This window comes from Mastigoproctus giganteus, chromosome 12 (assembly GCF_048544385.1).
Source record: "Mastigoproctus giganteus isolate SK-2022 chromosome 12, ASM4854438v1, whole genome shotgun sequence".
Classification (NCBI taxonomy): Eukaryota; Metazoa; Arthropoda; class Arachnida; order Uropygi; family Thelyphonidae; genus Mastigoproctus; species Mastigoproctus giganteus.
Window position 1 is genome coordinate 80,408,705 of NC_143586.1, and position 1,153,433 is coordinate 81,562,137.

At 37.3% G+C, this 1,153,433-nt stretch overlaps 2 protein-coding genes across 3 annotated transcripts; one reads left to right on the top strand and one right to left on the bottom strand.

The window, feature by feature from the left end:
- Positions 1-6,806: 6,806 nt before the first annotated feature.
- Positions 6,807-971,813, top strand: Vps13B (vacuolar protein sorting 13B). Of its 2 annotated transcripts, none has more exons than XM_090386413.1 (50): positions 6,807-6,932; positions 33,231-33,785; positions 69,385-69,691; positions 71,365-71,552; positions 83,363-83,575; positions 114,358-114,589; positions 140,565-140,747; positions 168,079-168,263; positions 191,421-191,621; positions 216,861-217,155; positions 233,292-233,408; positions 252,987-253,154; positions 258,829-259,002; positions 275,391-275,566; positions 297,540-297,780; positions 306,631-306,869; positions 320,851-321,196; positions 336,151-336,265; positions 349,507-350,351; positions 366,913-367,151; positions 391,222-392,014; positions 439,117-439,257; positions 446,095-446,481; positions 469,467-469,726; positions 476,827-476,965; positions 488,938-489,119; positions 497,051-497,229; positions 532,363-532,523; positions 570,749-570,876; positions 591,839-591,952; positions 592,155-592,256; positions 603,342-603,446; positions 628,704-628,781; positions 643,800-643,952; positions 671,356-671,616; positions 694,077-694,160; positions 701,933-702,116; positions 735,244-735,400; positions 745,331-745,439; positions 772,670-772,831; positions 802,960-803,133; positions 814,564-814,701; positions 820,447-820,882; positions 856,423-857,751; positions 884,041-884,217; positions 899,736-899,906; positions 918,963-919,145; positions 939,268-939,479; positions 958,143-958,283; positions 971,518-971,813. In XM_090386413.1, exons 1-50 carry the CDS (start codon positions 6,846-6,848, stop codon positions 971,734-971,736), a joined length of 12,165 nt encoding a protein of 4,054 aa, XP_090242539.1. In that variant the 5' UTR covers positions 6,807-6,845; the 3' UTR covers positions 971,737-971,813. The 2 variants fall into 2 exon arrangements, with proteins under 2 accessions (XP_090242539.1, XP_090242540.1); XM_090386414.1 differs by having other exon boundaries at positions 532,366-532,523.
- Positions 971,814-1,026,165: 54,352 nt separating this feature from the next.
- On the bottom strand, positions 1,026,166-1,125,234 carry LOC150077227 (uncharacterized). Its single transcript, XM_090385821.1, has 6 exons — positions 1,125,205-1,125,234; positions 1,111,609-1,111,722; positions 1,099,442-1,100,622; positions 1,067,621-1,067,746; positions 1,061,707-1,061,867; positions 1,026,166-1,030,151 (listed from the first exon to the last, which is right to left on the bottom strand). The coding sequence occupies exons 1-6, from the start codon at positions 1,125,232-1,125,234 to the stop codon at positions 1,026,166-1,026,168; spliced, it is 5,598 nt and encodes a 1,865-aa protein (XP_090241947.1).
- Positions 1,125,235-1,153,433: the final 28,199 nt, after the last annotated feature.

A 1,153,433-nucleotide genomic window follows, 5' to 3' on the forward strand; every position in this document is an offset into this window, starting at 1 on the left:
ACCCCTCTGTTCGTTCAAAATACCTGTCCAGCTGAGCCTTAAACTTATTTAGGCTATCAACCTCCACCACAAGGGATGGCAGTCTGTTCCACCAACCAACCACCCTCTGGCTAAAGGCAAATTTCCGCACGTCTATCCTACATCTTGGGTTGTTAATGACAGTAATGGCAGTCTGCTACTGCAAGAGAATCAAGAAAATTTTGTAGATAAACTGAGAAGTGGCAACTGTAGTGGCAATTAACATTAATAAATGCAAAGTACTTCATATGGGTAGATGTAACCACCAGAGGAATGTACCAACTCTGTGGTACTTCACTTATGGTGGTTAAGAAAATGAAAAATACTTGGGAGTCAGATATGAAGTTTTCTGATAAATGCAGACAATCTGCCAGAGCAGGTCATGGGTTATTGTCAATGATATACAGGAATTTTGCTAGCTGGTAGAAAAGGAGGTAATTATCCGTTTGTATAAGGCAATGGTCAGGTCACACCTTGAGTTCTGCATACAGGTTACAGGTTATTTTGAGTACTGCATACAAGTGTGGAAGCTCCATTTTCAGAAGGATGTAGATTTGTTTGAGCGTGTACAAAGAAGGGTAACAAGATTGGTGAGGGGAATGAAGGAATTCTCTTACCAAGAGAGGCTTAAGTTCTGCAAATTGCAGTGGCTGGAGACTAGGCTCCTGCGAAGTGATCTGGTTGAGTTGTACAAGGCCTTGAATCCCATCAGAATTCAGTGTGCTGAATTCTGATGGGATTCTTTCGCTTGTTCAGATTACAAACCTGAGGCGGCAAAAATTCAAATTGAGGAAAGACAATTGTAGAACAGATGTGCGGAAATTTCCTCTAGCCATCGGGTAGTTGATTTCTTGAACAAAGTTCCACCTGTAGTTGTGGAAGTTGATAGCTTAAATAAATTCACGGAGGAACTGGACAACCTTTTATAGGAAATGGATGCGAGAAATTGTATTATTATTATTATTTTTTGGCTGATGCTACATAAGCTCATACTCTTGCTTTCTTGCATCGCTTGCTTCTATTACTACTACTACTGCCACTACCATCCAAATGTGATTTTTAAAACCATAGATTGCTGATCTACTCCTAACGACTGAAACCAATCAGGTTGCACACGCTGTACAGATATAGATATGACAAATCATAATTATTTCTAATAGTGACATACCACGGACTTTAATCTTAAAATCTTAGATCTTAATATCTGTATCTTAATCTTATTCTCGGCGAACCGGGTATTAATTCGTTATTATTACAAATTTGGACATTCGAGATTTCTTTCCTTTTCTTTCTCGCCACTTGGCAGTGTTCAGAGGGAAACAAATCTGGTAGCGATTGCCTGTGTTGGGTTATTTCAGCAGGTGGCTGTTTATATTGACAATACTACATGCTCTGTAGCTGTGGTACAGGTGTGAAATGTAGTGTTCAAGGTTGATGTGAAGTTATCAGTAAACAAGTTAAAATGATATTTTCTGATGAGACGTATTAATTTTAGCATTACGTTTAGGGTAATGTTTTCTTCAGTGTTTTACGATACATGTTTATGGAACTTAAGAATATTTGCATGAAAGTAAGTAGGTATATCCCCCATAAATAAATAAATGTAAGTTATTATTATTATTAGCTTATGGTGCAAGGAAGCCTGAGGCTTATTCTGCACCAGGCAAAAAGAAAAATTCTGAATTACCCTGTGAGAGAGAGAGAGAGAGAGAGATGTAGAAGGGAATCACTAAGAAAGAGAAGAATGATGATATCCAGCTCAAGACCCTGGGTGTACCAAGCCTACTCGCCTGATGTAAGCCCAGGTTAAATTTTGCATGGAAATATTCAAGCAAAACTTGTATAAGCTTGCATTCCTTCAATTGCCACCAACAATACTAACACATACTAAATCTAAAGTAATACCTAACATAACTCACCTTTAGACTACTTATACCATGTACTGATTATCATAGAAACAAGATCAGTGGTGTATCAACCAATGGTGCAGCAGCACCAGTATATTGAGCTCAATGAAGGGCATGTAGCCATAAGGTATAGTGCTATAGTCAGGGGCGTTCCTAGGGTATGTGGCATCGGGTGCAGTTGAAATTTGGTGTCCCCTTTAAAATTTTTTCATATGTGTATGTAAGTTTCAGGTTTTCAGGTGCCCCCTGAAGCCTTGAGGCTTTTGCTGCACTGGTTGCGGTGCACCCCTTTCACCCTCGGGACGGCCTGCCCCAGGCTATAGTATAATATGAAAAATATATTCAAAGTACAGTACACATCGTTGTATACTCCTATTCTGATGGCTTTTCTATGTAACATGATAAGTTCACTTCTCTAAATTTTTTCCATCTGTTTCTTTATTCATTCCCAACCTTCGAAAGGGCTGTTGTTGTTTTGGATCTGATTGTCTGTTTATCAACAATAATCAGTATATACTGTACCAAAATAGGCGCCTCTGTAGCCAGGTGGGAAGGAGCAGCAGTGTGTAGCACATGCTTCTTGATTAGACCAGGGTTCGAGCCCGTCACCACCAAATACAGAGGATGCAGAAAGTCAGGGAATGACCACCGCATATTCCCGGAGCAATATGGCCTTAGTTGCTAATGCTCCTAAAAACAAAAATAATAACAACCAAAATGTAAGATGTAATTCAAAATTAATTTACCCATTTAACTTCATTACCATATCTAAAGTAATACCTAACATAACTCATCTTTAGACCACTTATACTGTGTACTGATTATCATAGAAACAGGATCAGTGGTGTATCATCCAATGTGCAGCAGCACTGGTATATTGAGCTCAGTGAGGGCCAAAAAAGGGAAGGAATAAAAATGTCCTTGAGGACCAGTAAAGAAATGTTGCACCAGGTATGAGGCTTGTGCTGTTGTGACATAGGACCCAAGTATTGGTGTTTGATGCTTTAAAAAGCTATTACGATTACAGATGTGCAACAATGTATATCTTATATATAGTTTTTTTTAAGTTATTTAGACATGTATTCCAATTAATGTTTATTTCTTCCAAGTATTTTTACCTTTTACTTATTTTCAAAAAAATATTACTGTGTATTCCAAAGTGCCATTATAGCATAGTGCAATTATATGAATTTTATATATCTCTACACCTGATTTTCTTTGTACCTCATTTCAGTCTTCATATATTATTATTTTATTATAATTAGCTATAGGGTGCAAGGAAGCCTTGAGGCTTTTGCCGCATCAGCCAAAAAAAAAAATTCTGAGTTATCCTGTGTGAGAGAGAGAGCAAGAGTGCAAGTGTCAGAAGTAGAAGGGAATCACCAAGAAAGAGAAAAATAATGATATCCAGCTAAGGACCCTGGGCGTGCCAAGTCCATACTCACCAGATGTGAGCCCCTGCAAGAGTAATTGTACAGTCCAGCAAAGTGCTCTGACCACTGCAGAAAGGCAGCTAGGACAGCTTATGGGATTCTCTCTCTCTCTCTCTCTCTCAGTGATATATATATATATATATTGGTTGATTAATTCAATTAAGTGGCGGTATTTTTATACGTGCATAATTTAGACATTATAGGTATTAGTGTATATACGGATCAGTTAATCAAGTTAGCATATATAGGCTATCTTAATTCTGGTTGGCCTATAAACGTTATGTTAATGTAAACGTATTAATTACTATGAAGCAAAATATGAAAATATCAATACTAATTGAAAATGAAAATATCATAACTAAATGATAATGAAAAAATATCAATACTAAATGATAAAGGATGATGCAATTTTTGAAAATTATTCCCTCACATGGCCATCTATCCACTACTTCATTGGGGGCTTTGAGCAGATCAATAGCCAATCTAAAGGAATGTCTCATACCTACCTATATATATATATATATATATATATATACACACACACACACTGTGCTGCCACTTTATTGCTGCCACTGTGCTGCCACTAGTAGCGTGTCGAGCCTCCTTTAGCCTTCAAAACAGCCTGAATTCGTCTAGGCTTCGATTGAACAAGATGCTGAAAACATTGTGCAGGAATGGAGTACCATGCAGACATCAGTGTGTCACGCAGTTCCTTGAGATTTCGACAGAGGTGTAGGCCTGCAGCGAACAGCCCTTTCCAGCTCATCCCAAAGATGTTCAATACAATTGAGATCCATAGACTGAGCGGGCCACTGCAGCAAAGAAAAATCATTGTCATGTTCCTGGAACCATTCCATAGTGATTCGGGCTTTGTGCACTGGCGCATTATCCTGCTGGAAGTAACCATCTGACTGAGGATAAACTGTCAACATGAACGGATGCATTTGGTCAGCAACGATGTGGCATTCAGACGTGAATCTATGGGTATCAGTGGACCCAACGTGTGCCAAGAAAACATTCCCCACACCATAACACCGCCCCACCACCTTTCACAGTAGTTGTCAGACATGACGGGTCCATGGATTCATGTTGTTTTCGCCAAATTCTGAGCCTTCCATCAACATGATGAACCAGGAACTTCGACTCGTCAGACCAAGCAACTGTTTTTCAGTCCTCGACAGTCCAGTACTGGTGTTGCTGTGCCCACAGGAGGCATGCTCTCTTGTTCTTCATTGACAACAAAGGTACGCTATGTGGCCGTTGGCTGTTGTAGCCCATTCGCGACAAAGTTTGGCTAGTGGTATTTTGTTCTGCACACCAAGTTGTATTCTGACGTAATGTGCGACATTGTGGCCTGTCTGTTTGCTTGCACAATTCTAGCCATCCTCCTCTGACCTCTCTCATCAACAAGTGATTTTCTTCCACAGGAGTGCAGTTGAGAGGATGTTTTCTGTTTGTTGCACCATTCTCGATACACCCTTGAAACTGTGGTGCGTGAAAAGTTCAGGAGAACTGCCGTTTCAAAGATGATTTTTTCAGTATGTCTTGCACCTACTACCATGCCACGAAAACATCCTCGCGAAAAAAGTCTGTGAGATCACTCCTTTTCCCCATTCTTGCTACGGTTTGTATGCTTAACTGATACTAGAAAGGTTGTTTTGTTGGATTTATATCCACAACTGTGGTCATGTGACTTGCAACATTCTGGACAAACCATTTATGTGCACAGCAGGGGTGTACCTAATAAAGTGGCAGCACATTGTATATGTATATTTATATATAGGAATATGGCCAGTAGGGGCAAAGAGCTAATTATTTCTTATATCCTTTATGACAATAGTTAGGCTCCATCTTGAGCACTGCATACATATGTCTGGAAGCCTTATTTTAGGAAGGATGTGGATCTGTTGCAAGAGATGTAGAAGAGGGCAACAAGATTAGTTTGGGACACAAAAGGATACTTATTCTTACCAAGAAAGACTTTAGTTCTGCAAATTGCAGTATTGAAACACTATCCCCCTGGAAAATGACCTGATTGAAGTGTCTTTAAATGGATTGAGTAAACTAAATACTGATGGGATCATTACACTTTCTTGGACAATGCATAATGGGACATAAATTTAAATTACAATTACAATGGATTTAATTTAAATTACAATTACAATGGATTTAATTTAAATTACAATTACAATGGATTTAATTTAAATTACAATTACAATGGATGATTACAGGATAGATGTATGAAAATTTGCTTTCCTGGCGAATAATTGATTGTTGGAAGAAACTTCGACCTGTGTGTACAAGTGAGTAGTTTGAATAAATTTAAGAAAGGATTAGACAGATTGTTGGAATGATCATTTACTGCTACTAATATGTATTAATAGTGATATATTAGTGTATATTAAAGAAGAAATGAAAATTAGAGGATGGAATATATAGAAAAAGGACATATAATTATACCTATAAGTGCAAAGCAGCTTTTGAAGAGGAGTAACAAATAATTATAACAAAAGAACTGCAAGAGGGTGGTATGAAGGTGTACATAAATTGCCAGCTTTTAGGGAAAGAAGTGTAAGGGAAGAAAGTATAGAGAAAATTAAAAAGAACTATATAAACACATGTTAAAATGAAAAATAGACAAATATTAAGTAGTAAAAGATAACAGAAAAATTATATGATTACAAGTTTTGGCAGTATTGCAAGGAAAAGGTTAAAAATTTTGTTTCTGAATATAACCAAAAATCAGATAAGTCAGTTTGTCTCAACTTCAGATGGCCAGAGTTATGATGGCTTATTTGTGAGATAACATTTCATTGCTCTATAAAAATTCTGTTACATATTTCATTGATTTGTTCTTGTTTTTACTGCTTTTTTTTTTTTTTTTTTGCTTTCTTTATAGTAATGAAGTTGTAAACTCTTCTGGAAACTGTATTTTTGCAACTGATATATATCAGTGTAAAAATACACTGATATATCAACCAAAGGGCGGCGGGTAATGTTGATAATTAGCATGTTCTTGCAGGTTTGCTTTCTTTTTACCTGTAAAAACAGTTTTCTTGTGCTGCAAAGGCTTTATCTGTTCATGCTGTTGTTATCTCTCAAGCAATATGCAGGCTGGATCCATGCTTTGCAACAGTTAACAATGTGCAATGCATTGTTTGTAGCAGCATGAAGGCTTATTCTCACAATATGCATGGCCATGTATATTATTACTCTAGGATCATATGAAAACTTTTCTAGTTTTTGAATATATCTTGAAACTTAATAGTAAAATTTTCAAATGCTATTGTTTTATAATAAAATGTTAAAAATATATATTAATTGAAAGTGTTTCCATTAATCTGAATTCAGTAATTTGTAATTATTGGTAAAATGTGTAATTTTTCTTATATGTTACTTATAATGACTTTATTTAGGTGCTACTGGTGAAGAAAGGTATCTGATATATAGATTATGAATAATTCAACCTTTTAAGAAGGCATTAGTCATGTTCAAATTAGAGTCCTATGTGACACCCCTGATTTTGAGCTATGTTGATAAATACATAAAAAACATCAAGCCGGAAGATTCTCAGGTAAATAAAAAGATATTTATTTTTCATGCCATAATAATTTTTCCTTGTTATTTTTTTTTTTTTTCAAGCTATTTTTTTTCAAGCTAAATATTTTTAACATTTTATTAAGTATGTAGTTGTCTCATTCTCTATTACAGGAATTCATTTAATTAAACTAAGAAAAGAAAAGTGGGGGGGGGGGGGAAGGAATACAAGTGCATTAATAGATCCAAATGTATAGATTATAGAATTCTTGGCATTCTTCTTCTTCTTCTTCTGCAGGGTTTTTTTATTAGATTGCAATTTATATATTGTTTTGTGGTTTATTTAATTGATTCATCAATATATTTAATCCATAAACTCTATTCTTGGTAACAAGCTTTTTCATCTGTTTGTTATTTGTATTCTTTGCTTCATTTTTTTCTTGTCAAAAGAATTAAAAATATGGAAAACAAAAATCACTGAACTCCTTGCCTTGGGGTTGAATATGATTACATATACCAAAAAATGCGAAACTCATTTAGCTACCATACCGCACTAAAATGTTTGCTGTTAAATCTAACGTTCTTGAATATATATTTGTGCACAATCTCGCCCTCAAGTTTTGCATTTATGAAGACAAATCATATCATTCAAAAGCTCTTGACATGAATCGAGGTCAGTAGCCAGAATTAAATAAATTTTTAGTTATGAAATTATGTAGTTGAATAATTTCGTTTTTTTTTTTGCTAGTTGTGCAACTTCCTGCACACTATTTTTTTTTTTTTTTTTTTTATGAGAACCCCAAACCCGAAAGGTATCAAAACCTATGGTACTTAGTACCGTGCATGGGTTGAAGGAGAAGTATGGGGAGAGGGGAATGCTGGAAACTTTGCTCTAGAGACTAAACATCGGTTTCACCACTTCAAGCCTCCAATAAGCAAAGTGGTGGCATTTCACTATTGTGGCACGGCAGTAGATTCCGGTTTAGAATATCATAAAGTTTAACAAGACAGTATAAGTATTCTATGGTGGGTTCATACAATGCAGTATTTTTTGTTATATATGTGATAGTTGTATATACTGCTGAGTTTTTAATATTCTTATCCTAGTTTTTTGATACTTTTGACACCAGTAACTTACCAAGTGATGCATTCCTGATTTGGGCCTCAGAGCAGAATAACCAAGTGCAAACTCCTCTGATTCAGAAGGACTTAGTTCTATTAGGACACTCCATTGTCAGGGAAATGGGAAATATTTTTTGTAATAAGGATAGGTAGACTAGAACCAGGGTATGTCTGTAGGGAGCAACAATTAATGATGTTCCCAACAGATTGTCAGAATTTAGGGGGGGCGGTAAAGAGAATATCATTATTCATGTGGGGACTAATGATATTAAGCACACACACACACACACACACACACACACACACACACACACACACACACACACACACACACACACACACACACACACAAACGGATGATTTGTTAGGCAAATATAGGAAGAAGGTTAAAGACGGCACCTCCGTAGCCAGGTGGGCAGGAGCAGCAGTGCATAGCACACGCGTCTTGATTAGACCGGGGTTCGAGCCCGTGACCACTAAATACAGAGGATGCGGAAAGGTCAGGGAATGACCGCCACATATCCCCGGAGCAATATGGCCTTAGTTGCTAATGCTCCTAAAAACCGAATAACAAACAAACAGGTTGAAGAAATGTTGCGAGTTAGGTCAGAATGTCTATTTGTTTGCAATTTTGCCCAGGCACAATAGGAGGGAGGGAGGGATTAAATCACTCACTGTCTGCAATAGTGGCCCAACTCAAAATTCTTAATTTTTCAGTTAATACAACTGATGAGGTTGGGACAGTGGACTCTACATTTATGCAATAACAGTACAGTGTGAGATCAATATTATCTTGCTAGGTGACACAAGTGTCATTATGGCATCTGAGTTTTTATTGCATCGAGAAGCTTCAGCAGTGGCACTTCTTCAGTGTGCCCCAACCTTGGGACTGAATGGAGTGCGGTCTGTGTGCAATAGTGATTCATTTTGAGTTGTGCCAGTATTGAAGTGTAATGCAATGCAAATTTCTTGTTGTAGGTCATATGCAAAATGAGGATGACTGTGCAACTCATTATTATAGAAAAATATTAAAAGATCGCTAAAGTCTGGTCCTGTATTCATCCCATCACAATGTTATATTAGCTAGAACTTCCAGAAAGACAGGAAACCCTTTCAAGGTGACAGAGATGAGTCATTGCAAATTTTACAACCTGAAAGATTTTGCCCAATGCACTTCCATGAAATTTAATGAAAAAATACGATGAAGTGCTAGCTTTAAAGCAGAAAACAGCATTTGGACTCTTTTTATTTTATAAAACATCATACAAAGATGATGATTATAAATCAGTTAATGTTAAAGCTAGTAAAAGAAGAAACCTTTGGAGACATTTGTAGATTTCGAATTGAAAAAAGACTACAAGAGTTCCATTCTGATTTCGAAAAAGAAGCATGGTGAGCTCCACTGTTTGTTGAGCATTAAAACAATTCCCAAATGTCATGCAGGCTTTTATAAAAGTCTAAAAGTTAATTTATGGAAGGAATAAATTTTTCTAAGAATTACTTAAATTCTTCCATTTTGCTTGTTTGTACACCAATATTTACGTACTGACTTCTTGTTCTTATTTATGCTTTACCACAATTATGTTCTCAAAGATTAAAATATAGTTCATACATGTTACTGAGTTTATGAATATAAATAAAGCTCTTGTTTAATTTAATTTTTTTCTTTTTTTGTTCTTCATCCTAATTGCCTTCCATCTTTAGAAGACTCAAGTCACAAATTTTGAGTGTTTGTTGGTGCAATAGTGGCACAACTCAAAAGGGCGGTTACATTTTTGAGTATTCTCGTTATCCATAAGGGAATGTTAATCAAACCAGCCTAATTTTGACTACTACTGGATATGATGAGATGAATCACAATATATTTCAATGATTACATAATTTATTCAGTTGTAAACAAACTAATTTTAAAAGCCAAATTTTCCTCATCAGTTATCTCAGAATTACGATTTTTGAGTTATGTCACTATTGCAGCCAGTATATACTGTGAAAGCCTTGTGGATTAGCTTAAAATTTGAAGGACTATGCAAGGCTTTTGGGGGGGAAATTTTTATCAGCTTGTACTCGTAGGTAGAAGGAATCTGTAGATACAGGTACATTTAAACAAAGGTGATGCAAGGGTTTTTCCAGTATTATTGAGGATATCTTAAAGGTTCAGGGGAAACTGCTAGTTTGGAGGGACAAGGGTAATATAAATACATGTTTATCTGATAATGTTGGTCAAAGTAATGCTTGTACATACCTTAAGAGTTCTTGTTTGTTAATGCAACAGATCATATTAGCAAGATGTTCTGAGGGCAGAACGGGTTGGCAGATCAACCGTACCGTATTTAGCAGTCAGGGGCTTGAACCCCGGTCTACTCAAAGAGCGTGTGCTACTGCACTGCTGCGCATGACCACTCAGCTACGAAATTAACTATACAAGAACACTAAAGTCTTAATTGTTTATACGGTAATGTCAGAAGTGTCATTAATAAAATGAGTGAATATGAACTGCTGGTTAGGACAAGTAACGCTAACATAATAGGGCTTACAGAAACATGGTGCCACCTGGAAATAGGGGATGATGAGTTTCAGTAGAGTATGTACAATGTATTTATGAAGGATAGGGCAGATAGAAGGGGTGGTGGAGTCATGCTTCTTATCAAAAGCAGCCTGAGCGCGATGAAAACTTTCCCAGATTCAGATGTTTTACATGCTAGTATAGAATCTGTATGGTGTTAGATAGTTGGAAGCAAAGGTATAATAAGAGTGGGAGTAACCTACAGGCCAGGTGATTGTGAAGATTGATTAGAGCCTCTACGTGCAAATGGAATGGGCAAGTAAGCACCAATGTCTTATTATGGGTGATTTTAATTTGCCTTTAATTGATTGTAGTAAATGGGAAGGAAACTTAACATGTGGGACAAAATTTTTAAATAAGCTAGTTGATTGTTATTTGTATCAACCTGTCAGGGGAAAGTACTAGAGAAAAGAATATTCCAGACCTAATCATTACCCATGAACCAGATGACATAATAAGGCTGACAGTACAGGAACCAGTAGCAGGAATTGATCACAGAGTTCTATGGTAGACAATGAAGAGAGAGAGAGAGGTAGCAGTAGTTAAAGGCAAAGCGAATGGGTTATAATTTCAAGAAAGGAAATTATGATGGTTTAAGGTGCTATATGGCTCCTGTTAATTGGATAGATATCTCACAGAGAGCAAATACAATTGAATTATGGTATATCTTTAAAACATTAATCACAGAAGCCTTGATTAAATATATATATTTAATCATTAAATATATATCATTGAATATAATCATTAATTTTAATTATTAATCATCATTTTTAATTTTTAATCATCATTAAAAATTTAATCATTAAATATATATACCATACTTGGTTGTTTGTTTGTTATTTGGTTTTTAGGAGCATTAGCAACTAAGGCCATATTGCTCCGGGGATATGCGGTGGTCATTCCCTGACCTTTCTGCATCCTCCGTATTTTGTGGTCACGGGCTCAAACCCCGGTCTAATCAAGAAGCGTGTGCTACGCACTGCTGCTCCTGCCCACCTGGTTACGGAGGTGCCACCATATTTGGTATATATATATATACTTGATATATACCATTAAAAAAATACTCCATGAGGAGGATTCTAAGCTGAATGAATGATGAAGCTGCTAGATTACTTTAGCAGAAAAAGACAGCAAGGAAAAGTTACAGAGCAATAAAAAGTACTGAAGAGTATAACAGCTACAAAAAATTGATCTGTAATAATGCCACAGAAAAGGTTAGGCTGGCAAAGGCAGTTTATGAGAAATTGCTGGCAAAGAGAGTGAACAGTAGGGATAAGGAATTCTTCACATATATCTTTCTCTTCTTTGCAAAGAAGAGAAAGACAAACCAGATCAGACCCTTATGTAATGGATGTGGGATAGTATTATCCCACAGCGGATGTTGCAGATGAACTCTTTGCAACGATATTTACAGAAGAAAAACCACTATGTTAATAAGAAATTATGAGAGTGAAGTTGAAAAATATGTAATTAATGATATTGAAATTTCACATGATTATTTAATGAAAAAACTTTCAAGCATGCAGGCGAGTAAGGCTCCTGGGGTTGATGACATATACCCCATAATTTTAAGGGAGGTGGCAAGTGATTGCATTTCATTGAGGCTAATTATGAGAGCATCACTGTACTCAGGAGAGATTCCATTGGATTGGAAAAGTGCCACTGTATCTCCAATAGATAAGGGCCTTTTTAAGAGTGTAGTGGGAAATTAGCGATTGGTCATCTAACTTCAGTAGTAGGGAAAATCATGGAGGCAATGATCAAGGGTGGAATTCATGATCATTTCAATAGAAATGGAATTCTGAAGGATACGTAGCATGGTTCTGTAAAGGGAAAATTATGTTTAACAAATCTGGTTAGCTATTTTGACAGGATCACTCATGAGTTAGATTTAGGGAATAATTTCAACATTATTTAGATTTCAGCAAAGCATTTGACTCAGACCCACATGAGTGGGTCTGAGTCAAATTTATATGCTGGAACAGGTTGGAATCACAGAGAAAGTCATTAATGGATAGCAGGTGGCTTTAGGGCAGGATGCAAAGGGTTGTGATAAATGGTTATTCCTCAGATTGGGTTAATGTAAGAAATGTGATTTCCCAAGGATCAGTATTGGGACCACTGCTGTTTTTGATATTCTTAAATGACATCGATGAAGGGATAGAGGGCTTGATGTCTAAATTTGCATATGACATAAAGATTGGTAGATTAATTAATGATCGCCACCAAGCAGAGCTTTTTCAGAGTGACCTAGACAGGCTTTAGAAGTGGGATTTCCCAAAGATCATTATTGGGACCACTGTTGTTTTTTATTTTCTTAAATGACATCAATGAAGGGATAGAGGGCTTGATGTGTAAATTTGCAGATGACATAAAGGTTGGTAGAGTAGTTAATGATCGCCACCAAGAAGAGCTTCTTCAGAGTGACCTAGATAGACTTTAGGGGTGGTCAGAAAAGTGGCAGATAGTTTAATCCAGCAAAGTCCAAAGTCTTACACCTGTGTAAGAGTAACACCAAAATAACTTATACATTTGGTGGAGTTGAACTAAAGTCAGTAGTGGAAGAGTTATGATACGTTCAGACATGAAGTACTCTGAGCATTGTAGACAGGTCGCAAGTAAGGCCCATGTTGTCATATCGAGGATTTATCAAACATGAACATTTACTAGTAGAGATAAGGCTGTCATAATCCCATTATATAAGGCTATTGTTAGACCACACTTGGAATGACTGTGTTCAAGTATGGAGACTGCACCTAAAAAAAGACATCGAGCTTTTGAAAGGGTCCAGAGATGGGTAACTCACTTGTTGAGATTAGCAAAAGGACGTCCCTATGAGCAAAGACTTCAAAAATGTGGTTTGCACAGCTTGAAAACTTGATTGAGATGTTTAAGGCTCTGAGAGGCAATAGTAAAAATGAATGAGGAGAATGAAAGTTTCACAGTTATAAATGATTCTAGAACTAGGGCCATAAATTCAAGTTACTGGGAGCGATGTTTAGACTAGGTTGCAGGAAGTTTTATTTTAGCCAGTGATTATAAATTACTGGAATAAGTTACCTATATAGGTGGCAGAGGCTGACAGTTTGGGAAAATTCAAAGGTCAGATGGATAATTACCTCCAGGAGGAGGGAAATGCATTGGTTGTCTATTCCCTTTTCTCTTATGATTATTATTCATTAATTATTTATTTAATTTAATTTTATTATTATTTATTTATTTATTTTTTTGGCTGGTGCAGAATGTGCCTTAGGCTTCCTTGCACCATATGGCCATTCATCATCAGCCATTTTCAATCCACTGCAAGATGAAGGCCTCTCCAGCAACTTTCCAGTTCCTTCTGTTTTGTGCAATGGCCATCCATTTACTACCCATGAACTCATGAATTTCATCCATCCATCTCCATCATTGATTTATAGGTTTTCTACGTGCTCCAATTGGGTACCGAATACGTGATGACAGATGGACATTCTTAGTCCATCTATCATCATGTATTTGAGCTATGTGTCCTGTCCAAGACCAGTTTTAGTTCTTTAGTTTTGATAAGAATGTCCTTTACTTGAGTTTGCTGTCTAATCCATGTGTTTCTCTTATCTTACAGTCTGATTCCTAATATAATTCGTTCCATTCTTTGGAACGAATTGTATTATAGTATACATTAGTTCATTATTTTACGTTTCAGACAAATTGGGATATTGCTCCTTGATATATGACTATATTTCCTGAATGCTATCCATCTAAAATTTATTCTTCTCTTGACTTCCAGCCATTTATCATTATTATAGCTAACAACTTGTCCCAGATAAGTATATCAATCCCTTTTCAATTACTTCTCCTTCAATGATTATATCCCTTTCTGTGGCATACTTGTTCATCTTAGCTTTTATTTTAGCCATATTTATTTTTAGTCCGAAATCCTTACTAACTTTGCTAACTGATTAAGATTTTCCTCTAATTCTTCGGGATCATGGCTTATGATCACAATGTCATTTGCAAATCATAAATGGTTTAGGTACTCTCAGTTCACATTGACTCCTTTCTGTGACCAGTGTAATCTTCTGAAAGCTTCCTGAAGGGCAGCAGTAAACAACTTCGGAGATATTGTGTCTCATTGTCGAACTCCTTTCTCAATTTAAATTTGCTACTGTCTTTGTCTAGTCTAATAAAGGAGGTAGCGTTCTCATATATTTTCTTCAAAATCATAATACATGGGGTATCTATGCTTTGTCTTTCCAGTGCCCGAAACATTGCCTTATGCTGTACGGAGTCAAATGCCTTTTCATAATCCGCAAGCAAATGAATATAAAACACCATAATGGTGTTTTATATTCATTTGCTTTCTCCATTAGCTGGGATATTACATGAAGATGACCCATAGTTGAGAATCCTGTCCTAAAGCCAGTTTGCTGTTTTGGTTGATTCTCATCAAGTATTATTTCTAATCTGTTAGTAATAACCCTTGTGAACAACTTGTAGATGTGGGATAACAAGCTAATTGGTCTATAATTTCCAATTTCTGATTTATCTCCTTTCTTATGCAACAAAACTATGATTGCATTATTCCACTCCTTAGGCATCACGCCTTTTCTAATGCATTTTGTGTCTTGGCAGTTCTTGTGTCATGTCTCTTCTTCCCAATTTTAACAACTCTGCAGTAACTTCATCTTCCTCCGGGGCTTTCTGATTCTTCATTTTCTTCAATGCATGTTTTACCTCATCAGGAAGGATGTCGGGTATGTGTTACTAATTTGTGATCCATCTTTCCCACTGCTGGCATCATTTCCTCGCTCCCTGTATAATTCTCTATAGTAGTCTTCTGCTATTTGAATTATGCCTTCTCTGCTATTTATAAGTACACCATCTCAATTCTTCAGTGTCAGTATCATTTGTCGTTATATATTACTGCTCGTGGCTGCTGATTAAGTCCTTTGTTTTCCCTTAATGCTTGTTTTACTTTTCTTGTGTTAAATCTTCGTATGTCTTCTCTGAGTCACTTTCTAATGGCTTTGCATAACTCGGTATACTCAATTTTGTCTTTGTCAGTGTTTATCTTGCTCTTCATTTGTCATCTTCGTGACAAGTGTTTCTTGAATAATATTTTCTTCTTTGGATTTCTTTTTACCTATAGGTTTCTTGGGCTTTATCACTTTCAGAAAGTTGTAGTATTTCTCATCGATATCTTGGTCCTGAGCCGTCTGCAGAAGCTCAAAAAAAAAAATAATAAAATAAAATAAAATAATAAAAGTAAAATAATATAAAATAATAATAAAAAATATATATATATAATAATTAAAAAAAAAATTAGGGAATGTTGCTCCCTATTGAGTAGCTCCACCAGCCAAAGGAGTAGAATTATTTGTAGTCGTATAACTAATTCTTCTTCTTGTGAAAACATCAGATGCAAACTGCTGAAGAGCAACATAAGAATTCTTGTCTTCCACCAGCAAAGTTTCATGTCCATGAGAGAGTGTAGAAACTGACAAACGAAGAACATCTCTAAAGTCATTATGTAGCGGACATTCAAATAAAATGTGGCTCCAATTTTCATTTTCCCCACATTGACAAGCTTCCATCCTAGAAAGACCAAAATGACATAGTTTTTCGTTAAGAGATCCATGTCCCGTTAAGAAGAAGGATGTATATAAGTCTAAAGAGAACCAAACAGGTTTCTGCTTTCCACAAAAGGTCACCTCAGGGGAAAAAAGTCACAGTAACAGATCCAACAGATGAAGTATCCCAGCGGATCTGCCACAGATTTATCATTTCATTCCATAAACGATTACTTTCTTGCTTAATATCTGAATGAATATTCAGAACCAAACCCATAAATTCAGTTGATAGTTGGTTTTTTAACCTATAACAGAGACCTCTGTAAGCTACATGAAGGTCCAATGGCAATACACCTGCAAGAACCTGTTTGTTTGTTTGTTGTTATTTGGTTTTTTAGGAGCATCAGCAACTAAGGCCATATTGCTCCGGGGATATGCAGTGGTCATTCCCTGACTTTTCCGCATCCTCCGTATTTGGTGGTCACGGGCTCGAACCCCGGTCTAATCAAGAAGCGTGTGCTATGCACTGCTGCTCCTGCCCACCTGGCTATGGAGGCACCTCATGAACTTGTAGTGCAGAAGTTGAAACAGTATGACAAGCTCTTAACATACATAATAATATTTTACATTGCATAATAGCCAACTTCAATCGAAATTTAACAGTTCTAACCCTGTGAAACCATACACCTGTAGTGTAAGTAGCCATAGGAAGGAATGTGGCATTATAATAGATTCTCATGGTACGTCTAGAAAGTCCCCAGTCTGTACAAGAAATTTTTGCAATAGCACCAGTGAATCTTCTGATCTTTGTTGTTACATTATTTAAATGAGAGACATAATTAAGCTTTGAGTCGATTGTAATCCCAAGTAATTTAGTTTCAGAGACAAGTGGAATCCTGTTATTATTAATCTTCACTAAAGGGGGGTCATTGAGGGTTTAGATGTGATCCAAAGATCATCATTTTAGTCTTAGACGAACTTAATGTCAATCGATTATCCACTGTCCATTGAAATAAATTTTGTAAGACATCATTGGCATTACTTTCAATAGCAGATCTAGATGAACCATGAATTTAGATAGTAAGATCGGCGGTATAAGCGATGATTTTAGTACTACTGAAACAACAGGAAACCCAATCCTGTAATACCATATTCCATATAAGAGGCCCCAAGATAGACCCCTGGGAACACCCCTCGTGAAACTTCTCTAGACACATCCTGAAATTTAGATTTCACTAAAATGTGATGATTACTGAAATAGCTTGTGAACAGGTGGTATAGTTGCTGAGAGCATCCAGCTGATCATAACCGTTCGAGAGCACTCTGCCACCATAGAGAGTCAAAAGCGCCCTCGAAATCCAAATGCTACTTAGTGAAGTAGCATTTGGAATTAGCATTTGTTTCTTTAGAGGAACTAGAGGAAGCTTGGGAAGGAATCATTTGAGAACGTCCACCGCCAGAACATCCTTCATATGAAAAATGTAAGAAGAGCTTATAAAATATTTCGAAACAAATTGGATTGGACCCACTGCCCACTTTCCACCATCATTGTAGAATCACCATGCTAATTTTGGTCCTTGGACAATAAATCATGTGGAAGGATGGCATTATGCCTTAAATAAATCTGTGGGGTACCATCATGTTAATATATGGAAGATGATTACCCATTAAAAAAAACATGCTAACTTTAAGAGAATACTAGGATTTGTAAATGTTTGAAATCTTCCACCTCGTAAAAACCTTAAATACAAGGGCATTAATAAGAAATTAATGAAATTAATGGCAGATAGACAAAATAGGGATACGATTTACACACTTTTGCACAAGCAGTTGGTTACTTTCTTCCACTAAATGATTACTATAATTTAAACTTTAATTATTTGTATTTTAAACCTGTGTTTATTTCTTTATTTGATATCAAGACATTTGTATTTGTATTTTAAACATAATTTATATTTGTATAAAGAAAATAAATTGATTATTATTTTGATGTTATATTTGTTTATTTTTTTCATTATGTTTTTGAAGTCCATCTTTATTTATTTATATACACGTTTCTCACACACAGGGCACACAAACCCTAAATAAAGGTGAAAACGCTAGGAATTACGTAAAATACAAAACAGTAATAATCAGTATAGAACTAGAATTAAAATATATACAAAATATAGAACTAGAATTAAAATATATACAAAATATAGAACTAGAATTAAAATATATACAAAATTTACATTAAGAAAAGAGAGTAAGGAGCAAATTCTTATAGATAGATGGATTAAGAGTAAAATCAATATTGTACTTATTCATTACCTGAAGAAAACGAAACAGAGGACTACCAAGTAAGTGATGAGTACGAGGAACAGGCAGTGAGAAATTAATTTTATAACAAGAATTAAACGGGGTATAGTGAAAGGTACTTGTGCAAGAAGAGATGGAGAATCGATAATAGTTTATGATATTGTAAACAAAAAGAGACCCATGGAGTTGTCGTCTAGAGTGAAGAGGAATGATTCTGAAGCGACCACAAAGAGCTCCATAATTTCGACAGTGAAAGGCAATTATATTTTTATTGTTCTGAAAAAATAGGATACGGTTATATACACACAATAGAAATGTGATTAGGGCAAGTGGGACATAAACCATATACTTTTAGGGCAAGTAGGACATAAAGCATATACTTTTAGGGCAAGTGGGACATAGGGCATATATTTTTAGGGCAAGTGGGAATAGGGCATGTGGGAAATAGGGCTTAAGCAATTAAGGCAAGTGGGGTAACACCCACTGGAATTGACTTCTGCATTTAAAGTATGAAAGTAAAAAGATTTGCAGATACAGGCATAGTTGTTGTAGGTTTGTCAACAGGAGTGATGATAAAATGTCCATGGAGTTCTGATAATTGCTGTTTAATTTTGGAGAAGTTGCAGTTAATAGTAGTTGAAGGATGTGAACCAAATGATATTAAAGTCTTATAGTTGTTGAATATTTTTGTAGACACCATATTTATCTATATTTTTGGAGGCTTCAATGGGAATGTTATATTTGTAGGCTAACACGAAGCAGAAGCTAAGTAGGTCCTGATATAGTTGCTTTTTGACATTTGCATGGCTAATTTTAATGTATAGTCAGAATTTGAAGCTATGTGACAAGGTACTTCTAAGCTTCTGGTAGAGTATAATGTCTAGATTGCCAGTGATAATGTGCCCAAAGTGGGCATTAACATAAGGCTGTAAGTTAGCCTGGTGGCACATGCATCTTTTGGTGTCTGGTACAAATTTATTCATGTTAGTGACTAAGGATTTATAATTACAAGTTATGAGGCCAAAAGGTTTAGAATATCTAAATCTGGCTTTGATTTGCATATTTTGGCAGCTAGTAGGAAGGAGATCAGATGTGTGTTAATGCAATGGTTGATATTAAAGCTGTCCATGTTAGCATTATACTTCAGTATGATGGTAGATTGTTCTATGTTTTTATTATTATTGAGGGGTCACAGTGACGTACCATAAATACTCCAAGCAGCCTTCAGTTCCTTTACTATGTTCCTGAGCAGCACAATGTATTGTTCCCCTCAGCCCACATACCATTCCTGTTTGGTACTTCAGAAAGTCATTTTTTCATCTTCTCTTTTTATTTCATTTTCTTTGTCTTTTCTTTCTTTTCTTTGCTAGTTCCTCTTCTCTACCTCTGTTGGGTCAGCCATGAAATATACGTCAGCATCCAGTCTACCTACCTACCACTATTTTGACCTTTCTTCTTAAATCACATAATTCAATTTCAACATGGTTTTATTGTTTTAAACACATGCTATGTATATTTTATGTCAGAAACAGAGGCCTTACTTCTTACTGTATTTCCTTTGGTTTTGGCAGTTGACCCTTGATGAAGACATTGAAATCATCGGATCTACAGCATTAAGTACTTCTATTAATGTATTATTTTTATTTTTCAGATACCCTCGGATTTTTCCGTGGTTTCAATTGCTGGTTTTGTTAGTTTGTTACCTCTCTCTTCATCACTTTATACTTACCTATGTATACACTGATGAGCTAAAACAATATGACCAGCGAGTTGTTATGCAAATCGAAGCAACTGCAGGTGAACTACGGCGCATGCGCAGGTCGGGACACGGTGTAAAAAGCACCTGATAATGAGCTCCATTAATCAGTGTTACTCTTGTTCTTCAGATGGGAAAGGCAGCGGACTTAATTGAGTTTGACAAAGGCCAAATTGTAATGGCCATACAACTGGGTCAGAGCATATCCGAAACGGCATGGCTGGTGGGGTGCTCATGGTCAGCCGTGGTTAGTGAAAGTGGTCCGAGGAGGGGGAACCCACAAACCGCCGGTGAGGTGTTGGACGACCACAGCTCATCGATGCTCAAGGTGAATGAAGGCTCTCCTGGATGGTACGTGGCAGCAGAAGGGTGGCTGTGGCGCAACTCGCCAGTAATTGAAATGCTGGTGAATGGAGTAATGTGTCACAACACACAGTACATTGAACCCTGCTGAAAATGGGGCTGCATAGCTGCAGGCTGCTCCTCATGTCCATGCTAACCACGGTTCATCAGCGATAGCACCTACAATGGGCACACGAGCATCAAAACTGGACCTTGAGTGATTGGAAGAAGGTCATCTGGTCCAATGAATCACGTTTCCTGTTGTACCATTGGACGGCTGGGTACATGTGCGTCGCTTAACTGGGGAAGTGATGGCGCCTGGATGCACTGTGGGATGAAAACAAGCCAGTGGCGGCGATGCCATGCTTTGGACGATGTTCTGCTGCAGGATAATGCGCTGGGTCCAGTCATCCATGTGCCGTTCGCTCTGACATATACCACCTACCTAAACATCATTGCTGACCAGGTAGACCCTTTCATGGCAACGGTCTTTTTTCCCTCTGGCAGTGCCATCTTTCAGCAGGATAATGCGCCATGCCACACCGCCTGGATTGTTCGAGACTGGTTTGCAGACCACGAGGAAGACTACCAGGTATTGCCCTGGCCTGCAAATTCCCCAGACATCAATCCCATTGAGCATCTCTGGTTTGTGTTGGAACAGCAACTCCGAGCTGTCGCGTCTCAACCACGGACATTACAGGAGTTAAAGGATCTGTCGGTTCCGTGTTAGTATCGTGTTAGAAATCTTGTAGCATCCATGCCTCGCCGGGTACGAGCTGTTTTGGCTGCACGTGGAGGATCAACATCATATTAGACATGTGGTCATAATGTTTTGGCTCATCGGTGTGTGTATATATATATGCACACATATACATATGTACTGCATTTTTATAATGTCTATTGTATATAGTACTGTACAAGTGTATCCTACATTGAAAGAAAGTTACTGCACAGTATATGGAACAAGTTAGTTAAGGCGGAAACACACTGTTATCACGTCACGGGACTCTCGTCATGTTCCTGTTTAGTGTAAACTGCAAAGTCGGTCGGAGAAGAAGCGTCACTGTAACGTAGGGTGGCCAGATTAAAAATTTGATCTCGAGGTACTCATGCTTTTGTTTGGGGTATTCGTTCCTCGTTTAGGGGTACTTGCATTATATCTTAAAGAAAACCGAACAATTTTAATAACAATCAATTTTATTTCTATATTTTGTTGATATTTACAAGTTCGTGGAATGCAAAATTAGTCAAATTTTAATAAAATTAACCGAATTATAGCCCGTGCTTTAATTCGTTTAATTCGAAAAATTTTATTGCGAGAGTTATAAACACTAAAGCAAACTTTTTATAAATATTAACATCAAATGTTTTACATAATTGTTTACAATACACATTCAATAAACCTGATTTATTTTATCAAAAAGAAAATATTTACCTAGCAATACTTTTGAGCGAATTTTCTTTAACAGTTTTTCATTTTTAGTAAATATGCATAAAATTCTTTGCATGATATATTGTGATTGGTTTTCAGCAACAGTTCTCTTTCAACATTCTGTAGATCTAATTTATTTCTATCCTTTTTCCATGCGTTAAATGTTAAGCTAAATACTCGCTCACTCATTTCATTTGAGTGAGGCAAAGCAAAAACAAAATTAATATTTTTTTCTGTATTATGTACTTCGCATGCATTTAAAATTTTTATCCAAACATCTGTGGTATTTTTAAGGTCTTTTGTCTCAATATTTCTGTGGAATGATTTCAACAGAACATATTCTTCATACAGCAAATCGATATTGTTATTGGGAATTTTAAATAAAAAAAAGTTTGTTGCCTGAGCCTTAAACCATTACAATGAAATAAAAAAGAAGTCAAGTAGAATGTAAAAGGTTACAAAGTAAGCATAATATAAATATTCTATAACCCTCTTTGTAAATAGGATAGAATGTCGTTTTTGAGTCGTTAATTAAGTTAATTAATTTCAACAACAACTTTATCGTCAGTTAATTCTTTCTTCCTAAATAATCATCTCAACAGGTGTTTTATGATTTCTGCTTTTTTCAAATTCCCCATTTCAAATGTTAAAAAAGGGGTACAGTCAGTCCTCATATAGCACGATAGTTGTGTTCCTAGAAACTCTCGTGCAATGCAAAATTGTGCAATATAAACAACAGGCCCTATGGGAAAAATAGGGTTAGGTGCCGACCACCCAAGATTGAACACACATTTTTAACCAAAACATTACCAAGCACAATAAATAATCGTAATAAAATACGCAAGTATTTTATTACGACTATTACGTAATAAAATATTGCTAATGCTTTTGCTTCTATCGTAAGCAAACTTGTCTTTTGTTTGATTTTCTATCCAAACAGATGACAGCTGTTCCATCTCTTCAGATTCTTTGTGTCATCTTAATCTAATGGATTTTAATTACACTTTGAGTTGTTCCTGCTATGAAAGTAGTTTTTATTTTCTCTGCATTCTTTGTAATTCTCGGCGTTGCCTCATTTAGGTCTGTAGCACGTGCAATATCACATGGTCTTTTATTTCGCTCAAAGCGTTTCACAGTTTCATATTTTTTCTCTATCGACAGAGGCGGACTGGCCATAAGCCTTAACGGGGAAACCCCGGAGGCCGGTGTGAATTTGGCCTCATACACTACACATTCGTGTAGTGTATGAGGCCACTATAAATTCTCCCAGGTAAGAATTTTTGACCCAGTCCGCCTCTGTTTATCGATATTGCTTTTCCTTTTCTCTCCGAATCTGCAGTGTCTTCACCAGGATGCTACCTTTTCACACCTTTTAAGTATTTTACTCATTTTTAGGGAATAAAGCACAATTACAAAACGAGGAGGCACGCTTGATACACATAAACAAAGCTGTGCGCGTGTAGCAACTGAATAAACAACCCCGTAAAGGCAGAGATACACTATTAATACATCACATTTTACAAAAGCACACAACTACCATAAAACAATAAAAACAATTTCCAGTTGCATTTCTGCTAGTGGAATCTGTTATAAACTGGTAGTAAACTCAATCTAATTGTATTGTGTTGGTTTTTACGTTATTATTGTGAAATGTGTTTCCCCTTCACTGATATAAAAAACATAAATACATTTTCAGAATCTTCTCTTCATTCCTATCGTGTTGCGTTCATTTTGGGTAATTCTGCGTTTGACTGCCATTTCTTGTAAACACAAAGGCGAATCGTGCATAAGCGAATTCGGTTCATGTTATATAAGATATCATTCCCCTATTTATAAATCGTGTATGATCGAATTCGTGTAGTGTAAACACATGTTATACGAGGACTGACTGTATTTTGGAAATTTTATTATAATTCCAAAAGGGGTATGTCTGGCAACCTGTAACGTTGTATATGTGTCATTCTTTTTGGAGAAAGCTAAAGCCAAATGAATTGCCACAGTTCATCCTTCTCTTCAGATTTTGAAGAAGATTTAGAAAATGCATGCGCTTCTCTTATAGCCGAGAAAACAAAAGAGAGTACGCAATGGATACACGACATCAACTGGCAGAGAACAGAAAAAGGCAAATTCCATCATTTACTGCAGGACTTAGAAGAAGATGAAAATTGTTTCAAGATGTACTTATGGATGAATAAAGAATAATTTAATTTCCTATATAATCTAATTAAGGATGACATTCGAGGGCAAAATACGCAATTTCGAAATTCAGTCAGCGCTAAGGAAAAATTAGTTATACGTTTAAGGAAAGTTAAAATACCGCAAGTTTAATTTTGAATAAGGACTTATTCTGTCAAAATACAAAACAAAAATTTTTAATGAAACTTAATTACAACGAAAAACTACTTCTCAACCCTAAAAATTGAACTTGTAAGAAATTGTTATGAGTTGTGCAAATTGAAATGATCGACTTGTTCGTCCTCTCAATTTGTTAATTGTAATTCTGCTGGTCTATTTTCCTCCTTTGGCCATTTTTGAGCGTCCCTGTGACTGGACATTTGCCGTGAGTATGCCGAGTAGCTGGCTGAAGTGGAGGGTGCTTTGGAATAGGCACAGGAGCAACGTCCTTGATGTTGTTGTTATTTGTTTTCGGATATTCTTACTTGTGCACTCAAAACAGATTATTTACTTCTAATTTAATTTTCTGTTAGCATTTCCTCCATTTTCCTCTTGTCACGCGGTCACACCTAACAAAATTTCTGTTTGAACAGAAAAATCTGAGCTTCTGACAATGTCATTCGGCCTTGAAGCCCGACGTGTTATCTTGTGAATACAGCCAATGACAACACTGCATCTCTGAGCAATAAACTAATTGGTAAGTATAGCTCCCCCACATTTGATGTTAGACATGTATACAAGTGAATTCTCGTGAAGTGATAGTAGTGTGTTTCTGCCCTTACTGTACATAGAGTGCTACATTTCAGGGTGCTACAAGTTTATTTCTTAAACCGATTGGATTTTTTTTTCTGTGCTTAATAAATGCGAAAAATAAATAACTTTTTTTTTTTTTCTTTTTTTTTATGAAAACCCCAAACACAAAAGGTATCAAAACCTATAGTACTTAGTACCGTGCATGGGTTGAAGGAGAAGTATGGGGGGAGGGGGATGCTGGAAACTTTGCTCTAGAGACTAAACATGGGTTTCACCACTTCAAACCTCCAATAAGCAAAATGGTGGTATTTCACCGGTTGATGAAAGTCATCTACCACCTACAATGGGGAAACCCCTGGTGCCATTCGACCCTAAACAGACTTTACACTTTACTTGCTCGATCTGGACGCCTTCGAGATGGATGGTGGCTTGCGACCCATCTGTTGTCAGGGCCTTTGTCTTATCAGCATTGATCTTCAACCCGTATGGCCGGGCAATGCGGGCAATGTCATAGAGGATGTCCGTGGCTTCAGCGTCGTTTCCGGTAAAGATAGCACTATCATCGGCAAACATCAAGTCAGTCACATAGTGATCCTTGCCATATTGTATGCCCCGTCTGTTGTTAAATGCTTGCCTCATAATGGCGTCGACCACGATGTTGAAAAGAAATGGGGAGGCCACGTCCCCTTGGCGGACTCCAGTTTGGATGGTAAATTCCTGAGATAAATGGTTCTGGATGCGCACCTGGCTGGTTAAAACTTTGTATGCAGTTTGGAGGAGTGTGATGACTTTTCGAGGTACATGTTCGACCTGTAGCAATTTCCATAAGGTGGGCCGGTGGACACAGTCGAAAGCACACTTAAAGTCAATAAAAACAATGACGGTTCGCTGTCCACACTGGATCCTCTCCTCCATCAGCTGATAGATGGCGAAGATTTGATCACAGCATCCTCGCCCGGGTCTAAATCCCGCCTGTTCTTCTCGACTGGTTTGCTTGCGATGTTTTTGCAGCCTTGACTGAATGATCTTTATAAGGAGACTGATGCCACGGTAGTTCTTGCAATCCCGGTTATCATCTTTCTTGTGGATTGGCACGATAATGGCTCTCTTCCATGTTAGCGGAATTTGTTCAGTGCACCAGATGGTTTTGAGGAGTGAGTGTACAATAAATTCCTCAATGAATCCAGAGCGCGTAGGCCTGTTTCGTTATGGAGTGAGTGTAGTCGGCGAAACAGTACATCTCCCCCAGCTTTGATCGCTTCTGTGGTGACTTGGTCCACTCCTGATGCCCTGCCATTCTTTAGGGATTGTATGGCTGCTTTCACTTCTACTTTAGGCTCGACATCGACCATGGAGACCTCAGGGGGATCGATTGGTGGTGTGGCTGCTGGTGGTCCCTGAGGTGGTCGTGATTATACAATGCTTTAAAGAATTCACTCCACTGTTGCAGGCGTTCGGACGGTGATCGCACGAAGGTCCCACAGCGTTCTTGATGTTGTCACTAGTCAATTTGGTCTTTCCACTCAGACATCTGAGGGTGCAGTACTCGTGCTTGGATGCCGCCTCTTCAAGATCATCTACCACTTGGTTCCAGCATGCTTCTCTCTCCACTTTCATCCTCTGTCGGACTTCTTGGTTTAACTGCCGGTACTGTTCGAAGTCGACCAATTTTTCTGTTTCCGTTTGTCCACGAGGTCGAGGCACTCATCTGATATCCATCGGGCAGGTGGGCATAGGGGCTTGGCACATTCCAGGATGGCATCAGAGATCTGCTTTTCTTCTTCATTTATATCCTCGGATGCGGCCAGTGTCTCAAAGCAGTTGGATAGGGCAATCTGATATGCCTGTTTGTTGGCAGCATTCATTAGCTGCCTCCAGTCCAGCTTGGCTGACCGAGATTACCTTTTTGCACGTTGTAGTTTGAGCTGCACCTTAGCCCGCAATCAGATCCGCAATCAGGTCCCCTCATGGCACAGACGTCCATGAGTGATGAGCGAAATCGCGCGTTGATCAAAATGTAGTCCAGGATTGCTTGAGTCCTTGCCAGATGGATTTCGCCATGTAAGTTGATGTTTTTGAGGGTGCTGGAAATGGCTGTTTCCGATGATCAGGTTGTTAGATGTGGCAAAGGACAACAGACATAGTCCGTTGTCGTTGATCGTCCCATGACCAAACTTGCCCATTGTTGTTTCCCAACCAGATCAGTCCACACCAATGTGGGCGTTAAAGTCACCTGTGAGGATGATCACTTCTGTCTGTGGAATTGAATCCAGCATACGTTGGAGCTGGTTGTAAAAATCATTCTTGGTCGGGTCCAGGCTAGTCTCAGTTGGTGCATAGGCGGAGATGATATGGGTCTTGATGGTGCCCTTGACAGTAAGGACTGCCAAGCGGTCCGATATTAGTTGGAAAGCGACCACGCTACTGGTTGCCCGAACATCGACCATAAAGCCATTCCTGCTTCTCGTTTCTCACCATCAGAGTAGAATAGCGTAACCGCTTCGTTAGGTGCTGGTGGTTGGATGATCATCGTTCCAGACCCGGTGAGCCTTAGTTCGGATAATGCTGCAATTGATATCTTGCACCTAAGTAGTCTTGGGCGATGATTTCCTTTTGTCCAACGTGGTGCCCCGTTCGAACATTCCATTCGCCAATGTTAATTGCCCTTTTCGGCGTATTAAGCTTACTGCTGTGGCCAGTGGTTCACTTCACACCGGCACCCTGGGTCCCCAGTGCTGGCGCATCGGCTACCCCGGATGCAGTAACATTGTTGAAAGAGCTTGTTCCAAATTTCATGCGGTTTCTTGCCTAGTTTCCCTGGTTTCCCGGTTCTGGTCATTTCGGCAGGATGACCACCCTCCTCCTTTCGCAGCCGGGCTTGGGACCGTCCATGGCGGAGTTACTGTCTTGTTACCAATTAATTGCTAGTTGATTAACTAATAATATATAAAACTAAGTGTTTTACTTCAGAACACATATGTCATAATATTCATTCTATATTCTATAATACTTTTAATCAACAGCATGTGACATGCAACACATTTATCAGGCTGTGTGATTTAATAAATTAAACATAGGTTACTGTAAAAGCTTTTGTAATGCAGTTTGCTTATTGCTTCCGTGATTTTAATAAACAGTTTGCATTACCATTAGTAGAGGCATTTGATGCAAGAAAGCAAGCTTATGCAGCATCAGCCAAAAAAAAAAAACAAAAAAACCCACTTTCACCTTACCCCTCTGTTCGTTCGAAATACCTGTCCAGCTGAGCCTTAAACTTATTTAGGCTATCAACTTCCACGACAAGGGATGGAAGTCTGTTCCACCAACCAACCACCTGCTGGCTAAAGGCAAATTTCCGCACGTCTATCCTACATCTGTCTATCCTCAATTTGAATTTATGCCCTCTCAGGTGATTATTCTGAGCAAGAGGCAGAATCCCATCAGCATTGAGCATGATCAAACCATTCAAGGCTTTATACACCTCTATCAGATCACCTCACTGGTGCCTAGTCTCCAGACACTGTAATTTGCAAAACTTAAGCCTTTCTTCGTAAGAGCACCCCTTTGTTCCATTCACTAATCTTGTTGAAATATAACACTTATTTAATGTTTCTGCTGTGATTAATATAATAAGCAAATAGTAATAATTCATGAGTTATGCATTTAGTAAACTGATAACAAAACATGAGCAGGCAGGGAACATATTATGAACTGAGGAATTAATACTTATTTAATATATAAAAGTGTGATTTCTGCTGTATTTTACATAAATATCAGCTTTAAAATCAATAATAAATAAAGGTTTTTCTTATAATACCACAAACTAATAGAGTAAGCTTATCTGCGAAAAGATCTAAACCTCCCAAACACTTCCTAGTTCGTTTCACAAATATATGTTGTCTCAATTCTAATCTCAACAATGTCATTTCCACTTGGAGTCTGCCAAACCCCATGTACTTTTTCTGAGAGAATCTCAGTTATTGGTTGATTCAACTACTGCTCATCTCAGTTGTCCGAATTATTCACTGTATGATTCCTTTCGCCTCAAAGGTGGTACTTGTGCATATGTCAATTCCGATATTCCCTGTCAGAGAATTGGTAATTTGGAATCTCCTCTTCTCCTCGATCTTCTCTGGCTTAAAATCTCTCTACCTCATTGTGTCAAATTCATCTGTTGTCTCTACAATTCTCCCAACTCCACTAATCACTTGGAGCTCTTTGACTTCCTCTCTTTGCAACTTGACTTTCTCCAGTCCAACTTTCCTAACAGTGAGGTAATTTTCCTTGGTGATTTTAATGTTCACAACTCCAGCTGGCTTCCGTTTTCTAGTCACACCGATCCAGCTGGTCGAGATGCTGAGGCTTTTGCAATTACTAATGCACAGATTGTTCAGACCTTGCACAGATTGTTCATTTACCTACAAGAATACCGGATAGTCCTAACCATGCAGCCAACACGCTTGATCTTTTTATCACAAACAACCCTTCTAAGTACACGGTCTAAGTGAATGGTTCTTTAGGCACCTCAGATCACAACTTGGTGATTGTCTCTTCTCCAATGGAGCCTTTATCTCATGGCTATTCCCAACCTGGTATTGTTTGGCATTACAAGAATGCAAAATGGGATGACCTGTGAGATTTGTTTACTTCTTTTCCTTGGTCGGATTACTGTTTCAAAACTTCGGATGTCAACGTTTGCTCAGATCGTGTTAGTGAAATTATTCTGGTAGGAATGGAATCCTTTATTCCACACTCCACTTTAAAATCCCGTCCTTTATCTAAACCTTGGTTTTCCAATAAATGTGCTAAGGCTGTTCAAGGAAGAATGTTGCATATCGTAATTGGCTTGTTTCCAAATCTTCAGATTCATTTTCTGCCTAAACCAATGCTCGCAACAATTCTAAAGCAGTTATTAATCAGTCCAAACTAGATTTTGAACAGGCTAAGAGTAGAAAACTTGCTTCTTGCCCTAATGATAGCCGAGCATTCTGGTCTCTTGTTAAAGCTATTGACCGCAACTTTTGCCCTTCTCTGCTCCCACCTCTGTCAAATCCAGATGGTTCTGTTGTCACTTCAGCCAAGGATAAAGCTGACCTGCTAGCCTCCCATTTTTCTTCCAACTCCTGTATCAACGATCTTGGTAAAACATCTCCCACCATTCCCAACATGCTCCATTCAATGCCTCCTGTGGTCTTCTATCAAAAGGATGTCAGAAGGATTTTGACAAATTTTGATGCTAAGAAAGCTCCAGGTCCTGATGGTATTTCTCCACTTGTTCTCAAAACCAAACCTGTGCTCCTTAACTTACTCCTGTTCTTTGCCTCCTTTTTTCACTTTCTTATTCCAAAGGTGTTTTTCCTTCTGTTTGGAAATTTGCTCATATCCAGCCAGTTCCTAAAAAGGGTGACAAATCCCTCCCATCAAATTATTGTCCCATTGCAATTACTTCTACTCTTTCCGAAGTAATGGAGAAATCAATTAACCGCCAACTCTTAAACTACCTAGAAACCTTCTGTCTGATCAATGATCGCCAGTATGGATTCTGTCAGTGTCTATCCACTGGTGATATTCTGGCCTATGTTACCCATTTATGGACAAATTTAATGGAAAATTTTGGGGAAACACAAGCAGTTGCTCTTGACATCTCAAAGGCTTTCAATCGTTTTTGGCATAAATGTCTCCTAAACAAGCTTCCATCTTATGGTTTTCCAACTGTTTTTTGCAATTGGTTATCCAGTTTTTCTCTCTGAGGGTGATCGCTCACTGAGGGTGATGGTAGATGACTCTTTGTCTTCAACTTTTCCACTAATGCTGGTGTCCCCCAAGGTTCCGTTCTGTCCCCCGCTCTTTTCCTCTTGTATATTAATGACCTTCTTCCATTGACTGGAAATACTATCATAGTTTTGACGATGAAAGCACATTGCATTCCAATTTCCATTTTGAGAAACCTTGCCCTGCTCAATCAACTTCAACTTCTTGAATATCTGCTACCAGTTCCTTAAATGCCGATCGCCAGGTAATTCTCCAGTGGGGCAAAGACAGCTTAGTTGATTTCAATCCTTCTAAAACTCAGTCTTGTCTTATATCTCACAAAAAGGATTCTTCTGCTCCTATGCTTATCTTTGGTGACACTCCAATTTCTAGGCAAAATGATATATCTCTTTTAGGGATTACCCTGACTTCTAATCTCTCTTGGCACAAGCACATTACAAATATTGCTTCCTCTGCATTTAAAAAACTTGGTTTTCTCTTTCACTCTTGACGTTACTTTTCTTCCAAACAGCTGTTCACTCTATGCAAATCGCAAATCCGCCCTACCATGGAATATTGGTTCCACATTTGGGGTGGTGCCCCCAAAACCTTTCAGGCTTCTAGATTCCATTCAGAAGAAGGCAGTAACAGAGTCTCTCCACTCGCTGTCTCATAGACGTGCTGTTTCTGCTGTGTGCCTTTTCTACAGATACTTCCACGGGCACTGTTCTTCTGAATTGGCTTCTATAATTCCTGCTCTCTCTCTTTCAAAAGAGTCCGAACACGTGCCGCCACCAGCCAACATCCATTTACTATCCAACTTCAAACTCACAGAATCAACTTTTCATCTTCCTCGTTTATTCATTCAACTGCTGTTTTCTGGAACAACCTTTCTTCGTACGTATTTCCTGAAAATTACAGTCTACAGAAGTTCAAGTCTAATGTCAACAAATATCTTTCGTCTTCTCAACCTCCAACCCCAAGCACCGTACTAAGTACTATAGGTTCTAATACCTGTCGTGTTTGCGGTTTTCATAAAAAAATAAAAAATAAAATACAGTAGATTCAAGTTATTTGTTACTTTTCATTTCTTGTAGACAAGCTAATAAATCAATTTTGTTTTTAATGTTTAACTTATTTAAACCTGCACTAATGCAAAATTCAACTTTAGTGTAATTGCAGACATTCATTCAGAAAAATGGAAAACAGTAAAGGATGTGATAATGAATTCTTTTGCCTCATCTTTTAAAATTTTTTTACTGAATGCTTCCATAGTCATATGGAAACATTCACTAACAAAAAAAAAAAAAAAAAACAGTAAAGGATGTGATTATGAATTCTTTTGCCTCATCTTTTATAACTTTGTTAGTGAATGCTTCCATAGTTGTATTTATGTTATGGGCTACACAGTGTCATTCATAATTTTCCAATAAAGTTTTTCTTTCATTATAAATCAGCTACATTTTAAGCATTGGCAGGCTTTTAAATAATTCATTGTACTGAATTTTTCATCAAAACAAGATTAATGGTTTAAGTCATGTTTCATTGAAACAAGACTTAAACCATTAATAATAAGGGAAAATGGCTGGGATCTAGAAATATTTTTGTTATAGTGAAATTTTCATTAAAATGGAAATTAAAATTACTTGTAATGGGATTTCTCTATATTAGTTGTACTTGGTGCTCATCATTGTTTATTAAAGCTGTATGATTTAGTTAGACAATTCACAATCTGTAAAGTCAGAAAATTCTACAGTTGTCTTACAACTGTGAATTTTCTGACTTTAAGGATAAAGTCAGTTGTCTGACTTTATCCTTAAAGTCTCTGTAATTCTCAAGAAAAGTGACTTTTTTTGCTTTCTTCAGTATCATGAATCTGGGTTAGATATTCACAAATCTGTATGTTAGTCTTATATATAGCAGCACAAACATATAACTCAAAACTACAATGTGATAAAATATTTTCATTTTTGAAATCAAGATATTAATATTAGGTAAAATAACTTGTGCTTTCTTCCTAGCTGAAATTTTTTTATAATTTGTTGCCTAGTATTATCAAAGTAAACTCCTACCTTACATGGCACAAATTTATTTACAAAATATACATATAAATTGGGAAAATTATAATTTTGAATTACCTATTTTTGCTTGCTTATTTTTAGAGGCGCCTCCGTAGCCAGGTGGGAAGGAGCAGCAGTGCGTAGCACACGCTTCTTGATTAGACCGGGGTTCGAGCCCGTCACCACCAAATACGGAGGATGCGGAAAGGTCAGGGAATGACCACCGCATATTCTCGGAGCAATATGGCCTTAGTTGCTAATGCTCCTAAAAACCAAAACAACAACAACAACAACAAGCTTATTTTTAGGATGGATAAACATTTTTCAACTGTTATCATGCATTATGATATTAATAATATATAATTTGCAAAATTGAATTTGTTTTATGTCTAAATTACATTTGAAGAAATTGAAATTTAATGAATGTGTGGCCAGATAAATATACAAATTTATTATATATTGAAATTTTTTGTTATAAAGTGTTTTTTATAAATTAAAGTTTTTTTGTTTTTTTTTTTTGTTTATATATTTTAGCTTTCTCTGTGGGGTGGAGATGCTGTGTTTAGCAACTTAGACCTGAAACTAGATGTTCTAGAACAGGAGCTGCAGTTACCATTTACGTTTGTGAATGGCCATATTCATGAACTTCGTATTCATGTTCCTTGGACAAAACTAGTCTCAGAACCTATTGTGATCACTATTAATACAATTGAATGTATTCTTAAATTGCAAGATGAAAATGATTCTTGTATCGATGTTGCCAGTAGTACAAAATCTGGAAGCAGTAATTATAAGTCTCAAAGTGCACTAACAGTTAAGAAAAGATCTCGTAGACATGAAACAATGGAAGCACCACCAAGTTATGTACAAAGTCTTATTAATCGTGTTATAAATAACATATCTATTGTTTGCAACAATCTTATATTGAAATATGTAGAAGATGACATTGTGTTCTCCTTGAATATTAAATCTGCTGAATTATATTGTGTAAATGATAAGTGGGAAAGAGCTTTTATTGATATTCATCCTCATGATCCTGTTCTTCGGAAAATTATTAGTATGCAAGATTTAACTGTATGCTTAGATAAAGTGAGTACAGAATATATATACTTTACACTCTGGAAAATTTTTAAACTGAGAAGTATTTAATATAATTTAATGTGTATAATAACTCCAGATCAGCAATGTTGTAAAAATTCCAATGAACAAATGATGGAGTTGTGGCAGGAGAGAGACAGTTAATTAGAATTTTATATATACATATGCAGACCTGCTACTAATACAAATTTCTGTGCAAAATTTATGAAAAATGTTATGAATTTTAGTGAGGTTTGTGGTAGTATTTCAAGTACACATATCTGTTTGTTTTTTCAAATTATGTATTTGAAGTGAAGATGCATACTACCAGGTGATTTTTTTTATTCATCATACTATTTTATTTATCAGACCATCATAAAATATTGTTAAAAACAGAAATTAATGCTTGAACTATATATTTAGCAGTGTTTGGAAATTTGCCACAATACATTCATTGTGACCACATTTATCAGTAATATGCTGCAGTTGGAGTGTGAAGTTGTGAAGAACATGCTCCAGCATTTCCTCTGATACAGAAAAAATTTCATCTTCCATTCTTTTCTTCAGCATAGGAATGGTTTATGAATTCTTCAGAAACATGCCTTCTTTGAGATAACCCCAGAGATAAAACTCGCTCGGGTATAAATCAGATGACATTGGAGGCCATGTCATACACCTCAGGGCAGTAACTGGAAACCACCCTGTTGTCAAAAATTTCATCCAGGAGCTCCAGGACAACTATGCAGAATATTCAGTGTTGCCAGCCAAATCTACAAACCTTTCGCCACAAAGTAATGATGTCGATAAGAAAAATTTGAAGCTTGTAAAAATACAAAGAAACAAAATAGTATGATGAATAAAAAATCACCATGTATATGTTGTATGGCAGGTAGCCTTACCATATTCATATATAACACTATCTTCGAACATATATTGAGACACTAAAAATAAAAAATAAAAAATAAAAAATATTTGGGGCTGAAATGACCTCAACCTATTCTCAAACTTTAAACGGGTCTGGCTTACTTTACTTGAAGCCTGGACGAAAGGATGTGAGTACCCAGTGGGCCACTTTTGGTAAGCAGAACTGGCACTGTGGGATGAACCAAAAGCCAGGTTACGGTTCCTGATGCAAGATGCTAGAAAAGAAAAGAAAAGAAATATTTTGAGTGTGACCCCAATAGGCTTTAATGACATCAGTTAAAGCTCTCTGAGGTGTTGGGGGGGAGATGTCCAGTAAAGTGGTTGGAATCTTGTTTTGCTCCTCCTCCTGCCATAAAGATGCATTTGGTTTCTGCTTGATATAAGACATCAGTTCTGGTTTTCAGTTTTGTTGTTCTAAAGCATCCTAAAGGTGTTCAGTTGGATCCAGATGAGCTCTCTACTGGATGGAAGGTTTTCCCCATTATTCTCATCAATCCATTGTGGTATCACAACGTGTTTGAGGAGACTATATCGTGCAGAGCAGGGTTGCACCAATAAGAAAATTACCCGATTACCAGTTAATAAGCTTCTGTTAATTGGCTGATTACTGATTAATTGGTCGATTAGTCATTGCAATGCTTTCCCCCCTTAATAGTCAGCAGCCCACTGAAAAAGTCACCTATTCCTTAATTACAGTACAGTATATACAGTCAAATATCAATTAAATAATACTAATATAAGGAATATTACAATGATTCATATCTAGGAGTGTTCATTACAGAATTAGTTACATATCTGTAACTAGTTCTTTTAGACCACCTTTCGGCAAGCATTTTTTTGCATCCCAGCAACACAGATACATCATTTGCATCTCAGAAGCACATCCCTGGGCCAAGTCAGTTAAACATCAGTCACGTGACTCCTACTTCGATAGTCAGCCCATATCACTTGAACCCATTAAGAAGAATTGCAACTCATGTAGAAAAAATTTTTTTTCCTACTTAAGTCTTTCTACATTGTCGCGCTATGGGATAGACTTTTGGCAGCGCTGGGGACTTCGACACCAATGAGTTCAATGGGTTTTATAGGTAAATTAAAGTGATATTTTGTTATTAGCAGTATTAATAATGGTGTTAGAATACATATTGATGGTTATTTTTGTCAAACTTGGGACCTGAAAAAGTCATTTATAAGCGGAGGATGCTTGGAAATTTGGAACAAAAGCCAACAAGAGAACCATGGAAAATTCTGGGAAACTTACCCGACAAAATGTTTTGCCACTACTACAGTTTCTCGCTGCATTTTCGGTAAACAGACGATGCATGTTATCGGTTAGTTTCATGTGGTTCTTGGTTCTCGTGTCAGTTTTCTTTACCTTTGTCCCATGTATTCAATTTGTTTGTACACCTTATTAATCCATAATGTGTTTCTAATCTTCCTAATATTTTTTTCAGATTAAATTTTATTAAGATTTAAGCAATACTGTAGTCGTAAAATTAGCAGAAGGTATACTCTATGAATATCTTAAGATATAAAAAAAAACATTTTAGAATTCAAAAGTACATCACCAAGTGTGTCAAGACTCAGGATTTCTAAGAAGTATAAGCTAAAAGTTATAATGATTTATGCACCAACATCAAGCCATGATGATGAAGAGGTTGAAGAAATGTACACAGAAATTGAGTCTTCTAGACAATCAGAAAACCCACTACACTATCATTATGGGGGACTTCAATGTTAAGGTTGGAAAGTGACAAAACAATTATAAGTCTCAAAGTGCAGAAAGGAACTATAGGAAATTTTGGAATTGGTGAAAGACTTGTGGAATTTGCAGAATCTCGAGGATTGTCAATAATGAACACTTTTTTCAAGAAAAGGGTGAACAGAAAGTGGACATGGAAGAGCCCAAATGGATTCACAACTAATGAAATTGACTTCATCCTCACTAACAGAAGATATATCGTGAATGATGTTACCGTCCTGAACAAGGTAAATGTTGGAATTGATCACAGAATGGTAAGATGCACACTTGATATAGATGTAAGAAAAGAAAGGAAAAAACTGACTCGAGTAAATAATACGAAGGTCTCTGAGATAACAGAAGAAGAGAAAAAGCAGTATGTACTGGAACTTAAGAACAAGTTTGAGCTTCTGCAGGCGGCTCAGGAATAGCATTAGCATTAGTAGAGGCATTTGATGCAAGAAAGCAAACTTATGCAGCATCAGCCAAAAAAAAAAAAATAAAATAAATAAAAAAAAAATAAAGTAAAATAAATAAATAAAAAATACCACTTCCACTTCACCCCTCTGTTCGTTCGAATTACCTGTCCAGCTGAGCCTTAAACTTATTTAGGCTATCAACTTCCATGACAAGGGATGGAAGTCTGTTCCACCTACCAACCACCCGCTGGCTAAAGGCAAATTTCCGCACATCTATCCTACATCTGTCTTTCCTCAATTTGAATTTATGCCCTCTCAGGTGATTATTCTGAGCTAGAGGAAGAATCCCACCAGCATTGAGCATGCTCAAACCATTCAAGGCTTTATACACCTCTATCAGATCACCTCGCTGGTGCCTAGTCTCCAGACACTGTAATTCGCAAAACTTAAGCCTTTCTTCGTAAGAGCACCCCTTTGTTCCATTCACTAATCTTGTTGCCCTTCTCTGTACTCATTCCAGCAGCTCTACATCCTTCTTGAAATGAGGCCTCCAGACCTGTATACAGTACTCTAGGTGTGGCCTGACCATTGCCTTATACAAGGGAATAATCACCTCCTTAACCCTGCTAGAAAAATTCCTATATATCATTGACAATACACCATGAGCTACTCTTGCAGCCCGTCTGCACTGCTCAGAGAACTTCATATCTGCCTGCACAACCCCCCAGGTCCCTTTCATTCTCTACCACTGTCAGTGTAGTACCACAGAGTTGATACGTTGCTCTGAGGTTGCTGTTTCCCATATGTAGTACTTTACATTTGTTAATGTTAAACTTCATTTGCCACCTCCCAGCCCATCTGCTCAACCTTTCCAGATCCTGTTGCAGCAGCATAGTGTCAGTAGTGTCCTTGACAACCCTGCCAACCTTCGTATCGTCTGCAAACTTGGACATTAAGCTTGATATACCATCATCAGTATCATTTATAAATACAGAAAACAATAAAGGACCCAATACTTAACCCTGAGGGACTCCACTAATAATATTAGTCCATGATGAGCAGTGTCCATTGATTACCACTCTCTGTCTTCTCCCCCTCAACCACCCCTTTATCCATAGCAGCAATTTGCCTCCAGTGCCACACTGCTCCAATTTGTGCAGCAGTCTTCCATGTGCAACAGTATCAAAAGCCTTTCTAAGATCCAAGTATATAATATCAAAGTTATTCCCTGCATCCAGTTCTTTTGTGACTGCATCATAGTATCCAATCAAATTGGTCAGGCAAGACTTCCCCTTAACAAAACCATGCTGTGTCCGAGCTATAACTGAAGTCTTGTCTAGATGATCCTGCAGTGCTTCTTTAACCAGTGCCTCCATTAATTTTCCGGGAACAGAAGTTAAACTCACAGGTCTATAATTACTTGTGTCAGCCTTTGATCCTCCCTTGTGAATTGGGGTCACATTTGCGCATCTCCAGTCCATGGGTACCTCCCCTGAGTCCAAGGAAGCTCTCATAATTATGGCTAAGGGTTTGCTTACTTCCTTTGCTGCCTCCTTTAATATAACTGGATAGATCCCATCCACCCCAGGTGCCTTTCTTGTGTTTATCTTCAACAATTTCTCCTCCTCTTTACTCTCAGTTATTACAAGATTCTCTAGCTTACTGCTTGAGTTGAATACACCTCTGGCATTCCCCTCGTTGAATAACTCCTCATGTGTGAATGTCGATGCAAAATATTCATTTAGTTTGTTAGCTACCTGAGCAGGGTCATCAACAGTTGACCCATCGATATCAAGTGGACCAATCTGATTCATCCCCTTCCTTCTAGAGTTTACATAAGTAAAGAACTCTTTGCTGTTTTTCTTTGCATCCCTTGCCAAAGATTTTTCGTAATCTGCCTTTGCCTGCCTAACCTCCTTTGTAACTTGGTTACAGATCAACTTGTATCTATCATAGGCTTCTGTGTCATGTGTTAATTTGTATGTATCCCATGCATGTTTCTTCTCTGCCATATGCCTCATTAGTTCATCTGACATCCATTTAGGCCTAAACCTTGAACAATATTTCTTAGTTGGTATGTAAAGCCTAGCAGCTTCCAAGATAAGTTCTTTGAATGCTTCCCATTTTGAATTTGTTGTTGGTAACATCATCAGTTGATCCCACTGTATAGAATTTAAATACTGTCTCAGTCCATCGTAGTCGCCTTTACGAAAGCAATACCCCTTCCCTTTACCCCTAACGGTAGTTACCTCTTTGAGTAACTCCCACTTCAGAACACTGTGATCACTGCCACCTAGTGGTTCATTTATCTGTAGATTCTTAATGCATGAAGAATCACTACTGATAATCAAATCAAGAGTATTACTCCCTCTAGTTGCCTCCCGAACATGCTGATGTAGAAAACAATCATCCAATAAATCCACAAAAGCCTTGCTAGTGTGTGAGTGACCAGCCCCCAAATTCCAGTCAATATCTGGGAAATTAAAATCCCCCATTATAAGACTCTGATTTACTGGCCCACTCTATTTCTCTGTACAGTTTCTTATTATACTCGTAAGAGTCATTAGGCCTATAGCACACTCCTACTCTCAATTTTGATCTCCCAATGCTTATGTCACACCAAACTGACTCGACACTGCACTGTCCAGCTATGTCGACTGGCTTCACTTCCTTGGATTTTATGTGTTTTTTAACTAATAGCATAACCCCTCCTCCCTTCCTATCCTGTCTATCCTTTCTGTAGACATTGTACTCCCCAAATTCCAGTTCTGCATTCCTTATATCTGTGTGACACCACGTCTCTGAAATCCCAACAATATCTGCCTTTGATGTTTTAAGCAATACCTCAAATTCATCAAATTTATTTACTAAACTCCTAGCATTGGTGTACACGCAAGTATACATGCACCTGCTCTTCCTCTTAGCCACCCTAACACAACCCATGTGTTCACTTGTACCCTCATGATTCCCAGCAGTCTCTGAAATATCCTGCATCTTATTTTCCAGGCTGCTGCTCATTCCAATAGAAGCAGTGCAAGAATCACTTTCTCCTCTGCCAGTGGCTACTGTTAATCTATTAGTCCTTGTATCCCCACAATCTAGCAGTTTTCCGACCCACCTAACACTGCCTCGATAGCATCAGCAAACATTCTTGCACCCTTTCTATTTAGGTGTATCCCATCCCTGTAGAAGCAGTCTCTCCTGTTAACAAGTACAGACCAGGCTGAAAAAATTCTACCCCTTGAGCCCTGCACAATCTTTCCAGGGCCGAATTGATCGACAGGGCTCTCATCATATACTCCCTCCTATCGTGTCTGGGCAGAATTGCAGACACTTTCAAATTCAACCCTAATTCACTGCTTTTTTTCATCAGTGACCTGTACTTGTTAAGTAATTCTGCCGGTCTCCTACTCTTAATATCATTATTGCCAACGTGTACAACTATATCACCTTTTGTGCCCTTAAAAGATGATATCCGCTCTACAACGTCATCAACCTTTGCCCCTGGCAGACATACCCTGGTCCTGTTCCACCTATCAATAAGATATCGATGAGGAATATTACAACTTTCTAAAAGTGATAAAGCCCAAGAAACCTATAGGTAAAAAGAAATCCAAAGAAGGAAAAATTAGTCAATAAACACTTGTCATGATGAACCAAAGATGACAAATGAAGAGCAAGAAAAACACTGACAAGGAGAAAATTGAGTATACCGAGTTATGCAAAGCCATTAGACAGAGACTCAGAGAGGACATAAGAAAATTTAACACAAGAAAAGTAGAACGAGCATTAAGGGAAAACAAAGGATCTAAATCAGCAGCCATGAGCAGTAATACAGAAAGACAAATGATACTGAAACTGAAGAACAGCAATGATGTGCTTATAAATAGCAAAGAAGGCATAATTCAAATAGCAGAAGACTACTATAGAGAATTATACAAGGAGCGAGGAAATGATGCCAGCAGTGGGAAAGATGGATCACAAATTAGTAACACATACCCGATATCCTTCCTGATGAGGTAAAACATGCATTGAAGAAAATGAAGAATCAGAAATCCCTGGGGGGAAGATGAAGTTACTGTAGAGTTGTTAAAATTGGGAGGAAGAGACATGACCCAAAAACTGGCAGAACTCTTCACAAAATGCATTAGAAAAGGTGTGACGCCTAAGGAGTGGAATAATGCAATCATAGTTTTGTTGCATAAGAAAGGAGATAAATCAGAAATTGGAAATTATAGACCAATTAGCTTGTTATCCCACATCTACAAGTTGTTCACAAGGGTTATTACTAACAGATTAGAAAGAATACTTGATGAGAATCAACCAAAAGAGCAAGCTGGCTTTAGGACAGCATTCTCAACTATGGATCACCTTCACGTAATGTCACAGCTAATGGAGAAAGCAAATGAATATAAAACACCATTATGGTGTTTTATATTCATTTGATTGTGGATTATGAAAAGCCATTTGACTCCATACAGCATAAGGCAATGTTTCGGGCAATGGAAAGACAAGGCATAGATAACCCATATATTATTATTTTGAAAAAAATATATGAGAATGCTACCTCCTTTATTAGCCTAGACAAAGACAGTAGTAAATTTAAAATTGAGAAAGGAGTTCGACAAGGAGACACAATAACTCCGAAGTAGTTTACTGCTGCCCTTGAGGAAGCTTTCAGAAGATTAGACTGGTTGCAGAAAGGAGTCAATGTGAATGGAGAGTACCTAAACCATTTACGATTTGCAGATGACATTGTGGTCATAAGCCACGATCCCAAAGAATCAGAGGAAATTCTTAATCAGTTATGCAGAGTTAGTAAGGATTTTGGACTAAAGATGAATATGGCTAAAACAAAAGTAATGATGAACAAGTATGCCACAGAAAGGGATATAATGATTGAAGGAGCAGTAATTGAAAAGGTGGAGTCATATACTTATCTGGGACAAGTTGTTAGCTATAATAATGATAAATGGCTTGAAGTCAAGAGAAGAATAAATTTTGGATGGATAGCATTCAGAAAATATAGTTACATACTGAGGAGCAATATCCCAATTTGTCTGAAACTTAAAATAATGAACCAATATATACAGGACTATACATTGGTATACAATGGAAGTCCGCCCTAAGTCATGGTGGACTTCCATAAGTCCACCATGACTTATGGAAGTGAAACTTGGGCACTCACCAAAAGAATGGAAGAGAAGCTGAGAACTACACTGCGAAGAATGGAACGAATTATACTGGGAATCAGACTGTTAGATTAGAAGAGAAACACACGGATTAGGCAGCAAACTCAAGTAAAGGACATTCTTATCAAAACTAAAGAACAAAAATGGTCTTGGGCATAGCTCGAAGACATGATGACAGATGGACTAAGAAAATAACAGAATGGTGCCCAAGAGGAGCTAGGAGAAAACCTGGAAGACAACAACCGAGATGGACAGATGAAATTCATGAGTTTGTGGGTAGTAAATGGTTGCACAAAACAGAAGGAACTGGAAAGTTGCTGGAGAGGCCTTCATCCTGCAGTGGATTGAAAATGGCTGATGATGATACTCTATGCATGTTACGAAAAGCAGAGATATCAGGCATATTAATCGAATGTGCATATCAGGCATATTAATCAAGTTCGCTTTGGCCACATAGAAGTCGCATAAAACTATAAGTATTGCCTAAGACTCAAATTCTAATAAATTTATTTTTTAATTTTCAGTAAATATTTTAATAATATTTGTGATTTTCAATCTTTCAAAAATCAGAAGGTATAAGCTATTCACCTACAAAAATTCAAAGGGTATATGGCATATACCCTCCACTACAGCCTTGGATTTAAGTAATTGTCAAGGTAACCATTATGGCACCAAGTACTGCATGGAAGCATTTTACGATAAATCCAAAGGACAAAACTGTTTGCATATGAAATTTATGTGATACCACCATATCAAGGGGTGGTAAAACAGCCAAAACGTTGACAACTACAAATATGATGAATCATCTCAAAATATTCTATCCAGAAGTCAAAAGAAACAGAAGCATCAGGTAAGTTGAAAAGGACATATGCTGATTTTCAGGAAGTAGCAGCACCATTGAACCTACTGGTAAATTGCAAACTACAATAGAAGCAGTATTAACAGAGAAGAAGCAGTATTAGTAAAGAACTAGTATTAATAAAGAAGTAGTAGTATTAACAAAGAAGAAGCTTAGGGATATTAATGACCACAGGGCCAAAGAGATACATTATTTAATTGGAGAAATGATAGTTGTTGACCTTCAACTATATGACATTTGATTCCAAAGGCTATTAAAAAAATTTGCCAAAATCACAATATTTCAAGTAGAAAATATTTCACTGATAAAATCATTCCAGATATATTTCAGAAGGTAAAAACAAAACTTCAAACATCCCTTGTTAAATCACCAACATTTCTTTAACCACTGATATTTGGACAGCTACTACAAATAATTTTCCATTTCTGAGTATTACAGGCCACTGGCTTTCAAATGAGTTTGAACAACACAGGCTGTCTAAGAATTCTTCCTTTTTCAGGCTCTTATACAGGGATATGGATCGGTGAAGAGTTGAGCAATGTGCTAGAAGAATATAAGATCTCAAAAAGCAAAGTCTTCCTCATACTTCAAGATTCTGGAGCAAATATGGTAACTGGTGTCACTGGTAGTGATTTATAGTCACAATCATATTTCATATACACATTGCAATTTTCAATAAATGACTCCATGTTTACCTAGCAGGCTGTAAGGACTGTTCTTAATATTAATAGGAATATTGTAAAATACTTCAGTCATTCTGCTTCAGCAGCTAAGAAATTAATGGAAATACAGGAGCAGCCAAATTTAAAGAAGCATAAATTAATTCAAGATGTATCCACTCACTGGAATTCAATGTATTACACTGGAAGAAACATAGAACAGCGAAAAGTTCTTGCAACATATGCTGTGGATAACAGTATTCCAACATTAAGTTTATACCAGTGGGGGTCTTGTAGAAAACATTGTCCAGTGTCTAGATCCATTTGAAGAAATCACTAATGAAGCTAGTAAAAGAGAATCTACCATTTCAGTGATAATCCCTACAATTTTGACTCTTAATTTATTTTTGTCCAAAGCTGTCCAAAATGATAATTTCAGTGGAATCCTTACCACAATTGAGGAGCTTAAATCATCAATTGTGAAAAGATTTTCTGCTTACATGAAAAATAAATCTTTTGTGTTTATCTACTTTTATAGATCCTAGATTTAAGATGAAATTTCAAAGAAGTGATATGAAAAACAAAATAAAGGAATGGGTTTTAGAAGCTCTGGAGCAAGATCAAATGGAGGTAAGAGGGGATTCTCTTGATATTTCAAGAGGATATGCTTCAACCAGTTCTACTGAAGATCAAGATGCCCCAGACTTTACTATGATTTGTCTGATGAATTAGCTTCTGTTAAGACAGATAGTGTTCAAAACGAAGGAACGGAAGAAATCTTACCCAGAGTAAGCTCAAGAGAAGCAATCCTCAAAAAAAAAATAAATAATAAATAAATAAATAATCATTATTCAGTGTTGCACTCAAGAATTGAATAAGTATTTAAATTTGCCATTACTGCCTAGAAATAATAGCCCATTTCTGTGGTGGAAAAACATGCAAGACAAACTACCGTATTTCCCCATGTATAAGACGCTCCCATGTATAAGATGCACCTTAATTTTGGGGCCCGAAATTTGAAAAAAAATGTATTACATAAAGTTATTGAACTCAAGTTTTATTCATCATAAAATTCATCCAACTCATCACTGTCAAAACTCCCATCCATTAACTTGTCCTCATCTGTGCCTGATGATGAATCACTGTCTTCATATATTGCCTCGTCCTCAGTTCCATCTATGGCATTTGAAATGCCACACTTCTTAAATGACTTGACAACGATCTCAGTCTTGATATTATCCCAGGATCTTTTCACCCAGGTACAAACTTCTATAGTTGGTTTCTTCACTCTTCCTGCTGGTGTCAAATTGTCCCCAGAAGACTTCATCCATTGGTTCCATTCGTCTCTCATGGCAGCTTTGAAGGGTTTGTTAATGCTGACATCAAGTGGTTGGAGCTGGGATGTCAAGCCTCCAGGTATGACAGCAAGTTTTGTATTTTGCTCTGCAGCAATCTTCTTTGTGTTTTTTGTTATGTATGCCCTGAACTGATCAAGCACCAATAGGGCAGGTTTGCGTAAGAGCCCATCTGGTCTCCTGCTCCAAACTTTCTCAAACCAGATCTTCATCCCATCCTGATCCATCCAACCCTTGTCATGGACGTGGACAATCACTCCTCGAGGAATGTCTTCTTTTGGCATTGTTTTGTGTTTGAAAATCGGTGTTTGAATTATACAGTTGTTCTAGCTTGTTGCTAGAACAACTAGCTAGAACAACTGTATAATGGCTCTTTTCATGATCCACTTGTCTTCACAGTTACAGTTTTCACCCCCTTCTTATCAACAGTTACTTGGGACATCAAATTGAAGGGGGACTTCTTCCATATTTGCAATCTGTCCCAACTCAAACTGATGTGTCTTCCGACATTGAATGACAAAACAATGAAATTCAAGGACCTTCTGCTCATAGCTTCTGCTCATAGGCATCTTTTGGGCAAGTCTGGTGCATGTACGCATGCTTAGTCCATTCCATTTCATGAACCTGAAGCACCAATTGTGTCCTTTGAAATCAGTAACTTCTTTTTCATCAGCAATTCTTCTTGCCTCATGCTTGAACCATCTTTGTGGACACAGGAATTCCAATTGCCCTTTGCTCCTCGATCCATATCTTCAATTCCCTCTCTAAATCAGACCATTTTGCTGACTTGCCTCTCATGGCCTTCTTCTGCCATGGCATTTTCAGTAGGGTTTCTTCTTCCTGTAGCCAGTCTCGGATTGTTTTCTCAGTTGGAGGAGGACCAAACTTATGTTCAGCAGCACGATTTCCATTCACTTTTGCAAACTGGATCACTTTTAACTTGAATTCAGCACTGTACGAAAATCTTTTCTGAGCCATTTCTGGGTAGAACGTGGCAAAACGTAACCTAATATACCGGTAACAAGTGCGAAATAATGAGCGCAAAGACAACAAGTGCGAAAAAGCGGAAATGCAAGTAAAAAAAAAATCTACAACCACTGTATAAGATGCACCCAGCTTTTAGACCCCAAATTTTTCGAAAAAAGGTGTGTCTTATACATGGGGAAATATGGTACCTCATCTGAGTAAATTAGCTTTGAAATATTTAAGTGCACCAATTTCATCAGTTGAAAGTGAAAGAATATTTAGTACTGGTGGTAATTTGTATGAACCTGCAAGAAATAGGCTATGTCCTTAAAATGGAGAAACTCTGATGTTTTTGCATTACAATTTAAGAGTATTCAGTTTTGATTACTCTACTGTGTAAAACTACTTTTAATTTGTTTTTTCCTTTATACGGTGTTAAAAAAGGTGATAAATTTGATTAAAATAGCTGTTAAGTTGTATTTTTTTTTATTGTATTCTTTCTATTAATAAAAATAAATTGGCTATAACAGCAGCCAAACTAACGAAATGTTTACTTAATTCATTTCAGTTTATCAAAGCTATCTGATGAATCTCTTGGTAGTGATTAACTGGCTTAAATTTAGCAGGAAATGGCTGATTAATAAAACTGATTAATGATTAATCGGCCAAGGAGCCGATTACTGATTAATTGGTGCATCCTTAATGCAGAGTATGACAGAATTGTTCAGAATGCTGCTGCTGCAACAGCTATGCTCATTATTTCATCAGTAGCAATCTGTGGACCTAAACTTTTCTTTGGACATATACTATGCCAGTGGTGTGCAAACTGTGGGGCACGACCCCTAGAGGGGTCGTGGAAATTTTAAAATAAATTTTTTTTTTGTGCATATAGAAGCTATTGTTGTTACTAAACCTGTTGTTAAAATTACTTTTTCAATACTGTACGTGTAGAAATCTTACTACTGGAACTAAGTCTGAGATACGAATGAACCCTACTGCTTCTGCAATTCGCCTTAATTTTTTCACTGACCATGGACACAAAAAGCGGCTGACTGATGCAGCTTCTCAGTATATATTAATACTTCTCAGTACAACTCAGCAACGAGTAGTACCGAGAAGTACTATTCAATTAATCCCTTTAGCTCTTAATTCGTGCTTGCTATGCTACAGCACAAATTCTCAAATTGCCTAAAGGCCAGAGGTGCGAATATGCGGTAGCAGTGTGTATGTATAGCAAGTGTGTTGCGTGCGCTTTATTCTGCTTCGTAATTCGGTGCTTTCATACAACTTGGATGTGTTTTTCATTCTTCTGCTACTTTTTCTATTACACGTTTCATTATTATTATCGCTGTTTTTAAGAAGAAAAAAATACACATTTTACCATGGACAACTGGGTAATCAGAACAAACAGGCCGAGGAGTGACGACAGTAATATTGCTACAGGTACTTCAGAAGCTAATAAGGTAAGAAATATTATTTCATGTGAAAATTTGGACACTAACGTTATTTAAAGTGAAGTGCAACTACCAATTTCTGGTAGAGAGCCATCATATTCCAAATCAAAAGGAACAAAAAAGAATAGAAAATATCAAAAGGAATTTATGAAGTACAGCTTCACCTACAGTGTTGTTGATGATGGGCAATGTTCTTTGTGCGTAATATGCTACGAAAAACTGGCTAACGAAAGCATGAAACCTGTTAAATTAAAAAGACACTTGCATACAAAATATCCAGAGCTAATAAAAAAACTGAATCCTTTTTCAAAAGCCATGCCAACACCATGCAAGGTCAGAAATCTTTCATGAAGAAACATACGGCAGTTCCTTGTAAAGCTTTAAGAGCATCGTTAGAAGTTTCGTATTTAATAGGAAAAAATTTGAAATCACATACTATTGCTGAATCCTTTGTTCTCCCTGCTGCAATAAAAATGATTTCAATTATGCGTGGAGAAAAGTACATCAATGATTTAAAAACCGTTCCTCTGTCCAGAGAGGCGCCTCCGTAGCCAGGTGGGCAGAAGCAGCAGCGCGTGCACACGCTTCTTGATTAGACCGGGGTTCGAGCCCGTAACCACGAAATACGGAGGATGCGGAAAGGTCAGGGAATGACCACCGTATATTCCCGGAGCAATATGGCCTTAGTTGCTAATGCTCCTAAAAACCAAATAACAAACAAACAATCTGTCCAGAGACACAGTCTCGCGCCTATTGCAGTTATCACGGACAACATAAAATTCAATTTATTAAATCGATTGAGAGAAAGTCCAATTTTTGCAATGCAGTTAAATGAATCCACAGATATTTCAAACCTTGCTCAACTAATTGTATACGTCAGATACTGCTACGAGGGAGATATTTTGGAGGATTTTCTATTTTGCAAAGCTTTTGAAGGAAGAACGACGGGCGAGAATATTTTTGATGTTATAAATATTTTCTTTCAAACAAATAATCTGACGTGGAAGAACTGTGTTGCGATTTGTACTGATGGTACGGCTGCATTAGCAGGAGAAAATAAAGGTTTAAAGGGCTAAGTAAAGGAAGTTGCTCCAACAGTTTTTAATCATTGCATTATACATAGGGAAACAATAGTAGCGAAGGAAATGCAAATTGATTTGTACGAAGTTTTGAAAGATGCAGTAAATGTGATCAACTTTATTAAAAGTAGAAGCTTAAATAGCAGACATTTCACTATACTTTGTAATGAAATGGGATCCGCTTATGAAACGCTTCTTTTATATATGAAAGTGAGGTGGTTGTCCAGTGGTAAAGTGTTGCGACGTCTTTACCTTGTTGATATATTTGAAAAACTTAATGATTTAAATTTAAGTCTTCAAGGACAGGGAACAAATATATTAATACTCAGTGATAAAATAGAAGTTTTCAAAAAGAAGCTTAATCTTTGGAAAACTGAATTTGAGCATAATAATATTGAAATGTTCCCGCGTTTTTCTGATTTTGTTAATAGCAGTAATATTGACATTTTGGTGCCTCCGTAGCCAGGTGGGCAGGAGCAGCAGTGCGTAGCACACGCTTCCTGATTAGACCGGGGTTCGAGCCCGTGACCACCAAATACGGAGGATGCGGAAAGGTCAGGGAATGACCACCGCATATCCCCAGCCTGGATAAAGGGTAAGGGTTGACGTCAGGAAGGGAATCCAGCCGTAAAAAGATTTCATGCCAAAACAGTAAAAACGCTGACCTCATATATAATGGTAAAAAGGCGAGGACAAAAAAAAAAAAAAAAAAAATTGACATTTTACAATTTAGAGATATTGCCACCCACCTGACAATGCTAATTAAGAATTTTTCCAAATGATTTCATGTTTCTCCAGAAAAAAAGTTGTATTGGATTCGTGATCCTTTGCTTTTGATATTTCTTCATGCCCCGAAATTACCATTGTGCAAAAGGAAGATCTTATTGACATGTGACGAATCATTACTTGCTCGTTTCAACATTACAACTTGTGAAAAATTTTGGCTTTCTCTTTGAGACGAGTATCCAGAATTATCAAAAATGGCAATAAAAACATTGCTACCTTTCGGGTCTACATATTTATGTGAGGTTGGTTTCTCAAAATTAACAGCTATAAAAACAAAACTGCGTTCCAGACTTGATCCAGAAGACACAAGATTAGCAATTTCAAATATTGAGCCAAATATGGACCAAATATTATCGGTTATTCAGGCTCATCGTTCTCATTAAATTTTTTTGTTTTGTTACTGTTAATTTTTTATTGTTTTGCTATTATTCATTTTTTTTATTGTTTTGTTTTGTAATCGTTAATTTTTTATTGGTTTGTAATTTTAGTTGAAGAATAAGAATTTGATTTGTTGTTTTTACTGTATTCAATTAAACAATTATTTTAATGTGTAAATTAAAAAGAAAGAAATGTTTTATTCCTTTCTCGGTACTCAAATAAAATCGTTTACTCTATAATTTATAAAATGCTATTTTTTTTCTCTAAAAATCTGGTTATCCCACCTCTGTATTTACATGGGGGTCACATCAATTGGGGTTGCGAGTGAAATAAGTTTGCATGCCACTGTACTATGCCCATCATCAGGTACTCCATCTGATGTCTGGGCTATGTAGCATGATTGACTACTCCACATCATGTTTTTTCACTGCTATCTGATATTGCTGTTCTCTGCACCAGAATAGGAAGTGGCATGCACTGTTGGAAGAGAGCTTATGAATAGCTACACAACTACAATCAGAGCGTGTTTCTGATTATTGGTCCTGTACTTTTCCCGATTCTGTCAACTATCTCTTGAGTTCAGTTCATTAAGGGTACTGTTGCAATTTCCTTTCACCATCTGTTTCAACTGTTGATATACTCTGGGATCATTATTGGCAATGTATTCTGGTGTGGGACAAATGGTTAAGTTACTTCTCTCTTCCATTTGCACACACAATGTTTACAGTAGCTAATTTTCAGTATTCCACTCTGCAACCTGTCCAGTGAACATGTCTGTTATATATGACTGTCTACAACTACACCATCTTGGTAAAGGGATCTAGATCCTTTTCTTGTCTCATTCTGTACCATCTGTCTGTGTGCTCACTTTTATATTCTACTTTTAACTGGTACTGCAAGTGTAGAATTATTATCAGTCTGTATGTATAATAACACTTCAGTGCATTGCTTGAGAAAGATTTGGTATCTTTTTTTTTTTGTTGTTGTCAGCTTCTGTGGCCATAATGCACCTCCCAAGGTTTTTGCATTTTACTCTGATCCAAGCCTGAGGCGGGATTCGAACCTGCGACCTTTGGGTTGCCAGGCAGGCACTTTACCCACCTGGCTAGCCCGGTCGGCGATTTGGTATCAGTTCATTGTCTGTGTCCAGTTGCAGTACACATAGAATTGAAGGAAAAAATGCTACACGCCCATGGTGAAGGGAGCTAGGTCCTTTTCTTGTTCTATTCTGTTCCATCTACCTCTTATTTGATGTGCTCACTTTTATGTTCTACTCATAATTGGTATCTTCTCTACCTGTCAAGTGACTTCTGATAACAATTACTTCCCAGGAATGAGGTGTCACAACACTTGAAGGGTGGTGGATACATCATTAGCATAATTATGTTTAGGAATAATACACAGTGAAAGAAAATAAATCCACAGGTTGGCTTCAAATATTAAGAACACAAAATGTTTTCAATAAACATTTCATTTTTGACATTTCAACATTTAACATTTCAAAATATTTCATTTTTTCATTTCATTAAATGACTGTTTTCAGTATCTTGAAAACAGTAATATGAAATGCTGGTTAAATATAATCTACTGGAACAAGCCAAAATTAAAACAAACTAAACCAAACAAATTATTGAATTTATTTTCAGATATAAATTAAAATTTGTTATTAATGGAGATTACTGCATGTTTCAATTCACCTTGTGAAACTTCATCAGTGGATTTTACATAGGGTTTGTTTAATAAATTTAAACAACTTAACATTGGCATCTTAAGATTGCAGAATACAAAAAAATTATTTCCATGGTAAATTAAAATAAAGTCAGTGTAAATAAAGTCATGTAAATAAAGTCAGTTTTAAGTTAATCCCCTTGTAAAATCCACTCAACAAGACCCATAAGGAGGGGTTAAAATATGTTTTAACCTCATTAAAAATTAAAGCTAATTTATATTTAAAAACTAGCTCATTCTGAGTAACAAGTGTAGTTTTCTTGTACAGATTGAAAATAACCTGTATTTAAGAGTGTCTTACTTAGAGTATACTAGTTAAATGCAGATTTGAATGAGTGACATTTCATATGTGATAATGTCATGCAATGATATATGGTGTATGAAACATAATAATAATGAAATGTAATTTTTTCCTTGCCCTGTATGATACATGAATATAATAATTGTCATTACTAAATTGTAAGAAATGTTCCAGAATGGTGTTCTGACATTCTCTGAATTTTTAATGCAGTACTAAGAAAGGTGGATCTGTATTGAATTACAGTTTATAAAATTGACAGGTGTGTAAGATAGTAAACAGGGTCAGCAATGGGTTTGTAAGTACTATTTGTAAGTGGCTGTTAACAGAAGTCTGCAAATTGATACTTGTAGAATGGTGTTTATATTCTAATATGTTGCTTTCCTGTGCTAATTTTTTTTTTTTTTTTATTATATATGGATTTTTTTTTTTTTTTCAATTGCAATACCAGTTTATATTTTTGTGTTCCTTGGTTTCAGAGTACCTTATGTCATATTCTGTATATACAGTTATCTCCTGCTTTAGTTAGCTTCACTGAGCACTTTTTTGCTATAGCACACTGTATATTTTGATACCATCCCCCAGAGTTACAAATTGAAGAAAATAAAAATATGCCTTCACCCCTGTGGAATAGACACCAGCTGTACATCAGCATAATTATCTGTACCTTTCTCAGGGGTCAAAATATACCATTCCATCTCATAACATACAACAGCTACATGCTAATCACACTTCAGAACACACTAGGAAATTCATAATCTGTATGGATGGGTCTAAGCCCATCGTAGATAGGCTTAGACGCATCCATATAGATTACGAATTTCAATTCCAAGCTGAATTGAAAACACCTTTGGAATAAGAAAGTGAAAAAAAGCCACACAGAATAGGAGTAACGTTTTAAGAACAAATGGAGAAATACCACCAGGACCTGGAGCTTTCTTAGCACCAGGATTGTTTAAAATCCTTTTGATAGAAGACCACGGTGGACATTGAATGGAGTGTTCTAGGAATGGGGCAGGTGGATTATCAATATGTGAGTTAGAAGAAAAATAGGATGCTAGCAGGTCAGATTTATCTTTGGCTGAAGTGGCAATAGAAGAACCATCTGGTTTTGATAAAGGTGGGAACAGAGATGGGCAAAAGTTATGCCCAATAGCTTTGGCAAGAGACCAGAATGCTCGACTATCATTTGGACAAGAAGCAAGTTTTTTTACTCATAATTTTCGAAATCTAGTTTGGACTGATTAATAACTGCTTTACAATTATTGGGAGCTTTGGTATAGGCAGAAAATGAACCTGGAGATTTGGATACAAGCCAATTATGATATACAACATTCTTCTCTTGAACAGCCTCAGCACAATTATTAGAAAACCAAGATTTAGATAAAGGATGAGATTTTAAGATGGAGTATGGAATAAAGGATTTCATACCTACAAGAATAATTTCACTGACACGATCTGAGCAAACATTGACTGAAGAAGATTTGAAACGGTAATCTGACCAAGGAAAAGATGAAAAGAAATCTTGCAGATCATCTCATTTTGCATTTTTCTACTATCAGCATGATATTGAGAATGGCCATGAGAGAAAAGCTCCATGGGAGAAGAGACCATCACCAAGTTGTGACTGAAGTTCCTAGAAGACCACTCACCTTGACCATGTACTTAGAAGGGTTGTTTATGAGAAAAAGATCAAGCATGTTGGCTGCTTGGTTAAGATATCTGGTATTCTGGTAGGTAAGTGAACAGTCTATGCAAGGTCATTAGTAATTGCAAAAGCATCAGCTTCTTGACCAGCTGATTCCATCTGACTAGAAAAGAGAAACCAGTTGGAGTTGTGAACGTTAAATTTGCAAAAAAAAAATTACCTCACTGTTAGGAAAGTTGGACTGGAGAAAGTCAAGTTTCAAAGAGAGGAAGTCAAGGAGTTCAAGTGATTAGTGAAGTTGGAGAACATTCAAGAGGCAACAGATGAATTTGACAGAATGTGGTAGAGAGATTTTAAGCCAAAGAAGATCGAAAAAGAGAAGATTCCAAATTACTAAGTCTCTGCCAGGAAATATCAGACCAGACATATGCACAAGTACCACCTTTGAAGCGAAAGGAATCATACAGCAAATAATTCAGACACCTGAGATGAGCAGTGGTTGAATAAACTGATAACTGGGATTCCGTCAAGAAAATTACATGTGGTTTGGCAGTCTAAATGGAAATGAACGTCATTGAGATTAGAACTGAGACCACGTATATTTGTGAAATGTACAAGTGTTTGGGAGGTTTTGATCTTTTCGCAGATAAGTTTGTTCTATTATTTTTATAATTCATGGTGTTTTCAGAAGAAAGAAAAGGTGGCGAGGACATGCTGTATGAAGTAATGAAATTTTTGGGTATTGCTTACACATGGTAAGATTATACTCAGCTCCTTGACATAATGTGGCCTCAACGATGCACCCACATACACACTAATCAGACCCTTTCCAGTCACTATCTGGCAGAGTACAGGGAGCAAGATTATGCACTAGCTGATTTGGAAGCCTCCTAGAGAGTTACCAATAGGTTCGGTCTGATGGACTATCTAGTGGCCAGCTGCAAACACCATTTTAGATCTGTTCACTCGAAATGTAAGGAAGATTGGATCTTGGATCTTGTGATGATGCCCATCATAACCTCAAAAGACATCAATCATATTGCATGATGGAAGAGATGGGGAGGTTGCTGGATATTTGCTCTGGAGACTGAACATGGGTTCCACCACTTCAAGCCTCCAGTAAGCAGAGTGGTGGTATTGCACCGGTTGATGAGAGTCATCTATCACCTAGTATTGCCTGGTAACACAGAGGGGCAGCATTCCTCTCTGTGTTGTGTCTGGCACACCTCAATCCCTGCTTATGTCGTTTTGCACCTGGGTGGTCACCTCCAGTATGCTAGGTGTCGTATTTCAGGACTTGCACATGGAGGTTATACCCAGGGTTGCTAACAGCCTCACTACCGTGAAGGTGTAAGCAGAGGATTTGACTGTCACAGATCAACCATACTTTGCCGAAATTAGGTCCATTTGACTTGAGTGTCACTTGAGTGTCATCAGCGTTTTATACTCCCAGGTAGCAAGCACAGCTTGGCATACTTGAGAGAATGTCTGTGACAGCCTCAAGGACCAAGGTCATATTAAGAATTAGCAATTATAATATAGATATTATAATTTATAATATTATATACAATTATATACAATTTATAATATAGATATTATAATCATAATAATTATAATATCTATCTATCTATACATTAAAAAGGTTTTTCTTCTAGTGATATTTATTCAAGCCAATGGGAGAGGAGGGCAAGACAGTTACGTCACTACAAATGCACAGGTAAATAATTACATTGTTGTCTTCCATTGAAAGACAACTGCCTCCATAAGATTCACCAACCTCGTGCACATGCTTCACTGTCTAATACATGACCATGCCCGGCATCATTTGATGTTCCATTGTAATGTCAGCTGATGAAGTGACTTGATATAGTTTGTATATTTGTAAATAGTTTAAAATATTTAAATATTTTAAATATTTGTATCATTTGTAAATATTGTAGTCCTGCTCTTTCGGATGCAACAATATTCCTCGTGCATTATGGAACCTGAAGCGAAAGGCCTTTTCCTAAGTGACCATTGTAAATGCAAGTAAATAATTACATAGTGATATTTATTCCACCTTGAGAATGCTGTGTGATGGGGTAGCCAATGGGAGAAGAGGGTGTGGGTCATGTGGTACAACTGGGTGGGCCAATGACATCAGTACAAATGCATAGGTAAATAATTACATAGGTCATTTCCTGATTAGATATCAATCAGTGCATTTCAACAGGTGTGTCTTTTATGTAGAAAAGATTTGACTTACTCCGTCATACCTCTACATTTTACGTAGAAAAGGGTACGCGAGGGTTGGCAAGCAAAGCGAGCAGGGGTGGAGTCCCCTAGAGAGTATTATAATCATAATTATTATATGATACAACACTTTTCCATGTCTTTTTAACCATTAAGGGTGAAATTAAAAGTTTTATTAGAGACTACTTTGGAAAAATTATCTAATATTTTGTAAATGTTCACTGTGTATGCTCATAAACAGATTTTTAGTCAGACTGAATGTTTATTGTAATGAGATGCATTGTATAACTGCATCTCAATACTGTGTGCATGAAAAGAATACATGCACACTGATTTAAGTGCTTCCTAAGAAGAGTAGCTTTCTGATGAAGCATTGAGCGCAAGCCTTTAGGAGGCATTTTTGAACATTCAGGATACAGATGTTGCAATTAGTCTTTTCTTTGTACTTTGTAAGTAGTTTATCTTTGATCTGATTTTTGTAAATTCCAACTGTAATTTGGAAGTATTGAAGTTTCATCATGTTGAAAGTTTTAAAATCTCTTGGTTAATAAATCCAGCCTTCTTAATGAAATCCACATGATGACTACTCATTATGAATAGTCATCATGTGGATTCCATTAAGGCTGGATTTTGAACTGATTGATATTGGAATAATGGGATTTTGAACTGATTCCTGTTGGAATATTGGGATTTTGAACTGATATTGAAAAAATAGTATTTTATTATAGTGCTAATAATAAGTGCAAAGCTAATAAACTAGGTACAGTAGACTTTCAGAATAACTGCACCTTCGGGGATTCAAGGTATGGTTATTTCGATTTTTGCTGTTATCTAGAAAGTTTTATTTTTAATATATTTAATGCAGAAATAGTGAGGCTATTTCTGCATTAAATATATTAAAAATAAAACTTTCTAGATAACAGCAAAAATCGAAATAGAGAGAAATAATAAATGAGGATCCAATGTTATATTCTGCCAACAATACACTCTTTACTCCTGTTCTATTTTCTTTATTACATCAAGTTTAATCTGTGCAGATAGCACAGTGATATTGTCACCGTCCTCCCCCCACACTGGGTAGAAAAGGCTTGGGTTCAAATCCCGTCAAATCACGAGGAACTTCTATGGGCTTTTTTCATTATTTTGCTTTTTTAGCTTTTTCACTTTTTTGAGTTAGTCGGTCTGTGGCGTAGATAGCAAGGTTTTTTTCCCCATAAACTGGGGTTTTTCGTTCAACAAAACAGGCAAATTGACCAGAGAACATGTGCAATTTACAGACACAATATACATGGGTATATGAATTTACTTTCCAGGTGACACTAATGTAATAGTTTAGATTATATCAAATTTGTCATTAAGCTTTAATGTTATTCTTCTTTTCTTCTCTGTATGAGGTTTATTAACTTTAAGAGATATATATATAGCGAGGAGGTTTTTAATTTAAAATAAATGTAAAACTGGTAATTCATAATATCAGTACAGAATTCACTTTCAAAATGGCAAATGTAAACAAAAACAGTAATCACGTGGCTTGCCGTTTTCTTTTTTGGGCACTGCAAGACATCTGAGCTGTATGTAAACATCCAATCTCAATGTGCCATTAGCTCAAATGTTCTGTTATTTGGGGAATAACAGAAATAATTACATTATTTCAACAGTCTACTCTAGTGTTTATATGTTTTTGTAGAAAAAAATGGATACTTGCAATTAAAATAGATATAATTTCTTCCAGGTTGCTTTGAACAATTTAATTGTAATTAATAACTTGTGTAATATAAGTGATCTGAAGTTAATTGCATTAGTACAGACATATGAAATTTTGTCTTTAACAGTTTTTAGGTAATTTGCATATGTGTGAAGCACCTTTTGTCTTCACCACATCTGTCTATTTGCCCATCCACACATAAACAACTCAACTTCCAATGGAGGATTTTCATGAAGTTTTATATTTGCTCTTTTAGAAATATTTAGCATTAGCATTAGTAGAGGCATATGATACATGAAAGAAAACTTATATAGTATCAGCCAAAAAAAAAAAAAATAAATAAATAAACTTCCCATTTCACCCATCCATTAACTCCGAATGTTAGCATTAGTAGAGGCATACGATGCAAGAAAGCAAGCTTATGCAGCATCAGCCTCAATAATCCAGAGAAAATGCAAATGCATGTACCAGTGGCAATTATCATGGAAAAATCAATATAGCAATAAACTTTGGAGTATCAAGCCAAAACCTGTGATGACTTTGAAGCTTCAACTCAATTCGACAAGAGGAGGTGGTAATATTAGCACGTCTACTAGTAGGTCACAGAAATATCACTCATAGTTATCTATTAAGAGGGGGAGATTCCCCCCCACCCCTGAGTGTCATCACTGCAATGCAATGCTTTCATTAAACCATATCCTTGTTGAATGTCTAAAATATACAATAGAACGCCAGAATCTTTTCACTCCAGCCACAGCAGAAGACCTTCCTACATTATTTCACTTTTAGACTATAAAGCAAATCTCTCAAGCATTTTTACCTTTCTAAAAATGATTAATGTATACCAACTATTTTAACTAGTTAAAAAAAACTTTTTTTGCTGGTACTATTTTTTGCAGTTATCTCTATCTGACAGGAAATAAAATTAATACTTACCATATGTATGGCGCACAATGGCCATACTTTCCGATGCACCTAATAAATCCCTAAACCAACAACAACAGCAGCATCAGCTAAAAAAAAAAAAAAAAAAACTTTCCATTTCACCCCTCCATTCATTCCAGATGCCTCTCCAGCTCAGCCTTAAATTTATTTAGGCTAGCAACTTCCACAACAAAAAATGGAAGTCTATTCCACCAATCAACTACCCGCTGGCTAAAGACAAATTTCTACACATCTATTCTACAACTGTCTTTCCTCAGTTTGATTCTGTGCCCCGTCAGGTTCTTAATCTGAGCAAGAGGAAGAATCCCATCAGCATTCAGCTTGCTCAAGCCATTCAAGGCCTTATACACCTCAGTCAGATCACCTCGCAGGAGCCTACTCTCCAGGCGCTGCAATTTGCAGAACTTAAGCCTTTCTAGGTAAGAGCACACCTTTGTTCCCCTCACCAATCTCGTTGCCCTTCTTTGTATTCGTTCTAGCAACTCTACATCCTTCCTAAAATGAGGCCTCCTGACCTGTACACAGTACTCTAGGTGTAGCCTGACCATTGCCTTGTATAATGGGTAATTACCTCCCTGTCCCTGCTAGCAAAATTCCTATATATAATTGACAAGACTCCATGACCTGCCCTGGCAGCCCATCTACACTGATCAGCAGTGAACTTCATATTTGACTGCATAATTACCCCCAGGTCTTTTCCACTTCCCAGAGTGTAGTACAACACAGTATGTTTCTCTTTGGTTATTGCTACCCGTATGCAGTACTTTGCATTTGTCAATGTTAAACTTCAGTTGCCACTTCTCAGCCCATTTGGCCAACTTATCTAGATCCAGTTGGTTTGTTTGTTATTTGGTTTTTAGGAGCATTAGCAACTGAGGCTATATTGCTCCGGGGATATGCGGTGGTCATTCCCTGACCTTTCTGCATCCTCCGTATTTGGTGGTCACGGACTCAAACCCTGGTCTAATCAAGAAGCGTGTGCTATGCGCTGCTGCTCCTGTCCTCCTGCCTATGGAGATGATATCCAGTTGGAGTAGCATACTATCTTTACTGTCGTTAACAACCCTGCCGACCTTTGTATCGTCTGCGCACTTGGACATTAAACCTGATAGACCTTCGTCAATATCATTGATAAATATACAAAATAACAATGGGCCGAACACCGAACCCTGGGGAACTCCACTAATAACATTTGTCCATGAAGAGCAGTGTCAATTGATTACCACTCTCTGTCGTCTCTCACTCAACCATGATCCATTGTAGCAACTTACCTTTAATGATATAACTCTCCAATTTGTACAGCAGTCTTCCATGTGCAACCGTATCTAAAGCTTTCCTGAAATCCAAGTATATGATATCAAAATTATTTTTGGCATTCAGTTCCTTTGTGACCACATCATAGTATCCAATCAAATTGGTCAGACAAGACCTCCCTTTAACAAACCCATGCTGTGTCTTAACTATTACTGCAGTCTTGTCTAGATGATCCTGCAATGCTCCTTTAAGCAGTGATTCCATTATTTTTCCCTGGAACATAAGTTAAACTAGCAGGTCTATAGTTACTTGTGTCACCTTTTGAACCCCTTTTGTGAATTGGTGACACATTTGCACACCTCCAGTCCATGGGGACCTCTGCTGAGTCCAAGGAAGCTTTCATAATTATGGCTAAGGGTTTGCTGCCTCCTTTAATATAACTGGGCAGATCCCATCTACATCAGGTGCCTTTTTTATGTTTAACTTCAACAATTTCTCCTCCACTTTGCTCTCAGTTATTACAAAATCATTTAGCTCCCTGTTAGAGTTTGATAAACTTCTGGCACTCCCCTCATTGAATAACTTCTCATGTGTGAATGTAAATGCAAAATACTCATTCAGTTTATCAGCTACCTAAGCTTGATCATCAATAGTCAATCCATCTATGTTAAGTGGTCCAATCTGATTTATCCCTTTCCTTCTAGAATTTACATAAGTAAAGAACTGTTTGATGTTTTTCTTTGCATCCTTTGCCAAGGATTTTTCGTAATCTGCCTTTGCCTGCCTAACCTCCTTTGTGACTTGATTACAGAGTAGTTTATATCTGCCATAGGCTTCTGTGTCACCTGATACTTTATATGCATCCCATACGTTTTTGTTCTCTGCCACAAGCCTCATTAGATCATCTGACATCCATTTAGGCCTAAACCTTGAACAGCATTTCTTGGTTGGAATGAAAAGCCTAGTAGCCTCCAAAATTAAGTCCCTGAAGGCTTCCCATTTTGAATTCAATGTTGGTAATGTCATCAGTTGATCCCACTGTACAGAATTTAAAAACTGTCTGAGACCCTTGTAGTCACCTTTACAAAAGCAAAAGCCCTTCCCTTTAGCCTTGATGGTAATTAGATCTTTAAGTAATTCCCACATCAGTTCATTGTGATCACTGTCACCCAGTGATTCCTTTACCTGCAAATTCTTAATGTATTAATAATCACTGCTGATAATCAGATCAAGAGTACTCCCTCTGGTTGCCTCTCAAACATGTTGCTGTAGAAAACAATCATCCAATAAATCAACAAAAGTTGTAGTGTACAAGTGACCAATCCACAAGTTCCAGTCAATATCTGGAAAGTTAAAATCCCCCATTATAAGACATTCTGATTTACTGTCCCACTATATTTCTCTGCACAATTGCTCATTATACTCATCAGATTCATTAGGCCTATAAAACACATCTACTCTCATTTTTCCTTTCCCAGTGCTTATGTCACACCAAACAGACTCAACATTTCATTGTCCACCAACATCAATTGGATGCACTTCCTTAGATGTTATGTGTTTCTTAACTAACAGCATAACCCCTCCTCCCTTCCTGTCCTGGCTATCCTTTATGTACACATTGTACTCCCCAAATTCCAATACTGCACTGCTTATGTCTGTGTGACACCACATCTCTGATGTCCCAACAATATCTGCCTTTGATGTCTTGACTAGCACTTCAAGCTCATAAAATTTATCAACTATACTCCTAGCATTGGTGTACATGCAAGTATACATACATGCACCTGTTTTTACTCTTAGTTACCCTAGCACAGCCCATGTATTTTATTTGTTCCACTGTGACTTACGGCAATACTGGAAATCTCCATTGCCTTGCTTTCCAAACTGCTGCTCATTTTAATAGAAGCAGTGCAAGAATCACTTTTGACTCTGCCTTCGGCCACTGTTAACCTTTCAGTCTGTGTATCCCCCCCATGCTAGCAGTTTTCCTCCCACCTAACACTGCCTTGATAGCATCAACAAATATTCTTTCACCCTTTCTATTTAAGTGTACCCCATCCCTATAGAAGCAGTCTCTCCTGTCAACAAGCACAGACCAGGCCGAAAAAAAATTCTACCCCTTGAGCCTTGCACAATCTCTCCAGGGCCAAATTGATCGACAAGGCTCTCATCATATATTCTCTCCTATTGTATGTGTGTGTGGGCAGAATTGCAGACACTTTCACATTCAACCCTAACTCGCAAATTTTTTTTCAACATTGACCTGTACTTGTTGAGTAAATCTGCAAATCTCTTACTCTTAATGTCATTAGTTCCAACGTATACAACAATATCACCTTTTCTGCTCTTAAAAGATGATATCTGCTTTACTTCATCAACTTTTGCCCCTGGCAGACATACCCTGGTCCTGTTCCACTTATCCTTCTTGCATAGTATATTTCCTGTCTTCCTGACAATAGAGTCACCAACAATAACTAGTTACTTTGGGTCCAGCTCATTCTGCCTTGGAGATTGCCTCTGTGTTGCCTGATGCACAGGAGTGAACTCTGCCATTGAGCTGGGCAGCTGAGATCTTGATGAACCCCTCATATTAATTTCTTTGATGTTTGTCTAGTTCTGCCTTGAATTTATTTAAGCTGTCAACTTTTACAATTTGTTAGTTCATCCCGAAGTTTGTTAAAATTGGACAAATAGAAATCTAGCAATTACTATTTATTTTTTTACATTTGTATCACTTTATATGCATACTTTATTGCTGAACCACTGGAAAGTGCTTATTGGAGAAATTAATGGGCAGTATGGCAGATTACCCCAGGGGCTCATATCTGGTGAGATGGGCTTGGCATACCCAGCGTCCTGAGCTGGATATCATCATTCTTCCCTTTCTTGGTGATTCTCTTCTCCTTTTGACTCTCTCTCTCTCTCTCTCAAGGTAACATGGGATTTTTTTTTTTTTTTTTTTTTTTTTTTGTTTGGTGCAGCGTAAGCCTCAGGCTTCCTTGCACCATATTATAATAATAATAATAATAAAAGGGCACAATGGCCCAGTGGTTAAGACACGACTACCAGCCTGATGGACCTGGGTTCGAATCCCACCCTAGTGGAAGCAAATGTGGCTCTATTACACTGGGAGACCGATATAATAATAATATTAAATGGTGAAAAAAAAAAAAAAAAAAACATTGCATAAGTTACCCCATTGGACTTACCTTCCTCAAGGCTGAAGTGACGGCTGAGACAGATTGTGGCGCCATCTGGTGTCACTCATGAGAATAAAAAATAAATAAATAAACCACTGGACATAAGCCGAAGCCAAACAAGTCCACCTCCATTGATGGATGATGTCGCACAGAAATATTATTCATACTGCATCATCGTCACACTCATAGCTCCTACCATCTTGGAAAGAATCAAGCAGGATGTCAGCAGTCAACTACAAAGCACAAAGAATATGGTCAATATGGAACCAGAGGAAGAACATCATACCATGGAACAAGAGGAGGAACAGCAAGAAGAAATATAACCCAGCGTAGCTGAAGTGGAAAGAGACAAAGCCATGATTATCTAGAATAGAAGACAAGTGGAAGAAGACCCTAACAGAATTCGAAGGAATGGACCCCACAAGAACCTATGTGATACCTGAGCAGAGGCCAAATAAAATCCTGTGGAGAGTAACAGACCACCTCAATCAGCAAATAATGTCACATTACCTTGACAGCAATGGTGCAACGCTGGAGGCTATCCACACAGCCATATACTGTGCTGCCATAGCAGCTACTAGGATTAATGGAAAAGAAACGAGAGACCAGCAGCAGAAGAACCGAAAACAGAAGGAACCGCCAGCTTGGGAAAGAAGATTCCAGCAGAAGATAGAAGAATTAAGAGTCAAGATAATAAGTCAGTTGACCCAGTACCAACAGGGTAATAGAAGTAAGAAATTGATTGGAAAGGTGACGAGCATCCTCAAGAGAGACAGCGTCCACAGCAAACATGAGGCCAGAAATCAGAGAATAGGAGAATGCTTGGACACACTGAAGCAGGACTTCCTCGCACTCAGCAAGAGACAACACAGATACAAAGAGAGAGCTCCCAGAGGAAAATAAACAACTGAATATTTGATGAGGACCAAAGAGCCTTCTACAGGAAACTGGGTGAAGATGAGAAAGCAGGAAACGGACCACCCGAGAAGAAGATGATCGAGGGGTTCTGGGGAAATATCTGAAGCAGTGAAGTAAGACATAATGGCAGAGCACACTGGATAGAAGTAGAATGGAAGAAAATCAAGGACATACAAGAGATAAGAGAGTGGGAGATTCGAGAAGAAGAAGAAAAACAGTCAATCAGGAACACCCACAACTGGCGAACCTCAGGAATTAATAACATCCACAACTACTGGTACAAGAAGCTCACCTGCACACACAAGCACCTAGCAGAGCAGTTCACTTGAATGATAAGGCGCCCGGAGACAATCTCGAAGTTTCTCACTGAAGGAGTCACATATCTGAAGCCTAAAGACGAAGATACAAGAAACCCGGCAAAATAGAGGCCAATCACCTGCCTCCCAACAATGTACAAGATCCTGACCAGCTGCATAACCAAGAAGATATCAGACCACTTAGAGAGTCAGAACATAATGGCCGAAGAGCAGAAAGGATGCAAGTGGAGGAGCAAAGGATGCAAGGAGCAACTAACCATAGATGCTGCAGTTATGGAGCAAGCCTACAAGAAGCACTATACATGGCCTACATCAATTACTGCAAAGCCTTCGACTCCATACCTCATAGCTAGCTAATAGAGATCCTGAAGATCTATAAGGTCAATCCGATTGTGACAAACTTCATAGGAGCAACAATGGCAAAATGGAGTACCACCATTAAGATTGAAAACATCACAACTAGGACAATCGCAATTAGAAAAGGAATCTTTCAGGGAGATACTCTGAGCCCACTGTGGTTCTATCTAGCATTCAACCCACTATCCACCATGCTTAATGGCAGCAAATATGGATATAAGCTCAAAGAAGGAAGAAAGAACCTGTACACCCTCACCCACCTGATGTACATGGATGACATCAAGCTCTATGTGGCAACCGAGAAGCAATTCCAGCAACATTCAGCAATTCCTTGCTGAATTCTCTGGATCACCGAAAAATTCAGCAAGGACATCAGGATGGAATTTTGTCTAGACAAATGGAAGACCCACACACTGCACCAGGGAAAATTAGTTGGCCAAAACTACCAGCTGCTGACTGGTAAAGAGATCGAAGCTATGACAGAAGGAAGACCTACAAATACCTAGGGATGATGCAGGCTCAGCAGTTAGAGCACAAGGAAATCAAGAAGTGCCTGACCGAAAAATATCATCAGAGACTCAGAAGCCTGCTGAAAGCAAAATTAAACGGAGGGAACACAGTTAAAGCCATAAGCACCTATGCAGCTCCAGTACTAACATACACCTTCGGGGTCATAGATTGGACTAACACCGAGCCAGAAGATATCATGCGAAAGACAAAGACAATGATGACCAAGAGCTGCCAACACCACCCGAAATCAGCAGTGGAGAGACTAACAATAGCTCGGAAAGAGGGAGGAAGGGGCCTGATAGACCTGATAAAGCAACAGAAAACAGCGATAGTTAACCTGAAGGATTACTTCGAGAACAACACAGCACCACTCCACCAGGCCATAAGGAAGATAGATAAGTGGTATACCCCACTCAACCTAAGTGAGGAACCCCACCCACCCAGACGGCACAAGAAACAAAGTTAGAAAGATGTATATCGAAAACACTCCATGGCAGACACTGCAATGACCTCCATCAAGATCATATCGATAACATTGCTTCCAATGCATGGCTCTCAAGTGGGATGCACTTCCCCGACACTAAACGATTCATGCTGGCCATCCAAGACCAGTAATCACCACCAGAAACTATAGAAAATACATTGCAAAGGAGCCCGGAATGTCAGATGACACATGTCGACGATGTCACCTGGCCTCAGAAACAATCCAACACATCACTGCGGGTTGTAAGGTGATCACCCAGGCTGAGTACACTCATAGACACGACCAGGTAGCCAGGATAATACATCAGAAGCTAGCGAGGAAATACCAGTTGACCAAAGAAAGTGTACCATACTACAAGTACGAACCCCAGGCAGTACTAGAGACCTGAACCCACAAGCTGTACTGGGACTGCGCCCTAATAACGGATAAGACCATCCTGCACAACAGACCGGACATAACCCTTGTGGACGATGGAAAAGGCTACCTACCTGATTGACATAGCGGTGCCCAACACTAGCAATGTCCAGAAAACCCACGAGGAAAAAATTATGAAGTACACAAACCTGAGACATGAAGTCAAGGAGATGTGGCATATGCAAGAAGTATCGACCATCCCGATCATCGTGTCAACCACTGGTATGGTGCCAAACTCTACCTAGCAGCCTAGCAGCAATAGGTCTCCCAAAGAACACTTACAAGGAACTCCAGAAAGTCGCAATCCTGAACACCTGTAGATAGTCAGAGATTTCCTCGATCAACAGTAACACCAGACATTACAACCACCCCGTGTACTTGGTAGCAGTACCCGTCATGGAGTGGAATCCCCCAATCAGGGAGAAATAATATAAGAGCAACAACAATAATAATAATAATAATATGTAGAAAGGAGGCATTCTCAGTTTAATTGATTTTTAAAGAGCTTAGCTTTTTATTATCAGTTTATTAAATATATAAAAAAATTAATTCAATTCAATGAGAAAATAAAGTATTATAAAAAGATGCATGACTTGTTGAGGTATAAACAGTGAAATGAAAAGAATTACTTTTATATGTTGTTGACTAATTTTGGTAATATTTCTGTATTTTTATTAATTGGTAACAAGTAATAATTTTACTTCTGTTAATCACAAAAAATGAAAATTCGGTTAAGTTAAGAAAAAAAAAATTTAACGTTAGCGAAATGTAATACGCTTTATACATTACCTAACTTATTTTTTACTGTGCTCACATAGTGACCTAAATTTAATGGCTGCAAAAATCGCATTTGTATTTTCAAACCAAATACATCTTATGGGTCACGGGTTGTGCTTATCTGATGCAGTTAGTATTTCAGTAGTTCTCAAACTATTGGGGGGGAGAAGGTGGATTGCAAGCTCTTTCTTGGGTGGATTGTGGTCATTGTGTAACAACAAAATTAGCTAGAAATTAAGTTTGTTGGTTGCAGGAGGAAGGGTTTAGGCAATCACAAGAGCACAGGATCCTGAGAGAGACACAGGATGAAAAAAGTTTGAGAACTCCTGACTATTTGTGTATTATTCAATAGCATATTCTTGACTATGTATAAATATAGTGCAAATGCATCAGGAATACATAGCTATATCTGAATAAATCAGATTATTAATAAAACGGCATCGTTTTAAGTTATATCTCATATTGTGAATACCTTCACAACGAGTTGCCATGATATTGCACTACTTCGAATAAGTAACGCTTCACCTAAGGAGAAGACTAATGTTACTTATTCTCAGATGGATACCACCACCCAGACGGCACCGTTTCAGGGCTATTTGGCCCTTCTTCGGTGGGTGGGTAGGTACCCGAGTGATGCAATGATGGCAAAACAGTTATGAAGTATAACTCCACAATATGAGAGATGCCTGATGGTGTATCATGTATTTAGACTCAAGCGTTTAGGGCATAAGCCTCAAGCTATGAAGGAGTCTAGACTATGTATAAATATAGTGCAAATGCATCAGGAATACATAGCTATATCTGAATAAATCAGATTATTAATAAAACGGCATCGTTTTAAGTTATATCTCATATTGTGAATACCTTCACAACGAGTTGCCATGATATTGCACTACTTCGAAGAAGGGCCAAATAGCCCTGAAACGGTGCCGTCTGGGTGGTGGTATCCATCTGAGAATAAGTAACATTAGTCTTCTCCTTAGGTGAAGCGTTACTTATTCAAAGTAGTGCAATATCATGGCAACTCGTTGTGAAGGTATTCACAATATGAGATATAACTTAAAACGATGCCGTTTTATTAATAATCTGATTTATTCAGATATAGCTATGTATTCCTGATGCATTTGCACTATATTTATACATAGTCTAGACTCCTTCATAGCTTGAGGCTTATGCCCTAAACGCTTGAGTCTAAATACATGATACACCATCAGGCATCTCTCATATTGTGGAGTTATACTTCATAACTGTTTTGCCATCATTGCATGACTCGGGTACCTACCCACCCACCGAAGAAAGGCCAAATAGCCCTGAAACGGTGCCGTCTGGGTGGTGGTATCCATCTGAGAATAAGTAACATTAGTCTTCTCCTTAGGTGAAGCGTTACTTATTCGAAGTAGTGCAATATCATGGCAACTCGTTGTGAAGGTATTCACAATATGAGATATAACTTAAAACGATGCCGTTTTATTAATAATCTGATTTATTCAGATATAGCTATGTATTCCTGATGCATTTGCACTATATTTATACATAGTCTAGACTCCTTCATAGCTTGAGGCTTATGCCCTAAACGCTTGAGTAGCATATTCTTTTAAATAGAAAGATTTAGCATTCTATTTAAATAGATAATTGATTGCGAGACCATTGACTTAAGACTATAATAATACATAATATAGTCAAGAAGCTCCTGGACTGGCAATATAACACTTCAGGTACTGGAAAATGATTTGCTGTTGTCATTGCAACTTTCAACTTGCATTTGTATATATGCAGATGTTTGTTAGTCATTCAGGGTAGATTTTGTTTTCTGTCTGTGTGCGTTTGAATTGTATTTATTTTGTCATGATTTTTGAACACAAAATCATCAAATAGAGAACATGACACATTTTATCAATGCTTAGGGAAATTTGCTTTTGAATCATTGGAAACGATGCATCAGACGACTCCTCCGCCCCCATCCATACTACTCTGTTTGAGTGCCATTTTAGATTCAAAGAGGGAAGAGAAAGTTTTTTTTTTTGAAAATGACCACACTTTTAGACCTAACAAGCTAACTTCTTGTATGCCCAGAAAATTGAACCAGCCAAACAACTTGTGCATCACAACCACTGTATGAAGGTAATAAATTTGCATAAGCTTTCAACATTTCACATGGAAGCTGTTATGGAATTTTAAATGATGATTTGAATGAGTGTTGGGTTGCTCGACACGTGGTGCCTTGAATGCTTACTGCTTATCAGTGTTGAGTAGATGACAAGTAAGTGCTAGTCTTATAACAATCTATTGCTCCTAGAGTTCCTAGAGAGGATATGGTGTTTTCTTTATGACCAAACAAATGTGAATTATGGACTTCAAAATTACCTTATTGACCACGATCAAAAAAAAAAGTTTCGATAATAGAGGTCTAAAGGGGAAGTAATATTAGAAGGGGATTTTTTTGACCATTCTGGTATTGTGTACTACAGATTATTTCCTTAAGATGCCACCACAAATAAAAAAAGATATGTACAGGTGTTATTCTAGCTGAAAGAGGCAATTTGGCAAAAAAGCACCTAGAACAGTGGACAGAAAATGGTTATAAGTTGTTGCATAATAAATGTACCTGTACATTACTCATTTCTTGTACAACAATAAATTACTAATCACAGTGCTGTTGTCTTACCATATCTCTCTTACTTACGTGACCTCTCATCATGCATTTTTTTTTCTCCTCTAAATGAAACATTTACAAGGCCATTGCTTCTACAGGGAATAAGAGGTCACTAATGCAACTTGAGATGCTTTCTGTACTATGCAGCCAGAACAATTCCAGAACTGATATCAGCAGTTGCACCAATGATGGCAGAGTGCTGCATTACAAAGTACTCAAGAAGAGTGCTTTGAGAGTGTTTAAGTTTAGTAACATATAATATTCTGCTCTGAGAACTTTTTGACTGTTACCATGTATATTTTTTGTCATATTGATGTGAGTATGAACAGATTTCTAATTTTTATTTTTACTATTTCTAGAGAGATGGTAGTGGAAAGATTGAGACTTATCAAGATCCATTATTGTATCGTTGTTCAACAGTGTGGCGTCTCTACACAGCTTATGATACTCCTCATTCAAAATTTGCATCTGTAAGTAGGGTCCATGTGTTTTGCGACCGTCTGGACTTTTCCATTACAGATCAACAACTACCTATGTTTGTACGGCTGCTGCAGCTATGTTTGGCTTTATACTGTGGAGAAATTGGCAATTACAAGAAATTTAAAGAGGTTTCAGTAGAAGAAGATGGTCGACAGTCACCTGGAGTAACTGACCAGACAGTTTCAGGTATACCATGATTAATGTACATATGTTCATTTACATATGTATATGTATTTATTAATATGATACATATGTTACATATACATAGGTTGCCAAACCTAGAAGGTGCTAGAAAAGTAAGAAGGATCAAAATAAGAAAATTCTAGAATATATAATTCTATAATTTATAGAATTATATATTCTATAATTAGTATAGAATATATAATTATTTATATATTCTATACTAAGAATAAGAAAATTATTTCTAATTTCAAAGGTAATTAGAAGTTATAATTAAATTGCCTAAATCAAATATAAATTAATCGTTGGATATATATTAATATACAGGGAGGGCTATGATTTAAGTAGGAAGGGCAAAAAATAATATCCATTAGCATTTACATAGTGTTGGAGCTACCCTCCTTATCTATGCTGATGATTTACTAAATTCTTTTACTAGCTATTATTTATTAATCAACTTTAGAACTTTTATTGTCTACACCTGTATGGAGGTTTGAAACACTGTGTCCCAGATAGATTGATTGTTTAGTGCCTTGAAGATGTTGGCCATAATAGTCTATCTTTTAAATATTGAACACAAATTAATACATCCCCATATTCATTTCATTCATTTTTTTTTTTTAATTAATGAAATGAAATACTTAAATCATAACTTTCCTTGTAGATTAACACTTTTACTGCCATTGTGTGTATAATGGCAGTAAAGTGGCACTAGGAGTGATGTGGTGCAATGCATATCTATGTTCAAAATGCACTGAAGCTGTCATAAAATGTCAATAGTCAACTTTATATTATCATATTAACACCTATATTTATAACTACTTTTAACTGCCTTAAGACCACCTTGGCAGAGTCTGGCACCTTGAACACTTTCTTGGAGAAACCACTGTGCAAAAGCCACACGTGCAGGATGATCTTGGGGGAGCAGTAACTGAACCCTTTGGAGATGAAAGGGGTGTAAGGAATCGTCGTGCCAGACACGCTGTACACTGCAACGAGACACTCCTAAGGCAGAGGCAATGGCACGTGTGCTGGTAGTAGGATTATTCTGGACGACATTCAACACACTTTCTTCCATGGTGGGAGTTCGTGTCGAACGTGGTCTGCCCACGCTACTCCTGTTACCTCTAAATGACCAAATTTTGATGCGCACGTGCAAACAAACGGTGGTCCGGTACATTTCTGTCTGGGAAGCGTTCTCCATAAATTCATTGAGCGGCTCGTCCATTGCCCTCTGCTAATCCATACACCAGGTGCATGTCTGCCGGCTTATAGTTCATATATCGATGCATGCTCTTCGTGCGGCGACTACTGCTTGAATGAGTAAACCAGAAATTTTTTTCTCTCGCGAACTGGTGAACAGCGTCATCTACCGATTTACGGTGACGTTTCCGGTTATGGGTTCCTATGCGATTCACATTCCTTTAGATGTTACCTACCTCTACCCTAAACGTTTGTACCAATATTTTTGAGACACCTTGTATACAGTGGAGCTTTGATAATTCAAATTTGCTTAATTCTAAATATTATTTATTTTGGATTATTTTTTTAATTTCCCCATTCTATATAGTACAAAAATATCTTTAATTTGATCAACTGTGATCAACTGATTTTTGATCTTTTTATTTTCAAAATATTTATATTTATTTATATATATATATATCATTTCTTTGTTATAGTTGAAAAAAATCAAAATGAAGATATTGTTGGATGGGGTTCTTGGGCATGGTCTTTTGTACCCCAGATTCTTCCTGTTTGGGAAGAAGGTGACAGAATAGAAGATATGGAGAGAGAAAAACACCAGCATCACTTAAATGAAATATTTCAATTTGGAATCTTTGTAGAGAGAGCAACCTGTGTGTTTAAGGTATGTATATCCATTTGTTGTATATATATTTTAGACAGTTCATAAAGATAGCATGACTGTTAATACTGGGATGTTGTGTGCACGGATTTAACCAGAAGCTACATGCGTATGCACATAACAGATGCAATCATTTGAATGTAGGATATGTCCTGCTGGCTCCAATTTAAGTTGGACAAACCCAAGCAGTTTTGTTATTACTAACGATGTTACACAACTTCATTTATCTACTAAAATACCAGACACTAGTAGTAGTAGTAGTAGTAGTAGTAGTGGCATGTGATGCAAGAAAGCAAGTGTATGAGCTTATGCAGCATCAGCCAAAAAAAAAAAAAAAAAAATCACACCATTCCCTCCAAATGCCTGTCCAGTTCCTCCTTAAATTTATTCAACCTATCAACTTCCACAACGACAGATGGAAGTTTGTTCTAGCAATTAACCACCCGCTGGCTAAAGGCAAATTTCCGCACATCTATTCTACATCTGTCCTATCTTAATTTGAATTTATGCCCCCTCATCCGTGAACAAAACATAGGCTGGAAAATTCAAGTCTTGAACACTTTCTTGGAGAAACCACTGTGCAAAAGCCACAAGTGCAGGATGATCTTGGGGGAGCAGTAACTGAACCCTTATGAAGGAAGGTTGTTCCAGAAAATGGCAGTTGAATGAATAAATGAGGAAGATGAAAAGTTGGTTCTGTGGGTTTGAAGTTGGACAGTAAATGGATGTTGGCTGGTGGCGGCATGTGTTCGGACTGTTTTGAAAGAGAGAGCAGAAATTATAGAAGCCAATTCAGAAGAACAGTGCCCATGGAAGTATCTATAGAAGAGGCATGCAGCAGAAACAGTACGTCTATGAGAAAGCGAGTGGAGAGACTCTGTTAGAGATGAATCATTAATTAACCTAACTGCCCTCTTCTGAATGGAATCAAGAAGCCTGAGAGAGGTTTTGGGGGCACCACCCCAGATGTGGGAACAATATTCCATGGCAGGGCAGATTTGCGATTTATACAGAGTAAGCAGCTGTTTGGAAGAAAAGTAACGCCGAGAGCGAAAGAGAAAAACCAAGTTTTTTAGATGCAGAGGAAGCAATATTTGTAATGTGCTTGTGCCAAGAGAGATTAGAAGTCAGGGTAATCCCCAAAAGAGATATATTATTTTGCCTAGAAATCGGAGTGTCACTAAAGATAAGCATAGGAGCAGAAGAACCCTTTTTGCGAGATATAAGACAAGACTGAGTTTTAAAAGGGTTGAAATCAACTAAGTTGTCTTTGCCCCACTGGAGAATTACCTGAAGATCGGCATTTAAGGAATTGGTAGCAGATTTTCAAGAAGTTGAAGCTGATTGAGCAGGACAAGGTTTCTCAAAATGGAAAGTGGAATGCAATATGCTATCATCAGCAAAATTATCGATAGGATTTCCAGTCAATGGAAGAAGGTCATTAATATACAAGAGTAAAAGAGTGGGGGAAAGAACTGAACCTTGGGGGATACCAGCATTAGTGGAGAAGTTAGAAGACAGAGAGCCATCTACCATCACCCTCAGTGGGCGATCAGAGAGAAAACTGGATAACCAGTTACTAAAAACAGTTGGCAAACCATAAGATGGAAGCTTGTTTAGGAGACATTTATGCCAAACACGATTGAAAGCTTTTGAGATGTCAAGAGCAACTGCTTGTGTTTCCCCGAAATTTTCCATTAAATTTGTCCATAAATGGGTAACATAGGCCAGAATATCACAAGTGGATCGACACTGACAGAATCCATACTGGCGATCATTGATCAGACAGAAGGTTTCTAGGTAGTTTAAGAGTTGGCGGTTAATTGATTTCTCCATTACTTCGGAAAGAGTAGAAGTAATTGCAATGGGACAATAATTTGATGGGAGGGATTTGTCACCCTTTTTAGGAACTGGCTGGATATGAGCAAATTTTCAAACAGAAGGAAAAACACCTTTGGAATAAGAAAGTGAAAAAAGGCAGCAAAGAAAAGGAGTAAGTTCAGGAGCACAGGTTTTGAGAACAAGTGGAGAAATACCATCAGGACCTGGAGCTTTCTTAGCATCAAGATTCATCAAAATCCTTCTGATATCCTTTTGACGGAAGACTACAGGAGGCATTGAATGGAACGTGTTGGGAATGGTGGGAGGTGTTTTACCAAGATCATTAATACATGAGCTGGAAGAAAAATGGGATGCTAGCAGGTCAGCTTTATCCTTGGCTGAAGTGACAACAGAACCATCTGGTTTGGACAGAGGTGGGAGCAGAGATTGGCAAAAGTTGCGGCCAATAGCTTTGGCAAGAGACCAGAATGCTCGGTTACCATTAGGGCAAGAAGCAAGTTTTCTACTCTTAGCCTGTTCAAACTCTAGTTTGGACTGATTAATAACTGCTTTACAATTATTGCGAACTTTGGTGTAGGCAGAAAATGAAACTGAAGAATTAGAAACAAGCCAATTACGATATGCAACATTCTTCTCTTGAACAGCCTTAGCACATTTATTGGAAAACCAAGGTTTAGATAAAGGACGAGATTTTAAAGTGGAGTGTGTTATAAAGGATTCCATTCCTGCAAGAATAATTTCACTGACACGATCTGAGCAAATGTTGACATCAGAAGTTTTGAAACAGTAATCCGAACATGGAAAAGAAGTAAAGAAGTCTCGCAGGTCATCACATTTTGCATTCTTGTAATGCCAAACAACACGAGGTTGGGAATAGCCATGAGATAAAGGTTCCATTGGAGAAGAGACAATCACCAAGTTGTAATCTGAAGTGCCTAAAGGACCTCTCACTTCGACCGTGTACTTAGAAGGGTTGTTTGTGAGAAAAAGATCAAGCGTATTGGCTGTATGATTAGGATTGTCCAGTATTCTTGTAGGTAAATGAACAATCTGTGCTAGGTCATTAGTAATTGCAAAAGCCTGAGCATCTCGATCTGCTGGGTCGGTGTGACTAGAAAACGGAAGCCAGCTGGAGTTGTGAACATTAAAATCACCAAGGAAAATTACCTCACTGTTAGGAAAGTTGGACTGGAGAAAGTCAAGTTGCAAAGAGAGGAAGTCAAAGAGCTCCAAGTGATTAGTGGAGTTGGGAGAACGGTAGAGACAACAGATGAATTTGACACAATGAGGTAGAGAGATTTTAAGCCAGAGAAGATCAAAGAGAGGAGATTCCAAATTGCCAAGTCTCTGACAGGGAATATCAGAACGGACATATGCACAAGTGCCGCCTTTGAAGCGAAAGGAATCGTACAGCGAATAATTTGGGCATCTCAGATGAGCAGTAGTTGAATCAACCGATAACTGAGATTCTGTCAGAAAAAGTACATGGGTTTTGGCAGACTGCAAGTGGAAATGGACATCGTTGAGATTAGAATTGAGACCACGTATATTTGTGAAATGAATTAGGAAGTGCTTGGGAGGTTTAGATCTTTTCACAGATAAGCTTGCTCTATTAGTTTGACAATTCATGGTGTATTCAATAGTAGGAAAAAGTGGGTGGGACATGCTGTATGAAGTAATGAAATTTTTGGATATGGCATACACCTGGTAAGAATATACTCAGATCCTTGACATAACGTGGCCTCGACAATGCTCCCCGCATACACACTACTCGGACTCCCTCCAGTCACTATCTGGCAGAGTAGGGGTAGCAAGATTATACACTAGCTGATCCGGAAGCCTCCTAGAGAGTTACCAATAGGGTCGGTCCGGTGTACTAACTAGCGGCCGGCCTGTGAACACCGTTTTAGAGCTGTACCCACGAAATGTAAGGAATATTGGATCTCACCACGACGTTCATCATAACCTCAAAAGTCATCAATCATACTGCATGATGGAAGAGATAGGGAAGGGTTGACCGGAACTTAGCTCTAGAGACTAAACATGGGTTCCACCACTTCAAGCCTCCAATAAGCAAAGTGGCGGTATTTCACCGGTTGATGAGAGTCATCTACCACCTAGTACTGCCTGGCAACATAGAGGGGCGGCGTTCCTCCATGTGGTGTGGGCGCCACACCTCAACCCCTGCTTACGATGGTTCGCACCTGGGTGGTCACCCACCATGTTCTTGTGCATGGAGGTTATACCCAGGATTACTAATAGTTCCACCATCATGAAGGTGCAAGCAGAGGATTTGGCTGTCATAGACCGTCAAGACTTCGCCGAAATTGGGTCCACTTGACTTGAATGTCACCCGAATTATCAGTTCCATCAGCATTTTAGACTCCCAGGTAGCAAGTACACTTGTCTGGCATATGTGAGAGAATGTCTGTGACAACCTCAAGGCCCAATCAGAGTCCTATCAGAATCCTGTCATTCAAAATCACAATATCACAGTTTCCAACAACATGCATATCACAGTTTCCTCACTGTTTCCAACAACACACACATATCACAGTTTCCTCACTGTTTCCAACAACACACACACACATATCACAGTTTCCTAGTTGTAAACCAGTTATTAATAAATTCAAACTCGATTTCAGAGAAATCCAAGATTAGGAACCTTGCCTCTTGTTACTTGCCAAAGCCATTAGTTAACAACTTCTGTTCATGTGTACAGGCAGTTCTCGCTTTACGAGTTTCTGGGTTTATGAGTTCTTTTTTTTCAAGTATCAACAAAATCAGAAATATGAACATTAATTGCAATAAATAAATGCTAAACATTCATAAATATGGGATTTCAAACCACGTGTTTAGCTATACAATACAGTACTACTGTGCGTCTGTTTGTTTGTTCAGGTAAACGAGAGCATCTCACTGACTCACATAACATAGAGCAGTTACCGTGCTGATGTTACAAAGAGTCGTTGCGTTACTCTTAATTTTTGCTGTATTGTCTTATTTCAAATTTATCCCCCTTATTAATACTGTGCGATATACCAAAACAAAGTACAGAAATACCTCGCATAGCACGGTTAATTAGTGCCTAAAATATACCGTATTATGCGAAACCACACTGATCGAGGTATTATTAGTATGTATTTTAATGTAATGCATTCCAACAATTTATTATATTGGTCGAATTGCAAAAAAATATATAGGTGTTTGTTTACTATAAATTGATGCACACGAAGTTCTTACAAAAAAAAAAAAAAAAAAAACTAAAATGATTAAAATGAAAAATACTAGTAAGTACAGTACAAATGATTTTTATTGCAGTATGTACATACTAAAAGAAGTGAAGTATGTACTGTATTTTTATTTTTAAAAATAACCTATCAGCTTAGTTTGCACAGTGTTTTCTTTCTTTTTATCTGCATACATCTCTTTATAACATCGAATGTCATTTTGCTTTGCCTGCCTTACTTTCATACCTCGTTCGATGTTTGGATCTAGAAGAACACTTGGCACCATTACATTTTTTCTTTCCACTCATATTTGCATATAAAGGTGTAACGTTTTAAAAAATAATTTTTAATAAAATTACACAGCGAAAAATATTTGTACAGCTTAAGCACAGTCAACGACCTCACCGCTCGGAATCTAGAGCGTTTACTAATGTATGAATGCTAGCAGAGTGACAACAGTTAGCGTGGTCTTGAATCCATAACGCATTGGCCTATGTGCTGGCATTATAATACATACGTATATATCAAATGTATTGGTGCGTACGCAGTTAATTTTTTTTCAATTTGTAACCTGCGCTATAGCGAAACCTGCACTGTTCGAAACCGCGCTGTGTGAGGTATTCCTGTAATACTATGGAGAGTGATGTTAATAAAAGGAAACAACAAAGAGGAATAACTTTGAAAACAAAATATGAGATCATAAGCAAACATGCAGCTGGAATGACTGTTAAAAATCTTTGTGTGAAATATTACCTAAGCACTTCAACTGTGTGTACAATTTTAATGGATAAGGAAAAATATTTGAAGGAAGTTAAAAATGTGCAATCCATGCAGTCTACATGTTTACGTACTAAAGAAGTTGACAGCATTATTCCTCAAATGGAGAAACTTTTATGCTTTATCCATTTTTGAGATGTTTAAAGACAAAAAAGGGGGGCAACTTGTGAAGAAACTTTCTCTGCAAGTAGTGGATGGTTTGATCATTATTAAAAAAGAGCTAGTTGGTATAACATTAAAGTGTAAGGAGAATCTGCAAGTGCTGATACTAAAGCAGCAAAATTATTTCCTAAAAATTAGAAGAATTTATAGAAGAGGATTACATGCCATCACAAATTTTTAATGTAGATGAAACTGGGGTCTTTTGGAAGCACATGCCATCCAGAAATTACGTTGCAAAAGAATTGTCAGTGCCTCATTTTAAAGTTTCAAAAGATCACTTAATATTATTGCTTAGTGGGGATGCTGCTGGCGACTGCAAATTAAAACCCCTTATTGATGATTTCGATATCAAAATCATCAATAAGGGGTTTTAATTTGCAGCCTGAAGTAAAATCAAATTTGTGCCTGAAGTAAAACAATATTGTGAAGATTAAAATATTCCTTTTTGGGTGATTCTGATTTTAGATAATGCGACTGGCCACCCACCATTTCCGCAACGCCACCACCCACCATTTCTGCAATATCACCACCCTAAAGTTAAAATAATTTATTTGCCACCAAATATGATATCACTTTTGCAGCCAATGGACCAGGGTGTTATTTCAACATTTAAAGCATATTATCTTTGAGGGACATTTAATGTGCTAATTAATGCAACAGATTAGGAAGGCGGTCCAACTAAAAGAATTTTGGAAAGAATTCCTTATTTTAGATGGAATCAAAATAATAAAATGAGTCTGGGACAAAATTACACAGAAGAACATGAAAGGTGTTTGGAATAAACTCTGTCCTCAGTTTATTGATAATTTTGAAGAATTTCAAGAACTGACAGAGGTCATACAAAATGAAACAGAAGCGGTTGTTAATATTGCTAACCAATTGCAGCTTGAAGTTTTTACAACGGATGTAACTGATCTGGTTCAAACACACAATGGAGAGCTCACAAATGAAGACCACCTCGAAATGAAGAAGCTGAGGAAGATGTAACAGCTCTAACTCCAGTTCATTCCTTTACTCTCAAGGAGCTTGATGAAGCTTTTCAACATGGTTCTTCTCTGGGATAACTCGACATTCACGGGCAGGGAAGGCTGGTACTTTGTTGGTCCAGGGGTTTGGGAAATTTCTTCTACAGGTTGTACTTTGTGTTTCTATTTGTATGTGGTATATGTGCTTATCGTGTATTTTCATAAGAGAACTAAAGTCTGCATGATTGAGGATGTTCTTGAGTATTTATTTCAAAGGTTGGACTTCTCTGCATAAGCTGTTGATTTTGTTCCTATTGTACTTGGTAGTTGCCTTCAGAAGTTTTGTTGATGCTAAGTGAGTGATCCTGTGAAAGTTCAGTGCTGCATAGGGTCCTTAAGTTTGATTCCTTTTGGTATTAGTTGTTGGTTTCTGCACATTATCAGGAAAGCTAGTTGTTTCTTTGTCTTGGCCAGTAAAAGAATCTAACCTGTCTAACCTTTATCATGCCACTAAAAGAATATTTGTGATGGTAAGTCTCCTTTCAAACATAATTTATCCTAAATAAATTAAATTAATATTCTTTTAGTGGCATGAACTAGAAGAGAATATTTAGAAGAGAAAAACTCCAGAGAACCAGTGAGATTTACTGGACTAAAGCTCCCACTGAAGTGAATTTTGAAAAGAAATGACCAATGGAAATGGGGTTGTGCAACATATTCAGGGAAAATGACAAAGTATATCTTAGAAACTTAGAAAATGTAGAAGAAAATTTGGCTGCTGACACCTCATCTCTTGAGGGAAAGCAGCAAGGTGCTCCAGCAGGCAAAGGAAGAATGTAGTGTTTCAATAATCCCTCAATCTAGTTGCTACTGCAGACACTCAGTATATGAGTTAAGTGGCTATTGCCCCTACACTACAACAACCAGTGAGTAAACATCTTCCTAACTAGCAAAGCTGTGAAAATGAACTAAAATGCCCAAATATGGATATAAATACCCATAGACAATGCCTCTGGCTAGAATAGAGTTATCTAATAATTTTATTTTAAACCTCAAATATAAGTAAAAGATTGCCCAACTAAGATATAAATTAACTGAAACAGGATTATAATTTTGAAAGAAGGAACAAGCAGTGAGAATTCTGAATAGAGGTCTGGAGGCCTCCTTTTAAGAAAGATGTAGAGCTGCTGGAACGAGTACAGAGAAGGGCAACGAGATTGGTGAATGGAACAAAGGGCGGCTGTTACCAAAAAAGTCGTAAGTTCTGCAAATTGCAAAACATAAGGTGATCTAATTGAGGTGTATAAGGCCTTGAATGGTTTGAGAAAGCTCAGTGCTGATGGGATTCTTCCTCTTGCTCAGATTACTCACCTGAGGGAACATAAATTCAAATTGAGGAAAGACAATTGTAGAATAGATGTGCAGAAGTTTGCTTTTAGCCAGCAGGTGGTTGATAGTTGGAATAAACTTACATCTGTCATAGTGGAGGTCGACAACTTAAATAAGTTCAAGGCAGAACTAGACAAGCATTTGGAGTGAATGGATGGATGAAATGGGATTTTTTTTTTTGTTTTGTTTTTATTGTTTTGTTATTTGGCTGATGCTGTATAAGCTTCATATGCCTCTAGTAATGCCAACACAGAAAAAGCAGTTGAGATTTTTGAGTCACAAGATTCAAATTTCAAGCACTACAAAAGTTGCTACAGATTTAAAAAAATTCTTATGCATGTTATTGTGAAATTTATGAAGAAAAGAGAAGACTGTCATGGAAAAAAAATGACTCTTGAAGCATTTTTAAAGAAGACAACTCCTTATGCTTCCAACAAACCAAGTGCCAGGCCAGCAAGGTGTGTTGAACCAACAATGAGTGATGAACCATCAACAAGTGTGCATTTAGTCAGTGGTGATGAAGAATAAACATTCTTTAACATTTGTATGACATAAATAATTTTATTATTATAATTTTCTTGATTTTAAAGGCTATGTTTTCATTTCTTTGGATAAATAAATCATTGTTTAAGCATAAACTATTGTTTTGTTAACCTTTATTTAACATTAATATGGTCAAATTTTATTGTTGAGATTGTAACTCCTGTTTTTAACATTACATCTGTGCGAAATAAATTCCTGCTTTACAAGTTTTTGCTTTAAGAGCATGCACTAGGAACGAATTAACTCGTGAAGTTGGGAACTACCTGTATTCCATCACTCTTACATCCTAATGGCTCTATTGGATCTTCATTAAAATATAAATCTTAGTTATCATCATCTTACTTTTTCATCTAATTCCTGTATTTTAGAGGATGAAGTTCCTCCAATTTCATCTAATTTCTGTTATTGAATCTCCTTCTATACTGAGTACATTTCATTTAATGTCTCCCAACAAGCTGACCGGGCTAGCCGGTTGGGTAAAGTGCCAGCCTGGCAACCCAAAGGTCGCAGGTTCGAATCCCACCTCGGGCTTGGATCAAAGTACTGCAAAAACCTTGGGAGGTGCATTATGGCCACAGAAGCCGATGTGCCAACAACTACAAAAAAAAAAAAAAAAAAAGTCTCCCAACAGACGTTAGAAGAATCCTGAACAGTTATATTATTAAGAAGTCTTGAGATCTTGATGGAATTTCTTTTTATTCTCTCTCTCTCTTTCTCTCTCTCTCTCTCTCTCTCTCTCTCTCTCTCTCTCTCTCTCTCTCTCTCTCTCTGTTGCCTGGCTGTATAACTAGTGGCACAGAGTTTACTAGGGTTTAGTTTTTTCCTATTCTTTTCCCTCTTCCAGTACATATACTGTCCAGTCAAAATGTTATGACCCGCCTATGTTTTAGCAATTGGCTGTTCCTCCTCGCTTAGTGTTATACATGTTACAGTGAGAATCAGTAAATGTGATACTGCATGTTTGTGGTATGTGATCTATATGAAGTACTTGACCAACACGGGCAAAAAACATGATCTGATGGATTTCAAAAAAGGGATGATGCTGGCAGTATTATGGAAACTGTGATCATATGAGCTTTTCACAGAGTGCTGTTGTTTAGGTATTCCAAGAGTGAATGGATAGTAGACAGGGTAGCAATCACTACCTACTATCCATTCCAGTGGCAGGGAGCCCATGCTTCATCGATAGTTGTGGTGAACATAGGCTGTGCGAGTCAGTAGATGGAAAATGGTGGAATGGCTGACCATGGACTTTAACACGTTCACTGCTGTTTATGTTTTTGAGGGTCTTTTATTTGTAGCTTGGGATGCTTCTGTGGAGCACTTCTCGTGGGCAAGGGTTGTTCTTACAAAGAAAGGCTTAAGTTCTGAAAATTGCAGTATCTGGCGATTAGGCACCTGCAAGGTGATCTGATTGAGTGTATAAGGCTTTGAATGGCTTGAGCAAGCTCAATGCTGATGGGATTCTTCCTCTTTCTCAGATTACTCACCTGAGGGGACATAAATTCAAATTATGGAAAGAGAGTTGTAGAATTGATGTGCAGAAATTTGCCTTTAGCCAGCGATTGGTTGATTGTTGGAACAAACTTCCAACTGTCATAGTGGAGGTCGACAACTTAAATAAGTTCAAAGCAGAACTAAACAAGCATTTGGAGTGAATGGGTGGGTGAAATGGGAAGGGTTTTTTTTTTTTTTTTTTTTTTTTGGCTATATTAACTTGCTTTCTTGCACCACATGCCTCTGCTAATGTTGATCCATTACAACAACCCTTTATGGTAAAATTTTATAAGAAAACACTTTTTACACAATATTTTATTATTAGATACACACTAAGGATAATGTTTTTCATAAAATTAGAATTAAAAGCAAGCATAATCTTCAAAAAAATTTTACTTTTCACCTTGTGGAAGATACTAAACTAGTATTGGACCCTTTTCATGATCATGAAGCAAAAGTTAAAAAAAAAAAAAAAAAAAACGGAACAACTCTGGATTCATTCTTTATTTGTAACACTGAAAAATAGTATAACTTCAGTAAACTTTACTTAACGTTACATTGTTAAACATATTATAATAAAAAATTTTAAAAATGTCTAATAAAATAATTGTCCCATTTTTCAGTTCCTTCAATCCATTTTTTACTATGTAAAAGTACATAATACACATTATGAAAATTTGGTCCCTGTTTTAAGTGGAATTTTCTGGAACCAATTATCCATGCATAACAAGACCCATTGTAAATAAAAATTGATATTTAAAAATAAAGCAAGGTATATTCTTATAAAGCAGTAAACAGTCTAATCACTTTTTAATATAATATTGTGTATCATATTTTATGAGTATATTTTGTATGTTAATTTTATATTAAACTAGTATCCAGTAGTAAATAAACTGCACTACAAATACACACAGAATGCATGAATATTTTAGTAAAACTTGCATGTACTTTGCAAGTGTACTTTGGCGTTTTTGGTAAAAATGTTAAATGCTTCATAGTGTAATGGTTCTATAGCAACTTGCAGGACAGCATAATTTTTTTTATTTGTGTGATCATTTATGATCACTGCATTAAGAGGAAGAAAAAGATGTGTCATATACATTTTCCAATTTGCTTACTGGCAAAGCTAAGGCTATGAAATTGTGCAGACATGGCCAAAACCTGTTGCAGATTTTGATAACATACCTAACATTTTGATTATGAAAAATTATAGCATTTCTTAAAAAAGTAGTTTTGGAGATATCATTTCAAACTGCTCAAGCTCTTCTATAATTACTGTACATATAGACTTGCGTATGAACTTGGGTTATTAATTACAATTAATTTATCCTTTTTTTTGATAGTGTTTGTTGTATTCATTTATTAAAAAAAATGATTGTATTTATTAAAAAAAATGATTATCTTACAGTTAACAGAGAATGTCCAAGATAGTTCATGCTTTATCCCTTCAAAAGTGTCATTTTCTCCTCTTGCAGTCCTACACAAATTTGGCTCATTTATTGAAATTACTTTGAAAGGAAAGGATTATGTCAATGTTCAAATAGGGGTTACAGGAGCAGCAATTACAGGGCTAGGAGAATGCATGTGTGGCTTTACAGACTTTCCCACCACTCCTAACATGGTGAGGTTTTAAATATTTGCAAAATTCAGTTAAAGCATAAGACTTCTCTGTTTTGATGGGATTTAAGAAAAAACAAATAGTTTTTTAAGTTTTCTTTGAATTGTTTCTTTTTTTGTTTCTGATGTGAGCAACAACTTAAATAAAACAACTATATGTCACATTTGAATGCATTTACTATTTAAAAAGTCCTACTGGTGTTGAATTTTTTAAACAGTGTGTGAATGGTGTTATAATTTACATGAAATTTTATTTAGTTATCAGGAGTTCTTTTACCAAAAATTTATAAATTTGAATATTAGTTGATGAAGTCAATATTCATTAAAAGCCCATTTATCTTCCATTCAAACTAAGAATTTCAGCCTTACAAATATATATTTAAATAATAGTAAACTAGTAAAGGAAAATTGTGTGGGTGTGCGCTTATGTTTATTTATTTATACAGGAAAATAAAATATAGTATTAGTAAAGGCCAAAAGATGCAAGGAAGGCAAGATTTTGCTGCATCAACCAAAAAAAATCCTTATACAGCCTTCCTCTTATCATACTTTTCCTACTGCCAGAAGGTGCCGAACAAGTTTCTCCTTTAACCTCACCAGGTTGTCAACCTTAAGGAAGTTTATTCCAGTGGTTGACAATACACCGACAAAATATAAACTTTCTGAGGTTTAGTCTATTGGTTTTTCCCAATAGTTTATATTTATGTATTGTTGTTTTGTGTTCCACACACATTGTAAAAATTGCACTATTATTCACTTTGCTCTTCCTCACAATGCTTTATATACTTCAGTCATATCCCCCCACCCTGCATAATGCCTTGTTTGTAATTTCTCATACTGATGCTCTTTTCTGTTCTCATCAGATGAGTAGGCACCTCTGTAGCCAGGCGGGCAAGAGCAGCAGTGCGTAGCACATGCTTCTTGATTAGACTGGGTTCGAGCCCGTGACCACCAAATACGGAGGATGCGGAGAGGTCAGGGAATGATCATTGTATATCCCTGGAGCAATATGGCCTTAGTTGCTAATGCTCCTACAAAAAAAAACAAAAAACAAATAACAATAACAAATAAATAACATCAGATGAGTCGTCCATCTTTGGACACTTTCAAGAAGTTTAATGTCTATTCTTAAAATGTGGTCTCCATCTGAATGCAACATTGCATGTGCAGTCTAATTATTGATAAAGCAGTACAAAATCAAAACAGAGAATGGGATTTTTAAAATAAATTATTAGAAAACAAAGGTGATTTCTGTACAAAGCAATTAGACAGCATATAATCCTTCAGATAGCAGTATGTTTTGTACAAGAGAGTAAAGTAGTAGTAGTAGTAGTGGCATGTGATGCAAGAAAGCAAATGTATGAGCTTATGCAGCATCAGCCAAAAAAAAAAAAAAATCACACCATTCCCTCCAAATGCCTGTCCAGTTCCTCCTTAAATTTATTCAACCTATCAACTTCCACAACGACAGATGGAAGTTTGTTCCAGCAATTAACCACCCGCTGGCTAAAGGCAAATTTCCGCACATCTATTCTACATCTCTCTTTTCTTAATTTGAATTTATGCCCCCTTAGGTTCGTAATCTGAACAAGTTGAAGGATCCCATCAGAATTCAGCGTGCTCAACCCATTCAAGGCCTTATATACTTCAATCAGATCACCGCGCAGGTGCCTAGTCTCCAGCCACTGCAATTTGCAGAACTTAAGCCTCTCTTGGTAAGAGTATCCCTTTATTCCCCTCACCAATCTTGTTGCCCTTCTCTGTACATGCTCAAGTAAATCTACATCCTTCCTAAAATGAGGCCTCCAGACCTGTACGTAGTACTCAAGGCGTGGCCTGACCATTGCCTTATACAGAGGGATAATCATCTCCTTTTCCCTGCTAGCAAAATTCCTATATATCATTGACAAAACCCCATGACCTGCCCTGGCAGCCTGTCAGCATTGCTCAGAAAACTTCATATCTGCCTGCACAATTACTCCCAGGTCTTTTTCATTTTCTACCACCTTAAGTGTAGTACCACACAGTTGGTACGTTTCTCTGGGGTTACTGCTACCCATATGTAGTACTTTGCATTTGTCAAGGTTAAACTTTGACACTTTTGTTGCCACTTCTTAGCCCATATGCCCAAATTATCTAGATCCTGTTGCAGTAGCACACTGCCATTACTGTCGTTAACAACCCTGCCAACCTTTTTATCATCTGCAAACTTCGACATTAAGCCTGATATACCTTCATCAATATCATTGATAAATATACAAAACAACAGTGGACCTAACACCGAACCCTGTGGGACTCTGCTAATAACATTAGTCCAAGAAGAGCAGCATCCATTGATTACCACCCTCTGTCTTCTAGCACTTAACCATCCTTTTATCCATTGTAGCAACTTACCCTTAATACCATTCTGCTCCAATTTGTACAATAGTCTTCCATGCGCAACAGTGTCAAAAGCTTTCCTGAAATCCAAATATATGATATCAAAATTATTTTTCGCATCCAGTTCCATTAGGGCAAACAACTTTAGTAAAGAAACTTCAACAACAAGTTACAACAGTCAACAATGGGAAAACTAGGCCAAACAAATAATATTATTCATGGAATTTGGAAGGGAAATATATGCAGGTTTTACTATAGAAATCTGACTTTGAATTTGAGGAGAGAAGATATAGTTTCAATGTGTGCATATCATGTCTCTGGTAAGATTGGAAAAAGAAAAAGAATAGTAATGTTTAGTATTTAGCATAATGTTTAATAGTAAGTAGTAACTTTAACATTGAATCAGTGGTGAGAAAGATAAAAAATGAAGCTACTGAGAAGAATGACGAAAAGAAGAGATAGAAAGATGCAGTCAATAGATGGAATCATAATGTCATTCCGTAGGCTGATTGTGGCCTTGTCACTTAGTAGTGGACCAGGGCATAAGTAAAAATTGCTTGGCTGGAGCTCAGGTGTCTTGGCTCTGTATAGCTGGAAGGATTGGAGCTTGAAAACTGAAAACTTTAAGATTATAGTCTGTGTAAAGAACAAAGTATTCTTATGCCACAACAGTCTGGTTGCTGGGAAGTAGGCCACATGATAGCCATTGACCTACAGAACAGCCACGGTAATCTCAACTATACTGTACTGTTGAGTGAATCACTTGTTCCCACAATTAGACTAATGTCTAGAGAATGGAGACAGCAAAGCAAGAAAGAAATCACAGTGAGATCCACAGATTGGCTGATGAAGAGAAGCCATACTAAATTAAATCTTATATTAACTAACATGTAAGAAATAAAACTTCATTAAGATGTACTGAAAATTAAAGTAGTGTAACAAAAAATTTTATAGAATAAAAGCTAACTTATGGATAGAAATATAAGTGATAAGAATATACAGATAAATAATAAAATACTAAAAGCAATAAATGCACCAAAAGTGATAAAAACAGATTGTACACATAAAGTAGCTTTCAGAGTGATGTGCTCCTTTATCAACCTTAAAGAAAAGTATTATGGCATACCATCATTATATCAAGACCAGAAAACATGACATATACTAATGCAGATTGTGAACAGTGACTTCCAGAAAATTTGGTATGTATGAGATGTTCACTGTTATAATCAGGTATATTTTTAAGAAAAAAAAGCAATCATCCATTGGGCCAAAATATGTGAAAGACTAGTTTGAGAAACACAAGGAAGGCATCAAGCAGTTGTTATGGCTAGCCCACTCCTTGGATCTCAGCCCCATTGAGCATCTATGTATGAATTGGAAAGGTGTATTCAACAACACAGTCCTCTGTACTCCTTACTTCAGGAATTGAGGACAGATTTACTATGTGAATGGTTTAGTATTCCTCATGCCACTTTTTAACACCTTCACCCTATTCCATTTCTTGTTGGAGTAGAGATTTTCACCAGTGGCATCCAGCATTCTATTATCTCATGGTCCTGATGAAGTGGCTTAGCATTGTATTTCGTAAGACTCATTTTAAATGAAATAAGTTTTATGAAAAATTAAGATGAACAAATTATTTTAAAAATCCACCAATGCCCAAAATTTTCATTTGCAAAGAAAGAAAAATTGTATGTGAAAATCATGATACATTACCACAGACTGAATAAACATTAGTTTGATTTAAAGTCATGTCTGAAACTCATTGTCTACACACTATGGTCCCCGCAACAGTGTAGTGGGCTCACCATTATTCTGTAAAATTCTGTTGGAGAATGAAGAATTTCTTAAAAACCTCTTTCATTAAGGCTGTAATTAACCAATATTGGGAAGGATTAGGACTTTCAACAATGAGTTATTCAAGGTTATTCAGCTCATACAAACTTGCAGACCTTCCCATGAACTCTCCACTTGTACAGATATAATACACATAGTAAAGACCATAGCAACTGGCATATCATGTGAACTAGTACATTATGACCAGATTAAGCAGTGTGTTGAAAACTTCCAAACCATCAATCACAGTAGGTCAAGATGGATAATGAAGAAATAAAGAAATATAGTTAGCTTTTGTGCAAATAAAATTCAGAAGTCCTAAAAGCTGTTGATTCTGTAACTGTAACATATTCTCTATATCAGGGATCAGCAGTCTTTCAGAAATAGGGGGGGGGGCAGACTCATTTTGTTAGGGTTTGGGTGCTTTGTTCATGCTAGTGTTGGGTTTCTAGTATTAGTGATGAATTTCTGAAATCATAGAGTTTATATGTAAAAAGTCAGTTTATTTTGCAAAAATGGATGTACACAGGGTTAGTTCAGTTCTTGAAATGCATTTATGCATTGCTCTGAAATTAATTGGAAAAGAAATGTGTTATTCTGTCTTTGTGGTGACTTTTGTGCCAGTGTCTTGCTTCGATAATTGAATGAATAGCCTTGTGTGGTGCAAGTTGCTGATTTCTGCTCTACATTATCCATATTCCTAAAGGATAATATTTAAATTAAAGAAGAAAATAAGAAAAATATAATAAATGCTAAATTGGAAATGAACAAAATGAAACTTTTTGCACACATAATTTTTGGTAAATTAATTTTGGTTTGTTGGAATTTACAAGTGTAGTTATATCACATATGCACTGTACCAAATCTAGATCAGTAGATCTATTTTCAGTTAGTCTGTTTTGAAACTTTTTTTGTTTCATTTTCAAGACAACACATGTAATTCTTGGTGCACTTGCAAGTTTTAATAAGTTTTAAAACACTTGCAAGTTTTAATAAGTTAAAATTAATTTATCAAAAATTATGTTTGTAAAAAAGTTTTATTTCATTAAAATCGGTATTAGTACTTAGTATTAGTATTATTAGCCATATGGTACAAAGAAACCCAAGGCTTTTGCTGCATCAGCCAAAAAAGAAAATACTAAATATATAAAAATAATAATAAATAAATAATAAAACAAAATAAAGTAAATTTCCTGTTTAACTCCTCATATAGGTGTCTATCCAGCTGACCTTTGAATTTCCCCAAGCTGCCAGTCTTAAAAGAAAAGTTCTTGCAATCCAGTCTAAACATCTTCCCTCATAATTAGAATTTATGGCTGTTAATTCTGGAATCATGTGTAACAGTGCAAATTCCACCCTCATTCAATTTACTTTGCCTCTCAGAGTCTTCTCACCTCAATCAAGTCTCCTCTAAGGTGGCTAATTTGCAAGCTCTGTAGCCACATCTTTGCAGTCTTTCCTCATATGACCATCCTTTTGCCAATCTCACCAAGTACATGGCCCATCATTGTAGCCTTCCAAGAAATGCAGTCTTTTATTTTTTAGGTATAGTCTCCATATGTGAACACAGTATTCCAAGTGTGGTCTTACAATTGGCTTATACAATGGGATTATGACCAACCTATCTCTCCAAGCAAAGCTATGATAAATCATTGACAAGACACCATGGGCCTTCCTTGCCAACTTCATATCCAGCCATATCATAATTCCTAAATTCCTTTCTTTCTCTGCTGTTTCTAGTTCAACCCCACCAACTGTTTAAGTTATTTTGGGTTGCTGTTCTCCAGGTGTAAGACTTTGCATTTTGCTGCATTAAAACATTGCTGCCATTTTTCTGACTCATCCTTGGAAGTCTTTCTGAGTCATCTTGAAGAGACTCTGCTTGACAATGAGTGTTAATTACTCTACCAATCTTGACATCATCTGCAAATTTTGACATGATTCCCTATATCCCTTTGTCACTGTTATTTAGGAAAATCAAAAACAGCAGTGGTCCTAGTACTGATCCTTGTGGTACTTCACTTCTTACATTAGACCAAACTGAAGAATAAGCGTTACTCACAACCGTCTGCCTCGTGCCCTGCAGCCATCCTGTGATTTACTTAAGGATTTTCCCTCCAATTCCAACATTTTACAGTTTGCAGTAGCCTCTCATGCAGCACTGAATTCAATGATTTGGTAAAATCCATGTAAACAATGTTGGTATTTCTTGCATCAAGCTCATGAGTGACTTTGTCAAACTAGATAACCAGGTTAGTTAAATACGATTTCCTCTTTACTAGACCATGCTGTGTTTCATTTAGAATTTCATTTCTATCTAAACAATCTTGTTTTGTACTCTTGATTATTACCTCCATGATTTTTCCTACTTCACTGTACTGGCAGTACATTGACACTTCTCCAATCCAAGGGAATCTCTCCAGAGATTCCCTTGGATTGGAGAAGATGATGACAAGAAAGTCATCATCTTCTCCAATCTTTCTTGCATCATGAGAACATGATGCAAGAAAGCAAGCTTATATAGCATCAGTCAAAAAAAACCAACCCCACCTTATTTCACCCATCCCCTCGTTCCAGATGTTTGTCAAGTTCTGCCTTGAATCTATTTAAGCTATCAACTTCTACAACGACAGATGGAAGTTTGTTCCAGCAATCGACCACCCGCTGGCTAAAAGCAAACTTCTGAACATCTGTCCTACAATCGTCTTTCCGCAATTTGAATTTATGCCCTCTCAGGCTATTATTCTGAGCAAGAGGTAGAATCCCATCAGCACTGAACATGCTCAAACCATTCAAAGCTTTATACATCTCAATCAGATCACCTCGCAGGTGCTTAGTCTCTAGACACTGTAATTTGCAAAACTTAAGTCTTTCTTTGTTCTGTTCACTAATCTTGTTGCCCAGCTCTGTACTCATTCCAACAGCTCAACATCCTTCTTAAAATGAGGCCTCCAGACCTGTATACAGTACTAAAGATGAGGCCTGACCATTGCCTTATACAAGGGATAATCACCTCCTTATCCCTGCTAGAAAAATTCCTGTATATCATTGACAAGACACCATGAGCTACTCTTGCAGACTATCTGCACTGCTCAGAAAACTTCATATCTGCCTGCACAATTACCCCCAGGTCCTTTTCATTCTCTACCACTGTTAGTGTGGTACCACAGAGTTGATACTTTACTCTGGGATTACTGCTTCCCATATGTAGTACTTTACATTTGTCAACGTTAAACTTCATTTGCCACCTCTCATCCCATCTGCTCAACTTTTCTAGATTCTGTTGCAGCAGTGTACTGTCATTAGTGTCATTAACTACCCTGCCAAGCTTTGCATCGTCTGCAAACTTGGACATTAAGCCTGATATACCATCATCAATATCATTTAAAAATACAGAAAACAACAATGGACCCAACACTGAACCCTGAGGGACTTCACTAATAACATTAGTCCATGAAGAGTAGTGTCCGTTGATTACCACTCTCTCTCTTCTCCCACTCAACCATCCCTTTATCCATAGCAGCAATTTGCCTCCAATGCCACACTGCTCCAATTTGTGCAGCAGTCTTCCATGTGCAACAGTATCGAAGGCCTTTCTAAGATCCAAATATATGATATCAAAGTTATTTTTTGCATCCAGTTCCTTTGTGACTACATCATAGTATCCAATCAAATTTGTCAGACAAGACTTCCCCTTAGCAAACCCATGCTGTGTCCGAGCTATAACTGAAGTCTTGTCTAGATGATCCTGAAATGCTTCTTTAAGCAGTGCCTCCATTAATTTCCCCGGAACAGAAGTTAAACTAACAGGTCTGTAATTAATTGTGTTGCACTTTGATCCTTCTTTGTGGATTGGGGTCACATTTGCACATCTCCAGTCCATGGGTACCTCACGTGAGTCCAGGGAAGCTCTCATAGTTATGGCTAAGGGTTTGCTTACTTCCTTTGCCACCTCCTTTAATATAACTGGATAGATTCCATCCACCCCAGGTGCCTTTCTTATGTTTATCTTCAACAATTTCTGCTCCACTTTACTCTCAGTTATTACAAGATTATCTAGTTTACTGCCAGAGTTGAATACACTTCTGGCATTCCTCTCCCTGAATAACTCCTCATGTGTGAATGTAGATGTAAAATGTTCATTTAGTTTGTTAGCTACCTGAGCAGGATCATCAACAGTTGAACCATCGATATCAAGTGGACCAATCTGATTTATCCCCTTCCTTCTAGAGTTTACATAAGTAAAGAACTCTTTGCTGTTTTCTTTGCATCCTTTGACAAAGATTTCTCGTAATTTGCCTTCGCCTGCCTGACCTCCTTTCTAACTTGGTTACAGACCTATCTACCGTAGGCTTCTGTGTCACATGTTCATTTATATGTATCCCATGCATTTTTCTTCTGTGTCACATGTTCATTTATATGTATCCCATGCATTTTTCTTCTCTGTCACATGTGATTAGTTCATCTGACATCTATTTAGGCCTAAATCTTGAACAATATTTCTTTGTTGCTATGAAAAGCCTAGTAGCTTCCAAGATTAATTCTTTGAATGCTTCCCATTTTGAATTTGCTGTTGGTAACATCATCAGTTGGACCCACCGTATAGAATTTAAATACTGTCTCAGACCACCGTAGTCACCTTTACGAATGCAAAAGCCCTTCCCTTTACCCTTAATGGTAGTTACCTCTTTGAGTAAATCCCTCTTCAGCACACTGTGATCACTGCCACCTAGTAGTTACTTTACTGCAGATTCTTGATGCATGAAGAATCACTACTGATAATCAGATCAAGAGTATTACTCTCTCTAGTTGCCTCCCAAACATGCTGCTATAGAAAACAATCATCCAATAAATCCACAAAAGCCTTGCTAGTGTGTGAGTTACCAACCCACAAATTCCATTCAATCTCTGGGAAATTAAAATCCCCCATTATAAGACACTCTGATTTACTGGCCCACTCTTATTTCTCTGCACAATTGCTCATTATATTCATCAGATTCATTTGTCCTATAACACACCTACTCTCATTTTTCCTTTCCCAGTGCTTATGTCACACCAAGCAGACTCAACGTTGCATTGTCCACCAACATCAATTGGATGTACTTCCCTAGATTTTATGTGTTTCTTAACTAACAGCATAACCCCTCCTCCCTTTCTGTCCTGTTCATCCTTTCTGTATGCATTGTACTCCCCAAATTCCAGTTTTGCACTGCTTATGTCTGTGTGACACCATATCTTAGATATCCCAACAATATCTGCCTTTGATGTCTTGACTAGCACTTCATGCTCATTGAATTTATTAACTATACTCCTAACATTGGTGTACATGCAAGTATACTTGCACCTGTTTCTACTCTGAGTTACCCTAACACAGCCCATGTATTTACTTGTTCCACTATGACTCCCAGCAGTCCTGGAAATCCCCATTGCCTTGCTTTCCAGGCTGCTGCTCAATTGAATTTCAATAGATGTAGTGCAAGGATCACTTTTACCTCTGCCAGCGGCTAATGTTAATCTATTAGTCCGTGTATCTCCCCAAGCTAGCAGTTTTCCGACCCACCTAACTCTGCCTCCATAGCATCAACAAATATTCTTGCACCCTTTCTATTTAAGTGTATCCCATCTCTGTAGATGCAGTCTCTCCTGTTAACAAGCACTGACCAAGCATAGAAAAAATTCTACCCCTTGAGCCTTGCACAATTTCTCCAGGGCCGAATTGATCGACAAGGCTCTCATCATATACTCCCTTCTATTGTGTCTGGGCAGAATTGCAGACACTTTCAAATTCAACCCTAACTCACGGCTTTTTTTTCAGCATTGACTTGTACTTGTTAATTAATTCCACCGGTCTCCTACTCTTAATATCATTAGTACCAACGTGTACAACAATATCACCCTTTGTGCCCTTAAAAAGATGATATCTGCTCTACAAAGTCATCAACCTTTGTCCCTGGCAGACATTCCCTTGTCCTGTTCCATCTATCCTTTTTGCACTATATGTTGCCGTTTCCCTGACAATAGAGTCACCTACAACAACTAGTTCCTTTGGGACCAGCGCATTCTGTCTTGGAGTTTTCCGCTGTGTTGCTTGATATTCAAGTGCAAGCTCTGGCATTGATGTGGGTAGCTGAGAGCTTGATGGGCCCCTCAATTTAAATCCTTCGAAGGGCATCCACCCTGTCCTTCAAGCTCTCATATAAGCCCATAACAATGCTGAGTTTAAGTCAGATTCATTCCTCACAGTCCTTACATCGTGTACACACAAAGACATTCCCCTTGGCAATACCATGTCCCGTTCCTGATTGCTCCACAAACATCAAACAAGCAGTGCATTTCAATAGACTGTGATTCAGAGGACAACTGCCCCTGAGCCACAGCACTTCCATTAGTTTGAGCCTTTTTCTTTGCTGCTCTGGTCTGAGTCATGATTTCTGTTCAAGTTCAATAAAATTCCAATACAAAATGTAACCCTAAACTTATATCCCAATGCAGTTATAACACTATATATATATGTATTTTGGTATTGAATGTTATCTCCGAGTTACGTTATATGACTTTCTTATCCCCTGTCAACTTATATGTATTAATTTATGATGTTACGTTTGTAAAAACTAGGTCGCTATATTTATTTAGTTAAAGTACAATTCAATTGACAATGAAATTTAATAAGATTAATCAATTTTACTGATTAATTGATACTACTATACTCGCTATCTAGTTTTCCATTAAACCTTACGCTATCTAATTTTCCCTTAGACCTTACGCTGTCTAGTTCTGTGCACACGTTGTATCGTATAACAATGTCGGCAAGTTATGAACGGTTAATCTATGGACATGAGGTATTATTTTCTTTCCTAATCGTGCTATCTAAATTCAAAATAAACCACGGAACTTGACTAGTTGGTCTATAAGCTACTTATGGAAAATAATTTAATCTAACAATTAAGTCAATAAAGTGGCTAAGTATAATTAAAAACTTTGCATTCTCGGGAGCTGCAAAACCTGTTCAACACGTGGATTTGATACCCTTACTGATACTAAGTAATAACCTACAAAATCTCTATCTAAATTCAAATTAAACTAAAGTATTGTTACTAGGAATATAAAGCAACTCTAAAAAATAAATTAATATGCCAATTTAAGTCAATAAAAAAGAAAAACTTCTCTGTTTGCTGGAGCCCGTAAAAACTTTGCCTGTTCACGTGTACTCTCGCACCCATGCCAAGTTTGTTGATAACCCCACAATTAACCTTAATGGTTCAATGCACTCAACTCCTTGGGCTGAAAACTTTTTCTAATGAATAATCTTTTGAAATTTCATTGTCATGAATTTCAGTATCAGCTAATTTCATGCTTTCCAGCTTCAGTCATCCAGTTTCTCCACATTATTAAGGGTCTTTCTTCCATAAATATCAATGCAAAGTACCTGTTCATTTCTTCTGTAACAGCAGCTGGGTTATCTAAAACTTTCTCCCACCCATTACACAAGGTTCTGATCTTATTTGTGTTCTTCTTTGTATTCACATCAGGTAAGCATCAACAGTGAACGTGAGTGAGCTGTTGTGATAAGGTTGTCTTTTTATGGATTCGAGCTACTTGCTCAGTTGTTAAATGTCTTAATTAGTAACATATCATTTCGTTTTTTGTGCAGTCTAAATATAAAATGACTTATTTAATTTTATATTTAGACTGCACATTAACATTAAATTATATGTTTGTAATATGTCGTCAGAAGAGGGCAGTTGATATTCATGCATAATTAATATTGAACATTAAGAAGCATGATATATACAAGGCAGGAGAAATAAGCTGCTATCCCTAATTTTTGTCAGGGGGTCTACAAGGTGCTGATAGCTTATTGTAGTTAGCATTTAAATAATGAACACATTCAAAGCAGTGTATCAAAAGTTGATGACAAGTGAAATGCAATACAGGCTTAATATTGTGAACTTTGTTGTTGGAAAAGTTTTGATTATAATCCTAGCACTACAAGTGCGATTGAGTTAACCAAAATATAAATTAAAAAGGTACTGCTGACGAGATGTTATCCAAGTATGTAATATGTAAGGCAGTTATTAGACATTGATAAAAAGGAAGGGATGATATGAAGGGTTTATAGAATGCTGAGTAGTAAAGATCAGGTGAAGGCAGACTAAAGAGAAGAATAGTTGGAATGACATCCTCACTCTGAAATTACTCCAGTAGTTTAGAAGGCTGAAAGAGCAAGTAATAGCGAGCCCAGTACATTTAAAGGAAGAAAATAAGTGCTTATTACTTAGACAAGAGGGAGTGTGGCAGCCTGTCTTCACTTTAGTTACCATGTCCCAATAATAATAATGCCTGTGGAAAAGTATTTAATTTTTATTTATTTTTAATGTAAGAAATAAAACTTCATTAAGATGTACTGAAAATTAAAAGTGTAACAAAAAATTTATAGAATAAAAGCTAACTTATGGATAGAAATATAAGTGATAAGAATATACAGATAAATAATAAAATACTGAAAGCAATAAATGCACCAAAAGTGATAAAAACAGATTATACACATAAAGTAGCTTTCAGAGTGATGTGCTCCTTTATCAACTTTAAAAATACAAATACGAAAGGTATTAGAACCTGAAGTACTTAGTGCTATTCAGACTTGAATTTCTGTAGAATTAGACTTGAATATTAAAATCAGACTTGAATTTCTGTAGATTTTAATATTCAGGAAATACATTTGAACGAAGGCTGTTTCATAAAGCTGAAGTTAAAGTGATAAGTGAGGAAGAAGAAAAGTTGATTATGCGAGTTTGAAGTTTGACAGTAAATGGATGTGACTGGTTGCAGCAATGTTCAGAGTGGTTTGGAAGAGAGAGGAGGAATTGCAGAATTTAATTCAGAAGAGCAGTGCCTGTGGAAGTATTTATAGAAAAGGAATGTAGAAGAAACAGAATGTGTATGAGACAGTAGAGAGGATTTTGGGGGAACTATCCCAGATATGGGAACAGTATTCCTTGGTAGTGCAGATTTGAGATTTGTACAGAGTGAGTAGTTGTTTATAAGAAAAATAACTTAAAAGGAAAACCAGTTATGTATGTAGGGAAAGAGAAAAACAGTTATTTAGAGGAAGCAATATTTGTGATGTGCTTATGCAAGAGAGATTAGAAGTCAGGGTAGTCCCCAATAGAGATATGTCATCTTTTTTAGAAATGTGAATGACGTCAAAGATAAGAATAGGAACAGTAGACTCCCTTTTGCAAGATATAAGACAGGACTGAGTTTAGAAGGATTGAAATTAACAAAGTTATCTTTGTCCCATTAGACAATTACCTGAGATCAGCTTTTAAGAATTGATGATGGATATTCAGGAAATTCAAGCTGCAGGCAGGGCAAGCTTTCTCAAACTGGAAGATGGAATGCAGTGTGCCGTTATCAGCAAAATTTTGGAAAGGATTTCTAGGCAGTAGAAGGTCATTAATATACTAGAGGTAAGGAGTGGGAGAAAGAAGTGAGTCTTGGGAACACTAGCATTAATGGAGAAGTTAGACGACAGAGAACCATATACCATCACCTGAAGGGAGCTGTCAGAGAGAAAACTCTAACATCCAATATCTATAATATGGACTTGTTTAGAAGACCTTTATGCCAAACATGATCAAAAGCTTTAGGTATGTCAGAGCAACTGCTTGTGTTTCGCCAGACTTTACTATAGATGGTAATGCAAGTCAGTATATTTCCAGTGGATTGACACTGATGAAATCCATATTGATGATCGTCAATCAGATGGAAGGTTTTGAGATAGTTTAGCAGTTGGTGGTTAATGAATTTTTTCATTACTGTGGAAAGAGTACAGGTAAGTGCAATGGGATGATAATTAGATGGGAGGGATTTGTCACTCTTTTTAGGAACTGGCTGGGTATGAGCAAATTTTCAAGCAGAAGGAAAATATTAGTTCAGTAAGAATGGTAAAAAGGTGACACAGAACAGGAGTAAGCTCAGAATAAATACTATCAGAACATGGAAGTATGCCATAGGACTTGGTATCAACATTGTAAAAATTCTTCTGAGATCCTTTTGATGGAAGACCACAGGAAGCATTGAGTGGAGTGTACCGGGAATGGTAGAAGGTGGTTTACCAAGATCATCAATACAAGAGTTAGAAGAAAAGTAGGATGGTAGTAAGTTGGTTTTATCTTTAACTGAGGAGGCAATAGAATTATCAGACTATGTAAATGAAATTATTCTTGTAAGGATGAAATCCTTACATGAATAATTTTATTTGCACACACTAAGCAGATGTTGACATCACAAGATTTAAAACAGTAATCCAACTAAGGGAAAGAAGAATAGAAATTTTGATCATCCCATTTCACAAATTGTAATGCCAAACAACACAACACTGAGAATGGCTGCAATAGAAAGGCTCGTTTGGAGAAGAGACCATCACCAAGTTACAATCTGAGGTTCCTAGAGGATCACTTATCTCATTCATGTACTTTGATGGATTGTTTGTGAAAAAAAGATCGAGATTGTTTAGTGTGTGATTAGGATTGTCTGGTATTTAGGTAGGTAAGTGAATCAGTGTGAGATCATTAGTAATTGCAAAAGTCTCGGCATCTCGACTGGCTGGGTCCACATGACTGGAAAACAGAAGTTAACTGAAGTTGTGAATGTTAAAATCTCCAAGGTAAATTATCTCACTGTTTGGAAAGTTGAACTGGAGAAAGTTAAATTTCAGAGAAAGGGAGTCAAAGCAATAGATGGAAATGGACATCATTAAGATTGGAACTGAGACTATGTATATTTGTGAAATGAATGATGAAATGTCTTGGAGGCCTAGATATTTTTGCAAATAAGTTTGTTCTCTCAGTTTGACTATTCATGATGTATTCAGTAGTAAAGTAAAAGTAGAAGGGTGGGAACATGTATAAAGTAGTGAATTTTTTGGATATGGTGTATATACACAGAAAGAATATTCCCAGCTGCTTGACATAACGTGTTCTCATCAATGTCCTCCACATACATACTACTCATACTCCCTCCAATCACTATTTGGCAAAATAGAGGCACTGAGATTATAAACTTGCTGATTTGGATGCTTTCTAGAGAGTTACCAATAGGTTTGGTCCAGCCTGTGAATACCATTTTAAAGCTTTATTCTTGAAATGTAAGAAAGATTGGATCTTGCTATGATGCCCATTATAATCTCAAAGAGATTACAGATTATGTGAATGAAAATGCAAGTACAGTAGAACTTCAATTATCCGAACTGCCGCTACCTCAAAAAAAAAAAATAATAATAGCGCACTCGTTGTTATGCTGAAATGTTACTCCAGCAACTTAATGCATTAATTTCTGATTATTTATTCAAAGATATATGCAGTATAGCATAGAAATAGTCTTAATTTGTCATTACAGGAGTTAAAAATCAAATGTTGGCTTTAGTTACTGTGTGGGCTCAGGACAGTCTCCCCATGACCTTAACACGTAATTGTCTGTTGTATTGTTGTCCGTTGTGAGCGCGGGAGTATGGTGTCTGGGGGGATTAGCTTTCACTCAGTCTGCTACGAGCCACTGTAGTATGAGGGTATTTCAGGCATTTTGTTTCTAATCGCTCAATGTTCGAGTTTTTGTTTGCGGCTATTTCAAGTGAAATACTGTGTTATTTTGCTTTTTAATTAGAATACTGCTGCCCTTTTGTGGCAAAAGAAACCGCAATGTGTTGTCAATAGAAGACAAGATAACAATTATTAATAGACTAAAAAAGGGCAAAACCGTCATATCTCTTGCTAAGATTTTTAATGTTAGTAAAGCAACCATATCCAATGTAAAGATTGTTTGTTTGTTATTTGGTTTTTAGAAGCATTAGCAACTAAGGCCATATATTGCTCCGGGGATATGCGGTGGTCATTCCCTGACCTTTCCGCATCCTCCGTATTTGGTGGTCACGGGCTCGAACCCCGGTCTAATCAAGAAGTGTGTGCTACGTACTGCTGCTCCTGTCCACCTGGCTACGGAGGTGCCGCCAACGTAAAGAGCAGAAAAAACAAAATTTTGAAGTTGGTTTCAAAGTTAGGCAATGAAGATGGCTCTGAAAAAAGGAAAACTATGAAACAAGCTACTGATGAGAAATTAGAAGACTTTATTTTGGTTTTTACAAAAGAGAAGTCAAGACAAACCTATTTCTGGACCTCTGTTATGTAAAAAAGCATTACAATTGAATCAAAAGTTTAAAAACTCATCTGAATTTAAAGTCAGTACAGGATGGCTCAAAAATTTCAAATCTCACCACAGTATAAGAGAGCTTGAAATTCAAGAAGCTTTATCAATTGATGTCCAAGGAGCAGAATCTTTTAAAGAGTCTTTTCTGAAATTAGCGGAGGAAAAGGTTTTTCTAAGGATGACGTTAACAATGCTGATGAAACTGATTTTGATTATAAAAATGGCTGCTCCTGGTTTCAAAGCTAACAAACAGTGTGTTACAGTTATGGTGTGTGCAAATGCAAGTAGATAGCATGTTTACCATTGTTGGTGATTGGGAAATCCAAGATACTTTAAAGGTGTAATGTGCCTACCAGTATGATATAAAACACAGAAAAATGCTTGGGTGAATTCCAACATTTTTTTGGATTGGTTAGCCAAGATTTTATTCTAAGTGTGAAGAGGCATTGAGAAAATGAGGGTAAAGTTTTGCTTATTATGTACCATCCCACCCTCCTCTTGAAAAACTGAATTCAGTTGATGAGAATTTCATTGTCAGATTTTTACCACCAAATGTTACAACCCTGCTATAGCCAATGAATCAATGTGCTATAGAAAAACTAAAAAAAAGATGTACAAAAAGCATGGTTGAGTTTTCAAAGAAGCTCACCATTAAGGATTGTTGCTGTACGTTAGCAGATGCCTGGAACATGTTTTTGGAAGGAAATCTGAAAAAGGCATGACATAAACTTTGGGGTGCTGATGAAGAGACGGTCATACATGTACAAGATTTGAATAAAGACGTAGCTGAGATTGAAACTTTATTTCAAGGGATTCCCAGGTTTTCCGAGTGTGGGTAAGGTGATGCAGAAGCATGGTTAAACAATGATGCTGATGATCCTGGTTATCATATTTTAAATGAAGAAGAAATTGTTGCATTAGTCCAGGATGAAGAACATGCTGGCTTTAACCAAGGTAATTCTGATGATGAAGTGGGGAACAGATACACTCGTGTGGAGGCCCTTACTGTGCTAGAAACTGCAATGGCACGGTGTGAGCAATAGTCTGAATGGAGTTCTAATGTTTCATAAACATTACTGCTATGAAAGAGGATGAGAGACCTCGCTGCAAAAAAAAAAATCTGATGGTTCAAAGAAAAATTCAAGATATTTACAAAATAAACCATCCCAATATTCATTATAACTTTTATTTGTATGCAGTTACTTGTGTTTGTTATTTCTGTTTATGTAAAAAAAGTGTGATTTATAGTTGAAATTAGGTAAGTTCAAAATAAATATAATGTACATTGTGTCTTCAAAATGATTTGGTTATTATTTACAAGCCATTTCCTAAATCAGTTATTTTTGATGTGAAAACATCTTTGGCAGGACCTATTACATTTTCGAACTGAAGCAAAACCAATTGGTAACGAAATTTTCTTATGGAAATGATGACTTCGCTTCCTAAATCACCCTAACGATGCTAACTCAGTCATTTACATTGATTCAGTAGAGTAAGTAGCAGGTGTGAGAATAAAACATTACATTGTTCATACTAAAAGACGGAAATGATGCCACTTCCTAAATGATGCCAAAGCTAACTCAGTCACTAATGTTAATTTGGTAGAGTAAGCAGTGGGTAGTAATATGCAAGAATAAAAGCTTCAAAATCACTGAAGAAGCCTCTCATGTTGACAAAAGAAAGAGTTCAAAAACACAGAGAACAAAAAAAAAAAACAAAACAAATGCAGAGTTTAATAAAATCTGCTTCTCAAGGTTTTGATCAAATTAATCTTCTAAGTAGTGTAAGTAATGGACATGAGTATAAACATACCTAGTTAATAACTTTGGTTCTAGCTGTTAGATTTAAAGTTCAATTAAACCATTTAAAAATTTAAACAGCTTTGATTTAAGAATGCAACAATAAAACAATCACTTCTTGCAGTAGTGTTTGGTTATGACATCATACTATTCTGCATGGATTTCATTAACTATTGAATTATAAAAATACCAAATCTAATTTCAGTTAACCTATAAGAGTATTTCAAAGATGGCTAAAATTCCAGCTGAGCGAATTTGAGAGAAGTATGTAAGAATAAAAGCTTCAAAGCCACCAAAGAAACTTTCCATGTCAACAAAAGAATGGGTTTAAAAGCATAGAGAACGAAAAAAATGCAGAATTTAATAAAATCTGCCTCTTAAGATTTTGATCAATATCAGCCGTCTCATCAAGAAGCTGGACCTTCAACATCACAAAATTATATGAAGTACTTCCTGAAAATTTTGATGCAGAAAATTTGAGTTGAAATGTATTTTTTTTTTTTTTATGAAAACCCCAAACATGAGAAGTATTAGAACCTACAGTACTTAGTACCGTGCTTGGGTCAGGGGTTGAGAAGACGAAAGAAGATATTTGTTGACATTAGACTTCAACTTTTGTAGACTGTAATTTTCAGGAAATACATATGAAGGAAGGTTGGTCCAGAAAACGGCAGTTGGATAAATAAACGAGGAAGATGAAAAGTTGGTTCTGTGAGTTAGAAGTTGGACAGTAAATGGATGTTGGCTGGTGGCGCCACATGTTTGGATTGTTTTTAAAGAGCGAGTGGAGCTTATAGAAGCCAATTCAGAAGAACAGTGCCCATGGAAGTATCTGTAGAAAAGGCATGCAGCAGAAACAGTATGTCTGTGAGACAGCGAGTGAAGAGACTTTTAGAAATGAGTCATTAATTAACTTTACTGCCCCCTTCTGAATGGAATATAGAAGTTTGAGAGAGGTTTGGGGAGCATTGCCCCAGATGTGGGACCAATATTCCATGGTAGGGGGGATTTACGATTTGTACAGAGTGAACAGCAGTTTAGAAGAAAAGTAACACCGAGAGCGAAAGAGAAAACCAAGTTTTTTAGATGCAGAGGAAGCAATATTTGTAATGTGCTTGTGCCAAGAGAGATTAGAAGTCAGGGTAATCCCCAAAAGAGATATATCAACTTGCCTAGAAATCGGAGTGTCGCCAAAGATAAGCATAGGAGCAGAAGAATCCTTTTTGCAAGATATAAGACAAGGTTGAGTTTTAGAAGGATGGAAATCAACTAAGCTGTCTTTTCCCCACTGGAGAATTACCTGGAGATCGGCATTTAAGGAATTGGTAGCAGATATTTGAGAAGTTGAAGCTGATTGAGCAGGGTAAGGTTTCTCAAACTGGAAAGTGGAATGCAATGTGCGATCATCAGCAAAACTATGGATAGGATTTCTGGTCAATGGTAGAAGTTCATTAATATACAAGAGGAAAAGAGTGGGGGAAAGAACTGAACCTTGGGGGACACCGGCATTAGTGGAGAAGTTAGAAGACAGAGAGCCATCTACCATCACCCTCAGTGAGCGATCAGAGAGAAAACTGGATAACAAATTACAAAAAACAGTTGGCAAACCATAAGATGGAAGCTTGTTTAGAAGACATTTATGCCAAGCATGATTGAAAGCCTTTGAGATGTCAACGGCAACTGCTTGTGTTTCACCAAACTTTTCCATTGAATTTGTCCATAAATGGGTAACATCAGCCAGAATATCATAGGGATCGACACTGACGGAATCTATTCTGGCGATCATTGCTCAGACAGAAGGTTTCTAAGTAGTTTAAGAATTGGCAGTTAATTGATTTCTCTATTACTTTAAAAAGAGTAGAAGTAATTGCAATGGGACGGGAGGGATTTGTCACCTTTTTTAGGAACTGGCTGGATATGAACAAATTTCCAAAAAGTGAAAAAAGGCTGTAAAGAACAGGAGTAAGTTCAAGAGCACAGATTTTGAGAACAAGTGGAGAAATACCATCAGGACCTGGAGCTTTCTTGGTACCACGATTCGTCAAAATCCTTCTGACATCCTTTTGATGGAAGACCACAGGCGGCATTGAATGGAGTGTGTTGGAAATGGTGAGAGGTGTTTTACCAAGATAATTAATACATGAGTTGGAAGAAAAATGGGATGCTAGCAGGTCAGCTTTATCCATGGCTGAAGTGGTAACAGAACAATCTGGTTTTGACAGAGGTGGGAGCAGAGATGGACAAAAGTTGCGGTCAATAGCTTTGGCAAGAGACCAGAATGCTCTGCTACCGTTAAGGCAAGAAGCAAGTTTTCTACTCTTAGCCTGTTCAAAATCTAGTTTGGACTGATTCATAACTGCTTTACATTTGTTGCGAGCTTTGGTGTAAGCAGAAAATTAAACTGAAGAATTGGAAACAAGCCAATTACAATATGGAGCATTCTTCTCATGAATAGCCTTAGCACATTTATTGGAAAAACCAAGGTTTAGATAAAGGACGAGATTTTAAAGTCGAGTGTTGGATAAAGGATTCCATTCCTACAAGAATAATTGAATCCTACAAGAATGATCTGAGCAAACATTGACATCAGAAGTTTTGAAAGAATAATCTGACCAAAGAAAAGAAGAAAAGAAATCTCGCAGGTCATTGCATTTTGCATTCTTGTAATGCCAAATAACACGAGGTTGGGAATAGCCATGAGATAAAGTCTCCACGGAGAAGAGACAATCACCAAGTTGTGATCTGAGATGCCTAAATGACAACTCACTTCAAACGTGTACTTAGAAGGGTTGTTTGTGAGAAAAAGATCAAGCGTGTTGGCTGTATGGTTAGGATTGTCTGGTATTCTTGTAGGTAAATTAATAATCTGTGCAAGGTCATTAGTAATTGCAAAAGCCTCAGCATCACGACCAGCTGGGTCAGTGTGACTAGAAAACGGAAGCTAGCTGTAGTTGTGAACATTAAAATCACCAAGGAAAATTACCTCACTGTTAGGAAAGTTGGATTGGAGAAAGTCAAGTTGCAAAGAGAGAAAGTCAAAGAGCTCCAAGTGATTAGTGGAGTTGGGAGAACAGTAGAGACAACAGATGAATTTGATAGAATGAGGTAGAGAGATTTTAAGCCACAGAAGATCAAAGAGAGGGGATTTCAAATTATCAAGTCTCTGACAGGGAATATCGGAGTGGACATATGCACAAGTACCACCTTTGAGGTGAAAGGAATCATACAGCGAATAATTTGGGCAACTGAGATGAGCAGTAGTTAAATCAACCAATAACTGATATTCTGTCAGAAAAAGTACATGGGGTTTGGCAGACTGCAAGTGGAAATGGATATCATTGAGATTAGAATTGAGACCACGTATATTTGTGAAATGAACTAGGAAGTGTTTGGGAGGTTTAGATCTTTTCGCAGATAAGTTTACTCTGTTAGTTTGACAATTCGTGGTGTATTCAATAGGAAGAAAAAGGATATTCCTGTGGATATTCAACAACCAGCTTCGATTGCGTCATCCAAATCATATTTCAGCTCAGTTGCCTATTGTAGACCTTCCAGGTTTCAACAGTAGTCGAGCACTAAATCATTTACATGAACATCGAACATGACCGTAACTCCTATAAAGAATTTGAATGAGAATTTCTGAAAAATACATTTGGAGCTGTTTGTGATATCCATGATCGACATGGTACGAAAATGATGTAAATCTGTGCACTCCAGAAAGTTATCCATTACTTCTCTTAGAATTTCCAACTGCAGATACTCTGCAGTTGGACGTTGGAAGTTCGACTACAAAGGCTTGTTATACTTGTTGAGCATATCTCAAAATGATTCCATTTCAACATTTTTTAAGAGCAATGGTTTTGTTTATCCTGCTATTCCACCTCAGCCTCGATTGGATTTATGACCGAGCAGCTCATTTTTCTTCATATACCATTCATGCAAATTAGAAGACTAAGACATGGTTTTACCCAATACAGAATTTTGGGCCAAATTATAAATGTTCCCGTAAAGGTTAATTCTATGGTCAGTCTTTGCCGTGGAGTGTAAACGACCTTTATTGTGTTAACATTCAAATGTAAGAAAATTGTATCAAATGTAAGAAAATTCGCAAATCGAGTTATTTAATGGGCTTGGTTCGTAAGTGAGATGTAAGGGTTTGGTTAAAGTATCTACTTACAACTCCTTTGTATCGTCTGTATGATATCAAGATTGTCAAAGCATTCTTCAATGAAGACATGGAAAACGATGATGCTTCTGCCCATGATGAAATGAGCGAAGCTATACCTATTGAAGAAAGTTTAGTTGCTCAACAACAAACTCTTTTATGGAGTGATGACAAATATTTACAAATAGCTCCTGGTGAACAAAATGTTCCACAAAGTTTACCTTTTGACAACGTGCCAAAGAATTAACCTTTCCTAGCATTTACCTTGGTCAGTACCGAGAGTTTGCAGTTAATTTAAAAGTTATACCGTTTATGATGGCATCGAGTGAACTTCGTCGTTCAGATCAGTGTGAAGTGACGCCTTATCATCTTTATATGGCCACGAAAATAATGAGACTAAGAACTCGAGATTCATTAACAGTTGCTTTTAAATACTTTTAAATACAAAGAACAAATCCAGTCTCGAGAATACGTCAATAACTGCATTGAAAACAATTTAGCATTTTTAATTCAACTTATTACTGGACACAGCATTAGCATTAGTAGAGGCATTTGATGCAAGAAAGGAAGCTTATGCAGCATCAGGCAAAAAAAAAAAAAAAATTAAAAAAAAATAATAAAAAAAAAAATAATAAATAAATAAATAAAAAATAACCACTTCCACTTCACCCCTCTGTTCGTTTGAAATACCTGTCCAGCTGAGCCTTAAACTTATTTAGGCTATCAACTTCCACGACAAGGGATGGAAGTCTATTCCACCAACCAACCACCCGCTGGCTAAAGGCAAATTTCCTCACGTCTATCCTACATCTGTCTTTTCTCAATTTGAATTTATGCCCTCTCAGGTGATTATTCTGAGCAAGAGGAAGAATCCCACCTCGCTGGTGCCTAGTCCCCAGACACTGTAATTTGCAAAACTTAAGCCTTTCTTCGTAAGAGCACCCCTTTGTTCCATTCACTAATCTTGTTGCCCTTCTCTGTACTCGTTCCGCGCCTCCGTAGCCAGGTGGGAAGGAGCAGCAGTGCGTAGCACACGCTTCTTGATTAGACCGAGGTTCGAGCCCGTCACCACCAAATATGGAGGATGCGGAAAGGTCAGGGAATGACCACCGCATATTCCCGGAGCAATATGGCCTTAGTTGCTAATGCTCCTAAAAAAAAAAAACCAAATCTGTACTCGTTCCAGCATCTCTACATCCTTCTTGAAATGAGGCCTCCAGATCTGTATACAGTACTCTAGGTGTGGCCTGAACATTGCCTTATACAAGGGAATAATCACCTCCTTATCCCTGCTAGAAACATTCCTATATATCATCGATAATACACCATGAGCTACTCTTGCAGCCCATCTGCACTGCTCAGAAAACTTCATATCTGCCTGCACAACCACCCCCCAGGTCCCTTTCATTCTCTACCACTGTCAGTGTAGTACCACAGAGTTGATACGTTGCTCTGAGGTTGCTGTTTCCCATATGCAGTACTTTACATTTGTCAATGTTAAACTTCATTTGTCACCTCTCAGCCCATCTGCTCAACCTTTCCAGAGCCTGTTGCGGTAGCATAGTGTCAGTAGTGTCCTTGACAACCCTGCCAACCTTCATATTGTCTGCAAACTTGGACATTAAGCTTGATATACCATCATCAATATCATTTATAAATACAGAAAAAAAAATAATGGACCCAATACTGAACCCTGAGGGACTCCACTAATAACATTAGTCCACGATGAGCAGTGTCCATTGATTACCACTCTCTGTCTTCTCCCCCTCAACCACCCCTTTATCCATAGCAGCAATTTGCTTCCAATGCCACACTGCTCCAATTTGTGCAGCAGTCTTCCATGTGCAACAGTATCAAAAGCCTTTCTAAGATCCAAGTATATAATATCAAAGTTATTCCCTGCATCCAGTTCTTTTGTGACTGCATCATAGTATCCAATCAAATTGGTCAGGCAAGACCTTCCCTTAACAAAATCATGCTGTGTCTGAGCAATAACTGAAGTCTTGTCAAGATGATCCTGCAGTGCTTCTTTAACCAGTGCCTCCATTAATTTTCCAGGAACAGAAGTTAAACTAACAGGTCTGTAATTAATTGTGTTGCCCTTTGATCCTTCTTTGTGGATTGGGGTCACATTTGCACATCTACAGTCCATGGGTACCTCACGTGAGTCCAGGGAAGCTCTCATAATTATGGCTAAGGGATTGCTTGCTTCCTTTGCTGCCTCCTTTAATATAACTGGATAGATCCCATCCACCCCAGGTGCCTTTCTTGTATTTATCTTGAACAATTTCTCCTCCACTTTACTCTCAGTTATTACAAGATTCTCTAGCTTACTGCCAGAGTTGAATACACCTCTGGCATTCCCCTCGCTAAATAACTCCTCATGTGTGAATGTCGATGCAAAATATTCATTCAGTTTGTTAGCTACCTGAGCAGGATCATCAACAGTTGACCCATCGATATCAAGTGGACCAATCTGATTCATCCCCCTTCCTTCTAGAGTTTACATAAGTAAAGAACTCTTTGCTGTTTTTCTTTGCATCCCTTGCCAAAGATTTCTGGTAATCTGCCTTCGCCTGCCTAACCTTCTTTGTAACTTGGTTACAGATCAACTTGTATCTATCATAGGCTTCTGTGTCATGTGTTAATTTGTATGTATCCCATGCATTTTTCTTCTCTGCCATATATCTCATTAGTTCATCTGACATCCACTTAGGCCTAAACCTTGAACAATATTTTGGTATGGTATATACTTGAACAATACTTTACAATTGGTATGTAAAGCCTAGTAGCTTTCAAGATAAGTTCTTTGAATTCTTCCCATTTTGAATTTGCTGTTGGTAACATCATCAGTTGGTCCCACTGTATAGAATTTAAATACTGTCTCATTCCATCGTAGTCGCCTTTACGAAAGCAATAACCCTTCCCTTTACCACCAATTTTAAACACACACACCAACCGTTTATGACTGATTGAATAATGAAATAAAATAAAATAAAATGATAGAAAAGACTGTAAAATAATATTTACAAAAAACTTTTAATTATTTACAAAAAACTAAACTATAACAAAAGTAAAATAAGTTAAAATGCATTAAAATATAAATATAAAATCGGTAAAAAGACGATAAAAAACACTATTAGAGCTTTCGGAGGTGTCTGCCTCCTTCTTCAGTAACAGTGAGACTTAAACGGCACATCCTTAAATACCAGGTTCACGGCACACGTGGATGACCAGGCGCATACTCAGCATTCCTTTCACTTGTACCAGAACCGGAAGTGGTCTGGACACGTGGAAAATTAAAACGTTTATCTCTTGTCAAAACCACCGCCTCAAAAAGGGGGTGAAGCCTGACTCCCCTGTCTCTGTTTATACTATTGTTACCAGAGGATCCAATCCACAGACTTTCCAGCCACTTGCGGTCCCAGAATCTATGCGCCCTTCCCTTTACCCCTAATGGTGGCGCCTCCGTAGCCAGGTGGGAAGGAGCAGCAGTGCGTAGCACACGCTTCTTGATTAGACCAGGGTTCGAGCCCATCACCACCAAATACGGAGGATGCGGAAAGGTCAGGGAGTGACCACCGCATATCCCGGAGCAATATGGCCTTAGTTGCTAATGCTCCTAAAAAAAAACCAAACCCCTAATGGTAGTTACCTCTTTGAGTAAATCCCACTTCAGCACACTGTGAACACTGCCACCTAGTGGTTCATTTACCCGCGGATTCTTAATGCATGAAGAATCACTACTGATAATCAAATCAAGAGTATTACTCCCTCTAGTTCCCTCCCGAACATGCTGATGTAGAAAACAATCATCCAATAAATCCACAAAAGCCTTGCTAGTGTGTGAATGACCAGCCCCCAAATTCCAGTCAATATCTGGGAAATTAAAATCCCTCATTATAAAACTCACTGATTTACTGGCCCACTTTATTTCTCCGTACAGTTTCTTATTATACTCATCAGAGTCATTAGGCCTATAGCACACTCCTACTCTCAATTTTGATCTCCCAATGCTTATGTCACACCAAACTGACTCGACACTGCATTGTCCAGCAATGTCGACTGGCTTCACTTCCTTGGATTTTATGTATTTCTTAACTAATAGCATAACCCCTCCTCCCTTCCTATCCTGTCTATCCTTTCTGTAGACATTGTACTCCCCAAATTCCAGTTCTGCATTCCTTATATCTGTGTGACACCACATCTCTGAAATCCCAACAGTATCTACCTTTGATGTTTTGAGCAGTACCTCAAATTCATCAAATTTATTTACTAAACTCCTAGCTTTGGTGTACACACAAGTATGCATGCACCTGTTCTATTTCTTAAATACTCTAACACAACATATATGTTTATTTGTACCCCAATGATTCCCAGCAGTCTCTGAAATATCCTGCATCTTATTTTCCAGGCTGCGGCTCATTCCAATAGAAGCAGTGCAAGAATCACTTTCACCTCTGCCAGTGGCTACTGTTAATCTATTAGTCCTTGTATCCCCCCAATCGAGCAGTTTTCTGACCCACCTAACACTGCCTCGATAGCATCAGCAAACATTCTTGCACCCTTTCTATTTAAGTGTATCCCATCCCTGTAGAAGCAGTCTCTCCTGTTAACAAGTACAGACCAGGTTGAAAAAATTCTACCCCTTGAGCCTTGCACAATCTTTCCAGGGCCGAATTGATTGACAGGGCTCTCATCATATACTCCCTCATATCGTGTCTGGGCAGAATTGCAGACACTTTCAAATTCAACCCTAATACATGGCTTTTTTTCAATAGTGACCTGTACTTGTTAAGTAATTCCGCCGGTCTCTTACTCTTAATATCATTAGTGCCAACGTGTACAACTATATCACCTTTTGTGCCCTTAAAAGATGATATCCGCTCTACGTCATCAACCTTTGCCCCTGACAAACATACCCTGGTCCTGTTCCACCTATCCTTTTTACAAAGCAAGTTTTCCGTTTCCCTGACAATAGAGTCACCAACAACTACTAGTTCCTTTGGGACTAGCGCATTCTGCCTTGGGGGCTGCCGCTGTGTTGCGTGATGACCAAGTGCAAGCTCTGACATTGGTGTGGGCAGCTGAGAGCTTGATGGGCCCTCACTTTTAATCCTTCGAGGGCATCCACCCTGTCCTTCAAGCTCTCATATAGGTCCATAACAGTCCTGAGTTTTCGCCTGATTTCCTTACACTCCTTGTATCGTGCACACACAAAGACATCCCCCATGGCAGTGTCATGTCTCGTACCTGACTGCTCCACAAACATCAAGCAAGTAGTGCATTTTAATAGGCTGTGATTCAGAGGGCAACTTCCCCCCCTCAGTTCTCCGCTGAGCCACAGCACTCCCATTAGCTTGAGTCTTTTGCTTTGCTGCTCTGGTCAGAGTCATGATTTCGATTTAATTTCGACATAAAAGAGATCTGTTTGTGATGATCAGACAATTGGGTAAACCTACGTTCTTCTTAACATTTAAAGCAAAGAAATCGGTTGGCCTAAATTGCTAAAAAATTTATACAAATTAAAACACGATGGTTTGGATATCCCTGACGATAGCAGAAGCGCTTCATTTTATTGAAAAGATGACGTTAGTTAATGAAGATGCCATAATGTGTGCGATTCATTTTAATAAACTTGTAGATTGTATTTTAACTTTACTTCAGTGTAAGTGTTTCAGTACATTTTGATTGAATTTCAATATTGTGGCAGTCCACATGCTCACATTCTTTTGTGGCTTAATAAAAAACGTATGGGAAACGGTATGAATGCAATGATAGCTATGATAAATCAGCTCATGTCCTTTTCTACTGCAAAAGCCTCTGGTAATATCAAGCTCCAAAATCATAAGCATACTTTTACTTGTTACAAAAGGATCCTAGCTACCGAAAACAGGTTTGTCATTTTGAAGCTCCATTTATGCCATCACAGTCTACAATGATTTTAATTCACATGCCAAAAGCAGACACTTGATGAGTCAAATATAGTGCTGAATATAAGAAATTGTGGAAGAATCTAGAGGAAAACGAATATACTAGCATCGATCACTTCTTTAAAGAAAATCGCATTCATTCGGAATCATATTATATCGATCGATTTACTTTGAGCTGGTATTACTTGGACACAAGTCTTTCTGAAACGAAAACCTCATCAAATATGGCATAACCCCTTCAATCCTTTTGTGTTTAGTATTTTAAAGTCTAACATGGACATTCAATTCATCACGGAAGAATATTCTTCTGTTGCTTATATTGTCGAATATGTGAACAAGACCATCGAGGGATTAGCAATTTACAATGTAAAATTATTGAAATTATGAACGAGTATCCTGGGTTTGACATCGTTGAAATTATAAGAAAATTAAGTATTGATATGCTCAACTCTGTCAAAATTACTAGTCAAGAGGCTTGTTGGTATTTGCTTCATCAACTGATGTCCGAGAGTTCAGTTGTTGTAACTTATATACCTGCCATGTGGCCTATTGAGTTACATCGTAATAGAAAATCGAACAAAGAAATGGAACAAGAAAAGCCAGGTGATGATTCTACTGACATTTAGAAAGAGAATTGGTTTGATAAGTACGAGAAAAGACCTCCATAACTAGAAAATGTTACTTTAGCTGACTTCGTTGCCAATTATACTTGCACCTTGGAACGTCAATATCAACTTCGTCAATATCCAAGAATACTTCTATATAGAAATTATGATATGGCCAACAACTTGAATATAAATAAGAGATGATTACTCTTTATTTACCTTTTCAAAGCGAAGAAGAGGAAATACTTTTTGAAATGTAATTCCTTGCTTTGTATGACGAACAAGTTATTTTAGAACATCCTAAAAATTATGAATCTGATTTAGATATTCATAAAACTATGGAGATCCGTCACGAAATATGCCATACTTAAATAGAAGCTGATTCTATTCAAACGAGTAAGATCAACAAGACAGCCGTTTATCATAAGAGAGAAAATCATACTTGTGTTGTTACTTCTAATATAGAAGTGATTTATCGACAAACTGTTGGACTTAGTACATCATGGCCTTAGTTGCCCTTGCGCCATAAAAACCAAAATCAAATCAAAATCTACAAACTGTTGGGAAATCAGTGAGTGTTTGACCTGTTTGAGACATTTGTGCGGCTGAATGCCTTCTTCCTGATGGTCAAACAATATTGTCGATAGTCATTTATATTTCACCTAACCAAAAGATTGATCACATCAATGAATTCATCCATTTCGTTTTACTCCCTTACAAAATTGAAGGAGCTGCACTGCTACAACAATTTTCTCACAAAAAATGCGACCGAATACCAATGATATTTAGTGGAGATTTAAATGTTAATTTTGCAGATACTCAATCCAAACCTTTGACTGATTTCTTAGAAAATAAATTTGGACTAATGTTAAATACTTCTAGATCTGTATTGACTACTAATCATGGAACTGTAATTGATGCTTTGTTTCAAAGACACACTGTTTACAATCTCAAGTGTATGTATCATATTTTAACTATTACAAACCCATTATAAGTAAATTACCTATTGAAAATGTATTGCAACCTCAAATTGATGAAACTATCGAAAAAAAATAAAGGCTTTAAAATGACACAATATAATAGCGTCGCTTAATTTAATTTATTATATATTAATAATGCTTTAAAATGTTAAATGTGTTCAGATTCTTTTTATTCCTAAAACCCTTTAACCTTGTCCAAGCCAAGGGTTCTTTCACATAAAATAAAATATCCTGTACACATGAAAGATGTACAAGGTTATTACTACTGTATTGGAATACAGTAGTAATAACCTTGTATACAATAATTTAATTGTAGGCCTAATTACACTTTGTTTCGTATAAACCAGGTATTCTCATGTATGTGTGATTATCCAAACTATTTGATTAACTGAACAAACCTTGGTCCCAGTTAATTCAGATAATCAACATTCTAGTGTAGTTTATTTCATAATTAACTATATTTCTTAATTATAATTTAACTATTAATAAGATTATTAACAGTTTACTTTGCCACTGGGTTGAAAACTTAAACCTATCTATAGGTAGATTCCAAGTATGAATTTATGCTGAAATAATAGTTCAAGAACAGTTGAGGTCCCTGTTTCATCATGTGCCTTTTGTTATTGCTGTGTCATTCAGATGGCAAAAACAATCATTTCATGATGATCCCACATTCAGATTATGATTGGAAATAGGCTAATCATTTTAGGATAATCATGTAGATTTAAATATTATGAATACTAACAAGGAGAATGAGGTTTCCAGAGGAAAAGAGCATCCTCCCCTCCCAACTTAATGAGGAACAGTTTTCTAACATTTCATAAATATTTAGCATTTTGAGTTTTAAATGTAATTAAATATATTATCCCACTTTTTTTTTAATAGGAGAAATGTTTTTTCAAAATTGGAGTGTCGCCATCCAGTGGCCATGCATACAGTTATCTAACATCTTCGTTATTTGATCCACTTGCTCCCGAAAACTGTAATAAGCGTAGAGAGTATAATTTTGACAGGGAGCATCATCTAGCTTATCTCACTGAAACTGTAATGGTTGAAAGATACCCAGCATTAGCAGTTGATTACCTGTATGAATTGGACATACCCGAAGAATGGACAGGTATAAGCATAAAATTTTTATATTTAATTATATTACCTTTTGGTGATTTATTCTTAAGAAATTATTAAATTAGCAAACTGTAGAATGTTGTAATATAGTTGAACCTCCCAAATCTGGCAACCTCAGGACTTAATCCTTGCCAGATCCAGAAGTTTTCTGGATTTTGATTAATCTTTTTTTTTATCATAAAAAAAAAAAAAAGATGCAACAGATTTTGTATGCTGCAGCTTATTGTGCATATGATTGTGCAGTTGTAGTTTTACCTTCAAGAGAAAGGTGATTACTTACAGTACATTGAAAAGTATATTAAATTTACATTTAATAGTAGTTATATAGCAAACAATATTACATTACATTTACCTCTAGTAGTTGTACAGCAAACAGTGATACTCACCACAATTTAGAGGGTTGGAATTTGACAGAGGAATTAATAATAAAATAAATATATTAGTAATATACAATAAGAAAATTTTCATGTGAGAACTTTAACTCCGCCAGATTCTAGACATTGCATAACAGGCAATATTAAAAGTGTTGAATTTTACAAAAAGTTATACTAAGTTGTTACAACACCATATAATAGTTAAACACATTTGTGCTTATATTTTGCTTACAAAAAAAATCACAGGTCCACAGATATATTGTCCAAGTCCAGTATCTAGACAGGCAAGACCTGCTGGAGAACCTTGCACTTATACCCTGGTAAGAACCTGTCTGGCAGATGCAGTTGTAGATTTGAATAGAATTCGTGTGATAACCTTAATGATAACCACTGGCACATACTTGGAAATTTAGTGCAGAGATTAATAAAGAGAGAGTTTGATGGTGATGGTAATCGGGCATCTAGTGTCAATTAGAATTGAGGAATTGGTAGTACTTGAAGCAGCTGGGCCACATCAGTGATTTACACTATGACCCATATCTCTCTCGTCCCTGCTGCAAATCACTGATTTACAGCAGGGACGAGAGATATGGGTCATAGAAGGAGTGATCGTAACCATGTGCTAACCAAGAAGCATATATGATGTTGTGGTACAGATTTGTCAGCAAAACAACCCAATATAGTCCATATGGATGGGGTGGTCATAATAATTATGGATGGGGTGGTCATAATTCAGTGGTCACTCAGTGTATATTAACCCCAAACAAAAATAAAACTCAATATCTTTGTTTACTAGCAAAAATACTAAGAAATAAAGGAGTAATTATATTGAAAACAAAGGTGAGATGGTATTTTTAGCTCACTCTTTTGAAGAGCCAAAACTCAGCTGCATAAAGTCTGTTAACTGTGACGGGTGCTGCATTTGTCCAAATCTCAGCAGCATAGAGTATATAATAATTGCGATGTATTTTTTGTCTACTGAGCAGAAAGAAGATGCTACTTTGCCAATCAGCAACCATTCAATATAATAATTAAATCGTGGTTTGGAATCAAAAGTGAGTCCACAATCTGTTATTATTAACTACAGGATTGGGCCCACAGAATATAGGTTGAATTTGGTCATGTGTTGGTCTGATGAAAAACATCATGGCAAACTAGGAGGTGACAGTCCAAATTGATGATATATAGCTGTCCAACAAAACGAATTTCTTGCTAATTTAGTTTTCTATGGGTTCAGAGTTGTCTGTTGGAATGGTCCAGGTTCAGAATTTTCAGATTGTTGGCATAAATTATGTCTATTCTTAGTGTTAGTCATAATGATGGCAGTGAGAGGTGGCCAGAGAGGACAGTTGCCCTACTTCCCTTGTGGTACTCCTGCACAGATGTGACATGTACACATGTTTCTGTCTACACCAGATTGCATGATCGTGTTAGAATGCAGTGATATGAGGAATTTCAGATTCCTCATATCACTGCAATATGAATTGAAAGGGAATCTATTGGAAAATCATTTTTGGGAAGTGTTGGTTCCCTTCCCTTCTTCCAAATTGGTGAAAAAACCTGGAAATTAACATTGATATGCCCTGCTGTAATTGTGAATGGACCACCCTTTTCTAATAAAGTTCAAGCCTTTGTGACTTTGATATTGTAGAAACATTCAGATAGCATGATGAGGGTTGTAGCACTAATGCTCTCAAAGGCTGTATCCAAGTCAGCATTAATGACTGCTATTTTTGTTTTGACATTAAAAGCTGTCAGAATGGAATTAGTAAAATAGTTAAATTTTTAGTTTACACTCTGGGACGACCACATGTTCAGAAAGGTTCACAAAAGAGAATAACAAGAAACAGCATATTTAGCAGTCACAAAAGCTCAAACTCAGGTCACTAAAAGCATGTGTATTTATTCACCCTCATGCCTGACTAGTTTTGTAAATGCTGAATGGTTTATGAGTGAATAATGTGTTTGTGTAGGTTGTATTGGAGAAGTTGTCTTGTCAGAATTGGTCATATTACCCTTTCTACTTGGGCTGAGCAGAGTAGAAGCAGTAGAAGTTGGTTTGAAATGATTAAGTAGTTTTGGTTTCTGGATTTTTTGTAGCAGTTGCATGGAATACCTACTTTCACAATTTCACAAAAATTGTGAAAGTAGGTATTATATAAATTGGCTGAGGCACTTAAGATACATCCTTTGATGGAGAATCTATTGGAAAATCATTTTTAGGAAGTGTTGGTTCCCTTCCCTTCTTCCAAATTGGTGACAAAACCTGGAAATGAACATCGATGTGCCCTACTGTAATTCTGGAATGGACCACCCTTTTCTAATAAATATTTGAATGGATCTCATTTAGATTAATAAGAAGTGACTTTCACTTGTTGAATATTGCACAAGTTCTAGCATATACTAGTTGTGGTGCACCTTAGCCTTAATCGCTTTTGTGCCAATAAAATCGAAATACAACTAACCAATCTAGAATATACTACAGTGAAACTTCTCTTAACGGACACCTCTCTTTAATGGACATCTCTCTCTACAACGGACATTTTCAAATTCCCCAACTCTCCTCTATTGGTTTTAATGTGTTTTCAGCTTCTGTCTAGTGGACATTCTCTCTAATGGACGTGGACAGGCAATCTGCACTGTTTCGTTTAGATTAGCACTTAATTTGATCTCCCCATAATGGACAGCGGGTGAGCTCACGGCCCTTTTTCTAGGAACGTTTCTTCCACGTATTGCCTCAATTGTGTGTTTATTTTCTATTTCCGATTCTCTGAATTTTATCAAGGTTTATGTCGCGGTTCTAAACCCTTTTTCAAGAATTTTAAGGCACATGTAAAACTTCTGATGAATTCGGTGTGTGCAGGGGGGGGGGGGGGGGATTTTGGCAGCCTTTCGTCTTTTGAGTTCAGGTTTTCAGTTTTGTTCAGTGTCATGTGAAGTGCACAATGTCTTCTCGTAAACATTTAACTTTAAAAGATAAAGTTGAACTCATTAATGCGTATGATTGGCAAAAAAATAGTGTTCGCAATCTCGCTGCAAAATTCAAAATCGGGAAGACGCAGGTAAGCGACATTCTAAAGAAAAAAAATAAACTGCTCAAACAATTTTGGCAACACGTAAATGATCAGGTTCAAAAATCGTTCCCGAAAACTGTTGGACTTCAAATTGACAATGTTACGTATGAGTGGTTTTGTCGTGCACGTGCTAAAAAAAATTCCCATTAATGGGCCTATTATTAGGGAAAAAGCTTTGGAGGTTGCAAAATCTATGGGAGTAAATGAGTTCAAAGCTTCTTTATGATGGCTAGACAAGTTCAAAACTCGGCATAAAATTTCTTGGAAAACCATAAGTGGTGAAGGTGGAAGAAGGAAGATGTTGATACTGGGGTTGTAACAGAGTGGACTGTCAAATTGGAAGATTTATGTCGTGATTTTGAAGCTAAGGATATTTACAACTGTGACGAAACAGAGTTGTTTTTTAAAGCTCTTCCTGAAAAAACAGTGAGTCTAAAAAACGAAAAGTGCCAGGGCGGAAAAATTTCTAAGGAACGCTTGACTGTACTATTGTGTACAAATATGCTGGGAGACTTTGAACAACCTCTTGTTATAGGCAAACCACAAAATCCTCATTGTTTCAAGGGCATAAAGTTGAATCTTTTGAATGTTGACTGGAAGTCTAATAAAAAAGCGTGGATGACACGAGATATCATGAGCGAATGGATGTCACTTTAACCAAAACATGATTTGTCAAAACAGAAAAATTATTCTTTTCATGGATAATGTTGCATCTCACCCGCACATTGAATTGTATCATTCAAATCGTTTTTCTGCCACCAAACACATCTGCAGTGTTGTCAGCCCTTGGATCAAGGGATAATAAAAAATTTTAAACTTCACTACAGAAAACGTGTTTTAAGACATCTCATTGCAAACATGAACGATGTAACGTGCGAGTGACCTTGCAAAGAAACTCAGCATCCTAGATGCGATTCAATGGATTTCCTCTTCAGTAAATGCAATTAGAAAACAAACTATCGTGAACTGTCTTGTAAAGTCTGGCTTCTCAAACGCAAAAATTGAAGTTGTGAACAGCAATGTGGAGCACCAAGAAGAACAAGAACTTCAACATCTATTGATAATTTACGATACTTCTGCTACAAGCCCTGGCTACAAAGATATAGACTCGAACCTCACTGCAGAAGATGGTGCTCTAGATATCAACGACATTATCATCGATATTTTTCAAGAAGTTCCTCACGAGGATGAAGAAATGGAAGGAGGTCATTCTGTCGAAGAACATATTAACGGCGAACCACCGATGAAAATAGAAGAAGCGCTCATACAAATCAATCGTTTAAAAATGTTTTTTGCCGCTGAAGAAGATACTGAAGGACTTTCGATGGTTTCTTCACTCCACACAAAAATGTTGAAAACAAAATTATCAGCCGGAAGAAGGTGCAGAAGAAAATAAGTGATTACTGTATGTATTTTTCTTAAGATAAAGTCATAATATGCATAGCACAATTGTATGTACTGTATATTATTTACAAAAATATTGTTCAAAATCTGTATATAATTTAATTTAATTTTACATTAAACGTTTAACGATTTTTCTTTCTTTCTTTTTTTTTTCTCCCTCAGACTTCTTGTTAGCGGACACTTCTCTCTAATGGACACATTCTCGTTCCCCATAGCTGTTCGTTAAAGGGAAGTTTCACTGTATTTGGTTTTAAATTAATCCAGATTGTGTGCATTGTTTCTATAGATCTTCCTTAACCTGGAAACTTCCGTTCGGTGCTGGAATCCATGAAATTCTTGAATTAGAGGTGATTGTAACTTTTTTTTTTAAAAAATGGCATGCTCCATAATTGGGCTCAGCCATCAAAAATAGTTGGCTACCTCCACATGACACTTCTCCAACATTGTTTAGGGGGTGCTTGAGGCAGTTTCAGTGCATTTGTTGATGTCATTGCTTCAATACCTTAGTTAGTTACAGATTTGAGATTCTGAAATCTGTGGTAAGCTGGGATGCTGAAATCTGATGTGGGGTTGGGTTGCTGAAATTGGAATGATTAAAATTGGCTCATCGTCTGAGTATCAGGTAGTCTCAAGAAGAGCTGTCAATTATATGTGCCAGTGAGAAAAGAAGGAGGTCATTTGTGATATGTGCCAGTGAGGTCATTTGTTTTCACCTTGAGTTGGACTCTCATAAGCAAAACTTCTAGAGGGGCAAGATTCTTATGTAAAGCTGACATGACATGTGTGATGTATGAGATTGGTAAACTGAGGAGGAAAGTGAAATCTAGCTCCTAGATGTACAGGATATATATATATATATAATTAATTAATGTGTGGTTTGTATAATAAATAAGGTGTCTGTGGAAATGAAAAATACACAAGGTGCCAGAACTAAGAGAAGTTTAAGGGATAGTAGAAAGTGGAAGTGAAGTAATGGTTAAACAGGCAAAAGAATTAGAAAAACTTAGTGCAAAAATGAACTGGGACTGAGAGGGAAAAAAAATAAATAAATAACACTATATTCAGATATGGGATGGCAATTTTAGTGAGCTATCGAATCAGGGGAAGGCAAATTTGCATAATCTGAATATAGTAGATGAAAAAATTATACATAGCCAAGAAATTCATCAGGGGACTACTCCTGACCATGTATCAAGCACTGCATTTCCAAACTTGTCTGTAGTATTAGAAAAAAGGGTAAAAATGCAACCTTTTATCGTAATCCTAGTAGACAAGGTAGTCCCTACGCAGTGTGAAAAATGTAAATTAAAATAAATAAAAATATATACAAATTTACAAAAGTGTAATGTAAAAAAAAAAAAAAATGTGTGTGACGTGTATAAAAAGTATAGACAAGCTAATGGTATAGGGAATGGTAAATTCTATTTGGTAAATAGAATAGGGAATGGTAAATTCTATTTGGTAAATAGAATAGGGAATGGTAAATTATAAATTCAATGGTAATGTTATATATTACTACTGTGTGTGTGTGTGTGTGTGTGTGTGTGTGTGTGTGTGTGTGTGTGTGTGTGTGTGTGTGTGTGTGTATATATACAGATAACCATCATATAACACGGTAGTTAGGTGCCTATAAAATCTCATGTAGTCGAAACCATGTTATATGGGGCTAAGAACCAGTACAAAAAGGGGGGGGGTTATGTTCCAAAAGCTAACAAAAATACGCCATTTTTTTTATAACTATCTGAAACTTAATTTTTTATTAAAAATAGTAATTACTGAACAAACTGCGATACATATTTGCAGGGCTTTAGTGGAGGGTATATACTGCTTATTTTTTTCGGTGGACAGAGTATACTTTCTGGATTTATATATATATATATGGGTATATACCGTATACCCTCTGGAATTCAATTAATAAGCACAGTATATTCTCTGCATACGTAACATTCGCAGAGTATACCTTCTGCTAATTTTATGACTACAGCACTGCACATACGTCAGATAATGTACATTCATTTAATTTTCTTCCTCTTCATCGCTGCTAAGCATAATCAAACAAGAATTTCACCTTCTGAACTTTCTTCTGCAGCATCTATATTTCATGTATCTTCTGCTCTCTTTAAAAAAAATCAGTAATCTGGGTTTGTTTGATTTGGTATGGAGCTAAACACATTTGAAGCTCCCTCTTGAACTTTGTGCTCCTTTCAGTCGAAGGATCGGCATTTAAAAAATAAGATTCTAAGTGCTAGGCTAAGTTTATGCCTTCCCGTCTGCTTTTTAGTGTAAAATTTGGAATTTCATAATTTTCATCTGCGCTGTCATCCTCTGAATTGATTTGGTTTACCTCCAATGCCACTTCCACCTAAACCACTTCACCAGCCTCTTTTTCTACCAGTAATTCTTGAATGTCTTCAGTAATTGAATGTCAAGGACCAATTGAAGACATTCAATTGGTCCTTGAGGTTGTCACAGACATTCTCTCAGATATGCCAGACAAGCTGCACTTGCTACCTGGGAGTCTAAAACGCTGATGGAACTGATATTCGGGTGACACTCAAGTCAAGTGGACCCAATTTTGGCGAAGTCCGGACGGTCTGTGACAGCCAAATCCTCTGCTTGCACCTTCATGATGGTGGAACTGTTAGTAATCCTGGGTATAACTCCATGCACAAGTACATGGTGGGTGACCACCCAGGTGTGAACCAACGTAAGCAGGGGTCAAGGTGTGTTGCCCACACCACGTGGAGGAATGCCGCCCCTCTATGTTACCAGGCAGTACTAGGTGGTAGATGACTCTTGTCAACCGGTGCAATACCACCACTTTGCTTATTGGAAGCTTGAAGTGGTGGAACCCATGTTTAGTCTCTAGAGCTAAGTTCTGGTCAACCCTTCCTTATCTCTTCCATCATGCAACATGATTGATGACTTTTGAGGTTATAATGAACATCGTGGCGAGATCCAATATTCCTTACATTTCGAGGGTACAGCTCTAAAACGGTGTTCGCAGGCCGGCCGCTAGTTAGTACAGCGGACCGAACCTATTGGTAACTCTCTAGGAGGCTTCCGGATCAGCTAGTGTATAATCTTGCTACCTCTACTCTGCCAGATAGTGACTGGAGGGAGTCTGAGTAGTGTGTATGCGGGGAGCATTGTCGAGGCCACGTTATGTCAAGGATCTAGGTATATTCTTACCATGTGTACGCCATATCCAAAAATTTCATTACTTCATACAGCATGTCCCACGCACTTTTCTTACTATTGAATACACCATGAATTGTCAAACTAATAGAGCAAGCTTATCTGCGAAAAGATCTAAATCTCCCAAGCACTTCTTAATTCATTTCCCAAATATAAGTGGTCTCAATTCTAATCTTAACGATGTCCATTTCCACTTGCAGTCTGCCAAACCCCATGTACGTTTTCTGACAGAATCTCAGTTATCGGTTGATTCAACTACTTCTCATCTCAGATGCCCAAATTATTCGCTGTATGATTCCTTTCACCTCAAAGGTAGTGCTTGTGCATATGTGCCTTAAAGGTAGGGGTAGTACTTGTGCATATGTCCGTTCTGATATTCCCTGTCAGAGACTTGGCAATTTGGAAATTGTGTAAAATTCATCTGTTGTCTCTACCGTTCTCTCAACTCCACTAATCACTTGGAGTTTTTTGACTTCCTCTCTTTGCAACTTGACTTTCTCCAGTCCAACTTTCCTAACAGTGAGGTAATTTTCCTTGGTGATTTTAATGTTCACAACTCCAGCTGGCTTCCGTTTTCCAATCACACCGACCCAGATGGTCGAGATGCTGAGGCTTTTGCAATTACTAATGACCTTGAACAGATTGTTTACCTACAAGAATACCAGACAATCCCAATCATACGGCCAACACGCTTGATCTTTTTCTCACAAACAACCCTTCTACGTACACGGTCGAAGTGAGAGTTCCTTTAGGCACTTCAGATCACAACTTGGTGACTGTCTCTTCTCCAATGGAGCCTTTATCTCTTGGTTATTCCCAACCTCGTGTTGTTTGGCATTACAAGAATGCAAAATGGGATGACCTACGAGATTTCTTTTCTTCTTTTCCTTTGTCGGATTACTGTTTCAAAACTTCTGATGTCAACGTTTGCTCAGATCATATCATTGAAATTATTCTTGCAGGAATGGAATCCTTTATCCCACACTCCACTTTAAAATCTCGTCCTTTATCTAAACCTTGGTTTTCCAATAAATGTGCTAAGGCTGTTCAAGAGAAGAATGTTGCATATCGTAATTGGCTTGTTTCTGATTCTTCAGTTTCATTTTCTGCCTACACCAAAGCTCGCAACAATTGTAAAGCAGTTATTAATCAGTCCAAACTAGGGTTTGAACAGGCTAAGAGTAGAAAACTTTCTTCTTGCCCTAATGGTAGCCGAGCATTCTGGTCCCTTGCCAAAGCTATTGGCCGCAACTTTTGCCCATCTCTGCTCTGTCCAAACCAGATGGTTCTGTTGTCACTTCAGCCAAGGATAAAGCTGACCTGCTAGCTTCCCATTTTTCTTCCAACTCATATATTAATGATCTTGGTAAAACACCTCCCACCATTCCCAACATGCTCCATTCAATGCCTCCTGTAGTCTTCTGTCAAAAGGATGTCAGAAGGATTTTGACGAATCTTGATGCTAAGAAAGCTCCAGGTCCCGATGGTATTTCTCCACTTGTTTTCAAAACCTGTGCTCCTGAACTTACTCCTATTCTTTGCCGCCTTTTTTCACACTCTTATTCCAAAGGTGTTTTTCTCTTCTGCTTGGAAATTTGCCCATATCCAGCCAGTTCCTAAAAAGGGTGACAAATCCCTCCCATCCAATTATCGTCCCATTGCAATTACTTCTACTCTTTCTAAAGTAATGGAGAAATCAATTAATCTATTGCTATTGAACTGAGGTAATCCTTCTGTTACATCAGTTCAGTAGCATGCACCGGTTACAGTACTGCCTTCCAGTATCTGGAGTTGTGTACATCCATCCAAGATAACGCCTCCCCAGATGGGAACACCTCGACCGCCATATCAATCCCTTTCAGTGATGTTTGTTGAGTGATACCATGTGCCAATCTCTCACCAAATTAGCTGACGTCCAGAATCACTGCTGAGACTGAATCTACTCTCATCAGTAAAGAGTACCTTACCCCATTGCGCTGCTGTCCAGTTTTTGTGTTCGATGCACCACTGTAATCAGTGTCTCCGATGGGCAGGTGTTAAAGGGACACAACGAACTGGCCATCAGGCAAACAGTCCACCTTTGTGGAGTCGCCTGGCCACAGTAAACCGTGATATCCTGTGCTCATGTGCAGCTGGTTTGCAATGGCTCCCGCTCTCTGGTGTCGGTACCGCTTAGCATGTAGAAGTATATAGCGGTAATCATCGGGCATTGTTTTTTGTGGACGACCACCAATGGGCCTTCAAACAGCTGTACCTGTCATTCTGAAGACCACACACGCGAGATGATGCTGTGGGCGATACCGAACTCTGCAACTACACTTTTTGCACTTCGTCCGTCCTCGAGCTTCCCAATTATTCGATCACGGGTAAAGTCATCCAGATGTTGTCTACTGGCTATTTCATTGGCTGTAGCAACGTATGAAACCAATCGAACATCTGTAACAATTGTGCTCACTCACCATTCGGTAATTTGCACATAACTGCTGAACTGCTGCTTTTATCTGTTTATGTGAGCCCTCAAATCACGATCAAATTTTTGCATGCTCACCAGCTTTCTACTTAATGGCCACAGTTATGCAAATCGCCACAGACTGTTTCGTTTGATTTTGTGGTTGTAACCTTTAGAAATAGTGTTGGTCCTTAAGTTTTGTATGCCAGTGTACAAAAATTTGATTGATATTGGGAAATAAGCTGCTTTGGGAATTATGGCCAAGTTCTTATGATCATATATAACTTAATTTACAACAGTTGAAGTAAAAAAACTCAAAAGGTTTTTTTTTTTCTGAAAAATTTCAAAAAAGTTCTTGAAGTTTTACTGTACCAAAATTTATCATACTGCAGCTATGATGCTGTTAATTTTTAAATTTCATTAGCTAAGAAACTATTTATTGTACAAAAATTGTTGCCCAATGGATCTGTAACTTACAACTGACATTTTTTTCTTATATCTCTCCTAAATTTGAAAATGTACAAATTTTATTACAGCACCAATTTTGCATTATAGGAAAGCAAACCATTAGCTTGATTATATAGGATGATTCACAACCCAAATATTAGTAATTAAAATTTATTCCTTGCTATCAAATTGTAATAATAAATAATTATAACAAATTGTAATAAATGTTTAAAATTTTCACTTTCTTCTTCTTGACTACTCTGAGAGATTCTTTTTGCCATATTCCGTAACACCTTTTGTAATGTTTGAATTTCTATGTTTGTAATGTTTGAATTTCTATATTTGTAATGTTTGAATTTCTATGTTTGTAATGTCATTTTACATATTGGCTGTCAATTAGTATTAGCATTAGTAAGGCATATGATGTAAGAAAGCAAGTTTATACAGCATCAGCCAAAAAAAAAAAAAAAAACCCTTCCCATTTCGCCTATCCATTTGCTCCAAAAGTGCATCCAGTTCTTCCTTCAATTTATTTAAGCTATCACTTTCCACAACAACAGATGAAAGTTTGTTCCAGCAATCAACCACCTGCTGGATAAAGGCAAATTTTCACACATCTATTCTGTAACTGTCTTTCCTTAATTTGAATTTATGTTATTTATAGTCTTCCATGTGCAACAGTATCAAAAGCTTTCCGTGTGCAACAATATCAAAAGCTTTCTTGAAATCCAACTTTATGATATCAAAATTATTTTTTTGCATCCAGTTCCTTAGTGATTACATTGTAGTATCCAATCAAATTGGCCAGTCAAGATTTCCAACTAACAAACCCATGCTCTGTTTGAACCATGGCTGTAATTTTGTCTAGATGAACCTGATGCTTCTTTAATCAGTGATTCCATTATTTTCCCCCAGAACAGAAGTTAAAGTAACAGGTCTGTAATTACTTGTGTCACCCTTTGTGAATTGGGGAAACATTTGCACATCTCCAGTTTGTGGGTACCTCCCCTGAATCCAAGGCTTCTCTCGTAATTATGGCTAAGAGTTTGCTTACTTCCTTCGCTGTGCCCTCTACTATAACTAGTTAGATCCCATCCACCCAAGGTGCCTTTCTTATGTTTAAATTCAACAATTTCTCCTTCACTTTGCTCTCAGTTATTACAAAATCATTTAGCTCCCTCCCAGTTAGAATTTGATAAACTTGTTGCCTCCACTTTCCTATGGAATTCCTTATGTGTGAAGTAGATACAAAATATTCATTCAGTTTGTCAGCTACCTGAGCAGGATCATTAACAGATGAAACATTAATATCAAGTGGACCAATCTAATTCATCTCCTTCCTTCTAGACTTGAGATAAGTAAAGAAGTCTGCTGTTTTCTACTATTTCTTGTAATCTGCCTTCACTTGCCTAACCTCCTATGTGACTTGATTATAGACTAGCTTATATCTGCCATAGGCTTCTGTGTCACCTGATAATTTATATGCATCCCATGCATTTTTCTTCTCTGCTACGAGTCTCATTAGTTCATCTGACATCCACTTAAGCCTAAAATTTGAACAGTATTTGTTAGTCATTATGAAAAGCCTAGTAGCTTCCATAATTAATTCCTTGAATGCTTCCCATTTAGTATTTGCTGTTGGTAACATCATCAGTTGGTCCCACTGTATAGAATTTAAAAATTGTCTGAGATCACTGTAGTTACCTTTACGAAAGCAAAACCCTTCCCTTTACCCCCAATGGTAGTTACATCTTTAAGTAAATTCCACATCAGTACACTGTCATCACTGGCACCTAGTGGTTCCTTTATTTACCGATTCTTAATGTGCAAATAATCACTGCTGATAATCAGATCAAGAATATTATACCCTCTGGTTGCCTGTTGAATATGCTACTGTAGAAAACAAGCATCCAGTAAACCCACAGAAGACTTGCTAGTGTGTGTGTGTGATCAACCCACAAGTTCTAGTCAGTATCTGGGAAGTTTAAATATTCTATTATATGACATTCTGATTTACTGGCCCACTCTGTTTTTCTGTACAGTTGTTCGTTGTACTCATGAGAGTCATTAGGCCTATAACACACTCCCCATTTTTGCTTTCCAGTGCTTTTGCACCAAACTGACTCAACATTGCACTGTCCACCCACGTCAGCTGGAAGCACTGTTTAGAATTTGTGTTTCTTTACTAACAGCATAAACCCTCCTCTGTTCCTATTCTGTCTAACCTTTCTGTACACATTGTACTCTCCAAATTCAAATTCTGCATTCTTTATATTTGTGTGACACCACGTCTACTTCACGTTGGGGATTATTATTATACACTTTTAGACATACCTGTTTTTTGGAAACAGCAATAAATGTTGATTAACATTTATTGCTCTCTCCAAAAATCATCTTCTACTTTATCTTTTCTTAGCAATGAAGAGCATCAAGTTCTTTTTTTGCCATGAAAACTGCATATTTTGCAAAAACAGATTACTAACAATGAAATTGTAGACTTATTTGTTTCTGAAGAATTGGACTATTTTTCTCCAAATTTGGCTTTTGATAAAATATTTTTTGATTATACACAAACACACATTCACAGAGGGAATATGCCGTGATAGCTTCATCATGGACAAACTGGTGTGCATGAGTGTTTGTAAGTGGAATCTTACAACCACTGTTCTTTTCATGCAGAAATATATAGTGTTGCCACCAATGATTTATAACGATTGCATATAGTATAAGTAGGCGCCTCCGTAGCCAGGTGGGAAGGAGCAGCAGTGCATAGCACACGCTTCTTGATTAGACCGGGGTTCGAGCCCGTCACCACCAAATACGGAGAATGCGGAAAGGTCAGGGAATGACCACCGCATATCCCGGAGCAATATGGCCTTAGTTGCTAATGCTCCTAAAAACCAAATAACAAACAAACAATAGTATAAGTAGTAGTGGCAAGCAATGTAAGAAAGCAAGCTTATGCATCATAAACCAAAGAAACCACTTTCCATCACCTGACTATCCCCTCTAGTAGGTTGTCTAGTTCTTCCTTGAATTTATTCAAACTACCCACTTCTACAACACCAGAAGGAGTTTTGTTCTAACAGTCAATTACCCCATTGACTGAAAGCAAACTTCCACACATCTATCCTATAACCATCCTTCCTCAATTTGAATTTATGCCTCCTCAGCTTATAGTATGAGCAAGAGGAAGAATTCAATCAGCATTGAGCTTACTCAATCCATTCAAAGCCTTAAATATTCCAATCAGATCTTCCTGCAGGTGCATAGTCTCCACATGCTACAATTTGCAGAACTGAAGCCTTTCCTTGTAATAGCATTCTTTTGTTCTTCTCACTAATCCCATTGTCTGTGCCCCTATTTCAACAAATCCACATCCTTCCTAAAATTAGGCTTCTAGACCTGTATGCAGTAATGAAGATGTGGCCTAACCATTGCCTTATACAATGAAATAATCACCTTCTTATCCCTGCTGGCAAATCCCACGAACTTTCCTGCCAGCCTGTTTGCATTATTCAGAGAAGAACCTCCTATCTAACTGCACCCTCAGGCCTTTCTCATATTCCACTACCCTGAGTGTAGTATCACACAGTTGGTATTTTAATCTGGGATTACTGCTACCCATGTGCAGTACCTCACATTTGTCTATATTAAACAGTTGCCGTTTCTCATCCAATCTGCTTAATTTTTTTTAGATCTTTTTGCAGTAGCTTACCCTGATTACTGTCATTAACCACCCTGCCAGCAAACTTAGACATTAAGACTGATGTGCCTTCATCAGTATCATTAATGAATATAGAAAACAACAATGTATCTACTAGTGAACCCTGCGGGAATTCACTAATAATGTTAGTGGAGTTCCCCAGTCCTCATGTCTGGCGCCTCTGTAGCCAGGTGGGAAGGGGCAGCAGTGCGTAGCACACGCTTCTTGATTAGACCGGGGTTCGAGCCCGTGACCACCAAATACGGAGGATGCGGAAAGGTCAGGGAATGACCACCGCATATTCCCGGAGCAATATGGCCTTAGTTGCTAATGCTCCTAAATAACAACAACAATCCTCATGTCTTCTCCCACTTAACCATCCCTTTACCAGAGCAGTAACGTACCCTTAATACCACACAGCTCCAATTTGTAGAGCAGTCTTTTATGTGAAACAGTATCAAAAGCTTTCCTGAAATCTAAGTATATGATATCAGGATTATTTTTTGCATCTAGTTCTTTGGTTAGTTTCATAATGTCCAATCAGATTTGTCAGACAAGATCACCCTCCCTCTTTACAAATCCATCTTGTGACTGCTCTATAACTGCATTCCTGTCTAGATAGTCCTGCATTACTTCTTTAACTGGCAACTGTCACCGAACAACTAGATGACAGAGATCACAGTGTACTGATCTGGGATTTATTTAAAGATGTAACTACCATCAACGGTAAAGGGAAGGGTTTTTGTTTTCATAAAGGTGACTACAGTGGTCTCAGACAGGTTTTAAATTATATACACTGGGATCAACTGATGTTACCAACGTGAATTCTAAATGGGAAGCCTTCAGGGACTTAATCTTGGAGGCTACTAGATTTTTCATACCAACCAAGAAATACTTTTCAAGGTTCAGGCCTAAATGGATAATGGATGTCAGATGAATTAATGGGTCTCATGGCAGAGAAGCAAAATGCATGGGATTCATATAAATTATCAAGCAACACAGAAGCCTACCGCAGATATAAGCTTGTCTGTAATCAAGTCACAAAGGAGGTTAGTCAGGCAAAGGCAGATTACGAGAAATCCTTGGCAAATGATGCAAAGAAGACCATAAAAGAGTTTTTTACTTATGTAAACTCTAGAAGGAAGGGGATGAATCAGATTGGTCCACTTAACATAGATGGTTCAACTGTTAATGATCCTGCTCAAGTAGCTGATAAACTGAATAAGTATTTTGCATCTATGTTCACACATGAGGAGTTATTCAAGAAGGAGAATGCCAGAAGTTTATCAAACTCTAACAGGGAGCTAAGTGATTTTGTAATAACTGAGTGCAAAGTGGAGGAGAAATTGTTGAAGTTAAATATAAAAAAAAGCACCTGGGGCAGATGGAATCTATCCAGTTATAATGAAGGAGGCAGCAAGGGAAGTAATCAAACCCTTAGCCATAATTATGGGAGCATCCTTAGAGTCAGGGGAGGTCCCCATGTACTGGAGATCCTATATATCATTGACAAAACTCCATGGCCTGCCAGAGCAGGCCATGGAGTTTTGTCAATGATATATAGGAATTTTTTTTGCAGAGACAAGGAGGTGATTATCCGGTTGTATATGGCAATGGTCAGTCCACACTTTGAGTACTGCACACAGGTCTGGAGGCCTCATTTTAGGAAGGATGTACAGTTGCTAGAATGAGTACAGAGAAGGGCAACAAGATTGGTGAGAGGAACAAAGGAGTGTGCTTACGAAGAAAGGCCTAAGTTTTGCAAGGTGCAGTATCTGGAGACTAGGCACCTGCGAGGTTATCTGATTGAGGTGCATAAGGCTTTGAATGGTTTGAGCAGGCTGAATGCTGATGGGATACTTCCGCTTGCTCAGATTAAGAACCTGAGGGGCATAGATTCAAATTGAGGAAAGTCGGTCGTAGAATAGATGTGCGAAAGTTTGCCTTTAACCAACGGGTAGTTGACAGCTGGAACAGACTTCCATCTGTTGTAAATATCATAAATCATCGCGAAATATTATATTCCAATAATATATAATCAGAATACCTGTAATTGTCCTTAAAAATGTTTGCTACTAAGGGATTTTCTCTTGTATTTCTGCTTACTCTTCTATCACAAGAAACCAGCAGTAATCCCCCATCATTACAGGATCCCAGCGACCTTGATACCGCTTTTCCATCGTGGAAATATCTTGATGAAACTGCTCCCCTTGTTCATCACTCATATCTCCCAAATTTTTGGGGAAAAATTTGAGATGGGAATGAAGAAAATGAATTTTCAATGACATTCGACATCCAGTGGTGAGCTATGGTGGGCTCGCAAGAGCCCATTGTTGAGACGATCATTTAGCATTAGTAGAGGCATATGATGCAAGAAAGCAAGCTTATGCAGCATCAGCCAAAAAAAAAAAAAAAAAACTTCCACTTCATCCCTTCATTCGCTCGAAATACCTGTCCAGCTGAGCCTTAAATTTATTTAGGCTATCAACCTCCACAACAAGGGATAGAAGTCTGTTCCACCAACCAACTACCTGCTGGCTAAAGGCAAATTTCTGCACATCTATCCTACATCTGTCTTTCCTCAATTTGAATTTATGCCCTCTCAGGTGATTATTCTGAGCAAGAGCATTGAGCATGCTCAATCCATTCAAGGCTTTATACACCTCTATCAGATCACCTCACTGGTGCCTAGTCTCCAGACACTGTAATTTGCAAAACTTAAGCCTTTCTTTGTAAGAGCAACCCTTTGTTCCATTCACTAATCTTGTTGCCCTTCTCTGTACTCGTTCCAGCAGCTCTACATCCTTCTTGAAATGAGGCCTCCAGACCTGTATACAGTACTCAAGGTGTGGCCTGACCATTGCCTTATACAAGGGAATAATCACCTCCTTATCCCTGCTAGAAAAATTCTTGTATATCATTGACAAGACACCATGAGCTACTGTTGCAGCCCGTCTGCACTGCTCAGAGAACTTCATATCTGCCTGCACAATTACCCCCAGGTCCTTTTCATTCTCTACCAATGTCAGTGTAGTACCACAGAGTTGATACGTTGCTCTCGGCCGACCGGGCTAGCCAGGTAGGTAAAGTGCCTGCCAGGCAACCCAAAGATCGCAGGTTCAATTCCCGCCTCGGGCTTGGATCATAGTAAAATGCAAAAACTTTGGGAGGTGCAATATGGCCATAGAAGCTGATGTGCCAACAACTAACACAAAAAAAAACAAAAAAAAAAACGTTGCTTTGGGGTTGCTGTTTCCCATATGTAGTACTTTACATTTGTCAATGTCAAACTTCATTTGCCACCTCTCAGCCCATCTGCTCAACCTTTCCAGATCCTGTTGCAGCAGCATAGCATCAGTAGTGTCCTTAACAACCCTGCCAACCTTTGTATCGTCTGCAAACTTGGACATTAAGCTTGATATACCATCATCAATATTATTTATAAATACAGATTATTGAGTATAATGGACCCAACACTGAACCCTGAGGGACTCCACTAATAACATTAGTTCACGATGAGCAGTGTCCATTGATTACCACTCTCTCTCTTCTCCCCGTCAACCACCCCTTTATCCATAGCACCAATTTGCCTCCAATGCCTCCAATTTATTTTACAAATGAAATCCTGAATGCAATTATTGAGTATCCAGAGCCGAAACTACGGTTGGGCAAGCGGGGTCCCCATTCTAAGTATTTTAATGGCACAATCGATTGGTTAGGTATTTTAAAATTGCTTCATTTTTGATTTAATTACAGTCGTACTTCTGTTTAACAAATTTCTTTATAGCGAATTTTTTTGGTTCCCCTTGGTAATTACATTTAAAATAGTTTCCGTTGAAAGAAGAAAATTTCCGTATAATGAACGGATGTTGTTATTTGGTTTTTAGGAGTATTAGCAACTGAGGCCATATTGCTCCGGGCATATGTGGTGGTCATTCCCTGACCTTTCTGCATCCTCCGTATTTGGTAGTCACAGGCTCGAACCCCAGTCTAATCAAGAAGCGTATGCTACGCACTGCTGCTCCTGCCCACCTGGCTATGGAGGCGTCAAATGGATTAGGAGAGACGACTTTGTTTGCATTGTTCTCACCTCTGGCCTTTAGGCAATTTAGTTAATTAGAAAGCAGGAATTAACACATAAATTTCACAATGTTAGTGGTGTCCATAAAACCTGGGCAGTCACATACCGAGAAGTTGCACTCATCAATCTGCTTTCCATAGACAGTCAGAGGATAAGAAGATTCCCGACACTGATAATAGCCTCTGGTCAACCTGTGTTGTGGTTCCCCTTTGCTCCTATAAGAAGTCATGTTTTTTGGAGAAGTGAGTGATCCATGCCTTCCAGTAAATTTCTCCCATCTATGTTTACTTGGTCACAGTAGCTGAGTATCTGTGTGATTCCAACATTTTGCACTGTATTCAAAGAACTAGTGAGAGTAGCAACATAGTGGGGGGGGGTTGAGGCAACTAAGACATTATATAAATTTTACGAAGATGAAATGTTGCCAGATTTTGAAAATTTGTTGAGCCTTTCACTGTGTAGAAAATGTTCTAAAATATAATGGCATACAGGCAATAATTTAAAAAAAAAAAAAAAAAACTGTATTACCAATCTCCAAAAAACTAGCACGAATTAAGGATGATTGCTAAAGAACTTGATGTGGAAACTATAAAGATCGGTCGTGTGTTCGGGCCACAATGGGCAGGTTGTAGCTTGTGGACAGCAATTGCGGGTTGGAGGAATTGTCCCGCTTTGTGCAAACATTTTGAATTAGAAGTTAAATATTCAGGATTATTAAATCGACTTTTAAATTTGGAATTTCTTAACCATTTAGCATTAATGATCGACATCCTGCAGTAGCTCTCTTACCTTTCAGAAGCTTTACAGAATCACAATGGTAAAAGCATATAAATTAATAATTTGAACTATCAATGCTATTGCTAATTTGAAAAATTCTGAAGGAAATTATGAAGCTAAAATTGATAGCATGTTGAAGTGGAAAGAAATTTGAAGGAATCAAATTCGAAATAAGAACAAATTTAAAAAATTACCTCGTGACAAGTTATTAAATGCATTGTTTTATCCTTAAAGGTTAAGTTATTGATGCAACAGAGTGATTTTAAATTAAATAAAGAAAATAATGATACCATTGAAAGAAATTTTAAACATATGCTACCGGAAATCATGGAATATGAAAAAAGAACTTTCGTCTCAGTGGCAAGACGGTGAAAAACGAATAAGAAATTTGTTTTCCGATAAAATATGAAATAAAAATTAATGATTTCAGAGATTTTGTCAAAGACAGTTTATCTTTAAAATCAAGTGAAATTCCATTTTCAATTAAGAAAGCCAGAAATATCTTTGAAACCATTGCGATTAGCAGTGCTGAAGCTGAGCAAGCTTTCATTATGATGACCATACATCTAAATGAAAAAATTTTGCTTCAATTTGATCCGGATCGTTATGTCAAATCATTCCTTTGTAATCATCGCTCAGCTATTGAGCAAAGCAGAAGATCAACAACAAATATTAATAAAAAAGCAAATTGCATATGGCAGTTTGTAGAATAAATTTTTCTTGAATATTTGGAAAATAATTTTTTTTCATGTAATCTGTGATTGTTTTGTTACTTTTTCTAGAAAGTTTGTTTTTTATGTAATACAGTCGATTCCGGTTATTTGGGACACATCGGGACTAGTGCATTTTGGCCCGATTAAGCGGCTGCCCCAGTTATGCGGAGTAAGTGCTAGTTGTGATCATGTTTGTGAATTGAAGTTTAATTCTATTAAACAGCAATTCTAATTAGCAAAAATAGGAGGAATATTATCCACAGGCTATAAAAGTATACTGTATTAAGTACAATTTTACACCTTATTACGTTACCAATTAAAAAATTAAATGATACGTGAAAATAGGAAGAATATTTTCCACAGGTTAGCAAAATAAAAATAAATTTACGCTTACGTGCATAGCTTAATTAATACGTACTGTAATATGTACATACTAACTAGTTGACATTTCTTTTCACTAACATTTGTGGGTGTGGGTTAAAATTTAAAACAGTAAAAGAGATGAGCAATCAATAACAAAGAACCCGGCACACATAAATTGCAAGTAGCACGATACGGCCAAGTGAGAACGGAGTAACAAATTGCAAAGCTTAAAAAATAGGAACGAAGAGCAGATTCTGAAAATAAATTTTTTATGTGATGAAGCACTGACAGAAAAGCCCAATAAACAGGGGACTGCTAATTGTTTTTATTGTTTTATGGTTGTGACCTCCAGAAATCCGACCGAACCACATGGTATGGTCGGAGACAATCGTAGGGTAATCTTGAGTGCCACGGTCTCCTGCTCCGATTAAACAGCATGTTGTTCCAATTAAGCGAAGTAAACCCTAGCTATTTTCTCGATTGGATTCTGTTCTTTAAGATTTGTCCCAAATAAACGGCTGCCCCGTTTAATTGGGACAAATACACGGGGAATGTTTTGTGGAATGTTTTGTGATAGTTTTTATGTTATTTGTGATATGGGAAATATTTCGTGTTATTTTTTATTCGCAATATTAAAATTTTATCATTAAAAAAATGTATCCATTATATTTCCCTAGTTGTTAAAAAAAAGACAAATAAAAAAGTTGTGCGTGTGTCAAGCACGCGTTGTAGATGGTTTATGCGAAACAACCTTCACAATTCTTTTAGGTATTTGATTTTTATGTATCAATTACGAAATAAAAGAGCTTTTTTATTGTAAATATTTTATTGATCATTCACACATTTTCATAATTTCTGGAAGACAAGATACAATGGATTTATGATAACTAAAGTAAGAGATGTATACTTGCGAGTGCAACGTATCTAAATATCTCTGTAAACTAGAGAAGAGATGTACATCTCTGTAAAGAGATGTACACTTGCGAGTGCAACGTATCTAAATATCTCTGTAAACTAGCACCGACTGATGTACCGATATTGTAGCTGAAGCGACATACGCAGCTGTTAGGGGCACCTAACAATGTAATGTAACGAAAATAGAAATTGTTGACAAATATTTGTATTGTTGCAGTCATACTTACTGCAGTAGTAACTTCAGGAAGCATAATTGTGACATCATACTATTCAAAAATCCTAAAAGGTTAGAACTCCAGCCACTGTCATCGAGTTATCATCCAGTTATCATCGTAAGGCGAGGCATGACAACCAGGTTTTTGTGTTTTTTTTTTTTTTTCTAGGTAGACCTAGGAACGTTTTACACATTCACTTATACGCATGGTTAAGGTGATAATAAGCTGCATCTGTCTACCCCCTAAATCCACCCCTGACTCGAGATATCATACTGGTCACAAAAAATGCATCACATGCTCTAATCAAGCTACTAGTACTGTGAGCGTGGGAAGCACCTCTGGTGGAAGCTACGGATGATGTCACTTCCGTGACCGATCAAATTTACTCTGTAGAAAGTTGGAAAAACTGCGAGTCCATTGTTAAAATATTCACAGCTCACCACTGTCGACATCCTATGCTTTTGTAGCACTCAAGTAAATTAGACACCAACATTTCACAGTTTTCTTCTTTCCTATTACCCAAAAAACCATGTACTACTGAATTGAAGGATCCAAGCTGCCAATTCAATCTCTTTTAACTGGGTTTCAAACACATCATCTGTCATGGGTTTCCTAATTTGGGGTCCTACGAAAATTCCTTTCTTAAGTTTGGCATATGTTAAATTAGGAAACACTTCTCAATATACAAATCTATTACCTTCTCTATCTAGTCCCTTCACAAAATTTTTCATTAATCCAAGTTTTATGTGCAGGGGTGGGTGGAAGAAGAACCTTGTTTGATTACACTAAAGGAATATATTTTACATACATTGTCCTGGTATGAACTCTTCCTGCTTGTCCCATCGTTGCACAACATAATGTTCTTCTGTTGCACGGCTGTCCCACGAACACAAAAAACAATATTTTGTGAAACCCACCTGCAAATCAATAACCTTAAGATCACTGCTTATGTTCCAACCATAATCCTGGTATTTTATAGCATTTAGAACCTTAGACATGCTTTCATGACTTTCTTTAAGTCCAACTGAATGAAACACAGGAAATGATGGAAATTCATTGCCAAAATTAAGTTTAAAAGCAAAGCTGCTTTTAAACTAAATTTTGAGGCATCTATGAATAAACGCCATTCATCTGACTTATACACGCCACCTAGTTCTTTCAGAAGTCCAATAATGTCTTTGCAAAATCACATACAGTCAGTTCTCGTATAGCACGATAGTTGCGTTCCTAGAAACCCTCGTGCAATGCAAAATCGTTCAATATAAACAACAGGCCCTATGGGAAAAATGGGGTTAGGTGCCGACCACCCAAGATTGAACACACATTTGTAACCAAAACATTACCAAACACAATAAATAATCGTAATAAAATACTTACGCATTTTATTACTATTACGTAATAAAATATTGCTAATGCTTTTACTTCTATCGTACGCAAACTTGTTTTTTGTTTGATTTTCTATCCAAACAGATGACAGGCGTTCCATCTCTTCCAATTCTTTGTGTCTTAATCTAATGGATTTTAATTACACTTTGAGTTATTCCTGCTATGAAAGTTGTTTTTATTTTCTCTGCATTCTTTCTAATTCTCGGCGTTGCCTCATTTAGGTCTGTAGCATGTGCAATATCACACGGTCTTTCATTTCGCTCAAAGCGTTTCACAATTTCATATTTTTTCTCTATCGACAGAGGCGGACTGGCCATAAGCCTTACCGGGGAAACCCCGGTGGGCCGGAGGCCGGTGTGATTTTGGCCATAAACCATAGTATGAGGCCACTATAAATTTTCCCGGGTAAGAATTTTTGATCCAGTCCGCCTCTGTTTATCGATATTGCTTTTCTTTTTCTCTCTGAATCTGCAGTATCTTCACCAGGACGCTTCCTTTTCACACCTTTTAAGTATTTTACTCATTTTTAGGGAACAAAGCACAATTACAAAACGAGGAGGCACGCTTGATACACATAAACAAAGCTGCGCATGTGTAGCAACTGAATAAACAACACCGTAAAGGCAGAGATTAACACCTCACATTTTAATAAAGCACATTTCTAGGGGTTACTACCATAAAACAATAAAAACAATTTCCAGTTGCGTTTCTGCTAGTGGAATCTGTTATAAACTGGTAGTAAACTCGATCTAATTGCATTTGCGATTATACCGATAGCTGGAATTGTGTTGGTTTTTACATTATTATGGTGAAATGTGTTTCCCCCTTCACTGATATAAAAAACATAAATACATTTTCAGAATCTTCTCTTCATTCCTATCGTGTTGCGTTCGACTGCCATTTCTTGTAAACACAAAGGCGAATCATGCATAAGCGAATTTGGTTTGTGTTATATACGATATCATTCCCCTATTTATAAATCGTGTATGATCGAATTCGTGTAGTGTAAACACTTGTTATACGAGGACTGACTGTACTGTCATCCATTGCAAAATATTTCGAAAACCTTTCATGTCTTTTTCGAAACACTGAAATCTTTGTTCCTGCTGCGAGTATATTCCACTGCTGTAACCTAGAACCTAACAGTTCAGCTTGTTCTTTGGGCAAATTTAAGTCTCGAACCAAATCATTCAACTCATCTTCATTGATTAAATGTACCTCACTACCTGAACTTACAGGCTGATAGTCAACATCTTGTGAAGTGGAGGCTTCTGGGGAATCTTCAACTTGAATTTGATCACTATTATCTTTCCCACTACTGTTATAAAGTTTTGGGAGGGGAGACACGGGTATTGGCAAATCATCACTGTGTGGAATGGGCCGAATTGCAGAAGGTATATATGGATATATTATAGCGTGTTTACTTTTTTTAACCATACCAGATATATTTGTCATACAGAAATTGCAATCATTAATGTGATAGATGGTTCTTACCAAACCATAGGGACTACAAAAGGTAATGCTTTGAGTTTGCCGTTTAACCGCTTCCTAAGGTTTGTTGTACAGGTGTGCGGTGCCCAAGGTTTGTCTTGATCACCAATTTTATATCCAAAATAAAAAGAATACGAAAGTTTTGTAATGTCATAGATATTTTTCATTTGGGTCTTTGGGGTAAACCATCCACAAACATAACAAAAATTGTCTGGATGATTGATACACTTCCTATGTGTCTGCTTATTCATTGTAGCACTAAATGAATTTCTGAAAACATAAATTCAGTTTTGAACACTACGATATAAAAACAACATAAATTCAATTTTTATCTCTACACAGTACACAAATGTGGCCTTACTAATTCTACTTGTGTGAAAACACTAAAAGAAAAAAATATTTGTGAATTGGCAGGTAGAGCTGGAAATTATTTTACTGCTACTACAAGGGTTGCGGGCTGCACCCTCTACTCTTGAGGAGTTGGTTATGTTTGGAGGATAGATTTTACAACCCTGAGAACATGTCACAATCAGTTAATACTTGGAAAACCTAGGCTGTGCCAAGGTTTTCCAAGTATTAACTGATTGTGACATGCTCAAATTGTAAATTGTTGCATTGGAATTTGAACCTAACAATCATAGGAAAACAGAGGCCAGAATCAATTGCTCAAATTAAAAGAATTAGCTTATATCTCTTAAAATAAATCAGTATGTCATGCATTACTGACTAGATTATGCGAAATTGGCATATTTTGGTAAAACGTAACTTCCTCTATATTTAATAACTGTGACATGTGAAACTAAACATGGTGATTTTCAAAATCTAGTTATGAAAATTGGTTAAAAACAGCATTTAAGTTCTTGGAGATAAAAATCATGTTGGCTAGTGTAATTACTCATGTCACTCTTTGATCTCTCCCCTTTGAATTGGGGATACATTTTCATATCTTTGGTCTTTAGGGACTTCTCCTAAGTTGAGGTATCCTCTCATAACTATGGCTAATGGTTTGCTTACTCCTATTGCTGCCTTCCCTTAATGTAATTGAATAAATCCCATCCATCCTAGCTGCCTTTTTTTATATTTGGCTTTGACAATTTCTCTTCCACATTCTTCTCGCTTTTCACAAAATCATTTAGCTCATATTGTCAACAAAATGAGAGAAATTAGCTTTTTTGTTGGGTTGCAAAAATTTGGAACTACCTATTATTACTTCAACTACTATCACCTCAATGATCACTGTTTAAGAGATAATATAGAATATAAATATTTAAATGACCACTCTGTATATTTTATTGTGATTTTGCATGTTTTTTGATTTTAGTTCATTTATCTCTCAATGTTTTAAATGTTTGTAATAAATCTGTTTCATTTCAGATAAAGTATCAGAATTAACTTCTTCATTCCTGGAATCTAGCAACTGGGAAGAGAGAGCCCTGTGTAGAATTGTGTTAGGTCCTGCATGTCTAGATATAACCAGTAGTATGGTACATCGTTTACAAAAGTTTCTTTACTGTGCATCATATCACGATTATCCTCCATATTCTGTTGATCATCTAAGTAAGTTGATGTGCTTAGAGATTACTGAAGTAATTGATATTTTAATATTGCATTTACTACTTCATTTGTGAAAGGAATTTTTGAGTACCCCAATGAACAGCTACTTTTTTCTTGCTAAAACTGCCTTGTTTTGTCTGCCACATGCATTTATAGAGTGGAAAATTTTGAAAAATAAACTCCCCAAATCAGAAACTAATTATGAGCCAAACAAATTTCCCAAGTAATTATAAAAACTGAATTTCATCTACTGGGACCACATCTCATCAGGTACTACAAGATTTCAGTGAGTGAAGGGAAGAGCATAGCATTTCAAGGCCCCGGGTACCAAGCGAATTCGAGGTCAAGCATTTATAGTGTGAATTAAATAGCAAGATTCTCAGAGATAAAAGTTCTATTTAAGTTATATTGTTTTCTATCAGCAGTTCATTTATAAATCAGTTCTCCACTTGGAAAGTCTCAAGTAAGAACAGAGAGAGAAAACTCACCTTTCTTTTTTGTTATACTGTATATATATATTACATTCTTTACTAACAACTAACCCTTCTAACCGCTTGGCCTCCTTGCGGCACTGCTCCTGCCTCCCCGTGGCAGGGCCGGAAACCTGGGAGGGAAAGTTAACCCCCAGGACAAAAAGTAGCTAACAATGGATTATGATGACTACCCTGCTCTTGAGCAGTCTAGGTGCTATCTAGTACTGTCAACGATGCTGACCGTGAAATTGCATATGATGGAACAAAGACAAAAAGATTGTGGAAGGACACAGATCAACAGGAATGCCCCTCATTCCTTATTTTGCATTCTCTTTCAGACAAATCTATTAGCACTCTATCACCATTTCTTATACAGAAATGTCTAGAAAATGTGGTGGGCTCACCCAGAATGGTGAGAAGACTCAGATCCGGTGACCTTTTTTTTTTTTTTTTTGATTTGGTAGTTGTTGGCGCATCGGCTTCTGTGGCCATATTGCACCTCCCAAGGTTTTTGCAGTACTTTGATCCAAGCCCGAGGCGGGAATCGAACCCGCGACCTTTGGGTTGCCGGGCAGGTACTTTACCCACTCGGCTAGCCGGTCGGCTCCGGTGACCTATTGGTGGAAACCGCAACTTGTGCACATTCTGAGACTTTGCTGAAATTAACAACATTTAGAGGACTACCCATACAGGTCGCCCCACATGCAATCTTAAATACCTCCAAGGGAGTAATTGCAGAGTGGGAACTGATGAACATAACAGAAGCTGAACTGGTCCAGGAACTTAAACATCAAAAAGTTATACAAGCCAAATGCATCACAATCAGGAGAGATGGAGATCTAATTCCCACCCGCAACATCATTCTAACATTCAGAACACCAATATTACCATCTAGTGTCAAAGCTGGGTATCTCAATTGTCAAGTATGGCCTTTCATTCCGAATCCTATAAGGTTCTACAAGTACCAAAAATTTGGCCACTCACAAATGGCTTGTAGAGGAGATCCAGTCTGTACAAATTGTGGTTCCAAAGAACACTCACAGACAGACTCTGATGCTAAGACCTCACACTGTCTTAATTTCAAAGGCGCACCCAGCCTATTCAAAATCATGTGATCTCTGGAAAACAGGGAAGTAAATTCAAAAGTATAGGGTAGAACGAAAAGTTACGTATCAAGAGGCAAGAAACAAATTATGCTCAATGCACCCAAGAACACATATGCAACAGCAATGAAAAAAATATCAATCTACGGCAACACACAAACCAAAGTTTCTGTTCCCCCAACCATATCTATTGTAGATTGGGCCCAATCTATGCTGTCATTGTCAATGAAACAATCTCCTAAGGAGCAAAAGGTAGCAGACAGAGCCAATAACACTCCAATCACAGTTCCGCTAACTGAACCACATAGATCATCAGATACTACAAAACTGAAAACCGATTCAGCTCCCACTAAGAAGCAGTAAATATGGATACCTATAATTAGTGCTTTTTTTGTAAAAAAAAATAGGTGCCAGTACTGATTCTTTGCTATCAGGAAAAATTGAAAATTAAAAGGATATGAAAAGTACTCTAATTTTTTTTTTCCCTGATACTGTTACTTTAGTAGTAATGTTTTTAGAATAAGAACAATGAATTAAGTATATGAACACAGTTTATTAAGCATAAATTTCTTATTCAAGTATATAAAAAAATAAGTAAAATGTGAGTAAAATAAGTAAAAAATAATAACATAAGTAAAAATAATTTCATAATAAAGTTTTTTTAGAATATTCCAAATGAAAATTTGGAATATTCTAAAAATATTCTAAGTTCTCATCGGACACCCTATGCCGACTTCTTTTCTTCCTCTTTGTGTGTTGTCAGTTGCTGAATGACGTTTCCGAAGCAGCCATGAATTGACATATTTTTCTGGATCGAAGTGGGTTAGCGATGGGCCTATAGTTTTAAGAAACAGTAGTGAAGAAACTGTTTTTGTCATCAACAAAGTGCTGGTTGGGCTGGCGATCAGATTCATTTGTGAAAGTCCTCGTTCACATTCACTCAGTGAAATTGGTATCGTACTCAGAGCGTTCATCAAATGCTTCAAGTCTTCCGAAACCTTCTTATCAATTAAGTATCCCCAAAATCCTCGAATTGCATTTAACTGTAACTTAATTGACAATTTTCTAACATAATTTTCACCAATGCTAACAATTGATGTTTAGAAGAATTGATACCTTCGTTGTCCTCGTTTTACTTCTCTCATCATCGGTATTGTCACTAGTTCTTAAATTTGAATTTTTTTCTTTTCTTTTTTTTTTGAAATTATCCAAAATATTGGTGTCATTCAGATATTCAGGTGCTGTGACCATGTAAACAGAGATAGGGAAAATTTTCAGAAAAATGTGGATAACGGCACTTCCACAAAATAACAGATGATTATTTGTCGGGGTAAAAGAAAATCGTTTTTCTAATTCTCGGTGGGAGGCACTTACAGTTGATTCCTAGCGGTGTCCAACCTACGGCCCGCAAGGAAAGCGAACTAAAACAGCATTTTAAACTTTGTTCATTATCAAAAACATTTTATAATGAAATGTTTTGTCCAGTAAATGTAATTGTGTATTGTACTTAATAAAAGTTTCGAATATTTTAAATTTTACTTTTACATGCTTTTACATGCGTTGAAAAAATGTAACACACTGAAGAATCAGTGTGTTACATTTTCCATATCTTGTTGCATGTATGTGGAAGGTTGGACACCACTACAGTAGAAGGTGGGCCAGAGCCCATTGGGAATACACCTTGATCTGCTCACTCTTGACCAGCATGACTTCATATGTGCGACAGGTGGTCGGATAGGTTTTACCAATTACCACTAAGTTGTAGAATGGTAATCCCTTTAGTTCTCTTAATTCGCGCAGCAGCCCTAATCTCCTAAATTGCCTGAAGGCCAGAAATGTGAACAGTGCGTACCGAGTTAATTCTCTCCTAATCCGTTCGCTATATGAAAATTTTCTACGCTCAGTGGAAACTATTTTAAATGTAACTTCCAAGGGGAATTCAAAATAATTCGCTATAAAAGGACTTCGTTAAACAGAGGTCTGATTGAGTAACTTTGAATTATAAAAATGGTTATACAGTTTTATATAGTAAATATCTTAACAGTAGACAGTAGAAAATGAAAATTTAGTTAAATAATTTTAAGCTTATTTGAATAGTAGGTTTTTTTTTTTTTTTGTCCTCGCCTTTTCCCAATATATATATATATGGGGTCAGTGTTTTTATTGTTTTGGCATGAAATTTTTACGGCCGGATGCCCTTCCTGATGCCAACCCTCACCCTTTATCCGGGCTGGGGATATGCGGTGGTCATTCCCTGACCTTCCGCATCCTCTGTATTTGGTGGTCATGGGCTTGAACCCTGGTCTAATCAAGAAGCGTGTGCTATGCACTACTGCTCCTGCCCACCTGGCTATGGAAGCGCCCTTATTTGAATAGTAGGTAGACATGTGAAAAAAATTAACGGAATATTACAAATTTCGAAGTGCACTGCATCCAAATGTCACAAGTCACTGTTAATAAAGGTGTTGGTACGCCGTACCGTTGCGTGCCGTCCCAAAAAAAGCACTGCCTATAATAATGGCGACCAGGAAGGACCTGTCCTAGACCTTCACGCAAAGGATGACATGGACACTGGACACCAAACCTTTCCAAGAAGAGAGAAAGTAAAGCTTGATTCTTTCTTATTTATTGATTTGAAATTATTGTTTTTCTAAAACTTTTGATTTAGAAGAGACAAATTTAACATCACAAGTGTCTCTCTCAATTAGAAATTATAACCTTTTTAGGAAAGACAGCTGGTACAAATAATTCTCATGGAGGGGTAGCCATACACAAACAGACTGGGAATAAAAAAGAATCAGAATCACCTTCATGTAACAAAACCAAATAATGCATCATATCATACAATGGAACTGTTGTTGTTGTTGTTATTTGGTTTTTAGGAGCATTAGCAACCAAGGCCATATTGCTCCGAGAATATATGCGGTGGTCATTCCCTGACCTTTCCACATCCTCCGTATTTGGTGAGTACGGGCTTGAACCCCAGTCTAATCAAGAATGGAACTGTAGAGGACTTCACAGTAACATTGATGATATCCATGAGCTAATAGGTCGTTATCATCCTGTAGGCATCTGCTTAGAAGAGACAAATTTAACATCACAAGTGTCTCTCTCAATTAGAAATTATAACCTTTTTAGGAAAGACAGCTGGTACAAATAATTCTCATGGAGGGGTAGCCATACTCCTAGATTCACGAGTACCTTACAGACACATTCTGTTACAAACCTCCATAGAAGGTGTTGTAACACGTATAGTGATTGGTATTAATTTGACACTTGTCTCTATCTATCTATCACCAAATCATCCCTATACTATTCATGAACTCGAAGATCTTATTCTGCAGTTACCAACCCATATCTGTTTATTGGGGGTAATTTGTTCACAATGTACTATAGAAATAAACCCAGAGCAGTTCAGCCTACTGCTCTCAGATTTCAGGCATTATTACAAACTTGGAATATGGATTTTGACAAAGTTCTTCAAGATCCAAACAGTCCGGATCCACCATGGTATTATATTAAACCATCCTGTGACAGCTATTTCCTAAACCGGGGAAAACACTCTCTTGCAAATGTCAACATACAACAACTCCACATTTCCCACACACAAAATCATCTGCATTTTACAAAAATATATACCAATGGGTCAAAATCTGAGAGTAGAGTTGGTGCCGCAGCTGTCTTCCCTCATAAAACCTTCTCTGTATTGCTTCCCAATGAATGCAGCAGCTATACATCTGAATTATACGCCATCAAACTTGCAATAGAAAATATCCTCCATCTGTCCATCCATAAAAGCATGATATATACGGACTCCCAGAGTGTGATTATAGCTTTACAGAACATTTCTTCTCAAACACATCCTTTAATAAAATTCATAAAATCCAAACTGATGCATATCCAAGAACTCCAGTGAGTTGCCATTTTCTGCTGGATCCCAGGCCATGCTGGGATACCAGGAAATGAATGTGCAGACTATGCCACTAAGTATCCATCCAACAGAGAATCATCACAATATTATGTTATCTTGACTACAAAAGTAATATATGAAAAATATGTAGAGAACAATGGACAATTCAATGGCAAGCCCAAACGCATAATAAACTCCTCCAAATAAAACCTGAACCACAGCTATGGTCCTCCAGCTTCCGTGTAAACAGAAGGGAGGAAGTAATCTTAACCAGAGCGCAAATTGGCCACAGTCATCTTACCCACCTTTATCTCCTCAAAGGTAATGATCCTCCTCAATGCACACAGTGCAACTCTCCTTTTACAATGAAACATATTCTTGTTGAGTGTACTTTATACACCACTGCCCGCCAAGTCTCATTTATCTTTCTTCCAAATCTTAAAGAACCCCTGACACTCTACCACATCATAGGCAACAATGCTAATCTGCTGGAATTTTTCCACTTTATTAACAAAAAACCTTATCAACATCACTTTATTATCCACTTTATTAACGAACAACCCTTCTAAGTAGTCTTGGGAGTCTGCCAACGAGGCTAGTGGGAGCCAGATGTGTTCAAAGCCGCTAAGTGGATTTTCTTATTTATTGATTTGAAATTATTGTTTTTCTAAAACTTTTGATTTAAATTTAGTAGTATAGCATTATTTTACGATTTTTCTGATTAATCTGGTGTATTTATTCTTTACTCGGCCTTGTAATTGCATAAAAGTATCGGTAAGGGTATCATATCCACGTGTTACAAGTTGCAGCTCTGCTGAACGAGAAGTTTTTTAGCCATATTTAGCCGCTTTATTGACCAATTAATACATCAAATTATTTTCTATAAGTAGCTTATAGACCTAGTCAAGATCATTAGTTTATTCTGAATTGAGACAGCGAGATTTGGAAGTTAATTAATACTTAAGTGTCCGTAGATTTACCGTTCGTAACTTGCGCCATTGTTATATGATACAACGTTCTATCCCGAACTAGATAGCATTAGTATAGTATAGTATAGTATATAATATTGTCAATTAATCAGCAAAATCTATTAATTTTGTTAAACTTCATTGTCAATTAAATTTTAACTTTTAACTAAATACATATAACGACTTAGATTACAAATGAAACATAATTAATTAATACATAACTTGATATGGAAGTTATATAAACAGAACTCGTAGATAATATTTGATACTGAAAAATATATATAGCGTTATAACTCTGTTGGGATACAAGTTTAGGGTTATAATTTTGTACTGAAATTGAAATTTTATTGAAATTAAATCTAAATCATGACTCAGACCAGAGCAGCAAAGCAAAAGGCTCAAGCTAATGGGAGTGCTGTGGCTCAGAGGAGAACTGAGGGGGGCAGTTGCCCTCTGAATCACAGCCTTTTAAAATGTACTGCTTGCATGATGTTTGTGGACAATTGGGTATGGGACATGATATTGCCATGGGGGATGTGTGTGTGTGTGCGTGTGCGTGCGTGCGTGCGCGATGCAAGGAGTATAACGAAATCAGGCGACCATTGTTATGGGCCTATATGAGAGCTTGAAGGACAGGGTGGATGCCCTCTAAGGATCTAAAGTGAGGGGGCCCATCAAGTTCTCAGCTGTCCACATCAACACCAGAGCTTGCACTTGGTCATCATGCAACACAGCGGCAACCCCCAAGGCAGAATGCACTGGTCCCACAGGAACTAGTAGTTGTTGGTGACTCTATTGTCAGGGAAACGGGTAACATGCTTTGTAAAAAAGATAGGCGGAACAGGACCAGGGTATGTCTGCCAAGGGCAAAGGTTGATAACGTTGTAGAGCGGATATCATCTTTTAAGGGCACAAAAGATGATATAGTTGTACACGTTGGCACTAATGATATTAAGAGTAGGAGACCGGCTGAATTACTTAACAAGTACAGGTCACTGTTAAAAAAAGCCGTGAATTAGGGTTGAATTTGAAAGTATCTGCAATTCTGCCCGGACACGATAGGAGGGAGTATATGATGAGAGCCTTGTCGATCAATTCGGCCCTGGAAAGATTGTGCAGTGCTCAAGGGGTAGAATTTTTTTTCAGCCTGGTCTGTACTTTTTAACAGAAGGGACTGCTTCTGCAGGGATGGCATACACTTAAATAGAAAGGGTGCAAGAATATTTGCTGATGCTATCGAGGCAGTGTTAGGTGGGTCGGAAAACTGCTAGCTTGGGGGGGGGGATACAAGGACTAATAGATTAACAGTAGCCACTGGCAGAGGTGAAATTGATTCTTGCACTGCTTCTATTGGAACGAGCAGACACCTGGAAAACAAGATGCAGGATATTTCAGAGAGTGCTGGGAGACATTGCGGTACATGTAAACACACATGGGTTGTGTTAGGGTAGCTAAGAAAAGGAACAGGTGCATGTATACTTGCGTGTACACCAATGCTGGAGTTTGGTAAATAAATTTGATGAATTTGATGTATTGCTCAAAGCATCAAAGGCAGATATTGTTGGGATATCAGAGACTTGGTATCACACTGATATATAAGGAATACAGAACTGGAATTTGGGGAGTACAATGTCTACAGAAAGGATAGACAGGATAGGAAGGGAGGAGGGGTTATGCTTTTAGTTAAGAAACACATAAAAACCAAGGAAGTGAAGCCAGTCGACAGTGCAGTGTCGAGTCAGTTTGGTGTGACATAAGCATTGGGAGATCGAAATTGAGAGTAGGAGTGTGCTATAGGCCTAATGACTCTGATGAGTATAATCAGAAACTGTACAGGAAAATAGAGTGGGCCAGTAAATCAGAGAGTCTTATAATGGGGGATTTTAATTTCTCAGATATTGACTGGAATTTGTGGGTTGGTCGCTCACACACTAGCAAGGCTTTTGTGGATTTATTGGATGATTGTTTTCTAAATCAGCATGTTTGGGAGGCAACAAGAGGGAGCAATACTCTTGATTTGATTATCAGTAGTGATTCTTCGTGCATTAAGAATCTGCAGATACAGGAACCACTAGGTGGCAGTGATCACGGTGTGCTGAAGTGGAATTTACTCAAGGAGGTAACTACCATCAGGGGTAAAGGGAAGGGTTATTGCTTTCATAAAGGTGACTACGATGGTTTGAGACAGTATTTAAATTCTATACAGTGAGACCAACTGATGATGTTACCAACAGCAAACTCAAAATGGGAAGCATTCAAAGAACTTATCTTGGAAGCTACTAGGCTTTACATACCAACTAAGAAATATTGTTCAAGGTTCAGGCCTAAATGGATGTCAGATGAACTAATGAGACATATGGCAGAGAAGAAAAATGCATGGGATACATATAAATTAACATGTGACACAGAAGCCTATGATAGATATAACTTGATCTGTAACCAAGTTACAAAGGAGGTTAGGCAGGCGAAAGCAGATTACGAGAAATCTTTGGCAAGGGATGCAAAGAAAAACAGCAAGGAGTTCTTTACTTATGTAAACTCTAGAAGGAAGGGGATGAATCAGATTGGTCTACTTGATATCGATGGTTCAACTGTTGATGATCCTGCTCAGGTAGCTAACAAACTAAATGAATATTTTGCATCTACATTCACACATGAGGAGTTATTCAGGAAGGGGAATGCCATAGCAGAAGTAAACACTGGCAGTGAGCTAAATGATCTTGTAATAATTGAGAGTAAAGTGGAGGAGAAATTGTTGAAGATAAATACAAGAAAGGTACCTGGGGTGGATGGAATCTATCCAGTTATATTAAAGGAGGCAGTAAAGGAAGTAAGCAATCCGTTAGCCATAATTATGAGAGCTTCCTTGGACTCAGGGGAGGTACCCACAGACTGGAGATGTGCAAATGTAACCCCAATTCACAAAGGAGGATCAAAGGTTGACACAAGTAATTATAGACCTGTGAGTTTAACTTCTGTTCCAGGAAAATTAATGAAACACTTGTTAAAGAAGCACTGCAGGATCATCTTGACAAGAAATCAGATATAGCTCAGACACATCATGGTTTTGTTAAGGGAACGTCTTGCCTGACCAATTAGATTGGATACTATGATGTAGTCACAAAAGAATTGGATGCAGGGAATAACTTTGATATTATATATTTGGATCTTAGAAAGGCTTTTGATACTGTTGCACATGGAAGACTGCTGCACAAATTGGACCAGTGTGGCATTGGTGCCAAATTGTTGCTATGGATAAAGGGATGGTTGAGTGGCAGAAGACAGAGAGTGGTAATCAATGGACACTGCTCATCGTGGACTAATGTTATTAGTGGAGTCCCTCAGGGTTTAGTGTTGGATCCATTATTGTTTTCTGTATTTATAAATGATATTGATGATGGTATATCAAGCTTAATGTCCAAGTTTGCAGACGATACAAAGGTTGACAGGGTTGTTAAGGACGCTATGCTGCTGCAACAGGATCTGGAAAGGTTGAGCAGATGGGCTGAGAGGTGACAAATGAAGTTTAACATTGACAAATGTAAAGTACTACCTATGGGAAACAGCAGCCCCCAGAGCAACTTATCAACTCTGTGGTACTACACTGACAGTGGTAGAGAATGAAAAGGACCTGGGGGTAATTGTGCAGGCAGATATGAAGTTCTCTGAGCAGTGGAGACGGGCTCCAAGAGTAGCTCATGGTATCTTATCAATGATATACAGGAATATTTCTAGCAGGGATATGGAGGTGATTAGTCCCTTGTATAAGGCAATGGTCAGGCCGCACCTTGAGTACTGTATACAGGTCTGGAGGCCTCATTTCAAGAAGGATGTAGAGCTGCTGGAACGAGTACAGAGAAGGGCAACAAGGTTAGTGAACGGAACGAAGGGTTGCTCTTACGAAGAAAGGCTTAAGTTTTGCAAATTACAGTGTCTGGAGACTAGGCACCGTCAAGGTGATCTGATTGAGGTGTACAAAGCCTTGAATGGTTTGAGCATGCCCAATGCTGATGGGATACTGCCTCTTGCTTAGAATAATCACCTGAGAGGGCATAAATTCAAATTGAGGAAAGACAGATGTAGGATAGATGTGCAGAAATTTGCCTTTAGCCAGCGGGTAGTTGGTTGGTGGAACAGACTTCCATCCCTTGTTGTGGAAGTTGATAGCCTAAATAAATTATGGCTCAGCTGGACTGGACAGGTATTTCGAACGAACGGAGGGGTGAAGTGGAAGGGTTTTTTTTTTTTTTTTTGGCTGATGCTGCATAAGCTTGCTTTCTTGCATCATATGCCTCTACTAATACTAATAATGTGAATCTTTAGCCTAAACATGGCTTCCCCAAAGATGCACCATTTGTAAGGATGACGGCATTTTTGCAAAAATACTTAAATCTGCATATTTGATTTTTGCAAATATCCGCATTTTTGATTTTGAGACTCTGTTGTATCTTCTGTCTTTTCAACCTATACATGCTACTAGAATACTATAATTTCTAATACCTTTTGTGTCTTTGGTTGAGGTTGCCATAAAATCAATAATAATCTGGCAATCACAGGACTGCAGAAGTGCTTGAAGATCAGTCCAGATTTCTGGATATTTATTTAAAATACTTATGAAGTCTTCATGTAATCCAAAATTTTTGCTTTGTGCTTTTTGTAGCTATTTATTTTATATGTCACCTAGTTATGCAATAAAAATAAATAAAACTACAAGGCACAGAGTCCAAATTAACTGAAGAGGAAGAAACTATACAAACTACTTTTTAAAAATCAGTTTTAAAAACAGTTCTTAAAAATCATAGTTCTTAAACTTATGGTGTAAATATTAACTTATCCATTACCCTATCACTTATCCATTGAGGTTCACAAGCAGTAAAGATGTTCAGGAAAGCATTCTGAGTATACAGCTGTATTGTTTCTGAAGCTTTGTTGCCTCTGAAGGATAACTGCTTTTCTCAGCAAATTGATTAAACTTATTGATGTGCTCAGCAGCTTCACACTAAGTGATTTTAACTCTTTATTCTTCAATATCATCTTATCCTTCTTCAGTTTCTTTAACTTTTAGAGGATAAACTACACTTTCTAGATTAGCAGCATCAACATGAATTTCAGCCACCCGAGGAGCTTTATGCCCATTCTTCTATCTATGTTTCAGTTATTGTGGAGTGGATTATTAGTTGAAGCATTTTTGATTACATAAGACAGATGAGACTTTTAGCACTGCAGCCTTCAACCTTCTCTTCAATGGATGAATGATTGCCTGAAATGATACCAGATTAGAGTTTTCTCCAAGGTCTTTTGAAAGTCTCAATACAATAAATACACACATATTACATAAATACACACATATTATGTAATATGTTTGTATTTCTTATTTATGTATTTCTTATGTGGTTATTTCTTATGTCTGAATGGATGTAGATATAAATATGTGTTGTAAACCCCTGGCATCACCAGGAGTTATGTCAAGGATCTGGGTATATTCTTACCATGTGTATGCCATATCCAAAAATTTCATTACTTTATACACCACTTTTTCTTATTATTGAATACACAATGAATTGTCAAACTAATAGAGTAAGCTTATCTGCGAAAAGATCTAAACCTCCCAAACACTTTCTAGTTCATTTCACAAATATATGTGGTCTCAGTTCTAATCTCAACCATGTCCATTTCCACTTGCAGTCTGCCAAACCCCATGTACTTTTTCTGGGAGAATCTCAATTATTGGTTGATTCAAATACTGCCCATCTCAGTTGCCCAAATTATTCATTGTATGATTCTTTTCGCCTCAAAGGTGGTACTTGTGCATATGCCCGTTCCGATATTCGCTCAGAGACTTGATAATTTGAAATCTCCTCTTTTCGATCTTCTCTGGCTTAAAATCTCTCTACCTCATTCTGTCAAATTCATCTGTTGTCTCTACCGTTCTCCCAACTCCACTAATCACTTGGAGCTCTTTGACTTCCTCTCTTTGCAACTTGACTTTATCTAGTCCAGCGTTCCTAAGCGTGAGGTAATTTTGCTTGGTGATTTATGTTCACAACTCCAGCTGGCTTCCGTTTTCTAGTCACACCAACCCAGCTGATCGAGATGCTATGACTTTTGCAATTACTAATCACCTTGCACAGATTGTTCATTTACATAGCAGAATACCAGACAATCCATACAGCCAACACGCTTGATCTTTTTCTCGCAAACAATCCTTCTAAGTACACATCCTTAGGCTCCCTAAGATCATAACCTGGTGATTGTCTCTTCTCCAAAGGAGCCTTTATCTCATGGCTATTCCCAACCTCGTGTTGTTTGGCATTACAAGAATGCAAAATGGGATGACCTACGAGACTTCTTTTCTTCTTTTCCTTGGTTGGATTACTCTTTCAAAACTTCTGATGTCAATGTTTGCTCAGATCGTGTCAGTGAAATTATTCTTGTAGGAATTGAATCCTTTATTCTACACTCCACTCTAAAATCTTGTCCTTTATCTAAACCTTCGTTTTCCAATAAATGTGCTAAGACTGTTCAAGAGAAGAATGTTGCATATCGTAATTGGCTTTTTTCCAATTCTTCAGTTTCTGTTTCTTCCTACACCAAAGCTCGCAACAATTGTAAAGCAGTTATTAATCAGTCCAAACTAGATTTTGAACAAGCTAATAAACTTACTTCTTGCCCTAATGGTAGCCAAGCATTCTGGTCTCTTGCCAAAGGTATTGGCCACAACTTTTACCCATCTCTACTCCCACCTCTGTCAGAACCATCTGGTTTTGCTAGCATCCCATTTTTCTTCCAGCTCATGTATTAATGATCTTTGTATATCACCTCCCACCATTCCCAACATGCTCCATTCAATGCCTCCTGAAGTCTTCTGTCAAAAGGATGTCAGAAGGATTTTGACGAAACTTTATGCTCAGAAAGCTCTAGGTCCCGATGGTATTTCTCCACTTGTTCTCAAAATCTGTGCTCCTGAACTTACTCCTGTTCTTTGCCGCCTTTTTTCACTTACTTATTCCAAAGGTGTTTTTCCTTCTGCTTGGAAATTTGCTCATATCCAGCCAGTTTCTAATAAGGGTGACAAATCCCTCCCATCCAATTATCGTCCCATTGCAATTACTTCTACTCTTTTTAAAGTAATGGAGAAATCAATTAACCGCAACTCTTAAACTACCTAGAAACTTTGTCTGACCAATGATCGCCAGTATGAATTCCGTCAGTATCGATCCACTGGTGATATTCTTGCTTATGTTACCCATTTATGGACAAATCAAATTCAATGGAAAAGTTCCGTGAAACACAAGCAGTTTCTCTTGACATACCAAATTCTTTCGATTGTGTTTAGCATAAAGGGCTTCTAAACAAGTTTCCATCTTATGGTTTGCCAACTGTTTTTAGTAATTGGTTATCCAGTTTCTCTCTGATCACTCATTGAGTGTGATGGTAGATGGCTCTCTGTCTTCTAACTTCTCTACTAATGCCGGTGTCCCCCAAGGTTCAGTTCTTTCCTCCACTCTATTCCTCTTGTATATTAATGACCTTCTTACATTGACTGGAAATCCTATCCATTTTTACCAATGATAGCACATTGCATTCCACTTTGCATTTTGAGAAACCTTGCCCTGCTCAATCAGCTTCAACTTCTCGAATATCCGCTACCAGTTCCTGAAATGCCGATCTCCAGGTAATTCTCCTGTGGGGCAAAGACAACTTAGTTGATTTCCATCCTGCTAAAACTCAGTCCTGTCTTATATCTCGCAAAAAGGATTCTTTTGTTCCTATACTTATCTTTGATGACGCTCCAATTTTTAGGCAAGATGATATATCTCTTTTGGGGATCACCCTGTGTTCTAATCTCTCTCTCTTGGCACAAGCACATTTCAAATATTGCTTCCTCTGTATCTAAAAAACTTGGTTTTCTCTTTCGCTCTCGGCATTACTTTTCTTCCAAACAGCAGTTCACTCTGTACAAATCGCAAATCTGCCCTACCATGGAATATTGTTCTCACATCTGGGGCGGTGCCCTCAAAACCTCTCTCAGGCTTCTAGATTTCATACAGAAGAGGGCAGTTAGGTTAATTAATGATTCATCTCTAACAGAGTCTCTCCACTCGCTGTCTCATAGACGTACTGTTTCTGCTGCATGCCTTTTCTACAGATACTTCCATGGGCATTGTTCTTCTAAATTGGCTTCTATAATTCCCGCTCTCTCTTTCAAAACAGTCCGAACCCGTGTCGCCACCAGCCAACAACCATTGACTGTCCAACTTCAAACTCACAGAACCAAATTTTCCTCTTCCTCGTTTATTCATTCAACTGCTGTTTTCTGGAATAATCTTCCTTCATATGTATATCCTGAAAATTACAGTCTATAGAAGTTCAAGTCTAATGTCAACAAATATCTTCTTTCATCTTCTCAACCTCCAACCCAAGCACGGTACTGAGTACTATAGGTTCTAATACCTCTCGTGTTTGGGGTTTTCATTAAAAAAACAAAAAAGTTACAATGTAATGCCATGACACAAGCGTTAATTGTATGTAGCTCATGTTGCAATAATTAAAGATTGTGTGCTATTCTGTTCTGTTTTCTTCATGGGTGATATCTCTCAATAAATGAACTATCTTTATATACTGATATATATATTTTAATAAATAAGCATCCTATTACACACCTCATTCCAGGTTTTTTTCATATTCATCTCATATAAGGTGCATTTGAACACCATTACTTTATCATGGTATATAAATTTATATACCATGACAAGTGCACAAGGAACATGCACCTTTATATACTATGGTAACCTCTTATTTGACAGTATATAGCAGAGCTATGGTGCTCAATATGTTCTATGTTGATATCAATATTAGTAGAAGAATATGAGGAATTTACCTCAATATGATACATAGAATACTTCTGTATGATATTCTCCAGAAATTAAAATGAATAAAAGAATAACGCAAAATGATTACAGTAAAAAATCAATTGAAAAGAATTCTGCAAAAGTATACCTCTTATGCACCTCATGTGAGATGCATATGAAAGACAACATGGTATAGGTGTATAATGCGACACTCATTTATTAAAATATTTATCATGATATATAAAGCATTGGAATAATTAATTTCTCTGCAGACTACTGGTAAACAATCGTATGGTTGTATTTTAATAAAAAATGCATACATTGTCAGTGAAATTTAATTTCTTGCCCAAAGCCTGGATTTTAAAATATCTGCTTTCCTCCTCCTCCTTATAGTTATCTGATCTTCAGTTTTTTGAAAATCAGAAGTTGACAGGTATGCTATTTGTACCAGCAAGTTAATGTGAGAAAATTTTACGTTGTTTATACGTCAATGATTCCATTGTCTTTTTGAATTGTAAGTGTTATTTATCACTTGAACATTATATATGCAATATATTTATCACTTGAACATTATATATGCCATGTATTTATCACTTGAACATTATATATGCCATGTAATGTCATGTAATGTGCTAAATATGAATTATTCATGATTTATTTATAATATTTGTAAAAGAATAAGAGAAGTTTACCTCAATATGATACGTAGAACACTTCCGTATGATACACTCCAGAAATTAAAAAGAAAACAATTTTTTAAAAAATCGGAAATTTTTTTTTTCTGATTTAAAATTAAAAATCAATTTAACAATAATTAAAAATCAATTTAACAATAATTAAAAATCAAATGAACACAATTAAAAATCAATTTAACACAATTAAAAATTAAGTAAAAAATTAATTTAACGAAAAAAATGCAAAACTATTTTCCTTCCTGAAGCTGACAATGCTTTTCGACCATATGTTGTGATCACAGGAATGAAAATTACCGAACAGAAATAATTATCATTAATTATTTCATACTGTAATGTAAGATTTTCGATTTTTTTTTAAAATTGTTTTTGTTTTAATTTCTGGAGAGTATCATATGGAAGTGTTCTACGTATCATATTGAGGTAAACTTCTCTTATTCTTTTACAAATATTGATATCAACGTAGAACGTATTGAGCATTATAGCTCTGGTTCATACTATCAGAATGATTTATTTATACGTGGTTGTGAAAAAGTGAGTTTGGGATACTGTTGAATTACTTCAAATGCAATCAATGGTTACCAGGTGGCAAAAAAAAAAAGTATTATTTTCATAATGGAGCAGAATAGAATTTAGATTAAAAAAAAATCTGTTTATACTCTTGCTTGACCACTAGGTCACAGGAATTTACATTTAATCATTTCAACTATAAATACAGTAAGACACCTATATCCACAGGGGATGTTCCAAGACTTACCGTGGATGGCTGAAACCACGGATATAAGTGAACACCTGCTGACCCTATATATAACATGATTTTCTTGTACATACATACATATAATAAAGTTTAATTGATAAATTAAACACACAGTAAGACATTACCAACATTAAATACGGTAATAATAAAGTACAGCAGACTCTTGGTTTATCGGGATTGGATTAATCGGAACACTTCAAGACACCAAAAAATAAAAATAAAAAAATAATAATAAAAAAATCAACCAGAAATCATAAAATTCAAATAATAACTAGAATAGGTATAAACAGACATGTTTCAGGTCGTAAATAAGCAACAAGAACCGGCAGATTGGGAGATTAGTGTACCTATTATCTTGCAACCCCCACTGGCTCAAAACAAAAGAAAAAAAAAAAAGAGACCAAATGTTTAGTTTGATTTAGTGTGTTGCGTCGATTGTTGTGTTCCGTCGCACTGCAAAAGGACAAATTTTGTTTCATTATTTATGTCAGGAACGTCGGAATTTTTTTTTATAGTAACTATTTTTTAAATTTTTTTATTATTATTTTTTTCTTGTTTAGAAATCACGAAAATGATGGGCAAATGCAAGAGTTGTGCTTTCAAATTAAACAAAAACTTGAAATTATTCAAAAGTTTGAAAACGGTGCATCCGTTAAATCTCTAATGAACCATTATAATGTTGGTGACCAAACCATACGCGACATTGTAAAAAAATAAAGGGAAGCTATTCGATTTAAAATTGACATAGTAAAAAATAAAGGGAACCATTCTATTGGACACGAGAGTAGTACGTGTTAAGTTTTTTCATTTTTTTTTTTTTTCGTGGTTAACCGCAGGTAACTGAATCAGCAGATACCGAATCAGTGGATGCGGGGGCACAACTGTATAATCATTAATACAGTAAATACACAGGCTTGAACAACAGTCCACTTAAATGTTTGTACTCTTGTGCTTGACCAGTTGGCTATGTCAGAGCTTCCATATGATATTTAAAACATTACAGCTTATTCCATTTCTGAAATGCAAAAAATTGAGTCTTTGTTGTGAACTGACTTTTTGTGTAGATTCCTGATAAAGGTATGATACACTTTGACCTTGGCCGAAAGGCAAAGAAAACAAGTTCTATTTATAGTGTTCCACACTATGACAGTAAGTGAAGAAACAACTTGTATTTTGTTGGTTTCTATAGGTTTAGCCATTTTTATGTTGGATTTCTTTTAATAAAAATTAGCATTAGCAGATGCATGTGATGCAAGAAAGCAAGCTTTACAGCATTAGCCAAAAAAAAAAAAAAAAAACTCATTTCACACATCTATTTGCTCTAAAAGTTTGTCCAGTTTTGCCTTGAATTTATTTAGGCTATCAACTTTCATAACAGTTCGAAATTTGTTCCAGCAATCAACTACCCACTGGCTAAAGGCAAATTTCTGCACATCTATTGTACAACTGTCTTTCCTCAATTTGAATTTATGCCCCCTAAGGTTTGTAATCTGAGCAAGAGGAAGAATCCCATCAGCATTGAGCCTGCTCAAAAGATTCAAGCCTTATACACCTCAATCAGATCACCTTGCAGGTGCCTAGTCTCCAGTTTATCTTTTAATAACTTTTAATTTTAAATGTGCTTTTGTAAATAACATTAAACAGTTATTTTGGCCTTTTTACACACTGTATATTTATAGCTTTATTTTATATATTTATTTTTAATTCAAGAAAATTTTTTTCTTTCCCTAGATCCCATAAATATTTTAAATAGCCAATGGTTACAATTGAGAACCAAAATGGGGGGGGAGGGAGTGATGGATAATAAAATAAATTACTTTTAGAACATATACACAAAGAAAACAAGTTGAAAATACATTCGAAGCTCTTTATAGCGATCCTTTTTGCAATGTCTTACACGTTATAACGTCTTATGTGGTTGGTCCCGGCCAATTTCTCATTAACTTAATGAAATTTATGAGAGCATCTTTGGACTCAGGGGAGGTGCCCATGGACTGGAGATGTGCAAATGTATCCCCAATTTAAAAAAGGGGGATCAAAGGGTGACTTGATTAATTACAGAACTGTTAGCTTAACTTCTGTTCCTGGACAAATAATGGAGTCACTGGTTAAAGAAGCATTGCAGGATCATCTAGACAAGACTCCAGTAATAGTTCAGAATAGTTCATGCAACCCATGGCAGCATGGGTTTGATAGAGGGAAGTCTTGTCTGACCAATTTGATTGGATATTATGATACAAAGGAACTGGTGCAAAAAAAAATAATGTTGATATCATATACTTGGATTTCAGGAAAGCTTTTGATACTGTTGCACATGGAAGGCTACTGTACAAATTGGAGCAGTATGGCATTAACGGCAAATTGCAACAATGGATAAAAGGGTGGTTGAGTGGAAGAAAACAGAGTGGTAATCAATCGACACTGGTCTTCATGGACTAATGTTATTAGTGGTGTCCCCCAGGGTTCAGTGTTGGGCCCATTCTTGTTTTGTATGTTTATCAGGCTTAATGTCCAAGTTTGCAGACGATACAAAGGTTGGCAGGTTTGTTAATGACAGTGTGCTATTGCAACAGGATTTAGAAAAGTTAGGCAGATGGTCTGAGAAATGGCAACTGAAGTTTACTGCATATGGGTTGCAGTAACCCCAGAGTAACATACCAACTGTATTGTAAGTACTACACTCAGGGTAGTGGAGAATGAAAAAGGGCTGACGGTAATTGTGCAGTCAGATATGAATTTCTCTGAGCAGTGCAGACAGGTTGCCAGAGTTGCAACCTGTCTGCACTGCTCAGAGAAATTCTTCATGGGTCTTGTCAATGATATACAGAAATTTTGCTAATAAGGAAAAGGAGGTGATTATCCCTTTGTATAAGACAGTGATCAGGTCGTGCCTTGAGTACTGTGTACAGGTCTGGAGGCATTAGCATTAGTAGAGGCATACGATGCAAGAAAGCAAGCTTATGTAGCATCAGCAAAAAAAAAAAAAAAAAACTCCCTCCCATTTCACTCCTCCATTTGTTCCAAATGCCTGTCCTGCTAAGCCTTAAATTTATTTAGGCTATCAACTTCCACAACAAAAGATGGAAGCCTGTTCCACCAATCAACTACCCGCTGGCGAAAGGCAAATTTTTGCACATCTATTCTACAACTGTCTTTCCTTAATTTGAATCTGTGCCCCCTTCAAGAGGAAGAATCCCATCAACATTCAGCTTGCTCAAGCCATTCAAGGCCTTATACACCTTGCAGGTGCCTACTCTCCAGGCTCTGCAATTTGCAGAACTTAAGCCTTTCTTGGTATGAGCACCCCTTAGTTCCCCTCACCAATCTTGTTGCCCTTCTTTGTACTCATTCTAGCAACTCTACATTCTTCCTAAAATGAGGCCTCCAGACCTTTACACAGTACTCTAGGTATGGCCTGACCATTGCCTCGTATAATGGGATAATCACCTCCCTGTCCCTGCTAGCACAATTCCTATTTATCATTGATAAGACTCCATGACCTGCCCTGGCAGTCGTCTGCACAATTACCCCCAAGTCTTTTTCACTTTCCACTTCCCTGAGTGTAGTACCACACAGTTGGTATGCTTCTCTTCAGTTATTGCTACCCATATGCAGTACTTTGCATTTGTCAATGTTAAACTTCAGTTACCACTTCTCAGGCCATTTGCCCAACTTACCAAGATCCAGTTGGAGTAGCATACTGTCTTTACTGTCATTAACAACCCTACCAACCTTTGTATCATACGAAAACTTGGACAATAGACCTGATATACCTTCATCAATATCATTGATAAATATACAAAACAACAATGGGCCCAACACCGAACCCTGGGGGAACTTCACTAATAACATTTGTCCACGAAGAGCAGTGTCCATTGATTACCACTCTTGGTTGTCTCCCACTCAACCATCCCTTTATCCATTGGATCAACTTATCCTTAATGCCATATCTCTCCAATTTGTACAGCAGTCTTCCATGTGCAACAGTATCAAAAGCTTTCCTGAAATCTAAGTATATGATAATAAAATTATTTTTGGCATTCAGTTACTTTGTGACCACATCATAGTATCCAATCAAATTAGTCAGACAAGACCTCCCTATGACAAACCCATGCTGTGTCTTAACTATTACGCAGACTTGTCTAGATGATCTTGCAATGCTTCTTTAACCAGTGATTCCATTATTTTCCCCTGAACACAAGTCAAACTAACAGGTCTATAGTTACTTCTGTCCCCTTTTGAACTCCCTTTGTGAATTGGTGATACATTTGCATGCCTCCAGTCCATTGGAACTCCCCCCCCCCCCCCCGAGTGCAAGGAAGCTCTCATAATTATGACTAAGGGTTTGCTTACTTCCTTTGCTGCCTCCTTTAATATAACTGGATAGATCCCATCCACTCCAGGTACCTTTTTTATGTTTAACTTCAACAATTTCTCCTCCACTTTGCTCTCAGTTATTACAAAATCACTTAGCTCCCTGTTAGAGTTTGATAAACTTCTGGCACTCCCCTCATTGAATAACTCTTCATGTGTGAATGTAGATGCAAAATACTCATTCAGTTTATCAGCTACCTGAGCATGATCATCGGTAGTCAACCCATCTATGTTAAGTGGTCCAATCTGATTCATCCCTTTCCTTCTAGAGTTTACATAAGTAAAGAACTCTTTGCTGTTTTTCTTTGCATCCTTTGCCAAGGATTTCTTGTAATCTGCCTTCGCCTGCCTAACTTCCTTTGTGACTTGATTACAGACTAGTTTATATCTGCCATAGGCTTCTGTGTCACTTGATACTTTATATGCATCCCATACATTTTTCTTCTCTGCCACGAGCCTCATTGCCTCCGTGGCCAGGTGGGAAGGAGCAGCAGCAGCAGTGCGTATCACACGCTTCTTGATTAGACTGGGGTTCGAGCCCATCACCACCAAATATGGAGGATGCGGAAAGGTCAGGGAATGACCACCGCATATCCCGGAGCAATATGGCCTTAGTTGCTAATGCTCCAAATAACAAACAAACAAAAAAAAACAAACAAAAACGAGCCTCATTAGTTCATCTGACATCCGTTTAGGCCTAAACCTTGAACAATATTTCTTAGTTGGATCCTACTGTACAGAATTTAAAAACTGTCTGAGATCCCTGTAGTCACCTTTATGAAAGCAATAGCCCTTCTCTTTAGCCTTGATGGTAGTTACATCTTTAAGTAATTCCCACATCAATACATTGTGATCACTGTCACCCAGTGGTTATGTTATCTGCAAATTCTTAATTCTTGTATTAATCACCCAGGCCTCATTTTAGGAAAGATGTAGAGTTGCTAGAATGAGTACAGAGAATGGCAACAAGATTGGTGAGGGGAACGAAGGGGTTCTCTTATGAAAAAAGGCTTAAGTTCTGCCAATTGCAATGTCTGGAGACTAGGCACCTGTGAGATGATCTGATTGAGGTGTATAAGGCCTTGAATGGTTTGAGTAGGCTTAGTGCTGATGGGATTCTTCCTCTCTCTCTCTCTCTCTCTCTCTCTCTCTCTCTCTCTCTCTCTCTCTCAGATTATGAACCTGAGGAGGAATGAATTCATGTTGAGGAAAGACATTTGTAGAATAGATGTGCGGAAATTTGCCTTTAGCCGGTGAGTAGTTGATTGCTGGAACAAACTTCCATCTGTAGTTGTTGAAGTTGATAGCTTAAATAAATTCAAGGAAGAACTGGACAAGCTTTTAGACCGAATGAATGTGTGAAATGGGATTTTTTTTTTTTTTTTTTTTTTTTTTTTTTGGCTGACGCTGTTTAAGCTTGCTTTCTTGTATCATATGTCTCTGCTAATGCCATTTTATGAGCAATGAATATAACACCCGTCTGATATAACAACTGTTTTCTCATTTTCCTGAGGGTTCATTATATAGAGCTTTGACTGTACAATTTATTATGTTTCATATTGATGTGCACAGTTTTCCCATTGCATTGTACAATATAAATTAATTACTTATTATTATTGCTAATTTGGAAAAAAAAAAACCATTTCAGATTCTGTTTCAGCTTGAAAACCGTTATCTGTTAAAAATTTTGTATATTCTATTTTCTAAAAGTTTGTAGGTAGGGTCATGTGTATTAATTAAAAAAAAACAAAACTAGTTGCTAACTAGATATGCAATGGGTCCTTGAGGTTGTCACAGACATTCTCTCAGATATGCCAGACAAGCTGTTCTTGCTACCTGGGAGTCTAAAATGCTGATGGAACTTATATTCGGGTGACACTTAAGTCAAGTGGACCCAATTTTGGCGAAGTCCGGACGGTCTATGACAGCCAAATCCTCTGCTTGCACCTTCACGATGGTGGGACTGTTAGTAATCTTGGGTATAACCTCCATGCACAAGTACATGGTGGGTGACCACCCAGGTGTGAACCAACGTAAGCAGGGGTCGAGGTGTAGCGCCCACACCACATGGAGGAACGCCGCCCCTCTATGTTACCAGGCAGTACTAGGTGGTAGATGACTCTCATCAACCGGTGAAATACCACCACTTTGCTTATTGGAGGCTTGAAATTGTGGAACCCATGTTTAGTCTCTAGAGCTAAGTTCCGGCCAACCCTTCCCTATCTCTTCCATCATGCAGTATGATTGATGATTTTTGAGGTTATGATGAATGTCGTGGCGAGATCCAATATTCCTTACATTTCGAGGGTACAGCTCTAAAACGGTGTTCGCAGGCCAGCCGCTAGATAGTACACCGGACCAAACCTATTGGTAACTCTCTAGGAGGCTTCCGGATCAGCTAGTGTATAATCTTGCTACCTCTACTCTGCCAGATAGTGACTGGAGGGAGTCCGAGTAGTGTGTATGCGGGGAGCATTGTCGAGGCCACGTTATGTCAAGGATCTGGGTATATTCTTACCACATGTACGCCACATCCAAAAATTTCATTACTTCATACAGCATGTCCCACCCACTTTTTCTTACTATTGAATACACCATGAATTGTCAAAATAATAGAGCAAGCTTATCTGCGAAAAGATCTAAACCTCCCAAGTACTTCCTAATTCATTTCACAAATATATGTGGTCTTAATTCCAATCTCAACGATGTCCATTTCCACTTGCAGTCTTCCAAACCCCATGTACTTTTTCTGACTGAATCTCAGTTATCAGTTGATTCAACTACTTCTCATCTCAGATGTCCAAATTATTTGCTGTATGATTCCTTTCGCCTCAAAGGTGGTACTTGTGTATATGTCCGTTCTGATATTCCCTGTCAGAGACTTGACAATTTGGAATCTCCTCTCTTTGATCTTCTCTGGCTTAAAATCTCTCTACCTCATTGTGTCAAATTCATCTGTTGTCTCTACCGTTCTCCCAACTCCACTAATCACTTGGAGCTCTTTGACTTCCTCTCTTTGCAACTTGACTTTCTCCAGTCTAAGTTTCCTAACAGTGAGGTAATTTTCCTTGGTGATTTTAACGTTCACAACTCCAGCTGGCTTCCATTTTCTAGTCACACCAACCCAGCAGGTCGAGATGCTGAGGCTTTTGCAATTACTAATGACCTAGCACAGATTGTTCATTTACCTACAAGAATACCGGACAATCCTAATCATACAGCCAATACACTTGATCTTTTTCTTACAAACAACCCTTCTAAGTACAAGGTCGAAGTGAGAGGTCCTTTAGGCACTTCAGATCACAACTTGGTGATTGTCTCTTCTGCGATGGAACCTTTATCTCATGGCTATTCCCAACCTTATTGTTTGGCATTACAAGAATGCAAAATGGGATGACCTGCGAGACTTCTTTTCTTCTTTTCCTTGGTCTGATTACTGTTTCAAAAGTTCTGATGTCAACGTTTGCTCAGATCGTGTCAGTGAAATTATTCTTGCAGGAATGGAATCTTTTATCCCACACTCCACTTTAAAATCTCGTCCTTTATCTAAACCTTGGTTTTCCAATAAATGTGCTAAGGCTGTTCAAGAGAAGAATGTTGCATATCGTAAATGGCTTGTTTCTAATTCTTCAGTTTCATTTTCTGCCTACACCAAAGCTCGCAACAATTGTAAAGCAGTTATTAATCAGTCCAAACTAGAGTTTGAACAGGCTAAGAGTAGAAAACTTGCTTCTTGCCCTAATGGTAGCCGAGCATTCTGGTCTCTTGCCAAAGCTATTGGCCGCAACTTTTGCCCATCTCTGCTCCCACCTCTGTCCAAACCAGATGGTTCTGTTGTCACTTCAGCCAAGGATAAAGCTGACCTGCTAGCATCCCATTTTTCTTCCAGCTCATGTATTAATGATCTTGGTAAAACACCTCTCACCATTCCTAACATGCTCCATTCAATGCCTCCTGTGGTCTTCCGTCAAAAGGATATCAGAAGGATTTTGATGAATCTTGATGCTAAGAAAGCTCCAGGTCCTGATGGTATTTCTCCACATGTTCTCAAAACTTGTGCTCCTGAATTTACTCCTATTCTTTGCCGCCTTTTTTCACTTTATTATTCCAAAGGTGTTTTTCCTTCTGCTTGGAAATTTGCTCATATCCAGCCAGTTCCTAAAAAGGGTGACAAATCCCTCCCATCCAATTATCGTCCCATTGCAATTACTTCTACTCTTTCTAAAGTAATGGAGAAATCAATTAACCGCCAACTCTTAAACTACCTAGAAACCTTCCGTCTGATCAACGATCGCCAGTATGGATTCCGTCAGTGTCGATCCACTGGTGATATTTTGGCTTATGTTACCCATTTATGGACTAATTCAATGGAAAGGTTTGGTGAAACACAAGTAGTTGCTCTTGACATCTCAAAGGCTTTTGATCGTGTTTGGCATAAAGGTCTTCTAAACAAGCTTCCGTCTTATGGTTTGCCAACTGTTTTTAGTAATTGGTTATCCAGTTTTCTCTCTGATCGCTCACTGAGAGTGATGGTAGATGGCTCTCTGTCTTCTAACTTCTCCACTAATGCCGGTGTCCCCCAAGGTTCAGTTCTTTCCCCCACTCTTTTCCTCTTGTATATCAATGACCTTCTTCCATTGACTGGAAATCCTATCCATAGTTTTGCCGATGATAGCACATTGCATTCAACTTTCCATTTTGAGAAACCTTGTTCTGCTCAATCAGCTTCAAGTTCTCGAAAATCTGCTGCCAATTCCTTAAATGCCGATCTTCAGGTAATTCTCCAGTGGGGCAAAGACAACTTAGTTGATTTCAACCCTTCTAAAACTCAGTCTTGTCTTATATCTCGCAAAAAGGATTCTTCTGCTCCTATGCTTATCTTTAGTGACACTCCGATTTCTAGGCAAAATGATATATCTCTTTTGGGGATTACCCTGACTTCTAATCTCTCTTGGCACAAGCACATTACAAATATTGCTTCCTCTGCATCTAAAAAACTTGGTTTTCTCTTTCGCTCTCGGCGTTACTTTTTTTCCAAACAGCTGCTCACTCTGTATAAATCGCAAATCCGCCCTGCCATGGAATATTGTTCCCACATCTGGGGTGGTGCCCCCAAAACCTCTCTCAGGCTTCTTGACTCCATTCAGAAGAGGGCAGTTAGGTTAATTAATGATTCATCTCTAACAGAGTCTCTCCACTCGCTTTCTCATAGACGTACTGTTTCTGCTACATGCCTCTTCTATAGATACTTCCATGGACACTGTTCTTCTGAATTGGCTTCTATAATTCCTGCTCTCTCTTTCAAAACAGTCCGAACACGTGCCGCCACCAGCCAACATCCATTTACTGTCCAACTTCAAACCCACAGAACCAATTTTTCATCTTCCTCATTTATTCATTCAACTGCCGTTTTCTGGAACAACCTTCCTTCATACGTATTTCCTGAAAATTACAGTCTACAGAAGTTCAAGTCTAATGTCAACAAATATCTTCTTTCGTCTTCTCAACCTCCAACCCAAGCACGGTACTAAGTACTATAGGTTCTAATACCTCTCGTGTTTGGGGTTCTCATAAAAAAAAAAAAAAAAAAAAAAAAAAAACAATTTTTTTATAGCCTATGAAACCAATGGAATTGGAAAGCTTATTTAAATTTTAAAATGAGTTGGAGAGATATCTGGATGAAATAAGTGAAAACAGTAAAGGGATTGCTTGTGTTATGGGCTCATGCCACATAAGGCAAACTTGTATGTTGTTTACAAGATAGTAGTATAGGCTAAAATTATTGCTGGATTTGACTAGGAGTCACTGCACATCATTCATTAAAACTGATGCTCAAGTGTTAAATGAGGTTTCTTTGTGCAAGTTTCTTCTGTCTGAGAGCAAGTAACTCAGCACTACATTCCAAAATGCTATGAAAGAGACATCCTACAAGAAATTTCTTCATTCATTGACATAAGTACAGACTTTAGTCCTTCTCTTTGAAATGGCTTTGCACAGGGGCCTCTCAGATTAGTAATTTAAAATATAATGTTGGGGACTATTGTTCTCTCTCACTGTAACCATGGTCAGTGCTGGCTACAAATTCTTAGTAAATTTTTTTCTAAATAATAATTCTTTATTTGCATTTTAACATTCATTCTACATTTTTAACATTAAATTATTTTCAGTACATGGTTATTTGTTAATGAAAATTATTGTATTTCAGAATTTTCTGTGGAGGTCAATCTTCAGCCTACTGAAATGGAAATAGAAGCTTTACAAACATTTGTTCCACTGCGGCTTTACCATATAACATTATTGAATCCAGTTTTACACATTTGCATGGCTGACCATCCTTATTTTGATATTTCCACAAGTAAAGTATCAGTAGGAAAGAAGAAATCAAAAAAGGTTAGTTTTTGTTTTGTTCTCGTTGGAAAAAAGACATTTGGCTTGATTGAGGTTTCAAATGTAATTTTTCTAATATGAATATTGGAATATTCATATTGGAATCAAAATATTCTGTAATATTTTAATCTGTGTACTTTTACTGTTAGCTAATTGCAATTAGCATTACACAGTTCTTTCATGCTGATTGTAGTTATTATGTTGCCATTCTGAGGGCTACAGTACAAAAAAAAAAAAGGTGAAATAAGCACAGCACCAGTTTTATCCTCTCTTTGTTTTTTTTTTAATTGGTGACACTAAACATGAAATGTATTATGTTTAGTGTCACCAATTATGTAAACCTAGAGTTTACATAATTGGTGACAATTATGACACGTAAAAACACGATACTTGCTGACACTGTACTTGAATTTCAGTATATTGTAATTTTCAAGAAATGCATAAGCAGGAAGGTTATTCCCAAAGAACAGAAGTAAAAAGGATAAATGAAGAAGTGGAAAGTTAGCGCACTGACTGTGGTGTTGAACTGTGAATTGTGGATGTTGACTATTTGATGCATGTATTTAAATTGGTCTATTATTATTATTATACCAAATGCGGAAAGGTCAGGGAATGACCACCGCATATCCCCGGAGCAATATGGCCTTAGTTGCTAGCGCTCCTAAAAAAAAAAAAAAAAACCAACATATTATTATTATATTATTATCATCATGTATACAGTGGCACCCAGACTTCTGAATTTACGCAGAACTTCTGCAATACGGCCATGTATAGAAGAGGCCTCTGTGCCCACCTGGGAGCAGCTGTTACCCAGACATTCCCCTCCGATGGCCGTCCCTAGGCACACAGAACTGTGTCCCACCCCCAGGCTGCCCAAACTCCAGGAGCCAGCAAAAAAAAAAAAAAAAAATATATATATATATATAAAAATATATAAAATAAAAATAAAATAATGAAAATAATAATAATAATAAAAAATTAAATGTGTAAAAAAAATATGGACGGGGGGGGACAATCCAACAACCCCATGTCCTACAAACACAAAAAAAATAAATAAATAAAAAAATAATATTAAATTAAAGATTAAAAAAAAAATATTCGGACACTGGGAGAACTATCCAACAACCCCTTGTCCAAACAAACAAACAAAAAAAAAAAAAAAAAATACAACACAACAAATTGGTCTAGAAGAAAGGCAAACTTATAGTTGCTAATTCATAAGATCAGGGTGCATGGAAATATCTGTAGAAAAGGCATGTAGCAGAAACTGGCCATCTGTATAATATGGAGTGGAATGAGTTTATTTGAAGGATCAAGGATCATTGATTAACCTGATTAATTTATTTTGGTTAGATTTTAATCAAAAAAGAGTGGTCAAGTTAGATAAGATGGATGCTTACTTAGAAGTTCTTTATTCCAAACAATGATCAGAGACCATTGAAAGGTTAAGTTAAACTGCTTGAGTCTTCTTTAAGCTTATCTCCATGGAATTTATCCAAAGATGAGCAAACTAAACAAAGGTATCACCACTGGATTAACACCAGATTTATATTGTAAATTGTTAATCAGTTGGAAAGTTTCAAGATGGTTTAAGAATTGACGGTTGATAGGTTTCTCCATTACTTTGGAAAGAGATGAGTACAATAGCATGTGCTGTACTGATTTCAAAATTGACATTCATTTTTTTTCGTTTTGTATCATTTAAGGAGTTTCTATAAAATAGGAAAAAGAAAATATTTTATTTTGTAAATTTTATTCTTTTAAGAATATACAAAGGAATTTACTTCTATTCTGTCTCATAGGAATTCTCTTATCCAAAAATATAATAATGAGTGAATTAACGAATGATAATTTAAAACTCAAAATGTGTTCCTCACCTCAGCCCATGAATGATTCAATTCCCCAGGATTGTAGCCAAAGGCCCCAGCCCAACCCCAGAAATACCAAACCCCATGCAACTTCTAGTAATGGAAGCCATTATGTCAGAAAAACTGCAGCATTAAAAATATACATTGAAAATACGATAAAATTTCGATAATAAAATTATAATCCACTAAATTTCCTTCCTGAAGTGGACCAAAACTTTTGGACGTTTGTTGTGCTCACAGGTTGGAATAAAACTGACGAATGACGAATGTTATTCCAACCTGTGAGCATGACAAACGCTGAAAAGTTTTGGTCCACTTCAGGGAGGAAATTTAGTGGATTATAATTTTATTATCAAAATTTTATCATATTTTAACGTATATTTCTAAAGTATATTTTTATGCTGCAGTTTTTCTGACGTAATGGCTTCCATCACTAGAAGTTTTTTTTTTTTTTTTTTTATGTAAACCCCAAACACGAGAGGTATTAGAACCTATAGTACTTAGTACCATGCTTGGATTGGAGGTTGAGAAGACGAAAGAAGATATTTGTTGACATTGGACTTGAACTTCTGTAGACTGTAATTTTCAGGAAATACGTATGAAGGAAGGTTGTTCCAGAAAACGGCAGTTGAATGAATAAATGAGGAAGATGAAAAGTTTGTTCTGTGAGTTTGGAGTTGGACAGTGAATGGATGTTGGCTGTTGGCGTCACGTGTTCGGACTGTTTTGAAAGAGAGAGAGCGGGAATTATAGAAGCCAATTCAGAAGAACAGTGCCCATGGAAGTATCTGTAGAAGAGACATGCAGCAGAAACAGTACGTCTATGAGACAGCGGGTGGAGAGACTCTGTTAGAGATGAATCATTAATTAACCTAACTGCTCTCTTCTGAATGGAATCAAGCAGCCTGAGAGAGGTTTTGGAGGCATCACTCCAGATGTGGGAACAATATTTCATGGCAGGGTGGATTTGCACTTTATACAGAGTGAGCAGCTGTTTGGAAGAAAAGTAATGGCAAGAGCGAAACAGAAAACCAAGTTTTTTAGATGCAGAGGAAGCAATATTTGTAATGTGCTTGTGCCAAGAGAGATTAGAAGTCAGGCTAATTCCCAAAAGAGATATACCATTTTGCCTAGAAATCGAAGTGTTACTAAAGATAAGCATAGGAGCAGAAGAATCCTTTTTGCGAGATATAAGACAAGACTGAGTTTTAGCAGGATGGAAATCAACTAAGTTGTCTTTGCCTCACTGGAAAATTACCTGAAGATCAGCATTTAAGGAATTGGTAGCAGATTTTCGAGAAGTTGAAGCTGATTGAGCAGAACAAGGTTTCTCAAAATGCAAAGTGGAATGCAATGTGCTATCATCGGCAAAACTATGGATAGGATTTCCAGTCAATGGAAGCAGGTCATTAATATACAAGAGGAATAGAGTGGAGGAAAGAACTGAACCTTGGGGGACACCGGCATTAGTGGAGAAGTTAGAAGACAGAGAGCCATCTACCATCACCCTCAGTGAGCGATCAGAGAGAAAACTGGATAACCAATTACTAAAAACGGTTGGCAAACCATAAGATGGAAGCTTGTTTAGAAGACCTTTATGCCAAACACGATCGAAAGCCTTTGGGATGTCAAGAGAAACTGCTTGTGTTTCACGGAACTTTTCCATTGAATTTGATTTGTCCATAAATGAGTAACATAAGCCAGAATATCACCAGTGGATCGATACTGACGGAATCCGTACTGGCGATCGTTGATCAGATGGAAGGTTTCTAGGTAGTTTAAGAGTTGGCGGTTAATTGATTTCTCCATTACTTTAGAAAGAGTAGAAGTAATTGCAATGGGACGATAATTGGATGGGAGAGATTTGTCACCCTTTTTAGGAACTGGCTGGATATGAGCAAATTTCCAAGCAGAAGGAAAAACACCTTTGGAATAAGAAAGTGAAAAAAGGCAGCAAAGAATAGGAGTAAGTTCAGGAGCACAGGTTTTGAGAACAAGTGGAGAAATACCATCGGGACCTAGAGCTTTCTTATCATCAAGTTTCGTCAAAATCCTTCTGACATCTTTTTGACGGAAGACCACAGGAGACATTGAATGGAGCGTTTTGGGAAAGGGGGGAAGGTGTTTTACCAAGATCATTAATACATGAGTTGGAAGAAAAATGGGATGCTAGCAGGTGAGCTTTATCCTTGGATGAAGTGACAACAGAACCATCTGGTTTGGACAGAGGTGGGAGCAGAGATGGGCAAAAGTTGCGGCCAATAGCTTTGGCAAGAGACCAGAATGCTCGGTTACCATTAGGGAAAGAAGCAAGTTTCTACTCTTAGCTTGTTCAAACTCTAGTTTGGACTAATTAATAACTGCTTTACAATTGTTGCGAGCTTTAGTGTAGGCAGAAAATGAAACTTAAGAATTAGAAACAAGCCAATTACGATATGTAACATTCTTCTCTTGAACAGCCTTAGCACATTTATTGGAAAACCAAGGTTTAGATAAAGGACGAGATTTTAAATTGGAGTGTGGGATAAAGGAAGGATTCCATTCCTGCAAGAATAATTTCACTGACACGATCTGAGTAATCGTTGACATCAGAAGTTTTGAAACAGTAAAGAAGAAAAGAAGTCTCGCAGGTCATCCCATTTTGCATTCTTCTAATGCCAAACAACACGAGGTTGGGAATAGCCATGAGATAAAGGTTCCATTGGAGAAGAGACAATCACCAAGTTGTGATCTGAAGTTCCTAAAGGACCTCTCACTTTGACCGTGTACTTAGACCGTGTACTTAGAAGGGTTGTTTGTGAGAAAAAGATCAAGTGTATTTGCTGTATGATTAGGATTGTGTGATATTCTTGTAGGTAAATGAACAATCTGTGCAAGGTCATTAGTAATTGCAAAAGCCTCAGCATCTCGACCAGCTGGGTCGGTGTGACTAGAAAACGGAAGCCAGCTCGAGTTGTGAACATTAAAATCACCAAGGAAAATTACCTCACTGTTAGGAAAGTTGGACTGGGGAAAGTCAAATTGCAAAGAGAGGAAGTCAAAGAGCTCCAAGTGATTAGTGGAGTTGGGAGAACGGTAGAGAGATTTTTAGCCAGAGAAGATCAAAGAGAGGAGATTCCAAATTGCCAAGTCTCTGACAGGGAATATCAGAATGGACATATGCACAAGTACCACCTTTGTGGCGAAAGGAATCATACAGCGAATAATTTGTGCATCTGAGATGAGTAGTAGTTGAATCAACTGATAACTGAGATTCTGTCAGAAAAAGTTCATGGGGTTTGGCAGACTGCAGGTGGAAATGGACATCGTTGAGATTAGAATCGAGACCACGTATATTTGGGAAATGAATTAGGAAGTGCTTGTGAGATTTAGATCTTTTTGCAGATAAGCTTGCTCTATTAGTTTGACAATTCATGGTGTATTCAATAGTAAGAAAAAGTGGGTGGGACGTGCTGTATGAAGTAATGAAATTTTTTGATATGGCATACACATGGTAAGAATATACCCATATCCTTGACATAACGTGGCCTCGACAATGCTCCCCGCATACACATTACTCGGACTCCCTCCAGTCACTATCTGGCAGAGTAGAGGTAGCGAGATTATACACTAGCTGATCTGGAAGCCTCCTAGAGAGTTACCAATAGGGTCGGTCCTGTGTACTAACTAGCGGCCGGCCTGTGAACACCGTTTTAGAGCTGTACCCACGAAATGTAAGGAATATTGGATCTCACCATGACGTTCATCATAACCTCAAAAGTCATCAATCATACTGCATGATGGAAGAGATAGGGAAGGGTTGACCGGAACTTAGCTCTAGAGACTAAACATGGGTTCCACCACTTCAAGCCTCCAATAAGTAAAGTGGTGGTATTTCAACGGTTGATGAGAGTCATCTACCATCTAGTACTGCCTGGTAACATAGAGGACCGGCATTCCTCCATGTGGTGTGGGCACCACATCTCGACTCCTGATTACGTTGGTTCACACCTGGGTGGTCATCCACCATTTACTTGTGCATGGAGGTTATACCCAGGATTACTAACAGTGCCACCATCGTGAAGGTGCAAGCAGAGGATTTGGCTGTCACAGACCGTCCGGACTTCGCCGAAATTGGGTCCACTTGACTTGAGTGTCACCTGAATATCAGTTCCATCAGTGTTTTAGACTCCCAGGTAGCAAGTACAGCTTGTCTGGCATATCTGTGAGAATGTCTGTCACAACGTCAAGGACTTACTGTCTGTATGGACTGGAAGACGTTTTCAATGGTGACTGAAGGAGAGCTAAGTGTTCACATGCGGTGTGTGTATACAGTAAAACCCCGCTATTCACGGGGGTTATGTTCCTGAGAAAATCCGCAAATACTGAGTTATGGCTCCCATAATAATAAAGGGTTCCGTTCCAAAGTATGAAATATATAAGAAAAACTAGTCTAAAATTTTGTCTATGTATGTATTATATGTACCTTCATAACATGACTATAGTGAAATGCAAGCATATGGCATCGAAATGAAAAGAAGAAACAATTTAATATTAAATGTAATATTTATTAGAAATTTCAAGCTAGCGCCTTTGCTAGCTAAAAAACTTATCACACCAGTGCTATCACCAGTTTTGCTAAAGTGTTGATAAAGGAGTTTTGCCTTTTCACGAATGATGAGAGAATTTAACAGAATTTTATTTTGAATTTGGTCTTCTATCCACAGATTTAAAGCCTTTTCCATTTTTTCTAATTTAACATCACGAGTTACAGAGCAAATTTTTGAAGCAATAATTGCTTTTTCACGGACACTACGGCTAATTTTTTCTTCCGATTTCTTGATTGATCATACCGTTGACTCACTGATTTTATAATGTTTTGCCACTGAGGAGACACTTTCACCACTAGAACTTTTATCTAATAACTCAATTTTATTCACTAATGTCATCACCTTCTTTGATCTTTTCACATTTCCCTTGTTATTCGTAGCCATATTTTTGTAAGGGTTAGAAAGAACTTGTCCACAATAAAGTCACTTTCTTCCATTAACACACTCGAAAAAGTCTGTTTTAAACTGCAAAATGGTAGATTTATCACTTTTGTAAGCATATCAATTTATAAATTGATAAATTTATAAGCATATAAATTAAAAGCAAATGACGAAACCTTCCATGACCAGCAGATAACATACTGAACAAGGATTAGTGAGAAAAGTCCACGCTTGCAATTTTGTCACTTCTCTCCCCCCACCCACTGAGCGCTGTTTTGACCGGGAAAGATAATTTTAGCCATGCCCATGTTTGTTTATGGCGGAAAATGTTCACGGCGCTTTTAAATTCACATTTTTTTAGGTTTCATTTTATATTAAATCAGCGACCACGAATACAGATACCGCGAATAGCAGAGGTTTACTGTATATATATATATATATATATGTGTATATGTCAGATTACAATTTTGTCCCCCCTCCATGTATGGGGGTGTAAAATCGTAATCCGGCACTGTACCCGTGTGGCGGGGAAGTGAGCAATTAAACAGATGTGGCAAAAAGCCAGCAGAGGGGAAACAAAAACTGCTAAAGTAGTGTGGAAAAGACACTAAACTTTGTAATAGAAGAAACAAGTAACGATAGTAGAGAAATAGCATCTCTATATTGCTTTCGGCCAGCCTGTTTGATAAGACTTTGTAATTTTATTGCATCTTTATACATACACACATATATATAATTTTACAAGAAAAGCTAAATACAAATTCAAGACAAAATTACAAAAATACAATTAGCGGGGCCTCGACTTACGATGACATCAACATCCGATATACCTTCCATATGATATTTTGCATGGGGTTTGGTATTTCTGGGGTTGGATTGGGGTCTTCGGTTGTGATCTTGGGGTATTGAATCATTCATGAGCTGAAAGTGAGGAACACATTTTGAGTTTTAAATTATCATTCATTAATCATCGGTATTATAGGAGAGTAGGATAAGAAGAATTCCTATGACACAGAATAAAGGTAAATTCCTTTGTATATTCTCAAATGTTAATATAATAGGATATATTGAGCCTTTGGAAGCTCTTACTTACATAGTAAATTTTATTCATACTAATGCTAAACATAATATATAGTGTTTTTAGTAACATTAAATTTTATTGAATTTTTCAAATATCAGTTTTGGCTACATTTCTATAATAAAACTTACAAAACACAAAGTGAAGAAAATATAAAAATATTAATACAAAAGTGAATATTTATGCAGATTTCTTAGAATAAATTTTAGGTATTTTGATTTGAATTGAAAGAAAGTTTTGGGGGGTTATGAATTTATTGTGCTCATATGTGTCATAACTTTCTTCAAATTGCTGTCTGAAATTAACTTTGTTAATTGACATCAAACAAAATTCTTTCTTTCAGTCACAGATAAATTCGGAAATTGATTTCAGACATTTAAAGCAATTACCATTCTTCTTTCATGCCTTTACAAATTGCATCACAACCCTAGTTTGATATGAAGTTGTGGTGATAGGGAAACTGAACATCTAAGGTTTTTATTGTCAGACATTCATTTTCAATACTTTTTGAACACATTATAAGACATTATACTTTATATTAAATTCCAAAAGCACACACAAGGAAAAGCCAGTCCTCCAACTTCATATATCATTAGATGAAACCTCCTGCTTTAATGTTGTTTACATGCACAGCAGTATACTTGAAAAGCTATAAAAATTGTTCAGGAACATGTAACAGCAGCCAAATGCTAAAAACTAGGGGAGTGAAATAATAATTTGAAAGACAATAAGGCAATTAACAGTGACTCAGTAATCTTCAGTCATCTTGTATAGCAAGAAAATCTTTCAGCTTAGCAAATTTTTACCAGGCCAAACTGTTCCTTATAATCATTCCTTATTATTTAAAGTTTTTAAATTCTATACAGTTTAAATTCTATCTGATGATGTTACCAACAGCAAAATCTAAATGGGAAGCATTCAAGGAATTAATCTTGGAAGCTACTAGGCTTTTCATACCAACTAAGAATACTGGTCACAGAGGAGATTAGGCAAGTGAAGGCAGATTACGAGAAATCCTTGGCAAAGGAGTGCAAAGAAAAACGGCAAAGACTTCTTTGCTTATATAACCTCTAGACGGAAGGTGATGAATCAGGTTGGTCCACTTGATATCGATGGTTTGACTGTTGAAGATCCTGCTCAGATAGCTGAAAAACTGAACAAGTATTTTGCATCTACATTCACACATGAGGAATTCTGTACAGAAGTGGAGGACAGAAGCTTATTAAACTATAACAGGGAGCTAAATGATTTTGTAATAAATGAGAGTAAATTGGAGGAGAAATTGTTGAATTTAAACATAAGAAACATAAGAAAGGCACCTGAGGTCGATGGGATATATATCCAGTTATATTAAAGGAGGTAGTAAAGGAAGGAAGCAAACCCTTAGCCATAATTATGACAGCTTCCTTGGACTCAGGGGAGGTACCCATGGATTGGAAATGTGCAAATGTGACCCCAATCCACAAAGGAGGATCAAAGGGAGACACAGGTAATTATAGACCTGTTAGTTTAACTTCTGTTCCAGGGAAATTAATGGAGACACTGGTTAAAGAAGCATTGCAAATCATCTAGACAAGACCAGTAATACAGACACAACATTGGTTTGTTAAGGGAAGTCTTGTCTGACCAATTTGATTGGATAGTATGATGTACAATGGAACTGGGTGCAAAAAATAATTTTGATATCATATAGTTGGATTTCAGGAAAGCTTTTGATACTGTTGCACATGGAAGACTACTGTACAAATTGGAGCAGTATGGCATTTAGGGCAAGTTGCTACAATGGATAAAAGGATGGTTGAGTGGGAGAAGGCAGAGAGTGTAATCAATGGACACTGCTCTTTGTGGACTAAAGTTATTAGTGGAGACCCTCAAGGTTTGGTGTTGGGCCCATTGTCGTTTTTGTATATTGATGAAGGTATATCAGACTTAATGTACAAATTTGCAGATGTAGGTTGGCAAGGTTGTTAATGGTAGTAATGACAGTATGCTACTGCAACAGGATCTAGAAATGTTTGGCAGATGGGGCTGAGAAGTGGCAACTGAAGTTTAACATTGACAAATGCAAAGTACTGCATATGGGTAGCAGTAATCCCAGAGAAACATACCAACTGTGTGGTACTGCACCAAGGGTGGTAGAGAATGGAACAGATCTGGTGGTAATTGTGTAGTCAGATATGAAGTTTTCTGAGCAGTCCAGACAAGCTGTTAGACAGATCATGGGGTCATGTCAGTGATATATAGGAATTTTGCTAGTTGAGAAAAGGAGGTGATTATCCCTCTCTATAAGGCAATGGTCAAGCCATACCTTGAGTACTGCATTCAGGTCTGGAGGATTCATTTTAGGAATGATGTAGAGTTGCTAGAAAGAGTACAGAGAAGGACAAGATTGGTCAGAACAATGAAGGAATCCTCTTACCAAGAAAAGCTTAAGTTCTGCTGATTGCAGCATCTGGAGACTAGCCACCTGCAAGGTGATCTGATTGAGGTGTATAAGGCTTTGAATGGTTTGAGCAGGTTCAATGCTGATGGGATTCTTCCTCTTGCTCAGATTACAAATCTGAGGGGGCATAAATTCAAATTGGGGAAAAGCAGTTGAATAGATGTCTGGAAATTTGCTCTTAGCCAGCGGGTAGTTGATTGCTGGAACAAACTTCTATCTGTCATTGTGGAAGTTGTTAGTTTAAATAAATTCAAGGAAGAACTAGATGCTGTATAAGCTTGCTTTCTTGCATCATATGCCTCTGCTAATGCCAATTTCAGTTTATTTATTTATTTTTTTTTTTATTTGAATGATGTATTATTTTTTTCTCTTTTTGATATGATCATTAATGTTATTTATATGTTAAATAGTTTTTTGTTTGTAAGGTTAGGTAAGGCTCAGCTACATCTGATTACATTACTTCATATGGGAAATTTGCTTTCAGTTAAGGCTTGTATCCAAGTGATTAATGTCGGAATGTAGTATCACACTTGTTTGTGTTCCCTGTGGTTCTGGAGCACTATGGCCATAGACATCGATGCTCCTAAAAAATTCCCAAACAAACAAATAATCACTGTGGTTTGAGTCTCATGTGACTGATAAATACAAGGTGTGGCTATTAAATAATGAGAATGTTACAAATAAATAAATATAATGAAATATTTTGTACCTTACAAGTTATATCCCCTTAAAAATAATTGCCTGAGCCTTGCACAACACTGTTTTAAATTTCATCCAAGCACAGAAACATTTCTGGAAGTCATCTTCTGTAGCCTTTTTAAACACTTTCGTCCTTTTTTTTCTGGACTTTCAGTGGACTGAAAATAGATTTCCTTTAGTACACTTTTTGTGTTAGGGAAGAAAAAAAAGTCATAAGGAGCTAGGTCTGGCAAGTAGGGTGCAGTTCACAAACAGGAATTTATTTTTTGCCCAGAAACTGGCAAACAGAAAGCACATGTGAGCATTGTATTGATGGAACATCCAACTATCCTCCCAAAATTCAGATATCCTCCTTTAAATATTTTCATGCAGCCTTGTCAGAACTTCAATGTAGTATATTTGATTAACAGTCTGATTTGGTGGGACATATTCAGCCATAATAATTCCTTTAATATCAAAAAAAAATAAGCAGCATGGTTTTGATTTGTGATTTTGACATTTTTGCTTTTTTTGGTCTGCAGGATTTTTTTTTGTCTTGCATTGACTGTCTTTTATTTTTTTGGTTGTTCTGTAACAGCAAACTTTCATTGCAAGTAATTACAGTACTCAGAAAGTCTGGATCTGCTTCAGTTTTTTCCAAAACATCCTCACAAACTTGGAGTCTTCTCATTCGTTGATCTTCATTCAGAATTTTTGGCTGATTCTTTATCTATATTAAGTTCTGATGCAACTATTCTAATGCTCAGGTGACGATCATTTCTAATCAATACCCTTACCTGGTCTACATTTTCATAAATTTTTACTCGATACTGGATGGCCTGGTCCGTCTTTTATACTAGTATCTTCCCTATAAGCTTGATGTAACACCTCATAACTTTCAGTTGGTGTTTTCTATAGTTTTGTTAAAAAGGTTGATTCATTGTTTGATTCTTTTGTCTGTCATTTTTCCAGCAAACTGCAAAAACACAAGGTAATGAAAACCTGTCGCACTGCAAAGTGAATCAGTGTGTTGGAACATGGGAAAGCTAGGGAAAGGTTCAAGGTCAACTGCTGTGCCGTTATTTCATAGGTAGCCTTCAGTGTTGTATTGGCTATGCATGCAGTCTTGTTATTTAATAGCCACCTCTTGTATGCCAATAATGATTGTATTCATTGTCAAAATAATTAGTTTTAAACTCTCCTGACTTTATAGTTACCAATATATAAACGGATATTTTTTTAAGAATGACTTTTCAAGAACTGTGGGAAATAAATATTCATATAATACACAGTTTTAAGGAAAGAAAATTATATAGCATATGATAATTTTATGGCAAGAAAACTAGAGAGTATAGTAACAGACATGATCGAAATGAAAATTAATCAAATATCACATCTATCCAGAATATATATATATATATATATATATATATATATATATTTAATTTAAGCTAGAAGGCAAGATTGAACTAGTTTAGCTCACAGCTGAATGGTTATGCCTGTGTACCTTGAGCCCAGATAAAGTGCAAATGTCCTAGAGGAAAAAATTATTAAAATTTATATATACAAATATAAATAAAATATACTTTCAGTTAGAGAGTATAGTAACAGACATGATCGAAATGAAAATTAATCAAATATCACATCTATCCAGAATATATATATATATATATATATATATATTTAATTTAAGCTAGAAGGCAAGATTGAACTAGTTTAGCTCACAGCTGAATGGTTATGCCTGTGTACCTTGAGCCCAGATAAAGTGCAAATGTCCTAGAGGAAAAAAATATTAAAATTTATATATACAAATATAAATAAAATATACTTTCAGTTATTAATAGCATACATGGCATGTTGTTGGGGTCTTGCACCATCCAGTATATCCTAAACTAGGGTCCCCAAATTAGAGCCTTCAGGCTGTAATTTGGGGAATTTTATCCAGCCTGCGGATATATCAATTAGATCATAAAAATTAATGTTCATATTAGATCACAATAAAATTTATGAAAAACACATTTTACAGATTAATTTAACATTTGTGGGTTGATTAAGTGTTGACGCCTCTGTGTTGCCAGCTTAGTCTTGTTAGATATTAATTCTGTTATTTCCACTCAAAGCTTGAGTGGAAATAACAGAATGGATTAATGGATTATTTTAACATTGTTAAAATAATCCATTAATCTTGACCCTGTCATTAGTTAGCAATAGGTGTTAGAGACAGTAATTAGGGATTTCCTAATCCCTTTCCAGCCTGCACACCAACCCTGATGGCAGAGTATGGGAGCAAAGGTCACCCTAGGCTTCCACTACATAAGGATCCAGGATAAAACCTGGCACCAGCAGCATGGTCTAATGATTGGTATTGGTAAGATCTTGAATCAGCTTGCACATGAACCCTGATGTCCAGAGTATGGGAGCAATGGTCACCCCTAACTTCGACTATACAAGAACCCCCAGATCCAGGATAAAAACATGACACTATACTATTGGTTAATGCAGTTAACAGGTGCCTCCGTAGCCAGGTGGGAAGGAGCATCTGTGAATAGCACACGCTTCTTGATTAGACCGGGGTTCGAGCCCGTCACCACCAAATACGGAGGATGTGGAAAGGTCAGGGAATGACCACCGCATATCGCGGAGCAATATGGCCTTAGTTGCTAATGCTCCTAAAAACCAAATAACAAACAAACAACAATGCAGTTAACCCCTCTGCTATAAATTAAAGGCTGGCAGCCAGTATGCACATAAAGTTTCTGGTAACATCAGTAAGAGGAGGCTGTTTGCCGCTATGAATTTAATCTCTTTGTATTATCTTAGTTTCCTGTTTTCTATTGTAACAGGAAAAAATGGTGCCAGGATAAAACCTGGCACCAGCAGCATGGTCTAATGATTGGTATTGGTAAGATCTTGAATCAGCTTGCACATGAACCCTGATGTCCAGAGTATGGGAGCAATGGTCACCCCTAACTTCGACTATACAAGAACCCCCAGATCCAGGATAAAAACATGACACTATACTATTTGTTAATGCAGTTAACAGGTGCCTCCGTAGCCAGGTGGGAAGGAGCATCAGTGCATAGCACACGCTTCTTGATTAGACCGGGGTTCGAGTCCGTCACCACCAAATACGGAGGATGTGGAAAGGTCAGGGAATGACCACCGCATATCGCGGAGCAATATGGCCTTAGTTGCTAATGCTCCTAAAAACCAAATAACAAACAAACAACAATGCAGTTAACCCCTCTGCTATAAATTAAAGGCTGGCAGCCAGTATGCACATAAAGTTTCTGGTAACATCGGTAAGAGGAGGCTGTTTGCCACTATGAATTTATTCTCTTTGTATTATCTTAGTTTCCTGTTTTCTATTGTAACAGCAGTTCAAAACCATACTTTAGAATCGTAATTTGCAAATTGTAATGGTAATTGCAATTTTGTATTATTTTTTAATTGTAACTGTAATATCCTAAAATATTCAAATTTGTAGCCCTTTCTGTTCTCCCCACAGCATGGTCTGATGATGGGTATCAGTAAGATACCTGAAACACTACCTTATTAAATTATATTATGATTAATAATATAGTTTTATATTATAATAGTGTAGTTTATTAGGCAAACAGCCTAATAAACTATATTATCAATTTCATGTGATATATATAATAACCTTTATGATAAAATATTTCATAAAATTTTAAGACACGTCAGTGCTTACTTATTTCAATATTTACGGGTATTTTTTATTATTTTTTTTATTTTAATGACCCCATAAAAGTCATGTTGAAGTTGATGTCAAAAAAAAAGAAAAGTTGATGCTGAGTGTCATGTTTTTAATGAGCGGTGGCAAAGTAATTATATTTTTGCACTGCTCAATGATACTCAATGATCTGCAGTTAGAGGTAGTTTTTAAGCCTACTAAATCATTGCCGAAGAAGGATGGGCTTTTATGGATGGAAAATTTGTAAAATGAATTTGTTTGGCAATTGCAGAAGTATGTCCTGAGAAAGTAAAGAATTTTGCATCTGTAAGTTTATCTTCATCAACTGTAATGAGAAGAATTGAAGATTTAGCAGTCAATGTTCAAAATCAACTCGTAGAAAAAGTTTGTGAATTCACACATTTTTGAGATGTGTGAATGATTGATGAGAGTGAAGATACAAGCCATACAGTTCAATTATTAATTTATATCTGATAATGTAAATCAAAATTTTGCAGTAGCTGAAGAGCTAGTTGCATTAAAAAGCTTGAAAGATACAACAAGTGAAAATATATTTTTGAGTGTGCCAGAAACAATTGACGGCCTCAAATTGAATTGGGATTTGCTATCAACAGTTATGACGGATGGCACTGAAAATATGGTCGGTACTAAAATTGGGTTCATAGATCAGCTTCATAAATATCTTGAGAGTAAAAATATTAAAAAACCAATGCAATTTCATTCTATAATTCATGAGCAGTCTTTGTGCGGAAAATGCTTGGGCGTAGATTCAGTCATGTCAACTGTAATATCAACAGTAGATTTTATTCACAAGACTGGTCTGAATCCTCGGCAATTCAAAAATTTTCTTGTAACTATTGAGGCTGAATATGGTGATTTGTTGTACCACACTGAAGTACGATGGTTGAGTTGTGGTAAAGTGTTGAAGTGATTTTTTGAACTTGGGATCAAATTAGATCTATTTATGAACGAAAATTTAACCTGTTCCGCAACTGTCAGATCTCAAATGGTTGTGGAACCTTACCTTTTATGTTAAAAAGGCACCTAAACCATATGTGAACACCTGAAATTTCTTTAATATGAAGTTACAAGGACGAGACAAACTTGTCAATGAATTGTATTATAATGTCAAAGCATTTGAAACAAAACTGAAGTTATTTAAAAGTCAACTACTTCGGAATAATTTTTCACATTTTCCATGTTGCAATAATTTATCCAAAAATATGCCTAGTTGTAATTTTTCCACTAAAAATTTTGTTCAAAATGTTAGTTTATTGTAGGAAAATTTTGTGGATAGATTTTCGGATTTTAAAAATACTTCAAAGGTGTTTGAACTTTTTCAAAATCCATTTGATGTACCCATCAACGATGTTGATGGGAATTCACAATTAGAGTTGCTAGACCTTCAATCTAATGATGTACTGAAGACAATATTTAAAAATGAAAGTCTAATTCAATTTTATTCAACATTATCTGAGTCAGATTATCCAAAAATTAAAAATTTTGCAAGAAAGGTTACATTAATTTTCGGAAGTACATGGTGATATGTGAGCAGACCTTTTCAAAAATGAAATTTGTAAAATCAAAAATATGATCACATCTAACTGACCTGCATTTACATGACTTTTTAAGAATTGGAACTAGTACTTTAAAACCCAATATTACAAAACTTAGCCGCACTCTACAATTCACATTCCACACTCTGCAATTTACTCCACATTCATCGCATTAATTGTAATTTTGTTGTATTACTAACTGTAGTTTTGTGATTAGTACAATAAATAAGTAATAATTAAAATATGGTATAAACAAACTGGTATATTTTATATTACATATCCATCAATTTATTTTTGAATCTGTAGATATAGGTAAGTATAAAATTTCTCTGCTTAACATTAAAGTTATACAGAGAATATAGTTTTAAGTAATTAGGAATTTTCTCCGGCCCGCCAATTATTCCAAAAATTCATATGTGGCCCGCTTCTCTAAAAGTTTGGGGACCCCTGTCCTAAATCATAATTAGCAAAGCTGTCCATTTCAAATTGTGTTTTTCCAGGTAGTTAGTCCAAGAAATTTGCTACTTTGCTAGCCATAGATAATTTTTTTACTATATAATTTAACAGCGTACAGGTAAAAAAAAGCTATCCCAGTAGGATATCTAGCAAATTAAATTCAGATATGTGCAATTTATAACAGCACATTTAATCTAAACATATTTGGACTAAACAAAACTAGAATTTAAGTGGGAGACGGCACATGTTAAATAAGACAAATGACCGTGCTTTTTTCCCAGGGTGTTCTAATAGACAAGACATAAAATAAGGATCAGACAATCAAAAGCAAGTTAAAGAAATAATAATAATAATAATTATACTCAGGCCCATCAGAAATCTTTAACTGCTGAACCTATAAGATGTGGTTTTGGTATTTATACTTAGCAGGCATATACAGAGTAAAGCTAGCTGAATATATATCAAGTATGTATTCAGTAATCTTAATCAAATAGTCTACTGTAATACAACCAAATATAAATATTATGAGAACAAAGCAGAATTACACAGCCTACTCTATATGAACCATTCATAATCCAAATTCCAATTTATAAAAATCCAAGAAATCTACTGATAATTTATGAGATCTAAATGTGAAATCATGAGTTCTATGATTGTTTGTAGAGTGTAATAATATAAAATGTTTTATGATTGGGGGAATTTCTAAAGTCCTCTTCAATTGAGGCTGTAGTGAGGCTTTCTGCGTGGTAGATGACTCTCATCAACTGGCGCAATATCACCACTTTGCTTATTGGAGGCTTGAAGTGGTGGAACCCATGTTTAGTCTCGAGAGGTAAGTTCCGGTCAACCCTTCCCCATCTCTTCCATCATGCAGTATGACTGATGACTTTTGAGGTTATGATGGGAATCATGGCAAGATCCAATCTTCCTAACATTTCAAGGGTACAGCTCTAAAACAGTGTTTTCAGGCCAGCCGCTAGTTAGTACACTGGACCGAACCTATTGGTAACTCTCTAGGAGGCTTCTGGATCAGCTAATGTATAATCTTGACATAACACATGTTATGTCAAGGATCTGGGTATATTCTTACCATGTGTATGCCATATCCAAAAATTTCATTACTTCATACAGCATGTCCCCCCACTTTTTCTTACTATTGAATACACCATGAATTGTCAAACTAATAGAGTAAGCCTATCTGCAAAAAGATCTAAACCTCCCAAATGATGTACTGATGTACTAGTTCATTTCACAAATATATGAATGTTTGGGGTTTTCATAAAAAAAAAAAAAAGTTGGCTGATCTCAGGCAGAGTGGTTAGTCCCCATGAGTTTTTCTAGCCTGCACAATTTGCAAATCAGTGTGTGAAAACATTGTATATATTTGATTTAATTTGTAAGCCATCTACTATGCTAGTTGTTTTTTTACCTGTAAGCTATTAAATTATATAGTGAAAATTTAATCTTATAGTCAGTTTTTTTGCCTTGCCATTCTTGGTAAAATGCACTTAACAAGTATTTAATGTATGTGCATTACATTTCAGGTGCATTAGCAAATAGTAATAATTCATGATTTATAACAAAATAAGTTAACCCTGTGTTGACATGACAATTTGTTACAAAGATTTCTAAAATATTCTAAGCATTGAAATTTTGAAATGGATCAGAGCCTCTGTTCCAATTTTATAGTAATATTTCTGTAGGGGTGGAAACTCGGAAGAGAATGCTCTGAAATTAGAATTAAACTTGGAATCATCCCAAAGGCCAACAGAATGTATGCTGAAAATTTGGTAATAATTTGCATTTTCTTTGTTGATTAATGTGAAGACACATTTATTCATGCTGGTTTTTGTATGGGAGGTGGGCTGGAATGAGAGCTGTGAAGTGAAATTGTAAAACTGGACTTGAAATTTTTCCACAGACTAACAAATGTAGGTTGGAAATTTGGCCTCGATCTGACTTTTCTTTCTGGAGTAATATGTGAAACATTGATAATGTTAATTTCAAAGTGGCCAGGAAGAAGAATCAGTGTAACATTAGATGGAATAAGATTGGAACAGGTGGACAGATATAGATACTTGTGAAGCATAATGACAGAAAATGAGAAAAGCCTGGAGGAAATAAAAACAAGAATTGAAATGGGCAAAGAAGCATTTAATAATAGAAAAGAACTATTGAGAAGAAATTTCAAGAAGGAATTAAGAAAGCAAATGGTGAAAACATTAATATGGACTGTTGTACTATATAGCTCAGAGACGGACACTGGGAAGAGAGGAGATCAGACGGCTAGAAGCTTTCGAGATATGGGTGTGGAGGAGAATGGAAAGGGTGAAATGGGTGGACAGAGTGAGTAATGAGGAAAGTAGGAGAAGAGAGAATGTTAGTAAAAGAACTAAGAAGAAGACAAAAGAACTTTATAGGACATGTATTGTGAAGAGAAAGCTGTTTGTTATTTGTTATTTGGATTTTTTAGGAGCATTAGCAACTAAGGCCATATTGCTCCAGGATATGCGGTGGTCATTCCCTGACCTTTCCGCATCCTCCGTATTTGGTGGTGACTGGCTCGAACCCCGGTCTAATCAAGAAGCGTGTGTTACGCACTGCTGCTGCTCCTTCCCACCTGGCTACGGAGGCACCTAGAAGAGAAAGCATGTTGAGGAAAGTGATTGAAGGGAAGATGTGTGGGAAGAGAGCTGTAAGAGCTGTATGTAGGAATTAAAAGGAGAGCTTTCCTGTTAATTCCTACATAATTTCCTACATAATAACAAGATAGAGAAGCATGGTGTCGGTGGTGCCCTGAACTTGCCCGAAGCCAGAGAACTTGAAGAAGAAGACGTGAAATATACTTTCATTTATATGAATAAATTTCTGTGATCAGTTGTGGAGGGGGGGGGCTATTACTGATCTTAAAAGCTTTCCAGAGACCACAGAACCCATGCTAAAAATGTGATATTGATTGAAAATTTTCTTAAATAATGTCTAAAGATCCAGTAACATACTTCCATTACAAGTTAGAATGTATGTAATGTAGTGCATTAACTGAGGTAAAAATAAATATAGTTATCTTCTTATCAGTTAATTACTAAGATCATAATTTTATAGAATCCTTAATAAAACTCTAGTTTTACATTCTCTAAACTTAGTTGGTCAGTTTAATTACAACTATATAATATAATATTTATTACTCTTCTCCAATATTCTTTTTTTAAGTCTCTTCTCACTTTTTGTATACAGTATATACACTGAGTGATCACTGAATTATGACCATCTACCTAATACTTCGTAGGTCCTCCTTTTGCCCTCAGTACAGCAGCTATCCGATGTGGCATTGATTGAACAAGATGCCGGAAGCGTTTGAGGGGTATTGCCAACCAAGCTGTGTGTAATGCGGCTAGCAATGTAGGTATGGAGGCAATTGCTGTATCAGGGCACCTGATATGCTTTTCCATAGTGTCCTACAAGTGCTCTATGGGATTGATATCGGGGGAGTTCGGAGGCCAGTTAATATACTGGAAGTCAGAACTGTGTTCCTCAAACCATTCCTGCACATCAAGTGTCCAATGTCTCGGCACATTGTCATCTTGGAAGACAATATCGCCATTCAAGAAAAAGTGAAACATAGTAGGGTGTACACAGTCGGCAAGCAGTTGACGATAGCTGAGACCATTGATATGTTGTTCCACATGCACCAGGAGTCTAAGTTCCTGCCAGTGAAACATGCCCCACACCATACAACCACCTCTACCGGCCTGCACTTTTGATACCATGCATGATGGATGAAAAGCCTCATGTTGTTGACGCCAAATCCATTCACGACCATCCACGGTGTGGAATAAATAACATGACTTATCCGACCAGCACACCTTTTTCCAGCCTTCTAATGTCCAACTTGCATGTGGTTTGCACCAGGCGAGTCTTTTATGCCTATGAACCTTGGTTAGGAGAGGATGCTGTAAGGGTCGTCTACTGGTATAGCCCATATGTGCAAGCGTGCGATGCATTGTCATGCTAGATATTGTTCTGGGTTAGCCCATGTTGTATTGGGTAGTCAACTCTTCAACAGTGCTGCACCTGTTTGCCTGTACGAATCGTTGGACATGGCACTCACCTTATCATCAACCTTTTGCTGACCTTTGCAGTTTTGCCGTCGGATCATTGTTTGACCATTTTGACACTAGTCCTGGTACACTTTAACAACGGTGGCTCTTGAACGCCCCACCACTTCAGCTGTTTGGGAAATCGAGGCACCAGCTCGTCAAGCTCCCACAATCTGTCCTTTATCAAAGTCCGACAAATCCTTCCTTTTACTCATCACGCTCGGAATTTTACTACCTACTGAACCACTGACACCTTATCTATGCTACATAGTCCGACTAACTGCGCACTCTCATACATCACGTGGTCAACGGGTTGCATTCAGTTTTCATAGGGGTGGTCATAATTCAGTGTTCACTCAGTGTATATTTCTTTACAAACTACACCAAATTCACAAGTTGTATATAACAGTACACAGACTTCCAAAAGCTAACAGTAGTGCATTAAAACTGCATTTAATCTGTGAATTTCTTTTTTCCATAACAAAATTATATAAAAAAGAAATAATAGTTGCTGGATTCCTATTTGTCTGATTTTAATGAAATTTAGAATGACTTTACAAATATTCTGAATATAAAATTTCATGAAAATATGCCCCACTGCGAATTGAGCTGTTACATGTGAATGAATGGACAGACATGGTGAAGATAATAGGGATTTAGGCATCTATTTTGACGTGCCTAAGAATGGATAACTTTGCTAATTATGGTTTCACCATATTGAGTGGTGCTAACTTCTGACAACGTGTCATTCAATATAGGCAGTATTTTTTCCTCTAGGGCATTTGTGTTTTATTTGGACACACACACACACACACACACAGAGAGAGAGAGAGAGAGAGAGAGAGAGAGAGAGAGAGAGAGAGAGAGAGAGAGAGAGAGAGAGAGAGAGAGATCCCTCTATAATGAACTACTCTATAACAAATTGTCTTGGAATTTGAAAAATAAGTTACATGTAATTTTATCTCTGTATGATGAAATGCTAACATATCTATAACAAATTTTTTTTTTTTTTTTTTACTGGACCTTTGTGTAATGTTTTTCTGATTATTGTAGCAGTATGATAAGTACACTCAAAAGAAGGTGACAGTGATCCATTGTTCCTTAAAACTGGAGATACATCATTATTTCAAAGAATGCTTGGGGCACCCTTATGTATCATAGTTTAAAATTTTAACATTGTGGCATCATCAGTTTTAATGAGGTGGTTTTTAATTTTTCCAATATCCCTGAAAGAAGCCTGTGGAAAAACAATGCTGCTCCTCTCTCTCTCTGTCTCTCTCTCTCTCTCTCTCTCTCTCTCTCTCTCTCTCTCTCTCTCTCTCTCTCTCTCTCTCTCTCTCTCTCTCTCTCTCTCTCTTCCCCCACCTTTCTTTATTTTTTCTTATTCTTTCTTTTTCCTTTTCTCTTATTTTTTATTTTTTTTTTTTACGTCTTCTCTGCCTTCCCTCATTTTCTTCTATGTTGTACACCATCCACACCGGTTGTGCTAATTACATGCCACCAGTTGTGTTCATTTCATATCACATAATTGCATTCGTTGTTTATTTAATTTGCTATTTAGATTCAAGTTGATAGAAGAATATTGCTTCCACTTGTGTATTGCTTCGAAAACTCCTTGTTTTTAGCACTTTCATTTACTTTACAATTTTTGTTTAGTTTATATCCTCTTTCACATATTTTATTTGCATTCATATATTAAAGTTTTATTCATCCACTTGTTAGTGGTCTCAAAATTTTATTCTGAGTAAAAGTAAAGTAAAGTGCAGCCATTATCAACCCACTGCAGGATGGAAGCCTCCTCAACAATTCATGCTTATTCTGAGTAGGTATATGCTATGTTGATGAAATGCTTTGCAGAATACCAAATTTTGCGGCAATATCTTAAATGCTTTTTTAACTTCATCTAATACTCTTAATTTTGTCTTGATATTTAAGCATTTCCATTTCAGTGAGGAATGAGAAGCACTCCCCACTGAAATAAAAGCATAAACATTGCATTTATCAGTTTTATTGTTGTGCAGATGTGTCCATAGAATATGTAAGTGTTTGATATAAACTGTCATTATTACTTTCTAGTTAATTTTCTGATGCTGTTCGGATTATTACATGGTAAATTAATTAACTTACAACATATTTTAAATTATTATTAATTGATGATCATGAAATATTGAATTACAGTGGCGTAATTAGATTCATTTATGTAAATTATATAATATACTTGCTATTCTGCTTTACTATTATTCATTTTCACATTATATATCTTTTCCATTTTTTTTTTTTTTTTTTTTTTTTTCTGAAGGGAAACACATTTAAACAGCAGGTGGAAATGCATTCTAATAAATCCCCACAGTTTTTGCCAGTTGTTGAAGTCTGTGCTGACTGTATAGATTTTCAATACACCAAGCCAATGTATCCACATAGAGTATCCAGGATTGCAAGTTCTCTTGCAGTACCTTCTGAAAATCTTCTTTATAATTGTCATGCACATACTTCCCTCAAGGTAACTGCTCTGTTATCATTGGAACCATTATAATTCAGATATTGATTCACTACTTTATATGCTAATTTTTTATAGTGCGATAGCATGATTAATGTTATTTATTTTTATAGCTCTTTATAAATTGAAAAAATTTATTTTAAAAACTTCTCTTCCCCTCCTTATCTTAAGAATAATTCATTTTTATTAAAGTAATGTATTTATAATTTTAACATTATATATTTTATATAATCTATCTCATGACGATAGTAGAAACCATTCATGTTACTCTGAGATCCGGCGCCTCCGTAGCCAGGTGGGAAGGAGCAGAAGTGCGTAGCACACGCTTCTTGATTAAAACCGGGGTTCGAGCCCGTCACCACCAAATACGGAGGAAGCGGAAAGGTCAGGGAATGACCACCGCATGACCCGGAGCAATATGGCCTTAGTTGCTAATGCTCCTTAAAAAAAAAAAACCAAACCAAACAAACAAACTCTGAGATCCAACTGAATATAGTGTATAGAAGTGTCCCCCAGATATATGAACATCATGAATTTCTGAAAAGTAGTTTAAATGAAAATTCATAAATGTAGTCAAAAATGTACAGGGCAAAAGTCATATAACCCAAACTAAACATATTTTATTAAGCTATTTCAGTATAAAAAACATGCCAGTATAATATCATTGCAAAATTCATGCCACCATTACCAGCATTAGATAATGTTCTTAATAGCATATACCATGTTACAATCAGAAAAGATGCTCAAAAGGGCTACAAACCTGTTAATAACACAAATTTGTATGTTTCACCCTGTTTGCCAAAGCATGACAGTTGTAGGTGTTATATTGGAGATGCATTTTTAACCCATGAGTGGGAGAACCCTTGTATAAAGTATACCATAGCCCTTTAAATTTAATATATATATATATATATATCTGTTAGAGTGATGTCTGTGTAACATGGAAAGTTTCCTGTAACAACCAACACAATAGAATCAAAATAAACTTTAATATTTAGTTACATAAACAAAATATAAAATAAAGTGGAATAAATGTTTACATATGGCTGTTACAAGAAACTTTATATTATGCACCCTGATACTGAAGGCCTGTTTTCTAATTTCAGTGTTAACTTTATTATTCTTCTGTTGTTGTGTTCCTTTGAATCTGCATAATAGTTGAAATAGAAATAGTTTGACTATTAAAAAAAAAAATAATAGGCATAATTTAATATTTTGGCAAAAGAAAGTGCTCCATTTGCATAACACTGATTTTTCTCATAAATAACTTGTGAATAGTAATTTTCAGAATTAGTAGAGCAAATTATTTGTTTGTTTGTTTGTATGCTGCTTATTTTTTTTGAAATGAAATGGAATAATTGTATTAAAAAAAGAAAAAAAAAATCTATAAGGATTATGCGTGAGATTTTGCTTGTTCAAAGTGAATACCATTAGTCCTGTTACATGAGCAGGGGGGATGCCTGTGTATAAAGTATGCCAGTTGGTGTTTACATTTAAAAAAATTATTTTAGAGTATGTGTGTTTTTGTTATAAACATGTTACTCATATCTGTGTACATTATAGTGTTAAAATAAAGGATGGCATTTAGGTTATAAAATGGCATAATTTATACAAGGGCACACTTGCTTGCAGGCATGAAATTGGCATGCCTGGGTTAATATTCCATTACAGTTCTTCTAATTTGGGGTTGTTTTTACTGGTCCTATCTCAAAGAGCCCCATAGAAAGAAAATGTGGATTGAGATGCCCACAAATATATTGAAATTATCTGATCAACAGTGAATTCGTGTGACATTGGCAGCACAACAGCCCATACTGCATTAGCAGTATGGGCTATTATGCTGGCTTATCAGAAAATTAGTTTTGGTTAGTGTCTTAAAGCAGTGAAATAAACTGTATGATGAATTTTTGGTAAATGCAATGCAGATGTAGTTTCCTTAAAGGAAGAGGGCCACTGCTTTGTCTATGGGGAAAGAGCACCCCATACTAATTTGGCAGAATGAGTCTCTCATATAAAAATCTGGGTCTTCATTGCTCAAATATCTACTGTATTGGAGCAATGAAAGTTCCATATAACTACTCGATGGGAGGAGGTCATTAATAATTTGGGAGGAAATAGATGGATGGAGGAAACAGCGTTGAGTAACTCAAATTAGTTCAGTCGGCTAGAAAACAGAACTGTCTACCATCACACCCAAGTGTAATGAATGATTAGAGAGGAAGCTGTTAAAATCAGGAGGCAGACTGCAAGGTGGAAATTTGTTTAGAAGGCCTTTATACATTTTTATTATTATATTATTATTATTATTATTATTAGCCATATGGTGCAAGGAAGCCTGAGGCTTATGCTGCACCAGCCAAAAAAAAAAAAAAAAAAATTTTCTGAATTACCCTGAGAGAGAGAGAGAGAATCAGTCAGAAGTAGAAGGGAAGGGAATCGCCAAGAAAGAGAAGAATGATGATATCCAGCTCAGGACTCACTAGATGTGAGCCCCTGGGGTTATTGTTAAACAGTCTTTTTTATTGCTCTAAATAGACTGCTAAATAACAAATAAAATGACAACTGAAGATTTAAAGATATACAGATTAAAAATATAAAATAAAATACAAATGCTCTTTTCAGCTTGTATGTACTGCATTATTTAACAGTATACTGTTTACTGTGCATTCATGCTAGTAGCATGAATGCACAGTAAACAGGCGCCTCCGTAGCCAGGTGGGAAGGAGCAGCAGTGCGTAGCACACGCTTCTTGATTAGACCGGGGTTCGAGCCCGTCACCACCAAATATGGAGAATGCGGAAAGGTCATGGAATGACCACCGTATATCCCGGAGCAATATGGCCTTAGTTGCTAATGCTCCTAAAAACCAAACAACAACAACAACAGCACAGTAAACATGCTTACAGATCAGTCTTAATCAGGTTAATCATTAAGATCAACCTTAATCAGGATAACTAGGATAATCATGCTTACAGATGGTTAACCCCCAGGGCCCAAGCACATGTAATGAAAGTGCAAATTACCAACAGTATCTCCTGTTGTATGAAATTTTTTATGTTTAGAATAGTTTAATTAATTTATTGTCCAGGGGGAAACTGTTTGTTGTTTTGTCCAAAGTTATTTCATGTTTCAGGCGCCTCCGTAGCCAGGTGGGAAGGAGCAGCAGTGCGTAGCACACGCTTCTTGATTAGACCGGGGTTCAAGCCCGTCACCACCAAATACGGAGGATGCGGAAAGGTCAGGGAATGACCACCGCATATCCCGGAGCAATATGGCCTTAGTTGCTAATGCTCCTAAAAACCAAACAACAACAACAACAACAACATTTCATGTTTCCAATAGCAAATAAACAGCTTTTGATAATTTTGTTCCAGCTGTATAAAGTGCAAAGAATTCCAAACTGCAATTTGACTTATTTCTTTGGCCCTGGGGGTTAACCATCTGTAAGCATGAGTTTGAAAAGTTTTACTTCTGCAATTATTTCTATTTAAATTATACAGTAAAAGCCATTCTCTGTACACAGTTCCAAAGCTGTGACTAAACTGTGCTATAGAAATTTTTTGAAGCAATAACTTCTCATATAACATCCACCTCTGCTGTATATTGCAATACGATTATTATTATTAAAAAAAGTTTTAAATTTTGTTGTTAGGATATATATCTTACATAAATCTTAAGATTATCCCGGTTATTGTGCATTTTTAGGAGTGACCAGTTTATTTTCTGGAACACATCCTTTGTTAAATACATTGGGAAAACTGCTCCTGACATACAAACTTTTATTTTACAAACTATTCTTCCAGGAAAGCATGGTGGCCATAAATTAACACCTGTTAAGGAAATAATCTGTTGATCTGTTAAGGAATGGAGAAAAACAAAAATAAAGTGGTTTTCTTTTGAAAATCTCTTTTTCCTTTAGGCAACTTATTAGTGAGAGTTGTTTCTAAAGTCTCTTTATTCTGATAAATGTTATTCTGTAGAAAGATCACTATACATGATCTGCTTAAAAAAATATTCAGATTGCTATGATATAGCAACAGTAAGCTCCATATGAGGTGTGACAACAAAGTTTCAAGAATAATTTTGTTTCCGTCAAAGTGGCCACACCGTAAACCGTTACGTCCTCCCACTGTGTAGCCTGAAACCCCCTCTACCTGCATGCAAAGGGTAAACGTCGTCAGTCATTTCAGTCATTGTACGAGTTGGTTCGTGTAAAGACATGTTTTAGAGCCGACCGGGCTAGCCGAGTGGGTAAAGTACCTGCCCGGCAACCCAAAGGTCGCGGGTTCGATTCCCGCCTCGGGCTTGGATCAAAGTACTGCAAAAACCTTGGGAGGTGCAATATGGCCACAGAAGCCGATGCGCCAACAACTACCAAATCAAAAAAAAAAAAAAAAAAAAAAAACATGTTTTAGTTCTGCGTTATGTGAAAAATGGAACGCAATTTAGAGCAAAGAGGTGTGATAAAATTTTTGGTGAAAATAACATGCCAAGGTCATAATACCATGCAATTTCAGATGAAATTCTCCTCTTGTGAAGTAGCATGCTATCAATAAAATTTGGAAGTAGTAGCACTGTAAGTGAACACTTGCTGTTATATGTAGCTGAAGATAATTGCTCTCACATAATCCTTGATCCTTCCACTGTTTTCATGATGTGATCAGCTGGGCTGATATACCCTTACTCTCCTGAAAACATAGTTATTTTAATCCTACATTTGAGTTGGATCAAAAGGTTTTTTTAATTGCTTATTTAATGTTTCTGTATTTTTGTGTTTATCTAATTAAATTTTTTTTTAACTTCAGTGAAAATGATTTGCTCATTTGGAAAGTTTGTGTTCTGCTCTCTTTTTTATTTGTTTGCTCTTTAGTTACGTGTTCTCAGTGTGTGGCTATATGATTCTGCCTGCAGCCAAATAGATCAGTGGAATCTTAGATTTATTTATCTTATAAATGGCCATCATGTAAAACTGTAAATCAAAGGTGGATATTCAGTTATATGTGATGAAAATCTTGAAAGCCGATGAAATTTCTATTGAAATAAATACAATTTTCAACTTTTATGTTCCACTGTGATAGGTGAGTAATTGAGTATAAGCTCTCATATTCTTAGAGGATAAATGCAAAATGCCTGCCTTATCAATGAATGCTGCCGAGTGGTCTCAGTGTCTTGCTTCTCTAGTCAGTCTACCCGGGCACCATAGTTTATAGGTTGTATCTTTTCTTTTATGAAAAAAACTTTTTTACTTTTAAGGGTTAGATATTAAAAACCATCTCAATATGAGTGTAGTAATTCATCTTGGAGAATTCTAGTCATTCAAAGAGTGCTCTATGAAAAATCAAAGTGAAAGATAGTGTATGGCTAAGAAGAAGTGAAATCATGGTGAACAGTATGCAATTGTAAAAACAAAGGTTGTGAAAGCAAGAGAGGTAGGGACTCCTTGTCAGTGTAGTTGCCTTGATAAAGTGTGCAGAGATAAAAGGGATGAGATATTTTTTGAGATTACAGTGGGATTTTGACCTCTTATCCCTACAGGATATTGTTTAGTAAATCGCCAATAGTATACCATAGGCTTTCCTGGCCACTTGTTTACACTGCTCAGAAAATTTCGTATCTGCCCATATTGTAACTCCCAGATCCCTTTCTTATTCTACTGTTTTTAATTCAACTGCACCAGGTGTATAAGTTATTTTGGGGTTGTTATTTCCCAAATGCATTTTGCTGCATTAAAACATTGCTGCTACTTTCCTGACCATTCTTGAAGCTTGTTCAAGTAATCCTGAAGGAGTGCTGCTTGGCAATGAACATTAACAACTTTCCTAATCTTTACATCATCTGCAAATTTTGACATCACTCTATTTATCCCTTTATCAATGTTGTTAATGAAAATCAGAAACAACAGTGGTCCAAGAACTGATCCTTGGAGGACCCCACCCTTGATGTTTCACCAATCTGAAGAATATCCATTAATTGCAACCTTCTGCCCTGCAGCCACCCAGCAATCCATCTTAGAATCTTACCAGTAATCCCAACCTGTTCAAGCCTTTACAGTAACCTCTCACGAGGGACCGAGTCAAATGCCTTTCAAAAATCCAAATAAACCATGTCAAAATTGCTTCCTAAATCCATCTCATAAGTAATTGTGTTGAAATAGCCTACTAAGTTAGTTAAGCATGATTTCCCCTTAACAAAGCCATGTTGTGTGCGTCCTTCAGAATGCCATTTATATCTAAATTCCCTGGATATTGCACTCTTAATCATTGTCTCTAAGATTTTCCCTACCACTGAAGTTAGACTAACTGGTCTGTAGTTACTGACTTTACTATTAGAACCATCTTTATGTAGTAGTAATATGTTGGCACTTCTTTAATCCAAAGGAATCTCTCCCAACCCTAGAGATGCTCTTATAATTAACCTCAATGGTTCAATATGCTTTCTGGCTGCCTCCTTCAAAACCAACTCCAGGAGCCTTACTTGTCCGTAAAGATCAATGCAAAGTACCTATTCATTTTATTGGCAACATCAGCTGAGTTATCTAATACTTTCCCATACCCAGTGCACAAGTGTCCAGTTCGATATGTTTTCTTCTGCTTTGTGTTCACATGCATGAAAAACTCCTTGTCCCTTTTCTTTGCTCTCTTAGCCAATGCTTTGTCATACTCAGGCTTGGCCTGCCTAACCTTATCTGTGTAGGTTAACTTGTAGCTGTTGTAGGCTTCAATGCCCTTCATCGCTCTGTAAATTTCCCATGGTGTCTTTATCTGCTCTATTAGCCTAGCCAGCCAATGTCACCTTAAGAATAAAGTCTGATTACTGCGTCATCGGTGGGCTAATCTGTTGTGCTAAGTGGGCCGAGGGGTAAAGGCCAAGTCTCCTTTCGTTGCCTTTGTTCATTAGTAGTTTTACTTTTCTTTGTGTTATTAGTGCTGTTGAGTTTGTACGTGCCTTGTGCTATTTCATCTCATAATAAAAGTGCTTTGAAATTTTTAATAATGCCTGGAAAATGTTGTGTTCCTGGATGCCGTGGATATTATAAAGGTGGTCCAAAAGTTCACTTCTTTTCCTTTGAAGGATACTGTTTTAACTAATAAATGGTTGAAAGCTATTCCAAGGGAAGACTTTTTGCCAGCTAAACCTTCAAAGGTAAGTTTGCTAAAATAAGTTTGTGGTACGTTAATAACAGTTACCATAAATAGTGGTATTTTAACAGTAATGAAATGATAGCATAGTACATTTATCTAATCATACAATTAGCTGTCATAAGGAAATGTAACAGATATATTCCTGTAAGAATATAGAAGTAAATTTTGTCAGAATTTCAGATTTTGTAGTTTCATTTATATATAAAATATTCATTTTGTGTATTGGTTACACTGAAGAAAATTGCATGCTTGTTTAAAAAAATCTCAATATTTGTACAATACGCAGTGTTAATTTTATTTATTGTAACTTTTAGTGTAGATAAATACAATAAGTGTAATTATATGCAACCTTTGATAAACTATAGGCCAATGTATGTGGAATTAGGTATCCTTAGTTGTAAAAGATAATAACAATTGTCTATGAGATGCAAGCAAAGTGAAATTCGAAAGAGAGCATAACATTTTATTTATACATTTCATATTGTTACAGGTATGTGAGATTCATTTTGAGCCATCCCAGATAGCTAGACGTACATCTAAATTTGATGGGAAAACAAGAGAATCACTGTATATCTCAAGCATCCAAAATTAATTCACGAAGCTGTTCCATCACAATTTTTGTCATCATTGGCATTTACAAGAGACAGTCTCGAAAAGAAGAAGCGAAGATCAAAAGGAAAAAACTTTGAAAAGGCCCTGGAAAATAGTATTAAAAGTAAATATGATTATGAAAAAGCTCGAGAATTTCATGCTTTCACACAACTAGCAGAGTGCCTGAACAGACATAGAATACCTGAATGCTGGCAAGTTATTTCAGAAAATAACTGTATTGTGTGTTTAAATTTAAATTTCAGCCAGCACCTACCATTGCCTATTCAGTTGTGATTAGTAAAGATTTGATGTCATCGGTATTTGTACAGAGTGCTGAAATTAATAATGTAGGCAAGTCAAAGTCACTGGAACTTTCTATGAAGGTGAATGGTAATTGCCAACAGCAGTGATGTTAATAATATTTCTTTTGTTTTAAATGCTGCTTGTAGTTTACTGAATTCAATTGTGGGAGACATTAATAGAGAGAGAGAGAGAGAGAGAGAGAGAGAGAGAGAGAGAGAGAGAGAGAGAGAGAGAGAGAGAGAGAGAGAGAGAGAGAGAGAGAGAGAGAGAGAGAGAGAGAGAGAATGTGTTTAAATTCATATGGGAACAATTGCATTTGTTGGAATGTGAAAAAATGCATACAGTTATTCCACCAAAGTATTAATATCATCATCTTTGGTGTTTGCGATATCTCCACATGCCTACAAATTTCTATGGCATTCTGCATTTCTACTTCTTCCTCATCCAAGTACTATTCGTACTCTTCTCTAAATGCAAAAATTCCAGGATGACCAGCAAGCGAATCATTTTCTGATGTATGCTAAACAGAAATTGGCCATTTTAAATTCTTCAGAATGCAAAAATAGTTTAATGATCGATGAAATTCATCTAAAACCTTATATTGATTACAAAGGTGGAAGTGTACTGGGAAATCTTTTGATAGTACAGAAGCAACTACTAGTGCTTATGTATTTATGATTCAAAGCATATTGTCAAATTACAAAGATGTCATTTATATTTTATCCGTGAAAAAAATTACTGCAGAAAAATTACATTCAGTTTTGAAAAAAATTGTGGGCTTGAAGAAAATTGGCTATAATATTTAAATTAACAGAAAAAGTATTTCAGAGAAATAATTTTAAATTTGCTAATTAATACCATTATCAATATTTTGCTCAACAATTATTGTAAAAAGCAAAATTACATTTATGTGTTGAAAGCAACACATAAATGTAAACTTCGACCATCGAAAATGAGATAAATTTAAAAGTAAAATAATTTTTGTTCAATTATAGTAATCAGATTATTAGATTTAATGAATATATATATATATACAGGGTGTCTCAAAAAATTGGTACAAACGTTTAGGGGAGGTAGGTAACATCTAAAGGAATGTGAATCGCATAGGAACCCATAACCGGAAACGTCACAGTAAGTCGGTAGATGGCGTGGTAGTCGCTGCACGGAGAGCATGCATCGATATACGAACTGTGAGCTGGCAGACATGCACCTAGTATATGGATTAGCAGAGGGCAATGGATGAGCTGCTCAACGAATTTATGGAGAACGCTTCCCAGACAGACATGTACCGGACCACCATTTGTTTGTGTGCATCAAAATTTGTGCGATTATGGGTCATTTAGAGGTAACAGGAGTAGTGCGGGCAGACCACGTTTAACGCGAACTCCCGCCATGGAAGAAAGTGTATTGAATACCATCCAGAATAATCCTACTACAAAAGGGTTCTCCAAAGGGTTCAGTTACTTCTCCCCCAAGATCATCCTGCTGATTGAATAAGCCTTCCATCGGGAAGGCTTATTCAATCAGCACAATGCTCATGTGTGGGCTCGTGACAACCCACATGGTGTGCGCCCCTATGCGGCACAACATTGTTTCGCAATAAATGTGTGTGCAGGTATGGTCGGTGACTGCTTAGTCAGCCCATACCTCTTACCATCCCGCATGAACTCCACTAAATATTGGATCTTTCTTGAACGAGTTCTACCCCGGTTACTTGATGATGTTCCAGCAAATGTGAGACGCAACATTTGGTTTCAACATGACGGGGCGCCTGCCCATTATGGAAGGTGTGTTCGTGACTATTTGAACAGGCGTTTTGGGCGTCCATGGATTGGCCGTGGTGGACCCGTTGCCTGGCCCCACGCTCACCTGATTTATCGAGCCTTGATTTCTTTCTGTGGGGGACCCTCAAATCTATCGTGTATGAATCGCCTGTGGAGACTCGTCTGCACTGCTGCTACTGTCAAAGAAACTCCAGGTGTGTTCGACCGTGTCTGCCAATCCATGCTGCGTCGGTGTCACGCATGTATCGCGTCTCATGGTGGAACCTTCGAGCATCTGTTGTAACATCATGAAATGCATCCATCTTGTACTCCATTGTTAATATTATGTCAAATAAATGTTTGCCACTAATTACTGTCTTGTGTCATTTCTGCTTTTTGTGCCTCTGCTACTACTTTCCTCGTGACGTTTCTGGTTATGGGTTCCTATGCGATTCACATTCCTTTAGATGTTACCTACCTCCCCTAAACGTTTGTACCAATATTTTTGAGACACCCTGTATATATTAGTTGGATTACAAATTGCATGTAAAACATTCAAAATGTAATAAAATAGTTAACTATAAAATGTGTTGTCTTAATTTTTTCAGAATGTTATGATTAACAAAAATGATCACACTTAAGTAACAAAACTGAAATTTTTTATTTATTTATTATTATTTTTTTCATATTGTCTCTTGCAACATACATTATCTTTCCATTATGCACAAAAAATAAAGTAGATTTATATTCAACTCTTACTTTCGCTTTTCTCAATTCTGCACAGTAATGTAACTTTGTGTACTTCTTATGGCCCACACGATGACTTCAAACACGCAGTGATCAGGCATTATTCTTATGGTGATGTGGGGCCAGCTCCACATTCATCCATCCCTGCATCCTTTTCATGTTATATTTTTGTAATGGTATGCTAAGGGTCTTTGCCCCTGCTTGCTGCACTCACTTCTTTTGATAAAGTAAAATAAAATACAGAAGCTTTCGACACTGTGTGTCTCTTCCTCTGCCATGAATACATAAATACGTTACATATGGAAACCAAGCATGTTACTGCATGGTCATGTTAGATAAACATAGCACGTGATGATGCTTAAACAGAAGCTTGTTTTACCACAGTAAAACAAGTTTCTGTTACATATTTTAATATTTGTTATGTATTACGACGTAACCCGCATCTCTCTTCTCCCATTGGCTGAATAAATATCATTAGGAGGAAAATTATTTTAATGTATAGAAAGATATGCCTTTATGGCCTCTGTGATTATTGCTTAGAATGTATTCCACAATTCTAATGTATTTGCTGTCCCTCTGCAATCCACCCAATTAATGGATGCCACGTAGCACCTTAAACTGCCATAGTCCTCGTTTTTGAAATTAAAACCTATGCCTTTACCTTTAACTACTGCAACATCTTTTCTTCATCTTCCAACTAACAACTGCGTAATTACTACCTGCGAATGGTTTCTGTATTTAAGCCCTGTGATGTCATCTGATTTGGGAGTAACGGTGAGGTCAAGAATATTCTCTTAATCCTAGTATTTTTCTGACATGCTAGTACAAATAATAATCATCCAGTTTAGTTAAAAATTCTGCTCCCCACGGTGAGTTCCCCCCCCACTTATTCCAATCAGTTAGGGGCAAATTGAAGTCACCCATAAAAACACATTCACATTTGCTTGCCTATTTCATTTTCACGTAGAAGCTCTTGTCATACCCTTCACAACCTTCTGGTCTGTAGATTACTCCCACTGTAGTTATACTTTTGTTTCCAGTTAACTCACACCACACAGATCCTATTCTGGCAGATGTTACTTATGACTCATCTAAATCTCTTTTCATGCTCAGACTACTTTTGATAAGAAGCAGGATCTAATCACCCCTTCTATCATCCCTAAATACATTATACATACAAATACTGTTGAGTCAGCATGGTGTGGCATAAGCACTGGGAAAGGGAAAATGAGAGTAATTGTATGTTATAGACCTCATGAATCTGATGAGTATAATGAGCAGATGTGCACAGAAATAGAGTGGATCAGTAAATCAGAAGTCTTATAATGGGGGATTTTAACTTTCCAGATATTGACTGGAACTTGTGGGTTAGTCACTATTGGATGATTGTTTTCTACAGCAACTGTTTTCTTCAGCAGTGTTTCTTCATGCGTTAAGAATCTGCAGATAAAGGAACCACTAGGTGGCAGATCACAGTGTACTGATTTCGGATTTACTTAAAGAAATAACTACCGTCAGGGGCAAGGGAAAGGGCTTTTGCTTTCGTGAAGGTGACTCTACTGGTCTCAGAGAGTTTAAATTCTATACAGTGGGATCAACTGATGATGTTACCAACCATGAATTATAAATGAATTCATGGTTGGTAACATCAACAGTTGTCTTCAGGGACTTAATCTTGGAGGGTACTAGGCTTTTCAAACCAACTAAGAAATACTGCTCAACGTGTAGGCCTAAATGGATATCAGATGAATTAATGCAGCTCGTGGCAGAGAAGAAAAATGCATGGGATGCATATAAATTATCAGGCGACACAGAAACCTATGGCAGATATAAGCTAGTCTGTAATCAAGTCACAAAGGAAGGTAGGTGGCAAGGCAGATAACGAGAAATCTTTGGAAAAGGATGCAAAGAAGAATAGCAAAGAGTTGTTTACTTTTCAGTCAGATTGGTCCACTTAACATAGATGGGCTGACTACTGATGATCATGCTCAGGTAGATGATAAACTGCATGAGAATTTTGCATCTACATTCACACATGAGGAGTTATTCAAGGAGAGGAATACCAGACGTTTATCAAACTCTAACAGGGAGCTAATTGATTTTGTAATAACTGAGAGCAAAGTGGAGGAGAAATTGTTGAAGTTAAACATAAGGAAAGCACCTGGGGTGGATGGGATATATCCAGTTATATTACAGGAGGTAGTGGCCCCTCCATGGGCAGGAGCAGCAGTGCGTAGCACACTCTTCTTGATTAGACCGGGGTTTGAGCCCGTGACCACCAAATACGGAGGATACGGAAAGGTCAGGGAATGACCACCCCATATCCCCAGAGCAATTAGTTGCTAATGCTCCTAAAAACCAAATAACAACAAGTGGAGGCAGCAAAGGAAGTAAGCAGACCCTTAGCCATAATTATAGGAGGTCCCCATGGACTGGAGATGTGCAAATGTGACCTCAAATCACAAAGGAGATCAAAGAGTGACACAGGTAATTACAGACCTGTTAGTCTAGCTTCTGTCCCAGGGAAAATAATGGAGTCACTTTTGCTTCTGTTAAGGAAGCAATACAGGATCGTCTAGACAAGCCTGCAGTTATAGTTCAGACACAGCACGTGTTTTTTAAGGGGAAGTCTTGTCTGACAAATTTGATTGGATACTATGATGTGGTCACAAAAGAATTGGATGCAAAGAATAATTTTGATATCATATACTTGGATTTTAAGAAAGCTTTTGATACTGTGGCACATGGAAGACTACTGTACAAATTGGAGCAGTATAGCATTTAGGGCAAGTTGCTACAATGGATAAAAGGATGGTTGAGTGGGATAAGACAGAGAGTGTTTATTCGTGGACACTGCTCTTCATATACTAATGTTATTAGTGGAGTCCCCCAGAGTTCGGTGTTAGGCCCATTGTTGTTTTCAGTATTTATCAATGATGTTGATGAAGGCATATAAGGGTTAATGTCTAAGTTTACAGACAATGCGAAGGTTAGCACGGTTGTTAATGACAATAATGATAGTACGCTACTGCAATGATATCTGGAAAAGTTGAACAGATGGGCCGAGAGATGGCAACTGAAGTTTAACATTGACAAATGTAAAGTAATGTATATGGGTAGCAGTAACCCCAGACTAACGTATCATTCTCCATTCAGTATAGTGGAGAATGATAAGGACTTGGGGTAATTGTGCAGTCAGATATGAAGTTTTCTGAGCAGTGAAAAAAGGCTGCAAGATAGCTCATGTTGTCTTGTCAGTGATATATAGGATTTTGTTAGCAGGGATAAGGAGGTAATTGTCCCCTTGTATAAAGCAATGATCAGGCCACACCTTGAACACTGTATACAGTCAGTCCTCATATAGCACGATAGTTGTGTTCCTAGAAACCCTCATGAAATGCAAAATCATGCAATATAAACAACAGGCCCTATGGGAAAAATAGGGTTAGGTGCCGACCACCCAAGATTGAACACACATTTGTAACCAAAACATTACCAAACACAATAAATAATCGTAATAAAATACTTACATATTTTATTATGACTATTACGTAATAAAATATTGCTAATGCTTTTGCTTCTGTCATAAGCAAACTTGTTTTTTGTTTGATTTTCTATCCAAACAGATAGCTGTTAGATCTCTTCCAATTCTTTGTGTCTTAATCTAATGGATTTTAATTACACTTTGAGTTGTTCCTGCTATGAAAGTTGTTTTTATTTTCTCTGCATTCTTTCTAATTCTCGGCGTTGCCTCATTTAGGTCTGTAGCACGTGCAATATCACACGGTCTTTCATTTCGCTCAAAGCGTTTCACAATTTCATATTTTTTCTCTATCGACAGAGGCGGACTGGCCATAAGCCTTACCGGGGAAACCCCGGTGGGCCGGAGGCCGGTGTGATTTTGGCCATAAACCATAGTATGAGGCCACTATAAATTTTCCCGTGTAAGAATTTTTGATCCAGTCCGCCTCTGTTTATCGATATTGCTTTTCTTTTTCTCTCTGAATCTGCAGTATCTTCACCAGGATGCTTCCTTTTCACACCTTTTAAGTATTTTACTCATTTTTAGGGAACAAAGCACAATTACGAAACGAGGAGGCACGCTTGATACACATAAACAAAGCTGCGCATGTGTAGCAACTGAATAAACAACACTGTAAAGGCAGAGATTAACACCTCACATTTTAATAAAGCACATTTCTAGGGGTTACTACCATAAAACAATAAAAACAATTTCCAGTTGCGTTTCTGCTAGTGGAATCTGTTATAAACTGGTAGTAAACTCGATCTAATTGCATTTGCGATTATACCGATAGCTGGAATTTTGTTGGTTTTTACGTTATTATGGTGAAATGTGTTTCCCCTTCATTGACATAAAAAACATAAATACATTTTCAGAATCTTCTCTTCATTCCTATCGTGTTGCGTTCGGTTGGGGTGATTCCGCGTTCGACTGCCATTTCTTGTAAACACAAATGTGAATCGTGCATAAGCGAATCCGGTTCGTGTTATATAAGATATCGTTCCCCTATTTATAAATCGTGTATGATCAAATTCGTGTAGTGTAAACACGTATTATATACGAGGACTGACTGTACAAGTCTGGAGGCCTCAATTTAGGAAAGATGTAGAGCTGCTTGAACAAGTACAGGGAAGTGTGAGATTGGTGAGTGGAACAAAGGGTTGGTGTTACCAAGAAAGGTTAAGGTCTGCAAATTGCATCATCTGGTGACTAGGCACCTGCAAAGTTGTTTGTTTGTTATTTGGTTTTTAGGAGCATTAGCAACTAAGGCCATATTGCTCCGGGATATGCGGTGGTCATTCCCTGACCTTTCCGCATCCTCCATATTTGGAGGTGATGGGCTCGAACCCCGGTCTAATCAAGAAGCGTGTGCCATGCACTGCTGCTCCTTCCCACCAGGCTACGGAGGCACAATAAGGTGATTTGTTTGATGTGGAAAAGGCCTTGAATAGATTGAGCAAGCTCAATGCTAATGGGATTCTTCCTCTTGCTCAGATTACTCACCTGAGGGGGCATAAATTCAAATTGAGGAAAGGTGATTGTAGAATATATATGTGCGGAAATTCGCCTTCAGCCAGTGGGTGGATGATAGTTGGAACAAACTTCCATCTGTTGTAGTGGAGGTCAACAACTTAAATAAGTTCAAGGCAGAACTAGACAAACATTTGGAGTGAATGGATGGGTGAAATGGGAAGGGTGTTTTTTTTTTTTTTTTTTGGCCGATGCATCATATGCCTTACTGATGCTAATGGAACTTGTCATCTCCAATTTCTGGGTGGCACCACATTTCTGTTAGCCCTGTTATGTTTTTTTGAATGGTGCAGCAAAAGCCTCAGGTTTTCTTACACCATATGGCTAATAAAAATAATAATAATTTCAGAATTAGTTGTCCTAACCAGGATATTGAATTCTCTCCTGACATTACTGTTGACATAGTTAAAACTGAAGTACCCTTCTGTAATTTACCACCCTGATGCACTCCTTGAAATTTAGACTTGTTTCCCTTGTTTTATCTTCCCACTTATTTGAAATGTTGCCACCCTCAGAAAATCTTGCCAACATTGGCTGTTGCAGAAACAAACAAAAGTAGGTAGTTCACCGTATTAATTAAAAAAAAAATTTTTTTTTTTATGTATACCGCAAACACGAGAGGTATTAGAACTTAGTATAGTACTTAGTACCGTGCTTGGGTTGGAGGTTGAGAAAATGAAAGAAGATATTTGTTGATATTGGACTTGAACTTCTGTAGACTGTAATTTTCAGAAAATACGTATGAAGGAAGGTTGTTCCAGAAAACAGCAATTGAATGAATAAACGAGGAAGATGAAAAGTTGGTTCTGTGAGTTTGAAGTTGGACAGTAAATGGATGTTGGCTGGTGGCTGCACGTGTTCGGATTGTTTGAAAGAGAGAGTGGGAATTATAGAAGCCAATTCAGAAGAACAGTGCTCATGGAAATATCTGTAGAAGAGGCATGCAGCAGAAACAGTATGTCTATGAGACAGCGAATAGAGAGACTCTGTTAGAGATGAATAATTAATTAACCTAACTGCCCTCTTCTGAATGGAATCAAGAAGCCTGAGAGAGGTTTTGGGGGGTACCACCCCAGATGTGGGAACAATATTCCATGGTAGGGCGGATTTGCGATTTATACAGGGTAAGCAGCTGTTTCGAAAAAAAGTAATGCCGAGAGCGAAAGAGAAAACCTCATGTGCTTGTGCCAAGAGAGATTAGAAGTCAGGGTAATCCCCCAAAAGAGATGTATCATTTTGCCTAGAAATTGGAGTGTCACCAAAGATAAGATAGGAGCAGAAGAATCCTTTTTGGAAGATATAAGACAAGACTGAGTTTTAGAAGGATTGAAATCAACTAAGTTGTCTCTGCCCCACTGGAGAATTACGTGAAGGAATTGGTACCTTCTGACATCCTTTTGATGGAAGACCACATTTAAGGAATTGGTAGCAGACTTTCAAGAAGTTGAAGCTGATTGAGCAGGGCAAGGTTTCTTAAAATGGAAAGTGGAATGCAATGTGCTATCATTGGCAAAACTATGGATAGGGTTTCCAGTCAATGGATGAAGGTCATTAATATACAAGAGGAAAATAGTGGGGGAAAGAACTGAACCTTGGGGGACACCGGCATTAGTGGAGAAGTTAGAAGACAGAGAGCCATCTACTATCACCCTCAGTGAGCGATCAGAGAGAAAAGTAGATAACCAATTACAAAAAACAGATGGCAAACCATAAGATGAAAGTTTGTTTAGAAGACCGTTATGCCAAACACGATCAAAAGCCTTTGAGATATCAAGAGCAACTACTTGTGTTTCACTGAACCTTTCCATTGAATTAGTCCATTGAAATAAATGGGTAACATAAGCCAGAATATCACCAGTGGATCGAAACTGACGGAATCCATACTGGCGATCGTTGATCAGACGGATGTTTTCTAGGTAGTTTAAGAGTTGGCAGTTAATGGATTTCTCCTTTACTTTCGAAAGAGTAGAAGTAATTGCAATTGGATGATAATTGGATGGGAGAGATTTGTCACCCTTTTTAGGAACTGGCTGGATATGAGCAAATTTCCAAGCAGAAGGACAAACACCTTTGGAATAAGAAAGCGAAAAAAGGCGGCAAAGAATAGGAGTAAGTTCAGCAGCACAGATTTTGAGAACAAGTGGAGAAATACCATTGGGACCTGGAGCTTTCTTAGCATCAACATTTGTCAAACTCCTTCTGACATCCCTTTGATGGAAGACCACAGGAAACATTGAATGGAGCGTGTTGGGAATGGAGGGAGGTGTTTTACCAAGATCATTAATACATGAGTTGGAAGAAAAATGGGATGCTAGCAGGTCAGCTTAATCCTTGGCAGAAGTGACAACAGAACCATCTGGTTTGGACAGAGGTGGGAGCAGATATGGGCAAAAGTTGCGGCCAATAGCTTTGGCAAGAGACCAGAATGATCGGCTACCATTAGGGCAAGAAGCAAGTTTTCTACTCTTAGCCTGTTCAAACTCTAATTTGGACTGATTAATAACGGCTTTACAATTGTTGCGAGCTTTGGTGTAGGCAGAAAATGAAGCTGAAGAATTAGAAACAAGCCAATTATGATATGCAACATTCTTCTCTTGAACAGCCTTAGCACATTTATTGGAAAACAAAGGTTTAGATAAAGGAAAGATTTTAGAGTGGAGTGTGGAATAAAGGATTCAATTGCTACAAGAATAATTTCACTCACACAATCTGAGCAAACGTTGACATCAGAAGTTTTGAAACAGTAATCCGACCAAGGAAAAGAAATTTCGCAGGTCATCCCATTTTGCATTCTTGTAACACCAACTGGGTCGGTGTGACTAGAAAATGGAAGCCAGCTGGAGTTGTGAACATTAAAATCACCAAGGAAAATTACCTCACTGTTAGGAAAGTTGGAGTGGAAAAAGTCATGTTGCAAAGAGAGGAAGTCAAAGAGCTCCAAGTGATTAGTGGAGTTGGGAGAACGGTAGAGACAACAGATGAATCTGACACAATGAGGTAGAGAGATTTTAAGCCAGAGAAGATCGAAGAGAGGTGATTCCAAATTACCAAGTCTCTGACAGGGATTATCAGAATGGACATATGCAAAAGTACCACCTTTGAGGTGAAAGGAATCATACAGCGAATAATTTGTGCCTATGAGATGAGCAGTAGTTGAATCAACCGATAACTGAGATTCTGTGAGAAAAAGTACATGGGGTTTGGCATACTGCAAGTGGAAATGGACATTGTTGAGATTAGAATTGAGACCACGTATATTTGTGAAATGAATTAGGAAGTGCTTGGGAGGTTTAGATCCTTTCGCAGATACGCTTGCTCTATTAGTTTGACAATTCATGGTGTATTCAATAGTAAGAAAAAGTGGGTGAGACGTGCTGTACGAAGTAATGAAATTTTTGGATATGACATACAGATGGTTCGAATATACCCAGATCCTTGACATAACATGGCCTCGACAATGCTCCCCCGCACGCACACACGCACACACACACACACATACACACACACACACACACACACACACACACTAGTCGGGCTCCTTCCAATCACTATCTAGCAGAGTAGAGGTAGCAAGATTATATACTAGCTGATCCGGAAGCCTCCTAAAGAGTTACTAATCGGTTCGGTCGGGTGTACTAACTAGCAGCAGGCCTGCGAACACCGTTTTAGAACTGTACCCTCGAAATCCAAGGAATAATGGATCTCGCCACGATGTTCATCATAACCTCAAAAGTCATCAATCATATTGCATGATGGAAGAGATGTGGAAGGGTTGGCCGGAACTTAGCTCTAGAGACTAAACATGGGTTCCAACACTTCAAGCCTCTAATAAGCAAAGTGGTGGTATTGCACCGGTTGATTAGGGTCATCTACCACCTAATACTGCCTAGTAACATTGAGGGGTGGGATTCCTCCATGTGGTGTGGTGTGGGCGTCACACCTCGACCCCTGCTTACGTTGGTTCACACCTGGGTGGTCACCCATAGTGTGCTTGTGCATGGAAGTTATACCTAGGATTACTAACAGTCCCAGCATCGTGAAGGTGCATGCAAAAGATTTGGCTGTTCCGAACATTGCCGAAATTGGGTCCACTTGACTGAAGTGTCACCCGAATATCAGTTCCATCAGCGTTTTAGACTCCCAGCTAGCAAGTACAGCTTGTCTGGCATATTTGAGAGAATGTCTGTGACAACCTCAAGGACCAATTCTTAGTACTTAGTACATGACCAAGCTAAGAATTAGTTAATACGCTAATTAGCATTAGCATTAGCATTAGTAGAGGCATTTGATGCAAGAAAGCAAGCTTATGCAGCATCAGCCAAAAAAAAAAAAAAAAAAAAAAAGTAACATAAATAAATAAAAATAACCACTTCCACTTCACCCCTCTGTTCGTTCGAAATACCTGTCCAGCTGAGCCTTAAACTTATTTAGACTATCAACTTCCACGACAAGGGATGGAAGTCTGTTCCACCCACCAACCACCCGCTGGCTAAAGGCAAATTTCCGCACATCTATCCTACATCTGTCTTTCCTCAATTTGAATTTATGCCCTCTCAGGTGATTTTTCTGAGCTAGAGGAAGAATCCCATCAGCATTGAGCATGCTCAAACCATTCAAGGCTTTGTACACCTCTATCAGATCACCCCGCTGGTGCCTAGTTTCCAGACACTGTAATTTGCAAAACTTAAGCCTTTCTTCGTAAGAGAACCCCTTTGTCCCATTCACCAATCTAGTTGCCCTTCTCTGTACTCGTTCCAGCAGCTCTACATCCTTCCTGAAATGAGGCCTCCAGGCCTGTATACAGTACTCTAGGTGTGGCCTGACCATTGCCTTATACAAGGGAATAATCACCTCCTTATCCCTGCTAGAAAAATTCCTATATATCATTGACAATACACCATGAGCTACTCTTGCAGCTCGTCTGCACTGCTCAGAGAACTTCATATCTGCCTGCACCACCACCCCCAGGTCCCTTTCATTCTCTACCACTGTCAGTGTAGTACCACAGAGTTGATACGTTGCTCTGGGGTTGCTGTTTCCCATATGTAATACTTTACATTTGTCAATGTTAAACTTCATTTGCCACCTCGAAGCCCATCTGCTCAACCTTTCCAAATCCTTTTGCAGCAGCATAGTGTCAGTAGTGTCCTTGACAACCCTGCCAACCTTCGTATCGTCTGCAAACTTGGACATTAAGCCTGATATACCATCATCAATATCATTTATAAATACAGAAAACAATAAAGGCCCCAATACTGAACCCTGAGGGACTCCACTAATAACATTAGTCCACGATGAGCAGTGTCCATTGATTACCACTCTCTGTCTTCTCCCCCTCAACCACCCCTTTATCCATAGCAGCAACTTGCCTCCAATGCCACACTGCTCCAATTTGTGCAGCAGTCTTCCATGTGCAACAGTATCAAAAGCCTTTCTAAGATCCAAGTATATAATATCAAAGTTATTCCCTGCATCCAGTTCTTTTGTGACTGCATCATAGTATCCAATCAAATTGGTCAGGCAAGACTTCCCCTTAACAAAACCATGCTGTGTCCTAGCTATAACTGAAGTCTTGTCTAGATGATCCTGCAGTGCTTCTTTCACCAGTGCCTCCATTAATTTTCCGGGAACAGAAGTTAAACTCACAGGTCTATAATTACTTGTGTCAGCCTTTGATCCCCCTTTGTGAATTGGGGTCACATTTGCACATCTCCAGTCAATGGGTACCTCCCCTGAGTCAATTCTTAGCTTGGTCATGTAGTGACCAATGGACTAAGAGTTAAGTGTATTTTTATTGTTGTGGAACCTGAGTAATGGTATATTTGTAGTTTATCTTGTGGAGTGTGATTTGTGATAATATATCTTGTGGTGTCTGATTATTCGTAATGTATTAATAGTTTATCTTGTGGCATGTGTCATAAAGAGAGCATAGAATAGTCTTTCTGACCCAGACTCCATGGGCATAGTAGAAAATGACCATCCCACTCCACTGCAAAAAAGGCAAAGACTGACACAAACCTACTATACAAGGTGCTACCCAGAAGTTCCTGAAATGTATTTATAAAATAAATTAGACTCACCCTGGGTCTTATTCGCCACTGTCACCTTCGAAGTAGTCCCCTTGAGAGTGTAAATACCGATCCCAGCACTTCTCCCATGATTTGAATGCATCCTGAATGTCATTCTTCAATGTTCAGCACTGCCTGCAATTTGGATATCTTCTGCACTATCAAATCTTCAACCCTTCAGCTTGATTTTCATTCTTGAGAAGAGGAAGAAGTTGCAGGGCGGCTAAGTCTTGTGAATAGGGGGGGGGGAAGAACGATTGTCATGTTATTGGATGCCAAAAACTGCACCACAGTGAGAGGTGTGCGGGCCGGCACATTGTCATGACGAAGGACCCAGTTCTTTGTGTGCCACTTCTTTGGACGTTTTCTCCTGACAGCTTCCCTTAACTACCTCAGGACATCGCAGTAGAACTTTACGTTGATGGTCTGGAGGGATGAATTCCTTATGGATAATCCTGTCAATATCCAAAAATCAGATCGGCATGGACTTCACATTGCTCCTCACTTGTTAGTTAGTTAGTTATTTGGTTTTTAGGAGCATTAGCAACTAAGGCCATATTGCTCTGGGATATGCGGTGGTCATTCCCTGACCTTTCCACATCCTCCGTATTTGGTGGTGACGGGCTCGAACCCCAGTCTAATCAAGAAGCGTGTGCTACGCACTGCTGCTCCTTCCCACCTGGCTATGGAGGTGCCTCTCCTCACTTGTCAGGCTTTTTTCGGCCGGTGCCTCCGTGGCCAGGAGCAGCAGTGCGTAGCACACGCTTCTTGATTAGACTGGGGTTCGAGCCCGTTGCCACCAAATACGGAGGATGCGGAAAGGTCAGGGAATGACCACTGCATATCCCCGGAGCAATAGGGCCTTAATTGCTAATACAGTAAACCCCTGCTATTCGCGATCGCTGATTTAATATAAAATGAAACCTAAAAAAATGTGAATTTTAAAGCGCCGTGAATATTATCCGCCATAAAAAAACATGGGCGTGGCTAAAATTATCTTTCCCTGTCAAAACAGCGCTCAGTGGGTGGGGGGAGAGGGGTTACAAAATCGCGAGCGTGGATGTTTCTCGCTAATCCTCGTTCAGTATGTGTTATGCGCTTGTCATGGAAGTTTTCGTCGTTTGCTTTTAATTTATATGCTTATAAATTTATCAATTTATAAATTGATATGCTTACAAAAGTGATAAATCTACCGTTTTGCAGTGTAAAACAGACTTTTTCGAGTGTGTTAACGGACGAAAGTGACTTTACTGTGGACAAGTTCTTTCTAACCCGTACAAAAATATGGCTAGAATAACAAGGGAAATGTGAAAATATCAAAGAAGGTGATGACATTAGCGAATAAAATTGAGTTATTAGACAAAATTTCTAATGGTGAAAGTGTCTCCTCAGTGGCAAAACATTATAAAATCAATGAGTCAACGGTACGATCAATCAAAAAATCGGAAGAAAAAATCCGCCGTAGTGCCCGTGAAAACACGCTAATTGCTTCAAAAATTTGCTCTGTAACTCGTGATGTTAAATTAGAAAATGGAAAACGCTTTAAATCTGTGGATAGAAGACCGAACTCAAAATAAAATTCAGTTAAGTTCACTCATCATTCGTGAAAAGGCAAAACTCCTTTATCAACACTTTAGTGAAACTGGTGATAGCACTGGCGGGATAAGTTTTTTAGCTAGCAAAGGTGCTGGTTTGAAAGATTTGTTTGAAATTTCTAATAAATACTACATTCAATATTAAATTGTTTCTTATTTTCATTTCGATGCCATATGCTTGCATTTCACTATGTACTGTCTATGTACATAGTCATATTATGAAGGTACGTATAATACATACATAGACAAAATTTTAGACTAGTTTTTTTTATATATTTCATACTTTGGAACGGAACCACTTTATTACTACGGGAGCCATAACTCAGTATTCGCGTTTTCGGTATTCGTGACATTTCTCAGGAACGTAACCCCCGCGAATAGCGGGGGTTTACTGTACTCCTAAAAACCAAATAACAACAACAACATTTCTTCGGCTGGGGTAAGATAGGCTGATTGTTTCTTGGTTTCTGGGTCATACCCATATACGCAACTCTCGCCACCAATGACGATTGTAGAAAGGAAGTTTTGATTACTCCTGGCCCGTTCTTGAAGATCTCTGCTAACTTCCATGTGATGCTGCTTTTGGTTTTCACTCAGTAATCATGGTATGAACTTGGCCACAATCCTTCTCATGTACTTGCCTTACAATAGTTCTACAATGCCACAAATGTCGTGGATGGTCCACCTGCAGTCTTCACTGATCACTGCCCGAACTTTTGTGACATTTTCCGGGGTAGTGTTCGATGATGGACGCCCAGGGTGATCATCATCATCATCAACTAACATTCGACTGTTTTTAAAACAGTTAAACCAGTAGTAGGTCTGTGTCTGGCCTAAAGCATTGTCACAAAAAGCGTGTTTCAACTTCTTATGGGTTTCTGCTGCTGTATCGTTAAGAAGAAAATAAAACTTGATGCAAGCATGTTGCTCTCTCACATCAGCCATTGCAACAATCAGAAACTACTCGAAACACACCACCAAAGAACTGTGCATAAATATTCAATGACTCTATCCAGCCCGATGCCACTTGGCACACTGATTCACAAAGGTTATCTATGCAGTGTTACCCAGCATTACAAGTCCATACTAGACGTAGTTCCCATGCAGCATTTAAATTTTGGGAACATTTAGGTAGCGCCTCGTATATTCCCACCTTCTTTAGTATTCATTCTCTAATGAATCTGCCAATCAGAAAATTCTTGCCCTTTGTATACAAAGGTGCCCATAGACTGCAGGATATAAGTGTGGGTATTTGCTTTCATCCAGAGAATAATTGATTGTTGGAAATAACTTAAACTATTGTGAAAGTGGGTGGTTTGAATAAATTTAAGAAAGAATTAGACAAATTTTTATAGGGGATGGAGTGATGTGGGAAGTGTTGTTTTTTTTTTTTTTGCTGGTGCTGTACATCATTTGCTTCTACGAATACTGTAGCAAAGGAACTCTTAAAATGGTTTGCCTTTTAAAAGTCAGTAGACCTGCTGGTAGAAATTTCTTATTACAGATAAGAAATGCTGTTACTAAATGCCACAGTGTTCAGTGGAATCACAATCTAATTTGCTCTACATGGACCATCTTCCATGAATGTGTAGTAATTTCTCCACTTGTCACTCATTTGGAGAGTTCTGAGTTTGAATCCCTTGAAGACTGTAGGAATTTTAAGAGCTTCTCTAATTTTGGCTTTAGTTAGCCAATCTTGGGTGGAAGGAGTAGGGTTCCTCCTGTGATTGTTCTGAGTTTTTCAACCTGCACACAATGTATTTTGTGCTGTGTGTATAGATGTAATTCATGCAGTAATATGCCTTAGATGAATATAAATAACAATACCACTCTATATGCACTAAATCAATGCAATTGTGGATCATTATTGTAAATTTTTTCCCTGTGTGTTTAATAGTTTTATATTCCTGCTGTTAGTTATTTTCAGTTCTGTAAATCATTATCAGTATTGTGGTTTCTGATATTCTGTTTTAATTTTAGGTGTATGGTTTTGAAACATCAATGCTGACAACTGAGAAGCTCTGTCAGCCTAGAATTTCCTTAATTCCCCAGTGTAGCACTGCATTTTGCAGAAAATCTCTTATCATGCCATCTTACTGGAAAACTCATTCTTGCCAACCTGTTGTTGAGGATTGGGCAGAAGCAAGTACAATTATTGCACAAGTTACAATGCCACAGTTAGTTGCACTGATGTGTATTTATCAGTCTTGGACTCAGCGAAGTGCTTTTACTCCTGTGGCATCCTCACCACTGTCATCTGATATTTTAGATACAGGTAAAAATATTTAAAAGATGAAATATTTAGTGATTTAATAATTTTTGTAATTTTATTACAGTTATCTTTAATCTTTCAACAGTGATGCTGCCCCAGATTGTGATAAGGACATTGGTTCCTGATCTGTTAGACCCCAATCTCCTTTTTTATTTCTGAAAAAAAGTTTTTTTTGAATTCTGTTTATTTTGTGGTTGAAATTAATTCCAATACTTAAATGTAATATTTTTTTTAACAAAAAATTTAAATAAAAAAAAATGTTTTTTTAAGCTTGTTGTTTCCAGAGAAACAAAAAAACTTTTAATTCTGCTGAAAATAAAATACTATAACATAAAATAATAAAATAAAACAAACATAAAACATAAAATATGTATGCAAAATTATGCATACATACATGCATATATGTTTTGTCAAATAAAAATAAATATAATAATAACTAAGACAAGAAACTATTTTATGTAATAATTCAGTCTTAAAACAATTGATAAGTAATCTAACTTACTTACTAATCATAGTGTGTACAATGGCAGCTATCTGATAAACACTGCAATTGTGCACTGTTTACAAAAAGTGGAAGAGGAAACAAGTAATAAAAATTATGGTGCCTCATCTGTTAACATATTTTATCTAATTATTCTTCATAAACAACTTGTGACTTCTAGAACTACTTAAATAAGACTGTAGGAAAGTAGAGAGAGAGAGTAAGTGCCACTAATTCCGCACTGACAATCAATGCACAATATTGTGAATTTAGTAAAATATCAATAATTTCACTGAATAAAAGAGTATTAAAAGAGGAGTAGAATACTTGGTGGTAATAGGTTGCCCTTGCTATCTTATTAATTTGTGTGCCCAAAAAGGACCTACATGCTTTCGTGTGAAAGTGGGTGAATATTTGGTGAACATTTACTACTATCTAGAAAGAAGTACTAAAAGGAAAGCTAGATTTGAACCATTTCGGTTAATACATGCCACTGAAATTGAAAAAAGATTTCGAAGCACGTGCTGCACTTGCTGTCTTTGGATAAATATTTAAGTCGACTAGTAAAATACTGGTAGCTTCTGACAAATATGTTTAAAAAAGAGGTTAGAAGTAGTGAGAAAAGTCATGTGAGCAATTTTTAATTAGTGAATGCTGCTAACTTGTTTTCAAATCTAGTTTATGATCCAAAAGTTTTTGAGAGACACGTTAAGGAAAGAACTATTGAATTGCATTTGTCCAGTGAAAGCAATTGTAAAGAGGCCAGGCAAGCTAATAATACTAGGCATGTTATCCTCAACTTGTGTGGAAAGTGAGTTTATGTTCCTCTCCCCTGTCTTGGATAAAATAATTTGCTGATTTCTTGTAAATATTATATCAGTGTTTGAAAATCCAAACATAGCTCTTCAATCTAATGTACCTCATAGCCGCACACTACCCATACATACCTGTGTTTAGTTTCCAGAGCAATGCTCTGGTAAACCCTCCCCCATTTCTTCCATCACACAGTATTGAGGTTATGATGGACACCATGGCAAGATCCAATCTTCCTTACATTTTGAGGGTACAGCTCTAACATGTCGTTTGCAAGCTGGCCGCTAGATAGTCCACCAGACCGAATCTGTTGGTAACTCTCTAGGAGGCTTCCGTATCACCTAATGTATAATCTTGCTACTACCTCCACTCTGCCAGATAGTGACTGGAGGAAGTCCGAGTAGTGTATATGTGGCTGGCATTGTTGAGGTCATGTTATATCGAGTAGCTGGGTATATTCTTACCATGTGTATGCCATATCCAAAAATTTCATTACTTCATACAGCATGCCCTCCCCCTCCACCTTTTTTTACTATTAAATACACAATGAATTGTCGAACCAATAGTAAATAACTTATCTGCAAAAAGATCTAAACCTCCCAAACACTTCCTCGTTCATCACTGTCACTCTTTGACTTCCTCAATGAAATCTGACTTTCTCCAGTCCATCTTTCCTAACAGTGAGGCAATTTTCCCTGGGTGATTTTAATGTTCACATCTCCAGCTGGCTTCCGTTTTCTAGTCACACAGGCCCAGCTGGTTGAGATGCTGATGCTTTTTGCAATTACTAATGACCTTGCACAGATTTCTCATTTACCTACCAGAATGCCAGACAATCCTAAGATTGGCGCCTCCGTAGCCAGGTGGGAAGGAGCAGCAGTGCATAGCACATGCTTCTTGATTAGACCGGGGTTCGAGCCCGTCACCACCAAATATGGAGGATGCGGAAAGGTCAGGGAATGACCACCGCATATCCCGGAGCAATATGGCCTTAGTTGCTAATGCTCCTAAAAACCAAATAACATAACAAACAATCCTAAGCATGCAGCCAACCGCTTGATATTTTTCTCACAAACAACCCTTCTGAGTAAATGGTCAAGGTGAGTGGTCCTCTAGGAGCCTCAGATCACAACTTGGTAATGGTCACTTCTCCCATGGAGCCTTTGTTTCATGGCCACTCTCAACCTCGTGTTGTTTGGCATTACAAGAATGCAAAATGCGATGATCTGCGAGATTTATTTTCCTTGGTCGGATTATTGTTTCAACTTTTCTGATGGTAGCATTTGCTCAGATTGTGTGAGTGAAATATATTCTGCTAGGGATGGAATCCTTTATTCCACACTGCACCTTAAAATCTCATCCTCTATCTAAACCTTGGTTTTCCAATAAATGTGGTAAGGCTGTTCAATAGTTGCATATTGTAATTGGCTTGTATCCAAATCTCCAGGTTCATTTTCTGCTTACATCAAAGCTTGCAACAATTGTAAATCAGTTATTAATCAGTCCAAACTGTCCAAACTAGATTTCAAACAGACTAAGAGTAGAAAGCTTGCTTCTTGTTGAAATGGTAGCTGAACATTCTGGTCTCTTGCCAAAGCTATTGGCTGCCACTTTTGCCCATCTCCGTTCGCACCTCTGTCAAAACCAGATGGTTCTATTGCCGCTTCAACCAAAGATAAAGCTGACCTGCTAGCATCCTATTTTTCTTCTAACTCGTGTATTGATGATCTTGGTAAACCACTTCTCACCATTCCCAGTACACTCCATTCAATGCCTCCTGTGATCTTCTATTAAAAGGAGGCGCCTCCGTAGCCAGGTGGGAAAAAGCAGCGGTGCGTAGCACACGCTTCTTGATTAGACCGGGGTTCGAGCCCGTCACCACCAAATACGGAAGATGCGGAAAGGTCAGGAAATGACCACCGCATCTCCCGGAGCAATATGGCCTTAGTTGCTAATGCTCCTAAAAACCAAATAACAAACAAACAAACAATCTATTAAAAGGATGTCAGAAGGATTTTGATCAGTCTTCAAGCTAAGAAACTTATAGGCCCGGATGGTATTTCTCTACTTATTCTCAAAACCTGTGCTCCTGAACTTACTCCTGTTCTGTGTCACCTTTTTTCACTTTCTTATTCTAAAGTGTTTTTCCTTCTGCTTGGAAATTTGCTTATATTCAGCCAGTTCCTAAAAAGGATGACAAATCCCTACCATTGAATTATTGTCCCATTGCACTTATTTCTACTCTTTCTAAAGTAATGGAGAAATCAATTAACCACTAGCCCTTAAACTATCTCGAATCCTTCCATCTGATCAATGATCGCCAACATGGATTCTGCCAGTGTCGATCCACTGGTGATATTCTGGCTTATGTTACCCATCTGTATTGGTCATTGTCGGTCAAAGTAATGCTTGCACATACCTCAAGACTTCTTGTTTGTTACTACAACAGAACATATTACAATATGTTCTGAGGGCAGAAACGTTTCAAGTGAGCAGGTGCCAGGGAAGAGAGCTTCAATAACTTTAAGGGATGTGTCAAGGTAGCTAACTATACAAGAACACTAAATCTTAATTGTTTATATAGCATTGTCAGAGGTGGCATCAATTAAATTAATGAATTCAAACTGCTGGTTAGAACAAGTAAAGCTGACATAATAGGGCTTACTCCAGGTGCCACCTGGAGATAGAGGATGATGAGTTTCAGTACAATATGTGTAATGTAAGAGCAAGATAGAAGCAGTGGTGGGGAGGGGTCATGCTTATTATTAAAAGCAGCCTGAGCACGATGAAAGCTTTCCCAGATTCAGACGTTTTGCATGCTAGTATAGAATCTGTATGGTGTGAGATAGTTGGAAGCAAAGGTATAATGAGAGTGGGAGGCCAGCATGTTTGTGAAGATTACGAGCAGAGCCCCTGCATACAAATGGAATGGGCAAGTGAGCATCATTGTCTTATTAAGGGTGATTTTAATTTGCCTCTAATTGATTGGAGCAAATGGGAAAGAAACTCCACATGCGGTACAAAATTTTTATATAAACTATATGATTGTTATTTGTATCAACATGCCAGGGAAAGCACTAGGGAAAAGAATGTTCTAGACCTCATCACCACCCATGAACCAGATGATATAATAGGGCTGACAGTAGAGTAACCAGTATCATTAATTTTGGGAAAGGCAGTTACGACGACTTAAGATGCTACATGGCCTCTATTAACTGGGTAGATATCTCATAGAGATCAAATACAATTGAATTATGGTATACCTTTAAAACATTAATCACAGAAGCTTTGAATGCTTAGATACCATTAAAAAAAATACTCGACGAGGAACATTCCAAGTTGGATGAATAAAGAAGTTGTCAGATTACTTCAGCAGAAAAAGACAGCATGGAAAAGTTACAGAGCAATAAAAAGTACTGAAGCCTATAACAGCTACAAATTGATCTGTAATAGTGCCACAGAAAAGGTTAGATTGGCAAAGGCAGATTATGAGAAATCGCTGGCAAAGAGAGCAAAGAATGGGGATAAGGAATTCTTCCCATATATAAATGTGAAGAAGAGAAGGACAAACAAGATCAGACCCTTATGTAACGGACGTGGGTTAGTATTAGATACCCCAGCTGAAGTCGCAGATGAACTAAAGAGTTACTTTGCATTGATACTTACAGAAGAAAAACCCTTTGTGTCAATGAGAAATTATGGTAGTGAAGTTGAAAAAAATGTAATTAATGATGTTGAAATTTCACATGTTTATTTAAGGAAAAAAACTTACAGAACTTACGAACCTACAGGCCAGTAAGGCTCTTGGGGTTGATGGCATTTACCCTATAATCTTAAGGGAGGTGACAAGTGAGTGCATTGAACTATTAAGGCTAATTATGAGCGCATCACTGTACTCTGGAGTGATTCCGTTGGATTGGAAAAGTGCCACTGTGTCTCCAATACATACAGGTCTATAACAGGCAATTATAGACCTGTAACTAACAGGCCTATAATTGCCTGTGTCTCCCTTTGATATTTTGACACTGAGAAGAAAACAGTTGTTAGACAAATTTTAAAGTTATAAATCGTACAATCAAAACAGCAATATTTAGTCCAGTTTAAGATCAAATTCAAAAATGTTTTTTTTTTTAGTACAAATATTGCACCAGAAGTCTAGTGGAAAATCTTCTAAACCTAAAATAATAAGCGAAGTGACTTGGTTAATTGCAGAGCCTTGTATATTTTCTATAGTGAAATGAAATACCAAAATCAAAACCGGGAACTCCTTTGTGGATTTGGATCACATTTGCACATTTCCAGTCCATGGGTACCTCCCCCGGGTCCAAGGAAGCTGTCATAATTATGGCTAAGGGTTTGCTTACTTCTTTTGCTGCCTCCTTTAATATAACTGGATAGATTCCATCCATCCCAGTTGCCTTTCTTATGTTTATCTTCAACAATTTCTCCTCCACTTTACTCTCAGTTATTATAAGATTATCTAGCTTACTGCCCGAGTTTAATACACTGCTGGCATTTCCCTCCCTGAATAACTCCTCATGTAGTTGTGAATGTAGATGCAAAATATTCATTTAGTTTGTTAGCTACCTGAGCTGAGCAGGATCATCAACAGTTGAACCATCGATATCAAGTGGCCCAATCTGATTCATCCCCTTCCTTCTAGAGTTTACATAAATAAAGAACTCTTTGCTGTTTTTCTTTGTGTCCTTTGCCAAAGATTTCTCGTAATCTGCCTTTGCCTGCCTAACCTCTGTTGTGACTTTGTTACAGACCAACTTATAGCTATCATAGGCTTCTGTGTCACCTGTTAATTTATACGTATATGCATTTTTCTTCTCTGCCACACGTCTCATTAGTTCATCTGACATCCATTTAGGCCTAAATCTTGAACAATATTTCTTAGTTGGTATGTAAAGCCTAGTAGCTTCCAAGATAAGTTCTTTGAATGCTTCCCATTTTGAATTTGCTGTTGGTAAGATCATCAGTTGGTCCCATTGTATAGAATTTAAATACTGTCTCAGACCACCGTAGTCACCTTTATGGAAGCAAAAACCCTTCCCGTTACCCCTGATGGTAGTTACCTTTTTTTGAGTAAATCCCACTTCAGCACGCTGTGATCACTGCCACCTAGTGGTTCCTTTATCTGCAGATTCTTAATGCGATTCAGATTCTTACTGATAATCAGATCAAGAGTATTACTCCCTCTAGTTGCCTCCCAAACATGCTGCTGTAGAAAACAATTATCCAATAAATACACAAAAGCCTTGCTAGTGTGTGTGAGTGACCAACCCACAAAATTCCAGTCAATCTCTGGGAAATTAAAATCCCCCATTATAAGACAATCTGATTTACTGACGAACTCTATTTCACTTATCATATATCTCTATTAGGGATTACTCTGACTGCTAATCTCTCTTGGCATAAGCACATTACAAATATTGCTTCCTCGGCATCTAAAAAAAACTGTTTACTCTTTTGCTCTTGTCATTACTTTTTTTTCAAACAACTGCTCACTCTGTACAAATCACAAATCTACCCTACCATGGAATATTGTTCCCTCAAAACCTCTCTCTCAGACTTCTAGATTCAATTCAAAAGAGGGCAGTTAGGTTAATAAATGACTCATCTCTAACAGAGTCTCTCCACTCTCAGTCTCATAGGCATTCTGTTTCTTCTGCGTACCTTTTCTATAAATACTTTCATGGGCACTGTTCTTCTGAATTGGCTTCTATAATTCCTACACACTCTCTCTCTCTCTCTCTCTCTCTCTCTCTCTCTCTCTCTCTCTCTCTCTCTCTCTCTCTCTCTCTCTCTCTTCCAGTGCTTTTCTTCTTCCTCATTTATTAATTGATCTTCCGTTTTCTGGAACAACCTTCCTTCATACCTATTTCCTGACAATTACAATCCACAGAAATTCAGGTATAATGTCAACAAATATCTTCTTTCATCTGCTTAACCTGCAACCCATGTACAGTACTAAGTACTATAGGTTCTCACACCTTTTGCGCTTGAGGTTTTCATTAAAAAAAAAAAAAAAAAACCCAAGATCATTATTCTTTGATATGTTAAATCTGTGGCTTCTGCTACGATATTAATCTCTGTCCTCCCCTTTCCACCAAAATAGCAGTTTTCTGACCTACCAAACACTGCCTTGATAAGCATCAGTAAATATTCTGGAACCCCCCCTTCTATTTAAGTGTATCCCATTCTTGTAAAAACAGTCTCTAAACAATTACAGTACAGACCATGCCGAGAGAGATTTTCTACCTGAGTCTTACACATTCTTTCCAGGGCCAAATTGGTCTGGAAAAAATTCCAGGCACTTTCAAATTTAATCCTAACTTATGACGTTTTCTCAGGATTGGCTTATTCCTGTTAAATAAATCCTCAGCTTGCATACTATTAATATATCACTAGTGCCCAGTTATCACAATATCACCTTTTGTGGCCTTAAAAGATAATTGTACCACATCATTTGGCAAATATACCTGCCACTATTGGTATAAGTGAAATCTATGCATAGCACTGAGAAAATTAAGTTTTCTATGCATTGATCTCATATTATGGAGGTCCTTCCCCAGCTGCCTCAGTATTACACTGTTCACTCTGATTAAAAAACTGCTTCTGTGAAGAAGTATATTACTATTTATTCAAAATTGCAATAAATAAATAAAATGCATACATTTTAAATAAATAGCAATATACTTCTCTATAAGAGCGGCACTTTTATTTAAAGTGCATAGGGAGGTGGTAGTAGTAGTAGTACTAGTAATCAAGGCATGTGATGCAAGAAAGCAATCTTATGTAGCGTCAGCCAAAAAAAAAAAAAAAAAAACATTTCACACATCCATTCCCTCTAAATGTTTGTCCAGTTCCTCCTCCTTGAATTTATTTAAGCTATTAACTTCCACAACAACAGATGGAAGTTTCTTCCAGAAATCAACTACCTGCTGGCTAAAGGCAAATTTCCACACATCTATTCTATAACTGTCTTTCCTCAATTTGAATTTATACCTCTTCAGGTTCGTAATCTGAGCAAGAGAAAGAATTCCATCAGAATTGAGCCTTCTCAATTTTGCAGAACTTAAGCCTTTCTTCGTAAGACCACCCTTTCGTTCCCCTCACCAATCTTGTTGCCCTTCTCTGTACTCGCTCAAGCAACTCTGCATCCTTCCTAAAATGAAGCCTCCAGACCTGTATGCAGTACTCAAGGCGTGGCCTGACCATTGCCTTATACAAAGGGATAATCATCTCCTTTTCCCCCACTAGCAGAATTCCTGTATATCATTGACAATACCCCATGATCTGCTCTGGCAGCCTGTCTGCACTGCTTAGAAAATTTCATATCTGACTGCACAATTACTCCAAGGTCTTTTTCATTTTCTACCACCATAAGTGTAGTACCACACAGTTGGTACGTTTCTCTAGGGTTACTATTACCTATATGCAGTAATTTGCATTTGTCAATGATAAACTTCAGTTGCCACTTTTCAGCCCACTGCCCAAATTTTCTAGATCCTGTTGCAATAGTGCACTGCAACCCTGCCAACCTTTGTATCATCTGCAGACTTCAACATTAAGGCCTTAGTTGCTAATGCCCTTCAACAATATGGCCTTAGTTGCTAATGCTCCTAAAAACCAAATAACAAATAACTTTGTCCTTATATGCACCCACGGCATATTAATGACAATACTTCTAAACCCATCTTTTGCAAAAATAGCAATATCATTTACTTTATGACCTGCCGTACCTGTAACATGAAATATGTGTGGACAAACACCAAGACCAAATTGTATTTAAGACAATCTCCACAGATCTGATATCAATAATTGTAATAGCGACAAAAACTGAAAAAATCACGAACAAGAAATAGAATATAAACATTTCCAGGTTCATTGCTTCACAAATATTTCCATCACAATTTTAGCACATATAGCTGACTCCAACCTAAGAACTAGTCAGGAAAAATTATCCATGTTAAAATTTAAGACACTCTACCTATATATGGCCTTAACAATAAATTTAACCACAAAAGAATCACCAACAGTATAGAAGATGTGTGCATTTATGATAAATTCCAAATAGTCAGAGGTATTAGCACAACCAAATCCAGTAAAATAGATCAACGAAAAAACAAAGCCTATAAACACAAATTAGGCAACTTTGCCCATAGAATAGCAGAATGGGACAACAACAACACAAATGTACAGTATATACACGACCTGCTGTTCAGTACTAAATATAATGTACTAAAAGCCCTATGTAAATTCATCTATAAATTTGAATTCAAATCAAAACACTTGTTCCACCTTATAAATGATATCTGTAAGTTTAAACTAAAATCTTTGAACCAAAATATACATAGGGAACAATCTACTGTTGTACTGAAATTCCATAATGTTACTATGGACCACATTAAGTTAAACCAATGCATCAACTCATATAATGATCTCCTCCTGACCAGCAGCCAAAATATACATATTAAACCAGGTATATGTAAATTCCTTCAGACTCATAGCCTGCAACTACAAATCTGTAGCCACCAACATGGACAAATATGACCCAGATACGAACAGTTGTATATGCTACCAGGCAAATTTACAGCCCTATGTCAATGCCGATTGTGGACACATAATTGCTGGAAACTTAGATGTAATATGCTACACAGCTCAGAAACATTCTTTCATATAGATATAAATTCAGATTATGCACAAAAGTCAATCTTACTACAGTCAAAAAACAACTCTATCAGGACCTTAATTACGGCTTTATTCTGGCATGCAAATGCAACACATCAATGGAAGCATACCAAGTTTGCAGATTTAATTAATAAATATAAGGCCTTAAATTGATATGGATCATCACCCACAACTTCACCAAGATTAAACAATTATCAAAACTGCAAAACCAGTTTATAATAACACTAGTTGACAAAGCATCTAACAATTATGTTTTCATATGCAAATCCTTATACTTCTATACCTTAAAAACAGAGCTTAATTCCTGTTAAACATACAGGCCTATAACCAATAACAGCAATACAGAAATTGATAGTCTTCAACAAAAAGTTTAAACTTAATATAAATAATTATAAATTCCCTTACATATATTTTATACCTAAATATCATAAAAATCCTATTGCTTTAGATTTATTACTTCTTGCAAAAACAGCTATGCACATAAACCTGGAAAAGCACTGGAACAATTACTCAAACCTATAATAAATTCTACCTGACAGTAGGATAATTTCTAACAATTTACCTGTCATAGATGCCTTAAACAAAGGCAATATCTCCCGTATACAAACATTTGACTTCCACAGTCTGTTCGCTAGTATCAGTCAGACTAATTTGAAATTCTGTCCTAAATAAAATGTACAATAAATATAAACATACAATAAATTCTAATCCAGGATATTGGAATAATTTGATTTACCTTTGTATTTCTAACAACTTTATTTTTGTTGGTGATACTGTCTACCAACAAACCATAGGAACTTCTATCAGCATCCTGCCAGTTGTGTTATTGCCAACCTCTACCTATACTGGTCTGAACCCTCACAACCACCAGAACTTTGTATTCTGAGATACAAAGATGATTTATTTATAGGGGATTGTCCCAATTTTCTACAGATTTTGCATATATCCTCCTGAACTCACCCTGGAAAAAACTAACAGCAATAACTAAACGGCTAATTACTTAGATTTGGATATTGATATTAAGAACTCACAAACTACCATCAGTATATATAATAAATGTGATGCTTTCAACTTTAATGTAATCAGTTTCATCCACTGGCATTCCAAGATCTCAAAAAGGGTCACTCCAATATCATCCTATCACAAAGTATCAGGATAGTCACTATCTGTAACAGCAATGATTTAATAATTCATAATATCACAAATTTCTATCACAAACTATTGGACAATCAGTTTCCTTCTGCTTATCTTAAAATATGTGAAAATACCTGGTAAAGCTCTGCCAATTTTTGACAATACATCAGATCATCCAAATGTAGATGAATTGCAAAGTAAAGATGGTTACATTGTTACAATGTTTCTTCTTCCTAACTGCACATCCCTAATGCAGCTAATGAACCAAAATGTGATTCAGGAAATTTAATCATGATTTGGATACAGTAGAAGTCGGTTATCCGGAATAATTTGAAGGGCTGATATTTCTTCTTCTTGTTTTTTATTAATGGTAGTATTGAAACAAATATTTACTACCATTAATAATATGATACCAGAGTATTTCTGTCTGTTTTTTTACATCGTATATCTAGTGAAATGTTGGATTAGGACTAATGGGTTTTCTCGGAAACCAAGAGTGATAGAATTTAGTAATTCACTTCCATGAACCCAATTTTCCATGATATATTTTGTTCTCTTCATTTCATATTATGTTTAGTTTAGCTCCAGATTCGCTAAGAATAATATCAGTCCGAAACTATGTGATTTATTATTTTTTTTCAGTTTTTTTTACAGTAAAATGTCAATGAAAAGAAACAGTGCTGAAATGGGCAGAAAACCAGGAAGAATGCGATATAATCAAATTGATGTTATTAAGGAACTTGAGAGATTTCACAGCAAAAAAAAAAAAAAAAAAGTTACAACAAACAAAACAAAAAATTATCAGCATTATTTTAAAAAATTAAAATTTTTTTCCACCTAAAATTGCAGTAAAATACCTATTCAAATATACATATGTAAATGTGTGAATTTTTATGTATAAGCTATTAGTATTATTTAATAATTAAATAAATTTGTTTTTTTCATGCTATTTAAAGTCTCTTTCTTTTATCTTAATACATTATAACAGAATTTATTTAATGTTACCTTACACTTGATTATCCCAAGCATTTTGCTCTCTAGAAGGGGTCTGACATCAATTATTCTGGAAAACTAACTCTCAACTGTATTTTTAAAGCTTATAAACTCCTCTGGTCACATTTGGGGTTGTATTGGAATTTAAAAAGATTTTTTTTTTTAGTGGCGTAGACTGAATAACTTTGAAAGATATGGTGATATTTTCTCTTACTGACACCAAGATTTGGCTGTTATTTTGTCCATGACACTTCATGGTAAAATCATGTCCAAAGTTGGATGATTTTCTAAAAGATTTAGAAACTGAGGAGAATGAAATTGAGGAGAGAATGAAAAAACTGTTTATAAGTGTACAGAAAGGATAGATAATGTGTACAGAAAGGATAGACAGGATAGGAAGGGAGGAGGGGTTATGCTATTAGTTAAGAAACCCATAAAATCCAAGGAAGTGAAGCCAGTCGACATCACTGGACAGTGCAGTGTCAAGTCAGTTTGGTGTGACATAAGCATTGGGAGATCAAAATTGAGAGTAAGAGTGTGCTATAGGCCAAATGACTCTTATGAGTATAATAAGAAACTGTACAGGAAAATAGAGTGGGCCAATAAATCAGAGAGTCTTATAATGGGGGATTTTAATTTCCCAGATATTGACTGGAATTTGTGGGTTGGTCACTCACACACTAGCAAGGCTTTTGTGGATTTATTGGACAATTGTTTTCTACATCAGAATGTTCGGGAGGCAACTAGAGGGAGTAATACTCTTGATCTGATTATCAGTAGTGATTCTTCATGCATTAAGAATCTGCAGATAAAGGAACCACTAGGTGGCAGTGATCACAGCGTGCTGAAGTGGGATTTACTCAAAGAGGTAACTACCATCAGGGGTAAAAGGAAGGGTTTTTGCTTTCGTAAAGGCGACTACGATGGTCTGAGACAGTATTTAAATTCTATACAGTGGGACCAACTGATGATGTTACCAACAACAAATTCAAAATGGGAAGCATTCAAACAAAGAACTTATCGTGGAAGCTACTAGGCTTTACATACCAACTAAGAAATATTATTCAAGGTTTAGGCCTAAATGGATGTCAGATGAACTAATGAGACATATGGCAGAGAAGAAAAATTCATGGGATATATATAAATTAATGGGTGACATGGAAACCTATGATAGATATAAGCTGGTCTGTAACCAAGTCACAAAAGGAAATTAGGCAGGCAAAGGCAGATTATGAGAAATCCTTGGCAAAGGATGTAAAGAAAAACAGAAAAGAGTTCTTTACCTATGTAAACTCTAGAAGGAAAGCGATGAATCAGATTGGCCCACTGGATATTGGTGGTTCAACAGCTGAGGATCTTGCTCAGGTGGCTAACAAACTAAACGAGTATTTTGCATCTACATTCACACATGAGGAGTTATTCAGGAAGGGGAATGTCAGAGGTGAAGTAAACTCTGGCAGTGAGCTAGATGATTTTGTAATAACTGAGAGTAAAGTGGAGGAGAAATTGTTGAGGATAAACATAAAAAAGGCATCTAGGGTGGATGGGATCTATTTAGTTATATTAAAGGAGGCAGCAAAGGAAGTAAGCAAACCCTTAGCCATAATTATGAGAGCTTCTTTGGACTCAGGGGAGGTACCCATAGACTGGAGATGTGCAAATGAGACCCCAATTCACAAAGGAGGATCAGGCACCTCCGTAGCCAGGTGGGAAGGAGCAACAGTGCATAGCACACACTTCTTGATTAGACCGGTGTTCGAGCCCGTCACCACGAAATACAGAGGATGCGGAAAGGTCAGGGAATGACCACCGCATATCCCCGGAGCAATATGGCCTTAGTTGCTAATGCTCCTAAAAACTAAATAACAACAACAGCAACAACAAAGGAGGATCAAAGGCTGACACAAGTAATTATAGACCTGTGAGTTTAACTTCTGTTCCAGGAAAATTAATGGAGGCACTGGTTAAAGAAGCACTGCAGGATCATCTAGACAAGACTTCAGTTATAGCTCGGACATAGCATGGTTTTGTTAAGGGAAAGTCTTGCCTGACCAATTTGATTGGATACTATGATGCAGTCACAAAAGAACTGGATGCAGGGAATAACTTTGATATCATATATTTGGATCTTAGAAAGGCTTTTGATACTGTTGCACATGGAAGACTGCTGCACAAATTGGAACAGTGTGGCATTGGAGGCAAATTGCTGCTATGGATAAAGGGATGGTTGAGGGGGAGAAGACAGAGAGTGGTAATCAATGGACACTGCTTATCGTGGAAAAATGTTATTAGTGGAGTCCCTCAGGGTTAAGTGTTGGGTCCATTATTGTTTTCTGTATTTATAATGATATTGATGATGGTATATCAAGCTTAATGTCCAAGTTTGCAGATGATACAAAGGTTGGCAGGGTTGTTAAGGACACTACTGATGCTATGCTGCTTCTGCAACAGGATCTGGAAAAGTTGAGCAGATGGGCTGAGATGTGGTAAATGAAGTTTAACATTGACAAGTGTAAAGTACTACATATGGAAAACAGCAACCCCAATATATCAACTCTGTGGTACTACACTGACAGTAGTAGAGAATGAAAAGGACCTGGGGGATAATTGTGCAGGCAGATATGAAGTTCTCTGAGCAGTGCAGACGGGCTGCAAGAGTAGCTCATGGTGTCTTGTCAATGATATACAGGAATTTTTCTTGCAGGGATAAGGAGGTGATTATTCCCTTGTATAAGTCAATGGTCAGGCCACACCTTGAGTACTGTATACAGGTCTGGAGGTCTCATTTCAAGAAGGATGTACAGCTGCTGGAACGAGTACAGAGAAGGGCAACAAGATTAGTGAATGGAACAAAGGGGTGCTCTTACGAAGAAAGGCTTAAGTTTTGCAAATTACAGTGCCTGGAGACTAGGCACTGGCGAGGTGATCTGATAGAGGTGTATAAAGTCTTGAATGGTTTGAGCATGCTCAATGCCGATGGGATTTTTCCTCTTGCTCAGAATAATCACCTGAGACGGCATAAATTCAGATTGAGGAAAGACAGATGTAGGATAGCTGTGTAGAAATTTGCCTTTAGCCAGCAGGTTGGGTGGAACAGACTTCCATCCCCTGTTGTGGAAGTTGATAGCCTAAACAAATTTAAGGCTCAGCTGGACAGGTATTTCGAACAAACGGAGGGGTGAAATGGAAGTGGTTTTTTTTTGGCTGATGGTGCATAAGCTTGCTTTCTTGCATCATATGCCTCTACTAATGCTAACTTGGTGAAACATGAAGATTTTGTTTTATGTTTTAACATATGTATCGAATGGGCTTTTTATGTGAACTTTGTAAATGTGCTTTAGAGAAGAGACTAAACACACTAACAGACAGAAATCAGTGATTTCTTTATTAAAAAGTGAATATTATATTGTGCAAATAAATTTGTTTTAGTAGCATAAACTAAATAACTTTTAAGGATGTGATATTTTCTCATGCTGACACATGGGATTTAATTGTGATTTTTTCCTTGAGACTTCATGATAAAATCGTACCCAAAGTTGGATGATTTTCTAATATATTTAGAAAAAGTAAACTACAGAATGATCACATAGTGTAAATAGGAAAACACTACACTACACTACATTACATTCAATAACAAGGAATTGAAAAATAATCTTGTTTAATGTAAATTTTTAATTTATATGCATAAAAGTCTTCATGATATCATCACACTAACCTAAGCATTTCAGTGATTAATCTCCCCCCTCCCACACACTTTACATTCGTTAGTTTTGGTTACTATGATTGCTATATTTCCAATCTGTATTTTTTGTTTCTTTATTTGTTTGATCTGTTTTATAACCGTAGTATTTTTCCTAGATATTAATTAGTTAGCCTGATAAACTTTTACTCTTTCCTTTTCTGAAATTTAAATCAGTTGCTCAATAATTAAACTGATTTTTAACTTTATTTGCATAACAAAAAAAAAATCCACTACAAATTTTTCATAGAAATATAATTTTATCTTTTTTTGGTACAGAGAAATCTCATTTGAAGTTAAAGATCAAAACTATACATTGGTTAAGTGTACAGACAACCTCACTCTTGGCTTGTGAAGCAGCTGTTGATCTTATAGAATTAACATTGTTTAACAGTGGTAAGTTTTGTAAAGAAATAATTTGGGAACCAAAAGCTTTATGAAAATATTATTTATGTTGAACAGTTTTATTTATCTGCCATTTCCTTGATTTCTGTAGTGCACTATTTAAAGAGCAATCTCATGTACAGGAGTAAACTCCATAATGATTATGTAGTAAATAGGAAAACACGGCATTACATTCAGTAAAAACAATGAATTGGAAAATTATAGCCATTTTATAATCATAGTATTTTTCCTAGATAATAATTAGTTAGCCTGATAAACTTTTACTCTTTCTTTTTTCTGAAATTTAAATCAGTTGCTTAATAATTAAACTGATTTTTAACTTTATTTGCATTATAAAAAAAAAAAAAAAAAAAAAAACACTACAATTTTTCAAGAGAAATCATTAGGACCATTAAAAAAAGTACAATGGGAAACAGTTAACATAAATGGAGGACAGCATGAGTGTTTTGTATTAAGCAAAATTTACATTAAAAGTTTTCTTACTAAAATTTTTATTTTTAAATTTTGGAAGTATACAGTATATGTAACCACATAACTTTTATAATGTTTATAGATAAACTCAGTAAATAAAATTAAAGTAAATTAAATGACTTATTAATTAAATAAGTTATCTGCTCATATCTTTTATAAAGGATATATTATTATTAACACTTTCTTCTCCTTAATCTCTCCTCCTTTCTTCTCCTCTCTTCAACTATTATTGGTTGAAGAACTTTGACTATTCTATAGGTGTAGAGGATTGTGGCTTTATGGAGTTCCATCTAAGTGTTTTTTTGGGAGGCCCGTTGCTGCTAGGTTCTTATGGAGCCTATTTGGCATCATAAGAATTGATCAGGATAGTTATTACTTGTTCCTTATGTCATTTCTTTGACTTCCTGTCTTAGGTTTGTGTACTTCCTGATATTTGTCTCATAGGTTTTCTGGAGTTGCTGGTGTTGGGCACCGCTATGTTAATAAGTAGATAGATTTCTTCATGTGACTGATATGTCTGGTCTGTTGTATGGTATTGTCTTGACCATTATTATGGTGCAGTCCCAGTATAGTTTGTAAGTAGGGGTCTCTAGTATGGCTTGGGGGTCACACTTGTAATATGGTACACTTTCTTTGATCACTTGGTGTTTTGTATTAGCTTCTGATGTATTATGCTGATGACTTTGTTGTGTCTGTGAGTGTACTCCATCTGAATGATCACCCTGCATCCTTCAGTGATGTGCTGGATTGTTTCTGGGGCCAGGTTGCATCCTCGGCGTGTCATCTGTCGCTCTAGACTCCTTGGCGATGTATTTCCTGTAGTGCCTGGAGCTGATTACCTGGTATTATTATTATTATTAGCCATATGGTGCAAGGAGCAAGGAAGCCTGAGGCCTATGCTGCACCCGAAAAAAGAAATTTCTGAGTTACCCTGAGAGAGAGAGAGAGAGAGAGAGAGAGAGAGAGAGAGAGAGAGAGAGAGAGAGTGTCAGAAGTAGAAGGGAATCATCAAGAAAGATGATATCCAGCTGAGGACTCTGGGTGTGCCGAGCCCATACTCACGGCAAGCATGAATCCTTCAGTCTCGGTCAAGCACCTCACTCATGAGAATTATTATTTTATTTGTTTTTTTGATGGTGTAGGTCAGATATGCAGTTAGAAAGAAAATTGCTCTTATGTAATTTTAAGATCTTAAGGAATTTTCCTTTGAAGAAAACTTAATGTCATGAAAGTGACATTAAGTCATTAATTTAATTTAATTTAATGTGAACAAAAACCAGATAAAACATTACTATGTTAACTTCTGGTAGAAGAAACTGGAAATTAAAGTCACCACTCATGTTCTAAGAAAATACAATTGCCTGCTGAGATGGTTTTGCTTTGCTTTCCTGATCCAAAAATAAATAATTCCTTGAATTACGTGAAGATGTGTGCATTTTAATTTTTTTTTTTTCAACTTTTATTTGATCTGTCTTGTATGGAAAATGAAGTTGGTTGCTTTTTCCTTCCAATAGAAGGAAAATGTGACTAACTTTTTCCTTTCTGTATATGCATTGGTCACCATGCATTGTTACCAGGTTACAATAAAAACAAACAACAAAAATCCTTTTTTTAATTTATTGATTTTGATAGAACATCTTCCCACAACTGCAGAAGATTATGCTAGGCCCATAATTTGTAAAATGTTTCCAAAATAGTCAGTAACAAAGTGACATAGTTTTAGAATGAAGAAAGCTGTTATGTTATTTTTAATAATTGCATGTGATATTTTAATAATAGCATGTGATACATCTGTTGGAATTGTAGTGTTTGAAAGGTGCTTCATTTTTCAAACATGGCTGCAATTGTCGTTGTTTGTAAAGTTGAAGCATGTTCTACTTCAACTTATTGAAGATAGATCTGAAGATCTATTCTGTTGTTAAAAAATTTTATTAGTGCATATTTCAAACATGACTGGAATTATCAGTGTTTGTAAAGTGAAGCATCTTTTATTTCAGCTTACTGAAGATAGATTTGAAGATCTATTCTGTTGTCATAAAATTTTATTAGTATTAAAGGCAATTTGAAGCATGAAAGTCAGGTTTTTTTTTTTTTTTTTGCTTCAACCATTAAAAAAGTCCCCTATTTGTTCTGGTAATAGATGACTCTTTGACTAGAAAGAGAATTTTCTTATATACATTTTGCAACTGTTGATACCTGTGAAAAAAAGAGAGATCCTCATTTTTTAATTTACCAAAGCATTTTCAAATGATTAAATACCTAATATTTATTGTTTCTGGAGTGGGGATTTCAAACCTGCATGCAGAACTCAAAGTATAGCCTAACCAGCATTTATATAATGAAGTAATCACCCTTTTTTTTCCTTTCCAATTAGTGAAATTCTTGTATATCTGTCCACATTTTTCTTGGCAGTCTGTCCATTCTGTTTGGTTTGTACAATTACTCTTAAGTCTTTTATGTATTTCAACTACCTTAAATTTTTTGCTTCAAAAATAATAAGATGATCTTTTATTGCTATTATTCAAATGTGGAATCTATATTTCCCAATGTTAAGCTTTAACTGCCATTTTTTCAGATCCACTAAATATTTTATATAGGTCTTGTCAAAACAGCATATTTTGGTTACTCACATTTGCCACCTTCACCAACAATATCAATATCAGTTGCAAATGTTGTTAATTGAATCCAATTCTTAATCCCTATAGGATCCCACTTGATATTATGCTCCAGTCAGAGATGGCCATTTATAACCATCTTTTATCTCTTATTATTTAAGTAATGTTTTATCCATCCTAGTACCCTCCCACCAGTGGCACTTTGTTCAAATTTATATGTGTCCACGTAGGATGATATCAAAAGCATTCTGAAGTCTAAATATACTAGGTTGAAATTATATTTTGCATTTAGTTCTTTTGTAGAATTCTCATAACTTATCAGCTTAGTTAGACATGATTTCCCTTTAATAAATCCATGTTGTTTCTAGTATACTTCCATTTCTCTCTATTTGCTCCTGCATCCTTAATCATAGATTTCATAATTTTCTTTGACACAGAAGTAAACACAGGTCTGTAATTAGCCATTTCACCCTTGGAGTCGCCTTTGTAAATTGGAGAGGCATCTATAGTCTGCTGGGTTTTCATCTGAGTCCAGAGATGCACCCTAATGCCTAAAGATTTGACATTCTGTATTGTTGCTTCCCATATATCAGGGGTGGCCAACGAGTTGATCGCGGATTTAATTTCAGTCAATCACGACGAATTTTAAATATACAGTCATCCCTCGATTTGTGCGCCTTATGCAATGAAATTTTTGAAATGGTAGATCACGGTGCATTTTGAAGGAAAAAAGTAGATCGCATCACATATTAAGTTGGCCACTCCTACCATATGTCATTGGTTAAATTCTATTAGACATCCTTATGCATTTTTTACATTCAAGCATGACAGTTTTTCTTCTAGTCCATTTTCAGAGATCAGAATTTTAAATTATTTTAATTTCTTTATTTTTTAATCAACTTTGGTGAAACCAACATTTGATGATTCACTGTTCCCTGTGGGGTATGATGTGGTATCACATCATCTACAGTTGTTGGACTTTTTATTCTGCATGCAAGACAATGAATGCCAAAAGGTTTAGAAAATGAATGCTAGTTTCTTTTACAGATGAATCATGCCTCCAGTTTTGAATTGTATAAGACAAGACCAAAATTGCAGCCTGCTGCAAGCTTTGAGGATCTGTTATAAGATTTCAAAGGTGATGGAGGGCTGAACATGGAATCTATGCAACTGGACACAAAAACAAAAAATTGCCATCAGAGGTTAATGACAATAGGCTGTGTCACCAATAGAAAGATAACAGGAAGGCCATCAACCTCACAGACTACTTTGCAACAATGACTGGTGTTCTCTAGGAGCCACTTTTACAAGTTCTGAAGGAACTTGTAAAAGTGGACTCTCCTATGATGCAGTTTTGACCATCTTCGGGAAAGAACTATCTTTCAAACCATGAAAGCCATATTATATTCAGCAGTTGTTTCCTGATGACTATGACAGAATGATGGAATTTGCAGAAATTATGTTGGGGTGGAATGAAGAGTGGCCAGAGCTGTTTGATAATATTGTTTGGAGTGATGAGGCTGTGTTTCATGTTGGGGATTTTGTTAATTGGCACACTGCCATTATTGGACAATAGAAAATCCAGATATATGTTGAAAAGGCTCGGGGTAATCCAGAGGTAACAGTCTGGTGTGGTATCACATCATCCACAGTTGTTGGACCTTTTATTCTGAGGCGCCTCCGTAGCCAGGTGGGAAGGAGCAGCAGCAGTGCGTAGCACACTACTTGATTAGACCGGGGTTCGAGCCCGGTGATGAATATTTATTTTTGAAATTTTTTTATAAATTGAAAGTTTAAATTGTCAAACAAAATTTATCGGCATCGTACTGTGCTATGTATTATGCACTGTTCATGTGATCTGTACACTTGAACAAGAACAATTTGAGCCAATCACAGATAATACATCAGTTTTGCAACCGATGGATCAGGGGGTAATAGCTACCTTTAAAGCTTATTACCTATGGCAAACATTTACAGAAATGGTAAAAGCTTTAGCGAGTCCAATATTACCATCAGAGAATATTGACGATTATTTAATGTCTTGACATTCTGTCAACAACCTTTTTCCAATCACTCAAGGTCCAGTTTCGATGCTCGCATGGCCATTGTAGGTGCTGTCGCCAGTGAACCGTAGTTAGCATGGGCTCTCAGAGTGACCTGCAGCTACGCAGCGCCATTTTCAGCAGGGTTTGATGTACTGTGTTGTGACACATTACTCCCATCACCAGCATTCCAATTACTGGCTAGTTGCACCACAGTCGCCCTACTGTTGCCACGTACTCACCTCAAGCATCGATGAGCCGTGTTCGTCCAACACCTCGCTGGCGGTTCGTGGGTTCTCCCTCCTTGGACCACTTTCGGTAGGTACTAACCACGGCTGACCGTGAGCATCCCACCAGCCGTGCCATTTTGGATATGCTCTGACCCAATCGTCTGGCCATTACAATTTGGCCTTTGTCAAACTCGCCTAAGTCCGCTGCCTTTTTTAAGAACAAGAGTAACACTGATTAATGGAGCTCAGTATCAGGTGTTTTTTATACTGTGTCCCGACCTGCGCACATGCCATAGTTCACCTGCAGTTGCTTCGATTTGCATAAAAACTCGCTGGTCGTAATGTTTTGGCTCATCAGTTTATATAGGTTAAAAATAAAACACTCTTTTTAATTAAAAAAGTCTATTTCCTAACTTTAAATACTTCAGTATTGAAAAGGATAGGTAAAATGTTTGGTGCCTGGAACCTAACCCTGTGATTTCCCATTAACTTCATTATATAAATGATTCCATTTGCACCGATTCCGTTTGTGCCTGTCCCCCCCCCATGAACCTAACCTCAGCGTAAATCAAGGGCTACCTGTATAGCTATTTAACTGCTGTCAGTTATTTTGAAAGGTTTGGATTTGAATGGTTTTAGGAGGAGCTGGAAGGATCTTAAAAGTTGCTTCATTGAGGGCTGCAGTTAGCTGAGTTAGCTGTAGGGGAGGGATATGGTTTTCCTCATGACTTATTTGAGGTTTTCATCTTGCACATCTAAGTCAGCTTGCAAATGCATACTTTTACAGACATCATGACCTAAGATGGCAACACACCATAAAACCAACAAAATTCTTCTATATGGTATTTTCAAGCCGAAAAGAATATTTAAATGGGAACATTGATGGTCAATATGATTTAGTCCCTTCCTTTGAGTGTTTGCATACATGGAAGGTCCTTTATTATTACACTTCACTCTTTTCTTTATCAGAGTTTTTTTTAAATGGCAATCCCATGTGGCTGACTCCAGACAACATTGCAACATGTTGTCTGGAGCCAGCTACATGGAAGACTTAAATTTCTAAAAATTAATTTTCAAGATGTACATAACAGTGTTGTTCTAAACACCAGAGATAGAATGGATAAATGAGGAGTCAGAAAAGTTTGTTTGGTGAGTTGATCATGCATTTGGGATAGTTTGGAAGATACAGGTGAAATTACATATGCTAATTCAGAATAGTACCTGTAGAAAAGGTGTGCATTAGAAACTGAATATCTGTGTGGTAGAGATTGGAAGGAGTTTACAAAAGACTGATTATATTTTAACTTTTTTGATTTTAATAATTTTTTTAATTTGGCTTGGATAGTGGAGTGAATTTATAGCAGAGGGATAATTTTTAAATTTTACAGGGACTAACAATCATTATCTGATTTGCTTGAATAGTAATTCATCATTGATGGCTTGGAATGAAATTTCCACCCACTCCTCCAAAAATAATTTATATAAAACAAAAAATCTTTGACTCTGCTGTTGTTATTCTTCTGCCATTCAAAGAAATTGAAATTGATGGTCAGGGGCAGTAAACTCCATTTGAGTTCAGAAAGGTGACAGAACTGTGAATGTGAGGTGGGAGGATTTCCACTTCAAATCACACTTATATAATTTTTTGTTGCTATAAAATATCAGTGTAAATACACCATAGTATTAGTATTAGCAACATGTTGCAAGGAAGCCTAACTTATGCTGCACAAGCCAGAAAAAAAAGATTAAAAAATAAGAAGAAAATTAAAAAAAATAAAAAATAAAAAATAAAATAATTAATAAGAGAAAAGAAAATAGACAATCTATGTGTTTCCCTCCTCCTGTAGGTGGCCAGCTGACCTTTGAATTTCCCCAAACTGTCAGCCTCTACCACCCATGTAGGTAACTTATTCTAGTAATTTATAATTCTCTAGTAAAAATAAAACTTCCTGCAATCCAGTCTAAACATCTCCCCCCGTAACTTGAAATTATGGCCCCTAGTTCTAGAATCATTTATAAACTTGAAAATTTTGTCATCATTCGTTTTGCTTATGCATCTCAGAGCCTTAAACACCTCAATCAAGTCTCCTCTAAGGTGCCTAGTTTCCAAGAACCCACATATTTGAAGTCTTTCCTCCTATGGACACCCTTTTGCTAATCTCACCAGGCAAGTTACTCGACTTTGGACCCTTTCAAAGTCTTTCTTTAGGTTCGGTCTCCATACTTGAACACAGTATTCCAAGTGTGGCCTAACAATAGCCTTATATAATGGGATTATGACATCCCTTATCTCTACAAACAATTGTTCAATAAATCATTGACAGGACACCCTGGGCCTTCCTTGAAACCTGACTATAATGCTCGGAGAACTTCATGTCTGACAGTATCGTAACACCCAAGTACCTTTCCTCCACTATCAGCTTTAGTTCAACTCCGCCAAGTGTAAGTTATTTTGGGGTTACTGTTTCCCAGGTGTAATACCTTATGCTTTGCTGGATTAAAGCATAGTTGCCATTTTTCTGACCATCCCTGAAGTCTGTTTGGTCACTCCGAAGAAGCTCTGCTTGGCGGTAATCATTAACTACTCTACCAATCTGTACATCATCTGCAAATTTACACATCATGCCCTCTTTCCCTTCATCAATGTCACTTATGAAAATCAAAAACAATAGTGGTCCTAATTCTGATCCTTGAGGAACCTGATTCCTTACCATAATTTATCATAAACCTCTGCCTCCTGCCCTGAAACCATCCAGTTAAGGATTTTGCCTATGATTCCAACCTGTTCTAGCTTATAAAGTGACCGCTCATGTGGGACTGTCAAATGCTTTGCTGAAATCCAAATAAATTATGTCGAAATTATTCCCTAAGTCCAGCTCATTAGTGACCCTCTCAAAATAGCTAACAAGATTAGTTAAACATGATTTTCCATTTTTAAAACCATGCTGAGTATCTTTCAGAATTCCATTTCTATCTAAATGATCCTGAATTCCACCCTTGATCATTGTCTTTAGACTTACCGGCTGGTAATTTCCCACTTCACTCTTAAACACCGCCCTTATATTGGAGATACATTGGCACTTTTCCGACCCAATGGAATTACTCCTGAGTCCAGTGATGCTCTCATAATTAGCCGCAGTGGTTCAATGCACTCACATGCCTCCTCCCTTAAGATTATAGGGTATGTACCATCAACCCCAGGAGCCTTACTGGCCTGCAGACCTGAAAGTTTTTTTTCATTAAATAAACATGTGAGATTTCAGTGTCATTGATTACATTTTTTCCAACTTCACTCCCATAATTTCTCATTGATACAAAGGGTTTTTCTTCTGTAAATATCAATGCAAAGTAACTGTTGAGTTCATCTGCAACTTCAGCTGGGGTATCTAATACTATCCCATGTACGTTACTTAAGGGTCTGATCTCGTTTGTCCTTCTCTTTAAATTTATATATGGGAAGAATTCCTTATCCACATTTTTTGCTCTCTTTGCCAGCGATTTCTCATAATCTGCCTTTGCCAGTCTAACCTTTTCTGTGGCACTATTACAGGTCAATTTGTAGCTGTTATAGGCTTCAGTACTTTTTATTGCTCTGTAACTTTTCCATGCCATCTTTTTCTGCTGAAGTAATCTGACAACTTCCTTATTCATCCAACTTGGAATCTTCCATGTGGAGTATTTTTTTAATAGTATATTAGCATTCAGGGCTTCTCTGATTAATGTTTTAAAGGTAATTCAATTGTATTTGATCTCCATAAGATATCTACCCAGTTAATATAGTGAACTTTATTTATATTAAGTTCACTATATTAACTTTCATTATATAGTGAACTCATAATAAAAAACTACATCAGTAGTGTAAAGGCACCGATTTGATTGTATCTCATATTGTGACTACCTTCACAACGAGTTACCATGTATTGCAGTACCCCAAATAAGTATTGTTACTTATTCTCAGTGGGCACCAGCACCCTTTCAAGGCTTGTTGGCCTATCGTCGGTGGGTTGGCAGGTACCCTGGTGTTGTAGTCATGCCAAGCCAGTTGTGAAGTTATTTCCACAATATGAGAGATGCCAAAAGATGTGCAAGATAATACTTAAATAAAATATAAATGCTCAGGGCATAATATATTATGAGTTTAATATACACTATAAAATATTGGTGTAAATATGCCATAGTGAACTCATGATGAAAAACTATATCAGTAACGTAAAGGCATCGATTTGATTGTATCTCATATTGTGACTACCTTCACGATGAATTACCATGTATTGCACTACCTCAAATAAGTAATGCTTCACTAATAGAATATGGCTAATAATAGTAATGAGGAAGAGCAAGAAGAAATACAACCCACAGCAGCTGAAATGGAAAGAGACGAGGTCATGATGTCTAGAATAGAGGACAAGTGGAAGAAGGCCCTAACAGAATTTGAAGGAATGGACTTCACAAAGACTCACACAATACCAAAGCAGAGCCCAGTAGCCCAGTAGAACCTTGTGGAGAGTCACAAACCACCTCAATCAGCAAATAATACCACATTACCTCGACAACAATGGTGCAACACTGGAGGCTATCCACACAGCCGTGTATTGTGCTGCCACAGCTGCCACTAGGGTTAATGGAAGAGAAACAAGAGACCAGCAACAGCAGAAGAACTGAAAACAGAAAGAACTGCTAGCTTGGGAAAGAAGACTTCAGCAGAAGATAGAAGAATTAAGAGTCAAGATAGGCCAATTGACCCAGTACCAATGGGGTAATAGGAGTAAGAAATTGATTGCAAAAGTGAAGAGCATCCTCAAGAGAGACAGCGTGCACAGCAAACATGAGACAAAAAATCAGAGAATAGGAGTGACTTGGACACACTGAAGCAGAACCTCCTCTCACTCAGCAAGAGACTATGCCGATACAAAGAGAGCTCCCAGAGAAAAATAAACAACCCAATCTTCGATGAGGACCAAAGAGCCTTCTACAGGAGTCTCAGAGAAGATGGGAAAGAAGGGAATAGACCACACGAGCAGAAGACGATTAAGGAGTTCTAGGGCAACTTATGGAGCAGGGAAATAAGACATAACAGCTGAGTCCACTCCCCCCCCCCGGATAAACCAAGAACGTACAAGAGATGAGAGAGTGGGAGATAAGGGAAGAAGAAGTAAAACAGATGACCAAGAACTCTCACAACTGGCAAACTCCAGGAATAGATAATGCTAGCAGAGCAGTTCACCTAAATGATAAGGCACCCAGAGACAATCCCGATGTTTCTCACTCAAAGAATTACATATCTGAAGCCTAAGGACAAAGATACAAGAAACCTGGCGAAATACAGGTTCCAACAATGTAGAAGATTCTGACCAGCTGCATAACCAAGAAGATATCAGACCACTTGGAGAGCCAGAACATAATGGCCGAACGGCAGAAAGGATGCAAGTGACTGAGCAAAGGATGCAAGGAGCAATTAACCATAAATGCCATGGTTATAGAGCAAGCCTTCAAGAAGCACCCCAACATATACACAGCCTACATTGATTACCACAAGGCCTTCGACTCCGTGCCTCATAGCTAGCTAATAGAGGCACTGAACATCTACAAAGTCAATCCAATAGTGACAAACGTCCTAGGAGAAACGATGGTGAAATGGAGTACCACCATTAAGGTTGAGAACATCACAACCAGGCCAATCCCCATCAGGAGGTGGGGAAATTTGCCTTTAGCCAGCGGGTGGTTGGTTGGGGGAACAGACTGCCATCCCTTGTGGTGGAGGTTGATAGCCTAAATAAGTTTAAGGCTCAGCTGGACAGGTATTTTGAACGAACAGAGGGGTGAAGTGGAAGTGGGTTTTTTTTTTTTTTTTTTTTTTTTTTTGGCTGATGCTGCATAAGCTTGCTTTCTTGCATCAAATGCCTCTACTAATGCTAATGCTAAGGAGAGGAATCTTTCAGGGAGATGCCCTTAGCCCACTGTGGTTCTGTCTAGCACTTAACCTGCTATCCACCATGCTCAACAGCAGCGAGTATGGATATAACCTCAAAGAAGGAAGGAAGAACCTGTGCACCCTCACCCACCTGATGTACATAGATGACATCAAGCTCTATGTGGCAACTGAGAAGAAACTCCAGCAACTACTCCGGATCACCGAAGGATTCAGCAATGATATTAGGATAGAATTTGGTCTGGACAAATGCAAGACCCATGGACTACACCAGGGAAAATAAGTCAACTGAAACTGCCAGCTGCAGACTGGTAAAGAGATCGAAGCCATGGCAGAGGGAGAGGCCTACAAATATTTGGGGATGATGCAGGCTCAGCAGTTACAGCGCAAGGAAATTAAGGCCTGCCTGACCGAAAAATAACATCAGAGACCCAGAAGCCTGTGAAAGCAAAGCTGAATGGAGGGAACACATAAACACATATTAAAGCCATAAACACCCATGCAGTCCCAGTGTTAACATACTCCTTCAGGGGTCATAGATTGGACTAACACTGACCTGGAGGATATCATGAGAAGGACAAGGACAATGATGACCAAGAGCCGTCAATACCCGAGGCCAGCTGTGGAGAGACTGACAATTGCTCGGAAAGGAGGAGGAAGGGGCCTGATAGACTTCATCGAGCAACAGAAAACAGCGATTGCTAACCTGAAGAATTACTTCCAGAAACACACAGCAGCACTCCACTGGGCCACAAAATAGACAAGTGGTATACCCCACTCATCCTAAGCGAGGTGTCTGCTCCCAATCAGGAGGCACAAACGAAGCTAGTAAGATGGGCAGAGAAGACACTCCATGGCAGACACTACAGTGATCTCCATCATAGATAAAATTTCTTCCAATTCATGGCTCACGAGTGGGGTGCTCCCCAAAACTGGATTCATGCTCACCATCCAAGCCAAGATAATCAACACCAGAAACTATAGAAAATACATCGCCAAGGAGCCTGGAGTGTCTGATGACACATGTTGACAATGCCACCTTGCCTTAGAAACAATCCAGCACATCACTGCAGAATGCAAGGCGATCACTCAGACCGAGTACACTCATAGACATGACAGGTAGCCAGGATAATACATCAGTAGCTAGCAAGGAAATACCTGTTGATCAAAGAAAGTGTACAGTACTACACGTATGAACCCCAGGCAGTACTAGAGATGTTGTCAGTGAAATTTAATTTCAAGCTCAGTTTGGATTTTAAAAATGCACTTTGCTCTCCTTCTTTTTCTGAGGAATCTCATGCTTATTATTACTAAATCTCCAGCTTTTTGTGATGGAGGTGATCTTTTCTTCTTTCAATAAAAATTTATGTTTTAATTTTTATTGCAGTGGTTTTCAACCGGAGTGCCACAACACCATTCCAGGGGTGCCATGTAATTTGGGTTTAAGTTACTTGAACTTATTATTTTTTTAAAATTTATATACAGTATTTATTTCATTATAAAGAGGTGTACGGTACCTTTTTAATTTTGTGGTGATCTATAATTGATGTTTATTTAGTACCTCTATATAAAGAAAAAAATTATTATATATATATATATATATATATGTATATATATATAGTTATTTCTTTTTGTATTATCATTCTATTGTGGTTTATTCCGTCTTTGTTCATTTTCTTAATTACAGGTATTTTCTACACATAGGTATTATAGTTAATACATTACAGGTCTTTAAGCTAGCCTAATCTCGGTTATCTTAATTTCCCATGGCCTATACATTCAGGATTTTTCAACTTGTTACGCATTGCTAAAAATTATATCAATTATTGATGAAAAACTGTAGCAATACTATTTTAAAACAATATTATATAATATTAAACATATTTATACATTTTTGTATTACATCACATGGACGTCAATCCCCTACTTCATCGGGGGCTTTGAGCGGATAGACGGTCCATTCGATGTAATGCATTTCTTACTTACCCGTTTCTGTTTGCATCTATCACAGCTTTGCTATTTTTTCAAATTACTAAATTCTAAGTTTCTATTTAAAATTTTTTGGTCCCAGGTTTATCTTAATTGTTATTAGTTAAATCAGTACTATTTATTATAAATATATTATGAACCAAATTAATTCCCCATAATTTCTACAGCAACTGTGATAGAATACACAAAGCCCTACGGGTAAGTTTATTTAATATATTGCAATAACATTACTTACTTGATGTGTTTCAATGTAGGTCGTAGAGTCGAAAAAGGGAAGTTTCCCGCCCTTAACTTGTTTTAAAGATGGCTATTTTTATTGCGCAGTCGCGTTGATGTTTCAATGTGTTACTTCCATTAGGTTTCACGTTTCACTTCCAATAGGTTGTGTGCCGATGGTGTATTGGCCGAAGTCCCCGATCTTCAGGCCAATGTCTTTTATGGTGGTTTTGTAGTTGGATTTCGATGAATTTACTTAGCTGTGTATTTACATAATTTTTACATTTATTTTATTTTATGCCTTACCTCGGACAGTGCCGGTATCGCTTTTCCAAGGCGTAACAGCACTTAATTGTCCGGGGGCAAAGCTATATACATATTTACAGCCTGTGTATATATATATATATATATATACACACAGGGTGTCTCAAAAATACATGGCATAACTTCAGGAATGAGTTCCTCATATGTAGACAATAAAAATATTTTATATCAACGTAGTTCCGGAAATGCTTGGTTTCCGAGTTTTGAAGATCTGTCTATGACACTTAACTGTTCACATCACCTTATAGTAATTGTTCAAAATGTCCACCTTCTGCCTGAATACAGGCCCCATATCGACGTCTCATGGACTCGCGAAGAAGATGCCAAATTCCTGGCATGTTTCGTATTGTCTCACAACCTGACACAATTTGATTGCGGAGAGTTTCCACATCAGCTACCGGAGTCCAATACATCAATGACTTTAAATGGCCCCATAAGAAGAAATCTAGTGGGTTTAAATCAGCTGAGCGTGGAGGCCAGGAAGTTGGTCCACCTCTACCTATCAACCGACCTGGAAACGTTTAATTCAGATAATTGCAGGCTAGGTGGCTGAAATGTGTGGGAGTGCCATTGAGCATGAAATGTGCTTGTTGATGAATGATCAGTGGCGTGTCGTCCAAGAAATCAGGCATGTTGTTTTCCAGAAAGTTTCGGTACGCCTGCCCTGTGAGTTTGTTTGGAAGTACATGGGGCCCAAATAACTTATCATCAAAAACACCCGCCCAGATGTTGAGGCTGAACCTTGTGATAAAGGAAATCACCTGCGGGAGATAAGACATTCCGGTTAATAATTCGGGAACCAAGCATTTCTGGAACTATGTTGATATAAAATATTTTTATTGTCTACATATGAGGAACTCATTTCTGAAGTTATGCCGTGTATTTTTGAGACACCCTGTATATATATAATTTGTATTATGAATAGTAATTTTGTTTATAGTTATTATTGTAATAACTATCATTTATCATATAATTTTTAATATTACACACACACACACACACACACACACACACACACACACACACACACACACACACACACACACACACACACACACAGTGTATTTAAATTGGTGTCAGATATTCTAGGGACGTATTGCCATCGACCAAACATTAATAAAAGTTCATATAAACATGGGTCTAGAAATGTTTAGTTTTTTCCCTGCATACCTCGATACCTCTATCAAGTCATGTAAACATGATACTAGTAGAGACCTCACTGCTCAGCAGAAAAGATATTTGCAACAGGTAGTAGTGTTTTGTTTTCCTGATTGGCTTTTGCTTTGTTGTTTACAAGCATTAGTTGGTTGTGGAAGATACTACAGATTACTGTGGATTAAAGAAATCATAAAGAAAATGTACTCGGTGAGTGAAATGGCAGAGATGCACTACATTTATGGTCTTACAGATGGAAATACATTAAGAACACATGAACTTTATTCAGAAAGGTACCCCAATAGGTGTTTACCTTGTCCAAGAACATTCACACGAATCCATCAATGTTTGCAAGACATGGGCTCATTTGAGAGATCTTTTGACACTGGAAGACCAAGAGAGGTATGAAATGCTGACCTTGAGGAACAAGTTCTTCATAATGTGGGCGAAAATCCATCAGATAGTACAAGAAGAATTGCACTAAGGGAAGGAGTTAGTCATACGACTATCTGAAATATTCTCCATGAAAGCCTTCTGTACCCCTATCACCTTCAACGGGTGCAAGGACTTACTGAGGCAAACTTTCTGCCACGAAGAACATTGTGCCAACGCATTCAACAAAAGTGTGTTTGGTCCTGAATTTCTTGGCATTTATCTTGTTCACTGATGAGGCTGGTTTTACACGTAATGGGGGTCTTAAACTACCATAACAACCACATCTGGAGCGATGACAAACCTCATGCAGCACAACAGGACAAACATCAACATAAGTTCATTCTAAACATTTGGGCTGGAATCGTGCATGATCATTTGATAGGCCCCTATTTTTTACCTCCACATCTGACAGGAGACATTTATCTGCAGTTTCTTGAAAATGAATTGCACCATTTAATGGACGATGTTACCTCTGGAAGTTGTCTGACAAATGTGGTTCATGCACGATGGCACCTGGGCTCACTTTAGTCGAAGAGTTCGTCAGCATTTGGATGGCCATTTTCCTCAAAGATGGATTGGTAGCTGGAGATCCATTGAATGGCCTGCTCGATCACCAGATTTGAACCTAATGGATTTTTATCTCTGGGGACATTTAAAGTCCATTGTTTACACAATGGATTTTAAATGTGCCTGATGTTGATGTTTTGAAGAGCGTATCATAAATGGATGTGAGCAAATATGTAACACTCCAGGTGTATTCAACAGAGTACGGCAAAACATGGAACACAGACTCAGAGGATGCATTGAAGGAGACCATTTTGAACAATTTTTGTAACAAAATGTTCTGTCTTGTGTTTACTTTGTTTTTGTTTGTTTCTGTTAAACTTTGTCTTGTTTAATTGCATTAATTGTTCTGTTGGATTTCTTATTAATTGGTTGATATTGTTAAGCAAAAATTCCTCCTACCTCAGAAACTGAGTGTTTCTAGACCCATGTTTATATGAACTATTTTTAATGTTTGGTTGATGAGAATACGCCCCTAGAATATTTGACACCGATTTAAACACACACACACACACAGAATCGGATCTAACAGGGAGAAAATTGAGTAGGGATTCCACAAAATAAAATAAATTACTTAGGGGTGCCGTTATTAAAAAATGGTTGAAAAACCACTGTTTTATAGTTTTGGTCTTTTTACAAGCTTTATATATATATATATATTCACATTTTTTTATGAAAAAAGGTAAAAGGTTCTGGATTGCAAATTTTCAATGTCTGTTAATTGAACAAAGGGAGTGGGGGGGTTAAAGTTCTTTTAAAAACAAAGCAAATAACATATAAATAGAGAAAATAACTAAAATACCATTCATTTATTGCATTTAATAATGATGCATTTTTACTGATTATTCATTTGGAAGAAATATGTTGGACAATTTTTCTGGATCCTAATACAATAATTAGTAAGTATGTTTCTGTTATTACTATATTATTGTGTAATTTAGTGTTGATTCTACATTTCCTTCTTGAGTAATGTCAGAACATGCGTAATTTTAAAAAGATGGATCTTTTTTGAAATAGCAAAATAGAAAGCTCCATTTTTTGACAATCCTTCCTTAGAAATTGAGTTGTTACACATGGTTAAAAATTGACTACTCAAAACATCCTGCAACTAATGAGCACTTTACACATTTCCAAACATGCCTTATAAAGTATATTCAGATCAATGATTTGAAAATAGTATATTTGATAATATACTATTTTAATATACTAGCCCCTCTTGCTAGTGGACGAATCCACCACTAGGTATATAGGTACACTGCATCACTGCATTCATGTAGACAGTAATTTGATGTCAGTATGGATAAACGTTGTGAGTTAACCGACTTTGAAAGAGGAATGATAGTGGATGCCTGACGCATGGGTCACTCTATCTCGGAGGTGGTACAGAAATTGCACTATCCCTGTTCAACAGTATCAAGAGTGTATCCGGAATATGCCATTTCCGGAATAACATCTCACTGTGGACAGCATTGTGGGCTGAGAAAGGTGGGGGATGAATGTGGCTGTTGATGTTTGCCTCACATTATTCCAGCCACCTGGAGAGTGACAGTGGCACAAATCACCACCAACTTCAATGAGGGCGGTGCCAGATACGTCTCCACCAAGACCATCAGGTGATCATTAGTTGCAATAGGTTATGAGAGCCGCCGACCCACCAGAGAACCATTACTAACACCACGACACAGGACTCTACACCTCGACTGGGCAAAAGAACATTGGCACTGAACCTTAGATGATTGTAGACAGATCTCCTGGTCCAGTAAGTCCCGTTTTCAGTTATTTTGTGCAGACGGGAGGGTGTGTATATGGCAGAAACTGCAAGAAGCTATGCACTTGTCATATGTCAGTAAGGAACTGTTTAGGCTGGTGGACTGTCAGTAATGGGCTGGTGCATGTTCAACTGGCACACGTTGGAACCTCTGGTATGTTTAGATGCATCTCTGAACGATTCAGGTTACGTGTCCACCCTCACATTGTTTCAGCCACCTGGAGAGTGACAGTGGCACAAATCACCACCAACTTCAATGAGGGTGGTGCCAGATACGTCTCCACCAAGATCATCAGGTGATCATTAGTTGCAATAGGTTGGAACCTTGTTGGAACCACATTGGAACCTCTGGTATGTCTAGATGCATCTCTGAACGATTCAGGTTACGTGTCCACCCTTGCAGACCATCTGCATCCCTTCATGGTATCGTGCACCCACAGGGCAATGGACTCTTCCAGCAGGACAATGCACCACCCTACAGAGTCGTTGTCACTAGAACATGGTTCAAAGAGCACTCTGCAGATTTTACCACCATGGAATGGCTTCCCCATTCACCAGACATGAACCCTGTAGAGCATCTTTGGGATGCTGTGGAACGGTCCATTCAAGCTTTGGATCCTACACCCAGGAATGCGATGGAATATGGACAGCGGTTCAACAAGCATGGAGGGAAATACCTGTGGAATGCTTTCATGAACTAGTTGACTCAATGCCTTGCTGTGTTACTGCCATTATTTGGGCGAAAAGTGGGCCTACCCGTTACTATATCATGTGATACCTATCCGTTAGGTAGATATCCCATGATTTCTGTCCACTCAGTGTACAATAGATTCCACGTTTAGAAATCTATGGATTTTTTTATATTACTAAGAAGATGCATAGTGAGAGTTAAGCTTTTTTTAATGAATACCATATATATAGAGTTATTAATTCATATAGAGCTTTCTTTTTAGAAAATACAGTAATGGAAAGATTTTACACTTTGTATTTCTTTCTATACATTAAAATAATTTTCCTCCTAATGATATTTATTCAGCCAATGAGAGAAGAGAGATTACCACATAACCTGCATCTAGGTTATGTGGTAATATGTAACAAATACAAAAATATGTAACAGAAGCTTTTTTTTTTGGTAAAACAAGCTTCTGTTTAAGCGTGGTCATGCACTATGTTTATCTAACACTACCACGTGGTACCATTCTTGATTATCATACGTAACGTATTTATTTAAATAAACTAAATGCAACGAGGCATAATATTTTAAGAGGTTAAGATTCTATATCTATATAAAATCGGTGTAGATACACCATAGACAACTCTTAAAGGAAAACTACAATTGTAGTGTGAAAGGCACCCACCAATAAAAAGCCAACAAGCTTTGAAACAGTGCTGTCTGGGTGGTAGTGCCCACTGAGAATAAATGACAGTAGTCTTCCCTATTAGTGAAGCGTTACTTATTTGAAGTAGTGCAATACACAGGAAACTCGTGAAGAATGAGCACGATATAAGATACAGATGAAATGATTCCTTTCACACTACGATCGTAGTTTTTAAGAGTGTCTATGGTGTATCTACACCGATATTATGTAGATATAGTAATGTATTTATGTATTCATAGCTGAGGAAGAGACACACAGTCGAAAGCTTCTGTAAGTATTTCATTTTATTTTATCAAAAGCAGGGGGCGAAGCCCTCTAGTATAATATTAAAATAATATTTACACTTATGAAAATGTAAAGAAAAAGATATAAAGAAATGTAAAAAGTAAGATTTTCTTTTGATATTTTCTTTCTACATTAAAATTCTGTATATATTTTATTTTTTTTCACAGAACACACATCTGCTTTGCTTCATAGTCCTGAGTGTACAGATCCTGCCAGCAAAATTTCATATTTTCAGGATATTCTGTCTAGTAATACTGAAGCTTCAAGTGACATGAAGATGTCAAAGTGCTTTATTTTGAAAGCTCAGTTACCACAAAGTGAGGCAGAATGTTTTGGTATGTTGGCTGTTCTAATAATTTTATTATCGTGTAATTTTAATTTAACCACATTGATTTCAATATTAAATTCCATTTTATTGGTACAGTTATGACATGGAATCCTTAGTGGATTGTGATTTTATTGACCATTCTCACTTCTTTGCAGTAGTGTGTGTGTGTGTGTGTGTGTGTGTGTGTGTGTGTGTGTGTGGCATTCGAGCATCATGATTTTATCATTTAAAATGGATCAATATCAATAAGTATGTGTACACACTAGCCCAGAAGTCCTTTTACCTAGTAACCCTTTCTGAAACAGGAAGTGTTAAATGACTATTATGAACATTTAAGTTGCCATAGAAAGCAGTCTAAGGGATAGAGAAACTGTAACGTACAAAGGGAAAAGACTTTATAGATGGTTGCAGTAAAATTCAAAAAGTGGAAGATACTGTGGGAATCCACAAAAATATTTGACTGTAACTTTGTTGGTAGATCTTTAATGAGTTCCATAGGTTGGTAAACAGAAAATGATAGTAATTTTCCTTTATGTCATTTATTGCACAATTGGCTGAAATGCCAAATTCTTTGCGATGTTTATTTGCTACTTGGTAGCACAGGTGGCACTGATGATCACTGTTCCATGAAGCTGAGCATTTCTCAGCTTCTGGAAAGATTGTAGAGGTGGTTTTGGTTTGTTTTAGCATGTTTTTTTGGTATTGATCTCTTTCTCACTCTCATTTTCTAAAGTCATCACTGTGAATTGCCTTAATCCTACAGTACAAATAGCCAGCCCGTTCCTTTCCTTTTAAAAAGGAAAGTATAATTCTGCATATTTCAGCATTCAGTCTCCCTTTCATTATCACTGGTCTGGTGAGTTTTATTGCCACTTTGTTACCAGATGCTGTTCTGATGCATTACACGGCAGGCATCTTTCTAATAAATACAGATAAGTTGTTATAATAAATACAGATAAGTTGTTATAATTCCCTTTTAGGGAAGTGTAGCTTATTTGTAATGTAGTATTGGGGAAACTCATAGCAGCAGCTTCACAGCAACTCATAGCAGCAGCTTCTATTTATGAGAGAATTAATTCTGTTGAAAGACTTTTCCATTCTTTCACATTTATCTGCTGTATAAAAAAAAAATACTTAAAAATAAGTCTTGTGTAGAATAGTTGCTTTAAATATTTGGAAAAGTATTCTAATTTATTTCAGTTTTTCATTTCATGTTGATTTTTGAACTTTTGAATAATGAAATTAGTTGCTGTTTACTTCAAATATAAACAATAATGCTGAGTAACTAGAGCAGAAGTATTATTTTCAAGTTTCAGGATACACATACACTGGTATTGTTGATTTTTATTTTAAAGTTAGAAAAAGTAAGCAGGCTTGCATTTTCTAATTTGTATCAATGCCACAAGTTTCTTCAGTCAAGCTCTATAAGCTCAAAAAAAAAAAAAAAAATGCACTTGATCACAGATAGAATTATACTCAATTAAATCAATGAGGAAAAAATATTTCTGCACCTCTCTGCAAACCAAGAACATCAAATTATTCTTTTTTTCTGATGAGAACACCTTGTGATTTAGCAGTATTTCAACACCAAAAATGGTAGAATGCTGCTATCCAAATCTCAGAGCTATAGCTTTATCTCTCAAAAGTCAACTCAGAAAGCAAAATGACTTTAGATCTTCTATCAAGGCTCATTGCCAGCCCGCCTCCATAGCCAGGTGGGCGGGAGCAGCAGTGCGTAGCACACGCTTCTTGATTAGACCGGGGTTCGAGCCCACGACCACCAAATATGGAAGATGTGGAAATGGTCAGGGAATGACCACCACATATCCCCAGAGCAATATGGCAGTTGCTAATGCACCTAAAAAAAAAACAAAATAACAAAATAAATAATCATTGCTAGCCTGGTTGAAAGCCCTCTTTAAGTAGTGATGTTGTGAAAGTTTGTTAGCTTTTCTTAGCTTTTAGCTTTTACCCCGATTACCCTGACTTCTAAACTCTCTTGGCACAAGCACATTACAAATATTGCTTCCTCTGCATCTAAAAAACTTGGTTTTCTCTTTCGCTCTCGGCGTTACTTTTCTTCCAAACAGCTGCTCACTCTGTATAAATCGCAAATCCGCCCTGCCATGGAATATTGTTCCCACATCTGGGGTGGTGCCCCCAAAACCTCTCTCAGGCTTCTTGATTCCATTCAGAAGAGGGCAGTTAGGTTAATTAATGATTCATCTCTAACAGAGTCTCTCCACTCGCTTTCTCATAGACGTACTGTTTCTGCTGCATGCCTCTTCTACAGATACTTCCATGGGCACTGTTCTTCTGAATTGGCTTCTATAATTCCCGCTCTCTCTTTCAAAACAGTCCGAACACGTGCCGCCACCAGCCAACATCCATTTACTGTCCAACTTCAAACCCACAGAACCAACTTTTCATCTTCCTCATTTATTCATTCAACTGCCGTTTTCTGGAACAACCTTCCTTCATACGTATTTCCTGAAAATTACAATCTACAGAAGTTCAAGTCCAATGTCAACAAATATCTTCTTTCGTCTTCTCAACCTCCAACCCAAGCACGGTACTAAGTACTGTAGGTTCTAATACCTCTCGTGTTTGGGGTTCTCATAAAAAAAAAAAAAAAAAAAAAAGCTTTCATCAGCACTGAAATATTTTATATTAACCTTATATGTCTCTGTATTAACCATACCAAATCCATTCAACCTCTCTGTGTGAAGGGGCATAGGAAACTAAAACTCATTCTGCCCCTCACAGAAATTTGAAAGATTTAATCAAATTCCTGTGAGGAATTTGATTAAATCACAATCAAAATTCACAGTCACCTGGAAAGTTTGAAGTAACCAAAACAAAAACAGTTATATTGAATTTTGATTGTTATTTATGTTTCTGATAGGGCGCCTCCATAGCCAGGTGGGCAGGAGCGGCAGTGCGTAGCACACGCTTCTTGATTAAACCGGGGTCCGAGCCCGTGACCACCAAATATGGAGGATGTGGAAAAGTCAGGGAATGACCACTGCATATCCCCAGAGCAATATGGCCTTAGTTGCTAATGCTCCTAAATAACAACATAACAATAACAATAACAACAATGTTTTTGATACATTATTAAAGATTTGTGCAAAGTTTCATTTTTAATCGTTGCTGACTTATGATTAAAATTTTGCATCTGGAGCAGAGTCGCTGTCTTTACTCTATGAATGTAGGGAATCAGAACAGTTTTTTAATGTAGTTGGGGGCACAGGTCATACTCTTTTGAGGATAGCTTGTGTAACCTTGCCATGTGTACAGCATATTTAAAATTTCATTTCTATGGGGATTCTGCAAATATGCACATCACAAGATTCAGCTGTATGCTTCCACAGAAAATGCACAGCCCATTGCTAACAGCAGCACTAATATATTGGCTGCCAAAAATAGTTAAAATGAAAATATAAACTCCTCTAGTCACCCTGGTTCTGTATAGGAGCTTAAAAAGAAATATTTCACCTCAGTTACCTTTGAACTATGAATAGCAGACTAATGGAACAAGACAGTATGCAAAAGGACCAAATTTCTTCAAACTTGCTAATTTACTTCATATGTGCACAGTCTCAATCCTGATCTCAGTGAAGTCTGTTTCCATCCTCAATGGAAATAAATAAAATTCACATACTTTTCCTAATTGCTTCTCAACTGTTGGTCTCCTCTACTACCACTCATTTTAATTGTCCCGATTACTCATTGTATGATTCATTTCATTTTAAAATGTAGTACTTGTGTACATGTCCACTTCCACTCTGATATTCCTTATCAGCAATCCTTTCTGTTAAATTCATTTGCTGTCTACCACTCTTCCAACATTACAGATCACTCCTAATTTGTTGATTTTCTCTCTTTGAAACTCATTTCTCTAGTCTAATTTTCCTAACAGTGAAACCAATTTTACCTTACTTTAATCATTTTCCTGACTTGCCTGTAAAGGGCAGATGCTCCAATAAAAAATTGGTTTGTCTATGTGTTGTCTGTGCACTGCATAGTTTGATATCTCAGTTTTGTTTTGAATGCAGATATTATCTAAACTATCATAGCATTATGTTACTTGTTCATAAAAAGATGTTATTTTTCTATAAGCAGTTTTTCTCACAAGGTGGCCCTACTTTCATCAGTTCAGTAATATCAACAGATGCATTACGTTTTTGCTTGAATGCATAGGTAAAGGTTTCTTTGACTAGCATTGTGATGTTTGCTTTTGTTATTTTATTATTGCCAATATAACAAAAAAAAAAAAAAAAAGTTTTCTTCTGAGAGTAGGAATTGTAATTACTTTTATATTTACATTGATTTTCATAATGAAAACTGGCAAATAAAAGTGATTCAAAAATCATACATGTTCAGTTTCTGTTTGAATATCTTTTCTAGAGATATTTCTATGGGTGCCATTCTTCCAAATTGGCATCTGTAATTCTACCTCCTCCTTCTTCTTTGGCGCCTCCGTAGCCAGGTGGGCAGGAGCAGCAGTGCGTAGCACACGCTTCTTGATTAGACCGGGGTTCAAGCCCGTGCCCACCAAATACGGAGGATGTGGAAAGGTCAGGGAAACCACCGCATATCCCCAGAGCAATATGGCCTTAGTTGCTAATGCTCCTAAAAAACAAATAACAACCTCCTTCTTCCAAACCAATCTAAACAGGTTCATCAACTAGCCAGTATCTATTTATGGTTCATCACCATGTTTACTAAACTACCCAAGGAAGGTTGTTCTTTGAAACAATCTTCCTCTGGTAGTTCTTGAAAATTTTGACATTCAGAAACTCAAATCCACTGGAAACAAATTTCTTTGTCCTCTCAATCCACACTAGAATATTATAGTTTCCAGTAACCATTTCTGTTTGGGGGTGCCTATAAAAAAATAATTAAATAGAACAATCCATTTCTGAAACAGCTAATCCAGTTTTCACTGTATTTACCCTAGTTAAACGTGTCCATGGAGCAGAAAAGTTATTAGCCATCAATAATAGCACCTCTTTCCTCATAATCACTTGTGTTTCAGAAGAATATATCGCATAGGTCTGTAGTTTACTTTTTTCACTCTAGTATTTGAGAAATACAGACCAAACAGTATTACAGATTTACACATCAGCTACCAAGTAACATCCTTGTTTTCCTTAATTTCTCCTTAATGCTGATGATATCACAGTTCTTTCTTAGACACCACACATAAAGGGAACAATACACACAATCTAAATTTTTTGGACAACACACACACACACACAGTTTAAGTTTATATAAACTTAAATAGAAAAAGGATAGCTACAGGCTAGATGTGCAAAAATTTGATTTCAGCCAGGGCGTTATTGATTGCCGACAAATTTCCATCTGGCGTTGGGGAAGTGGATACTCTGATTAAATTAAGATGCATCATTTGCCACTACTAATGATAATAGTAAAAGTAGATAATTTTATTGCCATGAATTGCTTTGAACCATGAATTTGCAAATATTTATGCAAATATTTGATTTGCACAAAGATGCTTTTTATTGTATTCAGTTTTAAAAACATTTCCAATAGTCAGGAATAATCTGACTATTGGAAATGTTTTAAAAAAAATCTATTAGCAACTGTTGTCTAATATAATGTGTCAAACAAAAATTAGTTTTTATGACTTAATGATTTTATTTTTATGCTTGCAGAACCAGCTTTCATTGTAGTTGATGTATCTGGTGTAGCTCTGAGTCTGGATCCTGCTCTTTTAGAATGGTTATCTTATGATGTTTGTGTTCCTCTTGAGGTACTTGTTCCACTCTATGTACCAAAAAAGCAGACTCCTGCTACTAGTGAAAGTCAAGATGATAAAACTGGCATAGGTACTATTTTTTTTTTTTTTTTGGCATAATAGTTAACATATTTTACAAATAGCTAAAAAATGCAAAGAACTCCACTCTCACCTTGATTTATGAAGGTAGACTGAAAATAATGCCCTGTAGTTTGTAATCTCAGTACTATGAGCACAACAAGTAGGTTCTTTATTTTGCTAATAGTTTCTAGTAACGACCAGCATGGCAGCGTTTTTGTACGGTTGTTTTCATTTACGTTACATTGTTTTAATGGAGGTATTATTGAACACTTGGTTCAAACAACTTGCATTTATTGAATTATTGACTGCTGAAAATGTTAGAATCATTATGACTGGGGATGAATTCCGGTTTCACTGCTTTGATCTGGAAAATAAGACACAATCCAAGGAATTTTTCAATAAAACATCCCCATGCTCAAAAAGAATTCAAAGTCCAAGCATCAGCCAGTAAAATGACATTGTTTTGAGGTTGTTATCTGTTTTTAACGCTCAACATCACTTTATAACACTCAACACTCAATATCACTTTTTCCAAATTTGTGGAAAAAGGGACCACCATTAATTCAGTTTGATGCATGGAGACATTAGACAAGCTTACAAAGAATCAAATGAGTAAGGCCTTTCAATACAGGAATGTTTCTTCAATGTGACAGCATGGAATCTTATTGCAGTTATACAACATTGACTAAAATTTCATAACTGGAATATGAAGTTATTCCACTTCCTCCTTATAATTCAGACACCATAGGTTTGTTAAGGAGGAAATCTTGTTTGACCAATTTGGTTGGATACTATGATGTTGTCACAAAGGAACTGGATACAAAAAATAATTTTGATATCATATACTTGGATTTCAGGAAATCTTTTGATGGTGTTGCACATAAAAAGACTGCTGTACAAATTGGAGCAGTGTGGCATTACATGCAAGCTGCTACTATGGATAAAGGGATGGTGGTTATCATTGGACATTGCTCTTTGTGGACTAATGTTATTAGTGGAGCCCTCCCAGGATATGGTGTTGGGCCCCATTGTTGTTTTCTATATTTATCAATGATATTGATGAAGGCATATCAGGATTAATGTCCAAGTTTGTAGATGATACAAATGTTGACAGGGTGGTTAATGACAGTATGCTACTGCAACAGGATCTAGAAAAGTTAGGCAAATGGGCTGAGAAATAGCAATTGAAGTTTAATGTTTACAAATGTAAATTGCTGCATATAGGCATCAGTAGCCCCAGAGTAACATATCAACTGTGTGGTGCTACACCCAGGTAAGTGGGAAATGAAAATGATCTGTGATAATTGTACAGTCAGATATGAAGTTCTCTGAGCAATGCAGACAGGCTGCCAGGACTGCTCATAGACTTTTGTCAATTATATACAGGAATTTTTCCAGCAGAGATAAGGAGGTGATTATCCCATTGTGTAAGGCAATGCTCAGGCCACAACTTGAGTAAACAACTTGAGTACTGCATACAAATCAAGAGGCCTCATTTTAGGATGTGGAGCTGCTGAAAAGAGTACAGAGAAGGACAGCGAGATGGGTGAGGGGAACAAAGGGGTGCACTTACCAATAAAGGCTTCAGTTCTGCAAATTGCAGCATCTATAGTCTAGGCACCTGCAATGTGATATGATTGCAGTGTTTAAGGCTTTGCTTGGATTGAGCAAGCTCAGTGCTGATGAGATTCTTCCTCTTTCTCAGTCCACACATGAGGGGACACAAATTCAAATTGAGGAAGGATGGTTGCATAATAGATGTACAGAAGTTTGCCTTTAGCCAGCAGGTGGTTGATTGATGGAACAAACACCACTGCTAATCCGGACATTTAAGTTTTTTTTCAATGCTTATAAAACATATGCAAAGATATGATGCCAGTGAAGAAGTTAAGAGGAGATATGAAAGAGAGTTGTCCTCTCAGCTGAAAGAACTTGAGCTTCATACAAAAAATTGTTATGCAAACACTGGACAAAATGTATTGAGTTAGGTGGATGTATGTAGAAAAATGATACATGAAATTAAACATAGCTTTTTTTTATCGACAATTATGTTTTTCTTTCTGAATTGTCTTTATTCCTTCAAAGTTATGTGATGAGGGCATTACTTTTCAGCCCCTCCTTTTTAGTTGGAAAAAAAAAATTATTGAAGCTGATTTCATTGTAACACTCGAAGACTTCCCCTTAACAAAACCATGCTATGTCCGGACTATAACTGAAGTCTTGTCTAGATGATCCTGCAATGCTTCTTTAACCAGCACCTCTATTAATTTCCCTGGAACAGAAGTTAAACTAACAGGTCTATAATTACTTGTGTCACTCTTTGATCCTCCTTTGTGAATTGGGGTCACATTTGCACATCTCCAGTCCATGGGTACCTCCCCTGAGTCCAAGGAAGCTCTCATAATTATGGCTAAGGGTTTGCTTACTTCCTTTGCTGCCTCCTTTAATATTAGATGTATTAATAGATGCATGCATTTATTAATAAACAACAAATGAGTGCATGCTTAATCTATTTAGCATGCAGATTTCTGCATGCTAAAGAGATTAAGCATGAAACTTAGTTGAATGGGAATGAACCTGAATTTTATGATAGAGGTACAAATGTCCTTGTGACAGTGCCTGGATGTGATGAGTGACTGTAGCAAAGTACAGAATAAGGGTCTTGCCTGACCAATTTGATTGGATACTATGATGTAGTCACAAAAGAACTGGATGCAGGGAATAACTTTGATATTATATATTTGGATCTTAGAAAGGCTTTTGATACTGTTGCACATGGAAGACTGCTGCACAAATTGGAGCAGTGTGGCATTGGAGGCAAATTGCTGCTATGGATAAGGGGATGGTTGAGTGGCAGAAGACAGAGAGTGGTAATCAATGGACACTGCTCAACGTGGACTAATGTTATTAGTGGAGTTCCTCAGGGTTCAGTGTTGGGTCCGTTGTTGTTTTCGGTGTTTATGAATGATATTGATGATGGGATATCAAGTTTAATGTCCAAGTTTGCAGATGATACAAAGGTTGGCAGGGTTGTTAAGGACACTACTGACGCTATGCTGCTGCAACAGGATCTGGAAAGGTTGAAAAGATGGGCTGAGAGGTGGCAAATGAAGTTTAACATTGACAAATGTAAAGTACTACATATGGGAAACAGTAACCCCAGAGCAACGTATCAACTCTGCGGTACTACACTGACAGTGGTGGAGAATGAAAAGGACCTGGGGGATAATTGTGCAGGCAGATATGAAGTTCTCTGAGCAGTGCAGACGAGCTGCAAGAGTAGCTCATGGTGTCTTGTCAATGATATACAGGAATTTTTCTAGCAGGGATAAGGAGGTGATTATTCCCTTGTATAAGGCAATGGTTAGGCCACATCTTGAGTACTGTATACAGGTCTGGAGGCCTCATTTCAAGAAGGATGTAGAGCTCCTGGAACGAGTACAGAGAAGGGCAACAAGATTAGTGAATGGAACAAAGGGTTGCTCTTACGAAGAAAGGCTTAAGTTTTGCAAATTACAGAGTCTGGAGACTAGGCAACGGCGAGGTGATCTGATAGAGGTGTATAAGGCTTTGAATGGTTTGAGCATGCTCAATGCCAATGGGATTCTTCATCTTGCTCAGAATAATCACCTGAGAGGGCATAAATTCAAATTGAGGAAGGACGGATGTTGGATAGATGTGCGGAAATTTGCCTTTGGCCAGCGGGTGGTTGGTTGGTGGAACCGACTTCCATCACTTGTTGAAGTTGATAGCCTAAACAAATTTAAAGCTCAACTGGACAGGTATTTCGAACGAACGGAGGGGTGAAATGGGAGTGGTGTGTGTTTTTTTTTTTTTTGGCTGATGCTGAATAAGCTTGCTTTCTTGCATCATATGCCTCTACTAATGCTAATGCTAATATGCCTACATTTATGGGTTATTTTATTGTTCTGTGATTAAATATCTTTTTTAGAAAAAACATCTCTACTACCTGACTTTTCAATGTTTAATCAATATAAGAAAAGCTATAAAAATAGTTTTCCTTATTTTGAAATTTTAAATGTTCTGCTCTTTTCTGCTGTGTAAATAAAATCAGTAAGAATAACCTAGTTTATAAAGGACATTTTCGATAAGACAGATCAGTAACCAGGGTGAAGAGAGATACTTCATAGTATTCTACTATGCTTTGTAATTTGGAACATTTACATTTGTTCCCAACCAATGCACAACTGCAGTACAAAAGTATTTTTAACATCTACAGAAATAGCTTCATGTGTTAAAAGAGAGTGCAATTATCATCTGTGCTAAAAAAAAAAAAAAGTTTGGAAGCATCAAAACCCATAAAGAGTGCCTCCCATTTCTACAGTACGTAGAATTCATAGAGACCTAATAGACAAATTCCTGAATACTTCCTTGCCAGGCCAATTTCCACATACAGCTTCTGCTTTTAAAAGAAGGGACTAATTGCAGGAACCTGGCTCTGCCCACTTTTTTGCAAAGTCCACATGGCTGACTTTGAAGCAAAAGCTCCTTCCAGCCAGACCCCACGTGCCAAGTGATTAAGTGATCTGCAAGTATGTAATGCAATTTAAAAGATATAAATTATTTTGGTTTGTTATTCAGTTCTCTCCTGTTTTGTTATAATAAATAGCTTTTAGTCCTACATGCTGTATACTTGAGTTCAAAAAGGAAACTCACTTTTTTGTTGTTCTCTTTTTTTTAAATAACAGTACTTATTTAACTATCCTTTACCATTTGCTTGGTCACTCGTGGCATTCTTCTTTCCTTTATGTAGTAGGAATAGAAGCATGGGATGCAAATTCAACTACCTTGGACTGAATGGAGAAAATATGAACCACAAGTTTCTTTTGATTGAGCCTACAAGCTCATCAACCTTAGCAAATCCTTCTAGCCCAAAAAAAAAAAAAAAAGGGGGAAAAGATATGTATTGTACAGAATTTACACTGCCCCTGATAGTGCACTCTTTATCAAGTTAATCAGGGTGTAAATTTTCTCCATTTCTAATAAAAAAATGCCTTGAAAATGCTGCAGATTCTCTAAAAATGGTGAAAAGACTCCCATCTGTAGATTTGCTTGTATCAACTACCAACTAAATACACTCAGACTCACTACTTAAACTGACATTCTTTGAAGGGAGGGGGGACAAAATACTTATGAAAATTATCCTATTCCCACAACTCAGTGCTCAGCATTAGGAATTCTTTTGTGATAGGTAGCACCTTTCATTACCAAGAATCCTGCTATTTAGAGGTTTCTCAGGAATATTTTGATATCACTGCTCCTTCCTGCCTTCATAGCAGGAGCAGTGCTACTTAATGGTGGGTCAGGAACTTGGGAGAAAAAAATCCACTCTCCTGGGACTAAAAGAAGCATCAGTGGACTCCACTACATATCATATGGAGTTTTTGATCCCTGAAAGACAGACAACAGGAAGATCTTAATCCTTACAATGCCAAATGATAAATGATGGCTGCAAGTGCATGGCCGGTCCTCCTAATATAGTACGTGGAGTAAGGCTGATGTATTGGCTGAAACGGTAGAACATCAACATGCTGAAAAAACCATGACAATACCTTTGGAGAAATCACAACACGTGCAACTCTACATGTCTTCTTAAACACATGTGAAGGGAAAATTGTAGAATAGGAGTTCATGATTGTTTTAGAAGAAGAACCCACTCAAAACTTCAGTGGTCAAAATGTCACTTGTGCAAAAGAAAATAGTGATTAAAAAAGATGAGATAATTGCAATTACCTACACCACTATTCTCACCTTCAAAACCTACTTTCAACAGTTAAGGCTAGTTTTTGAATTGTCGTGTTTTACTGTACATTCCTAATTAAAAGATGTAGGCAGTTGTAGATGGTCTTCAAAGGATATAAGGTTGCATTCTGTGGTTCTAAAGAACATACACAGATTGCTCTGCACAAAATAGAAATGTCAGGTTAAGTCATTCCACCTTTTCCAAAGAATGTAGACAATGGAAAAGAGAGAAAGAAATCTAGAAGTACAAAGTCCAGTATGAAACATTGTTCCAAGAAGCTAAAAGAAACAATTTCCCATATCTAAAATAGAATGTCTGTATATATGCCTCAGAAATAAGCTTGCCTTCTTGAATCATGTGCCTCAACTAATGCTAATGCTAAATCCAGTGGCAGTGTACCACAGATGATGTTACTGTTTTACCCAAGTATATCTTGGGTGAAACAGTAACATCATCTGTGGTACACTGCCAAATATATGATATCAAATGTGGAAATTGATAACAGAGAAGATTATGATGAAAGCCAACCAGTCTTGAAATACGTGCATGCAGAGATGATATTGAAATCGGAAGATAATTTTTCCAAAAAAAGAAAATAAATAATCACAAATAAACTGAGACTTCTCTAAAAGAAGACAACAGAGACACCAGGTAAATGGAGATAGTGTACATTCTAAATCAGTGGGATTGTTGTGGTCTCTGGTTATGTAGATGATGTTTGTGAATTTTTGGAACAGTGTATTCCTGAAAGTTTGTGTTTACAAGGAACTTATCTTAACCTCAAATTTCTGCTGTAATAAAACATAATATATATAGGAACGATAGAAATTCCTCCATTTCTGCACATGGATTGATGACAATAGCATTAAGCACAGTGGATGTGCATATCAGTTTTCCATCCTGATTACTACCTCTGCGAACATTCTCAGAAGTAGCAGATTGGTTCAGCTTTACAGCAACAGTAATGGTTGTTTCATTATATTTCTCACCAAATGAAATATATGCCTTTTCAGAGCTTGAGAATTTAGATAATTAGTTGCCTCCCTAATTTGTCCTCTGTGACTTTAATGGATGCTGGATTCTTTATATTTAGTCAGGGGAGATCAATTACTTGAAAAACTGCTTGACAAGCAAATTTAACACTTCTCAACAGTGTTGCTCATACCTTTGTATATCTTCCTGCCAGATCCAGTTGACTTAACCATAGTTCCCCAGTCCTATCACTGCTTATCAATTTGACAGTTTTTGACATATCTCGAAATAGCAGTCATTTTTGAGTAATTTTTAAATTGTCAATCAACCCCTCTCACTAATTAAATAAGAATGATTTGGAAATTTAACAAAGCTAATTGAACAAAATATAATTAACTAGCTCATTTAGATGAAAGAAATATTCAAATAGTTTCAGTTGATTCTGCAGTTGACTCTGATGCATCAGATAATAACAGCTACTGAATTTGTTATACCAAAATTTTCCACTTATGGCCAAGCCAGTGTGAACACAGTTGAGGTACCATACCTTGGAAATTTCTAACAGGAAGTTATGATAATGGCATATTCTTATGGCCAAAGAAATCTTTGGAATTATATATAATTTTAAAGATTTCTTTGACCATAAGAATATTCCATTATAATAACTTACCCCCCACACCTTAGTCCTGTAGTGGATTGACAGTGGCTGTGCAGATTTATTTATTTATATGCAATATCATAAGTGAACTACATCCCATGCTGTAGCAGATAGTACTCTGAAGAGATTTAATTTCCTAAAGAAATTAAATCTCTTCAGAGTACTATCTCTTATTAAATCTCTTTAGGAAATTAAATCTCTTCAGAGTACTTCAGAGAAAGCAGAACAGATGTATTTAACATGTGCTACAAAGTTTAACTTCTTTTCAAGTAAGAGACCTAGAAATTTGATGCTGTGATTGAAGGGAATATAATGAATATAATGATGCACTGATTCTTTCTGACAGAAATGGTCTGCAGCTGTTTTTTTTTTTTTTTTTAACTTTGTTTGTACAGTTGTTAGCCATTGTTTTTGGTCCAATTTTCCCAACTTATTTATGTTACTGTGCAGCTGTCTTTCTGTTAGATGCATATTTTGAGATTAGCATAAGATAGTATGTTTCAACTGTGTTAGGAATGTATTGTGACAAAATTAATTCTTATTGCAAAGGGTGTGACACTAAGACCAGATTCCTGAGGGAATCCTTCCTGTATATAGTTAAGGAGCTGTATTACAAAAACAAACTTAAAATAATCTGTTATTTAAAGGAGTTCTGAATGAATTTTGGAAGTTGATTTTGTATGAAAGATCTTGAAAGATCCCGTGTGACTGTTGTATCACATTTTTCCATTTTAAAGGAAAATTATAACTGATGATTCTGATAATTCTGATGACTGATGATTTCAATAAAAAGTAGCTTTTTTGAATGCTTGTTTTTACTTTGACCATGAGATTGAGCATTGACCTATGCTTTTTGTGCTTTGGGAAACCATAGTGGTTTCTGTTCAATAAATAATGTGCTTCAGCTAAACATTATTTTTTATAGAGTTTCCTAATAACTAGTAAGTGCAGTAGGATGGTAATTTGTAGGATTAGTATGATCCATTCTTGGTTTTAAAAAAGCCAAAACACCATGCTAGTGTTTTGGCTTTTCTAAAACTCTGATTTTAACACCCACTCTGGTTTAAGATAGTTTTCTTTGAAAAGTGTGTTACATAACTTTTAACACAGCAGTGGAGTAATAGATTCCATCAGAGGCTGCAGTAATATTTCTTGACTAAAACTGATGTTTGGATAAGGTTATGGTTGGCTGACTATATGGAAGTTTGTGGGCAGAATTGAAATTTAGTTTGTATTTCATTGTTCCAGAGTAGTACTGGGGTCATGATAATAGAATATTGTGTTCCCTATCTAATAAGATAGGAAAACCCACATCTGGGGATCTATTAATGGTTGTGATGTATGCAGCACTCTTTTACTTTGGCCATGAGATTGAGCATTGACCTATACTTTGTGTGCTTTGGTAAACCATAGTGGTTTCTGTTCAGCTGAACATTATTTTTTATAGAGTTTCCTAATAACTAGTAAGTGCAGTAGGATGGTAGTTTGTAGGATTAGTATGATTTCATTAGCAGTGGAGTAATAGATTCCATCAGAGGCTGCAGTAATATTTCTTGAACAAAACTTGTTTGGATAAGGTTATGGTTAAAAGGCTGACTATATGGAACTTTGTGGGCAGAATTGAAATTTAGTTGGTATTTCATTGTTCCAGAGTAGTACTAGGGGTCATGATAATAGAATATTGTGTTCCCTATCTAATAAGATAGGAAAACCCACATCTAGGAATCTATTAATGGTTGCGATACATTCAGCACAGGCCTCTTTTTTAGTTTTATATTTTGAATAATATTGTAAATAAAAGGTTGGTTGGATGTTAACCATTCCACATGTAGGGCACATTGCTGTAATAGTATACAGTGGATGTGCATATTGGAACTTCATTAGCAGGCTAGTTTTTGGAATTATTTTGAGTTTTTTTTTTTAAATTTAATATATTAAACTGTAGTTAACGTATAGTTTGAATCTATATAGTCATGTAGGTTCATTTATTTTGTATTTAATTAAGTATTTATAAAGCTACTGTTTAATATTCAGAAGCCTTTGTTATTGATATTTTGGTGAGAACTTTGTAACTTCCAGTCGGTAGCTTAAATATAACTTCACTATTGGTTAAAGTTTTTTTAATAGTTTAATTTCTGTAATAGTTTGTTGATTTAAATCCTGTAATATATTGCAAATTTAAATTTTCTAAAGTATTTAAATAGCTGCAGCTTAATATTCATATAGCCCTTGTTATCGATATTTTGATGAGAACTTTGTAACTTTTATTCAGTAGCTTAAATTTAACTTCTCTAGTGGTTAAAGTTTTGTCAACAGTTTCATTTCTATAATATTTTGGTAATTTAAATTCTGTAATATTTTGGTAATTTAATTCTGTAATATATTGTAAGTTTTAAATTTTGTAATCTTTCTAAAGTTCAGATTTTACCAGTAATAATGGTTTCTACAAGGTCCACTTACAATACAAACTCCAAGGATATCATAACCCAGACAGAAATGCCTGCTGGCATTTTCAGTGTGAGTCATGAATTTGTCATTTCAATAACCTGTGGCATGTATTCTAATTAGCATTAGCAGAAGCATATGATGCAAGAAAGCAAGCTTATACAGCATCAACTTCCACAACGACAGATGAAAGTTTGTTCCAGCAATCAACTACCTGCTGACTAAAGGCAAATTTCCATACATCTGTTCTACAATTATCTTTCTCAATTTGAATTTATGCCCCCTTAGGTTTGTAATCTGAGCAAGAGGAAGAATCTCATCAGCATTGAGCCTGCTCATGCCATTCAAGTCTTTATTAGCATTAGCAGAGGCATATGATGCAAGAAAGCAAGCTTATGCAGCATCAGCCAAAAAAAAAAAACCCTCGCATTTCACCCCTTCATTCGTTCCAAATGCCTATCCAGCTCAATCTTAAATTTATTTCGGCTATCAACTTCCACAACAAAAGATGGAAGTCTGTTCTACCAATCAACTACCCGCTGGCTAAAGGCAAATTTCTGCACATCTATTCTACAACTGTCCTTCCTCAATTTGAATCTATGCCCCCTCAGGTTCTTAATCTGAGCAAGAGGAAGAATCCCATCAGCGTTCAGCTTGCTCAACCCAAGGCTTTATACACCTCAATCAGATCGCCTCGTGGGTGCCTACTCTCCAGGACCTGAAATTTGCAGAACTTAAGCCTTTCTTGGTAACAGAAACCCTTTGTTCCACTCACCAATCTCATTGCTGTTTCTCTGTACTCATTCCAGCAGCTCTACATCCTTCCTAAAATTAGGGCCCCAGACCTGTACACAGTACTCTAGGTGTGGCCTGGGATAATCACCTATCTGTCCCTGCTAGCAAAATTCCTATATATCATGGACACGACTCCATGATCTGCCCTGGCAGCCCATCTGAACTGGTCAGCAAACTTCATATTCGACTGCACAGTTACCCCCAGTTCTTTTTCACTTTCCACTTCCCTGAGTGTAGTACCATACAGTTGAACATTTCTCTTGGGTTATTGCTACCTATATGTAGTACTTTTCATTTGTCAATGTTCAACTTTAGTTGCCACTTCTCAGCCCATTTTCCCAAATTATCTAGATCAAGTTCGAGTAGCATACTGTCTTGAACGTTGTTAACAACCCTGCCAACCTTTGTATCGTCTGCAAACTTGGACATTAAACTTGATATATCTTCATTAATATCATTGATAAATATACAAAACAACAATGGGCCCAACACTAAATCCTGGGGAACTTCACTAATAACATTTGTCCACGAAGAGCAGTGTACATTGCTCTTCGTGGACAATTATACACCTCACTCAGATCACCTTGCAGGTATCTAGTCTCCAGATGCTGCAATTAGCAGAACTTAAGCTTTTCTTGTAAGTGGACACCCTCGTTGCCCTGACCAATCTTGTTGCTCTTCTCTGTAATCGTTATAGCAACTCTACATCCTTTCTAAAATGAGGCCTCCAGATCTGTATGCACTACTCAAGGTGTGGCCTCCAGATCTGTATGCACTACTCAAGGTGTGGCCTGACCATTGCATTATACAAGGCGATAATCACCTCTATATCTCTGCTAGCAAAATTCCTGTATATCATTGACAAGACCCCATGACCTGTTCTGGCAGCCTGTCTGCACTGCTCAGAAAACATACCTGAGTTCACAGTTACTCCGGTCTTTTTCATTCTTCACTACTCTGAGTGTAGTACCAAACAGTTGATATGTTACGCTGGAGTTACTGCTACCCATATGCTGTACTTTGCATTTGTCAATGTTAAACTTCAGTTGTCACTTCTCAGCCCATGTGCCCAACTTTTCTAGATCCTGTTGCAGTAGCATACCTGTCATTACTAACCATTAACAACCTTGCCAACCTTTGTATCTATCATCTGCAAACTTCAACATTAAGCCTGATATAAAATCATCAATATCATTGATAAATATACAAACAACAGTAGACCCAACACTGAACCCTGGGGGACTCCACTAATAACATTAGTCCAAATAGTCTATTGATTATCACTCTCTGTCTTTTCCCACTCATCCATCCTTTTATCCATTGTAGTAACTTGCCCTTAATGCCATACTGCTCCAATTTGTACAGTAGTCTTCCATGTGCCGCAGTATCAAAAGCTTTCCTGAAATCCAACTATATGCTATCAAAAATTATTTTTTGCATCCAGTTTCTTTGTGACCACATCATAGTATCCAATCAAATTTGTCAGACAAGGTTTCCCCTTAACAAATCCATGCTGTCTGAATTATTACTGCAGTCTTGTCTAGATGATCCTGCAATGCTTCTTTTACCAGTGACCCCATTATTTTCCCTGGAACAGAAGTTTAAATAACAAGTCTGTAATTATTAGTGTCAATCTTTGATCCCCTTTGTGAATTGGAGATACATTTGCACAGCTATAATCTGTGGGGGACCTCCCCTGAGTCCAAGGAAAATTTCATAATTATGGCTAAAAGTTTGCTTACTTCCTTTGCTGCCTCTTTTAATATAACTGGATAGATCCCATCTGCCCCAGGTGCCTTTCTTATGTTTGATTTCAACAATTTCTCCTTCACTCTCAATTATTACAAAATCATTAAGCACCCTGTTACAGTTTGATAAACTTCTGGAATTTTCCTCCCTTAATAACTCCACATATGTGAATGTAGACAAAAATACTCATTCAGATTATCAGCTATCTAAGCAGGATCATCAACAATTGAACCATTGATATGAAGTGGACCAACCTTATTCATTCTCTTCCTTCTAGAGTTTATACAAATAAAGAAGTCTTTGCTGTTTTTCTTTGCATTCTTTTCCAAAGATTTATTGTAATCTGCCTTTGCTTGCCTAAATGCCTTTGTGACTTGATTACAGACTAGCTTATATCTACCTTAACAACCTAGCTCATCTGACGATTCTTTTCTTTGCTCCCAATGTAAGGAGTATACCGATTTCAAATTAGAGCTTGGTACATTAACGAGAAAATTTTGAGTCACTTAAGAAACGAGTGCTTGTCTTAGAAACAGAAGTAACTGGGAGCTCTTCAGGGACTTAAGTATCTCGTGAGCTGTCAATTGATGTCCTCCTCCAATTTGCATCCCAGATAAGAATAGTCAAGTGCATACCACTTTAGTTGAATGTGATCTAGTTTTGGATCTAGTGATTGGGAGACTCTATTGTCAGAGAAATGTGTAATAATTTTTGTAATGAAGAGACGTGGACTTGAACCAGGGTGTGTTTGCTGGGATCAAAATTTGATGATGTTACCAAGAGATTGTCAGATTTTAAGGAGGAAAAAGAGAACATTATTATTCATGTGGCAACTAATGATATTAAACGAACACGGCTTGACCATGTTTGTTTAATGAGAATGGGAGTAATTTACAGACCAGAAGGTTGTAAAGAATATGACCAGAGTCTCTATGTGCAAATGAAATGGGTGAGCAGATGTGAATATCTTATTATGGATAATTTCAATTTGTCCCTGACTGGAATAAGTGGAAGAGAAACTCCTTATGGGGAAAAAAAGTTTTAAACAAACTAGATGATTATTATTTGTTGTTATTTGGTTTTTAGGAGCATTAGCAACTAAGGCCACATTGCTCCGGGGATATGTGGTGGTCATTCCCTGACCTTTCCACATCCTCCGTATTTGGTGGTCACAGGCTCGAACCCCGATCTGATCAAGAAGCGTGTGCTATGCACTGCTGCTTCTGCCCACCTGGCTACGGAGGCGCCCTTATTATTTGTACCAGCATGTTAGAGATAATACTAGGGATGAAAATATTCTTGACCACCTCATTGCTCACAAATTAGATGACATCACAGAGCTGAAAATACAAGAACCACTGGTAGGTAGTGATCACATATTCATCAGTTGGAAGATAAAGAAAGTTGTTGCAGTAGTTAAAGGTAAAGGAACTGGTTTAATTTCAAAAGAGGGGACTTTGACAGTTTAAGGCATTATATGGCATCTACTAATTGGGTGGATTGAAGAGTGAAGGTGAATACACTTGAACGGACTACGCTTGAATTGTGGAATATCTTTAAAGCAAAAATCACAGAAGCATTACCATTAAGAAAAGTCTGCAGGATGAGGATGCCAAAATGGTTAAAACTGAAATAGAGCAGAAGGGATAGTTACAGAGCAATGAAAAGTACTGAAGCCTATAACAGTTACAAGTTGATTTGTAATAGTACCACAGATAAGGTTAAAGAGGCCAAAGCTGTGTATGAGAAAGCAATGGCTAAGAGAGGAAAGAATGGGTTCAAGGAAGAATTTTTCGTGTAATACAAGGAAGAAAAAAGAAATCAGACCCATGTGTACTGGGTGTGGGAAAGTCTTAGACAAACCAGCTGATGTTGCAAATGAATTGAACAGATACTTTGCATCTGTTTTTACTGAAGAAAGACCCTTCATGCTCAGAAAAGGCTGTGTGCATGACACTGAGTCAGACCTACGAAGTATTAGGTAGGTGGTCATAATTCAGTGATCGCTCAGTGTATTTTCCAGTTCTTTACAGTATAAAGAACTGGAAGGAGAAAAATTAAATAAAGTCAACTGTATTTTATATGCACATGATAATCTGCAAGTTAGAATATATTCAGACCAGTTAGTCTGACTTCAGTGGTAGGGAAAATCTTAGAATCAGTGATTAAAAGTGTAATCCACGGTCATTTAGATAGATATGGCATTATGCCTAGTATAACACACATGATTTTGTTAAGGGAAAATCATGTTTAAATAACTTAGTAAGCTACTTTTGCACAGTTCTTCATGAGCTGGAAATATAAAGCATAACAATATATACTGAGTGATCTCTGAATTATTGACCACCTTTATGAAAAGTGAATGCGACCCATTGACCACGTGAGGTACAAGAATGCACAGTTAGTCGACCTATGTAGCATAGATAACGTGTAAATGGTTCAGTAGGTAGTAAAATTCCCAGCGTTGATGGGTAAAAGGAAGGATTTTTTGGATTTTGATAGAGGACAGATTGTGGGAGCTCGATGAGCTGGTGCCTCGATTTCCCAAACAGCTGAACTGGTAGGGTGTTCGACAGCCACCGTAGTTAAAGTGTACCAGGACTGGCGTCAAAATGGTCAAACAGCGACACAACAGCAAAACTGCAAAGGTCAGCGAAAGGTTGAAGCTAGAGGTGAGTGCCGCCAGGTACAATGACTTGTACAGGCGAACAGGCACAGCACTGTTGAAGAGTTGATTACCCAATAACATGGGCCAACCCGGAACAATATCTGGCATGACCATGTGTCATGTATGGGCTATACCAGCAGACGACCCCCTACAGCATCCTCTCCTAACCAAGGTTCATCAGCGTAAAAGACTCGCCTGCTGCAAAGAGCATGCAAGTTGGACGTTAGAAGACTGGAAGAAGGTGTACTAATTAGATGAGTCACGTTATTTACTCCACATCTTGGATGGGTGTGTATGGATTTGGCATCAATAAAATGAGGCTCTTCATGCATGGTATCAAAAGTGCAGGCCGGCGGAGGTGGCTGTATGGTGTGGGGCATGTTTCACCTGCAGGAACTTGGACCCCTGGTGCATGTGGAACAACGTATCAGTGGTCTCTGCTATCGTCAACTGCTTGCTGACTGTGTACATCCCGCTGTGCTACACTTTTTCCTGAATGGTGATGGTGTTGTCCCAGATAACAATGTGCCGAGCCATCGGGCACTTGTTGTGCAGGAATGGTTTGAGGAACACAGTTCTGACTTCCAGCATATCGATTGACCTCCGAACTTCCCCAATATTAATTCCATAGAGCACTTGTGGGACACTATGGAAAGGCATATCAGGCATCTGGATACACCAGTCACCTCCATATCTGCATTACTGGCCGCATTACACACAGCTTAGTGGGCCATACCTCCCAAACCTTTCCGACATCTTGTTGAATCAATGTCACGTCGGATAACTGCTATATTGAGGGCAAAAGGACCTACGAAGTATTAGGTAGGTGGTCATAATTCAGTGATCGCTCAGTGTATTTTCCAGTTCTTTACAGTATAAAGAACTGGAAGGAGAAAAATTAAATAAAGTCAACTGTATTTTATATGCACAGGATAATCTGCAAGTTAGAATATATTCATAGAATACTTCAAATAGTTTGTTGTCTAAGGTTAGTGCCATTCAGTATAAATAAACCATAATTAAGCTGTTTGTTTCTGTCTGTGTTATTATCAGTTATAGCTAGGTCTGGAGATTGGCCACATTGCCAGCCATATATGTAATGTGTGGTAATCCAGCACATGTTATTGAGGAGTGTGTGTAAAATGAGTTTATTAACTTAAAACATTTATGCTTACATTATAGGTGAATGTATTGTTCGGTCAAATTATGATATCATATTTTTTGTATAGTACTTTATTAAAAGTATAGTATAAATAGTAAAACTTATAGTCTGTATTAAAAAAAAAATTTACTTTCCCTAAATTTTCTTCTGTATTTTAATATGGCATATATATGTATACTTTATAGGAAGCTCTACCTGCAGCAGTCATACCACAGTTCCTTCTGGCAGTCAGACTCTTAGTAAATCCCACTGTATATCTTACACTACCACAGGCAAAAAAATTGAAGACAGTTTGAAAGTTGAGCATATAGAACAATCACTGGTGTCTTGGTATGACACACTGAAATATATACTGATTCAGGTAATTCCATACAAATGTATTGTTTATCAATAAAGCACATTTTTGTTTCTCTCATAAATTTTAACTCATATCTGATAATTGCTGCATTTTGACCAAATCTGGTGAGATTTGGATTAGTCCATTCCAGAAAATGAAACATATTCAGAGCAGGGCACAATACTGTACATGTTCTGTATTAATGGCCATATGTTTTTCTGTTTCTCTGATGTGAGAATTATTTTTTAATTAAATATTGGTGGTTTCACTCTGTCTTTAAAATTTGTGAAAAGGTTTATCATTTTTACTGTTCTGAACAAGTAGAGGTTTACAACAGAAGCACTCTTAGCTGACCTCTGCTCAACCTACTTGCTGGATTAACTTCCCCTTCCCTCTTTAAAACATACTGTCTGATGTGATGCCCAATGCTGTGTGCCAAGGTGTTGATCTAGTATGCTTGCAGCTAGTATAGTACAACACACCTGCCTGTTTGGTTATATGTTTCCACAGAGGTCAGTTGTGTGTTTGTCCCAAACAGGGCTTGCCTAAAACACACAACTGTCCCATAAAATTATTTGTTATTATCATTACAATACATAATTAAATGTTATGTAAATTAATGAAATATGACTGAAAAAAGAAACACTTGTTTCTTTGGAAACTAAATTGGAAAGACTTTATAAAGCTGAGTCTCTAAAAAAATACTGTTCAGTTAGGTGTGAAGAAGACAACTGTAAAAGATTGGAAAAATAAATCATGAAAATCTAGAAGGATTTTGCTACTCAGTTCATTTCACAATTTCTCTCCACTTTAAAGAAACCAAAACTGAGCTAGTAGACAATGCAGTTATTAACATTAGCATAAGTAGAGGCATACAATGCAAGAAACAAGGCTTATGCAGCATCAGCCAAAAAAAAAAAACCCAATTTCACCCCTCCATTCATTCCAAATGCCTGTCCAGCTCAGTCTTAAATTTATTTAGGCTATTAGCTTCCACAACAAAAGATGGAAGCCTGTTCCACCAATCAACTACCCGCTGGCTAAAGGAAAATTTCCGCACATCTATTCTACAACTATCTTTCTTCAATTGAAACTGTGCCACCTCATGTTCTTAGTCTGAGCAAGAGGAAGAATCCTATCAGCATTCAGCTTGCTCAACACATTCAAGGCCTTATATGCCTCAATCAGATCATATCGCAGGTGCCTACTCTCCAGGCACTGTAATTTGCAGAACTTCTTACCTTTCTTGGTAAGAACACCCCTTTGTTCCCCCTCCTTGGCTAGATCATGTCCTGTTTTAGAAAGGTTGGCAAACATTTCGCACATTTTTTGAGACTGTGATGCATTGGATAATCACCCCCTTCTTTCCTCCCCCGAGTCACAGCACTCTTGCTAGTCTGTGATCTTTGCTTCGCAGCTCTAGTCTGGGTCATGATTTCCGTTTAATTACAATTTAATAAACAATGAATTTTAATAAGATTAATATTATTTTTGATTAATTGATAATACTATAATAAGCTAACAGATTCCTAATACAGTGCTTCCTATTACGCTATCAGTTCGAGATATATACAGGGTGATTTACTACCAGTGTGACAAACTTGCAGGAGGTGTAGGGGGCACAAAGGCGAATCGGAATCACATAGCATTGCAGGGTTCGAAATGCCTTCGTCATGCGGTAGAGGACGTTGAACTGGAGGTCACGTGAACAGCAATCCCGCTGGAAGTCAGCATTTGCGAACCGGTTCCCGAGACAGTAGGATGGACGAGTATTCAAACGTTGAACTGGCCGACATGCACCTCGCGTATGGAGCTGCGGACTGTAACGGGCGCGCCACTCTGAGCTTGTACCAGGAACGTTTCCCGCACAGGCATGCTCCTCATCATACGATTTTCGCACGTGTGCACAGAAGGTTACGTGAGACTGGTTGTTTCACGAGAGGTACCATGAATCGAGAGCAAACGACGAGGACGCCAGACAATGAGGAGAATGTCCTATGTCTTGCAGAAGGCAATCCGAGTACGAGTACTCGAGCAATAGGCCAACAATTGGGTATTTCCCAATCCACTGTATGGAGGATACTGTCAACAAACCAAATGATTTCATACCATCTGCAATGCGTCCAGTCATTGGAGCCTGTGGATTATCCACTCCGGAGGACTTTTGCTACTTGGTTTCTTCAACAGAAACGGTTCGCAAATGCTGAATGAAAATGCTGACGGTTCGCGTGAACAGCAGGATCCTGCTGTTCACGCGACCTCCCGTTCAACATCCTCTACCGCGTGACGAAGGCATTTCGGACCCTGCAATGCTATGTGATTCAGATTCGTCTTTGTGCTCCCTACACCTCCTGCAAGTTTGTTGCACTGGTAGTGAATCACCCTGTGTATATGCGTTAAGCTATTTCTTATCGACTACAATATGGCGGCTAGTTCAACAATATTGGCGCCAACACCAGGAGTTGTAACTTCCAAAAATTTCTGGTTAAATTCAAAAGAAGAAGCTAACAAACACTACTAAACCTGTTTAATATCTCTATAAAACACAATGTACTATGTTAATTAACAAAGAATATGGTAAAAATTACAGCATTAAAAATTATCTTTACAGCAGCCAAATATCCACTGACTGTTCCCTTCCGCAACCCGAGCATACTCCAATGGTTGTGGTTTATGCAAGAAAGACAGCATGGCATTCCAATCAGCGGAAAACTCATAAAAATAGCATCAAAGGAAAAGCTTTGTCCTGCCATACAGAGATTATCTGCTGATCTGCTTGCTGCTCAACAATTTACAGATTTAAGGTATTAGTAGTAGTGGCATGTGCTGCAAGAAAGCAAGCTTATGTAGCATCAGCCAAAAAATACAAAAAAAAAAAAAAAAAAAAACCCATTTCACAAATCCATTCTCTCTAAAAGTTTATCCAGTTCCTCCTTGAATTTATTTAAGCTATCGACTTCAACAATAACAGGTGGAAGTTTGTTCCAGCAATCAAATACCCCCTGGCTAAAGGCAAATTTCCGCACATCTATTCTACAACTGCCTTTCCTCAATTTGAATTTATGCCCCCTCGGGTTTGTAATCTGAGCAAGAGGAACAATCCCATTAATGGGTTGAGCCTGCTCAACCCATTCAAGTCCTTATATACCTCAATCAGATCATCTCGCAGGTGCCTAGTCTCCAGATGCCACAAGGATGTAGAGTTGTTTGACATGTACAGAGAAGGGCAACAAGATAGGTGAGGGTAACAAAGGGGGTCCTCTTACAAAGAAAGCAACTCTACATCCTTCCTAAAATGAGGCCTCCAGGCCTGAATGCAGTACTCAAGGTGTGGCCTGACCATTGCCTTATACAAAGTGATAATCACTTCCTTTTACCTATATAGCAAAATTCCTGTGTATCATTGACATCCCATGACCTGCTCTGGCAGCCTACCTGCATTGCCCAGAAAACTTCAAATCTGACTGCAAAATTACTCTCAGGTCTTTTTCATTTTCTAACACCTAAGTGTAATACCACACAGTTGGTACATTTCTGTGGGGTTACTTCTACTCATATGCAGTACATTGCATTTGTCATGTTAAACTTCAGTAGCCACTTCTCAGCCTATCTGCCCAATTTTTTTAGATCCTGTTGCAGTAGCACACTCATTAATAACCTTGCCAACCTTTATGTCGTCTGGATACTTGAACATTAAGCCTGATATACCTTTGTGAATATCATTGATAAATATACAAAACAACAGCAGGTCCAACACCGAACCATGGGGGACCTCTCTAATGACATTAGTTCGCGAAGAGCAGCATCCATTGATTACCACCCTCTGTTGTCTCTCACTCAACCACCCTTTTATCCATTGTAGCAACTTGCCCTTAATACCATACTGCTCCAAATTGTACAGTAGTCTTCCATGTGCAACAGTATCAAAAGCTTTCTTGAAATCCAAATACAGTGGATTCCTGTTATTTGGGTCACCGGTTAATCGGGGCAGCCATTTATTTGGGGAAAATCTTAAAAAACAAAAACCAGTCGAGAAAATAGCCAGGGTTTACTTTGCTTAATTGGGAAAAAATCCCTTTTAATCGGGGCAGGAGACCTCAGCACTGGAGATTACCCTACAATTGTCTCCGACCGAACTACGTGGTATGGTAGGATTTCTGGAGGTCACAACCATCAAACAATAAAAACAATTAGCAGTCACCTGTTTATTGGGCTTTTCTGTTAGTGCAATCTATCATAAACGGACAGTAAACTCGATCTTATTGAATTTGCGGTAATACCGACAGCTGGAATTCTATGGGTTATTATGGTAAAATGTGTTTGCACTTCCATGGAATCTTCAATCATATAAAAAAAATAATTTTCAGAATCTTCTCTTCATTCATATTTTTAAAGCTTCGTAATTTGTTACTCCGTTCTCACTTGCGCGTGTTGTGTTACTTGCAATTTGTGTGTGCCGTGTTCTTTGTTATTGATTGCTTATCTTTTTACTGTTTTAAATTTTAACCCCCACCCACAAATGTCAGTGAACAGAAATGTCAACTAGTTAGTATGTACATATTACAGTACGTATTAATTATTCTGATTATCACGTATATTCTTCCGATTTTCACGTATCATTTAATTTTTTAATTGGTAAGGTAATAAAGAGTAAATTTGTGCTTAATATATCTTTACTTTTATAGTGTGGATAATATTCCTCCTATTTTTGCTAATTAGAATCGCTGTTTAATAGAATTAAAATTCAATTCCCAAACGTAATCACAATGACCGGCGCTCACTACACATCGTATAGTGAACGGTACTTTACTGTGGTGAGTTCGTCGTAACGTGATTTGATTGTACAGTGAACTAATTGTAAAGGGGGGGAGTAAATTGTATTTTTAATTATTTACGTGAAACTTCGGATAATTGGGGCAGCCGCTTAATCGGGCCAAAATGCACTAGTCCCGATGTGTCCCAAATGACCAGAATCGACTGTATATGATATCAAAATTATTTTTTGCATCCAATTTCTTTGTAACCACATCTTAGTATCCAATCAAATTTGTCAGACAAGACTTGCCCTTAAAAAACCCATGCTTTGTCAGAATTATTACTGCAGCCTTGTCTAGATGATCCTGCAATGCTTCTTTAATCAGTGACTCCATTATTTTCTCCAGAACAGAAGTTAAACTAACAGGTCTGTAATTACTCATGTGACCTTTTGATCCCCCATTGTGAATTGGGGATACATTTGCACATCTCAGTCTCTTGAGTCTAAGGATGCTCTCATAATTATGGCTAAGGATTTGCTTACTTCCTTTACAACCCACTTTATCAGTCAGTTTGCTGACTGATCCCATTCCATCCCTGTACCTTTCCTCTTGTTATTTTCAGAAATTTCTCCTCCACTTTTCTCTCAGTTATTACAAAATCATTAAGCTCCCTGTTAGAGTTTAATAAACTTCTGTCCTTCACTTCACTAAAGAATTCCTCATGTGTGAATGTAGAATCAATCAGAATACTCATTCAGTTTGTCAGCTATGTGAGCAAGATCACCAACAGTCAAACCATCGATATCAAGTGGATCAACTGATTCATCCTCTTCCTTCCTTTCAGAATTTATATAAATAAAGAAGCCCTTGCTGTTTTTCTTCGCATCCTTCGCCAAAGATTTCTCGTAATCTGTCTTCACTTGCTTAATCTCCTTTGTGACTTGATTACAGACTAGCTTATATCTGCCATAGGCTTCTGTGTAGCCTGATAATTTATATGCATCCCATGCATTTTCCTTCTCTGCCACGAGTCTCATTACTTCCTGTGACATCTGTTTAGGCCTAAACCTTGAACAGTATTTCTTAATCTATATGAAAAGCCTAGTAGATTCCATGAATAATTCCTTGAATGTTTCCCATTTGGAATTTGCTGTTGGTAACATCATCAGTTGGTCCCACTGTAAAGAATTTAAAAACTCTGAGACCACTGTAGTCAGTTGCTGTAGCTGTTCATATCACTGGTACTTGTAATCCAATAAAAAAGTGTAATGGCTATTGGAAGAAGGGTTGAGAAAGAGAACGCTAGTATGATTTCCAGCATTAAAACCAAAATACATGTGCTTATGTTGTGAGAGTAGATGGTGTTTTCAGAACTGTATAAAGCAGCATGAACAAATGCAACAAATTAATTTTTTATGCACATTTTCCATTTTGTATTATTTCATTAATATATTTTATGGTTCTTGATTAGTGTGTTTTATTTCTGGAATCAGTATTCAGTTTGTTGACTGACTTATAACTCTTTCCATTCTTACAGCATTCACTGATTAAAGAACAAGTCCATAATTAAGGCAGTGCTTCACACTTGCAACAGTTAGTTGAGATGTCATATAAGATGGTTTATTGTCTTGATTATTATTTATTTTTGTTTGTTTTTTGACAAAACGTTAATATATATGCTTGCATAATTCCTCTTTCCACATTTGTGGTGTTAATGCAGTTATAGAGTAAAATATCCACGGAAAACAGTGATTACCAAACAGTATTTTTTTTTTTTTAGCAGCAGATTTTGAATTACAAGCCATTTAGTCTTTGTTACCAGGGTAGTATCATTGTACGGAAAACTGCATATTGTTTGTATTATGTATCTGCCCTTAAAAATGTCAATAAGAGAAAATTAAGTGCTGGGGATATTTCTAGTCTAAGAATTTAGCATTAGCATTGCATTAACATTCGAGTGTTGGCATTCGAGGTGAGTGGATGCGCTTCGTCAGGGCTCCTCAGTTAAGTGGATTGGATTACTGTTGATTAGTGCTTTTAAATATTTGATTTATTTAGATTTTGTTGGATTATTTTGTTATAGGTTTTCCTGTAACAGTTTGATTTTTATAATATTATAGATATAATTTTTTAAAGTTAATTTTCATTGATATTTAGCTAATTTTATAATGGTAGTTACGAGATCTGCCTTAAACATGTCACAGGCTATCGTGACTCCCAAGGAAATAGCCAATGGTGATTTACAGGTGAGTCATGATTTAATCCTCTGTGGAACCTGTGGAATGTTTTCCAAGGTCGTCCTGGTGACTAATCATAGCTCACCTGGGGATTCTCTTCTTTGTGATCGATGTAAGGAGTGTTTAAGGAGATCGATGTAAGCACTGATCTTAAATTACAATTTGGTGCACTGATGGAACAATTTGAGTCACTGAAAAAAACGAGTGCTTGTCCTCGAGAATAATGCATCTGGGAGCTTGTCAGGGACTCAAGACTCCAGCAATCTACCAAGTGATGCACACCCGATTCGGGCCTCAAAACAGAAAAACCAAGTGCAAACCACTCTGGTTAAAAAGGACATTGTTTTATTAGGAGACTCCATTGTCAGGGAAACAGAGAATATTTTTTGTAATAAGGATAGGTGGAGTAGAACCAGGGTATGTCTGCAGGGAGCAACTAATGATGTCACCAACAGATTGTCAGATTTTAAGGGGGGTAAAGAGAATATTATTATTCATGTGGGGACTAATGATATTAAATGTACACGATCTGACGTGTTGGAAAAATACAGGACCATGCTGAGGAAATGCCGGGAAGAGAGCCTAAAAAACTTCAAGAGTTGTGTTAGGGTAGTTAAATATACAAGAACAGTAAGTCTTAATTGTTTATATAGTAACGTTAGAAGTGTCGTCAATAAAATGAGCGAATTCGAACTGCTGGTTAAAACAAGTAATGCGAACATAATAGGGGTTACGGAGATGTGGTGCCACCCGGAAATTGGGGATGATGAGTTTCAGTACGGCTTGTATAATATATTTAGGAAGGATATGGTAGATAGAAGGGGTGGTGGGGGGTAATGCTTCTTATCAGAAGCAGCCTGAGCGCGACGATAGCTTTCCCGGATTCAGACATTTCACATGCTAGTATAGAATCTGTATGGTGTGAGATAGTTGGAAACAAAGGTATAATGCGAGTAGAAGTAATCTACAGACCAGATGATTGTGAAGATTATGATGAAAGCCTCTACATGCAAATGGAATGGGCAAGTAAGCATCAATGTCTTATTATGGGTGATTTCAATTTGCCTCTAATTGATTGGAGTAAATGGGAAGGAAACTCGACATGGGGAACAAAATTTTTAAATCAACTAGATGACTGTTATTTGTATCAACATGTCAGGGAAAGTACTAGAGAAAAGAATATCCTAGACCTCATCATCACCCATGAATCAGATGACATAACAGGGCTGACAGTAGAGGAACCAATAGCAGAAAGTGATCATGGAGTTCTACGGTGGATGATGATGAGAGAGGTAGGTAGTAAAAGGCAAAGGAATGGGTTTTAATTTCAGAAAAGGAAATTACGATGCCTTAAGGCAGTGGTCTCAAACTCAAATTGCATGCTGGCCGAATGCACGATCTGAAAGCAGCTGATGGGCCGGAATTTTTTTTTAACAAAATGAAAGTGAATATAAGCACCATATTTACAACAAATACATAATTGAAATGTATTTGCGGGCCGTGTAAAATTGCTTTGGGGGCCGGATGCGGCCTGCGGGCTGCCAGTTTGAGACCACTGCCTTAAGGTACTACATGGCCTCTATTAACTGGGTAGATATCGCACAGAGAATGAATACAATTGAACTGTGGTATGCTTTTAAAACATTAATCACAGATGCCTTGAATGTGTATTTACCATTAAAAAAATACTCCACGAGGAGGGTTCCACGTTGGATGAATAGTGAAGTTGCCACATTACTTGAGCAGAAAAAGGTGGCATGGAAAGGTTACAGAGCAATAAAAAGTACTGAAGCCTATAACAGCTACAAGATTATCTGTAATAGAGCCACAGAAAAGGTTCGACAGGCAAAGGCAGTTTATGAGAAATCACTAGCAAACAGAGCAAAGAGGGAGGATAAGGAATTCTTCACATACGTAAATGCCAAGAAGAGCAGGACAAACCAGATCGGACCTTTATGTAAGGGAAAGGGGATAGTATTAAATACACCAGCTGCTGTAGCAGGTGAACTCAACAGTTATTTTGCATCGATATTTACAAATGAAAAACCTTTTGTGGCAATGGGAAATTGTGGGAGCGAAGTTGAAAAATATGTAATTAATGATATTGAAATTTCGCAAGATTATTTAATGAAAAAACCTTCGAGCCTACAGGCCAGTAAGGCTCCTGGAGTTGATGGAATATACCCTATAATCTTAAGGGAGGCAGCAAGTGAGTGGATTGAATCATTGGGGCTAATTATGCGAGCATCACTAGACTCTGGGGAGATTCCGCTGGATTGGAAAAGTGCCAATGTATCTCCCATACATAAGGGTGGCTCTAAGAGTGAAGTGGGAAATTATCGACCTGTCAGTCTGAGTTCAGTGGTAGGGAAAGTCATGGAGGCAATGATCAAGGGTGGAATTCAGGATCATTTGGATAGAATTGAAATTCTCAAGGATACTCAGCATGGTAAAGGGAAAATCATGTTTAACAAATCTGGTTCGCTAATTTGAAAGGGTCACTCATGAGCTGGATTTAGGGAATAATTTTGACACTGTTTATTTAGATTTTAGCAAAGCTTTTGACTCAGTCCCACATGAGTGGTTGCTTTATAAGCTGGAACAGGTTGGAATCACTGGGAAAATCCTTAGATGGATAGCAGGATGGCTTCAGGGCAGGAGACAGAGGGTTGTGATAAATGGCTGTTCCTCAGATTGGGTTGATGTAAGAAGTGGGGTTCCCCAAGGATCAGTATTAGGACCACTGTTGTTTTTAATTTTCATAAACGACATTGATGAAGGGATAGAGGGCGTGATGTCTAAATTTGCAGATGATGTTAAAATTGGTAGAGTAGTTAATGATCACTGTCAAGCTGAGCTTCTTTAGAGAGACCTAGATAGACTTCAGGAATGGTCAGAAAAATGGCAGCTATGCTTTAATCCAACAAAGTAAGGTATTACACCTGGGAAACAGTAATCCTAAAATAACTTATTCATTCACTTGGTGGAGTTCAACTAAACCCAGTACTGGAGGAAAGGGACTTGGGTGTTACGATATGGTCAGACATGAAATTCTCTGAGCATTGTAAACAGGTTGCATGGAAGGCCCATGGTGTCCTATCGATGATCTATCAAACTTTTGCAAGTAGAGATAGGGATGTGATAATTCCATTATATAAGGCTTTTGTTAGACCACACTTGGAATACTGTGTTCAAGTATGGAGACCGCTCCTAAAGAAAGACATCGAGCTTCTTGAAAGGGTGCAAAGACGGGTAACTCGCCTGGTGAGATCGGTAAAAGGGTGCCCTTATGAATAAAGACTTCGAATATGTGGGTTGCAGAGTTTGGAAACTAGACACCTTAGAGGAGATTTGATTGAGGTGTTTAAGGCTCTGAGAGGCATCAGTAAAATGAATGAGGAAGAAATTTTCAAGATTATAAATGATGCTAGAACTAGGGGACATAAATTCAAGTTACAGGGGGAAATGTTTATATTGGACTGCAGGAAGTTTTATTTTAGCCAGCTAGTTATAAATTACTGGAATAAGTTGCCTACATGGGTGGTAGAGGCTGACAGTTTGGGGAAATTCAAAAGTCATCTGGATAGTACCTTCGGGTGAGGGAAGCGCATAGGATGATAGATTTAATTTCCTTTTCTTTTATTAATTATTATTATTTATTTTTATTTTTTATCATTGTTTTATTCGGGGTTTTTTTTTTTTTTTTTTTTTTGGCTGGTGCAGCATAAGCCATAGGCTTTCTTGCACCATGTGGCCATTACTAACACTAATATTAACATAGGCATTTGATGCAAGAAAACAAGCTTATACAAAATTGGCATTATACAGCATCAGCCAAAAAAAAAACCCATTTCTCATTTAATCCATCCACTCCAAATGTTTGTCTAGTTCTGCCTAGAATCTATTTAAGCTATCAACATTCCACAATGACAGATGAAAGTTTGTTCCAGCAATCAACCACCCACTGGCTAAAGGCAAACTTCCACATATCTATCCTACAACTGTCATTCCTCAATTTGAATTTATGCCCTCTCAGGCAATTATTCTGAGCAAGAGGAAGAATCCCATCAGCATTGAGCATACTCAAACCATTCAAGGGCTGATACACCTCAATCAAATCACCTCGCAGCTGCCTAGTCTCCAGACACTAATTTGCAAAACTTAAGCCTTTCTTCATAGGAGAAACACTTTGTTCTGTTCACTAATCTTGTTGCCCTTCTCTGTACTCGTTCCAGCAGCTCTACATCCTTCTTAAAATGAGGCCTCCAGACCTGTATAGAGTACTCAGGTGTGGTCTGGCCATTGCCTTATACAAGGGGCTAATCACCTCCATATCCGTGCTAGAAACATTCCTGTATATCATTGACAAGACACCATGAGCAACTCTTGCAGACCGTCTGCACTGCCCAGAAAACTTCATATCTGACTGCACAATTACCCCCAGGTCCTTTTTGTTCTCTACCACCGTCAGTGTAGTACCACACAGTTGATACATTACTCTGGGGTTACTGCTTCCTATATGCAGTACTTTACATTTGTCAATGTTAAACTTCAGTTGCCACCTCTCAGCCCATCTGCTCAACTTTTCTAGATCCTGTTGCAGTAGCGTACTGTTATTAGTGTCATTAACAACCCTGCCAACCTTAGTATCGTCTGCAAACTTAGACATTAAGCCTGATATACCATCATCAATATCAATAATAAATACAGAAAACAACAATGGACCAAACACTGAACCCTGGGTGGGGGACTCCACTAATAACATTGGTCCATGAAGAGCAGTATCCATTGATTACCACACTCTTCTTCTCTAATTCAACCATCCCTTTATCCATAGCAGCAATTTGTCTCCAATGCTACACTGCTTCAATTTGTGCAGCAGTCTTCCATATGCAACAGTATCAAAAGCGTTTCTAAGATCCAAATATAGGATATCAAAATTATTCTTTGCATCCAGTTCCTTTGTTACTACATCATAGTATCCAATCCAATTGGTCAGACAAGACTTCCCCTTAATAAACCCATGCTGTGTCCGAGCTATAACTGAAGTCTTGTCTAGATGATCCTGCAGTGCTTCTTTAACCAGTGCCTCCATTAATTTTCCCAGAACAGTAGTTAAACTACTGTAATTACTTGTGTCGCACTTTCTTTGATCCTCCTTCATGAATTGGGGTTACCTTCTAAAGAAGATGCCCAAAATGCACTGAATATATTAGAGAACAATGCCTACAGTAATATCAATAATACTGGCCAACAAAAATAATTTTTCTCATACCTCCAGTGCAAAACCTGGAGATTCCAAAGAAAATTGCTCCAACAATTCCAAAATACTTAAATTATATTTCAATCACAGATTCATTGAAAGATAAATTGAAGTTTCAGTTAATTAATAAATGATCAATTTAAATATCATACAATAATATTACATAATTTGTTTAGGGCAATAGCTTCAGGTTACGAAGAAGTTAACTAACGTATAGGTTTGTGCTATAGCATCATGTTTATACTTGGTCAGCTACTAAGTAGTTACAAAATTGGCATCATTTAAGTATATCTCATATTGTGAATGTCTTCACTACAGGTTGCCATGTTGCACTACCTTGAATAAGTATGCTTCTTAAACATCTCATTATATGAGGTGTTTAAGAAGTATTACTTATTCAAGCCTGAAACCAAATGTAAGCCTTAAACACCTCAATCAGATCACCTCACAGATGCCTAGGCTCCAAACACTGGCAATTTACAGAATTGAAGCCTTTCTTGGTAAGAGCACCCATTTGTTCCCCTCATCAATTCTCATTGCCCTTCTCTGTATCCAATCCAGCAGCATCTTCCTAAAATAAGCCTCCAGACAATGCAGTAATCAATATGTGGCCTGACCATTGCTTTATACAATCACCTCCTTATCCCTGCTAGAAAAATTCTGTATATCATTGACAAAACGCCATAAGCTGTCCTGGCAGCCTATCTGCACTGCACAGAGAACTTCATACCTGAAACCACAATTGTCCCCAGTTCTTTTTCATTTTCCACTATCCTGAGTGTAGTACCACACAGCTGGTACATTACCCAGGGATTGCAGCTACCCATATATATTCATTACATTGCATTTGTCAACGTTAAACTTCAATTGCCATTTCTCAGCTCATCTACATAACTTTTCTAGATCTTGTTGCAATAACATACCGTCATTACTATTATTAACCACCCACTCTTTGTATCATCTGCAAACTTAGACATTAATATCATTAACAATGAGCCCAGCACCAAACCCTGAGGGACTTCACTAATAACATTAGTCCATGAAGAGCATTGTCCATTGATAGCCACTCTGTCTTCTCCAACTTAACCATCCCTTTATCCATAGTTAATGTCAAACTGCTCCAATTTGTACAGCAGTCTTTTATGTGCAACAGCGTCAAAACCTTTCCTGAAGTCCAAGTATATGATATCAAAATTATTTTTTTCATTCAGTTCTTTTGTGACTGCATCATATAGTATCCAATTAAACTGGTCAGACAGGATTTCTCCATAACAAACCCATCCTGTGACTGAAGTATAATTGCACTCCTGGCTAGATAGTCCTACATTACTTCTTTAACCAGTAACTCCATTATTTTCCCTGGAAGAGAAGTTAAGCTTACAAGTGTGTAATTACTCCTACATATCTCTTGGTCACCCCTTGTTCTCTCTTTGTGAATTAGCGATATATTTGCACATCCCTAGTTCAAGGGGACTTCCGTGAATCCGAGGATGCTCTCATAATTATGGTAAAGGGATTGCTTGCCTCCTTTGCTGCCTCCCTTAAAATAACTGGATAGCTTCCTTCCAACCCAGGCACCTTTTTTTTTTTCTGTTTGGCTTCAACAATTTCTCTTCCACTTTCATTTTAGTTATCCCAAAGTCATTTAGATCCCCATTATAGTTTGATAAACTTCTGGCATCCCCTCTCCTAAAGAATTCCTATATTTACACATGGAATTCCTAAAGAATTCCATGTGTAAATGATGCAAAATACTGATTCAGTTTATTAGCAACTTTTTTTTTTTTTTTTTTTTTTTATGTGAACCCCAAACACGAGAGGTATTAGAACCTATAGTACTTAGTACCGTGCTTGGGTTGGAGGTTGAGAAGATGAAAGAAGATATTTGTTGATATTGGACTTGAACTTCTGTAGACTGTAATTTTCAGGAAATACATATGAAGGAAGGTTGTTCCAGAAAACGGCAGTTGAATGAATAAACGAGGAAGATAAAAAGTTGGTTCTGTGAGTTTGGAGTTGGACAGCAAATGGATGTTGGCTGGTGGTGGCACATGTTTAGACTGTTTTGAAAGAGAGAGCGGGAATTATAGAAGCCAATTCAGAAGAACATTGCCCATGGAAGTATCTGTAGAAGAGGCGAGCAGCAGAAACAATGTCTATGAGACAGCGAGTGGAGAGACTCTGTTAGAGATGAATCATTAATTAACCTAACTGCCCTCTTCTGAATGGAATCAAGAAGCCTGAGAGAGGTTTTGGGGGCACCACCCCAGATGTGGGAACAATATTCCATGGTTCGGTGGATTTGCGATTTATACAGAGTGAGCAGCTGTTTGGAAGAAAAGTAACGCTGAGAGCGAAAGAGAAAACCAAGTTTTTTAGATGCAGAGGAAGCAATATTTGTAATGTGCTTGTGCCAAGAGAGATTAGAAGTCAGGGTAATCCCCAAAAGAGATATATCATTTTGCCTGGAAATCAGAGTGTCACTAAAGATAAGTATAGGTGCAGAAGAATCCTTTTTGTGAGATATAAGACAAGACTGAGTTTTAGAAGGGTTGAAATCAACTAAGTTGTCTTTGCCCCACTGGAGAATTACCTGAAGATTGGCATTTAAGGAATTGGTAGCAGATTTTCGAGAAGTTGAAGCTGATTGAGCAGGACAAGGTTTCGCAAAATGGAAAGTGGAATGCAATGTGCTATCATCGGCAAAACTATGGATAGGATTTCCAGTCAATGGAAGAAGGTCATTAATATACAAGAGGAAAAGAGTGGGGGAAAGAACTGAACCTTGGGGGGACACCGACATTATTTAAGAAGTTAGAAGACAGAGAGCCATCTACCATCACCCTCAGTGAGCGATCAGAGAGAAAACTGGATAACCAATTACTAAAAACAGTTGGCAAACCATAAGATGGAAGCTTGTTTAGAAGACCTTTATGCCAAACACGATCGAAAGCCTTTGAGATGTCAAGAGCAACTACTTGTGTTTCACTGAACCTTTCCATTGAATTAGTCCATAAATGGGTAACATAAGCCAGAATATCACCAGTGGATCTACACTGACGGAATCCATACTGGCGATCATTGGGTTCAGATGGAAGGTTTCTAGGTAGTTTAAGAGTTGTCGGTTAATTGATTTCTCCATTACTTTAGAAAGAGTAGAAGTAATTGAAATGGGACGATAATTGGATGGGAGGGATTTGTCACCCTTTTTAGGAACTGGCTGGATATGAGAAAATTTTCCAAGCAGAAGGAATATACCTCATATACCTCTGGAATAAGAAAGTGAAAAAAGGTGGCAAAGAATAGGAGTAAGTTCAGGAGCTCGGGTTTTGAGAACAAGTGGAGAAATACCATTGGGACCTGGAGCTTTCTTAGCATCAAGATTCGTCAAAATCCTTTTGACATCCTTTTGATGGAAGACCACAGGGGGGGATTGAATGGAGCCTGTTGGGAATGGTGGGAGGTGTTTTACTAAGATCATTAATACATGAGTTGGAAGAAAAATGGGATGCTAGCAGGTCAGCTTTATCCTTGGCTGAAGTGACAACAGAATCATCTGGTTTGGACAGAGGTGGGAGCAGAGATGGGCAAAAGTTGCGGCCAGTAGCTTTGGCAAGAGAGTTTTCATCTCGGCTACCATTAGGGCAAGAAGCAAGTTTTTATTCTTAGCCTGTTCACACTCTAGTTTGGACTGATTAATAACTGCTTTACAGTTGTTGCGAGCTTTGGTGTACGCAGAAAATGAAACTGAAGAATTAGAAACAAGCCAATTACGATATGCAACATTCTTCTCTTGAACAGCCTTAGCACATTTATTGGAAAACCAAGGTTTAGATAAAGGACGAGATTTTAAGGTGGAGTGTGGGATAAAGGATTCCATTGCTTCAAGAATAACACAATCTGAGCAAACGTTGACATCAGAAGTTTTGAAACAGTAATCCGACCAAGCAAAAGAAGAAAAGAAGTAGTAGTAGTAGTAGTAGCAGTGGCATGTGAAGCAAGAAAGCAAGTGTATGAGCTTATGCAGCATCAGCCAAAAAAAAAAAATCTCTCCATTCCCTCCAAATGCCTGTCCAGTTCCTCCTTAAATTTATTCAACCTATCAACTTCCACAACGACAGATGGAAGTTTGTTCCAGCAATTAACCACCCGCTGGCTAAAGGCAAATTTCCGCACATCTATTCTACATCTGTCTTTTCTTAATTTGAATTTATGCCCCCTTAAGTTCGTAATCTGAACAAGTGGAAGGATCCCATCAGAATTCAGTGTGCTCAACCCATTCAAGGCCTTATATACCTCAATCAGACCACCGTGCAGGTGCCTAGTCTCCAGCCACTGCAATTTGCAGAACTTAAGCCTCTCTTGGTAAGAGGATCCCTTCATTCCCCTCACCAATCTTGTTGCCCTTCTCTGTACATGCTCAAGTAAATCTACAACCTTCCTAAAATGAGGCCTCCAGACCTGTATGCAGTACTGAAGGCGTGGCCTGACCATTGCCTTATACAGAGGGATAATCACCTCCTTTTCCCTGCTAGCAAAATTCCTATATATCATTGACAATACCCCATGACCTGCCCTGGCAGCCTGTCTGCATTGCTCAGAAAACTTCATATCTGACTGCACAATTACTCCCAGGTCTTTTTCATTTTCTACCACCTTAAGTGTAGTACCACACAGTTGGTACGTTTCTCTGGGGTTACTTCTACCCATATGCAGTACTTTGCATTTGTCAAGGTTAAACTTCAGTTGCCACTTCTTAGCCCATCTGCCCAAATTATCTATATCCTGTTGCAGTAGCACACTGCCATTACTGTCATTAACAACCCTGCCAACCTTTGTATCATTTGCAAACTTCGACATTAAGCCTGATATACCTTCATCAGTATCATTGATAAATATACAAAACAACAGTGGACCTAACACCGAATGCTGTGGGACTCCACTAATAACATTAGTCCAAGAAGAGCAGCACCCATTGATTACCACCCTCTGTCTTCTCCCACTTAACCTTTTATCCATTGTAGCAACTTACCCTTAATACCATTCTGCTCCAATTTGTACAATAGTCTTCCTTGCGCAACAGTGTCAAAAGCTTTCCTGAAATCCAAATATATGATTTCAAAATTATTTTTTGCATCCAGCTCCTTTGTAACCACATCATAATATCCTATCAAATTTGTCAGACAAGACTTTCCCTTAACAAACCCATGCTGTGTCTGAATTATTGCTGCAGTCTTGTCTAGATGATCCTGCAATGCATCTTTAACCAGTGACTCCATTATTTTACGCGGAACAGAAGTTAAACTAACTGGTCTGTAATTACTCGTGTCACCCTTCGATCCCCCTTTGTGAATTGGGGATACATTTGCACATCTCCAGTCCGTGGGAACCTCCCCTGAGTCCAAGGACGCTCTCATAATTATGGCTAAGGGTTTGCTTAGTTGCTTTGCTGCCTCCTTTTATATAACTGGATAGATCCCATCCACCCCAGGTGCTTTTCTTATTTTTAACTTCAACAATTTCTCCTCCACTTTGCTTTCAGTTATTCCAAAATCATTAAGTATCCTGCTACAATTTGATAACCTTCTGCCATTTTCAAACCTTAATAATTCCTCATGTGTGAATGTAGATGCAAAATACTCATTCAGTTTGTTTGCTATCTGAGCAGGATCATCAACAGTCGAACCATCGATGTCAAGTGGACCAATCAGATTCATCCCCTTCCTTTTAGAGTTTATATAAGTAAAGCAGGTCTCGCAGGTCATCCCATTTTGCCTTCTTGTAATGCCAAAACAACACGAGGTTGGGAATAGCCATGAGTTAAAGGCTCCATTGGAGAAGAGATAATCACCAAGTTGTTATCTGAAGTGCCTAAAGGACCCCTCACTTCGACCGTGTACTTAGAAGGGTTGTTTGTGAGAAAAAGATTAAGCTTGTTGGCTGTATGATTAGGATTGTCCGGTATTCCTGTAGGTAAATGAACAATGTGTGCAAGGTCATTAGTAATTGCAAAAGCCTCAGCATCTCGACCAGCTGGGTCAGTGTGACTAGAAAACGGAAGCCAGCTGGAGTTGTGAACATTAAAATCACCAAGGAAAATTACCTCACTGTTAGGAAAGTTGGACTGGAGAAAGTCAAGTTGCAAAGAGAGGAAGTCAAAGAGCTTATATAAGGCTTATGTTAGACCACACTTGGAATACTGTGTTCAAGTATGGAGACCGCACCTAAAGAAAGACATCGAGCTTCTTGAAAGGATGCAAAGAAGTGTAACTCACCTGGTGAGATTGGTAAAAGGGCGTTCTTATGAAGAAAGACTTTGAATATGTGGGTTGCAGAGTTTGGAAACTAGACAACTTAGAGGAGATTTGATTGAGGTGTTTAAGGCTCTGAGAGGCATCAGTAAAATGAATGAGGACGAAATTTTCAAGATTATAAATGATGCTAGAACTAGGGGACATAAATTCAAGTTACAGGGGGAAATGTTTAGATTGGACTGCAGGAAGTTTTATTTTAGCCAGCAAGTTATAAATTACTGGAATAAGTTGCCTTCATGGGTGGTAGAGGCCGACAGTTTGGGGAAATTCAAAGGTTATCTGGATAGTACTTTCGGGTAAGGGAAGCGCATAGGATGATAGGTTTAATTTCCTTTTTATTTATTTTATTTTTTTTATTTATTAATTATTATTATTTAGTTATTTATTTTATTTATTTATTTATCTTTTGTTTTTATCATTGTTTTGTTCGGATTTTTTTTTTTTTTTTTTTTTTTGGCTGGTGCAGCATAAGCCATAGGCTTTCTTGCACCATGCGGCTGTTACTAATACTAATACTAGCTCCAAGTGATTAGTGTAGTTGGGAGAACGGTAGAGACAACAGATGAATTTGGCACAATGAGTTACGAGATTTTAAGCTAGAGAGGTTCAAAGAGAGGAGATTCCAAATTGCCAAGTCTCTGACAGGGAATATCAGAACGGACATATGCACAAGTACCACCTTTGAGGCGAAAGGAATCATACAGCGAATAATTTGGGCATCTGAGATTAGCAGTATTTGAATCAACCGATAACTGAGATTCTGTCAGAAAAAGTACATGGGGTTTGGCAGACTGCTAGTGGAAATGGACATCGTTGAGATTAGAATCGAGACCATGTATATTTGTGAAATGAATTAGGAAGTGCTTGGGATGTTTAGATCTTTTCGCAGATAAGCTTGCTCTATTAGTTTGACAATTCATGGTGTATTCAGTAGTAAGAAAAAGTGGGTGGGACATGCTGTATGAATTAATGAAATTTTGGGATATGGCGTACACATGTTAAGAATATACCCATATCCTTGACATAACGTGGCCTCGACAATGCTCCCCCGCATACACATTACTCAGACTCCCTCCAGTCACTGTCTGGCAGAGTAGAGGTAGCAAGATTATACACTAGCTGATCCGGAAGCCGTCTAGAGAATTACCAATAGGTTTGGTCCGATGTACTAACTAGCGGCCAGCCTGCGAACAGCATTTTAGAGCTGTACCCTTGAAATGAAAGGAATATTGGATCTCGCCATGATGTTCATCATAACCTCAAAAGTCATCAATCATACTGCATGATGGAAGAGATAGGGAAGGGTTGACCGGAACTTAGCTCTAGAGACTAAACATTTGCAATTCAAGCCTCCAATAAGCAAAGTGGTGGTATTTCACCGGTTGATGAGAGTCATCTACCATCTAGTACTGCCTAGTAACATAGAGGGGCGGCGTTCCTCCATGTGGTGTGGGTGCCACACCTCGACCCCTGCTTACGTTGGTTCACACCTGGGTGGTCACCCACCATGTACTTGTGCATGGAGGTTATACCCAGGATTACTAATAGTTCCACCATCGTGAAGGTGCAAGCAGAGGATTTGGCTGTCACAGACTGTCCGGACTTCGCCGAAATTGGGTCCACTTGACTTGAGTGTCGCCCAAGTATCAGTTCCATCAGCGTTTTAGACTCCCAGGTAGCAAGTACAGCTTGTCTAGCATATCTGAGAGAATGTCTGTGACAACCTCAAGGACCTCAACAACCTCAAGAACTTGAGCAGTACCATCAACAGTTGAACTAACAATATCAAGTGGACCAATGAGATTTTCTCCCTCTTTTCCCACCACTGCACAATATGTTTTCCTGTTGAAAAACTTGTTAGTTTTGCAACAGGAAAATATATTGAACCACATATTGCAACAGGAAAACATACTGAAAGATATTAAACCAACAGTGCAGCCTGGAACCACATCTGTCCCACAAACATAGAAAAGAACAGTATTTTGCAAAAACTTCTTGATAGACCAGTGAGTAATCCAGTTATGTCTATATAGCCAAGAAGTCTGGCATGAGGGTTTATAAGTGTGCAGGCTTCAAGTCACAGTGGTGTCGAGTCCACAAGACCACTAAATATTGTGCTGTTTCTTGCATTTTCTCTGTCTTGTTGTCGCCTCTGATCATGTGATCATTCCAGAGTATAAACAGGAAATTTATTTTATTTATTTACCTTAAGATCACCATAGACATTCCACTCAAAATCATGGCACTTTATTGTACTCAGGACCTTGTTCACACTTTCATGTTTCTTTCAAGCCAACATGCAAAATCATTTGTCATTTATGTGAGCTTGAATTACTGACAGATTCTCATCTCTTTATAAAACACATTTAATTGGTTATTAAAATGAAAAAGTAAACAGAGACCTCAGATTTCAATCAAATAACAAACAAAACAAACAAAGTGATAAACTAAATATAGAACTAAATATAAACTAAATGTAGAACCATAACAACAAATACAAAGATTGGCATAATCATGAAAGACAAGATAAGGATTATGTTCATAAGGCCTTGCTTCAGGGCAAGTAACATTGATAACCAAGCAATGAGTGGGTGTGCTGATGTAAAATTTCTTGCCATTTGATTTCAGGATCAAACTCAACGTGCTTAGTTTTTGTTTATTGGCCCTACAAACACCAGTGACGTCAACAGTTACAGCAGCTGACATATGCAAGTGTCATCCTTCTTCATTTTCTATAATACTATAAAACACTGCTTTTTTAATCATACAGTGCCATGTATGGCATATTTGATTTGGATTCAGGATCAAACACCACATACCCTTGAGTTTAGTAATAATTCAAGAAAAGGCCAGGAATCTTTATGAACATTGTAAACAAGGACAAGGGGAGAGTTTGAATACTATAATTACTTTATTTGTACCGTAATTTTTTTTGACTTTCTACTTTTTGATAATGTTTTCCAAGTTATTATTGCATCCCCATTAGAATTAAGTGAATTCTAATAGGGATGCAGTGCACATCCCTATTAGAATTCATTTGACAAATGTCATTTTATAAAAATAAATTATCTGGCTCTTTGGGTGGAAATATAACCATATTTTTAACATTGCTCTTATGGGAAAATGTGCTTTGACTTACAATGCAATTTTCAAGAACCAGTTATGTCATAAGTGTGAAGACTGCTTGTATTTTATTTTATTATTATTCAGTTAATTTTAAAATTTTGTTACCTTTCATAATGCAAAAATTTCCTGCTGATCCGGAGTCTCCCAGTTGAAACCATTTTATCAACTTTGGATTATTGAAGATAATTGTAATTTATTTATTTTTTCTTAATTGTTTTATTTAATTTTAGAATTTTTAAAAATTATTCACTGATTTCATAAAAATTTTCTTTTTCAAAACTTTGTTTTATATTTATATAGATTGATATCCACAGCATCTGTATCTTTCTGCCATCTGAACCGTGGTCTACTCCTGTTCCCAGTGAATCTTGTTCAGTAATTCCTTTATGGAAGAAAGCATACTCTTGTGGTAAAATGCCTTCAACTTGTGTTATGTTCTTACCACAACTCATAATACATAGTAATGGTGGAGGATTTAAGCAAAATCCTGCTCTTTTGCAAGCAAAAATTCCTGTGATATCTTTTGAAGGATGGAATCCATGTAAGTTGAAATAAAGTTTAATTTGTTGGGTGCTTAAACTGATTTTGGCTTGTTTAGTTAAGTTTTGAGCAAGGCCACAAAGCATTGAATGTTTGTTAGTGCATACATGAGCTGACAAACATCCACTGAAATTTGAAAAGCTTTGTATCTCTTTAAAATATTACACCAATATAGTGTTTTATATAATAATATTGTATTTCGCACTGCTTCTGCTAAGTGATTTTGATATATTTTTTTAGTCTAACATTTTTACAATCTGGTGAAGGACGTTTCCACTTAAATGAGACAAATATTAGTCAAATATGGGAAGAAACAACAAGTAACTCTATGTTTTGTTAGAGAGTTATTACCCTGCCTGCTTGCTTGGTCTTACATCCTGTTGATCTTTGTTTTCTTTTATTCTTTAATAAAAACTATATAAATTATCTTATGATAAAGAAAAATTGTTATAAAAATGACAAGGTTACTTTAATTTTTAATGGATCAAGTACTGAATGAGTAAAATTAAACCAAGTTTTGATGATGATAAAGAAACACAGCATTGCATACAGAAAAAGATGAAATGAATCTAATATAACTTTAGATGCTCACATAATTGATGGTTTGTTCTAGCCCAGGCCTGGGCAAACTACGGGCAATGTGCAGCCTGCCTTGTGCCGTCATTTCACTAGTAACTTTATCAAGATAATGAATACTATCTTGAATACATATATCATATAATACTATCATACTATAATAAAAACAATGGAATCAGCAGTGATAGTCGGATACTATCAACAGTGATAGATTATCAACAATGCTAGGATGGAACTTCCGAGAAATACTGTTTTGACAAAATTACTGAATAATCATGTGCATGTGGAACGATAGGGATGTGAATCCATACTGTCTACCTCCAGATTGAGTCAGATATTCATGTAGTATGGAGCTCTTTGCTCACACTCTTGTGTATGGATTTACAAAGTTTATATAAAAAATCTGTATGGTGAAGTTGACAGTGATTAGGTGATTGGATTATCACAGTCAGATTAGTCAGCGATTGCTTAACACATGCATTGTTTTTTGGGTTGAATTGATGTTTTTAGTTATTTTGTGATTTTTTGATTTGGATTTATCTTTTGAACTTGATAAGCTTATCGTATTAGCTTATAATTTGAGCGTACTTTGTGACTTTTTGTTTTAATTTTGTTATCCCTGTATATTTCATAAAATGAATAAAACAAGAAAAATCTAGGACGAGTGTCATTCATTTAACGAAGAATGGAAAAACTAAATATTTTTTCACAAGCATTAAAAATAGAGATGTGTGTCTCATTTGCAATGAAAGTGTTTCTGTTTATAAAGAATATAACATTAAGAGACACTACATGACTAAATGTCCTATGCATGGAGAAAACTTAACTGATGATACAAGAAAAGCAATGTGTGATCAACTCATTAGGAAATTATCTCTACAACAGTGTTTTTATTCAACAAAATGATGAACAAGAAGCTGCAACAAAAGTAAGTTATATCATTGCCGGCAAAATCGCAAAAGCATGTAAACCATTTTCAGATGGAGAGTTCATTAAGGAATGCATATTAGAAGCTAGTACAATGTGATGTCCAACTATGAAGTCTAAATTCCAAAACATAAGTTTGTCTCGGCATACTATAGCTCGACGTGTCGAAAATATCGCTGATAACTTGGTAGAGCAACTATTAGCAGAACTGAAATCCATGGAGTGGTATTCCTTGGCTCTCGATGAAAGTACTGACATAAAAGGCGCTGCACAATTGCTAATTTTCATTCACCCTTGTAACGGCAATTTTGGAATTGTCAAGGAGTTGTTATCCTTGGAATCAATGCAAGACTGCATAACTGGATCAGATAATTTTGAAAAAGTAGGAAATTGTCTAAAGAGGTTTAGTTTACCCTGGAATAAAATTATTAGTGTAACAACTGTATTTTTATATTGATATTAAAATCAATTTCAATAATCCATTCAAAAATGGATTATTGAAATTGATTCAAGACAAAATTAATGAGACTGATCCAAAACACAAAATAATACCAATTCATTGTATTATTCATCAGCAAGTTTTATGTAAAACTGTACTCAATGTGGAGCCTATAACCACACCTATTATAAAGATTGTAAATTTCATTCAATTCAAGGGATTAAATCACCAACAGTTCATAAGTTTTCTAGAAGACCTTCAGTGTGAGTATACCGACGTACCTTATCATAGGAGCTGAAAGATGAAATTATATTATTTTTAGAAATGTAAAATAATTGAAATTTCACTGAGCTTAAAGATGAAGGTTTTTTCTGTGATTTTGCTTTCAGTGTGGATATTGTTATAAAACTCAGTGTATTGAACAAAGAGCTACAAGGGGAAAATAAATTTGCACACGATATAATAATCAGTTTGAATTCTTTCCTTCTTAAACTGTGCTTATTTTCTCACCAACTGAGTTCTAAAAATCTGGTCCTTTTTCCTACAATGGCATCTCTAAGAAATATTTTATAGATAAAATTTATTGGTTAAATAATCAATAAAAAACTTAATTGAAGAATTCGAGACCAGATTCCTCGACTTACAAAAAATTGAATCATATTTATTGATTGTGCAGGATCCATTCTCTTCAAGCATTGATAATGCAACAGCTGAAGTTCAGCTTGAGCTCATTTATTTAAAATGTGACTCCAGCATATGGGAACTTCATAAACAGAATGATATTAGAGAATTTTATAACATTCTTGACCAAAAAAAAGTTTTGTAACCTGAAAAATCTGGCCAGAAAAATGTCAGTTTTCAGTTCCACCTATAAGTGTGAACAAAAGTTCTCTGTAATGAACATTAATTAAAAACAAACACCAAGCATCCCTGATGAATACCAATCTTCATTGTGTTCTGAGAGTTGCTACTTCAAAATTAATACCTGACTGGAATAAGTTGATTAATGATTGTAAATAGCTACGTAAATCCCATTAAAATAAAATTGTTAATTTATTTATGTTTCTTGTATTTATTGATTGTATTGATTTATTGTATCGCTTATAAAAATCTTGATAAATTTTGTTGAGGCCAACTACAAGGTGACTTACTCATCACTGTCAGATAGATCCTACATCCACAATAACTGCGGCCTGCAAGCACTCCCAAATGTCTCGATGCAGCCCACTTAAAAAAAAAAAATTGCCCAGGTCTGCTCTAGCCCTTTAGAACTTCTTCAGAATTGTGTGCTAACTTGCACATATTATCAGCAGCTAACATAACGCAATTCACAAAAATGATCCTTCGATGTGAGCACCTCTGTGTAGTGAGAGGACCTCCCATTGATGCTTCTGGGCTTTCAGATTAGGCTCATTGGAATCCAATACCCACAGCCTAGGTTCCATGCTAACATCATAGGAATCTGGCATGTTTGCTCTGCACTACAGCCCGTGGAAACTTGAAAAGGGGAATCCTGGTGGTTGAAGGGTCCAGCTTCAACACACCACTTTGGCCCCTGCTTCAACAAGGTTGGAGGACCTGGATAGCTCATTCAGGATCAATTGGCCAGTGGGTTTTCCTGCAAGGGTCAACCGGGACAATGCCACGTCTGTACTCTACCCTGTCTCATGTCCAAGGGACAGGATTCAGGCCGGTGGCGTGCAGGCATAGTGTCTGAGTAGTCCTGGCATCCTACTCCTGAGTGCATTTATTGCTTGCCAGGTAGTGGGCATTCCCCTTGGGCTCTGTACTGGGTGAGGATTCTGGGCATTGAACAAAAAAATAAAAATACTATGAATCCTGGTAAAGTTATTTCTTCTGGAGCTCCAACACGATCCTTATCTGAAAAGATCGGAAACTAACCCTGCTAATGTCACTTCAGCAAAAAAGGCAGAAAACAGAAGTTATATCAGGTCCAGCATTCCATTATCTGACAATACACTCTACAAGTGAGAAAGCCATAGGAAAAATGTTGCTCTTCTTTATCCAGAAGGATTTTGAAGGGTTGGCAGGCTCTCCTAAATCAATGAAATGGCTTCAGTCATGTGACATCCTTGTAGAGATCAGAAGTGACAAATATTGAGGATAGATCCTCTGAGCTACATGTATGGAGGAATGGTAATCATGGTTACCTCCCCCCCACAAGACACTGAACTCATCCCATGGTGTCATTGCAGAACAGATCTTCTTGACGTGTCTGAAGAGGAAATCTGTTCTGAATTAAAACTCTAAGGAGTGACAGCTGTGAAACGAATATTTATGCATAGAGATGGGAAACTTGTTCCCACTAGAAACATCATCCTGACGTTGAATTCACCAACATCTCTTAATGAGATTAAAGCTGACTATATTAATTTTCCAGTGTATCCATATGTCCCAAATCCTTTAAGGTGCTTTAAATGCCAGAAATCGGACACTTGCGAATAGTCTGTTATGGTGCCTTTGCATGCACTCAATGTGCTGCAAAGGACCACGAAACTACATCATGTTCAGCTACAAAACTCACCTGAATTAACTGCCAAGTAGAGCACCCTGCTTACTCACAAGCATACCAGAAGTGAAAAGAAGAAAAAGAAATTTAAAGACTGTTGGAGCTGAACATATCGTATCATGAAGTTGGATAGGCATTTCTGACTATCTCACCTCCTGATATATATTTTGGAACCCAAACAGAAATGACTATTCCACCAAAAGAGTCATTCACTCCCATTGCATGCCGCTACCTGTTAAGCTCTCAAAACTTTGCACAGAAGGATCAGTCAGCTACCACTATCGTATTGGTACCTCCCAATGCTCCACCAATAACAAAGGAAATTCCTAGAGAAAAGAATAAAAACCTGAAGCATTTTCTGGTTCTCAAAAAAAAAAAAAAAAAAAAATTCAAGGTGAAGCAGGTGCCACATGACAATTCAGTCTTGGAACTCTTAATGAGGAGGAAATGGACACAAGACAGCATCCTTACTTCCTCAAAAGAGATAAATCGAAGACTAAGAATTCCTAATGATGGAAGGGAACATGGATGATGACCCATGCTGGGGAAGACCTGCAACTTCCATCACTCCGGAAGTTGTTGACAGCTTGCATGGTATAGTGATGAGTGATAGACTAGAGACAGTTTGGTACATTTTGAGTGTCTAATGTGAACATGTGTACCACATAATAATGGAGGTTCTTGCTATGAAAATGGTATCAGCATGATGGGTCCCAAAATTGTTGACAGCAAATCAAAAATGCAGAGTTGTCAAGTAAACATTTGCATCATTTTCAAGCAGATCCAGCAGATTTCCTTGCAAGATTTTTGACTATGGATAACATGTGAGTCCATCACTTTCATCCAGGGACAAAGGAGCAGAACAAACAGTGAAAAACAGCTCTTTTTCTCACCTGAGAAGAAAGCCAATTTGATTCCTTCTGGCAAGATGATGGCATCATTTTTTAGGATGTTGGTGAATTGTTGCTAGTGGATTGCCTTCAGAAAGGCCAGACAGTCATAGGGGCATATTACACAGACCATATGAGGTATTTGAGTGAAAACATCTCATGCACTATGGCCATAGTGCGATGCACCTAATAAATCCCTAAACAAACAAACAAACAAACAGTGAAAACAGCAAAGACAAATGCTGAGGAAAACTCAGCAAAGGAATCTTGTTCTACCAGGACAATATGCCTGCTCATAAGTCTGTCATATGCCATGGCTGAACTGATGAGTGTGGCCTTGAAATATTGGACCATTCCCCCACATTCATCAGACCTAGCTTCATCGGACTTTCACCTATTGCCAAATTTGAAAATATATCTGGCTGGCATTCTGCCAGATATATGCGAAGAAAGTTTACTCTTGACCCTGCAGGAACGCAGTGAATGCATTCCTGCAGGCTCAACAGTAAACTTCTTTGCAGCTGGTGGCAAAAATGTATTGACTACAAAAGAGACTGTTAAAAAGTAACATGGTACCAGACTCCTCAAATAAACCCTTCATATTCAGCATGAACTTTTCTAATGCCCCTTACCAACTATTTAAACAAGACTTTTAAAAAACAGTTAATACCAGACTGTTTTGATTCCTGGAAGCCAATAATCTTCTGAGTCAAAATCAGTATGGTTTGTGAAATTCAAGTCCTCACTAAACTTAATTGGTAAAATCTGAAACAAATGTCCTTAATGCCTTCCTCAGAAACAAGCACTTAGTTTTGATATTCCTTGACATAGAGGAAGCATTTGATAGAACCTTGAGACATAGCATGCTCTATGATCTGCATGAATTTGGGTTGAAAGCCATCTACCAAAATTTATGCAAAATTTCTTGACAATAGAATCTCTTTCAAGTTTGCATGCATCCATAATACCTTTTCCCCAAACATTTTTGAAAGAAGAAGGCATTCCTCAAAGGAATTCCTTGATCAAATCCGTCATATTGACATAAGAATTTCATAAGAACTTATCGTACCTGAACCATACATATCTTTTATACAGAAGCCTTTGAACCTCCACTTTCTCTTTGCCAAGAAATTCTCCTATCAAACTGTGCTACAAAGATAAGAAACCTCGTGAATCATTCAACATGAGAATACCTGTATAAAGTGAAATGGAAAAACATTCACCAAAATGGGCCACAAGGACATAAATAAACAGACTTGTTGGTATTCAGCTATAAGGGTTATCCACTTAGTGGAACCTAAACTTAGTATACTTTCAAGAATTTTCTCTGCAAATCCAACGTGGAAAACATTTATTATAGATACAGATGAATACTTTGAAAAATTTGGAAAGAATGCCCTCCTAAGTGAGAGCTTGGGAGAGCATTCTGCATTACTTGAGTATAATAAGAGAACTGAGCTCAGTGAGCTACATGTAACCATAGTGTTCTCAAACACACTGAAGTAGGTAGCCCTCCCTGGCTCCAGATTTTTGCAACTGCATTCCACTGGAATACAGTGTATTCACTGTAGAGTATACTATTCTCTTAGCTTTGGAAAATAACAAGCCTTCACTATTCCTGTGAAGCTTAATATGTACTGGTTCTCTAAGTGCAATACATACACTTCAGTGTCAAATTCTGGCTCATCCACTCTTAAAAAACATCCTAAGTTTAGCACAACTCAAGGGGAAACAGTAGATAGTCAGATTTTGCTGGATTCTAGGATACTCTGGAATTATAGGAAATGAACATGTGGATTCTGCAGCCAAAAATGCAGTGATCTTCAGTTTGCCCCCTTAAATACCATATGCAGATTATAAACATTTCATTAAATAAAGAAATAGACAGCAATGACAGAAAATCTGGCAAGAACAAGTAAATAATAAATTATTCTAAATAAAACCTGTTCGTACATCTTGACTATGCACAAACAGAAAGGAAGCAGTTGTTCTTTCCCATGTACATATTTATTACAGTCACTTACCTCATCTATATCTGTTTATCAGGGATGAGCTTCCACTAGCACTAGTTGCCAGTGTCATCTTGCAGTACACCACTTAATCGTAGACTGTCCAGTGTACTCTAAAGAATGAAAAACAAATCTCACATTGAAGAAATTGGTGAAGATTTCTTCAAAACACTGAAGAAATCTTTGCCATCCTTAAATTAATACATAAATATATGATTAAATTTAGGACTACAAGGGTCTAAAAATAAAACATGTTTTTTTTTTTGCATGATTTTAATAGATGCAATGTGACCTTAGTAGCTTTTGCACCACTAACTCAGCAAGGACAACAACAGGGGAACAGTTGAAGAAGTTGTAGGTAGACTGCCTCTATATGACTGCAAATAATTTTGAGGCTTGGAGCAGCTTAAGTACTAGTTTTCCTTACACAATTCTGTTTCCTTTAACACTCTCCAAAAGAGAAGATAGTGTTTCTTTGAAGAGCCATCTCTTCTCTTGGTTTGGTAGCATTAAAGGATGTAGAGTTATGAGAGGAGGATCTGTTGTGTAGGATTTTTGTACTCCCACTTCTGTATCCTCCTCCTCCTTTGCATAACTCCATTCCCACATCCTCACCTAGTGACATTGTTGATGTTGCTAGGGGAGGACAGGTAAGGTAAAAATTTCTGTACTCTTTATTTTTAGTGTAAAATATTTCTTTTAAACAATGCAAAAAAATTTCACTTAAAACATCATTGCCATCATCCTCATAACAACTGCCATAAAAAAAAAAAAAAGTAAACTGCAACCATTATTATGAACCCACTGCAGGATGGAAGCCTCCTCAACAATTCATGTTGAGGGAAAAGGACCATAATCTGCCACATTGGTCCAGTGCGGATTGACAGATCAACCATATTTAGCAGTCAGGGGCTTGAACCCCGGTCTACTCAAGGAGCGTGTGCTACTACACTCCCGCTCCTGACCGCTCGGCTATAGAGGCAACTGCCATAATCATGCGAGAAACTACAAAAATTCTTTAGTTACTTTACTAAATATCTTTATTTTAGTTTATAAGGAAAAATATAGCAGTGTAGGCAAATAAATGACATAAAAATTATATTTTTCAGTCTGCACAGTCAGAGTCCACCTTTTCTAATTATCACTTGTGAGAAAAATTGCTTCACATTACATTACATTTTTACAGGACACATTAACAAGGTAAACTGGGGAATGATTGCATAAACCATCTTGTTTGTATTGTACTCATATATGTAGTTTAATTTATAGTTTAACCTTTATTCCAATAAATTAATATTCAACTAGTAATGTTTCATATTTTTACTAATGTTATTTTCAGATACATAATGTAATGTACTTCCATATGAGATTATTAAATAGGTTACTTTATAATTTTGCATATAATATTTTTCATATTGAAAAAGATTAATATGAAAACAAGCAGTAAGTGATATTCATCTCTGATATCTTTTTTCTCAAGCTGTAGAGAAATTTCCATGGACTATAGAGGCACAATCTTTTAGTTTTTATACCATTACAGAGCAACAGGAGGATCAGAAAAGTTCAGTACTTCATTATATTATTCAACCCACTGCAGCATCCATGACAGTGGCTCTAACAAATAAATTTCACCTCCCACCTTCTTCTAGATTATCCCAACTAGGACTCTGTATTCACGTGGACACCGAGCCCTTGTATTTAAATTTTTCTTGTAATCAGGTAATAAATATATACTGCATTAGCATTTATCCATGCTTTTATATATATATATATATAAAATTACAACAGTATGTAAGATAAGGGTAAGAGTGTATAAAGTACAAAACTGTACAATAAAAGCATTCCTAGAGGGCCCTAAGGCCAAAAGAATTGAATAAGAGTGTATAAAGCATAATAAAAGCATTCAAAGTTAGCCTTTAGGCCAATAAAGAAGATGTAAGATAAGAATTTAGCATAAGGATTTAGAATAAAGGTATTCAGAATAAAAGTATTCCCAGTGAGCCATCAGGCCAAAAGAATTAATAAAGGCTAAGATAGCCTGAGTTGGTTTAATGCATTATACCCTATAAATAAACAAATAATTAATAATAAAATATAAGTAAAGATAAAATAAAATAATGATGATGAAGCAAATTACTTATAATAGGATACATTGAATGGTAACAGTGATGAGGGCTAGCACCATTCAATACATCCAATCAATAATTAGCAAAGGCATGATTATAAGAAATTTAGGAGAATCTATAATTATTCTGAATAACACACTTATCTTAGACTGTTTAAACGATAACACCAAAGTTGTAGATCACATAAGCACATTTGTTTCTATTTGTTATCTGCTAGTTTAGCTACATCCAAATGACCAAAAATTATATTTAGCAGCAAATTGTATTCAAATATAGTAGCAAATTGGCAGAATAACAGCTAGCCCGACAGATAGCAGTGAAACAAATAATGCAGAAAGTGAGAGCCAACTGCAAATTACATGTGGTGTTAGAAGGGAAAAAAAGTTTTTTATACTATTTATCAGTGAAAAAGAAAATAATTTATGTTATTTACCAGTGAAAGAGAAAATAATTTCAGCTATTTACCAGTGAAAAATAATTAAATTATTAAATAGTGAAAAGGAAAAGGCTTATGTTGAATTAAGGTGAAAAGGAGGTAAGAATAAGGATAGTAATAGCACCTCAATTTCCCTTGAATTACTCTAATAGATTTTGAGGTATAAAATTTAAATTTAGCAAGTAGAAATCAAAAAACAAAGAAAAATAGCTTATAATAAAGGTACATCAGATATATATACCAGGAGTGTAATTGCCCATTCCTTTAATAGGATTCCTGGTATTTCAGTAGGTAGTTAAGATGTGAATAAAAGTCCTGATATGGTCAAAAGTTGTCTAGATTTTGAATGTAGGAAAATTAAATTAAGGGGTAAAAAATACGAAGTTGGAATAAAATAAAGAAATAGTCTTTAATTTCTTTAAAGGCTTAATTATGCCAGACAAGCTGTATTTGCTACCTGGGAGTCTAAAACGCTGATGGAACTGATATTTGGGTGAAACTCAAGTCAAGTGGACCCAATTTTGGCGAAGTCCGGATGGTCTGTGACAGCCAAATCCTCTGCTTGCATCTTCACGATGGTGGGACTGTTAGTAATCCTGGGTATAACCTCCATGCACAAGTACATGGTGGGTGACCACCCGGTGTGAACCAATGTAGGCAGGGGTTGAGGTGTGGCACCCACACCACATGGAGGAACGCTGCCCCTCTATGTTACTAGGCAGTACTAGATGGTAGATGACTCTCATCAACCGGTGAAATACCACCACTTTGCTTATTGGAGGCTTAAATTGCAAATGTTTAATCTCTAGAGCTAAGTTCCGGTCAACCCTTCCCTATCTCTTCCATCATGCAGTATGATTGATGACTTTTGAGGTTATGATCAACGTCATGGCAAGGTCCAATATTCCTTATATTTCAAGGGTACAGCTCTAAAACGGTGTTCGCAGGCCGGCCGCTAGTTAGTACACCGGACACCGAACCTATTGGTAACTCTCTAGGAGGCTTCTGGATCACCTAGTGTATAATCTTGCTACCTCTAATCTGCCAGATAGTGACTGGAGGGAGTCCAAGTAGTGTGTATGCGGGGAGCATTGTCGAGGCCACGTTATGTCAAGGATCTGCCTATATTCTTACCACGTGTACGCCATATCCAGAAATTTCATTACTTCATACAGCATGTAGCACCCACTTTTTCTTACTATTGAATACACTGAATTGTCAAACTAACAGAGCAGGTTTTGGGACCGTAAGTGGCTCGAGAGTTTGCGGATCAGTTCTACAACTAACATTAATAGGGATAGGGGTGTACGGATTCACCCCCTTTTAGAGACTATTATCCTAAAAAAGGATGAACGGTTCCGTACGACTTCCGTTCGAGCCACTTCCGGTTCCACAATGCAAGAGAGCGGAACACGTGAGAATGAAAACATGTGATGTCTACCATTACCCTGCTGATATTTAAAGGTGTACTGAATAATAGAGAATACTGCTGAAGAAGAAGGCTGGAGCCTTTGAAAGCTACGGAATTTTATCGCTTTTAACTTAGTATATTTTAATGCATTTTAATTTTGTGTTTTAATACTTTTAATGTTGTAATACGTATATATTAATTTTGTAAATACAGGTTATTGTAAATATAGTTATCGGGAATTTGTTGTGTTTTATTTTATTTTATTTTATTTTATTTCATGAAAGGTTGGTGAAAAAACGCTAAGAACGTGTAATATAACAGAGCAAGCTTATCTGCGAAAAGATCTAAACCTCCCAAGCACTTCTTAATTCATTTCACAAATATAAGTGGTCTCAATTCTAATCTCAATGATGTCCATTTCCACTTGCAGTCTGCCAAACCCCATGCACTTTTTCTGACAGAATCTCAGTTCTCGGTTGATTCAACTACTGCTCATCTCAGATGCCCAAATTATTCGCTGTATGATTCCTTTCGCCTCAAAGGTGGTACTTGTGCATATGTCTGTTCTGATATTCCCTGTCAGAGACTTGGCAATTTGGAATCTCCTCTCTTTGATCTTCTCTGGCTTAAAATCTCTCTACCTCATTGTGTCAAATTCATCTGTTGTCTCTACCGTTCTCCCAACTCCACTAACCACTTGGAGCTCTTTGACTTCCTCTCTTTGCAACTTGACTTTCTTCAGTCCAACTTTCCTAACAGTGAGGTAATTTTCCTTGGTGATTTTAATGTTCACAACTCCAGCTGGCTCCCGTTTTCTAGTCACACCAATTGTTATTTGGTTTTTAGGAGCATTAGCAACTAAGGCCATATTGCTCTGGGAATATGCGGTGGTCATTCCCTGACCTTTCCGCATCCTCCGTATTTGGTGGTGACAGGCTCGAACCCCGGTCTAATCAAGAAGCGTGTGCTATGCACTGCTGCTCCTTCCCACCTGGCTATGGAGGTGCCTAGTCACACCGACCCAGCAGGTCGAGATGCTGAGGCTTTTGCAATTACTAATGATCTAGCACAGATTGTTCATTTACCTACAAGAATACCAGACAATCCTAATCATACAGCCAATACGCTTGATCTTTTTTTCTAAGTAAACGGTCGAAGTGAGAGAGACATCCTTTAGGCACTTCAGATCACAACTTGGTGATTGTCTCTTCTCCTTTATCTCATGGCTATTCCCAACCTCGTGTTGTTTGGCATTAGAAGAATGCAAAATGGAATGACCTGCGAGACTTCTTTTCTTCTTTTCCTTTGTTGGATTACTGTTTCAAAACTTCTGATGTCAACGTTTCCTCAGATCGTGTCAGTGAAATTATTCTTGCAGGAATGGAATCCTTTATCCCACACTCCAGTTTAAAATCTTGTCCTTTTTCTAAACCTTGGTTTTCCAATAAATGTGCTAAGGCTGTTCAAGAGAAGAATGTTGCATATCTTAATTGGCTTGTTTCTAATTCTTCAGTTTCATTTTCTGCCTACACCAAAGCTCACAACAATTGTAAAGCAGTTATTAATCAGTCCAAACTAGAGTGTGAACAGGCTAAGAGTAGAAAACTTGCTTCTTGCCCTAATGGTAGCTGAGCATTCTGGTCTCCTGCCAAAACTATTGGCCGCAACTTTTGCCCATCTCTGCTCCCACCTCTGTCCAAACCACATGGTTCTGTTATCACTTCAGCCAAGGATAAAGCTGACCTGCTAGCATCCCATTTTTCTTCCAGCTCATGTATTAATGATCTTGGTAAAACACCTCCCACCATTCCCAACACGCTCCATTCAGTGCCTCCTGTGGTCTCCCGTCAAAAGGATGTCAGAAGGATTTTGACAAATCTTGATGCTAAGAAAGCTCTAGGTCCCGATGGTATTTCTCCACTTGTTCTCAAAACCTGTGCTCCTGAACTTACTCCTATTCTTTACCACCTTTTTTCACTTTCTTATTCCGAAGGTGTTTATCCTTCTGCTTGGAAATTTTCTCATATCCAGCCAGTTCCTAAAAAGGGTGACAAATCCCTCCCATCCAATTATCGTCCTATTGCAATTAGTTCTACTCTTTCTAAAGTAATGGAGAAATAAATTAACTGCCAACTCTTAAACTACCTAGAAACCTTCCGTCTGATCAATGATCGCCAGTATGGATTCCGTCAGTGTCGAACCACTGGTGATATTCTGGCTTATGTTACCCCATTTATAGGCTAATTCAATGGAAAGGTTCGGTGAAACACAAGTAGTTGCTCTTGACATCTCAAAGGCTTTCGATCGTGTTTGGCATAAAGATCTTCTAAACAAGCTTCCATCTTATGGTTTTCCAACTGTTTTTAGTAATTGGTTATCCAGTTTTCTCTCTGATCGCTCACTGTGGGTGATGGTAGATGGCTCTCTGTCTTCTAACTTCTCCACTAATGCCGGTGTCCCCCAAGGTTCAATTCTTTCCCCCACTCTTTTTCTCTTGTATATTAATGACCTTTCATTGACTGGAAATCCTATCCATAGTTTTTCTGATGAAAGCACATTGCATTCCACTTTCCATTTTGAGAAACCATGTTCTACTCAATCAGCTTCAACTTCTCGAAAATCTGCTACCAATTCCTGAAATGTCGATCTTCAGATAATTCTTCAGTGGGGCAAAGACAACTCAGTTGATTTCAACCCTTCTAAAATTCAGTCTTGTCTTATATCTCGCAAAAAGGATTCTTCTGCTCCTATGCTTATCTTTAGTGACACTCCGATTTGTAGGCAAAATGATATATCTCTTTTGGGGATTACCCTGACTTCTAATCTCTCTCTTGGAACAAGCACATTACGAATATTGCTTCCTCTGCATCTAAAAAAACTTGGTTTTCTCTTTCGCTCTCGGCGTTACTTTTCTTCCAAACAGCTGCTCACTCTGTATAAATCGCAAATCCACCCTGCCATGGAATATTGTTCCCACATCTGGGGGTGGTGCCCCTAAAACCTCTGTTAGGCTTCTTGATTCCATTCAGAAGAGGGCAGTTAGGTTAATTAATGATTCATCTCTAACGGAGTCTCTCCACTCGCTTTCTCATAGACGTACTGTTTCTGCTGCATGCCTCTTCTACAGATACTTCCATGGCACTGTTCTTCTGAATTGGCTTCTATAATTCCCGCACTCTCTCTCTTTCAAAGCAGTCTGAACACGTGCAGCCACCAGCCAACATCCATTTACTGTCCAACTTCAAACTCACAGAACCAACTTTTCATCTTCCTCATTTATTCATTCAACTGCCGTTTTCTGGAACAACCTTCCTTCATACGTATTTCCTGAAAATTACAATCTACAGAAGTTCAAGTCCAATGTCAATAAATATCTTCTTTCGTCTTCTCAACCTCCAACCCAAGCATGGTACTAAGTACTATAGGTTCTAATACCTCTCGTGTTTGGGGTTCACATAAAAAAAAATAATAATAAAATAATAAATAATATAATAAAGAAATATAAAAAAAGAAATAGTAAAGGAAGAAAGAAAATTAATACTGGTGATTTAAGAATTGTTCTTCACTTTGAATTAAACAATTTGTTGTCGTATGGATTTAAATCGAGGCTTTGTAAAAAACATACTTAAATCTAGTTAAAAACAAATATGCATTGCCTTAATACAATTTTGTTTAAATCTAGCCTACAAAAATATAATACCATTAGAAGCTTTCCAAATTTGGACTACACTTATGAAGCAATAGTAAAACGGAGATAATATTTGATACCGAAATACATATATATAGTGTTATAACTGCATTGGTATATAGGTTTAGGGTTATATTTTGTGTTGGAATTTTATTGAACTTGAATAGAAATCATGACTCAGACCAGAGCAGCAAAACCGCCCTCTGAATCACAGTCTATTGAAATGCACTGCTTATTTGTTGTTTGAGGAGCAATCATGAACGGGACATGATATTGCCAAGGGGAATGTATTTTGTGTGTGTGCACGATGTAAGGAGTGCGAGGAAATCAGTCTCCAACTCGGCATTGTTATGGGCTTATATGAGAGCTTCAAGGACAGGGTGGATGCCCTCGAAGGATTTAAATTGAGGGCCCATCAAGCTCTCAGCTGCCCACATCAATGCCAGAGCTTTCACTTGAACATCATGCAACACAGTGGTAACCCCCAAGGCAGAATGCACTAGTCCCAAAGGAACTAGTTGTTGTAGGTGACTTGTCAGGGAAACGGGGAACATATTGTGCAAAAAGGATAGATGGAACAGGATCAGGGTATGTCTGTGGGGGCAAAGGTTGATGACGTTATAGGTCAGATATCCTTTAAGGATGCAAAGGTTGATATTGTTGTACACTTTGGCACTAATGATATTAAGAGTAGGAGACCTAAATGGATGTCAGATGAACTAATCAGACATGTGACAGAGAAGAAAAATGGATGGGATACATATAAATTAACATGTGACACAGAAGCCTATGATAGATATAAGCTGGTCTGTATCCAAGTTACAAAGGAGGTTATTCAGGTGAAGACAGAAAGAAGAATGAGAAATCTTTGGCAAAAGATGCAAAGAAAAACAGCAAAGAGTTGTTTACTTATGTTATGTATACTCTAGAAGAAAGGGGATGAATCAGATTGGTCCACTTGATATCGATGGTTCAACTGTTGATGACTAAATGAATATTTTGCATCGACATTCACACATGAGGAGTTATTCAGGGAGGGGAATGCCAGAGGTTTATTCAACTCTGGCAGTAAGCTAGATAATCTTGTAATAACTGAGAGTAAAGTGGAGGAGAAATTGTTGAAGATAAACACAAGAAAGGCACCTGCGGTGGATGGAATCTATCCAGTTATATTAAAGGAGGTGGCAAAGGAAGTAAGGAAACCCTTAGCCATAATTATGAGAGCTTCCCTGGACTCAGTGGAGGTACCCATGGACTGGAGATGTGCAAATGTGATCCCAATCGACAAGGGAGGATCAAAGGTAGACACAGGTAATTACAGACCTGTTAGATTAACTTCTGTTCCAGGGAATTTAATGGAGGCACTGGTTAAAGAAGCATTGCAGGATCAGCTAGACAAGACTTCAGTTATAGTTCGGACACAGCATGGGTTTGTTAAAGGTAAGTATTGTCTGACTAATTTGATTGGATACTATGATGTAGTCATAAAGGAACTGGATGCAAAGGATAACTTTGATATCATATATTTGGATCTTAGAAAAGCCTTTGATACCCTTGCACATGGAAGACTGCTGCACAAATTGGAGCAGTGTGGCATTGGAGGCAAATTGCTGCTATGGATAAAGGGATGGTTGAGTGGGAGAAGACCAGAGAGTGGTAATCAATGGACACTGCTCTTCGTGGACTAATGTTATTAGTGGAGTCCCTCAGGGTTCAGTGTTGGGTCCATTGTTGTTTTCTTTATGTATATCAGGCTTAATGTCCAAGATTGCAGATGATATGAAGGTTGGCTGGGTTGTTAATGACACTAATGCCAGTACACTGCTGCAATAGGATCTAGAAAAGTTGAGCAGATGGGCTGAGAGGTGGCACGTGAAGTTTAACATTGACAAATGTAAAGTACTACATATGGGAAGCAGTAATCCCAGAGTAACGTATCAACTCTGTGGTACCACACTGACAGCGGTAGAGAATGAAAAGGACCTGGGGGTAATTGTGCAAGCAGATATGAAGTTTTCTGAGCAGAGCAGAGCAGACGGTCTGCAAGAGTAGCTCATGGTGTCTTGTCAATGATATACAGGAATTTTTCTAGCAGGGATAAGAAGGTGATTATCCCCTTGTATAAGGCAATGGTCAGGCCAAACCTTGAGTACAGGTCTGGATGCCTCATTTTAAGAAGGATGTTGAGTTGTTGGAATGAGTACAGAGAAGGGCAACAAGATTAGTGAATGAACAAAGGGTTACTCTTAAGAAGAAAGGCTTTAGTTTTGCAAATTACAGTTTCTGGAGATTAGGCACCTGTGGGGTGATCTGATTGAGGTATATAAAGCCTTGAGTGGTTTGAGTATGCTCAATGAGGATGGGATTCTTCCTCTTGTTTGTCTTTAGCCAGCGGGTGGTTGATTGGTGGAAGAAACTTCCATCTGTTGTAGAAGTTGATAGCTTAAATAGATTCAAGGCAGAACTTGACAAACATTTGAAGCGAGTGGATGGGTGAAATAAGGATTTTTTTGTTTTTTTTTTTTGTTTTTTTTTTTTGGCTGATGCTATATAAGCTTGCTTTCTTGCATCATGTGCCTTTGCTAATGCTAATATCAAACACCCAACCAATTGGTCACCTTTTGCTGGATACCTGGGAATGTCGGCATCCCGTGTAATGAAAGTGCAGATCGTGCTTCTAAACATCCTAACAGTGGATCATTCTACCATCTGAAAGTCCCATACACTGATTATAAATCCACTGTTAAAACAGCATGTAGGCTTCAGTGGATTGATCTGTGGCAAACACAAGCGAATAATAAATTATTTCAGCTTAAAAAAAGAACCTCAGTTGTGGACTTCTAGTTTTGGAAAAAGCAGACGAGAAGAAGTAATTTTGGCAAGACTCTGTATTGGTCACTCTTATACAACTCATCTGTTCTTGTTTATGGGAGAAAACCCACTTCATTGTCCCTTTTGTCAGACTCAGCTAACAATCAAACATTCTAATAGAATGCCCTAAATACTCAAGTAACAAGAAATTCAGTTTTTATTCACTATCCAATCTGCATGAACCTTTAATTTTACTACACGTACTTGGCAGTAATGCAAATTTTAAAGCACTGTTTAAATACTTGAAAAGCCTATATATAATCGCCTCTGATAACCATTATATTAAAGACTCAGTCATAATTTAATAATGAAAAGGCACAATATGGCCCAGGAGGCCTTTGTGCCAAAAAACCCACAACAACAACAACAGCATAAACAGCAGTGAACCTACATTGCTCATAGGTTAAGAAATGTGTTCCATTGCACACAAACTGAAATGACTGTACTTTTTGCAGAGTTATTCACTCCCCTTTGTGCACTACTTATTGAGTTCTTAGATGTCAGTACAAAAAACTCAGTTATCTGTTACTCCAACTTCAGTATCCCTTGCTGCTTTGTCTCTACCAAAAAAAAGCAGTAAAGAAAAGGTCATCAGACCCACCCTACACCACCACCTGTAAATATAGAACATAAGGCAACTGAGGAATCATTCCACCAAAAAAAAAGCAACTGAGGAATCAATCCTGGAAATTATTATGGGAATATTTGGATACAAGCCATTGCTCATACTTCACCAAAACAGAGAAAACTAAAGTATATTCACCTTGAAAGTCAAATGGCAGACCTATCAAATTTTAATAATGGAAAAATTTATTCATTGGACTTGCTATGGGCTTTGATAGTGTCAGATTGGAAAAAGTTGGTAGTAGTTATAGTAGTGGCATGTGATGCAAGAAAGCAAGTGTATGAGCTTATGCAGCATCAGCCAAAAAAAAAAAAAAAAAAATCACACCATTCCCTCCAAATGCCTGTCCAGTTCCTCCTTAAATTTATTCAACCTATCAACTTCCACAATGACAGATGGAAGTTTGTTCCAGCAATTAACCACCCGCTGGCTAAAGGCAAATTTCCGCACATCTATTCTACATCTGTCTTTTCTTAATTTGAATTTATGACCCCTTAGGTTCATAATCTGAACAAGTGGAAGGATCCCATCAGAATTCAGCGTGCTCAACCCATTCAAGGCCTTATACACCTCAATCAGATCACCGCACAGGTGCCTAGTCTCCAGCCACTGCAATTTGCAGAACTTAAGCCTCTCTTGGTAAGAGGATCCCTTCATTCCCCTCACCAATCTTGTTGCCCTTCTCTGTACACGCTCAAGCAAATCGACATCCTTCCTAAAACGAGGCCTCCAGACCTGTACGCAGTACTCAAGGCATGGTCTGACCATCTGCCCAAATTATCTAGATCCTGTTGCAGTAGCACACTGCCATTACTGTCATTAACAACCCTGCCAACCTTTGTATCATCTGCAAACTTCGACACTATGCCTGATATACCTTCATCAATATCATTGATAAATATACAAAACAACAGTGGACCCAACACCGAACCCTGTGAGACTCCACTAATAACATTAGTTCACAAAGAGCAGCACCCATTGATTACCACCCTCTGTCTTCTCCCACTTAACCATCCTTTTATCCATTGTAGCAACTTACCCTTAACCATTCTGCTCCAATTTGTATAATAGTTTTCCATGCGCAACAGTGTCAAAAGCTTTCCTGAAATCCAAATATATGATATCAAAATTATTTTTTGCATCCAGTTCCTTTGTAACCACATCATAATAACCAATCAAATTTGTTAGACAAGACTTTTCCTTAACAAACCCATGCTGTGTCTGAATTATTGCTGCAGTCTTGTCTAGATGATCCTGCAATGCATCTTTAATCAGTGACTCCATTATTTTACCCGGAACAGAAGTTAAACTAACTGGTCTGTAATTACTCGTGTCACCCTTCGATCCCCCTTTGTGAATTGGGGATACATTTGCACATCTCCATTCCGTGGGAACCTCCCCTGTGTCCAAGTATCTCTCATAATTATGGCTAAGGGTTTGCTTAGTTGCTTTGCTGCCTCCTTTAATATAACTGGATAGATCCCATCCACCCCAGGTGCTTTTCTTATGTTTAACTTCAACAATTTCTCCTCCACTTTGCTCTCAGTTATTACAAAATCATTAAGTACCCTGCTACAATTTGACAACCTTCTGCCATTTTCAAACCTTAATAATTCCTCATGTGTGAATGTAGATGCAAAATAATCATTCAGTTTGTTTGCTATCTGAGCAGGATCATCAACAGTCGAACCATCGATGTCAAGTGGACCAATCAGATTCATCCCCTTCCTTTTAGAGTTTATATAAGTAAAGAAATCCTTGCTGTTTTTCTTAGCATCTTTGCCAAAGATTTCTCATAATCTGCCTTCGCCTGCCTAACTTCCTTTGTGACCTGATTACAGACTAACTTATATCTGCCATAGGCTTCTGAGTCACTTGATAATTTATATGCATCCCATTCATTTTTCTTCTCTCTTTATGGTTGCAGGATACATGTGCAAAAATTTTCTTTCATCCAGAGAGTAATTGATTGTTAGAATAAACTTCCACCTAATGTTTTGAAAGTGAGTATTTTGAATAAGGGGGGGGCAAATTATTAGAAGGGATGGGTAATTTTATTTTTTAGCTGATGTTGTATAAGATTGCGTTCTTGCTTCATTTTACCAATACTAATGCTAAGGCTGTCTTGTTTAAGATGTGGTGCCTTTGAGATGTTCTTTGGTGCTGCCTTTGGAATCCATGCCTTAGGCTGCCAACTATATCCTGATCTAGAATATAAAGATCATTTCTGTTCTTTTGTCATCTGCAAAAAAAAGTCTTTATAACATTTGGAAAAGTACTTTGATTATTCTTCTCATTTATGTGTTTTTGCAGCCAGCATATTTTAAATGGTGGTGAATATTACAGTAGAGCAAATTCCTATACCATGAGTAGCCTAGTTATTGCACACTGTTTACAAATGGAATCACCAAAAGGCTAATCTGCTATTTATTTAAAAGAGTGAGTGAGATGACCACCATGGCCGAGTGGTCAAGTGAAGGGTGCCTTGAGTGACCGTGGTTGAAGCACGTGACTGTTTGGTCGTCCTGGAGTATAAACAAAAAATTTATTTTAATTTAAATTTATTTATGACAGGCCTCTGAAACAATATAGTGGTGTTGACCCCTTGTCACTTATTTGGAGAGGTCTGGGTTCAAGTCTTGTCATAGACTGGAAGGATTGCTAAAGGTATCTTCAGCTGTTGTAGTTAACTGGTTTAAACTAGAGGGTGTGATGTTTCCATCAGTTATTCCAGATATCACAGCCAATGATATGAATGGCTCATAGCAGTTATGTCTGTATGAACCAAGACAGCTAAATAATAATTAGTTTTAGCTAATTAAAAACTATAATGTCAAAGATAACCAAAGGTCTGTCTACCTTTTACTGCATATTTTGTTGAAAACATGGATAGAGTCCAAGAATCTTTGTAGCATGATTGTCAAGTAACAGTTTGAATGCTAACAGATGAGATGAACATAAAAGGTTCAAGAATCTTTGTAGCGTGATTGTCAAGCAACAGTTTGAATGCCAACAGATGAGCTGAACATAAATGGTATGCCCATTTTTATTTAATGCCATGCCACTCAAACAATAAAAAAGCTTGTTCTCCATCACAGATGTAACACCAGACTAATTCTGACTAAAACAGGTCAATGTGAGGACATTAGTATTAGCATTGGCATTCAATGCAAGAAAGCAAGCTTATGCAGCATCAACCAAAAAAAAAAAAAAAAAAATCCTCCCATTTCACCTCTCCATTTGTTCCAAATACCTATCTAGCTCAGATTTAAATTTATTTAGGCTATCAACTTCCACAACAAAAGATGGAAGTCTGTTCCACCAATCAACTACCTGCTGGCTAAAGGCAAATTTCTGCACATCTATTCTACAACTGTCTTTCCTCAATTTGAATCTGTGCCCACTCAGGTTCTTAATCTAGCAAGAAGAAGAATTCCATCAGCATTCAGTTTGTTCAACCCATTCAAATCATTAACAGAGAAGCATTCTGTACATGCTTTAAGAAAAAAAAAAAAAAAAAAAAAAATGCAAGAATTTGTGTGGGGATGTCGGTAGCAGTAATCCCAGAATAACATACCATTTGGGCAGCACCAAACTAGTAGATAAGGAAGAAGACTAAAGGTTAATTATACATTATGACATGAAATTCTTGAGCAGTGCAAACAGAAAAGAGTGATTGCTAGAACAGCCCAATGGGTTCTGTCAATAATATACAGGAATTTTGCTAGCAGGAACAAAGAGGTGATTAACTCATTGTATGAGTTACTGGTTATGCCACATCTGGAATACTACATACAGGTTTGTAAACCTCATTTTAGGAAGGACATAGATTTATTGGAAAGGGTACAGAGAAGAGCAACAAGATTAATTAGGGGCACAAAAGGATATTTTTACCAAGAAAGAATGGGTTTCTGTAAATTGCAGTCTCTGAAAACTGGGCAACTGCATGATTATTTAATTGAAGTTCAAGAGGCTTTGACATGTTAAGTAAATTAAATACTGATGGTATCTTAACTCTTTGTCAGATGATACCCACAAAGTGACAAATTTAAATGGAAAAAGGATGACTGCAGAATAGATGTAATTTGCATTCAGGTCACAGCCAAAAAGCATAATTGATTGTTTGAATTAACTTCCACTGGTGTTGTGGAGGTAGGTAGTTTGTATAAAGTTCAAGAATATTTTGATAAATTATTGGTAGGAATGGGCAAATGAAGTGGATGACTCCCCCTCGTCTGTAAGCTTTCCTTCCTTACATCATATTGCCAATACTAATAAATAATATGATAAAATTTATGTATATCATTGTTATGTTTTCTTATGACTATTTTACCTATTTTATTTAGTTTTAAACTAAGGCTTCAATACATTTTATAAAAGTTATTTTTCTTTTAATCATTCCATCCATCAGCTTGAATAGAGCTGATGGATGAGTGGATTAAAAGGGATTAATTACTTAATTTTATGTAACATACTGAAAGATTTATTATTGTGTATGCATGTTTTACTTATGTTTTTTTTTTTGTTTATTCATTGTTTTTAGGTACAATTAATTGTGAATTCCATAGGTTGTGTCATTGAATGTTTTACACTGGTAAAGAGTGCTTGCAACTTTGTAAAAAAAATGGAAAATGATTTTTTCCCAACTTCCCCATTGGATCACACCTCAAGTGTTCATCATCAAACAAGTGTTACAACTTCCAGTCCAGCAGAAGGCGTGCTTGATGTTTCTCTTGGAGAAAGGGAGGCTACCTCTGATGTAATATCCACAAGAACTACAGATAGCGGAACAGAAGAGAACATTAAAATTACATTATGGCTGCAGTGGACCCTACCAAAATTTGGCATAAATCTTTATGGAACTTTAAATATAGATCAGTATATTAGAGGTAAGTTATGATTGAATAACTAATTAAAACATGTATTTACATGTTTTTTGATTCTGTTTTTGAAAGAAAACAGACAATTTTCATGAAAAATTGTCTCTGTTTAAGAAGCCTTTTTAAATGAGGTTCATTTATGGCTATTTTAATCATCATGCATATAACTTGAATGTTACTAGCAACACTGCATATTTTGTTAATTTGGTCAGTTTTTTAGACAAACTTGAAAATGTTGAAAATTTAAATGTTACTTTGATCATTGAAGACATAGCATGAAAAAAATCTGTCAACAGTGCTTTGCTTTAATTGTACTATCAAAGATGTTGAATGAAATTATATTGATTGTGTAAAATAATAGTTAAGTTTTGCTATAAATAGAATGGGAAGTTGGAGCTTTTGATTTTCAATATGCAAAAAGTCAGATCTGCTGCTAAACTCATGTAACTGTGGATTGCTGATCATGGAAAAGAATTTATTGTGGATGGCAGTACTGTCTTTTGTGTTGTTTTTGAAAAGAATGTTTAGTGCAGGAAAAAATTCCAGCTCAGCCAGTATGTAAAAAGAACATCACACACTACGACTAGAAAAAGAAAATGTTAGGAAAAATTTCCAGATCAGTTGATTTTAACCAAGCCATGTACCTCAAGTGAAGAGAAAAGTGACTACGTCTCATCTGTGTTGAGACATAGTTACGTTTCAATTATCGCTTGTAATAAGTCAAGCAATCCAGTTTTCAAATGATATTTGAAAAAAAAATTGTATAAATTAAAACAGTCCAGATAAATCTACCGTAAGAAAGTATTATTTCATTGCTATTTAGGATAATATTATTTGTATAATTCATCAAGATATTGGAAAGAAGAGCAATTGTATATCTGAAATTTGTATAACATCAAGATATTGGAAAGAAGAGAAATTGTATGTAATGTTTGTTCCCATTGTATTGCACATTTGGTATGTTTTTTTTTTTTTTTTATGAAAACCCCTAACACGAAAGGTATCAGAACCTATAGTACTTAGTACCGTGCATGGGTTGAAGGAGAAGTATGGGGAGGAGGGGGATGCCGGAAACTTTGCTCTAGAGACTAAACATGGGTTTCACCACTTCAAGCCTCCAATAAGCAAAGTGGTGGTATTTCACCGGTTGATGAAAGTCATCTTCCACCTCCTAAATGTGGGAAATTATTATTCTTGTAAAACCTTTTTCTCCTTTATGGGATTTTTTAATCCATGACAGGTACTCGTACCAAGTGCATGGGATAGGTGGTTGTGTCCGGTTACCATTATTATTGTTATTACTGTTGTTTGAGGAACTTTCTTCCAGGTGTTCAGGATTTCAGCTTTCTGGAGTGTTCTCTAGGAGGCCTGTTGCTGCTAGGTTCTTATGGAAGCTCTTTGGCACCATGATGGTGGTTGGTGATTGGGAAGGTCATTAATTGTTCCATATGCCACACTTCCTGTCTTTAGTCTGTGTACCTCCTTATCTGTTTCTCATAGATTTTCTTAAAGTTGCTGGTGTTGGGCACTGCTATGTCAATCAGGTAGGTAGCCCTTTTCTTCTTGTTGATGAGGTTTGTATCTGGTCTGTTGTTCAGGATCATCTTGTCCATTATTATGGTGTGGTCCCAGTATAGTTTGTGAGTAGGAGTCTCTAGTACAGCCTGAGGTTTGTATTTGTAATACAGTACACTTTCTTAGAGCAACTGGTATTTTTGCACTAACTTGTGATGTATCATGTTGGCAACCTGGTTGTGTCTGTGAGTATACTCCATCTGAATGATCAACCTTCATCCTTCAGTGATGTGTTGGATTGTTTCTGGGGCCAGGTGGCTTTGTTGACATGTGTTATCTGTCGCTCCAGGGTCCTTGGCGATGTATTTCCTGTAGTTCCTGATGTTGATTACCTCATCTTTTATGGCAAACATGAATCCTTCGGTCTCAGTGAAGAGCTTCCTATTTGTGAGCCATGTTTCGGAAGCGATCTTATCTATATTGTCTTCATGGTCATTGTAGTGTCTGCCATGGAGTGTCTTCTTCACCCATCTCTCTCTCTATGTGTGACTGGGGGTCTCCTATTAAGGTTGAGTGTTGTGTGCTGTTTGTCTATCTTTCTTATGGCTTGTAAGGTTGGTGCTGTATTTTCCTGGAAGTAATCCTGCAGGTTCTTAATCGTCACCTTCTCTTTTTCATTGAGGTCAATCACTCCCCTTCCTCCTTTCCAGATTGGTGCATTATAGCCTAGGTTGCTGTTACGCCGGTAAAACCCAAATAAAATCAAAATCAAATCCTCCTTTCCAGATTATGGTTAGTCTCCCGATGGCAGACTTCAGGTGATGTTGGTGGCATTGCTCTTCGTTATTATCCTGGTTGATCTCATAATCTCCTTCATTGCAGTGTTCGTCCAGTCTATGATCCTGAAGGAGTACATTAGTACTGGGACTATGTAAGTGTTTATGGCTCTGATCATGTTCCTGCAATTCATCCTGGATTTTAGCAGGCTTCTCAGTACCTGATGGTATTTCTCAGTCAGGTGGGCCTCGATCTCCTTGTGTACTAACTGGTGAGCCTGCACCATCCCCAGATATTTGTAGGTCTCTGCCATGGCCTCAATCTCTTCACTGGTCATTAGCTCATAGTTTCGTCCAACTAGATGTCCTTAATGCAATTCATGGGTCTTGCGTTTATCTAGGCCAAATTGCATCCCGATGTCAGTGCTGAACTCTTCAGTGATTCAGAATAGCTGTTAGAGTTAACTCTCAGTTGCCACACAGAATTTGATGTCTTCCAAGTACGTCAGAGAGAGAGAGAGAGAGAGGGAGTGTACAGGTTCTTCCTCCCTTCTTTTAGAGTATATCCGTACCTTCTGTTATTGGGCATGGTGGGCAGTGAGTTGAGTGCTAGACAGAACTATAGTAGGCTCAGTGCATCTCCCTGGAAGATTCTTCTCCTTCTGATGTGGATCGATCTGGTTGTGATGTTCTTGGCCTTAATGGTGGTCCTCTATTTCACCATGGTTGCTTCTGGGAAATGTGTTAGTGTTGGATTGACTTTGATCTCTGGTGTCTCTATCAGCCAACTATGGGGCATAGAGTCAAAGGCCTTGTGGTAGTCAATGAAGGCCATGTACAGGTTGTGATGCTTTTTATAGGCTTGCTCCATAAATAACTGCAGCATCGATGGTCAATTGTTCCTCACATCCTTTGCTTATCTGCTTGCATCTGTTTTGCTGCTTGGCCATGGTGTTCTGGCTCTCCAAGTGGTCTTGATATATTTTTAATTACTTCTGCCACAACAAGACTCTCCTTGAACAGCAAATATTTTGTTTGGCAGCAAACTATAAAATAAACCTATCTTGTCAAGATTACAAGGATCCATTGCCTCACTTTTTAAGAATGGACTCTACAGAACACAACTAGTGTGTAGCCTTTTCTTTGTTAACTAATCCAGACTTGCCGCAAACATGGGGTAGAATTATGCAGCTGGTCAGAATCTTGCACATTGTTGGAAGACAGGTGATCAGTCTGTACTTCGACAAAGTATAGACTGATCACCTGTCTCCCAACAATGTCCATGATTGAGTTGATCTCTTGAGTCAGAGACTTTGGGATTGTGTCAGGGTGCCTTATTATCTGGGTGAACTGCTCCGCTATATGCCGTGTGTGCAGCTGAACTTGTTGTACCATTAGTTGTCGATTTTATCTATTCCTGTAGTTTGCTAGTTGTGGGACTTTCCAGTGGAAGTCCTTGTATTTCTTCCACCTTGGTGATGATTTTGAAATCTATGTCATGCTCTGGCACTTCATCTCTGGGTTGTACTGAAACACCCAACACTCATCTCCAGTGACAATACTGTCGAGGAAATTAGGATTGCCTTGACAAGTCTGGATGAAGTCGTCACATGATAACACTCTTCGTTGCTTCTGCTCATTCATGGTGCTGTGCAGCACCAATTTTTAACAGACCTTCTTTCCACCTAAATCTTCATGTAGAATTTGAAGAATCATCTCCTTAGTCATATCCAACTCATCAGCCATCATTCTGAGGGTCAAATGATAATCTCTTGCCACAATTTCCCAAACATTTACAACTCTGTTATTTCAAGAGTTTGAAGGATGCCCACTTCTTGGGTCATTACAAACATGAACCACTTATACCATTGAAACATACTGGCACGACTTAATGTTTCACCACTATAAAGAGTTTTTAACATTGCATATGTTTCTGTTGCAGATTTTCCTGGTTTTAAGCAAAATTTGATATATATTCATTGCTCCACTGCAAAATTGTGACACTGAACATTAACACTACTAACAAAACTAGTTGTTCTTTGCAAGCTGCCAGCCTACTGGACAATCTCTGTATCAATATCTGTTAGAGGAAGTTTGAACTACAATATACAACTTCTGTTTATTTTCAAACTTATCGAACATGACAGCAACAGCGCCAGTCTGGGAAATTTATTGCCACACTTCATATATTTCTGTTAATTTTTGAATTTATATAATCTTGTTAATACAAAGTTCAAGGGACCTAAATTTTCATGTTTTGTAATAATGAGATCCCCCAAAAGTGTCAAAATTTTACTGTTTTTTTTTATTTTTTTATTTAGTATATACGATATATCTAATAATAATAATATCAAAAATAAATTAATTTAAATTAATAAAATAAAATAATTAAAATAAAAAATAATAAAAACCAATAATAAGAACCAGTGTTGCAGATCAAAAAATTTGCCTAACAGTACAGTAATAGAAATAACACATTTTTTAAAAATTTTATTTTATTTCTAAGATAAACTAAGAAAAAACCAATTAATGGAAACAAAAATATTGTACAGTATATATATGTTTTGATATATACAATATTTTAGTATAACATTAACAAGAATTGCAATCTTAATATAAAAGGAGATATAAGAACCCGAGGGGGCTCAAATCTGGCATTGAATGGAGCATGTTGGGAATGATGGGAGGTGTTTTACCAAGATCATTAATACATGAATTGGAAGAAAAATGGGATGCTAGCAAGTCAGCTTTATGCTTGGCTGAAGTGACAACAGAATCATCTGGTTTTGACAGAGATGGGTAAAAGTTGCGGACAATAGCTTTGGCAAGAGACCAGAATGCTCAGCTACCATTAGGGCAAGAAGCAAGTTTTCTACTCTTAGCCTGTTCAAAATCTGGTATGGACTGATTAATAACTGCTTTACAATTGTTGCGAGCTTTGGTGTAGACAGAAAATAAAACTGAAGAATTCGAAACAAGCCAATTACGATATGCAACGTTCTTCTCTTGGACAGCCTTAGCACATTGGAAAACCAAGGTTTAGATAAAGGATGAGATTTTAAAGTGGAGTGTGGAATAAAGGATTCCATTCCTAGACGAATAATTTCACAGACATGATCTGAGCAAACGTTGACATCAGAAGTTTTGAAACAGTAGTTCGGCCAAGGAAAAGAAGAAAAGAAATCTTCGCAGATCATCCCATTTTGCATTCTTCTAATGCCAAACAACATGAGGTTGGGAATAGCCATCAGATAAAGGCTCCATTGGAGAAGAGACAATCACCAAGTTGTGATCTGAGGTACCTAAAAGACCACTCACTTCGACCGTGTACTTTAGCATTAGCATTAGCAGAGGCATTTGATGCAAGAAAGCAAGCTTATGCAGCATCAGCCAAAAAAAAAAAAAAAAAAAAAACCCACTTCCACTTCACCCCTCTGTTCGTTCAAAATACCTGTCCAGCTGAGCCTTAAACTTATTTAGGCTATCAACCTCCACTACAAGGGATGGAAGTCTGTTCCACCAACCAACCAACCACCCGCTGGCTAATGGCAAATTTCCGCACGTCTATCCTACATCTGTCTTTCCTCAATTTGAATTTATGCCCTCTCAAGTGATTATTCTGAGCTAGAGGAAGAATCCCATCAGCATTGAGCATGCTCAAACCATTCAAGGCTTTATACACCTCTATCAGATCACCTCGCTGGTGCCTAGTCTCCAGACACTGTAATTTGCAAAACTTAAGCCTTTCTTCGTAAGAGCACCCCTTTGTTCCATTCACTAATCTTGTTGCCCTTCTCTGTACTCGTTCCAGCAGCTCTACATCCTTCTTGAAATGAGGCCTCCAGACCTGTATACAGTACTCTAGGTGTGGCCTGACCATTGCCTTATACAAGGGAATAATCACCTCCTTATCCCTGCTGGAAAAATTCCTGTATATCATTGACAATACTCCATGAGCTACTCTTGCAGCCCGTCTGCACTACTCAGAGAACTTCATATCTGCCTGCACAACCACCCCCAAGTCCCTTTCATTCTCTACCACTGTCAGTGTAGTACCACAGAGTTGATATGTTGCTCTGGGGTTGCTGTTTCCCATGTGTAGTACTTCACATTTGTCAATGTTAAACTTCATTTGCCACCTCTCAGCCCATCTGCTCAACCTTTCCAGATCCTGTTGCAGCAGCATAGTGTCAGTAGTGTCCTTGACAACCCTGCCAACCTTTGTATTGTCTGCAAACTTGGACATTAAGCTTGATATACCATCATCAATATCATTTATAAATACAGAAAACAATAATGGGCCCAACACTGAGCCCTGAGGGACTCCACTAATAACATTAGTCCACAATGAGCAGTGTCCATTGATTACCACTCTCTGTCTTCTCCCCCTCAACCACCCCTTTATCCATAGCAGCAATTTGCCTCCAATGTCACACTGCTCCAATTTGTGTAGCAGTCTTCCATGTGCAACAGTATCAAAAGCCTTTCTAAGATCCAAGTATATAATATCAAAGCTATTCCCTGCATCCAGTTCTTTTGTGACTGCATCATAATATCCAAGCAAATTGGTCAGGCAAGACTTCCTCTTAACAAAACCATGCTGTGTCCGAGCTATAACTGAAGTCTTGTCTAAATGATCCTGCAGTGCTTCTTTAACCAGTGCCTCCATTAATTTTCCTGGAACAGAAGTTAAGCTCACAGGTCTATAATTACTTGTGTCAGCCTTTGATCCTCCTTTGTGAATTGGGGTCACATTTGCACATTTCCAGTCTATGGGTACCTCCCCTGAGTCCAAGGAAGCTCTCATAATTATGGCTAAGGGTTTGCTTACTTCCTTTGCTGCCTCCTTTAATATAACTGGATAGATCCCATCCACCCCGGGTGCCTTTCTTGTGTTTATCTTCAACAGTTTCTCCTCCACTTTACTCCCAGTTATTTCAAGATTCTGTAGCTTACTGCTAGATTTGAATACACCTCTGGCATTCCCCTCGCTGAATAATTCCTCATGTGTGAATGTCGATGCAAAATATTCATTTAGTTTGTTAGCTACCTGAGCAGGATCATCAACAGTTGACCCATCGATATCAAGTGGACCAATCTGATTCATCCCCTTCCTTCTAGAGTTACATAAGTAAAGAACTCTTTGCTGTTTTTCTTTGCATCCCTTGCCAAGGATTTCTCGTAATCTGCCTTCGCCTGCCTAACCTCCTTTGTAACTTGGTTGCATATCAACTTGTATCTATCATAGGCTTCTGTGTCATGTGTTAATTTGTAAGTATCCCATGCATTTTTCTTCTCTGCCATATGCCTCATTAGTTCATCTGACATCCATTTTGGCCTAAACCTTGAACAATATTTCTTAGTTGGTATGTAAAGCCTAGTAGCTTCCAAGATAAGTTCTTTGAATGCTTCCCATTTTGAATTTGCTGTTGGTAACATCATCAGTTGGTCCCACTGTATAGAATATAAATACTGTCTCAGTCCATCGTAGTCGCCTTTACGGAAGTAATAACCCTTCCCTTTACCCCTAATGGTAGTTACCTCTTTGATTAAATCCCACTTCAGCACACTGTGATCACTGCCACCTAGTGGTTCATTTATCTGCAGATTCTTAATGCATGAAGAATCACTGCTGATAATCAAATCAAGAGTATTACTCCCTCTAGTTGCCTCCCGATCATGCTGATGTAGAAAACAATCATCCAATAAATCCACAAAAGCCCTGCTAGTGTGTGAGTGACCAGCCCCCAAATTCCAGTCAATATCTGGGAAATTAAAATCTTCCATTATAAGACTCTCTGATTTACTGGCCCACTCTATTTCCCTGTACAGTTTCTTATTATACTCATCAGAGTCATTAGGCCTATAGCACACTCCTACTCTCAATTTTGATCTCCCAATGCTTATGTCACACCAAACTGACTCAACACTGCACTGTCCAGCGATGTCGACTGGCTTCACTTCCTTGGTTTTTATGTGTTTCTTAACTAATAGCATAACCTCTCCCCCCTTCCTATCCTGTCTATCCTTTCTGTAGATGTTGTACTCCCCAAATTCCAGTTCTGCATCCCTTATATCTGTGTGACACCACGTCTCTGATATCCCAACAATATCTGCCTTTGATGTTTTGAGCAATACCTCAAATTCATCAAATTTATTTACTAAACTCCTAGCATTGGTGTACACGCAAGTATACCTGCACCTGTTTCTATTCTTAGCTACCCTAACACAACCCATGTGTTTACTTATACCGCAATGGCTCCCAGCAGTCTCTGAAATATCATGCATCTTGTTTTTCAGGCTTCTGCTCATTCTAATAGCAGCAGTGCAAGAATCTCTTTTACCTCTGCCAGTGGCTACTGTCAATCTATTGGTCTTTGTCTCCCCCCAAGCTAGCAGTTTTTCGACCCACCTAACACTGCCTCGATAGCATCAGCAAATATTCTTGCACCCTTTCTATTTAAGTGTATCCCATCCCTGTAGAAGCAATCTCTCCTGTTAACAAGTACAGTCCAGTCTGAAAAAAATTCTACCCCTTGAGCCTTGCACAATCTTTCCATGGCCGAATTGATTGACAGGGCTCTCATCATATACTCCCTCCTATCGTGTCTGGGCAGAATTGCAGACACTTTCAAATTCAACCTTAATTCTCGGCTTTTGTTCAACAGTGACCTGTACTTGTTAAATAATTCTGCCGGTCTCCTACTCTTAATATCATTAGTGCCAACATGTACAACTATATCACCTTTTGTGCCCTTAAAAGATGATATTCGCTCTACAACGTCATCAACCTTTGCCCCTGGCAGACATACCCTGGTCCTGTTCCACCTATCCTTTTTACAAAGCATGTTCCCCGTTTTCCTGACAATAGAGTCACCAACAACTACTAGTTCCTTCGGGAACAGAGCATTCTGCCTTGGGGGTTGCCTCTGTGTCACGTGATGCCCAAGTGCAAGCTCTGGCGTTGATGTGGGCAGCTGAGAGCTTGATGGGCCCCTCAATTTACTTAGAAGGGTTGTTTGTGAGATAAAGATCAAGCATGTTGGCTGTATGATTAGGATTGTCCGGTATTCTTGTAGGTAAATTAACAATCTGTGCAAGGTCATTAGTAATTGCGAAAGCCTCAGCATCTCGACCAGCTGGGTTGGTGTAACTAGAAAACGGAAGCCAGCAGGAGTTGTGAACATTAAAATCACCAAGGAAAATTACCTCACTATTAGGAAAGTTGGACTGGAGAAAGTCAAGTTGCAAAGAGAGAAGTCAAAGGGCTCCAAGTGATTAGTGGAGTTGGGAGAATGGTAGAGGCAACATATGAATTTGACACAACGAGGTAGAGAGATTTTAAGCCAGAGGAGATCGAAGAGAGGAGATTCCAAATTACCAATTCTCTGGCAGGGAATATCGGAATGGACATATGCACAAGTACCACCTTTGTAGCGAAAGGAATCATACAGTGAATAATTTGGACAACTGAGATGAGCAGTAGTTAAATTAACCAATATCTGAGATTCTGTCAGAAAGAATACATGGGGTTTGGCAGACTGCAAGTGGAAATGGACATCGTTGAGAGTAGAATTGAGACCACTTATATTTGTGAAATGAATTAAGAAGTGCTTGGGAGGTTTGTATCTTTTCGCAGATAAGCTTGCTCTATTAGTTTGACAATTCATGGTGTATGCAATAGTAAGAAAAAGTGCGTGTGACATTCTGTATGAAGTAATGAAATTTTTGGATATGGCGTACACATGGTAAGAATATACCTAGATCCTTGACATAATGTGGCCTCGACAATGCTCCCCCAATACACACTACTCAGACTCTCTCCCGTCATTATCTGGCAGAGTAGAGTTGGCGAGATTATACACTAGCTGATCCGGAAGCCTCCTAAAGAGTTACCAATAGGTTCGGTCCGGTCCGGTGTACTAACTAGTGGCTGGCCTGTGGACACTGTTTTAGAGCGCTACCCTCGAAATGCAAGGAAGATTGGATCTCATCATGATGTTCATCATAACTTCAAAAGTCATCAGTCATACTGCATTATGGAAGAAATGGGAAGCGTTGACTGGAACTTAGCTCTGGAGACTAAACATGGGTTCTACCACTTCAAGCCTCCAATAAGCAAAGTAGTGGTATTGCACCGGTTGATGAGAGTAATCTACCAACTAGTATTGCCTGGTAACACAGAGGGGCGGCATTCCTCCATGTGGTGTGGGTGCCACACCTTGAACCCTGCTTACGTTGGTTCATACCTGAGTGGTCACCCACAGTGTGCTTGTGCATGAAGGTTATACCCAGGATTACTAACAGTCCCACCATCGTGAAGGTGCAAGCAGAGGATTTGGCTGTCACAGACCGTCCGGACTTCACCGAAATTGGGTCTGCTTGACTTGGATGTCACCCGAATATCAGTTCAATCAGCGTTTTAGACTCCCAGGTAGCCAGTACAGCTTGTCTGGCATGTCTGAGAGAATGTCTTTGATATCCTCTAGGACATAATACATCATAACAGAAACAGAGACCCTGATTAATATGGTGGCTCCTATCGTTTTGGCTGATGAAGTAGTTCAAGTCCTAGTACCCACTGCATTAGGTACCATTTTTGTTATCATTATTATTTTTATGCTTATCTTAATTTCATTTAATTTCAGGTAATCTGCTTTTACCTTTGCTGGCATTCTCAATTTTTTTCATTGTAATTAAACTTGACTGTTCAGCACCCCTGCCTAATACACTGATTAAATACATTTGTCAATATGTATGTATGTATATATATATATAGCCAAGAACTTAATCCTTCCTTAATAATTTTTAACCTTGACTTTCACAGATTTGCAGTTTGCAGACAACTTTGGGAATATTGGTAGGTGGAACAGGACCCAGGGTATGTCTGCCAGGGGCAAAAGTTGATGACGTTGTAGACCAGATATCATCTTTTAAGGGTACAAAAGGTGATATTGTTGTACAGTTGGAACTAATGACATTAAGAGTAAGAGATCTGCAGATTTACTCAACAAGTACAGGGCAATGTTGAAAAAAAGTCCCGAATTATGGTTGAATGTGGAAGTGTTTGCAATTCTGCTCAGACACAATAGGAGGGAGTATATGATGAGAGCCTTGTCAATCAATGAGGCCCTGGAGAGATTGTGCAAGGCTCAAGGGGTAGAATTTTTTTTAACCTGGTCTGTGCTTGTTGACAGCAGAGACTGCTTCTACAAGGATGGGAAACACTTAACTATTGAGGCAGTGTTAGGTGGGTTGGAAAACTGCTAGTGTGGAGGGATACACAGACTAAAAGGTTAACAGTGGCCGCAGGCAGACGCAAAAGTGATTCTTGCACTGCTTCTATTAGAATGAGCAGCAACCTGAAAAGTAAGGCAATAGAGATATCCAGGATGCTGGGAGTCATAGTGGAACAAATAAATACATGGGCTGTGTTAGGGTAACTAAGAGTAGAAACAGGTGCGTGTACACCAGTGCTAGGAGTATAGTTAATAAATTTGATGAGCTTGAAGTGCTAGTCAAGATATCAAAGGCAGATATTGTTGGGATATCAGAGATGTGGTATCACACAGACATAAGCAGTGCAGAATTGGAATTTGGGGAGTGTACAGAATGGATAGACAGGACAGGAAGGGAGGAGGGGTTATGCTTTTAGTTAAGAAATACATAAAATCTAAGGAAGTGCATCCAATTTTAAGGTGGTAGATGACTCTCATCAACCGGTGCAATACCATCACTTTGCTTATTGGAGGCTTGAAGTGGTGAAACCCATGTTTAGTCTCTAGAGCCAAGTTTCCGGCATCCCTCCCCCCCCATTCTTTCTCCTTTAACCCATGCACGGTACTAAGTACTATAGATTTTGATACCTTTTGTGCTTGGAGTTTTCATAAAAAAAAAAAATTGATATTGGTGGACAATGCAATGTTGAGTCTGGTTGGTGTGACATAAGAACTGGGAAAGGAAAAATGAGAGTAGGTGTGTGTTTTAGGCCTACTGAATCTGAAGAGTATAATGAGCAATTGTGCAGAGAAATAGAGTGCGCCAGTAAATCAGAATGTCTTATAATGGGGGATTTTAACTTTCCAAATATTTACTGGAAATTGTGGTTGGTCACTCACACACTAGCAAGGCTTTTGTGAATTTATTGAATGACTATTTTCTACAGCAGCATGTTCAAAAGGCAATCAGAGGGAGGAATACTCTTGATCATTAAGAATACTCTTCATGCATCACAATATGATGCATGAAGAGTACCCCACATTAGTACATTGTGACAGTGATCACAATGTACTAATGTGGGAATTACTTAAAGATGTAACTACCATCGAGGCTAAAGGGAAGGGCTATTGCTTTCGTAAAGATGACTACAGGGGTCCCAGACAGTTTTTAAATTCTGTATGGTGGGATCAACTGATGATGTTACCAATGTTGAATTCTAAATGGGAAGCCTTCGGGGACTTAATTTTGGAGGCTACTAGGCTTTTCATTCCAACTAATAAATACTCTTCAAGGTTTAGGCCTAAAAGGATGTCAGATGAACTAATGATGCTCATGGCAGAGAAGAGAAATGTATGGGATGCAAATAAAGTATCAGGTGACACAGAAGCCTATGGCAGATATAAAGTAGTCTATAATCAAGTCACAAAGGAGGTTAGGCAGGCAAAGGCAGATTGAGAAATCCCTGGCAAAGGATGCAAAGAAAAACAGCAAAGAGTTCTTTACTTATGTGTAAACCCTAGAAGGAAAGGGATGAATCAGATTGGACCACTTAATATAGATGGGTTGACTGCTGATGATCATGCCCATGTAGCTGATAAACTGAATGAGTATTTTGCATCTGCATTCACACATGAAGAGTTATTCAGTGAGTGGAGTGCTAGAACTTTATCAAACTTCAACAGGGAGCTAAGTGATTTTGTAATAACTTAGAGCAAAGTGGAGGAGAAATAGTTGAAGTTAAACAAAAAAAAAGGCAACTGGGGTGGATGGGATCTATCCAGTTATATTAAAGGAGGCAGCAAAGGAAGTAAGCAAACCCTTAGCCATAATTATGATAGCCTCCTTGGACTCAGGGAAGCTATCATAATTATCATAGTCCATGGACTGGAGGTGTGCAAATGTATCAACAATTCACGAAGTGGGTTCAAAAGGTAACACAAGTTACTATAGACCTATTAGTTTAGCTTGTGTTCTGGAGAAAATAATGGAATCACTGGTTAAAGAAGCATTGCAGGATCATCTAGACAAGACTGCAGTAATAGTTAAGACACAGCATGGGTTTGTTAAAGGTAGGTCTTGTCTGACCAATTTGATTGGATACTATGATATGGTCACAAAGGAACTGAATGCCACAAATAATTTTGATATCTACTTGGATTTCAGGAAAGCTTTTGATACTGTTGCACATGGAAGACTGCTGAACAAATTGGAGCAGTGTGGCATTGGAGGCAAATTGCTAAGGATAAAGGTTGAGTGGGAGACAACAGAGAATGGTAATCAATGGACACTGCTCTTCATGGACAAATGTTATTAGTGGAGTTCCTCAGGGTTCGGTGTTGGGCCCATTGTTGTTTTGTATATTTATCAGTGATATTGATGAAGGTATATCAAGTTTAATGTCCAAGTTTGCAGATGATACAAGGGTTGGCAGCGTTGTTAACAACAGTAAAGACAGTATGCTACTCCAACTGGATCTAGATAAGTTGCCAAATGGGTTGAGAAGTGGCAACTGAAGTTTAACATTGACAAATTCAGTGCTGCATATGAGTTGCAATAACTGAAGAGAAACATACCAACTGTGTGGTACTACATTCAGGGAAGTGGAAAGTGAAAAAGACCTTGGGGTAATTGTGCAGTCAAATATGAAGTTCGATGAACAGTGCAGACGAGCTGCCAGGGCAGGTCATTGAGTCTTGTCAATTATATATAGGAATTTTGTTAGCTGACAGTGATGTGATTAACCCTTTATACAAGGCAATGGTCAGGCCATACCTAGAGTACTGTGTACAGGTCTGGAGGTCTCATTTTAGGAAGGATGTAGAGTTGTTAGAACAAGTAGAATAGATGTGCGGAGATTTGCCTTTAGCCAGCGGATAGTTGATTGGTGGAACAGACTTCCATCTTTTGTTGTGGAAGTTGATAGCCTAAATAAACTTAAGGCTGAGCTGGGCAAGCATTTGGAACAAATGGAGGGGTGTTTTTTTTTTTTTTTTTGGCTGATGTTGGATAAGCTTGCTTTCTTGCTTCGTATGCCTCTGCTAATGCTAATATAACTCTCAAGAATGGCAAGGTTATACTGTGCAATGTTGTAAATGTTATAAATAATTATAACGCTTAAAATGATAAAATGCTATTTTAAATAGTAATTTACATTTGTCACTAAACTATAACATGTGAATATTTAATGGCAGCCTGTTATTTGTTTTTATTTTTTTTGTTTTGTGATTAAGTATATTAAGGTTAGATTGCCATTTAAGATCATAATTATTTTGTCTTTTGCCCAATTTATAATTTTAAAGTTTGCCCTTACCATGATTCATATGAAATGATTTGCTAGACCAACTGCTGATTTAAAACAGACACTTTAATACTCACCAAGGTATTTCAAGTGTGAGAGAATCTTTTCTAAAAAATACAGTAGTTGATGTTCATAACAGTTTCATTTATTTTTAGATTCACATTTACAGCTGGAAATGGAAGAAGTGATAGCCTCTTTGGATATTCAGGATGTCTATACAAAAATGAAGCTCAAAATTTCACTTTTAAACATAAACAGTTTTCAAAAGAGGTATTGTATATATTTCATTTATTTTGAAAGTGTCTGTTAATGTATAAATTTAATGTTATATGTATACAGGGTGATTCACTACCAGTGCGACAAACTTGCAGGAGGTGTAGGGGGCACAAAGACAAATCAGAATCACATAGCATTGCAGGGTCCGAAATGCCTTCGTCATGCGGTAGAGGACGTTGAACGGGAGGTCGCGTGAACAGCGATCCCGCTGGAAGTCAGCATTTGCGAACCGGTTCCCGAGGCAGTAGGATGGACGAGTATTCAAACGTTGAACTGGCCGACATGCACCTCGCGTATGGAGCTGTGGACTGTAACGGGCGTGCCGCTCTGCGCTTGTACCAGGAATGTTTCCCGTACAGGCGTGCTCCTCATCATACGATTTTCGCACATGTGCACAGAAGGTTACGTGAGACTGGTTGTTTCACGAAAGGTACCATGAATCGAGAGCGACCGATGAGGATGCCAGACAATGAGGAGAATGTCCTGCGTCTTGCAGAAGGCAGTACGAGTACTTGAGCGATAGGCCAACGATTGGGTATTTCCCAATCTACTGTATGGAGGATACTGTCAACAAACCAAATGAGTTCATACCATCTGCAATGCATCCAATCATTGGAGCCTGCGGATTATCCACTTCGGAGGACTTTTGCTACTTGGTTTCTTCAACAGAAACGGTTCGCAAATGCTGACTTCCAGCGGGATCGCTGTTCACGCGACCTCCCATTCAACGTCCTCTGCCACATGACGAAGGCATTTCGGACCCTGCAATGCTATGTGATTCCGATTCGTCTTTGTGCCCCCTACACCTCCTGCAAGTTTGTCACACTGGTAGTGAATCACCCTGTATAGTAGGAGGGAATGCAAAAGCAGAAATTTTCAAATGTGGTTACAATAATATGGTTGCCATTATACAGTGCAATTGTAAAACACTTGGATATTCAGGCGATCTATACAAAGATGACACAGAAAATTACACTTTTAAGCATAAACAGTTTTAAAAGAGGTATTGTGTATATTTTATTTTGAAGACAACATAGCAAGGGAGACTGAAGTAGAAATTTACAAATATCATTCCAGTAATGGAAATTGGAATCATTGAAATTATATCAGAATCATATTTTAAAATTATACTGGAATCATATTTGAAATTATACTGGAATCATATTGGAATGGGAATTTAAATACTAAGAGAGAATGCAGAAGTAGAACTTTTCAAATATGATTCTAATAATGTGGTTAATATTCTGCAGTACAACTGTTAAACATTAAATTTAATGTAAAGAACAAAATTTCACCGTATTCTGATATGTACAGATATATTTCCTAGTGCTTCTTTCCTGTATCCCTTCCTTTTGTATTGCTTTGGTTTTGTTCTCTTAGACTTGTTTTGTGTTTTAATTCTGGTTTCTTCTTTGTTGCACTTCTTTTTCTGTGCCTTCTATTTTTCATATCATTTCTATTTTTAATTTGCCTTCATTTTTTTCCTTTTACTTCTGAAGACATGAAGAAAACTGACAAAAATTTTTTTGTCAAGTTGTGCATTTTCCTTTTTCTTTTTGCCACTTACATTTTTTTTTTTTTTTTTATGTGAACCCCAAACACGAGAGGTATTAGAACCTAGTACAGTGCTTGGGTTTGAGGTTAAGAAGATGAAAGAAGATATTTGTTGACATTGGACTTGAACTTCTGTAGATTGTAATTTTCAGGAAATACGTATGAAGGAAGGTTGTTCCAGAAAACGGCAGTTGAATGAATAAATGAGGAAGATCAAAAGTTAGTCCTGTGGGTTTGAAGTTGGACAGTAAATGGATGTTGGCTAGTGACGGCACGTGTTCGGACTGTTTTGAAAGAGAGAGCAGGAATTATAGAAGCCAATTAGGAGATTCCAAATTGCCAAGCCTCTGACAGGGAATATCAGAATGGACATATGCACAAGTACCACCTTGAGGCGAAAGGAATCATACAGCGAATAATTTGGGCATCTGAGATCAGCAGTAGATGAATCAACCGATAACTGAGATTCTGTCAGAAAAAGTACATGGGGTTTGGCAGACTGCAAGTGGAAATGGACATCGTTGAGATTAGAATTGAGACCACGTATATTTGTGAAATGAATTAGGAAGTCCTTGGGAGGTTTAGATCTTTTCGCAGATAAGCTTGCTCTATTAGTTTGACAATTCATGGTGTATTCAATAGTAAGAAAAAGTAGGTGGGACATGCTGTATGAAGTAATGAAATTTTTGGATATGGCGTACATGTGGTAAGAATATACCCAGATCCTTGACATAACGTGGCCTCGACAATGCTCCCTGCATACACACTACTCGGACTCCCTCCAGTCACTATCTGGCAGAGTAGAGGTAGCAAGATTATACACTAGCTGATCCAGAAGCTTCCTAGAGAGTTACCAATAGGTTCAGTCCGGTGTACTAACTAGCGGCCGGCCTGCGAACACCGTTTGTAAGGAATATTGTAAGGAATATGTAATGAATATTGGATCTCGCCACGACGTTCATCATAACCTCAAAAGTCATCAATCATACTGCATGATGGAAGAGATAAGGAAGGGATGACCGGAACTTAGCTCTAGAGACTAAACATGGGTTCCACCACTTCAAGCCTCCAATAAGCAAATTTTGGCACCTGATTGAAATATTTTCACGTTTTAAATTTTATACATAAATGCGGTGAAAGATAAATTACTCCTTAACTCTAATATACACTGTTTAGGCCACATCTAAGCATGTGCTTTTATTGTCTTACTCTTCAGACTATTGGTTATACATGGGTAGGCACATTGATAGCTTAAGATTGTTTGCTGCCACAACAAAAATACATTGCCACATTGTTATCTGGGGTAGTGATATATCATCTGCAATGAAATATTTGCAGTGAATGTGTAAACTTTTGTCGTTGTTTCTGCATTTGTTTATAACAAAAGAGAAGCCTCAAAGAAAAAAAAAAAGTAATATTAAAACATCAACACAAATATCAAGAGTTAGGACCATTCAGTACATCAAAGTTATAGAGTGGGCCAGTAAATCAAAATGTCTTATAATGGGGGATTTTAACTTCCCAGATATTGATTGTAACTTTTGCATTGGTCACTAGCAAGACTTTTGTGGATTTAGTGGATGTTTGTTTTCTACAGCAGCAGCATGTTTGAGAGGCAACCACAGGAAGTAATACTCTTGATCCGATTATCAACAGTGATTATTCATGCATTAAGAATTTGCAGATAAAGGAACCACCCACTAGGTTGCAGTCATAATAGTGTACTGATGTGGGATTTACTTAAAGATGTAACTACCATCGGGTAAAGAAAAGGGTTTTTGCTTTCTTAAAGGTAATTAAGTGGTCTCAGACAGTTTTTAAATTCTGTACTGTGGAACCATCTGATAATGTTACCAAGGTAACATTATCAGGTTACTTGTTACTCATAACAACTAAGAAATACTGTTCAAGGCCTAAACTGATGTCAAATGAATTAATGGGACTTGTGGCAGAGAAGAAAAATGAATGGGATTCATACAAATTATCAGCCGATACAGAAGCCTATCATAGATATAATGTATGTAATAAAGTCACAAAGCAGGTTATTCAAGCGAAGACAGATTTTACGAAAAACCTCTGGCAAAGGATTCAAAGAAAAACAGCAAAGCCTTCATTACTTATGTAAACTCTAGAAGGAAGAAGATGAATCAGATTGATCCCCTTTATATCAGTGGTTTGACTTGTTGATCCTGATCAGGTAGCTGACAAAGTGAATAAATATTTTGAATCTATTTTCACACAAGAGGAATTCTGCAGGAAAGTACAGGCCAGAAGTTTATCAAACTGTGATATAGAGCTAAAAAATTTTGTAATAACTGAGAGTAAGTAAAGTGGAGGAGAAATTGTTGAAGTTAAACATAAGTAAGACACCTGGAGTGGATGGGATCTATTCAGTTATATTAAGGAGGCAGCAAAAGAAGTAAGCAAACCCTTAGCCATAATTTTGAGAATTTCCTTGGACTCAGGGGAGGTCCCCATGGACCGGATGTGTGAAATGTATCAACAATTCACAAAGTGGGTTCAAAAGTTGACACAAGTAATTATAGACTTGTTAGTTTAACTTGTGTTCTGGGGAAAATAATGGAATCACTGGTTAAAGAAGCATTGCAGGATCATCTAGACAAGACTGTAGTTGTAGTTTAGACAGAGACACAGCATGGGTTTGTTAAGAGGATCTTTTCTGACTAATTTGATTGGATGCTATGATGTGGTCACAAAGGAACTGGATGGAAAAAATGATTTTGATATCATATACTTGGATTTCAGAAAAGCTTTTAATACTGTTGCACATTGAAGTTAAAAAGTTAAGTTAACTGCAGCCATTATAAACCCACTGCAGGATGAAAGCCTCCTCAACAATTCATGCCGAGGGAAATGGACCATAATCTGCCATGCTGGTCCAGTGCGGGTTGGCAGATCGACCGTATTTAGCAGTCAGGGGGCTTGAACCCCGGTCTACTCAAAGAACGTGTGCTACTGCACTCCTGCTCCTGACCACTCGGCATAGCCGAGTGGTCAGGAGCAGGAGTGCAGTAGCACACTGAATCCTGGGGGACTCCACTAATAACATTAATCTACAAAGAGCAGTGTCCATTGATTACCACTCTCTGTCTTCTCCACTCAACCAGACTCTTATCCATTGTAGCAACTTGCCCTTAATACCATACGGCTCCAATTTGTACAGTAGACTTTTGTGGATTTAGTGGATGTTTGTTTTCTACAGCAGCATGTTTGAGAGGCAACCACAGGAAGTAATACTCTTGATCTGTTTATCAACAGTGATTATTCATGCATTAAGAATTTACAGATAAAGGAACCACCCACTAGGTGGCAGTCATAACAGTGTACTGAAGTGGAATTTACTTAAAGATGTAACTACCATCGGGTAAAGAAAAGGGTTTTTGCTTTCATAAATCCATTGGAATGAGTTCCTCATATGTAGACAATAAAAATATTTTATATCAACATAGTTCCGGAAATGCTTGGTTCCCGAGTTTTGAAGGTCTATCTATGACACTTAACTGTTCACATCACCTTATAGTAATTGTTCAAAATGTCAACCTTCTGCCTGAATACAGGCCTCACATCGACATCTCATGGACTTGCAAAGATGATGCCAAATTCCTGGCATGTTTCGTATTGTCTCACAACCTGCCACAATTCGATTGCGGAGAGTTTCCACATCAGCTACCGGAGTCGAATACACCAATGACTTTAAATGGCCCCACAAGAAGAAATCTAGTGGGTTTAAATCAGCTGAGCGTGGAGGCCAGGCAGTTGGTCCACCCCTCTACTTCAGGAGTCATAGATCTTGGTCATCCTCTGTCGGCAGCATGAAGTATAAAGGTCCCATGTTCACAAAGGCAGCAATGGATACTTTCAAACCTTTTCCTGTCTGGACATCTTCGTTCTGAGAACCTTTCATGGTACAAATGACGAGCCTCCAGAGCATTGCCGTCTGCCAAACCGTACATAAATTGCATATCTGCTTGCTCCTGATTTGAGTACCTGGTCGGAATGGAAAACCACCAGATTCTGTCAGTACCTTGTGATGAAGGAAATCACCTGCGGGAGATAAGACATTCCGGTTAATAACTCGGGAACCAAGCATTTCCAGTACTATGTTGATATCAAATATTTTTATTGTCTACATATGAGGAACTCATTCCTGAAGTTATGCTGGGTATTTTTGAGATACCCTCTATAGTAGTAATATATAACAGTTAAGAAGCAAAATAAGCAGAAGAAGGAAAAAGGAAAATAAAAAAGTTATAGTATGTCTAATGCTCCAAAACGAACAGTGCAGCAGTAGAGGAAGCAAAAGGATATAAATAATGTGTGGTTTGTAGAATAAAGTGTCTGTGAAAATGGAAATGAAAAGTACACAAGGTGCCAGAACTAAGAGAAGTTTAAGGGATAGTAGAAAGTGGAAGTGAAGTAGTGGTTGAACAGGTGAAAGAATTTGAAAAACCTAGTGCAAAATGAACTGGGACTGAGAAAAAAAAAAAAAAGGAATATACAAATAAATAAATAAATGAATAACACTATATTCAGATATGGGAGGGCAATTTTAGCAAGAGGTCGAATCAGGGGATGGTAAATATGCAGAATCTGAACATAGTAGATGGAAATTCATCAGGGGACTACTCCTGACCATGTATCAGGCACTGCGTTTCCAAAGTAGTATTAGAAAAAGGGGGCAAATATGCGGCCTTTTATTGTAATACTAATAGACAAGGTAGTCCCTATGCAGTGTAAAAAATGTAAATTAAAATAAATACAAATATATACAAATTTACAAAAGTGTAATGTGGAATATAATACAAATGTATGGGAAGTGCATGAAAAAGTCATCATCAGCCATTTTCAATCCACTGCAGGATGAAGGCCTCTCCAGCAAGTTTCCAGTTCCTTCTGTTTTGTGCAATGGCCATCCATTTACTATCCACAAACTCATGAATTTCATCTATCCATCTCCGCCGTTATCTTCTAGGTTTTCTTTTAGCTCCTCTTGGGCACCATTCTGTTATTTTCTTAGTCCATCTCTCATGATATCTTCGAACTGTATCCTGCTCAAGACCATTTTAGTTCTTTAGTTTTGATAAGAATGTCCTTTACTTGAGTTTGCTGCCTAATCCATGTGTTTCTCTTCTTATCAAACAGTCTGATTCGGAATATAATTTGTTCCATTCTTCACTGTGCAGTTCTCAGCTTCTTTTCCATTCTTTTGGCGAGTGCCCAAGTTTCACTTCCATAAGTCATGGTGGGGAGTATACATTGGTTCATTATTTTATGGTTCAGACAAACTGGGATATTGCTCTTCAGTATGTGACTATATTTCCTGAATGCTATCCATCCAAAATTTATTCTTCTCTTGACTTCCAGCCATTTATCATTATTACAGCTAATACCTTGTCCCAGATAAGTATATGACTCCACCTTTTCAATTACTGCTCCTTCAATTTTGTAGGTGGTAGATGACTTTCATCAACCGGTGAAATACCACCACTTTGCTTATTGGAGGCTCGAAGTGGTGAAACCCGTATTTAGTCTCTAGAGCAAAGTTTCCGGCACCCCCCTCCCCCCCAAATTTCTCCTTCAACCCATGCACGGTACTAAGTACTATAGGTTTTTATACCTTTCGTGTTTGGGGTTTTCATAAAAAAAAAAAAAAAACCATTATATCCCTTTTTGTGGCATACTTGTTCATCATTACTTTTGTTTTAGCCATATTCATCCTTAGTCCAAAATCCTTACTAATTGTGCATAACTGATTAAGATTTTCCTCTAATTCTTTGGGATTGTGGCTTATGACCACAATGTCATCTGCAAATTGTAAATGGTTTAGGTACTCTCCATTCACATTGACTCCTTTCTGCGACCAGTCTAATCTTCTGAAAGCTTCCTCAAGGGCAGCAGTAAACAGCTTTGTTTGTAGATATTGTCTTCTTGTCAAACTTCTTTCTCGATTTTAAATTTCCTACTGTCTTTGTCTAGTCTAATAAATTAGGTAGCCTTCTCATATTTTCTTCAAAATCATAATATATGGGGTATCTATGTGTTTTCTATTCATTTGCTTTCTCCATTAGCTGTGATATTAGGTGAAGGTGATCCATAGTTGAGAATCCTGTCCTAAAGCCCACTTGCTCTTTCGGTTGATTCTCATCAAGTATTCTTTCTAATCTGTTATTATAATGACCCTTGTGAACAACTTGTAGATGTGGGATAACAAGCTAATTGGTCTATAATTTCCAATTTCTGATTTATCTGCTTTCTTATGCAGCAAAACTATGATTGCATTTTTCCACTGCTTAGCCGTCACACCTTTTCTAATGCATTTTGTGAAGAGCCTTGCCAGTTTTTGTGTTATGTCTCTTCCTCCCAATTTTAACAACTCTACAGTAACTTCATCTTCCCTGGGGCTTTCTGATTCTTCATTTTCTTCAACATGTTCTACCTCATCAGGAAGAATATGGGGTATGTTGTATGTGTTACTAATTTGCGATCCATCTTCCCCACTGCTGGCATCATTCCCTTACTCCTTGTATAATTCTCTATAGTAGTCTTCTGCTATTCGAATTATGCCTTCTCTGCTATTTATAAGTGCACCATCGCTATTCTTCAGTTTCAGTATCATTAATGCTTGTTCTACTTTTCTTGTATTAAATCTTCTTATATCCTCTCTGAGCTTCTTTCTAATGGCTTTGCATAACTCAGTATACTCAATTTTCGTCTTGTCAGTGTTTATCTTGCTCTTCATTTGTTGCCTTCGGTTCATCATAACAAGTGTATCTTGACTAATTTTTTCTTCTTTGGATTTCTTTTTCCCTATAGGTTTCTTGGGTTTTATCACTTTCAGAAAGTTATAATATTCCTCATCGATATCCTGAGCAGTCTGCAGAAGCTCAAACTTGTTCTTAAGTTCCAGTACATACTGCTCTTTCTCCTCTTCTGTTATCTCAAAGGCCTTCATGTTATTTACTCGAGTGAGTTTTTTTCCTTTCCTTTCCTACATCTATATCAAGTGTGCATCTTACCATTCTGTGATCACTTCCAACATTTACCTTATTCAGGATGGTAACATCATTCACGATATATCTTCTGTTAGTGAGGATGAAGTTGATTTCATTAGTTTTTAATCCATTTGAACTCTTCCATGTCCACTTTCTGTTCACCCTTTTTTTGAAAAAAGTGTTCATTACTGACAATCCTTGAGATTCTGCAAATTCCACAAGTCTTTCATTTCTTTCACCAATTCCAAAATTTCCTATTGTTCCACTTTCTACGCTGTTTTGTCTTTTTCCAACCTTAGCATTGAAGTCCCCCATAATAATAGTGTAGAGGGTTTTCTGCTCATCTAGAAGGCTCTCAATTTTGGTGTACATTTTTTCAACCTCTTCATCATTGTGGCTTGATGTTGGTGCACAAATCATTATAACCTTTAGCTTGTACCTCTTAGAAATCTTGAGTATCTTGAGTATTAGTCTTGACATGAAAAAGTTTAGACAAGCAAATGGTATAGGGAATGGTAAATTCTAGGGGAATGGAAGGGGAGAAAAAATGTTCAAAAGAAGGCAAAAATGGCAATAGGATTTAGAATAGATGGAGCATTCGTATCACCCTCGTATTGCACTAATAGTTTTACGAATGGGGAAAAAATAGAAAAAGACGGTATAAGGAAAAAAGTGTAGAAAAAGTTATTAAAAATACTGAACTTACTGGGTGTGTAAGGCCCAACCTCAAAGAAAGGTACAGATTGTAAATAGAAGGATTACTATATTGCTACTGTCAAATTCCTCCTCTGTAAGGCTTCGGCTGTTTTGGAGTAATAAAAAAAAAAGAAAAAAAAAAAGGGTTCTGGTATAAGCAAGCATTAGTAAAAACCCAATTTTACTAACTTGTAGAGGAGAAGAAGGGAAATCGAAACCAAAACTAAAATTTACCTGGAGTCATTAAGTAGAGCAGAGGAGCGATGTACACAGCCAAGATGTAAAAGGGAGAAACAATGAGAAATCACCGAGTTTTTATAGATTTAGAGAAACAAATAGGGATGACCTCTATCGTAGAAAAAAATTTTGGGAAAGATGGCTTAAAAATGTGAAACGTCACACAGAAGGCCGCGGACTTACCAAAATGTGAAGGAACACGCAAAACAGAAAATAGAACAAGAATAATTCCGACTACAGCAGATAAAAATCCGGTAAAATTTAGATGATCAGATAACAGGGTATATAGATTACGGCTCCAAACTTCCAAGATGACAAACCGTGGTAGAAAGAGAAAAGCACAGTTAGGCACATCTGCGGTTGATTGGAGGTTTAGTGAATCTGTTGAAGAGCATGACAAAAAATCAGCAGGCGAAAAACTTTTGATGGAAACAGAATTAAAAACCTTGAAGAAGAAGAATTTTCATATCCAAACTTGGATATGAAAATTCATTGATGAAGGTATATTAGAGTTAACGTCTAGGTTTGCAGATAATATGAAGGTTGGCAGGTTGTTAATGACAGTAATGATAGTTCGCTGCTGTAACAAGATCTGGAAAAGTTGAGCAGATGGGCTGAGAGGTGGCAACTGAAGTTAAACATTGACAAATGTAAAGTACTGCATATGAGTAGCAGTAACCCCAGAGTAACATATCAACTGGGTGGTACTACATTTGGGGTATTGGAGAATGAAAAGCACCTGGGGGTAATTATGCTGTCAGATGTGAATTTTTCTGAGCAGTGCCGACTGGCTGCAAGAATAGCTCATAGTGTCTTGTCAATGATATACAGGAAGTTTGCTAGCAGGGATAAGGAGGTAATTGTCCCCTTGTATAAAGCAGTGATCAGGCCACACCTTGAACACTGTATACAAGTCTGGAGGCCTCAATTTAGGAAAGATGTAGAGCTGCTGGAACAAGTACTATGAAGGGCAATGAGATTGGTGAGTGGAACAAAGGGTTGCTATTGCCAAGAAAGGCTTAATTCTGCAAATTTCACCTTAGGAGACTAGGTACCTGCGAGGTGATCTATTTGAGATGTGTAAGGCCCTGAATGGTTTGAGCAAGCCCAATGCTGATGGGATTCTTCCTCTCGCTCAGATTACCCACCTGAGAGGACATAGATTCAAATTGAGGAAAGACAATTATAGAATAAATGTGTGGAAATTGTTTTTAGCCAGCAGGTGGTTAATAGTTGGAACAAACTACCATCTGTTGTAGTTGGAGGTCAACAACTTAAATAAGTTCAAGGCAGAACTAGACAAACATTTGGAGTGAATGGATGAGCAAAATGGAAAGGTGTTTTTTTTTTCCCCCTTGGCTGATGTTATATAAGCCTGCTTTTTTGCATCATATGCCTCTACTAATGCTAATTAAAGTACAAATGTGTATTAAGATTTTCAGAGAGTTAAACTCTAAACTTGTGTAATAGAGAAGTGGGAAATCCAAAATTCAGTTAAAGATTAAAACACACTATAACCAATCTACACTGTCATTCCATTATAAATGGTAAAATTTTATAAATTTTACTATTTATTAGCATTAGCATTAGCATTAGTAGAGGCATTTGATGCAAGAAAGCAAGCTTATGCAGCATCAGCCAAAAAAAAAAAATAAATAAATAAAAAAAATAAAAATAAAACCACTTCCACTTCACCCCTCTGTTCGTTCAAAATACCTGTCCAGCTGAGCCTTAAACTTATTTAGGCTATCAACTTCCATGACAAGGGATGGAAGTCTGTTCCACCAACCAACCACTCGCTGGCTAAAGGCAAATTTCCGCACGTCTATCCTACATCTGTCTTTCCTCAATTTGAATTTATGCCCTCTCAGGTGATTATTCTGAGCGAGAGGAAGAATCCCATCAGCATTGAGCATACTCAAACCATTCAATGCTTTATACACCTCTATCAGATCACCTCACTGGTGCCTAGTCTCCAGACACTGTAATTTGCAAAACTTAAGCCTTTCTTCGTAAGAGCACCCCTTTGTTCCATTCACTAATCTTGTTGCCCTTCTCTGTACTCGTTCCAGCAGCTCTACATCCTTCTTGAAATGAGGCCTCCAGACCTGTATACAGTACTCTAGGTGTGGCCTGACCATTGCCTTATACAAGGGAATAATCACCTCCTTATCCCTGCTAGAAAAATTCCTATATATCATTGACAATACACCATGAGCTACTCTTGCCACCCGTCTGCACTGCTCAGAGAACTTCATATCTGCCTGCACAACCACCCCCAGGTCCCTTTCATTCTCTACCACTGTCAGTGTAGTACCACAGAGTTGATACGTTGCTCTGGGGTTGCTGTTTCCCATGTGTAGTACTTTACATTTGTCAATGTTAAACTTCATTTGCCACCTATCAGCCCATCTGCTCAACCTTTCCAGATCCTGTTGCAGCAGCATAGTGTCAGTGTCCTTGACAACCCTGCCTACCTTTGTATCGTCTGCAAACTTCGACATTAAGCTTGATATACCATCATCAATATCATTTATGAATACAGAAAACAATAATGGACCTAACACTGAGCCCTGAGGGACTCCACTAATAACATTAGTCCACGACGAGCAGTGTCCATTGATTACCACTCTCTGTCTTCTCCCCCTCAGCCACCCCTCTATCCACAGCAGCAATTTGCCTCCAATGTCACACTGCTCCAATTTGTGCAGCAGTCTTCCATGTGCAACAGTATCAAAAGCCTTTCTAAGATCCAAATATATAATATCAAAGTTATTCCCTGCATCCAGTTCCTTTGTGACTGCATCATAGTATCCAATCAAATTGGTCAGGCAAGACTTCCCCTTAACAAAACCATGCTGTGTCCGAGCTATAACTGAAGTCTTGTCTAAATGATCCTGCAGTGCTTCTTTAACTAGTGCCTCCATTAATTTTCCTGGAACAGAAGTTAAACTCACAGGTCTATAATTGCTTGTGTCAGCCTTTGATCCTCCTTTGTGAATTGGGGTCACATTTGCACATCTCCAGTCTGCGGGTACCTCCCCTGAGTCCAAGGAAGCTCTCATAATTATGGCTAAGGGTTTGCTTACTTCCTCTGCTGCCTCCTTTAATATAACTGGATAGATCCCATCCACCCCGGGTGCCTTTCTTATGTTTATCTTCAACAGTTTCTCCTCCACTTTACTCTCAGTTATTACAAGATTCTCTAGCTTACTGCTAGAGTTGAATACACCTCTGGCTTTCCCCTCGCTAAATAACTCCTCGTGTGTGAATGTCGATGCAAAATATTCATTTAGTTTGTTAGCTACCTGAGCAGGATCATCAACAGTTGACCCATCGATATCAAGTGGACCAATCTGATTCATCCCCTTCCTTCTAGAGTTTACATAAGTAAAGAACTCTTTGCTGTTTTTCTTTGCATCCCTTGCCAAAGATTTCTCGTACTCTGCCTTCGTCTGCCTAACCTCCTTTGTAACTTGGTTACAGATCAACTTGTATCTATCATAGGCTTCTGTGTCATGTGTTAATTTGTATGTATCCCATGCATGTTTCTTCACATGATAATGAAAAGAACAATTGTACAAACATTTTCAAAAATGTATTACATACAGAAATGTCTCTATTGTAGCTTTTTATGTTTAATTATCATTCTTTGCATTTATATACTTTTATAAATTTGACTTACTAGATCATTAATTTACTGTCTCACTCTGTATGTATTGTTTTTTGAAATAGTGGTGAAGATAACCAGTGGAAGCAAGGACCATTTGAAGGCATTATATTATGTTCTTCAGATAAACTTACTTATAATGTTCAGGTGCCAAACACCTCAGTATCTGGCCACAGTACATCTCCATTCTTTTGTGGATCTCATCGGAAACATGATTCACAATCTCATTCTTTCATAGCATTTACATATACACGGGCCCTTTGCAGTAGTGTGAAGCAGAAATATTCACATATCGTCAAAGATCCACCTTCTCGTGAAGATGATAATAAACAAGGACTATCTGTAAAGCAGCATAATGGTTCTAATACTAAGGATCCCCATTATATTAGTGAAATAGATCTAAAATTACACCCATTTGATCTGATACTGTGGTGCCCATATTTTAGCATTATAACTGAAATAGCCCTTCCTTTAACTTCCTTTTGTGAGATTTTGTGTGCCACATCACATTCTTATTATTCAAAATATAAAAATGAGTTACCTTTCGGAATATCTTTTAATAATGCTAATCTTCCTTTGGTGTATTTGACTGCTAATAGTATACGGATCTTCATGCCAAAAGATGCATTAGATAGTGAATTACAAATTACAAAACTCGACAGTAGTTTCTCAAAGGATGATATACATCATCAAGAAATCCTCTGTTCAGGTAAACATTTGTCAGATGTTTGCTTAGTTCAGATAAATTCTGTGATTTTGACTCCTCAGGCAGATAATCCTTTATCTCGAGTTGTTCTACGGAAAGATATTTATTTGGCTGCTCAGCATTCAAGGACTCTTGGCATTCCAGGATCTGAAATTGAAGATAGGCAATACCAACTGGATGTTAATGGATTAAGCATTAGTACTTGTAAGTTGAATTTGGATTCGTGGTTATTTAAACAGCATAAAAATATCCAAATCTAAATCTGAAGTTCTGTTTGCTTTTGGTTTCCTTGATTTAATTAATAATATTTATATAACAAATTGATGATAGGAATTTTGTATTGCAGTAATCTCTTCTGTGTATATCATATGTATGTTAATTGTTTAAATAGCTATCCCAGTGATTGAGCTAAATTATATAAGCTTATCATTAAAATGTATGCCCATATCTGAATATAGTGTTCCAAAATCAGTCTATATTTGTTATGAAATTCTGATTATTAGATAATTTAATTTACCTAGTGATATACTTAAATTCCTGAATTCATAGTCTATCACATCATTTGAAAACTGCTAAAAAGGATTTCTGTATTTATTTTAATGTTCATTTTGCTTAGCTGAGAAATAAAATGGCTGCTGCCAACTGGAAGGATTATCACATATCTGATCATGACATAGTTTTGAAGCAACTTGAAAAGCGTTTCACAGCTGTTGCTAGTAAAAGAACACAAGAGAAATGCTTGGGTAGAAAAATTTAAGAAGGAACAGAGGGTTCCTTAGGTGAGAAAGGAATTGAAGCTTATTGGAAATTAAGTTGAAGCCTAAAGTTTGTTTGTAGTCATGAATAACATTAGAAAGTGTTTCTAAATCAGAAAAACTTGGCTTAAGTTTTTTTTTTTTTTTTTTTTTTTTTTTTTACAGAGTCACGAAGTTTCCACTGGATTTAGCTGGTTATTTCTGAGAGAAATTTATATGTTAAATGACGTTAAGTCAGACAGTGATATGACCACAAAGATCGTGCCAGTCATAGTTTAAAAAAAGGGAAACCGATTTAATAAACAAAAGTATCTCACCATTACGTTGTAGAGAAATTCTACTTGAATTACAAAGTTGAATAAGGTTCACACATCTTTTTCATGGTTAAAAGGTAACCACCCAATATGAAAAATTACACAAATTACACAAAAATCACATTGCATTCCACTTTCCAGTTTGAGAAACCTCACCCTACTCAATCAGCTTCAACTTATTCCTTAAATAATCTGTATTTACAATGCCCCAGTGCAGCAAAGAAAACTTAGTTGATTTCAATCCTTTTAAAACTCAGTCCTATCTTATATCTCACAAAAAGGATTCTTCTGCTTCTATGCTTATCTTGGATGACACTCTGATTTCTAGGCAAGATGATATATCTCTTTTGGGGATTACCCTGACTTCTAATCTCTCTTGGCACAGGCACATTACAAATATTGTTTCCTTCCTCTGCATCTAAAAAACTTGGTTTTCTCTTTCGCTGTCACCTTATTTTTCTTCCAAACAGCTCTGTACAAATCGCAAATCTGCCCTACCATGGAATATTGTTCCCACATCTGGGGCGGTGCCCCCAAAACCTCTCTCAGGCTTCTAGATTCCATTCAGAAGAGGGCAGTTAGGTTAATTAATGACTCATCTCTAACAGTCTCTCCACTATCTGTCTCATAGATGTACTGTTTCTGCTGCATGCCTTTTCTACAGATACTTCCATGGGCACTATTTTTCTGAATTGGCTTCTATAATTCCCGCTCTCTCTTTCAAAACAGTCCGAACACAGGCTGCCACCAGCCAACTTCCATTTTCTGTTTAACTTCAAACTCACAGAACTAACTTTTCATCTTCCTCGTTTATTCATTCAACTGCCGTTTTCTGGAACAACCTTCCTTCATACGTGCTTCCTGAAAATTACAATCTACATAAGTTCAAGTGTAATGTCAACAAATATCTTCTTTTGTCTTCTCAACCTCCAACCCAAGCACGGTACTAAGTACTATAGGTTCTAATACCTCTCGTGTTTGGGATTTTCATAAAAAAAAAATAATAAAAAAAATTATCCCCCCACCTCTCCTGTCCTAGGGTAGACCCTTGCTGTATACATTGTAGTCCCCATAATCAAATTCAGCATCACTTATGTGTGAGTTACACCATGTTTCAACTATTCCTACAATGTTTGCATTTGATGACTTAACTAGTACTTAAAGTTCATCAAATTTATTTATGATCCTCAGCATTAGTGTGCATGCAAGTATACATGTACAGTGAAACTTCCCTTTAACGGACAGCCATGGGGAACGAAAATGTGTCTGTTAGAGAGAAGTGTCCGCTAACAAGAAGTCTGAGGGAGAAAAAAAAAAAGAAAGAAAAATCGTTAAACGTTTAATGTAAAATTAAATTAAAATATATACAGATTTTGAACAATATTTTTGTAAATAATATACAATTACATACACAAGAGATAAAGAAAAATCATTAAACATTTGATGTAAAATTAAATTAAATTATATACAGATTTTGCACAATATTTTTGTAAATAATATACATACAATTGTGCTATGCATATTATGACTTTATCTTATGAAAAATACATACAGTAATCACTTATTTTCTTCTGCACCTTCTTCCGGCTGATAATGTTGTTTTCAACATTTGTTTGGAGTGAAGAAACCATCGAAAGTCCTTCAGTAAGATACTTCAGTGGCGAAAAACATTTTTAAATGATTGATTTGTATGAGCGCTTCTTCTATTTTCATCAGTGGTTTGTCGTTAATATGTTCTTCAACATAATGACCTCCTTCCATTTCTTCATCCTCATGAGGAACTTCTTGAAAAATATAGATGATAATGTCGTTGATATCTATAGCACCATCTTCTGTAGTGAGGTTCGAGTCTATATCTTTGTAGCCAGGGTCACTTGTAGCTGAAGTATCGTACATTATCAATAGATGAAGTTCTTGTTCTTCTTGGTGCTACACATTGCTGTTCACAACTTCAATTTTTGCGTTTGAGAAGCCAGACTTTACAAAACAGTTCACGACAGTTTGTTTTCTAATTGCGTTTACTGAAGAGGAAATCCATTGAATCGCATCTAGGATACTGATTTTCTTTGCAAGGTCACTCGCACATGTTACATCGTTCATGTTTGCAATGAGATGTCTTAAAACACGTTTTCTGTAGTGAAGTTTAAAATTTTTTATTATCCCTTGATCCAAGGGCTGACGCTCTGCAGATGTGTTTGGTGGCAGAAAAACGATTTGAATGTTGGACAATTCAATGTGCGGGTGAGATGCAGCATTATCCATGAAAAGAATAATTTTTCTGTTTTGACGAATCATGTTTTGGTTAAAGTGACTTATCCATTTGCTCATAATATCTCGTGTCATCCACGCTTTTTTATTAGACTTCCAATCAACATTCAAGATTCAACTTTATGCCCTTGAAGCAATGAGGATTTTGTGGTTTTCCTATAACAAGAGGTTGTTCAAAGTCTCCCAGCATATTTGTACACGATAGTACAGTCAAGCGTTCCTTAGAAATTTTTCCGCCCTGGCACTTTTTGTTTTTTAGACTCATTGTTTTTTCAGGAAGAACTTTAAAAAACAACCTTCTTTCGTCACAGTTGTAAATACCCGTAGCTTCAAAATCACGACATAAATCTTCCAATTTGACGGTCCACTCTGTTACAACCCCAGTATCAACAGATCCACCTTCACCACTTACGGTTTTCCAAGAAATTTTATGCCGAGTTTTGAACTTGTCTAGCCATCATACAGAAGCTTTGAACTCATTTACTCCCATAGATTTCGCAACCTCCAAAGCCTTTTCCCTAATAATAGGCCCATTAATGGGAATTTTTTTAGCACGTTCGCGACAAAACCACTCATACGTAACATTGTCAATTTGAAGTCCAACAGTTTTTGGGAATGATTTTTGAACCTGATCATTTACGTGTTGCCAAAATTGTTTGAGCAGTTCATTTTTTTCTTTAGGATGTCGCTTACCTGCGTCTTCCCGATTTTGAATTTTGCAGCGAGAGTGCGAACACTATTTTTTTGCCGATCATACGCATTAATGAGTCCGACTTTATCTTTTAAAGTTAAATGTTTACGAGAAGACATTGTGCACTTCACACGACAATGAACAAAACTGAAAACTGAAACTGAAAAGACGAAAGGCCGACCATATTCCCCCTCCTCCCGCACACACCGAATTCATCAGAAGTTTTACACATGCCTTAAAATTCTTGAAAAAAGGTTTAGAACCGCGACGTAAACCTTGATAAAATTCAGAGAATCGGAAATAGAAAATAAACACATGATTGAGGTAATACGTGGAAGAAAAGTTCCTAGAAAAAGGGCCGTAAGCTCACCCGCTGTCCGTTATGGGGAGATCAAATTAAGTGCTAATCTAAACGAAACAGTGCAGATTGCCTGTCCGCGTCCGTTACAGAGAATGTCCGCTAGACAGAAGCTGCAAACACGTTAAAACCAATAGAGGTGAGTTGGGAAATTTGAAAATGTCCGTTAACGAGAGGTGTCCGTTAGGAGAAGTTTCACTGTACATGGTCTTACTCTTAGTTATCCTGACACATCCCATGTATTTATTTGTTCCATGATGAACCACCTCAGGGCCCGAAGTCCCAGACACATTGGTTTCCAGGCTGCTAAATGTACCAATAGTAGCAGTGCAAGAATCACTTTCACCTCTGCCTGCAGCTTTTGTTAAGCTATTAGACTGTCTGTCTCCCATTCACATAAGGCAACACATATGTCTGAGTGGACACTATGTTTCCACTATTCTTACAATGTCTGTATTTGATGACTTAATCAGTACTTCAAATTCATTCAAGTTATTTTCAATGCTCCTAGCATTAATATTTCATGTAAGCATATATACGTGTTACTCTGTGCGTGGGTCTGAAGGATGTGCAAAATATTGAGATGTATTTAAGTCCAAAATAAGGGGGAAAAAATCATATAAAATGCACCTGAAAATTTTGTATTTTGGAGTAATTACATTAATTTTTCAAAGAGGTACAGACACAGCAACCTTTAATTTATAACGAATGTACTGGTTTTACATTAATTATTTGAAGTGACTTGAACACAGATCTTGGCATGTAAAAATAGTCTCTCATACAAGACGAGATGTTCCTGCAGTGGTTCAGATTGTTTCACAGTCACATTCTGTTTATCGCTATAGATCTGTGATAAGAACTTTCATTTCATGTTCTAGGCACTTAAAATGACTCCAGGAGGTAGGCATAGGGTTTGCCATTGGTTGACTGCTGTCCAAGCAACAGGGTCTCCTTGGCCTATTCATATGAGTGGATAGGTGGGAGGCATAAAGGTGACTCTCACTCTAGCTTAAATGGACTGTAGTGTGGGAGATGGGACATGTGGTTCATGCTATCTTGCATGAATCACACATCCCATCTTTTCAGGTGGCAATCATCTTGAAGCAGTCATAGCAAAATATCTTCCAGAAAGTGTCAGTAAAATTGGCTAATTACAAATCATTTAACTGATCATCAACAATACTGCACCAGATGTTATAACTACTCTCATTTCTTCCAATTGTGCAGATTGTGTTGATGCTTCCATCCCATGCAAAGCTTTCTTCCTCATTAAACAGTATCTGGTTTGCCAAAACAGTATTTTAAGTATGATGGCAGAGAAACCATTGACAGAACCTGTCATCAAGATTATTCTTTTGGAGTCAGTGTACTCTATATATACACTGACTGGAGAAAGGGCTACATTTTCTCTCACAGAGAATGTTACAAATATACATGCAAAATCTGTACGTCACCAGTTTGTGGGATACTTTTCCTCGATCTTTTTGTAACAAAACAAGGATTTCTCTATAGTGTCTTAGTGGTATGTTTGTGGTTACCTTGGCAGCCTTTTGGTGCATCCAAATGTACCACTTTCCCTCAAACATCTATCAGTAGCCATAAACATTTGACAGTTTTGCAGTCTTCTGTTAGAAAAGTGTTTCCCTAATAGAAAGTGAATATCTTAGAAAATGAAGTCATTGTTGTCATGATGCTAAGCAATACTGTCACGGAGTGAACCCTAGTGAATGATTAATATTAATCACGGAGGAGATGTAGCATAGAGAAAAGGGAAGGGAAATGAAGGAAAAAAGCTTCCCTCCTTCATTTTGAGATGTTATTTCGGAAAAAAACGACAAGATCAGTGTTCTTCTTACTACTGTTTTGATCTGTTTGCTTCCATTCTTTTCATCCCAGGCTAAGGACACAACTTCTGATAATTTGTTAATAAATAAATTAGTAATTATATACCTGGGATTAATCTGATGTTCTACTCTTCCATATTGAAGGTGGTAGATGACTTTCATCAATCGGTGAAATACCACCACTTTGCTTATTGGAGGCTTGAAGTGGTGAAACCCATGTTTAGTCTCTAGAGCAAAGTTTCTGGCACCCCCCCCTCCCCTCCCCCCATACTTCTCCTTCAACCCATGCACGGTACTAAGTACTATAGGTTTTGATACTTTTCGTGTTTGGGGTTTTCATAAAAAAAAAAAAAAAAAAAATGAACAATACTTTTAACTTTTATATTATACTAAAAAATGCTACATGAAGACTTCGAAGCATATGAACCATTAATTTCAATTAGCATTACCCAAGCCAAAGTTATCATCTAGATCAGCGTTACACAACCGGGGGCACTGTTTCACAGTGCCCTTTGTGTCCCAGCCGGTGTGTACCACAAGATGACAGGTGTGCTGCAAACTTTGCTGAAGCTGTATACCAATAAAAAATACTATCTGTATTATGATTGAAATTGACAACTGAGAAATTTTACCTATTGTAAGAAATGAACTGTACATTATTTACTCCCAATTGTAGTTTTTATATATGTTTGTAATGCTACTCATTGTTATATGTCACAATAAGCCAATTTTTAATGAAACACAATGTTGTATGTGTGGGACAGTAAATTATTTTTTTGCCTGAGTATCCAAAACTTGCTTTCTAAAGAAAGCAAGGGTTTCCGAAGAAAGCAGGTTAATGAGCTGAACCGAAAAATGCAAGGCAAGAACAAAAATCTTTTTTACTAGTGTGGATAAGATTCAAGGCTTTCAGAATAAGCTGGATTTGTGGATACAGTGCATTGCAGATGGCGCCTTCATAGCCAGGTGGGCAGGAGCAGCAGTGCGCAGCACACACTTCTTGATTAGACCGGGGTTCGAGCCCGTGCCCACCGAATATGGAGGATGTGGAAAGGTCAGGGAATGACCACCGCATATCCCCGAAGCAATATGGCCTTAGTTGCTAATGCTCCTAAAAACCAAATAATAAAAATAACAAGTATTGCAGATGGGTCATTTGAGACGTTCCCAACAGTATCCCTGCTTGTTGTTGACAACAAAATGGTGATGGACTTCAATAAAGAACATTTAGATAATTTGCAGCAGAAGTTCAAGGATTATTTTGGAGAGAGCGTTGAAGACTTCGACTGGGTTCATGATCAATTTGTTGCGAATGCAAAATCTCTTCCAATGAACGTACAAGAGGAACTAACAGATGTGAAGGCGGACAGAACATTTGTGACTAAAACATCTTGAAGCGCAATTGGACACATTTTGGTTGTCAATAAGGAAAGAACACCTGGCTAGCTCCGAGATGGCAATTAATGTGTTATTACCATTTTCAACTACGTATTTGTGTGAATTGACCTTGACTGAAATAAAAACATCAAAGAGGGAGAGACTCCGATTCATTGATGGAGAAGTGAGACTTGCATTGTCAACGATTCTGGCACACATCAGCCGTCTGTGTTTGACATAGCAGGCACAAATATCACATTGAAGGTAGTTATTTGGTTTAATACTAATAGATTTTTTTTTGGCTTTGCTTTTATACAGTGATTTAGGGTTCATAAAATGTTAATATATGCATGAGCCAATTTCTTTTGGATTGTTGGAACAATACATAATAATTGATTCTATTGTGACTTATAGCATATTTATATTAATATTGCCGTAAACTATGTTTTTTTTGGAGGATTAAAGAAAAAGAAAAAGAGAAAAGGGTTGTGGAACACTGATCTAGATGAGTATCATCTAGGTCAGAGGTTCCCAAACTTTCTTGGTTCACAGTGCCTTTTGTGTCCCAGTAATTTTTTTACGGCACCCCTGGACCAAAAGAAATACCTAACACACTAGTTTTCGACCTTTTAGTAATCTGATTCTCTATCTCTCTCTCTCTCTCTCTATATATATATAATATTTACAAAAAATATATGTTATATGATAGTTATTATAATAATTAGCATTAGCAAGGGCACATGATGTAAGAAAGTAAGTTTATATAGCATCAGCCAAAAAAAAAACAAAAAAAACCTCTGATTTCACCCAACCCCTCACTCCAAATTTTTGAGAAGTTCTACCTTGAATCTATTTAAACTATCAACTTCTACAACAACAGATGGAAGTTTGTTCCAGCAATCAACCACCCACTGGCCAAAGGCAAACTTCTGCACATCTATCCTACAACCGCCTTTCCTCAATTTGAATTTATGCCCTCTCAGGCGATTATTCTGACCAAGAGGTAGAATCCCATCAGCATTGAGCATGCTCAAACCATTCAAGGCTTTATACACCTCAATCAGATCACCTCACAGGTACCTAGTCTCCACACACTGTAATTTTCAAAACTTAAGCCTTTCTTCATAAGAGCAACACTTTGTTCTGTTCACTAATCTTGTTGCCCTTCTCTGTACTCGTTCCAGCATCTCTACATCCTTCTTAAAATGAGGCCGTCACACCTGTATACAGTATTCAAGGTGTGGCCTGACCATTGCCTTATACAAGGGAATAATCACCTCCTTATCCCTGCTAGAAAAATTCCTTTATATCATGGACAAAACACCATGAGCTACTCTTGCAGACTGTCTGCACTGCTCAGAAAACTTCATATCTTCCTGCACAATTACCCCCAGATCCTTTTCATTCTCTACCACTGTCAGTGTGGTACCACAGTTGATACGTTACTCTGGGATTATGTCCCATATGTAGTACTTTACATTTGTCAATGTAAAACTTCATTTGCCACCTCTCAGCCCATCTGCTCAACTTTTCTAGATCATGTTGCAGCAGCAGCAGCATAGCGTCAGTAGCATCCTTAACAACCCTGCCAACCTTTGTATCGTCTGGAAACTGGGACATTAAGCTTGATATACCATCATCAATATTATTTATAAATTCAGAAAACAACAATGGACCCAACACTGAACCCTGAGGGACTCCACTAATAACATTAGTCTAGTCTAAAATGAGCAGTGTCCATTAATTACCACTCTCTGTCTTCTGCCACTCAACCATCCCTTTATCCATAGCAACAATTTGCCACCAATGCCACACTGCTCCAATTTGTGCAGCAGTTTTCCATGTGCAACAGTATCAAAAGCCTTTCTAAGATCCAAATATATAATATCAAAGTTATTCCCTGCATCCAATTCTTTTGTGACTACATCATAGTATCCAATCAAATTGGTCAGGCAAGACCTTACCTTAATAAAACCATGCTGTGTCTGAGCTATAACTGAATTCTTGTCAAGATGATCCTGCAGTGCTTCTTTAACCAATGCTTCCATTAATTTTCCTGGAACAGAAGTTAAACTCACATGTCTTGAATTACTTGTGTCAGCCTTTGATCCTCCTTTGTGAATTGGGGTTACATTTGCACATCTCCAGTCTGTGGGTACCTCCCCTGAGTCCAAGGAAGCTCTCATAATTATGGCTAATGGATTGCTTACTTCCTTTGCTGCCTCCTTTAATATAACTGCATAGATCCCATCTACCCCAGGTGCCTTTCTTGTATATATCTTCAACAATTTCTCCTCCACTTTACTCTCAATTACTACAAGATCATCTAGCTCACTGCCAGTGTTTACTTCATCTATGGCATTCCCCTTCCTGAATAACTCCTCATGTGTGAATGTAGATGCAAAATATTGATTTAGTTTGTTAGCTACCTGAGCAGGATCATGAACAGTTGAACCATCGATATCAAGTAGACCAATCCGATTCATCCCCTTCCTTCTAGAGTTTACATAAGTAAAGAACTCCTTGCTGTTTTTCTTTGCATCCCTTGCCAAGGATTTCTCGTAATCTGCCTTCGACTGCCTAACCTCCTTTGTAACTTGGTTACAGATCAACTTAAATCTATCATAGGCTTCTGTGTCACATTTTAATTTATATGTATCCCATGCATTTTTCTTCTCTGCCATATGTCTCATTAGTTCATCTGACATCCATTTAGGCCTGAACCTTGAACAATATTTCTTAGTTGGTATGTAAAGCCTAGTAGCTTCCAAGATAAGTTCTTTGAATGCTTCCCATTTTGAATTTGCTGTTGGTAACATCATCAGTTGGTCCCACTGTATAGAATTTAAATACTGTCTCAGGCCATCGTAGTCACCTTTACGAAAGCAATAACCCTTCCCTTTACCCCTGATGGTAGTTACCTCCTTGAGTAAATCCCACTTCAGCACACTGTGATCACTGCCACCTAGTGGTTCATTTACCCGCTGATTCTTAATGCAGGAAGAATCACTACTGATAATCAAATCAGGAGTATTGCTCTCTCTAGTTGCCTCCCGAACATGCTGATTTAGAAAACAATCATCCAATAAATCCACAAAAGCCTTGCTAGTGCGTTAGTGACCAACCCACAAATTCCAGTCAGTATCTGGGAAATTAAAATCCCCCATTATAAGACTCTCTGATTTACTGGCCCACTCTATTTCCCTGTACTGTTTCTTATTATACTCATCAGAGTCATTAGGCCTATAGCACACTCCTACTCTCAATTTCGATCTCCCAATGCTTATGTCACACCAAACTGACTCGACACTGCACTGTCCGGCGATGTCGACTGGCTTTACTTCCTTGGATTTTATGTGTTTCTTAAATAATATCATAACCCCTCCTTCCTTCCTATCCTGTCTATCCTTTCTGTAGACGTTTGTACTCCCCAAATTCCAGTTCTGCGTTACTTATATCTGTGCGACACCACATCTCTGATATCCCAACAATATCCACCTTTGATGCTTTGAGCAATACCTCAAATTCATCAAATTTATTTACCAAACTCTTAGTATTGGTGTACACGCAAGTATACATGCACCTGTTCTTTTTCTTAGCTACCTTAAACACAACCCATGTGTTTACTTGTACCCCAATGACTCCCAGCAGTCTCTGAAATATCCTACATCTTATTTTCCAAGCTGCTGCTCATTCCAGTAGAAGCAGTGCAAGAATCACTTTCACCTCTGCCAGTGGCTACTGTTAATCTATTAGTCCTTGTATCCCCCCAATCTAACAGTTTTCCGACCCACCTAACACTGCCTCGATAGCATCAGCAAACATTCTTGCACCCTTTCTATTTAAGTGTATCCCATCCCTGTAGAAGCAGTCTCTCCTGTTAACAAGTACAGACCAGGCTGAAAAAATTCTACCCCTTGAACCTTGCACAATCTTTCCATGGCCGAATTGATTGACAGGGCTCTCATCATATACTCCCTCCTATCGTGTCTGGGCAGAATTGCAGACACTTTCAAATTCAACCCTAATTCACAGCTTTTTTTCAACAGTGACCTGTACTTGTTAAGTAATTCCGCCGGTCTCCTACTCTTAATATCATTAGTGCCAACGTGTACAACTATATCACCTTTTGTGCCCTTAAAAGATGATATCTGCTCTACAACGTCATCAACCTTTGCCCCTGGCAGACATACCCTGGTCCTGTTCCACCTATCCTTTTTACAAAGCATGTTTCCCGTTTCCCTGACAATAGAGTCACCAACAACTACTAGTTCTTTTGGGACCAGCGCATTCTGCTTTATGGGGTTGCCGCTGTGTTGTGTGATGCCCAAGTAGAAGCTCTGGCGTTGGTATGGGCAGCTGAGAGCTTGATGGGCCCCTCACTTTTAATCCTTCGAGAGCATCCACCCTGTTCTGCAAGCTCTCATATAGGCCCATAACAACGCTGAGTTGTCACCTGATTTCCTTACACTCCTTGCATCGTGCACATACAAAGACATCCCCCATGGCAGTATCATGTCCCGTACCTGACTGCTCCACAAACATCAAGCAAATAGTGCATTTTAAAAGGCTGTGATTCAGAGGGCAACTGCCCCCCTCAGTTCTCCCCTGAGCCACAGCACTCCCATTAGCTTGAGCCTTTTGCTTTGCTGCTCTGGTCTGAGTCATGATTTCGATTTAATTTCAATAAGATTTCAATTTCAGTACAAAATTAAAACCCTAATTTCAGTACAAAATTAAAACCCTAAAAATAAAACCCTTGTATCCCAACACAGTTATAACGCTATATTTATGTTTCAATATCGAGTGTTATCTACGAAATCCCTCTATATAACTTCCGTATCAAGTTAAGTATTAATTATTTATTTTTGCTAATTATTTATGTTACGTAATCTAAGTCGTTATATGTATATAGTTAAAAGTACAATTTAATTGACAATGAAGTTCGGCGCCTCCGTAGCCAGGTGGGAAGGAGCAGCAGTGCGTAGCACACGCTTCTTGATTAGACCGGGGTTCGAGCCCGTCACCACCAAATACGGAGGACGCGGAAAGGTCAGGGAATGACCACCGCATATTCCCGGAGCAATATGGCCTTAGTTGCTAATGCTTCCAAATAACAACATCATAATCATCAGACAATGAAGTTCAACAAGATTAATAGATTTACTGATTAATTGACAATATTATATTATGTACTATACTATACTAAGCTTATGCTATCTAGTTCGAGATATTTTGTATCGCGTAACAATGGCGGCAAATTACGAACAGTAAATCTACAGACACTTAAGTATTGATTAACTTCCAAATCTCGCTGTCTCAATTCAGAATAAACTAAGGATCCTGACTAGCTACTTACAGAAAATAATTTGATATAACATTTGGTTAATAAATCGGCTAAATATGGTTAAAAAAAAAGACCTCTCATTCAACAGAGCTGCAACTTGTAAAACGTGGATTTGATACCCTTACCGATACTAAGTAATACCTACAAAGTCTCTATCTAAGTTAAACTTTAAACTAAGTATCGTAACTAGGAATATAAAGCTACTCTAGAAAATAAGTTAATATACCAATTTAAGCTAATAAACAGAAAATAAATCAGAAAAAACTTCTCTGTACGGGAGCAGCAATAAGCTATGTCCGCACATGCTACCCTCGTTCTCCAATATATAAATCATGTATGATCGAATTTGTGTAGTGTAAACACGTGTTATACGAGGACTGACTGTATACTTAATGCTTGCTTATTTAGTATCAGTATTAGTAGTGGCAAATAATATAAGAATCAAGCTTATAGAGCATCAGTAAAAAAAAAAAAAAAAAAACTTGCCTACATACTTTGCCTCATCCATCAATCCTCTCCATGAATTTGCCTAGTTCTTCCTTGAATTTATTCAAACTGCCCACTTCCACAACAACATCAGGGGCTCGCATCTGGTGAGTATGGGCTTGGCACACCCACGGTCCTGAGCTGGATATCATCATTCTTCTCTTTCTTGGTGAATCTCTTTTACTTCTGACTTGTGTTTTCTTTCTCTCTCTCTCTTGTTCAGGGTAACTCATCCACTGCCTAAAGGCAAACGTCCATGCATCTATCCTGCAACCATCCTTCTTCAATTTGAAATTATGCCCCTCGTGAGTAGTCTCAGCAAGAGAAAGAATGCCATCAACATTCTGGATATCCGTGATATTTTTGGTGCTTAAATTACAGTTGTCGATGTGGTTGTGTTGTTCTCACTATACCATAGGTACAGCAAAAGGCATACTTTTAAAAATTAATATTCTCAGTTAGCCATAACCTGATATTTGTGATGCAAGTACAAGTCTATATATAGGTCTGGCCTCCAGACCTGTGCACAGTTTGATAGACATACTTTTATATATTTCAAGGCATGGTCTGACCATTGTCTTATACAAAGTTATAATCACCTTTTCCCTCTTTGCAAAATTCTTGTATATCATTGACAATTCCCCTTGACCTGCTCTGGAAGCCTGTCTACACTGCTCAGAACACTTCATATCTGACTGCACAATTACCTCTAGGTCTTTTTCATTCTCCACTACCCTGAGGTAGTACCACACAGTTGGTAAATTTCTCTGGTGTTACTGCTACCCATATGCAGTACTTTGCATTTGTCAATGTTTAACTTCAGTTGCCACTTCTCATCCCATCTGTCCAACCTTTATGTGCCTTCATCAATATCATTAATAAATATACAAAATAAAATAATAATGGGCCCAACTCCAAACCCTGGTGGATGCCACTAATAATATTAGTCCATTATCCATTGATTACCACTTTGTCTTCACCCACTCACCCATCCCTTTATGCATCATGGCAACTTGCCCTTAGTGCTACACCACTCCAGTTTGTATAGAAGTAAAGTTTATTCTGAGCTTTGTGTTTTTTGATAAACATGGCAAGAAATAAGGAACTGAGTGTTGAGAAAAAAGTGCTATTATAACTCTGTATAAAAAAAGCTATTCCATGATAAGTATTTGCAAAAAACTAGGTGTTTTATTTAAAGGAATGTAAAATACCATTCAACTATTCAAAGAGGGTAGTTTAAAAGGTAAATCATGATCAGGAAGACTGCAACTAACAATGGAAGCACAAGATAACACCATAACTGATATCTAAAAACAACTGATGACTTACTGTACCTGATATCCCAGCTGAGTTCAGTGGAAACAGAGAAACTCCCATGTCTAGGTTCACTGTAAAACTTTGTTTTAATCAAGCAGAACGTTGTGATTGTGTAGTAGTCTAAAAACCCTTATTAAAACCAGAAAATCGAAAGAAATGGCTGGCTTGAGCTAAGAGCTATCAACATTGGACAATCGAAGAGTGAGAAATGCATTGTGGACAGATGAATCCAATTTTGAAATTTTAAATCCAAGCATAGAGTTTATACAAGACAATCCACTGAAGTAAAAATAGTGCTACATTGTTTCATGCCTACATGTACAGTGGTGGTTCCATTTTTCTTTGGGGTGGTTTCTGTTTTTTTGGATTGAGTGACATCGTCAAAACTGAAAGCATTACAAGAAAAGAAGGCCATTAAAGCATTCTTGAACATAATGCAATATCCTCTGGACTTCAATTTTGTGGAAGAAATTTTATGCCACAAGATAATAACCTGAAGCACAGCTCTAACCTGTGCAGGGACTTTCTAGCTACTAAACAATTGGACGAGGTATCGCAAATTATGGTGTGGCTACCCTAATTGGTTGCATGACTTAAACACAGTAGAGTTTTTATGGGATTGTCTAGGACATCAAATCCATGAAGTCTGCCCATCTTCAGAAAATTTATGGGAACCTTGAAATAATAATCACTGAAATAATGTTAGTCAAGACACTATTAAAAAATTAATCGCCAGAATTCCATGTCTATGTAAGGCAGTGATAAAATCTCATGGAGGATATTTTGATGAAATCAGTATAGCTGTTAATATTAGAATCATTTCAATATTTTTTTGCTGTTAATTTTTCAGCGTTTAACATAAAATGTTAAAATATTTTGTTGTGTGCTGATAAACCATACATTGTCATAGCTAATTTAAAAAAAAAAAAAATTTATGAAAACTGTTGTTGTATGCTGTGATTTCAAACTTTTAGGTGTGGAGCCAAAGTTTTGTCCTGATCACCAATCTTGCAACCAAAGTACATATTCTTATATGCATGTTTAGTAATACTGTAGACATTCTTCCTCTGAGGTTTTATTGTAAACTCTCCACACATATAGCAGAAATTGTGAAGGTGGTTCAGACATTTCCATTGCTTATTCCTAAACATTTTAACAATACATTGTTAAGAAAAACACAGAAGGAACATACAATATGAAATAGATAAGTAGATAAACTATGCATGTATTCACAGTACAATTGTTTTTCTGTTACTGAAAAGATAGGCATACAGAAAAGTTGAGCATCTTAACCTTCCCCTTCACCTGCAAATGTTATTAATTGCTGGTAATACAACTGATTGATGTTATATCTACTTCCCTAACTTGTAGTAAGATATGTATTATGGGTAAATACAAAAATCCTGTATTTGTAGAAATTGAGATGTGATGTAAAATTAAGAATTATTTTTGAAATCTATGGAAAAAAAATTGACCATAAAAAGCTGATATATTAGTCGAGGTATAAATCGTGTTGGCCAAGTCAGTGTGCATTATGATACTTCACTTGATTGAATATATATACATGTAACTTAATATTGGGCCCAATAATTAATTCTTTTCTAATTAATTAGTTTATTTATTATTCTGTTTAGTGGTAATGCTGTTGCAGTTAGTTATCAGTATGCATTGGGATATATTATTTAGTTTTGATTTAGTTTTGGTGCTTTAAAGGAAGATTTGAATAATTCTAAATTTAAGTGGTTGTTAACTGTCTTGTGATTTTTTTTTCATATTGGCACTTTAGTATGTTTAAAATATTTTTCTAAATTATTTAGAAGTAGTTTCCTTCTGCACCACGTTTACTCTTTATTTAGTTCATACTCCCCATTCTGTTTGTTCTATGCATTTGTATTACATTAACAGTTTGTATAACACAAATACAAAACAAAGTTTAATTAAAAAAAAGAAAGTATATATATATGCACGTGTGTATGTGTATTTTTATGTATTTATTTTTTTTATATAGTACTTTGGAGTGAAATTGTGAAGCACAGCAATGTTCATCCTCAAAATACTAGTTATCATTCTTCCACAATGGGAGAAAATCCTGCACTTGAATGGAATAATAGAAGCACAGTTGAGATTCAAGAATGCGATGAAGATGACACAGTGATGTTAGTACCTGTAGTCTCCCAAATAGATTTGAGAATTACTGTTGCACCAGCAGTTGTGTGGAAAGCACAACAAGATAAAGAACGTAAAGAGGTACATTATAACATATATCATGTTTAATTAATGAATTGTTTTTTAAAAATATTTAGTCCTTTTAATGTGTTTAATGTTTTTTTAATTATCTTATATATCACAATGGAATATATGTTAAAAAGAAATTTGTTATATATTTGGGTATTATGATGTACAAATTCAGCTCATTTATTATAGAGCAGTCACACAATTCAATTAACAGCAGTTAAATCAAATCGCCATAGTGCAAAAGCATTTTATATTCCACGTGTTTCATAACATGTGGAGCTCATATGTTTAGGGAAGGATGTTATGTGATTTCTATCCATTTAAATTATAATGTATCTAAATTACCACTCTTATGCTGCGTGGAGTTTTAATATATATATATATATATATTTATTTTATTTAGGTGTTACCTAAACTAATATACATTGAGTAACGTTTCAAGAATCTTGCCGATACCCATCATCAGATCTTGCTGTTGGGAGACAAAAATAACTAATATTTTACTTTGAGCAGATCTAAATAACAATCAACTAAGATGATTTACATGTAAATCAATTTCATCTATTTTCTGTAAATCAATTCTAATTTACAGAAAATAGATGAAAAGTTCTAGGTTATAATAACAAATTAGCAATTAGCATATCTAAGTTATGATTACGATCTGTGGGATAACCTTTGTTCTCTTGCTCTGGTTCCGGGTTGCAGTGTAGAGGACACCTCAGTTGATCTTTGCTCATCAGGTGTGTAGGCTGTTTCTGGGGTCTGGAAGAGGGTGTATGCTGTCTGCTCCTCTGGTTGATTCCTTTCTTTTTCTTTCCTGGAACCTTATTTCTTCACTTATTTTTTCTTTAAAGAGATGAATATACTGTGGGTTGAAATCAACCCCCTGTTTTCTATTGATTGCTGAGGATCCAAATAATTTGATAAGAAAGGCTTCTTTAAATTTTCTTTTGTTATGCTGTCTATCTGTGGACAGGATGCTTATGTTATGGAAATTCCAGATGTCACCACATTGGAAGGCGTGGAGAGCAATATCAGATTGATGAATTCTGCCATATTCTACATCTTTTTTGTGCTCTTTTATTCTGTGCTATACTCATTAGCATTATTAGAGGCATATGATGCAAGAAAGCAAGCTTATGCAGCATCAGCCAAAAAAAACAAAACAAAACCCACTTTCATTTCACCCCTCCGTTCGTTCGAAATACCTGTCCAGCTGAGCCTTAAATTTATTTAGGCTATCAACTTCCACAACAAGGGATGGAAGTCTGTTCCACCAACCAACTACCCGCTGGCTAAAGGCAAATTTCCGCACATTTATCCTACATCTGTCTTTCCTCAATTTGAATTTATGCCCTCTCAGGTGATTATTCTGAGCAAGAGGAAGAATCCCATCGGCATCGAGCATGCTCAAACCATTCAAGGCTTTATACACCTCTATCAAATCCCTCGCCGGTGCCTAGTCTCCAGACACTGTAATTTGCAGAACTTAAGCCTTTCTTCGTAAGAGCAACCTTTTGTTCCATTCACCAATCTTGTTGCCCTTCTCTGTACTCGTTCCAGCAGCTCTAAATCCTTCTTGAAATGAAGCCTGTGAATGTGGCCTGACCATTGCCTTATACAAGGGAATAATCACCTCCTTATGCCTGCTAGAAAAACTCCTGTATATCATTGACAAGACACCATAAGCTACTCTTGCAGCCCATCTGCACTACTCAGAGAACTTCATATCTGCCTGCACAATTAACCCCAGGTCCTTTTCATTCTCTACCACTGTCAGTGTAGTACCACAGAGTTGATACGTTGCTCTGGGGTTGCTGTTTCCCATATGTAGTACTTTACATTTGTCAATGTTAAACTTCATTTGCCACCTCTTAGCCCATCTGCTCAACCTTTTCAGATCCTGTTGCAGCAGCATAGCATCAGTAGTGTCCTTAACAACCCTGCCAACCTTTGTATCATCTGCAAACTTGGACATTAAATTTGATATACCATCATCAATATCATTTATAAATACAGAAAACAATAATGGACCCAAAAATGAACCCTGAGGGACTCCACTAATAACATTAGTCCACGATGAGCAGTGTCCATTAATTACCACTCTCTGTCTTCTCCCCCTCAACCACCACTTTATCCATAGCAGCAATTTGCCTCCAATGCCACACTGCTCCAATTTGTGCAGCAGTCTTCCATGTGCAACAGTATCAAAAGCCTTTCTAAGATCCAAATATATAATATCAAAGTTATTCCCTGCATCCAGTTCTTTTGTGACTGCATCATAGTATCCAATCAAATCGGTCAGGCAAGACTTTCTCTTAACAAAACCCTGCTGTGTCCGGCTATAACTGAAGTCTTGTCTAGATGATCCTGCAGTGCTTCTTTAACCAGTGCCTCCATTAATTTTCCTGAAACAGAAGTCTGTATGATTTCCCTATATAATTACTAACACATCCACACTCTTATCTTATATATAGAACCTCTAGGATTAGCTAGGCAGTTGAACTGTAGCTTTATGATGTGTTTGATGGAGGCTGAACTTTTGTAAAAGGTGAAGATCCCAAATTTCTTCACATGATTGAAGGTATGTACAGTATACATACGGAGGTGCTTCTTCTGTCTATGCTAGGTTGTGGTTGCGTATTGCACTTGGAGGTGTCTATGATGGTTTTATTGATGATGTGAATCGGATATCCATTCTTTAAGGCAACCCTGGTTATTGCATTTTGTTCCAGTTGTCATTGCAAATGCTGTATCTTCATTGCAAATGCTGTAGGCTCTCTGGATGAAAGACTTTAGAACACCTATTTTTGTATGTAGAGAAAGGATGGCAGGATTTATAGTTTAGTATGATGGCAGTATCTGTGGGTTTTCTGAAAAATTACATATGTAGTTTTTTGGCCTTTCTTGAAAAAAGGATGTCCAGGAATGGAATTTGGCCATTGCTCTTGATTTCCATTTTGAAGTTGATTTTTTGGTGGTGACTGTTGAGAGCTTCAAGGAATTTTTGTAAATTATCTGTGCCATGATTCCAGATGGCTATGATGTCATCCACATACCTGTGTCAGAATTTTGGTTTTATCTGTTGGTTTTCCAAGAAATCTTCAAATATGGTCATAAAAATTTCTGCCAGGAGAGGAGATAGGGCATTTCCCATGCCAAGATCAGATATCTGCATGTAGCATTTCCCATTGAAGGTGAAGTAAGGTTTACCTATGGAGAGAACTATGAGATTCATTATTTCTGTGGCTGAACACGGTCTTGAGTATCCCATTGTGATATGGCTGTCTATAGTTTGGAGGAGACACGTTTTTGCTTCTTCTAAGGGGATGGTAGTGAACATTGAGTCCACATCAAATGATACTAGAATATCTTCTTTGTTGATTTCGACATCCTTGAGTTTGGTTATTAAATTCTGGATATTTTTTAATGATCTTTGGTTCTTCGGAACTATCTGGGAGAGGAGTTGTGTCAGCCATTTTGATATCTTCTGTCCTGGGTGATGTCTATTGGTAATAATGGGTCTGACAGGGAATCCTGGTTTGTCGCTTTAATGTTGGCAAACATGTATGGTGTTTCTGAATTGTTAGGGTGTAACTTTTTGTGTAGGTCTTCATTAATAAATTTTTTGTCCCGTAAGGCTTGTAGTTTTCTTTTTACTTTTTTTCTCGAGGTTGGTGGTAGGATCTGTTTTTAATGTTTTGTAGGTGGTGTATTTTAGAAGCTCCTTTACTTTCTCGATGTAGTTTACCTTGTCAATAATGACTGTTGTGTTCCCTTTGTCTGCTTTAGGTATATGTATAATTCCGTCTGAATACCTGAAACGTTACTCAATGTATATTAGTTTAGGTAACACCTAAATAAAAAAAATATATATATATATTAAAACTCCATGCGGTGTAATAGTGATAATTTAGATATATTATAATTTAAATGGATATAAACCACGTAACGCCCTTCCCTAAACATATTAGAACTAGGTACGGACCAACCACTGTCTGTCTTATCCGCAAATTAGAAAATATTAGCGTAAAGATCACAAAACTTAAATGTAGGCATAAATTTCTTGTAAAATGTAGAAACGAAAAAATCACTTCTGCCAGTCTAAAAATAAAAGACCCCATTAAAAACAACTTTTCGGGTGGAATTATTAAGATCACACAGTTAAAACTATTGTGGAGCACAATTAGGCAATTAGATTAGACATATTGAAAACAACAGACAGTTAAAATTAAAACCTTGAGGGATTAAAGAATAAATTAAATAAAAATTATTTCTAAAACATAGTGCATCTAATAACCATTCGTTCCACAAAAAACACGTAGATCTACCCAAACATCTTGAAGAAAAAGTCTTTACACTTAATCAAAATTTGCCACTGAACCCTAAAATAAGGCGGGATGCGGTGATCAACCGAATAATACATCTAAAAATAAACTGGTAAGCGAAGTAAATCAACCTGATAATAATACCGCCAAAATTCCCAACCATATCATCACCTTAGCTCAAAAATTCTCACCAATGCAGAAATTCAGTTACTTAGCAAAAGCCTTAATTTTAAACTGACACCAAAACTTATCCTCACATTACATTTCCTAGTCCACATCCACAATAGTCTAAAGTATGTTCAGGATAATCTTCCAAAGATACGATCAATATCCCAGTCATGCAGTTAATATACAGCTCAAACTACAACAAGAAAATCTACAATAAGAACAACCTATCCACTGAGAAATAGAAAGCATTGAAAAAGTGGTTTATATCCATTTAAATTATAATATATCTAAATTATCGCTCTTATACCATATGGAGTTTTAATATATATATATATATACATACAGTGGATTCCGGTTATTTGGGCCACCGGTTAATCGGGGCAGCCATTTATTTGGGGTAAATCTTAAAAAAACAGAACCCAATCGAGAAAATAGCCAGGGTTTACTTCACTTAATTGGGACAACATGCTGTTTAACCGGGCAAGAGACCACAGCACTGGAGATTACCCTATGATTGTCTCCGACTGTACCACATGGTTCGGTCGGATTTCTGGAGGTCACAACCATAAAACAATAAAAACAATTAGCAGTCACCTGTTTATCGGGTAATTTCTGGTAGTGCAATCTATCATAAATGAATAGTAAACGTCTTATTGAATTTCCAATAATACTGACAGCTGGAATTCTGTGGGTTATTATGGTGAAGTGTGTTTACACTTCCATGAAATCTTCAATCATATAAAAAAATTAATTTTCAGAATCTTCTCTTCATTCCTATTTTTAAAGCTTTGTAACATGTTACTCTGTTCTCACTTGCGCGTATCGTGTTACTTGCAATTTGTGTGCTGTACATATTACAGTTACTATTAATTATTCCAATTATCACGTATAATCTTCCGATTTTCACATATCATTTAATTTTTTAATTGGTAAGATAATATAGGGTAAATTTGTGCTTAATATATCTTTACTTTTATAGCCTGTGGATAATATTCCTCTATTTTTGCTAATTAGAATTGCTGTTTAAGAAAATTAAAATTCAATTCACAAACATGATCACAATGACCGGCGCTTACTACACATTGGTCCGTTCATTGTGTAGTGAACAGTACTTTACTTTGGTGAGTCCATCATAACGTGATTTGATTGTACAGTGAACCAATTGTAAAGTGGGGGTCCATTGTATTTTTAACTATTTACTTGAAACTTCGGATAATTGGGGCAGCCGCTTAATCGGGCCAAAATGCACTAGTCTCGATGTGTCCCAAATAACCAGAATCAACTGTATATATATATATATATATATATATTTTTTTTTATTTAGGTGTTACCTAAACTAATATACATTGAGTAACATTTCAGGTATTCAGACGGAAATATACATATACCTAAAGCAGACAAAGGGAACACAACAGTCATTATTTACAAGGTAAACTACATCGAGAAAGTAAAAGAGCTTCTAAAATACACCAGCACCTACAAAATGTTAAAAACAGATCCCACCAGCAACCTCGAGAAAAAAGTAAAAAGAAAACTACAAGCCTTACTGGACAAAAAATTTATTGACGAAGACTTACACAAAAAGTTAAACACTAACAATTCAGAAACACCGTACATGTTTGCCAACATTAAAGCGCACAAACCAGGATTCCCTGCCAGAACCATTATTAGCAGTAGACATCACCCAGGACAGAAGATATCAAAATGGCTGACACAACCCTCTCCCAGATAGTTCCGAAGAACCAAAGATCATTAAAAAATACCCAGCATTTAATAACCAGACTCAAGGATGTCGAAATCAACAAAGAAGATATTCTAGTATCATTTGATGTGGACTCAATATTCACTACCATCCCCTTAGAAGAAGCAAAAACATGTCTCCTCCAAAACTATAGACAGCCATATCACAATGGAATACCCAAGACCACGTCTAGCCACAGAAATAATGAATCCCATAGGTAAACCTTACTTCACCTTCTATGGGAAATGCTACACGCAGATATCTGGTCTCAGCATGGGAAATGCCCTATCTCCTCTCCTCACAAAAATTTTTATGACTAAATTATGAAGATTTTTTGATAAACCAACAGATAAAACCAAAATTCTGGAGCAGGTATGTGGATGACATCATAGCTGTCTGGAATCATGGCACAGATAATTTACAAAAATTCTTTGAAACTCTCAGCAGTCACCACCAAAAAATCAACTTCAAAATGAAAATCAAGAGCAATGGCCAAATTCCATTCCTGGACATCCTTTTTTCAAGAAAGGCCAAAAAACTACATATGTAATTTTTCAGAAAACCCACAGATACTGCCATCATACTAAACTATAAATCTTGCCATTCTTCCTTTACAAAAATAGGCATTCTAAAATCTTCCAGAGAGCCTACAGTATTTGCAATGAAGATAATATACAACTGGAAATAAATGCAATAACCAGGGTTCCCTTAAAGAACGGATATCCGATTCACGTCATCATTAAAGCCATCACAGACACCTCCAAGTCCATTACACAACCACAACCTAGCATCGACAGAAGCACCACCACCACCACCACCATCATATGTATACCGTACATACCTTCAATCAGCTCTAAAATAGCTAAAGAAGCCAAGAAATTTGGGATCTTCACCTTTTATAAAAGTTCAGCCTCCATCAAAGAGATAATAAAGCTACAGTTCAACTACCCAGATAATCCTAGAGGTCCTGTATATAAGATAAGAGTGTGGATGTGGTGGTAATTATATAGGGCAATCATACAGATACCTACAGCGTAGAATAAAAGAGCACAAAAAAGATGTAGAATATGGCAGAATTCAACAATCTGATATGGCTTTCCATGCCTTCCAATGTTGTGACACCTGAAATTTCTGTAACACAAACACATCCTATCCACAGATAGACAGTATAACAGAAGAAAATTTAAAGAAGTCTTTCTTATCAAATTATTTGGATCCTCAGCAGTCACTAGAAAACGGGGTTGACTTTAACCTACAGTATATTCATCTCTTTAAAGAAAAAAATAAGTGAAGAAATAAGGTTCCAGGAAAAAAAAAGAAATGAATCAACCAGAGGAGAAGACAGCATACACTCTTCCAGACCCCAGAAACAGCCTACACACCTGATGAGCAAAGGTCAACTTAGGTATCCTCTACACCACAACACAGAACCAGAGCAAAACAAAGGTCATCGCACAAGCACCCTGGATTCAGGATAGGCAACCGGCACTATTCTTATTGGCTAACTATATGAATACCTTACCTATAGATGTATTGCTGACTGAGTTCCTTGGCCATTTAGGTCTGAGCATCCAGCAGGAGGATTTGGTTAGCAGGTAAGAAGTTTATTTATTTAATTAAAAATAGGTTTACTGTAATGCAACTGATAACAGTTCATTGTAACATAGAATTGTTCCTTTAGATCGTAATCATAACTTAGATATGCTAATTGGTAATTTGTTATTATAATCTAGAACTTTTCATCTATTTTCTGTAAATTAGAATTGATCATATATAAATATTACAGAATCAATTCAAAACCTGAAAAAACTTTATATAAATGTATCTAATTCTGAATGGTTATGTAGTTATGAATTTTGAAAGATGGCTATGGAGTGTTCAATTATAAAAATATAATAATAAAAAATAAGAATAAGCAGACAGATCCCTAGTAAAATGTGTATTCATACCAAGTACATGTTTGTTTATTCTTAATTATATTTTATTCGTTTCTTTTTTTGTGATTTTTAACTATTCAAACTTACCATGTTTTAAAATCCCCAGTTCCATAACCATTCAGAATTGGGATTATGTGAATTTTTTCATTGTTTTGAGATCCAGAATCAATCCTGATAGTGTGATATAGGAATTGCAGGGTTATTTCAACAGCACATTAATTGAAATACCCTTGCAATTCCTATAGTATTGTACTGCTTAGGGCAAGCACAGCCCAATTCTAGAGGGTGAAGGTAAATATAACATAACAATTATGGTTTGTTATATTTACCTTTACATTGGTAACGGGAATGGTTTTTGCTTTCGTGAAAGTAACCACAGTGGTCTCAGAAGTTTTTAAATTCTATACAGTGGGACTAACTGGTGATGTTACCGACAGCAAATTCTAAATGGGATGCATTCAAGAAAATAATCTTGGAGACTACTAGGTTTTTTTGTCCCAACTAAGAAATACTGTTTGAGGTTTAGACCTAAATGGGTGTTAGATGAACTAATGAGACTCGTAGCAGAGAAGAAAAATGCATGGGATACGTATAATTTTTCAGGTGACACAAAAGACTATGGAAGATGTAAGCTAGTCCAGGGGTCCCCAAACCTTTTGGAGTTGCGACTCCTTAATGAAATCCTTTATACTGTATTGACCAACAACCATTTAATAAAAAAAATAATAATAATAACATGCCAACATTTTAAGAACTGTTTCTGAGTTTAATCGCAGTGAAGATGATGTTTCTTAATTTATATCAAAAAATGTGAGAAACATTTAATGAAGCTCTAAATGGGGTCTGATTTGATGTATATAACATATAAAATTAAAATATTTCAAATATTTTTTGCTTATTTTAATTTTAAAATTTACTTTTGAAGTCCATTTTTTTTTCTCTGTAAAAATAAAACATTAAAAATAAATTAACATATTCTTTATTGAATTTTATATATCATATTAAATATATTTATTGAACATCATTAATGCAAAGGATGTGGTTGATGGGTTTTAATAAGCTATTTAATATTGGGTTTGAGGTTTGTGAATTTTAAACTTAACTCACCGCGCTCTTCCAAGTTTAGTCGGTTTCTCTCTTTTGGTAAAGTGCCATTTATGTGACTTCAGCTTCAACCATGTAAGTGCTCGGAAACACAAGAAAAATGGCTCAATGGCTGCAGAAAGTTAGTATTAGTATTAGCAATAGCCACATGATGCAAGAAAGCCTATGGCTTATTCTGCACCAGCCAAAAAAAAATAAATAAAATAACAATAATACAATAATAATAAGAAGAAAATAAAATAACAAAAAATAAAATAAAATAATAATATTAAAAATAAAATAATAATTAATAAAAGAAAAGGAAATAGACAACCTATGCATTTCTCTCCTCCCGTAGTAATTATCCGGCTGACCTTTGGAATTTCCCAAAACTGTCAGCCTCTACCACCCGTATAGGTAACTTATTCCAGCAATTTATAACTCGCTGGCTAAAACAAAACTTCATGCAATCCAATCTAAACATCTCCCCTTCGTAACTTGAAATTATGGCCCCTTGTTCTAGAATCATTTATAACCACGAAAATTTTTTCTCATTCATTTTACTTATGCCTCTCAGAGCCTTAAACACCTCAATCAAGTCTCCTCTAACGCACCTAGTCAATATCATTGACAAAACCCCATGAGCTGTCCTGGCAGCCTATTTGCACTATTCAAAGAATTTCATATCTCACTACACAATTAACAACAGGTCTTTTATTATTTTTCACTACTCTAAGTGTAATACCACACAGTTGGTATGTTAACCTGGATTACTACTGCCCTTGTACAGTACCTTGAATTTGTCAGTGTTAAACTTTAATTGTCATTTCTCAGCCCATCTGCCTAGTTGATCTATACCTTGTAGCAGTAGCATATCTCGATTACTGTCATTAATAACCCTGTCTCTGTATCATCTGCAAACTTACACATTAAGCTTGATATACCCTCATCAATCTTATCAATAAATATATAAAATAACAATGCACCACATTGTTATTTTATTAGAGGGGTGCCCTGGGGCCCCCCTCTAATAATATTAGTCCACGAACAGTGTTCACTGACAACACTGTTTTCTCCCACTCAAATATCCCTATATTACACCCACTAAGTAAATCACCCTTAATGACAAACTCCTCCAATTTGTACAGCAGTCTTTTATGTGCAACAGTATCAAAAGCTTTCCTGAAATCCAAGTGTACGATATCAAAATTATTTTTTGTATCTAGTTCCTTTGCATCCTCTTCTCTAAACAATCCTTTGTATCAAAAGCTTTCCTGAAATCCAAGTGTACGATATCAAAATTATTTTTTGTATCTAGTTCCTTTGCATCCTCTTCTCTAAACAATCCTTTGTATGCAAATTTAGATGCAAAATAACTATTCAGTTTGTAAGGCACCTTGTTTAAGTCAAATGACTGGAATAAGGTGCCTTACAAATGACTAATGACTTTTGAGGTTATGATGAACATCATGGCGAGATCCAATCTTCCTTACATTTAAAGGGTGTGGGAGTCCGCGTAGTGTGTATGCGGGGGGGGGGGATATCGAGGCCATGTTATCTCAAGGATCTGGGTATATTCTTACCATGCGTAAGCCACATCCAAAAATTTCATTACTTCATACAGCATGTCGCCCCACTTTTTCTTACTATTGAATACAACATGAATTGTCAAACTAATAGACTAAGCTTATCTATGAAAAGATCTAAACCTCCCAAACACTTCCTAGTTCATTTCACAAATATAGATGGTCTCGATTCTAATCTCAACGATATCCATTTCTACTTGCAGTCTGCCAAACCCCACTGTACTTTTTCTGACAAAATCTCAGTTATTGGTTGATTCAACTACTGCTCATCTCAGTTGCCCAAATTATTCGCTGTATGATAGCTTTTGCCTCAAAGGTGGTACTTGTGCATATGTCCATTCCGATATTCCCTATCAGAGACTTGGTAATTTGGAATCTCCTCTTTTCAATCTTCTCTGGCTTAAAACCTCTCTAACTCATTGTGTCGTTGTTGTTGTTTTTGTTTTGGTTTTTAGGAGCATTAGCAACTAAGGCCATATTGCTCCGAACTCATTGTGTCAAATTCATCTGTTGTCTCTGCTGTTCTTCCAAATTCAATAATCACTTGGAGCACTTTGACTTCCTCTCTTTCCAACTGGACTATCTCCGGTCCAACTTTCCTAACAGTGAGGTAATTTTCCTTGGTGATTTTAATGTTCTCAACTCCAGCTAGCTTCCGTTTTCTAGTCACACCGAACCCAACTGGTAGAGATGCTCAGGCTTTTGCAATTACTAATGACCTTGCACAAATTGTTCATTTAACTACAAGAATACCAGACAATCCTAACCATACAGCCAACACGCTTGATCTTTTTCTCACAAACAACCCTTCTAAGTACACTGTTGAAGTGAGTAGTCCTTTATGCACCTCAGATCACAACTTGGTGATTGTCTTTTCTCAAATGGAGCCTTTATCTCATGGCTATTCTCAACCTCGTATTGTTTGGCATTACAACAATGCAAAATGAGATGACCTGCAAGATTTCTTTTATTCTTTTCCTTTGTCGGATTACTGTTTCAAAACTTCTTATGTCAATGTTTGCTCAGATTGTGTCAGTGAAATTATTCTTGCAGGAATGGAATCCTTTATTTCACACTCCACTTTAAAATCTCGTCCTTAATCTAAACCTTGGTTTTCAAATAAATATGCTAAGGCTGTTCGAAAGAAAAATGATGAATATCGTAATTGGCTTGTTTCCAATTCTTCAGTTTCATTTTCTGCCTACTAAAGCTTGGAACAATTGTAAAGCAGTTATTAATCAGTCCAAACTAGATTTTGAACAGGCTAAGAGAAGAAAACTTGCTTCTTGTCCTAATCGTAGCCGAGCATTCTGGTCTCTTGCCAAAGCTATGGGCCGCAACTTTTGCCCATCTCTGCTTCCACCTCTGTCCAAACCAGATGGTTCTGTTGTCACTACAGCCAAGGATAAAGCTGACCTGCTAGCATCCCATTTTTCTTCCAACTCATGTATTAATTATCTTGGTAAAACACCTCCGACCATTCCCAACACGCTCCATTCAATGCCTCCTGTGGTATTCCGTCAAAAGGATGTCAGAAGGATTTTGACGAATCTTGATGCTAAGAAAGCTCCAGGTCCCGATGGTATTTCTCTACTTGTTCTTAAAACCTGTGCTCCTGAACTTACTCCTATTCTTTGCCGCCTTTTTTCACTTTCTTATTCCAAAGGTGTTTTTCCTTCTGCTTGGAAATTTGCTCATATCCAGCCAGTTCCTAAAAAGGGTGACAAATCCCTCCCATCCAATTATCGTCCCATTTCAATTACTTCTACTCTTTCTAAAGTAATGGAGAAATCAATTAACTGCCAACTCTTAAACTACCTAGAAACCTTTCGTCTGATCAACAATCGCAAGTATGGATTCCGTCAGTGTCAATCCACTGGTGTTATTCTGGCTTATGTTACCCATTTATGGACTAATTCAATGGAAAGGTTCGGTGAAACACAAGGCAGTTGCTCCTCTTGACATCGATCGTGTTTGGCTTAAAGGTCTTCCAAACAAGCTTCCATCTTGTGGTTTGTCAACTGTTTTTAGTAATTGGTTATCCAGTTTTCTCTCTGACCGATCACTAAGGGTGATGGTAGATGGCTCTCTGTCTTCTAACTTCTCCACTAATGCCGGTGTCCTGCAAGATTCAGTTCTTTCCTCCTTGTATATTAATGACCTTCTTCCATTGACTGGAAATCCTATCCATAGTCTTGCTGATGGTAGCACATCGCAGGAAACTTTCCATTTTGAGAAACCTTGCCCTGCTCAACCAGCTTCAACTTCTCGAATATCCGCTACCAGTTCCTTAAATGCTGATCTTCAGGTAATTCTCCAGTGGGGCGAAGACAACTTAGTTGATTTCAATCCTTCTAAAACTCAGTCTTGTCTTATATCTCGCAAAAAGGATTCTTCTGCTCCAATGTTTATCTTTGGTGACACTGTGATTTTTAGGCAAAATGATATATCTCTTTTGGGAATTAACCTGACTTCTAATCTTTCTTGGCACAAGCACATTACAAATATTACTTCCTCTGCATCTAAAAACCTTGGTTTTCTCTTTCGATCTTGGCGTTACTTTTCTTTGAAACAGCTGTTCACTCAGTACAAATTGCAAATACATCCTACAATCGAATACTGTTCCCACATCTGGAGTGGTGCTCCCGAAACCTCTCTCAGGCTTCTAGATTCAATTCAGAAGAGGACAGTTAGGTTAATTAATGACTCCTCTCTAACAGAGTCTCTGCACTCACCTCATAGACATACTGTTTCTGCTGCATGCCTTTTCTACAGATACTTCCATGGGCACTTCAGAAGAATTGGCTTCTGAATTGGCTTCTATAATTCCCACTCTCTCTCTCTCTCTTTTGAAACAATCCGAGCACGTGCCACCAACACCCATTTACTGTCCAACTTCAAACTCACAGAACCAACTTTTCATCTTCCTTGTTTATTCATTCAACTGCCGTTTTCTGGAACAACCTTCCTTCATATGTATTTCCTGAAAATTACAGTCTACAGAAGTTCAAGTCTAATGTCAACAAATATCTTCTTAGTATTAGTAATGGCCGCATGGTGCAAGAAAGCCTATGGCTTAAGCTGCACCATCCAAAAAAAAAAAAAAAAAGAACCCAAACCCGAATAAAATAATGATATATAAAAAAAAAAATAATAATAATAATAATAATTAATAAAAGAAAAAGAAATTAAACCTATCATCCTATGCACTTCTCTCACCCGAAGGTACTATCCAGATGACCTTTGAATTTTCCCAAACTGTCAGCCTCTACCACCCATGTAGGCAACTTATTCCAGTAATTTATAACTGGCTGGCTAAAATAAAATTGGCTAAAATAAAGTTTGAGATATTTTGTTGTAATGTTTATATTCTTTCAATATCGCCGATACTTTTATTATTAAATAAAGATTTTGCTTCTGTGTCAACATACATATCAATGAATTCATCGTTTAAGTAACCTGGTTCAACTCCATTTTCAATATTTATATTATTATTATTATTATTATTATTAATATCCATATGATGCAAGGAAGCCTGAGGCTTATGCTGCACCAGGAAAAAAAAAAAAAAAAAAAAGTTCCCGAGTAACCCTGAGAGAGAGGGGGAGAGAGAGAGAGAGAGAGAGAGAGAGAGAGAGAGAGAGAGAGAGAGAGAGAGAGAGAGAGAGAGAGAGAGAGAGTGTGTCAAAAGTAGAAGGGAATCACCAAGAAAGAGAAGAATGATGATATCCAGCTCAGGACCCTGGGTGTGCCAAGCCCATACTCACCAGATGTGAGCCCCCGGGTATTAGATGGCATAATGATACAATCAGGTACATTAATTTCCTCCATGTCCTTGAAACATATTTTAAAGTCTTCCCTTAATTTTTCAAGATGCTCTATGTATATCTCCAAATGATCATCTGAAAATTTTTTAGTTTTTTACCTCCTCCTTCCAATTTGTTTTAAGTTTGAGAAATACCAAAGAGCTATATAGGCCTGTTTTGACATGGAACTGTTATAGAATTGTGCGGGCTTGAATGATGGTAACATCCTTACCTCAGAGTTGGTTCTGTACTTCATTAAATTTTGAATACAGGTCTGCCCAATAGAACAGATGATTCTTACACTTTTTCAACTCGTCACATAGTGATGGATCAGTACTCGGAAGAAGCTCCACAGTTGAGTCATACAAATTGAGATGTCTTTTCAGACTGTCACCTCTTGACAGCCACCTTACTTCGGTATGCAAAAGTACACTGAAAGGACAGAATTCATGGGATATGTGGTTCCTGGGCAATGTGATGCTGTCTCCTCTCTTTCTAGCAGACGAACCCACTTCTTGGCAGGTGACTCAGGACTCTCCCAGTCCGATGAGTCCCATTTCCAGTTATTTCGAACAGATGGGAGGGTGCATATATGGTGGAAACCACACAAAGCTATGCACTCATCATTTCAACAAGGAACTGTTCAGGCAGGTAATGGTCTGGGGCATGTTCAACTGGCATACGTTGGGACCTCTGGTACATCTAGATGTATCTCTGAATGATCCAGGTTACGTGTCCATCCTTGCAGACCATCTGCATCCTTTCATAGTCATCATGCACGTACAGGGCAATGGACTTTTCCAGCAAATGCATCTCCTGACAGAGCCGTGGTGACTACATCATGGTTTGAAGAGCATTCCGCAGATTTTACCACCATGGAATGGGCTCCTTGTTCACTGGATATGAACCCTGTGGAGCATCTTTGGGGTACTGTGGAAAGGTCCATTCGAGCTTTGGATCCTCCACCCAGGAATGCAACAGAATTATGGACAGTGGTGCAGTAAGCATGTGGAACGTTTTCGTGAACTAGTGGACTCAATACCTCACCATGTTACTGCCCTTATTCAGACGAAAGGTGGGCCTATTTGTTACTAGGTAGGTATCCCATGATTTCTGTCTACTCAGGGTAACTGGTTAAACGTTTCATCATTTTCTCACATTACATGGCAAACAAACATGAATTAAGTGTATGCACTTTGATTTTATTAATTGATCTGATACACACTTTTAGAGCATCACGCAGCTTACCACTGAGTTTCTTTACTACAAGACGGTGTCTGTGTAACACACAATGAACAGTGCATTCTTCCAGAACCTGTTCTTTGAGAAGGCGGCAAATCCTCTGTGCCAACCATTGCTGGTGCACTGTTGGTAGCCAATGCAATTATATTGTTGAGGAAAACATTGTTTTTCTTAAAGCACTCTTCCAAACATTGTAAAATTGTCTCACGTTTTCCAGCTTTCATATACCTGGCAAATAAAAACTAGTCAACAATACATTTTTGACTTCGGCTATAATACCTTACAACGGCATCTCCGTAGCCAGGTGGGAAGGAGCAGCAGTGCGTAGCACATGCTTCTTGATTAGACCGGGGTTCGAGCCCATCACCACCAAATATGGAGGATGCGGAAAGGTCAGAGAATGACCACCGCACATCCCGGAGCAATATAGTCTTAGTTGCTAATGCTCCTAAAAAAAAAAAAAAAAAAAAAAAAAAACCAAATAACCAAACCAAATAATACCTTACATAGGCCGTTAGAATATTTGAACTGCCAAAAGTTAGAGGGAGAATTTGCAGTTCTGAAGCTCAGACACCAGGTTTTCTCCACATCAGCCATTTCAAAATATCAATGCATCGTTGCACTGTATTCACACTTAATGCCAGGCTTTTTAAAGCAGGATAAGAATCCTTCATAATCGTATCAATCATTCTGTAGGGCAGTGGAAACCAGAAGCTTCAAATGGTATTATAATTTCACTAATGGTATAAGCTTTTCCTTTCTTTGCTATAATAAGAGAGATATTGAATGATGCCTTCAGTCCTCTTTCATGTATTTAAATTATTTTTCCAATTTCTGAATTTTTCCTTCAGTGCCTTAAAAAATTTAAGATATTCATTTTTCTTATCAGGATGAATCCATTCAATGTGCTCTTTCATCTTGAAAGGTTTCATGGCATCATTACTAAAAGTCTTTTCACATAAGAGACACATAGGCATTATTTCATTGTTAATCGAGAGCACAAATCGAAATTTAAAATACTCTTATGAATATTGTCGACATTTTTACTTTGATACAATGGCAGCCATTGTATTTATTGGGGTTGTAGCTCAATTTATATTTTAGAGTAAGTGCAGGTTTGAAACATCCTGAAAGAAAGTAACTGGGTTCGATCAAGATTATCTCTTATTTTAGTATTCATAGTATAACAGTATAATAGAAAAGAAGGTAATGGTAAAGTTCTGGGGGAACTATATTAGATCAGTAAATAAATTTTAAAAAATTATTAAAATATTTAAAAAATAATGATTTTGGGTCGTTCAAAATGACTAAATTTTCTCAACATAAGCGATAGATATTTTATTTCTGGAATTGGCCTGAAATTCATGAATATGAGTAAAAACCTTTAATCAACCTCTTGAAGTTTATCAACCCCATATATTTTATTATTGACCTACTTTAGGGTCCCCTGAGCTAGTTGTAATCAAGTCACAAAGGAGGTTAGGCAAATGAAGCAGATTATGAGAAATCTTTGGCAAAGGATGCTAAGATGAACAGCAAAGACTTCTTTACTTATATAAATTTTAGGAGAAAGAGGATGAATCAGATTGGTCCACTTGATATCGATGGTTTATGATCCTGCCGAGGTAGCTGACAAACTGAATGAGTAGTTGCAGTACATTCACACATGAGGAATTCTGTAGGGAATTGGAGACCAGAAGCTTAAAACTCTAGCAGGGACCTAAATGATTTTGTAATAATTGAGAGCAAAATAGAGGAGAAATAGTTGAAGTTGAATATAACAAAGGCACCTGAGGTGGATGGATTAATCCAGTTATATTAAAGGAAGTAACCAAACCCTTAGCCATAATTATGAAAGCCTCCTTGGACTCAGAGGAGGTCCTCATGGGCTGGAAATGTGCAAATGTGTCCCCCATTCGCAAAGGACTTCAAAGGGTGACACAAGTACTTATAGACCTGTTAGGAACTGTAATTACTCGCACTCTATGATCACCTAGACAAGACTGCAGTTATAGTTCAGACACAGCATGGGTTTGTTAAGGGGAAGTCTTGTCTGATCAATTTGATTGGATACTATAATGTGGTAACAAAGGAACTGGATGCAAAAAATAATTTTGATATCATATACATTAAAGGGATTTTAGGAAAACTTTTGATACTGTTGAACATAGAAGATTACTGTTCAAATTGGAACAGTATGGCATTAAGGGCAAGTTGCTGCTATGTATAAAAGGATGTTTGAGTGGGGGAAGACAAAGCATGGTAAGCAATGGACACTGCTGTTCATGGACTAATGTTTTTAGTGGAGTCCCCTAGGGTTCAGTGTTGGGTCCATTGTTGTTTTCTGTATTTATAAATAATATTGATGATGGTATATCAAGCTTAATGTTCAAGTTTCCAGATGATACAAAGGTTGGCAGGGTTGTTAAGGACGCTACTGACCATTAGGGCTACTGACGCTACTGACCATTAGACCATTAAATCTAGAAGCCTGAGAGAGCAGTGCCCCACATCTGGGGGCACCGCTCCAGATGTGGGAACAATATTCCCTGGTAGGGCAGATTTGCAATTTGTACAGCTGTTTGGAAGAAAAGTAACACTGAGAGTGAAAAACTGAGGGGCCTGCTGTATGAAGTAATGAAATTTTTGGATATGGCATACACATGGTAAGAATATACCCAGATCCTTGACATAACGTGGCCTCAACATTGCTCTCCTGCATACACAATACTCGGACTCCCTCTAGTCACTATCTGGCAGAGTAGAGGTAGCAAGATTATATACTAGCTGATCCAAAAGCCTCCTAAAGAGTTACCAATAGGTTCGGTCCGGTGTACTAACTAGTGGCCGGCCTGCGAACACCGTTTTAGAGTGTTTATACAATTTTTACTAGTATGTTTATACAGTGTTTATACCGTTTTTACTAGTATGTTTATACAGTTTTTACTAGTATGTTTATGCAGTGTTTGTACAGTTTTTACTAGTATGTTTATGCAGTGTTTGTACAGTTTTTACTAGTATGCTCTACCTACAGATTTTATTGTGTGGAGTTGGTATGACAGTTATGTAAACTTAACTTAGATTGCCATGTACTTATCTACTTCAATGTAGACTTAGATTGTCAGGATTGAAGTAAATTTGAAGTACTAATCTACTTTAGCCCCTGTTATAGATTTTCTTTTGACATTTCTGGTGCCATGTTCTTTTTGAATTCTTGATACAGAAGGCTGTTCTTTTGGCCATTATTTTATTATTATTATTATTTTTTTTTTGATGTTTTGTTTTTTTAATATATCAAAACCAATAATTGCACTTTTCTTCCTTAGAGTTAATGGCTTGTATATCATACCACTTATGAATACAAACCGACAGCATTTGTTAATAAGTGGGTGCTATTTGCTAATGATACATCTGTTATAGTCTGCAAATGAGATGCATTCAACATTATGCAACAGCATAATGTTGTTAGCATTGTTAGCATAAGAACAAGAGCATGTTCTTATTACTATGTAATAAGAACATGCTGTTGATTTTATGCTAACAATGCTAACAAAATTTAAAGAAAATGGTAACAGCAGAATAACTTCACAAGTACAGGTCAATATTGAAAAAAAGCTGTGAGTTAGGGTTGAATTTGAAATTGTCTGCAATTCTGCCTAGACACGATAGGAGGGAGTATATGATGAGAGCCTTGTTGATCAATTCAGCCCTGGAGAGATTGTGCAAGGCTCAAGGGGTAGAATTTTTCTCAGCCTGGTCTGTGCTTGTTGACAGGAGAGACTGCTTCTACAGGGATGGGATACACTTAAATAGAAAGGGTGCAAGAATATTTGCTGATGCTATCGAGGCAGTATTAGATGGATCGGAAAAATGCTAGCTTGGGGGGATACATGAATTAATAGATTAACAGTATCTGCTGGCATAGGTGAAAGTGATTCTTGCACTGCTTCTATTAGAATGAGAAGCAGCCTGGAAAACAAGGTGCATGGAATTTCAGGGACTGCTGGGAATCATTGGGGTACAAGTAAATACATGGGCTGTGTTCGGGTAGCTAAGAATAGAACAGGTGCATGTATACTTGCATGTACACCAATGCCTAGGAGCTTGGTAAATAAATTTGATGAATTTGCAGTGTTTGTCAAAACATCAAAGGCAGATATTGTTGGAATATCAGAGATGTATTGTCACACAGATATCAGAAATGCAGAAGTGGAATTTGGAGAGTACAATGTGTACAGGAAGAATAGACAGGATAGGAAGGGAGGAGGGGTTATGCTATTAGTTAAGAAACACATAACATCCAAGGAAGTACAGAGCAGTGTCGAGTCAGTTTGGTGTGACATAAGCAGTGAGAAAGTAAAATTGAGCGTAGGAGTGTGTTATAGGCCTAGTGACTCTGATGAGTGTAATAATCTACTCTACAGAGAAATAGAGTGGGCCAGTAAATCAAAGTGTCTTATAATGGGGGATTTTAATTTCCCAGATATTGACTGAAATTTGTGGGTTGGTTACTCGCACACTAGCAAGGCTTTTGTAGATTTATTGGATGATTGTTTTCTACAGCAACATGTTGGGGGGGGGGGGCAACTAGAGGGAGTAATACTCTTGATCTGATTATCAGTATGGATTCTTCATACATTAAGAATCTGCAACTAAAAGAACCACTAGGTGGCAGTGATCACAGTGTGCTGAAGTGGAATTTATTCAAAGAGGTAATTACCATTAGGGGTAAAGAGAAGTTTTTTGCTTTCGTAAAGGTGAATACGGAAGTCTGAGACAGTATTTAAATTATATACGGTGGGACCAACTGATGATGTTACCAACAGCAAATTCAAAATGGGAAGCATTCAAAGAAATAATCTTGGAAGCTACTAGTCTTTTCATACCAACTAAGAAATATTGTCCAAGGTTTAGGCCACTTGATATCAATGGTTCTACTTTTGGTGATCCTGCTCAGGTAGCTAACAAACTATATGAGTATTTTGCATCTACATTCACACATGAGGAGTTATTCAAGGAGGAAAATGCCAGAGGTGAATTAAACTCTGGCAGTGAGCTAGGTAATTTTTCTAATAACTCAGAGCAAACTGGAGGGCAAATTGCTGAAGATAAACATAAGACAGGCACCTGGGATGGATGGGATCTATTCAGTTATATTAAAGGAGGCAGCAAAGGAAGTAAGCAAACCCTTAGCCATAATTATGAGAGCTTCCGTAGACTGGAGATGTGCAAATGTGATCCCAATTCACAAAGGAGAATCAAAGAGCGACATAAGTAATTATAGACCTGTTAGTTTAACTACTGTTCCAGGAAAATTAATGGAGGCACTGGTTAAAGAAGCATTGCAGGATCATCTAGACAAGCCTTCAGTTATAGCTTAGATACAGCATGGGTTTGTTAAGGGGAAGTCTTGTCTGACCAATTTGATTGGATACTATGATGTGGTCACAAAGGAACTGGATGCAAAGAATAATTTTGATATCGTATATTTGTATCTTAGAATGGCTTTTGATACTGTTGCACATGGAAGACTGCTGCACAAATTGGAGCAGTGTGGCATTGGAGACAAATTGCTGCTATGGATAAAGGGATGGTTAAGTGGGAGAAGACAGAGAGTGTGGCATTGGAGACAAATTGCTGCTATGGATAAAGCAATGATTAAGTGGGAGAAGACAGAGAGTAGTAATCAATGGACACTGCTCTTCGTGGACTAATGTTATTAGTGTAGTGACCCCCCAGGGTACAGTGTTGGGTCCATTGTCGTTCTTTGTATTTATTAATGATATTGATGATGGTATATTAGGCTTAATGTCTAAGTTTGCAGACAATGCGAATGTTGGCAGGATTGTTAATGACACTAATAACAGTATGCTGCTGCAACAGGATCTAGAGAAGTTGAGCAGATGGTTTTCATGGCAATCATATGTACGCTAAATACAGTTATGTATTTTGATATAGCTTGTTCATTGCATTGAATTAATTATTAATCTGTATTGAATTAAAAAAATCATTTTCAAAAATGTTCCAAAAGAGGAAAATCGATTGGAGTGTCATGTTTTTTATCCAAGGTGGACTGAAGACTATTTCTTCATTGATTACCACGAAAGAGCAGTGTGTTTAGTGTGTCAGGAGACTGTGTGAGTTTTTAAAGAATATAATTGAAAATGACACTGATTCCAATCATAAATCTTATGATCAACATAAAGGAGTGCTGCGAAAAGAAAAGTGTTCAAAGTTACAAAACGAATTAAGAAAAAAACAACATAACATACTGAAAACGTATCACTCAAGAAATTTATCTGCTGTGCGTGCCACTTATCAAGTTGCACATTTTATCGCTTTTGAAGGTAAACCATTCAATGACGGTGAATTTGTTAAGCATTGTTTGTTAAAAGTTGTGGAAGAAATTTGTCCGGAGAAACGAACAATGATACAAGACATTAGTTTGTCTCTACAAACAATTATGCGAAGAGTAGAAGATATTGGAAAGAATTTGTTCGAACAACTTTTGAAAAACATAAAACACTGATGTAAATGACACAGCCCAACTCCTCATCTTCATACATGGAATTAATGATAATTTTGTACCAGTTGAAGATTTAGCTGATCTACAGAGTATGCGCGGAACAACTACAGGTGAAAACCTTTTTTGAAAATTTTTGCCAATCTATTGAAAAGGTAGGATTAAATATTAAAAACCTGGTAGGAGTCACTCGTGGTGCAAAAATTATGATTGGTAAATACATTGGGCTTATGGGTAGAATAACCAAGAAAATGATAGATATCGGAGTGAAACTTCGATTAGAATTCATTGCATTGTGCATCAAGAAGCTCTTTATGGGAAAGTATTGGATCTCCAACACTTTATGAAGTGGTTATTTCAATTGTAAATTTTACAAGATCACATAGCCTTAATGTGGCTGTTGAAACATCACCCAATGTTTCAACACAGAATAAGGGAAACCAATAAAACAACAATCAAATTTGGAGTGGCTGTTTGATCTTGCAATTCATACATACATTTCTAGCCATTTAAATGCTCTTAATTTAAAACTACAAGGGAAAGGAAAATTGGTCTGATTTGTTTGGTGACATCAAATCATTTCAGAATAAGTTGTTGTTATTTAAATCCCAGTTGAGCAAGACAATTTAGTTCAACAATTTGAATGTTGTACTGAGCTAAAGGAGAAGCACATTTCCAAAGAATTGTTGCCTTTCGCTATTACAATTACTTTTTGACAAGTTTGTAAGTCGATTTTCTGATTTAAAATCCCATGAAAAAACATAAGCTTTTGTTTGAGAGCCCATTTACTTCTATGGCTGAAAACTACAATCCCAGATTGCAACTTGAAATTATTGATCTTCAAGCCAAAATATGATTCAAAAATAAGTATATAGACTGCAAAAATAAACTATTTGAATTCTACAAGGCTTTCCCATCTGAAGATTTTCCGCTAATAAAAGAAAATGCCACGAAAATGGTTACTTTATTCGGATCAACGTATGTTTTTGCAAGCAGATTTTTTTTTTTCACTCGTAAAATCAAATAAATATTTAAAAAGAAACAGAATAACAGATGAGCATTTTTTTTTTATGAAAACCCCAAACATGAGAGGTATTAGAACCTATAATATTGTGCATGGGTTGGAGGTTGAGAAGAGGAAAGATGATATTTGTTGACATTAGACTTTAACTTTTGTACACTGTAATTTTCAGGAAATAATTATGAAGGAAGGTTGTTCCAGAAAACGGCAGTTGAATGAATAAACGAGGAAGATGAAAATTTGGTTCTGTGAGTTTGAAGTTGGACAGTAAATGGATGTTGGTTTGTGGCGGCACATGTTCGGACTGTTTCGAAAGAGAGAGCAGGAATTATAGAAGAAAATTCAGAAGAACAGTGCCTATGGAAGTATCTGTAGAAACGCAGCAGAAACAGTATGTCTATGAGACAGCAAGTGGAGAGACTGTTAGAGAGGAGTCATTAATTAACTCCTCTCTAACAGAAATGATATATATGATGCCTTTTTGTGAACAAATCAGGTTTTTTTTCCTATAAACACACACATAAATTATGAATTATGCTTTTGCACTATTTGCATGCTAGTTATGTAATTTCATGGCTTAAATTTTATACTTTTTTTTAGCATATATTAACTGGCTCTATTAAAACCTAAAATATTTTTTCTTTCAGAATATTGTTTGTGGTCACTCACTTGAGGTTAATGGCACCAGTGATATTTTCTTGTATCTAAGCATACAGCAGATGTCCCTCTTACATGAAATTATAACTAATAATTTAATGTCCCTTTACATGTCAGAACAGCACCCTAACTTCACACCAGATATAAGCTTTAGATATATTAGAAGGACTGATTTATTGAGAGATAGTGGCATTGATAGTGAAGCATCTGCATTTCATCTTAATTGTCCAACTATGATACCATCAACTACTATGAAAACATTTTCAACATTGAGTGTAGTATCAGAATTAAATCAAAACTTTTCTTTACACCAGTCTCACAGTTTTGTACCTTTTGAATTGCTGTTGACAGCTGGATCTATATCAGCACTGTTGTTTGCACACGAAGCTGACATTTTGGCAGATAAACTAAAAAAGTCAAGAATTGGTGCTAAAAAAAAATTTAGAAAGAGAATAAGATATCACCAAGAACATATGTATAATGAGAAGGTGTTTGAATCTAGTGATACTGAAACTATAGTTAAAACATGTGAAAATTCAATGTTTCAAGAAAAGAATTCACCACTTTATGAACAGGAAGAGGCTGGTTATGAAGGTTCAGAGGATTCCAGTGGAAGTGATACTGAAGAAAAAAATGAAAAGAAATTGTACAAAATTTATCCATTTCTTTATCTCTCATTATCACAACCTCATGCATTTATTACATGTCATCCTGAGAAGCAAAAGATGGAAATATCTTGTTTTGATCTCCAAGTAAGAGGTACTTACACTGGACATTTGGAAGGTAGGTTCAATTGTTTACATTCTTTATATTAAAAGTATTGAGTCTAATAAATCTTAAGAAAACCATTATAATATGGATAAAATAAAAAATAACAATAAAGTTATAAAAATGTTAAATTTCTACTCTAATCATTTACAACTTTTTTGCCTTTTTATATTTTCATCCGCCAGATGAAATTGAAATTATGAAAAGAATGAAAACTTATTTTTCACAGATAAGTATCATATTTTTCCCCATATGGATAGTTTTTTATATGTTATTATAAAAAAAACAAACAAAACAGGATCTAGAATTTGCATATGAAAAAAGTACCTACCCATGATAATTTATTGTGGTAACAGCTGTCTCTTTTATATTGATGTTTATTTAAATTGTATATCATTTCCTAGAATATCTGGATTTGGCCCTCATTGTTGCCCCATTTCAGGGGAAGTAGGCACTGTAAATGAATGTCCTGATGACAAATAATCCACAATATGCGAGTGAGATGATTGATGATGTAAAAGTTGTAAAAACACAACAAATTCAGGGCAAAGGCTTAATGATAAGTTCTCCTAAACCTTATCCCATCTACTTCAGGTCAGCTTTGAGTAGTAGTAGTGGCAAATGCCTTAAACACCTCAATCAGATGATCCCACAGGTGCCTAGTCTCCAGAAGCTGCAATTTACAGAACTGAAGCCTTTTTAGGTAAAAGCACCCTGTCAACCTTTTTGGGTCCTATCTCTCCACCTGTTTCTGCCTTGGGCCAAATCCTTATCCACTGCTTTCTTTCTTATCTTTCCTCACTGTCTCCCACCAAGTTTTCTTTGTTCTTCCTCATTTTTATAGTACTCCCCTTTCCACTATCATCTCTGTTATCTTATTAGTAGTAGTAGTAGTGGCATGTGATGCAAGAAAGCAAGTGTATGAGCTTATGCAGCATCAGCCAAAAAAAAAAAAAATCACACCATTCCCTCCAAAGGCCTGTTCAGTTCCTCCTTAAATTTATTTAACCTATCAACTTCCACAACGACAGATGAAGTTTGTTCCAGCAAGTAACCACCCGCTGGCTAAAGGCAAATTTCTGCACATCTATTCTACATATGTCTTTTCTTAATTTGAATTTATGCCCCCTTAGGTTCGTAATCTGAACAAGTGGAAGGATCCCATCAGAATTCAGCGTGCTCAACCCATTCAAGGCCTTATACACCTAAATCAGATCACCGCGCAGGTGCCTAGTCTCCAGCCACTGCAATTTGCAGAACTTAAGCCTCTCTTGGTAAAAGGATCCCTTCATTCCCCTCACCAATCTTGTTGCCCTTCTCTGTACACGCTCAAGCAAATCAACATCCTTCCTAAAATGAGGCCTCCAGACCTGTATGCAGTACTCAAGGCATGGCCTGACCATTGCCTTATACAGAGGGACAATCACCTCCGTTTCCCTGATAGCAAAATTCCTATATATCATTGACAAAACCCCATAACTTGCCCTGGCAGCCTGTCTGCATTGCTCAGAAAACTTCATATCTGACTGCACAATTAGTCCCAGGTCTTTTTCATTTTCTCCCACCTTAAGTGTAGTTTCACACAGTTGGTACTTTTCTCTCGGGTTACTTCTACCCATATGCAGTACTTTGCATTTGTCAGGGTTAAACTTCAGTTGCCACTTCTTAGCCCATCTGCCCAAATTATCTAGATCCTGTTGCAGTAGCACACTGCCATTACTGTCATTAACAACCCTGCCAACCTTTGTATCGTCTGCAAACTTCGACACTAAGCCTGATATACCTTCATCAATATCATTGATAAATATACAAAACAACAGTGGACCCAACACCGAACCCTGTGGGACTCCACTATTAGTCCACGAAGAGCAGCACCCATTGATTACCACCCTCTGTCTTCTCTCACTTAACCATCCTTTTATCCATTGTAGCAACTTACCCTTAATACCATTCTGCTCCAATTTGTACAGTAGTCTTTCATGGGCAACAGTGTCAAAAGCTTTCCTGAAATCCAAATATATGATATCAAAATTATTTTTTGCATCCAGTTCCTTTGTAACCACATCATAATAACCAATCAAATTTGTCAGACAAGACTTTCCCTTAACAAACCCATGCTGTGTCTGAATTATTGCTGCAGTCTTGTCTAGATGATCCTGCAATGCATCTTTAACCAGTGACTCCATTATTTTACCCAGAACAGAAGTTAAACTAACTGGTCTGTAATTACTCGTGTCACCCTTCGATCCCCCTTTGTGAATTGTGGATACATTTGCACATCTCCATTCCGTGGGAACCTCCCCTAAGTCCAAGGATGCTCTCATAATTATGGCTAAGGGTTTGCATAGTTGCTTTGCCGCCTCCTTTAATATAACTGGATAGATCCCATCCACCCATGACAGTAATGGCAGTGTGCTACTGCAACAGGATCTAGATAATTTAGGCAGATGGGCTAAGAAGTGGCAACTGAAGTTTAACCTTGACAAATGCAAAGTACTGCATATGGGTAGAAGTAACCTTAGAGAAACGTACCAACTGTGTGGTACTACACTTAAGGTGGAAGAAAATGAAAAAGACCTGGGAGTAATTGTGCAGTCAGATATGAAGGTTTCTGAGCAATGCAGACAGGCTGCCAGGGCAGGTCATGGGGTTTTGTCAATGATATATAGGAATTTTGCTAGTAGGGAAAAGGAGGTGATTATCCCTCTGTATAAGGCAATGGTCAGGCCACGCCTTGAGTACTGCGTACAGGTCTGGAGGCCTCATTTTAGGAAGAATGTATATTTACTTGAACATGTACAGAGAAGGGCAACAATATTGGTGAGGGGAATGAAGGGATCCTCTTACCAAGAGAAGCTTAAGTTCTGCAAATTGCAGTGGCTGGAGACTAGGAACCTGTGCAGTGATCTGATTGAGGTGTATAAGGCCTTGAATGGGTTGATCCTTCCACTTGTTCAGATTACGAACCTAAGGGGGCATAAATTCAAATTAAGAAAAGACAGATGGTAGAATAGATGTGCGGAAATTTGCCTTTAGCCAGAGGGTGGTTAATTGCTGGAACAAACTTCCATCTTTCGTTGTGGAAGTTGATAGGTTGAATAAATTTAAGGAGGAACTGGACAGGCATTTGGAGGGAATGGTGTGATTTTTTTTTTTTTTTTTTTTTTTGGCTGATGCTGCATAAGCTCATACACATGCTTTCTCGCATCACATGCCGCTACTACTACTACCCCGGGTGCTTTTCTTATGTTTAACTTGAACAATTTCTCCTCCACTTTGCTCTCAGTTATTACAAAATCATTAAGTACCCTGCTACAATTTGATAACCTTCTGCCATTTCCACACATTAATAACTCCTCGTGTGTGTGTGTGTGTGTGTGTATGTAGATGCAAAATACTCATTCAGTTTGTTTGCTATCTGGGCAGGATCATCAACAGTCGATCCATCGATATCAACTGGACCAATCAGATTCATCCTCTTCCTTTTAGAGTTTATATAAGAAATCCTTGTTTATATAAGAAATTTTATAAAGAAATCCTTGCTGTTTTTCTTAGCATCTTTTGCCAAGGATTTCTCGTAATCTGCCTTTGCCTGCCTAACCTCCTTTGTGATCTGATTACAGACTAGCTTTTATCTGCCATAGGCTTCTGAGTTGCTTGATAATTTATATGCATCCCATGCATTTTTCTTCTGTGTTACGAGTCTCATTAGTTCATTTGATAACCATTTAGGCCTAAACCTTGAACAATATATCTTAATAGGTATGAAACTTTTAGTAGCATCCATGATTAATTCCTTGAATGCTTATTCATAAGGGCTGTCTGTGTTATCACTTTATAGCCAGATTATCTCGCTCTACTTTTCTGCATTTTTTCTTTCAGTTGACCTTGCTTCTAGATTCCCTCTGATAAATGTTTTCCTCACTTTGCCCTTCCTTTAATGCCACATCCACCTTAGTATTCTCATTTCTTCTACATGTGATTCTGTTGTCTCTTGACTGGCTAACACTCCTCCATACATTACTGCTGGTCTCACCACTGCTCTTTAAAATCTTCCTTTAAGCCTTACTGGTGCTTGCTAATTGCACAGCATCCCACTTGCCTGCCACTTGATCCACCCTCCTCCTTTTCTATTCATAAATCTCTCCACTCCACTCTGCTACTACATACTGAAAACACAAATTTATTCTTCTGGGTAACAGGCTACTTCTCTGTTCTCTCATCTATACTTCTATTTCTGCCAGATTTTCAGGTTTGGGAACATTATTTGATATCACAAACCAGATAACTGTTCTAGATGCACTTCATATGACAATGAGTGCCTGGAATGAAGTTTCCAAAACCTGCATTAGCAACTATTTCAAAGAAATGTGGATTAATTATTCATGATGGTCAACTAAGTCATGATACTGATCATGTTGAAAAGCCTGAAGACATGGGTGAACAGAAGTTTAATGATCCCATCCACCCATGACAGTAACAGATGAACAAATTGCCCAGTCTGTTACTGATAATTTCGCAAAGCAGAAGGAAAATGAAGATGACATCGAACAAATTCCAGTTATAAAACGACAAACTCGTGAAGCTATACCTCAGGAGAGCGTTGGAAGCAACTGGTGCAAGTGTTTGCAATCATCATCATCATCAGCCATTTTCAATCCACTGCAGGATGAAGGCCTCTCCAGCAACTTTCCAGTTCCTTCTGTTTTGAGCACTGGCCATCCATTTACTACCCAAAAACTCATGAATTTCATCTATCCATCTCCGACTTTGTCTTCCAGGTTTTCTTCTAGCTCCTCTTGGATACCATTCTGTTATTTTTTTAGTCCATCTGTCATCATGTCTTCGAGCTATGTGTCCTGCCCAAGACCATTTTAGTTCTTTAGTTTTGATAAGAATGTCCTTTACTTGAGTTTGCTGCCTAATCCATGTGTTTCTCTTCTTATCTAACAGTCTGATTCCCAATATAATTCGTTCCATTCTTGGCTGTGTAGTTCTCAGCTTCTCTTCCATTCTTTTGGTGAGTGCCCAAGTTTCACTTCCATAAGTCATGGTGGGGAGTATACATTGATTCATTATTTTACGTTTCAGACAAACTGGGATATTGCTCTTCAGTATGTGACTATATTTCCTGAATGCTATCCATCCAAAATTTATTCTTCTCTTGACTTCCAGCCATTTATCATTATTACAGCTAATAACTTGTCCCAGATAAGTATATGACTCCACCTTTTCAATTACTGCTCCTTCAATCATTATTTCCCTTTTCGTGGCATACTTGTTCATCATTACTTTTGTTTTAGCCATATTCATCTTTAGTCCAAAATCCTTACTAACTGTGCATAACTGATTAAGATTTTCCTCTAATTCTTTGGGATCGTGGCTTATAACCACAATGTCATCTGCAAATCGTAAATGGTTTAGGTACTCTCCGTTCAAATTGACTCCTTTCTGCGACCAGTCTAATCTTCTGAAAGCTTCCTCAAGGGCAGCAGTAAACAGCTTCGGAGATATTGTGTCTCCTTGTCGAACTCCTTTCTCAATTTTAAATTTGCTACTGTCTTTGTCTAGTCTAATAAAGGAGGTAGCACTCTCATATATTTTCTTCAAAATCATAATATATGGGGTATCTATGCCTTGTCTTTCCAGTGCCCGAAACATTGCTGTATGGAGTCAAATGCCTTTTCATAATCCACAAATGCCAGGCATAATAGTGTTTTATATTCATTTGCTTTCTCCATTAGCTGTGATATTACATGAAGGTGATCCATAGTTGAGAATCCTGTCCTAAAGCCAGCTTGCTCTTTCGGTTGATTCTCATCAAGTATTCTTTCTAATCTGTTAGTAATGACTCTTGTGAACAACTTGTAGATGTGGGATAACAAGCTAATTGGTCTATAATTTCCAATTTCTGATTTATCTCCTTTCTTATGCAGCAAAACTATGATTGCATTATTCCACTGTTTAGGCGTCACACCTTTTCTAATGCACTTTGTGAAGAGCCTTGCCAGTTTTTGTGTTATGTCTCTTCCTCCCAATTTTAACAACTCTACAGTAACTTCATCTTCCCCCGGGGCTTTCCGGTTCTTCATTTTCTTCAATGCATGTTCTACCTCATCAGGAAGAATATCGGGTATGTCGTATGTGTTGCTACTTTGCAATCCATCTTCCCCACTGCTGGTATCATTCCCTCGCTCCTTGTATAATTCTCTATAGTAGTCTTCTGCTATTTGAATTATGCTCTCTCTGCTGTTTATAAGTACACCATCGCTATTCTTCAGTTTCAGTATCATTTGTCTTTCTGTATTACTGCTCATGGCTGCTGATTTAAATCCTTTGTTTTCCCTTAATGCTTGTTCTACTTTTCTTGTGTTAAATCTTCTTATGTCCTCTCTGAGTCTCTTTCTAATGGCTTTGCATAACTCAGTATACTCAATTTTCTCCCTGTCAGTGTTTTTCTTGCTCTTCATTTGTCGTCTTCGGTTCATCATGACAAGTGTTTCTTGACTAATTTTTTCTTCTTTGGATTTCTGTTTCCCTATAGGTTTCTTGGGCTTTATCACTTTCAGAAAGTTGTAATATTCCTCGTCGATATCTTGGTCCTGAGCAGTCTGCAAAAGCTCAAACTTGTTCTTAAGTTACAGTACATACTGCTTTTTCTCCTCCTCTGTTATCTCAAAGACCTTTGTATTATTTACTCGAGTCAGTTTTTTGCTTTCCTTTCATACATCTATATCAAGTGTACATCTTACCATTCTGTGATCACTTCCACCATTTACCTTATTCAGGACGGTAACATCATTCACAATATATCTTCTGTTAGTGAGGATGAAGTCGATTTCGTTAGTTGTTAATCCATTTGGACTCTTCCATGTCCACTTTCTGTTCACCCTTTTCTTGAAAAGTGTTCATTACTGACAGTCCTTGAGATTCTGCAAATTCCACAAGTCTTTCACCTCTTTTATTTCTTTCACCAATTCCAAAATTTCCTATAGTTCCTCTTTCTGCGCTGTTTTGCCTTTTTCCAACCTTAGCATTGAAGTCCCCCATAATAATAGTGTAGTGGGTTTTCTGCTCATCTAGAAGACTCTCAATTTCGGTGTACATTTCTTCAACCTCTTCATCATCATGGCTCGATGTTGGTGCATAAATCATTATAATCTTTAGCTTGTACCTCTTAGAAATCTTGAGTATTAGCCTTGACACCCTTGGTGATGTACTTTTGAATTCCAAAATGTTGTTTTTAAAATCTTTATGGACCAGAAACCCAACTCCACCTTCACTCCTTTCACTGTTTCCATTGGTGTACAGCAGATTTCCACTTGATAAACTTATAGGTGATTCATTTCTTCTTCTTGTTTCAGCCAAACCGATGATATTCCAATTCACATTTTCTAATTCCTTTTCCAGCTCTAATATGCTGTCTTCACCGATGAGTGATCGTACGTTATAACAGGCCAAGTTCAGTTTCCGTGCATGGCAGCCTGGTCGTACCCAGAGATTCTTAGCACCCTCTGCTTCCACTCTGATCCTCTCGCTGCCGTAAGAGGGAGAATGAAAGCTGCTGGGGACTGAGGGCCATTTGTATTGTTGTGCTCTCATGCTGGAGGGTTTGGTCTTTTCCTCTTCATGCTGACCAGGCGTCTTGAAGAGAACCACTCTACACGTTCGTTGTCACCTAAGTGACGTAACAGGGCTTACCATCGAGAAGGTGTGCATGAGTGGATTTTAGGGAGGCAGGCCAACCGGACTTCTCCTAAATCTTCGGTAATAGAGAGATATTGGATCCATCAGTGTTTTAGGCTGAGTGTCTGATAACACACAGGATACCTGTTCCCCTCTAAGCCCCTCTGTTCCCCTCTAAGACCATTATACAATATTGAAAAATCAATAAATAGACTTTGTAGTGATAATTTAAAGCAATCTAAAATAAGTGACTATTTTAAATTATAACCATATTGCAAAGTGTTATGTTTAATTAAAATGTATATTAATTAAGCTATGCACGTAAGTACAAATTTATTTTTGTTTTGCCTACCTGTGGATAATATTATTCCGATTTTCACATATCATTTAATTGGTAATAAAGTGTGAATTTGTGCTTTATATCTTTATTTGTATATTCATCAATTTTTGCTTTTTAGAATCTCCATTTATTAGAATCAAAATTCAATTTACAAACGTCATCACTATAACAGGCATTTACTGTATTTCTATAGGTGATGTTTTATAAACTAAATGTTAAATGTTATGATTTTTTTTTTTTTATGAAATCCCCAAACACAAGAGGTATTTCAACCTATAATACTTAGTACCGAGTATGGGTTGGAGGTTGAGAAGAAAAAAGAAGATATTTTTTGACATTAGAATTGAACTTCTGTAGATTGCAATTTTTAGGAAATACATATGAAGGAAGATTGTTCCAGAAAACGGCAGTTAAATGAATAAACGAGGAAGATGAAAAGTTGGTTCTGTGAGTATAAAGTTGGACAGTAAATGGAGGTTGACTGGTGGCAGCACATATTTGGACTGTTTTGAAAGAGAGAGTGGGAATTATAGAAGTCAATTCTGAAGAACAGTGCCCATGAATGTATCTGTAGAAACGGCATGCAGCAGACACAGAACATCTATGAGACAGAGAGTGGAGAGACTTTGTTAGAGATGAGTCGGTAATTAACCTAATTGCCCTCCTCTGAATGGAACATAGAAACCTGAGAGAGGTTTGGGGGTACCGCCACAGATGTGGGAACAATATTCCATGCTATGGCAGATTTGCGATTTGTACAGAGTGAATAGCTGTTTGGAAGAAAAGTAACACTGTGAGCGAAAGAGAAAACCAAGTTTTTTAGATGTAGAGAAAGCAATATTTGTAATGTGCTTGTGCCAAGAGAGATTAGAAGTCAGGGTAATCCCCAAAGATATATCATCTTTTCTAGAAATTGGAGTGTCACCAAAGATAAGTATAGGAGCAGAAGAATCCTTTTTTTGCAAGATATAAGACAGGACTGAATTTTAGAAGGATTGAAATCAACTAAGTTGTCTTTTCCCCTCTGGAGATAAGCATTAAGGAATTGGTAGCGGATATACGAGAAGTTGAAGCTGATTGAGTAGGGTGAGGTCTCTCAATCTGGAAAGTGGAATGCAATGTGCTATCATCAACAAAACTATGGATAGGATTTCCGGTCAATCGAAGAAGGTCATTAATATACAAGAGGAAAAGAATGGGTGAAAAAAACTGAACCTTGGGGGGACACCAAGTGGCGAAGACAAAGAGCCATCTACCATCACCCTCAGTGAGCGGTCAGATAGAAAACTGTATAACCAGTTACAAAAAACAGTTGGCAAACCATAAGATGTAAGCTTGTTTAGAAGACCTTTATTTTAAACACAATCAAAAGCCTTTGAGATGTCAAGAGCAACTGCTTGTGTTTCATCAAACGTTTCATTGAATTTGTCCATTAATGGGTAACATAAACGAAAATATCACCAGTGGATCACACTGACAAAATCCATACTGTTGATCATTGATCAGATGGAAGGTTTCTAGATAGTTTAAGAGTTGGCGGTTAATCGATTTCTCCATTACCTTAGAAAGAGTAGAAGTAATTTCAATGGAATGATAAAATGGAACAAATTGCTCCGATCCAAAAAATTGGATCGGAGCAATTTGTCACCCTTTTTAAGAACTGGCTGGATGTGAGCAAATTTCCAAGAAAAAAAAGAAAAACACCTATGGAATAAGAAAGTGAAAAAAGGTGCCAAAGAACAGGAGCAAGTTCAGGAGTGCAGGTTTTCAGAATAAGTGGAGAAATACCATCTGGATCTACAGCCTTCTTAGCATCAAGATTCGTCAAAATCCTTCTGACATCCTTTTGACGGAAGACCACAGGAGGCATTGAATGGAGTGTGCTGGGAATGGTGGGAGGTGTTTTACCAAGATCATTAATACATGACTCGGAAGAAAAATGGGATGCTAGCAGGTCGGCTGCATCCTTGGCTGAAGTAACAAAAGAACCATCAGGTTTTGACAGAGGTGGGAGCATAGAACTGGAAAAGTTGCGGCCAATAGCTTTGGCAAGAGACCACAATGCTTAGCTACCATTAGGGCAAGGAGCAGGTTTACTACTCTTAGCCTGTTCAAAATCTAGTTTGGACTGATTAATAACTGCTTTACAATTGTTGCAGGTCACGGGTTCGAATCCCGCCTCGGGCTTGGATCAGAGTACTGCAAAAACCTTGGGAGGTGCATTATGGCCACAGAAGCCGATGTGCCAACAACTAACTAAAACAAACAAACAAACAATTGTTGCGAGCTTTGGTGTAAGCAGAAAGTGAAACTGCAGAATTGGAAACAAGCCAATTACAATATGCAACATTCTTCTCTTGAATAGCCTTAGCACATATATTGGAAAACCAACGTTTAAAGAGGATGAGATTTTAAAGTGGAGTGTGGAATAAAGGATTCCATTCCTACAAGAATAATTTCACTGACATGATCTGAGCAAACGTTGACATCAGAAGTTTTGAAACAGTAATCCGACCAAGGAAAAGAAACCTCGCAGGTCATGCTATTTTATATTTGTAATGCCATTGTAATGCCAAACAATACGAGGTTGGGAATAGCCATGTGATAAAGGCTCCATTGGAGAACAGACAATCACCAAGTTGTGATCTCAGGTGCCTAAAGGACGACTCACTTCAACTGTGTACTTAGAAGGGTTGTTTGTGAGAAAAAGATCAAGCGTGTTGGCTGTATAATTCGGATTGTCTGGTATTCTGGTAAGTAAATTAACAATCTGTGCAAGGTCATTAGTAATTGCAAAAGCTTCAGTATCTCGAGCAACTGTGTCTGTGTGAGTAGAAAACAGAAACCAGCTGGAGTTGTGAACATTAAAATCACCAAGGAAAATTACCTTACTGTTAGGAAAGTTGGACTGGAGGAAGTCAGAGAGTTCCAAGTGATTAATGGAGTTGGGAGAACGGTAGATGAATTTGACAGAATGAGGTAGAGAGATTTTAAGCCAGAGAAGATCGAAAAGAGGAGATTCCAAATTACTGAGTCTCTGATAGTGAATATTGAAATGGACATATGCACAAGTACCACTTTTGAGGTGGAAGGAATCATACAGGGAATAATTTGGGCAACTGAGATGAGCATTGGTTGAATCAACCGATAACTGAGATTCTGTTAGAAAAAGTACGTGGGATTTGGCAGACTGTAAGTGGAAATGGACATCATTGAGATTATAACTGAGACCACATATATTTGTAAAATGAACTAGGAACCGTTTGGAATGTTTAGATCTTTTCGCAGATAAGTTTGCTCTTTTAGTTTGACAATTCATGGTGTAAAAAGTGTAAAGTAAAGTGTAAAGTATGTTCATGTCAAATGGCACGAGGGTTTCCCCCATCTCTGCATGGTTTTCTTTGTGGGTGTAACAGATCACTGTTAAGGCCAGAAATTTAAAAGTGTATAGGATTTGGAAGTATTGTGTTGTATATTGTTGTTCCTCTGGCCATTTAGCCGCTAGACCCCTGCTGGGGCCCAAAGTTGCCCACACTCAGCCCCGTGGAGGCAGACCAGGTACATCAGTATTATAGTTATTTACTCTGGCAGGCCCTGCCACCTAATTTCCTCAGATTTCAGTGGCTAGGGCCTAAAAAAAAAATAATAAATAAATAAATAAAAAATAATAAAATAACGCGATTTTAAGAGGTGGTTCGCTAATGAGGTTAAATTTCTTCGGAATTGATGCACGATATGGCTGTTATAATTTGGAAGTTTATTTAAGTTTTTGTCATGTGGGGCGTACATTGTGATTTATAGAGAGAGTGGGGGGAAAGACTGAAGACTGGAGGGGAAAGACAGAAGTATGGGGCCAATAGGGAAGACGACCAGATATCAGAGCGGCATGCCCATGCTGCACCAGGAGAAGTAAGCAGGGGGACTGCAGGGAGGGGACAGTCCCATCCCCTCCCCCCGCCAGGATATGGAGAGAAAGTGAGCCAGACTAGGTGTCCAACCCAGATCACCAAAAGGCGAGGCAACAGCGTAGCTGTGGTCACAGTCGTGGTTTTTGATTGCCAGTTCAGAATCACTTCAGGTGGGCTACTGCGGTCACAGTCATGGTTTTTGGATGTTCAGTTCAGTGTCACTTCAGGTAGGTCACAGTCTTGGTTCAGTGTCTCACTAGTCTCGTGTTCGTCTTATGGGGTCAGGAAGAGGAGTGATGACTCTGGTCAGTTTGTAGTACTGCTTTGATGTCAATTCAGGTAGTCATATTCGTTGAGAACATCAGTCCTGGCCTTTTGCACCAGGTCATGAATGGAGAGGTATCTTTGTTGGTAATTTCTTCTGATCGGTTGTAGTCATGTGTTATGTTCATGCTGTAGTCTTGAATGTCTCCTCCTTGCTTAGTTTCAATGGAGTTCTTCTATTCAGATGTTTCCGTATTGTTGCGGATAGCGATTTCCGTTCTCCGTCTGTTAAAGATGTCCTGGGCGTAGCGGCTGAATGCGGTGTACTCGTCTTCCGAATCCAGGAGGTGATACTCATTGTCTTTTGGTACGAATTTTATACTGGTGATGAGTACTGATCTTTGTTCCTTCTAGCATTCACATTTGTGCATGATATGTTGCCGCGTCTCCATATTGCCACAGGTGCAAGTTGGGTCCTCGGTCAGTCCGAGTGCATTCAGTTTTGCATTAAAGGGCCCATGGCTCATCAGGACGAAGGTGGTGTTCAGTCCCGGGTAGAACCATTTGGGAGCCTTTGGATAGGTCTTGTCTACGTAGGGTATAAATTTCCATGTGACTTCACCCTTAGTCGTCTCTTGCCATCTCCTCTGCCAAGTTTCTTTCAGGTGTTCCATGATTTTCTGTTTTTCCGTTCGGTGGTTGTTTGTAGGGTCCAGTGTAAAAGTGTCAAACGTGATCGGTGTTCCCTTTTCCAGGTAGTACATCAACCCACATCTTGCCACCTCCAGGTCTAGAGGGAGAGTTCCCCGCCAGGACCTGCAGCACACAGGTACTCACCGTGTTACACGCCCTGGTGATTTGCCCAGTCCTGGAGTACTTGCAGTGGATGGTTTGCACGGGCTTCTAACTGTGATCTAGAGCTCGCTGCCACCGTTAGGACGAGATCATCAGCGAAAGCTTGTGCATTGGCATCACCCAAGTCGAGTGCCAGGAATTCATCAAAAACAATGTTCCACAGGAGCGGCCCAGGATAGATCCCTGCAGGCAGCCCCTGCGGACCGAACTTGTCAGGCTACGGAACCATGCCATTACCCTGATTTTTCTATCAGAGAGGTAGGATCTAATTCAATTATATAAATTCATGGGGATTTTTGCCTTGTGGAGTCTGCCCAGGACGCTTGGCCAACAGAGAGTGTCGAACACCTCGGCAAAGTCGACCGCAATTACCAGGAAGTACTTTTCGTTACATTGTGCTTTGCTTTCTAGGAGGTTCCGAATTGCCTCAATGGTGGAGAGTCCTGGTTTGAACCCGTATTGTCTGGGTGACTCTAGGTTAGCTTCTTTGTAGTGGCTGAGTATTCTTCGATGTAGTATTCTCTCCAGGAGTTTACTTAGTGTTGATAGCACCGCTATGGGATGGTAAGAGTTTAGTTGTTCAGGTGGTTTAGTTGGGTTTTTCAGGATGAGCTTGAGATGTGCTGTTTTCCAGCTGGTTGGGAAATGGCCCACTCTGAGGCAGCAGTTGAAAGGTGCAGCAGGAGTTCCGGTATGTGCTCCACCGCCCTCTTAACGAGTTCTGGGTCCAGGAGGTCAGGGCCAGGGCATTTCTTGTTGCGCAGACTTCCTGTAGCTCATCCATGGTAATTGGCTGCTCCATTTGTTGGGCGTTATAGGTCTCGTTTGCCTGTATGATGGCTTGTTGGTCTTCCGCGAGTATATTCAGTGGGTCTTTTATAATGGTGTTCAAAATGTTGGCCACCGAGTCATCCCATGTTGTGGTGAGGGTGCGTTGCGGCGTTATAGTTGCTGTAGTTATTTCCCCCCTGGGGAGTTTATTTGTTGTGATCTTGTAGACCACTCCCCAGTCATTCCCATTACCTTTAGTTGAGACCAGTCATTCCCAGGAGGACTTTTTTACTTTTCTTTATACTCTCAGTATAAGTATTTCTCAGTACTGTATATTGGCGGCGCAGGTAAGTGACCTCTGCGGGGCAGCCACGACCTCCGTGCTCTCTGATATTCATTCCTTTTTTGTTGGACTAATCTCCTTTGTTGTTGCAGCGCTGGGGTCCACCAGGTGCATGAAGTAATGAAATATTTGGATATGGCGTACACATGGTAAGAATATACCCAGATCCTTGACATAACGTGGCCTCAACAATGCTCGCCGCATGCACACTACTCAGACTCCCTCCAATCAATATCTGGCAGAGTAGAGATAGCAAGATTATACACTAGCTGATCTGGAAGCCTCCTGGAGAGTGACCAATAGGTTCGGCTCAGTGTACTAACTAGCAGCAGGCCTGCAAACACCGTTTTAGAGCTGTGCCCTCAAAATGTAAGGAAGTGTGGATCTCACCATGGTGTTCATCACAACCTCAGAAGACATCTATCATACTGCATGATGGAAGAGATAGGGAAGGGTTGACTGGAACGTAGTTTTGGAGACTAAACATGGGTCCCACCACTTCAAGCCTCCAATAAGCAAAGTGGTGGTATTGCACTGATTGATGAGAGTCATCTACCACCTAGTATTGCCTGGTAACATAGAAGGGTGGTATTCCTCTGTGTGGCACCACACCTTGGCTCCTGCTTCCGTTGGTTCACACCTGGGTGGTCACCCACAGTTTGTGAATGGGGGTTATACCCAAGATTACTAACAGTCCCACCGTTGCGAAGGTGCACGCAGATGATTTGGCTGTCACAGACTGTCAGGACTTCACTGAAATTGGGTCCACTTGACTTGAGTGTCACCCAAATATCAGTTTCATCAGCATTTTAGACTCCCAGATAGCAAGCACAGCTTGTCTGGCCTATCTGAGAGAATGTCTGCGACAGCCTCAAGGACCAATGATGACAAAACAAAAGTAATACATTCTTTAATTCTGACTATGCCTTAGACATAATTATATAGAAAGATCCTTTCCTTTACATGAGTTTAAAATGTACACCACTAACACTTACAATTCATTTATATAAGGGCTTCTGATGTTCTCCAGTGTATCTTTTTGTGGTTACAAAATTCCACTTATCTACTGATTTATGTGAAATAAAGCCCTGCAGAGAAGGACCATATTATTTATCAACATTCAGAGTGCAGGATTCATTGATCACCTCAACTTTGCCAGTAAAATTACTACAATTTAAAGCAGTTTTTGAGAGCAATGGAAACTTATTACTCATTGTTCTTTCAAGAAGATCTTATATGTTTAAATGCTTCCTGCAACTGTCAACTCATAGCACTCTTTCATCAAATTTATTGAAACTGTTTTTTCATTATTATCAAAATATTTGCTGAAATGTTTCCCCAAAATCTTAATTTCTTCCTTCCCAAAATCTTCCAGATCTTTATGCCAGGCACATGGTTAGAAATTTTTGATTTTTTTTTTGCCAAATCTTTTTATCAAATACTTTATTCCTTCATCATTCAGATAGCTCTCCGCATACATTAGCTGAATACCATTGTATACACCAAGACTATTTACATTTCCTAAAAATTTCCTCTCAAAACATTGTGGAGCTTCTCCCATTTCTTTCAAGGCATTCAAGGTACTGTCGGTTTGGTATTTTGTCTGACTAAGTAGCAGGTTTTGCTTTTGAAAAATCAGTGACAGTTGTAGAATAAAATTAAAAAATCTAAGAGAAAATGGATTCTTATTGTTAAGAAGTATGTTTTCATTTTCTTTAACAAGCCTTCTGATGTTGCAGCATCGTCGCCTTTTTCCATTGCCTATTTCCTCCAAATACATTATCGCTGCAGAATAGTTAACAAATGCAGTCAGTGCTCCCACTCTATTAGACACCCACTTCACTGAATACAAAATACTTGAAGTTAAGGACATTTGTTTGTAGCATGGCTGCTCCTTTTCTCTGTTATTTCAGTATTTTTGGTGAATTCTTCAAAAAGGTATATAATTTTTTGCTACTGTTTCAGTTTCAGCAACTGAAGAACATCTTTAATGGAATTTTAAACAGCCAGATTTCAACTTATGTGCAGCACAGTGTGTTGATATAAGATCTTGCATGTCACTCTTTAATTTTGTCACTAACCCATTATTTTTTTCCATTATGTTACCTGCACCATCTGTTCCGATTTCTACTAACCAATTACCAGTCTTCCCTGGCAAGAATATCATGTCCATTTCACTTTCTAGTGTATCAAAGTACCCTGCAGTTGTTGAGGGATTGTTTTGTATAGGGATTGTAGAAACAACTGCCTTTTTTCGATTTTTATCTATGTATGTCATATAATGCAAAGGTTCCTCCACATTTGAAATATATGTAGAAGCATCTAGAAGAAGAGTCACTCTGCTGGTGTCTTTGATTTCCTTAACTAATTCTTGTTTAATGATATCATTCAATAACTGACACAAATGATTTACATTTCGTGTCATTTTGGTACTATTCTATTACTGGCCCTTGACATGTAACTACATCATGCTTATTTAGCTTTTCGAAGTTACTAAATGGTTAATTGAATTTAGCTATACAGCCACTCCCCGACTTATGTAAGGGTTGCGTTCTGCGGAACTCTTCGTAAGTCGAAATTTCCCTAAATGCATATGCACCACTCGCAAATTTGATTGAAGCAAAAAATAAATGTTCGACGAACATGTAAATAGAATTATTTATTCAATTTTTTTATCTCATGCACAAGAAAAATGACAAAAGTGTATAAAATTACAAAAGTTTCAAAATTACAAAAAGAGGGAGGAGACAGCATAGTGTCAGCAAGTTTTTACTTTCGGGCATCATTGCCAGAATTAACTCTCAAGCTGATAAGCATGCTGCTGTGGAAGTCGAGGGCTGTGGAGATTTAGAAGGGGTTTGTCCAACACATCACAAAATTTCTCTGCAGCTGCAGAATCGGCACTAGCGACTTCACCGCATACTTTAATGTTTTGGAAACCAGTGCGATGCTTGAACCTATTAAACCACGCTTGCCACAAACTTGTCTTGGGGTTCGCCGTACTTATTCTTAATATCTTCATAAATACTTCTTGCTTTTGCTTGAATGGCCATTGGACTCAGGGGCACTTGCTTCTGAATCTGATTTTTCATCCATGTTATTAATAACTTTTCCATCTTTGATATTGCACCTGAACGCTGTTTTGTGATCACTGTTGATCTTAAATGCATTGATCCTTTAACATGTTCTTTTATACATGCACTGTTCCTTAAAATAGTATTCACTGTTCTTAATTAATCATCTTCATTTCTAAATCAATTTTGTTTCATTTCCTGGCACTGCCAGCACTTGCACTTTCCGTTGGTCCCTTTCCCTTCATCATTAATAAGTAAATAGGAATGAAGAGAAGAGTCTGAAAATCTATTTGTTTTTTTATGTGGGTTGAAGATTTCAGTGAAGGGGAACTCATTTCACCATAATACAGTAATTTAAAAATTCACACAATTCCAGTTATTAGGATTATCGCAAATGCAATAAGATCACGTTTACTACCCGTTTATAATAGATTGTGCTAATAGAAAAGCTCAAAAAACCGAAAAGTACAAATTCCTTTTATTGTTTTATGGTAGGGACCTCCAGAAATATGTTTTAGAAAAATATCACAAACGCTTTCAAAATTTATCCTTATAACGGAACATATGATAAAGATGGAAGTAGTGCAATTTCCATTATAAAAATGACCTTTTAGAGAGATAAATAGCTTAGTTATATAGCAAAAATTTCAGCTTCTGAGGTCTTGGAACGAATTAGCAAAAAAAAACAATGTGTTATTGGGTTCACATTATGATATTTTCACTATATCTCCATTTATTCCTACAGGATGCAAAATACGTTTCCACGATTTTTTTAAGTGTGCACTGGCCAGAAAAAACTTATGTAAAGTTTCCGTAAGTCGAGTATTACGTAAGCTGGGGAGTGGCTGTATAATAGGCTGTATTACAAAAGCACTTGGGGTGTTCAGCCATTTTAGATTCCATCTTTCTTTGGCAGACAGCGAGAGGTGTTTTCCATGTGATTTATGGCTATGTTTATGTCACAGAATTTTTTGTGTGAATTAGATGCCTCATGAAACCTAAATGTCTCCGCTTTGAAAGGTCCTTGAAAACTTTATAGTAATTTAGAGTTATTGTCAGCAGTCCCAGGATATATTTTACATACAAACTTCTTCATTGCACAACCACATGAATTCCTTGAGCCATTTGTCTTGGAAAGCATTTCTTATGCAATTATTTTTACTTGATGACACAACAGAATTTGTTTCTCCAGTGTTTTTAACACTTTCTGGTTCCTTACTTTTGCCTTCAGTTTTGCACAATTTCACAGTACTAAGTGTAGTTTGTGTTTCCTTTCATTTATTGTTCAAAATAAAGGTTGAATTTACATAAATTATCCATAAATAATAATTCAGTAGGAAAGATAAATAATAAAATTTTAAAAACACAACAAGAAAATAGTTAACACTCACTATACCACCAGCCTCACTTTTTACAATCTAATGTTAGTCATGTGATCCAGTCTTATCCTCCCTCCATTGTGCTCCTACCTCACTTTCGTCTCCAGCAACTTGTCTTTGAAATATAATTGTATTTTTGTAAATAACATTATTAAATTAAATTAAAAGCCTTTTCATTATTTATATAATTACACTAAGCTAATTCATGTTGTGAATTGAAAAATAAGCTTATGCCAACACTATATTACAATTGCATGCCTACTTAAGGGTTAAAGAGGGTGAGAGATAAGTGTCACCTATTGTCATAGATTTAAAAATTATTTCATCTTTCAAAAACAGCAGCGAAGCATATCCTTAAGGCAAATCTTTGGGCAAATTAACTTTTAGCAGGGGGGAAATCAGTCTACAAAGGAATTAACTTATTAAATTAATTACAGAAGATATTATCTCCTGGTTGGAAACAAAACTTTTTAATAAATCTGTTGGTGGCTGCCTGTGATCGAATAATTTGACAGTGAATTAGATGATGTTTTAAAATGAAAAAAATATGTTAATTATGCGAATAAAATAAGGTAATGGATGTGTGAAATGGTTTATTTATTTTTTTTTTTTTTGCCGATGCTACATAAGCTTGCTTTCTTACATCATGTATCTCTACTAATGCTAATATGTTTTAAATGCATTAAGAACAAAGCTGAAAATTCACTTGCCCCATCGAGGCAGTGTTGGGTGGGTTGGAAAACTGCTAGCTTTGGGCAATTCACAGACTAATATATTAACAGTAACCGCTGGCAGAGGTGAAAGTGATTCTTGCACTGCTTCTATTGGAATGAGCAGCAACCCGGAAAACAAGGTGCTGGCGATTTCAAGGACTGCTGGGAGTCATTGCGGAACAAGTAAATGCATGGGCTGTGTTCAAGTAACTAAGAGTGCGAACAGGTGCATGTACACCAATGCTAACAGTGTAGTAAATAAATTTGATGAATTTGAGACACTGGTCATTAGCATTAGCATTAGTAGAGGCATATGATGCAAGAAAGCAAGCTTATGCAGCATCACCCAAAAAAAAAAAAAAAAAAAACACCCACTTTCACTTCACTACTCTGTTCGTTTGAAATACCTGTCCAGCTGAGCCTTAAATTTATTTAAGCTATCAACTTCCACAACAAGGGATGGAAGTCTGCTCCACCAACCAACTACCCGATGGCTAAAGGCAAATTTCCGCACATCTATCCTACATCTGTCTTTCCTCAATTTGAATTTATGCCCTCTCAGGTGATTATTCTGAGCAAGAGGAAGAATCCCATCAGCATTGAGCATCCTCAAACCATTCAAGGCTTTATACACCTCTATCAGATCACCTCGCTGGTGCCTACTCTCCAGACACTGTAATTTGCAAAACTTAAGCCTTTCTTCGTAAGAGTAAACCTTTGTTCCATTCACTAATCTTGTTGCCCTTCTCTGTACTCGTTCCAGCAGTTCTACATCCTTCTTGATATGAGGCCTCCAGACTTGTATACAGTACTCAAGGTGTGGCCTGACCATTGCCTTATACAATGGAATAATCACCTCCTTATCCCTGCTAGAAAAATTCCTGTATATCATTGACAAGACACCATGAGCTACTCTTGCAGCCCGTCTGCACTGCTCAGAGAACTTCATATCTGCCTGCACAATTATCCCCAGGTCCTTTTCATTCTCTACCACTGTCAGTGTGTGGGGCCTCCGTAGCTAGGTGGGCAGGAGCAGCAGTGCATAGCACACGCTTCTTGATTAGACCGGAGTTCGAGCCCGTGGCCACCAAATATGGAGGATGCGGAAAGGTTAGGGAATGACCACCGCATACCCCTGGAGCAATATGGCCTTAGTTGCTAATGCTCCTAACAACAACAACAACAACTGTCAGTGTAGTACCACAGAGTTGATACGTTGCTCTGGGGTTGCTGTTTCTCATATGTAGTACTTTACATTTGTCAAGGTTAAACTTCATTTGCCACCTCTCAGCCAATCTGCTCAACCTTTCCAGATCCTGTTGCAGCAGCATAGTGTCAGTAGTGTCCTTGACAACCCTGCCAACCTTTGTATCATCTGCAAACTTCGACATTAAGCTTGATATACCATCATCAATATCATTTAAAAATACAGAAAACAATAATGGACCCAACACTGAACCCTGAGGGACTCCACTAATAACATTAGTCCACGATGAGCAGTGTCCATTGATTACCACTCTCTGTCTTCTCCCCCCCCTCAACCACCCCTTTATCCATAGCAGCAATTTGCCTCCAATGCCACACTGCTCCAATTTGTGCAGCAGTCTTTCATGTGCAACAGTATCAAAAGTCTTTCTAAGATAAAGGTAAAGGGAAGGGTTTTTGCTTTCATAAAGGTGACTACAGTGGTCTGACAGTTTTTAAATTCTATACGGTGGAACCAACTGATGATGTTACCAAAAGCAAATTCAAAATGGGAAGCATTCAAAGAATTAATCTTGGAATAGACTTTTCATACCAACTAAGAAATATTGTTCAAGGTTTAGGCCTAAATGGATGTCAGATGAACTAATCAGACATGGCAAAGAATAAAAATTAGCATTAGCATTAGTAAAGGCATATGATGCAAAAAAGCAAGATTATATGGCATCAGCAAAAAAACCCTTCCCACATCACCCATCCATTTGCTTCAAATGTTTGTTTAGTAAATAAATAGAATAAATAAATAAAGAAATAGATAAATAAAGGAGCAGTTCTGCCTTCAATTTATTTAAGTTGTCAACTTCTAAAATGAAAGAAGGAAATTTGTTCCAGCAATCAACAACCACTGGCTAAAGGCAAATTTCCACACATCTGTTCTACAACTGTCTTTCCTCAATTTGAATTTATGTCCCTTCAGGCGATTAATGTGGGTAGGAGGAAGAATCCCATGAGCATTGAACTTGTTCAAACAATTCCAAATATGTGGGATACATATAAACTATCAGGTGACAAAGAAGCCTATGCTATATATAAAATTGGTCTCTAATCAAGTCACAAGGAAGGTTAGACAGGCAAAGGCAGCTTGAGACCTCCTTGGCAAAAGATGCAAAGAAAAACAGCAAATAATTCTTTACTTATGTAAACTCCAGAAGAAAGGGGATGAATCAGATTGTCCACTTGATATCGATGGTTGATGACTGTTGATGATCCTGCTCAGGTAACTGACAGACTGAATGAGTATTTTGCATCTGCATTCACACATCAGGAGATATTCAGGTAGGGAAATACCAGACGTTTATCAAACTCTGGCTGGGAGCTAAATGATTTTGTAATGACTGAGAACAAAATGGATTAGAAATTATTGAAGTTAAACATAAGAAAAGCACCTGGGGTGGATGGGATCTATACAGTTATATTAAAGGAGGCAGCAAAGGAAGTAAGCAAACCCTTAGCCATAACTATGAGAGCTTACTTGGACACAAGGGAGGTCTGCATGGACTGGGAATGTACAAATGTATCCTCAGTTCACAAAGGGGGATCAAAGTTGATGCAGATAATTGCAGACCTGTTAGTTTAACTTTGTTCCTGGGAAATTAATGGAGGCACTGTTTAAATAAGCACTGAAGGATCATCTAGACAAGATTGCAGTTATAGTTCAGACACACCATGGGTTCGTTAAGGGGAATTCTTGTCTGAACGATTTGATTGGATACTATGATGTAGTCATAACAGAACTGAATGCAAAAAATAATTTTAATATTATATACTTGGATTTCAGTAAAGCTTTTGATACTGTTGCAAATGGAAAACTACTGTACAAATTGGAGCAGTATGGTATTAAGGGCAAATTGCTGTCGTGGATAAAGGGGTGGTTGGGTTGGAGAAGACAGAGTTGTAATCAATGAACACTGCTCTTTGTGGACAAATTTTATTAGTGTAGTCCCCCAGGGTTCAGTGTTGCACCCATCATTGTTTTCTGTATTTATTAATGATATTGATGAAGGTATATTAGGCTTAATGACCAAGTCTGCAGATGATATGAAGATTGGCAGGGTTTTTAATGACACTAATGACAGTCTGCTACGGCAGCAGGATGTGGAGATATTGAGCAGATGGGCTGAGAGGTGGCAACTGAGAGTTGGCAACATTGACAAATGTAAAGTACTGCCTGTGGCTAGCAGTAGCCGCAGTGTAACTTATTAATTGGGTGTAACTACACTCAGCGTAATGGGGTATGAAAATGACCTGGGGTAATCGTGCAGTCAGATATGTAGTTTTCTGAGCTGTGCAGACAGTCTCCAAGATTAGCTCATGGTGTGTTGTCAATGATATAGAGCAATTTTTCTAGAAGGGATAAGAAGGTGATTATCCCCTTATACACCTTACATACTAAGTGATCACTGAATCATGACCACCTACCTAATACTTTGTAGGTTCTCCTTTTGCCCTCAGTACAGTAGCTATCTGACGTGGCATTGATTCAACAAGATGTCGGAAGCATTCGGGAGGTATGGCGAACAAAGCTGTGTGTAATGCACCCAGCAATGCAGGTATGGAGGTGATTGGTATATCCAGATACCTGATATGCCTTTCCATAGTGTTCCACAAGGGCTCTATGGGATTGATATCAGGGGAGTTCAGAGGCCGATCAATATGCTGGAAGTCAGAACTGTGTTCCCCAAACCATTCCTGCACAGTTGACGATAGTGGAGACCACTGATACATTGTTTCACATGCACCAGGGGTCCAAGTTCCTGTCAGTGAAACATGCCCCACACCATACAACTACCTCCGCCGGCCTGTACTTTTGATACCATGCATGTTGGATGTAGAGCCTCACATTGTTGACGCCAAATCCGTACAAGACCATCCACGGTGTGGAGTAAATAACGTGACTCATCCGACCAGCACATCTTCTTCCAGTCTTCTAACATGTTGCATGCCCTTTGCACCAGGCAAGTCTTTTATGCTGATGAACCTTAGTTAGGAGTGGATGCCATACGGGTCATCTGCTGGTATAGCCCATACGTGCAAGCGTGCGATGCATGGTCATGCAAGATATTGTTCCAGGTTGGCCCATGTTGTATTGGGTAGTCAACTCTTCAACAGTGCTGCACCTATTTGCCTGTATGAGTCATCGGACCTGGTGCTCACCTCTAACATCAACCTTTCGCTGACCTTTGCAGTTTTGCCGTCGGGTCGTTGTTTGACCATTTTGATGCCAGTCCTGGTACACTTTAACTAAGGCGGCTCTCGAACACCCCACCAGTTTAGCCGTTTGGGAAATCGAGGCACCAGCTTGTCAAGCTCCCACAATCTGTCCTTTCTCAAAGTCTGATAAATCCTTCCTTCTATGCTACGTAGGTAGATTAACTACGCACGGTTGTACCTCATTTGGTCACAGTGGATCGCATTAACTTTTCTTAGGCGTGGTCATAATGCAGTGATCACTCAGTGTATAAGGCAAGGCTGAATAAAGGAAGTAAGATGAATTATAGTCTGTCCCTGACGCTAAAGAATTTTCACTTTGTAAAACTGGAACAAGAGTTATAAAAGTAGGAGGACCAGTTATATATATATATATATATATATTAAGGGTAATATAAAGAACCATTAGAATAAGCAAATCAATCCAATAATAATACCATCAGGGACCTAAGAAAACGCAAAAAAAAAAAAAAAAAAAAAATTATTATCGCTTTTTACCGACAATCTAGATGACTTCAACTGGGGCCAACCACCCAGAATGAAGGCAAAAAACGACAAGAGGTTCTCTGTTTCTGTGATGATCAATATATGCTAAGTAATTTAAATCTAAACCAAATATAAACCAGTATAGGCCGAATGTAAATCGAATATAAATAAATCGAAAGATAATAAAAGTTAAGAAAATTTAGAAATATTAGAATCAAAGGTAAGAAATATAAGTAAAATATAAAAGTAAGCATATATTAATCATCGTTGACCCGACAGAGAAAGTATATAATATATATATATATATATATATATATAAGTTAGTAGTCATGAAAGGCAATGTGCTAACGTTTGGTACTAGTAATGCTAATTGTGGAGAACAAAGGGCGAACTGAACAGAAATCACTATCACTGTGAACAAAGAAGGGAGCTAAGATAAAGGAGAAGTAATAAGAATTAATAAGAATAACTTAGTGCTGTTCATCGCCGACCGGGCTAGCCGAGTGGGTAAAGTACCTGCCCGGCAACCCAAAGGTCGCGGGTTCGATTCCCGCCTCGGGCTTGGATCAAAGTACTGCAAAAACCTTGGGAGGTGCAATATGGCTACAGAAGCCGATGCGCCAACAACTACCAAATAAAAAAAAAAAAAAAAAAAAAGTGCTGTTCATCCTGTGACCTCAGCACCTTTTTCAGGGGCCAGCCACTGAAATCAAAGGAGGAAACAGCAATAAGTGGGTATAACCTCTTGTTTCTGACATGAAATACACGACGTACGCGCTACACATGAAAAGTAGATAAAGTCAGTTAAAAAAAAATTTTTTTTTAATTTAATTTAAAGTTTTAAACACGGGGCGTGCTTATATTTCATGGCCGACCCGACAGAAGCTGGAAGATTAAAAGAATAACAAGAATAAAAAGCAAGAAATGGGATAAATTACTGGGATCGTGGTGATCTGTACTGCTGTGGGGAAATAAAATGTTTAAATTGAATGTGTTTGTTTTTACATTAAAAACTGAATGTTTTTAACTTTACCTACTTTTCACGTGTACCACATGCGTCTTGTATTTTGTGTCAGAAACAGAGGCTATACCTACTTATTGCCATTTCCGCCTTTGATTTCAGCGGCTGGCCCCTGAAAAAGGTGCTGAGGTCACAGGATGAACAGCATTAAGTTATTCTTATTATTTCTTATTCATCATCATCATCATCAGCCATTTTCAATCCACTGCAGGATGAAGGCCTCTCCAGCAACTTTCCAGTTCCTTCTGTTTTGAGCACTGGCCATCCATTTACTACCCAAAAACTCATGAATTTCATCTATCCATCTCCGCCTTTGTCTTCCAGGATTTCTTCTAGCTCCTCTTGGGTACCATTCTGTTATTTTCTTAGTCCATCTGTCATCATGTCTTCGAGCTATGTGTCCTGCCCAAGACCATTTTAGTTCTTTAGTTTTGATAAGAATGTCCTTTACTTGAGTTTGCTGCCTAATCCATGTGTTTCTCTTCTTATCTAACAGTCTGATTCTCAATATAATTCGTTCCATTCTTCGCTGTGTAGTTTTCAGCTTCTCTTCCATTCTTTTGGTAAGTGCCCAAGTTTCACTTCCATAAGTCATGGTGGGGAGTATACATTGGTTCATTATTTTACGTTTCAGACAAACTGGGATATTGCTCTTCAGTATGTGACTATATTTCCTGAATGCTATCCATCCAAAATTTATTCTTCTCTTGACTTCCAGCCATTTATCATTATTACAGCTAATAACTTGTCCCAGATAAGTATATGACTCCACCTTTTCAATTACTGCTCCTTCAATCATTATTTCCCTTTCCGTGGCATACTTGTTCATCATTACTTTTGTTTTATCCATATTCATCTTTAGTCCGAAGTCCTTACTAACTGTGCATAACTGATTAAGATTTTCCTCTAATTCTTTGGGATCGTGGCTTATAATCACAATGTCATCTGCAAATCGTAAATGGTTTAGGTACTCTCCGTTCAAATTGACTCCTTTCTGCGACCAGTCTAATCTTCTGAAAGCTTCCTCAAGGGCAGCAGTAAACAGCTTCGGAGATATTGTGTCTCCTTGTCGAACTCCTTTCTCGATTTTAAATTTGCTACTGTCTTTGTCTAGTCTAATAAAGGAGGTAGCACTCTCATATATTTTATTCAAAATCATAATATATGGGGTATCTATGCCTTGTCTTTCCATTGCCCGAAACATTGCCTTATGCTGTATGGAGTCAAATGCCGTTTCATAATCCACAAATGCCAGGCATAATGGTGTTTTATATTCATTTGCTTTCTCCATTAGCTGTGATATTACGTGAAGGTGATCCATAGTTGAGAATCCTGTCGTAAAGCCAGCTTGCTCTTTCGGTTGATTCTCATCAAGTATTCTTTCTAATCTGTTAGTAATGACCCTTGTGAACAACTTGTAGATGTTGGATAACAAGCTAATTGGTCTATAATTTCCAATTTCTGATTTATCTCCTTTCTTACGCAGCAAAACTATGATTGCATTATTCCACTGCTTAGGCGTCACACCTTTTCTAATGCACTTTGTGAAGAGCCTTGCCAGTTTTTGTGTTATGTTTCTTCCTCCCAATTTTAACAACTCTACAGTAACTTCATCTTCCCCCGGGACTTTCCGATTCTTCATTTTCTTCAATGCATGTTCTACCTCATCAGGAAGAATATTGGGTATGTCGTATGTGTTGCTACTTTGCAATCCATCTTCCCCACTGCTGGTATCATTCCCTCGCTCCTTGTATAATTCTCTATAGTAGTCTTCTGCTATTTGAATTATGCCTTTTCTGCTGTTTATAAGTACACCATCGCTATTCTTCAGTTTCAGTATCATTTGTCTTTCTGTATTACTGCTCATGGCTGCTGATTTAAATCCTTTGTTTTCCCTTAATGCTTGTTCTACTTTTATTGTGTTAATCTTCTTATGTCCTCTCTGAGTCTCTTTCTAATGGCTTTGAATAACTCAGTATACTCAATTTTCTCCCTGTCAGTGTTTTTCTTGCTCTTCATTTGTCTTCTTCGGTTCATCATGACAAGTGTTTCTTGACTAATTTTTTCTTCTTTGGATTTCTGTTTCCCTATAGGTTTCTTGGGCTTTATCACTTTCAGAAAGTTGTAATATTCCTCGTCGATATCTTGGTCCTCAGCAGTCTGCAGAAGCTCAAACTTGTTTTTAAGTTCCAGTACATACTGCTTTTTCTCCTCCTCTGTTATCTCAAAGACCTTTGTATTATTTACTCGAGTCAGTTTTTTCCTTTCCTACATCTATATCAAGTGTACATCTTACCATTCTGTGATCACTTCCAACATTTACCTTATTCAGGACGGTAACATCATTCACAATATATCTTCTGTTAGTGAGGATGAAGTCGATTTCATTAGTTGTTAATCCATTTGGACTCTTCCATGTCCACTTTCTGTTCACCCTTTTCTGGAAAAAAGTGTTCATTACTGACAGTCCTTGAGATTCTGCAAATTCCACAAGTCTTTCACCTCTTTTATTTCTTTCACCAATTCCAAAATTTCCTATAGTTCCTCTTTCTGCACTGTTTTGCCTTTTTCCAACCTTAGCATTGAAGTCCCCCATTATAATAGTGTAGTGGGTTTTCTGCTCATCTAGATGGCTCTCAATTTCGGTGTACATTTCTTCAACCTCTTCATCATCATGGCTTGATGTTGGTGCATAAATCATTATAATCTTTAGCTTGTACCTCTTAGAAATCTTGAGTATTAGTCTTGACACCCTTGGTGATGTACTTTTGAATTCCAAAATGTTGTTTTTAAAATCTTTATGGACCATATTTCTTATTACTTCTCCTTTATCTTAGCTCCCTTCTTTGTTCACCATGATAGCGATTTCTGTTCAGTTCGCCCTTTGTTCTCCACAATTAGCGTCACTAGTACCGTAACGTTAACTCATTGCCTTTCACGACTAGTAACTTATGTAGCAATTATGGCCATTGGGCCATAATTGCTACATAAGTTACATAAGCATGAAAAATTAAAAATATTAATCTGGATTATGGATCTGGGATATTACAGAAATCGAAAAAAAAATCGGCAACCATAATGAAATATAGACAAAAATGCTATTATCAATGTATTAGGTAGGGAAGCTGAACTGAAATAAAGATAACTGAAATAAAGAAAGAAACTGGGGAAAAAAAAAATTGACAGTTCAGCTCCTCTACCTAATACACTGATAATAACATTTTTGTCTGTATTTCATTATGGTTGCCGATTTTTTTTGACGATTTCTGTAGTATCCCAGATCCATAATCCAGTTTAATATTTTTAATACCTTTCTTGTTTGCTAAGACTTTCAGTAATTTCATTACATCTCATCTTTATCATTATTATATATCTTACAACTTCTGTCATTGTGTTGCTAATGCTTCCTTGAATAGCTTGATACTTACATCTTAGCATTAGCATTAGTAGAGGCATTTGATGCAAGAAAGCAAGCTTATGCAGCATCAGCCAAAAAAAAAAATAATAAATAAATAAAAAATAACCACTTCCACTTCACCCCTCTGTTTGTTCGAAATACCCGTCCAGCTGAGCCTTAAACTTATTTAGGCTATCAACTTCCACGACAAGGGATGGAAGTCTGTTCCACCAACCAATCACCCGCTGGCTAAAGGCAAATTTCCTCACGTCTATCCTACATCCTCTTTCCTCAATTTGAATTTATGCCCTCTCAGGTGATTATTCTGAGCAAGAGGAAGAATCCCATCAGCATTGAGAATGCTCAAACCATTCAAGGCTTTATACATCTCTATCAGATCACCTCGCTGGTGCCTAGTCTCTAATTACAGTACCTAGACACTGTAATGTGCAAAACTTAAGTCTTTCTTCGTAAGAGCACCCCTTTGTTCCATTCACTAATCTTGTTGCCCTTCTCTGTACTCGTTCCAGCATCTCTATATCCTTCTTGAAATGAGGCCTCCAGACCTGTATACAGTACTCTAGGTGTGGCCTGACCATTGCCTTATACAAGGGAATAATCACCTCCTTATCCCTGCTAGAAATATTCCTATATATCATCGACAATACACCATGAGCTACTCTTGCAGCCCGTCTGCACTGCTCAGAAAACTTCATATCTGCCTGCACAACTACCCCCAGGTCCCTTTCATTCTCTACCACTGTCAGTGTAGTACCACAGAGTTGATACATTGCTCTGGAGTTGCTGTTTCCCATATGTAGTACTTTACATTTGTCAATGTTAAACTTCATTTGCCACCTCTCAGCCCATCTGCTCAACCTTTCCAGATCCTGTTGCAGTAGCATAGTGTCAGTAGTGTCCTTGACAACCCTGCCACTCTTCTTATCGTCTGCAAACTTGGACATTAAGTTTGATATACCATCATCAATATCATTTATAAATACAGTAAACAATAATGGACCCAACACTGAACCCCGAGGAACTCCACTAATAACATTAGTTCCCGAAGATCAGTGTCCATTGATTACCACTCTGTCTTCTCCCACTCAACCATCCCTTTATCCATAGCAGCAATTTGCCTCCAATGCCACACTGCTCCAATTTGTGCAGCAGTCTTCCATGTGCAACAGTATCAAAGGCTTTTCTAAGATCCAAATATATGATATCAAAGTTATTCTTTGCATCCAGTTCCTTTGTGACTAAATCATAGTATCCAATCAAATTAGTCAGACAAGACTTCCCCTTAACAAACCCATGCTGTGTCTGAGCTATAACTGAAGTCTTGTCTAGATAATCCTGCAGTGCTTCTTTAACCAGTGCCTCCATTAATTTTCCGGAAGTTAAACTAACAGGTCTATAATTACTTGTGTCGCCCTTTGATCCTCCTTTGTGAATTGAGGTCACACTTGCACATCTCCAGTCCATGGGTACTTCCCCTGAGTCCAAGGAAGCTCTCATAATTATGGCTAAGGGTTTGCTTACTTCCTTTGCTGCCTTCTTTAATATAACTGGATAGATCCCATCCACCCCAGGTGCCTTTCTTGTATTTATCTTCAACAATTTCAACTCGACTTTACTCTCAGTTATTACAAGATTCTCTAGCTTACTGCCTCAGTTTTATCTTACTCAGTTTTATCTTACTTAGTTTATCTTACTCAGTTTTCTCTCTTGCTGATTATTAGCTTCTGGTAACCATGGATTAATTTTTGTATTTGCTATGGTATTATTTCACATGGTATTTTTATATGTTTTTATGGCGCTTCAGCTTTTTGTAGTTAAAGTCCTAGGACCCATGGCTTTAGGTACTTACAATAATTTTGCATTCAGGTATTTATTTATTATTATTTTTTTTTTGCATACAGGTGCTCTCAATTCTTTCATGGTAATTACACCCCTACCTAATACACTGATAACATTTTTGTCTATGCGTGCGCACGCACACACACCCACACACACACACCACTGAATTATGACCACCCCTATGAAAACTGGATGCGACCCATTGACCACGTGAGGTACAAAAGTGCGTAGTTAGTCAACGTACGTTCTAATCTTGCAGCCATTGTTTTTGTATATAGTGGTAGAGAATTCAAATTTTTCATTGAGATAGCCAGGTAGCTCTCACGCATAATTATATAGATTAATACGCTTCACTGTTTCTATTAGATAACGTAGTATTGACATTTAATTTTTTAATCTTATTAATTTAAAATAGCATGCCCCAAACTAGAGCAGCAAAGCAACGGGCACAAAGTGGCAGGAGTGCTGTGACTCGAGGGAGAACTGAGGGGGGTGATTCTCCAACGCATCACAGCCTAAAAAAATGTGCAACTTGTGAAATGTTTGCCGAACTCTCTGGAACGGAACATGATATTGCCATGGGGGATGTCTTTGTGTGTGTGTGTGCACGATGTAAGGAGTGTAAGGAAATCAGGCGACAACTCAGCATTGTTATGGGCCTATATAAGAGTTTGAAGGAAGATCTAAATTGAGGGGCCCATCAAGCTCTCAGCTGCCCACATCAACAGCAGAGCTTGCACTTGGTCATCATGCAACACAGCGGCAACCCCCAAGGCAGAATGCGCTGGTCCCACAGGAACTAGTAGTTGTTGGTGACTCTATTATCAGGGAAATGGGTAACATGCTTTGTAAAAAGGATAGGTGAAACAGGACCAGGGTATGTCTGCCAGGGGCAAAGATTGATGACGTTGTAGAGCGGATATCATCTTTTAAGGGCACAAAAGGTGATATAGTTGTACATGTTGACACTAATGATATTAAGAGTAGGAGACCGGCGGAATTACTTAACAAGTACAGGTCACTGTTGAACAAAAGCCGAGAATTAGGGTTGAATTTGAAAGTGTCTGCAATTCTGCCCAGACATGATAGGAGGGAGTATATGATGAGAGCCTTGTCGATCAATTCGGCCCTGGAAAGATTGTGCAAGGCTCAAGGGATAGAATTTTTTTGAGCCTGGTCTGTACTTGTTAACAGGAGACTGCTTCTACAGGGATGGGATACACTTAAATAGAAAGGGTGCAAGAATATTTGCTGATGCTATCGAGGCAGTGTTAGGTGGGTCGGAAAACTCATAGCTTGGGGGGATACAAGGACTAATAGTTTAACAGTAGCCGTAGGCAGAGGTGAAGGTGATTCTTGCACAACTTCTATTAGAATAAGTAGCAACCTTGAGCGAGGGGTGTTGGGGGTTTCAGGGACGGATGGCAGTCATCCTGAAATAGGTGGGTATATGGGAAGTGTGATGTGTTAGGGTAACTAGGAATAGGAATAGGAGCATGTATACCAATGCTAGAGGTATAGTAAATAAATTTGATGAATTTGAAGTGTTGGTCAAGACATCAAAGGCGAATATTGTTGGGATAGCAGAGACGTGGTGTCACACAGATATAAGGAATGCAGAACTGGAATTTGGGGAGTACAATGTGTACAGAAAGGATAGACAGGATAGAAAGGGAGGAGGTGTTATGCTGTTAATTAAGAAAAACATAAATTCAAAAGAAGTGCACCCAGTTGATATAGATGAACAGTGCACTGTTGAGTCAGTTTGATGTGACATAAGCACTGCGAAAGCAAAAATAAGAGTAGGAGTGTGTTATAGGCCTAATGACTCGAATGAGTACAATGAATAATTATATAGAGAAATAGTGGGCCATTAAATCAGAATGTCTTATAATGGGGGATTTGAACTTCCCAGATATTGACTGGAACTTGTGGGTTGGTCACTCACACACTAGTCAGACTTTTGTGGATTTATTGGATGATTGTTTTCTACAGCAGCATGTTCGAGAGGCAACCAGAGAGAGTAATACTCTTGATCTGGTTATCAGCAGTGATCACTCGTGTATTAAGAATTTGCAGATAAAGGCTTAATGTTGAAGTTTGCAGATGATATAAAGGTTGGCAGGGTTTTTAATTACAGTAATGTCAGTGTACTACTGCAACAGGATCTAGATAATTTGGACAGATGGGCTGAGAAGTGGCAACTGAAGTTTAACCTTGACAAATGCAAAGTACTGCATATGGGTAGAAGTAACCCCAGAGAAACATACCACTGTGTGGTACTACACTTAAGGTGGTAGAAAATGAAAAAGACCTGGGAGTAATTGTGCAGGCAGATATGAAGGTTTCTGAGCAATGCAGACAGGCTGCCAGGGCAGGTCATGGGGTTTTGTCAATGATATATAGGAATTTTGCTAGTAGGGAAAAGGAGGTGATTATCTCTTTGTATAAGGCAATGGTTAGGCCACACCTTGAGTACTGTGTACAGGTCTGGAGGCCTCATTTTAGGAAGGATGTAGATTTACTTGAGCGTGTACAGAGAAGGGCAACAAGATTGGTGAGGGGAATGAAGAGATCCTCTTACCAAGTTCTGCAAATTGCAGTGGCTGGAAACTAGGCACCTGCGCGATGATCTGATTGAGGTATATAAGGCCTTGAATTCTGATGGGATCCTTCCACTTGTTCAGATTACTAACCTAAGGGGGCATAATTTCAAATTAAGAAAAGACAGATGTAGAATAGATGTGCGGAAATTTGCCTTTAGCCAGCGGGTGGTGAATTGCTAGAACAAACTCCCATCTGTCATTGTGGAAATTGATAGGTTGAATAAATTTAAGGAGGAAATGGACATGCATTTGAATGGAATGGTGTGATTTTTTTTTTTTTTGGCTGATGCTGCATAAGCTCATACACATGCTTAAATTTCGTGTGTGATGGGTAAAAGGAAGAATTTATTGAACTTTGATAAAGGACAGGTTGTGGGTGCTCAACAAGCTGTTGCTTTGATTTCCCAAACAGCTGAACTCGTGGAGTGTTTGAGAGCCATCTTAGTTAAAATGTACCAGGACGGCGTCAAAATGGTCAAACAACTACCCCGACGGCAAAACTGCAAAGGTCAGCGAAAGGTTGATGTTAGAGGTGAGTGCTGGGTCTGACGACTCATACAGGTGAACAGGCACAGCACTGTTGAAGAGTTGACTACCCAATACAACATGGCCCAGCCCGTAACAATATCTGTCATGACCATGCATCACATGTAAGGGCTATACCAACAGATGACCCCTACAGCATCCTCTCCTAACCAAGGTTCATCAGCGTAAAAGAGTCGCCTGGTGCAATGAGCATGCAAGTTAGACGTTAGAAGACTGGAAGGAAGTGTGCTGGTCGGATGAGTCTCATTATTTACTCCACACTGTGGATGGTTGGTCATGTACGGATTTGGCGTCAACAATGTGAGGCTCTTCATCCATCATGCATGGTATCAAAAGTGCATGCCGGTGGAGGTGGTTGAATGGTGTGGGGCATGTTTCACTGGCAGGAACTTGGATACGCTATCGTCAACTGCTTGCTGACTGTGTACACCCTGCTATGACTGGAAGGCAATGGTGTCTTCCAAGATGACAATGCGCCAAGCCATCGGGCACTTGTTGTTCAGGAATGGTTTGAAGAACACAGTTCTGACTTCCAGCATATTGATTGGCCTCCAAACTCCCCCCGATATCAATCCCATAGAGCACTTATTGGACACTATGAAAAGGAATATCAGGTGTCTGGATACACCAATCACCTCCATACCTACATTGCTGGGTGCATTACACACAGCTTGGTTGGCTATACCAAATGCTTCCGACATCTTGTTGAATCAATGCCATGTCGGATAGCTGCTGTACTGAGGGCAAAAGGAGGACCTATGAAGTATTATGCAAGTGGTCATAATTCAGTATATTAGCATTAGCATTAGTAGAGGCATTTGATGCAAGAAAGCAAGCTTATGCAGCATCAGCCAAAAAAAATAAATAAATAAAAATAAATAAATAAAAAATAACCACTTCCACTTCACCCCTCTGTTCATTCGAAATACCTGTCCAGCTGAGCCTTAAACTTATTTAGGCTATCAACTTCCACGACAAGGGATGGAAGTCTGTTCCACCAACCAACCACCCGCTGGCTAAAGGCAAATTTCCTCACGTCTATCCTACATCTGTCTTTCCTCAATTTGAATTTATGCCCTCTCAGGTGATTATTCTGAGCAAGAGGAAGAATCCCATCAGCATTGAGCATGCTCAAACCATTCAAGGCTTTATACACCTCTATCAGATCACCTCGTTGGTGCCTAGTCTCCAGACACAGTAATTTGCAAAACTTAAGCCTTTCTTTGTAAGAGCACCCCTTTGTTCCATTCACCAATCTTGTTGCCCTTCTCTGTACTCGTTCCAGCATCTCTACATCCTTCTTGAAATGAGGCCTCCAGACCTGTATACAGTACTCTAGGTGTGGCCTGACCATTGCCTTATACAAGGGAATAATCACCTCCTTATCCCTGCTAGAAAAATTCCTGTATATCATCGACAATACACCATGAGCTACTCCTGCAGCCCTTCTGTTGTTTGTTATTTGTTATTTTGTTTTTAGGAGCATTAGCAACTAAGGCCATATTGCTCCGGGATATGCGGTAGTCATTCCCTGACCTTTCCGCATTCTCCGTATTTGGTGGTGACGGGTTCGAACCCCAGTATAATCAAGAAGTGTGTGCTACGCACTGCTGCTCCTACCCACCTGGCTACGGAGGCGCCAGCCCTTCTGCACTGCTCAGAAAACTTCATATATGCATCCCCCCCACCAACTTCTCAGGTCTCCAGAGTATCAGTTACAATTGCATTTTCTCAGCATAGCATGAACAAATTCAAATTTATGCATTTTTTTTGCCAGATAATTCAGTTAGTATTGTAGCTAAAATTCTGGATAGAAGTATCCCTTGACAACATTGAGTATTCCCTTTTAAGGATCTTGCCTGTAATCTCAGTATATGCCAACTTATATATCAATCTCTTGTACAGGCCTGAATTAAATGCTTTTCTAAAGTTAAAATAAACAAAGTTATTTCCTGCATCCAACTCATGGGTGAGACTGTTATAATAGTTTATCAATCTAGTTAAGATTTTTCCTCTGTAAAAGTCTGTTTTGCTCTTTTGAGAAACCATTTCTATCTAAATGACTCTGTATAGCATTATTAATCATCACATCATCCTCGCGATTAGCTGGTCTCGACTACTCAAGTTGTCTGTCCAACACATCAGCTTCGTGATTTTCCCTTAGGGAAAATCATGTGAGCCTGCTCCCTTGCCACTTCCCTCACAATAATTGGGTACATCATCTATTATGCAAGTGGTATAATGCGACCTCAGAGACATTACTTGCCTTCAGGCTCACAGGTTTTCTAGTAAAATAGTCCTCTGTAATTTCCATACTACTGATTTTACAAAGCTCAGGGTAACTGGTGGGTTCATCTCCTTTCCATTGAAGGGGCTTTAATCTACAATAATCAATCGGAAATATCGATTCACTTCATTGGCTGGTTTATCGCCAACTTTCCTGCATCCATTACATAAAGAGCCAATCTGATTTGTTCTTTAATATGTAAATAATTACATTATTTGCATATGTCATGTAAAACTACCAATTCCCCTTTCTTTGCTCTCTTAGGTAGTGATTTCTCATACTCAGCTTTGCCAGCCTAATTGTTTGTTATGTAACTGTTACTTATCAGTTTATAAGTATTTATAATTCAGAGCTTTTTATCAATCTATAACTTTTTTCTCTTTGAAACTAGACAGTTGCTTATTCTTCCTTATTCATCCACCTTGTTCTACAATTTTCTAAATGGTATATATGCATATACAGTGGAAATCCGTTTAACATGAAACCATGGAGACAGAAATAATTTTTCGTGTTAAAAGAAGTAAACAAAAAAAAAACAAAAAAACTCACCAATATTTTTGATGTCGTAATAATCAAAAGAGTTAAGATAGAAAGTTTAAACAAGTTAACATTTTATGCACTATATAACACTACACAAGGGGCATTTTACAAACATTTTATTAACACATAACTTGTTTATTGACTTCATCACAAAAAAAAAAAAAAAAAAGCACATACAATATGTAAAAATTAAAAAAAAAAAGTTAAATTATTTTTTGTAAAAAAATCTGATATTTTTTTTGCACCGCATTATTTATCATCTTATTAACAAAAAATTGTTCAATATTGTCCATCATTTGGTTCATTTCACCACTCTTATGTACATCTAAATATCTGTGCATACTTTTTATCAATTTTCGCATTTCTGATGTAGTAGGAACAGGAACTAACAAATCGATGTCATTGAATACATTATCATCACTATCTTCACCCACGACTGTATGATATCCAAAATATAATTTTCTGTTAAAATCGGCACTGTACACAAATTAGTATCATCAACTGCGACAAATTCATCCAAAGATACCGAACTTTCTAAAAGAGATGAAACACACCCAAACATTTCACTGAATGTCGGTTCAGCTTCTTGATTGTCTTGAGACTCTTGAGTAGGTATTAAATCCGTCATTTTGGAAAATCCTGCAAGAAAAAAACAATTTTCGATAGTCTTTGGTGTTACAAGATTTCAAGCAGTGTGCAATGTATGCAATGCATCCAATAAGTTGACAGAGAAATCTTCTTTTGCTTCAATTGTGGCCAAATATTTTCTTAGCAATTGTTTTCGGTAATAAAATTTTAAATTCTTTATTATTATTTTTTTTTTTATGAGAACCCCAAACACGAGAGGTATTATAACCTATAGTACTTAGTACCGTGCTTGGGTTGGAGGTTGAGAAGACGAAAGAAGATATTTGTTGATATTGGACTTGAACTTCTGTAGATTGTAATTTTCAGGAAATACGTATGAAGGAAGGTTGTTCCAGAAAACGGCAGTTGAATGAATAAATGAGGAAGATGAAAAGTTGGTTCTGTGGGTTTGAAGTTGGACAGTAAATGGATGTTGGCTGGTGGCGGCACGTGTTCGGACTGTTTTGAAGGAGAGAGCGGGAATTATAGAAGCCAATTCAGAAGAACAGTGCCCATGGAAGTATCTGTAGAAGAGGCATGCAGCAGAAACAGTGCGTCTATGAGAAAGCGAGTGGAGAGACTCTGTTAGAGATGAATCATTAATTAACCTAACTGCCCTCTTCTGAATGGAATCAAGAAGCCTGAGAGAGGTTTTGGGGGCACCACCCCAGATGTGGGAACAATATTCCATGGCAGGGCGGATTTGCGATTTATACAGAGTGAGCAGCTGTTTGGGAGAAAAGTAACGCCGAGAGCGAAAGAGAAAACCAAGTTTTTTAGATGCAGAGGAAGCAATATTTGTAATGTGCTTGTGCCAAGAGAGATTAGAAGTCAGGGTAATCCCCAAAAGAGATATATCATTTTGCCTAGAAATCAGAGTGTCACTAAAGATAAGCATAGGAGCAGAAGAATCCTTTTTGCGAGATATAAGACAAGATTGAGTTTTAGAAGGGTTGAAATCAACTAAGTTGTCTTTGCCCCACTGGAGAATTACCTGAAGATCGGCATTTAAGGAATTGGCAGCAGATTTTCGAGAACTTGAAGCTGATTGAGCTGGACAAGGTTTCTCAAAATGGAAAGTTGAGTGCAATGTGCTATCATCGGCAAAACTATGGATAGGATTTCCAGTCAATGGAAGAAGGTCATTGATATACAAGAGGAAAAGAGTGGGGGAAAGAACTGAACCTTGGGGGACACCGGCATTAGTGGAGAAGTTAGAAGACAGAGAGCCATCTACCATCACCTTCAGTGAGCGATCAGAGAGAAAACTGGATAACCAATTACTAAAAACAGTTGGCAAACCATAAGATGGAAGCTTGTTTAGAAGACCTTTATGCCAAACACGATCAAAAGCCTTTGAGATGTCAAGAGCAACTACTTGTGTTTCACCGAACCTTTCCATTGAATTAGTCCATAAATGGGTAACATAAGCCAGAATATCACCAGTGGATCGACACTGACGGAATCCATACTGGCGATCGTTGATCAGACGGAAGGTTTCTAGGTAGTTTAAGAGTTGGCGGTTAATTGATTTCTCCATTACTTTAGAAAGAGTAGAAGTAATTGCAATGGGACGATAATTGGATGGGAGGGATTTGTCACCCTTTTTAGGAACTGGCTGGATATGAGCAAATTTCCAAGCAGAAGGAAAAACACCTTTGGAATAAGAAAGTGAAAAAAGGCGGCAAAGAATAGGAGTAAGCTCAGGAGCACAGGTTTTGAGAACAAGTGGAGAAATACCACCAGGACCTGGAGCTTTCTTAGCATCAAGATTCATCAAAATCCTTCTGATATCCTTTTGACGGAAGACCACAGAAGGCATTGAATGGAGCGTGTTAGGAATGGTGGGAGGTGTTTTACCAAGATCATTAATACATGAGCTCGAAGAAAAATGGGATGCTAGCAGGTCAGCTTTATCCTTGGCTGAAGACACAACAGAACCATCTGGTTTGGACAGAGGTGGGAGCAGAGATGGGCAAAAGTTGCGGCCAATAGCTTTGGCAAGAGACCAGAATGCTCGGCTACCATTAGGGCAAGAAGCAAGTTTTCTACTCTTAGCCTGTTCAAACTCTAGTTTGGACTGATTAATAACTGCTTTACAATTGTTGCGAGCTTTGGTGTAGGCAGAAAATGAAACTGAAGAATTAGAAACAAGCCAATTACGATATGCAACGTTCTTCTCTTGGACAGCCTTAGCACATTTATTGGAAAACCAAGGTTTAGATAAAGGACGAGATTTTAAAGTGGAGTGTGGGATAAAGGATTCCATTCCTGCAAGAATAATTTCACTGACACGATCTGAGCAAACGTTGACATCAGAAGTTTTGAAACAGTAATCAGACCAAGGAAAAGAAGAAAAGAAGTCTCGCAGGTCATCCCATTTTGCATTCTTGTAATGCCAAACAATACGAGGTTGGGAATAGCCATGAGATAAAGGTTCCATTGGAGAAGAGACAATCACCAAGTTGTGATCTGAAGTGCCTAAAGGACCTCTCACTTCAACCTTGTACTTAGAAGGGTTGTTTGTGAGAAAAAGATCAAGCGTATTGGCTGTATGATTAGGATTGTCCGGTATTCTTGTAGGTAAATGAACAATCTGTGCTAGGTCATTAGTAATTGCAAAAGCCTCAGCATCTCGACCTGCTGGGTCGGTGTGACTAGAAAACGGAAGCCAGCTGGAGTTGTGAACGTTAAAATCACCAAGGAAAATTACCTCACTGTTAGGAAAGTTGGACTGGAGAAAGTCAAGTTGCAAAGAGAGGAAGTCAAAGAGCTCCAAGTGATTGGTGGAGTTGGGAGAACGGTAGAGACAACAGATGAATTTTACACAATGAGACAGAGAGATTTTAAGCCAGAGAAGATCAAAGAGAGGAGATTCCAAATTGTCAAGTCTCTGACAGGGAATATCAGAACGGACATATGCACAAGTACCACCTTTGAGGCGAAAGGAATCATACAGCAAATAATTTGGACATCTGAGATGAGCAGTAGTTGAATCAACTGATAACTGAGATTCAGTCAGAAAAAGTACATGGGGTTTGGAAGACTGCAAGTGGAAATGGACATCGTTGAGATTAGAATTGAGACCACGTATATTTGTGAAATGAATTAGGAAGTCCTTGGGAGGTTTAGATCTTTTCGCAGATAAGCTTGCTCTATTATTTTGACAATTCATGGTGTATTCAATAGTAAGAAAAAGTGGGTGGGACATGCTGTATGAAGTAATGAAATTTTTGGATATGGCGTACATGTGGTAAGAATATACCCAGATCCTTGACATAACGTGGCCTCGACAATGCTCCCCGCATACGCACTACTCGGACTCCCTCCAGTCACTATCTGGCAGAGTAGAGGTAGCAAGATTATACACTAGCTGATCCGGAAGCTTCCTAGAGAGTTACCAATAGGTTCAGTCCGGTGTACTAACTAGCGGCCGGCCTGCGAACACCGTTTTAGAGCTGTACCCTCGAAATGTAAGGAATATTGGATCTCGCCACGACATTCATTATAACCTCAAAAATCAGCAATCATACTGCATGATGGAAGAGATAGGGAAGGGTTGGCCGGAACTTAGCTCTAGAGACTAAACATGGGTTCCACCACTTCAAGCCTCCAATAAGCAAAGTGGTGGTATTTCACCGGTTGATGAGAGTCATCTACCACCTAGTACTGCCTGGTAACATAGAGGGGCGGCGTTCCTCCATGTGGTGTGGGCGCCACACCTCGACCCCTGCTTACGTTGGTTCACACCTGGGTGGTCACCCACCATGTACTTGTGCATGAAGGTTATACCCAGGATTACTAACAGTCCCACCATCGTGAAGGTGTAAGCAGAGGATTTGGCTGTCATAGACCGTCCAGACTTCGCCGAAATTGGGTCCACTTTGTCTTGAGTGTCACCCGAATATCAGTTCCATCAGCGTTTTAGACTCCCAGGTAGCAAGAACAGCTTGTCTGGCATATCTGAGAGAATGTCTGTGACAACCTCAATCACAAGGCTGTAAAATGCTCATAGTGTTTGGAGGCAAAAATACAAGCTTTATAGCTTTTAATCTCACTTCAGAGTGAACTGTTATTTGTTTGTTATTTGGTTTTTAGGAACATTAGCAACTAAGGCCATATTGCTCTGGGGATATGCGGTGGTCATTCCCTGACCTTTCCACATCCTCCGTATTTGGCAATCATGGGCTCGAACCCCCTGTCTAATCACGAAACGTGTGCTACATACTGCTGCTCCTGCCCACCTGAGTACAGAGGTGCCAGGTGGGCAGGAGCAGGTTGACATCAGAGCAAACTGGACAATTATCAACAATCTCGGCAACGTTTCGTGTAAAAAACCCTTATCTAAATTCAAAAGCCAATCAGGAAATGTTGTCGTGATCATCCACGCCTTCTTGTTTGTTGTGTACTCAACTGGTATTTTTTTTTTTTTACAATTTTAAAACAACACGGATTCATGGTCTTCCCTATAACAAATAAGGGCCGCTTTTCAGATCCATCTGAAAGTGCAAGCCACCATTATCGTTATCCTCTCTTTGGAATTTTTGCTGCCAGAACACTGCTGCCCCTTAAATGATAAAGTTTTATCGGGTAAGCAGCGATAGAACAACCCCGTTTCATCAGCGTTAAAGACATCTCTCGCGCTATATTTTTCAGGCAATGTAGACTGCAGCCAATTCAATTTCATACTCAGTGAAACTTGATTTGCCTCACCACAAACATTTTTAAAAATGATCCCATGTCTTTTCTTGAAATGTTCCAACCAGCTTGGATTTGCAGTGAATTCAATCCCCATTTGAATTGCAAACACATCTGCTTTTTTCATTAATAGAGGTCCCAATATTGGAGCATTCTGAACCTAGCTTATTTGAACCAAACAAGCAATGCAGCCTCCAAATCATCATGTTTGGCCATTCTCATCCGTTTCCTATCAGGCTCAAACATACTGCCTCAAACATTGCAGTAAGTTAGTCTCTATTGTTTATGATTGCCGACAACGTAGAGTTAGCGATTCCAAACATTTTTACAAATGTCTGTTTTCAAAGAATCCCCTTCAGCTACTGCTTTGCAAAATAAATAAATGCAGAGTATGGCACCTCCACTAACTAACATTGCTGATTATCTAGAAATATGAACCAAAACACTGCCCTCTCCTTTTAAGAAATTAGTAAAGGCTGCTATCCTTGTCAGTCCCATTATAAAAGACCAATGGGAAATGAGTACAGAGACAATACATCATGAACATCGAAACAGGTTTATGTTCGTGATGTGTATTGTCTATGTTGTTATTATGTTAACTATTCAGTATTTGCGAAACACGTGGCAAATTTTAAGTAGTGCAGTTCTATCAGCATTGTGCATTCAAAGCAATTTGTGCATTGATACAATCTAATGAAGTGTTACAACTTCAAATATTTAATACACTTGTCATAGCAGAAGCTATACAACTTCATGAATAAATTTGATGAATTGTCAATTTAGTTATATATATCATGTTTCCGATTTACAGTGTTTGTTTTGTAAAAGAGGCTTATAGATAAATACTGCAAAAGTAACCATATTTGTTGAGAGATTATAGTTTTGAAATCATATTTTTTTATAAGAAATACAGTATTACATAAAATTTTCATTAATTAATTTAATTAAACTTAATGAAGAGGCTTGCCTTAGTATTTTCTTACAAAACTCTTCTATTCTTATTCTCACTATATTACTGAAGTTAAAATTTTATAAATTACTTAAATGAATTTTTTTTAGCACTCAAAAGAAAGCAGACTATCCAAAATATCTCATATCAACAATTGAAGACTCCAATTTTGATATTCGGAACTATAATAAATCATCCCAAATATGAACAAGTGCAAAAAAAAAGACATTAACATCATAAAACGAAATGTGAAGAATAAATAGAATTACAATTTAAAATATTAAATTTTAATATTTAAGTTTTGCAAATTACAGAGTCTGGAGACTAGGCACCAGCGAGGTGATCTGATAGAGGTGTATAAGGCTTTGAATGGTTTGAGCATGCTCAATGCCAATGGGATTCTTCATCTTGATCAGAATAATCACCTCAGAGGGCATAAATTCAAATTGAGGAAGGACGGATGTCGGATAGATGTGCGGAAGTTTGCCTTTGGCCAGCGGGTGGTTGGTTGGTGGAACCGACTTCCATCACTTGTTGAAGTTGATAGCCTAAACAAATTGAAAGCTCAACTGGACAGGTATTTCGAATGAACGGAGGGGTGAAATGGGAGTGGTGTGTGGTTTTTTTTTTTTTTTTTTTGGCTGATGCTGAATAAGCTTGCTTTCTTGCATCATATGCCTTTACTAATGCTAACTCCATTTTAAGTTTAAGCGAAATAGTGCTTTGTTTGTGCCCTGATTTTTCCATTGTATAGTTGAGGGTGATAAATTTACTAATTTATTATTAAACACGAAATTCACCACTTTATACAGTACATGTCACTTACTTCAAGACTGTAAATGAAATGTTTTGCCCACTGACTGGTAATCCCATTTGTTTAAAATGATAAGGGTGGTGTGTGGCAAGCGGCATCCTTGTACTATCGGCGCCTCCGGAGCCAGGTGGGCAGGAGCAGCACAGATTTATGCTCTTCCCTATAACAAATAACACATGCTTCTTGATTAGACCGGGGTTCGAGCCCGCGACCGCCAAATACGGAGGATGCGGGAAGGTCAGGGAATGACCACCGCATATCCCCGGAGCAATATGGCCTTAGTTGCTAATGCTCCTAAAAACCAAATAACAACAACATAACAACCTTGTACTATCTACATATTGTTTATTATCAGATATCAGCCTAGTCAATAGAAAGTTGCATCATAAAGTCATAAACACTAAAACTTTAGTGACGACGCAACGGCCAGTATATATTTTTTGTTCTTCTGAGATGAGAAATCTTTTCATGTTAAGCGTTTTTTGTTTCATGTTAAAAGAATATAGAAAATAAATGTATGAAATCACAGCATTTTGTCAGGATCAGAATATTTTTTCATGTTAAACGTTTTCCAGTGTATACCATTTAGAAAATGTATTTTTTCACTTGAAAGAATAAGAACATGATAATTGATTTGTCCTGAGTAGAATAACTTATAGTGCATGCCAACTTTTATTTATCCATAGCTGCCAACTCTCCTGCTCACCATTGTACTAGAATTGGCATCCTAGGGTGTTTCTACCTTTTTAAAAAACACTGTTTTTCCTCTAGCTTTTCTTAATTTTGTTAAAAAATGATAAACACTGAGAATAGTTTGCTGTAAGTGTTCAGTTAACTATAAAAAAATTATAATGAATTAAAGTTTATTATGTAGGTTTTCAATTTAAATTCATTACATACAACATGACCCAGGAATGATTACCTCTCTCAATTTAAAAAAAAGTCAAGATTAATAAAAGCTTATTAAAATTAATATAATTAAAGATTTATTTTTATGGTATAAAAGCAAACAAAAAACATAGTGGTTCAAAATTATGCATTGAGTTTATTTGCATGCTTATATGATCCAGTGAAGTGATAAAACTTCAATTATTTGATAAATTGCAGACTTAGTTTAGCAGCCACCAACTTTTTGTCATGAATTCCTAAGTCCAAAGAGTGTTACCAACTAGATTATCGGAAGTGTTGAGTTAAATATTATTTAACTTAAATATATTTCTAATAGGTGAAAATATTCATGATCTTATATGCTATTCAGTGAACAGGTTTCTTTGAACCTGTTCACTGTGAATAGCAAATTGCAAGTGAAATGAATCAATTTCAGAAAAAAAAAATATAAATAATAATAGTTTTCAGTTCTTCTCAGTATCATTGAAGGCCAATGAATGATATTTTTTAGATCAGTTCTGTCAGTTTCAGTGTGAGAACCTAACAGGCACTTATGAAAGAATAAACGATTAATGTACAGTAGTCTGGTTGGAGAACTAATAGGTGCACAAGGAAGCATGAAATGTAACAAATTATCCCTAGTCATTCTTTAGATTTAATTCCTTACAGCTAAACATCAGAAAATATTTAACCAGTTGAAAGAAAAACTGAATTCAAGTCTTCTCTTTTTAGTGCAGTTTTGGAAATGCTCTTGACATCCAAGTGTGAACAGCAGTATCATTGTTATAAATAAAACTTTGACATCAGTATGTCTGAATATGTGCAAAGTCTGCTACAACTGCTGCTATTTGAAGCAATTGTAATTAGTTGATGTCCAAAAGACAATCCAAACAGAAATCCACAGACAGAAAAATGCTAGAAAGCTAATGTTTAAAAGTATACTTTATTGGTAAACAGTCATAACCTTCTACTTTTTGTGAGAAATCTCTTTTGTTCCTCCTTTTTTTTTAGAAAGAACTCCCACTTTTTGCAAAAAAAAAAAACACAAACTCCTGTTTTCCTCCTTTCTACAAATACCTCACCTCTCCAGCTTTTTGAACATCAAAAGTTTGTAGCTATGTTTATTCAAAGTCAGTTTTTTGATGTTTTTCAGAATATGAGATTGGATTCTCATATTTATGGCTAGTCTATTCTCTGTTGGAAAGAGCAGAATGATCTCTTTTCTGCTCATTTTTTCTCTGCCACGATGCAATACAATTTGTTTTGCTATCTGTTGTTTGAAAACATATCACTGTTAGAGAAATGTCACATTGCTATTTGCATAGTAAGAAACTATTCAAGGTTATTTTCAAAAAATAAAAAAATAATAAAACTCCTTATCCGTTGTTATTCTTTCAGGATGCATACCTACAGAGAAGAAGAACCACCTTTATAGGAAAATAAAAATAATCAGTCCCAGTTAATAAAAAATCATTATTTCTATCAAATATAGTTGATAGTGGTCACAGGACTATATACTCAGCAGCTTACTGGTGGGTACTCTGCCTGCAGGGTGATACTTGATAACCCTCTTGTGGGATGCTCTGTCTAATAGGTAGTTTCTAAGAACAACATGCTAGTTTTGTAAAAAAAAATTAAGATAGTTTCCTCCTGCACTCCTTATATAAACTCCAACTTATCTGTAAGGTTGGAAGTCTAATGAAATTATTTTTTCTTCAGACACCAGTAAAGAAGACAAAAAAAATACATTGCAGCACTTGGCTACCCACTGGTGGTCCACCATGGTGTGAACATGTTAAAGTTTCCATCATATGGGGTATTATTTCCATCATATTGGGGTATTATATGCTATTACTTGCAGAAAAGAAAAGAGCTCTGCAGTGTTATAGTAATCATCTATGATTTATGATAGTCAGTGAGTCCTGCATACAAATGGGGAGATTAATATTAATAAAAATTTTAAAATTACAAAATATTTGATATAATTTAAAAAGAATTTACCTCATTATTTGTTTAAGCTGTTTTATAGAAGTTTAAATAAAAGAATTAATTACAGAGATTAAGAAATTACTAAAAATATATTAAGAAATTACAATTCTAAAATAAAAAAGCAATAAATAAAGACATAAAAAATGAATTTATGTTGTTTTTTTTATGGACAAGCAGAATTAGGAGGTTCTTAACTATGTGAGATGGCAGGAATTTATCATAAAAAGCTTAGCTGCATAATCATTACCAATACCACCACAGGTTTTTAACAGGCAAACTAGTGATAGGCAGCATAGTAGGAAACAAGGTAATGATGGGTATTTATGGGAGAGAAGATTTCAATAATTAACTATCAGTGTGACTCAAAATATAACACAGATTAAATAATAGTAAGCTGTCTCTGAGATTAGTAAAGTATATTTTCAGATGGTGTTTTTTTTTGTTTTTCTCCAGTAATTTCATTTTCTTATTTCTGTTTCTTTCAGCATATGTTCAGACAAATTGATTACTAAAATAATAAGTAATATATAGATAATAGAGTTAAATTAAAACTGTAGATGTGTTTATGTATTATATTCTAAAATATGCTCCTTCTATTCCCCCTAGAAGCAGAGGTGTTTCTAGTTCCTACACCTGCTATGTATGTGGTACCATGGATGGAAACCAAACCTGGAGAAGCTGATCCTAAAACTGGAATACCTCCTGCTCTTATAACAGTCACATGTTTTGATTTCCTTAACCAGCCAGGTATAAAAGATCATTTCTCCTGTTATTGTCCATGAAAAATGAAATAGTCCTGAATTAATTTATTATAGTCATATGAATATACATTTACAATTTTGAATATGTAGAAATATTCAAAAGTATTTTAAAGTATATATACAGATGATGCTGGAAATACATCAGGCATAATAAAATGAAACCAGAATTTGCCTAAACTAAAAGGTTCAATAATGAATTTCCTTTTGCATATTGCTTATCAGATTGCATTTACTTTCACAATATATTATATTGTAGATAATTTGTTTCTAAGAAAGGAATCCTCTATCCCAGCCTGCTGCTACTGTTTCTTATGCCTGATATGCTGACTCTTGAAGATGGAATTGCAGTTATGTTACTTATGAATTCAAGAATGCTCACGAAAATTGGGAAATTCAGGAAGATATAAATATCAAAATTAGACAGATTTTAGATCCTAGAAGATTCCAAGCTTTAAAAATAAGGCAAATATTCTGGACATTTTCTGAGTAAAATTATTTTTCTTGAATGAAGTTAATGTAACAAATCAACAAATTTGGGATGCATTAACTGCATGAGATATGCAATTGGGGGGAACTTTCTGCTCCCTCAAGAGATTGATGCCAAGAACTCAGTCTGTATGCCTAAGTTGGTCTATGTCCAACTTAGCCATGCAGACACTGAACAAAAATTTATTCACTTTGATATATATGGCATATAACAGATTAAAAATGTGTATCTTCTATGCTAGCTTGCTTACAGAATTGAAATTAAAATATAAGCTTAGCCCATTTTTTCTGCTTACAAGTATATTGGCTATGACTGAAGAAGATGAGCTACAGAAAAAGGTGATAGTGATTGGCAAAAATGAGTGTTAGCTGAATATGCTGATGTTTCAGAAAGAACAGTAATAAGAATTTTTAAGGAATGATTCAAGTTGAAATCATCCAGAAATGAATGGTAGAAAAACAATTTCAAACAAACAAGAACTCCCAAAAACAGTTCTTATTTGCAGAAATTCTTGAACACTAAGGAGGAGAATTGTATATCATGGATATCTTGAGTAGGGTCCCCTTGAAAGAGATCAGTGTTAACAGGTGCACATAAAAAAAACCCAACTAATATGGGCTAAAAGGCATAAAAACTGGACTGTTAATGATCGGAAAGCTGTAGTGTGGTCTGATGAATCCAATTTTTGCCTATACTCTAATGATGCCAGTTTCCAAGTTTACAGGAGAAGCAATGAGACATTTAATCCAGACTGTGTGCAAGGTGGTGGGGTCAGTGATGCTTTGGAGATATTTTTATCTATTATGAACTAGGTTCCCTACTTTAAATACAAACCAGACTGGCTACACAAATATTTTAGATGATCAAGTTGTCCCTTTTGCTAAACATTTGAGGGTTGCTCATGATTCCGATACTTTTGTATTCCAGGATGTCAGCTGTCCAGCACAGGTTCTCTACTTTTTCAATTAGTACAAGGAACATGCGGAATAATAGGGCATTTAAATTAGCCTGTCAAGTAAAAACAAAACTACATCATCCACAAAACCCGAGCAAATTATGGACTAAATTGTTTTCAGAATAGTCTAATATAGATATAAACTATTTAAGGGGTCTAGTTGAATCCTACCAATGAGAATTCAGAAACTGATCCATGCGAAAGGAAGGGTTACACATTATTAATTGAAAAATTACACAGGCGACTAATTTTTTGTCCATTGCAGTAAAGCAAACCAAATTCAAACACAGAATTCAAATTTTTTTGATTTTGAATTCTGTTTTGAGTTGTCTTCTGTAATTCTTATATGATATTATGAAGTTAATGCAACTAGAAGTTTGCATAAACTAAAATAGTCTCTTCTGACTCAGAACTGATAGTTTGAAAGTCATTTGTAAGCATGAACTTTTATTTCATTATTCAAACATTGTAGAGTTCATCTATTTGATATCAAAAACACTCAGTGCCGATACAGATTTTGAGTGATGAAAAAAAAAAAAAAAGAGTCAAAAATGACAGTATTTAGTATGTTATTTTTGTTACATAGGAATAAATGTTATTTATCTTTGTACAGATTAATGTGTAATGGGATAAATAGCTGTTTTAGCACAGCATAGTAAGGTGGTGTTCATTCAACATTTTAAAATTAACAATTAAAATATACTCTGAAGATTATGGTGATGCTCTGAGAATAGAATGACCACCCTAGAAAATTGATATTCTCTTGTAATATTACCCAAATCATATTCAGGTTAATTAGGTTAGATCTACAGATGTGTGCTTTCCATAACATAGGGCAGATAACCTCTAAAAGAAATCTGGAAGTTGCAATTAAACCTTTACTGCAGTGATGTGAAAAATAAACACAGGATAATCTGTTCTGTAGACAAGAGATTCTTTACTGTTGAGTGAAATTTTAATGTATAAGTTGGAGGGAGGGGGATGGGGCAGAGAGATAGGGCCATCCTGCCTTAGTGATGGTTTGGTATGATGTAACGAGGCTGTGAAGGTCACAGGCAAAGACACTACAGGCGAAGGCGCCTCCGTAGCCAGGTGGGAAGGAGCAGCAGTGCGTAGCACACGCTTCTTGATTAGACCGGGGTTCGAGCCCGTCACCACCAAATACGGAGGATGCGGAAAGGTCAGGGAATGACCACCGCATATCCTGGAGCAATATGGCCTTAGTTGCTAATGCTCCTAAAAATCAAATAATAACAACAACACTACAGGCACGGCTTTTGACCAAACCAACATAATGGATTTCATTATGTATATCAGAAAATACAGAAAGGCTGCCATTAGTTTATATGTTTTATAGTTTAATTGGTGCATAGTTGTTTAGTTGTGCATACTTGTTATTTAGAACCACAATCAGTAGTCCAAGCTATGAGGAATGGAAACTGCATTCTGTTCTGAGCTACTGAAAATTTATTTAGAATTTGGAAAAGATAACAATTATACATACCAGCTAAATTAAATTAAATTACTCTTTTAAAGGTTGTAAAAATATTCAACGATAGTTAAAAGGTATTATCACATTTCTTCTTATTAATGGCTATCCAAGGATTTTTTCAAAACTGTGTAGACTGTAATAAAAAATAAACCTAGTTTTCATTATTATCAAAATTTAGATGTATATTCATCCCATTGTATTTTATGCTGCTATACTATGGTCAGATGGGATGACTGCAACTCCCTGTGATGCATTGAGGGCAGTTGAAACCCGTGTAAAAACTGAATCAAGGCAAGAAGAATTCTCTGTTGGCAAATGAACAAAACTGAGAAATTATTGCCAAGCCAGATATTGCAAAATTGAATGGCAATTGATGTAAGTTAGTGTATAGGATTAAAAGCACTGGAAATATCTTTTGCTATCCTCTATGAGAGTATAACAAGCTAAGCATTTTTCACTTGTTTGGCAAGATCTGAATTCAAATCCTATCACAGGCGGGAGTAATTCTTAAAAGGCCTCTTTGATCGGGCCTGCACACCAACCGACATACTAATCAAACCTAAACAAAAATAAAATATTAGGACAACAAGAAATCACACATAGTTATTACCTCCCAATCTTCTTTTATAACTCCCATTTCTAAAATGATGTTTATCGAACTTTGGCTTAGAGAATATCAGAAGGTTGCTCAATTTGGTTAAAGTATCAATAGTGAAGTTAACTCTTGTGTAGCCTAAGTACAAATAAAATTTCGTACTTAGGCTTCTTAGGATCAATTTTTATGGTAAAAATTGATCCTCTAGTTCTTCCCCCACCAACTCTTCTTTCCTTGTGTGATCTTTTGTCTGTGACTTTTTCAAGTTACATATATGTGGGTTACTCAAAAAAAAGCAATGATTTCAATGGTTTTTTTTTTTTTTTTTTTACTTTCTGAATAGCAATTATTGTGACTGTGTTAATCTTCAAGGAAGGAAGCATGTTGTTTTATTTTTTAACCACCACTGCTATAAACTTTTGCTTTTAGTGTCAGAGGAAATTTTGTATCACGATTGAAATTTTTTTTCTTTGTTTAGACTTTTGAAGGGTACTCTATTGCAAAATGATGTGAAGACAACAGTACATCACTGGCTGCACGAACAAAAAATTTTTTTCATGATTGCATTGCATTGCATTGCTTTTTGGTGCACATGTGTGGAACATAATGGAAGCTGTCTGAAAAAATAAGTGTAAAGTTATTTTAGCTTACTGTTATTGTTTTTTTGCTTTCAATCACACACAAATGTACAAAAAAAAAAAGAAAACTTTTTTTGGAAAAAAATTTGGATCATTACTTTTGGTAATCTTCATAATTGTAGATGACAGCAGCTGTACATGTCATTGTGAATTGTAATTGGAACTATTATGTGATAAGTAGTGTTATTATAATCCTAGCAATGGTGCAAAAGTTCTGTATAAACATCAGCTGCATGTAATACATACAGCTGATGTTTTTTAATAAAACATTGGGCAAAGCAGTGCAATTCAGAATTAATTCCTTCTTAAGCTTTGTAATTATAAATGAAAATTCTCTGTAGGTTGTAATGTGGTAATCTCTTCTCTCTCCACTATCCTTTCCTTTAAAGCTAGTAAAGCTCTCATAAAAGTTTCAGATAAGGCATTCATTATTATCAAAATTTAGATGTATATTCATCCCATTGTATTTTATGCTGCTATACTATGGTGTGTTGTTTTTGTCATCATTTAGAAAAAATCTCTTTTGAAAGGGTGATTGAGATGGGCATCCAAAATTTTCAAATATTGTAATTACAGATCAGTAGGTATTGTCATACTTTGATTTTGTGATCAAATTAGTGAATCACTATACTTATTCATCTCATATTTGGGATTATATTGGATGGTTAATCCTTTCTATCCACTTCGTGAACCAGGTTTATGCTTAGAATGTTAGCAGATTAAGCATTATTTAAAAAGGAATCATCTTCTTCACCTGAATTGCTAATAGACAGATTTACAATGGACCATTTTTTAATAGCAGTGTAAAATGTATTAAAACATGGTAAATGAGGAAATATTTGGTTTGCTCCTAAGTACTTGATGTAAAGTTCTTGATTTAACATTTAAAATTTTTTATATGTATTATAATGTAAGTGGACTTACATCGGAATGAATTTTCAAATATCTTACACTTTGCTGGGATACCAACAAAGCATGTACAGAAATTTAAAGATTCAGTTAATCTTTGTATTTCTATATACTAAATGATCACAAGGAGTGATGATTTAATTAGCAGCTAGTGCAAGACTTATCTTTATTGCCATCAACTAAATCTTCTGAGAATTTCTCCTTCTCAAAATACTCTCCCTTGAACTTTACACACTTTCGCTACTGTTGTGTGTGGCGCCTCCATAGCCAGGTGGGAAGGAGCAGCAGTGTGTAGCACACGCTTCTTGATTAGACCGGGGTTCGAGCCCGCCACCACCAAATACGGAGGATGCGGAAAGGTCAGGGAATGACCACCGCATATCCCGGAGCAATATCCTTAGTTGCTAATGCTCCTAAAAAAAAAAAAAATAAATAAAATAAAATAAATAATAGCTACTGTTGTATCCACACATTAAATGATTCTTGCAAGCTATTTTTCAGAAAGTTGCAAAGTCTTCCACTGTGGCTCTGCAAGCATTGTTGTGAGGTGCGAAACACTTGCCTTTCAGAGCTTTCTTCAGATGTGGAAACAGGAAGAAATCACAGGGTTAAGTCTGGTGATTTGGGGGGGGGGGTAGAATGTCAGCATTTATGGAACTGATCACTGCCTGCACAATATTAGCCATATATGGCCTGCATTGTCTTGATGGAGGAACGGAACCACTTCACACTGGAAATTTCTCGACGTTTCTCACAAATGGCATGGCAAAGTTTGACTCTGAGAACCTCAGAGTTCCTTATATATTCTTACATAAGGCACAAAATGTGTAACAAGAATGCCTTTTATGTCAAAAAACACAAGAAGCATTTATTTGTCAGCTGAACAAAAAGCTTGAAATTTCTTAGGTCTTAGTGAATCAGAATGTTTCCACTCATTCAACTGTGGTTTTGTCTCTGGACCAGAGTGAAAAATCCAAGTTTCATCACAAGTCACTATTTGATTTAAGAAGTTTTGACCCTGTGTTTCAAAACAACAAGCATTTCTTTGCACAAGTCTACTCTTTGCTGTTTTTGTTCTGGATCAAATTGTGTGTGGAATCCAGCTGGCAGAAATTTGCAACATTTTCAGATGATCTTTCACAACATTGTGAGCACTACCGTATGAAATGGACATTCTAACAGTTAATTCACAAGTAGTAATTTGCTTGTCTTCATCCAAGATTTTCTGGGCTTTTGAAATTTGCTCAGGAGTTGTTAAGGAGGAAGGTTGACCAGGTCTTTGGTCATCTGCAACAGTCTCACAGCTTTCACTGAATCGTTTGTGCCATTTAAATGTGACTATCCTACCAAGGCACTCAATACCATACACTTCATTCATCTCTTTAACTGTTTCTGATGTATTTAAGCCTCAACTGACCCAATAAAGAATCACATATTGCTGTTCAATTGGTATGTCCAACATGATATTTGCTTCAAAACGATTGTCAGTGACATGTGGCTAAAAAACTCTCTTCACACAGTGCTAGCTCGACAAGTACTGGTATGCACACAGATTCTGCTCAGTAGCGATCGCGATCAGAGAGAACGTCTCTAGTAGCAATTATGGAAAGTTTGCATGGTAAATATAAAATCTTGCACCAGTCTGCAAATTAAATAATTACCCCTTGTATTATATTGGTTCAATAAAGAATCTTCATCTTCTTCTTATTACTATTTATTTATTTAATTGTAATTAATATATTTCCAGCTAAACTCTATTTAAAACTTGAGAGGCCACTAAAATTGAATTTCAGTGAAGCAAAATATGACCAAGCAGTTTTATTTGCTGAATCAGCACTTCAGAAGATTATCACACATCCAAGTTTTCAGAACCTTTACATCTCAGATATTAAGCCAAGTGAAGAAGAAGACCAGTCAAGTAAAGAAGTGTCTAGTAGTACTGACACTCAAACCACTTCTTTATTGAAGGGCTCAACCCAAGTAACGGCTGCTCTTTCCATATTTCACATAATTGAAATATCAACAGTGCAGACAATTGTTGTGTTTGATGTTTCTCCTAAAGTGGATGATACTCAAATGGTTCTTTCAGTTAACAATATTTTTACCCACACTACTCTTGAAGCCACTTCCTTAGGTAAGACACTTAAATAAGTTTAATTGATTTATGGAAATTTATAGTTGCTACTTGATTTAAAAGTGAGTTCCCTGGGAGGGAGGGGGGGTAAAATCATTCACATAAAAAAAATTCCATTTCTGCCCTACTCTTTGGTAACCTTCAGGAACATTCTGAAAGATGAGTCAGCAACAGTAAATTTCATTTCAGTTCACATATGTAATTTTTTGTGGGAAAACTTAGCTGTTCTTTATGCCATGTGGCATAAAGCCACGTGGCATAAAGAACAGCTTAGTTTGCCCACAAAATGCCATGTGGCTTTATGCAATGTAGCATAAAGCCACAGAGATATTATGAGAGACCTTGCCATTAGTCAAGTTTAGTTTTTCTCTCTTGTTTTTTGTTAGTGAATGTTGTCTGTGAGTGCTGCTCATTTATTTGAAAGTTAGTGTTAAACGTAAAGTGATATAAGATAAAAAAACAATATGTACTAGATACTGGAAAACCATATAATTATTTTCAGAAACTTAACTACCATAAATATTAACATAATTTACTTTTAAAGTAGTCAAAAAATCCTTCATAAATATTCATATGTAACATCATTATAAATTGCTGAAGGATAATATGCTAAAATTAGTATTTAGGTTACGAATTTTAAAAAAATACTGCCATTATGATTATAATATTTTAATATTACAGAGCTAAGAGTGTTATTATTGCACTTTTTTTTTTTCTTTTTGTGTAGGATTGTAGCATCTGTAAACCAGATGCTTATTGACATTTAACTTGAATTTCTGTAGGTTGTAATTCTCAGGAAATACTTAAGGAAGAAGATTGTAGAGAGACAGAGATAAGAAATAAATGAAGAAAAAGAAGAATACATAAGGAAAAATTGGTAGAGAGAGAAGAGATAAATTTAGAAAATGGAAAATGTATCTATGGAAGAAGGTTGTAGAAAGTGAAGAAATAAATGAAGGGAAAAAAATACACATGGAAGAAGGTTATAGAGAGAGAAAGAGAGAAAATAAATTAAGAAAAAGAATACATGGAAGAAGGTTATAGAGAGAGTGAGAGAGAAGAAATAAATTAAGAAAAAGAATACATATGGAAGACAATTATAGAGAGAGAAGAAATAAATTAAGAAAAAGAAGAATTCATATGGAAGAAGGTAGTAGAGAGAGGGAGAAAAAAGAAAAGTTAGTTTTAGGTTTTTTTGGTTTAACTATGAATGGATGCTACATAGCCACACAGGTTTTGGTTTGGAAGAAGGATGGAATTACAAATATCAAGTCAAAAGAATAGTTCCCATAGTATGGTGTTGTGTTTGTGTGAAGGTTGGGTATACAGAAGATTATTTGTTGATATTGGACTTGAAAGTTACAGGAAATACATAAGAAGGAAGATGGTTTTAAAGAACAAAAGTAGAAGGGTTAAATGAGGAAAAATTAGTTCCCTGAATTCAGCTGTGAATATATGGTGACTAACTGATGCATGTGATTGTACTGGTTGGAAAAACAATGGGGAATTATCCTTACGAGACAAAAAAAGTTTGTCTCGTAAGGATAATAACAAGTCAGTTTATTTTCCAAATCCAGTACAATACATGATAAAATTAGAGAAAATACAGAGACATGTTACAGCACTGCAGGAAATGTCCAGCTTACTTTACAATGATAGAGTATAAAATGATCCAAAACTCTGAATTGTCCAGGACCAGAAAGATTTATTTAAATGTTGACATTAATAACAGTGTTAATGAAAAGATTTCTCCCAAGTTAGTTGTAAATGGTATCAAAATTTAATGTAGATATTTACAAGTGTTACCAAAATACTCATATGAGGCACCTCCGTAGCCAGGTGGGCAGGAGCAGTAGTGCGTAGCACATGCTTCTTGATTAGACCGGGGTTCAAGCCCGTGACCACCGAATATGGAGGATGTGGAAGGTCAGGGAATGACCACCGTAATGACGTATTGTTTTGGCATGAAATGACCATTTCATGCCAAAACAATAAAAACGCTGAACCCATATACAGGGTGTCTCAAAAATATTGGTACAAACATTTAGGGGAGGTAGGTAACATCTAAAGGAATGTGAATTGCCTAGGAACCCATAACTGGAAACGTCACAGGAAAGTAGTAGCGGAGGGAGGCACAAGAAGCAGAAATGACACAAGACAGTAATTAGTGGCAAACATTTATTTGACATAATATTAACAATGGAGTACGAGATGGATGCATTTCATGATGTTACAACAGATGCTCGAAGGTTCCATCATGAGGCGCAATGCATGCGTGACACCGACACAGCATGGATTGGCGGACATGGTCGAACACACCTGGAGTTTCTTTGACAGTAGCAGCAGCGCAGACGAGTCTCGCCACGAGATCCATTTCCATCTTCACAGGCAATTCATACACGATAGATTTGAGGGCCCTCCACAGAAATAAATCAAGGCTCGATCAGGTGAGTGTGGGGGCCAGGCAACGGGTCCACCATGGCCAATCCATCGACGCCCAAAACGCCTGTTCAAATGGTCACAAACACACCTTCCATAATGGGCAGGCACCCCGTCATGTTGAAACCAAATGTTGCATCTCACATTTGCTGGAACATCGTCAAGTAACCCTGGTAGAACTTGTTCAAGAAAGATCCGATATTTAGCGGAGTTCATGCGGGATGGTAACAGGTATGGGCCGACTAAGCAGTCACCGACCATACCTGCCCACACATTTATTGCGACGTGATGTTGTGCCGCATGGGGGTGCACACCGTGTGGGTTGTCGTGAGCCCACACATGAGCATTGTGCTGATTGAATAAGCCTTCCCGAGTGAAATAAGCCTCATCCGTGAACAAAACATAGGCTGGAAAATTCAAGTCTTGAACACTTTCTTGGAGAAACCGCTGCGCAAAAGCCACATGTGCAGGATGATCTTGGGGGAGCAGTAACTGAACCCTTTGGAGATGAAAGGGGTGTAAGGAATCGTCGTGCCAGACACGCTGTACACTGCAATGAGACACTCCTAGGGCAGAGGCAACAGCACGTGTGCTGGTAGTAGGATTATTCTGGACGGCATTCAACACACTTTCTTTCATGGTGGGAGTTCGTGTCGAAATTGGTCTTCCCCCCACTACTCCTGTTACCTCTAAATGACTCATAATCACACAAATTTTGATGCACACGTGCAAACAAACGGTGGTCCAGTACATGTCTGTCTGGGAAGTGTTCTCCATAAATTCATTGAATGGCTCGTCCATTGCCCTTTGCTAATCCATACACTAGGTGCATGTCTGCCAGCTCACAGTTCGTATATCGATGCATGCTCTTCGTGCGGCGACTACTGCTTGAATGAGTAAACCAGAAATTTTCCCTCTCGCAAACTGATGAACAGCGCCGTCTACCGACTTACAGTGATGTTTCCGGTTATGGGTTCCTATGCGATTCACATTCCTTTAGATGTTACCTACCTCCCCTAAACGTTTGTACCAATATTTTTGAGACACCCTGTATATATAATGGGAAAAGGCGAGGACAAAAAAAAATCAAAATACTCATATGAAAGGTTAAGTAGTAATGACAAAGAAGCAAGGAGAATGAAGGCAAATTAGAATAGAGATCTAAAAATAAAAATGGTACAGTTGAGTGACTAAAGGAGTGGTTCTTTGTACAACATGTTAAAGCAAGCTTGCACACAGTTAAATTATTTTCTTCATTTGTAATTCTAACAGCAGAGCAAAGAAGAACTATTCTTGAAACAGTTTTTTAATGTAGGTTTTTTTTTTAATCAAAGAATGCACTAGTTCATAGTATCTCAGAGAGGATGAGAACCAGTGTATTTGGCAGATATTTTTATTATAATCACATGAGGTCACCTTTTTGTTCAAATTTTATTTTTCAACCTATAAATAGAGGTTACTTGTCATCTAATATAATGATAATGATGCTGTTGTCACATATTATAGAGTTTGGTTGTGTTTTATAAATATTCAAAAATTGAAAGAAGAAATTTGAAGCAAATCCAGTTACTCGGGGTTTAGGCAGGTTATTACAAGTCTTGGGCTAAGTGAAAATGAAAGTATCGAAGAATTCTGTGCTTATATTAACATGAATTGGTGGAAATTAATGGAAATTGATGAACAACATTGTTACCCCATGGCATAACCATTGATAATTCTGCACTGGTTGCAGACAAACTGAATAAATATTTTGCAACTACATTAATATTTGAAATCTGGTGATACCAGAAGTTTATCTAATACTGATTAGGAGTGAAATGATTTTATGATAACTGAAAGGAAGCTGGAAGAGCAATTTTTGCAGCAAAAAGGAAAAAGGCAACTGCTTGTTCTGATGAAATCTATCATTATATAAAAAGAAGCAGCAAAAGAGGTTATTAATCCTTTAACTATAATAAAGAGAGCATATTTGGATTCAGAAGAGGGCCATGTACACAGTCTGTTACAAAATTAAAGTAACTGATTTTATAAAAAATGTTGTTCTGGAAGCATTCTTCTGTGAGGTCCTTTAGTGCATCAGTAATGGTGCTCTGAATGTTGTTGATCATCCAAAAATAATGTCCTTTCAAATGATTCTTGAACTTTGGGAAAAAAAAAAAAAAGTCACCTGGTGATAGATATGGGGAATGTGGTGGCTGTTGGAGTGCTGGAATATTTACGAAGGTCAAAAACTCCATAACAGACATCATACAGTGGCAGAGCACATTGTCTTGACGCAAAATTTAGTTTTTGGCCTTTTTCAGTCAAATGGCAGACCTCTTTTTCATAGCCACTTAAGGAGTTCTTGGTAGAAAGTTTAGTGGACAGATTTACTTTGTGGCATAAACTCTCTCTGCACCACTCCACACTGATAATAAAAACATTGTTTTGTTTCTGGATTTGCCCATTTGTGCTTTTTTCGGGCCTTGCATTTGAGGCGTGCTATTCTTCACTTTGTTTTTTTGTTTCTAGATTATACTCAAAATTCCAAGTTTCATCACCTCTTATTGCTTGCTGAAAGAACTCTGGCTTAGTTTCAACACAGGAACAAAGGGGTTCTCTTACCAGGAGAGGATTAAATTCTGTCAGTTGCAACATCTGAAGACTAGGCACCTGCGAGGTGATCTGATTGAGGTGTACAATGGTTTGACTAGGCTCAGTGCTGATGGGATACTTACGCTTGCCTGAGATTAAGAACCTGAGGGGGCATAGATTCAAATTGAGGAAAGACAGTTGTAGAATAGATGTGCAGAAGTTTGCCTTTAGCCAGTGGGTGGGTGGTTTGCTGGAACAGATTTCCATCTGTTGTTGTGGAAGTTGATAGCCTTAAATAAATTTAAGGCTTAACTAGACAAACATTTGGAGTGACCAGATGGGAAGATTTTTTTTTTTTTTGGCTGATGCTCTATAAGCTTGCTTTCTTGCATCATATGCCTCAATTAATGCTAATGCTAATTCAGCAAGTTATTTTGGCGCCATTTTTGCCAGATTTTGTGCATGTCCAAATATGCTCTTTAAATGTCATATACGACTTGGTGACTCATATTCAGCTCATCTGCCATCAGTTTCATAGTCATCTATCAGACAGACACAATCAAAACTATCTCCTTCTCCACATTCTCCTCTGTTGTTGCTGCTGAGACAGGTCTCCAAGCACATGGTTCATATTGAACAACTTTACGTCTTTCCAAAAAGGCCTTGTGCCATTGGAAAACTTGAGCCCGAGATAACTTGATCTCCATAAGCTCTTTTTAACTTTTTACATTTCTGTCATGCTTTGATTGAGTTTAACACAAAATTTAATGGCATAATGTTGCTTGAAATTCTTCCACTCTATTTTTCATGATCCAGTCAACAAACACGTGGATGTTTACTTCATGATGACTTGGTACACACTGAACACAAGACATGACTACTCTTGATGTGTATGGGGTGGGGTTCATCCCATATACTGATATATTAGCATTAGTTGAGGCATATGATGCAAGCTTATAGGGCAACAGCCAAAAAAAAAACCTTCCCATTTCACCCATCCGGTCACTCCAAATGTTTGTCTAGTTCGGCCTTAAAAATTTATTTAAGCTATCAACTTCCACAACAACAGATGGAAGTCTGTTCCAGCAATCAACTACCTGCTGGCTAAAGGCAAACTTCCGCACATTTATTCTACAACTGTCTTTCCTCAATTTTAATCTATATCCCCTTAGGTTTTTAATCTGAGCAAGTGGAAGTATCCCATCGGCATTGATGGGAAGTATCCCATCAGCCATTCAAGGCCTTGTACACCTCATTGAGATCACCTTTCAGGTGCCTAGTCTCCAGATGCTGCAACTTACAGAATTTAAGCCTCACTTGGTAAGAGAAGCCCTTTGTACCTCTCACCAATCTTGTTGCCCTTCACTGTACTCGTTTGAGCATCTATACATCCTTCCTAAAATGAGGCCTTCAGACCTGTACGCAGTACTCAAGGTGTGGCCTGACCATTGTCTTATACAAGGGTATAATCATTTCTTGTCTCTGCTAGCAAAATTCCTATATATCATTGACAAAACTCCATGACCTGCTGTGGCAGCCTGGCTGCACTGCTCAGAGAACCTCATATCCATCTGCACAATTACCCCAAAGTCTTTTTCATTTTCCACTGAGTGTAGTACCATGCAGTTGGTATGTTTCTCTTGGGTTACTGCTACCCATATGCAGTACTTGTCACGTGTTAATTTGTCAAGTGTCACGTGTTAATTTGTATGTATTCCATGCATTTTTCTTCTCTGCCATATGTCTCATTAGTTCATCTGACATCCATTTAGGCCTAAACTTTGAACAATATTTCTTAGTTGGTATGTAAAGCCTAGTAGCTTCCAAGAAAAGTTCTTTGAATGCTTCCCATTTTGAATTTGCTGTTGGTAACATCATCAGTTGGTCCCACAGTATAGAATTTAAATACAGTCTCAGTCCAAGTTGCCTTTACAAAAGCAATAACCCTTCTCTTAACCCCTAATGGTAGTTACCTCTTTGAGTAGATCCCACTTCAGCACACTGTGATCACTGCCACCTAGTGGTTCATTTATCTGCAGATTCTTAATGCATGAAGAATCACTACGGATAATCAAATCAAGAGTATTACTCCCTCTAGTTGCCTCCCGAACATGCTGATGTAGAAAACAATCATCCAATAAATCCACAAAAGCCTTGCTAGTGTGTGAGTAACCAGCCCCCAAATTCCAGTCAATATCTGGGAAATTAAAATCCCCCATTATAAGACTCTCTGATTTACTGGCCCACTGTATTTCCCTGTACAGTTTCTTATTATACTCATCAGAGTCATTAGGCCTATAGCACACTCCTACTCTCAATTTTGATCTCCCAATGCTTATGTCACACCAAACTGACTCAACACTGCACTGTCCACCCATGTCTATCTTTTCTGTACACATCGTACTCCCCTAATTCCAATTCTGTATTCCTTATCTCTGCGTGACATCATGTCTCTGATATCCCAACAACATCATAGCCTTTTAGGTCTGTGAGAATAACAATACTTTCCCAGTAGACATTGTCCTTCAGATAACCTCACAACCAACCTCATCCCAGTAGTCACAGGGAGGGGGGCATCAAGCAAGCAGGATGTATAAGCTGTCAGATAGGAGCTACTAATTAATACATTTTCAGTGAAAAAGCAGCAACAACAACAATTCTTACAATGGGTAGGTACGCTCTGTGAGGCATCCCATCCTGCAGAACAATTTTTTATGCAGTCTTTTGGTGTTGAGGGTCTGGAACAGTTTTGCTTGCCAACATCTCCTGATACCACTGGCCAATTACAGAGCAGGTTCTAGGTCTCATAGAACAAACCTATTCAATAATAATATACCAATTATGAATGATGCTGTAAAGCCATACCATACTATGACCTTCAGTGAGTGTAGGATGAGGCCTCCTGTACAATGTGTGGGTGCTGGAATTTACATTCAGATGGAAATGGGCTTCACCTCACCTAAAACACTCCTCCATAGTGACAATTTTTTAATCTGCATTTGTTGGACTGGTTTCTGCCCTCCTCCTCCTCCTCACTTACCCAAAAGACATCCAGTTTCCTCTAACTTTTATCGGCGCAATATGGCCTAAGTAGCTCTTGCGCCAGAAAACACCACAACAACAACAACAACAACTAACTTTTATCACATTATGGATGGCATGTTAAACAGCCCTCATTGAATATTCTTCTGATGCCAGTATTCCTGAGTTGCAACTATCATATTAGTAAAGGTTCACCATAAAATGTGCACTAAGGTAATGCAAGAGGTGTTTGCTTTCTGTTAGTGCTGCTTCTCACATTTCCTTTTATACCAAAAATAAATGGTATAAAGATGCAAAATACACAAACTGCAGCATCACTTTTGCCAACTGTGGCAACTTTCTTTTCCATGGCATTCTCTCCTGCATTTACTTGTTTCATTATCTGAAACATATTGCTCTAGAGAGTATTAAGAACAGTTTAATTATGATAACCCTATATATTTCCAGTAGTTTTCTTTTTGAAATGTGAAGAATCAACTTGTAGAAATAAGAAAAAAATTATTCCACATACAATTAATATCATATCACAAAATGGTTAATAACTACCCCAGGGGCTCACATATGGTAAGTATGGGCATGGCAACCCCAGGGTCCTGAGCTGGACATCATAATTCTTCTTTCTTGCTTTCTTGGTGATTCCCTTCTACTTCTGACTCTCTCTCTCTCTCTCTCTCTCTCTCTCTCTCTCTCTCTCTCTCAGGGTAACATGGGATTTTTTTTTTTTTTTGGCTGGTGCAGCATAAACCTCCGACTTCCTTGCACCTGGCTAATAATAATAATATTAAAAATAATAATAATATCTATAATTACAAATATTAAAGTAATTAGACTAAACCAAAACTGAAAGAAATCTTTATTTTATTGAAAGCAGAATTAATAATTTATTAACCATTAAAGGGATTGTTGCATCAGTAGGTTGGTCCATGATAAGAAACCGCATGTTTTTATAGGTAATTTTGGACAGTGCTGGGTGCATTGTTTTTTGTTTCATGGTGGTCATTCCTCGAAAGAATAGCAATGGAGATTTAATTCAAATGGGCACCTTTGTAATAAATTGTTAACTGTGAACAGAAAACCTAATGGAAAATTTTGAAAGAAAAGCCAAAATATTAAAAGGAGGAGAAAGCTCTACTACTTGATTCCACCCTGATCCAGAAAGCTGTCACTTGCAAGAAAAGTAAAGGCTGCTGATAACCAAATTTGTCTAAATAAAGCACCAGTCTTTGCTATGCTGTCACACCTCCTTTACAATTTAATAAATGCAGTATGATGTTTTCTGCAAGGCAATTCTATTTATCCCATATGGAAATGATGAAAATGAATACTAGCCACTAGCCAATGGGAATGGGATTGACAAAATGACCGTGGATGTATATACAGCTTTAACCTTTTTCTCTAATTTGACTTATTTGTGCTGGCCCCTGCAGTACTCCCACACTTGCCTTCAGAAATTCAATAGGTAATTTGATTTCTCTGGATTGACAGCAAATTTTTTTGGGGCCCTTGTAAAAATGTTTATTATGAAACGCCCTTACTTTAATAGTAAAAAATTAGGATTACAGAATCAATATAAAAATGTAAAGAAAATAAATCTGCATATATTCTAAGGAAATATATACAAATCTGAACATGTCGGTGGCATGCACATTTTGACTAAAAGCTGCATTACAAATTGAAAGTATATTTTATATGCAAATTTTATAAGGAACACGAGCACTCATGCTCGTTGTTACACCTGGATATCGCCGATTTTGGCTGTGTCCATTTACAGGCCAAGTATGGGCCCTAGGCACATGCCTAGTTTGCCTAGGCCTAAGATAGGCCTGTATAAGGTTGTTACAAAGCATTATTAAACAGCTATGTTTAATAATGCATGATTTTTTTGTCTGTTTAAGATAATTCTAATTTATAAAATCTTCTCACGATATATATATGTATGTGTTTTTCATGTGTGAGCTGAATGAAGTGTGTGTGCGTGTGTGTGTGTGTTTTGAAGGGCATTTTAAAAATAATTTCAAATAGTGTCCATTAATGAACAGATTTGTCTCAGAATTGTTCAAGGCAGTTCATACTGCCATCTGTTATACTAGCAGTACATATAATACTTATTTTGACAAATAGTGAAGTATCTTTGAAAACTGGAGAAGGAATATTTTGAATATTCTTGTTGCTACTGACTACAGAAGAAATTAAGTAAAAATTTTTAAAAGAAGGAAAACATCAAAACCACTGAAACAGTATTTCTTTTGCAGGTTTAGGGTTTCCAAAAATGAAAAACTACAGTAGACACAAGAAAATTTCAGAAGTGAAAACCAAGGAAAGGTCGAAAGCCAGTGAAATAATGTGTCTCCTCGATTGAAAAAAGCTGTCACAAACAGAAATAAAAATTTTATAGAGAATGATTAAATAAAATGAAGCTTTTCTCAAGAATGAATTAAGATATGGCTGGCCTGTAAAAAAAAAAAAAAAAAGCATTCAATACTTGATGATATGGGATTCTTCAAGATCTACGTAGGTCTGTCATTTGGGGTCATCTCCCAAACTTTATCCAGAATGTTGTAAGTAAGATTGACGGATTGTTTCAAGTATGTTTCTACTCTTCTCTTCCCTATATATGATTACAAGAAGGAGTTTCTCAAGGCTCTATGTTTAATGCAATACTCTTTGCCATTAGGATTAATGGTATAACTAAAATGTGTACCTGAAACAGTTAAGATATCTATGTATGTGGCTGATATTTCATTCCCCTGTCATTCTCCAAATATGCATCTTATTCAAAGGCAGCTACAAGGTCCCATTAGGTTTCTAGGCCAGAAGCAACAGCTATTAATCTTTTTTAAGCAAAAAAACAACCTTAATACACTTTTCCCATGCCTTACATCCTGACCCAGATCTTCAATTTAATTCTCATTGAATTACTTTCTGAGGTAGTATTAGATTCCTTAGTGTTTTTTTTTTTTTTATGTAAACCCCAAACACGAGAGGTATTAGAACCTATAGTACTTAGTACCATGCTTGGGTTGGAGGTTCAGAAGACGAAAGAAGATATTTGTACACATTGGATTTCAACTTCTGTAGATTGTAATTTTCAGGAAATACGTATGAAGGAAAGTTGTTCAAGAAAATGGCAGTTGAATGAATAAATGAGGAAGATGAAAAGTTGGTTCTGTGGGTTTGAAGTTGGACAGTAAATGGATGTTGGCTGGTGGTGGCACGTGTTCGGACTGTTTTGAAAGAGAGAGTGGGAATTATAGAAGCCAATTCAGAAGAACAGTGCCCATGGAAGTATCTGTAGAAGAGGCATGCAGCAGAAACAGTACATCTATGAGAAAGCGAGTGGAGAGACTCTGTTAGAGATGAGTCATTAATTAACCTAACTGCCCTCTTCTGAATGGAATCAAGAAGCCTGAGAGAGGTTTTGGAGGCACCACACCAGATGTGGGAATAATATTCCATGGCAGGGCGGATTTGCGATTTATACAGAGTGAGCAGCTGTTTGGAAGAAAAGTAACGCTGAGAGCGAAAGAGAAAACCAAGTTTTTTAGATGCAGAGAAAGCAATATTTGTAATGTGCTTGTGCCAAGAGAGATTAGAAGTCAGAGTAATCCCCAAAAGAGATATATCATTTTGCCTAGAAATCGGAGTGTCACTAAAGATAAGCATAGGAGCAGAAGAATCCTTTTTGTGAGATATAAGACAAGACTGAGTTTTAGAAGGGTTGAAATCAACTAAGTTGTCTTTGCCCCACTGGAGAATTACCCGAAGATCGGCATTTAAGGAATTGGTAGCAGATTTTCGAGAAGTTGAAGCTGATTGAGCAGGACAAGGTTTCTCAAAATGGAAAGTGGAATGCAATGTGCTATCATCGGCAAAACTATGGATAGGATTTCCAGTCAATGGAAGAAGGTCATTAATATACAAGAGGAAAATAGTGGGGGAAAGAACTGAACCTTGGGGGACACCGGCATTAGTGGAGAAGTTAGAAGACAGAGAGCCATCTACCATCACCTTCAGTGAGCGATCAGAGAGAAAACTGAATAACCAATTACTAAAAACAGTTGGCAAACCATAAGATGGAATCCTGTTTAGAAGATCATTATGCTAAACACGATCGAAAGCCTTTGAGATGTCTAGAGCAACTACTTGTGTTTCAAGGCGCCTCCGTAGCCAGGTGGGAAGGAGCAGCAGTGCGTAGCACACGCTTCTTGATTAGACCGGGGTTCGAGCCCGTCACCACCAAAAACGAGGATGCAGAAAGGTCAGGGAATGACCACCGCATATCCTGGAGCAATATGGCTTTAGTTGCTAATGCTCCTAAAAACCAAATAACTAATTAACTAACTTGTGTTTCGCCGAACCTTTCCATTGAATTAGTCCATAAATGGGTAACATAAGCCAGAATATCACCAGTGGATCGACACTGACGGAATCCATACTGGCGATCGTTGATCAGATGGAAGGTTTCTAGGTAGTTTAAAATTTGGCAGTTAATTGATTTCTCCATTACTTTAGAAAGAGTAGAAGTAATTGAAATGGGACGATAATTGGATGGGAGGGATTTGTCACCCTTTTTAGGAACTGGCTGGATATGAGCAAATTTCCAAGCAGAAGGAAAAACACCTTCAGAATAAGAAAGTGAAAAAAGGCGGCAAAGAATAGGAGTAAGTTCAGGAGCACAGGTTTTGAGAACAAGTGGAGAAATACCATCGGGACCTGGAGCTTACTTAGCATCAAGATTCGTCAAAATCCTCCTGACATCCTTTTGACGGAAGAACACAGGAGGCATTGAATGGAGTGTGTTGGGAATAGTGGGAGGTGTTTTACCAAGATCGTTAATGCATGAGTTGAAAGAAAAATGGGATGCTAGCAGGTCAGCTTTATCCTTGGCTGAGGTGGCAACAGAACCATCTAGTTTGGACAGAGGTGGGAGCAGAGATGGGCAAAAGTTGCGGCCAATAGCTTTGGCAAGAGACCAGAATGCTCGGCTACCATTAGGGCAAGAAGCAAGTTTTCTACTCTTAGCCTGTTCAATCTCTAGTTTGGACTGGTTAATAACTGCTTTACAATTGTTGCGAGCTTTGGTGTAGGCAGAAAATGAAACTGAAGAATTAGAAAGAAGCCAATTACGATATGCATCATTCTTCTCTTGAACAGCCTTAGCACATTTATTGGAAAACCAAAGTTTAGATAAAGGATGAGATTATAAAGTGGAGTGTGGGATAAAGGATTCCATTCCTGTAAGAATAATTACACTGACACGATCTGAGCAAACGTTGACATCAGAACTTTTGAAACAGTAATCTGACCAAGGAAAAGAAGAAAAGAAGTCTCGCAGGTCATCCCATTTTGCATTCTTGTAATGCCAAACAACACGAGGTTGGGAATAGCCATGAGATAAAGGTTCCATTGGAGAAGAGACAATTACCAAGTTGTGATCTGAAGTGCCTAAAGGACCTCTCACTTCGACCGTGTACTTAGAAGGGTTGTTTGTGAGAAAAAGATCAAGCATATTGGCTGTATGATTAGGATTGTCCGGTATTCTTGTAGGTAAATGAACAATCTGTGCAAGATCATTAGTAATTGCAAAAGCCTCAGCATCTCGACCAGCTGGGTCGGTGTGACTAGAAAATGGAAGCCATTAAAATCACCAAGGAAAATTACCTCACTGTTAGGAAAGTTGGACTGGAGAAAGTCAAGTTGCAAAGAGAGGAAGTCAAAGAGCTCCAAGTGATTAGTGGAGTTGGGAGAACGGTAGAGACAACAGATGAATTTGACACCATGAGGTAGAGAGATTTTAAGCCTGAGAAGATCAAAGAGAGGAGATTCCAAATTGCCAAGTCTCTGACAGGAAATATCAGAATGGACATATGCACAAGTACCATCTTTGAGGCAAAAAGAATCATACAGCGAATAATTTGAGCATCTGAGATGAGCAGTAGTTGAATCAACCGATAACTGAGATTCTGTCAGAAAAAGTACATGGGGTTTGGCAGACTGCAAGTGGAAATGGACATCGTTGAGATTAGAATTGAGACCACGTATATTTGTGAAATTAATTAGGAAGTGCTTTGAAATGAATTTGTGAAATGAATTAGGAAGTCTAATACTTGATAAAAAATTAAGTTTTTCTGGTCATATTCCAGGGACAATAATAGAGTCACTGGTTAAAGAAGCACTGCAGAATCATCTAAAGAAGGCTGCAATTAAAATTCAGATACAGCATGGGTTTTTTAAGGAGGTCTTGCCTGACCAATTTGATTGGATACTATGATGTGGTCACAAAGGAACTGGATGCAAAAAATAATTTTAATATTTTATACTTGGATTTTAGGAAAGCTTTTGATACTGTTGCAAATGGAAGGCTACTGTGCAGATTGGAGCAGTATGACATTAAGGGCAAGTTGCTACTATGGGGACTCTGCTGATGTTATTAGTGGAGTCCCCAAGATTCAGTGTTGGGCCCACTATTGTTGTTTTTTGTATTCAGTGTAGAACAAATTTTTCTATAAATTTATCTATATTTATTTATTTATCTATAAATATCAGGAAATGATTCATATACTGCCATCAGTGCCACATGTCTTCAGTACCGATCTTATAACCGTTGCAAGAGGCCAATTTATTTTTCTCTAGTGACTCACGAAAGTTATCATCAAATTTTTTTAATAGTGTTTTTAATTGTCTTTGTTTTACAATCAAATTTATAGATGCAATATATGCTGTAAGTATGAACAAAATTTCATTTATTACATTTTTTCTAGGTTTTTCTTTGTTTATATCTTAGCATCCTCAAATGGGGATGTTAGGCATTACTATATATGTTTTATTTTTGTTTATAGTGAATCATAAACCAGGCAATAATGGAACCGAAGATTTTTTATGGCAAGAAGAAATACACCAGACTTGAGGAAGCTATCTAAGACATTGCAAATCAAGCGAATGATAGAGGTTTTTGAAATTTGCATATTACCTCCAAATTTGGATGAGTTGACGGATTATGAAGATATTTTACAGGACCTTAATTCATTTCCAAAAGAAATTCCTGGTTCTATGGAAATTTCATTTGAAAATACCAACGATGTTTTACCCCTGGAAGTTGATGTTCCAGAAGATAATGGTGGTGGTGATTAAACGGTATATCTTTATTTCGAAAAAAGCAAAAATGGCTGAAGAGACATCCGGAATATGCACATTTCGGAACAAGTGAACATTGTTTTTCCAGTGAGTTAGATGCTGTGAAAAATGACTTAAAAAATTTGTCCCCATCCAAAATATTGAAAAACGTTTTAGTGATGAAATCGTAGACTATATATGTGAAAAACGATAATATATTCTCGACAAAAAAACAATCATGAATTTACTATCGCTAACAAAGAAATGAGAAGTTTTATTGCAATATTGATTTTGACAGGATATCACAACCTTCCTCAAGAAAGAATGTATTGGTCCCTGGACTTTGGTGTCCCATGCATTTATAATGCCATGTCAAGAGATCAATATCTAGAAATAGAGATTTGAAATTGTTAAGATTGAATGTACAAAGTTAGGCCAATAATGAATATGCTCATAAAACAATTTTGCCATTGGGTTTTTTTTTCACAAGGATCTGTCAATAGACGAGTCAATGGTGAAGTATTTTGGACATAATCCGGCCAAACAATTTATCAAGGGGAACCAGTGAGGTGAGGTTACAAAATTTGGATGGTAAGTTGTTTTTCTGAGTATTGCTACGCTTTTGACATCTATTGCAGAAAACCAACTAAAGAAACCAAAAATGTGAAGAGTATACCTGTAGGTGCAAGGGTGGTTATCGATTTATTTGAAAATGTGCCGGATCCATCAAACCATATAGTTTTCTTCGACAATTATTTTACAGCGTATTCATTGATGATATTTTTGAAAAAGAAGAAAATAAGAGCTACAGGAACTGTGGGAGACAATTGAGTTCAACACTGTCCTGTTATGACATCTAAAGAAATGAAAAAAAATGGAAAGAGGTATGTATGACTATAGGTTTGATGTCATCAATGGCATATTATGTATGAAATGGAAAGATAACAATGTATGTTCTATTTTTACCAATTATGATTTTGTTGAACTATTACAATACGTAAAATGGTCAAAAGATAAGGTCAATGTAGAACCACCTGCATCATTTGCATCATATAATAGTGGAATGGATGGTGTAGATACCCATGGCCAATGTATATCTTTGTACAAGATAGTGATACGAGGCAAGAAATGGTGGTGGGTCCTGTTTACATATGTTAGATATGATCATCACTAATGCGTGGAAGATGCACCAAATGACATCAGAAATAAAAATGAATCAATGAAATTTTCGTCAAAACATCATACAAAGTTATTTGAAAGATGCTGCATCAACAAGAAGTGAAAAGCCAGAAGTTCCATGAAAATTAGTGAAGGCCATAAATTTCCAGAAAAATTTGATAGACAATTAAAATGTTGTGTATGTCATATGAAAGCTAGGTGGTCATGTAGGAATTGTCAGAAATCAATGTGCATTGAAAAAGGCTGCTTTGAAAAATACCACTTATCTGCCTAATGTTGAGGATGCGTTTTTCTAAAAAAATAAATATACAGTCATCCCTCAATTTGGACGGTTTCGCTATTTGTGCTGTCAGGTATCTACTACCAAAATTTCATATTGCACGCCAAGTTTCGCTACCTGCTCAATTTTTGTTTATGAAGCTTCAAAAATAGGAATGAAGAGCAGATTTTGAAATTTTATTTTTGTTTTTTACATGATTGAAGATTTCATTGAAGGAGAAAGAATTTCACCATAATAATAATAATGTAAAATCCCACAGAAAATCAGCTGTCAGTATTATTGCAAATGCAATAAGATTGAGTTTACTGCCCGTTTATAATTAGATTACATTAACAGAAAAGCCAATAAACCAGAAAATGCAAATTGTTTTATTGTTTTATGGTCGTGACCTCCAGAAAAATATCACAAAGGCATTCAAAACTGATTCTTATAACCAAATGTAGCAATAAATAAACAAATTGTCCAGTTATTTTTGAAACAACTTCCTTATTCGGGATCCCTTCATCAGTTATCCTGCATTAGCTGTTCAGACAGAATCTTTTTCTGGTTCATGCAACATAAAGTGTTTTTATCGGTAAGCACTGCTTTTGCTGATTTAATATTTCTTGTCTATATAAAGTATGTGTTTAATTAGCGCCTAAAATGAAGAAAGCTACAACAAAAAAAAAAATTTTTAATTTAGAGGAAAAATTAAAAATTGTTAAGGAGTTAAAAAATGGTGAAGAGGTTGTGACATTGGCCAATAAATACAGTTTAAATGAATCTAGCATTTGACAAATTAGGGAAAATGCTGAGAAAATTAAAAGTTCAGTTATCTGTTCCACATCAATTGGCTGCAAAAAGCACTGCAAAAGTGAGAAATCTATTAATAGAGAAAACTGAAAAATTACTTTCTTTCTGGATAGAAGATCTTAATCAAAAGAGAATGCCTTTTTGTTCAGATATTATTTGCGCCAAAGCTCTGCAAATTTTTAATCGCTTACAAGAAGAAGCCAGTCCATCTACTACAAAAGTCTTTCAGGCCAGTAAGGTTTTAGCAATAAATAGACTCATACACCAACCATGAAAATATAAGTATTTTACTGTAACTAAAATATTTACAAATAAAATAAAATAAATATTTACAAAAACTGCTATTATATTAAATTGAATTATGTACATTGTAAAAAACATTAAAACTATGATGAAATCCTTGCGATAAAATACACTAAAATAAACCAAATTAAAAGCGATAAAAACGATAAAAATCTGGAGCTTTCGGAAGCATCGGCTTCCTTCCTCAGCAGTAACAAAACTTCCTGCAGCACGTCCTTATATAACAGGCTCACGGTACTTACACACATGGTTCAGTCGGCGCATGGTCTGAACTGGAAGCGGAAACAGCTCAGGAACGTGCCAAGCAAAACCGTTCATCCGTACTTAGAATGATAGTTTCAAACAGAGGATGCATACGCATACCTCTGTCCCTATTCATAATATTGTGGTCGGATGAACAGATTCGCAGGCTCTCGAGCCATTTACAGTTCCAGAACCCATGCCCTCGATCCACAATAACCACATCCTGCAAATTTTTTTATCGTTTTTATTGCTTTTAATCTGGTTTATTTTAGTGTATTTTATCGCAAAGGATTTCATCATAGTTTTAATGTTTTTTACAATGTACATAATTTAATTTAATATAATAGCAGTTTTTGTAAATATTTATTTTATTTGTAAATATTTTAGTTACAGTAAAATACTTATATTTTCATGGTTGGTGTATGAGTCTATTAATTGCTAAAATATGAATTTGCCCAACCTCAGAGGCCTTTTTCAGGATAAGGCCAGCAAGGGTTGGTTTGAAAATTTTACAAAACATCAAAGTTCTCACAATCTAAAATTAACAGGCGAAGCAGCCAGTGCTGATACGGAAGCTGCTTCTTTGTATCCGAAAACTTTAAAGGATGTTATTGCGACTGAGGACTATCTAGCAAGTCAAGTGTTTAATGCTGATGAGACTGGCTTATTTTGGAAGTGTATGCCAAGCCAAACATTCATTGCAAAAGAAGAGAAAACCGCCCCAGGTTTCAAAGCTTCAAAAGATAGGTTAACACTTTTGTTATGTGGCAATGCAGAGGGTGACTAAGTTTAAACCACTTCTAATTTATACATCAGAAAATCCTCATGCTTTTAAAGGACTATCAAAAAGCACCTTACCAGTTCATTGGAAATCAAGCAAAAAAGCCTGGATGACAGCTAAAATCTTCGAGGATTGGTTTTTAAATTGCTTTTTCTTCAAGACAAAAAGATATTGCCTGAAGAAGAACATAGTATTCAAAATCTTGCTCATTCTTGATAATGTGCCCAGTCATCCTGCACATTTGTCTGATCTGCACCCAAATGTGAAAATTACCTTTATTTCAGCAAATTCAAGTTCGTTAATTCAGCTGATGGACCAAGCTGTTATAGCGTCCTTTAAACTTTATTACCTAAGAAGATCTTTTTTACAATTGGTAGAAGCTACTGATGGAATAGGCAGTCTTTCAATTCAAGATTGTTGGTGGAATTATAACATTCTTGATGTAAAAAATATTGAATTTGCATTGGGTGAAGTTAAGAACTCAAGAATGAATGCAGTGTGGAAAAAGCTGTGGCCACAAAGCTGCACTAAAGAAGCCATGGTCGAAATGCCAGAGGTAGTTGAGATTGTGAGAATTGGCAAAATGATTAGCAGAGAGGAATTTTAACAACTGGAACCAGCAGATATCACAGAGTTCCAAATGACTCTGAGTAGTTGAGTGATTTAAAGTTCACACAAAGGAAAATGCACAGTCCTTGAATCTTATAGAGAACAATTATCAGTGGACAATATTTTTTCGCAATGCGAAAAAAGATAACAAAAATGATAAAAACTCCAGATGCACACAAAAATTTGACTGCGAAGAGACCAGCTGAGAGACTTGCAAATCAGCTTAGCCAAGAAGCTCTGGTTAGGGATCCTAATTTGGAGAGGAGTTTAAATTTTTGCAGAACTTTATTGTTAGCTTTATTTCCTTATGAAGAAATTTGTAGAGAAAAACAGTGCTTCTAAGCAAACAATTTTAACGAATTTATTTTTTAAAAAGTGCTGGATACTGTTGCAAGTTTATCACAGGAAAACAGTGATGAAGAAGCAATGAATTTATATTAAAAATCTAGAGGTATTAGCAAGATTAATTTTATGGACGTTTCTAATTTTTGTATTTTTTTATTACCGAATGAAGACAATTTTTTTTTTCAATTTATTTATTTATATGTATGTATTTTTTGTGTACAGGTACGGAACCCTCGTTATGTCATATAAACTATGTTTCACATTGCACGGATTTGGACCTCACAGTGTTTTCCCAAGACGTAACCCCCCGCACAAATTGGAGGATGACTGTATTTTCTTTGAAATTTTGGTATTGTTTGTTTCCTTGACTTATAACTTCACCATAATATTGAGTGAAATGAGTTTTGATAGGTAGTTTTTTTCATAGGCATTAATGGGTTAATACCTGTTTGAGGGTATCAGTCGTCTTCAACCCTCATATATGGGCCTCCAGAATTTGCATTTAATCTATTCACCCTCTTTATGTCAAAAATATGCGAAGACATCCCCTTTGGCTGTTTTATGTTCCTCTACAGATTACTTGGCAAGCAAGAGACAGTAGCACACCATATAAAGCCCTGATTCATAAATACTGCCACCATAGCAGTCTGCTGAGTGAAAGTATTCCCACTATGTGGAGCTTTTAGCTTTGCCATTCTAGTTTGAGATATGGTTTTGATTTCCATTTAATTTAAAAATACCTTATGAACAACACTTCATTGTGCATTATGCATCAGACTACACAGTGATATGAGTATAATAACATCGCACCATTCCAGGCTATGCAACAACAGCAGTACATACTACACTATTATGTTATGTATTTGTTATATGAATTCCATTTAATTTAATTTTGGTTTCTATTTAATTTAGAAATATTGGGTGAAGGAAACACCAAAATAAAACCAAGAGCATCAGGCCTGACCGGTGGGCTTGTAAAAATTCGGCTGGTCATATCAACGTGGAGGAACAACAAGCATTCCATCCATGTCACTGACCCCTAACCTGGACAAACAGCGCGTATAATTTTTTATTTAATTTAAAAATACCATATGAACAACACATCATTGTGCATTATGCATCAGACTACACAGTGATATGAGTATAATAACATTACACCATTCCAGGCTATGCAAGAACAGCATACTACACTATTATGTTATGTACGAGGTGCTACCCAAAGGTTTAAAAATTTGAATGTTGTGTGGGAACTACGTCTAGTATGGACTTGTGGTGCTGGGTAACACTGTATGCATCCTTTCTAAATCAGTATGCCATGTAGCACTGGGCTGGATAGAGTCATTGAATGTTTATGCGCAGTTCTTTGGCAGTGTTTTTTGCATAGTTTGCGATTGTTGCGATGGCTGATGTGAGAGTAACGTGCTTGCATCAAGTTTTGTTTCCTTCTTAACGACACAGCAGTAGAAATCCATAAGAAGTTGAAACAAGCTTTTGGTGATAATGCTTTAGGCCAGATACCGACCCACTACTGGTTTAACCGTTTTAAAAATAGTCGAATGTCGGTTGATGACGACGATCACTGCGGGCATCCGTCATAAAGCACCACCCTGGAAAATGTCACAAAAGTCAATGCAAAGTTCTACTGCGACATCCTCAGGCAGTTAAGGGAAGCTGTCAGGAGGAAACACCCAGAGAAGTGGCCCACAAGGAACTGGGTCCTTCATCGTGACAACATGCCGGCCCACACATCTCTTGCTGTGGCACAGTTTTTGGCATCCAACAGCATGACAATTGCCCCCCCCCATTCACCAGACTTAGCTCCCTGCGACTTCTTCCTCTTCTCAAGAATGAAAATCAAGCTGAAGGGTTGAAGATTTGACAGTGTAGATATCCAAACTGAATCGCAGGCAGTGCTGAATGTTATGACAAAGAAGGACTTTCAGGACGCATTCAAATCATGGGAAAATTGCTGGGATCAGTGTTTACACTCTCAAGGAAGACTACTTCGAAGGTGACGAATAAGACCCAGGGCGAGTCTAATTTATTTTATAAATACATTTCAGGAACTTTTGGGTTTCATCTCATATTTGTGATATGGATTTGTGTTGTTATAAATTTACCATTTATAGACTTAATAAAAACACTTCTAATATTAATTATACCCTTACAGAACTGTGTAAAGAATGCTAAATATCATTTATGGCATTCTTATACCATTACAATAAATAATGTTGTCGGAATTTTTTCCTGCTTCAACTTTAATTTTTTTAAGCTGTTTCAAAAGCCAAGTAAGAAACTGTTTCAGATAAACAAATTACTGTATCAGATAAATGCGAATAATAACTGAACTACTAATTTTAAACAAGTGGATAAAAAAAATGAATAATTTTTAGGAAATATTAAAATCTGCTTTTTGAAATTGGCTCCCATTCAATCCTGTTCCAGTTTGTTAAGAAATATTGGGAAATGAAAGAATTAGTAACAATGTGAAACAAAGTGAAAGCCAGTAACTCTATCAGATGATAATATGCATGGTTATATCATAAACAATGCTGAGCACCAGTGAAAAATTTTTTGAATAGAAATATGTTGGAATTTAACCCCGGGGGCTCACATCTGGTGAGTATGGGCTTGGCAAACCCAGGGTCCTGAGCTGGATATCATCATTCTTCTCTTTCTTGGTGATGCCTTTCTACTTCTCTCTCTCTCTCTCTCTCTCTCTCTCTCTCTCTCTCTCTCTCACACACACACACACACACACACACACACACACACACACACACACACACACAGGGGGGTAACTCGGGAATTTTTTTTTTTTTTTTTTTTGGCTGGTGCAGCATAAGCCTCAGGCTTCCTTGTACCATATGGCTAATAATAATAATAATTAGTATATTTTTAATGATGATCTGAAATGTGCAGCATACATTTTCCCAGCACCCTCAGTTCACAAGATATTTGATATTTTAGTTTTTGTACTTTGATTTTGTGCCATCTGAGTAGACTGTACATTGAGAAGTTCTAGAGTTTGAAGTTTTCTAGATCTTACTGTAGTGATCAGTTTCCAGCTGATTCTAGAGTGTCCTACCCTGCATGTCAAATAGTCATATAAAGAAAACCTCCCAGACAGTTCAATCAGCCAGAGTATGTGAGTTAACATTGTTACATATTTTTAAACATTTCTTCCAGAAAAGTTACAGATTTCTTAGTTATTATTATTATAGTCTTTACTCTCCTTCCCTTTTCCCCTAGTTCAAAAATTAAATTTTGACTTCTTTCTTTCAGGTTTTATTGAAAGTATCAAGTCAACATTTGAATTTAAAGGACTTTTACTAAAAACAGTATTTCATGGTAAGCCATGCCAACTTATAAGTCCTTTCTCAGCCACACTAAAAGCTGAAGCAGTTTGGGAACCGTGGCTATTCTGTATGCCATTACCAAAATTAACAGTCCAGCTACATGGAGGAGCAGTATTATTGACATGTGGAATAAATCAGATGCAGGCACTACATTCTATATTAAATTATATGGGCCACTTTTTTTATGTAAGTTTTGTTTTCAGATAAAATTACTCACCGATAGACACCACTGCCAAAAGTATCTAGACATTCTATCAATTTGAGAAAAATGAGCCATACCTGGCATATGTGTGAATACATATGCCATACCTGGCATATGTAAAATGAGCCATACCTGGGAATGGGTCAAAAGAACCTGTGTTCATGCTAGAAGAAAGCAGATCAGTGAAATACAATGGACAGGTCATGGCGTTGAACACTAACTTCCAGCAAACACAGAGAGAGTCATCATAGGATGCCATATTAGCAATCAATCTGTGTGCCATTGCAGCAGAACTGCAATGCCCTTGATCAGTGGTGGCTGACTTAATTACCAAATGGAAATGCCATGGTACTGTACAGCCATGAAACATTTGAGTAGACTTTAGAAATGGACAGAAAGAGATGCCAAAAGGCACATCAAAAAGAGGTACATAGACTCTGTCATACTACAGAAGTTCAGGGAGGCTCTGTCTATCACCCTTATATTATTAGTAGTATTAGTGCCGACCGGGCTAGCCGGATGGGTAAAGTGCCTGCCTGGCAACCCAAAGGTTGCGGGTTCGAATCCCGCCTCGGGCTTGGATCAGAGTAAATGCTCAAGCTTTGGGAAGTGCATTATGGCCACAGAAGCCGATGTGCCAACAACTACCTGGTAGTATTAGCATTACTAGAGGCATACGATGCAAGAGAGCAAGCTTATGCTGCATCAGCCAAAAAAAAAAAAAATCCCTCCCATTTCACCCACCCCTCCATTCATTCCAAATGCCTGCCCAGCTCAGCCTTAAATTTATTTAGGCTATCAACTTCCACAACAAGAGAGGGAAGTCTGTTCCACCAATCAACTACCTGCTGGCTAAAGGCAAATTTCTGCACATCTATTCTACAACTGTCTTTCCTCAGTTTGAATCTATGCCCCCTCAGGTTCTTAATCTGAGCAAGAGGAAGAATCCCATCAGCATTCAACTTGCTCAACCCATTCAAGGCCTTATACACCTCAATCAGATCACCTTGCATGTGCCTATTCTCCAGGCGCTGCAATTTACAGAACTTAAGCCTTTCTTAGTAAGAGCACCCCTTATAATGGTAATGTGTAGGGAGTTGCATAGTATCAGATTTTATGCAAGAGCTGCATTATACAAACTAAACATCACAGCACACAGTGCCAACTTGCTTGGTGCTCAACCCATTGTAATTGGTCTCCTGATTGTTTTGGAAGCTGCATTGTAGCATAATGGTACATGGTTTTCCAAACTGATGGCTATGTTTAGGTCTGGTGGATGACCAGAAACATTATTTAGCAGTGTGCAATCCCAATTTAAAACTTTTGCAGAGTTGCTGTCACCATCTGGAATTGATTCTCATGGTATTGGTGTTCTTTCCTGGAACAATGAATGTTATGCTGTGCATTGATATTCTAGACAGTTCACTCTTCCTACACTGTATTAGCAGTATAGGAGGGTACTTTTCTATTTCAGTATTACATGCACCATGTCATCTACTGAATTGGTTCGAAGACATGGGCTTGCAAAAACTTCATTGGCCTGCCCAATCATAGCCTGTTGACAGTACTACATGTGTGTGATTAAGGCCAGAAACAGGCTGACACATTAATAAATATTGTATAAGTAAAAGGTTGTTTGAAACATGCAGGTGTCTAGTTACGTTTGGCAATATGGTTTTATGATTAATATGGTAAAGATTGAATCATATACAATTTCTGCTTCCTATAATCAGAAAACTAAGTGGATAGCAGGGGTGGTTTAATACATTAAATGTTTATTCTAGAATTGAATTGTGCCATTTTTTTATTATAAGGACTGGAACACATAGTTTTTGTAAGTGAACTGTCAAAGAGTTTTGCAAACTGTAGTTCATAACTCATTAGCAGTGTAGGCCACTTAGCACTCTAATTTATCTTAAGTTGATAGATCTGTGTTTAGTGACTTCCTTATCAGTGTAGATAAGTGTTTAGATAAGATTTATCTATAGCCTCCCTGTCAGGAGGTCTGCAAGGTTAGCAACTAGGCAATATTGAAAATCATAAAACAATGAGAGACGTCCCCAGTCACATAAAACCTTATTTCCACCATCACCTCTGAACTGCTAACACAACAGCAGAGCTAAAGATCAATTCTACATCCCACCAATTTACTAGGACAGGCATCCATGTGATTACTACCACCATTTAGAGCCCCCTAATCTGGACCAATCAAATTTAGAACACTTAATATTGATCTAAATTTGCCCATATTCATAGATTTTGTCCACATAGAGCAAACCCCACCTCTCTTGTTCTCTCTCTTTCTCATTCTCTCTCTCTCTCTCTCTTTAAATTTTTTGCATATGGCCCTGCTGCAAACATCAAGAAATTTCATTTCTTAAAAAATAACACACAATGTAATATATAGAAAAATTTTGACCAGTATTCCCAAAGGGAAACTTGCTTACACAAATAAACTTTGATAAAACTTTCACCATTTACCATTTCTCACTGCTGAGTGAATGTCAGGTGTCAGCATGGGAGAATTGTCATTGTGCCTCACTCAAAAAGCTTGATGCTGTTACATATAGCATTTTTATCATGAATGAAGAAAATCCCCATGAGCAACTGCCAAAATTGCCTACACAGTCTGTTGGTAGAGTGGGCTTTTTTTTTTTTTTTTTGAATGAAATGCATTACAGCTGTATTCCCACACTTTTTTTATGTATTGCCACACTGAATCCTGTATGGACTTGTTATAGTAGTCTTTTTCTTTTTCTTTTTTTTAATTTTAGTAACAGTGTCCATCAGTTTTTGGTAATATTATTGCCTTGCTAAGTGTTGTATGTCACTTGAACTGCATCGGACAGTCCAAATAAGTTTATAAACATTCTTTACCAATAGTGCTGAGTGTATTAACTATATTTTGTTATATGAGTAATCCATGGCCATTATAAGTCTAATTTGTATTACTGTAAAAACTTCACTTGCCTTTGTAATTCTGTTGACCTATGAAAATGTGCTCCTATATCAGTTATCCTTGAAAGTGTCTGATCCAGGAAAGGTGAAAATATGAAATGAACACCTATTAAAGCATTCTGCATCTGTGTTAGAGAGTTCTGCTTTGGAGAGGTCATTTAAAATGTGATTTCTAATACTTCTGGGCCAGGACCCAAGTCTGAGTTTCACGACATAACAGAATAGTAGTCTTTCATTTTGTTAAACAGGCTTCCATGTTGTAATTTACAAACTAGATGCATCATTCAGAATAATTTATAGAAAGACCTTTGAACATTTATAGAATTCTGAGTGAAAAATTAGATGAAGCTAACTCCCTTTCAGATATAACTGTGTAGTGTTGTGTTGTGTTGTGTTTGAAATGGCAAGTATGTGAAACAAGTGTGGAGGAGTTATCATTCTGTTTATTCGGACTAAAGGCAAGAAACCAGTTGAAATCCATTTTTTAAAATTTTTAAAGAAGTTGGAGGGGTTGAGTGGATGTTGCAGTTCAAAATAGTGAGTAGACTTGGGATAGGTATTAGTATTGTATTTTGTCCAGGGCCGTGCCAAGCCATTTTAGTACCTGAGGCAAGAATGAAAAATTGCACCCTCCCGTAAAATATTTTAAAAAATAATTAATTAAAAAAATGACTTATTTAAAATACATTTCTGGTACACGTTTTAATAAAAAAATTAAAATTGAGGTATGACAACTAGTGGGGCAACAACCATGGTGCCGCGCAGAGCTTGGTGTCTGTACAGTGGCATGACAAAGATTTCCGTCCTCAAAAGCAAGATGATAAATGAATTGGAATAATCAAAACATAAATTTGAAAAACATTGGCAATTATTTAATCTTTCTTTTGGCACCCCTTTCAGCTTTTAACCCGAGGCAAGAGCCTCATTCGTCTCACCCTCGGCATGGCTCTGATTTTGTCTATGGTTGTGTGAATCAGAAATCTAGTAAAGATGTAGATTCAGAATTCATTATCAGAAGAGATTCTGAACATTTTGACCAGAGTGTCAAGTATTTCATACAAAACAAATCAGAATTGCACATTAGTTTGTAGCCCTCACTTTTATTTATTTATTTTTAGTAAAAATTCTTTTTTTTTTTTTTTCAGTTAATCATTGTCATTTCAGCTATACTTTCTTTTGATAGTCGTATATATATATATTTTTTTTTTGACCAAGGGACAATAGTAACTTATTCTGGATATATCTTTTGGATGGGATAAATTCTGTTCTCAAATACAGGCTGAAGGAAAATTGACATATGTGCTTTTGTTTAAAATTTATAAACAAGGTGGGGTGGATGTTTTGTTTCAAAATAACAAGTAAAAAATAAAAAAATAAATCCCTATATTATAATTTTCTTTAGTACATTAGTAACTAACACTGATACATGAGTGTGGTTCCAGCAACATGAGCTACTAGCAGCTTGGTAAGCCTTATTGGTCGGTATTGGCTGCTAACAATAAAAAAAAAATTGTTCATTTACTGATTGATTTTAGTCAGTGAAAAATGGAGTAACATCATTTACATCGTCACCCATCACAGCATAGTATCAACTACAAAGAACATCTACGCTTTATCTTTTATTCATAATGGTAGAAAACAGTTTTGTATATGTTTGGGCATTTGCTGTTATCAAAAAATGTCAGGAGCAAGCATTCAGTCATGTTGACCTTACTGGAATAGATCAGAATAAGCCAATTATGTGGCTTAGCTGTATATGGGTAGCTACACTCTGTCTTTTGTACACCTTGGCATAAAAATTCAAATTATGCCAGAGATCTTGTGGAGTCAATACAATTTGCTATATTTCATACAAAGTAGTTTTCAGCAGTATATCCACAAAATAAGATATACAGTTTTACTCTTTCAATTTATATTTTAATTATTATTAAAATGTGGCAGAGAAGAAAAATGCATGGGATACATATAAATTAACAGGTGACACAGATGCCTAGGATAGATATAAGCTGGTCTGTAACCAAGTCACAGAGGAGGTTAGGCAGGCAAAGGCAGATTACGAGAAATCTTTGACAAAGGATACAAAGAAAAACAGCAAAGAGTTCTTTACTTATGTAAATTGTAGAAGGAAGGGGATGAATCAGATTGGTCCATTTGATATCAATGGTTCAACTGTTGATTATCCTGCTCAGGTAGCTTACAAACTAAATGAATATTTGCATCCACATTTATGCAAGAGGAGTTATTCAGTGAGGGGAATGCCAGAGGTGTATTAAACTCTGGCAGTAAGCTAGATAATCTTGTAATAACTGAGAGTAAAGTGGAGGAGAAATTGTTGAATATAAACATAAGAAAGGCACCTGGGGTGGATGGAATCTATCCAGTTATCTTAAAGGAGGCAGCAAAGGAAGTAAGCAAAGCCTTAGCCATAATTATGAGATCTTCCTTGGACTCAGGGGAAGTACCCATGAACTGGAAATGTTCAAATGTGACTCCAATCCACAAAGGAGAATCAAAGGGAGACACAGGTAATTACAGACCTGTTAGTTTAACTTCTGTTCCAGGGAAATTAATGGAGGCACTGGTTAAAGAAGCATTGCAGGATCATCTAGACAAGACTTCAGTTATAGCTCAGACACAGCATGGGTTTGTTAAGGGGAAGTCTTGTGTGACCAATTTGAGTGGATACTATGATGTAGTCACAAAGGAACTGGATGCAAAGAATAATTTTGATATCGCATATTTGGACCTTAGAAAGGCTTTTGATACTGTTGCAAATGGAAGACTGCTGCACAAATTGGAGCAGTGTGGTATTGGAGGCAAATTGCTGCTATGGATAAAGGGGTGGTTGAGGGGAGAAGACAGAGAGTGGTAATCAATGGACACTGCTCATCGTGGACTAATGTTATTAGTGGAGTCCCTTAGGGTTCAGTATTGGGTCCATTATTGTTTTCTGTATTTATAAATGATATTGATGATGGTATATCAAGCTTAATGTCCAAGTTTGCAGATGATATTATGGTCGACAGGGTTGTTAATGACACTAATTACAGTACGCTGCTGCAACAGGATCTAGAAAAGTTGAGAAGATGGGCTGAGAGGTGGCAACTGATGTTTAACATAGACAAATGTAAAGTATTGCATATGGGAAGCAGTAACCCCAGAGTAGCATATCAACTGTGTGGTACACTGACAGTGGTAGAGAGTGAAAAGGACCTGGGGGTAATTGTGCAGGCAGATATGAAGTTTTCTGAGCAGTGTAGACTGTCTGCAAGAGTAGCTCATGGTGTCTTGTCATTGATATACAGGAATTTTTCTAGCAGGGATAAGGAAGTGATTATCCCCTTGTATAAGGCAATGGTCAGGCCACACCTTGAATACTGTATACAGGTCTAGAGGCCTCATATTAAGAAGGATGAAGAGCTGTTGGAACGAGAAGAGCAACAAGATTAGTGAATGGAACGAAGGGTTGCTCTTATGAAGAAAGGCTTAAGTTTTGAAAATTACAGTGTCTGGAGACTAGGCACCTGCGAGGTGATCTGATTGAGGTGTATAAAGCCTTGAATGGTTCGATCATGCTCAGTGCTGATTGGATTCTTCCTCTTTCTCAGAATAAATTCAAATTGAGGAAAAACAGTTGTAGAATAAATGTGCGGAAGTTTGCCTTTAGCCAGTGGGTGGTTGATTGTCGGAACAATCTTCCATCTGTTGTTGTAGAAGTTGATAGCTTAAATAGATTCAGGCAGAACTGAACAAACATTTGGAGCGAGTAGATGGGTGAAATGAGAAGGGGGTGTTTTTTTTTTGACTTTGCTGTATAAGCTTGCTTTCTTGCATCATGTGTCTGTGCTAATGCTATTCAGGTGAATAAAATTCCCTCTTTTTTTTATGAAAACCCCAAACATGAAAGGTATCAAAACCTATAGTACTTAGTACCGTGCATGGGTTGAAGGAGAAGTATGGGGGGAGGGGGATGCCAGAAACTTTGCTCTAGAGACTAAACATGGGTTTCACCACTTCAAGCCTTCAATAAGCAAAGTGGTGTACTCTGGATAGCATGCATTACTAGTGTTTAATTTTTTTTGTATTTTAGTACTTTATCATTTAATGTTTGCATTGTTACTAACAGAAACAAGAGGACCTGCAACAGGTAAAAGATATTTCTCTGAAAAAGAAAAAGAAAATAACCGAAAGGAAACAGGAATATTTGCAACAAACATGGAGTGACGACTTGCGGAAGGGAGTATTTCAGTTTATTCAAGATACTGGTAAGCTATCTTTCATGGTTTAGTAGTGTGAGCATACCACATATACATACATACATACACATTTTATTTCAAAATACCATCTTTATTTGAAATTAAGATAACAATGAATCAATGTCATTACTGTTCATGTGGTTTCTGGAGAATGTCTAGATTAGTGAAATGTAGTATTAATCAAGGGATCCATTCATGAACAGAATAGATATATGTACTATTCATTTATAGCAATCTATGCTAATACAGTTAAGTTTGTAAATGTGCTGGTGAAAATATATACTGATATTGCCAGTGTGCTAACACATCATTTCATTTTGCTGTCAACAAAACAATGTATTGACATGCAAATAAGTCTTTTATCTATTAGAATTTAACATGTTCACTGCCAGAATTTGCATAAAACTGAACGGCAGTTGTTGTGCCTTAATGTAAATAATATGTGTCCTTTCAATTGTGGTCAATAAATGAGTGCTCTCAAAGAACAAATGTAAAGTACATTTCTCAAAGGAAAGGTACATGAAATGAAAAAATGAGCAATATCAGCACACTTATTGAGCATGAGCTATTGTATTACATCTAGAATTTTGCTTGGCATCAGTTGCACTGTCTGTAGAGCATTAGAAAAGCTGTATACTTGGTTCACATTTTCATATGTTCTTGCTTGTGTTGAAGTTATTTTATCTTGTTTAGTATTTATCACAAGAAGCAAGAAGAAAAGTAAAATTTCTTGAAGATTATGCTTGCTGAATTTTAATTCTTTAGTTTGTGAAAAACAAAACATCATCTTTAGTTTGTGTCTACTGATAAAATTTTGTGTAAAAAGGGTTTTCCTAAAATATTTTACCCAAAAGGATTGTTAAAATGGATCCTTATCCTGAAACATCAGGAATGAAAAGGAACAGGTATGTGGTTGAAACTGATGATATTGAATCAGCTCTTTACAATATTAATAGTGGCAAATGATGCAAAAATGCAAGCTTATTTATTATTTTTATTTTTTTTATGAAAACCCCAAACACGAAAGGTATCAGAACCTATAGTACTTAGTACCGTGCATGGGTTGAAGGAGAAGTATTGGGGGGGGATGCCGGAAACTTTGCTCTAGAGAATACAGCATTAGCCAAAAAAAAAAAAAACCTTCCCATCCTCTCCAACAATAGTGTCTCTAGTTCTTTCTTGAATTTATTCAAGCTATCCCTGCCACAACGTCAGATGAAAGAAAGCTTCTGCAACTATCTTAATTTGAATTTATGCCACCTCATGTATGTAGTATGAGGAAGAGGAAAAATCCCATCAGCATTAAGCTTGCTCAAACCATTACCTTAAACACCTCAAGCAGATCACCTGGCAGGTGCCTAGTCTCCAGATGCTGCTCAGAACTGAAGCCTTTCTTCTAACAGTTCCAATTTGTTCCCCTCACCAATCTCATTTCCCTTCTCTGTACCCATTCCAGCAGCTCTGCATCCTTCCTAAAATGAGGCCTCCAGACCTGTATGCAGTGCTCAAAATGTGGCCTAACCATTGCCTTATACAATGGGATAATCACTTCCTTATCCCTGCTAGGAAAATTCCTGTATATCATTGACAAAATCTCATGAGCTCTTCTGGCAGCCTGTCTGTACACCAGTATAGACAGACTGTACTCAGAGAACTTGATATCTGACTGCACAATTATCCACAGATTTTCTTCATTTTCCACTACACTGAGTGTAATACTACACAGGTGGTACATTATGCTGGGATTTCTGCTACCCATATGCAGTACTTTGCATTTGTCAATGTTAAACAAAAATTTCCATTTTTTAGCCCACTGCCTAATTTTTCTGGATCTTATTGCAGTACGTACTACCATCATTATTGTCATTAATTACCTTGCCAAGAATAATGCCTTAGACTAGACATTAAGCCTGATATATCTTCATCAATATCATTAATAAATACAGAAAACATACTGCAATAATTAAAGACAAACACCAGCCAAGGAATAAAAAATTTTTACTATAAAAATAATGTGATACACTATCGGAAATATTACAATAAATTACGATAAAATAAATTACGATAAAACGTTAAAAATATAGTTAAAAATATACCGAAGCAATAAAATTATCTAAAATAAACTGGATTAAAAGCGATAAAACCTGAAGCTTTCGGGGACTGCTGTCTCCTTCTTCAACAGTATACTATTACTGCAATGACACATCCTTAAGTAGCAGACCCATGGCACTCATGCACATGGTCCATCAGACACATGGTCGGCATTCCCCACGTGTGCATCGGAAACGGAAGTGGCTCGGGAGCGTGTCAAACAGAACCGGTCATCCCGTCTGAGGACAACTGCCTCAAACAGGGGGTGTAAACATGTCCCCCTGTCCCTGTTAATAGTATTACTACTGGATGAACCGATTTGCAAGCTCTCGAGCCACTTGCATTCCCAAAATCCATGAGCACGGTCCATAATGACCGCGTCTTCAGGGGAGATCCGATGCTGCTTCTCCCAGAAATGCTCTGCCACAGCAGACCTCGCATAATTAGCAGTCTTAATAGCGGTCATGTGCTCCCCCTAATTATGCTAGGTCTGCTGTAGCAGAGCATTTCTGGGAGAAGCAGCATCAGATCTCCCCTGAAGACGCGGTCATTACGGACTGTGCCCATGGATTTTGGGAACGCAAGTGGCTCGAGAGCTTGCGAATCGGTTCATCCAGTCGTAATACTATTAACAGGGACAGGGGGACACATTTACACCCCCTGTTTGAGACGGTTGTCCTCAGACGGGATGACCGGTTCTGTTTGACACGCTCCTGAGCCACTTCAGTTTCCGATGCGCGTGTGGGGAATGCCGACCATGTGTCTGATGGACCACGTGCATGAGTGCCATGGGTCTGCCACTTAAGGATGTGTCATTGCAGTAATAGTATACTGTTGAAGAAGGAGACAGCAGTCTCCAAAAGCTTCAGGTTTTATTGCTTTTAATCCAGTTTATTTTAGATAATTTTATTGCTTTGGTATATTTTTAACTATATTTTTAACGTTTTATCGTAATTTATTTTATCGTAATATTTCCGATAGTGTATCACATTATTTTTATAGTAAAAATTTTTTATTCCTTGGCTGGTGTTTGTCTTTAATTATTGCAGTATGGAATTTTCCAGCCCCATAGGCCTGTTTGAAGAAATACAGAAAACAACAACGGGCCCAGAACCAAATCCTGGGAGATTCCACTAATAACATTAGATCACGAAGAGCAGTGTCCATTGATAACCACTCTCCATCTTCTTCCACTTAACCATCCATTTACACTGCTCCAGTTTGTATAGCAGTCTTTTATGTGCAACTGTATCATAAACCTTTCTGAAATCCAGGTATATGATGTCAGAATTATTTTTTTTCATCCAGGTCTTTTCTGTATCATAGTATCCAATCAAATTAGTCAGACAAGAATTCCTCTTAACAAACTCATCCAACAAATGAAGTATAACGGCACTCATGTCCAGATTGTGCTGAATTACTTCTTTAACCAATGACACCATTATTTTCCTTGGAACAGAACTTAAGCTAACATGTATTGGGATCCCCCAATACATGTTAGCATTTTTAGCATGCGTTCGTACATCTCCAGTCCACGAGGACTTCTCCTGAATTCAAGGACTCTCCCATAATTATAGTTAAGTGTTACCTTCTTTGCTGCCTCCCTTAATATGATTGGATAGATCCCACCACACCAGGTGCATTTCTTATGTTTAACTTCAACAATTTCTCTTCCACTTTCTCCTCAATTATTACAAAATCAATTAGGTCCCTGTTAAGAGTTTAAAACTTCTGGCATCCCCTCCCCTTAAGAATTCTTCATGTGTAAATGTGGATGCAAAATACTTATTCAGTTTATCAGCAACATGAGAAGGATTATCAACGATTGAAGTATCACTATCAAGTGATACTTCAAACAGGCCACACCTAGAGTACTGTATACAGGTCTGGAGGCCTCATTTCAAGAAGGATGTAGAGCTGCTGGAACGAGTACAGAGAAGGGCAACAAGATTAGTGAATGGAACAAAGGGGTGCTCTTACGAAGAAAGGCTTAAGTTTTGCAAATTACAGTGTCTGGAGACTAGGCACCAGCGAGGTGATCTGATAGAGGTGTATAAAGCCTTGAATGGTTTAAGCATGCTCAATGCTGATGGGATTCTTCCTCTAGCTCAGAAAAATCACCTGAGAGGGCATAAATTCAAATTGAGGAAAGACAGATGTAGGATAGACGTGCGGAAATTTGCCTTTAGCCAGCGGGTGGTTGGTTGGTGGAACAGACTTCCATCCCTTGTGGTGGAGGTTGATAGCCTAAATAAGTTTAAGGCTCAGCTGGACAGGTATTTTGAACGAACAGAAGGGTGAAGTGGAAGTGGGTTTTTTTTTTTTTTTTTTTTGGCTGATGCTGCATAAGCTTGCTTTCTTGCATCAGATGCCTCTACTAATGCTAATGCTAAGTGTTACCATAAACACTACAATGTGACTCATCCCATTCTAGTGTTTATGTAAGTAAATAATTCTGCTGCTGTTTTTCTTTGCATCCTTTGCCGGAGATTCCTCATAATCTGCCTCAGCTTGCCTAATCTCTTTGTGACTTGATTACAGACTATTTATATCTACCACATGCTTCTTTTTAACCTGATAATTTATGTGTATCCTATGCATATTTTTTCTCTGCCACAAATATCATTAATTCATCTGACATCCATTTAGGTCTAAGCCTTGAACAGTATTTCTTAGTTGATATGAATAGCTGAGTAGCATCTGGATTATTTCTTTGAATGCTTCCCATTTAGAATTTGCTAATGGTAACATCATCAGTTGGTCCCACTGTATTAAATTTAAAAAGTGCCTGAGACCACTGTAGTCACCTTTATGAAAGCAAAAACCCCTCCCTTTACCCCTGATGGTAGTTACATTTTTCAGTAAATTCCACATCAGTATACTGTGATCACTGCCACCGAGTGGTTCTTTTATCTTCAAGTTCTTAATGCATGAATAATCACTGCTGATAATCAGATGAAGAGTATTACTTCCTCTAGTTGTAGTTGCCTCTCCAACATGTGTCTGAGTGACCAACCCAGAAATTCCAATTATATAGAAAATTAAAATCTCCCATTATAAGACATCCTAATTTAATGGCCCACTCTATTTCTCCGTACAGTTGTTGGTGGTTCCCACCAGAGTCATTAGGCCTATAGCACACTTCTACCTTCATTTTTTGCTTTCACAATGCTTATTCCACACCAAACTGACAAAACAATGCACTGGTCACCCATGTCAACCAAATACACTGCCTTAGATTTTATGTGCTTCTTATGTGCGAATGTAGATGGATGGATGGATGGATGACAGAGAATAACAGGATGGGGTGGGGAGCAAAAGGTCTTACCCCATCCTGTTATTTTCTCTCTCCTAAAGCTTATGCACTTACATAAATACAATTGCCGGCCTTATGCCTTTTCAGATGCTACAGTGGCATATAGGGGAACCCTGGAGACCGCAATTAAAAAAAAAAAAAAAACACACCTTGACCTTACCCTTAAGCTGCACTCTGCTGTTCCTTCTGCTGCAATATAGAAGGTAACGTAATCAGTTTACATTCCTAGTTCCTTGTGCTGCAATTTGGAGGATATAATACTAGTATATGATGCAGCTCCTTTTACTGCATCATGGTGTATAAAATGCTACATTCCTAATTCATTGATTACTGAGTATTGACTGGAACCAACTTATGCATATTATACTAGTCTGCCATGAATCAGAATATAGATGTGTAACACAATATGGAATTGTCTTGCTGGGAACAGTAATATAGTAGAAGAGGCATGTGATGCAAGAAAGCAAGCTTATGTAATATCAGCCAAAAAAAAAAAAACATTTCACACATCTATTCCCTCTAAAAGTTTGTCCAGTTCTTCCTTGAATTTATTTAAGCTATCAACTTCTACAACGACAGGTGGAATTTTGTTCCAGCAATCAACTACCTGTTGGCTAAAGACAAATTTCTGCACATCCATTCTAAAACTGTCGTGAACATGTAGATGAACACGTGGTGTTTTCCCTATAGTCTGGCATGTGACTCCCCATAACTTAAGAAATAAAAAAAAAATTTTCTTTCTGTGCACATTGCACACATTCCTTGACGAAATTGCAGACATTCTCTCAGATATGCCAGAACTGATATTCTGGTGACACTAAAGTCAATTGGACCCAATTTCAGTGTAGTTCGGATGGTCTGTGACAGCCAAATCCTCTACTTGCACCTTCATGATGGTGGGACTGTTAGTTATCCTGGGTATAATCCCCCAAGCGCAAGCATGCCGTGGATGACCTCCCAGGTGTGAACCAACATAAGAAAGGGTCGGCATTCCTCCGTGTGGTGGCCACAACACACACACAGAGGAATGCTGCCCCTCTGTGTTACCGGGCAATACTGGGTGGTGGATGAATCTCATCAACTGGTGCAATACCACTGCTTTCTTATTGGAGGCTTGAAGTGGTGGAACCCATGTTTAGTCTCCAGAGCTAAGTTCCAGTCAACCTTGCCCCATCTCTTCATGCAGTATGATTGATGTGTTTGAGGTTATGATGAACACCATGGTGAGATCCAATGTTGTTTGGCATTACAAGATTGCAAAATGGGATGACCTGCGAGAGTTCTTTTCTTCTTTTTTCTAGTCGGATTACTGTTTCAAAACTTCTAATATCAACGTTTGCTCAGATCTTGTCAGTGAAATTATTCTTGTAGGAATGGAATCCTTTATTCCAAATTCCACTTTAAAAGTTCATCCTTTATCTAAACCTTGGTTTTCCAATAAATGTGCTAAGGCTGATCAAGAGAAGAATGTTGTATATCGTAATTGGCTTGTTTCCAATTCTTCAGTTTCATTTTCTGAATACACCAGAGCTCGCCACAATTGTAAAGCAGTTATTAATCAATCCAAAATAGATTTTGAACAGGCTAAGAGTAGAAAACTTGCTTTTTGCCCTAATGGTAGCCGAGCATTCGAGTCTCTTGCCAAAGCTATTGGCCACAACTTTTGCCCATCTTGCTCCCACCCTCTGTCAAAACCAGATGATTCTGTTGTCACTTAATTCAAGGATAAAGCTGATCTGCTAGCATCAAATTTTTCTTCCAACTCATGTATTAATGATCTTCGTAAAACACCTCCCATTATTCCCAGCATGCTCCATTCAATGCCTCCTGTGGTCTTTCGTCAAAAGGATGTCAGAAAGATTTTGATGAATCTTGATGCTAAGAAAGCTCCAAGTCCTGAAGGTATTTCTCCACTTGTTCTCAAGACTTGTGCCCCTAAACTTACTCCTGTTCTTTGCCACCTTTTTCACTTTCTTATTCCAAAGGTGTTTACCCTTCTGCTTGAAAATTTGCTCATTTCCAGCCATTTCCCAAAAAGGGTGACAAATCCCTCCCATCCAGTTATCATCCCATTGCAATTACTTCTACTCTTTCTAAAGTAATGGAGAAATCAATTAACCGCCAACTCTTAAACTACCTAGAAACCTTCTGTCTGATCAATGATCGCCAGAATGGATTCTGTCAGTGTCGATCCACTGATATTCTGGCCTATGATACCCATTTATGGACAAGTTCAATGGAAAATTTCAGGGAAACACAAGCAGTTGCTCTTGACATCACAAAGGCTTTCAATCGTGTTTGGCATAAAGGTCTTCTAAACAAGCTTCCATCTTATGGTTTGCCAACTGTTTTTTGCAATTAGTTATCCAGTTTTCTCTCTGACTGAGGGAGATGGTAGATGGCTCTCTTTCCTCTAATTTCTCCACTAATGCTGGTGTCCCCCAAGGTTCAGTTCTTTCTCCCACTCTTTTCCTCTTATATATTAATGACCTTCTTTGATTGACCAGATATCCTATCCATAGTTTTGCCGATGATAGCACATTGCATTCCACTTTCCATTTTGAGAAAACTCGCCCTGCTCAATCAGCTTCAACTTCTCGAATATCCGCTACCAATTCTTTAAATGCTGATATCCAGGTAATTCTCCAGTGGGGCAAAGACAACATAGTTGATTTCAATTCTTCTAAAATCGGCCTTGTCTTATATCTCACAAAAAGGATTCTTCTGCTCCTATACTTATCTTTGGTGACACTCCAATTTCTAGGCAAGATGATATATCTCCTTTGGGGATTACCCTGTCTTCTAATCTCTCTTGGCACAAGCACATTACAAATATTGCTTCCTCTGCATCTAAAAAACTTGGTTTTCTCTTTTGCTCTCGGCATTACTTTTCTATTAGCTGTTCACTCTATACAAATCATAAATCCGCCTTACCATGGAATATTGTTCCCACATCTTGAGCAGTGCTTCCAAAACCGCTCTCTAGCTTCTATATTTCATTCAGAAGATGGCAGTTAATTTAATTAATGACTGCTATCTAAGAGATTCTCTCCGTTCTCTGTCTCATAGATGTACTGTTTCTGCTGAATGCTTTTTCTACAGATACTACCATCAGCACTGTTCTTCTGAATTGACTTTATAATTTCCACTCTCTCTTTCAAAACAGTCCGGATATGTGTCGCCACCAGCCAGTGTCTATTTACTGTCCAACTTCAAACTCAGAGAACCCACGTTTCATCTTCCTTGTTTATTCATTCGAAAGGCGCCTCCGTAGCCAGGTGGGCAGGAGCAACAGTGCGTAGCACATACTTCTTGATTAGACCGGGGTTCGAGCCCGTGAGCCACCAAATATGGAGGATGCGGAAAGGTCAGGGAATGACCACCGCATATCCCCGGAGCAACATGGCCTTAGTTGCTAATGCTCCTAAAAACCAAACAACAAACAAAACATATTCATTCGAATGCGTTCTGTTTCCTGGAACAACCTTTTCATATGTATTTCCTGAAAATTGCAGTCTATAGAAGTTCAAGTAAAAATAGGTTCATTGTTTTCTACACAACTCTGTGTTCCCTTTTTATTTTATTTTATTTTTTTATTAAAATCCCAAGGATGAGAATTATTAGAACCTATAGTTCTTAGTATCATGCATGGACTGTAGATTGAGGAGATGGAAGAAGGTACTTGTTGACATTAGATTTGAATTACTGTAGATTGTAATTTTCAGGATATACGTATGAAGGGAGGGTGCTCCAGAAAATTGAAGTTGAAAGAGTAAACGAGGAAGGAGAAAAGTTGGTTCTGTGAGTTTGAAGTTGGACAGTAAAAGAATGCTGATTGGTTGTGGCATGTGTACAAACTGGTTTGGAAGAGAGAGCAGGGATTATAGAAGCCAGTTCAGAAGAACAGTGCCCATGAAAGTATCTGTAGAAAAGGCATGCAACAGAGACAGAACATCTTTGAGCCAGAGTAGAGAGACTTTGTTTGATATGGGTCATTAATTAATCTAACTGACCTCTTTTGATTGGCATCTTGAAGCCCGAAAGAGGTTTTGGGAACAATATTTTATCGTAGAGTGAATTTGCAATTTGTACAGGGTGAAGAGCTGTTTTGAAGAAAAATAATGCCAAGAGCAAAAGAGAAAACCCAATGTTTTAGATGCAGAGGAAGCAATATTTGCGATGTGCTTATGCCAAGAGAGATTAGAAATAAAGGTAATCCCTAATAGAGATATGTGATCTTGTCTAAGAATCTGAGTGCCATCGAAGATAAGCATAAGAGCAGAAGAATCCTTGTTTTCCAAATTGTGACAGGACTGAGTTTTAGAATGATTGAAATCAATAAGTTACCTCTGCCACACTGCAGAAGTACCTTGAGATCAGCATTTTAGGAATTGGTAGTGGATATTTGAGAAGTTGAAGCAGATTGAGCAAGGCGAGGTTTCTCAAACTGGAAAGTGGAATGGAATGTGCTATCATGAGCAAAACTATGGATAGGATTTCCAGTCAATTGAAGAAGGTTATTAATATATAAGAGGAAAAGAGGGGGGGGGAAGAACTGGACCTTGGGGGACACTAGCATTAGTGGAAAAGTTAGAAGACAAAGAGCCATCACTCTCAGTGAGCGGTCAGTGAGAAAACTGGATAACCAATTACAAAAAACAGTTGACAAACCATACGATGGAAAAATTTTTAGAAGCCCTTTATGCCAAACATGATAAAAAGCCATTGAATTTGTCCATATATGGTAACATAAGCCAGCATATCACCTGTGGATCAACACTGATAGAATCCATAATGGTGATCATTGATCAGATGGAAGGTTTCTAGCTCGTTTAAGAGTTGATGGTTAATAGATTTCTCCATTACTTTAGAAAGAGTAGAAGTAAGTATAATGGGGCGATAATTGAATGGGGCAGATTGTTACCGTTTTTAGGAACTGGCTGGATTTGAGAAAATTTTCAAGCAGAAGGGAAAACACCTCTGGAATATGAAAGTAAAAAAAAAATGGTGAGAACAGGACTATGCTCACTAGCACAAGTTTTGAGAATAAGTGGAGAAACACCATCAGGATGAGGCACTTTCTTGCCAACAAAACTGTTCAGAATTCTTTTAAATTCTTTTGATGGAAGACCACAGGAGTTATTGAATGGCATGTATTGGAAATGGTAGTAGATGGTTTCTAAGATCATGGTAGTAGATGGTTTTCCAACCAAATACCAAATTTTAAAAATAATAATAAATAAATAAAAAACTATTGTAACCAGAATTTAATCATGTTATGTTAGAATATTGGATGGGGGGAGACGGGAAGAATGGTTGACTTATTTACAAAAATCAGTTTTGTAATCATTTACATAGTAAAAACATACTGATATCAAAACCTTTAAAAAAAAAAAAGTGAAAATTATGACCACTATGTATAGAAAATGCATTACTCAGGTAAATTTACTATGGTGAATGTTGCACTATAATTGTCCTAGTAGCAACTTTATTTTTCCATTCTTTTGGCAGTCATGTACTTTATTACCAGCAGTTGTTTAAAATGTTAAATTTCAAATATTTGGAAAGCATTGATTTCCAGTGTTGCTGGATTTATGAGGTTCTATATATATATATATATCAGAATACATAAAACCTCATAAATGTAGCAATGCTGGAAAGAATCCAGCAATATCCCCATTAAAATACCTCATAAAAACTAGTCTAACTGCCTTTGTGGTTAATTAATGACTTGTCAGTGTATATGTACTTACAGTCATTTATCTGACTATATAGTTTGAAAATTATACCATATAAAATGATAATGCTAGTAATGTTCTCATTAAAAATTTCTGCCAAGAAATTGCTTGACATTACTGAGCCATTAAAATTGTTAAACTTAATGAAAAGTTAAAATCCAAAATAACAAAAATTCTGTTGTATTTTGTAATCAGTTAAATAAATAAATGTATAACCAAAGAAACCCCTAACTTTTCCATGAAATTAACTATCTAAACATCTGCAGCAGCATTAAGTATTGTTGGAAAATAACAGGCTACATTTCTCATATATTGCTTCTTTCTTCTCTTTTTTTATTTTTATTGGATAAAGTTAACCATTTTATACTCTCCACAGTCATCAGAAAGTATCATATTAATTTCAGTTTTGTGAAAGGAAAATCAAGATAATGCAGAAGTAAGTACACATGTGACAGTCAATCTTGGTTAACGATGGTTAACTTGATAAATGACTAGTTGTAAACTCCTATAATCTATGTAGTCACGCCAGAGTATAAACAGAACTGTTTTTCTGCAAGAATTAGATATCTATCTTATTACATCTACCTTTGTAAGAAATCATTTTTTAAATGAGTTCAGTCACAGTACGATATATGCCAGTATCATCGTGATCCTTTCAGAGATCACATTAATATTGACATATAACTTATTTGTAATAAGTTGTATAAGTGTGTGCATGATTGTGAGAGCAGTGATAATGCTAGATATTATTTTCAATCTTAAGATACTAATTAGAACCTATTCTTTATTTCCAGAGAATAATTAATTTTCTAAGTAATTTTGCTTTCTTCTCTTAGAGGATAGTGGAATCCAACCAAACCCATATGAAATTGTATTCTGCAAGAGCAGAATAGAGCACAGTGGGACTATGACGTGGCGGTATCCTCAGCCTAGGGCTTTAACTAGGGTTGATGTATATCCTGTACCGCTTCATACATCAAATGTTACATTTTGTACTGGCATTGATGACAAACCTCAGGTAAAGAAAAAGTAGATTTATTCATTTTGCTTAAAATAATATTTATGATAACTAATTTTTTTTTTTTTTTGCTGAAGTCATTCTGTTAATTATGGTGGTGGTAGTAGTAGCAGTAGTGGATATTTAGCACATAAATTGTATACAAGGGTCTTGATTTTTTTTTTTTTTAAATACAGTCAGTCCTTGTATAACACGTATTTACACTACACGAATTCGATCATACACGATTTATAAATAGGGAAATGATATCTTATATAACATGAACCAAATTCGCTTATGCACGATTCGCCTTGGTGTTTACAAGAAATGGCAGTCGAACGCAGAATCACCCCAACCGAACGCAACACGATAGGAATGAAGAGAATATTCTGAAAATGTATTTGTTTTTTATATCAGTGAAGGGGAAACACATTTCACCAAAATGTAAAAACCAACACAATTCTAGCTATCAGTATAATCGCAAATGCAATTAGATCGAGTTTACTACCATTAGCATTAGTAGAGGCATTTGATGCAAGAAAGCAAGCTTATGCAGCAACAGCCAAAAAAATAAAATAAAATAAAATAAAATAAACAAATAAATAAAAAAATAACCACTTCCACTTCACCCCTCTGTTCGTTCGAAATACCTGTCCAGCTGAGACTTAAACTTATTTAGGCTATCAACTTCCACGACAAGGGATGGAAGTCTATTCCACCAACCAACCACCCGCTGGCTAAAGGCAAATTTCCTCACGTCTATCCTACATCTGTCTTTTCTCAATTTGAATTTATGCCCTCTCAGGTGATTATTCTGAGCAAGAGGAAGATTCCCATCAGCATTGAGCATGCTCAAACCATTCAAGGCTTTATACACCTCTATCAGATCTCCTCGCTGGTGCCTAGTCCCCAGACACTGTAATTTGCAAAACTTAAGCCTTTCTTCGTAAGAGCACCCCTTTGTTCCATTCACTAATCTTGTTGCCCTTCTCTGTACTCGTTCCAACATCTCTACATCCTTCTTGAAATGAGGCCTCCAGACCTGTATACATTACTCTAGGTGTGGCCTGACCATTGCCTTATACAAGGGAATAATCACCTTATCCCTGCTAGAAAAATTCCTATATATCATCAACAATACACCATGAGCTACTCTTGCAGCCCGTCTGCACTGCTCAGAAAACTTCATATCTGCCTGCACAACCACCCCCAGGTCCCTTTCATTCTCTACCACTGTCAGTGTAGTACCATAGAGTTGATACGTTGCTCTGGGGTTGCTGTTTCCCATATGTAGTACTTTACATTTGTCAATGTTAAACTTCATTTGCCACCTCTCAGCCCATCTGCTCAACCTTTCCAGATCCTGTTGCAGAAGCATAGTGTCAGTAGTGTCCTTGACAACCCTGCCAACCTTCGTATCGTCTGCAAACTTGGACATTAAGCTAGATATACCATCATCAATGTCATTTATAAATACAGAAAGCAATAATGGACCCAATACTGAACCCTGAGGGATTCCACTAATAACATTAGTCCACGATGAGCAGTGTCCATTGATTACCACTCTCTGTCTTCTCCCCCCAACCACCCCTTTATCCATAGCAGCAATTTGCCTCCAATGCCACACTGCTCCAATTTGTGCAGCAGTCTTCCATGTGCAACAGTATCAAAAGCCTTTCAAGATCCAAGTATATAATATCAAAGTTATTCCCTACATCCAGTTCTTTTGTGACTGCATCATAGTATCCAATCAAATTGGTCAGGCAAGACTTCCCCTTAACAAAACCATGCTGTGTCCGAACTATAACTGAAGTCTTGTCTAGATAATCCTGCAGTGCTTCTTTAACCAGTGCCTCCATTAATTTTCCGGGAACAGAAATTAAACTAACAGGTCTATAATTACTTGTGTCGCCCTTTGATCCTCCTTTGTGAATTGGGGTCACATTTGCACATCTCCAGTCCATGGGTACTTCCCCTGAGTCCAAGGAAGCTCTCATAATTATGGCTAAGGGTTTGCTTACTTCCTTTGCTGCCTCCTTCAATATAACTGGATAGATCCCATCCACCCCCAGGTGCCTTTCTTGTATTTATCTTCAACGATTTCTCCTCCACTTTACTCTCAGTTATTACAAGATTCTCTAGCTTACTGCCAGAGTTGAATACACCTGTGGCATTCCCCTCACTGAATAACTCCTCATGTGTGAATGTCGATGCAAAATATTCATTTAGTTTGTTAGCTACCTGAGCAGGATCATCAACAGTTGAAACATCGATATCAAGTGGACCAATCTGATAAATCCCCTTCCTTCCTTTTAGAGTTTACATAAGTAAAGAACTCCTTGCTGTTTTTCTTTGCATCCCTTGCCAAAGATTTCTCGTAATCTGCCTTCGCCTGCCTAACCTCCTTTATAACTTGGTTACAGATCAACTTATGTCTATCAGAGTTGGTAATGCACCAATAAAATCCAAACCAAACCAAACAAAACAAAACAAACTATCTATCATAGGCTTCTGTGTCACGTGTTAATTTATATGTATCCCATGCATTTTTCTTCTCTGCCATATGTCTCATTAGTTCATCTGACATCCATTTAGGCCTAAACCTTGAAAAATATTTCTTAGTTGGTGTGTAAAGCCTAGTAGCTTCCAAGATAAGTTCTTTGAATGCTTCCCATTTTGAATTTGCTGTTGGTAACATCATCAGTTGATCCCACTGTATAGAATTTAAATACTGTCTCAGACCATCGTAGTCGCCTTTACGAAAGCAGTAACCCTTCCCTTTACCCCTGATGGTAGTTACCTCTTTGAGTAAATCCCACTTCGGCACACTGTGATCACTGCCACCTAGTGGTTCCTCTATCTGCAAATTCTTAATGCATGAAGAATCACTACTGATAATCAAATCAAGAGTATTACTCCCTCTAGTTGCCTCCCGATCATGCTGATGTAGAAAACAATCATCCAATAAATCCACAAAAGCCTTGCTAGTGTGTGAGTAACGAACCCACAAATTCCAGTCAATATCTTGGAAATTAAAATCCCCCATTATAAGACTCTCTGATTTACTGGCCCACTCTATTTCTCTGTACAGTTTCTTATTATACTCATCAGAGTCATTAGGCCTATAGCACAAGCCTACTCTCAATTTTGATTTCCCAATGCTTATGTCACACCAAACTGACTCGACACTGCACTGTCCAGCGATTTCGACTGGCTTCACTTCCTTGGATTTTATGTGTTTCTTAACTAATAGCATAACCCCTCCTCCCTTTCTATCCTATCTATCCTTTCTGTAGACGTTGTACTCCCCAAATTCCAGTTCTGCATTCCTTATATCTGTGTGACACCACGTCTCTGATATCCCAACAATATCCGCCTTTGATGCTTTGAGCAGTACCTCAAATTCATCGAATTTATTTACCAAACTCCTAGCATTGGTGTACACGCAAGTATACATGCACCTGTTCTTTTTCTTAGCTACCCTAACACAACCCATGTGTTTACTTGAACCATAATGACTTCCAGCAGTCTGTGAAATCCTCTGCATCTTGTTTTCCAGGCTTCTGCTCATTCCAATAGAAGCAGTGCAAGAATCACTTTCACCTCTGCCAGTGGCTACTGTTAATCTATTAGTCCTTGTATACCCCCAAGCTAGCAGTTTTCTGACCTACCTAACACTGCCACGACAGCATCAGCAATTATTCTTGCAGCCTTTCTATTTAAGTGTATCCCATCCCTGTAGAAGCAGTCCCTTCTGTTAACAAGTACAGACCAGGCTGAAAAAAATTCTGCCCCTTGAGCCTTGCACAATATTTCCAGGGCCGAATTGATTGACAAGGCTCTCATCATGTACTCCCTCCTGTCGTGTCTGGGTAGAATTGCAGACACTTTCAAATTCAACCCTAATTCACGGCTCTTTTTCAACAGTGACCTGTACTTGTGAAATAATTCTTCTGGTCGTCTACTCTTAATATCATTAGTGCCAACGTGTACAACTATATCACCTTTAGTCCCCTTAAAAGATGATATCCGCTCTACAACGTCATCAACCTTTGCCCCTGGCAGACATACACTGGTCCTGTTCCACCTATCCTTTTTACAAAGCATGTTCCCGTTTCACCAACAACTACCAGTTCCTGTTGGACCAGCACTTTCTAGGGGTTGTCGCTGTGTTGCGTGACCAAGTGCAAGCTCTGGCGTTGATGTGGGCAGCTGAGAGCTTGATGGGCCCTCACTTTAGATCCTTCGAGGGCATCCACCATGTCCTTCAAGCTCTCATATAGGCCCATAACAATGCGGAGTTGTCGCCTGATTTCGTTACACTCCTTGCATCGTGCACACACACAAAGACATCCCCCATGGCAATATCATGTCCCGTACCCGATTGCTCCACAAACATCATGCAATCAGTGCATTTTAAAAGACTATGATTCAGAGGGCAACTGCCCCCCTCAGTTCTGCTCTGAGCCACAGCACTCCCATTAGCTTGAGCCTTTTGCTTTGCTGCTCTGGTCTGAGTCATGATTTTGATTTAATTTCAATCAAATTTCAATATCAGTACAAAATTATAACCCTAAACTTGTATCCCAACACAGTTATAACGCTATATATTTTTTCAGTATCAAATATTATCTACGAGTTCCATTTATATATCTTTCGTATCAAGTTATGTATTAATTAATTATGTTACGTTTGTAATCTAATTCGTTATATGTATTTAGTTAAAAGTACAATTTAATTGACAAGGAAGTTAAACAAAATTAATAGATTTTGCTGATTAATTGACAATATTATATTATATTATATTATATTATATACTATACTATACTATACTAGACTATACTAACGCTAGTTTGGGATATAATGTTGTATCGTATAACAATGGCGCAAATTACGAACGGTAAATCTATGGACACTTAAGTATTAATTAACTTCCAAGTTAGTCCTTCTTTATTCTCTCAAAAGCCTTCTGTGTTCTTTTTTCTTTAATTTTAAATTTTTGGTTAAGGGGGAATATGCCTCCCTTATTTAAGATTTAAGATCCCCCCGCCAATCCAATATTTAAGATTCAGGGACATATGTCCCCAGATCTTAAAATTGCAATGTTGTTGTAAGTTGTAACTTGTTTGCAACATGTTTGGTGACTCATCTAGACATAGTAATTCGTGAAGCACTCAGTCCAAATAAGCATGCATTGAATAGAAAGTGTTTTTTGTTTCATTACATCTTAAAATGAGATGAGTGATTTTACTGAGCACCAAATTTGCATTAAATTTTGTGTCAAATTAGGGAATGGTACAACAGAAACCTACAAAATGTTAAGTGCAGCTTTCAGAGAAGGTGCTATTTGTTTTTGGAGGACTTTTCAATAATTTACAAATTTTAAAGAGGGAAGCTTGCCCATCCTTTCTCTGGCTGCCCTTCAACAATAAAAGCTAATTCAGTCATTTGTGTTCATGATTTGATCGATAATTATCTATCTGTGAAGTTTGCTAGTCAAACTGATATTTCTTATGGGATGTGTCAATTAATTTGAATGCAAGATTTAGCAATATGACATGTTTCTGCTTGCAACCTGACTCAGGTGATCAGTGAGAGCAGTGAGTTCTCGTATATCAGAAACTTCATCAGCGTGCTGGCGATCCATTGGTGACATTGGATCATTGGTGACATTGTGAGTACATGGCTATCACCCAGGCCTAATCTTCTAAATGGAAAACTCCATCTTTTCCAAAGCCCAAGAAAAGCAAACCAACTTCAATCAAATGTGAAGGTCATGTTTATCATATTTTTGATGCTCAGAGCTTTGCTAATTATGAATACTGCATAATGAGCAATGCCCTTTCATGTTCAAACAGAGAACCAGGAATACTACAAAACTGTTCTACATCAGTTCTATGATGCTGTTCGAAAAAAACTGCCAGAAAAGTGATCTTCAGGAAATTGGTGCTTGCATGATAGCAACACCCCTGCATAATCCACTTTTCACTCAAGAATTTCTCACAAAGCACTCACACTTTGGTCTACTCTGCCATACTCACCAGATTTAGCTCCATGTTTTTTGTGGGTTTTTTTTTTTTTGTTTCCCAAGCTTCACCCCACCCCTGCCAAAGGTCATGAATTGCATTGACTGAGGAAATTATTCAGAATGTAACAAAGGAACTATTAGCAACTTCAAAAAAGAATATTTCAAGAATGCTCTCATGAAGCTGAATCATTGGAATCGATGTATATAGGTCAAGGAGGTTACTTTGAAAGAGATTCATCAATATATCCAGTAAGCTTCGTCGTTTCCTAAATATTAGTTCAGTCCCTGAACTTTTTGATCATACATTATATATGTTTCAGCCATGGTACCCTTCAGTGGCTTGATTCAATTCATCATCACAGAATTTGTATCACTGTAGTCGACTTTTTGCAGTCCAAAGTTTGTAAATTGACTCAAATGTGCCTTTTTGTTATCTCCAGTGCAAAGTTTATAAATTTACACAAATGAACCATCTCTATCACTGTACAGTACAAGTGACATTATAATTTGTTGGAAAAAAAGACATACTAGGGAATAACTAATTCTAAGAAATAGATTAAAAAACACTGTACTCCATGTAAATTCTAGACAAAATGATTGAGTTTTTTAAAACAAATTAAAGTAAAAAAACTAAATAAAAAAAAAAAAAAAAACATTCTGGTAACCCAACCATTTTTATCACACCTCTGATAATGCTTTGAAATTACAATCAGACAAGATCACCCTTTATCAATCCTTGCCATGATTGCTGTATAATTGCATTCCTATCAAAATAATCCTGCATTACTTCTATAAAAACTAACTCCATTATTTTTACTGGCACACAAGTCTGTAGTTATTCTCTTTGCCCTTTTATTCCCCTTTGTGAATAGGAGAGCCACTTTTAGATTTCAAGTCTGTAGATACATCCCCAAATCCAAGGACTTGCTCATAGTTTTGACTAAAAGTTTGTTTTCCTCTTGTGCCACTGCTTTTAATAGTGTTAGATTCCTTAAGCCTCAGGCACCTATTTACTTCGAGCTTCCTTTCAGTTATCATAGTCTCATTTATACAATGATTCTAGATCACCTGGCTTTATTGGTAAAAAAATATTACCTGTTTCCATGGCAGATAGAGTTCCCCAGTTGAACCAGAGCTGTTTTCACTTGACTGTTCTGTTCTGAGACTAGAATCGGGTGTAGATCTCCTGGCAGATCACTAGGTAAAACTAATATGGTTCAGTCTTTTCCTTATAATTTTCACACAAGCAAGGGAATATTTCTCTTAACCAAAGACTTCTTATCTGGCTTAGCATGGTCATAGCTACCAAACAATTTTGCAATCAAGTAACTTTGCCAGTAAATTTGTGCTCTTTCCTGAAAAATTCAAATCACTTCCCTGTTTCGAGTGTTACATTATATTAATACCCAATTAGTAATTTTTAGTAAAGAAACTACTTTACTAGATTAGGAAGTAAAGTAGCTTCCTGTGACCATTTTCTTTTTCTGTTTATTCTTAATACTAACTCTCTACCGCTCAGTCACTGTTCCTGCTTCCATGTGGTGGGTCAGTAAACAAGGAGAGAAAAGTTCTCCGTTCCAGGGTAAAGTGAAGCAAACAGAATGCAAGGCTGAGAAATTCACCGGGTTCACGGATCAAACAGTAAAGGGCCATAATGCCTCCTTGATGGCACTGGCAAAAGCCCTTCCTCCTGCTCCTGTCAAAGTGTATTCCATTCTTACTAAATAAATAATTTCTATCAATTAGAAATGATTTATTTATTATTTCTATCAATTAAAAATGATTTATTTATTATTTCTATCAATTAAAAATGATTTATTTATGGGGCATTCTGAAAAAATTCTCTTATAATTCAGTCTTTTTGTTAATTACTTTGCAGTGTTTTAGTGAAATAAAAAACATTTTTCATTTTCTGCAAATTCAGGTATTCTGTCACCTGCAATACTGGAATTCCCTGCGCCAGTCTTTTGTTAGCTACCATGATTTCCAACTTTCCGAAACTTGCCAGTGCTCTCTGGATGTACCTTTATCAGAAGTAAATACTGATCAGATGGCCCCAGTGTCAGAACTCTGGAGAGTTGTACTCGATTGTATAAATGATGAGTGAGTGGCTTAAATTATATAACTTTAGTAATATTTGCAGTTTGTAATTTAAAAACATAACTTGTTCTGTGAAATGTTTTTAGATTGTTTCATTATTATCTCTTCTCTATCCGTTAACCTTTTAGGTTGTTCAAATGGTGGTTAATGTTAATGGTTTCAGATTTGTGACCTAATAAGCAGTTCAGAAATTTTTGTTTTCCTTTAACCTGCCAGGAGCAGAACCACTAGTTGTAACAATAATAGTATCAATATTTGAAAAAGTATGAAGATATTTTGTGGTCTTGTCAACTGAAGATTAACGATTCAAACTAACAGTTTTATACCATGTCGGAATTTTGTCAAAACCTGTAACAGGCTGATTCTTGTGAACTGCTACTAGCATACAATAATTGAACAGCTTGAACAAAGAAAAAAGCTAAAGAGAGAATTGAAAGATTTAAAAGAAAAAAAGAATAAAACAGACTGAAAGTGAAGTAGGAAACTGATACTCATAAGAGGAACCACATAATGTTGACTATTCTGAAAGTCCTCTTATCATATTCATAAAGTAGCCAATCACCTCGTCCTGCTTGTATAGACTCTAATCAAGTCCAAGCATGATGAGGGAGCACCAGTATATAACTCAGCAATACTTGATATTCTTTGCTGGTTTGTGAAGCTTTGTGAGGTTTTCATGCTTCCCCAATTCGTATCCTATATTTTGCAGCATGAATTTCCACTCTTGATTAATAGACAACTATGTGGCAATATACATCAAAAATATGCCTGACACACTGGCCAGTTTTATTCACATCATGCTGGGAAATGCTGTATCAAAACTGTTATCCAGTCAGTCACCCTGAAATTTAAAAAAAAAAAAAAAAAAAAAAATCAGTCGATCTAATATAGTTAGGGAAGGACATTTTGTGATGTGGTTGTTTTCCATTAAGATTGTTACTATATTTAATACCACTCATGCCACGTGAAATTAATAATATATTTTATTATTTGCCTAAACTACTATACATAAAGGTACCATTTCAGGTATCTTACCGATACCCATCATAGACCATGCTGTTGGGGGAACAGAAAATATAAAAGGTTTCAAATTAATATATTCCAAACAAATTCACAAATGAATATATTTGAATTCACAAATTTGGAATATTTGAGTGTATCTTTTTCCTAAATATGATTGGAGCCTCAGCAATCAATAGGAAACAGTGATAAGATAATAGAAGAAGAAATGAAAAACCATGAAAAGAAAATAGGCCAGATATCCGGAAGAGTGGCCCACTTACAACCTCCTCCAGACCACCAGAACCAGCCTGCACACCAACCCTAATGTGTAGAGTATGAGAGCAAAGGTCACTCCCCAATACACAACAACCTTAGATCCATGTTAGAAAACTTGGCACAATTCTATTGGCTAATGGACTTAATCCCTCTCCTATTAATTAACTGCTGGCAGCACCTGTTGCCTGTATGCACATCAGGTTTCTGAGAGCATCGGCAAGAGGAGTCTGTCAGCAGGTAAGAATTTAATTTATTTGTATTTATGTAAGATTTACCCAATTTAATAATTTTAATGGTAATTCAAACTTAATACTTTAGAACCGTGTATTTGCAATTTGTAATTGTAATTATAATATTGGTAATTGTAATATATTCAAATTTGTAAGTCTTTCTATTTTCTGTTTCCTGAACAACATGGTCTAGTGACAGGTATTGATAAGATACCTGCAACGTTGTCTTAATGTATAATAGTTTAGGCAAATGCCTAATAAACTATATTATTAATTTCACTTGGTATAAGAGTGGTATTAAATATAGTAATAATCTTAATAGTTGATCTAATTTTAACATTTCACAATTTCGCAACTACGTCAAACCTTCCTCTTTTACCTTGCAGCTTGACTCATTGCATTGTGACCAAACTGCAATCTTAAACTGAATTAAAGTGGAACAAAAATACACTTTCCAAAGAGAATATCTTCCATCTTTAGCCAGCGGGTAGTTGATTGCTGGAACAAACTTCCATCTGTCATTGTGGAAGGTGATAGCTTAAATAAATTCAAGGAAGAAGTGGACAAACTTTTGGAGCGAATGAATGGGTATTTCGAAATGGGAAAGTTTTTTTTTTTTTTTTTTGGCTGATGCTGTATAAGCTTGTTTTATTGCTTCACATGCCTCTACTAATGTTAATTCTAATCTGCATATTATTATTATTGAACAGTACTCCAATTTCATTTCAGTATATACAGATGGGTTGAAGGGCATAGCTTGAGTGGAAGTAGTATTTGCTTCCCTGATATAGTAAAATTCCATTACGCAAACTTTTCTAAGGTGCACAAGTCACTTTGTTTTATTGGAAATTAATTCTAATGAATATTGCTGGAAATCATTCTAAAGGAAATGGGAACCATAACACCACAAAAGTGTACTCTGATTTTGATCAAAGTTGGTGATAATATTAAGAGTAGTTGATTAGATATAAATGATTAAATTTTCAGGAAATTAGATTCAGTATTAAAAGAGATACATTTCTGAAAAAAAATAAAAAATAAAAAATTCTGTGTAGAGTTGAAATTACTGTATTTCTACATAAAAAATTATAATTTTTTTTAGTTTTTTGATTGAAATTTATTTTATTCCTATTATAATGCCAAAAAATTTATTGTATTCCTAGAATAATGCCAACAAATCATATTGCTCTGTATGACAAACTGACAGATTTTGAAAGATTGCTGAATGAGTGGAATGACACATCATTTATTTTGGATACAACTTGAAGAGGAAGGCACACATGTTAAGAGATCAGGCACAGGCTCTTCCAGAAGCACTGATGAATGGCAGAACTAGTGTATCTCTTTGGCAAACAGATCAGATGCTTCCGCACAGATTTGGAGTGTTGTGCCCACCATAACCCCCCACACAGTTTGAAATTGTTTACTAGAGGTGAGGGCTGAAATCTAAAGTCTCACTGAGCTGTTCCCTCTCACTCCTTCTCTTTGTGAACACCTGCAGTGGTGTTGTTTTGTGCATGGATCAGTTGGTGTTTGGTAGTGTTTCATGATGAGAACCATGGAATGAGTGATGGATGAAGGAAGGGTCAGAAAATGGCTATAAGAGACAAAAAGAGCAGACTCCCAGTGTAATGGTTACGAGAGCCATCAGTAATGATATGAAAGCAACTGTCGTGTTTGTGGAGAGCAGCACAACTGCCCATTATTACATTGAATATGTCATAAAACCAGTGGTCATCTGTTTTTGGTGAATGTGGATAATAATGGTGTTCCAACAGGATAATGTCCATCCACATACTGCCATCATAACCCAGATTGACTCTTCAAGATGCAGATGTCCTCCCATGACCTGACAGATCCCCAGGTCTGTCTTGAACATGGCTGGAGCATGATTAGGACATACCTGCCTCAAATTTTATACCCGCATTTTCCATCCCTTAGTCGAGAGCTTAGCTGGAACAGGCCTAGAAGAACATACCACAGGATGAGATCCACCACCTCATCAACTGAATGCATGCCAGGTCAGTGCTTGTATTCAAACATGTGAGGGCACATCTGATGTTAATTTTCAACAATATTGTAATTATTTGAAAATTTTGTCATTTATTCCTGTAATTCCTCTTAACATTATCACTAACTTTTGTCAATATAAGATCATTATTTTGTAGTGTCTCAGTTTCTGTTTCTTTTATTGTTTTTTGAAATAATCATTATCTGTTCAAATAAATTCTGTTCAGCTTTAATATATTTAATATAATTTCCACTCTATTTTACTTAAATGTCAACTTCATCAATCTAAATATCAATAGTAAATAAATAAAATGACAAATTATGTACTCATATATTACAAAAGTAAAAATATTTTATTTGGAGAGTAATGGTTTGAAAAGCATCTTTTATTTATAAAAAATATCACACTTTCAGAGATACAAAACAGTAAATATTCAATCAGCTTATTGTTATTTTTCATATTAATATGTTAGTTTTTATTTTTAATGTTTAACTTTTTTTTCCTTCCGTTAATGTGAAAATGAACAAGTAAATACATGGGATGAAACTAAGAGTAAGTACAGGTGAATGTATACTTGCATGTACGCCAATGCTAGGAATATAGTAAATAAATTTTAAATTTGATGAATTTGAGGTGCTGGTCAAAACGTCAAAGGCAGATATTGTTCGGATATCAGAGATGTGTCATACAGATATAAGGAACGGAGAATTGGAATTTGGGGAGTATAATGTGTACAGAAAGGATAGGCAGGATAGGAAGGGAGGATGGATTATGCTGTTAGTGAAGAAACAAAATCTAAGGGAAGGCATTCAGTTGACATGGGTAGACAGTGCAATGTTGAATCAGTTTGGTATGACATAAGCACTGGGAAAGCAAAATTGAGAGTAGGAGTGGGTTATAGGCCTAATGACTCTGATAAGTACAATGAACAGCTGTACAGAGAAATAGAGTGGTCCAGTAAATCAGAGTGTCTTATAATGGAGGATTTTAACTTCCCAGATATAGACTGGAACTTGTGGGTTGGTCATTTGCACACTAGCAAGGTTTTTCTGGATTTATTGGATGATTGTTTTCTACAGCAGCATGTTAATGAGGCAATAAGAGGGAGTAACACCCTTGATCTGATTATCAGCAGTGATTATTCATGCATTAAGAATTTACAGATAAAGGAACAACTAGGTGGTAGTGATCACAGTGTACTGATGTGGAATTTACTTAAAGATGTTATTTGGTTTTTTTAGGAGCATTAGCAACTAAGGCCATATTGCTCCGGGAATATGCGGTGGTCATTTCCTGACCTTTCTGCATCCACCATATTTGGTGGTCACGGGCTCAAACCCCGGTCTAATCAAGAAGCATGTGCTACGCACTGCTGCTCCTGCCCACCTGGCTACGGAGGCGCACTCTTAAAGATGTAACTACCATCAGGGGTCAAGTGAAGGGTTTTGTTTTCATAAAGGTGACTACAGTGGTCTCAGAAATTTTTTGAGGTTCTATACAGTGGGACAAACTGATGATGTTACCAACAGCAAATTCTAAATGGGAAGCATTCAAGGAAGTAATTTTGAAAGCTACTAGGCTTTTTGTTCCAACTAAGAAATACTGCTCTAGGTTTAGGCCCAAATTGATGTCAGATGAACCAATGAGACTCGTGGCAGAGAAGAAAAATTCGTGAGAAGTAGTAGTGGCATGTGATGCAAGAAAGCAAGTGTATGAGCTTATGCAGCATCAGCCAAAAAAGGAAAAAAAAAAAAAAAAAAAAAAAATCATACCATTCCCTCCAAATGCCTGTCCAGTTCCTCCTTAAATTTATTCAACCTATTAACTTCCACAACGAAAGATCGAAGTTTGTTCCAGCAATTAACCACCCACTGGCTAAAGGCAAATTTCCGCACATCTATTTTACATCTGTCCTTTCTTAATTTGAATTTATGCCCCCTTAGGTTCGTAATCCGAACAAGTGGAAGGATCCCATCAGAATTCAGCGTGCTCAGCCCATTCAAGGCCTTATACACCTCAATCAGATCACTGCGCAGGTGTCTAGTCTCCAGCCACTGCAATTTGCAGAAATTAAGCCTCTCTTGGTAAGAGGAGCCCTTCATTCCCCATCACCAAACTTGTTGCCCTTCTCTGTACACGCTCAAGCAAATCTACATCCTTCCTAAAATGAGGCCTCCAGACCTGTACGCAGTACTCAAGGCATGGCCTGACCATTGCCTTATACAGAGGGACAATCACCTCCTTTTCCCTGCTAGCAAAATTCCTATATATCATTGACAAAACCCCATGACCTGCCCTGGCATAGCCTGTCTGCATTGCTCAGAAAACTTCATATCTGACTGCACAATTACTCCCAGGTCTTTTTCATTTTCTACCACCTTAAGTGTAGTACCACACAGTTGGTACGTTTCTCTGGGGTTACTTCTACCCATATGCAGTACTTTGCATTTGTCAAGGTTAAACTTCAGTTGCCACTTCTTAGCCCATCTGCCCAAATTATCTAGATCCTGTTGCAGTAGCACACTGCCATTACTGTCATTAACAACCCTGCCAACCTTTGTATCATCTGCAAACTTCGACATTAAGCCTGATATACCTTCATCAATATCATTGATAAATATACAAAACAACAGTGGACCCAACACTGAACCCTGTGGGACTCCACTAATAACATTAGTCCACGAAGAGTAGTACCCATTAATTACCACCCTCTGTCTTCTCCCACTTAACCATCCTTTTATCCATTGTAGCAACTTACCCTTAATACCATTCTGCTCCAATTTGTACAATAGTCTTCCATGCGCAGCAGTGTCAAAAGCTTTCCTGAAATCCAAATGTATGATATCAAAATTATTTTTTGCATCCAGTTCCTCTGTAACCACATCATAATATCCTATCAAATTTGTCAGACAAGACTTTCCCTTAACAAACCCATGCTGTGTCTGAATTATTTCTGCAGTTTTGTCTAGATGATCCTGCAATGCATCTTGAACCAGTGACTCCATTATTTTACCCGGAACAGAAGTTAAACTAACTGGTCTGTAATTACTCGTGTCACCCTTCGATCCCCCTTTGTGAATTGGGGATACATTTGCACATCTCCAGTCCTTGGGAACCTCCCCTGAGTCCAAGGATGCTCTCATAAATATTCTCTCATATTTAAGTATATAAACTATCAGTTGACACAGAAGCCTATGGTAGATATAAGCTGGTCTGTAATCAAGTCACAAAAGAGATTAGACAGGCAAAGGCAGATTAGGAGAAATCCTTGGAAAAAGATTTAAAAAAAAAACAGTAAAGACTTATTTACTTACAGTGGCGGACAAAAAAACTGCATCACCTTAAGAAAAGTAACATTTGTAGTGAAACATAAGATCTTGTTTGATTATATTCATTTTGTTTGTGGCAAAGCAAAAGTATTGCATCAGACATTTCTATAAATGTGGTTTGGAAGGACATACACGCTCATTAGTATCCTGTTTTGCGGAGATGTAAGCATGGCTCCATATGTTCAGTTGACACCAAGAAAAAAAAGTGTAGCTGTTGCTCGGTCCCAGGAAGGGCTTTCTATGCATGCTGTCACTGATAAAATAGGCTGCTACCAGTCAACAGTATCTAATTGGGTGAATTAAGTTTATTAGCAGGGCGAATTAAGTTTATTAATGGAACAGTGAATGCAGAAACCTACACTGCTATCTTGGAGTAGTGCCTGAAACCCGTTATTAGGGATCTCCACTGAGATGTCCAAACTGGATTTTTCAACAGGACTCAGCACTTTGTTACACAGCAAAATTGGTAAGTTTTATGATATTTAGATTTAATGATAAGTGTGTCTTCTTGTCTCTCACAAGGCTTAAAACATACTTACACCAATGTTTTCCCTCGTTCTCCCTTAAGGTGCAATCATACCTCAGAAATGATGGCATTACAGTGTTGGACTGGCCTGGCAACAGTACAGATTTGAACCCTATTGAAAATTGCTGGTACATAATGTCTAAAATTGCTCAGAAGAAGCCAACAATTAAGATTCAGCTGTAGGTGAATGTTCTAAGCATATGATACCATCAAATTGGGAAACTGTACATACAGAAGTTGATTAACTCTATACCAGATATTTGCAAGGCTGTAATTGCAGCTTGAGGAGAAACAACAAAATATTGAGGACTTATTTTGCTGATTTATGGTACATACCGTATTTTCCGGCTTGTAAGACACGTTTTTTTCACAAAGAAATACTCAGAAAATCACCCTGCGTCTTATATGGTCAATGTCAGATTAGGCCTACTGGCAATGCATTTTCGTTGACGTAGTGCCGGTAAACTGAGTTCTGAAAACTTCCCTTTGAAATTCACACCAATTTTACATAAGATTTATCTGTTGAAATATATTTTTAACAATTATCAGTGGTTACAATCTATGGCAACAATACATACCAGTAATCTTTTTTTCGTGGGGCGCCTCCGTAGCCAGGTGGGAAGGAGCAGCAGTGCGTAGCACACGCTTCTTGATTAGACCGGGGTTCGAGCCCATCACCACCAAATACGGAGGATGCGGAAAGGTCAGGGAATGACCACCGCATATCCCGGAGCAATATGGCCTTAGTTGCTAATGCTCCTAAAAACTAAATAACAAACAAACAAATTTTTTCGTGGAAAATTTGTTGAAATCTGTGTGATATGAATCTCACAATCAGACGTAAGTAAAAACTTGTTTCATTTTCCCATGTGTTTGCTTCCTCTATAATATGATCTCGCGCTTTTATGGTATGGCGGGCTAATTAGACTGGATCGGGATTTTTCAATTCCAACTGTCTTTTACAAAGAGAAAGTGACTCCCGTATTTGTCTTAGGGTGATTAAGAATTTCTGTTACGTTACTTCTGTCAGCTTTTTTTCAGAAACAAACATTTCATTATTGGTTGAACATTTACCCATGCGTATACCATTATTTTGAGAAAAATATATTACCGTATTTAATTTTATTATTATTATTTTCTTTATCAATAATTTTTTTATAAATTTCAGGACACCCTGTTATGATGGAGTTGTTGAGAAGTCATTGCTACACAATTGCCTTTAAATCGCTCATAACATGGACGATGGTGACATTAAATATCTTGAATATTATGATGATTTCAGTAACGGCTTTTTAGGGTTTAAGGATAAATGAAAATGTCAGACATTTCATAATCTTTAGAACAAATAAATATTTTTAAAAATTTCTTGTGTTTTATGAATTGAATAAAAACTCCATGTTGTAAGTCCATTTAATAAAAAAATTTAAAAAAATAAATGTAACTCCATTTAATTTATTTTTAATACCTACCCCCTGATTACGTCCCGTATCATGCCATGTCGCCAAATTTGTTTACATCAGTCGGTAAAAGATCGCTTCTTAGTTTCACCATAAACAGTATCGAATGATAATAGAAGGGTTATTATTTTTGCCAAAATATGTGGCCAAAACTAGGGTGCGTCTTGTATGCCCATGTGTCTTATAAGCCGGAAAACACGGTAATGCTATTATGTTAACTTGTCGTTTCAGTTTGTACACTTAAAAATGCAATAAAAAGTATGTTTGGTTGTCATGATTTCCATTTTCATGATTTCTCATATTTCCATTAATTATGCATTTTACCCTTTGGCCAAAAAGATATTTATGGCAATTAGGTACATCAGGTGGAGTCTTTTTATTGGATTTCATTCACAGAGATATATATCTCATCTAACAAATGCATTTCGAACATTTCTGCAACCCATAATGCAGCACAAAACACATTATTTGAAAAATTTGCAAGTGATGCAGTTTTTTTGTCCACCACTATACGTAAACTCTAGAAGGAATAGGATAAATCAGACTGGTCCACTTGATTTGATGGTTCGACTGTTGATGATCCTGTTCAGGTAGCTGACAAACTGAATGATTATTTCGCATCTACATTCACACATGAGGAGATATTCATGGAGGGAAATGCCAGAAGTTAATCAAACTCTGGCAGGGAGCCAAATCATTTTGTAATAACTAAGAGCAAAGTGGAGGAGAAATTGTTGAGTTAACTATAAGAAAAGCACCTGGGGTGGATGGGATCTATCCAGTTATATTAAAAGAGGCACAAAGAAGTAAGCAAACCCTTAGCCATAATTGTGAGAGCTTCCTTGTACCCATGAGAAGGGTTTTTTTTTTTTTTTTTTTTTTTGTTAGTTGTTGGCACATCAGCTTCTGCGCCATAATTCACCTCCCAAAGTTTTTGCATTTTACTGTGATCCAAGCCCATGGCGAGATTCGAACCCACGACCTTTGGGTTGCCAGGCAGGCACTTTACCCACCTGGCTAGCCCGGTCGGCAAGGAGAAGGTCCCCATGGACTGGAGATCTGCGAATGTGTCCCCAATTCACAAAGGTTGATCAAAGGGTGACGAGTAATTACAGACCTGTTAGCTTAACTTCTGTTCTGGGGAAATTAATCAAGGCACTGGCTCAAGAACCACTGCAGGATCATTTAGACAAGACTGCAGTTATAGTTCAGACACACCATGGGTTTGTTAAGGAGAAGTCTTGTCTGACCAATTTGATTGGATACTATGATGTGGTCACAAAGGAACTGGATGCAAGGCGCCTCCGTAGCCGGGTGGGCAGGAGCAGCAGTGCATAGCACACGCTTCTTGATCTAGACCGGGGTTCTAGCCCATGCCCACCAAATTCGGAGGATGCAGAAAGGTGAGGGAATGACCACCACATATCCCCGGATCAATATGGCCTTAGTTGCTAATGCTCCTAAAAACCAAATAACAAACAAACAACTAACAGGAACTGGATGCAAAAAATAATTTTTATATCATACACTTTGATTTTAAGAAAGCTTTCGATACAGTTGCACATGGAAGTCTCTTTGTTGCTAATGCGCCAATAAAATCCAAATCAAATTCAAATTCAAACATGGAAGTCTACTGTACAAATTGGAACGGTATGGCATTAAGGGTATGGAACAGTATGGCATTAATTGCTGCTGTTGATAAAGCTGTGCTTAATTGGGAGAAGGTGGTGAGTGGATCAATGGACACACCCCTTGGTGGACTAATGTTATTAGTGGAGACCCCATTGGTGGGCCCATTGTTGTTTTCTCTATTTATTAATGATATTGTTGAAGGTATATCAGGCTTAATGTCCAGGTCTGCAGACGATATGAAGGTTGACATGGTTGTTAATGACACCTAACAATAAGTCTAACACTTTCTTGTGGTAATCTTCCTTGCTTAATACCACTGTTGATCTTGATCTGCCTTTTTCTGCTGGTAGGATTATAATATCTTCGTCCCGTTTAAGTTCTTCTAGTGCTTTCTTCTGTTTCGGGGTAAGATTTGGAGCAACCGTTTTTGCCTGGCCCAGAATGGCAACAGCTTTAACACGAATTTGATTGGCAATGTGTTCAGGTAATTTGCTAATTGCCCTCTCAGTGCCCATAGTTGTTTCGGTGATTGGAGGTTTGGGGGGGGGGGCAGCAATGCAAACTTAGGTCCACGAGCCAACAGTCTCTCTTGTTCTTGGGTTAAAGGTTTGCCACTTAAGTTCTGAATAAAGCTAGAATGGTTACTATCCCTAAATACAGTGGACTGCTCCTCTAATAACGTGTTGAACTTCCTAATATGTCTCTGTTTATATGAATAGGTAATCCTATTCATATAAACAGAGGCCTTATTGCAGATATAGTTAATGTTTATGGCCATACAGTTCTGCGGCACATCTGAAGGTTCCAAAGATACAGCATAGGTGAGTCCAAACAGCAACAGCACTTAAGGTTTGCCTACCGTTGCAGGGATCATAATCTTATTCTACATGGATTTAGGATCAAGGCACCATTCAAAGATGCCCGTTTGTCCAGGATTATCACGTGGTACCAAAAGAAGGTTTTGAATACATGGATCCAGAAACTTCATGATGACTTTAGACATAGTAGGAGATTGATTGATGTAGCATTAGGTGATATTAGTAGTAGATTGTCCCCCCCCCTACACCTGATGGGTGTGAAGAGGTTAGTTTTGGAGAGGACGAATAGGATTACCTATTCATATAAACAGAGACATATTAGGAAGTTCAACAAGTTATTAGAGGAGCAGTCCACTGTATTTAGGGGTAGTAACCATTCTAGCTTTATTCAGAACTTAAGTGGCAAACCTTTAACCCAAGAACAAGAGAGACTATTGGCTCTTGGACCTAAGTTTGCATTGCTGCCCCCCCCCAAACCTCCAATCACCGAAACATCTATGGGCATTGAGAGGGCAATTAGCAAATTACCTGAACACATTGCCAATTAAATTCGTGTTAAAGCTGTTGCCATTCTGGGCCAGGCAAAAACGGTTGCTCCAAATCTTACCCCGAAACAGAAGAAAGCACTAGAAGAACTTAAACGGGACGAAGATATTATAATCCTACCAGCAGTCAAAGGCAGATCAACGGTGGTATTAAGCAAGGAAGATTACCACAAGAAAGTGTTAAACTTATTAGGTGATAGTGCTACTTATAAGATTATCCATAGAAACCCCTTGGCTAGCTTAGAACAGTGTGTAAATATGATGCTACTTTCCTGGCTAAAAATGGAAAAGATTCCAAAGGACAAGTATTGGTCCATGCATGCAACAGGGTGTCGGCTGCCCAGATTTTATGGGTTACCTAAGACGCACAAGGAGAATGTTCCATTACGGCCCATAGTTTCCGTCATTGGCAGCCCTACGTATGCTCTATCTAAATATCTGGCGCAGCTGATTTCTCCGGTTGTGGGTCGGTCTGCGTTGGTTATTGGAGATAGTGTGGAATTTGTGAACTTTGTAAGGAGTCAAGATATCGGAGAGGACAAGATGATGATTTCGTTAGATGTCATATCATTATTCACATGTATCCCCATAGCACATGGGGTAGAATTTGTGAAGTTGGCTTTACAGAAGGATAATACCTTAAGTGCTAGTTCCCACCTAAACATAGAAGATATATGTTGTGCTGTTGAATTATGTCTTTCCAGTACAACCTTGGTTTTCCAAGGAGTGATGTATAAACAGGTTTACGGCACAGCCATGGGTTCTCCAATCAGCGCCATTGTTGCAAATCTGGCTATGGAGGAACTAGAGAATAGGGTTTTTGCGAGATTGGAGTTCCCTATGCGTAAGTGGAAACGATATGTTGATGACATGTTTACTATTGTAAAGAAGGGGAGAGAGGAAGATGTGGTCTCGTTTCTCAATGGTTTTTCCCACTTTATAAAATTCACCTCAGAGGTAGAAATAGATGGTACCCTCCCATCTGGGCATTATGGTATATAGGGAAGGCCCCAGACTTAGAACTAAGGTTTATAGGAAACCAATGTACAGGGGCCAGTACACACATTATAGGACGGCACAGACTGCCCAACATAAAAATAGTGTGGCCAGAGCACTTTAGGGTAGGGTGAGGACACATTGCAGCACCTCTGAGGAGGGGGAGAAGGAAATTAGGCAAATAATGACGGATCTTATGAGGTGCGGTTACCCCCAGAGGGTCATTGATAAATACAATAGAGAGGAAGAGCCCAATCGGGTAGTTCTGCCTGTACCGCTTACCACAGTGTATGTTCCCTACTGTCCGGGCCTATCGGATCGCATTGCGAGGATGCTTCGCGATTTTCAGACACGCTGTGTGCAGCTCCCGGGCCAGAGGTTGCACACAGTAGTGTCACAGGTCAAAGACCCCATTACTAGGCATTCTAGTAGTGGGGTCGTATATGAGATCACATGCCCAGATTGTGGGGAATGTTACGTGCGGGAGACAGGACGGCGTCTCAAGGACCGTCTGGGGGAACATTCAAGAGCGATACGGACCGCAGAGCTCAATAAATCCGCCATTGCCGAGCACTATTGGGAAAAACAACACCAGATCTCCCCCGACAACGCTGTCATCCTTAACCGTGCACATAGATTCTGAGACCGCAAGAGGCTGGAAAGTCTGTGGATTGGATCCTCTGGCAACAATAGCATGAAAAGAGTCAGGGGAGTTAGGCTTCACCCCCTTTTTGAGGCGGTGGTTTTTGCCAGAGATAAACGTTTTAGTTTTTCACGTCCCCAGACCACTTCCGGTTCTGGTACAAGTGAAAGGAATACAGAGTATGCGCCTGGTCGTCCCAGTGTGCCGTGAATCTGGTACTTAAGGATGTGTCGCTTAAATTAAATTTCATTATTGCTGAGGAAGGAGGCAGACACCTCCGAAAGCTTTAATAGTGTTTTTATCGATTTTAAATTTATATTTTAATGCATTTTAACTTATTTACTTATTTTATTTTATTTTTGTTGTAAATTAGTTTTTTGTAAATAATCATATTTTTGTAAATATTATTTTACAGTCTTTTGTATCATTTTATTTTACTATTAAATCAGTTATAAACGGTTGGTGTATATGTTTAAATTTTTGGTGGGAGAGACATTTACTTCATTCATAATCTGCATTCTCACTCTACTTGCATTCTTTTTTAAATTTTTTTTTATTACTTTTTTCTTATTTTATAATTTTTTTTCCCAAGTTTTTTATATATATATATATATATATTTTTTTTTTTTTTTTCACTCACACTTATCTTTTTCTCACACACCAGGGGGAGGCAATGATGTGTAATGTAAATTTAAATACTAATTAAAACTAGGGTTAGTGTGTACTTAACTGTAGCATTTATGGTTTGTGTTCCTTTTCTCACACACTTACACTTTCGTTCATTCTTCTAGCTCTCATTTCATTTATTCGACTCTTGCTTTCTGCACTGCACTCTTTGGGCACCTCAACTTACTGTTATTCTTCAGTTGTGGTGCAGGCCTAGCTGCAAGTTTTTTTGCAAGCCAGGGGAGAATGCAGTGATAGTGTTTGTGGTTAGTAAATGTTTGTTAGTATATATAAAGTAGTATAAGTTATTTTTGACTTTGTATTCTTTCGGCCAATTACATTTGCTCTTCCACTCATTCCCATTCACTCTCTCTTTCCTTCATACTAGGTCTCTCTTTCTTTCACCAAAACTACCATTTATTCCCTTTTACCATAATTCCTAGTTCACTCAGTGCCCAACCTATTCATTCTGTCTTTCATTCATTCATTCATTCTTCTTTCATTCTATATTGCATCCCCTTGCTACCAGCTTACTGATATTTTTCAGTTAATCTGCTTCCCTGGCTGCCTGTACATCTCCCTCCCCTACATAATTACTTATTTGGTGTGGGCCCCAGGTTCCTACACATGGTAGGGTAGTCCTGGGGAGTTTTGTCATGTCAGGTTTCTGTCAGGGCACAGAATACTGCTATCCTGACAGTTTTTAAGTCATCTTCTGGGCGTGGTGTGAAACTTGGCAATTTTAACTATTGATTATTGTTTAATTGCTGGGGGGCTGAATTGCCATTCTTTGGATTGTTCTGTGCATTTCGAATACTTTCTGTGTGAAAGATGTAAAGGCTTTATAATTTTCCTCTTCTATGATGAACAGATGTTCTTCTTCCCTGGGAAGGGGGCCAATCTGTGCTATTAGCTCTGTTCTCGGGATGTCATATATTATACATTCATATAGAATGCGTGCCCAGTCTTCACTCTCGCAACAGGTGCAGTTTGGGTCTTCAATCAGCCCTAAGGAGGTTAGTTTCTCCTTTAGGGAGTCGTGACCTGTCAATATAAATGTTGTAAAAAGACCAGGGGCATACCACTTAGGTGGCTTTTAGGCTAACCGTTGACACCCGTGGCAGAAACTGTTTGGTAACCAAACCTCTGGTTTCCTGCTCACACTTTGTTTGCCACAAAGAATAGCCACAAAGCTCATGGAGCTTTGTGGCTATTCTTTTTTTTTTTTTTTTCATCATTTAAGGTGTTGGTTGTATCAAGGGCTATCCCCAGAAATTCTGTGGGTATGCCCTTTTTAAATCTATAATATAAGCTTCTTTTGGCTACTTCCAGGTAAAGTGGGAGAGCTCCGGCCAGCAACTGTAGCGCAGGTGTGCTTACTGTGTGACATGCTCTGGTAATAGTGAGTAGTATTGTCCTTTGTATCAATTCTAATTTATTCCTATTTCTTACTATGGCCGGGCAGGTGAACCACGCACTGGCTCCATAGGTGATAACAGGTATTAACATTGCACGGTATATGATTGCCAAGGTCATTCTTTTGAGTCCCCAGTCTGCTCGACTTATCCTGGCAATCATACCTGCATAATTTCTCACTTTCTTCACCAAGTAGATCAAATGGGGATTTTTGAATCAAAGACTACTCCAAGATATTTTAGTTCTGTTATCATTTTTATAGTGGTTCTGTTAATTTTGATTTGTGGACGTCTTCTTATGTTCAAATTGCCTTTTAGAAGTATTTGTTTGGTTTTTTCAGGCGATATTTTGAGCACGTGCATTTGTGCCCTCCTGCAGCTGCAAGAAGGTAGCATTTGATCTTTGCTCTACAACCACTTGCATGGAAAGTCATCCATGAAAGTCATTACATTTCAAAGGAAAATCATCATCTGAAAAGGCCAGACTTTCCACGGGGCCCAGATCCAAGGCCAGAAATTCGTCCAGAACAATGTTCCAGAAGAAAGGTCCAAGGATTGAATGCTGCAGGCAGCCTTTATTCACAGGGCGTGTCAATTCCTGGAACCTTGTGCGTACTGAGAAACTTCTGTCTGTAAGGTAGCTGTTTATTACCTTATAGAGGTTTTGTGGAGCATTTGCCTGGCGGAGTCTCCTAAGGACACTAGGTCACCAGAGTGAGTCAAATGCCCCAGCAAAGTCAATGGAGATTGCCAGCATATACTTCTCCTCTGTATTTTTAACTGTTGTCTGTAGGTGGTGCATAGCATTCTCCATAGAGTTGCCCTGCTTAAAACCATACTGATTGTTGGAATGTAAACCTGCTTCTATGTAATATTGGGCTAATCTGCTATACAGGGTGTCTCAAAAATAGATGGCATAACTTCAGGAATGAGTTCCTCATGTGGAGACAAAAATATTTTATATCAACATAGTTCCGGAAATGCTTGGTTTGTTATTTGGTTTTTAGGAGCATTAGCAACTAAGGCCATATTGCTCCGGGAATATGCGGTGGTTATTCCCTGACCTTTCCGCATCCTCCGTATTTGGTGGTGACAGGCTCGAACCCCTGGTCTAATCAAGAAGCATGTGCTACGCACTGCTGCTCCTTCCCACCTGGCTACAGAGGTGCCAAAATGCTTGGTTCCTGAGTTTTAAAGGTCTGTCTATGACACTTAACTGTTCACATCACCTTATAGTAATTGTTCAAAATGTCCACCTTCTGCTTTATACAGGCCTCACATTGACGTCTCATGGACTTGCGAAGACAATGCCAAATTCCTGGCATGTTTCGTATTGTCTCACAACCTGCCACAATTCGATTGCGGAGAGTTTCCACATCAGCTACCGGAGTCGAATACACCAATGGCTTTAAATGGCCCCACAAGAAGAAATCTAGTGGGTTTAAATCAGGTGAGCATGGAGGCCAGGCAGTTGGTCCACCCTCTACTTCAGGAGTCGTAGATCTTGGTCATCCTCTGTACAGCACGAGGTGTAAAGGTCCCATGTTTACAAAGGTGGCAGTGGATACCTTCAAACGTTTTCCTGTCTAGACATCTTCGTTCTGGGAACCTTTTGTGGTACAAATGATGAGCCTCCACAGCATTGCCGTTCGCCAAACTGTACATAAAGTGCATATCCACTTGCTCCTGATTTGAGTACATGGTCGCAATGGAAAACTTCTAGATTCTGTCAGTACCTTGTGATGAAGGAAATCACTTGTGGGAGATAAGAAATTCCGGTTAATAACTCGGAAACCAAGCATTTCCGGAACTATGTTGATATAAAATATTTTTATTGTCTACATATGAGGAACTCATTCCTGAAGTTTTGCTGTGTATTTTTAAGACACCCTGTATATTAGTCTTTCATATATTTTCCCTAGTACAGGGAGTAGGGCTATTGGTCTATATGATTTGGGATCAATAGGGAGTTTTTTCAGAATTAATCTTAACACTGTTTTTTTCCATATTTTTGGGAATATACCTTCTGTCATACGGTTATTATATAGTGCTATTAATTTGTCTGGTGCTATTTCCACTAATTTTTTGATAATCTCAACCTCTAAGAGGTCAAAACCTGGGCATTTATTGTTTTTGGTTTTAATAATAGTGCTATTTCTAAGTCTAGTATAGTGAACAGAGGTTCAATATTGGCATTTTCATATTCAGTGTTTTCTTTTATAATGTCCAGCTGAGTGGGGGAAAGATCCCCAGTTTCAGTTTGAATAATACTGTCTAGGATGTTATTTACATAGTCCGCCCAACACAGCGTTAGGGTTCCATCTGGTTTGACAGTAGTTTCTAAGACATCTCCTCTTGGCAGCTTGTTGGTCACTATTCTGTAGACAGCTCCCCAAGGGTTATTGTTTCCAGTGGTTCCCACCAAGTGCCTCCAGCATTCCTTTTTTTTGTCACTTATGAGGGCTGTATACTGATTCCTGAGAGTTCTATAAGAATCTGTCAGTGCATCCATCTCATTTTGTGGCCAAGATGTTCTGGCTCTGAAAATATCTCCTCGCTCGCCTGGTGCACCCTTCTCCTGAGTATAGTCAGTTCAGGGCACCACCAGGGGACTGCCTGCTTCCTCAGTTTTTTGTGTGGGATAGACAGGTCTGCTGTTTTTGTTAAAATGTTTGTCATAGTCAGTTCTTGTTTGTCTGGGCTACAGTTGCGTGATCTAGACCACTCGTTTTTTCTGTTTTTACAGTTGAGCTGCTGTATGTTCTGCAAAAATCTGCCAGTTTGCCTTTTTGAGGTTATACCTTTTGATATTCAACAAGGAGTGTTTGTAATTGTCTGTTTAGTTTGAAGGTGATGGCTCTATGATCCGATGTGGTACGGCTGGACACACCAATCTGTAATTTTATAAGCTATTGAATTGGTGGCAAGAGTAACATCAATGTCACTCTTCCCCCATGGTACTGCTAAAAGTTGGGAGGTTATTTGGTTGGTTTAGTATTTGAAAGGGTGAAATGAGACTTGCTTGCGTAGTACTGAAAATAAGATAAGTTGGCCAGACCTATATTTTTTTGCAGTGAAATTTTTGTTAAAATTCTATTTGTTGTAATCAGATTATACTATTTTAATCAGTTTCAATAATTTTATTGAAACAACTACCCCCTTGCCTGCATTGACTTCACCACCAACCCTGCAAATAGTGTCTGAATGGAAAAAGCATGATTTGCCTTCACCTTCAAAGGATATGGCAATTGAGATGGGACCAAACCACAAAGGGAACCATCACCAAGAAATTCATCCCTGAAATATCAATAATCTACCCCGAACTACCCACATGGTTCTCACCGGGACTCCATGCCACCTTCCTTCTTGCGGGACAGGGGTCTTTCGAAGCTAAATTGGCCGGGTTTAGGATTGTGGAAGACCCGAACTGCCATTGTGGCTCCCCAGAGACCTGGGAGCATCTTCTCTACCACTATGACATTTACGAGGACCTTAGGCACTCTCTTATGACGAGAATTCACTACATTCCCATGACTATGGAGAACCACCTGCTTGACATGCCTTCACCACCTTTGCAAAGGACCTATTCCAGAGGCAAAAAAACCCTACCCAGAACGTAAGGGATCTGGGAATTGCAATGTATTGTGCCATCAAAATCAACTGGCACCCACTTGAAGACTGCCCTGATCATTAACCTATCTTGGACGGAACCTCTGTCCCATGAATGATGCCAAATCGGACCAGACACCGAAATTGGACTCTTTGCCAACAGTGGCAACGTGCTCTCTACTACCAATTCCTGATATCTATCTTTACCGGGCTCCCTTGCCTGGTACCTTTTCCCCAACATGGGGGGGGAAGAAGTCCTGTCTCCTTCCCTCCCCAACCAAACCTTATCCTTTTCATGGTGGAGCACGGGCCTGCCTCACTGAAAGTCCTGGGGTCGCCTTCTCTATCGTCCTCATACTTCTGCCGTTTCCACCCAGTCTTCAGCCTCCCCTGACTCTGCCTAATACGGAAGTGTATACCCCACACAAACTGCAATAACTTAATTTCATCCAAATTAAACCGCATAAACCTCATTTGGCTTTTCTAATTCCAGCGCTCATCCTTACCGAGTTTTTTTTTTTTAAGGCCCTAGCCACCGAAATCTCAGGAAATTAGGTGGCAGGACATACCAGAGTATATATAAGTTACTGGGTTCCTGGTCTGCCTCCATGGGCGTAAGTGGGGAAACGTTGGGCCCCCAACTGGGGTCCAGCGGCTAAACGACCAGAAGAACAATGGTACACGACACTAAATGATCAAAGATCCCCACACTTTTAAATCTCTGGCATTTACAGTGTACTGTAACACACCACAACATAAACTACGCAGAGATGGGGGAAATTACCTGGTTCCGCTTGACCCTTAATACACTTACACTTACTTCCAATTGAATTCTATATACATATACAGAGCGATTCAGGAGGAATAGTAAATATTTTGGGAAGTATTGACTATTGATATTCTGAGTAAACAAAATAAAAAATTCATATAAACATGTGTCCAATTCTCAATGGTTACAGGCATGCACAAAGCCATTATGAGAGAGGTATTAAAGAATGATAAATGACTTATTGTTTGTATTTATTGACTTTTTGAAAGATACAAAACACAAATAATTGACAAATTTTTTTACAGTTCACGATAAACGTTCAAAAATCCCACCGCCAACCTCAATGCACTTTGCAACTCTTGTGGTAATATGACACGTTGTTCTTCTGAGGTTCTCTTAGCTTTCCTTTATGTGGGTAGCAGTATCCGAAATGCAAGCAAGCAATTCACCTCTTGTATTCACCTTTTCTTTCTACACTGTGCTTTTCATCCAACCCCACAAACAAAAATCTAACAGTGTGAGGTCTTGGAGACCTTGGTGGCCAATGAATGGGACCACCGCAGCCGATCCATCGATCAGAGAAGGTTTGGTTTAGATATTGTATCACCAGGCGGATATAATGTGCAGGAGCTCCATCATGCTGAAAGTACATACCAATCCTTGTAGCCAAGAGAACATCCTCCAATAGCAGTCAAAGCTCATTTTGCAGAAATTCTAGGTAATTGGGCCCTGTAAGATGATTTTGTAGCACAACAGGCCGAATCAACTGATTGTTGATGATACCGCACTACAGGTTTACTGAGAAACGATGTTGAAAATTTGTTTCTACAGTGACATGTGGATTTTCGTCTCGCCACCTATGAGAGTTATGGGTGTTGTTGATACCATCACTGGTGAAAGTAGCTTCATCGCTGAACAGTATTAATATTTGTAAAATAATAAGAGGAGGACATTATTATACAGACGACAGATAAAGGAGATACAGTGGTAATACTAGATAAACCTGATTATATTAATAAGTTAGATTCAGTTGTTTCAGATACCTCCACTTATCTTGAAGTAGACCCGGTACTGTTTACCAATTTGGTCAATCAATACAATAAAACGTTAACCACATATCGAAAAAATGACTACATTACTATGGCCCAGTTAAAGGAATTGAAGGCCAGAATATACAATATTCCTGTATGTTCTAAATGCCTATAAATATTCAACGACGGAATCTGCTTTGGGCTCAGAAATACAAATATCAACTAGCAGGTTCTTAAACAGGGGTTATCCCCTTGCCACAATAAACCGAATTAGGGAACAGGCTAAGGATAGGATACAAAATACTACGCCAACCAACAATAGTAATATCAAAAAATATTTTATTTTTGTCCCATATGTTGAACAGTGGCACAAACAGCTTAATAGATTCTTTAAAGATACCGAATTTAAAATTGTGGCCAGGCCAATATGGAAATTACACACTGTACTGAGCAATCGCTCAGTTCTTTCTGCATTTGCAACACAAATTAATGATCTGGTATACAACATTTCTTGCGGTGATTGTGACTCATCTTGCCAAGGTTCAACGCTATTTTCTCTGAATATTCGTGTAAATCAACATGAAGCCTCAGTTCATGCTTCTCGTTCAGCAGCATCGGAATTAGCCTTTCGTGCCATTAACGAAAAACATATTTTTTTATTTAACGAGGCCAAAATACTTAATGTTCAACGTAATTATATGCGACTATTAATTGCAGAAACCGTAGAAATTAAAACACACGAGAATTCTGTTAATGTTTGGTGGCCATATTTGATCTCCGATTCGTGGACCTTTACGTGCATGCGCGAAGACAAATAATCATTATTTAAGTTTCAGGTTCAACGCTATTCGGTAATTTTCATTCCTGTGATCACGACATATGGTCGAAAAGCGTTGTCAGCTTCGGGAAGGAAAATTGTTTTGAATATTTTCGTTAGATTCTTTTTAATTTTGAATTGCGTTAAATTGATTTTGAATTGTGTTAAATTGGTTTTTAATTATTTATTTTTTACTCTAATGTAAGTTTTTGATTTTTTCATTTTAATTTCTGGAGAGTATCATACGGACGTGTTCTGCGTACTATATGAGGTAACTCCTCTTATTATTTTACAAATATTAATATCTACATAGAACGTATTGAGTATTACAGCTCTGATTCACACTCTCTAATGAACAGTATTAATGGAATTAATCAGCGATTAGCATTTACCCACCGACAAAATTCCAATTGCCAGGCGTCGTCTCCTGATTGAAGGTGTTGCACTCGCTATATGTGAAATGGATACAAGCCATGCTTGTGTAATGTTCGCTATACTCTTGTCTGTGGAACACCGATATGCATAGAAATTCTTCATGTGCTAATAGTAGGCTACGTTCTACCAATTGAAGAATGTGTTCTGTTTCATTCACATTTTCTTCATTTGCACGTTCAGAAGAAATATGAGTGCTGGAAACTGTACCAGTCTCATGCAGTTCGGTGTAAACACTAGTAACGCTCTTGAATCTGGTATTCTGCGGTTAGGAAACCGTCAAAGGTATTTTCTATAAGTAGCACTTCCACCACAAAAACCGTAGACAAACACCATATCGGCACATTCAACATCTCATTGATTGGAGTAAATGGGAAGGAAACTCGACATGGGGAACAAAATTTTTAAATCAACTAGATGACTGTTATTTGTATCAACATGTCAGGGAAAGTACTAGAGAAAAGAATATCCTAGACCTCATCATCACACATGAATCAGATGACATAACAGGGCTGACAGTAGAGGAACCAGTAGCAGGAAGTGATCACGGAGTTCTACGGTGGATGATGACGAGAGAAGTAGCAGAATTAAAAGGCAAAGGAATGGGTTTTAATTTCAGAAAAGGAAATTACGATGCCTTAAGGTACTACAAGGCCTCTATTAACTGGGTAGATATTGCGCAGAGAATGAATACAATTGAACTGTGGTACGCTTTTAAAACATTAATCACAGATGCCTTGAATGCGTATATACCATTAAAAAAATACTCCACGAGGAGGGTTCCAAGTTGGATGAATAGTGAAGTTGCCACATTACTTGAGCAGAAAAAGGTGGCATGGAAAGGTTACAGAGCAATAAAAAGTACTGAAGCCTATAACAGCTACAAGGTGATGTGTAATAGAGCCACAGAAAAGGTTCGACAGGCAAAGGCAGTTTATGAGAAATCACTAGCAAACAGAGCAAAGAGGGGGGAATAAAGAATTCTTCACATATATAAATGCCAAGAAGAGCAGGACAAACCAGATCGGACCTTTACGTAAGGGAAAGGGGATAGTAATAAATACACCAGCTGCCGTTGCAGATGAACTCAACAGTTATTTTGCATCGATATTTACAAATGAAAAGCCTTTTGTGGCAATGGGAAATTGTGGGAGCGAAGTTAAAAAATAAAAATTTGTATGTAATTAATGATATTGAAATTTCGCAAGATTATTTAATGAAAAAACTTTCGAGCCTACAGACCAGTAAGGCTCCTGGAGTTGATGGAATATACCCTATAATCTTAAGAGAGGCGGAAAGCGAGTGCATTGAACCATTGACGCTAATTATGCGAGCATCACTAGACTCTGGAGAGATTCCGTTGGATTGGAAAAGTGCCAATGTATCTCCCATACATAAGGGTGGCTCTAAAAGTGAAGTTGGAAATTATCGACCTGTCAGTCTGACTTCAGTAGTAGGGAAAATCATGGAGGCAATGATCAAGGGTGGAATTCAGGATCATTTGGATCGATTTGAAATTCTCAAGGATACTCAGCATGGTTTTGTAAAGGGAAAATCATGTTTAACAAATCTGGTTCGCTATTTCGAAAGGGTCACTCATGAGCTGGATTTAGGGAATAATTTCGACATTGTTTATTTAGATTTCAGCAAAGCTTTTGACTCAGTCCCACATGAGCGGTTGCTTTATAAGCTGAAACAGGTTGGAATCACTGGGAAAATCCTTAGATGGATAGAAGGATGGCTTCAGGGCAGGAGGCAGAGGGTTGTGATAAATGGCTATTCCTCAGATTGGGTTGATGTAAGAAGTGGGGTTCCCCAAGGATCAGTATTAGGACCACTGTTGTTTTTAATTTTCATAAACGACATTGATGAAGGGATAGAGGGCGTGATGTCTAAATTTGCAGATGATGTTAAAATTGGTAGAGTAGTTAATGATCACTGTCAAGCTGAGCTTCTTCAGAGAGACCTAGATAGACTTCAGGAATGGTCCGAAAAATGGCAGCTGTGCTTTAATCCAACAAAGTGTAAGGTATTACACCTGGGAAACAGTAATCCCAAAAAAACTTATTCACTTGGTGGAGTTCAACTAAACCCAGTACTGGAGGAAAGGGACTTGGGTGTTACGATACGGTCAGACATGAAATTCTCTGAGCATTGTAAACAGGTTGCAAGGAAGGCCCATGGTGTCCTATCGATGATCTATCAAACTTTTGCAAGTAGAGATAGGGACGTGATAATCCCATTATATAAGGCTTTTGTTAGACCACACTTGGAATACTGTGTTCAAGTATGGAGACCGCACCTAAAGAAAGACATTGAGCTTCTTGAAAGGGTGCAAAGAAGGGTAACTCGCCTGGTGAGATCGGCAAAAGGGCGTCCTTATGAAGAAAGACTTCGAATATGTGGGTTGCAGAGTTTGGAAACTAGACACCTTAGAGGAGATTTGATTGAGGTGTTTAAGGCTCTGAGAGGCATCAGTAAAATGAATGAGGACAAAATTTTCAAGATTATAAATGATGCTAGAACTAGGGGACATAAATTCAAGTTACGGGGGGAAATGTTTAGATTGGACTGCAGGAAGTTTTATTTTAGCCAGCGAGTTATAAATTACTGGAATAAGTTGCCTTCATGGGTGGTAGAGTCCGACAGTTTGGGGAAATTCAAAGGTCATCTGGATAGTACTTTCGGGTAAGGGAAGCGCATAGGATGATAGGTTTAATTTCCTTTTTATTTATCTTTTATTTTATTTTATTTTTTTTATTTATTAATTATTATTATTTAGTTATTTATTTATTTTTTGTTTTTATCATTGTTTTGTTCAGATTTTTTTTTTTTTTTTTTTTTTTTGGCTGGTGCAGCATAAGCCATAGGCTTTCTTGCACCATGCGGCCGATACTAATACTAATGTGCGAAGATGTGCAGCGTTCTTAACAACACTTCTAACACCAAATAGTGTCAGATTATAACTGCTTCTTGTTCACATCTGATTCAGGGAGCTGTGCATGCCAGATTCAAACAGCTGTATTTCCATATCCATTGAGAATTGGACAAATGTTTGTGTGAACTTTTTTACATAGAATAATCGATACTATAACCTCCCAAATTATTTACTATTCCTCCTGATTCACGCTATATATACTACTGAATTTACATATACTACTGAATAGAAATTTCTGCAGAATCAACAGAGCATAATATGCACAGACTCTAAGTTTATTGCATGCACTGGGAAACACTCTAGAGCAGCGCTACTCAAAGTGTGGTCTGTGGACCAGTTCCAGCCCGCGAATTGTTTGTTACTGATCTGCGATGAATTTGAAATTTGTCATAGATATTACTGGTTCCTGATGATTCTTCCATTCCCAATCTGCAAAGGCTTATATTTTACAAAAGTAACAGTCCACAACAGAATGGAAATAAAAGGAACTGGTCCTTGACAACAGATAGTTCGCGAAGCACTGCTCTAGAGGCTTCTCATCCTCTTTTTTGGAAAATCTCTTACTCCCTATCTCTTGCATAAAGTTTTCTGAGCACTGGCTGCTAGGAGAGGCCATGGATTTTTCTGTCACTGATATACAGGAATTTTTCCAGCAGGGACAAAGAGGTGATTGTCCCATTGTATAAGGAAATGGTTAGGCCACATCTTGAGTACTGTACAGGTCTGGAAGCTTCATTTTAGGAAAGTTGTGGATCTGTAGAATAGGTGCAGAGAAGATTAGGCCTGAGTAGCCCAATGGTCAGGAGCGAGAGTGCATAGCATGCGTTCCTTGAGTGGACAGGGGTTCAATCCCGTGACTACTAAATACGATAAATATTTGTATTGACGATTTATTGTAAACTCTACTGAATTGGTTGTCATGCCGGAGTATAAACAGAAAATTTATTATTCAGGGACACAAAAGTACCCTTGCTCAAATGACACGTATAAGGGGAGATAAGTTTAAATTGAAAATAGTGGATGGTTATGATATAGATGTGTAAAACATTGCTTTCACCCAGATATTGATTGACTTTTGGAACAAATTTCCATCTTGTATTGTGGAGTTAGGTAGTTTAAATAAATTTAAGAGAGAATTAGACAAATTATTAGATGGGATGGTCAAATGAGGTGGGTAGTGTTGTTGTTTTTTGAATGATGCTGTATAAGCTTCTATCATTTGCCACTACTAATACTGGGTACTGGATCACATTGCTGTTCTAGGCAGTGAAATTAGTGAGTACCACTAAATTAGCTTCCACACCACGACTATATCAATAGTATCACTAAGCAGATAATTCAAATCTACTGCAAATACCAGTAGCAGCCCTAATAAGCAATAAACCACAGTGTATCAAGCTAGTATTTCATCGGTGGGTATCAGACCTTTTAGAAAATCGAAAGGAAGTCAAACACTAGCTTGGTTGTGAATGGAACTGGCACACATATTATTCATGCCTTTCTTTTCAGGGTTGAAGATCCTTCCCCCCCCCCTTCTTTTCCACACATGTAATACCATTCATCACATTCTTGTGGACTGTTCAGCCTATGAATGTGCATGCCAAGCAGAATTTTTTTCACCTGTATCTCAGGAATTTCTCACCATTTCACCTCTCCTAGATTACCAAACTCAAGCTAGAAAAGTCTTTTCCTTCACATAAAAGAATTGGCACATACAATGCTTTATAAATGACACCTAGATCACAGCATTTATTTTTTACCACATATGAGATAGGTGACATTTAACTATTGCGTACCATACTTATACTATAAGTATTACTCATAAACCCATAAATGCATGGATTAGAGGCTGATAAGGCAGAAGACACTTGTTGACATTTGATTTGAATTTCAGTAGACAGAAATTTTTGGTAAATACATATAATGGAAGGGTGTTCCAGAAAATGGAAGTAGAAGGGATAAATGAGGAAGAAGAAAAGTTGAATCTGTGAGTTTGTAGTCGAACAGTGAAAGGAAACTGACTGGCTGCAGCACATTTGGAAGAAAGTAGTGAATTATAGATGCCAATTCAGAACAGCACCTGTGGGAGTATCTATAGAAAAGGTACGTGGCATAAACTGAATATCTATGAGACATCTTAAGACATGGAGGTTCATATTCGTCCTATATTTGAATCACTCGTGTTGTGGTTTGCAATGATGGGGGAACAGGAGCGAATGATAGGGGTAGCAGGGTTGAGGCTGCCATTCGATTTTATCATTAATTCATGTTTAGATGGAGATGATTTGAATCTCCAGACACCAAAGGTGACAGGGCTATATCCTAGTATATGCCACAAAGAATAATTTCTGATAAAGGCAATATATATTTTCAAAAGCTCCTTGTGTCATGATATAATAGACAGTGATTTTTATTTTATCAAATGTCTTATAGTAATTTTAGCACATATTTCCATTTTTGATTTTGATCATATATAGTCTTTTATTGAAACATTGATCATCGTAAGTAGTGATTTTATTTTATGCTTAGATTTAAGTATATTACAAATGTTATTATTTTAGTTAAAGTTATAGGTAATGTCTTATAAATCCTTATATGCATTGTACTTTGGACTTCAGAGGAATTTTTCAATATAAAAAAATCTTTTAAGGTAAAAATAGAAGAGAGAGATATGACATATGAAATTATGACAATTTAAAGTACAGTCGATTCTGTTTATTTGGGATGCATCAGGACTAGTGCATTTTGGCCCAATTAAGCGGCTGCCCCAATTATCTGAAGTTTCACGTAAAAAAAAGTTAAAAATACAATGGACCCCTGCTTTACAATTGGTTCACTGTACAATCAAATCATGTTACGATGAAGTCACCATAGTAAAGTACCGTTCACTATATGGCGCCTCCGTAGCCAGGTGGGAAGGAGCAGCAGTGCGTAGCACACGCTTCTTGATTAGACCGGGGTTCGAACCCATCACCACCAAATACGAAGGATGTGGAAAGGTCAGGGAGTGACCACCGCATATTCCCGGAGCAATATGGCCTTAGTTGCTAATGCTCCTCAAAACCAAAAAAAAAAAAAAAAAAAAAAAAACCGTTCACTATACAATGTGTAGTAAGCGCCAGTCATTGTGATCACATTTGTGAATTGAATTTTAATTCTATTAAACAGCGATTCTAATTAGCAAAAATAGGAGGAATATTATCCATAGGCTATAAAAGTAAAGAAATATTAAGCACAAATTTACCCTTTATTACCTTAGCAATTAAAAAATTAAATGATACGTGAAAATCGGAAGAATATACGTGATAATCGGAATAATTAATATGTACTGTAATATGTACATATTAACTAGTTGTCATTTCTGTTCACTGACATTTGTGGGTGAGGGTTAAAATTTAAAACAGTAAAAAGATTTTTTTTTTTTTTTTTGTCCTCGCCTTTTTCACATTATTATATTGGGTCAGCGTTTTTTTTATTGTTTTGGCATGCAATTTTTACGGCCGGATGCCCTTCCTGATGGCAACCCTCACCCTTTATTCAAGCTGGGAATATGCGATGGTCATTCCCTGACCTGCCGCATCCTCCATATTTGGTGGATACGGGCTTGAACCCCGGTCTAATCAAGAAGCGTGTGCTATGCACTACTGCTCCTGCCCACCTGGCTACGGAGGCGCCGTTAAAAAACAGTAAAAAGATAAGCAATCAATAACAAAGCAGTAAAAAGATAAGCAATCAATAACAAAGAACACAGCACGCACAAATTTCAAGTAACATGATACGCGTAAGTGAGAACGGAGTAGAAGTATAAACACATTTCACCATAATAACCCACAGAATTCCAGCTTTCGGTATTATCGCAAATTCAATAAGAATCGAGTTTACTATCCCTTTTGGGATAGTTTGCACTAACAGAAAAGCCCAATAAACAGGGACTGCTAATTGTTTTTATTGTTTTATGGTTGTGACCTCTAGAAATCCGACCGAACCACATGGTACAGTTGGAGACAATTGTAGGGTAATCTCCAGTGCTGTGGTCTCCTGCCCCGATTAAGCGGCATGTTGTCCCAATTAAGCGAAGTAAACCCTGGCTATTTTCTCGACTGGGTTCTGTTTTTTAAGATTTGCCCCAAATAAACAGCTGCCCCGATTAACCGATGGCCCAAATAACTGGAATCCACTGTATTATCATAATAATTTAAGTTTTCTTTTAGTCAATGAGTTGCTGAATACTGGACTAAGTTGCCTCCATGGGTGGTTGAGGCTGACAACATTGGGAGATCCAGTGGTCAGTTGGATAGGCAACCGTGAGAGGAGTTATTCAAATACAGGAGTGGATGATATAATGGAAACATCTGATATGAAAGTAGTAATTTTTGTAATGGCTGTATGATGTATTTATGAACATGTAGTAATGATTTTTTTTTTATTTTCAGGTAGTACTGCAAAATAACAATAAAAGCTTATGTTTATTTAGAAGTGATATAAAGATACATGAAGAAAATTATCACTCTGTCTGAATTCCAAAGAGGTGAAACTGTTAATGCATGTTTAGTAGGGGCATGTATGTTTAGTAGGGGCATGCCTAAAACTGTTGATTTGTTTAATGTATTCAGAGTAACTGTATCAAAAGAGACATCTGCATTCACCAAGTATGGAAAACAAAATCTGATGATGGGACAAATTGTGGCAGAAACTCAAAGCTGACTGAAGGAGATTAACGAACACCAGAATGGATTGTAGCTTGAAAACATAAAACTGCTGTCTCAAAAATAACTTCAGAATTTAATGCGAGTCTCGGCAATCCACTTTCTAGCAAAATATATAGTTAAGTGAGAACCTCGTAAAGCTGAAATTTATGGCAGAGCTATTGCTATGCCACTCGTTACTAATGGTAATTGCTAAAAAGAGAGTGCAGTGGTGTAAGGAGCACAAAAATTAGAACGATTGATGATTGGAAATATATTTTCAGACAAATCATCATTCACACTTTTTCCAACATTAAGGAGAGTTTGCATATGACAAGTGTCAAAGGAAGTGCTTTATCCTGACTCTCTTGTGCCAACCATCAAATAGGGAGGAGGAGGAGGATTATCAATGGTTTGGGCAACAATATCTTGGTATTCTTTAGGTCCTATCATCACCCTGAATAGGCAAATTACTGCTAGTGATTGAGTTGATATTCTAAGTGGCCAGGTTTCAAGATGATAATCACAGCTGGCTACAGAGGCTGTAATAGAGGAAATGCAACCAAAAATTGAGAAGCACATTCTTCAGAGGATGCAGAAGAGAATTACATGAAAGAGTGAAGGAGGAAAAGTTATTCTGTGAATAATTTGCAAACCCCGGTCCACTCATGCATAAATATGACACAAAAATGTAAGGTGCTGCAGCTCTAAGCTCCGTAACTCATGTCAGTCTCTTCTCATACGAATGTTCCTTTGCTATTTTCACAATAGTTGACTGTTTTAGGACCCGTTCAAGAAGCTGAACAGCTTTCTTTTGATGCAGCCTCCTGACTTGCACACAATATTCCAAGGTATTTTGTAGATTGTACTCAGTATCATACCTATAGTTACTTGAGTTGACATAATTCTTTGAACATCATCTCCACTGATTCACAACTTAATTGAGCATTTTCACAAAGTCACAGTTCCTAGTGCTATTAAGAGTAGCCCGTTGCTTGAATCAATTAGTACTCTGTTCAGAACAAAATTACAAACATTGGTTTGGTATTTGGTAAGGAAATAGTGAATTTAGTAAACACTCTTCAAGTAGTGGCCTCCATAAGCTTCGCCCATGGCCTGCACAATTAACATTAGCAAGGGCACATGATGCAAGAAAGCAAGCTTACAGCCAAAAAAAAAAAGAAAAAAACTACACCTCCTCATTTCAGTCATCCACCCGCTCCAAATGTTTGTCTAGTTCTACCTTGAATCTATTTAGGCTATCAACTTCTACAATGACAGATGGAAGTTTGTTCCAGCAATCAACCACCTGCTGGCTAAAGGCAAACTTCTGCGCATCTATCCTACAACTGCCTTTCCTCAATTTGAATTTATGCCCTCTCAGGCGATTATTCTGAGCAAGAGGAAGAATCCCATCAGCATTGAGCATGCTCAAACCATTCAAGGCTTTATACACCTCAATCAGATCACCTCGCAGGTGCCTAGTCTCCAGCACAGCAATTTGCAAAACTTAAGTCTTTCTTCGTAAGAGCAACACTTTGTTCCTTTTGCTAATCTTGTAGCCCTCCTCTGTACTCATCCCTGCAGCACTACATCCTCCTTAAAATGAGGCCTCCAGACCTGTATACAGTACTCAAGGTGTGACCTGACCACTGCTTTATACAAGGGGATAATCCCCTCCTTATTCCTGCTAGAAAAATTCCTGTATATCATTGACAAGAAACCATGAGCTACTCTTACAGACCGTCTGCACTGCTCAGAAAACATCATATCTGCCTGCACAATTATCCCCAGGTCCTTTTCACTCTCTACCTCTGTCAGTGTAGTTCCACACAGTTGATACGTTACTCTGGGGTTACTGGACTGGTTCCCACATGCAGTACTTTACATTTGTCAATGTTAAACTTTAGTTGCCACCTCTGAGCCCATCTACTCAACTTTTCTAGATCCTGTTGCAGCAGCCTACTGTCATTAGTATCATTAACAACGCTGCCAGCCTTCATGTCATCTGCAAACTTGGACATTAAGCCTGATATTCCATCATCAGTATCATTAATGAATACAGAAAAAAAAACAATGCAACCAACACTGAACCCTGGGGAACTCCACTAATAACATTAGTCCACGAAGAGCAGTGTCCATTGATTACCACTCTATCTTCTCCCACTCAACCATCCCTTTGTCCATTGCAGCAATTTACCTCCAATGCCACACTGCTCCAATTTGTGCAGTAGTCTCCCATGTGCAACAGTATCAAAAGCCTTTCTAAGATCCAAATATATGATATCAAATTTCTTCTTTGCATCCAGTTCCTTTGTGACTACTTCTCCTTAAAAAACCCATGCTGTGTTCGAGCTGTAACTGAAGTCTTGTCTTGATGATCCTGCAATGCTACTTTAACCAGTGCCTCCATTAATTTTCCTGGAACAGAAGTTAAACTAACAGGTCTGTAATTACCTGTCTCCCCCTTTGATCATTCTTTGTGGATTGAGGTCACATTTGCACATTTCCAGTCCATGGGTATCTCCCCTGAGTCCAAGGAAGCTGTCATAATTATGGGTAAGGGTTTACTTACTTCCTTTGCTGCCCCCTTTAATATAACTGGATCGATTTCATCCTCCCTGGGTGCTTTTCTTATGTTTATCTTCAACAGTTTCTCCTCTACTTTACTCACAGTTATTGTAAGATTATCTAGCTTACTGCCAGAGTTTAATACACCTCTGGCATTCCCCCTCCCTAAATAACTCCTCATGTGTGAATGTAGATGCAAAATATTCATTTAGTTTGTTAGCTACCTGAGCAGGATCATCAACAGTTGAACCATCGATATCAAGTGGACCAATCTGATTCATCCCCTTCCTTCCTTCTAGAGTTTACATAAGTAAAGAACTCTTTGCTGTTTTTCTTTGCATCCTTTGCCAAAGATTTCTCGTAATCTGCCTATGCCTGCCTAATCTCCATTATGACTTGCTTACAGACCAGCTTATATATATCATAGGCTTCTGTGTCACCTGTTAATTTATATGTATCCCATGCATTTTTCTTCTCTGCCACATGTCTAATTAGTTCATCTGACTTCCATTTAGGCCTAAATCTTGAACAATACTTCTTAGTTGGTATGAAAAGCCTAGTAGCATCCAAGATTATTTCTTTGAATGCTTCTCATTTTGAATTTGCTGTTGGTAACATCATCAGTTGGTCCCACCGTATAGAATTTAAATACTGCCTCAGACCACTGTAGTCACCTTTACAAAAGCAAAAACCCTTCCCTTTACCCTTGATGGTAGTTACTGTTTTGAGTAAATCCCACTTCAGCACACTGTGATCACTGGTGGTTCCTTTATCTGCAGATTCTTTATATATGAAGAATCACTACTGATAATCAGATCAAGAGTATTACTCCCTCTAGTTGCGTCCCAAACATGCAGCTATAGAAAACAATCATCTAATAAATCCACAAAAGCCTTGCTTGTGTGTGTGTGTGTGTGTGTGTGTGTGTGTGTGTGTGTGTGTGTGTGTGTGTGTGTGTGTGTGTGTGTGTGTGTGTGTGTGTGTGTGTGTGTGTGTGTGTGACCAACCCACAAATTCCAGTGAGTCTCTGGGAAACTAAAATCTCCCACTATAAGACACTCTGATTTACTGGCCCACTCTATTTCTCTGCACAAATGCTCATTAGATTCATTAGGCCTATAACACACACCTACTCTCATTTTTCCTTTCCTAGTGCTTATGTCACACCAAACAGACTCAACATTGCATTGTCCACCAACATCAATTGGATGCACTTCCTTATATTTTATGTATTTTTTAACTAACAGCATAACCCTTCCTCCCTTCCTGTCCTGTCTATCCTTTCTGCACTACTTATGTCTGTGTGACACCACGTCTCTGATATCTCAACAATATCTGCCTGTGATGTCTTGACTAGCACTTCAAGCTCATCAAATTTATTAACTATACTCCTTACATTGGTGCACACACAAGTATACATGCACCTGTTTCTACTCTTAGTTACCCTAACACAGCTATGCATTTACTTGTTTCACTGTGACTCCCAGCAGTCCTGGAAATCCGCATTGCCTTGCTTTCCAGGCTGCTGCTCAATTACATTTCAATAGAAGCAGTGCAAGAATTACTTTCACCTCTGCCAGCAGCTACTGTTAATCTATTAGTCTGTGTATCCTCCCCCCAAGCTAGCAGTTTTCCAACCCACCTAACTCTGCCTCACTATCATCAGCAAGTATTCTTGCAATCACCAGACTTAAATGTTATTGAACCACTGTGAGCACAACTTAATTCAGCATTTTCACAGTAACAGTTCCTAGTGCTATTAAGAGTAACTCATTGCTTGAAGCAATTAGTACTCCCTTCAAAACAAAAATACAAACTATGGTTTGGTATTTGGAAAGGAAATAGTGAATTCAGTAAATACTCTTCATGTAAAGTAGCCTCCACAACGATCTCCCATGGCCTGCACAATCACCTGACTTAAATGTTATTGCGGCCGACCGGGCTAGCCGAGTGGGTAAAGTACCTGCCCGGCAACCCAAAGGTCGCGGGTTCGATTCCCGCCTCGGGCTTGGATCAAAGTACTGCAAAAACCTTGGGAGGTGCAATATGGCCACAGAAGCCGATGCGCCAACAACTACCAAATCAAAAAAAAAAAAAAAAAAAAAATGTTATTGAGCCACTGTGGACATATTTCAAGAAGAGAGTAAGAAGCAGATTTCCTCTACCTTCATTACTCAAGGAGCTTGAAACATTCCTCTATGAGAATGGTCCAATATTCCTCTTAAGGCAGTTCAAGATTTATTTCAATCTATTTTAAAATAAAATGCAATCTGTTTTGAAAGCAAACGGTAGTACAACACTGTATTAGAGTATACCTGTAACTCTTATTACAGTTGTTTCCATTACTTTGAGTGCTTCATGTAGGTGGTTTTGTTTCATTTTATTTTTTTATTTATTATTCTTATTTTATTGTATTTATTTTTTTGGTTGGTGCAGCAAAAGCCTTGGGCTTCCTTGCACCATACACCATGTGGATAATGCTAATGCCAATAACTTAAGGAGAAAGTATACCATCTACTTGTACTTCCTCTTCATAACAGAAAAGCATTAATTATCTAATTATTTAAAAAACTGCTCCTTTAACCGATTTGCTAAATTCATTCTTTCAATTAATTAAATTAATTCTGCTTTATATTTTAATAATTTATGGAGCTGTCTACAGCAACTTTTTATTATAGTCTATTCTTTCTGATTAGTGCAGTCTCTAGTTGGTCATTTTTTTTTTCTTTTTTTCCCAGAAGTGAATGGAATTCTCAGTCTGTCAGTGTATCGCCATTAGCATTAGCTGCCTGCATGCGTGTTGATTCATGTTTTGACCCTGCCCTAATTCCGAGTGTTGAAGCATCCATTACTTTTGAACTTATTCAGCTTACATTTTATAACCATTTCAAAGGAATCAGTATGTATCTATAATATATTATTTACATTAAATAATGAAGTATGAATTTCTACTAAGGTTTTAAAAATTATTTTGATTAATGACCAAACTGAACTTTTCTTGACATGATGATTCATTGTTAGGTTTGAACATAAGTGTGATAAGCAATCACTTATAACTCCATATTTTAGTGATCTTAATACAGGAATACCTCACATAGCATGGTTAATTTGTGCCAAAAAAATACCGCGCTGATTGAGGTATTATTAGTATGTATTTTAATGTAATGCATTCTGACAATTTGATTATATGGGTCGAGTTGCAAAAATATATAGGTGTTTGTGTACTATAAATTGATGCACACGAAGTTCTTGCAAAAAAAGAAACTAAAATGATAAAAATGAAAAATACTAGTAAGTACAGTACAAATGATTTTTATTACAGTATGTACGTACCAAAAGAATATAAGTGAAGTATGTACTGTATTTTTATTTTGAAAAATGACTGATCAGCTTAGTTTGCACAGTTTTTTATTCTTTTTATCTGCATACATACATACATCTCATTATAACATCGAATGTCATTTTGCAATGCCTGCCTTACTTTCATACCTCGTTCAAAGTTTGGATCTAGAAGAACACTCAGCACCATTACATTTCTTCTTTCCATTCATATTTGCGTATAAAGGTGTAAAGGTTTTAAAAAATAATCTTTAATAAAAATATTTGTATAACTTATGCACAGTCAATGACTTCACCGCTCGGAATCTAGAGTGTTTACTAATGTATGAATGCTAACAGAGTCCGTATATAATGGGAGTTGAGACAACATTCAGCGTGGCCTATGCATTGGCCTTCATGCTGGCATTATAATACATACATACTACATGTACAGTATATCAAATGTATTGGTGTGTAACGCAGTTAATTTTTTTTTTTAAATTTGTAAACCGCACTATAGTGAAACCCGCGCTGTTCGAAACCGCATTATGCGAGGTATTCCTGTATTACTATATCAGGTACATAATAAAAGTAATAGTTTGTTCCAAACAAGTATCAACACTAGGTAAGTGTGAGTTTGAGCTACTGCAACAAATATGTAATCCACTCTGGAATCTAAATATAGTTAAAAAGTTATGCAGAAAAAAGTGTTTGACAAAATGACAATTTTCTGAATAACATGTAGAACTCTACTAGTGATAACTTTATCCACATCAGTTATTCAAATTTTGGTATCGAGAGTATTTAGTAAAAAATTCAGCATTAGAAACTGATTAGGAACTTTTTCATTCTAGTTCATAGCTTGTTTCTAATTTGGCATCTTGTTGCTCAGTCTCACTGAGATTTTGCTCAGCATGAACTTATTCTTATCATGGAGTTCTACAAACTGTAAATAATCCTGAAGTTCTATGAAGTTTTCAATGAAATACAATATTTCAGCCTAATGCTTCATGTGACTAAGCAACTGTGAGTTCTTCACTCATTTGGACTTTGCTCATGGCCTAAGATGCCAGTATGCTACAAAACATCAAATCATCCATCCATCACCAATTATCAATGAATTACTAATCTTGTTCACAAATAGCAACAGTCTTGTGACCTTTTAGCAAACTTTTTCTGCCATAAATTACTTACAGTGCAAACATATTTTAATACAAAAAAAAAAAATGTATTATGCATTAATGTGACATTAATAGGCAGAAGGAAATCAGTAGTGAAAGAACAGATCCTTAGGGAACTGCAGTGTTAGTTGAGAATTTTAGAAGCCAGGGAGCCACCTACCATCTTGTGCAATGATGCATGTTAGAAACCAATTTGTGTTTCTGACAAAAATCTGGACTTTTTTGCACTTGTTTGTTTACAGTTATGGTAGTAAGAATACGTATATATAGAAACTGTATATACATATGCAATATGCAATAATTGACAACCATGAACTGGAATTATACTAGGGACAAAGAGCACATATGTTTCATGCACATAACTTCAAATTTTCTTGGGTGTTATGGCAAACAAGATGTCAAATAAATATGCACATAAACTTGAAATGCCATTGTAAGATGGCACATTAGAGCAGGGTGAACTGTAACTCATCAATAGAACTATTAAATGTTTGTTTTGAAAAGTCAGAAAGTCACTTTTATTTCATTGTTTCTGATTGAAGTTGTCTAATGTCTTAGTTCAAAGCTTTCTTCAGTTCCCATCTCAGTAAGAACCCCATGATTAAAGCTGCCATAGTAATAGGACTACAGCTTCTCAACCAACCTAATGGCAAGATTTCAGAGTTTTTGAAATGTTATATCTTTGTTATCAACCCACTGCAGGATGGAAGCCTCCTCGGTGATTCACGTTGAGGGACTGGACCATAATCTGCCACGTTGGTCCAGTGCTGGTTGGCAGATCGACCGTATTTAGCAGTCAGGGGCTTGAACCCAGGTCTACTCAAAGAGTGTCCCTCTCCCCCCTCACTTCTCCTTCAACCCATGCACGGTGCTAAGTACTATAGGTTTTGATACCTTTCGTGTTTGGGGTTTTCATAAAAAAAAAAAAAAAAAAAAACTCCCACTCCTGAACATCTTCAGAGGATGCAGAAGAGAATTACATGAAAGAGTGAAGGAGGAAAAGTTATTCTGTGAATAATTTGCAAACCCTAGGTCCACTCATGCATAAATATAACATGAAAATGTAAGGTGCTGCAATTCTAAGCTCTGTAACTCATGTCATAGTCTCTTCTCATATGAATGTTCCTTTGCTATTTTCACAAGAGTTTCCTGTTTAGGACCCTTACAAGAAGCTGAACATCTTTCTTTTGATGCAGCCACCTGGCTTGGACACAATATTCCAAGGTATTTTGTAGATTCTACTCAGTGTCATATCTATAGTTGCTTGAGTGGACATAATCTTGAGTGGAGATTATGTTGTTCTTCAAACAACATAATCTCCACTGATTCACAACTTAATTCAGCATTTCCTAGTTCAAAGTTCCTAGTGCTATTAAAAATAGCCCATTGCTTGAAGCAATTAGTACTCCATTCAGAACAAAAATACAAACAGTGGTTTGGTATTTAGTAAAGAAATAGTGAATTTAGTAAACACTCTTCAAGTAGAGTGGCCTCCATAACAGAGTGGTCAGGAGTGGGAGTGCAACATCACATGCTCTTTGGGTAGACTGGGGTTCAAGTCCTTGACTGCTAAATATGGCCGATCTGCCAACCCACACCGGACCAGCGTGGCAGATTACTGTCCATTCCCTCAGAAAGAATTGTTGAGGAGTTTTCTATTCCTGCATTGGATTGATAATGGCTGCTGCTTTATATCTTTGTTTCTTTCATTCACCAAGACCTTGTGTTTGCTTATGAGATTGGGTCCTAGTGAACAGAGTTTATAATTTTTAGTGAATTTGGTTGACGGGCAAAAAAAATAGTTTTTATAAATTTGGCCCGCACATTAATCAGGGTTCATAAGTAACTGACAAGATGAGTAATAAATGTTCAATAAGTTGAAGTTGGAAGAATAATATTTTGTTACTGATATTTTACTTTTTAGTTTATTTCATTTTACAAATTTTCACATTCTTCTATGTGCTAGCATTCAGAGAAGACAGGACGTCTCAGCAATATATGTTTTATCACCAAAGTTAATGTAGTATAGTATTAAAATACACACATTTGTAATTACTTTATTTATCAGCCTTTGTCTATATATTTTATAGAGTTGATGATGTTAACTAGTATTAAATAAATGAAATAAAAAGTGTGTGCATAAAAAAAATTAATTATATAAATAAGTTATGCAAAAGTGCCACATTGAGAAACGTGTTTGAAATTTTGCATGTACATAATCTGAAACCACTCTGCAAAATTATAAGAATAGTTTTTTTTTTAAGTTGTAAAGTAACTAATTATTTGCCAAAATAATACAGTTACAGATTAATATGATGATAATGTAACAGTGACATTTATAATAATCATGATCCATCTCTGATGCTCTCCTCCCTGCGAATCGGTTCAAGTTTTGCAACCTGCATAACATGCAAATTGACTGTGAATACACACTTATACAGACATAATATACTGAAATAATATGATCAAAGCTACTGGTGTACCATAAAACCAACAACAACAAAGAGCCATCCTCCTTTTCCTTTCTCTCATATCAGTTCTTGAATCCAATCTGTAGACTGTATGTTGTCCATTCCTTTATATTATGCACCCCAAGGCTATGTAGGCAGCCTATGTTGTGCCCCCACCCTCCCAAGTTTAAAACTAGCTGTGTCAAAAATTATAGTTTCACATTGACCTTTGAAAATATCAGTATGTAATATTCTATTTTTCTAGGTTCTGTACTGCTTTTTTTTTATGTTTTATGTATCTTTCTCAGTATTTGACAATATTATCATAACCATATACGGTAAAAGCTATGATATCCGGCACAGAATGGCCCAGAAAGCTATGTTAATCAAAACTGACTAAGAAGCCCATGCTTTTCTCCAGGTGGCAGCCAGACGGTGTGGTGCTACTAGTTCCTTCCTTCCTTCCTTCACTTGCCTACCAATTTGTGAAGGCCACATGTAATTATAACCTTGTGTCCTGGTTCTGAATGGGTGTAATGGATGACAGTTATGCTATTTCATGGCCCATCAACATCTCGGTGCTCCATCATAACCCAACTACATCCAGTTTGTAACTTTCTAAATCCACAATTCTCTATAGTGCATTATGGTTTAGAAAGTTCAGTGCCCAAAATATTTTATCATATCTCATTGTCATTTTTTGTATCATGGAATGGTAAGTAAAAAGCATAAAAGGATAGTGTTAATGGTAAAGAGAAAGTACACATGTAATAGACTTGAGTATGGTTAAAACTTTTAACAAGTTATGTCATGGGATCTTCAATAATCTCTGATAAATTAATGCAGAAAGACAAACCACTGAAATTCTACTGTGGCTGGGAAAACAGGACAGGATATCAAGTGACAAATTAAATGATTAGTTCTGTTTGTGATTGCTAGATAATAAGGTACACCTACACGTAACATACAATTAAAAAATTATGATATGTAATAACCCTTTAGTCTCATGGGTGCTGGATATCACAAATTTTACTGTAATAAGAATGTCATATAATAACTGTTGGATTTTCTTATTTAATTATTTAATGTAAAAAAAATAAACTGCAAATATCAACATTTATAACAAAAATTAAATTCTGTTTTGAAAAATGCGTAATTAGTCTGCTGGAAAATAAAGGAATTTTAAAGGAAAGCAACCCATCTACTCAGGTTTTGTGGAATCTGAACTGTGCCACTGAATCAGAGTAGAAAATATCTCACCTTCTTTAGCTGTGGGAGCCCATAGTGAGACCCCACATTGCTTGTCCTTGCACTGAGGAGGCAACCAGGTATAGTAGGATATAGATATAGTCTCAGATGGGAACAACCCTGGTCTGTGCCTGAGCTTTCCAGAGATGGCCCCCAAGACAAAAAAAGAAAGAAAAAAAAAAGCACTATGGAAGGTGAAGAGAGAATTGGAGGCAGAGTGAAGGTAGCAGGGAACAAATGATGATAAGGAAGGTGGATGATAGAAAGACTCTCCACCTGGATATAGGATATTAGAGAGGATAGAAGGGCACGCCCTATGGAATACAGATAGGATAGGGGAATAGGGTTTATGCACTTAGTTAAGAAGCACGTAAAATCTAAGGCAATGCATCCAGTTGACAATGGTGGCCAGTGCAATGTTGAGTTAGTTTGGTGAGACATCGGCATTGGGAAAGCAAAAATGAGAGAGTAGGAGTATGTTATAAGCTTAATGACTGATGAAAAAGCCATACTGAGAAATAGACTGGGCCAGTAAATCAGAATTTCTTATAATATACGATGATAAATTCTTTTATCCATATCAGCAACTTGCCCATAATGCAACACTGCTCCAATTTGTGGCCCTGGGTGCCAAGCGAATTGTGACCAGGTGATTATTCATGCATTCTTTCAGTAAGTGAGCTTAATAAAGCGACAGTAGTTTTTAAGTTTCAGCATTTTCAAAAACTGTTTATTTCATAGAAGCTCTTCTACCAAAAAGTTTTTATACAGTTGGGTAGGAAATCCACCTTTCCTTTATATTTTTCTTTCCTAAGTACTAATCCTTACTAACCTCCGTTTGGTCACACCAGGCACTGCTCCAGCCTCCCCGTGGTGGGGCCGGAAACCTTGCCAGAAAAGTTGAACTGCCAAAGGCTAAAAGTAACAAATATGGAGCAAAATGTGTTTCCACCTTTAGAGCCGAAAAGCTCTCGGCCACAATCTGAAATTGATTATGACATTTCACAACCCAAGAGGTTGAAAACAAATTCTCCAACAATACAGTTTCCTGCATTTCTAATTTTGCATTCACTTTCAGAACAACCTCTCGGTAAATTATCTCCTTTCCTTATCCAGAAACACCTGGAGAGTATTTCAGGATCTCCTAAGACTGTGAAGAGGCTGCAGTCTGGAGACCTACTATTAGAAACAGCAAGCCGTAGACATTCTGAGGAAACTCTTACTAATTTCAAATGTTTCTGGGATACTAGTTAAAGTATCTCCCCATGCTACCCTAAATACATCTAAGGGTGTTATATCCAGCTGGGATCTGTTGAACGTGATGGAGGAAGAAATAACTCAAGAGCTTAAAGTCAAAATATTATTGCAGCAAAAAGAATCATGATTAAAAAAGACAATAACCTTACACCTACTAAGAATATTATCCTTACACTTAATTCCCCAAACCTACGGTCATCTGTAAAAGCTGGTTATCTACTTTGCCATGTTCGTCCCTATGTATTCAGTCCCTTGAGATGTTACAAGTGCCAAAAGTATGGCCACTCTCAGACAACATGCAGAGGAAACCCAGTATGTCCCAACTGTAGATCTTCTGATCCCTTGTTGTGGAAGTTGATAGCCTAAATAAATTTAAGGCTCAGTTATTTCGAACGAACGGAGGAGTGAAATGGAAGTGGGGTTTTTTTGGGTTTTTTTTGGCTGATGCTGCATAAGCTTGCTTTCTTGCATCATATGCCTCTACTAATGCTAATACTCAATCCGAATGTTTAGCAACTTGTCCCAACTGCAAAGGCAACCATTCCGCCTACTCCAAAACGTGTAACAGATGGAAAATTGAGAAAACAATTGTTAAATATAAGGTTGAGAACAAGTTAAGCTATCAAGAAGCCAGGAAAATAATTACTACTACTATGCCCAAATGTACCTATGCCAGTATTACACAAAAACAACAAACAGTTGTTTGTTGTTTTTGTGTAATACCCAGACTGATGTTACCATCTCCTCAAACATATCAATCTCTGACTGGGCTCGAGCTGTCCTCTCTCAGCTACAATCCAAAATCCCTAAGCACTGAGAACAGGCATGTAACACTCCTCTAACAATACCAGTGACATCTCCTTCCCCACCCGTGATTCCTATTGCATTACATAGTAAAAGTTCAAATTCAAAAAAAAATATCCAAGACCCCTCCATGGATACTAATTACTTATCCAACCAGGAAGACCCGATTTTAGAAATATATGTGGAGGAAGAAATGGACACTGGTCGGCCTATATTTCCAAAAAAAGACAAACTGAAGTCTGACTGACATAAAACTGCCATACTGAAAAGCAATCAGATACAGCTCCTTGTACTCATCTCAAATAATGCCTTAAATTTTACAGTGGAATTGTAGAGGACTTTGCAGAATATCAACAATATCCATGACCTTATTAATCGCTACTCTCCAGTGGGTTTCTGCTTGCAAGAAACCTATTTAACTTCCCAAGTTTCCACCTCCATAAAGAACTATCTATACATCAAAAATATCGAAATACATCAAATGCTGCCCGTGGTGGTGTGGCCATCTTGATCAACTCACAGATCCCAGCGAAGCAAATTGTTCTTCAAACAGAAATTGAAGCTGTTGCTGTACATTTCACTACTCAGATTGCGCTTGATCATCACGCAACACAGTGGCAACCCCAAGGCAGAATGCGCTAGTCCAACAGGAACTAGTAGTTGTTGGTGATTCTGTTGTCAGAGAAACGGGGAACATGGTATGTCAAAAGGATAGGTGGAACAGGACCAAGATATATCTGCCAGGGGCAAAGGTTGATGACATTGTAGAGCAGATATCATCTTTTAAGGGCACAAAAGGTGATATTGTTGTACACGATGGCACTAATGATAGTAAGAGTAGGAGACCAGTGGAATTACTTAACAAGTACAGATCACTGTCGAAAAAAAACCCATGAATTAGGGTTTAATTTCAAAGTGTCTGCAATTCTGCCCAGACAGGATAGGAGGGAGTATATGATTAGAGCCTTGGCGATCAATTTGGCCCTGGAAATATTGTGGAAAGCTCAAGGGATAGAATTTTTTTCAGCCTGGTCTGTACTTGTTAACAGAAGGGACTGCTTCTACAGGAATGGGATACACTTAAATAGAAAGGGTGCAAGAATATTTGCTGATGCTATCGAGGCAGTGTTAGGTGGGTCGGAAAACTGCTAGCTTGGGAGGGGGATACACAGACTAATAGATTAACAGTAGCCACTGGCAGAGGTGAAAGTGATTCTTGCACTGCTTCTATTGGAATGAGCAGCAGCCTGGCTGGAAAACAAGATGCAGGGTATTTCAGAGACTGCTGGGAGTCATTGCGGTACAAGTAAACATATGGGTTGTGTTAGGGTAGCTAAGAATAGGAACAGGTGCATGTATGCTTGTGTATACACCAATGCTAGGAGTTTGGTTAATAAATTTGATGAATTTGAAGTATTGCTCAAAACGTCACGGGTGGATATTGCTGGGATATCAGAGACATGGTGTCACACAGATATAAGGAATGCAGAAATGGAATTTGGGGAGTACAATGTGTACAGGAAGGAGAGACAGGATAGGAAGGGAGGAGGGTTTATGCTATTAGTTAAGAAACATATAAAATCCAAGGAAGTGAAGCCAGTCGACATCGCTGGATATGTCGAGTCAGTTTGGTGTGACATAAGCATTGGGAGATCAAAATTGAGAGTAGGAGTGTGTTATAGACCTAATGACTTTGATGAGTATAATAAGAAACTGTACAGGGAAATAGAGTGAGCCAGTAAATCAGAGAGTCTTATAAGGTGGGATTTTCATTTCCCAGATAGTGACTGGAATTTGTGGGTTGGTCACTCACACACTAGCAAGGATTTTGTGGATTTCTTGGACGATTCTTTTTTACATCAGCATGTTCGGGAGGCAACTAGAGGGAGTAATACCCTTGATCTGATTATCACTAGTGATTCTTCATGCATTAAGAATCTGCAGATAAAGGAACTACTAGATGGCAGTGATCACAGTGTGCTGAAGTAGGATTTACTCAAAGAGGTAACTACCATCAGGGGCAAAGGGAAGGGTTTTTGCTTTCGTAAAGGCGACTATGGTGGTTTGAGATGGTATTTAAATTCTATACGGTGGGATGTTACCATCAGCAAATTCAAAATGGTAAGCATTCAAAAAATTTATCTTGGGAGCTACTAGGTTTTACATACCAACCTAAGAAATATTGTTCAAGGTTTAGGCCTAAATGGATGTCAGATGAACTAATGAGACATATGGCAGAGAAGAAAAATGCATGGGACACATATAAATTAATGGGTGACATGGAAGCCTGTAATAGATATAAGCTGGTCTGTAACCAAGTCACAAAGGACTTTAAGCAGGCAAAGGCAGATTATGAGAAATCTTGAGCAAAGAAAGACAGCAAAGAGTTTTTTACCTATGTAAACTCTAGAAGGAAAGGGATGAATCAGATTGGTACACTGGATATTGATGGTCCAACTCTTGATGATCCTGTTGAAGTGGATAACAAACTTAATGAGTAATTTGCATCTACATTCAAACGCATGAGGAGTTATTTAGGAGGGGCAATGCCAGAGGTGTATTAAACTCTGGCAGTAAGCTAGATAATCTTATAATAACTGAGAGTAAAGTAGAGGAAAAATTGTTGAAGATAAACATAAAAAAAAAGGCACCTAGAGTGGATGGGATTTGTCCAGTTATATTAAAGGAGGCAGCAAAGTAAGTAATCAAACTGTTAGTCATAATTATGAGAACTTCTTTGGACTCAAGGGAGGTACCCATGGACTGGAGATGTAATCCCAATTCACAAAGGAGGATCAAAGGGCTATCAACAAATAGGTCTAAATATAGACCTGTTAGTTTAACTTCTGTTCGAGGAAAATTAATGGAGGCACTGGTTAAAGAAGCACTGCAGGATCACCTAGACAAGACTTCAGTTATAGCTTGGACACAGCATGATTTTGTTAATATAAAGTCTTGGCTGACCAATTTGATTGGATATTAGGATGTGGTCACAAAGGAACTGGATGCAGGGAATAACTTTGATATCATATATTTGGATCTTAGAAAGGCTTTTGATACTGTTCCACATGGAAGTCTGCTGCACAAATTGGAGCAGTGTGGCATTGGAGGCAAATTGCTGCTGTGGATAAAGGAATGGTTGAGTGGAATAAGACAGAGAGTGGTAATCAATGCACACCAGATGGGCTGAGAGGGGCAAATGAAGTTTTAACATTGTCAAATGTGAAGTACTACAAATGGAAGGAGTAACCCCAGAGTAACGTATCAACTGTCTGGTACTACACTGACAATGGTAAAGAATGAAAAGGACCTGGGGGTAATTGTGCAGGCAGATATGAAGTTTTCTGAGCAGTGCAGACGGTCTGCAAGAGTAGCTCATGGTGTTTTGTCAATGATATACAGGAATTTATTGGAGAATTTATTGGATCAGTGATATACAGGATTTTATTGGAGGCTTGAAGTGGTGGAACCCGTGTTTAGTCTCTAGAGCTAAGTTCCGGTCAACCCTTCCCTATCTCTTCCATCATACAGTATGATTGATGACTTTTCAGGTTATGATGAACATCGTGGCGAGATCCAATATTCGTTACATTTTGAGGGTACAGCTCTAAAATGGTGTTCGCTGTCCAGCCGCTTGTTAGTACACTGGATCGAACCTATTGGTAACTCTCTAGGAGGCTTCCGGATCAGCTAGTGTATAATCTTTCTACCTCTAATCTGCCAGATAGTGACTGGAGGGAGTCCGAGTAGTGTGTATCTAGGGAGCATTGTCCAGGCCACGTTATGTCAAGGATCTGGGTATATTCTTACCACGTGTACGCCATATCCAAAAATTTCATTACTTCATACAGCATGTTCCACTCACTTTTTCTTACTATTGAATACACCATGAATTGTCAAACTAATAGAGCAAACCTATCTGCGAAAAGATCTAAACCTCCCAATCACTTCCTAATTCTTTTCACAAATGTACGTGGTCTCAATTCTAATCTTAACAATGTCCATTTCCACTTGCAGTCTGCCAAACCCCATGTACTTTTTCTGATAGAATATCAGTTATCGGTTGATTCAACTACTGCTCATCTCAGATGCCCAAATTATTCGCTGTATAATTCATTTCAGCTCAAAGGTGGTACTTGTGCATATGACCATTCTGATATTCCCTGTCAGAGACTTGGCAATTTGGAATCTCCTTTTGATCTTCTCTGGCTTAAAATCTCTCTACCTCATTGTGTCAAATTCATCTGTTGTCTCTACCATTCTCCCAACTCCACTAATCACTTGGAGCTCTTTGACTTCCTCTCTTTGCAACTTGACTTTCTCCAGTCCAACTTTCCTAACAGTGAGGTAATTTTCCTTGGTGATTTTAATGTTCACAACTCCAGCTGGCTTCCATTTTCTAGTCACACCGACCCAGCTGGTCGAGATGCTGAGGCTTTTGCAATTACTAATAACCTAGCACAGATTGTTCATTTACCTACAAGAATACCGGACAATCCTAATCATACAGCCAATCTTACAAGCAACTCTTCTAAGTACACAGTCGAAGTGAGAGGTCCTTTAAGCACTTCAGATCACAACTTGGTGATTGTCTCTTCTCCAATGGAACCTTTATCTCATGGCTATTCCCAACCTCGTGTTGTTTGGCATTACAAGAATGCAAAATGGGATGACCTGCGAGACTTCTTTTCCTTGGTCGGATTACTGTTTCAAAACTTCTGATGTCAACGTTTGCTCAGATCGTGTCAGTGAAATTATTCTTGCAGGAATGGAATCCTTCATCCCACACTCCACTTTAAAATCTCGTCCGTTATCTAAACCTTGGTTTTCCAATAAATGTGCAGCCGACCGGGCTAGCCGAGTGGGTAAAGTAACTGCCCGGCAACCCAAAGGTCGCGGGTTCGATTCCCGCCTCGGGCTTGGATCAAAGTACTACAAAAACCTTGGGAGGTGCAATATGGCCACAGAAGCCGATGCGCCAACAACTACCAAATCAAACAAACAAACCAATAAATGTGCTAAGGCTGTTCAAGAGAAGAATGTTGCATATCATAATTGGCTTGTTTCTAATTCTCCAGTTTCATTTTCTGCCTATACCGAAGCTCGCAACAATTGTAAAGCAGTTATTAATCAGTCCAAACTAGAGTTTGAACAGGCTAAGAGTAGAAAACTTGCTTCTTGCCCTAATGGTAGCCGAGCATTCTGGTCTCTTGCCAAAGCTATTGGCCGCAACTTTTACCCATCTCTGTTCTCACCTCTGTCCAAACCAGATGGTTCTGTTGTCACTTCAGCCAAGGATAAAGCTGACCTGCTAGCATCCCATTTTTCTTCCAGCTCATGTATTAATGATCTTGGTAAAACACCTCCCACCATTCCCAACATGCTCCATTCAATGCCCCCTGTGGTCTTCCGTCAAAAGGATGTCAGATGGATTTTGACGAATCTTGATGCTAAGAAAGCTCCAGGTCCCGATGGTATTTCTCCACTTGTTCTCAAAACCTGTGCTCCTGAACTTACTCCTATTCTTTGCCACCTTTTTTCACTTTCTTATTCCAGAGGTGTTTTTCCTTCTGCTTGGAAATTTGCTCATATCCAGCCAGTTCCTAAAAAGGGTGACAAATCCCTCCCATCCAATTATCATCCCATTGTGATTACTTCTACTCTTTCTGAAGTAATGGAGAAATCAATTAACCGCCAAATTTTAAACTACCTAGAAACCTTCCGTCTGATCAACGATCGCCAGTATGGATTCTGTCAGTGTCGATCCACTGGTAATATTCTGGCTTATGTTACCCATTTATGGACTAATTCAGTGGAAAGGTTCGGTGAAACACAAGTAGTTGCTCTTGACATCTCAAAGGCTTTTGATTGTGTTTGGTATCAAGGTCTTCTAAACAAGCTTCTATCTTATGGTTTGCCAACTGTTTTTAGTAATTGGTTATTCAGTTTTCTCTCTAATCGCTCACTGAGGGTGATGGTAGATGGCTCTCTGTCTTCTAACTTCTCCTCTAATGCCGGTGTCCCCCAAGGTTCAGTTCTTTCTCCCACTCTTTTCCTCTTTTATATTAATGACCTTCTTCCATTGACTGGAAATCCTATCCATAGTTTTGCCTATGATAGCACATTGCATTGCACTTTCCATTTTGAGAAACCTTGTTCTGCTCAATCAGCTTCAACTTCTCGAAAGTCTGCTACCAATTCCTTAAATGCTGATCTTCAGGTAATTCTGCAGTGGGGCAAAGACAACTTAGTTGATTTTAACCCTTCTGAAACTCAGTCTTGTCTTATATCTCGCAAAAAGGATTCTTCTGCTCCTATGCTTATCTTTAGTGGCACTCCGATTTCTAGGCAAAATGATATATCTCTTTTGGGGATTACCCTGACTTTTAATCTCTCTTGGCACAAGCACATTACAAATATTGCTTCCTCTGCATCTAAAAAACTGGGTTTTCTCTTTTGCTGTCGGCATTACTTTTCTTCCAAACAGCTGCTCACTCTGTATAAATCGCAAATCTGCCCTGCCATTGAATATTGTTCCCACATCTGGGGTGGTGCCCCCAAAACCTCTCTCAGGCTACTTGATTCCATTCAGAAGAGGGCAGTTAGGTTAATTAATGATTCATCTCTAACAGAGTCTGTCCACTCGCTTTCTCATAGATGTACTGTTTCTGCTGCATGCCTCTTCTACAGATACTTCGATGGGCACTGTTCTTCTGAATTGGCTTCTATAATTCCCGCTCTCTCTTTCAAAACCGTCTGAACACGTGCCGCCACCAGCCAACATCCATTTATTGTCCAACTTCAAACTCACAGAACAAAACTTTTCATCTTCCTCATTTATTCATTCAACTGCCGTTTTCTAGAACAACCTTCCTTCATATGTATTTCCTGAAAATTACAATCTACAGAAGTTCAAGTCCAATGTCAACAAATATCTTCTTTCGTCTTCTCCACCTCCAACCCAAGCACGGTACTAAGTACTATAGGTTCTAATACCTCTCGTGTTTGGGGTTCACATAAAAAAAAAAAAAAAAAAATTTTTTTTCTTGAAGTGATAAGGAGGTGATTATCCCCTTGTATAAGGCAATTGTCAGGCCTTGAGTAATGTGTACAGGTCTAGAGGCCTCATTTTAAGAAGGATATAGAGCTGTTGGAACAAATTCAGAGAAGGGCAACAAGATTAGTGTTAATCCTTTCTTACGAAGAAAGGATTAAGTTTTGCAAATTGCTGTGCTGGAGACTAGGTGATCTGATTGAGGTGTATAAAACCTTGAACGGTTTGAGCATGCTCAATGCTGATGGGATTCTTCCTCTTGCTCAGAATAATCATCTGAGAGGGCATAAATTCAAATTGAGGAAAGACAGTTGTAGAATAGATGTGCGGAAGCTTGCCTTTAGCCAGAGGGTAGTTGCTTGGTGGTACAGACTTCCATCCTTTGTTGTGGAAGTTGACAGCCTATATAAATTTAAGACTTAGCTGGACAGGTATTTGGAACAAACGGAGGGGTGAAATGGGAGCTTTTTTTTTTTTTTTTTTGCTGATGCTGCATAAGCTTGCTTTCTTGCATCATCATATGCCTCTACTAATGCTAATAACACTAGTTTCAATCTATCTTCCACCAAATCATACCTTCTCTTACCAAGATCTGGAAAACCTTCTACTGCAGTTACCTTCCCCTGTCTGTTGGGGATTTCAATGGTTACCACCCTTTATGGGAATCTTCTAAATTAGATATACATGGCTGACTGATTGAAACCTTTCTGGATAGGCAAAATCTTATCATTCTTATTACAGGTGAACCTACTCACATACAATTGCCAACTGGACAAACTTCTGCAACTGACCTCTCAATATGCTCCCTGGTACTATTTTCAGTCATGGAATGGTCTATTATGAACGATCCCATGGGTAGCGATCATTTCCCAATTGTTTGTAATATGCTCACTGCATAACCACCATTAACCAAACCCTGCCAGAAATGGAAATTCTCTCGTGCCAATTGGGTCAAATTTCAGTCAACTATCATCCTGGATGAGGAAATTATACAATTACAGTCCATTGATGAAGTAACTGAATATATAACATCCCACTTGTTATCAGCAGCTAAAAACTCTGTTCCATTACGAATCCTACGGCCCGACACCATGTTAACTTGCTTGGTGGAACAGACTTCCATCCTTTGTTGTGGAAGTTGATAGCCTAAATAAATTTAAGACTGAGCTGGACAAGTATTTTAGTTCTTGCAGGAAGAAGGAGTTCTGCAAGGGTCTGTACTGAGTACAACCCTTTTTGCCCTTCGAATTGATTCCATTACAAAAGGACTTCCAAATACTGTTGAGGCTTACCATTATGCTGACGATCTCTGTTTCTTGCCATTCTCAGAACATGAGATCTATTGAATGTCAAGAGCGATCTATAAACTTTCGCATCTCTCTAATCTTACCATATAACCAGCCTCTTCAATATTTGGAACTTCTACAAGCCGTTAGAACATCATGCAACGGTGCAGCAGGACCCATTGGAATATATTACATTATGTTATAGCACTTTTATGACAAACAATTGCAGCTGCTGCTGTTAATTTATAATCGAATATTTCCGGAAAACATCTATCTTACATTTTGGCCTTTTTGAAACCTGGTAAAAATCCCTCCAGTCCTTTTAGTTACCAGCCAATTTCCCTTTCCAGTTGCCTCGGTAAAATCCTTGGGAAAATTATCCACAGACGACTCATTTGGATAATTGAAGACCAAAATCTAATGAGTAATAGTCAATGGCTTTCGCCAAAACAGGTCTGCCTTAGATCTCATGGTCAAGGCCGAATCCGCAATTTGCAATGCCTTTGTGAGAAATGAACACCTTGTTATGGTCTCTGTCGACATAGAGAAGGCATATGATACTACCTGGCATCATGGCAGTCTTAGAGATCTGTATGCCCTTGGTCTATGAGGCAACCTGCCTATATTCATTAAGAACTTTTTATGGAGTCGTTCTTATCAGGTACGATATTTTAACTCCCTTTCTATGAGATTCTTGCAGGAAGAAGGAGTTCTGCAAGGGTCTGTACTGAGTACAACCCTTTTTGCCCTTCGAATTGATTCCATTACAAAAGGACTTCCAAATACTGTTGAGGCTTACCATTATGCTGACGATCTCTCTTTCTTCCCATTCTCAGAACACGAGATCTATTGAATGTCAAATGCAGATATCACTAAATAAAATACAAAAGTGGGCAGTGCTCAATGGCTATCATCTTTCACAACAGAAAACTGCTTGGAATCAATGCAAATTACATACAGATCCCGAACTTCATACGTCAGACTTTACCATTCCGATTGCCAACAACATCAGATTCTTGGGATTAACCCTTGACAAGAAGTTAAACTTCTTTGAACATATTAAATTTGTACGTAATACCTGTCTCAAAAAGATAAACATACTAAAAGCTTTATCCGCCCTGTCTTAGGGAGCAAATCATACCTCTTTGCTTCGACTATATAGAGCATTAATTAGATCTCGTTTCGCTTATGGTGCTCCAGTCTATGATTCTGCCCAAAAGAATACTACGCTGGCTGGATTCTATACGACACAGTTGCACTTGGAGCCTTCAGGACATCTCCAACTCACAGTCTATATATTGAAGCTCACGAACCCCCTTTGAACCTCTGCAGAAAAATGTTACTACTGAAGTATGCAGCCAAAATAAAAAGTTGCTGTTTGCAATCCTATTCACCCATACCTCCTCAATCCTCAACTACCTAATCTCTACAGAAATAAACCTAATAAAATAAGCTCAGCAGGCCTACGGCTCTTTGAAATATCACAGAGTTGGAAAGTTCCTCTTCACAAAAGTCAACGGGTAAAGAATTACTTTCATCCACCTTGGACTCCCCTCCTCAACTGAACTTTGATTTTCTTCAATGGGGTAAGAATCTTCTACCGACTCTCAACCTGAAACAACTCCATTCAAGTCATATTCAGAGCTATGTTGATTTCCTGCCAATATATACCGATGGGTCCAAATCTCAATTAGCTGTTGGAGCAGCAGTGTTCCCTCCGCTATTATTTTAGCTTCCCTTCCAACTGCGTATAGCAACTTTTCTGGCCCCGGGTGCCAAGCGAATCTTGAGGCCAAGCAATCTTCTGTGCTATATCTATTGCGGTTAATAGAGTGATTTTTCTACAGTGACTGTGTTTTTCCTTGTTTAATTCGGTTTAGAAGTCTTTCTGTTAATTAGCTCTACTTTTTAAAAGTATACCAGAAAAAGGAAAGTACCTTTTTCTTTATTATATACTAACCGTACTAATTCCTACACTTGGCCACAAGTGGCACTTCTCCTGCCTCCCCGTGGCGGGGCCTGTAGCCTGGGTGGAAAAGCAAAACCCCAGGATGAAAAGGAGCTGAAATGGATAAAGAAAATTATCCAACATTAGAGCCACCAAGCTCAAATACCACAGATTGGTATAACTTGGACCAAGGAAATGCCCATAAGTGCTTAAAAAAAGATAATAACCAACCAGAGTATCCAACTTTCCTCATTATCCATTCTTTAAGTAGTCAACCAGTGAGTAAACTGTCTCCATTTATCATACAAAGATTTCTAGAAAATGCTGCTGGATCACCTAAAATGGTCAAAAGATTACAGTCAGGCAATTTACTCGTTGAGACAACACAGTTCAAACATTCAGAACTGTTGTTAAAGCTCACAACATTTGGAGGAATTCCTGTTAAAAATCCCCACAGCACCCTAAATAGTTCCAAAGGTGTTATCTCTGAGTGGGATCTGTTGAATGTCTCCCCACAGCACCCTAAATAGTTCCAAAGGTGTTATCTCTAAGTGGGATCTGTTGAATGTAACAGAAGAGGAACTGAAATTGTGCAGGAACTGAAAGATCAAAAGGTCATACAAGCTAAGAGAAATTTGACTCTTAGGGATGGCAATCTTGTTCCAACCCGTAGTGTAAGTCCAGACCAGGATCACACTCAAACCGACTGTACTGCAACATCTGCAGTTTGCCCTAATTGCAAGAAAGATCATCCTGCATATTCTAAAAATTGCGAGTTATGGAAACTTGGGAAGAAAATACAGATATTTAAAGTTGAACACAAATTGACCTATCAGGAAGCGAGACAACAAATTCTGAAAGATACTCCTGCATGCACATATGCTAATATTACAAAGAAATATCATTCTGTTGCTACACAAACCAGTGACTCAGTTCCACCTAACACATCACTTGCTGAATGGTCTAGGGCTCAGCTTTCAGTTCCTCAGCCATCTTTGAAGCAAAACATCAAAGACCAGACTTGTAACACCCCAATTTCCATCCCCTCTAGTAGTGGCAGAAAGTCCCAAAGTGACACCAGAATGGCAAAAGCCGAATCATCTAAGAGCCACATTAATACTTCAGAAATGAATATAGATGACTAAACTCAAGAAGAACCTTTATTAGAAATTTATGCTGAAGACGATATGGACACTGGACGGCTTACCTTTCCTAAAAAAGATAAAATTAAAATAGATCGCAATAAGCCTATCTCTAAAAAACAACCGGATCATCCTACCAGTAAAACTAAATAATGCAGTGTATTTTACAATTCAATTGACGAGGACTACATACTAATACAGATGAGCTATATGACTTAATTCGACATTTCGGTCCAGCAGGCATTTGTTTACAGGAAACATATTTAACTCTACAAGTGATCTCCTCAATAAAGAAATATACTTTGTACGGGCATGCCAGGAATGCAGCAACTGCAGCCCATGGAGGTGTAGTAGTTTTAGTATCTGTTACAAATCCATCTAGGCAAATCCCCTTAAAAACTAATTTAGAAGTTGTTGCTGTAAGAATAGAACTTGGAATAATTTTTCTCTTGTATCTATTTATCTTCCACCAAACCAAACATATGTACTCAAAGACTTTGATGAGCTCCTTGCCCAGATACCACCTCCTATTTGTTTGATGGGTTACTTTAATGGTCACCATCCATTATGGGGAAGTCTACGTATGGATAAAAGAGGGAAACTAGTAGAAACCATACTCGACACACACAATCTAACTCTGCTGAACACCAGTCCACATACTCGTGCATTCTCCCACAGGAAATACTTCTGCCCTAGATTTGTCTATCTGCTCCCCCGCACTATACCCAAGTATACATTGGGCAGTATTGGATAATACACATAACAGCGATCAACTTCCTATTATTTGTAGATTCCAAACTATCTCCACCTATCAGGAAACTCGCAAAATGTGGAAATTCTCAAAGGCAAACTGGACAAAGTTTTCCTTAATTATATCTTTAGATAAACATTTGATTCAGAATCTCTCAATAGATGAAGCCACTGACCATGTCACTACACAGATACTAGCAGCAACTAATAAATCCATTCCTCAGTCGTCGACTCGTCCAAGCAGGCATAAAAACTACTGGTGGAATGATGAATGTAATATAGCAAAAAAAGAAAAGAATAAAACTTGGAATATATTCCACAAGCATCCCACTACTATTAACTTTATTATTTACAAGAAACTTTATGCTAAAGCGTGACAAATAAGAAGGAAAGCCAAAAACAGCTTCCTGGATACAGTTCGCTTCCACTATTACCAGAAACACCGATACTAGATTAATCTGGAGGAAAATCCAACATCTGAATGGTAAATATCCTTTGTCTTCCTCTCCTATATTGATCTGTAAGAGACAGGAACTGTCTTCCCCAAAAGACATAGCAAATGCTTTTGCTAAAGTATCAGCAGTAAATTCATATGATGCTCCATTCCTACAAATTAAAGAGGCAACAGAAAGGCAGAAGTTAAATTTCAACACCGACTGCTCTCTTCCATATAAACAGCCTTTTACAATATCCAAGTTAAAGGAATCTCTTAACAGAGCACCCAATAGTGCAGCTGGCCCTGATGGTACTTTTTATATTATGATAAAACATTGGAATGATGCTGCTTTACAAACTCTTCTAATATTTTTAATAGAATTTTTCAGGAATATGATTATCCTCACTCTTGGAGACATTCACTTGTATTAGCCATCCCTAAACCAGGAAAAGACCTCTCTAATCCAGTTAATTATCGTCTAATTTCCTTAACTAGTTGTTTGGGTAAAACACTGGAGAAAACGGTCCACAAACGTCTCACCTGGTTTCTTGAGTCACATAACACCTTACATAAAAATCAGTATGGCTTTTAGCAAAATAGATCTGCATTAGATATGATGAAATCTGCATTAGATATGATGAAATCTGCATTAGATTTGACTGAAGCAGAATCAAACATCAGAAATGCTTTTGTCAGAAATGACCACCTAGTTATGGTAAGTTTGGATTTAGAGAAGGCCTTTAATACAACATGGCGTTTGGGCATTCTACGGGATCTTCACACCTTTGGACTACGAGGCAGCCTTGCCTTGTTTGTTCAGAGCTTTCTCCAGGGCAGAACCTTCCAAGTTATTCATCTAAATGTTCTTTCTATAGTCCATATCCAGGAGGAATGGGTCCCTTGGGGATCTATTTTGAGTCCTACCCTGTTTTTAATAAGAATAAACAATATCATCCATGATATTCCAAGAACAGTAGAATTATATCACTATGCAGATGACCTCATGATCTCGTGCCAAGGGAAAAATATGAATTCTATCCAGAGACAGCTTCAGATCTCAATTAACAAAATTGAGCTGTGGATGTCTCGCAATGGCTACCGCTTATCAGCACAAAAATCCAACTGTATTCGTTTTTGTAAAAAACAAAAGATCCACCCTGAGCCTGAATTAAAACTTAAAAATTCCACCATACCTCTTTCAAACAGTATCCTAGATAATAAATTAAACTTCTTACAACACATCACATACCTGAGAACCATTTGTTTGAAAAAGTTAAATATCCTCAGAGTACTATCATCATCAACATGGGATGCTGACGGATATACTCTGCTTCGGCTATATCGGGTATTAATCCGATCTCGCTTGGATTATGGAGCTCCAATCTATGACTGCCAAGAAAAGTGCACTAATTGGGTTAGACACTATCCATCGCAGTGCCCTAAGAACTGTTTTAGGAGCATTCAGAACATCCCCTGTACAGAGTTTATATATAGAGGCACACGAACCTCCACTCCATCTTCGGAAGAAAATATTGCTACTCAACTATGCAGCAAAAATATGGAGCATTCCCTTCCATCCTATCTTGCCATACTTATTTGAGCCCCAATGGACCACCTTTTATCAGAACAAACCCAATGAAAACAAGCCAATCAGGATAAGGCCGCTACAGTTACCACAATGCTGGAATTTAGACATGGGTAATATTTTTCAGGAAACAAGCACACCTGACCCTCCATGGTCTGATTATTCTCCAATCTGTGATTTCTCATTCCAACAATGGGGTAAAAAGCAAGCAGCAGATCTCACCATCAGGAAGCTCCATGCTGCACATGTAGCTAAAAATTCTCATGTAGCCAAATATATACCGATGGTTCAAAAACAAGTACGACATTGGGTGCAGTGGCAGTTTCGTCTATTTTTTCTAGTTCTGTGTCCCTTCCAAAGGAATGCAGCATCTATTCTGCTGAACTGTGGGATGATATAGCTCTGGATCATGTGATTAATTTCTCGATTAAGAAAACTATGGTCTACTCTGATTCTCTGAGTGCAATAACAGCATTGAAAAATTCATCTAAGCCACTCCACCCCGTATTGAAGCAAATCAGATCTCAAAATAAATTATTAACATTCAACACTCAATTAAACATTCAATCACTGCAAGCTCTTCTAACTACCAAGTGCCATATACAGACTAGAAATCAGTCATAAAAAATGTGTGTGAAGTGCAATGATTGCAAATCTGGCAGGCTCAGGGTGGCAATAAGCTGCTTCAATTTAAACAGGAACATAAGTTGTGGCCATCAAGCATGCGATCAAATAGGCAAGAGGAGGTGAACCTTACTAGGACACGTACTGGGCACACGCATGTAACCCATATTTATTTACTCATGAGGGAAGACCCACCTATTTGTTCATATTGTCAATCTACACTTACAGTGAAGCATATTCTAATAGATTGCAATCATTATAATAATTATCGAAGCACAATTTTCACATCGCTTTCGCATCTGCAAGAACCTTTAACATTAGCTCATCTAATTGGAGACAATGCAAATCTAGCGTGGCGCCTCCGTAGCCAGGTCGGAAGGAGCAGCAGTGCGTAGCACACGCTTCTTGATTAGACCGGGGTTTGAGCCCATCACCACCAAATATGGAGGATGCGGAAAGGTCAGGGAATGACCACCGCATATCCCCGAGCAATATGGCCTTAGTTCTAATGCTCCTAAAAACCAAATAACAAATAAACAAGCAAATCTAGCCGAGTTTGTTTTCTTGAAGCAGACACAATTATTTAACAGATTTTAACTGGTAATTGCACTACAGAATAGAATCAGGCACAATATGGCCTTAGTAGCCCTTGTGCCATTAAACAACATATCACCCAACCATCAAGGGCAAGAATAGGTCATACTCATCTGACACATATTTATTTACTCACAGGAGACGATCCACCACATTGTACACATTGCTCTAACAATTTGACTATTAGACATATTCTCATTGGCTGCCCCTACTATAAAGAACACAGAGCTTCATCCTTGATCTCACTGATAAATCTTCGTAAACCAATAACTCTTGAAAATCTCATTGGTGATAAGGCAGATATTTCTGAATTTTTTGACTTCCTCATGCAAACTGGACTTTTTAATAATTTCTGATTTCAGATTTTCTTTTGACTTTATGGAAATCCCTCGTCTCTTAAAATAATAAGTTAATAGGCACATTATAGCCATAGCAGTTTATGTGCCATTAAGCCTCCATAACAACGACAACAGCAACTTTTCTACAGAACTACATGGAATAAAATTAGCTCTAGAAAATTTGAATCTTTACCCATCTTCAAAATATTTATAATTTACACAGACTCTCTCAGCTCAATTAGAGTAATGGAAAATCACTCCTATACGAATCACCCTGTTTTAAACCACATCTGGAAGTTTCTCTTGACAATTGAACATCGTCAACAATTAGTGAACTTTTGTTGGATTCCAGCACATTCCGGGATAAAGGGGAATAAACTGGCGGATATATCAGCAAAAAATCTCTCCACATTAGATTTGAGTTCTGTCCATAGTCCAGCCTCTGACCATGATATCATCATAAAAGCAGCACGCTTGAACAGTGGAAGGAACTATGGCACACCCTGACTAATAATCAACCTTTCCTGCAACTGCTGTAGTTGAAACAGGAACCAAAATTTTGGCACTCAATCATCCAAACAACTAGAAGGGAAGAAGTGGTACTTGCACGGGCAAGAGTAGGACATACCCATCTGACCCACCTCCATCTACTCACAGATGATGATCCTCCTCAGTGTCCACACTGCTCAGTACATCTAATAGTCAAGCATATTCTTATTGACTGTCCTCAATATCACTAGGACAGAACATCAGTCCTACTTTTTCTGACTAAATTGCAAGAACCAATATCACTAGAGCATATTATTGGTGATCAGGCAAACATTAATGAACTTTTCTGTTTTCTGAAAAATGGAATATATCATTATGACATTACAATGCCTTCAATTTTGAATTATTTCCTAACATATCTCTAGGGACAGGCGCACTATAGCCAGTGCAGCTTATGCGCCATTAAACACACACACACACACACACACACACACACACACACACACACACACACACACACACACACACACACACACACGCTCCAATTTGCATTGCAGTCTTTTATGTGCACCAGCATCACAAGCTTTCCTGAAATCCAAATATATGATATAAAAATTAATATTTTGCTTCCAGTTGTTGTTGTGACCACATTATAGTATGCAATCAGATTGTTCAGACAAGATTTCCCTCTGAACAAACCCATGCTGTGACGGAAGTACAACTTGACTCCTGTTAGATGGCTCTGTATTACTACTTTAACCTGTGACTCCATTATTTTCCCTGGAACAGACGTTAAACTGACTGATCTGTAATTACTCGTGGTTTGATGGCACTTTGATCTCCCTTTGTGAATTGGGGTTACATTTGGACATTTCCATCTGCAGGGACTCCCTGAATCGAAGGATGCTCTCATAATTATGACTAAGGGTTCACTGCCTCTCTTAATAAAATTGGATAGTCCCATCCACCACATGTGTTTTTTTTTTTATTTTTAACTTCAACAATTTCTCTTCTGCTTTCCTTTTAGTTATTACAAAATCATTTAGCTCCCTGTTAGAGTTTAATAAACCTCTGGTGTCCACATCCCTGCAGAATTCCTCATGGGTTTTTTTTTTTTGGTAGTTTTTGGCGCATCGGCTTCTGTGGCCATAATGCACCTCCCAAGATTTTTGCTGTACTTTGATCCAAGCCCGAGGCAGGATTCGACCCCCCAAACTTTGGGTTGCCAGGCAGGCACTTTACCCACCCGGCTAGCCCGGTCGGCAATTCTTCATGTGTGAATGTTGATGAAAAATACACATTCAGTTTGTCGGCAACCTGAACAGGATTATTAACAGTTGAAAGCCATCAATATCAAGTGGACCAATTTGATTCATCTTCTTCCTTCTTGTGTTCTTTTTTTTCTTTTTCTTTTTTCTCTTAATCTGCCTTTGCTTTCCTAACCTCCTTTGTAACTTGATTACAAACTGGTTTATATCTACCAGACGCTTATGTGTCACTTGATAATTTACATGCATTGTGTGCATTATTATTCTCTGTCATGAGTATTTCTTAATTGGTGTGAAAACCCCAGTAGCTTCTATGATTAATTCCTTGAATGCTTCCCATTTATTATTTTCTGATGATAACATCATCAGTTGGTAACACTGTTTAAGATCACAGATATGAAGTTTTCTGAGCAATGCAGACAGGCTGCTAGAGCAGGTCATGGAGTATTGACAATGATATAAAGGAATTTTGATAGTAGGGAAAAGGAGGTGATTATCGCTTTATATAAGCAGTGGTCAGGCCACACCTTGAATACTGCATACAGGTCTGGGGGGTCTCATTTTAGGAACGATGTCGAATTGCTTGAACATGTACAGAGAAGGGCAACCAGATTGGTGAGGGAAACAAAGGGGTCCTCTTACCAAGAAAGGCTTAAATTCTGCAGATTGCAGCAGCCAGAAACTAGGCACCTGTGAGATGATCTAATTGAGGTGTATAAGGCCTTGAATGGATTCAGTAGGCAGAATTCTGATGAGATTCTTCTGCTTGATCAGATTACAAACCTGAGGGGGCATAAATTCAAATTGAGGAAAGACAGTTGTAGAATAGATGTGCGGAAATTTTTTTTAGCCAGCAGATGGTTAATTACTGGAACAAACTTCCATCTGTCATTGTGGAAGTTGATAGCTTAAATAAATTCAAGGAGGAACTGGACAAACTTTTGGAGGGAATGGATGTGTGAAATTGTTTTTTTTTTTTTTGGCTGTACACAAGCTCATATGCTTGCTTTCTTGCATCACATGCCTCGTTTCTACTACTACTGTATTCATCTTTATAAAAGCAAAAACCTTTCTCTTTACCCTTGATCACCGCTGATAATCAGATCAAGAGTATTACTTCCCCCCCCCCCCAGTTGCCTCTCTAACATGCTGCTGTAGAAAAGTCATCCAATAAATCAGCAAATTCTTGCTACTATGTGAGTGACCAACCCACAAGTTCCAGTCAATATCTGGAGGACACCTCCGTAGCCAAGTGAGCAGGAGCAGCAGTGCATAGCACACGCTTCTTGATTAAACCGGGGTTCGAGCCCGTGACCACCAAATACGGAGGATGCGGAAAGGTCAGGGAATGACCACTGCATATCCCCGGAGCAATATGGCCTTAGTTGCTAATGCTCCTAAAAACCAAATAACAAACAAACAAACAAACAATATCTGGAAAGTTAAAATCTCCAGTTTTAAGACATTCTGATTTACTGGCCCACTCTATTTCCCTGTGCGGCTTTTTGTTGTACTAATCAATGTTATTAGGCCTATAACACACTCCTACTCTCAATGTTACACTGGCCACACATGTTAACTGGATACATTGCCTTAGATTTTGTGCTTATTAACTAAGTTCATAATCCCTTTTCCTCTGCTGTCCTGTCTGTCCTTTCTTCTGAGATTTGTTCATTTAGGTGGTATCTTTTTGAGTGTTGTTGTTATTGTTATTTGGTTTTTAGGAGCATTAGCAACTAAGGCCATATTGCTCCAGGGATATGCGGCAGTCATTCCCTGACCTTTCTGCATCCTCCGTATTTGGTGGTCACGGGCTTGAACCCCAGTTTAATCAAGAAGTGTGTGCTGTGCTCTGTTGCTCCTGCCCACCTGGCTACGGAGGCACCCTTTCTGAGTGTATAATGAAAAGAGGTGCATGAGTGAGTGATTGTTGTCTGCTGTTACCTTTTAGTCTGCCCATAAATGGAAGTATTAGCATTAGTTGAGGCATATGATGCAAGAAAGCAAGCTTATACAGATTCAGCCAAAAAAAGAAAAGAAAAAAACCCTTCCCATTTCAACCATCCAATTCAGTCATTCCAAATGTTTGTCTAATTCAGCCGTAAATTTATTTAAGCTATCAACTTTCAAAACAGCAGATGGAAGTCTGTTCCAGCAATCAACTACCAGCTGGCTAAAGGCAAACTTCCACACATCTATTCTTTCCTCACTTTGAATCTATGCCCCCTCAGGTTCTTAATCTGAGCAAGCGGTTGTATCCCGCCACTCCTCTGTTCATCTCACCAATATTGTTGCCCTTCTCTGTACTTGTTCTAGCAACTCTACATCCTTCCTAAAATGAGGCCTCCAGACCTGTACACAGTACACAAGGTGTGGCCTGACCATTGCCTTATACAAAGGGATAATCACCTCATTGTCTCTGCTGACAAAATTCCTATATATCATTGACAAAACTCCATGACCTGCTCTGGCATCCTGTCTGCATTGCTCAGAAAACTTCATATCTGACTGCACAATTACCCTCAGATCTTTTTCATTCTCCATCTCCCTGAGTGTAGTACCACACAGTTGGTACATTTCTCTTGAGTTGCTGTTACCCACATGGAGTACTTTGCATTTGTCAATGTTAAACTTCAGTTGCCACTTCCTCAGCCCATCTGCGTAACTTTTCTAGATCCTGTTGTAGTAGCATACTGTCTTTACTGTAATTAACAACCCTGCCAACATTTGTATTATCTGTAAACTTGGACATTAAGCCTGATATACCTTCATTGATATCATTGATAAATACAGGTAGTTCTTCACTTTACGAGTTAATTTGTTCCTAGCGCACTTGTAAAGCGAAAACTCATAAAGCGGGAATTAAATCCCATAGACATGTTAAAAATATGGGTTACGTTCTCAACAATGAACTTAGTTAGCTAATTCGTTAATGTTTAAACAATGATTGATTTATCCAAAGAAATTAAAACGTAGCCTGTAAAATCAAGAAAATTATAATAATAAAGAAATTATTTACGACTTACAAATTTTAAAAAATGGTTATTCTTCATCATCGACTAAATGCACACTCGCCGATAGCTTGGCACTCATTAGATTGTTGCACAAGGAGTCATCTTCTTCAGAAATGCTTCAAGAGGCGTTTGTTTCCAAGATAATCTATTTTCTTTATAAATTTCAATAGATGCATAAGCATTTTTTAATGGAACGCACAAATTGCAACTAACATGATTTACGCGGAGTAACAAGTTTACAAAGCTTAAGGCCCTGGGTGCCAAGCGATTATTAGTGTAACCAAGCGATCTATATATTGTGTGTGCAAAGCAAATCGTTTTATTTAGGTTTTAAATACAATTTTCTTTATTTATTTGTATTGCGAAACTTTATTTGTATTGCGAAATTTATTTGCATTACAAAAAGTAGTCACAGTTCCAGGAAGTAAATTCACCTTTCTGTTTCTTGTTAATCTTACTAACCAAATTAACACAGCCACTTGGTTGCCCTTGTGGCACTGCTCCTGCCTCCCCGTGGCAGGGCCAGTAACCTGGAAAGAAAAGCTATCTTTCCGGGGCTAAAAGGAGCAAAATGATCTCTCCTACAGGACATAGGGATCCTAATATGGCTACTCATGATATAGAAGACTCTAACTCATGCAGTGCTAAACATCAAAAAACTGACAGTGTACAAAGAAGGCATCCAATGCACCTTGTATTGCATTCGACTCAAGAACAGTCTCTAGGTAGTCTCTCACCTTTTAAAATTCAGAAATACCTAGAAAATCTAATAGGATCTCTGAAAACAACTAAGCGTCTGAGATCGGGCGACTTGCTCGTTGAGGTCTCAGACGAACGGCAATCACAACGGCTCCAAAAACTAACATTCTTTGGAGGATTATCGATTATTGTCTCCCCTCATGCTACTCTAAACACCTCCAGGGGTGTGATAGGTGAGTGGCATCTCATAAATCTCTCAGAAGAAGAGTTGAAAAATGAATTACAAGACCAGGGAATTGTGCATGTAAAGTGCATATACACAAAACGAGACAATGCTCTAGTTCCAACTCAGAATATAATACTAACATTTGATAGCGCCAAACCTCCAACATCCATCAAAGCAAGCTATCTGAATTATCAGATAAAATTGTACATTCCTAACCCAACACGTTGTTTTAAATGCCAAAAATTTGTGCATTCCCAAAACGTGTGTAGAGGTTCAGCTGCTTGTGCTAATTGCGGTTCACGCGAGCACAATCACTCTGACTGCAAAGCAGAGCAGCACAAATTCTCAAATTGTAATGGCCCAAATACTACCTACTCCAGAGATTGGCCCCTATGGAAAAAGGAAAAAAAACATTCAACGGGTCAAAGCCGAAAAAAACATCTCGTACCAAGAAGCTAAAAAATCTGTACAGGCTCAATTTAACACTCGACCCAGCTTCGCTGAAGTAGTCCAAAAGCCAACTGCGGTAACCAGTACTGTGCAAAGAACAATAACGACTGGTACTCAAACTAAGGTAACGTTTCCCCCAGACAGATCAATGTCAGATTGTGCTCGGTCAGTTTTGGAAGCTGTGCCCCTTTCTGGTAAACCATGTAAATCAAACAAGGCTGTTAACATACCAATCACTGTTCAGCATACTACCAATACCCCAGTGTACTCAAAAAGTGGTGATAGAAATGGAAGGAAACACTGACTGCGAAGAACCCGTTCTCGACCTCTTCGCAGAAGAAGAGATGGAAACAGGAAGACTGTACTTCCCGAAAAGAAAATCTGGTCAGCATAAGCCAACAGTACCTTGGACAGAAACTGAGGACCACACTTCACCCAAATAATGCCCAGTTTTCTTCAATGGAATTGTAGAGGATATCGCTCCAACCTTGATGACATTCAGGATCCCCTTCTCCAGTATAGCCCAGTTACCTTTTGCCTCCAAGAAACTAACTTAACAGCTTCTGTTACTACCTCACTTAAACATCATGTTATCTACAGAAAAGATCGAGTCTCTCATGTAAGCAATTCGGCTCATGGAGGAGTTGCACTTGTAGTCAGCTCCAATATCCCTTCCCATTGGAAAAATTAATGTTACAAACAAATCTAGAAGCAGTAGCTGCTTGAATATCCTTTCGTTTTTCTTTTGCCAATGTCTCCTTATATCTTTCCCCTAACCAAGACATTTCTTATGATCTTGAAACTGTTGTATCTCGTCTCCCTCCTCCCTTTTGCATCATGGGAGATTTTACTGCACATAATCCTCTATGGGATGATAGAATACATGATAAACGAGGAAAAATACTAGAAAAGCTTTTAGATAAATTTAATCTGACACTACTTACCCACTTATTTTCATCTACCTTCTGGGTCAAGCTCAGCAGTTGATCTCTCCATATGCTCACCAGTCCTTTTTCCGCTGTTTGACTGGTTTGTTCATGACAGTCTACTGGGTAGTGACCATTATCCAATAGTCTGTCATATAGAATCAAATTCACCACCTTGTCATAATCAGACAGCCAAGTGGAACTTTGCAAAAGCTGATTGGGTAAAATATAGGCAACTAGCCATCCTGCAAAAAACAGCTGTTTCAAATGTGTCAATAAATAATACTGTTGATTATGTAACAAATCAAATATTGTTGGCCACCGAAGCAGCAATACCAAGAGTGTCCACAAGGCATAGAATAAGATCAAAACCCTGGGGGAACAATGAATGCAATCAAGCCAAAGGAGAGAAAAATAAAGCCTGGAATAAATTTCGCAAAATCCCTACTGCTGCTAATCTAGTACACTTTAAGAAAGCCAGAGCCAATGCTAGACACATTCAGTGTGCAAGTAAAAGAGAGTCGTGGAAACGCTTTGCTTCATCTATTATGCCGTCCACCAAAACACAAACCATCTGGAAAGATATTAGAAAAATGTATAAGAAATATCCTCCTTCACATCTATCAATACTGAATGTAAACGGGAATGATGTTTCACTACCTCAAGACAGCTATCACTCTCGGAGAATCCTTTGCTCAAACCTCTGCCATATCCTCATACTCACCAAACTTTCAGAAATTAAAGTCCCTTGCTGAAACAACTGCAAGGAGCTCTTAATAAGATTACAATGTGGGCTACAGATAACAGGTTTCGCATATCACCTGAAAAAACTGTTGCAGTTCATTTCTGTAGAAGACGTAATCTCCACCCTGACCCACTTCTAAAGCTGGGGAACCACGATATACCTGTTGTGCCTACCATTCGATTCCTTGGGTTAACTTTAGATAAAAAATTGACCTTTCTTGACCATATTAAACAACTTAGAACCACCTGTTTCAAGAAATTAAACATTTTGAGAGTATTATCAGCTAAAACATGGGGTGCTGACCATCATACACTCCTTCATTTATATCATGCTATTGTAAGATCAAGGTTAGACTATGGGTCACCAGTTTACAACTCTGCTAGACCTAGCATTTTGAGGGCTTTGGACCCTATTCACCATAGTGGGCTGTGCATTGCCCTTGGAGCCTACTTAAGCCGACTGGGCCAGCCAGGTGGGTAAAGTGCCCGCCTGGCAACCCAAAGGTCGCGGATTCGATTGGATCAAAGTACTGCAAAAACCTTGGGAGGTGCATTATGGCCACAGAAGCCGATGCACCAACAACTACCAAAAAAAAAAAAAAAAAAAAAAAGGAGCCTACTGCACATCTCCCGTGCAGAGCCCATACGCTGAAGCTCACAATCCCCCACTCTCTCTCTCTCTCTCTCTCTACGAAGACAAATTTTACTGCTAAATCATGCTGTCAAAATAAAAAGCCACCCCCTGCATCCATCGTGGAAACATCTGTTTACACCAGATTGGGAGAACTTGTATGCTGTTTATCCATCAATAAATCGACCCGCTGGCATATGTCTTTGCTCGCTACTTGATAATTGGCAGCTTGACCTTTCTAAAACAGCCACCACTAGTTTCACGATTCCTCCATGGGCTTTTTGTCCTGCCACCCGTGATCTGTCCCTTCAAGAATGGAGGAAAAAGTACTCTTTCTTCACAGAATGTAAACCTTCATAACTCTCTATTTGAAAAATATGAATCTTATACCAGGATATACACAGGTGGCTCCAAAACTGATCACCATGTCGGTGCTGCTGTTGTTCTTCCATCATCTATAATCACTAATCAGTTACCTTTAGAATGCAGTATCTTTACTGCTGAACTAGTTGCCATACAAATGGCGCTAGAAACTATAAAATTGCATCATTTTACTCATAGTATTATTTTTACCGACTCTTTCAGTGCCCTTCTCGCTTTACAGCAACCAAGAAAGCATCATAACTACCTACTTGTTAATATTCAAAACTTGCTGGCTCATGTAGTTAAGAACACAAAAGCAGTAAAATTTTGTTGGGTCGTTAGCCATGTTGGCATACCTGGCAATGAGAGTGCTGACCACGCAGCCAAATCTATTGTGCAACCAATTGATGACTATCAAAATTCCTTTCACCGACTATAAAAGTCTTATAATAAAGCAAAGTATGAATTACTGGCAAACCATCTTGCAAAACCAAGAAGGCAACAAACTCCTTCACATTAAACCGAAACTCCAGTCTTGGCCATCTAGTTTCCGCTCAAACCGAAAGGAAGAAGTCACACTTGCAAGATTACGAATAAAGGAAGAAAGGAAGAAGTCACACTTGCAAGATTACGAATAGAACATGCACACCTTACTCACCTTTATCTTCTTTCTTCCTCAGACCCGCCTTCATGTCCGAACTGCCATGCTCAAATCACAGTCCAGCACATCATCGTTGACTGCCCTCTCTATAATGGAGTACCGCAAACCACCTTCTTATCAAACTATGCAGCCCAAATCACACCTATTTTGCAACAAATATTAGACAGATCTGATATTGATGCAGTTTTCACTTTCCTCAAAAGGATAAAATGCTACGACAGAATATAATACTTAAATCTCACATAATGCACATATCTCAATTTTAATAACGCCTGTTACCTCCTACCATTGTTTGACGCATAATGTCCTTTAGCTGCCATTGCGCCGTAAAACATACAACAACAACAATGAAGCTTTAAAAAAAAGGAATGAAGAGAATATTCTGAAAATTTATTTATGTTTTTTTTATGATTGAAAATTTCAGTAAAGGGGAAACACATTTCACCATAATAATGCAAAAAACCACACAATTCCTGGTATCGGTATTTTCGCAAATATCGAGTTTACTACCCGTTTATAATTGCTTGCAGTAACAGAAAAGCCCAATAAACAGGAAAGTGCAAATTGTATTTTTTTTTTTTTTTTTATGGTCGTGACCTCCAGAAATGTGCTTTAGAAAAATGTCACAAAGGTGTTCAAAATTAGTTCTTATAACAGAACATATGATAACAATGAAAGTGTAGTGCATTTTGGTGATTTGAATTGGTAACTAATACATTTTGCACTATAAAAACGACCTTTTAGACAGTTTTATAAAGAAAATTTCAATTTCTGAGATCGTGGAATGAATTACCAAAAAACAATGTGTTATTGGGTTCACATTATGATATTTTCATGATACAGTGGTTCTCTGGAACGGATTAATATCGTAAAACTGGGTACACTGTATTGTATAGCTATGTGCATGGTTTGAAATGTGGTATTTATGAATGTTTAACATTCATTTGTTGCAATTAATGTTCATATTTTAGATTTTGTTGATACTGGATACTTTGAAAAAAAAAAACTCGTAAACGCAGGAACTCGTAAAGCGAGAACTGCCTGTACACAAAACAACAAAGGGCCCAGCACCACTTGCACTGCTTCAATTGTAATGAACAGCAGCCCAGAAAGCAAGTTGCTGAGAATTTCAGGAACTGCTGGGAGTCATAAAACAAGTATCAAAATTCCTTTCACTGATTATAAAAGTCTTATAACGCCTTCCTGTCCAAACTGCCATGCTCAAATCACAGTCCAGCACATCATTGTTGACTGCCCTCTCTATAATGGAGTATGGCAGACCACCTTCTTATCAAACTATGCAGCCCAAATCACACCTACTTTGCAACAAATATTAGACGACAGATCTGATATTGATGCAGTTTTCACTTTCCTAAAAAGGATAAAATGCTACGACAGAATATAATGCATTAAATCTCACATAATGCACAAATCTCACTTTTAATAAAGCCTGTTACCTCCTACCATTGTTTGGCACATAATGGCCTATAGCTGCCATTGTGCCGTAAAACATACAACAACAACAACAACAACAACATGAAACAAGTAAATACATGAGCTGTGTTAGAGTAACTAAGAGTAAGAAAAGGTGCATGTGTACTTGCATGTACACCAATGCTAGGATTATAGTAAATAAATTTGATGAATTTGAAGTACTGGTCAAGACATCAAATGCAGATATTGTTGGGATATTAGAAATGTGGTGTCACACAGATATAAGGAATGCAGAATTGGAATTTGGGGAGTATAATGGATGGGTGAAATATGAAGGTTTTTTTGGTTTTTTTTTTTGGCTAATGCTGTATAAGCTTGCTTTCTTGTATCATATGCCTATGCTAATGCTAAATTAGCAATAATAATAATAAAGGAGTGTGTATGCCTGTTACATTCATTAGTGTGGTCTGTCAGGCCCTGTACCCTACTTGGACTGCAGTTGGGATAACCCACAACAAACCAGCTCTGCCTTGCTGATACCATGCGTCCTCTGTTTTGAGGCATGGTGTGGGAACTGCTGATGCTGGCTACAACTAGTCTGTCCGGTGTGGTATTTCATGCAGAGTTGAACTGTGTATCCACAAAGTGGGTGACGCCCCCCAAATAGAGCACTCTGTTCCTATGAATATCTTCCCCCATACACCCATCCCTTCCCCCACCTCCCATCCCAACTTTTCACCTGGTGGATCCTATCACCACAAACATTTTACTTTTCCTTAACAGTCCCCCATGTGAGGATGAGCTCCTCCCACATGGGTGCCCCTGTATCCCTTTACGTTCCTATTTCTAGGTAGACAGCATTCCTATTGTCCACCTTAATCTTCTTCATCTGTTCCCTCCCTTTTCACTGTCACCCCTTTCATGGTTTCCTCTTTGGAATTTTCCCACCCTAGGGCCCTCCCTAGCAAACTCAAGTGCAGTTCAGGAGAACTTTCTACCTGTACCACACCCAGCTGCCTCCTCAAGGCAAGGATGTGCAACATGTGGCCCCAATTAAATGCTGGAGGAACAACAGGCCTACACAACCAAACACTACACTATGCAAACTTACACTATCTCTGGCATTTGCACAATTTTTAGCTTCACAATGTATAATATGCAGTTTGTAGGGGAAACCCTGATTGCCGCTTGACAATATATACAATACACGATGTCCTTTCTGTACACATTTTACAGAAAGAACAAATGTATTCCTCCTATATTCAAATTCTGCATCCCTTATATATGAATGACACCATTTGTCTGATATTCCAACATTGTTCGCATTTGATGTCTTGACCAGTACTTCAAATTCATCAAGTTTATTTACTACGCTTCTAGTATTGGTGTATGTGCAAGTATGCGTGCACTTGTTCTTCCTCTTAGTTACCCTAACACAGCCCATGTGTTTACTTGTTCGATGATGACTTTTAGCAGTCGTGTTTCCTACATTTATTTCCAAAATGAAGCACCTAAACTCAGAGAAGTATTTTGTTACACATTCATGAATATCTGCATAAATAATACTCTTCAGTAATTACTTTAAAAGAAAGTTAGTTGCATTTATTACAGAAACAAGAAATATGTTTTATGATGTCCATTATTTATTAGTTAAAGGTTTATATATATATGATAAAATGAATGTATCACTAGATAATTTTTTATATTTTGTTTTGCATATGCATATGTACAGTGGTGCTCAAAAAATTGCATTACTTGCAGAATTCACCAAATTTCTGTGAAATTTGGCAATATGTCATATATATTTTGTAATAGCATTATCCTATTGCATCACCCATCTGTAGCAAGCTCTTTAAGATGATGTCACGTGCCATATATAATTGTACAACCCTAGCAGCAGTACAAATACAGTGCATATGTCACGAGCTCAGTTATCTGTGCTATTTCAGTGGTTAGGTTTTCGCAATTAACACTACATAGGAAAGATATTGCTGCTGTGTTGAATGCAGCAGATATTCTACATGTGAAATAGCCAAAGGATTCATTGTAATCGGTCAAGAGTGCCACATTTATTATGAAAATTATCAGAAACTGGCAGTCTAAACAGAAATAAAGGAAGTCTACATCCATGAATATCTTCTGCAGCACAGGACAGATTTCTGGACTGTTTATTATTATTATTATTAGCCATATGGTGCAAGGAAGCCTGAGGCTTATGCTGCACCAGCCAAAAAAAATTCCCCTGAGAGAGAGAGAGAGAGAGAGAGAGAGAGAGAGAGAGAGAGAGAGAGAGAGAGAGAGAGAGAGGAATCACCAAGAAAGAGAAGAATGATGATATCCAGCTCAGGACCCTGGGTGGGCTAAGCCCATACTCACCAGATGTGAGCCCCTTGAGTTGAATTTTATGTGTTCAAAACTGAAGATCCTCATCGACAGATCTCAAAACAGCATGGGAGGAGGATACAGGATTAAAGGCAAGTACTGCAACAGTGCTTTCCTTTACTCCTGTGTCCTCCTTAACAAGCAAGTAGTGCTACAGTATGTAGATGCTCATGGGCATAAATTCAAATTACAGGGAAAAAGGTTTAGACTAGATTTTAGGAAGTTTTCTTTTAGCCAGTGAGTTGTTGATTGCAGAACAGGTTGCCTTCACTTGAGGCTGACAGAATAGTTACCTATGTGAGGAGGGAAGGAAATAATTTGTATCTTCTTATCTACTCCTGGTGTATTTTTATTTATTCTTCTTTTTTTTTTTTTTTTTTTCCATCTAGTACAGCAAAAGCCTGTAACTTCTTATTATGGCTATTACTATTTTCTCACCAGGATTAGTAGCATATTTCTCAAGAAAAAGGCCACTTTTGATGCAAAAATTGAAAGTCCAGCATCCAAGAGCATGCTATTCGGTATGAGTATCGGTGGTAATATGTTATTTTCTCTGATGAATCAAAATTCAACTTGCATGGTTCAGATGGCCAGCAGACTATTAGATGAAGAAGAGGAGAAGAATTTCTTCCTGACTGTATCATCTCCATGGCGAAACATTCTTCATCTCAAATGATATTGGGCTGTATTTCACATAAAGGAATTTGTGAAAGGTACAGTGAAAGCTGAGGTGTTCAAGAACTTCTTGAGACAAAATTACTTCTCACAGTTAGAGATCACTATGGGAATGTTGACAATTGCATTTTTCAAGACAACTCGGCTCAATGTCATAGAGCCAAAAATTCAAATTACAGTGAGTTGTTGATTGCAGAACAGGTTGCCTTCACAGGTAGTTGAGGCTGACAGTTTGAATAAATTCAAAAGTCATCTGGATAGTTACCTATATTAGGAGTTTTGAAATAGTATAGTTACTTATACTATTTCATAAAATTAACAAAAGTTTTAAATTTATAAAACATTGCATGCATTCTTGCTTAAATAAATGTAATTTATCTCACTGCCCTTACTGGCCACAGGTGCAAAAATGGTTGAAGGATAAATAAATTTGAACAGTAACATGCCCTTAGGACAGTCCAGACCTCAATCCAGTTGAAAATTCTTAGAACAAAATTGGTATTTCAGTAATTCAAAGGAAACCAAAAACACTTACAGAGCTGCAGGCGACATTAATCCGTGTTTGGTATCAACAGATTTCCCAGGAATACGAACCTTATCCTTTTGAACCCATCACGATGTGCAGCAGTCATCAAAACAAGGGATGGGCCAACGAAATATTAGTGTCTCATTTTGTTGTGTTTTTTGGTTACATAGCTAGTATATGCAAAGTAATGAAAAATTCACTGCTTTCATAGAATTTTTGTTATTATATGAACCATAAGTAATATACTGTTATTTTATAGAAAAGTGCTTATTTCATAGTATATTTATTCATTAGGCATAAAAATAAATTTAAAATTTTCTACAGTTAATAGTTTCATATGTGTATTGTTATTACTTATGTTCTTTCAGCCACTTCTGAAAAATGAGCTGCAATTTTAAGACAAACAACCTAAAAAATGAGGTGACCCAATTTTTTTGAGCAACACTGTAATATGGTTCAGTTAGAAATAAAATTATTTCCATTTGTCTTTTAATATTGATTGATACTACATTGTAAACAAGAAAGTGTTAAACATTTTTTTTATATATGATTTATTAATTTTTCAGTAACATACAATTCAGAGACTAAAATTTATGAATGTATACATGTTTTTTTGTCAAGCAAATCCACCACAACTTCATCCTTTTCAGTTTGGTGATGGTATACCCCATGATCAGGAATTTCTGATAACAACGCTTGATGGGCCTACAGTAACTTACCATGTGTGGCATAAGAGACAGAAAATTGAAGTAAGTATCTGTAAATAATAGCTGTTATTTCAGGAAAATTATACATAGCATTAGCATTAGCATTAGTAGAGGCATTTGATGCAAGAAAGCAAGCTTATGCAGCATCAGCCAAAAAAAAAAAAAAAAAAAACCCACTTCCACTTCACCCCTCTGTTCGTTCAAAATACCTGTCCAGCTGAGCCTTAAACTTATTTAGGCTATCAACCTCCACCACAAGGGATGGCAGTCTGTTCCACCAACCAACCACCCGCTGGCTAAAGGCAAATTTCCGCACGTCTATCCTACATCTGTCTTTCCTCAATTTGAATTTATGCCCTCTCAGATGATTTTTCTGAGCTAGAGGAAGAATCCCATCAGCATTGAGCATGCTTAAACCATTCAAGGCTTTATACACCTCTATCAGATCACCTCGCTGGTGCCTAGTCTCCAGACACTGTAATTTGCAAAACTTAAGCCTTTCTTCGTAAGAGCACCCCTTTGTTCCATTCACTAATCTTGTTGCCCTTCTCTGTACTCGTTCCAGCAGCTCTACATCCTTCTTGAAATGAGGCCTCCAGACCTGTATACAGTACTCTAGGTGTGGCCTGACCATTGCCTTATACAATGGAATAATCACCTCCTTATCCCTGCTGGAAAAATTCCTGTATATCATTGACAATACTCCATGAGCTACTCTTGCAGCCCGTCTGCACTGCTCAGAGAACTTCATATCGCCTGCACAATCACCCCCAAGTCCCTTTCATTCTCTACCACTGTCAGTGTAGTACCACAGAGTTGATACGTTGCCCTGGGGTTGCTGTTTCCCATGTGTAGTACTTTACATTTGTCAATGTTAAACTTCATTTGCCACCTCTCAGCTCATCTGCTCAACCTTTCCAGATCCTGTTGCAGCAGCATAGTGTCAGTAGTGTCCTTGACAACCCTGCCAACCTTTGTATCATCTGCAAACTTGGACATTAAGCTTGATATACCATCATCAATATCATTTATAAATACAGAAAACAATAATGGACCCAACACTGAGCCCTAGGGACTCCACTAATAACATTAGTCCACGATGAGCATAACTTCAATAATTTTCTGGATCTGTGTTTGGACTCCTCAAGTTCTCAGCTGAGTCTACTCCTATGTGTGGCTGAATTGCAGTATTACTAAGAGCAAAGGTTGCATCTCGCAGAAGGTGCTTACTCCTGGTGATTCTGTTATCAAGGAAATACTTTATTTCCCATTTCCTTGATGGTGGAGTCACTGAGGTTATCTTTCAAGAAGGCAAAAGGTATTTTGCCTTCTTGAAATCAAAAGGTATTTTGCCTTCTTGAAATCAAAAGGTATTTTGCCTTCTTGAAATATGCAATCTGAAGCTTTATTTCATAGTTATGAGGTGCTTTTGAGAGGCTGTGTGTTAAGGCTGAATTTGAAAATGTCTGAAATGTTACCCAGGTCTGATAGGAGAGTATTGAAAATTTCCTTGTCAGTTGAGACAAGGTGCTTATCTTGAATAGAAGGGATGCAAGAATATTTGCTGATATTATTGAGGCACAGTTAGGTGGTTTGGTAAACTGATAGTTTGTCATGGTGGGGGGGGTAGATAGATGAGTAAACCTCTATCAGATAGTAGAGAGAGAATTGATTTTTTGCATTGCTTCTATTGGGACCAATAGAAGCAATGCAACCTGGAAAGTGGAGAGAAAGGGGTCCTTGTGGAACATGCAATTTAGAATTACTAGCTGATGATGAAACTCCCATTAAAAAAATAGTTATAATCTGTAATATATATAGACGGAACTCAATCACAATTAAATCGGGAACAGAAATATCGAATTGGAAACCAATAAATTGTGGCTTCCAACAAGGTCGCCCCTATCTCCACTTCTTTTCAACATATTCACATAAAATATTCACATTCACATAAAAAAAAAAAAAAAAAATATACATCGATGCCATTGTCCGACACTGGAGGCTAACAATCCACGGAAGTATTACATTACAAAATGGTACTATATACTAATGGCCAATAATGAAGATGAGTTACAATACTCAATACCCATCTAAATCTTACTGCAAAAAAATTTAACATGGAAATATGAACTGCAAAAACAAACTTCGTGGCTTTTCAAGGAAAGGTTCCTGTCTGAAGTAAAATTCTTGTTGGTAATACAATTCTTGAACAGGCAAATTGAATTCCTTGGCTACAGCCTGACTTATGAAAAAAGAAATCAATATTAGTAACAAAATTCAACACTATAACAGAGCACATAGAATAGTCAATCAAGTGCCATTACTAATGGCCTTGCACAGATTGTTCATTTACCTACAAGAATACCGGACAATCCTAATCATACAGCCAATACGCTTGATCTTTTTCTCACAAACAACAATTCTAAGTATGTGGTCGAAGTGAGAGGTCCTTTAGGCACTTCAGATCACAACTTGGTGATTGTCTCTTCTCCAATTGAACCTTTATCTCATGGCTATTCCCAACCTCGTGTTGTTTGGCATTACAAGAATGCAAAATGGGATGACCTGCGAGACTTCTTTTCCTTGGTCGGATTACTGTTTCAAAACTTCTGATGTCAACGTTTGCTCATATCGTGTCAGTGAAATTATTCTTGCAGGAATGGAATCCTTTATCCCAAACTCCACTTTAAAATCTCGTCCTTTATCTAAACCTAGGTTTTCCAATAAATGTGCTAAGGCTGTTCAAGAGAAGAATGTTGCATATCATAATTGGCTTGTTTCTAATTCTCCAATTTCATTTTCTGCATACACCAAAGCTCGCAACAATTGTAAAGCAGTTATTAATCAATCAAAACTAGAGTTTGAACAGGCAAAAAGTAGAAAACTTGCTTCTTGCCCTAATGGTAGCCGAGCATTCTGGTCTCTTGCCAAAGCTATTGGCCGCAACTTTTGCCCATCTCTGCTCCCACCTCTGTCCAAACCAGATGGTTCTGTTGTCACTTCAGCCAAGGATAAAGCTGACCTGCTAGCATCCCATTTTTCTTCCAACTCATGTATTAATGATCTTGGTAAAACAATTCCCACCATTCCCAACACGCTCCATTCAATGCCCCCTGTGGTCTTCCGTCAAAAGGATGTCAGAAGGATTTTGACGAATCTTGATGCTAAGAAAGCTCCAGGTCCTGATGGTATTTCTCGACTTGTTCTCAAAACCTGTGCTCCTGAACTTACTCCTATTCTTTGCCGCCTTTTTTCACTTTCTTATTCCAAAAGTGTTTTTCCTTCTGCTTGGAAATTTGCTCATATCCAGCCAGTTCCTAAGGTTTGGTGAAACACAAGTAGTTGCTCTTGACATCTCAAAGGCTTTCGATCGTATTTGGCATAAAGGTCTTCTAAACAAGCTTCCATCTTATAGTTTGCCAACTGTTTTTAGTAATTGGTTATCCAGTTTTCTCTCTGGTTGCTCACTGAGGGTGATGGTAGATGGCTCTCTGTCTTCTAACTTCTCCACTAATGGCGGTGTCCCCCAAGGTTCAGTTCTTTCCCCCACTCTTTTCCTCTTGTATATTAATGACCTTCTTCCATTGACTGGAAATCCTATCCATAGTTTTGCCGATGATAGCACATTGCATTCCACTTTCCATTTTGAGAAACCTTGTCCTTCTCAATCAGCTTCAACTTCTCGAAAATCTGCTACCAATTCCTTAAATGCCAATCTTCAGGTAATTCTCCAGTGGGGCAAAGACAACTTAGTTGATTTCAACCCTTCTAAAACTCAGTCTTGTCTTATATCTCGCAAAAAGGATTCTTCTGCTCCTATGCTTATTTTTAGTGACACTCCGATTTCTAGGCAAAATGATATATCTCTTTTGGGGATTACCGTGACTTCTAATCTCTCTTGGCACAAGCACATTACAAATATTGCTTCCTCTGCATCTAAAAAACTTGGTTTTCTCTTTCGCTCTCGCGTTACTTTTTTTCCAAACAGCTGCTCACTCTGTATAAATTGCAAATCCAACCTGCCACGGAATATTGTTCCCACGTCTGGGGTGGTGCCCCCAAAACCTCTCTCAGGATTCTCGATTCTATTCAGAAGAGGGCAGTTAGGTTAATTAATGATTCATCTTTAACAAAGTCCTCCACTCGCTGTCTCATAGACGTATTGTTTCTGCTGCATGCCTCTTCTACAGATACTTCCATGGGCACTGTTCTTCTGAATTTGCTTCTATAATTCCCACTCTCTCTTTCAAAACAGTCCGAACTCGTGCCGCCACCAGCCAACATCCATTTACTGTCCAACTGCAAACTCACAGAACCAACTTTTCATCTTCCTCGTTTATTCATTCAACTGCCGTTTTCTGGAACAACCTTCCTTCATACGTATTTCCTGAAAATTACAGTCTACAGAAGTTCAAGTCCAATGTCAACAAATATCTTCTTTCGTCTTCTCAACCTCCAGCCCAAGCACTATATCAATTCGGCCCTGGAAAGATTGTGCAAGGCTCAAGGGGTACAATTTTTTTCAGCCTGGTCTGTACTTGTTAACAGGAGAGACTGCTTCTACAGGGATGGGATACACTTAAATAGAAAGGGTGCAAGAATGTTTGCTCATGCTATCGAGGCAGTGTTAGGTGGGTCGGAAAATTGCTAGATTGGGGGGATACAAGGACTAATAGATTAACAGTAGCCACTGGCAGAGGTGAAAGTGATTCTTGCACTGCTTCTATTGGAATGAGCAGCAGCCTGGAAAATAAGATGCAGGATATTTCAGAGACTGCTGGGGATCATTGGGGTACAAGTAAACACATGGGTTGTGTTAGGGTAGCTAAGAAAGAGAACAGGTGCATGTATACTTGCGTGTACACCAATGCTAGGAGTTTAGTAAATAAATTTGATGAATTTGAGGTATTGCTCACAACATCAAAGGCAGATATTGTTGGGATTTCAGAGACGTGGTGTCACACAGATATAAGGAATGCAGAACTGGAATATGGGGAGTACAATGTCTACAGAAAGGGTGCAAGACAGGATAGGAACGGAGAAGAGGTTATGCTATTAGTTAAGAAATACATAAAATCCAAGGAAGTGAAGCCAGTCGACATCGCTGGACAGTGCAGTGTCGAATCAGTTTGGTGTGACATAAGCATTGGGAGATCAAAATTGAGAGTAGGAGTGTGCTATAGGCCTAATGACTCTGATGAGTATAATAAGAAACTGTACAGAGAAATAGAGTGGGCCAGTAAATCAGAGAGTCTTATAATGGGGGATTTTAATTTCCCAGATATTGACTGGAATTTGGGGGCTGGTCACTCACACACTAGCGAGGCTTTTGTGGATTTATTGGATGATTATTTTCTACATCAGCATGTTCGGGAGGGAACTTGAGGGAGTAATACTCTTGATTTGATTATCAGTAGTGATTCTTCATGCATTAAGAATCTGCAGATAAATGAACCACTAGGTGGCAGTGATCACAGTGTGCTGAAGTGGGATTTACTCAAAGAGGTAACTACCATTAGTGGTAAAGGGAAGGGTTATTACTTTCGTAAAGGCGACTACGATGGACTGAGGCAGTATTTAAATTCTATAGTGGGACCAACTGATGATGTTACCAACAGCAAATTCAAAATGGGACGCATCCAAAGAACTTATCTTGGAAGCTACTAGGCTTTACACACCAACTAAGAAATATTGTTCAACGTTTAGGCCTAAATGGATGTCAGATGAACTAATGAGACATATGGCAGAGAAGAAAAATGCATGGGATACATACAAATTAACACGTGACACAGAAGCCTATGATAGATACAAGTTGATCTGTAACCAAGTTACAAAGGAGGTTAGGCAGGCAAAGGCAAATTACGAGAAATCTTTGGTAAGGGATGCAAAGAAAAACAGCAAAGAGTTCTTTATTTATGTAAACTCTAGAAGGAAGGGGATGAAACAGATTGGTCCACTTGATATCGATGGGTCAACTGTTGATGATCCTGCTCAGGAAGCTAACAAACTAAATGAATATTTTGCATCGACATTCACACATGAGGAGTTATTCAGCAAGGGGAATGCCAGAGGTGTATTCAACTCTAGCAGTCAGCTACAGAATCTTGAAATAACTGGGAGTAAAGTGGAGGAGAAACTGTTGAAGATAAACACAAGAAAGGCACCCGGGGTGGATGCGATCTATCCAGTTATATTAAAGGAGGCAGCAAAGGAAGTAAGCAAACCCTTAGCCATAATTATGAGAGCTTCCTTGGACTCAGGGGAGGTACCCATGGACTGGAGATGTGCAAATGTGACCCCAATTCCCAAAGGAGGATCAAAGGCTGACACAAGTAATTATAGACCTGTGAGTTTAATTTCTGTTCCCGGAAAATTAATGGAGGCACTGGGTAAAGAAGGACTGCAGGATCATCTAGGCAAGACTTCAGTTATAGCTCGGACACAGCATGTATTTTGTTAAGGGGAAGTCTTGCCTGACCAATTTGATTGGATACCATGATGCAGTCACAAAAGAACTGGATGCAGAGAATAACTTTGATATTATATACTTGGATCTTAGAAAGGCTTTTGATACTGTTGCACATGGAAGACTGCTTCACAAATTGGAGCAGTGTGGCATTGAAGGCAAATTGCTGCTATGGATAAAGGGGTAGTTGAGGGGAAGAAGGCAGAGAGGTAATCAATGTACACTGCTCATCGTGGACTAATGTTATCAGTGGAGTCCCTCAGGGTTCAGTGTTGGGTCCATTATTGTTTTCTTTATTTATAAATGATATTGATGATGGTATATCAAGCTTAATGTCCAAGTTTGCAGACGATACGAAGGTTGGCAGGGTTGTCAAGGACACTACGACACTATGCTGCTGCAACAATATCTGGAATGGTTGAGCAGATGGGCTGAGAGGTGGCAAATGAAGTTTAACATTGACAAATGTAAAGTACTACATATGGGAAACAGCAACCCCAGAGCAACGTATCAACTCTGTGGTACTACACTGACAGTGGTAGAGAATGAAAGGGACCTGGAGGTGGTTGTGCAGGCAGATATGAAGTTCTCTGAGCAGTGCAGACGGGCTGCAAGAGTAGCTCATGGTGAATTGCCAATGATATATAGGAATTTTTCTAGCAGGGATAAGGAGGTGATTATTCCCTTGTATAAGGCAATGGTGAGGCCACACCTAGAGTACTGTATACAGGCCTGGAGGCCTCATTTCAAGAATGATGTGGAGCTGAAGTTTTTAATTCAACAAAGTGCAGAGACATACCAGAATAAAAGTTACAAGATGCTAGCCAGACCAATACTCATATACGGAAGTGAAGCCTGTACCATCAAAAAACAAGATGGATGCCGAATCACTCAGCTGAAATGAAATTTATGAGAAAAACTGCAGGAATAAAAAACAAGGACATACTGGACAGACTAGAAATGATATCCATAACTGAATACATCCAAAGGTACAGACAGAAATGGCTACAACATGTAAAAAGAATGGTTAAAACCAGGATACCTCATCAGTTTCTCTGATACATCCCTAGAGGAAGAAGAATGCCAGAAAGGCCAACCAACAGACCATAACGGACCACTAGGCCTGCTGCCTGAGAGGACGATGATGATATATATGCACCTTTTTGTTCTCTACCAAGAGAACAAACAGCTGCACATGTTATCAAATGCTGATATAAAAATAATCGAAATTTGTATCGCTCTGATATAAGGGGTGCAGAATTTCCACAGAGAGGGAGGGCTAAAGCTTTTGGTAAAGATGCACACTGATTGTAAAACACTTCACCAAATAGACATGAGTAGACAGTGTTTGATATTAAGCATTGGGAAAACAAAAAAAACTAACAGTAGGAATATGTTATGGGCCAGATTACTGTGATCAGCATGACTAACATCAATACAGACAAATAGAGTGGGCCAGCAAATTCAGAATGTCTCTTATCATGGGGATTTGAATTTTTTAGATATGAGTGGAACTTGAGTTCATCACTCACTCAGTAGCAGAACAATTTTGGATTTTCACCACTCTTTCCACCTTTCCATTCATCAACCCATATTTGTCCATATTTCAATTTTTTCTGCATAATTCCTAGCTGCTTTATATATTCAGACACATTCTATCTTTAACAGAGTGGTTCCGCTACTTTGCCCTTATTTTTGCAGTTAATACATACACTCATTCTTTTTATCACAATCTTTAAATACATGTCCCTTCCTGGCACGACTGGGCTCCTCCGTAGCCAGGTGGGAAGGAGCAGCAGTGCGTAGCACACGTTTCTTGATTAGACTGGGGTTTGAGCCCGTCACCACCAAATTCGGAGGATGTGGAAAGGTCAGGGAATGACCACCGCATATTCCCAGAGCAATATGGCCTTAGTATGTATATATTTTTTCTTATCCTTTTTTTGAACTGTAAGAGAGAAGGGCCTCATATTATTATTATTAGCCATATGGTGCAGGGAGGCCTGAGGCTTGTGCTGCACCAGCCAAAAAATATTCTCTCTCTCTCTCTCTCTCTCTCTCTCTCTCTCTCTCTCTCTCTCTCTCTCTCTCTCACACACAGGGGGTAACTCGGGAATTTTTTTTTTTTTTTTTGGCTGGTGCAGCATAAGCCTTAGGCTTCCTTGTACCATATGGCTAATAATAATAATAATAATAATAATAATAATAGTTGCTAATGCTCCTAAAAACCAAATAACAAAAACAACCTGGCACAACTTGGGCAACAATATCCCATATTCTGTACGAAGACCAATTAACATATATGCACTCTTTTTGTACAAGAAGCTTGTTAATCTTTGAGGAAACTTCTATTATCCAATTCTTAATACTTTTCCCTGTTATTTATTTACTGTTCACACAATTAGTTCTTTAATGTCATCCACCATAAACCCATCTAAATTCCTCTCACAAATCTGTTCCATCTGGTTTGCACTCCATATATTATCACTTTATTCCCCAAGCCTCTTGGCACTTCAGTTCTACCTCTTTTAGTTTCAATAGCCACTCCATTATCTCTTATTTTCCTAACCTTTTAACTTTTAGTTTTTTTAATACAGGCCTAACTTTTTATACTAACTCCTGTCGTGCTTCACTTGATTTAATGTTGTTAGAACCTTATTTCACCAATACTATGTAAACCTGTTTTTCTTCACCTTGATCATCTTTTGTATTCTTTGTTGCTATTGCTGCATAAGTTTCCTTCAATTCTATTTCTGCTGTACTTTGGCAATCTCATATTCTAGCTTTTAAAACTTGATTTTCGATATATATTTTCATTGCTTTTGCCTCTAGCACATCCCACATTTCTAATATAACATTCATTGTGGCACAAGTGACTTTATTAGCATCATGAAAGAAAACCTTTCTCAGTTTATTTCTTATATCCCTAACATATATCTTATATCGCTATAGCAGATATAAGATAGTCTGTAATCAAGTCACAAAGGAGGTTAGGCAGGCGAAGGCAGATTACAAGAAATCTTTGGCAAAGGATGCAAAGAAAAACAGTAAAGAGTTCTTTACTTATGTAAACTTTAGAAAGAAAGGAATGAATCAAATTGGTCCACTTAACATTGATGGTTTGACAATTGATGATCCTGCTCTGGTAGCTGATAAACTGAATGAATATTTTGCATCTACATTCACACATGAGGAGTTATTCAAGGAGGGGAATGCCAGAAGTTTATCAAACTCTAACAGGGAGCTAAATGATTTTGTAATAACTGAGAACAAAGTTGAGCAGAAACTGTTGAAGATTACATAAGAAAGGCACCTAGGGTGAATGGGATCTATCCAGTTATATTAAAGGAGGCAGCAAAGGAAATAAGCCAACCCTTAGCTATGAGAGCTTCCTTGGACTCAGGTGAGCTCCAATTAGAGGTGTTGAAATGTATCCCCAATTCAGAGGGGAGGGCTCAAAAGGTGACACAATTAACGATAGACTTGTTTAGGGGAAAATAATGGAGTCACTGGTTAAAGAAGCATTGCAGGATCATCTAGACAAGACCGCAGTAATAGCTAAGACACAGCATGGGTTTGTTAAAGGGAGGTCTTGTCTGACCAATGTGATTGGATACTTTAATGTGGTCAGAAAGGAACTCAATGCAAAAAATAATTTTGATATCATATACTTGGATTTCAGGAAAGCTTTTGATACCGTTGCACATGGAAGACTGCTGTACAAATTGGAGCGGTATGGCATTAAGGGCAAGCTGCTACAATGGATAAAGGAATGGTTGGGTGAGAGATGACAAAAAGTGGTAATCAATGGACACTGCTTTCTGTGGACTAATGTTATTAGTGGAGTTTCCCAGGGTTCGGTGTTGGGCCCATTGTTGTTTTGTGTATTCGTCAATAATATTGATGAAGATATATCAGGCTTTAATGTCCAGGTTTGCAGAAGATACAAAGGTTGGCAGGGTTGTTAACGTCATTAAAGATAGTATGCTACTGCAACAGGATCTAGATAAGTTGGGCAAATGGGTTGAGAAGTGGCAACTGAAGTTTAACATTGACAAATGCAAAGTACTGCATATGGGTACTTTGATTCAAATGGTTTACTACAGGGAAGTGGAGAATGAAAAAGATCTGAGGGTAATTGTGCAGTCAGATATAAAGTTTTCTGAGCAATGCAGACAGGATGCCAGAGCAAGTCATGGAGTTTTGTCAATGATATATAGGAATTTTGCTAGCAGGGACAAGGGGGGTGATTATCCCATTGTACAAGAAAATAGTCAGGCCACACCTTGAGTACTGTGTACATGTCTGGAGCCTCATTTTAGGAAGGATGTAGAATTGCTAGAATGAGTACAGAGAAGGACAAAATATTGCTGAGGAGAACGAAGGGGGTGCTCTTACCAAGAACAGCTTAAGTTCTGCAAATTGCCGTACCTGGAGACTAGGCACCTGTGAGTTGATCTGATTAAGGCATATAAGGCCTGGAACGGGTTGTGCTAGCTCAATGCTGATGGGATCCTTCTCTTGCTCAACTTATGAACTTGAGGGGGCATAGATTCAAATTGAGGAATGACAATTGTAGAATAGATGTGCAGAAATTTTCCATTAGCCAGCAGGTAGTTGATTGCTGGAACAGACTTCCATCTCTTGTTGTAGAAGTTGATAACTTAAATAAATTTAAGGCTGAACTAAAATGGGAGGGGTTTTTCTGGCTGATGCTGCATAAGCTTGCTTTCTTGCATCGTATGCCTCAACTAATGCAAATGCTAATATCCTGGCACTTGATTATCTTCTAAATTTTCTTCTTCACATATTTGCTCCTCATTTTCACTAAGCCACTCTTCCTGTATGCTCAGAGCCTTTAATGTATGTGGGGATATCCTCACTAACCCATCACTGGAGCCAGCAGAGTTTTCATCCTCCTGCAGTTGTTCCCTTTTTTATGCCTTACCCCTTTTTGTGCCTTTCTATGTCACTATCCTTCCTTATGTATTTATTAACCTGCTAGGGTCTTTAAATTCCCTGTATAGAAATTTGCAGTCTTTACAATAATAAATAATTCTTTAAACAGAACCAAATCACACAACTGAAAACCAAATTGAGCCAATCAAACAATAAAATACAATCTAATTTACTTTATAAAAAAAAAAAAAAATTTTAATATTCAATCAGTAAATGTTAAAACTACAAACAAATCACGTGATTAATTATTCCGACAATAACTGACAAAATTTTAAAATGTAATCTACTCCTAAATTCACTTGCAAATTCCAGAATTTTCAAAGCTCAGTTAATTCAAACAAACATTCAATTAATTATTAATATTATACAGAAACTATTTTTTTTTTTTTATGAAAACCCCAAACACGAGAGGTATTACAACCTATAGTACTTAGTACCGTGCTTGGATTGGAGGGTGAGAAGACGAAAGAAGATATTTGTTGACATTAGACATTGACATTTGTTGACAGAAAATGGCAGTTGAATGAATAAACGAGGAAGTTGAAAAGTATGTTCTGTGAGTTTGAAGTTGGACAGTAAATTGGTGTTGGCTGGTGGTGGCGGCATGTGTTCAGACTGTTTTGAAAGAGAGAGAGCGGGAATTATAGACGTCAATTCGGAAGAACAGTGCCCAGGGAAGTATCTGTAGAAGAGGCATGCAGCAGAAACAGTACCCTAACTGCCCTCTTCTGAATGGAATCTAGAAGCCTGAGAGAGGTTTTGGGGGCACCGCCCCAGATGTGGAAACAATATTCCATGGTAGAGCAGATTTGCGATTTGTACAGAGTGAACATCTGTTTGGAAGAAAAGTAATGCTGAAAGCGAAAGAGAAATCCAAGTTTTTTAGATGCAGAGGAAGCAATATTTGTAATGTGCTTGTGCCAAGAGTGATTAGAAGTCAGGGTAATCCCCAAAAGAGATATATCATTTTACCTAGAAATCGGAGTGTCACCAAAGATAAGCATAGGAGCAGAAGAACCCTTTTTGCAAGATATAAGACGAGACTGAGTTTCAGAAGGGTTAAAATCAACTAAGTTGTCTTTGCCCCACAGGAGAATTACTTGGAGATCAGCATTTGAGGAATTGGTAGCAGATATTTGAGAAGTTGAAGCTGACTGAACAGGGCAAGTTTTCTCAAATTGGAAAGTGGAATGCAATGTGCTATCATCAGCAAAACTGTGGATAGGATTTCCAGTCAATGGAAGAAAGTCATTAATATTCAAGAGGAAAAGAGTGGGGGAAAGTAATGAACCTTGGGAGACACCAGCATTGGTGGAAAAGTTAGAAGACAGAGAGCCATCTACCATCACCCTCAGTGAATGATCAGAGAGAAAGCTGGATAACCAATTACAAAAAACAGTTGGCAAACCATAAGATGGAAGATTGTTTAGAAGACCTTGATACCAAACACAATCAAAAGCCTTTGAGATGTCAAGAGCAACTGCTTGTATTTCACCAAACTTTTCCATTGAATTTGTCCATAAATGGGTAACATAAGCCAGAATATCACCAGTGGATCGACACTGACGGAATCCATACTGGCGATCATTGATCAGATGGAAGGTTTCTAAGTAGTTTAAGAGTTGGTGGTTAATTGATTTCTCCATTACTTTAGAAAGAGTAGCAGTAATTGCAATGGGACGATAATTGGGTGGGAGGTATTTGTCATCCTTTTTAGGAACTCACTGGATATGAGCAAATTTCCAAGCAGAAGGAAAAACATCTTTGGAATAAGAAAGTGAAAAAAAAGGCGGCAAAGAACAGGAGTAAGTTCAGGTGCACAGATTTTGAGAACATGTGGAGAAATACCATCAGGACCTGCAGCTTTCTTAGCATCAAGATTCGTCAATATCCTTCTGACATCCTTTTGAAGGTCACCTCCGGAGCCAGGTGGGCAGCAGCAGTACGTAGCACACGCTTCTTGATTAGACTGGGGTTCGAGCCCGTGACCACCAAATACGGAGGATGTGGAAAGGTCAGGGAATGACCACCGCATATCCCCGTAGAAATATGTCCTTAGTTGCTAATGCTCCTGAAAAGCAAATAAAAAACAAACATCCTTTTGACGGAAGACCACAGGGGGCATTGAATGGAGCATATTAGGAATAGTGGGAGTTGTTTTACCAAGATCATGAATACATGAGTTGGAAGGAAAATGGGATGTTAGCAGGTCAACTTTATCCTTGGCTGAAGTGACAACAGAACCATCTGGTTTTGATAGAGGTGGGAGTAAAAATGGGCAAAAGTTGTGGCCAATACCTTTGGCAAGAAACCAGAATGCTCGGCTACCATTAGGTCAAGAAACAAATTTTCAACTCGTAGTGTGTTCAAAATCTAGTTTAGACTGATTAATAACTGCTTTACAATTGTTGTGAGCTTTGGTGAAGGCAGAAAATGAAACTGAATAATTGGAAACAAGCCAATTACGATATGCAACATTCTTCTCCTGAACGGCCTTAGCACATTTATTGGAAAACTAAGGTTCAGATAATGGACAAGATTTTAAAGTTGAGTGTGGAATAAAGGATTCCATTCCTACAAAAATAATTTCACTGACACGACTGAGCAAATGTTGACATCAGAAGTTTTTAAACAGTAATCCGACCAAGGAAAAGAAGAAAAGAAATCTGGGCTCTCATCCTGTTTTGCATTCTTGTAATGCCAAACAATACAAGGTTGGGAATAGCCTTGAGATAAATGCTCTATTCGAGAAGAGACAATCGCCAAGTTGTGATCTGAGGTGCCTAAAAGACCACTCACTTCAACCATGTACTTAGAAAGTTTGTTTGTGAGAAAAAGATCAAGTGTGTCTGTATAGGATTGTCTGATATTCTTGTAGATAAATGAACAAATTGTGCAGGGTAATTAGTAATTGCAATAGCTTCAGCATCTCGACCAGCTGGGGAGGTGTGACACGAAAACTAAAGCCAGTGGAGTTGTGAACATTAAAATCACCAAGGAAAATTACCTCACTGTAATGAAAGTTGGATTGGAGAAAGTCAAGTTGTAAAGAGAGGAAGTCAAAAAACTCCAGGTAATTAGTGGAGTTGGGAGAATGGCAGAGACAACAGATAAATTTTATACAATGAGGTAGAAAGATTTTAAGCCAGAGAAGATTGAAAAGAGGAGGTTCCAAATTACCAAGTCTCTGACAGGGAATATCGGAATGAACATATGCACAAGTACCACATTTCAGGAAAAAGGAATCATACAGTGAATAATTTTGGCAACTGAGATGAGCAGTATTTGAATCAACCGATAACTGAGATTCTGTCAGAAAACGTACATGGGATTTGGCCAGACTGCAAGTGGAAATGGACATTGTTGAGATTAGAATTGAGACCACGTATATTTGTGAAATGAACTAGGAAGTGTTTGGGAGGTTTAGATCTTTTCGCAGGTAAGCTTACTCTATTAATTTGACAATTCATGGTGTATTCAATAGTAAGAAAAGTGAGGAGGACATGCTGTATGAAGTAATAACATTTTTGGATATGGCGTACACATGGTAAGAATATACCCAGATCCTTGACATAACGTGGCCTCGACAAAGCCACCCCCCCATCCACATACACACTATTTGGACTCCCTGCAGTCAGTATCTGGCAGAGTAGAGGAAACAAGATTATACGCTAGATGATCCGGAAGTCTCCTAAAGAGTTACCAATAGGTTTGGTCTGGTGTACCAACTAGGGGCTGGCCTGCGAACACCGTTTTAGAGCTGTACCCTCGAAATGTAAGGAAGATTGGATCTCGCCATGATGTTCATCATAACCTCAAAAGTCATCAGTCATACTGCATGATGGAAAAGATGGGATATGGTTGACCGGAATTTAGCTCTGGAGACTAAACATGGGTTCCACCACTTCAAGCCGCCAATAAGCAAAGTGGTTGTATTGCACCAGTTGATGAGAGTCATCTACCATCTAGTATTGCCTGGTAACACAGAGGGGTGGCATTCCTCCAGGTGGTGTGGGTGCCACACCTCAACCCCCTGCTTACGTTGGTTCACACCTGGGTGGTCACCCACAGTGTGCTTGAGCACAGAGGTTATACCCAGGATTACTAACACTTCCACCATCGTGAAGGTGCAAGCAGAAGATTTGTCTGTCACAGACCATCCAGACTTCGCCCAAATTATGTAATTAGGTCCACTTGACTTGAATGTCATCCGAATATCAGTTCCATCAGCGTTTTAGACTTCCACGTAGCAAGTACAGCTTGTCTGGCATATCTGAGAGAACGTCTGTGACAACCTCAAGGACCAAAACTACTACTCCAGCTAAATTATCTAATCTAAAGTCACAATCCATAGTTGTCTGCCTGTTCAAAGACACTTCTTCAATTTAACTACTACTACTTTTAATTGTTCAAACCGACTGGCAGAAATTTGGTTAATCACTTGATTAATTACCTGAGCTCCCTTTAATTCCTTTACTTCTTGATACAAATACGGAAATGATAGTCATGATGTACAGTTTCCCTCCAAAACTTGGACTGATAACGTCAACCATTACTGCATGGCAGCCATACATCCATAAATTGTTTAGTTAAAGTAAGTGTGTCGACACGTCAGCAGAACATTAGTTCTGCCGATGTGGCAACCGAAGCAATCCGAAGCAATAATCATATTAGCAGGAACACACAAAAAACATAACCACTCTGCTGTACAACTACCTACTCTCTGCATATGGCAGGTTTATAGAAAATGTTATTGTGGGAAAATAAAGAAACAGGTAAGCTGTTACTTCTAGTGTGCACAATTCTGGAACAAGGAAAGGTGTCCAACCTTCATTTTTTTGGGGTGTGGGGGGTGGGTTGAGGGCATAAGAAAACAAGGAAGACCTAACTTTGAGGTAATTTAAGGATCATTTGAGGATATTCCAATTCCATCCCCCTCCATCTGCATGTATGTTGGAAAGAATGACACATGTTAAAATCACTTCATTTTTGAATGATTCTCCTAAAATTTTATGGCATAAGTGGAGATGACGAAAACGTTCTCATGATAGCAACCTACACTTCTCACTTGAAGTGTTCAGTCTGAACATGACTCATATAACTTGTCTGGCACAGGCCATAAATGGTTTTGCAGAGGAGATAAGATGTATGTTATCTAATGTGAATAGTTTGGTTTTGTCTGTGAGCAAAATTTTCTTGACGTCCCCTCTGTGTATGGAACAGTATAAAAAACCTTTTCTTGACGTTGCCCTACAACTCTTACTAATTTCATTTAAGTCAGGGGTTCTCAACTAAGTCAGGTCTGCTAGCGAAGAAATTCAAAAAAAATCATTGAATTAAAATGTAACGAAAAATGCAAATATAAATTCGAAAAAGGTGGGATGGCTGAATTGTGGGGATCAAAAACAACTAATCTTCTTTATCCAACAATGTGGTGTGAAATGGCCAAAGTACTTCTTTGTTTTCCAACATCTTATATTGATGAAAGTGGTTTTATAGAATAGAATAGAATAGAATAGAATCTTTAATTGCAGCAATGATAGACATACAATTAGTCCCGTCACGGCATAGTGGTGCCAGGGATTAACAAAACATATTTACAAAAGAGATACACATGAGAAAAAAAGATAAATCAGATTATTAACAAAGCACAGTTTTACATTTTAGTTCAGTAAATAAAATATTAACAAAGGAAAGAAACAGAATTGATATATGTTCAAGAGGAGACATTAGAATTAAACTTACTAACATCATACTGGACATTGAACTTTTAGCTAAGAAGCATCAGGCTCAGGGATCCCATTGAATAAAATGAGTAAATATAAAGTATTTTCTTGTTTAAAATTTCATAGAGGCAATTAGAAAAAAAAATTGTCTAAAAAAGCCCTTTAGTGGGCAATAATTAAAAAAAAATGTTGAGAAACAATGATCTAAGTGGATTACTTGGTTTAACAAGATGTGACTGAGTAGTATTGGTAGCATTATGTCAACAATGGCAGAAGAAAGAGTCATACTTGCCACCAATAATTGCTATGACTTTTGGGAACCAGGATTACTGGAAATGACCTCCATTTTTGCTTGCAATTTTGTTCCATATTTCCTTGTTTCTTATTATAGGTTGTTGTGAACAGTGCTCACAGCAACTAAAGAGTAATGAAGCACCATGTGCCTCAAGAATCTTTGCTACCATTGGCTAAACAGGAAAAATAAATGTGAATAATATCTAGGTTTTGATGAACGTTTGATAATGAGATCTGAGCATTTGCAATACAAATGGCATTTTGTGAAAAATCAAAGTTAAAAACTATCTCTTTGACATTATCAAAATAATGATAAAATGAATTGGCCTCAATTCATCCAGAGAATTCTGTGGCCAAGGTAGCAGCTGCAAGTCACTTTTGTATTCAAGGAACAATACTGAACATGGTAGGGCACATACTGCTGGAACACACCTGTGCCACCCAGGGAGACAGTCACTATAAAGGGGGCGGGGGGGTGTACCTGATCAGCCACAATGAATAGATAGTTTTTAGCATTCGGTGTGGTCTAAGGGTATGATAACTCCAAGAGATTTCCAGGAAAACATCCCCATACCAAAACACTGCAGCCACCTGACTGTTTCTGTTGGACCAGGGGATTGGAGTGATTCCTCTCCATAACCTCTCAAAATACACTCTCTCTACTATACATGTGGCTTAGCAGGAAACATGATTCATTGGAAAAGTTAACTTTTTTCCACTGTTAACCACATCAGTGGTCCAATGATGCCATTCAGATATCCACTGATGCCATTCACGTGTTGTTGGTTGGTGACTGGTGGCAATATGCATGAATTCTTTACTGCACACCTACTTCAGAACCCTTACTGAGGAGGATTTGTTGGATTGTGATCTTAGAAATATCACTGGTCATCCCCTGATTAAAGTCCATGCTCAGCCATTCCACTATTTTCTGTCTATCAGCTCAACAAGGCAGAACAGCCTATGTTCACCATGCCCATCGATGAGGTGTGGATGCCTGCCATTGGCCTAGCGACTGCTCTGTCCACTCTCCATCCATTCTTGGAACACCTTAACTATAGCACTTTGCAAACAGCCTACAAGGCTCACAGTTTCCTTAATACTGCCAACCATCAATTGGTACCCAACAAGCTCCCCATTTTCAAAGTGTCAGATCATGTCCCTTGCCTTCAATCAAGTACTTCATATGAACCTGCAGTATCCCATTTACTGGTTATCACTGTGACACATGTGCCACCAAGTAGGGAGGAATGGCCAATTGCTGAAACTCAGGGGTGGTCATAATGTTTTGACTGGAATCTACAAAGCAATTTACATCCCAAGCGAAATGAGCTTCCCTGCTCCTCCTAAACAAGTCCAAATCTCACATTGTTTTGCCTTGACTCTGCCAACACAGGTATTACGAACTTCAATCCACTAAACAAAATCACTAGATTAGGAATGACTCTCTCAGTAACTTTTTTTAAAACTTTCAATTTCTAATGAAACTTCATTCACAGTTGTGTGCCTCTATTCGACTACAAAGTGAATAGAACTCATCATACCTATGATTTTTCCCTCCTCCTCCTTTTTCTAGTATGTAAACATGTATATATAGTAATTTTACTGTTTGGAAGGTCTTTTAATAATTTATCTTACTGTTGAATTTAGTTTTTAAAATAGTTTGAGTTCTGTGTAACGATCCTCTCTTAGATACACTGTTATTGGTGAATTGTAGTGTTTTGCTATCAATAAAAATAAAAAAATCCTTGTGAAAATAAAATGTTATAGAGTTTAAAGAAAACATCTTTTTGTCAATGATTCATAATTGCTCTGCATTGCATACCAGCATTGTTCAGTGCATACAAGATATAATAATTTTAACAGTATTGTTCAGAGTATTATTTCTTTATTGTTTTATGTTACATATGTTTATTTCCTTCTGCTTTTAATATAAATTTAGTATTCTGCAGATTATGGCTGATAATAATATCCATTTGGAACATTGAGAATTAAGTTGTTTGTGTGTAGTTTTTACTTATCCAGTTTTATTTTTAAAAATTTATTTTCAATGCAGTGCAAGTGTCAATCATTAATAAATGTGTTATCCTGCATTATAAGTTATAAATACTATACAGGGTGTTTCAAAAACAGCTTTACAACTTTGAAGGAGTATATAAATTTATTTAGAGGACGTACATAATATTTTGAAATGTCAGAATGTAGCAATACACTTCAAGTGTAATGCACGTTGACTATAGTACCCAATACTACCACCGTGAGTGCTCCCGGGCAGTTGAAATCAAGAAGGTGATTTTCACAGGTGCAGAGTGGGCTCATTGTGTGTTCTGGTTCAAAGGAGCAAAGTTCGCTATGCAAGTTCAAAGGAAGTTTCATCTTCAATATCGCAAGGAACCTCGCAGTAGGCCTACAATGTACACACGGCACAAGAATTTTGTTGAGATTGGATGTTCTGTGTGCCATGCCAAGTCAGCTGGCCGGCCACGTGTTCCTGACGATGTTGTGGAAATTGTTAGGTATAGCTTCATTTGAAGTTCACAAAAGCCAACGCAACGTGCGTCTCGGGAAAGTGGTATTCCACATGTGACTATGTGACAAGTGTTGCGAAAATTTTTACACTTAAAGGTGTACAAATTATCCATCGTGCAACACCTTACGAATGCAGATAAGCTAGTTCTTAAGGAATTCTGTATGCAACTGTTTCATCAGAGAGAAAACAATGAGGAATTTCTGGATTCCTTAATTTTCAGTGATGAGAGCACATTTCATGTCACTGGTAAGGTGAACATCCACAACTGCAGGATTTGGGCACCAAAAATCCATGTGCCTCCCTGAAACACATTCTTGACAGCCCAAAGGTGAACATGTTTTGTGCCCTCAGCAAAAAAAAAAGTGTATGGCCCCTTCTTTTTTGTGGAGATGACTATTACCAATATAGTGTATCTAGAACATGTTACAAAAATGTTTACACTTAAGAGCGTACATGTTCCAACAGTTCTTCATTCCACAAATTGACAAAGATGGCCAAGAAGGACACATTCGCTTCCAGCAAGACAGTGCACCCCCTCACTACCTTGGAGAAGTGCGTGAGCACCTCAACATCCATTTCCCAGGTCAGCAGATTGGTCGAGGGATGCCGGTAGCATGGCTACCTCATTCCCTGGATCTTACATCTATGAATTTTTTCTTATGGGGATAATTTAAAGATCTAGTGTACATACCACCCTTACCTGCAAATGTTGCTGAGCTCTGAACCTTATTACTGCTGCAGTTGCAGAAATGACACCAGAGATGCTACGTCGCATGTGGCAAAAAATTGACTACAGGTGGGACATCTGCTGTATTGAATCATAACTATCCGAGGTAAAACTTGAAACAATATCTTGAAATCTCAAAATGTAGCAAAAGCTACATTTTGACATTTCAAGATATTGTGTACGTCCTCTACATAAATTTATATACACTTCCAAAGTTGTAAAACTATTTTTGAAACACCCTGTATAACCAGAAACCTATTTGGAAATTTTTTTTTCTTATCTGTGTGACACATTTTTGACAGGTAGTGGGCAGTTTGAGCTGTGATATTTTGGAATACAGGAACTTAACAATGCAAAATGTAGTAGAACAAGTAGATTTGCAAGGGGAATTAATATTAACGAAAGAACAAGGAAAGGTATGTTGCCATTTTGTTTTGGTTTTTACCTCTTTTTCCTCCCTATATGTGCATGTGTGTTTTGCTATATTTGTGCCATAAACCAAATTCCTTAATATTTTAACTAAAATAACTGAGTGTGCAAAATAACCAAGTCATATCTCATATTTTAGTTATAAAAATAAGTTAAAATCCACATTATTTTCTCTCCAATTACTTTTAGCCTCCAGTGCTAGAAGCAGACGTTACTCTTCATCCATGTTTTTTAAGAATAAGCCAGTCTCTTGTTCACACATTCAGTTATGCTGCCCATATATGGTCCCAAGTATGTATTACTTCAGTTCAACTAATATTTGAAATTTAAATTAAATACAGCAAACTGTTTAAAATCTGTCATGTCAGGGATTGAGAGGTGCCAAATTTTAAAATTTTCTGCATTTTAGAGAGTTATACCTAGTGGTCAGTCGAGAGTTTTGGAGAAGCACATTGCAGTAAATATTAAGAAAAAGCTGAATTTATTTATATCTCTAAACATTTATATTGAAAGAAAGATAGTTCTAGTGATTAAAATGTAAATAACATATCAATTTGTTAAAATATCAACAAATAACAATAAAATAAGCACTGCAAATGTTAACGGATGTGCTTCAGAGGCAAAAACTTTTGCAATGAAGAATAAGAAAAAACTATTCTTCTTGAGGAATAATGATTATAACATGGCAGTTTTTATCAGTTTATATAACATTTTATTTGAATAATATACTTTGGAGAAATTCAATCAGTCTCTCACATGAAATAATGAAGATTACTAAGTTTTGTTTATGTCACCATTATAATTATAGCAGAGAAGAAAAACAACATAGTCAAGGTCACTCACTAGGCCTTCTGTTCCATAGTACAGAAGTGTTAGTACAGAATGAGGAGTCAAGCAAGTGACCTGGAGCCACCTGTTGTTCTTTCCCTGCTATAGTCATACACTGACAGGATGCATGACTAGTTATAATTGCAATAAAAATGACTTTTATAACAGCTGAAAGAGGCTGTCATGGCAGTCTCATCTTTTAAACAGATGGTCAATTAACCCTTTAGTTGAGGCCCCTCTGTTTAAAAGTAGTGCAGTATCAGGCAACTTGTTTCAAAGTTAACTTTATTCTGTTTTGAGAATTAAGACACACTGCATTATCTGTGCAGTGGGTCTTAATTCAGCAAGAATTAATTGACAAAATAGTACTGGAAATAGCTTATAAAGAGAGAAATATTATCCTTTTTTTCATGGACTCTTAAAGACAAATGCAAACTATTTTGTATTTTGTCTTTAAGATTTGTTTCATTGGTTTCATTGATACAATTACTGGATTGCTTTCTTAATATTTCCAGATTTTAAAATGATTTTTTTGAATATGTACCAAGTTTTTAAAGAATTCCAGATTATAAAGTGCTAAATTTTATAGAGTTTAATATATTAATATTTAGTTTAAATTTCAAATGTAGATTAAATATTAATTAAAGTATGGTTTTTCTTTAAGCATAAACAATTTTTAAGTCTTATATTAATAAATTAATATAAGACTTATATTTATATAAATTAATATAATTAATATAAATTAATATATTTATTTATTAATATAATTAATAAATAAATAAATAAATTTGAAGTACTGATTAAGTCGTCGAATGCAAATATTGTAGGAATAGTGGAGATGTGTCACTCAGACATAAGTGATACTGAATGAATATGTGGAGTACAATACAGGCAGTTCCCGCTTTATGCGTTTGCACTTTATGAGTTCTTTTTTTCTAGTATCAAGTGTCAAAAAATCGAAATTATGAGCATTAATTGCAATAAATAAATGCTAAAAATTCATAAATACACCATTTCAAGAGAGGTTTTGGGGGCACCACCCCAGATGTGGGAACAATATTCCATGGCAGGGCGGATTTGCAATTTATACAGAGTGAGCAGCTATTTGGAAGAAAAGTAACGTCGAGAGCGAAAGAGAAAACCAAGTTTTTTAGATGCAGAAGAAGCAATATTTGTAATGTGCTTGTGCCAAGAGAGATTAGAATTCAGGGTAATCCCCAAAAGAGATATATCATTTTGCCTAGAAATCGGAGTGTCACTAAAGATAAGCATAGGAGCAGAAGAATCCTTTTTGAGAGATATAAGATAACACTGAGTTTTAGAAGGGTTTAAATCAACTAAGTTGTCTTTGCCCCACTGGAGAATTACCTGAAGATCGGCATTTGAGGAATTGGTAGCAGATATTTGAGAAGTTGAAGCTGACTGAGCAGGGCAAGTTTTCTCAAAATGGAAAGTTGAATGCAATGTGCTATCATCGGCAAAACTATGGATAGGGTTTCCAGTCAATGGAAGAAGGTCATTAATATACAAGAGGAAAGAGTGGGGGAAAGAACTGAACCTTGGGGGAAACCGGCATTAGTGGAGAAGTTAGAAGACAGAGAGCCATCTACCATCACCCTCAGTGAGCGATCAGAGAGAAAACTGGATAACCAATTACTAAAAACAGTTAGCAAACCATAAGATGGAAGCTTGTTTAGAAGACCTTTTTGTCTAACACGATTGAAAGCCTTTGAGATGTCAAGAGCAACTACTTGTATTTCGCCGAACCTTTCCATTGAATTAGTCCATAAATGGGTAACATAAGCCAGAATATCACCAGTGGATCGACACTGACGGAATCCATACTGGCGATCGTTGATCAGATGGAAGGTCTCTAGGTAGTTTAAAATTTGGCGGTTAATTGAGATCTCCATTACTTTAGAAAGAGTAGAAGTAATTGCAATGGGATAATTTGATTAAAGACATAACTACTGTTAACAGTTACGGGAAAGGCTTTTGCTTTTGTAAGGTGACTACAGTGATCTCACACAATGGGAGGGATTTGTCACCCTTTTTAGGAACTGGCTGGATATGAGCAAATTTCCAAGCAGAAGGAAAAACACCTTTGGAATAAGAAAGTGAAAAAAGGTGGTAAAGAATAGGAGTAAGTTCAGGAGCACAGGTTTTGAGAACAAGTGGAGAAATACCATCGGGACCTGGAGCTTTCTTAGCATCAAGATTCGTCAAAATCCTTCTGACATCCTTTTGACTTAAGACCACAGGAGGCATTAAATGGAGCGTGTTGGGAATAGTGGAAGGTGTTTTACCAAGATCGTTAATGCATGAGTTGAAAGAAAAATGGGATGCTAGCAGGTGAGCTTTATCCTTGGATGAAGTGACAACAGAACCATCTGGTTTGGACAGAGGTGGGAGCAGAGATGGGCAAAAGTTGCGGCCAATAGCTTTGGCAAGAGACCAGAATGCTCGGCTACCATTAGGGCAAGAAGCAAGTTTTCTACTCTTAACCTGTTCAAACTCTAGTTTGGACTAGTTAATAACTGCTTTACAATTGTTGCGAGCTTTGGTGTAGGCAGAAAATGAAACTGCAGAATTAGAAACAAGCCAATTACGATATGCAACATTCTTCTCTTGAACAACCTTAGCACATTTATTGGAAAACCAAGGTTTAGATAAAGGACGAGATTTTAAAGTGGAGTGTGGGATGAAGGATTCCATTCCTGCAAGAATAATTTCACTGACACGATCTGAGCAAACGTTGACATCAGAAGTTTTGAAACAGTAATCCGACCATGGAAAAGAAGAAAAGAAGTCTCGTAGGTCATCCCATTTTGCATTCTTGTAATGCCAAACAACACGAGGTTGGGAATAGCCATGAGATAAAGGTTCCATTGGAGAAGAGACAATCACCAAGTTGTGATCTGAAGTGCCCTCTCACTTCGGCCGTGTACTTAGAAGGGTTGTTTGTGAGAAAAAGATCAAGCGTATTGGCTGTATTATTAGGATTGTCTGGTATTCTTGTAAGTAAATGAACAATCTGTGCTAGGTCATTAGCAATTGCAAAAGCTTCAGCATCTTGACTGCTGGGTCGGTGCGACTAGAAAACGGAAGCCAGCTGGAGTTGTGAACATTAAAATCACCAAGGATAATTACCTCACTGTTAGCAAAGTGGGACTGGAGAAAGTCAAGTTGCAAAGAGAGGAAGTCAAAGAGTTCCAAGTGATGAGTGGATTTGGGAGAACGGTAGAGAGACAACAGATGAATTTGACACAATGAAGTAGAGAGATTTTAAGCCAGAGAACATCAAAGTGAGGAGATTCCAAATTGCCAATTCTCTGACAGGGAATATCAGAACGGACATATGCACAAGTACCACCTTGGAGGCGAAAAGAATCATACAGCGAATAATTTGGGCATCTGAGATGAGCAGTAGTTGAATCAACCAATAACTGAGATTCTGTCAGAAAACGTACATGGGGTTTGGCAGACTGCAAGTGGAAATGGACATCGTTGAGATTAGAATTGAGACCATGTATATTTGTGAAATGAATTAGGAAGTGCTTGGGAGGTTTAGATCTTTTTGCAGATAAGCTTGCTCTATTAGTTTGACAATTCATGGTGTATTCAATAGTAAGAAAAAGTGGGTGGGACATGCTTTATGAAGTAATGAAATTTTTGGATATGGCGTACACATGGTAAGAATATACCCAGATCCTTGACATAACGTGGGCTCGACAATGCTCCTCGCATACACATTACTCGGACTCCCTCCAGTCACTCTCTGGCAAACTAGAGGTAGCAAGATTATACAGTAGCTGATCCGGAAGCCTCCTAGAGAGTTACCAATAGGTTCGATCCTGTGTACTAACTAGCGGCCGGCCTGTGAACACCGTTTTAGAGCTGTACCCTCAAAATGTAAGGAATATTGAATCTCACCACAATGTTAATCATATACAGGAAGGCCAGACAGGATAGTAGAGGTGGAGGGAGAATACTAAAACTAAGGCAGTGTATCCAGTTGACTTGGGTGACAAGTGCAATGTTGAGTCAGTTTGATGTGATATTTGTACTGGGAAAACAAAATTGAGAGTAGGAGTGTGTTGAGTATGCCAAACAGCTATACAGGGAAATAGAGTGAGCCAGAAAATCAGAACGTCTCATAATAGGGGATTTTAACTTTCCAAATGTTGATTGGAATTTGTGGGTTGGTCACACACACACACAAGACTTTTGTGGATTTCCTGGATGACTCTTTTCCACAGCAGCATGTTATAGAGGCAATAAGAGGAAGCAATACTCTTGATCTAGTTATCAGCAGTGATTCTTCATGCATTAAGATTCTGCAAGTAAAAGACCCATTGAGTGACAACATTTACAGTGTACTAATGTGTAATTTGATTAAAGACATAACTACTGTTAACAGTTACGGGAAAGGCTTTTGTAAGGTGACTACAGTGATCTCACACAATTTTTAAATTTTGTGTAGTGGTACCAACTGATGATGTCACTAACAACAAATTCTAAATAGCAAGTATTCAGGGATGTAATCAAGTAAGCTGCTAGGCCAGTGGTGGTGAACCTTTTTAAGGATGCGTACTAAAACTGGCTAAACCCTTTAAAAGATTACCCTTGCATGCCCCTCAGAAGGCAATATTCAAGACATTTAATCACATAATTTTGTCACAGTTTTGTCAGTACATCTTACCACTCTGACTTCAAACAAATCACTGCATGAATGCAGCTATTTGCCAAATGGTGCAAAATCACTACATGCCTGGCAGAGAGAATGGATGTGCACAGGTTAAGACTCAAGGATTCTTGGAGGAGATATTTCGAGAGTGGAAAAATATTTGGGACTCTCTGAATTCTGCGTGCCCAAGAAATTTGTATGTGTGCCATGGGTTTGCCACCCCTGTGCTAGGCTTTTCATACCAACAAAGAAATACTGTTCAAGGCTTAGACTTAAATGGATGTCAGGTGAACTATTGAGACATGTGGCAGAGAAGAAAAATGCATGGGATGCATATTAATTATCAGGTGTTACAGAAACATACGATAGATAAATTAGTCTGTAATCAAGTCGCAATGGAGGTTAGGCAAGAAAAGGCAGATTATGAGAAGTCTCTGACAAAAAATGAAGAGAAAAACAGCAAAGCCTTCTATACTTATATTAACAGTAGGAGGATGGGGTTGAATCACATTGGACCACTTCACGACTGTGGGTTAACTGTTGATGACCCTGCTCAGGTTGTGGACAAATTGAATTGGTATTTTGCATCTACATTCACACATAAGAATTTTTTTTAGGGAAGGGGATACCAGGAGTTTATAAAACTCTAACGAGGAGTTAAATGACTTGGTGATGACTGTACAGAAAGTAGAAGAGAAATTGTTGAAAATGGACATAAAAAAGCCGCCTGAAATGGATGTTATCTATCCAGTTATATTAAGGGAGGCAGCAAAGGAGATAAGCAAACCCTTGGCCATAATCATGAGAGCATCCTTTGATTCAGGGGAGGTCTCTGTGGACTGGAGAAGTGCGAATATATCCCCAATTCATAAAAGGGGAATGAGGTGACATGAGTAACTGCAGACCTGTTAGCTTAACATCTGTTCCAGGGAAAATAATGGAAGCACTGGTTAAAGAAGAAATGCAGGACCATTTGGACAGGCATGCAATTATACTGCAATCACAGCATGGATTTGTTAAAGGGCAGTCTTGTCTAAAAAAGTTGATAGGTGACTATGATGCAGTGACCAAGGAACTATATGCAAAACATAATTTTGATATATACTTGGATTTCAGGAAGGCCTTTGATATTGTTGCACATAAAAAGACTGCTGTACAAACTGGAGCAATGTGGTATTAAGGGCAAGTTACTGCTATGGATAAAGGGATGGGAACTGCTCTTCATGGACTGATGTTATTAGTGGAGTTCCCCAGAGTTCGGTGCTGGGTCCATTGTTGTTTTCATTATTTATCAATGATATTGATGAAGGTATATCAGGCTTAATGTTTAAGTTTGCAGATGATACAAAGGTTGGCAGGGTGGTTAATGACAGTCATCAGAGTGAACTTTTGCAACAAGATCTATGAAAATTGAGTCAATGGTCTGAGAAATGGAAGTTGAACTTTAACATTGACAAATGCAAGGTACTACACATGGGTAGCAGTAATCCCACAGTAACTTATAAACTGTGTGGTACTACATTCAGGGTAATGGAGAGTAAAGAAGACCTGGGTTGTTGTTGTTGTGCAGTCAGACATGAAATTCTCTGAGAGACATGCTGCCAATACAACTTATGGGGTTTTGTCAATGATATACAGAAATTTTGCTAGCAGGGATAAGGAGGTGATTATCCCTTTGTATAAGGCCATGGTGAGGCAGCATCTTGAGTACTGTATACAGGTTGGAGGCCTCACTTTAGGAAGGACATAGATCTACTGGAATGGATGCAGAGAAGGGCAAAGCTAAGAGTACCCTTTTGTTTCTTACACCTGCTGCAATTTGCAGAACTGAAGCCTAGAAAGGCTTCAGTTCTGCAAATTGCAGCATCTTGAGACCAGGCACCTGCGGGGAGATATGAGTGAGGTGTTTAAAGTCTTGAATGGATTGAATAAGCTGAAAGTTAATGGTATTCTTCCACTTACTGAGACTGCACACATGAGGGGGCATAAATTCAAGTTGAGGAAGGATGGTTACTGGATAGATGCGTAGAGGTTTGCTTTCATCCAAGGGGTTGGTTGACTGTTGGACAGGCTTCCATCTGTTGTGGAAGTAGATGGGTTGAATAAATTCAAGGGTGAACTGCATTTTTTTTAGCTGATGCTTGATAAGCTTGATTTCTTGCATCATTTGCCATTACTACTACTATAAACATGACCACAAACTTAAATATTACAGTTACGGGAAACATACAGGCAAATATTAAATACCACTGTGTTAAGGCATTTCCAGGCATTATTATATAGTGAATATGTGAGAAAAAAAAAGAGCCAGTTATTCCAGAATAATAATTTTGTGAAGTGTTTAAGCTTTATACTTTTTTTCACTCATAAATAGTGAAAAATCAATATTGAATGCATTAGTAAGGTCCAAGAATCATCCTGGAACAAACCTATTCAGGGATTTAATTCTATTGTCCAATAGCACCAGAGAGAGAGTATGGACCAACTATTTAGAGGGGGAATATAGCAGCCAATTCTTTTCCAAATAGAAGATGAGTATGTGGGTTTTATAGTTTAGTGAAGGACGATAGAGATTTTAGGCTTGATAAAAACCTTAAGGTTTTAATCAAGCCTAAATAAAATAAAAATATAAATAAATAAATAATATAAATAAAATAATACATACAAAAGTATTGCAGCTCATTTAGAAAAGATAAAATATTGATTCTGCAAGCATAATTGAAAAACCCAATACTTTTCTAGAAATTTAAAAGAAATTTGTGTTTTGTTGTTTGGTTTTTAGGAGCATTAGCAACTAAGGCCATATTGCTCTGGGAATATGCGGTGGTCATTCCCTGACCTTTCCGCATCCTCCGTATTTGGTGGTGACGGGCTCGAACCCCGGTCTAATCAAGAAGCGTGTGCTACGCACTGTTGCTCCTTCCCACCTGGCTACGGAGGCGCCGGGAAATTTGTGTATCTACCAGGTGTAGCACCTCTGTATTTGCCACACTTTGAGGTGCCACCAGTTGCTTGTTAATGGTAGTAACCAGGGTATGCTCCTTCAACAACACTTTGATAAATTATTGTGATGGGTTGAGAAATGGCAGCTGAGGTTTAGCATATTTAGGTCTTGCATCTGGGTAGCAGAAATCCTGGAATAACTTACTACTTGGGTAGCACCAAACTCAAGATTGTTAATAATGAAAAGGACTTAGGAATATTATACAATTTGATATAAAGTTTTCTCAACAGTGTAGACAGGTTGCTAGGGCAGCTCATAGTGTTCTGTCAATTATATATAGGAACTTTTCCAGTAGAGATAAAGAGGTGATTGTTCTATTATATACAATAATGATACTATCTTATCAAGGTAGACTTGAGTTCTGTAAGTAGGTGTTTAGAAACCAGCATCTGTAGATTGACCTGATTAAGGTATTTTAGGCCTTGAGAGGTGTGCATAAACTAAATGCTGAGGGAATTTTTATGCTTATTCACATGACATACAAAGGGAAGGGGATAAACTTAAATTGAGAGAGGATAATTGTAGATTCAATATTTAAAAGTTTTCCTTTAGTCAAAGAGAGATTGACTGTTGGAAATAACTCCTACCTACTGTTGTGGAATTTTCAAGTTTGTCTAAAATTAGAGGGATTGGATAAATATTTGATAAAAAGTAGGTAAATGAAGTGAAGGAAGGTGACATTGATTATGTTACTTTCTAATCTAATTTGATTTAAATTAATTAATTAATTTTTATTTTTCTATTTTTTGGATAATGCTACACAGCTCCTTGCATTATTTTGCCAAATATCTCCCAGCAAACCATGCCCAAACACAATAATATAAATTAAAAATAATATTAGTGAGATGTTTGCTTTAACATGTCTTAATGATGCACAAATTCCAATATGAAATGACAGAGTTGTGTAAATGAGCTCATGAGCAGCCAGAAATGATACATTGATAATCCATGGAAATATTCTGTAATAAGGCACATCATATAGGTCACAATAAAGGCATAGTCTCCCCATTCTGGGAATAAGACCGTTAAATTAGTGTTGGAGGTATCATTTTCTATTCTTGCTTAAGGGCTGATGCAAGCCCATTTCAAGCATGATCTGTTGGACAAAGTCTGGAAATCTGACCAGCCATTTGCTGTAGGCTGTTATTTCTCTGAAAGCTATTGATTTGCTTGTGAAGACATGTATTATCATCCAATTAAGAAGGGCTGAACTAATCACTCCTGCAAAGAGGTAAACATGAGGATTATGGATCTCATTGCAATACCTTACAATCATGAGGGTTCCTTGCAAGAACATTGGGAGACCTGTATTGTCATTTATGGTGATTCCAGCCCTTGCCATTAAACATGTCTCTTTTTATAGTGACAGCAGGTTGGAATCTAGTTCTTCATTCCCTACAGGCTTCATAAGTGGAATCTTCATGCATGATGAATGGTTGCACCTGTTTTCCCTGAACCCTATCCACAAACACACTCATTTGAATTGATGCCAACAGAGGGTTATCCAGAATCAGGAGTAATAAGCCATGGTGCTCACCATTAATTGCTTTCCATCCCAGTGAATCATCAAGATAGCATCTTTGGGACATTCTCACAGCGAATGCTATTGTGAAATTGATAGTGCAAACAATAAATACGAAACAAGTTTTTAAAAAATAGGCTGCTTTTATGTGGTTACCTGATTTGCAGGCTGTAGCAGTTGTGCATGAATTTGTCTACATAGACAGAGATGAGTTTTTTTTTTTTTTTTTTTTTCTGCCATAAATGAATATGAAAACATGGAACTAATTTTTTCAAATAAAAAGGTTTGTGCTTTCCTTAACTTTTGAGCACACTGTAACTGCACCATTGTTCTCTTGATTTCACTCATCTCCTTCCAATGATTCTGAATAATAGGATATTAAATTTTCTTATCAGCTGACTCTTTTATATTTAAATTAAAAGTACAAATAAAAACTATAAGACCTGAAAATAAAAAAAAATAAAAAATGTTATGTAATGTATGTATTTTGTTTTTGCAGGCATGTTTGATTATTAAATAATGTGCCTAAAACCTTTATTGTACTCAAGAAGCATTTACCAAAATATTTTTGGTAAATGCCTCTTTTTGGTTACAGTCGTCTAGATAAATATCCTAAAAGTCATCAAATTTTGAAAAAGATCAGAACTGTTGTATAAAATGTACTGTGGTGCTTCTGTAGTGGGTGGATAGGAGGTTTCAGAACTACGGAATTGAACTAAACCTCCCTAGGGACCATTAAAACATATAAAAATTTGGTGTTTATCTAATTTTTCTTTTTTAAGTAATGCCCAAAACACGTTTTCATATTTATATATGTATATAGATTTCTGTGGGGAAAGAAGGTACCAGTGTCTGGAATCGTAATTGGGCTTGAAAGCTTCCAAGGAACCAATGATTTCTGACAGGAAGGAAATGTGGAGACATTCTCTAAAAATTTGGTGTCAAACTGACTTTTCCTTATTGAGTTGGAAAAAAAAAAAAGAATTCTTACTTACAGACAGACCAGGACATTTAGGTGTACATAACACAGGTAATAGACACTTTATGCATTTGCATATGCACATAAAAGCAGGCATTTTGCAAACAGAAAAAAGAGAGAATAGATGACCAAAAACAACATTTGATCCTTGTTTTTTTCATTTATTAAAAACCTTACTTACAACTGTATGTGAATTTTTTATTGTTATTGTGTGCGTGCGTGTGTGTGTGTGTGTAAATATTTATTCATACATGTATTAGCTTTATTTTGGGGGCTCTTTAAATTAAATTTTATTGTACTTTGAATAGCATTTGAAAATTAAAAGGTTTACATACTATAATATTTCATATTTATAGGCATTTGATGTAAACAATGGCATTTCCAAAGATTCACTAACTTATGTTGTTCCAAATTATTACATCATATGCAATAACACCCAAGAAACTGTGAGGTTTGGTCAAGTAAGTAATTTCACCCGTGAAATTTAAATTTGATCCATTAATTATGGTTTAACCTTTTATTAGTTGCTTAGGTTATTTAAATGCTTTACTCTGTGATCCAAAAGTACAGTGTAATGTACATACCTTCAAAAATTTTAAATAAACTATATGATTATTATTTTTACGAGCATATTAGAAAAAAGTATTAGGGTTAAGAATATTTTAGACTTGGATCATTACTCACAAATCAGATGACGTCATAGGGCTCAAAGTAGAGGAACCATTGGTAAGTAGTGAACATGCAGTCGTTAGGTGGAAGATGAAGAAAGCTGTAGTAGTTAAAGGCAAAGACAGGTTTTAATCTGAAGAAAGGGGATTATGACAGTTCAAGACACTACATGGCATCTCTCATTTTGGCAGATCTCAGAGGGGAGGAGATGAATAAATTATAATTACGGCATACCTATAAAGCAATAATGACAGAAACAATGAATGCATATATAATATTAAGAAAATATGGCATGAGGAGGATGCGGAGATAGATGAATACAGAGCTGGCCAGTCTAATAGAGCAGAAAAAGATAGCATGGGTAAGTACAGAGTGATGAAAGGTATTGAAGCCTACAACAGCTAATTGATCTATAACAGTACCACAGAAAAAGTTAGGGCAGCAAAGGCTGAGTATGAGAAAACACTGGCTAAGAGTGCAAAGAATGGAAATAAGGAATTTTTAATGTGTGTGAATACAAAGAAGAAAATGAATCAGATCTGATCCTTGTGTAATAGGTGTGGAGAGGTCTTAGTAGATAACTCAGCTGATGTTGCTGATGAATTGAATAGGTATACTTCATATTGATCTTTTCTGACAAAAGACCCTTCGTGGTGAAGAATGGGTATGAGTGGAGGTTAACATGTGAAATTAGCAATTTTTAAATTACAGATGATTGTTTATTGGGAAAAACTTTCAAGCTTAAAGGCAAGTAAGGCTCCCAGAGTTGATGGCATATATTAGCAATTTTCTTGGGAGTAGTCAGAGAATGTGTGGAACCATTGAGTTTAATTATAAGATCATTAATACACTTAGGATAGATTCCTTTAAATTACAGAAAGTGCCAATATATCGTCAATACATAAAGTGCCAATATATCGTCAATACATAAAGTGCCAATATATTGTCAATACATATATCGTCAAGACATAAAAGCATCAGGGAAAAAAAAAAAAACCTTTCCATTTCACCCACCCATTCACTCCAAAAAGTTTGTTTTGTTCTGCCTTGAATTTATTTAGCTGTCAACTTCCACAATGAGAGATTGAAGCTTGTTCCAGCAGTCAATCACCCGCTGGCTAAAGACATATTTCAGCTCATCTATTCTACAACTGTCTTTCCTCAGTTTGAATTTATGCCAACTCAAGTGTGTAATCTGAGCAGGAGGAAGAATCCCATCAGCATTGAGCTTGCTCAAACCATTCAAGGCTTTATACACCTCAATCAGATCACTTAACAGGTACCTAGTCTCCAAACATTGGAGACTAGGAATTTGCAGAACTTAAGCCTTCCTTGGTAAGAAAAACCCTTTGTTCCACTCATTAATCTTGTTGCCCTCCTCTGTAATCATTCTAGCAGCTCTGCATCCTTTTTAAAGTGATGTCTCCAGACCTGTATGCAGTACTCAAGGTGTGGTCTGACCATTGCCTTATATAAGAGGATAATCACTTCCTTATCCGCTAGCAAAATTCCTGTATATCATTGACAAGACCCCATGAGCTACTCTTGCGGCCTGTCTCCACTGCTCAGAAAACTTCATATCTGAATGTACAATTACCCCAAGGTCTTTTTAATTCTCCACTTCCCTGAGGGTAGTACTGCACAGTTCGTATGTTACTATGGGGTTACTGCTACCCATATGCATTGTTCTCATGGTTCTCTCTTTTATTTTGTAGTTCACTTAACATCTACTTTTTTATTGATATCAGTAACTACTGAATGTACCTTTTTGCTGTTTGGTTCAATATAAGTTTCAAGATTTGATTGCATATTGTCAATTTAATTTGTTAGAGATTCATTATTACGTTCTATGTTGTTATAAAGAATTTGTCAATGGTAGGTGGCAACTTCAGTTGCCATCTCTCAGCCCATCTGCTCAACTTTTGTGGATGCTATTGCAATGGCATACTGTCATTACTGTCAATAACAACCCTGCTAACCTTTGTATCATCTGCAAACTTTGACATTAAGCCTGATATACTTTCATCAATATCTTTGATAAATACAGAAAACAACAATGGGCCCAACACCGAACCTTGGGGGACTCCATTAATAACATTAGTCCACGAAGAGCAGTATCCATTGATAACCACTCTCTGTCTTCCCCAACTCAACCATCCCTTTATATATAGCAGCAACTTGCCCTTAATGCCATACTGCTCCAATTTGTACAGTACTCTTCCATGTGCAACAGTGTCAAAAGATTTCCTAAAATTAAAGTATATGATATCAAAGTTATTTTTTTGCATCCATTTCTTTTGTGACCACATCATAGTATTCAATCAATCAAATTGGTCAGACAAGGCTTCCCCTTAACAAACCCATGCTGTGTCTGAACTATAACTGCTGCTGTGTCTAGATGATCCTGCATTACTGGAACAGAAGTTAAACCAACAGGTCTGTAATTACTCCTGTCACCCTTTGATTCCCCTTTGTGAATTTGGGCATTTTGATATCTCCAGTCCATGGGGACCTCCCCTGAATACAAGGATGCTCTCATAATCATGACTCAGGGTTTGCTTACATCCTTTGCTGCCTCCTTTAATATAACCTGGATAGATCCCATCCACCACAGGTGTCTTTCTTATGTTTAACTTCAACTATTTCTCATCCACTTTGCTCTTAGTTATTACAAAATCATTTTGCTCCCTATTACAGTTTGATAAACTTCTGGCATTCTCCTCCTTTAATAACTCCTCATGCGTGAATGTAGATGCAAAATACTAATTCAGTTTGTCAGCTACCTGTGCAGGATCATCAACAGTGAAACCATCGATATTCAGTTGGCCAATCTGATTCATCCCCTTCCTTATAGATACATTAGGTTATTCAATCTGATTCATCCTCTTCCTTTTACAGAAGAGTTTTCTGTTCCTCTACATCCTTTGCCAAAGATTTCTCTTAATCTGCCTTCGCTTGCCTGACCTCCTTTGTGATTTGATTACAGACTAGCTTATATTGACCATAGGCTTCTGATAATTTCTATGCATCTCATGCACTTTTTTTCTCTTCCCCGAGTCTCATTAATTCATCTGAACCTTGTTTTATTCAAAAAGGCACGAGCGCGAGCCAGATATGTTAGAAGAGCCAGTAGCAAAGCATCCTGGATAAAATTTGCATCCACTTTAACAAGTTCCACACCATCTCAAACTGTCTGGAATAAAATCAGCAAAATGAATGGCAGATACCAGATTAATCCACCTCCAATCCTAAACGGGAATGGACAAATCACCGCACAGCCTTTCGAAATAGCCAATGCACTGGGCGAAACCTTTGCCAAAACATCAGCAACCACATCATATACTCCTAGTTTTCAAATATACAAGGCAAGAATAGAAAAACACAAACTGAATTTTTCCACAAGAAATGATGAACAGTACAACCTTCCGTTAACCTTTCATGAATTAAAAACAGCTCTGTTGCAGACAAAGCAAAGCGCTGTAGGACCAGACCAAATTCACTACATGATGATAAAGGAACTTGACCACCAATCTCAAATGGCATTACTTGAACTGTTTAACAAAATCTTTCTAGAAAACCAGTTTCCAGATAGTTGGCATCATGCAATAATTCTGGCTTTCCCAAAACCGGGAAAGGATCTTTGTAATCCACGCAACTACCGTCCAATTGCTTTAACAAGTTGCCTTGGCAAAGTTACGGAAAAAATCATCAATGCTCATTTAATGTGGTATTTGAACAGTAATAATCTTCTCGACCCGGCACAGCATGGTTTTAGGAAAAATCGCTTGACACTAGACCTACTTATAAAATTAGAAAACAGTATACAGAATGCCTTCATCCAAAAGGAACATCACGTCATGATCTGCTTTGATATAGAAAAAGCTTACGATACGGCATGGCGTTATGGAATCCTCCAAAACCTATACCTCCTTGGTTTACGTGGACATCTTCCTAAATATATCCAAAATTTCTTGCAACACAGGACATTCCAAGTTAGGCTGCAGACAGTCCTTTCAAAGGTTTTCATCCAAGAAGTAGGCGTACCTCAGGGGTCTGTGCTTAGCACTACCCTTTTTGCTATTAAAATAAATACAATAACCAAGCACATTCCAAGAATCATTGACGCAGCTTTATACATTGACGATTTCAGCATTTCCTATCACTTTCAGAATATGCGAAGTATAGAATGGCATCTACAAGGAACAATAAACAAAATAAGCAAATGGATTCCAGATTTTCACACAAAAAACTGCGTGTATACACTTCTGTAGAAAGCTAAACGTACACCCTGATCCTGAATTGAAACTTGATGGACATATTATCCCAGTAGTACCAAGCATAAGATTCTTAGGACTTCTCTTGGATAAGAAACTAACATTCCTTGATCACATTAAACAACTCAGACTTTCTTGTTTAAAGAAATTAAACATTCTCAGAGTTCTTTCCGCAACAACTTGGGGAGCAGATCGATATAGACACTTCTCAAACTTTATCGATCTATAGTTCGTGCCAAACTAGATTATGGAGCAGCGGTTTACAACTCAGCGAAACCAAGTGCTTTGAGATGGTTAGACCCCATACACCACAGTGCACTCCGTATAGCACTCAGAGCTTTTTGAACTTTACCTATACAAAGCCTTTATGCAGAAGCCCATGAACCTTCATTAGAGCTTAGACAACAGAACTTGTTATTACACTATGCCGTCAAGATAAAATCTATCAGTGATCATCCAAATAGAGATTTTCTGTTTTCATATAACTGGGAAAACATATACCAAGCCCATCCACGGATGAATCAACCTGCCAACATCCGTTTGAAAGATTTACTACTAAGCCGAGAGCTTGATTATGACAACGTAGCTACTGCAATTGCACAGACCATTCCACCATGGTGCATAGTTCAACCCATATATGATATGTATTTTCAAACCTGGAGGAAAAACACTCTATCAAGAAAAAACTACCAGCAGTTATATGCAGCATACAAAGAACAATATCCACATCACACTTTCATATATACAGATGGATCTAAATCAGAGACTTGTGTAGGAGCTGCAATTCATTTTGAGGATTGTACCTTCATCCAACAACTCCCAAAAGAATGCAGTATTTTTACTGCCGAATTACAAGCCATTTCAATGGCTATAAACCAAATCAAACATAAACAGATAGCAAGCAGCATTATTTTCACGGACTCGCTTAGCTCTGTTACTGCCTTGCAGAACGCAAATACCAAAGGACACCCAATCCTACAACACATCCAGTTTTCAGTATCAAAGCTATTACAAAGAAATCACAATATCAGATTCTGCTGGATCCCAGGCCACACAGGAATAACTGGAAATGAAAGAGCAGACAAAGCAGCAAAAGAAGCTTCCACCTCTGATTATGCATTTCACACAATGCCATATACAGATTACAGGTCCTTGATCCACCAAAGCAGTATAAAACAATGGGAACAACACTGGCTAGATCAGACTAACAACAAACTTTGTCTAATTAAAGAAACACTTTGACCGTGGCCTACTAGCTTCTGATCGAATAGACAGGAAGAAGTGATCCTCGCTCAATTGTGAATCAGGCATACACATAGGACTCACTCTTACCTACTCAGAGGTGAACACCCCTCTCAATGCCAAAACTGTCAAGTTCCGCTGACTATACATCACTTCATGGTGAACTGTCTAAAATTTCATAGAGAACATCAAAGAGCCTTTCAATCAATAATGAATAAACAAAACAACCTAATTCTTAAAACAATTTCAGATGACCGGCCAAATATTACCGAAGTTTTCTCTTTCCTTAAGTTAACTGGATACTTTCAAAACATATAAAATTAATAGTATACCATTTATAGAGAAGCTACACAAATATATATATATAGCAGAATCTTGGTTCTGCCATAAACGACAAGGAAAGTGAAAAAATGCTGATATACGAAACTCTCCTACCTAGACTAGGCGCATTATAGCCTAAGCTGCTCTTGTGCCAATAGCTTTCAAATAACAACAACAACAACAACAACAAAATCTGACATCCATTTAGGCCTAAACCTTGACCAGTGTTTCAAGTTACCAACAGTAAAACTTGAACACTATTACCGTTGATAACATCAGTTGGTCCCACTTTACAAAATTTAAAAACTGTCTGAGTCCACTCTAGTCACATTTACGAAAGCAAAAACCCTTTCCTTTACCCCTGATGGTAGTTACATCTTTGATCAAATTCCACATGAGTACATTGTAATCACTGCCACATAGTGGTTCCTTTATCTTCAGATTCTTAATGCATGAATAATCGCTGCTGATAATCAGATCAAGAGTATTACTCACTCTGGTTGCCTCTTGATCATGCTGCTGTAGAAAACAATTATTCAATAAATCCACAAAAGTCTTGCTAGTGTGCGAGTGACCAACCCATAAGTTCCAGTCAATATCTGGGAAGTTAAAATCATCCATTATAAGACTATCTGATTTACTGGCCCACTCCATTCCTCTGTTCAATTGTTCGTTGTACTCATCAAAATCATTAGGCCTATAACACTCCCCTACTTTCAATTTGCTTTCCCATTCTTATGTCACACCAAACTCACTCAACATTTTACTGTTCCTCCATGTCAACTGGATGCACTTCCTTAGATTTTATGTGTTTCTTATGAGAGGTTTACTGTATAAGCTAAAACTTGTTGGGATTAAAATGGATCATGGGGTATGTGCAGGACAGAAAGCAGAGGATTGTGATTAATAAATATTCTTCTGATTGGTGTAATATCAGAAGTGAGGTCCTCGAGGATAGGTTTTTGAACCACTGTTGTTTCTCATTTTCATAAACAACATGATCAAGGGGATAGATGGCATGATGGCAAAATTTTCTGAGTTGCATTTGTAAAGAGATTTAGAGACTTGTTAATGATCCATACCAAGCAAAACCCCTTCAGGATTACTTGTACAAACTCCAAAAATGGTAAGAAAAGTAGCAGCTATGGTTTAATCTTGCAAAATAACTTCCATTACGTTGCATTGTAATTTGAATTACTTTAAAATTACACTTAGTGAACCTGAATTACAAACAGTAAAGGAAGAAAGAGATCTGGGAGTTATGATATGAGTTCTCTGAGCAGTGTACAAAGTTGGCCTGGAAAGCCCATTGGGAGATCACATCCCCATCTATAGGCAATTGTAAGAATGCTGTGTCCAAGTATGGAGACCTTGTCTTAAAAAAAAAAACATTGGGCTTCTCTTTAAAGGATTCAAAGACAGGCGACCTACATGGTGAGATCTGCATAAGGGTGACTATAGGAGGAAAGATTTCTATTAGGTAGGCTACAGAGCTTGATATCTAGTCATCTTAGAGGGAACTGATTGAGGTTTATAGAGAGGGAGATAGTAAAATGAATGAGTGAATGAATGAAAAAGTTTTACTATTATAAAGGATTCCAGAACTAGAGGACATTCATTCAAATTATGGTAGAAGAGGTTTAGATTGGATAATAGACGTTTTTTCTTTTAGAGAGTTGTTAATTACTGGAACAAGTTATTCCCATTATTTGAGGCTGACAATTTGAAGAAATTCAAATTTCCCTATGTGAGAAGGGAAGCACATAATTACTTATTTTCTTATGTACATTTTATATAATATATCATATTTTTTTTATATCTTCTTTTCTGTTTTTATTAATTTTGATTTATTTAATATTTTATTCTCTTATTATTATTGTTGAGTATTATTCTTTTTATTTTTACGTTATTTTCTTTTTTTCTTCTTATTATTATTTTTTTATTTTTTGGGCCAGTACAGCAGAAGCCTGTGTTTCCTTACACTATATAACTAATACTAAAATCCCAGTACCTTTTAGTGACAGCTGTGAGAGAGTGTTATTTATTTTGGGTTGCTTTTTGTTTTCCTGTATATTTGTTTGATTATTTTCTTATGTTTTTACTACTGAGAAGTTTGATCTGCAGGTGAACATAAATAAACATATTAAAGGCCCTTTAGAAATTCTCCAGATGATGAAAACATAGTAGGAAGTGATTGTGATGCATATGAAGAATTGGATCATGATGTGATAATTTAATATTCACTAATAAACTTTCGGGGCTTAGAGGGGAACAGGTATCCTGTGTGTTATCAGACACTCAGCCTAAAACAATGATGGATCCAATATTTCTCTATTACACAAGATTTAGGAGAAGTCCGGTTGGCCTGCCTCCCTAAAATCCACTCATGCACACCTTCTCGATGGTAAGCCCTGTTATGTCACTTAGGTGGCAACGAACGTGTAGAGTGGTTCTCTTCAAGACGCCTGGTCAGCGTGAAGAGGAAAAGACCAAACCCTCCAGCATGAGAGCACAACAATACAAATGGCCCTCAGTCCCCAGCAGCTTTCACTCTCCCTCTTACGGCAGCGAGAGGATCAGAGTGGAAGCAGAGGGTGCTAAGAATCTCTGGGTACGACCAGGCTGCCATGCACGGAAACTGAACTTGGCCTGTTATAACGTACGATCACTCATCGGTGAAGAAAGGATATTAGAGCTGGAAAAGGAATTAGAAAATGTGAATTGGAATATCATCGGTTTGGCTGAAACAAGAAGAAGAAATGAATCACTTATAAGTTTATCAAGTGGAAATCTGCTGTACACCAATGGAAACAGTGAAAGGAGTGAAGGTGGAGTTGGGTTTCCTGGTCCATAAAGATTTTAAAAACAACATTTTGGAATTCAAAAGTACATCACCAAGGGTGTCAAGGCTAATACTCAAGATTTCTAAGAGGTACAAGCTAAAGATTATAATGATTTATGCACCAACATCGAGCCATGATGATGAAGAGGTTGAAGAAATGTACACCGAAATTGAGAGTCTTCTAGATGAGCAGAAAACCCACTACACTATTATTATGGGGGACTTCAATGCTAAGGTTGGAAAAAGGCAAAACAGCGCAGAAAGAGGAACTATAGGAAATTTTGGAATTGGTGAAAGAAATCAAAGAGGTGAAAGACTTGTGGAATTTGCAGAATCTCAAGGACTGTCAGTAATGAACACTTTTTTCAAGAAAAGGGTGAACAGAAAGTGGACATGGAAGAGTCCAAATGGATTAACAACTAATGAAATCGACTTCATCCTCACTAACAGAATATATATTGTGAATGATGTTACCGTCCTGAATAAGGTAAATGTTGGAAGTGATCACAGAATGGTAAGATGTACACTTGATGTAGATGTAGGAAAGGAAAGGAAAAAACTGACTCGAGTAAATAATACAAAGGTCTTTGAGATAACAGAGGAGGAGAAAAAGCAGTATGTACTGGAACTTAAGAACACGTTTGAGCTTTTGCAGACTGCTCAGGACCAAGATATCAACGAGGAATATTACAACTTTCTGAAAGTGATAAAGCCCAAGAAACCTATAGGGAAACAGAAATCCAAAGAAGAAAAAATTAGTCAAGAAACACTTGTAATGATGAACCGAAGACGACAAATGAAGAGCAAGAAAAACACTGACAGGGAGAAAATTGAGTATACTCAGTTATGCAAAGCCATTAGAAAGAGATTCAGAGAGGACATAAGAAGATTTAACACAAGAAAAGTAGAACAAGCATTAAGGGAAAACAAAGGATTTAAATCAGCAGCCATGAGCAGTAATACAGAAAGACAAATGATACTGAAACTGAAGAATAGCGATGGTGTACTTATAAACAGCAGAGAAGGCATAATTCAAATAGCAGAAGACTACTATAGAGAATTATACAAGGAGCGAGGGAATGATACCAGCAGTGGGGAAGATGGATTGCAAAGTAGCAACACATACGACATACCCGATATTCTTCCTGATGAGGTAGAACATGCATTGAAGAAAATGAAGAACCGGAAAGCCCCGGGGGAAGATGAAGTTACTGTAGAGTTGTTAAAATTGGGAGGAAGAGACATAACACAAAAACTGGCAAGGCTCTTCACAAAGTGCATTAGAAAAGGTGTGACGCCTAAGCAGTGGAATAATGCAATCATAGTTTTGCTGCATAAAAAAGGAGATAAATCAGAAATTCGAAATTATAGACCAATTAGCTTGTTATCCCACATCTACAAGTTGTTCACAAGGGTCATTACTAACAGATTAGAAAGAATACTTGATGAGAATCAACCGAAAGAGCAAGTGGGCTTTAGGACAGGATTCTCAACTATGGATCACCTTCATGTAATATCACAGCTAATGGAGAAAGCAAATGAATATAAAACACTATTATGCCTGGCATTTGTGGATTATGAAAAGGCATTTGACTCCATACAGCATAAGGCAATGTTTCGGGCACTGGAAAGACAAGGCATAGATACCCCATATATTATGATTTTGAAGAAAATATATGAGAGTGCTACCTCCTTTATTAGACTAGACAAAGACAGTAGCAAATTTAAAATTGAGAAAGGAGTTTGACAAGGAGACACAATATCTCCGAAGCTGTTTACTGCTGCCCTTGAGGAAGCTTTCAGAAGATTAGACTGGTCGCAGAAAGGAGTCAATTTGAACGGAGAGTACCTAAACCATTTACGATTTGCAGATGACATTGTGGTTATAAGCCACGATCCCAAAGAATTAGAGGAAAATCTTAATCAGTTATGCACAGTTAGTAAGGATTTTGGACTAAAGATGAATATGGCTAAAACAAAAGTAACGATGAACAAGTATGCCACGAAAAGGGAAATAATGATTGAAGGAGCAGTAATTGAAAAGGTGGAGTCATATACTTATCTGGGACAAGTTATTAGCTGTAATAATGATAAATGGCTGGAAGTCAAGAGAAGAATAAATTTTGGATGGATAGCATTCAGGAAATATAGTCACATACTGAAGAGCAATATCCCAGTTTGTCTGAAACGTAAAATAATCAATCAATGTATACTCCCCACCATGACTTATGGAAGTGAAACTTGGGCACTCACCAAAAGAATGGAAGAGAAGCTGAGAACTACACAGCGAAGAATGGAAGAGAAGCTGAGAACTACACAGCGAAGAATGGAAGAGAAGCTGAGAACTACACAGCGAAGAATGGAACGAATTATATTGGGAATCAGACTGTTAGATAAGAAGAGAAACACATGGATTAGGCAGCAAACTCAAGTAAAGGACATTCTTATCAAAACTAAAGAACTAAAATGGTCTTGGGCAGGACACATAGCTCGAAGACATGATGACAGATGGACTAAGAAAATAACAGAATGGTATCCAAGAGGAGCTAGAAGAAAACCTGGAAGACAAAGTCGGAGATGGATAGATGAAATTCATGAGTTTTTGGGTAGTAAATGGATGGCCAGTTCTCAAAACAGAAGGAACTGGAAAGTTGCTGGAGAGGCCTTCATCCTGCAGTGGATTGAAAATGGCTGATGATGATGATGATGATGAATAAACTTTCTAAAATATTTACTGCTTTGTTAATTAGTCTCACGTAACTAACAAAAATTACAGCTTGAACCCATTCCTGATATGCTGTCAGTTAGCACTATTAATTAGATAAATTATTATTTGCATTTCAGTTAATTTAATATGATTTCTAGAAATATTGAAGCGGAAACAGTTTTTAATAGTTTTAAACTTCACTTTGAATGGACTGAATTGAAGGTATTATATATATAGATACATAATACTAATGCTGAATAACACCAATCTATGGTTTTTGATGTTTGTAAAATAATAGCTGTTTCTAACTCAATTTTTTACTCTGATTTCAGAAATGTATTCATTTTTTTTATATCACATCCATTTTTTTTCACAAATTGCTTAAAGTTGTTGTCATGAGTTTTATTATTGAATGTATTAAGTTTGGTGTAAATTTCATGAATTTGTAAACTAAATCTTCACATGTTGGCAACACTGCCTTCAGTCATTCGTTTCTTGACCTTGAGAGCTCCATGCAACATTGTTTATGAGTGTGAGCTCAGTTGATTTTTGAGTTTATCATGTCAAACTTGTGCTGAAAAGTGCGTAAAATGTCTTCACGCAAGTGTTTCAACATTCTGAACTTATTTTGTTTTATTTGTGGAAGATGTAGTCCTGAAGCAAAGACAAGATATCACAGAATTTGTAAAAAATGTGTATTGTGCTTTATTTTGGAGTGAGCAGTTTGTTGCCTGGATCAAAGAACGTAATTCATAAACCACTGGCAGATACCAAAATTGTCCTCCTTCCACCCTTGATCAAACAGTTGATGAAACAGTTTGTGAAAGCTTTACCTCAAGAAGGTCCACACTTCACCTCACCTACCTTTGTACTAAATTCCCATCAATCATCCAAGAGAAGCTAAAACATGGTATTTTTTGTGTGACCCCAAATTTGCAAACTGATAAGAGACCTAGATTTTGAGGAAACTTTGAATAAAAGAGAAAAAACAGGCATGGATTATTTTTGGGTCTGTTGTTGAGAGCTTCTTAGGGAACATGAATATAGTTGAAAATATGTTGGTAAACTTCAAGAAGCTTGGCTGCACATGAGTGTCAAGGTTCATTTTTTACACTCCCACATCGACTACTTCCCAGAAAATCTAGGAAGTGTTAGTGAAGAACAGGGTGAGAGGTTTCACCAGGACATTAAAGACATGGAAATGAGGTACCAAAAGAGATGGAATATCAACATGATGTCTGATTATTGCTGGATACTGAAGAGGGACTGTAAAGTAAAAGGGTTTTGTACAAAAAAAAAATTTAAAAAAATGCTACTTTGTTTGGTTTAATATGCAACACAACTTTCTAGGTTTTGAGCTTCTATGCAATCAAGAGCTTTCCATGTTTTTGCTGGTCACTCATGTTTATGAATTGATTATGATGGTCTCTTACTTTTATGAGGAAAGACCTGCAGTGTATTAGAAAACGGGATTTTAAAGAGAAAAGAATTTGTACCAGACTTTTTCAATTTTTGAAAAAACTTCAACATTAGAGCGTTATGAAAACAAAAGTTGATGTCATAAGTAACAGTTACAGATGAAGACCACTCTGCTGTAAATGATAAAGTTGCCAAGTCATAAAAACTTCTGTCTAAAATGTCCACACCTATTGCCACAGTATATCTTGTTTATTCTGATCATGAATGGGATACCATACCAAAAAAAAACACTTAGAAGAAATGAAACTACTAATCAGATTACTGCTTCGAGAAATCTGATTATACCTATATCCACATCTCGGAAACTCATTTTCTTCTCTGTATCAATTAGGTATCCTGTAATGAACAACCAACCCAAAGGAAAAGAAATAGAGAATGTGAGCCTTGAGCAAATTCTTATTATTTTTGAAAGGCCGACGGGGCTAGCCAACCTTGTAAAGTGCCTGCTTAGCAACCCAAAGGTCACGGGTTCGAATTCCACCTTGGGCTTGGATCAGAGTAAAATGCAAAAACCTTGGGAGGTGCATTGTGGCTACAGAAGCTGATGTGTCAACAACTAACAAAAAAAAAAAAAAAAAATTTTTTTTTTTTTTGAAAGATGCCAAAGGGACTACACATTGTCAAAATATACAGCTTTTCATGAAGAGTTAGTAGCATTAAAGAATATACACCCAATAAACCAACAAAATAAGTACTAAGGATTTTTTCACTGTATGACAAAAACATGTCACACCCGCACTATGGAGGTATATTTGTAAAGGCAGCCTAGGTGGATGATATGTCTTTGATACATTCTTTCTACTGGGCAAATTGTTTGCCTAGTAGAAAGAACTTGGTTTTGAAATATGCCTCTGATTGCCGGATTATTGCTTGTTGGCATGCTAAAAAAATATACATGAAGCTGATTGAGCAGGCGAGAATGTGGAATGCAATGTGCTATCATGAACAAAACTATGGATAGGATTTCCAGTAAATGGAAGAAGGTCATTAATATACAAGAGGAAAAGAACTGAACCTTGGAGGACACAAGCATTAGTGGAGAAGTTAGAAAAGAGAGAACTATCTACCATCATCCTCAGTGAGCGGTCAGAGAGAAAGCTGGATAACAAATTACAAAAAACAGTTGGCAAACCATAAGATGGAAGCTTGTTTAGAAGACCTTTATGCCAAAGACAATCGAAAGCCTTTGAGATGTCAAGAGCAACTGCTTCTGCACCAAACTTTTCCATTCAATTTCTCCACAAATGGGTAACATAAGCCAGAATATCACCAGTGGATCGACACTGATGGAATCCATATTGGCGATCATTGATCAGACAGAAGGTTTCTGGATAGTTTAAGAGTTGGCAGTTAATTGATTTCTCCATTACTTTAGAAAGAGTAGAAATAATTACAATGGGACAATAATTGGATGGGAGGGATTTGTCATCCTTTTCTGGAACTGGCTGAATTTGAGCAAAGTTCCAAGCAGAAGGAAAAACACCTTTGGAATAAGAAAGTGAAAAAATCCGACAAGGAACAAGAGTAAGTTCAGGAGTGCAGATTTTGAGAAGTGGAGAAATATGATCAGGACCTGGACCATGTGACTATATTTCCTGAATGCAACCCATCTGAAATTTATTCTTCTCTTGACTTCCAGCCATTTATCATTATTACAGCTAATGACCTGTCCAAGATAAGTATATGAATCCACCTTTTCAATTCCGCTCCTTCACTGATTATATCCCTTCCTGTGGCATTCTTGTTAATAATTACTTCTGTTTTAACCATATTTATCTTTAGTCCGAAATGCTTAATAACTCTGCATAACTGATTAAGATTTTCCTCCTCTAATTCTTTGTGATCATGGCTTATGATCACAATGTCATCTGCAAATAATAAATGGTTTAGGTACTCTCCGTTCACATTGACTCCTTTCTGCGACCAGTCCAACCTTCTCAAACCCTCTTCAAGGGCACCAGTAAACAACTTTGGAGATATTGTCTCCTTGTCGAACTCCTTTGTCAGTTTTAAATTTGCTACTGTCTTTGTTTAGTCTAATAAAGGAGGTAGCATTCTCATATATTTTCTTCAAAATCAAAATGTATGGGATGTCTATGCCTTGTCTTTCCAGTGCCATTTGACTCCATAAGGCAGCTCCACTGCCTTATGGAATAAAATGTATTTTCATAATCCACAAATGCCAGGCATAATGGCATTTTATATTCATTTTCTTTATACATAGCTGTGGTATTACGTGAAGGTGATCCATAGTTGAGAATCCTGTCCTAAAGCCAGCTTGCTCTTTTGGTTGATTCTCATCAAGCATTCTTTCTAACCTGTTAGTAACAACTTGTAGATGTGAGACAACAAGCTAATTGGTCTATAATTTCTGATTTATCTCCTTTCTTATGCAGAAAAATTAGTGTCTCTTACTGCTAATTTTAACAACTCAACTTCATTTTCACCTGGGTCTTTTTGATTCTTTGTTTTCTTCAGTGCATGTTCTACCTCACTAAATATCAGGTATGTCGTATGTGTTGCTAATTTGTGATCCATCTTCTCCACTGCTGGCATCATTCCCTTGCTCCTTATATAATACTTTATAGTAGTCTTCTGCTATTTTAATTATGTCTTCTCTGCTATTTATGAGTACATCACTATTCTTCAGATTCAGTATCATTTGTCTTTCTGTATTACTGCTCATGACTGCTGATTTAAGTCCTTTGTTTTCCCTTAATGCTTGTTCTACTTTTCTTGTATTAAATCTTCTATGTCCTCCATGCGCCTCTTCTAATGGCTTTGCATAACTTAGTATACTCAATTTTGTCCTTGTCAGTGTTTATCTTGCTCTTCATTTGTCATCTTCAGTTCATCATAACAGGTGTTTCTTGACTAGTTGTTTCTTCTTTGGATTTTTTTACTATATAGGTTTCTTGGGCTTTATCACTTTCAGAAAGTTGCATTCCTTGTCGATATCTTGGTCCTGAAAGGTCTGCAGAAGCTCAAACTTGTTCCTAAGTTCCAGTACATACTGCTTTTTCTCCTCTTCTGTTTTCTCCGAGATTGAGCATCCCAAGTATTTGAAATGACTGACATGATCAATCAGATTACTATTGAGTGATAGGGCTGCATTTTCATATTGTTTGTGGCTAAATATCATGAACTTGGTTTTATTTACATTAATATTCAGTCCCAGCTCTGCTCCAGTCAAACTGACCTTATTGAGTAATTGGTGTTGCAAATAATGAAGTGTTGTCCACTCATCATATATTATTAATTATGTCAACTCCATTGACTTTTACACCCAAGTCCGTACCTTCCAATTCCTTTTTGATTATTTTGTCGGAGTACAGGTTGAACAGGAGAGGTGAAAGGATGCAATTTTTCAAACTCCTTGTTGAATGCTGATGTTGTTTGTTCCTATTCTTCCAGCTCGGACTGCCACTGTCTGACCCCAGTATAGATTTTTAATAATGCGAATATCCTTGTCAAACTCCTTGTTGTATGCTGATGTTCTTTGTTCCTGTTCCTCCGGCTCGGACTGCAGCTGTCTGACCCCAACGTAGATTTTTAATAATACGAGTATCCTTTGTGTCTATCTGGACTCATGAAATAGTTCAACACTTGTGATGTACAATGCCAAAGGACTTCTCGTAGTCTATGAAGCTTACAAATGGCTTTTTGTTGGTCCAGACATTTTTGAAGAAGGACGTTGATGCTAAACAATTCCTTGCTGATTCTGATGGCATTCCTGAATCCCAGTTGAGCATCGTCTAGATCAAACTCACATTTAGTTCTTATTCTTCAATGTATTATCCAAAGAAAACACCTTCAGTAAGTGGCTCATCAAACTGATTAGATGATAGTCACCACATTTCCTCAAATTAGACTTCTTAGGGGTTGCAATAAATGTTGATTTTAAATGGCCATTCAGTATTTCACTGGTGTTGTAGGTTCATTTAAGAGTTTTGACAATTTGATTGATGTTCTCTTCTTCGATGAATTTTATGACCTCCACTGGGATTTCATTCGGTCCTGGAGTTTTTGTTTTTTGCCAATCCAATGAGATGGCATATAGTACCTCTTCCTTGAGGATTTCTGGACCTCCCCCAAGCAGTATTCATAGCCTTCTGTACTGCATCTGTTGTCACTGAATAGCTCCCGTATGTAAAGCTCCCATGCCCTTCGAGCTTCTTCACCCATGATAGGCTTGTTTGAGGTGTCGAACAGAGTTATAGCATGGTGTTTCTTGTAAATCAAGGCTATTTTTTTGACTTTCCTGTGCATGTTTACCACATCATGTTTCCTTTGAGTTCTTCCATCTCCACACATTGCTACGCCATCCAATGTTCTTCGGCTGTCTTGATATCTTTCTTCACGAAGAACTTAAAAACCCTGAGAAAGAAATTTGAAGCCGCATTGAAATCACCTGAGCAACTTTTCATATAGTCCAAGAAAATGAGGTCACTTCTATGCAATGGCAGCTTCAAACTGAAATTAAGGCAACGTATGGTCAAATGCTACATCTGGCCCATACTTTTATATGGTGTATAAACATGGACTTTCAAGGCAAGTTCCCTGAATTGACAAGAGGCATTCAAAATGTGGATACATCGCAGGTTGTTGCGAATTCCATGGATGGAATTAGTAACCAACAACAAAGTCCTCCGCAGAGCAAGAATAAAAAGAAAGAACATTAATAACTAAAATAACATTAATAACTTTTTGCTTTTTTTTATTGACTTAAATTCGCATATTAATTTATTTTCTAGAAGTGCTCTATATTCCTAGTAATGATACTTAGTTTAATTTGAATTTAGATAGAGAACTTAGTAGAACTTAATTTGAATTTAATATCAGTAAAGGTGTCAAATCCACGTGTTGGACAAATTTTGCAGCTCCAGCGAACACTAAGTTTTTAATTATATTTAGCCGTTTTATTGACTTAATTGTTATATTAAATTATTTTCTATAAGTGGCTTATAGAGCTAGTCAAGCCCCGTGGTTTATTTCGAATTTAGATTGCACCGTTTTGAAAGTAATTAATATCTAGTGTCCATAGATTTACCGTTCATAACTTGCTGCCATTGTTATACAATACAATGTATACCCCGAACTAGATACCTAACATAAGGTTTAACGGAAAACTACATAGCGGTATCAATTAATCCGTAACATTTACTAATCTTATTAAATTTCATTGTTAATTAAATTGTACTTTTTGAATTAAATACATATAATGATAAATATAAGGTTTAGGCCAAAATGGATATCAGATGAACTAATGAGGCATATGGCAGAGAAGAAAAATGCATGGGATATTTACAAATTAACACATGATACAGAAGCCTATGATAGATACAAGTTGATATGCAACCAAGTTACAAAGGAGGTTAGGCAGGCGAAGGCAGATTACGAGAAATCCTTGGCAAGGGATGCAAAGAAAAACAGCAAAGAGTTCTTTACTTATGTAAACTCTAGAAGGAAGGGGATGAATCAGATTGGTCCACTTGATATTGATGGGTCAACTGTTGATGATCCTGCTCAGGTAGCTAACAAACTAAATGAATATTTTGCATTGACATTCACACATGAGGAGTTATTCAGTAAGGGGAATGCCAGAGGTGTATTCAACTCTAGCAGTCAGCTACAGAATCTTGAAATAACTGGGAGTAAAGTGGAGGAGAAACTGTTGAAGATAAACACAAGAAAGGCACCCGGGGTGGATGCGATCTATCCAGTTATATTAAAGGAGGCAGCAAAGGAAGTAAGCAAACCCTTAGCCATAATTATGAGAGCTTCCTTGGACTCAGGGGAGGTACCCATAGACTAGAAATGTGCAAATGTGACCCCAATTCACAAAGGAGGATCAAAGGCTGACACAAGTAATTATAGACCTGTGAGCTTAACTTCTGTTCCAGGAAAATTAATGGAGGCACTGGTTAAAGAAGCACGGCAGGATCATTTAGACAAGACTTCAGTTATAGCTCAGACACAGCATGGTTTTGTTAAGGGGAAGTCTTGCCTGACCAACTTGATTGGATACTATGATGCAGTCACAAAAGAACTGGATGCAGGAATAACTTTGATATTATATACTTGGATCTTAGAAAGGCTTTTGATACTGTTGCACATGGAAGACTGCTACACAAATTGGAGCAGTGTGACATTGGAGGCAAATTGCTGCTATGGATAAAGGGGTGGTTGAGGGGGAGAAGACAGAGAGTGGTAATCAATGGACACTGCTCATCGTGGACTAATGTTATTAGTGGAGTCCCTCAGGGCTCAGTGTTGGGTCCATTATTGTTTTCTGTATTTATAAATGATATTGATGATGGTATATCAAGCTTAATGTCCATGTTTGCAGATGATACAAAGGTTGGCAGGGTTGTCAAGGACACTACTGACACTATGCTGCTGCAACAGGATCTGGAAAGGTTGAGCAGATGGGCTGAGAGGTGGCAAATGAAGTTTAACATTGACAAATGTAAAGTACTACACATGGGAAACAGCAACCCCAGAGCAACGTATCAACTCTGTGGTACTACACTGACAGTGGTAGAGAATGAAAGGGACTTGGGGGTGATTGTGCAGGCAGATATGAAGTTCTCTGAGCAGTGCAGACGGGCTGCAAGAGTAGCTCATGGAGTATTGTCAATGATATACAGGAATTTTTCCAGCAGGGATAAGGAGGTGATTATTCCATTGTATAAGGCAATGGTCAGGCCACACCTAGAGTACTGTATACAGGTCTGGAGGCCTCATTTCAAGAAGGATGTAGAGCTGCTGGAACGAGTACAGAGAAGGGCAACAAGATTAGTGAATGGAACAAAGGGGTGCTCTTACGAAGAAAGGCTTAAGTTTTGCAAATTACAGTGTCTGGAGACTAGGCACCAGCGAGGTGATCTGATAGAGGTGTATAAAGCCTTGAATGGTTTAAGCATGCTCAATGCTGATGGGATTCTTCCTCTAGCTCAGAAAAATCACCTGAGAGGGCATAAATTCAAATTGAGGAAGGACAGATGTAGGATAGTCGTGCGGAAATTTGCCTTTAGCCAGCGGGTGGTTGGTTGGTGGAACAGACTGCCATCCCTTGTGGTGGAGGTTGATAGCCTAAATAAGTTTAAGGCTCAGCTGGACAGGTATTTTGAACGAACAGAGGGGTGAAGTGGAAGTGGGTTTTTTTTTTTTTTTTTGGCTGATGCTGCATAAGCTTGCTTTCTTGCATCAAATGCCTCTACTAATGCTAATGCTAATAAGATTTTACAAATGTAACATTATAAATTAATACAGATAACTTGACAGGAGATAAAAAAGTCATAACGTAACTTGGAGATAATATTCGATACTGAAATACATATATATATAGTGTTATAACTGCATTGGGATATAAGGTTAGGGTTATATTATGTATTGGAATTTTATTTGAAATTGAATAGAACTCATGACTCAGACCAGAGCAGCAAAGCAAAAGGCTCAAACTAATGGGAGTGCTGTGGCTCACAGGAAGAACTGAGGGGGGCAGTTGTCCTCTGAATCACAGCCTTTTGAAATGCACTGCTTGTTTGATGTTTGTGGAGCAATCAGGAACAGGACATGATATTCCCATGGGGAATATCTTTGTGTGTGTGTGCGATGTAAGGAGTGTGAGAAAATCAGGCACCAACTCGGCATTGTTATCGGCCTATATGAGAGCTTGAAAGACAGGGTGGATGCCCTCAAAGGACTTAATTTGAGAAGCCATCAAGCTCCCAGCTGCCCACATCAATGCCAGAGCAAAAAGGATAGATGGAACAAAACCAGGGTATGTCTGCCAGGGACAAAGGTTGATGATATTGTAGAGCAGATATCATCTTTTAAGGGCATAAAAAGTGATATTGTTGTATAATCTCATTAGTGATATCTTTCTTTACGAAGAACTTAAAAACCCTGAGAAAGAAATTTGTATACTTAATATCATTAGTGCCAATAAGAGTAGGAGTCCAGTGGAATTACTTAACAAGTACAGGTCAATGTTGAAAAAAATCCGTGAATTAGGGTTGAATTTGAAAGTGTCTGCAATTCTGCCTGATAAGACACAATAGGAGGGCATATATGATGAGAGCCTTGTCGATCAGTTCGGCACTGGAGAAATTGAAAGGCTCGCGGGATAGAATTTTTCTCAGCCTGGTCTGTGTTTGCTAATAGGAAAAACTGCTTTTACAGTGATGGGATACACTTAAATAGAAAGGGTGAAAGAATATTTCCTGATGCTATAGAGGCAGGGTTAGCTGGGTTGGAAAACTACTAGCTTGGGGGGGGAATACACGGACTAATAGAGTAACAGTAGCCGCTGGCAGAGGTGAAAGTGATTCTTGCACTGCTTCTATTGAAATGCAATTGTGCACCAGCCTGGAAAGCAAGGCAATGTGGATTTCCAGGACTCCTGGGAGTCATAGTGGAACAAGTAAATAAATGGGCTGTGTTAGGGTAACTAAAAGTAGAAACAGCTGCATGTATACTTGCATGTACACCAATACTAGGAGTATAATTAATAAAATTGATGAGCTTGAAATGCTAGTCAAGACATCAAAGGCAGATATTCTTTGGCTATCAGAGACGTGGTGTCACACAGACAAAAACAGTGCAGAATTGGAATTTTGGGAGTACAATGTATACAGAAAGGATAGACAGGACATGAAGGGAGGAAGCATTATGCTGCTAGTTAAGAAACACATAAAATCTAAGGAAGTGAATCGAATTGATGTTGGTGGACAATGCAGTGTTTAGTCAGTTTGGTGTGACATAAGCACTGGGAAAGGAAAAATGAGAGTAGGTGTGCGTTATAGGCTTAATGCACCTGATGAGTATAATGAGCAATTGTGCAGAGGAATAGAGTGGACCAGTAAATCAGGGTGTCTTATAATGGGGGATTGTAATTTCCCAGAGATTAACAAGAATATGTGGGTTGGTCACTCACACACTAGCAAGGCTTTTGTGGATTTATTGGATGATTTTTTTCTACAGCAGCATGTTCGGTAGGCAACTAGAGGGAGTAATACTCTTGATCTGATTATCAGTAGTGATTCTTCTTGCATTACGAATCTGCCGATAAAGGAACCACTAGGTGGCAGTGATCACAGTGTGCTGAAGTGGGATTTACTCAAAGAGGTAACTACCATCAAGGGTAAAGTGAAGATTCACTACTACTACTACTACTGTCTAAGACAGTAGTAGTAGTAGTGGCATGTGATGCAAGAAAGCAAGTGTATGAGCTTATGCAGCATCAGCCAAAAAAAAAAAAAAAAAATCACACAACCATTCCCTCTAAATGTTTGTTCCGTTCCTCCTTAAATTTATTTAACCTATCAACTTCCACAATGACAGATGGAAGTTTGTTCCAGCAATTAACCACCCGCTGGCTAAAGGCAAATTTCCGCACATCTATTCTACATCTGTCTTTCCTTAATTTGAATTTATGCCCCCTTAGATTCGTAATCTGAACAAGTGGAAGAATCCCATCAGAATTCAGCGGGCTCAAACCATTCAAGGCCTTATATACCTCAATCAGATCACCGCGCAGGTGCCTCATCTCCAGCCATTTGCAATTTGCATTAAGCCTCTCTTGGTAAGAGGATCCCTTCATTCCCCTCACCAATCTTGTTGCCCTTCTCTCTACACGCTCAAGCAAATCTACATCCTTCCTAAAATGAGGCTCCCAGACCTGTATGCAGTACTCAAGGCGTGGCCTCACCATTGCCTTATACAGAGGGACAATCACCTCCTTTTCCCTCTAGCAAAATTCCTATATATCATTGATAAAACTCCATGACCTGCCCTCGCAGCCTGTCTGCACTGCTCAGAAAACTTCATATCTGACTGCACAATTACTCCCAGGTCTTTTTCATTTTTACCACCCTAAGTGTAGTACCACACAGTTGGTACGTTTCTCTGGGGTTACGTCTACCCATATGCAGTTCCTTTGCATTTGTCAAGTTTAAACTTCAGTTGCAACTTCTCACCCCATCTGCCCAAATTTTTGAGATATGGTGCAGTAACACACTGCCATTACTGTCATTAACAACCCTGCCAACCTTTGTATCATCTGCAAACTTCAACACTAAGCCTGATACTCCCAGGTCTTTTTCATTTTTACCACCCTAAGTGTAGTACCACACAGTTGGTACGTTTCTCTGGGGTTACGTCTACCCATATGCAGTTCCTTTGCATTTGTCAAGTTTAAACTTCAGTTGCAACTTCTCACCCCATCTGCCCAAATTTTTGAGATATGGTGCAGTAACACACTGCCATTACTGTCATTAACAACCCTGCCAACCTTTGTATCATCTGCAAACTTCAACACTAAGCCTGATATACCTTCATCAATATCATTGATAAATATACAAAACAACAGTGGACCCAACACCGAACCCTGTGTGACTCCACTAATAACATTAGTCCACGAAGAGCAGCACCCATTGATTACCACCCTCTGTCTTCTCCCACTCAACCATTCTTTTATCTATTGTAGCAATTTACCCTTAATACCATCCTGCTGCAATTTGTACAGTAGTTTTCCATGCACAACAGTGTCAAAAGCTTTCCTGATATCCAAGTATGATATAAAAATTATTTTTTGCACCCAGTTCCTTTATAACCACATCATAATATCCAATCAAATTTGTCAGACAAGACTTTCCCTTAACAAACCCTTGCTGTGTCTGAGTTATTGCTGCAGTCTTGTCTAGATGATCCTGCAATGCATATTTAACCAATGACTCCATTATTTTACCCACTAACTGGTTTGTAATTACTCATGTCACCCTTCGATCCCTTTTTGTGAATTGGGGATACATTTGCACATCTCCAGTCCGTGGGGACCTCCCTTGAGTCCAAGGATGCTTTCACAATTATGGCTAAGGGTTTGCTTACTTCCTTTGCTGGCGCTTCCATGGCCAGGTGGGAAGGAGCAGCAGTGCGTAGCACACGCTTCTTGATTAGACCGGGGTTCGAGCCTGTCACCACCAAATACGGAGGATGCGGGAAGGTCGGGGAATGGCTACTGCATATTCCCGGAGCAATATGGCGTTAGTTGCTAATGCTCCTAAAAAACAAACAAACAACTTCCTTAGCCGCCTCCTTTAATATAACTGGATAGATCCCATCCACCCCGAGTGCCTTTCTTATGTTTAATTTCAAAAATTTGTCCTCCACTTTTCTCTCAGTTATTACAAAATCATATGCACCCTGCTACAATTTGATAACCTTCTGGCATTTTCAAACCTTAATAACTCCTCATGTGTGAATTTAGATGCAAAATACTCATTTTCGTAAAGGTGACTATGGTGGTCTGAGACAGTAGTAGTAGTAGGATCTGAGCAGGATCATCAACAGTCGAACCATCTATATCAAGTGGACCAATCAGATTCATCCTCTTCCTTTTAGAGTTTATATAAGTAAAGAAATCCTTGCTGTTTTTCTTAGCATCCTTTACCAAAGATTTCTCATAATCTGCCTTCGCCTGCCTAACATCCTTTATGACTTGATTACAGACTATATTACTTGATTAAAGACTTATATCTGCTGTAGGCTTCTGTGTCGCCTGATAATTTATATGCATCCCATCCATTTTTCTTTTCTGTCACGAGTCTGATTAGTTCATTTGATAACCATTTAGGCCTAAACCTTGAACAGTATTTCTTAATAGGTATGAAACTTTTAGTGGCTTTCACGACTAATTGTACTCTAGTACGTTATGATTTGGACCCTTTCCCCATGTTCGTCTGAATTACTGAGGTTGTACTTTACTTAATCATCTCATTAAGCAGAGGATTCTTTAGTTCAGATAGTTAATGCAGAATCTTTCCACTCGTGTTATATTACTCAGTCAGCACTTTGTTTTCTTGGTTTCTTTGTCATTGTATTTTCTAATTTGTGTAAATATATAAAGTTGTACTTGCATTGCTACCAATTTATGTTTCTCACAAAGCTTACAAATAATAAGCACTACATTTTAATATACAGAAACACACTATCTCATTGAACTGTTGCTTGCTAAAGTGATTAGTCATCTTATGCAAACAGTAATGCTTATTAGTCTCTATTAAATAGTTTTCATTCAAATGTAAAAGTGCATTTCTTGTTTTGTGTAATGTTACCATTTTTAAAAATTAGATAATCGTAAAACATTCTTTTTTTTTATTATTATTTTTTTCTCATATAGATAAATACAGATGAAAATATAGTTTTAGGTAGCCGAAAAATGTATGCTTACAGTTGGAGGTCTCATAGATCACAACAGGTATGAGAAAAAGATAAATATATTAAAATACTTGCTGTTGTTATTTAGAGATTCAATTTTATATGTAATCCACATATAGCTGCAGAAATATAAGCGCTGTTCATAAAATAATAATTATAATTTTTAAATTATTTATTTTCCTTAATATACATACAAATTTTGATGTTCCTGTTTCAAATAGCCCTGTTTAATATATTGCATCCATCCCAATGCCCAATGATTCAAAAACTGTGAAATCCTTTTTTTTTTTTTTTTTAATATATACCCTGGAAAATTGTTGCCAGTGTTTTGATCACTGCTTCAAAGGAGTTGAAATTACAGACATTTTTTTTTTGCAATGAAAAGGTGAGTCATAGGGCGTGTCAGGTGTAGTACATATTTTATGCCCTAATATTGCTCCTGCCAACTAAAGCAATATGAGGGCATGACAATGTTTGCCCTCACATTTTGTCAGAAATATTTGAAAAACATGTAAATAGAATTATTTATTCAATTTTTTTAACTCATGCACAGTAAAAATTAGAGAAATGTACAAAATTACAAAAAGTGAAAGGAGACAGACATAACATGAGCGTTTTACATTTCGAGCATCGTTGCCAGAATTAACTCTCCAGCTGATAAGCACGCTGCTGCAGAAATTGAGGGCTGTGGAGATTTAGAAGGGGTTTTTTCCAACACATCATAAAATTTCTCTTCAGCTGCAAAATCAGCACTGGTGACTTCACCGCATACTTTATTGTTTTGGAAACCATCATGATGCTTAAACCTATTAAACCACCTGTTGCTTGCCATGAACTTGGCTTGGGGTTCGTCGTACTTATCCGTAGTATCTTTGAATGGCCATTGGACTCAGGGGCACTTGCTTCTGAATATATTTTCCATCCATATTATTAATAGCTTTTCCATCTTCGATATAGCACCTGAACGCTGTTTTGTGATCACTGTTGATCTTAAATGCGTTGATCCTTTAATGTGTTCTTTTATGCGCACACTGTCCCTTAAAATAGTATTTACTGTTGAAGCAGCGAAACTTAATTCCGTGCAATAGATGACAAACTGTCCTGCTCCGTATTTCTTATTTAGTCATCTTCATTTCTAAATCAATTTTGTTTCGTTTCCTAGCACTGCCAACACTTGCACTTGCCGTTGGTCCCTTTTCCTTCGCCATTCTGATAAGTAAATAGGAATGAAGAGAGAAGTTTCTGAAAATTTGTTTTTTATATGATTGAAGATTTCATTAAAGGAGAACACATTTCACCATAATACCATAACGTAAAACCCACAGAATTCCAGTTATCAGCATTATTGCAAATGCAATAAGATCAAGTTTACTACCCGTTTATAATAGATTGTATTAACAGAAAAGCCCAATAAACCGGAAAGTGCAAATTGTTTTTATTGTTTTATGGTAGTGACCTCCAGAAATGTGTTTTAGAAAAATATCACAAAGGCGTTCAAACTTGATTCTTATAACGGAACATATGATAGCGATGAAAGTGTAGCACAATTTCCATTATAAAAATGACCTTTTACAGAGATAAATAGCTTAGTTATATAGCAAAAATTTCAACTTCTGAGGTCTTGGAATGAATTACCAAAAAAAATCAATGTGTTATTGGGTTCACATTATGGCATTTTCACGATACCTCCATTTATTCCTACAGGATACAAAATACATTTCCACAATTTTTTAAAGTTTTTTTAAGTTTTTTAACCGACCGGCAAAAACTTACGTAAAGTTGAATTTCCATAAGTCAAGTATTACGTAAGCTGGGGAGTGGCTGTATTCGTGTGCGAGTGCAATATATATATATGATCTATACTGGTGGACAAGGAAAACAAAAATGTACAGAAATTATCAAATGCAGCGTTGTTGTTGTTATTTTTTTTTTTTTTTTAGGAGCATTAGCAACTAAGGCCATATTGCTCCGGGGATATGCGGTGTTCATTCCCTGACCTTACCGCATCCTCCGTATTTGGTGGTCACGGGCTCGAACCCCAGCCTAATCAAGAAGCGTGTGCTACGCACTGCTGCTCCTGCCCAAAATGCATCATTATGCTTTAAATTGAATTTATACCCCATTATGAATGCTACTCATACCGAGCAGTGATCTCTGAAGGCACCACAGGAAAAAACACCAGAAGACTTAAAAAACACGACGTAACATATGTTTGTTAAAAGAGTCTACATCTGACAGGATAGAAGAATGGTCACCATGCACCATTAGTTGAGAGGGAAAAAATTTTTTTTACTCCCTCTTCATATAAAATTGGGCTTAACGAAAACTTTAGTTCTGGATAAAGGAAGAGGTAGTTTCCCAATACTTGAGACAAAAATTTTGTGCATTTACAGCCCCATGAAGAGTGAAATGTGCCTCATCAGACCACAAGATCATTCGAGCCCATGTATCACCAAGTTCCATATGAGCCAGAAATCGTAGAGCAAAATCTATTCATTGTTGCTGATCACAAGACTTTAGTTATTATTATTATTATTAGCAGCTATATGGTGCAAGGAAGCCTGAGACTTATGCTGCCCCAGCCAAAAAAAAAAAATTCCCCTAGTTACCCCGAGAGAGAGAGAGAGAGCGAGAACTAGAAGGGAATCACCAAGAAAGAGAAGAATGATGATATCCAGCTCAGGACCCTAGGTGTGCCAAGCCCATACTCACCAGATGTGAGCCCCTGTGAATCTTGGACAGGAACCAGCGTAAAATTATTCAAAGCACTTTACGTAAAGTAGACCAAAGAAGGTTCAAACCTCTTGATACTCCTCTTCTGGCACTACTGACTGGTAGTGTTTCACATTCTGACCTGGGGCCATTTGCAACCGGCAATTCATCCACTACCTCCGTTCCGATACGTGGTCGTTAGAATTACACATAACTTCCCGGTCGCTTCAAATTTCTTTATAAGTTTCCGAAGCCCCACTGACGTCAAAGGTCCTTTATGCAAACCTTTAAGTTTCCGATATTCAACTAATGCTGCATTAGCGTTACTATTATTCTGGTAGAACAGTTTTACTAAAAGAACACATTCCTTTTTTGTAAGAGCCATAATGGTTAGTTATTGACGGTGGCGTTGGGCTTTCTGCTTTTACCAAACAGGATGTCATTTGTGTAAGAAGCGTGTCTTGAAGTAAATGACAACTTTTACTTATGTGCAGCACTGTTTTTCCCCCGGTGGCAAAAATTTAAACAATTTTTTTCCCCTACAAATTGCTTCCCCATACCCTAAATGACATACCCACTGATTTTCACAGTGCTAACTTTTTTTTTTTTTAATGTGAACCCCAAACACGAGAGGTATTAGAACCTATGGTACTTAGTACTGTGCTTGGGTTGGAGGTTGAGAAGACGAAAGAAGATATTTGTTGACATTGGACTTGAACTTCTGTAGATTGTAATTTTCAGGAAATACGTATGAAGGAAGGTTGTTCCAGAAAACGGCAGTTGAATGAATAAATGAGGAAGATGAAAAGTTGGTTCTGTGGGTTTGAAGTTGGACAGTAAATGGATGTTGGCTGGTGGCGGCACGTGTTCGGACTGTTTTGAAAGAGAGAGCGGGAATTATAGAAGCCAATTCAGAAGAACAGTGCCCATGAAAATATCTGTAGAAGAGGCATGCAGCAGAAACAATACGTCTATGAGACAGCGAGTGGACAGACTCTGTTAGAGATGAATCATTAATTAACCTAACTGCCCTCTTCTGAATGGAATCAAGAAGCCTGAGAGAGGTTTTGGGGGCACCACCCCAGATGTGGGAACAATATTCCATGGCAGGGCGGATTTGCGATTTTTACAGAGTGAGCAGCTGTTTGGAAGAAAAGTAACGCCGACAGCGAAAGAGAAAACCAAGTTTTTTAGATGCAGAGAAAGCAATATTTGTAATGTGCTTGTGCCAAGAGAGATTAGAAGTCAGGGTAATCCCCAAAAGAGATATATCATTTTGCCTAGAAATCGGAGTGTCACTAAAGATAAGCATAGGAACAGAAGAATCCTTTTTGCGAGATGTAAGACAAAACTGAGTTTTAGAAGGGTTGAAATCAACTAAGTTGTCTTTGCCCCACTTGAGAATTACATGAAGATCGGCATTTAAGGAATTGTTAGCAGATTTTCGAGACGTTGAAGCTGATTGAGCAGGACAAGGTTTCTCAAAATGGAAAGTGGAATGCAGTGTTCTATCATCGGCAAAACTATGGATAGGATTTCCAGTCAATGGAAGAAGGTCATTAATATACAAGAGGAAAAGAGTGGGGGAAAAAACTGAACTTTGGGGGACACCAGCATTAGTGGAGAAGTTAGAAGACAGAGAGCCATCTACCATCACCCTCAGTGAGCAACCAGAGAGAAAACTGGATAACCAATTACTAAAAACAGTTGGCAAACCATAAGATGGAAGCTTGTTTAGAAGAACTTTATGCCAAACACGATCAAAAGCCTTTGAGATGTCAAGAGCAACTACTTGTGTTTCACAGAACTTTTCTATTGAATTAGTCCATAAATGGGTAACATAAGCCAGAATATCACCAGTGGATCGACACTGACAGAATCCATATTGGCGATCGTTGATCAGACGGAAGGTTTCTAGGTAGTTTAAGAGTTGGCGGTTAATTGATTTCTCCATTACTTTAGAAAGAGTAGAAGTAATTGCAATGGGACGATAATTGGATGGGAGGGATTTGTCACCCTTTTTAGGAACTGGCTGGATATGAGCAAAGCAGAAGGAAAAACACCTTTTAAATAAGAGTGTGAAAAAAGGCGGCAAAGAATAGGAGTAAGTTCAGGAGCACAGGTTTTGAGAACAAGTGGAGAAATACCATCAGGACCTGGAGCTTTCTTAGCATCAAGATTCATCAAAATCCTTCTGACATCCTTTTGAGGAAGACCACAGGAGGAATTGAATGGAGCATGTTGGGAATGGTGGGAGGTGTTTTACCAAGATCATTAATTCATGAGCTGGAAGAAAAATGGGATGCTAGCAGGTCAGCTTTATCCTTGGCTGAAGTGACAACAGAACCATCTGGTTTGGACAGAGGTGGGAACAGAGATGGGCAAAAGTTGCGGCCAATAGCTTTGGCAAGAGACCAGAATGCTCGGCTACCATTAGGGTAAGAAGCAAGTTTTCTACTCTTAGCCTTTTCAAACTCTAGTTTGGACTGATTAATAACTTCTTTACAATTGTTGCGAGCTTTGGTGTAGGCAGAAAATGAAACTGAAGAATTAGAAACAAGCCAATTACGATATGCAACATTCTTCTCTTGAACAGCCTTAGCACCTTTATTGGAAAACCAAGGTTTAGATAAAGGACGAGATTTTAAAGTGGAGTGTGGGATGAAGGATTCCATTCCTGCAAGAATAATTTCACTGACACGATCTGAGCAAACATTGACATCAGAAGTTTTGAAACAGTAATCGGACCGAAGAAAAGAAGTCTCGCAGGTCATCCCATTTTGCATTCTTGTAATGCCAAACAACACGAGGTTGGGAATATCCATGAGATAAAGGTTCCATTGGAGAAGAGACAATCACCAAGTTGTGATCTGAAGTGCCTAAAGGACCTCTCACTTCGACCGTGTACTTAAACGGGTTGTTTGTGAGAAAAAGATCAAGTGTATTGGCTGTATGATTAGGATTGTCCAGTATTCTTGTAGGTAAATGAATAATCTGTGCTAGGTCATTAGTAATTGCAAAAGCCTCAGCATCTCAACCTGCTGGGTCTGTGTGACTAGAAAACGGAAGCCAGCTGGAGTTGTGAACATTAAAATCACCAAGATAAATTACCTCACTGTTAGGAAAGTTGGACTGGAGAAATCAAGTTGCAAAGAGAGGAAGTCAAAGAGCTCCAAGTGATCAGTGGATTTAAGAGAACGGTAGAGACAACAGATGAATTTGACACAGTGAGGGAGAGAGATTTTAAGCCAGAGAAGATCAAAGAGAGGAGATTCCAAATTGCCAAGTCTCTGACAGGGAATATCAGAACGGACATATGCACAAGTACCACCTTTGAGGCGAAAGAAATCATACAATGAATAATTTGGACATCTGAGATGAGCAGTAGTTGAATAAACCAATAACTGAGATCCTGTCAGAAAAAGTACATGGGGTTTGGCAGACTGCAAGTGGAAATGGACATTGTTAAGATTAGAATTGAGACCACGTACATTTGTGAAAAGAATTAGGAAGTGATTGGGAGGTTTATATCTTTTCTGCTTATAAGCTTGCTCTATTAGTTTGACAATTCGTGGTGTATTCAATAGTAAGAAAAAGTGGGTGGGACATGCTATATGAAGTAATGAAATTTTTGGATATGGCGTACACGTGGTAAGAATATACCCAGATCCTTGACATAACGGGGCCTGGACAATGCTCCCTGCATACACACTACTCGGACTCCCTCCAGATACTATCTGGCAGAGTAGAGGTAGCAAGATTATACACTAACTGATCCGGAAGCCTCCTAGAGAGTTACCAATAGGTTCAGTCCCGTGTACTAACTAACGGCCGGCCTGCGAACACCGTTTTGGAGCTGTACCCTCGAAATGTAAGGAATATTGGATCTCGCCATGACGTTCATCATAACCTCAAAAGTCATCAATCATACTGCATGATGGAAGAGATAAGGAAGGGTTGACCAGAACTTAGCTCTAGAGACTAAACATGTGTTCCATCGCTTCAAGCCTCCAATAAGCAAAGTGGTGGTATTTCACCGGTTGATGAGAGTCATCTACCGCCTAATACTGCCTGGTAACATAGAGGGGTGGCGTTCCTCCATGTGGTGTGGGTGCCACACCTCGACCCCTGCTTATGTTGGTTCACTCCATACACAAGTACATGGTGGGTGGTCACCCACCATGTACTTGTGCATGGCGGTTATACCCAGGATTACTAACAGTCCCACCATCGTGAAGGTGCAAGCAGAGGATTTGGCTGTCACAGACCGTCCGGACTTCGCCAAAATTGAGTCCACTTGACTTGAGAGTCACCCGAATATCAGCTCATCAGCGTTTTAGACTCCCAGGTAGCAAGTACAGCTTGTCTGGCATATCTGAGAGAATGTCTGTGACAACCTCAAGGACCTCTAACCATTTTGACACTAGGGTTTCCTGATTAGGGAAACTTGTTTTATTACCACTCAGAATATTAGGATAATGTTATTATTAAACAAAACTATACAAATATTTGCAAAAAACTAAAATATTTACAAAATACTAAACTATTTACAAAATACTTAACTATTTACAATCATATCTCTACTATATCAGGATGATGGGTCCTTTCTTCAGCTGATATTAATATACAAAAAAATGTTACAACGGAACATCGAATGATGCCGGGCGTGGTCATGTATTAGACAGTGAAGCACGTGCACGAGGTTGGTGAACATTAAATGGAAGGAACACAAATGGGTTAATGGGCAGAATCAGACACTTGCTATTGACAATGTAGAGCGCGTACATGGGATGCATGCAAACATTCATCGCTTTGCAAAACAACTCGCCTCAAGCGCTTATCAACTGTCCTTTAAAAAAATTAAAGCCGGAGCTGAGAAAAGGAAACTGAACTGCTAAGCTACATGTCCTTTACCCTATAACCAATCACTCACAGTATCTGAACTGAAAGAATCTATATATACCTCAAGAAACAGCACTTCTGGCCCTGACATAATTTACTGTATAATGCTTCAACATCTCAATGAGAAATCACTATCGTCATTGCTAAAATTTTACAATTGGATATTCTTAGAACATATATTCCCCACTTCCTGGCAACGTTCTTATATAATAGCTATACCGAAACCTTGAAAAGATCATTTGATTCCTCACAATTATAGACCAATTTCTCTAACCAGCTGCCTGAGTAAGACTGGAAAAAATGGTTCACCATCGACTCACCTGGTATCTTGAATCCTGAAACATAATCAGTAACAATCAGTTTGGTTTTCAAAAGAATAGATCTTCCCTAGACTTCATGACAAAAGCTGAATCAAACATAAGAAACGTATTCATCAGAAATCTACATCTCATCATGATATGCCATGATATAGAGAGGGCTTTTGATACCACATGGCAATATGGCATCCTAAGAGTTCTCCATTTTATTCATATGAGAGGGCATTTGCCATTTTTATTCAAAGCTTCCTTCGACACAGATCTTTCCAAGTTAGGTACCAGCAGGTTTTATCTCAAACATACACACAAGAAGGAGTCCCACAGGGCTCTGTTCTTAGTGCCACTCCGTTTTCAATACGAATAAACAATATCACAAACCACATCCCAAACACCATTGATTCATATCTCTATACAGATGACCTTACCGTATCCTGCCATTCCCATAAATACGAACTATATCGAGAGGCATCTACAAATATCCATAAATAACATTGAATTATGGCTGGCACAAGATGGATACAAACTGTCAAGCCACAAATCTACAGCCATACATTTCTGCACAAAGCACAGAATGCATCCTGAACCTGAGTTCCACTTGGCCAATCACTCTCTACCAATCATGAACAGTATTTATCTCCTAGGGCTAATTTTTGATAAGAAGTTAAACTTCCAGGAGCACATCAAATATCTAAGAACCACTTGTGCAAAAAAATGAATATACTCCTGGTCATCTCCAGTACATCTTGGGGTGCTGATCGTTATGCCCTGCTTCACTTATATATAAGTCCCTAATTAGATCTCGGCTAGACTACAGAGCACCTGTTTATGACTCAATGTTGAGGCTCACAAACCTCCACTTAGCATCAGAAGAAAGATGTTGCTGATGAACTACTCAGCTAAAATTAAAAGCCTGCCTACTCATCCTGTTCGGCTACTACTGCATGATCCTCAGTGGAAAACCCACTATGCAAATAAACCCAGAACAATTCGGTCTACTGGTATCAGACTGCAGAATCTAACAGAAAGCTGGAACATTCAGCTTGATAATATCCTCAGAGAATCAAGAGTACCTTCGCACTTTCTTCTGATAAATACTTTGAGCAATGGGGTAAAGGTTCTATAGCAAATATTAACATTCAACAACTACATTTTGCTCATACACAAAAGTATCCCCACTTTACCAAGATCTAACTGATGGTTCAAAGTCTTACAGTAAAGCAGGTGCAGCTCCTGTTTTTCCTAATACAACTGTTTCAATTTCACTTCCAGCTGAATGCAGCAGTTATACTGCTGAGCTTCATGCCATTAAGCTTGCTATGGAAAACATCTCGCTCCTATCAATAAATAAAAGCATAATATGCAATCCTTTATTAAACCTCATAAAATATGAGCTGATTCATCTTTGTGAGCATCAGAAAACTGTTATCTTCTCCTGGTTCCCAGGTCACAGTGGTATTCCAGGAAATAAATGTGCAGATGTTGCTGCAAAGCATCCCTCCAGCTTAGCCTCAACAAATGATCTAGTCCCATATTCTGATTGCAGACACAATTTACGGAGAAGAGGGATGACGTAGAAGATGAACTGCTTGCAACCACTTACAGTAAAACCTATACTCCTTGAATGCAGCTTGTTCAGCAATGCCCGATGCAGCACTTCTTTCAGTTTCATTTCACATCTGCAAGAACCGTTGTCTCTCAGCAGCATCATAGGTAAAGAAGCAAATCTCTCTGAATTCTTTCTCTATTTAAAACAAATTCAAATGAATGACCGTTTCTAACTGCTGCACAAGTAGTTCTTACATTTAAAGTCAATTGATTTGGGAGGTGCATATGGCCTAAGTTGCCCTTGTGCCAGAAAAGACCACACCAACAACACCAAGCAAAACGACTGCCTACATAATGTTTGTATATTTGTAAATAGTTTAGTATTTTGTAAAGATTTTAAATATTTGTAAATAGTTTAGTATTTTGTAAAGATTTTAAATATTATTATAGTTTGTAAATATTTTAGTCCTCTTTTGGTTGCAACAGTATTTCTCATGCATTATGGAACCCAAAGCAAAAGGCACTTTTCCTAAGTGACCTATGTAAATGCAGGTAAATAATTACATAGTGATATTTATTCGAGCTTGAAAATGCCACATTGTGGGGTAGCCAATGGGAGAAAAGGAATGCGGATCTTGTGGTACAAGTGGGCAAGGCAATTACGTCACTACAAATGCACAGATAAATAATTATATAACTCACTTCCTGATTAGATATCGATTAGAGCGTTTCGACAAGTGCATCTTTTACATAGTAAAAATTTGACTTACTACATCATACCTCTACATTTTATGTAGAAAAGCATGTGCAGGGATTGGCAAGTGGGGGGGGAGCCCCTAGTAGTTTATTAAGCTAATTGCCTAAATCACTATACAATTTAAGGTCACTAATCAAAGATCACCAAACTATGAAAAACTTGTGGAGCAACTTCTGAAAATGTACAATGAACTGAATGCAATATGAATTTAAAAATTCATTTTCAACATCTGCAACTTAATTTTTTCTCCACAAATTTGGATAATGCCAGCAATGAACACAGAAAAATATTTCACCAGGACATTTCCTGTATAGAAAAATGATATGAAGGCAAGTGGATTCGGAACATGTATGTCATTAATTGCTGGATACTAACGAGGGAAGCTGTGTGTTGGGGGGGAATTTAAACATTAAGCTCATTAAATATTGTTATAACTTTTTAATTGATTTGTAAATAAATTAGAAAAAAAATTTTTTTGACTTTCTCAATGTTCGACCACAAAATTTTAAAGTCATATTCGTGTTCAGCACTGCAAAATGCATGTGGATAACTAACATATTTTCTTATGAGAAAAAAACGGAATAGTTTAAATTTGTGTAACAATGTTATCATAAGTTAATAATGCTACTAGATTTAATTTTTCAAATTGCTACCAAACTATATCAGCCTATAAAATAAGTGAAATGTTATTTATAGTATTATTTAGTTGAATATACTATTTATAAGGTTGCCTCATAGCTGGTTAATATTCATGTTGGAAAGATTTTGTAGCTCCGGCGAATGCTAAGTTTTTATTTATATTTAGCCATTTTATTGACTTATATGCTATGTTAAATTATTTTCTATAAGTAGCTTTATAGTCCTAGTCAAGCTGTTTGGTTTATTTTGAATTTAGATAGTGATTTTGAAAGTTAATAGGTGTCCGTAGATTTTAATGTTTGTAGCTTGCCACCATTCTTACACTATACAGAATAGCATAACGTATATCCTGAATTTGATAGTGTAAGGTTTAACTAGGGCGGCTGCAAGTGTGAATGCGAATGTTGACCTGAGTTCTGTGGCTGAATAATTAGCATGAAAGCTGGTTTGGTGTATAAGCTCTGTTATTTGCAGTTTTAGTGGATCCATTTTTGGTGGTAATACTACCAATGTCATATGCATTCGGGCACCTACAGACATTCTGGCTTGCCTGCACAGGCCAAGTTTGTGCAGGCAAGCCAGAGCATGTGTATGTAGCACTGGTCTGTGTAAATTTGAGTGATGACAGAAATTGTATTATTCATATCTTTGATGCTGTACTTACGTTTCTTTATAGTTACTGAATTGTGTGCCTAGTCTATTTTATGAGAGAAGATAATGACAATATTTGTGCCAGAAAAAATTCTGAGAATTTGTCAAGCTAGTTGGCTGTGATATGGAAGAATGGCTGGTATTTTTCATAACAGACTATTTCAATGTGGGAGGATTATTTATTCTATGTGTTTCTTCAGCTATAATGCTATGGATTAACTGAGATGAATACATTCTCTTTGTAAAGGCATTGATTAGATATTGTAATTGCGATTCTAAATCTTCTCATTTGTGGCAATATTTTATGGCATTGTAAACCTGAGTATATAGTGCTGATTTTTTAACCCTGTAAATATGGTGTGAATAAAAAGTGCACTCTGTTTTTTTCCATGAGAGAAAAAAAGCGTGCACTTTTTTATTTCTATAATTTCTATCCTATCTACAAAACTGAAACTCTCAATATACATAAATAGAAGTGTTTTCTATGATATCCCAACTTTAAAATCCAGAAAAATCTATTAATTAACACTCAAACAGCATAGGTTTTCATTTCCCATTTTAATTTCTTCATCATACTTTAACCATACAGATTAAAAGATAAGTTTCGCATTATTTATAAGCAATACTAAAAAAATTTAACGAAAAATAGAACTTAAAACTTATTAAAATTTATTTTTAAATGTCAGATAGGAAAAAATTACCAGGATCTTACTATGGGAAAAGAAAATCTTTGCAAGAAGAAGAACAAGGGAAACTTGCTGGCTCGCTCAATAAATATTTAAAAATAACAGCAAAAATTCAGCTAATAGTTCAGATACTGCACCAAATGAAGAGGATAAAGCAGAAAGAGATAATGATTTTGGCATTACTTATATTAAAGATAATAAGCAAGATCAAAATATTGAGTACTGTGATAGAAGAACAGAAAATACGGACTCATTAATAAATATTCACGCAAATATATCATTATAAACTAATCCAGGTAATTGGCCAGAAAACCTAACAGTGAAACAACATGATTATTTCAAAATTATCCTACAGAAATTAAAAATAGAGAATACCTTTCCGATGAAAGTCAAAGAAAAATTACCAGGATCTTACTACGGGAAAAGAAAATCTTTGCAAGAAGAAGAACAAAGGAAACTTGCTGGCTCGCTCAATAAATATTTAAAAATAACAGCAAAAATTCAGCTAATAGTTCAGATACTGCACCAAATGAAGAGGATAAAGCAGAAAGTGATAATGATTTTGGCATTACTTATACTAAAGATAATAAGCAAGATCAAAATATTGACTACTGCGATAGAAGAATAGAAAATACGGACTCATTAATAAATATTCACGCAAATATATCATTATAAACTGATCCAGGTAATTGGCCAGAAAACCTAACAGTGAAACAACATGATTATTTCAAAATTATCCTACACAAATTAAAAATAGAGAATACCTTTCCGATGAAAGTCAAAGAAAATTTTCAGTTGTTTATTATATAGGAATTCTTAAAAAATTGTTACTTTTTTCTTTACCACGAAATTCTGTATTTTGCTTTTGCTGCAAGATATTCGGCGATTGCAAAAATCAACTAAGTAATCAATTTGGATACAGTAATTAGAGAAATTTATCTGCTATTTTAGGTAAGCATGAAACAAGTGCAGTACATATTAAAAATCATAAAAAATGGTTCGATCTCGCACAGTCACTAGAGACAAACACTACGATTGATGCTACAGACCAGCGATTATATAACAGAAAAAAACGTATTGGTATTCAGTAATTGAAAAAATAATATATATGATACTATTTTTAGCAAGGCAATGTATAGCGTTCACAGGATCTTCAAAAGATTTATATGAAAATGACAATGGTAACTTTTTAAAACTTACTTATTAACTTTTTAAAACTTGCTGAAACAATTGCTAAATTTGATTCAGTTATGACAGAACATATTCGCCCCGTATTCAGAAATCTGAATCGAAAAATATCGGCATTAATCGAGATCAAATACAAAATGAAATTATTGAAAAAACTTCACAAAATATTATGAAAAAGAAAAGGATTGAAAAAATTCCATTTCAATTATGAAAGTAGAGATGAAGCTATTCAGGATCTGCAACAAAATTTCAAAATTAATTTTTTCTTTCAAATTATGGACACGACAATTTTCTCGTTAACGGAAAGGTTTACAAATATGAAAGAATATGTAGAAATATTTAAAATCTTTTATAATATTTCTGAATTAAAAAAATGGTCAGACTGATTTATTAAATCATTGCAAAGATTTGCATATTAAATTAAGTGACATTGATCGTGACGATTCTGATATTGATGGTTTAGCATTATTTGAAGAACTCAGAGTACTTTAGGTTTATATTAAAGACAATATTAATCCATTTGAATTGTTACAATATATTTTTAAAAACGATTTTATAGATATTTTTCCAAATGTAGCAGTTGCACTAAGGATTTTTCTAACTTTACCAGTTTCAGTTGCCTCAGGTGAATGGAGTTTTATTAAAATTAATCAAAAATTATTTATGGCAATGTCTCAACAACAACTCTCTAATCTGGCAAATATTTCAATAGAAAATGATCGTTTGGAGAAAATAAACATAAATGAAATAATTAATAAATTCACATCTCTTAAAGTAAGGAAACATAAATTTGTATAATTTTTTTAACATTATAATTTTCCTTTTATTTTATTATTGTGATAAAGTACGATTACTGCGATTTAGAATTTAAAGTTTATTTCCAGAATTTCAGAATGAATTTGTTATTTTTGTTTGTTGTTTCATTATATTATATGTGAGATATGTTGTAATTCTTTTCTTTTTTGAGAAATGAATATAATTATTTATATTCCCCAAATATAATCAAATTTGCTGCCCCAGATATTTTGGGGCGGCAAATTTGATTTTGCTTACTGGCGGCACATATGATCGCAGTGGCCCTGAGAGGAACAAAGGGGTGCTCTTACCAAGAGAGGCTTAAGTGCTGCGCATCTGGAGGCTAGGCACCAGCGAGGTGATCTGATTGAGGTGTATAAGGCCTTGAATGGTTTGAGCAGGCTCAATGCTGATGGGATACTTTTGCTTGCTCTGATTAAGAACCTGAGGGAGCATAGATTCAAATTGAGGAAAGACTGTTGTAGAATAGATGTGCAGAAGTTTGCCTTTAGCCAGCAGGTAGTTGATTGCTGGAACAGACTTCTGTCTGTTGTTGTGGAAGTTGATAGCTTAAATAAATTTAAGGCTGAACTAGCCAAACATTTGGTGTAACCAGATGGGTGAAATGGGAAGGTTTTTTTTTTTTTTTTTTGGCTGATGCTATATAAGCTTGCTTTCTTGTGTCATAGGCCTCAACTAATGCTAATGCTAAAAACTCCTTTTGAAAATTATAAGTGCATCTTATTATTTTAAATAATATGATAATCATTTAAGAACAACAGAAGTTGCTACAGTAGTATTGAATTCGTATTTGGAGCAAACTGTTGTCAAGTTTGACTGTTTTTTTTTATTTATTTTTTATATAGTTAATTCATCTGTGTCTAGAAAGCATGAAATGGAAGTGGTGCGATCCATTCAGCTTGGACAGCTGTGCAACACTTGTGAAAATTATAGAAAGCAAAGGTTGTCAAGTCAGCATCATTGTTAAGATTAAAGCTCTTTCTTCTCTCCAGAAGCAGGTGTGTATTATCTTATTTATTAATTATTTGTATAATAAAAATATTGCAACAGTATATATAAGTTACATCAACATAGGTTTTTTAAAAATCTCATTAAAACGGAGGGCTTCAATTTTTAGCTTCAAATTAGATAAGTTCAGATTATTTGATATTACATTTTTCTGCCAAAATATATTTTATTTTTTATTTTATTTTATTTTATTGTAAGAAAATATGCATTATGCACCCATAGGAAAACCACAATAACTTACAAAAATTATTAACAATAAATTGAGAAATATGATTATATGCAAATTAGGAAGGAGGGGAAGGGTACAGTTTCCGCATACGTGTGTATGTACTTGTATACATATCCCTGCTATCGTGTCTCATTGCAGAATGCATTGTGTTTTAATAGATTGCTTATAGTTCTCTATCAACTAATACAAGGGTCATATTGATTTATAGATTGAATACTGATATACTGAATATACAGCTAAGTACACCATTTATTCTGTTCTCACCATTGCAATGGCCTTTTCATGTCACAAATTCTAGTTCCATTTTACTTGTTACAAAGACTATATCTATGGTACCTATATACTCATAACCTTGAAAGTCCTCCATGACAGTGCTATAGAATCCCTGTTATATAACACATTGAAGAATATATATTTTTTTTGGCTGATGCAGTATAAGCTCACTTTCTTGTATCATTTGCCACTAGCATTAGCATTAGAAAAAGCACATGATGCAAGAAAGCAAGCTTATATAGCATCAGCCAAAAATAAAGAAAAGAAAACCCTTATTTCACCCATCCATTCACTCCAAATGTTTGTCAAGTTCTGACTTGAATCTATTTAAACTATCAACTTCTACAACGACAGATGGAAGTTTGTTCCACCAATCAACCACCCACTGTCTAAAGGCAAACTTCCGCACATTTATCCTACAACTGTCTTTCCTCAATTTGAATTTATGCCCTCTCAGGCGATTATTCTCAGCAAGAGGAGGAATCCCATCAGCATTGAGCATGCTCAAACCATTCAAGGCTTTATACCCCTCAATCAGATTACCTTGCAGGTGCCTAGTCTCCAGACACTGTAATTTGCAAAACTTAAGCCATTCTTCGTAAGAGCAAACCTTTGTTCCATTCACTAAACTTGTTGCCCTTCTCTGTACTTGTTCCAACAGCTCTACATCCTTCTTAAAATGAGGTCTCCAGACCTGTTGTTGTTGTTCTTATTTGGTTTTTAGGAGCATTAGCAACTAAGGCCATATTGCTCCGGGGGATGTGCGGTGGTCATTCCCTGACCTTTCCACATCCTTTGTATTTGGTAGTCACAGGCTCGAACCCCGGTATAATCAAGAAGCATGTGCTACGCACTGCTGCTCCTGCCCACCTGCCTATGGAGGCGCCTCCAGACCTGTATACAGTACTCAAGGTGTGGTCTCACCATTGCCTTATACAAAGGGATAATCACCTCCTTATCCCTGCTAGAAAAATTCCTGTATATCATTGACAAGACACCATGAGCTACTCTTGCAGACTGTCTGCACTACTCAGAAAACTTCATATCTGCCTGCACAATTACCCCCAGGTCCTTTTCATTCTCTATGACTGTCAGCGTGGTATCACAAAGTTGATACGTTACTCTGGGATTTCTGCTTCCCATATATAGTACTTTACATTTGTCAATGTTAAACTTCATTTGCCACCTCTCAGCCCATCTGCTCAACTTTTCTGGATCCTGTTGCAGCAGTTTACTGTCATTAGTGTCATTAGCAACCCTGCCAAACTTCTTATCATCTGCAAACCTGGACATTAAGCCTGATATACCATCATCAATATCATTTATAAATACAAAAAAAAACAATGGACCCAACACTGAACCCTGAGGGACTCCACCAATAACATTAGTCCACCAAGAGCAGTGTCCATTGATTACCACTCTCTGTCTTCTTCCACTCAACCATCCCTTTATCCATAGCAGCAATTTGCCTCCAATGCCACATTGCTCCAATTTGTGCAGCAGTCTTCCATGCGCAACAGTATCAAAGGCTTTTCTAAGATCAAAATATATGATATCAAAGTTATTTTTGCATCCAGTTCCTTCGTAACTACATCATAGTATCCAATCAAATTAGTTAGACAAGACTTTCCCTTAACAAACCCATGCCGTGTCCGAGCTATAACTGAAGTCTTGTCTAGATGATCCTGTAACGCTTCTTTAACCAGTGCCTCCATTAATTTCCCTGGAAGAGAAGTTTAACTAACAGGTCTGTAATTACCTGTGAGTTAATTAACAGGCTAATTAACCTGTTAACTAACACACAGGTTAATTAACATGTGTGTTAGTTAACAGGTCTGTAATTACCCTTTGATCCTCCTTTATGGATTGGGGTCACATTTGCAAATCTCCAGTCCATGGGTACCTACCCCGAGTCCAGGGAAGCTCTCATAATTATGGCTAAGGGTTTGCTTACTTCCTTTGCCGCCACCTCTAATATAACTGGATATATTCCATCAACCTCAGGTGCCTTTCTTGTGTTTATCTTCAACAATTTCTCCTCAACTTTACTCTCAGTTATTATAAGATTATCTAGCTTACTGCCAGAGATGAATACACCTCTGGCATTCCCCTCCTTGAATAACTTTTCATGTGTGAATGTCGATGCAAAATATTCATATAGTTTGTTAGCTACCTGAGCAGGATCATCAACGGTTGACCCATCGATATCAAGTGGACCAATCTGTTTCATCCCCTTCTTTCTAGAGTTTAAATAAGTAAAGAATTCTTTGCTGTTTTTCTTTGCATCATTTGCCAAAGATTTCTCGTAATCTACCTTCGCCTGCCTAACCTCCTTTGTAACTTGGTTACAGACAAGCTTATATCTATCATAGGCTTCTGTGTCACATGTTAATTTATATGTATCCCATGCATTTTTATTCTCTGTCACATGTCTAATTAGTTCATCTGACATCCATTTAGGCCTAAATCTTGAACAATATTTCTTTGTTGGTATGAAACACCTAGTAGCTTCCAAGATTAATTCTTTGAATGCTTCCCATTTTGAATTTGCTTTTGGTAACATCATCAGTTGATTCTACCGTATAGAATTTAAGTACTGTCTCAGACCACCGTAGTCACCTTTACGAAAGCAAAAATCTTCTCTTTACCCTTGATGGTAGTTACCTCTTTGAGTAAATCCCACTTTAGCACACTGTGATCACTGCCACCTAGTGGTTCCTTTATCTGCAGATTCTTAATGCATGAAGAATCAGTACTGATAATCAGATCAAGAGTATTACTGTCTCTAGTTGCCTCCCAGAACATGCTGCTGTAGAAAACAATCATCCAATAACTCCACAAAAGCCTTGCTAGTGTGTGTGTGTGTGTGTGAGTGAGTGACCAACCCACAAATTCCAGTCAATATCCAGGAAATTAAAATCCTCCATTATAAGATACTCTAATTTACTGGCCCACTGTATTTCTCTGCACAATTGCTTATTATACTCATCAGATTCATTAGGCCTATGACACACACCTACTCTCATTTTTCCTTTTCCAGTGCTTATGTCATACCAAACAGACTCAACATTGCATTGTCCACCAACATCAATTGGATGCACTTCCTTAGATTTTGTGTTTCCTCCCTTCCTGTTCTGTCTTTCCTTTCTGTACACACATTGTACTCCCCAAATTCCAGTTCTGCACTGCTTATGTCTGTGTGACACCATGTCTCTGATATCCCAACAATATCTTCCTTTGATGTCTTGACTAGGACTTCAAGCTCATTGAATTTATTAACTATACTCCTAGCATTGGTGTACATGCAAGTATACATGCACTTGTTTCTACTCTTAGTTACCCTAACACAGCACATGTATTTACTTGTTCTACTATGACTCCCAGCAGTCCTGGAAATTCCCATTGCCTTGCTTTCCAGGCTGCTGCTCAATTGCATTTCAATAGAAGTAGTGCAAGAATCACTTTTACCTCTGCCAGTGGCTACTGTTAATCTATTAGTATGTGTATCCCCCTCCCAAGCTAGCAGTTTTCTGACCCACCTAACTCTGCCTCGATAGCATTAGCAAATATTAAGTGTATCCCATCCCTGTAGAAGCAGTCTCTCTTGTTAACAAGCACAGACCAGGCTGAGAAAAATCTACCCCGTGAGTCTTGCACAATCATTCCAGGGCCGAATTGATCGACAAGGCTCTCATCATATACTCCCTCCTATCGTGTCTGGGCAGAATTGCAGACACTTTCAAATTCAACCCTAACTCACAGCTTTTTTTCAGCATTGTCTTGTACTTGTTAAGTAATTCTGCTGGTCTCCTACTCTTAATATCATTAGTGCTAACATGTACAACAATATCACCCTTTCTGCCCTTAAAGGATGATATCTGCCCTACAGAGTCATCAACCTTTGCCCCTGGCAGACATACCCTGGTCGTGTTCCATATATCCTTTTTGCACAATATGTTCCCCGTTTCCCTAACAGTAGAGTCACCTACAACAACTAGTTCCTTTCGGACCAGCGCATTCTGCCTTGGGGGTTGCCTCTGTGTTGTGTGATGTTCAAGTTCTGGCATTGATATGAGTAGCTGAGAGTTTGATGGGGCCCCTTAATTTAAATCCTTTGATGGCATCCACCCTGTCCTTCAAGCAGTCATATAGGCCCATAACAATGCCGAGTTGGCACCTGATTTCCTCGCACTCCTTACATCACGCACACACAAAGACGTTCCCCTTGGCAATATCATGACCCGTTCCTGATTGTTCCACAAACTTCAAACAAGCAGTGCATTTCAATAGACTGTGATTCAGAGGACAACCCCTCCCCCCTCAGTTCTCCCCAGAGACACAGCACTTCCACTAGTTTTAGCCTTTTGCTTTGCTGCTCTGGTCTGAGTGATGATTTCTATTCAAGTTCAATAAAATTCCAATACAAAATATAACCCTATCCCAATGCAGGTATAACACTATATATATGTATTTCGGTATCGAATATTATCTCCGAGTTACGTTATATGACTTTCTTATCCCCTCTCAATTTATATGTATTAATTTATGATGTTACATTATAAAAACTAGGTTGCTATATTTATTTATTTAAAAAAGTACAAATCAATTGACAATGGAATTTAATAAGATTAATAAATTTTACTGATTAATTGATACTACTTTGCTCGCTATCTAGTTTTTCCGTTAAACCTTACGCTAGCACACGTATCGTATAACAATGTCGGCAAGTTACGAACAGTTAATCTACAGACACGACATATTATTTACCTTTCTAATCACGGTATCTAAATTCAAAATAAACCACAGAGCTTGACTAGGTCTATAAGCTACTTATACAAAATAATTTAATCAAACAATTAAGTCAATAAAGCGGCAAAATATATTAATACTAAGTACAGAGCAATGTTGAGAAAAAAGTCCCAAGTTAGGAATAAATTTGAGTGTGTGCAATTATACCCAGACACGATATGAGGGAATGCACGATGAGAGCCTATCGATTGGTTTGGCCTTGAAAAGAACTGTGCAGGCCCACGGGGTAAAATTTGTGTCATCATGGTCTGTGCTTATTACCAAAAGAGACTGTTTTCACAGGGATGGGATACACTTAAATAGATGGGGCACAAGAATATTTGCTAATGATGTCGAGGCAGTGTTAGTTTGGTTGGAAAACTACTAGCGTAAGGAACATACAGACTAATAGATTAACAGCAGCTGCAGGCAGAGGTCAAAGTGATTCTTGTGCTGCTTCTATTGGAACATACAACAACCTCAAAAGTAAGGTGTTGGAGATTACAAAGCTTGCTTGGAATCATCAAGCAAGTTTTAAGGTTCCTAAAAGGAAAAACAGGAACATGTATTCCTGCTTGTATCTAGTGCTAGGAGTATAGTAAATAAATGATGAATTTGAAGCACTAGTTAAGGCAACAAATGAAATATCAGAAACATGGTGGAACTCAGAAATAAGTGATGCAGAACTTGAATATGGTAAGTACAATGTGTACAGGAAGAACAGGCAAACAAATGAATACATAGTAGAAATATCAGAAACATGGTGCAACTCAGAAATAAGTGATGCAGAACTTGAATATGGTAAGTACAATGTGTACAGGAAGAACAGGCAGGACAGAAGGGAACAAGGAGTAATGCTCTTTCTTAAGAAGACCACAGCAGATGCAAATAAAAACAATGAAGACTACTTTACTTATGTAAACACTAGAAGGAAGGGGATGATTCAAATTGGTCCGCTTGATATTTATGGTTTGACTGCTTATGATCCTGCTAAGGTTGTCAGTGTGCATCGAAATCATGTGTGCATCTACATGCACACATGATTTCGAGCCCGTCACCACCAAATACGGAGGATGCGGAAAGGTCAGGGAATTACCACCGCATATCCTGGAGCAATATGGTCTTAGTTGCTAATGCTCCTAAAAACCAAATAACAACAACAAGCACACATGATTAGGGGTTAGTTAAATGATTTTAACTCCAAACAGTGAGCTAAATGATTTTATAATAACTGAGAAGAGAGTGTAAGAGAAATTGTTGAAGTTAAACATAAGAAAGGTGCCTGGACTGGTTGGGATCTATCTAATTATATTAAGGGAAGCAGCAGCAAAGGAAGTAAACAAATTCTTAGCCATAATTACGAGAGCATCCTTGAATTCAGTGGAGATCCCCAGTTTACAAAGTGGGATTAAAGGGTGACAATGGTAATTACAGACCTGTTAGTTTAACTTCTGTTCAAAGGAAATTAATGGTATCACTGGTTAAAGAAGTGATGGAGGATCGATCATCTAGACAAGGATGCAGTTATACTTCAGACACAGCATGAGTTTGTTAAGGGGAAATCTTGTTTTACCAATTTGATTGGATACTATGATGCTGTCACAAAGGAACTGGATGAAAAAATAATTTTGATATCATATACTTGGATTTCAGGAAAGCTGTATATAAAAGACTGCTGTTCAAATTGAGCGGTGTGGCATTAAGGGTAAGTTGCTGTTTTGTCAATGATAAAAGGAATTTTGCTTGTAGGGATAAGGTGATTATTCCATTGTATAAAACAATGGTCAGGTAAATCTTCAGTATTGCATACAGATATGGAGGCTGCATTTTAAGAAAGATGTGGAGCTGCTTGTATGAGTACAGAGAAGAGCAACAAGACTGTTGAGGGGGAACAAAAGGGTGATCTTATTAAGAAGGGCTTCAGTTCTGCAAATTGCAGCATCTGGAGACTAAGCACCTGTGAGGTGATCTGTTTAAGGTGTTCAAGGCTTTGAGTTGATTGAGCAAGTTCAATGCTGGTGGAATTCTTCCTCTTGCTCAGACATGCACACATGAGGGGCACAAAATCAAATTGAGGATGGACAGTTACAAAATAGATGTGTGGAAGTTTGCCTTTATCCAGCTGGTTGGTGATTGCGGAACAAACTTCCATCTATTGTGGAAGTTGGTAGCTGAAATAAATTGAAGGAAGAACTAGATAAACAATTGGAAGGAATAAATAGGTGAAATGGGAGATGTCTTTTTTTTTTAAGCTGATGCTGTATAAGCTTGCTTTCTTGTCTTCCATCATTTGCCACTGCTAATGCTGATGTAAGGCAGTGAATCCAGATGATATGAGTGGCCAGTGCAGTATTGATTTAATTTGATGTGAGTGTATTATAGGAAAATAGAGTTCATTATAGGCCTAATGACTGTGATGAGTATAACAAGCAGAGCTGTACAGACAAATAAGAGTGAACCAGTAAAATAAATGGAGGATTTTAACTTTTAAGATATTGATTGGGTCTTGTGGATTGGTCACTCACATAGTAGCAGATTTTTTCTAGATTTATTCATTAGCAGTTTTCTACAGTAGCTTGCTAGAGAGAAAACAAGAGAAAACAAATTCTTAATCTGATTATTAGTAGTTACTTATCCTATGTTGAGAATATCCATATAAAGGAAACGCTAGGTGGCATTAATCATAATATATTGATGTGGGATATACTTAAAGATATAATTGTTATCAAATGGTAAGGGAAAGTGATTTTGTAAAGCTGATTACAGTGGTCTTAGACAATTTTTAAATTCCTTACAGTGGGACCAACTGCAAATTCTAAACTAAGAGATATAGCTTAAAGTTGAGACCTAAATGGATATCACACTGATGAGACCAGTACCAGAAAATAAAAATGTGTGACACGATTATAAATTATCAGGGAATGTGGAATGCTATAGCAAATACAAACTAATCTCATATACTTGGATTTCAGGAAAACTTTTGACACTGTTGCACATGGAAGACTACTGTACCAAGTTGGAGTAGTATGGTATTAAGGGTAAGTTAGCATTAGCATTAGTAGAGGCAGTTGATGCAAGAAAGCAAGCTTATGCAGCATAAGCCAAAAAAAAAAAACCCACTTCCACTTCACCCCTCTGTTCATTCGAAATACCTGTCCAGCTGAGCCTTAAACTTGTTTAGGCTATCAACTTCCACGACAAGGTATGGAAGTCTGTTCCACCAACCAACCACCCTCCTGGCTAAAGGCAAATTTCCGCACGTCTATCCTACATCTGTCTTTCCTCAATTTGAATTTATGCCCTCTCAGGTGATTATTCTGAGCAAGAGGAAGAATCCCATCAGCATTTAACATGCTCAAACCATTCAAGGCTTTATACACCTCTATCAGATCACATCGCTGGTGCCTAGTCTCCAGACACCGTAATTTGCAAAACTTAAGCCTTTCTTCATAAGAGCACCCCTTTGTTCCATTCACTAATCTTGTTGCCCTTCTCTGTACTCGTTTCAGTAGCTCTACATCCTTCTTGAAATGAGGCCTCCAGACCTGTATACAGTACTCTAGGTGTGGCCTCACCATTGCCTTATACAAGGGAATAATCACCTCCTTATCCCTGCTAGAAAAATTCCTATATATCATTGACAATACACCAGGAGCTACTCTTGCAGCCCGTCTGCACTGCTCAGAGAACTTCATATCTGCCTGCACAACCACCCCCAGGTCCCTTTCATTCTCTACCACTGTCAGTGTAGTACCACAAAGTTGATACGTTGCTCTGGGGTGGCTGTTTCCCATATGTAGTACTTTTCATTTGTCAATGTTAAACTTCATTTGCCACCTCTCAGCCCATCTGCTCAACCTTTCCAGATCCTGTTGCAGCAGCATAGTGTCAGTAGTGTCCTTGACAACCCTGCCAACCTTCGTATCGTGGCACCTCCGTAGCCAGGTGGGAAACAGCAGCAGTGCGTAGCACACGCTTCTTGATTAGACCGGGGAACGAGCCCGTCACCACCAAATACGGAGGATGCGGAAAGGTCAGGGAATGACCATCGCATGTCCCGGAGCAATATGGCCTTCATTCCTAATGCTCCTAAAAACCAAAATAACAAACATAACAAACCTTCATATCGTCTGCAAACTTGGACATTAAGTTTGATATACCATCATCAATATCATTTATAAATACAGAAAACAATAATGGACCCAATACTGAACCCTGAGGGACTCCACTAATAACATTAGTCCACGATGAGCAGTGTCCATTGATTACCACTCTCTGTCTTCTCCCCCTCAACCACCCCTTTATCCATAGTAGAAATTTGCCTCCAATGCCACACTGCTCCAATTTGTGCAGCAGTCTTCCATGTGCAACAGTATCAAAAGCCTTTCTAAGATCCAAGTATATAATATCAAAGTTATTCCCTGCATCCAGTTCTTTTGTGACTGCATCATAGTATCCAATCAAATTGGTCAGGCAAGACTTCCCCTTAACAAAACCATGCTGTGTCCGAGCTATAACTGAAGTATTGTTTAGATGATCCTGCAGTGCTTCTTTAACCAGTGCCTCCATTAATTTTCCTGGAACAGAAGTTAAACTCACAGGTCTATAATTACTTGTGTCAGCCTTTGATCCTCCTTTGTGAATTGGGGTCACATTTGCACATCTCCAGTCTGTGGGTACCTCCCGTGAGTCCAAGGAAGCTCTCATAATTATGGCTAAGGGTTTGCTTACTTCCTTTGCTGCCTCCTTTAATATAACTGGATAGATCCTATCCACCCCAGATGCCTTTCTTGTCTCTATCTTCAACAATTTCTCCTCCACTTTACTCTCAGTTATTACAAGATTCTCTAGCTTACTGTCAGAGTTGAATACACGTCTGGCATTCCCCTCGCTGCATAAATCCTCATGTGTGAATGTCGATGCAAAATATTCATTTAGTTTATTAGCTACCTGAGCAGGATCATCAACAGTTGACCCATCGATATCACGTTGACCAATCTGATTCATTCCCTTCCTTCTAGAGTTTACATAAGTAAAGAACTCTTTGCATCCCTTGCCAAAGATTTCTCGTAATCTGCCTTCGCCTGCCTAACCTCCTTTGTAACTTGGTTACAGATCAACTTGTATCTATCATAGGCTTCTGTGTCACGTGTTAATTTGTATGTATCCCATGCATTTTTCTTCTCTGCCATGTGTCTCATTAGTTCATCTGACATCCATTTTGGCCTAAACCTTGAACAATATTTCTTAGTTGGTATGTAAAGCCTAGTAGCTTCCAAGATAAGTTCTTTGAATGCTTCCCATTTTGAATTTGCTGTTGGTAACATCATCAGTTGGTCCCACTGTATAGAATTTAAATACTGTCTCAGTCCATCGTAGTCGCCTTTTAGAAAGCAATAACCCTTCCCTTTACCCCTAATGGTAGTTACCTCTTTGAGTAAATCCCACTTCAGCACACTGTGATCACTGCCACCTAGTGGTTCCTCTATCTGCAGATTCTTAATGCATGAAGAATCACTACTGATAATCAAATCAAGAGTATTACTCCTTCTAATTGCCTCCCGAACATGCTGATGTAGGAAACAATCATTCAATAAATCCACAAAAGCCTTGCTGGTGTGTGAGTAACCAGTCCCCAAATTCCAGTCAATATCTGGGAAATTAAAATCCCCCATTATAAGACTCTTTGATTTACTGGCCCACTCTATTTCCTTGTACAGTTTCTTATTATACTCATCAGAGTCATTAGGCCTATAGCACACTCCTACTCTCAATTTTGATTTCCCAATGCTTATGTCACACCAAACTGACTTGACACTGCACTGTCTAGCGATGTTGACTGGCTTCACTTCCTTGTATTTTATGTGTTTCTTAACTAATAGCATAACCCCTCCTCTCTTCCTATCCTGTCTGTCTTTTCTGTAGATGTTGTACTCCCCAAATTCCAGTTCTGCATTCCTTATATCTGTGTGACACCACGTTTCTGATATCCCAACAATATCTGCCTTTGACGTTTTGAGCAATACCTCAAATTCATCAAATTTATTTACTAAACTCCTAGCCTTGGTGTACATGCAAGTATACATGCACCTGTTTCTATTGTTAGCTACCCTAACACAAACCATGTGTTTTACTTGTACCGCAATCCCCTGCATCTTGTTTTCCAGGCTTCTGCTCATTCCAATAGAAGCAGTGCAAGAATCACTTTCACCTCTGCCAGTGGCTACTGTTAATCTATTAGATTTTGTCTCCCCCCCCCAAGCTAGCAGTTTTCCGACCCACCTAACACTGCCTCGATAGCATCAGCAAATATTCTTGCACCCTTTCTATTTAAATCTATTCCATCCCTGTAGCAGCAGTCTCTCCTGTTAAAAAGTACAGTCCAGGCTGAAAAAAAATTCTACCCCTTGAGCGTTGCACAATCTTTCCAGGACCGAATTGATTGACAAGGCCCTCATCATATACTCCCTTCTATCGTGTCTGGGCAGAATTGCAGACACTTTCAAATTCAACCCTAGTTGCTACAATGGATAAAAGGGTGGTTGAGTGGGAGAAGACAGAGAGTGGTAATCAATGGTATTGATGAAGGCATATCAGGCTTATTGTCGAAATTTGCAGATGATACAAAGGTTTGCAGGGTTGTTAATGACAATAATGCCAGTGTGCTACTGCAACAGGATCTGTAAAATTTGGGCAGATGGGTTGAGAAGTGGAGACTGAAGTTTAACATTGACAAATTCAAAGTCAAAGTAAATTCTGGGGTTATTTCCTGTGGTAGTAATAACCCCAGTGAAACATACCAGCTGTGTGGTATTACACTTAGGGTGATAGAAAATAAAAAAGATCTGGGAGTACTTGTGCAGTCAGATATGAAGTTTTCTGAGCAATGCAGACCGGCTGCCAGAGCAGGTAATAGGGTATTGTTAATGATATACTGGAGTTTTGGCACCTCCATAGCCAGGTGGGAAAGAGCAGCAGTATGTAGCATACGCTACATACTACATATTGCCACTCCTGCCTACTGTGTACAGGTCTGGAGGCCTCATTTTAAGAAGGATGTACAGTTGCTTGAGCATGTACAGAGAAGGGCAACAAGATTGGTGAGGGGAACGAAAGGGTCCTCTTACCAAGAAAGGCTTAAGTTCTGCAAATTGCAGCAGCTGTAAACTAAGCACCTGTGAGGCGATCTGATTGAGGGGTATAAGGCCTTAAATGGGTATAGCAGGCTAAATTCATCATTAATTAAATTTTTTCAACTTCACTTCCATAATATCTCATTGACACAAAGGTTTTTTTTTTTTTAATGTAAATATCAATGCAAAGTAACTGTTGAGTTCATCTGCAACTTCACCTATGTTATCTAATACTATCCCACATCCATTACAAAAGGGTCTAATCTGATTTGTCCTTCTGTTCTTTGCATTTATATATGTGAAGAATTCATTAACTGCACTCTTTGCTCTCTTTAGCATTAGCATTAGCATTAGTAGAGGCATTTGATGCAAGAAAGCAAGCTTATGCAGCATCAGCCAAAAAAAAAAAAAAAAACCACTTCCACGTCACCCCTCTGTTCGTTCAAAATACCTGTCCAGCTGAGCCTTAAACTTATTTAGGCTATCAACCTCCACCACAAGGGATGGCAGTCTGTTCCACCAACCAACCACCCGCTGGCTAAAGGCAAATTTCCGCACGTCTATCCTACATCTGTCTTTCCTCAATTTGAATTTATGCCCTCTCAGGTGATTTTTCTGAGCTAGAGGAAGAATCCCATCAGCATTGAGCATGCTTAAACCATTCAAGGCTTTATACACCTCTATCAGATCACATCGCTGGTGCCTAGTCTCCAGACACCGTAATTTGCAAAACTTAAGCCTTTCTTCATAAGAGCACCCCTTTGTTCCATTCACTAATCTTGTTGCCCTTCTCTGTACTCGTTTCAGTAGCTCTACATCCTTCTTGAAATGAGGCCTCCAGACCTGTATACAGTACTCTAGGTGTGGCCTCACCATTGCCTTATACAAGGGAATAATCACCTCCTTATCCCTGCTAGAAAAATTCCTATATATCATTGACAATACACCATGAGCTACTCTTGCAGCCCATCTGCACTGCTCAGAGAACTTCATATCTGCCTGCACAATCACCCCCAAGTCCCTTTCATTCTCTACCACTGTCAGTGTAGTACCACAGAGTTGATATGTTGCTCTGGGGTTGCTGTTTCCCATGTGTAGTACTTTACATTTGTCAATGTTAAACTTCATTTGCCACCTCTCAGCCCATCTGCTCAACCTTTCCAGATCCTGTTGCAGCAGCATAGTGTCAGTAGTGTCCTTGACAACCCTGCCAACCTTTGTATCATCTGCAAACTTGGACATTAAGCTTGATATACCATCATCAATATCATTTATAAATACAGAAAACAATAATGGACCCAACACTGAGCCCTGAGGGACTCCACTAATAACATTAGTCCACGATGAGCAGTGTCCATTGATTACCACTCTGTCTTCTCCCCCTCAACCACCCCTTTATCCATCGCAGCAATTTGCCTCCAATGTCACACTGCTCCAATTTGTGTAGCAGTCTTCCATGTGCAACAGTATCAAAAGCCTTTCTAAGATCCAAGTATATAATATCAAAGTTATTCCCTGCATCCAGTTCTTTTGTGACTGCATCATAGTATCCAATCAAGTTGGTCAGGCAAGACTTCCCCTTAACAAACAAAACCATGCTGTGTCTGAGCTATAACTGAAGTCTTGTCTAAATGATCCTGCAGTGCTTCTTTAACCAGTGCCTCCATTAATTTTCCTGGAACAGAAGTTAAGCTCACAGGTCTATAATTACTTGTGTCAGCCTTTGATCCTCCTTTGTGAATTGGGGTCACATTTGCACATTTCCAGTCTATGGGTACCTCCCCTGAGTCCAAGGAAGCTCTCATAATTATGGCTAAGGGTTTGCTTACTTCCTTTGCTGCCTCCTTTAATATAACTGGATAGATCCCATCCACCCCGGGTGCCTTTCTTGTGTTTATCTTCAACAGTTTCTCCTCCACTTTACTCCCAGTTATTTCAAGATTCTGTAGCTTACTGCTAGAGTTGAATACACCTCTGGCATTCCCCTTGCTGAATAACTCCTCATGTGTGAATGTCGATGCAAAATATTCATTTAGTTTGTTAGCTACCTGAGCAGGATCATCAACAGTTGACCCATCAATATCAAGTGGACCAATCTGATTCATCCCCTTCCTTCTAGAGTTTACATAAGTAAAGAACTCTTTGATGTTTTTCTTTGCATCCCTTTCCAAGGATTTCTCGTAATCTGCCTTCGCCTGCCTAACCTCCTTTGTAACTTGGTTGCATATCAACTTGTATCTATCATAGGCTTCTGTGTCATGTGTTAATTTGTAAGTATCCCATGCATTTTTCTTCTCTGCCATATGCCTCATTAGTTCATCTGACATCCATTTTGGCCTAAACCTTGAACAATATTTCTTAGTTGGTATGTAAAGCCTAGTAGCTTCCAAGATAAGTTCTTTGAATGCTTCCCATTTTGAATTTGCTGTTGGTAACATCATCAGTTGGTCCCACTGTATAGAATTTAAATTATTCCTTATTACTCTTTATTCCTTATCCCCACTCTTTGCTCTCTCCCAGACTCAGTAAAGATACTATAGTGAAAATTATACTTCGCTTAATAAAACGTCTTTCTCCTTCAGAAAATGATGAACATAATTCAACCGTGGAAGACTAACATGGAACAGAACATCAGTGTTCCACAAATTCTTTCAAAAATAAGAAATTGCCCAACTCCAATGAGATTTTAAAAGATGAACTTGAGTCGGAAATTAATTAAATACTTTTAACTATTTTTGTCAAAAAAAGTTCAAAGCCTAGAAAATATGGACTGGGTACCAGAATAGAATCCGAAAGGGCGTTTTCTGCTTCTAATAAAATATGTACCAAAATTAGATTCATTTTAAACGAACATACTATTGATTGCTTATATTTTTTAAGAGCTCACTTTATTCGGACAGATAGTATGGATGCTGAAACATAACTAAACTTTGCAGTAACAATATGTATTTTTTTGTTTTTAGAATAACTATATTTTAATGATTTGTTTTCAGAATATTTATTATTGCAATAAAAGTTTATTTAAAACATGAATAATTCAAGTAATTACAGTACTTGTTTTTTTTCTTACTTTATTGCATCTAATTGTCATCAAAAGTTTTTGAATAAAATGTTTGATTTTGGAGTACCGGTATCCCGGTTTCATAAATTAAAAATACCAAAATACCAGTATTAAGATTTTGACTGGTATTGTAAGCCCTAGCACTAACTACTAACCTTACTTTATCGCTTGGTCACTGGTGGCACCGCTCCTGCCTCTTATGTGGCGGGGCTGGAAACCTGGGAGAAGAAAGCCACCCTCCCAGAGCAAAAAGGAGCAAAGGTGGACAAAATTAGATAGTCCACTTATGGATCTTTTGATCCAGATCATGACGACACAACTCCGTACCTCTCTTTTTAATACTACACTCCTCCACAGACCAATCATTGAGTAAACTTTCCCCATTTTTGATACAAAAATGTCTTGAAAATGTGGCTGGCCCTCCAAAAATGGTTAGGCGATTAAGATCCGGAGATTTATTAGTTGAAATGACTGAACGTAGACACGCTGAGAGACTATTAAAAGTATCTACCTTTGATGGAATTCCCACGTACGTTACCCCACATACCACCTTAAACTCCTCAAAAGGGGTAATATCAGAGTGGCATCTGTTAAACGTAATGGAGGATGAACTTGTCCACGAACTACGAGATCAAGATGTGGTACATGCAAAAAGAATTATCATAAAAAAAGATGGAGAGCCTGTCCCTACTAGGACAGCGATACTCACATTTAAAACACCAAACCTACCTACCACTATAAAAGCTGATTACCTTAGGTGTCAGGTAAGACCTTATATTCCGAACCCTGTCCGGTGCTTAAGTGCTAAAAATTTGGCCATTCGCAAACTGTATGCAGAGGAGTTCCTGTCAGCCCCAATTGCGGGTCCTCAGATCACAATCAGAGTGACTGTTCGGCTTTAAAAAATGACTTGCCCGAACTGCAAAGGTGACCACCCTGCATATTCCAAAATTTGTGAAAAATGGAAAACTGAGAAAAAACTAGTAAAATATAAGGTCAAGAATAAAGTCAGCTACAAGAAGCAAGAAAACTAGTTTCACCTACCATAAACAAAAATATGTAATAAAAAAATACCAAACAGTCTCCATTCAAACAGATGTCACAGTTCCCATTACCAAGTCAATTTCTGATTGGGCTAGAACTGTCCTCTCTAAGCAACAACCAAGTGTGCATAAACAGCAACCCAAACTCTCAGACCAGGCAAATAACACTCCTCTGACAATACCAGCGGCATCTCCTGCTCAAATGTATGCTAATACATCCGATATTACAAACTGAAATGCAAATGTAAATACCCAGGACATAACCATGGATACAGATGGCACATCTATACATGAAGATCCAATTTTAGAAATCTATGCTGAAGAGAAATGGACATTGGTCGACCAGTTTTCAAAAAAGACAAATCAAAATTGGAGTGTAATAAGCCAGTCAAAATAAGCCCTTCAAAAAGCAGTCAGAGAAGCTCCATCAATTAAACACAAATAATGGCCTGTATTTTACAATGAAACTGCAGAGGCTTTCGTTGCAACACAGATGATATCCATGATCTAATTAACCGGTATTCTCCAGTTGCTCTTTGTCTTCAGAAAACTTACCTAACCTCGCAAATTTCTCCTTCGATAAAGAATTATTGCCCTTTATCGAAGAGATCGTAATAGAGCAAATGCTGCCTATGGTGGTGTAGCAATCCTAACAAATTCAAATCTCCCAACTGAACATATTCCACTTCAAACTGAAATAGAAGCTGTTGCTGTTCATATAACTCTCTTTATTTCAATGACAATTGTCTCAATTTACCTACCACCAAACCATACTTACTCTTTAAAAGATCTTGAAGATCTCTTCATACAGATACCTCCACCTCTCTGTATATTAGGGGATTTTAATGGGCACCATGCCTTATGAGGCGATCCTAAACTAGACAGATGTGGTTGACTCATTGAAAGCTTTCTAGAGTCACAAAACCTTACCATACTCAATACTGGTGCACACACTCCCGTACAACTCCCAACTGCACACACCTCAGCAATAGATCTCTCAATTTGTTCTCCAGTGCTGGTCCCAAGCATAGAGTGGTATGTTTCAAATGATCCTATGGACAGTGATCACTTTCCAATCATATGCAATTTTTTAATATCAAAGACTCCTTCAAACAAACCCCGCAGGAAATGGAAATTTGTTCAGGCAGACGGGGCAAAATTTCGATCACCAGTCTCTCTTGATGAGGAAAAAATCCAGCTCCAAAATATTGATAATGTAACAGATTACATCACCTCACATCTTCTAAAAGTGGCCAAGGACACAATACCATTATCAAATCCCCCTGGTCGCAAGCATTATAATTACTGGTGGAATTGAGGAATGCACAAAAGCAAAGAAAGCAAAAATTAAAGCCTGAAATTTATTTCGGCAATGTCCAACCACAACCAACCTCATTAATTATAAGAAGCTAACGGCAAAAGCACGATTTATACAAAGGCAAGCCAAGAAAGAATCCCGGACACGTTTTGCATCGACCTTTAACAGAAACACTGATCCAAAAACTATATGGAAAAAAATTAGAAACTTATCTGGTAAGTTTCCTACTATACCTTCTCCAATCCTCTCCTGGAAAGGGCAAGACCTATCCAGAGTCTTAGATATTGCTAATGCTTTGGGCAATACTTCTGCTGAAATCTCAGCAGTATCAGCCTATTCTACATCATTCCAACCAATTAAAACACTAGAGAAAAGCATGCCATTAACTTTCAAACTGCCCGCCTTCTTTCATATAACAAACCTCTGCAATACTCTGAACTTTTGCACGCCATTAGAACAGCCCACCGTGGTGCTGCCAGGCCAGATGGAATTTATTATGTCATGCTACAACATCTTGATGACAGAGCTTTGCACCTGCTCCTGGTTTTTTACATTCGTATATTTTTAGAAAATGTTTTTACAGCTTCTTCGCATCACTGTATGTTTTGGCATTCCTAAAGCTTGGGAAAGATCCAACCAAACCCCATAGCTATAGACCGATATCTCTCTCAAGCTGCCTCAGCAAAATCCTAGAAAAAATTGTCCACAGAAGACTCATCTGGATCATTGAGTCAGAACATCTAATGAGCCATAGTCAATATGGCTTTCGTAAATATAGGTCGTGCTTAGATCTTATGGTCAATGCTGAATTTGCCATTCGAAATGCCTTTGTTAAACGTGAACATCTTGTAATGGTTTCAATAGACATAGAGAAGGCTTTTGACACCACCTGGCGGCATGGCATACTTAGTGAACTTTACTCTCTTGGTCTGCGGGGCAACCTTCCTATATATGTTCAGAACTTCATACATACTAGATTGTTTCAAGTTCAGTACCAATGTCCTCTCTGCAACATTCATGCAGGAAGAAGGTGTTCCACAGGGATCAGTACTGAGTGCCATTCTGTTTGCCCTTAGAATAGATTCTATTACCAGACAGCTTCCAAATACAGTCGAGACTTACCTTTATGCAGATAACCTTTCCATCTCCTGCCATTCCCAAAATGTGAGATCTATTGAACATCAGCTTCAGATATCACTTAATAAAATATAACAGTGGGCCAGCCTCAATGGCTATCGGCTCTTGCAGTGGAAAACAGTTGCTATCCATTTTTGTAGGCAATGCAAACTTCATCCAGATCCTGAACTTGAAATTTCTAATGTCTCCATCCCGGTCACCAATAACATCAGATTTCTAGGATTAATCCTTGAAACAAGTTTAAATTTTATAGACCATATTAAAAATGTACGTACTTCCTCTCTAAAAAAGTTAAACATACTCAGAGCTTTATCCGCCCAAACATGGGGTGCAGATCGTGCCTCTCTGCCCTAGAGAAATGTACCAACTGTGTGGTACTACACTTAAGGTGGTAGAAAATGAAAAAGACCTGGGAGTAATTGTGCAGTTGGATATGAAGTTTTCTGAGCAGTGTAGACAGGCTGCCAGGGCAGGTCATGGGGTTTTATCAGTGATATATAGGAATTTTGCTAGAGGGAAAAGGAGGTGATTGTCCCTCTGTATAAGGCAATGGTCAGGCCACGCCTTGAGTACTGCATACAGGTCAGGAGGCCTCATTTTAGGAAGGTTGTAGATTTGCTTGAGCGTGTACAGAGAATGGCAACAAGATTAATGAGGGGAATGAAGGGATCCTCTTACCAAGAGAGGCTTAAGTTCTGCAAATTGCAGTGGCTGGAGACTAGGCACCTGCGCGGTGATCTGATTGAGGTGTATAAGGCCTTGAATGGGTTGAACACACTGAATTCTGATGGGATCCTTCCACTTGTTCAGATTACGAACCTAAGGGGGCATAAATTCAAATTAAGAAAGGATGTAGAATAGATGTGCGGAAATTTGCCTTTAGCCAACGGGTGGTTAATTTCTGGAACAAACTTCCATCTGTTGTTGTGGAAGTTGATAGGTTGAATAAATTTAAGGAGGAACTGGATAGGCATTTGGAGGGAATGGTGTGATTTTTTTTTTTTTTTTGGCTGATGCTGCATAAGCTCATACACTTGCTTTCTTGCATCACTTGCCACTACCACTATTACTACATTGATGCTCATGAGCCCCCACTAAAGTTACGTAGGAAAACACTGTTTTTTCACATGCCCCGCATCCCTGTCAGTCATACGTGTTCAACCCACCATTAGAAAACCTCTTCAGAAATAAACCTAGCATAGTAAAGCCAGCTAGTCTTCGCCTCCTTGAACTGATGGAAGTTTGGAATGTTTCCATTCATTCCATACAACAGGTAGCAACCTGCTGTCAACCACCATGGGCTTCTCTTCCTCTGGTGACTTGTGACACTTACCTCTGCCAATGGGGAAAGGGCATTTTACAAGCATCTAATATCAAACAACTTCATGCAATTCACATTCAAAGATATATCGATTTTCCCCCAATTTATACAGATGGCTCTAAATCTAATTCAAATGTTGGAGCAGCTGCAGTGTTTCCAAATACCATTATTTCAGTATCCCTTCTGTTTGAATTCAGTATCTTCTCAGCTGAATTATATATAATTAAACTGGCCTTACAAAATCTCTGTTCTGATTGCTCTTTAAAATCTGTTATTTACACAGATTCACTCAGTTCAGTCATGGCTTTATGTAATTCCACAGATAAAGTTCACCCTGTTATAGACAAAATACGAAGCATATTACTAAAAATTGAAGAATTCCATCAACAGGTTACCTTCTGTTGGATTCCAGCACATTCTGGTATTTTGAGCAATGAATTGGCTGATAAAACTGCAAAAAAATCCAACTACCTTAGATTTAATATCCCTTTTCTGCCTTCAGACTATGCATTAACTATTCAAGCTGCATGCTTGTCAGAATGGTCAATAATATGGCACTCTCAAACAAATAATAAACTCTTTCAATTTAAACATGATCCTAAAATTTGGCGCTCTAGTATCCGTACATCAAGACGAGAAGAAGTAGTCCTTTCAAGGGCAAGAATAGGTCATACCCATCTAACCCATCTTTATTTACTCACAGGACACGATCCACCACAGTGTTCTCATTGTTATATAAATCTGACTGTTAAACACATTCTCATTGACTGCCCATACTATAGACAAGACAGAACTTCAACCCTGCTATCACTGGTAAATCTTGATAAACCAATAACTAGAGACTCACATTGGTGACAAGGCAAATATTTTCGAATTTTTCAACTTTCTGAAACAAATTGGTCATTTTAATCATTTCTGATTTTATAAAAATTTCTCATTTACATATATTAAAAATGAATAGGCACATTATCGCCATAGTAGCTTATGCGACATTAAGCGCCCATAACAACAACAACAACAACTATTCCTTAACAGGAATGATTATATGGAAATCACATCATGGGTTTTTTTTTTTTTTTGAAGGGAGGTTGCATCCTGTCATTGCAATTGATTAATTACTATGGCACATTAACAAAGGAACTAGATGCAAATAATAATTTTGACCTCATATACACAAAAGACTGCTGTACAAATTGGAGCAGTGTGGCATTAAGGGCAAGTTACTGCTATGGTAGAAGACAAAGGGTGGTGTAGCCAGGTGGGCAGGAGCAGAAATGCGTAGCACATGCTTCTTGATTGAACCGGGGTTCAAGCCCGTGACCGCCAAATACGGAGGATGCAGAAACGTCAGGGAATGACCACCGCATATCCCCTGAGTAATATGGCCTTAGTTGCTATAATGCTCCTAAAAAAAAAAAAAAGGGTGATTATAAATGCCTGCGAGATTTCTTTTCCTTCGTTGGATTACTGTTTCAAAACTTCTGACGTCAAAGTTGCTCAGAATGTATCAGTGAAATTATTCTTGTAGGAATGGAATCCTTTATTCCACACTCCACTATAAAATCTCGTCCTTTATCTAAACCTTGGTTTTCAAATAAATGTGCTAAGGCTGATCAAGAGAAAAATGCTGCATATCATAATTGGACTGTTTGCAATTCTTCAGTTTCATTTTCTGCCTACACCAAAGCTCGCAACAATTGTAAAACATTTATTAATCAGTCCAAACTAGATTTTGAACAAGCTAAGAGTAGAAAACTTGCTTCCTGCCCTAATGGTAGTGGAGCATTCTGGTCTCTTGCCAAGGCTATTGGCCCCACCTTTTGCCCATCTCTGCTCCCACCTCTGTCAAAACCAGATGGTTCTGTTGTCACTTCAGCCAAGGATAAAACTGACCTGCTAGCATCCCATATTTCTTCCAACTCATGTATTAATGATCCTGGTAAAACACCTCCCACCATTCCCAACACGCTCTATTCAATGCCTCCTGTGGTCTTCCGTCAAAAGGATGTCAGAAGGATATTGACAAATCTTGATGCTCCAGGTCCAGAAGAAAGCTCCAGGTCCTGATGGTATTTCTCCACCTGTTCTCAAAATCTGTGCTCCTGAATTTACTCCTGTTCTTTGCCACCTTTTTTTCACTTTCTTATTCCAAAGGTGTTTTTCGTTCTGCTTGGAAATTTGCTCATATCCAGCCAATTCCTAAAAAGGGCAACAAATACCTCCCTTCCAATTATCGTCCCATTGCAATTACTTCTACTCTTTCTAAAGTAATGGAGAAATCAATTAACTGCCAACTCTTAAACTACCTTCTGTCTGATCAACGATTGCCAGTATGGATTCCATCAGTGTCGATCCCCTGGTGATATTCTGGCTATGATACCCATTTATGGACAAATTCAATGGAAACGTTTGGTTAAACACAAGCAGTTGCTCTTGACGTTTCAAAGGCTTTCGATCGTGTTTGGCATAAAGTTCTTCTAAACAAGCTTCCATCTTATGGTTTGCCAACTGTTTTTTGTAATTGGTTATCCAGTTTTCTCTCTGATCACTCACTGAGGGTGATGGTAGATGGTTCTATCTTCTAACTTCTCCACTAATGCTGGTGTCCCCCCCCAAGGTTCAGTTCTTTACCCCACTCTTTTCCTCTTGTATATTAATGACCTTCTTCCATTGACTGGAAATCCTATCCATAGTTTTGCCAATGAAAGCACATTGCATACCACTTTCCATTTTGGGAAACTTTGCCCTGCTCAATCAGCTTCAACTTCTCGAATATCTGCTACCAATTCCTTAAATGCCGGTCTCCAGGTAATTCTCCAGTGGGGCAAAGGCAACTTAGTTAATTTCAATCCTTCTAAAACTCAGTCTTGTCTTATATCTCGCAAAAAGGATTCTTCTGCTCCTATGCTTATCTTTGTTGACACTCTGATTTCTAGGAAAAATTATATATCTTTTTTGGGGATTACCCTGACTTCTAATGTTGAGCAGTGCAGACGGGCTGCAAGAGTAGCTCATGGTGTATTGTCAATGATATATAGGAAGTTTTCTAGCAGGGATAAGGAGGTGATTATTCCCTTGTATAAGGCAATGGTGAGGCCACACCTAGAGTACTGTATATAGGTCTGGAGGCCTCATTTCAAGAAGGATGTGGAGATGCTGGAACGAGTACAGAGAAGGGCAACAAGATTAGTGAATGGAACAAAGGGGTGCTCTTATGAAGAAAGGCTTAAGTTTTGCAAATTACAGTGTCTGGAGACTAGGCACCAGCGAGGTGATCTGATAGAGGTGTATAAAGCCTTGAATGGTTTGAGCATGCTCAATGCTGATGGGATTCTTCCTCTCGCTCAGAATAATCACCTGAGAGGGCATAAATTCAAATTGAGGAAAGACAGATGTAGGATAGACGTGCGGAAATTTGCCTTTAGCCAGCGGGTGGTTGGTTGGTGGAACAGACTTCCATCCCTTGTCGTGGAAGTTGATAGCCTAAATAAGTTTAAGGCTCAGCTGGACATGTATTTTGAAATAACAGAGGGGTGAAGTGGAAGTGGTTTTTTTTTTTTTTTTTTTTTTGGCTGATGCTGCATAAGCTTGCTTTCTTGCATCAAATGCCTCTACTAATGCTAATGCTAATCTCTCTTGGCACAAGTACATTACAAATATTGCTTCCTTTGCATATAAAAAACTTGGTTTTCTCTTTTGCTCTCAGTGTTACTTTTCTTCCAAACAGCTGTTCACTTTGAACAAATCGCCCTACCATGGAATATTGTTCCCACATCTGGGGCGGTGCCCCCAATACCTCACTCAGGCTTCTAGATTCCATTCAGAAGATGGCAGTTAGGTTAATTAATGACTCCTCTCTAACGGAGTCTCTCCACTCTCTGTCTCATAGACGTACTGTTTCTGCTGCATGCCTTTTTCTACAGATACTTCCATGGACACTTTTTCTACAGATACTTCCATGGCTTTTATAATTCCCACTCTCTCTCTCTCTCTCTCTCTCTCTTTCAAAACAGTCTGAACACGTGCCGCCACCAGCCAACATCCATTTACTGTCCAACTTCAAACTCACAGAACCAACTTTTCATCTTCCTTGTTTATTCATTCAACTGCCGTTTTCTGGAACAACCTTCCTTCATACGTATTTCCTGAAAATATGTATGAAGGAAGGAAATACAGTCTACAGAAGTTCAAGTCGAATGTCAACAAATATCTTCTTTCATCTTCTCAACCTCCGACCCAAGCATGTTACTAAGTACTATAGGTTCTAATACCTCTCGTGTTTGGGGTTTTCATAAAAAAAAAAAAAAAACTTCTGGCTATAGGCAAATTTCTGCACATCTATTCAACAGCTGTCTTTCCTCAATTTGGAAATGTGCCCCTCAGGTTCTTAATCTGAGCAAGAGGAAGAATCCCGTTTTCTGGAACAACCTTCCTTCATACGTATTTCCTGAAAATTATAGTCTACAGAAGTTGAAGTAGAACTTCTGTTCAGTGTCAACAAATATCTTCTTTCATCTTCTCAACCTCCAACCGAAGCATGTTACTAAGTACTATAGGTTCTAATACCTCTCGTGTTTGGGGTTTCATAAAAAAAAAAAAAAACTGCTGGCTAAAGGCAAATTTCCACACATCTATTCAACAGCTGTCTTTCCTCAATTTGGAAATGTGCCCCTCAGGTTCTTAATCTGAGCAAGAGGAAGAATCCCATCAGCATTCAGATTGTTCAACCCATTCAAGGCCTTATACACCTCAATCAGATCATCTCTCAAGTGCCTACTCTCCAGGCATTGCAATTTGCAGAACTTAAACCTTTCTTTTTAAGTGCACCCCTTTGTTCCCCTCACCAATCTTGTTGCCCTTCTTTGTACTCATTCTAGCAACTCTACATCCTTTCTAAAATGAGGCCTCCAGACCTGTACACAGTACTCTAAGTGTGGCCTGACCATTGCCTTGTATAACAGGATAATCACCTCCCTGTCCATGCTAGCAAAATTCCTATATATCATTGACAATGCTTCGTGACCGGTTCTGGCAACCCATCTGCACTGCTCAGCAAACTTCATATTTGACTGCACTGTTACCCCCCAAGTCTTTTTGACTTTCCACTTCCCTGAGTGTAGTACCACACAGTTGGTACATTTCTCTTTGGTTATTGCTACCCATATGCAGTACTTTGCATTTGTCAATGTTAAACCTCAGTTGCCAATCTCTGGCCCATGCGCCCAACTTATCGAGATCCAGTTGGAGTAGCATAACGTCTTTACTGCCGTTAACAACCCTGAACAGATTTCTGGAACAGACTTCCATCTATCATTGTAGAAGTGGACAGCTTAAATAAATTCAAACCAGAACTAGGCAAACATTTGGAGTGAATGTATGAGTGAAATGGGAGGGTTTTTTTTTTTTTTTTTGGCTGATGTATAAGTTTGCCTTCTTGCATCATATGCCTCTATACTAATGCCAATGCTAATCCTGCAAAATATTGAAACAGTACTCCCACTTTCTAGAACATTCTAGAATCATCTATAACATTCTACCACATTCAGGAATCTTCTAGACCTTTGTGTAGAAGATATATTCCTGCTAATCAAAGAATATTGTGTGGAATATTTTCAAATATATTCTAGAAATTTCTTAAATATTATTTGTTTTTTGATTTTTATACATAATAGAAAATATTTTAATAATAATTGGTAAACAAGTGGGTCTTATTTTAATAAAAACTTTGAAAATTGTGAAAAATGAAAGATGATTCCAAACTTTTAGGTGGGAGTTTATCTAAAAGCAAAGAATGACCCCCATCATACCAAACTTTATTATCATCTGTATAGACAGGAACAGGGATGGCTTGCTCCACAAGAGGAGTCACAGTCCTTGTGGGTATCCATACCCTTTTCACATTTATTCACTTGAACACACTTAGTATCAGTAGCAGTTCATTTTGCATTGGAATCCCTCTCTCAGGATGTTCTAATATTTGCCTCCTGGAACAAACACTTACCAGTAAGATCTCAATCATATTTTCCAATTGCCCTTTCCACTCCTTCTTGGGGACTACAGTGGACATTATGTCCTACTGTGGAGTAATGCAGAAATTAACGAACAAAGATGTGTTGCTGAGCATATCTCAAAAGTAATGATCCTACTTTATTAGATATGAAAGAAATGACTATTTCCACATGCCAACCTTTACATTCTCTGCCGTTGATCTCTTTATCTTTTCCCCTTTCCTTGCTTCCACTGCTCTAATGGTCAGTGGAACAGAATCCCATGGAAGTACTTACTTCCCTGTGATAGAGACTACATTGGGTAGACAACCCTGCCATCCATCTGGAATTCCATGATGGAAGTTTGATCCATATCTTATTTGATAATCTAAGACATCCACAGAAGGGATTAAATCTTTCATTTCATTAAACTTATTTAAGCAGTAATGTTCATGTATGAATTAGATAGATAACCCCTATGCTGAAAGTTGTGATATTCCAACCAGTACATCATAATTGCATGCTTATTGCCATTTCCCACTCCCCAGTTCAAGTATAATCTTTCTACTGTCAGCAATTTTGATACTAGCATTAAGTTTGCACACTTCTCTTACAACACATCAGCTGATCTCTAAAGAAATTCAATACAGTTCTAGTCATTTTGATACCCATTGTTAAAAATCCCTCTCCTACCTTAAATATAAGTATTTTTACTCCTGAAAATTAGATCTTGTTAAATAATAAATAATCATATCATGGTAATAATCTTGTTTTTTTTTATTCATTCAGATTATCAAAAAAAAAATAATAATAAAAAAATAAAAGCAGTGTTTACTGTCACTCAAGTAAAATTTGATGCAATATTATGATTTAGGTGAATTAAGGTATTCAGTAAAAATAGCCTGCTTTATTTCACAGTTTATCAGATGAACAAAATATATTAAAACATTTTGCAAATTTGTAAACAAAAATATTTTAATTATTGTGATATTTGGAAATTGGTATAAATTATTTTCTTTATTTTTGAGATATACTTGCTCAGGTATCTTAATAAATTTACAGCTGGTTATATGTTTTTTTTGGCTGAAACCATTATTATTTAGGTAATTATAGATGGTCATTTTCATATATCAAATCGTTTGAGTCAACCTTTGGAAGTGAAACTTTTGCCATCATCTACACATGGACAGAGTGGACACAACTATAAAATATTAGCTAGTTTGGGTGCATATGCAAAACTGCCATCATACTTAGTTGACTACCAATATTTTAGAATACTCCGTGTGAGGCTTCTGGATGATGATAAATCCTGGTCACAGGAAGTAATGATAGCTGCAAAAGACTATCAAAGTCATTTGGTAGCAGTAAGTATGATTTTTTTTTATTGTCCTAATGCTGCCTTTTGTTGCTCTTTGTATTTCATCCTTAATTACATATATAAAAACATCATGCTGCAAAATCTGAATGAAAAAAATGTGTGCACCCAAATAAATAAATAAAAAAAATTGAAACAATAAGCCTTTGAGAAATGCAAGGTACTTCCTTGGAAGATGGCTAGGAAGACATCTGCATGTTTCATGAAAGTATATTACCTACATGTTCCTCAGCCTGCAATTTATCACAGACATTCTTCTAGCAATAACAGTTAAAGCTACTTCTGGGAGTTCCAAATACTGATTGAGCTGACATTTAAATCTCACTTTTGAGGCAAGTTGGCCGAATTTCAGCAAAGTCTGGTCACTCCGTGACAACCAAACATTGGAGGCAACCACCCAGGTGTGAATCAATGTAGTATTAGTAGTAGCAAACGATGCAAGAAACAGCATCACCAAAAAAATGAAAGTTTCCCATATCACCTGTCCATCCCATTCCAGTAGTTTGTCTAGTTCTTCCTTCAATTTATTCAAATTACCCACTGCAACACAACAAATAGAAATTTCTTCCAACAATCAACTACCCACTGACTCAAGGCAAGCTTCTGAACATCTGTATTAGTTACCATAACACAGCCCATGCATTTTCATGTTCCATGAGGATCTCCAGCAAACCTTGAAATACCTGACACCTTGTTCTCCAAGCTGCTGCATGTTCCAATATAAGCAATGCAAGGATCACTTATGCCTCTGCCTGTAGCTGTTGTTAATCTATTGGTCTCTGTGTCCAATTCACCTGACATTGCCCAATTCTTTTAAAAACAGCTTCTTCTGTTAAGGATTCAAAGTGTAGTATTCACATCATGTGGAGAAATGGCTGACCCTCTTGTGTCACCAGGAATTATTATCTTGGCGACACCTTTCTTTTCTCTTTTCTCCCCCCCCATCCTGTTAATGGGAGGAATGAAAAGTGGGGGGAGTGTGATGGTAAATGGGTTTGTGAATATGCCTTAACTTCCCCCAACTTATTTTGTCTTACTTTAACTAACCTTAATCGCTGAACTTAATATCAACTTGTTCTGCATAGGCCATGACTATGGGAAACATGCAGATTCGTCATTTGCCAAACTTTGCCTCTAGACACAGGTTTGTCAAATATTTGGTTATCCTTTGACCCTTGAGAGTTAACTTTAAATGTTTTGTTAGTGGAAATCCCAAGAATGAAGAACATTATATTATACATTATACTCCTGTATAATGTATAATCTTTCTATACATTAAAATAATTTTCCTCCTAGTGATGTTTATTCAGCCATTGGGAAAAGAGGGATGCGGGTTACATGGTAATGTGTAACAAATACTAAATACTTAACAGAAGCTTGTTTTACTGTGGTAAAACAAGCTTCTGTTAAGTTTTACTGTGGTAAAACAAGCTTCTGTTTTAGAGTGATCGTGCTAGATGAACCTTGTGCTCACGCATTGTTTGTCTAGCATGACCACAGAGTACCATTCTTGATTTCCATATGTAACATATTTCTGTATTCATAGCTCCCGAACAGACACACACACACACAGTGTTGAAACGTTTTGTAAGTATTTTATTTTCTCAAAAGAAGCAGGCGCAGTGAGCAGGGGGCGAATCCCCCTAGTATACATTATAGAGTATAATGAACATTGAGTAAAATGTCAAGCTCAATGGCAACTTCACATTTACCATGGGATCCAGACAAAGTCACAGAGCATTCAAGCAACATATAAGTAAGCATATCATGACATGCATAATGTGACATGTACACATATATTTGTGTACTGGTGACATACACCAGCACATAAATATATGTGTACACCAGCATTGATCCATTCAGCTATAAAATCCAGCCATTGTTAAGCATGGGTATCAAAACTTGTTAATGCATACTTGATGCTTATCGCCCTCAAGATGCCCAGGAATGATCTGAGTGGGGGCAAGTGCTCATAAGCTTAATTGCTTTTCCTGGAACTTATATAATGAGTGAAATGTCTCAAGTAAATAGCCTAATGACTGAAATTGCTTGCCTTGTACCTGTGAAGACTGGAAAACTTCCTCATAAAAATCACCCCTTTGCAAGCCTTTATACATCAATGTAGCAGTGTGTGCGTGCGCACACACACACACACACACACACACACACACACACACACACACACACACACACACACACACACACACACACACACACACACACAGGGCTGGCCTTACAGTTTGGAGGCCCTAGGCAAAAGTTATTTTTGGACCCTAGACAAAATATTTTTCAAAGAGATCTATGAGTTGTAACATTTTTTATATTTTCACTTATTGTATAAAATAAATAATATAGTTAGGATTGAATTTATTAAAAATTTATTGAAAAGTTTTATAAAAAACAATTCTATAATGTAAATGTCAATATAATTAATTTTAAATAGACAGCTTTCTTGCTTTTTTGTTTGCAAATTCTGCTATTATTTCACTATAGTCTAAAGATTGACAAATTTCACTTTCAATTGAAATGACTGAATCTTTCTTGGGTCATTGTAGACCTCAGAACTGATTTTATTAATTTTAACTTAGAAAAACTACGCTCACCAGAAGTTACTGTCATAGGAATGGTCAATAGAATTCGTAGAGCGATAGAGGTATTTGGCAATACCTCATTCAATCTATTGTTATGTATGTATTTCAGTACCTCTAAAGGTGATAATTGTGAAGTTAAAACATTTGATGTCCTAAGCTCAGTAAGAAGATTTTGGCCATCCAAGTCACTCTCAGCTCCGTTTTCTGGATCAGATAGAAACAATTGCAAATGATTACAAAACTTTAGCAGTTCTTCGTCGCTTAAAACTTTTAAACTATGAATATCAAATAAAAATCCAAATGATTCTTTAAATTTTTCCAGCTCTTGAAATCGTTCAGTAATTGACATTATTGCTTGATCTAACAGTACATTAAAGAATTCTACCTGAAACCGTTTTTTAGGATCACAGATTATTTCATCTTCTGCCTCAAAAGAGAATTGCTTTTTGATACGTCTACATCGGACTGACTTGGCAGAAGGAAAAACAGCTTCTTCAGGAGACATTTCTAATTCATTAGCTAATTGTTTGGCTCTTCTCTTTGAAGTTTGAAACCCATTTTCCTTATAACATATTAAAAATTTCTTTGTCCTTTCCAAAAGTACCAACACTGTCTCTAATTGCACGTGCTCCCCTTGAAAAACTTTGCTCACAAGATTCACCTGAGTTAGAATATCATACCAAATGATATTCTAAATGCATAGCATCATGAGAAATTTAAAACTTTTAAGTTCTCTTTCCAGGGAAAGAGCTTCTGTTTGCCATTTGAAATTGACGGTTGTTTCTGAAACATCAATTAGTGCATCATAAATGTCACCTATTGGAATCTAAGAGCTTTGACACTTTCAACCCTGCATTCCTATCTTGTTTCCGATAGTTCCTTGTTGTTGTTATTTGGTTTTTTAGGAACATTAGCAACTAAGGCCATATTGCTCCAGGGATATGCAGTGGTCATTCCCTGACCTTTCCGCATCCTCTGTATTTGGTGGTCACGGGCTGGAACCCGGGTCTAATCAAGAAGCGTGTGCTACGCACTGCTGCTCCTGCTCACCTGGCTACGGAGGCACCTTGTTCCTTGATTGTAAGATGTTTTACATGTACGTTTAAAAGATTCCATCTTTGTGTAGATGCGGAAAATAATACGTAGATTTGTTGTACAACACCAAATAATGACTTCGCAGAATTTGATGACCCAGCCATGTCACATAAATTCAAATTCAAATTGTGGCATCCACAAGAAACATAAAATGCCCTCCGATTGATTTTTCTTACTCTTGCTTGTACCCCTTTGTTACAACCTTTCATATTAGAACCATTATCATAAGCTTGACCGCGACAATCGGAAATTGGTAAACCTAGTTTTTTCAACTTTTCCAAGAAAACTTCTGTTAAGACAGATCCCGTTGTCTCATTAACAGGTAAAAATCCTACAAACTGTTCAATGATTTCTAGAGATTTCCCAATTATTTTAACGAAACATATTACTACAGTCATCTGCTCTTGATGGCTAACATCTGGAGTGCAGTCTAAAATCACGGAGTAATATTTTGATTTATTTATACTAGCTGTTATTTTTTCTAAGACATTCTTGCTAATTAGATGAATAAATTCATTTTGCATTCTTTTACCTAAGTAATGATCACGAATTTCAGAATTGTTGATTCTCCGAATGTGTTCACCTAAAACAGGATCAAACTTCGCAACTGATTCCACCAGTCCCAAAAAATTCCCGTTGTTACGAGCATGCAGCTTTTCCTCACTACCACGGATAGCCATGTTTTTCTGTGCTAGAAACTGTACGATAGCTAAAATACGTTCTAGTACGCCACACCAATGTAATTTTTCTTTTGCAATCAATTTCTGCAATTCCTTATCAAGTGTTTGATTTTTGTTTAAACGATTTTCAAACTCAATCCATTTCCTTTGTGACTCTATGTGTTTCGTTGAAAATTCATGTTCTCTTATCAGGTTCTTCCAGTCTTTAAATCCAATACTTGAAAATTTGTTTTTTGAATCAGAAAACAACTTACAACAGAAACAATGAACACAGTCAAGATTTTTAGAATAAACCAGCCAACGACGGTCGATTAATTCACCATTTAAAAGTTTCTGAGTGTAGCATGACACAGAAAAGTGTCTATTATTCTCATCCAGAGGAAAATCAAAGTTAATAACCCTGTTTGGACCTTTATCAATCACAAAGACTAGCTGACTATTATTCAGAGGTACTGGCCACATACCAATATCACTTCAGTCAAGTGCACATGATTCTGATTTTTCAAACTGAGTTTCTGTTAAGGATGTAGATGAAACTAATGTCATTACTTGTGGTTTTGTAAGTGGAGTTGTTTTCAAGCGTTCTTCAAATCGTGAAGCTTCAATGGTGTTTTTTTCGGATCCAATATCTTCTGTTGTTGCAGGCAAATACTTCAAAATAGTGAAATCAATGCTTCCTGCAACATTTTTCTCTTTCGTTTCTGTGCACCTGATTCAAACTTTCTTCCTCCAATGTAAGACATTTAAGGGTGTGTTAAATCAAATCAATTAAAGGAATCCTGCAAAGAAAGCATGTTTAATCTAATAAAATTAAAATTAAAATATACTCTTGTTAAAATTTATATAATGAAAACATTTCATGAAATACAAATGTTTACTTGCAAGAAGTCTTGTTTATAATTATTTTATCCCCATTTTTTATTAAATATTATTAAAATATTTCTTTACTTTTCCTTGCTAATAAACTTAATTCATTTCAAAATCCAGTAAAATTGTTTTAAAACAGGATATTATACGAATATGTTGAATTCCTAACCTTTTTCCTAGCTTGTCATTCCTAGATGATTGTATCATCTCGAATTACCAACAGAACCACATTTACCGTAAGACACAAGCTGGGGTCCTCACTCTCAACGGGGCCTCGCTTTAAACCGCTCAATAACATCTTTACGAAAAACAGTCTAGTTACCAGTAGCATAACTATCATTGTGCAGGGGGGGGGGGTGCAATGTACCCGGGCCCATGAAAGGGTAGTTACGCCACTCCTAATTACAGTTTCGGTTAAGATACTCATTCATAGATATTTAATGAATTAATTTACTACAAATTTTTATATAAATGTCAACTTTTACTTTCAATAAATTCAAAAATACCTATAATTTTTTTAACCGAAATAAATGTCTGAACCAACTGTTTTACATCGTACTGTTTTGAACTGACCTTTTGGGTCCTCATACTGATGTCACGCTTAAGGCCTCCAAAAGTATAAATGCGGCCCTGATTACCAAAGTACAAAAATTAAAATTTTGTAACATAAAAATTAGATTCACTTACCAAATACTGCTAATAGGGTGGCGTAGAAAGCGGTCTTTTTAGAAAATTTGCCTAGAAGAGAAATTTATCGATGACGAAGAACTCTTAAAACTGTTACTTTTGTCTGGAGAAAATCTCTTACAATAAATACAAAATGTTTAGGTAAAAGCTCGAAATTCAGTTATTTCAAAAGAATTTGAATTTCTTTATGTCTTCTTAAACCAGTTATCCAAAGACTGATGTATACAAAAAAAAAGAAATAGAACTGTCGATGTTACCACAAAGAACAGTAAAATGAGACTGATCATCTGAAACAACCTCCTTTTTCAAAAAGGGTTTGGGAAATATTCTTAGAAATGTATTTCTGAGAAACTCTTACACAAGCCTTTTGATACATTGTTTCACACATCCAAAAAGTGTGAAACAATGTATCTGTGACATGTGGAAACTATTAAACGGACCTATCTTCTTACCTTTCATGCGACGAAAAGGGAAAGATTCTAAAGAGCCCTTAAAGCAACCCGAGATCCTCTTTCTCTATACCTATGGTCACAATTTTTGTAAATTTGGAAAGGAGGCAGTAAAACAAACGAGGGAATGTGAGAGAAAAGAAATGTTAGGATTTTTGTGAAAAGAAAGTGTGGCAGAGTTAACAGTAATTCCATTCATCCGCACACTGTTATTACTCGGTCATCGTTATTTAACCCAAGAACTTGCATTTGCCTTGATTGGAGGCCCTAGGCAGCTAGGCCGGGCCTACACACACACGCACACACACACACTTGTGCAGATTAAGGCCGGGCCCACACACACACACACACACACACACACACACACACACACACACACACACACACACACACAGTCACTTGTGCAGATTACTAGAATCCAGAATATTACAGTTTGCATAGCAAGAAAAACAACAATACTGGACAAGAATCTAATTCCACAATCAGTTCAAGCAATGTACCATTACTTCTTTCTGTGTTCCGTATCAAAAAAAAAAAGAAAAAAGAAAAGAAAAACTCCCTTTCTCTCTCTCTCTCTCTTATTAACAAAGTTTCACTCCGTATGTTTTCACAAGCAACACATGCTGGCATGTAACTTGAAGCAGAGAGAGCTTTGCTAGCTGTAATACATCATTATAATAGAAGAAGGAATCTTTATTGTGATATTAATAATAATACAATTATAACAATTATACAATTATACAATTAATAATAACATTGCAATATTGCCCTTCACAGCCAACAGGCCAGGGGTTAATACTGATAATACAATATAATAATAAATAGAGAACATTGATACATCAAACATATTTGGATGCATAAAAGGAAGTACAGCTCAGGAGTCAAAGAATAATACACTTGTATACATCACAATTTAAAAGAAGATATATATAGTAATATAAAACAGACAATGATCTTTGCACTGAACATATACTGAATACCGAAAAGCTAGTAAGCCATCTTCATATCAGATGGCTTGCGGAATTAAGACAAACTTTGAGAAGAAGGATCACAGACATGGAAATACAATTCTAGGATGCGGCATCTGTATTCCCTGTCACAAGCAAACTTATTAAGGTCAGCATCCAATGACTGGGCACATGACAGCAGCTAAAAAGGTAGAAACCAATCAGATAGATGGAGACAACTGAGATGTGGGCACAGAGTTGGAGTCCACTCTGAAGGAAGGCTGAGCGACTCTCCAAGAGCACAAGTCCTAGAATGATAATGATGGTGCCGAAATCTCGCCAATGATCATATTGGCAGTTATGGTAAGACGTTTTACCATAATCAGTGTGTGAATTTGTATCAAACTGTCCATTTCAGTTGTCCTTAGCTGTGGAGGAAGTTTGTTTTTTTATGGCCCATTTTAAAAGCCAAAACTTGGAAGAAAGAAGTGACCTAATTTTGCTAGAGGCAGCAGATGCCCATACCTCTGCAGCATATAAAAGCAGAGGGCATACTGTGGTTTTTATATATTTTGTAGTAGTTGTGACTTCATTAATATAATGTAGATGCTGTTTGGCAATTCATCGGAGTCGAGCTGCCAGGGTGAACAGCTTTTCTATGTGATTACTGAAGCAGAGCTTAGGATCAAAATCAACCCCGAGATCAGTATTCTTATTGACAATGGGAATAGGAGAGTTACACAGTGTTGGCTGAATGTAAGAAGGTATTTTATTTATGGAGAATATCATAAATTCAGACTTCTGAGTTTACTTTTAATCTGAACTGGTTGAGATAGTTTTCAAATTCCATGAGTGTATTATTAATTGATACTGTTATCAGAAGAAGATCATCATGCGGAGAATCGGTGTAAGGAGCTTCATATCATCTGCATAACATAAAGTATCATGCCTGGACTCATCAAGTGGGGAGATAAGTGCTGTAAACAAGAGCCCAGATAAGACACTAACCCCTGTGGCATGCTGGCAAGATAAATTGCTTGTGTATATGTGCCCATGGACAGTAAGCCAGATTATTCTATTTTAAAGGAGTGATAAAGAACTGTAGAGTGTTGCCCTTGATGTGATAATGGTCTGAAAGTAGCTTCAGCATTGCAGGGATGTTTATATAGTCAAAAGTTGCTTCAAGGTCTACGTAGGTGACTGCCAGCTCTGCTTGAGATTCAAACACGGCGAGAGAGAGAGAGGATGGAGCTGGAGGTAACTAAGAGGTTAGTCACAGTGGATCCATTAAGAAGGAAGTAATGGATTTGAGGAGACTGATGTGGAAGAAGTTGTTTAGTTAGATTGGGAAGAAGTACCTTCTCAAGGAGTTTTAGAAGACTTGAGGCATTGGAGATTGGCTGGCAATGCTTAAGAAGAGTAGGAGATTGAATTTTGGGTATAGGCTTCGCAAGGTTGGGCCCCAAGTGCCAAGCGATAGTTTCCAAGCAATTTATAGTGCGATTTTCTAGTGTTTTTCTAGGATGAGTACTAGCTTTTTTTCATGAACCCTCCTCCACTTGCAACGTTACTGTTGACCGCTCGCAACGTTACTGCCTCCCTCGCCAGCAACGTCACTGCTTCACCTGCTAGCAACGTTACTGCTTTCTTTTTTTTCTGATCGCTTGGTCACTGATTGGCATTGCTCGGGGCTGGTAACCTGGGAGAAGGAAGCCCTCTCCCAGTGCTAAAAGGAGCAACAATGGATTGCGACAAATATCCACCATTAGAGCCAACAGGCTCTCAACATACTGACACCTGTAGAAGGGAGCATGATCTTAGTCTCCCGAAAAGAATGAGAACAGAGTCTAGCAAATCAGAACCAATCAGAACAGTCTAGCGAATCATATCAAGAATCAAGAAGGCGTCAAGGTAACTATGCAAAAATGCAGCTATGCTACTGCTACCCAAAACTGTCAAGCTGTTGCAACCCAAACAGAGGTGTCAAACCCACCTAACACATCCACTGCAGAATGGGCACAATCTGCACTACTGTCAGATCAGCCCACTAACAAACCTGTTTCAATCGACGAAATAAACAGTATCCCACTCTCAGTTCCATCTAAAATTACATCAATCAATAAAGTACAAAGGAAACCACAAAGGCAACGTGCCACTGAATTGCAACAACCAAATTCAAGCAGCATGGAGAGCGAAGCTGTAAATGCACAAGAAGAAACAGTCCAGAAGATGACATGGGGACTGGATGTTCACTTACTGGAACCAGTAATGTAGAAAGGAGTACAGAATATGGATGCCCTTTTTTTCCAAGAAAGGATAAGACTAAATATGATCATCAAAAGCAAACTGCTCCCTCTTACAAGAAACAGACAGAACCATTTTCCCTCTCTAAAACCAAATAATGAAGTACATTGTACAATGGAATTGCAAAGGTTTACGCAGTCATATTGCTGATATATACGATTTGATCTCACAATGTAATCCTGTAGCCATTTGCTTGCAAGAGACTTACTTAAATCCACAGGTAACTTATTCAATTAAACATTATACAGTCTATAGAAAAAGATAGATTTTCTTCAAGCCATGCACATGGAAAAGTTGCAATTCTAGTGGATTGTAAATTTCCAGCAAGAAACATTCCACTTCAGACCCACTTAGAAGCTGTTGCAGTTCATGTAGCAATGGGACAAACAATAACTCTAGTCTCATCATTCCTTCCACCTAACAATATTTACATGTTGAGAGAATTAGAAGATCTTGCAAAACAAATACCATCTCCTATTTGTCTTCTTGGTGACTTAAATGCACATCATCTGCTATGGGGATCTGCTCACATGGATAATAGAAGGCACTTGCTAAAAAAGCTCATAAACCAACTGAACCTAACATTGCTGAACACTGGTCTTAACACCTACGCTCATGGGATCTATGTCAGCAATTGACTTATCTATTTGTTCCCCTGAGTTACTCCCTATTATAGATTGGATGGCTTTAAATGATCTGCACAACAGTTATCTTTTCCCAATTATATGCAGAATTCAAACAATGTAGACACCTTGCCCTGATCATCGGGTATTATGGAAATTTTCCAAAGCAGATTGGGAAAGTATTCTGTCTCCATATCCTTTGATAGCCAATTGATACGACTAGGGTCCATTGATGAAGTCACTGAGCACATTATTAAACAAATACTAGCAGCAGCTTCCAAAGCAGTACCACGGTCTTCAGCTTTCAAACACAGAAACCTTAAACACTGATGGAATGACACTTGTACCATAGCGAAAAAGTTAAAAAATAAAGCCTGGAATCTGTTCCGTAAGTTTCCAACCACCGACAACCTAATTCAGTTTAAAAGGCTTAAGGCAAAAGCACAACAAATTAGACACATCACCAACCGCTGATGGTCTGGTATGTCTTTCTGCTGAGTGCACGACCAGACCCTGCTAACCTGCTCAGTCGGAGTGACTGCAGATCTATCAATTAATTGTCTTGAGTGGATTTGAGTGTGGGAGCCAGGCTTTATAAGGCTGGGAGGTTTGACTGGATGAGTAGTTTTTGTCCGTTTAAGTATTATTGGTGACTGAGATGTCAGCTTGCCAAAGGTCAGAGAGCAGATGGATGATATGCTTATTTTGGTTCCACAATGAGGAGACCTCATCCTTGAGATGCTCAATTTGGGACCTTAGGAGGATCAAGAATTTACCTTGGTAAATTAGGAGGATCAAGAAATCTGCACCATCTGGCTGTAGAGGAGGGGTCGACACTGTAGTTTCGGCATTAATTCTTGGAGAATCACCTTCAACTTGAAAAGTACCTGTTGTGACTAGTGACTGGTTTAAGGTGGAGAATATGTTAGCATTCGAGGCACAATTTTGATCATTAATTTCTGATGGGAAATTAGGCTGATTAGTGCTGCATATAACGTGTTTGGCAGTGCCATTAGGTGATGTTCCATTGGCCACTGTTTCATTACATGCAATGGTCATGAGTGAAAGTTCAGGCATGCCTACCCATACTTAGTGATCCACAGTTTAAAATGTTCTATAGAAATAAACCCAGAGCAGTTCAGCCTACTGATATCAGATTGCAGGCACTATCAGAAAGTTGAATGTGCACCTCAAAAAAGTCCTCCAAGATCCAAACACTTCAGCTCCCCCATGATCCTGGATTAAACCATCTTGTGACAATTACTTCCTAAACTGGGGAAAGCATTCCCTTGCAAATATCAACGTGCGACAACTTCATGCTGCTCACACACAAAATTATCTGCATTTCACAAATATATATATGGATGGATCAAAGTCTGATGGTGGGTAAGTGCTGCAGCAGTTTTCCCTTTAAACACTATCTCTGTATCTCTGCCTACTGAATGCAGCAGTTATATAGCTGGGTTATTCACCATCAAGCTTGCCCTAGAAAATATACTCCATCTCTCCAACAAAATAAGTATAATATATACGGACTCACAGAGTACAGTAGTAGCTTTACAAAACATCAACTCACCAACCAATCCTTTAATAAAAACCATAAGAAGTAAGATGATATATATTCAGGAACCCTAGCAAGTAGTCATCTTCTGCTGGATCCCAGGCCACACTGGGATACCATGAAATGAATGCGCAGACTGTGCTGCAAAACATCCATCCAACCCATCATCTTCATGTTTTTGCATTCCATGTGTTGATTACAGATCTAATATACAAAGGATAATCACTGTGGCAGTGATCACAGTGTGCTGAAGTGGGATTTACTCAAAGAGGTAACTACCATCAGAGGCAAAGGGAAGGGTTTTTGCTTTCGTAAAGGCGACTATGATGGTCTGAGACAGTATTTAAATTCTATACAGTGGGACCAACTGATGATGTTACCAACAGCAAATTCACAATGGGAAGCATTCAAGGAACTAATCTTGGAAGCTACCAGGCTTTACATACCAACCAAGAAATATTGTTCAAGGTTCAGGCCTAAATGGTTGTCAGATGACCTAATGAGACATATGGCAGAGAAGAAAAATGCATGGGATACATACAAATTAATGGGTGACATGGAAGCCTATGATAGATATAAGTTGGTCTGTAACCAAGTCACAAAGGAGATAAGGCAGATTATGAGAAATCCTTGGCAAAGGATGCAAAGAAAAACAGAAAAGAGTTCTTTACCTATTTAAACTCAAGAAGGAAAGGGATGAATCAGATTGGTCCACTGGATGTTGATGGTTCAACAGTTGAGGATCCTGCTCAGGTGGCTAACAATCTAAACGAGTATTTTGCATCTACATTCACACATGAGGAGTTATTCAGGAAGGGGAATGTCGTAGGTGAAGTAAACATTGGCAGTGAGCTAGATTATTTTCTAATAACTGAGAGGAAAGTGGAGGAGAAATTGCTGATGATAAACATAAAAAAGGCACCAGGGGTGGATGGGATCTATCCAGTTATATTAAAGGAGGCAGCAAAGGAAGTAAGCAAACCCCTAGCCATAATTATGAGAGCTTCTTTGGACTCAGGGGAGGTACCCATGGACTGGAGATGTGCAAATGTAACCCCAATTCACAAAGGAGGATCAAAGGCTGACACAAGTAATTATAGACCTGTTAGTTTAACTTCGGTTCCAGGAAAATTAATGGAGGCACTGGTTAAAGAAGCACTGCAGGATCATCTGGACAAGAATTCAGTTATAGCTCAGACACAGCATGGTTTTGTTAAGGGCAGGTCTTGTCTGACCAATTTGATTGGATACTATGATGCAGTCACAAAAGAACTGGATGTAGGGAATAACTTTGATATTATATACTTGGATCTTGAAAGGCTTTTGATACTGTTGCACATGGAAGACTGCTGCACAAATTGGAGCAGTGTGGCATTGGAGGCAAATTGCTGCTATGGATAAAGGGGTGGTTGAGTGGCAGAAGACAGAGAGTGGTAATCAATGGACACTGCTCAACGTGGACTAATGTTATTAGTGGAGTTCCTCAGGGTTCAGTGTTGGGTCCATTGTTGTTTTCTGTATTTATAAATGATATTGATGATGGTGTATCAGGCTTAATGTCCAAGTTTGCAGACGATACCAAGGTTGGCAGGGTTGTTAAGGACACTACTGATACTATGCTGCTGCAACAGGATCTGGAAAGGTTGAGCAGATGGGCTGAGAGGTGGCAAATGAAGTTTAACATTGACAAATGTAAAGTACTACATATGGAAAACAGTAACCCCAGATCAACGTATCAACTCTGTGGTACTACGCTGACAGTGGTAGAGAATGAAAAGGACCTGGGGGTAATTGTGCAGGCAGATATGAAGTTCTCTGAGCAGTGCAGACGAGCTGCAAGAGTAGCTCATGGTGTCTTGTCAATGATATACAGGAATTTTTCTAGCAGGGATAAGGATGTGATTATTCCCTTGTATAAGGCATTGGTCAGGCCACACTTTGAGTACTGTATACAGTACTCAAGGTGTGGCCTGACCAGTCTGGAGGCCTCATTTCAAGAAGGATGTAGAGCTGCTCGAACGAGTACAGAGAAGGGCAACAAGATTAGTGAATGGAACAAAGGGTTGCTCTTACGAAGAAAGGCTTAAGTTTTGCAAATTACAGAGCCTGGAGACTAGGCATCGGCAAGGTGATCTGATAGAGGTGTATAAGGCTTTGAATGGCTTGAGCATGCTCAATGCCGATGGGATTCTTCCTCTTGCTCAGAATAATCACCTGAGAGGGCATAAATTCAAATTGAGGAAGGACGGATGTCGGATAGATGTGCGGAAATTTGCCTTTAGCCAGCGGGCAGTTGGTTTGTGGAATAGACTCCCATCGCTTGTTGTTGAAGTGGATAGCCTAAATAAATTTAAGGCTCAGCTGGACAGGTATTTCGAACGAACGGAGGGGTGAAATGGGAGTAGTGGTTTTTTTTGTTTTTTTTTGGCTGATGCTGAATAAGCTTGCTTTCTTGCATCATATGCCTCTACTAATGCTAATGCTAATAAGTAAGGAACAATGGACACATCTATGACAAGCTCAAACGGATGATAAGCAGTTTCAAATAAAACCAGAACCACAGTTATGAACCTCTAGTTTCTGTGTCAACAGAAAGGAAGAAGTAATCTTAGCCAGAGCATGAATCGGTCATAGTCAGTTGACTCATCTATTTCTCCCCACAGGAAATGATTCTCCACTGTGTACACACTGCAGTTGTTTGCTCACAGTGAAGCACATTCTTATTGAATGCACCCTATACAAACATGCTCGGCAGCTCTCATTCAGCTTTCATCCAAATCTAAAAGAACCTTTGAAGCTCTCTCATATCATGGGCAATGATGGTAATCCCATAGAATTATTCATCCTTCTTAAATGAATAAAATTATATGATCGTTTCTGACTGTTTCCATAAGTCACCATTGGTAACTTTCATATCACTGATAGGTGCAATATGGCCTAAGCAGCCCTTGCACCAAAAATAACAACAACAGCATAACCCCACTTTGCATACTAGAGGCCTGAAGTGGTGAAAACCATTTAGTCTCTATAGCAAAGTACTGGCATCTCTCCCAACCCTTCTCTCATGTCTGCTTATCTTCGAAATGTTTACTTATCGAAATGTCTACTCTCGTGTATACTTATTTGCGAAAAGATTTAAACCTCTCAAACAGTTCCTAGTTCATTTCACAAATATATGTGGTCTTAGTTCTGATCTCAGTGATGTCCATTTCTACTTAGTCTGCCAAACCCTATGTACTTTTTCTGGCAGAATGTCAGTTATTGGTTGATTCAACCACTGCTCATCTCAGTTGCCCAAATTATTTGCTTTATGATTCCTTTTGCCTCAAAGGCGAAAGGAATCATACAGCAAATAATTGCAAAATACAGCAAAGTATTCCTTACATTTCTAGAGTACAGCTGTAAAACAGTTTTTGCAGGCACTAAATATTCCACCAGACCAAATCTATTAATATCTCTCCAGGGGCATCCAGATCAGCTAATATATACTCACACTGCCTCTACTCTGCCAACTGATGACTGGAGGGAGTCCAAGTAATGTATAGGCAGAAGGCATGGTGAGGGCCTTGTTATATCAAAGGCACTAGGTGTATTTTACTGTGTGGGTATGCCATATCCAAAAATTTCATCAGCCCATACACACTCCCCACTGTTACCATCACCACCATAACGTTTTACCTAATCTGTGCCAATCCATCATGAATAAGCAGACTAATAGAACAAATTTACCTCTGAAAAGATCCAAACCTCCCAAAAACTTTCTAATTCATTTTAATATAAATATACATAGTCTCAGTTTCAATCTTGATGATGAGTATTTCCACCTGTGATCTGCCAAGCACAACTGACTTTTTTGTCTGAAGCTCAATTAATAATTACCTTAACCACCACGTATCTCAGTTGCCCTATTATGAATATGGCCGCTTTATATCTATTCTAAGAGTCTTCCTAATTTGGAATCCCATCCTTTTGGTCTCTGCTGGCTTAAAATTTCTTCACCTAATTCTGTAAAATTTGTCTGTTGCTGCTCTCATATTCTTAATCTAAGTTGGAAGACCAGCTCTGTGAATCACCAAAGACTTTTTGACTTACTCCCTTTGAAACTCAACTTTCTCCACCCTAACAGTAAAGTAATTTGGTGATTTTAAGGTTCACAATATTTGCTGGCTTCAGTTTTCTAATTACGTAGACCCAACGTGTAAAAATGCTGAGGCTTTTGTGATTCCTGATGACCTTACTCAACTTTCACATTTGCTTGCAAAAATACTAGACAGTCCTAACCACACACCCAACACTCTTGTTCTTTATCTCACTATCAGTCCTTCAAAGTATACAGGTAATGTTAATGGCCCTCTAGTCACCTCCAATCATAACTTGTTAATGGTCTCTTTTCAGTTTGAGCCTCTCACTCATGACCTTTCTCAGCCTTGTATCATTTGGCATTACTGAAATGTGAAGTGGGGGTGATCTACATGATTTCTATTTTTATTTTCCTTGATTTGATTACTGTTTTAAATCTTCTGTTTCCAATGTTCACTCAGATTGCATCATCAAAATTATTCTTTTAGAAATAAAATTCTTTATTCTGCATTCCACCCTGAAATCTCATCTTTTATTTAAACCTTGGTTTTCTAATATGCAAGCTGAGGCTGTTCAAGGTAAGAACTTAGTATATCAAAATTAACTTGCATCCAAATCCACAGCATATTCCACCTGAAAGCTTGCACTAGTTGTAAAACCGTTAATAATCAATCCAAACTCAGTTTTAAACAGACTCTGAAAAGGAAACTTGTTTCTTATCCAAATGGTAGTCCAAATTCTGACCTTTTGCCAAAGGTATTACTACTATTGCTGTCTGTCTATACTTCCACCTCTGTTACAACCTGATTTTGTTGCATCCTCAGTAAAAGTATTGAAAGTTGAAAGTATGAGCTTGAACCATTCATATTCGACCATTTTGATGGTTACCCTCCCCCACCCACACACACTACGGTTTTGCATAGAATATGCCTTTTATACTAAAGTCTTGTTTATGTGCCTTAATATCATAATCATAGACCATTTTGACAAGATCTTATATTACCTTGTTATATCCCTTTTCTAGCCTTGCTTATTATCATATCTCTAGTTGTTGGCTTATTGTGATCATAGAGGCATTTATAAATTTCCAGGCCCTAGGCAAAATATCAATATATCTTCCTATAAAAGCCAGATTGTAGGAAGGGTATATGGATTTCACTGTAATTTCAAATGATGATAATCAAAACAATTTTTATTTTACAAAAGATTTTTTTTTTTTTAATAATGTAATTAATGCAGCATACTTTGGATTGGGAGTTATCAAAATCCCTGCCAAATTATGGACCTTGATTATTAGCACTACACTTGTGTTTCACATTCAAGTGGATGGGATAGACATTATTTGGTAAACAAATATTGCCCTTATAAAAGTAATATTTGGTTAGTCAAAACTGCTGATCAACATGATATGTCAAACAGCACTGTGGTTGTGTGAGCACTGCTGCCAGCCACTTTCACAACAACAATAACATAACTTCTTATTTTCTTGTACTGTTAAAATAACAATGTCTTGAACTGTGGTAAACTTCATGAGAGTTCCATGTCATAATAAAAACAGTCAGTGTTCATGTTGCATCACTTTGACTAGTGAATCATACAAGGTAAAAGTGAATTAGCTATACAAAGAACCTATAGTACCCATGGTTGCTGCTGTGGTTGCTGCTGCCACATAATTTCCTCAAGTAACACATTTGTTATTGTTTGAATTTCTGATGCATCAACTACTTCAGTCACGGTGTACCAATTCACGTCATTTATCATATATTGTGTATGTAAAAATGTGTGTTCATAGATTGTTTTGAAATTGTGCATGCTAAAAAACATCAAAATAACTCAGAGAAAACCTAGCTCCCTTTGCCTTACATTGATTAACTACAGGTTCACTTGTCCTTGTGGCGCCTCCGTAGCCAGGTGGGAAGGAACAGCAGTGTGTAGCACATGCTTTTTGATTAGACCGGGGTTCGAGCCCGTTACCACCAAATACGGAGGATGCGGAAAGGTCAGGGAATGACCACTGCATATCCCGGAGCAATATGGCCTTAGTTGCTAATGCTCCTAAAAACTAAATAACAACAACAACAACAACTTGTCCTTGTTGCCTGCTCTATCTGTGTGAAAAGTAGATACCCAACCAGTTGCTAACCTCAACTGAGAAGCACAAATGTGGAAGTCAGCTTACATAAAATCATTCCATCTGTATTTTTCCATTACTGGAATTTTTGTAGAACAAAGTGTACCAAGCATTTTTACACATCTCTGTCTATTCATAGTATTATGAAGGGTGTAAGTCCCCTGAGTAAGGCTGTGGACATTCTGCACTAACCATTTTGGTAAATCTGACTGTCAGATTTTTATTTCTGAATAAATTTTCAACCAGTAATAAAAATTGTGTATATTGACAAGACCAACATGGAGTATAAGTCTTGTTACACCAGATAATCTTATACTATGTCCAGACTGCATCATTTCACTAAAGGAAAGCTTAAAAATTCTATTTTCTTATCATAATTCCTCTGGAAATCACTGCAGGTTATAGTGATGGTTGCTGCCTTCTTCAAAGTTGCATATACACACTCACTATTTTTGTGATAGATAGATAACTTTGGACCACTTGCAAATTGGTGACCTCACTCTAGTATTTTCCTTTTTTTTTTTAATTCCTTATTTTCTTACATCTTTAACAGAACCAAACTTCATCAGCTTTTAGTGGCACATTTTAATTTATTTATTATTATTTTTGGATAAAAAGTGGCATTTTGTTCTTATTCTTCCCTTTTGTTATTATTCCTTTTGTTATTATTCTTCCCTTCCCTATCTCTTCCATCATGCAGTATGATTGATGACTTTTGAGGTTATGATGAACGTCGTGGCGAGATCCAATTTTCCTTACATTTCGAGGGTACAGCTCTAAAACGGCGTTCGCAGGCCGGCCGCTAGTTAGTACACTGGACCGAACCTATTGGTAACTCTCTAGGAGGCTTCTGGATCAGCTAGTGTATAATCTTGCTACCTCTACTCTGCCAGATAGCGACTGGAGGGAGTCCGAGTAGTGTGTATGTGGGGAGCATTGTCGAGGCCACGTTATGTCAAGGATCTGGGTATATTCTTACCACGTGTACGCCATATCCAAAAATTTCATTACTTCATACAGCATGTCCCACCCACTTTTTCTTACCATTGAATACACCATGAATTGTCAAACTAATAGAGCAAGCTTATCTGCAAAAAGATCTAAACCTCCCAAGCACTTCCTAATTCATTTCACAAATATATGTGGTCTCAATTCTAATCTCAACGATATCCATTTCCACTTGCAGTCTGCCAAACCCCATGTACTTTTTCTGACAGAATCTCAATTATTGGTTGATTCAACTACTGCTCATCTCAGATGCCCAAATTATTCGCTGTATGATTCCTTTCGCCTCAAAGGTGGTACTTGTGCATATGTCCATTCTGCTATTCCCTGTCAGAGACTTGGCAATTTGGAATCTCCTCTCTTTGATCTTCTCTGGCTTAAAATCATTCTACCTCATTGTGTCAAATTCATCTGTTGTCTCTACCGTTCTCCCAACTCCACTAATCACTTGGAGCTCTTTGACTTCTTCTCTTTGCAACTTGACTTTCTCCAGTCCAACTTTCCTAACAGTGAGGTAATTTTCCTTGGTGATTTTAATGTTCACAACTCCAGCTGGCTTCAATTTTCTATTCACACTGACCCAGCAGGTCGAGATGTTGAAGCTTTTGCAGTTACTAATGACTTAGCACAGATTGTTCATTTACCTACAAGAATACCAGACAATCCTAATCATACAGCCAATACGCTTGATCTTTTACTCATAAACAACCCTTCTAAGTACACGGTCGAAGTGAGAGCTCCTTTAGGCACTTCAGATCACAACTTGGTGATTGTCTCTTCTCCAATGGAACCTTTATCTCATGGCTATTCCCATCCTCGTGTTGTTTGGCATTACAAGAATGCAAAATGGGATGACCTGCGAGACTTCTTTTCTTCTTTTCCTTGGTCGGATTACTATTTCAAAACTTCTGATGTCAACGTTTGCTCAGATCATGTCAGTGAAATTATTCTTGCAGGAATGGAATCCTTTATCCCACACTCCACTTTAAAATCTCGTCCTTTATCTAAACCTTGGTTTTCCAATAAATGTGCTAAGGCTGTTCAAGAGAAGAATGTTGCATATCGTAATTGGCTTGTTTCTAATTCTTCAGTGTCATTTTCTGCCTACACCAAAGCTCGCAACAATTGTAAAGCAGTTATTAATCAGTCCAAACTAGAGTTTGAAAAGTCTAAGAGTAGAAAACTTGCTTCTTGCCCTAATGGTAGCCGAGCATTCTGGTCTCTTGCCAAAGCTATTGGCCGCAACCTTTGCCCATCTCTGCTCCCACCTCTGTCCAAACCAGATGGTTCTGTTGTCACTTCAGCCAAGGATAAAGCTGACCTGCTAGCATCCCATTTTTCTTCCAGCTCATGTATTAATGATCTTGGTAAACCACCTCCCACCATTCCCAACACACTCCATTCAATGCCTCCTGTGGTCTTCCGTCAAAAGGATATCAGAAGGATTTTGATGAATCTTGATGCTAAGAAAGCTCCAGGTCCCGATGGTATTTCTCCACTTGTTCTCAAAACCTGTGCTCCTGGACTTACTCCTATTCTTTGCCGCTTTTTACACTTTCTTATTCCAAAGGTGTTTTTCCTTCTACTTGGAAATTTGCTCATATCCAGCCAGTTCCTAAAAAGGGTGACAAATCCCTCCCATCCAATTATTGTCCCATTGCAATTACTTCTACTCTTTCTAAAGTAATGGAGAAATCAATTAACCGACCGCCAACTCTTAAACTACCTAGAAACCTTCCATCTGATCAACGATCGCCAGTGTGGATTCCGTCAGTGTCGATCCACTGGTGATATTCTGGCTTATGTTACCCATTTATGGACTAATTCAATGGAAAGGTTGTTGTGTTTGATCGTGTTTGGCATAAAGGTCTTCTAAACAAGCTTCCATCTTATGGTTTGCCAACTGTTTTTAGTAATTGGTTATCCAGTTTTCTCTCTGATCGCTCACTGAGGGTGATGGTAGATGGCTCTCTGTCTTCTAACTTCTCCACTAATGGCGGTGTCCCCCAAGGTTCAGTTCTTTCCCCCACTCTTTTCCTCTTGTATATTAATGACCTTCTTCCATTGACTAGAAATCCTATCCATAGTTTTGCCAATGATAGCACATTGCATTCCACTTTCCATTTTGAGAAACCTTGTCCTGCTCAATCAGCTTCAACTTCTCGAAAATCTGCTACCAATTCCTTAAATGCCGATCTTCAGGTAATTCTCCAGTGGGGGCAAAGACAACTTAGTTGATTTCAACCCTTCTAAAACTCAGTCTTGTCTTATATCTCGCAAAAAGGATTCTTCTGCTCCTATGCTTATCTTTAGTGACACTCCGATTTCTAGGCAAAATGATATATCTCTTTTGGGGATTACCCTGACTTCTAATCTCTCTTGGCACAAGCACATTACAAATTTTGCTTCCTCTGCATCTAAAAAACTTGGTTTTCTCTTTCGCTCTCGGCGTTACTTTTCTTCCAAACAGCTGCTCACTCTGTATAAATCGCAAATCCGCCCTGCCATGGAATATTGTTCCCACATCTGGGGTGGTGCCCCCAAAACCTCTCTCAGGCTTCTTGATTCCATTCAGAAGAGGGCAGTTAGGTTAATTAATGATTCATCTCTAACAGAGTCTCTCCACTCGCTTTCTCATAGACATGCTGTTTCTGCTGCATGCCTCTTCTACAGATACTTCCATGGGCACTGTTCTTCTGAATTGGCTTCTATAATTCTCGCTCTCTCTTTCAAAACAGTCCGAACACGTGCCGCCACCAGCCAACATCCATTTACTGTCCAACTTCAAACCCACAGAACCAACTTTTCATCTTCCTCATTTATTCATTCAATTGCGTTTTCTGGAACAACCTTCCTTCATATGTGTTTCTTGAAAATTACAATCTACAGAAGTTCAAGTCCAATGTCAACAAATATCTTCTTTCGTCTTCTCAACCTCCAACCCAAGCACAGTACTAAGTACTATAGGTTCTAATACCTCTCGTGTTTGGGGGTCACATAAAAAAAAAAAAAAAAAAAAATCAGCCATTTATTCTTATATCATGGCAAAATTCATATTATTCAAACAATAACTACTTAGCTATACCAGATCAATGTAAAATTTTAAAAAAAGGAAATGAAAGGAAAGAAGATAAAAATTAATTGCAGTACACAAGCTTTCAAACAAAAAAAAAATTCACTCCCTATAATAACAGAGTATTTATAATATGGAAAATAGGGTCTTAATTATGAAATTTGTGCAATTTCCTTGTATAAAATGCTTATGCTAAAGAAAAGTACTAAGTCATATTCATTGCTTTATCTCCCCTATCCACCCACCAAAAAAAACTCAAGTAATACTTTACAATATGCTATACTGATAGTGAAATAAACTGCATACCAAATTATGAAGTATATATATCATGTGATGTTGTTTAATGTTTTTTCTAGGTACCACTTAAAGGAAACAGCTATCTAAACATCTGGTGCCACGTTTTTGATCGCAAACCAACAGAAACAACAACTATAAGAATGGTGAGTAAACTTCAGTTTGTTTGTTTTTTTTTTTATTATTATTATTATTATTCATAGCCAAGTTTATTGGAAAACACTATCTACTGTGTTTATGTAGGATTGCTTTTCACGTTGAGCAAGCCATTTTCAGAATGCAGTGGGGCCCCAACATTCAATGGTAATTCGTTCTACAAAACCAATTGTATGTTGAAAATATTTGAAAATGAAATGCACAAGCCATAATTCTTATGGGTTTTGGTAATTAACTATATAGTATCGGTGTAAATACAACATAGTTAACCCATAAATTTGAACTACGTAAGTAGCGTAGAAGGCATCGTTTTAATTGTATCTCATATTGTGGTTGCCTTCACAACGAGATCGCGGTATTGCACTACTTCAAATAAATAACGCTTCTCTAGTAGAGAAGACTACTGTTATTTATTTTCAGAGGATACTATATAGCTAATTACCAAAACCCATAAGAATTATGCCTTGTGCATTTCATTTTCAAATTACATTTTTACCAACACCCTTTGGCATCTCTCATATTGTGGATATAACTTCGCAACTGTGATGGCTTGTTTACCAGGGTATCTGCCCGCCCACTGATGATGAAGTCCAATAGCTTCGAAATGATCGTCTGGGTGGTGGTATCCTCTGAAAATAAATAACAATAGTCTTCTCTACTAGAGAAGCATTATTTATTTGAAGTAGTGCAATACCGCTATCTCGTTGTGAAGGCAACCACAATATGAGATACAATTAAAACGATGCCTTCTATGCTACTTACGTAGTTCAAATTTATGGGTTAACTATGGTGTATTTACACCGATACTATATAGTTGTAAATATTGTAAGTTGAAACCAATAATACATTGATTTCCTGTAATTCGTTACAAATTCTTGACAGGTGACCCCCAACAACACATAAAATAGGTATTTCTTACATATTATGCTTCATTTTTATATTAAAAATGAGTTTTATAAAGATTATTTAATAAATAGCCATAAAACATCTTAATATAAAAAATAAACAATAAATTAGCATTTTCTGCTGCATGCCTTCTTCTTGTTTCTGCTGCATGCCTTTTCTACAGATACTTCCATGGGCACTGTTCTTCTGAATTGGCTTCTATAATTCCCGCTCTCTGTTTCAAAACAGTCCGAACATGTGCTGCCACCAGCCAACATCCATTTACCGTCCAACTTCAAGCTCACAGAACCAACTTTTCATCTTCCTCGTTTATTCATTCAACTGCTGTTTTCTGGAACAACCTTCCTTCATACATATTTCCTGAAAATTACAGTCTACAGAAGTTCAAGTCTAATGTCAACAAATATCTTCTCTCGTCTTCTCAACCTCCATCCCAAGCACAGTACTAAGTACTATAGGTTCTAATACCTCTCGTGTTTGAAGTTTTCATAAAAAAAAAAAAAAAAAAAAATTTACCTTATACTTGAAGTGCAGAGCTGATGAAATCAATGGCAGCATAGTGGTGGTGGGACTATATCAGGCATCACATATCTTTTCAGTCTTTTGCTGCTACTGGTAAAGAAACTGTCCAAAGTGTACTGTTTTTGACGACTTTTTTGTATATGAGGCCATTCATAAATTATAATTAATGAACATAGAACCATACATCCTCTGGTAGATCCAAATAAAGTTTTGCTTCCACCACTCCTCATTAAACTGGGGCTCATGAAAAATTTAGTGAATATCTTTAGAAGTGAATATTAAGGCAAGCATTTTCGTTGGTCCACAAATAAGACAACTTTTCAAAGATGAACAGTTCAAATGTGCCCTTGGTGATAGCGAGAAATCATCATGGAAAGCTTTTTGACATGTTTCGACTAGTTTTCTAGGAAATGTTAAAACCAACAACTATAGGCAGTTTGTGGAAGATCTCATTACTTCTTATAAAAAACTGGGGTACAACATGTCATTTAAGATGCATTTCTTGCACTCACAGCTGGATTTTTTCCTGCCAAACTGTGGTGTCATCAGCAACGAACATGGTGAGCACTTCCATCAAGACATCGCAGAAATGGAACAAAGATACAAAAACAAATGGAGTGCCACCATTTTAGCCGATTATTGTTGATTGGCAAAAAGGGATTTTCCCAAAGCTGAATACAAGTGAAAGGTGAAAAGGTTTTGTGTTTGATACAGATATGTTCGTAGCTGCATCTTACTACCATATAAATAAAAAATACTTGTATAAATATAAAAGACTACTTTTTCCAAGAACAAGAGCCAATCTGCCATTTTAAGCACTATTATTATTAGCCATATGGTGCAAGGAAGTCTGAGGCAGCCAAAAAAAAAAAAAAAATTCTGAATTACCCTGCTTGAGAGAGTGAGAAGTAGAAGGGAATCACCAAGGAAGAAAAATGGTCAAGACCCTGGGTGTGCAAAGCCCATACTCACCAGATGTGAGCCCCTGGGGTATTATATCCATGTTTAGCACCCCAAAATCTATAAAGTTAACTTACTTTCATGCTCATAACAAGATATGACCCAAAATGTGTTGTTGTGTTATTAGTAGGGGGATAAAAATACTATGATTTTTTATGGTTTGGTGAGAATCACAGAAAAGTTATGTAACAGGTTTTTCTGTTAGTAACTTTGATGTGACTTATGACTTAGTTTGGAGTATTTCACTGTAATAACGTGGTGTGTTCAGAAAGTTTAAACCACATTTCATAAAAGCCATCATACTGGGGTTTTTTTTTTTTTTTTTGGTTTTTTTTGTAAAATTAATTTTTACATTATAGCTACATAAATAAAGAATGCATTCAACACTACTTACGTACCAGTTACAAGATATGAACAAAATGTTCAGTAACTGGCTAAATTTTTAATTTGTGGTAGTTAGTTGCAACTTGCTAATTTGTAGCAAGTTGTAGATAGTGTTGGCTATTATGCAAGTTGCATAATAGCCAGCACTTTGGATTTATGACAGAGAACCCATCATTTTTTAGTCAGTTTGACCCTTCTTCGTCTCACCATCATAATACAGTTGGTGACAGAGAGTTTCTCTGTCTTTTTCTTTCCATAAAAAAATAATAAAACAATGTTAAAGTTGGAAATTTTTAAATTTGTGAATTTCTGCTTGTTTTGATTAATGAACTGGCCATCAGATGTACTATGATAGTCTATATTGCAAAATAGAAACATGGAAACAACTTCAGTAAGTTGTTTTAGTGTTTCAGCACCTTATTAACAGATCATTCATCTGTTAATAAGGTGCCAAAGAAATACAATGTAAAATTTCAGAAGACATATGCACCATTTTCCTTGTATTGTAAAAATCTGAAAAAAAAAAAAAAAAAAAGTGACACATTTTCCATGTGTACTGTATGTAGATGTGATTTTTAAATTTCAAATGGTGGAAAATAAGGTGTAATCAAACATTTGCAAACAAATAAGCATAAATACAATGTGCAGTGCATAGAAAGAAATGCAAAAATAGATGTTGCAGTTCATGGTAACAGTGATGTAATATGTGCCAAATGTTTATTTGCATATTTTGTCATAAAATATAATCTTCTTTTGCTGATAATGACAATTTTTTTTGCTCGTATTGTTCAGAAATATTTTTCCCGATAGCAAAACAGCAAAACATCAGGCATCATTAGTGAAATTGCACAGATAAGAAAGGAGAAGGTAGTGATGGCTCTGAAAATGGGCCGTTTTCAATTGCTACAGATAGCAGTAAAGAAAGTGATTCCAAGCTATTTCCCATTGTGGTGATGACTGTTTTTAATTTAAAAAAAAAAAAAAAAATTAATAAATCAAATGCATTTTTCTCTCAGTACCAGCACTGGAAGGTCAATCTACAGGGTACAACATTGGACATCTTTTGAACTAGAAAGCACATGGAACTACTTCAAAACACTTTCTGGCATTTAGAGGTGCTAATAATGCACCTGTTATAGACATTAAATGTTATAGGTAGGCATTAAAGCCAGAGTAGCAAAGGTTTTAAAAGAAGGGATTGAGCATTTGGTAGTAATAGGCTCTCCTTTCCACCTTATTAATTTGTGTGCCGGGAATGCATGCTTCCTTAAAAGTAATGAATACATCTAGACATTTACTACCGAGAGAGAAGTGCTAAAAGGAAAGGTAGATTTAAATATTTCAAATGATGCATACCACTGTAAAAGATTTTGAAGTGTGGGTATACATGTTGGCTGTCTTTGATTAAATGTGTAATAACTAGACTAGTACAACACTGGCAATCGTTGTCAAGTCTCTTTAAAAAAAATGTTAGAAGTGGTCAAAAAAGCCATATGAGCACTTTTCAGTGTTACCAAGTTGAAAGTACAGCAGGCAATCAGTACCAAATGCCACTGACTCATATCCAGTTTATGATCCAAAAGATATTTTGAAAGAAAACAAACTAATGAACTCCCCAAGGGAAAAAAATTGCACGCTTCTGGTAAAACAAATCCTAAACAGGCCAAACAAGTTGATAATTTTAGGCATATTATCCTTACCTGTGCAAAAAGTCTGTTTGTGTTTCTCTTGAATAAAGAAAACTGCTTTATTCAAGCTGAATGGCTTAAATAAAACAGTTTGCTTATTTCTTTTAAATATTATTCTGACATTTCAAAATCTGATCATTACTCTTCAATCCAATATCCATGTACTGAAGTGATTACTTCTAGGTATGTTAAGAATGTTATGAATTTATTTTATAACAGTTTTCAAATGTTCCACTTCCATTTTGGAAATTGACTACCATAGCAGCCTAAACCAGAAGGATGATTCTTATTTAGTCAAAGGCATTTCTACTGCCAAGATTGTGTAGAGTCTAATACAGTGGTTTTCAAACTTTTTTTTTGCTCACAGCACAGAATGCAAAGAATACAGACAGTATTCTTTGCCTTGAGGAATCATGACACACAAAACATTTAAATTGGCAACCACTAAAGGGAATTGGGAGCCTTGCACATTTTGCAGTTCACCATCAATAAGTGCAGCTATTTTTGTTGAGTTCTTTGCAAGTGTCAATGTGTTTTGGCGAGTTTTGTTTATTTTGCTTTTTCAATAAACTTTTAAAATTAATTAAAAGTTATTAAATTTAATATGGACAAGTCTTTGATTAAATGGAAGAAGGTGAATGATGAGTCAGTGGCCGAAAACAACAATAACAAAAGTAAGAACAAACCAATTGCAATTTTCATACAGGGTATGCAGTCTCTTGGTACAGTCCATAAGTACCAAAATAGTTATTTAAATTTGGATTTACATACAGTGGGCCTGAAAATCATCCTATTCCTGAATGTGTGGTCCATGGAAAAAAAATTAGCAATGAGTATATGGTTCCCAGTAAACTGAAAAGACATTTGAATACTAAACATGGCCATTTATCAGTTAAAGATAACAACTGTTTTAACCATTTGCAATAACATAACATCCAAAGTTTTGTGGCACACCTAGTGAAACTGGTGGCAGACCTTTTGAGAACCACTGAGTCTAATACAAGAGAATTTTCTGTTTGTTTGCTCTCTGAGGAAGTACTTTATGGCTGCATTTGACTACATGAATCACAAGTTATGATTGAAAAATTATGTTTATATAAATGCCATATAGCTTAAATTTCATTAGTTGGTATCATTTTCAAAATTGAAATGTTTTGTGGACAATTTTCCAGAATTTCTTGGTGTCCTTAAAGATAAAGAAATAAGTGAAATAATAAATGTTTTGCAGCATCAGTTCTATTCAGTTTTAGTGTGAGAACATACCAGATGCTCTATGAAAGAAGAAAGAATTGACATACAGTTGTCCTCGGTTGGGAAACATTCAAGTGCACATGGAATCTTGAAATGGAGCAAATTATCCCAAGTCATGCTTGGCATATTAACAATTTCTCATAGTAGTGCTGAGTGTGAATTCAGCTAAGTTAGAAAGGCAAAAACTAAGTTTAAATGCTCTCTTTTTAGTGAAGCTTTGGAAATGCTCCTGTCACTCAAGTCTAGACAGCAGGGCCATTGTTATGAACAAAACATTGACTTGGCATTTCTGAAAAGGGCACGTCTGCAAGAGTATATTTTTGGAGTCAATCAAAATCAGTTGATGTCTAAGCCAAACGAAATTCCACAGATAGAAAAATGTTAGGTATGCTAATGTTTAAAAGCAGACTATATTGGGTAAACAATCCTGTGGTTGTATTTAATATGAAATGTATATTTTAATGATGAAATTTAATTTGTAGTGCAGTGTGGACTTTAAAAAACCTACTGCCTCTTCCAAAAAATCACCTGTTTTCCTTATGGGTGATTTTTTTTTTTTTTTTTTTTTCCTCTTCAAAAGTTGGCTGCTATGGCTAAGTTATAACTATTTAAATATTTAGGTAAATACAGAAATAAGCTAAATGACTAGGGCACTTAAAACTATTTCTTTACTGTAATTTACAATGTAAATTAAGCAAAAAAAAAAAATAAGAAAACCCAAAATTATCACAAAAAGTCTTCAAATTTCTGTGGCTCCCAGTAATACCCAACTACTAAAGAAAAAAAAAGTTGAAAGAGAGATCTCAAAAAAAATGTAAATTAAGCATGGTAGACTTCAACTAATGATGTAAGAAAATTACTGTACATATGAGAATTGCTACTAACTGTAACAAATAATACTAGAGAGGTGCTAACAGCAACCTACACAAAAATCATAAATAAATAAAACCTAATTAATCAGTTGATATCTAATGAAATATCCAAACAGAAATCCACAGACAGACAGAAAAATATTAGGTATGCTAATGTTTAAAAGCATACTGTATTGGAAACAATCCTCTGTATTAAGTGTCTACTTTACCAGTGAAATTTCATCTAATGCAATGTGGAGACATAAAAAAAAATTTTTTTTTCTTGTTTTTTTCTGGAAATCTGTTTTTCTCCTTCTTAGAAATTTGCTTGATCTGTGATTGGAGGAATTTCTCTGGTCATAGCTTTGAATCAGTCCTCTTTAGTCAAAGCTGTAGCCGATCTCAGGGAGGGGGAGGGAGTAGGATTTGCCTCTGTGAGGTATTCCAGGTATTCAGCTGACAAATTAACTTATGAGCACACACATGTACAGACATAAAACAAGTAATAAAATGTAAATAGAAGAGTAGAATACATACAATCAATTATATATAATATTTACAATACAATAAATATAAGATATAAATTGATATTTGCAGTGGCTGCGGTACCCAGTCTGTCAGTAGGTTCTCCAGAGCTACAGGGTCTGAAGTATATGGGCTGGCAAGTTTTCTGAAAAATGGCACAAGGTAGTTTCTAGTTTCTGTTGGCACACAGTTGCTTAGTATCTGTGCTGAGCCAGTTTACGAGATTTATCATGTTGAACAGAAACATCCACTGTCAGCTATAAATTGGCCATAGTTGGAGTGTAGTGGCCTTACCTCAGTTCTATGTGCTATCATTTGACTGTGGGGAAAAATAATTTCAGAAAGGCTTGTCAGGGTGATGATATTAGTTTTCATTATGATTAATTACCAGGAATTCATTTAAAGAGGCATACTGGATGCTTCTTGAGATTGTAATAGGTTTTATGAGTGATCCATTTAGCCACCATAGGATCCTTTACTGCAAGTTAAAAAATAAATGAAAGTGTTCTATATGGACACATGCATACTCTCTCTCTCTCTCTCTCTCTCTCTCTCTCTCTCTCTCTCTCTCTCTCTCTCTCCCACACACACACACATCTTGAATACATGTACTGTGAGCATTACAAAATCAGAAATCCCTATGAATACTAACAAGAGTTTTATTATTTTTGACAGGTTGTTTTCACTCCTTTATTTGTTGTCCGTAATCACCTGCCAAATTCTCTATTGGTTCACTTACGTTCACAAGATGGTGGTTCAGCACACTGTGTGGAAGTCAATGGATGTGGCCAAGAACATCAGATAATCACAACAGAATCACATGCCTTGTGTCATAACTTCTGTTTTCAAATAGGATCAGGTGAACAGTGAATAGATAGTAATTTTAATAGTAATGATCACATATTTTAAAATTAAACTTATAATATGATGCTCATTTATACATATAGAAAACACATCTTTACTTGTATGCTGTCACTAGATTTTGGCACAATAGTAGCAGTATCTTTCAGATTTTAATGTATTGTGTTAAAACTGAAAATGCAAATGGTTGGAAAATGGTTTTCATAAAATTGAATGTAAGTGCAAATAGTTTGGATTGCACTTCAAATATAATTACAAAAAACTTTATTCACATACTTTCTAGTAATTAAATTTTTGCATTGGAGGAGCATGTAGTTTCAAGGATGTTATATTCCTTTAGTTTTACTCAATCCAAAATCCACATAAGTGCCTGAACTCAATGAATTAAAACAACTGTTCAAAATAGTTTAAGGAATATCTCAAAATGGACCTAATTCCACAGCAGAATTGGTGCCATTTATGAATAGTGTAACATTTCATACTATGCTCATACTAATTTTTTTCAGTTTACTCTAAGCTATGAATTCAGATAAATCAAAACTGAGGAGGACATTGTTTGACTATAAATTTTAGGAAATGCATATTTCTCATTTAATATGTAAGAATAAGAGAGTGAGAGAGAGAGAGAGAGAGAGAGAGAGAGAGAGAGGGGCATAAAGATATGTTCTATTTCCAACAGTCAAGTGGCCGACCTGACTGTCAGGTTGGCCACTTGACTGTCACAGGACAATTTCAGGTTACAATTGCATGTTGTTATGCAGATTGTTTCTGTATACTTAAATCACTGTAAAAATTTCTTGAAATACAGTGAAACTTCTCCTAACGGACATCTCTCTACAACGGACATTTTCAAATTCCCCAACTCTCCTCTGTTGGTTTTAACGTGTTTTCAGCTTCTGTCTAGCAGACATTCTCTGTAACGGACGCGGACAGGCAGTCTGCACTGTTTCATTTAGATTAGCACTTAATTTGATCTCCCCATAACGGACAGCGGGCGAGCTCACGGCCCTTTTTCTAGGAACATTTTAGAGAGAGAGAGAGATAATCTTTAATGCCCTTCACGGCCAAAAAGCCAGGGGTTTACATTTTTACAGCCTCCCGAAACTTCCGGGAAAATAGAACAATTCATTTACAAAAACAGGTAATTTTACAAAAGAAAACATATTTTGATACAAAGGAGAGAACTCCTCACGAGAGTTAAGTCTGATTGAGCTGGCTTAACATCGAGATAAGAGCACCAGCTCAATCAGACAGGAACAGATGCAAGGTATACATGTCATTGCTGATTATTCCTACTAGACATAATTTTTTTTCTGTAAGTCCTGTCAACAGCGAATTTGTTCAGGTCGGTGTCAAGTGCCTGGGTTTGCTTCAACATCTGCTGAGGGAGGAACCTGTCCGAGAGATGGAGTCGTGCTGAATGCGAGTAGAGCTCGGGATTGGCCCTAAGGGCAGCAGGGGGAATCCTCCAGCCACAGGTATCCCAGAATGAAGGTGCTCCGATTATGCTTGTTATCATCTTGACTGTTGCTAGGAGGCGTTGGTCATCAACTAAGGTGGGAAGCCGTGGAATCCCGAGAGAGAGTTGGCAAGCTGCGTGGTACGAATCAGAGCTGGAAGGTTGTGCTTCCTGTTGCCCCACTTTAGGAGCCAGAATTCTGTGGCAAAGAGTGGTTTCTTTATTGACGGTGCTGCTGACGCCCAAATTTCAGCAGCATAGAGTAAAGGTGGAAAGATGATTGTTCTTATGTACCTCACGGTTGTCTTTTTATCTCTGATATGAAGGAGATACTGTTTTGCTATCCACCGGAGTCTTGAAGCACGTGTGAGGAGCATGTCTATGTGGGCGTTGAATCGAAGTTTGGAGTCGAATACAACGCCCAGATCACGATGGCTGGATACAATTGGGATGAGGGTGTTGCCGACCGAAGGCTGGAGAGAAGAAGGAGTTTGCTTCAATGAATACACCATGAATTCGGACAGCAGGATTGATCTTGAGCCCGAACTGGCAGAGGTAAGATGTGACTGCAGTGAGAGTGTTGTTAATTTCCGTTTTTACCAGATCAAGTCTTGACCAGGGATGATGGGAGTAAGTATCTTGATATCATCTGCATAGCTCAGTAGACATCGAGAATGTGCAACCAGTGGGAAGATAATAGATGAAAACAGAAGGCCGGAAAGGACCCCTCCTTGTGGGACTCCTGCGGTGACGGGTCTAGTAAGGGTGCGATCTCCTGTATGAAGCTTTATAACTCTGTTATTCAGAAGAGATGAGAGAAAGCATAATATGTTCCCTGTGATCTGGAAGTGGCATTCCAGGAGAGTGAGTAGTTGGTTTACTTGGACGGCATCAAATGCAGCCTCAATGTCTAAGTAAGTAACAGCTAGTTCGTGCCTTTTCTCGAATGCTGACACGATAGTATTCGTGGTGGCTAGCAGATTTGTGATCGTTGATCTGTTTGGAAGGGAATAGTGAATTTGGGCTGGATTACTGGGCAAGATCTGCTTGGTGAGGATCAGGAGTAAGGTCTTCAGGAGCTTCAGCAGACTGGAGGAGATGGAGATGGGTCGGAAGTGTTTAGGTTTCGATGGCGACTGAACTTTGGCTAAAGGTTTGATGAGATAGTTTTTCCATTGCTGTGGGAAAATCTGGTTCGAGAGTAACTGGTTGAAGATAATTAAAAGTGGCTGAATAATGTACGGACTTAGGCATTTGAGCATGAATTGGGGAACTCCATCATCACCAGTAGTTGACGAGGCAGGTAGAGAATTGATGGTGACGATCAGCTGTTGTTTTGTGATCTGAATGGTGTTCAACACTTCTTGCTGGGTTGGCTCTGTTAGTAGAGCCAGATCTGAGTTTGGCATAGGATTACGATTAAATCTTGTGACGAAATCGAGCCACAATTCAGGATCAAGTTGCAAAGGAAAATGAAGGTTCACTTTCTTGTATGGAATTTTTCCTTTAGCCAGATCTCGGTTAATTATAATTTGATTGCCTCAGATTTCAGGCGATTAAATTGAGCCCGTGCCCTTGAATAAACGATGCAATCATTGACATTTTGCGACTGTTTCCATGTGCGATGGATCTGTTGCTTCAGCTGGAAACTCATTTTGAATTCTGAATTCCACCAAAGTCTTGTATATGGACTGATTGTGATTTTTTTAGAGGCAGCATATTTGGCAACCGTGTTGATCCAGTTTGTGAGAATGTTCACAGCTAACTCTGGGTCACAAGTCTCTAAGGTCACCCAGGGAATGAGAGAGGCGACTCTGATGCACTTATCTACATCAAGTAAGTTGGGACTAGTGATGTCAACCTTTTTTGTTGTTGTTCTGGCTTCTAATTTGGGGGCTGGCAGATATGCAGTCATGTATTGGGACATGATCAGAGTCAAATGACATTTCTGCAATGTACTCAAGGGTGCAAGGGATAGAGGCTAGAACTAGATCTAAGAGGTTATTCCCCCTGGTTGGAGCTTCATTAATAAGCTGTAGATCAGCACATCTCAAGTGTGCCAGAAGATCTTTTTTCAGATTAGATAGCTGAGGAGGTAAATTGAAATCACCACAAACTAAGTGAGAAGCTATGGGATGCAGCTGATTGATTTCTTCCACATATTGCCTCAATCGTATGTTTATTTTCTATTTCCGATTCTCTGAATTTTATCAAGGTTTACGTCGCGGTTCTAAACCCTTTTTCAAGAATTTTAAGGCACGTGTAAAACTTCTGATGAATTTGGTGTGTGTGTGTGTGTGCGGGGGGGGGGGGAGGTTGTCGGCCTTTCGTCTTTTGAATTTCAGTTTTCAGTTTTGTTCAGTGTCATGTGAAGTGCACAATGTCTTCTCGTAAACATTTAACTTTTAAAGATCAAGTCGAACTCGTTAATGCATATTATCGGCAAAAAAATTGTGTTCGCAATCTCGCTGCAAAATTCAAAATCAGGAAGACGCAGGTAAGCGACATCCTAAAGAAAAAAAAACGAACTGCTCAAACAATTTTGGCAACATGTAAGTGATCAGGTTCAAAAATCATTCCCGAAAGCTGTTGGACTTCAAATTGACAATGTTACGTATGAGTGGTTTTGTCATGCACGTGCTAAAAAAAATTCCCATTAATGGGCCTATTATTAGGGAAAAGGCTTTGGAGGTTGCGAAATCTATGGGAGTAAATGAGTTCAAAGCTTCTGTGGGATGGCTAGACAAGTTCAAAACTTGGCATAAAATTTCTTGGAAAACCGTAAGTGTGGATCTGTTGATACTGAGATTGTAACAGAGTGGACCGTCAAATTGGAAGATTTATTAAACGTTTAACGATTTTTCTTTCTTTCTGTTTTTTTTTTCTCCCTCAGACTTCTCGTTAGCGGACACTTCTCTCTAACGGACACATTCTCATTCCCCATGGCTGTCCGTTAAAGGGAAGTTTCACTGTAGATAGGAATTCTTACCATATCTGTAGAAGAACTTTTGATGGTTCTGAAATTTAGGGACTGTGGGAAGATATGGCATGTGGTAAGCTTCAGCAGCTCACATTATCATGGAAATGGCATGCTGGATATACAGGTAAATTGTAGGAGTAAGAGAACTGAGGGCTTACTTAACAGAGCAATGTTGAAAAAAAGTCATTAAGGTTAAATTTGAAAGTCTGCAATTCTTCCCAGACACGAGGAGGCAGAACATGATCAGAGCCTTAGAGAGCACGTGCAAGGTTCGTGGGATACAATTTTTCTCACCATGGTCTGTGCTTATTAACAGGAGAAACCGATTCTACAGGGATGGGATACACTTAAATAGAAAGGGTGCAAGAATATTTGCTGACTCTATCGAGGCAGTGTTTCAGTGGGTCGGAAAACTGCTAGCTTGGGGGGAATATATTGACTAATAGATTAACAATAGCCACAGGCAGAAGTAAAGGGGATTCTTGCACTGCTTCTATTGGAACATGTGGTAGCCCAGAAAGCAAGATACCATGGATTTTAAGACCTGCTGTGGGTCATCATGAATCAAGGAGATATGTGGGCTGTGTTAGGATAACTAAGAGTAAGAACAGGTTCAGGTATACAGTCAGACCTCGTATAGCACAATAGTTGTGTTCCTAGAAACCCTCGTGCAATGCAAAATCGTGCAATATAAACACCAGGCCCTATGGGAAAAATAGGGTTAGGTGCCGACCACCCAAGATTGAACACACATTTGTAACCAAAACATTACCAAACACAATAAATAATCGTAATAAAATACTTACGCATTTTATTACTATTACGTAATAAAATATTGCTAATGCTTTTGCTTCTATCCTAAGCAAACTTGTTTTTTGTTTGATTTTCTATCCAAACAGATGACAGCCGTTCCATCTCTTCCACTTCCTTGTGTCTTAATCTAATGGCTTTTAATTACACTTTGAGTTGTTCCTGCTATGAAAGTTTTTTTTTTTATTTTCTCGGCGTTGCCTCATTTAGGCCTGTAGCACGTGCAATATCACATGGCCTTTCATTTCGCTCAAAGCGTTTCACAATTTCATATTTTTTCTCTATCGACAGAGGCGGACTGGTCATAAGCCTTACCGGGGAAACCCCGGAGGCCGGTGTGATTTTGGCCATAAACCATAGTATGAGGCCACTATAAATTTTCCCGGGTAAGAATTTTTGAACCAGTCCGCCTCTGTTTATCGATATTGCTTTTCTTTTTCTCTCTGAATCTGCAGTGTCTTTACCAGGATGCTTCCTTTTCACACCTTTTAAGTATTTTACTCATTTTTAGGGAATAAATCACAATTACAAAACGGGGAGGCACGCTTGATACACATAAACAAAGCTGTGCACGTGTAGCAACTGAATAAACAACACCGTAAAGGCAGAGATACACTATTAACACCTCACATTTTACTAAAGCACAGTTCTAGGGGTTACTACCATAAAACAATAAAAACAATTTCCAGTTGCATTGCTGCTATTGGAATCTGTTATAAACTGGTAGTAAACTCAATCTAATTGCATTTGCGATTATACCGATAGCTGCAATTGTGTTGGTTTTTATGTTATTATGGTGAAATGTGTTTCCCCTTCACTGATATAAAAAACATGAATACATTTTCAGAATCTTCTCTTCATTCCTATCGTGTTGCGTTCAGTTGGGGTGATTCCAGTCTGACTGCCATTTCTTGTAAACACAAAGGCGAATCGTGCATAAGCGAATTTGGTTCGGGTTATATAAGATATCGTTCCCCTATTTATAAATCGTGTATGATCGAATTCCTGTAGTGTAAACACGTGTTATACTAGGACTGACTGTACTTGCATGTACACCAGCGCTAGGAGCATAGTAAATAAATTTGATGAATTTGAAGTGCTAGTGAGGTCATCAAACACAGCCATTGTAGGGATATCATAGACATGGTATCACTCAGATATAAGTAATGCTGAATTTGAATATGGGCAGTACAATGTATACAAGAAGGACAGACATGACTGGAGAGGTGGGGGGGGTTATGGTTTAGTTAAGAAGAATGTTAAATCTAAAGTGGTGCATCCAGTTGACTTTGGTGATGAGTGCAATGTTGAGTCAGTTTGGTGTGATATAAGCACTGGGAAAACAAAATTGAGAGTAGGAGTGTGTTATAGGTTCTGATGACTGTGATGGATTTTAACTTTTCAGATATTGACTGGAACTTGTGGGTTGGTTATTCACACATTAGCACGAATTTTGTGGATTCATTGAATGATTGTATCCCATGGTATTGAATGTATTGAATCCTATGGTAGATATACAGTAGTCTGCAATCAAATCACAAAGAAGATTTGATTACGAGAAGTCTCTGGAAAAGAATGCAAAGAAAAACAGCAAAGCCTTCTATGTTTATATTAACAGTAAAAGGAAAGGGTTGAATCACATTGATCCACTTGATAACAATGGTTTAACTGTTGATGAATCTGCTCAGGTTGCTGAGATGCTGAATAGGTATTTTTGTTTACATTAACACATGAGGACTTCATTCTTAAGGGAAATTCCAGAAGTTTATCACACACGCTAACAATGAGCTGAATGATTTTGTGATAACTGAGAGGATAGTCTAATAAGTTGAAGTTAAACATAAAAAACGTACTTGAAGTGGACGAGATCTATTCAGTCATATTAAGGGAAACAGTAACAGAGGTAAGCAAACCCTTAGCCATAATTATGAGAGCATCTTTGGATTAAGAGGAGGTCACTATGGACTGGAGATATGGGAATGTATTCCCAAAACACAAAGGGCATTGTGAGTAATTATAGACCTGTTAGCTTAACTTTGGTTCCCGGGAAGATAATGGAGTCACTGGTTAAAGAAGTAATGTTGGACCATTTAGACAGGAGTGCAGTTACACTTCAGTCACAACATGGGTTTGTTTAGAGAAGATCTTGTCTGACCAATTTGATTAGATACTATGATGCAGCAACAAAGGAACTGGATGCAAAAAATAGTTTTGATACCATATACTCAGATTTCAGGAAGGCTTTTGATACTGTTGCACATATTGGAGCAGTGAGGCATTAGGGGAAAGTTGCTGCTGTGGGTAAAGGGATGGCTGATTTGGAGAAGACAGAGAGATTATCAGTGGATGCTGCGCTTTGTGGACTAATGTTGTTAGTGGAGTTCCACAGGGTTCTGTGCTGGGCCCACTGTTGTTTTCTATATTTATTAATAATATTGATGAGGGTATATCAGGACTAATGTCTAAGTTTGCAGGTGATACAAAGATTGGTAGGGTAGTTTACAACAATAATGAATTTATGCTGCTACAACAAGATCTAGAAAAATTAGGCAGATCGCACAAGAAATGGCAGTTTTAGTTTAATATTGACAAATTCAAGGTCCAGCATATGGGTAGCAGTATTCCCAGAATAACATATCAACTGTTCGGTATTAAAATCAAGTAGTAGAAAATGAAAAGGACCTGGGGGTAATTGTGCAGTCCGATATGAAATTCTCTGACAGTGTTAACAGGCTGCCAGGACAGTTCATTGGGTTTTGTCAATGATATGCAGGAATTTTGCTTACAGAAATAGGAGGTGATTATCCCATTGTATAAGGCAATGATGTGGCTGCATACAGGTCTGGAGGCCTCATTTTTAGGAAGCATGTCAAGCTGCTGAAATGGATATAGAGAAGGGCAACAAGATTGGTGAGGGGAACAAAGGGGTGCTGTTACCAAGAAACGCTTCAGTTCTGAAAATTGCAGTGTCTGAAGACTAGGCACTTTCAAGGTGATCTGATTGAGGTGTTTAAGGATTTGAATGGCTGGAGCAAACTCAATTCTGATGGGATTCTCCCTCTTGCTCAGACAATGCACATGAGGAGGCATAAATTCAAATTGAGGATTGATGGTTGCAGAGTAGATGTGCACAAGTTTGCCTTCAGGGAACAGATGATTAATTGCTGGAACAAGCTTCCATCTTTTGTTATGGAAAAGGGTAGTTTGAATCAGTTCTAGGAAAAACTAGACAAACTATTGGAGGGGATGGATAGGTGAAATGGGTATTTTTTTTTTTTTTTTTTTTTTTTGCTGATGGTGTATAAGCTTGCTTTCTTGCATAATTTTCCACTATTAATACTAATACTAAATGCAATCACCATAAGTACCATTAATCAGTGTTATCCAGCTGTAGATATATGCAATTTAGGAGACTTACCACTGTGGATGACTCATTTCCTTGAGCCTTTACTTGAACATAATTCACTCTAGGTATCACGAGTCAACTGAAAGGTGTGAGTTTCGTGTAATCACCATTAGGGGAATTTAGTTTGTGAACCGAGTTTAATATTACCTTTTGAAGAAGAAAGAGAAAGAGTTCAGAAAAAACATTTTGATTAATTATTGCTATTAACTGTTAAACATAGTAACTGAATGAGCAGATGGTGAATCTCACTTGTGAACAATATTATATTAATTAGAGAGAGAGAGAGATATAATATTGATGAAATTTAAGAAACTAAACTGGCTATTGAATGATCACTGTTTTTAGCCGAGAGAAACAAGCTGTGAAAGGGCTGCTTTACACAGCTGCTCATAGAAAGTTTGATATATTGCATCACTACATTCTTGAATTATATATTAAATCATTACAGTTAGTTTTTTAGAGTGATTGTGGGTTGCTTGAAACAATCTGTAGTCATAGTCAGTTATCCAAAAAAAGGAAAGCCAGAATGCTCAGTAAGTTTTTCATGTAACTATTGCTAATGACTGCGCACGCACGCACGCACGCGCACACACACAGTCTAAAATCTAAATTTGTTACATTAAACTTCATTCTGTGCCTGAACCAGTAAATAAAATTAGGTGAGGTTTGACATTGTAATTGTTCAGTAATTGTCCTGATGTAATTGTTCAGACTAATAGATAGTCTGAACAATTACATCAGGAATTTGTGCACTACTTTTGAATATTTATTCTGTTTAAGTGACAATTTCATTGAACGGTAATGGTGGAAAGTGAAACTAATGTCATTCACTCTTAAAAATTTGGTTCCAAATTTTATTTCATCTTATTTATATAAAATATATAGGAATTACTATATATTTATATATATACTGTAGTAGTAGAAATGTAAAGTTATGCCATATAATTGGAATATAAAGCTTCTCTAGTAAATTACTATATTAGTATTTTTAGAATGCCATATAATTGGAATATAAAGCTTCTCCGGTAAATTTCTATATTAGTATTTTTAGAATTTGTGGATTTAGGAGGGTAAATAATTATGGTTTTTCAGTACACTGGGACACCAGTGCACCTCCTTCAGTGTAAAGAACAGTGGTGGGGGGGGGTAAAGATTGGCAAAGACCTTGGGAAGGCTTTCTACAAAATTTTACTGGGAAAATGAAAGTATAGCTAACACGTGGAATGGATAAGAAAATGTGGTGAATACATACACTGATGGGCCAAAACATTATGACCAGCGAGTCATTATGCAAATCGAAGCAACTGCAGGTGAACTAAGGCACGTGCGCAGGTTGGGACATGGTATAAAAAACACCTGATACTGAGCTCCGTTAATCAGTGTTACTCTTGTTCTTCAGATGGGAAAGGCAGCGGACTTAAGCGAGTTTGACAAAGGCCAAATTGTAATGGCAGGACGACTGGGTCAGAGCATATCTGAAATGGCATGGCTGGTGGGGTGCTCATGGTCAGCCATGGTGTTAGTACCTACAGAAAGTGGTCCGAGGAGGGGAAACCCACAAACCGCCGGCGAGGTATTGGACGACCAAGGCTCATTGATGCTCGAGGTGGATGAAGGCGCTCCCGGATGGTATGTGGCAACAGAAGGGTTACTGTGTCCCAGCTAGCTAGTAATTGGAATGCTGGTGACAGAAGTAATGTGTACACACAGTACATCGAACCCTGATGAAAATGGGGATGTGTAGCTGCAGCCCGTTCCATGTTAACCACGGTTCACCAGTGACAGCAGCTACAATGGGCACACAAGCATCGAAACTGAACCTTGAGTGATTGGAAGAAGGTCGTCTGGTCTGATGAATTATGTTTCCTGTTGCACCATGTGGACGGCTGGGTATGTGTGCATCATTTACCTTGGGAAGTGATGGTGCCTGGATGCACCGTGGGACAAAAACAAGCCAGTGGCAGCGGTGTCATGCTTTGGGCAATGTTCTTCTGGGATACCCTGGGTCCAGTCATCCATGTGCTGGACACTCTGACGTCTACCACCTACGTAAACATCATTGCTGACCAGGTACACCCTTTCGTGACAACGGTCTTCCTCTCTGGTGGTGCCGTCTTTCAGCAGGATAATGTGCCATGCCATACTACCGGATTGTTCGAGACTGGTTTGCGGAACATGAGGAACACTTTCAGGTATTTCCTGGGCCTCCAAATTCCCCGAACATCAATCCCATCGAGCATCTGTGGTTTGTATTGGAACAGCAACTCCGATCTGTGGCGTGGCATCTCAACCATGGACCTTGCAGGAGTTAAAGGATCTGCTGGTTACATGTTGGTACCAGATACCACAAGACATATTCAGAAATCTTGTAGTGTCCATGCCTCGCTGGGTACAAGCTGTTTTGGCTGCACATGGAGGACCTACATCATATTAGGTAGGTGTTCATAATGTTTTGGCTCATCAGTGTAGAACATATAGGGCCCATGCTCTGAGCAGCACTAAGCAAGCAGATATAGCTGAGGAGGTAATAAAATAATTTTTTATAAAAGGCACTTTTAATGCATAAATAACCCTAGGGGCTCACATCTGATGAGTATGGGCTTGGCACACCCATGGTCCTGAGCTGGATATCATCATTCTTCTCTTTCTTGGTAACTCCTTTCTACCTCTCTCTCTCTCTCTCACACACACACACACAGGATAACTTCGGAATATTTTTTGCTGGTGCAGCATAAGCCTCAGGCTTCCTTGCACCATATGGCTGATGATAATTATAATAATAATAAATTGCAATAGCATAGATAAGATATAAAAAATGTATAAACAACAATAAAAAATAAAATAAACAAGCACCTGGCAGAGCAGTTCACCCGAATGCTAAGGCCCCCAAAGACAATCCCGAAGTTTCTCACTCAAGGAATCACATATCTGAAGCCTAAAGATGAAGATACAAGAAACCCGGTGAAATATAGGCCAATCACCTGCCTCCCAACAATGTACAAGATCCTGACCAGTTGCATAACCAGGAAGATATCAGACCACTTGGAGAGCCAGAACATAATGGCCGAACAGCAGAAAGGATGCAAGTGGCTGAGCAAAGGATGCAAGGAGCAATTAACCATAGATGCTGCGATTATGGAGCAAGCCTACAAGAAGTGCCACAACATGTACACAGCCTACATCGATTACCACAAGGCCTTCGACTCCGTGCCTCATAGCTGGCTAAACATCTACATCTGAACATCTACAGTGTCAATCAGATAGTGACAAACTTCCTAGGAGAAACAATGGCAAAATGGGTACCACCATTAAGGTTGAAAACATCACAACCAGGCTAATCCCCATCAGGAAAGGAATCTTTCAGGGAAGTGCCCTGAGCCCATTGTGGTTCTGTCTAGCACTTAACCTGCTATCCACCATGCTCAACAGTAGCAAGTATGGATATAACCTGAAAGAAGGAAGAACCTGTACACCCTCACCCACCTGATGTACATGGATGACATCATGCTCTACGCGGGAACCGAGAAGCACCTCCAGCAACTGCTCCAGATCACCGAAGAATTCAACAATGATATTAGGATGGAATTTGGTCTAGACAAATGCAAGACCCACGGATTGCACCACAGAAAATTAGTCAACCAAAACTACCAGCTGCAGACTGGTAAAGAGATCGAAGCCATGGCAGAGGGAGAGGCCTACAAATACTTGGGGATGGTGCAGGCTCGAAAGTTACAGCACAAGGAAATTAAAGCCTGCATGACCGAAAAATACCATCAGAGACTCAGAAGCCTGCTGAAAGCAAAGCTGAATGGAGGGAACATAGTTAAAGCCATAAACACCTATGCGGTCCCAGTGCTAACGTACTCCTTTGGGGTCGTAGCTTGTACTAACACCAAGATGGAGGATATCATGAGAAAGACAAGGATGATGATGATGACCAAGAGCCACCAACACTACCTGAGATCTGCTGTGGAGAGACTGACAATTGCCCGGGAAGAAGGAGGAAGGGGCCTGATAGACCTCATTGAGCAACAGAGGACAGTGATAGTTAACCTGAAGGATTACTTCCAGAAACACACAGCAGTACTCCACCAGTCCATAAGGAAAATAGACAAGCGGTATACCCCACTCAACCTAAAACCAGGAGCCCCCCCCCCAACCAGGAGATACAAACGAAGCTAGAAAGGTGGACAGAGAAGACACTCGATGGCAGACACTACAATGATCTCCATCAAGATTACATAGATAAAACTGCTTCCGATGCATGGCTCACGAGCGGGAAGCTCTTTTCCCCGAGACTGAAGGATTCATGCTCGCCATCCAAGACCAGGTAATCAACACCAGAAATTATAGAAAATACATCGCCAAGGAGCCCGGAGTGCCCGATGATACATGTCGACTATGCCACCTGGCCTCAGAAACGAACCAACACATCACCACGGGATGCAGTGTGATCACCCAGACTGAGTACCAGGTAGCAAGGATAATACATCAGAAGCTAGTGAGGAAATACCAGTTGATTGAAGAAAGTGTACCATACTACAACCCACAGGCAGTAATAAGAGTCCCCAACCCACAAGCTGTACTGGGACCGCGCCATAATAACGGATAGGACAATCCCACACAACAGACCGGACATAACCCTTATGAGCAAGAAGGAAAAGGCTACCTATCTGATTGACATAGCAGTACCCAATACTGGAAACCTTCAGAAAACCCATGTGGGGGGGGGAATCAGGAAGTACACAAACCTAATACAGGAGATCAAAGAGATGTGAAATATGGAACAAGTAACCACCATCCCGATCATCGTGTTATGTAGGGTCTTTGGCACCATACTCTATTGAAATAGAGTATGGTGCCAAAGACCCTACATAACAGCCTAGCAGCAATAGGTCTCCCAGTGAACACCTACAAGGAACTCCAGAAAGTCGTAATCCTGAATACCTGTAGGATAGTCAGAGAGTTCCTCGACCAACAGTAACACCAGACATAACAACAACCACCCTATGTACTTGGTAGCAATACCCATCACGAGGTGGAACCCTCAATCAGGGAGAAATAATATGAGCAATAATAATAATAATAAATTGCAATAGCATAGATAAGGTATAAAAAATGTATAAATAACAATAAAAAATAAAATAAATAAATAATTAATCATAAACCAGAGTATATATTATCTTTTCAAGAAGCCACAACATGACCTTAGTTTATCCAAACACAAGGTATTTCAATTTGCCATATAATTTAGTGCAAGTTCAGCAAAATTTTATTAAATTTTGTGTGTCTAAGCCACTGCTGTTCCATTTTAGATGTACAAAATTTAAAATAGAAAAAGTTACCAATTTAAAATAACATAGTCCGGTAAAAATTTGCAGAACTTGCAGTAAATTGTCTGGCCAATCAAAATGCTTTGTGCTTCCATAAACCACAGTAATGTTGTGGCTTCTTGAAAAGATAATATGTACCCTGGTTTATGATTAATTATTTACTTATTTATTTATTTTTTTTTTTTTATTTATATATTTTTTATGTTTCGTTTATGATTAATTATTTTTTTTTTTATTTGTATATTTTTTATATTTTATCTGTGCCATTAGTTGTAATTTATGATTTATATATATATTCTTTTTTTTTTTTTTTCTTTTGCACATATCACATAGCTGGGTTTAGTATTTAAATCAAGTAAGTATTTCAGAAGTTACACTTGGCTGAATAAACAGCTGTTATTAACAGTAACTTTTGGTTCCAAAACTCAGCATCATAGGTAAGCATACATCTGCAGAATTATAGACACTATATTTAAGTGAGTATAAACAGTACTGTAAAATGATATTGTAGTTATTTTGTAATTTAGTGCATATTGTAGTTTAGTAGCACTTACAACCATTGAATTCTAAATGGTTTACAATTATCAGTATCTGGAGTTTCTGGCTTAGTGAGAGTTGTAATCTACAGTACAACTACAGTCAATTTACTGTAGCTAGTTTCACATCCTACATTTTAGGATATTGATAGAGTACAAGTCTTTTTTTTTTTTTGAAGTAGTAGTTTGTATAAGTAATACTTTGTTAATTAATTTGATTTTAAATGTTGGTTTCTGTAAATTTTTCCTTGAATTTTTCATAATTATAAGGATTTTTAATATAAGAGCATCCAAAAAATCTGTTGTCACGTGACTCAGTCAGAAGCTTGTCTGTGCTGCACTGTGCATTTGATGGCCGCTCTTGCAAGTGATTATAGCATAACTGATTATAGTATTAATGTATAACTTTTACAGTAAAGGAAGTGCCATATCTGAGTACTAGATGCATGTTAATAAACAAAATTGGATGACGAAGAAAATGGGTTGATGCCCTAGAGGAAATTAAAATTAGTAACTCAGCAGCAATTCAAGTGTCTAGTGATGTTCTAAGGGATGCATTCTTGATTTGGGCCCAAGGTATGAATTGCCAATAGCAGACTTATTTGTGAGGGACATATTTTATAATAATGATGGAATAGAACCAGTGTTATGTAACTAACCATTGTCAAATGGTCAGTTTTCAACGGGACTAATGAGTTGAAAAAGTGTAGGACTATGCTGAAAAAATAGCATGACAAAATATATTTGTCTGTAATCCTGCCCAGGCATAATAGGAGGATTTTGTGATGCAAGCCTTGTCAATTAATTCTAAGCTTGAAGTGGGGGGGGAGGATTTTATCAACATGGCTCATCTGAGTTGATATAAGGAATTTATTTTGCAAGGATGAAATACATTTGGACAAAAGTGGTATTAAGGATTCCTTGCTGATATAAAATAAAGAAGCTTTAAGGCTTGCCAATGTAACAATAGAAGTGACTTTAAAGGTTCAGCCAAACCGCTGTTGGAAGAGGACAGCCGAAGACAAACAATTAGTAGTACTAGTCAAGGTCACCACATTTCTTAAGGGTTCAAATGAAATGTGTGAATGTGTCCATACAGAACACTTTCATTTATTTATTAACTTGTGCATGTGCACACCATCAAGCATCTCTCGTATTGTGGTATTATACTTCATAACTGGGTTGTGACTATTGCAACAACAGGGTACCTGCTCACCCACCAATGAGTAAGCCAACAAGCTTCGAAACGGTGCCATCTGGTTGATAGTATCCACCGAGAATAAGTAACATTAGTCTTCTCCACTGGTGAAGCGTTACTTATTCAAAGTAGTGCAATACCTTGGAAACTCATTGTGAAGGTAATCACAGTATGAGATATGAATAAACGATGCATTCATACTACTTGGGTAGTAGAAATTATGGAAGTGCCATACCAGCACATAAACAACCTCTTTCATACAGACATTCAGTCAAGAAATATTTTTCAACCCAGAAGTTGTTGCTGGTGAGCTGAATAGCTGTTTTGCATTGGTCTTCACAGTAGAAAATCCCTTTTGAGATGAGAATATTGTGCTAATATACTTCAGCAATGTAGGATTTGCGATAAAACCATTGAGTTAGCTAAACAGTTTAAATCCTGCTGGCTGCAAAACATAGGAGAAAGCAGAATAGTCCTCCTTACTCCATATAATTTCAATTAAAAAAAGTAACGTTAGTTGTTTTATAATTTTGAAAATCTAAAATTCTTTAGGTTTTGAGTCAAAGGTGGAGAGTTTGGTTTTGACTGCTTCAAAACATATAACCATCAAAATAGTTCGAGTTTTTTTTTCCTGTTATAGAAGGTATGTTTGTGGACTGATTTGCATGTTGTGCACATTGAAAACCCTGGATTAATTCACAGAGTAAACACTCTACTTGTCAACAAGCATTGGCCCTTGCCTCCCTGATGGTGGCTTGGGTGCCGGACTTCAGCAGCCCTGCACTTTTTTCTAACCAAGCCCCTTGATTTTGTTCCAAAATCAAGAAGCTTGATTGGAGAAATAAAAAGTGAAACAGAACATGCTTTCATTTGATCAAAAAAGGATGCTTTTGTTATAGTGCTGCACTCAAATGTTCCAATTGCTGGTAATAAATATCAGCTGAGATCATCTATTGAGTTTATTCAGATTTGTCACTTAAAAATAGATTATGTCCAGCAAATGTACGGTAATACCTTTGGGGATGCAGTTCTCCTCTTGGCTGTAGTGTGGTTGAATTTGTAAGATTAATCCACTGTTGATGACATTTTGTTATTTACAGTAATTTATCCATTTCTCATCCCCAGTAACAATTCGATCTAAAAACAATGCTTGATGATGACAGAAATACAGAGAAATGAAAATAATATTAATTTTTTGGTGACAGTTTGTCACTTTTCATTTGCATTTTAAGTGGTGTAACTACGTTTATAACATTAAAGTTTTTACCTTTTAACTTATACAAATCTTTTTCTTACTTTTCTTTATTTCTCTTAAGATTGCATTCCCTACATTAACCATTGAAACAATTTTATACTCATACTTCATTAATTTAAATACATGTACACACACACACACACACACAATAAAATAATGTGTATTTTATTATAAATTTTCAAAAAAAATTTAGTGTTCTTGATTGATAGCTGACGGTTTGATAACTGATAGTTGACACATCTGTACTGACGAGCTAAAAAAAATTAAAAAATCATGTTTTCGGTTCTACATGAAAGCATAATATGTATTGCTGCATTAGCTTAGCTCAATATTCTAAATTAAATTTATCAACCTTATTATTTTTCATTGTTAATCAATTAAATAAATAGTAGTTAAACAGAAATCATACCCTAACTAGATCAGCAAAGCAATAAGCACAAAGTAGTGGGGGTACAGTGGCTCAGGGGCAAACCAGAATGGGGGATTCTCCAATGTATCACAGCTTAAAAAAAAATGTGCAACTTGTGGATCTTTCTGGAACATGATCTATACATGGAGGATGTCTTTGTGTGTGCTAAGTGCAAAGAATGTCAAAAAATTAGGATACCAACTCAGTGTTCTAATAGGCATTTATGAGAGTTCAAGGGTAGGGTTGATGCCCTCAAAGAAAATTAAAATGGGGGACCCATCAAGCTCTCAGCTTTTCAAATCAATGCCAGAGTTCACTCTTGGGAATCAGGCAACTCAACAGCAATCTTCAGGGCAGAATGTGCTGATCCCACAGAAGCTAGTTATTGTCGATTACCCTATTGCCAAGGAGACAGGAAATATATTATGCAAAAAACGATAGGTGCAGTAGAGCAGATATCATCTTTTAAGGGCACAAAGGGTGATATTGTTGTACATGTTGGCACTAATGACATTAAGAGTGGAAGATCTGTGGACTTACTTAAGAAGTACAGGTCAGTATTGAGAAAAAGTTGCGAGTTAGGGTTAAATTTAAAAGTGTCTGCAATTCTGCCCAGACACAATAGCAGGGGTATATGATGAGAGCCTTGTCAATCAGTTCAGCCCTAGAGAGATTGTGCAAGGCTTAAGGCATAGAATTTTTCAAAGTCGTCTGGTCTGTGCTTGTTAACAGAAGAGACTGCTTCTACAGGGATGGGATACACTTATATAAAAAGGGTGCAAGAATATTTGCTGATGCTATTGAGGCTGTGTTAGATGGGTCGGAAAAACTGCTAGCTTGGGGGGATACATGGACTAATAGATTAACAGTAGCCGCTAGCAGAGGTGAAAGTGATTTTTGAACTGCTTCTATTGCAATAAGCAGCAGCCTGGAAAACAAGGTGCAGGGGATTTCAGAGACTGCAGGGAGTCATTGCAGAACAAGTATATACATGGGCTGTGTTAGGATAGCTAAGAATAGGAACGGGTGCATGTATACTTGTGTACACCAATGCTAGGAGTTTGATAGATGAATTTGGTCAAAACATTAAAAGCAGATATTGATGGGATATCAGAAATGTGGTGTCACACAGATATAAGGAATGCTGAACTGGAATTTGGGAAGTACAATGTGTACAGGAAGGATAGGAAGGGAGGAGTGGGTTATGCTGTTAGTTAAGAAACAAGTAAAATCTGAGGAAGTGCATCCAGCTGACATGGGTAGATGGTGCAACGTTGAATCGGTTTGGTGTGACATAAGCACTGGGGAAGCAAAATTGATAGTAGGAGTGTATTATAGGCCTAATGAATGTGATGAGTATAATGAGCAGTTGTGCAGAGAAATAGAGTGGGCCAGTAAATCAGTGTGTCTTATAATGGGGGACTTTATTTTCCCAGAGACTGACTGGAATTTGTGGGTTGGTCACTCACACACTAGCAAGGCTTTTGTGGATTTGTTGGAGAATTGTTTTCTACACAGCATATTCGGGAGGCAACTAGAGGGAGTAATACTCTTGATCTGATTATCAGATCAAGAGTATTACTTCATGCATTAAGACTATGCAGATATCATTCTTCATGCATTAAGAATATGCAGATAAAGGAATCACTAGGTGGCAGTGATAAGTGTGTGCTGAAGTGGGATTTATTCAAATAGGTAACTACTATCAGGGGTAAAGGGAAGGGTTTTTGCTTTCCTAAAGGTGACTATGGTGGTCTGAGACAGCATGAGAAGCAATGCAGGATCATCTCGTTTGGTTAGGTTAGGTTAGGTTATGTGTGACAGGGCGCCTCCGTAGCCAGGTGGGAAGGAGCAGCAGTGCATAGCACACGTTTCTTGATTAGACCGGGGTTCGAGCCCGTCACCACCAAATACGGAAGATGCGGAAAGGTCAGGGAATGATCACCACATATTCCGGAGCAATATGGCCTTAGTTGCTAATGCTCCTAAAAACCAAATAAAAAACAACTAGGTGTGACATAAGCACTGGGGAAGCAAAATCAAGAGTAAGACTGTGTTATAGGCCTAATGATTCTGAGCATAATGAACAACTGTACAGAGAAATAGAGTGGGCCAGTAAATCAGATTGTCTTATAATGGGGGATTTTAACTTCCCAGATATTGACTGGAATTTGTGAGTTGGTCACTCACACACTAGCAAGGCTTTTGTTGATTTATTGGAGGATTGTTTTCTACAGCAGCATGTTCGGGAGGCAACTAGAGGGAGTAATACTCTTGATGTGATTATCAGTACTGATTCTTCATGCATTAAGAATATGCAGATAAAGGAACCAGTAGGTGGCAGCGATCAGAGTGTGCTGAAGTGGGATTTATTCAAAGAGGTAACTACTATCAGGGGTAAAGGGAAGGGTTTTTGCTTTCGTAAAGGTGACTATGGTGGTCTGAGACTGCATTTAAATTCTATATGGTGAGACCAACTGATGATGTTACCTACAGCAAATTCAAAATGGGAAGCATTCAAAGAATTAATGTCGACCTGGCTTGCCGGGTGGGTAAAGTGCCTGCCTGGCAACCCAAAGGTCGCGGGTTCGAATCCCGCCTTGGGCTTGGATCAAAGTACTGCAAAAACCTTGGGAGGTGCATTATGGCCACAGAAGCCGATGCGCCAACAACTACCAAAAAATTTTAAAAAATAAAAAATAAAAAATAAAAAAAAAAAGAATTAATCTTGGAAGCTACTTGGCTCTTTTTACCAGCTAAGAAATATTTTTCAAGGTTTAGGCCAAAATGGATGTCAGATGAACTAATGAGACATGTGGTAGAGAAGAAAAATGCATGGGATACATATAAATTAACAGGTGACGCAGAAACCTGTGATAGATATAAGCTAGTCTGTAACCAAGTCACAAAGAAGGTTAGGCAGATTACGAGAAATCTTTGGCAAAGGATGCAAAGAAAAACAGCAAAGAGTTCTTTACTTATGTAAACTGTAGAAGGAAGGGGATGGATCACATTTGTCCACTTGACATTGATGGTTCGATTGTTGATGAACCTGCTAAGGTAGCTGACAAACTGAATGAGTATTTTGCATCTACATTCACACATGAGAAGTTATTCAAGGAGGAGAAGGAAAGATGTTTATCAAACTCTAACAGGGAGTTAAATGATTTTGTAATAACTGAGAGCAAAGTGGAGCAGAAATTGTTGAAATTAAACATAAGAAAGGCACCTGGGATAGATGGGATCTATCCAATTATATTAAAGGAGGTGGTGGCAAAGGAACTAGGGAAACCCTTAGCCATAATTATGAAAGCTTCCTTGGACTCACAAGAGGTCCCCATGGAATGGAGATGCGCAAGTGTGTCCCCAATTCATAGAGGGGAGATCAAAGGATGACACGAGTAATTAGAGACCTGTTAGTTTAACTTATGTTCCAGGGAAAATAATGGAGTCACTGGATAAAAAGCAATGCAGGATCATCTGGACAAGACTGCAGCTATAGTTCAGATACATCATGGGTTTTTTAAGGGGAAATCCTTTCTGACCAATTTGATTGGATACTACAATGTGGTCACAATGGAACTGGATGCAAAAAAATAATTTTGATATCATATACTTGGATTTTAGGAAACGTTTTGATATTGTTGCACATGGAAGACTACTGTACAAATTGGAGCAGTACCGCATTAACGGAAGTTGCTACAATGGATAAAAGGATCATTGAGTGGGAGAAGATAGAGAGTGTTAATCAATGGACACGGCTCTTTGTGGGCTAATGTTATTAGTGGAGTCCCCCAGGGTTCAATGTTGGGCCCATTGTTGTTTTCTGTATTTATCAATAATATTGATGAAGGTATATCAGGGTTAATGTCTAAGTGTGCAGACGATACGAAAGATGGCAGAGTTGTTAATGACAGTAATGATAGTACACTACTGCAGCAGGATCTAAAAAATTGACTAGATGGGTTGAGTGGTGGCAACTGAAGCTTAGCATTTACAAATGTAAAGTACTGCATATGGGTGGTACTACACTCAGGGTAATTATACACCTCAATTAGATCACCTGTGAGGTGATCTAATTGAGGTGTATAATACCTTGAATGGTTTTAGCAAGATCAATGCTGATGGGATTCTTCATCATCATCATCAGCCATTTTCAATCCACTGCAGGATGAAGGCCTCTCCAGCAACTTTCCAGTTCCTTCTGTTTTTTGCAATGGCCATCCATTTACTACCCACAAACGCATGAATTTCATCTATCCATCTCCGCCTTTGTCTTCCAGGTTTTCTTCTAGCTCCTCTTGGATACCATTCTGTTATTTTCTTAGTCCATCTGTCATCATGTCTTCGAGCTATGTGTCCTGCCCAAGACCATTTTAGTTCTTTAGTTTTGATAAGAATGTCCTTTACTTGAGTTTGCTGCCTAATCCATGTATTTCTCTTATCTAACAGTCTGATTCCCAATATAATTCGTTCCATTCTTCGCTGTGTAGTTCTCAGCTTCTCTTCCATTCTTTTGGTGAGTGCCCAAGTTTCACTTCCATTCACTTGAATGCTATCCATCCAAAATTTACTCTTCTCTTGACCTCCAGCCATTTATCATTATTTCAGCTAATAACTTGTCCCAGATAAGTATATGACTCCATCTTTTCAATTACTGCTCCTTCAATCATTATTTCCCTTTCTGTGGCATACTTGTTCATCATTACTTTTGTTTTAGCCATATTCATCTTTAGTCCAAAATCCTTACTAACTCTGCATAACTGATTAAGATTTTCCTCTAATTCTTTGGGATCGTGGCTTATCACCACAATGTCATCTGCAAATCGTAAATGGTTTAGGTACTCTCCGTTCACATTGACTCCTTTCTGCTACCAGTCTAATCTTCTGAAAGCTTCCTCAAGGGCAGCAGTAAACAGCTTCAGAGATATTGTGTCTCCTTGTCGAACTCCTTTCTCGATTTTAAATTTCCTACTGTCTTTGTCTAGTCTAATAAAGGAGGTAGCACTCTCATATATTTTCTTCAAAATCATAATATATGGGGTATCTATGCTTTGTCTTTCCAGTGCCCGAAACATTGCCTTATGCTGTATGGAGTCAAATGCCTTTTCATAATCCACAAATGCCAGGCATAATGGTGTTTTATATTCATTTGCTTTCTCCATTAGCTGTGATATTACGTCAAGGTGATCCATAGGTGAGAATCCTGTCCTAAAGCCAGCTTGCTCTCTCGGTTGATTCTCATCAAGTATTCTTTCTAATCTGTTAGTAATGACCCTTGTGAACAACTTGTAGATGTGGGATAACAAGCTAATTGGTCTATAATTTCCAATTTCTGATTTATCTCCTTTCTTATGCAGCAAACTATGATTGCATTATTCCACTTCTTAGGCGTCACACCTTTTCTTTGCACTTTGTGAAGAGCCTTGCCAGTTTTTGTGTTATGTCTCTTCCTCCCAATTTTAACAACTCTACAGTAACTTTATCTTCAAACAGGCCTATGGGGTTGGGAATTTCCATACTATAATAATTAATGATAAACACCAGCCAAGAAATTAAACTGAATATTTACTATAAAATAAATAAAATAACATACAGTGAAATGTGATGAAAATAAAATACAATGATTAAATTATAGTTACAAGATAGTTAAAATATAGTTAAAAGCAATAAAATTATCTAAAATAAACTGGGTTAAAAGCGATAAAACAATGAAACCTGGAGCTTTCGGAGACTGCCGTCTCCTTTTTCAACAGCATACTACTAGTGCTAAGACACATCCTTAAGTATTACTTACTACTACTAGTAACAGCATACTACTAGTGCTAAGACACATTACTTAAGGATGCGTCTTAGCACTAGTAGTATGCTGTTGAAGAAAGAGACGGCAGTCTCCGAAAGCTCCAGGTTTCATTGTTTTATCGCTTTTAACCCAGTTTATTTTAGATAATTTTATTGTATAATATAATACATAAAATATATAATAAATTATTTTATTATAATAAATTAAAGTATTTTATTATATATATATATATATATATATATATATATAATAAAATACTATAATTTAATCATTGTATTTTATTTTCATCACATTTCACTGTATGTTATTTTATTTATTTTATAGTAAATTTTCAGTTTAATTTCTTGGCTGGTATTTATCATTAATTATTATAGTCTACAGTAACTTCATCTTTTCCCGGGGCTTTCTGATTCTTTATTTTCTTCAATGCATGTTCTGCCTCATCAGGAAGAATATCGGGTATGTTGTATGTGTTGCTACTTTGCAATCCATCTTCCCCACTGCTGGCATCATTCCCTCGCTCCTTGTATAATTCTCTATAGTAGTCTTCTGCTTTTTGAATTATGCCTTCTCTGCTGTTTATAAGTACACCATCGCTATTCTTCATTTTCAGTATCATTTGTCTTTCTGTATTACTGCTCATGGCTGCTGATTTAAATGCTTTGTTTTTCCTTAATGCTTTTTCTACTTTTCTTGTGTTAAATCTTCTATGTCCTCTCTGAGTCTCTTTCTAATGGCTTTGCATAACTGAGTATACTCAATTTTCTCCCTGTCAGTGTTTTTCTTGCTCTTCATTTGTCGTCATCGGTTCATCATGACAAGTGTTTCTTGACTAATTTTTTCTTCTTTGGATTTCATTTTCCCTATAGGTTTCTTGGGCTTTATCACTTTCAGAAAGTTGTAATATTCCTCGTCGATATCTTGGTCCTGAGTAGTCTGCAGAAGCTCAAACTTGTTCTTAAGTTCCAGTATATACTGCTTTTACTCTTCCTCTGTTATCTCAAAGACCTTTGTATTATTTACTCGAGTCAGTTTTTTCCTTTCCTACATCTATATCAAGTGTACATCTTACCATTCTGTGATCACTTCCTACATTTACCTTATTCGGGACGGTAACATCATTCACAATATATCTTCTGTTAGTGATTATGAAGTCAATTTCATTAGTTGTTAATCCATTTGGACTCTTCCATGTCCACTTTCTGTTCACCCTTTTCTTGAAAAAAAGTGTTCATTACAGACAGTCCTTGAGATTGCGCAAATTCCACAAGTCTTTCACCTCTTTTATTTCTTTCACCAATTCCAAAATTTCCTATAGTTCCTCTTCCTGCGCTGTTTTGCCTTTTTCCAACCTTAGCATTGAAGTCCCCCATAATAATAGTGTAGTGGGTTTTCTGCTCATCTAGAAGACTCTCAATTTCGGTGTATATTTCTTCAACCTCTTCATCATCATGGCTCAGTGTTGGTGCATAAATCATTATAATCTTTAACTTGTACCTCTTAGAAATCTTGAGTATTAATCTTGACACCCTTAGTGATGTGCTTTTGAATTCCAAAATGTTGTTTTTAAAATCTTTATGGGCCAGAAACCCAACTCTACCTTCACTCCTTTCACTGTTTCCATTGGTGTACAGCAGATTTCCAGGCACCTCCGTAGCCAGGTGGGAAGGAGCAGCAGTGCGTAGCACACGCTTCTTGATTAGACCGGGGTTCGAGCCCGTCACCACCAAATACGGAGGATGTGGAAAGGTCGGGGAATGACCACCGCATATCCCGGAGCAATATGGCCTTAGTTGCTAATGCTCCTAAAAACCAAATAACTAACAGCAGATTTCCACTTGATAAACTTATAAGTGATTCATTTCTTCTTCTTGTTTCAGCCAAACCGATGATATTCCAATTCACATTTTCTAATTCCTTTTCCAGCTCTAATATCCTGTCTTCACCGATGAGTGATCTTACGTTATAACAGGCCAAGTTCAGTTTCCGTGCATGGCAGCCTGGTCGTACTCAGAGATTCTTAGCACCCTCTGCTTCCACTCTGATCCTCTCGCTGCCGTAAGAGGGAGAGTGAAAGCTGCTGGGGACTGAGGGCCATTTGTTTTGTCATGCTGTCATATGCTGGAGGGTTTGGTCTTTTCCTCTTCACGCTGACCAGGCGTCTTGAAGAGAACCACTCTACACGTTCGTTGCCACCTAAGTGACGTAACAGGGCTTACCATCGGAAGGTGTGCATGAGTGGATTTTAGGGAGGCAGGCCAACCGGACTTCTCCTAAATCTTGTGTAATAGAGAGATATTGGATCCATCAGTGTTTTAGGCTGAGTGTCTGATAACACACAGGATACCTGTTCCCCTCTAAGATGGGATTCTTACTCTTGCTCAAATTACTTACCTGAGGGTACATAAATTCAAATTGAGGAAAGACAATTGTAGAATAGATGTGCAGAAATTTGCCTTTACCCAGTAGGTGGTTGAAAGTTGGAACAAACTTCCATCTGTTATAGTGGAGGACAACAATTGAAATAAGTTCAAGGCAAAGCTAGACAAACATTTGGAATGAATGGAAAGCTGAGTCAGGGTATATTACTCAGCTCTCCTCTAGTTACAGTTATGCCTTGGCTATGCAGTTATCATCTGTTCTCATCTTTAGCCATTGAGCTCACTTGATGCATTTCTGACTGTTCTATTGCTGATTTCACTTACTTTGTGCCCTCTTCAGGCTTCAATATGAGATTTGTAACACCTTAAAATACTGCAAAACATTTATTTCAAAAAATAAATTTAATGTTTTTTTATTATTTGGTTTGAGGAATTTGATTTGTATAACTATTTAATTTCATTAAACTAGCTTTTAAGGATAATTTTACACAAACTTTTTTGTGTATTATTTTTTCCTAACTTTTTTATTGTAATCAAAATAACAGCATAACAATTAAGCATGAGCTGTGCATTTTTTGTGGGCTTTGTAGTGGCTCAATCTTACAGTGTGCATACTTTCTTCAGGTTGGCTGTATTCCTAGGGTAAACCCTAGGAATACAGCCAACCTGAAGTATTCGTTTAGCCAGCGAATTGTTGATAGCTGGAACAAGTTGCCCTCACAGGTAGTTGAGGCTGACAGTTTAAATAAATTCAGAAATCAACTGGATACTTATTTGTGTGAGGAGAGAAGCATATAATTTGTGTTTTATCTGCTTGGGTTTTTTTTTTTTTTTTTTTTTTTGCCAGTGCAGCAAAAGCCTGTGACTTCCTTGCACTATATGGCAAATACTATTAGTGTTACTGTTCAGTCTCAGTCAAATTATATTACTAATGTATGATTTATAATCTTATATTAGTAACGTTCTAGGAAACAAAAGCCTGTAGGATCTATAACCTCACACAAAGAAAGCTATAATATGAATTTTCATGCAAACAGCAAAATAAATCAATTGACCTGCAAATTTGAACTGTTGTTTTGGTTTGAGAAATTTTATCAAATTGGTAAATATGGTAATTATCTTTATCTCAGTTCATGCTAGACCATAGTAATAGCAAAAGTCAGAGACATTTTCTTGCCTTTACTCCAGTTCTACAATTGCTCAACACATTGGCAGCAAACTGTGTGGAGCCCAAAGGTTTATTTTAGTCATCAAAGTGAGGTGACTAATTTCCCTGTCATCTGTCATATTTCTTTGTTTTTTTTTTTTACAAGAAAGCCACTGCAAATGTAGCAAAATATGTCATTTTTATATATATGACAGCTCCTGTTATCATACTGTATGACAAAACTCACAGACTAGAAATATACATAGTTTTACTTGGATTGTTCATGCATATCCAAGTACAGGGAATGATATTCCTAGTGATATGCTAACCACTTATAACACAACCTTGCACTGTACATCTCACCACTTCTGTAAAGTTCTCTGTTTGCTAAAATCCATCAGCAGCCAGTAGTCACCCTGAAATAATAAGAAATATTTGAATTTTTGAAGAAACCTGAAAACTGCATTGATTAGTGGAAAAGTGTCATAAAAGAAAGATGCTGAAATAGATAAGAAGAGATATGAAGGTTTATTTCAAGTAAAGAAAAAAAGCAGCATAGGATAGTTAAAGACTACTGCAAGATACCATTTCATATTTTTCATACTAGGCTTTTCATTCCAACTAAGAAATAGTGTTCAGGATTTAGGTCTAAATGGATGTCATATGAACTTATGAGACTCGTGGCAGAGAAGAAAAATGCATTAGATGCATATAAATTTTCAGGTGATATAGAAGCATATGGACGATATAAACTAGTCTGTAATCAAGTCATAAAGGAGGTTAGGCACATTACAAGAAATCTTTGGGAAAGGGTGCAAAGAAAAACACCAAAGGCTTCTTTACTTATGTAAACTCTAGAAGGAAGCAGATGAATCAGATTGGCCCACTTTATAGTGATGGTTCGGCTGTTGATGATCTTGCTCAGGTAGCTGACAAACTGAAAGAGTATTTTGCATCTACATTCACACATGACAAATTCTGTAGAGAAGTGGAGGCCAGAAGTTTCTTTCACTGTAATAGGGAGCTAAATGACTTTGAAATAACTTAGAGGAAAGTGGAGGAGAAATTGTTGAAGTTAAACATACAAAAAACACCTGGGGTGGATGGGATCTATTCAGTTGTATTAAGGGAGGTAGCAAAGGCAGTAAGCAAACCCTTAGCCATAATTATGAGAGCACGCTTGGATTCAGGGGAGGTCCCCAGGAACTGGAGAAGTGCAAATGTATCCCTAATTCACAAAGTGGGATCAAAGCATGACACAAGTAATTACAGATCTGTTAGTTTAACTTCTGTTCTGGGAAAAGTAATGGAGTCGCTGATTAAAGATGCAATGTAAGATCATCTAGACATGACTGCAGCTAAAGTTCAGACACAGCATGGGTTTGTTAAGGAGAAATGCTTCCTAACCAATTTGATTGAATACTACAATGTAGTCACAAAGGAAGTGGATGCAAAAAATAATTTCATATACTTGGATTTCAGGCAAGCTTTTGATACTGTTCCACAAGTACCAAATTGGAGCAGTGTGGCATTAAGGGCAAGTTGCTGCAATGGATAAAAGGATGGTTAAGCTGTATAAGACAGAGTGGTAATCAGTGGACACCACTCGTCGTAGACTAACGTTATTAGTGGAGTCCCCCAGAGTTTGGTGTTGGGATCATTGTTGTTTTCTATATTTATCAGTGATATTGATAAAGGTATAAAAGGCTTAATGTCCAAGTTTGCAGATGATACAAAGGTTGGGATGGTTGTTAATGACAGTAACAATGGTATGCAGCTGCAATAGGATCTAGTAAAGTTGGGCAGATGGGCTGAGAGGTGGACTGAAGTTTAACATTGACAAATGCAAAGTACTGAACTCAGGGTAGTGGAGAATGAAAAATACAAAGGGGTAATTGTGCTATCAGATATGAAGTTTTCAGAGCAGTGCAGACAGGCTGCCAGAGCAACTGATATGGGGTCTTGTCAATGATATACAGGAACTTTGCTAGCAGGGATAAGGAGGTGATTATCCCTTTGTAGAAAGCATTGAAGGATGTAGGGCTGCTGGAGCGGGTTCAGAGAATGTATAATGCTAGTTCTAATATGAGAGTTATATGTATATTTGTAATAATGCTACTAATAGACAGGTAAAACCTGTGCATACAAAATCACTGGCAAAGAGAGCCAAGAACAGGACAGGACAAAGGGTTCTACTCCTATGTGAATACAAGAAAGAAAGAAAGAAAGAATAAATACAGTAAGTCAGATAGGCCACTTACGAGATGAAATCAGCAGATTCTTAGATAACCCTTGGAATAAAGTCACTGATGATTAGAAATGGTTTTTATATACCATATATTTTTTTTTTCTACCATAAATTAGTTTTAATCCCTTTTGCATGTAAATTCCTGGAATGCATATTGTGGTCAAGTTCACAGAATATGCATGATGGTCAGTTTCTGGAACATGCATGAGCCCACAGCAGTGAGTTGCTGATAGTGGCAAGCTCTGTGGAGTGAGTGAAATTTGAAGATTTGTTAAAATTAACACTATACAAAAATGCTTTTATCAGAATTTTCACGAAAATCATGAAAAATAGCGAAAAGTGCAAAAAATGAAAAAACAAAAAAAAATCCTATTACTTTTTGTGATATTTTTTTTTTTTTTGGCTGGCACAGCATTATATATATATATATATATATATATAATGCTGTGCCAGCCATTTAATATTTAATATCAGTTATATATATATATATATATATATATATATATATATATATATATATATAACTGATATTAAATATTAAATCGGATTAATGCCAGTAGCATGGCAAAACTGTTGAGCGAAAAATAATAAATTAAACATAATAATTAATCAACAGGGAGGGAGAAGAAAAGGTAAGACTAAAAATTGTAACAGAAAATCTCCAAATAAATTTAGAAAATCCAATTCAAAATAATAAATCAATTTTAAATTTTAGAGCCAATTACATATAAGGATTTAGTGGCACCCCCCTCAAAAGGTGCCAGTTCCGAATTACATGAAATATCACAAATAGAGACTAACTACAATAAAATAAAACCAAAGTAAAAAATAGACTGACCATTATGCCCCATATCAACAGAGGACCACAAAGCCAATAATGGTAAGGGAATCACTGCATTTCAATCGCTAGACAAATTGTCACAAAGGTGAACCGATCGAAGGACCAGATGCCACCTGGTCCCCCAATCGAACCGCCAATGCAGAGGATTTGAATAGCAGTGGTCCTTATGCAGCGAAAAATAAAAATATAGAACAGACAGACTAGCACTCCCACACAGAGCCACACCACTGACAATGTAAGCTTAACCAGCTTATATAGACAAATAAATAAAATACTATAGATGGCGGTACAGGCGCAACATTAGCACATAAAACTCACTACTACCATTTTATTTGCATATATTAGCATAATGAAGTAGTTAAAAAATAAAAAATGGTACAAAATATAATACGAAAATTAAGAAAATAAATATAAAACTATCATTATAGGCAGCAAAATGCACATTCCCCCACATGATGCCCAATGTATAACTGATATTAAATATTAAATCAGAATTAATGCCAGTAGCATGAAAAAACTGTTGAGTGAAAAATAATAAATTAAACATAATAATTAATCAACAGGGAGGGAGAAGAAAAGGTAAGACTAAAAATTGTAGCAGAAAATCTCCAAATAAATTTAGAAAATCCAATTCAAAATAATAAATCAATTTTAAATTTTAGAGCCAATTACATAAGAATTTAGCGGCATCTCCCTCGTAAGGTGCCAGTTCCGAATTACGTGAAATATCATAAATAGAGACTAAACTAACTACAATAAAATAAAATAAAACCAAAATAAAAAAATAGACTGACCATTATGCCCCATATCAACAGAGGACCACAAGGCCAATAATGGTCATGGAATCTATTTGTGATATTTCACATAATTCGGAACTGGCACCTTATGAGGGGGATTTTTTTTTTATATTATATTATATTATATTATATTTTGTACTATTTTTTTTATTTTTTAACTACTTCATTATGCTTTTATATATATATATATATATATATATATATATATTATCATTCTTTTGTATTATCATTCTATTGTTTCTTAATCTGTCTTTTGTGCATCGTTAATGCCATTGTTATTACCATGTTGGCCAATTGAACATTATACGTGCCAGTGTATATACGTTTACAATAGTTCGATTTTCTTAAGTACTGGTGTTTTATACATATAGGTATTGGCGTTAATACAATACTGGTCTTTAAGTTAGCCTTGTCTCGGTTATCTTAAATTCACATGGCCTATACATTTAGGATTTTGAAACTTATTGCGTATTGCTAAAGAAATTTTCATGATAATTACTGATGAAAATTTTTTATGTATCTGTAGCAATAGGTAATCATCAATACTATTTTATAACTATATAATAATATTTAAACAATTTATACATTTTTGCTTTACATCACGTGGCCGTCAATCCCCTACTTCATCGGGGGCTTTGAGTGGATTAACAGCCCATTCGATGTAATGCTTTTATACTTATCCGTTTCTGTTTGTATCTATCACAGCTTTGCTATTTTATTTAATTCTGGATACTAAGGACTTATGTTTATATTAATTTTCTTATGTTTATATTAATTTAAAAATAAAATATTTAAATATTTTATTTAAAAATAAAATAGTAATTACTCAAAAGAGTATCCCCAAGATTATAAGGTTTATTGCACTCAGGCGAGGCTCGTCGCCTGACTGCACTACAACCTTTGCCAAAATTGAACCCCCCCCCACCCCCCAACAAACAAACCCCCATAGTAAGAGGCTGTATATATGTATATAGCTTTGCCTCTGGACATACACGTGCTGTTACGCCTTGGAAAAGTGGTACCGGCACAGTCCGAGGTAAGGCATAAAACAATTGTAAAAATTAATGTAAATACAATCAACAGGGAGGGAGAAGAAAAGGTAAGACTAAAAATTGTAGCAGAAAATCTCCAAATAAATTTAGAAAATCCAATTCAAAATAATAAATCAATTTATTATTTAATTGATTTATTAAATTATTAAGTAAATAAAGGAATTTTAACCACAAGTTAACACAAAACTACAGAAATTTAACAGAATTTCATCGAACCAACAACAAACCACCATAATAGGCATTGGCTTGAAAATCGGGGAATTCGGCCAATGCGACATCAGCACACAGTGAAATGCTAATGCGACTGCGCCATAAAAATTACCATACATAAAAACAAATTAAAAGTGGGAAATTCCCTTTTCGACTCCACGACCTCCACTGGATCACATTTAAGTAAGTAGTTGTAGTATAACAATATTAAATGCTTACCCGTTGGGCTTTGTGTATTCTATCACAGTTGCTGAAGAGATTGTAAAAAATTAACTAATTCATAATTAATACTAGTTTAGCTAACAATAATTAAGAAAATTAATATAAACATAAGTCCTTAGTATCCAGAATTAAATAAAATAGCAAAGCTGTGATAGATACAAACAGAAACGGGTAAGTATAAAAGCATTACATCGAATGGGCTGTTAATCCACTCAAAGCCCCCAATGAAGTAGGGGATTGACGGCCACGTGATGTAAAGCAAAAATGTATAAATTGTATAAATATTATTATATAGTTATAAAATAGTATTGATGATTACCTATTGCTACAGATACATAAAAAATTTTCATCAGTAATTATCATGAAAATTTCTTTAGCAATACGCAATAAGTTTCAAAATCCTAAATGTATAGGCCATGTGAATTTAAGATAACCGAGACAAGGCTAACTTAAAGACCAGTATTGTATTAACGCCAATACCTATATGTATAAAACACCAGTACTTAAGAAAATCGAACTATTGTAAACGTATATATATATATATATATATATATATATTTGTACCACAGGGAGTCCACACATGATAAATATATGTATGCATACTCATCATTAAAGAGTTAAAAGGTAGTCCTGATGTTTTGATTTTCACTATCACTATATTAGAGTCATTTGAGGGATAATATCAGTGGTTTTTGTGTATGCATGCTATAGCTTCCCATTTCAAATCATTAATTAAAGACAAACTTACCCTTAATCATTATTGGTTTACATCATGTGAAACAAAGTAAAGAAAAAATTCTCACTACAATGAACCCATCGTGTTCTGTGCTTTCTTTTCCTTAAAAATAGAATTTTTGTATAATTTGCAGTGTTGAGCAATAACATTGATAATAAGATTGTTCCCAGAATAACTTCATGTTCATTCATATAATTTTTCATTATGCTTAAAATAAAAAAAATGTTGAAAGTTTATCTGTTTACATAAACAAAATTTATCCCTTAATAAAAATAATATGAAGCAAAATATCTTTTATGTAGATATGAAGATGTCTTCACCTCCTGTCACTATTGATTCTTCACTTATTGAACAACTCTGTAAATCTTCAACATTAGCAGATCCTGACACTGAGAAATTATGTCATCACTGGCTTTCTTCACAATCACTTTATTGGCCATATGATTTAAATGGTGATAAGTAAGTGGTCTCTGTTTTGTTATATGTATTAAATTGAAAAATATCATAAACAAATATCATGAGGTTTAATGCATTCAAGTATTGGTACTGTAGTAGAGCAAAATCATGCACGGAAGCAAATTATACAGCATCAGGCACTTAATAAAGAAAAATTGCCAACTTCATTTGCCAATCTCTTCCAGTAATTTGTTCTTTTAAATTTATTCAAACTGAACACTTCCACAACACTAGATGGGAACTTATTCCTCTCTGTCTTAAAGAAAGCACTAACATAAATTAAATGTAAGAAAAGAATGGTTGTGTTTTCTTTAAGACAGAGAGGAATAAGTTCCCATCTAGTGTTGTGGAAGTGTTCAGTTTGAATAAATTTAAAAGAACAAATTACTGGAAGAGATTGGCAAATGAAGTTGGCAATTTTTCTTTTTTAAGTGCCCCTTCCCACCTGGCCTCCGTAGCCAGGTGGGAAGGGGCAGCAGTGCGTAGCACATGCTTCTTGATTAGACCGGGGTTCGAGCCCATCACCACCAAATACGGAGGATGCGGAAAGGTCAGGGAATGACCACCGCATATCCCGGAGCAATATGGCCTTAGTTGCTAATTGCTCCTAAAAACCAAAATAACAAACTAACAAACAAGCCTTAAACACTTTAATCATATCTCCTTCAAGATGACTAGTTGCAATATGTTGATTTGCAGAACTCAAACTTTCTTTAAAAAGTACCCTTTTGTGCTCCTGTCATATTGCCCTTTTCTGCATCTGTTTGACCAGATCTGTATCCTCCCTAAAATAAGGCTTACAAATCCAAATGTGGTATCCAAGATTTGGCCCATTCATTGCTTTATACAGTCCTCTGTGACAATATAGTGGTTTTGCCACGTGTGGAGAGGACTGAGTTTGATTCCTATCTATGACTGCAGTGATTTCTAAAATCTTCAATCGAGGCCGTAGTTAACTGATTTCAAGTGAAGGGAGTAAGGATTTTCAGTCTGCACAACATTGCCTTATACAATGGGATAATGTCCTTTGTCCCTGGTGGCAAAATTCCTGTCTACATTGCTCAGAGTCCTTTACATCAGCCTGCCAATTACCCCCAAGTCTATCACTCTTCACTAACTTGAATTTGGTATCACCCATATGGTATGTTATTCTGGGATTTTTTTCTGACTATATAAAGGTACCTTGCATTTATCAATGCAAAACTTCAGTAACCATTTTGCAATCTTTCAGTTGTAAGTCATCTTTAGCCATCTTCCTGAAAATATGGCTGGCAAAAATATTATAACAAACTTGTCTGTCACATTTATCAAGAAAACTCCAGATTCAAAATGAGAATTTTCTGTTTAAGTACTGACTAATTCTAGATTTTTTATTTACATTATGAAAATATATAATATTAGTCTTGGCATCATGATGCAAGGAAGCAAAGTTTATATAGCACCAGCAAAAAACACAGAATTTCCCCTTCCTTCCAATAATTTGTCCAAACTTTTCTTAAAATTATTGAAATTGTCCACCTCCATAACATTTGGTGGAAGTGTATTCCAACAATTGAATACCCTTTGGCTGAATGAAAATTTCTGCACGCCATATTTTTCAAATTTAAATTTATGACCCCTTGTGTGTCTCATCTTAGAAAGAGTAAAGATACCATTAACACTTAGTTTACTTAGCCATTTTAAAGCTTCATACATTTCAATTAGGTTACCATGTGTGCTCAGGCACACACACACACACACACACACACACACACACACACACACACACACACACACACACACACACACACACACACACACACACACAGTTTAGTTTCTAGAGACTTCAATTTACAGAACCTCAGTTTTTTTGGTGGTAAGAATATTTTTTGTGCCTCATCTAATTCTTTTGCTGTTCTCTGAATCCTTTCCACCAAATCTGTGCGCTTCCTAAAATTAGGTTTCCAAACCTGTATACATTATTCAAATGTGGCCAAACCATTGGCTTATGCAATGGGATAAGCTCCCCTTTGTGCCTTCAGGTAAAGTTCCTGTATAATGTTAACAAAATCTATGGACTGTTCTAGCAGCTTGTCTGCACTGCCCAGAGAATTTTATGTTGACCTGTACAATTACGCCTAGGTCTTTTTCATATTCCACTACCTTCAATTTGGTAGCAGCAATTACTATATAAAATACTCTGGTTGCTGCTACCCAAATGCATTTTGCATTTGGGTAGCAGCATTGCATTTATCCTATATAACTTGCATTTATCACTATTAAACCTTAGTTGCCATTTTACATCCCATCTGCTGAGTTTATCTAGATCCTCTTAAAGTAACATAAGAACAACTGTGCCCACCTTTGTATTATCAACAAACTTAGACATCAGACTTGAAATACCTGGATCAATATCATTAATAAACATAATAATAAAGAGTAAGTGGCCCATCGCTAACCCCGATGGAACCCCACTCATCATATGTCGTGCTACCCAAATGTTCCTGAAATTTGAATGTTTCGCAGGAACTATGCCTAGTACGGACTTGTGGCACTAGGTAACACTGCATGCATCCTTTGTGAATCAGTGTGCCACATGGCGTCAGGCTGGATAGAGTCATTGAATATTTATGTGCAGTTCTTTGGTGGTGTGTTTTGCATAGTTTGCGATTGTTGTGATGGTTGATGTGAGAGAGCTTGCATAAAATTTTGTTTCCTTCTTAACGATACAGCAGCAGAAACCCATAAGAAGTCAAAACAAGCTTTTGGTGACAATGCTTTAGGCCAGACACAGACCTACTACTGGTTTAACTGTTTTAAAAATGGTCGAATGTCGATTGATGACGATGATTGCTCTGGGCATCCATCATCAAGCACCACCCTTGAAAATGTTGCAAAAGTCAACGCAAAGTTCTACTGCAACATCTTGAAGTGGTTAAGGAAAGCCGTCAAAAGGAAATGTCCAGAGAAGTGGTGTACAAAGAACTGGGTCCTTTGTCGTGACAACGTGCCAGCCCACACATCTCTTGCTGTGACACATTTTTTGGCATCCAACAACATGAAAATTGTCCCCCCCCCTTATTCTCCAGACTTAGCCTCCTGCAACTTCTTCCTCTTCCCAAGAATGAAAATTAAGCTGAAGGGTTGAAGATTTGACAGTGTAGAGGATATCCAAACCAAATCGCAGGCAGTGCTGAACACTATGACGGAGGACTTTCAGGACGCATTCAAATCATGGGAAAAACACTGGGATTGGTGTTTGCGCTCTCAAGGGGACTATTTCGAAGGTGACCATGGCAAATAAGACCCAGGGTGAGTCTATTTTATTTTATAAATATATTTCGGGAACTTCTGGTAGCACCTCGTATAAGTCTGTGAAGAACAGTGGCTATTTATAATCATCCTTTGTCTTCTACCACTTTACCATTCCTTTATCAATGGTAGTAACTTGTCCCTAGTGCCTTGTTGCCCTAATTTATATAATAATCATACGTGTAATACTAGCAAACGCTTTACTTAAATCTAATTATATGTGATGTCAAAATTATGCTTTACATCCATTTCCTTTGTAACAGCTTCATAGTAGCTAATCAGATGGGGAGGCATGCTCTCCCCATAACAAATTGATGCTATGATTTCCTTATGGCCGCACTCCTATCAAGATGATCTTGCATTACTAGTTTAATTATTGATTCCATACAGTGGTTAAACTTACACGTCTGTATAGTTCCCCATTTCACCCATTGAATCTAAGGATGCTCTCATTATGACAGCTAAAGGTTTAGCCACCTATTTTATAGCTTCTTTTAGTATAAGATAAATAGATTCCATCAACCATAGGTGCATTATTCACTTTTACTGCAGCAATTTCTCTTTCACCTTATTCAATTTCTCTTTCGCCAATCCAATCAATATTATAAAGACTTCTACTAACCTAAAAACTTCATGTGTTTAGGTTAGTATAGCATTCAGCTAAATCAGCAGTTTTTTCATAAATGCTAAATAGCTTGTCTGTTGAAGTAAAGATGTTATTGTTGTGTCCTTGCATATATGTATTCAATCTGTTCAAATGGATGAATATTTCCACTAGCTAAGCTAGACTTGCACACCACAGTTCATTCATTTAGGTATTCATAAAACTTATTCCTTTCTTCTGATTGAAAGAAACCTTCATTTTGTCTTTTAGTTCATAGACTCAAAACAATACCTTTCTCCTTGACAGCCATCTTACTTCTGTATGCAAAATTAAGCATTCGTGGCACTACAAAGCTGATAAAAGAGACGAGTTTTTACTGGTATTGATTTAATGAAATTGACCATTAATACAGTCTAATCTAACACTGATTTCAACTCATTGCCTAATGTTCCCAGCATGGGCCTCTGTCTAGAAAGCAATGAGTAAATATCACATTTCAGTTTTCTTTCTGTACAACTGAAATAAAACCTCTAATGGACTCTATCATTGATGGAGCATAATTAGTACAGGCACCCACATGTGACTTCCACGAAAGTTCTAATTTTCCTAAGTAGCCACTCAAAGTATCAAAAATGTCATTACCTCTGGTATTTTCTTTAAGCGTTTTTTGTAGTAAGAAATGAGTTATAATTTTTCATGAATAAAATGAACAAATAGTTGTGCTTTGGCACTAATATCGACACGCCCACTTGTAACAGAAAATCTGATTTTTTTTTTTTTTTTAGCCTTGTAGATACTTGTTCCTCGATGTTACAAGACATTTTGATTATTCTTCTTTGAATAGTGTCATCCAGCGGGGGTATTTTAGCAATTTCTTTTTCAGGTTCAGCATGATACAGTGTTCTGATAATCAAACAACAAGTTGTCAAAATAAGGGACTCAGCTGTGGTGTGGAGTTTCCTTTACAATGCAATGATTTCTGTTACAGTACAACTTCCATTGTCCATCACCCTATTTACCATCAGTCTCTGTTAACCGTTATTTAACCCCACTACACCATAATGCATTCTGATATTGGCACTATGCGTCACTCAGTCTGTTTACAACTCACTGCTTCCCATATGTAGTACGGTTATGCTTTAACCTCTTGTTTCATATTTTAATAATTTTTATTTAGTAAACCCATTGAAAGGACAGAGAAACGTAAATGAGTAGTGTTGGGATTATCACAAAAAATTGAAATAATCAATCGTCTAAGAAAAGGTGAAAGTGCTACAAGTATAGCATCGGTTTATGGAATAGGCAGAACAACAGTAAATGATATAAAGTGTGGTGCAAACAAAATTGAAAACTATGTGTCGAAAATGTAAACCACTGATGGTAATGTTAAAAGTCAGAAATGTAGCCATAAAATTCTATTGTTGGGACCTATCAAAAAAGCCATTGAAATCAATAAAAAAACCAGGTGGAGATCCTTCATTCAAGGCTAGCATCGGATGGTTAGACAAATTTAAGTTTCGCCATGGTATTCAACATTGTCGACCCAGAGTGAGAAGCTAAGTGCAGATAGCTCAACAATTTCTGTTTATCATGAAAAACTACAGAAGGAAATAGCTGATCGAAGTTTGGTTAAAGACCAAATATGCAACTGCGATAAGACTGGCATTAATTGGAAGGCACTACCTCAAAAGACACTGGCCTCAGTGACTGGACATATGGCACCGGGATATAAGATTCAATAAGATCGCATCACCATAATGGTACGTGCTAATGCCAGCAGTAGTCATAAATTGCCTTTTGTTGTTATAGGAAAACCAAAAAGGCCTAGATCATTTAAAAATATTAATTTAAATCCTTTCCCAATTAAATATTTCTCAAAAAAACAACGTATGAATGAGCCAAGATATTTCATGATTGGTTTCACCACCCGCTTAGAGCCATTGGTTGGATTAATGATGTGATGTTTGCTAGAAGGAAGTTTAAGGTTGTGTCAACATAATGAGATTCTCGATCGTTGATAGAGTGTGTTGGTGTGCTATCAAGCTATAACATTGTTTTTTCTAGTAAACCTTTGGCTCTAAGATGAAACTTTATTGCAGGAGCAAATATTTTGTTGAACCAATCCAAACAAATATTTTGACTAATCCATTCATGTTTCTACGCAAAATAATGCACTAGTAACACATTAACAATTTTTAGTGTTCTAGACTGCTTAGGTTTTCCATTAACAAGGCGAAGAATTTGGTGATTACCAAATTCTTCATAATCTTTCAATTTTTTATATCCATTGGGAGGAAATTCTCTGAGGGAGATTAGCATTAGTAGAGGCATACGATGCAAGAAAGCAAGCTTATGCAGCATCAGCCAAAAAATAAATAAATAAAAACAACCGCACTGATTTCACCTCTCCATTTGTTCCAAATACCTGATCAGCTCAGCCTTAAATTTATTTAGGCTATCAACTTCTACAACAAAAGATGGAAGTCTGTTCCACCCATAAACTACCCGCTAGCTAAAGACAAACTTCCGCACATCTATCCCACTGTCTTTCCTCAATTTGAATTTATGCCCTCTCAGGTGATTATTCTGAGCAAAAGGAAGAATCCCATCAGCATTGAGCAATCAAACCATTCAAGGATTTATAAACCTCAATCAGATCACCTCGCAGGCGCCTAGTCTCCAGACACTGCAATTTGCAAAACTTAAGCCTTTCTTTGTAAGAGCAACCCTTCTTTGCATTCACTAATCTTGTTGTCCTTCTCTGTACTCATTACCAACAGCTCTACATCCTTCTTAAAATGAGGCCTCCAGACCTATATATACAGTACCCAAGATGTGGCCTGACCATTGCCTTATACAAGGGGATAATTACCTCCTTATCCCAGGCGCCTCCGTAGCCAGGTGAGGAGCAGCAGTGCGTAGCACACGCTTCTTGATTAGACCGGGGTTCGAGCCCGTCACCACCAAATACGGAGGATGCGGAAAGGTCAGGCAATGACCACCGCATATCCCGGAGCAACATGGCCTTAGTTGCTAATGCTCCTAAAAACCAAATAACAAACATAACAAACCTCCTTATCCCTGCTAGAAAAATTCCTGTATATCATTGACAAGACACCATGAGCTACTCTTGCAGACCGTCTGCACTGCTCAGAAAACTTCATATCTGCCTGCACAATTACCCCCAGGTCCTTTTCATTCTTTGCCACTGTCAGTGTAGTACCACAGAGTTGATACGTTACTCTGGGGTTACTGCTTCCCATATGTAGTACTTTACATTTGGCAATGTTAAACTTCATTTGCCACCTCTCATCTCAGCCCATCTGCTCAACTTTAATAGATCCTGTTGCAGCAGTTTATTGTCATTAGTGTCATTAACAACCCTGCCAACCTTCGTATCGTCTACAAACTTGGACAATAAGCCAGATATACCATCATCAATGTCATTTATAAATACAGAAAACAACAATGGACCCAACACTGAACCCTGAGGGACTCCACTAATAACATTAGTCCACGAAGAGCAGTGTCCATTAATTACCACTCTCTGTCTTCTCCCACTCAACCATCCCTTTATCCATAGCAGAAATTTGCCTCCAATGCCACACTGCTCCAATTTGTGCAGCAGTCTTCCATGTGCAACAGTATCAAAGGGTTTCTAAGATCCAAATATATGATATCAAAGTTATTCTTTGCATCCAATTGCTTTGTGACTACATCATAGTATCCAATAAAATTGGTCAGACAAGACTTCCCCTTAACAAACCCATGTTGTGTCCGAGCTATAACTGAAGTCTTGTCTAGATGATCCTGCAGTGCTTCTTTAACCTGTGTGTCCCTTTGATCCTCCTTTGTGAATTGGGGTCACATTTGCACATCTCCAGTCCATGGGTACCTCTCCCAAGTCCAGAGAAGCTCTCATAATTATGGCTAAGGGTTTGCTTACTTCCTTTGCTGCCTCCTTTAATATAACTGGATAGATTCCATCCACCCCAGGTCTTTCTTATGTTTATCTTCAACAGTTTCTCCTCCACTTTACTCTCAGTTATTACAAGATTATCTAGCTTACTGCCAGAGTTTAATACACCTCTGGCCTTCCCCTCCCTGAATAACTCCTCATGTGTGAATGTAAATGCAAAATACTCATTTAGTTTGTTAGCTACCTGAGCTGGATCATCAACAGTTGAACTATCAATATCAAATGGACCAATCTGGTCCATCCCCTTCCTTCTACAGTTTACATTAGAAAAGAACTGTTTGCATCCTTTGCCAAAGATTTCTCGTAATCTGCCTTTGCCTGCCTAACCTCCTTTGTGACTTGGTTACAGACCAGCTTATATCTATCATAGGCTTCTGTGTCACATGTTAATTTATATGTATCCCTTGCATTTTTCTTCTCTGCCACATGTCTCATTGTCTAATCAAGAAGCACACGCTTCTTGATTAGACCAGGGTTCGAGCCCGTCACCACTAAATATGGAAGATGCGAAAAGGTCAGGGAATGACCACCACATATCCCTGAGCAATATGGCCTTAGTTGCTAATGCTCCTAAAAACCAAATAATTTACATTTATTTTTGTGAGGAAATGAGGCGCCAACTCAGCGTTGAATGGTTAATCTGTGGACACAAGGTATTATATCCTTTCCAAATTGTGCTATCTAAATCCAAAATAAACCATGGAGCTTGACTAGGTCTATAGCTACTTATAGAAAATAATTTAATCTAACAATTAAATCAATAAAGCAGCTAAATATAATTAAAAACTTTGCGTTCACAGGAACTGCAAAACTTGTCCAACTCGTGGATTTGATACCCTTACCGATACTAAGTAATAACCTACAAAATCTCTATCTAAATTCAAAATAAACTAAAGTATTGTTATTAGGAATATAAAGCAACTCTAAAAAATAAATTAATATGCCAATTTAATTCAATAAAAAAGCAAAAACTTCTCTATTAGTTGGAGCCGTAAAAACTTCGCCTGTTCACGTGTACTCTCACACCCATTCCTGCAAGTGGTTTTTGTGGAAGGGCTTTCCAATTTAGACTGGTTTCATTATGTTTGTGCACCTATTCACAAGTTAATCCTTAAGTTCACTATTTGAGCTTCCAATTTATTAATGGAGGGTGCTGTGCTAGCTATTGAGTAGGAGCCATTTTTGAAAGCTGTTAAGTACGAGTAGACTATTTTTATTATTTAACAAAATATTTGTTTTTGTTTCAAATTAGAGCAGTTATTATTTGCATTTATAAGATAAACAGGTGAAATTTTTTTCTTGTTGGTCTTGGAAATTGTTCAGAAACAAGAGTTGAAATAGGAGAAGCCTGTTTATCTTTCTTATCTTACTTATACCATGCTTATAGTGGATCAATGTGTGTGCCAGGCACACCATTGATGTTGAACTAAATATTAACAATGGTATTAAGAAATGTACAATATTATTGTGTGTGTGATTATTGCAATAGCAGTAATCACTCTCACACACACACACACACACAAATTTTACTTACACAATAATATTGTACTTTTCTTAACATCATTGTTAACATTTAGTTCAACATCACAGGTTTATTAAAATCTTATATTAGATTTTCTGCTTTTCACCTCGCCAATTAATTTAGTGATTTCCAAATGGCTCTAAACCCATGGTAATTCTTGGTTGTGTACTATACTTTTCACAGAAGAGTTTCACTGTTTCTCTGATTACATTACCAATGTAAATGCAGTTATAATCTTGAATATTTTCCAGTCTTTCTGAAAATTGAATGTGCCGTTATTTCTGAAGCCATTATCAACAATAAATTATCATTAATTTAACAACATACTGTAGTTTGTTTCTTCTTGTCAGTGCTTAGCAAAACCCATTGATTTCAGTGAGCTTTGCTGATAAGAATAATGCATAAAGATCTAGAAAGTGGTATTAATATTACTTAAAATTATCTCTGTATAAGTTGTGCAGTTTGTATTACATAGAAGAATTGTGAAAGGTATAAAAGAGTGGTAAAAAATAGTTTTGTTTTTTTATATAAACAAAGAAATAAAGAAAATGCTGAACTTAAAGATATTTGGACATGGCAGCATACAAAACCAGTTTGTGCATCTCAAGGTGTGACAACTACAGAAATACCCGATATAGAACTAAAAGTAGGTAAAATTATCTTCTTCATCTTATTAAATATGTTAAATGTACTTCACAAAAGATAACATAATAAACTATCATGAAAACATTTATTAATAATAAATATAATATCTACTGCAAGAGCAAGTCAATGAAAGTATGCCAGGAGGTGCAGTATTAAAGAGTTAAAGAGGTGTAGTATATAATATTTTTCGATATCAAATCTGCTTTTGATTGTGTTTCCATTCCTTCTGTTATAGGCATCTTAAAAGAATATATCAAAGTATCTAACCAAATTGTCAGCATTCTGGAGTCCATACTACAGCGGAGATTAATTACACCCAGTGGAACTCACCGGAAAACCACCTATGTAAGGTGGTTTTCCAGTACCTCAAGATGGGGTGATGTCGACAACCCTCTTTGCAATCCTACTTGAACTATTCCTCGCAAAAAATCCAAATTTTAATTCCTTCGCTGACAGTCTAAAATTCTTTATTTTCAAAAGACCCAAAACAAATACAAGAAATTAATAATGAAACTTTGAGGCAAATTCAACAGTTAATGGACTTTCTACAGTGAGCTGGACTCCAACTAAACAATGCAAAGTCAGCCCACATGACAATCACGAAGAAGAAGGTCAAGAATGACATCCCAGTTACAGTTAACAGTGAGACAATCACCAAAGTTTCATCTTAAACTGACCTTGGGCTAAAATGGGATGAAGACTTAAATTTCAAGGAACACTTTCTAAAGGCAAAGAAGAAGACTTATGCTGCTTTCTGTGCTATCCACAAGGAGTTCACAGGCTGTCACAATGTCAAACTGATCGGACAATACATTAATAGAGGTCTCACACCTATACCGCTATATGCCTCTGCTTCTACCTCTCAATGTGACATTTTTCTGACAATGGAATATTGGATTCTGCAATGGCTGAACTGTCTGGGAGGGAACCCAACCCATTCACCATCTCGAAATCCGTTCTCCTAGTCAACCTAGGCATGACCGCCTGGAAGCTCACTATCCTCAAAAAAAGACTCTGTCAACACTCGCCAAGCTGCTAACTTTCCAGATTGATGCCCCATTGATAGAAGATATTATCGCACTCACAAGAGCAAGAAATAGAAACATCCCCCACTTGGAATGAAGCTATCTAACCTGGACTCCTTAAAAGGAATGTTCCCATATAACACCATCGTACACTTCAACACCTCCATTTATCCAGTAAAGTTTGAAGTCAATAAAACATACAGAACGCAAATTATTGACCAAATCTGGACTAAATCACCAAGACTGCAGTGAAAATTGAGCTGAATTTTTTAACGGAAATTTTTATGATGCAAACAGTTACAGGCAATAATATAATGAAAAATAAATAAATTTGTTATGTCAGTTGGTGTAGAAAATATATATAAGTCAACCTGTATATTTATCTCTCTAATTATTAAGATCAATTTTATTTTAAAGTGAATTGCAACTTGCAATTAAGTAAATGTGATTATCTATTTAATAATTATTGTAAATATCTTGAAAATTTGTATAAAATTGTATGATGTATATTTCAAAATATCTATACACAATCCTAGATCACTAGCTGTACAGGGGGGTGCACTTTATAATAATAAAGTGGCATGATGATGATGCAAGGAAACAAAGCTAGCATCTGAAATCTAAATAAAATAAAAAATATATATATTTATATATATATACAAGCAGAGTCAAAATTATGTTTGATATATTGCAGGGGTGGCCATAGCACAGCTTGCGAGCCACATGCGGCTCATGCAGGCTTGTGGTGCGGGTCTTTTGCGGATATATTTGATTTTTATTTATATCAAAATTATATATATAACACTGATTAAAATCTAAAAATAATAACATTATTTTTTAAGTGAGCATATTTCTTGTTACAAATTTTTTTTCAAAAACAAAAAAGATACATCAATTTCTCAAAATACTAATTTTGACAATACTTCACGGAAGATATTCTAATTGTGATATTCTAATTCTAATTCCAAGAGTGTGTTATAGGCCTAATGACTCTGATGAGTATAATAAACAACTGTACAGAGAAATAGAGTGGGCCAGTAAATCGTAGTGTCTTATAATAGAGGATTTTAATTTCCCAGATATTGACTGCAATTTGTGGGTTGGTCACTGACACACTAGCAAGGCTTTTGTGGATTTATTGGATGATTGTTTTCTACAGCAGCATGTTCAGTAAGCAACTAGAGGGTGTGATACTCTTGATCTGATTATCAGTAATGATTCTTCATGCATCAAGAATCTGCAGATAAAGGAACCACTAGGTAGCAGTGATCACAGTGTGCTGATGTGGGATTTACTCAAAGAGGTAACTACCATCACAGGTAAAGGGAAGGATTTTGCTTTCGTAAAGGTGACTACAGTGGTCTGAGACAGTATTTAAATTCTATACGGTAGGAACAACTGATAATGTTACCAACAGCAAATTCAAAATTGGAAGCATTCAAAGAATTAATCTTGAAAGCGACTAGGCTTTTCATACCAATTAAGAAATATTGTCCAAGGTTTAGGCCTTAAGGGATGTCAGATGAACTAATAAGACATGTGGCAGAGAAGAAAAATGCAAGGGATACATATAAATTAACAGGTGACATGGAAGCCTATGATAGATATAAGCTTGTCTGTAACCAAGTCACAAAGGAGGGTAGGCAGGCAAAGTCAGATTACGAGAAATCTTTGGCAAAGGATGCAAACAGTTCTTTACTTATGTAAACTGTAGAAGGAAGGTGATGAATCAGATTGGTCCACTTGATATTGATGGTTCAACTGTTGAAGATCCTGCTCAGGTAGCTAACAAACTAAATGAGTATTTTGCATCTACATTCAAACATGCAAAACTATGGATCAGCAAAACTATGGATAGGATTTACAGTCAATGGAAGAAGGTCATTGCCTGACCAATTTGATTGGATACTATGATGCAGCCACAAAAGAACTGGATGCAGGGAATAACTTTGATATTATATATTTGGATCTTAGAAAGGCTTTTGATATTGTTGCACATGGAAGACTGCTGCACAGATTGGAGCAGTGTGGCATTGGAAGCAAATTGCTGCTATGGATAAAGGGATGGTTGAGGGGGAGAAGACAAAGAGTGGTAATCAATGGACACTGCTCATCATGGACTAATGTTATTAGTGGAGTCCTTCAGGGTTCAGTGTTGGATCCATTATTGTTTTCTGTATTTATAAATGATATTAATGATGGTATATCAAGCTTAATGTCCAAGTTTGCAGACGATACAAAGGTTGGCAGGGTGGTTAAGGACACTACTGACAGTATGCTGCTGCAACAGGATCTGGAAAGGTTGAGCAGATGGGCTGAGAGGTGGCAAATGAAGTTTAACATTGAGAAATGTAAAGTACTACGTATGGGAAACAGCAACCCCAGAGCAATGTATCAACTCTGTTGTACTACACTGACAGTGGTAGAGAATGAAAAGGAACTGGGGGTAATTGTGCAGGCAGATATAGCGTTCTCTGAGCAGTGCAGATGGGCTGCAAGAGTAACTCATGGTGTCTTGTCAATGATATACAGGAATTTTTCTAGCAGGGATAAGGAGGTGATTATTCCCTTGTATAAGGCAATAGTCAGGCCACACCTTGAGTACTGTATACAGGTCTGGAGGCCTCATTTCAAGAAGGATGTAGAGCTGCTGGAACGAGGACAGAGAAGGGCAACAAGGTTAGTGAATGCAACAAAGGGTTTGATCTTACGAAGAAAGGCTTAAGTTTTGCAAATTACAGTGTCTGGAGACTAGGCACCAGCGAGGTGATCTGATAGAGGTGTATAAAGCCTTGAATGGTTTGAGCATGCTCAATGCCAATGGGATTCTTCCTCTCGCTCAGAATAATCACCTGAGAGGACATAAATTCAGATTGGGGAAAGACAGATGTAGATGTAGACAGATAGATGTGCAGAAATTTGCCTTTAGCCAGCGGGTAGTTGGTTGGTGGAACAGACTTCCATCCCTTGTTGTGGAAGTTGATAGCCTAAATAAATTTAAGACTCAGCTGGACAGGTATTTCGAACAAACAGAGGGGTGAAATGGAAGTGGTTTTTTTTTTTTGTCTGATGCTGCATAAGCTTGCTTTCTTGCATCATATGCCTCTACTAATGCTAATTAATATACAAGATGAAAAGAGTGGGGGAAAGAACTGAACCTTGGGGGACACCAGATTAGTGGAGAAGTTAGAAGACAGAGAACCATCTACCATCACCCTCATTGAGCGGTCAGTGAGAAAACTAGATAACCAATCACAAAAGGCAGTTTGCAAACTATAAGATGGAAGCTTGTTTAGAAGACCTTTATGCTGTTTCACCGAACTTTTCCATTGAATTTGTCCATAAATGGGTAACACGGCCCAGAATATCATCATAAATGGGTAACACGAGCCAGAATATCATCAGTGGATCGACACTGATGAAATCCATACTGGCGATCATTGATCAGATGGAAGGTTTCTAGGTAGTTTAAGAGTTGACGGTTAATTGATTTCTCCATTACTTTAAAAAGTGTAGAAGTAATTTCAATGGAACGATAATTGGATGGGAGTGATTTTTAGCAACTGCCTGGCTGGACATGAGAAAATTTCCAAGTAGAAGGAAAAACACCTTTGGAATAAGAAAGTGAAAAAAGCGGCAAAAAACAGGACTAATTTGGAGCACGGGTTTTGAGTACAAGCAGAGAAATACCATCAGTACCCGGAGCTTCAAGATTCATCAAAATCCTTTTGACAGAAGACCATAGTAGGCATTGAGTGGAGCATGTTGGGAATGGTGGGAGATGTTTTACCAAGATCATTAATACTTGAGTTTGAAGAAAAATGGGATGCTAGCAAGTCAGCTTTATCCTTGGCTGAAGTGACAAGAGAACCATCTGGTTTTGACAGAAGTGGGAGCAGAGATGGGCAAAAGTTGCAGCCAATAGCTTTGGCAGGAGACCAGAATGCTCGGCTATCATGAGGGCGGGAAGCAAGTTTTCTACACTTAGCTTGTTCAAAATCTAGTTTGGGCTGATTAATAACTGCTTTACAATTGTTGTGAACCTTGGTGTAGGCAGAAAATGAAACTGAAGAATTAGAAACAAGCCAATTACGATATGCAACATTCTTCTCTTGAACAGCCTTAGCACATTTATCGAAAACCAAGGTTGAAATAAAAGGCAAGATTTTAACGTGGAGTGTGGATTAAAGGATTCCATTCCTACAGGAATAATTTCACTGACATGAACTGAGCAAACGTTGACATCAGAAGTTTTGAAACAATATTCCAACCACGGAAAAGTAGAAAAGAAATATCGCAGGTAATCCCATTCTTGTAATGCCAAACAACATGAGGTTGGGAATAGCAATATGATAAAGGCTCCATTGGAGAAGAGACAATCACCAAATTGTGATCTGTGGTGCCTAAAGGACCACGCACTTCGACGGTGTACTTAGAAGGGTTGTTTGTGAGAAAAAGATCAAGCGTGTTGACTGTATGGTTAGGATTGTCTGGTATTTTGGTAGGTATTTTAAACAATCTGTGCGAGGTCATTAGTAATTGTAAAAGCCTCAGCATCTCTACCAGCTGGGTCTGTGTGACTAGAGAATGGAAGCGAGCTGGAATTGTGAACAATAAAATCACCAAGAAAATTACCTCACTGTTAGGAAAGTTGGACTGGAGAAAGTCAAGTTGCAAAGAGAAGAAGTCAAAGCGCTCCAAGTGATTAGTGGAGTGGGAGCACGGTAGAGACAACAGATGAATTTCACAGAATGGGATAGAGAGATTTTAAGCCAGCGAAGATCGAAAAGAGGAGATACCAAATTACCAAGTCTCTGACAGGGATTGTCAGAATGGACATATGCACAAGTACCGCCTTTGAGGTGAAAGAAATCATACTGCAAATAATTTGGGCAACTAAGATGCGCATTGGTTAAATCAACCGATAACTGACATTCTGTCAGAAAAAGTGCATGGGGGTATGGCAGACTGTAAGTGGAAATGAACATCATTTGAGATTAGAACTGAGACCACGTATATTTGTGAAATTAACTAGGAAAAGTTTGGGAGATTTAGGTATTTTTGCAGATAAGTTTGCTGTATTAGTTTGACAATTCGTGATGTATTCAATAGTAAGAAAAGGTGGGGGGGGGGACATGCTGTATGAAGTAATGAAATTTTTGGATATGGCATACACATGGTAAGAATATACCCAGATCCATGACATAACATGACCTCGACAAAGCCCCCCCCCCCCGCATGCACACTATTTGGACTCCCTCCAGTCACTATCTGGAAGAGTAGAGGTAGCAAGATTATACAGTAGCTGATCCGGAAGCCTCCTAGAGAGTTACCAATAGGTTCGGTCCAGTGTACTAACTAGCTAACGTCATTTTAGAGTGGTACCCTTGAAATGTAAGGAAGTTTGTATCTCGCCATGGTGTTCATCATAACCTCAAAAGACAGCAATCGTACTGCATGATGGAAGAGATGGGGGGAAGGGTTGACCAAAACCTAGCTCTGGAGACTAATCATGGGTTCCACCACTTCAGGCCTCCAATAAGCAAAGTGGTGGTATTGCATCAGTTGATGAGTCATCTACCACCTAGTATTGCCTGGTAACACAAATGGGGGGGAGGCATTCTTCCATGTGGTGTGGGTGCCACACCTCGACTCCTGCTTATGTTGGTTCACACCTATGTGGTCACCCACAGTGTGCTTGCGCATGGGGGTTATACCCAATATTACTAACAGTCCCACCATCGTGAAGGTGCAAGCAGAGAATTTGGCTGTTACTGACCATCCGCACTTCACCGAAATTGGGTCCACCTGACTTGAGTGTCACCCAAATATCAGTTCCATCAGCGTTTTAGGCTCCCATGTAGCAAGCACAGCTTGTCTGGCATATCTGAGAGAATGTCTGTGACAATCTCAAGGACCAAAATACCCCTATGAAAAACAGAGAGATTCGGCCATTAATCATTATTCTGCCCAACACAGGAACACTGCCTTTACTGTAAGTGTCCCTTTCTCTGACATTGGAGGGATGGTACCACATTCCTCGTTGTCTCCAGGTGAAATAGCATCTAGAATCCATTTGTAGGATAAAACGGAATTTTCTGAGAACAGAACTGTACCCCATTTGTCCAGGCTCCAATTCACATGTTCATGACACCAGTTTCGATGAGCTCTGCTGTGGTTTGAAGTTAATGGGATACAAACCACTGGCTTCCTTGTATGGAGTCCACTTGAATTGAGCCTTCTTAACACAGTCCATTTGGAAATGTTTTCACCTGTGACTGCAGCAACCTCAAGAGACAGTTGATGACAGGCCATCGTAGGGTTCCATCTTGCTGTTATAGTCAGATAATGGTCTGTTCTGGTTGACATAGCCCTCAGGCAGCCTTGGCCAGCTCTTCATCTAATGGTTCCTGTCTCCTAAAACTGCTTCCATAGTGCCAAGATGATACTGCATGGCACATTGTCTCAACATGCTACCTGTGACTGCCTGGCTTCAAGTCATCCAACGTCCTGCCATCTCAAAGAATTATCTAAACAATGATGACTTGGAAGCCAAAAAACGTGAATGAAGTGATGTGGTCACAACCTATGTTTTTATAGGCATGAATAATTTGCTTAATGTGTGGCTCTGTAAGGTGGTAGATCAATTTGTATTGGATACTCAGAATTTCCATTCCAGGATGCCTATTAAATCAAATATTCGCCTTCGGCGACACTGTTCACTATAAAATATTCATGAAAAACATATTGTTCTGTTAATTTTGTTGAGAAGTGTAGTATGTGTGAACCGTTATTTGCATGCTTCTTGCTATATCATCACCCAGAATCCTGCAATGACACATTGATGTACTTTGAACGATATGCTGCCCTACCACATTTTGACTCTGATATTCACGCCTATCTGGATAATAAATTTTCCAAATGATGCAAGGGAATACCCCCCCCCCCCAAAAAAAATAATCTTCAGCCCTCACTTCCCTAGACTTTTTTTTGCATAGGCATAATTGAAAGTTATCTGTACAATCATAAATTACATAAACAATGCAGGATTTATGAGTAATGATTTATGAGCAGGAAACAGGCAATAGTACAGTTGAAATGTGTATCATCATATGTTGCTGATTAAAAATGTCATTCATGTAAGCATTTGGTCGTTTTGAACACCTGACATGACATTTCTAATGCATGCCATTTCTCTGGATCTAATCTATTGGAAACTTTTTTTTTGGTTCATGTTTACAAAAAACACATGTATCAGAATCACCAAACTTTTTACACTCTTTCTAGATATTTCCACTCTACATGGACACATTTTTGCTATTACTGTGGCAAGGCACTAATACAGATAGCATAGAAAGATTTCAAGACACCACACTTGGATTCATCATCTGTCTTGAATTTCTGTACTGTAAGGACAGGTTTGTGATTTCCAAGCCTGAGGTTGTCATTGTCATTAAATTTGCCATATGGGGACATATGTTGTCATGCAGCAGAACCCCTGGAATTTTCTTGCAAACTACTATATACATATCATTTAGAAACAGTTTGCTATAATATTGAGCACTAACTATTGCACGAGGTGGCAGAAAATCAACAAGAATGAAAGCTTCTGAATCCCAAAAGACATTTGCCATGACCTTGCCAGCTGAAAGATATGTCATGAATTTTTTGGGTGGTGGGAATCCTTTATGGTGCCATTCCATACTGGGCCTATTAGATTCCGGAGTAACGTAGTGTACTCATGTCTCATCCCTGTTCCCTGTAGGAATGTGTTTACCTCCAAGGCTAACCGTTTCAAATATAAGTGAAAAATGGTTGAGACCTGGTCATTTGTCTGCACCTTTGAGACCACCACTCGTAATATTTTTGAACAATAATTTCAATACAGTATTATATGTTGTAGTTCATCTGTTTTCCAAATCCATAAACTCAACATGACAAATGTTCACAGCTGCATATGAACATGCAGTATGCCAGCAACTTCTTCATGGCCGTTAGAAAACTTGCCATACACACTACTTCCAGCAGAATGGGCCCTCTTCATATTATTGACTTAACTGTGAAGTTTTTCAGCCAGTTTTACTTCCCTTGTTTAACAGAAATTTGATGGTTCTGCTCTGTTCTACACTCAGAGTGATGGAGTCCAGTGTTATTTTTACTAGTTCTAATGTACAAATATAGAGATCATGACTGTGTGTCAGGAACTACAAGCACTGCTTTTGCCATTTGCAATCATGAGTGGTTATTGTTCTGTTGCAAAGCTTATGAAAAAAAAAAGTACCAGCACAAAGCAACTATAGCTAATAGGAGTATGTGCTCATAATCTACAATAAAAGAATAAGTAATTTTAGAATATACTTTATGTGAAATTTTAAGAAGAATAGTAATATTAGCATAAACCAAATGCACTTTCTACCTTGAATGGTAACTGAATGGCAGATCAGTTCAGCTACATTAGCATTAGTAAAGGCACATGATTCAAGAAAGCAAGCTTATATAGCATCAGCCAAAAAAAAAAACAAAAAAAAACCCCTTTCCATTTCACTCATCCATTCATTCAAATGTTTGTCTTGTTCTGCCTTGAATCTATTTAAGTTATAAACTTCTACAACGACAGATGGAAGTTTGCTCCAGCAATCAACCACCCACTGGCTAAAGGCAAACTTCCGCACATCTATCCTACCTCAATTTCTTTCCTCAATTTGAATTTATGCCCTCCCAGGTGATTATTCTGAGCAAGAGGAAGAATCCTATCATCTTTGAGCATGCTCAAACCATTCAAGATTTTATACACCTAAATAAAATAACCTCGCAGGTGCCTAGTCTCTGGACACTGTAATTTGCAAAACTTAAGCCTTTCTTCATAAGAGCCCAGAATGGAGCAACCCTTTGTTCCATTCACTAATCTTGGTGCCCTTCTCTGTACTCTTTCCAACAGGTCTACATCCTTCTTAAAATGAGGACTCCAGACCTGTATACAGTACTCAAGGTGTGGCCTGACCAATGCTTTATATAAGGGGATAATCACCTCCTTATCCCTGCTAGAAAAATTCCTGTATATCATTGACAAGACACCATGAGCTACTCTTGCAGACCGTCTGCACTGTTCAGAAAACTTCATATCTGCCTGCACAATTACCCCCAGGTCTTTATATTCTCTACCAACGTATCAACTGTAGTACCACACAGTTGACACATTACTCTGGGGTTACTGCTTCCCATATGCAGTACTTTACATTTGTCAATGTCAAACTTCAGTTTCCACCTCTCAGCCCATTTACTCAACTTTTCTGGATTCTGTTGTAGCAGCATACTGTTATTAGTGTCATTAACAACCCTGCTGATTTTCGTATCATCTGCAAACTTGGACATTAAGCCTGATATACCATCATCAATATCATTAATGAATACAGAAAACAACAATGGACCCAACACTGAACCTTATGGGACTCCACTAATAACATCAGTAGACGAAGAGTAGTGTCCATTGATTACCATAGCAGCAATTTGTCTCCAATGCCACACTGCTCCAATTTGTGCAGCAGTCTTCCATGTGCAACAATATCAAAAGCCTTTCTAAGATCCAAATATATGATATCAAAATTGTTCTTCGCATCCAGTTCCTTTGTGACCACATCATAGTATCCAATCAAATTGGATTTGATTGGATACTATGATGGATTGGATACCTTAACAAACCCATGCTGTGTCTGAGCTATAACTGAAGTCTTGTCTAGATGATCCTGCTGTGCTTCTTTAGCCAGTGCCTCCATTAATTTCCCTGGAACAGAAGTTAAACTAACCGGTCTGTAATTACTCTTGTCATCCTTTGATCGCCCTTTGTGAATTGGGGTCACATTTGCACATCTCCAGTCCATGGGTACCTCCTCTGAGTCCATGAAAGCTCTCATAATTATGGCTAAGGGTTTGTTTACTTCCTTTGCTGCCTCCTTTAATATAACTGATAGATCTCATCTATCCTTGGTGCCTATCTTATGTTTATCTTCAACAATTTCTCCTCCACTTTGCTCTCAGTTATTGCAAAATCATCTAGATCACTGCCAGAGTTTTATTCACCTCTGACATTCCCCTTCCTGAATAACTCCTCGTGTGTGAATGTAGATGCAAAATACTCATTTAGTTTGTTAGCTACCCGAGCAGGATCTTCAACAGTTGAACCATCGATATCAAGTGGACCAATCTGATTCATCCCCTTCCTTCTACAGTTTACATAAGTAAAGAACTCTTTGCTGTTTTTCTTTGCATCCTTTGCCAAGGATTTCTCATAATCTGCCTTTACCTACCTAACCTCCTTTCTGACTTTGTTACAGACCAGCTTATATCTATCATAGGCTTTTGTGTCACATGTTAATTTATATATATCCCATGCATTTTTCTTCTCTGCCACATGTCTCATTAGTTCATTTGACATCCATTTAGGCCTAAACCCTGAACAATATTTCTTAGTTGGTATGAAAAGCCTAGTAGCTTCGAAGATTAATTCTTTGAATGCTTCCCATTTTGAATTTGCTGTTGGTAACATCATCAGTCGGTTCCACCATATAGAATATAACTGCAGTCTCAGACCATCGTAGTCACCTTTATGAAAGCAAAAGCCCTTCCCTTTATCCCTGATCGCAGTTACCTCTTTGAATAAATCCCACTTCAGTGCACTGTGATCACTGCCACCTAGTGGTTCGTTTATCTGCATATTCTTATTGCATGAAGAATCACTACTGATAATCAAATCAAGAGTATTACTCCCTCTAGTTGCCTCCCGAACATGCTGCTTTATAAAATAATCCTCCAGTAAATCCACAAAAGCCTTTCTAATGTGTGAGTGACCAACCCACAAATTCCAGTCAATATCTGGGAAATTAAAATCCTCCAGTATAAGAACACTGATTTACTGGCCCATTTTATTTCTCTGTACAGTTTATTATACTCATCAGAGTTATTAGGCCTATAACAAACTCCTACTCTCAATTTTGATCTCCCAATGCTTATGTCACACCAAACTGACTTGACACTGCACTGTCAAGCCATGTCGACTGGCTGTACTTCCTTGGATTTTGTGTTTCTTAACTAATAGCATAAGCCCTCCTCCCTTCCTATCCTGTCTGTCCTTCCTGTACACATTGTACTCCCCAAATTCCAGTTCTGCATTCCTTTTATCTGTGTGACACCACGTCTCTGTTATCCCAACAATATCTGCCTTTGAAGTTTTGACCAACACCTCAAATTCATCAATTTATTTACCAAACTCCTAGCATTGGTGTACACACAAGTATACGTGCACCTCTTTCTATTCTTAGCTACCCTAACATAGCCCATGTATTTATTTGTTCTGCAATGACTCCAAGCAGTCTCTGGAATCCCCTGCACCTCATTTTCCAGAATGTTTTCCTTGTTTTCTTGAATAATTTGAAGTTTTTGTTTAATCTGAAAGCACAACCTCTTGTGTTTGTCCATCATTTTCACGATGTGTAAACAAAAAAAAATAGTTACTATTAAAAAAAAAAAAAATTCTGACATCCCTGACATAAAAAACAAAACAAAATTTGCCCTTTTGCAGTACGGTGGAACACAACAATTGACGCGATGCACTAAAACAAACTAAACATTTGGTCCTTTTTTTTTTTCTTTTTTTTTTTTAGCATTAGGTGTGAAAACAGTGGGGTTGCATGATAATAGGTACACTAATCTTCCAATGACGACTTATAAGGCCATTTTTGTTACTTATTTACAACTTGCAAAATATCTGTTTATACCTATTCTAGTTATTACTTGAATTTTATAACTTCTGGTTGATTTGTTTTCTGTTTTTTTTTTTTTTTTTTTTTTGTCTTTGATTTGAAGTCTTGAAGTGTCCTGGTTAATCTGCTTCCTGGATAATCCAATCCCAGTAAATCGAGAATCTGCTGTACTTTATTATTACTGTATTTAATGTTGGTAATGTCTTACTGTGCATTTAATTTATCAATTAAACTTTATTATACATATGTATGTACAAGAAAATCACATTATATATGGGGTCAGCAGTTCGCTTATATCTGCAGTTTCAGCCATCCACTGTAGGTCTTGGAATGTATCACCCCACAGATACGGGGGTCTTACTGTATATATATATATTTCAGTATCAAGTATTATCTCAGAGTTACGTTATATGACTTTCGTATCTCCTATCAAGTTATATGTATTCATTTATAATGTTACATTTGTAAAATCTAGATTGTTACACGTATTTAGTTAAAAAGTACAATTTAATTGACAATGAAATTTAATAAGATTAATAAATTTTACTGATTAGTTGATAATCCTATACTAAGCTAACAGATTTCTAATACAGTGCTACGTGTTTCGCTATCTAGTTTTATGTTAAACCTTACACTACCCAGTTTGGGATATACGTTGTATCTTATAACAATGGTGTCATGTTACGAATGGTAAATCTGCGGACACTAAGTATTAATTAACTTTCAAATTCGCTATCTAAATTCAAATAAACCAAGGAGCTTGACTAGATCTATAAGCTACTTATAGAAAATAATTTAATATAACAATTAAGTCAATAAAACGGCTAAATATAATTAAAACTTGCATTCGTCAGAGCTGCAAAACCTTGTCCAACATGTGGATTGGATACCCTTACTGATTATAAATTTAATTCACTTATATGCCATGCATACTACTTTTCAGCTAAATGTTTAACATTTAATAAGATTGACAGAGATTGTTGAATTTGCCAACATATAACTGTATTTTCAATAAATCAATCAGTCAAACACGTGTGGTAAAACTTGGAGTATAAAATACTAGTATATACATGTTTAAACTATCTAATAAACATTTGTAAAATAATAAGAGAAGTTTACCTCAATATAGTACATAGAACACTTCCATATGATACTCTCCAGAAATTAAAACGAAAAAATCAAAAATCTTACATTAGAGTAACAAATAATTAAAAATCAAATTAACACAATTAAAAATAAGAAAATTAATTAAAATAATTTAACGAAAAAATTACAAAACGATTTTCCTTCCTGAAGCTGACAACGCTTTTCAACCATATATTGTGATCACAAGAATGAAAATTAACAAATAGGGGTGAGCATATAACTTAAATATGGATTATTTGTCTTCGCGCATGCGCGTAAAAGCCCACAAATCGGAGATCAGATATGGCTGACGAATATTAACAGAATTCTCGTGTAATTTAATTTCTATAGTTTCTACAATTAATAGTCGCGTATAATTACATTGGACACTAAGTATTTTGGCCTCGTGAAATAAAAAAGTATGTTTTTCATTAACAGCATGAAAGGCTAATTCTGACACTGCTGAACAAGAAGCACGAACTGAGGCCGCATGTTAATTAACACGAACATTCAGAGGAAAACACGTCGAACCTTGGTAAGACGAGTCGCAATCACCGCAAGAAATGTTGTATACCAGGTCATTAATTTGTGTTGCGAACGAGGAAAGGACTGAGCAGTTGTTCAGTATGGTGTGTAATTTCTGTATTGGCCTGGCCACAATTTTAAATTTGGTATCTTTAAAGAATCTGATAAGCTGTTTGTGCCACTGTTCAACATATGGGACAGAAATAAAGTATTTTTTGATATTACTATTGTTGTTTGGTGTAGTAGTTTGTATCCTATCCTTAGCTTGTACCCTAATTCAGTTTATTGTAGCAAGGAGATAACCCGTTTAAGAATCTGCTGGTTAATATTTGTATTTCTGAGCCCAAAGTAGATTCCGACATTGAATATTTATAGGCATTTAGAAATTGATTAAAGATAATCAATCTTTTGTAGGTGAACAGGCGATAGCTGTTATAATGTAGAAGCATACCGGTGTTTGTAAGTGTTCAATAGATGTTAAATTGGATTTTATTCGAGTCCCGAGTAAGCGTGAAATTTAGAAAATTTAATGACTTTGTTTCCATATCTTCCCTTTCCAATGTAAATTTGAGTCTAGAATGAATATTATTAAATGAATGTAAAATGTCTTGGATAGTACTACTATCAGTAATAACTATAACATCGTCTAAATACCTCCCATAGTATGTGATACAGGGGTCGAAAAGGTGTCAAATGTATATGCTCAATCGTTGAGAGATAGATCTCCAATATTAAGCCGTTCAGGCTCAATCCCATTGGCAAACCAAAAATTTGTTTGTATACTTTGTCTCGAAAGGTGATATAGTTGGCCTCAACTAACAGTTTAATTAAGTGAAAAATTTCCTTAATTAAACTGTTAGTTGAGGCCAACTGTATATATTCAACACCAACAACATTTACAAATAATACAATAAAACAGTTCATGTTTTTGTCAAATGCATTTGTCATCTGACTAAGACATGAATATGAATTTGAAAGAGAAATGTTATTTTTATAGCATCTCTCTCTCCCTCCCCACACACACACAAACACTCTCACACACACACACACACACACACACACACACACACACACACACACACACACACACACACACACACACACACACACACAGAAAATCTATTACCCTTTCAAAACATCTGATTTGTTATCCCTACACTCTTCCAGTGAATTCTCTGCGAGTGTCATAGAGAAGAAAGTTAAAAATGTTGTTGAATATAACACTGGGAAAAGAACAGTCTAGTTTTAGGCCAAACAGCAAATACCATGATAAAATATTCACACTAAGATAGATTACAGAAAAGTAGAGAGAACTTTCATGAACTGTTATTTAGAATTTGTTGACCTTGTAAAAAATGACAACTCTGCAGTGAGGATTAAAGGAAGCATTGGAAAATGATTTAAGGTTAAACTTTCAGTAAGCCAGGACTGCACCTTATCCCCACTTTTTATAATTTTCATAAACTGTTTAATAAACAAATGTAAGCTACAAGATCTAGTGAGAGAGATGAAAAACACTGGATTAGTATTATTTGTGACTGGTTTTCCGGTGTTAATACTAACCCTCAAAATTTTCAGGAATTCCTGAATAAAATATATAAAAGTGGTAGAGAAATTGCCATGAAAATGTTACATAAAAACAAAAGTTATAAAAGTTGTAAGTGACAAGGAAAATTTAATTGTGGACTAGATAACCAAAATTTGCCATAAGTTAGTAATTCAGAACAGTCTTTAATGAAAGATTACACATGGAAATAAACAACAGAATAACTAAAGCAGGAAGGGTAGGCAGCAAATTAAACAAATACATTTAAAGAAAAGGAGAAATTAGCCAAAAGGCAAAATTAGCTGTTTATTATGTCTCAGATGAAAATTTATTATTGGTTCTTCCCAATGAGGGCCTCTTCTCCAGTTAATTCAATCTGTATTTTTTTTTTTTTCTTTTCTTTTCTTTTCTTTTTTGTTATTTGTTATTGTTATTTGGTTTTTTTAGGAGTATTAGCAACGAAGACCATATTGCTCCAGGATATGCGATGGTCATTCCCTGACCTTTCCACATCCTCCATATTTGGTGGCGAACCCCGGTCTAATCATGAAGCGTGTGCGCTACACACTGCTGCTCCTTCCCACCTGGCTACGGAGGCGCTTTCTTTTCTGATAAAAACCCCAAACACGAAAGGTATTAGAATCGGTATTAGTATTTAGTACTGTGTATGGGTTGTAGGTTGAGAAGACAAAGTTATACTTAACATTAATGTTAAGTTATACTTAACATTAAACTTGAATGTTTATATTTATTTTTCTTAAAACTCACCTCTGAAGGTTCTGAGTTTTCAAAACCCTGTATTTCATACTTAGCTCCATATGTTAAAAAAGGCTGCATGTTATTTATTAAAAGTTAATGAATTGAAACACAAACATGTATAGGATAATAATTAAAAACTAAGTAAGCAACCAGTTTCAGTGAATTTCATTTTTTCATATTATTGACACTGGCTTGTGCAAAGCAGACCCCTCATTATAGCAGACACTTTCTTGTCTTTGTATAAAATTAGAAGCAAAAATAAAAGTGAAAAAAAATTTCTAAAAAAAGTCAGGTAATTGAAATATTTGTCAACCATTATTAAGGTAACTGCATAGCTGCCAACTGTCCAGATTTACAATGTAGAATTCACATCTTACTTTATTTCACCCTTCTCTGTCTCACAGTCATATTAGGTTTGGTGACAAAGAGTTCCTCAGTCTTTTTACATAATCTTAGGTTGCGAATAAATTTCTGCTTATATTCCTTAATGAATTGCCTTGGGGTGTGCTGTAGTAGTCTACGTTGAAAAATAGAAATGTGCCATAATAGTTGTTCACTGTAATATGCGTTATTTCATCAGACTTTGTGGTACAAAGCTAATTAATAATGCTAATTGATGACATAAAATTTCAGAAGACATATATGCAAGATTCTCCATGTATTGTAAAATATGTGGGGCTGACTGCATTTCGTATGTAGATGTAATATTTCACTTTCAAGTGGTAGGAAACATGATTTAATCAGTCATTTGCAAACAAATAAGCTTAACAACAGAGTGCAGTGCATAAAAGAAGTGCAAAAGTTGAAGTTTCATTTCTTGGTGACGGTAATGTCATTCAAATGTCCAAAATGTTTATTTGTTTCTTTTATCATAGAACATAATCATCCCTTGATCATGCAGGCAGATTGTTCAGAAATGTGTTTTCTAATAGCAAAAAAATATATATATATTCTTATGGATGGAAGAGCAAAAATTGTGGTGACCTATCACAATAATAATTTTTAAAAAATAATAATAATAATAAAATAAAAAATCCAATCAAACGCAGCTTGTTTTCAGTGCCAGCACTTGAAGATAACTCTACAAGGTACAACATTGCAATTTTTCTGAACTGAAAGCATGCAGTATTCCTTTAAAAGAACTGTCTGGCACTTAGCTTTGATAATGCACTTGTTAAACTAGGCCTAAAAAATGGGATATTAAGAGTATTAACAGAGGAGACTGAATTTGGTAGTAATAGGCTTTCCTGTTCAGCTTGTGCCCTGAAGGTGAAAGTAGATCAATACTTAGTAGATATTTTCTACTGGAGAGAAGTATTAAAGAAAAAGTAGATGTAACCAATTTCGAATGGTGCATGCCACTGAAGTAAAAAAAAAGAAAAAGATTTTTAAGCATGTGACATTGTAGAGAGATATCATCCTTCTTTAAGAGTGCAAAAGTGATATTGTTGTACACGTTGGCACTAATGATGTTATGAGTAAGAGATCTGAGGACTTAACAAGGACAGGGCAATATGCAAAAAGTCACGAGATATGATGGAATTTGAAAGTATCTGCAATTCTGCCCAGACACGATAGGAAAGAGTATATTATTATTATTATTATTATTATTAGCCATACGGTGCAAGGAAGCCTGAGGCTTATGCTGCACCAGCCAAAAAAAAAAAAAAATTTTGAATTACCCCAAGAGAGAGAGAGAGAGAGAGAAAACAAGAGTCAGAAGTAGAAGGAAATCACCAAGAAAGAGAACAATGATGATATCCAGCTCAGGACCCTGGTTGTGCCTAGCCCATACTCACCAGATGTGAGTCCCCAGGGTTAATCAAGTTAGCTAGATTTGAACCAAATCAATGGTTTATTTGTGAAACTAGGAGGTACAAACCCTCTTCCACGTTACCCTTCTCTATGTTGAGAGCCTTTTCAATCAATTCAGCCCCGAAGAGAAAGTGCAAGACTCATGGGGTAGAATTTTTCTCAGCATAATCTGTCCTTGTTAATAGGAGAGACTGTTTTTACAGGGATGGAGTACACTTGAATAGAAGGGATGCAAGAATATGTGCTGATGCGATTGAGGCAGTGATAGGTGGGTTGAAAAACTGCTAACATGTGGGGGATACACAGACTATAGCTTAACTAAAGATGCAGGCAGAGGTGAAAGTGATTCTTGCATTGCTACTATTGGTACTTGCAGCATCCTGGAAAGCAAGGTGTCTGGGATTTCAGGCCCTGCTGTGGCTCATCATGGAACAAATGAATATATGTGCTGTGTTAGGGTAACTAAGAGTAAGAACACTTCGATGTACACTAATATTAGGAGCATTGTAAATAAATTTGAAGTAATGATTAAGTCGTCAAAAGCAGACATTGTAGGAATGGCGAAGACATTGTGTCACTCAAACATAAGTGATGCTGAATTTGAATATGGGGAGTACAATGTGTACAGGAAGGAGTCACAGGACAGGAGAGGGATTATGCTCTTAGTTAAGAAGCATATTAAATCTAAAACAGTACATCGAGTTGATTTGAATGACGAGTGCAACGTTGAGTCTGTTTTGTGTGACAAAATAATAGGTTTTTTTTTTTTTTTTTTTTTTGCTGGTGCAGCATAAGCCATACGCTTCCTTGCACCATGTGACCATTGATAATGCTAATACTAAAACAAATTTGAGGGTACGAGTGTGTTATAGGCCTAATGAGTATACAGAAAAATAGAGTGGGCCAGTAAAATCAGACTGTCTCATTATGGGAGATTTTAACTTTCCAGATGTTGACTGGAATTTATAGGTTAGTCACTCAGATTAGCAACACTTTTGTAGATTTCTTGGATGACTGTTTTCTACAGCAGCATGTTGGAGAGGCAACACGAGGAAGCAATACTATTGATCTAGTTATCAGCAGTGATTCTAGATACATTAAGAATCTTCAGATAAAAGACCCACTAGGTGGCCGCGATCACAGTGTACTAATGTGTAATTTATTTAAAGACATGACTACTGTCAAGAATAGAGGGAAAGGCTTTTGCTTTCATAAGGGTGAGTACAGCGGTCTCAGACAGTTTTTAAATTCTATGCGGTGGGACCAACAGATGATATTACCAACAGCAAATTCTAAATGGGAATCATTCAGGGGAGTAATCATAGAAGCTATTAAGATTTTCATACCAATGAAGAAATACTGTTCATGGCTTAGACCTAAATGGATGTCAGATGAATTATTGAGACACATGGCAGAGAAGAAAAGTGCACATAGGATGCATATAAATTATCAAGTAATATGGTAGATATAAATTAGTCTGCAATCAAGTCACAAAGGAGATTAGGTAAGATAAAGCAGATTATGAGAAGTCTCTGGGAAAGAATGCAAAGAAAAACAGCAAAGACTTCTATGCTTATATTAGCAGTTGAAAGAAGGGATTGAATCACATTGAGCCACTTGATGTTTATGGGTTAACTGTTGATGACCCTGCTCATGTTGCAGACAAATGTAATAAGTATTTTGCATCAACATTCACACATGAGAAATTCATTAGGGGAGGGGATTCCAGAAGTTTATCAAACTCTAACAAGGAGCTAAATGACTTTGTGATAACTGAAAGGAAGTAGAGGAGAAATTGTTGAGGATAGACATAAAAAAGGCACCTGGGGCAGATGGAATCTGTCCAGTTATATTTAGGGAGGCAGAAGGAGGTTGTTTGTTTGTTATTTGGTTTTTAGGAGCATTAGCAACTAAGGCCATATTGCTCCAGGGATATGCGGTGGTCATTCCCTGACCTTTCTGCATCCTCCGTATTTGGTGGTCACAGGCCAGAAGGAGGTAAGGAAAACCTTAGCCACAATTATGAGAGCATCCTTGATTCAGGGGAGTTCCCTATGGACTGGAGAAGTGCGATATATCATCAATTCATAAACAGGGAACAAAAGGCAACATGAGTAACTGCAGACCTGTTAGCTTAATGTCTGTTCCTAGGAAAATAATGGAATCACTGGTTAAAGAAATAATACAGGATCATTTGGACAGGCATGCAATTATATTGCAATCACAGTATGGATTTGTTAAAGGGCGGTCTTGTCTAACCAATCTGATCAAGACAATCAGTGACCAAGGAACTGGATGCAAAAAATAATTTTGACAGCATATACTTGGATTTCAGGAAAGCTTTTGATACTGTTGCACATAAAAGACTACTGTACAAACCAGAGCAATATGGCATTAAGGGCATATTACTGCTGTGGATAAAGGGATGGTTAAGTGGAAGAAGATAGAGAGTTGTTATCAATGGGCACTGCTGTTCATGGACTAATGTTATTAGTGAAATTTCCCGGGGTTCAGTGCTGGGTCCATTGTTGTTTTAAATATTTATCAATGATTCTGATGAAGGTATATCAGCCATAATGTCTAAGTTTGCAGATCATACAAAGGTTGACAGAGTGAGCTACTGTGACAAGATTTAGGAAAATTGGTCGATGGGCTGAAAAATGGAAGTTAAAGTTTAACATTGACAAATGCAAGGTACTGCACATGGGTAGCAGTAACTCCAGCGTAACTTATCAACTGTGTGGTTATATTCAGGGTAACGGGAGAATGAAAAAGACCTTGGGTAATTATGCAGTCATACAAGAAATTCTGTGAGCAGTGCAGACATGCTGCCAGGACAGCTCACCTGGTTTTGTCAATGATATTCATAAACTTTGCTAGCAGGGATAAGGAGGTGATTATCCCTTTCTATAAGGCCATGGTTAGGTGGCACCTTGAGTACTGTATACAGGTCTGGAGGCCTCACTTTAGGAAGGATGTTGATCTGCTGGAGCAGGTGCAGAGTAGGACAACCAGATTGGTGAAGGAAGCAAAAGGGTGCTTTTACCTAGAAAGGCTTCAATTCTGCAAATTCCAACATCTCAAAACCAGGCACCTGTGGGGAGATCTGACTGAAGTATTTAAAGCCCTGAATGTTAATGGTATTCTTTCACTTGCTGAACCTACACACATGAGGAGGCATAAATTCAAGTTGAGGATGATTGCAAGATAGATGTGTGGAAGTTTGCCTTCAGCCAGCGGGTGGTTGATTGTTGGAACAAACTTCCATCTGTTGTTGTGGAAGTGGATGGGTTGAATAAATTCAAGAGAGAACTAGACAAATTCTAGGAGGATACAGTTGGGTGAGCTGGGTTTTTTTTTTTTTTTTTTTAGCCGATGCTATATAAGCTTTCTTTCTTGCATCATCTGACATTACTACCAGTGATGAGCTATAGTGGGTTCGCGAGAGCCCATTGTTATTTTTTTTGAAAATTTGCAAGCCCATTGTTGAGACGATCATTTAGTTTACAAATGAAATCCCGAATACAATTATTGAGTATCCAGAGCCGAAACTATGGTGGGAATAGCGGAGCCCCATTCCCAGCAATTTAATGGTGCAATCAATCTGTTTTTTATTAAAATTGCTTCATTTTTGATTTAATTACAGTCGGACCTCTGTTTAACAAACTTCTTTATAGTGATTTTTTTTTGATTTCCCTTGGTAATTAAATTTAAATAGTTTCTGTTGAACGAAGAAAATTTCCATGTAACGAACGGATTAGGAGAGACAACTGTGTATGCATTGTTCTCACCTCTGGCCTTAAAGGCAATTTAGGTAATTAGAAAGTGCGAATTATGGGTGAAAGGGATTATCATTTCACAATGTTAGTGATTTCCGTAAAACCTATGCAGTCATATACCGAGAAGTCGCGCTAGCCAATAGCCTTTCCATATCCAGTCAGAGGATTAAGAAGGTTCTCGACACGGATTATAGCCTCTGGTCAATCTATGTTGTTCCCCTTTATTCCAACAATCGGGCATATGTTTTTTGGAGAAGTGAGTGATCCTTGCCTTCCAGTAAATTTCTCCTGTCTATGTTTACATGGTCGCAGTAGCTGAATATCCGTGTGATTCCGACATTTTGCACTGTATTCAAAGAACTAATGAGAGTAACAACGTAGAGGGAGGGAGGGGGATTGAGGCAACTAAGATATTATATAAACTTTACGAAGATGAAATGGCAGATTTTGAAACTTTGTCGAGCCTTTCACTGTGTAAAAAATGTTCCAAAATATAATGGCATACAGGCAATAATTAAAAAAAAAACTGTATCACCAATCTCCAAAAAACTAGCGTGAATTAAGGATGATTGCTAAAGAACTTGATGTGGAAACTATAAAGATCTGTCATATGTTCGGGCCACGATGAGCAGCTTGTAGCTTGCAGACGACAAGTGTGGATTGGAGGAATTATCCTGTTGTGCAAAAATTTTGAATCAGAAGTTAAATATTCCGGATTATTAAATCGACTTTTAAATTTGGAATTTCTTAACCATTTAGCACTAATGATCGACATCCTGCAGGAGCTCTCTTACCTTTCAGAAGCTTTACAGAATCACAATGGTAAGAGCATATAAATTAATTATTCGAACTATTGATGCTATTTCTAATTTGAAAAATTCTGAAGGAAATTATGAAGCTAAAATTGAGAGCATGTTGAAGTTGAAAGAATTTGAAGGAATCAAAATCGAAAGTAAAAAAAATTACCTTGTGACAAGTTATTAAATGCATTGTTTTATCCTTAAAGTATAAGTTATTAATGCAGTAGGGTGATTTTAAATTAAATAAAGAAAATAACGATACCATTGAAAGGAATTTTAAACGCATGCTAGAAATCGTGGAACGTGAAAGAACTTTCATCTCGGTTACAAGACGGTGAAAACCGAATAAGAAATTCAAGTTTTCTGATAAAATATGAAATAAAACTTAATGATTTTAGAGATTTTGTCGAAGACAGTTTATCTTTAAAATCGAGTGAAATTCCCTTTTCAATTAAGAAAGCCAGAAAATATCTTTGAAACCATTGCAATTAGCAGTGCTGAAACTGGGTGAGCTTTCAGTAAATAAATAATATTGTGACAATTAAACACATTGCAGATTATGATGACCATATATCTAAATGGAAAACCATTGCTTCAATTTGATCCGGATCGTTACGTCAAATCATTCCTCTGTAATCATTGCAGAGCAAAGCAGAAGATCGACAACAAATATTAATAAAGAAGTAAATTCTATATGGCAATTTTTAGAATAAATTTTTCTTGAATATTTGTGAAATAATTATTCTTTCATGTAATCTGTGATTTTTGTGTACTTTTTCTAGAAAGTTTGTTTTTTATGTAATATTTGTTTTTATATTGTGGAATGCTTTGTGATAGTTTTTATGTTATTTGTGATATGGGAAATATTTCATGTTATTTTTTATTTGCAGTATTAAAATTTTATCATAAAAAAATGTATCCATTATATTTCCCTAGTTGTTAAAAAAAAAAAAAAAAGATGAATAAAATGTTGCTTGTGTATGATGAGCACGCGCAGTAGATGGTTTATGCGAAACATTCTTCCATTTCTTTTAGGCATTTTGATTTGTATATATCGATTACGAAATAAAAGAGCTTTTTTACCGTAAATATTTTATTGATCATTCACAGATTTAAGAGATTTATACTTGCGAGTGCAACGTATCTAGATATCTCTGTAAAATAGCACTGATTGATGTACCGATCTTGTAGATGAAGCGGCATACTACGCAGCTGTTAGGGGCACCTAACAATGGAATATAATGAAAATGCGAGACGAAAAAGAAATTGTTGACAAATATTTGTATTGTTTCAATCATACTTACTGCAGTAGTAACTTCAGGAAGTTTAGGCGCCTCCATAGCCAGGTGGGCAGGAGCAGCAGTGCATTGCACACGCTTCTTGATTAGACCAGGGTTCGAGCCCGTGACCACCAAATACTGAGGATGCGGAAAGGTCAGGGAATGACCACCGCATATCCCCAGAGCAATATGGTCTTAGTTGCTAATGCTCTTAAAAACCAAAAATAACAATAACTTCAGGAAGCATGATTGTGACGTCATACTATTCAAAAATTCTAAAAAGTTAGAACTACAGACATTGTCATATCCAGTTATCATCGTAAGACGAGGCATGACGACCAGATTTTTTTTAGATAGACCTAGGAACGTTTTACAGATTCATTTATACGCATGGTTAAGGGGGTAATGAGCCAAATCTGACCACCCCCTAAATCCGCCCGTGACTTGAGATATCATACCAGTCACGAAAAATGCATCACATGCTCTGATCACACTTCTAGTAGTGCAAGCATGGGAAGCGCCTCTAGTGGAAGCCATGGATGACGTCACTTCCGTGACTGATCAGATTTACTCAGTAGAAAGTCGGAAAAACTGCGAGCCCATTGTTAAAATATTCACAGCTGACCACTGATTACTACTACTGCTTGGCTGTCTTTGTTTAAATATGTAACTAGATTGGTAGAACAGTAACAGTCTCTGACAAGTCTGTTTAAAGAACAGGTTTGAAGCAAGTGGTGAGAAACGTACTCATTTTCATTTCACAGTACATTTCACTGAGTACATTTCACAGTTACCAAATCAAAGACTACAAGTGATCACTTGCGAGTGGCACTGACTCGCGTTCAAATCCAGTTCGTGATCCAAAATTTTTCTAAGAAGGTAAATTGATGAACTCAAGAAAAAGAACTTCTGAATTGCAAACTTCTAGTGAGAGCAATCTTAAACAGGCCAACCAAGCTAATAATTTTGGCACGTTGTCTTCATTCATGCAGAAAGTTTGTTCATGTTTCTTTTTTCTGGCTTGAATAATGCAATTTGCTTGTTTCTTTTAAATGTTATGCCATTTGAAAATCCAAACGTAACTGTTCAATTCTATATACACTGAGATCACTACTGCTAGATATGCTGAAGAATTATGTGAAAATTTATTTTACCAATAGTTTTCAAATCTTACCCATCCATTTTTGAAACTGATTACCATAGCAGACAAAACCAAATGGATGTATCTGACCATAGGCATTTCTACTGACAAGCTCATGGAGAGTCTAAAATAAGAGGATAAGAGTCTGTTCTTTTGCTACTGAGGAAGTGCTTTACAGGTGCATGTGACAACATATGCACAAATTTCCTATTGAAAAATAATATTCTTATAAATGTTGAGATACCAAAATTTCATCAATTGAAAGTGCATTATTTTCAAATTTGAAATTGCCTATGATTAAGTTTCTAGTACATGTTGGTGTCATTAAAAATAAATAAATAGATGCTTTGCATCCTCAGTTCTGTCATTTTCAGTGTGACAATCTACCAGATGCTATTTATGAAAGAAGAAAGAGCTGACGTACAGTGGTCTTTGGTTGGGGAACTTTCAAGTACACGTGGAACCTTGACATATAACAGACTATCCCAAGTCATTCTTAGCATTTTAACAATTGCTCATAGCAGTTCTGAGTGTTAGCAAATATTTAACTAGGTGAAAAAAAAAAAATTCAGTTCTCTCTTTCTGGTGATGCTTTGGAAATGCTCTTGTCAACCAGTCTGAACAGTAATGTGCCATTGTTATAAACAGAACTTTTTATTCAACATTTCTGATGTCAGAATGAGGGCAAAGAAAACAAAATAAACAAGAGGGCAAAGTCTGCAACAATATCTTGCTTGAAGCAGTTAAAGTCAGTTGATGTCTAATAGAATATCTGAATATCCACAAACAGAAAAATGTTAGGTTACCTAACATTGGTTACATTCTAATATTGGTTACATTCTAATATGAAATGTATATTAAATTGCATTTTAATATTTTATTTTAATGTGTATTTTGCCAGTGAAATTTAATTTCTAGGGCAGGGTGGACTTTGAAAAACCTACTTTTTTTTTTGAAAAATATCCTGTTTTCCTCCTGCTTGCAAATGCCTGATCTCTCCCTTTTTGTAAGTCGAAAGCTGGCAACTGTGAAGCTGAAATTCTACTCTGGATTTATTTCAGTGTATATAATTTAGGGCATTGTTTTTCAGATTACTGATAGCATATTTAGCCTTTTCTGACCAAACTAATGCATTAAAACCATTGGATAGATGAACATATGTGAGATTACCACATTGTGAATAGTTTTATTTCATAATAAAATAATGCCTGCCCATACCTGCCTGCACCAAATTTAAAAATAGTTATGTGAGCATAGAATCGTAGTAACTATATTTTTGCGTTTGATGATATAGCTTTCTGGTGCATATTAATTTCTGATTAAAATGGACATAGGGTTTGTTTTTATCACCCATCTTGTAATCTGTTAGAGTAATACTGCTGCAGTGTTGGGAAAATTAAAAAACTTTTGTCCTTTCCTTTTGCTTTAAGTTGTACTTGCTAAATATATTTTGAATCTTGTTAGGTAATTCTATAATTTTCCTTGTTTGCTACTCTGTCAGGCATATCTGTTTAATCAATAAACTTTTTTTTTCATTACTGATATGTAATCATTAATATATTTCAGAAAGAAAGAAATTTTAACAATCAATTAACTGCCCTTTTTTTTTTTTTTATCAGAAGGAAGTTTTAAAAAAAAAAATTCTTTATTGTATCAGTAATTTTTACATCTTTTACATAGGTGTCCTTATCACAACAATGGGCAGGATGCAACACAATATTACTAGATGTCAGACCTTGGGCATTTTTTATAAATAGAACTGACATTGATCTGTACCTTATAGATTGCAATAAGGAGTGGAAAATTCAACAAGGGTCAGTTTTTACTCCTCCTCCACTAAAAGTAAGTCTTGTTACACTTATTAAAAATATATAGTGCCTATTGCAGTTTTAAAAATTCTGAAGTAGATGTGCAGTTGTTAAGTCAGCAGTAAAGTAAATGTCACATCACTCCTAAAGCAAAGTGACATTTGCTGCTTATTTTTTGTTTCAATATACTAAGAATTGGTATAGCGCTTTGAATGAAAAACCTTCTGGTTACATGGCTGGTTTCAGGAATATCACTGACCTTTGTTATTCCTTTTGCCTCACTGACCTTTGAAATAACAAAGGTCAGAATGGTAAATTACATGAACTGGGAATCTCTAACTCCCCGCACTGCCACTGTAGCGCGGTGGAGACCTGGGACCATGTTCTTGTTGACTGCCATCATAAACAACCTAGAATTGGAAATAGAACTAAGAAGAAGAATGGAAACAAGATTAATCAATACAAAATCCCATTATATGGCCTTCACAGATTTTTCAATAGCGGCATTCAAGAGAAGGAAGTTGCCAAGGTCATAAAAGTGAACAGAACCCCTGAGTTAAACTAGTGCCAAGATACAGTAATGCAAGAACAGAGAAGGAAAGTAGCGCACAGGAAGAAATAACAAGGGGAACTGCATCCCTCTCTATGACTTACTACTGCAATGACACCGTTTCTTGAGCCCCATCACACTGTTTTCAGTAATGTCTACTGACTAAGACTACCTACAGAAAGTAAAAGAACAAACCACTTCAACCAAGAAGACAATAGGATAACAACTACTACCAACTACTGGGTATTATCACAGACAAGACCCACAACCCACTAGCTTGGGGGGAGACAAAGACCAATAGATTGACAGTAGCCACTGGCAGAGGTGAAAGAGATTCTTGCACTGCTTCTATTAGAATGAGCAGAAGCCTGAAAAACAAGATGCATGGTATTTCAGAGACTGCTGGGAGCCATTGCGGTACAAGTAAACACATGGGTTGTGTTAGGGTAGCTAAGAATAGAAACAGGTGCAGGTATACTTGTGTGTACACCAAGGCTAGGAGTTTAGTAAATAAATTTGATGAATTTGAGGTATTGCTCAAAACATCAAAGGCAGATATTGTAGGGATATCAGAGACGTGGTGTCACACAGATATAAGGGATGCAGAACTGCAATTTGGGGAGTACAACGTCTACAGAAAGGATAGACAGGATAGGAAGGGGGGAGGGGTTATGCTATTAGTTAAGAAACACATAAAATACAAGGAAGTGAAGCCAGTCAACATCGCTAGACAGTGCAGTGTCAAGTCAGTTTGGTGTGACATAAGCATTGGGAAATCAAAATTGAGAGTAGGAGTGTGCTATAGGCCTAATGACTCTGATGAGTATAATAAGAAACTGTACAAGGAAATAGAGTGGGCCAGTAAATCAAAGAGTCTTATAATGGGGGATTTTAATTTCCCAGATATTGACTGGAATTTGGGGACTGGTTACTCACACACCAGCAAGGCTTTTGTGGATTTATTGAATGATTGTTTCCTACATCAGCATGTTCGGGAGGCAATTAGAGGGAGTAATACTCTTGATTTGATTATCAGTAGTGATTCTTCATGCATTAAGAATCTGCAGATAGAGGAACCACTAGGTGGCAGTGATCACAGTGTGCTGAAGTGGGATTTACTCAAAGAGGTAACTACCATTAGGGGTAAAGGGAAGGGTTATTGCTTTCTAAAAGGCGACTACGATGGACTGAGACAGTATTTAAATTCTATACAGTGGGACCAACTGATGATGTTACCAACAGCAAATTCAAAATGGGAAGCATTCAAAGAACTTATCTTGGAAGCTACTAGGCTTTACATACCAACTAAGAAATATTGTTCAAGGTTTAGGCCAAAATGGATGTCAGATGAACTAATGAGGCATATGGCAGAGAAGAAAAATGCATGGGTTACTTACAAATTAACACATGACACAGAAGCCTATGATAGATACAAGTTGATATGCAACCAAGTTACAAAGGAGGTTAGGCAGGCGAAGGCAGATTACGAGAAATCCTTGGCAAGTGATGCAAAGAAAAACAGCAGAGAGTTCTTTACTTATGTAAACTCTAGAAGGAAGGGGATGAATCAGATTGGTCCACTTGATATTGATGGGTCAACTGTTGATGAACCTGCTCAGGTAGCTAACAAACTAAATGAATATTTTGCATCAACATTCACACATGAGGAGTTATTCAGCAAGGGGAATGCCAGAGGTGTATTCAACTCTAGCAGTAAGCTACAGAATCTTGAAATAACTGGGAGTAAAGTGGAGGAGAAACTGTTGAAGATAAACACAAGAAAGGCACCCGGGGTGGATGGGATCTATCCAGTTATATTAAAGGAGGCAGCAAAGGAAGTAAGCAAACCCTTAGCCATAATTATGAGAGCTTCCTTGGACTCAGTGGAGGTACCCATAGACTGGAAATGTGCAAATGTGACCCCAATTCACAAAGGAGGATCAAAGGCTGACACAAGTAATTATAGACCTGTGAGCTTAACTTCTGTTCCAGGAAAATTAATGGAGGCACTGGTTAAAGAAGCACTACAGGATCATTTAGACAAGACTTCAGTTATAGCTCAGACACAGCATGGTTTTGTTAAGAGGAAGTCTTGCCTGACCAACTTGATTGGATACTATGATGCAGTCACAAAAGAACTGGATGCAGGGAATAACTTTGATATGTACTTGGATCTTAAAAAGGCTTTTGATACTGTTGCACATGGAAGATTGCTACACAAATTGGAGCAGTGTGACATTGGAGGCAAATTGCTGCTATGGATAAAGGGGTGGTTGAGGGGGAGAAGACAGAGAGTGGTAATCAATGGACACTGCTCATCGTGGACTAATGTTATTAGTGGAGTCCCTCAGGGCTCAGTGTTGGGTCCATTATTGTTTTCTGTATTTATAAATGATATTGATGATGGTATATCAAGCTTAATGTCCAAGTTTGCAGATGATACAAAGGTTGGCAGGGTTGTCAAGGACACTACTGACACTATGCTGCTGCAACAGGATCTGGAAAGGTTGAGCAGATGGGCTGAGAGGTGGCAAATGAAGTTTAACATTGACAAATGTAAAGTACTACACATGGGAAACAGCAACCCCAGAGCAACGTATCAACTCTGTGGTACTACACTGACAGTGGTAGAGAATGAAAGGGACTTGGGGGTGATTGTGCAGGCAGATATGAAGTTCTCTGAGCAGTGCAGACGGGCTGCAAGAGTAGCTCATGGAGTATTGTCAATGATATACAGGAATTTTTCCAGCAGGGATAAGGAGGTGATTATTCCATTGTATAAGGCAATGGTCAGGCCACACCTAGAGTACTGTATACAGGTCTGGAGGCCTCATTTCAAGAAGGATGTAGAGCTGCTGGAACGAGTACAGAGAAGGGCAACAAGATTAGTGAATGGAACAAAGGGGTGCTCTTACGAAGAAAGGCTTAAGTTTTGCAAATTACAGTGTCTGGAGACTAGGCACCAGCGAGGTGATCTGATAGAGGTGTATAAAGCCTTGAATGGTTTAAGCATGCTCAATGCTGATGGGATTCTTCCTCTAGCTCAGAAAAATCACCTGAGAGGGCATAAATTCAAATTGAGGAAAGACAGATGTAGGATAGACGTGCGGAAATTTGCCTTTAGCCAGCGGGTGGTTGGTTGGTGGAACAGACTGCCATCCCTTGTGGTGGAGGTTAATAGCCTAAATAAGTTTAAGGCTCAGCTGGACAGGTATTTTGAACGAACAGAGGGGTGAAGTGGAAGTGGGTTTTTTTTTTTTTTTTTGGCTGATGCTGCATAAGCTTGCTTTCTTGCATCAAATGCCTCTACTAATGCTAATGCTAACTAGAATAAGACTGCTGGCCTAAATCTGTGTAAGGTGGGATATAACAAGTAGAGGATGCTAATGATGCAGAGCACCACTCTACCATTGCTTACCCTGATACATGGACCAGGGCCAACAATGGTAGAGTCGTGCTCTGCATCATGATTACACACTAACCCCTGCCCAGGGTAAGATGACTTCTGACCTGGCTCACTTGCCAGGTGGGTGTGATACACATACTATCTACTTATCTCACACCTACCCCCCCTTCTTTTCTATAAGGAAGCCTTCCTAGAGTTCCCATCTCTCTATCCCCTTTCTTCTCCCAATGCCAGCTCTACTGTATATCTCACTCATTTCCTTATGAATTATTTGTCAGGTCAGGATTCCCTCAGTGATAATTTGTCACTGAGGGAATCCTGACCTGACATCTTAGTATATGTACAGTAAATGGCGATTGTGTGTGATTGTCAGCCTGCTTGGATTTGAACATCTGTCCTACCTTATGCAGGCATGAGTGCATAGTTTATGAATATGTTACTTAGCCTGCCAAAAAAAAAAAAAACTCCTTTTCCCAAAACCACCTATGGCAGGCTAAAATGTGTAATCATTATATGAATGAATTGGTCATATGTGCAAACTGTGTAGTGACAAAGTGACCAAATTGTGGCTTTGTCAAAAAAAAAAAAAAAAAATGTCTGGTGTCTATATCTAGGCACTGTGGTCTAGTCTATATGTGAGGGTGTGAATGAAGGTGAAAGAAGGGTGAATGTATGCATTCAGTAGTCTTAATTTATGTACCTTGAATTCTTAAATGTCTTCTGTGCATGTGGTACAGCAGGTGTGTGATCGAAACAAGTGAACAAACTGTGTCCTCATTGTAGACCGGATCCCCCACCCCCCAGACTTAACTGCAGTGAGAGGCAACCTAACTTGAATGCCTCCTCTACTGGCATGGGCATCAGTTGGTCTGGTTGGCGTGGGACGTTGGAGCTCTGACAAAATTGCCTCGATGGTAACTAAAACTTAGATAAGTCCTCCTGGCCCTATGAATCTTATTCTCCTATTCTCTCACCCAATGGCTCTGTCCCCTTACCCCACTTTTTTGTCTAGTGGACTATTATTGCTCATAACAGTCCCCCTTTCCTGGTGGAAGCCTCCCTATCATCCACCCCTTTACCTTCTTCCCTTTCTCTCCAAGACTCAAACTGTCACTCCCCCCCATGCTAGTTTCCAAAAAAAAAAAAAAACTTTTTACCATCCCTAGAAAGCTTTGGTATTACCAGGGTTTGCCCCATTAGAGACCTACGGGTCCACCTCCTCCACATGAAGGACAGGCAATGATGGAACCTTTGGTCTTCCAAGGACCCAATGGTAAAAAGGCCAGATGAACAACAGACCAACACTATGGTCTATATCAGGGGTGGACAACCTCTGGCCTACAAATGTGCATAATCTGGTCCGCAATCATTTTCAAAATATATGTAATAAATGGCCCACCAAAGAATATATATCATGAAATTATGTTAATTGTCATTTTTATTATATTTGCTGGTATTAAATTGTTTTTAACATTTTGATTATGCAATGCTTATGAATCATTTGAATTTGTGCCATATGTCACAACTCGAGTAAGCAGCAATGTTGCCAAATGGTACGCAAGCATAGCTTCTGGCAACACGGGTAAGCAGGCATAGACTTGCACGCAGTCAGTAGTGGTTCCCGGACTCTCGACTATGCAGAATGCAATTGCAGTGCAAGTGTATCATGCGTTTTAACAGCAAATGTCAGTGAATAATCTACAGATAAAAGTAAATAATTTGGAGAGGATTTACCATTTTATTTTTATGAAGGTATTTATTGAAACCTATCGCAATGCATAATTGAAAATCTAAGGTTATTAAGGTTTCATAAAATCTTTGAAATTGTAATAATTTTTTATTTAATTTTTTTTTTCCTGTCTATAAATATGTTTATTAAAGGTTATATTTTTTTATTAGGATGGCTACACCATATAAACAGGGAAAGGTAGATTTAGAACATTGCACCTTTCAAGAAAAGTGAACAAATGACTATTTTGTAATAAGGAGAAATAAACCAACGTGTTTAATTTGTTTCGACATGATTTCGGTTAAAGAACATAACATTGTTTGTTTGTTGTTGTTGTTTATTATTCGGTTGTTAGGAGCATTAGCAACTAAAGCCATATTGCTCTGGGGACATGCGGTGGTCATTCCCTGACTTTTCCGTATTTGGTGGGCAAGGGCTCGAACCCTGGTCTAACCAAGAAGCATGTGCTATGCACTGCTGCTCCTGCCCACCTGGCTACAGAGGTGCCAACATAACATCAAAAGATTTTATACAACTAAACACGCAGTGCCTCTGTAGCTGGGTGGGCAGGAGCAGCAGTGCGTAGCACACGCTTCTTGATTAGACCAGAGTTCGAGTCCGTGACCACCAAATATGGAGGATGCAGAAAGGTCAGGGAATGACCACCGCATATTCCCGGAGCAATATGGCCTTAGTTGCTAATGCTCCTAAAAAAAACCAAATAACAAACAAAAAAACAACTAAACACGCTACTTATGATAAGTTTATGGGAAAAGAAAGGATTATAAAAATCGAAAATTTAAAAAAGCAGAAGACACTATTTTTTAAAAAATACACGAGAATCAGAAGTTGCGATGAAAGTAAGCTACATAATTGCATCAAAACTTGCAAAAAGTCCAAAGTTTTTTTTTGGATGGTGAATTTATTAAAGATTATATGCTAGCTGCAGTGGAAACAATATATCCCAAAAATAAAAAGAATTTGAAAACATAAGCTTGTTGTGATAAACAATAACAAGACGAATTGATGAAGTGTTTGCCATTGTAAAAACAGTCCTCACAACAAAAAATTTCTGATTTTGATTATTATTCGTTGTCTTTTGACAAAAACACTAATTTGATAGATACAGCTCAACTATCTATTTTTATCAGAGGCATAGATAGAATTTTAATGTATCAGAACTTACACTTACTCAACTTAAAACAATGACCACGGGTGGGACATATTTAATAAGATAAAAGAAGTTGCTAGAATACAAACATGAATATAGTAACTTAATCGGATTATCCACTGATAGCACCACATCTATGGTAGGGAAGAAACAAGGGCATCTTGCATATTTGAAAAAGTATATGGGCGAAAGTTAATATGCTGAAAAATAAATTTTTCAGCATACAAACTTTATTTTAAATAATTCACCAAGAAAGTCTATGTTCCAAGATAGTTCATATTGAAAATGTGATGAATGTTGTAAAATACATCAGCAAAATTGAATCTAAATCCCCATTTGGTCATTGTGAATTTATGGAACTCCTAAAAGACATCGAATCTGAGTATTCCAATTTGACTTATAATTGGGCAGTTCAATGGCTTTTGAAGGGAGCAACATTAGAAGGATATCATGAATTAGCATTAGTAAAGGCACATGATGCAAGAAAGCAAGCTTATATAGCATCAGCCAAAAAAAAAAAACCCTTCCCACTTCATTCATCCATTTGTTCCAAATGTTTGTCTTGATCTGCCTTGAATCTATTTAAGCTATCAACTTCTATAATGACAGATGGAAGTTTGTTCCAGCAATCAACCATCCACTGGCTAAAGGCAAATTTCTGCACATCTATCCTACAACTGTCTTTCCTCAATTTGAATTTATGCCCTCTCAGGTGATTATTCTGATCAAGAGGAAGAATCCCATCAGCATTGAGCATGCTTAAACCATTCAAGGCTTTATACACCTAAATAAAATAACCTCGAAGGTGCCTAGTCTCTAGACACTGTAATTTGCAAAACATAAGCCTTTCTTTGTAAGAGCAACCCTTTGTTCCATTCACTAATCTCATTGCCCTTCTTTGTGCTCATTCCAGCAGCTCTACATCCTTCTTAAAATGAGACTTCCCTTCTGTACAGACCTCCCTTCTCCAGACCTCCCTTCTGTACAGCACTCAAGGTGTGTGGCCTGACCATTGCCTTATACAAGGGGATAATCACCTTCTTATCCCTTCTAGAAAAATTCCTGTATATCATTCACAAAGCACCATGAGCTACTCTTGCAGACCGTCTGCACTGCTCCGAAAACTTCATATCTGCCTGCACAATTACCCCCAAGTCCTTTTCATTCTCTACCATTGTCAGTGTAGTACCACACAGTTGATACATTACTCTGGGGTTACTGCTTCCCATATGCAGTACTTTACATTTGTCAATGTTGAACTTCAGTTTCCACCTCTCAGCCCCTCTGCTCAACTTTTCTAGATCCTGTTGCAACAGCATACTGTCATTTCAACTCTGCAGACCTTAGTATCGTCTGCAAACTTGGACATTAAGCCTGATATACCATCACCAATATCATTAATAAATTCAAAAATCAGCAACGGACCCAACACTGAACCCTGGGGGACTCCACTAATAACTTTAGTCCACGAAGAGCAGTGTCGAGTTTGATTACCACTCTCTGTCTTCTCCCACTCAACCATTCCTTTATCCATAGGAGCAGTTTGACGCCAATGCCAGACTGCTCCAATTTGTGCAGCAGTATCAAAAACCTTTCTAAGATCCAAATCATCATCATCAGCCATTTTCAATCCACTACAGAATGAAGGCCTCTCCAGCAGCTTTCCACTTCCTTCTGTTTTGTGAATGGCCATCCATTTACTACCCACAAACTCTTGAATTTCATCTGTTCATCTCTGTTATTGTCTTCCAGGTTTTCTTCTGGCTCCTCTTGGGTACCATTCTGTTATTTTCTTAGTCCTTCTGTCATCATGTCTATTGATAAGAATATTCTTTACTTGAGTTTGCGGCTTGATCCATGTTTCTCTTCTTATCCAACAGTCTCATTCCTAATATAATTTGTATCATTCTTCGCTGTGTAGTTTTCAGCTTCTCTTCCAATCTTTTCGTGAATGCCCAAGTTTCACTTCCATAAGTCATGGTGGGGAGTATACATTGGTTAATTATTATTTATCATTATTACAGCTAATGACTTGTCCCAGATAAGTATATGACTCCGCCTTTTCAATTTCTGCTCCTTCAATGATTATATATCCCTTCCTGTGGCATACTTGTTAATCATTACTTTTGTTTTAACCATATTTATCTTTAGTCCGAAATGCTTACTAACTCTGCATAACTGATTAAGATTTTCCTCCTCTAATTCTTCATGATCATGACTTATAATCACAATGTCATCTGCAAATCATAAATGGTTTAGGTACTCTCCATTCACATTGACTCCTTTCTGCAACCAGTCTAATCTTTTGAAAGTTTCCTCAAGGGCAGGAAACTTTATTGAGGAAGCTTTAGAGATATTATGTCTCCTTGTCAAACTCCTTTCTCAATTTTAAATTTGCTGCTGTCTTTGTCTAGTCTAATAAAGGAGGCAGCATTCTCATATATTTTCTTCAAAATCATAATATATGCGGTATCTGTGCCTTTTCTTTCCAGTTGCCCGATTTTCTTATGCTGTATGGAATCAAATGCCTTTTCATAATCCACAAATGCCAGGCATAATGGTGTTTTTTATTCATTTGCTTTCTCCATTAGCTGTGATATTACGTGAAGGTGATCCACAGTTGAATCCTGTCCTAAAGCCAGCTTGCTCTTCTGTATATTCTCATCAAATTTTCTTTCTAATCTGTTTGTAATGACCCTTGTGAACAACTTGTAAATGTGAGATAACAAGCTAATTGATCTATAATTTCCAATTTCTGATTTATCTCCTTTCTTATGCAGCAAAACTATGATTACATTATTCCACTCCTTAGGCATCACACCTTTTCTAATGCATTTTGTGAAGAGTATTGCCAGTTTTTGTGTCATGTCTCTTCCTCCCAATTTTAACAACTGTACAGTAACTTCATCTTCCACCGGGGCTTTCTGATTCTTCATTTTTTTCAGCCCATGTTCTACCTAATCAGGAAGGATATCGGATATGTCGTATGGGTTACTAATTTGGGTTTCCATCTTCCCCAATGCTAGAATAATTCCCTCGCTCCTTGTATAATGTCCTTGTCTTTCTGAATTACTGCTCGTGGCTGCTGATTTAAGTCCTTTGTTTTCCCTTAATGCTTGTTCTACTTTTCTTGTGTTAAATCTTCTTATGTCCTCTCTGAGTCTCTTTCTAATGGCTTTGCATAACTCAGTATACCCAGTTTTCTCCTTGTCAGTGTTTATCTTGCTCTTCATTTGTTGTCTTCAGTTCATCATGACAAGTGTATCTTGACTAAATTTTTCTTCTTTGGATTTCTTTTTACCTATATGTTTCTTGGGCTTTATCACTTTCAGAAAGTTGTAATATTCCTCGTTGATATCTTGGTCCTGAGCAGTCTGCAGAAGCTCAAACTTGTTCTTAAGTTCCAGTACATACTGCTTTTTCTCCTGTTCTGTTATCTCAAATACCTTCATATTATTTACTCAAGTCGGTTTTTTCCTTTCGTTTCTTACATCTATATCAAGTGTGCACCTACCATTCTGTGATCACTTCCAACATTTGTTCAGGATGGTAACATCATTCACAATATATCTTCTGTTAGTGATGATGAAGTCAATTTCATTAGTTGTTAATCCATTTGGGCTCTTCCATGTCCACTTTCTGTTCACCCTTTTCTTGAAAAAAAAGTGTTCATTACTGACAATCCACGAGGATCTGCTAATTCCACGTCTTTCACCTCTTTCATTTCTTTCACTAATTCCAAAATTTCTTATAGTTCCCCTTTCTGCACTGTTTTTTCTCTTTCCAACCTTAGCATTGAAGTCTCCCATAATGACAGTGTAGTGGGTTTCTTCCTCATCTAGAAGACTCGATTTCTGTGTACATTTCTTCAACCTCTTCATCATCATGGTTCGATGTTGGTGCATAAATCATTATAATCTTTAGCTTGTACCTCTTAGAAATCTTGAGTATTAGTTTTGACACCCTTGGTGATGTACTTTTGAATTCCAAAATGTTGTTTTTAAAATCTTTATGGGCTAGAAACCCAACTCCACCTTTGCTCCTTTCACTATTTCCATTGGTGTAAAACAGATTTCCATTTGATAAACTTATAAGTGATTCATTTCTTCTTCTTGTTTCAGCCAAACCGATGATATTTCATTTCACATTTTCTAATTCCTTTTCCAGCCCAAATATCCTGTCTTCACTGATGAGCGATCTTATGCTACAACAGACCCAGTTCAGTTTCCGTGCATGGCAGCCTTGTCATAACCAGAGATTCTTAGCACCCTCTGCTTCCACTTTGATTCTCTGCCATAAGAGGGGAAGAGTGAAAGTCACTGGGGACTGAGAGCCATTTGTTTCGTTGTGCTGTCATGTGATGGAGGGTTTGGTCTTTTCCTCTTCATGCTGACCAGGCATCTTGAAGAGAACCACTGCACATTCGTTGCCACCTAAGTGACGTAACAGGGCTTACCATCGAGAAGGTGTGCATGAGTGGATTTTAGGTAGGTAGGCCAACCGGACTTCTCCTAAATCTTCTGTAATAGAAAGATATTGGATCCATCAGTGTTTTAGACTGAGTGTCTGATAACACACAGAATGCCTGTTCCTCTCTAAGATCCAAATATATGATATCAAAGTTATTCCCTGCATTGAGTTCCTTTGTGACCACATCATAGTATCCAATCAAATTGGTTAGACAAGACCTCCCCTTAACAAACCCCATCCTGTTTCTGAGCTATAACTGAAGTCTTGTCTAGATGATCCTGCAGTGCTTCTTTAACCAGTGCTTCCATCAATTTCCCTGAAACAAAAGTTAAACTAACAGGTCTGTGATTACTTGTGTCGCCCTTTGATCCTCATTTGTGAATTGGAGTCACATTTGCACATCTCCAGTCCATGGATAACTCCCCTGAGTCCAAGAAAGCTCTCATAATTATGGCTAATAGCTTGCTTACTTCCTTTGCTGCATCCTTTAATATAACTGGATAGGTCCCATCCACCTCATGTACCTTTCTTATGTTTATCTTCAACAATTTCTCCTCCACTTTGCTCCCAGTTATTACAAAACCATCTAGCTCACTGCCAGAGTTTAATTCACCTCTGGCATTCCCATCCCTGAATAACTCATGTGTGAATGTAGATGCAAAATACTCATTTGGTTTATTAGCTACCTGAGCAGGATCATCAACAGTTGAATCATCGATATCAAGTGGACCAATCTGATTCATGAGTAAAGGACTCTTTGCTGTTTTTCTTTGCATCCTTTGCCAAAGATTTCTCGTAATCTGCCTTTGCCTGCCTAACCTCCTTTGTGACTTGGTTACAGACCAGCTTATATCTATCATAGGCTTCTGTGTCACCTGTTAATTTATATGTATCCCATGCATTTTTCTTCTCTATCACATGTCTCATTAGTTTATCTGACATCCATTTAGGCCTTGAACAATATTTCTTAGTTGGTATGAAAAGCCTAGCTTCGAAGATTAATTCTTTGAATGCTTCCCATTTTGAATTTGCTGTTGGTAACATCATCAGTTGGTCCCACTGTATAGAATTTAAAATCAGTCTCAGACCACCGTAGTCACCTTTATTAAAGCAAAACCTTTCCCTTTACCCGTGTGGTAGTTACCTCTTTGAGTAAATCCCACTTGAGCGCACTGTGATCACTGTCACCTAGTGGTTCCTTTATCTGCAGATTCTTAATGCATGATGAATCACTACTGATAATCAGATCAAGAGTATTACTCCCTCATGGCGCCTCCGTAGCCAGGTGGGAAGGAGCAGCATTGCGTAGCACACGCTTCTTGATTAGACCGTGGTTCGAGCCCGTCACCACCAAATACGGAGGATGCGGAAAGATCATTCAGGGAATGACCACCGCATATCCCGGAGCAATATGGCCTTAGTTGCTAATGCTCCTAAAAACCAAATAACAACAAGAACAACATATTACTCCCTCTAGTTGCCTTCCGACCATGCTGCTGCAGAAAACAATCATCCAATAATTCCGTAAAAGTCTTGCTAATGTGTGACTGACCAACCCACAAATTCCAGTCAATATCTGGGAAATTAAAATCCCCCATTATAAGATACTATGATTTACTGGCCCACTCTATTTCTCTGTACAGTTGTTTATTATATTCATCAGAGTCATTAAGCCTTATAACACACTTATACTCTTAATTTTGCTGTCTCAACACTTATGTCACGCCAAACTGACTCGACACTGCACTGTCCAGCCATGTTGACTGGCCGTACTTCCTTGGATTTTATGTGTTTCTTAACTAATAGCATAACCTCTCCTCCCTTCCTATCCTGTCTATCCTTCCTGTACACACCCCTTAATTCCAGTACTGCATTCCTTATATCTGTGTGAACTGGAATTCCCAACAATATCCACCTTTGATGTTTTGACCAACACCTCAAATTCATCAAATTTATTTACCAAACTCCTAGCATTAGTGTACACGCAAGTATACATGCACCTGTTCCTATTCTTAGCTTCCCTAACACAGCCCATGTATTTCTTGTTCTGCAATGACTCCCAGCAGTCTCTGGAATCCCCAGCAACTTGCTTTCCAGGCTGCTGCTCATTCCAATAGAAGCAGTGCAAGGATCAGATTCACCTGGAGACTAGGCACCTACGCGGTGATCTGATTGAGGTATTTAAGGCCTTGAATGGGTTGAGCACGCTGAATTCTGATGGGATCCTTCCACTTGTTCAGATTACGAACCTAAGGGGGCATAAATTCAAATTAAGAAAAGACAGATGTAGATTAATGTGCAGAAATTTGCCTTTAGCCAGCGCGTGGTTAATTGCTGGAACAAACTTCCATCTGTCGTTATGGAAGTTGATAGGTTGAATAAATTTAAGGAGGAGCTGGACAGGCATTTGGAGGGAATGGTGTGATTTTTTTTTTTTTTTTTTTTTTTGGCTGATGCTGCATAAGCTCATACACTTGCCTTTCTTGCATCAAATGCCACTGCTGCTACTACTACTACTACCTCTGCCAGCGGCTACTGTTTGTTTGTTATTTGTTTTTTTTTTTTTAGGAGCATTAGCAACTAAGGCCATATTGCTCCTGGAATATGCAGTGGTCATTCCCTAACCTTTCCGCATCCTCCATATTTGGTGGTGACGGGCTCGAACCCCGGTCTAATCAAGAAACGTGTGTTACGCACTGCTGCTCCTTCCCACCTGGCTACGGAGGTGCCAAGGCTACTGTTAATCGATTAGTCCATGTATCCACCCAACTGGCAGTTTTTCAACCCACCTAACACTGCCTCGATTACCTCAGCAAATATCTTTGCACTCTTTCTATTTAAGTGTATCCCGCCCCTGTAGAAAAATCAGTCTCTCCTGTTAACAAGCATTGAAAGATGAAAGACAATTGAAAGTTAACAATTGAAAGATGAGGTCAAACTGTTCATGGTTCTCAAAGAAAACTCCATTCCTGAGCTAAATAATGAAGAGTAGATCTGTGATTTGAGTTTTTTTGAGGGTATCAGTTATTCATTTGAACGAATTAAATGCAAAATTGCAAAAAGAAAACCAAATAATAACCAAAATATATGGAGTGGTGTGAGCATTCAAAAAGAAGTTGCTACTGTGCCAAAACTAATTGAATAATAATAATTACTTAAACTTCCCTATTAGCAGTTCACACAAGTATACATATGTGAAAACAAGAATTTACTGATATTTTGAAAAAGTTGCATCAAGAGTTTGAAGAAATATTCACTGATTTTGCTGATAAAGAGACATTCTTTGAAATATTTTCATTGTCATTTTTTATCCCTAATTGTAACAAAATTCCAGAATATCAAATGGAAATATTGGAAATGCAAGAAAACATAAATTTTTTAAACATTTTAACCGAGAAGAATTTCCTCAGGTGATGCAAAGAAAATTCTCTTATTATTTGGAAGCACATACAAATATGAACATTTTTTTTCAAAAATGACATTTATAAAATCCAAGAACAGGTCCCAAATTGCTGACGTACATTTAGAAAATACTCTGTGCATTGCTACAACAAATATTGATCCAGATATCAATTCACTGATAAAATATAAACAGTATCTAATCTCTCATTAAATATTATAAAAATTAAATATTGCAATTTTTGTTACTAGAATTGTATTTATCTTGTGTTACTATAATTTTTTTTTTTTAATTTTTCTGAATTTGTATTTCATTTTTCTTATTAATAAAATTAATTATATGTACGAGTATATATACTTATTACAATAAATAACATAAAACTGTTTATGACAATTTTTTCATTATACACCATTTTAATAATCTTAAAAATCGTGGAAAGTTAAAAAAAATTTGGCCTGCATGTACCTCACAGACTTTTTATTTCATCCACCATTTAAAAAGGCTGCCCACCTTTCGTCTATACTGTAATCCACACTTTTCTGGCCTTTACAGAGTCTGTATTGTATCACAAAATATTATCACAGGGTTGGGGAAACCCCAGAGCCTCAAGACCTGTTGCACTATACACTATAAACTACAGTGGCACGGTCTGTGCTTATTAACAGGAGAGACTTCTTCTACCGGGATGGGATATACTTAAATAGAAGGGGTGCAAGGATATTTGCTGATGCTATCGAGGCAGTGTTAGTTGGGTAGGAAAACTGATAGCTTATGGAGGATTCACAGACTAAAAGATTTACGGTAGCAGCAGGTGGAGATGCAAGTGATTCTTGCACTGCTTCTATTAGATTGGAGGGCGGGGCGATGGGGTTTTCAGGGACTTGTGGGAGTCATCACAGAACAAATAAATACATGGGCTATCTATGTTAGGGTAACTAAGAATAAGAATAGGTGCATGTATACTTGTATGTACACCAATGGTAGGAATTCTAAGTGGGAAGCATTCAAGGAATTAATCGTGGAAACTACTAAACGTTCCATACCTATTGAGAAATATTGTTCAAGGTTTAGGCCTAAATGGTTATCTAATGAACTAATGAGACTCGTAACAGAAAAGAAAAATGCATGGGATGCATATAAATTATCAAGCAACTCAGAAGCCTATGGCAGATATAAGCTAGTCTGTAATCAGGTCACAAAAGAGGTTAGGCAGGCGAAGGCAGATTACGAGAAATCCTTGGCAAAAGATGCTAAGAAAAACAGCAAGGATTTCTTTACTTATATAAACTCTAAAAGGAAGGGGATGAATCTGATTGGTCCACTTGACATCGATGGTTCGACTGTTGATGATCCTGCTCAGATATCAAGCAAACTGAATGAGTATTTTGCATCTACATTCACACAGAATGTAGATGCAAATGGAATTATTAAGGTTTGAAAATGGCAGAAGGTTATCAAATTGTAGCAGGATACTTAATGATATTGTAATAATTGAGAGCAAAGTGGAGGAGAAATTGTTGAAGTTAAATATAAGAAAAGCACCTGGGGTGGATGGGATCTATTCAGTTATATTAAAGGAGACGGCAAAGCAACTAAGCAAACCCTTAGCCATAATTATGAGAGCATCCTTGGACTCAGGGGAGGTTTCCACGGACTGGAGATGTGCAAATGTATCCCCAATTCACAAAGGGGGATCGAAGGGTGACACGAGTAATTACAGTCCAGTTAGTTTAACATCTGTTCCGGGTAAAATGATGGAGTCGCTGGTTAAAGATGCATTGCAGGATCATCTAGACAAGACTGCAGCAATAATTCAGACACAGCATGGGTTTGTTAAGGGAAAGTCTTGTCTGACAAATTTGATAGGATATTATGATGTGGTTACAAAGGAACTGGATGCAAAAAATAATTTTGATATCATATATTTGGATTTCGGGAAAGGTTTTGACACTGTTGCGCATGGAAGACTATTGTACAAATTGGAGCAGAATTGTATTAAGGGTAAGTTGCTACAATGGATAAAAGGATGGTTAAGTGGGAGAAGACAGAGGGTGGTAATCAATGGGTGCTGCTCTTCATGGACTAATGTTATTAGTGGAGTTCCACAGGGTCCACTGTTGTTTTGTGTATTTATCAATGATATTGATGAAGGTATATCAGGCTTAATGTCGAAGTTTGCAGATGATACAAAGGTTGGCAGGGTTGTTAATGACAGTAATGGCAGTGTGCTACTGCAACAGGATCTAGATAATTTGGGCAGATGGGCTAAGAAGTGACAACTGAAGTTTAACCTTGACAAATGCAAAGTACTGCATATGGGTAGAAGTAACCCCAGAGAAACGTACTAACTGTGTGGTACTACACTTAAGGTGGTAGAAAATGAAAAAGACCTGGGAGTAATTGTGCAGTCAGATATGAAGTTTTCTGAGCAATGCAGACTGGCTGCCAGGGCAGGTCATGGGGTTTTGTCAATGATATATAGGAATTTGGCTAGCAGGGAATAGGAGGTGATTGTCCCTCTGTATAAGGCAATGGTCAGGCCACATCTTGAGTACTGCGTACAAGTCTGGAGGCCTCATTTTAGGAAGGATGTAGATTTATTTGAGCGTGTACAGAGAAGGGCAACAAGAGGGGAATGAAGGGATCCTCTTACCAAGAGAGGCTTAAGTTCTGCAAATTGCAGTGGCTGGAGACTAGGCACCTGCACAGTGATCTGATTGAGATGTATAAGGCCTTGAATGGGTTGAGCACGCTGAATTCTGATGGGATCCTTCCACTTGTTCAGATTACAAACCTAAGGGGGCATAAATTTAAATTAAGAAAGCACAGATGTAGAATAGATGTTCGGAAATTTGACTTTAGCCAGCGAGTGGTTAATTGCTGGAACAAACTTCCATCTGTCGTTGTGAAAGTTGATAGGTTGAATAAATTTAAGGAGGAACTGGACAGACATTTGGAGGGAATGGTGTGATTTTTTTTTTTTTTTTTTTTTTGGCTGATGCTGCATAAGCTCATACACTTGCTTTCTTGCATCACATGCCAGTACTACTACTACTACTATTGTGAATAAATTTGATGAATCTGAAGTGCCGATCAAGTCATCAGGCAGATATTGTGGATATATCAGAGACGTGATGTTACATAAATCTAAGCAATACAAAATTGGAATTTGGGGAATACAATTTGTACCGAAAGGATAGACAGGATAGGAAGTGAAGAAGAGGAGTTATGCTGTTAGTTAACAAAGACATAAAATCTAAGGAAGTGCATCCAGTTCACATAGATGGTCAGTGCAATGTTGAGTCAGTTTCGTCTGATGTAAGCACTGGGAAAGCAAAAATGAGAGTAGGAATGTGTTATTGGCCTAATGACTCTGATGAGTACAATGAAAAACTGTACAGAGAAATAGAATGGGCCAGAAAATCAAATTGTATAATAATGGGGGATTTTAACTTCCACTGATATTGACTAGAACTTGTGGGTTGGTCATTTGCACACTAGCAAGACTTTTGTGGCTTTATTGGATGATTGTTTTCTACAGCAACATGTTATAGAGACAACCAGAGAGTAATACTCTTGATCTGGTTATCAGCAGTGATTATTCATGCATTAAGAATTTGCAGATAAAAGAATCGCTTGGGTGGTAATGATCACTGTGTACTGATGTGGGATTTACTTAGACATTACTACCATCAGGGTAAAAGGAAGTTGTTTGCTTCCGTAAATGTGACTACAGTGTCTCAGACAGTTTTTAAATTGTATACTGTGGCACCAACTGATGATGTTACCAGCAGCAAATTCTAAATGGGAAGCATTCAAGAAAGTAATCGTGGAAGCTGCTAGGCTTTTCATACCAATAAGAAATACTGTTCAGGGTTTAAGCTAAATGGACGTCAGATGAACTAAAGAGACTCATGCAGAGAAGAAAAATGCATGGAATGCATATTTTTCTTCTCTGCATGAGATATAAGCTAGTCTGTAATCAAGTCACAAAGGAGGTTAGGCAAGCAAAGGCAGATTGCAAGAAATCTTTGGCAAAGCATGCTAAGAAAAACAGCAAGGACTACTTTAGTTATGTGAACCTTAGAAGGAAGGGGATGAATCAGATTGGTCCACTTGACATCGATCGTTTGACTATTGATGATCTGCTTAAATAGCTGATAATCTGAGTGAGTATTTTGTATCTACATTCACACATGAGGAGTTATTAAGGGAGGAAAATGCCAAACGTTTATCAAACTGTAACAGGTTACTTAATGATTTTATAATAACTGAGAATAAAGTGGAGGAGAAATTGTTGAGCATAAACATAAAAAAGGCAACCGGGGTGGATGGGATCTATCCAGTTATATTAAAGGAGGCAGCAAAGGAAGTAAGCAAACCCTTAGCCATAATTATAAGAGCTTCTTTGGACTCAGGGGAGGTACCCATAGACTGGAGATGTGCAAATGTGACCCCAATTCACAAAGGAGGATCAAAGGCTGACACAAGTAATTATAGACCTTTGAGTTTAACTTCTGTTCCAAGAAATTAATGGAGGCACTGGTTAAAGAAGCACTGCAGGATCTTCTAGACAAGGCTTCAGTTATAGCTCGGACACAGCATGGTTTTGTTAAGGGAAAGTCTTACCTGACCAATTTGATTGGATATTATTTTGCAGTCACAAAAGAACTGGATGCAGGGAATAATTTTGATATTATATATTTGGATCTTAGGAAGGCTTTTGATACTGTTGCACATGGAAAACTGCTGCACAAATTGGAGCAGTGTGGCATTGGAGGCAAATTGCTGCTATGGATAAAGGGATGGTTGAGGGGGAGAAGACAGAGAGTGGTAATCAATGGACACTGCTCTTCGTCGACTAATGTTATTAGTGGAGTTCCTTGGGGTGCAGTGTTGGGTCCATTGTTGTTTTCTGTATTTATAAATGATATTGATGATGGTATATCAAGCTTAATGTCCAAGTTTGCAGACAATACAAAGGTTGGCAGGGTTGTTAAGGACACTACTGATGCTATGCTGCTTCAACAGGATTTGGAAAGATTGAGCAGATGGGCTGAAAGGTGGCAAATGAAGTTTAACATTGACAAATGTAAAGTACTACATATTGGAAACAGTAACCCCAGAGCAACTTATCAAATCTGTGATGCTACACTGACAGTGGTAGAGAATGAAAAGGACCTGGGGGTAATTGTGCAGGCAGATATTAAGTTCTCTGAGCAGTGCAGATGGGCTGCAAGAGTAGCTCATGGTGTTTGTCAGTGATATGCAGGAATTTTTCTAGCAAGGATAAGGAGGTGATTATCCCCTTGTATAAGGCAATGGTCAAGCCACATCTTGAGTACTGTATACAGGTCTGGAGGCCTCATTTCAAGAAGGATGTAGAGCTGCTGGAACGAGTACAGAGAAGGGCAACAAGATTAGTGAATGGAACAAAGGGTTGCTCTTACGAAGAAAGGCTTAAGTTTTGCAAATTACAGAGTCTGGAGACTAAGCACCGGCGAGGTGATCTGATATAGGTGTATAAAGCCTTGAATGGTGTGAGCATGCTCAATGCCAATGGGATTCTTCCTCTTGCTCAGGACCTGAGAAGGCATAAATTCAAATTGAGGAAAGACAGATAGATATATGTGCGGAAATTTGCCTTTAGCCAGCGGGTATTTGGTTGGTGGGACAGACTTCCATCTCTTGTTGTGGAAGTTGATAGCCTAAATAAATTTGATGCTCAGCCTGACCGGTATTTCGAACGAACGAAGGGGTGAAATGGGAGTGGTTTTTTATTTATTTTTTTTTTTTTTTGGCTGATGCTGCATAAGCTTGCTTTCTTGCATCATATGCCTCTACTAATGCTAATGCTTTCTTGGTAAGACCATCCTTTCCTTCCTTCACCAATCTTGTTGCCCTTCTCTGCACCAGTTTCAGCAGTTCTACATCCTTCCTAAAATCAGGCCACCAGAATTATAAGCTGTACTTGAAATGTGGCCTAATAACCCCGGGGGCTCACATCTAACCCCGGGGGCTCACATCTGGTGAGTATGGGCTTGGCACACCCAGGGTCCTGAGCTGGATATCATCATTCTTCTCTTTCTTGGTGATTCCCTTCTACTTTTGACTCTCTCTCTCTCTCTCTCTCTCTCTCTCTCTCTCTCTCTCTCTCTCTCTCTCTCTCTCTCTCTCTCTCTCTCTCTCTCTCTCTCTCTCTCTCAGGGTTACTCGGGAACTTTTTTTTTTTTTTTTTCCTGGTGCAGCATAAGCCTCAGGCTTCCTTGCATCATATGGATAATAATAATAATAAACATTGCCTTGTACAATGGGATAATCACCTTCTTATCCTGCTAGCCAAGTTTCTGTATATCTTTAACAAAACCCCATAAGCTGTCATGACAGCCTATCTGCATTGCTCAAAGAACTTGATATCTGACTGCACAGTTACCCCCAGGTCCTTTTCAATTTCACTACCCTGAATGCAGTACCACATGGCTGGTACATTAATCTAGGATTACTACTATCTACATGTAGTACCTTGCATTTGTCAGTGTTAAACTTGTTGTCAGTGTTTCAGAGAATAACTGAAGAACCCTATGAAGCTGGGTATTGCATATATTTGACTTGCAGACACTGACAGTTCAGAAGGAAAAGTTTATTATAAAATGTAAACTTATAAAATAACTGTAATTAAGAGACTGTAAAATCAGCTAAAGTATACTGAATAAAATCATTAAAAAAAAATACATAAAATTTTAAAATATAAATAAATGCATAGGCTACTGTGTACAATAAATACACAGCTTTTTGCTACAATATGCAGCCTATATCAGATGAACTGATGAGACTTCTGGCAGAGAAGAAAAATTAATGCGATGCATATAAATTATCAGTGATATAGCAGCCAATGGTAGATATTAACTAGCTACAATAAAATCACAAAAAGAAGTTAGGCAAGCTGAGGCAGATTACAAAAAGCCTTCTCATAAAAAGCAGCAAAGAGAAACAGCAAAGAAGTAGAAGGAAGGGATTGAATCATATTGGTCTACTCCATATCATCTTTTAAGGGCACAAAAGGTGATATAGTTGTACACGTTGGCACAAATGATATTAAGAGTAGGAGACCGGCGGAATTACTTAGCAAGTACAGGTCACTGTTGAAAAAAAGCCGTGAATTAGGGTTGAACTTGAAAGTGTCTGCAATTCTGCCCAGACACGATAGGAGGGAGTATATGATGAGAGCCTTGTCGATCAATTCGGCCCTGGAGGGATTGTGCAAGGCTCAAGGGGTAGAATTTTTTTCAGCCTGGACTGTACTTGTTAACAGGAGAGATTGCTTCTACAGGGATGGGATACACTTAAATAGAAAGGGTGCAAGAATTTTTGCTGATGCTGTCGAGGCAGTGTTAGGTGGGTCGGAAAACTGCTAGTTGGGGGGGATACAGGGACTAATAGATTAACAGTAGCCACTGGCAGAGGTGGAAGTGATTCTTGCACTGCTTCTATTCAAATGAGCAGAAGTCTGAAAAACAAGATGCAGGATATTTCAGAGACTGCTGGTAGTCATTGCGTTACAAGTAAACACATGGGTTGTGTTAGGGTAGCTAAGAATAGAAACAGGTGCATGTATACCTGCATGTACACCAATGCTAGGAGTTTGGTAAATAAATTTGATGAATTTGAGGTATTGCTCAAAACATCAAAGGCAGATATTGTTGGGATATCAGAGACGTGGTGTCACACAGATATAAGTAATGCGGAACTGGAATTTGGGGAATACAATGTATATAGAAAGGATAGACAGGACAGGAGGGGAGGAGGGGTTATGCTATTAATTAAGAAACACATAAAGTCAAAGGAAGTGAAGCCAGTTGACATCGATGGACAGGGCAGTGTCGAGTCAGTTTGGTGTGACATAAGCATAGGGAAATCAAAATTGAGAGTAGGAGTGTGCTATAGGCCTAATGACTCTGATGAGTATAATAATATATTGTACAGGGAAATAGAGTGGGCCAGTAAATCAGAGAGTCTTATAATGGGGGATTTTAATTTCCCAGATATTGACTGGAATTTGTGGGTTGGTCACTCACACACTAGCAAGGCTTTTGTGGATTTATTGGATGATTGTTTTCTACATCAGCATGTTCGTGAGGCAACAAGAGGGAGCAATACTCTTGATCTGATTATCAGTAGTGATTCTTCATGCATTAAGAACCTGCAGATAAATGAACCACTAGGTGGCAGTGATCACAGTGTGTTGAAGTGGGATTTACTCAAGGAGGTAACTACCATCAGAGGTAAAGGGAAGGGTTTTTGTTTTCGTAAAGGCGACTATGATGGTCTGAGACAGTATTTAAATTCTATACAGTGGGACCAACTGATGAGGTTACCAACAGCAAATTCAAAATGGGAAGCATTCAAGGAACTAATCTAGGTGGCTACCAGGCTTTACATACCAACTAAGAAATATTGTTCAAGGTTTAGGCCTAAATGGATGTCAGATGGACTAATGAGACATGTGGCAGAGAAGAAAAATGCATGGGATACATACAAATTAATGGGTGACATGGAAGCCTATGATAGATATAAGTTGGTCTGTAACCAAGTCACAAAGGAGATTAGGCAGGCAAAGGCAGACTACGAAAAATCCTTGGCAAAGGATGCAAAGAAAAACAGAAAGGAGTTCTTTACATACTTGAACTCGAGAAGGAAAGGGATGAATCAGATTGGTCCACTGGATATTGATGGTTCAACAGTTGAGGATCCTGCTCAGGTGGCTAACAATCTAAACGAGTATTTTGCATCTACATTCACGCATGAGGAGTTATTCAGGAAGGATAATGATGTAGATAAAGTAAACATTGGCAGTGAGCTGGATGATTTTGTAATAACTGAGAGGAAAGTGGAGGAGAGATTGTTGAGGATAAACATAAAAAAGGCACCTGGGGTGGATGGGATCTATCCAGTTATATTAAAGGAGGCAGCAAAGGAAGTATGCAAACCCCTAGCCATAATTATGAGAGCTTCTTTGGACTCAGGGGAGGTACCCATAGACTGGAGATGTGCAAATGTAACCCCAATTCACAAAGGAGGATCAAAGGCTGACACAAGTAATTATAGACCTGTTAGTTTAACTTCTGTTCCAGGTAAATTAATGGAGGCACTGGTTAAAGAAGCACTGCAGGATCATCTAGACAAGAATTCAGTTATAGCTCAGACGCAGCATGGTTTTGTTAAGGGCAGGTCTTGCCTGACCAATTTGATTGGATACTATGATGTAGTCACAAAAGAACTGGATGCAGGGAATAACTTTGATATTATATATTTGGATCTTAGAAAGGCTTTTGATACTGTTGCACATGGAAGACTGCTGCACAAATTGGAGCAGTGTGGCATTGGAGGCAAATTGCTGCTATGGATAAGGGGATGGTTGAGTGGCAGAAGACAGAGAGTGGTAATCAATGGACACTGCTCAACGTGGACTAATGTTATTAGTGGAGTTCCTCAAGGTTCAGTGTTGGGTCCATTGTTGTTTTCGGTGTTTATGAATGATATTGATGATGGGATATCAAGTTTAATGTCTAAGTTTGCAGATGATACAAAGGTTGGCAGGGTCGTTAAGGACACTACTGACGCTATGCTGCTGCAACAGGATCTGGAAAGGTTGAACAGATGGGCTGAGAGGTGGCAAATGAAGTTTAACATTGACAAATGTAAAGTACTACATATGGGTAACAGTAACCCCAGAGCAATGTATCAACTCTGCGGTACTACACTGACAGTGGTGGAGAATGAAAAGGACCTGGGGGTAATTGTGCAGGCAGATATGAAGTTCTCTGAGCAGTGCAGACGAGCTGCAAGAGTAGCTCATGGTGTCTTGTCAATGATATACAGGAATTTTTCTAGCAGGGATAAGGAGGTGATTATTCCCTTGTATAAGGCAATGGTTAGGCCACATCTTGAGTACTGTATACAGGTCTGGAGGCCTCATTTCAAGAAGGATGTAGAGCTGCTGGAACGGGTACAGAGAAGGGCAACAAGATTAGTAAATGGAACAAAGGGTTGCTCTTACGAAGAAAGGCTTAAGTTTTGCAAATTACAGAGTCTGGAGACTAGGCACCGGCGAGGTGATCTGATAGAGGTGTATAAGGCTTTGAATGGTTTGAGCATGCTCAATGCCAATGGGATTCTTCATCTTTCTCAGAATAATCACCTCAGAGGGCATAAATTCAAATTGAGGAAGGACGGATGTCGGATAGATGTGCGGAAATTTGCCTTTGGCCAGTGGGTGGTTGGTTGGTGGAACCGACTTCCATCAATTGTTGTTGAAGTTGATAGCCTAAACAAATTTAAAGCTCAACTGGACAGGTATTTCGAACGAACGGAGGGGTGAAATGGGAGAGGGTTTTTTTTTTTTTTTTGGCTGATGCTGAATAAGCTTGCTTTCTTGCATCATATGCCTCTACTAATGCTAATATCAATGGTCTAACTGTTGATGATCCTGCTCAGGTTACTGACAAACTGAATAGGTATTTTTGCATCTACATTCACACATAAGGAACTTTTTAGGGACGGGAATGCCAGAAGCTTATCAAATTCTAACAGGGAGCTAAATGATTTTATGATACCTGAGTGCAAAGTGGAAAAGAATTTTTTGAAGCTAGACATAAAAAAAGTCACTTGGGGTGGATGGGATCTAGTTTTATTAAAGGAAGCAACAAATCAGGTAAACAAAATATTAACCATAATTATGAAAGCATCCTTGGATTCAGGTTAGGTTGCTATGGAGGTGTGCCTGTATCCCCAGTTCACAAAGGGGAGATCAAAGGGTGAGTGAGTAATTACAATCCTCTATGCTTGACTTCTGCTCCACGGAAAATAATGTTGTCAGCTGGTTAAAGGAGTAACACAGAACCATCTAGACAGGAATGCAGTTACATGTCAGTCACAGCATGGATTTGTCTGACCAGTTTGATTGTATACGGTGATGCTGTAACAAATGTACTGGGTGTAAAAAATAATTTTGATATTATATATTCAGATTTCAGAAAACCTTTTGACACTGTTCTGCATAAAATAAGAATTGGAGCAGTATAGCATTGGTGTCAAGTTACTGCTGTGGATAAAGGAGTAATTTAGTTGAAGAAGATAAAGAGTGGTTATCAATTGGCACACTGCTCTTCTTAAACTGGTGTTATGAGTGGAGTCTTCCCTGGTCAGTGATGGGCCCATTGTTGTTTTCTATATTTATTAATCATATTGATGAATGTATATCAAGCTTACTTTAAGTTTTCAGATAATACAAAGATTGGCATTGTGGTTAACAATTGTAATCAGGGTATGCTACTGCAACAAGATCTATAAAACTTAAGCAGATGGGCTGAGGAGTGCCAATTGAAATTTAACATTGACAAATGCTGATAGCATCCTTCCCCTTGCTCAGCCACATGTGAGATGCATAAATTCAAATTGAGGAAAGATGGTTGCAGGACAGATGTGAAATAAGTAGACTCTCGATTTTCCAGGATAGATGGTAAAATAAAAATCCCGGATAATCGATTTCCTGGTTAATCCAAAAATACAGTAAGTCCCCGACATACGTTCCAGGACTTCTTATGTAAGTCGATTTTATGTAACTCGGGAATGACTAATAAAATATTGCTCCTACATTCGTGATATGACAAAATTACAAAAACCACATAATACCCTCAGAAGAATGAAAAATAGTTATATATTTTTCGATTAGTTAGTTATATATTTTTTATATAATAGTTATATATATAGAAAAATAGTTATATATTTTTAATTAGTTCAATTAAAAACTTTATCTGAGGACAGCAGTGAAGTTGCTGGAGTGGCACATAAGAAAAGAAAACATTAAAGGAAGAAATTGTACAGTAAAAACTGATATGTATTTCATAGCCTTGGTTATTATAGTTGACTTCATTGGTGCCCATCCCTTCACCACTTCTTGTATTCTGTCTTTCTCCTTTATTATTGTGTTCACTGTTGACACTGACAAATCTAAATTCCGCATGATACTTGTTCATCTTTAACCATTTTCAAACATCCTTATTTTAATTTTCTGATCCAAATCAATCACTTTCCTTTTCTTTATTTTGATAGATTTACTAGTACCCCATCGCTTCTCTTAGTCGGTACCATGATAACCGTCAAAATGAAATTTTCTGTAAAGAACGTATGGGGTTAAGGTGAAAACTCACTATTATCATCCCACGTTAGCTCACATGTTACTAAAACACATTTCTGGAGGTCACTACCATAAATCTAAAAACAATTTGCATTTTCCGGGTTATTGGGCTTTTTTGTTGGTGCAATTAATTATAACGAGTAGTAAACCCGACTGAATTGCATTTGCGATAATACCAATACCTGTAATTCTGTGGGATTTTACATTATTATGGTGAAGTGTGTCCCCCCCCCCCCCTTCACTGAAACCTTCAGTCATATAAAAAAAACCGAAATAAATTTTAAAAATCTTCTCTTCATTCCTATTTTTAAGCTTGTTACTCCATATCTTTCTTGTGCAATTTGTACGTGCCATAATTGTCGTTATTGATTGCTTATAATAATATTATTCTGTTTTAAATTTTACAGTCCTACAAAAGAAAAAAAAAAATTCAGTGAAAAAAAATTAATGTAAGTTCGAAGTTACATAAGTCGGGGACTTATTATATTCAAACATGTTCAGCAACCTACATAAAAAATATGGTGATAGATACAAAACTTACCACACACTACTCGCGTGTCCAATACGATGCTTCCCTTTATTTTTTTCGATGTCAATTTTAAATCTAATAGCTTCCCTTTATTTTTTACAATGTTGCATATGGTTTGGTCACCAACGTTATAATGGTTCTTTAGAGATTTAATGGATGCACCATTTTCAAACCTTTGAATAATTTCAAGTTTTTGTTTATTGAAAGTGCAACTCATTTGCATTTACCCATAATTTTCGTGATTTCTAAAAAAAAAAAAAAATTCGTTGTCCCTGACATAAACATAAATGACGAAATAAAATTTTTCTCTTTGCGGTGCGACGGAACACAACAATAGAAGCGATGCACTTAAACAAACTACACATTTGTTCTCTCTCTTATTTTATTTTTATTTATTTATTTATTTTTTTTTTTTTAAGTGTTGGTTTGAAAACAGTGGAGGTTGCAAGATAATACAAAGATTGGCATCTCCCAGTGACAACTTTATAATGCCCTGCTTGTCGCTTATTTACAACTTGCAGAACATCTGCTTATACCTATTCTAGATATTACTTGAATTTTATGATTTCTGGTTCATTTTTTTTTTTTTTTTTTTTTTTTTTTAATTTGGAGTGTTGAAGTGTCCCGATTAATCCGCTTTCCAGTTAAACCGATCCTGGTAAATTGAGAGTCTGCTGTATTTGCCCTTAACGCGTGAGTAGTTGATTGTTGGAACTGACTTCCATTTGGTGTTGTAGTAGAAGTGGGTAGTTTGAATAAATTAGCATTAACAGTGGCAAATGATGCAAGAAAGCAAGTTACACAGCAGCAACCAAAAAATAAAAAACCAAGACACTTCCCATTTCACCTATTCATTCCCTCCAGTAGTTTGTCTAATTCTTCCTTGAATTTATTTAAGCTATCAGTGCACAACAATAAATGAAAGTTTGTTCCAGCAATCAAACACCTGCTGGCTAAAGTCAAACTTCCACACATTTATTCTCTGACCATCCTTCAATTTGAATTTGTGCCCCCTCATGTGTGTGTGTGTGTGTGTGTGTGTGTGTGTGTGTGTAGGCTGAGCAAGAGGAAGAATCCCATCAGCATTGAGCTTGCTCAATCCATTCAAAGACTTAAACACCTCACAGGTGTCTAGTCTCCAGATGCTGCAATTTCCTGAACTGAAGCCTTTCTTTGTAAGAGCACCCCCCTTTGTTCCCCTCACAAATCCTGTTGCCATTCTCTGTACTTGTTTCAGCAGCTCCACATCCTTCCTAAAATGAGGCCTTGAGATCTGCATGCAGTACTCAAGATGTGGCCTGACCATTGCATTATACAATGGGATAATCACCTCCTTAGCAAAAATCCCTGTATATTATTAAAAACTCCATAAGCTGTCCTGGCAGCCTGTTTTTGCATTGCTGATAGAACTTCATATCCAACTACACAATTACCCCAGTCTCTTTCATTTTCCACTACCCTGAGTGTAGTACCACACAGTTGGTACGTTACTCTGGGATTACTGCTACCCATATGCAGTACCTTGCATTTGTCAATGTTAAACGTCAGTTGCCATTTCTCTACTCATTACTCAGTTCCTCAGATCTCCTACTCTTAATATCATCATTATTATTATTATTATTAGCCATATGGTGCGAGGAAGCCTGAGGCTTATGCTGCACCAGCTGAAAAAAAAAATGTCTGAATTACCCTGAGTGAGAGAGAGAGAGAGAGAGAGTCAGAAGTTGCAGAAGTAGAAGGGAATCACCAAGAAAGAGAAGAATGATGATATCCAGCTCAAGACCCTGGGTATGCCAAGCCCATATTCACCAGATGTGAGCCCCTGGGGTTGTATTAACGTGTACAACAATATCACCCTGTGTGCCCTTAAAAAATGAGTTGCTCTGCGGTGTCATCAACTTTAATCCTTGGCAGACATACCCTGGTCCTCTTCCACCTATCGTTTTTACACAATGTTTCTGACTACCACCTCCTGTGAGACCAGAGATCTCTGCCATTGAGGATATAGCATTATGTTTCTGCTACCTATATGCAGTACTTTCATTTTCAATGTTAAACTTCAGTTGCCATTTCTTTGCCCATTGCGACTCCGTAGCCAGGTGGGAAGGAGCAGCAGTGCGTAGCACACGCTTCTTGATTAGACCGGGGTTCGAGCCCGTCACCACCAAATACGGAGGATGTGGAAAGGTCAAGGGAATGACCACCGCATATTCCCGGAGCAATATGTCCTTAGTTGCTAATGCTCCTATAAACCAAATAACAAACAAACATCTTTGCCCATCTGCCTAACTTTTCTAGATCCTGCTATAGTTGAATACCCTCATTACTGTCATTAACCACCCTGCCAACCATTGTATCATCTGCAAATTTGGACATTAAGCCTGATATGTCCTTCATCAATATCATTGATAAATATAGAAAAGAACAATGTGCCCAACACCCGAACCCTGGGGGACTACTAATAACACTAGTCCACAAAGAGCAGTGTCCATTGGTTCAAGGAAGAACTAAAGGAACTTTTAGAATGGATGGAGAGGTGATATAAAATATCGGCTCCTTCACCACAACAATATGCCACATCACATATTTTCAAATCTTTTATATCAAAATTTTTTATTAAACACATATTGCAATTTCATTGAATTTTTTTTTTATTTGTTGTGATTAACTTTTATCCATTTCCCTCTCCTCTCTTACCCTACCCTTTTCAGGATATTTTTAGAATTGGTGTTCTATACAAGGGAAAATTGCATATGTCAGAAGCCATACAGCTAACAGAAAGCAATTGGTCATTACACCAGTATCAACCTAAAATGCAAGGAATACTTCCTCTTGTTGGATATGTTAATGTTACCATTAACATTAAAGGTGATAGAAGATCTAAGGTATTGAATTATAAAAGATAAATTTTAACAGTTTCTCACATAATCACCATTTGTATATGTTCCTTTATTTTTTTCATTTTGCATGTTATTTAATATGTTTATGTTATGTTTTAAAGTGCCAAAACCTGCACAGTACTGCCAAATACAAGGTTTGATCAAAAAGATGAAGTGTCTTAAATTCTTGAGCACATAGCATTAGCTAAAAGATTGTGAGCAGTGCTTTCAATGACATTTTTTGAGTTTGTGCACAAGTTTTAACTTCTTACACACCAGTCAAGTGAAAAGTTGCTTCAAGCTCCATTTTCCTCATTTGTTGTGTGTACTAAAATTGATAAAATTTGATCTGAGTTCTTTGAGCATGCTGTGCTGTGCAGTGCAGGATCCTGCATTTTTAAAAAAAAATTATTACAAGTGATGAGTCATGTGTGTACATACATGTATGTACACATGACTATCAGAGCAGAGATCAAGGCTCTCAGTGTGAAAATAATATCATCTAGGCCAAAAAAACACAGGTGATAGCATTTTTTCACAACAATGGATGGTGTTATTAGAATTCATTATACAAGGTGGCACTGTTAATGCAGCCTGCTATCAAGATGTGTTGAAATAGTTGAGAGATGCAATCTTCCATAAATGACCCAAAAAATTGGCTCCGTCACCACAAAAGTGCACTATAGTAGTAGTAGTAGTAGTAGCAGCAGTGGCATTTGATGCAAGAAAGCAAGTGTATGAGCTTATGCAGCATCAGCCAAAAAAAAAAAAAAGAAAAATCACACCATTCCCTCCAAATGCCTGTCCAGTTCCTCCTTAAATTTATTCAACCTATCAACTTCCACAACGACAGATGGAAGTTTGTTCCAGCAATTAACCACCCGCTGGCTAAAGGAAAATTTCTGCACATCTAATCTACATCTGTCTTTTCTTAATTTGAATTTATGCCCCCTTAGGTTCGTAATCTGAACAAGTGGAAGGATCCCATCAGAATTCAGCGTGCTCAACCCATTCAAGGCCTTATACACCTCAATCAGATCACCGTGCAGGTGCCTAGTCTCCAGCCACTGCAATTTGCAGAACTTAAGCCTCTCTTGGTAAGAGAATCCCTGTTCCCCTCACCAATCTTGTTGCCCTTCTCTGTACACGCTATGTCATGTGTCACTTGCTCTTTGGCAATTTTCCACCAACAGAAATATTCTCATTGTTCCACACCCACCTTATTAACCTGATTTAGCTATTCCCAGAATTAAAACAAGACATGGAAGGAAACAATTTGAATAAATTCAAGAAATCTAGTCATGTATGATGTACTGGATAATAGCATTCACAGAAGAAGACTTCCAAATGTTTTCATCAGTGGCTGACCTGATGGAACAATTATGTGGTTTCAGAAGAAGACTTATACTGAAGAATATTAATAATGTAAACATTTATCATTGAATAAAATTAATTTTTTGCAACATTCACTTAACTTTTTTGATCAAACCTTGTATACTGTAAAATAATTTTCAGTGATTAAATATTGAAATTAAATTATGTCCTAAATGCAGTATTTAATACAGGATTATCGGAAAAGATGTCCATGATTTTCCTTTTAATTATCTTCGGAAATATTTGATTGATTGCTGTAATCGTAGCAGCAAAAAGTGTGGTAACTCACTAAGTTTTATTTGACACCTCAACAATGACCTTGACTGTGCCATGAGTGTGTGCAGAATGACTCCTATTTGCACCATCTCAGTCGGTGTCAGTAAGATTGCCGTACAACAGAAAGCATGGTGTGTTGTGACATTGCACTGTTATGACAGATTTAAATTCAGCATACCACAACACGCACTGCGCTTTCTTTTGCTTTCACATGCCAAGGATGAGTACCACTTCATGGTACTCATCCTTGGCATGTGCCTTTCAAGTGGTTATAGCTTCCTGGTAGCCAATAAGCCAATTGCACAACACAAACAACACACCATGCGTATACCCACAGTATCAACATAACACACACCTGACTGGCTATGCAAAGAGATGCAACACTATCCAAGTACACATGCAGATTTGAGGAAAACCTGGTTATTGTTGGGTTTTAGGCAGGCATCAGTGACTTGGACCATATTGAGCTGTGTGTGTATTATGTCTATGTGTATTTGCAAGCTTGTGTGTGTGTGTGTGTGCGTGCGTGCGTGCTGAAAAACCCAGAATGACTCGTGGGGGAATCCTGCTCCCTCTACCAGAGATTGGTACAGCCCCAGTTGGAGAAGCTTTTAGAAATTTCTCCATCTACAAGATTTGAACCTAGACCGCTCAAAATGAGTGATGAGTGGCAAAATCACTATAATGTCACAGAGGATGAGACCTCTGGAGGTAAAGACATAATACTCAATACTAATACAGCCTCATAATAGCTTTTCAGATTACTTAGATTTGATTTTCCTTTTCACCTCATCATCTTTCACATGCCTTGATCTCGAGCTAACTAAAAGCAGGATATTTGAACTGTTCAGTGAGATTTTATATTCTAAGCCACTAGTGTTTTAAATTCCAAAAGTACAGAATTCTCAGATAGCCCAAGCCTTCAGAGATACCTTGACTCGTACCAGGTGCAGCTCTCAGGAAGATGACAGCAAAGCATGTGGAGTCGCAAAACCAACATGACCTAATTGTAAAGGGGACCTGGCATACTCTCAAGTGTATGGTTAGTAACAGTGGAAGTAGGAAAAAGAAATACAGAAATGTAAAGCAGAATCAAACATTTCATGCCAGAAAGTTCAGAAACTAATTCAATTAATCCCCATCATTAAACCTTCATATGCCCAAAGTCATTCAGTAGAAGCACAAACCAGTAAAATAATTTTATCTCAGAAACACAGACGCCTCAACCACAATTTGACTAAACAAACCACTTTTCAGGAATCAAAGTGTAATCAACTTGTATATCTGGTACAAGTGAATCACATGAACATAAACAGAAGAGTAAATAAAAAGCTCTTACCTTCCTCGTCTGCCCGTACAGAACAATTGGAATTTAAAGGAAAAGAGACAATTGGGGAAGAAGTCTTAAAAAGATTTGCAGTAAAGACATGGATACAAGACATCCATATTTCCCTAAAAAATCAAAGTTAAAAAATGTCTTTGACTTCTTGAAAATCTGCTGAAGGATCAATAAAATTCTTCAAGTATTGGGAAACTCAAACAGTGGAATTGTATTTTTTTACGAACTTACTCTTATATGTTAATACGAATGAGACTGCACATGCCTAAATGAAACATACCTTAACCTACAGGATGATTCATCAGTAAAAAAAAACTATTGATGAATCATCCTATAGTAAAAATACTATTTTTTCATAAAGTAAAAATTATGTTGTTGTTACTTTATGTAAAAATAGAATCAGAAAAGGACTGCACACAGTGGAGCAATTCTAGTAAATAACAGTATTCTGTGAGAAGTAGCAGTATGACTAGCAGTAAGATTCCTCTTCACAATTTACTTCATCTATGTATCACCAGGAATTGATATACTGTACAGTGAACTCAGCAAATTAATATTGCAAATACTCCTCTTCTTCTTATTCTGTTAAGCAGTTTTCAATTGAATACTTAGAACAGCAAATGAACTACAAATCATGGTTAGAGTTGAACCTGAATGGTGTGCTACCAGAAGCATAATAGCATTGAAGCTGAAATGACTATTGGTTATAGGAGCAGCCAGTATTTATTTGAACACCATTGTATATTATAAAAGATGAATGGCCTGCTTGATTGAGTGGTTATAAAGCCTAATTGAATTGTTTAAGAAACACTGACTTTCCATTGATATTTTTTTTTTTTAGTCATCATCCATTTTCAATCCACTGCATGATGAAAGCCTCTCCAGCAACTTTCCAGTTCCTTCTGTTTTGAGCACTGGCCATCCATTTGCTACCCACAAACTCATGAATTTCATCTATCCATCTCCGCTTTTGTAGTAGTACTGGCATGTGATGCAAGAAAGCAAGTGTATGATCTTATGCAGCATCAGCCAAAAAAAAAAAAAAAAAAAAAAATCACACCATTGCCTCCAAATGCCTGTCCAGTTCCTCCTTAAATTTATTCAACCTATCAACTTCCACAACGACAGATGGAAGTTTGTTCCAGCAATTAACCACCCACTGGCTAAAGGCAAATTTCCGCACATCTATTCTACATCTGTCTTTTCTTAATTTGAATTTATGCCCCCTTAGGTTCGTAATCTGAACAAGTGGAAGGATCCCATCAGAATTCAGTGTGCTCAACCCATTCAAGGCTTTATATACCTCAATCAGATCACCGCGCAGGTGCCTAGTCTCCAGCCACTGCAATTTGCAGAACTTAAGCCTCTCTTGGTAAGAGGATCCCTTCATTCCCCTCACCAATCTTGTTACCCTTTTCTGTACACGCTCAAGTAAATCTACATCCTTCCTAAAATGAGGCCTCCAGACCTGTACGCAGTACTCAAGGCGTGGCCTGACCATTGCCTTATACAGAGAGATAATCACCTCCTTTTTCCTGGTAGCAAAATTCCTATATATCATTGACAAAACCCCATGACCTGCCCTGGCAGCCTGTCTGCATTGCTCAGAAAACTTCATATCTGCCTGCACAATTACTCCCAGGTCTTTTTCATTTTCTACCACCTTAAGTGTAGTACCACACAGTTGGTACGTTTCTCTGGGGTTACTTCTACCCATATGTAGTATTTTGCATTTGTCAAGGTTAAACTTCAGTTGCCACTTCTTAGCCCATCTGCCCAAATTATCTAGATCCTGTTGCAGTAGCACACTGCCATTACTGTCATTAACAACCCTGCCAACCTTTGTATCATCTGCAAACTTCGACATTAAGCCTGATATACCTTCATCAATATCATTGATAAATATACAAAACAACAGTGGACCTAACACCGAACTCTGTGGGACTCCACTAATAACATTAGTCCACGAAGAGCAGCACCCATTGATTACCACCCTCTGTCTTCTCCCACTTAACCATCCTTTTATCCATTGTAGCAACTTACCCTTAATACCATTCTGCTCCAATTTGTACAATAGTCTTTCATGTGCAACAGTGTCAAAAGCTTTCCTGAAATCCAAAAATATATCAAAATTATTTTTTGCATCCAGTTCCTTTGTAACCACATCATAATATCCTATAAAATTTGTCAGACAAGACTTTCCCTTAACAAACCCATGCTGTGTCTGAATTATTGCTGCAGTCTTGTCTAGATGATCCTGCAGTGCATCTTTAACCAGTGACTCCATTATTTTACCCGGAACAGAAGTTAAACTAATTGGTCTGTAATTACTCTTGTCACCCTTCGATCCCACTTTGTGAATTTGGGATACATTTGCACATCTCCAGTCTGTGGGAACCTCCCCTGAGTCCAAGGACGCTCTCATAATTATGGCTAAGGGTTTGCTTAGTTGCTTTGCCGCCTCCTTGTCTTCCAGGTTTTCTTCTAGCTCCTCTTGGGTACCATTCTGTTATCTTCTTAGTCCCTCTGTCATCATGTCTTCAAGCTATGTGTCCTGCCCAAGACCATTTAGTTCTTTTGTTTTGATAAGAATGTCCTTTACTTGAGTTTGCTCACTAATCCATGTGTTTCTCTTCTTATCTAACAGTCTGATTCCCAATATAATTCGTTCCATTCGCTGTGTAGTTCTCAGCTTCTCTTCCATTCTTTTGGTGAGTGCAAAAGTTTCATTTCCATAAGTCATGGTAGGGATATTGTAAAATATTGAACATTGGTTCATGGAAATGTAAAATATTGAACATTGGTTCATGGAAATGTAAAATATTGAACATTGGTTCAATATTTTACATTTCAGACAAACTGGGATATTGCTCTTCAGTATGTGACTATATTTCCTGAATGCTATCCATCCAAAATTTATTCTTCTCTTGATTTCCAGCCATTTATCATTATTACAGCTAATAACTTGTCCCAGATAAGTATATGACTCCATCTTTTCAATTACTGCTCCTTCAATCATTATTTCCCTTTCTGTGGCATACTTGTTCATCATTACTTTTGTTTTAGCCATATTCATCTTTAGTCCAAAATCCTTACTAACTCTGCATAACTGATTAAGATTTTCCTCTAATTCTTTCGGATCGTGGCTTATGACCACAATGTCATCTGCAAATCGTAAATGGTTTAGGTACTCTCCATTCACATTGACTCCTTTCTGCGACCAGTCTAATCTTTTGAAAGCTTCCTCAAGGGCAGCAGTAAACAGCTTCGGAGATATTGAGTCTTCTTGTCGAACTCCTTTCTCGATTTTAAATTTGCTACTGTCTTTGTCTAGTCTAATAAAGGAGGTAGCATTCTCATATATTTTCTTCAAAATCATAATATATGGGGTATCTATGCCTTGTCTTTCCAGTGCTCGAAACATTGCCTTATGCTGTATGGAGTCAAATGCCTTTTCATAATCCACAAATGCCAGGCATAATGGTGTTTTATATTCATTTGCTTTCTCCATTAGCTGTGATATTACGTCAAGGTGATCCATAGTTGAGAATCCTGTCCTAAAGTAGCTTGCTCTTTCGGTTGATTCTCATCAAGTATTCTTTCTACTCTGTTAGTAATGACCCTTGTGAACAACTTGTAGATGTGGGATAACAAGCTAATTGGTCTATAATTTCCAATTTCTGATTTATCTCCTTTCTTATGCAGCAAAACTATGATTGCATTATTCCACTGCTTAGGCATCACACCTTTTCTAATGCACTTTGTGAAGAGCCTTGCCAGTTTTTGTGTTATCTTCCTCCCAATTTTAACAACTCTACAGTAACTTCATCCTCCCCCGGGGCTTTCTGATTCTTCATTTTCTTCAATGCATGTTCTAGCTCATCAGGAAGAATATCGGGTATGTCGTATGTGTTGCTAATTTGCAATCCATCTTCCCCACTGCTGGCATCATACCCTTGCTCCTTGTGTAGTTCTCTATAGTAGTCTTCTGCTATTTGAATTATGCCTTCTCTGCTGTTTATAAGTACACCATCGCTATTCTTCAGTTTCAGTATCATTTGTCTTTCTGTATTACTGCTCATGGCTGCTGATTTAAATGCTTTGTTTTTCCTTAATGCTTGTTCTACTTTTCTAGTGTTAAATCTTCTTATGTCCTCTCTGAGTCTCTTTCTAATGGCTTTGCATAACTCTGTATACTCAATTTTCTCCCTGTCAGTGTTTTTCTTGCTTTTACTTTTGTCGTCTTTGGTTCATCATGACAAGTGTTACTTGACTAATTTTTTATTCTTTGGATTTCTTTTTCCATATAGGTTTCTTGGGCTTTATCACTTTCAGAAAGTTGTAATATTCCTCGTTGATATCTTGGTCCTGAGCAGTCTGCAGAAGCGCAAACTTGTTCTTAAGTTCCAGTACATACTGCTTTTTCTCCTCTTCTGTTATCTCAAAGACCTTTGTATTATTTACTTGCGTCAGTTTTTTCCTTTCCTACATCTATATCAAGTGTACATCTTACCATTCTGTGATCACTTCCAACATTTACCTTATTCAGGATGGTAACATCATTCACAATATATCTTCTGTTAGTGAGAATGAAGTAGATTTCATTAGTTGTTAATCCTTTTGGACTCTTCCATGTCCACTTTCTGTTCACCCTTTTCTTGGAAAAAAGTGTCCATTACTGACAATCCTTGAGATTCTGCAAATTCCACAAGTCTTTCGCCTCTTTCATTTCTTTCACCAATTCCAAAATTTCCTATAGTTCCCCTTTGATATTAAGAGTAGAAGACCGGCGGAATTACTTAGCAAGTACAGGTCACTGTTGAAAAAAAGCCGTGAATTAGGGTTGAATTTGAAAGTGTCTGCAATTCTGCCCAGACATGATAGGAGGGAGTATATGATGAGAGCCTTGTCGATCAATTCGGCCCTGGAGGGATTGTGCAAGGCTCAAGGGGTAGAATTTTTTTCAGACTGGACTGTACTTATTAACAGGAGAGATTGCTTCTACAGGGATGGGATACACTTAAATAGAAAGGGTGCAAGAATTTTTGCTGATGCTGTCGAGGCAGTGTTAGGTGGGTCGGAAAACTGCTAGTTGGGGGGGATATAAGGACTAATAGATTAACAGTAGCCACTGGCAGAGGTGGAAGTGATTCTTGCACTGCTTCTATTGAAATGAGCAGAAGCCTGAAAAACAAGATGCAGGATATTTCAGAGACTGCTGGGAGTCATTGCGGTACAAGTAAACACATGGGTTGCGTTAGGGTAGCTAAGAATAGAAACAGGTGCATGTATACCTGCGTGTACACCAATGCTAGGAGTTTGGTAAATAAATTTGATGAATTTGAGGTATTGCTCAAAACATCAAAGGCAGATATTGTTGGGATATCAGAGACGTGGTGTCACACAGATATAAGTAATGCGGAACTGGAATTTGGGGAATACAATGTGTATAGAAAGGATAGACAGGACAGGAGGGGAGGAGGGGTTATGTTATTAGTCAAGAAACACATAAAGTCCAAGGAAGTGAAGCCAGTCGACATCGATGGACAGGGCAGTGTCGAGTCAGTTTGGTGTGACATAAGCATAGGGAAACCAAAATTGAGAGTAGGAGTGTGCTATAGGCCTAATGACTCTGATGAGTATGATAAGATATTGTACAGGGAAATAGAGTGGGCCAGTAAATCAGAGAGTTTTATAATGGGAGATTTTAATTTCCCAGATATTGACTGGAATTTGTGGGTTGGTCACTCGCACACTAGCAAGGCTTTTGTGGATTTATTGGATGATTGTTTTCTACATCAGCATGTTCGTGAGGCAACAAGAGGGTGCAATAACTTGGATAAGGGGATGGTTGAGTGGCAGAAGACAGAGAGTGGTAATCAATGGACACTGCTCAACGTGGACTAATGTTATTAGTGGAGTTCCTCAGGGTTCAGTATTGGGTCCGTTGTTGTTTTCGGTGTTTATGAATGATATTGATGATGGGATATCAAGTTTAATGTCCAAGTTTGCAGATGATACAAAGGTTGGCAGGGTTGTTAAGGACACTACTGACGCTAAGCTGCTGCAACAGGATCTGGAAAGGTTGAACAGATGGGCTGAGAGGTGGCAAATGAAGTTTAACATTGACAAATGTAAAGTACTACATATGGGAAACAGTAACCCCAGAGCAACGTATCAACTCTGCGGTACTACACTGACAGTGGTGGAGAATGAAAAGGACCTGGGAGTAATTGTGCAGGCAGATATGAAGTTCTCTGAGCAGTGCAGACGAGCTGCAAGAGTAGCTCATGGTGTCTTGTCAATGATATACAGGAATTTTTCTAGCAGGGAGAAGGAGGGGATTATTCTCTTGTATAAGGCAATGGTTAGGCCACATCTTGAGTACTGTATACAGGTCTGGAGGCCTCATTTCAAGAAGGATGTAGAGCTGCTGGAACGGGTACAGAGAAGGGCAACAAGATTAGTGAATGGAACAGAGGGATGCTCTTACGAAGAAAGGCTTAAGTTTTGCAAATTACAGAGTCTGGAGACTAGGCACCGGCGAGGTGATCTGATAGAGGTGTATAAGGCTTTGAATGGTTTGAGCATGCTCAATGTCTATGGGATTCTTCATCTTGCTCAGAATAATCACCTCAGAGGGTATAAATTCAAATTGAGGAAGGACAGATGTCGGATAGATGTGCGGAAATTTGCCTTTGGCCAGCGGGTGGTTGGTTGGTTGGTGGAACCGACTTCCATCACTTGTTGTTGAAGTTGATAGCCTAAACAAATTTAAAGCTCAACTGGACAGGTATTTCGAATGAACGGTGGGGTGAAATGGGAGTGGTGTGTGTTTTTTTTTTTTTTTTGGCTGATGCTGAATAAGCTTGCTTTCTTGCATCATATGCCTCTACTAATGCTAATGCTTTCTGCACTGTTTTGTCTTTTTCCAACCTTAGCATTGAAGTCCCCCATAATAATAGTGTAGTGGGTTTTCTGCTCATCTATAAGACTCTCGATTTCAGTGTAGATTTCTTCAACCTCTTAGAAATCTTGAGTATTAGTCTTGACACCCTTGGTGATGTACCTTTGAATTCCAAAATGTTGTTTTTTAAATCTTTATGGACCAGAAACCCAACTCCACCTTCACTCCTTTCACTGTTTCCATTAGAGTACAGCAGATTTCCACTTGATAAACTTATAAGTGATTCATTTCTTCTTCTTGTTTCAGCCAAACCGATGATATTCCAATTAACATTTTCTAATTCATTTTCCAGCTCTTATATCCTGTCTTCACAGATGAGTGATCTTATGTTGTAACAGGCCAAGTTCAGTTTCCGTGCATGGCAGCCTGGTCGTACCTAGAAATTCTTAGCACCCTCTGCTTCCACTCTGATCCTCTAGTTGCCGTAAGAGGGGGAGTGAAAGCCACTGGGGACTGAGGGCCATTTGTTTTGTCATGCTGTCATATGCTGGAGGGTTTGGTCTTTTCCTCTTCACGCTGACCAGGCGTCTTGAAGAGAACCACTCTACACATTCATTGTCACCTAAGTGATGTAACAGGGCTTACCATTGAGAAGGTGTGCATGAGTGGATTTTAGGGATGCAGACCAGCCGGACTTCTCCTAAATCTTCTGTAATAGAAAGATATTGGATCCATCAGTGTTTTAGACTGAGTGTCTGATAACACACAGGATACCTGTTCCCCTCTAAGCCCCCCTCTTTTTTAGTGCACTACTTTTATTATGTATTGTGAAGTTACATAAAATTAACAAACTAAGTTAGCTCTTGTTAAAATAAGCAAAGCATAGTTTAGAAACATTAGCACATTTACTGTTCATTTTAGATGTTGTGCTACAACCTTTGAATAAGAGGAACAAATGTTTGAAGTTACTAGTATCTGCAAAGAAAAATTTTCCTTTGCAGACACTGTTTTGCTGCTGAACCCTATCAAAATTAGTGATTTTACATTTCTTCATGCATCACATTATTTACATAAATAAATAAACCATTATTAGATTAACAATGGCATCACCACTACAAAGAAGGGTGGCATGTGAACAAATGAACTTGAGAAAATATATAGACATTATGTAAACATTTTATTTAAACTAAAAATAAAGTTACGTAAATAATGAAATTAATTAATTATTTATTATTTCTAATAAGAGGGTTCCCGTAGTCCAGTGGTCAGGAGCAGGAGTGCAGTAGCACATGCTCCTTGAGTAGACCGGGGTACAAGCCCCTGACTGCTAAATACGGTTGATCTGCCAACCCGCACGGAACCAGCGTGGCAGATTATGATCCATTTCCCTCAACGTGAATTGTTGAGGAGGCTTCCATCCTGCAGTGGGTTGATAATGGCTGCAGTTTACCTTTTTTATTTCTAATAACAAAATTGTATTTTAAAATTAAATGTTGGGCTCACATTTTCAGAGAAAATTGAATAAGTCTTTAAATTTTAGGTAGTTTATCTTCTGCTGAAATCACAGGAAGAAGAAGACATCCGTATAATAACAGCCCTGGCAACATTCAATATCCTCAATAATTCCACTACTGACCTGCAGATGTATTCCTATATTGTTCCAAGTTCTGCAACTAAGGTAAATGATGTGTATAGTTTTTTTTAATATGCAAGCACAAAATACAAAATTTTCCACATTAAACATAGCTGTTTATTTCATGTGATCTGGAACTGATCGGTGGTTCTGTAATTTAAGTTTCCGAATAGTACTTTTGAACATTTTTCTGCCTGGATTTTAAATAAAATTATCAGTTATCAAATTTTATAATTACAATTATCAAAGCTATATAATATATCCATATTTTTTAAATGTCTTACAGGGTTTCTCAGGGATAAGATATAGCCCTCATCCAGTCCTAACCCAGGTTCAACAGTTACTGATTCTTTTTATTAAATTCTCTTTCTGAATATTCCTTTGACATCTGCTCCTGCTGATCCAAAGCCACATAGGGAGCAGTGGTAATGATCTGCAAGATGTTGCAGCCAGATCACTGCAACCGTAGAACACAGCCGGCTACACAGACTCAGGAGAGTAACACATAACTTTAACTCTCTTGGCAACAATCATGGCATGAGCAGCTCACAAACATTAAGTTCAGGAGATCTGTGGATTTACTAAGCAAGTACAGGTCAATGCTGAAAAAAGTCACGAGTTAGGGTTAAATTTGAAAGTGTCTGCAATCCTGCCCAGACACGATAAGAGGGGGTATACGATGAGGGCCTTGTCAATCAATTCAGCCTTGGAGACATTGTGCAGGGCTCGTGGGGTAAAATTTTTTTTTGCATAGTATGTGCTTGTTAACAGGAGAAATTGCTTTTACAGAGGTGGGATACACTTAAATAGAAAGGGTGCAAGAATATCTGCTGATGCTATCAAGGCAATGTTGGGGGAGTTCACAGAATAATAGATTAACAGTAGCCACAGGCATTGGTGGAAATAATTCTTGCACTGCTTCTATTGAAAGGAGCAGCAGCAGCAGAAAGCAAGATTCTGGGGATTTCAGGAATTCTAGGAGTCATGAAACAAGTAAATACATGGGCTGTGTTAGAGTAACTAAGAGTAAGAACAGGTGCATGTATACTTGCATGTACACCAATGCTAGGAGTATAGTAAATAAATTTGATGAATTTGAAGTGCTGGTTTAAGATATCCAAGGCGGATATTGTTGGAATATCAGAGACGTTGTGCCACTCAGATAAGGAATGCAGAATTGGAATTTGGGGAGTACAATGTGTAAAGAAAGGATAGGAAGGGAAGAGGGGTTATGCTGTTAGTTAACAAACACACAAAATCTAAGGAAGTGCATCCAGTTGACATAGATGAACAGTGCAAAGTTGAGTCAGTTTTGTGTGACATAAGCACTGGGAAAGCAAAAATAAGGGTAGGAATTTGTTATAGGCCTAATGACTCTGATGAGTACAATGAATAATTATACAGAGAAATAGAGTGCCAGGAAATCAGCATGTCTTATAATGGGGGTTTTAACTTCCCAGATATAGACTGGAATTTGTGGGTTGGTCACTCGCACACTAGCAAAGCTTTTGTGGATTTATTGGATGATTGTTTTCTACAGCAGCATGTTAGAGAGGCAACAAGAGGGAGTAACACTCTTGATCTGATTATCAGCAGTGATTATTCATGCATTAAGAATTTACAGATAAAGGAACCACTGGGTGGCAGTGATCAGAATGTACTAATGTCGGATTTACTTAAAGATATAACTACCGTCAGGGATAAAGGGAAGAGTTTTTGCTTTCGTAAAGGTGACTACAGTGATTTCAGAGATTTTTTAGGTTCTATACAGCGGGACCAACTGATGATGTTACCAACAGAAAATTCTAAACAAGAAGCATTCAAGGAATTAATTTTGGAAGCTACTAGCCTTTTTGTTCCAACTAAGAAATACTGCTCTAGGTTTAGGCTTGAATGGATGTCAGATGAACTAATGAGACTCATGGTAGAGAAGAAAAGTGCATGGGATACACACAAATTATCAGGTGACACAGAAGCCTAAGCCTATGGTAGATAAAATCTAGTCTATAATCAAGTCAAAAAGGAGGTTAGGCAAGTGAAAGGAGATTAAGAAAAAATCTTTGGCAAAGGATGCAAAGAAAAACAGCAAAGATTTCTTTACTTATATAAACTCTAAAAGGAAGGGGATGAATCATATTGGTCCACTTGATATCAATGCTTTGACTGTAGGTGATCATTCTCAGATAGCTGCTGAATGAGTATTTTGCATCTATATTCACACATGAGGAGTTATTCAAGGAGGTGAGGGCAAGATGTTTATCAAACTCTAACAGAGAGTTAAATGATTTTGAAATAACTGAGAACAAAGTGGAGGAGAAATTATTGAAGTTTCATACATACATATAAATACCATTTATATGTATAACATACATATAAATGGTATCTAACCAGTTATACATGTATTAAAGGAGGTAGCAAAGGAAGTAAGCAAACCCTTAGATATAATTATGAGAACATCCGTGGACTTGGAGGGAAGTCCCTACGGACTAGAGATGTGCAAATGTATCTCCAGTTCACAAAGGGGAATCGAAAGGTGACACGAGTAATTACAGACCTGTTAGTTTGACTTCTGTTTCAGGGAAAGAATGGAGTCACTGATTAAAGAAGCATTGCAGAATCATCTAGACAAGGCAGCAGTAATAATTCAGACACAGCATGGTTTTGTCAAGGGGAAATCTTGTCTGACCAATTTTATTGGATATGATGTGGTCACAAAGAACTGGATGCAAAAAATAATTTTGATATCATATACTTGGATTTCAGGAAAGCTTTTGATACTGTTGCACATGGAAGACTATTGTACAAATTGGAGCAGTATGGCATTGGATAAAAGGATGGTTGAGTGGGAGAAGACAAAGAGTGGTAATCAATGGGTACTGTTGTACGTGGACTAATGTTATTAGTGGCATCCCTCAGGGTTTGGTGTTGGGCCCATTGTTGTTCTGTATATTTATCACTGATATTGATGAAGGTATATTAAGCTTAATGTCAAAGTTTTCAGATGATACAAAGGTTGGCAGGGTTATTAATAGCAGTAATGACAGTATGCTGCTGCAACAGGATCTAGAAAAGTTGGATAGGTGGGCTGAGAAGCGACAACTGAAGTTTAACATTGACAAATGAAAAGTACTGTATATTGGTAGCAGTAACCCCAGAGAGAGAAATGTACCAACTATGTGGTGTTTTACTCTCCCCTACTCAGGGTAGGGGAGAGTAAAAGAGACCTGGGGTAATTGTGCAGTCAGATATAAAGTTTTCTGAGCAGTGCAGACAGGCTGCCAGAGTAGGTCATGGGGTCTTGTCAATGATATACAGGAATTTTGCGTGCAGGGATAAGGAGGTGATTATCCCCTTGTATAAGGCAATAGTCAGGCCACACCTCGATTACTGCATACAGGTCTGGAGGCCTCATTTTAAGAAGGTTATAGGGTTGCTAGAACGAGTACAGAGAAGGGCAATAAGACTGGTGAAGGGAACAAAGGGGTGTTCTTATGAAGAAAGGCTTAAGTTCTGCATACTTCAGCTTCTGGAGACTAGGCACCTGCAAGGCACTCTAATTGAGGTGTATAAGGCCTTGAATGGATTGAGCAGGCGCAATGCTGATGGGATTCTTCTTCTTACTCAGATTATAAACCTGAAGTGGCATAGATTCAAACTGAGAAAGACAGTTGTAGAATAGATGTGTGGAAGTTTGCCTTTGGCCAGCAGGTAGTTGATTGCTGGGACAAACTTCCATCTGTTGTTGTGGAAGTTGATAGCTTAAATAAATTCAAGGCAGAACTAGACAAACATTTGGAATGAATGGATCAGTGAAATGGGAATTTTTTTTGCTGTATAAGCTTGCTTTCCTGCATCATGTGCCTTTGCTAATGCTAAAGCTTTATCAGGTAAAGCCTGTAATCAATACTGGAAGTCATGTCTGTGCAAGACAGTTGTTGTAGAGAGGAGTTGTTCTAGCAAGGCTCCACATAGATTACATTCCCAATTACAACAATCTAGTACAAAGGTCACAAATAAACTTGATCACTTTATCTATCACCCAAAACCAAAAAAACAACAACATTGGGTACTTGTCTAATATCCTCCCTCCAGTGTAAGTCACAAATAAGTCTAATCTTAACCAGTGTATATTTATACAGGTAACCCTCATATAACACGGTAGTTTGGTTCCTACAAAATCTTGTGTAATGCGAAACCGTGTTATATGGGACTAAGGACCAGTATAAAAAGCGGGGGGGGGGGGTTACGTTCCAAAAGCTAACAAAAATATGCCTTTTTTTATATATATATATATCTATTATTAGTATTAATAGTACTAGTATTTTTATAATATTAGTAACTTAAATAGTAATAACTGAACAAACGTCTTACCTTACAAACTGTGATGCCTATATGTGAGATAATGTATGTTCATTTAATTTTCTTCCTCTTCATCACTGTTAAGCACAATCTCTTCTGCAGCATCTAGATCTCGGGTACCTTCTGCTGTTTTTAAAAGTTACGAACTGCATGCTTCGAAGTCACAATTTTTTATGATCTTAAACAACCACAAGTTCAATAGCACAGAACCTAACCCAAGGATCTCCCAACAAAATACAATGACCCCCTTCCTTTAAATGATACATGAAAATTGGAAGAATATTTTCCAGTTAGCAAAATAAAAATAAATTTTTCTCTTACATACATAGCTTAATTAATATGTACTGTAATATGTACATACTACTTGATATTTCTGTTCATTGACTTTTTTTTTTTTTTTTTGGTTGTAAAATTTAAAACATTAAAAATGATAAGCAATTACTAACAAAGAACACTGCACGCACAAGTGGCAAAAAACAATACGCACAAGTGAGATACAGAGTAATGAGTTTCCGAACATGTATTTATGTTTTTTGTATGATTGAATATTTCATGCAAGGGGAAACACATTTCACCATAATAACGTGAAAACCCACACAATTCCAGCTATCGGTACTATGCAAATGCAATAAGATCGAATTTACTACCCTTTTATAATTGATTACACTAACAGAAAAGACCAACCGATAAACTGGAAAGTGCAAATTGTTTTTATTGTTTTATGGTAGCAACCTCCAGAAATGTGCTTTAGAAAAATACGAAGAAGGCGATAACAACTAGCAAGTCAACAGCGGGATTCACAAAAAAGGAATGGAAACGTTGAAAATTACATCTAACATAATTGCATGGTTTTCCCAGTAAAAATGCTCAAAAATACCATGTTATGCGAGATTTTCCGCAGTTTTTAAACGATGTTAGAGTGAAAACGTGTTATTTAAGTACTGTCTTGTGTAAGGATTGCCGCAATTCTCAAACCATGTTGTAGAAGTACCATGTTATGTAGGTGTTGCCTATACATAAATATACACTGGTTAGGTTAGACTTATTTGTAACTCACACTGGCAGGAGGATAATATATATGTACCTTACATTGTCTTGAAAATGGAGCCTAAAGAGGTTTCTAAAATGTTAACTGTTTGTTGCACTTGAATTATTTAGTTTGAGGAGTTTGCCTTTGTATATTAAACTTCATTAACTAATTAAACTTCATTAATTAATTAAACTTCATTAAACAAATTAGTTTCATTTATTAGCATAATTTATGTGAATTTCTATTGATGTATATATTAAAATTTAATTTTATGTCACATGCCTTTCATAGATCTTACTCTACGAACTTTTTGAACTACCCTCATGATCATAATTTAAAATAAATTATCTTGTTAAGAATTAAACAAATGTATGTTAAATTTTTTAAAAAATCTTTTTCAGGTAACATTGCAAGACTGTCTTATGCAAAAATCATTTAAGCTTAAAAGTACCTCCAGTTACACTCCTCAGCCTCTGTTATTCTGGGAGGTGCCCCAATCATGGCTGTCATCTGAGTCAGTGCCTGTAGCAGAAGCAGTAGAATTTCTCTACTATCTCATTTTTAGTAGTGCCCAAACAGGTTACCATAAAGATTCAACTCACTTTAGCTATCCAATTTGCATTAAAGACTCTCTTAATACTGATAGTAGATACACATTTTCCATTGTTCAAGGGGAAGAAGAGAAAGCTGTGACTAAACCATTTGTTATTACTGCTCATCCAAGAGATGGAATTGTATATTTAATTTTAGAAGCAGACCCCTGTCCTCTTGTAATGATGCATAATAACACTTCTTTCTCTCTTTTCTATGGACAGAGCTGCAGTGACAGTGCTGAAGGTAAATTTGCTATTATAAAATATCATATATTAATTAAATATGAATTACCTTTAATTGAAATAAAAAAAGATATGGTTTTGTACAGAATCACCTTATACAGAACCTAAAAAGTATGCATTCTTCAAGACTGATTGGTCTCTTAATATTATAATAAAATAATAATGATAAGAGCTGTCTCACAACAGTTTGTTAATTTTAAAAGAGAAATTATGCATCTGTGATATATTAAAATTTGAATATTGCTAATCAGCTATAGCATTATACCTCATATTACCATATGTAATGGTATGTAGACAAGAAGGAAACCATAAATGTTGATAATGATATGAGATACTTACATTACACAGTACAGAAAAAACACAATAAGACTGAATTTAAAAAATTAAATAACACAAATATCACTCCGGGAGAGGATGATAGCAAAGCATAAGTGTGATCTTGGCAGTCCTGCCAACCCCAACCATTGGCCTTAAGTTGCTTTTTTATATGAACATTCTTTATGTATCATGTCTAATCCCACTCAGTAACCAAAGAATGGAACAATTGATCAACATCAAGTTTTGTGTAAAGCTGGGATAAAGTTCCATTGAAACACAAAATTTTACAAACAGCTTATGGTGGACAAGGCTCTGTCCTAAATGCAAACATTTTGATGGTTTAAGCATTTTAAAGAGGACAGAGAGGATGTACAAACGATTCACAAATTAGATGACCGAAAACAACTTTATCCCCAGATTGGTGGGGGAAATGTTCAATTTACTAGGAAGTGACCACCAGTTAACACTGAGAATTCTGGCATATGAGTTAAATGCAAATAAGGAATCAATAAGATCCATAATTACCAGACTTGGGAAAAAGAAAAATTTGCAAAGTTTGTTCCATACTGTTTGTGCAGTGAGGAAAAACCCAGATAATTGGATGCTTGCAAAGATTTTGTTCAGATGACAGTGAACCTGGTTTCCTAAACAGCATTATTACTGGGGACAAAGCGCAGAATGGTGATAACAAAGTTCAGCAAACCGAAAAAAGTTTGTTTCCAGGAATTGCATATCAAAACCATGCTGATCATATTGTTCATTCACAAAGGGATAATCCAAAAGGAATTCATTCCAGCACAGACTGTTATCAGCAATTACCAATTATATGTATTGAAACATTTGTTGGCAAGAATCAAGCACATGCAGCCAGATTTGGAACAATCTGATTGGCAGCTTTTACATGCCATTGCACCTCCTCACACAGCAATCAATGTACAGACATTTCTGGCTCACAAGCAGATTGCAATGCTTATCCACCTACCTTACTCTCACTTGACTCCAACAGACTTTTTTTTCTGTTTCCTAAGTTTAAATTGAGATTGAAAGGAAGCTGATTTGACAGTGTTTATAACATTTAGAAGAATGTTACAGCAGAACTAAATACCATCACAGCAGATGAGTTTCCCAACTCTTTCCAAAACTTGCATGAATGCTGTTATAAGTGTGTAAAATACCTTGGGGATTATTTTGAGGGAGATGAGTAAGAAAATATTTTCCTTATCTATACTTTTGTCAGTCTCATTACTTATTTAGCCACACCACATATAATAATAATAATAATATTCTTTTATTTGCAAATATGATTAGTTACATAAAATATATAAGGTGAAATTTATATAATATAAAATGTAGTATTTTAGTTGCATATATATATATAAAGTGGATTGTAAAAATGTTCTCCTAGGACATGTCTTATTCTAGGGTAATTAAGTTAATCCTCAACAAAAGAAGACTACTTGTATTAACCAACAGCCAAACGTTAATGGCATTCTTCCATTTCATAAGCAATTAATAATCCTTGTGTCTCGTACCACTCAGACATAAGGGATGCAGAATTTCAATATGGTCACTACAATGCGTACATAAAGAACAGAATGGCTAAGAAGAACATAGAATCTAAGGCAGTATATCTAGTTGATATAATGGTGATGTTTCATGTGACATAAGCACTGGGGAAAACAAAAATGAGAGTAAGAATCTGTTATAAGATAAATGATTGTGATAAGTTTAATGAACAACTAAACAGGTGAATAGAATGGACCAGTAAATCAAAATGTCTTATAATAGGTGATTTTAACTTTCCATATACTGACAGGAACTTGTGGATTCGTCACTCACACAGTCGCAAAATTTTCCTGGATTTATTGAATGTTAGAGAGGCAACAAACAAAAGCAGTACCCTTCATCTGATTACATAGGTCAAAAAGTATTTTTCATCAGAAAAAAATATGTGGATTATGTAGATAGACCTTAAATGCTAATTTCAAATCTGTTTTCAGTTTACCTCTAGAATATCTAATTTTTGCGATTAGACTGATTATATACTATCTTGTTAATACAACTCGTTTTATACAATGTACTCGTTTATATGAAGCCCATACCATTCCCCCGTGAAACAATAGGATTTTCTATATAAATATATTCGTTTATTACAAAATTTGGTTAGTATGTATTACAATGTTTGTTTTCACCCTATGAGAAATAAATATTGTTATTTTGTATGTTTAATACAAACCTTGGCACAGTTGTCCTATTACTGCCTCTGGCCACCCAGTATCCTGCTTCTCGAAGGATGGCACTGATTTGCTAGAATTAACTTTTGTGTAAACAAAACTAGTTTATGGTAGCTACACCGTAAGTGCACTCTGAAAAACACCATTGTGAAGGATGCACTATTAAATTAACAAAAGAATAAAAACAGTTTTTCTAAGTTGCTTACATACAACTCCCTTGATCTACATGGGATTAAGGTCGGTTGCAATTGTTACACCAGTTCAAAGAGTCTTTTTGCTATAGTACGGCATAATCTATTTTTTGTGCTATCTGAGCTGATATCTTTTTTGGAACTTCTGTCTTTAAATTAATTTAAAGTTTTTGTTTATATTAAATCTCATCTAGAACAGTGTTATGACAACAAAACATAAACAGACAGAATTAAACCGAAAATTATACAAGAGGCTGGTTGGTTGGTTGGTTGGTCAGTCGGTCGGTCGGTTAGTCAGCATCTATGGCCATAGTGCACCATACAAGAGGCTGATAGGATGGAACAAAGTAAAATGGACATTGTAAAGGAATACAGCATCCCTTTACCTACTTTATCTACAATACTGAAAACCGAAAAAAAACTTGAAGTGCATGACACTGGAGCAGTGATAAAAAACAGGAAACAAATTCATGGTGCAAAACACGAGGAGCTTGAAAAAAAACTTTTCGAATGTTACCAACAAAAGAGTGCATCTAATTTGCCAATATCAGATCTCATTTTGCAAGAAAAGCAAATTTTCTAGCTCAGCAACATAGAATTAGTTACTTCAAATGCATCAGTGGCTGACTTCAAAGATTTAAAGACAGGAATAACTTGGTTTTGCAAAATGTTTGCAGCAAGTCTGGATTACTTGACAAAGAAAAGGCTATAGCTGGCTTGTGTTCTGTACAGTCCATTCTTGAAAAATATGAGGCAAATATATTTTTTAATCTTGACGAGACAGGTTTATTTTATAATTTGATGCCAAACAAAATATTTGCTGTTCAAGGAGAGTCTTGTCATGGTGAAAAATTAAGTAAACAAAGACTCACTGTTCTGTTATGCTGCAATTGAGATGGCAGGACAAAACTATGCCAACTTGTGATTAGCAAGAAGTTAACCAACTTCCCTGTGATTATGAAGCCAATAGAAGTGCTTGGCTTACGGTCAAAATTTTTCAGTCATCAAAAATGGTTCTCAAAAGTGGACAGAAGAATGGCTTCAGAAAACAGGAACATTTTAATGATTCTAGATCATTGTACAGCACATTCTGCTAGGACACTTAAGTTAACAAATATACAGCTGTTGTTTTTACCTCCCAGTACCAGCCCCAGGTGGCCAAGCATTATATTGATTTCTAGAGTGTGTTTTTCTCGAAGCTACAGTTTTGTTCATTTATAAAAGTTTTCATTAAGTAATATTAAACTTAGTCTTACAAACTGTAACTAAGTTTCAGAAAGGCAAACCACCTTTCTTTTTTCCACTTAATTAATATACTAACTTGTACACTGCTTGGTCACTCTAGCAGCAGTTCTCCTGCCTCCTTGTTGGGGGACCAGTAACCTGGGGGAAGAAATCCACTCTCCCCAGGGCTGAAAGGAGCAAAGATGGATAACAATACGTTTCCACTTTTAGAGACGTCGAGCTCAAATCTAACGACAAATCACACTGATGATGACTTTTCTTAACCCAAGAGGTTGAAAACAAATCCTCAAGAGGAGATACCAGTATTCCTCATACTGCACTCTACATCAGACCAGCCTCTGAGTAAACTGTCCCCATTCCTTGTTCAGAAATACTTAGAGGCTGCTGCAGGTTCACCAAAATCAGTAAGGCGACTCCAGTCTGGGGATCTTCTGGTAGAGACTGTGAAATCCCAGCATTCTGCAAAGTTATTAAACCTGACTACTTTCGGCAGACATCCAATAAAAGTCACTCCCCGTGTCACCCTAAATTCCTCAAAGATAGTAATTGCAGAATGGACTTATTAACTGTATCAAAGTAAATAGTCCAAGAGCTACAAGAACAAACAGTCATCCAAGCCAGGAGAATCATGACTTGTAAAGATAGTATTCTTGTTCCAACAAGGAGCATAATCCTCACTTTTAGCTCTCCCATCCTACAACATCTGTCAAAGTAGGCTATCTCTGTTGCCATGTCCGACCTTACATCCGAAACCCAGTCAGGTGCTACAAGTGTTAGAAATATGGACACTCCCAGATTGCATGTAAAGGTGAGGCAGTATGTCCTAATTGCAGATAAAAGGAGCCCAACAACCCGATTGCAATGCTACCACTCCTCATTGCCCAAATTGTAAAGGCAATCACCCAGCTTTCTCCAAAATATGCGAACTATTGGAAGCAAGAGAAAAAAATACAGAAATATAAAGTAGAGAACAAAGTCACTTATTCAGAGGTGAGAAGAGAAATAATCAAAATGGAGCCAAAGCGTACATATGCCACAGCTGCTAAACAGGTCCAATCAGTAAGTATTCAAACAGACATTACTGTTCCTCCTAATATCTATCACCAATGGGCACGATCCATGCTCACTTCTCCCAAACAGTGTCCTTCACAACAAAAAACTGAACAAGCCAGCAATGCTCCAATTTCCATTCCAGCTGATGTGCCTTCAACAGTGAAACCAAAAGTTACAGAAACCCCAATGGTGCAACCACGGATTTCAACCAAAATGGATATTGATCAACAAAATAATTAAGATAACGGAATTTTAGAACTTCACGCAACCGATGAGATGGACAGAACACATCCTTTCTTTCCTGAACAAAACAAAGTAAAAATAGAGAGGTATAAACAAGCTAAAACCAAAAAGCAGTCAGAAACAAAAACAACCAACAAGAATGCATAATGGAAAGAATCTTTCAGTGGAATTGTAGAGGCTTTCGTAATGCAAAAGACGACTTGCATGATCTCATCAACTACTATGAACCAGCAGGTATATCCCTACAAGAAACCTATTTAAATCCACAAGTGTGTCCTATCATTAAAAATTATACCGTGTTCAGAAGAGATAGGAGTATTGACTCGCCAGCCTGTGGAGGCATGGCGGTTCTTGTTAGGAATAATATTCCATCCAAACATGTTGCTCTTCAGACTCCTTTTGAGGTAGTGGCAGTGCACGCAGAAATTGGCATGACTATTGCAATAGCATCTATATATATTCCTCCAAATTTCTTGTTCTCCTCAGATGATCTAGAGAATCTAATAGACCAGCTACTTGCTCGGAGACTTCAATGCTCATCATTTGCTGTGGGGATCTCCAACAATCGACAAAAGAGGTAAACTAATAGAAACTCTTCTTGATGTTTGTCAGCTTACCCTTTTGAACACTGGTGATCCTACCTATATTCATTTTTCTACAGGATCCATGAGTGCAATAGACCTTTCAATCTACTCTCCCTCCATTTGTACCAATATGGAGTGGTCTGTTCTTGAAAATCCACTAAATAATGATCATCTGCCAATTCTCTGCAAGCTGCAAACACGGGTAAACTCCCCTTTGCCAGGTTACTCCAATTGGAAATTTCGTAGGGCACACTGGAATGAATATGCTTCAGATGTTCAGTTAGATGATGAAATAATCCAATGCCAGCCAGTAAATTATGTCGCACAACATATAACTAATCAAATATTACGAGCTGCCAACTCCACAATACCAAAACCTTTTCCTGTGAAACACAACCACAGTAATTACTGGTGGAATCTGGATTGTACATGTGCTAAACAGGAAAAATATAGGGCTTGGAATCTGTTTTGCAAATTTCCCACAACCAGTAACCTAAATTAGTTTTAAAAGAATGAAAACCAATTTCCGCCAAATAAGAAGGAAAGCAAAAAAAATGCATGGATTAGCTTTTCCTCTAGTATAAACAAGTACACAGATATCAGACTCATCTGGAAGAAAATACAAACACTTAATGGCAAATGTGTGCAATCCCCAACTTCAATATTAAACTGAAAAGGGAAGGAGTTGTCCTCTCCGGCAGAAATTGCAAATGGCTTAGCCGAATCATATGCCAGTACATCGGCGGTATCCACCTACAACCCAATCTTTCAGAATTAAAGAATCTTCAGAGCAGCATAAAATCAATTTCTCTACTAGAGTTTCAAACCCATACAGCCAGCCATTCACATTAACAGAACTATTAGGGGTGCTCAATAAAACATCCAGTAGTGCTGCTGGTCCAGATGGGATCTACTATGTCATGATAAGCCAACTAAACAACAAAGCAAAAAGAACATTGTTAAAATATTACAATTGAATATTTTTAGAAAATACTTATCCAAACTCCTGGTGTCAGTCAGTTATACTAGCCTTCCCAAAGCCAGGAAAGGATGGTTACAGGACAGGTGTGCAAGAAGTTTGCCTTCAACATGTGGGTATTTGATTGTTAGAACAGACTTCTATCTGATGTTGCAGAAGTGGGTAGTCTAAATAAATTCAGGGAAGAACTAGACAGACTATTAGAGGTGATAGGGTCTTTTTTTTTTTTTTTTTTTTTTTGGCTGATGCTGTATAATCTTGCTTTCTAGCATCATGAACTATCATTTAGATATATAATAGAAAAATTGTCTATGCCTTATCCCTACCAAACAGATTAATATTAATATCAGACATGGCTATAATAAACATTTGGATTATTAACCTGTAATTACAAGTATGTGGTCACAACTTTATTGAATGATGACATAACTAAGTGTATTTATAATCGTAAATATGTAAGCTTCATTGATCTGTACCATAAACATATGGAATAATGGAGAACCGATTATTGTGTGTCCTCAAAATTATTGAAAAACGTGAATTATGGGAAATAATGTCCTGTGGGTTTTTTTTTTTTTTTTGTTTTGTTTTGTTTAGGCCTGGTATTAAATATTAAATATGACAGTCGCATATAGACTTATTTCCTTTTCATTTAAAAAGGAAATAAGTCTAAATGTCTTATTAAATAAGTCTAACTTTCTGTGTTAAAAAAACTTAGCAGAGACCCAACAGAATCCTGTGACAAATCACAGACCACCTCAATAAGTGAATAATACCAGATTATCTCAACAACGAAGTAGCATTAGACACCATCCACACAGGCATTTACTGTACTGCTCTAGCAACTACCAGGATGAACGGAAGGGAAACCAGACACCAACATAACACAATATGTAAAGGCAAGGAACCACCGGTCTGGGAAAGAAGCATCATCATCGCTATCCTAACACCTACTTGTATCTGCACTTTATTCCTCTATCCCAGTGTTTCTCAACCTGTGTGCTGTGGAAAATGCAAATAAAAAAATTAAATCCAAGTTTTATAATAAAAATTAATTCAAATGAAAAATTTGTTTATTTATGCTGCACCAATCCCAGCCCCCTTCCAGCAGTTTTGATTCCTAGTACTAGATGTGTTCACCTTTAATCCTTTATTCACCTTTTGTTTCCTGTTAGTAGATCTATTCGCGTTTATTCAGCCATTCTTATCGTTTGGGAGACTCTGCCAGGCACCCTGGAGTTGTATAAGTGTAACTTGTAAGCAGCATAGTAAGAAATTTCCTTTGTGTTTTTATATCTCTAAAATGTCATATTCAATTAATTCATATAGAACAGGTATTTTCAATTAACTGTATTAGTAGTCTAGAGCAGGGGTCCCCAACCTTTTTCATCGGAGGGCCACATAGAAAATTCATAACAAATGGCGGGCCGGAGTCAGTGCAGTTTTGACAACTAAAAACACTGTAAACCAAAAAACGCAATTTTAGTGACTTCACCAGGTCAAACAGGGTGTACAAGATAGAAAAACTATAAAAAATTATAAACAAGGGATATTTATTGTAAATAAAGACATAGTCATATTAAAAATCACAAATTTTTATTATTATAATCACATTTGATATTACAGAAATAACAAATCAATGAGATGTTTGTAGTTGTTTTGATGTAGCAATAATTGAAATGTTAGGTTTAATAGTAGAAGTTCCCAATCTTAAAAAGTCTTGCAAATGTTCATCTGTCATTCTTGATCGATGTTTGGATTTTATATATTTCATTTTTGAATATGTTTGTTCACATAGGTAAGTGCTACCAAAAATAGAAATTATTCTTCTTGCTAATTTTTTTAATTCTGGAAATTCATTTTCTGTCAAAGTTTTATAAAAGTTAATGTTTCATTTTTCAATAATGTTTTCAGAATATCGTTACTTTGAAGATCTATGATTTCTAATTGTAGATCTTTATCTATTTGTGAAACATTTACATCAAATGGATTCTGAAATAATGTAAATAATTTTCTATTGTTTTCAAAATCAACAAATCGATCAACAAATGCTTCCATCAATAATTCAAGATTTCGGACAAAATTGTCTGTAGAAAAATCACAATTGGGCATATTATTATATAAACTTTCACAACACAAAAAATGCGAAAAATTATTTTGTTCAATTTGATTTTTAAATAATTCTGATTTTGTCTGAAATGCTTTAATATTGTAAAACAAGTCATTTACAAGTAGATCGTGACTTTGAAGTTTTTTATTCAATGTATTCAAATGTTCACAAATATCTGTTAAAAATGCAAGTTCCCATAACCATTTAGAGTCTGTTAATTCTGGGACCGGTTTTAATTTTTCGTTCATGAATATGTCTATTTCGGTTCTGAGTTGAAAAAATCTTTTTAACAGATTACCGCGACTCAACCATCGCACCTCCGTATGATACAACAAATCACCATATTCACTTTCGATTTCCTCCAAGAAAATTTTAAACTGGCGATGGTTCAGGCCATTTTTGTGTATAAAATTCACAATGCTAATTATAGTCGACATGATTGAGTTCGAAGACAAAAATTTACCGCACAAAGATTGCTGGTGAATAATAATGAAATTGCATATGTCTTTCGATGTTTTTGGAATTAAAATATTTATTAACATGGCCAATGAAACCAATATATTTTCCAACCATATTCTTTGCACCATCGGTCGTAATTGCTGTCAACAATTCCCAATCAAGCTGCAGGTCTTCAAACACTTTTGATACGCTATAAAATATGTTTTCACCAGAGGTTCTATTCTTCAAGCTTTCAAGTGCAGCCAGTTCTTCTGTGACTTCAAAATTTTGATTTATACCCCGTATGTAAATGAGTAACTGTGCTGTGTTGGTAATATCTTCACTTTCATCAATTGCAATCGAAAAATTTATAAAATCTGTAACTTTTTGTTTCAGCTGATCTTTAACATTAGCAGACAAGTCTTCGATTCTTCTTGCTAAAGTTGACGCTGATAAACTATAGCAGCGAAGTGCTTAACTCGATCAGGGCATATTTCTTCTGCAATTGATAGGCACACTCTTTTCACAAACTTGCCATCAGTAAAAGCCCTCCCTTCTTCAGCAATGATTTGAGATGCTCGCAAACTAGCTCTAATTAAATTTACATTCTGATTAGTGAAACATGTCATCTGTTGTTGTTGTTGCCTCTTGAAATCAAAGCTCAGCTCTTGTAATTTCTTGTTTAGCAACTCTCCTTGAAGTTTATCGTAAGTTGAAGCATGTTTTGTCGTATAATGCCATTTCAAATTATATTCTTTCAACACAGAAACTGCTTCCTTACGTATAAGGCAGGTACATCGGTTATTATCCCTTATAAAAAAATAATTAATCGACCAAAGTTCATTGAAGACACGACATTCGGAATCAATTTTTCTTTTCCTCGACATCTTGATTCACTAAAATTAAAATTAAAAATTCAAAGTTAAATAAAATTAAAAATAATATGTATTTATACAAATAGCACTAATAAATTGTTGCGCATGATAATCGGTGCAGCAGCCCGACGACTACAGTCTGAATGAGAATAGCTGACCAGGAGAAAGATTAATACGCGTACTCGTCTTTACATTGCAAACTGCAAAAAACGCATTTCATACAATTCTTTCACTAATACTTGATTAATATTTAGCTTAGTGTTTAGCAATTGTTTTAACAGTCGCTTATTTTAACTTTACTATTTCACTTTTTGACAACTCGTGTTTGCCGGAAATACTCAAGGCTATAAACTTATAGCCTTGGGCACTCGCACTGTTGGGATTTCTGACATCGCAAGAAACACTGCTGCCAAGTGGAAGTGCAGAGTTGCAACAATGTTACAAAATATATTTGGACGCATTTACGTTATATTTTGATTAAAAATATCCTTATATACGATATGTAGCAACCAAAAAAGATTTCTATAGAATAAATTTCACGAGGCGGATGAAATAGTCTTTCGGGCCGGATGAAATCATCTGGTGGGCCGGATCCGGCCCGCGGGCCGTAGGTTAGGGACCCCTGGTCTAGAGGTAACTAATTTTTTTTGAAATTATTAGTGATGGATAAATTTTTAGTGAAAGGAAATCAGAAGAGGCAAATAGATAACAACGAACTTGGAGAAAATGACAAAAACAAGCAAACATCAAAAAAAAGAAGAATACATTGTAGTAAATATGATGATGACTATTCGTTGATGGGATTTTCATATACTGGTACCCAAGATTGTCCTCTACTGTTATGTGTGGTATGTGGTTTAAAATTGTCGAATGAATCAATGGTACCGAGTAAATTGCAGCGTCATTTTTCTATGAAAAACAAGAATTTATCATCCAAAATTATAGAATATTTTAAAAGATTGCAGGCCTCTACTAGAAAACAAAGTATAGAATTTTATAGTATGGCTAAAATATCTGATAAAGCTCAAGAAGCCGGCTATTTAGTAGTGAACTGGTGGCAAAAAAAAAAAAGAAAGAAATCTTACCTGATTGCAGAAAGTCTGATTTTACCAGCATGTTGAGTAATTGTGAAAAGAAAATTTTGGGAGAGGGAGCTGGGAAAAAAAATAATGACAGTACCACTATCGAATAACACAATCAGCAGGTGTATAAAAGAAATGTCCAATGGTATTGAAGAACAAGTTGTTCAACATATTAATAATTTTGGGCAACTGTTTGCATTACAGTTAGATAATTCTATAGGGCTAAGGTAAAGAAAGCCAACACGAGAACGATGAGAAATGTCGGATAACTTACACAGAAAATTAGTTTCCCAACACCGGACTCTAGCGCTGCTCGCTCGGTAAACAGAGGGTAGGTGTTATCAGTCTGGAGACAAAATCAAGAAGGATATATTGATTTACAAGTAGGCGTGACAAAAGATGAAATGATTGGTTGTGGGCGCGACAAATGACTACACAGTAGCCAATGGCTACTGTGTAGTCATTGGTTGGCATTATAATGTGTATTTATAAGTAAAGAACAGTGCATAATGAATGGTAAACAGGTAATAGTAGCAATGAATCTTTTAAAGATGGAAGAAATTTGTAAGGAAAATAAAATGGTTGATTTTTTGATGAAAACTAAATTAATAAAAGTTTCGTTCTGTTCATTTTTATGTTCTTTATTATGTTTTTTCTTATTATTAAAAGTAGATTTTTGGAGTTCATTAATGTTTTTACTATTCTGTTGATTTAGGTTTCATTACGAAAAAAGGAAAAGGTTTCTTTATTTTTCGTTATATATCGTAACCTGACCTTAAATGGTAGGTTAGGAAATAATAGAAAAGGTTTCCTTATATTTCGTGACCTAACCTTAAACGTTAGGTTAGGAAATAATAAGAAAAGAAAGAAAGATTCTTTTTATATATATATATATATATATATGAATAGCTATTGAGGTGTTGATTGACATTATGATACGTGTGTATCCGCATGAGTGTCTTTAAAAATAAAAGTACAGTAATAAAAAAAATAATATTTTGTTAATAAACAATTCATGTGCTAGTCCACATGATTCTAAAGAAAAAAGGTTAGGTTATCCCCTCCACTTCAGGAGGGGTTCAAGCTTCCATGGGATTCAAGTGGAGGTAACCTGACTTTTTTCACCATTATGAAAAGCGTTCATTAGGTTAAGTTTGTAAGTTTCCATTAGTGCTACTTAAAGTGATACTAAACCGATGTTATTGTGTGTTGTGTTCGCACACCAATCAGCGCATCATTTGCCATGCCCACCTGTCAATCAATATATAGTTCTCGACTTTGCTCCAGACCAATAACACCTACTGTCTGTTTACCAAGCGAGCAGCGCTAGGGTGCCATATCGGGAAACTAATTTTTCGCGCGAGTTATCTGACATTTCTCGTCGTTCTCATGTTGGCTTTCTTTACCTTTGCCTTCTACAGATATTAGTGGGGAAAGCCGAATTAATAGCATTTGTCAGGTTTATCGAAAATGATACAATTATTAATCATTTTTGTTGTTGTTGTAAAGAACTCACTGAAAGAACAATGGCCAAGATATTTTTGAAGTAATGAATAATTATTTACAAAAGTGTGGAAGTTGTGGGTCGGCATTTGTACTGACAGTGTTCCCGCGATGACAGGAGCATTAAAAGAATTTGTAAACTTAATGAAACGACACAATTCAAATATTATTACAACACACTGTTTTAAAACTTGTACTTGATTAAGCAGTTAAAACAGTTAATTATATCAAAAATAGACCACAAAAAATACGTATTTTTGGAAAATTATGTGAACTGGAGTCTGGTCATTTTTCTTTAATGTTGCATACTGAGGTTCCTTGGCTATCAAAAGGAAATGTACTTATGTGTATGTACGAGTTGCGTGAGAAAATGCTGATATTTTTTTCACTGGGGCAATCAAAATTTTGTGATTATTTAAGTGATGAAATTTGGTGCTGTAGATTAGCTTTTCTAGCAGATTTATTCATGCAGCTTAATAAATTAAATATCAGTATGCAAGGCCCAGAGGAAAATTTACTCACTTCTACTGACAAGTTGTTTGCCTATAAAGAAAAGTTGAGTATATGAAAAAAATAGATAAATGAAAAATATTTAGAAATGTTTCCATTGACTGCCAAAACGAATTATACAAAAATTATTAATGTAACAAGTGAAACATTAGAGCTGTTAAAGACAAAAATTATATTATCCATTACTTTCCATCCCTTGATTTATTTGTTGGAAAGAGACCCATTTACAACAAGAAACCTTCCAACATTAGAACTTAATCTGCAAGCGGAAGAATTATTGACTGAGATCCGTAGTGATCAGTCACTGGAAATTCACTTTAATAATGCTAATATTAGCAAATTTTGAATATTTAGCAAATTAAAATATTAACAAAATTCAAAATGAATATCCACTAGTGCAATTTGAATTTTATTGTCATTTTGCACTTCCTACTTGTGCAAAACAGGGTTTTCTGCTTTAGATTAAATGAGATTAAATAAAAAGAAAGAGAGAGAGAGAGACTAAAGTCGGTAGAGAGCAGCTGAGATTAAGCCTATCTACAATAAATCCTCATATCAAAAAACTGTACGTTCCCATCAAACCCAGTCTTCTCACTGATTAAAATGTTGTAATTGTATATTTGTTTGTTTTTATATTTAAATGTTAATTTTTTACATATTTTCTTTTAAATTTCATGTATGTTCTTTTAAATAATTTCTTTTCTTTTAAATTTCCTGAAATTCGTGTAAGTTCAAAAAAGAATATTAAAAGCATAATAAGTGATACCCAACAGAAATAACTTCCTGTTTGTGAATATATGTATATATATTATAAATATTATAATATATATATTATTTATAATATTTATGTATATTTATAACATTTTATATATATTTATAATATTTATATATACCAGTGGTTTTCAACTTTTGTTTTTTAATAACAGCACTACTAAGTAATTTAATTTATTTGTGGCACCCCTACTCAATTTTCTGCCTGTTAGATCTGATTCTCTCTCTCTCTCTCTCTCTCTCTCTCTCTCTCTCTCTCTCTATATATATATATATATATTTACTGATACGAAAATGCAATAGTGTATTTAATGTTAGTAAAAAATTATATCAGAACCGATTAATGCCATCTGTATGAGATTAAACATTAAATCTGTCTGTATATATATAATAATATATATGGTAGTAGTTAAATGTACCTCGAAGGTGAGGTATATGTAGGTCGGTATAGTGTAGAACCATTATAGCCTGTGATACGCCATAACCCATCAAGACATGAAGACCTAAGTACACGCCAACGGAAACTGGAAAAAAAAAAAATTACACATGCAACATATACGAATTATTAACATGTTAATTATGGGTAAGTAGATATGTTGAAAGGGACTTTATCGAGAGCTAACCCTTTTGATGTATCTACCGTAATTAACGAGCTATCAGTTTCTGTTATCATCATCCAGTTCAACAATTTCCAAATGATAGTAAAAAGTATACATAAATGTGGTATACAAAAATGAGATTTCCAAAACGTTAATACCCAAGGGGAAGGCATACCCAAAAATTTAAAAATTATTATAAAATTTTGCCGTAGACTGGCTTGATGACATTTACCCCGACGGATAGCTAATTTACAAAATTAATAGTTAGTATTACTAAGAATGAGATCCATCCACTGTTATACTTATATATGTGTGTGTGGTAAGAGTTTGGCTTTTAAATTATTAAATCAAAAAGATAGCATGCACTAACAGAAGGTGAACAGTGGTAGAGCAGAGTATAGCTATAGTACCTCAATCCCCCTCGAATTACTCTAATAGTTCATGAGGTATGAAAAAAGCAAGGTCAGCATAGGAAAAGCAAAGCATAAGGTTACTTAGGATTAAACCGGGAGCGTAACTTCCCGGGAAGTACCCCATTGTTTCCCCTCACTAATCTCATTGCCTGCTCTGTGCCCATTGTAGCAACTCTACATCCTTCCTAAAATGAGGCCTCCAGACCTGTATGCAGTAACTCAAGATGTGGCCTGACCATTGGCTTATACAATTGAATAATTACAATATAAATACAATATAAGCAATGAGGAGGTGTCCTTATTGCTGCTGCTAACAAAATTCCTGTATATCAGCAGTTCTCAACCTTTTTTTAATACTTGTACCACCAAAACCAAAATTGAAAAATTTCAGTACCACTTATTAAAATATGTATTTGTATTAAGAGGAAAAGTCAAGAATATTTGCATAATAAGGCTATGTTATAAATATTTTTATTTTATTTTTAATACAAAAATTGAACAAACTAAATATTTAATTTAATTGTAATCAATTACGATTAAATGCAGTAAATCGGGAGAACTTGAACAAATATTTAACAAAAATAATTGACTTAATGAGACACTTGAGCTTGTTTGACAGTAATTAGTTTCTTTATATGTGGTTCTATTTTACTTAATTTCAAATGTAAATTTGGCTCTATAATGAGTCTTATTCTACATTTGTTTTTTAAATACAGCATAAAAGAAAATCCTGTTTGACATAAATATTTAGAACAAAATGGCATTAAAAATTTTATTGCTTTCTGAAATTTCTTTAAAATCTTTCTTATGCTTAATCCAAAAGTTGATTAAAGTGTTGCTGTTGAAATCATCCATTAAATTAATGTCACAAAAAATTTCTAAAAGTTGCTAATTTTCTTCAGAAGAAAGATATTCTGATACATAATCTGAATAAAATGGATTCGTGTTCCAGTTTTCTTTTTCATAATCTTCTGGGAAATACAATTTGAAATTATGTATTAACTGAAAACAGTGACTTTTTATATTTGATACATGTCTCAATGTTAAATTATTTTCTCCATGAAAATTTTCTAAAGTTGGTAGGAAACTTAAAGACCTTTTTATCCAAGTCTGGATAAAAAGGTCTCTCTGTGGATGATTAACTCAAGTTTTTTATTGTTGCATTTACTTTTTCACTAACAGTGAAAAGGGTTGCATTTGGTCCTTGTAAAGTTAAATTCAGATCATTAAGTCTTCCAAAAATATCAGCTAAGTATGCTAATCTATCCAACCATAATCGCAAAGGGAAAACTCACACATTCGATCAAAGTTCAAAAAGACGATTTAAGACTTTACCTCTGGACAACCATCTAACTTCGCTATGCAGTAGTAGTTTTTTGTGATCACTCCCCATCTCTTGGCATAAAATTTTTAACATTCGCAAATTTAGAGCACGGGATTTAATAAAATTAACAATATTAATTGACTGATCTAAAATAGTTTTCAGTTCTTCGGGTATTGCTTTTGCATCCAAGGCTTCACGATGAATACTGTAATGAGTAAACGACTTCAGGAGCGACTTTCTTTATTGTAGCTACAACACCGCTATGCTTTCCTGTTAAAGCCCGAGCTCCATCAGTGCACCCTCTAATGTGATTCTTCCAAAGAATTTTCAAAGATATTGTGTTCCATCATAAAATTGTCCAAATTTTTTAAATATTTCATCTGCAGTTGTTTTACTAGGAAGAAGTTCACAGAACAAAAATTCTTCATTAATTGTAACTTCTGATTAAAATCGAATATATACCAATAATTGAGGAAAGCTTGTTGTTGTTATGTCTGTACTTTCATCTAATTGTAGTGAAAAATATTGACTTTGTTTTACCTTTTGAATGTTTTGTGGAATCTGCCATTTCATGAATGTGTCTGTGTACACTGTCATTTGACAACAGAATAGAATCATGTTTGGCAGCTGCTTTCTCATCAGATAGTGATAAAACAATATCTTTAGCTGCTGGTAATGTAAGATTTTCTTCAGTAGTGTGTGGTTTACCAGTTTTATCAATTTTTAAGCTTACAAGATAAGAAGCATCTAAAACTTTTTCATTTCTGGTAACAAAGGTTTTCAAGGATTGTTGTTATTTTTAAGCTCAGTTAATTTCTTTATAAAATAATCAATAATTTGTTTTTTAAATGTTCATGCTTTGATTCAAGATGCCTTTTAAGAAGAGAAGGCTTCATGGAGTGGTTGGATAACAATTAAAAATAAATTAGGCACTGAGTTTAGATTCATTTTCATCTCCATACCAGCGCCTCCGTAGCCAAGTGGGCAGGAGCGGCAGTGCGTAGCACATGTTTCTTGATTAGACCGGGGTTCGAGCCCATCACCACCAAATACGGAAAGGTCAGGGAATGACCACTGCATATCTTCGGAGCAATATGGCCTTAGTTGCTAATGCTCCTAAAAACCAAATAACAACAACAGTATCTCCATACCAAGTAAACCAAAATTGCAAATAGCTATCGTTGTATTTTCTAGTAACAATTTTGGGTTTTTTTTTTTGGTGGATTGCTACTAGTACTATGTACTTCCACATCCCTTTGTGATTTGTTTTCCTGCACACTGTCATCACATTTGCACTTAAGCTTTCCTAGCCATCTTTCCATTTTGAAAAAGATTTATTTCCTGTAAAAAAAAAAAAAAATGAATTTCAGAATTTAATAAAAACAATTTTAATATTTTAGTTTACAAGTATTTTAATCACACAAAAGAACTAACTTTTCTTCTTATCTTGTCGTAGGACATTGTGGTGGGAACAGGCAAGTTGCTGTTTCTACACACAGAGAAGCAGCGAAGACTTACAAACACACAGCATGAATGATTGACATCTCATAACTAAATGTTCCCAGGCAATATCTTGTGAGATCTCAATAAACCATATCATATTCGCAGAATCCACTGCATCTGTGAAGTATGATTGCTGTGCAGAAGCAAAGAGGACCCATGCTTCCTGAGAAACACATGATAAACAGAAGTAGGATAACAATTTTATCATCTTCAATTCTGAGAATGTTTGTTGCAATGAATCTTATGACTAAATTGTCACCAGAACACATAATCGTAACATTGTGGTGACAGAAATTAGAAGAAGCTAAATGAAAGGAAATTTTGATGTGAGATTAAATTACGTGAGCAGGTGCGCAGGACAAGGATTACGACAATTGACGCGGACTTTTACTAAATCCTCAATGCTGCACAGCAACTTACTAAAGCAACAATGCATACTAACAGCAACACTGCCATGTAAGAGAGAGTTTTCCAGAAAGGAATAGAAAACAACATGAGATAAGGCTTGGTTGCAATTAATTTTAAGCTTTCCAAGAAATATATAGCTATCCGCTTGGAGGTTGAACAAACAAAATATTTGAAAATCATCAACACATGATTCGTGAACTCCTGTTAGATTGAAAAAAGATAGGTAAAACATGTAATTATTTACCTTTAGAGGGGGGGGGGGAATTTTTAATTTTTATTTTTAGAAATTTCATAAATGTAAAAAATTCAACTATCGTTATTCACGTACCACCAAATCTTTTTCCACCTACCACCGGTTGAGAAACGCTGCTGTATATTGTTGAAAAAAACCTGAGAGCTGCCCTGACAATCTGTCTGCACTGTTCAGAGAACTTCATATCTTACTGTATGGTTACCTCCAAGTCTTTTTCATTTTCCAATACCCTGAGTATAATACCACACAGTTACTGCTATGTTCTAGTTCTGGAATTACTGCTACCCATGTGCAATACCTTGCATTTGTCAATGTTAAACTTCAATTGCCATTTCTCAGCCCATCTGTGTAATTTTTCTAGATCTTGTTGCAGCAGCATACCTTCATTACTGCCATTAACCATCCTGCCAACCTTTGTGGCATCTGCAAACTTAAACTTTAAACCTGATATAGCTTCATCAATATCATTAATAAATACAGAAAACAACAGTGGGCCCAGCACCGAACCCTATGGAACTCCACTACTAACGTTGGTCCAGAAATATCCAAGAGTTGGGCAAGATTTTGCAGCTCTGGCGATCGCTAAGTTTTTATTTATATTTAGCTATTTTATTGACTTGTTATATTAAATTATTTTCTAAGTAGCTTTATAGTCCTAGTCAAACTCCTTGGTTTATTTTGAATTTAGATGTCAATTTTGAAAGTTAATACTTAGTGTCCGTAGATTTTACTGTTCGTAACTTATCACCATTGTTATACGATACGGAATAGTGTAACATATATCCTGAACTTGATAGCATAAGGTTTGACGTGAAACTAGACAGTGAAATACGTGGCACTATATTAGAAATCTGTTAGCTTAGTTTAGTATTATCAATTAAAAATTTATTAATCTTATTAAATTGTAATCCTTAATATATGAATAGTTAAATTGTACTTAAACAGAATCATGACCCAGACTAGAGCAGCAAAGCAATGAGCACAAAGCAGCTGTAGTACTGTGGCTCAGGGGAGATCCAAAGGGGGCAATTCTACAATGCATCACAGCCAAAAAAATGTGCAAAGTGTGAAATGTTTGCAAACCTGTCTAGAACAGGATATGATCTAGCCAAGGAGCATGTCTTTGTGTTTGCTAGGTGCAGAGACTGTGAAGAAATTAGGTGCCAACTTTGTGCATTCTGATGGGCATCTGAGAGTTTGAGGTGTAGGTTAGATCCCCTCAAAGGTATTAAAGTGGGGGACCCATCCAGCTCTCAGCTGCCGAACTCAACATCAGAGCTCGCTCCTGTGCATCAGACAACATAGCAGCAATCTCCAAAACAGAATGCGCTGGTCCCACAGAAGCTAGTTATTCTCGGTGACTATATTGTCAGGGAGTTGGAGAATATATTATGCAAAAAGGATAGGTGGAACAGGACCAGGGCAAAAGTTGATGACGTTGTAGAGCAGAAATCATCTTTTAAGGGCACAAAAGGTGATATTGTTATACATGTGGGTACTAATGACCTTAAGAGTAAGAGATCTGCAGATTTACTTATTAAGTACAGGTCAATGTATAAATATAGTGCAAATGCATCAGGAATACATAGCTATATCTGAATAAATCAGAATGTTAATAAAACGGCATCGTTTTAACTTATATCTCATATTGTGAATACCTTCACAACGAGTTGCCATGATATTGCACTACTTCGAATAAGTAACGCTTCACCTAAGGAGAAGACTAATGTTACTTATTCTCAGATGGATACCACCACCCAGACGGCACCGTTTCAGGGCTATTTGGCCCTTCTTCGGTGGGTGGGTAGGTACCCGAGTGATGCAATGATGGCAAAAACAGTTATGAAGTATAACTCCACAATATGAGAGATGCCAGATGGTGTATCATGTATTTAGACTCAAGCGTTTAGATGCCCTAAACGCTTGAGTACAGGTCAATGTTAAAAAAAATTGTGTTAGGGTTAAATTTGAAATTTTCTGCAATTCTACCCAGAGTCAATAGGAGGGAGTATATGATGGGAGCCTTGTCAATCGATTCAGCCCTGGAGAGATTGTGCAAGGCTCATGGGGTAGAATTTTTTTCAGCATGGTCTGTGCTTGCTAACAAGAGAAACTGCTTCTACAGGGATGGGATACACTTAAATAGAAAGGGTGCAAGAATAATTGCTGATGCTATCGAGGCAATGTTAGGTGGGCTAGAAAACTGCTAGCTTGAGTGGGGGGAGTATTCACAGACTAAAATATTAACGGTAGCTACAGGCAGAGGCAAAATTGATTCTTGGACTGCTTCTATTGTAATGAGCAGTAGCCTGGAGCAATGGCTGGGGATTTCAAGAGCTGCTGGGAGTCATCATGAAACAAGTAAATACATGGGCTGTGTTAGGGTAATTAAGAGTAAAAAAAAAGTGCATGTATACCAATGCTAGAAGTATAGTAAATAAATTTGATGAATTTGAAGTGCTGATCAAGACATCAAAGGCAAATATTGTTGGGATATCAGACACATGGTGTCACATAGATATAACCAGTGCAGAATTGGAATTTGGGAGTACAATGTATACAGAAAGGATGGACAGGGTAAGAAGGTGGGAGGGGTTATGCTGTTAGTTAAGAAACACAAAATCTAAGGAAGTGCATCCAGTTGACATAGATGGTCAGTGCAACGTTGTCAGTTTGGTGTGATGTAAGCACTGGGAAAGCAAAAATGAGAGTAGGAGTGTGTTATAGGCCTAATGACGATGAGTACAGCAAACAATGTGCACAGAAATAGAATGGGCCAATAAATCAGTGTCTTGTAATGGGGAATTTTAACTTTCCAGATATTGACTGGAACTTGTGGATTGGTCACTCGCACACTAGCAAGACTTTTGTGAATTTATTGCAGGAGTGTTTTCTACAGCAGTTCGAGGGGCAACCAGAGGAAGTAACACTCTTCATCTGATTATCAGCAGTGATGATGCATGCATTAGGAATTTGCAGATAAAGGAACTACTAGGTGACAGTGATCATAGTGTACTGATGTGGGATTTACTTAAAGATGTAACTACCATCAAAGGTAAAGGGAATGGTTTTTGTTTTCGTAAAGGTGACTACAGTGGTCTGAGACAGTTTTTAAAATCTATACAGTGGGATTAAATGATGATGTTACCAACAGCGAATTCTAAATGGGAAGCCTTCAAGGATTTAACCTTGGAAGCTACTAGGCTTTTCATACCAACTAAGAAATACTGTTCAAGATTTAGACCAAAATGGATGTCATATGAACTAATGAGGCTCGTGGCAGAGAAAAAAAATGTGTGGGATGCATATAAATTATCAAGTGACATAGAAGCCTATGGCAGATATAAGCTAGTCTGTAATAAAGTCACAAGGCAGGTTGGGCAAGCAAAGGCTAATTATGAGAAATCCTTGGCAAAGGATGCAAAGAAAGATAACAAAAACTTCTTTTCTTATATAAACTCTAGAAGGAAGGGGATGAATCAGATTGGTCCACTTGATGTTGGTGGTTCGACTGTTGATGATCCTGCTGAGATAGCTGACAAACTGAATGAGTATTTTGCATCTACATTCACACATGAGGAATTCTGTAAGGAAGAGGAGGACAGAAGTTTATTAACTAACAGGGAGCTAAATGATTTTGTAATAATGGAGAGCAAAGTGGAGGAGAAATTGTTGAAGTTAAACATAAAAAAGGTACCTGGGGGTGGATGGAATCTATCCAGTTATATTGAAGAGGCAGCGAAGGAAGTTAGCAAACCCTTAGCCATGTATAAGGCCTTGAATAGTTTAAGCAGGCTCAATGGGATACTTCCGCTTGCACAAATTAAGAACCTGAGGGGGCATAGATTGAAATCTCATCACCACCAAATACAGAGGATGTGGAAAGGTCAGGGAATGACCAGCGCATATCCCGGAGCAATATGGCCTTAGTTGCTAATGCTCCTAAAAAACCAAATAACAAACAAACATAGATTGAAATTGAGCAAAGCTAGTTGTAGAATAGATGTGTGGAAGTTTACTTTTAGCCAGCGGGTAGTTGATTGTTGGAACAGACTTCCAGGGGCTCACATCTGGTGAGTATGGGATTGGCACACCCAGGGTCCTGAGCTGGATATCATCATTCTTCTGTTTCTTGGTGATTCCCTTCTACGTTTGACTCTCTCCCCCTCTGGGTGACTTGGGAATTTTTTTTTTGCTGGTGCAGCATAAGCCTTAGGCTTCCTTGCACCATATGGCTAGTAATAATGAATAATAATAATGAATAATCTGTTGTTGTGGAAGTTGATAGCTTATATAAATTTAAGGCTGAAATAGACAAACATTTGAAGTGAACGGATGGGCAAAATGGGAAGGGTTTTTTTTTTTTTTGTCTGATGCTATTTAAACTTGCTTTCTTGCATCATATATGCCTTAACTAATGCTAATTACCACTCTGTCATCTTTCCTTTCAGTTATTACAAACCCACTCAACTATCTCTTTATCCATAGAAGTAACAAGTCCTTAATATCACACTGCTCCAATTTGTACAGTAGTCTTTTATGTGCAACAATATCAAACGCTTTTTTGAAATCCAAATATATGATATCAGAATTATTTTTTGCATTGAGTTCCTTTGTCACTACATCATATCATACTAGTTAGACAAGGTTAGACATTTCCCTAATGACCTCAGGCTGTGACTGAAGTATAATTGCATTCCTGGAACAGAAGTTAAGCCAACTGGTCTGAAATCAATTGCACCTTGATTCCCCTTTCTGAACTGCAGATACATTCACACATCTCCACTACACAGGGACCTGCCGTGAATCCAAAAATTCTCTCATAATTATGGCTAAGGATTTGCTTAGCTCCTTTACTGCTTCCCTTAATATAATTCAATAGATCCCATCCACCCCAGGTGCCTTTTTTTGATTAACTTCAGCAGTTTCTTTTCCACTTTCCTTTCAGTTATTACAAACTCATTCAGTTCACTATTACAGTTTGATAAACTTCTGGCATCCACTTCCCAAAAGAATTCCTCATGTGTGAATATAGATGCAAAATACCAATTCAGTTTGTCAGCAGGTGAGCAGGACTATCAACAGTTAATTCATCAATATCAAATGGACCAATGTAATTCATTCCCGCCGACCGGGCTAGCCAGGTGGGTAAAGTGCCTGCCTAGCAACCCAAAGGTCGCAGGTTCGAATCCCGCCTCGGGCTTGGATCAAAGTACTGCAAAAACCTTGGAAGGTGCATTATGCTCACAGAAGCCGATGCGCCAACAACTACCAAAAAAAAAAAAAAAAAATCGTTCCCATCGTTCTAGACTCTTTACATAAGTAAAAAAGTCTTTGCTGCTGTTCTTTGCATCCTTTGCCAAAGATCTTCCATAATCCACCTTGGCCTGCACAGCCTCCTTTGTGACTTAATTGCAGACTAGTATACCTGATAATTTTATGAATTCCATGCATTTTTCTTCTCTGCCACATGTCTCATTAGTTCATCTGACATCCATTTAGGTGTAAGGCTTGAACACTATTTCTCAGTTGGTATGAAAAGCCTAGTACCTTCTATGATTATAATCATAGAAGATTTTCAGATCATCATAGATTTTTAGAAATAATTATTTCCCTGAATGTTCCATTTAGAATTTGTTGTTGGTAACATCATTAATTGGTCCCACTGTATAGAATTTAAAAACTTGTCAGTGACCACTGTAGTCTTCTTTATGATAGCAAATACGCTTCCCTTTACCCCTGATGGTAGTTAATCTTTAAGCAAATCCCACATCAAAGACTGTAATCACTGCCACCTAGTCTTTCTTTTTATCTGAAAATGTGAAGAATCACTGCTGATAGTCAGATCAAGAATATTGCTCTCTCTTGTTGCCTCTCTAACATACTGCTATAGAAAACAGTCATCAAATAAATCAACAAACATCTTGCTAGTTTTTCAGTGATTATATCTGGAAAGTTAAAATCCCCACTATTAAGACATTCTGATTTACTGGTTCACTCAATTTCTCTCTATGAAATTGAGTGAACATTAGGCCTATAACACACTTCTCCTTTTTTTTTTTTTCTTCTCCCAATGCTTATATCACACCAAACTGATTCAACATTGCATTGGCTACCCATGTTAGCTGGATGAGTACCTTATAATTTATCTGCCTCTAATATAGAGTATAATCCCCCTCCTGTCCTTTGTGTATACGTTGTACTTCCCATATATAAATTTTGCATCCCTTGTATCTTAGTGACACCATGTCTCCGATATCCTTGCAATGTTTCCATTTGAAGTCTTGACCAGCACTTCGAATTCATCAAATTTATTTACTATGCTCCTAGTATTGGCATTTGTGCACCTTTTCTTACTCTTATTTACTCTACCACAGCCCATGTATTTCTTTTTTCCAAGATGACTCACAGCAGGTCTTGAAATACCCAGTTCCTTGCTTTCTGGACTGCAGCATGTTCCATTTAAAGCAATGCAAAAATCACTTTTGTTTCTGCCTGTGGATATTGTTAATCTATTAGTCTATTTATCCCCTCCCCAAGCTTGCAGTTTTCCAACCCACCTAAGATTGTCTCAACAGCATCAGCAAATATTTTTGCACCCTTTCCATATAAATGTATCACATCTCTGTAGAAGCAGAGTCTCCTGTTAACAAGCACAGACCACAATAAAAAATTCTACCCATTAATCTGTGTATGATCTCTCCAGGATGAAATTGATTAATTGCACTTACTCCTATCATATCTGGGCAGAATTGCAGATACTTTCAAATTCAACTCTAGCTCACGACTTTTTCTCAATTACTTAAATCTGATATTAGACCAGATTTAAATAACTTGGATATTATACCTAACAGTAATATAATATTTAATAACCAATCTCTTTTGGAGGCCCAAATTACAGTATTTCACAAATATAAACCTTTGATTTTCAAAGTCTTTTTGCCAGCATTAATCTTCATAAGTTAAAATCTGCCATTAATGAAATATATCATAAATATAAATAAATGCATTGCCATATATTGGAACAGTCTTATTAATCAGTGTTTTTAATATTAAGAGTATAAGATTTTTAAGAGTATAATGTTTTGCCAGCAAATCATAAATACATGATTTGAGAGGGTGCTAACTCTCTTTAAAAATTACAGCTGTGAGTTACAGGCTCCGAAAAACCGATAAGTGTTTGCCTTTTTATTTACATAATTGTTATTTTATATTGTGCTTAATATGTAGTCTTAAGTTATAGTTATGCTGGTTATTTTTTATTTTAATTTAGATAAAGAGTTTTTGTGGATTACTACTTAATTTACATAAAACCGTTATTTTCGTTCGAATCTTGCAGCCATTGTTTTCGTATATAGTGGTAGGGAATTCAAATTTTTCATTAAGATAGCCAGGTAGCTCTAACGCATAATTATATAGATTAATACGCTTCACTGTTTCTATTAGATAGCATAGTATTGACATTTAATTGTTTAATCTTATTAATTTAAAATAGCATGCCCCAAACTAGAGCAGCAAAGCAACGGGCACAAAGTGGCAGGAGTGCTGTGACTCGGGGAAGAACTGAGGGGGGGCGATTCTCCAACGCATCCCAGCCTAAAAAAATGTGCAACTTGTGAAATGTTTGCCGAACTCTCTGGAACAGAACATGATATTGCCATGGGGGATGTCTTTCTTTGTGCGCGATGTAAGGAGTGTAAGGAAATCAGGCGAAAACTCAGCGTTGTTATGGGCTTATATGAGAGTTTGAAGGACAGGGTGGATGCCCTCGAAAAATGTAAATTGAGGGGCCCATCAAGCTCTCAGCTGCGCCACATCAATGCCAGAGCTTGCACTTGGTCATCACACAACACAGTGGCAACCCCCAAGGCAGAATGCGTTGGTCCCACAGGAACTAGTAGTTGTTCGTGACTCTATTGTCAGGGAAACGGGTAACATGCTTTGTAAAAAGGATAGGTGGAACAGGACCAGGGTATGTCTGCCAGGGGCAAAGGTTGATGACGTTGTAGAGCAGATATCATCTTTTAAGGGCACAAAAGGTGATATAGTTGTACACGTTGGCACTAATGATATTAAGAGTAGGAGACTGGCAGAATTACTTAATAAGTACAGGTCACTGTTGAACAAAAGCCGAGAATTATGGTTGAATTTGAAAGGGTCTGCAATTCTGCCCAGACACGATAGGAGGGAGTATATGATGAGAGCCTTGTCAATCAATTCGGCCCTGGAAAGATTGTGCAAGGCTCAAGGGATAGAATTTTTTTCAGCCTGGTCTGTACTTGTTAACAGGAGAGACTGCTTCTACAGGGATGGGTTACACTTAAATAGAAAGGGTGCAAGAATATTTGCTAATGCTATCGAGGCAGTGTTAGGTGAGTCGGAAAACTGCTAGCTTGGGGGGATACAAGGACTAATAGTTTAACAGTAGCCATAGGCAGGTGATTCTTGCACAACTTCTATTAGAATAAGTAGCGACCTGGAGCAAGGGGTGTTGGGGGTTTCAGGGACGGATGGCAGTCATCCTGAAATAGGTGGATATATGGGATGTGTGATGTGTTAGGGTGAATAGGAATAGGAGCATGTATGCTTGCATGTATACCAATGCTAGAAGTATAGTAAATAAATCTGATGAATTTGAAGTGGTGAATTTGGTCAAGACATCAAAGGCGGATATTGTTGGGATAGCAGAGACGTGGTGTCACACAGATATAAGGAATGCAGAACTGGAATTTGGGGAGTACAATGTGTACAGAAAGGATAGACAGGATAGAAAGGGAGGAGGTGTTATGCTGTTAATTAAGAAAAACATAAAATCAAAAGAAGTGCACCCAGTTGATATAGATGAACAGTGCACTGTTGAGTCAGTTTGGTGTGACATAAGCACTCCGAAAGCAAAAATAAGAGTAGGAGTGTGTTATAGGCCTAATGACTCGAATGAGTACAATGAACAATTATACAGAGAAATAGAGTGGGCCAATAAATCAGAATGTCTTATAATGGGGGATTTTAACTTCCCAGATATTGACTGGAACTTGTGGGTTGGTCACTCACACACTAGTCAGACTTTTGTAGATTTATTGGATGATTGTTTTCTGCAGCAGCATGTTAGAGGCAACCAGAGAGAGTAATACTCATGATCTGGTTATCAGCAATGATCACTCGTGTATTAAGAATTTGCAGATAAAGGAACCACTAGGTGGCAGTGATCACAGTGTACTGATGTGGGATTTACTTAAGGATATAATTACCATCAGGGGTAATGGAAAGGGTTTTTCCATTAAGGTGAGACCACTGTACTCACCTTCCGTAAAGGTGAGTACAGTGGTCTCAGAGAGTTTTTAAATTCTGTACAGTGAATTTACTGATGTTACCAACAGTAAATTCTAAGTGGGAAGCATTCAAGGAATTAATCGTCGAAGCTACTAAAAGTTTCATACCTATTAAGAAATATTGTTCAAGGTTTAGGCCTAAATGGTTATCAAATGAACTATTGAGACTCGTAACAGATTGGGATGGGATGCATATAAATTATCAAGCGACTCAGAAGCCTATGGCAGATATAAGCTAGTCTGTAATCAGGTCACAAAGGAGGTTAGGCTGACGAAGGCAGATTACGAGAAATCATTGGCAAAAGATGCTAAGAAAAACAGCGAGGATTTCTTTACTTATATAAACTCTAAAAGGAAGGGGATGAATCTGATTGGTCCACTTGATATCGATGGATCGACTGTTGATGATCCTGCCCAAATAGCAAACAAACTGAATGAGTGTTTTGCATCTACATTCACACACGAGGAGTTATTAAGGTTTGGAAATGGCAGAAGGTTATCAAATTGTAGCAGGATACTTAATGATTTTGTAATAACTGAGAGCAAAGTGGAGGAGAAATTGTTGAAGTTAAACTTAAGAAAAGCACCTGGGGTGGATGGGATCAATCCAGTTATATTAAAGGAGGCAGCAAAGCAACTAAGCAAACCCTTGCCATAATTATGAGAGCATCCTTGGACTCGGGGGAGGTTCCCACGGGCTGGAGATGTGCAAATGTATCCCCAATTCACAAAGGGGGGGATCGAAGGGTGACACGAGTAATTACAGACCAGTTAGTTTAACTTCTGTTCCGGGTAAAATAATGGAGTCACTGGTTAAAGATGCATTGCAGGATCATCTAGACAAGACTGCAGCAATAATTCAGACACAGCATGGGTTTGTTAAGGGAAAGTCTTGTCTGACAAATTTGATAGGATATTATGATGTGGTTACAAAGGAACTGGATGCAAAAAATAATTTTGATATCATCTATTTGGATTTCAGGATTGCGCATGAAAGACTATTGTACAAATTGGAGCAGAATGGTATTAAGGGTAAGTTGCTACAATGGATAAAAGGATGATTAAGTGGGAGAAGACAGAGGGTGGTAATCAATGGGTGCTGCTCTTCATGGACTAATGTTATTAGTGGAGTCCCACAGGGTTCGGTGTTAGGTCCACTGTTGTTTTGTATATTTATCAATGATATTGATGAAGGTATATCAGGCTTAATGTCGAAGTTTGCAGATGATACAAAGGTTGGCAGGGTTGTTAATGACAGTAATGGCAGTGTGCTACTGCAACAGGATCTAGATAATTTAGGCAGATGGGCTAAGAAGTGGCAACTGAAGTTTAACCTTGACAAATGCAAAGTACTGCATATGGGTAGAAGTAACCCCAGAGAAACGACCAACTGTGTGGTACTATACTTAGGTTGTAGAAAATGAAAAAAGACCTGGGAGTAATTGTGCAGGCAGATATGAAGTTTTCTGAGCAATGCTGCCAGGGCAGGTCATGGGGTTTTGTCAATATATAGGAATTTTGCTAGCAGGGAAAAGGAGGTGATTATCCCTCTGTATAAGGCAATTGTCAGGCCACGCCTTGAGTACTGCGTACAGATCTGGAGGCCTCATTTTAGGAAGGATGTAGATTTACTTGAGCGTGTACAGAGAAGGGCAACAAGATTGGTGAGGGGAATGAAGGGATCCTCTTACCAAGAGAGGCTTAAGTTCTGCAAATTGCAGTGGCTGGAGACTAGGCACCTGTGCGGTGATCTGATTGAGGTATATAAGGCCTTGAATTGGTTGAGCACGCTGAATTCTGATGGGATCCTTCCACTTGTTCAGATTACGAACCTAAGGGGGCATAAATTCAAATTAAGAAAAGACAGATGTAGAATAGATGTGCGGAAATTTGCCTTTAGCCAGCGGGTGGTTAATTGCTGGAACAAACTTCCATCTGTCGTTGTGGAAATTGATAGGTTGAATAAATTTAAGAAGGAACTGGACAGGCATTTGGAGGGAATGGTGTGATTTTTTTTTTTTTTTTTTTTTTTTTTTTTGGCTGATGCTGCATAAGCTCATATACATGCTTGCTTGCATCACATGCCACTACTACTACTACTACATCTGTGAGCAGTTCTCCTTCGTGAATTATTGCTAATCACGATTATTGCTAATTACAGATTATTGCTAATCTGTATCTTTATTATTATTATTATTAGCCATAGTGCAAGGAAGCCTGAGGCTTATGCTGCACCAGGCAAAAAAATTTTGATTTACCCTGTGACCCAGAGAGAGAGAGAGAGAGAGAGAGAGAGAGAGAGAGAGAGAGAGAGAGACAAGGAAATCACCAAGAAAGAGAAGAATGATGATATCCAGCTCAGGACCCTGGGTGTGCCAAGCCCATACTCACCAGATGTGTGAGCCCCTGAGGTCTGAAGCCATAGGATTTCTTATCTTTATTTGTGTTGGTGATTCATGTGTGCTTAATTGTCCACATTTTCTCCATGATTTTGGCCATTTATATCCTTAGGAACTTCTTTTGAATCAAACTAACAGTAAAAACAAAAAAGCCAATTATTTCAACTTGAATATAAATATTGATAATGGTCATCCAGTTATTAATTGCTCTAATAAAGATGATGTTTTTAATTTTAATGTGGTTAATTTCTCGCATTGGTTATTCACTATTTATAAAAGTGTTCATTCCAATGTTCCAGGATTGGTACTATTTGCGATGATATTGAAACTGCAGTTGTCAATATTAAAAAGTTTTATTCTAAGCTAATTGGCAAGTTATTTCTTTTGACTTGTAATTCTTCAGTGTCATTTTCTTAATGCATTGGATATGATCATTCATAAAACGCTATTACCATATTATGTGTATAAAAATCTAATTTTTGTTTAGCTTAGACATATGTCTATCAGTTTACTTATCCCTCCCCCCCCCCAATCTGAAACGTCCAGGTTTGTATATAGCAGTGTTTCCATGAAAAATCATAATTAATTAAAATTTTTTTTTTTTTTTTTTTTCAGTTTAACTTTTGCATATTTGAAGTGTACAACACTTATTGTATGAGTATATTTTAACATTATTTTTTCCAGTTATTGACAGATCACATACTAGATATGACATATTTACTCAACACTTTCAAACTCGTGCATCTTAATCCCTCAGCCTCCTGCTGACATATTTTTGCAGGTGGTGGGGCTGTCTTTGCAATTACAACATCAGTTCTTATTCTGCAGTAAGCTAGTAAGCATAACACATAACCAAACTAGCTTCTCTTGTATAAAGATCAGCATTTCCAAATATTGTTACTAAAATAAATGACTATTCATTTGTGGCTGAAAGGAGAAACTTTACAACAAAAAGCAAGTTCTTCTAATGGTGCAACTGTGGCCGATATAAACAAGCACAATATTGTGACACTTCAAAGTGAGGATGAACAGTCGCAGCCTTTTGTTGCACAAAAATCTGTTAGTACTAGTGAGCTGTCCAAAGTGAAACAATTTCTATCAAAGTGCATAAAAGAAACAAAATTCAGCTAATAAAAGACTAAAACGAAAGTATGATGACAGTTATTTGTATTTCACTTTCACATGTGTTGGAAATAAAAATCCTCTTCATGCACAGTGCATCACGTGTAATAAATACTAGCAAACAGTTCTTTGGCTCCCGCTAAACTTCATAGGCATTTGGAAACCAATCACGATGAATACAAAGATATAAGTTATTTTAAGAGACAGCATGACTTGAAAATTGTAAACTTTCTATGATTTAGATTGCTAACACAGACAATGAAAGTTCAACAGAATCATCTTAATGAGTAAGTTGCCACATAGCACTTACTGGAAAAGTGCATACTATTGGAGAAATGCATACCAAGCCTAATGGCCGACCGGGCTAGCCGAGTGGGTAAAGTACCTACCCGGCAACCCAAAGGTCGCGGGTTCGATTCCCGCCTCGGGCTTGGATCAAAGTACTGCAAAAACCTTGGGAGGTGCAATATGGCCACAGAAGCCGATGCGCCAACAACTACCAAATCAAAAAAAAAAAAAAAAAAAACCAAGCCTAATGTGAAAAAAGTTGTAACATGCATGTTACAACATCTTGAATTAGCAGTCTGCTAAAAAAAATGAGGCAATACAATTATCAAAGAATACTGCAGCATATCATATTAAAGATCTTTCAAATGACATGGAAAAAGAGCTAGTTTGTCGACTGAAACTTTGCAGTAATTATTGCAAATAGCTGAGTCCACTGACATTTCAGGACTTGCTGTGCTACTAGGATTTGTCCAATATGATTTAATAATACTATTGAAGAGAACCTGTGCTTATGTGATTCTCTGCTAAGCAATACCATTGGGGAAGAAATATTCAACTGTATCAACAATTTTATCAGAAAGCATGAAATTAGTTGGGGAAAATGTATTGATGTATGTATGTATTGATGGTGCTTGGGCAATGGTCTGAAGGTGGAGGATTTGTGATGCAAATCATAAATGTGGCACCATAAGCACTGACAGTCATTCTTGTTTATACTCCGGCATGGCCACCAGGTCAGTGGAGTTTACAATAAACCATCAATACAAACGTTAATCCTATTTAGCAGTCACGAGCTTGAACCCCGGTCCACTCAAAGAGCGCATGCTACTGCACTCATGCTCATGACCACTTGGCTACATCAGGCCATTGTGTTCTACACAGACAAGCACTGGCAACTAAAAAAATACCAGCATATCTAAAAATTGTGCTTGATGAAGCTGTACGAATGCTTAACTTTGTCATATCTTGACCACTTCAGTCAAGGTTATTTGAAATTTTGTGTGATGAAATGGATAGTCGGCATAAAGCGCTTCTTTTACACATGAGCAAAGTGCTTGTAAGACTTTTTGGATTTCATAGTGAACTACTGATATTCTTCACTTCTGGTAACTTAAGACAAAATTTTAATGACTGTTTGACAAATTCCTTGTGATTAATGAGGCTCTCGTATCTTGCAGTTATTTTTTTCAAAATTAAATGAAATTAATCTGTTGCTGCAAGGGAAGAATGTGACAATTTTTAGTACAATGGATAAAATTCTGTATATCTCTATAGAATTAAATAACTTTGACTGCTTCCTCCAGATAGAAATAAATTCTACAGTCCATGAAGAAATTTCCAGCACAATTTTACAGCACTTATGTGATGCAGTCATCTTTATTAGAATATTTTTGTACAACCACCAATGATAAATTTTGGGTTTGAAATCTGTTTATAATTACAGTCAAACCAGATGATTACGAAATCGCATGATTGTGAAAGCCTAATTGATTTTATTTCTTACCCTGATTTAAAACAAAAGTTTAAGGATCTTCCGCTAAGTAATTTTTGGAGTAGCCTAATAGAAGAAGATGGTTAAACTTGCAGTTCAAGTATTACTTCCTTTTCCTACAACTGATTTGTGCGAGACTGGACTTTCCTATATTACATACGATGAAAATCAAATACAGGAATAGACTTGATGCTTCACCTGACATGAGGATTGAACTTTCCAGTATTATTCCTAATATTAAGTGAATTTGTGATAAAAAAAAAAAAAAAAGCACAAACACCAATCCCATTAAAACCGAATTTGTATTTTCCTTTTAAAAATTTAATTTGCTTTGTTTTTGTGTGCATATAACTTTTTGTTTTATGCAGAACACAGTTGTTAATTTTGAATGGATTTTTATAATATTTTATACATGTTTTTCTGATAGAAATTACACATTAGCAATATTTTATTTTTTTATTTTGATTTTGTTTTCAAAAATAAAATATATTTCAGCATTAATTATGTATTTTTTTTTTCAAAAACATAATAGCTACAAAAGAATATGTGCTCCTTAAATATTTTGTAAGATAAAAAGTATTCCATGACTAAAAAGTTTGGCAAACTGTGGTATATAGTATACACCTTACCATTGCAGTGTCTTACAGTCTTGAAAATTTGTTACCCACTGAATGGCTATCTCAGTTTCTTTTAATTCAGATTTCCATTCAAGGCCCTATCTTTAAGAATGATTATTTCACCCCTGAACTGCCATAGCCAATCTATTTATCTTCCTTTATTTTGCTACTTAGTTCTATACTTGGCTGTATTTGTCATAAATTTAATTAAACATCAATAATACACTTATTTCTGTTTCCTCCAATTTATTGATTTCTCCTATCTTCTCCACCTGAGGTCATTAGTCTTAATCATTTTAAGTGCTAATAATTTCCTATGTTTTTAGGTGTACATTTGACTTGGGGAAACAGTAAGTTCTTTTTTTATTATTTTTGTGTATTTTTACTTATTCTATTTGATCCCCTGTTGGGTCAACCATAAACTGCATACTTGTTTTTAATAGTATTTTCTTTTGTGTTTTTGTCATTCCTTCCATATTGATTAATTCTAAATTCAAAATTTACTTAGCATTAGTAGAGGCATAAAATGCAAGAAAGCAAGCTTATGCAGCATCAGCCAAAAAAAAAAAAAAAAACCTCCCATTTCACCACACCATTCATTCAAAATGCCTGTCCAGCTCAGCCTTAAATTTATTTAGGCTATCAACTTCCACAACAAAAGACGGAAGTCTGTTCCACCAATCAACTACCTGCTGGCTAAAGGCAAATTTCCACTCATCTTCTACAACTGTCTTTACTCAATTTGAATCTATGCCCCCTCAGGTTCTTAATCTGAGCAAGAGGAAGAATCCCATCAGCATTCAGCTTTGCTCAACCCATTCAAGACCTTATACACCTCAATCAGATCGCCTCGCATGTGCCTACTCTCTAGGCATTGCAATTTGCAGAACTTAACCTTTCTTGGTAAGAGCATCCCTTTGTTCCCCTCACCAATCTTGTTGCCCTTCTTTGTACTCGTTCTAGCAACTCTACATCCTTCCTAAAATGAGGCCTCCAGACCTGTATTCCTATATATCATTGACCTACCCTGGCAGCCCATCTGCACTGGTCAGCAAACTTCATATCTGACTGCACAATTACCCTCAGTTCTTTTTCACTTTCCGCTTCCTTGAGTGTAGTACCACAGAGTTGGTATGTTTCTCTTCAGTTATTGCTACCCATATGCAGTACTTTGCATTTGTCAATGTTAAACTTCAGTTGCCACTTCTCAGCCCATTTGCCCAACTTATCTAGATCCGGTTGGAGTAGTATACTGTCTTTACTGTCATTAACAACCCTGCCAACCTTTGTGTCATCTGCAAATTTGGACATTAAGCCTGATATACCTTCACAAATATCATTGATGAATACACAAAATAATGTTTATGTAAGAAACACTTTATGTAAGAAATATTTGCATAATGTTTAAGTAAGAAACAGTGGCCTACATGCTGCTGTCTTTTCTCACAGTTTCTTTGGTTGACCCTTGATAATGACACTGAGATTGTGTGTTATACAACATGTTTTTTTTTTTTGTGTGTGCATGCATATATACACTAGTTCTGGTATTCCTTACTACTTATATATAGCTGTCTTTTACAGCTTTTCAATTTATTTATATAAATATATATATATATATATATATATATATCTTTTTTTTTTTTTTTTTTTTTTTTCAGGATGTGTTGTACAAGAAGAAACAGAACTCCATGGCCAACTTCCTTTTCTTTCTCCAGGTTGTGCTTCTTACTATACTTTTCCTTCCCTTGCTTCCAAATTTCCACTTCATTCAGATCAGACTACTACCATTCACCTAGCCAGAAAACCTGATCAAAAAGATCCTGATTATGAGACATTAGAATTTTGGAGTTCTTCAATAGATACTGTTTCGGACACTGACCAGTTTGTTCATATTCCTGATGCTGGTGATATTCGAGTTTACAAAGAAAGAGTTGGACATACCATGCACTTGTTTATTGAGCCTGTGAACAGAGTTGAAATACTAGCAAAGGAAATAAGAAGTCGCATTGGTATTAGTATGAAAAGGAAAGTACACACCGACACCTTAGTTGAATGTCAACAGCAGTCTACAGAATCAGTGAGCAATCCTCTCGAAGATAAAAAGGAAAGGCAAATTACCACTGAAAAGGAAACTGTCTCATTAAAAAAAAACAAACGTCATTTTTTAAAAAATGAAAATAGTACATATCAACAGTCATATTATATTTCTCTCACATCATCATTTATTTGTATTATTCTTTGTGATGAATTAAAAGATGTGACACAAAGTACTGAGATTTTGCGCATAAATATAGATAATACATGTGTGATTTTAAGACCAAATCTTACTGTTAATAGCCATTCAAATTGCCAAATGGATGTACAAGAAATTAGCTTTTGCATTGGAAATTTTCAAATAGATAACCAAATGGACACTAAAGGAGCTATGGGTTTTGATTACTCTGTAATACTTTTACAAGAGAACCCCACTAGAAGTTCTGGAAAGAAAAATAAACTTCTAGGGAAGCATTCTTTGGCCTCTGTATTATTTGAAGCAAAAGAAGAATCATTTCTAGTAATTGATCTGGTTATGGAGAAACTTAAAGATGAATCTAATTCTTCATCAGCCATACAAAAACTGTATATATCTTTACAACCAGTGTCTGTTTATTTGGAAGACAATTTGTATTATAAATTAATTGATCTATACTCAACATTTATTCCTCCACCTTTTCATAAATTCGACAAAAAATCTGGAGAATTCTCAATACCTAGAAACGTGATTGTGGCAGCCTCATCCTTGTCGCATCCATTACATATTCGATATTTCTATATTTCTTCAGTTAATCTCCTCCTCAGCATCCGTGCATCTGCAAAACTATATTTGGCTGTTGATCATTCTCCATTAGCATTTAAAATTTTTGAGAAGCAAGAGCTATTCACTACCAGCTACAGGTTGGGACAGTTACTTACATATCACTACTTAACAGGTGCATTATTAAGAGCAGGTAAGACTTTTGAATTATTTTAAATTCAGGTTATGCAAATAAATATTTATTTTCATAAATTAAATAAGCATTAGCTTCTTATTATACATTCATTTGATATTTATGTTTTGTTACATTATACAGGGATATTGAAAAGTTCATACTTTAAACTTTTATTATCAGACAAAAAAAATGTTTTTGTAACAATGATAGAAATGATAACATTATCATTAGTAAACTTAACACATTTTAATTACGCAATTGCATATTGTGTTCATTGTTTGGCAACCAGATATGGCTCTTAGATTTTAAAGAAAACCATTTTAGTGACAAACAACAACATAGTTACCTGACATTATAACTGTAAAGCAATTGGAGAAACGTGCAAATTGAGCTTCAAACATTTAACATTTACATTTAATATTAACAAAGCAAACAAAATATCAAGGCCCAATTGTCAAGCAATTAAGGATGATTAAACAATTCCATGTTAATCAATCAAAATTTCTCACAGACATCTTTTTTTTTCCTTATTTGAGTTTTCTGATGTGATTATATTCTTTTTTTCTTTCTTTCTTTTTTTTATTTAAACATTTAGAGCTGAAAACCCCAAGTAGTATGCAGTTGTGAGAAAACAAGGTTTGCTACAATGCATAAATTTCATGTTGTGGAGGAACTTTCACCATGAGATACACTTAATGTTTGGACAGCAGGTGGGTTGTGAGTTAAGTCAGTCAGCAGTACTGTTCCTGTAAGAAACAATACTGTTGAATGGCCAAAGGAGAAAGAGCAATATTCTGGGACAAGAAAGGAGCAAAATGATTTCTCAGAACCTACTGGACCTAAAAACCCTACACTAACTGCACATTAAGTGACTCAACTTCATGTATCATCAAGCATTGAAAAACAGACTGATAACCATTGTAAAATTTTAATAGTTTATTTGTTTTAAATTAGATAATTTATTTAAAAGTTATGTTATTACGTCATTCATACAGCCACCAGAGGTGCCATAGTCTGTTTGAAATTGATAATTTACAATAACTTTAATTAGTGTGCAATTTTATATTAAAACTATAGTCTAGGATATATTTAAAAGTATGTCAATAATGGCTAATAATGGCTAATACAGTGATGAGTAAGAGTCTTTACAGGACTGACAGAAATGACTGCAGGCAATTTCCCATATGACTCATGGTTATTTCCAAGTGAGATTTTCTGCATGCATCAGAGGAAAAGAAGTAAAGAAATAAGTGAATAACTTAAAGATCAAGGAGTGACAAATGTGAAGAGAATTTCAGCAAACAAGCCCCCCAAAGATGGTGAAAACACCTTATTTTAATTGTCAAGTCAGAATATATATACCTAATCCACTCAGATGTTACAAATGCAAGAGATGCCTCTGTAGCCAGGTGGGCAGGAGCAGCAGTGCGTAGCACACGCTTCTTGATTAGACCGGGGTTCGAGCCTGTGACCACCAAATACGGAGGATGTAGAAAGGTCAGGGAATGACCACTACATATCCCCGGAGCAATATGGCCTTAGTTGCTAATGCTCCTAAAAACCAAATAACAAACAAACAAACAACAAATGCAAGAAAGATCACTCACAGGTAGCACAGGGAGCATTAAAAGTGCTGAGATGCTCCCATATGTGCAAAATATGTATCTAAAGAACAAGAATAGTGATTGTAATGCTGCCAAAACTTATTCAAATTGTAGGGAAACACAGCCTATGCAAGAATATGTGGTAAATGGCAACAAGGAAAAAAAAAAAAAAAACAACTCTAAAGTATGACAGAGTGTCTGGTATGCCATGTAACATAGCAGGAAACGGGGCAAATGAGCTAGGCTTGCCCATTAAACAAACTGCCCTATTCTCAAATAGTAATCAAGTATAACACATCATCATCATTATCAGCCATTTTCAGTCCACTGCAGAATGAAGGCCTCTCCAGCAACTTTCCAGTTCCTTCTGTTTTGAGCACTGGCCATCCTTTTACTACCCACAAACTCATGAATTTCATCTATCCATCTCCGCCTTTGTCTTCCAGGTTTTCTTCTAGCTCCTCTTGGGTACCATTCTTTTATTTTCTTAGTCCATCTGTCCATCTGTCGAGCTATGTGTCCTGCCCAAGACCATTTTAGTTCTTTAGTTTTGATAAGAATGTCCTTTACTTGAGTTTGCTGCCTAATCCATGTGATGGATTAGGGAGCAAATCCAATAGATGTGGGATAACAAGCTAATTGGTCTATAATTTCCAATTTCTGATTTATCTCCTTTCTTATGCAGCAAAACTATGATTGCATTATTCCACTCCTTAGGCGTCACACCTTTTCTAATGCACTTTGTGAAGAGCCTTGCCAGTTTTTGTGTTATGTCTCTTCCTCCTAATTTTAACAACTCTGCAGTAACTTCATCTTCCCCCGGGGCTTTCTGATTCTTCTTTTTCTTCAATGCATGTCTACCTCATCAGGGAGGATATCAGGTAAGTTGTATGTGTTACTACTAATTTGCGATCCATCTTCCCCACTGCTGGCATGATTTCCTCGCTCCTTGTATAACTCTTTATAGTAGTCTTCTGCTATTTGAATTATGCCTTCTCTGCTATTCATAAGTACACCATCGCTATTCTTCAGTTTCAGTATCATTTGTCTTTCTGAATTACTGCTCATGACTGCTGATTTAAATGCTTTGTTTTCCCTTAATGCTTGTTCTATTTTTCTTGTGTTAAATTTTCTTATGTCCTCTCTGAGTCTCTTTCTAGTGGCTTTGCATAACTCACTATACTCAATTTTCTCTCTGTCAGAGTTTTTCTTGCTCTTCCTTTGTCGTTTTCGGTTCATCATGACAAGTGTTTCTTGATTGATTTTTTCTTCTTTAGATTTCTTTTTACCTATAGGTTTCTTGGGCTTTATCACTTTCAGAAAGTTGTAATATTCCTCGTCGATATCTTGGTCCTGAACAGTCTGCAGAAGCTCAAACTTGTTCTTAAGTTCCAGTACATACTGCTTTTTCTCCTCTTCTGTTATCTCAAAGACCTTTGTATTATTTACTCAAGTCAGTTTTTCCTTTCTTTTCTTACATCTATATCAAGTGTGCATCTTACCATTCTGTGATCACTTCCAACATTTACCTTGTTCAGGACAGTAACATCATTCACGATATATCTTCTGTTAGTGAGGATGAAGTCGATTTCATTAGTTATTAATCCATTTGGGCTCTTCCATGCCCACTTTCTGTTCACCCTTTTCTTGAAAAAAGTGTTCATTACTGACAGTCCTTGAGATTCTGCAAATTCTACAAGTCTTTCACCTCTTTCATTTCTTTCACCAATTCCAAAATTTCCTATAGTTCCCCTTTCTGCGCTGTTTTGTCTCTTTCCATATAACACATAAGATATACAATTCCAGACAAATCCTTTTTGCCATAAGCCAAATGGCCACTTAGCATTTTGTAAACTAAAGAAGTAACTACCATCAGGGGTAAAGGGAAGGATTTTTGCTTTCGTAAAACTAACTATTGTGGTGTCAGACAGTTTTTAAAATCTATACAGTGGAACCAACTGATGATGTTACCAACAGCAAATTTTAAATGTTTCCCATTTAAAATTTGCTGTTGGTAACATCATCAGTTGGAACTACTAGAAATTTCTTACCAACTAAGAAATATTGTTCAATTTGTAGGCCTAAATGGATGGATTTCAGATGCACTAATGAGACATGTGGCAGAAAAGAAAAATGCATTGGATGCATATAAATTAACAGGTGACACAGAAACCTATGATAGATATAAGCTGGTCTGTAATCAATCACAAAGGAGGTTAGGCAAGCAAAGGCAGATTACAAGAAATCTTTGGAAAGGATGCAAAGAAAAACAGCAAAGACTTCATGTAAACTCTAGAAGAAAGGGGATGAATCAGGTTGGTACATTTGATATCGATGGTTTGACTGTTGATGATCCTGCTCAGGTAGCTAACAAATTGAATGAATATTTTGCATCTACATTCACACATGAGGAATTCTTTAGGGAAGTGGATGCCAGAAGTTTATCAAATTGTAATAGTGAAGCAGCAAAGGAAGTAAGCAAACCCTTAGCCATAATTATGAGAGCATCCTTGGCTTTAGAGGAGGTCCCCACAGACTGTAGATGTGGAAATGTGTCCCCAGTTTACAAAGGGAGTGACACAATTAATTACAGACCTGTTAGTTTAACTTCTGTTCTATGGAAAATAATGGAGTCACTGGGTAAAGAAGTAATGTAGGATCATCTAAACAAGACTACAATTATACTTCAAACACAGCATAGGTTTGTTAAGGGAAAATTTCTGATCACTTTAATTGGATATTACGATGCGATCACAAAGATCTAGATGCAAAAAATAATTTTGATATCATACACTTGGATTTCAGAAAAGCTTTTGATACTGTTGCAAACAAAAGACTGCTGTAGAAATTGGAGCAGTATGGCACTAAGGGCAAGTTGCTGCTATGGATAAAGGGATGGTGCAAGAAGACAGAGTGGTAATCAATGGTCACTGCTCTTCGTGGACTAATGTTATTAGTGAAGTTCCCCAGGGTTCGCTGGTAGGCCCATTGTTTTCTATATTTATTAATGATATTGATGGTGAGAATGCAATAGAATCAGGTTGTAACAGCAGTGAAAGTATGGATGGACAGAAGTTACAGTCAATAACTTTGGCTAATTGGAAGGCTCAATCACCTTTGGAAAAGAAGCAAGTTATTTGTCTTAACTTCTTAAAAGTTATGGTTGGATTTATTATAGCTAATTTACAGCTGGTGAGAGTTTTAGTTAGAAAATGAAACTAAAGACATGAATGAAAGTAATTGTGGTATGCTAATTTCTCATCTTAAACAGCCTTAGAATATTTATTGAAAACCAAGATTTAGATAAAGGAAAGATTTCAAAGTGGAATTAAGGATTTCATCCCTACAAGAATAATATCACTGACATGATTGGACATATATTAGGAACAGGAGAGTTAAAACAGTAATCCAAGCAAGGAAAGGAGGAATAGAAATCATGCAGATTATCCCTTTTCATATTGTTGTAATGTGAAATGTCATGAGGCTGAGAAAACCATGAGAGAGAGGCTTCATTATATGATACCAAGTTTCAATCTGAAGAACTAGAGGACCACTAACATTAACTGTGTATGTCGAGAGGTTGTTGGACAGTAGAGCATTGAATGTGTGGTTAAGATTGTCTAGTATTCTAGTAGGTAAACATGTTGTATAAGGTCTTTAGTAATTGCAAAAGTTTCAGTATCCTGACCAGCCTGGGTCCATCTAACTATAAAATTGAAAACAGCTAGTGTTGTGAACGTTAAAGAAACCGTGGAAAATTACCTCAATGTTAAGACAGTTAGATTGGAGAAAGCTATTTCAAAGAAAGGAAATCAAAAAGATTCAATTGATTTGTATAGTTGCAGGAAACTGACAGAGGCAACACAGCACAGAGTAAAAAGAATTTAAATAAATTAATCTTTACTGTGATGCAGTTAAATTCATAGAGCACAATGATGGGAGCACAATTTCCCATCATTGTGATGAGTGTAGTGGGTTTGAACCCCATTGAAGACTGGAGAAATTCTTAATGAGTCCCTTTAATATAGGGACTGTAGTTATCCATTTTCAGGCAGGGGAATAAGGCTCATTCCCGTGACTTATTCTTTGTTTTTCAGTCTTCACATGAAAATCAGCCTGTGAGAAGACATTTGTACAAACATAATACACAGATTTAATATAACCTAAGATTCTGGTGTGCCATAAAACCTCACCACACAAGGACTCCTGTAAGTGTGTAGTCTTTTAATTTTTGTAAAGTATTTTGGATGGGTGGTTTTTTTTTTTTGAGTCACTGTTTATTTTCTTCTTGCTGACTTGCCCTTTTGTTCCATCTAACATTCCAAAAAAAAACTGGTTTCCACATATTTGCATTTAAATAGTTGGTTGGTTGATTTGGGATTTATTTGGCACATCAGCCACTATGGCCATAGCGCACCACATTTAAATAGTAATGTCAATTTTCATTTGAGAAGAGAAATCAATCATTTACAGGGAGAATAGATATCAAGTTAATGAAAAGGTTAATTAAATGTTCTGTATAGAGCATCATAATTCTTTATGGATCTGAGACTAAAGGAGCATATTAGAAGAATTGAAGCTTTTCAGATTTGGATGTGGAGGAAAACTGAAAGTTCGAAATGGAATATTGAGGATGGCAGGAGAAAATAGAAATATGATAAATGCTGTAAGGAAAAAAAAGCAAACTGGATCGGATATGTATTACTGAGAGGAGATGGCACTTGTGTAGGAGATATAACTGAAGGGAAAATGATGGGCAAAGAGTCTCTGTATCATTTGTGTAAGACAAAGAAAAATAAGAAAGAGAATTAGAATGTTGGATGATTTGATAGAGGCTGACAGGTATCATGGGCTAAAGGAGAAGGCTAAAGAGAGAGAGAGAGAGAGAGAGAGAGAGAGAGAAAGCTATGCAGTTGAGTTCTGGCTTTCATGGATCTGCCATATGACAAAATATATGATGCTGCAAAGTTATTCATTTTATGAATAACATCAGGTGTTTCCACTAGAATTGAAGATTGCAGTTACTGATTTCATTTCTGTAGTGTGCATTTGTTACTCATATAAAGAAACAAAAGTTTGTGGAATTTTTTTCAGTAATATAATTGTCAAAATTTCAGTTATCATCAGCTTCAACTTCCCTTGAATTTTTATCTTTGTAAGTAAAGAAGAATATGTTTTGATAAGTCCGAAAACTGCTACTTTCCATGTTTTATGTTATCATGTCTTAAGCTATACCATGTTAATTCATATTCACAAATTATGCATGCTAGTATCGAATCTCACTAAGCTGGTGTGAGATGATGTAAAATAGTTGGAAGCAAAGGTATAATGGGAGTGGGAGTAATCTACAGGCTTGGATTGTGATCCTGTTTGAGAGCCTGTACAGGCAAATGGAATGGGCAAGCAAGTGTGAATGCCTTACATGATTTCAATTTGCCCTTAATTGAATGGCACAATTGGGAGTGAAATTCACCATGGGGGAAAAATTTTTTTAATTAATTAGATGACTGTCAGGTAACAGTTGTTAAAGGCAAAGGAATTGGTTTTAATTTCAGGAAAGAGTTTGAGATCTGCTTAAGGTACCTGTCAACTGGGAAGATAACTCACAGATTGCAAATATATTAGAAGTATGGTATACCTTTAAGATGTTGTCACAAAAGCCTTGAATTGTATGCACTGTTAAGAAAGTACAGCACAAGAAGGATTCCAAGATGGCATGGAAAAGTTACAGTGATAAAAAGTACTGAAGCTTATAACAGCTACAAACTGATCTGTAATAGTTCTACAGAAATGGTTAGGCTGGCCAAGGCAGATTATGAGAAATCACTGGCTAAGAGAACAAAGAGCAGTGAAAGGAGTTTTTCACATATATGAATGCAAAATAGAGAAACACAAACCAGTTTGGATCCTTGCATAAAGGATGTTTGAAAGTCTTAGATAACTCAGCTGATATTGCAGATAAACTGAACAGGTACTTTGCATCCATTTACATAAGGAATCCCCCTTCATGGCCGGTAGGAACTGGTGAGTGAAGCTGGAAACCATAAAATTAGTGGTATTGAAATTTCAGAAGCTTAATTATTAGAAAAATATTCAAGCCTAGAAGTGATTAAGGCTCCTGGAATTGATGGCATATATCCTGTAATTTTGAGGGAGGTGGCAAGCGAGTGCATTGAACCATTAAAGTAATGAGGGTGTCCAATCCAAGGAAATCTCTCCCTTGGATTGGAGAAGTACCAATATATTGACAAAACATAAAAGCAGTTCTAAGAGTGAAGTAGGTAACTACTGATCAGTCATCCTAAATGAAAACAGCATGATTTTGTAAAGTGACAAAATATCGCAACAACTGTTACCTGACATCATGTTTAATTAATTTGCTTAGCTATTTTGAGAATCATTTATGAGCTGAATGCAAGAAATAATTTCAACACTTTACTTGGATTTCAGCAAAGCATTTGACTTAGACCCACATGAGAGATTATTATATAAGCTGGAACATGTCAGAATCAGGGGGAAAATCCTTACATGGATTAGAGGATGGCAGGAGGCAGAAGGTTGTGATTAATGATTATCCTTCAAATTGGGCTAATGTAAGAAGTGGAGTTTCCCAAGGATCTGTACTAGAACCACTGTTGTTTTTTATTTTTCTAAATGACATCAACAAAGGGATATTACAGGGCTTGATTTCAAAATTTGCAGATTATTTCAAGATTGGTAGAGTAGATAATTTTAAGAAAAGTGACGCTATGTTTTAATGCAGCAAAATGCACTTATGGAAGAGATTATTTTGAGATGGCAAAAAAGTTGCCACCTCTTCAAATCAATATGGAACATCAGGCAAATAATAATTATTCTTAAAATAAGTACCAACTGTGTGATACCACACTGAACATAGTGGAAAACAAAAAAAAAAAGTGCTGGGAATAATTGTGCAAACAGACTCAAATTCTCGGAACACTGTAGACAGTCTGCTAGAACATTTTATATGGTTTTGCCTGTGATATATAGAATTTTGCCAGCAGGGATAAGGAAGTGATTATCCCATTGGCAATAAGGCAATCATTAGGCCACATTTTGAGTACTGCATACAGGTCCAAAAGCCACATTTTATGAAGGATGTCGATCTGTAGGAATTTTTTTTTTTTTTTTTTTTTTTATGAAACCTCCAAAAACGAGAGGTATTAAAACCTATAGTACATCTTGCATATGCCACATCTCCTTGACCTCATGTCCTTGTACTTCATAATTTTTTCCTCATGGGTTTTCTGGACATTGCTAGTGTTGGGCACTGCTATGTCAATCAGGTAGGTAGCCTTTTCCATCTTGTCCACAAGGATTATATCTGGTCTGTTGTGTGGGATGGTCTTATACGTTATTATGGCGTGGTCCCAGTACAGCTTGTGGGTTGGGTCTCTAGTACTGCCTGGAGTTCCTACTTGTAGTATGGTACACTTTCTTTGGTCAACTGGTATTATTATTATTAGCCATATGGTGCAAGGAAGCCTGAGGCTTATGCTGCACCAGCCAAAAAAAAAAAAAAATCCCCTCATTACCATGAGACAGAGAAGTAGAAGGGAATTACCAAGAAAGCAAGAAAGAGAAGAATGATGACTGGGTTTGCCAAATCCATACTCACCAGATGTGAAACCCTGGAGTATTTTGTTGCGATATCAGAGAGGTGGTGTCACTCAGATATAAGGGATTCAGGATTGGAATTTGGGGAGTACAATGTGTACAGAAAGGATAGGAAGGGAGGAGGAGTTATGCTGTTAGTTAAGAAACACATAAAAAATCTAAGGAAGTGCATCCAGTTGACATAGATGGACAGTGCAATGTTGAATAAGTTTGGTGTGACATAAGCACTGGGAAAGCAAAAATAAGGGTAGAAGTTTGTTATAGGCCTGACTCTGATGAATACAATGAACAATTATACAGAGAAATAGAGCGGGCCAGTAAATCAGTGTCTTATAATGAGGGATTTTAACTTCCCGGATATAGACTGGAACTTGTGGGTTGGTCACTCACACACTAGTAAGGCTTTTGTAGATTTATTGGATGACTGTTTTCTACAGCAGCATGTTAGAGAGGCAACAAGAGGGAGTAAAACTCTTGATCTGATTACCAGCATTGATTATTCATGCATTAAGAATTTACAGATAAAGGAACCGCTAGGAGACAGTGATCACAGTGTACTGATGCGGGATTTACTTAAAGATGTAACTGCCATTAGGGGTAAAGGGAAGAGTTTTTGCTTTCGTAAAGGCGACTACAGTGGTCTCAGAGAGATGTTTTAGGTTCTATACAGTGGGACCAACTGATGATGTTACCAACAGCAAATTCTAAATGAAAAGCATTCAAGGAATTAATTTTGGAAGCTACTAGGCTTTTTATTCCAAATAAGAAATACTGCTCTAGGTTTAAGCCCAAATGGATGTCAGATGAACTAATGAGACTTGTGGCAGAGAAGAAAAATGCATGGGTTAACATAAATTGTAAGGTGACACAGAAGCCTAAGCCTATGGTAGATACAAGCTAGTCTGTAATCAAGTCACGAAGGAGGTTAGGCAAGCGAAGGCAGATTATGAAAAGTCTTTGGTAAAGGATGCAAAGAAAAACAGCAAAGACTTTTTTACTTATATAAACTCTAAAAGGAAGGGGATGAATCAGATTGGTCCACTTGATATCAATGGTTTGACTGTAGATGATCAGTCTCAGATAGCTGCTGAACTAAATGAGTATTTTGCATCTACATTCACACATGAGAAGTTATTCAAGAAGGAGAAGGCAAATACAGTTATTATAACACCAACTCCCTATGATGGCCACATTTCACTTGGTACGCCGGAGTATATCATTATGAAGTTACCTATTTCTTTGGATCCTTTGTTCTTCTTTTTTGTTTCGGTAATGACTGCTATGTCAATATTTCTATTTTCTAGTTCCATGGCCAATTCATCTAATTTGTAATTTATTCCCCTAACGTTCCAAGTTGCTACTTTAAGTTCCTTAATCGTAGTCCTATATCCACTGCCTAGGTCGTTACCCTTGAGATCTGTCCAGTTTTTTCCCTTGAGCTTATTTCGAGTATTTAGAATGTCCCCCGGATAGGTTATCAGCCTTTCGCGGGGTAAGTCTAGTGGAGGGGCTGCCACCTTATAGCCTCTAGACAGGCTTCAGGTACAGCATTTCCTCTGTATGTGATGGGACAGTTATACCGCTGTGACTCGTAGTGAATAACTATCATATAACATTATTTTTTTAATATTACACACACGCACAGAATTGGATTATTAAAGGATCAAAAACCACTGTATTAGGTATTTCTTTTGACTTAGGGGTGCAATGAAAATATTACTGGGACACTAAGGGTGCCGTGAACCAAGAAAGTTTGGGAACCTCTGATCTAGAGTATTGTATACTGGTCTGGAGGCCTCACTTTAGGAAAGATGTTGATCTGCTGGAATGGGTGCAGAGGACAACAACCAGTTTGGTGAAGAGAACAAAAGGGTGCTCTTACCTAGAAAGGCTTCAGTTCTACAAATTGCAACATCTGGAGACTAGGCGCCTGAAGATGATCAGATTGAGGTGTTTAAGGCCTTGAATGGATCAAGTAAGCTGAATGTGAATGACATTCTTCCTCTTGCTGAGACTACACATGAGGGGACAGAAATTTAAGGTAAGGAAAAATGGTTGCAGGATAGATATGTATAAGTTTTCCTTCAGTCAGCGAGAGGTCGATTGTTGTGGAAGTGGATATTTTGAATAAATTCAAGGAGAACTGCACATATTCTTGGAGGGTAAGAATGGGTGAAGTGTGTGTGTGTGTATGTGTTTTTTTTTTTTTTTTTTTTGCTGATGCTATGTATGCTTGCTTTCTTGAATCATTTGCCATTACTACTACTAGTACAAACATCACAGCACATGATGTACCATGTTGACTTACCTGGTGTATGATCCATCACTGATTTCTGATTTTTCCTAGTCATACCATAAAAACTAAGTATTGCATTCATGGTGTTAGTGATTATTCAAATAATAATAATAATTTGCAGAGCTGAGCTCAATTTAAATGATGCAGAATTGTGGGTTTTTTTTTTTTTTTTTGTTTTTTTTGTTAATTAGTAATATCATAGGGTTAATGATATAACTCTTCAAAAGCTTATAATGTAACTGCAGTTTAAAATTTTGAATTAATATTTTCTGAAAAAACCTTCAGTACTACTAGCATTCAAATAAAAAATTTCAGATTTTTACATTTAGCTATTTTTTAAAAAGTTTATATTGTAGTTGGTTCCTGGAGTTCCTAGTTATGGAATGATGAAATCACAGTATGTGGTTTTCAAATTTGATGACAGTGTTTGGGTCTGCTGGATGCCCAGAGAATGTTATTTACCAGACCAGGGTACTTTTTTTTTTTCCAATTGGGAAGTTGGTTGAAGGCATTGTTGACTTCTGGATTTATTTCTTATGGTTTGGTCTTGAATAATTGTCAGTAATAATTAACAGTAATTCTTGGAACAATGAATTCCATGTAGAACTGTCATTCTAGACCAGCCTTTCTCAACCTTTTTACCCTGGAGTAACCCTTGAAATAATTTTAGTCTCAGGGAACCCCTGCATAAAAATTATTATATCTACTACAACTCACAGTATGTTAATGTGATCAGTAAGTGGTAGATATATTAGAAGATGAAATGCACAAGGCATAATTTCTTATGGGTTTTGGTGTAGATACACTATATAATTGGTGTAGATACACTATAGTTTACCCATAAATTTGAACTACTTATGTAGTGTGAAGGCATTGTTTTAATTGTATCTCATATTGTGGGTGCCTTCACAATGAGATAGCTGGTATTGAATACTTCAAATAAATAATGCTTCTCTAGTAGAGAAGACTGCTGTTATTTATTTTCAATGGATACCACTACCCAGACGATCGTTTCAAAGCTAGTTTGAATTTAATGTGAAAAAAATAAAACCCATTGGACCAGATCTATTAAACCAAACAAATGACTAATAAAATCCAAACCTAAATCATGAAAAATCTTAATTAAGACGATCGTTTCAAAGCTATTTGTGAATTTAATGTGAAAAATAACCCATTGGACCAAATCTATTAAACCAAACAAATGAGTTATAAAATTCAAACCTGTATCATGGAACTGTTTTGATGAGAGCCTAAGAGATCTAGATTTTTATCAAGAAAACTGAATTTTGTAATAAAAGAAAAAAAACCCAGGTGCTTTTTTTTTTTTTTTTTTTCTAAATAACTAAAACCAGTACTTTAGATGAACCTCATCTACAACCAAACTGCACAGAAGAGGTGGCTCTCCCTACCTTTTCAGAAACTTATCAGACCCTAAACTCCATTTTTCCAACTGTAAAAACCTTTGCATGGAAGCAGACATAGTTTGTTTCAAGTCCCAAAAGGATCCCCTAAAGGTCCCAAACCTTTTCCGTTTTCGAAGCTTCCACACATGATATTTTGCCTCTGTAATTAAAAATATCATGAACATTTTTTTTTTCTTGCTCAAGGGATGATCGAATTGCAAGTAAATTACCTCCCCCAGCATGAAGTATCTTATCCTCAAAAATCTACAAATTCTCTTCCAAACTTTCTGCACGAATCAACTGTAATAAAATAAATGGTGCACTGTTTCAATTTCGGTACAAAATTGGCATAATCTGTTGCCTGTCTGACTAAATCTATATGTGATATCATTCACTGGTATATTTCCGTAACCAACCCTCCATGAAAAGTCAATAGACGATGGGTAGTTTCCACCAATTTTTAGATTTTTTAAAAACAAACTGCACATTATGGTTTCCTAAATTTGGATTTTCTGAGTTAAACAGTCATTTTTAACCACCCTTAAAGGGATCCATATCTTTCTCCTTTAACTGCATGCACATATCCCGAATTTTTTGTAATATATAGAATTGTCTCTGCTTTTGGTCCTAATTGCCGCCTTTAATTATTAAATCCCATAAAATATTTTATCAGTATCGCTACTAAATGGTTAGATTGCACCATATTAGCCACTTCCAGCAGTCTCTTACAGCTACACCTCAAATTAATTTTTGGAATACTTATTGCCCCATCTTCCCATGGTAAAAATAAAAATTTCTGCGCTAACTATTGCTGTTTTCCTCCCCATAGAAACTGAAATGTTGGAATGTAAAATCGTCTCATTGTCCTAGCTGTGATTCCCATTATAAACACCATGTATAAGATTATAGGAAGAATTACGGTTCTAACAATGATGGATTTGTTCTCAAAAGAAAATTGTCCCACTTCCCACTCTTTTAAACTTTCCCATATTTTAGTGGTGAGCCCTCCTACAGGTAGCATGGGACTCTCTCTAAACGGAACTCCCAATATTTGAATCTATTTATCTGACTCCACTTCTTGTTGTGCTAAAGGCCGATGTACCCAGTCCCCTAACAATTTGATCCCAGTTTTATCTTCGTTTATGTTTAACCCCGACTTCTTACCAAAAGATCTCTATTTTCTTCCACCGCATAACTCGTACTGAGAGTGGCAGTAACATCATCCGCATACACTATGCATTTACACTGCTCTGCCGGCTTTGGCAACGGTATCCCCTGAATGGCCTCAGTTCTGTCTATTCTTCCCAGTAGTGGTTCCAGTGCTAACATAAATAACAAAGGACTAAGCGGACATCCTTGTTTTACTCCCCTATCAATTTTCATGTTTTTTGAAATTTCTCCATTTATGAAAAGTCTTCTGCTACTACGTGTATATAGATTTCTCAGGACTGTAAACAACTGAGATCCTATGTTTGTATCTTTAATTATAGAGAAAAGGTAGTCTCGGTCGATTCTATCAGAAGCCTTTTCTAGGTCGATTGCTACTAACGCTAAATTGTAACTCTTTCGTTTCCGATATTCTAATATATCTTTTAATAGCCAAAGGTTATATTCTATCTGCCTCCCTGGTATACAGTAGCACTGTGTGCTTCTAATTACCTGGGTTACCTCGTGTTTTAACTTAGCTATCAAAATCTTTGCAAATATTTTGTAGTCACAATTAGCCAACCTTATAGGTCTCCAGTTACCAATTTTCATTAAATCCCATCCATGCTTTGGAATGAAAGCAGTATAGATTTTTAAAAAAGAGGTGGCAAATGAAGTTTAACATTGACAAATGTAAAGTACTACATATGGGAAACAGCGACCCCAGAGCAATGTATCAACTCTGTGGTACTACACTGACAATGGTAGAGAATGAAAAGGATCTGGGGGTAATTGTGCAGGCAGATATGAAGTTCTCTGAGCAGTGCAGATGGGCTGCAAGAGTAGCTCATGGTGTTTTGTCAATGATATACAAGAATTTTTCTAGCAGGGATAAGGAGGTGATTATTCCCTTGTATAAGGCAATGGTCAGGCCACACCTTGAGTACTGTATACAGGTCTGGAGGCCTCATTTTAAGAAGGATGTAGAGCTGCTGGAACGAGTACAGAGAAGGGCAACCAGATTAGTGAATGGAACAAAGGGTTGCTCTTACGAAGAAAGGCTTAAATTTTGCAAATTACAGTGTCTGGAGACTAGGCACCAGCGAGGTGATCTGATAGAGGTGTATAAAGCCTTGAATGGTTTGAGCATGCTCGATGCTGATGGGATTCTTCCTCTTGCTCAGAATAATCACCTGAGAGGGCATAAATTTAAATTGAGGAAAGACAGACGTAGGATAGATGTGCGGAAATTTGCCTTTAGTCAGCGGGTAGTTGGTTGGTGGAACAGACTTCCATCCCTTGTTGTGGAAGTTGATAGCCTAAATAAATGTAAGGCTCAGCTGGACAGGTATTTCGAACGAACGGAGGGGTGAAGTGGAAGTTTTTTTTTTTTTTTGCTGATGCTGCATAAGCTTGCTTTCTTGCATCATATGCCTCTACTAATGCTAACGCTATTCCCTTGTTTGTATACCATCTGAATTCGAATCTGGCACCGAAAGTGTTTTGCACTTTCTTACCGTCTGACAAAATTGATTCCTCTTTCCCCTCTATTTGTTTTGTTTCGGTCTCTTCTTGAATTTCCTCTATTCCCCCTTTTGCTCTTTTAGTTTTACAACTTATTTCTTCCTTCTCACTCCCGCTTATGTACATTTCGTACTGTATTTTCCGCTTCCATGTCCTCAGTCAGTTCTGCATGTTCCGGTTGTGTTGCCGCCATATCGTACGCTATTGTAAATTTTGGTGTGATTTCTTTAATCTGCGTCTCACCCCTCTGCGCTACTATAGTTTCCGCGCTCTCAGCATTAGGCATATCTTTTGGTGGCGCCTCCGTAGCCAGGTGGGCAGGAGCAGCAGTGCATAACACATGCTTCTTGATTAGACTGGGGTTCGAGCCTCATCATCATCATCATCATCAGCCATTTTCAATCCACTGCAGGATGAAGGCCCCTCTCCAGCAACTTTCCAGTTCCTTCTGTTTTGAGCACTGGCCATCCATTTACTACCCAAAAACTCATGAATTTCATCTATCCATCTCCACCTTTGTCTTCCAGGTTTTCTTCTAGCTCCTCTTGGGTACCATTCTGTTATTTTCTTAGTCCGTCTGTCATCATGTCTTCGAGCTATGTGTCCTGCCCAAGACCATTTTAGTTCTTTAGTTTTGATAAGAATGTCCTTTACTTGAGTTTGCTGCCTAATCCACGTGTTTCTCTTCTTATCTAACAGTCTGATTCCCAATATAATTCGTTCCATTCTTCGCTGTGTAGTTCTCAGCTTTCGAGTTCTCAGGTTCGAGCCTGTGAGCCACCAAATACGGAGGATGTGGAAAGGTCAGGGAATGACCACCGCATATCCCTGGAGCAGTATGGCCTTAGTTGCTAATGCTCCTAAAAACCAAATAACAACAACAACATATCTTTCTGCTGTCCCCCCCCCACCAGCAACTCTTTCGGCAAACGTGCGTTCTGGGCATTGAATGAATTTATGCATGGAAGCTCTGCATTTTTTACAATTATTGAGGCAGTTGGCCGTAATATGACCTGTGCTATTACAATTAAAATGTGATTTTTGGCATTCTGCTCCCAAATGGTCTTTACCTCCACACCTCAAACAAACTTTCTGAGCTCCTGGGTAATTTATTAATAACCTGTGATCCGTCAAATCGATAATGTCTGGCATGAGCGTTTTCATGTCAATGTGAATTTTCACCGTACGTGTTTCTACGCCTGGCCATTCCTCATATTCTTTCCTGTGAATCTTAACAACCTTACCAAACTTGTTAAAAAGCTCTCGACAGGACTATTAGACATTTCTACCAGAAACCTGTCAATAGTAATCACTTTGCATATGTTACCAATTTGCACAGGTTTGATCATGACATTTCTAATAGAAAACCCTTTCAAAACCTTTTCTCTTGCCTCTACTGTTTTCAAGACCAACTGATATTTCTGCCTCGGTAATGGAGTTAATCCTTTTATCTCGTGAACCAAAACAACCTGAGTCACTCCCTGCATTACCTCTCTAATTGGACAAACCTCTGTAGTCTGAAACTCCACTGCCCTTTCTCTAAAAAACTGTGCCATAATTAGTCTCCGTTCCTTAAGAAAAATGTATAAAAAAAATCCTGTGTCCTGCCTTGACACCAGCAAAACTAAAAAATAAAATACCTAATTTGGCAGAAATAAAGTTCAAATAAATGTAAAGCAAAAGAAAATCGATCACTTACTACCCTCCTAAAGGAGGTTCCCCACAAGGGGGTTCCCTCAGCTGGAAGGACCACCGCTAACCTTGGACACTTTCCTCAACCTTCAGAACGAGTAGAACACATCTGAATGAAACAAATCACAAACCGGCCTCAGACAATCATTTCGAAGCTATTTGGCTTCATCATCAGTGGGCGGGTAAGTACCCTGGTAATGCAACATGCCATCACAGTTGCAAAGTTATTTCCACAATATGAGAGATGCCAAATGGTGTATGAATAATAATGTATTAGAAGATGAAATGCACAAGGCATAATTTCTTATGGGTTTCGGTAATTAACTATATAATATTGGTGTAGATACACCATAGTTTACCCATAAATTTGAACTACATATGTAGTTTGAAAGGCATCGTTTTAATTATATCTCATATTATGGGTGCCTTTACCCACAATATGAGATACAATTAAACGATGGTATTGCACTACTTCAAATAAATAATGCTTCTCTAGTAGAGAAGACTGCTGTTATTTATTTTCAGTGGATACCACCACCCATATTGTGGAAATAACTTCATAACTGTGATGGCATGTTGCATTACCAGGGTACCTGCCCACTCACTGATGATGAAGCCAACTAGCTTCCTATCCACTGAAAATAAATAACAGTAGTCTTCCCTACTAGAGAAGTGTTATTTATTTGAAGTAGTGCAATACCAGCTATCTTGTTGTGAAGGCACCCACAATATAAGATACAATTATAATGATGCCTTTCACACTACATACGTAGTTCAAATTTATGGGTAAACTATGGTGTATCTACATCGATATTATATAGTGGTAGATATAATAATCCAATAATAATTGTCAATGCTTTTTTGAGTAGAGAATAATATTGTTCTGTGTATCTGTTTATTTTGGCAAACTTATTAGTCTACTCTTTTTGTGTGGTTTCCCCCTCCCCCACAAAGGACATTAACTCTAATGCAAGTCAATTCTATCTTCTATCAACACAATAGTGTTGATAGAAGAAACTTCAGTTTTCCTATTTTATAATTTCCTACTTGATTTTAGACCTATATATGCATAAAAATATAGGCCTAAAAATATAGTATTATAGGCAAAAATACAGTCATAAAAAAATGTTATTTTTGAAACTAAAAATAATGAATGAAATTTACCTCTTTAATGTGAAAGGCTTGTTTTCTGCTGTACAAATACTCAATTCTGGGTCGAACTTGAGATAAGCACACACACATTTCATCTTCAACTGAAATGAGACGATTTCTGTCCTTGCTCAAATGCTTGCTCACACATGTAGGTACTTGAAAACTGCAGCAAAATGTTGATTGCTTTCCTATGAATGGAAGGATACTCTTCTTTCAAAGAAATCCAGAACTTGTCTAGGCTCAGATCAATAAATCTCATCTTGAGTGTGCGATCAGACTGCAGCTCACAAAGTTCTTCCTCTTTTCTCAAAGTCAAGTTCTTTTTTCATTTCATCTCAGAGAATGGGTTCCTCTCCCAGTTATACACTTGTGTTGAAAGGGACAGAAAATACTGTTCAGTTTTGTTTTGTAGTTCTTCCATGTGGTTTTCAATAAGACTTGGGACTTTCTGATATCCTTCCCCACTCTCAAGCCCAAGCAGCAGTGGAAACATTTCAAGATTTCCTTTTGTAACATCATTTTCTCCAGGGCCTTGCAGAGACTTATTCAACTGGTTCATGTGATGAAAAATTTCTGCTAAGTAGGCTAGTTTCTGCAGCCATTCTTCATCTTCAAAGCACTCAGCAAATCTGGCCTATTATTTTCTTGAAAGTACTCCTGCAATTCACCTCTCAGCTCAAACACCCTGTTGAAAACTTCCTCTGCTAAGCCACTGGATTTCTGTATGTAGCAGGAGATTTTATATGCTCTTTATCCAGATTTTAACAGTTTTTTAAATGTTCTCAAGTGAACTGGTCTTTGTTTAATAAAGTTTACCATTTTTGTAGCATCCAGAACTTTTTTCATTTCATCTCCAAGGGATTTTGACACCAGCACCTCTCTGTGAAGAAAGCAGTGTGTTGTGACAACATCGGGATTGTATTTTTTTACACGAGAGTATGAAACCCCTCATTGAGCCAACCATTGATGAGTGCCTTCTTTAGAATGAAAATTCCCTCTGATTTTTTATTACATCGGTAGAGTTTTTCGCTAACTCGGGTGGGAAACTCTGACGTCATCAGCCTACCAGCCTCCCTTCCATGCAATACAGAGCTCACCAGTTATCAACGACCTTTCCTATCTCGTGTCAAAAAGTGAAAATAGACTAAACCAAATGAACACGGACATACAGCGCACTGCCATACGCAGTGCCAGCCTTCGCAAATGCGGGGCCTGATTGGAGCATGCTGGCAGGCCCCTTGAAAAATTCAATATTGGCCCCTCAATATTTTGAAATAATGAAAAACTAAAACTATTAATTCTTTATTATTTTTATATTATTATAATTTTTTAGCAATTGACCAGACATTTTGATAATATAAACAAAACTAATCAGAAGGATATTTTTCTTGCCTTTTAAAAAAAGAAGCTCAACATATTACTGGTTGTTTCAGAAAATTACCGATCATATTTTCATTTTTACTTTTTTGGAACAAAGAAATAAAATACTGGGTGGATGGCAATTTTGATGGGTATTAATGATGCAAGAATAAAATATTGAAATTGGTATGTATTGATAATAAGGTAATCCTGCAGTTTAGTGTCGGGAGTCACGGTCAGCTCGCAAGTCACTGCCAGCTCCAACCTGCTGTGAATCATATTCTGACAAAGCAGTTCCGACTTGACTGAGCATGTATAACACTCACTGTATCTGCTAATCTATATACCGGCAATGTACTACGTACATGCAGTTTTTTTGTTTGTTTTTTTTTTTTTTTCCTTCTTTCTCTCTTATCTGTATTCTGGGAAAATAGCTATTTCAATGCATATTCAGAAAGAATAAAAAACAATTTCCTGACTGTATAAAAATTTGATTATGAAAATAATAAAAGTAAGTAAACAATAACAGAAATAGGCAATTATTATTAATTTTTAATTAATTATAACACTGACTTTTGTATTACCTAAAAATAATAATAACACAACTATATTTTGTGATTATTTGTTCACATTTGTAATAATTTGTATACAGTGCACATTGCAGTGTTGCCAATTAATGTATAAGACACACTTACCTTTCTGTCATAAGGTCCTTCTGCAGAAAAAAACACTTATAATTGGAATAGGCCTGTATACCCATTAAATTTAAGTACAAAAGGACTTGCGTTAATGTCAATCAAATTCTTATATAGTCAGGAAATTTTCTCAGAATACAGATAAGAGAAAAAAAAAAAAATACTGATATCAGAGTAATAAAATTGCAAATAGTTCTGTCAAATTGTAAAAAATAATAAAAATGAAATAAAATAAATCTATAGCAATGAGTAACATATGGAGGGTTGAGATTCATAGTAGTGTAAGTCAGTCTATTCTGATTTTTGAGAACAAGGTGTTTTGTGTTTGCATTTGTAAAAAAACTCAAAAAAATTTTATTTAATGAATTGGGATACACCTGGGGGTTAAAAAAACTTTTAAATTTACATGAGCTTGACAATTTTTGTTAATATTCAATTTTTTGGTCAGCAGTGTAAGGTGATAACTGTGTTATCAAAACTATGATTGCATACAGAAAAGATTATATTTTTTCCCTATAATTACTCATGTCACTCTTAGATCCCTCTTTATCAATTGGGAATACATTTTGAGGCTTGACATTCATAGTGGTGTAAGTCAGTCTATTCTGATATTTGTTCAGTACTTTTCAAGCTCTTAGGTCGACGCTCCTTATTGGGTTTGACATTCAGTTCCCTGAAAACAATGCCTTCATCCAATGTACACTTGTAGAAAACCGTGAATGGGTTTTCCTTTTTCATAATGGAGCCACCGTATCTTCAACCAGTTTACATTTTTGCCTTCAACATTCTTCTTCCGTTTTGTTATGCCTTTTTCAAGAACTTCTGTTTCCATCATACAACTTTTGTTATAGTACACTATAACAAAATTTGTTTTGTTTTGTTTTGTCGTGCTGTCACAACAAAAGTTGCTGGAGAGGCCTTCATCCTGCGGTGGATTGAAAATGGCTGATGATGATGATGATGATGAACAAAATTTTAAAAAACTTGAGCAATAGGCACATTGGGAATTTTTTGTCAAAATAGTTAATATTGTCTTAGTTGTTGCAGAATGATCATAAAAAAGCTAAGATGAACATAATAAATTTAATTATAATGTAAAAGATGGTCACAAAATTAAAAAAAAATTATAGTTGACTTTAGAAAGTTGCTTTTTGTCGATCTCATTTTTTTAAAAAAAGCAATTAAAAAGTCATCATCACTAATTCGATAATCATCAAACGCTGTCACCACAAACAAACTACTGTTTAAGATCGTTAACTTTTTTTGAGCTTCTAATACCTTTAAATAATCATGGTGAACTGGAGGGATGTATTTGAGAAGGTATAACATGTCTCTTTTCTTTAGAAAGTTCAGCACTCTAGGACTATTATACAACTTTTCTTGTTCAATTTTTTTTTCAAGCTCTTGGGTTGACCCTCCTTATTGGGTTTGATATTCAGTTCCCTAAAAGGATGTCTTCATCCAATGTACACTTGTAGAAAATGGTGAACAGGTTTTCCTTTTTCATAATGGAGCCACTATCTTCAACCAGTTTACATTTTCACCTTCAACATTCTTCTTCTGTTTTGTTATGCCTTTTTCAAGAGCTTCTGTTTTCAAAAAGTCATCTTGTTGCATCTTTACAACCATAAACCTATTGTGTCTTCTGGCAGACTTCATAGTATCATACCATCCATTTGGAACATAGATAATCTTGTTTTTTCCAGCTTGCTCAATCAGCCCAAAGTCTGAGTCATTTGGAAGGTAAGAGTGGCTAGAAACCACGAATTTGCAGTCTATGACTTCAACTGAAGTTTCTTGAATCAGTTTCATTAATGATAAGGATACCTTGACATTCTGATTTTGGCCAGTGCACGTGTCACTGTTTATCATCACATGCTTTTTTTTTTGTTTAACTTAATATGCTCAGTCGGGCAAGAAGCAGTCTCTTGGGAACTTCTGGATACATTGGTCTTATCGCAAACATACATGTAACCAAGGTTATTTCTAACATCATGCAAATCTAAATTATAGCAGTACATACTGCACCTATAGTAGGCCTCAAAAACAGTTAATTTTGGGAATGGCAGGGCTTTTTGTAAATCTATCGTGATTGTATAGATGTCGTAATTTCCTCAGGCCTTTTTCCTGTTCAGCCCTTTAGTTGATTTCTTGCTTTCTCTGCTTTTGCCTAAAGCAAAAAATGTTGCTCCTCCAAATCACCTGTCCTTTCTTTGTCCCTTTCTACATCAACTGACTGTTTATACTTGCCCAGGCCTTGCAAGTGTCCTTTCAAGGAACATGAAAATGTAAATTAAATCCTAAGTTTAAGACATATCTATAGTAATACTCTTTAAGAGGTTCAGTCTCTATTTGCTCACACTATTCAAGTCAGGGCTAAGGAACTTCCTGTTCGGATTATCTTTTTGAGTGTAATGACTTCCAAATGCTGGGAAAATATTAATGTGATCCTTGGGTAACTGTTTTTGTTTGTCAGTTATCTTTTGTCCCGCTATATGTTTACCCCTTAAATCTTATGCAGACTTCCTTCCTTACTTTTTCTAAAGCTATTGTCACCTTTCCATCAGGTACAACAAAATTATCGAGAAGAAATTTTTTACAAACACATACTGTGGTATTTTCTTTTTGAATGTAAGACAGATTTGTACATTGCTTTCCTCCCTAACCAGGTGCCTCCGTAGCCAAGTGGGAAGGAGCAGCAGTGCGTAGCACATGCTTCTTGATCAGACCGGGGTTCAAGCCTGTCACCACCAAATACGGAGGATGCAGAAAGGTCAGGGAATGACCACCGCATATCCCAGAGCAATATGGCCCTAGTTGCTAATGCTCCTAAAAAAAAAAAAACCTCCCTAACTGCCATTCCAAGGCAGCCTTTGCTTTACAGGTTCATGATATATAAAACTGCATAAATATGCATTCTGTCGAGAAATGGATATAAAATTAATATTCGGCCATGGATATAAAATTATCAAATTTCTTTCTCCTTTCCTCTTCTGTTAAGGACTCTTTGCATCTTTTTTTACAACCACAATCTAAGTTTTCAAACTGCTTACACTCAACTTGTGTTCCTTTTGAATTCACATACACCTGACCTGAATTGCGAAGTCTTCTGGCTACAGCACTTTTTAACTCTTTCCTTTTACGTTTTCTATGTCTGAAGACAGTTTCTTGGCATGCTTCTTCTACTTGGTTGGCCTCTTGATGTGCTCCATTTCTCAAGATTCCAAGTTAAAATCCTCCATTTATTGAAATTTCAACTTAAAAGACATCTTGCTACATGAAAACGTGAAATACGAAATATGAAAAGACATCTTGCTACAATAATTCAAACTTGAAACATAACCTCCATCATACAAGCTCTTTAGGAACAGAATGGTGTAAGTCAGACTTACTTCACTATGATTCTAAACCTTTTACTCATATTGTTAATTATTCAAAATATGTGCTGACATCTCTTGGTTAGAACTACAACTTTAACTTACTTTGCTATGAAACTAAACAGTGGACACCTAGAGAAGGTGAGAAATATGAACAGCTCATATTTATAAAATTACTGACTTACACCACTATGATTCTCACCACCCCATATATTAGTATCACAAACTATACGTTTGATGATCACCAACATCATGGACCATTCATAATTTGTGAATGTTCCATCATGAAAACTTATGAAAACTGTAATAATAAATTTACTTACATGGAATATTAAAATCACTTATTAAAGAATCACTGCAAAATTGGCATTGCATTGCACACATAAAGCAAATCAATTCATACTTCTCTATTCAGAGGTGTGCATTCATTGTTCACTGAGCGTAAAAAAAAGGGGAGGATAGACAAGAAAAATAACTTTTCGAACTTCATATTATATCTTTCTCTGATCAGAGAAATGACCCTTCAACAAATTTTAAATAAAAAAAAAAATTACTGACACCAGAGTAATAAAATTACAAATTGTTCTGTCAGATTATAACAAAATGCAAAGAATAGTAAAATAAATCTACAGCATTGAGTAACATATATTAGTATCAAAACTGGACAATTTGACGATCGCCAACATCATGGATCATTCATATTTGTGAATGCTCTTTCATGCAAACTAATGAAAACTGGAATAATAAATTTACTTACATCTTCAGCCTTTCTGGCACAAGTTAGAAAAGAATGATGGTAAAGGGCAAATATTTTGCATGCTCTGTGAAACTTGAAAATGTAGAATCACTCCACTTGACAATGCAGAATCACAGAATAGTATATAACAGCTGCAGAACTGCCAAAAAAGCAAAATGGACATCTCTTTTTTTTTTTTTTTTTTTTTTGTTTCATTTCCCAAGTTACTCCTTCAAGTAACTTTTGTGACATATTTTCCCACCACAAACAAAAACAGAGGAGATACACATAAAAAGGTTATAAAATGTAATATTCATGGCCAGCGACAAAGTCCAAGGCCTGTTAGCTTAGAAACAAAGCAGTAGACAAGGGTAGAATGTTGTTGTGAAAATGGGAAAATGAACCTCAAAACCATAAATTTAACAAAACTTCATGCTTTAAAGTGACTGAAGTAGATGCTTTACTCTGCCTAGTCATTGTTTATTTCCGTCTCCAAACACCACAGGAACGACAATTACAGAAGGGGTTCCTCCCAATATATTGTCAGTTTCAGAACATCATTGACATATGCCAGGATAAAAGGATCCGAATTCAGATGTATCTCTTGTTAGCATAGTAATAACTCATTCCAAGTCCTTGTAGTTTTTATTTTCAAATAAACAAGAAAAAGGCCTAGTCTAGCATGAAAGGGGCTGAAATGACAACACTGGTCATAGCTAGACTATGTGACAAATTTATGTATTGAAAAATAAAACATATTGTACTCCGACAACAATCAGTACACCCACACACACAAAAAATGTAAAATAAATTCAATTGAATTTATTTTACATTTTTTAATTTATTTTAAACGAAATTGCTAACGGGGCTGCTTGGTCACTGTCCATCGCTGCGAGTGCTAGCATCGCACAGCACATGAAGTTCAAAAAAGCGATGCTTATTTATTTTTTTTTTTTTTTCAATGATGATCTCTCGCGGCGACATCTCTTAAAGCCCTAGGGTTCCACGGAACCTCTAGCAACATCTCGTAGAACCTTAGGGTTCCGCGGAACCACGGTTGAAAAACCCTGTTCTAGACAGTTCCACTCTTCCCTCAATGTGGCAACAGTATAGGGAAGGCCTGTTGAAGACATGAGCATGCAAAAGCTTCATTGGCTTGTGCAGAGTCTTCACCTTAACTCTATTGAACTTCAGGTCAGGCCAGCATGCTCATAATAAATAGAATTCAGGCCAGCATGCACAGAATCAATGGAATTAACTATTATTTTGAAGGACAAATGGCCAAAACACTACCTTCCTATTATTGGAAATTGTTTCGGAAACTACCAATGAGGATATAGTGGTATTTAGCCAAAGGTAAGCCTACACATTAAATATTGTGTCAATAAAAGGTTCTGTGAAATAAAGAGAAAAAAAAAGCTATATTTTAGCAATATAGCTCTTTTTTTTTTTTTTTTTCTTTTTTTTTTTTTCTTGTTTAATAGTATAGCATATAAGGAAGCTGAAATGTTTTAACATTACAAGAAGAATCACTTAATGAAACAGTCCATCTCCATTTTTGCACACTTAAGGGAAGTCTTCAGGGAAAAAGTTGAGGAATATCAGGAAATTGTGATTTATAACTTCTGTGCTAACACCTATACTAACTTGTTTTAATATATGGTATTTCATAATTTTTTCTTCAGGGTGGGTTGTTGGCTCATTAGACCTGTTAGGCAATCCTGCAGGATTTGCTCGTGCTGTTGGAAGTGGAGTAACAGATTTCATTCTTTTTCCATATCATGGTTTGTTGCATGGTCCTCGAGCCTTTGTAAAAGGAATATCCCATGGTGCAGCTTCCTTACTAAAGCAAGTGTCATCAGGTAACACTACATTTTATATATTTTGAACTATTTTCTAGAACTTGAACAAAAAGCCCTCACTTTATTTTAGTTTATCATTTCAATTATACTATACTTTATTTTGCTAAAACTCAAGTATAACAATGAGATGAATAATTAAAAAAAAAAAAAAAAAAAAAAAAGCTCGTGAATATTTCCTGTAACAATTAAAAAAACAATTTGTTCTTAAAAAGCATCATCTGGGTAACCATGAGAAATAATGAACCACAGGTTTTTCCTCTCAAATGTCCCTTCCTCTCCCCTCAACACACAGACCAAACTTGGTATGAAAAGGACAAGAAAGTTGATGACATATGACTTCAGATTCTGTAGGTTATAATAATTTTCAACAAATATATATGGAGAAAGGTTGTTCTGGAGAAACAGAAACAGAACTGGCTTTGTGTGTTCAGGGACCTGCAAACACAGGCCAGAGGGGGGGGGAGAAAGAGAGAGCCTTCCTTTCCAAGCCCATAACAGGAGATAAAAGCTGGAATTTTTGGTTATGACCCAGAAACAAAGCAGCAGTTCTCCCAGTGGAAAAGTCCAACATCTCAAGCTCCAAATTACCAGTTCTACACTGGGGTCCTAAGTTATTTCATGGATGATGTCAAGAGAAAATGCCCACAAAAATGGCACACTCAGAATTGGCTTCTTCATCACAACATGCCTTTTTCAGTTCAGCAGTTTTTAGCCAAGAACAAAATGGTGATAGCCTCTTGCAACTTCTTCCTGTTCCCCAAAATGAAAATCCAATGAAAAGGACAAAGATTTTAAGACATCATGGAAATTCAAGCTGAAATACAGATAATGTTGGACAACAACATTAAACAGGAGTTACAGAGTTGCTTCAAACAGTGGGGGAAAGTGCTGGGATTGATGTATAAACTCTGGAGACAACTACTTTGAATGGGACAATGTAACTAACATAAGTCTGAATTAATTTTATTTTTCCCCGGTCTGGAAACTTTTAGCTTGTACCTTATATGTATAGAATGAAAACTTTAACTAATTATCATAAAGAAAAAAAGAAAAAGAAAATTAATATTGCAAACATCAGTGGCTGCATAATGCATATTCCAGTAGCATGGCCAACAAGTAGAGAACAAGTAAAAATAAACCATACATAATAAAACCAAATAGGGGAGGAGAGAAAGAGTATTGCAGAAAGAACACTCCTAAAATAATTTAGAAAAGCTGAAATATACGATACCAAATAATAAAATATTTTAGAAAAAGCCAATTAAATGAAATTTAGCAGCACCCCATTAATGGCACTAGGTCCAAATTATGTGAAATATCACTAAAAGAGAAGATGAAAAATATCTACAACACTGGACCAACAAAACTAAATTAAAATAAAATAAATAGACTGATCAGTATACATCATCTCGATGGATGACCACAAGGCCAGGGAATCACTGCATTACAAACATTAGACAAATCCATGCATACATGAACCAATAGATTGATTGATCCACGAATGCAATGGATTTGAATAATGTGGCCCTTATGCAGTGAAAAATCATAATAGAACAGAACCTAACGCTCACACGAAACACCATACCACTAAGAGCATATAGGAAATATTAGGCTATAGAGGACAGTACAAACACAGCGTTAGCATATCGACTCACTACTACCATGAAAAGAAAACAAAAAAGAAAATTAGTATTGCGAACATCAGTGTCTCCATTAATGCATATTCCACCACATGCTGCTAATAATAAATTAAGATAAAATTATATGCCAGTAGCATGGCCAACCAGTAGAGCGAAAGTAAAAACAACCCATACATAATAAAACCAAATTGGTGGTGAAGGGGGGGGGGGAGAAAGAGTACTGCAGAAAGAAATCTCCTAAAATAATTTAGAAAAGCCAAAATGTACGATACCAAATAATAAAAATATTTTAGAAAAAGCCAATTAAATTAAATGTAGCAGCACCCCTCTCATGGCACAGCCCTGGGTGCCAAGCGTTTCTGTGGCCAAGCGATCTGCAACTTCCTAGAGTAATTTTTCTAGAGCTACTGAGTTTTTTTTCTTGTTTTACTTCATTTTATAAGACCTTTTGTTAATTAGCTCTACTTTGTACAAGTTAGTGCAAATGCATCATATTAGTACACAGCCAATTCTAGATTAGCAAATTATTTGCAAAAGCAGCATCGTTTAAGTCATATCTCATATTGTGAATACCTTCACGACGAGTTGCCATGACATTGCACTACTTCGAATTGCACTACATTACTTTGTACAAGTTACTGCAAATGCATCATATTAGTACACAGCCAATTCTAGATTAGCAAATTATTTGCAAAAACTGCATCGTTTAAGTCATATCTCATATTGTGAATACCTTCACAAGTTGCCATGACATTGCACTGCTTCGAATAAGTAACGCTTCTTCTAAAGGGGAAGACTATTGTTACTTATTCTCGGTGGATACCACCACCTGGACGGCACCGTTTCAGGGCTATTTGGCCCTTCTTCGGTGGGTGGGTAGGTACCCAAGTGATGTAATGATGGCAAAACAGTTACTTCATAACTGTAGAGCGAAAGTAAAAATAACCCATACATAATAAAACCAAATGGGGTGGGAGAGCGAAACGATGGCAAAACAATTATGAAGTAACTGTTTTTGCCATCATTACATCACTTGGGTACCCAACCCACCCACCGAAGAAGGGCCAAATAGCCCTGAAGCGGTGCCTTCTGGGTAGTGGTATTCACTGAGAATAAGTAACGATAGTCTTCTCCTTTACACAGCCAATTCTAGATTAGCAAATTATTTGCAAAAGCTGCATCGTTTAAGTCATATCTCATATTGTGAATACCTTCACAAGTTGCCATGACATTGCACTGCTTCGAATAAGTAACGCTTCATCTAAAGGAGAAGACTATTGTTACTTATTCTCGGTGGATACCACCACCCAGACGGCACTGTTTCAGGGCTATTTGGCCCTTCTTCAGTGGGTGGGTAGGTACCCAAGTGATGTAATGATGGCAAAACAGTTACTTCATAACTGTAGAGCGAAAGTAAAAATAACCCATACATAATAAAACCAAATGAGATGGGAGAGTGAAACGATGGCAAAACAGTTACTTCATAACTGTTTTGCCATCATTACATCACTTGGGTACCCAACCCACCCACCCACCGAAGAAAGGGCGCCTCCGTAGCCGGGTGGGAAGGAGCAGCAGTGTGTAGCACATGCTTCTTGATTAGACCGGGGTTCGAGCCCGTCACCACCAAATACGGAGGATGTGGAAAGGTCAGGAAATGACCACCGCATATTCCCGGAGCAATATGGCCTTAGTTGCTAATGCTCCTAAAAACCAAAATAACAAATATAACCGAAGAAGGGCCAAATAGCCCTGAAGCGGTGCCTTCTGGGTAGTGGTATTCACTGAGAATAAGTAACGATAGTCTTCTCCTTTACACAGCCAATTCTAGATTAGCAAATTATTTGCAAAAGCTGCATCGTTTAAGTCATATCTCATATTGTGAATACCTTCACAAGTTGCCATGACATTGCACTGCTTCGAATAAGTAACGCTTCATCTAAAGGAGAAGACTATTGTTACTTATTCTCGGTGGATACCACCACCCAGACGGCACTGTTTCAGGGCTATTTGGCCCTTCTTCAGTGGGTGGGTAGGTACCCAAGTGATGTAATGATGGCAAAACAGTTACTTCATAACTGTAGAGCGAAAGTAAAAATAACCCATACATAATAAAACCAAATGAGATGGGAGAGTGAAACGATGGCAAAACAGTTACTTCATAACTGTTTTGCCATCATTACATCACTTGGGTACCCAACCCACCCACCCACCGAAGAAAGGGCGCCTCCGTAGCCGGGTGGGAAGGAGCAGCAGTGTGTAGCACATGCTTCTTGATTAGACCGGGGTTCGAGCCCGTCACCACCAAATACGGAGGATGTGGAAAGGTCAGGAAATGACCACCGCATATTCCCGGAGCAATATGGCCTTAGTTGCTAATGCTCCTAAAAACCAAAATAACAAATATAACCGAAGAAGGGCCAAATAGCCCTGAAACGGTGCCTTCTGGGTAGTGATATTCACTGAGAATAAGTAACAATAGTCTTCTCCTTTAGGTGAAGCATTACTTATTCAAAGTAGTGCAAAGTCGTGGCAACTCGTCATAAAGGTATTTCACAATATGAGATATGACTTAAACGATGCTGCTTTTGCAAATAATTTGCTAATCTAGAATTGATGTGTACTAATATGATGCATTTGCCCTAACTTGTACATAGTCTAACTCTCTCACAGCCTGAGGTATAAGCCCTTAATGCATTATTAGCTCTACTTTTTAAAAGTATAAAAAGAGAGCCAGAAAAAAAAGTACCTTTTTCTTTACCTTTTCTTAGTTTACTAACCGTACTAACTCCTACGCTTGACCGCAAGCGGCACTGTTCCTGCCCCCCCCCCATGGCGGGGCCGGTAACCTGCGTGGAAAAGTTAATCCCCCAGGGCAAAAAGGAGCTGACAGGGATAAATGAAACTACCCAACATTAGAGCCTTCGAGCTCAAATACCAAAGATCGGTACAATTCTGATCAAGGTAATGTGCAAAGTAAGCGCTTAAAAAAAGACAATGACCAAACAAAGTATCCAACCTTTCTTATTATCCATTCATTATCTAGTCAACCAGTGAGTAAACTCTCTATATTTATGATACAGAGATTCCAAGAAAATGCCACTGGATCACCTAAAATGGTCAAAAGGTTACAGTCAGGGGATTTACTAGTTGAAATGACACAGCCTAAGCATTCTGAACTGTTGTTAAAGCTTACAACTTTTGGGGGAATTCCTGTTAAAATCTCACTCCACACAACCCTAAATAGTTCCAAAGGTGTTATCTCCAAATGGGAGCTATTGAATGTAACAGAAGAGGAGCTTGTGCAAGAAATGAAAGATCAAAAGGTCGTACAAGCTAAGAGAATTCTGACTCATAGGGATGGCAATCTCATTCCAACCCGTAGTATAATACTCACTTTCAATATGCCAAACTTACCAAATACTGTTAAAGCTGGTTATCTAAACTGTCGTATCTGCCCCTATATTCCAAATCCAATTTGCTGTAAAAAATGCCAAAAATTGAGACTCTCAGACAACATGTCGAGGAAACACTGTATGCCCAAAATGTGGATCCCAAGATCACGTTCAAACAAATTGTAATGCAATATCTCCAGTTTGCCCAAATTGCAAGGGGGGGGGGATCATCCTGCCTATTCAAAAAGTTTGAATTATGGAAGCTGGGAAAAAAAATACAGAAGTTTAAAGTTGAACATAAAGTGACATAAAGTGAAAGCGAGACGACAAATATTGAAAGATGCTCCAGCAAGTACATATGCAAATGCTACTAAAAATTATCATTTGGTTGCTACTCAAACCATTGATTCAATTCCGCGTGACAAATCACTTGCTGAGTGGGCTAGAGCTCAGCTTACAGTTCCTCAGCCAGCTTTCAAGCAAAACAATAGAGACCAGACTTGTAATACCCCAATTTACATTCCCTCTACTAGTGGCATCAGGTCCCAAAGTGAGACCAGGATGGCAAAAGAAGAATCCTCTAATAAGAGCCAAATTAATACAGCAGAAAAGGACATAGATGACAAAACTCAAGAAGAACCTATATTAATTTAGGTTGAAGAAGACATGGACACTGGACGTCCTACCTTTCCCAAAAAAAGATCGTCATAAGTCTACTGCCTCTAAAAAGCAACCAGATCATCCTACCACTAACACTAAATAATGCAGTGTTTGTTACAATGGAATTGTCGAGGACTACGTACTAATACAGATGAACTTTATGACCTAATCCGAGATTTCAATCAGCAGGCATTTGTTTACAGGAAACGTTTTAACTCCACAAGTAACCCCCTCAATAAAGAAATATACTTTGTACAGGTGTGACAGGAATGCAGCAACTGCAGCCCGGAGGTGTAGCAGTGTTAGTATCCGTTACTAATCCGTCTAGGCAAATACCCTTAAAAACTAATTTATAAGTTGTTACTGTTAGAATAGAACTTGGAATAATTTTATCTCTTGTTTCTATTTATCTTCCACCGAACCAAATATATGTACTCAGAGACTTTGATGAGCTCCTTGCCCAGATACCATCTCCTATATGTTTGATGGGTGATTTTAATGGACACCACCTACTATGGGGAAGTCTTCATTTGGATAAAAGAGGGCAACTAATAGAAATATTACTGGACACACACAATCTAACTCTGCTCAACACCGGTGCACATACTCATATGCATTTTCCCACAGGAAACACTTCTGCCATAGATCTAACTATCTGCTCCCCCACTCTGTATCCAAGTATACATTGGGCTGTATTGGATAATTCCCACAACAGTGAGAATTATTCCCACAAGCCGGCCTTAGGCATAGGCCAGCTAGGCACCTGCCTAGGGCCTCCAATTCAAGGGAGCCCCCAGTCACAGAGGCAAATGCAAGTTCTTGGATTAAATAATGATGACCGAGTAATAACAGTGTTCGGATGAATGGAATTACTGTTAACTCTGCCACACTTTCTTTTCACAAAAATCCTAACGTTTCTTTTCTGTCACGTTCCCTCGTTTGTTTTACTGCCTCCTTTCCAAATTTACAAAAATTGTGACCATAGGTATATAGAGAGAGAGGATCTCGGGTTGCTTTAAGGGCTCTTTAGAACCTTTCCCTTTTCGCAGCATGAAGGGTAAGAGGATAGGTCCGTTTAATAGTTTCCAGATGGCACAGATACATTGTTTCACACTTTTCAGATGTGTGAAACAATGTATCAAAAGGCTTGTGTAAGAGTTTCTCATAAATACATTTCAAAGAATATTTCCCAAACTTCTTGAAAAAGGAGGTTGTTTCAGATGATCAGTCTCATTTTACTGTTCGTTGTGGTAACATCGACAGTTCTATTTCTTGTATTTTGTATACATCAGTGTTTGGATAACTGGTTTAAGAAGACGTAAAGAAATTCAAATTCTTCTGAAATAACTGAATTTTGAGCTTTTACCTCAACATTTTGCGTTTATTGTAAAAGATTTCACCAGACAAAGGTAACAGTTTTAAGTGTTCTTCGTCATTGATAAATTTCTCTTCCCGGCAACTTTTCTAAAAAGACCGCTTTCTACGCCACCCTATTAGCAACATTTGGTAAGTGAATCTAATTTTTATGTTACAAAATTTTGTTTAATTTTCGTACTTTGGTAATCAGGGCCGCATTTATACTTTTGGAGGCCTTAAGCTCAACATCAGTATGAGGTACCCAAAAGGTCAGTTCAAAACAGTACAATGTAAAACAGTTGGTTCAGACATTTATTTCGGTTAAAAATATTATAGGTATATTTGAATTTATTGAAAGTAAAAGTCGACATTTATATAAAAATTCGTAGTAAATTAATTCATTAAATATCTATGAATAAGTATCTTAACCGAAACTGTAATTATCAGTGGCATAACTACCATTTCATGGGCCCGGGTACATTGCACCCCCTGCCCAATGATAGTTACGCCACTGGTAACTAGACTGCTTTTCATAAAGATGTTATTGAGCACTTTAAAGCGAGGCCCCGTCGAGAGTGAGGACCCCAGCATGCGCCTGATGGTAAATGTGGCTCTGTTGTTAATTCGAGATGATACAATCATCTAGGAATGACAAGATATTCGTATGGTTAAATTAATGATTCGCTCTTCTTTTTGAGACAAAATTTTTAAATAAATCTAATTACATTTCAATCGCAAATCCGCATTCATCAGTGGCGAGATAGTTCTTGAAAGATCCAGAAAGATCAATTTGTAGTTTAAGGGAAGGTCCGAATATCAATTTAATTTCCTTATTAATAATAAAGTCCTTCAGGAGAAAGGAACACCTACCTAGGTGTCAATGAACAGTTTGAAGAAACTAAACTTATAAAATATTTATAAAATTCCTTGTAATGTTATTTTAAATAAAAATAACTTCTAATTAATAATGAAATTTCTCCTAAGTTTATTATTACCTAGAAATCACTCATTTCTTTAAAAAAAATTGTAATAGAATTTTTTGGACGTGAATATGTACCATTTATATTCTTATAAAATCAATAACTGCGGAAAGGAATTCAGCATATTCGTATAATATCCTGTTTTAAAACAATTTTAATGGATTTTGAAATGAATTAAGTTTATTAGCAAGGAAAAGTAAAGAAATATTTCAATAATATTTAATAAAAAATGGGGATAAAATAATTATAAACAAGACTTCTTGCAAGTAAACATTGGTATTTGATGAAATGTTTTTATTATATAAATTTTAACAAGAGTATATTTTAATTTTATTAGATTAAACATGCTTTCTTTGCAGGGTTCCTTTAATTGATTTGATTTAACACACCCTTAAATGTCTTACGTTGGAGGAAGAAAGTTTGAATCAGGTGCACAGAAACGAAAGAGAAAAATATTGCAGGAAGCATTGATTTCAAGACAAAAAGGCGCAATTTTGAAGTATTTGCCCACAACAACAGAAGATATTGGATCCAAAAAAAACACCATTGAAGCTTCATGATTTGAACAACGCTTGAAAACAACTCCACTTACAAAACCACCAATAATGACATTAGTTCCCATCTACATCCTTAACAGAAACTCAGTTTGAAAAATCAGAATCATGTGCACTTGACTGGAGTGATATTGGTATGTGGCCAGTACCTCTGAATAATAATCAGCTAGTCTTTGTGATTGATAAAGGTCCATATAGGGTTATTAACTTTGATTTTCCTCTGGATGAGAATAATAGGCACTTTTCTGTGTCATGCTACACTCGGAAACTTTTAAATGGTGAATTAATCGACCATCGTTGGCTGGTTTATTCTAAAAATCTTGACTGTGTTCATTGCTTCTGTTGCAAGTTGTTTTCTGATTCAAAAAACAAATTTTCAAGTATTGGATTTAAAGACTGGAAGAACCTTTCTACACTGAAATGAGAACATGAATTTTCAACGAAACACATAGAGTCACAAAGGAAATGGATTGAGTTTGAAAATCGTTTAAACAAAAATCAAACACTTGATAAGGAATTGCAAAAATCGATCGTGAAAGAAAAATTACATTGCCGCGGCATACTAGGATGTATTTTAGCTATCATACGGTTTCTAGCACAGAAAAACATGGCTTTCCGTGGTAGCGAGGAAAAGCTGCATGCTCGTAACAACGAGAAATTTTTGGGACTGGTGGAATTAGTTGCGAAGTTTGATCCTGTTTTAGGTGAACACATTCGGAGAATCAACAATTCTGAAATTCGTGATCATTACTTAGGTAAAAGAATGCAAAATGAATTTATTCATCTAATTAGCAAGAACGTCTTAGAAAAAATAACAGCTAGTATAAATAAATCAAAATATTACTCCGTGATTTTAGACTGCACTCCAGATGTTAGCCATCAGGAGCAGATGACTGTAGTAATATGTTTCGTTGAACAGTTTGTAGGATTTTTACCTGTTAATGAGACAACGGGATCTGTCTTAACAGAAGTTTTCTTGGAAAAGTTGAAAAAACTAGGTTTACCAATTTCTGATTGTCGTGGTCAAGCTTATGATAATGGTTCTAATATGAAAGATTGTAACAAAGGGGTACAAGCAAGAGTAAGAAAAATCAATCTGAGGGCATTTTATTTGAATTTGAATTTGATTTTATGTGACATGGCTGGGTCATTAAATTCTGCAAAGTCATTATTTGGTGTTATACAACAAATCTACGTATTATTTTCCGCATCTACACAAAGATGGAATCTTTTAAAGGTACATGTAAAACATCTTACAATCGAGGAACTATCGGAAACAAGATGGGAATGCAGGGTTGAAAGTGTCAAAGCTCTTAGATTCCAAATAGGTGACATTTATGGCGCACTAATTGATGTTTCTGAAACAACCGTCGATTTCAAATGCCGAACAGAAGCTCTTTCCCTGGAAAGAGAACTTAAAAGTTTTAAATTTCTCGTGATGCTATACCATTTGCTATACCTATACCAAATGATGTTCTATGCATTTAGAGCATCATTTGGTATGATATTCTAACTCGGGTGAACCTTGTGAGCAAAGTTTTTCAAGGGGAGCATGTGCAATTAGAGACAGTGTTGGTACTTTTGGAAAGGACAAAGAAATTTTTAATATGTTATAAGGAAAATGGGTTTCAAACTTCAAAGAGAATAGCCAAACAATTAGCTAATAAATTAGAAATGTCTCCTGAAGAAGCTGTTTTCCCTTCTGCTGAATCAGTCTGATGTAGACGTATCAAAAAGCAATTCTCTTTTGAGGCAGAAGATGAAATAATCTGTGATCCTAAAAAACGGTTTCTGGTAGAATTCTTTAATGTACTGTTAGATCAAGCAATAATGTCAATTACTGAATGATTTCAAGAGCCGGAAAAATTTAAAGAATCATTTGGATTTTTATTTGATATTCATAGTTTAAAAGTTTTAAGCGACGAAGAACTGCTAAAGTTTTGTAATCATTTGCAATTGTTTCTATCTGATCCAGAAAACGGAGCTGAGAGTGACTTGGATGGCCAAAATCTTCTTACTGAGTTTACAACCCTATCAAATGTTTTACCTTCACAATTATCACCTTTAGAGGTACTGAAATACATACATAACAATAGACTGAATGAGGTATTGCCAAATACCTCTATCACTCTACGAATTCTGTTGACCATTCCTATGACAGTAGCTTCTTGTGAGCGTAGTTTTTCCAAGTTAAAATTAATAAAATCTGTTCTGAGGTCTACAATGACTCGAGAAAGATTCAGTCATTTCAATTGAAAGTGAAATTTGTCAATCTTTAGACTATAGTGAAATAATAGCAGAATTTGCAAACAAAAAAGCAAGAAAGCTGTCTATTTAAAATTAATTATATTGACATTTACATTATAGAATTGTTTTTTAAAAACTTTTCAATAAATTTTTAATAAATTCAATCTTAACTATATTATTTATTTTATACAATAAGTGAAAATATAAAAAATGTTACAACTCATAGATCTCATAGAAAAATATTTTGTCTAGGGCCCAAAAATAACTTTTGCCTAGGGCCTCCAAAACTGTAAGGCTGGCCGTGTGTGTGTGTGTGTGTGTGTGTGTGTGTGTGTGTGTGTGTGTGTGTGTGTGTGTGTGTGTGTGTGTGTGTGTGTGTGTGTGTGTGTGTGTGTGTGTAAGCTTCCATCATATGCCACTACTAATATGGGAACAAGTTGTGCGGATTTGTAGAGAGTGAACAGCATTCCGAATGAAAAGTAATCCCAAGAGTAAAAGAGAAAGACCAGTTTTTTAGATGCAGAGGGAGCAATATTTATAATGTGCTTATGCTAGAGAGAAATTAGAAGTCAGGGTAACTCCCCATACACATATATTATCTTGCCTAGCAATCAGTGTCATCGATGATATGCATAGGAGCAGAAGAATCCTTTTTTGCAAAATATAAGAGAGGACTAAGTTTTAGGATTGAATTCAACTGAGTTATCTTTGCCCCACTGGAGAATTACTGGTAGATCAGCATTTAAGATATTGATAGTGGATATTCAATAAGTTGAAACTATTTGTGTATGGCAAGATTTCTCAAACTGAAAGGTGGAATGCAATGTGCTATTACCTGGAAAACTATGGATATGATTTTCAGTCAATGGAAGAATGTAATTAATATACAAGAGGAAAATAGTAGGACCTTAGGGAACATCAGCATTAGTGGAGAAGTTAAAAGACAGAGAACCATCTACCAGAGCTGTACCAAGCCATGTTAGTACCTGAGGCAAGAATGAAAACTTGCACCCTCCCCTAAAATATTTTAAAAAATATGACTTATTTAAAATACATTTCTGGTACACGTTTTATTAAAAATAAAAGGACAAAAAAATAAAATAAAAACTGTTTAAAGTGATTTTTATACTCATAAGCCATATTTATTATAAATGTACAGGAACTCCCTGACTTGCATAAGGGTTGCATTCTGCAGAACTCACAACTCTGCTTGCTGAATTGATTGAATCAAAAAAGAAATGTTCAATGAACATGTAAATAGAATTATATATTGTATTTATTCAATTTTTTATCTCATGCGCAGGAAAAATTACAGAAGCATGCAATTTAAAAAAATTTCAAAATTATAAAAAAAAGAGAGAAGACTGGCATAACATCAGTAAGTTTTACCTCTCGAGCATCGTTACCAGAATCAATGTATTCGGCTGATAAGTACGCCGCTGCGGGCCGACCGGGCTAGCCGGGTGGGTAAAGTACCTGCCTGGCAACCTAAAAGTCGCGGGTTCGAATCCCTTGGGAGGTGCATTATGGCCACAGAAGCTGATGCGCCAACAACTACCAAAAAAAAAAAAAAAAACGCCGCTGCGGAGGTTGAAGGCTGTGGAGATTTAGAAGAGGTCGGCTGGTCAACCTTATGAAAGAACATATTAATGAATGACTGGAGATGGTGGCTTTTTTCTTTTCATCGTAGAGGTTACTACCTGTTTATAATTAGATGCACCAACAGAAAAGCCCAATAAACTGGAAAGTGCAAGTTGTTTTTGTTTTATGGTTGTGACCTCCAGAAACGTGCTTTAGAAAAATATCACAAAGGTGTTCAAAATTGATTCTCTCTTATAACGGAACATATGATAACAATGAAAGTGTAGTGTAATTTCCATTATAAATATGACCTTTTAGAGAGATAAAAAATATAGCGAGAAACTAAGCTTTTAGAAAGCTTAGTAATATAGCGAAATTTTCAACTTCCAAGGACTTGGAATGAATTACAAAAAAAAAAAAAAAAATGTGTTATTGGATTCACATTACAATATTTTCCTGATACCTCCATTTATTCCTATGGGATGCAAAATATGTTTGCACCGGACGGAAAAAACTTACATAAAGTCGAATTTCTGTAAGTCGAGTATTACATAAGTCGGGGAGTTCCTGTATAACAGATTTATTTATGTGTCATTCATTTCAAAAATAATAACAATATTATTATAATACTTAAAACAAACATTTCATCAAAAAGATCACAAGTTAGAATAATTTTGATTATAAATAAACAATATTTCTTTAATAAATTAACAGTAATATATTACAGATAGACACATGGCTTTTGTATGTACAGATTAAAATTTTATTTCTTAGCTTTGGGTGACGAAAAGTCATCAATAATTTAGCTGAAATTTATTTGATTACGTATGGTCCTCTCAATTGATAAAATCAGATAATTTTTCTTGGCTTAATGTTGACTAAATAGTTTCTAATCAATTTCAACTTCTTGAAACCTCTTTCACATGATGCAACTGTCACTGGAATCGTTAAATATATTCTTAATGCCACTTCCAGGTTAGGAAACGATTCTGACAGTTCATATTCATGAATAATTTTCAACAAATCCAAGCTAGTGGCTGAACCTACACTGGCAAAATAGCTGTAGCATGCATATTTAAACTTTCTATTTTTGACGAAATTTTTAAAGCATTTAAACCTTCATCATACTTTAATGCGAGATTGGCGGCTGCTTTTTATAATTTGGCGACAGTCATAAATTCAATTTTTGTGCCAGAGAGAAAATTAAAGCCTGTGGCTTCAATTTTCTCTTCAATATCATTAAATTTTTCATACCTCCAAGTTAGCTGACTTATGAGTGTATGTAAAGCTTCATTTGATATGCCTTTTTAGCAGAGAAATAAATTCTTTCATCACGGGCTTCATAAAATTGTATCATATTTGCTCCTCTTTTTCTTTGTTTTTTTAATTCTGTTGTTATATTTAAGCATTTAGCAATATTGCCACATCCTTCAAAAATGTGGTCAAATTCATGTTCTCATATTTCTTTTACACATAACACCAGCCCTTTCAACAACAACTGGGAAGCTTTAGTTAAAGTTATATTTTTCGACTTAACGGCTTTATTGACTTTATCTACTTGAGTTAAAATTGTATCCCAAATAGATAAAGTACATACAAATTTATAATCAATTTTAGCGAGAATGTTGTTAATTTCTCATCAGTCAAGTTCTGAAGAAGTTTCTTCCACCATCTCATTTAGAACTTGGTGTAATTCTTCAATCCGAGAATGTACAGCTTTGATTGCTGCTACTCTAGACATCCAACACATATTGGTGTGATCCTTAAGAGTTATTTTTAAAATCGACATTAATTTATCCCACTTGCTGGTTGAGCTGGAGAAAAATTTATAGTGCCTGTACAGTTCCAAAAAAAAAAAAATGTCATTATCAAGGTAATGCATGCAGCATACATGCTTGCTAAATTAAGATTATGGGCCGAGCAGGGAACATAAATTTCAAAATTATTTCTTTCGGAAATAATTGCGTGCACTGCCTTGTATTTGCAGGACATGTTTGCCCCATTGTCATATACCTGGCCACGGGCGTTGTTAATATCAATTCCACCATCTTTTAATTTATTTAAAATTTCTGTGACTAATCGCTTCCTGTTTTTTTCTTTTGTTTCAATAAATCAAGGAGACTCCACCATCCCGTGTAATTTACAACTATTGGAATCCCAGTATCTTACAATAAAATATCCTTCCTTTAAATTTAGCTTCACACACTTTTTTCATCTAAGGAACTATTTTGCTAAGATCATGCTGCATTTCCGTACTATACAATAGGACTCAGGTGATGGTTCATTGCTTTCTTACCATTAAGTTTTAGCTAGCTGAGTTCAGCTGAAGTAGCTTTATAAATAATAATCCTGACTGAAAGTTGAAGTTTTTTCCCCCCATTCAACTTAGAAACATTTATTTATTTTCAAGCAGGATGGGTCCATAGCTTCATGCTGTTTTCTGCATATCCCAGTCCTGCCACATACATATTTCAACCGGAATGGGATTCACTGGATCAGGCAACATTTTTCCAGTCCTCCGAGATCCAGTTCAGGCATTTCTGGTACATACAGACTGTAATAATGTGCAGCAGGGTCTTCTATTACTGAAGTCTGGACTGGAAAATATCCATTGCATCACAATAGCTTTTTCTCTGAAATAAATACAGAAATGATTTTTGAACCACTGTAGTTTATACATTTGTAAAATTCTGAGCAGCATTCTGTTCCCTTTAAGTATCAGCCACTCTTCTCACTAGACATTGTACACTGCTGTTCATTTTCTCAATGAGCTATTCTTAGTAAACCCTTAATATTTTTGTTCATGAAAAAGACTACCATGGCCACTGTTTGATACCAGCATTCACCATCCAGGCATTCTATATTCAGAATCAGTTAAACATCATTTTCCAACACTGCTGTCACAAATGCCAAAGATACCATAGATGCAAACACTAGCACATACCAATGCATTTAATTTCCTTTTAGGAAAGTCATAGTAATAATAAATTATCTGTTGACCACACGGATTTATTATGGAGCTACCTGTATTTCTGTGTAAAATGTCTTTTGTCTGTGTAATGTCTGTAAAATGTCTGTGTAAAATGTAATTTCTTGAATTAACAGGTGCTTTAAACTCTATGACAAACCTTGCAACTAGTGTATCTCGCAATATGGATCGACTGTCTATGGATGATGACCACTGGGAGCGCCAAGAAGAATTACGTCATAAGCAACCAGAAGGCATTAGCAGTGGATTAATGCAGGGATTAACAGGATTTGGGATTAGCTTGTTAGGTAATCATTTACATTGTTTGTTGTTTGTTTTTAGGAGCATTAGCAACTAAGGCCATATTTCTCCAAGGAAATGCGGTGGTCATTCCCTGACCTTTCAGCATTCTCCGTATTTGGTGGTCACAGGCTCGAACCCTGGTCTAATCAAGAATCATGTGCTACGCACTGCTGCTCCTGCCCACCTGACTACAGAGGTGCCATCATTTACATTAATTACATAACTGTTCAGTGATGGTTAATTTAATATATATCATACAAAAGAGTTTCTAGAACAGATCACGAATAAATTTGGTCACTTCTGGTTAAATATCCTTACAGCAGCTGAGTGTAGGCTTTTGAACATTTATACCTAAGTTACTCAAACAAGTGCAATTGGAATCGATGTGTCATGGTTTGTGATAAAGATGTATAAGATTGTAAAACCTTATTATGACTATAGAAGCAACACTACAGTTGAACTCAGAGTATTGCTGTCTGCATGCATTGTATTTCGGATGCATTATGGCATTGTTGTCCTGACACTGCAAAGCCCATATACAACATTTCAGATCATGTTCAACACATCGCTATCTAACCTAATAAGTTTAAATAGTGGTTGTGTAATTCATAACTACTTGAACTGAGGTGCTTTAAACCCTGTAATAGACCTTCAACTAGAGCATCTCACAGTGATGAGGTGTCTATGGGTGATGACCCTGGTAACATCAAGAGCAATATCATAAGCAACCATAAGGCATTAGCAGTGGATTAATTAAAGCTGACACTAGTTTGTAAACACCATATTGGAACACCTACATAAAAGGGGTGCTCATACTAAATTAAAACAAAAATGTTTCATATTTAAAAAAAATTCAAATTAATAATCATTATCATTTATGCTATGCCAGATAAGAACATAAGTATATACGTTCATTTAATTTTCTAAATACTCTCTCCTGTCAATTCACAATATCAAATGTGTTTGTTAAGATTTATTGCATATTTTCATGAAATTAATTCTGGATGCTACATGCTGTTCTTTATGATAATATAAACAAAATGTAAAATAAACTTCCATTTTAATGCATTTTGTTTCTTGTTTATTGAAGAAGAATGAAATGTGCTAATGTCATGTTTCCTGCGTGTTTCCTTACTATTATCTGTTCTTTATTTTAAAATATTCATAAACTTTTCTCCTTTTAAATATATGAATATTTTTGTTGATGCATAATTTATGTTCTGTAAATCCTTTCATTTTAAAGCATGTGTGCTTTCTTCAACTGCCTACAGTAGAATCCCCTTAGAATAGTAGAATTCTACTTGGAATAAAAACTCATTGCCATGTAAATTACACTAACATTTATATATTCTCTGTATACCATATTGAAATAACTGACTTCACTAAATTACACATATAATAATAACATTATATACAGCTGATCTTGTTATAATACACAACATACATTCTGAAAAAAATGACACTTAATAGAAATGCACTTAACAGTCAGGGATAAGTTCCATAAAAGCTACAAATTTTTGAAACTTATTTTTATCAATACATTACATTATGCTGTGATTGGTAAGTAACATATTAAAACTCAAAGGTTATTAAATAAAACATATTCAGTAGGCCCTTGATTTATGACAGTTTGATTTGCACTAATTTGAATATCCGCTGGTTTGAAAAATTTCTAGTAATTTCCTTAGTTTTCCCCAAATATTCTGGAAAATTCTATCCACATTGCTGCCACCAAAAAAAAGGCACTGTATAGTGCCACTGGGCATGTATTAATGGCAACACCACATTTGGGAATACATGTGCATACAACTATGCAATGTTGCGCATGTAGTGGCTCTTGACTTAAAAACTTGGTTTATGAATTTGAATACAGTGAACCCCCACTTTACGATATTATTCTGTTCCAGAGACACCATCATATTGAGAAAATATAACACATTTTTTTTTGTAATTTGTTCCCAGACCTCAGAAGTCTAAATTTTCACTATATAACTAAGCAATTTAACTCTCTAAAAGGCGATTTTTATAATGGAAATTGTACATATTGATTAAAACTAATATAATGATTAGTTATATTAGTTTTATTAATTTTATAACTAATATATTAGTTATATTAGGATGCAAATACAAAACATGAGCCAACACATTTACAAACACTGATATTAGCTGAGAAAAGGACCACGTGGTCTGGTCAGAGATAATCATAAACTATCGTAAAATGAAATAAGTAGGTGCTGGTTAACATGATTACTGGTAGTAGAATCTGCCACTTTACAGAATCAAATTTCAAAAAACCAATTCAAATCATTAAAATGCACTATACTTTCATCATTTTCATATGATCAGTTATGTTGGGCAGACAACTTGTGCAGTTGAGACCCACTAATTTGACTGCTGATCAGTTATAAGAATCAATTTTGAATGTTACTACCAGGGGCTCACATCTGGTGAGTATAGGCTTGGCACACCCAGGGTCCTGAACTGGATATTGTCATTCTTCTCTTTCTTGGTGATTCCCTTCTACTTTTGACTCTCTCTCTCTCTCTCTCTCTCTCTCTCTCTCTCTCTCTCTCTCTCTCTCTCTCTCTCTCTCTCTCTCTCTCAGGGTAACTCAGGAATTTTTTTTTTTTTTTGGCTGGTGCAGCATAAGCCTCAGGCTTCCTTGCACCATATAGCTAATAATAATATTAATAATAAAGTAAAAACAATTTGCAGTTTCCTGTTTATTGGTCTTTTCTGTTAGTGCAGTCAATTATAAAGTAGTAAAGTTGATCTTATTGCATTTGCAATAATACCAATAGCTGGAATTCTGTGGGTTTTTACATTATTATGATACAATGTTTCCCCTTCCACAAAATCTTCAATCATATAAAAGACATAAATACATTTTCAGAATCTTCTCTTCATTCCTGTTTTTTAAGTTTCATAAACTTGTTACTCCATGTTCACTTGTGTGTATTTGTGTTAGTTGCAATTTGTGTGTGCCGTGTTCTTTGTTACTGATTGCTTATCTTTTTTACTGTTTTACATTTTACAACCCAAAAAAAAAAAAAAATGTCAGTAAACAGAAATATCAATTGGTTAGTATGTACATATTACAGTATTAATTAACCTATGTACAAAAGCATGAATTTATTTTTATTTTGCTAACCTGTGGGGAAAATATTCTTTTGATTTTCACGTAACAATTTCATTTTGTTAATTGGTAAGGTAATAAAATGTAAATTTATGCTTTATATCTTTACTTTTATAGCCTGTGGATAATATTACTCCTATTTTCGATTATTAGAATCACCATTTAATAGAATTACAATTCAATTCACAAACATGATCACAGTGACCTATGCTTACCACATATCATATAGTCAATGGTGTTTTATTATGAAGAGTCCATCGTAAAGTGATTTGATCATACAGTGAACCATTCGTAAAGCAGGGATCCACTGTATTGTGTTTATAATTATCTGTACTACATTATCGGTGTTTGTTGTATACTTAATATTGTGCTTTAAATTTTTTTATAAATTTGTTCTTTAAAATAAAAAAAGTGGAACCATGTCTGTAAGAGCAGAAGTGCAACTGCCAGTGAAAATGTGGCTAAACCACCACACAAATCTATAACATTAGAAGAATAGATAGAAGTTATTAGAAGAATGGAGGGTGGGCTATCACATCCTATTAAAAAGACATTGGAAACTGCAAGAAGAAAAACTGCCACAACTTTTAGATATACACGTGGTCCTGTGATTGGAAAAATCAAACAGTTACTCTCATTGTGGATTGACGAGTTGGAGAAAACATTCCTTTCACACAAAGTGTGATTTGTTATAAAACAAAAAGTTTGTTTGATGAGATAAAAGAAAAGGAAGGCAGCGATGAAACATTCATAGTAAGCAAAGGCTGGTTCACTAATTTCAAGCAGCAGACTCAAATTTACAATATGAAATTAACAGGTGAGGCTGTCAGTGCCAAAAGTAAAGCAGCAAGGGGCACACTTTGAGCACTTCTAGTAACTCATAGAGGAAGGTGAATTAAAATTCAATTTCTTGTTTTCAATGTGGATGAGACCAGCCTTTATTGGAAGAAGATACCTTCAAGAATTTCATCTCCCTTGAAAAGAAATATGACCTTGAGTTAAACCTGCCAAGGACCTTTTAACTCTGCTTCTTGGTGGAAATGCTTCAGGAACTGTAAAACTGAGGCCACTGCTCATCGGTAATGAGGTCCAAATGATTTACCAATCATTTGAACTTCAGACAGACGGGCTTGGACATGGGTGGGGAACCTTTTTACATTGGAAAGCCATATTTTATTTAATCAAGATACTATTAGGCCACATGCCTGAGAATTTAATATATACAAAAAAAAATTATATTTTTATAGGCACATTTAAAATTATTATTACAGCCTGTTATTGTATGAGGAATTTAAACAAAAAAATTAGCGAAGACATTTATTTTTTAGCAATGATGATAACAAAACTAAAAATGGATGAACTTAGACACCAAACCATTTAATGACTTTTTTGTGACTGCATAGTTTTAATTGGGTCTCCAAGTGAATATCCATCATCTGAGACCTCAAGCTTATTTTAATGTTGCATATATGAAAATGTTGATTCACAATAGTAGGTTGTGCCAAAACAAGATAGCATTCGACAAGCATGTTGACGTAGACGTGGGTATTCAACAGCATTTTTCCATATTTGAAGAGGATCCTTCTTCGCGTTAAATAAAGACTTCAGAATATTATCTTCTGAGAGCTCAATTAATTCCATCTGTAAGTCATTGGGTGCTTTGGAGACATCAATTAGGTGAGATCATATTTCTCAAAATCAGCAAACCTTTCATTGTCTTCTTCAATCAGGGAGTCTAGAACAACTGTGTTTTCTTTCATGTTGCATTTCCTTAAACTTAAACTGTAAACTAAATTATATAAGGAGAATAATGATATATAAAAAAGAGAATACATAAAATTTACCTTAAAAATATTTTGAGTTTGGTGTTATGCCATGAAATGAAAGGCAGATTTCACATTTGCGAGAAATAGACAAAAGACCACAACTGGTACCCCAAAAGGCCGCAGGTTCCTCACCCCTGGTCTTGGATGACACAAGATATCTTCACAAAGTGGTATACAGATAATTTTTGTCCAACAATGATTATTTTCTTCACTGCTGTGATGAAAATAATTATTTAAGGAGGACGCTGCTGTTGTTGGACAATGTACCGGAACATCCACAAAATATTGGAAAGATAACATGAATGTAAAGGTTGAATATCTGCTGCCAAATACCACCTCCCTTTTACAACCATTGGACCAGGGCATCATAGCAAATGTTAAAGCCTACTACCTTCAGTAGACTTTTAGGGAGATGTTATGGGAAATGAACAACTGCAGCATGTCTGCCAAAGAATATTGGAGGTCCGATAATATCCTGAAGGGGGCATCAACAACGTTTATACTGCTCGGAAAGAGGTTACATCAACTTATATGAATGGAGTGTGGCAAAAAGTGTGGTCTGATCATGTACTACATGATTTCAGGGGATTTGAGGAAGTGCCACAGATTGCAAATGAAATCACCGCAATTGCTCAGGAGATAGTTAACTAGTTGCCCATTTTACAGTCTATAAAAACCACTGCAGGAAATTCTGGCTGGGATTGATAGGTACCCACAGAAGTTAGGCAACATTGATCCTGACTGGGAATGGAGCTGTTCTATTAGAAGAGGAATCACTGCAGTGTTGCAGCCTTACTACCATGTTCTGCAGGAGAGGAGGCATCAAGCAATACAAACAACCCTCCTTTTTTATTTTTAAAAAAAATCCAAAGAGCCCCCAACTGACCCAAAGATGGCAGATGACCCACAACCAAGGCTTTCTTCTCGTCAGTAATGCCTACTGTTTTATTACGGACTGTGATTTTAATGCATGTATATAATGTTTATGTTAAATTAAATATTAAAATTTTGTGTTATTTTATGAAAGAGAGTCAATTTTTGTATACCTGGAACACATCTAATTGAAATACGTTATAATTCAGGTTTCATTTATGCCGATTGGATATATGCTAGCATCTCCAGAAACTCAATCCCAGCATAAAATCCCCTCTCAATCCCCTCAATCCCCTCTGTGCGAGCAATATTATTTTGTTTTTGATGCTAATTTTTTGCTCAGAGAAAGGGAGGAAAGGATCCTCTTGTATTTTTTTTTTTGTTTAATAAATCTGCAATCATTCATCAGATCATCCAATTTTCTTTTGATCATGCAGCTTCCTTCAGTGTATGGGTCACTGTCAGAAACAATTTTTGCCAAAACTTAGAACATCCATTTTTATTTCAATATTTAGTGTTTTCCATTTAACACACTACTCTTTTTTTGCACCATTTATTATAGTATATTTTATACCGAGCTTTCAGTTATTACATAAGAAGAGGCAAGCAATACACATTTATGAGTATTAGCAATAACACTACAGGAGATCCCAAAAAAGAGAGGAAGCTCATATTAGGAAAAATGGTGGATCTTTGGCAGGAGAGGTGGGAGGCTAGTAACAGGTTCTGTTACTAGATTATTTATTCTGAATGTTCGGTTTGCTTTTAATTATGAGAAGAATAGATGGTTCTATCCTAGTATGGAACTATCTTATCTGCTAAATGGGCACGGCTCGTTAAGAAGTAAATTATACTATTTTGGCTTAGTATTGGATCCATTTTGTTTGTGTAGATCTGAGGAAACTTGGAATCACATATTATATAATTGTCCTTTATATTTGCCTTATAGGCAACAATTGATTGATGTGATACCTGATTTAAGTCCTGATAATGAAACTCTCTCTAAATACTTATAATTGTTATGTAGCAATGCAAGATTTTGCCAGGCTAGTTTTCCGTAAAAGGATAAAACTTTCCATATGGATAGTAGTTGAATGATGTTTTTTTTTTTTTTAACTCTCAATTTCAAACTCACAATTGTTTTTTTATTTTTTTTTTATTATTTTATTTATTTATTTTTTTTTTTTTTATTTTTTTTTTTTTTTGCAGACATTGCAGAATTGTATAGTGCGGGATGAATACACTTGCGGGCTTGATTGGGAGTTGTTTTTTTTTTTTTTTTTTTTTTTCTTCTTCTTCTTCTCTCCTCACCATTTGGGTATTGGTTACCTTGTTTTCCACTACCTGGTGGAGGGGGGGTTTTTTTTTTTTTTTTTTTGCTGGCACCCTCTGGTCTAGCACTTCTACCAGAGGGTGCAGGATCTTTGTGCAGCTAGCACAGACAGATTAGTGGCCCCATGCCTGGGGTCCAGTGCCGGGTAGTGGTTGCCAGAGTGTTGGCTGCTCCCTATCTATGTAGAAAGAAACAATAAAGAACAGTGACAACGGGTGGATTTGGGCATATGTCTAGGGGCCACCGGCAACCATAAATACATATATAAATACATACATACTCCTACAGGCCAAGAGGGACTGACTCTAGAGAGCAGGATCCATTGCAAACCAGCTGCACAGGACACAGGATGTCGCGGTTTACTGTGGCCAAGTGACTCCACAAAGGTGGACTGTTTGCCCAACAGCCAGTATGCTGTATGTCCATTTAACACCTGCCCATCGGAGACACCGTTTACAGTGGTGCATCGAACACAAGGACTGGACAGCAGCGCAATGGGGTCGAGGTGTTCTCATCTAGGGAAGCGTTATCTTGGATTGGCATACACAACTCCAGATACTGGAAGGCGCTACTGTACTGAGGTAATCCTTCCCCATGTGCGTCTGTTCTGAGGCGGCATTGGCCCCGAGTTCGTGTTTATGGATGAAAACGCCACACCCATCGCACTGCAGCTGTTGATATGCTTTTGGAAAGTGAAGACATTGTTCGTATGGATTGGCTTGCCCCTTCTGTCGATCTAAATTCCGTCTAACACATATGGGATGCTCTAGGGAGTCACCTAGGTGCACGTCCACGCCCACCAGAAAATGTTCACCAGCTGAAGATGGCACTGACAGAGGAATGGACGATGTTACCACAAGAACTTATCAACAACATTATTCTAAGTATGGACAGGTGGTAAAAAGCCTGCATCAAATATTAGGGGTGGCCATATCTCCTACTGAGGATCACCTCTTCCCTTTGTTCCATCTTTGGCAATGATGCATCTGTATCATGGCAGCCAGTGCTATGTTGCCATTTTTGAATAAAGTTACTCTATACCATTTTGTTTCCATTGTTGTGTCGGTCATTTCTGTACCTTACGAGGTTCCTTTGGTATGCTTTTTCCCATATCCAGGCCACTCCTATGAGAAGCTAGAGGTGAAAACCTGACTGGTCCTTAAGTTTTGCACACCAGTGTATTACATCTCCCTGGTAAAAAAATTCTTTCCTCTTTCCCACTGCTGCACAATATAATTTGTTTTTCTGTTATACAACTGTCCCACTAACACAGAACAAACAATATTTTGTGAAACCTCCCAATAATATTTTGTGAAACTCCCAGTGAGTAATCCAGTTATCTTAAGACCACAGACATTCCAATCAAAGTCATGGTACTTTATTGTATTCAGTATCTTGGACATATTTTCATATGTTTCTTTCAAGCCAATAGCACGAAATAGAAGAATTGATGGGAATGCATTTCCATTGTACAACAAAACTGCTTTTGAACTTAATTTTGAGGCATGACTAAATATACACCATTCATTAGGATTGTGTTCAATGTCCACTTCATTCAGAAGTATTAATATCTTTACAAAAACACACACCATCTTCCATAACCAAATATTTTGACAACACTTTGTGACATTTTCTGTATACCATAATTTTAGTTCCTGCTTCAAGAAACTTCCACTGTTGTAACCTAGAACCAAGCAGTTGTGCCTACTCTTTAAATCACAAACTAAGTCATTCAACTCTTCTTGCTTAATTCAGTGTAGCATGCTATCATTTTCTAGTCAGTAGTCCAAATCTGTTGAAGTGGATGATCCAGCAAAGTCTCAATCCGAGGATCCTCAATATATTCATCACTGCTTCCTTTATCCCATGGTTTTGGGGGATCTGGTATCAGCAGTTCTTCATTATGTGGAAAAGGTCTTATTGCACATGATTTTAGAATATTTAATGCTGTGCTTACATTTTCTGGACATCCCTGATATTTTTCATGCAGAAACAGCAATTGTCAGCATCACTGCATGGTCCTTGCCACACCATAAGAATGGCAAAAAAGCATACTTTTAACTTTTTCAGTTAGCGACATCCTCATATTTGTGGTACAGGTAGTACAGCACATATTTGGAATGCAAGTTTTGTCCTGATCACCAGTCTTGCAACCAAAATACAAAGAATAAGCATGTATGCATTAATACTGTAGATTTTCTTCTACTTAGTTTTTGTTGTAAACTATCCACTCATGTAGCAGAAATTGTCAGGGTGATTCAGACATTTCCTTTGCTTCTGTTTAAACATTTTATCATACAACACTGAGCAAAACACAGAAGAAACAAACAGTATCTGGTAGGTGTGCAGATAAACTGCACCCATACGCGCACTACAATTGTCTTGCTGTTACTGAAAGAGAGAGAGAGAGAGAGAGAGAGAGAGAGACATAGAGAGGGAGAGAGAGAGAGAGAGAGACACATAGAGAGGGAGGGAGAGAGAAGAGGGAGGGAGAGAGAAGAGAGAGGGAGAGAGAAGAGAGAGAGAGAGAGAGAGAGAGAGAGAGAGAGAGAGAGGTAGGAAGCAGACAGAGTTGGGCATATGGCATTACTCCCTCTATGAGCCCATGCAACATTATTATTTGCAGGTAATACAAAAAATTGGTGTCATATCTACTTCCCTAAATTGTGGTAAGATATACCACAATTTAGAAAAAAATTATAAGTAAACGCAAAAAACCTGTATATGTAGAAATTATTACGTGATGTGAAGTTTTAACAATTATTTTCAAAATCTTGACAAAAACTGACTACAAACAGTGCTATATTAGTGGAGATAAAAATCATGTTGGCTGGTGTATAATTGCTGTATCATTGTACTCTTGTGCGTCCCATAGCTGGAAGGGTAATTACTCTAATTGACATCTCAGGCTCATCAACATGGCTGTACATGGTGAGGGGACCTGCCAGTGATGAAGCTAGTTCTACAGAATGGCATCACTGGAATCCAGCATCCACAGTCTACGTTCCAAACTAACATCATAGGAGAATTTAGCATTTTTTCCATGTTCTGTGAGCTGTGGAAACTCAGAAAGAAGTATATCCTGGTGGTTGAGGAGGGCCCAGCATCAACCTACCACTTTGGACCTTGCTTCAACAACTCCTGGGATGGCTTGCCCAGGATCAAGAGTCAGCTGTGTCAATGCTATATCCCTACACTCATGGTCCAAGAGACGTGATTCAGACTAATGGAGGTATGAATATTAGTGCCTGAGTAGTCCTGGCATCCCACTCACAAGCTGATTTATTGCTTTCTAGGTAGTAACCATTCCTTTGGGCTAATGGTGCATAGAAGCCTGGGCACCGAGCCATAATAAAACAGTCTAATAATGTAATTCTTTCTTCTAGGACCCCATCACAGTCCCTACAGAAAATCGAAACATTGATTTAGATGGTACTACTTCACCTAAGAGACCTAGAACTGAAGCAGTATCAGGTCCCATTCTAGGTTTTTGATTATGCACTCAACAAGCAGCCTATTGAAAAAATGTCATTGCAACTCTTCTTTATATAGTAGGGTTAGCAGGTCTCCCCCCCCCCCAAGTCAGTTAAGAAGCTTCATTCCAGAGACTTCAGGATCATCTAGACAATACTTCAGTTATAGCTCAGACACAGCATGGTTTTGTTAAGGGAAAGTCTTGCCTGACCAATTTGATTGGATACTATGATGTGGTCACAAAGGAACTGGATGCAGGGAATAACTTTGATATCATATATTTGGATCTTAGAAAGGCTTTTGATACATGGAAGACTGCTGAACAAATTGGAGCAGTGGCATTGGAGGCAAATTGCTGCTATGGATAAAGGGATGGTTGAGTGGGAGAAGACAGAGTGGTGGCGCCTCCGTAGCCAGGTGGGAAGGAGCAGCAGTGCGCAGCACACGCTTCTTGATTAGACCAGGGTTTGAGCCCATCACCACCAAATACGGAGGATGCGGAAAGGTCAGGGAATGACCACCGCATATTCCCGGAGCAATATGGCCTTAGTTGCCAATGCTCCTAAAAACCAAATAACAACAACAACAACAACAGAGAGTGGTAATAATGGACACTGCTCATCGTGTACTAATGTTATTAGTGGTATCCCTCAGGGTTCAGTATTGGGTCCATTGTTGTTTTCTGTATTTATAAATGATATTGATGATGGTATATCAAGCTTAATGTCCAAGTTTGCAGATGATACGAAGGTTGGCAGGGTTGTTAAGGACACTACTGACGCTATGCTGCTGCAACAAGATCTAGAAAAGTTAAGCAGATGGGCTGAGAGGTGGCAAATTAAGTTTAACATTGACAAATGTAAAGTACTACATATGGGAAGCAGTAATCCCAGAGTGACATATCAACTCTGTGGTACTATACTGACAGTGGTAGAGAACAAAAAGGACCTGGAGGTAATTGTGCAGGCAGATATGAAGTTTTCTGAGCAGTGCAGACGGTCTGCAAGAGTAGCTCATAATGTCTTGTCAATGATATACAGGAATTTTTCTAGCAGGGATAAGGAGGTGATTATCCCCTTATATAAGGAATGGTCAGGCCACACCTTGAGTACTGTATACAGGTCTGGAGGCCTCATTTTAAGAAGGATGTAGGGCTGTTGGAACGAGTACAGAGAAGGGCAACAAGATTAGTGAATGGAACAAAGGGTTGCTCTTACGAAGAAAGGCTTAAGTTTTGCAAATTACAGTGTCTGGAGACTAGGCACCTGCGAGGTGATCTGAATCTGATTGAGATGTATAAAGCCTTGAATGGTTTGAGCATGCTCAATGCTGATGGAATTCTTTCTCTTGCTCAGAATAATCATTTGAGAGGGCATAAATTCAAATTGAGAAAAGACAGATGTAGGATAGATGTGCAGAAGTTTGCCTTTGGCCAGCAGGTGGTTGGTTGGTTGAACAGACTTCCATCCTTTTTTGTGGAAGTTGATAGCCTAAATAAATTTAAGGCTGAACTGGACAGGTACTTGGAATGAATGGATGGGTGAAATGGGAGCGTGTGTTTTTTTTTTTTTTTTTTTTTTGGCTGATGCTGCATAAGCTTGCTTTCTTGCATCATATGCCTCTACTAATGCTAATTACTTGCTAATTGAAACTAAAAATGGCAGATGCTCCAAACAGCTACTCCAATCAACTCCATTGAGAAATATCAAACCATTGCATTAAATTCATTGAAATTGAAATTGAAACTAAAAATGGCAGATGCTCCAAACAGCTACTCCAATCAACTCCATTGAGAAATATCAAACCATTGCATTAAATTCATCAAGAGGTGATTGCAGAATGGGACCTCCTTGAGGTTTTGGAGGAAGAAATCTGCACTGAACTAAAGTTTCAGGGAGTGTTAGCAGCAAAAAAAGAATATTCCTGCATATGGAAGGGATTTTAGTACAAACCAGAATTCCATCTTTAAGTTAATTCTCCAATGCCTCCTAACTCAATAACAGCCAGGTATTTAAATTTTACAATGAAACCATATTTCCATCCGTATTTCCCCAAATGTAATAAATCCATGACTGAGAAGCCAAGTCTTCAGCTCCTCAGAAGTCCATAGATGAATCCAACCTAAATAACCTTCACAGTGTAATTTTACAGTGGAATTGCTGTAGATTCCTTTGAAATAGTGATGACATCCCAAAACATTTTTGATGTTCCGAATATCAAAAATATGGATATTCACAGATGATTTGTCAAGGGGTATTTGCCTATGCTTGGTTGGTGTAAAAGATCAGTAATGCATGCGGTGCAACATACAGTCACCAAACCCACTTATGTTAGTTGTTAAAGTGTGCACCCTGCATGCTCTAGGGCTAAATATTCTTTATTAGGAGATGAGAAAACTGGTAATATTAATAAGTAGCAATAAGCCTACATATGTTCAGAGGGCTGCAGGGAACCATTCCAATGGAACACAAACCATGATGACCATCCCACCAAAAGAGACATTTTCTCCCATTTAAGGAGCAAACAACTTTTGCTACTTTTTAAGCTGTCAAAAGCCAGTAAAAAATACTTGCTACTCCCATATCAGAACTTCCTTCTTCTCAACCTCTAACAAAACCAAATAATACAGAGAAATCTAAAAAAATTTTAACCTCACCCTATAAAAATTAAAAAAATGGATACAGAAATGGAGGCAACTGAAGACACACTTTTAAATTCTTTCCAGAGGAAGATACAGACAACATCCATATTTCCCCAAAGTAATAAATCCATGACTGAGAAGCCGAGTCTTCAGCTCCTCAGAAGTCCATAGATGAATCCACCCAACCTAAATAACCTTCAAAGTGTAATTTTACATGGAATTGCTGTAGATTCCTTTGAAATAGTGATGATCAAAGCCTCTCCTGCATAAGTATGAGCTAAAATGCTTCTGCTTACAAGAGATAAACTTAAAGACAAATGGGGACCTTTAATTCATAATTGTACCATCACCTGAATGGGCAGAGCTGAGGATGGACTTGCTCATAGAGATGTCACCATCTGTGTGGGACATTAACTGAAAGTGGCCAAAGCCACTTTCAGTTAATGTAACTTACACAGGCTAAAACAAAAGTAATGATGAACAAGTATGCCACGGAAAGGGAAATAATGATTGAAGGAGCAGTAATTGAAAAGGTGGAGTCGTATACTTATCTGGGACAAGTTATTAGCTGTAATAATGATAAATGGCTGGAAGTCAAGAGAAGAATAAATTTTGGATGGATAGCATTCAGGAAATATAGTCACATACTGAAGAGCAATATCCCAGTTTGTCTGAACCGTAAAATAATGAATCAATGTATACTCCCCACCATGACTTATGGAAGTGAAACTTGGGCACTCACCAAAAGAATGGAAGAGAAGCTGAGAACTACACAGCGAAGAATGGAACGAATTATACTGGGAATCAGACTGTTAGATAAGAAGAGAAACACATGGATTAGGCAGCAAACTCAAGTAAAGGACATTCTTATCAAAACTAAAGAACTAAAATGGTCTTGGGCAGGACACATAGCTCGAAGACATGATGACAGATGGACTAAGAAAATAACAGAATGGTACCCAAGAGGAGCTAGAAGAAAACCTGAAAGACAAAGGCGAAGATGGATAGATGAAATTCATGAGTTTTTGGGTAGTAAATGGATGGCCAGTGCTCAAAACAGAAGGAACTGGAAAGTTGCTGGAGAGGCCTTCATCCTGCAGTGGATTGAAAATGGCTGATGATGATGATGAACTTACACTAAAATAGAGTCGTAGAAATTTGTACCACATTAGGGTTCCCCCCTTTTTTTTTTTTTTTTTTTTTGTTAGTTATTGGCGCATCTGTAGCTATAATGTGGCTATAATGCACCTCCCAAGGGGTTTTTTTTTTTTTTTTTTTTTTTGCAGTACTCTGATCCATGCCCGAGGCAGGATTCGAACCCGCAACCTTTGGGTTGCCAGGCAAGCACTTTACCCACCCGGCTAGCCCGGTCGGCAGGGTTCCCCATAACTATTGTTCTATTTATTTTCCACCTGGGAAAATAAATAGAACAGGCAGATCTTGATGGTTTCATTAAGCAGTTGCAATCAGCTGTCCTGTTACCAGGGGATATCAGTAGACATAATATTCTGGGATAGTGTAGATGTCAATGGGAGGGGACATTATACAGTGTATGCTCAAAAATAATGACCTTGCCCTTCTAATTGTGGGGTCCAATATCTTTTTCTTTATACCTACCCATTTATATACTGGCATTGACTTTCTATCTACTCCCCTTCCCCCCCATGGGGGGAAGGGGAGTAGATAGAAAGTGTAATAAGAGACCATTATCAACCAGTGAGGATTGTTCAGTGAAAGGTTGTCATGCCACTGCAGTTCCTTTAAACAACATTTAACACCAGCACAGTGAACCAAGAGCCAATCAATGAAGCAATAATTTAAATCATAGAAAGTATTATCTGAGCATCAACAGTTGCAGTTCTAATGACATCCATTCAGTTTCTGCTATTTACAAAACCACAGTGGAATGCAAAATGCACAGCAACAAGAATAGCACAAAACAAGGTGTGGGGGATATTTCAATGATATTCTAACAAAGATAATCTAATAGCTTTCGAACATACAAATGCAAAAGTGTGTTATGTACAACATCAGAGTTAGAAGGAATTTTGGATCCATTTCACATCTCCCATTAACTGGACTTCCATTTCCAAGGTTGTCTAGGACAAACAATGTCCAGAAATTGAAGGGCAAATATACATCGCATCCTTCATCAATCCTGGAACATATAGGATGTGTAATTGCAGAACTATAGTCACTAACATTCTGTGGGATATTCTCTAAAATGTCTGCAAATACGTTATGAAACAAAAATTCGAGCAATAATCACTAAAGCTGTGTTCTGACAGCTCTGATGTTTACAAGTAGCCATTTACAAAGCAGAAACGTAAAGTGGCTCTCTCTCCTTCCTCCCTCCACCAAGGCAAGTGTTGTCAGGTCAGATGACATCCATTATGAGATGATTAACTATCTTTCACCAGAACCTATCTTGAAGAGTAATTTCCAGACCTTTGATATAAGGCAATTGTGCTTGCCTTCCCCAAACCAGGAAAGGATCTAAAAATAGCAAACAATTACTATCCAATTACCCTGACCAGCTACTTATGCAAGATCCTGGAAAGAATGAACAAGTCTCATCTTATGTGGTATTTAGAAGCTAATTTCCTTTTCAGGATGCAATGTTGATTCGAAGAAACAGGTGAATGCTTTAATAAGACTGGAAACATCTCTCCGGAATGCTTTCCTGAAATGTGGCCACCCGGTGTGTTGGTTTTGTTTGATATGGAAAAGGCAAATGACATAGCTTGGAGCTTTGAATATCTTAAAAGACCTCTCTCTCTCTCTCTCTCTCTCTCTCTCTCTCTCTCTCTCTCTCTCTCTCTCTCTCTCTCTCTCTCTCTCTCTCTCTCAGACCTCCAACTGTGAACAATGCCCTATTTGTTGATAACTTAAATATTTTTACACAATAATGCAACACAAGTGTCGGTCATTGAGATGCCATGGCAGCAGCAGTCCATAAGCTGCCTCAACTTCTAGGCAATGGCTAATGGTTTCAGATTCACATCTCAAGACTGTTTGCATACAGTTTTGTCACAATCAGTGTGGAGGTTCTGTTTGTTTTGTCACAAACAGAACCTCCACACTGAACTGGAACGACAACTCAAACAAAATGTTATTCCATTAACACCCAAGCAACTCCTGAGGCTTATTCAATCAGAAATCAACACTTCTACATGTCCACAAGGGGTCTGAATCTCCTAAATGCCATTTCATCTACCAAGGGGAACAGATTGTTGCCCATTACTTTGCCTCTATCATGCACTTACTGATCTAAATTTGATTTATGGGTGTCAGGTTTACGCCTCACCTAGAAACAGAATATTGCAATGACTATACCCCATCAATCATCAGGCCATCTGCATTACTGGTGGAGAATTTAGAACATCTCTTGTCAGAGTCTATACATCACAGCAACTGAACTGCCTGTGTTTCTTATGCATAAGCAGGTGTCGTTACAGTATACATTTAAACTGAAATTCCTGCAAAGCCACCCCTCATATACATCTGACCTTAAGCCAGTTGGAAAATCTATATAACTCTCATCAGACTACCAACTGCCCCGTTAGTATTCATATTCAAGAGCTACTAAGAGATCTGAACATCATGGGTGACAATGTTATCTGGTCATCAAGGCAACCCCTTCACTATCATGCTGAAGGTCCATCGTGCAACTTCTCAATTAACAACTGGGAAGAGACCTGCACACCACCTTCTATCTTCCTACAGCTCTGTGCCACCCATCAATCCGAATACTCTAACTTCTTTCCTGTCTTCACTGATGGCTTAGAGTCAGAATCATCTATCAACATTGCTGTCATTTTCCCAGATTATATTATGTCTGAGAAGATTCCCAACAAATGCAGTATATATACAGCAGAGTTGTATACTATGGATTTAGCCTTGGCCTTATCAGTGATAAGGTATGTTCTCTTTCGGAATGTTCATTTGACATCCATTTCTGCTGGATTGGGATTTGAGGTAATGAACTGGCAAATGTTGCAGCCAAGTTAGCAGAACAATCAGGGCCTGTTAGTGCCCTATGCAGGCTACAGACAGGTAATATGAGGGGTGATCATTGAATTCACGGACTGGTGCAAGATCTTATCTTAATTGTCATCATCTGAATCTTCTGTGGATTTCTCCTTCTTGAAATATTCTCCCTTGAACTTTACACACTTTCACCACCACCATACCGACAAATTTAATGCTTCTTGCAAGCCATTTTTCGAAAGACTGAAATGCTTCCATTGTGCCTCTGCGAGCATCATTGCTTCAGACGTGAAACGCTAGCCCTTTAGAGCTTTCTTCAGATGTGGAAACAGAAAAAATCACACAGGGCTAAATCCAATGAATAAGGGGATGTGGCAGGATCTTGGCACCTATGGAAGTAATCACTGCCTGCACAATATTAGCCGTATGGGGCCTGGCATTGTCTTTAATGGAGAAACCACTTCACACTGAAACGTTTGGTCACACCGGAATATGGCTGTCCTACCAAGACACTCACTACCATATGCTTCATTCATCTCTTTAACTGTTTCCGATGTATTTAGGCCCCATCAGACACAATAACGAACACATATCGCTGTTCAATCTGTGTGTCCAATGTGATACTTGCTTCAAAACGATCGTCGCAGCTAAAAAACTCTTCGCACAACACTAGCTGGACAAGTGCTGGCATGTGCACACAGTCTGCTTAGTAGTGATCAGGGAGAGCACCTCTAGCCGCAGTTATGGAAAGTTCATGCAGTAAACATAAAATCTTCCACTAGTCTGCAAATTAAATGATCACCCCTCGTACATAAGATACATTAATGGCACTACAGGTCTTGTGTGAACAAGCTATATCAAATAAAGTTTGCAATAAAGCTCTGCCTGCACATAGTGCACAGTCATTCTTATGCATCCACTGAACCTCTGCATGTAAGAAGTGTGACACCTTTTACCAATTCATCATATTTTATTGGAGTGACTTCGTTTTACTACTCAATGTGATTTATCTTACTACTGATTACTATTACTACTGAATGGGATATAATCACATTACATCATGTGCCTCTACTAATGCTAATGTTTTACTGCTTTTAGCCATCCGACAAGCCCTATACGCTCAATCAGATTTTGTGTGACAATGAGTATGTGTGAGCTGTTTTTAGCTATTTAAAATCATTAAACTTGTTTACAACCATTTAAATTATTCATTTTATACTCACATATATTTATATACTTTACATACTGTCTTGCCCTCTTTTAATCATTACATATCTCACAAATATTCCTGATATAAGTGACCAACTACCATAGTCTCTGAAATTCTTGTTCTCCTTTTTTAGCCATTATTATTTTGACTTCATTTTTAGCACACTGTAGCGTCAGTTGCGGATGTGCCAACAAAACGTAAACCCAATCTAGTCATATTTCAGGAAGGTTATGACACAACAACAAAAAAAAAAAAAAAAAAACAATTGCTATTCTACAAGGAGCTCTCAACATATCTAACCCACTTAAAGTGTTTCAAGACACTGAACACTGTTATCTGAAAGAGCCAGGAAATTCCTATTGGTATGAAAAGTTCCAGTTCAGTTTATATATGATAACATCTCTAAAAAGCAACAAAGTTGGCTTATTAATTTTCAAAAATATTATTTGTAACGCTTTGACTCATCCGGTATATTCACTTTCTAAACTTATAAACAGATTTTCATCCAATTTATAACATTTTCAAAAACCCTTTACCATATCTTTTAACTAAATTTCTTCTCTATATATTGTATATAGGAGCAATAGCTGGTATAGTGGAACAACCCATGAAGGTATTAGTATCACCTCCATCTGAACAAGAAGTTCTAACGCCAGTTAAAACTGCAAAAGGAATAGTCACAGGAATGGGTAAAGGACTAGTGGGTGTAGTAACAAAGCCAATAGGTGGCGCTGCTGAACTGGTGTCCCAAACAGGACAAGGTAAACTGATTTCAATTATGAGAATTACAAATATAATCATTTTTCAGAGGTTGTTGTTGGATCCTAACATAAATATTGTGAAATGTATAAATAAATATTAGATCCTATTATAAATATTGTTAAATGTAAGAGTTCTTTGTAATAATTGAAGTTTATTTGAAATCTCATCCTAAAAACATCATACTTTTGTTACTTGACAACTGAACAAAAAACTTTTATGAGTTCTCAAATCTGAAAAATTTACAGTTGATACCTATATGATCAATCAAATATCAAGTTGCTTATTTTCTACATATTTTTAAATGCAATGCAGAGGTGCACTTGATGAGTCTCTCTGTGTGAGCTAGCTCTTTAGAAACATATGCTAGTGCGAGTCCTCTTTCACACTGCTATAAAGGGTTGGTTTTGATTCCTGTTGCCAGCTGAAGTTGAGAAATACTGCCTGCCAGGATAACAGGAACATGAATGGGCTGTTTTCCATAATGATTAGGTTAATCCATCAAAGGCAAGGGTGCATAGCTTTATCTCCTATAAACTCAGATTTTTCATAACACAAAACAAGTAAGCCAACTAGAGAGTACATGCTATTTAGCAGCATGATATACTGATGTTATGCTGGTGGCCCAAGTTGCCTCTACACGATATTCTAAATGAGATCAAGCTGCCCAGCTTTCATTGCTGTAACCGACATTATGCCTGTGCTAAGTGTAACTATATCACAGCCTAAAATGCTGAGAAATCAAATTTGAGTTCTTCAGATGTGTTTCATTCATAGTCTTTAGCTATAAAATTAATTATTACCAGTGTATGGTACAAGGAGAGGGGTTCAAAAAAGATTTGTATTCACTTGGAGGTATTGCTTCAACGGTTGATTCAACTACTTCTCATATCGGTTACCCAAATTATTCACTGTATGATTCCTTTTGCCTCAAAGGTGGTACTGCACATGTCCATTCCTATATTCCCTGTCAGAGACTTGGTAATTTGGAATCTCCTCTTTACGATCTTCTCTGGCTTAAAATATCTCTATCTCATTGTGTCAAATTCTTCTGTTGTCTCTACCGTTCTTCCCAACTCCACTAATCACTTAGAGCTCTTTGACTTCCTCTCTTTGCAACTTGACTTTCTACAGTCCAACTTTAGCATTAGCATTAGTAGAGGCATTTGATGCAAGAAAGCAAGCTTATGCAGCATCAGAAAAAAAATAAAAAAAAAATAAATAAAAAATAACCACTTCCACTTCACCCCTCTGTTCGTTCGAAATACCTGTCCAGCTGAGCCTTAAACTTATTTAGGCTATCAACTTCCACGACAAGGGATGGAAGTCTGTTCCACCAACCAACCACCCGCTGGCTAAAGGCAAAATTCCGCACATCTATCCCACATCTGGTGATTATTCTGAGCAAGAGGAAGAATCCCATCAGCATTGAGCATGTTCAAACCATTCAAGGCTTTATACACCTCTATCAGATCACCTCGCTGGTGCCCAGACACTGTAATTTGCAAAACTTAAGCCTTTCTTCGTAAGAGCACCACTTTGATCCATTGACTAATCTTGTTGCCCTTCTCTGTACTCGTTCCAGCATCTCTACATCCTTCTTGAAATGAGGCCTCAAGACCTGTATACAGTACTCTAGGTGTGGCCTGACCATTGCCTTATACAAGGGAATAATCACCTCCTTATCCCTGCTAGAAAAATTCCTATATATCATTGACAATACACCATGAGCTACTCTTGCAGCCCATCTGCACTGCTCAGAAAACTTCATATCTGCCTGCACAACCACCCCCAGTTCCCTTTCATTCTCTACCACCTGTCAGTGTAGTACCACAGAGTTGATATGTTGCTCTAGGTTTCCCATATGTAGTACTTTACATTTGTCAATGTTAAACTTCATTTGCCACCTCTCAGCCCATCGCTCAACCTTTCCAGATCCTGTTGCAGTAGCATAGTGTCAGTAGTGTCCTTGACAACCCTGCCAACCTTCTTATCATCTACAAACTTGGACATTAAGCTTGATATACTATCATCAATATCATTTATAAATACAGAAAACAATAATGGACCCAATACTGAACCCTGAGGGACTCTACGAATAACATTAGTCCACAATGAGCAGTGTCCATTGATTACCATTCTCTGCTTCTCCCCCTCAACCACCCCTTTATCCATAGCAGCAATTTGCCTCCAATGCCACACTGCTCCAATTTGTGCAGCAGTCTTCCATGTGCAACAGTATCAAAAGCCTTTCTAAGATCCAAGTATATAATATCAAAGTTATTCCCTGCATCCAGTTCTTTTGTGACTGCATCATAGTATCCAATCAAATTGGTCAGGCAAGACTTCCCCTTAACAAAACCATGCTGTGTCTGAGCTATAACTGAAGTCTTGTCTAGATGATCCTGCAGTGCTTCTTTAACCAGTGCCTCCATTAATTTTCCTGGAACAGAAGTTAAACTAACAGGTCTATAATTACTTGTGTCGCCCTTTGATCCTCCTTTGTGAATTGGGGTCACATTTGCACATCTCCAGTCCATGGGTACTTCCCCTGAGTCCAAGGAAGCTCTCATAATTATGGCTAAGGGTTTGCTTACTTCCTTTGCTGCCTCCTTTAATATAACTGGATAGATCCCATCCACCCCAGGTGCCTTTCTTGTATTTATCTTCAACGATTTCTCCTCCACTTTACTCTCAGTTATTACAAGATTCTCTAGCTTACTGCCAGAGTTGAATACACCTCTGGCATTCCCCTCGCTGAATAACTCCTCATTTGTGAATGTCGATGAAAAATATTCATTTAGTTTGTTAGGTACCTGAGCAGGATCATCAACAGTTGACCCATCGATATCAAGTGGACCAATCTGATTCATCCCCTTCCTTCTAGAGTTTACATAAGTAAAGAACTCTTTGCTGTTTTTCTTTGCATCCCTTGCCAAAGATTTCTCGTAATCTGCCTTTGCCTGCCTAACCTCCTTTGTAACTTGTATCTATCATAGACTTCTGTGTCACGGATTAATTTGTATGCATCCCATGCATTTTTCTTCTCTGCCATATGTCTCATTAGTTCATCTGACATCCATTTAGGCCTAAACCTTGAACAATATTTCTTAGTTGGTATGTAAAGCCTAGTAGCTTCCAAGATAAGTTCTTTGAATGCTTCCCATTTTGAATTTGCTATTGGTAACTTCATCAGTTGGTCCCACTGTATAGAATTTAAATACTGTCTCACTCTATCATAGTCGCCTTTACGAAAGCTGGGCGCCTCCGTAGCCAGGTGGGAAGGAGCAGCAGTGCATAGCACACGCTTCTTGATTAGACCGGGGTTCGAGCCCGTGACCACCAAATACGGAGGATGCGGAAAAGTCAGGGAATGACCACGGCATATCCCGGAGCAATATGGCCTTAGTTGCTAATGCTCCTAAAAAAAAAAAAAAAAAAAAAAAATTTTTACGAAAGCAATAACCCTTCCCTTTACCCCTAATAGTAGTTACCTCTTTGAGTAAATCCCACTTCAGCACACTGTGATCACTGCCACCTAGTGGTTCCTCTTTCTGCAGATTCTTAATGCATGAAGAATCACTACTAATAATCAAATCAAGAGTATTACTCCCTCTAGTTGCCTCCCGAACATGCTGATGTAGAAAACAATCATCCAATAAATCCACAAAAGCCTTGCTAGTGTGTGAGTGACCAGCCCCCAAATTTCAGTCAATATCTGGGAAATTAAAACCCCCCATTATAAGACTCTCTGATTTACTGGCCCACTCTATTTCCCTGTACAGTTTCTTATTATACTCATCAGAGTCATTAGGCCTATAGCACACTCCTACTCTCAATTTTGATCTCCCAATGCTTATGTCACACCAAACTGACTCGACACTGCACTGTCCAGCAATGTCGACTGGCTTCACTTCCCTGGATTTTATGTATTTCTTAACTAATAGCATAACCCCTCCTCCCTTCCTATCCTGTCTATCCTTTCTGTAGACATTGTACTCCCCAAATTCCAGTTCTGCATTCCTTATATCTGTGTGACACCACGTCTCTGAAATCCCCACAATATCTGCCTTTGATGTTTTGAGCAATACCTCAAATTCATCAAATTTATTTACTAAACTCCTGGCATTGGTGTACACGCAAGTATACATGCACCTGTTCTTTTTCTTAGCTACCCTAACACAATCCATGTGTTTACTTGTACCCCAATGATTCCCAGCAGTCTCTGAAATATCCTGCATCTTATTTTCCAGGCTGCGGCTCATTCCAATAGAAGCAGTGCAAGAATCACTTTCACCTCTGCCAGTGGCTACTGTTAATCTATTAGTCCTTGTATCCCTCCAATCTAGCAGTTTTCCGACCCATCTAACTTTCCTAACAGTGAAGTAATTTTCTTTGGTGACTTTAATGTTCACAACTCCAGCTGGCTTCCGTTTTCTAGTCACACTGACCCAGCTTGTTGGGATGCTGAGGCTTTTGCAATTACTAATGACCTTGCACAGATTGTTTATTTACCTACAGGAATACTAGACAATCCTAACCATACAGCCAACATGTTTGATCTTTTTCTCACAAACAACCCTTCTAAGTACATGGTCGAAGTGAGTGGTCCTTTAGGCACTCCAGTTCATGACTTAGTGATTGTCTCTTCTCCGATGGAGCCTTTATCGCATGGCTATTCCCAACCTCGTGTTGTTTGTCATTACAAGGATACAAAATGGGATGGCGTGCGAGATTTCTTTTCTTCTTTTCCTTGGCCAGATTACTGTTTCAAAACATCTGATGTCAACGTTTGCTCAGATTGTGTCAGTGAAATTATTCTTGTAGGAATTGAATCCTTTATCCCAAAATCCACTTTAAAATCTCGTCCGTTATCTAAACTTTGGTGTTTTTTCCAATAAAAGTGCCAAGACTGTTCAAGAGAAGAATGTTGCATATCGTAATTGACTTGTTTCCAATTCTTCAGTGTCATTTTCTGCCTACACCAAAGCATGCAACAATTGTAAAGGATTTATTAATCAGTCCAAACTAGATTTTGAACAGGCTAAGAGAAGAAAACTTGCTTCCTGCCCTAATGGTAGCGGAGCATTCTGGTCTCTTGCCAAAGCTATTGGCCGCACCTTTCGCCCATCTCTGCTCCCACCTCTGTCAAAACCAGATGGTTCTCTTGTCACTTCAGCCAAGGATAAAGCTGACCTGCTAGCATCTCATATTTCTTCCAACTCATGTATTAATGATCTTGGTAAAACACCTCCCACCATTCCCAACATGCTCCATTCAATGCCTCCTGTGGTCTTCCGTCAAAAGGATGTCAGAAGGATTTTGACGAATCTTGATGCTAAGAAAGCTCCAGGTCCTGATGGTATTTCTCCTCTTGTTCTCAAAACCTGCACTCCTGAACTTACTTCTGTTCTTTGCCGCCTTTTTTCACTTTCTTATTCCAAAGGTGTTTTTCGTTCTGCTTGGAAATTTGCACATATCCAGCCAGTTCCTAAAAAGGGTGATAAATCCCTCCCATCCAATTATCATCACATTGCAATTACTTCTACTCTTTCTAAAGTAATGGAGAAAGCAATTAAGATGCATTGCAGGATCATCTAGACAAGACTGCAGCAATAATTCAGACACAGCATGGGTTTGTTAAGGGAAAGTCTTGTCTGACAAATTTGATAGGATATTATGATGTGGTTACAAAGGAACTGGATACAAAAAATAATTTTGATATCATATATTTTGATTTCAGGAAAGCTTTTGACACTGTTGCGCATGAAGACTATTGTACAAATTGGAGCAGAATGGTATTAAGGGTAAGTTGCTACAATGGATAAAAGGATGGTTAAGTGGGAGAAGACAGAGGGTGGTAATCAATGGGTGCTGCTCTTCATGGACTAATGTTATTAGTGGAGTCACACAGGGTTCGGTGTTGGGTCCACTGTTGTTTTGTGTATTTATCAATGATATTGATGAAGGTATATCAGGCTTAATGTCGAAGTTTGCAGATGATACAAAGGTTGGCAGGGTTGTTAATGACAGTAATGGCAGTGAGCTACTGCAACGGATCTAGATAATTTGGGCAGATGGGCTAAGAAGTGGCAACTGAAGTTTAACCTTGACAAATGCAAAGTACTGCATATGGGTAGAAGTAACCCCAGAGAAACGTACCAAATGTGTGGTACTACACTTAAGGTTGTAGAAAATGAAAAAGACCTGGGAGTAATTGTGCAGGCAGATATGAAGTTTTCTGAGCAATGCAGACAGGCTGCCAGGGCAGGTCATGGGGTTTTGTCAATGATATATAGGAATTTTGCTAGCATGGAAAAGGAGGTGATTATCCCTCTGTATAAGGCAATGGTCAGGCCACGCCTTGAGTACTGCGTACAGGTCTGGAGGCCTCATTTTAGGAAGGATTTAGATTTACTTGAGCGTGTACAGAGAAGGGCAACAAGATTGGTGAGGGGAATGAAGGGATCCTCCTACCAAGAAAGGCTTAAATTCTGCAAATTGCAGTGGCTGGAGACTAGGCACCTGCGCGGTGATCTGATCGAGATGTATAAGGCCTTGAATGGGTTGAGCACGCTGAATTCTGATGGGATCCTTCCACTTGTTCAGATTACGAACCTAAGGGGGCATAAATTCAAATTAAGAAAAGACATATGTAGAATAGATGTGCGGAAATTTGCCTTTAGCCAGCGGGTGGTTAATTGCTGGAGCAAACTTCCATCTGTCGTTGTGGAAGTTGATAGGTTGAATAAATTTAAGATGAACTGGACAGGCATTTGGAGGAAATGGTGTGATTTTTTTTTTTTTTTTTTTTTTTTTGGCTGATGCTGCATAAGCTCATACACATGCTTTCTTGCATCACATGCCACTACTACTACTACTACCATCAACTCTTAAACTAACTAGAAATCTTTCATCTGATCAATGATCACCAGTATGGATTACGTCAGTGTCAATCCACTGGTGATATTCTGGCTTACGTTATCCATTTATGGACAAATTCAATGGAAAAGTTAGGTGAAACACAAGCAGTTGCTCTTGACATCTCAAAGGCCCGATCGTGTTTGGCATAAAGGTCTTCTAAACAAGCTTCCATCATAAGGTTTGCCAACAGTTTTTTGTAATTGGTTATCCAATTTTCTCTCTGATCGCTCTCTGACGATGAGGGTAGATTACTCTCTGTCTTCTAACTTCTCCACTAATGCTGGTGTCCCCCAAGGTTCAGTTCTTTCCCCCACTCTTTTCCTTTTGTATATTAATTTCCTCTCGAATATTAATCCTATCCATAATTTTGCTGATGGTAGCACATTGCAATTCACTTTTTATTTTGAGAAACCTTGCCCTGCTCAATCAGCTTCAACTTCTCAAATATCCCCTACCAATTCCTTAAATGCCCATCTCCAGGTAATTCTCCAGTGGGGCAAAAACAACTTATTTGATTTCAATCCTTCTAAAACTCGGTCTTGCCTTATATCTCGCAAAAAGGATTATTCTGCTCGTATGCTTATCTTTGTTGACACTCCGATTTCTAGGCAAGTAGATATATCTCTTTTGGGGATTACCCTGACTTCTAATCTGTCTTGGTACAAACACATTACAAATATTGCTTCCTCTGCATCAAAAAAATTTGGTTTTCTCTTTCGCTCTTGCCGTTACTTTTCTTCCAAACAGCTGTTCACTCTGTACAAATCGCAAGTCCTCCCTACCATGGAATATTGTTCCCACAACTGGGACGGTGCCCCCAAAACCTCTCTCAGGCTTCTAGATTCCATTCAGAAGAGAGGGCAGTTAGATTAATTAATGACTCATCTCTAACATTGTCTCTCCACTCGCTGTCTTATAGACGTACTGTTTCTGCTGTATGCCTTTTCTTCATATACTTCCGTGGGCACTGTTCTTCTGAATTGGCTTCTATAATTCCCGCTCTCTCTTTCAAAACATTCTGAACACATGCTGCCACCAGCCAACATCCATTTACTGTCCAACTTCAAACTCACAGAACCAACTTTTCATCTTCCTCTTTTATTCATTCAACTGCCATTTTCTGGAACAGCCTTCCTTCATACGTATTAACTTAAAATTACAGTCTACAGAAGTCCAAGTCTAATGTCAACAAATATCTTCTCTCGTCTTCTCAACCTCCAACCCAAGCACAGTATTAAATACTATAAGTTCTAATACCTCTCGTTTTTGGGGTTTTCATAAAAAAAAATAAAATAAAAAAAATTGCAATAAAAGGTTGAAACAAACACCATTGTTACCACCTCTCAATACACTTCCACAGACCAGTTTTGTAGAATTCCATTGACTGTCGTCCAAACCATGACTCATCAGTAGAAAAGTGTTTTTAAAAATGATTTTCGAAGAAAGGACTTCAGGGCAGGAAAGAGGAAGAAATCCAAAGGTGCAAGGTCAGGGAAATAAGCAGGATGTGGCAAAATTTCAAAGCCACATTCGTGAGCACACCTCAGTGCTGCATGTGAGCAATACACAGAGGCATTATTGTGAAGTAGGCACACACCTTTTGACAGCTTTCCCTATTGATTTTCTTTTAGAGAAGTACGCAGCTTTTTGCTGGTCCCACAGGAATCAGTTATTATCGTTGACTTTGTTGTCAGGAGACGGGGAATATAGTATTCAAAAAGGATAGGCGGAACAGGACCAGGATTTGTCTGCCATGAGCAAAATGTGATGACTTTGTAGAGCAGATATCATCTTTTAAGGGCACTAAAGGTGATATGGTTGTACACGTTGGCACTAATGGCCTTAAGAGTAAGAGATCTGCAGATTTACTTTGGTAAATAAATTTGACGAATTTGAGGTATTGCTCAAAACACCAAAGGCAGATATTGTTGGGATATCAGAGACATGGTGTCACACTGATATATAAGGAATGCAGAACTGGAATTTGGGGAGTACAATGTGTACAGAAAGGATAGACAGGATAGGAATGGAGGAGGGGTTATGCTATTAGTTAAGAAACACATAAAATCCAAGGAAGTGAAGCCAGTCGACATCGCTGGACAATGCAGTGTCGAGTCAGTTTGGTGTGACATAAGCATTGGGAGATCAAAATTGAGAGTAGGAGTTTGCTATAAGCCTAATGACTCTGATGAGTATAATAAGAAACTGTACAGGGAAATAGAGTGGGCCAGTAAATCAGAGAGTCTTATAATGGGAGATTTTAATTTCCCAGATATTGATTGGAATTTGTGGATTGGTCACTCACACACTAGCAAGGCTTTTGGGGATTTATTGGATGATTGTTTCCTACATCAGCATGTTCGCGAGGCAACTAGAGGAAGTAATACTCCTGATCTCATTATCAGTAGTGATTCTGTATGCATTAAGAATCTGCAGATAAAGGAACCACTAGGTGGCAGTGATCACAGTGTGCTGAAGTGGGATTTACTCAAAGAGGTAACTACAATCAGGGGTAAAGGGAAGGGTTTTGGCTTTCGTAAAGGCGACTACGATGGTCTAAGTATTTAAATTCTATACAATGGGACCAACTGATGATGTTACCACAAGCAAATTCAAAATGGGTAACATTCAAAGAACTTATTTTGGAAGCTACTAGGCTTTACATACCAACTAAGAAATATTGTTCAAGGTTTAGGCCTAAATGGATGTCAGATGAACTAATGAGAAATATGGCAGAGAAGAAAAATGCATGGGATTACATATAAATAAATTAATGGGTAACATGGAAGCCTGTGATAGATATAAGCTGGTCTGTAACCAAGTCAGAAAAGAGATTAGGCAGGCAAAGGCAGATTATGAGAAATCCTTGGCAAAGGATGCAAAGAAAAACAGAAAAGAGTTCTTTACCTATGTAAACTCTAGAAGGAAAGGGATGAATCAGATTGGTCCACTGGATATTGATGGTTCAACAGTTGGTGATCCTGCTCAGGTGGCTAACAAACTAAATGAGTATTTTGCATCTACATTCACACATGAGAAGTTATTCGGTATGGGAAATGCCAGAGGTTAAATAAACTCTGGCAGTTAGCTAGTTGATTTTGTAATAACTGAGAGGAAAGTGGAGGAGAAATTGTTGAGGATAAACATAAAAAAAGGCATTTGGGGTGGATGGGATCTATCCAGTTATATTAAAGGAGGCAGCAAAGGAAGTAAACAAACCCTTAGCCATAATTTTTAGAGCTTCTTTGGACTCTGGGGAGGTACCCATAGACTGGAGATGTGCAAATGTGACCCCAATTCACAAAGGAGGATCAAAGGCTGACACAAGTAATTAAAGATCTGTGAATTTACCTTCTGTTCCAGGAAAATTAATGGAGGCACTGGTTAAAGAAGCACTGCAGGATCATCTAGACAATACTTCAGTTATAGCTCGGACACAGCATGGTTTTGTTAAGGGAAAGTCTTGCCTGACCAATTTGATTGGATACTACGATGCAGTCACAAAAGAACTGGATGCAGGGAATAACTTTGATATTATATATTTGGATCTTAGAAAGGCTTTTGATACTGTTGCATATGGAAGACTGCTGCACAAATTGGAGCATTTTGGCATTGGAGGGAAATTGCTGCTATGGATAAAGGGGTGGTTGAGGGAGAGAAGACAGAGAGTGGTAATCAATGGACACTGATCATTGTGGACTAATGTTATTAGTGGAGTTCCTCAGAGTTCAGTTTTTGGTCCATTGTTGTTTTCTGTACAGGAAACCCTTGATTAGTGCGGTCAATGAATCCTTGAAATATACCGCACTAATCAAACTTAAGAAACAATGGGAATAATTATAAAATTGTAAAAACATATTTTTTCTTACTCAATACGTACCTATAATGCACTGCATAGTTTTTAAATTATTAAGGAATAAATTTAAATAAAGATAGTATGATTTAAATTTTATTTTTTGCAAAAAAACTTATCTAACTTCAATTGAACAGTAGTAGCTTTCTTCCTTTCTTCCATGATTTTGCTTTAAAAGCAAAAGAACTCATACTAGAGATTGATCCAGATGCAGAGAGAAGCATGAACGTTCATCGAGGGTTAGATAATCAAATTGATTGTTATCGCAAAATCATGGAGGAAAGGAAGAAAGCTACTACTGTTTAATTGAAGTTAGATAAGTTTTTTTGCAAAAAATAAAATTTAAATCATACTATCTTTTTTAAAATTTATTCGGAAGCAATTTGCTTTTCTTCTCCTTCATTTTCGTCTTCTTCCTCATATGCATGTTGATGCTCAATTTCAAGAAGATCGTCGTTACTTGTCTTTTGAATGCGATTCCAATAATTCTCTAACGTTTCCCGAATCTACTTCCTCAAAGCTGAGGTCTTTTCCAATTGTAGTAATTTCATCAATAACTTTGTTGACAGGATTAATGAAACTGCAAAAATCATTTGCACATTCAGGCAAAAGATTCTGCCAGACTGCTCTCATGCAGCTGTTCTTCATTTCTTCCCACGATTTGTGTATGTTCTCAACTGCTTCTTTAATATCATGTTTTTTTCCAAAATTCATTGAGCGTGTTTGCATCATCTCCAGTTGTAGCTTGAATTGCCTGAGCAAAAGTTTGTCTCAAATAATATGCTTTGAATGTAGAAATAACTCCTTGGTCCATTGGCTGGAGTAAAGAAGTCATATTTGGTGGTAGAAATATAACCTTCACATTGTTATTTAAATCATTGAGTGAGGTAGGATGCCCAGGGGCATTATCTAAAAATTAAAAGAACTTTGAAATCTAAATTATTTGCCTTGCAGTATTTTTCGACTGTGGGACAAAAATGCATAGTGAACCATTCTTCAAACAACTGTTTTGTCACCCAAACCCTTTTATTTGATTTCCAAATTACTGGAAGGGATTGCTTGTTACAGCCTTTTAACACTCTTGGGTTCATTGTACGATAAATTACCATCGATTTCAATTTGCAATCTCCTTCAGCATTACCTCCAAGTAGAAGTGTTAATCTATCTTTGGATGCTTTATGACCTGGTGCAGTTACTTCTTTTCTTGCCAAAAATGTTCTCGTTGGCATTTTTTTTCCATAAAAGGCCAGTTTCGTCGACATTGAAAATCTGACGATAATCATACCCATTTTCTTCAGTTCAATGGGATATTTGGCTGCTGCATCTTTATCGGCACTGGCTGCTTCACCTGTTAATTTAATATTTTTTATGACAGATCGAGCTTTGAAATTTTCTAGCCAGCCTGTACTAGCCGAGAATGTTGAAGTATCCCCTTGATATTTGTTTTCTTTTAATGAAGAAAAAAGGCTCATAGCTTTAATCTTGATGTTATTTCCATCAATAGGAATACATTTCTGATTACAATCTTCTAACCAAATAAAAAGCAAATCTTCCATTTCAATCATTAATGAACTTCTATTCCTAGTGCATTGCATACTTAAAAATCCAGATGCCATTTTGCCTTTTTCCCGGTACTCACCTGCTTTGTTCATAACGGTGCATATGGACTCACCAAAGCCTAGTGCCCTACCTATGTTTGCTTTGCTTTAGCCATTATCAAATCTCTTAATGATGTCAAGTTTAGTATCAAAAGTGATGACTTTTCGTTTATTACCCTTTTTCCTGTCCATAACTATGAAAGGTAATTTAAAAAAAAAATTGTTTTGTTAGGATGAGCAATAAGCCTGTAACACTTCTACACTCGTCAAGGATTGCTGAGGAACTGCCCAGTGATGAGTGATTACTTTACTGAGCACTTTCACACAGCTTTCATACAAGATGAAAGATGTGTATGAAAGCTGAAATTAGCGCCAGATCCTCGCTAAACGCTACACAGGAATCGCTAAAATTGAACAAATTGTGAAAAATCAGAGCGAAAATAATTCAGAATCAAACATACAACAAGTACTACTTAAACTACATTAATTGTACATTTAGCATGACGATGATGTAATATCTGTGTTAACGCTAAAATTATACAAGAATATGAGTTACCAGAGAAAATTTCAATTTCAGAGTGGTATGGGGTGCTGCTGTCGAGCGTTTCAGAGTCAATTCCCATACATTTAAGTTGGAAAACCCTGGTGAGTGCGTGTCATGTATTTGCCTCTTCAGGCGCCATCGTGAGTTGCCAAGCACCGCAAGAAAAAAAACAGCGCACTAATCATTTGATAATGCATATATTAAGGGGATAGTATCAAAAACATTTTGCACCCTAATTAAAACCACTGTTCAAAACTGCACTAATCAAGGGTTTCCTGTATTTATAAATGATATTGATGATGGTATATCAAGCTTAATGTCCAAGTTTGCAGACGATACAAAGGTTGGCAGGGTTGTTAAGGACACTACTGACACTATGCTGTTGGAACAGGATCTGGAAAGGTTGAACAGATGGGCTGAGAGGTGGCAAATGAAGTTTAACATTGACAAATGTAAAGTACTACATATGGGAAACAGTAACCCCAGAGCAACGTATCAACTCTGTTGTACTATACTGACAGTGGTAGAGAATAAAAAGGAACTGGGGATAATTGTGCAGCCAGATATGAAGTTTTCTGAGCAGTGCAGATGGGCTGCAAGAGTAGCTCATGGTGCCTTGTCAATGATATACAGGAATTTTTCTAGCAGGAATAAGGAGGTGATTATTCCCTTGTATAAGGCAATGGTCAGGCCACACCTTGAGTACTGTATACAGGTCTGGAGGCCTCATTTCAAGAAGGATGTAGAGCTGCTGGAACGAGTACAGAGAAGGGCAACAAGATTAGTGAATGGAACAAAGGGTTGCTCTTACAAAGAAAGGCTTAAGTTTTGCAAATTACAGTGTCTGGAGACTAGGCACTGGTGAGGTGATCTGATAGAGGTGTATAAAGCCTTGAATAGTTTGAGCATGCTCACTGCCGATGGGATTCTTCCTCTTGCTCAGAATAATCACCTGAGAGAGCATAAATTCAAATTGAGGAAAGACAGATGTAGGATAGATATGTGGAAATTTGCCTTTGGCCAGCGGGTATTTGTTTGGTGGAACAGACTTCCATCCCTTGTTGCGCAAGTTGATAGCCTAAATAAATTTAAGGCTCAGTTGGGCAGATATTTCGAACGAGCGGAGAGGTGAAATGGGAGTTGTTGTTTTTTTTTGGCTGATGCTGCATAAGCTTGCTTTCTTGCATCATATACCTCTACTAATGCTAATGCTAAGTGAAGTAAGAAAACCCTTAATCATAATTATAAGAGCATCCTTAGAGTCAGGGGAGGTTCTCATGGACTGGTGATGTGCAAATTGTATCTCCAATTGACAAAGGGGGTTCAAAGGGTGACACAAATAATTGTAGACCTGTTAGTTTAACTTCTGTTCTGGGGAAAATAATAGAGTCACTGGTTAAAGAGGTAATAGAAGGTCACCAGCAGCAATAGTTCAGACACAGCATAGGTTTGTTAAGGGTTCTGACCGATTTAATTGGATACTACAATTTTGATATCATATACTATAATTTTGATATCATATACTATAATTTTGATATCATATACTTTAATTTCAGGAAAGCTTTTGATACTGTTGCACATGGAAAACTGCTGTACAAATTGGAGCGTTATGGCATTAAGGCCAAGTTATTGCAATGGAGAAAGGGATGGTTGAGTGAGAGATAGCAGAGAGTGGTAATAAATGGACACTGCTCTACATGGACTAATGTATTAGCAGAGTACCCCAGGGTTCGGTGCTGGGCCCATTGTTGCTTTGTATATTTGTCAATGATATTGATGAAGGTATATCACGCTTAATGTCCAAGTTTGCAGATGATACAAAGGTTGGCATGGCTGTTAATGACACTAAAGATAGTATGCTTATGCAGCATCAGCCAAAAAAAAGCCGCTCCCATTTCACCCCTCCGTTTGTTCGAAATACCTGTCCAGCTGAACCTTAAATTTATTTAGGCTATCAACTTCCACAACAAGGGATGGAAGTCTGTTCCACCAACCAACTACCCGCTGGCTAAAGGCAAATTTCCACACATCTATCCTACATCTGTCTTTCCTCAATTTGAATTTATGCACTCTCAGGTGATTATTCTGAGCAAGAGGAAGAATCCCATCGGCATTGAGCATACTCAAACCATTCAAGGCTTTATACACCTCTATCAGATCACCTCGCCGGTGCCTAGTCTCCAGACACTGTAATTTGCAAAACTTAAGCCTTTCTTCATAAGAGCAACCCTTTGTTCCATTCACTAATCTTGTTGCCCTTCTCTGTACTCGTTCCAGCAGCTCTACATCCTTCTTGAAATGAGGCCTCCAGACTTGTATACAATACTCAATGTGTGGTCTGACCATTGCCTTATACAAGGGAATAATCACCTCCTTATCCCTGCTAGAAAACAGTATCTAGAAAAGTTAGGTAGATGGGCTGAGAAGTGGCAACTGAAGTTTAACATTGACAAATGCAAAGTACTGAATATGGGTAGCAGTAACCCAAGTGAAACATACCAACTTTGTGGTACTACACTCAGGGAGGTGGAGAATGAAAAAGACCTGGGAGTAATTGGGCAGTCAGATGTGAAGTTCTCTGAGCAGTGCAGATGGGCTGCCAGGGCAGGTCATGGAGTTTTGTCAATGATATACAGTGAAACGTCCCTTTAACGGACAGCCACGGGGAACGAAAATGTGTCCGTTAGAGAGAAGTGTCCGCTAACAAGAAGTCTGAGGGAGAAAAAAAAAAGAAAGAAAGAAAAATCGTTAAACGTTTAATGTAAAATTAAATTAAATTATATACAGATTTTGCACAATATTTTTGTAAATAATATACATACAATTGTGCTATGCATATTATGACTTTATCTTAAGTAAAATACATACAGTAATCACTTATTTTCTTCTGCACCTTCTTCCGGCTGATAATTTTGTTTTCAACATTTGTGTGGAGTGAAGAAACCAACGAAAGTCCTTCAGCGGCGAAAAACATTTTTAAACGATTGATTTGTATGAGTGCTTCTTCTATTTTCATCAGTGGTTCGTCGTTAATATGTTCTTCGACAGAATGACCTCCTTCCATTTCTTCATCCTCATGAGGAACTTCTTGAAAAATATCGATGATAATGTCGTTGATATTTAGAGCACCATCTTCTGTACTGAGGTTTGAGTCTATATCTTTGTAGCCAGGGTCACTTGTAGCTGAAGTATCGTACATTATCAATAGATGTTGAAGTTCTTGTTCTTCTTGGTGCTCCACATTGCTGTTCACAACTTCAATTTTGCGTTTGAGAAGCCAGACTTTACAAAACAGTTCACGACAGTTTGTTTTCTAATTGCGTTTACTGAAGAGGAAATCCATTGAATCGCATCTAGGATGCTGATTTTCTTTGCAAGGTCACTCGCACATGTTACATCGTTCATGTTTGCAATGAGATGTCTTAAAACACGTTTTCTGTAGTGAAGTTTAAAATTTTTTATTATCCCTTAATCCAAGGGCTAACACTCTGCAGATGTGTTTGGTGGCAGAAAAATGATTTGAATGTTGGAAAATTCAATGTGCGGGTGAGATGCAGCATTATCCATGAAAAGAATAATTTTTCTGTTTTGACGAATCATGTTTTGTTCAAAGTGACTTATCCATTCGCTCATGATATCTCGTGTCATCCACGCTTTTTTATTAGACTTCCAGTCAACATCCAAAAGATTCAACTTTATGCCCTTGAAACAATGAGGATTTTGTGGGTTTCATATAACAAAAGGTTGTTCAAAGTCTCCCAGCATATTTGTACACAATAGTACAGTCAAGCGTTCCTTAGAAATTTTTCCGCCCTGGAATTTTCGTTTTTTAGACTCATTGTGTTTTCAGGAAGAGCTTTAAAAAAACAACCCTGTTTCGTCACAGTTGTAAATATCCTTAGCTTCAAAATCACGACATAACTCTTCCAATTTGACGGTCCACTCTGTTACAACCCCAGTATCAACAGATCCACCTTCACCACTTACGGTTTTCCAAGAAATTTTATGCCGAGTTTTGAACTTGTCTAGCCATCCCACAGAACTCATTTACTCCCATAGATTTCGCAACCTCCAAAGCCTTTTCCCTAATAATAGGCCCATTAATGGGAATTTTTTTAGCACGTGCGCGACAAATTTGAAGTCCAAAGTTTTCGGGAATGATTTTTGAACCTGATCATTTACGTGTTGCCAAAATTGTTTGAGCAGTTAATTTTTTTCCTTTAGGATGTCGCTTACCTGCGTCTTCCCGATTTTGAATTTTACAGCGAGATTGCGAACACTATTTTATTGCCGATCATACGCATTAATGAGTTCGACTATCTTTTAAAGTTAAATGTTTACGAGAAGACATTGTGCACTTCACACAACACTGAACAAAACTGAAACTGAAAAGACGAAAGGCCGACCATATTCCCCCCTCCTTGCACACACCGAATTCATCAGAAGTTTTACACGTGCCTTAAAATTCTTGAAAAAGGGTTTAGAACCGCGACGTAAACCTTGATAAAATTCAGAGAATTGGAAATAGAAAATAAACACACGATTGAGGCAATACGTGGAAGAAACGTTCCTAGAAAAAGGGCCGTGAGCTCGCCCGCTGTCCGTTATGGGGAGATCAAATAAAGTGCAAATCTTAACGAAACAGTGCAGATTGCCTGTCCGCGTCCGTTACAGAGAATGTCCGCTAGACAGAAGCTGCAAACACGTTAAAACCAATGGAGGCGAGTTGGGGAATTTGAAAATGTCCGTTGTAGAGAGATGTCCGTTAACGAGAGGTGTCCGTTAGGAGAAGTTTCACTGTATAAGAATTTTGCTAGCAGAGACACAACTAAGTGATTATCCCTTTGTATAAGGCAATGGTCAGGCCACACCTCGAGTAGTGTATACAGGTCTGCAGGCCTCATTTTAAGAATGATGTAGAGTTGCTAGAACGAGTACAGAGAAGGGCAGCAAGATTGGTGAGAGGAACAAAGGGGTGTGCTTATGAAGAAAGGCTTATGTTCTGCAAGTTGCAGCATCTGGAGACTAGGCATCTGCGAGGTGATGTGATTGAGGTGTACAAGGCTTTGAATGATTTGAGCAGGTGGGATACTTCTGCTTGCTCAGACTCAGAACATGAAGGGGCATAGATTCAATTTGAGGAAAGACAGTTGTAGAATAGATGTGTGGAAGTTGATAGCTTAAATAAATTTAAGGCTGAACTAAACAAACATTTGGAGTCACCGGATGGGTGAAATGGGAAGGGGGGGGGGTTTGGCTGATGCTGTATAGGCTTGCTTTCTTGCATCATAATGAGTTTGGAATAATATTTGCTATCACAGTACAGCCCTTTCGAAGGTAATGTGTTGGTATTACACCATGCTGATCCCAAAAAACTGACATCACCTTGCAAGTACTTTGTTGCACCTTTGCCTTTTTGGGGTGTGGTTTAGTTTTGGGATCAAAGTGATGGATCGAAGTTTCATCCATGGTTAACTATCCCTGAAAAAACTCCTCTTGCTTTTTCTGGCACATCAACAACATTTCATGTGTACAGTAAGACCCCCTGTATCCCTGAACGTATCCGCGTGGGATATGTTCCAAGACATACCGTGGAGAGCTGAAACCGCGGATATAAGCGAACACCTGCTGACACCATATATAATGTGATTTTCTTGTACATACATACATATAATAAAGTTTAATTTATAAATTAAACACACAGTAAGACATTATCAACATGAAATACAGTAATAATAAAGTACAGCAGACTCTCGATTTACTGGGATTGGATTAACCAGGACACTTCAAAACTCCAAATTAAAAAAAAAAAAAAACAGTAATCATAAAATTCAAGTAATAACTAGAAGAGGTATAAACAGATATTTTTCAAGTTGTAAATAAGTGACAGGAACTGGCATTATAAGTCGTCATTGGAAGATTAGTGTACCTATTATCTTGCAACTCCTGCTGTCTTCACACCTACTGCACTGCTCAAAATAAAAAAGGAGAGACCAAATGTTTAGTTTGATTTAGTGCGTTGCATCGATTGTTGTGTTCTGTTGCACCGTAAAAGGACAAATTTTGTTTTGTTATTTATGTCAAGGATGTCGGAATTTTTTTTTTTTTTATAGTAACTTATTTTTTTTTTTTTGCTTAGAAATCGCAAAAATGATAGGCAAACGCAAGCGTTGTGCTTTCAATTAAACAAAAACTTGAAATTATTTAAAAGTTTGAAAATGGTGCATCCGTTAAATCTCTAAAGAACCCTTATAATGTTGGTGACTAAACCATACGCGACATTGTAAAAAATAAAGGGAAGCTAATCGATTTAAAATTGACATAAAAAATAAAGGGAAGCGTCGTATTGGACACACGAGTAGTACGTGTTAAGTTTTTCAGTTTTTTTTCTGTGGTTAACCACGGGTAACTGAATCAGCAGATACCGAATCAGCAGATACTGAATCAGCAGATACAGTGGCACAACTATACATTGTACCCTTTCCTTCCTTCTTCTGGTAAAGGGTCAGAAGTCTGGGAACCCATCTAGTAGACACTTTACTCATATGCAACTATTGATGGATGATGTTCTCCACAGACCACCCTACTCTAATTTGGATCTCTACGGCTAGTTCTTTGATGCTAATACAGAAATCTTCCAGGATTAATGCCTCAATTTTTGCAACATGCTCTTCTGTTAGGGCAGTTGGTGTGCATCCTGGAATTTCTTCATCATACACTGAGGTTCTTCCACACTTGAATTGTTTATACCAATATGCAGCAACACAGTAACCGGGCAGTCTTCTCCACAAACAGTGACCATTTCTTCATAGATTGATTTGGGAGTTTTCCCTTGAAGAAAGAGGAATTGAATCACTGATCTGTATTCCACTTTATCCATTGTGACACTTCATTCAGCACTAAAGCAAAAAAAAAAATGAATTGTCAGTTTGAAACCAAAATTTGTGTGGTTGCTATAGTGATTTCCAGGTATCAGACAGAAAAAAAAATAACTTCAACTTTCTATCACAACTATTTCTGGGTGAATACAAATCTTTTTTTTTACCCCCCCCCCATATATTTCTCTGGCTTTATTCACCTCCAGAATTACAAAAATAATAGAATTAAACTTTAATCATTTAAAAATTTTTAATTAAAAAATACTTCCTGTTACAACTTAATTCTGAATTCATTCTGTGCTTAAATATTATATGGTGTATTTTTAGGTCTTCTTCAGGGAGTAGGGTGGAAGGCCAGACTGACCAGACGCCATCAGCCAGTTCCATCAACAGTATCAACAAATGCTAATAGCAGTCTAAAATTTGGCTGGAAAATATTACCAGAGTTAACTGGTGGGGAAGTGATTCTTTGCATAGAAGCTACCCATCTTAATCACCTAAACAGATATGTTGCTGATACTTTGGTTCTTACTCATCAGGTGAAGCAGTGTTATTAATACATTAATTACAGCTTCTTTATAAAAGAAATACAAATTGTTCAAGACTAATTACTACCATTTATATAGAATATATAAAGGTGCTAATTATTTTAGCTTAAAAACCAGTATTTCAATTAACAGTCATTACTTTATTTTGCTGATATTCATCTGTTGCCTTTTTCTACACAACAAAGTAAAATTAAAAATTTCCCTGTCCAGTGTGTATGTATATGTAATTTCTTACTGTGGAATTAATGCCCAAAAAAAAAAAAAAAAATTTCTATCATTCAATACAGATATCAGTTAGCACCCCTTACCTGGTTGCCCTTTTTTGAGCCGTTTCTGGAACTGTCTTTTTCCAAATGTAGTCTCGAGGCACCTGACCACAATATTCTAAATACAGCCTAACTTTTGTCTATACAAAGGAATGATGACCTGTTTATAGAGGATAGAAAATTTTTGTCTGAATGAATTGCAACTCCTAAGATTTTTTCGTTACTGGACTGCTTTTAACTCCATTTCTTTCCCCCTTCCCCCAGTTATAAGTAACTCCTGGATTTCTGTTCCCTGGGTGCAGAACTTTGCATTATAAAGTGCTAAACTTCAATTAATATTTTTCAGACCATTTGTGCAAGTGATCTAAGTTATTTGAATACACAATTGCCTGATTCCAGTCATTAACCACCCTTCCATTCCCTCATCAATGTAATTAATGAAAAAAAAAAAAAAAAAAACAGCAGTTGACCCAACAGAGATCCCTGAAAGACTCTGCCCTAGGTATATTAGAATTAGTTGAGGCATATGATGCAAAAAAGCAAGCTTATATAAGCATCAGCCAAAAAAAAAAAAAAAAAAAAAAAAACCCTTCCCATCCATTCACTCCAAATGTATGTCTAGTTCAGCCTTAATTTTATTTAAGCTATCAACTTCCACAACAACAGATGGAAGTCTGTTCCAACAATCAACCACCCGCTGACTACAGGCAAACTTCTGCACATCTATTCTACAACTATAGTTCCTCAGTTTCAATCTATGCCCCCTCAGGTTCTTAATCTGTGCAAGTGAAAGTATCCCACCTGCTTAAACCATTCAAAGCCTTATACACCTCAATCCAATCAGATCACCTTGCAGGTGCATAATCTCCAGGTGCTGCAACTTGCAGACCTTAAAACCTCTCTTGGTAACAGCACCCCTTTCTTCTTCTCACCAATCTTGTTGCCATTCTCTGTACTTGTTCTAGCAATTCTACATCTTTCCTAAAAAGAGGCCTTCAGACCTGTACACAGTACTCAAGATATGGCCTGACCATTGCCTTATACAAGGGGATAATCACCTCCTTGTCTTTGCTAGCAAAATTCCTATATATCATTGACAAAACTGCTTGACCTGCTCTGGCAGCCCTTCTGCACTGCTCAGAGAACTTCATATCTGATTGCACAATTATCATTTTTCATTCTCCACCTCCCACAACACAGTTGGCTACAAACTTGGACATTAAGCCTGATATACCTACATCGATATCATTGATAAATACACAAAACAACAATGGGCCCAGCACCAAACCTTGGGGAACTCCACTAATAACATTAGTCCACAAGGAGCAGTGTCCATTCATTACCACTCTATCTTCTCCCACTCAAACATTCAGTTATCCATTGTAGAAACTTTCCTTAATGCCATACTGATCCAATTTGTGCAGCAGTCTTCCATGTGCAACAGTATCAAAAGCTTTCCTGAAATCCAAGTATATGCAAAATTATTTTTTGCATCCAGTTGCTTTGTAACCATATCATAGTATCCAATCAGATTGGTCAGACAAGACTTCCCCTTGACAAACCCATGCTGTGTCTGAATTATTACTTCTTTCTTGCCTAGATGATCCTGCAATGCTTCTTTAACCAGTGACTCCATTATTTTCCCTGAAACAGAAGTCAAACTAACAGGTCTATAATTACTCGTGTCACACTTTTAACCCCCTTTTGTGAATTTGGGATACATTTGCACATCTCCAGTCCATGGGGACCACCCCTGAATCTAAAGATGCTCTCATAATTATGGTTAAGAGTTTGCTAACTTCACTCGCTGCCTCCTTCAGTATAACTGGATAGACTCCATCCACCCCAGGTGCCTTTTTTTTGTTTAACTTCAACAATTTCTCCTCCACTTTAATCTCCATTATTACAAAATCATTTAACTCCCTGTTAGAGTTTAATAAACTTCTGTCCTCTTCCTTACAGAATGTAAGGAAGAGGACAGAAGACAGAAGAGGATAGCTGACAAACTTATAGTTTGTCAGCTATCTCAGCAGGATTATCAATAGTCAAACCACCATCAAGTGGACTAATCAGATTCATCCCCTTCCTTCTAGACTTTACATAAGTAAAGAAGTCTTTGTTGTTTTTCTTTGCATCCTTTGCTAACGATTTCTTGTAATCAGCCTTCACTTGCCCAACCTGCTTTGTGACTTGATTACAGACTAGCTTATATCTGCCATAGACTTCTGTGTCACCTCATAATTTATATGCATCCCACACATTTTTTTCTCTGCCACAAGCCTCATTAGTTCATCTGGCATCCATTTAGGTTTAAATCTTGAACAGTATTTCTCAGTTGGTATGAAAAGCCTAGTAGCTTCCAAAATTAATTCCTTGAAGTCTTCCCATTTAGATTTCACTGTTTTAAACATCATCAGTTGATCCCACTGTATAGAATTTAAAAATTGTCTGAGACCACCATAGTCACCTTTACAAAAACAAAAACCCTTCCCTTTACCCTTGATCGTAGTTATATCTTTAAGTAAATTCCACATCAGTACGATGTGATCACTGCCAACTCGTGGTTCCTTTATCTGCAGATTTTTAATGCATGAAGAATCACTGCTGATAATCAGATCAAGAGTATTCCTTCGAGTTGCCCCTCAAACATGTTGCTGAAAAAACAATCCTCCAATAAATCCACAAAAATCTTGTTAGCGTGGGTGTGACCAATCCACAAATTCCAGTCAATATCTGGAAAGTTAAAATCCCCTATTACAAGACACTGATTTACTGGCCCACTCTATTTCTCTGCACAATTGTTCATTGTACTCATCAGAGTCATTAGGCCTATAATTAAGCCTATAAGATACTCCTACTCTCATTTTCCCTTTCCCAGTCCTTATGTCACACCAAACTGACTTAATATTGCACTGTCCACCCATATCAACTGGATGCACTTCCTTGGTTTTTATGTGTTTTTTAACTAACAGCATAACCCCTCCCACCTTCTTACCCTGTCTATCCTTTCTGTACACTTTGTACTCACCCAAATTCCAGTTCTGCACTGCTTATATTTGTGTGACACCATGTGTCTGATATTCCAACAATATCTGCCTTTGATATCTTGATCAGCACTTCAAATTCATCAAATTTATTTACTATACTTCTAGTATTGGTGTACATGCAAATATACATGCACCTGTTTTTACTCTTAATTACCCTAACACAGCCCATGTATTTACTTGTTCCATGATGACTCCCAGCAGCCACCTACTCTCCAGGCTGCTGCTCATTACAATAGAAGCAGTGCAAGAATCAATTTCGCCTCTGCCTGTGGCTACTGTTAATCTTTTAGTCTGTGAAAGTCCCCTAAGCTAGCAGCTTTTCAGCCCACCTAACACTGCCTCAATAGCATCAGCACCTATTCTTGCACCCTTTCTATTTAAGTGTATCCCATCTCTGTAGAAGCAGTCTTTGCTGTTAGCAAGCACTCTTCGACAGTGCTGTGCCTGTTCACCTGTATGAGTTGTCAAACCCGGTGCTCACCTCTAACATCAACCTTTCGCTGATCTTTGCAGTTTTGCTGTCAGGTCATTGTTTGACCATTTTAACGCCAGTCCTGGTACACTTTAACTACAGCGGCTCTCGAACACCCCACCAGTTCAGCCGTTTGGGAAATCGAAGCACCAGTTCGTTGAGCACCCATAATCTGTCCTTTATCAAGGTCCGATAAATCCTTCCTTTTACCCATCACGCTTGGAATTTTACTACCTGCTGAACCACTGACACGTTATCTATGCTTTGTAGGTTTACTAACTCCGCACTCTCGTAACTTATGTGGTCAATGGGTTGCATTCTGTTTTCATAGGGGTGGTCATAATTCAGTGATCACTCAGTGTAAAATAAAACAAAATTAAAGAAAAGATTAAATAAATGAGTATTCCGTAAAGGAAAAATATGAAATGAAAGGCAGGCACAGTATGCACTAAACTGCACACCCTAATGTCTCCAGGTTATACGATATTCTTCAAGAAAAGAATATTACCAATAAATGCAGGACAGAATATAACCACCATGAAATGTCAAATTTTAAAAATAGCAAATTCCAATATAATAAAATAAAAACACCTAATAGAATAAAATTTAGTAACCACTAATGAAACTGGTTAATTTTGAAATAATGAAATGCCAGAAGTTTAAGATGGTAAAACTCTATGTTAAAATGTGTTGGAATCTGTATCAACAAAAACAGATAAAACAAATATGGGAAAAGAAAAAGTATGTACCATACAAAAATAATTTTGAAGATCAGGACGGCTTAATAAGGCAATGAAGCTACTGAAATAAAGAAATTTAACAAAACTATGATGGTATAGGGATCACAAAATATCGATGTAAGCAGAGGTCTAAACGATGAAATATCACAGAGGTAATCTAATGGTGAGAAATGAAAAGAAGGTTTGTCAGCCATTGATATGTTCTTATCAGAAAGCTGCCATACTCATAACAGACAAAGATTTTGAAACCCACTGAAACAGTCACTCAAGCAATCTATTTGAAAGTAAGCAACTTTTATGCTTTGTGCTCTTTTAATTTCATAACCTAGGAATTAAAAGAGTGCAAACTGTAAATATAATGGTAAATTAAAGGGCATAATATAATGGTAAATTAAATGGCATAATATAATGGTAAATTAGATGACATAATATAATGGTAGTAGCAGATGTATACTAAGCTTGACACAAGTAAACTAAGACAGTATAAACTGAAAAAAGTAATTCTATAAGGTAATGGCAATGGAGATAGCCAAGATAGCTGCTAAATTGAATACTGCCGTACATATACATGAAACAAAACTAAACAGATAGTTTTGTTTCATGTAGAAAAGGCTGCATGCACTAAATTACAAAACCTGATTTCATCAGGTTATATAATATTCAGCAGGAAATGAATAATATGTTTTGTTTGTTGTTTTCTTGTTGTATACTTTGTATATACACTGTCCAGCAAAACATTATGACAGTCCCCATATTTTAGCAGTTAGTCATTCCTTCCTGTCTGGTGGTACATGAATTACAGTGAGAACCAGTAAATGTGATAGGTTCATGGCATAAACTTGACACATTTATCTTTTTATGGTCCATACAAAGTACATTTTACCATGGGCAAGGATGTGAGCTGATGGACTTCAAAAAAGGGATAATTGATGGGTACCAGTTGAAGGGTGGCAGTATTACAAAACTGAGAATATTGTGGGCTGTTTGCAGTGTGTACTTAAGGTGTTTCAAGAGTGGATGGATATGGACAGAGCAGCAGGTGGTGGGCACTCACACCTCATTGTTGGTTGTGGTAAATGTAGGCAGCTGTCCCACCTTGTGCAAGCAAAGAGACAGAAGACAATAGAATGTCTGACCATCCTTTTTAACCAAGAGATGATCAGCAATGTTTCCAAGGTCACAATTCATCAAACCCTCCTCCGAATTACACCTGGGTAAGGTACCCACTTACAGCCACCCATTACCAACAATGCCTAAGGTTTGCATATGAATGGCATTGTTGGACCTTTGACAACTGGAAAACAGTTGTCTTTTCCAATGAATCACATTTTCTGCTATGCCATGATAGTAGATAGAAGATACGGTGACAAACTATGGAGCAGAATCACTCCAATGTCCTGGTCTTACAGAAACAGGCAGGTAGCAGCAGTGTGCTCCCAGAATGCTAAAAACTACCTATCCATCATGGATGATCAGATACACCCAGTCGTCATTACTATCTTGTTGGATGAACACAAGTGTGTTCATGATATTGCACCTTGCCACATTGCCAGTATTTGTTTCAGTGTTTCTTCAACATGAAATGAGACTTCCAGGTTCTACCTTGGTTGCTGAATTAACCAGATATGAATCCCAGAGAACAATTCTGGGATTACATGGATCAACAGATCCAGCATTTAAATCTTCCATCACTGACTAAAACAGTCAGTGATGGAATACCTTGTCACCAGGACAAAGTATAACATGCCTTGTCCTGGTGATAAGGTAAAACATTCCTCTTGCTGTGTTCAGAGGCCTTGTAGAGTCTCTGCTGTGCCTTGTGCTAGTGGTACTGGTGGCAAGAGGAGAACATACTATCTGACCGCATGAAATGTGAGCATGCTTGGCAAAATGTCAGGGCGATTCCATTTTGGGTATAGTTAGAGTTATAGTACAACTCAGGTGAAGAATTAGTAAACACTATCAGTGTTAGCATTATTATTATTATTTCGTATTGCAAAAATGAGGATACATTTGTAACAAACAATGTCAAAAAATAAATAAATAAATTACAATAAGCCTAAAAACAATATTTACAGAAAAAAATTATAAGTAACATTTGATGAATTAAAATGTAATGTCCAGTTTATTCAGCCACTTAATAGCATCATCAGTAACACCATGTAGATCTTGGATGGAGCCTTCAAATCTCCTCTTTGGGCACTCCGAGATGACATGCTGGATGGTCTGGGGCACGTTGTCACAGTCCCAGAATGGGTTTTCAGTTTTTCCCCACTTATGCAGCCAAAACTTGCATCTTCCGTGATTTGTTCGGATTCTGTTCAGGGATGTCCATTCCTTTCTTGGTAAGTTGAAACCTGGAACAGCTCTGCATGGATCACTGACTAAACCCAGGTGGTCGGGATTTGAAGTAGTCCAGTCTTCGCGCCAGGTCTGGTCAGCATTAAAATGTGACTTGATAAGTTTCTCGCCTAGCTTCCATGAGGGGTTCCTAGACTTCAATCTCTCCGGCTTCTGGGGTTTGCAATCCTGATGTATGGGCAATTGAGGATTTCTTTGACATTTCTGCCATTCTTTCAGCAAGGCTATTTCTCTTCTTATATGAGGGGGGTAGATGTTAGATAACACTGGTAGCCATTTTAAAGGTGTCGATTTAATGGTGCCTGATATTGTCCTCATTGTGTCATTCAGTTGGGTATCAACTTTTACAGAGTGTGCACTATTAAGCCATACGGGGCAACAATATTCTGCAACTGAGTAGACTAGGGCAAGGGCTGATGTTCGTAGCACCGTTGCGTTTGCTCCCCAGCCTGTTCCACTGAGTTTATGCAAGATGTTATTCCTAGTTTTTATCTTTGCTGCAATATTACAAAGGTGTTGTTTATATGTCAGTGTTCGATCCATTATAATTCCCAGATATTTTGGGCAAGGGTTGTGTTTCAGTCGTTGACCTTTATATTCCACTTGTGGCATATAGTTAGCCCTATGATTATCCAGATGAAAACAGCTAACTTCGGTTTTATTTAAATTAGGTTTAAGTCGCCATGTGTGAAAATATTTATTACAATTTTGAAGTCAGTAGACTGGGCAGTCAGGGCTATGTCATCTGCGTACATGAATTTCCTAGAAGCAGTTGCTGGAAGATCTGCAGTATAGATATTAAATAATAATGGGGCTAGAACTGATCCTTGTGGTAAACCATTGTTTAATATATAGGACTTGCTCACTCTGCCGTTTAAGTGTACTTCAAACACTCTGTTGCATAACATATTGTTAAGTAGGATCGCGAGGGGCTTACAAGGAATAATCTTCAAAAATTTCAGAATCATTCCTTGTCGCCGTACTGTGTCATAAGCTGATGTCAAGTCCACAAAGACTGCAATGGTCTTCTTCTTATCTTGGAATCCGTTCTCGATATGGCTGGTAAGTGCCAGTACCTGATCACAGCAGCTTCGGCCTGGTCGGAATCCATCTTGTTCAGTTGGTATGTGTTAGAAGGTTGTGGTTGAAATTCTATTGTAAACCATTCTTTCAATTAATTTATAACATATATTTAAAAGTGCAATTGGGCGATAATCTTCAGGGCAAGATCCACTTTTCCCAGGCGTTAGGATGGCATATTTTAGTTCTCTTAAACAAAGACGGGAACCTACCATTCTGCAAGATGTCATTAAAAAATTTAACTAGCCAATTCAGAGCTCTTGGACCACAATGTTTCAGGAACTCTGGATATATTCCGTCCACTCCGGCTGCTTTGCCTGGTTTTATTTCCTTCAGAGCTGTTGAAATCTCTGCAATTGTGAATTCTCCTGAGAATTGGGAGGTTGGTTCAGCCAAGGATAGTCTAGTTCTTAATTCCTTCTTAAGTTTTTTGACTTCATCTTTGTTAGTATCGGTTGGTCTCTTGGAAATGTTGACAATTCTCTTGGCTACTTTTCCTGGGGATACTTCTGAGCTCTTATTAATATATTTGGGAGTACTACTTCCGAGTTTCCTCAGAAGTGTCCATGTTTTTCTGCTTGAGTGTTGGAAATTCATACCTGCTGTCATTATGTTCCATTTTTCTTTCCTAGCAGAGTCTAAACATTGCAATAGTTCATCAGCAATTTCTGTTCTATTGCTAAGTTGGTATTCTTCATATAGCTCGTCACATCTTCTGTTCCAGCCAGGAATGTATTCTTTCCTATATCCTCTGGGAATATGTTTCTTTGCTATGGAGCATATTAAACCAACAAATCGCTTATAATTGTCGGTTTTTGATGGGATCCATTGAATATTGTGATCCACCTCATTAGTGAAGGCTTCCCAGTGAGTTTTTCCAAAGTTCCAGCGAGGTACAGGCTTTGATCTTACTATTGGAACTTCGGTACCAAGTTTTACAAGAATTGGTCTATGCTGACTATGAGGAAAATTATTCAAACTTTCCTGCTACACTGCAAAGGTCTTCCGCACTCATCTCTTGAGACAAAACAGAGGTCTGGGTTGGTATCTTTGTTCCATCTGCCTGAGTGAAAGGAACCTTTCTCTTTTGCATCATACATTAAGAAAACATCCTCGACTTCAGACCAGACCATCACACCAAGGCCATCTGCGTTAGTGTCAGCATAGCCCCAAAGAGTACTCCTACTGTTGAAATCTCCCATAATAATTGATGGATGATGCACATTCTGGATAGCTTCTTTACACCAAGGTTGAGATGGTGGTTTATAGATATTTATTATTTCCAGGCCCATCACCCCAACCCTGGTAGTGAAAATGTCATTAGAGCTTATGTCCAAAATTTCTATTTGGTCAATTTTATTTCGGATATGTGTAGTGGTACCATAGCTTTTATGGAAAGTAGCCGCGACAAGGCTGTATCCTGGTAATTTACATCTAGAGTAAAGTTGGTTTTGATCTTCACAATGTGTTTCTTGTAGCAGCACAACATCTACATGGTAGTCGTTAAGCACTTTTAAAAGGTAGTCACTTTTTGATCGGCTTATACCCTCGATATTAAGTTGAAGAATATTCAGAGGGTGTCCTATGTTCTTTGTTGTTGTTTGGTTCTGAAAGGAGCCATTTAGATTAGGATAATGTTCCATGTTCTAAGTATTAATATAATGTATCCTCTAATTGCTGGGATATCCAAAAGCAGAGCTCGAGGTCCAGCAGCCAACACAGTTGCTCACTTAGCACCACCCGGGAGACACGTGTAGGGCAATTTAAGGTTATTCCTACGGACGTGTAGCAACGTTTGTCTCCCAGTGTTAGCATTAGTAAAGGCACATGATGCAAGAAAGCGAGCTTATATAGCATCAGCCAAAAAAAAATAATTTCTAATTTCACCCATCCAATCAGTCCAAATGTTTGTCTAGTTCTGCCATCAACTTCTACAATGACAGATGGAAGTTTTCCAGCAGTCAACCACACGCTGGCTAAAGGCAAACTTCTGCACATCTATCCATCAACTGTCTTTCCTCAATTTGAATTTATGCCCTCTGAGTAAGAGGAACAATCCCATTAGCATTGTTGAGCATGCTTAAACCATTCAAGGCTTTATACACCTCAATCAGGTCACCTCCCAGGTGCCTAGTCTCCAGAGACACTGTAATTTGCAAAACTTTAGCCTTTCTTCGTAAGAGCAACCCTTTGTTCCATTCACTAATCTTGTTGCCCTTCTCTGCACTCACTCCAGCATCTCTACATCCTTCCTAAAATAAGGCCTCCAGACCTCTATACACAGTGGTGAGCTGTGAATATTTTAACAATGGGCTGGCAATTTTTCCAACTTTCTACGAGTAAATTTGATCGGTCATGGAAATGACGTCATCCGTGGCTTCCGCTAGAGGTGCTTCCCATGCTCGCAGTACTAGTAGTGTGATTAAAGCACTTCGCATTTTTCGTGACCGGTATGATATCTCAAGTCAGGGGTGGATTTAGAGGGGGTGGACATATGTGGCTTATTACCCCCTTAACCATGCGTATAAGTGAATGTGTAAAACGTTCCTAGGTCTATCTAAAAAAAAAAAAAAACTTGAAAACCTGGTCATCATTACGATGATAACTGGATACAACAGTGTCTGGAGTTCTAACTTTTTAGAGGTGCCTCCATAGCCAGGTGGGAAGGAGCAGCAGTGCATAGCACATGCTTCTTGATTAGACCAGGGTTCGAGCCCGTCACCACCAAATACGGAGGATGCGGAAAGGTCAGGGAATGACCACCGCATATCCTGGAGCAGTATGGCCTTAGTTGCTAATGCTCCTAAAAACCAAATAACAAACAAACTAACTTTTTAGAACTATTGAATAGTATGACGTCGCAATCATGCTTCCTGAAGTTACTACTGCAGTAAGTATGATTGCAACAATACAAATATTTGCCAACAATTTATTTTTTCGTATCGCATTTTTGCTACATTCCATTGTTAGCTTCCCCTAACAGCTGCGTATGTCACTTCAACTACAAGATCGGTACATCAATCAGTGCTATTTTACAGAGATATTTAGATACATTGCACTCGCAAGTATACATCTCTTACTTTAGTTATCATAAATCCATTGTATCTTGTCTTCCAGAAATTATGAAAATCTGTGAATGATCAATAAAATATTTACAATAAAAAAGCTCTTTTATTTCATTATTTTATCCTTTAAGGATAAAATAATGCATTTAATAACTTGTTATGAGGTAATTTTTTTACTTTCAATTTTGATTCCTTCAAATTCTTTCCACTTCAACATGCTCTCAATTTTAGCTTCAGAATTTTTCAAATTAGCAATAGCATCGATAGTTCGAATAATTAATTTATATGCTCTTACGATTGTAGTAGTAGTAGTAGTAGTAGTGGCATGTGATGCAAGAAAGGAAGTGTATGAGCTTATGCAGCATCAGCCAAAAAAAAAAAAAAATCACACCATTCCCTCCAAATGCCTGTCCAGTCCCTCCTTAAATTTATTTAACCTATCAACTTCCACAACAGATAGAAGTTTGTTCCAGCAATTAACCACCCACTGGCTAAAGACAAATTTCCGCACATCTATTCTACATCTGTCTTTTCTTAATTTGAAGTTATGCCCCCTTAGGTTCGTAATCTGAATAAGTGGAAGGATCCCATCAGAATTCAGCGTGCTCAATCCATTCAAGGCCTTATACACCTCAATCAGATCACCGCACAGGTGCCTAGTCTCCAGCCACTGCAATTTGCAGAACTTTAGCCTCTCTTGGTAAGAGGATCCCTTCATTCCCCTCACCAATCTTGTTGCTCTTCTCTGAACACGTTCAAGCAAATCTACATCCTTCCTAAAATGAGGCCTCCAAACCTGTACGCAGTACTCAAGACGTGGCCTGACCATTGCCTTATACAGAGGGACAATCACCTCCTTTTCCCTGCTAGCAAAATTCCTATATATCATTGACAAAACCCCATGACCTGCCCTGGCAGCCTGTCTGCATTCCTCAGAAAACTTCATATCTGCCTGCACAATTACTCCCAGGTCTTTTTCATTTTCTACCACCTTAAGTATAGTACCACACAGTTGGTACGTTTCTCTGTGGTTACTTCTACCCATATGCAGTACTTTGCATTTGTCAAGGTTAAACTTCAGTTGCCACTTCTTAGCCCATCTGCCCGAATTATCTAGATCCTGTTGCAGTAGCACACTGCCATTACTGTCATTAACAACCCTGCCAACCATTGTATCATCTGCAAACTTCAACACTAAGCCTAATATACCTTCATCAATATCATTGATATATATACAAAACAACAGTTGGCCCATCACCGAACCCTGTGGGACTCCATTAATAACATTAGTCCACGAAGAGCAGCACCCATTAATTACCACCCTCTGTCTTCTCCCACTCAACCATCCTTTTATCCATTGTAGCAACTTACCCTTAATACCATTCTGCTCCAATTTGTACAATAGTCTTCCATGCGCAACAGTGTCAAAAGCTTTCCTGAAATCCAAATATATGATATCAAAATTATTTTTTGCATCCAGTTTCTTTGTAACCACATCTGATTGTGATTCTGTAAAGCTTCTGAAAGGTAAGAGAGCTCCTGCAGGATGTCAATCATTAGTGCTAAATGGGTAAGAAATTCCAAATTTAAAAGTCGGTTTAATAATCCGGAATATTTAACTTCTGATTCAAAATGTTTGCACAAAGCAGGATGATTCCTCCAACTCACAGTTGCCGTCTGCAAGCTAAAAGCTGCTCATCGTGGCCCGAACACATGACCGATCCTTATAGTTTCTACATCTGGTTCTTTAGCAATCATCCTTAATTCACACTAGTTTTTTGGAGATTGGTGATAGAGTTTGTTTTTTTTAATTATTGCCTGTATCCCATTATATTTTAGAACATTTTCTACACAGTGAAAGGCTTGACAAAGTTTCAAAATCTGCCTACATTTCATCTTCGTAAAGTTTATATAATATCTTGGTTGCCTCAATCCCCACCCTCTACATTGCTACTCTCACTAGTTCTTTGAATACAGTGCAAAATCCAGAATCACACAGATATTCAGCTACTGTGACCATGTAAACATAGGAGAAATTTACTGGAAGGCATGGATCACTCACCTTTCCGAAAAACATATGCCCGTTTCTCAGAGTAAAGGGAAACCACAACACACGTTGACCAGAGGCTATAATTCGTGTCGAGAATCTTCTTAATCCTCTGACTGGCTATGGAAAGCATATTGACTAGAGTGACTTCTTGGTATGTGACTGCATAGGTTTTACGGACACCACTAACATTGTGAAATGGTAATCCCTTTCACCCTTAATTCACACTTTCTAATTACCTAAATTGCCTAAAGGCCAGATGAAAACAATGCATACAGAGTTGTCTCTCCTAATCTGTACATTACATGGAAATTTTCTTCATTCAACGGAAATTATTTCAAATGTAATTACCAAGAGGAATCAAAAAAATTTGCTATAAAGAAGTTCATTAAACAGAGGTCTGACTATAATTAAATCAAAAATGAAGGAATTTTAAAATACATAACCGATTGATTGCACCATGAAAATGCTGGGAATGGGGCCCGCTCGCCCCACCGTAGTTTCGGCTCTGGATACTCAATAATTACATTCAGGATTTCATTTGTAAAATAAATGAACGTCTCAACAATGGGCTCGCAAATTTTCAAAAAAAATAACAATGGGCTCTCGCGAGCCCACTATGGCTCACCACTGTGTATACAGTACTCAAGGTGTGGCCTGATACAAGGGGATAATCACCTGCTTCTTCCTGCTAGAAAAATTCTAGCATTGACAAGGCACCTTGAGCTACTCTTGTAGACCCTCTGCACTGCTCAGAAAACATCATATCTGCCTGCACAATTACCCCAGATCCTTTTCATTCTCTACCACTGTCAGTGTAGTACCACACAGTTGATACATTACTCTGGGGTTCTGCTTCCCATATGCAGTACCTTACAATTGTCATTGTTAAACTTCATTGACAATTGTAAAGTACTTGCCACCTCTCAGCTTTTCTAGATTCTGTTGCAGCAGCGTACTGTCATTAACAACATTGCCAACCTTTGTATCATCTGCAAACTTGGACATTAAGCCTGATATACCATCATCGATATCATTAATAAATACAGAAAACAACAATGGACCTAACACTGAATCCTGAGGGACTCCACTAATAACATTAGTCAACGAAGAGCAGTGTCCATTGATTACCACTCTCTGTCTTCTCCCACTCAACCATCCCTTTATCCATAGCAGCAATTTGCCTCCAATGCCACACTGCTCCAATTTGTGCAGCAGTCTTCCATGTGCAACAGTATCAATAGCCTTTCTAAGATCCAAATATATGATATCAAAGTTATTCCCTGCATTGAGTTCCTTTGTGACTACATCATAGTATCCAATCAAATTGGTCAGACAAGACTTCCCCTTAACAAAACCATGCTCTGTCCGAGCTATAACTGAAGTCTTGTGTAGATGATCCTGCAGTGCTTCTTTAACCAGTGCCTCAATTGATTTCCCTTTAATAGAAGTTAAACTAACAGGTCTGTAATTACTTGTGTCGCCCACTGATCCTCCTTTGTGAATTGGGGTCACATTTGCACATGTCCAGTCCATGGGTACCTCCCCTGAGTCCAGAGAAGCTCTCATAATTATGGCTAAGGATTTGCTTACTTCCTTTACTGCCTCCTTTAATATAACTGGATAGATCCCATCTACCCCAGGTGCCTTTCTTATGTTTATCTTTAACAATTTCTCCTCCACTTTGCTTCCAGTTATTACAAAATCATCTAGTTCACTGCCAGAATTTAATTCACCTCTGGTATTCCCCTCTCTGAATAACTCCTCGTGTGAATATAGATGCAAAATACAGTAAACCCCCCGCGAATAGCGGGGGTTTACTGTATACTGAGTAATGGCTCCCATAGTAATAAAGGGGTTCCATTCCAAAGTATGAAATATATAAGAAAAACTAGTCTAAAATTTTGTCTATGTATGTATTATATGTACCTTCATAATATGACTATGTACATAGACAGTACATAGTGAAATGCAAGCATAAGGTATTGAAATGGAAATAAGAAACAATTTCATATTAAATAATATTTATTAGAAATTTCAAACAAATCTTTCAATCTAGCGCCTTTGCTATAGCTAAAAAAACTTATCCCGCCAGTGCTATCACCAGTTTCGCTGAAGTGTTGATAAAGGTGTTTTGCCTTTTCACGAATGATGAGTGAACTTAACAGAATTTTATTTTGAGTTCGGTCTTCTATCCACAGATTTAAAGCTTTTTCCATTTTTTTCTAATTTAACATCACGAGTTACAGAGCAAATTTTTGAAGCAATTAGCGCATTTTCACGGACACTCGGCGGATTTTTTCTTCCGATTCCTGGATTGATCGTACCGTTGACTTATTGATTTTATCCTGTCCCTTCCTATCCTGTCTATCCTATAATGTTTAGCGATTGACGAGACACTTTCACCATTAGAAATTTTTTCTAATAACTGAATTTTTCTCACTAATGTCATCACCTTCTTTGATCTTTTCACAATTCCCTTGTTATTCGTAGCCATATTTTTGTAGGGGTTAGAAAAGAACTTGTCCACAATAACGTCACTTTCTTCCGTTAACACTCGAAAAAGTCTGTTTTACACTGCAAAACGGTAGATTTATAATTTTTTAAGCATATCAATTTATAAATTAATAGATTTATTCAATTTATAAGCATATAAATTAAAAGCAAATGGCAAAACCTTCCATGACAAGCGCATAGCACATACTGAACAAGGATTAGCAAGAAACATCCATGCTCGCGATTTTGTCACTCCTCTTCCCCCACTCACTGAGCGCTGTTTTGACCGGGAAAGATGATTTTAGCCACGCCGATGTTTTTTTATGGCGGAAAATGTTCACAGCAATTTAAAATTCACATTTTTTTAGGTTTCATTTTATATTAAATCAGCGACCGCAAATAGCGGGGGTTTCCTTTACTTATTTAGTTTGTTGGCTACCTGAGCAGGATCATCAACAGTTGAACCATCGATATCCAGTGGACCAATTTGATTCATCTCCTTCTAGAGTTTACATAAGTAAAGAACTCTTTGCTATTTTTCTTTGCATCCATTGTCAAAGATTTCTTGTAATCTGCCTTTGTCAGCCTAACCTCCTTTGTGACTTGGTTACAGACCAGCTTATATAACTATCATAGGCTTCCATGTCACCCATTAATTTATGTATCCCATGCATTTTTCTTCTCTGCCACATGTCACCTTAGATCTGACATCCATTTAGGCCGAAATCTTGAACAATATTTCTTCAATCTTTTTAGTTGATATAAAAAGCCTAGTAGCTTCCAAGATTAATTCTTTGAATGCTTTCCATTTTGAATTTACTGTTGGTAACATCATCAGTTGGTCCCACCGTATAGAATTTGAATACCGTCTCAGACCTCCCTAGTCGCCTTTACGAAAGCAATAACCCTTCCCTTTACCCCTGATGGTAGTTACCTCTTTGAGTAAATCCCACTTCAGCACACTGTGATCACTGCCACCTAGTGGTTCCTTTATCTGCAGATTCTTAAGTATATCCCATCCATGTAGAAGCAGTCTCTCCTGTTAACAAGCACAGTCTGAGAAAAATTCTACTCCTTGAGCCTTGCACAATCTCTCCAGGGCCGAAATGATCGACAAGGCTCTCATCATATACTCCCTCCTATCCTGTCTGGGTAGAATTGCAGACATTTTCAATTTCAACCCTAATTCACGGCTTTTTTTCACAACAACTGGATAGTTTGATAGTTAACTCAAGTTCATGATTTTTGTTAGGAAAGAAAGAATGGAAGTACACCATCTACATCAAAGAATGCAAGAGGAAAGTTTACATAGGATAAAAACATTATATTTAATGTCATTAATTATTTTTATAAGGAAGCACTAAATGAAGTTCAAGGCTTGCTGGTTAAAAAAGCAACAAAGTGTGCAAGTGTTGCCGTGGGGGTTTTCAGAAACAATCATTAAAAAATATTAGGAGGGAAAATGTGAAAGACAACAAGAATCCCACTTTTAAAATGTTCAAAAAAGCAAACTAAAACAAGCAGTGGTGGATAAATTATTAGAATTAACTATTCATGGAATAACTCCATTCTGCGAAGAAACTTGGAAAAAATATTGTTCTCATGTATTGAATTTGGAAGAACATTGGAGAAAATATGCCATGATGGAAGAGTTGTGCAACCCTCTAATAATACCAATTGATGAGACAGTGATGAAGATACAAATTATAGTTCAGATGAAACAATGATTTATGACTGTACTAATCTTTCTGTAGATGAAATGAATGAATAGAATAAATGGAAGCTAGTTTATTGACACCATTCATGGTACTGCCATTATTTCTACATTGAGAAATGCAAACCTGAGAAAGCAGACTGAATTATTGTTAAATAAGTAATTGTAATAAAATGCTATTATACTGAATCAGTAATGTAGGCATTCATATGCATATATTACTGATTCATATTCATATGTATAAGTACAGTTTTGAACAGCATTTAAAATATTCACACATTTAAAATGTGTGAATATTTTAAATGCTGTTAAAAATATTCACACATTTAACCTGATCACCCTTTTTCCAGCAAATTGATGATGCCAACGTGGGTCATGCACACAGGGGCACATTTCACATGGTTGGGCAGTACCCACTATTAGTGGGTACTGCCCAAGTACTTTTACAGTAGTTGCTCCCATTTTATCTCCTATTAATTTCTTGTAGGTTTTGTGTTTTGTAAGCATGTTAAAAAATAATAATAAAAGACTGTTTGATCAACACAAATTGTGAATGAATTCAGCAGATTTTCTTACCTTGTGTGAAATTCTTCCCTAAACTATCTAAAATTAAGTTAATGCATAAATTTTGTGATTCTGCCATTTTATGGAGGAAATGTACAGTAATGCCATTTTCTATGTGGTTATGAGCAAGAGTGCAGTAGGACACGCTGTTTGAGTGGCCTGTTGTTCAAGCTCACATGACTGCTAAATATAGTTAATAATTATAGTCATTGTCAAAATGATTAATGGCAACCTCTTATTTGGTGTTGCTGGATCAATTAAATTTAAACCCATTTTAAATAGCTTTTCTTCTCAAAGGCTGGGCATTAACCTTACAGTGATGCTACAAATCACTTGGATTTATGCTTGTAGCAAACATTCTTTTTTTTTCTTTTCTTTTTTTTTTTAAGTTAGTTGTTGGCGCATAGGCTTCTGTGGCCATAATGCACCTCCCAAGGTTTTTGCAGTACTTTGATCCAAGCCCGAGGCGGGATTCGAACCCGCGACCTTTGGGTTGCTAGGCAGGCACTTTACCCACCCGGCTAGCCCGGTCGGCAGCAAACATACAGGGGAGTTTATTAGGACAGAGAAAACCAAGTCATTCATTCAAATATCAGCTTTATATTTAATTAATCATTATCAGGTTGATTCAGATTTATGGTCCTTTCTTCCAAATTTAGAAAATCCCTTAGTCGTTTATATATTATAATACTTTTTTGATTTGTACTACCCTGCTATTGTTTAATTATTCTGTATTTTAATTTAGTTAAATAATCATAACTAAATATTGCTGACTTTTTTTCCTTCTGTTAATTTCTTATAGGTTTTGTGTGTTGTAAGCAAGGAAGAGGATAGTCAGCAGCAAACATTTGCACTGACAGAGGTTCATTGTTGGGAAGCAAGTAATAACCCCAGCAAGATTTATCTTATTCCTAAACATAACATTAAAGCCTTTCCTACTGAGGTAAGCATGATGATAATTGACATTTGCATAAAGTATAAATACCATTAGAATATGAACACCTTGCCCCAAGTGATTTCTAGTGACTGAATGATTAATGGTGAAATTTATTGTGCACTCTTCATAGAATAGTGTTCTATGAAGAGTGCAATCTTTCTAAGAGTGACTTTCTCTCTTAGAAAGACAGATTTTCTGTCTAATAGCTTGAAAGAGAAGTAATCAAAGGCTCAAAAGAGGAAAACCATCTTTTTTTTTTTTCTTTGTTCTTTAACAAGTCTAACCACTAACTTCTAGCTGCTTGGTCACTAGTTGTCACTGCTCCTGCCTCCCCATGGTGGGTCTGGAAACCTAGGAGGAAAAGTGTTAACCCCTAGAGGCAAAAGGAGCAAACACCGACCTTACTAGTTCAGTATACCACATGGATCACTTGATCCTGATGAAAGGAACAGGGAAGATACTATGACATCTAATGCTAAAAGACAAAAAACAAACACTACCAACAGTGCAATACTTTGTTTACTCATTCTGTACTCATTAACTGACCATGCTTCACATATTTTAGCACCATTCTTGGTACAAAAATATTTAGAGACTATTGTTGTTCTCAAGTGGTTAGGAGAAACCATTCTAACATTTGGTACATTAAATTTTATCAATCAGAAGTTTTAAGTGCCAGACGTTTGGTCACTCTCAAGAAGTATGTAGAGGAGTTGCTATATGTGCTACATTGTGGATCCGAGGAACATACTCATTAAGTTAAGGCTGTTATCAAAATGTATGGTAGGTCACTGCACTTAAATGACATCTCTACTGTGAATCTGTTAGGATGGCATCCCTACTGTGGATCTGTTAGGATCCACAGTGGGGATGCCACTTAAGTGGCATTCCCACTGTACCCCACATATTAATCTTTGTATAGTATCATTGTGTTTGATGCTTATTTGTTTCAGCAGATACAGTATGCCATGGGTGTCCTTGTTGGTTTCTGCAACTAATATAGTCATGGAGGAACTGGAAACCAAATGTTTTTGCACTGTCAGTTTCTATCAGGAAATGGAGGAGGAATAATTGTAAATATGAAGACAATATTTACAATTATTCCTCATGCATTGCAATAGTTGCAGCAGTTAACATTGCCAAGCGCACTGAGTTTTTACAGTTTTCTATGAAGCTGGGAGTATTACTGCTCTTTGCTAAACAGCAAATAATGTCATTGCTCAATGTGGCCAATGCCTACAAATCTGTTTCTAGAAGACCATTGTGTGCTGGCCCATTTACAAACTATGGTTCAGAGGACAACATTATGGCTGAAGGCCATAATGTTGGCCCCAGATATATCAGATTATGCACAGCCCCTCCAGTGCCCTCACCAGCTGAACACCAATGGAAGAGAAGGGAAGGAACAAAAGGCATTAATATTGGCAAATAACCAAGTGTGCTGGCTTTCAGTTGTGTGTGATTTCACAGTGGGAAAGAAGTGGGGCTACATTTATGTATTTTTGTTGGCGTCCACATTACTGGAATTTACAATCCTCTCCTACACTTGTAGTTATGTACCAACAGTGGTAGTTATTGATATGTTTTATTTCTTTTGTATTTATGTATATCCAGTTTTATTTATACAGTTCGAAGTTTACTGTTTTTGTTTATGCTTTTATTATGTGCAGTATTTTATTGTTACTGTATATTAAAATTTCTGCTTAATTATTGGCATGAGAAACAAATTTGATATTGACTGTATTCCCAACTTCCAAGGCTTTTTTCATGCTCAAAGATTTAATTATCTATATGAATTCACCATGCCTGTTGAGACATGTCCCAATGTGAAGTTAGAAACATGATACACCATTTGTAGAATTACTTTAACATAAGGAAGTCTGTAACAATGTACTGCATCTCTTCATCCAAGTTGAAGAGATGCAGTTGGAACTGCCTTCATTTTGTGGTTTTCTTTAAGATCCATAAATGTGAAAATCACGTGGGAGAAAGCTCAGGATATAGAGAGGCCGTTCCAGAAACTCCTAGCCATACATGTTGAATGATGACACCATTTATTGGACAGTATGGGGACAGGCATTGCCATCAAACAAAATACCTTCCTGCATCAAAATTTCTGGATGCTTAAGACTTTGTTCTTTGTCTTAAACAATGCAAAGTTTGACAGTATCGTTACAATGCAAAGTTTGACATCTCACCACAAAGCAAAAACTCAATCAGCACTACACCCTACAAACAAAGAAAAAGGTCAGCAATGACCTTTCATGCTCGAATTTCTACTTTCTAGGAAGGATAGATGCTTCCATTGCATGCACATTTGCTTTATTACAAATGTGCATACAATGACTGAAATGTAAACTGCAGCCATTATCAACCCACTGCAGGATGGAAGCCTCCTCAACAATCATGCTGAGGTAAATGGACCGTAATCTGCCATGCTGGTCCAGTGCGGGTTGGCAGATTGACCGTATTTAGCAGTCAGGGGCTTGAACCAAGGTCTACTCAAAGAGCGTGTGCTACTGCACTCCCGCTCCTGACCACTCGACTACGGATGACTGAAATGGTGACACCATGACTCATCACCTGCGGAGAAAGTCATTACCTTCCTGTTTGTATCTGATGAAATACATGCTGAAACTCATCCTCAGTTCCTTTTCTTGGTAGACATCAGGTATTTTGGAACCCAGTGGATGCAAACTTTACAGTATTGTGCAGGCAGTTCCATTGCTGATGTTTCTTAATGGCATTATTTGGTGCATGGTTACGTATGTCACTGCAGCAATACTTTGATCCATAATAAATAATTTGTTATTACTAAGCTACCTGTATTAACTGAGAAAGTTTCCAAGAGATAACTATTTGTTCACTAATTTTCAGCTACATCATATTATTCCAAATCATCTTAGATAAATAAATAAATTTTCTGTTTATACTCCGGGATGACCAAATGGTCAGAGGAGTTCACAAGATAGAATACAAGAAACAGCACCGTATTCAGCAGTCACGGGCTTGAACCCAGGTCACTCAAGGCACGTGTACTTATGCACCCGCGCGCCTGACCACTAGGCTATGGCGGCCTTCGATTGTGGCTTAAAAAATGAAAAATCAGTGCCACTGTTGGCATTTCAAAATCTCTTTGTCAGTGCTTCTCTTAGGGAATAAGAAAGGTGTGTGTAAGCATCACAGTCACATGTGGTTGTATAAATATGGTTAAAGTCCTCACAGTTTCACTTGTATGCATATTTGGTAACAGAAAGTCGCTCGGAGAGAAAGGCGATCATCCCCTAATTGGAGGCCATCTTAATAGCATGATACACCTGAGCTGGTTGGGATCTTCCCAGTTCATTCTTGCCTGGCTGAATTTTGCACACCAAATATACTGCTGTTCTACCTACTTTAATACACTTATAAATTGGATGATGATGGTGTTCCTTCTACCACTGTTCATTCTGATACTTGCAATTGCTCCTGACATTAATAAGTTACTCCTATTACTCCTATAATATATATGTACATATGGTATATATACAGATATAGAGGTTGCCTGCTTTTTGTTTGAACATTCCTTCTATTTCCATACAGAGACTGAAATCATTTGAAAATAATACAATAGCATTTCAGGCATTAAACAAATGGGATTCACCTTTATGTGATATCATTTGTTTAAGATATTAGCAATTATTGTCTCTCTTGTAGATAATGCTATTGTCTCTAATGTGCATATGCCCATTTCTTGACAGTCCACTGGCACTCGAAGAAACAAAGTATCCTCAAGGATAGAAATGCATACAATTTTTAAAACTAAAAGAGCTGTTTTTAACTGTGTTGTTGTTATTATTATAACCTCTTTCTTCTCCTTGTGAGTTCGCCCACTTCTATCTCCACATACCTGGTACACAGGTCCAGGTTGGAGTGGTTGTTATGCCCGGTTACCATTATTAGTCGAGGGAACTCTCTGACTATCCTACAGGGATCGTGGCTTTCTGAAGTTCTTTGTAAGTGTTTTCTGGGAGGCTTGTTACTGCTAGGTTCTTATATAAGCTCTTTGGCACCATGCAGGTGGTTAACATGGTGATCATTTGCCACCTCTCTGACTTCCTGTTTAAGGCATAGGTTTTCTGCAGGTTGCCGGTTAATAATCTCACCACAAAGCAGAAACTCGATCAGCGCTACACCCTACAAACAAAGAAAAAGGTCAGCAATGACCTTTCATGCTCGACTTTCTACTTTCTAGGAAGGATAGACAAATGTGCATACAATGACTGAAATGTAAACTGCAGCCATTATCAACCCACTGCAGGATGGAAGCCTCCTCAACAATCATGCTGAGGGAAATGGACCATAATCTGTCATGCTGGTCCACTGCTATGGTGATCAGGTAGGTGGTCTTATATCATTTCAGGTAGATAGTCTTATAGTATTATCTCTTTCTTCTCCTTTATGCTGTTTTTTTTTCCCCAGTATCCATTCCCATAGAGCAACGGGTGCATGGGATGTTTGTTATGTCTGTTACTATTACTGGTTCAGGATTGCAGCCTTCTGAAGTTTCTTGTAGGTGTTCTCAGGGAGGCCTATCACTGCTAAGTTCTTATGTAGGCTCTTTGGCACCATGCTGCTGGTTGACGTGGTGATTGGAATGGTCGAAAAAGGTCATAAAGTACATATACCTTAGACTTCCTGTCTAAGGTCTGTGTACTTCATAATCTTTTCCTTGTAGGTTGCTGGTGTTTGTCACTGCTATCTGATAGGTAATCTTTTCCTTGTCAGCAAAGGTTATGTCGGGCCTCTTGGGATCATCTTGTCTGTTCTTATGGCACAGTACCAGTACATCTTGTGGGTAGGGGGGGATCTCTAGTACAACTTGAGGTTCATACTTGTAATACAGTATACAGGCAGTTCCTGCCTTACGAGTTTTCGCTTTACAAGTTCCCGGGTTTATGTTTTTTTTTTTTGTTTTTTTTTCAAGTATCAACAAAATCAAAAATATGAACATTAATTGCAAAAAATGAGTGTTAAACATTCATAAATACCACATTTAAAACCACGCTCATAACTATACAATACAGTGTACCCCTGCTTTACGATATTAATCCATTCCAGAGGCACCATTGTATCATGAAAATATCGTAATGGCATTAACATTGTTTTTTGGTTATTCGTCAAAGACCTCAGAAGTTGAAATTTTCATTATAAAACTAAACTATTTATCTCTCTAAAAGGTCATTTTTGTAATGAAAATTGTATTAGTTACCAATTCAAATCATTGAAATGCACTACACTTTCATCATTATCATATGTTCTGTTATGAAAATCAATTTTGAACACCTTTGTGATATTTTTCTAAAGCACATTTCTGGATTTCACCACCATAAAAAATAAAAAACAATTTGCACTTTCTGGTTTATTGGGCTTTTCTATTAGTGCAATCAATTATAAACGGATAGTAAACTCAATGTTATTGCATTTGTGAAAATACCTGGAATTGTGTGAATTTTTACATTATTATGGTGAAATCTGGTTCCCCTTCACTGAAATCTTCAATCATATAAAAAAAAATAAATTTTCAGAATTTTCTCTTCATTCCTTTATTCCAAGATTGGTTTTTGCATCACTTTTTGCCTGAAGTAAAACAATAATATGAAAATAAAAATATTCCTTTTCGGGTGATTCTGATTTTAGATAACACACCTGGCTACCCACCATTTCTGCAACATCACCACTCTAATGTTAAAATTAATTTTTTTGCCATAAAATGTGACACCAATTTTGCAGACCAGAGTGTTATTTAAACATTTAAAGTGCATTATCTTTGGGAGACATTTGACATGCTAATTAATGCAACAGATAAGGAAGGCGGTCCAACTGTTAAAGAATTTTGGAAAGAATTCCATATTTTAGATGCAATTAAAATAAATACAATGAACCTGGCACAAAATTACAGAGAAGAACTTGAAGGGTGTTTGGAATAAACTGTGTCCTCAGTTTATTGATAATTTTGAAGGATTTCAAGAGCCAGCAGAGATCGTACAAAATGAAACAGAAGCAGATTGCTAACCCAATTGCAGCTTGACGTTTCTTCAACTGATGTCGCTGATCTATTTCAAGTACACAATGGAGAGCTCACAAATGACGACCTCTTTGAAATAGCAAAATGTGAAGAAGCTGAGGAAGAAGATTTAACAGCTAAAACTCCTGTTCGTTCCTTCATTCTCACGGGGCTAGACGAACTTTTCAACAGATTTCAACGCAGAAAAAACAACTGAGATTTTTGAGTCACAAGATTCAAATTTGGAGCATACTAGGAAAGTTGCTACAGATTTTAAAAATGCTTATGCATGCTATCGTGAAATTTATAAAGAAAAGAGAAGACTATCTTGGAAACAAACGCCTCTTGATGCATTTCTGAAGAAGACGACTCCTTGTGCTTTCAACAAACCAACGAGTGCCGAACCAACAATGAGTGATCAACAAGTGTGCATTTAGTCGATGATGAAGAATAGACATTCTTTAACATTTGTAAGTCATAAATAATTTCTTTATTATTGTAATATGCTTGATTTTACATGCTATGTTTTTATTTCTTTGGATAAATCAATCATTGTTTAAGCATAAACTAATTAGCTAACTAATTTCATTGTTGAGAATTTAACATTACATTTTAACATTACGTTTATGGGAAATAAATTCCCTCTTTACAAGCATGCGCTAAGAACGAATTAACTCAAAGTCAGGAACTGCCTGTAATTTCTTTTATCAACTGGTATTTCTTCGCTAGCTTCTGATGTATTATCTTAGTGATCTGGCCATTCCTATGACTTTACTGACCTGGTGATCATGCACAATACACAGTGATGTGCTGGATTGTTTCTGGGACAAGGTGGCATCATCAACGTGTGTTATCAGTCACTGCAAGGTCCTTGGTAGTGTATTTTCCATAATTCCTCGCGTTGATTACCTGCTCATGGATGGTGATCGTGAGCGCATGAGTCTCGGGGAAGAGCATCCCTTTGGAGATGCCATGTGTTGAAAGCCTCCTTATCTATGTAGTCCTAATGGAGGTCACTGTAGTGCCTGCCATGGAGTGTATTCTTTGCCCATTTTACTGTCTTTATTCTTTGCCTTGGTGAGTGTGGTCTCATCATTGAAGTTGAGCAAGAAGTGCCATTTGTCTATCTTCCTTATGGCCTGGTTGATTAGTGCTGTGTTTTACTGGAAGTAATTATCAGATTTTTAATTGCTTTATTCTGTTTTTAGATAATGTCTGTCTAACCCCATCCTCCTATGAGTGTACTCTGAGTTATTTCCTGCTTGTCACTGACAAGAAGGAAAAAAGAGTTATATCCGGTCTGTTGGTATGGTGCAGTCCCAGTAAAACTTGTGGATAGGAGTCTCTAGTACAGTACATTTTCTTTGATCAACTGGTATTTCTTCACTAGCTTTTGATGTATTAGCCTTGCAACCTGCTTGTGCTTATGAGTGTACTGCTTCAGGGTGATCACCCTGCATCCCATGGTTATGTGCTGGATTGTTGCTGGGCAGGGTGGCATCGACGTGTGCCATCTGTAATGCCTGGTGTTGATTAACTGGTCTTGGATTGTAAGCATAAATGCTTCAGTCACAGGAAATAGCATCCCGCTAGTGAGCCATGTTGAAAGCTCCTATGTAGTCTTGATGAAGGTCATTGTAATGTCTGCCATAGAGTGCCCTTCTTTTCCCATTTTTCTTTGTTTCTATCATCTGGTTGGGTGCAGTCTCATCACTGAAGTTGAGCAGGGCATGCAGTTTGTCTATTATTATTATAATCAGCCATATGGTGCATGGAAGCCTTGAGTCTTTTGCTGCACCAGCCAAAAAAAAATAATAATTTCTAAGTTACCCTGTGAGAGAGAGAGAAAGCAAGTGTCAGAAGTAGAAGGGAATCACCAAGAAAGAGAAAAATTATGACATCCAGCTAAGGACCCTGGGTGTGCCAAGCCCATACTCACCATGGTGGATTTTAACTTTCCAGATATTGACTGGAACTTGTGGGTTGGTTTCACACATTACCATAAATTTTATGGATTAATTGGATGCCTGTTTTCTACAGCAGCCTGATGGCGAGGCAACAAGAGAGAGTAATACTCTATCTGATTATCAGATGTTTGTTATTTGTTATTTGGTTTTTAGGAGCATTAGCAACTAAGGCCATATTGCTCCGGGGATATGCGGTGGTCATTTCCTGACCTTTCCGCATCCTCCGTATTTGGTGGTCACGGGCTCGAACCCCGGTCTAATCAAGAAGCATGTGCTACGCACTGCTACTCCTGGCTACGGAGACGCCTCTGATTATCAGAAATGATTATTCATGCATTAAGAATCTGCAGATAAAAAGAATCAATAGGTGGCAGTGATCACACTTTATTGATGTGGGATTTACTTAAAGATGTATATCATCAAGGGATTGGATTTTGCTTTCAGAAAAGTGACTACAGTGGTCTCAGACATTTTTCAAATTCTATACAGTGGGACCAACTGATGATGCAGAATTTGAATCTGCTACCATCAGCTAATTCTAAATGGAAAGCATTTAGGGAAATAATTATAGAATCTTCTAGGCTTTTCATACCAACTAAGAAATACCATTCAAGACCTAAATGGATGTCAGATGAAATAATTAGACATGTGGCAGAGAAGCAAAATGCTTGGGATTCATAAAATTATCAGGTTATACAAAAGCTATGGTAGATAAAAACTAATCTACAATCAAGTCACAAAGGAGGTTAGGCAAGCCAAGGCAGATTATGAGAAATCTTTGGCAAAAAAAACAGAAAAAGATTTCTTTACTTATGTAAACACTAGAATAAAATTAATCTCATTGATCCACTTAATATCAATGGTTCACCTGTTAATTATCCTGTTTAAGCTGCTGACAAGGTGAATAAGTATTCTGCATCTACATTCACACATGAGCAATTCTTTAGGGAAGTGGCTAACTCAAGTTTATCTCTAACAGGGAGCTAAATGATTTTGTAATAACTGAGAGGAAAGTGTAAGAGAAATTGTTAAAGTTAAACATAAGAAAGACACCAGGGTTTTATGGGATCTATCCAATTATATTAAGGGAGGTAGCAAACCCTTGTGCACAATTGTGAAAGCATCTTTGGATTCAGGATAAATTCCGCAGACTGTAAGAAGTTAAGCTGGCAGGTCTGTAATTAATCAAGTGTAACATGATTAATTAGAGACCTGTTAGCTTAACTTCTGTTCCAGATAAAATAATGGTGTCACTAGTTAAAAAGTGATTCAAGACCATATAGATAGAAGTGCAGTTATACTTCCGTCACAGCATGGGTTTGTTAAGGGGATACCTTGAGGTTTTTGCGTGAGGCTTTTGCTGCACCAGCCAAAAAAAAATTCTGAGTTACCCCTAAGAGAGAGAGAGAGGGGGGATAAGTTTTTCGATGAAAGAAAGGTTGGCAGGGTAGTTAATGACATTAATTCAAGGTAAGCTACTGCAACAAGAGCTAGAAAAATTAGGCTGATGGGCTGAGAAATGGCAGTTGAAGTTTAACATATACAAGGATTAATGCTGTAGAACAAGGTATCTATAGCATTAATACCTGAATAACATACCAACTGTGTGATAACTCAGCATTAGTGGAAAATGGGGGAAATTTTGCAGTTGGATATGAAGCTGTCTGAGCAGTGCAGACAAGCTTCAAGGACAGCTCATGTATTTTGTCAATGATATACAGGAATTTTGCTAGCAGGGATAAGTAGATGATTATCCCATTGTATAAGGCCATGGTTAGGCTGCATCTTGAGTACTGTATACAGCACTGTAGGCCTCACTTTAGGATGTAGATCTGCTGGAATGGGTGCAGAGAATGGCAATCAGTTTGGTGAAGGTGATTGCCATTCTCTGATTGCCATTCTCAAATTGCAGCATCTGGAGACTAGTCACCTCTGAGGTGATCTGATTGAGATGTTTAAGGTTTTGAAGGGATAGCAAGTCTATACTGATGGTATTCTTCATCTTTCTCAGACTGTGCACATGAAGGGACATAAATTCAAATTGAGAAAGGAAGTTTGCAGAATAGATGTGTGGGTGGTTGATTGCTAGAACAAACCTCCATCTGTTGTGGAAGTGTATAATTAAAAAAAATTCAAGGAAGAAATAGATAAACTATAGGATGGAATGAAATGGGAAAGGGTTTTTTTTTTTTTTTGCTGATGCTGTATAAGTTTGCTTTCTTGCATCATTTGCTACTACTGATACTAATCTCAGCATCTCTATTGTAGTAGTAGTGGCATGTGATGCAAGAAAGCAAATGTATGAGCTTATGCAGCATCAGCCAAAAAAAAAAAAAATCACACCATTCCCTCCAAATGCCTGTCCAGTTCCTCCTTAAATTTATTCAACCTATCAACTTCCACAATGACAGATGGAAGTTTGTTCCAGCAATTAACCACCCGCTGGCTAAAGGCAAATTTCGGCACATCTATTCTACATCTGTCCTTAATTTGAATTTATGCCCCCTTAGGTTCGTAATCTGAACAAGTGGAAGGATCCCATAAGAATTCAGCATGCTGAACCCATTCAAAGCCTTATACACCTCAATCAGATCACCGCGCAGGTGCCTAGTCTCCAGCCACTGCAATTTGCAGAACTTAAGCCTCTCTTGATAAGAGGATCCCTTCATTCCCCTCACCAATCTTGTTGCCCTTCTCTGTACATGCTCAAGTAAATCTACATCCTTCCTAAAATGAGGCCTCCAGACCTGTACGCAGTACTCAAGGCATGGCCTGACCATTGCCTTATACAGAGGGATAATCACCTCCTTTTCCCTGCTAGCAAAATTCCTATATATCATTGACAAAACCCCATGACCTGCCCTGGCAGCCTGTCTGCATTGCTCAGAAAACTTCATATCTGCCTACACAATTACTCCCAGGTCTTTTTCATTTTCTACCACCTTAAGTGTAGTACCACACAGTTGGTACGTTTCTCTGGGGTTACTTCTACCCATATGCAGTACTTTGCATTTGTCAAGGTTAAACTTCAGTTGCCACTTCTTAGCCCATCTGCCCAAATTATCTAGATCCTGTTGCAGTAGCACACTGCCATTACTGTCATTAACAACCCTGCCAACCTTTGTATCATCTGCAAACTTCGACACTAAGCCTGATATACCTTCATCAATATCATTGATAAATATACAAAACAACAGTGGACCCAACACCGAACCCTGTGGGACTCCACTAATAACATTAGTCCAAGAAGAGCAGCACCCATTGATTACCACCCTCTGTCTTCTCGCACTTAACCATCCTTTTATCCATTGTAGCAACTTACCCTTAATACCATTCTGCTCCAATTTGTACAATAGTCTTCCATGCGCAACAGTGTCAAAAGCTTTCCTGAAATCCAAATATATGATATCAAAATTATTTTTTGCATCCAGTTCCTTTGTAACCACATCATAATATCCTATCAAATTTGTCAGACAAGACTTTCCCTTAACAAACCCATGCTGTGTCTGAATTATTGCTGCAGTCTTGTCTAGATGATCCTGCAATGCATCTTTAACCAGCGACTCCATTATTTTACCCGGAACAGAAGTTAAACTAACTGGTCTGTAATTACTCGTGTCACCCTTCGATCCCCCTTTGTGAATTGGGGATACATTTGCACATCTCCAGTCCGTGGGAACCTCCCCTGAGTCCAAGGATGCTCTCATAATTATGGCTAAGGGTTTGCTTAGTTGCTTTGCTGCCTCCTTTAATATAACTGGATAGATCCCATCCACCCAGGTGCTTTTCTTACGTTTAACTTCAAAGTTTCTCTTCCACTTTGCTCTCAGATATTACAAAATCATTAAGTATCCTGCTACAATTTGATAACCTTCTGCCATTTTCAAACCTTAATAATTCCTCACGTATGAATGTAGATGCAAAATACTCATTCAGTTTGTTTGCTATCTGAGCAGGATCATCAACAGTCGATCCATCGATGTCGAGTGGACCAATCAGATTCATCCCCTTCCTTTTAGAGTTTATATAAGTAAAGAAATCCTTGCTGTTTTTCTTAGCATCTTTTGCCAAGGATTTCTCATAATCTGCCTTCGCCTGCCGAACCTCCTTTGTGACCTGATTACAGATTAACTTATATCTGCCATAGGCTTCTGAGTCTATGGTTTTCTTGTCCTTGGTGTTCTTCCATTCTAGGTCCACCATGGGATCTAGGCATTATGTTTAACTTTACTGCTACGTAGGTTGCTCCTGAACTCAAATTATCAAGTTATTACGGGAGTTATCAAGTTCTTCCTGACAATGGTCTTGCTATTTGCTGCTCAGTGACCGTGAACAGTCAGGAACCATTCCAACCACTTGGCATGTATCCTGTACGTTGTCACATCAGTTGGTTACTTCGTAGTATGCTCACATTATGAACATATTCATTTTGATGCCCCACTTCATGCAATGGTTTTTTCTTCTTTTCTGGGTAGTTACTGGCACAGTTGTGAAAGAAGCACTTCCAGTTCATTGGGCTGGATGGTTTTGCCTTTCCCTTGTGGTTGCCATATGAGGGAGACAGCACCACTTGATCCACTTATTTCCTTAGGAGGCAGTCTCTGATTTTTTGAACTGACCCCTCTGCCTAAGGCCTGAGCACCACTGACTTTATCCTGCACTTCACTTGATGCAGTGTGTTCAATATTTCTACTTGCCGCCTTCATACAGTGGTGGGTGGTAGTTACTGGTAGGCTAAATAGTACCACTGTCTGATTCAGCCATCACTTCAACCTTGGGGAAGTAGGTCCAATGAACCAACTTTCACTCCCCACACCGCAATAGGATTTGAACGCAGATCAATCACATTGGTGGTCTGGCATCATAACATTATTGTTATTATTTAAGGCTATTTTAAACTGTATTTACTCTATAAGCAGGCATGCTATTTATAGAAACAGAAATATCCTAAATGAACTCTCTGAGTGCACATTTTTCATGTAATTGCAACAAATGTTTTACTGATTTGTTTTAACATGGTGTTATATATATATATATTTTTTTTTTTTTTTTTATATATAAATTATACAAATTGTTGAATTGTAAAACTGATGATGTGTGAAAGAGAAAGTAAATGAGTGACATTTTTCTTATTTTGAACAGTTTTGTGTATGAAGTTCAAAATATATGTAACAATAAACATTGTTTTGATGCAGATTTTAAAAAATATAAATATACATTTTTGTAGACTTATAACCAGACCAAAGATCGAGTAGCAGAGTATATCAATAAAACAAGACAAACCACAAATGAAACTGTAAGCTGTACAACAAAAGAAGATATCTTTTTGGAGGCCAATACGAGCAACTGCTACCAGTTTTATGTTTTTCCCAAATTACGTAGCATATTTATCACCCTGTTTGACATGGCACAAAAACAAATGATGGGAAAGGGGTTTCCTACATAGCACTTTATGTGTCTTTTTGTAATATAACATAGCCAATTATTGTAATATAAAGTTTAAGAAGTAAATTTTTTTTCATATTTGTTGACCAACTTACTCATTTTTTTTTTTTTACACTTTAAGTATTAATAGTTAGTATTAGCAATGCTAATACTAATATAAATATTCAGCTTCAACCAAAAAAATAAAATAAATTTTATCCACTTCCATGGTGGAAGTTCATTCCATCTATCAATTATATTCTGACAAAACAAATTCCACATATCTATTCTTCACCCATCATTTTTAAATTTATGTATTCTTGTGTGTATTGTCTGAATAAGCAAAGATGTTATCAGAATTTAGTTTACTTAGCCCTTTCAAAGCCTTAATAACTTCAGTTAAATCACCATGCAGATTCTTAGTTTCCACAGATATACAGAAGTCCACTCTTCCTTGGAAAGAAATAAGAAATAAGAGAAAAAAGAGTTTTTGTGCAAGGCCTCCAGCAGCCACATTAGATCTTATGGTATTGATCATGAAACAAATTTTTAAATAAATATACTGATTAAAAAAGAAAAAACATATTTATCTTCTTTACAGAGATGAATAGTGAGCACCATAATCAAGGATAATAAATGACAGGATCTGATGAAGATTCAACTGAAATTGAAAGTTTGTATAAGTCGAAGATTCTAATAGTTTCAAACACCTTGTTTGTAAAATATTGGGGGCCCAATGTAAATAAACTGAAGATTTTTTAGTAACGATAAATAATTACAGTAATGATTAAGAAACAGTAACTACTTTAATTCAGCTTTCTGAGATTAAAAGAAACAGTGAGATTTGAAATTTCAGTGACAGTCTCTAAGTAGTTATATGTAATGAATCACTAATAAACATTAAAAGCAACTTCACTTTATTTTAGCTTTCAGTGAGTTAAAATAGGTTTGTTTCTTTTGTTTTTTTTTAACCAAAAAGTGCAATGCAGCATAACAGCTTTATTTTCTTGGATGGCTTGCAAACAGTAAATGTCATTAATTTTTGAATTTTCAGGCTTCATCTCTTTGTAGATGTTCCATAATAGTGATTAAAAATTTATACTTCCTTCACAGTGAAAAACATCTTGGTATTCTAGATTATGACATTAGAATAGCAAGTATAATTCTTAACTCTGTGTCACAAAAGCTTTAGCTGAAGAACTATAAATGGTCGCAGGATTTAAGCTTCTTTTTACCTTTTGTTTCTAGTCGAGAGAGAGAGAGCATCAGTGAAAAAATTTATTTTTCTTTTTTTGTTTATTCTTTTACCACCCTAAAATTAGACCTTCAAGGTATAATTCTCAAATACATATATAGTTATAGTTATTACCCAGTTTATTAACAAAAACAAATTATAATAAAATATAATAAGATAAAACCAGTAGCTTTTGGGACGCGTGTCCCTTTGTCAACTGACAAGTTAATACAAATTTTTTTTTTGAATACAATACGAGCAAAGTGGCACATTAATCATGCGTCATTGTTGTTGCACGGACGTGTGCTGCTTCTACGCCACTGATCATCCAGCAATAAAACGGTAGTTTCCAGGATGGGATGTAGACGCATGCCTTTCTGGTGATTTAATGCCTTAGGATTGTTTATTATGTTGAGTGACTCTAGCCATAGGCGGTGGCGAAAGTGTCGTGAGTGGTCCACTATCTCAAAGTCGCGTTTGGGGTCAAGATCGTGGTTGGTGGCCCAAAAATGTTCTGCGACCGCGGACTGGTCAGTTTCGGCAAGCCGGATTGCTCTGTCGTGTTCCGTGAGGCAATCTTGGAGACGTCTTGATGTCTCCCCTATGTAGCAACTGTTACAGTCTCTGCAGGTGATACGATACACCACATTGCTGCGTAAGACAGGTATGACGGGGGTCTTCACGTTGGAGACAAGTGACCGTAGGTTCCTGCAGGGTAATTGCACACATTTGATGTTGTAGCTTCTAAGGACCTTCGAGATGCGTCCTGACACTCCTGGATAATACGGAATGTAGGCGGACGATATACCGACATGCTTCGGAGGTCTTGGGTTGGATGTGAGTTCTTCTGCCTGTAACAGGCATCTGCTTAGTACATGGGGTGGATAACCGCATTTGGTTAGGTCCGTCTTCACACGGGAGATCTCGTTACACCTAATTGTGTCGGTGCTGGAATGGCTCCAAGCCCTGGAGAATAGGGTGCGGGCAATGCTATTGAGATGGCTTGGTGCGTGGCCGGACCCGTAGTTGGTGAATTGACCGCACCACATGGGTTTGCGGTATACTGAGGTCTCTAGATGTGGGCCTACACGATGTACTAGGACGTCTAGAAACGGGAGCAAACCGTTCACCTCTGATTCTATGGTAAACTTGATGACATTAGACAGGGAGTTGAGATATTCCAGCAGTGCAGTTTCAGAACCCCGTGGTATTACGGTAAAGATATCGTCAACGTATCTACACCATGTTGTAATAGGTGTAGGTGGGTTCTGGTGTATCTGCTCCTCTAGGTCTTCCATGGCGATGTTAGCTACTACGGAACTGACAGGGGCACCCATAGCAGTGCCATGTACTTGTTTGTAGAGTGAGTCTTCAAAGGAGAAGATGCTGCTTGATAAGCATAGGTTGAGGGCGGTACAGATGTCATCAGTGGATAGTGATGTCCTGGATTGGAGGCTTAAGTCGTTCTCGAGGAGCCTTCTGGCGCAGCGCATGGCCTGTTGGACGGGAATTGAAGTGAATAAAGAGACCACGTCAAATGATGCCATGACAGAGTTGTCAGGGATTGAAAGGTCCTTAATGAGGTGGATGAACTCACTGCTATTTTTAACAGTGTGTGATGTATTACCTATAAGAGGTGAGAGGAGGCGCGCGATATGTTTGGACAGTTCATACGTTGGGGTACTGCAGCAAGACACTATAGGTCTGAGGGGAATATCCGGTTTGTGGATCTTTGGTAATCCGTAGAATTGTGGTAGTTGACAGCCAGTAGCACGTAGAAGATGCTGAGTTGTGGTCGAGATCTTCTTATCTTTAAGCCATGCGTGGACAAGTTTATTGATATGTGTCTCTAGACGTTTCAAGACTTTAATGGGTGGATCAGGTTGAGGTTCATATACGTTTGGGTCTAGTAGTAGGGTCAAGGCTTTCTCTCGGTAGGTTGATCGGTCTAACACAACGGTCCGGCGCCCTTTATCCGCAGGAAGTACGACGATGGAGTTGTCTTTTCTTATAGATGATAGGGCGGCACGCTGACGATGGTTGAGGTTTGAGTAAGTTTTCCGAGTGCTGCGGATCACTGATCAATGAATTATGATCACCCAATCCATAATGGACTAAGCTGCATAGTCCACAGTATAAAAAAACTGAACAGCTTCTCATGCTAGAGCAGTGGTAATTTGCATCTGGTCAGCCAAATGAAAGTGATAAAATAGCAGTTATGGGAAATAGTAAAGATATCACAGAATTTCAAAAGGGCAGCTCTTGCGACAAGTGCTTCCACAGCAGAAACTGCATGTCTTATCAGATGAGTCCAAATATCTGGTGCATTGTGCTGACAGATGCATTTGTATGTGGTCCAAGCAACATGAGTCCATGGACCATCATGCATGGTGCCCATTATCCAGGCAGGTGGCAGTTGTTGCTTAATATGGGGCATGTTTTGCCATCAAGAACTAGAATCCCTGGTGTGTATGGACCAAGATTTCACTGTGAGGTCTATGTGCAGCTCTTAGGAGACCAGGTGCCCCTTCATTTTTAACCACACAGACAGGATCTTCCAAGACAATAATATGCCATCTCATAAGGCCCGCACCATGTACAAGTTGTTCAAAGAACACATCGCAGATATCACCCCTGGTGTGTATGGACCATTTCACTGTGAGATCTACCAGCAGCTCTTAAGAGACCATATGCCCCTGCCATGTTGCATTTTTCCCAGACAGAAACAGGATCTTCCAAGACAATAACGCGCCATCTCATCAGGCGTGCACTGCACACAAGTTGTTCGAAGGATGTATTAAAGATATCATCCATCTTGACTGGCCTCCAAATTCGCCTGACCTCAATCTAATTGAACACCTGTGGGATATTTTAGAACAGGAAGAGGGAGACACATGGACATGCAACCATTACCTATTCTGAGACTGTGAAAAGCATTGCAAGCAGCACAATATGGACATCTCAGCGTTGTTATGAGCCTATATGAGAGCTTGAAGGAGAGGGTGGATGCCCTCGAAGGATCTGAATTGAGGGGCCCATCAAGCTCTCAGCTGCCCACATCAACGCCAGAGCTTGCACTTGATCATCACACAACAAAGCGGCAACCCCCAAGGCAGAATGCGCTGGCCCTACAGGGACTAGTAGTTGTTGGTGACTATTGTCAGGGAAATGGGGCACATGCTATGTAAAAAGGATAGGTGGAACAGGACCAGGGTATGTCTGCCAGGGGCAAAGGTTGATGACGTTGTGGAGTGGATATCATCTTTTAAGGGCACAAAAGGTGATATAGTTGTACACATTGGCACTAATGATATTAAGAGTAGAAGACCGGCGGAAATACTTAACAAGTACAGGTCACTGTTGAAAAAAAGCCGTAAATTAGGGTTGAATTTGAAAGTGTCTGCAATTCTTCCCAGACACAATAGGAGGGAGTATATGATGAGAGCCCTGTCAATCGATTCGGCCCTAGAAAGATTGTGCAAGGCTCAAGAGATAGAATTTTTTTTAACCTGGTATGTACTTGTTGACAGGAGAGATTGCTTCTACAGGGATGGGATACACTTAAATAGAAAGGGTGCAAGAATGTTTGCTGATACTATCAAGGCAGTTTTAGGTGGGTCGGAAAACTGCTAGCTTGGGGGGATACAAGGACTAATAAATTAATAGTAGCCACTGGCAGAGGTGAAAGTGATTCTTGCACTGCTTCTATTGGAATGAGCCAGCGTCTGGAAAATAAGATGCAGGATATTTCAGATACTGCTGGGAATCATTGGGGTACAAGTAAACACATGGGTTGTGTTAGGGTAGCTAAGAAAAAGAACAGGTGCATGTATACTTGCGTGTACAATAATGCTAGGAGTTTAGTAAATAAATTTGATGAATTTGAGGTATTGCTCAAAACATCAAAGGCAGATATTGTGGAGATTTCAGAGACATGGTGTCACACAGATATAAGGAATGCAGAACTGGAATTTGGGGAGTACAATGTCTACAGAAGGTAAAGACAGTATAGGAAGGGAGGAGGGGTTATGCTATTAGTTAAGAAATACATAAAATCCAAGGAAGTGAAGCCAGTCGACATCGCTGGGCAGTGCAGTGTCAAGTCAGTTTGGTGTGACATAAGCATTGGGAGATCAAAATTGAGAGTGGGAGTGTGCTATAGGCCTAATGACTCTGATGAGTATAATAAGAAACTGTACAGGGAAATAGTGGGCCAGTAAATCAGAGAGTCTTATAATGGGGGATTTTAATATCCCAGATATTGACTGGAATTTGGGAGCTGGTCACTTAGACACTAGCACGGCTTTTGTGGATTTATTGGATGATTGTTTTCTACATCAGCATGTTCGGGAGGCAATTAGAGGGAGTAATACTCTTGATTTGATTATCAGTAGTGATTCTTCATGCATTAAGAATCTGCAGAAAGAGGAACCACTAGGTGGCACTGATCACAGTGTGCTGAAGTGGGATTTACTCAAAGAGGTAACTACCATTAGAGGTAAAGGGAAGGGTTATTGCTTTCGTAAAGGCGACTATGATGGACTGAGACAGTATTTAAATTCTATACAGTGGGACCAACTCATGATGTTACCAACAGCAAATTCAAAATGGGAAGCATTCAAAGAACTTATCATGGAAGCTACTAGGCTTTACATACTAACTAAGAAATATTGTTCAGGGTTTAGGCCTAAGTGGATGTCAGACGAACTAATGAGACATATGGCAGAGAAGAAAAATGCATGGGATAGATACAAGTTGATCTGCAACCAAGTTACAAAGGAAGTTAGGCAGGCGAAGGCAGATTACGAGAAATCTTTGGCAAGGGATGCAAAAAAAACAGCAAAGAGTTCTTTACTTATGTAAACTCTAGAAGGAAGGGGATGAATCAGATTGGTCCACTGGATATTGATGGTTCAACAGTTGGTGATCCTGCTCAGGTGGCTAACAAACTAAATGAGTATTTTGCATCTACATTCACATGTGAGGAGTTATTCAGTGAGGGGAAAGCCAGAGGTGTATTCAACTTTGGCAGTAAGCTAGAGAATCTTGTAATAACTGAGAGTAAAGTGGAGGAGAAATTGTTGAAGATAAACACAAGAAAGGGACCTGGGGTGGATGGGACTATCCAGTTATATTAAAGGAGGCAGCAAAGGAAGTAAGCAAACCCTTAGCCATAATTATGAGAGCTTCCTTGGACTCAGGGGAAGTACCCATGGACTGGAGATGTGCAAATGTAACCCCAATTCACAAAGGAGGATCAAAGGGGACACAAGTAATTATAGACCTGTTAGTTTAACTTCTGTTCACGGAAAATTAATGGAGGCACTTGTTAAAGAATCACTGCAGTTTCATCTAGACAAGACTTCAGTTATAGCTCGGACACAGCATGGTTTTGTTAAGGGGAAGTCTTGCCTGACCAATTTGATTGGATACTATGATGCAGTCACAAAAGAACTGGATGCAGGGAATAACTTTGATATTATATACTTGGATCTTAGAAAGGCCTTTGATACTGTTGCACATGGAAGACTGCTGCACAAATTGGAGCAGTGTAGCATTGGAGGCAAATTGCTGCTATGGATAAAGGGGTGGTTGAGGGGGAGAAGACAGAGAGTGGTAATCAATGGACACTGCTCATCGTGGACTAATGTTATTAGTGGAATCCCTCAGGGTTCAGTATTGGGTCCAATATTGTTTTCTGTATTTATAAATGATATTGATGATGGTATATCAAGCTTAATGTCCAAGTTTGCAGACCATACGAAGGTTGGCAGGGTTGTCAAGGACACTACTGACACTACGCTACTGCAACAGGATCTGGAAAGGTTGAGCAGATGGGCTGAGAGGTGGCAAATGAAGTTTAACATTGACAAATGTAAAGTACTACATATGGGAAACAGCGGCCCCAGAGCAACGTATCAACTCTGTGGTACTATACTGACAGTGGTAGAGAATGAAAGGGACCTGGGGGTGGTTGTGCAGGCAGATATGAAGTTCTCTGAGCAGTGCAGACGGGCTGCAAGAGTAGGTCATGGTGTATTGTCAATGATATATAGGAATTTTTCTAGCAGGGATAAGGAGGTGATTATTCCCTTGTATAAGGCAATGGTTAGGCCACACCTAGAGTACTGTATACAGGTCTGGAGGCTTCATTTCAAGGATGTAGAGATGCTGGAACGAGTACAGAGAAGGGCAACAAGATTAGTGAATGGAACAAAGGGGTGCTCTTATGAAGAAAGTCTTAAGTTTTGCAAATTACAGTGTCTGGAGACTAGGCACCAGCGAGGTGATCTGATAGAGGTGTATAAAGCCTTGAATGGTTTGAGCATGCTCAGTGCTGATGGGATTCTTCCTCTTGCTCAGAATAATCACCTGAGAGGGCATAAATTCAAACTGAGGAAAGACAGATGTGAGGAAATTTGCCTTTAGTCAGCGGGTGGTTGGTTGGTGGAACAGACTTCCATCCCTTGTTGTGGAAGTTGATAGCCTAAATAAGTTTAAGGCTCAGCTGTACAGGTATTTCGAACGAACAGAGGGGTGAAGTGGAAGTGGTTATTTTTTATTTATTTATTTTATTTTATTTTTTTTTTTGCTAATGCTGCATAAGCTTGCTTTCTTGCATCAAATGCCTCTATTATGCTAATGCTAAACTTATACATCCAAAAACTTCAACTATTTCAACAATATAACGAATGATTTCCAAAACCATAAATTATACACTCGTTGTACGCTCAAAGTTTAATATTTGCATTAACAATACACCTTCTTTTAAACACAATATCTGCAAATTCAGCAAAGTATAACAAGCTCATTGAACTTTGGAAAGTCATCAACACTATACACATTTGTGACAATTTTCAGTCGATTTCTTATGTCCAAATGGTTGTTACAATGTAGGATTAGATGTTCCACCATCTCTACAGCACCACATGGACAGAGTGAGATAGCTGACTATCCAAGGGCATGCAACTTGGAGTTAATACTCCCATGCCCTGCAATGAGAAAAGTAGTGTTTATTCCTGTGAATCTACATACACATGAGCAGTTATTCAGGGAGGGAAATGCCAGAGGTGTATTAAACTCAGGCAGTAAGCTAGATAATCTTGTAATAACTGAAAGTAAAGTGGAAGATAAACATAAGAAAGGCACATAAGAAATGGGGTGGATGAGATCTATCCAGTTATATTAAAGGAGGCAGCAAAGGAAGTAAGCAAACCCTTAGCCATAATTATGAGAGCTTCCTTGGACTCGGGGGAGGTACCCATGGACTGGAGATGGGCAAATGTGACCCCAATCCACAAAGGAGGATCAAGGGGAGACAGGTAATTACCGATCTGTTAGTTTAACTTCGGTTCCAGGGTAATTAATGGAGGCACTTGTTAAAGAAACAATGCAGGATCATCTAGACAAGACCAGTTATACCTCGGACACAGCATGGATTTGTTAAGGGGAAGTCTTGTCTGAATACTATGATGTAGTCACAAAGGAACTGGATGCAGAGAATAACTTTGATATCATATATTTGGATCTTAGAAAGGCTTTTGATACTGTTGCACATGGAAGACTACTGCACAAATTGGAGCAGTGTGGCATTGGAGGCAAATTGCTGCTATGGATTAAGGGATGGTTGAGTGGGAGAAGACAGAGAGTGATTAGACCATTCCTTTATCCATAGCAGCAATTTGCCTCCAATGCCGAAAAAAAAGATGACAATTCATTTTTAATTTTTCTAACTTACATTTCACCCGTTACAGTAAAATGTGCAATTTCAGCTGAACTTTTCGTTTCAGGATTTTTTTCTGTAGACTGCAGCTGGCACAAGCAATCATAAATGTCACATAAATGTTCCTTAGCTTTCTGTTTTTGGATATCATCTAGTAATATTTGGTACCTGGAGTCCAGATACATACAACTAAAAAAAATCTCTCTTTCCATCAAATTTACTTCTGGTAGTGCGAGAGAGGTTACACCAAAAGATGAAAAAAGAAAAAAAAAGATTCATTTTTAATTTTCTAACTTACATTTTATCCATGTGTGGAAAAATCAGTCATCGTGAGCTGCTCTGACTGCAACACTTCACATGCTACCTTAATGGGTTCCAGAACCTCTACAATATTTTCAATCTTTTACCACACACGTTGACAAATGCAATTCCTTTATGGACACATAAATGGATGCAAAATTGTTTTACTCCAGAAGACGTAACATATTAACAGTGGAATTCCATCTGGTTTTTTTGGCTCCTCCGTAGCCAGGTGGGGAGGAGCAGCAGTGCACACGTAACACATGCTTTTTGATTATATAGGGGGTTCGAGCCCATGACCACCAAATACTGAGGATGCGGAAAGGTCAGGGAATGACTACCGCATATCCCCAGAGCAATATGGCCTTAGTTGCTAATGCTCCTAAAAAAAAAAAAAAACCAAATAACCAACTATCTGGTTTTGCAGTCTAGTATAGGTTTCCTACAGTTTTCTCTTTATTATTATTATTAGCCATATGGTGCAAGGAAGCCTGAGGCTTATGCTGCAGTTTGCTGGGCTTTGCTCCGGAAACTAAACAGAGGTTTCTCCAATTCTAGTATTGTCTGGTGATACAGGGGCAGGGAATTTTTCTGTGTGATGTTGATTATGGTGTATGTTGGTTCACACCTGGATGGCTGCATTCAGTATACCAGGTGCATGTTTCAGGACTTTCACCAAGGGATACTTGGCAAACGTCCTGAAACCAACAGTCCCACTGTCAGAGGATTTGGTTGTTGCAGAGCAACCAAACTTAACTGAAATTCGGTCCATTTAAGTCAGTCACAAGTGGAACATGAATATCACTTACATTAACATTTTGCACTCCAAAGCAGCAAGCTCCAGACTGTGATACCTGTTTTCATAAAAAACTAGGGTATAACTAGATATTTATTGAAGTAATGGAGAAGAGAAAGATGTAACCTGTAACAGACAGTTTTTAAATTAGCATTAGCAAGGGCACATGATGCAAGAAAGCAATCTTATATAGCATCAGCCAAAAAAACCCCCTTGCTCCAAATATTTGTCAAGTTCTGCCTTCAATCTATTTAAGCTATCAACTTCTCCAACGACAGATGGAAGTTTCTTCCAGCAATCAACCACCCACTAGCTAAAGGCAAATTTCTGCACATCTATTCTACAACCGTCTTTCCTCAATTTGAATTTATGCCCTCTCCTGTGATTATTCTGAGGGAGAGGAAGAATCCCATCAGCGTTGAACATGCTCAAACCATTCAAGGCTTTATACACCTCTATCAGATCACCTCGCCGGTGCCTAGTCTCCAGACACTAATTTGCAAAACTTAAGCCTTTCTTTGTAAGAGGAACCCTTTCTTCTGTTCACTAATCTTGTTGCCCTTCTTTGTACTCGTTTCAACAGCTCTACATCCTTCTTAAAATGAGACCTCCAGACCTGTATACAGTACTCAAGGTGTGGCCTGACCATTGCATTATACAAGGAGATAATAACCTTATTCCTGCTAGAAAAATTGCTCTATATCATTGAAAAGACACCATGAGCTACTCTTGCAGACCATCTGCACTGCTCAGAAAACTTCATATCTGCCTGCACAATTACCCCCAGGTCCTTTTCATTTTCTACCACTGTCAGTGTGGTAACACAGAGTTTATACGTTACTCAGGGATTACCGTTTGCCATATGTAGTACTTTACATTTGTCAATGTTAAACTTCATTTGCCACCTCTCAGCCCCATCTGCTCAACTTTTCTAGGTCCTGTTGCAGCAGTGCACTGTCGTTAGTGTCATTAACAACCCTGCCAACCTTCGTATCGTCTGCAAACTTGGACATTAAGCCTGATATACCATCATCAATATCATTTATAAATATAGAAAACAACAATGGACCAAACACTGAACCCTGAGGGATGCCATGAAGAGCAGTGTCCATTGATTACCACTCTGTGTCTTCTGCTCACAACCATCCCTTTATCCATAGCAGCAATTTGCCTCCAGTGCCACACTTCTCCAATTTGTGCAGCAGTCTTCCATGTGCAACAGTATCAAAGGCCTTTCTAAGCTCCAAATATATTATATCAAAGTTCAAAGTTATTCTTTGCATCCAGTTCCTTTGTGACTGCATCATAGTATCCAATCAAATTAGTCAGACAAGACTTCCCCTTAACAAATCTGTCTGTGTCCGGCTATAACTAAAGTCTTGTCTAGATGATCCTGCAATGCTTCTTTAACCAGTGCCTCCATTAATTTCCCTGGAACAGAAGTTAAACTAACAGGTCTGTAATTACCTGTGTCTCCCTTTGATCCTCCTTTGTGGATTTGGGTCACATTTGCACATCTCCAGTCCATGGGTACCTCCCCTGAGTTCAGAGAAGCTCTCATAATTATGGCCAAATGTTTGCTTACTTCCTTTGCCACCTCCTTTAATATAACTGGATAGATTCCATCCACCCCAGGTACTCAAGGTGTGGCCTGACCTTTTTTATGTTTATCTTCAACAATTTCCCCTCCACTTTACTCTCAGTTATTACAAGATTATGTAGCTTACTGTCAGAGTTGAATACACCTCTGGCATTCCCTTCCCTGAATAAATTCTCATGTATGAATGTAGATGCAGAATATTCATTTAGTTTGTTAGCTACCTGAGCAGGATCATCAACAGTTGAACCATCTGTCTCATCCCCTTCCTTCTAGAGACATAAGTAAAGAACTCTTATTATTATTAGCCCTATGGTGCAAGGAAGCCTGAGGCTTATGATGCACCAGCCAAAAAAAAAAAAAAAAATTCCCAAGTTACCCTGAGAGAGAAAAGTAGAAAGGAATCACAGCTGAGTACCCTGGGTTTGTTCTTTGCATCCTTTGCCAAAGATTTCTCGTAATCTGCCTTTGCCTGCCTAACCTCCTTTGAACTTGGTTACAGACCAGCTTATATCCATCATAGGCTTCTGTGTCACATGTTAATTTATATGTATCCCATGCATTTTTCTTCTCTGTCACATGTCTAATTAGTTCATCTGACATCCATTTAGGACTAAATCTTGAACAATATTTCTTTGTTGGTATGAAAAGCTTAGTAGCTTCCAAGATTAATGTATGAGGATAATTCAATTTATTATATTAGGGCCACCCGTAATCTCTTACATATACCCATATATGTACTATGATTTTTAGCATTTCTCACCAACCATTGAAATAGAAACGAAAACCAAAATCTTAAAAAGCTTTATATTGAAATTTACAGTAGATCAAACAAAACAAAATAAGTGTGATTATACAAATAAAATGTTACTGATAATAAAATACTGAATTAAGATAGGATAAAACAAATGTAGTTTACAGTGAATGTACAAATAAAATGATAATAAAATACTGAATTAAAATACAATAAAATATACTAGATTAAAAACGCTAAAATAACTGAAGCTTTCAAAGGCTTCTGCCTTCTTCCTCAACAGTGCACTTCTATTCTGTGGTGCCTCTTACTAGCAGGTTCATGGTGCGTCTCACGCAAACGTGTACTGTTCTCATACATGCTGGAACCGGAAGCGGCTCGGGAGCATTCCAGGCGAAAACGTTCATCCCCTCCAAAGATTACCACCTCAAAGAGGGGATGAATGTGTGTATCCCTGTCTCTATTTTTATTATTCTCAATAGAACTAATTCGTAGGCTCTCAAGCCACTTGCGGTCCCAAAATCTATGCGCCCGATCAGTGATGACTGCTTTGTCCGGGGAGATATGATGTTGCTTCTCCCAAAACTGTTCAGCTATGGCGGATTTACCATAATCCGCATTTCTTATCGCGTTTGTGTGCTCCCCCAGAGGATCTTTGAGGCACCGTTTTGTTTGTTTTTATTTCAATAGTTGGTGAGAAATGTTAAAAATCGTAGTATGAATATACCCAACCCCAGACGCCTATTTCAAGTACCCATATATGTATTATGACTATAAATTGCGTGTGTTCTCTGGTCGATTTGCCTGTTTTGCTGGATGAAAAAACCCCAGTTTCTGGGGGAAGAGACCGACTAACTCAGCCACGGAGTGAAAAAAGCCTACTAAAGTTCCTCGTGTCATTGACGGGATTCGAACCCCGGCCTTTTCGACCTGGTGTGGGAAGGACAGTGACGATACCACTGTGCTACATGCACAGACTGTGTATAAGAATAGAATTTCACAGCTTTTTCACCACTGCTCGTGTTTTAGCCAAGGAAAGTTTCAATTCATCATGTTTCAGAACATCTTTAACAGCCAACTGCAGAACAAGGAACAGATACCATAATACCTTAACAAGTAGATCATGGCAATTTTCCTTACATGCATTTGTATCACTAGTCTGTAGTCTCAGATTCTTCGGTATTTTCAATAGCATTATCTTCCATATCAAGTTTTCTAGATTGTTCCTGAGCAAGTAATTTGATTGACCTTATGTTAGCCCCATTGTCCGTTGTTAAAGAATACACGTTCTAATTTAATTTTTAATTCGTTCAAGACACTTGAAATTATTTTGCTTAAATTATCGCTTGTAGCCCGATCGTTCCATTATCGCATCACAAGTGTTTTTAGAACAATCTTGTCACAATCAAAAAAAACACTACATTTATTCCCGAAATTGACCTCAGTATCTATTTTCAAAGAAATTAATCTGCCCTTCAAAAGAGCTAAGTGCTTTGCAGGATTGATTAGCTCGTCAAATCTCATTTTGAAGATTTATCTGAAGTTTACTACCAAGTATCATAACAATTGGATCCACTAATTTTCGGAATCCTGAGTCTTCAAGGAGAAGAAAATAATCTACCAGTTACAGTCAGTAATTCCACGCGTACATCTTTAACTATTTCTGCCGATATTTCAACCGATACGGTTTTTCTAACACTAGATGTAATAAATTTCGTAATAGTAAATAGCTGTGAAGACTATTTTTGCTCGGTGTAAGTGTTCTGGTGCATCCCTTCCCACACACACCCCACTGCAGAAATTCTATGCAAATAGCTCAACAGGCAGAGGCGGATTTAACGGTGGGCGCGCCCTGGGCCCCGACTTCTGAAGGGCCCACACAAACCCCCAACAAATTAGTTGAACATATTAGTTCAAAACGTGATTATTATTATGCTATTATTAATTATATTATACATATATTATATTCAAATTTTATTGGAAATAAAATATTAATAGTACATAATATTTTTTATTTATTTAAAAAAATTGTTAACATGCATTTTTATTTTCCCTGTCTCTCTCTTTTTTTTTAAGGGGCCCAATATTTTCTTCTGCGCCCGGGGCCTCAACCGACCTTAATCCACTCCTGTCAACAGGGACCTGTGGGCCACAAGGTCCCTCCGCAACTCATTTCTTGATCAAAGCGAAAAAAACTTTCCCTACCCCTGAGATGGGCTCCTAATTGAATGCAGTGCTTTTCACGTCTTCTTAGTAGCAATTCTAGAAGCCTAGTCGTGAACAATGGAAAAAGAGGAAGGAACATATGTTTCCTATTCACTGGATTTCCCCATGAAAATTTTCCAAATTTTCGTTGTCCCGTAGGCCGAACTCAATGTTTGAACCAAAAACCGAACCACTTTTCCAAAAAATGTTGGTTGGGTTTGCGATTCACAAAAAAATAAAATAATAAAATAATCTGTTCAATGGTTTCGGTTTGCAGTTCAGTAAAATGGGTGTGGTTCAGTTCGGTTTGCAGCTCTGCTTGCATAATAGTATTTCTTAAATCTTAAAACGACCAATTTCTCGACACCTTCCCAAGAACAGAAAGGAGCTGAATCGGACGACAATGTATCAATAAGTTTGTAGTCATAAAGGCATGTGTTGCAAGAAACAAGTGTATGAGCTTATATAGCATCAAACAAAAAAAAAATTCACACATCTATCCCCTCTAAAAGTTTGTCCAGTTCCTCCTTGAATTTATTTAAGCTATCAACTTCCACAACAAGTGGAAGTTTGTTCCAGCCATCAACTACCCACTGACTAGAGGCAAATTTCCGCACATCCATTCTACAACTGTCTTTCCTCAATACGAATTTATGTCCCCTCAGGTTCGTAATCTGAACAAGCAGAAGAATCCCATCAGCATGCTCAACCCATTTGAGGCCTTACCCACCTCAATCAGATCACCCCGAGGGTGCCTAGTCTCCAGCCGCTGCAATTTGCAGAACTTAAGCCTTTTTTTGGTAACATTGCCCTTCTCTGTACACGCTCAACCAGCCCCACATCCTAAAATGAGACCTCCAGACATGTACGCAGTACTCAAGGCATGGCTTGACCATTGCATTATAGAAAGAGATAATCACCTCCTTTTCCCTACTAGCAAAATTCCTGCATATCATTGACAATATCCCATGACCTGCCTTGGCAGCATTGTTCAGAAAACTTCATATCTGACTGCACAATTACTCCCAGTTTTTTTTTTTTTTTTCATTTTCTATCATCCTAAGTGTAGTACCACACAGTTCGTACGTTTCTCTGTGATTACTTCTATCCATATGCAGTACTTTACATTTTTCAAATATTTTTAGATTGACCTATTTCCATGGCCCCAGAAAACAGCCTTTAGTTAAACATGCTTTAATTGGGTCGACGCTCAGTTGAGATTTCATTTTCCAAGCAAGTTTTAGCACGCTTACTTCCATAAAATCTAATCCTGGGCACTACCCATCTCACATCGGGCCCACAGCTCCACAAATGTCATCCTGGGAAAAAGAATCCTCAAGTGATTCGATTTAAATTACTCATTCTCATGTCAGTTTGAATAGTTTCTTCAGGAACTGTACCGTCCTGAAGAATTATTTGATCCAAAATGGCACTCACTGACTTTCTGCCAAGAAAGAGTTTCTATGCATTTTAGCTCACATGTGGTAAGTATGGGCTTGGCACACCCAGGGTCCCGAGCTGGATATCATCATCCTCTCTTTCTGGGCGATTCCCTTCTACTTCTCTCTCGGAGGTAATTCAGAATTTTTTTTTTTTTTTTTCTATCGAGGCATAAGCCTCAGGCTTCCTTACACCATATGGCTATTAATAATATTGTTTGCTAAAGTGATTGACGAAAAGGTTTCTTCACAGTGGATTTTCTCAGTAATCATTTTGTTATTCCTCAGGGATCATTATCCTTTGAACCAAACGAGGTTTCTCTTTCTAAATGGCGTTATAGTCTTCTTGAAGCTTAATATATGTCTGCCAGTCGAGCTATTTCTATGACTCTCAGCTCTTTGATAGTTACATCTATTATATTTCAAGTTATTTCTTAAATTTGTTAACTGCTGGGTCCAGCAGGGAACTACTTTCTTTTCGGCAAAGCATTCATTACAAACACAATTCATTAAGCCTGTCACTTCCTCATTCTGCCTTGCAACCGATAAACAAGGCACGCTTTCAACATATTCATTGGGAGTGTACCTAATAAAATGGCAGCACATTGTGCTGCCACTTTATTAGGTACAGTCCTGCTGTGCACACAAATGGTTTGTCCCACAACGTTGCAAGTCACATGACCACAGTTGTGGATATAAATGCAGCAGAACAGCCTTTCTAGTATCATTTAAGCATACAAACCGTAGCAAGAATGAGGAAAAGGAATGATCGAACGGACTTCAAACGTGGCATGGCAGTAGGTCCAAGACGTGCTGTACAAAGCATCTCTGAAACAGCAGTTCTGAACTTTTCACGCACCACATTTTCAAGGGTGTATCGAGAATGGTGCAGCAAACAGAAAAAAATCCTCTCAACGGCACTGCTGTGAAAGAAACTGGAGGGCCAAAGAAAACCTTGTTGATGAGAGAGGCCAGAGAAGGATGGCTAGAATTGTGCAAGCAAACAGACGGGCTACAATGTCGTACATCACGTCAGAATACAACCTTGGTGCCCAGAACAAAATTCGTCTGCTGTTGCAGCCCATTCGCACTTTGTCGCGAATGGGCTGCAACAGCAGACGGCCACATCGCGTACCTTTGTTATCAATGAAAAACAGGAGAGCACGCCTCCTGTTGGCATAGCAACACCAGCACTGGACTATCGAAGAGTGGAAAACAGTTACTTGGTCTGACGAGTCGAAGTTCCTGGTGCATCATGTTAATGGAAGAATTTGCCGAAAGCGACATGAATCCATTGACCCGTCACGTCTGACGACTACTGTGCAAGGTGGTGGGGGGTAGTGTTATGGTGTGGGGAATGTTTTCTTGGCGCACGTTGGGTCCATTGATACCCATAGATTCACGTCTGAATGCCACATAGTACCTAAACATCGTTGCGGACGTTGTGCATCCGTTCATGTTGACAGTTGATCCTCAGTCAGATGGTTACTTCCAGCAGGATAATGCTCCGGTGCCCAAAGCACTATAGAATGGTTTCAGGAACATGATAATGACTTTTCGTTGCTGCAGTGGCCCGCTGAGTCCACGGATCTCAATCCTATTGAACACCTTCGGGATCAGCTGGAAAGGGCTGTTCGTTGCAGGTCTCACCTCTGTCGAATCTCAAGGAACTGCGTGACACACTCATGTCTGCATGGTACTCCATTCCTGCACGTTTTCAGCATCTTGTTCAATTTCATGCATAGATGAATTCAGGCTGTTTTGAAGACTAAAGGAAGCTCAACACGCTACTAGGTAGGTGTACCTAATAAAGAGACATAAGTGTATATTCCACTCAACATTTTCAGTCTTGAATCGAGGAAAACCAATAGTAGTTTTAGAACGAGAAGTGTCGGCTTTTCTCTGCACCCATTCCAATAGATCTACATCTTTCCTAAAGTAAGGCCTCCAGACTTGTATACACTACACAATAAATCGAAGGTTATGACGTTGTGGTCACGACGTATGCACTTGCTAATTTGAAGTACATCTTTCAAAACTATTTTTTATTGTTAAATCATTATGACCGGCTGATAGAACGTACAAACGTAGGATGATGTCCCCGATTCCATAGGACTAGATCATTAGTAAGAATGAAGTCTTCTAGCAGTTTCCCCATTCGGATTAGAAACTGTGCTGTTCCAAAGGGGAGAAGCTGCAGTAGCATGCGTAAGGATCGCTATTCTTTTACCAGGAATTCTAAGGAAAATGTTCTCTAGGTAATTTAGGAATGTCTCAATTGGTTGAGCGTTCCAAGAACATTTCTTATACACGATACAAAGCAGACTTGCCAAAAGAGGCCCTCCAGGCAAGGGCAAACTGCATAGTTGGCACAGAGGCCATTAATTCTGGTAACAGTAATGCTGGGATCAGCAACAACCAGAGCTGTCCAGACTCTAGCTGTGACCACCAGTGCCCGTAACCTCAGTATTAGATTGAACATCCTTGGTGTTGAAGGGAAGACCTTTAATAACAGCTTTATAGGAGTAAGGTTCTTGTAAACCTAAACTCTTAATTTGTTGATTGGTTATGATCTTAGATATCGTTCATTACTGTTAAAGCTCTGAAAATTTAATTGTAGAATTTTAATGCTTGCACTAAAATTAATACCTGTTTGAGGTGTATTAGTCATAATCCGTTCTAGATTTTACTTGTTCTTGGGCTCTGGGGTGGTTAGGGTCACTATAAGAATGGTCATAATTACGTTTCCTATTTCTACAATTTGGACAAATGATAGGAGAGGAGGGGTGGAAAGGGTCTGTATGGCGGCAAACTTACTGGACAAACTCATTTCCCGCTACTGCAGTTTCTCCATGCATTCTCGGTAAACAGATGGTGCATGTTATCGGTAGGGCCTGCATAAAAGCCAACTAGAAACAATAGTATGAAAATTAACCTTTCAATAAATTTATTCAATATAATAATAATTGACGATATAGAATACAAAGTAAATAACTAATAATTATATGCCGAACTGGAAACTAAAATTTTTACCATCTAAAATTCGTAACGACAATATACTCAAATTAATGCTTGGATGTGCTTGCATTACTGTTTGCAAAGATCATCAAATTTTGGAGTTACTGAGGTTATTTCTGTACTTGTATACGTGGAAAAGGATCTTTCACAAAGATAAGTCGTAACGAAAAGCAAAAGAATTCATATTGCTTGTTTTTAGAAATTTTCGCGTATTCCCTGTACACTCGATGCCAAAAATCAGTAGCTCTTGTTCTTCATACTTCGTTTTTAATGTCACATCAGTTGATAAATCGATGTTGTTCTCTCTCCTTCAATAGTAAACCAGTTTCTTCGGATTCACGAAATGGATTTTTTAACCTAGTTGTACGACTGTTTTTGGAATGGAAAATATTCTCGGAACGTTTCATGAAGCTGTGATCAATGTGTTGCACAATGTATTTTTTTACAGTCTTATCAAGATTGATTCGTCTAATGCTAAAAAATCGTTTAGCTTTTCAAAACATTGCACATCTTTTTTACATATACTTTCTCCCAAGATCCAGCTTCAAAATCATTGCTTCTATTTTGTTAACTCTAAAGATATGTAATTTTGTTCCTTATTTTCAATATTTCATTGCAAGTTCCTTGCAATGAAATATTCAATTTGAAAATAGAAAGTATATCGGCAAGAAATGCGTAGTTCGAATCCAAATTTCATTCTTTAACTTGGATGCAAAGTCATGATTTTGTTGAGACAAAAAAAAAAAAAAAAATCTTACCTCACCCCTCGATTCATAAAATCGACTTAACTTTTCCACGTGATAACCACTGGACCTCAGTATGCAAGAGTAACGTGTTATTTGGTTTTTAGGAGCATTAGCAACTAAGGCCATATTGCTCCGGGATATGCGGTGGTCATTCCCTGACCTTTCCGCATCCTCCGTATTAGTAACGTCTTATGAACATCACATAATTATTCGCGAAGTAGTGTAAATAATCGCGAATTCTCTTGATTTAATAAAATTAACGACTTTAACTACATTGTTGAGTACTTCTTTCAACTGATCTGGCATTCGTTTCACAGCTAAAGCATGACGACGAAGACAGCAATGTGAATGCTGAATATCTTTGTGAATAGTTGACTTTTACTCCTGATATAGCACTTGCTCTGAATATTTGCTCCGAGCAGGGACTTGGCTCCATCAGTACAAATGTGCAAACAGAAATTCCAAGATAATTCATTCTTTTCCATGTATGTGTAGTTAATATCAAATTTATTTTCCACTGTGATCCTGTTTGGAAGAGGTTTACAAATGAGAATATCCTCTTGAACAGTTGAATCAAATATATAACGTACGAATAATATTGCTAAGCCAGCAACATCAGTTGGCTCATCTAATTGTAACGTAAAGCCATGCAATGAATTTTTTAAACGTCTTATTAATTTTTCTTCACAAAAAACGTAAGCCACAGTTGTATCGGAAAGGGGAACGCTATCAATTTCTTTAGAATATTTTTCACCAATCTTACAAATAATTAAATCTTTTGCACAGGGCTCAATTAAATTTTCCCCATTTGTGTAAGTCTTACCTGCTTTGGCGATTCAAAAGCTAACGCGGTAAGATTCTTCCAGTGATGCTTTATGTTCAGAAAAAAATATACTTAGAAAACATTTTCGTTTTACTTTTCCGCTCTCCAACATTTGCGTTTAAAATATTCAATATTTTTATCCTTTAAATGTGGGTGATTACTTTCTAGATGTCTGCCATTTTGCAGGATTCAAACTGCTATTTTTCACCACCTTTTCGCATTCGAGATACAATCCATTCGGCTCATCTTCATTTCCAGTTCCGTAAATCGAAAGCTTAAATAATTGTCGTCATATTTTCATTTCTTACAAGCATTTACATATGTAGAAATTTGTCTTCCTGTGCTGTGCACTCGCTTTGTATTTGATTAAAGTGACACAGAAGCAGAGACATTGAATGCACTGTTGCCAAACTATTACTTTCTTCAGCCTTAATAGATTTAATTTTTAACCAATTATCCCTTATAAGGCTTCACATGTGAAGCAGAAATGCGTACAAACGAAATGAAAAATAAATTGTAATATTCGTAAATGTAAATAAACTAATAAAGCATTAATTAAAATTTCTACACCGATATTAAAAACTATAATATCGGTGTAGATACACCAGAGTTTACCCATAAATTAAACTACTGATATTGTGGAACCACTTCGCAACTGATGGAATGTTTGCATTATCTGGGTACCTGTCCTCCCACCGATAGGCCAACAGCTATAAAACAGTGCCGTCTGGGTGGTGGTATCCACAGAGAATAAATAGCAATTAGTCTTCTCTACTAGAGAAGCGTTACTTATTCGAAGTAGTGCAATACCTGGTATCTCGTTTAAAGGTAGCCACAATATGAGATACAGTTAAAAACGATGACTTTCACACAACGTAAGTAGTTTAATTTATGGGTAAACTATGGTGTATCTACACCGATATTATTTAGGTAATTTATATAGAAAACAAATAGCTCTTTAAAATTATGTTGCGAAAAATTTTTGTTAGGATATTTTCAATTTTTTTTTCAAAGTGTAAGTGCTATTTTAATAATTTTTTTAAATATGTGAAAAAAACGAAAATTATAATTTTTGCGAAACTTCAGAAAATGTCTCGCGGAACCCAGTTTGAATATTACTGCTTTAGACCACAGTAGATGCTAATAATTTTACTATTAATAATGTCTCAAACTAAACTAAACTAATGGTTACTAGAGGCAAGTAAAGAAGTTTCACTATTGTAAATTCAGCTATGTTTATCAAAATGCTTGGCATGTTGTGCATGCCAAAATACAGCAGTCACTAATGGGCTTCTAATTGCACAAAATTTCTGAAGGCATTGGCACTTCAGTTCTGCACGTCGCCGTTATTGTCCACAATACTGAAAATAAAATAATAAACCTGTATAATTACAGCAGCGTAAATATTATCAATTTCATTTGCAGTTTTTTTTATTTATCCACTTGATTGCAGAAATTCAATCAAGCACGGGAAAGTGGTGGAAGGAACCTCTCTCAAAATTTTTAATTTTTTAAAAAATAAGTGTATATTGAAAAACTTAAGGCTTTTAAAGTTTTATTCTTAAAATTTCATTTTACAACTCTTAAAAATATATCCTTGCCCTATATGATTAAAAGATATCCCACAGGCTATCTCAATTTATATGCTTATGAAAATATCTGCTAGCTGTTGAGATGATTTTTAATTCTGGTTTAAATGTTAATTTATAAAAAAATTAATAATGATTACATATTATTTCTTCTTATATCCATTATACGTAGTTATGACAAGAAATACATTAAAAAGTGAATTTTAAATCATTTATTTTACTCCAAACATTTTCACAGTATCATGGATTCAGCACCAGTTTAGTGTCTCCTCATTTAACCCAACTAGTGGATTAAATAAAGACACGTAAGCCGTGTTTAATTTTTAATTACTGAAACATGCTAGAAGGTACAAAGCCCTTGATCTTGTACTCTGTCAATTTACTAAAATTCAGTGGTGTTTCAGGCTTTATATGGAACCTTTCTCTGCAACAAATTGCGGGGAGGGGGACTGATGGTTCTTAAAAAAAAAAATGGCTGGAGTATGAACACTTTACAACATCAAGGTACCTATATGAAACATGCATGTATACAAAACGTACATGTATACACAAAACGTTTTAGCAAAATTCAGGTTACCAGGTTAAGAAATCTATGCCTTCTAGAATGTTTTAATAAAACTAAAATTTAAGACAATTTTGTTTTATGAACACCGAAATTCTCTTAATTCTTTCTGCTAGATATATGGCTAATTCACTATACAGACAACTTGAGTAGTTGAGACCCGCTAATTTTCGTAAAATCGGACAAATGCTAATAATTTATTGTAATTTTTCCTCGTAGAGGATCTGCGATCTCATTATGAATTTAAAATAAACTTTGTGGATTTTTTGAAAAGGGTAGTATAGGCTATTTTGGAAATTTTAAAGGAATATTGCATATTTTATTTTAAGGCAAGTGAAACCCATTTCCTACCTTTTTTTCAACAAAAAAAAAAAAAAAAAAAAAAATCAATTTTCCACTGAATTACACTTAAGCCCCATGCAAGGATTTAGGATAAAAGCTGGCTTTTTCCTTCCTCCTTTCATATAATTGCAATTTCCACATCTGAATTCCGGATGCAGCCGTCCTTGAAGAAAACCCCAGGTATGAGTATTCTTCTGCCTTAAAATAAAATATACAATATTCCTAAAATTTAATATTTCTTTGAAATTTTATTATTATTATTATTATTAGCCATATGGTGAAAGGAAGCCTGAGGCTTATGCTGCACCAGTCAGAACCCAAGTTACCCTGAGAGAGAGAGAAAGAGTCAGAAGTAGAGAGGAATCACCAAGAAAAAGAATGATGATGATATCCAGCTGAGGACCCTGGGTGTGCCAAGCCCATACTCACCAGATGTGAGCCCCTGGGGTTAAATTTCGAAAAATAGCCAATACTACCCTGTTTATTTTAAATCCATAATGAGATCGCAGATCCTCTACAAGGAAAAATTACAATAAATTATTAGCATTTGTCAGATTTTACGAAAATTAGCGGGTCTCGACTACTCAAGTTGTCTGTCTAATAAAGTTTCGAGACTTTAGGACCTCCACATATATATATTTTTTACTATATGTCATATATTAAAGCTCAACATTACACTACCTGTTAAAAAGTATGGACACCTTCAAATATGTTTAAAATTGTGACGCTTTCGGACAATTGGAAGTAGGGTTTACAATACCGAGATTCCGGGACCCAGTCATTTTTTTTTTTTTTTTGTTTTCGGTATTCAAATCCCGGTATTAATACAAAAATACCGGTTTTTCGATACTAATTTAAAAAATAATTATCCATGATTTATTCACATAAAGGTTATAAAATCGACAACAATAAATCATTAATACTACTGAATTTGCAAATGAGGGATTGTCATACAGAGTACAAATGCAACGGAAACCTGAAAACGTCATGAAACTGTAAGACAAAACCTTACAAATATATTTCTCTTAGTAAGTATAATGTAAGTGGAAGTAAAGCATTTAAAGAATAACGAAAACATCATTACGGAAATATTGCCATTAGTGGCAGTAGGCTTGGTAGTGCAATTAAGGAATATGGTGAACAATGTATGGCAGGGTACGGAAGGGTTAAAATTAAAAGTTCTGAACAATAGTTTAATCCCTCTATTACACTGCTACTTGAGGATGTGACACACTATTATTACTAGCCATGTAGTGCAAGGAAGCCTGAGGCTTATGCTGCACCAACTAAAAAAAAATCCAAGTTACCATGTGAGAGACAGAAGTAAAAGGGAATCACCAAGAAAGAGAAGAATAATGATATCCAGCTCAGAACCCTGGGTGTGCCAAGCCCATGCTCACCAGCTGTCAGATTTTGGGAAAGGGTGTATGGGGCAGTTCAAAGTTACTGTGAACAAGTGATCTTGAGGTAAAAGATGAAAGTGTTTCGTTGTGTGGGAAAAATATTCGGTTTTTCCCACCAAAGGAAGAAGAGTGAGTTTAAAGGATAACACCGTGATTGGGTCAGGTTTAAATTAGATAGGGGGAGATACGTAAATACATAGGCTTATGTGCAAACCCTTCCGGGGTTTGCACATAAGCGTATGTATACAAAAAGTAGTACAAGGGGCGATTTTAACTTGCAATCAATTCAATAAATAAATTAATGAGACCGAAATAAATAAGGTGCTCGCACCAAAAGAGGGGTTTGTAGTTATTGTTCGGAAGGGTTGCAGACTTCCAGTGGTAGTTCTGGGAGTGTCCAACTATATAGTGTTGGGCATGTTCTTGTGCTAGAAGTTAATCCGGAAGTTGAACAACAAGCCAACCAGAAGCAGGTATAAAATATCCTATCACAGCAAGTCACCAGGGATTAATATGGTGAATAATCAATACTATACATGGTTTAAAACTGCAGTTAAATGCAATATGTTTTGGTTGAAATTTATACATAAATAAAAAAATAATAATAATAAAAGTAAAACTTAGAAACATAGTGCAAGCAGAGCTCAAAGCAGGATTTACTAATTACACAGAAATCTGTAATGGGCTAAGGTAAAGAAAGCCAACATGCAAACTTACTGGACAAACTCATTTCCCACTACTGCAAGTTTCTCCATGCATTCTCGGTAAACAGATGGTGCATGTTATCGGTAGTGGCAGTAGAAGTCGATACGATGTATCGATTCGCTTTATTCATTATTAAAAGGAGATTACTGGAGTTCATGAGTGAGCTGAAATTTACTTACGGGTACACCCACCAGACTGCCTGTCTTAGGGTGTTCATCCCCCTTCCCGCTGTTTTAAAATAGGTTATTGTTGTTATTATTTGGTTTTTAGGAGCATTAGCAACTAAGGCCATATTGCTCCTGAGATATGCGGTGGTCATTCCGACCTTTCCGCATCCTCCGTATATGTTGGCACGGGCTTGAACCCCGGTCTAATCAAGAAGCGTGTGCTACTCACTGCTGCTGCCCACGAAGGCGCCATTAAAATAGGAAAATGATTTCTACTGTCATGCACCGTCTGTAGAAGTCATTTTCCAAACCCGTAAGTAAATTTCAGCTACAAAGGCACTCATGAACTCCAATAATCTGCAGTTAATAATGAGAAAAAACTAATCAATACATCGTTATCGACTTCTACTGATAACACGCACCATCTGTTTATCGAGAATGCAGAGAGAAACTGCAGTAGCGGGAAACAAGTTTGTCCGGTAACTTTCCCGAATTTTGTCATGGTTCTCACGTTGGCTTTCTTTACCTTCGCTCTGTAATGTTCAAGTAGGATTATTAGGCTTGTAATTGCAAGTTAATGGTATTAATTTTTTTTTTAAATTAGAAGTCATTATGAAACCGTATTTTAAAACTTTTTTTGCTACTGTTCTGATACCCTGTTAAAAACCTTACGTATAGAGCACAATTCAATTGAATGATATCTTTTTGATTTGTCCAAAATCTCAAAATGTTTTATTACATAACAGAAATTATGTAATATAACAATAATACAGGACGATCATAAAGTCCCAATATAATTCATTAAAAAAAAAAAAAAAAAAAAGTCTTTATTTAAACACATTTTCTTCACATAAACAAGTATGAACTTAATATATTAACTACTTTTGCTCCTTTGGTTACTCAATAAAGCTCCACTTATACCTTGGGTGTGAACACCTAACCTAACTCACTAATAAATATAAACACCAGAAGTTAACCAGTTTATTTAAGACGGACAATTGTCCAAATTATGCATAATAAAATTAATGAGTAACACCTCCTCAGTGGGAGGCTAGGCTAATAAAAATTTATTTATACAGACACAAAAAGTTAATCTCATTTAGTAAATTAGTTATTAACTTTAAATTAGAGAGAGAGACATCCTCTGAAAAGACAAATGATAGTAAAAACAATATAACATAAGTTTAGTTACAAGTTAAACCTACATGAATGGCAGTCAAAAAAATAAACAAGTTGTAAATCCCGCAATTAAAGGAACCATTAAATAACTTAACTAGAGTCCTAATCAGAACTAAAGTTTAATAAAATAATACTTTGTTTAAATGTAACATTAAAGTAATGTAGATGAAGGGATAATGGTGAGGCCAATAAATCCTGAAAATTATAAAGTGAAAATAAAAAAAGGTAATTTGCCAACGACTAAGCCTGAATCGGTGCAACTTAGAAACTGGTTAAGTTAATATAACCAATTTCTAAGTCAATGACATCATATAAATACTTTCATTTATAGTGTACTAGCAGAACCATTAAAATGTTTAGTAAACCTATGTATTGGGGGGGGGGGGGGGGAAACCTAATTAATGTACACAGTGTGTTACATCTCAGGCACGTTCAATTTTTTTTCCTTAAATTAATTGAATTTTTTTATGATTAATTGAATTGAAAAGTAAATACAGTTATCTCCTTATCAATTAATTATTAAGATCATAACTTCGGATTATAACTATTCAGAACACTTAATAAACTTAGCTGTTCAGTTTAATTTCAACTGTATATTTACTAATCTCTCTCTCCCATACAACTTTAGGTCTCTTTTCTCTATGTATATGCATAGAGAAAATGTGGTGTGTTCATAAGTAACACACCACAAGCCTTACAAAACAAGTGAAGCATGCATAGACTGTCTAAGGTTAACAATACCGCATTAAAACTACATTTAATTATGAATTTCTTTTCTCCATTTTTCCATACAACTTGTATGGAAAAAAAGTAATATTAAATGTGTACTTGGACTTTACGAGTTAATTCGTTCCTACAGGTCTCCGTAGCCGAGTGATCATGAGTGGGAGTGCAGTAGCACACGCTCTTTGAGTTGACCGGGGTTCAAGCCCCTGACTGCTGAATACGGTCGATCTGCCAACCCGCATTGGACCAGCGTGGCAGATTATGGTCCATTTCCCCTCAACATGACTTGCTGAGGAGGCTTCCATCCTGCAGTGGGTTGATAATGGCTGAACTTTACCTTTTTAGCGCGCGCGCTCGTAAAGCGGGAATTTATTTCCCATAGACAAGATTAAAAATAGGGGTTACGTTCTCAACCATGAAATTAGTTTGTTTAAACAATGATTGATTTATACAAAGAAATGAAAATGTATCCTGTAAAATCAAATAAATTATAATAATAGAGAAATTATTTACGACTTACAAATGTTAAATGTTTATTCTTCATCATCATCGACTAAATGCACACTCGTTGATCACTCATTATTGGCTCAGCACTTGTTGGTTTTTTGCACAAGGAGTCTTCTTCAGAAATGTTTCAATGAGGCGTTTGTTTCCAAGATAATCTTCTCTTTTAATTATAAATTTCATGATTGCATGCATAAGCATTTTTTAACAGCACACACAAATTGCAACTAACACGATTCGCGTGGAGTAACAAGTTTACGAAGCTTAAAAAAAAAAAGGAATGAAGAGAAGATTCTGAAAAATTTATTTTTTATACGATTGAAGATTTCAGTAAAGGGGAAACACATTTCACCATAATAATGTAAAAAAAACACACACACACACAATTCCAGCTATCGGTATTTTCGCAAATGCAAGAAGATCGAGTTTACTACCCGTTTATAATTGCTTGCAGTAACAGAGAAGCTCAATAAACCGGAAAGTGCAAATTGTTTTATAGTCGTTACCTCCAGAAATGTGCTTTAGAAAAATATCACAAAGGCGTTTAAAACTGATTCTTATAACGGAACATACGATAACGATGAAAGCGTAGTGCATTTTATTGATTTGAATTGGTAACTAATACAATTTACAAACCACGCTCACGACCTTTTATATGGTCCTTTTTTAAGGTCATGCTCGTGACCTTAAAAATGACATTTTAGAGAGATAAATAGCTGTTATACAGCGAAAATTTCAACTTCCAAGATCTTGAAACGAATTACTAAAAAAACAATGCGTTATTGGGTTCACCTTACGATATTTTAACGATACGATGATGTCTCTAGAACTGATTAATATCGTAAAGCGCGGTACACTGTATTGTATAGCTATGCACGTGGTTTGGAATGCGGTATTTATGAATGTTGAACATTCGTTTTTTGCAATTAATGTTCATATTTTCGATTTTGTTGATACTTTGGGGCGAGAACCTCGTAAACCCGGGAGAACTGCCTGTATGTATCTATATATATAAAAAATATTAAATAATTCCGATACTATAGCAAATTACCTGGATCTTCATATAGAAATACGTATATAATAAAAGAGATTCATTTAATTTCAATGTAGTCAGCCTTACAAACTGGAGATCTAATACATATATCAAAACAGTGCATGCTAATATCATTTTGCAATGTCTGAGGATTGCTTATATTTGCAATAATAATAAAAACTGTTCAGTAAACATAACAGCATTATACAACAAGTTGATTAATAATAAGAAATATCACTTCAGGAAAGCGATAAGCATAATTAATTTCAAAAATTTGTTTTCTGAACCCATTGTCGCTTTTGCCTTCAGTCTGGGTGGTTGGCCCCAGTTGAAGTCATCTAGATTGTGGGTAAAAAGCGAAAATTGCGTTTTCTTAAGTCCCTGAAAGTATTATTATTTGATTGATTTACTTTTTCTATCATTTTCTATTATCCTTAATATTTTATATACATTATGGGTGTATTGCATGATTGCTTGCAACTGCATTGACCCATAAATATTAGTTACAGTTGCTGTCGTTATAGCTATTAACTTTCTTTTTTATCACTAATATATATATATACACACACACACACAAATGCACCTAAAATGGGGGGTTGCAGCAAAATAAAATGATATTAACCTAAATAAGGTGACAATAAAAGTAAGAATTAAGAACAGAGCTAATTGTTAGGAGACCAAAATATCAAGACTAAGAAAATTAGACAAAAGTGCTTTATTCAGGCATTCCAGGATTGTAATTACATTCTGTCCCTCCTACTAGTAAAACAAACTATCAAATAAATAAATATTGACTGATATGTCAAATTTAGAAACCAAAAGTAATCAATGAAAAACTTTTAAAAATCTACTGAATTAAGTCAAGAAATGATCAGTTACCACTTCTGTCAAAATTGCTGTTTAATTAACAATTATAAAGGAGAGAGAGATTAAAAAAAAAAAGAAAAAAAAAAAGGTTATCCTAGGAGTAAGAAAAGGTTCCATAATGTGAACTATAATCAACATTAAAAACTTAACTTAATCCTATTTATTAGTACGTCTTCCACTCTGAGGCTCACACAAAAAGGTATATGCTTTTAATTAATTTGCCCTTAGACTGGTAGCCGAGTGGTCAGGAGCGGGAGTGCAGTAGCACACGCTCTTTGAGTAGACCGGGGTTCAAGCCCCTGACTGCTAAATACGGTCGATCTGCCAACCCGCACTGGACCAGCGTGGCAGATTATGGTCCATTTCCCTCAGCATGAATTGTTGAGAAGGCTTCCATCCTGCAGTGGGTTGATAATGGCTGCACTTTACCTTTTTTTTTAAATTAATATCAATCAACAGTAATTTATTTAATACCTTGTTTCTCCAGGATCTTCAATAGTAGGGACGAAATTACAACCTTGGAATGCCTGAGTGATGCACTTTTGAATTCAAGAAACACCAAATTGGTTAATATTAAAATGCAGTACTGTATTTTAATCTATCCTCTGCACAATTAAAATAATCAGAAAATTTAGCACAATAGGTTAATCCTTAAAATATGTAAAATACAACAGAAAAAAAAAATAATAATAAATAGTACAACACCATAACATTCGGACTGTTATGTCACAGGCCTTTGACAAACAGGAAAGGCTAAAGTCACTGGTGGCTATGAAGGGAATGCCGGTTTCTTATTATATTTGAAATGGCTGGGATAAGCCTCTGTTTCTTAGAACCAGATTATGTAGTAACTCTTCTGTCCTCTCACTGCCAAAGATGATGCAGGAAAAAGGTTCTAACTCATTTTTCCTTTCCTAACTATAGGTGGTATTTTTCAAGTAACAGAAAGGATGTTATTTCCAGTGATATGGCTTACTGACTTGGATTTGGTAGAAATTTCTGGAATATATTACTTGGATATAGGTTAATTCTGTCCTGTTTTGGGGTTGACACTCTTGGTTACCTGTTCTTTAAAGATGCTAATACATTCAGATTTCGTGTTGACACATTGATTTCTATTGACTGCTAACAGGAGAGGTACTGTATAAAAAATGATTCCTTATACATCTGGGATTGTCATATCTGATTATTGCAGGCAGCCTACACCCAATGTTTAATGGGATAGGCAATGACGTTTTTATTGGCAAAGCATACTCTACTTTCCTAGATGAATTTCATGTATAAATCAAAGGCCTTAGCATGGGGAACCTCTCCTCATCCCACCCGCTGAGATCTAATTTTTAGATTTCTACCCTAGTCAACTTCCCCATCTCCAAAGCTATAAGCCAGATTTGTACAAGATGTTCTACAGAAATGGAACAAAGGGTTAGAGAACTTGTTTCAAATTTAATGTCAAGACATTAAATTCAAATTGGGAGATCAAAATTGAGAGTAGGAGTGTGCTATAGGCCTAATAACTGATGAGTATAATAAGAAACTGTACAGGGAAATAGAGTGGGCCAGTAAATCAGAGAGTCTTATAATGGGGGATTTTAATTTCCCAGATATTGACTGGAATTTGTGGGTTGGTCACTCACACACTAGCAAGGCTTTTGTGGATTTATTGGATGATTGTTTTCTAAATCAGCATGTTCGGGAGGCAACTAGAGGGAGCAATACTCTTGATTTGATTATCAGTAGTGATTCTTCATGCATTAAGAATCTGCAGATACAGGAACCACTAGGTGGCAGTGATCACAGTGTGCTGAAGTGGGATTTACTCAAAGAGGTAACTACCATCAGGGGTAAAGGGAAGAGTTATTGCTTTCGTAAAGGCGACTACGATGGTCTGAGACAGTATTTAAATTCTATACAGTGGGACCAACTGATGATGTTGCCAACAGCAAACTCAAAATGGGAAGCGTTCAAAGAACTTATCTTGGAAGCTACTAGGCTTTACATACCAACTAAGAAATATTGTTCAAGGTTCAGGCCTAAATGGATGTCAGATGAACTAATGAGACATATGGCAGAGAAGAAAAATGCATGGGATACATATAAATTAACATGTGACACAGAAGCCTATGATAGATATAAGTTGATCTGTAACCAAGTTACAAAGGAGGTTAGGCAGGCGAAGGCGGATTACGAGAAATCTTTGGCAAGGAATGCAAAGAAAAACAGCAAGGAGTTCTTTACTTATGTAAACTCTAGAAGGAAGGGATGAATCAGATTGGTCCACTTGATATCGATGGTTCAAATGTTCATGATCCTGCTCAGGTAGCTAACAAACTAAATCAATATTTTGCATCTACATTCACACATGAGGAGTTATTCAGGAAGGGGAATGCCACAGATGAAGTAAACACTGGCAGTGAGCTAGATGATCTTGTAATAATTGAGAGTAAAGTGGAGGAGAAATTGTTGAATATAAATACAAGAAAGACACCTGGAGTGGATGGGATCTATCCAGTTATATTAAAGGAGGCAGCAAAGGAAGTAAGCAATCCGTTAGCCATAATTATGAGAGCTTCCTTGGACTCAGGGGAGGTACCCACAGATTGGAGATGTGCAAATGTAACCCCAATTCACAAAGGAGGATCAAAGACTGACAAATAATTATCGACCTGTGAGTTTAACTTCTGTTCCAGGAAAATTAATGGAAGCACTGGTTAAAGAAGCACTGCAGGATCATCTTGACAAGAATTCAGTTATAGCTCAGACACAACATGGTTTTGTTAAGGGAAGGTCTTGCCTGACCAATTTGATTGGATACTATGATGTAGTCACAAAAGAATTGGATGCAGGGAATAACTTTGATATTATACATTTGGATCTTAGAAAGGCTTTTGATACTGTTGCACATGGAAGACTACTGCACAAATTGGAGCAGTGTGGCATTGGTGGCAAATTGTTGCTATGGGTAAAGGGATGGTTGAGTGGCAGAAGACAGAGAGTGGTAATTAATGGACACTGCTCATCGTGGACTAATGTTATTAGTGGAGTCCCTGAGGGTTCAGTGTTGGGTCCATTGTTGTTTTCTGTATTTATAAATAATATTGATGATGGTATATCAAGCTTAATGTCCAAGTTTGCAGACTATACAAAGGTTAGCAGGGTTGTTAAGGACGCTATGCTGCTGCAACAGGATTTTTTTTTTTTTTTTTTTTTTTGATTTGGTAGTTGTTGGCGCATCGGCTTCTGTGGCCATATTGCACCTCCCAAGGTTTTTGCAGTACTTTGATCCAAGCCCGAGGCGGGAATCGAACCCGCGACCTTTGGGTTGCCGGGCAGGTACTTTACCCACTCGGCTAGCCCGGTCGGCTCTGCAACAGGATCTGGAAAGGTTGAGCAGATGGGCTGAGAGGTGGCAAATGAAGTTTAACATTGACAAATGTAAAGTACTACATATGGGAAACAGCAACCCCAGAGCAACGTATCAACTCTGTGGTACTACACCGACAGTGGTAGAGAATGAGAAGGACCTGGGGGTAATTGTGCAGGCAGATATGAAGTTCTCTGAGCAGTGCAGACGGACTGCAAGAGTAGCTCATGGTGTCTTATCAATGATATACAGGAATTTTTCTAGCAGGGATAGGGAGGTGATTATTCCCTTGTATAAGGCAATGGTCAGGCCACACCTTGAGTACTGCATACAGGTCTGGAGGCCTCATTTCAAGAAGGATGTAGAGCTGCTGCAACGAGTACAGAGAAGGGCAACAAGGTTAGTGAACGGAACAAAGGGTTGCTCTTACGAAGAAAGGCTTAAGTTTCGCAAATTACAGTGTCTGGAGACTAGGCACCGGTGAGGTGATCTGATAGAGGTGTATAAAGCCTTGAATGGTTTGAGCATGCTCAATGCTGATGGGATACTGCCTCTTGCTCAGAATAATCACCCGAGAGGGCATAAATTCAAATTGAGGAAAGACAGATGTAGGATAGATGTGCGGAAATTTGCCTTTAGCCAGCAGGTAGTTGGTTTTGTGGAACAGACTTCCATTCCTTGTTGTGGAAGTTGATAGCCTAAATAAATTTAAGGCTCAGCTGGACAAGTATTTCGAATGAACGGATGGGTGAAGTGGAAGGGTTTTTTTTTTTTTTTTTTTTGGCTGATGCTGCATAAGCTTGCTTTCTTGCATCATATGCCTCTACTAATGCTAAATCTTAAATTTGAAATAACAGCTTGCTCTCTCTCTCTCTCCCTCCCTCCCTCCCAATCTTAGACATTGCAATTTAATAGTATAATTTTGTTCTCATATTCAAACATTTGTAACCAGCAACAGATTCTGTACAAATCATGTATAACCAGAGTAGTGCACTTTCATTCTATTTTTCTTAACTTTCTTGGTCTCGTTTTTTTTTCAGCCTCTTATACTATTAGAAAATGAGGGCTGTGATGCACTTCTCTATTTGCAATTCTTGCTTTCAATTTCAGCTTATTTAGGTTAATATCATCTGTTTCCATTGCCTCCCAATCTACAACTTTCAATGGAATATGCATGTTTGCCTATACGTTTGAGTGGTTCTGCCCAATACATTATAAATGAAAAAGCGATCTACATTTAGATTTATTTTCTGTAGCCTTTCCACTCATTGTGTGCCAATCAGCACTAAAACTTCCATCTGGGTAGAGGCAAAATTTCATAATACAGACTAATGGTTCTCAAGCATAGGGTCACAAGACAAATTTTCAGGGGTCATGGGCAGTCTTCACTAGTTCACAATTTTTTTTTCTTATTCTCTCAATCCTCGGCTACACTGTAGTGGAATAGTCAATCCAATGATTATACAATGTAAACATTTAAATGAATGTTTGAAAAGATATCTGGAAAAGTTTTTAACTTATCTGTGTCAACCACATTTTGTATGGCTGTGTGGAATGAGTCATTGTTAAAATCCAAGATGTTAAACTTCTACAATAAAAATTCTAAGAGAGACTATATTTTCACACCATGTATTTCCATGCAGTCAGTCCTTAGCATTAGTTCTGCCTTTCACTTTGGTCGATAAACATATCCGATTTATTGTAAATGAATTCTATAATCCAACATAATCGAGTATAATCTTGACCAGATTATGTAGTAACTTTTCTGTCCTCTCACTGCCAAATCTAAGATGATGCAGGAACAAGGGTCTAACTCATTTAGGGGTCATGAGCAGTCTTCACTATTCAACAATTTTTTTTCTTATTCTCTTAATCCATTTAGGGGTCATAAGCCCTGTTTGAATTGAATTAAGGGTTACTTAATTTGTTACCTTAATCAAAGTGGAGCTAATTTTATACACTTATAATTTTTTAAACTTTAATATAAAAAATTGTGTATTATTTTAAATTTTAGTAAATCCCCTTTGTAAACATCAAGAGCAAAAAAAAAAAGGAACTACGATGAGGTCTTCATCAAATTTGGATTCACCAGTATTTTTGAAAGGGAAAGACAAAGGCTTAGTGTGTTTGCATTGCACTGGCCTCCGTAGCCGAGTGGGCAGGAGCGGGAGTGCAGTAGTACACGCTCTTTGAGTAGACCAGGGTTCAAGCCCCTGACTGCTGAATACGGTCGATCTGCCAACCCGCACTGGACCAGGGTGGCAGATTATGGTCCATTTCCCTCAGCATGAATTGTTGAGGAGGCTTCCATCCTGCAGTGGGTTGATAACGGCTGCACTTTACTTTTTTCTATCACTGGAATTGCTGAAACCAAGCAAGATGAATAGCATCTTAAGACGCATCCTGAACTTTTGAACAAAGTCGTCAACTACTTCAAGCTGAAAGAAGAGAATGTGAAGTGGAGAAGGCTGGATGCCAAAATGTTTCTGGTGTTTTGCACAGGGCTCATCATTCAGCACTGACAGCAAGTTACAAAGTTTCTTTACTTTATTCTGCAGAAAAAGAAATCACACGCCATTGGTGAAGAGTCACAATTCAGCCAGAAAAATTAATGGTTCACATCATGTTTGGTAAGGAGGAAGCTGGTTTATTGTCCCAGATCTTGCTGAGTAATTCAACAATGAAATGGACAATTTTTGATATGGCAGAGTATATAAAGAACTGATTGGGAAGCTACAAACAGCCAAAGTGGAATATTCAAATCAACATGAGCAGAGACATTATTATTATCAGCCATATGGTGCAAGGAAGCCTGAGGCTTATGCTGCACCAGCCAAAAAAAAAATTTCTGAATTACCCTGAGAGAGAAAGAGTCAGAAGTAGAAGGGAATCCCCAAGAAAGAGAATGATGATATCCCACTCAGGACCTGGGTGTGCCAAGCCCATATGTGAGCCCCTGCATTACTAGCACCACACATTTAATGGCATTTCTGAGATATATGCATGACAATACATTTAAAGATGATTATCTATTTTGCTTGTCCCTTGAAGAGGACACCTGCACAGTTAATATATTAGGAAAACTGCAAGATTTTGGTAATCAACATAATTTTCTCTGGAATAAACTCTATGGAATAATGGCAGATGGTGCAGCAGCTACCATAATTTTTTTTTTTTTTTTTTTGTGGTTTTTGGTACATTGGCTTCTGTGGACATAATGCACCTCCCAAGGTTTTTGCAGTACTTTGATCCAAGCCCGAGGCGGGATTCGAATCCGCAACCTTTGGGATGCCAGGCAGGCACTTTACCCACCCGGCTAGCCCGGTCGGCTCTAACCATAAAAACATTACGTGATGATCTGAAGTCAGTTTCAGAAATAGTTGTGATAAGTACTAATTATATCAAAGGAAGTTCTTTAAAAACAAGTCTGTTTCATCTTTTGTGCAAGGATGTGGATGCCAAACATGAAATGATTCATTTTCATATGAAAGTACATCAGTTATCGAGAGGAAGGGATCTTGAATGAACATTTGAGCTCTGATCTCAGGTAGCTATATTTCCGAGACAATAGAAGAAGAATGAGTTGTTGCCATACTTAGTCAACATTTTTGACAAACTTAATATACTGAAAAAACATTGCAGGGACGAAAGAAAACAATCACCAAAGCAACAGAAAAAAATCCAAGCATTCCAAGACAAGCTTGACCTTTGGATTGTAAAAGTTAAGTCACATTTTGCTGTTTTTCCCACACTGGCACAATTTATAGAAGACACTGAGGCAAATCTATGCAAAGTTGAAGTTTCTATACGTAAAACATTTGAGAACACTAGTTTAGCGACAATTAAATATAAAGCAAGAAACAAATTGACAGATATTGACAGCAAATTACATTGTGCTCTAAGTAAGTTAAAAAGATAAACATAATTCTTTAACCTATATATTCACAATTTTAAAAATGTTATTCCAATGTAATAAATAACATGTAGATGTCTCAGTAATAATAAACATCTCAAAATGTGTGTATTTGCATTAAAAATTTTAATTAATTTCAGTGGTAAAATTTTAGCTTATTATCATAAATTCCCATTTTTGCAGAAATCTTTTTTTTTTTTTTTTCATTACAAAAAAATAATGGGGGGGGGGGGGTCACTGATAGACCTGAGAACCACTGATTTAGACAATAGTTGATGTTAAGTAAGCTTGTCCTTTTTTATTTACAAGTCTTGCACTGTAAAACTCCGAAACTGAAATAAATATAGTATTTATACACAATTCTGAAAGAATTCTGGTTTTTAACCAAATTAACCCCAGGGGCTCACATCTGGTGAGCCTGGCAAACCCATAGTCCTGAGTTCCATATCATCATTCTTCTCTCTTTTGGTGATTCGTTCATTCATTCTCTCTCTCACTCTCTCTCAGGGTACTCAATTTTTTTTTTTTTTTTGGCTAGTGCAGCATAAGCCTCAGGCTTCCTTGCACCATATGGCTAATAAGAATAATAATAATACTGAGACTTAAAAACCACCCTTTATATATATACACAGGTAGCCCCCCCCGTATAGAGGGGAACAGGTATCCTGTGTGTTATCAGACACTCAGCCTAAAACACTGATGGATCCAATATCTCTCTATTACAGAAGATTTAGGAGAAGTCCGGTTGGCCTGCCTCCCTAAAATCCACTCATGCACACCTTCTCGATGGTAAGCCCTGTTACGTCACTTAGGTGGCAACGAACGTGTAGAGTGGTTCTCTTCAAAACGCCTGGTCAGCGTGAAGAGGAATAGACCAAACCCTCCAGCATATGACAGCACAACAAAACAAATGGCCCTCGGTCCCCAGCAGCTTTCACTCTCCCTCTTATGGCAGCGAAAGGATCAGAGTGGAAGCAGAGGGTGCTAAGAATCTCTGGGTACGACCAGGCTGCCATGCACGGAAACTGAACTTGGCCTGTTATAACGTAAGATCACTCATCGGTGAAGACAGGATATTAGAGCTGGAAAAGGAATTAGAAAATGTGAATTGGAATATCATCGGTTTGGCTGAAACAAGAAGAAGAAATGAATCACTTATAAGTTTATCAAGTGGAAATCTGCTGTACACCAATGGAAACAGTGAAAGGAGTGAAGATGGAGTTGGGTTTCTGGTCCATAAAGATTTTAAAAACAACATTTTGGAATTCAAAAGTACATCACCAAGGGTGTCAAGACTAATACTCAAGATTTCTAAGAGGTACAAGCTAAAGATTATAATGATTTATGCACCAACATCGGGCCATGATGATGAAGAGGTTGAAGAAATGTACACCGAAATTGAGTCTTCTAGATGAGCAGAAAAAACCCACTACACTATTATTATGGGTGATTTCAATGCTAAGGTTGGAAAAAGACAAAACAGCACAGAAAGGGGAACTATAGGAAATTTTGGAATTGGTGAAAGAAATGAAAGAGGTGAAAGACTTGCGGAATTTGCAGAATCTCAAGGACTGTCAGTAATGAACACTTTTTTCAAGAAAAGGGTGAACAGAAAGTGGACATGGAAGAGTCCAAATGGATTAACTACTAATGAAATCGACTTCATCCTCACTAACAGAAGATATATTGTGAATGACGTTACCGTCCTGAATAAGGTAAATGTTGGAAGTGATCACAGAATGGTAAGATGTACACTTGATATAGATGTAGGAAAGGAAAGGAAAAAACTAACTCGAGTAAATAATACAAAGGTCTTTGAGATAACAGAAGAGGAGAAAAAGCAGTATGTACTGGAACTTAAGAACAAGTTTGAGCTTCTGCAGACTGCTCAGGACCAAGATATCGACGAGGAATATTACAACTTTCTGAAAGTGATAAAGCCCAAAAAACCTATAGGGAAAAAGAAATCCAAAGAAGAAAAAATTAGTCAAGAAACACTTGTCATGATGAACCGAAGACGACAAATGAAGAGCAAGACAAACACTGACAGGGAGAAAATTGAGTATACTCAGTTATGCAAAGCCATTAGAAAGAGATTCAGAGAGGACATAAGAATATTTAACACTAGAAAAGTAGAACAAGCATTAAGGAAAACAAAGCATTTAAATCAGCAGCCATGAGCAGTAATACAGAAAGACAAATGATACTGAAACTGAAGAATAGCGATGGTGTACTTATAAACAGCAGAGAAGACATAATTCAAATAGCAGAAGACTACTATAGAGAATTATACAAGGAGCGAGGGAATGATGCCAGCAGTGGGGAAGATGGATTGCAAATTAGCAACACATACGACATACCCGATATTCTTCCTGATAAGGTAGAACATGCATTGAAGAAAATGAAGAATCAGAAAGCCCCGGGGGAAGATGAAGTTACTGTAGAGTTGTTAAAATTAGGAGGAAGAGACATAGCACAAAAACTGGCAAGACTCTTCACAAAGTGCATTAGAAAAGGTGTGACGCCTAAGCAGTGGAATAATGCAATCATAGTTTTGCTGCATAAGAAAGGAGATATATCAGAAATTGGAAATTATAGACCAGTTAGCTTGTTATCCCACATCTACAAGTTGTTCACAAGGGTCATTACTAACAGATTAGAAAGAATACTTGATGAGAATCAACCGAAAGAGCAAGCTGGCTTTAGGACAGAATTCTCAACTATGGATCACCTTCACATAATATCACAGCTAATGGAGAAAGCAAATGAATATAAAACACCATTATGCCTGGCATTTGTGGATTATGAAAAGGCATTTGACTCCATACAGCATAAGGCAATGTTTTGGGCACTGGAAAGACAAGGCATAGATACCCCATATATTATGATTTTGAAGAAAATATATGAGAGTGCTACCTCCTTTATTAGACTAGACAAAGACAGTAGGAAATTTAAAATCGAGAAAGGAGTTCGACAAGGAGACACAATATCTCCGAAGCTATTTACTGCTGCCCTTGAGGAAGCTTTCAGAAGATTAGACTGGTCGCAGAAAGGAGTCAATGTGAACGGAGAGTACCTAAACCATTTACGATTTGCAGATGGCATTGTGGTCATAAGCCACGATCCCAAAGAATTAGAGGAAAATCTTAATCAGTTATGCGCAGTTAGTAAGGATTTTGGACTAAAGATGAATATGGCTAAAACAAAAGTAATGATGAACAAGTATGCCACGGAAAGGGAAATAATGATTGAAGGAGCAGTAATTGAAAAGGTGGAGTCATATACTTGTCCCATATCTGGGACAAGTTATTAGCTGTAATAATGATAAATGGCTGGAAGTCAAGAGAAGAATAAATTTTGGATGGATAGCATTCAGGAAATATAGTCACATACTGAAGAGCAATATCCCAGTTTGTCTGAAACGTAAAATAATGAACCAATGTATACTCCCCACCATGACTTATGGAAGTGAAACTTGGGCACTCACCAAAAGAATGGAAGAGAAGCTGAGAACTACACAGAGAAGAATGGAACGAATTATATTGGGAATAAGACTGTTAGATAAGAAGAGAAACACATGGATTAGGCAGCAAACTCAAGTAAAGGACATTCTTATCAAAACTAAAGCACTAAAATGGTCTTGGGCAGAACACATAGCTCGAAGACATGATGACAGATGGACTAAGAAAATAACAGAATGGTATCCAAGAGGAGCTAGAAGAAAACCTGGAAGACAAAGGCAGAGATGGACAGATGAAATTCATGAGTTTTTGGGTAGTAAATGGATGGCCAGTGCTCAAAACAGAAGGAACTGGAAAGTTGCTGGAGAGGCCTTCATCCTGCAGTGGATTGAAAATGGCTGATGATGATGATGAACCCCCGTACTTCTACATGGTATAACATGGTACTTCTACAACATGGTTTCGCTCTAACATGATTGATAAATTGCGGCAATCCTCACACAACATGTTTTGCTCTAACACGGTTTGAGAATTGCTGGAAATCTCGCATAACACGGTATTTTTGAGATTTTGTGCTGGGAAAATCCTGCTATTATGTTAGATGTAATTTTCAACGTTTCCATTCCTTTTTGTGAATCCCTGCTGTTGACTTGCTAGTTGTTATCGCCTTTGTGATATTTTTCTAAAGCACATTTCTGAAGGTCACTACCAAAAAACAAAAACAATTTACACTTTCCGGTTTATTGGTCTTTTAGTGTAATCAATTATAAATGGGTAGTAAACTCGATCTCCTTGCATTTGCTGTAGTACCGATTGCTGGAATTCTGTGGGTTTTCATGTTATTATGGTGAAATGCATTTCCCCTTCCATGAAATATTTAATCATATAAAAAACATAAAATAAATTTTCAGAAACTCATTACTCCATATCATGTTTGTTGCAACTTGTGCGTGCTGTGTACTTGGTTATTAACTGCTTATCATTTTTACTGTTTTAAATTTTACAAAAAAAAAAAAAAAAAAAGTCTGTGAACAGAAATATCAATTATTATGTACATATTACAGTACGTATTAATTAAGCTATGTATGTAAGCGTAAATTTATTTTTATTTTGCTAACCGGAAAATATTCTTCCGATTTTCACATATCAATTAAAGTGGGGGTCCACTATATTTTGTTGGGAGATCCCTGGGTTAGGTTCTGTGCTATCGAACTTGTGCTTGTTCGAGACCATAAAAAATAATTGTGACTTCGAAGAGTGCAGTTCGTAACTTTTAGAGAGCAGAAGATTCCTGAAATCTAGATGCTGCAGAAGAGATTGTGCTTAGCAGCAATGAAGAGGAAGAAAATTAAATGAATGTACATTATCTCACATATAAGTGTCACAGTTTGTAAGGTAAGACTTTTGTTCAGTTATTACTATTTAAATTACTACTATTATAAAAATAAAGTTAAAATATTAAGTTATTACTAATATAAAAATCAAGTTTCCGATAGTTATAAAAAAAAAAATGGCGTATTTTTGTTAGCTTTTGGAATGTAATCCCCCTTTTTGTACTGGTTCTTAGTCCCGTATAACACTGTTCTGCATTACACGAAATTTTGTAAGAACTAAACTATCGTGTTATACGAGGGTTATCTGTATATATACCGGGCGGTTATAAAATAAGAAAATATAAAATAAAATATTTTATAAAATATAAAATAAAATTTCTCTATTCAGGAGACCCTAGTGTCAAAACGGTTAGAGACTGTACTGTGAAAATCGGTGGGTGTGTCATTTAGGGTATGGGAAAGCAATCTGTAGAAGAAAAAAAAATTAGTTCGAATTTCTGCCACCACGGGAGAAATTGGCACTGTAAACATGAGATGTAATACTTAACTTAGGATTAGATTTTAATATCAGAACTTAGAAATCAATAGATATTGTTCTATGTGCTTTCCTTCACTTGAGATGACATTCTGAAAATGGAGGACTGCGTGCGACACAGATTCACGTAGCATCTCATTGGGGGTGTTGGCTACATGCTGTTTAATGCTTGCTTTCAAATCGAAAAGTGTCTGTATGGTAAATTCTGTCTTTCAGGTATCCCCATAGCCAGAAATCACAGGGAGTGAGATCTGCTGATCGGGCTGGCCAGAACTGTAGCAAGTCTCTAGAAATGATGCGATTATTTTCGAATGTTGAACGGAGCAATTCCTTCACTTGTTGACCAATGTGGGGAGGGGCACCATCTTGCATGAACACTAGTCTCCAAGCATTGCCTTTCTTGCAGAGCAGGAATAATGTGATCTCTTAGAAGAGTGCCATACTTTTACCAGCAAATTTATAGAACTTTTGTGTGCTTCTTGTGTGGGCTTTCTTTACCTTCGCCCATATTTCATTACGGTTGCTGGTTTTTTCTACTATTACCCCGGATCCATAACCCAGTTTATTTTTTATACCTTTCTTGTTTGCTAGATTTTTAGTAATTTCATTACATCTTATTTTTATCAATATTTTATATATATATAAAATACAACAGGAGTATGTACTTTTACTGATTTTAAAGTGATCAGCTTAAACAAAATATTGCTGTTCTCTGTGAAGACAGGTGTTGAGCCATGTTGTCTAATTACATTGTACATGACTGATTGGCCTTTGAGACAAAGTTTTAACAAGCAAAAAAGTGTCTAGCATTTGCCATCGGTAGATTCACAGATTCACTATTGGCCCTAACTATCAAGTTAGGCTGGATAAAATTTTTTTTTTTAAAGAACTATGGTGGTGAGGATATGAATTATCTCAAATTTTTCTGCTTCAACAAAGCTAAAGGTGTTGTCATTGAGCCACATAATCAGAGAGCTTATGAATGATGAAATCCCACACAGAGCTTGCTGGATGGACTGCATTTATTGTAATTAATGACAAAAATACTTCCTGGGAAAGCAGAGATTCAAATTATACATACAATGGATACACTTATTTACACATATCAGAATATAGGATGTAGAATGTCACGAAAAGTATATTTTATATACATTATTTGTATTTAGATTTTTCCTTTCCTAACCTTGACTGTCAGCAATAAATACAGAAAATGACATCACCAAGACATCAGCACAACAGAGAAGGTAAACAAGGTAAATGAAGCCCAACCACATTGGCTAATTACTGCTTGAACTCTCAAGAGGAAGTTTGCAAATGGAACACAAAAAAACCTTATGGCAAGAAATTTTTGCCAAACTAGTATGCTTCTAGTCTACAGCTATTGTGGAATATTGTGTATCTATGTATGTCACATGCTCAAACATGTTTAATAAAAAATAAATAAATAAAAATCAACTTTCATAAAAAACTATATGAAACTGCCAACACAACTAAATTATATACAGATAATTTATATACCATACATTTGTGAGAGAGAGAGAAATGGTAAAATTTATTTTCAGTGTCATTTAGTGGTTAAGTGGAAATTGTTGCATACAATTTCCATTTAGTGGAAATTGTATGCAACAATTCCAGATATTGGAATAAAAGTAAACCCACATAAAAAAAAAAAAAAAAAGCTGATTTTTAAGTTCAACATCAAGAACAATAATTAGTAATTTACTAACATATCTAAATAATAAATATATCACAATTATGCTTCTAACTAAAAAAAAGGGGTGACGGGATAGAAAAACTCTTGCATGTTTTTAGGCAATCAAAAAATTAGTCTAGCAATCTGGCACACAAAATAATTAAGGACTGCATTTAACAGATTATTAATTGCAATACACATTAACTATACTCAATACTTTTAAAATTACAATAATCAGATATATAGTTTCGTGTTTTTAACAAAATACTAAAGTATGTATAACAATACAAAATAAGTTTCACTCACTTTATATGCTTGCTTGCATCCTAGAAGCAAGCTTTTTTTTCTGGTTTTCTTACATACTGACTGATCTGCACACAAAGATTGTTTTAAATCTGCTACAAAGAAGGGTACAACATACTAGTTCCACTGTACACATACAAATAGTTCTCATTCCCTTACTAACCAGAAAGAGTAACCAAGCATATAAACTGGACAAGAGAACTGGTATTAGGGCAATAACAGTACAACCACAAAACACAATTGCTATCAGATCAGGTTCTCTCTCTCTCTTATTTGATCGGAGCAATATGGCCTTGGTTGCTAATGCTCCTAAAACCCAAACAACAACACTCTTATTTGATATGTTTCTGTCTTCATTAAAAAAAAAAAAAAAATTTATATTTGTTATTTTTAAGAATGAATGTAAGTGCCTTGGGCACAATGTGGACTCAGTTTCACCTATGTATTAACTAAAAAACAAAACAAAACTGATTTGTCACAAGAACAAAGGAAAAACATACGTGTGCCCAATGGCTGCCAGCATGATCTACATTCAAACATCCCGTTAGTTTGAATAATCATGAATTAACTAATTCTGAAATAAACTTTAGGGCTAGAGCCTCAGGCCATGAACTTTACTACAAGTTAGTGCAATGCATCAGTTCTGAATGTAGTCAATCATTGAAGTTGGTGAAATGGCATTGTTTTCATTACATCTCATATAATGAATACCTTCACAATGAGTTGCCTATCATTGTACTGCTTTGAATAAGTAACATTTCCCCATTAGAGAAGACCATCATTACTAATGTGGAACTGTTACTTATTTGAAGTAATACAATGACAGGCAACAACTCATTTCATTACATTTCATATTGTAAGATGTAATGAAAACAATGAATTTGACAAACTTCCATGATTTACTATGTACAGAACTGATGACTGCACTAATTTGTGTGTATTTCTGCAATTTAATCCTTTGTCAACTGCATAGCATGTGAGAGATAGCACTTCTTTTTTTTGCCACTATTTTTTAAAATTTGGGAACAGAATAATTTACCTTTTCCAACCTGTTTTCTCTAAATGATGTTTTACTCATTTCTCTAAATGAGTAAGAGAAAACAGGTTTTCTCTAACCTGTTTTCTCTTACTGTATTTTGTAAGTACAGTTACAAAAGTTAACTGTTTGTTGCTAATAAATGCCATGTGACTAATGGATCTATCTTATTTGTTGTTGTTGTTTGTTTGTTATTTGGTTTTTAGGAGCATTAGCAACTAAGGCTATATTACTCCGGGGATATGCGGTGGTCATTCCCTGACCTTTCTGCATCCTCCGTATTTGGTAGTCACGGGCTCGAACCCCGGTCTAATCAAGAAGTGAGTACGGAGGTACCCTATCTTATTCGAAATTAGCTGGAGTGTACAGATGAATTAAGAGAAATATCTCTGCATCAGTGTCATTCTATCTATGGAATGATTTAGAATTTGCATAATCCAAAAATTAGTAAGTAAGCTTTTTATTCCCTTATTAGATTGTACAATCAGTGACACATTTTGTAATGTTAGAACATCTGTGTTTGTAATTTCATTCTGTATATTGGCTTTCCTCCATATGGGTTTATTTTTATATACAGTAAGCACCGGTTATTAGAATCAGCCACTCTGTAGAATCAAATTCAAAGAACCGATCCAAATCAATAAAATACACTACACTTTCATTGTTTATTAGAATCCCATTTTCGGTTATAAGAATCGATTTTGAATGCCTCTGTGATATTTTTCTAAAGGTCTGGAGGTCACAACCATAAAACAATAAAAGCAATTTGCAGTTTCCAGTTTATTGGGCTTTTCTGTTAATGCAAATCTGTTAGTGCAATAAATGGGTAGTAAACTCTATCTTATTGCATTTGCAATAATAATGATGGTTGGAATTCTGTGTTTTCACGTTATTATGGTGAAATGCATTTCCCCTTCACTGAAATCTGCTCTTCATTTCTATATCTAAACTTTGTCTCACTTGTGTGTGTCATGTTAGTTCCAATTTGTGTGTGCCGTGTGCTTTGTTATTGATTGACGCTTAATCTCAAAGGTAAGTGGCAGTAAAATTTAGGAGTGCCTCAGTCATCTTTATCAAAATTATTAAAATCATGTCACACATTAAACACGAATGTGATTAGTGAAACCAGAAAAAGGAAGCGCGAAGAGAAATGCTAAACAGTAGATGAAGCTCTGTTCGTTTGGTTCAAACAGTCCAGCTCATTTAATGCACCAATCAATCGTAGCATTCTTCTTCAAAAAGTTAATGATTTTGCTGAAAAACTACACAAAGAGTTTAAGGCGATGGACGGATGGCTGACAAGATGGAAGGAGGCATGTATTGTTCACAAAAAACTTTATGGAGAAAAACAGGATTCCGATGGTTCTGCGGCTGATACCTGGTTGAAAACCTCTTGGCAAACTGTGTTAAGCACTTATTCTTAAGACATTTTTAATACAGATGGAAACAGAGTTGTACTACAGGGCTACCCCAGACCACTGCATGATTTTTAAAAATTCCTCTGCATCTGCAGGAAAGAAGATAAATGACAGGATTACAGTTCTTTTAACATGCAACGTGACAAGAACAATCAAGATGAAGCCATTAGTTATCAGCAAGAGTAAAACACCTAGATGTTTCAAAGGAGTAAAATAGTACTGCCTGTTGAATATGCCAACACTTGGACGATAGCTTCTTTATCTGAAGATTATTTTTGTAAATGGGATTTACAATTGGATCAGAAAAACAAAAAAATTGCATTGGTTTTGGACAACTGCTCAGCTCATCCAAAGACTTTCAAAATCATTGAATTAGTTTTCTATCTTTGAATACCACACCACTGATTCAACCTCTCAACCAGGGAATAATAAAAACCTTTAAGACCTTTTATAGATTGGATATGAGGCAAAGAATCATCCAGTCTATAGATGGTTTGGGAACATCATCTGATATCACAAAGCAGATAACTGTTCTAGATGCACTTCATATGACAATGAGTGCCTGGAATGAAGTATCCAAAATCTGCATTAGTAATTGTTTCAAAAAATGTGGATTAATTATTCATGATGGTCAACTAAGTCACGATACTGATCATGTTGAAAACCCTGAAGACATGGGTGAACATAGATCGTGATCTACAAGTTACTAAATCTTTAATAGATGAAGAAATTGCCCAGTCTGTTACTGATAATTTTACTGAGGAGGAAGTAAATGAAGATGAACCAGAACGAATTCCAGTTACAAAATGGCAAACTCATGAAGCTATATCCATCCTGAGGAGAGCATTGGAAGAAACTGGTGCAAGTGATTGTGAATATAACAGAAAAGGACTATGATTTTGGGATGCTGGAATAGTCAAGGCCTTTCAACTAAAAGAAACTTTTTTTCGGATGAACTGCAAAAATTCAAGTTAGACATCGTCGTGTTATCAGAGACAAAGAAAAAGGGATGTGGAGAGGAAATAATGGGAGAATACTACCATTTTTGGAGTGGAGTTGATAAGAGCGAAAGAGCAAGAGCAGGAGTTTCTATTGCTGTTAAAAAGAAATTGAGACACAACATCAAAAACTGGCAATTTATTAATGAAAGAATGATCTCATTGGAACTGAAAATATACGGGAGAGAAATATGTATTTTGGAAGGATCTGAGAGAACTAATAGAAAAAATTCCTAAGAACAAAGAGATGTTTCTAATGGGAGATTTCAATGCAAGAGTAGGAACTGAACAAAATAGCAAAGTTATTGGAAGATTTGGAGAGAAAGAGAGGAATGACAGCGGAGATAGACTCTGCAATCTTTGTGAACAGTTCGACTTGAGAATAAACAACACATTTTTCCAACACAAGGATATCCATAAATATACTTGGTCACGGGAGACAAGACAAATTAGATCAGTTATAGATTACATTATTTCAAAACATTCAGGGACATACATATGTATTGAAAGATGTCAGAGTTTATAGAGGAGCTGAATGTGGATCTGACCATTTTCTTGTTAAAACAACACTGAGGTGGAACTGGATTAAGAAAGTATGTGTGGACAACCAACAATGCAGGGAAGGAGAAATGCTACAAGTGGATCAATTTAACATTGACCTACTCCAGGATGACAGCATTAGAAACAACTTCACCCAAAGACTGGATGCTGCAATTAACATAGAGATAAAAGGTAATACTGAAGAAATCTACGAATATTTAAAAAATACTGTTAAAAAAATAGCTCATGAAATCCTAGCTAAAAAGAAGAGCCAAGGACCAAAAAAGACCTGGATTACAGAGAAAGTAAGAGCTGCTATAGAGGAAAAGAAACTTGCATATCAGAAATGGCTGGGTGATAGGAATGATGCATATAGGAACATTTATGTTGAAAAAAAGAAAATAGCCAATCGGTTAGTAGTAGAAGCGAAAAATGAAGAATGGGAAAGGAAATGCGCAACTATTAATAGCAAATTGGGCTTCAAGCAATCAGCAGAATCGTGGAAGGTCCTTAAAGACTTGAGAAAACAGAATAAACATAATGCTGGTTTGCAATTAATACCTTTGAAAGACTGGACGGAGTACTATGAAGGACTTTTAAAAGAAGACCGGGAAGAGTTCAAGACGATGGAGGATTTTGGTGTAGAAGACTTGGGCTTAAAAGTTTCTGTTAGGGAAGGGGAACTCCTGCTGAAGGAAGGAAAGAATGGCAAATCACCTGGACCTGGAGGAGTTTACATGGAACTTCTGAAATATGGAGGAAGAGGAGTGGCCGTTCTGATACAAAAACTGTTAAATAATATACTGAGAGGAGAAGAAATACCGAAAGAAATGATAACAGGATATATTACATCAATTTATAAGAAGGGTGATCGGAAAAGCTGTTCAAATTACAGAGTAATATGCATCCTGAACCCACTGTTAAAGATCCTGGGAAAATGGATCAGGAACCATTTAGAAGCCCAAATCGAGGTATCAGAAGACCAAAGTGGTTTTTCAGCTGGAAGGTCATGTATAGATCATATCTCAACAGTACGACAGATCCTTGAAAAACGCCAATCAAAAGGAAAAAAAATCTTTATGATTTTCATTGACCTTGAAAAGGCATATGACAGTGTTCCAAGAAAACTCTTATGGGAAGCACTGAAAGAGGCAAATATTGATGGACAACTGATTAACATTATTAAGGCAATTTACAGGAATAATAGATGCAGAATTAAAGTGGGATCATCTTTGTCACCTGAATTCCACACTTCAAAAGGCTTATTACAAGGTTGTTGCATGTCACCAACACTTTTCAAAATTTATATCGACATCTACCTAAGATCCTGATCAAAAAAAATGTAATAAAATGGATTGCCGATTAATAAGAACACCTATATTCACAATTTACTTTTTGCAGATGATCAGGTGGTGATAGCACAAGACTTAGAAGATGCAAAGTATGCATGTCGTCAATTGTTTGAGGAATATAAACAATAAAAATCAATTTTAGCAAGACTGAAATGTTGTCTTCAGGATCAGGACACGTTCTAAATATTGCAGGTTTTAAAATCAAACAAGTCGATAAATTCAAATATTTGGGATCAATCTTACAAAGTGATGGATCATCCCAAGCAGAGATCAATAAGAGAATTACAGACGGCAGAAAGGCTATTGGCATGTTAAACTCTGTTCTGTGGAGCAAAAATATCCTAAATAAAACAAAGAAACTTATATTTCAAACGACTGTACAAAGTCTTCTATTGTATGGAGCTGAAACCTGGACATTGAATAGGCGAGCGGAAAACAAATTGCTCTCCACAGAAATGGATTTTTGGAGATGCTCAGCAGGAACTTCTAGAAGAGACAGAAAACGGAATGAAAACATAAGGGAAAAAATGGAAGTGAAAAAGACTATTATTGACACCATCAAAGAAAAGCGTCTAACATGGTAAAAAAAAAGTAAAGTGCAGCCATTATCAACCCACTGCAGGATGGAAGCCTCCTCAACAATTCATGCTGAGGGAAATGGACCATAATCTGCCACGCTGGTCCAGTGCGGGTTGGCAGATCGACCGTATTCAGCAGTCAGGGGCTTGAACCCCGGTCTACTCAAAGAGCGTGTGCTACTGCACTCCCGCTCCTGCCCACTCGGCTACGGAGGCATCCAAAAGCTATCCTGGAATGGATACCTCCTGGAAGAAGGAGAAGAGGAAGACCTAGGAGGACATGGATGGATGGAGTACACGACAGCCCGAGGCTTAACCGACCAAGACACCTTGAACCGCACTTTATGGCGGGAAAAAATTCCTAACAAGAAATAACTTGTAGGCGGAGGGAACCCATTGTAAATGGAAACACTCCTCTTGAAGAAGAAGTGATAATTTAAAGCAATCTAAAATAAGTGACTATTTTAAATTATAATCATATTACGAAGTGTTATGTTTAATTAATATGTATATTAATTAAGCTATATATGTAAGTATGAATTTATTTTTATTTTGCTAACCTGTGGATAATATTCTTCCGATTTTCATGTATCATTTAATTGGTAATAAACCTTTGGTAATAATATGTAAATTTGTACTTTTTATCTTTATTTTTATAGCCTCGATAATATTTGTTGATTTTCGCTTATTAGAATCAAAATTCAGTTTGCAAACGTGATCTATAACCAGTGTTTACTGTACTTTGCCTTTCAACCAGCTTCAAAAATAATTATCAAACAACTTTAAACCTGGGGTTAGTACAATTAACAAATAATGCAAGAAAGCAGCATCAGACAAAAAAAAAAAAAAAAAAACATTTTTCAACCTGTCAAACTCCCTTAATAGTTTGTCTAGTTCTTCCCTGAACTAATTCAACCTACCCACCTCTACGACACCAGATAGAAGTTTGTTCCAATAATCAAGTACCCATTGTCTGAAGGCAAATTTTCACATATCTATCCACATATCTGTGGATAGATATGCGAAACCACTTTCACATATCTGTAACCACTCTTCCTCAACTAGAATTTATGCTCCTTCATGTGTGTAATATCAGCAGGAGGAAGGATGCCATCAGCAATTATCTTACTCAATCCATTCACAATTTTGGAGACAACAAATTTTAAAAATAAGACAATCACCAAAAAGTCACTTAGCATTGTCACTTTTTCACTGAATGCACGACAAGTGCCCCATCTTGATGAAATTAATAATAATGTTTGTCACTGTTGAGCTAGCACAGTAACTTAGTGTATTAAATCTCAAGGTATGTTTGTGGCAACTGTATTCTCAAAGAAGTGAGGTCTAACCATTAAGCAATGTGAAATGGTACATCACACCAAGTTTTGAGGATGTAAGGGAATTCCCTTGTTATAACCACTCAAGTGGTTATAACAAGGGAATTCTACAGGGAAAGTCAAAATTTACATAATCCAAAGATCAGAATTTAAATTTATTGTTATTTTCAAATTATGCAATCAAGTAATTATAATGAATAAAATAACAGATAATAAAAATAATTTTTAACTAAGCTTCATCACTGAAGAAAACAATCCAAAATCAATAATCCAAAACAATCCAAAATGCAATAGCAATAAATTTTGATTAGCATTTTCAAGTTTTAATTTGCTTAGCAATGACGAGTGTCCAGTCCCCCCCCCCCTTATGAATGTTATCTGTTTCATGAAAACAGGTTACTAATTGTGAGATTGTTTATTTATTTGGTACTGAATTCAGTACTAAATAATTCCAAACACTGTGTAGTACTGAATTTCAAAATTCAGCTTTGATATTTGCATATGATTTTGAACAAAAGTAATGTTTGACTACAAACACATTCAGACATACAATATATCATGATGGCTTCATCCTGAAAAACTGGTATATGAATGAGTTTAAGCGTAATCTAATAAGCACTATTCTTCATATGGATATCATAAAATGAGAGAAATTGTTTTTACGTTTCATGAATTTTGAATCATCCTGTATGATTTGGCTTGCTATACTGTATATACCACATCATGTATATTTTTCTGGAAACTATTCTGTCATGTGTATTTACTAGATAAAAAATACCAAAAAATTAAGGAAAGTGGAGAATAACAGACAAGGGAAAGAGTATAAGGGGGGGGGGACACAGTACACACAATGCAAGAAAATAGGGATGCAACTGACCTAGGATTAAAGGTGTAACATTTCACTGTGCTCTAATATAAAATTTGTGATTTCTTTTGTATACTAGAGATAACAAGTAAAATTTTAAAACAATTTATTTAATTTTCTCATTCTCCATCCCTCATTTCAGTAGATAAATTGCAATAAAATTTAGTTGCACAGCTGTGAAGCGTAACCAAATTACAGTTAATCAACATAAAATTACTAATTATCACATATATATATATATTTTTTTTTTTTGCTGAATTAAAATCCTAACCAGGTAATTAAATTTCAACATCTTTTTTTAACAGCTCTTAGAGAATGAAAGTTTAAAAGTTAATTATGGTGGAAATGGATATTATTGAAAATACAGAATTAAGATCAAAAAGGTTGGATTAATCCTTGCAAAACTGCAAAGATTCCTGTTTTGAAAGGCTGATTCACAGGTCTGGATGGATGATAAAAGAACCTAAACAGTGTAATAATAATAATAAAAACACTTTATAAACTTTAAGATGTGGTTTTTAAGTGATATTAAATAACTCATCTAATTAATAACATAATACTGCAATAACTTAATATAACTTATATGAAAATCAAACATCCAAATAAAATAACTTAGAAGTATGAAATTCAGTAAATAATAAAAATAATTACTAGAAAGTAAACATTAGCCAACAAAAAATGAATGTTCATATAATTAGATGAGCATAGTGACAATCTTGCTGACAAATATTTATGTCATGATGCATGTATATCTGTGTTCCAAATACAAATATATTTTATGCAGTTACTGCCAACAGACAGCTGCCAGAATTTCAATTTAAAAAGGATAGATGAAGTTGAGATATTACATATCTAAAATTTCAATTTAAAAAGGATAGATGAAGTTGAGATATTACATATCTAAAATTTCAAGTAAAAGGAAATGATGCTGAAGTATTATAAATCAATTTTAATAATATTTGGAAATTCATGATTTATTAGTAACTTATTTTGAAAGTAAGTTGTAATTGTATACTGTCAGCTATTTCAAAAATAAGATAAGCTTCAACTCTTCTAGTTTCCACTTTTACCTCAGTGTAATTTGAATATTTCCAAAGCTATCTCACGTTTCCAATTATAGTACTGTATCTACTTTTATAAAATGAGAAACCCTTCATGTTACATAAGGAACAGAATTTAAAATTTTTACACAATGGCAGACCTTAATGTTCTGCACATCCTGTCAGTTGCTTATCATTACCATAACATTTTAAATATCATATTCCACAAGGTGACTTAAAGGACTTAACACAGTTCACTGAAATACATATTGTCTTAGTTCGTATTAGAAAGTATACTCCATACATCCCTACAGAGTTCTGTCATGTGTGTTGACTGATATGCAAGATGTGTTTTCAAAACTATTTTCACAAGAAAATTACCAATATTCAAATCTTCAAAAATACTTCTGAAGAAATTTGCTAACTTCCTTTCCAAACAGTTATGGGGGGAAAAAAAAGTATAACCTAAAATACCTTGTTGAAGATATAAAATATAAAATTGGATTTTTATTCACATCTCAGTTAAACTCAAATTCATAAATGAGACATTAATATCTAGAACATTCAAAAATCTACGTCTTATAAAATTACAATTTGAGATTGTATTTTTCCAAAATGAACAAAATTAAAACAACTTTAACAATCGCCAGCTTAGTATAATTATATAATTTACATTCAAATTTTATTTACATCATAGTACAGTTGTACAAATAACAAAATAACAAAGATTTCTCTGTATGCTTTGGAAAAGAATGTTTGGTTATAATACATAATGACGTTGAATTTTACTTACAATTCTTCCACACAGGAAGAGATTTAATATTAAAATAACCTGAACTATTATGCATACATCTCTGGTGGTATTTTTTTATGAATGAATAAAAGATAGCAGTATTTACAAAACTATACAAATATACATTATGATGATGGTTAAGTTGATATATATTTTAACTATGATCATGAGAGCTGAACTCAGTTCTGCAAAACACTATGACAGAGTTCATAAATTAGGCTGTCAGCTGTAGTCTCACTACATTTCTTTGGTGAATCAAGCATCAGGTCTGCAAGACATAAATTGTCACTATCTTTTTCAAATAGATTACATTTTACTTCAGAGAGTTGCTCATATGTGGTATTGGCACTTGAAAGATTAGTCTTGTCTTCAGTTTTTTCACCCAGAGGACTTTCTTTAACTTCAGAAAGTTTTCTTCCTCTTCCCCTTCCCCTCCATTTCCCCCTGCCACGTGCCGACTTTCTCCTTTCACACTCCTCTCTTACTTTGTTTTGTTCCTCTTCCTGTTTTCCTTTTTTTCCCCATTCACTACCACCTTCTTGCATATTCACTCTACCCCTTCCTTGCCCTCTACCTCTTCTTTTTCTTCCATTCCATCTACCCCTCCCCCTACCTAAGGTTCTATCTTCAGTGTCTCTTCTGTTCTCTCCATCTTCTCTTTCTTTTCTGCTGGTTATACACTTTCCCCTTCCTCGTGGCCTTCCACGTCCTTTTAAATATGGCAAAACGTAGTCCATATCACAATTTTCTTTTGTATTATCATGTGCTGAGTGGTTGCTTCCATCTAACTGGTCTGCTGTCTCCTGTTCATTGGTATCTTTTTTAGACTCTAAATTATCACTGGTATCTTCACCCTGCTCATTACTTTTGTTTGAGCACTGTACCACCACATCGGATTTTGAAGGTTTTGGACAATAACCTGCAAAACCACTAGTAACAGGCTTTGGTTTAACTTGTGTTTTAATCTGCTGTAATATATTTCCGGGGGTTGTTCCTGGTAGTTGTTCGTCTAATAAATTATCTTTTGAGAAAGAAGGTAGTTTATTTTTTAAGTAATATGACTTATTTGGAGAAACCGAATTAGGACTTTGTCCACTTATTTCACTTGTTCCATTCACTTCTAGCTGGTTTTCACTCACTTCATCAACCCTGGTACTCTTTGAAGAAACAAAAAGATTAGCACTAATACCATTACTAATAACACTTTTACGCTTCTTGCCTGTAATATTTTCATTTCTGCATAAAGATTTTTTGGATTTGGAATCTGATCCATCAGAAAGAAAATCTAATGCCATAGTCAAATCTCCGATTCCTTGAGAAAGTGTCTGCAATACGCTTCTTTTGATAGGTTCAAGAACATATTTTTTGTTGGATTTTTTAACATTCTCTACACCTGCAGAAGGAACAATTGTGCGCATTTTTCTGAACATCTTAGCAGGAGACTTTGAAGGTGGAGAGACAGAATGGGCTTTAGGATCAACTTCAGAAGTCAAGGTCGTAGTTGATTCCAACTTTGTAAGACGGCCATCTTCTTCCTCTACAAAATGATTATTTTGTTTAATTTCACTCTGTTGCAAATTACAGTAACCTCTTTTTCTATTTGAAACAGGTTCCTTCAATATCTTTTGTTCCAGTGAAGCATGTGATGTTTGGAGTTTTTCACTGTTCTCATCTACCACATTTGATTCATTCAATTGAAAACTGGCAAGTTGGCATGAAGTGCCCAAATGCTTTATATCTTCTTCTTCTTCTTTAGTTGGAATTGGTACCAAACTAATATCAGCTGGTAATTGTACAATCTGCTTACCATTTACTTCCAAAACTTTCATCACTTCACCACGGATTAAAATAACAGGTGTACTTTGATTAGGTGAAAATGTTGTAATAGTGGATAATGGAATACTACCAGAATCATGTCCAGCATTAGACACTTTTATTTGTTGACAAACCATCCCAGTCACAGGCATTTTGATTTCATGACTAACAGAACTGAATGAATTTGAAATTAGAGACTTCCTACTTCCAAATTTTTCATTTTCATTTTGCACCTGTACATTAGTCAAGTTTGGATTTACAATAACATCCACTGCTGCAAGAGGGTCTTTTGAAATCTCACTTAATTTCACAGGCATGTGTGCTGCTTCTTTCTTTGAGTCCAGTTGTTGCAAAATTTCTGAATCAATTACCTGGTTGTTTGAACATTCAGCAATCTGGCTATCTATAGCAGTTTGCTCACTCATTACCTGTACACATTCCTTTAAACATGCAGGTTCATTTTCAGCAAATTCATCACCTTTAATTTTCTGACTGTTTATTTCTACTGTATGAGTGATTTTCTCAAAGAAAGAATGTGTTTCTGGCAAACCTTGCTGATTGACAACTGTACCACTCAGATGATTAGCTGCTACTTCATGTTCAGAAATGGTCTTTGCGTTGATTTTCTGGGAGTTTTTAAATGAAGAAACTAATTTCCCATCTTGGGAGTGACTTTTTGAACCAGGTGCCACTACCAAATCCTGTATTTTTGCATTTATAGATGACCTATCTTCATCTAAGGCAACTGACAACTGTGTAGTAGGTGTAATCCGAGATGCAGTTAATATTACATTTCCATTTTCTAAAACACCATTTGTCTGAACCATGCATGGAAGTACAGAAGTCAAATCTGTTTGCAAAGGAAGGGTTTGAAGAATCATACCATCTTCACATAAAGATTCTACTAATACTGTTTCTTCTTTTCCTACTTCATTTTGCAAAGTAACATTCTGTAAAGATCCCAATGTAAGAAATGTATTTGGATACTCTGATGTCACCAATGATGGAATCTCTCCAATAACATTTTGAGATGTTGACTCAATAGATGCTGTAATTAAAGCTTCATTGCCACTGTTCACTAGAAAATAGCCTACTGTACACTGGTTTTGGGAAACAGTATTTGTTACCTCATCCTCCATTAAAACTTGTGTTTCACTCTGTGAAACTTCTGTCATTTCTAATTCACTAGACTTCATACTAACATCTGTAGTATTTAATGTAGGTGAAGAGTTTAAGATTCGTTCTGCATTCTTTGGTAAAAGAGTGTGGCTTTCTAATGTTAATGATTTTTCAGCAGTTGTTAAAGTTTCTATGTTATTAGTCTCTACCTGTACTTTGTTTGAGATGTCCGAGATAAATATTTCTGAATTATGCAGTTTCTCAGTTGTTTCTTCGTGTTTTTCTGATCCTGAAAAGTCTTTAGACAATTCTGGCAATACATCTATATGGAAATCATCTTTAACATTCTGAATTCTGTCAGCAATAATCTCTTGGTTTTGCTGATTTTGCTGTATAACATGGAAGTCTCCAGACAAATCTGAAGTTTTAGATGTCCAGTCTGTTTCAGGAATTTTTGTTGGCATTTTGTTACATATAGCATTATTAACTGCATTTTTACCAGGGCTATCTAGTAATTTAAGTGTAATTCCTGGGTTTGAAAAATCTGCAAGACTATGATATTTGTGATCTGCTGAAATCTGGTTTGTAGTTTTAAAGTCCGTGTTAAAATCCATAGTACTTTTATTTGTGCTATCTACATGCTCACTTCCTGGAATTTTGGATTCATTATCTATTTCCTGCATGTTTTCCACTTTCTGAATAGCAGATATTTTGCATATCTCAGTTTCTCGGTTATCTTTATTTTCTAAATGAGGAATATCTGAGATATCCAGACTTTCCTGTGATAAATCTGTTTTTTGTATGGTGCCATGTTGATGCAATGCATTTTCTTTTTCAATCTGACACAAAATTCCATTATTATTTGGAGATTCAAGTCTGGAACACACCAAATCTGGTTTTACAGTAAGTTGGGTTTTTTCTTTTGAAATTAAATCTGTCTTTGGCATCTGCAAGAATTCCTTATCAAACTCTGCAAGATATGGGGAACTCTTTTTACCCTGAATAAAACTGATGCCTTTGTGGTGCATATCACATTCTCTAGTTTCAGAAGTTATATTTTCTGTTTCTGTAATAACAGCATTCTTCTTTATATGCTTTTCTAGTGACTGGATATTGTGTTTCTGGACTTCCCACATTAGAATATGAAGTTCTGATGAAAGAAACGATGGATAAGAAGAAGAATACTCTCTTATATCTGGTATAAGATCATCACAGCAAAGCCATGTATTATCTAAAAGAAAGAACAAAAATATAAACAGAACAATTTCAAGCAAAATAAATATTTCAGCATTAAAAATGTGATACTTATGTTAGAAGAGTCATCTATATGAAAAAGCCCAGGTCCAAGAAAGAACTTACTTATATTATATAATTAAGTAGTTACATCAGTTACTTAAAATTAGACTTTAGAAACTAGCATACTTTATAAAATTTTATTAGAACAGTACATTGTTGTTATGTTGTTATTTGGTTTTTTTAGGAGCATTAGCAACTAAGGCCATATTGCTCCGGGATATGCGGTGGTCATTCCCTGACCTTTCCACATCCTCCATATTTGGTGGTGACGGGCTCGAACCCCGGTCTAATCAAGAAGCGTGTGATACGCACTGCTGCTCCTTCCCACCTGGCTACGTTGTTGTGATGGAATTTTACGACACATAGGCTGCTAGGGCCATATTATCTTTCAATGTTAGTACGAAATACTAACATTAGAACAGTAGACTTGCCTCTAAAATAAATGGCAAACTAGAGATAAGTTTGCTGCTCATTGATAACAAAAAAAAATTACTACTTGCTCTATGGCTCTGTTCACCAAGTTATTATTTTTTTTTAAATCAAAGATTAGTTATAAGACTGAAACCAATAACTCTATTTATAAAAAGCAGTGCCCCATGGTTTTTAAACCATTTAAAACTCAAAGTGATCCAACTGAATAGAAGCATATCTTTTAGATAAGTAAGACCAAAACTTTTCCAAATAAATAAAACCTAAAATGGACAATTATGTAAACATCAAAAAAGGAAGGGGGAAAACCTTCTGCATGTCACAGGTCTGTGACATGTGACATGCAGACCTGTGACATGCATGTCACAGGTCTGTTACATTTAATCAGATATAAGCTATCTAAAATTCTATAATTTTAATAATTTCTTTAATTTAATAACTTTCTAAGAAAATATGCAAGGATAGCTACATATTCATACCTGCATAGGGTTAACTTCCTTTTATTCTTTGAATTCCAGTACAAAATGAACTAAGTGAAGCAAAAATCTATGTGAGTAGAGTTTCTTTGTTTTGTAAATCTGTTAAACTCTTTAAAAATACAGATCTGCATTTCTGATCTAACAACATTCTGGAATGTTTCTTCCATATTAATAATAATGAATAGATGTTATACAGTACGACATAACAAAATGCAATAAACTGTATTTTAAAGTTATTTGCTGTAGGCTCTAAAATATTTTACTTTAATTCCTATTTTGTTCAATTAAATAGGCTTCCAGTCCCTTTTTTGTTATATCAAAAATACACGTGTTGTGTGTGTGTGTTGCTCTAAAGGTCTGATTTTGGGCCTTTACCAGGTTAGGTTAGGTTATGTTAGGTTAGGTTCTGATACTGTATACAGGTCTGGAGGCCTCACTTTAGGAAGGAACTGCTGGAATGGGTGCAGTGAAGGGCAACCAGACTGGTGAAGGGAATAAAAGGGTGCTCTTACCTAGAAAGAGCTTTAGTTCTGCAAATTGCAGCACCTCGAGACTATGCACCTGCAGGGAGATCTGATTGAGATGTTTAGTCTTGAATGGATTGATTAAGCTGAATGTTAATGGCATTCTTCTTTGCTGAGACAACACATGAGAGGGCATAAATTCATGATTGAGGAAGAACGGTTGCAGGATAGATACGTGGGAGTTTGCCTTCAGCCGGTAGTTGATTATGGAAGTGAATGGGTTGTTGAATAAATTGAAGCAAGAGCTAGACAAATTCTTGGAGGGTACAAATGAGTGAACTGTGTAGGTTTTTTTTTTTTTTTTTTTTTTTTTTGGCTGATGCTATATAATCTTGCTTTCTTGCATCATTTGCCCTTACTACTATTTATTACCTTTATCAATAAATCCTAATATTTACCAATTTGCTTTGGTACAAGTCCAAAATTTGAACTTTAACCAAAGTGAATTGGTAGATGTCTAGAAGACTAAACTATCAACGAATTAATATATATGGTGCATTAAATTTCAGGCACATTCAATTTTTACTGTGATTAATAGAAGTGAAAAGTAAATACAGTTATCTCCTTATCAATTAATTACTGAGATTATAACTTTGTTCTGTGTTATGTGAAACCGTGCTGATTGAGATGTAATTTTAATGGGTTTTAATTGAATGCATATCAGAGAAACAGTCTATAAATCTATAAAGAATTTACGCTTGATAGTCAAAAGGATTTGAAATAAAAAATATTGCAAAAATTTTATTAATGAAAAGGTAACATCATGAGAGATGAACAAAACAGCTTTATTGTTTATTTAGGTATTTCAGTAAAGAAGTCATCTGTTCTTTTTCTTGATGTACAAGTCTTCATAGCATCAAATCCCACCTTGTAAAATTTGCCATATCTTGATGCTACCTTCAACATTCAGATTTATTTTTCCTTTCATAATTGCCTCACAGGCACTGTCAATCCCCCTGAAAAACTTTCTCCAATTCTTCTACCAAAAATTCTATTGGTGCCACTTTTGTTTTCCTCTTCTTCATATGCAATTTGCTCATCAATTTCAAGGAGAGTTGCATCATCTAAGTCATTGCATGCTAACATAACATGCTAAGTTAACATGCTAACATAACATGCTTAGCATAACATGCTAACATAACATGCTTAGCATAACATGCTAACATAACATGCTTAGCATAACATGCTAAGTCATTTGCATGTGAGTCAATGCAGTCACATACATTGGCAGTGTCCAAAGTTTCGATTCCCAAGTCTTTTCTGATCTTCACAGTGTCTTCGGCAATTGTCTGAGCTTGCTTTTCAAAAGTGAAACCATTTTCCAAATGGGAAAAAACATGCTGCCAAACAGAACACGTTGTTGGCAGCGATTTCTAGCCAAGATGCTAATATATTTTCGATTGTATTTAAAGGAGTAAAAAATACATCGTGAAATGAAATGTTTGAAAAGCTATCATGTTGTCAGGATAGAATTAAGAATACTGAACACTGTTCAACGTTGCTGATGACTGCCTGAGGGGAGCTATTGGCATATGTGTATGTGAGACAATGGAGTTGGCACCACAGCATATATGTACACGTACCTAGGCTATTGAATGAGTTTTAATATGTACAGTAAATTTTGGACTTAAACTTAATTGAAAACCATGTTATAGTGAAACTCATGCTGTTTGAAGCCGTGCTAAGCGAGGTATCGCTGTATATATGAATTTCTTCACACGAGATGCCACATTCACATAACACCATTTCACATGTACAGGCAGTTCTCGCTTTATGAGTTTTCGCTTTACGAGTTTTTTTTTTTCAAGTATCAATAAAATTTAAAATATGAACATTAATTGCAAAAAATGAATGTTTAATTGCAAAAAATGAATGTTAAACATTCATAAATACCGCATTTCAAACCACACACGTAGCTATACAATACAGTGTACCCCGCTTTACGATATTAATCTGTTACCATTGTATTGCGAAAATATCGTAATGTTAACCTAATAACACATTATTTTTTGTTAATTCATTCCACGACCTTGGAAGTTAAAATTTTTACTATATAATTCCCTAAAAGGTCATTTTTATAGTGTAAATTGTATTAATTACCAATTCATATCATTAAATTCACTACACTTTCATCGTTATCATATGTTCTGTTATAGGAATCAATTTTGAACGGCTTTGTGATATTTTTCTAAAGCACATTTCTGGAAGTCACGACCATTAAACAATAAAAACAATTTGCACTTTCCAGTTTACTGGGTTTTTATGTTACTGCAAGCAATTATAAATGGGTAGTAAACTCGATGTTATTGCATTTGTGAAAATACCGATAGCTGGAATTGTGTGGGTTTTTATGTTATTATGGTGAAATGTGTTTGCCCTTTACTGAAATCCTCAATCATATAAAAAAACATAAATAGATTTTCAGAATCTTCTCTTCATTCCTTTTTTTTTTTTTAAAGCTTTATAAACTTGTTACTCTGCGCAAATTGTGTTAGTTGCAATTTGTGCGTTCCGTTAAAAAATGCTTACGCATGCTATTGAAATTTATAAAGAAAAGATAAGATTATCTTTGAAATAAACGCCTCTTGAAGCATTTCTGATGATGACGACTCCTCGTGTAACAAACCAACGAGTGCTGAACCAATAATGAGTGATCAATGAGTGTGCATTTAGTCAATGATGAAGAATAAACATTCTTTAACATTTGTAAGTCATAAATTCTTTATTATTATAATTTGCTTGATTTTACAGGCTACGTTTTCATTTCTTTGGATAAATCAACCATTGTTTAAACAAACTAAAAACAATTACTACTAATAACTAATTTCATTGTTGATAATGTAACCCCTATTTTTAATATTGTCTATGGGAAATAAATTCCCGCTTTACGAGCACGCGCTAAGAACGAATTAACTCGTAAAGTCGAGAACTACCTGTATTGTTATGTAATTCTTACATAAAAATACATGAAGTGAAGAAAGCTAACAATATTGCATTCATGTATTTAATCTATGACTTGCTTTTTTCCAAACAATTTATATAGGAAAAAAGGAATAAAAGCTGGATTTCTATTTGTCTGATTTTAACAAAATTTAGAATGGCTCAACAAATATTTTTAAAGGCCCAAATATAAAATTTAATGAAAATTCATCCAATGGAAGTCCCTTTGTTACATGTAAACAGATATGGACATGGCTTAGACCAGTTACAGGGGGGGGGGGTCCACAAAACGGTCAGAAGGTTTCATCTGTTTATTATCTGTTTATTTTCTTAAAAAATATAGTGACAGAATCACAACGAACTTCATCATAGAACATTACTTATTTTCGATACGATTAGTATATATAAATGTATGCATATTTCAAATTATTCGTTTTATGTATTGCAAATTGATGATAAATAAAATTATTATTATGTATTTGTATAAAAATTAGAATAAAGTTGAGTTGTTTCACACATTAAACTTTGAATTTTCTTTTCAGAAAATCCAGTGTTCATACTGGGTTTTCTTTGTTTGAAGGGGGGCCCACAAACTTCTTTTGATTTTTGAAGTGGTCTGTAAATCTCAACAGTTTGGGAACTGCTGGTGTAGACAATAGGTACATATGCACATCAGTGGTTCATTCACTTTTCCAATTTTTTAAACATGAGCAGAGGATATATTTCCTACCCTCACAAGGCTGTCTTGGGTAACACAATTCACTACATTTGGAATAGAGTGAATATTTAATACAGATAACCTTGCAGGAATAGTAGGTATATACTCCCCCCTCAACTCCATGCCCTTGTTTAAAAATCAGAAAAGTGAATAAACCAAAAAATTATCACTGCTTCCTTTTTCACTGTCTTTCAGAAATAGGGGACATATCTTCCCTCCTAAGCCCTTGTTTAAAAATCACAATAGTGATAAATGGACAGTGCATACAGACAAGAAATGTCATTTTTTTTTTTTTTTTTTACACAAAGTTGCCTAGATAACATATTCACTATATTTAGAGTGCATAATATATAGTATTTCGGTCATAATGGAAAAGAATATCATTTCGAAGGCTAGAAGATATGCCTCTGAAATTTTGGATGTCTACTAAAGTGAACTAGTAATTCCTAAGATTTACCAATTCACAGTATCCCACACATACGCAAACACATATTGAAATTACACTGAACTTACATGACATTAGAAGCTTATTAAAATTCTTCTCCAATATAAATAAATACATATACCTGTAAAAACATGAAAAATGTATTACTTTACCTATTGATTTGATGTAGAAAGCTTTAAAGTATCAGCAGCCTTCTTTGCTTTTCTTTCTTTTTTTTTTTTTTTTTTTTTTTTAAGGCTAGTTTCCCAAAATATCTATTCAAACAAAGATCCAATTTTCTGTATTTTAAAGATGAAATGTAGTGTCAAATAAAATGACATTTTATTTGACATGGATGATCTTAATTCTCTTTTGAAAACATGCTGATGTTCTTTATTACTGTGAAGAACAAAATGAGGTTGGACAAAAATTACATCCACTCCGCAAGCAACAACTAACTTAGCTTAATTTGAATTAACACCTTCTTCTATCATTTATCATTTATCCGAATCACATTTTTTGAAATAAATGTCCATGGCTATAACTCATCTCATGATCCTTTACAGGCAGTGTGGTAAAGGGGGAAAACAATTTCACAAAGTAACTAAATGTAGGATAAAAACAATACAATAACTTCTGCATATTTAGTTCTTCAGTGGAACCTAATTAATAATATAATGTAACCCCTAACTGATGAAGAAGAAAAAAGTATTTCGTCTTTTGTTGAAGTTCTAGCTAGATCTGTGAACTACTGTCTTTGCCAACCTAACCTTTTCTGTGGACTATTACAGAAAAAAAAAAAAACTTGCAAACCCTATAATACAACAAGCAGTAAGCAAAACATTCCTGATCAGTGAAGGACCCAAAGCCATGAAAAATAAACTAAACAATGCATGGACTCAAATATAAATACCAATAAACAGAGGCTGGAACAGACTAGAAAGACTTATGTCAGACCTAATGAAATGAAATACACGTAGCAAAGAATATAACCGAGACATTATATTTGTAAAAAATTAACAGAACTGATAGCCTGACAAAGTTTGTAAACTAAATAATAAAACAAGAATAAAAATAGAAATGTGAAAAGTCCATGACGTTTGAAAGGCAGAAGTACAGAGGAATGACAATTCTGCCCCCCCCCACCCACCCAAAAAAACAAGAACAGGAAGTGTTGCCACATGTGCAGATCAAAAACAGTTTAAACTCCAAGCGAGTGGGTGATCAGTTGTTGAAATAATGGTGAGCACAACCTATAAAAATAATTCTATGGAAAAGCTTGGAACCATTAAAACAAACCATAAAATGCCCTTTACTGGGATCAGGAGTTAGGTACATGTGAAATTCTTGCTGACACCAACCAAACAAACAGGAAATGAAGCTTAAGAAGTCAACCAAGGTGATATATGCTTTACTATGTTGGCTAAACAGTTTGACACCAATATACCAATTTTTACAATGCAATAGAAAACTTTCTATTCCAGTTATTCTATAAAGTACATAGAATAACTGGAATAAAACATTTTTAAGTTGGTTAATGTATGCAATATGTTACATATTAGGAGCATCATCAGATAGCAATAATTCATTATTTGGGGGGGGGGAAACTACTTTTATGAGAAAATTGTTTCTGTGCACTTGCCATATTGTCCAATCATTCCACCAATCTGCACACATTGCCCCCATTACCAATATAATAGATAGCCTATGTTATACTCATTTGTATGAAAAAAATGAAATAATAATTGTCAGATTTCTAAATGGTCCAATTTTAATTAAATTTGAGGAATCCCAACAAACCGTTCTAAAAAGAACCAAATATAAAATTTCATAAAAATCCATCCACCGGGAGTAGAGTTATTACATGCAGATGGGCAGACCTGTCAAAGACAAGTGTAATATGCTAATACACTTAAAAAATCCCAAACTGCCAGTAATACAGCAGGTCACCTTATATGCTTAAAATGTTTTCACAAAATGAAGTACATAGAATGAGCAGATGAAATTTCATGTGAAAACTAACTCCAGAATGCCAGTGAAATAACAACTCTTTTACCCTTTTCAGTTGAGAATTATTTTCACTGTCTTTCCCATACATGCCAGCTCTAAAAAAAGAAGACAAAAAAATTGCTTGAAATTTGATGCTCACAAATTATTTATTTTTGGGTTTTTAGTATGAGCTAACATATAAAACTGTATGATAAAACATTCTAAGAATGCTTTAGACATTTTAAACATTAATTATTTTTTTCATTTTAGCATGTGGTATTTCTTGAAACTTCACTAGAATGCAATCCTAGTTTTCTGGAGAATGTCTCAATACCAAACTGTTTCTTCTCACTCACTTCTAACACTACATACTATAAAGTCTCTTATTATTTGGAGTCCAAATTTTCATTACAAAATGGGAACAGACACTCAATCTGTCCTCTACTTCTGAACTCAGTAACCTTTTTATAGAAATTGTTCTTATTATAAATGTCTCCTATATTTAAATACACAACTTTTTTTGAAAATGCTTGTGATGGATCTATACTTAAACTGAGGTGAAACTGTACACAAGTGAGAATTCTAAAAGCCAGAAAAACAACTTCCTCTACCATTTGTGGAAATTAATCGCAGTTTGTTTTTTTTTTTTTTTTTTTTTTTAGGAGCATTAGCAACTAAGGCCATATTGCTCCAGGGATATGCGGTGGTCCCTGACCTTTCCGCATCCTCCATATTTGGTGGCTCACGGGCTCAAATCCCGGTCTAATCAAGAAGTGTGTGCTATGCACTGCTGCTCCTGCCCACCTGGCTACGGAGGTGCCGTAATCGCAGTAATCAGGGTATGCTACTGCAACATGATTTAGATAAATTAGGTAGATATGCTGAGAAGTGGCAACTAAAATTGAATATTGGCAAATGCAAGGTACTTCATATCCAGAGCAGTAATCGCAGATTAACATACCAACTGTGTGCTTCATTCTTTACTAACTCAGGGTAGTAAAGAATGAAGAAGCCCTGGGGGCAATTATGCAGTCAGTTATGAGGTTCTCTGAGTAAGGCAGAGAACTTCATAACTGCCAGGAAGCTCATGGGGTTTTGTTGATGGCATACAGGAATTACCCACTGTATAAAGCAATGGCTAAGCCACATCTTGAGTACTGCATACTGATCTGGGGGCCTCATTTTAGGTAGGACATGGACCTGTTGGAATGGGTGTAGAGATGAGCAGTGAGAGAGCAGAAAAAGAGTACACCTACCAAGAAAGGCTTCATTTCTGCAAAGTATGGCACCTAGGAGAAGATCAAGTTTCTTCATTTTGCTGAGATGATACATAAAGATAGCATAAATTAAAACTGAGGAAGGATGGAGGGTAGATGTGCAGAAATTTTTCTACAACCAGTGGGTGGTCAGTTGTTGGAACAAACTCTCACCTGATGTTGTAGCAGTGAATAGTTTGAATAAATTCAAGGAACAAGACAAACCTTTAGAAGAGAAGGACTGGATATGGGATGTGTTGGCTTTTTTTTGGCTAATACTGTATAAGCTGGCTTTCTTGCATCATTTACCACTACTGATACTAATTTCACTGATTTTTGACTGAACAAATAACTAACACAGTTCTGTCTTCCCAACTAACCATTAATTATCCATATTTTGTGTGCATCAAATGATCAAATAGTGACTAGCCTCAATTTGAAAGTTCTCCCCTTTACTTTTCCTGTTGTCACTTTCAGTATTACAGAAAGCACAAGTGTAGTTCATTTGCATTTCCATGCTGATACTTGAACTTTATCCTTTTTTCAAGGCCCTGAGTAGCAAGCAAATCTCGTGGCCAAGTGATCTTGTGAAATTTTCTTCAATTTATATAGTGCTCTGAAAGCAAATAAAGTTCTTTTTTAGTTTTTCTCTCTCCGGTTTCCATAAAGTAGTTTTCTGTTTTGAAAGTTTCAAGTAAGGCCCCAGAAAAGAAATCCATCTTTCTCTCCTTATTCCTTTTATTACTTATTTTGCTAACTCAACTAACTGTAATTACCACTTGGCCACCTGGCAGCACTGTTCCTTTTCTGCCTCCCTGTGGTGGGGCCAGAAACCCAGGTGGTAAAGAAAAACCTCCAAGGTAAAAAGAAGCAAACATCACCCAACCAGAAGACACAGGTAACAACACAGCCAAAAGTCAAACAAAAAAAAAAAAAACCCAAAGAAATGAACCAGCAAGTCACCCAAAGAAAGTCCCCATTCTTCATTCAGAAAGGGATAGCAGGAATAATAGGAACTCTCACCTCAATCAAATGTCTGAGGTCAGAAGACATTTTAGTCAAAGAAACCAACTCAAAACAGGCAGAATATTTACTAAAAACAACAAACTTTGGAGAAAACCAGTCACTGTAACCCCCCACAGAACTGTCAACATGTTGCATGAGCGTGATCTCTAAGTGGGATCTGTCACAGAGCAGGAAATCCACAACGAACTAAAAGTACAGGGTGTCACCGGTGTGAAACAAATTTCCATACAGGGGAAAGAAACATCCTGACTTTTAAATCACAAGGACTACTAGCATCCATTAAAGCATGATATATGACCTGTCATGTAAGGAGATACATACCTTACCCAATTAGGTGTTATAAATGTCAGATATGGACACTCACAGAAGATGGCGTGTCAGGGAGCACCAGCTTGTGCCACATGTAGCTCAAAAGAGCATGCATGACAATGATAAATAAATGTATTACCACAAAGCCTAGTGTGTACTGTAAAGGAAACCATCCAGCTTTCTCCAGATTATGTGAAATCTGGAAAAGAGAGAAAGCAATTCAGAAATACAAAGCCAAATACAATACAACTTATCAAGAAGCCAAGAAAATAACATAGCCAGCAAACATATACAAACCATCTTATTGCAAAAATTACACACAAAAACTGTTCAAAAACTGCAACACACAATTCCACCAAAAGAATTTGCCTCTCAGGTTCAAGAACTTTTAAGTCTGCCATTGCCACAAGAACAAAAAACTAACACACCCATCACTGTTCCGACTGAGACTACTCCCATAGCAGAACCCAGCCAATAGGACCAAATGGAAGTCTACAAACAGAAAAGAAACAGATGATTTGGTATTAGAAATTTTTTTTTTTTTTTAAATGAGGAAACAGACACTTCTATGTTATTGGTTTACTTTTCGAAAGCAAACCAATAACATAAATAAAACTAAATAACAGATGCACTTACAATGAAAATGCTGAGACTTATGCAGAAATATCAATTATCAGTGACATCCATTTCTGCCAAACCAAGTATGCTCCCACCTGTCTGTCTACAAGAGACATACCTCAAGAAAGCAGACAATCCATCAGTAAAAAAGAACTATACAATCTATAGGAAAGACAGAATAGTAGAAACACAACATATAGAAGAGTTGCATATTCTGTCTTGCCCCGTTCATCTCAACAGTTTCTTAGAAGCAACAGCAGTCATACAGCCATCGGGGTTTGTCTTACAATATGCATTATACAGGGTGGACACAAATTAGTTAGGCAATTTAGTAACTGAATAATTTGCGGAATATTAATTGTAAGGTACCAGTTCAACGGCAGATGAGTAGTACTGTATCCTAAGTTTGCGGATCGATGGCGCCAGCTGTCCACATGTGTGTTTCAAGTCCACGTATGAGTGAGATGTAGTTCGCGGTTGTTCATCATTCTTTCTGTGTTCTCGTAATGACGGAGATCTATAACGGCGTTGAAAAAGCGAAATGTTGTCTGTGGTTTCATGAAACTCATTCCGCTGTGCAAGTGCAATGAAATTTCGGTCGAGAATACCAGAAAAGGTTTCATTTTCCAACAAGGTGGTGCACCCTGTCACTTCCAAACAGCGGTTACTTCTTACCTCAGTGCTGAATTCCCAGTTTGGATTGGTCACGGAGGTGTTATTCCATGACCACCACGATCACCAGACCTTTCACCCCTAGATTTCAGTGTATGGGGTTTTGTAAAAGATCAGGTTTACAGTCCACCGCTTCCTGAATTGAAATCACGAATCAGCACTGCACTTGGTTTGATCGACGTGAACATGCTCAGAAAGATATGGCAAGAACTGATTTACCGATGGGACATTTGCAGAGTAATGAAGGGCAGCCACATCGAACATTTGTGAAAAAGGTAAACTTTATGTGTTTCACTATCATATAATCATGTGTACTCTCATGTTTGGCTGTATACCTACGCATAATAAACCATTTATTTTGCCCAACTAATTTATGTACACCCTGTATATTTATCACTGAACCAAGAGATATGAAGATTTGGATGACCTCCTTGCACTACTACTCCAACCACAAAGTGGTTGGAGTAGTAGTGCAAGGAAAGTTCCAAATAAAGACCCAATTTAGGAAAGTTCTGACATAAACAAAAGGGTACAGATTATTGAAAAATTTTTAGACCAGAAAATTTGAGCACTGCTAAACAAAGGATCACATACATAGGTTCGTGCTCCTACTAACACCAACACTCGACGATACACTCCCCAGCACTCCTCCCAGCTTTCATTTTGGAAGTACTCAGAGATCCTTTTGAGTACTTCCCAAACCACCATGATAAAAAATACCAGCTGTTGTCCCAATTGGATACCAAAGTGGAGAATTGAAGAAGCAAACTGGGAGAAATACAGAAAATTGTCAACATTAGATCCATTGATTGTCAAGGATGAACCAGTTTAAATAGCTGTGCCATATGTCACAAACAAGTAATTACATGTGGCAGAGCAAACAGTTTTCAAAATGTCAACACAATTTCCAATATACCTACAGATAATAACCTACAAAACAAACCTACAAAAACAAGGATCATATGTGAAAGAGAAAATCTACACAGATGCAATTTGTCTCAATAATACAGCAAACAATGAAAGCCCAAGTAATATGGAATAGAATAAATAAATAAATAAAAAAAAAAAGAATGGAAAATATCAGAACTGTCCTCTTCCCGACACTCCACTGTGAAGGGCAAAAAATAGCAAAGTCAAATGAAATTGCAAAGGCATTAGGAAAGACTTTTGCCAAGATATCTGCAAACACATCCTACCCTCTAAATTTCCAGAGATACAAAGAGAAAATAGAACAAAAGATAAATTTCAGTTCAAAAAGAAGCTAACCACATAACACTTCTTTCACAACAGAGCACTGAACCAAACAAGACAAAGCACTACAATACCTGACAACACACTATTCCATGATAAAACAGATAAACAATAAATCTTTGAATACAGTACTCTTGTTATATAACCTAATCTACATGGAAAACAAGTTTTCAGTACAGCAGCACCATGCAATAGTACTAGCTGTCCATAAACCCAGGAAACTGTCATCCAATCACTTTAAATAGCTACTTATGCAGGATCCTGGGAAAAATGATTAATGCTAGACTGAATTGGTATCTAGAACATAGTACTCTACTAAACAACATACAATGTGGATTCAGAAGATATATATCAACATTAGATCATGTGGTCAAAATGGATGCCAGCATATGCGACACACTCATCTGATAGGAAAGGCATACAATGTGGCATGGAAGTATGGCAATCTGAAAGACAAACATACATTAAGACTAAGGGAAACTTATCCATCTTGTTTCAGAACTTCTTGAAGAATACAACCTTTTGAGTTTGAGTAAAAGCCTTGAATTCTAGGGTCTTCCAATGAGCAATTCCGTAGGGAACTCTTAGTGCCACACTGTTTGCTATACAAATAAATACCATAGCAGAAAAATTACCACCTACAGCAAACAGTGCCCTTTATGTAGACAACTTCACAATTTTCTCCTACTCTCAAAGCTTATGAACAATTCAACATGCATCCACTTCTGCTGAAAACAGAACCTCCACCCAGCTCCAGAATTTAAATTGGATTTAGGAAAGTTCTGACATAAACAAAAGGGTACAGATTATTGAAAAATTTTTAGACCAGAAAATGCAACATATTCATAGCAGACGTGAGCAATATAACTAGTCTTAGAACATATACAAACCATACAAATATATCAAATAGTATGATGTATATGGATTCCTTGATATGCTACAAGCATTAAAAGATCCTTCTAACACTCATAATCCAATTCTGTGGCAAATCCAAGACATCCTAACCCTGTTCTTTAAATAAAGCAAATACACCCACTTTTGATGGATACCAGGCCATAGCTGGATAAGAGGCAATGCAGCAGATGGCCAAGCTGCAAAATTAACTACAACTTTAACAAGCGAAGACTTTAAAATACCTTAAGCTGACTTTAAGCCACTGATCCACAATATCTATATAACACATTCGCAAACAAACTGGCAGGAATAAACTGTTCCAGATAAAATAAGTTAAAACCTACAAAACACCAATGTAAGATCAAAGGGATGGAAAGAAGATTTCCTAGCTAAACTCAGAATTTGTTATACAAATCTAATCCAAACATATCTATTCCACACTGAAGATCCACCTCAATGCCAAATTTGTAACACAACTCAAAAGTTACACTGCCAAAAGCATAAAAGAAATTGTAGAGGCTTTCAATTCATTACTAAAGACACATGAACAGCTCACACTCAAAGAAGTGTTAGGGGGACAAAGATAAGACAACATACATGAGGTATTTAATTTTTTTAAAGCCAGAAACTACTACACCCTTCTGAAATGAAGGTTGTAGTTCGAGGTGATCTGATTGAGGTTTTGTATAAAGTCTTGAATGGTTTGAGCATGCTCAATGCTGATGGGATTCTTCCTCTTGCTCAGAATAATCGCCTGAGAGGGCATAAATTCAAATTGAGGAAAGACAGTTGTAGGATAGATGTGCAGAAGTTTGCCTTTAGTCAGTGGGTGATTGATAGCTGGAACAAACTTCCATCTGTCGTAGAAGTTGATAGCTTAAACAGATTCAAGGCAGAACTAGACAAACATTTGGAGCAAGTGGATGGGTGAAGTGTGTGTGTGTGTGTGTGTGTGTGTGTGTGTGTGTGTGTGTGTGTGTGTGTGTGTGTGTGTGTGTGTGTGTGTGTGTTGTTGAGTGTTTTGTTTTTTTTTTTTGCTGATTTTATGTAAGCTTGCTTTCTTGCATCATATGCCCTTCCTAATGGTAAATGCTAATGCTAAAATGAACATAAAATAGATAAACTACCTACACATAGCTAAATAAAAATCACTTTTTCAATAAGAAACTAAGAAACCAAAGTTTTGAACACATTCCAAAGTGAAATATTTACAAGGTATTCATAAACATCAAGTCCTGGCACACTATGGACAGAAAAGCATATGTGCCACCACACCAAACCAACCCAAACCCTCTTTTTGAAAACCATCAATCCCACATGTTTCTTTTGTTTTCCAACTATGATGGTAATCCACATGTCCCATAACACTCCCTCTTACATGTATATTTAGTTTATGAAGTTCTGCTAGCTGAATATGAGTGTAAAATTGGTACGTGAATAAATGAAATCTACTGTCTTCACTACCATAAAGCAGTTTGTGAATGAGATGAAGCACATTTCTTGTGATGAAATTCAAACCTAGTCTTATCAATCTGTCAATAGTAGGTTTTCAGAATATGGTATGATAGCCCTGTTTCTGAGTCAGTTAAAATATATATTAGAAGGCTCACTTTGTTGTCTTTTGGGGATTAAGATTTGGATGAAATTCTACCTTTGAAACAAAGAGCACTTTTGTCTAATGCAGTAAAGGACCATATGCACCAGGAGAAAGCCTTATAAGGAAACTCCTTCAGGTTTCCCCCCACAACTCGATTACTTTCACAAGGTGAAAGTAATTAATGAAAATAATCCACTGACCACCATATTAATATCAAGACAAGAGCTGATTTCTGCTATAAACTCACTGCCAGCAACTGCTACTTGTTATTTGGTTTTTAGGAGCATTAGCAACTAAGGCCATATTGCTCCGGGGGTATGCGGTGGTCATTCCCTGACCTTTCCGCATCCTCCGTATTTGGTGGCTCATGGGCTCGAACCCCGGTCTAATCAAGAAGAGTGTGCTATGCACTGCTGCTCCTGCCCACCTGGCTACGGAGGCACCCACAACTGCTACTACTGGACCTGATGGGATCCCACAATTTAAGCTCAAGAGCCCAAGTCCTTACATACTACAAGCTCTATTACATATTTTCAACTCAGTGCTCTCTAACCGCTGCTTCCCATACCAATGGAATGAATACCTGGTCAAGCCAAGGGCAAAAATTCAATCTCCATCACAGGTGAAACACCTCCCCAGCTCCAAATCACCACTATGGCCAATCTCAAACTCATCCTGCCTGTTGAAGCTGCTAGAAAAAATGCTGCTGCTGATCCTCACTAAGCAGATGCTACCAAATAACTCCACACAAATTCACTATGCACTTTTACACAGATCAACTGTGACCAATTTTCTAGAAACTACTAACAGAATATCATCACAGCCTTTGAGAACAGAGAAAAACTAGCATATTCGATGTCTACGTAGGTAGACATCGAATCTGCATTCGATGCCGTGCACATCCCATCTCTCCTAAAGCTACTAGAGAACCACTATCAAATAGGTGGTGACATCTTAGCTCTCTCTGCCATATAACTGCATAGTGAAACTGACTGCAGATAACTCCCAATATTGCAAAGTAATCTCGGTCAGAGTACTATCCGGCCTCCTCTTCACCGCCCTCATTGCTCCACTGGTAATCCGAGAGCCGAATACCCTAATATATGCCAACAATCTAAAAATACTCATGCCAATTAAGGCAAATCAAGACCTTCACCAAATTTCGGAAGAGCTAACATCCACTCTCTCAGCAATATCTACCTACCTCAAGCAATTTGGTCTACACATCAATCCAGAGAAATCAGAAACCATGGTTTTCTCGCTAAAACAAAACTCAACAAAAATCTACCCAGCCTTCAATGGAGCTTCTATCCCGCTTGTTCAAAATCACACTGACCTAGGGATCATATTCAACCCAAAGCTTCTGTTCAGCCAACATGTAGACTTGCTTCTAGCAAAAGCTGCTAGACTAAGATGGTTATGCAAGCAGGATCTTCAACATCCGACAGACAAATCCACCAATGTCAATTGACAACTGTTTATCTCCTGCTTCTCTATGCTGCAGAGATCTGGACATCCACATCTCCCTCTACCACCAAACCAGCATTCTCCTCCAAGTATTGGCTCCTGAAATGGGCTTGCCACAAGTTCAGCCTACCTCCCCAGCTCCAAATCACCACCATGGCCAACACGCTTGACATCCCAAGGCTCACATGACTCACTGATGAAAGAAGAATCATCATCACCGTCAAACTCACGACTGGTCTCATCTCCTCTTCCTCCTTCTAGGATAACTGTGCATGGAGGATCCAAGTGGCGCATCTGCGAGCAAATCCACAGCTATTTCCTCACCAAACTCGGCTTCACCTGTTGGACCGGTTCCTTCCTCACCAGATGTTATCATGCATCTAAGATCTGGATGTTGATTTAAACAATTTTAGTGAGGATCGACATTACAGAAAAAGAATACTCCGTAATGGGTGGCCAAGGCTCCAAATATTATAACCTGAGTCCCGATGTATCCTCTTGCCAACGAATAGTGTAGATAATTACACTATTTGATGTACAGTATATTCTTATGTTTTGTATTTTGTGACTAATGCTCTGTACAATCACTTAAATGTTTAGTATACCCAACTCATTTCTCTATTTTTCTAATATTTTATTTAACTTATTCATTATTATTGTACTCTTTTATTTTTTGGTTTATTCAGGCATCTTTATCATTACGTTACATTGTTAAACCCTGGCCACTGTGCCATGACAGGCAGTTGCAACTGCACCACTATGTACATTACTATCACTGTGCTGCAATAAAGATTTCTCTCTCTCTTTCTCTAAAATATTCACAAAGCTTTTCATTTAGATAACCAAAAATATTTTTTACTTTAGATTCCTTACTTTATTAGATCCCCTACTTTAAATTCCTTTTGTTTTTCATTTTATTAGTGGGCAGCAATGCAACATCAAAAATATTTGCAGAAATCTCTCTGTCCATACTACAGATTGGCAGTTTTTTTTTTCCCCATTTAATTCCATGTTAACACCAGAAAACACCATTAGTTCATCCAAATTCTTTGTAGGAAGGGTAGATCCCATTTTCATGTAGCCATGGAATAGCTATATTCATAGTTTCACAATTCCACAAATAATAATAATAATAATAATAATAATAATAAAAATAAAAAAAAATTCTGTTCCATTTCCCAGGTTGATGGTATCAGCACGGGAAATGCTTATTTACTTTAGGCATTCCCCAAACACAAAAGGTATTAGAGCGTATAGCAGTTAGTACTGGGAATGGGTTAGAGGTTGGGATGACAGAAGATACTTGTTAACATTAGATTTGAAATTCACTAGATTGTAATTTTTAGGAAATACATGGGAAGGAAGGTTGTTCTAGAGAACAGAAGTAAAAGGGATGAATGAGGAAAAATTAGATCTGTGGGTATGGAGTCGGACAGTAAATGGATGCTGATGGTTAAGGCACACGTTCGGGCTGGTTTCGAAGAGATCAGTGGAATTACAGTTGCCAACGGAATAATCTATAGAAAAGTCACGCAAAAGAACTGAACATCTATGAGAAAGAACAGAGACTTTGAAAGATATGGATCATAAATTAACATGGCTACCCTCTTTTAAACAGAGTCAAGGAGCTTTGTTGAGAGAGAGAGAGAGAGAGAGAGAGAGAGAGAGAGAGAGAGAGAGAGAGAGAGAGAGAGAGAGAGATACTTTGGGGTTACCATCATCCAATGTGAGAACAATATTCCATTCTAGGGCAGACTAGATTTGTACAGAATTAAACTGTTCAGAAGAAAAGTAACACAGAGTAAAAAAGAAAACCAGTTGTTTCTTTTTTTTTGGAAGAAATATTTGTGATGCTTTTATGCCAAGAGAAATGAGAGTGATCCCCAATAAAGATATGTTCTCGTTTAGAGGTCTGAGTGTCATCGAAGACAGACATAGGAGCAGTAGACTCCTTTTTGGGAATAAGACAGGACTGAGTTTTAGAAGGATTGCAGTTAAATAAGTTCTCTCTTTGCTCCTTTGGAGAATTATCTGGGGATCAGAGTTTAAGGAATTGCTGATGGATATTCGAGGTATTTAGGCTATTTATGCAGGGTGAGGTTTCTCAAACTGGAAGGTGAAGCATTTTGCACATTCCAATTCATAGTTTTTGCATCATTAGCAAAAATATAATAGTATTTCCAGTAGGGTACAGAGGGTCATTAATATGCAAGTACAAGTGGAAAAGAGTGGGATAAAGAACGAAACATGGGGGACACCAACAGTTAGAAGACAGCTATTTATCACTACCCACAGTGAGCAGTAAGAGAGAAAACTGGATTACCTCCAGTTTTTTCAGAACAGCTGAAAACTGGAGAAAAGTCAGCTGTCTGTGAGAAGAGAGCTTGTTTAGAAGACCCCATGATCAAATGCCTGTGAAATATCAAGAGGAAATGCTGGAGTTTCACCAAACTTTTCCATCAAATCTGTCTAAAGATGAGTAACACAAGCCTATATATTGCCAGTGGATCAATATGGATGGAATCCATATCCAATTATTGATTAGATGAAAGGTGGTATAGAAGTGGGGATGAATTAGAACTGTTCCTTATGAATTGAGCTTTCTTTGAAGAACTTCATGAACAGAGAACTAGAAAAATAGTTTTTCCCTCCCAATTTCTCCTACAGATGCACTATGTTCATGATCTTTACTTAATCATGCGACCGCTATGAAACTTCTTCTAAGGCATGCTGCTGATCCTCTTGTTTAATAGTGAATTTAAATATGTATAATAGCTGTATATTAGCACACCATCGTACAGTGCACGTCTTTACTACTGCTGTAATTAGCTGATGTAAGGAATACTGTTTAATTGATGAATTAGTTTATAAATTGTAAAAGTAATTATTTATCTTGTTAATCCTAGGTAATCCACTGGTTTCTTATGTTTAACACTTTCATTTTCAAATACATTTTCATGTTGTTTGTTGTCTGCTTTTCACATTTATTCATTACGTTTACTGAACTGACCACTGTATGATTGTCAGCTCAGCTTGTCATAGAGAGGAAGCTTTAAAAAAAATTTATGGAATTAGTTAGAAGCTGGATATAGCATTTAGAAATCTGATGAGCAATTTTAGTACATGGCCAATATAGATATTGAATTAGAGCCTAAAAATGTTGGTTTAAGCAAGAGAAGGCATTTTCAAGGTTAAAGTTGTTTCATTAGAAAAGTGTAAGGCAATTAAATCATTCTATCTGAATTGAACTGATAATGATGTGTGCTGTTGGCTTAAAGGAAAATTTGCAGTCTGGGAAACAGAATTTAAATGCTGAAATAAAGTTTATCCTAATGCCATTACAATCATTGCATGCGTTGAATGTTAGTTGTTAAAAAAGGGCAAGATGCATTAACTTTGCAGTGGCTTTAAGTATAGTGTTGGCGAAACTAATGCCAAACAGTAAATGTATTCTGTAAATTTCTTTTTGGAGAAACTAACGCTTACAATGAATTTCTAAAAAGGTTGCCGTGTCAATTATTTGAAAGCATGCCTTTTATTAATTTGATGACAAGTCATAGGGCATTCAAGCTTCTCATACCCGTCATGTTTTCTGGGAACCCAAAGGCCACCTAGAACAACTTACGTTAATTAGTCTGGCTACAGAACTTTCTTAAAAACAAATAAATACTCTCATCTTACTGTGAGAGGGTACAGTCATCTGTTCAGACCTTGTATGCGACCGCTATGAAACTTCTTCTAAGGCATGCTGCTGATCCTCTTGTTTAATAGGGAATTTAAATATGTATAATCAGAGATTTATTTACAGGGTCAGTATATTTAACTGCTTACTTATATTAACAACTGTCAAACATCACAATTCATAGGTTATGACAAGGACAAGTTTCAAGAACAGTTTAAAAGTTGCCAGTTTATGGATTTCTACATTACTTTAGAATGTCGGTGTACACACACCACAGACAACTCTTAAGAAACTACGATGGTAATGTGGGAGACATCATTTGCTCTGTATCTCATATTGTGTTCTTCCTTCACAACAAGTTGCCATGATATTGCACTACCTCGAATAAGTAACGCTTCACTGATAGAGAAGGCTATTGTTACTTATTCTCAGTGAGTACCACCACCCAGACGGCACCATTTCAAAGCTATTGGCCTATCATCAGTGAGTGGGCAGGTACCCTGGGTGGTGGTGGTACTCAATGAGAATAAGTAATAATAGTCTTCTCTATCAGTGAAGCGTTACTTATTCAAAGTAGTGCAATATCATGGCAACTCGTTGTGAAGGAAGAGCACAATATGAGATACAGAGCAAATGATGCCTCCCACACTACCATCGTAGTTTCTTAAGAGTATCTACACCGACATTATATAGATATTAAACTCTTACTCTTAATGCATTATGCCTTGTGCATTTAGTTATTTTTAATTTTAAATATTACTTCAGAAAGATTAGAGGAAGTGTAAACTGACAATAATGATGGACAGAAGCTGCAACAACAGCTTTGACAATAGACCAGAATGTTGGTTTACCATTTAGACAAGAAGCAAGTTTTCTGCTCTTAAGACTGTTTAAAACTGAGTTTAGACTGATTAATAAATGTTGTACAATTGCTGCAAGTTTAATGCAGGCAGAAAATTATTAAATTGGAGATTTGGATACAAGTCAATTGTGATATGCTACATTTCATCTTGAACAGTCTAGCATAATTAATGGGAAACCAAGGTGAGATTTTCGGGTGGAATGAGGAATAAAGGATTTTATCCCTACAAGAATAATTTTATTGACACGATCAGAATAAACACTGGGATCAGAAGATTTAAAACAGTAAGACAACTAAAAAAAAAGAACAGAAATCAAGCAGATCTTCACATTTTGCATTCTCAAATATGCAAAAAATTATGCAAAGCAACATGAGGGTGTGTGTGTGTGTGTGTGTGTGTGTGTGTGTGTGTGTGTGTGTGTGTGTGTGTGTGTGTGTGTGTGTGTGTGAGAGAGAGAGAGAGAGAGAGAGATTCTATCTGAAAAAAGACCATCACCAAGTTGTGATCTGTCACAACTCAGTCCTTTACACATTCAATTAACATTGACTGTGTAAAACTGAAGAGCAGTTGGTGAAGACGGGATCAAGGCTGTTAGGAGTGTGATTAAATATTATCTGGTACTCTGATTGGTAAAAACAAGTAGTGTAAGGTCATAATTTCAGAAGCCTCAGCATCTCAACCAGCTGGGACTGTGTAATTAGAAGTACGTAATCATAATTATTATATGTAATTAGTAAACAATCTTCCTTTGAGTTATATTGATCATGCAGGAGCACTGTTCATAAATGTTTTCTTACAGTGAAATAATAAAAAATATGGATGAGAAAGAACAAAAACAAGAAAAAAGAAAGTCAAATTGAAAGCAACTTGCTCAGTGCTGGAGCTGGTAAGTACATCTATAGTAGTGGTGAGCAACCCTTGTGGCATGGGGGTATTTCAGGAGGGGAAAAAAAATTGCAGAGTGCATTATAAATGAATATCTATATATATATATTTTTTTTATTTATTTACCATTAATGACAGCTTTGATCAACTGTATTTAGGAAAACATTGGAAGTGCTTATTTTCAATGTTTTCACACTTACACACCGCCATTCTGTTGTTGTCTGCAACCTAACCAAAGTAGCAAATCCAAACACCAAGACAGTATTTTGTGCATCAGGCAACACAGCGACAATCCCAAGGCAGAACAAACTGGTCCCACAGGAGGTAGTTATTATCAGTGACTCTGGCAGGGAAATGGGAAATACACCAATGAGCCAAAATGTTATAACCACCTACCTAATATGATGCTGGTCCTCCACGTGCAGCCAAAACAGCTCATACCCAGCGAGGCATGGACACTACAAGGTTTCTAAATGTGTCTTGTGGTATCTGGTACCAACACGTAACCAGCAGATCCTTTTAACTCCTGTAAGGTCCGTGGTTGAGACACTGCAGATCGGAGTTGCTATTCCAACAAACTGTAGATCCTCGATGGGATTGATGTCTGGGGAATTTGGAGGCCAGGGCAATACCTGAAAGTCTTCCTCATGTTCCATGAACCAGTCTCAAACAACCTGGGTGGTGTGGCACGGCGCATTATCTTGCTGAAAGACAGCACCACCAGAGAGGAAGACCGATGCCACGAAAGGGTGTACCTGGTCAGCAATGATGTTTAGGCAGGTGGTAGACATCAGAGTGCCTGGCCCATGGATGGCTGGACCCAGGCTATCCCAGCAGAACATCGCCCAAAGCATGACACCGCTGCCACCGGCTTGTTTTTGTCCCACAGTGCATCCAGGCACTGTGGGACAAAAACAAGTATGTGTGCATCATTTATGTGTGCATTAAATGATGCACACATACCCGGGCATCCACATGTTGTGAAAGGAAATGTGATTCATTGGACCAGATGACCTTCTTCCAATCCACTTCAAAAGGTCCAGTTTTGATGCTTGTGTGCCCATTGTAGGCACTGTTGCCGGTGAACCATGGTTAGCATGGGCACTCAGAGCGGCCTGCGGCTACGCAGCCAGATTTTCAGCAGGGTTCGATGTACTGTGTGTCGCAACACATGACTCGCATCACCAGCATTCCAATTACTGACAAGTTGTGCCAGTTGCCCTTCTGTTGCCACATACCATCTGGGAGAGCCTTTGCTCACCTTGAGCATCGATGAGCCGTGATCGTCCAACACCTCGCCGGCGGTTCGTGGGTTCCCTCCTCGGACCAATCTAACCATGGATGACCGTGGGCATCCCAACAGCTGCACAGTTTTGGATATGCTCTGACCCAGTCGTCTGGCCATTACAATTTGGCCCCTGTCAAACTTGCTTAAGTCTGCTGCCTTTCCCATCTGAAGAACAAGAGTAACACTGATTATAGGAGCTCAGTATCGTGTTTTTTTACCATGTCCCAACCCGCACATGTGCCGAAGTTCACCTGCAGTTGCTTCGATTTGCATAAAGACTCGCTGGTCATAATGTTTTGGCTCATCGGTGTATATTGTGCAAAATGGCGAAGTAGAATAGGACCAGGTTATGTCTGCCAAGGCAAAAGTACATTTTGTTGTAGAGTAGATATCTTTTTAAGGGCATGAAAAGTGATAATGTTGTATACGTTGGCACAAATGATATTAAGAGTAAGAGGTCTGAGGACTTATTTAACAAGTACAGGGAAATCTTGAGAAAAAATTCAGTTATGATTAAATTAGAAAGTGTCTGTAATTCTGCTCAGACACAATAAGAGGGAGCACATGGTGAGAGCCTTGTCGATCAATTTGGCCCTGGAGAGACTGTGCAAGGCTCCTACAGTAGACTTTTTCACAGCATGGTCTGTGCTTGTCAACAGCAGAGACTGTTTTTACAGAGATGGGATGCACTTAAATAGGAGTGCAAGGATATTTGCTGATGCTATTGAGGCATCAGCAAATGTTAGGTGGGTCGAACAACTGCTAGGCTTGGAGGGGATACACATGCTAACAGATTAACAACAGCTGCAGGCATGGCTGAAAGTGATTCTTGCACTTAATCTACTGGAAGATACAGAAGTCTGGAAAGCAAGTTGTCAGGATTTTCAAAGCCTGCTGGGGGTCCTCATGGAACATGGGCTGTGCAAGGGTAACTAAGAGTAAGAACGAGTGCACATATACATGCATTTGCACTAATGTTAGAAGCATAGTAAACGAATTTGATAAATTTGAAATACTGGTCAAGTCATCAAATGAGGACACTGTAGGGATATCAAAGATGTGGTGTTACTCAGACATAACAGATGCGGGATTTGAATATAGAGAGTATAATGTGTATAGCACATGAGGAGGGAAGGGGTTATGCTCTTAGTTAAGGAGAATATTAAATCTAAGGCAGTGACTCCAGCTGACATGGGTGGCTAGGGCAATGTTGAGTCAGTTTGGTGTGACATAAGCAGTGGGGAATCAAAAATGAGAGTAGGAGAACATTATTGGCTTAATGATTGTGATGAGTGTAACAAACAACTATACAGAGAAATAGAGTGAGCCAGTAAATCAGAATATATTAAAATTACAATAGCAAGAACTTTTCTGGACTTACTGGATGACTATTTTCTACAGCAGTATGTTAGAGAAAGCAATACTCTTGCTCTGATCATCAGCAATAATGCTTCATGAATTAAGAATCTTCAAATAAAAACTACTAGAGACAGTGATCATAGTGTGTTGATATGGGATTTACTTAAAGTAGTACCTACTGTTCAGTACAAAGAGAAAAAGCTTTTGCTTCAAAAAGGTGACGATAATGGTCTCAGATGGATTTTAGGATGTATTCAGTGGGTCTAACTGATGAAATTCAAAATGGGAAGAATTCCGTAAAGCTACTAGGCTTTTTATACCAAAAAAGAGATAGTGTTTAAGGATCAGATCTAAATGGTTGTCAGATAACCTGATGAGATTAGTAGCCGAGAAGAAAAATTCATAAGACACTTACAAATTATCATAAGATATATAAAACTACAGTATATATAAAATATGTCTGCAATCAAGTCACAAAGTCGGTTAGGCAAGCTAAGGCACATTACGAGAATCCTCTGGTAAAGAAAGGAAAGCCTTCTTTAGTTATGTAAACAATATTGGGGGTGGAAGGAGACTAATCACATTGGCCTATTAGATATGAATGGTATAGCAATTGATAATCCAGTCAGGTTTCTGACAAACTAAAATTACAAACTACAGGAAACTACAAACTAAAATATCAAATTACAGGAAGCTATATGATTTTGTGATAGAGATGGAAGTGGAACAGAAATTGTTGAAACTAAACATAAAAAAAGTTCTTATGGTGGATGGGATCTACCCAATTATATTAAAAGAAGCAGCAAGGGAGGTAAACAAATCCTTAGCCATAATTATGAGAGCATCTTTGGATTCAGGGAAGGTCTTTGTGGACTTGAGATGTGTAAATGTATCCCAATTCCCAAAGGGAATCAAAGGGTGATATGAGTAATTACAGAACCTGTAAGCTGAACTTCTGTTCCTGGGAAAATAATGGGGTTACTAGTTAAAGAAGTAATGCAGCATCATCTACACAAGACTGCAATAATACTTCATACACAGCATGGGTTTGTTAAGGGAAAATCTTGTCCAACTAATCTGACTGGATACTACGATGTGGTCACAAAGGAACTAGGTGCAAAAAATATTTTTGATATCATATCCTTGGATTTCAGGAAAGTTTTTTGATACCGTTGTACATAAAAGACTATTGTACAAATTGGAGCAATGTGGTATTAAGGGCAAGCTGCTGCTTTGGATAAAGGGTGAAAGAAGACAGAGTGGTTATCAATGGACAGTGCTCTTCATGGACTAATGTAATTAGTCGAGTTTCCCAGGGCACTGTGCTTGCCCATTGTTGTTTTCTGTATTTATTAATGATACTGATGAAGGTATATCAAGCTTAATGTCTAAGTTTGCAGATAATACAAAAGCTAGGCAGGATAGTTAATGACAGTAATCAAGGTACAAATATGCTCTTGCAACAAGATATAAAAAATAGGCATGTAAGCTGAGAAATGGTAATTGAAGTTTAACATTGACAAATGCAAGGTATTGCATATGGGTAGCAGTAACTCCAATTAACGTACCAGCTGTATGGTATTACATTCAAGATAGTGGAAAATGAAAAAGCAGTGCAGATCGGCTGCCATGACAGCTCATGAACATTTGTCAATGACATACAGGAACTTTGTTAGCAGGGATAAGGAGGTGATTATTTAATTTGTAAAAAGCCTTGTATGGTCGCATCTTGAGTACTGTTTACAGGCTGGGAGGCCTCATTTTAGGAAGAACGTAGAGCTGCTGGAAAACATGCAGAGAAGGTCAATGAGATTGGTGAGGGGAAACAAAGGGGTGCTCTTACCAAGAAAGAGCTTCAGTTCTGCAAATTGCAGCATCTAGAGCAGTGTTTCTCAACCTGTGTGCCGCAAGTATGCTGTAGAAAATACAAATAAAAAAAAAAAATGAATAAATCCTAGTTTTACAATAAAAATTAATTCAAATAAAAAATTATTTTATTTACGCTGTGCCAATGCGAGCCTCTTCTGGCGGTCAATGTGATGTCATGTTTAATTCCTATCACTAGAATTGTTCACCTTTATTCCGCCATTCTTATCACTTGAGTCTCTCCCATTGCATTTTGTAGTTGTATAAGTGCAATTTGTAAGCTGCATAGTAAGAATTAATTTTGTTTTAAAAGTACTTTTTATGTTTTTATCTCTAAAACGTCACATTTAGTTAATTTGTATAGAACGGGTATTTTCAATTAACTGTATTAGTTTCTAGAAGTAATTTTATTTTTTTTTTAGAAATTATTAGCAATGGATAAATACAGTAAACCCCCGCTATTCGCAGGAGTTACGTTCCTGAGAAATGCCGCGAATACTGAGTTATGGCTCCCATACTAATAAAGGGGTTCCATTCCAAAGTATGAAATATATAAGAAAAACTAGTGAGACTAAATTTAATTCACAAATGTGATCATAATGAACGGCGCTTACTACATATCGTATAGTGAATGGTACTTAACTACGGTGAGTCCATTGTAACGTGATTTGATCGTACAGATAATCAATCGTAAAGCTGTATTTTAAGCTATTTACGTGAAACTTCGCATAATTGGGGCAGCTGCTTAATCGGACCAAAATGCTCTAGTCCCGAAGTGTCCCAAATAACCAGAATCGAGAGAGTGTGTGTGTGTGTGTGTGTGTGTGTGTGTGTGTGTGTGTGTGTGTGTGTGTGTGTGTGTGTGTGTGTGTGTGTGTGTGTGTGGAGAGAGAGATATTATATATATATATATTAGACAAATGTAACTACAACGGAATAAAAATGAGAATGCCTACAAAGTTAAAGCAGATTACCTGAAATTAAATAAAATTAAGATTAACATAAAAATAATAAAAAAAATTACAGCATTAAGTACTATTTTATTTTTTATTAATTTTTTTATGTTAATCTTAATTTTATTTAATCTTTTTTTTACTTTGCAGGCATTTTCAATTTATGCCATTGTAATTACACTTGATGGGTCAGCACCACTACCCAATACACTGATCATATACATTTCTCTATTGACATTTGCCATTATGGTTGCTGGGTATTTCTGCTATAACTAGTAGTGCCTCAGATCCATAATCCAGTTTAATAAATTAATATTTTTTCATTCTTTTTAGACTCTCAGTTTTGTCACTACATCCTATAATTTTTATTTATAATATTTATATTAAGATTAACATTATATCTTAATATTTATATATATATATATATATATATAAAATATATATTTATAATATTTATATATATATATATATAAAATATATATTTATAATATTTATATATATATATATATATAATTTATATATATGTATATATAATATATACGAGTATAATTGTGATTGTAGAGTGACGCAAAATTTTTGCGTCTTGAAAAGTGTGCCGCAACAATGAAAAGGTTGAGAAACACTGATCTAGAGAGTAGGAACTTGCAAGGTGATCTCATTGAGGCAATGAAGGCTTTGAATGAACAAAGCAAGCTCAATGCAAATGAAATTCTTCCTATTGCTCAGACTATGCACATGAGGGGACATAAACTCAAATTGAGAAAGGATTATTGAATAACAGATGTGCAGTAGTTTGCCTTCAGCAAGCAGGTGGTTGATTGTTGGAACAAACTTCCATTTGCTGGGTGTGGAAGTGAATAGTTTAAATAAATTCAAGGAAGAGCTAGACAAACTACTGGAGAGGATGGACAGGGATGTAGGAAGTTTTTTTGGCTGATGCTACATAAGCTTGCTTTCTTGCAACGTTCGCCACTGCTAAGACTAATACTAGCATTATTTTTATAAAAGATTAAACTTATGTTTTATTTACATTTTTGTATTAAACATATTTATATTTTCAGCAAGACAACATACAATTAATATTTTTAGAAGAATATAATAATTTGTCAACTTTAATATTGTTTTGCAATTTGTTCATGAAATGAATTCATGAGCCACATTCTAAAGCTAGATAAGCCATATTTTACTCATCAGAGATGTAGTAGTAGAGACATGTGATGCAAGAAAGCGAGCTTATGTAGCATCAGTCAAGAGAAAAAAAAAAAACATTTCACACATTCATTCCCCCTAAACGTTTGTCCAGTTCCTCCTTGAATTTACTTAAACCATCAACTTCCATAACGACAGATGGATGTTTGTTCCAGCAATCAACTACCCACTCGCTAAAGGCAAATTTCCACACATCTGTTCTACAACTGTCTTTCCTCAATTTGAACTTATGCCCACTCACATTCATAATATGAGCAAGAGGAAGAATCCCATCAGAATCGAGCCTACTCAACCCATTCAAGGCCTTATACACCTCAATCAGATCAACTCGCAAGTGCCCAGTCTCCAGATGCTGCAGCTTGCAGAACTTAAGCCTTTCTTGATAAGAAGACCCCTTCATTCCCCTTCTCTATACTTGCTCAAGCAACTCTACATACTTCCTAAAATGAGGAAGACCTGTACGCAGTACTCAAGGCTTGGCCTACCCATTGCCTTATACAATGGAATAATCACCTCCTTTTCCCTACTAGCAAAATTCCTGTATATCACTGACAATATCCTATGACTTGCTCTGGCAGCCTATCTGCACTGCTCACAAAACTTCATATCTGACTGCACAATTATTCCCAGGTCGTTTACATTTTCTACCACACAGTACGTTTCTCAGGGTTTACTTCTACCCATATACAGTACTTTACATTTGTCAATGTTAAACTTCAGTTGCCACTTCTCAGGCCATCTACCCAACTTTTCTAGATCCTGTTGCAGTAGCATAATGTCATTAACAACCCTGCCAACCTTTTTATCATCTGCAAACTTAAACACTAAGCCTGATATACCTTCATAAATATCACTGATAAGTAAACAAAACAACAGTGGGCCCAACACCGAACCCTAGGGGACTCCACTAATAACATTACTCCACGAAGAGCAGTGTCCACTGATTACCACTCTGTCTTCTCCCACTCAACCACCCTTTTATCCATTGTAGAAACTTGTCCTTAATACCATACTGCTCCAATTTGTACAATAGTCTTCCATGTACAACAGCATCAAAAGCTTTCCTGAAATTCAAGTATAGATATAAAAATTATATTTTTCATACAGTTCCTTTGTAACCACATCATAGTATCCAATTCAATTGGTAAGACAAGACTTTCTCTTAACAAACCCATGCTGTGTCTGTATTATTACTGCAGTCTTGTCTAGATGATCCTGCAATGCTTCTTTAACCAGTGATGCCATTATTTTCCCCGGAACAGAAGTTAAACTAACAAATATGTAATTACTCGTGTCACACTTTGATCCCCCTTTGTGAATTGGGGATACAGTTGCACATCTCCAGTCCGTGGGGATTTCTTAATCGGTATGAAAAGTCTAATGGCTTCCACGGTTAATTCCTTGAATGCCTCCCATTTAGAATTTTCTGTTGGTAACATCATCACCAGTTGGTCCCACTGTATAAAATTTAAAACTGTCTGAGACCACTGTAGTCACCTTTATTAAAACAAAAACCCATCTCTTTAATCCTGATGGTAGTTATATCTTTAAATAAATCCCACATCGTTACACTGTGATCAGTGCCAACCAGTGGTTCCTTTATCTGCAAATTCTTAATGCATGAATAATCACTGCTGATAACCAGATCAAGAGTATTACTCTCTCTAGTTGCCTCTCGAACATGCTGCTGCAGAAAACCATCATCCAATAAATCCACAAAATTCTTGCTAGTGTGGAAGTGTCCAACCCACAAGTTCTAGTCAATATCTGGGAAGTTAAAATCCCCCATTATAAGATATTCTGATTTATTGGCCCCTCTATTTTTCTGTACAATTGTTCTTTGTACTCATTAGGCCTAATGACCCAAAAACACACTCCTACTCTCATATTTGCTTTCCCAGTGCTTGTACAGGGAAAGCAAACATTTTTGCTATGTACAAATCAAGCCAACATTAGAGTATGTGGGATTCTTTTAGAAAACTGATTGACATTTAGTGTTAACAATGCTCCTATTATCACAAGCCTAAAAACTAGAGTAGCAAGGATATTATCAAAATATATAATTCTAAGCAGTTGGTTTTTATAGGCTTTCCTTGTTACTTGATTAATTTGTGTGCTGTAAAAGAGGAACTGCATGCCTTCCTCTGCAAGTGAGTGAACATTTGTTAGATATTTACTACTATTTGGAACAGAGCACAAAAAAAGGAAAGACAGACTGAAAACAGTTTCAATTAATACATGCCACTAAAGTGAAAAGGTTTGGTTCTGAAGCATGTGTGTATGCATTGGTTGTCTTTGGCTAAACATTTAACTAGTCGTCTGATAAAACAGTGGCAACCTCTGACAAAGTTTATTTAAAGAAGGGGTTAAAAGTGCCGAGAAAAGCCATGTGAACACTTTTCAAAGGCACTAAGTTGGGAAAAAAAAAAAAAAAAGCAACAAGCAATCACCAGTGGATAGCACAAACTCATGTCCATCTTTAATTTATGATTACAAGAATTGTGAAAGAAAAAAAAACAAAAAAAAAAAAAAACAGGTTCATCCTAAAATATATGAAATGTTTTACAAAACTGAACAAAAGTAGAAAGTATTAGTAAATTTTCATATCTAGATCTAATGGATAATAATTTTTCACAATTAACAGATTTTCAGTATTTTATGTTAACAGAGAACACTGAAAATCTGTCGCTCTGATTCTTGCTTTATAAAAATCAAAAAATTATATTTAACAAACTCAATAATGAACATATACATATTACATTCAAGAATACAAAAAGTAAAATAAAGTTTACCAAAAGGATTCCTGATCCATGTTACAAAGTGACGAGGCTGCAGTGTGTAGCGAACAACTCCTGTAACAACATAGTAATTTTCTTTAAAAGTGAAATCATATGAAGGAATGTTTGCACTTGGCAATCCTTTCATAAAATGTATCAAGAAGCTCTCTGGTAAGCTGAAAGATGAAAAATAAAAACATTAAAGCTATGACTGAAAATAAATCACAAATGAAGTTTGAAAATAAATTAGAATGAAAGAATACACACCTAGTTCTCTAGATCAGGGGTGGCCAACTTAATTTGTGATATACTTTTTTTCTTCAAAATGTGCTGTGATCTACCATCTCAAGAATTTCATTGCACATGGTTATAAAAGTTAATCAACCAATATTGAAAAATGTTGTTTATAAATTTTTAAATTAAATACAATTCAGAATTCTTATTTTAAATTCATATGTATTTAAATTTTTAATTTATGTGTCTTCACGTCATCTTCAAGTTTGTGTCTTCACGTCATCTGCCAAGCTTTCAAAATCGGGGATATACTGTGATAAGGCCAATCATAAAGAATCTTCTGTATGCAAGTCTGTAAGAGTAGAGCGATTCTTTGTCTTTGTTTGTTTCAAATACAAAAAGGCCGATTTACATAGATATGTGGAACCAAAACAGGAATTTAAAAGTTCACTGCATTTTTTTTTTAAACATTTGAGTACTTTTCTCGACAAACATATTTCCAAGTCTTTTTCTGATGATCTGACTTTTAAGAAGATATCGTCTCACAATGTAATAATTTCATTTTCAAGTAAAATTTTCTCCATGTGAAAAATCTCAGCGATTTTTTTCTGCAATTTGTTTCGTATCTAAGTCGACATTAAATGGATTAGAAATATATTGAAAAATGTCTGCAATTGTTTTAAAATCACTGAATCCAGTTTCAATATCATCCACAACCTTTTCAATTTCAGAAACATATTTCTCACTATTAAATTCAAAACAGGATATTTTTGCAAAATGATTGATTTTTTTTCCTTTGAGATCCTTAGCTATTGCCAAAAATTGATATTTATATGCAGAAATACTACTAATCATGTTACCCACATTTTTATTTTTTCCTTGTAATTCCAAATTCGGTTCATTTTTACTGGTAAAATCTGCCAAAAAAGCCAGATCACACAACTACTCTGTATCTTGTAGCTGCTGATAATCATATCCTTTGTGATCAAGAAATTTTTTCATTTCATTAAGCAAATTTCAAAAATCTCGGTAGAAACTTACTCCAACTCAGCCACCTGACGTCTGTGTGTAATATCGGATCTGGTTTATTTTCATTGAGTTGCATTTTGAAAAGTCTTCTTTGAAGAGATTGTCCTCTGATGGAATTCATGATTTTGAAAGCTATGTCCATAACACTTTTAGTATTTAATCTTTTGCTGGCTAACCATGATGGTGGTGGTTGATACAGTGGTAACTCAAAAAATCTGGGAATTCATCATTCTTTTGGCACAATGTGATGAATCCATTAAGATGCCCCGTCATTGCTTTAGCTCCATCCATTGTTATTGATATGAGCTTAAATAGTGGTAATTTAATTTTTTCAATAAAATTTTTGGATGTGTTGTGTATATCAAGACCTCTAGTTCATTCTTTTAACGAAACCATACCTAGAAGTTCTTCTCTAGTGGCAGAATCATCTAAAACCAAACGAATAAAAACAAGCAATTGAGCTGTGTCCATAGCACTTTTAGTATTTAAAGAGAATCCGTTATTTCTAAAAAATGCATCTTTTTCTGATGAATTGACCATCAGAAAATAGTTTGCATTTTTTTGCAAGACGATTGACTTCAGATGCTACAGTTATTGCTTTAGATTGTAAATGGTGTCATGAAGAAATTTTGTTGTGCAAATAATCTGGATTTAAGTTCTTTTAATTTATTTTTTCTAAGGTCACTATTAGGCAGAAAATCCAATTGGTATTTACCATGGTGTGCATGGAATGCCTTTCTAAATTTCCTTTTTTGGGTATAGCCACGGAAGCATTGCAATTCAAACAACATTTTTCTTTTATCATTACAAAAAAGTATTCTAGTTCCCATTCTTGATGAAAATGATACGTTTTACTCTTTTTCGTAGTATTCATTTTAAATCAAGAGGTATTAAATTAACATATAGGTACTGGCCAGTTATTAATATTATGTAATCTAAATAAGAATTCAACACATACACTATGCTCTCCACAACGTAACTGCATAAATTTTCACTTGATAAGACTAGCGGCTGCACAGCCACAAGAGTAGTCACGTAGTTCAATGGATTTGTAAAAAGCATATGCAATGGGGTGCATAATAATAATAATAATAATAATATTTAGATTTTGACTAATCTATTTTTTATATATATTTAAAACTTGCCGTGATCAAACGAAATTAAAGCCGCGTTCGACTTGTTGGCCACTCCTGCTCCAGATCAAAGAAAAACTTCAATAGTTATTTTTACAATCTCAACAAACTTCAATGTTCACCTTATAAGGTTCACATAACATCCAAGTCCTGCTATATAATTCTGTGATGATCTGTTAAGTGCAACTACCTTCTTGTTGTGGAGCTATATTAAAGAGTAAATGTATGAGGTATGGCTAGAAAATTCCTGGAATGACTTTATAAGTTAAAACTGAACTACTTGCTATTTATTTGCTTTTGTCTCCTTAAAAGTAATTCCACTGGGCAGCTATATGTGAAGCCATTCTCTTCTGTCATACTTAGATGCATTTTTATTTATTAATTCTTGTGCCCTTAACTATATCGCTTGTCTGAAGATAATGCTGCTGCTATGGTATACCACAAAAATTGTGTTGCAGCAATGTTAAAAGATAAGAAAAAAGGTCCACTGTTATAGACTGTCTTTGTTAAAGAGCCAAATGTGTTCCCTTTTCTTCAAAAAGTATCTCTTCCTTACATTACTCACCTGCTCAATTAGACTAAATATATTATTCACAGAACAGCATAAATTTTCTAACAAGACCACACATAGTCTGATGAGAGAGACCAGTAAGTCTTGAAATGGCTGTCATTATGGTGTCTTAAGTTTTAAATAATGAATTCATCATTGTAGTGATGAATATAACAAAAATACCATTTAATATCCATTAATACCATTTAATGTTATTATCCATTTAATACAACACTATAGTTATATTAAAGTCTCATGGGGGATACATGATGCTATACATACCCCGTGACTGCAACCTGTCTTGCATTGTGTGTATTTGAGTAATGGGCCCAAAAATGCACAATGCGAGATAAAACCTGTATGCTTCCACAAAAATGTGTGCAGCCTACTGATAACTGAAGTATAAATATATTGGCTGCCAAAAATAATTATAATAAATCTGTAAACTCCTCTAGCCATCTTGGGGCATACTGCAGTATATTATTATTTTTTCTCTTCACACTATTATTACAATTGTTTTTCCAGTAAAAAAAATTTGTGAAACTGTATTGATCATTTTATATTGTGCTTTGGCTACTTTTCTTTTAATCTTAACTCAACTCAATTACTGCACTTTATCGGTAATTAATGTATGACCTTTTTAACTTCTCAATTAAACAATTTAACACTTTCATTGCTGGCGTTTGTTTCTGAACTGGGATTGAAAACTGTGTCAATCTCTGAAATGGATTGGAAAGGAAGAAATATTTTTGGGCTTTCTTCTCACTATGACTGAATTAATCAGCCTCCAGTGAAGGTTGCTTGATAAAAATGTCCAGTTTTCCTTCTGACAAATTGGAAGAAAAAGTTCTAGAAGTAGGGTGGTTTCCTCTCCTTGTGGACTAAAAACCCAATGCTGTATATTTGCAGAAGGAAGCATGGTTGGGGTTAAAAGTAAAAAAAAAAAAATTCCATCACTAATAACTACAAAAGTAAAAATAACAATACCCCATTAAAACACATACAAAAAAGAAACCACACTGCAATTGAATATATTGCTAATAGCAAAATATTAATATATTGCAATAGCAATATATTAAATTTGTACTAGTCTGGCTAGATTTATATTAAATTATTATAAAATTTATATGTTGCAACACACTGCAGTTTTTGAAGTGAAACTTCTTTAGGCACACCCCAGGCAGTTTTGGACATGGGAGTAACTTGCATCCGTAAAATAACAAAAACTGCAATGAAAATGCCCACCACTGTACCACTCCATACCAGGCATGGGTGATGAGGTGCCGTACATAGCAATGAGGCAACTAGTACCCCTACAGCACAGCCACGGTCTAACTCACACAAGTTATACGTTTATGTTTTAAGTCGCTATATCTCAGCTTCTAGCAGTCAGATTTTAAAAATTTGAAAACCAAAATATCTCTTTCGTCATTCTCTACCGTATTCCATAAAAAATTGAGAGAAAAAAAATTTATAATTCAACGTGTCAAAGACTAATAGTAAGTGTTGTAAGGCGTATAGAACACATATACGTGCAATGCATTTCAAAGGATTCTAAAGAAGTTTCACTTAACTTGCACTATGCATGCTCAGCACATACACATATTTTTTATATATATACACTGAGTGATCACTGAATTATGGCCACCTACTCAATACTTCGTAGGTCCTCCTTTTGCTATCAGTACAGCAACTACCCAACATGGCATTGATTCAACAAGATGTCGGAAGCATTTGGGAGGTATGGCCAAGCAAGCTGTGCTCAGGCATGGAGGTGATTGGTGTATCCAGACGCCTGATATGCCTTTCCATAGTGTCCCACAAGTGCTGTATGGGATTGATATCAGGGGAGTTCACAGGCCAATCAATATGCTGCAAGTCAGAACTGTGTTCCTCAAACAATTTCTGCCTTCCTGCACAACAAGTGCCTGATGGCTCGGCACATTGTCATCTAGGAAGACACCATCGCCATTTGGGAAAAAGTGTAACATAGCGGGGCGTACACAGTCAGCAAGCAGTTGATGATAGCGGAGACCACTGATATGTTGTTCCACATGCACCAGGGGTCCAAGTTCCTGCCAGTGAAACATGCCCCACACCATATAACTGCCTCCACCGGCCTGCACTTTTCTACCATTCATGATGGATCAAGAGCCTGATGTTGTTGATGCCAAATCCACGCACGACCATCCATTGTGTGAAGTAAATAACGTGACTCATCCGACCGGCACACCTTCTTCCAGTCTTCTAAGGTCCAACTTGCATGCTCTTTGCACCAGGTGAGTCTTTTACGCCAATGAACCTTGGTTAGGAGAGGATGCTGTAGGGGTCGTCTGCTGGTATAGCCCATAGGTGTGAGTGTGTGATGCATGGTCATGCCAAATATTATTCCAGGTTGGCCCATGCTGTATTGGGTAGTCAACTTTTCAACAGTGCTGCGCATGTACAAATCGTAGGACCCAGCACTCACCTCTAACATCAACCTTTCGCTGACCTTTGCGGTTTTGCCGTCAGGTCATTGTTTGACCATTTTGATGCCAGTCCTGATACACTTTAACTATGGTGGCTCTCGAACACCCCAACAGTTCAGCCGTTTGGGAAATCGAGGCACTAGCTCATCGAGCACCCACAATCTGTCCTTTATCAAAGTCCGATAAATCCTTCCTTTTACCCATCATGCTCGGAATATTACTACCTACTAACCACTGACACCTTAGCTATGCTACGTAGGTCGACTAACTCCGCACTCTCGCCTCATATGGTCAACGGGTCGCATTCATTTTTCATAGGAGTGGTCATAATTCAGTGATCACTCAGTGTGTATATGTATACACACCAGCAATTCCCACTTTCATCAGTATACCCTTTGACTTCTACTTATATTTGATGTCTAAATTATTCAACATACATATAATGTATTTTTTTATATAATATTTGTAAAATTCATCTAATCACCTACTGTAATGAAATTTAAAAATATTACCTATCAAACTTCAGAAACCTTTTCTGATTAACAGCACCACACTGAAAACAAGGGCGAAAAAAGTATGCATTATTCACTGTAAAGTCTGGACCGACATCAGGAAATGTTGGTATTATCTTCTTAAATCTGTTTTAAAAAAAGAGAAGTCATTAAAAAGAACATTTAATAATTTTAAAATGCACATAAGAGACTTAAAAACTTTTAATACTGAATTATTGATAAAGGCACTGGAAGAAAAATGCTGAAAATTTCAAAAATACAAATAAAATAATAAATAACAATAATTAAATAAATAAATAAAATAAATAAAATAATAAAAATTATTTAATTATATATATATATATAATCAATAACATACATATAATTATAAGCAATCCTTATATAAGCAATTGCTTATATAAGGATTGCTTATACATTGCGATAAAATTATATTAGCATGCACTGATTTTGATATATTAGATCTCCAGTTTGTAAGGCTGACTACATTATATTTAATCTTATTTTAATCATTAAATTACGTTCTCTGTCGGGTCAACGATGATTAATATATGCTTACATTTATATTTTACTTATATTTCTTACATTTGATTCTAATAATTCTAACATTTCTTAACTTTTTATTTACATTTGATTTATATTTGGCCTATACTGGTTTATATTTGGTTTAGATTTAAATTACTTAGCATATATTGATCAACACAGAAACAGAGAACCTCTTGTCATTTTTTGCCTTCAGTCTGGGTGGTTGGCCCCAGTTGAAGTCATCTAGATTGTCGGTAAAAAGCGATAATAATTAATTTTTTTTTTTTTTTTTTTAGGTCCCTGATGGTATTATTATTGGATTGATTTACTTTTTATAATAATTTTATATTATCCTTAATATTCTATACATATATATGCACACAGCCCTATCATTAATATTTGGGTAAGATGTGACTATCAACACACCTGTGTTGATAGTCACATCTTACCCAAACACCACTTGTCAGACAGCTATAAATATGCTCGTAGATCTTTGAGGAGACAATAGTACAACTGTGAATTCAAGGTGCCACTAACAACAGAGTTAACGAACTTCCAGCAGAGAATGATAACAGGGTGCCACAAACATTCAGTCTGTACATGACATATCAATGGCACTAAAGATCCCTAAGTTAACCAATGTTGAAGTGATCTGCAAATGGAAGCAGACTGCTGCTGAAACCATCACAAAATGACCCAGAAAATCTCCAAAGCTGATGGAAATAGACAGGAGAGCCTTGCAAAGAATCATCTGCTCAGAATGCAGGCCAATGCAGTACAGACAGGACCTTGGTGAGATGACTGGGACACATGTCAGCACCCCAGAACCTCAGTGAGATGTCTCACAGAGGTCATCTCACTGAGTGTGCAGGATTGTGCATGATATGGATTACCACAGTCATCCATCCAATCACTCCAACTAATGCCAGACATCACCTAGCTTGGCCTAAGGCTTAGCATTCTTAGAACTAGACTAATGGAAAGCTGTAATACATGGTACAAGTAATGGTACATGGTCTACCCTATCCGATGGACATGTTTGAGTATGGCAAGTGCAGGAGAAAGTAGTTGCTCTACTGCATCGTCTGACAATGAAGTTTGGCAGATGCAGCCTGAGTATGGGGCAGGTTTTCATGGTTTGGCTTGAGACCATTGTTTTGGACAAAAGCATGAATGTTGAGATGTACCTAGATGTCCTGGACAATAATGTATTACCCATGTTGTGGCAGCACATCACAAAAGGCCTGAACCTGTTTCAGCAGCTCAAGTCTACTTTCACCCTGCTCGCATTGTGAGAGACTGGTTTGAGGATATGGGCATCAAAAAATTGACCTGGCCAGCCCGGAGCTCTGGCCTCAATTCTATAGAGAACCTCTGGGATGAATCAGATTGTCTGATGTGTGAGGAAAAGACTGTCCAAAAAATGGAGCTGAACTGGCTACCACTTCGAAGACTGAATGGTGGGAGGGGGGATTCAAAATTTTAATTTCTGTTGACAGTGTTTTTTCTTTTTTTATGAAAGCTCCAATCACTAGGTATTATAACCTATAGTACTTAGTACCGTGCATGGGTTGAAGGTTGAGAAGATGAAAGACAATATTTGTTGACATTAGACTTGAACTTCTGTAGATTGTAATTTTCAGGAAATACATATATAGGAAGGTTGTTCCAGAAAATGGAAGTTGAATGAATAAAGAGAAATAAAAAAAAAAGTTGATTTTGTAAGTTCAGTTGTATCGTAAAAGGATGTTGACTGGTTGCGGCACATGTTCAGACTGCTTTGGAAGGGAGAGTGGGAATTATAGAAGAAAATTCAGAACAGCACACATGGAATTATCTATAGAAAAGGCATGCAGAAACAGAATATCTATGACACATAGTGGAGAGACTCTGTAAGAGATGAGTCATTAATTAACTTAACTTCCCTCTTTTGAATGGAATCTAGAAGCCTGAGAGAGGTTTTGGGGGCACCTCCCTATATGTAGGATGCGAGGACAACTGAGGTGCGAACAAATGTAAGCATGGGTCAAGGTGTGGTGCCAAACAACACGGTGGAATGCCACCCTCTGTGTTACCAGGCAACACTAGGTCACAGATGACTCTCACAACCGGTGCAGTACCACCACTTTGCTTATTGGAGTCGAAGTGGTGGAAGACATGTTTAGTCTCCAGAGCAAAGCTCCAGCAACCCCAATCTCTTCCATCATGCAGTATGATTGATGTGTTTGAGGTTATGATGGACATCATGGTGAGATCCAATGTTCATTACATTTTGAGGATACAGCTCTAAATGGTGTGTTTGCAGGCCAGCCACTAGTTAGTACAAAGGATAGAACCTATTGGTAACTCTGTACAAGGCTTCTGGATCAGCTAATGTATACTTTTGCTGCCTCTAATGTGGAAGACAATGACTGGAGGGAGACAGAGTAGTGTATATGGGGGAGGGGGATTGCCACCTTTTCTTACTTCTGAGTACTGAGAATTCCAAGAATTGCCAAACTAATAGAACAAACTTATCTGTGAAAAAATCTAAACCTTCCAAACACTTCCTCATTCATTTCACAAATATACATCTTCACAGTTCTATCACACTAATGCTCATTTCCACTTACAGTCTGACAAACCCCATGTACTTTTTCTGACAGAATCCCAGTTATCAATTGATTCACCACTGATGAACTCAGTTGTCTGAATGTTCCACTGTACGATTCCTTTTGTTTCGAAGGTGGTAAACACGGTCACTGTAGAAAAAAAGCTGTGAATTAAGGTTGAATTTGAAACTGTCTACAATTCTACCCAGACACGATGGGAGGGAGTATATGATGAGCATCTTGTCGATCAATTTGGCCCTGGAAGGATTGTGCAAGGCTCAAGGGGTAGATATTTTTTTCAGCCTGGTCTGTACTTGTTAACAGGAGAGACTGCTTCTACAGGGATGGGATACACTTAAATAGAAAGGGTGCAAGAATATTTGCTGATGCTATCGAGGCAGTGTTAGGTGGGTCGGAAAACTGCTAGATTGGGACTACTAGATTAACATTAGCCACTGGCAGAGGTGAAAGTGATTCTTGCACTGTTTCTATTGGAATGAGCAGCAGCCTGGAAAACAAGATGCAGGGTATTTCAGAGACTGCTGGGAGTCATTGCAGTACAAGTAAACACATGGGTTGTGTTAGGATAGCTAAGAATAGGAACAGGTGCATGTATACACCAATGCTAGGAGTTTGCTAAATAACTTTGAGATACTGCTCAAAACATCAAAGGCAGATATTGTTGGGATATCAGAGACGTGGTGTCACACAGATATAAGGAATGCAGAACTGGAATTTGGGGAGTACAATGCGCACAGGAAGGATAGGAAGGGAGAAGGGGTTATGCTATTAGTTAAGAAACACAAAATCCAAGGAAGTGAAGCCAGTCGAAATCACTGGACAGTGCAGTGTCGAGTCAGTTGGTGTGACAAGCATTGGGAGATCAAAATTGGGAGTAGGAGTGTGTTATAGGCCTAATGACTGATGAGCATAATAAGAAACTGTACAGGGAAATAGAGTGGGCCAGTAAATCAGAGTCTTATAATGGGGGATTTTAATTTCCAAGATATTGACTGGAATTTGTGGGTTGGTCACTCACACTCTAGCAAGGCTTTTGTGGATTTATTGGATGATCGTTTTCTGCATCAGCATGTTCGGGAGGCAACTAGAGGGAGTAATAGTCCTGATCTGATTATCAGTAGTGATTCTTCATGCATTAAGAATCTGCAGATAAAGGAACCACTAGGTGGCAGTGATCACAGTGTGCTGAAAGGGGATTTACTCAAAGAGTTAACTACCATCAGGGGTTATTTTGTTATTTGGTTTTTTTTAGAAGCATTAGCAACTAAGGCCATATTGCTCCGGGGATATGCGGTGGTCCTTCTCTGACCTTTCTGCATCCTCCGTATTTGGTGGACACGGGCTCGAACGACGGTCTAATCAAGAAGCGTGTGCTATGCACTGCTGCTCCTGCCCACCTGGCTACAGATGTGCCACCATCAGGGGTAAAGGGAAGGGGTTTTTGCTTTCGTAAAGGTGACTACGGTGGTCTGAGACAGTATTTAAATTCTATATGGTGGGACACACTGATGATGTTACCAACAGCAAATTCAAAATGGGAAGCATTCAAAGAATTTATGTTGGAAGCTACTAGGCTTTACATACCAACTAAGAAATATTGTTCAAGGTTTAGGCCTAAATGGATGTCAGATGAACTGAGACATGTGGAAGAGAAGAAAAATCATGGGATACATATAAATGAATGGGTGACATGGAAGCCTATGATAGATATAAGCTGGTCTGTAACCAAGTCACAAAGGAGATTAGGCAGGCAAAGGCAGATTATGAGAAATTTTTGGCAAAGGATGCAAAGAAAAACAACAAAGAGTTCTTTATCTATGTAAACTCTAGAAGGAAAGGGATTAATCAGATTGGTCCACTGGATATTGATGATTCAACTGTTGATGATCCTGCTCAGGTGGCTAACAAACTAAATGAGTATTTTGCATCAAAATTCACACATGAGGAGTTATTTAGGGAGGGGAATGCCAGAGGTGAATTGAACTGGCAGTGAGCTAGATGATTTTGTAATAACTGAGAGCAAAGTGGAGGAGAAATTGTTGAAGATAAACATAAAAAAGGCATCTGCGGTGGATGGGATCTATCCAATTATATTAAAGGAGGCAGCAAAGGAAGTAAGCAAACCCTTAGCCATAATTATGAGAGCTTCTTTGGACTCAGGGGAGGTACCCATGGACTGGAGATGTGCAAATGTGACCCCAATTCACAAAGAAGGATCAAAGGGCGACACAAGTAATTATAGACCTGTTAGTTTAACTTCTGTTCCAGGAAAATTAATGGAGGCACTGGTAAAAGAAGCACTGCAGGATCATCTATACAAGACTTCAGTTATAGCTCGGACACAGCATGGTTTTGTTAAGGGAAAGTCTTGCCTGACCAATTTGATTGGATACTATGATGTGGTCACAAAGGAACTGGATGCAGGGAATAACTTTGATGTCATATATTTGGATCTTAGAAAGGCTTTTGATACAGGAAGACTGCTGAACAAATTGGAGCAGTGTGTCATTGGAGGCAAATTGCTGCTGTGGATAAAGGGATTTTTGAGTGGGAGAAGACAGAGAATGGTAATCAATGGTCACTGCTCATTGTGGACTAATGTTATTAGTAGAGTCTCTCAGGGTTCATGTTGGGTCCATTGTTGTTTTCTGTATTTATAAATGATATTGATGATGGCATATCAAGCTTAATGTCCAAGTTTGTAGACAATACAAAGGTGGGTATGATTGTTAAGGACACTAAAGACAGTACGCTGCTGAAACAGGATCTAGAAAAGTTAAGTAGATGGGCCGAGAGGTGGCAAATGAAGTTTAAAATTGACAAATGTAAAGTACCACATATGGGAGGCAGTAACCCCAGAATAACGTATCAACTCTGTGGTACTACAGTGGTAGAGAATCAGAAGGACCTGGGTGTAATTGTGCAGGCAGATATGAAGTTTTCTGTGCAGCGCAGACTGTCTGCAAGAGTAGCTCATGGTGTCTAGTCAAAGATATACAGGAATTTTTCTAGCAGGGATAAGGAGGTGATTATCCTCTTGTATAAGGCAATGGTCAGGCCACACCTTGAGTTCTGTATACAGGTCTGGAGGCCTCATTTTAAGATGGATGTAGAGCTGTTGCAATGAGTACAGAGAAGGGCAACAAGATTAGTAAATGGAACAAAGGGTTGCTCTTATGAAGAAAGGCTTAAATTTTGCAAATTAAATAAAAGTTTAAATTTTGCAAAGCATTAACAAACCCTTCAAAGGTGCCATGAGAGACGAATGGAACCAATGGATGAAGTCTTCTGGGGACAAATTGACACAAGCAGGAAGACTGAAGAAACGAACTATAGGAGAAGTTTTTACCTGCGTGAAAAGATCCTTGGATAATATCAAAATTTAGATCGTTGTCAAGTCATTTAAGAAGTGTGGCATTTCAAATGCCATAGATGGAACTGAGGATGAGGCAATATATGAAGACAGTGATTCGTCATCAGACACAGATGAGGACAAGCTAATGGATAGGAGTTTTGACATTGATGAGGAGTTGTATGAATTTTATGATGAATAAAACTTGAGTTGAATAACTTTATGTAATACATTTTTTTTCAAATTTCGAGCCCCAAAGTTAAGGTGCTTCTTATACATGGGAGCGTCTTATACATGGGGAAATACGGTACATATTAATGCATTATGTATTTGCAAGTAAAATTTCTCAAGGGAACAAATTTTCCAATTATCAATGTTATACTTTGCCATACATTAGCAAAGGCACATGATGCAAGAAAGCAAGCTTATATAGCATCAGCCAAAAAAAAAAAAAAAAAAAAAAAAACCCTTATTTCACCCATCCACTCGCTCCAAATGTTTGTCAAGTTCTGTCTTGAATCTATTTAAGCTATCAACTTCTACAATGACAGATGGAAGTTTGTTCCAGCAATCAACCACCCACTGGCTAAAGGCAAACTTCCACACATCTATCCTACAACTGACTTTCCTCAATTTGAATCTATGCCCTCTCAGGCGATTATTCTGAGAAAGAAGAAGAATCCCATCAGCATTGAGCATGCTCAAACCATTCAGGGCTTTATACACCTCAATTAGATACCTCGCAGGTGCCTAGTCTCCAGACACTGTAATCTGTAAAACTTAAGCCTTTCTTCGTAAGAGCAACCCTTTGTTCCATTCACTAATCTTGTTGCCCTTCTCTGTACTCGTTCCAACAGCTCTACATCCTTCTTAAAATGAGGCTTCCAGACCTGTATACAGTACTAAAGGTATGGCCTGACCATTGCCTTATACAAGGGGATAATCACCTCCTTATCCCTGCTAGAAAAATTCCTGTATATCATTGAGAAGACACCATGAGCTGCTCTTGCCGACCGTCTGCACTGCTCAGAAAACTTCATATCTTCATATTATGGTAAGAACTAAATATGACTTGCTGTGCAGTATTTCAAGACAGTTAATGTTACTGGTGTTATTCATCCAAATGCCCTTTCATGGCATTATTTGTATTTTTGAATTACAGTACATAGATAAATTTGGAAAAAAATGTACATTTCACATTTGGGGTTTTTTCACCTAATTTGCTCAAAAGCAGGTCTGGACTTCTCAATCAACAAAAACATGACAATCACTTTCAAAGAATTAAAAAAGTTATAAGGTGCAGATCACACTATTGTAAACACAAATCAGACCATTGTAAGTAATAAAAACACATGGCAATTTGCTAGTGGTGTAAATACGAATTAACATAAGTCAAAGGATGTCTATAATTGTAATTACCTGCCCTGCTATTTAAAATCTTCAACCAACACTTTTTTATTTGTAATTTTAATTAGAAAGAGCAGCAGAAATTTTATTTTAATTTCTACTGCTCTTTCTAAGATATTAAAAATGGTTCTATTTCATTTTTTTTTGGCTAACAGAGTCAAATGCCTGTACAAATTTGATCATCCAACTTTTCAACTTAAATAATGACTACATAATTCTATGGATAATCCCCCTTCCCTGCACTGTATTTTACTTCTAGAAATAAATTTACAATCAGTGTTTAGCTACAGCTCACCACACCTTGTAGGTGATGGTGTCCTTTTTATTACATCAGCCTCGTGCATTAAAAAGGACACAAAGCGAAGGAGCTCCACAATTGTTTTTATTTTTATTAAAAACAATCTGATTTACACCAGTCTATAATTTCTGAAAAGAGTCAGCAAAGGCATTCAAAGTGATGAAGTTCATTTTTTTTTTGGGTAGTTGTTGGCGCATCGGCTTCTGTGGCCATAATGCACCTCCCAAGGTTTTTGCAGTACTTTGATCCAAGCCCGAGGCGGGATTCGAACCCGCAACCTTTGGGTTGCCAGGCAGGCACTTTACCCACCCGGCTAGCCCAGTCGGCTGATGAAGTTGAGTTCAGCAGTTACTGAACATCATCTCTTTGGAAGAAGTCTACTGGTACTAGATTGGGAGAGTAAGGTGGATGGATCTGCACAATGCCATGTTTTGGCAGAAATGTTTTCACAAGACATGCAGGATGAGAAGGGGCAGTGTTGTGCGACAAGAACCAGCTGCCTTTCTCTCTAAATTGCAGCCTCACCTGGGAAACATGCTCCAATATTCTTTGAAGCAACCTGTACGTAGAATGCAACTTTGACTCCCCCCCATTTAGGCACAAATTCCTTGTGAATTATACAAGGAATTATTCAAAAAACATGATTATCATCATCTTTATTTCTGTATACAAAACTTGTGGGGCCTTGATGATGATTTTGAAGTCCACTGCTTACTCTGACACTGTTTCTGGGTTGTACTGAAACACCCAACGCTCATCTGCAGTGACAATACAGTTGAGGAAATTAGGATTGCACAGACAAGTCTGAATGAAGTCTTCGCATGATGACACTCTTTGTTGCTTTTGCTCATCCATGAGGCTGTGGGGCACAATTTTGTGCAGACCTTCCTTTTCCTTATATCTTTATGCAGAATTTGACTAATCATTTCCTTATTCACATCCAACTCATCATCATCCAGAGGATCAAACAACAATTGCTTGCCACATATTCCTGACCATTTGCAAATCTGACCTTCTAAGAGATTGATGGACACTCACTTTTTGGGTCATCACAAATATCCTCATATCCATCTTTGAACTTTTTATACCATTCAAATACCATGGCTTGACATTTCGTCAGAATAAACAGTTTTTAAAATTTTAAACATTTCTGTTGTAGATATTCCCAGTTTAAAGCAAAATTTGATATTCGTTTGTTGCCCCATTACACAGAACATTAATGCTACTAACAAAACTGGTTGTTACTTGCAACCAGTCAGCCTAATGGACAATCTCTGTATCACTAGCTCTTGGAGGAAGTTTGACTATAACATGCCACTTCTGTTTACTTTCATACTCATCAAACATGACCACAACAGCATCAGTCTGGGAACTTTATTACCACTCCTTCTATATTTATACTCTTGGTTATTTTGATAAAAACTATTTTGCTGGTTAAGCTTCTAATGTTTATGGTACGTATACTGTTGGTCAATGTATCAGCCAGTGTGAATCTTGATTGCTTTGTCCGTTGATAAGGTAGGTTTCAATCTGCAATTTATTCAATCTGTACAAACTTAGTCTCATACTGGCAGCCCCTACGGTGGCACTGCAATTGCAGAGTGGAACAAACATGTCTGCTCGGAGCTCCACTTTATTGCTAAATAGCAGGTGTTCTTCATCATGAGTCGAGAGGATTTTGGACTTCCAAGTGCTTTTCAAGATGGATTTTTGCTGTATAAAGAATGGTCATCTTCTTGAATATAAGTAAGATATCTGAAGAAAGTGCATTTATATTAATTTATTTTGCTCTTTTCTCAAATTTTGAGCATTCTTTGTCCCAATACGATCAATATGACAGCCGAAATGGCGGGTGTATTGGTGCCAATCTCAATTTTTCAAATGCTCAGAAATCAGGAAATACTAAGTATTTATTGATAAAAAATAGCTGAAAACCATTGATGACAGGGATGCTATATATAAGGGGAAAGTTAATCTAATTTAATTTTCAGAGACTTTTCTTCGTTACCAAAGGAGTTGGGAACGAGCGTGCGGGCAAAGTTTTTACAACTCCGGCTAATAGAGAAGTTTTAATTAAATTTTTACTGCTTTATTGATTTAAATTGGCATATTAATTTATTTTCTAGAGTACTTTTATATTCCTAGTTATGATACTTAGTTTAATCTGAACTTAGATAGAAATTTTGTAGGTTATTACTTAGTATCAGTAAGGATATCAAATCCACGTGTTGGACAAGTTTTTGCAGCTCCGGCAAACCCTAAATTTTTAATTATATTTGGCCGTTTTATTGACTTAATTGTTACATTAAATTATTTTCTATAAATAGAAACCTAGTCAAGCTCCTTGGTTTATTTTGAATTTAGTTAGTGCGATTTTGAAAGTTAAGTAATACTTAGTGTCCGTAGATCTACCGTTCGTAACTTGCCACCATTGTTATACGATACAACGTATATCCTGAACTAGATAGCATAAGGTTTAATGTAAAACTAGATAGCGAAACACGTAGCCCCTGTATTAGAAATCAGTTAGCTTAGTAGAGTATAGTATTATCAATTAATCAGTAAAATTTATTAATCTTATTAAACTTCATTGTCAATTAAATTGCACTTTTTTAACTAAATACATATGACTTAGATTGTACAAACGTAACATTATTAATTAATACATATAACTTGATAGGAGATACGAAAGTCATAACGTAACTCGGACATAATACTCAATACTGAAATATACACTGAGTGATCACTGAATTATGACCACCCCTATGAAAACTGAATGCAACATATGAGGTGGCAAGAGTGTGGAGTTAGTCAACCTATGTAGCATAGATAAGGTGTCAGTGGTTCAGTACGTAGTAAAATTCTGAGCGTGATTGGTAAAAGGAAGGATTTATCGGACTTTGATAAAGGACAGATTGTGGGTGCTCGACGAGCTTGTGCCCCGATTTCCCAAACGGCTGAACTGGTGGGGGTGTTCAAGAGCCGCTGTAGTTAAAGTGTACCAGGACCGGCGTTAAAATGGTCAAACAACGACCCGATAGCAAAACTGCAAAAGTCAGCGAAAGGTTGAAGTTAGAGGTGAGTGCCGGGTCCAACGACTCGTACAGGCACAGCACTGTTGAAGAGTTGACTACCCAATACAGCATGGGCCAACCTAGAATAATATCTGGCATGACGCGTCGCATGCTCACATATATGGGTATTCCAGCAGACGACACCTACAGCATCCTCTCCTAACCAAGGTTCATCGGCGTAAAAGACTCGCCTGGTGCAAAGAGCATGCAAGTTAGACGTTAGAAGACTGGAAGGAGGTGTGCTGGTTGGATGAGCCACGTTATTTACTTCACACCGTGGATGGTCATGTACAGATTTGGCATCAACAGCATAAGGCTCTTGATCCATCATGCATGGTATAAAAAGTGCAGGCCGGTGGAGGCCGTTGTATGGTGTGAGGCATGTTTCATTGGCAGGAAATTGGACCCCTGGTGCATGTGCAACAACGTATCAGTGGTCTCCACTATTGTCAACTGCTTGTGCATTCCGCTATGTTACACTTTTTTCCTGAATGGCGATGGTGTCTTCCAAGATGACAATGCACCGAGTCATCGGGCACTTGATGCAGAAATGGTTTGAGGAACACAGTTCTGACTTGCAGCATATCGATTGGCCTACAAACTCCCCCGATATCAATCCCATAGAGCACTTGTGAGATACTATGGAACTGCATATCAGGCGTCTGGATACACCAATCACCTCCATACTTGCATTTCTGACCCATTACACACAGCTTGGTTGGCCATACCTCCCTGATGCTTCTGACATCTTGTTGAATCAATACCACATCAGACAGTTGCTGTCATAATTCAGTGATCACTCAGTGTGTATGTATATATATATATATATATATATATATATATACACACACACATATACAGTATTATAACTGCATTGGAATTTAAGTTTAGGGTTATAATTTTGTATGGAAATTGAAATTTTATTTGAAATTGAATCAAAATCATGATCAGACAGAGCAGCAAAGCAAAAGGCTCAAGGTAATGGGGTGCTGTGGCTCAGGGGAGGATTGAGAGGGACAGTTGTCCTCTGAATCACAGCCTTTTGAAATGCACTGCTTGTTTGATGTTTGTGGAGCAATCAGGAACAGGACATGATATTACCAAGGTGTGTATGATGTAAAGAGTGTGAGGAAATGAGGTGCCAACTCAGTGTTGTGGGCCTATATGAGAGCTTGAAGGACAGGGTGGATGCCCTCGAGGGATTTAAATTGAAAGGCCCATCAAGCTCTCAGTTGCCCACATCACAACGCCAGAGCTTGCACTTTATCATCATACAACACAGCGGCAACCCCCATGGAAGAATGCGCTGGTCCCAGGTCCCACAGGAAGTAGTAGTCTGTGAATCTATTCTCAGGAAAATGGGGAACATATTGTGCAAAAAAGGATGGGTGGAACAGGACCAGGGAATTTCTTCTGCCAGGGCCAAAGGTGCTATTGTTGTACACATTGGCACTAATGATATTTAGGCAGATATTGTTGGGATGGGTATCAGAAACGTGGTGTCACACAGATATAAGAAATGCAGAACTGGAATATGGGGAGTACAATGTGTACAGGAAGGATAGACAGGATAGGAAGGGAGGAGGGATTATGCTATTAGTTAAGAAACACACAAAATACAAGGAAGTAGAGCCAGTCAACATGGCTGGACAGTGCAGTGTTGAGTCAGCTTGGTGCGACATAAGCATTTGGAAAGCAAAACTGAGAGTAGGAGCGTATTAGAGGCCTAATGACTCATCAGAGTCATTAGACCCTATAACAATGTACAGGGAAATAGAGAGTAGGCCAGTAAATCAGACTGTCTTATAATGGAGGATTTTAATTTCCCAGATATTGACTAAAATCTGTGGATTGGTCATGCAAGGCTTTTATGAATTTACTGGATGATTGTTTTCTACAGCAGCATGTTTGGGAGGTAACAAGAGGGAGTAATATTCATGATCTGATTATCAGCAGTGATTATTCATGCATAAAGAATTTGCAGATAAAGGAACCACTAGGTGGCAGTGATCACAGTGTGCTGAAGTCAGATTTACTCAAAGAAGTAATTACCATCAGGGGTAAAGGGTAGGGTTTTTGCTTTTGTAAAGGTGGCTACGGAGGTCTCAGATAGTATTTAAATTCTATACGTACCAAATTCTGTACCAACTGATTATGTACCAACAGCAAATTCAAAATGGGAAGCATTCAAAGAATTAATCTTAGAAGCTACTAGGCTTTTCATACCAACTAACAAATATTGTTCAAGGTTTAGGCCTAAATGGATGTCAGATGAACTAATGAGACATGTGGCAGAGAATAAAAATGCATGGGATACATATAAATTAACAGGTGACACGGAAGCGTATGACAGATATAATCTGGTCTGTAACCAAGTCACAAAGGAAGCTAGGCAGGCAAAGGCAGATTACAAAAAATCTTTGGCAAAGGATGCAAAGGAAAAACAGCAAAGCATTCTTTACTTATGTTAACTCTGGAAGGAAGGGGATGAATCAGATTGGTCCAATTGATATCGAATGTTCAAGTGTTGATGATCCTGCTCAGGTAGCAAATGAGTATTTTGCATCTACATTCACACATGAGTTATTCAGGGAGAGGAATGGCAGATGTGTATTAAACTCTGGCAGTAAGCTAGATAAATCTTGTAATAACTTAGAGTAAAGTGGAGGAGAAATTGTTGAAGATAAACATTAGAAAGGCACCTGGGGTGGATGGAATCTGTCCAGTTATATTAAAGGAGGCAAAGTAAGCAAAGCCTTAACCATAATTATGAGAACTTCCTTGGACTCAGGGGAGGTACCCATGGATCAAAGGGGAACACAAGTAATTACAGACCTGTTAGTTTAAATTCTGTTCCGGGGAAATTAATGGAGGCACCAGTTAATGAAGCACTGCAGGATCATCTAGACAAGACTTCAGTTATAGCTCAGACACAGCTTGGGTCTGTTAAGGGGAAGTCTTGTCTGACCAATTTGTTTGGATACTATGATGTGGTCACAAAGGAACTGGATGCAGGGAATAATTTTGATATATTTGGACCTTAGAAAGGCTTTTGATACTGTTGTACATGAGGCAAATTGCTGCTATGGATAAGGGATGGTTGATTGGGAGAAGACAGAGTGGTAATCAATGGACACTGCTCTTCATGGACTAATATTATTAGTGGAGTGCCCCACGATTCAGTGTTGGGTCCATTGTTGTTTTCTGTATTCATCAATGATATTGATAATGGTATATCAGGCTTAATGTCCAAGTTTGCAGACGATACAAAGATTGGCAGAGTGGTTAATGACACTAATGAAACAGTACGCTGCTGCAACAGGATCTAGAAAAGTTGAGCTAAGAGGTGGCAACTGAAGTTTAACATTGACAAATGTAAAGTACTGCATATGGGAAGCAGTAACCCTAGAGTAACATATCAACTGTGTGGTACTACACTGACTGAGAATGAAAAGAACCTGTGGGTAATTGTGCAGGCAGACATGAAGCTTTTTGAGATGTGCAGAGAGGCTGCCAGTGTCTGTTATGGGGGTCTTGTCAATGAAATGCAAGAATTTTTCTAGCAGGGATAAGGTGATTATCCCCTTGTATAAGGCAATGGTCAGGCCACACCTTGAGTACTGTAAACAGGTCTGGATGCCTCATTTTAAGAAGCATGTAGAGCTGCTGGAACAAGTACAGAGAAGGGCAACAAGATTAGTGATTGTAACAATTGGTTGCTCTTACGAAGAAAGGCTTAAATTCTGCAAATTAGTGTCTGGACACTAGGTACCTGTGAGGTGATCTGATTGAGGTGTATAAAGCCTTGAATGGTTTAAGCATGCTCAACACTAATGGGATTTTTCCTCTTGCTCAGAATAATCTCCTGAGAGGGCATAAATTCAAATTGCGGAAAAACAGTTGTACGATAGATGTGCGGAAGTTTGCCTTTAGCCAGCAGGTGGTTGATTGATGGAACAAACTTCCATCTGTCATTGTAGAAGTTGATAGCTTAAATAGATTCAAGACAGAACTAGGCAAACATTTAAAGCGAGTGGATGAGTGAAATGAGAAGGGGTGTTTTTTTTTTTTTTTTGGCTGATGCTATACATACGCTTGCTTTCTTGCATCATGTGCCTTTACCAATGCTAAAATGGCAAAAATAGCAATATTCCCGCCAAAATTGAAAGTTGTCAAAACTTGGGTATTAATAGGCTTACAAACTTAAAAAAGATGTCAAATCAATTCCAAGAACCTAGTAAACAAACTACAGTAAACCCTCAATTTAACAGATCCCGATATAATGGATTTCAGATTTAACGTACCGGACAAATAATAATACAGTAACATACATATTAATTTCGGCCATATTATTTTTTTTTAGGTTATACAAAACTTCAGTGTTATTATTAATTAAAAATTAATAATAATTACCTATTTCCATTATTGGTTTGATAATTACCTACTTTCATTTTTATAATCAAATTCAGGAAATTGTTTTATATTTTTTCTCAAAACGTGTTTAAATAGCTGTTTTCCCAGATTACAGATAACAAATAAGAGCAGGCAGTGACTTGCAAGCTGAACGTGACTCAGGACACTAAACTGCAGGTCTACTGACTCGCTTTGTTTCGGTCTCAGTCTGTCTCAAGCTATCATGTGGCCAGGTTGTATACAGAGTATTTCTGTGATTTCTAAATTGTGACTTTATTTATTAAATAATTTTGCAATGCCTACAATTTAAAATGGCATTAAGTGATAGAGGAGTTACAAGAAAGCATGTGAACTTAAATGTAGCACAGAAATTAGAGCTAATTGAGAAATTAGAACAAGGAGTCTCAGTAGCACGTGTTTGTGAAATTTATGGCGTAAAAGAAAAAAAAAAAAAAACTGTTTCTGATATCCATAAATCAAAGGCCAAATTGCAACATAATTTTATATTGTACAGTACTGTATATTGTATTAAAGCTTTTTTTTTTTTTTTTTTACATTAAGAACGATAAAAAATACCCCCACAGGTTACATTCGATTTAATGGATTTTCAGCATTAACCGACACCCCTTCTTCCCTATTAGTCCGTTAAATCGAGAGTTTACTGTAATGACAAAATGACTACCAAGGAAGAGAATTTTCATGAAAAAACCCAAAAAAATGGGAAATGCTGACCAAGAAACTGAAAAAGACCACCATGAGACAGAAGTAAGAATTTTGAGGGAGAGAATGATAATGACTTAGAAAACTGTCCACCAGCCCCGCTTAACACAAAAAAAAAAAAAAAAGCTAAGAAAGGGAAGAATCGAGGAAAAATAAAGACACTACTGAACAAGAACAACCAAAAACAGAGGAGGAGAAGTATGGATATTTAACAAATATTAATGACCCAGTGAAACAAGCCAAAGGAGACTTCTTAGAGAAATATATGCACAAACAGATAAACAGAATAACCTCAGCAATAATGCTCTAGATAATAAATTTCTGGGCAATTTTAGAGCAGAAATTAACAGAATTAGATACTGAGAACTAGGTACTAAAATCGAAGTTGGAAATAATAACTGAAGAAAAGAATAATTACTGAGTAATGAAGAACAATGACCTGTGCTCAAGCAGCAAAGGCCAGTAGCAAAAATGAGCCAACTAAGCCAAAACAAGTGATAAGTTAACCAGCTACAAACCAGATACTAGAAGAATTATACTGTAAGAATTCAGAAGAGTTTGGTATTACATTGGATGAAGTCAAGAGGGATACAACTTTAAGATTTACAACTAAATCTAGCACTACAACAGTGCATTGGGTTGTTAGTATCTCTCCACAATTGTATAAACTGATTTCTACATTGGATAGAATTTATTTATTTATTTTTTTTTTTTTATGAAAACCCCAAACACGAAAGGTATCAAAACCTATAGTACTTAGTACCGTGCATGGGTTGAAGGTGAAGTATGGGGGGAGGGGGATGCCGGAAACTTTGCTCTAGAGACTAAACATGGGTTTCACCACTTCAAGCCTCCAATAAGCAAAGTGGTGGTATTTGACTGTTACTTCCCACAGGCCGATTACAATTGTCTCTAGGTGCTTCTTATGCCTTGGGTATGGACTTCTGGTTATGACAAAATATTGCTCTCAAACTTCCCCATCTTGTGGCCATTTCGCAAGAGGCGGGGACATGTACTGGCTGAGTGTCTCAATAAGGATGGAGAACTGTGTTGTGTGAACTGTAAGCGTAGGAAATGTGAATTTCACCACTCTGTCAGGGATTCTCGTTATCCAGAATATTTAAGGGCTGTGGATCTGGTACGAATAAGGATGGCCAATGAATAATCAAAATAATCAACAGTCGAATGGAGTTAATTAACTCAGCAGAGGATCTACACAGGATTCTGTGGTGGACAGAGTTCTTATTTCTTCTGGAATAAGAATTATGTAGATAAACAAACATTTCAGGCTGGTGGCTGATGAAATTAGGAAGTCAACTGAGGAGAACTTGACTGATATAGTATCAGTATTTGGTATTTGGCCAGGGTTCAGTCAGAGCAAAGTTTTAAGATACTAGGATATCCTCTGAGTGCACGAGTTGTGCAGCCAGTACAAGAAGAGCCCAAATCAGGAATCATGGTAACCAATAACGATTTAGATATTGTGGTGATACATGGGTTGTGTAATCAATGTGCCACGTGTAATGATTGCAACAACAACAGCAGTGCAATTTTATCTTATGGGTCATTCCATGTCAAGTGGCCTAGAGGTCCCTGCTCTACCATCTTCAATTTTGTTAAAACTTGGTGTGGATGTTTATACAGGTTTCAAATGAAGCTGTACAAAATTTCAGTTCAAAATATGGTATGCTTGAGGCACCAGCACCTTTTTTTTTGTGGAGGTCACTTGTGTTACCCGGAATAAATCACAAAAAATTTTCAAAGTTTTGTGTTACTGTTGCACAACAACAAAAGGTAGGGCTCTGAAACTTGGTATACCTAGTTAACTTTTGGCAGGGAATGCAAAACTTTTGGTGTCGAGGCTCAAAAATCTTCACATTTTTTACAATGCAGTCTAAAACTGATACCAAAAATTTGTCGTGACTAATTTAAGCAGGACTTTTGAAAGTCATAACTTTGAAATAAAAATCTTTGGTACCTTCTTTGGACATTCCACTCCCCAACTGCATGAATTCAGCCTAACTAAATATCATATACTTGTATTATACTTATACTTGTTTTCAGGCTGAGATATTTTCCTTCAAAGATTGACTCAAAATTTGATCTATTTTGAGGGGCAAATATCTTAATGTGGGACACCTTCAATTCTCTCATTTTTCACACCACTGGAAAGAGCAGAGTTTCAGCTACAAGGATCATGATTTATCTGTTTTGTGTCTTTGCACTTAAGGCCTTAAAATTAAGCCTAAACATCAAGCAGTTTTATGTGCCATATTGTTATTTTGTGAGATATTTTTGTTGCAGAACACTTCCTTAATCCTGCCTAATGTTTAGAATAATCTAGAAATAGAGTATATTCTACAATTCTGGATTATTCTAGAATTCCAAATCATTCTAGGATATTCTTGAAGTCCAAAAAAAACTGATGAACATTCTAGAACTCTGGAATATTCTTTTTTTTTTTTTTTTTTTTTTGGTAGTTGTTGGCGCATCGGCTTCTATGGCCATATTGCACCTCCCAAGGTTTTTGCAGTACTTTGATCCAAGCCCGAGGCGGGAATCGAACCCGCGACCTTGGGTTGCTGGGCAACTGGAATATTCTAGAATCATACAAAAAAAAGTATAAATAGCTGATATTTGAACCATGCTGTTATTAATGTGTTTTATCTTCATGATGAACAGTTTGTTTATTTTGTTCCTATTTTTTATTGTTTGACTGTAATAAAGTTAATTAAGCTTTCATTTCTTGCAGAAATGTCCACTTATTAGTCAGCATGAAAGCCATGGAATCAGAAGATTCTGCTGGAGATAAGCTAGACTCATGCACCATCAGTCATATGGATAATTATAAATGTCATGTGCTATCCTATATACTTAAAACTGGGTTAAAATTATTTAATTTTATTTGAAGAACAACAGCTGGTAGGACGACATTGGGGATTAAAACTGGGTGAAGAAGACATTTGTCTACATCATGAAGCAAAAATTCAAATTTAGATTTTTGCAGCGTTCATTTTGCAATCCTTTCCAGAAGAAAAATCATATGGTGAAAAAAAAGTTTACAACCAATTGACTTGTCAATGACAGACTAACTGAAAGACCTAACAATTGTAGACATAAAACCAGGCCAGAAACTGTGCCCATCATGCTGAAAAGAGTCTAACAGCTGAAAAGCATCAACAGGAACATCAACTTCATCTGGATCAGACCATGATGACAAAATGCATGTGACTGAAAGCTTGAACACAAGTTTGATGGCTATTAGTATTTCTCCTCTGAAATTTCAGCGAATGGCTAAGAGACACTCACAAGGGTATGCCAAAAGGTTGTTATTGTTTGTTATTTGGTTTTTAGGAGCATTAGCAACTAAAGCCATATTGCTCCGAGGATATGCGGTGGTCATTCCCTTACCTTTCCGCATCCTCCGTATTTGGTGGACACTGGCTCAAACCCCGGTCTAATCAAGAAGAGTGTGCTACGCACTGCTGCTCCTGCCCACCGGGCTACAGAGGCGCCTATGCCAAAAGGAAGGCGTCAAGTACAAGATGTAATTGCCAGTAAAATTGCATCTATTGGTGGCTTAGATCCAAATGACATCATGGAGCCAAGTGCAAGTCATCAGTGTGGAAACTGCTTAGATTACAATGAGCTACTGAAAGAATTGAAAGAAAAGTTGATGATATCAAGTCATTCAGAATACTTCAAATATTAACACTAGCTCCAGTTAGTTGGTCCATAAAGAAAACGATGGAAGAGTTTAGTGTCTCAGAAAGAATGGTCAAGAAAGCTAGAAAACTTAAAGCAGAAGAAGGAATTATGGCCATACCTGGAAAAAAGCTTTCTGAGCAAGTAAAGCAAAAGGTGATGGAATTTTTTGAAGATGATAAATTTAGTTGGATATGCCCTGGAAAGAAAGATTACATTTCCATTAGAAATGCTGATGGAATAAAAATGCAAATGCGACTACTACTCAGCAACTCTAAGGAAATGTTTATAACTTATCGAGAAAGAAATGGATCTGACATTGGATTTTCTAAATTTTGTGAACTTCGACCCAAGTGGTGTGTCACAGTTGGTGCATCAGGAACACATTCTGTATGTACAAAGGGTACTAGGAAAGTTTTGCAATACAGCTTTGTTTATTTAATTTTTTCAAAGTAATTTCCTCTACATTCAATACACCTCTCCATCCTCCGAAACCAATCTTTAAACCAGTTCTGCCAAGTTTCACTAGGGAGTAAAGCACACTCGTTGTCCCAAGCCCGTAGAAGATCCTCATCACTGGAAAACCGCCTCCCTTTTAGCTTCATTTTCACATGCGGGAACAGTGCAAAGTCGCAGGGAGTAAGGTCTGGACTGTAGGGAGGGTGCTCGAGAAGTTTCAGTCCTGTCGTGGTCAAATATTCGGTGCAGGCTTTGGCGCGGTGAGCTGGAGCATTATCGTGATGGAGGTACCAGGTGTCCATTCTTGACTTGGCCGCAGGTTCTTCATAGATCCAATGACTTTAGGCAGGCATTGTTCAGTATACCACTTAGCTGTGACTGTCTTCTGCGTGTCCAAAACGACACGTTCCACAATTCCACTCGATTTGAAAAATACAGCTATCATTTTCTTCTTTACAGATCGGGATTTTCTGACAATTACGGGTGTGTCGTCATCATCAAAGACCCAAACTTTGTTTTGAGCCTTGGTCGGCAGATCGTAATAGTACAGCCAAGTCTCGTCAACTGTCACGATGTTGTTCACATACCGAGATTGTCCCTTATCAAACTTTTTTAACATCTCCAGGCACCAAGTCACACGTCGTGTCATCTGCTCTTCAGTCAGTTGATGCGGCACCCAGAGAGAACAAAGTTTCTTCACGTGCAAATGATCTTGCAGAATCGAACGAATTGCTGGTGCATTTAGGCCCAAAGTATCCTCTATCTGTTGGTAGGTCACTCGCCTGTTTTCGTCAAGCATTTTCCTCACAGCAGTAACGTTTTCCTCCGTAACTGACGTTCGTGGCCTTCCCGGCCTCTCAGAATCCTCCAGAGTGAAATTTCCCCTTTGGAATTCTCTATACCACCTGAATATCATTGTACGATGTGGACAATCATCATCTAGTGCAAGAGTCATTTCTTCTAAGCACTGGTCTATGGTTAAACCACGCACGAAATTATACCGCAAAACTGTCCTTATCTCATTTCGTGACCACGATGCCATCGCAAGCACTTTACACTCTCACTACTAATGAATAACTGAGCCCATCGACTTGGCTCGGCGGCTACTATGCATGTATGAACATGTCTCAACATGCAGCAACAAGCAGCTTCCTGTGATTCATTGTTGCGTCATATTGCAAAACCTTCCTAGTACCCTTTGTATATGCACAATCCATCAAAATGTCAAGTTAATGCTAGCAGCAAGTCCTGTTGAATGTGATTACAAGGTTCTCATTGGTAAAACAGTCTGTGATTTGGAGTAAAAAGATTTTATGCTTCATCAGCGTGAAAAATGTCTAGGAATAGATGAATTAAAAAAGTTTCTAGAGAATATTTTTGAAAACAATGAACCAGAAGATATTATTGAATTCAAGCAATGGATATACAATGACAGAGATGCACTAGACACAAAGCAATTAACAACAGAAGATTTTATTGAAGAGTTGAGTACAAAGATATTTAACCTTTCCTGTCATCACTATGTTGCTAAACATCAAAAGTTACCATTTGAAGTCAACAATGGAAAGCCTGATAACAGGAGAATTGGTCATCTTAATGGATTTTGCAGAAAATTATTCATTTGTTATGCAAAATGCTATTCAAGGGTTCCACTGGGAGAATAGCCAGGCTACATTGCATCCTTTTGTCATTTATTACAAGGATGTTGAACTTCAGAATAAAAGTTGCTGCATAATCAGTGACTGCCTTCAACATGACATAATTGCAGTGCATGTTTTTCTAACCAACTTAATTGAATATTTGAAGAGTTTCATGACAGAAATCAGGCACATTTACTACTTCAAGTGATGGTTCTACAGCTCTACAAGAATTTCAAGAATTTTATTAATTTGTGTCATCATCAGAAGGATTTTGATATCAGTCCTGAATGGAATTTCTTTGGCAAGTCACCACGAGATGGAATTGGTAGAACAATAAAATGATTGGCAGCACGTGCAAGTCTCCAACGTCCAACTGAAAACCAAATCCTGACACCAAGAAACATATTTGAATTTTGTGACAAGCATGTGACTGAAATAAAATTCTGTTTTGTTTCTAAAGAGGAAACTGAGCAAGTAAGGCCATTTCAAGAGAAAAGATTCATAGATGGCCATACTATTGCTGGAACAAGAGAAAATCATCACTTCATTTCTAATGATGCAAGACAGATTCGTGTTTGCAGAGTATCAAATGACACACCATCATTATTTGTAACTCATGTAGATCAGACTAGTGAAACTAATATTCAATATGAGCAAATTGTTAATTTACAATCTGGCCAATACATTGCCTGTATTTATGACAATAATTGGCGGATTGGATATATTTGTGCAATTTCATTTGAAGAACATGATGTATTGGTAAATTTCATGCATCCTCATGGAGCAGTTCGCTCATTTCACTGGCCTGCTAGACAAGATGTCTGCTGGATTCCTGAACAACAAATTATTGCCAATCTTCCAGCTCCAAAAACAACAACAGCAATGGGAGGACAATATAGCTTGCCTGAAGTAGTAATATCAACCATCAATGAAATATATTCCAGTCCATTACGAAGCAGTGATTCAATATCTTCACACTCACTTGCTTATTTCAAATTGTATTGTGTTTTAAATAAATTTTGTTGCAGTTATAACTTCTTTCAAGCTTAGAAACCAATAGAACATCATCTTTATGCTTCGAATCCTGAATAAAGACAACTTTTCAGGCTTGGGAACTTGCACTAAAGAAACACATGCAATTTCTTTTCTTGAAATTTGCACTCTCATTGTAAAAAATAATCCACAGATCTTTTTGTGCATTGTCAATACAGTAAACCCCCGCTATTCGCGGGGGTTACGTTCCTGAGAAATGCCGCGAATACCGAAAACGCGAATACTGAGTTATGGCTCCCATAGTAATAAAGGGGTTCCGTTCCAAAGTATGAAATATATAAGAAAAACTAGTCTAAAATTTTGTCTATGTATGTATTATATGTACCTTCATAATATGACTATGCACATAGACATTTTTTTACCTTTTTTTTACATAGACAGTACATAGTGAAATGCAAGCATGAGGCATCGAAATGAAAATAAGAAACAATTTAATATTAAATGTAATATTTATTAGAAATTTCAAACAAATCTTTCAATCCAGTGCCTTTGCTATAGCTAAAAAAACTTATCCCGCCAGTGCTATCACCAGTTTCGCTAAAGTGTTGATAAAGGAGTTTTGCCTTTTCACGAATGATGAGTGAACTTAACGGAATCTTATTTTGAGTTCGGTCTTCTATCCACAGATTTAAAGCCTTTTCCATTTTTTCTAATTTAACATCACGAGTTACAGAACAAATTTTTGAAGCAATTTTTCACGGACACTACGGCAGATTTTTTCTTCCGATTTTTTGATTGATCGTACCGTTGACTCATTGATTTTATAATGTTTTGCCACTGAGGAGACACTTTCACCATTAGAAATTTTGTCTAATAACTCAATTTTATTCGATAATGTCATCACCTTTGATATTTTCACATTTCACATTCCCTTGTTATTCGTAGCCATATTTTTGTGCGGGTTAGAAAGAAATTGTCCAAATAAAGTCACTTTCTTCCGTTAACACACTCGAAAAAGTCTGTTTTACACTGCAAAACGGTAGATTTATCACTTTTGTAAGCATATCAATTTATAAATTGATAAATTTATTCAATTTATAAGCATATAAATTAAAAACAAACGACGAAACCTTCCATGGCAAGCGCATAACACATACTGAACAAAGATTAGCGAGAAACATCCATGCTGGCGATTTTGTCACCCCTCTCCCCACCACCCACTGAGCGCTGTTTTGACCAGGAAAGATAATTTTAGCCACGTCCATGTTTTTTTATGGCGGAAAATGTTCACGGCGCTTTAAAATTCGCATTTTTTTAGGTTTCATTTTATATTAAATCAGCGACCGCTAATACGCAAATACAGATACCGCGAATAGCGGGGGTTTACTGTATATCCTTTCTCCTTAAACCAAAGGGCCAAGTAATTGCAGAAAATTTCACTCTTGTAAATGCAATAGTTATGTTCTTATTGAGATGTGAAACTTCACCATCAAATATGTATGTAAATATTATGTGGAAAATATAAAATGTTTAATGCCATTTTTTAAGCCTTACGTAGCAAGACAAAACTAAAAAACCATGACTCTTGTTGCGTAAAACCTGTTCTTTCCAATGGTGACAAAAACAAGAGAATTGAAGGTGTCCCACATTAAGATATTTGCCCCTAACGATAGGTCAAATTTTGAGTCTATCTTTGAAGGAAAATATCTCAGCCTGAAAACAAGTATAAGAGCTGATATTTAGTTAGGCTGAATTCATGCAGTTGGTAAGTGGAATGTCCAAAGAAGAAAGTACCAAAGGTTTTTATTTCAAAAATCTTGCTTAAATTTGTTGTGACAAATTCAGTTTTAGACCGCATTGTAAAATATGAAGGTTTTTGAGCCTGGACACCAAAAGTTTTGCATTCTCTGCCAAAAGTTAACTAGGTATACCAAGTTTCAGGGCATTACCTCTCACCGTTGTGCAACAGTAACACTTAATTTTTGTGATTAGATCCACGTAACACAAGTGACCCCACAAAAACGGTGCTGGTGCCTCAAGCATACTATATTTTGAACTGAATTTTTCACAGCTTCTTTGGAAACCTGTTTAAACATCTACACCAAGTTTCAACAAAATTGAAGATAGTTTAGTAGGGACCATCTTCAAAATTAGGCCACTTGACATGGAATCACCCTTATTTCATAATACACCAAGTTTCAACAAAATTGAAGATAGTTTAGTAGGGACCATCTTCAAAATTAGGCCACTTGACATGGAATCACCCTTATTTCATAATATTTCCTCCATCAATGGATTTTAATAGCTCTTTGGATTACTTGGAACATGCAAGTAATCAAGGCTATGGCATAGTTCTACAACAGATGGGAGAGTTCGTCTGCTTGAAGAATTTATATTTAATCACAATTTACATGTGATGAATATATTCAATCAGGTGGCCACATTCTCTGGGCTTATGGGAGAGTCCGACATAGGGCTGTAGGGCAGATGAGGAACACATTTGACATTAATGTGCTAAGTGCTCAATGACAGTATGAGCAATGTAAGGTCTCGCATTGTTGTAATGTAGCATCCACCCACCTGTGTGCAGTACAGCTCTGTAGTAAGGTCCCATAATAGTTACGTGGCACAACATGCTGGTAAACCATTTCAGTGTTCTTCCCAGAAAATTTTGCCAGCCAGGTGGCATTATGAAGTAGCCAGGTGGGGAAGTGTAATACTTCACAATATTATAAAATTTTCTGTTATTTATAAATAGGACTTAAGCAATCCAGAGCGAAAATGAATTGCATAATTTAACATTATATGCTCCTATCGTATTGATCTCGATCGCATAGTATGTTCGAATTAATACTGATCTAGATCGATATGAGCAGTACCATACGGTACCACGAGAATTGCTTAAATTTTAGCCGGGATAGGTCCTGGGGAGAACACTGCATTTCTTGAATGTCAAAAAAGAGATAACCACAACCTTTCCTGCAATAGCCATAGCGTTTGCTTTTTTTGGTGTTGGCAATGACACAGACATCCAAACAGAGCTTTGTTGCTTATTCTCTGGGTCAAAATGATAAAGACATGTCTCATCTGCCACTATCGCCTCAAGCAGAACCTTGTCATCTTCAGTAGCCATTCATTGCAGCTCCTGACAAACTACCAAGCAAAATTTGCTGCTGTTCAGGTGTGAGTAGTCTTGAAACCCAGCATATGTGTCATATGCAAATAGTTGTGCAGACCGATTTTTGTGATTGAATCATATTCATCTTTAAACATTTTAAACCACCAGTGAGCTGTGCTATATGGAAGTGTAGATTCACCATAAGCCTCTTAACAATTTCATATCCTTCAGGTAATGTTTTCTTGAGATGGAAACAAAATCTAACAGCAGCATACTATTCCTCACATCTCAAATCCATTGTTACATAGGCAAGACTGAACATAACTTAACAGACTGCTGAGGTTACACCATGCGCTTGAGTCAACTGCATTGTTGCTATGTGATGTAGCTTGGTTTGGTCTTAAAATCCACAGCTCAGCAAAAAATCGGAAGCAGAATGTTCATTGGAAAATTATGATCATTCTTTCTTGAACAGCCCTTGTAGGAGGGATGGGATCTAGAAATCACAATAAGGGCAGATATGAAATTCTCAAAGCAGTGTAGATAGGTGGTCAGGAAAGCCCATATCCTATCAGAGCCACTTGATTTATCGTTCAATAGCCTCTAGAGATGAGGAGATTATAATCCCAGTGTATAAGGCAATTTCACTTAGAATACTGCATATACCACACCTGAAAAAAGATATGAGCTTCTTGAAAGGATCCAAAGATGCACAATGTGCATGACGACACCTGTAAAAGGGCAAATATATGAGAAATATGTGAGCTACAGAGCTTGACAACCAGACACCTTAGAAGGGACCTGACTGAAGTTTACAAGGCTATGAGAAGGAATAGTAAAATGAATGAGGGCAAAATTTTCACTGTTATAAAGTATTCCAGAACTAGGATCACAAATTCAAATTACAGGGGAAGACATTTAGACTGGATTGTAGGAAGTTTTCTTTTAGCCAGCTAGTTATTGATTACTGGAAAGGATTGCCTCCACAGGTGGTAGTAGAGGCTGAGAGTCAACTGGATAATTATGTAGACGAGGAGGAAGCATATAATTAGACTATTTTCTTATCTGTTTTTTTGTTATATATTTTCTTTTATGCTTCTTTATATATATACAGGCAACCCCCGTATAACGCAATACTTCTACAACACAGTTTTACTTTAACACGATTGATAAACTGTGGCAATCCTCGCAAAACACAGTAGTTATATAACACAGTTTTGCTCTAACATGGTTAGAGAATTTCGGTAAATCTTGCATAACAGGGTATTTTTGAGCTTCTGTGCGGGGAAACCCTGCTATTATGTTTGGATGTAATTTTTCAACATTTCCACTCTCTTTGAATCCCGCTTTTGACTCACTAGTCAAAACCAGCTAAAAGAAAACTTCCTACAATCCAGTCTAAACGTCTTCCCCTGTAATTTGAACTGGAATGTAACCCTCCTTTTTGTACTTTTTCTTAGTCCCTATAACACAGTTTCGCACAACACGACATTTTATAGGAACCTAACTACCATGTTATACAAGGGTTACCTGTATATATATATATATATATATATATATATATATATAAAATATAGTACCAATGAGTTAAAAACAGTGGAAATAAAAGGAAAAATAAAAATAGTTTTTTCATATAAGAAGTGTTATCATGCAGTTTTTCAAGACAGTTCCTTAGAAAAATAAAAATATTGAGAAATCCCTGTATTTTATTTTGTTGGGAAATCGCCGTGTTATATTCTGTGCTATTGAACTTGTGGAAAAATCTAGATTTCAAAGTTTTATTACTATTGGATAGCACACACCAAGCCATCCAAAAGACGTAAGTCATCCAAACATTGAAGTTTTGTTCCTACCACCACAGTTGTACAACTTCTTTCATTCAGCCATTATATCCACCTTTGAAATTCATTCCATCAGAAAATCGTTACAATGGATTTTGGAAAAAATTGATTCCGAATTTTTAAAGAGAGCAGAAGATACACAAAATCTTGAATGGTGTATTTTTGTTAGCTTTTGGAACGTAACCCTCCTTTTTGTACTTTTTCTTAGTCCCTATAACACAGTTTCGCACAACACGACATTTTATAGGAACCTAACTACCGTGTTATACAAGGGTTACCTGTATATACAGGGTGTTTCAGTTAAACGTTTCAGAACTTCTAAGAGGGGTAGGGTACATCCTGACAACTCGAAATCATATAGCAATGTGGGGTCGGAAATGCTTTCCTGAAGCGGTGTTGTACACAGAAGCACCATAAAAAGAAAAGAGACCGTAAGTGAGAAATCGTTTTAATAATACATGAAAAGAAGCAAAAGGTACATGGATTAAAGTAAGTGTTCGAAGTTTCTTCCACGGGCTACAATGCACGCCTCACATCTCCGACGCATGGACATCCGAACATTCTGGAATACTCCAGGCGAATTTCGAATTTCTTCGGCAGCTACTGCGATTCTTGCAACCCGCTCCTCAGCATTGTCAACAGGGGTGTCATAAACTAGCGATATCATATGACCCCAGAAATAAAAATCAAGACATGATAGGTCGGGTGACCGAGCAGGCCAACGCACGGGACCACCACGTCCGATCCACTGTTGACGAAATGTGACATCCAGGTAGTTACGAACATCTCCGCTATAATGGGCAGGGGCTCCATCGTGTTGGAACCACATTGTCTGTTGCGTCGATGCAGAAATCTGTTCATCTCTCAAAAGTTGTGGCAATACTTGCTGCAGAAAGATCAAGTAGATAGGTCCGGTTAGACGACACGGTAACAGGTAAGGTCCGATGAGGTGATCTCCCATAATACCGGCCCATACATTGACCGAAAATCGAATCTGTGCTGCACGACGTCGTATTGCATGCGGGTTCTCGACCGCCCAGATATGGTCGTTATGCGTGTTGAAAATTCCTTCCCTTGTGAAGGATGCCTCATCGGAAAACAACACTTCAGCAGGAAAAAGGGGATTTGTAGCACATTTTCCAAGGTACCACTGTGCGAAAGCAATACGAGGTTGAAGAAACTTCGAACATTTACTTTAATCCATGTACCTTTTGCTTCTTTTCATGTATTATTAAAACGATTTCTCACTTACGGTCTCTTTTCTTTTTATGGTGCTTCTGTGTACAACACCGCTTCAGGAAAGCATTTCCGACCCCACACTGCTATATGATTTCGAGTTGTCAGGATGTACCCTACCCCTCTTAGAAGTTCTGAAACGTTTAACTGAAACACCCTGTATATAAAATATCAAATATAGTACCAATGAGTTAAAAACAGTGGAAACAAAAGGAAAAATAAAAATAGACTGAATACTTTTTATATTTATTATAACATGCATATATATATATATATAAAGAAGTTATTATAGGATATTCACATTCTTTCTCCTTTTACATATCTACAATACACAAAAATACACAAAAAGCATTTTGTGTATTTTTCACTTCCATCTGTGCAAACTCTATCAGACTTATGAATTCTTACATACATATACTTTTGCTTTACTGCTGCCTTGCACATTTTGGTGCATCTGTCATACACTGCTTATTTATCTTTATCCATCAACTAAAACTACCATGAAAGTATAATAAACCATAAACTACCATAAACCATAAAAGTACCATGCTTGATTTCAATATGTAATGTATTTATGTAATCATAGCAGAGGATGAGACACAGTGCTGAAAGCTTTTGTAAGTATTTTATTTTACTTTATCAAAAGAAACGAGCACAGCAAGCAGTGGGAGAAGTCCCCTAGTATATATATACAGTCATACCTCGGTTAACGTTACCTCTGATAACGAAGTCTGCAATTTCAAGCCCCATTTAATAACATAAAAAATATTCAAATTTAAGGCCAACACCCGACAATCATCCGATTGGTGACTGACGGTGACTCGTTACGTACTCCCGAGCTGTGGGTGTGTCTGTTATAACAGTTTTGCGCGTCATTCGCCTAATTTAGTCGTTGTTTACACTTCATAGGGCGTGTTTCAGTGTGGTGCATTGCAATACATGATTGACGTTGTTTCAGCGTGGCGCATTGCAATAATTGATGTAGGTCCTTTGATAGCATTACATGGAAATAATTGACCGTGAAAATTTTCCACCAAATTTGGTGTTCAATGTTGGCGAAAGCGGTTTGTTCTGGAAACGGCTACCATCAAAAAAGCTTCATTTCTATTGAAGAAAAATCAGCTGCTGAGTTCAAAGCAAAGACCATTTAACGTTACTCTTTGGATCAAATGCCTATGGCAATTATAAATTAAAATTGTTATTAGTTTACCATTCAGAAAATCCGAGGGCGTGAAAAGATAACATAAAAACGAATTTACCTGTAATATGGAAAGCAAATAGAAAAGCGTGGGTTACCAAGGAGTTATTTACTGATTGGTTTGTTAACCACTTTTGTCCTGAAGTAAAACGGTATTGTCAAAAAAACAACTTTGAAGAAAAAGCTCTTTTGTTGTTAGACAATGCTCCGGAACATCCTACTGATCTTAACACGTTGGACACATGCATTCCTGTCAAAGTTGTGTTTCTTCTAGCAAACACAACTTCCCTGATTCAACATTGGGTCAGGGAATAATAGCATCATTTAAAGCTTCATTTATTATATGCATCGAACATTAAGCAATTCAATTGAACTAGAGGATAAAGAGGAAATGACAGTTAAAACTTTTTGGAAAAACTACACCATTAAAAACGCAATTGAAAACATTGATAGTTCTTGGAAAGAAGTCTCTAAGAAATGCTTAAATGAAGTTTGGCACAAAATATGGCCAGAAGTTGTACTAGAAGAAGAAAATAACATCCAAGAAATTAGAAATGAAGTTATCCAGATGGCTCAATCAATAGGTTTCAAAAACGTCGATGAAGAGGATGTTAGAAATTTATTGAATGCAGAAGATGATGGTTTTTCAGTGGAAGATTTAGAAAACCTTGTTAGCAACGAAGACATGGATAGAAGACCGAACTCAAAATAAAATTCCGTTAAGTTCACTCATCATTCGTGAAAAGGCAAAACTCCTTCATCAACACTTTAGAGCGAAACTGGTGATAGCACTGGCGGGATAAGTTTTTTAGCTAGCAAAGGCGCTGCTGGTTTGAAATTTCTAATAAATACTGTATTACGTTTAATATTAAATTGTTTCTTATTTTCATTTCGATGCCATATGCTTGCATTTCACTATGTGCTGTCTATGTACATAGTCATTTAGACTAGTTTTTCTTATATATGTCATACTTTGGAACGGAACCCCTTTATTACTATGGGAGCCATAACTCAGTATTCGCGTTTTCGGTATTTGCGGCATTTCTCAGGAACGTAACCCCCGCTATTCGCGGGAGTTTACTGTATATATATATATATATATGTTTTTTTTTTTTGGCTGGTGCAGCAAAAGCCTGTGGTTTCCTTGCACTAATACTAAAATCATTTTGAAACAAATCTCTGAAAAATAAATAAGACCACAATCACACAAATTATTATTAAAATGGCACTTACCTGTCAATCTTCACTGAATTACAAGCAGTACAGTTCAGCTCCCATCTAAAATCCAACAAAAATTTACTGTGCATTATTTCAGTCTCTCGTAATAAATATGGCAAGGCAAATACTGGCGACTCTTCTTTACCCTTTTGACACTGAAGTTTTTCTTGAAGAAAATTAAACATGCTTTCTCTGACATCTTCCAGAACTGCATCACAAGTAGCAACTATTGTCAATTCAGTTCCATTATATGCATTTAAAATGGAAAATGCATGATCATAAACTTCAAAAAGTTTTTTCATATAAGAAGTGTTATCATGCAGTTTTTCAAGACAGTTCCTTAGAATTCTGTTATGCACCAGAAGGCAAAGTGAAGAATCTAACCAACAAAGTGCTTCCTTATTCTTCCACATTGGATAATATTTACATTTTCCTCTTGCTTCTATACAGTTTGTTATCAATTTCATCTTACACTGTTGAGAACTATTTTGAATACTATTCTGCAAATTTTCACAAACAGAGCTATCACTTGGAGTCCTATCATCACATGAATGTTTTTCACTTGTAACACTATTTTCTAGCAGTGTATCAAATGCCAATGGGTCATGGTTTAAGTCTGTTTCAGAGTTTGCTATCTTAGTTTCATCAACACTCAATTGCAATAGAGTATCATCAAGCAAGTCTGAAATAGCTGATACAACATGGTTACCGGGATGAAATTTATCCAAAGTTATTAGATCATCTCTTTTGCTGAGGTTCATATCTGGAGTAATGTCCAAACAGTCAACAACCTTATTATCTAGTATATCCATGGGTAAAGTTAATGATTTCTCGGTATTTACATTTGTACCATTTATAGATTTGTTTGTAATTGGAGGCTCAACTAAGGTTGAATGACTGTTTAACTCAAATGGAAAATCAGTAATTCCATCAAGAGCATCACCTATATGAGATATTTCAAAGTCATTTAAAAGTTCAAATTCGGTGAAATTCCTGTCGTGAAGCATTTCGGTTTTCGGTGGATTATTTTCGGAACCAATAGCAACTGAAATATTCTGTTCTTGTGAGGAAAGAGTACAACCATTTTTGGTAGGATGTAAAACATTTTGCTTCACTTTTAAATTTGAATATACATCAAAGGCTTTTCTCTTTATGATATAACTGGTGAGATCTTTTGATGCAAGAGGAAAAACACACTGCAAAAAAGTAATAAAAAAATTATAAGTTTAAGGAAACACCATCACGCACAAAATTAAATAAAATACTCTACAGGGTGAAAGCAGTATGTCTTGTCTTAAAATTGGTAACAGTCTTGTCACATTTCCCTTAAAAAGAAACTGCTACATGTACATCTTCTAAAGATTTCTATACAGTAATATTTTAATTCTGGGTATTTAATATAAGCTTTGATAGGCCACACACCCCGTGAGCCTTTATTTGTGCTATCCACAAATACACACACTGCTTAGCTATAAGTGGAGAAATGGTCAGTATTATACATACTCATCACCATATACCACCCATCTTTGGAATTTGGTTGTATTTTTAGATTTAATTTTTATTTATTTATTTTTTTATTAGTTACAAAATGCTATTTCTTAATTTAGTGCTTCTTGTCTATTTCAGTATTATATCTGAAAATTTTTTTTGTTCGTTTTCTCCACTATTAAGAATTAAACAAAAATGATTCACTACTGTATACAATTTTTGGTCACAATGGTGACACTAAAAATGAAATGTAAAGTGAACTATAACTTTTGAAGGAAAAACCTGTCACTATAAACATGAAAACTGAAAATCTATGGCAGCTAAAGGACGAAACTTAGGTTTGGGCCATTCTACAATTAATATGATGGTAAAAACAAATAATAACAAATATTAAAAGGGGATTAACATTCAGCACACTGTAACACACACTGACACTGTTTTAATATTAGAAACATCTAGACAGGAGTGCAGTATAACTGCACTCCCCCGTCTAGGTGGTCCTGCATTACTTCTTTAACCAGGGATTCCATTATTTTCCCTGGAACAGAGGTTACACTAACAGGTCTGTAATTACTGGTATCCACTTAATATACCAAAACCTTTATTAAATACCCAAAAGGTTCAGAGGCCATATAGCCACATACCCCATGAGCCTTTATTTGTGCTATCCACAAATACACACACTGCTTAGCTATAAGAATAAGTGGAGAAATGGTCAATATCATACTCATCACCAATTCCTACAGAATTCCTCATGTGTGAATGTAGATGCAAAATACTCATTCAGTTTGTTAGCTACCTAAGCAGGAACAGTTGAACCATCAATATCAAGTGGACCAATTTGATTCATTGCATTCCTTCTAGGGTTAACATAAGTGAAGAAGTCTGTGCCATTTTTCTTTGCATCCTTTGCCAAAGATTTCTCATAATCTGCCTTCACTTGACCAACATTTGTGACTTGATTACAGATAACTTATAACTACCATAAGCTGTCGCCTAATAATTTACATGCATCTTTCTTCTCTGCCACGAGTCTCATTAGTTCATCTGACAACCATTTGGGCACTGGTTGTCAGACAACCATATGGTTCATCTGACAACCATATGACAACAACTAAGAAATACCTTGAACAGTATTTCTTAGTTGGTATGAAAACCCTAGTAGTTTCCAAGATTAATTCCCTGAATGCCTCCCATTTAGAATTTGCTGCTGGTAACATCATCAGTTGCTCCTACTGTATGGAATTTAAAAACTGTCTGAGACCACTGTAGTCACCTTTACGAAAGCAAAAACCCTTCCCTTTACCTCTTCACCTCTGCCTCTGATGGTAGTTACATTTTTGAGTAAATCCCACATCAGTACACTCTGATCACTGCCATCTTTTATCTGGTGGTTCCTTTATCTGCAGATTCTTAATGCCTAAATGATCACTACTGATAATCAGATCAAGAATATTACTCCCTCTGGTTGCCTCTTGAATATGCTGCTGTAGAAAACAATCATCCATTAAATCTACAAAAGTCCTGCTAGTGTGCGAGTGAACAACCACAATTTCCAGTCAATATCTGGAAAGTTAAAATCTCCCATTATAGGACATTCTGCTTTACCGGCCCACTATTTCTCTGTACAGCTGCTCGTTGTACTCATCAGAGCCATTATGTCTATAACACACTCCTACTCTCATTTTTGCTTCCCCAGTGCTTATGTCACACAAAACTGACTCAACATTTGAAGTCTTGACCAGCACTTCTAATTCATCAAATTTATTTACTATACTCTTACCACTGGTGTACATGCAAGTATACATGCACCTGTTCTTACTCTTAGTTACCCTAACATAGCCCATATATTTACTTGTTCCATTATGACTCCCAAAGTCTTTGTTTCCAAGCTGTTCATTCCAATAGAAGCAGCGCAAGAATCACTTTCACCTCTGCCTGTGGCTACTGTTAATCTTACTGTGAATCCCGGCCCCGCAAGCTAGCAGTTTTCCGACCCACCTAACACTGCCTGAATAGTATCAGAAAATATTCTTACACCCTTTCTATTTAAGTGTATTCCATCCCCATAGAAGCACTCTCTAATATTAACAAGCACAGACCACACTGAAAAAAATTCTACCCCATGAGCCTTGCACAAAACCTCCAGGGCTGAACTGATTGATAAGGCTCTCATCATATACTCCTTTCTATAGTGTCTGGGCAGAATTGCAGACACTTTCAAATTTAACCCTAATTCGAGACTTTTTTTAACATTGACCTGTACTTAAGTAAATCTGCAGATCTCTTACTCTTAAGGTCATTAATACCAATGTGTATAACAACATCACCTTTTGTGCCCTTAAAAGATGATATCTGCTCTACAGTGTCATCAACTTTTGCCCCTGGCAGGCATACCCTGGTCCTATTCACCTAACTGTTTTTTTTTTGTGCAATATATTTTCCAATTTTGCCTGACAATAGTCACCAACAATAACTAGCTCCTGTGCAACCAGGGCATTCTGCCTTGATGACTGCCACTGTGTTACCTGATGCATGATGCATGTGAGTGAGCTCTGCCATTAAGTTAGGCAACTGGGAGGTTAATGGGCCTCCCAGTTTAATTCCTTTGAGTGCATCTACCCTACTCTACAAACTCTCCTCTCTTAGACACCCATCAGAATACCAAGTTGCCACCTAATTTCTTCACACTCTCTGCACCTAGAAAACAGAAACATCTTCTTGGCTAGATCATGTCTTGTTCCAGATAACTCCACAAACATTTCACAAGTTGCACATTTTTTTAGGCTGTGACGCATTGGAGAATAGTCCCCTTCAGTTCTCCCCCTGGGCCACAGCATTCCCGTTATTGTGTGCCCATTGCTTTGCTGCTCTTGTCTGGGGCACGATTTGCGTTTAAATACAATTTAATTGATTAACAATGAAAATTAATAAATTTAATTAATTAATTGACAATACTACACTAAGCTAATAGATTCCTAAATGTAGTGATACGTACTGCGCTATCTAGTTTTATGTTATACCTTATGCTATGAAGTTCGAGATACATATTATGCTATAACATTATGTTTGTAAATTCTAAATAGTTATAATAGGTAATAAATTTAACTATCTATTGCTAACCTACGTGAATCGAACTCTGAAGCGACCTATTTGGGATACTATAGTCACCAACAATATCAAGTGGACCAATTTGATTCACTGCATTCCTTCTACGCCAAATCATCAATACTAAAGCTCTACGAATGCATCTGATGTGACTGATCACACTCGTTAGCTTCAATTTCCTCCCCGACAGATTCTCACAGGAAATACAGTAGACTTTCAGAATAATGGCACCTTCAGGGATTCAAGGTGCTGCTATTTCGATTTTTCTGTTATCTAGAAAGTTTTATTTGTAATATATTTAATGCAGAAATAATGGGGCTAAATAAGAAACAGAGAGCTTAAGAATGCAATTTTATTAACTGCACATAAAAAGCATAAACAAGTTGACAATCCAATGTTATATTCTGTCATTAATTCACTCCTGCTTATGCTCCATTCTATTTTCTTTATTATATCAAGTTTGGTCTGCACAGGTAGCACACAGTGGTATCATCACCGTCCTCCCCATACCAGGTGGAAAGGCCTGGGTTTGAATCCTGTCGATGATGCAAGTAACTTTTATGGGCTTTTTTTTTGAGACCAACTAACTCCGTAGCTGAGTTAGTCAGTCCCAGGCATAGATAGCAAGGTTTCAAGGTTTTTTACCCCCAGAAACTGGAGGTAAAAAACCTTTCATCCAGCAAAACAGGCAAATCGACCAGAGAATACATGCAATTTACAGACAATACACATGGGTATATGAATTAACTTTCCGGGTGACACCCTAAAGTAATAGTTTGGATTATATCAAGTTTGTCATAAGCTTTAATGTTGTTCTTCTTTTCTTCTCTGTATGAGATTTATTAACTTTAGGAGCCATAGTGAGGGGTTTTTAATTTAAAATAAATGTAAAATGGTGGTATAAGCTGTGATATCAGTACAGAATTCACTTTGAAAATTGTGAAAGTAAACAAATACATTAATCACGTGACTTGCCGTTTTATTTTTTCGCCACTGCAAGACATCTACGTGGTATGTAAACATTCGATCTCAATGTGCTGTTATTTCGACAGTCTACTGTATCTTCAAAAACTCAGATATGTGCTTAAAAAGTTCTCATCACCCTCAGTTTTCAAACAAAGTTTTTTTTAGCCAGCGAGTCATTGATAGCTGGAACAAGTTGCCTCACAGGTAGTTGAGGCAGACAGTTTTGAATAAATTCAAAGGTCTACTGGATAATTACCTGTGTGAGGAGGAAAGCATATAATTTGTTTTTTCTTATCTACTTGGTTTGGGTTTCTTCTCCCCCACAGTGCAGCAAAAGCTTGTGGCTTCCTTGTACTATGTGGTGAATACTATTACTATATGAAATCTTCTTAACTAAAAACAGTTTGACTTTAATCCCATCTTCCTTAAAATTGGTGGGTGTTACAGCAGTATGGCTGCCATATTTGAATTCAGAAACATTGAATCTACAAGAATCACCCTGAATTTTAACAGGGAGTGAAAAAAATGTGTGTTTTTTTTTTTTTTTTTTTTTTTTTGCTGACTAGTGTCATCTAATGACTTTAACAAACTTCATCTATGCTGCAGTTGCTTGATCAGGGAACAGACTTGCATTCAGCTGCTGTACTCAAAGCAAGTTTCAAATGAAACTTGTCTATGGGAAAAGCAGGTAAAGAAAGAATATTGTAGATGAAGCACTCAATGTTATGTTTATTGCTGTGCAGTGTTTGGGGGAATGAACGGGCAATACAGTGCATGTACAAAAATGAAATATTCTTGGATCATATAAAAATCATTGCTTTTTCCTGTTTTTTCGTTTATTAATCATGAATTATTACTATCTGCTAATGTGTCCGAAATGTATCACAATGGATACATGAACTAACTTTGTATACTTTTTAATATACTTCTTAGAGTATACAGCCAGGCCTCGCATAACACGAGTTCGATTAACGCCTTTTTTCAGTTACTGCTATTTGAAAAAATTACACCACTTTTCACTTTACGTGATCCAAATTTCCAGTTAATGTGATTTTTTTTATTATGCGATAGTTGAAAAAGATTTGAATTGCGCGTTAAGCTTACCACGTGTCGGACAGGCAATAACCAAACGTTTGCCTGCTGCCCGCCTCGGTGTGTTCCAACCATCGGAAGAAGGCGTGTTACTTGTTTGTCTCCCACTAATAAAGTCAACGCAGACATGTATTTAAAAATTTGAATTTTTAAATGCAAGTCTGCGTTGTGTATTTTATTTAAAAATTCAAAATTTTAAATGAGACAGATGAAAATGTTACCACAAAGGAGATAGCGGTAAAAGAACTAGATGAAATCTTTCATATCGCAGAAAACCTCAAACAAAAGGTTTGAGGTTCTCTGCGATATTTATTTCACCAGGGCCCAGAGAAGATTGTTGTTGGCTAGAGACGATTGATGAAAAGAGAAAGTCAACACTGTTCAAATATTCCCGCAAGTCATTTTTTCATTGTGTATTTTATGTCAGAGGTTCCCAAACTTTCTCGGTTCACAGCACCCTTAGTGTCTCAGTAATTTTTTCACGGCGCACCCAGATCAAAAGAAATACCTAACAGTTCCATTTAGTAGTTAGGTCCAAACAACTAAGAAATGTTGAAACTGTGAACTACCTCGAGCTAGTAGTTCGTGCGGTGTCCAACAGATGTCGAGTATCGCTGTTTTTCCCTAGAAAATTTAAAATATTCTGCGGCGCACAGTTTGGGAACTGGTTTTATGCAATAATTTAACTTCATAATTATTTTCATTATCTTTTACATTGTATACAGTTAAAAAGTTATTTAAAAGGTATTTTTAAAATTCCTTATGGATATTCCAGAAGGTCAAGGAACAATTATAATTTTTGCTATTGATTATTATATTCGATTAACGTGTTTCCATTAATTCGCCCTGCGAGCACATTGCGCTCGCAGGGCGAATTAATGGAAACATATTAATCGAGGCCAGTCTGTATTTGAGTGACCTTTTATTAATGGATTGCACTTGTCAAACAATTTTCACGGCAGAATTAAAGCATTTTTAATATTCAAATGAAAAATTTGAAAATTAAAAATGCTTTTTTATACTTTTTATTTTCACAAGAAAACAATTTTTATTAAATCTGCTTAAAAAATAAAAACATAAACATAATATAAAAACATGACATTATTAGTCTGTTCCATTTTTAAAGTTTATAGGATTATCAAGTGCACAAAAATTCGGTATTATACCTAACCATATTTTTCTGATTAGAATATATCAGAACGAGAAAAAATGTTTTGAAGCTAATATTTATCATTACAAATCTGAGTAGTACCAACCAGCTGTATAATATAATGCTGAAAGTTGATATAAGATAGCAACAGTTAATACTGAAATAAGTAATGTGTAACATGAATGCTTATATGTACTAAAATTGCAATATTTATATATTAAAACTAACTACCTGCTTTACATATTGATAGGCACATCTGGAGCAAACAACTATCAATACATAAGTAAAGTAATTAGCATATTACTGTCTCTTTCTGTCCTCTTCACACCAGTATGAATAATAAGTAAGCCTAATGATCAAAATCTTCATTCAACAGTTTCTGGATATGGAAAATATGCCTACTAATATGAAATATTAATCAATATTTAATTTATATCATTTGGATGATACAAATTAATTACTGATTATAATAATTTTGATATAAACTGGAATAAAGAGTGTTTAGATTACTGAATAAGTAAGGCTAAAAATTTTATTTTTAGTATTTTTTAGTCTTACTTATTCAGTAATCTAAATTTATAATTATTTTTACTATCATATTTATGTTATATATCTAATTTACATAAAGTAATAATATGCCAGTTATATGGCAAGCCATGTAGGTAGGAAAAAATAAACCAGTACATAACCATAGCAACAAAAGAGGGGGAAATAAATCGAGTAAGGTTGTTGTAGACAGAATATGTTCAAAAAATAATTTAAAGAATTGCCAATTAATATAAATTTATAAATACCCCAATTAATCAAAATTTAGTGGCGGTGCCCCTTGATGGCACCAAGTCCAAATATCGCTAAATTATAGTTTGGAAACGTAAACCAGCCATGACATGGCCATTGGCAAAACAAAAATAAATAAACAATACACCAACCACTGTGCCCAGTACCGGCCACAAGCATGTTCAACCAGTTCTGTCAAACACGGCCCCGTGCTCAATTGGTCAAAACAACATTGTTGATTAATGTATTAAATATTATTTTTATTTAAAATTTTTGTTCAGTATAATATAAAATTATTTAATTATTTCTTAGTTACTGTAAAATTTTAAAAATTAAAAAAAACAACACTCATATAAGTTTTGCACAGTACCCCAGGGCCCTGCAAACAATTCTTGAATAGTGCCCCCACAAATTTTGGGGCTGGCTCTGACTGTGCCCCATCTGTTTGGAAGGCTAACAACAGCCATGGAATCTCCACATTTTGAACTTTGAAAAAAAATCTATGTACTGACAAACACTAATCAACCTACCAATGAAACAGATTTGAATAATGGTGGCACATGTGTTTGTTTTACTACTGCTATCATTTTAACAGTAGAGAAACACTGTGTGTGTGTGTGCATGCAACCCACCTGCCCTGTGGTACACTAACAGTGGTTTGAGTTTGCAGTCACCGGCAGCATTTTTCCTCAGCAGAAGAGTTAGCTGGTACTTTGCTGCCTTGTACCCAGGCCTTTTCTTTTCCTCCATAATATACGTGCAAGCAGGCATTTTTTTCCAAAACAAGCCAGTTTCGTCTACATTAAAGGTGTGTTCTGGCTTGTAATCCTCATTAACAATGTCTCACAAGAACTCTGGATAATGTTTGGTAGCTTATTTATTTAACATGGTAGCTAAACAAGCTCCCATCTTATGGAATGCCAACTGTTCTTTGGATATCCAGTTTTCTCTCTGAAATCTCTCTCTGAGAGAACCATTTAATCCACAGTTTTGCTGATAACACATTGAATCCCACCTTCCTATTTGAAAAACCTTGCTCTGACAAACAGCCTCAACTTCTTGAATATCCACCACCAATTCCTTAAATGCTGTAACTCCAGGTAATTCTCCAATGGCACAAAGATAACTTAGTTAATTTCAGTCCTTCTAAAACTCATTTTATCTCTCAAAAAAGGGTCTACTGCTCTTGTGCTCACTTTAAATGGCACTCAGATTTCTAGACAAGATTGCATACCTCTATTAGGGATTACCCTGTTTTCTAATCTCTCTTGGAATAGTGCATCAAAATATTGCTTCCTCTGCATTTAAAAGCTAGGTTTTCTTTTTTGCTCTCCATGTAACTTTTCTCCTAAACAGCTATTCACCTTGTACGAATCTCAAATTTGCCCTGCCATGAAGTATTGTTCTCGCATATGTGGTGGTAACCTATATCCCCACAAAAGAGGGCAGTAAGATTAATGACCCATCTCTTACAAAGTCTCTCATCTGTCTCTGATGTTCTGTTTCTGCTGTATGCTTTTCTATAGATTCTGTTCTTCTGAATTGTCATCTCCAATTCCCCCATTCATCAACAAACAAAAGTCCAAAAGTGTACCACAACCAGTAAAAATCCATTTACTGTATAATTTCAAACTCACAGAACCAACTTTCTTCTTCCTCCTCATTTATCCCTTCAACTTCTGTTTTCTGGAATAACCATCCTTCAGAGGTATTTCCTGAAAACTACAATATACAGAAATTCAAGTCTAATGTTAACAAGTATCTTCAGTCTTCTCAACCCAATACTATAGGTTCCAATACCTTTTGTGTTTTCATAAAAAATAAATAAAATTCAATTCAAGTATGATATTCTGCAAAAAATCTGTATATGATGCAGAAAAACAGATATTAGTTTAAAAACTCAATATACATGAATTACTGAAGGGCACATATTATTAGCCAATCCAAAAGAACTATAGGCCTGAGAAATATGTACAACTGTAATGATTAATGTGTCCTGGCTGAACTCTACCATAATCTCCAGGAAAATAAGCATCATGTACATTATATATAAATATTATTTATTTGATTAAAATGATAAATTATTTGCTTTTTGTGGAAGATATTCACTTAAAAATCAAAAATATGAAATACACCCATTCTACTACCTAATCTTTTTCTTGGAAGTCAATTCCTTGGAAAGTGAATGGAACCGAGTTTTACAATTCAGTACTCTTCCTGACATCAACCCATGGAAGCTACATGAATATCCTAATAGAAATTGGATGTTCAGATGTTTGAATACTGCATGCATACAATGGTTGGGTTTTCTGCAGCAATCAGAAGAAATATTGTGATCGCAAACTGAGTCCAACACAGAAAGTAATAAAAAAATTCCTTGAAATATTTCACTCTTGGGGCAGCAGTAGAAAGCCAAGAAGCATTGTTCAACTACCTAAACATTCAAAAATAATTAAGAAAAGAATACGGTCGAAGAATTATTTTTAAGGAGATCATGCAATTCTGATTTGTATAAATTTCTTAAATGACAAAATATGCACATATAGGAACAGGCTTAATAACAGAATATGTGAAACAAAAATAAAGTGTAGGTCTCCACTTGATTTAAAAAATATAAAATAAGATGATCAAATATTTAGCTGAAAGCTATGAAAATCTACATACCTTAGCAAGATGATGCCTTAGAAATTGGTTTTTAGAATCGCAACCCCATGTCTTAAATTCTTCATAATTCATTAGTGTAACATTAGTGTCTCTATTAGTGTAACATTAGAATAAAAATAATTTAAACTGAAATTTAATAAATTAATCAAAAGTTATTACTAAAATTAACCAATATATACACACAGGGTGTCCCATAAAATCTGCTCCCTTGAAAGAAGCTGACAATTTGACAAAAAAACAGCAGGAAAAAAAAAAAAAAAAAAAAATGTTACAAATCATGGGTTTCCAATCTGAAGTGCTGGAATTTTTTTTACATAAGACAAGTAATAACCCTCTTGATATATCAGTGAAAGAGGGATTTGTTTCAAGAAGAGGGAGGTGCAGTACTAAAGGAATGACATAGCAAACAAAATCAACGTTTTATTTGCATTTTATTAAACTTTTACAGAAATAATATTTACAAATCCACACAACAGACTTACAAACCACAAGGTCTGTACAGTACTTGTACAGTGGTTGTTTTATACACATGTATGGTTTGTCCACTTGTTACACTTTTCCACTATTGGCCACACTGAAACATTATTTCTAAACAAATACAAGAGTGTAATGGTTTCATTCACTATTTATCTTGCCTGAAGTACTGCTTCTGTCTACTCTGGAAGCAATCTCTCTTTTGCTATCATTTCAAAGTGGAAACACTGCTCACTGCTGGCATCTTTTACTACTGTATGCCAAGCGAGTAGCATCATAATGGCTTGTCCTATGTAAAAAAATCTAACACTTTATATTGGAAACCTGTGATTTTCAACAACTTTTCTCTCTTTCACTTTCTGATATTTTGTCATATATCTGATTTCTGTGAAAACTTGTGGACTCTTCCTGTTATCAAACTGGTCTAGATATTCAAAGTAAAAAAGAGTTCAATATAACTTGCCATCTTATTTGTACATAGGTAAATAGCTACATCAAAATTCATTTGATAAAGCTTTAGATATCCAGCTCTGCCATGCTGTAAACATTCTTCACATAATGTCTCTTCCTTTTCCATCTGTTAACAAATCAATTGCTTTAATTAGTCACCAAATTTAAACAAATAAAATTTATACCAAACTGTAACAGTACAAATAGCAAGATATATAATAAAAAATAAATAAAAACTTGTAATGAAAAATTTATTGAATGCATAAATTATAATTCTTAATAACACATGAAAATACAGAATGCTTATTCAATGCCTATTTTGAAATTTAATTCTTGCATTCAACAGCAAGCACACCAAACAAAAAAAGAAGGGAAGTAATTAAATGATCTTAATTTTCAAGTCCTAAAGGAATTCAGCTGCTTACTGCAAGAATTAGAACAGAAAAAAAAAAAAATCCCTCTACAGGGCAAGTCAAATTTATGTATAAACACTTTGATACACTGTATCTCAGAAGGTTGGAATAAACAAGTCCTTTTTGATTCCAAATACATCAGTTACAGAAATCAGTTGCATTACAGAAGTTACATTAAAATGTCTTCAGCAGAACACATATACGAACATCATTTCTCAACAGCTTGACATATAGTGGTACATATGTTAACTATAATTTTGGCTGCTTCCTGTTGTATCACTGTTCACAATTCCTGCAGTGTTTATGGATTCTGACTGTATAACTTCTTTTGAAACTACATACTGAAAATCACCAGCTTCACTGTTCTGAATCACATGCAAGAGTCAAGGCATAAAACTATTAAATTTTTATGTCCTTTAACATTCTCAACTGACTCAAACACAATTCTCAGGAACAGTCTTACTGATCTCTTTGGTAAGCCATGTGCACAGAAAGTTGAGGGGAGTGCAGTTACAATACCTTGGGGAAAATTCAAAAGCATTCCACACTTATCCATTGTTCGAGTAATTCAATATCCAGATAGGCACAAACAGAGAGAAAACAGGGAAAGGACACTGTTAAAAGTACACTGTGGTATCCAGAAACATGTTTTTTTTTGCAGGAATGCTATCATTCATTGCCAATTAACAATTCAAGACAACTCTGCTCAGTAACAATATTAATGAATCTGTAAGGTCCGACTGTCCCATGAGAGTCTCATCTTAACACTGTTCCTTGACAGGTTAACATCTTTCTGTAGAGCAAGGTGAGGACTGTTACTGAAGTAGTAAACACAGTTGACATTTCAAATGATTCAAAATTACTTGATCTGATTTTATTATTACATCCTGAAAATAATCAGCTTCACTATTCTTCTGAAAGTACCACTCACAAAACTGTGCTCACTGATCAGGACTGTCATCCTGAATTGCATGCAACAGCTAAGGCACGAAGAACTTTATCCTCATAATACTTGATGCAAACATAGGTGTTGGAAGCATCTTACTGACTGATGATATGTACACTTAACAGCTTGGATGTTTTCAGTGTCTTAATGTTTTCTCACACAGCTTTCCTTACTGATGTGAATGGCCCATATTCTTCAACCTTAACACAAAAGTGAGTTATTGTCAGAAGTGTTGGTACCTTTCTCCCATACTGATATTCCCAAATATTCTAAATCCTTGTACTTCAAGGATTTAGATTTTGATTCCCCACTTCAATGGGTCACCAAGTTAAGCTGTAACATAATGAAAACCTGTAACTTTTTAAAATCATAACTGTTTATTTTAGCTTTAAAATGGTTATTCTGTCTATTATAAAATATGGCTATTTAGTGTTATAAGCAATTCTGACTTGCCCTAAGACACACAATCATAAGATAAAAAAATTACATATCTCAATTATCTTCACCTAGACTGATCAATTCATTTTAATAATTAAACTTATATTATCTACTGATGTAGCATTCTTTGCAGTAAAAATAATATTCAGTTTTAAGCATCTTCAGAACTAATCTGTTTACCTCTAATGTGAATATGAATACTAACTGTATGAGCAATTGTCCAAGCCAAGTTATGCTTGAATGTCTGTAGATTGTATTTTTCAAGAAATGCAGAAAGAAGCTTGTTCCAATAAACAGAAATAGAAAGAAATAAATGAGGAAGAGGGAAAGTTAGTTCTGAGTTTCAACCTGAAAAGTTTGTGGAAGTTGACTAGTACATGTTAAAGCTGGTTGGAAAGAAAGAGGCAGAACTGCATATGCTAATTCATAAGAACGGCCCCATGGAAATATCCATAGAAAAGCCATACATCGGAAACTAAACATCTGGTGATAAGATGCAGAGCAAGTTTGTAAGAGAGGTGATCATTAACTAACTTGATTACTCTTTTTGAACAGAGTCTAGCAATTAAGGAGACTAGGGGAGGTATCCAAAATGTAAGAAAAAGGTTCCATTATAGGACAGTTTTCTGATTTGTACAGTGAAAAATCCAGCAATCCATTATCCCAAGATCATTATCTCCACCCTACATAATCAACAATTAAAATTGTTGATTATGTAGGGTGGAGATTTCACTTAAGAGCCATACATTTTTAAGGCACTCCAACAACAAAGAAAATGTGCCAAGTCATGGAAATGTCTAATTGCTATTCATGAGCAAGATTAGTGACTCATTGGTAATAAATGGTGGGTTGCTCAATTTCTAAGCTTCACAATTCGTACAAAAGGCATTTGACAATAATTTGCTAAACACATTTACTTTTGGTGAATGTCTTTAGAGCTTTGAATATTGTTTATTCAGTATTCATTCAAAACTGCACTGAGCATATTATATTTTGAAAGATTAAATAATTATATTTCTATTGTACTGTGTATTATACTTTACCTACCTATCTCTTGAAAAAAAGGCTACACTTGTACAGTACTATGTACAATAAGTTGCAGTATATGAAAGTAGCATTTTTCACAATTTTTCCCCCCCAAGATCCAGCAAGGATGAAGTCCTGAGGTTGCTAGATTTAGGAAGTTAGACTGTATAGAATTAGCAGCTATTTTTAGTTAGCAGAAAAGTAATGCTAATAGCAAAAAGAGAAAAACCTAGTTTTTTTTATAAAGGAAGGAAGAGATATGGTAATTCAAAATAAGGTTGAAAGTAATGGTTATCCACAGTAAAGATGTGATTTTGTGTAGAAATTAGTGTCAATGAAGCTGAAAATGGGACAGCAACTCTTGTTTTCAAAAAAAAAAAAAAAAAAAAGGGGGGGGGGCCAACAGAGTTTTAGAAGGCTCAAGTTAAAAAAAAAGTTTGCTTCTCATCACTGGAAAATTCCCTAGAGATCAGAATTTAACCCACCATAATTTGCCTGCATTTTAATGTCATGCATTGCCTGACACACAACAATATTAAAAGATTATAGTGCTGCTGCATATGAATATTTTTCATTAATTTTTTTCTAACCCTACTTGCAGTGAAAGTCTGAAATATTAATTGGGTAGCCACAGTAGCATTTTTTTTAAATTACTTTGTAAACTAACTGGTCACACAGGTTGATTTTCACATCTTAATCTTTAGTTTATAATAGAGCCCACATATGAACATTTAGGTAATGTTTTTTTTTTTTTTTTTCTTTAGAGTATACATACACACCATAGCTTTCCAGAGTACTGTGTCATGTTCCAAATGATTTTCTTTCACTGAATATATTGATGTAACTGATTGGTTAAAACACAATTATTATTATTATTACTACTAGCCACATTGTGCAAGGAAGCCTAAGGCTTATACTGCACCAGCTGAAAAAAATTTCCGAGTTACCCTGAGAGAGAGAGAGAGAGAGAGAGAGAGAGAGAGAGAGAAGTAGAATGGAATCATTAAGAAAGAGAAGAATAATGATATCCAGCTCAGGACCCTGGGTGTGCCAAGCCCATACTCACCAGATTTGAGCCCCTGGTTTAGTAAAACATAAAAAATTTACATTTCTTTAGGTGCTTCATACTCTAACAACTTCTAGACACTTTCTCTTTGAAAGTTAATAACTGATGTAATCAATTTCATCTGGCTTTGGTCAAGCTGAAATTGATTACGTCAGTTATTAATCCCAACCAGATTTTAATTATTCAATACCCCCACCCATTTCGTTCTTTACCTTTAAGTTGTTGGTAAATGCATCAACTGTAAATCACTTCCTTTGTATACTTGTTTTTGACCTGAAACATGGGAAATGATGTACCACTGCATTTACCATAAACTTAATGATGTGGAACAAAATAAGTGATGGGTGGAGCATTGAAATATTAAAATTAGGTTGGAATGTCAAATTATTTTTTGGGACATAGAAGTGTGTTGGTAGCAAAATCTGGAAAGTACTGCTATACACACTATAAACCTAAATTATAATAACCATAAATGTAGTAGTTTCAAATAAAAACACTTAACAGTCTTAAAAAATGTATACTTCTCTACATGTCCTCTTTAGTAACTGCATCCACATATCAAAATTTCTTATTGTACCTCCCCCCAGTTAACAGTACTATATACATTGTAAAAATAAAATTAAACTTTATAGTGACGATACTTATTATAGCAGAATGTGCTATATAAGTTTAAATAATTTAAATAGCATTCACAGATTTACAAAGCAACAGCACACAAACTTCATGAGAAACTTAAAATAAATGAATTTTCAGAAAAACTCGATTCCTCAGACCTTGTTCACAAAACATATATTACATACATATTACACCCACCATACTACCCTACCTCCTTACCTAAAGCTCAAGTATCTGTCTGCAGAGCTTGAAAATCACAAAAGTACTCACAACAAGGTGAAACATTTTTGACCATTAATAATCATCAAAGGAAAATTAGATCACTCTCACAATTAAATTTTTAAATTTAGTGAAATATATTTATATGAATTAAATTTATAAATGAAAATTGTGCACTGTTTAATTTAAATTTTATCCAAAAATATATAATTTACTTTGAAACTGCCATTCATAATGCTGTTAGAGCAATTTGGGAAACTAGCAAAATAATAGGTGGTTGGTTTCAAGCTTGGTGCCCAAAAATTCAAGAGTCTGAATTTGAATCTTTCAAGGGAGTATTTCAAATAAAAATTCAGAGATCAGTCAGAATCTTAAATACCTTTTTTTTTTTTATCTGCAATTTGTGGACTTTTAAATGTGGGCAACCGTTTTGAATGGGAGCTGGTGGTAGATCTGAGCAATTCTTGAATGACCTGATTTTGCAATTATCATAGCAGTGAGGATATGTTATTTCATCCAACTGCTTGGTACTCTATACAGCTCCTCCTAAGTGCAGAATAGCTAATACACTGAATCTTTTCATTCCAGATTCAACAGCAATTTTTATTCTGCCCAGCCTAATACAGCGAGTGGCCACCTTATTAGATACACCTAACTTCTCGTGAAATGAAGTGCTGCTTCAGTAACAGCATCAAATGTTCATACCATCAAAAGACCATGAATAAAAATGCACAGTGTACAGCTATTTCATAAAAAAAATATACTTTGGCCAAAGCCAGAGGAATGAGACCGATTAAAACAGAAATACCAAATAACCAGGTTATAAACTACTGACTAGTGCAAAATAGCTAATACACTAAATCTTTTCATTCCAGATTCAACAGTAATTTTTTTTCTGCCCAGCCTAATTGAGTGGCCACCTTATTAGATACAACCAAGCACAGAAACCTATTGTTACTCCTCTTACAGTCATTTGGATCTTACTAGGTTCCCATCAGTGAAGAGACAGATGAATCAGAAAGACCAAATGAATAAGATATTGTTACACATCTTTATAAATATCTGGATGCAACCATTTCAACTCAAGGTGACTGAACTGTAAGACATACAATAGAATAAAAATAAATATGGGGGAAGGGACCAAATGAATCAAACACAAGTAACTAAAGAAACCAATGAAATCTGCATATCAAACAGAACAATGAAAAATGTTTAAAACAACAGCATACTGTGTGTTTTTATTCATGGTCTTTTGAAGAATTCAATTTTATTTGGCATAAATTCAGCTACTAATAGCATCATCTCTAATATAATTACAGTACAACTGTACATTAGTACTGTGATTATATTAAGAGAAGCTGAAGTTTATTTACCTAACATTTGGTTTAATATATATATATATATATATATATATATATATATATATTTTTTCATTCGATTGTTTGATATTCCTGCTTTAGTGCATCTCAATCTCCAGGTTTAATCTAAGGTATATTTAGTTAAGTTTGTACCATGTGATATAAAGCAGGTGGGCGGATGCATAGGGTTGCTGTATGTTTGTAATTTAGTGTGAGAATGGAAAGGCAAAAGACAGGCAATTTGAACATGGCATTGGTGCCGAACATGCCAAAAACACCCAAGATACACATTAATCCCAAAAACAGCAATCCTTATGGCTTGAAGATATTGAATTTCGATGTCGTCAAACCATACAAATTAAGAGGTGAGTACCGTAAAAGTCAATGTCTTCAAACTATCTATATGGATGAAGGATGAGTACCATAAAAAAGCATAAGCTCTAGTAAATGATGAAAACAACAGTACTATAAGTTTAGGTTTTTTGCTATATTATAAATAATATAGCAAAAAGAACTCATTAATTCAAGAGGCCAATGGAGGCTAGCAAGATTTGTACAGGGTAACAAAGGCTATATTCAATCAAATAACAATCCAGTATAAGCAGAAAACAGAGGCAACAGTGGTAAAAAAAAAAGGTCATTTCAGAATGCATACCCCATTGTACTTGTTGTGTATGGAATATTACAGCTAATAACTGAACTGGGTTCTTGTCAACAAAAAAACAAGAAGGCATGGTTATAGTAGGCTTAGGAACAGCACTACAGAGGACTGGAAAAATGTTGTATGGTCTGATGAATTCCAGTTTGTGCTGATTCATGCTAATGGGGGGACCAGAGAAGGGCTGGTTCGTTGGTTTGTTGGTTTTTTATGGCATAAAACGACATTATATTGCACCATGACAGATTTTAAAATTCAAAAAAGATGAGTAGTTTGGTAACCTTTAAAAAGGTTACCTCGTCAAAAGATCACATATATACATATCAATAAATAAAAATCAGTATATGAGTAAAAATAAACTGAATATTTCATACAAGTGTATATATATTAATCACTTTTAAAAAATTTAAAAACTGCTGACATATGGTCATTGTTGCTTAAAATCTGACTGAGTATATATGGCTGAGTAAAAGCACTAAAATAAGCATTTATAAAACGGGAACGGTTGGATATAATATGTTTTACAGATAAAACAGTGTCGCATTGCTCACGCATTGGAGAGTCATCAGCCCTCAGCAGAAAGGAGTGTGTCAGATGACTGCGTCCTATGCAGAGCCAAGATATAACAACTTCCTCTTTTTGGTTCCTGAGCAGACTAGACTGCCAATGTTCAATTACATTGTTTGCAACCTGCCCATGCCATGAGTGTTGCCATTGGGATAACAGTTTCTTGAGTACTAATTGCCTGTAGTCTGTATAGGGAAGAGTTAAAAAGGGTCACTGATTTGGCAGATTTGCCTGCCAAATCATTTCCTAAGATCCCAATGTTTAGTTTTTTTTTTTTTTTTTTTTTTTAGGAGCATTAGCAACTAAGGCCATATTGCTCCGGCATATGCGGTGGTCATTCCCTGACCTTTCCGCATCCTCCGTATTTGGTGGTGACGGGCTCGAACCCCGGTCTAATCAAGAAGCGTGTGCTACGCACTGTTACTCCTTCCCACCTGGCTACGGAGGCGCCGATCCCAATGTAACTGGGGATTCAGCAGAAAAGAACATCAAATTTGAATTGCGAAAGGAAGTGCAACTTCTGCTGTATCCAGGACAGGACAGGATGAGGATTAAACATCATTGATGATAAAGCCTGCAATGAACTGAGGGAGTCTGTATATATCATACAATTTTTGTGGTGGGTGGTTTGTATATGATCCAAGGCTAGCTCAACTGCATGCAGCTCTGTAGTGAATACACTGCATTCGAGGGAGATCTGCTCAGATATTGTAGTGTCTGGGGAAGACAGCCATTTCTGACTTCGAACCACTTGTATAGACTGGCAAGAAGTCAGAATGTTCAGATCGGTGAACTGAAAAGAGCTGCAAGTAAACAGAAAATGGAGTACTGTCCTTTCCCCAGTTATTAAGGGAGAAGTCGCAAAGTGGAACATGAGCATGCCAGGGAGCACGAGGTTGCCTGGTGACAGGGTAACATTGTCTAATGTTGCCCCGTCATGTCCAAATATCTGAGTAGCCTTTGGATTTGAATACTGAATGGATAATTGGCAGTCTGGCGAGTATTGTATAGATTTTCCCAACGTGGCTCAAAAACAGGTGTCCAAAAACTGGTTTGGTCTGGCAGGGATTTCAATTCCAAAGCACACTGTAGATATATTTGCTTCTGACGAAGCGTTAACAAAGGTTCGTTTGCTCAACATAGAGACTCTGGGCAGGAAATGTGCAAAATGCCGGATGGGTGGATGGGATCCAGCTATAGGAGTATACTGAGTCTAGCGGACGCATGCACTTGGGATCCGTAGTCTAATTTGGAACACACAAGTGCACAATAGAGGCACAATAAAGTGCATTGGTCAGCACCTCAGGAATCAGAAGAGACTGCGCGTAGGATATTCAGCGCTTTCGTGCACTTCATGCGTAGTAGACGAATGTAGTAATCGTGGCATGTGATTCAAGAAGACAAGCATATGAGCTTATGTAGCATCAGCCAAAAAAAAATTCACACAACCATTCCCTCTAAATGTTTGTCCAGTTCCTCCTTAAATTTATTTAACCTATCAATTTCCACAATGACATATGGAAGTTTGTTCCAGCAATTAACCACCCACTGGCAAATTTCCACACATCTATTCTATAGCTATCTTTTATCAATTTGAATTTTGCCCCCTTGGGTTCGTAATCTGAACAAGTGGAAGAATCCCATCAGAATTCAGTGTGCTCAACCCATTCAAGGCCTTATACACCTCAATCAGATCACCTCGCAGGTGCCTAGTCTCCAGCCACTGCAATTTGCAGAACTTAAGCCTCTCTTGGTAAGAGGATCCCTTCATTCCCCTCACCAATCTTGTTGCCCTTCTCTGTACATGCTCAAGCAAATCTACATCCTTCCTAAAATGAGGCCTCCTTTGCTTGCTATCTGAGCAGGATCATCAACAGTTGAATCATTGATATCAAGTGGACCAATCTGATTCATCCCCTTCCTTTTAGAGTTTATATAAGTAAAGAAATCCTTGCTGTTTTTCTTAGCATCCTTTGGCAAAGATTTCTCGTAATCTGCCTAACCTCCTTTGTGACTTGATTACAGACCAGTTTATATCTGCCATAGGCTTCTGTGTCGCCTGATAATTTATATACATCCCATGCATTTTTCTTCTCTGTCACGAGTCTCAATAGTTCATTTGACAACCATTTAGGCCTAAACCATGAACAATATTTCTTAATAGGTATGAAACGTTTAGTAGCTTCCATGATTAATTCATTGAATGCTTCCCACTTAGAATTTTTTTTTTGTTAATTGTTGGTGCATCGGCTTCTGTGGCCATAATGCATCTCCCAAAGTTTTTGCATTTTACTCTGATACAAGCCCGAGGCGGGATTCGAACCCGCAACCTTTGGGTTGCCAGGCAGGCACTTTACCCACCTGGCTAGTCCAGTCGGCTGACTTTGCTGTTGGCAACATCAGTTGGTTCCAGTGTACAGAATTTAAAAACTGTTTGAGGCCACTGTAGTCACCTTTACAGAAGCAAAAACCCTTTCCTTTACCCCTGATGGTAATTATATCTTTCATTAAATCACACATCAGTAAACTGTGATCACTGCCACATAGTGGTTCCTTTATCTACAAATTCTTAATACACGGATGATCGCTGCTGATAACCAGATCAAGAGTATTACCCTCTCTGGTTGCCTCTCAAACATGCTGCTGCAGAAAATAATCATTCAATAAATCCACAAGTCTTACTAGTGTGCGAGTGACCAATCCACAAGTTCCAGTCAATGTCAGGGAAGTTAAAATCCCCCATTATAAGACATTCCGATTTACTAGCCCACTCTATTTCTCTGTACGATTGTTCGTTGTACTCATTCAAGTCATTAGGCCTATAACACACTCCTACTCTTATTTTTGCTTTCACAGTGCTTATGTCACACCAAACTGACTCAACAGTGCACTATCCATCTATATCAACTGGATGCACTTCTTTTGATTTTATGTTTTTCTTAATTAACAGCATAACCCCCCCTCCCTTCCTATTCTGTCTCTCCTTTCTGCACACATTGTACTCCCCAAATTCCAATTGTACATTCCTAATAACTGTGTGACACCACATCTCTGATATCCCAACGATATCCGCCCTTGATGTCTTGACTAACACTTCAAATTCATCAAATTTATTTACTATACTTCTAGCATTAGTATACATGCACCTATTTTTATTCTTAGTTACCCTAACAGATCCTATATAATCACCTGTTTCACAATGACTGCCATCAGTCCCTGAAACCTCCAGTACCCCTCGCTCCAGGCCGCTGCTTATTCTAATAGAAGTAGAGCAAGAATCACCTTCACCGCTGCCTGTGATTACTTTTAACCTTTTAGTCTGTGTATCCCCCCAAGCTAGCAGTTTTCCGACCCATCTAACACTGCCTCAATAGCATCAGCAAATATTCTTGCATCCTTTCTATTTAAGTGTATCCAATCCCTACTTATAAAGTACAATATAAAATAACAATTAGGTAAATAAAACAGCAAACATGTATCGCTTTTTCGGAGCCTGTAATTCACAGCTGTAATTTTTAAAGAGACTCAGCGCCCTCCTGTTGTAGGAATGTCAACTCTTAATCAAACACAAGCCCCAAAAATCTAGTTTCAGGTACTACTGGAATAGCATTCTGCCAAAGTCTCAATTCATGTTCAGTTCAGGGTGAAGGTTGCGCTTGTGGCAAAAATGTACTGGGTTCATCAGGTGGTTTCCGAAGTGCTGAGGGCTTACTTTTGTCATTCTTGGATTTATATTTTTTGGGGGAAGTATGGACGCTGTCCTGTGTCCATTTCCTCCTCGGCAAAGAGTTCCAAGACTGAATCACCTTGTACCTCCTTCTCCTTGACATCCATGTTTTCTTGGGTACTAGGGGTACTTCAACTTGGTCTTTTCTTTGGCAATTACTTTTGTTACTTGTGGAGCATTAGGAATCCCACTGTATAAACTTTAGAGTTTTTGCTTAATTGTTTTAAAGGATAAAAATAAAATTCTGCATGAATTATTTTTATTTATGAAATATAAAATGAATCCATGAGCTTGTGCTGATTTTGCCTGGCGTGTTTGCCATGCTCTGTGACTTGGGGAAATTCGGAAAGGGGGATCCTGGTGGTTGAGGGGCCCAGCTTTAATACACCACTTTAGCTCCTGTTTCAATGTGACGGGTGGCTCTGGATGGCCCAGCTAGGATCAATCAGCTAATGGGTTCACCTGCAACAGTCAACCGTGTCAATGCCATGCCCCTACCCTCATGGTCCAAGGGACAGGATTCAGGCTGGTGGCGGTGTCTGGGTAGCCCTGGCATCCCATTCCCAAGCGCATTTATTGCTTGCTGGGTAGTGGACAGCCCTTTGGGCTCCATGGAGCCCGGGCACTGAACCACAACAAAACTAATATGAATCCTGATAAATATATTTCTTCGGGGGTTGCAACCTGGTCCCTATCTGCAAGTAACAATGAAGAAACAGAAAGCGCATGGCACCTAAGAGACAACAAACTGAAATACATCAGGGCCTGTCCCAAGATTCTTAATCATTCATTTCCAGAGTGGGACCTTGTCAAAGTTACCGAAGAAGAAATCTGCTCTAAACTAAAACCACAGGGAATGATTGCCATTAAGAGAAATCATGCGTGTAAGGATGGGAAACTTGTTCCAACCAGAAACATAATCCTGACTTTAAATTCACCAACATCTCCGATTGAAATTATTAAAGCTGGCTACATCAATTGTCCAGTCCATCCATATGTACCAAATCCTTTAGAGTGCTTTAGATGTCAAAAATATGGACATTCCCAAATGGCCTGCTGTGGAGTCCTTGCATGCACTCGATATGGTGCAAAGGACCACAAAGCAATATCATGTTTAGCTACAAAACTCACCTGTGTTAACTGCCAAGGAGAACACCCAGCCTACTCATGAGCATGCCAGAGGTGAAAAGAAGAAGAAATTTGACTTAAGGCAGAGCTGCACATATCATACCAGGAGGCAAGGAAAATGGCAGGGAGTTGTTCCAGTGGAACTCAGACGACCATGACCATTCCTCCAAAAGAGTCATTCACTCTCATTGCATGCTACCTCTTAATCTGCACAGAAAGATCAATCAGCTGCCACTCCCATATCGCGATACCTCCTAATGCTCCAAAAGTAACAAGTATACAGTGCATTCCGGTTATTTGAGCACAATTAAGCGGCTGCCCCAATTATGCAAAGTTTCACGTAAATAGTTAAAAATACAGCTTTAGGATTGATTTTCTGTATGATCAAATATTGGGGATTTCCTCAGATACAGCAAACAACTTAATAGAAAAGACCAGAATTTGGGAGGAACTTGTAAAGGTGTGACAAATCCATTGGGATGAAAGTGAGCACGGATTGGTTGGCTGATTTTGTATCAAAGATTCTAGTTTTCCCATGGTTTACACCCTCTATGACCACATCATATTTACTTACAGGTCATGGTTCCCTCCGTTCGAAGAATCCTCTTCGAACGGTGGGAACCATGACCTGTAAGTAAATATGATGAAAGAGGATTGGAACCTGATCCTTACTGCACCTGCAGAGGCATGAAGACGTGGGACCATGTACATTTCCATTGCCTATTATACTCACAGGTCAGATTGGACCTACAAACTGCAGTTCACAGAGGCAAATGCAAACATACTTGTGGAAAATGGACTCAAGGAAATAGAAATGAGCGAGGAGAAGAACTCTGCAAAGAAAATAAACTATTCATCACCAACCCACTGTTCTACCACAGATCTCAACATAAGTATACATGGACATCACCAGATGGAAATACAAAAAACTATATCAACTACATTTTAATAAATAACAACTGGAAATCATCCATTCAAAATGTTAAAACACTTAGAAGTACAGATTTTGACACCAACCATGAACTGCTAGCAGCAACAATTAAATGGAAATTTAAAAATACAAAGCCAAAGAACAATAGAGAAACATTAAATATATCACAATTTGAAGAAGACAACATAAAGGAAATTTATGGGAAAACACTATAAGAAAAATTAAAAGATATAAACTATTCATTATCTGTGGAAAATATATGGGAAAAAACTAAACAAATTGGATGCAGCCTTAGAAACCTTGGGACCAAAACCAAATAATCCTTGGATTCCAGCAGAAATTTTAGATGTATGGACAGAAAAAAGACAAATGAAAAACCTCCTAAACAAAGAAAAAATATAAAACCCTAAAAAACAAATTAGACAACCTATGTAAAACTGCTAAAAGGAAATGGCTGGAAGACAAAGCAAAGCAGTGTGAAGAGAAAAATAAACGTCATGACTCTAAGACAACTTACCGGGTTATAAAAGAACTCTAAAACATACATCCCGAAAACACTGACTATGAAAAATAAAAAAAATATAAAAACAGGAAACACACAAGAAATTAAAAAAAATATGGAAAGAATATTACCAAACCCTGTTCAAAGTGGAAGGAAAAATGCTCTTGCCTTAGATAATAGAAGAGATAAAGCACTCTCGATAACAAAAGAAGAAGTTCAGAAAGCAATTAGCCAAATGAAGAATGACAAGGCACCCGGAAATGATGGTATCCAAGTAGAACAATGGAAATTCGGAAGTGATGCAATGTTAAAACACCTCGCACAATTGTTTAATCTAATTTTATTTACAGGGATATACCAGAAGACTGGAAAAGTGGAATAATAGCACCTATACACAAAAAAGGAGATAAAGAAAATTGTCAGAATTATAGACCCATTACCCTTTTACTTTTAAACCATATATATAATATATTTATTAGGATCTTACAAAATAGGTTACTTATAACATATGAAGAAACAATAGGGGAAGAACAAGCAGGATTTAGAAAAGACAGATCAATAATAGACCAAATATTCACACTAAACATCATTGCAGAAAAATCTTGGAATAAGAAGAAACCTTTTTATCTGTGCTTCATCAATTTCAAGCAGGCATTTGACTCTGTAAACAGAGAAAATTTAATGAAGCAACTACAAAAAAAAAAAAAAAAAAAAAACCACACTTGATCATGAAATAATCATGTTTTAAACAATTTCTACCAAAATACAAGAGCAATAGTAAAATTCAACATACTTAAAACAGAGAAATTTGAAATAGAGAAAGGAGTCATGCAGGGATGCCCTTTATCTCCATATCTATTCAATATCTACCTAGAAGAACTAATGAAATCAATCGAAGAAAAAAGAGGCACAATAATAAATGGAAAAAATATAAACTACATAAAATATGCAGATGATATTGTGATTTTAACAGAAACCAAAGAACAACTAAAAGAAATATTAACGAACATCGATAAAGCAAGCAACAATTAGGGAATTAATATTAATATAAATAAAACCAAAGTAATGCAAATCGGAAAAAACATAGAAGACATAAACATAAACATCCAAAATCAACAAATAGAACAAGTAAAAAAATTTGTATACCTGGGCTCTCTAATAACTGGAAACCTAAGTAATATTGACCAAATTAATCACAAATGAGATGGACAAACATGAACAAACTCAAAAACATATGGAAGAGCAATAAAATCTCAAATAGTCTAAAAAAATTAATATATACGAAACTGTCATCACACCCAAAGCAACTTATGGATCAGAGAATTGGAGAATAAATATGAATGAAAGGCAAAAATAATGTCATTTGAAATGAGATTAGCATTTAGCATTAGTAGAGGCATTTGATGTTTATGCAGCATCAGCAAAAAAAAAAAAAAAAAAAAAAAACACTTCACCCCTCTGTTCGTTCAAAATACCTGTTCAGCTGAGCCTTAAACTTATTTAAGCTATCAACTTCAAACCATTCAAGGCTTCATACACCTCAATCAGATCACCTCGCAGGTGCCTAGTGTCCAGACTGTAATTTGCAAAATTTAAGCCTTTCTTTGTAAGAGCAACATTTTGTTCCATTCACGAATCTTGTTGCACTTCTCTGTACTCGTTCCAACAGCTCTACATCCTTCTTAAAATGAGGCCTCCAGACCTGTATACAGTACCTAAGGTGTGGCCTGACCATTGCCTTATATAAGGGGATAATCACCTCCTTATCCCTGCTAGAAAAATTCCTATATATCATTGACCACACACTATGAGCTACTCTTGCAGACCGTCTGCACTGCTCAGAAAACTTCATATCTGCCTGCACAGTTATCCCCAGGTCCTTTTCATTCTCTACCACTGTCAGTGTAGTAACACAGAGTTGATACGTTACTCTGGGATTACTGCTTCTCATATGTAATACTTTACATTTGTCAATGTTAAACTTCATTTGCCACCTTTCAGCCCATCTGCTCAACCTTTCCAGATCCTGTTGCAGCAGCATACCGTCATTAATTAACAACCCTGCCAACCTTCGTATCATCTGCACACTTAGACATTAAGCCTGAAATACCATCTTCAATATCATTTATAAATACAGAAAACAAGAATGGACCCAACACTGAAACCTGAGGGACTCCACTAATAACATTGGTCCACGATGAGCAGTGTCCATTGATTACCACTCTCTGTCTTCTCCCCCTCAACCACCCCTTTATCCATAGCAGCAATTTGCCTCCAATGCCACACTGCTCCAATTTGTGCAGCGGTCTTCCGTTTGCAATAGTATCAAAAGCCTTTCTAAGATCCAAATATATGATATCAAAGTTATTCCCTGCATCCAGTTCCTATGTGACCACATCATAGCATCCAATCAAATTGGTCAGGCAAGACTTTCCCTTAACAAATCCATGCAGTGTCCAAGTTATAACTGAAGTCTCGTCTAGATGATCCTGCAGTGCTTCTTTAACCAGTGCCTCCATTAATTTTCCTGGAACAGAAGTTAAACTAACAGGTCTATAATTACTTGTGTTGCCCTTTGATCCTCCTTTGTGAATTGGGGACACATTTGCACATCTTCAGTCTATGGATACCTCCCCTGAGTCCAAAGAAGCTCTCATAATTATGGCTAAGGGTTTGCTTACTTCCTTTGCTGCTTCCTTTATTATAACTGGATAGATCCCATCCACCCCGGGTGCCTTTTTTATGTTTATCTTCAACAATTTCTCCTCCACTTTATTCTCAGTTATTACAAAATCATCCAGCTCACTGCCAGAGTTTAACTCACCTCTGGCATTCCCCTCCCTGAATAACTCCTCATGGATGAATGTAGATGCAAAATACTCATTTAGTTTGTTAGCCACCTGAGCAGGATCATCAACAGTTGAACCATCAATATCCAGTGGACCAATCTGATTAATCCCTTTCCTTCTAAAGTTTACATAGGTAAAGAACTCTTTGTTGTTTTTTCTTTACAACTTTTGCGAAAAATTTCTCATAATCTGCCTTTGCCTGCCTAATCTCCTTTGTGACTTTGTTACAGACAAGCATATATCTATCATAGGCTTCCATGTCACCCATTAATTTATATGTATCCCATGCATTTTTCTTCTTTGCCACATGTCTCATTAGTTTATCTGACATCCATTTAGGCCTAAATGGATGTCAGATGAACTAATGAGACATGTGGCAAAGAACAATATTTCTTAGTTGGTATGTAAAGCCTAGTAGCTTCCAAGATAAATTCTTCGAATGCTTCTCATTTTGAATTTGCTGTTGGTAACATCATCAGCTGGTCCCACCGTACAGAATTTAAATAACGTCTCAGACCACCGTAGTCACCTTTACAAAAGCAAAAACCCTTCCCTTTACCCCTGATGGTAGTTACCTCTTTGAATAAATCCCACTTCAGCACACTGTGATCACTGCCACCTAGTGGTTCCTTTATCTTCAGATTCTTAATGCATGAAGAATCACTACTGATAATCAGATCAAGAGTATTACTCCCTCTAGTTGCCTCCCGAACATGCTGATGTAGAAAACAATCATCCAATAAATCCACGAAAGCCTTGCTAGTGTGTGAGTGACCAGCCCCCAAATTCCAGTCAATATCTGGGTGAAATTAAAATCCCCCATCATAAGACTCTCTGATTTACTGGCCCACTCTATTTCCCTGTACAGTTTCTTATTATACTCATAAGAGTCATTAGGCCTATAACACACTCCTGCTCTCAATTTTGATCTCCCACTGCTTATGTCACACCAAACTCGACACTGCACTGTCCAGCAATGTCGACTGGCTTCACCTCCTTGGATTTTGTGTTTCTTAACTAATAGCATAACCCCTCCTCCCTTCCTATACACATTGTACTCCCCAAATTCCAGTTCTGCATTCCTTATATCTGTGTGACACCACGTCTCTGATATCCCAACCATATCTGCCTTTGTTGTTTTGAGCAATACTTCAAATTCATCAAATTTATTTACCAAACTCCTAGCATTGGTGTACACACAGTATACATGCACCTGTTCCTATTCTTAGCTACCCTAACACAACCCATGTGTTTATTTGTACCTCAATGACTCCTAGCAGTCTCTGAAATACCCTGCATCTTGTTTTCCAGGCTGCTGCTCATTTCAATAGAAGCAGTGCAAGAATCACTTTCACCTCTGCCAGTGGTACTGTTATATGTATCCCATGCATTTTTCCATGTTGTCCTTGTATCCCCCCCAAGCTAGCAGTTTTCCACCCACCTAACACTGCCTCGATAGTATCAGCAAATATTCTTGCACCCTTTCTATTTAAGTGTATCCCATCCCTGTAGAAGCAGTCTCTCCTGTTAACAAGTACAGACCAGGCTGAAAAAATTTCTACCCCTTGAGCCTTGCACAATCTTTCCAGGGCCGAATTGATTGACAAGGCTCTCATCATATACTCTCTCTCCTATCGTGTCTGGGCAGAATTGCAGACACTTTCAAATTCAACCCTAATTCACCGCTTTTTTTCAACATTGACTGACCTGTACTTGTTAAGTAATTCTGCCAAGTCTCCTGCTCTTAGATGTCTAAGGAAAATCAATAAAACAAATCAGAGAGAACATAAAACTAATGAACAAGTAAGGAGAGATCTAAATTTTGAATGAAGAATAATAGAGCAGATCTACAAAAAACGACTTCAGTGGTTTGGACATGTGAACCAGATGAAACAACACAGGCTGACTACGGGTGCTTACATGTAGAACGCAGGTGACCACTTACTTGGAAACAGCAGCCTAAATGAACAATTCTCTACCACTGTCAGTGTAGTACCACAGAGTTGATACGTTGCTCTGGGGTTGCTGTTCCCCCATATGTAGTACTTTATATTTGTCAATGTTAAACTTCATTTGCCACCTCTCAGTCCATCTGCTCAACCTTTCCAGATCCTGTTGCAGCAGCATAGTGTCAGTAGTGTCCTTGACAACCCTGCCAACCTTCGTATCGTCTGCAATCTTGGACATTAAGCTTGATATACCATCATCAATATCATTTATAAATACAGAAAACAATAATGGACCCAATACTGAACCCTGAGGGACTCCACTAATAACATTAGTCCACGATTAGCAGTGTCCATTGATTACCACTCTGTCTTCTCCCCCTCAACCACCGCTTTATTCATAGCAGCAATTTGCCTCCAATGCCACACTGCTCCAATTTGTGCAGCAGTCTTCCATGTGCAACAGTATCAAAAGCCTTTCTAAGATCCAAGTATATAATATCAAAGTTATTCCCTGCATCCAGTTCTTTTGTGACTGCATCATAGTATCCAATCAAATTGGTCAGGCAAGACTTCCCCTTACAAAACCATGCTGTGTCTGAGCTATAACTGAAGTCTTGTCTAGATGATCCTGCAGTGCTTCTTTAACCAGTGCCTCCATTAATTTTCCAGGAACAGAAGTTAAACTAACAGGTCTATAATTACTTGTGTCGCCCTTTGATCCTCCTTTGTGAATTGGGGTCACATTTGCACATCTCCAGTCCATGGGTACTTCCCCTGAGTTCAAGGAAGCTCTCATAATTATGGCTAAAGGTTTGCTTACTTCCTTTGCTGCCTGCTTTAATATAACTGGATAGATCCCATCCACCCCGGGTGCCTTTTTTATGTTTATCTTCAACAATTTCTCCTCCACTTTCCTCTCAGTTATTACAAAATCATCCAGCTCACTGCCAGAGTTTAACTCACCTCTGGCATTCCCCTCCCTGAATAACTCCTCATGGATGAATCTCGATGCAAAATATTCATTTAGTTTGTTAGCTACCCGAGCAGGATCATCAACAGTTGACCCAGCGATATCAAGTGGACCAATCTGATTCATCCCCTTCCTTCCTTCTAGAGTTTACATAAGTAAAGAACTCTTTGCTGTTTTTCTTTGCATCCCTTGCCAAAGATTTCTCGTAATCTGCCTTCGCCTGCCTAACCTCCTTTGTAACTTGGTTACAGATCAACTTGTATCTATCATAGGCTTCTGTATCCCGTGTTAATTTGTATGTATCCCATGCATTTTTCTTCTCTGCCATATGTCTCATTAGTTCATCTGACATCCATTTAGGCCTAAACCTTGAACAATATTTCTTAGTTGGTATGTAAAGCCTAGTAGCTTCCAAGGTAAGTTCTTTAAATGTTTCCGATTTTGAATTTGCTGTTGGTAACATCATCAGTTGGTCCCACTGTATAGAATTTAAGTACTGTCTCAGTCCATCGTAGTCGCCTTTACGAAATCAATAACCCTTCCCTTTACCCCTAATGGTAGTTACCTCTTTGAGTAAATCCCACTTCAGCACACTGTGATCACTGTCACCTAGTGGTTCATTTATCTGCAGATTCTTAATGCTTGAAGAATCACTACTGATAATCAAATCAAGAGTATTACTCCCTCTAGTGGCGCTTCCGTAGCCAGGTGGGAAGGAGCAGCAGTGCATAGCACATGCTTCTTGATTAGACCAGGGTTCGAGCTCGTCACCACCAAATACGGAGGATGTGGAAAGGTCAGGGAATGACCACCGCATATCCCGGAGCAATATGGCCTTAGTTGCTAATGCTCCTAAAAACCAAATAACAACAACAACTCCCTCTAGTTGCCTCCCGAACATGCAGATGTAGAAAACAATCATCCAATAAAACCACAAAAGCCTTGCTAGTGTGTGAGTGACCAGCCCCCAAATTCCAGTCAATATCTGGGAAATTAATATCCCCCATTATAAGACTCTCTGATTTACTGGCCCACTATTTCCCTGTAGTTTCTTATTATACTCATCAGAGTCATTAGGCCTATAACACACTCCTACTCTCAATTTTGATCTCCCAATGCTTATGTCACACCAAACTGACTCGACACTGCACTCTCCAGCGATGTTGACTGGCTTCACTTTCTTGGATTTTATGTGTTTCTTAACTAATAGCATAACCCCTCCTCCCTTCCTATCCTGTATACCCTTTCTGTAGACTTTGTACTCCCCAAATTCCAGTTCCGCATTCCTTATATCTGTGTGACACCACGTCTCTGAAATCCCAACAATATCTGCCTTTGATGTTTTGAGCAATACCTCAAATTCATCAAATTTATTTACTAAACTCCTAGCATTGGTGTACACGCAAGTATACATGCACCTGTTTCTATTCTTAGCTATCCTAACACAACCCATGTGTTTACTTGTACCAGAATGACTCCCAGCAATCTCTGAAATATCCTGCATCTTGTTTTTCAGGCTTCTGCTCATTCCAATAGAAGCAGTGCAAGAATCTCTTTCACCTCTGCCAGTGGCTACTGTTAATCTATTAGTCTTTGTCCCCCCCAAGCTAGCAGTTTTCCGACCCACCTAACACTGCCTGGATAGCATCAGCAAATATTCTTGCACCCTTTCTGTTTAAGTGTATCCCATCCCTGTAGAAGCAGTCTCTCCTGTTAACAAGTGCAATCCAGGCTGAAAAAAATTCTACCCCTTGAGCCTTGCACAATCTTTCCAGGGCCGAATTGATCGACAAGGCTCTCATCATATACTCCCTCCTATCGTGTCTGGGCAGAATTGCAGACACTTTCAAATTCAACCCTAATTCACGGCTTTTTTTCAACAATGACCTGTACTTGTTAAGTAATTCTGCCAGTCTCCTACTCTTGATATCATTAGTGCCAACGTGTACAACTATATATCACCTTTTGTGCCCTTAAAAGATGATATCCGCTCTACAACGTCATCAACCTTTGCCCCTGGCAGACATACCCTGGTCCTGTTCCACCTATCCTTTTAACAAAGCATGTTCCCCGTTTCCCTGACAATAGAGTCACCAACAACTACTAGTTCCTGTGGGACCAGCGCATTCTGCCTTGGGGGGATGCCGCTGTGTTGCGTGATGACCAGTGCAAGCTCTGGCATTGATGTGGGCAGCTGAGAGCTTGATGGGCCCCTCAATTTAGTTCCTTCGAGGGCATCCACCCTGTCCTTCAAGCTCTCATATAGGCCCATAACAACGCTGAGTTTTTGCCTGATTTCGATACACTCCTTGCATCGCACACACACACAAAGACATCCCCCATGGCAGTACCATGTCCCATACCTGAATGCTCCACAAACATCATGCAAGCAGTGCATTTTAAAAGGCTGTGATTCAGAAGGCAACTGCCCCCCACCCCTCAGTTCTCCTCTGAGCCACAGTACTTCCATTAGCTTAAGCCTTTTGCTTTGCTGCTCTGGTCTGAGTCATGATTTCTATTAATTTCAATAAAATTTCAATTTCAGTTCAAAATTATAAACCTAAACTTGTATCCCAACACAGTTATAACAGTATATATATTTTTCAGTGTCAAGTATTAATTATCTACGAGTTCCCTTTATATAACTTGCGTATCAGTTATGTATTAATTAATTATGTTACGTTTGTAATCTAAGTCGTTATATGTATTTAGTTAAAAGTACAATTTAATTGACAACGAATTTCAACAAGTTTAATAGATTCTACCGATCAACTGGGGTAGTCGGTAGCCTGATGAATTGGACTATGAATAATAAACTCAGAATTTCTTCTAATAAGACTATAATGATGTTATTGAAAAGTAAACTGGACTACAGGAGACCACCTCGTTTAATTATTAATAGTAAACATATACGTTTGGTATCTCTGGTCAAATACTTAGGGATTTTGTTGGATGACAATTTATTCTTTACACCTCACTTGGAATACTTAAGTGGTAAAGTACAGAAATACACAGCCTCTATAGTCCGAATTACCAGGAAAGACTAGGGGCTCAGTAAAAGGGTCCGCAATCTTTACTATAAGGCTATTGTTTTACCCATTGTAGCTTACGCTGCCTCTATCTGGTGTAAGCATGTAAGTAATTTCAAGTGTAGAAATAAGCTGAATTCATTACAGTGTATTATGTTATTAACAACTCTGAGAGCGTGTGTAAGACAGTATTGATTAATGCCCTTTAGGTGCTTGACAAGGAAGGGCAGACAAGTTACAATCATAGGAATTACTAATGATATTTTGACTGATCGAGAGAGAGAGAGAGAGAGAGAGAGAGAGAGAGAGAGAGAGAGAGAAGAGGGGGGGGGAACATTTTATTGAAATTGACAACAATATGGCTAGAACATTGGGGCACCAGTGTGACTGGTGCTGTAACTTTTTATTCCTGATGTATATTTTAATACTGGAAATAACCATTTATTCACAGGGCATGGCTCGCTTAAATATAAGTTACGTGACTCAGGTTTGGGGAAGGATCCTTTCTGTATATGTAGATTACCTGAAACATGGGAATGTTTTTTATGACTGTCCTCTTTATGAAGAATTTAGGCATAATTTAAGATCAGTTATATCAGATTTTAATTGAGGAGCTGAAGTTCAATGGGTGCAAGGTTCAGAGAATTTTTCACTATTCCAGGAATTTTGTAGAAATGTATTTAAAAAAAGGAAACAATTATCAGTATCGGTTAATATAGATTAGAACTATACACTCCCCCCCCCCCCAAAAAAAAAACTTTGCTTGAGGATTTTTTTTAGTTGCTTTTGCAAGCATCAGAAAGAAAACTGATACAGGATTAAACTTTTGCAGGTTGCATTTTTTTCCCCCTTTCTTTTTTTATTTTATTTTTTAATTCTTACTTTTATTTTTTATTTATTTTTTAATTAATTTATTTTATTTTTTCCATCCAAACTCTTTCAAGTTGTTTTTTCTTTCTTTTTTTTTTTTTTTTTTTTTTGTTTGCAGCAGGCATCAGAAAGAAAACTGATGCGAGATTTACCTTATGGGTTTGGGGTGTTTTTTTTTTTTTTTTGTTTTGTAGGCTTCCAGGTATGGGCAGCCTGGGAGTGGGGTTGTTGGCACCCACTGATATTGCACTACCTCCAGTGGGTGTGGGATGTTAGTGCAAACAGTGAAGTATACCCTGGCTGAGCTTCACATGCGTAGGAATAGGCACCAGGTAGCAGATACTAAGGTGGTGCCTGATCCCTGGTGGCAGAGAGGCCCGTTTTTTTTTTTTTTTGTTTTTTTTTTATATAGCATATTATACACACTTTACACTGCAGGCCCATTTGTAGAAGTCCTACTTGAATACAGACTATAGAGGTGGAGGTGGACGTTAGTCCGGGTGCTACCTTAGACAAATACATACATAATGAAATAATAATGTACGATCAAATCATTGAGTGGACTCACCTTGAGTGTGTTATGTCACGATTTATGTTTCTTCTGGATTTATCTGGTTTTCTGTGTCTTTTGCCTACCCCTTAGTTCAAAAATGTGTCCCTGTTTAGTACAAAGATTGAGTGAGTGAACAGAGTTTATTTTGGAGGCTAACAGTTGGAGAACAGTCAAGAAATAACTAAATTTCTAAAATGACCGTTTTTCTATGCTGGCTTTGGCTGCCATTGACTTAATGGCTGCCTGTTATTATAGTTTGCTTTAACTGTCAGCTTGAATATTTTAGTTATTTGTTCTTCCCTAATTAAGGGGTGGACGGGACTTTAGAATTTTGTTTTGGACTTTTGGGTGGCTGATTATGGTGTTGGGAAGTTTGTGATACCAATAGCTAGTCATTTTTATTTTTGAAATGACCATCTTGTCTTCCTTGTGTTTTGGCACCAAAATGACTGCCATGTGATAATTTTGGAGGGAATTGATTTCTGTACAGCCATATTGGTTTTAGCGCCATCTGCTTAGCTTTTGCAAACTGATTATTATTATTAGCCATATGGTGCAAGGGAGACTGAGGCTTATGTTGCACCAGCCAAAAAAAAAAAAAAAAAAAATTTTTCTGAATTACCCCAAGAGAGAAAACAAGAGTCAGAAGTAGAAGGGAATCATCAAGAAAGATAAGAATGATTATATACAGCTCAGGACCCTGGGTGTGTCAAGCCCATACTCACCAGATGTGAGCATCAATAAATGTTTGGAAATGTTTTATATGGGTTCCTAATAAGAATAAATACCTTAATGTGTGGTGTGCACAGGAGACATTTTTGAAATTTTAGCTCTTTTTGGGCTGATTTTTAAACTGACTTTCATTCACTTAAGACTTGGTGGTTAGGAACATCACCAAATTACTTCATTCTCATTTTGATCTCAGCACCCCCTGGAGTGTATTTAAGGAGTTGATAATTTCTCAGCTCCTATTGGGTGTTTTCATTTGTAACTTGGTGAACAGGAACATCATAGCCTTTCCTTCTTTCCATTAAGACTGCAGTGCCCCTGGTAATTTTTCCAGCATATTTGGAATTATAAATTTTAATATATCTGTTATGGATGCTGCCACTGTGTTAGCACTGAGGACACTTTGAAAACTGTATTAATAATTGTTTGCCCACTGAGTTATCAGTGAGGTTTTATATTGTGAAAATAAGAAAATATACTGTTTGTGTTCCCACTGGGTTTGCAGTGAGGGCAAGTAGTTTTGCTAGTGTAATTAGTTGTATAGATTAAGAGTTGTAACTAAATACTATATGTCTGAGGAAAAATATTTTTCTCAGATGCCAAAAGACCCTGATGTGGATGAGACGGGTTTAGGTTTACAGGGGGCCTTTTAAGGAATTCATAAATATTTTGGGACAACAGTTTCCAAACCTTGCCCAGGAAGGGTTAAATAATTTGGATAGCAGTCAGAGTATGATTAGTTTAATTAATGACAATGCAACACTAGACTTCATGTTTGCAATTAAAAATAACTTGTTTAATGTGTTTAAAAAGTGAAGCTAAGGTTATGTGAAATATGATTGCTGAAGTAGGGAAAGCATGGAATAGCTTAGAACGTTTATTATTTTAATTAATTACAGAGAATAAATTAAAAACAGAGCTTAAATGTAAAACTTTGGCTTTCCTTTTCGGCACCTACATATGCATCTGTGGCTGCCTCAGGATCAGGCATACAGGGTTCTTGTGCGATTCCCTCAGGGACTCAATCTAAACATGTGTTAATCCGTGCTGATGAAAACTGTCAGCATAAAACAAGCGAGGAAATTAAACAGGCAGTGACAAGTGATTTTAAGAAAGATCTAAGAAAAATAAAAATAAAGTCTGTTAGGAAAGTCAGAGGTGTGATTATAGAGGCTGCCTCTGCTCTGGACCTTGAGAAAATAAAGAGTTGTAATAAATTTGATGACCATAAATTAAAAATAGAATTGCCTAGAAAATTAAATCCTACTTTAATTATATACGATGTAAATAAAGATATTAATTATGAGGAATTCATAGATTTCTATGATAAGAACTTGAGTGAGATCATCTCTGAAGAAACATTTACGAGTTCTTTTAAGGTGAGATTTAAAATTAAGTCTAAGTTAAAAAAAACAACTTGCATTGGATTATGGAAGTCCCAGCTAATATCAGAAAGTTACTCACTGACTCGGGAAATGGAGTTTTCATTGGCTGGGCTTCCCACAGCATTAAAGACTTCACAATAGCATCAAGATGCTTTAAATGCCTTGGTTACAGACATTCGGCCCATAACTGTCAACAGACTGATTTCACATGTGGCCATTGTGGCAAATTGGGACACCAAATTGCAGTTTGTCCTAATCTGGATTCCCCAGTCTCTTGTCCAAATTGCAGACTTCATAAAAAGAGAGCAGATCATGCTTAAGTACTCTGGACAATACTTGTGCAGAGTACTTAAGAGCCCAGGAGATTACAAAGTCACAAACTAATTACATTCAATTCAACTAATACAAAAAGTATTAATGAAACTCAATTGTCAGCAGTCACTCTCTATCTCTAATGATTTAGCTAGAACAGTTTTAGATTATAATATAAAAATTTTGGCTTTACAAGAAGTATACAGATATTGACTGGAATTTGTGGGTTGGTCACTCACACACTAGCAGGGCTTTTGTGGATTTATTGGATGATTGTTTTCTACACCAGCATGTTAGGGAGGCAACTAGAGGGAGTAATACTCTTGATCTGATTATCAGTAGTGATTCTTCATGCATTAGGAATCTGCAGATAAAGGAACCACTGGGTGGCAGTGATCACAGTGTGCTGAAGTGGGATTTACTCAAGGAGGTAACTACCATCAGAGGCAAAGGGAAGGGTTTTTGCTTTCGTAAAGGCGACTATGTAAAGGCGACTGGTCTGAGACAGTATTTAAATTCTATACAGTGGGACCAACTGATGATGATACCTACAGCAAATTCAAAATGGGAAGCATTCAAGGAACTAATCTTGGAAGCTACCAGGCTTTACATACCAACCAAGAAATATTGTTCAAGGTTCAGGCCTAAATGGTTGTCAGATGAACTAATGAGACATATGGCAGAGAAGAAAAATGCATGAGATACATACAAATTAATGGGTGACATGGAAGCCTATGATAGATATAAGTTGGTCTGTAACCAAGTCACAAAGGAGATTAGGCAGGCAAAGGCAGATTATGAGAAATCCTTGGCAAAGGACGCAAAGAAAAACAGAAAAGAGTTCTTTACCTATTTAAACTCAAGAAGGAAAGGGATGAATCAGATTGGTCCACTGGATTTTGATGGTTCAACAGTTGAGGATCCTGCTCAGGTGGCTAACAATCTAAACGAGTATTTTGCATCTACATTCACACATGAGGAGTTATTCAGGAAGGGGAATGTCGTAGGTGAAGTAAACATTGGCAGTGAGCTAGATTATTTTCTAATAACTGAGAGGAAAGTGGAGGAGAAATTGCTGAGGATAAACATAAAAAAGGCACCAGGGGTGGATGGGATCTATCCAGTTATATTAAAGGAGGCAGCAAAGGAAGTAAGCAAACCCCTAGCCATAATTATGAGAGCTTCTTTGGACTCAGGGGAGGTACCCATGGACTGGAGATGTGCAAATGTAACCCCAATTCACAAAGGAGGATCAAAGGCTGAAACAAGTAATTATAGACCTGTTAGTTTAACTTCGGTTCCAGGAAAATTAATGGAGGCACTGGTTAAAGAAGCACTGCAGGATCATCTGGACAAGAATTCAGTTATAGCTCAGACACAGCATGGTTTTGTTAAGGGCAGGTCTTGTCTGACCAATTTGATTGGATACTATGATGTAGTCACAAAAGAACTGGATGCTGGGAATAACTTTGATATTATATATTTGGATCTTAGAAAGGCTTTTGATACTGTTGCGCATGGAAGACTGCTGCACAAATTGGAGAAGTGTGGCATTGGAGGCAAACTGCTGCTATGGATAAAGGGATGGTTGAGTGGCAGAAGACAGAGAGTGGTAATCAATGGACACTGCTCAACGTGGACTAATGTTATTAGTGGAGTTCCTCAGGGTTCAGTGTTGGGTCCATTGTTGTTTTCTGTATTTATAAATGATATTGATGATGGTGTATCAGGCTTAATGTCCAAGTTTGCAGACAATACCAAGGTTGGCAGGGTTGTTAAGGACACTACTGATACTATGCTGCTGCAACAGGATCTGGAAAGGTTGAGCAGATGGGCTGAGAGGTGGCAAATGAAGTTTAACATTGACAAATGTAAAGTACTACATATGGGAAACAGTAACCCCAGATCAACGTATCAACTCTGTGGTACTACGCTGACAAGGTATAAGGTATGTTCGTGTCAGACGGCACCTGGGATTTCTCCCATCTCCGCGTGTGTTTCACTGTATCGAGGACAGTACACTGTCAAGCCAGAGACTTGAAAGTGTGTGGGTCGTGTCTGTGCAGTGTGATATGTTGTGCCCATTGTTTATCCGGCTAATTGGCCGCCAGGCCCCTAGTGGGGCCCGACGTTGCCCATACCCTGCCACGTGGAGGCTAGCCGGGTGTATCCAGTATCACAACAATTTGCTCTGGCAGGTCCTGCCACCTAGTTTCCTGGGATTTCAGTGGCTAGGGCCTATTTAAAAAAAAAAAAAAAATTTTATGCATTTGACATTAATGCTTAATGGGATTGCTGTTAGGAAATCGCTGGTTAGGGTTGAACACTAAAGAGATGTGTTAAAGGCCAAATAGGTCGGGCAAAATTTTGATGTTATTAAATTTAGACATGTAACGCTAGATAAAAGCTGATAGTGTTAGATATCTTAGAGATTTGCACAAAACCGGTAGAATTTAGACGTTGGTTATAATTTGGCGGCATTGTTAAGGGGTGTACTAGGTCGATTTAGTGAGAGAGAGAGGGGGGGGGGGAGATTGAAGACTGGGGAGGAAACAGATAGAAGAATAGGGACGGATAGAGTAGGCATCCCCAAAGAGGTCAGTGGAGACGAGCCCCACCAGGCGAAATATGGGGGGTAGGCAGGGAGGAGAGGAGACAGAGATCCGTCTCCTCCATTCCCTGCCTGGGGATGGGGTTTTAAAGGGAACCAGGTTAGAGTACCCAGTTCGGATCGCCAATGGCGTGTTGGCAGCAAAGCCGCAGAATGTCTTCGTCGGTGTCATGTCCAAGGAGTGTCGAATCCGGTATGAAGGTCCAGCTGCCCATCCCGCTCTGGGGGTGGGATATGTTAGCTGGCAGTGGGGAACCTACCAGGTGAAGGGGGGGGGGACACACACATTTACTTCATTCGTAATGTGCATTCTCACTCTACTTGCATTCTTTTTTTTTTTTTTTTTTTTTTATACTTTTTTCTTATTTTATAATTTTTTTTTTATATATATATATATTTTTTTTTTTTTTATTTTATTATTATTTTTTTTTTTATACTTTTTTCTTATTTTACAATTTTTTTTTATATATATATATATTTTTTTTTTATTTTTTTTTTTTTATTATTTCACTCAACTCATTCATCTTTTTCTCACACACCAGGAGGGGATGCAATGATGGGTAGCGTAAATTTAAATACTAATTAAAAGCAGGGTTAGTGTGTACTTAACTTAGCATTTGTGGTTTGTGTTCTTTTCTCTCACGCTTGCACTTTTATTCATTCTTCTAGCTCTCATCTCATTTATTCGACTCTTTCTTTCTGCACTGCATTCTCTGGGCACCGCAACTTACTGTTATTCTTCAGTTGTGGTGCAGGCCTAGCTGCAAGGGTTTTTTTTTTTTTTTTTGCAGGCCAGGGGAGAATGCAGTGATAGTGTTTATGTGGTTTGTAAATGTTTGTTGGTACAATATATATAAAGTAATGTAAGTTATTTTTAACTTTGTATTCTTTTGGCCAATTACATTTGCTCTTCTGCTCATTCCCATTCACTTTCTCTGCATGCATTCCCATCCCCCTCCCCTACACTGGTTTGGGGCCCCAGGTTCCTACACATGGCATGGTAGTCATGGGGAGTTTTGTTATGTCAAGTTTCTGTCAGGGTGCAGAATTCTGCTACCCTAACAGTTTTTAAGTCATCATCTGGGCGTGGTGGGAAACTTGGGCAATTTTACTATTGATTATTGTTTAATTGCTGGGGGGCTGAATTGCCATTCTTTGCATTGCTCTGCGCATTTCGAAAACTTTCTGTGTGAAAGATGTAAAAGCTTTATAATTTTGCTCTTCTATGATGAAGAGATGTTCTTCTCCTTTGGGAAGGGGACCAATCTGTGCTATTAGCTCTGTTCTGGGGATGTCATATATTATACATTCATAGAGAATGTGTGCCCAGTCTTCACTTTCGCCACAGGTGCAGTTTGGGTCATCGGTCAGGCCTAAGGAGGTTAGTTTCGCCTTTAGGGAGCCGTGCCCTGTCAATATAAATGATGTAAAAAGTCCAGGGGCATACCACTTAGGTGGCTTTGGGCTGACCATTGACACCAGTGGCAGAAACCGTTTGGTGACCAGACCTCTGGTTTCCTGCTCCCACTTTGTTTGCCATAGCTCGTGGAGCTTTGTGGCTATTCTTTTTCTTTCATCATTGAAGGTATTGGTTGTATCAAGGGCTATCCCCAGAAATTCTGTGGGTATGCCCTTTTTAAATCTATAATATAAGCCTCTTTTGGCTACTTCCAGGTAAAGTGGGAGAGTTCCGGCCAGCAACTGTAGTGCAGGTGTGCTTACTGTGCGACATGCTCTGGTAATAGTGAGTAGTATTGTCCTTTGTATCGATTCTAATTTATTCCTATTTCTTACTATGGCCGAGCGGATGAACCACGCACCGGCTCCATAGGTGATAACAGGTAGGAACATTGCACGGTATATGATTGCCAAGGTCTTTCTTTTGAGTCCCCAGTCTGCTCGACTGATCCTGGCAATCATACCTGCATAATTTCGCACTTTCTTCGCCAAGTAGATCAAATGGGGGTAAAAAGTTAATTTTGAATCAAAGACCACTCCAAGATATTTTAGTTCTGTTACCATTTTTATAGTGATTGTGTTAATTTTGATTTGTGGACGTCTTCTTATGTCCAAATTACCTTTTAGAAGTATTTGTTTGGTTTTTTCAGGCGATATTTTGAGCATGTGCATTTGTGCCCATTCCTGCAGCTGCAAGAGAGCGGCATTTGATCTTTGCTCTACAACCACTCGTGAGTTGCCTTTTACAAGGAAAATCATGTCATCTGCAAAGGCCAGGCTTTCCACGGGGCCCAGATCCAAGGCCAGAAATTCATCCAGAACAATGTTCCAAAAGAAAGGGCCAAGGATTGATCCCTGCGGGCAGCCTTTATTCACAGGGCGTGTCAATTCCTGGAACCTTGTGCGTACTGAGACACTTCTGTCTGTAAGGTAGCTGTTTATTACCTTATAGAGGTTTTGTGGGGCATTTGCCTGGCGAAGTCTCCTAAGGACACTAGGCCACCACAGTGAGTCAAATGCCCCAGCAAAGTCAATGGAGATTGCCAGCATATATTTCTCCTCTGTGTTTTTAACTGCTGTCAGTAGGTGGTGCATGGCATCCTCCGTAGAATTGCCCTGCTTAAAACCATACTGATTGTTGGAATGCAAGCCTGCTTCTGTGTAATATTGAGCTAATCTGCTGTATATTAATCTTTCGTATATTTTCCCTAGTACAGGGAGTAGGGCTATTGGTCTATATGATTTGGGATCAGTAGGGAGTTTTTCAGGGTTTTTCAGGATTAACCTTAACACAGCTTGTTTCCATATTTTTGGGAATATACCTTCTGTCATACAGTTATTATATAGTGCTATTAATTTATCTGGTGCTATTTCTGCTAATTTTTTGATAATCTCAACCTCTAAGAGGTCAAAACCTGGGCATTTATTGTTTTTGGTTTTAGATAGTGCTATTTCTAAGTCTTGTATAGTGAACAGAGGTTCAATATTGGCATTGTCATATTCAGTGTTTTCTTTTATAATGTCGAGTTGGGTGGGGGAATGATTTCCAGTTTCAGTCTGAATGATACTGTCTAGGATGTTATTTACAGAATCCACCCAACACAGGGTTGGGGTTCCATCTGGTTTGACAGTAGTTTCTAAGACATCTCCTCTTGGCAGCTTGTTGGTCACTATTCTGTAGACAACTCCCCAAGGGTTATTGTTTCCAGTAGTTCCCACCAAGTGCTTCCAGCATTCCTTTTTCTTATCTCTTATGAGGGCTGTATACTGATTCCTGAGAGTTTTATAAGAATCTCTCAGTGCATCCACCTCATTTTGTGACCAAGATGTTCTGGCTCTTTGAAAATGTCTCCGTGCCTGGTGTACCCTACTTCTGAGTATAGTCAGTTCGGGACACCACCAGGGAACTGTCTGCTTCCTCGGTTTTTTCCGTGGGATAGACAGGGTTGCTGTTTTTGTTAAAATGTTTGTCATAGTCAGTGCTTGCTCGTCCGGGCTACAGTTGCCTGATCTAGACCACCCATTTTCCTGTTTTTGCAGCTCAGCTGCTGTATGTTCTGCAAAAATCTGCCAGTTTGCCTTTTTAAGGTTATACCTTTTGATATCCAACAGAGAGTGTTGGGTTGTTTGTAATTGCCTGTTTAGTTTGAAGGAAATGGCTCTGTGATCTGATGTGGTCCAGGCTGGCTGGACACACCAGTCTGTGATTTTATAAGCTATTGAATTGGTGGCAAGAGTGATATCAATGTCACTCTCCCACATGGTACTGCTAAAAGTTGGGAGGTTATTTGGTTGGTTTAGCACTTGAAAGGGTGAGGTGGCTATATAGTCTGAAAGTATCTGGCCGTTGTGTGTGCCTGCTCTGTCTTCTGTACGGCTATGCCATAAGGCTGACCGGCAGTTGACATCAGCACACACTATGATATTTGCAGTAAGTAGCAAGTTTGTGACTACTTGTAGGTATTCAATAGTTGGATTTATATCTTCACCTGGTCTGGAATATAGTGAAATAATGTAAAACTGTCCTACAGCACTGGTACTACGCTGACAGTGGTAGAGAATGAAAAGGACCTGGGGGTAATTGTGCAGGCAGATATGAAGTTCTCTGAGCAGTGCAGACGAGCTGCAAGAGTAGCTCATGGTGTCTTGTCAATGATATACAGGAATTTTTCTAGCAGGGATAAGGATGTGATTATTCCCTTGTATAAGGCATTGGTCAGGCCACACCTTGAGTACTGTATACAGGTCTGGCGGCCTCATTTCAAGAAGGATGTAGAGCTGCTCGAACGAGTACAGAGAAGGGCAACAAGATTAGTGAATGGAACAAAGGGTTGCTCTTACGAAGAAAGGCTTAAGTTTTGCAAATTACAGAGCCTGGAGACTAGGCATCGGCGAGGTGATCTGATAGAGGTGTATAAGGCTTTGAATGGCTTGAGCATGCTCAATGCTGATGGGATTCTTCCTCTTGCTCAGAATAATCACCTGAGAGGGCATAAATTCAAATTGAGGAAGGACGGATGTCGGATAGATGTGCGGAAATTTGCCTTTAGCCAGCGGGCAGTTGGTTGGTGGAATAGACTCCCATCGCTGGTTGTTGAAGTTGATAGCCTAAATAAATTTAAGGCTCAGCTGGACAGGTATTTCGAACGAACGGAGGGGTGAAATGGGAGTAGTGGTTGTTTTTTTTTTTTTTTGGCTGATGCTGAATAAGCTTGCTTTCTTGCATCATATGCCTCTACTAATGCTAATGCTAATAGAGGTGTTGTAAAGGGATTTTCTCTTGCTTCTAAGATTGTTCACTCGATTTCTGATATCTCTGGTAGTGGTGGAAATGCTCTGTCCAGGGTTTGGACAGCTCTGGTTGTGGTAGACATAAATAACTGTTACAAAAGGTAGTTGGCCTTTGTACAAAGTGTTCAGCTTGTGCTTGCTTGGAGGGAAGTTTTGGTCAAATCTATATTCTCATCATGTACTTTCAGTGTTCTCAACAGTATCAACAGATAGAACCTTTTCTAAATTTCCTGGAACTTGCTCTCATTAAGCTAGCTAGTAAGAAAGTTATTATATGCTTAGAAGCAAATGCATCTTCTACTTTATGGAATGCTCCAACAACTGACTCCAAGGGGGAGTTGTTGGAAGACTTTCTTATATCTAAGAATCTTAAAATTTGGAATACTAGGGGTCATGCCCCAACTTTTGTCTCTGCTAATGGTCACAGTTTAGAATTCCTCTTTTGGCCTGAATGTGAGTAATTGGCAGGGTCATCCATCCTGGTTAGCTAGTGATCACAATCCTATAACTTTCGATATAGTTTTTATAAGACAACCGAAACACTATGTGTTTCGGTTGTCTTTTGATTTCCCTAGATATAAAACAAAGGATGCTGATTGGAGACTTTTTGAGTGTAAAATTAGAGAATTCATTACGGATGAGGTGATTGATAATATAAAATTATTATCAGCTGAAGAACAAAGTAATAAGGTCAGAGGAATTTTTGGAAAAATTTGTGGTCAGTCTCAGGGAAAAGCTAAGGAGAATAAATCATGTTCCATGGCGATTGGATGATTTAACAACTTTAAGAAATGAGTTAAGTGTTGCTAGATGGAATTATCAAAGAGCTAGAAGAAATAATAGGTCTGTGAGTGACCTATCACGTTTAAAAGATCTTTATAAGGAGGCTAGAAGGAAATATTTTAATCAAATTTACAAAAATAAAAAATCCACCTGGGTAATGACTTCTTTGCAAAATGAGTTTGGGGGTCTTGCTTTTAGAGTTGCGATTGAAAAGTTACACCCTACTGAGGTTTTTTTCAACCTTGACTATCAATGACTGAGATGTTGGATTGGTTGGAATCCATGATGAGATTCTTAATGGAATAATTTGTCAAGATGTGACATTGCCTGAGAGTACACCCCAGACTGAGCTTAGAATAGGGCATCTTTCTTATTTAGGACCTTGTGAAGAAGATAATTTTAATCTCTTTTAGGTTGGAATGGCTATTGATTCCTTAAACAATAATAAATGTTCTGGATTAGATCTTCTTGAGGTAGTTGTTTTAAAACATATTTGGAAGTCTAAACCTGATATTGTGGTAAATCTTTTAAACACTTGTTTAACTGAAGGCATCTTTTCTTCTCTTTGGAAGAGGGCAAATTTGAAGAGTATTAGAAAACCCGACAATCCGATCAATAATCCTTCATTTCGTCTGATTGCACTTTTGCCTATTTTAGGCAAAATACTAGAAAAATTAAAAGTTGCTCATTTTATGAATTATTATACTTCTAAGGGTCTGCAAGCTGACTGTCAATTTGGTTTTCGTAAAGGGAGATCTTCTGTGGATGTGATTCGCTCCCTTCTTGATTTGGTTTCTACTTCAAATTCTAAGTACATCCTCGGCCTCTTCGTGGATTTCAAAGGGACCTCTGACACCGTTTGGTGGCAAAGTGTCCTGGCCAGGTTCCAGGGTTTCTGCCCCTTTGTATCGGCTTATCTCTAATTATTTTGAAAATAGCTCTCTAGTGGTCCACTCTAGAGTCTGTTCCATGAAGCTGGTCGTCACCAGAGGTTGTCCTCAGGGATCAGTGCTTGGGTCAATGATGGGTAGCTCAATCATCAACATGATAAACGTGCATTAAGGTGGCTTATGCTGATGATCTGGCAGTACTCGTGTTTGGGGAGTCTTGTTTACAGTTAGAGCCATGTTCTAATGATATTCTTCTTGATTTGCAAGAGTGGTACACTGTCCATAAATTGGCTATCTCAGTAGAGAAATCAAAGCAAATGCTTTTGAAAGGCTCCCTAAACCTAAATAGACCACCTAATATTAGAGTACAAATATAAAAAGTGCAACCTTTGAAGTGGAAAAAATCCTAGAGAAAATAATTTGGACAAAGTGAGTTTGTCCAAATTATTGAGATGATTTGAGGATTTTAGGTCAAAACACACACATCACACTGTTGTTCAGTAACAAACAAATCTCTTACCCATACACTTACTATGGCTTAGTACTACTGTACCAACATAAATATAAATATATCCACTCTTATAAAGGAGAATGTTCATCCACAGTACTCACATTGAAAGACAATTCAGTGTAGGTGTTTTCTTTTCTCAGAAGCAAAATCAAGACAATTTTCAAATTTTAGTAAGCAACATTGAAGTATACAAAATTTAAATAAATGGATCTGAACATTATGGGTCCAATTCTTATTTATGTGCTTGTGATTCACAGATGTAATCATTACAGGACCAGATATATCAATATACTGGAAAAAAAAACTTTTTAAAAGGCACTGTATGGATGGGGAACTTAAGGTACAATGCAATCCCATAGCAGTTTGAGCTTGGACAGCCTGGTTTGAAAAAAAGAATGAGTTTTGTGTGAAATGAAGAATAAAGGATTACATCCTTCAAGAATAATTTCAGTGATCAGATAACATGGGCAAATATGAACAGATTTAAAACATTAGTTCAACCAATGAAAATGGGAATAAAAATTACATGGAATGCTATCCAATTTGCACTCTTAATGCAAAATGATAAAAAGGCTGAGAAATGCCAGGCAATAGTTTTCTGGAGAAGAGACCATCATCAAGTCATCATCTGAGGCACCTATAAGACAACTAACATCAACTGTGCTCTAAAAGGTTCCTGATGAGGAAAAGATCCAAGAATATTAGGCATGGTTAAGATTGTATGGTATTCTAGTAGATAAATGACTTTGTCTAGCATGGCCATTAATAACAGCAAAAGTCTCAGAATCTGTACCAACTAGTTCCATAAAAGATCCAGCTACAGTTATTGACATTAAAAATTTTTTTAAATTATTACAAATTACTGAAGAAAATTCTACACTTTTAGAATTTTCTTTCCAATTTGTCAAACTGGAAGAGAGACCCAATTAACAACTGAATTTGACAGAAGGCAGTATAAAGATTGTCATGCAAAGGATATGAAAAAGAAAATATTCTGGATTAGGGAATCACTAACAAGTAATGTTAGAGTACAAATATAAAAAGTGCAACCTTTGAAGTGGAAAAAATCCTAGAGAAAATAATTTGCCAAACAAGGTGAGTTTGTCCAAATTATTGAGATGATTTGAGGATACAGATATTTATGATTCAATTCTGCTGGAAAAGGGAGTGACTGTAGAGGGAAATGGGCATTATTGAGATTATAACTGCAACCACGTATATTTGTGAAATGAATTATGAAGGTCTTGGCAGATTTAATTATTTTCATGGATAACTTTGTTCCATTAGTTTGAAGCATTAATGCAGATCAAATAAAAAATTGGGTGGGGGAATAATGAAATTTCATCAATTTGTATTGCACAAAATGATGAAATTTTTTGTGATATCATGTACACACAGAAATATATACCCAACTCTTATCCTCCTGCAAAGACTTGGCCAGAGCAATTTCAGGACTTTTTTGCCATGTGTCTCATGATCTATAACAACAACACAAAGAAGAAAAAAAAAAAAAAAAATGTACAGAAAAAAAAAAATTAGCTGCTGAAAAAGTTTCTAACATTGTAAACTTTTTCAATACAAACTAATTTTATTACAAATTAATTTGTATTGCACAAAATATTTTTTGTATTGCAAACTGCTACAAATGGGTACCATTCTTAAATTCTTTACTCTGATTGTGACAGTCAAACATTATATCTGCTTTTCGGTCAAAAAAACATTCCTAGATGTGTCGGATGGGATCATCTTTGTAATTAAACCACCTTATCTGGGACCGTCAAATACCTTATATGTTTATATACAGTGTGTTTGTGCAACAAAAAAACACTAGTTTCCGGGGGGGGGGGGAATCCTGCAACTCCGAATAACTCGGTCCGATTGAAAGCCCCCTTTATGCTGTTGCCGACATAAAGGACGGGGATAGGTTAACTGAACACTCCACTACAATCGGTAGAAGGGAATCGAACTCGCGCTTTTCCAAGAGACAGTAGCGATCCCAATTGAGCCTAAGGAAGCTATATCTCCTCTTTCCCGTGGTCAAAATAATATGGATTTTTTTTTTTTTTACTGCCACATAATTAAAGCTCAATGAACCACCCAGCGACACTGATTTCGCGTACCCCTTTCAGAAAATTCTGGATTCATTACCTAAAAGGGGTGAAGAGTGATGCCACATTGCCAACAAGATATCCTAGTCATACCCTAACTGCGATCCTTAACTGTGCTTCTATGTAAGCGCAATTTTCCATCTGAAAAATGTTTAAATGGATTGCGATCTTTCATTTCTGCGTTCAAAAACACTGCTACAGTACTACACTAATACTCGCTACCAAAGGTTTTAATTTGTTTCGGGCGCGAAAATTTAGACTACAGTACGAGGAACCTAAGGTTAACGCGAAATTGACAAATATCAAAAAAGAAAAATTATGTATAAACAGAAAATTAAGTGACGCACCATAAAGCATCATATAAGAATTCTGCCGGTTTATACCTCAATAAAATGAGGGGGGGGGGGGGGTTGATCCACAATATACACCGATAGTGGTTAATTTAAGTCTGTATTATAAAGATGGCATTAAACTGAAAAGTTATAAATGGCATTAAACTGAAATTAGCAATAGAGAACAATGCCCAATTTCAGGTTTAAAAAATATTAATTAATAATGTGTGAGTAATGTTAAAACTACATTTTGTTAAAATACTTGACATTATTGCATTTGTATGTATACAATATCATAAACTCACGATTTATTTATCTGAGCATAATTAGATCGTACTTGCCTTTCAGTGCAATACACACCATCCAAATCGTTCTGTCAAACGATAATCATACACAAGAAAAAACAATGTAGCACACCATTTTATTTGAACACTCACAACAGCACATGGAAGACGACTCACAATACAGAGCTCAATGAGACGACATGTTAAAACGATCTGTAATATATATAATCTCGAAACAGAATTAATCATAGTGAAATATATTTAACGACGCAAACTTTCGAGATTTGTGGGGCTCAGTTGAAAACAAAGATTGTCCGAAAGCAATTTAGTTTCAAATTGAAATAAACAAGCCGACTAAGCAAATTTTTATTCAAACACACAAACTACAATCGGTTTGCTTTTTCCCATTTGTTGGAGATGTTTTCTAGATTTTTTTTTTTTTTTTTTGTTTCACACCGTGCGAAAAACGTCTGGCTGAAATCCATTCACCGACCAGAATATTTCCATCGGAACATGAGGGTACTTCTATAGGTTTTTTTCCCTAGCCACTGCTGAGATAAACAATGTCAGAAGAGAGCTGCATTCTGTTTTTTGGCTACAGTACTTTTGATTTTCATCCCGTAATCGGCGAAAAACAAGGTTTATAACCTCGCCTTAGAGAAAAAAATTGGCCGTCACTATTACAATGACATGTAATAGTGACGGCCAATTTACAATTACAATTACAATTTCACAGCTTCAGTATACCCTCCCATTTAGAACCAAATCTAAGGGTTTCAATAGAAACAATTTGCCAAAGTAGCATGCTGCCAGTCAATTATCGACTGCGTCATGTCAGAGAGAGCACCATATTATTATCATTATTATTTAGCCATATGGTGAAAGAAAGCCTGAGACTTATGATGCACCGACCAAAAAAAAAAAATTTCCCTATTGCCCTGAGAGAGAGAGAGAGAGAGAGAGAGAGAGAGAGAGAGAGAGAGAGAGAGAAGTAGAAAGGAATCACCAAAAAAGAGAAGAATGATGATATCCAGCTCAGGACTCTGGGTGTGCCAAGCCATACTCACAGATGTGAGCCCCTGGGGGTACATAGCAATACAATATAATAGAAAACACCGTAAACGACATAGAATGGACTCGTTTACAGAAGCAAACAGTTCTTCAACGATGCCTCTGAATACATCTGTACTCACCGGAATGTCATTCCGGTTCGTCATATCCATCTGTAATGTCAGGCTCAATACTTGATTATTAACAACAACATATCCTAGCGTACATATGATATAAGCATTATCCTGCTCATACGGGATGGAAAAGCCCTGCGTTCGAATCCCGTGAGCGACACAAGGAACTTTTAGGGGCTTTTATCATTACGTGCCTCAGTTATTGGTCTCAAAACGAGAAACATGGTTTTTTCTCCGGGGACCTCGGGACGGTTTATCGTCCAGCAAATTGACCACAGAACACACGTAATTTACAGGCTTATTATAGCCTAACTTGTTAATGCGTCTAAATCCTAAAAAGAAAAATAATAAATAAAATAACATATTTTCTTCAGCAGTGTAATGTGCCTTTAAATTTTCCACTTTCGAGAGTAGGTGTAACGTATTGCCTCAACAAAAGACTTTTCAAATCATTAGAATGACACAGGCAATATGTCTTATCACCACTTTTCCTGTCCCAAACATCCCTTTCCTCCTCCCAGAAACCCATTTGTAAATTGGATTTCTGGACTCTTTCCAGAGGGAAGGGGTGAGGTATTAAAAAACAGAGAAACATTACAAGAGCTTAATAAATTTCAACACGTTCCTTTTCATGGTTTCGGTAACGCATTGTCTCATTATGGTACTACATTCCTAGCAGAATTTATTACCGGAAGGGGTTAGCGCGCGATTTTTGAATAAACGCTTACTCACCTGACCCTCTCCCTTATTATGCAGTAAGAATGTCACAATCAAAAAGAAGGGTACGTCCGAAACATAAAGCACTGAGTACTTTTCATGCACAGAAAACAGGTGACTTCGTGAAGTTTCTTGTCTTCTATAGGCTGCATGTACGAGAGACAAAAAAATAAAAAGAGTTAGGGCTATACTAGACGAGCGCTTGAAGCGCAGCGTCGGCAACACCTTCCAATGCCCAGTTTTAAGGAAGCAGAGGGTAAAGGCATGCAAACTAGACGGAGACTTCGAACGCCGCGTAGGACGATGTAAGTTGGTGTAAAACGCCTTTGGACGCGATGTAAGTGCTTACGCGTTTGCATAGGCTGAGGAGACATTATCCAAGTGCATGGGGTGGTTGGCCTTAATTGGTTTGTTTATTATACTTTGGGTAAGACGACGTTTGACACAGAGTAGTATAGTTGTGAGGTGGAAAGGAGGCCTCCCTTGCACGCTAATAAAAGACTACTATAGCAAAGAAATAAAGGAAATTACAAAGTGTTGTATTGAAATAGGAAAGAAATGTTTCCGAACAAGGATGAACTATGTAATAATGAGAAGAATCAGAAAGCTCAGTTCTGAACCTTATATTTTTTGTAAATAATACTTCTATTCTGTTTCATTATTTAACGAAATACAAGTTTGTTCATTTGCAGAGACAATTTATTGTCTCTGCAAATGAATTTATCTTGGAAGCCACTAGGCTTTACATACCGACTAAGAAATATTGTTCAAGGTTTAGGCCAAAATGGATGTCAGATGAACTAATGAGGCATATGGCAGAGAGGAAAAATGCATGGGATACTTACAAATTAACACATGACACAGAAGCCTATGATAGATACAAGTTGATATGCAACCAAGTTACAAAGGAGGTTAGGCAGGCGAAGGCAGATTACGAGAAATCCTTGGAAAGGGATGCAAAGAAAAACAGCAAAGAGTTCTTTACTTATGTAAACTCTAGAAGGAAGGAGATGAATCAGATTGGTCCACTTGATATTGATGGGTCAACTGTTGATGATCCTGCTCAGGTAGCTAACAAACTAAATGAATATTTTGCATCGACATTCACACATGAGGAGTTATTCAGCAAGGGGAATGCCAGAGGTGTATTCAACTCTATCAGTAAGCTACAGAATCTTGAAATAACTGGGAGTAAAGTGGAGGAGAAACTGTTGAAGATAAACACAAGAAAGGCACCCGGGGTAGATGGGATCTATCCAGTTATATTAAAGGAGGCAGCAAAGGAAGTAAGCAAACCCTTAGCCATAATTATGAGAGCTTCCTTGGACTCAGGGGAGGTACCCATAGACTGGAAATGTGCAAATGTGACGCCAATTCACAAAGAAGGATCAAAGGCTGACACAAGTAATTATAGACCTGTGAGCTTAAC

Bases quoted from the DNA above. Each gene is read 5' to 3' on its own strand.
- Vps13B (XM_090386413.1), top strand. From the start codon at position 6,846: ATGTTCAAATTAGAGTCCTATGTGACACCCCTGATTTTGAGCTATGTT. The intron at 820,883-856,422 runs GTAAATTTGCTA...TTTTTTTTTCAG, and splicing joins CTGCAGTGACAGTGCTGAAG to GATGTGTTGTACAAGAAGAA. The intron at 958,284-971,517 runs GTAAGCATGATG...ACATTTTTGTAG, and splicing joins TTAAAGCCTTTCCTACTGAG to ACTTATAACCAGACCAAAGA.
- LOC150077227 (XM_090385821.1), bottom strand. From the start codon at position 1,125,234: ATGTATGTTTTAGAGTTCTTTTATAACCCG. The intron at 1,111,723-1,125,204 runs GTAAGTTGTCTT...ATTTGTTAACAG, and splicing joins TAGAGTTCTTTTATAACCCG to ATGGAAAAGGAAGAGACATT. The intron at 1,030,152-1,061,706 runs GTAAACTTTATT...TCTTTCTTTTAG, and splicing joins ATGGATCAGGAATCCTTTTG to ATAATACATGGCTTTGCTGT.